The 893,115-nt window shown below is 37.4% G+C and overlaps 1 protein-coding gene and 5 long non-coding RNA genes across 13 annotated transcripts; 4 read left to right on the top strand and 2 right to left on the bottom strand.

Annotated features, from left to right (window-relative positions):
• The first annotated feature begins 13,797 nt into the window (after positions 1 to 13,797).
• On the top strand, positions 13,798 to 24,128 carry LOC112641061 (uncharacterized). Of its 2 annotated transcripts, none has more exons than XR_007411599.1 (5): positions 13,798 to 16,092; positions 16,967 to 17,005; positions 17,386 to 17,505; positions 17,611 to 17,692; positions 24,062 to 24,128. It is a non-coding gene; the product is annotated as an uncharacterized LOC112641061 (long non-coding RNA). The 2 variants fall into 2 exon arrangements; XR_003124456.3 differs by lacking the exon at positions 24,062 to 24,128 and adding an exon at positions 22,496 to 23,908.
• Positions 24,129 to 54,356: 30,228 nt separating this feature from the next.
• NEGR1 (neuronal growth regulator 1) lies at positions 54,357 to 868,129 on the bottom strand. 2 transcript variants are annotated; one of them, XM_025417983.3, is made up of 7 exons: positions 867,815 to 868,129; positions 528,295 to 528,527; positions 394,859 to 394,984; positions 327,539 to 327,670; positions 243,619 to 243,739; positions 227,126 to 227,277; positions 54,357 to 58,329 (listed from the first exon to the last, which is right to left on the bottom strand). In XM_025417983.3, exons 1-7 carry the CDS (start codon positions 867,988 to 867,990, stop codon positions 58,205 to 58,207), a joined length of 1,065 nt encoding a protein of 354 aa, XP_025273768.1. In that variant the 5' UTR covers positions 867,991 to 868,129; the 3' UTR covers positions 54,357 to 58,204. The 2 variants fall into 2 exon arrangements, with proteins under 2 accessions (XP_025273768.1, XP_048967757.1); XM_049111800.1 differs by lacking the exon at positions 54,357 to 58,329 and adding an exon at positions 164,282 to 164,416.
• LOC125752097 (uncharacterized) lies at positions 239,810 to 242,007 on the top strand. The gene is made up of 3 exons (XR_003124448.3): positions 239,810 to 240,099; positions 240,992 to 241,139; positions 241,723 to 242,007. It is a non-coding gene; the product is annotated as an uncharacterized LOC125752097 (long non-coding RNA).
• On the top strand, positions 243,642 to 270,004 carry LOC112641055 (uncharacterized). Its single transcript, XR_003124450.3, has 3 exons — positions 243,642 to 243,774; positions 269,195 to 269,273; positions 269,477 to 270,004. It is a non-coding gene; the product is annotated as an uncharacterized LOC112641055 (long non-coding RNA).
• On the top strand, positions 490,932 to 524,485 carry LOC112641057 (uncharacterized). Of its 6 annotated transcripts, XR_007411594.1 has the most exons (11): positions 490,932 to 491,064; positions 491,487 to 491,648; positions 493,950 to 494,002; positions 496,281 to 496,369; positions 498,279 to 498,367; positions 501,250 to 501,322; positions 501,573 to 501,600; positions 514,489 to 515,185; positions 516,734 to 516,842; positions 519,755 to 523,074; positions 524,152 to 524,485. It is a non-coding gene; the product is annotated as an uncharacterized LOC112641057 (long non-coding RNA). The 6 variants fall into 6 exon arrangements; XR_007411597.1 differs by having other exon boundaries at positions 514,489 to 515,085; positions 519,755 to 524,485; XR_007411593.1 differs by having other exon boundaries at positions 519,755 to 524,485.
• Positions 771,855 to 861,944, bottom strand: LOC112641058 (uncharacterized). Its single transcript, XR_004816680.2, has 3 exons — positions 860,230 to 861,944; positions 859,711 to 859,850; positions 771,855 to 772,066 (listed from the first exon to the last, which is right to left on the bottom strand). It is a non-coding gene; the product is annotated as an uncharacterized LOC112641058 (long non-coding RNA).
• Positions 868,130 to 893,115: the final 24,986 nt, after the last annotated feature.

Here is an 893,115-nt window from a genome sequence, read left to right as displayed (position 1 = left end):
CATTTTTTTCCCTGACAATTAGTAAGATATAGAAAGAGAAAACTTTTATGCAGAGAGAGTCCAACTAGGCTACTACCCACAGATCAATAACATCAAGTGTTTCCATAATATAAATATGCTTCCAGCCTGTCTCCAGGGATTTGAGCGAGATCAGCTTTGTATAAACAGGTTTTTTATTTGATGAGTAGACAATAGATGAAGAAAAAACAAATGTGCTGTGGTTCTTCATGGAGTGTCTCTGGGATTTGAAAATGATTTACAGATACAACCAATTAAACGACATGCTAGTTAAGCATCCCATAATCTGTACCCCTGGAAAATTCTGTATTGCAACTCAATTTAAAAGTCAGAGAAGTCTTCCCTGACCATCCATAGGCAATTGCGTACCCTATTTTTTATTCTCGTAATATTTTTTCTTCTGTAGAGTTTATGACAGTTTTAATTGAAAGGAAGTATGATTTTTGGGGGGTTTAATTTCTGATCACCTGTATAATTGGTAGTTCTATGAGGGCAGAGACAGAGAAACAAATCTATCTTTTTAACTAACGTAAGCCCAGGAACTAGCACAGCGGTTATTTAATAAATATAATGACTTGATGAATAAATGGTGAAAAAATAGCTACTGCTATTTCTTGAGAAAGAAACATTATCTGCCTTCAATTGCAAACAACACAAATTCTTGGATTAACATAGGCACCGAAAGAATATGTTGGGTAGATACTGGGCAGCTCGTAGAATCAAAAGAAATAGTAAGTAAGCAACAATAGGAGCAGGTTTAGGAGTCTGGGATGTGGAAACCAATGGACAATCTCCAAAGGTGGTGCTGCCAAAAGGAATTAAACATTTTTAGTTTTCATGCCATTTTGAAGAGGACTAAAATTCTAAGGAAAGAATAGGGGAAAAAAAGTTTCTTTCTTTGAGAAACTAAGTGAATCGAAGAAAAATTCAAGCTCTGTCTCTGTCCCCTCTCCCGCCCCTTGTGGGTGTGTATGTGTGACTCCCTCCTTCTCCTTCCTTTATTTGACATGTGCTCACAGGCTTGAGATTTTCCCTGCTTTTTATGCCTTCTTTTTGATTTAAGTTATTATCTGTTGAAATTTCCTTTCAGCCTGAAGGACTTCCTTTAGTTTTGCTTTGCTTTGCTCCAGCTTAGATCAGATTTGCCCGAAACAAATTCCGTCCATTGTGTTTATAAAGGAATGGTCATCGCTTTGGTTTCACTTTTAACATCAGTTTTGCTGGGTGTAGAATTCTTGATTAAATTTTTTTTTTTTCTCCAGTACTTTAAATTATACCACCCTCCCTTGTTGCTGAGGAAGACTGAACTTTTAATCACGTTGCGGCTTCTTTGTATATGAGTTTTCTTTTTTTTGCTCTTAAACTATTTTATTTGTCTTTGTCTCTCAGCAGCTGACTACACTACATTTAGCTGTGTACCTTTTTGTGTTTAGTAAACTTGGGATTTCAAGTTCTCCTAAGGTTAGTAAGCAATTATAGCAAGATCAAACGATACAAAGGTAATACGTGAAAGTCAATTACTGTCCAATATACCAGCAACGAAGAAATGGCATCTGGAATGAAAAATGCAATACCATTTACATTAGAACCACCAAAAATGAAACAGGTTTAAGTCTAACAAAATCGGTACAGAATCTATCCACAAAAAAACTATAAGACACAACACATGAAATCAAAGAACAACACAAATAAATGAAATGCTCAATGTTCATGGATAGGAAGACTCAGTATGATCAAGGTATCAGTGCTTTCTGAGTTCATCGGGAGATTCAACACAATTATGGCAGGTGATTTTGTGTATATTTATAAACTGATTTTTTTTTTACTTTTTATTTTTAAAAGATTTTATTCATGAGAGACACAGAGAGAGAGGCAGAGACACAGGCAGAGGGAGAAGCAGGCTCCCTGTGGGGGGCCCAGCGTGGGAACTCGATCCCAGAACCTCGGGGTCACGTTCTGAGCCAAGGGCAGACGCTCAACCGCTGAGCCCCCCTAGGAGTCCCTTTAAACTGATTTTAAACTTTGTATGGAGAGGCAGAAGGCCAGAAGAGCCAGTACAGTATTGAAGAGAAAGAATAAAATTAGGGAACTGACACTACTCAACTCTAAGTTTGAAAGAAAGACTGTTTCTCCCTGTTCATGACTCATGACTTCCGACACTGTAAATGTGGGTGTCCGATGCAGCAACCGACTCTCCAGTTTCTTACAGACACAAACTGGATGTCCCACGACTCTCCTCGGGGCCAGCACTGTCTGCCTGGAATAAGCCCTTATCCCACCGTTTAAGAGAGCCCCAGAACACTGCCCCATCCCGCAACTTCCGACGCCCATCACAAGTCCAGGTGTGATCACCCGGGATTCTGATTAGCTGGCGATAAACTGGAGGTTCCACTGACCTCTTCCTCAGGTTTGGTAATATGCCAGAATGGCTCATAGGACTCCGGAAGCAGTTACCTACTAATTTCGAGTTTATTACAAAAGGATACAACTCAGGAACAGTCAGTGAAAAAGATGGATGCACATGTGGGCAGGTGTGTGGGCAAGTCTGAGGGCAGGTATGTGCAGGTAAGAGAGCACGTATGGGCAGGAAAGAGGGCAAGTATGCAGGCAGATATGGGCAGGTATCCGGGCTGGTGTGCAGGCAGGTGTGCGGGCAGGTGTGTGGGCAGGTATGAGGGCAGGTGTGTGGGCAGGTGTGCGGGCAGGTATGGGGGCAGGAAGCTTCCATGCCCTCTGCTGGCATGCTATCCTTTTGGTGCCGCTACATGTCCATGAACCTGGAAGCTCTCTGGACTCTGTACCTCAGGGATTTTTATAGAGGCTTTATTCCCCAGGCGTGATGGATTACAAGCACACCTAGAGACAGTGAGGGTTTGGTTACAGACCTCCACAAGAAAGCGGATGCTGCGATGAAGTCAGTCACATGAATTTTTTGGTTTCCCAGTACCTATAAAAGTTATGTTTGCAGTATCCTGTGGTCTATCGAGTGTGCAACAGCATTATGTCTTCAAAATGTGCCTGATTTTAAAGTGCTTTCCTGCTAACACATGTTAACCATCATCTGAGCTTTCAGCAAGTCATAATCACTGATCACAAATCATCATAAGACATGTAACGACAATGGGGCGCCTGGGTGGCTCAGCTGTTAAGCGTCCGCCCGACTCTTAGGTTCAGCTCAGGTCATGATTTCAGGGTTGTGAGCTGGAGCCCTGTGTTGGGCACTATGTTCAGTGTGGAGTCTGTTTGGGATTCTTTCCCTTGCCCCCTGCCTACCCCCACCATCCCCTGTCTCCCGCTCCAGAGTGCACCTGTGTGTGCACAAGCTCTCTCGCTCATAAATAAATAAATAAATAAATAAATAAATAAATAAACAAACAAATAAATAAATAAAAGCAAGATTTTTTTTTTTAAAAAAAACAAATGTAATGATAATGAAAAAAAAATGGGATATTGTGAGAATTACCGAAATGTGACACAGAGACGTGAAGTGAGCAAATGCTGTTGGAAGGAGGATGCTGACAGCCTTGCGGGAAGCAGGGGGGCCACTAACCTGTGTGTGTAAAATGCAGTATCTGCCAAGTGCAGTAAAGAGAAGCCCAATAAAGCGAGGCGTCCCTGTCCGTCCTTGGCCCTTGATTTAGTCTCCAGCCTCCTCTCCGCAACCTCCTCCGGCTGGGAGATGGGGCTGGAAGTCCTACCCTCCTAATCACAGATGTCGTTCCCCTGGAAACCAGCTGCTTCTCCTTAGGGACTTCTCAAAAGTCATCTCTGTAACATAAAAGATGCCTGGGTGAAAGGGACTTCTTGGGAGAAACGAAAGACATTCCTTTCACCTTTTTGCTCTTCTTATTTAGGAAATTCCAGTGATTTTAGAAGCTGTTTATCCTCTGGGAGGGGGATAAAGACGAAGTATATATTTCTTATTTTAAATCACACTATCACACACACACACACAATTTCAAAAAAAAATCATGCAATCACACAGATTTACCATAAAACTATAGTAATCAAGAGAGCATGATATTTTTGAAAGAACAGATGAGGAATCAAGGGAACAGAATAGAGAGCCAAGAGATTGACCCACATAAATAGAGTCAATTGACTTTTGACAAAGGAGCAAGACAACACATTGGAGAAAAGATATTCTCTTCAACCAACGGTGTTGGAACAACTCAACGTCACATACAAGAAAACGAATTTAGACACCTTCCAAGAAAATTAACTCAACATTGGTCATGGAGCTGGATGTAAATATAAAACCATAAAGCTCCAAAAGATAATATAAAAGACCGTCTGGATAACCTGGGGCATGACGGTGATGAAGTTTTGGAACGTAGGTGAGGTCCGGAGCCGATGACCAAGAAAGAATCCTTGAGGCGTCTTTGGTGCAAAATGGGGGTTTTATGAAGGCCCAGGGGATGGGCCCCATGGGCAGGAGGGCGGCTGGGCTGCCCCGGGCCTGGGAGGGTGGCCCATTTTACACCCGGGAGTTGGGAGTTGGGGGACGTAAGCAAAAAGGAGATTTCAAAAGGATTTTCCTGTGCTAAGAGGACATGGGAGGTGCGGGAGGCCCTGCCATTGTCAGGAAAAGACTGCTTTTCCCTCTAGCAAGACGTTGTCCTAAAGACCACGGGAAGCGTCCTGAGGAAAGCTGCTCCCCCCCCCGGGGGGTCTCCTGGGGGCCTCAGCTGTGCTCTGGCCCCGCGGGCCCTGCGCCCCCATCACTGAGGACCTGCCAGCACAACACCAAAGGCAGGATCCATGAAAGAAATCCTTGGTGGTCTTCACTGTGCTTTGCAACAGACACCAGCAGGGGCTGAGAAGACAAGCCACAGGCTGGGAGAGAATATTCGTGAACACCTACATGCTGGAGAACTCTTCCAGAAGACACAAACCCCTCTCAACACTCAGCGATAAAATGAATAATCTGATAAAAAATGAGCAAAGGCCCAGAGCCGACACCTTACCAAGCGAGCGTCTGAAGAGCTACTCCGCACCCCGGGTCCCTGAACAACAATGAGGCGCCACTGCATACCTACCAGGGTGGCCCATGTCCGGTACAGTCACTGCAGCAGACGCGGCCGGGGCTGCGTGTTTATCCGGAGGCCTGGTACCCAACAGGGCCGCATCGGGCCTTACTCCTGAGTGCCGGAAGCCGTGACACCCTCTGCTTATGCTTTGAATTCTCTTTCCTGAGGAAGCCCAGGGTTGGGTCTTGCTTCCCAGGCCGTCCTCCTGATTCCAGGGCTGCCTCTGCCACTTGGAGACGCCGGTGGGGTCCAGGACCACCAGGCCGCGGCTCTTCTCCTTCTCCTCACATTTTACTACCAGTAAATGTTGCCTCGAGGACACCCGGTGGCGTTTCCAGCCTCTGCCTTGGGATGTGCTGGAGCCGGATCCTCAGCAGGTTAGAGACCGCTTCTAGGCAGGTGCAGTCACAGAGGCCTCGTGGCTGGGCCTTCCAGCACCACCGCAGGGACACCCTGGCCCATGGCCTCTCCGCAGACCCTGAGCCCTCCCTACAGCAGCCACCAGCTGTCGCCTCGAGGCCCGTCCACTTTGGGTCAAGGGTCTGCTCCAAGTCCCCCCCGCCCCAGCACGCTGCCCCACGACCTGGCTGCTTCCACGCAGCAGACAGTACACTGCTGCCCTCGATTGGCACCGACAGGTGCACAGAGGTGCGCTTGGGCAGCCGGCTGCGTCCTCCTGCTGAAAGGCACATAAAGAGCCCCCAAAGCAGCTGGATAAGTGCCAGGCACCGAAAAATACGTACAGCGGTCTAATTCTAAGTCTCTCCTGTCCCACTGCATTCATAGGAAGCAAGTCGGAGAAATGTGCAAAGTATAATGGGTGTGGGGGGGTTAAACACAGAAGCTCTAGAGAAATGAAGGATTATTCATCACTGCAATTCGTAACCGCACATGGCCTTTTTTTTTCTTAACTGGCGAATTACCTTTTACATGGATATGAAGTGATTGGTAGATTGAGTCCTATTTATACTTGCTGGACAGCCGAGAGGAAAGGAAGAGTATTTTATTAAAAATATTCTGTTGTTTACTAGAAGGCATAACGGGAGCTCAACACCGCTTTTGTAATGTTGAATTTGGGTGTGATGGATGAGGCCAAGGATGGGACAGGAGGGGGAGAGAGTCTCAGAAATTGCTCGAGATTTTTAGTAATAGAAATGATGTGCCACTAATCTAATTTAATTAAAATTAGAATCATAACAGACCCTTTTGAAGAGCTTGTGAAATGCTTTCCTTTTGCACGTCTCCTTACTGTTGAAATGCAGCCCATTAAAATGAGTAAGAACAATAGATAATTTCAACTAATCTCATCTGCAACTCCATCTGATCCAATGAGAAGATTTTAATTAGAGCTGGACTTCGTTCAAAAAGAGGAACGACTGTAACAAACCCTAATTAAGTTGATTGTTCCCCTAGTGCGTAGGTCACGCATCCATTTTCGTAAAACTGTATTTGGTTCTCTAATGCCTTTAATATTTGTGTTTGTATATTCATAGTGAATCATGAATTTTCTATTTTTCTTTGCAGGCACTGTTCACTCACCTCAGTGGTGGCCTGTCCAGTGGTATCTCATCCTTGGGAGCTTTTGGACACCTTTCCTTCCCTAATAATTCGTGGTTTCATTCAAACCCATAAAGGGGAAATCATTTGTTGCAAAGATCGTATTTTACAACGTCACACATCGATGTAAAACAAATAGTGCATTATGTTTCTGTTTTATCAAAAATAAAAAAAATTGTGAATGAAACTTGCTAGCCTGACTTCCTGGAGAATGTGCAGTCCACACACACAGACACAAGGTATCACAGGTGCTGCAGCGGGAGCTGTTCCACCGTCTAACGTACAAATACAGAGGTGAACACCTGATACACAGCCGTGCACCGCGCGCGTCTATGCCTCAGATGTCCTTCTAGTCTTATGTTCTTCCTGAAAGCCTCAGGCCAAAACACATTTTATTACAACTGTTTTTATCTGAAGAACTCTGAGGTTTATTCTTCATTCTTTTTTTTTTTTTTTTTTTTTTTAATTTAAGTCATCTCTGCACCCAACCAGAGGCTCAAACTCACAGCTCTGAGATCAACCAGAGAGTCCCATATCCTGCTGACCGGACTGGCAGGTGCCCCTATTTGAAGAAAGCTGTGTTTTGGGGCTCCTGAGTGGCACAGTTGGTTAAGGGTGGAACTCTTGGTTTGGGCCCAGGTGTGGCTTTAGGGTTGTGGTAGATCGAGCCAGGTGTCGCACTAGAGTTTCTCCCCCTTTTTCCCCCCTCTGCCCCTCCTCTTTGCTCTCTCTCTAACATAAATAACGTATTCTTAAAAAAAAAAACTGAATTTTTCATTATCTATATTAAATTTTGAATCAATGAAGTAATATTCATAAAATGTATCTGTAAAAAATACATAATGGGATCCCTGGGTGGCTCAGCAGGTTAGAGCCTGCCTGTGGCCCAGGACGTGATCCTGGAGTCCTGGGATCGAGTCCCACATCGGGCTCCCTTCATGGAGCCTGCTTCTCTCTCTCTCTCTCTCTCTCTCTCTGTCTCTCTCATGAATAAATAATTAAAAATAAAGTCTTTTAAAAAATACATAATATACCCATCAAATGGTTTTCAGAAAAAAATTTTTTGCCATCTGCTTGATAATCTCCTATAAATTCTCTCAAATCCTAATCTTTTTCTTCCAGCACTGTTCTGAATTTTACATATCTAATCCCCCTCCTTTCCTTTAGTTTTACCATATACTCGTATCCCTATCTGATGTTTACTATTGCGTGTCTTTTATAGCTTAGTCATACTTTGTATATTTGATTACAATTGACTTTTTTTCTGCTCAACCTTATACTTCAAAAATTTATCTATGTTTTCCCACGTAGCAATGATGTATTATTGTTTGCTTCTTATTTTCATTGCTGCATATTCTTCTAGCATGTAAACATTTATTTACTTACTTTACTTCAATGGATATTTTGTTTGTTTATGACTTTCTGCTACTATAATGTTGCCAGTATAGTCTTCAACAGTTGCCTGGGGCATATGTGTATTCAGTTTGTTTGTTTAGGATTAAAAAAAAAAAAAGTGAAATAGTTGTATCACACAGCCTAGGAAAATCGCTTTTATTATAAAATGATGCTAAATTATTTTCCAGAGTGGTTGTACTTTATAACTTTTGTAAATTTGTCTGCTATGAAATGCTAATTCACTGGAGATTTAATTTCTATGTCCCTAATTATTAATAAGGCTGAGTATGTTTTATGTTTATTGATAGTTCAGGTTTCTTCAGCTCTGTGCCTCAAGTCTTTTTTTTTTTTTTTTTGTGCTCATTTTTTTTTCCTTTTCTTCAATGATTTAAGAAGGATATATTTTGTGTACAATTTTTTGTCAGTTATATGTTTTTAATTAGTAGATCCTATTTATGGTTTTAATTTTCATTCCGCTTAAAGTAAATTTCTTAAATAGACGTTTTTATGTTAAGTTAGTTAAATTCATCAATTCCTTGTCTTTCAAATTGAGCTTCATGTCTTGTTTAAGAGGTTCATCTCTACCCAACGGTCAAAAGATTTTAGATATGGTTTTCTCCGAATTTTATTTTTACTTTTAATATTTAGGACTTTAATTATATGGAATTGATTTATGTTTATGGTACAGGGCAGGAAAGCAATCTGATTTTTTTTTTTCATTAATGCAGTTGTGCCCAGTACTGTTAAATGGATAGACCATTCTTTCCCTCTGATACGCAGGGACAACTCTGTCACACTCGAGTCTAACAATTATGACTTGATTTCTTGGTTCTTTATTTTGTCCTACTGGTAATATTCTCTTCCTGAACAGTACTACAATGTTTTAATTACTACAAATTCATAATAAGTCTTAACACATAGAAAGACAAGCATCCCTTTTATCTTTACTTTTGAAGAATCTGGACTATTCTTGGCTATTTGTCCTTCATATGCAAAAGAACTAATTAAATCCCCTAAAATAAGCATATTACAGTTCTGATTGGAATAGCATTGATTCCTTGGGTCAATTTGCAGAGAATTAGCATTTGTGTAATACTGAATCTCATTTATGAACAAGGCATATTTACCTTTAACGGTCTTATTTTGTATTTTTTGATATAGGCCTAACAGTCGTAAATGATTATGCAGCTAACAGACCATGAAAACACATGAAGCAGAAATTGATAGGACTGAATGAAGAAATAGGTAAATCCACAGCAATAGTTGGAGATATCCATACCCCTCTTTCAATAATTGATAGAGCAGGTTTACAGGAAATCGGTAAGGACAGAGAAGGTTTGAACAAAGCTATCAACTAACCTGATCTAATTTTTATCTTTAGTCTATTACATTCAACACGAGCAGACTATAGGCTCTTTTCAACTGTACAAAGAACATTTATTAAGTTACATCACATTCTGGACCACAAGACAAGTGTTAATACATTTTTGAAATATCCAAGCCATTCAAAGTACGTTTTCGGACTACAATCAAATCAAATTTAAAATAAATAATAGAAAGATTTCTGGAAAATTCCCAGGTATTTGAAATTGAACAACACACATCTAAATAAGCAGTCAACGAAGAAATAAAAACAGAAATTAGAAGTTATTTTTATCTGAATAACAATAAAAACCTGATGAGCTGTCACTAAGCAGTGCTTAAGGGCAAGTTTATAGCATCAAACCTAAAGTTGTAAAACTTCTAGAAGAAAAAAACATAGCAGAAAAAATTTTGTCTTTGACTTAGGCAAAGAATTCTTAGATATGACAACTAAAATGCGAATCACAATCTATAAAAGAATGAATTAATAAATTGAGCTTTATCCAAATTGAAATCTGAAAATTTGAAAGATTGCTAAGGATGAAGAGAAAAACCATAGACTGGGGAAAATATTCATAAATCATATATTTCATAAAGGACTGCAACTAGAATTTATGATAATCTCTCAAAACTCCTTAGTAAGGAAGAAAGCTCCCAAAACATGGGGGCAAAAGATGTGAACGGCCACTTCATCAAAGGACATGCAGGCGTACTTTGTTGTATTGTGCCCCACTATATTGCACTTTGCAGATATTTCCTTATCATAAATTGAAGGTTTGTGGCAACTCTGCATCAAGTCAGGCTATCGGCTCCACTTTTTGAATAACATTTGCTCACTTTATGTCTCGGGGTCGCAGTTTGGTAATTGTCACCATATTTCAAACCCTTTCCTTATTACTGTATTTGTTACTGTGATCTGCGGTCGGTAATTACAACAACTGCTGAAACGAAAGCAAGTTGTCAACCATAAGGTATTTTTATTTTATTTTGTTTTGTTTTATTGGGAGCAATACAATATTTTTAAATTAAGGTATGTACACTGGTTTTTTAGACATGGTGCTATTGCACACTTAATAGATGACGGTACAGTGTCAACAAAACTTGCATATTACGTGCTGGGAAACCAAAGAGTTTATAGATTTATTACTTTATTGTGATACTTTATTGTGGTGGTTTGGGACCGAACCTGCAATATCTCTGAGGTATGCCTGTATATAAATGAGAAATGCAAGGAAATACCACAATGAGATGTTACATAACTACGTATATTTTGGAGTATTAAAATTCAAAAAGACTGACCATGTCCATTCTTGTCAAAATTCTAGAGCTTCTGGGACATTCATCTTTTGCTGCTTGAACGATCAATTACTGAAAAGATATCTCCCATCTCAGTTGAGGACTTTTTCTTGTGTTTTTTTTATTTATATTTTTTAGGTTATGTTACTTGATGCATATACACTTAAATTTTGTTACCAAAAAAAAATTTTTTTGTTACCATATAATGCTCTCTTTTTTCTTTACTAATTTTTGTCTTAAGGTCCACTTTATCTATTATTAATTGCTGGGTCAGCTTTTTAAATTTGGCATTTCCCTGCATTTTATTTTATCCTTTTACTTTGAGCATGCGTGTATTCCTGTATTTGGAATGTACTTGTAGACAGCATAGAGCAGAATTTTAAAATATAGCTTGAAAATTCTTATCTTTTTATGGAAACATTTAGGCAATTTGCATTTTTCCCTAATTAATCATAATTTAATTTTTGACATATTATTGTATGCTTTTCATTATTTCTTTTCTAATTTTTTCTTCACCCTTTCCTTATGGCAAATGGATTTTTTTTCTCATATCAATTTCTTTTATACGCTAAATATTAAGTTATTTATTCCTATTCTCTACTGGTTAGTTAGAAATTTTTAACATACAGAATTAACTTATCAACATTGGACAATAAATATTTTCCTTCTATTTCGAATAGCACCGGGTCCATTGAACACTTTCCTTTTGAATAAATTTAGCTTATTTTAAAAATAATTTTTGATTTTTAAAGCTTCGATGATATCTGAAGTCACTTTGCAGAGATGGGATGGGGCACATGCTCCCGTCCACAATTTGTTTTAAATGTCAAAATTGGGGACCTGCACATAAATCAAGAAGGAGTGAAAAAGTTTTTTATTCATTTAATGAGGTTTTGTGGAGAGAGTAAGGTAAGGTTCCCAAGCTGGTCCCCAAATGTTTTGAGAGCACAGGGAAAGGAAACTGAGTTGGAGTTTTGAACTGGAGTGAGGGTTTTGTGTACCGGCCAGGGTTGGATACTTGACTGACGACTAAAATGTGCCACGTTTCATGTAACTGAATTTGATCTTTAAGATGTTATGGTGCTTGATGAGGCCCGTAGCCTGCAACTGGTAAGAATGTCGGAAGTTCTATTGAACTCCTTGTTGAAGAGCCCAGCGCTGTGTATTTTGAGAAGAGAATTAAGTGCCTTGGCCACTATCAATAATATCTGGAACTCCAAGGGGATAAGGAGTGAAGCCTTATCTTGGTGATGCTTAGAGTGTGGCTTTCTTCCGCCTGTGCAGAGAGAGATGTATGACCTTAATTTACATTTTGGGTATCAGGTGAAGCAAGAGATACCCGGATTTCTTTATTTCAAAGGGAAAAATCTTGAATAAAGAATTGTTGCTTCCATTAGACTGGGCCAGCCTCTGGAGTTGGTAAGGAGGTACCAGTGAGGAGGTGCACGGAAGGCCAAGGCACCCCGTGTTAAGACAGCTGACTAGGGACATGCGGGTGGCTCAGCTGGCGAAGCATCTGACTCTAGGTCAACTCAGGTCTTAGTTTCAGGTCTATGAGTTCAAGGCCTGCATTGGGCTCCATGCTGGGTCTGGAGCCTACTTAAAAAGAAAAAAAGAAAAAAAAAAAAAAACAAAAGAACAAAAGAAAAAGACGGCTGGCTAAAATTCAGCCAGTGTTGCTGATTCTTGGGTTCCATTCTCATTCTGGAACACGGAGCTGAAAGCTAAGGAGCAGTGACGCCCCGGAGAGCTCCACCCTGTGTGACGCGGGCTCTGCCCCCCTGCGTGAACTCCCTGGGGGGGCTCATTCCAGTGGTACCACGGGGCTTGGCAGGCAGCTAAGGGGCACCGGCGGGTGACTCCTCCATCACTGCGGAGGGAATGGCAGGGGACTGAGGCCAAGCCGAGCCGCCCCTCCCTCCTGGCCCCTGCAGGGGAGCTGGGCCAGGAGGCACGGGTTCGGCCCAGGAGACTCCAATGAGCACACTGAGCTCCCGGGAACCGCATCCATCATCGGGGGGCAGGGGGGGCACAGGCTCGGGGCCTGTAAAGCCCCTGTTTGCAGCAAAGCTCAGGTGCAGCGGGGAGGACGTGTTGCACCTGCAGCCGCTGGGCCACCCGCCTCGTGGGGAGTGACCCGAGCGCCCCGGGGCAGCCGCCCTCCGGGCCTACAGGGCTGGGCCTGCGGCGGTGCAGGTTGGGGTCGTCACCTGGCGCCGGGACCACGCGGCGGGAGCCCCAGAGGCAAGGGGCCCAGGCGGGGGTCGGAGAGCTGCCGGGCGGGGGCCCCCTTCCCGCCGAGGCCCCGCCAAGGCTGCCTGCGCCCCGGGGCCCCGACCGACCCCCCACGCGACCCCCGAGGCCGCCCTGCTGACCCCGCGGCTCTGCAGGTGCGACCCTGGGCCACGAGCCCGGCCCCACGGCGTCTCCCCCGGGCCTGGCAAGGTGCTGGTGGCCTGTCCCCCCCCCCCCCCCCCGGCTCTCGGCGCAGGCCCTGCAACCACAGGCCCGGTGTCGGGACGCTGGAGCAGCTCTGGCCGGGGCAGGGATGGAGCCGCGGAGGGGGGGGGGCTGGTGCACCCGGGGCGGAGGCCTGGCCCCTCCCGGCCCCCGCGGAGTGTCCGTTGGCGTCGGTCCGAGGAGGACGTCGTGGCCGGGGCAGGCCGGTGCTCCGGGGACAGCGGGATGCGAGGAGCCGGGGGACGGCGGGGGGCACCGGGATGCTCGACGCCGCAGGGGGGCGGGGGGCGGGGGGGGCCGGGGCGCGTCCCGGGGAGGCAGGCAGGTGCCCCGCAGGCTGTGCAGGTGCGCGGCAGCCGGTGGCGGAGGCTGGGGGCGCGGCGTGTTGGGGGGATGGAGTCCCGCCCCCCCCCCAGGAGTTGTTCCATCCGCTTGGACCCAAGGCCACCCTGGTGGGGGATGGCCACCCCGCCTCGCCTGGGTCTCAGATAACGGTTTCCGTCCTGGACACCCCATCTTTTCTTTTTAAAGGTTTTATTTTTTTACTTATTAATGAGAGACGCAGAGAGAGGCCGAGACCCAGGCAGAGGGCGACGCAGAGCCCGAGGCGGGACTCGATCCCGGGACCCCGGGGCCACGCCCTGGGCTGCAGTCGGGTGCGGAACCGCGGAGCCCCCGGGGACCCCCCGGGACCCCCCGTCTTGATTCCCGTTGGGCCGTAGGAGCGGTTTTATCTGGGGGGAGGACCCCAGGGAGTCATTCTGTGGGGCCGGGGGTGGGAGCCAAAGACTCGGTTGGATTCTAGTCCTTTGCTGGGTGGGTGGCAGCGGCCACACCTGCGGGGACACTTGAGAAGTCTGGGGTCGAGGACCGCAGGGGCCGGACGCACGGGGGTCCCTCGGGAGGGGGCACACCCGGTGCGGGTGGAGGGCCCCGGGGTCGAGCAGCAGCCCCTGCTCCTCCTGCTGTATGCACAGCTTTCCAGTGAACCTTGGGTTTTTAATTGGGTCAAATTTGGGACCTCTGTTTCCATTTATTGTTTGTTTCCTTCCCCTTATTCATTTTTTTTTTTTTTTTTAGGGGAGTGTTTTTGTGTTCTTTTTTTTTTGTCCATTTTCGTTGGTCACTAGACCTATTTTGACAGGGCAGGATGTCCTCTCTGCTCTGCTCATATTTAGACGTTTCTCTTTCCAGAGAGCTTCACATCAGCCCTTGTTAGGGCCAGGGCCCTCCCCAGCGTGACCTCTGTGGCGGCTCCATAGGGAAGGCGTGAGTGTGTCACAGGGATCAGGATCTTTGCTGGGGCACAGGCTTGGCGAGCATCAGCAACCATGTAGGGTCCCAGTGGGCCTCTTGCTCTTTATGGTGCCACCTTGCAATTTCCCCTTCACACGAGCCATCACCCGGTGGGCCCACACCTCCTACAAAGAGTCCTTCCCCTTAACTCCCCGTAGAGTAGGGCCGATGTCCAGTTGAGACACACGTCCAGTGGCCACAGGGAAGCATCGTTCCCCTGATCCTACTGTTGGTCGTGGCTCACACTGCAGTGAAGACACACACTTCAACCAGGGTCTCCCGGGTCCAGGCTGAGAGGTACTACCCAAGCCAGTTTAGGGAAGGCCTCTGGGCCGCAATCTTGTCCCTAAACACTAATTATCGAAAACTGCCAATTCAGCTGGGGTTCTAAACCTGACGTTCATGTCCCCTCAAAATTCATCTGTTGTCCTGGGGGGAGTGGAGACTTCTGTGAGGCGAGAGCTTGCGTGGTTGGAATTTCTTGCTGGTGCCAAGGGAGGGAGCACCTGGGCTCTCCTCTCCAGTTGGTCCAAGGTGGGACTTGAAAGGTGGCAGCAGGTGAAGGTCACACGCGGAGCGAGACTCGCCCTTACAGAGCCTTTCACCATCCACTCATCCCTCCTTTAGGATATTGTTTCCTGTGGCTTTTTTCTCTCCACGTCTCAGTCTGTCTCTACTTCTCTTGCCAAGAGCCTCTCCCGTGTGTTTATGTGATATTTTATCAGTTCTCCCCAAAACTGCTGCCACCTCATTTTCTCCTTCCTCTCGTTCTGAAACTCCGACGATCAGGTGTCAGACCCTTCATGCCTTGTCACCTCCTTCACATTTTTAATTGTCACCCTTGCCTTGCCCACGCTGCTCCGTAATCACTCAGTCCGTCATCTGTTTCTCGGTGATCTCTCCTTTCTTTCTTTTTTTTTTTTTCTCTCCTTTCCCTTTATTCCCTTTCAACAATTTTTATATTCCCCAAATGAATGAGACCATATAATGTTTGTCCTTTTCGAATTGACTTATTTCACTCAGCATAATACCCTCCAGGTCCCTCCACGTTGAAGCAAATGGTGGGTATTTTTCTAATGGCTGAGGAATATTCCGCTGTATACACAGACCACAGCTTCTCTATCCATCATCTGTCGATGGACACCGAGGCTCCTTCCACAGTTTGGCTATTGTGGACATTGCTGCTGTGAACATCGGGGTGCAGGTGTCCCGGCGTTTCACTGCATCTGCATCTTTGGGGTAAATCCCCAGCAGTGCAATTGCTGGGTCTAGGGCCGATCTATTTTTACTCTTTGAGGCGATCTCTCCTTTCCCATAAGCACAGTGACCAGTTTTTAAGAATTTTAACACTTACAGGTTCCAATTGTAGACATTTTAAGTATTACTTTTAATCCAATGGGGTGTAAAGTTTCATGCTCCCTCTTTGCATTGCAATTGTCTACCCCTACTCAGAGTTTGATGCTTCTAGGACCAGAACTCTTCCTGGGTCCTCTGCTCTGGGACTTCACCACCTGTGTCTTGCTCAGAGGACTCTGTGTCTCTCTCCCTTTTGGTTGTGAAGTTCTATGTTTTCCGTTCACCTGTGAAAATCCTTTGAGCTGTAGGAGGAAGGCGATTCCCATAGAGGATATCACGTTTGCTTCTCCGAGGGATCTGCGGTGCCAGCCTACGTCACGAAGTTAGTTTTGTTGCCCGATTAATTTCTTCACACGAGGTTTTCTTGGGTGACCCACGTAGCATGCATTTCCACTCCAAAGCTGCTCTGGGGAAAAGTTTTGGGGTTAGGAACTCTTGAGGAAGATATTTTTCTCTTTCTGTCTGGTGTGAAAATTTGAGACAAGCCACTTTGTTTGTGGTATTCTTGGTTTATTTTTAATTCACTCTTATAATGAGGTTGAGGACTCTTGGGCCTTGTATACTGAGCTCGCTGCCCCTTGTGGCCTTAAAAATCAAAGCTGAGGTTCACCTCATTCATCAAATGATCTCAAGGAAAGCCAAATAAAGTGCCCAGCAACTTACCTTGACTCCTTCTTTCATTTACTTTTTGGTCCCATTATACCTAAGGCTCTTTTAGGTTTACCAATGCATTTAAACAAATCTGTGGTTGATGCAAATGCTTGGTTGTTCTCAGTGGAATCATCAATCACTAGGCCCTAGTTTACTCTTTATTTTTATATGTATGATGATTGTTATTTGCAGTTCTCACAGCCAACAATGGGAAGCCTTTAGGAACGAATGGGGTTTTTCAAACGTCGGCTGTGCAAATTCAGATCTTCCTTTGGTTTAAGAACTGCTTCTTAGAAAAGACAAAACAGAATCCTAAGTGTCTGGAAACATGATTCTACATCAGGCACGGAGAGCAACTGGTTTTGTTACTTTTGAAAATCCACTTTACCGGTTGAGTTTAGACACCCTCTTCTCAACTTACTAAAAACTGACCATTGTTTTTTAAAAAGTGAAGTACGCTTCATCTGCACTATTTCTTAGTTATGGAATTGTTTTTGTTTGAGATATAAGTGGATAACAGACATTTTTTTTTTCTCTTATCACAGGGTGATAAGAAATTCGATCTCCTAGGACTTCACGACCACGTAAGAGGACATCTGGTGTGGGGGTGGTACTATATTGAGACAGGGCAAGGAACTTGCTCCCTTACCCCTATATTTAGGTCTTTTGTTCTTTCTTCACACAATCATGTTGGGCTTCGTCATATCACGGTTTTGGTCCATGAGACACTAACAAAAGTGATAGAAGCAGCAACTTGCCATGCACTTCTGTACTGGGGCTCGCCGTCTCAGAGTTGTTTCTCTGGGGCCTCAGGGGCCATCCTGTAAGGTTGGTCCTAGCTTTCCAGATGGAGGGAAGTCATGCGGAGGGGCCCGGGGGGTGCAGCCTCGCCAGGAACTAGCAGCAGGCCACCGGGCGGCGGTCAACTCCAAGGCCCAGGTATGTGACAGACCGTCCGGCTCAGCCTGTGTAGACAGATACAGCCTCAGAGTGACCCCAGCGGATACTGTATGGAGCAGAAAAAGAGCTCAGTCAACTTCAGAAACATGAAAAATAATATATGCATGGAATAGAAAAGAAACATGTAAGATGTTTAATTCTGTCCCGGGTACTGGGAAATTTCGCTTTCTCACATTGAAAAGTATTATACTAAAAACTAAAATAAACATGCTTTCCCTTCATTCTCTAGCATGATCTTCACTTCCAGAGAACTTGGAAATCTTTGTTAAAGCACAAATGTGAGAACTTTTTCGCATCCCTCTTTTACCAAGGTATCTTGTTTGTTTGGAATTATTTGGCAAAACTCAAATAATTCTTTCTGTTATTATTTTGATTTATTTTACATGAAACATTATGTAAATACTTGCTTTAGCTGCCAAGAGCTGTCACGAAGGATTTATATTCTATACTGACTAATAATGCCAGGCTGTGTTTCATGCCCCTTAATGAAATTTTGACCTTATTTTGCTCTTAAAAAAAAATCTATGTTCTGAAAAGCTGTAATTCTGTTCAATGGTTTCTCAAATGCTTGAGGAGTCGTACTGTGTAATATTGGCTATACTTCACAGTGTGCAACATTATATTGCATGTGTGTTTTACTATTGAGTAATTTTATTTTGTAGTCTTGCTAGTGCCGTCATATAATTAAATTGTAAACTCATGTGGTGTAAAGGTCAGACACTTCAAATGTACGAAAGCAAATGCTATGTGTATTTAGGGTTCTATTCTTTGCACACCGAGACCAGCAAAAGGAATGAAAAGATCATATATGTTACGATTGCAATTTCTAGTCTTTGGAACAAGGTTTTACAGCTTTGTGTTATTGTAAACAAAATCTCACCCACATTCTTTAAAAGTGTCCCTCCATTTTCTCGGAATACTCATGGAGCAAACACATTTTTGTTAGATATTTTTCAACCCTAGTCACGAATAGGACTATCACTATAGTTGGTGCCTGCTTTTTCCCCCTTGACTATTTCTTCTGTAAATACACCTTGATTTTTGCTTTGTGGTAGCTTTCACCGTAAAAATATATTATGCCTTTCTTCCTGATGACCAGGAATTTAGAAGATTGTACCTCAGTTATTCTTTGTATTTTAGGTTTTTTTTTTAAATGGACATAAGAACATCAAACTATTTTTAAAAGTGTTTCCTTAAAGTTCAAGGGAACATGTTAGAGTATTTGTTCCCTCTTAACCCTTATTTAGGGAGATTCCAGAGAAAGCAAAGCTCACTGAATGTTGGGCAGTCTTGTTACTAGATAGATCAACAAGATATTAATATAAATGGTTTTTAGTAAAAAAAAAAATTCCATTATTCTTTGAGAACATTCTGAATTAAATTTAAATGGGCAAGGTGCTATTATGATAAGATAATCATATCCTTCTTACCACATGCATGACCTTTCAATAATATAGAACATTTAGATGCTATTTGTCCATTTATTTAGAATGTGAGCATTATCTTAGAGCAGCCATGGATCTTAGAGCTTCATTTCTTCACCTGGTAAATGAGATCTGCCATAGGTCTTCCAAACTAATAAGTCAATGAAGAGGCTTCTTGACTTTAAATTCTATGCACACATCCACGTGTATAATCATCTAGAAAGATTGTCCAAAGCTTTCATCAGATTCTCAAAGATTTATAACTGTAAGAATGTCACATAAGCTTGATTGTCGATCTCTGGCTTTCCAACCTTCATGTTTTTAATGTCTATAGGATTTGTGGTGATGTCCTTCTTTGGTTTTGTTCCTAATGTGGTTCCTTGTGACTGTTCTTTCTCCTCATTATTTTTATCAAGGTTTAATAATTTTTTTAAAAAGGTTTTACTTATTTGAGAGAGAGAACATGAATGAGGAAGGGTCAAGAGAGATGGAGAAGCAGATTTCCCATCGAGCAGGGAGCCTGATGTGGGACTCAATGCTCCGACCCCGAGATCATGACCCAAGCTGAAGGCAGATGCCCAACTGACTGAGCCATCCAGACACCCCAAGATTTAATCAATTTTATTAGACTTTTCTACAAATCAAAATTTGACTTTATTGATTTTTCTCTTGTATATTACTTTTCTGTTCTAATTTGTTATATTTATTGTTTTCCTATTTTCTTTGTGTTAAATTTGCTCTTGTTTTTCAACTTTTCAAGCTCGTGACTCAGATCATTGATTTTCAGCTCTTTTAAAAATGCATTTTAAGGCTGCAGATTTTCCTTTAGGAAGAGTTTTAGCTGCATACTACAAGCTTTGATATTTCATATTTTTATTACTATCAATTATCATACTTTATGCTTCAGTATTTATGCTGTTCAAAAACTGGCATGAATACTCTATGTTATAGAAGTCAGGAAGGTTGCTTACCTTTAGGAAGGAGGGCATATAGCGATGGGGAGTGCTTTGTGAGATGCTCTTGAGGTTCTGGTAATGTTCTATTTCTTGAACTGACTTGTGATTCTATGGGTATATGTACTTTGTAACAATTTGTTTAGCTGTGTTTGTGATTTCCTTACTTTAAAAAAAAATCTCTATATTACTGGAGTAAAATTCTTTTAATGTTAAAAATGAAATAATTACTATAAATGAAAATTTGATGTTGTTAAGTTTAAATATGTTCTTAAAGTACTGGCTTTCATTGCAGAAGGAACTGCTGTGCAAATACAAATCTTAAAAGAGTTAAATTCAACACAAATAAAAACTTAGTTCTCTAATTTCAATAAACACCCAATTGAAAAGATCAAAATAAATACAAGTTATACTTTTCTTTAATGCTAATGCATGTAACTTTAGTCTTTTTCCCACTCAAAGGATATATACATTTTTCCATTTCGAATGGTTTTATTTGATTAAATTCCAGATTAAGAAACACTAGAAAGCCAGGTAATTAGGCTTAACCTATTTAAGTAAAGCAAAGTTCAAAGTTAAATATCCTGGAAATTGTCATAGTTATAACTATTCTGGCACATTCAGAATATTAGTAAAATAGAGGTTGTTAGTTCCAGAAACATATCAATACCATATAATCTTTGGTCCACTGCATTATCCCCCCTTTACCTACGTGAGGGCCTAGAAATACATGGCTGAACTTTATCTTTCTGGTTGTCATGTTTCATTGAAAATATGATTTAATGGACTATTTTATGCCCTAAGTCTAATATAAAAAGTTCTGTTGGTTTGTTCTATAAATAACAAAAGATCATTTTAACTTTAGCTTTGTTTTCTGACATATTATCTGTATTAATTATGATCTCCAGATTTTACTTACAGTCTTTACTCCTTCTCCCAACAAAGTCTTACTCATCTTCTTGCCTTTTCTGTGAAGTCTCACTTCTTTTTTTTTTTTTTTTTTTTTTGAAGTCTCACTTCTTCAGGTAACCCCAGCTCTCCATACAGGTTACATTAATCCCCCTGTGTGGACGCTTTCTTAGCAACCTTCACCAATCATGTGCTTCTTTCTCCTTTGTACTTATTTGTGCGGTGGGAAATCTCGTCCTAGACTTTAAACTTCCCAAGGACTGAGGGCACGGCTGTGTTGTGCACCAGCACATCTTGCAACGCCTAGTAGACTGTGTGGCCTATAGAGAATTTTCATAAGATATTTATGGAATGGGTAGGTTCAATGTGGATGTTCTAAGCATGTGAGACTGTATTAGATACTTTGTTTTCTGATTCTCGAAGACTGTCAAATGTTGGTTCTTCTGGCAAATCTGAGAGAATTTGGACTTTAGTTTTTTTCATTAATTATTATTATTATTTTTAAATCTTGAGAAGGTTTGATGCAGCTGCCATAAGTCAACCATTTTGGGAGACATGAGAATACACAGTGGTTCTTACCTAATTTCTCTAAGATATTCAGAGCTGGGAAATAAGCGACTTTGTACAGCCCTGATCCTTAGAGGGCTAGGAGTGGGAGAGCAAAAAGGAAAAGAAAACTGACAGCAGAGATTTTTTGCTCCTGTGCATGAAAACTCTCCTGGAGGAGAATCTCAGGCCCTTCCATGGAGTTCAGCACCTCCCTCCTGTGCATGACACACTTGAAGACTAGGTCATCATTTGGAGATTATTTGAAACCTTGTTCGACACACTCATTCCCTCTACACTTTGCTACCATTGTAACTTTAGACTGTTTCATATATAACAAGAAGGATGCAGACAGTTGTTAGTCATTATTCAAAAAATTCAAGTTTATGTTATTTTAACTGTATTAAGACATGAAATATGCTATTGAATAGCATATACACTAATTATTCATATCATTCTAAAAAATATGAAACTAGAATTATTCTTGTTTTCTTTTCTTTTGAATTATTCCTGTTTGTTTGTTTTTTTTTAATTATTCCTGTTTTGATATGTCTTCTTGGACATTAGAGGTCCCCCCAACCCCCGCCCGCCAATTAGAATTAGTAAAGGAAATGTGTGTGTGAGTTGTGAGGCAGATGGCTTAGAACTAAGGCTTTTTTTTTTTTCCCAGTGTAGCATTGTTTATGTCAAAATCCAAACTACAGCAGCTTTAATATTCAATGATTAAGAATATTCTACAAAATACTTTATCTAAATGGTTATTTAAAATATTTCATTTATAAGATTATTTGTAGATAATAGGTAATACAGGTAGGCATTTTAGAGTTAACCCATTAATAATTTGATATGAACAAGATCTTGACTTATATGAATAATGGATGGAAATTTCTGCAAAGCTGTTACAAAAGGGAATCATACAAATTATAACATGTTTGTTTTTAGAGCGGACATAATACTTAAATTTAAATACAGGTATCTAGTCATGATCTTTCAAAAAAAAAGTAAATACTCTAGACTGTTTCTTAGGAAATATCTGAATAATTACCAGTGTATGAACAAAACTCACAGATAATTAAATTTTAAAAATTTACCTGGAAGTGTTGGAAGCAGAAAATCATAATCTGCAAAGACTTGATTTATATGTTCTGACATTGTACATCTTTCTCATTAGATGCCTTTGATTTTGTTATTGATTTTTTTTCTTTTTATAGATAGTTGTTTTAAAATGTCTTGTATCTCAGCTGGGTGTACAAAGAACACAAGAATATCTTTTCCATCGTAGGTCATTGTTCTAACTACAAGTCAGAACAGGAAGGAAAAGATGAAGATATCAACTGAAGAAAGTACAGGGTTTGAAGAGTTAACCTGAAATCTTGTCTTATAAGACTTATATTTCCTATAAAGTTTAAATCAAGACCTATATGTAGATATAATTCTTTCAAAATTCTTTATACAACATTTTATAATTCAGGACATGATCAGAAGACAGTTGTATTCAGTTTCTGAAATATATTAAGTATTTCTGAGGGACTGACAAAATCTTTCCCATTATATATTTTTTAAAGATTTATTTATTTATTTGAGAGACACAGAGAGAGTGCGCACGTGGCTCCGTGGCATGGGGCATTGCCAGTGGGGGGAGAGACAGAGGGAGAGAGATAATCTCAAGTAGATTTATTTTTATGGAATTTTGGAACAGATGTTTTCATTCTGTACTTGGCTGAGTATGAAGAGCTTTGTTATATTATGAACACTGATTTTTTTCAGAAGGAAAAAATTACTTTAATAATTTGCCATGATAATGTAACAAAATTGGACATGCCCAATTTGATTTCAGAAAGGGTCTATTTAGAGAGGCATAAAAATGGTGAGTATGATAAAGTCCATCTTCTGTTAATAATCTTGATTCCAACAATCTAATATCAACAGAATGCTACCCTAGAACTGGAATATCTTCTCTATGATGGGTGGCTTCCTCATTTTCAAAATGCATGCCCTTAAGCTTAAAGACTTTCAACATCTTCTTTATTCTTCCTGAGAATCTGAAAGATAGTCAGAAGTTGCCTGGAGGTTATCTTTAAATAAATTTCTAAATGATACCAGAAAATATGTTACTTTATGTACTTGCCACTATTCGACTCTAAATTTTTATTTACTACCAAAGATTATGTCCAAAACTTCTTTAGAAGCAATAGTTTAAAATGAAAAAAAAGATGAAATATTTTTATAAGGCCTTCAGAAAGATAACTTTTAAATAGAATAACCATCCCTTCTGCATACTCATCATCCCCTTCAACAATTTTGCCAGTTTTGTTTGATTTCCTCCCCACTTTTGTTTTTAAACTGAAATATTTTAAAGAAAATCTTAGACATTATGTCATTTTACCTGTAAACAGTTCAAGCAATATGCTTCTTAAATTGATAAGGATTTTTAGGGACACCCGGATGGTGCAGTAGGTTGAATGTCTGGCTTAGGCTGTAATCTCAGGGTTGTGAGATCGAGCCTCTTATCGGGCTCCACACTCGATGTGGAGTCTACCTGAGATTCTCAAGAGAAGGGAGGACAGGAGAAATAGAGGAAGGGGTTCCAAATGTACAAACTTCCAGTTATAAAATAAATCGGACAGGGGATGCAATGTACAGCATAAAGCATATAGTTAATAAGGTTGTTACAACTGTGTCTTGATGGGTGGTAGCTGGATTCATCATGGTGATCACCTTGTGATGTATGTAAATGTTGAATCACTAAGTCATACACCTGAAACTAGTATAATGTTGTATGTCAACTACTCTTCAATAAACGAAATGTGTTGCCTCACTATTTCAGTTAACACCTTATTTTTTTTAGCATAATATTATATGGATGTGACACCTCAGAAGATACACGTTGGCACTTGCAGTGAGCATAGCATAAGGTAAAGGCTTGCGGAATCCCCATGTTACACACTTGAACCTAATACAGCATTGTGGGTCAACTGTACTTCAATTAAAAAAAAACATTGTTCCATTATTGGTAAGGTTACCTTTTCCCATTTGGTTAAGAGCGCGTTCACCAGATTTCTCCATCGTAATTTTTCCCACCTGTAATCATCGGTCATATGTGGAATGAAACTTGAAGAGTATGTGAACATCATGCTCCCCAACAAAGTTTCTTCACTCAGTTGTAGCTATCTTTATTATATTATCTTACATCCAATCTGTGCTCCAAATTTCCTATTTGCCCCATAAATAGCTGGAGTTGTTTTGCTCAAATCATGATCCAGACAAGGTTTAGATGTTCTGTTTCATTTTGGTGTGTCTTACATTCTCTTGTTCTCTAAGAGTCCCCCTTCCCACTGTCCACACTCCATCCCTCTTGTCACTCCCCTCACTGCTTTGTTAGAGAAATTGGGTCAGCTGCCTTGGAGAGCGATCATTTCCTTGTGTTGTATTCAACTTGGTCTTCGGTTTCCCATATGAAGTGGGAAACCATAAACAGCTTTGAGATCTAGACGCTTGACTAAATTCCATTTCAGATTGTTAAAGGCACTTACTTTAAAACTGGGGATGAGCACTTTCTGTATGTCTCTTAAGAGAATCTTACTTGGTTTTTGTCCTGCAGTGGTCTGACCACAACCAACAGGAGTCTATCGAATAACTATGAATTCACCACTTGTGTGGAAAATGCCATCACTTTCAGGCTTAATCCACTAAAAAATGGGACAAGTTTTCAAATCAACATTTCCTTGCCCGTAAGCATTTTACTGCAGCTGATGACCAAAAATAGAGAGGTGACTAACAGAAAATATGCCCCATGTATGCAAGTTTAAGGTTAAAAATGAGAAATTCTAAACAACGACTACCTTTATCCTGCAAAAGTCCCATTTCCCGTGTCTACATGGTGCATGAAAGGTGGAGAGGACTTTGAGAGCAAGGCAAGAGGAATTTTCTGGTTGAGCAGCTGTGTAACAACTAACACCGGACTACTGTCATTTACATAGGAATAATGCAGTGGGTTTTTTTTTTTTTAATACATAGAATCATTAATTTTCAGGACCCAGGGGACAATGCTATTGGCCCCTGAGCTTTTGCCTGAATATCTCCAATGTAAGCGTGCACACTCCTTTCTGGAAAAAACATCTCGATCGTCAGTGTATCTCAAAGGATGCGATATTTTTCTTATGTCCTCTTACAACCTGTCTTCCTAGAAACTCCACACTTAGGTCCTACTCACGCTTACTGTGAAAACTCTGAGTGAATGCATTTTTTCATCTACGCGACAATCTGCAAATAATTGAAAAGCACTCCGTGGCTCCTTTTTAGCACACGCGTAACCGGAGCCTCCCGGGAGAGCTGTCCTGTCACCGTCTCGAATGCCGACGGAGGCCAGGAGGTGGCGTGAATGTGTGAAGGTGGCCAGGCTACGACGAAGGACTCGTACTGTATCTAAAGAGGGTCGGCAGCAGCTCCCCGCTTTGGTAGACTGTCACCAAGGTGAAAAACGTGGGACTTAATGCCGCCAGATCTTTTAATTTCCAAGAAAAACTAGAAATGTGGTTTGTAGGAGAAATCTCTTGCCTTCGACACATCAGAAGAATGTGAAGCACACATTCTGGACTTCAGAGCACCGTGTGGCTCAGCACCAAGCAAACCAGATAAAATACATCTGTGTGGTCGGAGTCTCTTTGTCAACTGCCAGTTGCGATTTCTGTGTTAATCATTCTCAATGTGACAGATATTCCGACTCCTGGGCGGCTTCCTCCGGAGGCACAGACATTCAGCCATCGCCTTCCTAAAATGTGGCTCATGGAGCTGAAACCAGTCATGGCCTGGCGCCAAGCCCAAGACCGCCACTTCCATGAACTCAGTCTAGATTTTGTTCTCTTTCTGCCACTTCGTGTTACCAATACCTCACTTCGGTGTGGTCTACTAGAATATCCAGATCCTTCTCACATCGATCTGCCATTACGCCATCCAGGGCCCCTGCAAAGAGTTTTCTTCCCAACAACCCAACACTCTTTCTGTTTTTGAGATTTACCCATTTGGTATCTTTGAGCTTTTTCACGGTGGTTGCCTGTTTTTCCTCAAGTAAATATGCTTGCCTTTCAAGAAACGAGGGCTTTTAGTGAGTAAAATCTGTACTATTTTTCTACATGTAACTTAAGGAAGAAAGGTTGGGTGGATCGCAGCACTATGACAAAGGTACTCGTTACATAAACATATCGTTGGATAAACAATGCTATTCTCTTTTAGTGATTTAAGAGCATGGGATCAATGTTTCTGTACGACAGGAACATGCTGTTGAATTTTGTATTTAGCAGAATAAACTGAATCTCAGTCTGATTATCTGATAGAAGCTATTGCAATATCCATTAAAAAGTCATTCTGGTAATGGCAACAAATGTGCAAATGTTGCTTCTTTTTACAAACGATGAAATACTACTATAATGGTTGTTATCATCTCATTAGCTAAGATGCCAAGCAGTTTTTGTTTTGTGTTTTCAAAAAAAAAAAAAATCGTTTCTAATTTAAGATCACTCTTCCCTAGATGCCAGTGGAGATTTTGACAAAATGAGTGGGGTTTTTTTAAATTTATTTTTTATTTTTATTTATTTATGATAGAGAGAGAGAGAGAGAGAGAGGCAGAGACACAGGCAGAGGGAGAAGCAGGCTCCATGCACCGGGAGCCCCATGTGGGATTCGATCCCGGGTCTCCAGGATCGTGCCCTGGGCCAAAGGCAGGCTGAACCGCTGAACCACCCAGGGATCCCCGGTTTTATTTTTTTATATAGCTACGATTTATCACTTGTTTTAATGTCTTCAGTACAAATTAGATTTTTAAGATGGAATTAGTGAGAAATAACATGATACCTTATTTATTTATTTAACAGTCTATTTATTTAAGAATCTTGGCACCCAGCATGGGGCTCGAACTCATGACCCCGAGAGCAAAAGTTGCACGCTCTTCTAACTGAGCCAGCCGGGTGCCCCAACATCATACATTTAAGTATCAAAATATGATTGACATCAACAGCAATTTCTAAGGTTTTCAGTAGTGATCATTCTTTAGTAATAAGTATATTCAGAAGAAGAAGAAGAACAAGAAGAAGAACAAGAAGAAGAAGAAGAAGTTAAAGTCTTCCTTTTTTTTTTTTTTTTTTTTGAAGTAGGCTGCAGGCCCCACATGGACCCCAGTGTGGAGCTGGAACTCACAACCCTGAGATGAAGACCTGAGCTGAGATGGAGAGTTGGATTCTTAACTGCCTGAGCCACTCAGGCACTCCTAAGCGTCTTATATTCATTCTTATTTCATGTCGCAAAGTTCAAATTTATTTCTAATTTTGGTTATTACATACTCGTCATACATGCCATTGCAAAGTAAAATTGCAACATTATTTCACATTCTTTGTCTTGTAAACTCCATTGGTGTTCAATACCGGCATTTTAATGGATGAAAATCTGATTATCTGGAGTAACGAAACGTGTGATAATGAAACTAGGCAACTGAAATTCTACTTCAGTTCTGAAATCTAAATTTTAGTCCAATTTGTTGATATAATCTCCCACTTTTCTAGAAGACAACCAAAGGGAGAGCATCTTACCCCTGGAGAAGCTGAGTCATCAGCTCTAACAACGTTCCTTCAAGGAAGAAGAAGTCGCATGACTGCTATTTTATCGTTGTCCTTCTAAGTCTTCTACATTTTTAAGGAAAAGGGTACAACGATTCTGAAGATATTTTTATGTAAATCTAAATCTCATGTCAATGAGCAGTCCGGCTTATAACAGAAGACTGTGGGTCTTAAAATAACGTCCGTTCTGTTGTAACTGATGTGATACATAACCCTACGGCCTATAGGGCATCATGTTGTCGCGGGTAAGGGCTGTCAGGAAGCTGCTCACACGCGGGGACGTTGCTCGCTCGAGGCCAGGACGGGGCCTGTGCGCCCACACGAGGCATCTATTCCTACACAGCGCGCTCTCTTCCCACACAGCATTTATTGTTGGTGTTTTCACCCAAATATGTTAAAGCAGTTGGTTGATGATTACAAGTGAACACTGTTAAAAGGCATGATGAGGCCAGATGCCAACTTCAGAGAACCAAGAATATAGGACACGTGGAAAAATCTCGATGTTGAAAGGCTAATTTTAAGTCAAAGAATCAGTGGTTCCACTTACAAGGAGGAGCACAAGCAGGAGCCTGTCCACTGGGAGCAGGAGACTTGCCCACAGCAGCCGCCTAATGACTCTCGGGGGCGGGGGGCACAGAAGCCACAGGCCGCTGGTCACTGCACCCAGTGGGACTGTGTCATTGGGAAACGACTGCAAAAGGCAGAAGGTCACCCTGTGTTTTCAATCAGCTGCAGGGATGTAAACCCGAGGACGTCTCGAAGTTTCCCAGCAGGATGACCCAGGCGGTGGGAAGCCCTGAGACGTGGGCAGTGGCTGGATGCGCTTCCAGAACGAGCAGAGGCTCCACGGGCCCCAGCGGGTCCCTGAGCGGCCTGCGGGCCCGTCCACGCCGGGGCGGCCCGGGTCAGGGACCCCCAGGACCTTCAGCGTTGCTGCTGGGTCTCAGCTCGAGAGCGGTGGGCTGCGGGGTTGCAGCGGCTCATGAGGTCCTTGAGCCCACTCTACATACTTGCTGCGGGTCTTTACTTCATTTTTGTGACTTATTTTTGTTCCATTTCCCAAGTAGCGGTGTGCCACGATGGGAAAGAAAGACCACACAAAACAGGTTTCCTGGCCACACAGAAGCACTGCTGTGCATGCTAGGCCTGGGCCACAGGCCACCTGGACGTGTCAGGGGTGTCCCACACTGGCCCACAGGTGGTCTGGCCCCACAGATGCCCACACTGGGTAAAACATGCTAATCGGTAACTGTTGGATTTGGCCCCACTTCCCAATTTAATTGAGGTGGATCATTTCAGGGATGGAGGTGGAAAGAGCCAAATGGAACCTGGACCAAAAGCGACCTGGGTCCAGTCCCGTCCCTGTGACTCACTGCGGAGGCTGGGCTTTCTTACTCCTGGGATGTCACTGGTGTCTCTTGCAGGGTTGTCGTGAGGATCAAGGGACGTAAGTCACACCGTGTACCTGGCACATGGCAGGTGCTCAGCAAGGGGGGAAGACTGGCCTTTTACCTTCCTTTCTCCCCTGAACACGATGATGTATGGAGCTCAAGGTTTTCTAAAATGAATGGCTGAGACTGGCTCAAATTATCCTCATCAATCGTTTTCACAAATGCGTGTTGATCTCTTAATAGCATCTTTTGGCAGAGAGAGCCTCTCTCTTTTTTTAAATTTAAATTCAATTTGCCAACATATATGGGGGGGGGTCTTATGTTTTCTTACTTTTGCAAGACTTTTTAAGTGTAACTTAAGGATATAAATGCTAGACTTTTTCTCTACCTGCTGAGCCCTATAGGACAGCTGTGACAATGGACAGGGGGATAATATCATAAGCCATTATTATTATCTCTATCAATGAAATGATTTATAATGATCGTGGAGCAAGCTGCGTGCTAATAATGAAGTCATTCCGTATAATTTGTAAAAGCCACATATGGTGATATACCACTTCCCACTGTTTTACATCTATTTATAACTCAATTATCTTGTGCTATTGTTAAGGGAGTTGTGTTGAGATTGAGCAGTAACTGAGCTAAGCTGTGGCCAAAAAAAAAAAAAAAAAAATTCAGTAAAAAAGCTTTTCGTTTATTTTGTCTCTCTCGGCAACCCAGTGCCCAGATCTTTGATCTGAACAAGTAGTTTGTGTTTAGCTTCTAGATTAAATACAGTATTTGCTTTCATTTTCTATTGCGTGTAGAAAAATCTTTATATCTGGCGCCATTAGTAGCACGATTGCATTGTTAGATCCAGTCAAGGAACAAATTAGGCTCATTTGAGAAGAACATTTCTTGTCTGCTGCTAGGATACTGTTTCAGAAATTGTCATTATGGTGGGTAATGACCACAAAAGTGTTAATGCCCTTAGCGGTGTACCTCACTTACTTCTTCACTGACTCATTGGAAATCCAGGTAGCCATGTTGTCAATGTCTTTTTCTTGTTTTTATTTATTTATTTATTTATTTTGGTCCAAGCTCTATCAAAAATACCAGTTTTCCTTTCATCTCTTGTATGTGTGCAGGCATGTGTGTAGTGCGCAACTTGTTGCACACTTTTTAATGGTACTTTAATGATAGTTAGACAGTTGGAAAATTGATTTTGTTTTCTCTAATTTGCCTTTGTTTATAGTTATTGGATATCCTATCAAATTATTTGGCTTCGAAGTCAAACAATTAACAATACAGTGTTTGAATGATGTGGGATAAATATCTCTTCGAAGAATATTGTAGCAGACTGAAAATGAATCAAACTAATCATTGGTGTCCTACATTCAGAATGCTGTTAGGAAATTATTCCTCATGGTAATACATTGTGTTATTTTGGCTTGCATACAAGTTGACTTGAGGGAATGTAACCAACTTTATAATAAAAGGACAAATCATTGAAGATACTATTTTCTAGGCAGACAAGAAAGTTGTCTTAGTGGAACCTTATGCTATTAACAATACCAGCTAAATAATGACAAAATTACCATTCTCTAGATTAGAATACATCCGTAGATTCTGTACAGTAGGAATGTTTAATATATTAAGTAAATGTCTCCAACACCTTCAAAATTTCTATAGGATCCTCCAAGAAGCAAGGGTGTTTATTAGGGGACGATGTCAGTGATCTGTACTCATTATTAACATAATTAAACAAATTAGTTAGACTTTATAAGGCATTTAAATATATATATTTAATGTCATATATAAATTATATTTTAAATACAATAAATTATAAAAATTATAAAACTATATTTTAAATATCACAATTAAGTATTATATATAAATATATATTATATTTAAGTATTATATTATTGTTTAATACAGTAATTTAATATTTAGTTATTAAATATTATATATCATATATTTGTATATATATAATATTTAAATATATATTTTATTTATTTAAGCTATTTCCTGCCACAAACAAAGGGATAGTCATTTGATACAATGAAGGACACTCAAAGTCCCTCATATTTTTCTGGTCCGTGTGAGGTTAATGGACCAAACCAGACCTGTGGCCTGTGGTACCTTGGTGGTAGCTCAGGTTGGGTTTAGTCATCTTCAAAGCCAGTCGGAAGCCTATTCACACAAGGGTTCTAGAATAGAGTATTGCTCCCATCTCTCCAGGGAAAGGGCTTGGGCCTGATGCAGAGATAGGCGTAGGCAATGAACTTGGGTCTCTCATCCTCTTCTTAGTGAAACTTTGGGAAAGTGTTCAGCATGCTCAGTCCCACGGAGGGGGCCTGACCCTCCCACCTGTAAGCTGAGCTCCTCTCCCCATGGGTACCCATCAACATAGGCCTCCCCAGCGGTGGCTGGGACCAGGCAAGCAGCCCAGAAAACCAGGCCTGCTGTTGCCATTTCTGACCTGGACAGCCACAGTGCCGCTTAGGGCATTTTTCTTTAAATTAATAACCTTGGGCAGCCCTGGTGGCTCAGTGGTTTAGCGCCTCCTTCAGCCCAGGGCGTGATCCTGGAGACCGAGGATCGAGTCCCACATCCGGCTCCCTGCATGGAGCCTGCTTCTCCCTCTGCCTGTGTCTTTGCCCTCCCCCCCTTTCTCTCTCTCTCCTCTCTCTGTGTCTCTCATGAATAAATAAATAAAATTTAAAAAATAATAAATTAATAACCTTTATGTTTTAGAGCAGTTTTAGCTTCATGACAAAATTGAGCAAACTATACAGAGAGTTTCTATAAATCCCATCTCTTCCTGGCCCCCATAATCCTCCCCCCCCCCCCCGCCGGCCACAATCTCTTCCTTTATCAATATCCTGCACCACCAGGGTACATTAATTACGGTGGATGAACCTGCAACGACACATTATTGTTACCCTCTGTCCATAGTTTACATTGAAGTTCACTCTTGATATACATTCCATGGACTTAAAAAAATGGATACCATTAAACATTGACACATATCCTCCACTGTAGTGTCGTAGAGGATAGTTTCCCTGCCATAAAGATCCTCTGTATTTTGCCTTTTCATGCCTCTCTCCATCCTAGTCCTTGGCAACCGTGGATTCTTCTACTGTCTCTACAGTTTTGCCTCTTCTGGAATGATGTATAGTTGGAATTACACACTATGCAGCCTTTCCAGAAGCCAAAGATTGGCTTCTTTCACTTAGCAACATGCATTTAAGATCCTTTCATGTCTTTTCATGGCTTGATAGCTTATCCCTTTTTAGTGCTGAATAATATTCTAGTGTCTGAATGTGCCTCAGTTTATGCCTCCATTCACCTACTGAAGGACACCTTGGTTTCTTCCAGGTTTTGGAAACAATGAGTAAAGCTCAGTGTGGAGGTTTTTGTGTAGATAAAACTTCTTGAAAATACCAAGGAGCATAATTGCTGGTGCATATGTTAAAAGTCTGTTTGATTTTGTATGAAACTGCCGAATTGTCTTCCAATGTGAATGTACCATTTTGCATTCCCATTAGCGATGAATGAGAGTTCCCATTGCTTCACATTCTTACTAGCGTTCGATGCTGTCGTATTTTGGATTTTGGCTCTTTTAAACAGGCGTAGAGCGGTATCCCATTGTTTCAACATCTAAGGTATTTTTAAAGGTTAATAATCTCAAAAGTTAACACTCCTGTAATAGAATGAACACCTGTCAAAAGATTTCCATGTCTAGAGAAGAAAGCCTTTTATCACAGTAAAATTAAATTATTTTACAGGAAGTTGCTCTAAATATAGAATGGGTGGGAATGTTACTAGAAGAAAAGGAGACTAAAAATTGTAGGGACTTGTGATCAACCTAACTCCTTTTCAAATGCTTGGTCCTAGAAGAAAAAAAGATGCTTTTGGCTTTCATTTATCTGATTGTGACCATTGGTAACTGATCTAAATTGAAAATTAGTACTGGGATAAAAAAATAAGATAGCTTCTTGATCAGATAACATATAATTATTAACTGGATAGTCTTTTGGCTAGAAGCAAAACAAGGGAACTCGCATTCTGAACTTACTTTTTTTCATTTGAGAAAGAAGTTCATATTGGGTTAACAAAATACAATTATATTTTATAGCTATAAAATTATTTCAACAGGACCATTAATTGCCCTCATGATATAACAGGTAAAGTTTACTGCTAGCAACAGCTTATTTTGTAATTATCACATGGGAGCATTTTTCCTAAATTCTAATTTCAATAGATATTTGTTTAATTTATCAGAATTTCCCATTATTGCGTTTTTAGGTAATGCATTAAGTCATTACTCAAACACAATGGTGTCTGAGTTTTCATGTATTACAAACCGAGTGAGCAGACAGAAACAAAATTATATCTTATTCTAGTGAAAATGACAGCAACATTTTTTTCTCTAATAGCATCTTACAGGAGGCCCAAACTGATTTGCACTCTGCTCTCTATTTGTATTGTTAATTAATCCAAAGAAGCATTTATTAACTTGAATTTTCAAGTCCTTTTAACTTTAATTTTTTTAAAGATTTTATTTATTTACTTGACAGAGAGAGAGCGAGAGAGCAGGAGCACAAGCAGGGGGGTGGCAGGTGGAGAGAGAAGGAGAAGCAGGTTCCCCACTGAGCAGGGAGCCTGATGTGAGGCTCCATCCCATGACCCCGGGATTGTGACCAGAGCCGAAGGCAGACACTTAACCAACTGAGCCACCACCCAGGCGACTTGTTTAACGTTAATTTTTAAAGTCCTCTTTAAGATTGCATATTATTTATCAGACCAAAGGGAAAGCAGTTGCTGTAGGAACCTAAAATCTACCTAATAAGGATGGGTATTGACACATGCCCGACTATGAAAACTCATTGTTTCTCTTATTTTGTCTCTCTCCCCTCCTCTCTTTCTCTTTACATATAGAATCACAAGGATGAGAGCAATAGAAAGAGAATGAAAATTCGATGATGTATTAGTCTCCTATTATGGCTGTGTCAAATTACCACAAGCGTAATAATCACAGATTATTTTCTCATAGTTCTGGAGGCCAGATGTCCAAAATGGGCCTTACTGGGCTAACAAAAGCTACCTTCTTGATTTTTTAAATAACATTACAATGAGACTACAGAAAGGAATTAGCTATTTGGATGATATTTTAATACAATATCTTGCCTTAAAATTATACTTTTATCAAACTTTGTGATGAGACAAGATTAATGAGATCCAGCGGTTGGACATTTGTACTATGGTTTTAGTTTTGGAAGCGTTTCAGATTTGATCCCCTAATAAAGCTCAAAATACAAATCGTCCCATCCCGAGTTACTGATATTAGAGGGGAAACTCAGTGACCCTACCTAACCATATTCTTGCTGCAACCTGAAATCTCGTAAGTGAAAGTTGCTTGTTTGTATTCTCCAAAGATGTCGACCTGAAAAGTCACACATAATGAGAGCATTGCTGAAGTAGTAACCCTGTCATTTTTATGAAATTTCAGCCAATAGTTTCCTGATATCAGCAATAGATTCAAAAGATAGAGAAGAGCAAGTGACTCTCCCGAAATCCTATGACCTCAATAGATTGTGAAAGTAATGAATGCATTCCTCAAGAGAGATGGTGTGGTACAAGTGCAGATATTTGCAATTTGTCTGACAGCTCCCCATAATGGGAAGTTACATTGATTCAATACCTAAATGAAATTAATTGATGTCTGTTTGTCAAATACAGTAAATGTAATGAGTTTCATGTAAGTGACAATTTGCACACAGATTGACACAGACGGTTCATGCCCTCATATATTTTAGTGAATCGTATCAGTCACTGTAATGTCCTAGATTCTGAAGATTTGCAAACAGTTCATTTTATAAATAAGATGCAGGAAGTACAGTACAATGATGGTTGAAAGCACTGACTCTGAAATCTGGTCACTTTATTTTAAACCTAGTTCTAAAAAAATAAATAAATAAATAAAATGAAAAAAAAAAAAAAAACCTAGTTCTACCCATCACTCAACGGATAGGTTATTTCACCTATTTGTGCCCCAGATTCCCCATTTGCAAAATAGGCAAAATAATAGCTTTATGCCATTGGGTTACTGTGAAGAATATATAATAATTAAGTGTGAAATAGGTGGCAAATAGCCTGCACTGGATAAACATCCCAGAATATTAACTATTACTCTATAGGGGTTGAGCTTATTGTTGATATTTTAATCTCAATTATATGATACTCAAATTCATGCTCAAGAAAAAAAATCATAAATTTGTCTTACAGTTAAGGAAGTCCAAGAAAAAGAAGTAGATTCTATTATATCCTGATTTTAAGCCAACATCAAGTTCTAGTCTTCAAACTTTATAAAAGAAAGAAACAAACAAACATGGTTTTTGTTAATTGGAAATCATATGTAAAAAATACTCAAAGAAGTCAGCAAAAAGACAGGAGATGTTCTAAAAGTTTAATAAGCAAATATGTGTTACAGACTTTGAAAAGTTCATTTTATTAAAATTTTGATTTTCATGCTAAATTTAACTTTCATTTAAAAACACATTTGCTTATGTAAGTTGACTTTAAGTAGTGCCGTCAATATATTCCTTCTGGTGCCAGGTATAAATATTTTTAACATTTAAAACTGGACCAAAATAGGAAGTGAGATTCACTGAGACCAGCTTCTAGTGTGGATGGTTTTTCAAGTAATGGTTTTCCAAGTACATGTCCGCTGTCTGTCCGTCACATCAGGAAGTCGCTGAAAGGAGGCATCTGTCAGCAGGGATTAGACTCCAGTATCTGGGCACTTCGGCAGAACGTACTGGAAGATTCAAAGTAAAGGGAACGGTCCCTTTTTTTGTGAATTATTCTCAGCCAAGGAATGGGTTGCCCAGACGTGATCTTGGTGTCCTACTCATCCTTCCATGTCTTTCGATTAGGCTGTAAATCTTATTCCCTGGTCTATCATAGGGATTGATTTTCTTTTATTGACTTGTCAGTTTATGTTTTTATTTTATTTTTTCCAGATTTTATTTATTTATTAGAAAAAGAGAAGGAGAGAGAGCATGAGTAGGGGGAAGGGGCAAAGGGAGAGAGAAAAGCAGGCTCCCCACTGAACAATGAGCCTGAAGCGAGGCTTGATCCCAGGACCTCAGGATCATGCCTTGAGCTGGAGACAGATGCTTAAAGGACTGAGCCACCCAGGCGCCCCTTGGTTTATGTTCTTAAATGTCTTTTCTTCATAATATACTTCTATAAAGTCATTTATGATTTATTCGCTCACTGTTAAAGCATGGTTTCCTAGGGTACATTTACGGCCAAGAAAGAATGAGGTCATAGAACCAGCGGAATGCAGTTTGTACAGGGAAGTCTGGTTCTCAGCCCTCTTGGTCCAGGATGACCTTGAATCCTGCTGGGCTTCTTAGGATCTGCTCCATGATACAGGTTCCAACAGAACCTGGTGTTTAGATGAAGAAAAAAAAATAAAAAGACTGTGGGAGAGAAGTTATGATAGAAATTCTTTTCCCTTCTAATTAGAAAACCACTTTACGGAGTTGTGCTTGTCCAACCACCAGAGAGGAAGGGTATGTTATGGAGTCATCACAATGCCGCCTGGGGTTGTCAATGAGCTTTTACCACAGGTTACAAGACCCCATAGCATGTTTTTCCATAACCATGGCTATTATTTCCTGTCTTCATGGGGTACAAAGTGTTGCTTTTCTCTGCCACGATACGTCTGAACCTATAAGCTGGAAGAAGAAAATACGTTCTTTGAATTGTGCATCCTCTTGATGAAATTGTGACTGTCAACCTAAAATTTATGTTGTCATTATTGGTCAGTCTTATTGACAAATGAAACCTTCTTAAGGAAAATGTAATGGTGCCTTGGGTCTACCCAGCAAACGTGATTGCAGACTGCAGAGTCTGGAAGAAGTAGCTTGTACATTAGGTTGATGTTGTAAAATCAGAGTTGAATTAATTATGCAGTCTTGGGATGAAAATACTCTTGATGTGTGAGGCTTCCAGAAAGACTCGCTTTCTGTTATTTCTCTATTACGTGTCTAGACCTCCAGTTTTTGGCTCACTTAACTCATGAAAAGCAATTTCAGGCCTGTTTGTGACAACACGGATGGACCTAGCATGTATCATGCTAAGTGAGATAAATCAGAGAAAGGCAGGTACCATATGCTTTCACTTATATGTGGAATCTGAAAAAAAACAAAACGAAACAAAACCAAGAACAAAAAACCCCAAATGAGCAAACAAGCAAACGAGCAAAACAAAACTCTTAAATACAGAGAATAAATTGGTGGCTGCCCAAGGAGAGTGGATAGGGAGATGGATAAAAAAGGTAAAGAGGATTAAGACGTGCAAGCTTCCAGTTATAAAATAAGTCATGGAGATGAGAAATAGAGCATAGGCAGTATTGCCTATAATACCGGATGGTGTTGTATGGTGACAGATGGTGGCTAAGCTTATTAGGGTGAGCAATGAGTAATGTGTGGATTGTTGAGTCAATATGTGGTACACATGAAACTAATAAGACATCCTGTGTTGACTATATTTCAATAATAATAATAATAATAATAATACAATTTCAGGCTAAACTTGTTTTCCTGAGCTTACATGTCAAGCCTCACCTTATCTTTAGTAACATGAACAGGACTGCTCGACCCACGTCAGAACATGGCATTTCATGAATAATCTATGAAAATAAAAATAGGGGGCTGGTCTCCTTTCTCCTTGTTCTTCCCAACACTCCTTTGGCTGATCCCAGACAAACCTAATTATTATCTGTTGTATGCACTTTTCTCAAACGGTGGGTCCTTTCTTTAGCTGCTGAATAGTTTCCTTCATTTACTCAATTATGCTTTCGAATGTACATGGTGTCGGTCAGGTAACACATTCGATAATGCTAATGTATTGGCATTTATAAGGAAAATGCTTTTCATAATGTCCTTCTGCTATAAAGCTGGGCATGTCACATGCTCTATTGGTTCTTTGTCCCCATACATTTTCACCACAGCTAGAACGACCGTATAATTTATTGTCCGTACCAGAACACTTTTGAATTTGAAAGACGAAGTTATTGATAATTACGCCAGGTCAAAAGATGCAAACTGGGACTGCCCTGGGAAGACTCTGTCCCATGGAGCAAATCCAGGTCACTGCCTGTTTTTGTTTGTTTTTTTTCACCATCTGTTTTTGAATAGCCCAGAGACTAAGAGTGATTTTTTTTTTTTTTCATTTTTCAATGGTTGGAAAAAATCAAGGGAAGAATAATATTTCATGACATGTGAAGGTCATACAAAATAATCTGTTATAAATAAAGTTTTATCGGAACATGGTCCCGTCAAATCGTGTATGGCTGCTATCATGTTGTGGTGGCAAAAACACAACGTATTTCCTAGAACATTTACTGTTTTAATCTTTAGAGTAAAGGTATGCTGACCCTTGAGGCAGAGTAACCCTAGTTTCAATGGGACCATACCCGTCTTTCCAACAGCACAGGTTACACGACGGGTCTCCCTCTTGCATGCCCTGGGCCACACACAGTAGGCTGCCAGTGTGGTCGGGCACGTTCCTGGGACTCGGGTCACCTGGCCTATAATTTCCTGTCGACTAGAAAATCTTCCAGGTTACCTTTCTGGCTGTGTCAAGGTGTCGACTAGCCCTTCGGTCCTCTGACACTGTACTTCTCTACAGAGTATTGTCATGTTTCAAATTGCTAATTTGGTTTATGAATTAAAAATAGGTTTTTCTCCAAGAACCAGACGGCCTTCATTTTCTCTGACCAAAAAATTATCAGGCAACCTTGGAAACGATTTTGAGTTTTTTGCCCGAACGCTTTTAAAAGTGTGGGGGGGAGCGCAGTAATTTTAAAGTAACCTCATTCTGTCTCTTTGGTATTGAATTAAAAGAGTTACAGGAATTCTAGCTCATTGTCCAATGGGCCAGATAAATTTCCTCTTTAAAGTGAGTCATTATTTGCGGGCTAATTAACCAGTCCTGTGCTTGCATGAGAGTTGGCCCAGTTGGCTCATCTACAGCGCTGCGTCTACTACGTTTACCTGAACTGTGTGCTTATCGAGACTATTGACCACCTTTCAGATTAAGTTGGATCTGTCCGTAGGCACATGCAGGATATTTTTAGGAACTACACAAACTATAAAAATCATGTATATCTAGAAATTAAATTAATTGGAGCTTAAAATTACCAGTAGGACAACAACAGATATATTGCTCTTGTACGTTTTGTTTACTGACTGGATGTCTAAACGTTGACTCTTGTGAAGCGAGGCGCAGTTAGGAAATGGCAGCCGGTGTGAGCTGGAGGCCTGTTAGGAGGGAGGGCTGCATTAGTATTCTCCTGGCGCCAAAAATGTGCCATTCATATCTTCTCATTTATAACACTAATTACATATAATAATTCTAGGTTTTAGTTTTTAAAAGAACCCTTCATGTATAGGGTACTGTAGAACTATTCAGTTCATATGTCAACCCTAATTAAAACCTATCTCAGAATTCATTAAAATCTGGCTCAACTGTTTAACATCTCTTACAGCAGTGCACCTTTAGATGAAAAACACTGCACCCTCCACTTTTTCCCTTTTCAGTCTTTGTTGTGTAATTAATAGAAACCTTTAATTTGGAGGGATGGATTAAAAATGGAATAAATAGTATAGGCTTTGTGTAATTCGCTCAAGGTTTTCTATGCCATAATCAAGGTGAAGAAAAAATGCTTATTGCAAATGTCCTGGGCTGACAGAACTATAGATTTAGATCCATTAAGTCTGTGGTAACTGGTGAAAATAAAATGTATAATGAGGATAAAATTAAATGGATGATAGAATCCAAGCTTTAATCACTCGGAGGAAAAAAAAAATCCTAACTTCAGTTTCTAGGTCCACGCTAGTCAAAGAGAAATAAAACTCTTCACTTTTCCCTTTTCTTTTTTCTTTTCACATTTTAGCACAGAAAATTACTGTTAATCATCTCAATTGATGATTTAGGATTCTATTCAATTTGTAGCGTAGAGACGAAAAATTGTTGAAGAAGTAGTTCTAGTAGACATTATAAATATATATGATAAAGAATACTGAGTCACCTGCTATTCGGGGGAGAAAAGGAAATAGGATTGGCTGAGTAATTGAGAGAAAATCTATGCTTTTCATGGGGGCAGAAGAGTAAGAAGTTCTGTGTCTTCACATCAATACCAAAGTGGTTTTTCTTGCATTCTAAAAGAAACCTGAGAAAATGTCCACAGACAAGAGCGTAGCTCCTGTGGATATATCTTAGTTTAGGCAAATTACCTTAAACTGGTGGCTTACATAAAGAACACTTATTTCTCACAGTTCTGGAGCTCAGAAGTCTAACGCCGTCGAGGTGCTGACGGATTCAGAGCTGCTTCCTGCTTCATGGACGGCAGCCTTCTTGCTACGTGCTCACCTGTTCAGAGCCGAGAGAGCTCTGTGGGGTCTCCTTTAGGGTACTGGCCTCATTCCTGAGGGCTCCACTCTCATAACCTAATCATCTCCCAAAGGTCTCACTTTTTAACGCCACTGCATTGGATATGAGTATTTCCACACATGGATTCAGAGGGCGAGGGACACAATCTGTCAGTCTGTAACCGGGTGATTATAACTCCTGGTGGTTCACAAAGATGCTGTTAGCTTAGGTCACCTATTAGATATTAAAACTAATAATGAAGGGGTTAAAATAATAATTACAGGTTAAAATGAGGTAATTATCTAAGTTATTCCTTTTGAGATATATGGACACATCTTACTACTTGTTGATTTGTCCCAGGAAAACTCCATCAAGGAATTCTAGAGATAGACTTGTAATATTTTCATTCCTGCTCCTGGTTCTATCGTTAACCATCAGGAAAATTCTATTTGTATGTGAAGCCTCCCAGTAAGCTCACATTTTTATCCCTGTCCCGAATCATGCTTTTAACTAAACTACTACTAGGAGCTGCAATCTGTGGTGTGTAGATGGGAAAGCCTATCCTGAACTTGATATAAAGGGTATAAGGGACTCCAACACCCTGCAACATCTGTCTTCATCCTAAGAACGTCCTGGAATTTCTGCATGAAAAATTCTGTGTACTGATAATTCATACATAAACTAAAGAGATAATTTAACTCAATGATTTATAACTTTCACTGAAGAAAAACTCTGTTGTCATAGGAAACATGTTTCTTCTAATGCTTAAACATCTCATTAAGGATACGTTGTTGATCTCAGTGATGTTATAAATTATTAGTTAATTTTTTAAAAATTCATAAAAATGTATTTATATCCTCTTCTGTTTCCCTGAGTCTGGAACATTTACCAGAATTGGTGTGAGTCTATAACTGAAAATTCCCTCTCATGAGCTAAGAGTGAGGAAGATGCACGAGAAGCATGCTCAAAATGCAGGACTCTAAACCTATGCCCCCCAAAACCTAGGAAAGAGTGAATTTTTAATTCTTCAAACTTATACTATTTGTCATTTCTCACTTTTAGAAATCTTGCATTAATATAAGAGCATGAGTTCTCAGAAAATAGAATTCTCATAAATATTATATATTTCACAGAAGTTCTGAGACTTTCTTGTCATCATCACCATCTCTATCATGAAACTTTAAAACAAAACAAAATGAAAATCCACTCTCCAAATTATAACAATCCTTCGAACTTAATAGTCATGGCAGATATTAGCTAGCTGCTAATCAAACTCGTTTTCCTTTCTGCATTGAGTCCACAGCTAGACTTCACTTCTAAAATGACATGAATGAAAGAAAAGCGTTGCTTTTCTTGAAGTTGGGTGAGGTCACCTGACTGATATCTGGTTCACCTGTCTGTGGATTGTAAGTGGACCTGATATATCTTACTTTGTGGCCTGGCTCTAGAAATCAAAGACGATGAAGAAAGTCCAGAGATTTGGGAGTTGAAAGGGATGAAAGATGTAGATGGCTATCACTACTCTCCTAAAAATAAGAAATAAAATTGAAGTATCTTTGGAGGGTCCAATGATCCGTGACAAAGATCAGATTAAGGGTGTGACCTTCCTACTGAAGTGGGAATCACGATTCCAAAGCTTCTACAGCCCCAAAGGAAATCTGATCTCCCACACCAATTTCAGGTATGGTGATAGTGATCAAGAGAGAAGTTTTCATAAGATAGAGGAAAGGGCCAGGGAGAGAACTGGGTAAGGGAGATGTTCAAAGAAATTAAACTCAGAGTCTAATCAAGAAATGTCCCCCTTCTGAGGTGTAGGGGGCCCTTCAAAATATCTGCTCTGAAGGATTTCATAAATTCTTGCCACAGGTGCTTTTTGTTCCTGAATGGAAGATTCTATTGTGATTTTCTTATTTTTCACTACCTTTGTCATTGGGCATACATATAGATGGGAAGTAGGTAATGGAAATATGTTGTTTCATATTCACAAGGTTGCTAATTTAAAAGAACCACATTTGGACTTACTGGAGAGATTTTGCATCACCAGAAGATACTGGACTTCTTGCTGGATGCAATGACTAGGTAAAACTTTAGGGGGGTGGAAGAATGAGTTCTGTATGTGGGAGCAAAAGAAAAATAAACAATTACTGTCTAAAAGAGAAGACTGAAAACAGAAACTAGCTAAATTTAGCAAAAATCCATTTCCCCTTTGTCCTTGGCACACATTTTCCAGCCTCTCTTGACTTAGATTAAAGCCCAAAGTCTGAGTGCTGGCTGATGGAGTGTAAATACGATATATGCCACATCTAAGCCTAACCTATATAAACTTCTTGCATGTTCCTCTACTCTTTCTCTTCCTCTGCCTTGTCATTGCATACATAATGGCTAAGTTCGCTGTAGAAGCCATGTTTAAAGATGGCAGAGGCTTCATCAGCCTGGGCCCTGAATCCCTGCAAGGAGGACAATCCCCCTCCCCAAACTTGCTGCTATTTGGTTAGGACATAAATGAAAAATACATCTCAATTGAGATAAGCCACTGAGATTTTAGCATTTATCTGTTATATGAAAGTTAGGGTGGGTAAAAATATATATAGTAAAAATAGACAGCTTTTTAAAAGTCCCACTGAAAATAGTATTTTTAAAAAAGATTTATTTATTTATTTTATATAAAGAGAGAAAGGGAGAGACAGTGTGTACGAATAGGTGTAGGGACAGAGGGAGAGAATCTCCAGCAGATGCTGTGCCCAGCAGAATGACCTGAGCCAAAACCAAGATCATGACCCAAGCCAAAACCAAGAATAAGGCCCTCAACCAACTAAGCCACTTAGGTGCCCTTAAAAATAGTATTTTTTTTAAGATTAAGAAATCCAGAATAGCTTATTGCTGATTTCAGTTGAGATTGTGTTTGAAATTATGGAAGTTTGGATGATGTTCCCATCTCAACAACTAAACAACTCTTCTGTTTTCAATCACATTGCTGTTATTGGCATGGGAAGCCAAGAGAGTTAATTTTTTATATTCCAATGGAAACACTGTATAAATTTGGGGAAAGAAACGGAACAGTTGGTTGCAAAAATCACAATATTGCACACAAGGTCGACCATTTGTACATTAGCAAATTCTTCAGCAGAATGAATAATTCCCATCTGAAACATCAGGACAAATGTAAAATGAGTCTTTGACTAGAGTTAAAACCGGGTAAGTTTTGGGAAAACAGAAGAGAAATCGCAAGAATGCTGGCATTATTAAGATTCAGCTTCAGAACTGCCACCACCTTAACTTTTCAGCTGAGATTCTGGCCCTGGAAGAAATCAGTGGAGCCTCTGGGACAGGGATCCATGCCTTGGTGTATTGCTCCCCTTCTCCTCCCAGTCAAAAAGGCCTCTGATATGACAAGAAATATACATATTCACATCTCCTTTTTAATAACTTCCTCAGGACACAGGTGACTAAATATTCAGTATTGGTACTAATTTTAATAATCTTGATTCCTCCTGTTGTATATTACTTGTTATTATTTAACAAGTGTTTATTGAGCATCAGTGATGTGTCAGGCACTGCTTTTAAATATCAGAGAAACAGTAGTGATCAAAACTTACAAAAATCTCTGCCATCATGGAGCAGAGAGGAAAGACAGAAAACTAAAAAGGTAAGTGGGTATATTACATAGTGTTGGTTATGAGTGCTAAAAAGAAAAATAAAAAAGTAGAAGGACACAAATTATTGGGATGGAAATTACAATTTTAGAAAGAGTAAAATTTCGAGTGAAGAATCAAATTTCACTGAAAAGGTAAAAATTGAGGAAAGATCACACAGGAAGGTGTGATCTGGCCCATGCTGATCCACAGGGAAGTTCATTCCAAGCAGAAGGAAGAGTAGATGTGAACACCTGAAGTGGGAGCACGCCTGGCCTATGTGAGGAACCATAAGGAGGCAGGTGAGCCTGGCATCAATGGATACGAGGCAAGAGTTTTAGGGGTTATTGAGATTTCAATGACATAAAACTGTGATTCCGGTCACCTGGGGGGCTCAGTCAGTTAAGCGTTGGCCTTTGGCTCAAGTCATGATCCCAAGATCCTGGGATCGAGCCCCAGCATTGGGCCCTCTGCTCAGCAGGGAGCCTGCTTCTCCTTCTCCCTCTGTCAGTCACTGCCCCTGCTTGTGCTCTCTCTGTGTGTCAAATAAATAAATACAATCTTGAAAAAAATCCTTTGTGATTCATAGCAAAAGTTTTAGCCCACTCAGAGTGACATGGGGAAATCTGAGAGGCTTTTTAGCAGATCTAACAGAATGACTATGGCTCCAGGGTTGAAAATAGAATGAAGAAGCCTGGATTAGAATCAGGGTGACCAGTCCGAAGGTTACGACACAAATCCAGGCAGGACATGATGTGACTCAGACCAGGGCAGAGAGAGTGAGGAGGTCTTCATGGTCTAGTTGTATTTTGCAGTTAGACTTGACAGGATTGAATGATGGACTGGATGTGGAGTCTGAGAGAAAGAGAACAAGCAACGATGACGCCAAGCTTTTGACCCTGAACACCTGAAAGAATGGAATTACTATTTCCTGAGATGAAGATGAGAGCAGGAGGAGCGAATTCAGAGGGAAATAGGAAGAGACCAGAGTTAACATAATTAAGTTCGGGATGTTTTCTAGATATTCCAAGTGGAGCTACTGAGCATGTGCTTGGGTATTTAAGTGTTGAGTTCAGTGTAGACTTTAGGGCCAGTGGTGCACCTAGGGAGCCGTGCATAGATACTGCTCAGCGCTCAGAGATTGAATGATATCACTTATGGATCAAGCGTAGCAGGAAAAAAAGAAACAATTTGAGGACTGTACCCTCACATTTAGTATTTAGAAGAAAAGGAAGAATCTTCAAAAGAATCTGAAAAGGAGTAGCCAGAAAGAGGGGAGAAAAATGAAGCAAACACGGTCTCATGGAAGCCAAGTATTGAAAATGTTTCCCGTAGAAGCAAGTTATCCATTAATCAAGTCAAGTCAAAGGAGGACTGAGAAATTATGTTTAGATTTAGCAATGTGGAGGTCATCGATGGCACAATTTTACCTAAGTGTGGGGACAGAAAGAGGATTGGAGTGGATTTGACAGGGGAAAGGGATAGTTGGAGGCGGTATCAGCTTTGCATTTGATGGATACAAGTGATAAAGTTTTGGTCATAAATTACAGTAAATTTCAGTATGTTGATGTACATTGCTCCAAATGAGGACTCAGGCTCATACTTATTAAATATTTATTGCAATTTACAATTAGCATGAAACTGTCATATTGCAGGATTAGGCTTCAGTGTCACCTTTTCTGTGAAGTCTTTTCTGCCTCCCTCGTACAGCTAGTTGCTGTGCTCTTTTGCTCCTGAACACTTCATAAATGCATTTGCAATATTTGTGTTGTACTATTGTGTTGCAGCATTTGCAGACTTTGTGTTTAATCATTTATTTCTGTGTCTGTCTGTCCCATTACGTTGGGAGTCCCTCATCTTTACATACCGACACAGTGTTTTGGTAAAAGTATGCACTCAATAAATGTGTTGACTGAATATTATCTTAAGTCAATCTAAATGATGTAGGGCAATGGAAACAAGAGGCTTATTGGATGTTAAGGACAATAAACAAGTACAGGATCTCATTTACTTTTCTCAAGATCTGATGTCTGCTATTTTGGGGAAATTATGGCACCTATTTCTTGGAATGTAGACATACATCTATTATGAGATAAAGGCCCTACAGAACAATTCGTCATGAATGTGCCATTCAACTAATTATTCTGCTTTTATGTTTTTTGTTTTTTTTCTCAGATCCCCAAATTTTAAGTCTTTTTCTCATTATAACATTATTCAAATTATTAATTTAATACCTTTACAGATAATAGAATCTAGGTAAATTTTTTCCCCCCCCCTCTGGAATAGAAATCTGGAATTAAGTCCATAGACTTTTTGAAAATTTCCTTGTCATCAGAGATTATCAGTGCTCAAAGTAACAGTCCTATGATTTCAATTTAAAAGAGAGACAGCTGATCTGATTTGGAATACTGGGCTGTTCTGTAAAGCTGCTTTCCCAAGGATGATTAGTTTTGATATTAATTTTTAATTGGGCTGTTTTATAGCTTGCTCACACACATGATCCTGTTTGAAGCACAGAATTAGAGTGTAAGAAAAAAGCCTATTAAAACTAAAATATTAAATATGTGTATAAAATCTTTTATGCTTCTCTATACTTTAAACAAATAATTGTCATGGAAGCCAAACTACCTGTAATATACCCCTTACTTGAACCATGCACTGAAAAGAAAGAAATGTATAAGTTCACATCAGTATGCTGACTCTGTTGCAGATAACATCAGACAAATGAGTAAGACTTTTTGTCTCTTTTGATTGTTTTTAAAAAGGAAACTATAGGCAAAGAAATTCTTGCACATTTTTCTCCCTACTAGGAAATGTCCATCATGAAGGGAAAAAAAAGTAATGCCTCTTTTTCTCTTTTCATCTGTCTCTCTGTCATCCATCTACTACTCTTATCTAAAATCTGTCTTCCCAAATTGAATTTCCAGTCCTTACGAAATATTAACACGAGAATTTATATCAACTCCACTATACTTTTTCAAGACTACATCAAATAAAATATGAAATTCTGATGAATTGTTCATTGTATTCATTTTTTAAAGACATTCTATTTATTTGTTTTTAGATAGCACATGCAAGCATGTGCTCGAGAGAGGGAAGGAAAAGAGGAGGAGGGAGAGGGACAAGCCAACTCCTTGCTTTGCCTAGAGCCCTTCTCAGGGGCTCATCTCACTATTCTGAGATCATAACCTGAGCTGAACTCAAGAGTGGAACACTCAACTGAATGAGCCACCCAGGTGCCCCTCATTAGATTCATTTTAATGAGCAGCTAAAGAGTTTTGATGTAGAAGGTCCTATACCAAATATACAGGCATAATTGAAATGTTTTCTGAGATTATAGTTAAAATAGAGACTGTTTACTGAATTACCATGAAGGCAATTGTATAATGGCTTTCCAAATATGACTTTCTACAAACTCACCTGCTTACAGACAAACGGCATGGACAATTTTCCTATTTATGTTAAATAGTATCTGAATGCTCTACCTCTTTGGAAACATCTTCAGTGAAGGGATCTTATTGGAAGAAAGGGCCCTGTTTCTTGTTTCTAGAACTCAGCAGGGCAGATTTTCTTGTATCTGGCATCTTAGTTCTTAAGCATATAAACTGAGGTTTGGCCAGCTGCTCAGAACTTTGGATCTTGGGCAAGTGATGCAGATATGGGAGTAGTTAGATATTACCCAGTATAGCAGTAGTAGAGCTGAGATCCAGTAAAGGTGACAGATGTCCATAGAGGTGGTGTCCTTACCTGGGTGTGACCATAGAGGTATGTTTGGCTGTCTATTGGCTGCAATTTCAGTTATGTTTTCTGTCTTTAAAAAAAGAAGATATTCTGTATTGATTTGAGAGAAAGAGAGGATGTGAAAGAGAGAACATAAGCAGGGGAGAAGGGCAGAGGGACTCCTCGCTGATCAGAGAGCCAGGGTCGGGCTGGATCCCAGGACCCCAGGTCATGACCTGAGCCAAAGGCAGCTGCTTAACTGACCGAGCCACCCAGGCGCCCAACATTTCCAGTCTGGTGTCATTCTGTTTCCCATCATTCAGAGAGCTATCCACAATTGTTTCAATGTTCCTTTTCTCCTCAAGTTAGCCAGTGTGTTTCTGTTGTTTGCAAGCAAGACTGATAGAGTATGACATATGAATATACTGATATCACAGATTTATGAAAACTGAGACCCACTAAAATAAATGTTTATTTCAATGTTCCTTTTCTCCTCAAGTTAGCCAGTGTGTTTCTGTTTGCAAGCAAGACCGATAGAGTATGACATATGAATATACTGATATCACAGATTTATAAAGCTGAGACCCACTAAAATAAATGTTTATTTGCTTTTGAAAAACATTTTGCAATGTTTCTGGTAGCTTGAAATCCAAAGAGTTAAATTCTCAAGAATCTGGGGATTTGTGTGTGTGTGCAAACATCACAAAAAAGCTTATACCTGACAATCACAGATGGTCTGACTGTTTATTTTATTGTGCATATTTATAAAATGATGACCTATTCAAATTCCGATTTTATTTTCTTTCTAAGCAATTTCAGCAATTGTCTGGGAGAATTCTTTGTTAACTACCAGAGTTACATAGCAATGCAAGTTTTATCTCTTTCAGTATGTTATGTGATGAAATGCAATCTTGTCTATCTTTTTTTAGAAAGGGGGTATGATATACTACTACTTTCAGAATCTATTTTTAGAGGAATAAAAATTAAACCTTTAAAGAAACAAGAGAAGTGACAACTCTGGAAAACATAGAATAGCAACCTTTATTCACATCACTGTATTTACTAAATATAAATGGGGAAATTGAAGTCACATTGCAGAGATTTTTCTATCTATTTCATGGTAGATCCAGGTAGCAGGAAATACACACACACACACATACATGCACACACACACACACACACACGCACACGAAGGAAGTGTTTGGCAACATTTTCCTACAATTTTTCCTGGGGGAAACATATGTACATTGTTAATTACTCACTCTCTCTCACCAACTCTCCCCTTCCTCCCTACCTCCACCCCTCTTTTTTTCCTTCTCCCTCTTTTTCAGATTTAAGGCCAAGTTGGCTTTAGAGTAAGGGTTAGAGAAATAGATGCCTTTTTCTCTAGCGTGGTGACTGTCTTCTAGGCATCCAAATTAACTCTACCAGACAATCCTTTGAGATGGCTCTTGAAGGTTGCCTAATTACACTTTCCTGTGAATGAATGAATGGATGGATGAATGGATGGATGTCATGTGAACATTTCAAGTTATCTGACAAAGTTAAAGATCTTGTTGGTCTAAACTAAATTTGATTTATAAAATATCCAAAATCAACAGATGACAGATTCTTCTTGAAATGACATAATCCTGAGAATGTACCTCAACATAAAAATGAAGATCACTATATAAATTCTCGTGTTAGTTGATAAAAGATATATATTTGTGTAGGGGTCAAGGGTAGGCCACCCCAAGATGTGCCACTTTGGTATGCATATTTTATTAAACTGATCAAAGCCTAAAAGACTCAGGAAGAAACTTGACCTTCCCTCTAATTTAGATGGAAGACTTGCTCCAGGAAGAGAGAGCTCCCACCATAGATAACACGTGATAATATGAGCTAAGTGTGGCAGATGGGGAGGATCTTAGCAAGGCCTGTTTGATTAAAATCCTATGTCCCATTGCTTCTGAAAGGCCACCAAACATTTGTTTACCAAAACATTTATGTCTTTCCATTCTTCCTTCTCCTTCATCCAGGATGACATAAATACCTAATTTTGCCTGAGTGTCTTTAGGGTTTCGTGTCCATGTGGGTTTTCTGTATATAAAAAATTAGATTTTCACCTGTTCATCTGTCTCATGTCAATTTAATTCTTAGTTCAGTTAGAAGAACCTTGACAGACAGAGGAAATATTTCCTCTTCTACATTTGCCATATGTTAAGCCATAGAATCTTTCTAATATGTTGATAAAATTGAATTATGAGAGAATAAGAACTTCTGAACACACATACGAGTTTGCCTATCCATAAACTGGAAATATACATTTCTAGGAAAAAAATGCTTCTCAAAAAAAAAAAAAAAAACCAACAACCCAACAGTCTTTCTCTTTAACATTTAAAGTTATTAGACAGTGAGACTTCCCAAGGCATAAATTAGTTATCTATCAACAGGAGAGATGTATTTCCAGAAATAAATTTGACTCCATATTAAGAAAAAAAAATCTGCTTTGCTCTATGTCAGCATTTAGAGCAGGTGCCAACCTCTGATTAATTAAACGCAAGATGTTACTTATTTCAAAATCTTAGCAAATAAAACTTAAACAGAAACTGTTGCCTGCGCTGTTGTCATTTCTTCTTTTTGAGTAATCCAGGACTCCACGTGGCTGGCTTGCAGGCTTATTTTCCAGATCACTGATAGCAACGTGATTTTGCACTTGCGTATGTGAGTGTGTGTATTTTTTTGAAAGACATCAGCTGAAGCAGTTCAAATCTCTGGCAACAATTTCTTAAAGAGTGTGTCACATATGAGCTATTGACCACATTTTGCCAGGTCACTTGTCAAATGGGTGATGTCGCTTTTCAGGGCAACCCCCCTCCACATTCATGAAACGACTTAGAAAACGATGTGAGAGTTCTGTGAGCCCTACTAGGTATTTTATAGCAATCAAGAAACTCTTGTTCTTTATTATTATTAGCATATTATAGTCTCCAAAGACTATTTTATAAAGCCCTTTTCTAAAATATGGTCCCTCAATTTTCTTCGGAAATTCCATGTGCTTGGAGTACTTGCTTAAGCACAATTCAAAACTGCAGGAGGTAGAAGTCTACTGTAGTTTAGTGTAAAGTTAACTTTTTCGAATGTAAAAAAGGTCAAAATTAATGAAGAAACTAGCAAATTCAAAGTTCCACTGAGGAACATCCCAATGCTTTTAGCAATTCACTTGAATTGAAGGAGGAAAACCCCCTTTAACATTTTAAAGCTTTGAAAGCCTAATGAACCATGCTACCTCCTGTAGTTTCTACAGAACCAAAATTTGTGCAAGGACTAGGCTCATTAGCATTAAGTGGAAGCAGACCATTCAGCTCTTGCAATAGCTTCTTGCAACGTTTTCACCATTATCATTGTATTTGGTTGATAAAATACTCTTATCTCAACTGGTACTTTATTTTTCTTATTGTGGTTCATGTAAAATTCCTGTTATCCCACAAACTAAATGCTCTCCTTCCAAATGACAAATGTATTTTTTTTTCTTTACAAGTATCCAAAGTATATTCATTTTCACCAAGGTACACTGTTGAAGCAAGGTGGTCCTTGTTATGTTTAATTGTTTACTTCACCGTCTATATGTCCCAAACTGTTGTTAGGTAATGATTTGTGGAATAGGAGGAAAATGAACAATTAGAGTATAGAGAATGCAGACTATTAGATATATAGATAACTTGGTCAACACATTTAATTCAGCTGTTTTAAAGATTTTTACATCTCATTTTTTTTAGGAAAAAATTTGTTTTGCAGTAAAAAACCCATGCAAAAGTACACCTTTTCAGGTCACCTGATTCTGTTTCTAGGGGAGTCTATTATCATTCATTGCATTCGAACTATTTTACAAGTTGTAGATAAGTGAGGCGAAGGCCAAATATTTCTTGTCTGTAGACATGTAAATAACTTCTCTTAGTTAAAGATTCAGTTGGGTGAATTGAATTACTCTTCCTTACTCTGGAAAAAGTCAGTTTTGCCTCCATTAGCATATTAATTTCAATATTCTTGATCTATAAATGTGTCTGTTCCTTTTATCTGGTTGTAGCATCTTACTCAGACCTTCATTAATGATTAATATGTTCACTTACATGGTATGAAAGCATGCTCTTCATTTTTTCTGACTAGAGTGAAGTTCACAGGATTTGCATTACATTTATAATTTTGACAGTAATATACAAATGTATTCCTTAGGTTGTATAAATTTCTAAAATTAGAATCTCCTTTTTGTCCTACTGACCCAGCACAAAATATAAGTAGTATTTTGATATAAATTGGCCCAAACAACATCATTCAAGGTTAACATCTGTATTCTATTGTAAATTTAAAAAATAGATATTTTGGTCTCCATTTTCCTAAGAATTCCGGGAAATAATCTTAATGGATTATCCAAAACTTGGCAGGTCTTTTGCAAAATGCTGTATAGAAAAGATACATATGATTATGACAAGATCCTCCATTTGGTGTGATGGATCTAATATTAATTAAGCCTACTTGTCAAAGGCAATTGTATTCAATGTTCCACTCCCCCTAAATTTTAGATGAAATGTAAAATGTGATTTGCCTTTAAGTCACAAATGCTCTGGAACGGTTGGAAAATAAAAGGATGGCATTAAAGAAGAAAATGTAAAAACAAAGTTACTTATTTATAAATATAAATATACATATAGTTGTTTGTGAAGCTAGTAATATCATCACCTCCTTTTCCTCTTCCTAAGAAAATTAATAAAAATAGAAACAACTTGGGAGTACTTTGCATTGCCTCTTTGATTCAAATTTGCCACTTAGAGAGGTATGATCTTTAGTAAGTGACTTAAGGTTTCTGAATCTTGTTTTCATCATCAACGCATGACAATAATAACACTTTAAAGTATTGTGAAAGTCAAAGTAGAAATGTCTGCTAAAGTGCTTTGCCATTGTAAAATGCATGGTAGAGATAGTCGTGACCTTTCAGGAGTAATTCTAGCTGCCACCAGTAATTCTAGCTGTCTCTGAGGTGGAGCACATTTCTGAGATTGAAGGCATTGGGTGAGTTATGCTAACTTTAGTATGACTGTGGGCAGAGCTTTCAGGAAGAAGACTAAAAACTTTTTTCTTTTTTTCTCTCCAGGAAGACTGGCAAGTATTTATGTGATTCACTTGCCAATTTTTATTCCATCCACTAGAGATGTCAATTCTTAAATATTTTCAGTGAATTTAGAATTATTCGAAGTGCATGTGAACGTGAAAGCATATGCTTCTTGGGAAGTTCAGAAAGAGTGCATCAACTCTCTGGTGGTTGAATCAAATTCCATTATCTTGAATGAATTCTTAGAAGTTTTTCTTTGAAAATTCATAAATTTCTGCCTAACAGGCTAATGCAGGTGATTATTTTCCAAATACCTGGATGTCATTTTGGCATTTCTCTGTTTTGACCTTCATGCTCAGGGACAAAATAGCTGTTTCATATGCTACCTTTCAGGATCTGAGACTTGGTGCTTCTGTTTCCATGTGATTGGGTACAGGGTAGAAGTTACACAGGGAGAAGTGATGAGCCACTTGGAAAATCAGGTGTTTATTAATGTGTTTTCATTTTGGGGGAAGGAGGGTTTTAGTAGATATAGTTTTCCTGGAAGAGCAATGACACCCATACCTCAAAAGACCTTACTACACAAAGTGGATCTTTTCCATGGTTTGTTGTTTTGTTCATCTACCATACTGTTCCATTTCATTTGGTTGATCATCATAGATGGACAGACTTGGAGAAGATGGCTTAGATCATTCATTTGGGGTGTCTCTCACGTGGATATCGCAGCAGTCACAAACGCAGGGCCCTCAGCCAAATCGTGTTTTGTTTGAGGAGCAGGGTGTTTTTAAGGAAATCATCTCTGAATGCCTTGAGGTGGAATATGTCCTCCCTGTTTTATACCCAACTGTCTTATGAAATTATATCACATGCCTCACTCCTACAGGTATTTGTGTTTTTGGATGTTTGGCCTATAAAAACCAACAAGATTTGACCAACAGTCTCTGTGGCTAACTGCTGCATTTGGGCAGGTGAAAATTCTAAATCATTGAAAATAAAGTCTCTGCAGCAAGTTGCCTCTCTAGGCAACATGTAGTTCAACCTGTGAAACCTTTTGGGAATCAGCAACAAAAAGGAAGGCTGCATTGTGGAACCCTTTGAAATCGTAGCATCTATGATTTTCAGCCTATATTGGGTTGGGGCACCTGAGAGATGCGAGTGTGGTACAGTGAATGCAGCAGAAAATAAAGAAGTTCCCTTCTTAGCAGAAGTATGTTTAAATTATTTTCTTCCTTCTTCTCTTAAACTAATAGAATATTTAAAATGAGTCAAATACATATTTTACTTGATAAACTGACTTTATATTCACCTATTGGAAACAGTACAACATATTTTACATCAGATTATGAAATATGGATGTTTTACTAAAAGACAGGAAGGACTTTTTCCAGTCTTTTAAAGTAAATACATATTCAAAGGATCTTAAGGCATACCATTTATTCATATTCATATCTATTGAAATACTGTACATCCACATACTTCAATAAATAGTTAAAAACCTGACCTCTTTTTAAATCATTTCTGAATTTCAAAAAACAATTTTTATTGAAAAGATTAAATAGGTAACTTTTGGCTGTCACAAAGCTAAGCACAATGGATAAATTAACAATTATTCAGTAAATTTGATCAATATAGATGATTGGCTTTGATAAAATTCTCAGAGGTTTCTGAGTTCACACATTGGGGTATTTATATATGTGTGTGTGTGTGTGTGTGTGTATCTATGCATAGATACACATACATACTATATATACATATATATATATATATATATATATATATATATATATATATATATATATAGTCCTGAATTACCTGGGTAATTTTCTTAGTTCTCCAGTCTACTTTCTAGATATAGCTTGAATGTTATGATGAAGCATTAATTTTTCAGTTAAGTTTTAAACACCCCCAAAAGTGGTTTTAAGTTTGACATTCTCTCTCTCGAATCTTTTAGTGTTTCCCGAAAAACACAATACTATAATTTGGGCAGCACTTTTCATTATATAATTGCTGCATAATAGGAACTTAATGGTGTCACAGGACTTACGTTTCAAATGGGATCATTGTAAAACATAATTACACCACTTGCAGTTAAACCAAGAATGCAAATGAATTAAGTCAACTACCCTAATGTTCTTTTCTTCCCTCTCTCCCTTCCTTCTTCCCTTCCTTCCTTCTTCTCGTCCTTCCTGCCTCCATTTTGTCCCCTCTCTCTTTACCTCCACCCTTTCTGTCTTTTTCTTTTCTTTTCACTCTCTTTCCTCCACTGCTCCTTATTTTTCTTTCTTTGAAAAAAAAAAAAAAACTAGGGGCAACCAAAGGAGTCCCACAAATGGAACTTGTGGAAATATAACGCTGAAATGAATACCTAGAAAAAATTGTTTCAGATCAAAAGATAAATCAATTTCATAAAACTGCTGTTCTGAAATTGCAACAATCTTGTACAGTCAGGACTGATAAAATGGAGTAATCAGACATTTCATATGTCTATAAATGTAAAATCATCTACTTGAACATTATATGCATACATTCACACAAAAAAGCAAATACTGTAGCCTTATTTGAACAATATTGAACTCATAAATACTCATGGTTTCACTCTGTTCAGGGGCCTACGGACTAGGAATGCTGCTGTGATACAGAAAAACATAGTGAATACCTCCTCTATTTAAAATGTCACTCAAGAAAGTCTCTTCTAACATAAAGGCAAATACATATAGCTACTGAGCTATGACTGTACTTCTGTCACATTCTATGGGAAAAACACCAGACCACAAATTCGGAATCATGACAACACTTTGAACTAATTATTTGGTTCATCCATAGTTTATACCTCGATTTACCTCACATTTACCCTACAGACCTTACAAAGAGGAGGTATTTTTAACTCTAGGAAAGCGGTCACTGTATAATATGCATTCTTGATCTGTTTCTTTCTCCCAAACAATGGTACTGATGGTTAACACTTTCTGTGGTAGCACCACTATTTCTAGTAAGTAGATTATTATGGAGTGTGCCACTTTAAAGCTGCAATACAAAAAATATATATATATAGTTTACTCACCAATTCCACAAAAAAATATTTTAAAAAAGCAAATCAGTAATAATCAAAATTAAAATGCCATGTGTGTTGAAATCAAGTTTTTAATACATCCGGCGAAACAATGTCATGAATTATTATGGTGAGTAAATTTAATAGCATTATGCCATATTATTGCCATTTTGTGGAAACACTGTATATTTATGCCTCCTCATTTAGGATTCATTTTTTCTAATTAAAATAGATTTATGGTGTACTTCAGGGCTAAGCTTTACTTGAAAAAAACATCATGATTTTCAAGCCATTGCTTTTGGGGCAAACTATTAGATATCTTAAGTATGTACAACCTCCATGAAATATCTTGTGTCTCACTTTATTAGTAGGTTTTTTGTTGTAAATGTGACTTGCAAGAGGGAACTATGTGTGGAAATCTCTCTATGTAGTGAAACGGCTAATTTCATCAAACTTGGAAAATGGCTTTCAAGTCTATGGTCTTTCTTTAGTAAAGAGTAAAACCATCAAAATACTCTTGTAATATAATACTTCCATGTTCATTCAAAAGTGTAGTTTTCATTCTTTAGGATAGAAACAATGAAATATTCATGATAATTTAATGATACATCTTTAGATATTCTAATCACTGGTGTCTTGTCTTCACTTGATCACATCTTATATATGCCACGTAAGAAGAAATAAAGCACGGTTAATTTTGTTGCTTCTGTCTGGTTTTTTGCCTTTACTTGTTTGAATTGACATGGCTACAGAGATTTTATTGCAGAATTAGTTATTTCAGGGATTGATCTGCTGCATACCAGCATGGAATATCTGTTATAATATATTCTGGAACATTTTCTTTGATATAACACGCATTCCAAACTATCAACTGAGTGCTTGCTTCGGCAGCACATATACCAAACTATCAACTGAGTGATGTTTTCAGGTGGGGAATATGCGAAATGCCCCTGTCTACAGGAGCACTCCATCTATTTACCTGCCTCAGAGCCAGCTGAATTTGGAATGCTCATCAACTCATGTAATATTAGTTGATCGGACTTTGTGTTCTTTCTGACAAACCATCTTAAAAATTTTGGCGTGGAATAGTGAAGGGAAAGGATGCTGTATTGCTAGGTGATTTCTAGGATGGACTGTGCTGTCATCTTAAGGGGAACTGTTTCCCAAAGTGGATCCAACATTCAACTACAACTAAAGAAATCATATGGTAATAAATTTACCTGTACTATATTAACTAAATTGTTTTCATCACAAAACTGAGTTTATGTGGGGCAAAATCCTCACAGCCCATTGGGAAGGAGGGATGAGATTTTTATAGTCTAACAGCTCCTTCGTTCTCTAGAAATAGGATATAGCTCAACTTTATCTTGTGATTTATTTTTGCTTTCAAATTTTAGGATTTGGCAAAACATTTTTATTAGTTGGAAACGAAGAGAAAATTAGTATTTTATATGAAGGCACACCCATGCTGAACTTACAGGGAAGAGAAGCAGAGCTGCACAGCCAGTTATATTACAAGGCTCATTCCTGAAACCTGAATATCATGCGAGCAGAAAAATCTAGATATGTGTTAGTTATATTTTGAAGAAATGATCTGAAGGCAATATTATTTGCTTTTTTATCAAAAAAGAAAAAAATGCATCTTTGTAAATGTGGATTGACTCCTATTGAAACAGGGAAATGAATGCTTGTATTGCAGCCTTAAAGAATCACATATTCACTGCAATATTCGTTTTTGTAAACTACAGCCTGCAACCTAGCAGACCATGACTGAATGCTTTTGAAAAGTTGTAGATTACAAACATGAAATCACAATTAATATCCTCTAAAAGTAATTTCAGAGCTTTCACGTCTTAAAAAAAGGACAATGTGTACTGCTTCACAAGGTAATGTAGCTAATCAAAAAAAGAGTAGAATTAAAGTATTTACATAATGAGCAATTCTACAGAAGGCGATCATCCCCATGTAAGCACTGCTGATTATATCCCACGCTGCTTTTAACAAACTGTACCAGATTGGATCCAGCCATCAGCACTTTCAGAGAATCCTTAAAAGCCTTTTATGGGTCTTTAAATTTATTGTAGAATGGCATTCTTCAGGTAGCATATGCTGGTGAAAGAGGACAGTGTCAACACAAGGTACCAGCAGGAGAAAAGCACGTCAGCGCTCCCGGTAATTCCATACTGGGCTGTACTTGGAGCTGGAAAGAAACGGAAAAGATTAAATCAAAATCTAATTTGTGTCTTTCAGGATCTTAACAATCATCAAAAGGCAGCTGGGTGCACTGGAGTCAGACACACTTAGGTTCACATCTGGTTCTGCTCCGTGACAATGTGTGGCCTCTTCAGCTAACCGCTCTGAGCTTCAGTTTTCTCGAGGGCAAGACAGAAATAATACAACCCACCTGGCAGGGCTGCAGTGTGGACTGGGGGGGAAGCACACAGGCCACACTGCACTGGGCTGGACACATGCTAAGTAGTCCACACACAGCCGCTCTGCTCCTTATTCCTTCTACATGGGGCGTTACTATTTGGATCAGTGGATAATGCGTAGTTCATGGGTACATTTTTTAACATTTATCGTTATCGAGATGTGTAATCGACATCGTGTTACAAATAGATAACACGTGGTAGCACCACTATTGGTTCATCATTACAAATAACATCGTGTTAGTTTAAGGTGTTCAACAGTGTTGATTTGATGCTAATCCTAAATAGGATTACCGCCACGGCATGGGCTAACAGGTCTAGCACATCATATACTTATCATTTCCCTTTTGTGATGGAAATAATTAAAATCTAGTTTCAGAGTAACTTTGGAGGTTATAACGTAGGATTGTTGTCTACAACCACTGTGCGGTACGTTAGTTCTCCAGGAGTCATCTGCTCACCAGGTCTGAGTTTGTACATTCAAACACCATCTCCCTGATGCCTCCACCCCAGCCTCTGGTAACCACCATTCTGCTCTGTTTTTACAAGTTCAGCTTTTTTAGATTTCACATGTAAGTCATATCATACATATACACATATGAATATTTGTGGATCTTTTTTATTGGCCAAATACTGTGCTAAATGCTGGCAAAACAAGAGATTCTCTCTTCCAAAATCTTTTTTTTTTTTTTTTTTTTTGAGTGGGTCAGGGGGTGAGGTGAAGAAAGATATTCAAACAATTGTAATGGAGTGACACAGAAAATTGTGCATTTAACTCTGCCTGGGCAAGAGAGGGATGATTTAACAGAGTTTTACCAAAGGGGACAGCCATTTGGGTAGAGAAAACAATTTATTCAAAAGGACGAGGAAAGGAGAGAGCATGGCCTATATTCTAGTAGATTAGTCTTGCTGGACCATGAAGTTTGAGGCTTGGAGTCGAGGGAATTGAAACTGGAACTCTAGGCAGATAAAACATGACCTCAGCTGTAAGGAAAAATAATTTAATTTTTTATACTGAAGGAGCTTTTAAAGAATTTGGAGCTGTTGAATCGTATGATTACTTTTATACATTGGAAAGATCACAGTTTCATACATAGAGAAGCTTATGTCGTACTTGGCCAAGAGTCATGTTAAATTTTCACTGAGAGATTTCACCTAGAGATTCACCAAAGCTTGGAATATTTTGAGAGTCGACTGAATGGATTCCACTTCATTTCACAAGAGGACCGTTGCTTCTCTGAATGTGAATTATACTGTGTTTCAGAAGTTGGATATTGCAGGCATTCTCAGCTTTGCTTGAGACTGACTCTCCTTTGCCATAATAAAAATAATAGTGATAATAAAAAACCCCACCAACCTATCTTTAACTACCCTTTCTTAATGAAACTTGGATTTCAAGCAATGTTTCCTAATAGAAAATGAATCGTGTAATAAAAAAATATATATACTACTTCATCCTCAAATCCATAACTCAAACCCAGGAGCAGTTTTAGTCACACGGAGTTTAAATTACCAGCAGGTAGTTTTTTAATGGAACTTTCACCAATGACTATAGTTCCATATTACAAGAAGAATAAATTGTGTTGTTTATATCTCTAGAAATTAAAGGGAATGAAAGATGCATTAACCTCTGCAGTGGGAAGTTTCCTTGACAGTACACTTGTTGATTCCAGCTGAATGAAGCTCAAGGCCTGAGACTACTACTCTTTAGTAAACAGAGAGCAAAATCCACTATTTAACGCTTCTATTGGCATCACAAATGAGTTTTAAAAAATGAGACAGTGAAGAGGAGCAGCATATTGTGAAACACAAAGATTTTGAAGTTTTGATATATAAGAAGTCTAATTTAAAACCATGAAACTCCTTAAATTATTTTCTCTTGTTCAAGACCTAGAAAAGTGTTTTGTTTTTTAAAACATAAATAAATATTTAATTGCTCTGTTACCTTCTCAATGACAGCTATTTAAGAGTTATTTTGCTGTTGTTTTTTAAGAATCTTGAATGCAGTAAAACCAGTATAATGGTAAAGGACTAATAATAAGCAAAGCATATAAAATGATTTCATAAATAAGAAATAGATCTTAAAAGTCAAGCATACAAAGCAAAGATAAAATTTTTATTATCATGACAAATTAAATAGTACATTAAGTGGGTAAAGTATAAAGAATCCTGAAAACTCCTTATCCCTTTTTTATCTTTTTTTTAATCCCTCCTCTAAAGTGCATTTTTGGGGGCACTCTTTCCTGAATCCCCTCTCCTCTTCCAGCAAGCTGTGTAGATGACTCTATTGTGTCATTAGGCCACCATATATATTCCTTCTTATGACTATCATACTACATTGCAAATATTCATATACATATATATTTTTTCACCCGATTGTGAATTCTCCTAGGTCATGTTTTATTTGTCTCCGTGTTTCCATGCACAGAGAGTGGCAAAGTCTAGTGTATAGTAGATGCTCGAGAAATGTCTCTTTAATGAATGATTCCATTAACCAAACGAATGAGTTAGAGTTAAAAGTAGTATTTCTCTCCTACAAAAGAGAATCTCTTCTGAAGCAAACCACTTGCATATATAGGCCAGAGAACCTACAATACATCATCTTTCATTCATTTAGAAATATTTATTGAATTAGGTACCAGACATTGGGAACACACTAGCTAACAAGGTAGAGATGGTCCTTTTGTTACTTAATTCCATATACCCCACCTCTTCCCCCAGTGTGCCTTTATCTTCTACTCACCCTCCTAATGTCTTAGACATGACAAAGGTTTGTCAATAATTAAAATTAAATAATACTTTTTAATTAAGAGAGTATATCTTTTTTTCCCACTGTGCTCTTAAGTTGTTTATAAATGCAATACTCTATTAGTCCTAAAATAAAGTAGGAGCCTGTTGCTGCATCGTTAGCCTGCAATTATTATAGGAAATGGACTGTAGAATAGCTATTGATAATTAGTAAGCCAGAAAAACAAAGAGTAAAGTTAGTCAAGGGAACTTTTAGTCAGATATCTAATGCTAAGTCATGTATCGTGATTCACACTCCTTAAGTATATATTGAGCATGTTTCGTGTGCTGGGGATTAAATATCGGCTAAGATGAATAAAACTCAATCTTGGAGGAAGGTTTTATTAGAGTTGGAGGTATAAATAAAAAGGCATATATAGGACATTAGGATATATATATAATTATAAGAATAATGAACAAACATAGGAGGGCTCTCCAAGGAACATGGGAAGTAAGCAGTCCAGAGAGCAGATGCAAATACAAGTGTTTTTTACAATATGCGATGATACACACACGAGCACATAGATATCTCACTTTTCAAAATGGTGGCATAGTAGTCCTTTTATTTGGGGGGTTCCCTATTATTATATAACCTTAGTCTGATTGTGTAACCTTGACTGATATCTATTATGGATTTGTACTGTGTGTGATTCATTAACTGGGTGATTCATTAACCGGGCCAATGGTACTAACATTAGGAGTCTCAGTACTCCTTGGGCCAATTAGATTTATTTGGCATGTTAAATCTCAACCAGCTATTTGAGAAATTGTAGAATATGTTAATAAATTAAATAACTGTTCACTATTAGATATTAGCTTGAAGGCTCAGTTCAAATATCATCTACTTCAAAAAGAGAAAAGTTTCGATAACGTCTCATACGCCAATACCCATTTCCCACACTATTACCATAAACACATAAAGGGACAAAATACTTTGACTTCTTTTTTCAGAAGAATATTGTCTTTCCTCACTCATGTTTTACTGCCTTTCTTCCCTCCCTACTTTGAGACTTAGGACCTCCTAAGACCTGCACAGAGTCAGAATACCTCCCTTCGGCGCTTGAGCAAGAAGATAGATCATAAGGCTGATTATGAGAAAGAGCAGGCCTCAAACTCTGAGCATCACTCTCTTGCAGCAAACAATAGAGAATGTAGATGAACCCACGCCGCCCAGACACAGTCCTGAATTTCCTAGGAGACCTGTAGTGGTGCCTCTGGGGTGGTCAGATCTGTTGGGTATTCTCTGTGAATATCACACTGCTGCTCATCCTAAATAAAATTAGGAGGCCGACGGCCTATGATCAAAGGAGCTGTGGTGCTATGGTGAGAATTCTGGTTTTGTTCTGAGTGATATGGAATCCATAGGAGAGTTCTGAGGCCAGCTGACATTTTTAAGTGATCACTTGGCTAGTCTGTGGAAAATAGATCATACTACTGAAGGCACGAGTAGAAGCCTCTGCTAATCCCAGGCCATCGGGGCTCTCCACTGCCTACTGAGGAAAGCCAAAGCACCATAGCTCAGCATTCAGGGGACTCTGTTATCTGGTTCTAGTCAACTGATCCAGACTCATACAGGCCCTTAGCTCCAGTCGCCAGCCGTTTTCTGAGCACATAGAATATTGTCATTACTCTTTTTCATTTGCATCTGCCATGTTCAGAAGCTTAAACGACCTTCCTTCTGGTTCCCCTTCTCTACCTACCAAAGTCCTACTCATCCTTTGATATCTCAGATACCACTTAGTCCATGAGGCCCCCCAATCTAAGAATATTTAGTCCCCCATTTTTTTGTCCCCCATTTTTATCTGACTTCAGAAATAGTTCTTCTTGAACTTATATAGTAAGTTATGTATTTCTCTTCCACTGGACTGTAAGCATGTTGAAGTTACAGAACAGTCCTCCTTATAATGCATACATCTGTTTCTTATATCCAATGCGTTCAACAGATGTTTGTCAAATTAAATGTGGGAAGATATTCCTAAATATTCATTTGTCTAATCCAGGACAACTCTGATACAACACCCGTTGTCTCTATGCTTTCTTGTACTGAAGGCAAAGTATGTGAGAGGAAAACTATTCCATGTTTCTTTCCCACTCCCTGTTTAACTGTCTTGTTTTTTTTTTTTTTAAGATTTTATTTATTTATTTGATAGAGAAAGTGAGAGAAAGAGATAGAGAGAGCACAAGCAGGGGGAGCGGCAGGCAGAGCGAGAAGCAGAGAGCCGATGTGAGGCTGGATCCCAGGACCCTGGGATCATGACTGGAGCTGAAGCCAGACACTTAACTGACGGAGCCCACTAGCTGCTCCTTGTCTTTGGCCTTAAGGAGAAAAATGTGGGGGATCCCTGGGTGGCACAGCGGTTTAGCGCCTGCCTTTGGCCCAGGGCGCGATCCTGGAGACCCGGGATCGAATCCCACGTCGGGCTCCCGGTGCATGGAGCCTGCTTCTCCCTCTGCCTATGTCTCTGCCTCTCTCTCTCTCTCTCTCTCTGTGACTATCATAAATAGATAAAAATTAAAAAAAAAAAAAAGAAAAATGTGGAAAGGACAAGAGGTTTGCATTGAGAAGAAAGGGAGTAAGAAAAAAAGAAGAGAAAAAGGAAGAAACAAAAGGGGGAAGAATTTAAAAGAGGAGAGGGAGAGAGAGAGAGAAAGACACAGCCTTCAAGTCATGTGTGAGATGCCTTCATGTTTACCGTTTTATCCTTTGGTGTAGTTTGTAAGTCAGAATTTAAAACAAATAACAGGAAAAGTAGGTTGTCGTTCCACTCACTTTCTTGGTAAGGTTAAAGGAGTCCTAGTTTTTAAATATGTATAATCTATGGACCGCGGATCCGGATGGTGTTGGTTCCAAGTGTAGCTCCACCTCTTCCTACCTGGACACATTTCTTAGCTGTGCTTAGTTCAGTATCTTCATCTGCAAATGAAGAGTCTATCTCCGAAGTTACCACGAAGATTAAACGTGTCACTACCCTGAAAGCACCCAGCACAGCATCTGACCAGGATGAGCACTGCCTCAAGTATTATCCAAACACCTAGTCACGCGCTTGTCTAGCAAATTCAGTGTGTGCGATGTGCTAGGCATTCTCCGAGCCATTCTCCGAGCAAAACAGGAATCGTTCCTGCCCCTATAAAGTTTTCTCTTCAGCTTGAGATGTTTTCCATGGAACAAGAATATTTTACCTCATTGTTAACCCACACTTGATCAAATCAATGTTTCTCTTGTCTTACAAACTTGTCCTCCATGTTATCTATTTATTTTTCTTATTTTTTTCTCTTCTTTATCTTGGTTTCTTTTGAAGGACTTTTATTCAATGTCATTTACTGCTAGATTATTGTCCAGTCTCCCCCTGGTTTGCAGAGTCCTTGAGGCCAGAGAGTATGACCCCTTCCCACCCTCCCACCCTCACCCCCCCATTGGAGGCCTGGCCTTTAGAGAGTGGTTTCATGGCTGATCTAGTGCTGAGTTTGGTTTTTCTGGGGCTCTCAGGCAGGGAGCGGAAGTGCCTGGGCTAGGTGTGGAGTCCAGGCCTTTGGGATTTCTCCCAGTTGTCAACAGGAAGATCCAATCTGGGTTTTAACACACGTCTTACATCTTGTCTAATTATGATTATCACTCCCAATTACTTACAGCTGCTGCATATTATTTTCAGTCTTGGCAGTTTTCCCTTGTATTGCTCCAGTTTTTATTTTTAGGCAAAAGCAAATGTAACTGTGAAATATTTAGTTTTGGTATAATACCAATTACTTGCCTAGGCAATTTCCTTAAATTACTCAAGCTTTAACTAAACTAGCTTTGAGTCATATTTTTAAGATTCTTGCTAAAATCTTAGGTGGAGTTACTTTAGTTACATTAACTCTGCCTCCGTAAGAAAAAGCTGGCCTCAACTTATGTTTTACTGAGAAAGCTTGTACCTGGGAAGTGAATGATTTACACCTAAATTAGATTTCATATAAAAAGAAGGTGATTAATGTGGATTCAAAATAGATTGCACATTAGTTTACTGAGAAATTATGCATCATTCATTCTCTCCAAAAAGACAGCACAGCTCTGTTTTATTACAGACTGTGGGAGGTGACAGCTCAAAAGATATTTTAATGCTCTCGTTAGCAAAACCCACCCCTTAACACCACCATCAGCAGGTGGAGGGGATAGCTGGATTCAGATCACACCCAGATTTTCTGGATCATTTAATTCAGCCTAAATACTGGATGGAGTTTAGGGGAGGAAAAGGGTACTAGAATGGGATTTGTTTTACCACTTTGGGCCATGGTGTCTAGAAGAAGCACGCAAGTCTCAGCCCAGGTGACACCAGCTCACTCTTCCTTTCTCTGCTATTTCTTGTGCAATCAAGTGGCCCAGACCCTGATTGGATGTGCTGTGTTAAAGACTCCGTCTCCTCATGTACCATCTCCCACCTGTGGTCCAGAGGTAGGGTTGTGTGGCTACCCGTGCTCTTGCACTAAGTCCTCTAAGGCCTCCTTCCCCGGGCTCTAGGGTTGAGGATGCCTGGGTAGCTCGGTGATGCTGTGGTGGAGCTAACGATGCGTGGATTTCCAGATTCTCTTTTTCGTAGCACACCCTTATCGTGCCATCGACTGTTTCCTAGAATACAGAGAGGTAAGCATGGCCCACGTTCCCTGCCGCTCTCCGTGTGGTAGAGTCAGGCTTAATTTATGAGCCTCTTGCCTAGCGAGCTTCGCTTAGTTATTTAGGGAGAGAAAGTAGGAGTTGGTAAATGGCTTCGAATTCCTGCCTATCAGCCTTCTTTTTATCTTCTTTAGACGTAATCAGTCTGACAAGTGTGCACTTTTTTTCAAAACCAAGGCCTAAGGTTATAGCAAATCCATACGTAGATACTTAGGCTTACATTTTAGATTTTTTTTATTTTTTCATTTGATCCTGTCTTCGGGAAGTTCCAGCATCTTTTACAGACTAGAGCCTTCACAAGCATAAAAATGTAACAACACTGTTTTCGCAGAAAGCGCCTTTATCTTCTATTATGAACAATGAGGAGAATGGCTAGAGAAATCACACGATTCCTTCCTCTTTCTGACTCGTGGTATTTCCCTGCCGGCCTGTTGTGAGCAAGTCCGAAGCTGTTTCTCTGGCAGACCACCATCCTCGAATCCTTTTCTGCCTACTGAAGAGCCATTCTGCCAAAGTTCACAGTACACAGTCCTATTTACTCAGCATCAACTACATTAGGAATTTTAAACATATGTTTGTCTCTGTTATTACCCATATTCAGAAATCTGCCTATTTGCCGATAAATGCTTTTATCTGCAAATGCCAGATGAAACTATCCAAGACCATCACCTCTCATTTAAGCTAAGGAGAATAAGTAAGCAATCACCCGAATAGAAACAAATTCTGCAGCCTTTTTTTCTGTCCTTCATAGTCATTGAAAAAAAGTTTCAAAGCCCAGATTATTCATCAATATCTTCTAAATGTGTGGAATTTTTTTTTTTTTTTTGCTCACTCTATTTGGTTTACATGAATCTATAGTAGCTCCGTTTCAAAGTGCGTTGCCAACAGAGGTAATTTTGTGTAGCCCTCAATGCTTCTTTGAACTTGGGCAGAGATTATTTATTCTTGATTGGTTTGAAAACAGGTTTCTATATAAGCATCATTACATATTTTGGAGCATGCGTGTGTACGTGTGTGGGAGTGTGTATGAGCGTTTCAAAAGCCGGCTTTGTTGTGTGAAATGTATATATAAACATGATACAAACTGCCTCGACCACACAGATTTTAGTGTGGGCCTTTAAGCCACCACTGAGCTGAAGAAAAGAGGGTTTTACAGAAATAAAAATAGAAACCCAGCTGTGTTCTTAAGGTCACTAATAGTCACTGCCATCAGCTGTATCATCAATGTGACATTGCTCATGTGGTAGAAAGCAGGAGACATTGCAAACCAGTAAACGTTTCTGCAAGTCGAATGAGTTTTTAAGATTTTATATGGGTGGGAGTGAAATGATTTCAGTTTTTACATAAGTGTTTAAACTTGGGGCTTTAATGATCGAGTTATCTTATTTGTTAAATTTTATTTTTTACCTCTTTTGGGTTAGGCACATTATCCTAAAGCAGCTTCTTGTGCTATTCTACAACACTGCTCTTTCAGCATTAAGGGTCCAGAATTTCACAAGGTTTGATGATCCTTTTCGTTTTTTAGAATATTACCTTTACCTTCCAATGTTTTTCCCTCAGCTTTTCAAACGCAATAAAGGCCAGTGATTATCTGGCCCTGTAGTTCTGATTTACTTAAATTGTTCCACTTGTTATGCTCCAGATTGATTTTCAGTTATTCTCAATGATTCTCTAATCATTACCATTATATTTTGGCTATTTAAAAAACCTTATTAAATCCAAATGACTTTGTATAGAATTCAAGACCCGCTGTAAGCTTTCCTGAAGCTGCCTTGCCAGCCCGCCCCAGGCTGCTGTCTGACGTGGGCCACGCTAGTCGCCCCAGCCAGGAAGGGCTCTACGTTCTCAGGACACACCTGGGTCTTTGCTCCATTCGTGTACTTGCTCATGTTCTGGCTTCATCTGAGATGGGTTTCCGCATCTCTACATGCTGGAATGTACCCATCACTCAGTGCCCAGCTCAAATGCAACCTGCTCATAAAGTTAGAACCCGTCAGAACTCTAAGGGGTCTCGGGGGTCATCTGCAACCCTCTAATGGTATGGATGAGGAGACAAGGTGCAGATGAATGATGTGGTGACGTCACAGGTAAAAATAAGGCTCAAGCTGAGGTATGCTGGTTCTCCGTGCTTCCCTTTCCGGGTAGCCTCCCTGCATTAATACCTGACTCTAATTGGAATTAATCTGCCAATTTCTCTTTTTTATCCACTAGCCATTTGCTTTTACCTACACTTTGCCACTCTCACGTTCATCAACTTCAATAGAGTCTGAGTCTCTTGAAAATAAGGATTATATTTAATTTACTTCTGTGTTATTCAGAGCATTTGATCAAGTAGTTGGCACTATCGAAATATTTATTACAGAGGACTACAGATGAATTATTTTAATTTCTGCAGTTTAATGAGCTTTCACTATAAAAGAAAGGAGCACAATAGGGAAGGTCATATCACCAGTGGAGATTTCAGGATTTGGGAACATTAACTACCACTGGTTCTATGTTACTGAAACCAAGAATCTCGTATTCCTGGACGTCTCTGGAGACATCGTATGACAAACCTACAGAGTTGCACACGCTCCCAGAGAACTGCTGAAGAATCGCTCTTGTCGGGGACTCCCAGCTAGAGGTGCCGGTCAGAGATGGAGACGGTGTTGGTAACAATCAAGCAACCACGTGTCAGCTTAGCACCTCTATGCTCTGGTTTTGTCTTCCTGGTAGTGTTGTTATGAGTGAGTAGCAGATGAGCTGAGTAAAATGCTTAGCACAGTGCTCCGTTAAGTGTTCACCCAACAGTAGCTTTTAAGATGGATTAGTATTTATGCAAGAAGCACCAATGTAAGCCCTTTCCTTCGGCCCAAGAAGAAGTATCTTGCTGGAATAAGGCAATGTGTATGTCAAAATTCTATACATTTGAGACGATAACAACCACGGCAACAATGCTCTCCTTCGAGAGGACAGCTCCAAGAACGCAGATGAGAAAATTCACTCATCACACAAGTAATGCTTGAGCAGCTACAGATGCTTATTGCTCACTTACTATACTCGGTATACCGTTCTGGGCGCTGGACTCCAGTCTTAGCCTACAGTTCCTCCAAGTAGATCACGGTGCTCTGAACAAACCATACTCGTAACCCCCCTGGCCCACAATTCGTATTTCTTCAACTTGAAATCACCTTCTTCCACTTCCTCCCAAATTTCCAGGCTCCATTTGCCCTACTTTTAGTTTCTCTTAAGGACTTAGTTCAAGGGTCGCTTCTGTGATAACTTACTTGGCCCTTTTAACCATTATTTGCTCCCTCCTTTGAGGTTCAACTCCAATTCAAACTCCTCTCTCATGGCCTTGCTTGCTGACTTGCCTCCTTCCCTGAACTGTGGGTTTCTAAAGAACAGGGACCTTGATATTTCATCTTTCTTTACTTCTCTTTTTCCCTTCCCCAGTGGCTAGTACAATGACTGCACATAATAAGGGCTTAATAAATAACTGCCCTTTTTATCTCCACATGAGATAAATTTGCAAAATATATTTGTTTCACACACCTTTTGTGTCTTGCCTTCCGTCCCCTCCGTTGCCTTTTTACTTTAGCTGCTGCTATGACAACCAGCTGCATGCAGGGCAAACAATTCTGAGATATATTCCACATGGCTCCTCACAGGGTTCCCAGTGGGATGGTGCTTAGTGACCCATAGCAGGGACCAGCTCAATAACACATTCTTGGACTGGCTTTCTCTCTTTCTCTGTTTAACTTGTTCCAATCTCCTACCAGTGCTCCTTGAAATTTCCTTTCCAAAATAATCACCTATTAGTGAGAAGCTCATATTGCGAGGATCCACACAAAGACAACACTCTTATGTGAAGAAGAGAAGAACAGGTTATAAGTACTGTGTCTAGGGCAATTTCATGCCCTGCACCCCCCATGATAGTGCTTTGCACATAGTAGGTATACAATAAGTTAGTTTTGGATACATAAATTAAGCAAAAGTCAGTATTTATCCTATCTCTTCGCCTCTACTCTTCTTGGCTCTTGATAATTCAGTTGCATCACTTTTATGAGGTCTGCATTAATTACATTGTTAGCAGGCACCTCCCCTTAATAATGTAAAAGAGGTCTTAAAATCTTAATTAAATCTGATTTTTTTTCCTCATAGATTTTATCCCAGGAATATTACCCACTGCTCTACACTATTATCATTTTGGTTTTTGCTACACCAGCAACATCGCCTAATGAAAGTTCTGTCTCCTATTGTATTTCTTAAATATTTAAAAGCACTCATGGTTCTTATATTTTTATTATGATTTCTACTATAAAGTGCCCCTCTCCCCACAACCTTGAAATGCTCTTCAGCCCGCCTTACATTTTCTGCCTAAAGTGATCCAACTTGTAAGATGGGAATATGGGAAATACAACTTCTATGAAAGGAACGTGGGGACATGCATGCAAAAGTCAGATGTTGGGTGGTCCCACAAAGGATGAAAAGAAAAAAAGGCCAATATGTTTGCATAGTGATCCTAGCACTGAATGCATTACTCAGTCTGGATTCATACTGATTTTTAAAGATGTTAGTAATATTCTTCTCCCCAAATGGAAAGAATATACTGCTCATAATTTTTCTGGACACCTTTTATTTATTTATTTTTATTTATTTTTAAATTTTTTTTGGACACCTTTTAAAGGCATTTTTAAAAGATGGTTGGGAATGTTTTAAACTGTCACATCAGAGCACCTTACCTCTACCTCGTTTTATGGATATTATAAACTTAGCCACTTATTTTATTGTTCAAAAGAGTTTTGACTGTAATTGAAATATGACTTCTGGGATCACATTAGTAAGCTTTTCAGTCTATCAGTTGATAAATTTTCTTAAAGATTTATTTTTATTTATTTGAGAGAAAGAGAGAGGGGGAAAGGGATAGAGTGCCAACACCTGCATGAGGGAAGAGGCAGTGTAAGAGAATCTTCAAGCAGACTCCCCACTGAGCACAGAGACAGCCCTAGGGCTGGATCCTGTGACCCAGAAGATCAGAACCTGAGCTGAAACTAATAGTCTGATGCTTAACAGACAGCCACCCAGGTGCCCCGATCAGCTGATAAATTTATATTCACAGTTCTTTGATCACAAATCATGAGAAGCCTTGTTATTTTATTAGATCAAACCTTAGTTTGTTAGAGATGCCTCTACTTTAACATGCTTTTCTATTATCCTAGCCAAAATATGCACATTTAACTCTCAAGCTGGAAAATTATTCTTAGGTAAGTCAGAAAAAGAGTAATTTAGGAGTAACTGGTTTTTACAGTAATCACATTATTCACACAACAAATGCTTACTGAACACCTACTATGTGTTAGACATTGTTGTGCTTAGTGCTGAATTTACAAAGATGTATAAGATCTAAGCCTTGGCTTTCAGGAACTTAATGTCAAGTAGGAACAAAACTATCTAGAAGAAAAGGGTTGATTTTCACTAACTCATATATTATTAGAATTCCAGGATTAAAAGAAACTTTGAGAGACTCTATTCTTTTTTGTCAAAGTATAGTCAAATCCGGAATCTTGTTAGAGAAAGACATTTCAGGTTTATGCCATTTTAAAGCCAGAAGGGAAAAAAAAATAAAAAATAAAAAATAAATAAATAAAGCCAGAAGGGACTTACGTCTAGAGAGGGAATAGCTACACAGAGGATTAATTTAATTCTCTAGACTTCTGAGTTTGGTGTCCTATCCAGCACACTGCACTACCCACATTAATTTATTTAGTATCTTGTTTCAGATTTTTATAACTCCTACTGTTTATCGATACCGAATATAGCAAATACATTCTTAAAAATTTTTCGAAATATAAAATGATCAAGAAAATTTCATAGTCTAGCAAATTATGTCACAGTTACATACCACTTTAGTGATTTCAACCAACAAAGCACAAAATGAGGTTTTTATCTATATCTCCCTCTCAAGTAAATAAAATCTTTAATAAAAATATCAGTGATGTTTGAATAATTTTCATATTAGCTTATATTATGAACAGTTAATTTTAATTTATACCAAGGAGAGTGAGAATGCTGCCTGGCACGAAAACAATAGGTATCTATAACATTCTGCATATATATCTAAACTGTCTTGATTCATCGGTTTCTCAAAGGTACACATGAAATCTGGAAATTAGCCAAATTAGCATCTTTGCATAAAATGCAGTTTGTTCTTTCACGAGAAGGATCCATGTCCATTTGATATTTATACCTGAAGTCAGGACCTGAAAGCTTGAAAAAGGAATTAAAGAAACCACAGATTCTTAGAGAGCATAGCCTAGTTTAAAAACAAATGTGTCAAAAAAAAAAAAAACCCAAACACACAAAAAATACAAATATGTCAATTTGGTTTTATTGTAGTAACATTTCTTGACCTTCCTACTACACCAATACCTAAGTGGAATTGCTAGTGAAATCAGAGAGCCACATTTAAATGCCTGCATTCTAATATGCATTTTCCATTTCACACTAAATTTAATTATCGTCACAATTATAAAGGAAATTTAGCATCATTCTAACAGTCAAAAGAGAATTTCTAAAATTTCCTGTAAGCTTATGTGCAAGATTTAAGGAAAGCAACCATGAAGTCATTTCCTTTCTTGTGTATTCTTAGAAATGTATCTTATAAAAAAGTTTGGGCTATATAACTGTACTCGGGTGTACTTTTAATCTTAAAATTAGAAAAGGCAGATGATTATTTTCTCCCTTCACTGGAAAGAGAAAAGATATTAAACGTTAATATCTCACTGTTACACTTTTTTCCCCCTGAAGATAAAGGGATATAAAAAGGAAGCAATAAGCACTATGCATGTTCCTACTAATCTTACCAGAATCTCCTCCTATATTAAACTAGTTCTCCTCTATCCTATTTAAACTGTTCTTCTGATATTCTTCACATATGAACAAGATGATCCTTTGCTGGGTTTAAGCATTATGGCAGCGACCAGCTTATAAAGAGTAATAGAGCAGCTTTACCTTCATGTCTGTATTAGGAACAAGAAACTCACCAATAATACAAATAGAGTTTTTCATTAAGCAGCATTCCTGTTGATTACAGAGCAACAATAAATTTTTTTTGGATTTCCATTTAACAGTGAAAACAAATCCCAATTCTCCCATCTTTTTGATGCAGCTGGTTGCACAATGCATAATGTCTGATATACAATGGCAGTGTCTATTGTTACAGAACTGGCTTATTTGTGTATTGAAAGCTTCATTCAAATTTGTATGGTTCAGAATGTTCAATGAAATGCACAAATTGACTGGTTCAATATTCCTCAATTTGTCATAATGGTTTTTGTGCGAGTGTTTTTCTTCTTTAAGACAGTCATAATGCCGTTTTTATTTCATAAAAAAAACAGGGTGATGATTCCTGTGAGATCTCACAGTTCAGTGCTAAGAATAGGGTCTTGAGTCAAGTTCAAAGTCACGTATAGAACTATGAAAGCCACCTCGGACTAAATCTGGGTTTAGCAGCCACAGAAAAACCACGGGAAGCTTTACTTCATTGTTTGATGACAATGAAGTGAAAACGATGTGGACATCTTATGAAAAGGATGTTGTAAGTGAAAGGGAGTGGCTGAGACACAGCAAGGTGAGTGTTGGAAAAGATATTGAAACTTAAACAATATTGGGGGGAAAGACTGGTCTAGGGAGATCCCCTGATTAAAAATATCAGCAGAAACACAAAGGTACTCACTTTGGAGCCTTGCAAATACATCTCTTCATATTGGGCATTAGGAGTCCTTCTCTAGTCCTACGTATGTTTACTAAATTATATGAGTCTAGTAATCCCAATATCCTTAGAGTATGCATCCTAAAATGCATACTCAATTCATGTTCTTTCTTTCTTTTTTTGTTTTAGATTTTATTTATTCATTATGACACACACAGAGAGGTAGAGGAGACACAGGCAGAGGGAGAGGTAGGCTCCCTGCGGGGACCTAATGTGGGACTGGATCCCAGGACCCCGGGATCACACCCTGAGCCAAAGGCAGACACTCACTCAACCACTGAGTCACCTAGGCGTCCCAATTAATTCATTTTCAATTCATTCATTCATGCATTCATTTTTATGTCATTGAATTGCTTTGGGGTTTAAATTAAAGGAAAGAAACCTTGAGTCAGTAAATATGATTTGATTGCCAGATCACTGAATCATGAAAAGAATAGATTGAAAAAAGTTATTTTTAAATAAGGAAAAACTACAAAACCCTGGAAGAAAAATCAAATGTCACTATTTCTTAGGTGCCAATTAGAGGCATTTAATTGCATGTTGTTTGTTTGAAGATATTACCTTTTCATCACTTCACTAGTAGGTAAAGAACAGAGAGAGGTCCTTTTCCAGCTGGTTAGACAATGCTGGAAAAAAACTAGACTCTTGTACTTGACATAGATGACTTACTATTTTAATTCCTGAGAAGATGTATTTCCAGCGTTAAATATAGAGTAGAATAACAATCACATTATAATTATCAAACATATGGGCAAGGCATGTAAAGGACTGCCCAGAGTGTTTTTTAAAAATTTCTTTATTTAATTCTATAATTACATCATTATGACTCCCTCCCCCATTTTTTTTTTCAAAGTTAATTGCTTTTAGAAAGTTTTTAGTATAAAGAATTAGACCTTCAACAAAATACTTAAGTACCATGAGCTTTGGTTTTTCCATCTCTAGAACAGGGTTATTGTGAGTACTAGAGGAGAAGATGTTGGTGACCATGCTCTGTGATGCATAAATCAGTTTATACAAGCAATGTGGCTCCAGGGCTGATAATTGGGTCTTTAAGGGGAAAAAAAAAATCCCTCTTAGATTTGTTGTCATTTGTTAAACCAAGAATGGAATGTCTTCAAGTGATCCATCTACTCAATCATGGTTGTTAGATGAAGTATAAATGACCAAAGATTACTTACTTTGGTGAAATAAACTTCTATTCACCTAAAGTTTAGTTTTATCTATTAGTAATGGGCAAGGTGATATATCTGACTTCTAAAAGTGTCTCTTTTATCATTTATTCATTCATGCATTTGTGGATTCATTTATGAAACATTTCTGTAGTATCTACTCTGTGCAGAACTGCCTGGGTATCGCAGGTGCTCCTTCACCTCCCAAGATTCATGCCCCCTGGTTGATGGATCAAACAGGAACCTAGGTGCTGCCATAAAAGGATTTTACAGATGTAATTAAGGTCAATTGACCTCAAAATATAAGATGATCTGGGTGGGCCCGGCCTAGTCTCATGAGCCCCTCTGAAAGTAGGCAGTTAGTTTTCTTCACTGTTAGTATTCTTCACTGTCACCCTTCTGGGTCTTAATCTCTGACTTAGTAAGTAAGCTTGAGTTCAGAAGGGCCCATGTATGAGGAATGCAAGTGACCATTAGAAGCAGTGAGCAGCCCCTGTCCAACAGCCAGCAAGGCCATGAGGACCTCAGTCCAACAACCATAAGGAACTGACTCCTGACAACAGGCTGTGTGAACCTGAAAGTGGGTTCTTCTGTGGAGCTTGAAAGTCAAGACACCTTGACTTCAGCCTCGTGGGATCAAACACAGACAATCCACTTGAGCCACGCTTCAGACCTACGGAGCTGCGAGCTAGTAAGTGTTGCTCGAAACCACTACATTTGCAGCACTTGTTTCATAGCCAGAGAAATGAACGCAATCAATGATTTCCTTTCATACCCGACACATCACGTAAAGTGTCAAGAACAATGACAGAGTTAAAGAGACACAAGTTAGAAATGGGAGACCAAAGGATACTACGGCAAGGTGAAATGACTAAGCATCAAACGAGCAGCACACGTACATGCTTTTACTTCCCAGAGGATGTTTCACGGTATTTTGAGTCCTTCCTGGAGCAGGGGTGCATAGGGCCCGGGAAGGTTTGGCAGGGCAGACTTCCGCTTAGGATTTCAAACAAATCTGTTTTTGAACCCGTATGTCTGTCTTTACTTCAAGTTTTTGTGCAGATGACATTCTACCATCCTATGCTGTGTCTGTTCTCCGTGTTTTATACAAACCTTTCCTCACCTTTGCAAACAATAAAAACAAAGCCTCCAATCAGAGACTCCAGGGGGTCAGGACTATTGTTCCTTTCAGTTGAAAGGAAATAATCATGAGCTACTTATAAATCCAAGATTACTCCAATTCATGCTGAGCCCTGAATGAGATAATATGTACATATATGTAATCTCCATCCAGAGTATAGAGAAAAAGCTTGACCAGAAGCCCTGTGAGCACTTCCCTCCCCCCCCACCCCCCACCTTTTAAATGTAAAATGCCTAAATCTGAACACTTATCAATGAATAACTAATCCTAGTAAGCACATAGCCATGCTTATTTTCTAACTCCTTTGTGGTCAAATAATGAATACAGATGATACAGAAAATAGGCACCATGGCAAATTTAGACAAATAGAATTTAGAGACAGTGACAGAAAGCTTAGTCAAGCATAATGCTCACAAAACATAAAGCAAAAATCAGGAAGAAAAACATCAAACATTCCCCAGAGGCTCCTGATTGCATAAGAGGGTCTGACTTTAGAGTCCTTGGGTTTAGTGTAACCTCCTCTTTTTCTAGCAATTCACACTCCTCCAGCTGAAAGATGTTTGCACCATAGCACTCATTATTTACCGTAGCTACTGAAGCTGCAAGAATACCTAAATAAATAAACAAACGAATGGATAAGGAAGTGAATAAATGTGTGGAAGATAAAAGAGTAAAGCCCTGGGTTCATTCCCCGACTTTGCAATCTAATTGTGTTTCCAGTGGGGAAAAAGGCACACACGTGCTCTCCTAAAAACAAAACAAAACAAAACAAAACAAAAAAAACAAAAGAAAACCCCGCTTTTTTATATACAAAAGGTAAAGCCAACATGCTTTTTTACTTGTGCCATTTCTCCATTTAAGCTGCTATTTGCTACTTATCATGTATGAATAGAAGAATGGATGGAATGAACAAAGCATGGATTTTTGTTGTTCCTGCCATGTAAAGTTACAGCAAATAGATTGTAGGGAGGAAAGAATAAATGTAGAAATAACCTAAATCTTTTTATGTAGATGAAGCGAAAAAGCAGTCTCCTTTAGAATTGCTGCTTTAGATTATAATAGCAATTTATGTTAAAAGTCACTATGACAAATCAGCCCATAATTTATTTTAAGAAGTCAAACTAGCAAGATCAAGTGTTCTGTAGGTGGTATTTCATCTTATCATATTAAAACAGTCTTCCCAAATGTAAAAGATAATCTCAACTGCTGTGTTCTGTAAGCAAGCAGAAAATTATGTAAATCTGATTTCCTTACTATGCGTTTGCTATCTCTTTAAAGCTTACTAAATCATATCCAGATTTGTAAACACAAAAGCACTGGATCCAAGATACATTTGCTTTTCAAACACTCAGAATGAAAAAAGGTATTTTGCAGGATGTAATTGAAAAATTCCTATCTGTTTTCAAAAGCTAACAAATCAACAGTTGTGTGAGATAAAAAAAAAAAAATACAAGACATCACCTCTTAACTTATTATGGGCTTAATTGCTTCCTCATAATGGAGTGTGACAATGTGATTGCAATAAGAATAACACCTGCTTTGAAAATCACATATCAAAGAAATGCCAGCGAGGAGCAGGAAGTCCAGAAGGCAGCCAGCCACGTCGAAGTTCTTCATCTACTCCTCAGTTTGCACCAGTTCCTACCCCCTCTCCTGTAAGCCTGCTTAGGTTCATTGCCTGAATAATTGTTGACTTTGTTAGCTCACCTAAAACTGTCTGCCCAGCTTTGAGGCTGCAGAGGCACAGAGTTTGCACATGCAAGTAGTTGGGTATGTATCTGGGCCAAAACTCCGAGATTATCTTCCTCACAGACGCGGAAGCCCCCTGAACTGCAGTGTGCTCTGTCTGTGTAAGAAGACAAAGCCTGCGAGCCAGATGGCACTGGCATCTCGAGTCAGTGGCCAACAGAAAGGCCGGTCCGCTTTCTTTCTTTGTTCTAAGAAGAAAATCCTTTGATGTTAAGGTTAATTGGTTAAGTTCATTCATATTGTGGATCCGCATTGAGTGGCATTCCTGTAGCTTGATTTCTTTGTAACTGTATGTCTCATCTTATATATTCTTGCACCAATAACTTCCCATCTTGTGTTTGGAGCAAGGGAAGAAATCCTTTACTTTTTCTATGAGGACTTGGCCAGGGGCAGTAAATCGATAGGTTACAAGGTACCTAAATTGCAATGTTTTAGCCCTCCTCTTGGTATCCCATCATGATCTCATGGTTGTGAGATCCAGCCTCATTTCAGGCTCCACGGTCATGTGGAGTCTGCTTTGGATTCTCTCTCTTTCCTCTGCCCCTTCCGATCATGCTCTCTCTCTGAAATAAACACATCTTTAAAAAGAAAATAAATTGCTCTGCTTTAGCTAATAGAAGTGTACAGTCGTCCATGTGCTTCTAAAAAATGAGGATAATGAAAACAAACTCTATTTTCAGTTCCTAACATAGTTAAATGTCGAGCAAATGAGATATAGTCAACAACTTCAGTAAGCAATAAAATACAAAGTTTGGTGTTATATGAAGGAATTGTATTAACTGTAAAATAAGTCAGTACTCCATTTGAATTCTAACATTTTGGAACTTTAATAACCGGAGACAATGACATGAAGGGAGTGAAGAAAGATGGAGAATGCCGCACTTAAGATGTGGTAGGAGCTGCACGAAGACAATGGCCAAGAAAGACGACAGGACAAATAATGCAAGATGTGCTCAAGGGGAGCTATGCAGCCACGCGTAAGAGCACAGAGAGATCGACAACACACACACACACACACACACACACACACACACTCCTCATACATACCAACGGCTCGGAGAGTCATCTAGACACTCATTGAAAGGGCAAGAGGAGACTGAGAATTATCAAAATTATGGGCAGCGAGGAGGACAGCCCAGCATCCGTGTTTGTAGGCTAATGCTCCAAGGGACCAAATACCCTCTTGTAGCTTCACAGCTCTCAGTGCTGGCCCTTCTGTCGAGATGACATCAAGCAGATGTGCATGCTCAGCCTACGGGCTGCAAGTTTTCACACTTGCCCTCAAGGCAGTGTGTGTTAGGCCCCACCCGCAAGTGCACACATGTGGTAACGATGCTCAAACCAAAACTTCACAGAAACAAAACGACTTGTCTTTACTGAACAGCCTCCATCACTGCTGTGGTGTTAAGGTACTGAGTGTGAGCCCTGATAATTTCAGTTTCTGGGGATATAATGTCCGTGTGCTATCAGGAAACCACACAGCTCACGGAGAAGGAATAATTTGTATGTTTGGGGACCTCGGGACTTAGAACAAAATATTAAAAAGAATAACTGAATATTACCTAGACCTACTGTGTGTAAGTATTATTCTAAAAACTTCGTATATATACATTTATTTACTCCTCACAATAGCCTATATTTCCCCCCACACACACACACACTTTATATGTAGGTGAAAACTGATACAGGTAAGGGTTAGACATCTATTTTAATCTGGTCTCCATAGTTTTAAGATCTTTGCCCTTAACCACTTGACTATCGTACTCTTCGGAGATAAGCAAAAATTATAAAGGTTAAAACATTTTAGAAGATCCGCCACTGATAAAGAAACAAACAAAACTACATCAGGAGTTTCTCCAATAAAAAAAGGAAAAGTTACTTAAAAATCTTTATCACCTACAGGTGATAAAGCCTTTTTTAAGACTTCCCTTTCACAAACAAACCAATAGGAAGTAAGGAGAAACCTTGGCATGATCAGCACACAATTTTTGGTTTTATAATTAAGACATAAGATTTGGGTAATTTTAGAATTTTTTTCATAAACCACATTGACTAGACAGCTGATACTGGCAAGCACGGCCCTGTTATTTTCGACGAACTCAGATTCAGTGAAAAAAAATCTATTTCTAAAGAAGGAAAAAAAAATACCGCCCGTTATTTAAATGAATTATTTTACAAGTCAGTAATAAACATCGCTATGTACCACAGCAGTTTTTTAAAAATTATTTTTGAGGTAAAATTAAAGCAAGTAAAAAAAGGTCCAAAAGATTAAGAAAATTCTACATTGTGTTTCATTTTTAATTCAAATGCTCAGTGGATCGCACAATAAAATCCTTATTGGTGAAAGGCTGTCAAAGACAAAATTCTGTTTGTTAAGAGCCTGAGCCAACGCCCCGGAGCCGCTGGCCTCTGAGGCCTTCCGTCCGGGGAGCCTTCATCTCTGGGAGGCTCCTTCCATCCGTCAGGTCCCCGTATGGTGCGTACCTCTGCTCTCGCCCGGAGCTCTCCAGTCAGCCCCAGACCCGTCCCTACCTCCTTACTGTGCAGCCACACAAATGGGGGCAACTACAGCCTTGTGGTAGGGATGACACAGTGTGGTATGGTTGAGAGGGCTCCTCCATCTTAAAAACCACTGTTTTGTCATGCTTAGAACTTTCCCCAAATATCCTTCACATGGGAAACTTGGTGTTTGCTTTCAGTTTGAAGTGACTCTGTAAGAGAAATATTTAAGAGATGGATTCCGTTTGAAAGTAAAAATACACCTGTGGCTTACCCTTGCTTATTTATGAAGCATTCCCCGGGGGCTGGGGGGTAGGGAGAAGGATAGTTCACATTTCTTAAGCAAGCAGGTGTGTTGAGGCCTGCCCTATGTTTGAGGCTCTTTGCCAGCCCGGTCTCCTTTCTCAGAGTGCCCCCTGCCTGGTAGGACAGGGCGAGCAAATGCTGCACGAGCACCAAGGCCCCCTATTCGCGGGCTCCTCCTGCCATACCTGAAGGAGACAAAGGCCTTCCAACCTACTTGGGCAACTCAGCTCTAAACTCTCGGTTTTTTTGGCACCTCTGGCAAACTTTGGCCATTGTAGCTTCTGACTCCAGGTTTGAAGATACTTTTCCTCATTGCTTTAGGCTCTTTGGTCTCATGTGGACCTGAGCTCCTTTTGAATCTGGCTCCTTCTCCCTGGTTTTGCCCTACGATACCCTTCGTCTATGGCTCTGTGTTCTTTTGTCTTGGGGATCAACGAGGTGACTGGGAAACATAATGTACCTTTTTTTTTTCCTTGTCTATTTAAAATTAAATCTCATGTGTTAGATTTTTAAAAATGGAATTCAATTTCTTGTCGTTAAAGCACTCATACTATATTTTCACTCTAAAACTCTTAGATTATCCAGATGTGCCAAAGTACTTACAGCACAGTTGCTTATAAAACATCCAAATTTTAGCGTGCTAATACACAAAGTGTATAATTCACACATTTTACTGAATTTTCAGAAATGGTGTGTCATAGCTTTTTATAGTTTTGACTCCCCATATAAGAATAAAAATAGGAGCAATTATTTTTTTTTGTGATCAGACAATAAATACATATTCCCTGGCATTGTTTAGCAGTATTCAATACCTACAAATACTGATTTGAAAGCAAATGAAAATGCATATGAAAATATGATGCAGCCACAAATCATGAATTCAGCTTATTTAGTGTTAACTACACAAAAAATACAGTTTGGATTCAGTAAAAAATGGTTATAAGCTTCCAAATTTTCCAGTAAAACATGCACTTATGGAAAGGGAAGAGATGAAAGATGTCTATGCAAGACCCAGTGGCACAACACTGGTGCTCAAGCCTCTTATTTCTTCTAATATTTCACCTAGTGACTATAAAATGTCAGCTCTAAAACCGGGTTTATAGTTATCTTGTCTGAATAGAAAACTCCCTTATTTTTAGGGTCTTTCAAAGTATTTTTTATGTCAAAGTCAAATCAGACATTCTTTTTACCTGACTGAATCCATCCAGGATTCTACTCATGCTATGCAATGTCAGAAATAATGTTAGGACTAAAGGCTAATTCAAAGCCCTAAAAACAGAGTTAATCACTTTAATTGTACTTGGAAAAAATAAAAGTCTATAGAAATTCCACACTTCTATTTTGGAGGTATTTTATCCAAAGGAAAGGGTCAATATTTTTTTTCTTTCATTCATTCACCATTTGTCCAATTATTCATCCATCGCATTCATTCAACAGACATTCATGAAATACCTACTATTACCCAAGTGCTTCTTAGGAAGTAGGGAAACAGCAGTGGATAAATGAGTTTCCTGCTATCAGGGAACCTACACTGGGGCAGGAAAATGGAGAAAAAACAATCCACCAACTAATCGTCAGGGGGTGGTAAGTGTTAAGAAGATTAAATAGGATAAGGGAACAGAAAGCGAATGGAAGAGCAGGGTGCTCTCTTATGTATCGTTAAGAATTTGGAGACTTAGGGCACCTGAGTGGCTCAGTCAGTTAAGTGTCTGACTCTTGGTTTGGGCTCAGGTCATCATCTCAGGGTCCTGGGATCCTGCATCCAGCTCCACACTGGGCATGGAGACTGCTCAGGAGTCTCTCTCCCTCTCTCTCTCCCCACCCCACCTCACCCTCCACCTCCCACTTGTGTGCGTGCGCTCTCTCTTCCCTCTAAAAAAAGAATTTGGAGACTTTTTTCTAGATATTTGAAGAAAGTAACAACACGAGCCATACAAATAACTGAGGGAAAATTGTATTAGGTAGAGGGACCAGTTAGCACTACGGTCCCAAGGCGGGAGCACACCTGGTGTGTTGAAAAATGGCAATAAAATCAGAATGGCTGGAGTCCAGTGGGATAGTCCAGTGAGAGAGGGATTGTAAGAGATGAGGTTATAGAACTGGAGACAATATCATACACACCACCATGGGGATTCTGGATTTTATTTTTAGTGAGACAGGAAGCTACTGGATGATGGTTTTGAGCAGAGAAGTGACCAGTTTTAAACATATCGCTGGGGCCATTTGCGGTACAGAGATTAAGATGAGGGAGTGCAGGAGGCCGCAGAGACGAGTTAGGAGTCCATAGCAACAGTCCAAGTGGAACATATGTTTTAGCTGTTGCTTTTAAGGAATCTTCGAAGTGGAGACCAATCAATCACCACCTAGCAACTTCCCCGAGCAATAAGGAAGTATGACACCTGGAGCCCGGTGTGCGTGAGAGACAGAGAGACTGTCTTTCTCTACAAACTTAAATATCGTTACTAGTAATAAACATGGCAGTTCTCTATATTCTAAAGCAGCTCCCTAAGCAAATAGAAACCATGAGAAATATATTTTTACCAAAAAAAAAGTGTTATTTAATAAAATCTTTTTTTTTTTTTTTTTTTTTTTTTAAATTGAAGCCATATTGAGGTTGTTGAATCGGTCATGAGCCAACAAGTTAAAAAATAAGTCTTATTTCAATGGCTGGCCAAAGTGTATTTGTATATATTCTTGACTGTATGTTCATTCACAGAGCTTTAACACAAGCTGTAATTGTTGTACTACCAAACTATAGGTTCATGACATTGTAAATATATGGCTCAGAAAAACGAAGTAATTTTTTTAGAATATGAAATACATCTACCTTCATGCAATCAGCAAAAATAATTATAAAACCTTATGATTCCATTTATATGAAATGTCCAGAATAGGCAAATATATAGATACAGAAAGATTAGTGGTTGCTTAGGGCTGAGAGGGATGGGGCTGTGGGGGATGATAATTACAGGGTACAGGGCTTGTTTTATAGATGATAAAAATGTTCTAAAATTGATTGAGTTGATGGTTGCACAACACCATGAATACACTAAAAGCCATTAAATTTTACATTTTCAATGAGTAAACTGTATGGTATGTGAATTATATCTCAATAAAGCTGTTATCCAAAAAGTGATGATAAAACTGATGGATGAAGTCTTACCCATATACAGCAATGGTCACATAAATCCACGTTAATAAAAAAAAAAAGCTAATATACCAGTGAGTCAAGAAATTAAAGTGCTTCTGTGCTAAACATCTTTTGAGAAGGATTACAAACTTTCTATCCACTCTGGCCATTTATGAATAGTTATGGTCATCTGTGTGTCTTATGTTCGCTATCTGGGAAAATCTGGGAGAAGGGTGCTGAGATTGAGCGTGAACGCCTTAGAAAGAAAAAAGTATTCATTAAGTATCATTTATCATGAATTAGCTGCTCCTTGGAAATTAAATGCTTGAGTTTGTGTTTGTCTAAGATAGGTCTAGAAGATTTTTTTGAAGTATCCTTAATACCCATAGTAAATTTCAGGCAAGGGGCGTGCCCCAGGCCAGGCGGACGTATGGAAGTCCAAAGGAGATCTATGTGAACATGTACCTCTTAAAGCAACACCGCCTTTCGGAGGCTTCTTAGAATTATTATTGAGTAATATTTTTTATGAAAGAGACTTTCTCACAGGGGCTGCATGCCCTCATGGACACGGTTCTTCTATCTCTTTCTATTAGCAATAGCTGCTAATCCATGGTTCAAACCAGCTGCCTACCACATTACAATGCTCTTGGCGTTACAATAGCAATTCATTCAATCTATGTCTGTGTAAACTGTTTGGGTAGATTTGAGGTTGCATAAATATTATTTATGAGGTCTTAGTCAAAGATTGCTGAGGTTAGTGTGTACAAATGACAAAATAACAGGTGTTCTGATGTCTGAGGTTATGCTTAAATTTTGCACCAAGAATTAATGATCTTAGGCAGAGGTACTTAGAATTGCTTCTTGTGAAAAATATACCCTTATACCCAAATTCCTACAATATTTCTGTATTGTGAAGCATTTTTATCAGATTATAATGATACTTCAACTGTGATCTATCCTAGTATTTGTGTGTGTGTGCGTGTGTGTGTGTGTGTGGTGCTGAAAAATTATTCTGCATAATAATATACTTTCTAAACAAACATAATTACCTTCTCATCCCACTGAAAAGAGGAATGATGCACTACTTTCAGGACAATAAAGAAAAGGTTGTTGTTAATGTTTTGTTTTGTTTTTTTTTTTTTAGGTTAAAAAGTACGGAGGCACAATGGTATTTTGTAGTGGCCTGGGGCCACCAGACAAAAGATGGCCCTGAATTAGGGTTCTGTGATGAACTGGTCTCAATCCAAGCTCATAATTTTGGTTGTCACAGGAGCCTAGACATCTCATACAGACTATCACAAATGAAATGGGGCCAGGCACTCTTGAGAGAGCACCTGGCCCTATCTGATGCTGTCATGGCCAGAGCCTGGATATGCTGATCTGGAAGACTGGCAAGGGTCCCTGGCCAGTGGTGGAGCAGTGGCAACCCGGCCTGTTCCTGGTATGCTCACAGCAGTAGCAGGCTGTGAGGGCCAGGAACACATGTGGACAGGTGCTCACTTATGCGTCTGGCTAGAGTATTTTTCTTTTTGTCCTGCTCTGACCAGCAAATAGCTGTTCACTATCCTAAATCTAACATTCACACTAAAACCAAAGTTCTCTTGTAGAGTTTTCCAAGTGAACAGACCCCTAACTCCCATTTTCTCTAATCTTTACTCTCGATTCCATTTTCTATTTTTTTCTTCTCCAATTAATCATTTCTTTAAAATGCTATTCAGAGCAATAATCAATTCTGACTAGGTGTGTGTGTATTAGAAGCTCAACCCACAGGGTGTCTGGTGGTTCAGGCAGTTAAGTGTCTGACTCTTGGTTTCAGCTCAGGTCATGATGTCAGGGTTTTGAGATTGAGCCCCCCATTGGGCTCAGCACTCAGTGGGGAGTCTGCTTGAGATTCTTTCTCTCCCCCATCTCTCTGTCCTTCCTCCTGCTCTCTCTCTCTCTTTCTCTGTAAAATGAATACATCTTTTAAAAAAAGATCAACTCATTTTACAGAAACAAAAACTGAGAAAGGTAAGTGGGAAAAATTGAATGTTCGGGTTGGAGTGAAAATGTAAAGTGTGACTACAATTCATTGATTGGTTTCCTAGGGTTCAAATGGAATTTCACCATATTTATTACATTTTCTTTGGTAAATTTAAAAATATACCAAATACTCCCACCCAAGGCTGATGCCCTATGCTTACCTTACCATGCTTCATTACAGGTTCTAAACAAGAGTCTAGCTGAAAGAGTCCTATTTTTTTCCCTTTATGGACTTCCTTAGCACTTCTGTTCATTTCTTAAGGAAATTCATGCTTCCTGCATTGTTTTATTGTTATCTGACTAACCACATCTGTTCCCTGGTTTGTAAGCCTATTCAGAATAGGTGTCACGTGTCGTCCATCACTACTTCATATACTGCCTATCACTATGTTATGTTCTAATGGGGTGCTAAATATTTTTGAGTAAATAAGAATCTTTATCTAAAACATACTGCTCCTTATTCTAGAAGTAAAGCAATGTGTTTCGTAAATTGATTAACACAACAACTGATGACTTACTATGAGGTGAGAAATAATTACCAGTGAATTCTCATGGGCATTAGTCCAATTTACTTGTCCAGGTGTAATTCTGAATTCATTGCCAATAATCAGGGCCTGTGATAGAGCATCAAATAGTTGCTATATGATGAATATAATTTTATTTTGATTATGGATCTGTTTCCAAATATAATTTCTATTCATTTTCAGCACACACGCAGAAGCATAGCTGGCCTCTTGATATACAAAAGAAAAAGAATCTTACAATAATTTATATGTTGAGGTCACTTCTTATTACTTTTTAAAAATGCAGTTGTTATGACTCATGGATAAGGATTTTATTTAGGAAAGGACACTACTGAATCCTTTAGACCCTTGCCAGTTCAATGTGGTTTGAACACCAATGGCATCAACATCAGCTGGAGCTTATTAGAAATGTAGACTATCAAACCTTCCCCCAGAATACTGAATCAGAATGTGCATTTTAACAAGATCCCTGGGTGATTCAAATGCACATTAAAGTTTGAGAGGGCCTACCTTAGGCCTTTATTTCTGTCATTGGAATTAGAAATATCTTATTTATAGAATTGAAAGAATAAAGTCTTGTTGTGTCTGTTTTTGATTGATCCTACAACCTCAATCAGCTTGGCTGATGCAGGTGAGCAGCTTAGTAAGGTTTTGAATATTAATGCTTCTATATAATCAGAATCATGGAAATATATTGGTCACACATATTTTGACATGAGCTAGAGTGGTCAGTTAAAAGGTAGCATTTATAGGACGCTCACTGTGTGCAGACATCTAGGTGATGCTCTCTGGCTCATTACAAATGAATATATTTCTTGGAAGATGTGTTTTAAGATACCTGCAGCTGAACATAGGAGACGTATGTCCAAAATTATTATCGTACAAACGAGGCCAGAATATTCTTCTCCCAGGCAAAATGCATGACCATGTCTGGAAATGTGGTCAGCCACACGATCAATGTGCTGGGTGACCAATAATCACTGAGAAGTAAAAGGGGGATATCACCTAGTTTGAAATCAGTGTGGCTGGGTGTTGAAAAGAGTCAGGAAGTAGGAAGACACAAAATCATAAGTTTGCACATAACCTAGTGTGGTAGATCGTGCTATTTGACCCAAACCTTTAGCTATCCACCCCAGTGTCGGTACCCTTTGCCATGTACTTTTCAGAGCCCACCCGCTGTGGAGAGTATGCACTTTCCTGCCTCATGACTTTTGTTTAGCCATCAGTCTTGCTTCACTCAATGACATGAGATAGAAATGACACTGTGCCACTTCTGACCCTACACATCAAAAGAACTTGGTGACCCACGATGAGCAAGAGTGCATAAAGTGAGGCTGAAGCAATGAGCAGAGGTCAGAGCATTCAGAGTCCTGCAGACAACAGTAATAAAACTGGATTTTATTTTTAGTGACGATGGATTTTTAAGGAACTCCACTCTGCTCTGCAATCTAGCTGTCTGAATACGTGTTATTGCCTTTACTGTATTTTTAGCTCCTTGAAGATGGGACTGTATATTATCTGTCATGGAATACTTCCGTGTAAGCACAAGGGCATTTGGTAAGCATGTCAAGTGGTAACTGGGATGGGTACATGCAATTTGTAAGTCAATATGTTAAAAAAACGCTGATGATTTACATTCTATAAAAGATACCATATCAGGGATCCCCAGGTGGCTCAGCGGTTTGGCTTCTGCCTTCGGCCCAGGGCATGATCCTGGAGTCTGGGGATCAAGTCCCACATCAGGCTCCCTGTATGGAGCCTGCTTCTCCTCTGCCTCTCTCTCTGTGTATCATGAATAAATAAATAAAATCTTAAAAAAAAGATACCATATCATAAAAATATAGGTGTTCACTTACCATGTTAGGAAACACATTTCCATGATTAATCTAAAAAAAATTACCTCTACATAAATGCATCAGCAAAGAGTGGTTGGTTCTACATGCTACATGAACATTCAAATATGAAGCGTTTGAAAATACTTTTAATAGCTTAAAATTACTTTCTTAAAAACTGGATATTATATGCCTCTTTATCTTCAATGAGCAACGGAAAAAAATCTGCCATCATAAAACAGACATTTTAACTTTACATGGCCCAATCCTAGCAACTTTTTAAAATTGCAATGGCAATAGGCCAGGGTAATGGGAATTATTCATAGTTGGGCTTGGAACTGAAAGGTGGGAAAGTTCTGACACAACACTAGGAAGCCCTCTAATGGGCCCCATCTGGGTAGAAGGTGATGGCTGACTCTGACTTATTTTTAGAAAAAGTTCAATGTTGCCATGGACGATCGTCTTCCAAACATGAAAGAGTTTGAGTTTTCAGGGAAAATTCTATGTTGCTTTATCTCCTCTATCAGGACCCTACTGTGTTTGGGTTGATCCCCGACCTGTACACTCTACCATCCTGCCAGCGGTGGGAGGTGGGGGAAGAATATGGGGCAGAACTGAGGAGTCCGGCCCTGAGTTCTTCAAACCTCTGGTGAATCTGGGAACGGGGGTCCAGAAAGTTAGCAATTTTACCTACTTGGGTCTTTCTTCCTCTTCAGTTATGTGAGTCTTAGACTTACTTATTTATGAATCAAATGTTTCCTGGGTGTCTATTCACTCTTAAACTTAAAAAAAAAAAATTACCTCTTAGATCACTCTTAAAATTCCTTTTAAGCCTCTCCTTTACCAAAAAGCCTTCACTGAACACTCTAGATCTCAATGATCCATTTCTCCCCACAATGGTTTCCAGCTTTTATTTCCTGTATTACTTATTTGAGACTTTAAAAAGATATTTCCATAGAAGGCCTTTTATTTAAAATCTATATTAAAACCTTTCATTAGGTCTACTTTCATTAATTCTGTGTTATTCTCCCCAATTCAAGCGTTGCTGGGGGGCAGACCCAGTCTCTCATCTATCCTTGTGTCCCCACAACACGTGGTGCAGAACAGCCATCAATGCGTATTTATTGACCAGATGCATGAACGAGTAAGTGGCTTTGTGATCATCATTCATTAATTCTTTCAAATTATATAGGGCCTGTTCTTGTAAAATTCCTATTACAATTAGAAAAGGCTCCTCTCCTTGGTTTTTTATAAGTTGGATGAATTTCATCTAATGCTAATAGTTTTTTATAATTTGTGCAAAACATGTATTAGCTTACTTTTTCTAATGGATTTAAGTGGTATTCATTTGATGCTTACAATTTATAGAAGATGGTAATCTATAGTCAACTCTTGATTAATTGATGTACAGATTTTCTAGATTTTTCATTAGCACCTTCAATTGTGTTGAAGAATAAAAATGAGAAATTAATTTCTTGTCTTTTTTTTTCTTTTGTAAATAATTGTTGTAAAGTTGACGGAGAGATGAAAAGCCTGGTCATATTGATTTGTGTGATTCTTTAACATCACCTGTGGACATCATTTACGCATTTGATTCTTGAATTAATAATTATTGCTGAAAATTGTGTTCTGTATTTACAGATTTTCACCAGCAGGTGTGAAATAACATTTTTTTTTCTCTTGAATCATGACTACGTTTTAATTATAGGAAACCTGGCTTCCAAAATTAAAGTTTTAAACTTTTTACCTGTCTTGAAGATATGGAGATTGTTATCATCAGAGATGTGAAAGAGACAAGGACAAATACCCCGTCATTTCCTATTTCTCTTTTTGCAAACTCTTCTGCTGCTAATTTTATAGTTGCAACTACTCAACGCTGCCATTAGAACACAAGAGCATTTCTAGACAGAATGTAAGTCAATGGACATGGCTGTGTTCCAATAAAATTTTATTTCTAAACGTGGAAATTTTAAGTTTATATAATTTTCAAGTGTCATGGTATTTTTGATATTTAAAAATAACTGAAAAATAAAAATCCATTTTTAGCTCAAGGGCCTCCTACAACAGGAGGGGGCTCCCTGTTGATTCATTTACGTGCTGTGTGTGTGCTACAACCGCAGAGTTGAATTCTCCTAGCAGAGTTGAGTACTTGTAAGAAAGACAATAAGGCCCACAAAGCCAAAACGACATCTGATTTGGCCTTCAAAAAAAGTTTGCCAATCCCTCGTTTAGAAAGTAACGTAATTCCAACAAAAAGCAATATGTGTTCAAATAACATGCCGTACGAAGGACAACATGAGACAGAATTTCTCCCAAAGGGCAACAAACAGCCTAACCTAATATGCAGGAACATTTCAAATAATATGTTTTGAGCAATTACCCTGCGAGGGCACTATTCTAGGCACTGGCGATACTGCAGCCCGGGCTGATCAATGGGAATGATTCCTGCCCTCATGGAATTTACATTTTTGGATTAGAACCACACGATAAAGCATAAATATGGGTATACACGATGCGTAAATATAAGTGCAGTCAAAACGACTTCCACAAACACTTCCGGCTTCTGAATCAAATTGGAAAGGACAGAGGATACCAACCACCCTCTTGCAGGGTTATTCAAAGCTGGATGCTCCCGGCCTGCCCGTTTAAACTCTAGTTGGGGTTAATGACATGAGGAAAAGCTTAAACTTTGTCTTCTCAGAAACTGCAATAAATCAAGGAGAAAATATAAGCTCAAGGTGAAGACAGCCTCAATGTACTTTTTAAACCAGCTTAGGCTATCAAAACTGTCTTTAAGCAAAGATTATAGATAACGGGACAATATAATTAAAGAAATTTGGAATTCTCTATGGAGCTCTAGAGATAAAAATCTCTAAATATTGTTGCACTTGAAGTTAGCTGAGGATTTATAGCTTTAGAGGAGGAGGTTGATGGGCTATAAAAAACTGAATTAGAAATGATGACTGGACATAGCGGAAGTGATCTGACACACTGACTCCTGAATGTTCTGACTCCAGCAAAGTTCTCAAAGTAAGAAACTTCGATCTAAACCGCAGACACCTGGGAGGACTTGGATTTATGACAGTGGGGGAATAAAACCTGGGAAATGTATATGGCTTTAAATAAAAATAGAAAGCCCCAATACGCTTATTCTGATGTTTCAGCAAGCAGTTGGCTTCCTGATGGGAACCTGCCTGAGAGAAGTGCGATGGTCGGGTCCAAAGTCACAGTCACGGTTGTGTGACCTCCTGGGCATTCCCAAGGGCATTGAGGAGATGCTCTGGCCAAGGTGAAACCTCTGTCACTGAATTTCCTAGCTTTCTGCTCTAAGAATTGAGAAGGAAAAGAAAGGAAAAAAGGGGAAAGAGCCTATGTCGCATTTTTATTTTAAATTTGCCATGATATTTTTGCATTACTCATTAGAATATTCTTTCATAAGGGATTGTCAAAAGGGCATTAAAACAGACGCTCATATTGTTTGCGAAATAATCAAGACAAAGAATCTAAGACTTGAATCATATCACCGTAAAGTTAGAAGGATAGAGGAATGTCATGCGGTCTTTAGAGCATCTGCGACCACGTTAGAAGATATTTTCCCTCTTGCTAGAAGCCAAGTTGCCTCATTTGAGATGAACTCATTGGAAATCATTTCACGGAAAACCGTGAGGAAGAGGAAATAGGAGGCATTTCAAATCAGTTGTGTACCAAATAGATTTCTGTTTAGTTTATTCTGAGACCACTGTCTCAGAAAACAAAGCTGGGGTGGTTTTGTGTTGTTTCAGAAGGGGAGGAAAAAGCTAGATTTTCTTAAATGTCATCAAATGGTAAATTGTTTCATAAAATCAGGAGGCAAACCTTTACAACGTGCTTATTATTTTGAGAAGGTAAGATGGATTATTTTTGACAAGATTGACTTTTAAGAATTGTACGCAATATTTTTGGAAGGGGAAAAAAATTCCAAACTGGCATGTTTTCCATGGATTACGTCTCTGTGACCAATTTAAGTGACTATAATTTTACTTGGCACGTTTACATCTTAATTACAGACGACAGTATTAGGCTGTTGCATGTTCATAAGAGTCTGGTTACTCACCTCCCTTTTTTCTGTCTTTCTCTTTAAACTTTTAATTGCAACAGAGTAGAACGGGGCATAAATTGCAACCGTCCAGCTTGATGACTTTTCAGAGGAAATAAATCCACACGACTGGCATTCTGATCCAGAAGCACCCCCCGAAGCCACTGTGGCCCTTCCAGTAAATATCCCAATTCTTAAGAGTAAGCACTTTGTTGACTGCTAATTGCGGAAATTATTATTTTGACCTTCAATAAATGGAATCACACAGAATATACTTCGTGATGTTTGGCTTATTTGCGTTCAGTGTCATGTTTGTGCAAGTCCTTCATGGCCTGTTACGCCCTGCAGCTCACCCGGTTGCCCAATACTTCACGGTGTGGCTGTGCCACGGCTCGCGCGGCCGTGCTGCGGAGGACACTGCGGGTGTTTCTGGCTGTGGGCCCCCAGGAGCACGTCTGGGGCGCGTGTGACTCCAGGCACACCCCCCGTTCCTGTAGGCATCCTCCCTGCGAGTGGAACCGCGGGGTCCCGCGGTAGGAAAGTCCTCTGCTTACGCTGAGAATGTCTAACACTTGGCCCAGGGCTTATGTCTATTTACACCCCCACCCAAAGGTAGGGGTGATCCTAGCCAGACATTTCTGTCTCTTCCATTTTAGCCATTCTGATGGGTCTCCAGAACTTCCAGATTACAGTTTTAATTTTCACTCGTTTAACGACTAATGACATTCAATGTCTTTTCACACTTTTATTGATGATATGATGTACTCTCTTGTGAAGTATTTATTCATGTTTTTTTAAACTTGTGTCCTGTTATATGTTCCGCCCTAATCTTATATTTTTTATTTATCCATGAGAGACACATGGGGAGAAGCAGAGACACACGCAGAGGGAGAAGAAGGAGCCCGACGTGGGACTCGATCCCAAGACCCCAGGTTCACACCCTGGGCCGAAGGCGGACGCTCAAGCGCTGAGCCCCCCAGGCATCCCTGCCTAATCTTATTTTTATAGGAATGTTTTATGTATTCGAAATACAATTTGGATACACACCCAAGTTACAGACATCTTCTCCAAAACTGTGCTTTCCCTTTTTATGTTTTATGATGTCTTGTGTCATATTATTCAATGAAGACATTGTCACTTTTTAATATTATCTCCATTATTATTTTTCTTTGACTCACCCATCATAGTAAAACACATTGTGTGCCTGTGTCTTATGAGGCCCCAAATAGGAAGATCTATTTAATCAGCATCCTTGCATATCAGCCCATGTTCTAAAATTGCATTTAGGAATTTCGCCCCAAAGGCACAATGTACAAAATCAGGCTATATAACATGTGCTATACCTTTTGAATCATCAAACTAATCTGCTCCCGGTGTTTCAGTTTATAATTACTGAAATTCGTATATTTAAAATATATTAAAAAAAAATAAAAAATACAGCCTTTTGAAATTTTAAATAGGAACGAATGCACACAAGTCTTGAAGATCATGGAAAGTAGAAATAATGATATATTACTGGCTTTATGAGTCTGTGTGTGTCAAACCCGGTATTCCTATGCCACCGACTTCTTCCTTCACCATATGTGACTCCTTGGAGCTTGCTGTGTTTTGTTACTCTCCTAACTAGTGCCCCTGCAGTGTCTGTTCTACTTCTGCCCTTTCTTGCTACCAGAGACACCTTCACACTGACATCAATCACTTCCTGGGTCAAGATATTCCAATGCCTTTGGGTAAATTCAAGCCCTTGGAGCAGGAGATGAGGCCATGATAGAAGACGGTTGCTGCCCCCCCCAACCCCCACCGCCCATCACCTGGCTTTACCTGTAGCTCCTTGAACAACAGGGGAGTACAGCCCTGCTGACCTCTGACTCCTCCTTTAAACCTCTGTTCATAGTTTACTACCTTTGAAAAGCCTTCCTGACCTTCCTAAACACAGTTGATTCCACCATCTGGGCTGCCCAAATGTTCAAACATAACATACTTCTCTCCCCGTTAGTAATTTTTTTTTCTGAGACTGTGAAGCTTCAGCCAGAGACCAACATCCTACTCGTGTTTGAGAGCCCAATGCCTAGAACAGACCCCAAAAATGTCTTGTATGAATTCATTGAGTAAATTAATGAACTATACTTTTCTCTAAGTTCTTTTCTTCCCTTTCAAAAATACTTTAAAAATATCAATAAAATTTGATCATAAAAATTATGTCTCTTGTCATAAGGAATAATTAAAAAAAAAAGAATAAAGGCTTATGTTTGCTTTGGGGCTGAGGAGGAAACATCAATAAACTTGCATGTTTGACACGTTCACAGTCCTAAATGACAAGCCCACGGTCAAGAACAGAATGACCCAAGAGAAGGACAGTAAAAACTTTTTTCCTTTTGTCTGCCTGGCCAAGAAAAGCCCTGTTTACCGGTCATTGAAAGGTTATTTAGAAATTTCAGTAGTTGGTGTCTTTGGTCAGTGTTGAAAGAGAAGGATAGAAGGGAGGCTTAACAGAGCTTAGAAGAAAGAGAGGGTTTGCAGTACCTGCTGAGGGGGAAAAAAAAGCCATTATTCCTTGTGACCTGTCAGATAAGAGGAGTCCTTGGTAAGAACAGGCTGAGAGAGATTAGAGAAGGTGATGTAACATTCCAGAAGCAGAAAACTCTGAAAGCAGGTGGTAGGGCAAGGTCTCCCAGTAGATGCAGGGCAGGGTTACAACAAACACAGTCTGACGGAATCACAAAGACGGTAAAGGTGATCCCCAACTTAGATGCAATTGATACGATTGGCTCCAACTGGATGGTAGTAAACATTGTAAGTTACATCATGAAAAGCTTTCTGGAATCTTTGATTACGGTGACAACTGTACAATACGAGGGCATAGGATAAAAATCTCATTACTTTTCTTTTTTTTCCCCCCTTTCAAGAGGCTTATGATATGGTTTGATGCTATGTCTTTGTCAAATTTATTTGAGTTGTCAAAGAGTAACTAACGTAGGCTGTCACAGCGATAGTCTGAAAGCTTAATGCTCTCACAGCTCATCCGCGTGCTATTCACACGGAAGTGTCATGCCATAATCCACGTTATCCAAGAGATGTAGATGTTAGATGCTTCACACGCTCACTGGCTCCCCTCCGCTCTGCAAACCCTCCCCTGATCACAGCACAATTCATATTCTCTATTGCAATATCAAGGCTGGGAGAGGGAGGACAGTTAATGCAAAATTTCCACCATCCATATGGAGATTTTATTGTTAGAAATTCCTACCATCATGTCTGACACCATTCACATTGACTAAACCTATATTCGGTGGTATCTACATTTAAAGTTTTATCGATTTTGAACAATCACTTTTATGGGAAAAATAAAACTGCATTCAAGACTGTTATTTGGATTAATGGGATCAGCCTACTGATATTCAAATCCGAGCCTCAAAGTCACCTCTGAATTTTTTAACTTGGAAGACGGGCCTTGCTGGTAGCATTAATTTTAAGTTAGGTTCTGTGATGAACCCTCATGTGATGACAGACAAAGAGAACTATAATTCAGTTTTAGGAATTAAATTCAAGAGATAATTTTAAGTCCAGCTTCCTAAACTAGTGCTAGCATCATCTGAGTAGCAACTTCAAGTTTATAACCCAATTCCATGTACATTTATATCATTTAATTCTCACAACAAGTTTTTAGGCAAGCTTTAATATTTCCCCCATTTTATAGGCGGTAGAACTGAGGCTCAGAGAGGCTCACCAGTGTGCTCAGGACTCTATGGTCATTCAGTGAACTGAGGACTCAGGCTCTGTCTCAGAACTCTAAATCCCGAACCTCGTTACAGAACACCATTATCTCCATCTGGACTGTCTCTCATATTTCTTTCTTTATTTTTTTAAGATTTTTATTTAATTATTCATGAGAGACACAGAAAGAGAGAGAGAGACAGACAGACAGAGGGAGAAGCAGGCTCCATGCAGGGAGCCCGACGTGGGACTCGATCCCGGGCCTCCAGGATCACACCCTGGGCTGAAGGCAGGTGCTTAACCGCTGAGCCACCCAGGCTGCCCTGTCTCTCATATTTCTTAGTATTCCTATTGATTAACCCAAGTCTGGAATAGAATCTAAAAAAAAAAATCATTTTTACATTTGCTGTCTATTTTCAAAAATTTTAGGAACTTATTGAAATTTTAATACAGGATTTTTTTTTTAGCAGCAAGATACCTTTCGGTTAACAATTTAGTGAAAAGCAAAATCTGTGGCATAGCATGGTAGGATGCTACATATCAATTAAATTGTAAATACTGCATATAACGAAAAAATGAGGCATTTTTCGAGAATTATTAATATATCCTATACAAAGTGAATTTAGTGTCAATAGTGGTTATTTTTGGGTGTTTCAAATATGGGTGACTTTCTTTTATGTTTCTGCATTTCCTAGATAATCTTTAATGACTGTGATAGTCATGATGTCCCTGAAAAACACGTGTTTTTTTTTAAATCTTTTTCAAGATTTTGTTTATTTATTCATGAGAGACAGAGAGAGAGGCAGAGACACGGGCAGAGGGAGAAGCAGGCTCCCTGGGGGGACCTGAATGTGGGACTTGATCCCGACACTCCAGGATCACGCCCTGAGCCCAAGGCAGACGTGCAACCACCGAACCACCCAGGCTCCCTGAAAAACACATGTTTTAAGAGAAAGTGTGTGGCCACCTCATGGTCTTCAATGTTTTTAGATCTTTGATCTGCTCTAACTACTAGTGTAATCAGGGAAAAGTCCAATTGTTATCACCACTTCTCCAGACCAGAAATTACCATTCACTTCCTAACCAATTATACCAGCTGGGCCCTGAAAAGATGCCCCTCCTAACCCGAGAGTGTGAAGACAGCTTCCTCCGGTGGGTCAGATCTGCCCCTTCATGATGGGAGCTTTAACAGCAGAAGTTTTAAACCTGTTCTAGAACCAATCTAACCAAAGTCTGAGTTTCTTTTCTTTAGTCAATTATACAGCGAAAAAATGATCCCAGGAAAGAGCCAGTAGAATCCAAAGGCACCCAGTAAGAGCTACAGGTTTCACAGGAAGTGGTACCACTGCTCATTCTAGAACCTAGAATCTTGATCCTGAGGCTAATACGACGCCCATGTCCATGTCCTCGAAGAGACTGTGTGAAAACTATGTTACTGGTTTATGAAAGTGATTATTTAGAATTCCCTTGAAAAAGGATTTTTAAAATCTGACCATGTCCATTAAAAATACTCTACAACCTTATTCTATATTCTAGTACATAATCCTGAAAAAAAAGGTGTCACGAATGGGATTTTATTTTTGACAATGTAATCTTCACCAGACTGTGAATTCCTTTAGGGCAGGGTCCGTTTCTCACCATCCATTTACACCCATACCCTATTCCCCAACATCAGGAAGCACGCAAAATTATCAGCTGAATTGGACGAATGGATTCCACTCAAACATCATGAAGCAGTCTCCTAGGTTACACTGCAAACAGTTGTGATTTTACTATGAGGGGAATAGTGGTTTCTGACACCCGATAAAGTGTGCAACTTTATAAACCATCTCGTACACACACGCACACATATACTCATACTTAAAATTAGCATGAACCTCCTTTTCTTTTCTTTCCTTCTTTTAAGTATCTATTTGGATGGTTAATTCTCATACCGCACCATCCTCCTACTCTACCATCACATGTTCCTAGTGTAGAGATGGAAGGATTATTCTCAGCGATATCACTACACGTAACATGCCACAAAATGCATTATTATTATTATTATTAATCATTAATTATTCTAGAAGAAGCCTTCTTGTTAAAGCAGCAATCTACATTGCTACTCAAAGCAATTTCTGGCTTTTATAACTAACGTGCTGAAGTATCTCATTTAATGTTCCAGATCTAGCATTGGCTTCCAAAGGGACGAGATAACAGGATTGTTTGTAGACAGCGGTCAGAGTAGGAGAAAAAACTTTGTGAAGACACGATTTGTGGGGGGAAACCATGAAGCTGAGTAGCCATCAGACCCATGCCCCTGTCCCGAAGCCAAATAGGGTCCACACTGTCTCATCAGTCATGATTTTGACTGCCCCCACCCCCATGGCTTTTTCTTGGCCATCAGATCACGATAACACTCCCTACCACCTCTCACATTATAAAGTTCCAGAAAGATGAAAGTAGTCATTAATGAGGAAAACTTGGAGCCTTATTCACTTAAAAAAAAAAAAAACTAAGAAAAGTGCATAAAAACTAATTGCAAGGGAGATACAACGCACAATAGTGCCAGCTCCAACAGTGTCACTTGTACTAACAACCTTTATAAAAATACCTACAGCAGATTTATTTCAGTAGCATAAACACTGGGAGAGTCCTTTGACTTCCAAGAAGATGAAATAATACGTGGGTCATGAATACGTAAGTTTTATTTCTATAACGGAAAGTATTTCACCACTTCAAGATGTATTTATGAGGCAAATTACCGGAATAGTACGGAATTAAATTTGGTTTTATACGGCATCTTTCATACCCCAAGTATCTCAATAGCTTTCCGAAGGTACAGAAGCGTGGTGGCAGTTGGAAACTGAAGCAGCTCTCATGCACTTAGGGGCAGATGATACGGGCTGGGATTGAGGGTCGTGCTATGGATTCGGGGGACAGGCTATTTGCCCACTCATGCTTTACGAGCTCTGGGTCATCTTTGTGCTCCCCGCGCCCCGAGGCCCTCCCTACTCCTGCAGAGGCGTCTGCGGCTTGCGGGGACCAGGCCGCAACCCTGGGTAAGCCTTGGCTGTGGCATGTGCCATCCCCACGGCGGGCCCTGTGCCGGGGGACGCATCCACTTGGGTCGCCCTAAGGGCCCGCTGGCGCCCGCGGACACGCAGGCGGGTGTGCCGCCTCGGGCCAGGACAACAGACGCTAGGCCACGTGGGATGCCAGGAGTCCAAGAAAAAACGGGAAAACCGGAGGTGGATCGGTCTGTCACCTGGTGGGATCACAAGTCGCAGAAGCTGGAGGGAGACCTTGCAATGATCCGGGCAGCTCTCAGGGCGATGCGGGGAAAAGGAGTTCAAGGGAGCGCTGTTGGCCTTCGTGGTGTCCCGCGGCAGGAGCGCCTGTGGCTGCCGAGTACTGCTCCGTCCGAGGGGCACCCGGGACGCAGAGCCCGTGAGGATCGGGAGGGCCGGGGAGGACCCAGGAGGACCCGGGAGGATCGAGGAGGACCGGTGAGGATCGATGAGGACCTATGAGGATCAGTGAGGACGGGTGAGGGCTGGTGAGGGCCGCTGAGGGCAGGTGGGGGCAGGTGAGGGCCGGTGAGAACCAGTGAGGGCAGGTGAAGGCAGGTCAGGATTGGTGAGGGCAGGTGAGGGCAAGTGAGGGCAGGTGAGGATTGGTGAGGGCAGGTGAGGGCAGGTGAGGATTGGTGAGGGCAGGTGAGGGCCAGTGAGGGCAGGTGAGGACCGGTGAGGGCAGGTGAGGGCAGGTGAGGGCCGGTGAGGGCAGGTGAGGGCCGGTGAGGGCAGCTGAGGGCTGGTGAGGGCCGGTGAGGGCCGGTGAGGGCAGGTGAGGGCCGGTGAGGGCCAGTGAGGATTGGTGAGGGCAGGTGAGGGCTGGTGAGGGCTGGTGGGGGCAGGTGAGGGCCGGTGAGGGCCGGTGAGGGCAGGTGAGGGCAGGTGAGGGCAAGTGAGGGCAGGTGAGGGCAGGTGAGGATTGGTGAGGGCAGGTGAGGGCTGGCGAGGGCCGGTGAGGGCCGGTGAGGGCAGGTGAGGGCCAGTGAGGGCAGGTGAGGGCAGGTGAGGGCAGGTGAGGGCAGGTGAGTACCGGAGAGGGCAGGTGAGGGCAGGTGAGTACCGGTGAGGGCAGGTGAGGGCAGGTGAGGGCCGGTGAGGGCAGGTGAGGACCGATGAGGGCAGGTGAGGGCCGGTGAGGGCAGCTGAGGGCTGGTGAGGGCCAGTGAGGGCAGGTGAGGGCCGGTGAGGGCCAGTGAGGATTGGTGAGGGCAGGTGAGGACTGGTGAGGGCCGGTGAGGATTAGTGAGGGCAGGTGAGGGCCGGTGAGGACGGCGTGGAACCCGGGTGCCTGCGAGCGGGCAGGGACCGCACTGCTGGAGAAAGCCCCACTCAGCGGTCGGAGGTCAGAAATCTGAACTGTACACACAGGCAGTAACCTCTGACCTCGCCTTCTCTCCCGCCTTCACCGTGAGCTCGCTTTCCCGTGTTTGAACTTAAATCTCAGTCCACGGCCTTGGTTTCTCCCTTTCTCAAGAACGTCCACAGCCAATTTATTTTCCACCTCCTTCCGCAGCGACTCTCTGTCCGGAGCGCATAAACGACAAATCAGAGTTTTCACTGACTTTCAGCATTTTTTGTGCATTTTTGCATTTAAGGAATTCTAACTAGAACGAATTTCCAGCTCTCCTTTTCCTGAGAGATTATGCGGTTCTGTTGTCATTAATTCTGGATCCGACCCCTTTTCTACGTGATGAGACCCAGGTCCAGGTCTTGGCCCTGCCACCCACCAGGTAAGCTCGGACAAATCACTCCTTTCTCTTGCCTTGTTTACAGGATGAAGACACTTCTTCTTTTGCTGTTGTTTAAGATTATAACTATTTTATTGTAGCACAATTTTTACTAGTAAACTCAGGAGAAAATTATCTTAATTCCATCAATAAGGGGCTGATTAAAGATTTAAAAAATTACAGATATTCTATGGGAATACTATGTAAGTGTGAATATATTATACCAAATATGGAATAAGCTCCCAAATAGATTTTATTTGAAAAAAGAAGGTGAAAGATTATACAGGCATCACATACATTTTATACATGTACAAAATGAAGACACTTGTCACATTGGCTCAGCCTATGTCACTGAGTGAAGCCGGGGGTCAAATGTGATAAATGCAAAGAGGCTTTCTAAATGACTGGAGTGGCCACTGGATGTCTTCTCTTGCTCAGCATCCTTCCTGAGGACACCTCCCTTTCCCTTTCATAACTTGGAGTCTGAGTGAGGTTGGCTCTAGTCCCCTTCAGCCCTACCCTGAGGACAGTCATGCTATCATCAAAGCTTGGCCGATGGGATCCCACATCAATTGCTTTAAGGAAAGGCAGAGATGCAAGTGAGGCAATAAGACGGTCTGCCAGGGTCTTAAATATTGAATAATAGTTGGCAGCGCCTTACTGAACCCAACAATGGCATTCTGAAGAAGCCATCCATTGTCCTCTACGACGTCGATTCTAAGAATTGACTTCTACCCTTTTGCAAAGACAAGGTTTTCAATATTTCCTACAATTCCGGAGAAAGTCCGTATTCAACTCAAAGTTATCAGTGGTGCTGAGGCTGAGGAACCTTGCTCTGGAGGTTCGTATAGTGCTTGGTATTTAATATAATCATTCAGTCATTACAACTCTCTCAATAAGTATTAGTGGGATGACTAAATGGCTGAATAAATGAACGTAGGTGCTCAGATGGAAGGATGATATGATCGGAGAGCTTTTTCGAGGCACCTGGGTGGCTCAGTTGGTGAAACAACTGCCTTTAGCTCAGGTCATGTTCCCAGGGTCCTGGAATGGAGCCCCGCTGGTGCCCCCCCTCCCCTATCTCCCTCAAATAAATGAAATCTTAAAAATAGCCTTTTCAAGTTCATCCAGGTAGCTCTCAGCAAAGGTGGGACTTGAGTTAAGATCTTTTCACTATCCAGTTGGTGCTTTTGTCTGCAGTCTTTTACCTCTTCATGTCACCAAATTAAAGTTCTTAATTTATAATTTATCCCTGTTGAATCATAAATATATTTTTTAATCTCCTTTTCACCTTCTGTGACTCATAAACCCAAAGACGTGAAACTTCAGGTTACGGTATATGTACGATTTACCACTAGATGCAGTATTGGGTGTTGCTGCCAGTTGGTTTGGAATTTTAAAAATATGGAGAAAGATTCCTTAATTATAACAGGCATTTTTTCTTCAACCAAAGCATGTAACTCTGTAATTAGTGTTTAATAAATAGGAGTAAGAAAGGTAATCATGGAAAAGCAACACAACCAAAATTCAACACGAGTCAAACGAGACAACTTTTAAGATTTCTCAAAGGCTTGATGCTAGAGTTATGTATTTGCTCCCGTACAACAGAGAGACATGGTTTAAGCCACTCTAGGCAAAGAGGGACTCTAAAAAATCTGACCCACGAAAGAAAAGGGAACCACTGCTGGGTTTCAGGAAGGGTAGCAGGGTGGAGGATTCGACTGTTCACAGCCCAGGTGGAGAGCACCGCGTCGTGAGGCATGAGGCCTGTGTAGGCTGGGAGGGGCCCGGCCAGTTTGGAAGCTGTTAAACGTGCTTTCATCATTTTTTATTCCCCACAATGGCTGGTTCATGGCAAAGCTTCCTTCCATATTTGTGGGATCATTCCTAGGCTGCGAATACGCAAAACCATGGAAAGTTGAGAGGCAGAGGCAATTCTGAAAATCCTGTAGATATTTTTTAGAAGACACACGAAGAGGGACACAGCGCCTCAGTGGACCTGTCATGACCATTTTACCGTGTACTTTGGAATCCATAAGTCTCATTTCTTTCTTTTTCCCTAAATTTCTCCCTTTCTTATACCAACTTCTCCCCCCCACCCCATGTCCTTCCCCCCCCCCTCTGGCTGGTTCTTGAGATGCTTTATTTTTTGGCACGCCGGCAATTTGGAATGAAGTTCCAACTGGGTGAATGAAGTGCAAGAGATGACCAACTTTTCCCAGTTTGCCCAGAACTTTACTGGTGTTAGCACTACGGTCACCAGCCCGTGGAAACTCCTCAGATGTGGGCAAACCAGGATGGCTGGTCAAGGGATGTCCCTCCCTCGATGGGAGTCTGTCGGAAGCACCGGGACCTTCCTCTGAGTGTCTTCCCATCTGTTTCCTCAGCTACCAGGGCCCGGGACTCTTCCTTCCGAGGCCTTCCATTTACCCTCTTCCCTCCTTCCATTCTCCTGCTCTAGGTCCTCCGCCCTTCTCCCCACTGCCTGGATGCCAGGACTGTATTGTAATGTGCCACCGGGTCGCATAGCTCCTCTGCTGAAGGGCTTTCAGTCATACTTCGCTGCATCAGAGATAGAGCTAGAATCCAGAGGACAGGATCAGCCTCCTACTTCCATTTCCAGTATTTTCTCTCGGTTCTTTCTGACGTGAACTCTGGCACACAAACAGATCTACTTACGATCCAAATCCAAACAGATCTACTTACGATCCAAATCCACTTTTTATTTTTTTCGGTCATTTATCACACATTTATAGTCCCTGCATGGTTTAGGGATCGTGCTAGGTCCCAGGGAAAGAGGAAACGAGACAGACGGGTCCCTATCCTTACGTAAACTGCCGTCGATGAAGTTTTCCTCATTGCAGATTCAGCGGAGACACTAACATTTTACGCGTGCATGCTTGCACCCGACTTCACCTACCTTGTAAGAAAGGTAACTGAGGCTCAGAGAAACTACACCACGTATCACACAGATACGTGGTTCACCCCACGTGTGTTTGACCAGAAAGTTTCCGTCTTATTCCTTTATAGCGTACTGCTGCTCTGATGAGTTCATTCATTCATTCCTAGATCCTGTGAGACCCTTGGCTGGGCTGGATACAAATCCGATGGACCCACCAAGGTGCAGTTCACAGTCTGGTGAACTCGACTCCATCACACAAGGTGCGGGCTCCATCAGTTCTTCCCCTGCTGTCACTGCAGTCTCTAGACTCTATGCACTCTGATTATCTGCACCCCTCCTTTGTCCCTAGATTAAACATTGTCTTCCTTTCATCTGTTGTATGTTTGTGCCTTGCAGACTCAGAGATTTTAGGCTCTTTGATGACTGAGATTGAGTTGTGTATTTTACAACAGCTTCTGTAATGCCCACCATACTGGGACTTCACACAGACCAAGTTCGTATTAAATACTTGATCGCCCAATTGCATTGTTATGTTCTGCATACTTTCATCTGGATTGTCTCCTTGCTGCTCAATTTGGACATGGCTTTGGCCGTACCAGTAAGCTAAAAGTATTTTGAAAGTTGGCACGGTAACTTTATCAAATTTTATTTTATTTTATTTTATTTTATTTTATTTTATTTTATTTTTTATTTTATTTTATTATTTTATTTTATTTTATTTTATTTTATTATTATTTTTTTTTATTTTATTTATTGAGAGACACAGCGAGGAGAGAGAGAGGCAGAGACACAGGCAGAGGGAGAAGCAGGCTCCATGCAGGAAGCCCCAGGTCTCCAGGATCACAACCTGGGCCGAAGGTGGTGCTAAACCGCTGAGCCACCCGGGCTGCCCCAACTTTATCAACTTTTGTGAGCCCAGCTCCTATCATGGGATTTGGTGCACGTGACAAAACACATACTCCTTAAATGGATGAATCACTGACTTAGGGGCTCTGACTTCCTCAGGGTAAGGAGGGATGCGTTTGGTAGATCCTTTTCCAAATGCTAGCCAAATAACCCCTACTCCGCAGGGATACATTCCCAGAGCCCCAGCAGGATGCCTGAAGCCATAGACGTATTTTTTCTTTTACATACCTACGATAAAGTTTGACTTCTACATTAGGCACAGTACGAGATGAGGACAATAACCAATCATAAAATAGGACACTGATAGCAATGCACTGTAATAAAAATATGTGAACGTGGTCTCTCTCTCTCTCTCTCAAAATATGCTATTGCACTGTACTCACCCTTCTCCTTGTGATGATGGGAGTTGATAAAAACTCCTACATGATGAGATGAAGTGAGGTGGATGCTGTAGGCATTGTGACGTGGTGTTAGGCCACCCCTGACCGACAGTTTGTAAAAAGGAGGGTCATGTGCTTCGGGACTGTGGTTGATGGTGGGTAACTGAAACCGTGTGAAGCAAAACTGCGGGGAGAGAGGGTTACTGTACATCTTCACTGGGGACTTACTCTGGATTCTGAACGTGGCCATTTGTTTCCTAAATGAGTTTGACTTTGTCTTTAACGGCTCTCATGCCTTAGTATCCCCCAGTTTCTATCGGCCCCACATGTCTCTGACAGTTATCTCTCCTCTGCCGCCCTGATCATGTCATCTCATTCCTCAAAACCCTCCCCTGACACACAAAACAAGACCAAATTACAGAGTGTAAGTGTCAACTTCTTTATTGGTGCTGGCTAATTCTTTTTTTTTTTTTTTTTGGTCTCATTTATCTCTTTTCATTGCTTTAAACATCTTTTTTTTTTTTTTTTTTTTTTTTTTAAGTAAAAATTAAACTCCCCCCCCTTCCATCTTCTAGTCCATATTTTGAAACACACTTTTCCCAACTCGGGGATGACTTTTCTCCCCATCGTAGCCATTCTTAACTTTAAAAAAAGTTTAAAAGATCAGCTCTGAGATTTTCCCCTTCCATCATGTCTTCTCTGACTCTCCTCAAAGAAAAAAGAAAAAAAAAAAACAAAACAAAACACACAAACCACAAAGTCTCCCTATAGATAGTAAGCACATCTTCCAAAGGGTTCATTCACTTGGGATGAGAGTGATCTCATTTTACAGGTCTTATTAGGTAACTTTCCCACTCAATACTCTTCAAAGACTTTCTGCTGCCCATTACATTAGGCTGGCATTTAAAGCCTCAGATGATCTAGTCCTAATTTACTCTATACTGCACCCACCATACCACGTCCTGGCAAATTTTTCTTTGTCCCCAGCTAAGCTTTCTTCCCTCTGTTCTTTTGCTCTTAATACATCCTTCTGCCTAGAATGCTTCCCTTTGCCCCATGTCTGCATGTCCAAATCCTCCCAATAAGGGCCAACTCTTCCATGGGGCTTCCCCGAATGAGTTCTAGCCCAGATCCTTCCTGGAGCGCTCATGCTGGTTTCTTTGCATAACGTGTCACATTCTGCACTGTATATGAATTACCTACCAGGTGTCTTTCCTTATCTGCTCCCATGCCTGGAATATCCTTACTCTTCTCCACTTCGGTAATTTCTTCATTTTTTAGATATCAGCTCAATCCTCACCCTCAGACTCCTTCTAAAAGTAGCCTGACCAGGGCTACTATTTTTATTTGTATAATCATTGTCATCCACAATACGGTGTACTTGTTCATGGCACTTGTCACAGTCGTAATTTACTTTCAGTTGTATAATTACTTCATTACTGTCTGCCTCTCTTTTTATTTTTATTTTTTATTTTTTTTAAATTTTTATTTATTTATGATAGTCACACAGAGAGAGAGAGAGAGAGGCAGAGACACAGGCAGAGGGAGAAGCAGGCTCCATGCACCGGGAGCCCGACGTGGGACTCGATTCCGGGTCTCCAGGATCGCGCCCTGGGCCAAAGGCAGGCGCCAAACTGCTGCGCCACCCAGGGATCCCTGCCTCTCGTTTTAGAACTATTAGGGTTGTAAGAGCAAGTCACCAGCAAGTCTTTTGCTCCATCAGTGGACACGTTCCTAACTAGGCACAGTATTTGGATCGTAGCGGGTACTTAATTGATGTTAGTTGAATAAATGAATGAATGACACACATCCTCTATTTCAGGTTGGGGATGAAGTTTCCTAGAAGAGATCACATATTAAAATGATTTGTCAACTGATCGAGGCCAGCAGGATTTCTGAGCCGGACACTATTTGTTGAAGAGGCCAAGCACAGGTATTGGAGTTGCAAGGCTTTAGTTCTTCCAGATACTCTTTGTGGGTCTATGGGCAAAAGGGCCTGGGCTACGGTGAGGCAAGCAAGGCACCCAAGCCTAGGGTAGAAAATTTAAGTAGGGTTTTACTCACGGCTCAGAGAGTGTCTACTAGTCTAAATTTTGCATCCTAAGTACCTTGCTTTCTTCACCCCAGCCTCCAAGCCTTGAAGGCAATTTCCTTAACCTCTGTGAGCTCTGGTTCTCACAATTATAAAGTGAGGGTAAAAAAACTGCATCCACGGTTTAAGGTTGTTTTAGATGTTATATGAGACAGTATGATAAGATTCCTGGTGTATAGAACAACTCAACAGGTTAATTGGCTTTATTACCCATGGTCACTCGGCCTCGAGTAGAATCTTGAGGTCATAAACCCAGAGTAGGTTTGGATGGCATCACAAAGCAGGGATAACACTTTGAAGTTATCTGGAGAAAGAAATCAGAAAGCCCTCCAGACAGCTGGAAGAAATATATACACAGCAGGTATAAAGGAAGAGTAGAAAACTGCCAGACACAAGTTCATTTTCTTACTTCACAATTTGCCCAGGCCTGGAAACTTTCATACAATCAATAAAAACAAGTATTGGGGTTTTTGGTTTTTGCTTAATTCTAGTTGTATAATTTTTAAAAAACTTGTTCTACATCATCGCCAAATAAATTTTTTTGAGTCTGACTCGTATCTGAACATGAAGCAAACCTATCTTGTCTTTCTCATGGATGGTGAACTTTCCACTCAGGGCTTGTTTTCTTTATGAAAAAAAAAAAAAAACCACCCAAAAACCTGCTGCTTTGTTTCCAATGAATGGGTGTTCATCCAATATTACCTATTTAAAATATCATGTGAGAAACTCCTTAGTGTATAAAAAACATAATTGTCTATTGCTGTTCTCCAAAAAGGACAGCTGTTCCAAGTCTTTGGCTAAATTAACAAAAATATCATAAAAAATGTTTGCCAATCTATCATGTCACAAAGCTTTTTTTCCCCTCCCAAATCATACATTATCCTAATGCATACTTTTTAAAATAAGACAGATCACTTCTAAATGATTGTCTTTAAGATTTGCATAATTAGCTAAACTAAATTAACATCCTGAACTTGGTCATGATTGCCAAATTTGAAGGTCTTACTTCCATTTTTGTTGAAGAAGCTTGAATTAATTTATTCTCTTATAAAGCTTGAATGCATAATCAGTTTCTAATTTGAATAAGCAAACTGGCCCAGAAAATTTTGCAAATTACTCTAATAAGTTCTCTTGGTATTTCCCACAGAAGGCTGAACAAATGTTGATAGAGGGACACACTGTTTGCTTATGTCTAATCTTCCCATCTGAGTTATATAAATGTCACAAATGAATCTCGGACACATGTCCAATGTCAAATATCCATAAGATGGCCCTAGGAAGAGACAATCTACATATAGGACTGATTAGAGAAGACTAATTTTTAGCTTGCAAGAAACTGTTGGGATGCAGGGGATGAATAGAGCATAAAAGTCTGAGGGAAGCTTTTGAAAAAAAGGCACGTATTCAGAAACACTTTAAGTGAAGACGCTGTTGAGGAAAATAGAACCAATGCCATTTTCTTTCTGGAGGCCATGTGCTAGCCATGGTTATAAAGGCTTTGCGTGATTTTTCCTATTTCATCTTCATAGGGTCCCTTAGCCGCTGAGGAAATGGGATTCGAACCCTCGTCTGTCTGTCTTCATTTCTGGGTTCACGATTTTAACCGCTGAGTCAGTCATACATGGGTTTGGCTACATTAACCTATTAGCCTGCCTACTATCCTTTTACAACTAGGTGTTATAGACTAGTTAGCATTACTGGAGCAGCAGACAATTGCATACAGGTCCTTTACATAAAATCTACTTACGATAGAATCAAGGATGTACCCTACTTTACTGGGGGGGAAATACTCAACAGCATTATCCTGAAACCTGTAATTGTTCCTTAAGTGAGCATGGCCTAAGTTTGTTAGGGAGGCCTTTTATCCTTCTTTCAGGATGGGACAACTCTTTTAAGATCAAGTAAGAATTTAATAGCTGGTATTTGGGAAATTCAACAGACCTTTTTTAGAAGAAGAGCCCTTTCATGATGTGTGCCTGTTAGAGAGCAATGGGGATGCAAAGAGGAAAATCAAGCACTAATAGGTGCTCTCAAGGTAATTCCCTTTTGTAGTGCAAAGCAGGCCTTAGAAAGCGGGGCCTGAGCCCAGCAGGATGGCCCCCTACCTGTCTGGTGACCGTGAGCTGCAGGCCAATCATAGAAGAAGATATTTCAAATGATTTTACCGTGGGAGTGTAGCCGGAGGCTTTTGTATTAAAAACCAGAGATTACACTAGAAGTGAGGTGAGAGGAGACATCCAGCCACGATGAAAACAATAACCCCAATGACTCTTTTATAAGAGAATATGAGGAGGACTTTTGTTTTCATCTTTTGAGAGCAGCTTATTTAAAAACAGTCAATCAATCAACCAACTGATAAACAAGTTTTGGTAGCAAATTTCATTTAGCACTGTGATTTGCAGAAGGAATAATCCATTCACCATAACCAAATTGAGGAGACTTAGAAACGTGTGTGTGCGTGTGTGTGCGTGTGTATGTGGGTATGTGTGTTTGTCACCTCATCAGACACTGTAAGCGTAGAAGGAAATTGGAGGGGAAGCTACGGCAAGAAAATCCGATGAAGGTGGGTGTATGTGTGCTGTAAGGACTCGTGTGGTGCCTTTATTCTTCTATCGGGTCACTCGTTTATTCAACAAATATTCATTGCGTGCCTCTTACGTACTTGACACTCCTCTGGACACTAGAGTGTTTGCAGTGAACAAAAAAAGATAAAAATTCCCGTCCTCATACAAGTTACAGTGCAGGCTGGACGGGGGTGAGAGGGACAGATGAACATCCTACCTCCGTAAATTGCACACATTGTATGCAAACAGGTGACAAAAGTGATGGAACCGGAATCGTACAGTGACAAGGACACTGGGGAATGCTGGGAGAGACGCTTATTACTGTTTCAAACAGGGCAGGTGTTCTGGTCATTAAGGAGATTCAGTACAGTCTTGTTCATCTCCTTCCAGGTACACGATATGACTGCACAACCCGACCTTGCAGAACTTCGGTGGGGTCGTGAACAGAAACCACGTAGGGCCACAGCTGAACAGAGATCTTAAAGAAAAGCTGGTGATTCTCCGAGTGTCCTCTCCCCTCCTGGGGCAATCCCCGACTAGCTGATGGAGGTGACAGAGTCCTGTGGTTAAGGGCACAGGGAGCAGCTCCCTCTGCTGATGCTGATGATCAGGCAATGTGGTCAAGAAACAGACGTGCTGGCCGTTTGTTACGCACTATTACTGCTCATCCTGAGAAGAATAGAGGGTCAGAGTCAATTTTCAGTAGGCGCTAAAGCCCAGCTGCCATTGTGTTTTTCTCAGGCACTGGAAGACAATGTGGAACGGTGGCCTCCTTTACAGAGCAGGGTTCAGTGCACTACAGGCCAACTCTGAGCCCCTACCTGTTTTGGATGGTCTGTGACGTAAGAATAATTTTTTACATTTTTAAGTGATTACCAAAAAAAAAAAAAGAAAAAGAAAATCAAAGGATAAACCCTACTTTGTGACCCATGAAGATCACAGAGAATTCAAATTTTAGTGCCTATAAATAAAATTTTATTGGTACACAGCCACATGCATTCATAATGTATGGTTTACGGCTGCTTCCCTGCTACAACAACAGAGCTGAGAAGTCGTGTTGGAGTTGAATAGTTGGATTGAGATTGCAAAGCCCAAAATGCAAACAGGGCCCTTTACAGATAAGTGTTGCTGAACCCTGTTTTATAGGCGTCACCTGGCTCATATCCTTCCTCAGAAATGTACACTCTCTCTTCCTGGGCATGAGACCCCTAGTGTACAAATCTCTGTCAACAGATCTTCTGACGGAAGAATGTGGGGGATGCAGCGAACAAGTTCACTGGGAGAGTTTCTTACCTGCACTTCCTACTGTGGTGTATTGACGGTAAATTCGTAGCTCATTAAAAGCAATCCCACATTGGGACAGAACGAGGCAACTACGCATTTTATACAAGGCTCTGTGCTAGACTCTGGCCTTAACCCTCAAGGAATTTGTAGTCTAATTAGAGAGAAAGGCTCCAGAAGGATGCTAAAAATAGATGGCGCTTATGCTAGGCTAACGGTACAGCCAGGGATCCAGGGGAGAGCAGATCACTCAGAAGCGGAGCGTATCTTAAAAGTGGGGCATGTGTTCAGGAGAAAGAGCTAGACTCATCTCTTCTCTGGGCTGCTGCTTCTGCTCTTAAAGCCTAGTTGGGTTTCAAGACCTCTGCAAAGGCTCTGTGCAGTTGGTAAAAGTGGATTAGAGTCCAGTTCTTATCTTCCACCAAAAGCTTGCTTATTTAAACTCTTCACTAAAGAAACAAAACCAAACCAAACAGAATTGGTTGACCCAACATCGTATCATCAGGTCAAGGTTATAAAAGCATCACATGCTACTACTAGGCCACATACATCTCTGGTTTTATTTAAGTGTGCCTCACAGTGATTAAAGAATATGGCACACCTGTTAGACTGAGAGAGCGTGCAGTGATTTTTGGCATCACCAGCAACGTGGTAGGCTTAAAAGGGAAAGCTAATCAACTAATAAAAATAATTAAAGAGCACGAACCAAAGGAAAGGGTTAAGGAGAAGAACAGAGAAAGCAGTGAATAACATCTCAAATCGCAGCTTCACTCACAGTAGGGCCATCCCCATTTTTGAGTTAACTTTGCCAAATTAACTAAACCAGTATATATATATTTTAAATCTGTCAGAAATGAAAAATGAAAGATTGAGTTTTTCATTACGAAGCAGCATATCCTCCCAAGGATACAACTATGTTGCAGAATCAAGTCCACACAAAACCTCGACGTATATAAATTAAAGAGCTTTCTCCACAGCCGAGCACAGAAAATGAAGAGCACCTGTGAGCCAATGCGCCTGGGAAAGCACGTTTTCCGTAATTAAATAAAAACACGCTGCCTCCATCGTATGTATATTGTTGACTAGACAGACAAATTCACACCGTGAACTGCAGGATCCAGGTGTTGAGGGAAGTCTACCTGGTGGAGTGTCCTATCGCAACCGACTGCAACCTCGCGCTCACGGTGGAGACGCCAGCAGAGGCAGTTCTGGAGGAGAAAAGGAAGCTGGGCCATTCACTCCCTCTTAAGAAAACTCACACCAGTTATCTCCAAAAGACAATTAGGGGTTCAACAGGGAAAAGCGCTTCAGATCCTTCCTTCACTGGGGAAGGAGCATCTGGGAAATGTTTGTATTCCTTAGAACCTGCCCCATTTATTTCATTAAAGACTTCAAATCCCTGTGTTTCCTGCATCGTTACTGAAACCATAGTACACGTAATGGGGGGAAAGAGAAAGACTGAAAAATTAGAGCCTCAATGAGAACGAGAGCTATTACTGGATTTTACTCTGTAAAAAAAAATCCACCTGCCGCAGTGGATGCTGAACTACAGCGGTGACTGGGACAGCGCTACCCCCATGGAGCTTGTAGTTCTCCAGTGGCTACCAGCAGGCTCCCTAAGTTGCCTACTTCCTCATTCAGTAGCAGAAAGGCACACAACCTGCTGACAAGGGGCCCCTTGTCTTCTGGTCACTACTGAGGTGATTATAATCCGGGTATATCTGGGTATCTAATGACCCAGGGGACAAACAGTGTGCACCCATGCTGACGTGGAAACAATGAGTGATCATCTTTTTGAAGACAATAAAGATACTAGGGTCATTGGAAACTTGTATATTCGCGACCTTCTTGTTAACTTCAGCTTTGTAGATCCTTGCACTCATCTCCATGCGAGTTTCTTCAGGTCTAGCTTGCTTTGGGGGGGGGGGGGCGGGGGTGGTACTGGGGAGAGAAAGCTGCACCAGTAATAAATGAACTGAAGTCATATAATGAAAAGTGTGTACTTGATGGAAACACATTGACGGCCTCTGATCAGGTTAACAAGTAGCATAATTATAGCTGTAAATTAGGTAGATTAAACTCGCAGTGAATATAGAAAGGATTGGAGTAGAAAAGGGGAATGTTAGTTGGGAAATTTTTATCTGGGTCCATGTGATAAGTCATAGGTCCTTGAATAAGAGGGTACATATACACGATATTAAGAACAACGGATTATCATGACCAACTGTTACCAAATTAATAATAGAGACGATAATTTTACGTGTCGCCTAATGATTAATGGGAAAACCTTTGGAGACTGACATGTTCTATTCCTAACTTCTGCATTTCCTAGCTGTGTGACCACCTAACCCCTCCAAATTTCAGCCTTCTCACGTGGAAAATGATGATAATAATATGCAAGTAATAGGAGCATCGAACAGAATTATGATGATTTGTGTGAAACAGTCAATGTCGGCTGGTACACCTTATGTGGGCACAGTGGGTAGCCCTCAGTTCAAGAAAAATAGCAGCAGTAGTAGGACCAAAATGCTCTATACTTATGCATATTCAGTGTTCAGGACCGGAAGTATCTGTTTACTACTTTCAACTCATTTTTTCAACAGGAATCTACTGACTACTTCCTTTCTGGCCCTCATCGCTCTGGACCCCAAAGATACATTTACTTAACAAACACCCCTGAGAGCCCTCTGGGAGCTGCCTTCTTGGAGCCGAGGTTCCATGCAAGTAGAGAGGTTACAGAGTATAAACATAACGAATAGTCAAATTACAGACAGAAAGTGAGAGGCACTAAGCAAAAACAGAGCCTGGGAAGGGAGAGGAAGAGTCACGGAAGCACAGCCCGTGTGCAGACATGGCCAGAGCTGACCTCACTTAGTGAGACGGTGGGAAATGCAGAAAGATTTAGAGGAACGGGAAGGAGAAGCATGTGGTATCCGGGGAAGAAGGCGCCAGGCAGAAGGACTCTCCGGCCCTGAGGTGGAGCTCGCCTGGTGTGCAGCAAGGACAAGAGGCCAGGGTGCACGGAGTGGAGCGAGCCAGGGAGAAGGGGTGGGGGGTACGTTATGGAGATACAGCAGGGGTGGAGTCCACAGCGGTCCACACACCACACTTCACCAACGGTTGATCCAGCTTCAGGCTGGGGCAGGGGAGAGTCTAAATCCAGTTCTGCGGTGCAATGTAAAGATCCATACGCTCTTTTGCACAAGATTGGCCAACCTGCTGTCCAAATGGTGAGCTGCCCCTGAGCCACATCTCGAAAAAAAACCTGGAAAGCTTTTCCTTGTAACTTTAATGGCTTTTTGTTTTACATGCCATGGCCAGAAGATCTAGTCCCTATCCGTTGCCAGCTTTTTTGGTAGTAATGCTCAAACCATGCATTCATAAGATACACCTTGCAAAATTAATAAGTGAAAGGAAAATAAGAGAAAATTGGCATGTGCCTTCTCAGAGGTCACGCCGTGTGGCACAAAGCTTGAGGCTGGATTATTTCATTAGGTTAATCAGCAAGTTAAATTTAGAACTGGAATCATATGAATGAATTCTGAGGCTGTGCTGTGTTTAAGGTGTGAGAGAAGCACGCCTGAGGTCTGTTAGTTTGCTAGAACAGGTGTCATGGTGTAAATGTGGAAAACAAGGTAATAAATGAATGCCCAGAGAATTATGTAATCTGCATCGCTCTTGTTATCTGTCATTTATGCTTGTATTTCAGAGTCGAATTTCAATAATGCTCCAATAACGGTAGGCTAAAGGGCCCTTTCAGTTTTCACTGTCGCATTTTACAAAGAAGAGGTTTTAATATGAGAGGAAATTTTAACTAGTGAACTGATGATTTTAATTCGATCGAATTTTTCTCATTTGCACTTTTTGACGATTATTTATGACTACTATAGATAATTAGGGGTTATATGTTTTCTCAGAATGCTGCAAACAGCATTATAAACACTAGCTGAGCATTAATTTCAATAGAGGTATGAGGCACTTTATACTTTTGACCTTTTATAAAATATTCTCTTGTTTTAAAAAAAAACTGTTTGTCCAAGTTACAGCTATGTGTCCAAATGAGACCTGGTATTGTAAGCAAGCTCTTGACTTCATATAGCATATTTAAAGTATTTGGTGGTAGCCATTGATAATTGTCCTCATAATAAAAAATCATTGGCCTTGTGTATTTTAAATGGAGCAATATAGCATATTGCAGATAATAAATTGCTATTACCTTCTAGTGAAAATCCTGTGCTTTTCAGCAGGTTTAACTATCTTCTTAGCATATCTAAAGGTGAAAAACGTAAGTTTCTGTGCCACGGACAAGAAAACAAAATAGCTTCTACATACACAAATGTAATGTTAACAACTTAAAATAATGGCCCAGCAGCATCATCTGCCTTTTCTTTATGATCAAACTGAATCATCTGGGGGACAGAAATTATATATATATATTTTAGATGATTATTTTGATGTTTCGCCGACCATTTCTATCTTTTGCGTTAGCTTAGACGCCGGAGCTATAGGCTACGTCTAACAGTGACTACTGACGAATTCATAGATGAGTCTTCCACGTCTGATGACTCCATCAATGCTAAAAGTCCTACTACCGAAATTGAGCAAATACATTTCCTAAGACCTCATCAACCTTGGTGCAGAGCGGAAGAGCAAAGAGCTCAGCTGAATTGATGAAAAGTATCCGAAGTCGTGCACAACTAATGATGGGGCTTGTAAAGTACAGCATCTCTGGAGAAGGGAACTGACTTGCCTTATATGCATCATATTTTTATCTGCATTTCAATACTGCTTGAATATGTACTTCATTACAGGGCACAACGAAAATAGAAGGGCACCTGCTAAGTCAGAGCCATAAAACAGATCTACAGCCTGCTGGCATGTGAAATTTCTCTAATTTATATTTTTTATGAAACTACCCTCACATTATGTGGTTGGGAGCATAAATAATAAAGCATGTTACTTAAGCAATTTTACATTTACTGTATTAGTAAGTAAATGCAATGGCCACCCTTATTCTCAAACAATAAAAACTACCCAGCCTTTTCATGAAAGATGATTGCAATTTCCATTGGCCTGTATATGCAATAAAAAACCATAACTCATCAAAATTTTAGCTATTTTCTCTTAAGATAGAAGAGCGTTTTGCTTGAACATTGAACGTGATATTAAATATTCATGAAACTGAAAAGAGTTTAAGGACTAAGTAAAACTCAAATTCTTTTCAACGAGATTGAAATTCTTTGTGAACCAGGTAAAAACTGCCACTAACCTGAAGAGGTGTTCGAGAACACTGTAAAGAGATTGTACGATATGTCCAAAGTGCTAGAGTTATTTGGAATTGATTTTTCTAAAAGGCCTGTTCCTCCTCTGAAATTGATTCATGATAACAGCCTCCATTTGGGTCAAACAGTATTTAACCGCTTGTAAATTTTAATTAAATGATTTGTCACTTTGAGCACATAGTTTGTCATCTTGCAACTAAACGATGTGTCTTTATCAGAAAATGACTCAGGGGGAAGGCATTCATCTAATTTGTCACTTGGACACCCATTAAGATAATTTGGTTGTTGCATAGGGATAAAGTTGAAGATTTGTAAAATAGAGTACGCCACTTTTAGTAAGCAGGATCACATTGTAAACTATTAAAAAAACATAATTTGCTCTGTAATTAAATTCTAATAAGTACTTTACTTCTGGTCATTTTTCATTAGCAGATGTTGAACTTTCTGAGAAGAGAAAATCCTCTAGCCGAATTTCGTATCTGCAGGAAAATAGAGGGCTTCAAGCGAAAAGCAATAGGCTGGATTAAAATTATCTGGGGGAAAAAACTCTTCCAGCAGAAGCACTTACATCACTGCGGACCCAGCTGAGACCTTGTCTGCGGCCTGGTTAATATGATCAGAGATAGCCTGGGACAGAGGGAAGGGGACAACTGATGAGTTATTGAGGAAATAGCAGAGATCATCAAACTTTTCTCCTAAGAAAGGTGTGTCTGGAAAAAAGGAAGGTGTTAAATATATTCATTTCAGTGCCCAAAAGTTATTAAAAAGTTAGCATGTGTGTGTGTGTGTGTGTGTGTGTGTGTGTGTGAGTGCGAGTGCTCAAGTCAAGCAGTGTGCTCGGTCTCTTCCTACACTGATACAGCGGTGACATTGCCCAACAAGGAACACATCTGTTAACCAAAAGTACAAAAATATGTTAGGATGTACACTTACTTTGAACCTGGAAAGTAAGATCCTTCCAGTCCTATTACTCTCAGGTTGCCCTGAAGGGCTTCGCGATATCACAAACTTGTGTGCAATTAAGGGAATTGCGCCCTCAGTTGCAGATTAAGGGAGATCTTTTACTGACCAAGAATCAAACTCCCTGACTCCAACTAAGTCCCTGGCAGACAAGAACCACGCATGAGATGACGCCATTCCCCGTCGGGGTCTATACGCTCACAGAGCACCAAAATCATCTGGAAGCCTTTAGAAAATTCTGATGCCTAGCCTCTATTCCATATATGCAGGTTCAATTGTTCCAGAGTAGGGACCAAGCATCGGTATCTTTACATCCCGACGTGCAGCCAGGGTTTCGAAGCACTGGGCTGACACAGGCAGTATTTAAGTAACGTGCGATGAAGGGGAGAGGTCGGTTTCCGTTAGAATTATCCCACGGTCATTCAGACTTAAAATTGGGCGCTGTCCTGAGTTTCTACCTCTTCCTAACACCCTGCCCTTTAACCTTCCCTCCTCCCACCACTACCAACCTACGCAGCTGTTCATTCTTCGCTGATTTCCTTTTTCTTTCTCCTCCTTGTGTTGCATGTATTCAGGCACATTTACTAAGGGCCGTTGAAAAGCTTTCCCAGCTCATGCTGTTTTCTTCCTCTCACAGGTCTTTTTATTCCACTGATAAATGCTAGGAAAATCTTGGTAAAACAGTTCTCATCAAATTATGCCTCCACTCAATAACTTCCAATGGCGCTGAGACCTGAAACCATCTATCCCTACACAGTTTACTAGTTATGTTAATGTGGCATTACCATTCAGTGGTCTTTATTATCAAAGTAGATTCTTGATCAGTATATAAATGAAACGTATTGCTCATTACACAGACTTTCTGAGACACCCATCCACTCTTCCATAAAAGGCATCAACAATTTATTCCTAAGACTTTTTAACCCTCTCACCTCAAAATCTTCTCCCTGCTGTGTCTGCCAATCCTCAGGAAGCTGCTGTATCGTTACCCTTCCCCAATCCTGACCGAGTTCCACACCGAAAGGCTGACTCAAACCAAACGTCAAGTTCTCAGTAAAACCTAAACTTGTCTTCATCCTCTGAGACACTATGAAATGTCTTGAGGAAGTCTTCTTAGTCACCTACATGAACAACAAACTCAGCACGGTCTTACCAACATGTTGTGTTAGTGACGTCCGAGAAGCCAGTCTTCGACATTTCTTCCAACTGAACAGTGTCCCAGAAATCTTTCTCACCCTGACATTCCAGATCTTGCACAAGCTGACCTCCAGCCACCTTTCTTACCTTCCTTACCATTCTGTTTTAACTACCCTGTATTCCGGACCATCTGGGCAAACTTTACTCTTTGTGGACCTCATAATCTTTCTTACTACCTGCTGTTCCCTCATACTGAAATCCCCCTTCAGTGTGGTTTTCCCTAGAACTAACATTTATGAAGACTTAAAAATACTATTAAACAACTAAGATTAGATGGCCTCTAAGGTCCTTTTGACTCTTTTTACTTTAGATCTATCATGGAACCTGTAATATCAGTGATACATGGAGTGAGAGATGGAAGAAGTATTGGCTGAAAGAATGGGATGGTGTTGATCAATGTATATGCACCACAAAATAATCTGATGGGCTATTATTTTTCTTAATTTAGAGATATTTACAAACTTGGGATTTTACTTCTTTCTTCCATGGTTTAAGTTTGCCTCAACATAGCTTTCTTGAAATCTCAGTATATGAACTTTTTGATTCTTCATCCTCTGGGATCATGATTGTGCTGTGAAAAATGAAATTCAACTGGCCTAGTGAGGTGTGCTTCATAAAGACGTATTGATTCTTTCTTAGTCCTCCAAGATCTTTTAGGGACTTCAAAATTGGAAGCAACTTCATTTTTCTGCAGGCCCATTATCTTTTTAGGCAGTAGAGCCAAGTTGACTCATCCCTAGCTGACTGGTCTCTGTTTGTTTAGAAAGAATGGAACACTGGGGAAGCCTTTCCTTAGACTGTTTGGGAGTTGGTGATGAAAAAAAAAAAAAACAACTATTTTTGTTTCACTCTGATTCATGAAAGACAGTACATTTATATTCTCTAAGTGAGAATCCAGACCCAAGCATCATTCATACATCCATTTGGAAGAAGAAGGATGAGGAGGAGCAGGTAGGAAAATTATAAAACAAAAAGAGGTTCAAAATGAAACAAAAGATATAAATATGGAAAAAATACATTAGATGTTCTATAAGTGAAGACTTGACATAAAAGACTAAAGATGTGGTGAACTTTACTTTGGGACAGTGGAACAGAGAAAAAGTGAACCATAAAAGAAATTCATAGCCATAGTGATGAAGTGATTTCAAAATGTGTAGATGAGTATGTGTGTAGTTAAAGAAAACAGAAAATGGTTTGAAGGGTTCCAAAAAATGTCTGAAGTGAATTTCTGCAGAAGAAAGCAGGGAATCATGGAAGAAATATTTGATAAACAACAACAACAACAACAAAACAGATGAGACTTTTTCAGACTTAAATAGACATATGAGTACTGAGATTGAAAGTGCTCATTGCATAGCAGTCAAGATAAATGAAGTTTAGTACATACTCAGACAAATTGTGACGCTACACTGAACCGGCACAGGACAATAATAAGGAGAATATCTTAAAGGCAAATAGAAACAGAGGACAGATTTACCTACAAAGGAGCGACAATCTGGTTGACTGCAAATTTCTCAGGGGTAACTAGTGGATGTCAGGAGATAATGAATGACAGCTTCAAAGTATTGACGGAAGAGACAAAAAGCAAAAACAAAAGCCCTGAAATTGGAATTAGACATTTCATAAAACAATTGGAGGGGAGAAGGGTTAATACCAGGCCTGTGACACACTCATTCCCTATTGGGGTCCTGGTTTGGTGGGGGGAGAAGAGAAGTAGTGAATGACCTTCACGAACTTTCTTATAAACATGTCAATGGCTTTGAACAGACCTCTTTGCAGTCTGACAACGGTATTTCTTACAGATAGGGAGTCTTTGTGTAGAAAATGTTTTTTTTTTTTTTATAGGATATACGTGGTGTAACTAGATAGTTTATTGTAAATAAGCCTGGACTTCATGGATGTAAGGAGCACCGCTTGCTGGAGAACGGGGGGTGGTCATCTAGACTTTCCCCGTCTCTGTAATTATCAGAGTATAAAATGAAAGAGCTCCAAATCCCTGATGGCTTCTTCTCTGAATAATTTAGCATATATTGCCCAACAGGATTTTGTCTATCTGAAATGAAAACAGCTCCTAAAATAGGAAAAGAAACATTTTTGGAAGCTGCATATGGCGGTCTTGAGTTCCTGCAGGAAATGAATGTTTTGCCTCAGCCCACTGCTTGCCCATATCCTTGGACTCATTAATAAAGCTCGGTGCTGGGTAAGATCTATAATGTGCTGCAATGTTCTTTGACAATTCAACTCTTTGAGTTAATACAGCTGTCGTTCAAAAATCCTGAACAAGTTTTCAAGCTTACCTAGTGTAAGAGAGCTTGCCACCAACAGGCTCACACTGAATAATCTAAAAACGTTTTAACAAAAATAAAAGTTGACCCAGAGGGAAGGACGCTACTAAAGAAACAATGGTGAACAAAGAGAGTTGTGCATTTTGGTAAAGTTAATGAACTATTGATCAAAGAAAGAAAACATAACGAAAACAGTGGATATGTGTCTGTGTTTGCGTGTGACTAAACAGCAGAATAAAAATTCAAAACAGTACAAGAGTGTGTATGTGTGTGTGTGTGTGTGTGTGTGTGTGTGTGCAGATGAGAGGAGTTTGTTCGGTAAGTAAATCATACTAAGTTTCTTGTCTTTTTGGGAAGAGAGGTTACTGAATAAATGTAAACAAGCTAGAAAAATTTGTAGCTAACTCTGCATGTTAAAAATGTAAGAGAAACCAAGGAAAGAATAGAAATATGTACCATAAACATTTAACATTCAAATTAACAGAGGAAAAAGTGTGAAAAAAGAAACAGAGGGCAGGTAAAGAGGAAAAAAAAAGAACATGTAAATTTAGAAGCACAATACCCCCAAACATATAGTCTTTATGGACGAATATAAACATCTTTTTAAAAAAATTATTATTCTCAATTGAGTTAGGGAAATAAACCCTGGCCTGCAATTTAGAATACAAAGTGTTCTCACAAAGTTCAATTAACCATTTTTATCTTCCTTTCCTATCTGATAAAATTTTGATATTATCTGATTTATTCAATATAGATTCTAATAATGTAGTGTTGTAGATTTTATTCCCCTACAGTTTTTCTCTAGAGAGTATGATATCTTCAATTATTCTTTATTTCCTTTATGTTCACTTAAGTATTTAGCCTTTAATTTACAAGACTTCATTTAGAATCACCTCCTAGTAATATCCAATTGGTGTTTATAAAGCTCAATTTCTCCCTTGAGAGTTCTGTCTGGGGGTTGTAGTAAGACGGCTTTTCTATTTTTCCCAATACTGCTTAAAGTACATTTTTTAAAGCATATTTAAAACCCTTAATATGTGTCATATTTTACATAGCCTCTTGTGAATCTTTCCTTATGTCAAAATGATCTATCTAGAGAAAACAGGAGTTACTGGATTGGCTTATAATTAAATGACAGGAAAGAAAAAAAAAAACGAAAAGGAAGACTATTGGGGTCTTTAGAGGCAATTCCTGATTCACATCTTTCTCTTCTACCGTTCGACTGTCATTTTTGACAATACAAATCAAAATAAAATGAAATCAGAAAAGCAATATACGGCCACCCGTATTTTATCAGGTGTGTAGTGAGGAATTTAAGGTCACCCCAGGAGAGGCCTTTGCTTTGCTCCTGGCTTCTGGGAGGTGACCCCTCGGCCTCTAAGATGCCATGCTTGATAGGAAGGGTGTCTTGGGTGTCTTGGATGGATTGGGTGTCTTGGCCCAGCCTGAGAATTACAACGTGGTGGAGAAGCTTTGAGCCACATCCACAGTGTGACTTAGGGTGGGGGCTTTGGGTCACGTGGCATCAGCTCTACCTTCTGAAGGCCTGGCAGCAGACCCATTAGGTGGGCAGTCAACGGTGTATCCAGGATAGAGCCCCAGTAAAGGCCTGGGACACTACGGTTCAGGTGAGCTTCCCCGACAGGTTGTTACCCACCAATACTGGGGAAAAGAACTTGGTCTTGACTCCAAGGGGGAGAGGACAGTGGAAGCTCCATGTTTGGAATGCTTCCTGGACTTGGTTCCATGTTCCTCTCTTGGCTGAGTGTCCTATGTGTCCTTCAGCTATCATAGACAGCAACCAGAGCTACAGCCGAGGTCAGTGATTTCTGTGCAGTCCTCCTAGCGAATTAGGAAAACTGAGGGAGGTTTTGGGGGTGCACTTAGCCGGTACCGGGTAAAATAAAAGTGCTGAACGCATGCTCAGCCATGCAATTATAAGTTTATTTCCTTCGCCATGACTTGTCAATAATGAGCAAGCGTTGTTGAGGACTGGCGTGTTACGCACACGGAGAATTCTGATTCTGTGAATCAATTTTAATTCTAAGCAAGGCTATTGGTGACCGTTCCTTATATTAGTAAGCTGCTTAACCCGTGCAGTTTTAATGTGTTTTTTTTTTGTTTTTTTTTTTTTTAAAACGGGCAGCCTTGCTTAATGTCAACAATATGAAGTAACTGGCAGTTATTTCAAAGGCTGCTTTTGTGTGTGTTTTAGCAGCAAATTTTGTTGACACTCACTGGAAACCCATCTTTAGGGCAGAAAATTTGGCAGATGCTTTTGTTCAGCGGGTTTCTTGACAACTGTGTATGAAAAGCTATTTTTTGCCTTTCACAGGGACTGGTCAAAGGCTGAGGTTTGCTTTTGGTGACACTGCGTTAATTGTCTCCCTTGGGGCTGCCAGAGAGCTGAAGGCAAGTTAGCATTTCCTGACTCTTGCTTCCTCTTGAGTCCATGCTTCTTGCCTTCTAAATGCACTGTTTATGCCTGCAGCGTGGCTGGCTGCCACCTTGCCTGCTTTGCTGGGACTTCCTCTTTCACCTTTTTCTTATGCTTGTCTACTGAATTTATGGGAGCAAGTGTCTAGTTCCCGGAGCCCAGTGGCTGCAGTGGGTCCCAGCTGGGCAGGGTGGTACTTCCGAGGAGGAGCAGGGTTAGGAAAAGGTGAAGCTCTTGCTCAAAACTCCGTGACCCTTCCGCTGCAGGCATTTGGCTCCCTTAGTACATAATGGTGCTTCGTTATATTTATTCTCAGTATACATTTTCGGTTTCGAACTCGAGGTCTCATAGAGACTGAGGAGACATCCTAATAGTCAGGCGATGATATTTCAGTCTGGGATTTATTTATTTATTTATTTATGACACACAGGGTTGGAGATCAAAACCTATAGGGAGACATCAGGGCATGAGAAATGAAACACGAAAACAAAAACAAAAAAGCTCACAGTGATCTGATACTTTTCTTGTATCATTTTATCAGTGTTTTCAAATAAATCAAAGGCTGTCTCCATTGAATTGTGTGTTTTTGTTTTTGTTTTTTTTGTATAGGTTGCTCATAAGACGAACGTATGCCTGAATCCTTTGTTCCACTCTCTCTACTTTGTTATCTGAGGACTGATCCTCATACTACTGACTTCTTCCGCTATTCAAAGACCCGATCACGGTGACAAACTCACGACGTGTGTGTACGTGCACGTGTACATCATATAAAAATATTCTGACCATTCTAAAGGAGGTAAAGCCTGAATATTTTATTCCCTTGATTAAAATTGTTCACAATTCTCAGTAGCAAGGGAAGATTAGATTCCTTGGCATGGCTTTTATATGATGTGGCCTGTGGACTGCGCCCCCCCCCCCCCAGGCCAGTCTCAAGAAATAGAGTTCACAGCTCTAAAGATTTTTTGTGACTCTGCTCCACTCTTATAGAAAACATCTTTAGTAGGAAATAGGTTGAGCCTTTGAAAAGATTAATTAGTTAAATGTCTGTTAATTTTGCCTTCCCAGTATCTATCTCATTCTCTTCTGCCCACAGTAACTTGATATTAAACTACATTCTTCTCCTGGTCTCAGTTTGAAAAGGATTGACCCCAGGGTGCTTGGGTGGCTCAGTCGATTGGGCTTCCAACTCTTGATTTCAGCTCAGGACATGATCTCCAGGTTGTAGGACCAGGCCCCACGTCAGGCTCTGTCCTTAGCATGGAGTCTGCTTGTGTTTCTGCAGCTCGGTGCCTCCCTCTGCTTGCATTCTCTCTCTGAATAATAAATATATGAATAAAGAAAATCTAAAAAAAAAAAAAAAAAGGATTGAGTCCCCACTTGATTCTACACATCAGCTTATCCTATTCCTCTGGGTGTAGTAGATAGTTAATGAAGCGCTTTGGGCCATGCAATAAAAGCAGGTCCCGGAATATAGGTAGGAGCAACCAGAAGAAATCGCTTTTTGGCCCCCTGGATATTGTGTGAGAACGGAAGGTCCGTAACTTATGAATCATTTTGCTACTACAGAGAGAGAATTAGAGTTGTTGATTGTTAGTGGAGGCACCAGAAGATGGAACTGGTATCATGGGTGCTGGGTAGATAGACAAATGGGAAATATAACGGGTCAGTGACATTCTCTAGTAGCTAGATCAAACCTTACCTAAAGGCTACCTCTTATCTGTTTTTCCCTAGATTCACGGGGATATAATCGACATACAACATCACATATGTTTAAGGTCCACAACTTTGATACACGTGTATGTTGCAAAACTATTACCACCAAGGAACGATTTACCTAAAGTGAATCTTTTCAGTTACATGAACCAATCTATTATTTTTACTAAGCTATTCTGAGTCTTTGGCTGATGCTTTAAAACATTACAGTCCTACAAACCGTTGCTTACGCCATACAAAACGTATAATCTAAGTATAAAATTTTCTTTATTTTTTTATTTTTTATTTTTTTTAAAAATTTATTTATTTATTTATGATAGTCACACAGAGAGAGAGAGAGGCAGAGACACAGGCAGAGGGAGAAGCAGGCTCCATGCACCGGGAGCCTGACGTGGGATTCGATCCCCGGTCTCCAGGATCGCGCCCTGGGCCAAAGGCAGGCGCTAAACCGCTGCGCCACCCAGGGTTCCCCAAAATTTTCTTTATTAATAAAGTTTTTTTTCTTTTTTTAAAAGGCTTTATTTATTTATGCATGAGAGACACAGAGAGAGAGGCAGAGACACAGGCAGAGGGAGAAGCAGGCTCCATGCAGGGAGCCCGATGCGGGACTCGATCTAGGGTCTCCAGGATCACGCCCTGAGCTGAAGGCAGACGCCCAACTGCTGAGCCCCCCAGGCATCCCTAAAGTTTTTTCTTTTTTTTTTTTCATATGAACTAAGCAGAAATAATCATTTTACTTTACTAACACAAAACTAATATGTAGAACCTGAGATTTAGGAGTTTCCCAGTCTTCACTCTACTTATCCTTGGGCTGATTAGCGCTGGTCAGTTGAATGTGCTCTAGTGATTTGCACCGTGTTTCTTTAGTCGGCCTGGATCAGCTTCCTGCGGTCTTATCCCCGCCTGCTCTTCTCTTCACCTGCTGCATCCCTCTTACTCACTTATGCACTCCAGCACTGCCCTGACGTGGGACGGAGAAAACAATCAGAAAACCAGCATCCCATTTTAGCTGGTTGGATGCAGTCCAGATAAATTCACTATCCAGTAGAATCAATCAGTAGGGAAAAAAAAGTCATTATAAAAGTATGAGTCACTTGCTTGTTTTCTCTTCCAGACAGGCTAAATATTTAATAAGAATCCAGGTGTTATTTATTCATTTTTATTAGGTCCTTCTGACACCCAATCCTGCATTGTGATGGGCAATTAAGGTAAATATACGCGTAAGGGAGAAAACTTCGCTTCTGGGAAACTATTTTCACACCAATCCCAGTCCAATTGAGTTATAGCTTAAATATCTCTTGCTTAAAATATTTATTTATAGGTAGTGGATATACTTTAAACTATTTGTATTCTCTCATTCATGGGAAAATTAGAGACTCTGATTGGTAGGGCATCTTTTTTTTTTTTTCCCCTGCCGATATGTAATTAATATTGTCATTGATTTTGTTATCTACAATGGTGTTGGTGCTTATTAAAGTTTCCTAGTAGCTTTGTGATTGCTTGCATGTAAATAGGTTACAACAACACAATTGTTTAGTATGCTTTGAATATTTGCACTTCTTTTACATGGTTTATCTAAATTTTACTTGGTTATGAAATTCCTGAGGATGGCTCAGTTCACATTTCCAGGCTTTTTGGAGAGTGAAAACTGAATAATTGGGATGGCCTGAACACAAAGAATTTGCTAGATTACAGTTCAGTCAACCCATATAATTACAGTGGGCTTATTTCCCCAACTAATTCCTATTAATAACAACTACAACAGTAATAGTCAATACATACTGAGTGTTTGCTATGTGTCAGGCATTTTTCTAAGTTCTTTGCAGGAAACAGTTCATCAAACCAATCCTGTTATTTGCAGTATTTTCCCCCCATTTCACAGATGAAGAAACGGAGACGTTTCTCAGAAGTAACTGAGAGGCAAACAGAGAGGTTATCTGCTTAAGGTTTTGGAATAATAAGTAACTGCTGAGTAAAGCTGTTCTATCTGCTGTCTTTGAAGGAAAGAATTTTTGTTTATTTACTGCTGGATCCCAGGCTTGGAACGTTGATGGAGTAGAGGGTAGGCGGTACCGATGTGCTGAACGAAGGAAGGAAGGGAGGAGGGAAGGAAGGGAGGGAGGAAGAGAGGGAGGGAGGAAGGGGGTGAGGGAGGAAGAAGGAAGGAAAGAAGGGAGGGAGGGAGGGAGGGAGGAAAAAGGAAGGAAGGAAGGAAGGAAGGAAGGAAGGAAGGAAGGAAGGAAGGAAGGAAGGAAGGAAGGAAGGAGGGAAGGAAGGAGTAGCACCAATATTAAAAAAACAGGGGGTCTATCATCAGAATCCCTGCATTTATCCCCAACACTCGGCTGCCTCAGAGCCAACGGGCAGCAAGTGGAACTGTGCCCTATGGAAAAGCAAGAAGAGATATTTAAAATAATAACTTAGGGATCCCGGCCACATCTGGAATCGGGATTAGCACTCTATGTCCCTAATCTCTAATTCTCTCCAGGACTCTTGAAGGGAAGAATGCTTATTTCTTATTTAGAGTTAACAAAACGGGGGCTCAGAGAGGTCAAAGGACTGACCCAAAAGTCTGACGACTAACAGAGATTGCATAGCAGCAATGTCCACAGTAGCCACACTGTGGAAGGAGCCTCGGTGTCCATCGACAGATGATGGATAGAGAAGCTGTGGTCTATGGATGCCCTGGGATATTCCTCAGCCATTAGACACGACCAATACCCACCATTTGCTTCGACGTGGATGGAACTGGAGGGTATGATGCTGAGTGAAATGAGTCAATCGGAGAAGGACAAACATTATATGGTCTCATTCATTTGGGGAATATAAAAAATAGCCAAAGGGAATAAAGGGGAAAGGAGAAAAAAAATGTGTGGGAAATATCAGAAAGGGAGACAGAACATGAAGCCTCCTAACTCTGGGACACGAACTAGGGGTGGTGGAAGGGGAGGAGGGCGGGGGTGGGAGTGACTGGGTGACGGGCACTGAGGGGATGCACCTTCTTGCACTTGACGGGATGAGCACCGGGTGTTATTCTATATGTTGGCAAATTGAACACCAATAAAAAATAAATGTATTATTAAAAAGAAAAAGAGATTGGAGCCTACGTCTGGTTAGACTCCTTCTATGAGGCCCGAGTTCCCACATGTCAGACGGTAACAGCAGCTGACGCTTAGTAAAAGGCGGCATCCTTGTATGGTCCTACATGCCTCCGTCATGGAATAAATTTCCCTTGACACCCCCAGGGGCAGGCACCGCTAAGATTTCACCAGGGAAGGGAACGGCTGTGGCCCCACCCGAGGCCATACAGCTCAGAGCGAAGCCGGGCCTGCCCTCGCCATCCTGAGTCCTGCCCAGCTCAGTGCGGCGGGGGCTGGAGCGGTGCCCACCTGCTTGAAGGGATCAGAAAACAGTATGTCATAAATGCAATTTCTATCCACAATACTTCTGCAAATTCTAGGCCTTTCTTTTTACTACAAGCCTCCTTCTGCAAGCAATGACTGTTTTGGGGGGAGCTGTATCCCTTGCAGGAAGGCAGCCCTTCTCTTGATGGTGTCCACATCTAATCAATCTACACAGATGAGGCATGTTGCTTCCTTTCGTGTTTCCTTTTCCAAAGAGGCAAATGGAAAAAAAAAAAAATTGGGTCTACTGAATATTAAAATTAAAACAACAACAACAACAACAACAACTTTTGAGCTGATTGCATTCCTTGGAGCACAGTTTTATAGGAATGGTTTTCAGATATTTCTACCGATAAAGAGGACTGTGATTATTCGCTGTATGTTCTTTCAAGATGGAATCACTCCATAAATCTTGTTTTTAAAGATTTTGTTTATTTGACAGGGAGAGGGAGAGAGCACAAGCAGGGGGAGCAGCAGAGGGAGAGGGAGGCCCCACCCCAGGTCCCGGGGTCATGGCCTGAGTGGAGGGCAGACGCTGCACTGACGGATCCAGCCCGGTGACATGGAATCTTGGGCGCTGACTGTCATGATCCTCCCTTCTCGCCTTTTTTTTTCTTTTTTCCCCTTTTACAAAAAGGTTTTATTTAAGAGACCATTTTAATAAGTACGAATTTTAAATGTGGCCCGATGAAGAAATGTTCTTTAGTCACTTTGGAGGTAAAAGTTACATTCATGCCTCTGGTTTAACATTTATTAATTTTCCTTTTCCTCCCCCTGCCCCCCCCCCCCCCACCAGCCCAGGTTTGTTTTTCTCGTTCTCTCCATCTATTTTCTGGACATTAGCCTAATCCTGAAGACTAGAAGCCCAATTTCTGTAGCAAATTACGAACCACTGAGCTTTAGGACTAATGTACCCTCTTATTTCCACAACCAGGTCTTTTGATATTGATGAAACACCGAATCAGGAGCAACGGACTTGCTCAATTTTTAAAGTGCCATTGACTCTTCCTACTGATAGCTCTACGTGCTAAATAGTCAGGAGAAGGAAACAGAATCCACACCACTAAGAGCTGTTCATCCTCACTGTTGCCAAAGCACAGTAACATTAATAATAAATGACTAGTTTTGGAAACAGTAAGCAAAAAAGGTATTTTGGGCTGAGTCACTGAGAAACGTTTTGCATATACGGAATTTTTTCTTCAACATGGGAGGAAAAAAAAATGCCACAGATCATCTTTCTAAACAACACGGAATAAGCTGGTGGTGTGAGACAGTGACGAAGTATGTTTACCTAATTCGTAAAACCTCTTCCGATTAAAAATCCCTTATGCTTGTCAAGAGAGGAATCAGTACTTTAAACAAGCTCCAGGATCAAATAATAGGACTAAGAAATTTTTGTGTCCTGCCTTCCCATTTTTAATTCTCATTTATGTAGCTTTTCATGGGAACTTGTGCCATTACAGGACTTTGGGGCTGTTTATTACGAAATAAAAATGTTTTTCAATATCTTTCATGCTTAAGCCCCCACGTAACAAATCTCCAAACTGGACCCGGGACACAGAAGTCGCGTTTATCAGGATTATCTCAAGGCCTACTTCACATCCGTACCTCTCCGAGTCCTCGTGGACGTGACGTTTCTTAACTCATTGAGTCATGTAGGCATTAATTCAACAAATAATTAACAGCTAACTTTGTGCCATCTGCCCACCCCGGTTTCTTTTCCTTTATTATTTTTATTTTTTTTATTTTTATTTTTTCCTGCCCTGGTTTGTGGGGATAACGTTGTCAATCAAGCACTGTCCTGGTGAAATTTACATTCTAATTGAGGAGGGAAAAAAATAAAAAAAAAATACAAGACTTATTTATTTAATATCAATGAGATAAAGAAATAAATGGATCAGTAAAGGTTGATTGGGAATGTCAGGGTGGAGGGTAATCAGCAGAAAGATGGTCGGGGGTGGGGGCCCGGCGAGAGTGGACACCTGGGCAGAGCCCTGAAGAAGTCAAGGAGAGGCCAGGGGGCAGGGTCCGTGTGTCAAGACACGTTCTAGAACTAGCACCGAGGTCAGTCTGACGGAAGGAGGCCGGCCAAAGGAAAGAAAATTAAGAGATGATGTCAGGGTAAAGGAACAGGTGCCAGGTCATGCAGGGTTAGCAGGACGACGATAAGGTCTTGGGCTTTTCCTGCAAGAAAGGGAAGGCTCCAAGAGTTTTGAGGGGGAAACAATGAGATGATATGACTTATACTTTAAAAGTTGGGAATAGGGGCGCATGGTCGGCTCAGTCTGTTAAGCACCCGACCCCTGGATTCAGCTGAGGTCGTGCTCTTAGGGTCGTGGGATCGAGCCCCGCGTCAGGCTTGCACTCAGGGCAGGGTCTCCTTGTCCCTCCCCTTCTGCTCCCCCCCACCTTTGTTCTCTAAGTAGATAAATTAATTAAATATTTTTAAAAATCAAGCACATACATACGTACATAAGCACATAAATAGAAGTTGGGAATAGACTGCAGGTGAGGGAAGAGCAGCGTGGGGGAGCATTTAGGGAGTTTTGCGCCAACCCAAGCTGGAGGGGAAGGTATCATCAGCCTGTGTTCCAGCCTCCAAGACGAGTGGTCACAGTCAGTGTGTGCACACGCGTGTACAACCCGTACTCCGGGCACGGCCCGTAGGGTTTATCTCCAGCACAGCCCTGGCCCCTCGGCTGCCAGAGGTGATGGACGGGAAGGAAGCTCGGCCGGGCCCACGGGGCGAGGGCGAGGCCACAGCCGTCAGGGGGGCCTGGCAGCCGGCTGGGCACCTCGCCTCCGTCGGGGGCAACTCTCACTAGTGGACTGTGAGCAGGGGAGGGCTTCCTTTTGGGCTAAAACACATAATATAGGGAATTCCTGGGAGGCTCAGCAGTTTAGCGCTGCCTTTGGCCCAGGATATGACCCCAGGGTCCCGGGATCGAGTCCTGTATCGGGCTCCCTGCGTGAGGCCTGCTTCTCCCTCTGCCTGTGTCTCTGCCTCTCTCTCTGTGTCTCTCATGAATAAATAAATAAAATCTTAAAAAAAAATTTTAGAAAACCACATAAGATAAAGGAAAGTGCTTAGCATTTAACAGTGATTTTGACAATGGCGAAGCGTTATCTAGAAAGGTCTTGAAAATGGCACTTTCACGAAGAATTTCCATCACCTAGATTTCTCCTCCTTAGGACCAAAGGGCAAAAATGTCCAGGTCAGTTTCTATGCTCTGTGGAGAATGACTGGTCTGTTCTTGAAAATATAAAACCGAAACCCACACAGGGTTTTGAGGCATGCTGGCCAGCTGCTGCCCTGTTCTCCTGACACGACTGTGGCCTTGGAGCCAAGGCTGGGAGCTGGAGCTGGCCTTCCATCAGGATGTCAGCCTTCTATCCTATTCCAGCTTTTCAAATAGGCCTTATTTATGTACGCCAATTTTTGTGATTATTTAAGCATTCTTGAAGTGACTCCATTCGGGCACATGGATAAAATACCAGCTAGATGCTATCCTCTCTTCTCCTTCATCACATAATGTTATATTTTTCATTCCCAGGGTCAGCTAATTTTATTTATTGCTACTGCCTATAGCCCTTAAATATATAAGAATCTCCATACACATCTGTATAAAATAAAGCCTTGAAATTATTTCTTCAAAACAGCCATCATTTGCATTTAGCAGGCAGTGCAAATTTATCTTTCTGTATAATGCTGCTACATCTTAAAAAGGCAATATCATAAATGAGATTATCCCTTCAGAAAGCAATCCCAGACTAAAATAAATCAAGATATGGAAACCTTACAAATGGCCTTTAATATATTGGATATTACCAGAAAGTATGTGCAACTTAAATGTTTTAAGACAACGATTTATTGTTGAATTTCTAATGTAGGTTTTTCCCTTTAAAAATATATTACCAGCCTCTATCCAATAGTATTAATAATCTCCCACCCTTTTATAGCCGAGAAAGTCAGCATAGGATTATATAAATCAAATCTTCTAGTCCTGTTCCTTCATTACAGGGATGGAAACTGAGGTTCAGAAAGTGAATAACAGCTAGTGAACAACAAAGACAAGAAACTACTTCATCTGGGACCCCCGGGGGGCTCAGCGGTGAAGCCTCTGCCTTTGCCGAGGGCATGACCCTGGGGTCCCGGGATCGAGTCCCACGTCGGGCTCCCTGCATGGAGCCTGCTTCTCCCTCTGCTGTGTCTCTGCCTCTCTCTCTGGGTCTCTCATGAATAAATAAATTAACAATCTTAAAAAAAAAAAAAAAGAAAGAAACTAATTCATTTAACTCACTAAGAATTTTTCTCATGACATTACATCAATTTCATCTGACTTTTCCTCATATAAAACTCTATCTCCAGCTTCCCTATAATCAAACAGAGCACAATAAACCTGCACTATGTGGAGGTCACAGCCCAGCTTTGATATTTTTTGGCTAATGAAAATATTCTACAGAGTTTTTCCTAATAGCAGATAAAAAAATCGAGGCCATTCCAGGGAGATGAGGGACAGGATTCTGACCTTGGTAATTTCAGTCTTTGCTTTGTTCCTGGATAAACGTGGGAGCTGATGGGGAAAGGAGAAAAGGCAAAGCGGAAGGAATGGCAAAATCATGCCACTTCTTATCATCCTGGTCATATCAGTTACCATACGATTTTCGTGGCAAAAGAAAGGCAAAATTCAGCCAATTTCCTTAGGTTTGAGAGGAAGGATTGGGAGGTACCTTTCTTTCTTTCTCCTTTTTCTTTTCTTTTCTTTCTTTTTTTTTTTTAAGACTGATTTATTTTAGAGAGAGGGAGTGGGGATGGGGCATGGGGCACAGAGGCAGAGGACCGAGAAATATTCAAGCGGACTCTGCTGAGCGTGGAGCCCATTGTCAGGTTCGATCTCAGGACCCTGAGATCACGACCTGAGCTGAAACTGAGAGTCCGTTGCTTAACCGACTCTGCCACCCGGATGCCCCAGGACCTACCTTTCTAATAAGCCAGCTGACACTGCACCTATCTTCAGCATGTTCCCAAACAAAGCGACATTCAGACTCAACCACAGCCTATGAAGGCAACAAAACAGGCCTGGTCCTTTTAGCCCCTATTTTAAGTTCCTACTGTTGGAAATTTGGTTTGTAATGGAATATTTTTGAGGGTGTATGACTCCCACATAGACATTTCAGGGTCCCTCTTCCCCCCCGCCCCGAATGAAAATCAAATAAGAGCTAGAGATAAAAACACATAAGCTAATGTGTGTAATGTAGTTATTAGCACGGTTCCTGGCGATGGTTAATAGGTCAGTAAATGCCTCCAACGATAATATTGACAACACGTTATAACTGACAATGTCATTGTTCCTATTTTTATTATGTAAAATCATACAGTGTCCAACCTGCTTGTTACTTTGCCCCTACAACGCTCTGTACAACAGCCTTGAGACACTGGGCAGGTAAAGAGCTGCGTTTACTTAATTGGCCCAAACAGCAAGGTGATACGGAGCTGGAACGGTCTTGCCTCCTTGAACTCCACGTGGGGACAGAGACACTAAGAGGAAGACACAGAAAACACAGAATTTTCTTCACCTCTCAAGTTGTTTGAAAACGGAAAAAGAGGTGTATCTTTAAAACATCCCGTCTTTATACGACCACACCACCGTTTTAGGAAGGAATCCCCAGTTGTCATGGTGAGGGCCCAGCAGAGCAGATCAGGAATGTTCCTGATGAAACAGTTGTACATACTAATGCTCTGTCTAATGCTGCGATGACATCTGAAGATGCACAGTCCCCTCCATCCGCCGAGGGCCTACCTTCTTCCCTCTTTTCCTTGCTGCTGTCTCCCGGGCAGGTGATTTTAGGATAATACCTGTAACTACTCAAGAGCTCTCTCCTGATGTGTACTTTGTTCTCCGAACCCTTTAAAGCTGTAGCTTCTCTGATTATTTTGGTCCCAGAGTTTCAGGCCTTTTACACATTGTTATTCTAAATTCCACGAGTCACTTACTGGCTCATAACGCAGGTCTTCCAAACCCCTTTGAGTTTGCACATGCTGTTCTACACTATTTGCCCCCATTTTTCTGACATTAGCCAAAATGACTAATATGAAAGCTGCCCAGGATGGTTCAAAATGAAAATAATGAGCTCGCTGAGGAGTAAATAATACTGATTTATGAATGACAAAGTTTTGCTCACAAACTTTACTTCTGGTGTAAGTAGTTTGCTATGATGACTACATATCCTACTATGGAGCAAAACAAGACAAAACAAAGCAAAGCAAAAACCCCAAAACAAACAAAAAATTGTTAGAAATGATGTAAAAGTTTCCTTTGGTAAGCCAATATGCTTTTCCTCGAAATGCAGAGTCGTATTTGCTCATTAATTTTCATTGTAATTTAACAAATTTACAGCAACCACGTTCCTATTGGAAATACACATTTTCTAAAACATGTTAATGATGTGTTAAGTAGAACAAATTAGCTTACTTGGCATTTTTTTTCCCTCAACATCCTTCTGATGTGTTTTCTCATACTGAAGAGGCTGGGAAGCTAAAAATGACATTCTCTGACTCCTTTGGAGTTAGGTTTCCAGGCGCGATTTAAAATCTGAAAATCAGATGAATATGCTCAAAACTTAAAAATCAGAACTTCTAACAGTTGACCAGGGAAGCAGTGGTGTGTGGGCCCCCCTTTTGCTCATGTGAGATTTATAGATGTGGTGGTGTCTGTCTGGAGTTCACGGTGCCGGCTACCCCTTGCTGATCTCAAGAGTCTCATTAAGGCGGGAATTTTCCAGAGAGGCCATAGTTCTATAATGGACTCCCTGAATACTTCAGCTTCCTGGTTTGGGGAACAGTAGCCCTCTGGGTGGAAAGGTATGCAGTGTTGTTCGGGGAGCCTGTCCTGAAGGCCAGCCTACAGCCTGTTACTGTAGTTCTCTCAAACAATTTTGTCAGCCTATTTCCTCTAAACAGCAGCTTTCAGCCTATGAATCTAGGGTGCTTTTTTTGTGTGACGAACTCTCACTAATTCAAGTCTGAGGTCTTGAGATGAAGGTTCAAGGCACTGAATATTTTTGAAGCTTCTCCAAAGTCACCATTCTACTCCATAATTTTCTACCCACATGGTCATTTAGTAACTCACAGAAGCAGATTCGTCAGTCGACTTTTGTCTCCGTTAACCAAATCTCCACTTTTGCTACCAAGCACTATGATCTATTTTGTATCTTCTCTTATGAACAGATTTCCCTAGACTTACACACAAACCGTTCAGGAAATCCATCTCTGAGCCCTATCTTTGAATGTGTGTTGTCTGCAATCAGAAAGATTGTATCATTCACGATTCAACAATACAGAGGTTCTTCCCCCCCACCCCCAACACACAAAGATGTTGCGCCATAATAAAAATCTGGAAACAAGTGGATCTGAACTTGGAAGCTGGCTCCACCATTTTCCTTATTATTGGTGTGGCCTTGCAATCATTATTTAACTTCTTCGAGTCTGTTCCTTGAGATTCAAATATTTCCTACAGTTCTTGGGAAGATTAGTGAGAAGTGTATGTACATAAACGCTGCCCATGTTTTTCCTGTTGGAGCATGACTTCTTCTCCATCGCATGTAGCTTTGTATATGGAAGTGTTATAGAGCAACAAGCTCTATCATACAAACCCAAGTACGGATGTATTTCCTTTGTCTGTCTTAGGCCACATAGGCAATAGGAAGCTCTTTCCTGAGATTTAAAATGTTCCAGGTAGACTGAAGGATACTCATTAAAGAGACCAAGGTGGTGCTTGCTTTGACAGCGCATATAGTCAAGAGACCTACATAGGAACAGCGGAGTCCTGCCCAGACAGTTTCATGCTGTTTCCAGTCTTCCAATTCTTGGCTCTGGAGCATTCCGTCATTCCTGATCCATTCTCAGGCAAGGTTCCCCTGGCTCTTGTTGATATCCTTAGCTCCTAAGATATCTTTCTAATAAGTTATTTTCTATCTAGGTTCTTCATAGTTGGTTTCTGCTATTTCCTATAAAGAACACTGACTGATAGAGAATTACTTTTCTCCTCTGTGAAAGAGGAAACTAAGCTGTAGAAAGGTTGTGTTACTAACCCAAGGTCACAAAGCTAGTAAGTGGTAAAGCCATTATTTAGATCGGGCACTTCACACGGCAAAAACCCCAGTAAAAGCGGTGTTTCTGTTTAAACAGAGCTGACTCCTAAGCTCGGATTTGTCTAACTGGTCTTATTTCCCTGGAGTAAACCCAGGAAGCTTCCACTCAAGCCAATTTGAGTTACTTTAAAATAGGAAGGGGAGAAAACAAAAGCCCATACAGTTGTAAGGGAGGAGGATTTGCTACATTGCTTTCAGTTCATTACATGTTGGCACCAAAATGGGATAACTGAAATCATTGCACTTCCGAAGAGAAAAAAATAGGCCATCACCCCCAAATAAAGCAATAACCTTATGTTAATCCATGAATTAAATTGAATCCCATTATCGCCTATGTACTAATCTATATAACCTACTTAAAATTTAAATGTATGACTCTGAGTTTGAATAGATTCATGCTATGTATTGTTCTCACATTATAAAATAATCCTAGGACTGCCAATGTGATGTCTATTGCAAACCCTCACACATTTCATATCTTTAAATAAAGAAGTACGATTTTCTAAAATATTCTTTTGTAGGACTGTGTTCTTTTTGTTCATATCAAAATTTTTGTGAAATCTGAGCCAAAGGTAGCTATCTCTATCAGATATTTACTTCAACTTTGAAATACAAACTTAGAACTAATATGTATTTGTTACCGACATAACTGGATAGGAAAATGCATTGTCCTTACTCAAAGACAACAGGATACAAGGTACATGGCCGATGATACTCCTTGGAAAACATCATGGAAAACACACAGTGTGACCTAGACAAGCATTGTTTCTCCAGCTTTCCATGGGTTTGCTTTACCTTCTAACACAACATCTGTACATATATAATGTCACAGATTAAACAGGCATATTCTTATTGCCACCAGTCCAGGTAATATTGCTCCTCTCAACTGTGATTGGGTTAAGAAGGGACATGTGACTCAGTTTTGGCAAGGACTGAGTCCCATCTTAACATACTGCTAAAGGATTCTGGGAAATGTTTCCTCACTGATGAAAAGAGACCCAGAAGGAAAAAAGGCTCCTTCATTTCCTTTGGACGTGGATATGTCTGCATGGAAAGCCTAGAACAGCAGCAGTCAACTTGTGATTTCAAGAGGCGTTAGTGGAACACACAGCCCATAAATGGGGGGGGGGGTGGACTCCTTGAGTCATTGAATTAACGAACTCTGGAGCTGCTGTCTTATTACGTGAGAGAATAATGTTTCTTTATTTTGTAGGCAAATCTGACTTGGGGTGTTCGGTTACGTGAAGCCCAAGGCGCTATAACTGATGTATGTAGCAAGCATTTCAGAGAAGATCTGAGTACAATCGCTGGTCCATCGAGAGTGTTCCAGTAGTATTTATCAAATAAATGATGAATGTAAGGAGGTTAATGTTACCTTACAGACTTGAGGAAACATTAAGGAATCGAGATTTATTTGGGCTAAGGACGATGATAATGAGGGTGACTACAAGGAGATAATGGTTATGATGGAAGCGTCACGATGGGGGAGAAGGCACATTTTAGAACCTCTAGGGACCACATCAGAGCTTGGCCCTTTTCTTGAAGTGAAAACATGAACTCACAACCCAGTGTTTTTCCGCAGCCTTCATCCGAGTGTGAATGTCACTCAACTGTTGTGGCAAAGGCTGGCCCCTCCACACGTCTGGCCTCCAGGCACCACACTTGCAAACATTCTCCCCTTCCCATAGGGAAAATAGCATATTTCCAAGATGGAAAAATAGGACGGCCACCAAATATGTAAACTCTAAAACAAAGCAGAACACTGTGCTTATGGGTTGTTCCTTCTATCAGCTTCCAGGAGAGAAAAACTTGTCCTGTGAAGACATTTAATTGGACAAGAGGAAAATACAAACTAAAATGCAAGGAAGGATTTCAGATGAGGGAGGCTCAACACCGAAGAGCGAAGAGCGTATCACTCACGAGGAGAGAGCCGTGTCCTTGCGTAAGCAGCCCTTAGGCACAGGATAAATTCTCCTTCTAATGAGAAGTTCTAAACCATTTACAATAGTGTCAGTACCTCTTGAAAATGATCAATTAAGCCTTTATTGAAAAAAACATAAAGGCCCTTTCTCCATTCTCGTTATCAAGATCTCACAACCAAGCATTTGAGCTGGAAGCTCTCACGCTCAAGTTTCCACCACAGCGCAGGGCCTGGTCTTTCTCCAGCTCCCTGGCTCCTACTTCAGCTTTGCCCCCTCCCTTCTCCAAGCAGTCAGTAACCTCTTTCTATTTTTTCTCTATATTTATTTAAGAGTTTTTACCTTTATTGATTTCTCTCAGATTCTTTTTTTAAAATCTTTTACTTATTTATTTGAAAGAGAGAGAGTGAGCGAGTGAGAGCATAAGCTGGGGGAAGGGGCAATGGGAGAGAGAGAAGTGGACTCCCCGGCTAAGCACCGTCCCAGGGCCCTGAGATCAAGACCTGAGCCAAGGGAAGACGCTTAACTGACTGAGCCACCCACGTGCCCCGATTTCTCTCAGATTCTTGTCTCTAAGTAATTTATTACAAAAATATTGACTGGAAGTGTGCAAGATGCAAAACTGGTTTGGTAACATAAAAGGATGCATAAAATGTTGACCCCACTCTCAAGAATCTCAGAATCGAGTTTCGGAGACAGACACTGAGGCAGCTCCAGTACAAGACACACTGTGATAAATGCCGCGACACAAATCTTTAAGTAATGAAAATAGAAGTAACTGGCTCCCCACTGGAGTCTAAACGTAAACTGTCGCCCGCCTACTGCTTATCGAGCCTCTCCCTTCAATTCAGACTCACCATATTTAGGAAAGAATTCACCAGCTTTCCTCCAAAAATTGTTCTCCATTGTGATGACTATTTCTACTAGCAGTTTCACAGTTAGCCTAGTCACTCATGCTTGAAAGATGGGTATTCTTTGCATTTTCCTCAGATTCATGCTCCCCATCTAGCCATTCACCAAGTTCTGTTCATTTTTCTTTTGAAATGTCTCTTTTATCCTTCTGTTCTATGGTCATTACAACCTCCCTAGTCCAAAATTGGATCACTTTATACCTATGTTCTGGCCATTTCCTAGCAGATGTCTTTGGATCCAGTCCTTCCCTCGCCTAAATCATCCCGTGTACTTCAAAAAAACCCCACAGAATCCTAAAATCGGGAGAGGCATTGCCCTCCAATGCAAAAATCTGTACAAATTAATTTAGCATTGTAAGTGAATAGCCATCTATTACCCACATACTTACTGATGGAAACTCAATTCCCCAAAACATTTCTTATTAAATTTATAGATTATTTTGATTGATAGAAAAATGTTCTTTATATTGCTAAGTCTACACATTTCTTTGCTATGTTTCTCCCTTGAATTCCAGTTTTGCATATCTGAAATATAAGTTCCATCAACCTTTAAAGAAAGCTATTTTGTCTCTTTAAGCTCCAGCTTTTAAAAACTGGTTAAATATACAGCCCCCATAACTGAGTCTGATAAAAACTTTAGCCCTCACCATCTTGATTGTGCTCCTGTTAGCACTTTACAGTTGCTAGCACGACTGAAAATGTAGTGTCCAGAACTAAAAAGAGTACTTTGAAACTTCTCTACCCTGAATGATCATTATTAGACTCACCCCACAAATTCAGGAATCTTAAATATTCCCAGTTTTTATTGCTCCAAAGCACAGCTCCTGAGCTATACATGACAGTTATAGCCCAATTTATTTATCCTAAGTTTCTTAAAGTATCTTCTGCTTTAGCTGGACTGGGGTTCTTCCCATTCCCATTCCCATTCCCATTCCCATTCCCATTCATTCATTCATTTGTTCACACATCCAAGCCTTTCCTTATATTTATCCTTCTGTTTGAAATTACTTATCTCCATTCTACCTATCTTAATCTCTTGGCCCTAACATCAGTTCCAGACTATCTCCTAAGAAGCACGGCCTCCAGACTATAGGTAAGGAGTCTCAACTTTGCTGTTGGCACCTGGGAGGAGATCTTACAGCTCCAGACTCTGACAGGAGTCTCTGTTTGCCCGAGGGCCTTGACCATCACCAGGCATCTAATAATGTGATGTATGACAGGGGCTTGGAGGCCAGGCCATGTCCCTTCTGACCTCTGGGGGAACAGATGACAAAACATAGCCTGACCTTTGTGAGTGGCTGGAAATCAAAAGGAAGCCACATGGGCCTTATGTGATTAAGCCCTAATAAGAACTTGATTTTTTATAAAGTTTTATAAAACTTTATAAAGTTATCATACCACGAGTGTAATAGCTTGCCGTGCGTTCTTGAGTCCCATGAATTATCAAACCCAAGGATGACTGTGGGGGTGTCTGAATTCACAGCCAGCTGGTTTGAAAAGAAAGTGGTCCTGGGGACTCACGAATACACCTTATATCTGAAATGAGGGCAGACTTGCAGGTACTGCCTCCTCACGCCGTAGCTGGCTAAACTCATCGCACAGAGCCACTTCCTTCTTGAAGCATCCTCTAAGTGCAGTCTACCTCACCCATGCCCTCTTCTCCTAAATACCTATAGTATTTATATCGAGTATCGCAAAATCCGTCGCTGGCCTGTAGCACTGCAGGTAGGTTATTAAGCAGATATTATGATTATTACCAGCTGAGGTTGGAATTTTTGTGACCGAGAAAATGTAGTGATCTCGTAGCTTCTGGGGTCAGGGAGAAGTAAAGGAAGGGGAGGGAAAAGACTACGTATGTAATGTTGTGAAAAGGTGGAAGGAAGAGGAGATGGTAGTGATTCCGGGAAGAAGACATTCAGCCGCTTCCCAAGGAATCGCTGCATTAAAGAAAGTTCCGTGGTTCTGACAATGCACACTGAGCACACGTTAGGCACTGAAGAGGTGACACCAGCTTTCCAGGAGGGATCCTTGATGAAGCTACCTGATAACTGTTACAACATGGTGTGCGTTGGGTTTGGTTTGACAGAAAATTGTGCCAGAGGCTTCAGGCCTTGGAGTCCATCTCTGCTCTAGTTTCAGCTGAGGAGTACTGTCTCCATCCTCGCTGCCTAGGACTGGAGGTTCATCTCTTCCTGATAACCTTTGCCTATTCCTCTGTCATGTAAACGACGTTAATGGTCAACGCTAATGTAGGGCTCCTGCCCAGTGGAACAGAAAGGGATGATTCCCAGTAATGTAAGAGACTCCAAAATAGAAAGAATGGTCATGAGCAGCGCATACGTAGGGCTATATGGAAACGGCGTAAGAAGCCATGGGGAAATAGGGCACTTAAAGGGCTAGGAATGGGCTCACACTGGCGTCTGTAACTAGTCTGGGGGAAGATATCCAGGGAAACAGACAGGTCCTAAGATCAGAAATGGTGATGAACTGAGTCTTGGTTTGAGTAGAACAGCAGGTGGTGGAAGAGGGGATGGGAAGAGTGAAGGACACATCAATCAGAAGTTTGATATCCTTGCCTTATAGAAATATAATCCATGTTGCTTTCCTGGTTTTATTTTTTACTTCTTTAGGAATGAATTTGTGTTAGGGGGCCAGGATTCACATTTCTTGGGGCCGGGATTATGACAGACTACATTGTGTCTTTTTTTTTTTTTTATCCCAAGATAATGCTTTTCAGAAAGAAAAAAAAAAATAACTCAAATAGGCACCTTGGAGGATCCTGAAGGACCTTAAATTGGGACAATTCTATACAAACAGAATGTTTGATTATCTGCTTGTTCTGTTCAAATAACACTACAGATCCTGGCTGAGCTAGGGAGATGTGCAGTAGACAGGAATTCGCAATTTACCTGCTAGTGTGCTATGATAACCTATCAACGGGATACATGTGTAAATCCCTACTTTATAAGCAGTATCCACATTCCACTGGACACTTTCCTGGACAGCTACACCACCTGCAACTTTGCTAACATCCAATACTGGAAAATAGATCAATCAAAATAATGCACTAGATTTTGATGTGCTTAATCTGGTCTTTGTTTGAAACACGAGCATTTACGAATTAGATAAGTAAAGAGTTGTGCATCCTGTTCCCATAATTGCTATCTGATTCCAGTATGCTAGAAAGAATGGGGAGAAGAGCTTATTAATATTGAAATTTCCAATAAGAGATGCATGTTTAATTGAAGTGACATTAGCTAGTACTTTACGTACTGGGCTGATAAGTGCTGATCAATCAACAAATGATGCTGTTATTAAGTAAAGACAAACTACTATTCCTGATTGAAAGAGGCGCATTTATTAGCAAACAACATATATCTTTATGATTTTTCTGTGTTCGAATAATTTTGTGAAATAATACTGAGTGTGTATGCGTATTATAAATGTATTTGGAACTACCCGAAGTAACCCTGTGAATTGTTTGAAATATGTATCTCGCGTTTAAACAGAAACATTTATTCTTGTTCCATAGTTTAAAAAAATTTCCAATATGCTTTTCTCAAGACAATTTGAGGACCTTTTTGAAACTGAGGGTTTTCAATCTCTTTTATGAGATCAGATGAATAAATTACTTTCAAGGTAGCTGATTCCCCAGGGTAGATTTGGTTTGTTGCTTCTCTAAATTGTGGTGGTTTAAGATCTCAGATATACTTTTTTCAATATACATTCCCTACTTCTTTAAAAAGCTGTATAGAGATGATGAGGAAAAATATGTAATTATACAATATACAGATGTAAATACATGCAGCATAGGGAAAGATGAATATATATATTATATTCATATATACATGAATATATATGATATATATATATCACAAACACATATGTCATATGTTCCATAGTTATATATCAAACAAAACATGTTAGGTGAAATAGGGCCTAACACTGATGTTTCTTATGATTAGAACTTTTTTCGTTTGTTAATATCTATTTTACTCAGGATAAGATATTAAATCATGTAACTTCGGTGTTTCAGTCGGGATAGGATGCTAAACAAGATGAGAAGTCATCTCATACCTTTTTCCATTACAGAAACAAATGTATGCTGATTAAAATTTATGAGCTAATAGCCCCCATGGTCCCTAGCACAGTGCTCAACACTCAACATGAGTCCATTAATAATTATTGAAATGGATATTGTTTCTGTAAGTCGGGGCCTGGGCCTGTCTGATAAAATATACAAACAGAAAAACATGAACTGCTTTAACAACTGAGAGGTAGTGGTCATCGAGAACCCTCCCTTCTTTGGGGTGGTTAAGCAGTTCTCCGTCTATATGGAGATGAAGTTCATCGCATTCGAAATCATAACATTGTAAAATACGCCTTTATCTCTCTCGAACACGTCCTTCTGGGTTGGGAAGTATCCTGCAATAAGATAGTGTGATGGACTAGTTGACTTTCCAAGGTCTATTAATCTATGAAGTGAAAATTAATATCCTTTCATCAGATGAGGCTGGTATCCAATTATCAGTAGAGCAGATGTTGTGCTTTTCTGCTGGGTATAAAGAAAAGGGATGTGCATATCATGCTTCGAGAGGTGTACCAATGTAAGTAGGACAACTCTCACTGCCTTGCTGCTACTCTGAAGGTAAATTGCTTGAGTGCAGAGCAACCTCCTGCAGTCCCTCCAAATACCAAAAATGAAAAGCACAGCTATGAAATGTCCAGGCTTGGCTCTCTTCAATAGTAAATTATGGGAATGCAACTCATGCAGCTGCTATGGGTACCTGCTGCCTGCCAGATCCCCTTGCTTCTATTTCTTCTGCGCACCGGGTATAGCCAGTCATTTCCAAAAGCTAATTTGCAGTTGATTATGCAATCTGCCAAACCCAATCAATGTGCATACTCATGACCACTCATAAGATTATTTGCCTTAATCATAGGAGACCTCTAGGTCGTTACTCCACCATAGGGAATATATTCAGTGGAGATGGTTATGGGGTTGCCCACTACGCAGCTGCCTGCCAGGTCTCTTGGCTTTTATTATTTTCATCTCTCGGATGTGGCCAGTTCTATCCAAAGATGCTTCAAAGGCAAATCCATTCCCTATCAGTGAGAAACCCTCTGCTGACTACTGACTGCTGAGGCAGCAGGATAAATACAGAAACCTTGAGGATACTTCAGGATTAAGGTTTCTTTCTTTTTCTTCTTCTTGTCTTTTTAATAGTAATGTTAGTTGTTGGCAAGAGTTTAATGTCTTCCATGTAGGAAGATAGACTTCCATTGGGTATCAAAATAAAATTTAAAAAAAAGGTCTTCCAAATACCAGACCTGTTGTTGGGATTTTTTGGGATTGTGATAACTCTCCATGGCCATAAATTACTGTTTGAATTTTTAATATTAAAAAAACTTTTTTTAAAAAAGTGGACTAGATCAGTATAGTTCAACACATACCCAGGGACCGTGTCTTATAGAGCCTGAAGTACACAACCGCCTAATGCGGAGAAGGCAAAGATGCACCATGTATACTGCTCTTCTCCTTCCTCTCTCCATACATATGTATGTGATATACATGCTACTGTCTGCCAGACTGCCCTGTTTCTATTATTTTGCTCACTGGGTATAGCCCACTGGTGTGTGTGCATATAAATCAATCAGTCAATAAAATAAATAAATATAAATCTATATATACTTATTTATATGGTGTCTGTTATGTGCTGGGCATTATTATAAGCAGTCAAGATGCAACAGAAAAAAAAGAAGACAACCTTCCCACCCTCAAGGTGTTTATATTCTAGTGGGGATAGGAATATCAGTAACCTTATCACAAAATCATTTCTTCCTGAGCCCTGACACAGCCACGGCATCCTTTGCAACCTTTGCTTTAGAGAGTCACTATCTGTCTAGAAGAGTAGGCACACAGAATAAGAACTACTAGTAGTCCCTGACTTAGTATGGTCTATCAGTGATGGAGAAATAGCTTAGCTACAAAAAAAAAAAAAAAAAAAATCACACCACAGTATATCAAACACCTGAATCAAAATCTTTAAGCCATAATAAATGCCAGATCAACATTTATTATGGTCCATTAACTATTTAACCTACACTTCTCAACACTGAGTCTTACTGGATTGCCAAATAATGTGATTTTTCCCCAAGTTTTTATTTAAATTTCTGTTAGTTAACATATAGTGTAATACTAACATATAGTGTAATACTTTCAGGTGCAGAATTCATTGATGCATCTCTTACATACAAGAGCTGGTGCTCATCACATGTGCCCTCCTTAATCTCCATCACCTATTTCACCAAGTCCTCCTCCCTCCCTCCAGTAACCAGCTGTTTGTGCTCTATACCCAAGAGTCTGTTTGTTTCTTCATTTGTCTCTTGTTCCCCTCCATGTTCATTTGTTGTGCTTCTTAAACTCCACATGTGAGTGAAGTCATATGGTATTTGCCTTTCTCTGATTTATTTCGCTTAGCATAATACTCTCTGTTTAATGAATTAAACTTTAATTTTAGAAATACGTTTTAAAGGGTTTATTTGCTAACAGATTATTAACAAAGGGATTTTTATGAACCAAAAAAATGGAACATAATACCAAAAAATTAGTTGTACAATTTCTTCATGGTTCCTCTTCTGTGTATAGAAACGTATTCCAAGAACATGAAATGTGGTTAAGTTTTGTTTAACTCACCACTTCATAAGTTAATATGGCTAAAACTGAGTTAAATATCTTATCGCCAATGACATCTTGATTTAAGCAAGTTTTAGCTCCACCTATCAGGCTCATGTCAAACTGAGAATGAATAAAGCCATGTATGGCCAAATTCCTGTTTTATAGGATTAACCTAAATGAGGAAATGACAATAATCACTTTCTTCATTTTATCCTTGCCTGAACTCTTCACTAGAACCCTAGTTTTACTTTTCCTAACCAGGTTTTAAAGTGAAGACTCAGTTTTGACAAAGGTAACATCTTACTTTTGGAATGGGCCAACTTCCTCACATCTGTTACACAAAGATGTCTCATCTTCTTTGCCTGTGTAAATGTTTTTGAACTTCCAAAGATCAGATGAAGTGCCACCTTATCCTCAAAGTACTCCTTCATCTGCAATAAACTGTTCTCTAAGATCTGTCAGTATTTAATGTGTATAATTATAATAGTACATTTAAATATGCTGATTTAAAAACAGTATAGTGTAACTGCTCTGTGGTATTTTAAATGTTACAGATTTTGTCTCACTCCATAGTAGGATTGGCATTAGCGTGCAAATGATATCAAAGAGTGAATATCAGCTTTTCCATGTATTTATTATTGGCCCCATATTTATTATTATCTACTTACTCTATACACACATGCCCTAGTGTGCACACACATTCTCTTCTATTTGAAACCTAATAATAATAGACTGGGTCCAATAAAGATGTGATTTTTTTTTTAGTCACTTGGTATGTATATATAATTGATTTATATCTTTAAGACAATGGTGGCATGTTTTCTCTAAAATTATATCATTTGTGGGGCATGTGGGTGGCACAGTCACTCAAGGTTCCGATTCTTGGTTTCAGCTCAGGTCATGATCTCAGGGTCATGGGATTGAGAACCACATGGGGCTCCATGCTCAGCGCGGAGTCTACTTGAGATTCTTTCTCCCTCCCTGTCACTCTGCTTGTGCCCCCCTCATGCATGTGCTTTCTCTAAAATAAGTAAATAAATAAAATCTTTCAAAAAAATAAAATATCATTTGCAACACATTTGTGGTGATTCAGTGAATAAAATGAATTTTAACTTTATCACAAAGTAAATATTTTCAACATGATTTTTAATGTCATTTGAGGTATAAACGATCCCACAATCTGGAATATTGCTGAAAGTCTCAACCATCCATTTTCCACATTATGAAACAGATTTGACCTGAATTGAGAAACATTAATTCTAGGATTTATCACCTGACTCTGCTTCTAAGAGCTATACGACTCTAGAAAATTCTTTCAGCCTGACAAACCTTAGTTTATCTATCTATAAAATGAGGAGTAGGTGATTTCCATGGAACCTTTAAAACAATAACAACAAAACCTCCAATGATTCTGTGTTGATACAAAAAAGTCCACTCCCTGGTAACACGTCAAGGAAAGCTGAGATGCACAATGTGATAGTGAAAAGACAAGGTTTATAAAAATGTAAATAATAAGAAATGGGAATGAGAACAAGGAAAAAATGTAAGAACTACTCATATATCTGCCTTCAATAGAGTCTATTATAGTTCTTGTAAGTCACACCAAAATGCTTTGTTAAAATAAAACATTACTTATTTATAGAGTCAAAAGTTAAACATTGATCAGCACTGTCCTATGTCTATGGAGTTCTACACTTTCAGAAGACAAAATACACTGAAATAATCAACAATGAATCAAAAGTGACTCTATTTAACCTCCAGGTTCATCGTAAATTTGAATATGTAATTAGGGATGCCCTATGATTATCTGGCCAGAAGCCAGATCTTTTGGAAAAGAAAGATACACTCAAGACCTGAAGGTTGTAACGTTGAGTGTACACGTAATTCTCTTGGCTTGTGAAATGTATCCTGGGGCATAATTTATTTAATCAGTAAAACTCCTGTGGCCTGAAACAACGTTGAAATGCTCACCAAGTCTAGGGCTGACTTTCTGGAATTGGCTTGATGACTTTGCAGATCCAGGCTACAAAGAGCCTTTGGAGTGTGACTTGAGAAGAAGGAGCGGAATGGAGACAGAGCATTTTGACGGCTTTTCAGGCACCTTAGCCACAATCGACAGCATGTTCAGCATAATATGCTCCGCAACGCTAAGTGTTGGTTAATAACAAAGGAGGAGTGGTATTTCATGCTTAAGTAAGTTTCGGAAATCCTGCATTAAACAGTTTACCAGGTTTCTTTATTGCGGGGTTTTTCAGAATCTCTAGTGTGTTGACTGCATAGCTTGAGTCTTCAAGGCAATGACATGGTGTGCAGAGACATCAAATCTATTTGACCAACAGAACCGTTTTGTCTCAAAATATGCCACAAGACTAGTATTTGCAGTGAAGTATATAAATTCCCCTTTGCTCCAAAAGCCTTTGTTTCACTCTTACATATCACGTTACATTTAATTGTTCATCAGAGGCCTCAGCTAAACAAAATGGACAGAGTTTAGCTCCCAGGAGCCCAGAGACTTCCACAGAAGTTCCACAGAATAGAAGCATTATTTTTACTTATTGATTCCGTGTAGATCAATGCCAGGATGTTGTAAAATAAATCATCTGATAGGAATACGTTTCTGGTTGTGTTGAGGTAAGCTAAATCAAAGAGAGATATATTCCTTCATTAATATTCTTAGGGTCACAAATTATCAGCATCTTTGTTTGTGCTGAGATGATCGGTCAAAGATACACAGAACCAATATTAAATATAACAGATGTGAATAACCTTGTAGTACGAGCACATAATGAGCCTATTTTTCTTCCTTTATATCTAAACTTAAATTGGCCTAATTCTACATCAGGATTTTAGAAAAAGCGAAGCAAAACAAAACAAAAACAAAAACCTCAAATAATGCATCCAGTGTAGGGTTCATATTGTAATATCCGCAGTATGATAATACTCTGCAAACATAGGTTAGTTCCCTGAAAATATGTTAAAAGTAGGAATAACTGGGATTCTAGATGTAAATAAATGATAAAACATGATGCATGAGGAACTCCATAATAGCTTGCTTAAACTGAAGTACTGCTATTGTTTATTCTCAAACACAAACCATTATTTTCCTTTCAAAATAGAAATATTCCTTCTGTTTTGTAGAACCAAGTGTTTCATATTTTTAAAAGATTTTATGTATTTATTTGAGAGAGAGAGAGAAAAGAGAGCGCACAAGCAGGGAGAGAGGCAGAGGGAGAGGGAGAAGGAGACTCCCTGAGCAGAGAGCCCCATGGGGGGCTCAGTCCCAGGACTCCAGAGCCACCCAAGCCAAAGGCAGCCACCCAACTGACTGAGCCACCCAGGTGTCCCTAAAATATCCTATTTTTAAAATAACTGTCAATTACATTAAATGAAATCTTTTATGAGATGAATTTTTTTTCTGTTGGGAATATTAAATGTAAAAGCATTTCTAAACCACCCCCCATCCCGTACATAATATACAGTATATGAACAGAAACATTTTAACATAATGCTTTACTAAACAAAGGTAAAAATGAAAACATTTGTGATACCTGGACTGTATTTGAGGAAAAATAATCTGTACCCTGTAATGTTGCATTTTTCAAAGTTTTAAATGTTGTGGTATTTAGTTTGAGTTCAGTTTATATGAGGACTAAACACCAGTGACACAAAATTTGTGTGATATCAGTTTACAGAAAAGCTATGCATGGTATGACTAAATTAAGTAGTACTTGGAAGGAAACAAATACTAAGATGATTTTAAAAACTGTGTCAATAAAAATGCTATAAGACACACTGGAAACTAGGATTATCAAGAAGCTAATGGCTTTGCTATTTGTATATGATAGTTCTGCTATATAAAACATGGACAAGAAATACGATTTAGAGAATAAAACTAATAAATGTGACAGATTATGCAATTTCTCCTATAGAAGAATTATAGATATAATTATACATACAATTTACAAAGACTGAATTTAGATGAATATTGTAGAAATCAGTTTTATTACCTTATAAGTAGACTTCCCACAGTAATTCAAAAAGTTAAAGTCTGGGACATTTCTTTGTGTTAACTGGGCATATTTATACGTGCTAGTTCACTGAAATATTTTCCTACTTACTTCCTGTTGAACCCAGAAATAAATGTGCCCCCACCTTCACCCCCCCCCCCAAAGTAAGTTATGAGGAAAAGCACATGGAGTGTTTAGTATCTTGGCAAATCTGCCAACACTTAGGTCCTGGCTTTCACTCTTGTGAGAGCAGAAACTTATTTTTCCTATGTTTTTAGTTGATAAGATTAGGAGAGGAACTCTTGCTCAATATATTCAGAAGAAGCTCAAGAAGAGATGCCAGTTTCTATGCATAGAATAAAAACTCTGGTTGATCAGCATCTTTCTCCTGAAAGCAAGCCAAAATTAACACTCGGCCTACCTTGATTAGGTACAATGGAATTTATATATATTTTTCTAAGCTATCTCAAAGTCCTAATAGATATCTGTTTTTCCCTTAATAATGAACAGAAGAAACTGAGACTCGGGGAAGTTAAGCAACCTGGTTAAGAACACACAGCTGGAAAAACACAAAGTCAGATTCAAACTGAGGTCTTAGGCAGCTTGTTTTGATGTAGGTTTTCCAATCAAGATCTGTCCAAATTCCTTTAAAGGAGATGCTATGATCTAGTCAACCTGAGACTATGGGCATGGACCAAGGATTAAAAAAACAAAAAAAAAAACAAAAAAAAAAACCCACAACCTGTTCATCATTCTGCATAAGGAAATGTCTTTTTAAAAAATATATATTTGGTAAAAGTGGTTCTTAAGGATTATCACAGAAAATAAGAAGACAAAACTTTGAAATTCTCATAGAATTTATGGGCCTTTAAGAGGATGGGTGAGACTCTCAGCCAGAAAAGTGGCTCAATTTTTAAGATTACAGGATTTGGAGTCAGATAAATCCTGACTGCCATCGCTCACTCATTAGCTCTCCTGGCTTCAGTTTCTTCTGTAAATTGGGGTGAAAATATTCAGTCTTAGGATTATCATAAAAGTTAACTGAGAGAATGTATTTAGAATTATTGAACACAGTGTCCACTACAGAGTAATTGCTCAGTAAGTGTAATGACTATGATTTGTATTTTCATCCCAACGCTGTCCACTCAGACACACTCTGACCTCCTTCCTGGGGTATCATCGCTAGCTCATTAAGCCTGGAATCAGATTCGGTCCCAAGCACTCATGGCTCCTCACTAGGCAGATCCAGTTCGCCTCTGTCTGCCAGAGAAATCTCTCCTGGTCAGGGCTTAGAGGGACAATAAATGGTTTGTCTCGTGACTCCCTTGGCAGGATACCAATTCATACCCTACATTCTTTAATTAGATGTGTTAAGATCTGTCAACTGTTTATAAGGAAGTCAAAGACCTAGAACAATGTTTTGCTTATTTGTTTGTGTATTTAAGGCAACGTGTTAAGTCTTAGCTCTTTATTCTTGGAAGGTAGGTCTATTGCCAAGTTCTTAAAGTAGCACTTCATTTTGGCTCCTGTGTACTACCTACTATGAAAGATAACTGGTGTGAAAAACATCAAGTCACCTCCTCCGTTAACTCTTCTTCAGGGTCATAGGCACGTGTGGGGCAGGGAAAGGCAACAAGGGTGAACAGACGGAGAACGTGGGAAGGTGATATGAAATCTGCTCAAGAAGGTACAAGGTCACCTGTTTTCACTTGCCACCAAGAGCTTTTTGTCGCTCCATCCCACGACAGCAGGCTTTGAAGGGTTCATTGATCTACGGTTAGATGAGCACATTGGACATTTTTGCATTTGCATAAGACCCATCATTCCTGGAACTTGCCAGAGTGAAGGACAAGTTAGTAGTGATTTATCACTCTTGAGAATTTTAATTAGTGGCCTGATAATATAGGAATTGGCAGAGTTGTTTTCTCTCACTGAGCTTAGTTCCAGCTTAGTTCTCTGACCTGAGGCGGAGATTTATGTGTGAGCCGAATCTTTCTCATTCTAAATTCCTGGGTTCAACACAGATATTTCAGAATAAACTATATTCACAAAGTGCTATGTACCCATCTGACTGGGAAACAGTCAATTTAACTAAGCTCATAAGGAACACCAAAGCAATTTCACAGCCGATTTAGACCCGTAGACCTTTTATATCCTCTTTATAGGAAAGTCATAGAATTTAAGAGTTGGAAGCAAACTTTAAGATCATCTACCCCAACCACTCCATTTTATAGAACCTATATTCTCAGGGTAATGAGAGAGTTCATTGAGGACAGGGGCCACATCTTAATCATCAATATTCTTGAATGAGTTGAGACAAGTCTAAGCCCCTAAACTCATCATTGACTTGTTTTCTCAGGCATTTTTGGATAATTAACAGTGCCCTTCTGATCACTGTACTATGTTGTATAAGTAGATTATCCTATATCACTCAGTCCCCAACAAATGAAATATTAAATGCGAAAAGATAGTACTGCACAGTGTGCTTCAACAACCAGGCCACAGGATTGAATTTTTCAATTTTGGTGGTCAAGGATACAAAAATTTCAATATATTATCATGTCTATAGAAGCAATCTTTGCTCAAGGGGTTAGAGAAAATCACACTTTGGTGAATATTACTGAAGGAGGGGAAAAGACGTAAAATTCTAATATAAATCAGTACAAATCTTTTTTGGCTTACGACGGGTTCACACCCTGAATAATACAAGTTGAAAATACCTTTAAGTCAAAAATACATTTAATGCACTCAGTCTATTGAACATCATCGCTTAGCTCAGCCTATCTCAAATACGCTCAGAACACATCAGCCTACGGTTAGGCAAAATCATCTAACACAAAGCCTATTTTATAGTAAAGTGTTGAAAATCTTGGTAATTTATTGGATGCTGTACTGAAAGGGAAAAGCAGAACAGTTGTAAATTTATCGGTTGTTTACCTTTGTGATCACGTGGCTGAGTGGGAGCTGTGGCTCACTACTGATGCCCAGCATCCCAAAAAGAGTCCTGTACTGCATATTGCTAGCCCGGGGAAAGATCAAAATTCAAAATTCAGAGTACAGTTTCTATTGAATGCATGTTGTTTTCATATCATTCTGAAGTTGAAAAATCCTTAAGTCGAACCATTCTAAATCCAGGACCCTCTGTATGTGGCAAAGACACTTAAGTCTTCAGTAGAGAATATGGCACCGAGGTGCCACCTAGTGACTGCATTCTTCTGCCTATGAAAAGTACAGATTTGTTAGCACAGAGAATGGGATTTGTTTATACTTTGGGTCATCTGCAAATGCATTATAATACAAAGTGTCTACTCATAATTTGCTCTGCTCTGTCAAGTTCAGAAGATAAACTGAAGAATTCTCTAGAAGCCTTTAAATAGCACAAAGACAAAACAGTGTAAGATGTTCATCAAAGTGCTTTGCTTCTTCTGGGTGCACATACCACCAGTTCTAGATAAACCCAATAAGCAGAATTTCTAACATATGATGTGATAGAAAGAGTAGAATACATTCCTGCCTCCACTATTATATCCTAGGGCTATCCCTACGATTTATTTAGCGCAGTGTATTGCACATAATAGATACTCGGTAAAGGATGTTGAATGAGTGCATGCATTAATGAATGGATAACTACATGAATCCTTGAACTTAAGGAGTTTCAAGTGAGCTCATGTTACCTTGGAAAGTGGACAGGGCTGATTTGTCCTCACCACCTAGATGATCAATAGTAAGACAGCCAACTCATATCTGGGTACGATCTCATTTTGAAATTAAGAGAAATCCTGAAATCTCCTTGAAGTTGAAGAGAATGGTAGAGGAGGAAGTAAAGTCAGAAAAGGGTAAAAAAAAGCGCTATAAATGAAATATGAGGATTGGTGAGATGTACCACCACTTCTGTTTGGCAGCAGAAATCACTTCTGATAGGATAAACTTATTGATGATAAGGATCTAGTCAAGTTGCCATTATTAATTACAAAATGAGTATACAAGATGCCCTTGTCCCTCTCTCTCTCTCTCCTCTCTCTCTTCCTTTGTCTCTCTCCCTTCCCCCCACACAATACTTTTCTAAAATCAGGCCTCACAGTAAGGGCACGGGCTCGCATGTTGACATGTGTGGTTGCCTAACAACTGTAATGCCCTGCTGAATTGATTGGCTCTACTTTTATACAATAAAAAGCAGTAAGTAAATGTGGTGGGCAGTTCATGAATTGGAAAGATTTTCATTGTCTGGCTGCATAATTAGAGGCAGAGAGTCCATATGCGCATAAACCAATAAATGGATTTTTAAAAACTACTAACATCACCTCTTTTCAAAACCTCTAAGACACAAGATGTGACATTAATGGATTGCACTTTCTTTTTGTTTGTTTAGATGAACAAAAGAGTCTTGGTTCACTTCAAGAAGAAGACTAGTTGGCATCCCTATTAGAATAAAAGGGCCCAAGCGAGGGCCTCCCAATCTACGACAGCTCAGATTTGTGATCATTATGAAGAAGTCGGTCAGCAGATGAGCTTGGGTTGCTAGACTGTTGTGACAATGGCAAGAGAACAGAAATAAAACCCTTTAAAATGCAGGAAAATACAAAAAAATGTTTGCTGGTTTTGTGGGTCCTTGGGTAAGTCATTTGACCTGTCTGTGCTTCACATTCCTTACCTGTAAAGTGTTGAGACAAGTAATTCATAGATCACGAGACTATTTTGAGAAGGAGATGTCTGTTGAAAATACTGTAACTCACATTGAAATATGAGTTATATGATCGCCATTTTCAAACAAAGTACAAAATAGCCCTATTTGCATTTGTGAAGTCCTTATTTAGTCTACTTATGGTAAATAATGTGACAAAGATGAAAGTTGGCAAATAAACCTGACTGGATGATCAGCAGAGATCTAAGATTTGGATCTCTGGATTTAGTGATTTACATGGCAACAGAAAGACTCTTCTGACCAATAATATCCTCTTAACGTGCACGATCAACTGTGAAATTTCCATCATTAGAAATAAATTATTTAGGGTTAAGCAGGCAGGGCCTTTAAAAACACAACTACTCCTAGGAAGCTGTGTATTTGAGGTTATTTTTCATTAAGAGTGTCATACAAACCTGCATTGGTTTAACAACTGATTCCATTAATAAAAACAGGCTGAAATTCATTCATTTCCAACTATAAATATTCCTGGTACAGTGAGAATCTCTGGGTCGGGAGGAATGACTGAGGATACAGATGTTCTACAGGAGGCAAGAAGCATGAAAGTGAAAATTGTGTTCTCCAAAAGTTGTCAAGAAAAGCAAAAATCAGAGGGTTTACCTTCCCAGCAGTTTTACTCCTATTTTCCTAAATGAAAAAACCTACCTTTTTTCCTTTTAAAGTTAGGCCAACTTAAAATATATGCATTCCTACTTGGAATCAACAAATAAGCATTTGTTTGTTGGCATTTATGGGAGCATATGTCCAAGAACAAAGGAACTGTTTCCTACACGTATTATTGAAAGAATAATCACTTATTACACCAAAAGTCATTAACTCCAATTGTTTCAAGATTTACTAGCATTTCTGATTCTTTCCTGTATGGATTCCTTCTCTAATTGACCACTGGGCAGTTGGGATTTATCTCCTACATTAAGATCTTTTAGTCTTGTGTGTGTGTGTGTGTGTGTGTGTGTGTGTGTAGTATCAGCTTATTTGTTTTTATGAAATATTGTAATATTGTTGGTCATAATGTGGCTTCACAAACAGGACTAATTTAATGGGTATTTTCACGATGAAATGGGCGATTATACGATGAAATGGCTGATTATAAACATTTAATGTAAAATTCAATGTTCATGTAATCAGTATTCTAAAAAATTCATGACCTGAATATTGGAAAATCCAAGAAGGGTTAGTAGGTTTTGAGGTAAAATCTTAGATGTAGAGAAAATAAATCATTTCATCATCTGCAAAAGGGAATTAAGGTAGCAGATAGAATTATGGTTGCTAACCAAGTAACTATAAAATAGACAGATCATCCTAGATTACTTGAGTGGGTCCAATGTAATCCCAGGGCACTTAAACGTAGAAGAGCGAAGCAAGAGTCAGCGGCGCAATTGTAGAAAAACTTGAATGGCCATTGGTGGCTTTGAAGTTGGAATAAGAATACAGATAAAGGAACGTGGACAACCTCTAGAATCCGGAAAAGGCAAGAAAACAGACTTCCCTAGCGCCTCCAAAAAAAAGAATGTAGTCCTGCTGACACTTGATGTGAACCAGTGAGATTCATTTTAGATTTCTGACCTCCAGAGCCATCAGATAATAAATCTGTGTTGTTTTAAATCACTATGTGTGCGGCAATTTGTTGCTGCAGCAATAAGACCTAATATGCCTAGGAAATCATCCATCCATCCGTCTCTTCACGCATTCAATAAATGTTGCACGTCTCTGAAATGCAGGACATTGCCACATTCATCTAATCAGTGTTTAGCTAATAGAGGTAACTTTTATTTTCTTTCTTTCTACTGGTAAACCAGGAATGATGAGATGAGAAGTAAACTTCCCCTTTTGTAAGGATTTTGGGAGGAAATTTTACTTTCCATCACCTTTTGTTTTTTTTTTTTTTTGTTTTTTTTTCCATCACCTTTTGATTCTCTCTTTTTGAATAGATATATTATGGGAACTCCATCCCTATATGGATTTCAGCTCTATGGTGGACTTGGAAAAATGCATGTTTATTTCTTTTAAAATATAAAATATAAAGGTACGCACTTCAATTCTAATTTTCCAAGCTGCTGAGAAACTCCTCGTGTCAATTCACTCATTCATGTATGCATTCGCGCAGCAAGTTTGCATATTCCAGTCACTCTTCAAGACGCTGTAGATAGATTTTTTTAAAAAAAGATTCAAAATAAAAAGAAGTAACAAAAAACTTATCTCCCTCTATAAAAGACCTCACCGTCCAGAGCTGCGATAGACACAGGCCTCCAAAATACAATGCAAGGCATTGAGACCTTTGATGATTGTGAAAGAACTCCATGATTTCTTATATAATATAATGTACTGTATGTACCTGGCAAGTACTTATTAGAAGGTCACATTCATAAGTCCATTTGTTTTATGTATGTAAAGCAGAGACATGGTAATCATTAATAATCTTAATACTTCTGCTATATGTTAACCATTTGATTTAACATATTAAAGGGTTGTTATTAGTCTGTGTGGTGTTTGACTTTGAGGCCTTGATCTATATCTTTGGTAGAGCTATACTCTGAACCCAGAGTAAACCAAAAGACCAACAGCCTAAGATGATATTTTGAGACAAAGCTGAATATATGTCAAGGAAGAAAGGACCAAATAAGCAGTGAGAGTAGAGAGCACCCCACTTTCTTCATCTGTAAAAAAAAAAGGTCATCATATTAGAAAATTGCATCATAGATTTTCTGCTATATTTTATCTGGAAATTAATCAACTAATTATGGATAATTATAATTAATATCTGAATTCATTATATTCAGGCATATTAATTAGAATTTGAAATATATTCTGAGCTGTCTTAAACTCTTTACACTCTAACAATCAGAGAATAATGGAAGCCTGATTGTTTTGAATTAGGAGGAAAACCCCCACAGACCTTAAAATACATTTTGAAATAATACCACAAGTTCGATACTTCTTTTGCTAGAACTCATTACCAGCTTTGCAGAGAGATTTCTGTGCGTAGGTGGCCATTTTCTTAAGAGATGGCAACAAACCTGTAGGGATTGGGATTTCAGAGACTTCACTTGATGCCTCCTCACTTCCATTCTTACTTTTCTACTCTTAGAGAATTATGTCTGCAGAATACACAGTAATATTATTCCCCGGTTTACCATAAAACAAAACACTGAATCCTTTCCCAAACAACAGGATGAAGTCCAAACCATTTGGCAAAGACAAGTGGTTTCTTTTCCCTATCGTGGTTGGTGTCCCACCATCTGCAGAAGGAGATGAGAGTCATCCTTGTTTGACCTTCTCCTTGTCCTTCTAATCAGTGACAAGCCCTGATAAATCTTCCTTTTATGTAAGTATTGAAGGGCACCTGGGTGGCTCAGTGGTTGAGCATCTGCCTTTGGCTCAGGGTCCTGGGATCAAGTCCTACATCGGGCTCCCTGCAGGGAGCCTGCTTCTCCCTCTGCCTGTGTCTCTGCCTCTCTCTGTGTCTCTCATGAATAAATAAATAAAATCTTTAAAAAAATAATTTTTGAACAGATTCCCTTCTCTCCTTTGCTACTAACACTGTCCTACATCAGGCTCTCATCTCTTCCCAGATATTATATAAGAATATTTTCCAGTGTCAGTCTTCTGAAACCAATTAATTCTGTACCTTGAACCACAGAGTTGCATAGGAAGCCTAATGATCAGCCTATGCCTAGGGTTAAATAGACCAAACTTCCAACCTACACAACACCCTTCATGACCTTGCCCTGTTCATCCAGAGTCCCACTGAACCTCTGCTCAATTTACACTTTAGAGCTTATCTGGAATCTCTCTCAAACACACTGTGCTATTTTATGCCCCTACTTTTTTTTTGCCATGCTGAGCTCTCTGTCTTGAATGGCTTTCCCCCTTTATCTCTCTGTTTAAACTATTCAGAAATCACCTCTCTTTCAGAAAGCCTTTCCTGACATTCCTCAAGCGGGAATCAGAGTTCTCAGAGTGCATCACACATATCTGTATTACAGAAACTATTGCCTTATATTTATTTCTTCTGTTTCCATGACTTTCTCCTCCAGTGGAATGTGAGATTCTTAAAAGACAAGCGGTGGGCCAATCACTTGCATCTCCAGTAGATAATGCAGGTCTGACACATTTCGGTGCCCATTAAGCTGTTCTTGGGAACTCAGAGAAACTTCACCAGCTGTCTTACCTTTATAATTTCTGCCAGTTTCCTTGCTTTTCTGATGCTGCAGCCCTATGAACTACATGTTTGTTATCCATTCACACACCCATCCATCCATGGATTCATTCACTCATCCATCCACCCATTCCCTCATCCATCCATCCATCCATCCATCCATCCATCCATCCATCCATCATGGGTAGTTAGGTATCTTCCTTTGATCCAGGCATTGATATTTTTAAATTTTCTATTTAGCAAACAAGTAAACAAATTATCCAGTCTTTCCATGCTATCACGTAACTACTTGATTTTTGATTATTTTCTCTATTCCTAATTAAGTTTTACTGAAGCACACTACTGTCATTTATAAAATTCTCCTTATGCTCTAGCTCTGTGGACTATATATGAATTTCTAAGCCATTCACACACTCATTCATTCATTCATTTGTTGAGAAAAGGCAACCACTTGAAAAGTGGACATTTTTGTTTTTCAGTATAAAACTTGATAATGAAATTGAAAAAAAAACGGACTTAATGCCCTTTTTCAATTACCATAAAAATGCTAGCATAAAAAGTATTTTTAGGAACTGTTAATATCTATAAACTGATTCAAGAGAGCAAGTTTTGGTTTAATTGGTAGTAAATTTGTGTTTTTTATTTTATTACCTTCCTTTTACAGGGGTTTAAAAAATGCTGGAAGTTAGATATGACCTAATATAACCCAAAAGCTATGATATAGTTAGTTGTCAGGAAATCTCCTAATTCTTGTATTTAATTTTCAGTTCAAATGCTTTGTTTAGTGGTTTGGTATTTTCGCTGAAACGATCTGGCATGCATAGAGGACCCACTAAGGACCAGCACAGTGGTAGACAGTAAAAATACAGAAATCCAATCAGATTTTTCTCATTTTCTATACTTTGTACCCCTTTGACTTCTTAAGCATTTCCTTTGCTTGTGGTAGTACCCATATTCCTTGCCAACTAAGTTTAATCTATGATGCTGTCCATATATATGAAGATTTCCTCTAGGCGGAATTGTCTGCCTTTTCTCTATACAGAAATTATAGAATATATTATCTTGAATAATGGTTAGTTACACATATGCCTGTTTTCTTAATAGATTATAAACCCCTTTAAAATAATAAACTTATGCTGTCAGCGATTGGTGTCTGATACAGTTGTTACTCAATAAATGTTTGCTAAATGATGAACAATAGCCTCCAAATAGAAAATGGGGCTTCCTGGGGTAAGCTGAATGAAAGCATTTTCCTTTGTAAGAAAACTCAGGAAACCAGAGAAGTGAAATATTATTTGCAAAGTAGATGAATCAGGAATTATTCAATTTAAAGTGGGATTTTATATACTGTGGTGTCTTCTGGTGAACAGAAATTATTTCAGTTTATAAACATTATTTTTTTTTCCACAAGAGATTTCTGCTCTTTAAAGTGAGGCACATATATTTGATGACTAAGTATTGGGCATTTTAATTTGGTTTTGCCATATACTTGCTGAGTGACTTTGAGTGAACTATTCGTTTTGTCTTTTTATTTCACTGTAAAATGGAACCGGGTTTGTTGCACGGACTTAATATGTTCCTAAAACACCAATAAATACAAAGTGTTTAACAATAACCAGTTTTAAATGGTGGTTTCCCAGGTCCAACTCAAGGGTCTGCATTGACTTTGTTGTTTGTTTTCAGAAATGAAAAACATCATTTTTAAACCACATTTCCAGTTGTCTAGAGTTATAAAATGAAGCCATTTTTACTACAAATAACAATGGCATGCAGTTACAGTTAAAGTATTTACAAAATAATAATTTTTAACTGATGACTGGTAAAGATTATTTCTAGGGACAAAGTAATGACAAATATTAGGTGGGGGAATCTGTAATACTTCAACAAGCCCCCAATTTTAATCTTCTGCCTACAGACTAAACAATGTTGGCTAAATTAATGTTGACCTAATTATTGTGAGTCTACAGGGAGCCAAATAAATGGCTGGACTCTTCACTTTTTTGATGATCACTTTGTAGACAGTGATAACCTAGGAATATAAAACCAGAATTTAAGCATCATTGTAAATTTGATTCCAGACTAGGAACTTCAGCCTTCACTTGATGGGCTCAAGGTCACAGGAGAGATTAATTTGTGTATAGGGTATTCAGACACAGGCTGCACTAGCAAACCAATAGATTGCTATGGCAGATTCAATGGTTTATACTGAATAAGGTAGACAGACCTCAGCCTTACCTCTTTTCCATCCTTTAACTAATAAGAGTCAAATATTAATATTACGATGTACTTCAAAGGTGATCACAAAATGTAATTTAAAAAAAATGAATGTAAATGTTTAAGTTGCTTTAACAGGGTGGTGTTGTTATCGGCCTAATGGGAGTCATTTTTAAGCCAGATGACCATTGCCCAGGATAGCATGGGGTCTGTTGTGGTAATTACAATAATAGTAGTCTAAATTTTCGAATTCACTGCATATCTCATTCACCATGAAAAATGTCCCTTACCTTTCAAACTCTGAGACTCTGAGACTGATCAAAGAAGAGTTTGCTTTTGTTCTTGTTACTTACTATATTTCATGGCCTTTTCTTGAATAATGATGTTAATAATTCAATTTTCATTCCCTTCAATTGAAACAGAATCTGACTTGTCATGACTGTATAAAAAAATATAAGTTATAACTCCAGGACCTTCATTTCTCTAGAACTTCTGGACATAAATGATATAAATCTACTTTCTTCAATATATTCTCAATGTGTCCAACATTTTCATAACTATATCCACTTTATCTCTGCTTTAACTCTCTGACAGTAATATTACAAAATATGAAATCTGTCTTGAGTTATTTTACATTCTCTTTTTCCACTTCTGTGGAAGCCGTAAGTGAACTAGTTTGAAAATCTGAGACTTCTTACCCCCGAATACTGTTGTGAACATTTTCATTTACTATTTTTTTATTGAATAAAATGTTTTTAAAGCTTTGTTTTAAATAACTGGGACTTTTAATAGTTTGGCTTTATTCATAGGGTAAATTATTTTCTCATCTACCTTTAATGATCTTTGGCTTAGTTATATATTGCCAAATTCTTCTCTTTCGTATCTTGCACAGCAGACTGCACATACTTTTAAAAGCTTTTGTTTATCATTTATACCACTCTTTAAATCCTGCTATAACCACATGCTCTTCAAATCCCTAACCAAACCATTCTCTGGAGGCCTTTAACAAATTCACAATTAATGAAGGATGAGTTTCATTGAACACTGGTTTTGTGTTTCTACCCTTCAATTCTATTCAATTCAACCTACATTTATTAATCTTTCTACAATAATCCTTTTTTTTTTTAAAGAAAAAGCTTACATGATTTTCCCCCTAAGATTGCAGTGCTAAGGAATTCAATTTTAAACTATTTTTCATGTTTCACTGCTTTGAAACCTTGAATCCTGGCAATGAATTGACCAATTTGGGGCCAATGACCACTTGACCATTTGAATGACTGTTGCCTTAGGCAATCTAGAGAAAGTTGCTAAAGTATTAGGTCACACAGTACTTGAGGGACCACATAGTCCAATTGATATATAGCCCAATATATCTACATATATATGCTATATATGTGTATATTTTATACACTAATATGTTATATTTGTGTGTATTTTCCCTCACATTTTAACCTATCCTTTTATCATACTTTTTCTGTAGTAGGTACTCTTATAAGAACCTTACCAGACTTACTCAATTTTCACAATAATGCTACATGATAGGTACTATTATTATTCCACCTTCAACCCATTTACTAAATGATGACTCTGAGGCAGAGAGAGGTTAAGTTACTTGATTAAGTTTACACAGCTGACAGGTAGCAGAGCTAGGATTCTAGCCCAGGCAGTTGGCCACGTTCTTAACCCTTGTGCTCTGCATTGTTCAAAGACATGAATCTTTGTAGAGGCAAGAACAATGTATTTGTTTGCTTTATGACTTGGGATCTTTTTTGTAAGAATCTTTTCCATTGAAAGAACTTTTGATACAGATAGCCTCTTGAAAAAGAGTCTTTTTATGCTTATCGTCAATCAATAAAACTTTCTCCAAAAACATAAAGTCAGCAGTACTATTATTGAATGCCACCAGACACCACTTCTTAAAACATTTGGCATTCCACTCTTTATCTGAATACAAAGGGAAGGTAATCTGCCCTTTTAATTTATGAAAACTTCATCTAATAATTAGGGCATGGCCTGAGAAGAAAAGTAAATACTTATCTCATCTTTACTTCAATCCACTAGGTGACACAGTGATATGTAAATTATTTAATATCCTCTTTAAAATTGATGGAAAAAGAGATCAAAAAGTTTACTAACACGATTAATAATTCTAAGATCTCATATGAATGTGAGATTATATACCTCTGTGGAGGCCCTAGGTATTCATAGGAATCAGAGTTAGTGAGTCTTTTTATAAGTTAAGAGAAAAATCAGATTTAAATGATTAATAGCTCTAATTATATTGACATGTCACTCAAACTTGGGAGGCTATTAAACCTATCCATGAGAGGGAGAAGTTTTCCTAACCATATAACTTAAACCCTGTATGCATTAACTGTGAAATAATTTAAAATAGACTTCCAAATATGCTTTGGTTTGAGAGGTTATGGAAACGTATTCTATAATTTGACCAGAAAGTGTTATAATATGAGATTCTTTAAATACATAATCATAGACTTGCTCAAACTTGTTTCATTCAGGGGGTGGGGATAATTCATAATCATCTAAAGTAATTTTAAGCATTTTTGATTGATTACAATTTGAGATAGAATTTTTTTTTCATTTCTAAAACACTCAGTTTCTCAGATCAGCAAATCTTGTTTTAGACTAAAATTTAGAGCCATTTCTGGAATGAGAGGAGAAACAACTATTTAACCAACTTATACCTCTTTATGGGTAGGCAGCATCAACAAATCCTTTAACTCAGCAGTTACAAGAAATCCCTATGAACTTTTCAAAGCTAAATAACTTTAGCAGCTCCACTTTCTTCTTTAAATAGCCAGCAGCCAACATTCAAAATGAACTGCTAAATTCCTATATAACAAGATAAAGGTTGTTTCTAATATCAATAGCTTTTATCTCGATTTCATGTCACCCAGAAATGCTCACAGTTAAAAACAACACTTAAAAACACACTTATAGCAATGGGCTATCTTTTCAGACTGAGTATTTGTGGTTGAATTAGGAACAATCTGAAAATAAAACACAACTGAAATAAGTCCTTTGATTTGACAGTTTCAAGAGACCAAAATCTCCCACTATCATATTCCAAGAGTGCAAGTATAGGTTTTCCCTCAGTTATTCCCCTTAGAAGCACTAAACGCTGTCCTGTTTCATAATGATTTTATAACAATGAGATACCAAACCAAAGTATATAGTTTTTTAATAGGTACTCAGAAAATCTTGTGCACTCTCTGCAGCTCTGTTTGCAAAGATATTGTAGAAACTAATCACCTTGCAACTATTACACAACGTGACACAGATTTTAGTGCATAAGCCCTGGAGAATGAAGTAAAAGATACTGGCCTCAGATCGGGGTCAGATCACAAAATCTAAAGGGAGGACAAATCACAGATAGACAAGGACAAGTAACAGACATTAGAGCGGTGCCGCAAGCATGCGGCCCATATTCCAATCGGTTTATTTCTACGACAATGCAGAGGTCTTGTTTAATGGAGAAAGTACCCAAACATACTTTGTGAATGTATGTGGATACTGACCTGGACTTGTGACAGGACTAGAGGTAGTAGGCTCAATAATTTCTACAAAAAGGGAAAAGGAAAGAAAAGAAAAACATTTTGTGTATTAATCATACATAAAAGACAAACACTCATGAGACAATCAACAGTCATGCAACATATACACAGGAGGTCTTTCATTTGAAGGCTTCCCTGACCATGGAAACCACTGAACAGAGTCTAGTCTCTGGGGCTTCCACAACACCCCACCACCGTCTTCGAGCCAACATGTAGGAGTCCTTTCCCATTCTGGTCTGGAGCATCAACTTTCGCTGTGCAAAGGTTAAGGACCAGCCCCAGGGTTCTCAAGCAAGTTTTCAAGCGTTCCTTCCAGAAAAACACTAAAACCTGCACATAATATGACTTCTAAGAAAGCTGATGCCACTCCCTATATTCATTCAACCAGTTATTATTTCTTAGTATGTATTTAAAATAAAAATCATGGGTAAAATTCATATACCTAAAAATGCCTCTGAAGATACAGTTCCTATTTTACAAGTATATCTACAGAAGTTGGCCATTTAAAGGACCAATTATGTTCTGCCTTTATGTCTCTATGTAAAAAGTTAACACACACCACACATATACACAAACATGTACGCATTTTTAATTACCTGAAATATATTTGCATACCTACACGCACCGCTGGCTATAGTGTAAGCATAATTAAAGCATTAACTGTATCCTTGGTCTATCAATATAATTTTTCAGCAAGTATCTAATAAATAATAAACTCTATGGCATTTTAAATAATAATTTTATTTAAGATTTCCATTTTAACTTAACTTTTAATAGGATTATTTCAAGTATTAAATAGTGGTGATCATCAAAGTAATAGTAATATAAAGGGGTGCCTGTGTGGCTCAGTGGTTGAGCGTCTGACTTCAGCTCAGGTCATGATCCCGGGGTCCTGGGATCCAGTCCTGCATCGGGCTCCCTGCATGGGGCCTGCTTCTCCCTCTGCCTATTTCTCTGCCTTTCTCTGTGTTCTCTCATGAATAAATAAATAAACTCTTAAAAACACCCCAAAACAAAATAATAGTACTATAAAGATTAAACACCATCATTAGCAATCCTAAAGTATATGAATAATTTTTAATGAGGAAGAATGCAAATATTGGGAAAACATGGCATTTTGAGGAACTCTAATAACAGTGGTTGGAGAACTTTCTTCAGTACTAAATACACACAGGTAACCTGCTGCTTTTTAACTGAGTTAATAAGTATGTCCCATAATAGTAAAAATAAATAAAGTTCAGATTCTTATGATCAAACACAGTGAGTGTGGCTGTGAGAGGTAAAAGCAGAGACTTTCACACAAAATCATATCTCTGAGCAAGAATTCCCACCTTGCTCAGCTAAGTACCCAAAAACCTACAAAAGATGTTAGAGATCCAAATTTTTTTTTTTTTTTTTTTTTTTTAACTTGCTAACCTTATTGGGCCTCTTGTTGTCTTTCACTGATTCTTCCACAGGTAAAGCTATGGCAATTCTCAATTCCATTCAATAGTGAACTCACTAACCATCTAGCTCAGCTACTCGTTTGAATAATAAAACCGTAATTTAACAACAGTTATGAAATGGAACCTGCAAAACACATTTTGGGAGGGTCTATTATTTGGGTAATTAAAGTCTGTGTGTGTCCTGGTCTGCACGGCTGATTTCCTGGGTCCTTTCCTGAGTGTTCTGAGCTAATGGACCAGGCAAGATGTTTAGGGCAGTTGACAAGGATTATGGCTTAGGTTACAAAAGATCTGGGATGGGGGAATGTAAACTTTTGGAGAGAGACATTCTCAAGTAGTCAAATAATTACTCAGGTAACAACCCATGACTGAAAATTCCAAAGTCCCAGTCATTCTTCTGACAATGTGATTTGGTATTATTGAGAAGTGGAACCTTTCTACAGCTCTGCATTAGATTACTTAAAAATGCAGAAATATTCCTGTTTTCCTTCTCTAAGGAGATCTTATATATAAGATTGTATATCTTATATATACAAGATATACTTGTATTTCAGTTATATATATATATGAAATATAAATATATGTATTCACCATTAATATTTCAATCCCTTCTATGTGTTAAGCAATATTCTAGATAGTAGGATTATAGCAGTTAATGAAACCTGGTCTCAGGAAGCCTGCGGACTATATAATGTAGGGCTTTAAAATATTAGCACATTCAATCCTTATGTCGAAATGCCAATATTTATAGAAAATTAAAATTCGAAATAAAAAATCATAGAGAAACACTGTTCTAATTTAAAAACTACTCTTTTGTTAGGCTGGCATAAACCCCCAAACATTTTTATGCTCTTGTCCTATTAAAAAAATCTCCTTTAAAAATAATGAAAATTTATGTTAAACTTATTTTAATGCAATATGGCAAATCTCATTAATATACATCAGGAGTGTATAACCCACATAAAAGGATTTTATAATTCAAAAGCAAAATGAAAGCATAAAATGACTTTTGAGGTAGAAGCTTAATCAGAATGTGTGTCCACAGGAAAACTAAATTCAGGAGGACTGTGAACAGAGTTTTCTATGTTCAGTAATTTGGACAACAGAACTTTAATTTCTTCAACTGTTTAGCTTCTGTTGTTCTGAATTCTTATTGCTGATTTGAGACTTCGTTGAAAAAGATGGCGTGGCATACAACAACAACTTCATCTCAGTGGAAGGATGTAGAAACAAATAGCTATCCTATTGAACCAAGCTCTTCATTGTGCTCGCTTATGTAGAGCTAAATTACTTATGTAAAGCCACATTGTCTCCTAGAAAGGGTTTTTAAAAAGAATACAGGAGTTTAGTGCATGACAAATTATGTTGCATGTAGCATCTACTCCATAATTTAGTTTAGTTTCATAGTCAATACATAATTTAATTTTGTAGTCAATACAAGATATTTTTCCCACATAGGCCAAAATATAGGAAAACGCCCTAATGAGGTAATTTTATGTAAAACCTCTTCAGGACCAGAGAAGCTGACTGAGTTGGAGATTCCAAATTATAAAATAATAAGTGGTCACCCATAGGGCCAGATGGGCAGGAAGCAGAAGAGAAAGCAGAGGAAATGAGGTCAAGGTACCAAGAGTGAGGCAAGCTGGTGCTGAGGGTTGAGGAAAACGAGAGTCAGCTAGATTTCTTGAAGCGAGATAGTTTGGGAAGTTAAAAGGAGCCTGATAAAACTGGGATTAAATCTCAAACCTGCCATTATTCAGCTGCGTGATGGTGAGCATGCTAATGAATCTCTCCAACCCCCCAGTGTCCTCATTTATTGAATTTAGATAATAGCTCCTACTTTGTAGGGTTGTTGGTAGGATTAAAGATCCTTTATATAAACAACCAAGTGAGAGTGAGTAGCAGCAGTAGTTTCTGTTATTGCTTATAGAAGTGAATGGAAAAATTGGTATCTGAATCACTGGAGAGAAAATTAAGTAGACTGTTGGCATCGGGGGAGATTTAACTTTACTGAGGAGAAGCAAAGATGGAGAATATCAGGAGTAGCGGAAATATGTAAATAACAAAATTCCACCTAGTGTGTGGATGCTGATTTTTTTTTCTTATTCAAAAGGTTAATATATCATGCTTTTGGGTAATTATTTGGGAATTGTGCTGGATTTTAAAAGATAACTACAGGATCCAAAGTATTTTTTTAACAGTTCTGGTTTAAGTAAGGGTAGGAATGTATAGATTACGATTTTGGTGACAATGAACACACTTCAATTTCAAAACGGGGCCAAATTATAGGCATTAGTATTAACATACACAGAAGTATTTAAAAATATACTTCTCCTCCTGTTGTCAAACAAATTTGAATGACCCCATTTACTCAATATAGCCAAGTTCTTTTCCTATAAAATAATGATATTTTATTACTTTAAAATACAGTTTGGGTAAGAGTTGAAGCTGGCTGGAGCCAATAAAGCTCCTAGAGATTTTCTTATACTCTTCAGATACTGATTTAATCTTTCCGGAACAACTTTGTGAACAGTTGCTATAACAACAGTAATTATTATTATCATATTAATTACAATCGCTGACATTTATTGAACTCTTGCTATGTGCCAGACACAGTTACATGGATTGACTTATTTCCTTCTCCCCAAAACCCTGTGAGATGCATACTATTATTAATTCCCCTTTTACAGATGAGATATTGGAGTACAGAGAGGTCAACTATTTTGCTCATAAACACACAGCGAATAAGGAGTAGAGATGGGAAAGCCTTTGGGTGAGGATCTTAGCATTCCATTTCCTCACCTCCTGGAAGAAACAGCCTGCTCACTTGCAGTATTTCTAGAATTGCTTAAATAGGACATTCCTATGTGATGGCTCTTACAACTCTCTACCAGCACTAGCTTTCCCGACAATAGGGTCTTTCTGCTAGAGGCAGCTAATAAGTGAGTGGCTTGTGTCACCAAAAATGGAAGAGAGGCAAATTCAACCTTAATTAATGGAGGCTCCTATCATATGGGGCTTTGCATGGGAGAAAAATGGTTTATGACACATGGTTTTCCAATCTTGTCCCCATATTTCAGCCAACACCAACTAGAGTTGTTTGTTTCTGTATAGGCCTTGGTGCCACCGAGGGTCTGTCCTCCAAACAGCTCAGAGGACATTATCACAACCGGGTTACCCAATCAGAGGGGAATCTTGAACTTGTAAACTCCCCCTCTGGCAACACGGTAGTCTGACCCCAGATATCCCTTGACTTTAAGAACGCTGGACACGGATCTGACGTGGGCTGCTGCTCCACTGCACTAGTAATCAACTTGTGAGTGTGAGATTTTCCTCAGGAGGTGCGCAGTGGGCTCTCCTGATGAGCAACAGTCAAAGTCCTCAGTGAGACTCTCCTACGTGTCTCATTATGTGGAGAATCGGAGGGAGCGCTCCGGGGCTAAGGGCAGCATCTGTCATCGTGGGCAACTGTAGCCCTGCGGGGACCAGCCCCGCCAAAGAGGCGGTTTAATTGTACATAAAACAGAGGTGAAGGGAAGTTCACCAAGAAGGACATTTTCAACATTCTATGTGAAAAAAAAGGAGGTATTGGGTAAAACAAGATTTGACTTTGTTAGTAAATGTGATTTGGGCTAGGACAGGAGGAAATGCTATTAAAGCAAGGTACTGAGGGTGGAGAGGGTGCTCTGGGGAGGAGCCACGTGTAACAGCCCCTTCTAGGGGCCTCACTGGTGTCCCATCTGTCACCCTGCACCCACGGTAGGTGGTTAGGATTGTCTAGTACCAGCCCCCTGCACCTCTGTGTGTTTTGGAGTTCATATTTGGTTTCTGGATGATTCTATCTGTACGTTATGACACAGCCATAACGCGTGTGAGTGATCTTCTAGACCGTGGGGAGAGAGCATGACTGTGTGTTGAGACACGGCAGAAATTAATCCTTTTGGTTGCCATGGTTTCCTCTGAAAGCTCTGACTTCCAACATTGTGGAGTGGAAGCAATGTCATTTTCACAGGAGAATGAAGAAGACGTTGCCCAGGAACGACCAAGGTTAGGGCTGACGGAAGGCAGACTGTGAGTAGATTGGACATAGGAGGTCAAGAAAAAAAAAAAAAAAGGTGACCCTTTCCTGTTTACCCCTATGGGGGAGGCCCCGAGCCTGTTGGTCAGGCTGCTAGGCACCCGGACAGCGGAGACTTTGTGCAAGGAGGGCCATGCAGGCATCACACTCTTGCCTCCGGAGAAGAATGTTCATCATCTGTGAACAGGTGACATCAGTGACCGCGCGGTATCTCGGCAGTCAGAGGACAGGCCCCGCCCCCTCTGCCAACCCTAGGTGGTATGACCCTACCTCAAGTTCTGGATTCTCACTTTTCTAGCATATCATTAAGAAAGTTATAACGATTTGCACACACACGTCACTGGGCTGTTTTTGCTTCCATCACATGGTTGTGGTTAAGAAGGGGACTGAGCACAGTGGTCACTGATGGAGGTTCTGGGGGAAACCGACCCAGGACGAATCCTGGTTGCAGTACTTGGAAGCCACTCGCCACCCCCTCTGTTTGCACATTTAATACACTGGGGATAGTGATGTATCCACAAGTTCACACTGCAGTGAGGGCGGAGATAAATCACTTTGCACAAAAACTGCCTGGCAAATAAATACACGTGGCTCTATAAAAGCGAACTTACTTTTTAATTGAAATTATGATAAATGACCTTTAAAATCATCACAGCACTTTCAACACTTGGTGTTATTCTAAGAGACTACCCGGTAATTCAACTTTAGAACATGTTCCTCTTAAGAAAAACCATTTCTATTAATCCAACAGTGGCAACAACATTTCCAAATGTTTACAACAAGAAGCCCACAGGTTGACATTAGCTGCCCTCAATGACCAACACGCAGTAACTTTACACGTGCACAAAATTAGTCTGCGTTTATTTGGGAGGAGAAACTTTGGGCCTAGTGAAAGGAATATCCCACGTGGAGTCACTGCTTGCGGATACCTGAGCGTGGATATGTGAGATGTGATAGGATAACGCAGGGCTCACGGAGGCATAAGCATTAGAGGGTTGATTTAAGTATCTATGTTTGTGTACCTCCAGCATCCACTTGAAGACAAAGCCCTACCTGAAACTAAAAAAAAAAATAAAAATTAAAATAAAAAAAAAAAGCATGTCTGTTACATCCTGGTAAATGTCCCAAGGCGGTATAAATGTTGGGGGTGACTTATGAAGGGGGTGGGGTATGTCCTGATAAACCCAGCATAATTTGATAATAAGTAAAAATGCATTTAATGCCCCTAACCTACCAAGCATCATAGCTTAGCCCCGCCTGCCTACTAAAACACGCTAAGAACGCCCGGGTCAGCCTACGGTTGGGCAAGTCATCCAGCAAAAAGCCTATTTTATAATCAAGTATCGAGTATCTCACGTAATTTATTGGATAGTCTGCTGAAAGTGAAAACCAGAATGGCTGTGCAGGTGCAGAAGGGGTTTACGCTTATGGGCGTTCCCCTGGTGATCCCACGGCTGACTGCCACTGCCCAGCATCAGGAGGAAGCCTCCTAACCGGGGAAAAGATCAAAATTTAAAATTTGAAGTAAGGTTTCTAATGAAGGCGTATTGCTTGTGCACCATCGTAAAGGAAAAAGAAAATCTTTAAGTTGAACCACCACAAGTTAGAGACGGTCTGTACTTAACCTTATCAAAACTACGTCTTTGGATACAAAATATTCTCTCAGTCCACCCAAAGCCTGTTCGGAAGGAGGAAAATGTCTTCTGGGTTAACAAAGGGGCACTAACAACAAGTGGCACATTCGTATGCTTACCACGATATTAAAAAAATAACTTCCTAGACTTCTAGTCACAGTGGCTCCGCAATAGATCTCTACTGGATGAGATTTTGAGGGAAGAGTTTCGGAAGAATTTTGGTCCATGCTATGGATGACCACGGATTGAAATGTCTGTCCCAGACTTCTTTGACAGAAACTACCAACTTTCAGCAAAAATAATATTGACTCCAGAGGCCATTGAGGAAGGTTGGGTTTTAGCAACTCTTTTATATGGCACTGTGATGCCAGAGACTGTGTGGCTTTCATCATTATACAGATAATCTCCAGAAACGGTCTGATGAGCGTACAATGTTATTTCTGGATCATGTTTCCCAGAATCACAGAATAATAAGTGTCCCAGCCCTCAGCAGACATACTGGGCTTCCTCCCTAATACAAGTTAGAAGGAAAAATCCACATAAAGGGGATGTAATTAAGGATACAGCAAGAACCCAAAAGAGGACTATTAACCCCTGGCATATTTATATCAATATAAATTTATAAAATATACCATCAATATATTTATAAAAGTCCATTGTATTGACGTCATGCAATGAAATGCAGGGCCCAGGCGCCTGGTAATTAAGAGTTGAACTGTTTATTGTCTTAAACCTACAAAATCTTGATGACTTCTAAGACGGAATTGTAGCCTGGGAGCCCTGTCCAGCCCTTCTCCACGTATGACTGACTGTACGGAGGAATGGCTTTTCTTGATTGCCTCCAGATTCTTGTTGGCACAGGGATCTCCAAGGGTTTGGCAAATGACCAGATACTTTGAGATACCCACTTCACTGCATTAGCATATTACTCATCAGTGCGAATTGTTAAATCTAAAAGGGAGTTTGATGAATTCAAATTGACGCTATTACTGAGATTGAGCCACGCGAGGTATGTCTTTAATACCCTTGGAGTCATGCAGAAATGGATTCAAGTGTCCGCCATGCATTAGCTTCACGACCTTTTACAAGTTAACGATTATAGATAAGATGGGTTTTTCACGTGGAACAACCAACACGAGATGCCTGGTGTAGCGACTGGCCCAAAGTGGGGAGATAGCCATTTTTGTGTCCTTTGTCTCTGATCAAGATCTAACATTTCTGATGTCACGGAAGACATCTCTTCATCTCTAGCTATTCATAGGCCTTACTTAGGCAATATATTTGTAAACAAATGCAGAATAGAAGAAATAATCCCTGAAAACTAGCAATAAAAGGCAGCTTGAGGACAAATATTGGCTCCATTGAAGATGTGCTAAACGAGGCCACCTGTCGGCCAGTGTGACGTGGTTTACAGTGACAAACTTTCATAGAGGAGGATGCTATGGGAGCTCCATTACGGGCACTGAGGGAGGTCACGGTCGCTGCTTCCTTGAGTCAGGTGATAAGCACAAGTCTTACGTGGAACAGCAGGAACAGAATAGGCTGGCAGGAGACGTGCTACTACAGTCGCACCAATGCTCTGTTGGAAGCCGCGTAGCAAGGATGCAGCTCTCCGGGGGGACCAGTGCTAGCAGAAAACCAGGCTTGCCAGGGAGCAGGTGAGGCAACCTACCAAAGGCCAAGGGCAAAGCCTTGAGAGGTGACCACAGAGGCCTTCCTGGAGAAGCGTCACCCGATCACTGCCACACTGCCACATGGGATTCCTTAGGGGCTCATTTAATTTCTGTTTAATGCACCTTTCGAATGCAGTCTGTTTTCTGGACATTACGCAAGCTGTGTTGACCTGGTGGCGGAAAAGACAGTCCCTTCTCTGCAAACATACTGTAGGACGGGTTGGCAATAAATAAAAACAAAATCATTACATGGGTTACACTATAGTAAGGACGATCAGTGAGTGCAGGGTGCTTGCGGAGTGTGCGTCGGGGGAATCTGTCACGTAACTCGGACACCCGCAAGGGGAGAACGCCCTGAGCTCTGACATACTAAGCTCGAGTTTGCGCATTCGAACTACATGCTTGGCCGAAGCTGGCGACAGACAACCACACAGGGGGCGTCATACAGGTTCAGTGTCAGCCAACAACTAGTTTAGCTACAGCATAGTCTACACTGAGCAGGGCTCTTTGGAATATGAGACGCCAAGAGGGTATGACGTGATGTGCTCTCTCAGCAGCAAAGTAATGAGGTAAATGATGCTGGTTGGTAGCAGAGGACACAAGCCTGAAGCCATCGCAAAGGCTATCCTGATCCTACTGGTTCACCACGAGGTAAGGAGAATGAGGACCACACCGATACGTTAACGCTCGTACAGCCGGTAGGTCACAGAGATGGGATCAGAGACCCAGTCTTGCCACTCCCAATCCAGGGTCACTGAAGAAGAGAGAAACCTTTGCGATGCCCTCTCCGACAACAGGAGGCCCGAAGCGGCAAACCAAGGAGAGCCAAGTCTTCCCAGTAGCGTGCCAGGGCACGTGCTACCGTCATTCCATTCCAGTCAGGACATCTGGCCCTCACCACCTGCGGCAGGGAGAGCAAGTCACTGATGATCAAGGACTCCACAAGCAATTCCCCTGGGATTCCAAAGTCTGACCTTGTGAATTCTGGAGCACACCCGACTTCGGAAAAATCTCCTACTTTGTCTTATTATTATTTTTTTTTAATTTTTATTTTTTTATGATAGTCACACAGAGAGAGAGAGAGAGGCAAAGACACAGGCAGAGGGAGAAGCAGGCTCCATGCACCGGGAGCCCGATGTGGGATTCGATCCCGGGTCTCCAGGATCGCGCCCTGGGCCAAAGGCAGGCGCCAAACCGCTGCGCCACCCAGGGATCCCTCCTACTTTGTCTTAAATTGACTTTAAAAAGTGCAAATACATACACATACATATATCTGCATATAGCAGAGTGTAAGGTAAGTGTGTTTATCATATACACATATATACACACATATATGTGCATGAGTGTATCTAGGGACAGGTACATGTGTCTTATATGAACATACCTGATACGATAAACACTTTTTTCCCTTTCCAGGTAGACTATAACATCACAAAGGCAGGAGATTTACCTGTTTTGCCGATGTATTCTCAGTGCCTAGGACACTGCCAGGCATGCACTCGATACTCCATACCTGCTTACTAGATAAAAGAAAGAACATGCGTACGATTGCAAATGTGTGGGTACCTCTGCTCACGTGTGAGTGTTTTGGGGTGACCCCGACACCACGTACATGCTATGCACTTGCGACAACCCCGTAAGATCTGCTGGAACAGGAGGACTTGTGAGGAGTAGTGACTCACAGCCTCCAAGCAAACATCCAAGGTTATAGTCTAAATACGTTCTCAGGATGAGAGGAGTTCTATTACTGAGTCCAAATGGAAGTTTTAGCTTCGTGGGCATATAAATTTGTTTTAAGACTTCTTAAAACAATTTGGCAGGAGTGAAGCAGTTACTATTATGCAAACTGAAATAGTAAAGTCTGACCAAGATCCTTGCTGCCCCGACCATATGATGATTTTTCTGTATTTTATGCTCCTGCATTTAATCGCAAAATGTTTCATTATCACGAAGGAAGAAGAGACAGATAAGGCAGGCGGGTGTAAGGAGTTGGACAGAAATGGGTTCTAATCGCACGATCCTCCACGTGTACGTAAAGGAAACACATATGGTTTTGAGTCAGGTTTGGTTTTAGAGAACAAGCTGGTTTCCAGCTCCATGCCCCGAGATCTTCCTCGGCCCAGATCTTCTAGAAGATATTATTCGTACCCAGACCTTTGATAGACGCAGAGAAAATTAAAGTTTAAAAATGTGAGAGTCCCAGGTGCGGCTGGCTTTGGCCCCAGGTCCCATATTGCAGTGAGGCAGGTCGTTCTCTTGGTCCGAGATGGAAGTCTAGGGCGATGCGGGCAGAGCTCCGGTTGGGGAGGTCGCGTGGGTGGTCAGTGACCCGAGCCACAGGACAGTCTCGGCGTCGTGTGAAGTCAGGGCCGCGGCGTAGCCAGCGTGCCTCATTTGTTTGACTTGCTGGGTTCCCCACAGCTGAACGGGGAGGGGGGTGCCCACATTGGGGTCACGGTCGGCAAACAACCTTATCTGTGACTCTACCTATTTGGGTTTTTGGTGCTTTTTTTTTTTTTTTTTTTTTTTGGGAAATCCAGTAAGTCCTCAGCCTCCCTCTCATGCGTGGGCTTCCCTCTCTCGTCGCTCACTCACTGTCCCTACCGTCCGCTGAACCGGCGTGTTCTCAGGGGCTTATCTGCTTAGGGCTCATTTATCTAAGTTTCCGGGTGTCTCACGGGGGGAGCATTGACCGCACTAAGTACCTTCTCTCGGTTTCAATCCACCTGGTTGCAAAATGGAGAAAATAACGACTCGCCTCCTAAGGCCGTTGTGCGAGTTAAATAATTTCTGTAAGAATTTTAGATGGTGCCTGGGACCTACCGGACACTAAAAAACATTAGTAATCGTTAATTCCACTTAAATACGTTCTGGACACGTTACCCGGTGAGCACCCGAGTTGTCACCATCGTCTGTCTACGGAGAGCCTGGGGGGCAGGTGGCCGAGGCGGGGGCAGTCGGGCCGGCGGGCCTGAGCCAGTGGGTCTCCCCGATAATTCCGCTCACACTCATCTACTTCACGGCACGAGCGAGGTTGGGAGGAAGGAGGTAGACTAGGGACTCCATCCCGCCCGGCGTGGGAACCCGGCAGCCCTGGGCCGGGCCTGGGAACTTCCAATCCGGAAGGGGGCAGGAGCCTGGAGAAGGGCAAGAGCTGACGCCAGACGTCAGAGGGTCAGGATTCGAGTCCGCCGCCGTCAGGCCCGGCTCCATCCCTGCAGGTGCTCCCACACCTGACCCCTCGGGCCGCCCCAGGCCTAGGCCCTGCTGACCTGGGTCTGACCCAGGGGGGCCAGCCCATCGTGGGTGGGTGCCCTGCCCAAGTGGGGAACCCCGAATGAGCTCAAAAGCCCCAGATCGGGGTCGTCTGTCCCTCTTTGACCGGTTCCCAGAAGGAACCAAGAGCGATTCATATTTACCGGGTAGAAGCGCACGGGCCCTGCTTCTCGTTTCTGGGCGTTTTGCTTTGAGCTGTGCTGGTTTCCACGGCAACCGCCAAGCAGCTCTTCCAGAAAAGAAAATCTCTCCTGAACTATTCCAGCCTGGAGGTGATTAGAGGCCCTCAAGAGCCCATGCCCTCTGCTGACTCCGGCCTCCTACTGTCCCTTTTAAGCCCCTGTGTCCTGGATGCCTTGCTGCCTTCGGTATCTTTTCTCTTTCTCCTTTTTTTTTTTTTTTTTTTTTTTGGTCTCTGTCTCTCTTTTGCCATCTTCCTGCCTCTACTTTTCGCCTTTCCTTTTTAATTGGATGGGAGGTGTGGCGCTCTTGTAAACGGGATTCATTTCACGAAAAATGTCCCCGTGCCTGTGTCTCCCGTGAGCCTGAGAAGCCACACGGGGCAGGCGGCCTGGCAGGTGCCTCCACGGGCGGAGCCCACACCTGGGAGTAGTGCCTCGAGCTGTGTGTCCAGAAGTGGCCCACTGAGGCACGATGTTACGGTTGGTAAGCATGGACTCTCTCTCTACAGCTACTTTCTCATATAGATTTCTCTATTTGGGGTCCTGATTAGCGATGCAATTTCGACATCATTTGCTTTTCCCCTGCCTGTGAAGTTAGCCACCGGAACATAGGATAGCCGCGATGCAATCCACCTTGAAAAGATGGGGATTCTACGGATCACGTGGTCACCAACGTGAAGAGGACTTTGGATCTGATAAGCATCTCAGAGCAAACTACCAAAAAGAAAATAAATCTTTTTTTTTTTTTTTTGAGAAAAGAAATCTTTTAAAGATTAAAAAAAGAATTAACGTAACAGCTCTTGGGTCAGTAGTGTTCACGCAAAGTTAGTCGACGAGGGTTGGTTAGAGTCGGTATGAAGGTAAATTGAGCAAAATTTTCTTACTCGTGTAAATAAAGAATGCTTGCGGCAAAAACAATTCCCAGAAATTCTCATTCATTAAACAGAGGGGGAAATGAAAATTTCACAGTGAAGGATAAAATAAAATAAATAAAGATAAAATTACTGAGCGTATCTGTTCATTCATTCACCCCAAAGGCTGAGTGCCTGCTATGTGCCAAGTGTTACACCCTGTGCTGAGACTACAAACATACATGACGGCACCTGCTTTCTCGTGGGACAAAGTCGTTAAAATAGAATTGATAAAAAAAAAAGTAGAATTGATATCACCTATGCCGAAGACATTAATCGCTTCCAGATAACAAAGAAGGCAGATAAGTTTTTAAGATGGTGATTTTAGCAGCGTGGATGTTAACTGTCAGGCAGTGTTCTAAGTGCTTTAAGCATATTAACCCTTTTAAATCCTTCGAACAGTCCAGGGAAGTGGATATTATTATTACTATTATTATTATTATTATTATTATTATTATTATTATTTTCATTATTAAAAAGAAGAAAATGGAGAAATGGAGCCATCCGCCCAATGTGACACAGAAAGGAAGTGACATGGCCACACTTCAAATCCAGGGTGCCCGGACCCTAGAGCCCATGCGCTTAGCACTTCAGCCACAGTCCTGAGGATGAACTGGAGCGGCCTTCGGTATCACTGGGTCAAAAAGACGGACAGAGGGGACAGGACAGAGGGGACAAGCGTGTTACGCATTCAGACCCCCATTACCTGTTATCAGGCCGGTCTGTATAAGGAAGCGCTCTGTCGGTGGCTGCTTCTGTAAATCATTTCTAGCTACCAGTCAATCAGGCCACGGATTTAGATTGACCAGAATAAAGTTGGGGGGAAAAAAAAAAAACTAGAGGGAAGTTGGCAGGTTGGTCTGACACTCCAATCACTGCTAACGTTGCTTATATTTTTAAAACAAATATTCTATTATGACCAACAACTGTGTCTGCCAACTTCCCTCCTTCCAGAGTGTTTTGATGTTTTTGATGTTTTCATAGATCTAAAGTAAGAGGTGGAAAAATCGCTTTTGAATAGCTCTCCTATTCTTTTCATCTACGCGTCTTTGTTTAAATCTTCATCTCGCTGCCAATCCGAAGCAACAATCCCTTCCCTTGTTGTCTGATACTGTCCATCTAACTTGCTCATTTGTCAAGACACAGAGACGACGGACTGGGAAATATCTGTTTGGGGAAAAATTAATTGGAAATGAGAGGAGGTGTATTTTGCAATTTAGGAGTCACTGGCGTGGAAAGGGGAGAGGTTGTTTCTGCCACTCACGGTCTATTCTTGTGTCTCTCTTGTTTGGGAGGAGGTCTTCTAAAAACTGGAGTCACAGCTCTGCAGCTTTAGTATCTCTTGGAGAAGGACCCAAACAAGGATGGCCCATCACCAAAAAAAAAAAGAAAAAAAAAAAAAGAAAGGTTATATCAAGTGAAAGATACTTCGACCACACGAGATTCGTAGGTAGGATATTCATGTGCATCAGTGTGGTCCCAGACAGCAGCGAGGACCGCACACACCCCTCGGAAAATCGATGCCTGGAAGAAAATGGGGACCAGGGAGGAACTCTGTCCTGCCAGGTGTGCTGTAGCCTCGGCCTCTCGGCAGGTGCCCTCGGGGTGGCCTCCAGGAGGCTGACCTGTGGTGCACATCATCGCCCCAGAGCTGGGGCGATTCACCAACAACGTGGGGCAGCAGGGTTGGGGGTCACTTTGCTGCAGGTTAAAAGGCCGCTGCAGCTTTAGTCTCGAGCCCCTCACCCACTCTGATGAGGAGCCCACACGGCAAGTGGCCGAGACCCTCCCGCCAACAAGCACCCTGAGCCATCCTGGAGCAAATCCTCCACAGTCGTGGAGGTTCGGGTGACTCCGGCCTCCTCGGTCACCTTGTGAGAGACTCCAAGCTGGAAGCACCTGGCTACGGCACACCTGGGGGCCGAACCCACAGAAACTGAGAAGAGAGAAGTCTGGGTAATATTTCAGCTGATAAACTTAGGGCAATGTATCATGCAGCAAAACATAACCAGAACAGTCCTCCTGGGCCTGTGGTCCCGGGCCACGCTGGACGTTCCCGCGGCCCTGGGCCCAGCCGTGACACACCTGCCCGCTCGGGGAGGCGCGCTCCATGGGGCAGGGGCACAGGATGGGAAGGATGGACCCTGCGGAGCTTGGTCCCTCGAGGCCGAAGCTGTGCTCTGGAATCTCTCAACTTTCAGGAGACAGGAGACAAGATCCTTTCAGGCATCGGGTTCCAGTCTGGATTTGACTTTAGCTTCTTGTCACTGTTTCAAAGACATCTTACAGTCTTGGATATTCTTGACGTTTGAATCATGTGTCAAGATGTTGTTGATTCTAGTGATGGCAACGTTTCATCTCATATGCATAGCAGATTGTTAAAACATGCCGAGGCTGTGGTGCTCCTTTCCATTCTGCTGTTCCCAATTTTATTGTCACTTCAGAAATAAACTACAACATATAAAGGAGCACTGAGAAGGCGGCTTTAAGAGCCCTGGGGTAGAGCTAAAAGCAGCTCCCTTGATTTTATGTTTGAGCCATCTGGTGCTTACATCAGCTACCACTTGTTTTCAAATATATATTATTTGCGACTTTGTAGAGCTGAATAACATGAGCCCCTTTGGTACAGCAAATATTGTCAACGTACAGTGATTTAAATAAAAGAAGAAGCTAGTCATTTCATAGGAGCCTGCGTGCAGAGAGGTTGAGAGCTTCCCTGTACCGAGGGCAGAGGAGCGCCTGGACTAAGACACATGTCGAAAAACTTCATCCTCCTGGACACCACACGAAGCAGCCAAACCTTTTCAGAGACACCCTCGGGGTCTAGAGCCACGGGCAGCCTGCGCCGAGTACTTACTGGGTCCCCGGCCTCTGCCGAACAGCCCACCTGCCGTGCCCAGTCTGAGGCCTTCGAACGCGCCGGCTGACCCAGGACAAGTGAGACAAGGCTGCAGGAGGAAGCGGCCTGCGATCTCGAGGAGTCAGCGCAGCAAATACTTCACCGTCGCCTTGCCCGGGCGTCTCTATGTGCCTCCGAGCTCAGGGTCACCCGCTGGCTACTCCACCACCATTGGGAGAAGAGCAGCCGATCGGTCTGGGGGGCAAGGGACAGAGCGTCATTCGCCGTCTCCCCGTCTACGTGTTGGCTCCACACGTCCAGGCTGCTCAGAATCTCACGGGTTGAAATAAGCCACATGATCCTAAAGCCTTCCTGTATACCCACAAGGAAAGAAGAACCCGATCTAGGTCCGACGTCCCTAAAATCCTTTCTCGGGACCGAGCTGGCTGGCCTGCGGCAAACCGTGACCCAGGGAGGGGACATGGCTTTGCCCGGCCATGCACTGAGGCGGGGGGACGGCGCTGGGTGGATTATTTCAGTTACTTATTCCAAAAGCCCTAAGTGGATGAGGGCAAGGCCCGGGTCGGTTTTGCCCCCCACCGAAAGCTCAGGCTCTAGGACGGTGCCAGGCACGCAGCAAGCGTCCAGCGAATCGCGGTTGGAATCTATGGCCTGGATGCCTGGCCTGTGCCACAGGCTCTCTCGTGTCCTGTACGCCGGGATGCAGACAGCCCCCTCCCAAAGCAGGAGTCCTGTGGATGTCCCCAGTAAGCGACACCCCCTTCCTCACTCACCTAGTAAAATAGTAAATCAAACTATAATACATGTTATCTGCTCCTCCGTGAGCGTAGCAGGATTGTGGGACAATCATTTCTCCTCTCCAAGGCCAAATGGTGGAGCGCTCAGTTAGTCCGAATTTTTCTTTTGGCTTCCCCAACTTTTGCCTCCCGTGTGTGTTGTCTGGAGCTCCCGGGCTTCTCCACATGTGAACTTCTCCACCTATCGTTATTCTTCTCCTTCTCATGGCCAGGTGACCTTCCTAGTCCTTCACAGCTTTTTTTTTCACAGAGGTTTATGCATAAATGTCATAGCATTTAAACTGTCTGGGCCTTGCTACGCTAGGTCCTTAAGAACTCCTTCCTCTCCTAAGACCTGGAGCTGCTATTTCCTAGAACAATCATGGCTTTAAGACACCTTTCTAGGCTCGAGCTCACACTTGCTTCTATCAGGATCCTGGAGCTGACTTTTTGCTAATGACCCAATTGCTTTGTCTACTGCTGTGAACGTGACTTTTTTTTTTTTTTTTTTGAATCCAGCCCTTTATGCAGGAACATGGTGACCACAGACATGGGACATCTACACTACACTCACTGGTTGAGCTCACAAATTTTTACCCCTTTCTGTATGATACTCTGTATCCCTGGGTCAGCCTCTATTCTAGGTCTTTAGACTACCATAAGCCCCTCGCCATCCATTTTTTGCTCTTCCTCCAAATAGCTTGGTAGGAGAAATTGGACCGTACTTTTCTATGGTACAGGAAAATCTACTTGCAGTATTAAGCGCAACAATCAGCATGTGGGAAAGAATTTAGGGAATTTTATTCCCTTTCTAGGATCCTGAAATATACCACCGAGGAAAGCCATGAAATCTGCCTTACATATGTGCCTACTGTTTTAAGTGTATAATACATCTCTCTGAGTATAACATCGAATGCCTACATCATGGGCATTATGTTGTCGCAGAGCCCGGCATTATAAAAGGAATTTACTATACCATAGTATGGCACTCTACATTTTATGCCCTTAAGAAGAATTTTTATAGATATTGTTTATAAGTACTTAATTAAATGATATTGCATACTCCATCAGGATTGCCAATGGGATTTTTCCTACCTCCATGTAAAAGTGCAAGCATTACTCTTTTATAATTTGTAACATTATTCTTTCACAGTGATCTTATTACAAAATCTGAACATTGAACCTTTCTGAGAATAGATCAGATCCCAGTACAGACACTCGTGAATTAAAAAAAAAAAAATCATGACTTAATTTATTGAGGAAATTTCAAACACATTTTGCCTACTTTCCAATAAATACTGAAAAAGAGAAACTGAGAAATACATTGCCTGATGGGCCACCCCTATGGCTGAGTGTTTTAAAGGTATATCCAGACACCCATACACATGTGCACACACACACAAGCATAAGTACACAAGGAGCACATATTCAGGTATATTCAGTGTAATATACAGAAGAAAGATTAGAAAGCCAGAAACTTGAGGTGTCCTTTTCTGCACGTATTCATTTTAAGATCTTAGACAAATTACTTAACTTTGTTTAGTGAGCTATCGAATAAAAATTTAAATCAGGGCAAAGAACACATATGCTAATTTCCCTTCTCCAGCATGTGGTGGACATCGTTAATTTATCTGGAGATTCATTTCTGCTGCCCAGGGTGGCAGTCTCCAAACTTTTCAGTACTAGGCTCCAGGCAACACCTCCAATTGATTTGATTTCACACTTGATATAAAGTCCATTGGTCATCCCAGGCGGATGACCATGACTATTCCTTCTGTAAGATCCTTAAAAATATACATACCTTCTTTCATATTGAAAGAATTTGGAGCTTGAAGATAACTCATTCACATTCATGTGCATAAGAGCAAAACAAGTGCTAAAAGTATGTAAACTTGTATATCTTCAATCACAGATATTCCTTCTTCTTCTCTCAGACTACATTGCATATAAATTGGCAAAAAATGCATTTTATATTGCAGCACAGCCTCAGGAGAATTCAGCAATGGAAACTCCCCTGATTCCTTGACAACACAGAAAACTAGCATTATCAGGAAAAGATGTTTCTTTGCATTTGACCTAAATATGAGGACACACAGTAATATTTCTATTCTTATCTTTTTGTAACACAGATTTTATGTATGTTCGATATCCTTCTACATAAGAATTGAGTCAGCTTGTAAAAATTACATATACTTATAATGTAATTTCCTGCTTTGCTTTTCTTACTCCTATTATTAAAAATTCTACCGAGTATATATACTTTCTAGAAATAAGATTATATTTAGAACTACATTCCTTCCCATAGGGTATGTTTCTTAAGAGCATATGCCATAGTATCTTATATTTTACACTTACCCTCTTTTTTGAATGACCAGTCTCATCTCTAAATTTTCCTATATCTTTAAATAATGAGGTTATTTCAAGCATTTCAAAATGAGTAATTAACTGCCTAGCCTGAAATCCGCCTGTTATCAAAGTATTAATGCCTGAATTAATTTTCAACTTATAACTGTTTTCATTTACACCTACTTCCTCGGTAGTTATTTAAGGCAATTTCATCTTCCCTGTCTGTGGCTTATATGTTAATGTATTTCATTTTAATGAACACTCTTTAAGCTGTAGAAGTAGGCCAGACGCTATCAGAATGTGTCATCAGTGAAGAAATCTAACTCAAAGATAAAACTTTCGGATGAAAAGGTTGAAAAGAAATGGTACAATGGAAATAGTTTTAAGTCATAGTGGAGACATAAGCCATCTGAAATATATTGCTGAAAGGTTTGATCCTTTTGTAGGAATTGAACAGAGATGAACACATCTGTTGGTGCATAGTTTTTAAAAATTTTACCTAAGACTGTGGTTGCTCACACAAGCTAATCTGCCAAAAAAAGTTTGACAGCTGATGGTTTTCAAGATTACTTGTTATTTGACTGAACTCAAATTTGAGTATGTAGATATAGCCCAAGTGTCCTTATACTATTAGCATGCGCCTAATAATTGCATTTAATTTGGTACAAAATTGCTTTCCTTATTTAACACGTTTCCTTTTGTTACTATTGAATATCTTCATCACAGGACATTTTAAAAGTAAGATTTAATAGTAAATTAGGCTTGCGAAAAAGGACTTTTTATTGCAATAACCAAGTCAGCATCCTAAATGAGGATTCATTGCTTTAATTAATACTTTTGAGAATTAATAAAAATAATTTTGTTGTTTAGCTTTCATCTTTATGCCTTTCAGACATACTAGATGCTAGAGTAGGCAAATAAAAAATGTTTTATCATTATATAAATAACTTTACTTAACTTTTTAGCCCTAAAAAGGCTTCCTTTTGAGAATATTAATTTTCTTCTGTTATTGAAAAACTGGGCACTAATCAAGCATAAATGAGGCAGGTGTCAATCAAGTGTTAGTTGTAAATCATATTATTTTGCTAATTAGGCAGTATTAGGCTGCTAATTAGAGACAATATTTTTAAAGAATGGAATACTAATATAAAAGCAAACAATTGTATTATTCCCTTAGTACTTCAGTTAGCGGAGGCCATTTAATTATCCATGAGGCAGTGACCTGTTCAGCCTGGGGAGAGAATGTTCTTTAGTTTTCAAGATAGAGAATTTGTGTGTTAAGGAAGAATGAGTCACTTAATTGTTCAAAAGGTGAAGAGTTTGCAGCCAGAAAATCATCTGTTATTTGGAGTTTCTCACCCTCCTGCATCCTATTATTGTTCTCAAGTTCCAAGAAATACAACATGGGGTGTTAAATCTCTATTCTGGGATGGGACTCTTTCACAGACCCCATTATTCTCCTTTTCTTGGTAAAAGTATCTGGCCAATCTAAGAGGAAAAACTCACAGCCTAATTTATCATTTCTCTTAGTTACAACATATATTTTGAGCATTGGGCTCCTGGATTCACCAAGCAGGTTGCCAGAATCAAAGATGCCCTGCATGTAGAGCCATTTAAAGAGGACGCTTTGGAGCACCAATGTCCCAGGAAACCAAGAATCTTAAACTTAAGATCTTTTCAGTATCTCTGGTGAAAAACTCCAAGAAGTTACCCTGAAAGTTCTCAGCAGTTTTGCTTTACTATCCCTTCTGAAAGTATACTCTTTCAAAGGAATTGATTTTCCCTCTAATAGATGAGGAGGAGCCACTTGGAATTCAATTTGAGACAAAGAGTGACTAGCCTTTTGAGTAATGGATTGAGAGGCCCTCCTTGAATATTGCTGCTCTGCATTCCCGTCACTCTCGAATTACAGATGACACTTATTTTACATCATACCCCAATTTAAACAGTAGCCACTCTCAACTATCTCTAAGCAAATCTGTATTTCCTGCTTGCCGACTCTGATGGTCAGTGGCGGATGTCTGGAGGCTGTGATTGGTTAAATAGCAAATAGGACCAAGGTTGATCAGCAATGTCTGCCAGGGGAAGAAGATGCCCACATGCCATGCCACCCTTCCTGCTTCAGAGAGAGAGAATTTCCTTCCTGAATCTTGGTTCATGATATCACTTGCTACATAAGATCAGACATTTTTAGAATGTTTGCTTCTTTCAAAGGATCTATAGGTAAAGATGAACTATATTTGTTCTCTGTCCACAAGGAAGGAGAAAATTAACCCGTTCCTCTAAATAGTGACCAGGACCGAGAGTTTGACAAGAATACCTCTTAGTATGTACACAGCATAGGAAGAGTCAGCCTCAATGTTTGAGGTTTAATATGTTGCCAAATTCTATTCCCTTCAGAGGTGACCTAAGAAAGTCAACAAAGATACACCTTAAAGGAAAACAAATATTCTCCACTAAGACCGGATGCACTCTGTCTTTGATGGAAATCATTTCTGGTGCCCCTTTGTTGCTCCCGGGAATGCTAAGAATTGAGAATATCTTTAAATATCCTTTACCCTCACTGGACTATTAGTAATACATAGATCTGAGGATGATATCTTGGAGACATTCTTCCAGATTTGTTGGCTTTTTACTTGATAATGTTCTTATATCTCAGCCAATAAACTTAGTAAAAGGTATTTTCTATGAAGTCATGTAATCCAAGAAAATATAAATATAGTTCGTTTCCTACCTGATATGACTACATCATGAAAAATGTTACAGAGTTCTGAACTTGACATACATAGTTAGATAATATTATTTAATGTACTATAAAACGTACTTGCTAGACCTCTTCCCCTTAAATGAAAATAAAATAGTTTTTAGATGAACTTTGAAAGCCCAGATTCATCAAACTTTAATGCACAATAGCAGTCTCTATATTGCATTGAAACCTAGGGTTCCCCTGCTGGATTTCAGCTTTTGAAACACATTACATATTTCCATGTAATATTCTGAAAACGTTCCTGCCTTATGTGCCTGAGACAATCTTCTCATTGTCTACTCAAGAGAATGACCACACAGCAAGTGGGAAGTGTTTGCTGAAGAAAGAGGCCCACAACGCTCTATTAGTTAGTTGATAGGAGAGAATTTCGGGACTCTCTGAAGAATTAATATGATGTGGCCATTATGTCGAATTGAATGTTATGGTTTACTTAGCAATTCCAGAAGCATTTACTACGATAATGTATAAATCCTGGTGCACACATTATCTTGGATATACACAAAATTCTAAGAAAAAAAAATCATTAACGTGTATCAACTTATCATTCTATCCTCTTAATGACAATGTTTGAAAATGAAGTTTAGTCATTTCCTAATTATACACACAAGTGAATAGACGCACACAAACTCACACTAACAAAACCCCACTCGGGAAATGAAACATAAAGAGAGAGTTAAAAAAACAAACATGCAGGGAGGGATATATATCCTGTTTCGGAAGTGGACATAAATGTTCAATTAACCTATTTCTCATGTCCTTTTTTTACGACTACATATGGTGACAAATCTTCCTAATAAGAAGGAGTACAGAACAACAGATGTGTAAAACAGCAAAATAAAAACACCTCGGCAGCTGTATAATCTTTATTTTACATGAAATGAATAGGAATGTGAAAAGTACATTTTGCAAAGCATGAAAAGTCGTTCAATTAGGAAAGCTATGGGTTTGAATGGTTTTAGAAACATGCTATGGATTGAAGAATTCAGGAAAAACTGTCCCCACCCCACTGCAGACACTTAAATGCTGTGAAGTCTGATTGTAAGTTAAAGAATTAGTTCTTTAAGGTAGATAGAGTTCATCTCCTACATTTCCTTTTGAAAGACACAAATACCTTTGGGCAGGCACATGTGAAGAACAACCACTTTGAGGACTGTGTGAAAAACCGAGAGAAATCATAGACAGAATGGAAGGTAGCAGAGTCTTAACTACTGAGTTGGTATGTGAGGACTTGGAATTGCTGGTTCTTAAGTATGGGGGAAACCAGGGAAATTTGGCTCTATTCCAGATGAATGTTAGCGGAGGTGGCACAGGATGGGGGGATGTCAAGTTCAGACAGTTTTGGAAGTTATGCCAAATACGTGGAAGACATCCATCAAAATGAGGAAGAAAGAAAATATTGATCAGGTTTCTCTAGTCTTTCTAATTATTTAATTCCATTAAAAATTAACTTGTTCATGACTTCAATAAAGTCTTTATTTTGACATACATTTTCTTAACTTTTTAATCTGAAATAATTTTAGACTCAGAAGTTGCAATGACAGGGATGCCTGGGTGGCTCAGCGGTTGAGTGTCTGCTTTTGGCTCAGAGTGTGATCCCTCGGGGATCGAGTCCCACATCGGGCTCCCTGCATGAAGCTTGCTTCTCCCTCTGCCTGTATCTCTGCCTCTCTCATGAATAAATAAATAAAATCTTTAAAAAAAAAAAGAAGTTGCAATGACAGAGCAGAGAATCCATATATATAGCCCTCAGCCAGCTCCCACTAAGATAAAATCTTATGGAGCCACGAGACAATAATCAAGTATCAATTACCAATAGTCATTATAATTATTAATACTAAAAATTAACATTCATAAAGCACCATCAACTAAACTATAAACTTTTTTGAGATTTTTCCCAGTTTTTCCTTTAATATTCTTCTTCCATACCAAGATCCAGTTAAGGGTACCATGTTGCATTCAGTCTCCCTGTCTGTTTAGTCTTCTTCAGCCTGTAATATTCCTTCAGTGTCTTTCATTACCCTGACACTTTGAAGAGTACTGCTTGACACTCTGCAGAGTGTCCTTCAATTTATCTTTCTCTGATGTGTTTTCATGATTAGACTAAATATCTATTTTTGGGGAAAAATACCACAGAGTCGATGCCCCTTTCTCTTTTGATCATATCTCTTCCATACATTATATCAATATATCTTACTACTGGTGACATTAACTTTAATTGCTGAGTTGCAATAGTTTCTATCATGCATCTCCACTGTAAAGTTATTATTTTTGCTTTTGCATACTCCATTCATTAGCAGCGAGTCACTAAATCCAGTCCATATGAAGGCGAGAGGAATTAAACTCCACCTCTAGAGGGTAGAGTATCGAACAATTTGTGACTATATGTTCAGGTCACCGCTGTAATTAATACATATTTTGGGGCAGATACTTTGAGGTTATGAAATACCTGTTTCTATTTAAAATTGTTCCACTTATTTTAAAATACGTCAGATTTTACCTGCAGCAATAATTACTAAGGTGTTTTGATGGTGGCTTTCTGTTTCCTTCATTCCTACGTTTAATAATTGGAATTCTCTAAGGAAGGATTGTCTTCCTCCTTTGTATATGTATTAACTAATTTCTTTATATCAGTATGGACTTATGGGTATTTATTTTATGAATTATAGTCCAAGACTATCAATATTTATTTTGTAGCTCAAATTACTCCAGTTTTGGTTATCTGGAGCTCTTTTGCATATTTCCTGGGTCCTTCTGGCATGCCTCTCATCTCCTTCCTGCCCCAATTCCCTACATCTTGGCATCCAAATATGTTCTAGGCTTATCTTGTATTTTCCCTGCCCTCTCCTAGAATCCGCTATTTCTCCAAGGATATCTGCTCTCTTTTATTGGAGAATAGGATTAAAAATCAAGATCTGGGTCTCTGGAGTGCTTATTGCTACTGGGGTGTCTGTGTTTCTAGGCTTGTCAGGAGGCAGTCTTAGAGAACGTTTGCATGTATATTAACCCATACAAACACACACGTCTAATTTAATTTCTAAATCTCTCTGTATATACATTAAAATCAACTTGAGTTCATACTGATATTCTCAGCTCCAATCAAACACCACATGGTTAATTCTAGCATTTTACCTTTGCTTATTTGTAATTTCTCTCTTAGACTATGGGAAAGTTGATTCTCATCATATCTATCATATATCTACTTATTTGCTAACCCTAGTATACATGCAATATTAGTTTCAGAATCGCTAACCATAATCTTATGAGAGATGAATTGGCCAAAGGGAGTATAGCTCATTTTTATCTTTACAGTATCAAATCAAAAGACAATTTTTATAAAGTTCCTTAAATCAGCTCCTTTCTTCCTTACTCGTTTCAGTGTGGTTATGTGATTCATTTGCTACACAGTTAGATTCATTTGTCACAGTATGCATTCCATCTTGGGTTTTCCTGACACCCTGTTTGATTTTTAAAAATCTGTATACAATAAAGTTGTGTTTTAATGTGCGCAATTCTGTAGGTTTTCATAAAGGCATAGAGTTGTGTATCCACTACCATAGTATCACAGCATCCCGAAAGTTCCAAAAAAAATTTTGATACAAACAAATGAACAAAACAATAATAGCAATGAAAAAGCACTTTACACTTTTAATTGAATTCCTAAAATATGTATGTGAAGTACCTGCCAGGTTGAATTGTGACTGGCTCCAGACAGATCCCACTATTTTCAAAGAACCTAATACTCAGAAAAATACCATTAAGTGCACACACTTTTCCACACTAATCTCTCTCTCTCTCTTTAAGATTTATTTATTTATTTTAGAGAGAGAGAGCGTGTGGGAGAGAGCACATAAGTTGGGGAGAAGGGCAGGGAGAGAGGGAGAGAATGGCTCTACCTCAGGACCCCAAGATCTTGACTTAAGCCCAAACCAAGATTTGGACACTTAACTAACTGCGCCACCCAGAGCCCCACCACACTTTGCATTCTGGCAGAGTAAATCTTCAGGGATTCCAAATGCTATGCCTACTTCTCAATCTGAAAAAGACTCCCAAGATCTCAGCTCGGACCTGCTTTTCAACCTTCTATCCTACCTTTTCTCTCTTTGCCTTTATATTCTACACAGTAGTTTTTCAAAGTATTGTCTGAAGACCAGGCTGCACCACCTTCACTTCAACTTCAAGGTCCATGGTTATCACTTACACAGATATTGCCCTAGTCATGAGAGGCTGTGGTGGTTGTGGGGCTGGTGATGATGATTATGATGATGATGATGATGATGATGATGATGATGATAATGCCTATATTTAGAAGTTATCATTTATAAGGAACTTTTACATACATCTTTTTAAAAGACATATTTTTAGTGGGGAGGGGCAGAGAGAGAGAGACAGAGAATCCTGAAGCAGACTCCCCATCGAGCATTGAGCCTGACATGGGGCTTGATCCCAGGATCCTAAGACAACCACCTGAGCCAAAACTAAGAGTCAACCTCTTAACCAACTTTTGCCACCCAGGCGCCCCTTACATGCACTTTTATAAAGAACTTTCAGGGACACCTGGGTGGCTTAGCAGTTAAGCATCTGCCTTTGGCTCAGGGCATGATCCTGGAGTACCAGGATAGAGTCCCACATCAGGCTTCCTGCATGAAGCCTGCTTCTCCCTCTGCCTGTCTCTGCCTCTCTCTCTCTCTCTGTGTCTTTCATGAATGAATAAATAAAATCTTAAAAAAAAAAAGAACTTTCATATGTAACTTACAATGATCCTGAGAGATATTATCATATCTACTTAAAGATGAGGAAATTGAATCTCAGAGATAATCTCCAGGCTATAAAGCTGATAAATAGCAGACCTAGGGCTTGAACTCAGATTTTCTTTTTCATATTTCTTATCCTTTCCTTATCTATTTTGAAGCCCTTTAGTACTATCAAAGGGAAGATGTAATAAAATCAACATTCATTACGTATGATCTTAATGTGTGCCAGGCATTGCGTTAATATTCCATCTTATCCAATTTACTGCCATTCTTTCAATGCTGTAAATACTAGCAAATGAAGACACTAATATTCTAAGTACACGAAGAACAACTTTCCCAAAGTCATCTACTGGGTTTCAATCTCAAAATGCTTGAGCACAAATCCCATCTTCTTTCCACAAGATCACACTAGACTTTTCTTAGAGTGATTAGAATTACCCTCAGCCCTCAAACCCAATGTTTTATCTCATGAAGATAAACATTTTGGGTCTCATGAAGGAGTAGCTGAGATTCAAATAGCCACTAAATGAGAAAGGATTTGACACTATATACAAGGGTGAGCTTGATATCCATTCTCTTCTGTGAAGTAGGAAAGATTCTCCTGACTTTAGTTTCCCAGCTCTCTGAAGGCTGGATCTAAGTCAGGAACCATAAGAAAGCGTGTAGCTCTTGCTAACTAGCTTGAACTGGATTTGAAACACGGTCCACTTTGTACTAGCAATATGGAGTCCGACAAGCTACTTAATGGCTCCAAGACTCAATTTGATGTTCTGTAAAATTGGGAACTATGTCATAATGTTGCAGGAAGGATGAAATACTAGGCTGTACATAAAGTCCTTAGTACATCCTGGCTATAAATATGGGATCAAGTCTTAGGACAGGCAACTTTCAATCTCACTAACCCATTTCAACCACCCCAACTTTTTGTCAGCCAACAAAGTGTGCAAGTTTCAAAACTTTAGCACAAGCCTAACCAAAGCAAACCTCTAACAAAGATCAATGGTCCTATTACTTTTGATTCAGCATTTATTTTCCAAATGTTTCCATAATCACCGTGATCATACATCCTAGTTTCCTTGGGATGATCCTTATGTAATTTTTAACAAGGCCTTCTTTTACTCTCAGAAGTTTCTTAATTTGGATGATAAACTACATGATCACACTATTTAAAAGGGTATTTTTCTTCTGCATTCACTAGTTCCTCTTTTTCTCCTTAAAGATAAACAGAAGATACTGAATTAGATAAAATGATGTGCCCACTTGAATTTATAAATGCCAACCATAAGGCAGATTTGAACAGATAACCCTAAACATTTTATATGATGACAACAGAGCAGCTGTTTTTCTAAAGATTTATTTATTTATTAGAGAGAGAGAAAGAGAGGGGGGAGGGGCAGAGAGAGAGAATCCTCAAGCAGACTCCCCGCTGATTGCAGAGCCCCATGTGGGGCTTGATCCTTTGACCCATAAGATCATGACCTGAGCTGAAACCAAGAGTCAGAAGCTTAACTGACTGAGCCTCCCAGGCGCCTCTAGAGAAGCTACTAAAACAGTTATTTTAAGTAGAAATGTTTAAGATCCCAAATTTTCAATATCATTGTTTCTCCATGTAGTTTGGTGTTCAAATAGTTAAAAGCAACCACAAATCCTGGAAACACAGATACTTAAGAGTCCTGTGTGACCAATCATGTTGAATTCTAGAGTTTTCAGAGTTGAACAGATGGTTTAGGTGTCATTTTAGTATCTGTTCTGCCTCTATCAAAAAGAGAAAAAAAAAGTGACAAAGTATTCTTTTTAGATCTTTCTTTCATGAATATGCATAAATATAGCATTCATGAATCACTGAGATGTAGGAGACTGTTAAATTGCATTTTTGCTAGAGTTTAAAAAAACATGATTAACCATACTTTTGACTCTGAGTAATTACACTTCCTTACTTAGAGGTCATTTTCTGAATCGGTTCCACTGCTGGCTTGTGGGCTGGAGTGAAATGGAAGCATAAAGATATACTAATGATGAATTATTAAAGTTCTTTTTATTCCCTTGTGGCTACAAATCTTTCTAGTTGCAATGTAGGTGCCAAAGGTTTGATTCAGATTATCATGAATAAATCATATAGATTATTTAGCAAAATTTTAAAAAATAATGAGAGAGTAAAAAGAGCAAACTTTCTCATTAGAACTTATTCTGCATTGTTAACTTTTCTGTTGTTATTTTGACATCTCTTTGAAGGAATGAATTTTCCCTAGACTATAGAAAAATCTTATTTCCTTCTTTAAAATGCTGCGTATATATCTTCGGGTTTACCTTGGTATTTTTCCTGGTTCTAGGACAAGGATAGCAAATACGTTGCAGTGCTTACCATTACTCCCATCGCATATCTGCAAATATTAATCATCTGGATATCTTCCCCACATACCTCACAGTTATTTGCATTCCAGCATTCAAGTAGGCAGCACTAGAATCCAGATGAAATCTAAATACCCTTCCAGTATAGATTTACTCATCAAGCACAAGGCCTTTGAGTCCTCCCTCACCTTTAAGAACTGCTGTAGAAAATTACTCAGATATTTAGCCTACTTTTTACTCTCCAGTTGAGGGATTTCATTCCCCTCTCCTTTAAATCATTGAATAACAGCATCTTTTGCTAGGTTATACTGTGGCAGTAGTCTTAAAATCTCAGTGATTCCAACATTTATTTCTTGCCCACATAAATCGCTGATTGTAGGTCAACTGCAATACTACCCTTCTCCCATGTGTCTTCTTTGTTTTAAGGCAAGGTCCAAGGCCTATCACCTGACACGGGCCCTTCACATGGCTGAGGGAAAGTCTGAGAAAGGACTACTGACAGTTCTTGGGACTTCTGTCTAAATGCGGAATGCACCACTTCTGCTATTTCATTGGCCAGAGCAAGTCACATAGCCTCGCATGTTGACGGTAGGAAAGACTTGCATATCATTTAAAAATTGGTAGAGTCATATAATTGGTTTACAGGAGGGAGGTGAAAAACTATTTATGAAAAATAATACTATCTTCTACAGGCATGTACTTCTTTTGCTTGTTTCTTGGAGAGCTTTTGCTCTATGCAACATATTGGGGCAGGAATAATATCCTCTACTTAAGTGCAGCAAAAGAAGATTTCAGGTTTCCTGCTGACTCTGGAAGATACTTAATCTTCTGGAAAGACATATCTATGGCTTTTGCCTGGAAGCTGGTAGATAAATGGACAGTTCATGAACCCAAGATATGGTTGATTTTTTTCCTCAATGTTTTTTGCTGCTTTGCACCTGGACTCTATGAGCTAGATCAGAGAAAGCCCACAGAGCATTTTTGCAGAATAATGTCCTAAATGCCCATGTAATTTTAATTACAGACCAAGCTTAAATGGATAATTTAAAATATGCTCCAATCATACAGAGGGAGAGTAAATTATCTTCTATTATTTACTGAAAGAACTAGAAAGACAAGTAAATGGTTGCTAAGCCTTTTGCTATCACTTGGAGAAATAAGTATCAAAAATAGTAAAACCATGAGCTTGAAGGACCGTAGGAGTGAGATTTATTTATTTTTTGTTACATTTTCATAATAGAGGGAAGCTTGATATAAGCACAGGCATAGAATTTTACAGGGAACACTGCTTTTCTCGTGTAAAGAAGGGTGACAACTTTAATCAATAATTTTTAGCATTTGAAAACTGGCAATGGTAGCCGAAAGAAAGAAAGAATCAAAGTGCTGAGTGAAAGTGTGGGGGACTTGTCCCAGCAGGTTGACATAAGATGACTTGAAAATGATACACTGTCGGTGTCCTTTGTCCTGACTGTAGGTGATAGATGACTTTGATACGGAATGGGCATGCTGATCAGAAAAACAAAACAAAACAAGAAAACTAAAACCAACCTTCCAATCTATCATTTCAAAGTAAATATGTACTTATGTTTGTAGGGGAAAAATAAAGGGCAAAGGCACTCCACATTTATTTTAGAAATGCAGAATCTTAGGTCCATCTCAATAGCCTAGTGGATCAGAATCTGCATTTTAACAAGATTCCCAGGTGATTTTCATGGACTTTGATTTTTGAGAAATACTGCTTTAGGATGACCAGCTCCAGGCTGGGGAAGGTATATGTGTCATTTTACATAATTATCACCACATAGTCCTGTTTTTGCTTCTGAAATTTAAGAATTAGGGCACTTAGTATCAGGTATCATAAATTTGGCAAGAACTTCTACATGGTAACTGGTGAGTCTATTAGCTTTTATTTCCCTCACTCTGCCATGTTTCCTTATTTTAGTTTTTGTCTCTAAAAACCAGAGAGAAATAGAAACTCTTGTTTCTTTAGCACCTCAATTTTCTACAGTCGAAACTCAGTGCTCCCTTTACTGTCATTTTCTCATCTCCCTCTTCTCCCTTAGAGCTCACAAGTACAAAGATGTACTCCAGCTCCCCCCCCCAAAAAAAAAGGAAAAAGGAAAAAAATCTGATTATATTTTCTTCTGTAGTTCAAAGAAATAAGAAAACTTTTTTTAGGAATAACTATGTTTTATCAGTTCTAGATATCAATAGTTTTCATAAAATTCCAAGGCAACAAATACTATGTGGATACTACAGACTACTTGTAAATCTGTCTCAAGGATAAAACTGGAACTCACAGATCATATAATCATTGACTCAGAGCCAGAAGAAGATTTATTTTTTTATTTTATTTTATTTTATTTTATTTTATTTTATTTATTTTATTTTATTTTATTTATTTTATTTTATTTTATTTTATTTTATTTTATTTTATTTTATTTTATTATTTTCAGAAGAAGCTTTAGAGATAACTTTCTCCCAGGTCCTAAGACCTCAGGTGACTTTCCACACTCTCTTATTGCAGAGCTTTGACTAAAACTCAGGTCTTCTGATTCCTAGTTTGGGATTCACCTCCTTCTACTACATATCACATGACCTCTAAAGAGAAGCCAGGAGCACCTGCCAGTTAGAAATAATTGGGAAAGCACACAAGTCTTGCATAGCATTTTCACGTGAAGAGCCAGCACTGGTATCTCCTTACGTGGGCCAATGGCCCATTTATTGAGAGGTAACTAGATAGAATAAAATGGTAGTAAGGAGAACACCCCCCGATGGTTCCTGGGAGGAAGCCATGCTTCTACTGCATTGAGCCTTTCTATGAATTCTACCCAGAAACAGGGCTGGATCAGATTCCCACTGAGATCCTACTTGACTTAATCCTTGGCTTGAGGTTACTAAAGAATTATGGCATATTCAAAAGAAAAGAAAAGGAAAAAATAAACAGCTGGAGTTTGTGTGCTTGTGCATGCTTCTATGTATATATATACACAATAGTTTAAGCCTGACTAAGACTTTTATGATTCATGTCATTTCTTGTATACAGACTTCATCACGGTTCTTAGTGGTTTTCGGTAATAAGCTATTTGCTTAGCAGGGAAAATAAGTCTCTCCCTATGATTGCCAACATTGTACTGGTCTCTGTGCAGAGCATATTTCCTCATCAAGAACTCAGGCCCTCTAAATAGGATAGAGCAACAAGTATTGGCATGCAGACAGGAAGACGCAGAGAGTGCCAGCTGACTCTTGAGTTTCTTCACCAGGTACAGAGAGACAGAAAGTAAGACACAGCAACGGAAGCTTGGAGGAGAAAGGAACACGAAACAAACACGGTGGAGCAAGTGAGGTCAGAGATGCCCTATTGAGGGCACTGAGGGGACGGATTAGGCTGGAGAAGACGATGTCCTTAGGAACACTGTGGGTAGGAGCGTCCTCTTTCCCAGACTTCTGTAATCCTTTAAAATTTTCTAACTTTATATTTTCTGTACTTTATAGGTAAGGAAACTAAGGCACAGAGAAGGCAGCAAGTTGTAACAAAATTGCTAGACAGCTTTTTTTTTTTAAAGTACATTTTTTTTTAAAAGAACACAGCTTTTTTTTTAAATTTTTTATTTTTTTATGGTAGTCACACACAGAGAGAGAGAGAGAGGCAGAGACACAGGCAGAGGGAGAAGCAGGCTCCATGCACCGGGAGCCTGACGTGGGATTCGATCCCGGGTCTCCAGGATTGCGCCCTGGGCCAAAGGCAGGCGCCAAACCGCTGCGCCACCCAGGGATCCCTAAAAGTACATTTTTAACATTATTCTACATCTGGCAATTTGCTATGGTGGTCTTTGCACATCCTTTTATTTATTCCTAGAGAAAATACTGTCGGGTGGGTAGCACATCCTCCAGATTAAGTAACATGCTGCTAAGTAACAGAGTTGGATTTGAACCCAAGTCTTTCTAGTCTAACTATGTTCATGCTCTTAAACAGGCATCAGCAAACTTTGTCACCAAAGGGCCAGATAGTAAACCCTTTCGGCTACGTAGGCTGGAAGATCTTAGTGACTTCTTAACTCGGCTCGTAAGTAGCCATATACATAACACACACGCAAACGGGCAAGGCTATTGACAGTAAAACTTTATTGGCAATGAAACTTGAATTCATGTGATTTTCATATGTCATGAAACATCATTTTATTGACTTCTCCAACCATTTGTAAAGGTAGAAGCCATTCTTAGGTCACGGGTCATACAAACGTTGGTAGGGGCTGGATTTGGTTCACGGGCCATAGTTTACAGACCTCTGCTTTAACAATAACAAGGTAGGAGGAGCCAGCCATGAAAAAGTCCTGGGAAGTTAAACGTAAAATATACTCTATTAGGATACAACAATTTTACTTTTTCGAATCAAGAAACAAATCTTTGGCTTTAAATTTCTTCGTTGCATTTAGAAAATTCAAAAAATTGAAGGAAAGTATCTCTTTTATGGCACAAAGGTGCCCCCTCTTCTCCACTCTCTAAAGTCAAGTTTAATTGGCCAGTAAGGTCTCCTGTGAAAGCCAAGTGAATAAAGTTTTTGTGTAGAAGGGTAAACCCGGTTGGGTAGAGGCCACAATGGGGCTGGATTGGCCCATATGGAGGAGAAACAAGGGAGAATGTTACAGTTTAGGTCTCTGTCACCTGGGCCTTGATCCAGAGGGGGTTGCCAAAGAACTGCCATGGGGAATGGAGAGGAAGTAGGTTAGGAGCTGTCAGGGGAGCGGACCCTGGAGAGACACCAGTAAATGGCAATTTTGAAGGGACCAGGAGGCAAACTTGAGCTTTCTTCTCGACAGTGGAGAGGCCTGACTTCAGAATACCTTTCACCGAGGCATAAGCCAGCGGATCCCCAACCTGCCTGCAGGAGGGCTCTCCACATGGTCTTTCCCGAGGCTCATCACTGTGCACAACACAACTAAATGTTAGATGGAGCAAGAGACGTTTATGTCCTTTCTTGGCTCCTTTCCTCTCCATGTAGATACCACATCACCACACTGACAGGCCATCTGGTAAAACCATAAAAATGTCATGTCCCCAGTCTCCTCCATCGGAGGCTATGGGAGGTGGGATGGACGAACGTGACCCTTGAGACGTGGGAATATTTTATGGTGCCCCTTGTTAATATCCTAAGTCTGTGGTTTAGCACTTTCCTCTCTCTCTTTAATCACATTTCAAATTTTAAATGTAAGGCAATCAATCAATCACTTAAAATCTTAACTGTCACTAACACAGAAAGAGAGAATACAGTAATGTATTGAATCAAATCATGTATTGATCAAAGAATTAAGCTTTAGGAGTCCCATGAAGCTTTCTGATTCCTTGAGGACAATTTGAGACTAAAATGGAGACAAGGAGATGCCGCAATTTTAGAGAAATGCAGACCCACCAACATTATGCTCTTTGCTTTTTCATTGTGATTTTCCTGCTCTCATTCCCATTTCCATCTTATTCCAAAACTGTGTACTTGAGATAAATTTTATTAAGTATTGCAGAGTTTGGTGCAGTTTCCAAAGTGTATTTTCTATATAGAGTCGGCTATCAATGTAGCAGCTGAGTATTAGAAAAATGACTTGAGGGAAGATTGTTCTAAAAATAATATTCCCAGCAAAAGGCAGAAATGATATATGGGAATTGATAAGCATTTGCTATTACCTATACTTTAGTCTAATCGTCTGTGCCTTTTTGAACAGTTACTTACATTTTCTGGTAATGTTTGTTTATATGCAGCTACTTTTCTGCTTTCTTTACACTTAGAATAAAATTCAGGTAAATTGCACAATTGCTCTACCATTGCTTGATTTCCACGTAATGAAGACGTGTGAGGATTCACAGTTTTCTGTTACTCATTCTGGATTTCACTTTGTAACTGATTTCTGTCATTGTTCAGCTCACAATAAAGGATATCAGCGTATGCAATGTATAAGTTCGAAGATTCATAAAATGATAGCATTTCCATCCCACCCATCCAATCAACATGGTGCATCAAGAGAAGAGGTACTGTTGTTTATTGCCTGTTAGATTATGGATTTCCTTGGTTGTTTCAGGGAAGTCGTTTTATTCACCTGTGTTTATGAAGTTTGCAGGTTAAAGACCTCTCCTCTCCAAGCTTCCTTGACAAGGGATATGCATTCCATACCCAAGGGTCCTAAGACCTGAGAGTATGATGCGCTCTAGTGAAGAATCATTTCTGCTAAATGTTTAGTCCTTGCACCACTGATTCTATTCTTTTACCCCTGAGAGACTGTTTAGAGACCCCAGGGAGAAAACTTGGGAGAACAGAAACAGGGCTGGGCTTCCGGGAGTCCCCCAAGGCCCTCGGGTCATTTGGATATCCCAGATGAGCAAACTCAGAAAAAAAGTAATTTGTTCATGATTAGTCAGTCAATTATTTACTGAAATTACTATGTGATGAGTCTAGTGCTGGAAACTGGTTTTCCAAAGGTAAATAAATTAAAGAACATATAAGTGGAGATGTGAATAAGCACCCTAAAATAAAAGGGTAAGAATCTTTTTATATGTGTACTTATCTATGTGTGTGTGTGTGTGCATATAGATTTTCTGGAGGGTAAGGATCCTTTGTTATCTGTTGTTAACAGTAATGCATGAATTTTAAAATCTTAGATATGTCATTTCTCACAAGAAAGGAACTAAGAAGGAAAAATTAATAACCTAGTGGTAGAAGGAGGGGTTGAGAGGAAGGAAAGGAGGGGGAAAGAATGCAAACCAGCACAGCTTGAGCTTGGAAGAGAGATAGAAAAAAACCAAAACTGAACCAAAACAAAGAAAAACCCCACAAAACCTATATATGAGCACTTACCACGAGGCTTACTGCATTTTGGAGAGAAATAAACAGATTGATCTTTATTGCTGCTGTTGGAATAATTTGGTAATTCTCCTGAATCCTTAAGAAAATTTTCAGCAATGATCTAAATTATTGTGTTAAGGTTTTTAAAGTCACATTTACTTATTTCAAAATAAGATAACCCAATTTTATTGGGGTTACACATGGTTCTTGCCCTCACTAAGCACAGAGGTGAGGTCATAAATATCTGATGCTTGGATTTTATTTGGGTTACGTTAACAGAAAGCTGCAATGTGTCTCCTTGACCAAATGAGACGGAAAGCACCATTGTATGTGAGGTGAGGTCACTGAGAATTTCTCTTCCCAGGTGAGCTATAAGCTGGTGACCTGAGTCATGGTTCAGGTGACCCTCAGAACAGTTCAGACACTCAGGTGGCTCACCAACGGGGCAGGGGTCATTTTACCTTCCCCGATCTTGCTTAAACACTATTTCTTCTTTGGCGGCTGTGGTTGTAGTGTAACAAGTACTACTAAACTTTGTAAAACAAAGTAAAACTCCCACTATTTCTGTGACTTTGGGTTACTTACTTCATCTCTTGGTGCTTCAACCTCCTAAAAAATCTAAAATAAAAAAAAAGAAACCCTCCCCAAAACAAAAATGAACCAGACACCTTCCTACGCAAGATCATTTTGAAGACCAGATGAAGCATCTTAAATATTTAGTGTAATTTAGACAATGTTATCTATTGATTTTCATAATCCGTTGACACTCAGAGGAGTTTTCCAAGGGGAGCCCATGTTTTAAAGGGAGAGAATAGCTTGTAATTTTTAAAACAAGAAGCTATTTCTAATTTACTGTCATAGGCTTGGGTTTTTTATACATGGTAGTTTCTTTGACAAGTGGCACACAGTGACATTTGTACCCCAATACCACAGACACTCTCACGGACCTTTATATTTGTCCTCCCAGCCTAAGACTATAGATAGCTTCACTGGGGGTCTTGAATAGAAATTTTTTTTCCCCACTAGCTCTGGTACATTAACTTGAATAATATACTGGATCTGTATGGCTTTACAAGTAATAGAATTACCTACACTTATAAATTGGAAAGTGACATATTGCCACTACCCAGTAGTTAAATGTACCTTTCAGCTAAAAGATACAATATAAAAGTCTTTGTATTATAAATACTTTTCTTACTTGTAAATGCATACTTCCAGTGGTCAAGTTATTTTATGCTGCACAGTAAAATTTTTCCTTAATGGTACTTATAAACTTTGTTTATACTGGGCACTTATTATTATTATTATTATTACTTTTTAAAGGAAAATGTTCTGAAATATTACTGTATGGCTCTAGCCACCTCTTTCTGTTTAATACATGAAGGCGTGACGATTAAATTTCATAGAACAAATCATCATAGTCCCCAGAGGAAAACTAGCTAAAATGTTTATAAGCTTTAACGAAATGGAAAGACTAGAGAGTTAATAAAGCATTTAGTTTGTAGATGGTAGCTTGGTTCAGAGCTTTTGTAATTGTTCGATGCTGTTGTTTTTGTCGTGCTAGTATGGCTTTTGCTCTTTCGTTTGCTTTACGTTTATGGAAAAAGACGGTTTGGGTGATGTCTATCTGTGATTCTAACATTCTAAGACGTTCTAATATGTTAGCTAATTGCCAAATAAATTGATGATGGGTCAAGAAGTAAAGGGAGTTTCCATTTTGAGCCTTGAATGAAACACACAAATACATTAATGAGTGAAGAGCTCATATATATGTGAACATTCATATTAGAAATTGGGACACATTTTAGTCCAGAATAGCATTTTATTATTACTTCCTTCTTACTCATGAATATATTTTGGGACAGACTCATCTAAAGTTTTCTGAAAGTCAAGATAGAGGAGTCACCATGTGTTGAGTTGCCTCACAAAGTATATTTGGGAAAGATGCCATTACATTATTTAATCAATACGATATTATTCTCATAATTCCCCGAAGCACACATATATCTATTGTTAATCATAGTCTGAGTCAGCATCATGAATTTACCATTTTTAAAAATAAATAGTAGTTTTCTGTATGATTGACCAAATCGATTTTGCCAAGATCCAGGTCAGGCAAAATAATTGGCTGAAACATACAAAACTAATAGCAACAAAAACAATAAAAAGACTTTAAAAATCTGAAATGTATTTCCCACTCATTTTTTTTTATATTCCCCAAATGAATGAGACCATATAATGTTTGTCCTTCTCCGATTGACTTATTTCACTCAGCATAATACCCTCCAGGTCCATCGACGTCGAAGCAAATGAGATGATTATATATAAAGCTGATATCTTCAAAGTAGACTTTTTAGAGCACATATTTGTCAAAAGTCAAGGGTGTAAAGCTGGCACACACACAATATGCCTTGCCTACAACCCAGCTAAGTTTCACATAATATCCAATATGAGCCTGGATTGGGGCAGGGCAATTTTCTGTACTGTAAATTCATGCCATGTTTAGACCATATGTGGGAGCTTTAAGTTTTCAAAATAACTCTGGGCATCAGCCCTTGTCTCCTATATTAGAGTGCTGATGATATCTGGGCCCAAAATAGGCTTTATTTAGCTCTGTTGCAAGTTGTTCATTAGAGTTCAAAACTCTAACAAACCATCTAAGCATTTGTGACCTCCCTGATCTCCATTCCTTATTCTTAATCACAACTACTGAAAATGCCCATTAAGCTTGCAACATCCAGCAAGTCTAAACAAAGGCAGAAAGCAGGACGGTGAGATTCTGGGAAATTCTAATTGCTCCTAGGGAAAAGGACAAGTAAACAACTGAAATGCAAGGCTCTGTTTGGACCAAGACCATTTCATTACCATTGCTGTTTAAAAGGGTTTTTTTTGTTGTTGTTGCTGTTTGAGGTGAGCACAAGCTCATAATCCATACTCTTTTTTTCAGTATTCTGAACAGGAGAAAATATGCTCAATACCAGTATCCTGCACATTAACTCCTTTCTCACTATTGAGAAAAGCAAAGCATCTGTTGCTGCTAATTGACAGGCATTTTATACCACCGGTGCAAACTCTTGCTTAAACATTGATTTCCAGCACAGGGTCCAGACATGTGTGTGTGAGGTCTAGAGACTTTAAATATCAGACTTATATGTTCATTTAAATACATCTCTCTGTGTTTTTGCAAACGTCTAAGGGTATTAACCTCCTCGAGGTTGGAGTCATTGCTATGGAAACAACACTACTTAATAAATGTCTGACTGCACATATCATTGTGCTAGACGCTAATAGATGGATAGATATGGCACCTTGGCTTCTGGTTTGTTACATCCCCAAAGGGACCTCTAGAGGAGTAATCAATGAACACTTGAAAAAGGATGGCCATTTAGATTGGTTTGCTAATATCATCTTAAAAGCAATTTTCAGTTCCTGAGATGACTGGCAAAGAAAGTGCCCTTGGAGGAGCCTAAGGCTGAAGGAAACCTCCAGAGTCTGAGTTCTTGTAGCAGATAAGAGTTTTGTGGAGCATTCTCATTTGCTGGAGGCCCCCTACCCCCTTCCACATATGAAGGTGCACAGTGACACTGCTTCAGGTTTAGGAATATTGTGGGTTTGCTTAATACGGGTGTGGATTATTGTGTGTTAAGAACGTAAATAGTCTGTGATTGAAATCAGGAAGTTTGTTGAACTAGACGGATGTATAACAAATAAAATATGAGTTAGCCTCTGCATGCCACCTAAGAGGAATGCAAAGAGTGTTCTTTCTAGAAATGAACGACTGTTTATATCAAAGTGAGACCCAAGTGGATCATAGTTACGTGAACAGAAAGAACTGCTGCATGTTGGCAAAGAGCTCAGACACTGGGATATTCAGGCTCCCCATCTTCCTGATGGCCATTTGGAAGGTTAAAAGATTTCGTTGAGGCCTCTGTGGCTATCTGTTCATCAGGCAATGACATCCAACGCTGTGAGATGTATCGTGTGAACCAGCAAGCTTGCCAGACCGATCTGCTTCTCTCGGCCTGTGTTTCTGCCCACGCCTCACTATCTGTCCTGGGTGAAGGTTCTAAGAGTTACAGAAGAGGGCAAGGTATCCACCAAGGGACCTGAACTGACTTTTGACTTTTCCTTTCTTCCTGGCCAATCTCTGGGTAAAATGGCCAGCTACAATAAAAGACCAGAGGATGCAAGTTTATCGGAACTTGCTAGAGTATATTTATTCAATCCCACTCCATTTCATGAGTCAGGAGAATGAATTTCACAGGCATGGTGTGACTTGCTCAGAGTCACAGATCAAGGAAATGGCTGAACCAGGAAAATAAGTAACCTATCCCCCCCGCCGCCCGGAAAAAAAAAAAAAGAAGTAACCTGTCCTGAGTCCCAGGACAGGCTTCTGATGTAGACAAGAAGAGCTGGTCATGTTGGGGCACCAGTGGGGCCAATGAGAAAACAACTATAAATCCTAGCCTTCCTCACATCTGTGGTTATGCGGTACATCTCAGGCAAAGTAGTGCAAGTAGCAGTCAGTGGGTGAAGTTTCTGGGAAAGTTCCTCAAAAGATAGCCAAGTCCAGCCATCCTACGCCCCTCTCTTCTTCCCGCTTGGGATATGGTGGGGATGTTTGAATGCTCTCTGCCCTCCTTTGCAAGTGAGACAAGAACACGCAAAGGGAAATTAAAAGGACAGACCGGTCCCTGTTAACACTATGGGGCCAACATTGCGGACCAGTTTACCTACCTCCAGACTTTTAGTTACACGAGAAAAACAAAGCTCCCAATTTAAGACCTCGTTTAGCAAACATCTTTAAGTGCTATGGAGCTTAATCCCTAACAGATATACATAAGCATATAAATGTAGGCGTGCTCACCTAAGAACGTGCTGATTGAAGTCTCGGAGTCTAATGCATAATGCTAGGAATTCATATTATTTTGAATTAGAACTCTGAATACAATCGTATAAATGATGTCTATCTATTAGGCATGTGTATTTAATTACATCCTGGAGGCAGTGATTGTAGGGAGAATCAGGTGATATTCTCCCTCAGGAGAATGTGTGAGTTATTGGGCCTCAGTTTCCCCCCACCAAAATGCTGTTAGATATACGAACTTTTTAAGACTCTTAATACCTTTAGACCTAAGGTTCAACAACTAGATCTCTTCTCTTTCCCTTATTTCAATCAATCTGTGATTCCACTTTCAGTGTATGGTGGGTTAAACAAGTCTCTTTTGCCTTGGGAATTCTTATATACTCTTTCATCTGAAATTTCCTCGCTTCTCCTTTTTGCCTGGCTAACATCCACTCATTCTTCAAGTCTCATACTCAATATCAATTTCTTCAGAAAGTCCTGCCTGACCCTTGCGTGTTATATTTGTCTGATAACATGCTGATATCTACCACAGATTATAAATTTCTCGAGGATTGGGGTTACGTCTGCCTTATTGCCATTGTATTCCAGCAACAGATGTAGATCCTGGCACCAAGTCCAGAATCAGTAATGAAAAGATGAATGAATAAATGAATACATGAAGAAACGTTGTTTCTGTAGGGAAAAGATATTCTAGTTTTCAAATAATAGGCCAATAAAGCAATACTTCCCAATGGAACACAGTTTACTTGTGTGTGGAGGTAGTTTGGCTATAGCTCGTATATAAGACTGAAGCCTTTTCATAATAGTAGGTTTTAGATAAATTTGCTAAGTACATATAGGCTCTGACTGTATTATTCATAGAAACTAAGAGGGAGGGATCCCTGGGTGGCACAGCGGTTTAGCGCCTGCCTTTGGCCCAGGGCGCGATCCTGGAGACCCAGGATCGAATCCCATGTCGGGCTCCTGGTGCGTGGAGCCTGCTTCTCCCTCTGCCTATGTCTCTGCACCTCTCTCTCTCTCTGTGTGACTATCATAAATAAGTAAAAATTATTAAAAAAAAAATAAACTAAGAGGGATACTGCATAATATTTAATGTGGTTTGAACACTGGTAGGATAATTCATACATATGGTCTTCAATGGCAACTTTCCTAAAAATATTTCAAGGAGAAGGAAAAGCTCATTTAAAAATTTTTATTTGAGAGTATTTTTCTTATTTTTACAGGGTATCAAATAATCAGTTGAATAAATAAGCAATGAGATAATTGGCTGGACTTTGAATGAATTGCCTTTTGGATGGGCTATGCCCCCATCTCACTTGCAGAATTGAAAATGAGGGAAATTAGCTTGCCTTCTGAGAGTTAAATTATGAAAGCAACAGATCAGAACAGATATATGCAAAATTACCTTTTAAAGACAAAAGAAATTATACAGCAAACAGAACTTGACAGAAACCTGATTGAATACATTAACACATCTAAACAAAGAATATGCTACTCCTAAGAGGAAGGAGGTAGAGATCCAGGATTTGGTCAGCTGCAGGCACAGCAAAATCACAGGGGGAAATAGGATGGGAGGGGGTGGTTTAGAGATGGATGGGATGTCTGTACCACTCGGAGAAAAGGGAGCCAGAATCATTGAACTTTATGCATATTTTCCCCCACTGCTAGAATTGACATTTTTTGGTGAGATGAATGAAGGGCTGCTGGTTGTAGACTAATGCCATTTACTGTTTGATTTATTTTTCTCCCCTTGTCAGATTCCATGACCACGAAGCAATCTGCTGATTGTGATTTGGTGTCTAACGCAGGTCTGGCTACAGGGGAGAGAATGGCTGATCCTATGGATTTCAAGTATTTTCTGTCCTCAGTGATTTCTTAGGAAGAATTAATAAAACAACTTCTGATTATGATGTAGTTTTTTTCATGTTGTTTCATTCTAGGACCAGAACGAGGTGATGATGCCAATAGGAACATTATAGTCCAAGTCAATTTCTTATTGTACATTAATAAATCAGTATTTGGGGGTCAATTCAGAATGTATGTTGTGGTCTCATAGAGTTTAGAGTCAGTGTCAGTCTCACACAATTGCTAAGTCTAGGCAATGGACTAGAAATGCTGCACATTTGAGATAGATGTCCAGAATCTAGAATATGGTGACCTTCAAGCCATTCCCAGACCCAACCAGACTTCTCCTAATAGCCTTTCTATTTAATGTAGAGTGGTCCTTTGTCTCGCAGCATTAGTATCCCTGGTTACTTGAAGAAATTCAGAAGTTTAGCCTCTGGTCCCGAATCACTGAATCAGTCTGCCTTCTATCAAGGTTTCAGTATATTTGAGTATATAATTTAAGAAGTGCTGTTTTAGGGGATACACCCACAATTTGTATCTCTCTATCTAGGTTATTGGGAGCTACTCCTTCATGGGTATTGCACACTGCTACATTTTTTTGTTGGGAATGCCAACAATGTAAGTCTTCCGTAGATAATAAAGAGTACATGCTCTTTACTCAGGCCACTTCTTGTGGGATGAGGTAGTGTCTCCTGGGCAGGCTTGCTTACTGGCCCTTAGAAACTCTGGGTTCCCAAAGCTCAGTGTTCTTCCCCTTTAACAGAACCCATGGCATGTACAAGCACCCATCTGGGCCATTTATATGGACTCTGTGGGAATGTGGGGCTCAGGGAATGGATGCAAATGTACTGACTCCGGGGCTATCATTCTTGCTGAGTAATAAAATCTTGTTTCTCCAATCCAGGGGTCTTGTGTTTTCTGCTAAAGAAACTATGGCAAGCTAACATTAACTTATAAGTAGGATAATCTCAGATATTTCACAATCATTGTCACATATTTCTTCAGTCTTTTTTTTTTTTTTCTTGCACAGTTGCAAAAAGTAAGTGTTAGGAGAACTGAGTTCTTATCTAGGTTCTACCGTTAACTTGTTATGCCGAAGAATAGTTATTACCTCTCTTCTCTGGAATGATTTCTTCATGTATAAAGTAAAGGGAGCAGGGAAAGGGATGCAAGGTCCATGTCATAAGAATTCTTTGTTATTGTTATCCCAAGAATCAGACATTTCTTTGAATGTTGGTGATATCAGTAAATGTATGCTCTCATTTAGCCATAGGGACTTGATACTTTCTTAGAAAACCTTAATACGTTATTTTCTGTACCCACTCTCATTCTACCTTAAATGATGGGCCTGTGTTCTATGCATATGTGGTGCTTCAGTTGGTGAAGATAGTTCATTTTTCATTGAACTCAAAATATACAAATTTCTTTCATTATCTCTGGTTCAGTGTAATCTTGGTAATTTTCATGACCCTACCCACTTGGGGTATTCTAGTGTCTTTGGAAGAACAACTATTTGTTCAATATGTAATATAAAATTCTTCTGACATTGAGCCTACACATATGATTTTCAAAGAAGAAAGAAGAATAGGAGAATTCAAGGGGTTAATGTGTGCTGCCTGCATTTGCCACTCTGAGATCATGAATTCATTGTACTGCTGGCTGGTCTACAGAGATGAGAAGGAATACACCTTTGCTGAAGGAGGAGCTGCCTGCACCCTATAACCTAAAGCGATGGAGAGTCTGGTAACATATCCTACAGCACTGAAAAGCCAATTGCTTCTGTCCCCAGTTAAAGCACTCAAGAAGTAGCTACAAAGCATCAACCTCCACATCAAACAAAGTGGTCTTGGAAAGTCTGTGAGCCTTAGAGCAGAGACAAAACTATGACTATTGTCTTTCCAACCAAGCTCACCATTTTTGATCTCCTTAATAATGTAGCCATGTTCGACCGAGAGAGAACAAAGATGATAGTAAGTAAAACATCGAAGCTACCAGTATTCAAAATTCTTTCTACCAAAAACATTTCCCTAAGGCTGCTAACAAATTAGATTAACTAGACTGGAAGCCAATTAAGTTTCAGGGCACATGGTTTTGTCAAAGTAAACCACAAACCTGGTCTCCTATTGTAGTTGTTAACTTTAAAGAGAGTTCTGTGTCGTCAATCTGCCTCAGTACAAAGTGGGCCACACAGGTTGTTCGGTCCCCAACGCTTTCCTCAGATAGACTCATGGAGCCCAGCATCCAGAGTTCCCAAAGGAAAAAGACAATGGCCACAGAGGACAATGGACTTGGGAGTTCTTTCCAGAGCAGAGAATGAGTAGCTGCCTTGTGTTCTACATAAGGAACATATAATACAGGCAGAAAAAGGGAACTTGACTCTTCAAACGGGCAGGAGCTGACCATTGCTGTGATAATGGCTGTTGTGGGTTTCCCCTTTCCCCTTTTATAACGGAAGTGCTATTACAGTGTTTTAGTTTACCATAGTACATTCAGCCCGTATGTGGCAGAAAATGTTTGTTTGAATCCCAAGTTGAGCTGCGCACGATGTGTCACATTCAGGCTGACAGAAAGGACTGAGCATCACCGAGAGGTCTTGGATCTCAGACCCAACATCTGATAGAGCACTGTGATCATCTACCTTTGATAGGAACGGGTACGTTTTATATAGAGGAAGAAGGGCATGCCTGGCTATTTGAGTCACAGATAGACTGTAGTAAATACTACTTACTGGTTGTCCCTCAATAGCCATGTATCCTTTTCCTATAATAAGAAAAATACAGTTTTGGCAGAGAATTCAGCTGTCACTAACCAAGAATATTGTGCTAAGTGAAATACATCAGTTGGAAAGAAAAAAAAAATGGTATGATCTCACATGTGGAATTAAAAAAAAATCAAATACATAGAAACAAGGAGTAGAACTGTGGTTACCAGGGGCTAGGAGGTGGGGGAAACAGGGAGGAGATGTTGATCAAAGGATACAAAGGTGCAATTATGTAGGAAGAATGCTAGGGGCCTAATGTATGGCATGATGACTGCCCTTAATAATAATGTGTTAAATACTGGAAATGTGCTATGAGAGTAGAGAGTGGGTATCAGGTGCTCTCATTACACACACAAAAAGTGGTAACTACATGGTAATAAGATATGGTAATTACCCTGACCGCAGTAATTGTTTCACTAAATATATGTGTGAATATAGTGAAATGTATATAGTGATATATATATATATATATACATATATATCAAAATCATGTTGTGCACTTTAAGGATATACAGGTTTTAATTTAAAAACAATAAAGACACTGCCTTACATGAAAAAAAAAAAAACGTAAATAGTGTGTTCAGATTTGGGGAAGCATTGATGAAAGAAAGGAGTAAGATCCCCACCCCTCTATTCTTCTTCCCACAGCCTGAAGTACCAATATTACGCTTTGAACTAGGTGGGATACTTGGGACAGTAACGTAACTTGGGAACAGATGGTACAAAGTGGAACAAAATCACGCAAGGAGACTATGTTTTTAATATTATGATGCCATTCTTGCCCTGGACTATCTATATCTCAGGCTTCCATGTGATAGGGAAGTAAGTATTTTGTTTAAGTCAGTTTGGGGTTTCATTACTTGCAACTGTTCCCTAATCCTAACACAGATGCTTTAGAAAACTTATCTAGAAAGTTATTCACAGATTTTAAAATTTTGTGTTCATTCCTGACAAGTCTCACAGGATTTTAATATTAATGAATAAGCATTGATAAATTATTTTTGGAATACAGCCCTTCAGCACTTTGGTTCAACAGAATTTTAATGGTAAAGTAGAATATAGATAAAATAATTTGCTTTTGTTCCTAGACTTCTGTTTTGGACATTTTTCAAAGGTCATTTTAAATAACAAATGTTAGAATTTTATAGCTTTAAAGGCTCCCCGATGAAGAAGCCTACAGCATGGTGGCAACCACCAATAAGCTACCAACAATGTTGGGGGAACGACCAAGCTCCTATAAAATGACAAATATGAGTAATTACTTAAATGAGCATGCATCTGATGGTCTTTTAGGATGGAGAGGTTATAAACAGTACACATAATGATGGTCATGAAGAAATGAAATCAATATTAGGTGATTTTTAATTCAGCCTTATGCACGGATACATACGCGCGCGTGCACACACACATACACACACTCACATGCATAGCTAAAAGAATTGTTTCCAATCACTATAATAGATTCCAGATTTTTTCTATTTTCCACCGACGTGGTAATTGGCACCATTTCCAGTCTGAAACTGTCCTCTGTGTAAGCTTGTTACTTTGCTGCACATTCTTCCTTAAACAACAACAATAACAACAGGAACAGGACACAGTATTTTTCAAAACTGTTAAAAGTCAGGCCTATCTCACATTGAATTAAACAACTGTAAATCACAAAGGATAATAATGTTGTCTTTGTATTTGAAGATAATGCTTCTGAATCACCATCAGCAGAATCCTGGCTTGGAGTTATCTTTTTCCAGTACCTTGATACTCACTTTTTCTGAACTCCCGAAGCCATAATTACCTTATCTAGATAGAACACTGCATTACATCTTGCCTCTCCTCATTCTCTAATTGAACCTAGATACTAAGTCTGATCTCCTACCAGCTGTACCGAACAGAGGCTGCTAGACTTTTCTCCTCACACTTCCCTTTCCTCGCATCCTCACCCTCCAGCCATTAGTACAGCGTGGTGTACACAGGCATTTGTATTGACTTGCTGATTAACCGTGGGGCTGGATTTGTACTAAGCCATCTTAGCTCTCTCATCCAGTTCCTTTCATAACCAGTTGAAAGATGGGACTGGAGATATCAGTTATTCAAAACCAAAGCAAAACAAAACAAAACACATAGATAAATCTAGAGAGCTTAACTCTTCCTTGGTCTGGGACTGGAGAAAGTACATACTACGCTGGATATTCCATTGCATATAGTGGACTGTAACTAAATTGGTAGAACTATCTTGATGGGCTATTTTCCAGGACACAGAAATAATTTTTTAATGTTTGGCTATCAATCATTATTGTGACCTTACAAGTCAGGTGATTTTCTAATCAGGAGACAATGTGTTAAAAATCTATATAGGAAAGTTCTCCATGGGTTCATTCAGGGGCAAGAGTATTTGACTTTATTACAGTAGTCAGAGATGAAAGATTTTACTCCAAAGTATCTTTGGAGAGCTTCTTGCAACATCCTGTGTAATCTGAGACCAGACAATTATAGTCTGATTTACTGAACAGATTAACAGTGTCCTAGAAAAAAGTTAGGGAAGACCATATTAGAAAAATAGTTCAGTACTAATTATTTTACTATTGGATCAGCATAATGTGTCAAGAGATTGAAGCAACTGTTCTTCCTTTAAATGCAAGTTGGCACAAGTGTATATGATTTTTCTAGAAATATAGGAGGAAGCGATAAATAGGTTACATGTGTCTGAGGATGGCCACACATGGCAGAGGAATTAAAGTTCGGACCAAAAGTAGCCTTTATCTTAGTAACTCTTTCTTTAGTAGTCTTTATGTTAGGGACTGGGGTTGCTGCACATGCATGGTGAGACTTCTTAAGAACCAAAGTATCACAATATTTCAGTAATAAGTATTTATTACTGAAATTGTCACTCACATTTTAAAAGCGATCAATAGTATATGAGAAGGATGCACATCACATTTGTATAACACATTAAAAGACGGTAGCACATGCCTACACGGCTATTCACAAGCTAGTGCTGCCTTTCTTTCCTTCCTGTGTCTGCCCGCTTTTCCCTTCATTGTCCTCTGTGCTCCAGCCATACGAAATTTATTTTATCGCTTCACATCTGTCATTCTGTGTCTCACCTCCAGGAATCTACCACATTCTGTGGCAACTGCTTCTGTCTCCAGACATCCCGTCAAAAATAGCAGTCTTCAAAGGGTTAGGAATCAAGGTTTACCGGCTCACCTCTGTATTCCCAGCACAGCACGGGGCTAGGCACTTAAGATAGTCAGTAGGCTGAATAAGTGAACAGATACTGCAGTTTCAAAATTATTACATTACTGGCTAATTTCATGTCCCAAAGTACGCAGGCTACACACTATAATTTTCTTGCTTTAAACAGGTAGGAAGAGCAAGGAAACAAAACACTTTAAGATACTTTGGGGGGATAAAAGGAAATAGATTCCACCTACTTCAAAGCAACTCAAAATATGTATTCCTTGTCCCCTGACCCTGGTCCGGTTATATTCCAAAATCTGGAATCTGTTGTGATGTTAATGTGAAATACTGAAAATTTTTTATGACTCGGTGATATATTTTTCTCTTTGGCTTCATGGGATTAAAACATTACAGGATAAGCATCGCTGCAGCCTCACAACTTTGGTCTAAAATGTTGCTTGAGAACTAGTGTAACGCAGGGATGAGGCATAGGGACGGAGTCAATTTTAAGAGGGAAACGTTCTGTGTTGCAGCAAATGTGAACAAGAAATGCTGCATGCACGTGTGGGCATTCGGGGGTGCATGAGCTTATCACAGAGACAGAAAAAAGTCTCACCTCCATCAGGGGTCAGTATATTGATTTGGAGATATTGTATCAAGTCATCCCTACCTCACAGTAAAGTTAAGGAAATTAGAGATAAAATGAGGCGGCTTGGAGTTATATAAGAGGTGGAGGAAAGACAAACGGATGAATTCTTACCATGCACCAAGTGCATATAAACACGTATCTTGTTTAATATATAAGATGCTTTCACTTCCATGTGAATAAAGTATGATTAAGTCCATTTTTCATGAGTAAATTGAAGATAAAAAAGGTTATGTAGTTTGCCTAGAATCTTGCAGTTTGTAGATGGGGAAGGAAACTACTCGTCCTTAATACTCTCTCGGGTCAGTAGAGGCATATTGAAACTGGCGTGTATCAGGTCACGGGAGCCGGCTGTTAAACCTGAAGGAATGTGAGCAGTTTGCTAAATGTTGCCTTTGTTAAAATGAAGTTTTATAAGCTTGCAATTAAATAAATGATATTAAAAGCATGTCACAGCTCCTCAAAACTCATTATTTCAAAATTATTTTGTGACATTAATACTATGATCTATGATCTTTAGGTTTTTTCCATGACTCCATCCCTATGCCTCATCCCTACTTTACACTAGTCCTTAAGCAACATTTTAGACCAAAGTTGTGAGGCCACAGGGGATGCTTATCTTGTAATGTTTTAATCCCATGAAGCCAAAGAGAGAATGATTGGCAAACGCTCCAAATTTGGGGTTGATTTTTCATTATTGTTGTTGATTGTTGACACTTAAGAAAATGACTGTGAAAATGGTAATGGAAATTAAACATAAAAGTATATTGAATGTAGCCATTAAATCATGAGTAGAAAACATAATTAAGAGGATTTTCAAAAAAAAAACAACAACAACAAAAAAAAAAACAAAAAAAAAAAAAGAGGATTTTCTTTCAGGATCTAAAACCGTTATATGTTTTAGCAAAGAGGTTACCTTCATCTTACTCACCACCATAAATAAAAATAGCAACAGATACTCATAGCAGAATAACACTCATAGTTGGGATACACCTCCACTTGTCAAATCATGATTGAATTGCAGCCATAGCTGGCCACAGATGCATGATTTTGGCCAGAATCAGTGAAAGGATTCTATGAGAGGGAATTGGCTAGATGGGGTAAAATAACATTTTATTATTATTTGTAAATTTTGTGATACGCATTCTTTGTTGCAGTTACATTTCTACCCCTGCACCACTCACTGAATACATAATAGTGAAGCCATACGATTTTTATTAAGTAATACTGAATAGAAATATGGGGAAGTTTTTGCAAGGTATAAAATTCAATCTATGTTATAATTATAAATATGTAAAATAAGCACATAAAGATAGGAAGGTTTATGTGAAAATAAAAGGAGCTCTATGAGGATGACAGATGATATACAACTAATTTACAGCACAATGGGGTAAATATGAAAAATAAAAATGTATAACAAAAGCCTGCCATGTCCTAGAAAGAGCATTTTTAATTTTTTTGTGCTAATCTTATAAAATATTTTGGAAAGGAAGGGTGGGATGTGTTTCATAGAATACGATTCGATGGATACCTATGGAAGGTTCTTTTGCTTACATCACAAAAACCATGTCTTGCTTTTTTCTTTAACTGCCACATCTAGAACTATAAAATACAATGTGTACACGACCTTTCTCTTTATCTACTAGAATATTATACTTCCTTATTTTAACACCATTAATTTCATTTTCTCCAAATTTTAGTACATATATCTTAAGATTTGAACTCATCTTTTCAGTCAAGAGATTCTCTGGGAGAAGCAGTTTTCTTACATCAAAATGAACATAAAAAATAAACAAAAGATGGTCTGGGCAGCCAATTATGTGACTAAGACTATTTTAAAAAAGTAAGCCTGCTTTTTCCCAGGAATGTATGAGGAAATCTTCCTGCAAATTTCAAGCTCAACCAGGTTGCTTCCCAAATTGGCCATTTGCACTCCGGGGCTGGAGCTGAAAGTGCGCAGAATTGCTGAGTAATTCAATTGTGGGCCGAATCGATGCAAGTGCGAACGCTGCCCTGGTCAAAGGTTGGGCCTTAGGCTGCAACTTAAATCAATTTTGGGTAAGCTAAGTTTGATTACATTTTCGGTGATGAAGCTCTCAAAAGCAATTTTTGAGCTGCCCATTCTGGGGCTGTTTGTTGCCGTTCCGAAATTTATATTTCTGGTTAGAGAAGCATCTATTTATCTGTTTTGGTGATGATGAAGTCCTGGAGTTGAGGAAAAAAGGAGAGGAAGAAAAAAAAAAAAAGAGGGTATGATCCAGAAAGCAGGTGAATCTAGAACTAAAATATGTGAGTAATCATGTCTTTTGTCCTTCAGAAAATATAACAACAAGAATAAGAAGGAGGAAGAATCAGGGAATATGCTAACAAAGAAAAAAAGTAAATAACAGAAGATTCGAATGGAGGTGATGTGTGGCAGTCTAAGAATATTTTGGCATACGAGACCCATTCCTTCAGGTGCTGCTGGCAGGAGGGATGTTGGGGAAATACAGGTGGTTCTGAAGTATGAAGCGAAATGGGTGTAAGAAAGGATGTCAAATATGGACTCCAACAGCAATACGCCAGCTTGAGAGAAATAAACACTTCCGCTTTATCTTTTTCCAGCAGAGTCAAGACCACAGAGTTGTGCGTTCATAGCTTTTGCAAGTCTTCCTAAAAATGTGTTTGCTTAGTTAAATAGTTCAAGTATAGATATTGTCTACATTTGGGTAAGCATATTATTATAAGCTATAGGGCTCCCAAGAAATTGTTATTTTTTGAGTAAATATGAATTTTCCTTATAGGTATGACCACTCATCCTTAAAACATGACTATAATCCCGCCAGTTTTAGAAAAAGCACATGCTGCATGTTGTCTTATGAAGTACTTTAGAAAACTTAATTCTTTCTAAGGGGCCCGAGTGGTGACTCTAACGGTTCTTTGACAAGAATTATGATCTGCCTCACTAATTAGGCTGTTCCACATATGCACTAATTGGATTCACTTAAAAAATCAAAGAAAGGAAACTGAAGAGCATGCAACCTACCTAATACCACATTTTAGAGCTGGGTTACTCGAGTTATTTCTTTGCTTTAAAATCATCGAAAGAGAAATCTTGTAAAAAAAAGAAAAAGATAAAATTGGAAAAATCCAACTTACTAAGAATTTCTGGCCGTGCCAGAGGTGAAACAACATCTCCACGCAAGCAAGTCTTGCTTGATTTATCCAAATCTTACTTAAACATGTACCGTGCAGATATCTCATTTGTGTCTCCGGAGAGAAATCTCAATTGAATTATATTTATAAGTAGGGAAATCCAGTCCATGCTGAATAGACACAGTCAATGAGGATGTGCCATTTCTAGTCACTTCCCCAGCCACTTTACGGCTACGAAAGCAGAATTGACAGAGGTTCAGAGCAAGCGTGGCCCACTGAAATATTGCTTTTGCAATTAGTTCTTCCTCATTTTTTCCTTTATTTGGAACATCAAAACAGGGGAGAAAAAAAAATCCAATTCCACTTTACTGTTCCTTTATGGTGATGTGCTCTATTAATTGCACTTCGCGTGGCCTGAGGAGAAACGGGAAGGTTCATAAGACTGGCACTTGGGGATGATCCTCTCCTTCACTTCTCTCTCAGGACTCAGCATTTCCCAGGAGAAGACACCACAGCCCCAGAGTCGGGGTGGGACGCAGTGCCCGACGCCACAGCCGTGCTCACACTACTGGATCCTGCCCCGGATCCCGTCCCGGCTACAGGGAACACACTGCACGCTGGGCAAGTGTTCTGGAGAGCCCACCCGAGAAGTCCCCGCGAGGGGAATCTCTCCCGGGCCCCCCATGCCGTTGGGGGGAGGCCAGCTGAGGCCCTCAGGAAGCCAGAGGCTGCTAATACCTTCTCCAAGCTGGAAATGCTGGCACCTTTTCATTTTTACAAAATCTTCATAGCCACAACTCCCATATACACAGGGTCACATTTTGGCCTGATTTGTTATAAGGGTCAGAGTTTTGTGAAATAGCAAGCAGGAAGATCTATTCTCGTGCCTTTCCATAGGTTTATTGGCCGACAGAATTGAAACTGTGAACATAAAGGAAATTTCCCTGGAGAGTAAAATTCTTTGTAGAGATGACAAAATGATTAGGCCAGCAGTGCTATTGAGCTAAACTTTATGGAAACTCGCCACAGAGCAAAACACATTAAAATACTTTTTTTTTCTTCCCCTGTCAATAAAAAATAATTTCGGGTTCAATGACAAAAACGTACAGAAGGGAAAAATATTGGCAGCCTTTCTACTATGTTAAGGGGTAAGTGTAACTGTTTTTAATATCAGTCAATACGTAAATACTGCTTCTTTTAAACACACATAGATTTTTTTTTTCCTAGACTCTTGAAGCATTATGGCCAAAAGAGAATTTGGTTATTTATTTTATTCCCCTCATTTTAGAGATGAGGAAACTGAGGCCAGAAGGTTCAGTGCCTTACGTAAGGACTTCTCCAAGGAAAGGCAAGAACCTAAATAGCCTGCCTCTCAGCCTAGGACCCCTAGTAAAATTTTATGGCTGAGTTTGAAACTCTTTTTGATTTTTCAATATCTTTTTGGTACCTAATTCCCTCAAACCTGCTACATTTCGGGGCTGATCAATGGCACCAGCAAATAGCAACGCTCCATCCTCCCTTTGGCATTTACTGACCCCTCGTCAGCCATCGGGAGGCACGTGTAGCTTCAGGAGCTGGAGGATGCAGCTGTCAAATTGCCTCTTAACCCGAAGGAAACACATCAGTAGAGTAATTAATCTTGTACAACCCTCTCTATCAACCTGGCCACTTTTTTTTTTTTTTTACATCATTACAAGTGAATGCTTATGTGCATGGTTGATTTAATTAATAATTCTAATAAAAAAGACAGTATCCTAGCGATATACATAAGTACATGAATAAATGAATTGAAGAACCAGCGCCGTCCTGGAACCTCCACTGAGATGAAGCCACACTGTTCCTGGGGCTACAGGGATTGAGTTTCCACTGGTTTACCCTTCAGTATTTGCATCATCCGTACCGGAGAGGAAAGAAAAGGAAAAGTGACACTTAATGAGGCACCGTATTTGCTATTTTACATGTCCTGTATCATTTGATCTTCACAATGACCGGATAAAAATCAGGTGAGACAAGGAAGCTTAAAGACGGGGATTGCAGGAACCGACCAACATCCTGCACGGGCGACGACGATCCGCTTGCTTCCAGAGCTTTCGGTGGTTGGCCTGTGTGGTGGAAAGAGCACTGCACCAGGAGCAGGAGAAACGGAGCCGGCTGCAGCTTTCCATCTGCTGTGACAATACGCAACTTGGAGTTCCCGCACCCCCAGATGGAAAGAACTCCTAGACGGAAAGCTTTCAAACCTGGTTTTGTGCAGGCCCATGGCTGTGGGCCGGGCCCCGGGGTCACTGTGCAGCGTGGGAGGGAGGGAACAGACAGGCTTTTCCACGCTTCCCTCCCCATCAGGCAAATGAACTCCAACTTCATCGTTGTTTACAGAGTAAGGGCATGAGTACCAGGTCTTATTTGGGGGAAAGAAAGGAATCCACTGCTTCAAAAAGCTGGAAAAAAACCAGGTACTACCCAAGACTGCTCTTGCTCTAAGGGTCTGTCCTTTGACGTGGCTTCACTAGCGCATCTTTAACACTTGGGTTGGGTTGGCTCTTACTCGTGCTGATCCGGTGACCGGGAGGGGAGCATCATAGGTTCCAGCAGTTGTTCTGAGTGCTTCGACCTGTTGGGTATCACCTCTCACGGATGGCACTGGATGACTGTTTTGTGTCTAGCTTCTCGAGAACACACAAGGCTTCTAGGCATAAGGTCAGGGAGGAAAAAAAAAATCTTCTCGCTCCACTCCTACTGCATTTCAGCACATTTGTATACATCCATTATTTGTATGACGATTACGTCTGTGCGGATTCCAGTCCAGCAGAGTTGCCATTCAGTAGGTTGGTGCAGCTCTATCAAAATCTACCTGCAACTGCAAACCTGATTTTTTGTCAAATATTTATTACTAGAACATCCAGGAAAGGCTTTCCATTAACATCTTAAAGCTGTGAGGATAAAGCTAGTTGGCTCACATAGCACACTGTCTTCAATAATCACCACGTCTAAATTTATTACTGCCTCTTTCAACCAAAATGAAATTCCTATCTCTTTTAAGCTCCAGGAGGGGAGATCAATTTCAATCTAAAATATGAATCATTCAAATTTGTGGTATCACCTTTCACACGGAATCAGGGTTTATTATAATACACAAAAGTAACAGAGAGCCCATACAGTTGCTTACTGGCATGTGGGGACATTTGAAGCAAGCAGAGAGCTGAAATATTACTTGCAAGGGCACAGCTGGCTCCATATTCAACAAATCAGTCAAAAAATAACGTTTGCCTGCCTCAGTCAGATCTAAACAAGGAAAAACTGTGATGCCAGCCACATTCTTACTTTCTCCAACAGCCTCTTCCATTTTCCTTTTGGGTATCAGCTACTGACTTTTTTTTTAATTTATTTTTTTAATCTCAATGAGAAGGTGTCCATCAAATTAAACAGACTGGGAAGAAAGAGCCTCTAACATGAAAGGAGATTTTCCAGAAAGTTAAATAGCCCTGATTGTATAAAACATTTGAAATTGGAACTTCATTATTGTCTCCACAGGGTTGCTAAGGCAGGGAAAAGACAAAGTTATGGTGAAGCTTTCGAAGACTTTGTGTAATATTTCTGAGGCAAATGCTTTGTTGTTTGAATAAATGCATGTGCGTGCGCACACACACACACAGAAGGAGAGAAGTCCTTATGGCATCATGAGGACCTATATTCTAACAATAGGTTTGACACCCCACTTTTGGACACACATGACACAGGGATTTGGCGCCCACAGACTGTAGCAATATCATCGTTATCTATGCAGGCCTGTATGTCAGGACTCTGTTACTATTAAAGCTTGACTCGTCCCCAATGTTTTCATAGATTGGGTCTCAGGAGAAGCGTGTATTAAATCAAAGCTATGTGAATTTTAAGCACTTTGTTTATATGGCTAAGATTTTCTTCTTAACTAATCTTCTTTCTTTCCCTTTAGAGTGTGATTCTTTGGGTCCTATCATGAATATCCGGTTTCTTTTTTTTAAAGAAGGTGGGAAACAAAGCACATACAACATATTTTGCCTATAGAAATGAATTCAATCAGTTACTGAATTGCTGATCAAATAATGGTGTAAATTTGATGAACTGAACCCATAGATGGCAGGATGGGATCATTCTGTTCACATCATTTTAGGGAAAGACTTAAAGGAATCATCTCTTTCAGTTGCTCATGTTCAGGAAATAACAACCACAACTGAAAAATAGTATAAAATCCCAAATAGTTCTGAATCCCTCATTTTTTACTTAATAAGGAATTTTGCTATGAATAGTTGGCATGCTGTCATCTATTATTAATTTTGTTCAAGCACTTGTTCCCTGAGGCTGGTCTATACTGATCCACAGAATATATTTTTTTTCTTTCTCTCTCTCTTTCTCTTTCACACACACACACACACACACACACACACACACACATACACTAAGAGATGTTTTCTTTTTTTTTTTTTAAGAGATGTTTTCAAGGCAGGTTATATTTCAGAAATTTCTGGACAGATGGTCTAGAAGGTGAGGGATTCACTGTATTCTAGGTTTCCTACAGTTTTCCTACAAAATTCTGCTTTGCCCTCACTTGAGAAACTATATATTCTTTACCTAAAGTCATTCTACTGATGAGATGACTAACATTTCTGCTCAGAATGAGATGTCCTCTGACTATTACAGTCTAAAAGTCCACAGGCCACGGAAGGCAAAGGGGTTTAAGGTGACTTCATTTTTAATCAGTCCTTTGTTGCTTCTCTAGGACTGAAGAAAGATGTGAGGAAAGAGGCAAACAAACAGAATGAGAGAGGCTTGCAGAAGAGCAAGAAGCACAGGAGGGACGATCACCAATGACTGGGGTGCCGCGTCTCTGCCGCTCAGGGAGCGCTTGGTGTACGCACGGCCACTGGGCCTATTACTGAGCAAGGCCCAGTGCAGACCAGGCCCTGAGGCATCAAGGCAGATCTTCAGCCCACGTTCTTCCTTTCACACCCTCGCCTGTGGAAACAGGAGTGCACTGCCCATGTCTCTACTTCCTCACCTACTTCCTTCACCTTTCTATCCACAGCATCGTGACTTCTACCCCCAATTTGCTACAGAAGCTGCTTTGGCAAAGATCACCAATAATTGCCAATTGTCAGGGACAGTGATGGAGTTTAAGACGTCTCCGATCTGCTGTACCGTTGGACACTGCTGACCTTCCCTTTTCTTGAACAGGTCTCCTCCTCGGCTTCCATGGCACTGATCTGCGTCGGGCATCTCTGCCCACACGGAATCCACGAGCTTCTGAGGGATGTTTCACCTTCTGCTCATTCCTCAATGCTGAATTTTACTTGGATTTTGGTCCTTGCTCATCTCTTTGCCATACCTAACTGAAATTACCACCTTCATTCTAGTAACTTCTAATTCATATCTCCATTCTGGAGATTGCCTCCAACTGAGTATGTCTAAAATTAAAGTCATTTTTCTTCTTTCTACCTCTACCTTCTCCCCAGATCTGAAAATGCTAATCCTCCTCTCATGTTCTATCCTGGTTAATCTCACCCAACTAAATGGTGGGATTTGTCTAGATTCTCTCCACATTTAGTCATGAACTCCTCTCTCTACTCTTTCACCTCTGCTCCCCTTTTTGTGCAATTCTCTTCTTATAAGTCTAATATCTGGGTTTAGCCTTCACATTACTTAAGAACGTCTTTCAGAAAGTAAATTGATCAGATCCTTCCTTTATCAAAAATCCTTCAACAGCTCTCCAAAACCAGAAAGATAAAGTCCAAGCTCATGTGCAGCCTCCCCTGTCCTAATTCTACCAACTTGTCCAGTCATCTCTCAATACTCTCTTCTCCCATCTTTTACCCCAATCCTATAAAGGTACTACTATGTCTTCAAATGTATCTGATTGTTTCAGCCTGCCATGTCTTTAGAGTAGCTACTTCATTCCAGAGTATTATCACCCCCCCACCCCCACCCATTTCACACCCAGGCTCAATCCTATCACGTCCTTTGTTCAAGGGTCATCTCTATAGCTCACCATCAGTCGCTGAGACTGAGTTGATGATTCTCTCCTTTGTGTCACTGTGCACTGTGCTCTTGATTGTTCTTGAATGAACCCTGCAAACTTCGACCTTTGAAAATGACCCAATGGTGGTATTTTGAGTTGTATCTTGGTTATAATTCTCATACTGACATTGCCTATTCTAGTTGACAGTCCTTTCATGGCCCTCAAGACCAGATTAAGAGCCTCTTCTCTGCTCTAGTATGCCACCATTACTGTACTGCATTATAGTTGTCTGTTTCTAATTCCTTTCCTCTCATTCATCAGAGAACTCTCTGAGGATTGGTTTTCTAGATCTATTAATTCTTTTCAACATTGAGCACAGTGCTTTGTACATTGTAGGCAGTCAATATACATATCCAAATACCTCTATCATCTATCTATCTATCTATCTATCTATCTATCTATCTATCTATCATCTATCTATCTAATGAATGAAGGCTGCTATTCAATAAATTATTTGAGCCTGAAAGTTTTAGTTTGACTTTACTCTTTGAATCTTCTAGTTGTCTGAACTTCGATGCAGCAAACATCATATTTAATCTGGAATTAGCACCACAAAGTCTGGTTCCTTCACTGACCAAGAATGAGGTTAAGTTATGAGCAAGAGTTGGGGCATTATTTCAGATTTGCATGACTTCTCCCTGGCTTGCCAGTGACACTTTACCCTCTAAATCCTTAGTAAAGTGTTGGGCTCTGGGTTAACAAATAAGGTCAGCCATCTATATATTGCTTTTTGAAATGAGTGCTATTAGGGGATATAATATAATAACAATGGCTAACATTTGTTGTTTACTTTGTTCCAGGCTGAGTGATAAATGCTTTACATGCATTATCCCGTTTCATTTTTATCCTATCATATCCTCGTTTTATCAATGAGTTAACTGAGCCTTTGGCATTTGCTTACTCAAAGTCACACATAACTGATATGTAGTAAAACTGGAATTCAAACCAAGGTCTCCTTGACTCATTTTATGTGAAACACACGCACACCCCCCCCCCCCAAGAATGCTGCATTCTTTTTTGGATGATCTTAGTTATAGAAAAGCTCTAAATTATAGCTTCTTGTTTTCTGTCTTCTTGGTGATCTAGGTTGTCACAAACCAGGAGTAGACTGTATCAGTCTAAGTTTCATCCTAAATGGTTATGGATGGGGAACTGATTCCTAGTGGCTAAAGCTGTTAGAAAGCAGTCAATTTGGGTGTTTGCTATGTATAGACACTATACTAGGCAACTCACATTTCTGATAACCCTGTCTCTGAGTGTATGAACTATTTAGTGATACAAACCATAAAAACATGAAGATATTCTTATTTATGGCATGTTCCAAATATTAACACGTACACAAGTGGCAGACTTCCCACAGTCTATTTCTTTTCTCCTGGATAAGAATATGGGCAAGCTAGCTTTACACACTCCCTTAACTATAGGACGGGCTGATCTTCAGCAATAGATTTTTAACAGTTGGTCATAGGCCAATACTAGACCAGCTTAGGATTGGCTTCTAGTCTTGGATCAATTTAGAGGTTGAAGACCCTCCCATTCATAGACCATGTGAAGCTCTGATAAAAGTTCTTCTCACAGTGACACAGTGCACTTTCCAGCTAGCATCACATAAACTTTAAGAAAGCTACCTTTCCCCATAATATAGTTTATAGATTCACAATGCCTGTGTCGGGTAACTGTGCCATCCAAAGAGACTTAAAATTTGTCATAAATATGTATGTTTAAATGTCCCTGAGTCTCATTTTTGTATAAGCTTTTAGTCAAACATTCAGCCCATTCATCTTTCATATACTTAAATTAGATATCTGGCATATGTTGTTTACATCTAAACACTTATTTTAAAAAGTTTTATATGTTGAAGTATAGCACCCTGTATTATTAAAGAAAAGTTGATAAAAAAAACACAAGGAGGACAAATATGTTGTATGTGGAGGTTTAGCTTTGGCAGAGTATGTTGCAAGTGATGCGATTTATCTTTCACTCCACTGATGTTTTCATATTCAAAGCAAGAGACAGGGAAAGGTAAGAGTTAAAAACTTGGGCTCTGCAGCAATCTGTAGGGATGCAGGGTTTTGCTTCGTCATTTATTAACCATTAGATTTTGGCCAAGCTTTCAATCTCTCCTCATCTTAGTTTCCTCATCTATAAGAAGGCAATGATAAAATTTACCTCTTTGGATCACATGAGGATTAAGTGAACAAATTCATATAAAGAGATTAGAATGGGATCTGGTCTACAGTAAGCTCACAAGGAGTGTTACTTATAATCCTTCTGGTATTGCCTTGCATATCTAGAGATTACAAATACACATTTTATATCTAAACCCCAGTTCATTCATTCACTTATTCATTAGCCATTTAATCACTCATTCACTGTTTAACAAATTCATTTATTCCCTAAAGACTTCCCAATTACCTATTAAATACCAGACGCTATGCTTGGTGATATGGGAGATAATGCAATGAATCAGGTATTGATTCTATATTCTTAACAAACATAATTTGGTGGAGAGAGATGAAAAATATATAAAAATAATTATTGTAAAAACAGGAATGCTCAGTGCAATAAGAGCTTCAGATGAGGTTATATAAGGGTTCTGAATATATAGACATTTTCCCAGACTTCTATGGTTATGCTCATAATCGTAGACAAGATTTGCATAGTATGTCTTTGTTGACAAATTAATCAAATTGCACTAATATCTACATACAGGAAGCCAGTGGCAAAGGAAGATGATTAGACTACATTCTAAAGACACCATGTTTAGGAGCCCTTTCAGCAGTGCATTATCTCCAGATGACTGTGGTAAGGTTGCCAGAGTACCACAAATGCCTAAGTAAGTGTCATTTGTTCCTAATTTGTCACTTTTATTAATGTTTCAGTTTCAAATATCAGGATATGATTTAGAAATTCAAATAGCAAAAAGCTAATGTGTTATTAAGCCTTAAATTTTTCTTTACTTTGCCTTTTTAATTCATTTATTCTTTCAGGTTCTTGAATATTTAAATCATTTAAAATATTAATAGTACACCAAAGAAGTATCAATATTTACATTAAATTGAAATTCACACTGCTGTAATATTTTTAATGGCTTATATTATTCATAATTACACTAAATAAATCCTCCTCATGGAAGAAACTTAAGCAAGTTTATTACGCCATGGCTATAGCATGGCAAGTAGTATTTTTCAGAGTGGGGGCATTAAGAAATATTAAATAATGTTAAGCTGGAATAATATGTGATGTGTTTTTTTTAAAGTGTGCATAGGGCAAATCATTTTCAAATGATTATTTTCTACAAACAACCAATATGCTTTATCTAGAATCAGAAGTTCTTAAATTGTGGTAGTTCAAAGTTCATAAATCATGAAATTTCTTATAGTATATTTTTAAGTAGTAGGAGTATTATATATCCCATCTTCACATCGGCAAAGTAGACATGATCATGTCTGTGATGAATTACACAATATTCACAATTTTCAGAGACGGCTTATTATCACAGGATGATAACACAAATACATGTATGTCAGCTTACTATAAAAATATTAACTGTAAAAGATAAGGACGATTCACATAACTTTGTGGAACTGAAAAGACAGTCTATGCTGTGTAATCTTTGAACACTTTGAGAAACACTCCACTTCAAAATTAGGAATATTTTGTGGTTATGAAAATGTGTGGTTTATTCAGCTTCCAACAAGCACTGAAAGCAATCGTGGGAGAAAACATCAGCTCAGGTTTCTCTTCAACTAATCCTCAAGTTTGTTCCATTTCTAGTCCTTAGGAACCAAGATATATTAGAAATATAGTACTTACTTTAGCAAAACCTTAAATTGTATTTCAAATACAGTTTTAGGTAAAAACATTATCATATAGGATAAAATATTCTGTCCATGATCATTTACTTACTCTTTCATATTATATATGGCATGTGAAATTCTCACTATTTCCAGATGAATGTCTAAAGAAAACCAACCAAGAGCAAATTCAACTGAAATTAACCTATGCTTAAGGATAATGTCATGCATTTTTAAAAACAAAGCAAAAACAAACAAAAGCCCACCAAACCATCTTCAGTCAGAAGACATTTTTCAGAGGGTCCTATTGTTTAGGGATTTTTTTTTCCCTTTTCTCAGCTCTAAGACATTTTTCTCAACACATGTAGACTTCAGAAGGGATTAAAAATTCTCAAACACTCATACCACTTAGGGGCCAGGTTTCCTCTGTGTATGGGATGTGTCCCATCGGGCTGAGTTCTAAAAGGAACATAGGCCATTCTCACGTTTTATCTCTGCTGATGGACAGGAGCCGAGGGGCCCCTGGGAGCATTCTGGCAACACTGTGTTACTTACGGTTGAGAGGCAGGCTCGCATTGGTTGTGCCTAGCTTGTTGGCAGCCACACAAGTATAGTTGCCGAAGTGCTCCTGTGTCACATTGGTAACCGTGAGAATGGATCTTGTGCTAAAGTTTTGAATAATAATTCCTTGTTGGCCATTGAAGAGCCTAGAAGACAAAATAGGTAAATATGCATCGTGAATACCATTTTTAGTTTTATCTTAGTTGACGTTGCCATGGCAACCCAAAGACAGTTTTGGCCACACAAGTGTTAGCACATAATGTAATAATGGTGCAATTATATTTTCCTTACGTTAGTAGGTACCGGGGAGGAGAGGCTGTTTGACAGCTGTAGATTGTTACTACGGGATTATTTGTACTCTACGACAAACTGAATTTAGATTTCTGCATGTCCTAGTCATACATTGATTTGTATTTTAGAAAACTAAACACACCACAGCCATGGCGCCTCATCTGTTAAAGTTGAGAAAGAGCAAAGCAAATTAAATATAATGATTTTATTAAAAAACACAAGCTGATGGTTTCTAAAAAGCTGCCTAGAATACGTCTAGGCCATTTCAGTTGCTGTTATTGGAACACTCCGGTGAAAGTTAACCCCACAACTGTGACAGGATAGTTCTGAATCTAGGGCTGACACTGCTTTGCTGCTGCTAGGTACAACCCGGACAGGTGACTTGCTGGTAACCCTAGGAAGAAAAGCAGCTGTCTAGCATTGAGAGCATTTCAAGTTGAGTCTCACCTTGACCACATCTTAGGAATGTGACTGGGAGAGTCCTCTAACCTTTCTGGGCCTCCATATAAAATTCGATTTTCCCCAATTCCATTCTGACTACCCAACAATCTGTCTCCAGGCTTACCAGCAGAGGCCTCATTCTCAGATAGGCTGGCTGGCAGAGGGTCACCATCCTCAGGGCTTGCCATGCCCACCTCTGCTTTCTTTTTCCTGATCTGCATCCAGTGGTCATCAGCCCCTTGTATCTCTGCCAGCTGGAACCTTCCCTCCTCGCTCAGGTCTGATCTGTGTCCTATCTCTCCTACTCTAATGCTCCTTAAATGACTCTTCCTTCTCTCTCGCTCTCTCTCTGCATGTTTTTCTCAAAATTGTTGTGAGATTTATGAAACCAAACTGCTCTGTAGTAGTTTCTGTGCACACAGGTCTCTTTAACCCAAGGAAGTTCAATTGCTTTAAATTCCTCAAAAGGCAAGGTCATATGGACATACTTTATTTTATATTTGAGTCCTGCATAGTACTTAATGGTCCACAATAAATAGTTCATAGATCAACAGAGTTAGGATCACATCCCCACATCGCAGAGAATGGTAAGCCTCCTCAAGAAATTCTCTTTCTAAAGATGAATTCTGAAATAATGAGGATGCCAACCAGATGATAATGTCTCCCTAAAAAACCCCAAAGTCTACTATGAAAAGACGTGCTGATCACAATATGGGCTATGAAAGCTCACAGTCCAAATGGCATGGTGTTTTTTTCCTTCTTAATATGTTCAAGTTTTAGTACTAAATATTTCTTTAATCACAAAGATGCTAATAAATGGCATTCCCCTGAGAGTTTAGGTTGAACTCCTTTGCATTACATTATGTGACTTGCATCTGAATTCAGATAAAATATACTGTAGTTACATGCAGATTAAAATAAGCAGCCATGCTTGATTACCTTGGGAATTAGTTATATTTCAGGTAATAGCTGAATTTGACTTATCCAAAACTCAAACTTTAATCAGATTAATAAAACTTTGAGTTAAATAAACATTGAAAAACTTTAACTTGAGCAATAAACCTAATGATCTGCAACTCTGACACAAGAAAATAGGTCATAAAATATCAAGGATATAGTAATTTTTACTCCCCTGTCTCATATTGCAAATCTATCAACATTATTGCCAAAATACTATCATGATTATTGCATATTTTTCTGCATCACATTAGTAATTTTATTCTTGACAAATTAGTGAATACTATGTATAAACACCCCACAGCCTCATTGTGCAGGAAGCTTCAGCATTATGGCTTAAGTCTATCTATCCACAGCTACACTATGGACACGTTCTGCAGCTCCCTGGACTACTAAATCTCCATTGTGCCCCACCTACCAAAACTCAGATTCATTTTGCTGCTGAAGAGTTAAGAAGAAATCAGTCAGGGTCTTCATTTGGCTTGACTCTGGGGAGAAACTCTCAAGGGAGTATAGTCAGTAACTTGATGGTACTATTTGCTTCTGTTCCTCTGGGCTGTCTTTCTGAGTTGGCTTTCAGTTCTCTGCCCTTCAATGTGTCTGAAGGCAAAGTCCCAGATGTTGCTAAATCACGCAGCCTATCCATGCTCTGGATGTGTAGGCCCACTCTTGGGTGGCACATCAATGGCACAGCAGCAGCAGCAACTCCTGCTGCTCCACTCAGTCTGGCAAGTAATTATGGCCAATAAAAAAGAGAAGTACCTTCCCCTGGGGGGACTGTCTTTCCTCTAGAGGAAGTTACCTTTCTGAGATTACTGGAGTAGTCCAAAACTTACTTTCTTGTAGAATTGGGAGTTTTATAAATGCTGACTCCTCAAATACCCTGGAAGAACCCATCTTTACCCAGTAGCTGGCTGAGACAGCTTTTCCAAAACCGAGCTTGAGGGGAAATGCCTTCTGAGATGGTATATATATCTCTGGAGGTTTACTTCTATGATTTTCTTACGGAGTCCTGAGGGTACATGGGGTGAGGGGCTTTCTCAGCTATTCAAATCAATTCTGAAAATTGTCATTGCTACAAAGATGAATCCTATGCTTAGGTGATTAGGGACTTGGCTGGGCAGCACATGTCTTTGAAGATCTTTCAAGGCCCTTCAGAAGGCCAGAGCTGAAGAGAAGAATCAATCAGATATATAAACAGGCATTTACAATTGGGTTTATTTTAGTCACAATGGGGACTCTGTTGAGATGAATACTTCGATCCTTAGTTACTGACTATCGAAATTTAAACCACACTTATAAGTCCCATCATGTATGTCTGTAATACAATTTCAATCTTTGACTAAAAAAAAATAATAATAAAAGGGTTCCTTAATTGATGATTTTTTAATGAAACAATTTTATTCCCAAATGGTTGGATATACCTATATTTTCTACAAAGAAAATCATTTTTATTAATACATATAAATGAGAAATTTAATTGTTACTCTGTGTTAAAGAAATTCCTTGATAGCTTTCAAAAATGTACATATCAGCCTATTAACAGAATGATCCCTGGCCCCACTGAATTTTTTATATCCATCTCAGACTTGTTTGAAACCAGACTTCCTTACATCAGTGATATGAAATCTTGAAGTGACAATTCAAGCAATAGTTCACAATATACCTTGCAATAAAACCAGAGAACTAAATCTGGAATATTGCCTTATTTGGAGTTCTCTACTTTCCCTAAATAAATCTTTCAAGTTCTAAGAGAATCATTCTTGTATTGACTTAGATTAGAGAATAAGAGATGTTTTCTTATAGTCCCTTCCCCCCAAAAGAGAGAAAACAGTTCTGTTGAGTTAGTGGTTAAACATGGTATTCCTTCCCTCAGAAGTAGATCAGCAGCATTTGGTGCTTGCCTAGAAATCCCCAAGCATTTTTAGTTTTTGTGTTTTTACCTTTCAGTGGACCCCTCGGCTATGAGATCCTTCTATTATTGTGGACCTTGCTGTCTTCTACCCTCTGCCACCTATGGTAGTTTGTTGCATACCACTAGGATCAGAATGTTTGTGTCCTCCCAAATTCATATGTTGAAAACCTGAGCTCCAAAGATTATAGTGTTAGTGGGTGGGGCCTTTGGAAGGTGCTTAAAAATCATGAAGGTGAAACCAAGATGAATGGGATTAGTGCCTCCAGAGAGCTCCCATAGCCCCTTTGGTCATCTGATGATACAATAAGAGGTTAGTAACACAGAAGAGGACGTGCTTGCACCTAGATCTTGGACTTCCAGCCTCCAGAACTATGAGATAACTTTGTTGTTTAAAAACCACCCAATCCATGGAATTTGTTATAGCAGCCCAGAAGGATGGAGACACATACTGAGGACCATTGCCCTCATTCTTCTTCCTTCTGCCTTTCACTAATGCTTCATAAATCTGTGAACCACAGGCTATGTGCCCTGCCAGCAGATGCTGCAGGCAACTCATAAACAGCACAGCCTGACCAAATGACTAGTTTGGAATTAGAACAGTCCCTTATATTTTCAAGTGTCAGTCTGAAAGAAGTGGCACATAGAAAGCATGCTAATAACTGAGGATACTCATATATCTGGTTCATGAAATGTTCACGAACTTTACAATCAGAGCCTCTCTCAGGCAGTAAGTAGGATGGACAGGTGAGTCCACTGCAACGTCCAACAGCAAAATTGACAACAAAGCCATTGGCACTGATTGTTAAGATTGCAAAAATAAATGAACAGCTATACCAGGCCTCATTCATTTTATATATAAATCGAGCCTCATGACACAGTTTGGGACTCTTGTTTACTATCTGCCCTTCCAGGTCAGGAGTAACAATAAATATTCTGGAGAAACAAGCTTTCAAGTGCGCATAGTCCCTGAAATACTTCATTGCTCATAGAGGAAACATACATAAGTCTGTCAGATAACAACATTTAAAATATCAAAGTAACTTGAAATAGGAGTGGGAGAGGTGTTTGCAAATGGTAATAGATCTCTTATCGAGCTAGAATTACACAGAAATACGGTAATTATATATCATGTCATATAACTGGATAAGATTATCATTGTCTTATTAATTGATCTTTGGGTGGTTAGCATAGCAGAGATGGAAGACAGTAGGGGGCAGAAGGAGTTCTTGAATCATAAGAATTCTATGTATGAAGAGAAGGAATGTAAGTTCCAACAGTGGATTGCAGGCTTCCGAGTTCCAGGAGGTGGTTAGAGCTAAGAATATGACTTAAAAAAAGAGCTTCAGAAAAAAAAAAATCATGGTTGATGGTAAAAAAGTCACAGGTGATATGGTTTTAATGAAAATGAAGTTTTACTTGGTCATCAAATGATGATTAAATATCTCCCAGCCTGAAAGTACTGGATGTAAGAACCAGAGGGGGAAAAAGATAAATAGGACAGAGTTCTGTCTGAGGACTTGGCTACACTTAAAAATGTGATGATGACACTGAGATGGCAAGTAGGTCTTTGCACAACACATCTCAATGCCTCTCCCGGTGATAGATTTCTAGCTAACATATATTTTGGCTCTGAATCATGGCTGTATTTCTAGCCTTTTCAATGTAAGCAGCAATACTTTATGTATATGGAAAATGTTAGCTGTACTCAACATATTTATGACTGAAGTAACCTAACTTTAAAGAGTTTCAACATTGTGCAAAAAGTTTGGTGTGACGAGTGTGGGAAACTGACATTCAGAAAACAGTTAAGCATTTCCAAATGCGTATCAACTCATCTTCACAGCAAGCCCAAGAGGTAAGCATTACTAGTCCCATTTTACAGATGAGGGGAAAAAAGTTTAGGGAGATTAAGTTATCTTCTATCATCTGGTAAGTGGTAGAACCAACATTCAAATTCCAGAGCTTCTGACTCTTGGTCTTGTCCCAAAGTAGCAACTGGTATTCAAATCACTAAGTAGAAACTAGGATATTGTATTTGAGTTTGGAAAGACATGTCAGAAATCATGAGTGGTTCAAGGAAATTAAGTCAAGCCAGGGAATAGAACCGGGGGAGCGAAATAACCAAGTAATATGTGCCAGGAAAGGCAGGCCCAACCTGTGGGGTGAATCTAATGGGATAGAAAGTTAAAAAAAAATGTAGGGTCCAGTTCAGCTAGCTATCTGCAGATTCCCTGGGCCAGAGGCCTCTTAACTATCTATGTGGGGCTTAGCTATGCCCATCAGTCTCTTACAGCAACTGTCTTTTGCTCCCAGTGGAGTCACCTTTTCAGGCTACTCAGGCTTAAGATGAGAAGCATGAAGTGGTCTCTTGTCCTCTTTCCACCTCAAACTACCTGCCAGACAACACATACTCTCAGCATTGACTATTGTTTTTTTTTTTTTTCTTCCCCTGTGTTCATTAAATATTTCGGTTGTAGTAAATCTCTTTCCATAACTGTATATGTGGAATATAGTCAAGGATGGCAGAAAAAAAAAAAAAACACATAACCTAGATGAGTGGCAAGAACACAATAATTTTAAGTAAGTTCAAAACTGCCTCTAAAGTTTGAGTCCTGGTGATGCTATGGAGTTACTGTGTCCGTTCTGAGTTTCTCAAACCATCATCACGTCAAAAATTTCTCTTTACCACACCATTTCAGGTATAAGTCTTCATACATTTGCATGATTTTTGATTTCCATCCATATTCCCCATTAGAGTGCAACTCCATTAGGCAAGCTTCCTAGCTTTTGCTATTCATTGTGTTTTAAGCACGGAGCATAATGTTGGTACTTAATAGGTATGTGGTTAAGTAGTTATTGTATGCTTGACTGAATAAATTATGCTTTTACATTTTTGTACTGCTTAGTTTTTTCATCTGGGAAATGGAAAAAAATGAAGCCAATCTCAAAGTGTTGGTGTAAGAATGGTTTTTAAATGCACAAAATGCAATATCTATACATACACACACATACACACACACATATATCAAATGCAGTAGGCACTAGAAATGTGATGGGTGTTATTATTGTTCAATGATGGGGTCTGTTTCTTAGAACAGATACATTTCCTCTCAGATGGCAGCAAAATATTAAATATTGAAAATACAGGAAATTATTTTTAAAGGAAAGATCTATGAGAGTGACTGGAAAGATCAGAGCATCATGATTTCAAGACGTGCCAAACTCAGTCTCAATTACTTGTGCATTATCAACCTCATCTAGGTTTTTCACAGATGTTCCGGTAGATAAAAAAATAAATAAATAAGAGTAAAAAGGAGGAGGAGTAAGAACTGCTAGATAGCAGAAAGAAATGAAAATTGATGTGAACGTGCTGCTATAGCAACCTCCTGGTTTACTGTGTTGCTTGCTACTTAAGGCTTGAATACAATATGATATCACTTATTCCTAGGAACAGACTGAAGAATATCATGCATCAATGTCTCAGCCCCAAGGGGTATCTATCTTTAGTTGCACATTTGAATAAATTAATGTATTATAATATATTAGGACATTTTAATGATTTTAGACTTTATTAGGCTATTTAAAATGTATGTCTTGTTTACTTTATCAATTTTAATGAAATTAATAATTTTAGATTAGAGACCTTTGGGCTGCCTTACTCGTGACAGTTTGATTCACGCAGGGAAGAGACTGCCTTTAACTTTGTATCAAATAAACAAAGGCTATAGTGCAAGTGTCAATCCTCCTCTGGCTGCAGTTGAGTCTTGTATCCCTGACAACCTGGCCTGTGACTAGATACTTCCCCTCCGCTTGCACTGCTTTTCTAATATCAATGTGCTCATGATTTTAATGTCAAATTTCATCCCACAATATACCAACACAACCGTTTTGCAGGGATCACATCCACAAAAAAAGAGATCCTGGGGCCTCAGAACTGAGCAACGGGGAGCAGCTTCTTTTCTGCAGTCACAGAGTGGGTTGACAGTACCCTGCAATCTAAGGTAACAGACGAATATGGGACCAATATTGTCTTCTCGGTGTGAAAATGAATTAAAATAAGAATGGCTATCCTTCATCGTGATTAAGAGGCCACACCTCATTTTTGCAACAGAGTGTATTTCAAACACCATGTTAGTTGCTGGGAACACGGTGACAAAGAGGGAGGGATGCTCGCTCGTAGTAGATTATGGCTCAGGAGGAGAGAGACGGGTAACAAAGTTGAGTATAGTTTAAGGGGTGCTTTGATAGAGGCAAGCCTGTGGCAGTTCATCTGGAGAGACTCCTTTCTGTGTAGAAAGGGGTCAGGGTAGTTTTCTGAGAGAAGGTAATATCTGGATGGAGACTAAAGGAGCAGTGAAAGGCAGCCAGCCCAAGGAGGCCAGGATAGGTGTGAGTGTGTGAGTGTGAGTGTGTGTGTGTGTGTGTGTGTGTGTAGGTGTGGGGGGGGAGGGGCTTATGAGCTAAATGGTCAACATATGAAAAGGCCGTAAAGATAAAGATCATGTCACAGTTTGTGAACTAAAATATTTTAGGACACTTCTAACGCCATTGCGAGATGGTACATGGCAGGTGAGCCTGACAGGTCAATAGGGGCAAGGATATGAAGGCCTCCCATACCCAAACTGGGATGTTAGGACTTGATTCTAGGGACATTCAGGAATCCTTGAAGAGATTTAGGTATAAAGTGATAAGATCGGATGTTTATTTTGGAAATATTACTGTGAATTTTAAAGAACACAACCCAAATCTAGCTATTGGTGGACTATGTGTGTAGTATTAACGTCTCGATTTCAGGATGTTCTAAACCAGACTCAGTGCAACCTTTCCCAAATCTCTTTTCCTATGTTCCCAGACTCAGCGACTTTACCATTCACCTTATCACTGAGCTGGAAAACTTAAAATCATCTTCCCATGGTCCTTTCCTTGTGTACCTAACCAATCACTGAAGTATACAAATATTAACTTTTTCCTCTCTTGCTTTTTTTTTTTAAGGATTTATTTATTTATTTGAATGAGTGAGCGAGTGAGCAAGAGAACATACACAAGTAGGAGGGGTAGAGGGAGAGGAAGAGAAAATGTGAAGTAGACTCAGGCACTGAGCACAGAGTCCTACTACGTGCCGCTGGATCTCATGACCCTGAGAACAGGATTTTAGCTGAAACCAAGAGTTGGATGCTCAACCGAAAGCACCACCCAGGTACCCCTCCTCGCTTGCTTTTTAATTCACAACTAATACCCTAGTTAAACCATATTTTGTAAATTTCCCATCCCCAACTGCTCTGAGAAACATTTTGTGAAGACAGGGAATGGATATGTTTACTACCCTTGAAAAGTCCTTCAGTGGCTTCCCAGAGCCTGTTGAATCAAGTCTAAATGTATTATCATGACATGTAAAGGGCTCCAAGTCTTGTGTCTGTTGGCCCTTTGTATGAGGGAGAAAAACCATGAGAGACTCTTATCGATAGGAGATAAACTGAGAGTTGCTGGAGTGGAGGGGCGTGGGGGGTGGGGTAATGGGGCAACGGGCATTAAGGAAGGCACATGATGTGTTGAACACTGGGTTTTCTACCCAACTGAAAACTACTGAACACCACATCTGAAATTAATGATGTACTATATGTTGGCTAGTTGAATTTAAATTTTTAAAAAAATTTAAAAAAAGAACAAATAAAATGCTCTAAGTCTTGCCCTAAAATGCATTTCTAACCCTACCCCCTGTTACACCTGATTTCACATCCTCTACCTCAAGGCATAAAAAAATACCTCTCTCCACAGAATGCCTACATCACAATGACCATGTTCTTTCCTTGCTTATGATTATTCTTGACTCCTTGCAATGTTTGGAAATAGTGCTCATTGGTATCAATCATAAAAGCTACCTTTTCCCTGAAGTATGTGTTAATGCTCTGATTTGAGGTGAAGGACCCCTGCTGTGCACTATTCCGGACTTGTCTTAGGGCTCCTTTAAGATCTTCTTACTTGGTCCTTATTTCATTTTGGTGATTTCTATGACAAACTGTAAGCTCTAAGTCAGGGAATGCAAACTGAGGTAGCCCACTTTCAATTTTGCTTGGCTGGCCCAAAGTTTTATATACAATAATTTGCATGTCTGTCTTATATGGACATGTGCTTTCCATTTCCCGGAGTTGAAATGCTCTCACTTATTTCATATATTTAGCCTTTATCTCTTCCCCAGCCAATGATCATAAAGTCATTACAGGGGTAACAAAACTGTACTGACAAGATTTAGGCTGTAAAAAAAAAGAGTGACATAGCATCAGAATAAAATTATAGATACACAGTGAAATAATATTAGAAAAAGAAGTTTCTTCAATGCAGGAATTTACTTCATTTTCAGTCTTTTTACAATTATGTCACAGTTAAGTGCCCAATGCATATATTTTTTTAACAAATGCATAAAATCCCAGGTCATCAAAAAAGATTATTTTTAACATGGGATGGTAATGGGTTATTTCCTGTACCCTTCTAAATAAAAATATGTAACTGCTTAATCTTGTAAGAATGGCCTTGCAAAAGAGAAGAGAGGGAGAAAGAAGGGGATGAAAAAGAGAGAGAGAGAGAATTAATTTATTTCTAGTCTCTTCTGAATAATCAAAGTTGTATAAAATCTAGAAAAAGGATATCTTGACACAAGACTCAGGAAATTGGGTTGGTTTTGTTTTTGTTTTTAAAAATTACTTTGAAAAAAATAATAAAAAATAATAAAAATAAAAATTACTTTGTAGGGCAGCCCAGGTGGCTCAGCAGTTTAATTCTACCTTCAGCCTGGGGTGTGATCCTGGAGACCCGGGATCGAGTCCGTGTTGGGCTCCCTGCATGGAGCCTGCTTCTCCCTCTGCCTGTGTCTCTGCCTCTCTCTCTCTCTCTGTCTCTCTCTGTGCATCTCTCATGAATAAATAAATAAAATCTTTGAAAATCACTTTGTTGAGGTATGATTTATATATATATGTGTGTGTGTGTGTGTGTGTGTGTGTATGTATATGTGTGTGTATGTGTATACGTGGATGCACATATTTAATATATACAACTCAATGAGTTTGGGGTAAGTGTACACCTGTGAAACCATCACTGCCAAGTCCAAAAGCAGATCTATCACCCACTATGAAGGTTTCCTTAAACTTAGATTTTACTTCCCATTCAGCTTTCCCACTTACTTCTTTTAAACAAGTCATTTTACCTTTATGAGATAAAGATTTTTTTCCTTAGGTATAATCTGCTTAGAATTGTATGGGGTGCCTGAATGGCTCAGTCAGTTAAGCATCTGACTTGATTTCATCTCTGTCATAATCTCAGGGTCAAGAGATCAAGCCCCCTGTTGGGCTTTGCACTGAGCATGGAGTCTGCTTAAGATTCTGTTTCCTCTCCCTCTGCTCCTCCACCTGCCCTTGCTCATGAGCGCACTCTCTTTTCCCCACTCTGTCTCTAAAATAAAATTAAGTTTTAAAAAATGTAGTTATGGGATCCCTGGGTGGCGCAGCGGTTTGGCGCCTGCCTTTGGCCCAGGGCACGATCCTGGAGACCCGGGATCGAATCCCACGTCAGGCTCCCGGTGCATGGAGCCTGCTTCTCCCTCTGCCTGTGTCTCTGCGCCTGTCTCTCTCTCTCTGTGACTATCATAAATAAATAAAAATTAAAAAAAAAAAAAATTTAAAAAATGTAGTTAGAATTGTGTGAGGAATGGGTAGGAGAGTATATAGAGAGCTATATGTGTTATAAGATTGCAAAGTCAGCATGTACGGTACAATTTGCATGTCATTAAAATTGCCCTTGAAAATCCCTTAAAATTCCTTATTGTAAATAAACTAACATACTTTACAAGAGTCTCCAAAATGTAGGGTGAGTGCTCCAAGGTGGGTACCGAGTGATCTGTTGGAGTTGAAAAGAAAATGATAGAATGCCCATTTATATTATAATTGTATCTCATCTTTTAAATTTTATATGGTGTAGGTCATTTAATGTTGGCCAAATATTAGTTCAAAACTGCATATGCACAATTTACAAATAAGTATGCATATACTGGTAATTTTTCCTAAGTTTAAAGTTTTATTCATAGGGATATATATTTTGAAAATGTCGTGGACCACTGTTTACCACTGATCTACAAGATAGTAATGCCATCTTCACAAAAAAAAAAAAAATACAAAACTCAAGTTTTTGCAATGCCTATTTAAACATTAGTCCATTACAATTTAGTTTATACTTTTAGTCTTAATCCTAAATAAATACACTCTTCCTCTCAAGCCATAGATTAACTTAATTTCATGTCATCAAAGACATTACTTGCTTCATAGGACTTTGCCTATTCTGAAAGTGCCCTGCACTGGATTTAAGGAATCTATTTCTTTTTTATATATCTTCTCTATTACCAAGATAAAAGTTTATATTTTTTGCTTTCCATATCATTGAATTCTGAACCCTGATTTTCTTAATACTAAAATGTATATGAAGTAAAATTAAGTCTGTGAGCATTGTCCCTCCTAGGAATGCTAAAAGGGCCTGTAGTGTAAAAAAAAGTAACCATTTTATACCAAAGGATAATATTTTAATAATAAGTACATAACTTTAGTCATTCTCATGGTGCTTATCTAAACAGTTTAACAAACTAAATGTCAAATGGCTAATATTTCTTTTTTTTAAAGATTTTATTTATTTATTCATGAAAGACAGAGAGAGAGAGAGAGAGAGAGAGAGACTGAGAGAGAGATACAGGGAGAGGGAGAAGCAGGTTCCATGCAGGGAGCCTGACATGAGACTTGGTCCCCAGACCCCAGGATCACACCCTGGGCTGAAGGCAGACGCTAAACTGCTGAGTCACCCAGGGATCCCCAAATGGCTAATATTTCTAATGTAAATATATGTACTTTTTATTGTCATCCGTGTTATCCCTGAAGGAGACAGTATGGAAGCTATCTTTGAAGATAGCATCTGATGATTCTCAGCTCTCGATATTCGTGTCCCTATTTTGCCCCTGCACATTCAATAGAGTCACCCTGTGTAACCAATAAGATGTTACAGAAATTCTAGAACATAACTTCTGGGACTAGGTCATAAACAGTTTCTAACTTACTCTCTCTTGGATTACTAGTTCTGGGAAAAGTTAACAACCACGTCAAGATGACAAACAGCCTTAGGAAGAGGTCTAGTGGTGATTAACTGAGGCCTTCTGCCAATAACAAGAACTAACTTGCCAGGCATGTGAATGAGATGCCCTGGGAGCAGATCCCCCAGCCTTAGTCGAGCCTTCAGATGACCAGCACCAGTGACACTTGACTGGACCTGATGAGAGACACTGAGTCATCACTACCCAGCTAAGCTGCTCCCACCTTGACCCACGGAAACTGTGGTAGGAAATGCTTACTGGATTCAGCTGCTAAGTTTGGGGTTAATTTGTTACTTGGCCGTAGATAACTAAGGATGGCAGGGTATACAGGGGAAAGAATTTGGACTGAGAGGTTAATGATAAAATGTGTCTTGATGGCATCTTTGAATCTGAGTGCTCTTGGACAGGTTAAGTCTCTTGTGCCTCAGTTCTGTCATCAGTAAATTAAGGGCAATAAATTGTGTCTCACAGAAGTCTGAAGAGTAAGTGAGATAAAAGAATTTAAAGAACCTGGAAAGTGCTTTGTCCTCAGCAAGCATTTATTTCTTTCTTTTTTAAAAAAATGTGCTCTATTTTGCAAGGTTTTAAGGTTTTGAGATTATTCTCAGCACACAGACATGGGTTTTATAGGTCGTGGAAGAACTAGAGGCAGAGATGAGACTATGGATGTTCAGGTACTGCCTTTTTTTAATTATTTGTTTATATTTATTTGAATAAAGCTTTGGCTTTGAAGATCTTAATTTAAAAGAGATGAGTTTTTATAAACATTCTCTTAAGTAGAAGTGAAGAGGGTAACTTATTCCTGAATATTTTTGTAAGCTCAAAGTATAAAATATCTGGAGGAAATACAACTTCTCCAGATCTTGTAAAAACTCTGCTACACTTTGACAGGGTCTCTGACAGCTTCGTGTTTCTGTTAGTGACCTGGAGGTCAAGAAAACAGCTTGGGAACGTGCTGTATCTGTTTCTTCCCTGTGTGTCTATCTTGATTCCATTATTTCTGTGTCTTTGACTAAGTAAATTCAGAAAGTGTGAGTGTTTGTATGTGCAGTCTTTTATTTTGCTAATTCATAAATGACCTGCAATGCCCTTACCCTTGCCATTTAACACTGACATTTCAAATTATTTTTGATAGTCTCTGAAGTGCCATGACCTACACTAGGTGCAGGGACTCTGCATGAAGACTTGCGAGACTTCTTGAGTTCAAATCCCAGCTCTGCCACTACTCTATGAACCTGTGCAAATTAAAAACACTCTGTGCTTTGGTTTCCCCCAAGCAAAAGGTAAGAATAATTATAGTATCTATCTTAGAAGTTATAAGTGTGAAAATATAACAAAAAGGGTTAGTGTCTGTTAACAATTTAGAACACTGCCAGTCCAACAGCAGGTTTTTTACATCATTTTTCATTTTAATGAGATAAATATTTGAATGGCCTGGGCCCAGAAGGTAAACAACCACCACTCAGCAACCAGAACCCTTCCCTTTCCTACTCCTTGCACATTCTCAAATTTGCTTCACTGAGATTTTGAGAGGACTTTATATACTCTTGTGGTATTTGATAATTTGAGTATTTCCTCAAATAAAACCTTAACAAATGACAGATGTATACTTCACTCTGAAATGAAAGTGTGTTTGCCTTTGACCGGTGCATTTGATTTTCACAGCTCTCAGATTTTCTCTAGGTGTGTGAGTGTGTTGGGAAAGGGCATTGATTGGGGAGAATCAATCTACCTTTTTTAGCAGTGGTTCTGAACTCCTTTGAAAATGTAATAAAAGCTATAGTCCACCTCTCCAGTAGGAAAAAAAAAAAGTCACTAAAGTTATGACTATGGACACCAATGGGTCCTTTGCTGTTTTTGCTATAGGCCAAGAAAGTCGACTAAGGATTATTGCAGCCTTTTATGACAATGGTTGCTGAATTTAGGAAAGAACAAGAGAGAGAGAAATAGAAAAAAAAAATTCAGGACATCATTTCACAAAACACTGGAAACCAAAAGGACTTTAACAAAGGAGCTCTCACTTGTACTACTGGGGATAATTCTGCTAGCTTGTAAGAAAGATATGACATGGATTCAAAAGAGACTTTGAGAGATATGTAAAGTAGTTTGTCATTATTTAAACTGTGCTTTGTGGAGGAACCAGGAATTGGGGGGTGGGGGGAGCTTGCAAGGGAGGGCCCTGAGACCATGGAACTGAAACTCCATTCACCTCTCATCTACCGAGAGAGAAGTCATGCTTTCATTGATATTACTTACTGGGCTTCCACATAAGATTGTATTTGAAAAAAGGGTTTCATGACTTTCAGAGGATTGGGAACCACTCTTCTAGATGTTTGTCTATATAGATAATCCCAAACTTGAACTTCTGAATCTGGATTATCAGAATCTGAGAAAGGTTATATTGGCTGATATACAATATTGTATGATAGGACAAGGGTGACTGCAGACTAGTTTATCTAATTCCAAGTATGTAAAAAATGGGGCTTCTAATGAAGCCACAAAGAGGTAGATTTAGAATTAGTAAAAACATTAAATAGTCAAAAGAGTTAAAAATTGAGCGCCTCAAATTGTAGAAGAGGTTGCATAAAAATAGTTGCAAATAATTGTAGACAAAAGCAGAGTCAGTTACTCAGATCCAATGAGGTAGTCATGGGATATCCTTGGTTGTTAAGGCTGACGTTGAGAGGGGGAAGCTCTTCTACAAATCTTCTTTGGATTACAGTTTAAGCAAAAAAGTACCTGCTAAGTCCTATCCACTGTCATCCACTACGGCAACATCTCAGCTCTTACCTCATTTCACTAGTTTTCAGTTCAGACATTTAGCTGACAATAGTCACGAGTCACGATGTAAATAAGTAAACCCCATGCATGTACACGTCGAACAGTATGGAATCGCCAATATTGAGCTTTTTTGACTAAAAATGGCAGTTGCATATGGTCCAACCTAACATTTTCTTGAACACACTCTTCCCTAGTTTTGAGGCAAAAAATATATGTTCCAGATAACATCCTCCCCTCTGCATCACATCTTCCTGCTAACCCGCAGGGGTCCCCCTCTTCTTTGATGGCTTGATAAGAGCAGCTGAAGAGGTGTGAAGGAGCCCACTGCTTGAAAGTAAAGAGAAAGTAGTCAAGTCCTGTCTTCTCTTGTTCAACAGCTCTTGTCAAGGCTTGTCCTGGGGCTCCTCAAGGGGACAATCATAGAGAGCTAAAGTTACAGTGGCCCTAAAATCCCCTTGGTTAGTCCTTTAACCATGTATTTTATCTTCTCGACAGGCCCTTTAGTGATAAAATATCTAAAACACAGCGTTCTATACAATGCAATGTTAAAACGCCTCGCGGGAGAGTAAGGCAGGTGAAAGGGTTGAGACTTCTCAAGGAAGCGAGGCAAAGGCAGCAGCTCTGATTGCTTCTGGAGTGCTCTCAGGAAAGCTGTGCCCAAGTCCTTTAAAAGCTGGTTTACTTCCCAAGTAAACATGGTTGCCAGCAAGAGCAACCGTGTGCTGGGTCCGAAAGGAGGAGAAGAAGCAAAATGCATCAGTGGCCTCCCTGAGATCATAGAAAACCAAAGTGGACATTTCTTCTAGATGCTATTAGCTACTCCTCCCTCTCAGGTGAGCCCCTTTGGTTTGCCTGCCTTCGAGGAGGCTGCTGAGAATCATTCAAGCCAGTTAAAAAAAAAATGGTTTCAAGTAAGTATCTGAAACACAAACACATTAGCTCAAAGTGCTGGAAACACAGTAATAATCACAAAGTCCTTACTTCTTCTCTCCTTTGTACCATTCAAAGGCCGGAGGCGGCACACCTGCACCTTCGCATCTTATCAATCCACTGCGTCCCGGGGCCACGGTGCCAGATTTAATTTCCTGAATCGTAGGAGCGACTGAAAAAGAAACAAACAAAGCAAGAAACCAGTGGGTAAGTGAAACTAATCTGCAGCAAAAATATAACACACATATATTTTTATTCCTTCTATATTCAAAGCAATCTTGTGCCTGATAGGCCAATGCATCACATTTTCAGTGTTTTATGCTTCTAATACAAGACTAGTCATTTTCAGCTTCATTTTTCAAGTTGGACAATAGATGAATGTTCCCAAGGAGTGCACAGTAAATGCAATACATTTTGGCCTTGCTTCCTGTTGGAAAAATGGCATTGTTGAGGGGAACACTTCATCTGTACTCCAGTCAGACTACAGTCCCATAATAGCTCTCATTTATTGAGTGATCACTGGGAGCCAGTCACTGGGCTAGGTGCATTATGTTCAGGATTTCCTCAGGGTAATACTGTAAGCTAGATGGGATTATCCCAACATCATAAATGTGAAAACTGGAAGCTCAGAGAGGTTAAATAATTTATCTAACGTCACACAGCTACTTAGCTGAAGAATTTGGGCTTAGTAGGGGCATACTGACTTAGGCACATTGACTCAAAGCCTCAGCTCTTCCATTATTCTGTGTTTTCTTCTGCCTACTTCCTGCACTTTAGCACATTAGTGTTTTTTTGGGGGGTTGTTTCTTCTACCCGGAATGCTATTCTTTTCCATTTCTACAGATTTAGGCTCAATTAGGCGTCTCCATTCTCTTTCCTGTTGCTCCGGTTGAAAATAGCTTTCCAGTCTCGAAATAGTTTATCTAAATCTCTCATCCCATTGCTTTCCATCTTGTATGGTAATTATTTATGGGAATGCCAGGCTTGTTTGTTAGCTGCCTGAAGGCAGGGTGAGTATCTGGTTCATGTTCAGAAATCAAAACCCACAAAATGATGCTTAAAAAGCTTCTTTCTAATATAGCCACTCCTTTACTTATCAAATAGTTGTTGAGCCATCAACACACACCAGGCATTTCTCAAGGCACAAAGCAGTGCAATTCCCGGATGTGATGAAGTCTATGTTCTAGATGGAGGGAGGGAAGGGGAGACAGATTATAAGCAGTAAATAAAATAAGTAATTCAAATAAAACATTAGACAGTGATAATAGAGATGATAAATAAAAATTAGGGCAGGATAAGAGGAGTCTGAGCAAGGAATAGATTATAGTTCTATGTAAGGTAATCTGAGGAAGATTTATTGAGAAAGTGAGATTTACGTAAAGACTAGATGTAGATGAGTGAGTTTGCTCTGTGGATATCCAGAGAAAGAGCCTTTCAGGAAGAGAGAAGAGCTTGCAGTGAGGCCCTGAGGCTGAGGCAAGCCTGACTTGCTTGAAAAATAACAAAGATAACCATGTGGCTGAAGGAAAGGAAAAAGAAGGAGGATTATCGAGAGATGGAGTGTGATGATTAAATTTGCGTCAACTTGACTGTGTCACAGCGTCAGGGTATTTGCTCTTTCTGGGTGTGTCTGGTTCTGTAGGAAATAACATTCAGATCAGTGGACTCAGTGAAGTGTATGCATACCACAGAGTCCATTGAAGGCCTGACCAGAACAAGAGGCAGAGGAAGGGAGAAATGCCCCCCTTCCTTACCCGACTGTTGGAGGTAAAACACTGGTCTTCTGCTCTCAGACTGAGATTCACACCACTGGCTCCCCTGGTTCTCAAGCCTTCAGACTTGGACTGAGCTATACCACTGGCTTACCTGAGTTTTCACTTGCAGACAGTAATTCAGGGGCCTCCTCAACCTCATGTGAGCTATTCCTGATAACATAATCTCTTTGTGTGTGTGTAAGTAGGTAGATACGTGTAAATATGTATGTGTGTATCTATCTAGATATCTGTAGGTTTTATGCATATAAGTATATGTATACATCCACACCATATATAGACTTATTTCTATATGGACGTAGACACACACACACAGGTTACTGGTTCGGGTTCTCTGGAGAACCCTGACTAATACTTGGGGCCAAAGGATAGAGATCAGATAGGACCCTGAGGGCCATTTTAAGGACTTGGCTTTACTCTGAGCAAAATGGTGAATGACTATGGAAGAGAGATATAATCTAGCTTTTTTTTCAAAGGTATTTTGGGTGTTGTGTTGAGAAAACATGATAGTGAGGCCAGGAGGGAAGCTGAGCACTCACAGGAAGCTGTTGCAGGAAGCAAGGCGAGTGATGCTGGTAGCTCAGATTAGGGGGGTAGCACTGGGGGTAGGAAAAGTAACTGGCTTTGGAGTCTGTTGTGAAATTGAAGCCAATGGGATTTTCCTAACATAGTAAAAAATGAACAAACAAAAACCAGGAGTCCAGGGTGACTTCATTTGGCTTCACTGGAAGGTTAGACTACCCTTCGCCTGAGATGGGTAAGATAATTAGTTGATGAGTTTGGGAGAGAAACATTAGGAGCTGTATGCAGGTGTCATTGTCTTTTAATAGATTTTATTTTTTAGAGCAATGTCTGTTCACACAAAACTGAGTGGAAGGTACAGAGATAGCCCATATACCCCTTGCCCCAATCCATGCCTAGCCTCTCTGTATGGACGTTCCCTACCACAGCAGTACCTTTGTCTCAGCTGATGAACCTACATCGACACCTCACGATCATCTAAAATCCATAGTTTACATTAGGTCTCCTTCTTGGGGTTGTATATCCTATGGGTTTAGACAAAAACTTAATGACATATATCTGTCATTATGATATGGTACAAATTATTTTCACTGCCCTAAAAATCTTCTGTGTTCTCTGCCTATTAATCTCTACCACCCCGCCACCCTGGAAACCACTGATCTTTTTATTGTCTCCAAGGTTCTGCATTTTCAGACTGTTATATTGTTGTAATCACAGAGCATGTAACCTTTACAGACTGGCTTCTATCACTGAGTGTAATGCATTTACGGTTCCTCCAATGTCCTCTCATGGCTTGAAAGATCAATTCTTCCTAGCACTTGAATGATATTCCATCATTTGGAAGTACCACAGTTTATTTATCCATTCACTTACTTAAAAGTATCTTGTTTGCTTCCAAGCACTGGTAATTAGAAATGCAGCTTCCTAAACACCCACGCACAAGCTTTGCGTATGTAAGTTTTAAGTTCCTTTGGGTAAATACCAAGGAGTGCAATTGTTGGATCACATGACAAAGTTATGTTTAGTCTTATAAGAAACTACAAACTATTTTCCAAAGTGGCTCTATCATTTTGCATTTCTACCAGCGATGTATGAGTGCTCTTTTTGCTCCACAACCTCATCAGCACTTGGGGCCATCGGTGTTCCAGATTTTGGTCATTCTATTAATTGTGTAGTGGTATCTCATTATTTGATGTGGAACATTTTTTCATATACTTAATTGCCATCTGTGTATCTTTGGAGAAGTTTCTGTTAAAGTGTTTGGCCCATTTTTTAATTGGGTTGTTTATATTCTTATTTAATTGGGTTGAGGTTTAAGAGTTCTTTGTGAATTTTGGATAACCATCCTTTATCTGATGTGCCTTTTACAAGTACTTTCCCCCAGTCTGTACCTTATGTTTTCATATTCTTAACAGTGTGTTTCACAGAGCTGAAATTTCTAATTGTAATGAAGTTCATCTTATCAATTATTTCTTCTATGGATTATGTATGGCTTTTGGTGTTGCAGCTAAAAAGACATCACCCATTCCAAGGTCATCTAGATTTTCTCCTCTGGTATCTTCTAGGAGTTTATATGCATATCTATTTTCATAAATATTTTCTCTTCTATCCATCTTTTTAACGTACTACATATTTTAAATAACACTATAGGAAAGTGTTTAACACAACAGGAACCTTGAAAATGCAAATACTAATTCATTCAGATAAATGACCTGAGTTAAGTGTGCACCCTGGATATATTTAAGTTTCTTTAGAAAGCAATAAAAAAATACAGAGTTTAATGATTTTTCAATATGCAGTGAATGTGAAAACTGTAAACACCCTTACAACAGAACATTGCCTTTCCTTTTAAAAATACTCTAGGAAATTCATCATTTTCTTTTAAAGGTGATACTTCACTTTGAAATTATAACACCTCTATTTCTCTGTGGTATTTTTATTCTTAATAGTAAAAGTTCAGTTTATAGTTCTGGAAAGAAACTTGTAAAGAAATATTATTTTTATTAAAGTGCTTGCTAATAACTTGATGAAAAAATAATAAAAAAATGTTGCCAAACATATTTGAAGAAAATGCTATGAGATAATACACATGCCCATTTATATATTTATATATGTAGTATATATATGTAGATATGTTAATATATTATATATGTATGTATATATCTGTATGTGTATAGGCCTATGAATTTGTGTATATATATGTACATATATATACACAAATATATATATATACACACACACTCTGTCTCATATAAGCAATCATTTAATAAATTTAATTATCTTTATAAAGCAAAAATCCCATCTCCCCATAAAAGGCAATAAAATATACAAAAGACATCTATAAATAAAATCCCACTTATTTGTCAATTATTATGACACATTTTTGCTTGTGAGAGGCATAGGTAGGATTATATTTCCACTCTTGCTCTCATAGGCTTTAATCTCTTTCTCTCCCTGTCGCACTCAGAGGCCATAATCTTTTATAATATCCAACTATTATTGAAGATGAAATAACCATATGCAACAGGAGATCCATCACAAGCTTCTATTGATAACCTGGTTAGTTTAATTACTCTCTTGTTTGTCAAGGGGGCCATGACTCATTATAAACAAAACCATGAAATCCGGAACATTGCCTGAAAACCCATGCGTAATGAACCGAAATAAAATCTAATTTGTCATTAAAAGGCTTTTATGCAGTTCTTTGTGCATATGGCTCAACACTAGGTGCTTTACCACACAAGTTAAAGGGACATGATCCTGTTGTCTAGAGGTTCACAGGCTGCTATAATGGACACTGAAAATGGAAAGAGACCTAAAATGTCATATGGAAGCATACATGAAGAATGAGTCAAGAATTAACACTGTTTGTAAGAAAAAGTCCTAAGAACATTTTTTTGTGTTAGGGAATTAAAGGGCTATGGGTAATCAATATGGAGAGGGGAGTCTGATGTAGATTTCATTTTGAGGTTAAAATTATACACTTGAACTTGAAGGCTCTATTGATTTTTCTTGGAGACATGAATGAGCCCTTTCCATATTCTTCTACCTCTCTTAAAAATGACTATTCAAAAAAAAAAAAAAGCGGATTCATCCACCTATATTCTTCATTCCTTTATCAATTAAATATTTTTATTAGGGACTATGTTAATTTAAAAAATGGTATTCTTGCCTCATAGGGTTAACATTTTTGAGGTGTGTGTGTATGTGTGTGCATGCATGTACAAAAAGTAAATAAATAAGTAGTAAAAAAGCTGTATGAACTAAGATGAGAATTGAGCAGAATAAAAGAAAAAGGAATCCTGAGATATATTGTTTTATGTGGTGCGGTCACGGAGCTCCTTATTGATAAGGCAACATTTGAGCAGAAAATTAGAGAAATAGAGAAATAGAGAAAAGGAATCATGTGGTTGTCTGCAGTAACATATGAAAAGGAAACAGAAAAGAAATAGGCCTTGAGTTGAGAGAGCATGTTTGAGATGGAAACATTCTTAAAGGTTTAAGTAGCAGCAAACAGTCATCATGGCCTGAGCAGATAAGTGAGAGGAAGAATCCAGAAGAGAAAATTGGGCAGGCAGGTGGGGCTCAGATTCTGTAGAGTCTGGTAGCCCATGGTAAAGCCTTTGAATTTTGTTCCAAGGAGATGAGGTTTTAGAGATTTTGAGCAGAGAGACATGGCTTGATTAACTTTTTATAAATATTCTTTGGCTGCTGAGTAGATCATGGTCTGCAGAGAGGCAGGAAGGGAAACAGAACTGCAGAAGTGCTAGGAGGCTATTGTAGTAATTTTTAGGATGATGAGAAAGCCATTGGCCAATCCATAAAAAAGGAAGGAATTTAGAGAAAATTTAATTAAATAGATCATTGGTCACATTGGACCTGAGTCAACTCATTTCAGTTAACTGGCAGTGACAGGACATTTTTAGTGAAATTCCAAGTTTATACCATTCTGAACTCTATTACTTTGTATAAATAGAAGAATTCTATGGAGACAAAAATGTCTGATTATACCCAGCAGGTTTCTTTTCTAGAGCACATCTCAGAGACTGTGACGTACATGTATGTCTTATGAATATTTTTTAGTATGAAGCTTTTTCCAAACTTATGAGACCATGGAATTGCAAAAGTTTTTTTTTTAAATATTTTATTCATTTATTCATGAGAAACACAGAGAGAAAGACAGAGACACAGGCAGAGGGAGAAGCAGGCTCTCACAGGGAGCCCGATGCGGGACTCAATCCCTGGACCCGGGATCACACCCTTCGCTGAAGGCAGATGCTCGACTGCTGAGCCATCCCAAGTGTCCCTGTAGAAGATTCTATATTAAAGTCCTGTGGGGCTAATATGTTTTTGGATATGATCTGGGTATGTTGGACAGTGGGACTTGTAGATGTCTAAGGACTAGTCCACATCCTATGTTATGTGATTTATTACTATTCAGGTCAACAATCATCCCTGGTTAAACAGGTTTCTATGTGCTCATGAAGTATAATGCACTCATGAATTTTATGTGGGGAAAAGGCCACAGTTATTTGCATCATAAATATATAGTCATTTATTTGCCAGAAATATATACCTTACAACAACTATGATTAATTATCAAACTGGAGCTATAACAATGAATTATAAGTATGCTTAGCTAAGTTGTACAAAACACTCATTTTCCACCAAAAATACATTGTTTTAAGAAATCATATTGAACCCTTCCTAGAAGAGATAACCAAATGGTAAAATCTGAATGATTGCTCCCAGAACCTATTTCTTTTTACCATCATACCCCATTGCTCTATGAATTTCGGCCATGACCCAGTAGTGTAAGTTTCTTTTACAGGGAATGGGAGTGTAAAGGTAGGCATCTGCATGCGTTTGTGTTTCTGGAACTGTTTTTCTTTCCAGAAAGACCATTTTTGTTTTGCTTAGATGCAGCTTCTTTCAATTACACCAAAGTAGCAAAGAAACTGATTACTTGAGCATCTCAAATTCATAAGTACAATGGCATCCTTTGGAATAGATGGATTTGTGTGCACTGCTGAAATTTCAAAATACTGCCCTTATATCAAATTGTATATAGCTGTAAGCTGAAGCAATTGTATACTGAAATGAGTTAATTTTAGAGAAGTATTACTAGATGGATGTGGGGAACAGCAAAGAACGGATGTTGGGAAAAGCCAGCAGTGAAAGGGTCAAGAAGGGGTATTTAACACCTGTGTGATTAGATGCTCATAAAAGAGGAGTCTTCCCTTTTCATTTACTCAGTGGGATTATTTCCATTCATTGTTTAGCCAGTCATTTCAGGATGAAGATAATTAAAGGTTCTTCATCCAAAACTCCAGGCTCTGCAGGTGCAAGCAACAGAACCTCTGCACTTGGCACCCAATAAGCCTAATCAAGATTCAAGTTTTCTTAGTTACATGACAATAGCCACAAAGACCTTCTTCCTCTCTTGTCATTCTCAGTGGGAGCTTTGGTTTTGTACAAAGTCCTGTTATCAAAAAGATGAATGAATCCAAGAATTCTTTCAATAGCCTTAGTGAATTAAGGTAGTTCAAATGAAACCTTATAGTTCCAAAGGCAAACAAATTTGACACCATCCCTCTCCCTCAGAATGATGGACAATGACGAAGGTGCCATATTAAAGAATTACAGCAAAAAAGAAGAGTGAGGAATAGTAAAGAGAAGTAAATCGTGAGGAAGTCTGTCCTACAGAAGTATGTAGGAAAACACTGTGGTAAATAAGCATGTTGACCTTGTTTGAAATTCTAGAACTTGTGAGCTACACCAAAGAAGCCTTAGTCAAATAAACAGTCTTTGAAAAAAATTTAAGGCTTCCAGTACCTACCAGAGAACACATCATATAGGATGTGCTCAATACACAATTGTTACGGATGAGGATGATGATAGTTGAAAAATGTCTTCCTTGAAGACAGGTTGCACCTTAGGGTAGGAATAATGACAATCTCTCAAAGGCTGTCATAGATCTCACAGAAATGGATCACAAGGTCAATAAACCCTTTCCATGAAGCAAATATGTCCTCGCTTTATGGACTAATTGGATCTTAAAGAAAGCTAAAAACTCCATCTTATTGCTAAGAGAAAAAAATTAAAAAATAGTTTATGCAGTCAGATTTTTTAAAGAATCAAATCACTGAAATACAGTTGAAAAATAATCTTTGTGACCTAAAGGACTTTCACATTGAATAACACCTCTGCCCAGTTTTCACAGGGGATGGAAATAATACAGTTTGTAATGTACCTCCAGCTTCCCCAAGACCTTAAACATTTACACAGTCACAAAATAGTGCAGTGAAAAGGCTTTTCTTTGCAGTCAAACAAAAGTGGTTGTAACATTCACTATCTGAGTTACTTCACCCTTCTAAGTTCCAGTTTTTTCATCCGTAAAATAAATAGTGCCTACTTCAGGGACGGCTGTATAGACAACATAAAACACTTCATAGAGGCCCAGAAATAAACCCACAATTTTAGGGTCAATTAATCGTCAAGAAAGAAGGCAAGAATATGCACCGAGAGAAAGGTAGTGTCTTCAAAGTGTTGGGAAAACTGGACAGCTACAGGCAAAAGAATGAAACCGGACCACTTTCTCACACCATACACAAAAATAAACTCAAAGTGGATTAAGAATCTAAATTGGAGACCTGAAAGTATAAGAAATCCTAGAAGAGAGCACAGGCAGTAATTTCTCTGACATTGGTCATAATAACATCTTTCTAAATACGTCTCCCGAGGCAAGGGAAAACAAACCATTGAGATTTCATCAAAACAAAATGCTTCTGAACAGCAAAGGAAATGACCAAAAAAGCTAAAGACAACCTACTGAATGGGATAAGATATTTGCAAATGATATCTGATAAAGGGTCAGTATCCAAAATATATAAAGCACTCATACAACACCCCAAACCCAAATTATCCAGTTAAAAAATGAGCAGAAGACATGAACAGACATTTCTCCAAAGAAGACACAGAGGGCCGACAGACACATGAAGTGACGCTCAACATCACTCATCATCAGGGAAATACAAATCAAAACCATGACATATCATCTCATACCTGTCAGAATGGCTAAAATCAAAAGCTCAAGAGACAAGTGTTGATGAGGATCTGGAGAAAAAAGAACGCTCCTGCACTGCTGGTAGGAACGCAAACTAGTGAAGTCACTGTGGAAGACTGTGTGGAGCCCCCTCAAAACATTAAGAATAGAACTACCCTGATATTCAGGAATCCCATTACTGGATGTTTCCTTAAAGAATACCAAAAAAAAAAAAAAAAAAAAAAAAAAGAATACCAAAATATTAATTCAAAAGGATACATTTACCCCAATGTTTATTGCAGCATCATTTACAATAGCTAAATTATGGAAGTAGCCCAAATGGCCATATAGATGAGTGGATAAAGAAAATGTGGTGTGTGTGTGTGTGTGAATATATTTCTATACAGTCACATATATAAAAAATGGACTATATATATATATATATATATAAATGGAATATTATACAGCCAAAGAATAATGAAATCTTGCCATTTGCAACAACATGGATGGAGCTAGAAAATATAATATTAAGTCAATAAGCCCATCAAGGGAGACAAATACCATATGATTTCACTCATGTGTGGAATTTAAGAGACCAAACAAGTGAACAAAAGAAAAAAAAAAAAAAAGAGAGAGAGAGACAAACCAATAAAACAGACACTTAACTATAGAAAACAAAGAGATAGTTCCCAGAGGGGTGAGTAGGGGATGGGCAAAATAGGTGAAGGGGATTAAGAGCACACATATCTTGATAAGCACTGAGTAATACATGGAATTCTCAAATTGCTAAATTATACAACTGAAACTCATATAACACTGTATATTAACTACACTGGAATTAAAAACAAAAACAACAACAAAAAACTTCATGAAAAGTGTTTACCTTAGTGTTTGGCACTGAGTTAGCAGCCAATAAAAACATTAGCTACCATTAAACAGGTATTACTACCAGTGGATAGGAGATGAGAGCTATGCTCCCTTTAAGAACATGAGATCATGATAAGATATGGATCGAAAGGGAACTAATTTTTCAGAAATTCATTGTCTTGTAAGCAAGTGACTGATTAATGTAATTAAAAGCTATATCAGTATAACTTTTACTCTCCCAGAAATCCATCCATACCCTGCTTTTTAATTGCAGTTAACCAAAAAGGACATTTGTGGTAGATCTCATCTTAATTTCTCAACGATCAACAAGTAAGAGGCTTAGGTTCGATAATGTGCTAAAACATCAAATGAGTTCCTTCTAGAAAAATATGCAATTGTGGACATACATTATGTGTTAGGGCATATAAAAGATCAATGTATCGATTCAGTTAAGCTTATGATGAGATCATTTTGTCTTTCATATGAAAGACAATGAAAAGTGGAATTTCACATTAAATTCGCATGAATTTCACACGAAATTGACTTCAGTGGTTTCATTAAAGGCTCGATATCCATCCTAGTTGACTAAACTGTGATCTCTGACTCCCTTGCATTTGCACAGGTGCATAAAAAGCAAAGTATTTTGTAAACAAAATTCCAGAGCTAAGACATACAGCTACAGATGAAGTCTGATCTTAGGGGCATTGGTGAAGGCGCTTGCACTGGCCCCCTAGACAGGCAAAGAACAATCTGTGCATTGTTTAAAAGTACAAAATAAGGGATTCTTTTCCTAAAGTCATGGCTTAATGCTATTAGAGTATTTCACGCTTTCAAGGAGGTTAACTATATTTAAGGTTGCATTAGTCATTTATATGGTGGTGTGAATGCTCTGATATTGTGTTGATTGTGAGCACACATCTGCAAGAGGCCTTGAAGGATGGATGGTTGGGTGGCCTGTGACTCATGAAGAAGTAGATAAAAGAACAATAAGGCGAGAAAGGGTTGTCTAATGAGGAGTCTGTTGGTGCTTCGGCATAACTCATTCATAGCGTGCTTTGGGCAAGGGTCAGCAGCACTGAAATCACAGCCTGCAGTAGCTGTCCCCTTATAGTCAGCAATGCTCACTTCAGTGATGCATCCACTGTAAAATATGTCTGAGATTTATTGGGCCACCAGCTGTATCAATAGGAATTAAATGGTTCACTGTTTTCCTAGCTGTTCACCAAACTTTCTTTCTTTAGACTTTATTCATGATTTGATCTCTTCTCTGTTGTCAGTCATGCTGAAATTATAGCTGAATGTGATTGATTTGGATACAGTGGACCAGTTTGCGAGAATTTTGAAGCTGGGACTCTCCGAAGGCATCTCTATTCTCAGCACGTGTGATCTTGCAACACAAGTTGTCCATCAGCACAAACTTTCGGAGTCCCTAAATGTGCACATGCATTCTTTTCATGTTGAAGCTATTATGAACTTCCTGATATAAAGATCATGTCTTACTGAATCCTTCCAAAATAAAGATTAGAAGCATTCGGATGCTGTCTTTAGATTACTTATAAAACATGAAAATATTCCTGGGAATTTTTCTCATGGGGAAAACCTTCTTGTTCGATGAATCAGTCAAGATACGTTACTTAAGCTTCTATTGTGTTTATTGGTATGTCTTAAGTCATGGTACATTTTCAAAGATCAGAATCAATCTGTCAGAATAGAAATAAACTAGACATATATAAATTTATGGTTTTTGCAGCCAATCAATGTAAAAAATGACACCAAAGGCTGTACTTGGTAATCGGTGGGGAAAACACGGGTGGAGGGTTTCCTCAGGCTAATTCTCAACAGATCAAGTCTCCTTCTGATTTCAGGGCCAGCTTCCTCCAAAAACCTACTAGTGAACCTGAAGGCACCAGGGAGTCTTGGGCTGGTATGACTTCTGCCCTCTGCAGAATAATCACTGGATTCTATTTCTTAGTTGACTAAATGGTTTATTATTTCTTCTTGTTTCTGTAGCCTTCAATAATCTTAAAATAGCACATTAAAAAAGTTGATTAGAATTCAGTTATTAAAATTATTTAGTTCTGAAAAATGAATAATTCATATTGCTAATGTATTCCAAAGGATTACTTTCCAAACACACTGTCTTGGAGGAAGAGAAAAGAAAGGCTCTGAGTAGCTAGAAAAAAAAGGAAAAAAGGGAAATTAAGAGACAAACGTTGTATTAGAGAAATCTAGTTGTAAACTACCCATTTCTTCTTGCCTGATGCCCTCAAATGCATGAGGGTGAATGTTGGAAGTCTAGCAAGACTACGGGGAGTGTGTTAAGCGAATGACATTTTCAAAACTATATGCCTAGATTCCCTAGTAAGGAAATGAACACGAAAGTGAACCACTTCCACTTCTCCATCTATTTTGAAGTGGTAATCAGCTGTGTGCTCAGGCCCGCATCCTGGAGTTTGTACCGTTCTAGAATTTCGGTATGGTTCAACGAGTAAAGCAACGGGGGTCATGACTGTGAAGCAGATGTGCTTTACCCATCGACTTGCTCTGAACTGACGAACAAGGAGAAAAACGACAGAGCAGGAAGTGATCCTCGTTGTAGAATTGAGAGGTAATTTTTCTTCCCATCTGAAAAACACAGTCTCAGCCACTTCTACTTACGGAGAAAGGAGGCTAGATCAGAACAAACACGGTAAGGAGTACCTAAGAGCAGAAGAATAAGAAGACATAAAGTAGGAGAGACATTTACCTACAAATAATACATCTTAGAGAAATAAGAAGATATGGGAGGAGGATGGCAGGAAAAACTGTAATTTTCAGGAACAACAGTATGGATGTTTTTGAAACTGAGAATGTTTAACAAGGGGAAAAAAATGTCATCCTTCCTAAAATGATTAAATAAAACGTGGTATGAGAAAACTCTGCCTAACAGCAAAAGTAATTTGACAACTGAAGGGTGTGTCAGGAAAGGGAAAGTCTGACTGACAAATAAGAACTTCCATGTCAGCCAGAGTAGCACATAAATAAATTATTAGAGAAAATGTTTAGGCTCTTTCCTCTTCTCAGAAATATATATATGCCTAAAATGCAGCTGATACCCTCCTTATAATCTCAATCTTATTTACTGCCTCTTATGTCAAAATCGCTGGATTTCTCACTATTTATTGCTCTCATCCTGCAAAGCTTATCTGTGCATTTGATGAACAGTTGCTATTGCCGTTTCATCAATGTCATTACGAAACATTTCCAAGTCTCGAGAGACTGAAATCTTGTAAATTCTGCCTTTAAAATGCATCTTATCACTCCTCACCACCCCATAGCTGTCCTGCAGGTGCGAGCCAACACTCCCCCTGGCTGGAGACACCGGAGGCTTCTCCAGTGGCCCCCGCTTGTGCCCTTGCCCCCCGTGCTGGCCATTCTCCGTGGGGCAGCCGGCGTGTTTCTGCTACCACCCGCCAAGTCCTCATTCCCACTCCCACACACAACCGCGCCCCGGCGTCCACGTCCATCCAGAATACAAGTCAAGTTCAGGACAGTGGTCCCCAAAACCCTACACGATCTGATCCTCCCGCCTTCTCTCTGACCACATTTCTGTGCGCTCCCTGTCTTGCCTGGTCTTCTCGGGCCACGCTGAACCCCCTGATGGTCATGAACATTTACCAATGTCTCTGCTTTAGGTTCTTATTACTTGGTACTCCCGGTCTGAAATCCTCACCCTTCAGACAATCTCCATTTTGTGCTTGCATCCTCCTCGCCTCCAATTCCCCCACATTGAAGAGGGCCTCCCAGTCCCTCTGTATAAAGTAGCTCTACCATCCCCTCACCCTCCAACCCCTTCCTTCTTAACCACCCTCACTGGGCTCTGTACCGACAATGTCCCTCTGACGTAGTATATATGGACTTCTCCACTTGCTGAGCGTCTCTTTTTCCCCCCTGGAGGGTACAGTCCATGAGGAAACAGTCTTGTTTCGTTCAACGATGTATCCTAGACTAGTGGCTGGCACATGGTAGGTACTCGATACAAAAAAAAAAAAAGTTGTATTATCACTATGGGATGAGTAAAAACTACAACGACTGTTCAATTCTCTGTTACAAAAATATGGTCTATCTTGATGTAAGCCAAGGCAGGTGTCCTACTGTCATTTCTCTTTGCTGAGTAGAAAGTTTCTGTACCGTTATCATTTCTATGTTTAAAATCTCTAATTTGGGGCATACCTGGGTGGCTCAGTTGGTTGAGGGTCTGCCTTCGGCTCAGGTCACGATCCTGGGGTCTTGGGATCGAGCCCCACATCGGGCTCCCTACTCAGCAGGGAGCCTGCTTCTCTCTCTCTCCCCACTGCTCATGTTCTCTCTTACTCTCTCTCAAATAAATAAATAGGATCTTTTAAAAATACCTCTAATATTGTGTGCCTGTAAAATGAACAGTGCAATGTGTCCAAATATATCACCTTAGTGTTTTTGGTAAGTTTTACTATATAATAATACCTTGTGGTTTTTCATCCTTTCATACTGAATTAGGTTAATATATAACTATGTGTGTGTATATATATGTTTAATATTTAATAAATATGTTTTATATGCTTATATAGAAATGTGCTATATTTATATATTATATATGTAAATTTAATGTATTCCTTAGAGTACTTCAATATGATTTATAATAAATTGTCTGAAATTAAGTGGTTAATTTTAGTGCTTCATTTTTACATGTTATGCAGTATCGCATGCAACATTATACAACTCAGCACTTAAATACAATACAGCTGGGCAGCTGAGTTGTAGAAAAAAATTCAACTAAGCAGTGTTTCTATCACATCCCCCCAAATACTGTGATTCAGAAACCATCACAGATAAACTTTACACTTATGCCCTGTTCTACTCAGCCATTGCCACAGTAATACGGTGTAACAACCACTATGACTTAGTGACAAGCATCAACACCGATCTCTCCCTCATGTGTCTTACTCTCTTTTGTATCTGTAACGCCCATTAGTCAAAGCAGTCATATAGTCAAGGCTGTCATCAATGGGGCTGGGAAATACTCCACCTACGTTTAGGGGAGGATGGGAGATAATACTGCCAAGGAATCATCCAGACCATTACTTATAGGTAGGTAGAATTTTCCAAAGCCATTCAGGCTCCAAGTCTCTTTCATACCAAAGCTAAAGAGAGCTCCATGGGTCTGCCTGGAGAAAGGAAGTCTGTTACATCTTCTGCTAAGGAAAGAGAGTGGTCTGAAATGAATTGTGGATTCCAGGGTGATTTAACGTGAGGGATATCGGACTGAAGGTCTACAGCAGAGAGCAGAGCTGCTGTGGAAACCACAAGGATAGCCAAGTACTACACAAACCAAGTGCCGTGGCAAGGCAGCATGTCAGGAAGGCGTTATTAGATCTCCCGGAAAGGTGGATATGGAGGATCCACCAGAGAAGGACTCCTGACTTCTTCAGCTGCTGAAAATGAGGCACATTTGAGAATTGGGAGAGATTTTTCCATGGTCATATGTCATCCACTGACTCAATATTTTTTTAATACATTTATTTTTTATTGGTGTTCAATTTGTCAACATATATAATAACACCCAGTGCTCATCCCGTCAGGTGCCCACCTCAGTGACCGTCACCCAGTCACCCCCACCCCCCCGCCCACCTCCCCTTCCACCACCCCTAGTTCGTTTCCCAGAGTTAGGAGTCAAAGATACAGATGCAATGAAACGCCGGGACACCTGCACCCTGATTCAATATTTATTCTGAGTTTTTGTCTGTTCTGTTATTCATTAACACACTCATTGCGATTGGTCAAGGAATATATTAAAATGGTTCCTAGATGAGCTCAGGGCTCTAGTGAAATTAGGAACTGGCTAATAAAGTGTCATAAACTTTTGTGTTTCTCCAAGGCCTAGCCTAATAGGAGGAAAATGAGACACTTCAAAAATGTTCATTGAATAAATGAATGTGATGAATGAATGAACTCTATGGAATACTGTGATTCTATGATATTACTAAAATTTACACTCTAGGCTTTTTCAGTGTAATATAGTTAAATTTTAATGAGTTACATTCGGTGTTAATGGGCTTATTATGTTCACGTAGTACGTAAGTGATGCTTAAACGCATACATACTACATGGCCAAATATTGGTATCAATGGCATTTCCTAAAATGTACATTTCTTAAAGAATTTTTTTAATAAATTAATGTTTAGTGAGTAGGGATATGGAAATAGAAAAAATTCTGGGCATATTTCACCTAAAATTTAATCTGACACTAAAAATTTCTCTGAAGAAGTTGTACATTCTAGACATAAAGGGGTCTATTTTGATCAAATAAATGGATATACTTGCTAAGGAAATGAGTATTTATTTTGACCTCAAGTCTTTGTTATTAGTTGAATGTGAAACACATATATGAGTCCAGACAATTTATTCACTTGTATAAGTTGTAAGATCTGAGTACCATCCCTCCTTATCCATGGGTCATACATGTCACAACCTCCAGTGGATGCCTGAAATCTTGGACGGGATGGAACCCCAAGTAGGCTATGTTTTTCCCCATTTCTACATACCTGTGATAAAGTTTAAGAATAAAGACAGTAAAACATTAATGATAATAAATAATAATAGAGCTGTAATGACAATACTGTAATAAAGGTTACATGAATATGGTCTTTCTCAAAATAACTTATCATACCGTACCCACCATTATTCTTCCTATTAATGATAAATGCCTCTGTGATGAGATGAAGTGAGGTGAATAATGTCAGTAATGTGATCTAGTGTAAGGTACTAAGACCTTCTGATCACAGGTCAGAAGAAGGATCATGTACTTCCAGACTATGGGTGACCATGGGTTACTGAAACCCTCGAAAGTGAAACTGCAGATGAATGGGGACTATAATTTAGACTAGAAAGTTGATCTGTGTATACTGGGCATACTGGACACTGTTTATAAGAGACACGGGCAGATGGATTTCAGAACGATATTAGAAGTTGTAGTATATGCTGCTTCTTTGTCATCTTGGCTAAGTGCTCAGTTTAGCATTTCTGCCTGAATTTGAGTTCACTATTTTTTAAAATGGAAATTCACAGTGGGAGATGAGTATGATTGTAGTGTAAAAAGTGTAAAGACTGGTCAAGATAATGCTCCCCATTGAGTCTATTATCTCAAGCTCCTTCCAATGCATCCCACTATGTATCCCATAAAATAATGGCCCATCACAGTTATTATGTTTTTCCTGCTCAAGTAATCCTATGAGGTGGCTTAGTAATGGCATTAAATAAAACTATTTCAATGTGATTTTGTGGGGTGTGTGCGTGCATGTGTGGTTTGGGTGTTAGCTCCGTCCAAAATGGAAATAAGTCTGCGTTTGGTAACTGAACCAAATGTTTCCAGGGCATTTTAAATGCATAATTCATAAAAACCAAAAATGGTAAAACAATGCACAGACTCTACTAGCATTCATTTAGCTATAGAAAATATGCAAAAACACTAGGTAGAGCAGGTTTTGTCTTTTAACATTTTAATGAGCTTTGGGACTTTCATGCATATTAGTTATGTTGCCCTAATTACTCATTATAATTCTAATGAGCATTTTATATTTAATTACAATGCTTATAAAGATTTGGTATGGACAGTAAATTATTATAACTAGCATGTGCATAATGATTATGAACTGAATTTATTAACTTTTATACCAGCATTTAGTGTTGGTAACTTTCATTTTCACCTTGGTGATTAACCACATTGTCTGATTAAACAAATATTTGTGTGGAATTAATTGTAAATGACAAAGAACGGTGCCCATGTTTTTGCTTTTTTGCCAATTCTCATCAAATTTTATTTTTCTTAACTTATTTCATAGCTAGACAAGCTCATTTAAAAATGTTAAAGTATTATTATTTTTCTTAATTATTTAAAAGATTTTAGGCCTGTTAAGACATTTCAACAAGGGAGCCCAAGGTCAGATGATCAGATGCTTTCTGCTAGGGTACAAATAGCTAGGGAATGTTACCTTATGCATATCCTAAATGTAAAGATATGCATTTAAAAAATAATGATTCTCATATTTTGTAAACATTAAGAACAACTGTCTACCATCAACAAGAATTTTTTTTCCATTTGGCAAAATGTATTTCCACAAGTCTTAGACGTTAATTCTTTGCCAAATTGTTCATATTGAAAAAAAAATCAAAACACAGCAGCTCCAGATTTATTTTCCATCCTTAAAATTTAGTACAGGGCTCTGTTTCAAGTGGGCCATCAATACATGTTAATTGATAATTAGGATGGTAATAAGGTTTTCTTGTAAAAATTCATATTCACTTAGAGGGAAATAAAGATAACAAAAACTTGAATGTGAATGAAATTACCACTTTGTCAGATGAAGTCTATATTTTTGGATTCTAGATGGTCTTATTCCTAACCCAGGTAATATTTACTTTCAAAGAACAAAGGGGGATCGGAAAGACAAAGATCAGACAAGAATGAGTGAGGAGGTTTTTATCTGAAAAATTCCTTTATATAGTGCAGCAGTTAAGAGCTTTGTGTTAAGAATTCATTTAGGATCTTAGATTTTGACCAGTTACTAGTTGAGGGATGCTGGGTAAATATAACATTTTAAAGCTTTAATTCCTTCCTCTGTATACAGGGATGACACATGCCTACCTCAAAGACTTGTTGCAATCCAAGGAGGAAGTTGTATATAAAGAAAGACTACAAGGAAAGCTGGCATATAAAGAGCATTTGAAAATTTAAAAATGTGAAACACTCTCACACAAATGTTACTGCCACCCTGATTCAAAGTGATTTTTTTTTTTTTTTTTTTTTTTAGTTTTTGAAGATTTTATTTATTTATTCATGAGAGACACGGAGAGAGAGGCAAGACACAGGCAGAGGGAGAAGCAGGTTCCCTGCTGGGAGCCCAATGTGGGACTTGATCCCAGGACCCTGGGATCACGACCTGAGCCCAAGGCAGACGCTCAACCACTGAGCCACCCAGGGACCCCAAAAGTGATTATTTATTTCGCAGAGCAATGTCTGTAGCTAATATTTATCTTCTTGAAAGTCCTCCAGTATAATTTATCCACTGATAAATGTGGTTTGTGTGCATGTACATATATAATTATGTAGGCATATATGTATTAGATTTTCATTTATTTAATGAAAATTAAATTTACTTATACATTTACTTATACATATATAAGTATATATGTATACATGTGCATAGATTTTGAAAATAATAAAATAAAAAAATAGAAAATTATTTTTAAATTAAAAACCATTAATTTGCTATTAGTTGACCACTTATGATATAGATATAATGATCTCATATACTATCTTATTGTTTACCATGCACTGGAATCAATAGTTCACTCTTTGAATTACTTTTATGAAAACAATCATCTATAGACTTGTATGACACTTATTTACACATATTAATTGATTTTGTTGAATTTCTGTATTATTAATAAAAAGTCATTGTATTATTTTATGCAAGTTGTATGATTATATACAGAAAAATATACATACTATGTAGTAATATAGGGTGTCATTATTTCAAAAGTAATGCTACTATCTCCTTTAGTACATTATAGTCTCTAAGGTAGAATTTATTCCATAGTTATCTTTTTTTTTTCTGTAAATAGCAAATATTTATTGAGTATTTATTGCACATCGCTTACTATGTTATGGCCTTAGTAGCTAAACTATGCCTTACACATAATAAATCTTTGTAATCTGAGAGAATAGATGAGTGAATTATAGCTTGCCTACCGTATAGCCTATTGACTTATGGGAAAGCTCTTTCGAGATTATTTTTCGTTTAGTAGGCTGTGCCTGCGGGGGAAGGGAACATAATGAACTGACAGGTGAAACTTCCTATCAACCCAGTAAGTGTTTTCATGACAAGATTCTCTGACTATTTAATTTCATGAATTAATTAATAAGATATTTGGTTAAGAAATAAGCATAACTACAAACCTCTTTTAAAATATTTCTAACAAGATTTATTTATTTATTTTATTTTTTTTTTATTTTATTTATTTTTTTTATTTATTTATGATAGTCACAGAGAGAGAGAGAGAGGCAGAGACACAGGCAGAGGGAGAAGCAGGCTCCATGCACTGGGAGCCTGATGTGGGATTCGATCCCGGGTCTCCAGGATCACGCCCTGGGCCAAAGGCAGGCGCCAAACCGCTGCGCCACCCAGGGATCCCTCTAACAAGATTTAATTCTGAAATCTTAAATAACTGACATTGAGCTTGTGCCAAACTGTATAGTGTCTGTTCTCTTACTCATTAATGTACTCAGTGCTTCTTGATATCTGGGGTTCCCTGTCACTGGTGGATGCCATCGAAATGCTTTGTCATCTCTTCAATAAATATATATTAAAGTCCCTGGGCAGTCAATGATCTGATGGTTGTGCTTCAAACTTTTACTGAGTGATTTCAAAGGCCCATTACGTGTACTGCTGGCACTTTTTCTTTGGTGCTAGTTGAATCTTGAGTAATTATATTGCAGGTAAGGTGGACTGGAGGAGTTTGAGTCTAAAATTGTAGGAACTGGCTCGGTTCAGTTTAGCAGTCAAGGGCTGAACTATGGAAGTTTCAAGAAAAATGGAAAGTAGTCAAGGGTTGAACTATGGAAGTTTCCAGAGGAATGGGAAGTGCTAAGAGAAAGGATTAACTCAACTGGGAATTGGGAAGAAATATTCATTCTCATACAAAGGATTTCGATTTAGTATATTTGTTTTTTTCCTACCCACATGCTCACTCCTACACAAAGAAGAAAGAGTAGCTGAAATTTTCAAGTGTAGAAGAGGAATGATTATTACAGGTTGACGCTTCTCTCCCTTTACCCTTGGGTAGCTGTTTCTCAGCAGGACATAAATATTCTGCTCAGTAACTCCATGAAGGAGTTTTCCAAAAGCAGGCAGCCCATGTGGAGAGGTCTATGATTTTCCAGTTGTGTCTTTAAGTGGGAGATAAGTTCACTTTTTGTGAGTGTTACAATCCAGGGCATTGGGCTAGAATCCTTGAGGAACAGACATCCTAGATGGATTTAAGGAGCAATATAAGCATTCAGATAAAGAGGTTTTTGGAAGGGCCAAGTTATTTTGCACCTGGAATTACAGGTAACTCTGTGGGTAATTTTTAATAGTTATGTGATTGTCTTTGAACTGCTCTGACCAAAAAATGCAGACTTAGATCTTAGGTGTGGGTCATATGGGACATTCATAATCAGCTTGTGGGCCTTTGTCCTAGATACTTGTCCTAGGAGAAGGACTTTTATGATACGGGAAAGCAGAAATATCATATAGTGGAGCCATTTTTAACATGAGTAGCCCGAGTAAGCAGGCAGACCGTGATTGGATTTAAGCAAAGAACAGGTGGGCCCAGTGGGTGGCCTTAGCCAAGTGCTAGAGCAATATGCCAGGCCAACTATGGCAAACACAGGCAGCACTAGGGGGCCTTGGCAGGCACCAGCCAAGCTGGCTACGACGTGTAGCCTGCTGAGGCTTAACTTTGAACTCTACTGGCAAAGATGGCCAGGTCATGGGCCACCTGGGTGGCTCAGTGGTTGAGCAACTGCCTTTGGCTCAGGTCATGATCCTGGGGTCCTGGGATCGAGTCCCGCATCGGGTTCCCTCTGGGTTGTCTGCTTCTCCCTCTGCTTGTGTCTCTGCCTCTCTGTGTGTCTCTCATGAATCAATACATAAAATCTTTAAAAAACAAAAACAAACAAACAAACCCAAGTAGTCTGGTCACATTCATAAGGTGGCATCTTTCATACTTCTAATGTGATTTTCAGCCAAGTATGCAAGGTGAAAGGCCAGATCCTCTTGACTGCAGAGATCCTAAATTCCCAAATAGGTAGAAACTGCTAGTTCAGCTGCCACAAATTTTGTTTCTCTTTTACATTTTGAATTTATGTCAGAACTAAAAGAGGAAACTCTGAAGGGGCTAACCTCTGAAACACGAGGCTTGTCCATAGGTCCTTATGGGTTATTTCCCACTACTGTCTCGAGTCTGGACTTATTAATTAAATATTAATCATTAAAATAGGCTTAGGAAATGCCTTCGGATTGCTGAGATCCAAATCATTGCTTCATCCAGAGAAGAGTCTTAGATTTCATTGATACATAAGAATAAAAAGAAATCAGAAACCTTATTATGAAGAGAATATTCTATCTTCTTAGATGGAGGTAGAGAAAGAATTCAATAACAATACTGCCTTTTAAAAAGTCAGTTTTAAAAAGGCCTGGGCAGAAATAAGGGATTGATTGAGTTTGCTCGTGAAGTTAAGGAAAAAAAATGGAAGGATACAAAATACTTGTTTCAATCATAATGGAGGAGCAATGGGTGAATAGAAGAAGGGAAAAAAAAAAAAAAAAAAAAAGGAATCCAGGCTAATTAAATGGTAGGGCCAGTACAAATAAATCTTAAGGAGGAACATGGCGTACTGAAAGCCTAAAGACAGTGATTTAGGGGAGAAAAGGATACCTGGTTTCAACTGCTCTCAGTCAGGACTTCACAAAAGGGAGACGTGCATTAGTTATTCTAGCTCAAAAACAAAACAAGCACCTCTCCTGTTACCCCTTTAAAAAAATAAAACAAGTTATCATTTTGGCTGTGGAGTAAATCTAATATTGGAGGAGAGACAGAGAAGATGGGAGAGAAGAGTAGGGAACGGATTATAGTAATCAAGGTCAAGGTCAAGGTATAGAAGTAGACTACCTACCAGTGGTAGAGATGTAAGATGAGAAAGGATTTGAGAACACGATTTGAGAGGGTAAAACGGACAGGGTTAGTAATAGATTGGGTACGAGGAGAGAGAAAGATGGGGATGTTGAAAATTACTCCTGGATCTTTGGCCAGCACAATTGGATGGATGATCGTGACAGAAGAAAACAATGCAAATGGGTGATGATAGAAGGCGCATGGGAACCTAAGTTCAGTTTGGGAACACACCAAGTTTGAGACGCTTTTGAAATGTCACTAACGGATGAAGCATCACTAACAGATGAAGAGATGGGCAGAAAGGTCTAGGGCCCAGAGAAGGCTGGCGTGGGAGATGAATGTTGGAGTCAAAGGTGCAAATTAATGCCATGGAAAGGCCTAAGACTGCAGGATTGAGAGGCAACTTTTAAAAAAACTGGTGTCTCCTACTTCGTTACACTGCACTTTATGAATCTTTCATATTGAGTAAGTTCTATGACTCAAATAGTATATTGGTTGCTAACAAATATTTTACATTCTTGCCCCAGGAAAAATAACATTGTATAAAAGTGGAAAATGTGTTTTGTTTTTTTTTTATAAAGATTTTATTTTTTTTAATTTTTATTTGTTTATGATAGTCACAGAGAGAGAGAGAGAGGCAGAGACACAGGCAGAGGGAGAAGCAGGCTCCATGCAGGGAGCCCGACATGGGACTCGATCCCGGGTCTCCAGGATCGCGCCCTGGGCCAAAGGCAGGCGCCAAACCACTGCGCCACCCAGGGATCCCTTAAAAAAAGAAAAAGAAAAAGCCAACAAACACTTGGGGACAAATCAAGTCACAGATAAAAGTAATTAGTGGGGCATCTGGGTGGCTCGGTTGGTTAAGCATCTGACTTTGGCTCAGGTCATGACCCCAGGGTCGTGGGATGGAGCCCCACATCAGGCTCCCTGCTCAGCAGGGTGTCTGCTTGTCCCTCTGCCCTCCCCCTGCTTGTGTTCTCTTTCTCTCTCTCAAGTAAATAAATACAATTTAAAAAAAGAAGTAACTGGTATCTTAAAAGTGCTCTTCCTCTTTCTCATGTACATATAATGATCTGTATTACACAAATATAGATGAATTATTCATACCCTTTAAATATTTTCTGAATAGAAATTCGTGGAGTGGTAGCGTTGTGGTAGACCTGGAAACAACTAAATATTTTGTTTAATGTGTATTATAGTCAGTTCTGAGAATGGTTATTTTTGGTTTTGTCTAAAGAGAAACTAAATAATAGAAGAAATAAAAAATTCAAGAGACATAAAATCATTTCGATTTCTAATTGGTTTCAGGGAAATTAATTATCTGGAAGTTCTTTTATGTATATTTCATACCTTTCTAGTCTTTATTAAACCATTTTCTCTTTATATCTTTTATTTTTTATTATCAAAATGGTAGAAATTTTTTTGTTTGTTTGTTTGAAAGGCAAAGGTAAATTGACTTCCATGCGAGGAGTGAATCTATGGGAGATTGGAATTACTGTTAAGACTAGGCTTATCCTGGGATGATGGATTGACAGGAAATAGCACTAAATCATTGTCATCAAAAGCCAAGCTTCTCTATTTTGAGAGAAGATTCCCTAAGATTCTATCAGATTTCAATGTTTTCTGAGAGACATCATCAAAAAATACCTTCCAGACATTCACAATATATTTGTATCTGATTTTATAGAATGCCTACACTATTTTGAATTGGCCACCATATTGTTTGTCATTTTAAAAAAATTACAAAAATAATTATTTTTTAACTGAATGTTATGGAGATTTGGGCCACAAATGTAAAATACGTGTTCTACTCATCAGTAGGTTGGACAGTATTCATGTGCTTAGAGCTCTTTAGTGATCTTTTATCATATACCCAAGGTCCTGTTTCTATAACAGTAGCCCAATTCTTTGAGGTCAGGGACATGAATACAGGTCCTTACAAGCATTTATATGGGGAACAGGAGTAGGGGAACAGGAGTAGGTAATTTATCTCACGGAATGAGGAGTACCAATCGAGATTTGTTCTAGGTCTCCCTTTTTATGACAGAGGAGAAAAAAACAAAGGTTTTTCAACATTCCCCGAAGTCATGGGATGCTAGTAACAGACTGGATAAATCTCACACATCCCACTGATGTGACCTGCTTTGATATGGCCTCCCCCTCGTGAGCATATCTAAACTGACCAATACGCCGGCACAGTACTACATAGTGTCAAGCTCCAAGTTTTTTGGAAACAAATATTTGTTAAGTAATTTATATGTCACAGAACTTTAGGGTATTTACAGATTTAATAGAACAAATTCTGCTCATTTCAAAGAGTTAAGCCTTTCCCATACGACTGTTTGATTATATGTTCAACAATCCGTGATCATCCAAAAATAAAATATCCTAACATAAAATTAAAGGAGTGCTTGTTTTAAATGAGATGGACTTCAGGGTGAGGACTATCTCTAAGTATGTAATTTGGTTTTATGCATTCTGATTTCTATTGATAGCATGGTAGTAAGAAGAGAAGAAAAATCTAAATGTTCACTGTCCATAGAAATCGTATAAAAAAACTCTCAATAAAACTTCACATACTCTATGTAATGCTAATTGTGATGAAATTAAAACAAGGGAAGCACTCCCATTGGTGTCAATATAGTCAATCAACATTATATATATATATATTTTTTTTTTTTTTCTCTAGGAGAAAGAGAAGAAATAAAGAAGAGGACGAGGATGAAGGGAAGAGAAAAAAAAAAAAAGAGGAATCGCCGAATAATAAGGTTGGTAGAGACTTGCAGAAGTCACTGTCTCCAAGCCTCATAAATCCAATCTCTCCTCACTCATACAGACCCCAGACAAATACTAATAATGGTAATTAATCTAAATTAAGCATAAACTATGTGTCGGAGACAACAAAGTTCTTAAATGCTTTATCTTACTTAAGAACCACACTGTCTGATGCCTTTTTATTTTTATCTTACAGATGAAAAAGCTGCAGTTAGAGAGGTTAAGTAACCTTCCTAAGTTCACTTAGCTGACAAATTAGATTCAAATGCAGATCTGTGGGACTCAGACATTTTCATTACATAGATAAACATAGATCATTCTACAAGCAGTCTGGACATGGCTATCTCCGCTCAATTAATTTCATCATGAGAGAATATTCTTTTCATCTCAACGAAGATACCACTTCTTCTTTGAAGCCCAGCTAAATTCTTCCAGAAAGACATCCTCCCTCCGTCCCTCCCGCGTGTTCTCATCTTGTGGATCACTTGGGACCTTTGTGAGCACTTGGGGCCACATCATGCAGCTTTGGAATGGATTTAAATTCTTTATGAGTCTTTGAGCAATTTCCCTAACCTCCATAATCCTGTTTACTCATTGGTAAAATGGGAATAACACCTTCACTGTAGAGCTGCTGTGAAGATTAGATCATGAAAATAAAGCATTTAGCAAGCGTCTGGCTCAAGAAAGGAACTCAGAAACAAGAATTTCTGTTTGATGTTTGATTCTCTGAGTAGGATGTACGTTACACGGTGATAAGAACAGAGTCATTCTTCATCTTCTCACAATTTCCCAGACGAGCCAGCCCATAGGAGGACAGAAAATTAAAAATTAGTCAATTATATCCTACCCCAATGAAAGACAAGGTCCATGACCAGAACTAGCATAGACTGAGCACTTACTCCAAGCCGGGAATTATTCTAAGCCCTCTTCATATGCCAACTCATTTAACTTTCACAATTCCATAACCATTTATCATGATTTCTATTTTGCACCTGAGACAGAGAGAGCTAAGATGTCTGAGGTCACACCCTTAATGGCTACCATCTTATAGGTGCTAAACCTTTGCATTTTATAACCCTTCATGTTCTCAGAGAAAGCCATTATTAACATACTGTGGCATTCCCCAAGAGGTTTCCAGGCATAGCGGTTAGTATTTTCTGGAACCTTTACGAATCCCTTTGTTCCCCATATTCAGAATCTTTTCCTAGATAATACCACAGTGCCTAAATACTGAGGGGGAAAAGATGACTTCTAGTTTTTAACAGCGGTCCTCATCTTCATTGCACCTGTTACAGGTGGAAGGAGTAAAATACACTAGGAGTTAAAATGAGCTCTACTCCACATTCACATCTTCACAGGAGAGCTGGAGCCTCTCGTGTGCGGGGAGCATGGTGTCAAAGGGAATGCACGTTCATTTTCTTTGCCATATATGCCTGTGCTCAGAGTACTGTGTGAGTAAACAGAAAAAGAGACCATCTTTGCATGGAATGCTAATGCATATTTGAAGATGAATATATGTGCGCTTTGGCGGGGGGCGGGGGGGAGGACGGGGCATAGAGCAGCTCTCCATGCCCAATCACGGGCTTCACCAACTAGGTGAGTTTATGCTTTACGATTTTCATCAGCAGAAAGAAAGAGTTGCAATTACTGAGGATTTTCACAATTCTTCAACACGCAGCCACAAAGGACTGGCTCAACAAAGCCCCCTTTCATCACAAAGGTTCGTATTCCTATTTCTTTTCTTGCTGCTCTTGCTGAAAACATTTTGTCAATATTTTCTCAGCCTCTGCTGCAGGTCGTGTGTGGGTTGGTGTGTACGGTGGTCTGTGCTTCGGTAGAAGAATGTGCGTGAGTGTGTGTAGGAAGTTGAAAGGTGAGGCATAGTCCTTGGACGCTCTTATTTTAAATCCTTAAAAAAATAAATAAATATAAACTCTACTCAGAGCAATTACTGCACTGCTGGTGAAGGGGAAAATCAGAGTCACCAACCATTACTCACTTGTGTGTGGGCTCCAGGCATCCGTGACCTGCCAACTAATACGGGGTGGGCCCGATGAGCACGTGTCACTCACGCACCTGTGTACCAGAGGCAGCATGAATGCAAAGGCACATTTCATCGGTGGTGTCTTCATAATGTATCCGTAGAGGGATGGAGCAAGGGGACAGGAGAACGTGCAGCCAACTAAGCCTATCCCGGGAGAGAAATCAGGTCACTTGTCTTCAGCACACATCTATCCTCACTGCAGTCCTAAGGATGACGGCTCATCTTTTTGCAAACAGACATCCATGGGTCAAGGCGGAACAGCTCTGCTTTTTTTCTGGAATGGTCCATGGCAGCTTTCTTTACATATTACCTGCCCTCACAGGTCATAGTTTCGTTACCACAATTACGGGCCTACTATGTAGCATCTATTATTACGCTCTGAGAGCAAGTGACATTTGTAACATGAACAAACTGTGGTCTGGTCAACAGTTTACAGTATGGGTTACCTTGTGCAGGAAGAGATTGCAATGCGACTTGGGATTCTCTCTCGGATGATTTGTGGCCACGCTGCTATCACAATGAAAGCAGAAACCTTGGCTGTAGAGAAAGCTGTGTGGTATGCAAAATTTGACTCTGCAGAGACTTGTGGAGTCAGACCACTAATCTGCCTGGAACATTGAGCCCCCTTGAAACTAAAACGATGCTCTTGGCTTCAAAAGGTACATTGCAGAGGGGGAAAAAAATGTCTCAGGGTGTCAAACTGAATTATTCCCCTTCACCTTCTTCTCTAGTCTCCCCTAGTGATTCAAGCCAGGAAAACAACATGAGCGAAATACCCTGGCTCCTATTAATGATAGTAAGCTCCTTCTCTTAGCAAAACTGATGGAACATAATGAGCAGTTGGTAGATTTTAAGTCTTTGGAACTAAATATTCCCACCAATCCACATCGCTCCCAAGGAGACAATCACTTGAAAAATAAAGTTCTTCATTAATAATTCAGTATCAACTGAAGAGAAAAGGATGTCAAGAGCTGACTCTCTAAGAGCTCACGTATTCAATCTCAGATTGAAAAGTTAAGAAGCCATTTAGTATTTACCCAGAATTGGGAACTTCTGCAACACAGTGTCCAACTAGTCTGACCCGGAGTGACCAGATACCCGCTTTATTAATAGATTGAAAAGCATGGGTGATGACAGCCATTATTCTCACTTCTTTTTGTATTTCTGACACTGACGCATGCCAGACATGGTACAAACTCAACAGATACTTATATGGGATGCATCCCGGGCGACTCCTCCCCATTGGACAATTCACCAAAACTTCTGAGACAAAAAAAGCTCCTCCAAAGTCTTTGTGGAAAACCAGCTGCTAATTCTTCTGGTGTTGATTTTGCAGAACCCACACAACAAAGTATGTAAATCCACTAATTCAGATTGTGTTTCCGAGGACACTGCTCATTACGACTGTATAATAAATGAGAGTGCACAAGTCACCATTAGCACAGAACAGATTGTTTGGGTAGCAAAGACAGCAGCTGTCACAGCTTGACAGCTTTCTTGTTAGTGAATCAGCTTTACTGACAGCCTGTTTGATTGAAAACCACTGTTCACTGACAGTGTGTTAGAGTTGATATACATATGTATCTCATGAAAAATGAGACAGTTGCTGAATACCCATGAAAGGTGGAGAAGCTACAGCTTCATGAACTACATTAAAAAAGAATGAAGTTCTTACAAAGCAGGGCTATTAGCGTATAAACCACCGTTTGCTTATGGGAAAACACACACACACACACACACAAACCTTCACCTCCCCATCAAAGTGCATGTGAAAGCGTGACGGGTGACCCCATAGGTGGGTTTTCTGTGCATTGTTTTAAATTAGTCTTCCCGTTGTAGGACTTTTATTTGCAACCGGAGGAGGCCAATGGGAAGACAGAACTTTTGGGGAGAAGCACGTTCTCGTGGCTTCTTAACTCTCGGGGCTGTCACAGCATGAATGTGGGGGAGGGGGGTGGGGACTCCCTTCCCACATTTGAACTTGGGGTGGAAGTACCAGGAGCAGAGTGGGGATGACATTAGTAGGCAGAAGCAGTCGTGCATAATCAGGCAAGTGCGACAGATGCCACCGAGCACAGACCTGACGCCGTCCTTCGATGCTGAAAAGCTTCTGTTTCAGCAGCTCAGGGCCTCTGCCTGAGTGGAAATGTGGGGATAAGAATAGTTCAGATGTTCTGGGGTTACTTGAAAAGTGACAAGAATGACATTTCACTGGAACAGGAAGCGCCAGATTCACTCATTTGGACTTCTCTGCAAGGTTCACTAATTTATGTTCCCTAAGCTCTTCCTTGGAATGATCCATATGCTTGGGGCCTCAGGGAGTAGGGCGAGTTAATGCATTTACCTGATAGCTTTGTCCAAGCTCCCATTTGTCACCCTCACATCATTTGGCAGAGCTTCTAGCCTCTCTACAAGTGAGAGACAGGATCAGAACGACCAACCCCCTGCAGGCCGGGCGGGGAGCACCGGGCTGGCCGGGATCTGCCCAAACCACCGAGGAAAGACAAGTCATAACGTGGACCACTTCTTTTTTAAGAGAAAGAGGAGTAAAGCGTAATTGAGTGAATATGGAGAAGGAAAGAGAGAGGGGGAGAAAGGAAGGAAGGGAGGGAGGGAGGGGAAAAAAGGGAGAAAGAAAGAATAAGAAGGAAGGAGGTCATTCGTGTATAAATATTTTTAGAATACGAGTAAGATCACAAATCAGTTAGGGCAGCGTAGTTTTGTTTCGTTTAATTTGTTCATTCATTTATTCACTAGGACTAATAAAATACAGTGTTCTCGCTTCATTATTTAGTATGCAGTGGGAAATCTATAAATGTTTATTAGAGCTTACAGTAGGCAATTTATTAAATATCTGTCCCATAAAAGTCAAATGTGTTTCCCCCTCTTCCCTTCCAGGATTTCTTTTTCTGAGAGTCTGTAGCTGCAGGAGTCCCAGGCAGGTGCATAGTCGCTGTTCAACCTCAGATTAGGCTGATAAGTATCATTGGGACTTATTTTATATTTTATTTAATTATTTTTATTTAATTATTTAATTATTTATTTTATTTTATTTTATATTTTATTTTATGTATTTAATTTAATTTAATTTATTTAATTTATTTTATTTATTATTTTATTTTATTTTTATTTTATTTTATTATTTTCATTATTTTCTCCCACTGGGACTTTTGGGCAAGGCTAAATACACTCAGGAGTTAATAAGAAGGGTTAGAAATAAAGAAGGGAAGTGAACAAGGCCAGATAAAGAGTAAAACCATGAATTTGGTGCTGCCAGTCTCTTCAAATGGAGACAACTGCTGTTCTGTTTCAGGGGAACAGGACGCCTGATGAAGGCAGCCTCTTCTTCAGTGTCATATGAGACGATACAAAAGGACACCTACCCCCACATATCTGTCCTTGCCTTCTCCTTGAGTTGACCTGAAGTCTCCTCCATTCTTCCCATGATGAGCCCTGTCAACAAGTCTATCGAATACAATGGCCACAGGACATTAATGCAACCCTTTCAGCAGAAGAGCCTTTACGTGTCGGGGAACATGCCTTCTGAGTGACGATGGTGGTATTGGTGATACAGTGACTGTAGGATCGCCCCCCGCTGAATGGGCCACTGGAAACTGGTGGTTAGACCTGGGAATACACTGCAAGGTCACGTAGCAAGGGTTGCACTGGATGCCTATTTTATTTGCTTTTCAACTGTACTGGGCTCACCTTACCCTGAAGGAAATACATCAGCCTCTTGTATCGCCTCTTAAGTTTCCAAGACTCAACTCTTAGGAAGCAGGATCCATAGAGAAGAGAGTGAGTACGTTGGAGAGAAGAGGATATCCTCATCCTTAAAACTGCCGCTCCTCCAATCAGGATCCAAATACAAACGCTTATGCGTGTGCGTGGTTGCTACAATTTGTAAACTCCAAGCTTCTTCAAATTCTGGCTCAGACATATTGTAATTTCCCTAAATCCAATAAGACCCCAGAAACAACCCAGACTCATTCAGGGGTAAATAAAAGGCCTTTAGGACTGGTATTTGATAGGATTTGGCACTGGAAGCGGTGGATAGAAATCATTAATTAGCTTTTCTTGTGGATTTTGCAAAAAGTAGATCAAATTTAGATGAACAATAAACAACTGATGGCAGTTTTCATTACTTACAGGAAATATGTTACGTTGACTGCAGAAAACCCTCAAACCATCACAAGGAAGGGAACACAAAGTGATGGAGCATTCTTTCTTGCCCAGTTTAAAGCTTCTTCTATCCAGTGGAAAATGGCAGGGATCCGAGCAGCCCAAGGGAGCTCCTCTTTCCACTGGGAGCGCAAGTCAAAACGAAGACCGTGGCCCTTACCCTGGCCCGCCAGCCTGACCCGCGGGACTCTGCCTCCGATGAGCTTCCTCTGATGTCCCTCCTCTCAGGATACACTGGTCCCACCTGTAGGCCTCAGCAGTTTTTCCCTGAGGCTGGAACGCTCTTCCCCAAATAACCACCTGGCCAATTTCTTCACTTCCCTCAAGTCCTTGCTTCAAGGTCACCTTCTCAAAGAGGACTCCACCTAGAACTCTGTCAAAATTACAATCCCCGACCCCCACCCAATCTCTCGCTACCTTCTCTACTTCTTTTTCTTTTTCTTTTTTCCATTGCGCTATCGCAGCCTAATACATAATTTCGTTTTTCATGCCAATTATTACCTGTCTTCTTCTGCCAATGCGGAAGCGCCACGAAGCCAGCTCCTGTTTCATTTACTCATGTAGCTCAAGACTCCAAGGCAGCGTCTGCCACGTGACAAGCAGTCCGTACATAGTTGTTAAATTAATGTAATTGGTGTTGAGATCTTGGGAAGGAACTTAAAACGCATGCCTCCATTTTTAAGTGGAAATAGTGTCCTTCGTGGTGAGGATTAAGCAAGAGGGTATTAATGTGTTTGCCACCGAGCCTGACGAAGTAGAAGCAGGCTCCCTATGGGGAGCCCCATGGGAGACTCGATCCCAGGACCCCGGGTCATGACCTGAGCAGAAGGCAGATGCTCAGCCGCTGAGCCGCCCAGGCGTCCCAATCTTAGTTTTCCAGACAAGCAGCACCATGCTTAACCACATCCAGAAGAGGTAACATCCTCACTGTTGGCATTAAAAGACCTTCTCCATCTTCCTGTGTTACTTTCTGTAGCACAGTTGTCTTGACCCGGGGGCTTGTTCTGATAACTCTCCCAGACTAGTGTCTGCTCATATATTGTTAATGAAGGTCTCTGAAGTCTGCCAGAAAGAATTATTTTGTCCCCCTCACATGATTTCCATCTTTAGTCACTTTCCTGCTGGTTTTTCTTACCGGCTGTTCTCAGGCCATTTATACATTTATACAACTCTTCATCACATGCAATGCTGCTACCTTGACAAGCTATACTAACACATGCTCTAATCACCTCACCCCTCCAACCCAAATTAGAAACCAACCCATGTAATAAGTCACCTTTGGATCATGCCATTTCAGTTTTTTTTTTTTTTTCCAATTCTAGCAGGAATCTTAGATTATGTTCCAGTTCAGAGTTATTTTTAGAGCAACCAGGCATTTTTCTGACCTTTGAAAAAGGCAGGCACTTTTAGAGTGCTCTGCACACAGTATGCATTGAATGCGTATTTGTTGAATATTAGGTAAATAAAACCGTGATATATTTTGAGCACAACACTCAATATACTGAATATTCGGGACAGCAGCATACCCTCAAACAGCTAATCCTTGTATGCAGAAAAAACGCGAGCACTAAGTAATGGCACTATTTATCACACATTAAGTATTGTTTAGATAACACAGTTTTAGGAAGACAGCCTCTTCTTGATGTAGGTGGTTTTTCTCATTCCCACAGCAGCAAACAATAGCAGTCTCTCAATAATTATTTTTATAATGAAGTAACAGATGAGCGAAATAAATCATTACCTGAGGACTTTTCATGCTTTGTAAAATATTCAGTAGAACCATTTTTGAAGCCCACGGTACGGTTTAATTTCTTTCAGAGGAAATGACTACGCCTGAAGTTTCTGGACACTTGAAGGATCTACCGGAAGTAAGAGGCTAATATCTATCTCCACCCTGTCCGAGTTCTTTGACAAGTTAGGTAGAATAGGAAACATGGGTATTAAATTTCAATCAGGGTTAATCAGCAGACACGTATTGGGCTGGTGAGAGGTTGAGTGATGATTGGGAAGTTCCATATTTAATCACTGGTTGGCTGCCTTGCCTTGCATAGGTCATGAACTCCAGGCAGGTATTTTTGGATTGTAGCACCCTTAGGAAAGAAAAATTGCATCTCAGGATGTTATTCTGCTCCTCTACGGCTCCCACTACCTTACAGAAACGGAAATAGTATTGGCGCTTTGCCACCAGATGTGAAAATTAACCATCAGAATATTTTGGTCTTCGTAGAGGATGGATTCTTTGCCATTTCCATCTGTGTGTATTTACATACACATACATATATAATCCATTTATATATATATATCTATATATGAGTCCATTTATGTATATTTATATATGTGTATATATATATACACACATATATATACTACATATATATATATATATATATATATATAGTAGTTCATTCATATATATATGAATGCTGTAAATTAATCTTTTCAGCAGCATTTCATTTTCTTCCCTGTGGTCTCCTAAGGTAAAAACTGGTAGGTGGCCCCGAACTAGCTTAGTATTTCTTCTGGAAGAGGATCAGATACTAGAAATTTAACAGTAATATAATTGACCTTAACCCTCATTACTTAGGAAAATCTGCCAGCAGTATCAAGAAATTAACTGATTTTTTTTTTTTTTCCCTGAGAACTATAGAACGATGATGATTAAGAGAAAGATTGATTTTAGGTCAGACCTAACACATTGTTTCATCCTGGCTCCGTGAAGCTAGAATGTGTCCCAGAGAGCAAGGCAATCTGTTCACAGGATGATAGTATAATTAATGGGCACTACGCATTTGAAAAATGGCTTCTCTCTTTATGTTTAAAAATACATATATTATTTCAAAGTGAGGCTTAACTGAGTCTGTTTGTCCTTGACCAGAGGTAATATCTGAATCTCAGAGAAAAGCTGATCTGTTGTGCTGGTGCATTGCTGAGAAAAATCTTTGGGGACGTCCCGACAGAAATATCGAAAGGTTGTGAGTGAGGCCAAAACAGAACAACTTATCTACTCTTGAATTGATGCTTCTAACTGAATATACTGCCCTTCCATATATTAATATTTCTACTCATTATTATTAAAGCTACAGAATATGAGTGATTATGTGAAGAAACTAGTTAGCTATGGTCATGGTATTTCACTTTAAGGAAAATAATCTTAATATCTAGAATGTGTTGGTTCTAGCCACATTAAGTTAGCTTTACTTGAAAAGATATGCAGAGGGGGCACCTGGGTGGCTCAGGGGTTGAGCGTCTACCTTCAGCTCAGGCCTTGACCCCGGGGTCCTGGGATTGAGTTCTGCATCGGGCTCCCTTCTCAGCAGGGAGTCTGCTTCTCCTTCTCCCTCTGCCCTCCCCCCACCCCACTGCTAGTGCTTGCTCTCTCTCTCTCTAATAAAATCATAAATAAATAAATAAATAAATAAATAAATAAATAAATAAATAAATAAAAAGATGTGCAGAGGAATAAGCTTCTTTATCCAATAAAAGTAAAACGAATAGAATGCTCTATATTATACCAAACACTCTCAGGACTCTTAATTCACCCACATTCTTCCTATGCTCTGTGCAGTCCCAAGTCTAAGCCATAGAACAGTTTCTTTGCCCAACATTTTCTGTCTTTGGGAACCAACGGGGTTTGAAACTTGATCCCTTTTGTAGGGTTTCTAAGTGCTTGTATGCAGTGGTTCTTCTGTAACCCAGGTGTCCATTAGCCTAGACTTACAAACGACTTTCAAAAATTTGACCAGGGATGCCTGGGTGGCTCAGTGGCTGAGCACCTGCCTTTGGCTCAGAGTGTGATCCCGGATTCCTGGGTTTAAGTCCCACTTCGTGCTCCCTGCAGGGAGCCTGCTTCTCCCTCTCCCTGTGTCTCTGCTTCTCTCTCTGTATCTCTCATGAATAAATAAATAAAATCTTAAAAAAAAATTCAGCCAAAATGCCACTAAACCCACAGAATTTGCAATGGCCTCATCACTTCCCTGGTATGGAAAGAGAGCTATGCATCTTTCTCATAATCTTATTTATAACACAATTGGTGGAAGAAATAGTCACTAGTTCCCAGTAAACATCTGAGGTCACACAGTTAAGTACTTTGATTCTGTGCTAATAGATGAACTACCTATGATCTATTTTCCTTTTTCCTTCCTCCTTCCCCCGACAAGCTCCGATGACCATTCAACGACCCATGTGTGAGCTTCTGTTCATTTGTTAGTTTTCCTGTGGTAGAGATAGATTTATATTGAGTCTTCCACACTTTTTCCTTTATTCATCTTTACGACTAATATTACTACTTGCAGCCAGGGGTGAAAGAGAACCAAAGAACAGGAATTGAATGTATGACCTCAGCCTTATTAAAACCACACAAGTGATCTATGGCAGTCATGTCATACCTACAAACATCAAACAACCTGGCTTGTGACAGTATCTACACTTAGTACTCTGTGCATGTGGCCATGCCACTGATACATTTCCATGAAAACCAAATTGTTGTGTCATGGCTGTTTCAAATATTATCCATAAAAGCATATGCAGGAAGGAAAGAAGGAAAAAAATATATATATGAGGGAAAGCAATGGAGAACTCTTTCAATTCCAATGAAAAATAATATTCAATATATCCTACTGGTTTTTCTTGAGCCAGAAAAATATGTAGTCAACTGGCACTGTCTCCATTCACGGTTGTTTATAACTTCCTTAAAATAATGCTTTGGGGGCTAAAATACCTTATAAATCATCTTGGCCAAGAAACAATTTTGTTCAGAAAATTCAATTTAAAACAAAAACCAGAAGAGTTTCTGAATTACCTGACCACAGGGAAGAAGAAAAAGAATCCAGCTATCTAAAAATATATATGCAAGGAATCCAAGAGGAAAAAAAAAAAAAAAAAAAGATTAGTACGGCCTAGAAAATAAAGAACTTGAGTGTCAAGGAGCCAAAATCCAATAATTATGATAAAAGCAAACAATGTTCATGCTAAGAGGACCCTGCCTTCCCACTTTAACGATGAGGAAAGTGAGTTTCTGAGATTCAATGACTCGTTTAAGGAACACACGTGACATGGTGACTCAGTTTGAAGATGGTTTAGTCCTGGAAAATTGTCCAGACAGCATTAAACTTGGAATTAGGAGGCCTGAGTGCTGGGTCTTACTTTTTTAACAAGATGAGACCCCAGACGAAACACGTAACTGCTCAGTTTCTTCATGGGGAAACTATACCGTTGAGCTGGAACATCTCCAGAGGTCCTTTCCAACTCTGAAGAGCCATGACTCAATCACCGAAATTGTTTCTCTTGCCTTTGGTTTGTTTTCTGTGAGCCTGTAATGGTGCCCTGGCCACAACCCTTCCAGTCGATTACTCACAGGGCTGCATTCCCAAAACTCGAACTTGGGTTTCTCTGGCTTGTTCAGTATGGACCGCCATCGTGTTCAGTTTTCACCATTACCTTCTCTTGATGGCACCACACTCTTCTTTCACTTCAGTTTATTTTTTCCATTCAGTTCCACACTTCAAATGATTTTCCAAATGATGCTTTCTAGACTCAACCTAAATGCTTTCTCTGATCCTCTCGGCTGAAATTGATTATTCCTTTCCTTGTCCAGGGTTTTTTAAGTTTTATCATTCTCTGTAGTTATTTTTATATGTGTAGAAATATCTAAGAAGCACGTGGAAAGTGTCCAATTTCGCTTTTCATCCATGTAAATTAAAATTGGATGTTATATTTCTAAACAAATCTTAAATTATTAGGAAATGATAACATACACTGTTAGTTGCATGTGCAGAGAAACAGAACTTTCACTTTCTGAGTGTGTAACTGTAAACTGGTACAGCCTTTTCAGAAGGCTAATTCGACAACACATATCGGAAGGCTTAAAATGCATATCTTATAACCCAAGAATTCCAATGCAAAGAATTTAACCCAAGGACAAAAGCAAAGATGTACCGAAGAGCAACGTGCAGGGATTATCATCACAGTATTATTATATTACCAAATTGCAAACAACCTGTCAACAAAACTTAATTTTAAATTGTGGTATATCTATATAAGATACCATTTCGCCATTAAAAAGCATGTTCATGAAGAATGATTAATTATCTGGGGAACAGGATAAGATATATCAAAATGGGAAGGGCGCAAAACTGTATGCACAAAGTATAGGGAAATACAAAATTCAAAATGTGGAGAGTGATTGATTTTGGATGAGTTTTCTTATTCTCTTTATACTTTGATTTGTAAAACCCACGATGAACACGTATTACTCAATGAGAAGAAGCCAGGCTATAAATGTGGAGACATGTTATGTTTTTCCTGGAAGGGTTTCCTACTCTAGTCAGTTTGAGTACTGAGATGGATGCGACTCGGGAACTCCGAAGTCCGTGGCTTCACTCCTGTGTCCCCCGTGTGTGAAGAGAAGACAAGTCAGACAAATTATTTGATCTTCAGTCTCCACATTTCTAAAATGATGTGTTTGGGAAAAGACGATTTCTTTTACCATCTTAACAATTGTTTAATCTAGAAGCCCATTAAAATCCTTAAAATATGAGAAACAAGAGGGAAAATATAGGGACAGTTTTGTTCTTATGCACAAAACAGGGAACAAAAATGAATGCCTATGAAAGTATGCAACATGCCATGGGTGATAACAGAGAATATTTTAATACTAAGTCTGATGCTTCAGATTTTTAAGGACCTCCAAATTAAAATAAATTGAAGAGGTGTATGGCAGAAAAAGAAAACTTATTTCTCCCTTATTCATTTATTGGTAGAAAAGTTCTAAGTGATTAAGTCAGCCCATATGGAAATGCCGTGATGTTAAACAGAAATTTCAGTGACCCCTGCATAACAGGGGCTGTGATTGCCAGTTCCTTTCTGGTTTGAACTGGAAGTTTTAGCTGGCACTATTTATGGTGTAATGACTCCATACAGATGGGGAAATCAGATCAAGTGGAATCAGAACTTTGGTTTCTAATTAGATCCAGCTGTTCCATGGAAGCTGCATCTTTAACTGTAGGCCTTAAAACTAGTTTGCACAAGTTTCACATTTTAAAGAGCATTGTGAACCTGTGAAGAATACACGCAGAAATGACAAATTTTGAAATGTAAACTTGTGTCTGTCTTACCATAAATGAAGCCTGTATTTTTATTGCAGTTATTGAGAAAAGATCATGCAGGCTTTCTCCCTGCTGCTCGCTTACGAGAGTACTTTCTTTCTGTCTTTTGATATTTTTCTAGAAAGAAAACTTTCTACTGAAAAAGCTTTATTCTTTCAGTTGTATTTTTCTAAATTTTGGTTAAAATAAATATAATAAATATCATGATGTTCTTTAAAAGAGTTGTGATTTTTAGTGTTAAACAACAAATTTAAAAACTGCTCATATCAACCATATAGGGATCTTATTTTGCTTTCTAAGGACTTTGAGACATCAGTTTTTTTAATACCTCTAGGAGAATAGGATGATAATTTGGTAACAAATGGATTTGTGCTTTTCTCTGAGGGAAATATTAACAGTGCTTTAGTAATAAATTCTTATGTCAATCTTAAAAATAATTTTCCAAAAATAAAAACAAACAAAACCCCATAACTATGTAATAAATTTCTTTATCTGTTTTCTCTACTGATTTATGCTTTCCTCTAGAATAGTGCCTGGCACATGATAGGGATTCAAAAGGGATTTTTTGAATGCAGAAGGAAATGAAATGTAAGAATATAAATATTTATGATTAATGAATGAAATGTGAAATATAAAAACATTTACAGCATCAAGAATAATAATTGACCTACATAAAAGGGAAGAAGCTGCCACTTAGCTCTACTTGCTTTTAGAGGGTTTGTAAGGCACAGCCGGTAATAGCACTGCCTGGCTACGGGGGAGGAATGACAGGAGTTCTAGGATGAGCATATTACTTGTGTGACCTTAGGAAAGTCATTAAATCTTTTGAATCCAGATTGTTTTCCACAAATTATGTATAATAATGTCCAGCACATGGGGTTGCTTTGAGGGCTGAACAAGAAATGCGTAGATTCTATAAAGAGTATCATATTAAGTTATTGCTTACTGTACATGCCTATCAAATTCCTGCTTTTCTTCCTTGCTCTCATCCTTTGTTTTATCTTGAATATCTTTCAGCTCCTCTAATTGAAAAACACAATCCATTTGACCCAGAAAACTCAAATGAATCTTTTTCTGATGGGCTCAGTCAGATAAAACTTCTAGATCTCCATGACAGCATTTATCACATTCTATCCTGCACATTTTGAATCCACTTAGGAATGTACATGTCTCATACACAATCTGTCAGTTTTTTGGGGAAAAAAAAAAGTTGATTAGTCCTTTTAGTTTGTAATCTGAATAAAATGTTTTGAGGTTAATTTCACTCTTTTTTCTTATTTCTAACCCAGACGTCAGGAAACTAGGGTAAAATCCATAAATCTGATGATATTTACAAATAAAGTTTTATTGAAATATACCATATTCATCTGTATATGCAAGCATGTATAGTACATATATTTTTGTGGCTACTTACACATTACAATATCATTTTGAGTAGTTGCAATAGAGACCTACATAGGGCCTATGAAGCCTAAGATATTTACTATTTGGCCATTTGCAGAAAAAATTTGTCAGCTTCTATTCTAAATCATCATGGGTTCTATCTTACGGTCCTATCTTTGGTAAATTATCTCCTTCTCTCTAAACTCGGCATTTTAAATCATCTTGGCAGATGTAGAAATTCACTGACTCATTGACACCCACTCCCCCTGCCCCCCCAGCAAAGTAAATTCACTGATGCCAGGTCTTGGAGTTCAAGGCTCTGTCTCAGGTACTTCAAATACAAAGTATAATCAAAGTTAATGATAAGAATAATTTGCTTTCTTCAATTTTTCTATTTTCAGGCTCATAATTTATCATAATCTTAATAAAAGGCTGAAAGAATAAAGAGGGATTATGGTGACTGTAAATATAATCTGTGACTCTGTAACTGTTGATTCTCCTTTTAATCTACAGTCTTTGATTTAACTAAGACAGTCTTTGGAGTGTTTTTGAAGCCATATTATATACATATATACTTTGTAAATAGGAAGTAACTTAAAAATAGTTCAGAAGCCTAATATTCATGTGCAGCAACTTTTTTCTTGAAACTGAAAATTACACTGACAACTTAAAAAAAACAAAACAAAACAAAAAAAACTTTCCATTTCAGAAATCCCTCTCCTACTGGATGCAGTAAATAGAAATTCTTTTTTTCCCATCTTATTTTCCCTTTATTTTGCTGCCCATTTCTTTGTATTATAACGAAGCCCTTTTGGTTTTCATTTATTGTATTTTTTGTCACCTGACTAGACATCTTGTCTGATTGCTAATCATTATTGTACTAGTCTATCTGTATTTAGGAAACAAGTGATATCTATCAAAGTAGACATTTATCACTGGAAAGACTTGTATGTTGGTTGCTACTACTTCGGTGACCACCATAGCTGCAGCCGCCATTGCCACCAGCATAACCAGGAATTGTGCGAAAGCTGTACATGTTACGTTCTTATCAATGCCATTTCATGGGAAATAATACTTTAAGAGATGACAAAAGTGCATTCTAAGATCTTTATTAAACTACCCAAGCTCATACCTAAAACATGGCAAAGCCACTTTTAAGACCCCTGGCTATAAAGCTCCAAAGTCCCATTCTACTACATGACACCTCAGATAACTCCTTTTGTTAGTAGAAAACAATCATTATATAAATAGTCTGTCTATTATTTAGCACTTGAGAAAGGTGAGCTATCAAGACAGGAGAAGACATGAGGGGACATTATACACGCATTGCTAAGAAGTCAGTCTGAAAAGACTACCTATGGCATGATTTCAATGATAAGACATGATTGAAAAGGCAAAACTATGGAGATAGTAAAAAAAATCAGTAGTTGCCAAGGGTTTGGAGGACGGGATGAATGGATGGAGCATGGGGCATCTTTAGGGCAATGAGACTATTCTGTATTACACTGTAATGGTAGAAACATGACATTATGCATTTGCCCAAATCCATAACACATATAATATCAAGAGCAAACCCCATTGTAAACTATAGACTTTGCTAATACGAATGTATTGATATTGGTTCCTCAGTTGTCAACAATTATTTGTTACACTAATGTAAGATGTTGATAATAGAGGAAACTGGTGCTAGGAGAGGTGGAGGAGATACTTAGGGACTCTCAGTAATTTCTGCACAGGTTTGCTCTAAACCTAATGCTGGCCCTAAGAATAAAAGTCTAGGACTTCTGGTATCCTGTTCTGCATGTAAGGAGCTTGGAAGTCACCATTCAATCCTGAAAGTGAGTGAAAAAATGAGCAGACTGACAAATGACTCTTTTTGTATCCTAAAATGGGGGAGGACACAGGGAAAACAGCTTTGCTCAAGATTGGCGAGAAAGACAAGGAAGAATAAGCCATTCCAATTAACAGGAGCACAGACTCATGAGCAGAAACCACCCAGAGAAGCAGGAACACAGGTAGGAAAACCTAAACTATAATTAACAAATTGCTGGAGGTTCAGAGGTTACAACTGTGAGGGTTAAAAACCTCAGAGGGAGACATAGTCATTTGGGGGGGGGGCACCCACGATAGTGTGAGACTTACCTCCAGGAGCTCAATTGGATTCCCACAGGAAGTACTTGAGAAAAATCTCTCTGGGCTTCCAGTAGGGGGAAGGAAAAAGGAACCATCTTGAAATACGCCAGAGCACTCATTCTTATCAAGGCCTGCCCGTAGGGGAAACTAGTTAATCAGAGCTTAACTAGCTGGGGTATTATCAGGGCCTAATTTACCTGGAGGAAGGGAAATACCTAATTCTATCCCACTCTATCTATCCTGTCCCAGCAAAGGGTGGATTTAAAAATGTTGTAAAGTTCACAGTCCAGCAGTGTAGACTCACTAGAAACTGGGATCTAATCATAAAACTATGGAGCACTTCGGCTTTGCCCCCTACCTCACCACCATATTACTAAAGGCCTATTTATAGCAGTTCCTTTTATCCATCATGCAGAGCTAACAAAACCGTACCACAAAGTAACAACATAATTTAAAGACAAAGAGCAGGATATCTGGGTGGCTCAGCAGTTGAGCATTTGCCTAGGCTCAGGGCCTCAGGGCATGTGATCCAGGTCCCAGGATCAAGTCCTGCATCAGGCTCCCTGCAAGAAGCCTGCTTCTCCTTCTGCCTGTATCTCTCCCTCTGTCTCAATATAAATAAATAAAATATTTAAAAAATAAATAAAAATAAAATAAAGAGACAGAGCAAGCAACAGAACTAGACATTGCAAGGAGGGTGGAATTATTGATTGGGTTAAAAAAAAACTATGATTAATATGCTAAGACCTCTACGGGATAAAGTAGAAAGCATGGGCAATAAAAGCAGAGAAATGGAAATCCTAAATTTTTTTTTAAATTTTTATTTATTTATGATAGTCACAGAGAGAGAGAGGCAGAGACATAGGCAGAGGGAGAAGCAGGCTCCATGCACCGGGAGCCCAACGTGGGATTCGATCCCGGGTCTCCAGGATCGCGTCCTGGGCCAAAGGCAGGTACCAAACTGCTGCACCACCCAGGGATCCCGAGAAATGGAAATCCTAAGAAAGAACCACATAGTAGAGAAAAGAATCTTTGAGGTAGAAGATATTAACAGAATTCTGGAAAATAAAGAGAACAAAGACAGAAAAAAAAAAAAAAAACACAGCAGAATATCCAAAGATGGGGGACAACCACAAAAGGTGTAATATATGAACAATAGGAATATCAGAAGAAGAGAGAAAGGACAGAGGATGTTTTTGGAAACAATAATTGAAAATTCCCCAAATTAGTGTCAGACACCATGTCACAGATCTAGGAAGCTTGAAAAATAATAAACCTGATAATACAAAATAAAATAAAATATAAAAAAAACTACATTTGGTCATATCATTTTCAAATTACAGAAAATCAAATGTAAAAAAAAAAATCCTGCAAGAAGCTAGAGGGAAAAAAAAATCTTACTTACAGAAAAACAAAGATAAAGATTATGTCTGGGATCCCTGGGTGGCGCAGCGGTTTGGCGCCTGCCTTTGGCCCAGGGCGCGATCCTGGAGACCCGGGATTGAATCCCACATCAGGCTCCTGGTGCATGGAGCCTGCCTCTCCCTCTGCCTATGTCTCTGCCTCTCTCCCTTTCTCTCTCTGTGACTATCATAAATAAATAAAAAATAAAAAATAAAAAATAAAAAATAAATTAAAAAAAAAAAGATTATGTCTGACTTCTCCTAAGAAAAGCATTGCTAGTAAGGAGAGAACAGAGTAAAATACCTGAAGCATTAAAAAAAAAAAAAAAAAAAAAAGACAAAATAACTCCAAGAAGACCACAATACCTAGGATTCTATACTTTACAAAATTATCTTTCAAAACTGAAGAAGACATGAACAGATAAAGCACAGAGGATTTTCAGAACAGTGAAAATAGTTTGTATGATATTATAATGATGGATACATATTCTTATATTTTTGTGCAAATCAATAGAATGTACAACACCAAGAATGAACTCTGAGATATAGTTTGGGTGATCATGATGTGTTAATCTCAATTAATATAATGCGCCTTAATTAATGTAAGGTTCATCTTTGGTAACAAACATACTATTCTGGTGAGTGCTGATGAAAAAAAAAAGAAAAGCAAAAAAAAAAAAAAACAGAAAAGAAAAGAAACTGGGGGATGATATGCATGCATTGAGGCAGGGGTATATAAGAAATCTCTCTACCTTCCTCTTTATGTTATAAATCTAAAACTTCTCCAAAAAGCAGTCTTTTTTTTTTTTTTTAATAAGGTCTACTAAATAAAATAAACTACAAATACGGTTGTGACTTCACTCATAATTAACTCCATTCCTTTGTCCAGTATCTGTTTTTGAAAGTGCCTATTCTGTACCCTGAACATTTTCAGCGGGGTGTGGAAAGGCCGGACCAGCTAGGAGATAGGATGCGAGATTTACTGTAGGTTAATATCAAATAGGTCAAGTGATAGATAATTTCTGAACCCATTCTGACAGAGATGACGAGTGATACTTTTAACACAAGTGGATACATTCTGAGCATAAATAAAGTTTTGACATTATGGGGTGCTGGTTTTCAATGAATACATAAATTTGGGAGGGGATTTTCTAACACTTAAGTTCAACGATAGAATACTAAATATTTTCCCACTGTCAGAAAAAAAAAATCCCTTAGATAAATGGTGATGGAGAAATGAACACATTTTATATCATGAGGGTCAGTGCTCAAAGTTCTACTAAAACGGCCCGACACAGCTAGTCTACATACATTTGAATTTGCATATTTGCCAGTCGAATTTTCAGTTCTGTTTTGGCTGTATCCAACTGAAACTCCTCCTCTGGAGTCAAAACCACACACTTTTAATTCCATTCAGAGAAGAATGTATTATGTGTGCTTATATTCATTTATTCAAGAAGCATTTATTAAGTGTCTTCATTTTGGCAGAGTCCAGAACTAATTGCTGAAGTGGGAGGTTTAAAAGAAATTATCGTGATGTTCTGAACCATTAAGAAGCTTTCAAAAAGTTGAAGAAATATCTTAAGCAAGGGAAATTACAGCAGACACAGGGAAGGCCCTGCGTACTGACATATTTGAAGCACAGTGGTGATCAGACCAAATGTACTCAACAGGGAGGAATATGGAAATGGCACCATCTGTAGTCTGCAGCCTTATAATAAACTTTAAAATAATAGATTCCTAGAATGAAAATTGCATAAAAACATTTAAACAAATATATATGCATCTAAATTTAAGGAATCTGGGGACTCCCATTCTTCCTAAAGTGAATGATTCTTCAGTAATAGGAATCTCCTAGCAAATGTATACAAACAGAATATATGTTTTGCAGGGGTGAAAAGCTGAGTAGCTGTATCATAAAGTGGTCTTGCAGCCCTACGGTATTCGGGGTCTCTGGGGAAACACTAATTCTTGCTTTTCGGGGGGGCTGGGAAGGTCTCACAAAAACTCACTCGAATTCCTCTCCACTACTTGCCTTGGGGGTAGCTTTGCAGTTGTGACCCAGAGCTTGGCCTTCCAAAGACCCTCTTCCTCCCATCCACTCTTCCTCTGCCATCTCAGAGCTTGAAAACCAGGATAATAATGCCCGTAGGTATTGTCGGTTTGCCAGGCCCTGTGCCAGTTACAACGGTAAACAGGACAGAGAAATCCTTGTCCTTCTGCACGTGTAGAAGACACCGAAGAAATTATTGCACAAGTGACTGTTTAAGTTGTGAGAGGTACCACGAAGGAAAAGGAAAAGCCGCCAGCATGGTCCACTAGGAAGCATGATTTAATTCTTACCCCATGGTCTCCTGAATGTCTACTCTACCAAACTCCAGTTTAATAACATCTAGTGCCACTATTGTTACACCAATTACATTATCACCTTTTTGAAGTGCCTACTCTACCCAGAACCCTAAGCCTGGAGCACCATACATAACATCTCAGTTAAACTACATACGACCCCAGGGATTTCCCCTTATTTATTTATTTATTCGTTTGTTATTTATTTATTTATTTATTTATTTATTTATTTATTTATTTCCCCCAATTTAAAAGTGAAGGAAATAAAGGAAGCTTGCCCAACTTCAGAGTATTTAAGAACCGCACCAGAGTTCTCACTCTGGCCCCGCCCTCCCAATTAGGTGCATTGCTGGTTTCAAACATCTAGTGCATTAACATAAAAATGGAATTATTAGCCTTAAGCCCTCATGGTGTCCAGAAAAGGAAGAATTTCCCATTAGAAGGCAAAACAATGCTCCTGGCCCCTCCACCCCTTCTAGCATTGGAAAGCATCTCTTAAACTCCTCTGAGCCTGGGTTTATCTATAAAATGAGAGGTTGGACTAAAGCTTCGTCTATCACTGTTAATTATGAACGTTTTTTTTTTTATTATTCTTATTATTAATTAGCTTCTGTAGCCCTGACATAAGGGGAATTTTCCTCATAAAGGAGACAATTTGGTGGTTTAAATCTATTGATGATTTAAGGAAAACCTTCTGAGTCTTAATTATCTAGACATATCTGGTTAGGTTCTTGGGGAAGATTTTGACCTGGATTTTCCAAGCAATTGCAACATGTCTCTAATTCATTTATTAACACACGAAATGGGTGTCCCCAAATTGGCCCCAAGGTCATAATATTGCTAGGTAGATATCTAATAATACTGTTCACTTCAAAAATAATAGCTAGGATTTGTCACACAGAATATAGAAAGATGCAAGAGTATTGAGCAAGGAACCCCATGGGCCACTGTAGTTTGATAAAGGAGATCTGAAACAGCAGTCCACAAAGAATGTCTTGAAATAGCTTTACACTCAGACAGTGAATCACAATAGTATAAAGAACTAGTGAATTCTTTAAAAGGCAAACAAAACCTCATGTTTCTTCACAGGAACCATCTCCGGGAATGGGCTCTAACAATGGTTCAAAGGGATTCCATCTCGACCTTTACAAAAACAGTAATAAGTGTTGGAAAAAGTCTGGAGATCAAGAATAAAATGAAATTCTCTGCCAAACATCTGCTCTTTGGTGAATCAAATGCTCATATTATCTCTAAACATTGCACACGATAAACAACATTAATATGTACGTTGACTTACGTTACCATAAAACCAAATCTCAAGCCACATGGGATGCCTGCTTTTGCTAATACATTCAGAAAGAAACAGTCGGTTTTGTTCTCATGAGAAATGTCCAACATGAAGAAGCTAATTTAGAAGCAAGGAGATCTTTCAGGAAAGAGGATTCTAATAATGGCAAAGATAAGAACGAAAGGCAACACTAGGGTTCTGGCAGGAGAAGGGAGCAGATGCCAACAAGTACGAAAACAAGCTTACAAAAAGCAGGCTGGGGAGCCTGGGCCTGAACTTTACATATGCCAGCTTTGATGGTCTGACGTCCCTGGGGGTGTGCCTCCTTTGGTCACAGATAATGAGGAGGAAGTTTGTTACAACAAACTGTGTGGAATGCATCGCAAGTGCTTTCACAATAGAGAAAAGAAATGTCTTCAAACTTTGAGACTAGATTGAGAACTAAGGTGATAGCTGCGGGCGTAGGGCCTACAACCACCTACTCCCGTCCTCTGGTGTAGTAACCTTACCCGGAACAGGCTCAGGGACTCGTCCAAAGTCCCCGGGCTAGACATTCTTCCTTTCTCCACCAAATGTCTAATCTTTTCAGTCACAATTCAAATGTCATTTTCTTCCATGGTCTCTGCACAGCCCCATCCAAAGCCTAATTGCTTCTTAGTCTGTGCATACGCAAAACAGCATAAGCGCCCTCTGACTGTACTGGAAGGACTTTGTGTGTGCTTTACCTTTATATTAGAGAGTGAGCTCCTTGGGGGCAGGAATCGATTCAGATTCACAGGACTCAGCAGGGTGCTTGGTGCCCCAAGATTGACACATGTTAAGGTTTTTCTTGAGAGAAAAATGAATATATGGCTAAATACTTACATGAACGTTGTGATGCCTACTTGCTTTATGATTTATTCATTAATTTGGCAATAATTATCATTTTATGTGGGTAGGAACAAGCGAACAAGCTACATTTCTTTTTTCTTTTTTTTTTTTTCACCAAAGAATTCAGGAACCTGCATTTTCAATACTGTGACAAATGCCTCTTAAATGTGCCAGACTTCTCAACTGCTTAATATGGGCCATGTGTTAAAGAGCTGCTGAATGGCTTATTATGGCAAATGATGGCTATTGCACCTCTGTCTCATACATGTACTCACTTTTTCTTCTGGGTAGAACATTTTTAAGACAAGGACTCTAATTAGATGCAGGCCTATTTAATAATTAAATAATAATAATGAATGATTAGAAAACATAAAATTAACTAGGGTATCCACAAAGATGCACATTTAAGTGAGCAATTTTAAAAGGCCTTTGAAAGCTGAAAATCCTTAGAGAATGCTAGGCTTTTGGATATATTCTATTTTGATTAGTTTTATGCTTGGCAGTTAGTGTGAAAATATTATTGTAGGCTGCAAAATTATACTCAAACTAGCTGTTCGACAAAACCAAAATGTGAGGTAAGAAGTCTCATCTAATAAGGAGAGACATAAAGGTTTTGATGATTATTTTTGTATCACAACTATGTGGGCTAGGACCTCTTTGATTTGGTGTCACAGGTTTGGCCCGACCATAAGATGGGGAAGTAAAATCCTGGAAAGTTCGCTGCACCTGATATTGGAGGGTCTTTACTGTCCTTCAACTTTCTTACTTAGTGGCCACTGGACCCTACTTAAGTGCTTAGCCTCTCTGAGTTCAGTTTATAATCACCCAGAGAATATGTTTAAATTTCTCAGTGTTATTTGAACAGGGCAACCACAGTCAGTTGGGGAGTGTGAGTGCTACACTAAAGCACCCATACAAGAGAACAGGTGGCTTAGGGTCCATTCTGTTCTTCAACAACCACACTGCAAGTCCTGGCGTGGGGTCTGTCCTTGAGGAGAAGGAACACTGTTTGTATTGGAGTATCCTGCTTACCGCCCATTAGATCTTCAGGGCTGCACTTGCCCGGAACAGGAGCTTTCTTCTAGTTCAAAGTTACCACACAGGCAAGCTGAGGCCTTGCTTGTGAAAAACAAACCAAAATCCATAGCTATAAAATTCCACATATATAGAAAATATTAATTGTAAACATCTTTGACTTTTTGATGTGCTTTTTTTTTTTTTTTTTTATAGTGCATGCTATAGGAGATGGATTACCAAACTGTGGACCAACTAATTATGCTTTAAATTTATATCATATAATGTAAGTGATAAATATTCTATGGGTCATGCAAACATTTTTTTCCATTATGTAAATCTCTAAATGAATTCTAGTAGCAATGTTTATCCAAAGGTTGGATAAATGAAAATATAATAGATATTGCTACCATTTATGGGCCATCTACCAAATGTCCCATATATCACATAAATACTCTCTTTAATCCTCATGATAATTTTGCCATATAACTATTATTACGACCATTTCAGAAGAGAATGAAATTCAGAGAAAAGAAGTAAATGTTCAAAGGCAAGACAGCTGGTATGTGAAAAAATGAAAATCAGAACATAAATCTACCTGATGTTAAGCTCTACGTTTTTACTTTTCATCCTACCACCTTGACTTTAATATAAATAGGGTTAAAAATATTTCTCCCTCTTCTGCTCTTCGATGGCTTCTGGCTAATTGCTTAGAAGAAATTTATCATTGGAGATTAAGATTTTAGGCTCAGGGACCAAAGACCTGGGTTTAAAATATGCTCTGCCACTGAACAACTGTGTGACATTGTGAAAATTGTTTATGCTTTCTTTGTAGAACAAGGATGATGGCAATACCTTTGCCTTAAGAGTTGTTGGAAAGACTGTATGAGATAATATATGTAGAGTTGTTAGTGTGCCATGCCTGGCGCATAATAAATGGACAATAACCTTTTTTTTTAGGAAGCAATATAGTCTAATGCTTAAGTGTGGAGATTTTGGAGTCTGAAAGAATTTGTAGTTTGAATGTCAAGTTGGTCACTGAGTTGGTGCAAGACCCCAAATAAGTTATTCAACCACTTTAAGCTTCCATTTTCCTCATCAGCAAATGAGACTAATATCAGTCCCTTCTCAAAGTGATTGGGAAAGAATTAAATAATCAAACTTAATTAACACAGTGCCAGTATCATTCTAAGTTATCAATAAAGCATAGATGTTTCTGCTCTTACCATTCTGAAATCCAATAGTATCTAAGGGAAGCTAGAGGTGATTCTGTGTGAATCATGGGACGGAAAAGCAGCTTTTAGTATAGCTCACTCCTTTTATTGCAAAGTAGCGTATAATGAGAGATATTCAGCGACTACCATGTCCCAGATTTATGGACTGAATTGGTTATACTACTCACTAACAAGACACTTAAGTTTTTTGAGTCTGTTTTTTCACCTAAAACATTAGATTATTAATAATGGATATATCACATAGTTACTACATACATCAGAACTTTGCATGGTATGTGATTATAACCTCAGAAAATATTCACTAAAACTATATAGCTATTATATTAAAAAGTAGAAATGGAAAACACATTTAAAACATTTCTATAAAAATTATATTCATCTGAAATTCAAGATCCCATAGCTTACTCTTTAAAAAAATTAAAACTGGTTCTACTCTATTAATGTAATATCTGAACATGACAGAATTTTCATCTATATAGAAACACCTCAAAAAATATCCAAGTATCACTATCTAGTACTATCTACCTTCTCTCTGGAATTAATTACTTTTAGTGGCTCTGATTTTCAGTTTTTGTAGTGGCTACTCTTATAACTTAAAATAGTACATTATTTTTGCTGATCACACTTAAATTATACATATTGAATCCTGAACATGAAAGATGAATAGATTATAAATTAATCCTCATTTCTTCTCCTCACTTTCCTACATCTTAATTTTTGTCATGTTATCATTTTATATTGTCAATGTTTGTAACTTGCTTATTATTTTATTATCTGTAATTAAGTCTTCTTTGCCTATATGCTGAGTCTAGTAATTTCAACTCAACAAAATCAATCCTTGTAATTTTAGGAATAGATAAATATTCTTAATTACAAAAGGAAATTGTGTTTTGCTGTCATTAAACCCCTACTCCTAGAAGAAATTCCAAAACGTCAAAGCCAACTAGGATTCCATTTAATGACTTTCTGAATTTTCTTTGCTTCCAGTTTATTCAGTTTACTCACTTTTTAATTTATCTCCTACCATCTTCTTTGTGGTAGTCTTTCACAATTTTACTGGAGGACCTCATTGAAAAATTGAGCTAAACTCTGTGTCTTTGCCTACTTGAAAATCTCTATTTTGCCTTCACATACAAATGCTACTTCGGCTTGTATGGACTTCTAGGTTCCAAAGTATTACTTTCCTAGTTGTAAATGCAGGTTACTAAAGGACTAGGTTTATTCACCTGGGTAGCAATCATAGGTTTCCTCTGAAGGTTTGTAAGTTGTCTATTTCTCTATCAGACTGCTGTGTTGAAAAGGAACTATGTTTCTTGAGATAATTGTGGGGGTCTGTACCAGTGGGTACACTGAATATCTACCAATTGGCCACTTCCGTTTTAGGATGTATGTTACCCATGCTGAGACCCTTACTTGTCAAAATAAAATTCCATTTTAGCTCAGTGATGGAGAACTCTAGTGCATTTCCCACGTAAGTACAGTTGACCATTTTCCCGCTTATGTTCTCCATGTCCTCTGTCAACACCTAGCATTTTCAAAAACTACTCCTTATCTTTCTTAGATTCCCCATATCCACATCATAAGTTCACTGGTTGCAAAAAAATTCTCTTCTTGGAATAGAATAGTTGGGTTTCTTTCATCCATATGCTGAATGAAAGCCAGTGAGATGAAAGAATGGAGTCTCCCAGTTCCTGTTCTAGAAGTAATTTTTTTCATAATTACCTTGATGATTGCCAGAAGACTCACTTCCAAAACTGGCACATGATGATTGGAAAAGATGACTCCTTTTCTTGTATTTGCTGTTTGATTCTTTTCCATTGCATTCTCAGTCTGACTAATATTTCATCTTCTAAGATTTCCTCATAATTTACAGTTTGCCAGTGCCTTCCCTTTCTCACTAAGACCACTATGATTTTCTCAAGTTCTTTCTGATATGTCTATAATTTTTTTTTTGTAATTTCAGTGGGAATTTAGAAAAGAAGGGAGGTAGTTGTGTGTCAAGTCTGTTATTTTTACTAAAGTAAATAATATTAAATCAATTACACTGCTTTTGAACATAATTTAAAATGAGACCTTGTGAAAATTCAATGGTCTTTTTCTCACTATCAATCAAAACCTTGCCTTGTGTTATTTGGCCTCTTACAGAGAAAGAAAAAAAAGATCATATCTCCCCGACAAGTTTAGGGTATATTGTACAAAATATCTCTTTGTGTTTCTGACACTCTTTCCCCTTGATCTGTTTAAGTTGATCCTATTATTGTGGTAGAAGAGTAGCCTGCCATTTGGACTTACTTTATCTAGAAAAATGTAAGTTTCTGGGGTAGATAACCTTTAATAAGAAGGTATAAACATACATTTTCTATCAAATCTTTCTTTGGAATGACTATCCAAATGTGGAAATGACTTAAATCCAACAAGATCAGGCCAAAGTAAAATAACTGTCAAAAGGTTAGGTCAGCAAAAGAAAATTTAATAACAGCATATCAAATATTTACGAAAGCTATTTGCAAAAAGTTAAATCATTCATGAAAATATATGAAACACTTTAAAATAAGCTAACTTTCATGTGTCAAATGAGGGATACTTAGGAAGCAGAAAGTACAATAGTCTGTATTAATAAACTAACTTTCCTAAAACAATAGTTTCCTTTATACCCAATTTTCATCCATCTCGGCAGTCTGGGGACAAAAATACATATGACTTTATTTCAGTTCTTAAGTTCAATGTCCTTCCTACTGACCTCAAATTATAGGGGCTTCTGCAAACTAAACGAATGTATAGGTTAAACAGAGGGAAAATGAGCAGGACTTTGCTTTTTCCTGCGAGATTTCAAGTGAGGCTCTGCTATGTTCATTCTCTACCAAAGCACTGAATCTTCTTTTTTTTTTTTTTTTTTTTCAAAGCACTGAATCTTACCATGGGACTGATATGTGCAGAGCAAAGGATACAGCATGAGCCTTGCCTTTTAGGAATGAACATTCAACATTGCTAGAACACTCACAGCAATGTGCACCCACTCACAGTGGGTAGGCTGTCCCGTGTTAGACAATAATAATTTAAAAATATTTCCCCCCTAAAATGGAGCTCCACTGTTCTTCATTAAACTGTCATCCATTGATTCTAATTCTTTCCTTTGGAACTACATAGCTGTCTATCCCCCTTTTCATGGAGTAGGACTTCATATATTTGAAGACTGATTATACCGTCCCGATCTTTGTTTTTCTGGGCAAAATAGTTCCAATTATTGCAACTGTCTCTTATAGAATGTGTGTTCCAGACCTCTTAACACTCTAGTTATCCTCCTCTAAGGTATGCATTTATCTTGTTTTGTGTTGTATTTGAAACTCTGTGGGGTAACTTGGTGCCTACAAGATAAGAGCTCAGATTCTAATGTCAGGTTCATCTATTCCTTAAAATATTAAATAGGTTTATTTTACAGATTATGACTGGGTATTTGGGACAAACCAGAGATAGCCTCTGCCTTCAAGAGGTTAACAGTTCGTCAGCCATCAATCTAATTTCATCTTACTCTGTGTTTCCATTAAACACTAACACTGCTCCTCAATGCAAATGCACAAATAAAACTAAATGCTTGAGAGAACCTGATCATCTACACCTCTCAGTCGCTCAAGTACATTATTTACAATCTACTCCCAAGCAATGATCTTATCTTTTATGCCATTTTCCTGTTCTGAAAATAGTTAAAATACTTCCTTAGGGTTTTCATGACCACTCCTGACAATGCCCATTTGCATTAAAAGCATGGATCTCAAGCCATAAATAATTCTTTCATGGACGCCACATGCTAAGAAAGCCTTGAGGGGGTTTTATTTGTCTACCTTTGATTGCAAAGTGTGGGGAAAAACAAAAAGCCCCACCATGGAAATAGAACAGTCAGTTCTTTTAGAAGCCAAAGCTTAGGCACTCAATCAGCGTTGGAAATGAAACATCCTAACATCCACTCTGGATCTGTTACTGCAGACCTTTTATTTTGATTGGGGCACGGAATAAGCAGTGTTTATCTTTGGAAATGCCATTCAAGACTTTCGCAGACATAAGCACCGCATCCATGGTGAAATATTTCAAGCCCGGATCGCAATTATGTTGGGATTTACTACAAATCCTCTGTCTAGCAATATACCTACTCGGTAGTAAAAGCTCGCTCTCCTTTTGTTCTGTAAATTTATGCCAAAGTATAGTTCTTGTTATTACTTGAAAGGTTTAACATACCAGAGAAAGTTCTGCAGACAGGGCTGAGTAAGTTCTGCATTTCATCATCCTTTAAAGTATGATTTCGAACACTTTTTTTTTCTTAAGTTGCATTGTAAACCACATTCCCACCCAAGATTTATTTTTGCTGCTGAAGTCATTCTATTATTTCCCAACTCCAGGAGCCTATAGAAGAATGTCTCACGACCTCATATTTAACAAACTAATATCCAGTATTCCGAAGGCATCTGTCTGGGGGCATTAACAAATATTTGGCTGGGTATTAACGTTTCTAATATGATTATAGTGTACTTTTATATAGGAAAATATTATATTGTTTGGTCATAAATTGAAGTCCATAAGGCAAAAGAAACCAGAGTATGCAGGTACACAGAAGGCCGCACACTTCACCAATGTTAAGTGTCCCCTAACAGAAAAGGTGAGAGCTGGGTATTGAGTAAATAGAATTTGACCCAATGCAAAAATCTAATTTATTCCTTGCTAGGTTTAAGGCTAGAATCACAAAAGTTTAGTTTTCAACTGTGACTGTTGTAAGTCAGTTGAAAAATCAATTTAGAATGTTTTGAGTAATTCAAAGCAAACCACCACAGCGAGGGCAAAAAACTGGTTTGTTAGACGGTAATGCATGAAGCTCTTCTATGTAACTGTGCAATAAAATCAAAGTCTGTGAATACACACATCTGAAAATGTGAATAAGAATTCCCAGAAATACGGTGCCAGATAGAAAAATCAGCATTATGGTCTGGTGTCATGGTGGCCTGGATGTGTTCAGGATGTCTGGGTTCTCTAGCTCCACCTGTGTGCTTTGATATCTGGTGGAGAGAGCTGTCTACATGGGGAGAAGTATAGTGCGGAAGGATTACTGAGGAAGGCTTAAAGAGAATTTTCTTTTGCAGAGGACAAAAAGGAAGCCAGAATAAGGTGTATCAACAATGCATTGTTTAATGAGGGTTTTACTAAAACTCATCCTTTACCTTTGAATTTATTGTAGCAAATGATTAAGCCACAGCCTCCCAAACCAGAGTTTCCGGGTTCGAATTCCTTCATATACCCACTAGATTTGTGACTCTGGGCAAACTATTTAACCTTTCCTGCTGTCATTTTTCAGACCTTTAAAATAAGTGTCACAGTAGGTTGCAAAGGATTAATAATTGTTCAGTGCTTAGAACGATGCTTTCATAGGGTTTAGCCACTATGTAAATTTTAGGTGTTAGTATTATTATCATAGATACCAACTTTTGTGATAAATCCCAAGGGATTATATCTAATCCATCAGTTTACCCTTTTCCCCTTTTGCTGAAGTACAGAATTTCTTTTTACTATTTTCCCTCCTTTCATCAGTTTTTTTTTAATATACTAGGCACTAATTGTTAAAATCATTATTTTAGTTGGATTGAGAAAAATATTTCTTCTTGATAAGAAAATCTTTTTTAGGTGTCATCTGGACATGTTTGAACAGCTCTCAGAGTATCACACAGAGGTTCATTCAGCTGGTAAATTGCCCATTACCCTTGCTCCTTTCTCATGGGAGAAGAATGCATCCTTATTTGACCACAGGAAACTGAAACTCTTTTAACTCTCCTTTTATTAGAGGAAGACTTTGGTAATTAAAGCCTGTGCCATTCCCAGGGTGGCAGAGGAAGCTGCCATTGAGAGCTAGTGTGTCATTTTTCTGTGACTGCTGGGCTTGACAGAGAAGGAAAGAGCCCAGTGTTCCTTAACACAATGAAGAGAATACAGGATGATTAAAAGTTAGGGTTGAGGCTCATTCTTGGATAACAACTCTTTTCTCAACCGATAGAGGATTTGTCTTTGAGGGCTACACATCATTAAAGATGTCATTAGTCCCGAAAAGAGCAGTTTCACAGTTCTCACTAGTCGGAAAAGAGAACCAAACTGAGAGGACCTACCCCATAGTTCCTCTTATCTGCAGAGGATTTGCTCCGAGACCCCTAAGGAATGCCTGAAACTGCAGATCGTACTGAGCCCTATACGGACTATGGTTTTTTTTATAAAACATACCTATAATGAAGTATTGTAACAATAGACTGTGATAGACGATTATAACAAAAGACTGTAATGAAAGTCACGTGAATATGGTCTCTCAAAATAACTTATGGTCCTGTACTCTTCTTGGGATGACGGGAGACGATATGATGCCTGTGTGATGAGATGAACTACGTAAGTTGAATGGCACAGGTGTCGTGATGGCCTTTCAGGCTACCATTGACCTCCCGATGGTATGTCAGAAGGATCATCTGCTTCCAGGTTACCTTTGACCATGGGGGGAGTGATAAGGGGGCCTAGCATATCACTTTTGCTTGGGGCCTACATCCATCCTTTACCTAGAGCCTGAAAACATCAGTCATCTGGGTGACGCTTGGTCTTTCTTGGAAACTTAACAAAGGACTAAACATGAGAATACCTTGTATAGAAAAGTTGGTATTTTCTCAAGGAAGGAGCGAAGTCTTGCAGAGAGGCATCCCTGTGGTTATAGCTGAGGATATAAAGATGAAAAGCCAGGCCAGGAATGGAAGGAATGTTCCAGTCAGCAGCCCGTTTTGTGTGAGACAAATTTTAGGTCACATATGTGACAACATATATGTTTTTCTCACCTACTGTATTGTTACTTTGGGGTTTGCTTGTTCTATCAGCTATTTATTGAGAGAAGTTTGTTAAAGTTTCTCATATAATTTGTTGATCTGCCTATATCTCTTTTTAATTACATCAATCCTTTCTTTATATATTTTGATTCTGTTACTGAATACATGCCGATTTATAATTTTTATATGTTCTCAGCAGTAAATCTCTATCATTGTGATATGTTCCTCTTTATCTCTAATATAGCCTCTTATCTTATTATCTAATTTGTCTGATATCAGTAAAACTACACTGACTTTCTTTTGGTTCATGTTTCACAGTATATCTCTTTCCATCTTGTATCCAATGACGTAGCCTTATATTTAAAGTATGTCTGAACAACCTTAGTCTTTTAAGTCTTTTTTAAGTTTTTTTTATTTACTTAAGTAATCTACACCCAGTGTGGGCCTTGAATTCACGACCTAGCGATGAAGAGTCACAGACTTGTCCAACTGAGCCAGCCAGGCACAACTGAACAACCTTAGTCTTCTATCCAGAGTATATATTCCATTTACTTTTAATGTAATTAATAATATATTTGGGTATATATCTACCATCTTACTATTTGTTTTAACTTATTATTTTATGTTCCATTTTATCTTTCTTCTCTTAGAATAATTAAATATTTTATTATTTTATTTTTCCTCTATCACTTTTGTAGTTTACAATATTTTTCTATCTCCTCAGTGTGTTTCCTAGATTTTAAAACATGCACCCTTGAGTTAGCTGCAGTCTACTTTATTTTTTAAAATTTTAAAAAAGATTTTATTTATTTATTCATGAGAGACACAGAGAGAGAGGCAGAGACACAGGCAGAGGAAGAAGTAGGCTCCATGCAAGGAGTCCAATGTGGGACTTGGTCCCTGGTCTCTAGGATTGTGCCCTGGGCCGAAGGCGGTGCTAAACCACTGAGCCACCCAGGCTGCCCCTGCAGTCTACTTTAAATGATTACTTTTGCCATTTTACCTATAATTCTAAGACCTTAAAACACGATATCTTTATTATTCCCCTCCTATATTTTGTGTTGTGGCCATGATATATTTTAATTCCAAATATGATTTTAGTACTCTAAGACATTTTATGCAGTCAATATGCATTTAAATATACTGCATATTTATCCTTTTTGTTGCTCTCCATTCCTTCCTTCATTTTTGTATCACCCTTTGTAATCATTTTTCTTCTGCCTGAAGAACATTTTTTAGGTTTTCTTTTAGTGCTCATTTGCCAGTGATGAATTATCTCCACTTTGGTCTATATGAAAGTCTTCTTTTGCTTAATTTTTTAAGAATATCTTCTTGAGTATACATTTTAGTTTGGAGTTATTTTCTTTCAGCATCCAAAGTTATCCATCCATGACCTTTTACCTTTTATTATATTTTATTGAAAAGTTGGCTGTCTTAAAATTAGCTGTTGATGCTCTATGAAGATACTGCTTTTTTTATTGGCTGCTTTTATGATTTTTCTCATTGTCTTTCATTTTCAGAAGTTTGCCTATGATGTATTTAGCATAAAGTTCTTTGTATTATCCTTCTTGTGGTTCATACATTTATTGAATGATAACTTCATGTGTTTCATCAGTTTTGGAAAAATCTTAGCCATTATTTCTTCAAATTCTTCTTCTGGTCCAATTTCTCTCTGTTCTCTTAGAACTCCAATTATCCACATATAATTGGTATTGTGTCTACTGTGACTTGTATTTGTTTTTCTACTCTTTGTCTTGTTCATTAATTTGCTTATTTGTATTGTTTATTTATTTATTTGAGAGAGAGAAAGAGGAGGAAAGGGAGGAAGAGGGGCAGAGAGAACGGGGATATCAAGCAGACTCCATGCTGAGTATGGATCCTAGTATGGGGCTCTATCCCAGGATCCTGAGATCATGATTGGAGCCAAAGGCAGATGCCCAACCAAATGAGCCACCCAGGTGCCCCTGTCTTGTTTTTTTCTTTGGGTTGACTTTGAGTATTTGCTATTGGCCTATCCAATTCACTTACCCTTGCTTCTGCTATGTTTGGCATGCTATCAAACCTACTGATTTCTTAATTTTAGATATCTTATTTTTCAGTTTTAGAATTTCTACTTGATTACTTTTTCTACTGATTCTGATAAGCTGATGAGATTATCATTCATCTATTTCCTTGAAATTATTCATTATAAATAGCTTTTAGTATTGTCTTTAACTCCAGTTATATGTATGTGGGTCTGTACCTATTATCTATTTTTAATCTCTTGGGTTTTGCTGTTTCTGTCTTTGGTATGCTGTCTGTGTATATGTGTGTGCATATGTGTGTGGTATGGTATTTTTTAAACTGAATGCCCTACACAGTGCATTGAAAATTATGGAGGCTCTAGATTATGCTAAATTCTTGAAGAAAATACTTTTCTTCTAGAAAAAGAGTGGAGAACTGATTGTTTTAATCAAATGTAACTGATCTCAATTAGGTTTCCATTGAGAATTTTCAAAGCCTACATATATCTGGTTGGCCCCATTCAAGGCCATAGCCTTCTTTGAGTTCAAAATGAAAGCCTGGGTGTTTACCAGGGCCCTTACGCCTTGTAAGTCTGACATACCAGATCTTTTCTCCTCAGTAAAGAAAGACTGATAGAAACTCTACTGTGTTTTCTATTTTTTTTGTTTTGTTTTTGAGGCTTTCCATTTAGTTTTTTAAATTCCTGTTGTGTATATCTTAAGAACTGTCATATATTTTGAGGGAAATTGACTATTTTCCAGCTTCATAATTTACTTATTTTTTCTCACCTGGATCTTGAGCCCTTAAATCCTCATTTTGCCTCCTAATCTGATATTTACAAAAATAATTCCTCTTCCTCTCTCCCCCTCCTCCTCCTCCTCCTCCTTCTTTTCTTCTCCTTCTCCTTCTTCTTCTTCTCCACACTATCCCTCTGCTCAAGCAAAAACTAGGTTCTCAGACTCCTGCCCTGAACTTTAAATCAGCAGGTGCCTGAAATAAAGGAGCTGCAGAATGTTAACTCACAAATTTCCCCCCTCACAAATATTTGCCTCAGGAACACTTTGATGCAACTCTTTAAATAATTCTTTGGTAGTTTTCTATTTTTCTCTTGTGTTTCATCTGAGCACAAGTCAATCTCAAAGTATTCTATCCTAGTTGGAGAATTATAATAAACTGAAATTTTAATGTGCTAATATCAATCCTTATTGTTTATAATTTGTTACCTTAACTCTGCAGTAAAATACATTTATATATTCATCATATGTTTATTGGATAACTGAGGTCAATTGGTCAATATGATAGAGCAAGGTGAGGACAACTTCACATCATTTTTGGGTTGTTCCGAGCATAAAAGACTCTATCTTGTAATGTAGTTTATATGTTTGTTTCTGGTAATAGCAGAGAGGTCTATACACCTGGAGACACCGAGGAAGAATTATGAGGAAATACCATAAACTGCAACCTTCAAATTGCCCCATTGTTATGAAAGGTCATCTTTGGAAGGAAAAAAAAAATGGAGGATTGGCAAAACCTGGGTTACATTTACAATAGTGCTTTGAAAGAAGGAAAAAGTTTTTGATTTTTCTTCCACTATGCTTCAAAGGTTTTGTGGCTTAGTGATGAAAATAAGGAAAGTCATTGTCTTCTAAGTTTTATCTCTCGACTAAGACCATTAGCATCTAGTAAGAAAAAAAAATCTATTGGCCCCATATCATATTTTCTCTAGGTCCCAAGCTCCAATGAGCTATAATAAATGCAAATGCAGTGGCCATACAATGAAATGATTGCTGTTAGACAGGGAAAACAGCAACAATGAACTCTGAGTGAACTTGCATGAAATACGATATTTCTTCTCTATCAGCACCTTCTTCAATCCTTAGGTGCATTGCTTGGTATGAATCTCGCAGCCAGTGATCTCCACTGCCCTGCTAACCACTATCTCTTTTCAGTGTAACCCAAAGAGTGTATCACAGGACCTTTCTGATCATTCTTTTCTTATAAGAAATAGCTGTCTGATAAAAAAAGATCAAAAAGTAAGATGATTTTACTATTTTCCCCTTGTAAATCATGAAGGAAAAAAAAAGGGAGGAGAGACCTGAAAGAATTCTGAGGGAATGAGGACATTCCCAGCAAACATCTGTTAGAATGTAAATTATAAATGTCATGACTAGCAAGCACCAAGCACTTTAAGACTGCAGGTAGCACATTTTGCAGAGTTTCACTGGAGAGGGCGTAAATAGCAGTTCAAAGCTTGGGCTTGCCAGTCAGAGCAGTATCACGTTGCCCAGGAGTGTTTGACCATGTGTGGGTGACTTAAAACTCTTAGGACTTTGTTTCCTTCTTCTGTAAAATGGAGATAATGGCATTTACCCCCTTGGATTGTTGTAAAGATTAAATGAGCTAATGTACATAAAGCATTTAGCTACAGGCTGGTATGTTGTTAGCCGTCTATCATGGTGGTCATCACCCTGCCCTGCGTGCTTCCACGGCAGACCTCTGTTTCAATTTCCATCCTCCATGATTCATTGATGGTGATAGGAGCCATTTGTTCCCACAATCTGGTCCCTGGATTGGATAAAATCGTAACTCACTACCACCCAGGCAGCATTATCTTTATTGCATGCTTTTTAACGATTAACAATCAATTACAATATCATCCTTTAAATCCAATCCGAAGCACTGTCAAATGATTATGTACTATAATTAAATTAATGATATTGAACTTTAATTTTAGTTGCATGGCTGCTTTTATTTGATATCAGCGGTATTCTCATTGCATGAACATGGGGTTCTGGTGCAAAGTGTATTTATTTTACAGACACAAAAAAAAGCAAATCCTTAATATAATGTTTAAAAATAACCACAAATAGAAATATTTCCACATGAGCCCATTTGGAAACTCACATTTGCTATTCATTAATTTAGGACTTGACAATTTAACATAAATTAAAATAAAAGCCTGTTTCACGGAGCATGTGTCTCATTCTTCACTGTCTCAGCATGACCACACTGATTCTGGTGCTTAGTAATGTCCTTAAACATAATTTACAAATGAGAAAGTTAGTGGGGCTGGAGTAATGTATATCTAACTTGCAGTCTAGCTTCCTCTGACATTAAAATCTTGTTAATCTGAGACTCAAGTTGTGAAGGAAAAAAATCAAGATTATCAAGCATAAATCAGCATTTGCCTTATAAAATGTAATGGAAAAATGCTAATAAGATTTACTGGTAACAGGAAATTGGATTATAACTTATCTATTTTAAGTCCATTTGAAAATTGGCCTCAAAATTTGTGTCCTGATATGGACCGAGCCTCAGATCCTATTATTATTTTTTTTTCCACAGAGCACATGCGGATGCTTACTGATAGATTTGTAAAGTATAGTAATAAAAGGAAAAGAATGCACACGCCTCTAAAACAATTTATGTAAACAAGTGATGGAAAGTGTACACATTATTATATTTATACTATGAGGAAAGATAGAGAATTGGCTGTTTATGTCTAGTTGAAAGTAATCAAAAGGGGATAAAAGTAATTTAAACAGGATACTTTCCTTATGTGTATGTGGAACGCTGAGCAGCTATGATATATGATAAAATGAATATTCATATTAAAAGCTTTGCTTCCTCCTGTGTTGTATTGAAACCCAGCGACTATTTCATCAGTCAATTACATGGCATGGTAAGAATGTGATTTGTTCTATAACAAAATTGGTATAATGCAGGGACTAATGAAGTGTTTATTCAAGATTTACCTTCAGTGCTTACCTCTGAATGCATTCTGAGTGACTGACCATCGATTTCATCATGTTTTCTTACCAACTGCCTGTCAGGTCCACCCAGAGCAAGGGTCTCCTGTAATGCCCTTAACAAGAATTCAGTTCATATAACACTCATGTGTGGGAATTTCCTTCCCAGGTGAACAGGCTGCCAGGAATGTGCCATTTTTGTCTTATTGGTTGAACATTTTATTCAACAGTTAGCCGTCGGATCCAAGGCACAGTATTGAGGGCAGAGTGGACATCAGTGCAACAGTAGGAGGGCAGAAAAGAGAATCTTCAAGATGATGTGTTCAGACATGGTTAATTCAGGAAATTGTTGAGTACCTCTGAATCGCTGAGACATCATATTAAGAAGAATAGGGAATGGGGTTCTGGAAGAATTGTGAGCAATCAGGTACAGGTCAGATAAGGAAGAGGCTAGTTGGCCATGTCAGGGACCGCCACAGACCTAAAGGCATGCTAAGCCACGGAAGAATTTGAAGCAGGACAGTGAAAATATGAGATTTGTATTTTGTAAAAATTACTGCGGAAGCCACATGGAGGAGCCTAGAAATCCAATAGATCTGTCCGCTGCAATTTTTGCCCATTAGGTTGTTTCTGGCCTAATTAGTGCTCTATTTTTCTTTCCTTCCATCAACACCAAATTGCCTAAATTATAAAAGTGGTATACTTCCAATTTGTTTTCTTCTTTAGGACTGTCTTGAGTTTTGGCTTCTTGATCCTCCAGGGTCAATTTTTAAAATCAGCTTATCAAGTTTGACAGATATCTGTTGGAATCTCAATTGGAATTGTATTTAATGGGGACAATTAATTTGTTTACGACATTTACAATATGGAGTTTTCAGGTGAAAAATATGCCATACCTGTCTATTCATTTTATTTTTTATTTTTTATTTTTTTTTGTCTATTCATTTTAAAGTCTCTTAAATGTATTTCAATAAACTTGGTAATTTTTCTCCATGAAAGCTTTACACATTCTTCCCTAAGATATAATTATATATATATATATATATATATATATATATATTTGCAATTATAAATGGATTTTTAAAAATAATTCGTTTCTGATGTTAACAGATCATTCTTATCATATTGATAAAATCTCTTACTTGAATAATTTTCCCATAGGTTCTTTTGGCTTTATGATATAGGATATATTAACATCTACAAATAAAAGTAATTTGGTGAGTTGTTTTTCCTTTTAAGTTTGTACATCTTTCTTTCCTTTGTATTTTGCAATGGTAAGAACCTCTGCTGAAATGTTGAATATGGGTGCTGACAGTCAAGTCTTTTCCTGATCTGAAAGAGAAAGCATATCATTTTTCAGTATTAAGATGCTTGATGTAAAACCTTTCTACTTGCCTCTCGTCAGATTAACTAAGTCCCCTTCTCTTTATAGTTGACTGAGTTTAGGTGATAAATATGTTGAATTTTACTGATTTTTTTTCCTTAAACCTATTACCATGATCTTATGGTTTTTTAATATTTCTCAATAATTCTGAAAAAATTCTAAGCCATTTTTAAAATATTGCCTATTACCCACTTCCCTGTTTTCTGTAGTATGTCCTTATGAATTATATTTTATATCTTTTAGACATTTATACTGTACTCTTCATATCTTTTTCTTAAAATCTATCACTTGGTATCACTGAAATGTAAAATTTCTTTTTTATGTAATTTCTTCAGACCTGTATTCCAATTCACTAATTTTCTCTTTAGCTATATATAACCCATTTATCTGATTGTGGTGTTTTTAATTGTTGTTATTCTAATTTTCATATCTGGATTTTAATTCAAAATTGTTTACTCCTTACTCATATTCAAGCTTCACCACTGCTTATTTTGACTTCTATTTTTGAAATTCAGTATCTGAAACTTTTGCAAATTTATTTTCTTTTTTTTTTTTACTCTTCTAGTAGTCCTCATTTAAATTAATTTTAGGGCTCAGCATTTCTTTTTGCTTCATTCAATAAAATACAATTATGTATTTTGAAACACACTTTTCAAATTTTATCCAGCATTCTAGTTGTTTCAGTCTAGAGGGTTGCTCTTGGCTATCTAACCCACTTACTTTTAACAGAGAAAAATCTCCTTCAGGTTTTATTTTTTAACTTCTCATGCTGATAACTTGCTTAATTTGCTAGCATTCTTTCTTTTCTTTTTTTCTTTTTTTTCATAGCTGAAAGCTATTAAGCTTATAGAGTTGCTTCTGAGTATGGTTTTTCTTGAATCTGGCCTGTTTTGCTATATAATGTACTTGTTCTTGCTATTTTTTTATATAGGCACCCCGCAAAAAAAAGTTTAAGATTTTTTTCCTAGAAGTTTGGAATCTTGTCAGTGTGGTTTGAAGATTTAAACATTTGCTATTGAAATTGGATCAGAAAATATGACCTATACAATTTCGGCTTTTGGAGATTTATTGAGAATTTTTGTGGCCTGGTAGGTAAAGACTATTTATAAAAATTCTGTGGCTGCCCTGAAACATAGCTTGTTCTTTCAGGGTGCACAATCCAATATGTATATTAATTCAATATTGCTAATATTATCGTTAAAATTTTTTATTTTCTTATTCATTTCTACATGTCCTCGTAACTTTTAAATCAAAGTTTCTCTAGCATTTTTAAATTTCTAAATATTTCCTCTGTTTTTTCCCCCTAAGAAGATGATAGATATGTATATACATATGTAATATGTAGATGTATAGATGTAGATGTATAGATGTGTAAATCTATATCTATGTGTACATATTTTTATACATCTTTATTCTATGTTATTTGATTGTTCTTTACTGGCATGGATTGTTAGGAAACTTCCATTTCCCTGGCTTCATTGGTCCTTGAGATAGGTCTTTTGCTACAGTAATTCTCCTGGATGGCCTCATCATGCCCAGGGGAGGAAGAGTGAGCTAATGGAATGTTGAATTGAAAGGTGGACTTAGTCATGTTCTATTAGTTACCTTCTTTGTTTAAAGCCATCCTTTCCCAAAGGATTCATCGATTCTAGCCCATACTGTAAATAAAGGGGGTAGGTTTTCCATTTGTCAAGCTCCTGAATGTTTCTCTCAGTTCCAAATACATGAAGGAAACTTCTTAGACTATGTACTGCACTCTCTCAAAATCAGTATTTTAAAATTTTATTCCTTTTTTTGTTTCCCTTCAATCACTTTAATAAATCTTTATCCATTCTTTAATATTTTTGTTATTTTTCTTTAGATTTGCCTTATGTAAGGAATATATTATTGCTTATTGTATTAGTATATAATAAACATGAGTTTTTAAAAAAGTTTTATTAACTTATTTTAGAGAGAGAGTGAGAGCACATGAGTGGGAGGGAAGAGGCAGAGGGAGAGGGAGAGAGAGAATCTCAAGCAGACTCCCCGCTGAGTATGGAGTCCAACTTGGGGGTGGATCCCATGACCCTGGGATCATGACCTGAGCCAAAATCAAGAGTCTGGTGCTTAACTGACTGAGCCACCAGGTTCCCTAAACACGAATGTTTTTAAATATGAACCTAATATTATTTTCCTTTTGATAGGAGAGTTAATCACATTAATTATTATTATAACCGATGCTTTCATTTGCTCTTTTCTTTCTTGTCTGCGAGTTTAAATCTTTATGCTTCAGTGATGTCCCTTTCTATATTTCTATGTAGAAGAGATTTTCATTCACATTTCCAGCATGTATTTTTTATCGGGGTTTGCTTTTAGTCTTTAAAAAAACTTACTTATGTTTCTTAGATTAAATAGTTAAATGTCACTCTCTCTGACAAATGACAGATAACATTTAACATGCATTCTTGCCTCTCTATGGGTCCTCTTGCCTCCCTAACCATTCTGCTCTCCATTCTTCCATTCCCCTCAACATCCCTGTCCATTCCTGGTGTTTACAGAATACGACCACAGTTTTCATATCAGTTCTTTTGTATTTAAATCCTAGATTTATATTATATAGACTTTAATGCCAAACTTTTTTGAAGTAATTTATGAAATATCGTGTATGGCATTGTGTGGAATTATCACACCTGTACTTAGCTGGTTTCAAAGACAATTGTCAGGAATTTGATTCTATTGCTACTAATGTTAACCTATCAACTGCAAGCTACACAAATCTGTGGAGGGTATACTCACCTATGTAAATAATCACCCCTAAACAATACATTATTTTGTGTAGCTTATTTCTGAACTTTATATCAATAATCTCATGTTCTATATATTTTTCTATTTTTTTCTTTAGTACTATATTTTTGTGATTCATCCACACTGATTCATGTAGATATATTTATGTGCATTTTTAGTGTATGGTGAACAATTTAGTGTTGATGAGCATTTCCTTGTTTTTAGTTTTGTTGCTACTAGAAAGAATGCCTCTACACATTCTTGCACCTAGCCCCTGACTCACATGTATGCACATGCAGGGAGTACACCTCACACAGAACTGCCAGGTCGTAGAGCATGTACATCATCAACTTTAGTTAGTGATATAAAATTGCTTTCCTAGGTTATTGTTTCTTTTTTTAAAATTTTATTTATTTATTCATGAGACACAGAGAGAGAGAGAGAGAGAGGCAGAGACATAGGCAGAGGGAGAAGCAGGTTCCATGCAGGGAGCCTGACGTGGGACTCGATCCCAGGTCTCCAGGATCATGCCCTGGGCTGAAGGTGGCGCTAAACCGCTGAGCCACCAGGGCTGCCCAAGTTATTGTTTCAATCTATATTTTCCCCAATAATATGTGAGAGTTCTTCTTTACACATTCTCACAAAAGCATATTTTAAAATTTATATTGTTGCTGATCCATTCATGTGAAATGACATTAGGGTTTTTAATTTGTATTTGCATCATAACAAAAGTGACATTGAACATTTTATTATATGTTTATGATCCACTAGACTTTCCTCTTTTGTACAGTGCCTGTCATGCATCTTTTTAAATGATACAGGATTTCTTCATTTTTTAATAGATGTTCCTCATCTTTTCTATACATTTAATCTTTGTTGACTTTATGTATTTCAATACCTTTCTCAGTTTGTGGCTTTTCATTTGCTCTCTTTTGTTAAAAAATTGTTAATTTTAATGTGATATGAAATATGTCATTGTTTTTATGGTTTTCATTTTCCTGTTTAGGTTAATGAAAATTTCTCTACCACGGGTCAGATAGACAGTCTCCTACATTGTATTTTAGAGGTTTTTAATGATTTGCCTTTCATAATTACATCCTCAATTTATCTGGAATTGATTTTGCTTATGTTGTGAGGTAGAGTTTCATTTCCTTTTGTTTTTTATTCATGAAAACTAATTGCTCCCAAACCATCTCTTTAAAGGTTTATTTTTCTCCCTACTGATCTGCAGTATCTTCTCTTTCATATACCACAACTCCATATGCTGTGGGCTTTCCTTTAATTGTATATTTGTCCATTGCTGCACTGTTTCATGATATCATGCATATATAGCTATATACAGTATCAGGTATATATAATTTTATATATATAATATTTATGTAGTTGTATTGTGATATCTGATGGTGTATATTGCCCACCTCATTTCATGTTTTTCTTTAGAAAATTATTATATTATCACTGTAAGTTTTACAGCTAACTTATGAAGTTTCATGAAAAACTGAGCTGGATTTTTATTCAAATTCTAATGAATCTGTCTTTTCATGTTGAGGGTAATGACATTTTTAAAACATCTCTGAGTATGTCATGCCTCTCCATTTAAATAGGTCTTCTACCTGCCACACTGCCGAATTGCTATATGAGTTCTAGCAATCTTGGGGAAAAAAAATAAATAAATAAATAGGTCTTCTTAAATGCATTTAAATAATTTGTATGTATATTTTGTTAGGTTTATCCTAAATACTTTTATATTTTGTTGATATTCTAAATATCATTGTTTTTCCTAATTGGATTTGCTCTTTTTGCTGAGTTACAGCAATACAATTTAATTTGGTATATTGATTTTATATCTATGAATCATGATAAACTCTTATTTATTCTATTAATTTATCTATACACTCTTCTGGATTTGGTATATAGGTGATGACATCATCTTGGAATAATGCCATTTTTCATTCTTCTTGTCAAATAATTTTACTGCTAATTTTTTATTGGTTTGATTGTCCTAGCCTTGCCAGGAAAAGTAATGAAAGGGGTCATCCTTGTCTCAGCTGATTTTAAAGGAAATGTATTTACATTTCATCCACGTGTATGATACTTGCTGTAGCTTCTCATAGGTGCTCTTTGTCAGCTAAATACATTTCTGGTTTGCTAAGATATTTTGTAAGAAAAATGATCAATTTGGATAGCATCATATTGTTTCAGAATACTTTGGTTCTCTTTTTATTTAAGTATGTTAACATCTTGTTACTGTTCTACTTGGGATATTTCCAGTATTTGTGTACCTGATATTGTAGTTTGTTGTTTTTCTGTTAGATGCTTGCTTTCTCTTTTGTGCACTGGACTTTTGATTGAGATTTTGTGTTTCTTGAACACCACTTATAGAAAATTTTGAGGCCTGCATTCAAACTGTTTTCTACACAGAATATTGCTTGTTCTTCTCAGAAATAATTTTCTTTCCTACAACTTTCTTCCTTTGCCTCACTGCTCTGTGCCAAGAGGGGGATAGGACGAGCAGGATGAGCTTTTTGTCTGTTTGTGTCCTGCTTCATCCCTCAGGGGGTCACCCTTTCCTTGCCCCACCTTTATAACTTACTAATGTGAGTTCCCATACCAAATGGGACCTAGCTTTTGAGTCCAGACTTCTAGGATTGGCAAGGTGAAACCAGATTCCACACCTTCAGAGAGTAGCTGGTCAGGGCACCTTGTCCCACAGAATAGCATTTTTTGGCAGTCAGACTTCCAATTTGTGTTTCTTATATTGCTACAAGCTTAGCCATGCTGTCAACAACATATTTTTCCAGTCTATCTAGCTTCTAGCCATTTTAGGTGTTTAATACCAGGAGGGGTTTTTCTACACATCTGGCATGGTTGATGGTAGGAAATAACATGTCACCAGCTTTCTTTGCATGACAATTGGTCATCTTTATAATGCACCTTATTGTTTTTCCTCTTGTCTCTTCATCTCAGCCTCTTCTCTCTTTGTAATTTTGTGATACCATTTTTTGTGAAGGAAATGTCTTCTTGTTTCATATTAAATATGCTAAAACATTTTCTAACATTTTCTCTGTTTTGCTGTCGCCAATCATTTAAATAATATATTCTTCAAGTTTTATTTTTAAATGTGCTTTTTTCCCCCTTGTTCTAGCGTGTATCTGAGAATTTGCTTAGCTCCCAACCCTGACCCCAACTGCTGATCTCTTACTGTGCAAAGTTCCTCTCTGAAATGAACTGATGCTTCCCAACACACAGGTACATAGTTTGCAAATACTCTACTCACTATCTCCCTGATTTCTGACTGGATCTATTTCCCGGGCCAAAGTGCAGAGCATGTCTCTGGTCACAACCTTCCTCCTCCTTCCTGTGTCTAGCAGGATGAACCAAGTATAATTTGCAAGATCTACTTTAGTTCTTCCTCTACCTCTAGTCCCTGATACTATATACTTGGAGCCAGTGGAAAGCTGTCCCCAACATGGTCTAGTTCTAGTATTCCTCTCATTTTTACCCCCTACATATAAAGTTTTAAATTGTAAAAACATACACCTTGAACTGCAACAGACCAGTGGCTAAAGGAGGCTAGGATGAAAGCAAGGGACTAATACTCTAACTGCTTCCAAAAGTTGCAACCGAATACAGAGGGGGGATTGTCCAGTTTTGCCTTTGTAGATTCTGGAAGTTTCTGAGCCAAGAAGCAGACATGAGGGAGACAAAGTTCTCTGTTTTCTTTCAGGAAGGCAGGGCTGTTTCTTCCTTGAAACTAAGCTAGGTACATCATCGTGATTTTGTTTTTTTTTGTGTGTGTGTGTTTTCTTGCTTCTTTGCATGCTTTTTCCTGACTCTCTGAGCTTTTTATTGTGGATATTCCTTCGGAATATTGGCTTTGGGTCTATTTTAGGTTTTGGAGGTTTTGCAGCAATTGTTCTTTTTCTTTGTCTTCAAGTCGTGTTTTTTTTTAGGAAAGTTCATGTCAAAGGTTGATGGCCATGTGCTATTTTTGAATCTAACTGTATTTCTGAGCAAAATGATATGAAGCCTCAAAGGCATGATATTCATAGATTATTTTTCTCACCATGACTGACAAAATTTGCAAATATAAATTCAGTTGGCTATGCTTCACCTTGGAAGAAAGAGAGATCCATTATCTCCCTACTCTTCTCAGGGAGCTTTTAATCATTGCTTCCGGGCTAGATTTGTTTTAAAGAAAGATATGATTCAAAACTTCCTACTCTATACAGAGCTTATAGACTTGAATGTATTAGGAAAGGCTAAAGTACAGTAACAAATAGACCCAAACTTGCAGTGCGTCAACAAAACAAGTTCAATTCTCACTCATCTAATAGTCTGTAATGGTTCAGACTGGTGAAAGGCCAGGAGTGAAATGAGGTAAGAGAGTAGGGTGGCCTTAGCATACAATCAGTCAGGGGCTCAAGATCATGGTAGCTTTGTTCTCTTCAATGGAAACTTTCAAGGTCACCCTGAGGGTTACTCACCTTGTTGGCCAGAAAGTGGACCAAGCAAGGATGTATGCACGAGCAAGTTCATATAAGCCAAGCGTGTAAGTGGCCCAGGTCCTATGTGCTCATATTTCATTCCCTGGCACACAGCCACATGCCAAAAGGAACCCCGAAGTGGGCTACACACTGCAGTCCAAGCCGTGGATGAAGGAAGGCTATAAACACTGATTTTGATAAATAACTGGACATTTCTATCACATGGACAAACTAGAAATTTTTTTCAGGACACTGGACTCTTGAAGTTATGTAACTTGACTCCAAAAAAAAATCATAAATCATCAGATTCATCTATTTTCTGTTGGGCTGTGCAAACACCTCAGGAGAGGCTTTGGCAGAGGTCGCATCTGCACGTGAATTGCCCTGAGCTTCAGAGTCCTTTTGACATCCTCAAAGAACAATAGCAACAGAAGGGTTTGCACAACCAGCCTGCTGACAAGTGTAAAACAGCATCAACAAATGGAGCCTTTGTGAAGCTCAACCTAAGGGCTGATACAACCCCCTCACCCCCATCCTATCATGTAAATGTATGCTAGCTGGTTGCACTAAATGTGGAAACATTCTCAATATCTGCTCTAGGCCACAGAGGGCCTATTTGTGTAGACTAGGAAAAAAGTATGATTTATTACAGAAACAAATTAATATGCACTAAGCTAATATGTTTCATTATATTATATAAAAATTTAAAAAGTTTATCCAAATTTTTAACTCTACCTCGGAAACAACTGGGAACCGGGTCTAAGATATGAATTGCCATCAAACCACTTTTCACTTTTTGTTGGACTGGAATGAACTATGGATCTCATGGCTGTAAGAGCCGAGTAGTGAAACAGAGTGATTCGTGTTTAAATGAAGTTTTATCATCATTCATTTTATCTATGAAAACCACACCGTTTAAATTCCCCAGCATGGTGGTGGGCTTTCTTCTCCCCCTTTTTTCTTTTTGGTTTTGTTTTTATTTGCTTGTTGTTTTGCACTGCTGTTAACTTTACCGTGTAGCAGCAAGCAGACAGGCTACATGACACTGAGACTTCATTACATTCACTATTAAACAAAAGCTCTTATTTCAGACAATATGCGAACAAACTTCTTTCGAGTGCAGCATCATTCCTCAGGATTATTTATTGTGATTGTTTTATCTCTGCACCGAGAATCCTAATTTTCTCGGTTCTTCACTTTATTTCAGTGTCAGCTATCCTGACAGCTAACACCTGTGCATATTCTGGTTTTTCAAATCTTCCCCTCATTGCACACAGTGATCCTGTCTCCTTACCCTTCAGACTACACTATCTTTCTGAAAGTCTCTGGAGTTTGCACAATTTACGGAAAATAATTAAATTCCACTTTGATTTACATGGAGTCAGGAGGATATAATAAAAGAGCCTCAGACCTAGAATCAGGATTTCAGGAATCCATTCGGAGTATTTCTGTAAACTGTGTGATCTAATTTCCAAAGCTGTCTGACCCACACGCGTATACCCGTAGGACCAGGGAGTCAGGGTGATATGACAGTCATGATCAGCTACAGAAGTCCATGTGTCCATTCATTCATTCACTCACTCATTCATTCATCCATTCAAACAGACATTTATTACCAGGCACTGTGCTGAGTATTGGGAGTAATAATAATGTATCCTAAGTCTTTTCATATATTAACTGGGTTAATCCTTGTACTGCTCCTCTTAATGGCTGAAGATACTGACATCCACAAAGCTTAATAATTTGCTCAAGCTCACACAGCAGTAGTTAGTGGCAGGGCGAGGATTCAAAGTCAGGGTGACCAGCTCCAGGGCTTGTCCTCATAACCACCGCGCTGTACTACTTGAAGCACAAAGGTGAGTAAGAGGGGCCTCCCTCCTCAAATAGCTGGCAGGCCACAGAGAAAGGTAGATATGTAGACATATAGGGCAATGTGATAAATGCAGCCCACAAATCCTCACAGTATAGAAAGTGGTTTGTCTCGTGCTACCCACTTCATCGTTTTACGCAGAGCACTTAATCCTCAGAACAAAGCTTGAAGGTAGCTATAATTATCTCGTTTTTTTAATGTAAAGAAACTGCTCCAGAGAGGTTAACTAATTTTCCCAATACTCCAAAGTGACTTGAGCTGGGATTAGAAATCACGTTTAATTCCAAATCCTATTTTTGTTGGCCTCTATCACACTGCGTTGCTTACAGAGAATCCTTACTTTGAAATTCTCCGAAGTTTATTTCTCCATTGTTGTACTTATTCTCTCCACAAAATTAAAATTTAAAGTAAAAGAGAAAATGTTGGCCCAAATTTGACAAGAGTGCATGAGAGAACAAAATCATCATCCTTCGTAACTTCTCAAAGAATTCACAAAGCAAAATAATGAGATTATCTAGAATATTTGACCCGGAGGCCAGACAGTTGCTTTTAGCCTTTGCTCCCTGTCTGCTGGGAACTGAATCCATGCATTCCCTAAAATTTGGATACTTAGATTAGAGAAGCACATAGATTCTCATAACTAGGGGATGTCCTAGAGATATGATACCCTCATTCTACAAATAAGGGGATCAGTAGGTAGAAATTTAAATTCTCTGTCCAAAGTTATATGATTAGTTAAGTAACTGGGTTAAAAAAACAGAATTCAGATCCTCTACCTTTCTGTCTTCTACTCATCACCCTGTCATCTCCAAACATAAACACAATTTAAAAAAAAAGTTTTACAAAAAAAAAAAAGTTTTACACACTTGTTTTTAGGTAAATATAATATAGACTGAAAAACTGAGTATGGGGAGTGGTTATTTAGGAATCTGTATATTTAAAATGTTTCCAAGTGACTGCCTAAGACTCACTGCTGATTCCCTTTATATACATGAGAAACTCTTTCAAAAATTTGTTTATTACGATCATATACATAAGTAGAAATAAGGGGAAAGAGAGAGGAGGAAGCCAAAAGATAAAAATAAAGATAATGAGAAACAGTAGTAATGTGTGAATGATGGTGAGAAAGCAAGAGAGAATGAATATGAAAAAGAAGAATTGAGTGGGGACAGGTGGCAGGACTCGCTTCAGTGTACAAAGGAACTTTTCCCATGATTTGCTCGCCTTTGTTCCAAATTTGTCTCCCACGACTCTACTACATACTGCTTTTTTTTTTTTTAAGATTTATTTATTTAGAGACAGAGAGAGAGAGAGAGAGAGAGAGAGAGCACTTGTGTGTGGTGAGCATGTAGACAGGCAGAGGGAGAGAGAATCTCAAGCAGATTCCATGCTGACCACAGAGCCCAACGACCCTGAGATCATGACCTGAGCCGAAATCAAGAGTCAAAGCTTAACCAACTGAGCTACTGAGGTGCCTACCAACCCGTCTTTATTTATACTATTTCTGTAATATTAACCACTCTTCTTTTGGTCTTTTCACACACACCTACATCTGCACACAACATACGAATACGTTCAATAGCAGACTTAAAAACTCATGACAATTCCTGCAAGTTTAATCCTAATGACAGGGAAAATTGACCCCAAAACCCTAATTTACAATTGTTCCCATTCTATGAATGGCTCTCTGTGTTTGGTTAAAAATAATTGAATTACATATTATTTTGTTTGAGATGCATGCTCATGAGGAAGTACACTGATAATGTTGGATTTAAATAAATATAGGTCTATATACACTGTAGGTTTGTGCAAAGTTTGAACTTTCACGATCAGTTTGAAGAATATATTCTGAAAAGGCCACCCTGTAGTCCTCAGAGTTTTGCCTTAGGGGTCTTCCTAGGGCATGAATCTGGATGAGTGAGTCAGGGAAGTACACATAATTGTTCCTTTCCGGATCGCCACCACTTTCCATCAGTCTGGCATGGTATCATTTTCAACCTAAAGCATTTTCATCCTGTTAAGAAACTGCTTTCTTACTACTGGCTGATAGTCAATCTCTTATTATACCTATTGTTTTATGTATATACACATGAAACATTGCTTTTGCTTTATATATACACACACAGACACAAGTATATATTTTGAACTGATAAATGTCAACTTAGAAATAACAAAACAAAACAGACTCTCATCTAGCAGAAAGTTTCACTCATGTGTTTGCTCAATGCAAGGACATTGTTCCATTTTTCGCTTTCATGAAAAAGAGGAACAATAAAAATATGCACACTTGCTTACCGTAGATGCGTTTTGATTTTCCATGAACGAAAGGGTAAAAGATCACTCAGAGACCCTTAACACTAAAACTCTCAGCACTAAGATAAAAGTATGGGAGGACACATTTAAGTTAAATTGGGAAGCATACTCATTAAGTAAAAATAGCCTCATTAAGTAAAAATAGTCTTGGCACACTAGTCATTAATTGAAGTGTATGTCTAAGATTTAAAACAAAGGACCAATTATGTCTCCTTCAATAGAAGAAATTGTGTATTCCTTAACTGCATGTTTAATAACACAGTTTTACTTCAACTGAGGAATTATATAAACCATAAATTAAATCTGAACTTCTTATGCCATGGAAATCCCAAGGTGAAAAGAACAGGTTTAATTGTTAGGTTTCTATAGTCTATCGAGGAGAAATGTTTTATTTAAAAATATGTTTTCTGAAAAAATTTAAAAAATATATATATTTTCTGGGTGATTATCCATATGTTTCTGATATTCAATGTCCAATACATGTAGGGATTTTTCCTTTCAAATTTCTTAGCTCCTCAGACCTCCGTTAGCTAGAGTTGATATCATTTTAAGCCTTTATTTTGCCCTCTCCGTAACAAAATGGAAATCATTGAAGTGTACCCCATAGGTGTAGGAAATAAAAGTATTTCATTGCATCTCTTAGTATTTAGATGTATCTCTGAATAGTTCCATCATCTCATAGCTATTCTTTGATTGTGAAGCTGCATCTATAACTGCCTATGAAAATCCATGAACTCTTACTTAATGGTGCCCTGCCTTCTAGCCTCTTAGGTACCTGCCCCCCTTTATGGTCTCTTTTTTGGTCTCCTCCAGCTCACTGCAGCAACAGTCCAAGCAGTGCCTTGTCCCTGACTCCTACGGGGCTAAGCAAATGCTGCTGCTTTCATGTGAGACTCCCTTTTTCTTGATTTTCTTAAAAAAAAAAAATCTGCCAAACTCAATTTTATTCCGTCAGGGTCAAGGCCTCTTAGAAGCCTTCCATGATTCCCCAAGGCTGTATCTGGAGCTCTTCTGATATCCTTGTGTAGTACTTAGTGATGGTTTATCAAAGCACTTGCCACACTATTCTATGTATCTCTCTTGTCTTTCTCCTTTCCTTGGAGATCAGTATCATAGGCCCTAAAACCTCGATAGTGTCATGGTAAGTAATAAGTAAATAGGTAAATAAATACATATATAAATGCAGGTTTATTGCAGTGCTTCATTATTACTCTAGAAATGGCATATGAACTAGTACTTTATTGAACAGACAACAGTATGCATTTTTTATATCTGCCTTATTTCAGATAAATGTTAATCAGCTTGTAATAAAATATAAAGTATAGGCCAGTGGCCTAAATCATAAGCAAATGTGAAAGATGAGGCAAATGTAAAGTAAAGGTAGAAGCATAAAATGGACCAGAAATAAAAGCTAATGTGATAATTATGAATTCAAATAATACTCATTTTTCTTCTGGTCCTGCAATAGTATCTTACACATTCCAACTCTGAATTGGGATTTCTCTTTATTTGAGGTGATATGTTCTTGTCTGTCATCTACAATTTCTTATAATCCTAAATCTGAGATGTCTGTCCAACTTCCAAGGTTTTGGAGAAAACTTGTGAATAGACTAAAAAAAACTGGTCATTTCCCTAGAAAGCCTCCTCCTCTGTCTCCCCAGTGGCCCCTCATTTCAAGCTTTGATACAATTGTACTAAGTTACACTAATTGGTACATTCTTTCCCACATGTTTGGAGCTAGTTATATTGGAAGATAAAGTGCACATTTGCATAAATGAATATGTATAAGATGCAAAATAATGCACAAATATGTGCCTATGATTTATTGGATGAAAACTTAGTTCACAGTACACCCAAAAATATCTTTACTGTTTGACCATAGGAAGAATATTCAATTCTATTTTACTAGAAATTGTGTGTGCAAAGTAATTCCTGATACCAAATAAAATAATCAATATAAAATCTGACTGTCATCAGTGAAAATTGAAGTAATGTTGAGACCTCTTTTTACCTTAATCCAGTTGACCCTCTATTTTTTCTGGTTAATTAACCTTCTTTTGTTCATGTCTGTTTTGTTCTTGAAAAGAAGGGACGTTATTAAATGTTTTAATCTCCTTGAACCTCAGTTTTCTTAGGTATAAAAAAATGGAATTAGTGTTTCCTCTTTTTGGGTGAAAGCACTATATAAATGTCAAGTTATCACTGAAAAATTTGGTTAAAAATCTGTATTGAAAGTAAATTACTCAACATCTATTTACTTACTATCTTGGGAGAAAAAATGTAATCATGGAGCAAATATAGTATTTTTTTTTCTTATGTCTAGTAGAATGATTCACTAGGAGAACACTAATCTTTTTAGTAATTCATTCAATCAAAGACTACTTTTTTGGGTGTCTCCCATGGACCAGGTGCTAGTCTATATGATAAGAACACATCATTGTAAAAGGAAAGGAAAATCGCTTACTACATAGAGCTTGCATTCTAGAGTAAATATATACAAGGAGAGACAGAGAAAGAGAGAGAGAGAGAGAGATTTTTTTTTCAATTGCCTGCAGTGAGCCAGACACCATATATGTCCATCATTTCATGTAACCCTTACCCTTACCCAAACCGTGAAAATTACGTACTATTGCCCTAAGTTACAGAATTGAAAATTGAGACTCAGAGAGGTGATGTGGTTTCCCTGAAAATTCAGTAAATGAGACAACGGGTATTCAAGTAAGTAATCTCTGACCATAAGGCCCACTATTTCCCAAACAGTTACCATTAACTGAAAGAATATACATAAATAGGGTGTAGAACAAACAGCTTGTCACAAGAGCAGAGGAGAACTCTACCCCCTTCCTCTGACAGCATCATCTCAAAGGGCTAGGTCTTACAGGCTTTCCTGATTTCTAATATCTGGGATTCCGCTTCCCTATAGAGATCTACAGTCCTTTATTAGTCTGTGATACTTTCTAAATTTTCCAGATTCTAGCTTTGGCTTCCAATGAGTTAGCATTGCTGATTTTCTAGACTCTGGTGTCTTCTTTCTGAACCAGATCTTCACCGGTTTGCGTCTTTCCCACCTCAGTTGAATATATGAGCTTTCTGAAACTCATCCACTCTTCTATTTTTAATTAACAATTAAAATTATGAGACTAGACTCTTCTAGGCTGCTTCTAGGAATAGAATATGGATGCAATTAAAAACAGAATCTGTTCAAATTTAATCCACTAGCTCCCTCTGGCTTAGCTAATCAACCAGTTTAAATTTGTTCTTTCTTGTTTGGTGTGTGTATGTGCTTTTTAAATCTCTCAGGGTCCGGCTATGATAAAGGTCACAACTTCTTTTTTATTATTTTCGTTTGTTTTTCAATTTGACAAGAAATATGTACACATACTTACCGTATGTATGTATGTAGATGTGAATATGTTTACACACAGAAATTTTTATATATACATATGTATATAACTTTACATGTATATATAAAAGAGTAAGAGAAAATACACATAAAGGTAAGGAGAATAATCACCCACAAAATCTCCCTACTCAGAAACAAGCTTTTGCATAGAATCCTCCTATCCTATAGATTTCTTCCTATCTATAGTAAGCCTTTCTGTAAATAACTCAAAATATGCTGATTTACTCAAGCAACCACCTCATTCAATCTGTATCAAATAAGTTTATCCTAGTGATTTCACTATATCGCTGATTAATTAAATTGGATAGAAATCCACATCAAAGTACTATAGGTACAAAGTATGTGGCAAATATGTTATTTATTGTATGTGTGTGGTTTTTAGACACATGCATGTATGTGTGTGTGTGTGTGTGTGTGTATTAAATAGGGCAGACATTTTAGATAAATAGTAAAATATTAAACATTTCTAACTTGAAGAGAACCTAAATCCCTTTCTCAAATTAACTTACCGCATAACTGAATCTACCAGAGCTTATGAAAATTTATTACATTTCATCTTGAACCCCACCTGGGAAAAGGGACAAAGTTTCTCTTCAAATTATAACTCACAAAGCTACTGCAATTCTATATGCACATCATATTGATTAATAACAGTGAAAAGAAGCTCTGCCTTCGGCTTGGCATGATTCTATCTTCAGGGAATCTTCAGGTTATCAGGAGATGTGCAGTTCTGTGCTGGTAACATAGACCACTGTGCTCAATTTTGGGATTTGACAAACTAAAGTTTATTCAGTAGGCTTTGGCTAATTTCCTTTGGGAAATCAGCTCAGTGAAATCCATAGATAGTGCCCAATTTTTGACTTTTAAAGGGACAAATTCACAAAATTAACACTTTCCAAACCTCCTCATAACCAGGAACATATATAGGCATACACTTACACACCTACACGGCTTAGAAATCGCTGGTATATGTGTGACCTAACCATTCCAAACTAAGGCAAAATTTAGGTCTTGACCAGAAATCTGAACACAACTCATCTCTTACATAAAATATTGATTCCATAGGTATGAATCTAGTTAATCAATCAGTATTAAACCCAATTCTTTATAGCACATTTAGGGAAAAGTGAGCTATCAGAGGTATAATTTGGGAAGCAACAGAAGACAATACTGTTTAAAATCATTAAAAAGTTCTGGTGGGTTTATTTTTTTTTAAAAGATGTGAGCTATGTTAATGTTATGTGGGCACTGATATTTCCATTTATGACCATACTTTATCTAACTGAAAATTCTTTAAAAAGATAGCCTGGAGGTATAATTTATTTTTTTTAAAGATTATTTATTTATTTATTTATTTATTTATTTATTTATTTATTTTAGAGCAAGAGAATGAGAGAGAGAGAGAGAGAGAGAGCGTGGAGGGGCAGAGGAAGAGGAAGAAAGAATCCCAAGCCGGTTCCCTGCTGCACCTGGAGCCTGCCCTGAGATCATAACCAGCACTGAAGTCAAGAGTTCTAGGCTCAACTGACTAAGCCACCCAGGTGCCCCTGTAGTTATCATTTAAAAAGCACCTTCTTAACTTTTTTTTTTTTTAAACTTTTCATCTTTTCCTTCCTGTTTTCCTTCTTAAATGAAAGTCAATTAACAAAGTCTTCTTTCCTACCTATTCTTAGGTGTCTGGAACCCTACAAAAGCCACTGAAGCACCCTTTCCAGCTGATGGAATATCTCTAGGCTCTCCTTCAAACTTTTTTGCTCCTGTCCTGTATCAAAAGACAATTTCTCCGGGATCCCTGGGTGGCGCAGCAGTTTGGCGCCTGCCTTTGGCCCGGGGCGCGATCCTGGAGACCCGGGATCGAATCCCACGTCGGGCTCCCGGTGCATGGAGCCTGCTTCTCCCTCTGCCTGTGTCTCTGCCTCTCTGTCTCTCTCTGTGTGTGCCTATCATGAATAAATAAATAAAATCTTAAAAAAAAAAGACAATTTCTCCATAACTTTCTCCTATTTATGCATGTCTTGGAAGCTGAAATACTGAATGCTTGCTTTTGTTCTTGACTATCTTTTTGAGAATGTTTGCATAGGGAACAGTCTTGAAATACAGAAGTTCTATCTCTGGAGCAAAGAGCACGTTACAGTCCAGTATAATAATAAAGATAAATTCTCCCTCTGCAGCAAAGGGCAGGTTTGCTTGGTGCCATTGTTAAAAAAAAATAGGTTTCCTAAATTCAAGGAGCTTAGGACACAGACCCATGGTGTGTATAGGTGTCAGCTGGCCCTCATCATGTCACCCTGTAGTAAGTGGAGTTTGGGGAACTGATGCAAAAGATGACGATACTCTGGCTACTGCTATTACTATGAGTAATAAACTACCCTTTGTCTCTGCTTTCTGCCAGCATCCATGAAATTGTGGCAGATCTTTCACATTTCTTGCCATTTTCTTCCCCAGTTTCTGGTTTGTAAGTAGATTCTCTTCTCCACTCTTATCCTTTAGATGATGACTCATTGGGTTGGTCTATTTTTCTTTTAATTTAGTTCCTCTCCCCATGTCTGCCTCCTGAGTTGACTTTTTTTGTCTAAGGTTCCCACTTCTCCGGGAAAAAAGAGGATCTGATTAAATGATAAGTGACAATGAATTAAAGACAGAAGGTTAAAAAGGATGAAAGAGAAAGTGTGAATACAAGGGAAAGTGTAGGTTATACACGGAGTATGGGTCCAGGAGAATCCATACAACAGCTGGGTCTTCAAGTCTATCCCCTTTAGAGACATCCTTTTAAAGACGTATTGAGTCTGTGGGGTGGAGGGACTCCATTACTGGGTGAGGGGCCTTGCTGATCTGACAGTTTGACTCTCCTTTTCATTTCTTAGTGTTCCCTACTAAAAATATTACTTCTTTATATCTTTTTCCAACCTTTTTTTTTAAAATTATTTATTCATTCATGAGAGACACAGAGAGAGAGAGAGGCAGAGACACAGGCAGAGGGAGAAGCAGGCTCCATGCAGGGAGCCCAACGTGGGACTCGATCCCTGGACTCCAGGATCACGCCCTGGGCTGAAGGCAGCACTAAACTGCTGAGCCACCCGGGCTGCCCTTTTTCCAACCTTCTAACAATAAAACCAGTAGGCTCATATTCAGATAAATACAGTTCTGGATTAAAAAAATCAGGAATTTTTACTTGCTTATTATATCTTATTTCAGAGTGTTCCAGAGGAATGAGCGGTGGCCCTCTGCAACATGCATCCTGCGAATCAGTAGAAACTTACTATAAATGCAAATTTCCAGGTCATATACCCCATAGATTCTGATTTAGTAGAGTTGATTTTTCCATTTCTGTTGAGCTTTTTGGGTCAATTTGCTAACTTTGTCTACAGAATATGAGAAACTGGAAACTGCCCCTTGAGTCTCAAAGAGATAGTTCAACCCCAAATACATAGATAAGTCACTGACAAATGTTAGTTGATGGCAGTGATTTGCCCTGGCAGACATTCAACTGCCAGGTGTGTTTTGATAGTTAATTTTTGGCCCATGAAATTGAAAGATTCATATTAGTATGAAAAAAAAAACTACTTGGTTTAAACATTTTGGGATATATTTGGAATGATTCCTTCTTCTAATGATATGTATATTATTAGCAATGGCCATATACAGAAAGATATCTAAGTGAATGAAGAAATAGGAATCTTTAGTTTATAAACAGTTTTGGTAAAATACTGTTATCCTAAAAGTATCTTATTTGAATACATTAATATGAAAACTTATGAAAGACTAATAAGGAGGCATTTTTGAAAAGTACAGACTATTTCATTCATTGCTAGTGGGATCATCAGATATAAAATAAGATGTTAGTGAAAAATATCTTTCATCAGTGTTTGAGGTACATTGAGAGAGGGTGTAACGTTGGTAGTTCTGCAGGTATCTCTTATTATTCTAACTTCCTAATAATGATGCTCCTGGAAAAATTCTTTATTAATTTTCTCAATATTTTTCTGACTAAATAGAATTGAATAACCCAAGGAATAAAACTGTCACAGCAACAGCTTTTCTCTTTGAGTACAGACCAGCATACTTAATTTCCATCAGGTTTGACTGGGAGTTTCACACTTAAATTTAATCAGAATATACTCCACGTGAAACCCATGAGAACAAAGGAAATGCCATGTGCCTATAGTGCTCTAGAGATAAAGATACCACAGTTTAGAATGCCGCGGACTACAGTGATATTGGAAATGTTTCCATTTGCACATCAAACTGAATTATTCTGGGATTACTTGGGACAACTGATGTAACATAAAACAATGTGATCAAAATTCCAACATGTACACACTTTCACTGTCAATAGGGGGTCTTTGTCAATAAGAGCACCTCTCAAAACACAGCAACACAAATTCAGACAGTATATTTCAGATGTTCACCTTTCCTCTACAGTTATGTTGATAAAAGGTTCCAGGACTTACAGTTTACGACAACTTTTACTTTTTTCACGTCTGGGAATGACACATCATTTTCCGCACTGCATTCATATTCTCCGGCCTGGTCCCTTGTAATTCCATAGATGTCCAAATATTGTCCATTTTCAAATGGTTTTGCTACAAGAAAGAAAAGTATGTTTAATGGTAGCCGCCTGAGGCTTCATTCAAATAAAATAACAATCTCATGTCTTCCTATTAGGTACTGCTGACAAAACAATCTCAAATGAAACTGGGGAATTATTAAACCCTTTGTTCTCCTATGTTCAGAGGAAAAGTCAGAGAAAAAAGCAGAAACTGAACAAGGGATACTATAACAACCGTTTCCCCAGAACAGGATATACATGTGTTCTTTTTAATTGATTGTGGTCTCCTAACCTCGTCACACATCAAATAGAGCTCTGCACATTTCTGTAATTGAGTTCAACAACCTTCTCGCAGTATAGATGAAACTCACTAATATGGCTTGGTACATATTGACTTTTATACAGTGTAAGCTAGCAAGTTGACACTTAACCTAACTAAATGTTGCTTTTCTTTTGGGAAAATCTCATGCTCATTCTCAAGGTTTCAAGCCAGATGGCTTGATAAGAGGATAGAGCTACATGAAACCATTGCCGCATCTCAGCTCCCAAAGTCATTAATTTTTTAAGAGAGGCACACTGTATTTACTATATATAACTGATCCAGTAAGCTTCTGGAAAAAAATATCATTCTCAGACTAAAAGTTAAGTGGTTATAAAAATGAAATTGTCCTTAGTTTTTAATATTCCAGGGAAAATATTATTTTTTTGACCAAAAAAATAGCACTAGAGTAAAAACATAAAGACATAATCACAGATGAAAAAAAATAGTTGCAAATGAACAAAATTTTTAAATAAAGATTCTTTTCTGAATAGAATTTTTACTTATTTGGAAGCAGAGACTCCTCAGGCAGGAAGGATCCTGATCATCAGAGCTATGGAGAAAGAATGGGCCTATGTGACTTTCCAGGGGGAGTGGCTCTTCTCCCTCCTTAACCAAGTCTTGAAAAATCACATTTCAATGCATACCAAAGAGAACTGGAAAATGACACAATGATTCCATTAAATGGCATATTTTGAAAAGTCGACCTTATTTTTGTTTTCATCTTACTCTCTTGCCAAACCTACTGTAATGCTGTAGAAGTTAGAAAGCTTGTAAGAGGATTTCATTGTATATGAATAAAGCAAAATGAAATTTAGTTACAGTGCTCCAAATCTAAAATCTTTGTCAGCAACAAAAAAATATTTTTCCTGTGGGCTCTCTTGTCTGGGCCAATGCTAGTCACCACACTGTTTGTCCTCAGGTAGCTTTGACTTCATTAATTGATACCTGGAGTGTTTAGAATATAGATGACTATGCCATTTCTCCATTTGACTAGCTGCTCCTACATTGTGGACAAGGAGGTTATACTTCCAAGATGATAGGTGGCTGAGACACTATTTCAGGTACACAGAGGTGAGCTTACAAAAGCAGCAATTGTCCTTAAATTCAGATTCTTAAAATATGATTTTATAACTATTTCCTTTGCTCAACCTAATACCCTTATCTGACTCCTGATACTAATATAATATTGATTTTCTACTGTTTCCTTCTTTTTTATCTTATTTTCACCCTTATAATGAAGATTATCTAGGCTTACTAGTGTCTGTAAAAACTAGTGAAATATAGGGAGGACAAAATCCTTCTTCACATCCAAGAATTCTTTTTTTTTTTTTTTTTTAATTTTTATTTATTTATGATAGTCACAGAGAGAGAGAGAGAGAGAGGCAGAGACACAGGCAGAGGGAGAAGCAGGCTCCATGCACCGGGAGCCTGATGTGGGATTCGATCCCGGGTCTCCAGGATCGCGCCCTGGGCCAAAGGCAGGCGCTAAACCACTGCGCCACCCAGGGATCCCTCACATCCAAGAATTCTTAAAGTGGAACTTGAATTATAAAGTCAGGAGATATCAAATGAAAAATAAAGTATGGGTAAAATTGATATATAAGGATTAAATCACCTAGTTGAAAAAAATAGTTGAAAATGAAGTAAAAATGGAGTAAAAAATGTAGTTAAAAATGAAGAGTCATGTGTGAAAGGGTAAAAAAATGGGAAACTTGGTAAAAATAAATTTATTAGGGTCTAATTTATTTTCAGTATTACAATGTCACATGAACATTCCTATTTCGTATCTATTGAATGTCCCTGGGGGATGGATATGGAGGTGTGTGTGTATATATATATTATTGCTCTAAAGCAGCATTGAAAGATAGCTTTTAACTTTGAGTTTCTGATAGGGATCACAGGCTGAGATAGATCCTCATAGGCTGCTTTCTCTTTATATATTCCTCTTTCTGCTGCCTGGATTCTTTATCCTTCAGTTCTCCCTGATAACTTCTTCTCATCTCACAGGTATGATTAAGCAATATCTGCACAGAAGAACCTTTCTTTATTTCATGACTATTCAGTCTCGTAGCTCCATGTTACATACTTTGAAAAATAAAACCAAAAAGCCTGCACTAATGTTATGTGGCACAGACACATTCACTATTATTATTACTGACTTAAAAAATACTCGTCTTTCTGTTATACTATAGATATTGTGATATAGGGATGCCTGGGTGGCTCAGTCAGTTAAGCTTTAGACTCTTGGTTTCAGCTCAGGCCATGATCTCAGAGTTCTGAGATCAAGCCTGGTGCTAGATTTCATGCTCAGCAGGGAGTCTGCTTGAGAGTCTCCCCCTCTCCTCCTGCCCCTCTCCCAGCTTATGTGTCCATGCTCTCTTTCCTAAATAAATAAATACATCTTTAAAAAAATTCTGTGATAATAAAGGCTACATCTTATTCCATGTTTAATATGGGCTCTATGCACATTTGTTGACTCTATCATTAAAGAAAAATTACGTGATAGTCCAGAAAATATGACATTTCATTAGAGATTAGCTTTCTTCTTCAAACAATTATTACCCATGGCATCAATAAATAAAAATAATGTTTATTTTTATTGATTCCTTATTATGTGTAAGGTACCATGATAAATGCTTTTTTTCTTTTTTTTTTTTTAATTTGTTCCTTTATTTTAGAGAGAGTGTAAGTAGGAGGAGAGGCAGAAGAAGAGAGAGACTCTCAAGCAGACTCCCCACTGAGTGCGGAGCCTGATGCTGGACTCAATCTCACATCCCTGGGATCATGACCAGAGCCAAAATCAAGAGTTGAACACTTAAGTGACTGAGTCACCCAGGTGCCCCAATGAGTGCTTTTCATTGCGAATTCATCAGTTAACCTTAGGTAAATGCATCAGGTATTCCATTATATAGAATAAGACTCTATATGGTTAAAGCAGTTATTTTGTTAATGGACCCAGTGACAGATATGAAAGTCAGAATTCCAAAACTTACATGCCTGATTTATATGCCATTGAAATGCTGTATTAGTTTTCTCATTTGAATATGGTAATAATGAAAATGTTTATTCACTGTAAGAACTAAATTAGACCATATATATGTAATCCTTGCTTTTACAACTATAAATCACTATATGGATAATAACTGAATATCGGAATTCTTAGTTTTCCAAGATGCCATAACAAATGACCATAAATTTGCTCGTTTAAAATCATATAAATTTACCAGCTTATATTTCTGTAAGTCAGAAGTCCAGAACAGGTCCATGGTAACTGGAATAAAGTGTCCTCCAAAGATATTCATGTCCAAATATTTGGAATCTGTGACTTTCATGGAAAAAAGGACTTTGCAAATGTCTAAAGTACCTTGTGATAGACGATAATGGAGAGCTCAGTCTAATCATAAGTTTTTAAGTGTAGCGTGTGGAAGAGTGGGTCAGTAAGATGTGAGGAAGATGGAGAAAGTGGAACACAAGCCAAGGAAAGCTGTGTCCTCTGGAAAGTGGGAATGGCCCTCAGCTGACAGCAAAAAATTGATTCTCCTCCAGAGCTTAAAAAAAGAACACAGCCTGTCAATACTTTCCTTTTAATCCAGTGAGACCAGTATCAGATTTCTGAACTCTAAAGTATAAAGCAGAAGTGTTTTAAGCTACTAACTTTGTAGTGATTTGTTACAGAAACAATATAGAACTCAAACAGGGCCTCCTTGAACTAAAATCAAAGTGTCAGCAGCACAGGATTCCTTTCTGGAAGCTCATTTGCTCATTCAGGTCATTGGGAGAATTAAGTTTCTTGCTGCTATGATACTGAGAACCTCATTTCCTTGGTGGAAGGCCATGTCTAGCTTCTAGTGGTTCCCCTCATTCCTTGCCTCATAGCTCCTTCTTTCATCTTCCAAGCCAGTAAATGGTAGGTTAAGTCCTTTCCCACTTTGAATCTTCAGGGCTTCTTCTCCAGGTGTATCTCTCTGAAAGATCCTCTTCTACTTTTAAGAACTCATGTGATTCATTTGGGCCTAATGCAAGATAATCTTCTCATATTTAGTTCTTAATTTTAATCACATCTACAAAATCTCTTTATCATGTGAGGTAACATAGTCACAGCTTCCAGGGATTGGGATGTGGACATCTCTGGGGGCCATTATTCCGCCCACTAGATTTGTTCATTAAACTTGCAGTTACTTCACACATACACATTGTGATTTGCCTATAATTTTCAAAGACAGCAGGAAAAGAAAATGTGTGGTTGAACTGATAAAGTTGCTGAGTTCATTAATACCTCTGAAAAATATGAGTGAAGCTCAGAAAAATAAATTTAATTAAGACATTATTTTGGAAGCAAATGCTTTTCAGGAGAATGTACTACAAACCTAGCAGGTGATTTGAAGAAGTGTTGTTAGAGCACAGAAGTAAGAGCAATGAGAGGAAGGTGTATGGGCAAATAAAATTGTGGAAGCCACCTACTGAAATGATTGCAACAGAGGTTTCAGAAGCAAACAAAAGCAACCAGTAAATAAAAAGCTCAGCATTTTGATTGGTTTTGTTACCCATATATAATAGTCCACCAGACATTAATGAAGGAAAGTTCTTAAGTCAGCTCACAATCATTTCCTTCCTGCCTGCCTGGCTTCTTTCCTTCCATTCAAATGACATTAATTGAGCCAAGATCACTGACCAGGGAACAAAACTGTTTCCATTTCAAAGAGCCAATAGTTTACAATGGAAACAAAAGTATAAGCAGGCAATTTCAGTAAAGTGTTAAGTATATTTGAAGTAAATATAGATACTATTATGCTGTCATAATTGTGCTGGTATAACTTCAAGAAAAAAGAAAAAAGAAAAATTTGGTCAGGCCAGAGCATTCATGTCGTGGAAGACCTTGTATGCCTCTGAAGAACTATGTTTTCCCCTTAACTTAAAGAATAATTACAGTGCTAGAAGTAGAAGAGTCTAACATATTGAATATTTTAAATATTGAATATTTTAAAATATTATATTTTAAAGAGAACCCTGGAATTCTGCTCCCAGTTACATTTGGGAATAAAGATCAAACCTACCTCCTTGCCATAAGCCAAGAGAAACGGATAAACTATATAAAACAACTCGTTTCAGACATTGGACAACAGGCGGCACAAGACTGTGACCCCTGAAGCAAGCAAGGTGAGCCCTACAATTGATCTCTGTAACTTACTCTCCAGAGGCAATTTTCGCCTCCCTGAGCCCAATGATATTGTTGAGTTGAGCAAAGAAAGACTGGAATTCTGATATGTCACATACAGTCATGCAGAGTTTGAAACAGAAGAAACGCCGTGACAAAAAAATACCACAGATATCTATAGGTGCTTCCTTATCTGCAGATTAGGCTGTATACGCATAGGGAGAAATCCCAAAGTGTTAGGAAAAGAATAATTGGAGAATTTGTAAGGTGAACAATCCCTAGAGTTTGAACAAGCTGAGATGACATTTGATCTCTGACCAGAATGGGCAGGCCTCTGTAATTATTCAGTGGGGACTCCAGAGGGCTTATGTCTTAGTAAGGACAAAAAACAACAACAACAAAAAACAAAACAAAACAAAACAAAAACTGGGGTAAAGACCCTTCTACATCTGCTCTTTAAAGCTTACAAACAAGGTTCAATGGGCCAAAATTATCTATAAGTTATACAGGTTCATGTAAGAAAAAGTCCAACACTTTTTAAAGGAATGAAACACACCCTAGACAACCACAGGCTAATTACACAATGTTCAGTATCCAGTTAAAAAAAATGACTATATATTCAAATAGGCAGGAAACTGTGAACAATAACTAGGAGAAAAATCAGTCAATAGAAAGAGATCTAGAAATGATAGAAATGATAGGTCTGACAAAAAAAATTAAATTGCCTTCATTATAACTATGTTCAAGTATTTAAGGTAAAATGTGGATATAATGAGGAAAAGAATGGAAAATAGAAAAAAAAATCCAATGAAGGTTCTTGACATAGAAACACAAAATATCTCAGGTGAAATACTATTTGGCTGAAATTAACAGCAGAGTAGACACTGAAGAAAAAACTATTAAACTTGAAAGCAAGAGTATTTAGCATATATCCAAACTGAAGTAAAGAGCGAAAAAAATATTAATAATCAATTAAATAGAAATCTCAGTGTCATATGGAACAATATAAAAACTTCTTATATATGGATATTGGGGCCCTGTGAAGTGGGTAGAAAAAAATATTTGAAGAAACGAAGGCTGAATTTTTTCCAAATTTGATGTGTACAATAAAATGGCAAATCCAAAAAGTCAAAAATCTTCAAGCCGGATAAACATAAATAAAATTACTCAAAAGCACATAATAACCAAGTTTCTGAAAATCAGAGAAGGGAAGAAAATCCAAAAAGCAGCCAGAGACAAAATACACACTACGTGTGAAGAAAGAGAAATAAGTATTTTTCAGACTTTTTATCTGAAACTATATAATCCAGCTGACAACAGTACAACATCAGAATAAAAGTCTAAAATCAGTCCTGTAAGCTTCAACCTTAAGAAGCTAGAAAAATAACAAGACCTAAAGTGAATAGAGTTGTGAAAATAATAAAGAGTGAAAATCAGCAAAGTTAAAAATGGACAATCAATAGAGAGAATCAATGATACCAAAAGCCAGTCTTTCAAAAGATTACTGAAAGGGATAAAACTTAGCCATACTGATAAAGAATAAAAAGAAAGACCACACAAATTACCACTATCAGAGATAAAAAAGAGAACGTTACTATAGTCATAAGAGCAACTGAATGGCTACTAAGTAAATATTAAGAAGAAAAACTACCTACCATTTAACTCAAGGATTTCGATGAAATGGGCAAATTCCTTGAAATACATGAATTTTCAAACTGATTTAGAAGAAAAGGAAAATCTGAATAGTCAATATATATTCAACTAAAAGAAACTAATTTTATAATTTAAAGAATTATGAACAAGGAACTTCAGGATCATGTATATTAAGATTTTAAGAAAGAAATAATACCACACATACAAATTTTTTTCTGAAAATGAAGGAGGAGGAAATTTCCCCAATTTATTTTATGAGGCTATCATTATCCTTAATATCAAACTAAAGACAAAAGAAAAAAAACCCTCATAAACAGACACTATTTTGACAAATATTTGGAAAAATGAATCCAGTGATATTTAAAATAATACACCATGACCAAGTGTGGTTCATCCCAGGATTGAAAGGCTAGTTGTATAACTAAGAAAAAAAATGTAATTCACTGTTTTACAAACAACAACAAAAATATATGAGAGTCTCTGGATGCAGATAGCACATTGAAAAAATTCTATCTTCATTCGAGAAAATAAAAAAAGTTTCAGAAAACTCAGAATTGAATGCTACTTTCTCAATCTGACAAAAACTTTTATGAGAACCCTACATCTGACTTCATATTTAATGACGTAAGGGTAAAAAGTTTCCCATCTAAGATGAAGGTCAAGGCAAGACTGTCCACTCTGACCCATATCACACATCTTATACATAAAGTAACTTAGCAATCACTACTGACCTAAACGAGAATCATGAAACCTTAAACATTCTAGAAGAAAACGGAATCTTTAAGACCTTGAATTGGCCTAAGAGTTCTCAGATATGACAACAAGAACACAAGTCATATGAGAAGATATTGATAAACTGGAATGCATCAAAAGTAAATAATGTTTGCTGTGCAAAAAGCACCATTAATTAATGGCAAGCCAAATAATCAGTGAAAACTGTGTAAATAACAGAGGACTTGTATCCAAAATATATAGGAAGGTCTCAAAACTCAGTAAAAGCATAGAACTTAATAAAGAAATGGGCAAAAAAAATCTAAATACACTTTATTAAATAAAAATACTTAGTAAATAGGCATGTCAAAAGATAACATGAACATGATTAGTCATTAAGAATATGAGGGGAAAAAATCAAAGTGAGATTCTGGTGTGTATATATTAGAATGGCTAAAACAAACAACACTGATTAGTGCTAGCAGGAATCAGAGCATCTACAGCTCTCCAACATCGCTGGTGGGAGTGAAAGATGGTACGGTCCTTTTGGAAAATAGTTTACCAGTTGTTCATAAAATTAAACATGCATTTACCATGTGACCTAGTAATCTCACTCCTAGAAAAATGCACACCAAAGCCTGTATATGTTTATATTATTATCTTAAGATTTTGTTTATTTATTTGAGAGAGAGAGAGAGAGAGCATGCATGAGGGGGGAGACAGAGAATCTCAAGCTGACTCCGAGCCGAGCGCTGGGCCTGACGCAGGGCTTGATCTTACAACCCATGAGATCATGACTTGAGCCGAAACCAAGAGTCTGACACTTAACCAGTGGAACTACCCAGGCATCCCTGTCTATATTAGTTTTATTGGCAATTATTAAAAAGTGGAAATAACCCAAATGTCACTTTAGTGAATCAGTAAACTATGGTGAATTCATATAATGCAATACCATTTGCCAATACAATTGTTCATATATACATACCTCGGCTGGATCTCAAATACATTTTACTGAGTGAAAGACGCTACACTCAGAAAGCTACATGCATGGTCTCATGTACGAGACATTCCAGAATCAGCAGAACTGCAGAGGTCAAGAATAGATCAGTTTTTTTAGTTTTTGTTTTTTGTTTTTTTTTTTAGAACAGATCAGTTTTTGCCAGGGCCTGGGGGATGAGAGGCTGGTTGACCACAGAAGGGCAGCCTGAGGGGCTTTCTTGGAAAGATGGAACTGTTCTGTATCTTGGCTATGGGTATGAATACATGAGGACGCATTTACCAAAACCCATAAAATTTTATACTACAAGAAGTGATTATTTACTTTATGTAAATTTAAAGACAAAAGCATATTGACATACTACTAGACATCCACTGAAATGGACAAATTAAAAAGATTTGTGATACCAAATATGGGTAACTGTTGGAGCATGTCACGCAGCTCTCTCTTAAGAAGGCACATCAAAATCCCTCTTTTCCAGTGCTTAGAGTCCTACAGGGAAGGAGAGAAATTTAGGAGTATTCTAATTTGGTTCTTGGTTAATCACATTTTAGAAGTTCCACAGAGGTGATGTGAATTACACCTCATTTTGCTATCTGTTGCCTTAGGATTTCAGCTGAAGGTTCCATTTTAGCATCGTATTATATTAGCTTTGTGACCTAGGGCTTTCTGTGAATAATATACTCTCTACTCTAAGGTCTGGCCAGAGAATAGAACTTTGACTTCTTTGGTGTTTAATTATTATTACAAGTTCACATGCAGAAATAGTATTCATAAAAGATTACCTGAAGGAAATTCATTCATTTCTGTAGCTATTTAAAATTTTTCTTTTCAGAGTAAGACCAGTATATTAAAAAAAAAAAAAACTGTACATTATCACCACTTTATTTTGATTCCTATTGAATTTCCTTTACCAACCCTTGCTTTGGTGTTATCACACAAGTCTTCACTGAGGGACGATATAAGAAAGGCCATATGAAACTTCCTGTTACATTTTTATCAGAAAAGTTACTGAGGTCCTGCTGTTATAATCAATGTATTGACATTCTGAGGATCCATGGGAGAAATTCTTTGTGCATCTTAGTACCAGGAAAAGCTCTATTTCTGACATCCTAATTTGCTTTGATATGATGATCCATGATCTTATAAACTTTCTCTTTTTTTTTTCTAGGCTGCTAGGAAATTTAAAACCAAGATAAAGGAAAATATACTTTTGATGTCTCTATACTTAATGGTGTTTTGAGGATCATTAAGTAATATGTGGACAGATCAGGACATCATAAATAAGAATAGCCACAGCTATTTGGAAAATAGCTATATTACATATAATGGAGCAGAATTGTGTTAAAATCAAATAGATTAGATGATTTCCTATCAGATATTACCACAGAGCCTTTGGATCTTACTTTGTGTACAAGCTGAAATATTTGCTCAGCATACAGAAAACAAAGAAGCCTGGTGTCTTAATAGGAAGGTTAGAGTAATTGGGACACCACCTCAAGAGCATCAAACAGCATTTAAATGAATAATCATAGTGATGCTTCTAAGTGATTTAGCATCCTGAGGAAGTAGACAAATACCCACCTTTAGCACAGAATGTATTCATAGGGGTGGTCTTGTCAAACACAAAGAAAAAAGAAAAAAAGATATTTTATGACAATAATAGAGAAGGAAGTAATTAAGAATGCAGGCTTCAAAGTAGATGCGCTAGGTTTCACGTGCTCTGGGTCAACATTTTTAACTTTTCTCTGGGTCAGTTTTGTCATATAAACAAAGAAAACAATACCAACTTCACAAGGCTACGATGACCACTGAATATAAGAATATGTATAAAGCTGGGGCACCCGGTGGCTCAGTTGGTTAAGCATCAGACTCTTGATTTCGGCTCAGGTCATGATCTAAGGGTCGTAAGATCTATCCCCTCATGGGGCTTCACTCTGGGCGTGGAGCCTGCTTAAGATTCCCTCTCTCCCTCTCCCTCTTCACCTCCCCGCACCTCCCTCTTCCCCTAAATACATAAATAAGCAAACACAAAAATTGAAACTAAAAAAAGGAAAATGTATAAAGCCTGGTGCAAAATCCCAATAAAAGTAAAATGAATATAGTTTTCAAAGATTTTATTTCACTTATTTGAGAGAGAGAGGAGAGCCCAAGCAGGGGGAGTAGCTGAGGGAGAGGGAGAAGCAGGCTGAGTAGGAGCCCGATGCGGGTCTTGGATCCCAGGACTTCGGGATCATGACCCGAGCTGCAGGCAGACACTTTACCGACAGCCACCCCGGTATCCAAAATGAGTATTTTTATTGATAAAAATGGTTAATAAAAGTAGAGTTGAAATTATGATGTGTTATTCAGTGCCCATAGTGTTTGTATTTAAGAGGTAAGAATTCTGTGGTCAGATCTCACAACGTAAATTGATTTTGTTAACCAAAGCTTACAGAGCCAGGAAAGCAGTTTAATAAAGTAAAAGACACAGCACATATATACGCCTATCCCCGTATATAGGGCTCTTATTATCTTAGGGTATCTTAGGGTAGGGCTCTTACTCACTCAGCATAGCACTAGCAGATCCCTCCTAACTGCCATCGTGCACTTTGGATTATGTGACGATTTTTCTGGCTTCCCTGTATTTGGTGGTTTGAGATGCATTTTTCCCTGGAAAATGAGTGATTCCATTGGCGGTGGCAAGGTTAGTCGTTGTTTTGCCTTTCAAAATTTAAATTAAATGAAAGAAAGAAAGAAAGAAAGAAAGAAAGAAAGAAAGAAAGAAAGAAAGAAAAAGAAAGAAAAGAAAGAAAGAAAGGAAAGAAAGGAAAGAAAGGAAAAGAAAGGAAAAAGAAAGAAAGAAAGAAAGAAAGAAAGAAAGAAAGAAAGAAAGAAAGAAAGAAAGAAAGAAAGAAAGAAAGAAAAAGGAAGGAAGGAAGGAAGGAAGGAAGGAAGGAAGGAAGGAAGGAAGGAAGGAAAAAGAGAAAGTGGAGATAGCACATTGTAGTTTATACTGGGGGAGCACTGCGCCCCTGTCTCCTTCCAAGCCCTGCCTCTAACACGTAGAGGGGGGGACACTACCAAAAGGAAGGGCTTGCGAAGGGACGGGCTGTTCCCGTTCATATGGTTGTTTGCAACCATAGAACCAACGAGGTTCTGTTCTGACCGGGTGGAGGCCATAGGTCTCTGTCTCATTCGGGGCCCCAAGAACAGAGCCTGCACCCAGGAGGCCTCCACTTGTTCCATTTGAAAGCACTGTAACTTGCCTGAATGAACGCGCCACCGTACGCTACCGTCTACTAAAACTACCTTCCCCAAGTGCCAGGAGCTGCAGTCATGGGAGAGTCAACTGGGTATCATGAAATACTGGGCACACCTCCGCTGTGCCCGGAACGCACCGTATGGTTTTATATATATGCGCCTCCACATATTTGTCCCTCATTTTTGCATCTGCAAAACAGGAGTTGTTTTGTTCCTAGTATCACTCCTGCTGAGTAAACTCCAGTTATGGACACTCTGCTTCTCGGGCATGTGAGACGGCCCGGTGCCTACGTTGATCTGTAGAGCTAACCCAAACTATGTGCCGTAACTCTTCCATGTGTATATCTATATATTTTAAATTTTTCATCAAGACCAAAGACTCAATCTACCACTATTTTTTAAAACGGCACTTAGTATGAAGTTTTGTTCCAGAAAAAAAAAAAAAATCTTCAATAAATTATTTTTTCAGTAACATTGTTGAACACTATGGGCTGAACTGTGTGACCCCAAGAAGTCATATAGATGTCGACGTTTCAACCTGTGGTGCTTCCGAATGGGACCATATTTGCAGGTATGTGATCATATTTGCAGATGAGGCCTTTAAAGAAGGAATTTAAGTTAAAAATGGGAGACCTCAATCCAATAAGACTGGTGTCTTATAAAATGAACACATCTGGACCCAGGTAGGCACGGAGGGAAGATGCGGTGAAGGCACTGCGAGACCCCAGCCATCCAGCAGACCAGGAGAGGGGCTGCGAACGGACCCCTCCCTCAGAGCCCTCAGAAGGAAGCTTTGTCAATACCTTGATCTGGGACCAGTACCCCTGGAGCTGTGAGAACATACGTGTCTGTTGGTTAAGCCACGTAGTCTAAGGTAGTAGGTTATGGCAGCCCTAGCGAACTAACACAGATGGCATAGGAAGGCAGTAAAAGCAGATCTTGTCTGTTCAGGGATGTTAGCTATATTTAAAATGCTTGAAATTTGGGGATTCTTGGGTGGCTCAGTGGGTTGGCACCTGCCTTTGGCCCAGGGCGTGATCCTGGAGTCCCAGGATCGAGTCCCACATCAGGCTCCCAGCATGGAGTTTGCTTCTTCCTCTGCCTGTGTCTCTGCCTCTTTCTCTCTCTCTGATATACATAAATAAAATCATAAAAAAATGCTTGAAATTTGACACATTGCCTCTTATTATTGGTTGGCTTTTCATTCGATTTTTACAAATTCTAAGTATTTGTTTCTTTTACTTATCTTCAAACAGCATACAAAGTATCACAGGATATATGTAAGGGCCTGTCATTTATTTTTAAACACTTGTGGCATGTAAAATAAAAATGAAAGCTGTAATCCTTTTACTATTCTTTTCTTTCCCCTTTATATGCTTCTATCTATTCTTTTTTTAGATTTTTATTTTTTATTTATTCACGAGAGACACAGAGAGAGAGGCAGAGACACAGGCAGAGGGAGAAGATGGGACTCGATCCCAGGACCCCGGGATCACGACCTGAGCCGAAGGCAGAGGCTCCACCGCTGAGTCCCCCAGGCGTCCCTCTCTATTCTTATACCCCATTCTCCTCCCAGTAAACCAGGTATCCCTTTCTGCATATTTAAGAATCTGCCTATTTGTCCCAATCCCTTAATCTCTCTTAAAGGACTTCAAAAAAAAATCCATAAGATTTTCTGTTATGAGAAAAAAAAATACTGTTTACCTCATATTTGGGTTGGTGCTGGGAAAAGGGATAAAGTAAGAATTTGTGTTACAAGGTAACATGGGAAAAAGTTTGAGTTTGTCCAATTTTATTATGCTACTGTCTGGGGAAAGAGTTCTAAAGTCCTTCATGATTTGCCTCAAACATGTCAAAACTTTGCTTTCTGCAAAAGTATTGTTTGGGTCAGCCCTTGCTGAATGCAAACCAACATGATGACGCATAAGGTTTAATAAGAAGGGTCTGTTCTTGATTCCCTACACTCCCTACAGACATTAACTTAGAAAATTAGGGAACTCGAAAGTTCTGACTTATTAATATAGTGAAATGTTCATTACATTTCTTATTTATTTATTTATTTATTTATTTATTTATTTATTTATTTATTTATTTAATTTATGAATGAGAGAGGTGGGGGGGCAGAGACATAGGCAGAGGGAGAAGCAGGCTCCATGCCGGGAGCCCGAACTGGGACTCGATCCGGGAACTCCAGGATCGTGCCCTGGGCCAAAGGCAGGCGCTAAACTGCTGAGCCACCCAGGGATCCCCCCATTACATTTCTTAAGTTAAAGAATGAGAAGCAAATGGTTGAAAGAATGATAGAATGAAGCAAGAATGAATATACGAAGTAAGGAACTGCCTCGTCTTCCCAGAGGTGACCATCATGGCACCTCTCCCCCAACCCCAATATCGTCTACCCTCTTCTTGGTGGATCTGGAATTAATGTAGAAAAACAGAAGCAAAGCAATTATTATCACCATCTTCTGGAGACCTCAGGCTATCCGTGATGAGAAACCTTCTATCAACATTGCATTCCCTTATCTTTCCAACATTTCTGGAAAGCCTAGATAGATCCCGCTATTTTTGAAATGTCAAGACCGAAGTGAGAAAGGCAGAAACTTTAGAGTACTTATGATTAAAAAAAAATCTAGTTTTACAAAATAAAATATCATGAACCCATAAGGGAGCATGTGCTCAACGTGATGACTACATCTCATATAGCGTCCATTCACTAAGAGAAAACAGCTAAGCTGAAAAGTTCCTCGTGATAAAGGTATACAACGGAATACAATCATTCTCCTTTTGATGACATTACTCTATGACTATAAAAGAAAATAAGAAGAAAATGACAACGGTATTGAAGAAAAAGTAAATGCAGAGATGATGGTGATCCAAAAGCAATGAAATGGCTTTCTTAAAATAACAAGTAAACCCAAGTGTTTCTATTGTACAATGTTGGGCCAGTAAATGGAGGAATATATTGGTGGGTGATTGGAATATATTGGTTCAGTATAAGTGATGCAATCTTTTGATTCTATCCGTGCTACATCTCTGCAAAAGGAGGAAAGCAAAACTCTTCCGAAGCCATAAATGCCCGTGTCTCCGTAGCTAAGTCAGAGGGTAGCATATACACGAGCCGTGCAGATGCACGGGTGACGTGCCGTGCTGACGGGCATCGCAAGCTTTGCCAACTAGCAAACACATCCACTGCTGGTTTTCCTAATGCCTGAAATTCCCAACATTATCAGTTATTCTTTTAGTTGAAAACTTTTTTATTTTCCTTATAGAAACTCTTGCTTAAATTGCAAACAATTAAGAAGCAAAACATATAAACCTATAAGTACCCATTTCTTTAAGGGTCCTAACGTCAAGTCCTCCTTCTATCACCCTGTAAGTCTAAGTCTAAGCGAATTATCTGATCTCTTTTCAACAGCCATGATTTCTGTCTTTGATACATTCGTTATACCGAAGTAGCTACCAGACAGAGAAGGAGATACTGGGCAAAATAGGGTAGAAGGGACCTGGGTGGCTCAGCAGGGTAAGCATCTGCCTTCCTCTCGGGTTATGATCCCCAGGTGCCAGGATGGAGCCCCACATTGGGCTTCCTGCTGAACGGGGGGCCTGCTTCTCCCTCTTCCTCTACCACCTTTGCCCTGCTCATGCTCGCTCGCTCTCTCAAATAAATAAATACATAAATACATAAATTAATAAATAAAATCCTTAAAAGTATAAAGTGGAATCAGGTATGTTTGTTTGTTTTAGAGAAGCTGCGAGATAGATGCTTCCATGACTCTCACATGCCCAGTTTCGTCATAATCTGCCTAAATGTGAGCACCACTATTCGCAAGCCTTGCTTCCTGGGAACTCGTTCCCTGCAGGAAATCAACAGTTAAAACTATTACCTTTACTTTGGAAGAGTGAGGTCAATAGTCATTTCTTCAGAGAAAACAGCAGCTAGCACTGCAATAGCCTTCCAAATATAACAGGTGGAAGAAGCGAGTCAGATTGGATAAAAGTGTTAATTTATTTATAGCACAACAGAGGAGAAATCACAGATGCAACAAGTTTGCACATTTAAACACAAATCATTGACCCTGCCAGAGTTTAGGAAAGTAGAATTGTTGCATGGGCTATGAAAAGAACTTTACTAAAAAATCATGTGTGCTTGGCAACTTTCCTTCCCTGAAGATTTCTGGTACTCACGTCACTTTCCTTTTTTAAAACTGATAGAAAGTTGATTCCCCTGTCTTATAGTCTTGAAACATACTCTGGGGAAAACACGTCTTCAGCTGATGATGGAGGTCATTTGCAGAAAACATGTCATCAGCTCATGAGGGAGGTCATTTGCAGAAATACTCAAGTCATACAGAACGCTTTCAGAGGAAGCATTCAGTGACATTCAGTCATTCAGTAAATACTTATTGACAAAACATCCTGTGCCAGCCATCACTCTAAGCTGGGAATATAAAGATGAACAGCATACCCTAATATTCCTGTTCCCATTGGACTTTCAGGCTACTAAAGTATTAAAAAAAATGAAAGAAAAAAGTAAATACAGAAGAGAACATTAGATAATTTATATATGATGAGCATGGAAATAAAATAGAGCACGATTTCTGAAATTTGACACTGATTTTTGGCACCAGTTTCTCATATTTGGGCCCATATGATTCCTTGTGTGGAAGGGTGATATCCTGTACACTCCAAGATGGTTAGAGCCTCCCTGGCCTCTATCCCCGAGAGAACCTATCTCCAGTTTTTTTTCTCACGTGTTTCCTAACATCCCTTGGGGGGGGGCCATGCTATCGCCAGTTGAGAACCATGTAAGTAGAGTGACATGAGAGTGACACCTAGTCGCTGGATGCATGGGACTTGATGGTCCCAAAAGGCCATTTAAGCTGAGATTTTCATGTCATGGAGGCGCCATCCATGCAAAGACTTAGGAGAGAACAATCCAGGCAAAGAGAACGGTGAGTGTAACAGCTCCGAGGCAGAAATAAGGGGGGACAGGTTTGAGGGATAGAAAGAATGCCAAGAAGGGGAAGGGAAGTGTGAGATGACAGTGGAGGGGTGAAGTCAGTTCACATACGGTTCTCCTCCAGGTGAGGAGTTTTTACTTTCTTCTAAATATAATGAGGTGCCATTGGAGGGTTTTTATCAATGAAGTGATATCCGCTGGCTGATGTTTAAAAATAATCTCTCTGGCTTCTGTCTGGAAAATGAACTGAAGAGGCATATGTAGAAGATGGAAGACTACTTAGGAGGTAACAAAAGCAAAAAATCAGGTGATAATGGTTTCTATTACCTGCAAACATAATTTTTTAAAATACAAGACTATACATAGAAGCATGACTGGAATTTACTCATTTTCTGTGTTTGTTCCCATTCCCTTCTCGAGTATGGACCATCTCTTCTCTTAAATATCTTCAGACATGCAGTAAATTGTCCTATTTTCATAGGACACAATTTTCCATCCATTAATTTATTAATGCAACACTTATTTTATTAATTATTTACTGGATAACCCTAAGCTGCTTTAAGGATTTTAAGAAATAAAAGATGATCTCTGTTATTAGGAGCTAACTTTTCACCAGAATAATGTCTCAATGACAATACATCATGCTTATAATTTTTGTCTCCTATAGTCAGAGAGATCTTTTAAAATTTGTTTCTTTTATCTGTATGACAACGAAGAATAATGGGAATAAATGGCCTCTAAAGTCAGATAGATGTGGTGTTTTTTTGTTTTTTTTTTAACTAGCCTTGGTCAAATATTTTTAACATTGCTTGATTGATTTGATTCACTATAAAACACAGGATCTATGTATTTTGCATAGTATTATATCAATTATGAGAAAAAATAGGTCATTTAATGCAATTTTTAATTTTTAATATACAGATATGACTTCCATAATAAATTGCACACATTTAAATATAATTTTATAAGTTTTAACATGAATACACCCTCTGAACCATAACCACAATCAAGATAATGAACATATTCATTACCCTCAAAAATTGCCTCATGAACCTTTGTAATCCTTCCCTCCAGCTCCCCGAGCCCCTGTCCTCCCATATCCAGGTAACCACAACTTCTCCTATCATCATATATTAGTTTGTATTTTCTAGTATTTTATATAAATAAAACCATACTCTTGCTTGCACAGTTTCTGACAAAAAAATATCTGTCGTCCTGGTCTTTGGTCCTCCATTTATACTATATCTTTTTTCTCTGGCTGCTATAAAGATTTTTCTCTCTTTTGGCTGGCTTTTAGTAATTTGTTTATGACGTGCGTTGGTGTAGTTATTTATCTTCATCCTTCTTGGGTTTGGATTTCATTGACCTTTGGTCTCTGGGTGTGGTATCATAGAAAGATCTTTGTCCTCGGTTCCTAGAACAGAGCTCCTAAAACTTTGAAATTCCCTGAGTCATGCAGGTCATAGGAGCATCCTTTCTTCTAGTGAACTGACTTGCTGGGTCCCTAGACTTTTTTCAGGATGGGAACCAGTCATCAGAAAGTCCAAAAACTGATTAGAAGTTTGGAACTTTTGGGCAGCCCAGGTGGCTCAGTGGTTTAGTGCTGCCTTCAGCCCAGAGTGTGATCCTGGAGACCCGGGATCGAGTCCCACGTCGGGCTCCCTGCATGGAGCCTGCTTCTCCCTCTGCCTGTGTCTCTGCCTCTCTCTCTACCTGTGTCTCTCGTGAATAAATAAATAAAATATTAAAAAAAAGAAGTTTGGAACTTTTCACTCCATCCCTTAATCTCTATCCAGGGGGCAGGGGCCAGAAATTGAATTAATCACCAATGGTCAATGATTTAATCAATCACAGCTATATAATGAAAATTCCATGAAAACCCCTAAATGATGGGTTCAGAGAACTTCTAGGTTAGTGACTGCATCTATATGCTGCAAGGGTGGTGTACCCCAGCTCCATGGGGACAGAAGCACCTGTGCTCAGGGACCCTTCTGGATTGAGCCCAATGTACCTCTTTATCTGGCTGTTCACTTGTATCCCTATCACAAACCAGTAAACATAAGTATTATTCCTCTTCAAATTTTGCAAGTTGTTCTAGAAACTTAGTGAATCCAAGGAGGGGTGCATTAGAACCCCTGATTATAGCCAGGCATTCAGAAGGACTGGGGGTGGGGGGTTCAGACTTGTGAATGCTGCCCACAGTGGGGGGTGAAGGGGAGGCAGCTTTGTGAGACTGACCCTTACCTGTATGAGCTGACACCAGCTCCAGGTCAACGTGTCAGAGTTTCACGGACTTGTTGAGCGTCCGGTCAGCACCGGAGAAGTGGGGTTGGAAAGGCACCGCTTACTTGGTGTCGGGGGAGAAGAAAAGACTTCCAAGTTTATTTTTTATTTTTCATTTATTTATTTATTTTTGACTTCCAAGTTTAGAGTTTTGACCAAACTTGGGAAATTTTCCATACGGTTCTCAATCTCTTAAAAATTATCCCTCTCTCCTCTCCTTTGGGGAATCTAGTTACAGAAAGACGAGGCTGTTCGAAGCTGTGCCATAGCTTATCGGTCCTGGCTTCATTTTAAGAATTCTCTCTTCCCTGTTTCAGTTTGGATAGTTTCTATGGGTATATATTAAAGTTTATGCATACTTTCTTATACAATCTAATCTACTTTTATGCACCTAAGGTTCTTTTTTTCCCCCCTTCTCTCTATGATTCATTGTAGCTTTAGTCTATAGGAGTTCATTTAGGTTCTTTTAAGAATACGGATAGACAGACAGCTTTCCATGTCTTTACCTAGCTTCTTACAAATACGGAATACAGATGTAAAACTATTTTAATGCCTTATTTGGTAATTCTAACATTTGTGCCCGACCAGCTTTGATTAACTGATTTATCTCCGCATTTTGGGTTATAGTTTCCTGCTTATTTGCATGCCTGGCAATTTTTCAGTGAGGAGCATACATTATCAATTTTGCTTAATTGATTAGTGGGTATTTTTGCATTTCTATAAATATTCCCAAGCCTTCTTCTCGGATGCATTTAAGTTACTTGAAAATGTTTTTACTTTTTTCTAGTCTCACTTTTAAGAATTTTTTAGGTGGGTGGGACCAGCACAGTGCTCAGTCTAGAGCTAGTTATTCCCACTGTTTCAGACACTGTTACCTTTAATTCTTTTGGATGATTCTTTCTCCAGCATGTACTCAAGGTCTGCAGATCTCGAGTTCTCTCTTCTCTCTCGCCCTTCCTCCCTCTCTCCTTGTCTCTGCCTCTTTCTCTCTCTGCCTCCTTCCTCTCTTTCCCTGCTTCCTCCCCACCTCCTTCCTATCTTTTCAGGGTCCTACTTTCGGGTACTCTGTGCTGCTGAATCTCACCATCTTGCGCTCCCTGGACTCCCTGCTTCATCTTCTCAGCTCCGTGCATCAGCCACACTCTGCTTGGGTTTCACTTGCCTACATCACAGCCTAGTTACCATCTCAAAGCCGTAAGCTGGGGCAACTGTAGGGCTTTCCTTATTTTATTTTATTTTATTTTATTTTATTTTATTTTATTTTATTTTATTTTATTTATTTATTGATTGATTGATTGTCTCTGAGGAATAACCATTCTTCATTGTCCAATGTCCAGCATCTTCCAAACTGTTGTTTGGAACTGTTCCAAAATGTTTCATTTATTTTTTCTTTTTCTTTTTTTCTTTTTGGTGTGTCTTTGAGAGAGGAAATCTAGTCTCCATTACTTCTTACTGGAAGTAGAAGTCAAGATGTTTTCAAAAGATCTGACCCACAGAGGGATCTCAATAAGTAGTAGCTGAAATTTACTCTGCGTCAAACTTTTATTCTTAGTCTTCTACATACAAGGACCTATGCTAGTTTCTTTAGGTACGTGGCATTTTCTCTCCATGACCCTCACCCTACCACTTATTCCATCCATTTATATTTTATGGGAAGTTTTATGGGTATAGACCTCTCACCTTGATATGTCTTTGAGTAGAGCCTTAGGATTTAAATTTCATCCCTGCTGACGAAGACTGAGAAAATGAGTTACATACATTATCACCATTTAATTCTGTGGCCCTTTTAGTTTTCAACCTTAATCTTCAGTTGTGAGCATGGAATTGCATCAGAAGTGAAAGGAATATGCTGAACTTCAAGATTAATCATTTTCTATTTTAAGTAATGGCATCTCCAAATTAACACAGACTGTTCAAAACACAATGTTAGTTTTCTCAGAATCTCTAGAGAATTTGTTTCCGGAGTCCACTTTCAGCAAATCTCTGCAGGCAGGGCTTTGTTGCTATTGCTATTCTTGTGTTTGAGAATATTCTGAGGGCTAAACTTGCCATCCTTTTCTCTCTTTTTGTTTTCTTCAATATACTTCTTACTCAGTCTTGGGGACAGCACAGTTTCTAGTATTTATTTTGAAGTCAGAAGCGTGGGTAGGATAATATCCCAGGGCCACTGCTGCTCCTCAGTGATAGAAGGAATGATTACCCGCTCAGGATCCCTCTACTTCTACATAAGTAGCATTTGTTCTTGTTGTCTCTGGTTGGAAAAAAAAAAAAAAAAGAAAGAAAAAGAACAAATATGCTTTCTTCAGCAAGTGGACTGAAGAATGGATCAAAGATAGCTTCCTGGTACTGATTCTTGCAAAGAATGCTGGATGGCAAATTGCTGCTGTTGTGAGTTATTGGAATTAGTATTTAGAAAACTTTGAGAGTACTTACATGATCCTATTGAAGTACAGCTGTTACTGTCAAGTATTAGCTGGGATCTCTCTCTTTTTTTTTTTTTCCTTTGAAATCCAGACTCTGAGAGTTTCTTTTATACTTTTTGCAAGTAATCATAAAGTATGGATTTCTGTCCCCATTCAGTTTGGAATGAGTAGGAGAAAGAGAAATTATGGTTTTTCTGATTTTCTCTCATCTCACAAATACAACGGTATTTTGCTCTAAGGGTACCACAGACAACTGCACTAGTCATTATTTTTTTCCTTTCAAAAAGTGACAGAAATTCAGTTTAAACTACACAGAAAGGGAAATTTATTGTCTTAGGTAATTGAAGAGTCCAAAGTTAAGGGCAGAAGCAGGAACTCAGGCATTTGTCATCAGAATTCACAAGATCTACAGTTCTTGGTGATGTTTTCTCTTAGGTTGTTTTTACTCTCAGCCAGGTTTCTGTGTGATAGTAAAAAACAGCCCCCATACCTACAGGTTTATATTGTCCTCAATGCCCTTAATCTCTGAAGGATCCAGATTTTTTTTTTCCTAGTACCCAAACAATTTGGGTCACATGTCCATCTCTAGAGCAGTCAGTGTAGCAAAGGGAATTAGGGAATAGGACTGTTGAAGTTTTCCTTCCACACTCATCCTGGAGGAGACACAGTGAAGCCAGCATCCTATAACAACTAGTACAGTTCCTCTCAAGAAGTACTGACTTCTATTACCAGAGGAGAAAGAAAAAAATGCTGGGCATACTTATGGAACAAATATCTATTCTTAATGCCCCAGGCATGCTTCTGTGACATGTCTTACTCTGCGTCACCTAAGCCCTAGTATACAGCTGGCATCCTCTTAGGTCCAAGGAATAGGACACCTTGAGAGTTAGAACATCCACAAGATGCTAGGCTTTCTGCTGTCTTATTTATTTCTGTTCCTTAGTAATCATCCAGAGCTCCAACTAGGCACCATTTGTTATCAGAAGCTAGGCTTTAATTTCTGTAGCACTGTGGTACAGAAACTGTCATTTGTTTCTCTCTATTCCTATCCACTTCCTTTCAATTTCTTATCTAGACGTTCTTCTATTTCTTGTAACTTGTTTTGCTGTTAAAATTTTAAGGACTTTTTTTTTTTTTAAGATTTATTTATTTGAAAAAGAGAGAGAGAGAGAGAAGGTACGAGTTGGGGAAGAGCAGAGGGAAAGAATCTTCAAGCAGACTCTAGACTGAGCAGAAACCTGATGGAGGCCTTAATCTCAGGACCCTGAGATCACGTCCTGGTGGCTCAGTGCATTACACATCTGCCTTCAGCTCAGGTCACGATCCTGGGGTCCTGGGTTCAAGCCCTGCATTGGGCTCCCTGCTCAGTGGGGAGTCTGCTTCTCATGTGTTCTCCCTCCCTCTCTCTCACTCTCTCAAATAAGTAAAAGCTTAAAAAATATGAGGACACAAGAAGCAGAATTGATCTTGCTACTGAGAAAATTACTGTGAGGTTTATATTTATTAACTGCCCTTCAGAATTAGACTAAATTGTGGATACGAGTAAACTGGAGGCCACTGACCTAAGACAGGAAAGCAGTTCTATATTCTGATTTTCTATCTTTTCTTACACATTCTTTACAAATATTTTATTGATATTCTTGCAAAAGAAATCTTTCACCAGAATTAATAACTGCTTCTGTTAAACGCTTGATTTGAGAGTCGACTTGAGTGGTTGTGTCATTTTAGGCAATTTATTTAACCTCTCTGAACTTCATTCTACTCCTCTATAAAAATGAAAACAATAATGACTGCTTCTTAGACTTTTGAAGATTAAATGATGCAAAATATATCCTAGTAAACAGCACAAAGCTATGCCAAGTTCATGCTCATTAATTCAAGTTTCCTTCAGTTCTTCACCACTTCTTTCTTCTTTTTGCCTTCATATCTTTGCTCACATGTCTCATTTTCTGCGTGCCTATCCTGACAACCATATTTAAATTGCAGCATCTTCCTCCCCTGCTCCTGCATTCCCAACCCACTTTACTAAGCTTTACTTTATTCCCTTTTAATTTGATTATGACATGATTTAACACACTACATGATTACTTACGATTTATTGTCTATCTTCCTTACTGAAATGAAAACTCTATGAAGAAAGAAACTTTTGACTGTTTTATGCACTATTCTATCCCAAGTTTTAGCACATGGTAAACTCTTAATAAATACTTATTGAATTAATCAAGGTTGTATGTATGTATGTGTATATTTATTTATTTTTTATTTATGTATTTATTTATTTTTCAAGGTTGTACTTTACAAAATAAGTCCGAGAGACGTACATTAGCAACTTCACAGAACTCATTAAGAGATATGGTTGAAGAATTTTAATAAGAAAAGAATTAATTACTTTTTTTCTTTGATTGGGAGATCACACTAATGAGAGGGAATCCAAAGCTAACTTTGAAATAAAATTGGACAAAAATCAACCAAAGTGATTTCAAAATAGGGACATTTTTGCTAAATCTGGTAATTGGAATGGGGATCTGGAAAGTGAATTTGGTGACAAATACAAACTTTAATGCCAAGGGGTATGGGAAGCTTCCTAAAAAAAATGTGGCTTTTTGTTTTGTTTTTACAAAAAGAAGATACGGAAAACCCAGAGTCAGTAACTTATATGTGTAAGGTAAAGTTAGTAACTTATATGTGAAGAGTAACTTATATGTGTACAGATTTCTGTACATAAATATGATTTGTAATCCTAATATTTATTTGTAAATAAATATTATTTGGCCCAGTAAGGGGATAGACCACCTGAGCATCAGAGGGAGCTGCTGAAGTGCTTATTTTTCACTCCGATCGAGAAGTGATAACAGCAATAGTGAAGAACCAGGAAGTGATTTGGAAGAAGAGAGAGCATTCAGAGGTCTAGAAATAGGTCTACATGTTTAACCTGCAACTTGTGTTGAGATGACAGTAATGATGACCATGACAAAATAATGAACAAACAAAACAACCACAAGAAAAAACTCTTCCCCCAAGCCCCAGAATTATTTTCATGAAATTTACAAGTCTTTGTGCTCCACTAAGGTTTGTGAAAGACAGTTTTCAAGTCATATATGATGCACACTATTGTATGCTCTCCTTGCACACCTATCAATATTATCTGGGAAGATTATATGACTTTCCAAACTCTGAAAACGTACTTTTGAAAAGCATTTTAGATTCACTGCCACATTTTCCGAAACACTATCAAATAGATAATTACCATCCGTGATTAGTTATGAAAAGACAAAATGTAATTAAAAAATTCTTTCTAATATTCACAAGCATCTGTTTTAATTTAGCTTTTGTAGCCAAATTGTTCAGCATTTAACTCTAGGAGTTTTATCTATCACTACCAACTGATTTCATGGGTGCATGTAATACAGAAGCACGGATCTCTCTTTCTCTCTCTCTCTTTTTCTTTCTCTCTCTCAATGTCTCTGTGTCTGTGTGTCTCTCCGTGTGTGCTTTTTTATAAAGAAATGACAATGAAAAAGACTGAAAAATAAATAGCAGGTAAGAAGTGGTTTAATGTAGTCATCATTAGGCTTTTTATTATATATATATTTTTTTTTCTAGTAAGCTTTGAGGGTCAGAAAGCAAGAAAAGAAAGTAGTGGGATTTTGGTCTTTCATGGATTAGTGATTTCAGCAATTTTATGGAGATAATACCAAGAAGATCACTTTTGTGAATCAGAGATGATATGTCAGAAAAGTAAATTCTATATGATGAATTTTACGTGGTATGTATTCTACAGCTTTTCTCCTCCCTTTTTAAACCCACATCTGACATATTTTGTAGAATAAGATACATACAACTCAAGTCTGAGCACTGCCCTGCAAGGAACTCCCTCTATTCAGAATAGCAGTACTGTCAAATGGCCATCACTGCAGCATTACGAGATGGTGGGGCCCAACTCTCTTGATTAGTACTCAGTGTGAGGAGCACTCACTTTGGTCTTTCAAATCAAACATTCCAAAAAAGATGTGAGTTCATTTAAAAAAAAAAAAACAGAGAATTTAGTGATATATAGTTATATAACTATATAACTATATATCTATATACCTAAATCTATATATATATCTCACATATATAAATTAACAACAGTATTGCTAATTAGAAATCATTCTTTTGGTAAGAACAAAAATGCAAATGGGAAAGGATAACCTTGCCAGTAAGGACCGTAGAGACACGAGTTCCCTCTTTCTTTGTACAAATTTAATTTAAAAAGTACACTGCTTCTTTTTGGCTCCCAACCAGTGAGACAGGCAAAGTGGGACTTGCTTAAAATGCTGGTTTCTGTTATTCCTCTGTAGAAGAAGACATGAGATTGACATAATGTTTTCATATACAGCATCTTCTGAACTAGTGTTTAACTAGCACATAAACGTTACATAGAACTGGTATAAAATTGATGAAATTTAATTCTAAGGCTGTTTAAAGTTTTGAAGTAATACTTCTAGGAAAACTTGATGTCTGCCCCATTTATAAACAACCAAATGAAAGAAAAAGGGGGACAATCAATAAGCATGATCGTCACTCATTAGGCTTTTATCCACACTTTGTGAAGACATTAATTAATTTAAATTAAAGCTTCTAGTTTTTATTACGTTGGTGCTTATCAGCAATGAATAATAAAATATTTAGATTTCATAAGTATATATAAATTGAAGATAATTTTGATTTTATATCAAAGATCTAGGCTCAAAGTGTTCAATTTTATACTCCTCAATTACTACCTTTTATTAGTGACACATTAAACATACAGACTGTCTTTTTTCCCCCAATTTCCATGTTAGACACTCAAAATATAAAGCATGTAAAAAGTGTTTGCTTAATTAATATGCTTGTTTTTCTTCTATATTGCAGATGTTTTGTCTTTAGCCTAATACTTGGTAATTTTAGAGAGACGTGGGAGGAAAATTTAGCACGACATTCTTTCACCGAAAAGTAAGAAAAAAAAAAAAAATGGGTATCAATTGCATAAGATTGCATTTCATAGTTCTTTTTAAAGCCATTTGCATTGGCATTGGTAAGACGGTGTCTCCTGCTAGTTAGCTACAAAGCTCTATGAGGACACAGCGCCTTTAGATGAAATCAAGTTTACTTTTCTGACACTTCCTGAAGATTTGTGAATTTTGTATTATTAAAGTATGAATTTATACGACTAATACAGAAATACTCGAGAATGCTGAATTTTCTCTTTATCCCAATTCTACCAGAAAGCACAGGACAATCAGAGACTGCAGGATTACATAAGATGTGTTTTGGGGAATTTGTAGGAGACCACAAAACATCCACCATCAATAAAAATCCATTTTATAAGCAGTTCTCCTGACTGGATTATGGAGAAAATGTTTTTCTATTTGTCCCTAAGCTCGGGAAATACTGGATTAAATGGGAGATACATATTTCCCTATTCCTGGACTTCTTTTTTTTTTTCCTGGACTTCTTAGAGCCTTTAATATTCTGACGTGCATTGTGAATCTCCACGACAGGTATGCTCAGCTTTTCTCAAGTCAATATGGTCAAAGGACAGGTTTTGTTTATTTCTTCTTACACATCATCTACTGGAGTGATTATTCCAAAGAAAACACGTTGTAAAAGCTGCACGGTATGCTGATTAGCTCCAGCGATGAGACAGAGATTTAAAAGGCAAGGGTAACTACATTTCAATACTCAAGCATCTGATAGATCTGCTGCTCTTTGGAAGAACAAAAACATTATCTTTGTAGAAAATGATAAAAATCAGTGAGGGTCTGAGGGTGGCTGGCATTCAGATCGTGTTTGTGGGAACAGTTTGCAGATGTGCCTTTTAGCATCCGAGTGGTCACATTCCTCCAGTGAACTTGAATTATATATATATTAGCCACATGAAAAGAAACGCTTTCTTAGAAATTTTAGTCTACTTTGGAACTGCAGCTTACTCTGCTCCAAATATTCTCTCATTCACCACCATGCCTCCAGTTTGTTAAAATTGTAAATGTCACTTGCCCAGATTGAGTGGAAGTTAGTAAAGTAGATCTGATGCATTATTTATATTTCAACTTCACATCAGACTTTTGGCTGAAGAGCCCAAGGCTCTAAGAACTTCTCAGTAAAGTGAACCTAATAGAAGTTAGTCAGAGACTAGAGAAGTTAGGACAAGGGGAGTGAGGAATGAGAGATGTAGGAAAAGTCAGCATAAATACTGACAAATTAGTCAGAGCCCATTTATTAAAATGGCAGCATATCAAGTGACAGTAATGTACTAATTTGCCCAAAGTCAAACGGCACAGGATTAGATGCGGCCTCTAATTGTACGTATAGTATCTATCCCTCCCCCAAGGGCAGGACAGGTCAACGACGGTTTCCTACAAAGGAGAACCCCGAGGGGTCATACGCCCTCCACCTGCCCCTACAACCGTAGACGACTGATTATGCATTTCTCACCACTATGTTGAAGCTTCTAAAATTGAAAAGTATTCGGCGTCTCACTCCTGATATCCCGATAATCACACGACTTCTCATAGTTTTCTGCGATTCCTAGGTTTTCTCCTCTTGCTTACTGCAGTCTGGGAAGAGTGGGGCTGATGTAGCCCAAACAGAACCAAAGCCCGGAACGATGGGAGAGCATAGAGAGAATAAAGAAGTGTTGGACTTTCCTCTCTGGTTAAAAATTGTGTCATTTCACAAAAAGAGCAGGACTGCCAACTAGCAGCTGAAGAAATCAGAGACACAGACTGGTGTATCTATAGAGCTGGGGCTCTGATGAGGATAGCCTCACTTCATGTCATATCTCTATCCTTTCCCAGCTGGGTGACCTTGGACGAGTCACATAAGGTGGGCAAGTGACGCTAAACCACGCTTCAGTGTTCTTTCCTGTAAAATAGGGATAATCATAGGATCTATGTTAAGGAATTGTTGGAAGAATATATTGGCCCGTTTTACATAACATGCTTGGTTGGAATAGTGCCTAGCATATAGTAATGCCTTAATAAATAATTATTGCCATTATTCTTATTAGCAAGGTTAGGAAGGAGGGCTTTGGAATCGTACAGGCCTGGGTTTCTTTCTTCTCTATCAATCTCTCCTCTGCACTGGCTCCTCCCTTTTAGTTTGATTTCTCCAGTGTGAAAATAAGCGTTTCATGAATCATGCTTCCAACTTAATCTTTCATGCTTCCAGCCATCCCATCTTTCTCCTTCTCTTCCTGCCACAGTTCATTAATGCCTGGCCTCCCTCATTCCTCCCAAATGCGATCTGTCCTCAAACCTCTGTCATTTGACTCTAACTGCTAGGGTTCCACTGAAACAGCTTTCACTAAACTCACCCACGGCCTCCCACTCGTCAGTGCAGTGACCCATGCCTAGTCTTGACGTCTTTGCCCTGGGTAAACTTACATGCCTTCTCCTTGTTGGGGAATCCTGCTCCTCTTCAGCCGCTTCAGTAGTTCTTCCCTCCGCGTGCCACTTAATTAGAGTCATTCCCCTAAGCCTCCACACCACTGGCATCTTAAAGCTCAATAGCTCAATCCATATACTTTGGGAATCTCTTTTACTCTATAAGTTATATCTTGCTAACTTGCAAATTTCTTCACTAGATGTAACCTATTTCTTGATTTTCAGCCACTAGTTACATTGACAGTTTCACGTGGATGCCCCATCAGCACCTCGAGCTCAGCATGTGTATTCCCATTTCTTGATTCTCTGATTCATCCATTATAATGCTGCCAGATTTAGTATTCATCCTTCAAACCATTCTTCAAACAGAACCTCCTTTATAGAGTCTTCTAAGAGCTCTGAGTAAAATTTTACCAGTACTTCAATCTTTGAGTCTCTTTCTTATAGTCATTTTTATCTATATATCAGTTTTAACCCACCACTAACTGTAAGCTGTTGAGAGCCCAACATACCACTATAATTATCAAAGTATTCAGAAATGACAGGGTGAACAAAAAATATGATATCTAATGAATAGGTTGCCAAATTGGATGACTGAATGTAAAGCAAGACATTACCTCTTGAAATGGTAAATGAGATATAGTGATTACATGATTTGTACAAAACATACGACCATAGTACAATTGCAGATGTTGGAGCAGAAGATTCTAATGACTATGATGAGGACTGCTAAAATAAATATTTATATATACATTTTCATATATAATGTGTATACATATAATTAAATTTATAAATGTTAAAGTATATAATTGATTATACATATATGTAATTAAGTGTGTGCAATATATAAAATATATTTTGTGTGGTATTTCATATATGTCATCACCTGGGCTATTTTTGTGATGACTAGTACCAGAAGACAACAACCGAAGATAATTCATCCTAGAATAATATTATGTGCTCAAGGGCATTTGAGAAAAAAAAATAGTTTTAAATTGTTACATATGAATCAAAGAGCTAGGAAGGACTGAGAAAGTCATCTACTTTATACCTCTGCCTCAGGGTTTCAAGTTTTTACATTCTATTGAAATAATCGATTAATATTCAGAGAAAGAGAATGCCCATCGAGTTCCTGACAATGTGCCTCACAATGTCCCTAGATTTTTGTTGTTTCAATATTTTCAGTGTAAAAAGCTCAGAATTATCAGAGACATTCACCAAAGCCATATTAGCTAATTAGATGAAATACCTGTTTTTTTCTTAAAAGAAAATACTACCTTCTAACATTTGAAGTTATATTTAATAAATTTTTATTGGCTATTTTCTGTTGGCTTAATCATGTATTATATTATTAGATACTTTTCACTTTTTAGATATCTGTTGAAAATATTGTGATGAGGGGTGCCTGGGTGGCTTAGCGGATGTGCGTCTGCCTTCGGCTCAGGGTGTGACCCAGGGTTCTGGGATCGAGTCCCGCATCAGGCTCCCTGCATGGAGCCTGCTTCTCCCTCTGCCTGTGTCTCTGCCTCTCTCTGTCTCTCTCATAAGTAAATGAAAAAAAATAAAATCTTTAAATAAAAAGAAAATATTGTGATGAATTTTATGTCCAAAATAGCCTGAGTTTTGTCATTTAAAGACTCTGTTGAATCATATAAACACATATATGTATCTTCATAAAAACTATTTTCTTCTTTTGTAGGGATACATTCAGAGATTATAAAAATGTCAGCAGTACATTTGGTTTTAAATATCTATTTTGCAGTTCACCATTAAATTACCGTCAAAATGCACTTTCTCTTTCTGAGGTTAAGCAGCAGCATTGTAGAAAATCGTAATGCCTTGCAATAATCAGTAATTCCTAAATTACTTTGTAATTGGCGCAGAGTACAGTTTCTAGAAAAGGTACATTTCCTGTCTGAGCCTCTCAGAGTGGTTCAAATGGTAAAGTCATCTAATGGTTGCCTCTAGGACATTGGTTGAATGGAATCAAAAGTCCTTCCTAGACCAAAGTTTCTGCAGATTATTTGACAACCAGGAACCTCTGCTATAATCAGTCTTCAGGTTAATGCCTTCTAGTTTCTGGAATAATAGAACTAAGTATTTGCCGAAGAATCAAATGCATTTTTAGACATGCTGAAGGAGAAAAAATGTGGATAACTATCTGCCTCTTTCACAATTACGAAAAGCAAAATTCTGCAATTCTATTCCAACCAAACTAAAAATGTCAAGTGGTATTTAACAACACGAAGGCACATTTTGGATGGGCTCTGTGAGAGGAGACTGGAAGGAACACTTGAGAATGCAATGCAGTAAAGTTGGGTGCTTCCTAAAATTGTTCTCTAATATCTGGATGAGAAGAAATCAGAAACCATTCATGCATCTTTTAAGCAAAATAAATAAATAAATAATAAAAAAAAAGAAAGAAAGAAAAAAGAAAAATGTGAAAAAAAGTCTTTCAGCTATAATAAGCTCCAAGCAAAAGTAGAGATGTAACCTGAATTTTAAGATAAATATTTTTGATTTTTCAACTTATGAAAAAGGATATGAAACAGGCTCAACCATATTTTATCCCCAAATTCTGTTAAAGTGTGACCTTTTACTTCTAGTCTTTCAACAGTTCTAGAATTACAAATTCAGGTCTTGATTTTTCTACATATTTCACATTTAAACACCTCTGGGATGGAGGTAAGGTTTTTTTTTTCCTTGTACAAGAACATTAATGATGTCTGAAGGCCTAGGTCTTTCTTCTTTCTAGCTCTCAAAAATGGAGATTAAAGTATAGAAATGTTATTGTTACTGCAGCAACAATAATAAAAGAAGTAAGCAATGGAGTGGAGAGGAGAACCCTTTCAGTATGCAAATTGGTCTATTTATCATGACATTACTTTTCAGAATTCTTTGGTATAAACATGACAAAGAAATCCGAAAGTAAAACATATTTATTTATTTATTTATTTATTTATTTATTTATTTATTTATTTATTTTTTTATTCATTCATTCATTCATTCATTATTATTTGTTTTTAATAAGTAAAACATATTTATACCTTTTCACTTTTTATCCTTTCAGGAAAAAAAAAAGAAGTTTGAAAAAAATAAAGTTAGCAAACCCAGTAACGTTCTTACAGTGGTATTTACTATGAAGAAAAACTTTGAATTTAATAGCTTCCTCCACAAGTAATACCCCCTCCTCATTCCTGACCCATTTTGGGGATCTCTCTGTCCCTCTGGTTTATTTCCCACGTGGTTGTCAGAAGTTACAGTCCACTTAGGCAACCACGCCTCTGCCCAGAGACAACCCCTGCTACTTCTAGCAGGTGAAAGTCCCATCTGTCTACATAGCTATAGAGGCAGGAGGCCATCCTGGAGTAAAGACTTTATCAATGCTCTTCCTTTTCCGGATTATTTACTAATATCCCATCTATTTTCTTCTGAAGTAGACCTCTAAAACCTCCTGACTTCACCAGTGCTCCGTGCAAAGCCTTTTATGAACCTCAGGATGTCCTTTTAATTATTGAGAATTCACAGAATTGCATAGTATGAGTTCCCTGTTTTCCTTATTTAATTCAAATTATTACCTCTTTGTTTATTATTAGACTAAAGAGAGCCCAAGGACAATTAAACAAAAATACAAACAGATCCAAAGCAAAAAATCAAAAACCAAAGCCAAAAACCCTCTTAGGTCATTCTTACTCCTTTCTAAAAGCTGGATATTTCCCTCATAGTCCACTTTTATGCAATTGCGCCTTTGTTCCAATGAAATCTAAGAGTATCTCAAATAAAAGTTTACTTTTCTTTTGTGATCTTCACAAAAATCAGGCAATTGACTCATTCATTCAATAGAAATTTTACTGAGCACATATTAAGGTCTAGGTGATGGGAGTTCAGTAGTGAACCAAAGGGGAAAAAAAATCGCTGCCATTGTGGCATCAATAGATTTTTATCTTCCTGCTTCCATATCCCCATAGATTATATCTCTGTAAAGGATGATTCAACTTATGTTATTTCATTGCTCAAAAGTATTTAATGGCTTTCAATGTTTACCAATGAAAAATAAACTAAGATCCCTACCATTTGTCCATACTCATGCCATTCCCCAAAGAAGCCTTGCATATTATCGCTCATGACACTCCACTCCAGACATTGTCCCCTCTCTCACCATCTCTACAGTGGGGCGATTATTACCAAGTTCAAGTACTTCATGATATCAGAATTAGACTTGTCCCATCTAGATATGGTCTTTCTCATTTGTGACAACCTAGAATTTTATTTCTCTTAAGAAATTTACAACATTAATTTCTATAATACAGCTACTCATATCCTTGTCTTCCTAAAGCATTGTAAACTTTTGATGGCAGCTAATAAGTGTTGTTCTGTCTTTCAATCATTCTTCATCATCTGGGCCTCTAATAGAGCATGAAATGTCAATGGTTCTCAAAAAATTGTGAACGAATCATTCCATTATTGCTATGTAATATTTGTATTATTCTTTTGCTTTTCTACTCTATGCCATATATGGATCTTAGAGAGGAATGCACAAAAGCAATGGAATTAAATATCTAGCCCACTAAAAATTATGAAGCCTAATTTCCCTCATGAAAAAAAAACCCATATCCTAGGAAAAAAATATTGGGATTAAAGGGAATGAAAATGAGCTTATTCATGTCTCAAAGATGCTTCCTGGAGCAATAGTGGAGGGGCTCGCCTGCTGTACACAGGAAAATAAATAAATGCTTGAGTGACTGAGACTTAGATTTAGTGGCAATTTATAAGATATATCACTTCACATTAGCCACGGCAAGTCTCAGGGGACCACATCTTTGGTTCCTTCTGGAACCAGGAGGCAGGCACATTTTATTATTATCCTTGCATTACCTTCATATTAAAGTGATGGGGATATTTTAAATAATAATTCTATTGTCAAATTAGGCCATTGGACATTTCAGAGTTGACAAGTGAAAATCGATTTTCAGGAATTATTTGGTGAGGCTGCTGCTCGACTTCAGTATGACTCAGTGTCCTAAAAGAGACACCTGCAGAGGTTACCGCAATTGCCTGATTTCCCTTCAGAAAATGGGAACTAAATTACTCACAGAGAGAATCTGAACTAATGATTTCTTCCATTTACTGTGTCCCAGTTAGGCGCTCAACCACTTGATTTCATTTTATACTTCATTTCAGCACATTCATTACTGTTCTAAGGAGGAGGCACCCGGAATCTTGGGTTGGTCTGTTAATTCTCTATGTGAATCCCTTCTGGGCTGGAGGTTCCACAACTGTAGTTGCAGAACATGGTATAAAGCTGCACGAAAATGAGGGCTCAGGAAATATCTTGCCAATGACATGAGGCTCTGTGCAGCTATGAGCAGTGCAAACATCTTAGCAATGCCAGTAAGCACCACCTTTGTGTTCAGCCTCTTTTGCCGCTATGAGTCAGTCAGTTTTTAAGTCATCTGGTAGTCGCTTCCTCATTTCACTCTTGTTTTGTATTTCAAAAGTAAGTAATCTAGGCTTTAGTTCTTACAGGTTCATTTTCTTAGGAAAACTCATTCGTTTCTCCAAGTATCCATTCATCCTCCCTATACGTATATGCCAAGTACCTACCATAGTCACTGCTTCTTAAATTAGGAACTATGGAGGATCAAAATATGTAATGTAGAACTATCTTTCTCCAGGAAAGTAAGACATAGTTGAAGATACAGATGAAATGGTTTTTACAGAGGTTCAAACAGTACATGTAGCCCTGGCAATTGCAGCTACCTAGTTTTGTCGGTAAAATTTTGCCTTGGATGGATACTTTTAAAATACAGTGTCGTTGATTTCTTCAGCTTGAGAACAATTTCCTCTAAAATTTTTATAACCAGATCAGCCACCTCTTTGTTCGCAAAGAATCTTGATCTTAACTAATGCTTAATATGTTGAATATGAAAGTGCATTTCAGTATGGTATTATTAAAGATAATCTCCTCCATGTTCAAATGGAATGTTATTTATAGACTCTCTTTAAATGGCACTGCTCTCTCAGGTGCCCTACTCAGGGGCCCTAATAAGCTGCTACATAATCTTCAATGGGTCAGATCCTGCCCAGGGTCTCTGTGTGGGTGTGTCTGAAGATCCGCCTGCAGCTGAAGAGCGCTGTTGCCTTGCTGAGTGTCTTTCTGCCCTGAAGCTGAGTATCATGCTTGAGTTTCTCATTTAGCTAATTGACACTTAGGTCCTATGAATGAATTGTCCTCCCTTAGATAATAGAAGCAGCAGACTCTCCTCTTAGATCCTCTCTATTCAAGCATCATCTCTACCCTGAAAATTACATATAAAATAATTTTATCTTTTCTGTTGAAAATTGGAAATATGATCTGTCTAGCAATTATTTAGCCCTCCCCTCTGGTTAATTCTGCTATCCATTTTCACTGGAGTCTTAGAGGATTGTGGCATTCATTATCAGAAAGAGTGATGCTGATGTAGTTCTATATCTGGGGAGGCAAAGTTGTCAACTAAGACAATGCAGATGGCATTTGGACTTTATTATGACTATTTTAAGCCTCAGATTATAATATAAAGAACAAGATCATGTATTTTCTAATTATAAAGTCAGGTTCCAAGTCCTAACTATTCTTTAGCCTTAACTTCTCCTCTGTAAAGAAAGAATAATAATAGAATGCTTATGATAGTTCAATGAGGTAAGGCTATAAAGTGCTTGGCAAATGCAGTATATAGTAGGTGTCCCATAAATAGCAGCGATGATGATAACAGGGTATGTAGCTTTAAGTCAACACTCATATCATACATCCAAGTCCATGGCAGGCAGTTTTAATTAGTGCCACACCTCCTCATCTTTCATCTCCATTTTTATTTATTTTTTTAATTTTTTTTCATCTCCATTTTTAAAACTAGGGGTCAGAAAACACTTTCTATAGCTTTCATGGGACATGCTGTCTCTGTTGCAACCTGGAACTATGTTGTTGTAGCATGAAGGCAGCCATCAAGAATATGTAAATGAAAAAAAAAAAGAATATGTAAATGATGGATATGCCTATGTTCCAAAGACATTTTATTTAAAGAAAGAGTCAGCGGGTTGGATTTGGCAAGAGAGCTGTATATACTTTCCTGACTACTATGGACTGAATATTTGTGTAATCCATACACTCAAATGTTGAAGTCTAATCTCCATTGTAATAGTATTTGGAAGTGGGGCCTTTAGAAGGTGATTAAGTCATGAGGGTGGAGCTCTCATAAATGGAATTAGAGCCATAGTAAAAGAGACCCCTTCTAACACTAAACACATAATCCACTAAACAAATAATTGCTACGCTGGGCTTCATTAAAATTAAAAACAAAGACAAGTCAAGAGAATTGAAAGGTAACTGTGAACTGGAAGAAAATATTTGGAAAAGACATATCTGATAAAGGAGTCTTACCCAAAATACACAGACACTTTGAAAACGGACCAATATTTAAAAAAAAAAAAAGAACAATCCAATTAAAAAAGAAAAATGGGCCAAACACCTGAACAGAAAACTTACCAAAGAAGATATACTGATGTCAAATAAGAATAGGAAAAAAAAGGCCCCAAGTTTGGTACATCATCAAGGAAATTCAGATTCAGACAACAATAGGATACCACTACCACCTACTAGAATGGCCAAAATCTGGAGCACTGACAACACCAAATGTTAGCCAGGATGTGGAGCAACGTCATACATTGCTGGTAGAAATGCAAAATGGTACAACCGTTATTTTGTAAGACGGTTTGGCAGCTTCATACAAAACTAAAAATACTCTTACCATATGATCCAACAATTGTGCCCCTTGGTAATCACCCAAAGGAGTTGAAAACTTATGTCCGCACAAAAACCTGCACATGGATGTTTATAGCAACTTTATTCCTAATTGCCAAAACTTGGAAGCAACAAAGATGTTCTTCAGGGGGTGAATGGATAAATAAACTGTGGTACATCCAAACAAGGGACTAGTATTCAGTGCTAAAAAGAGATGAGCTATTCGAGCCATGAAAAGGCCTGGAGGAAACTTAAAAACATATTACTAAGTGAGAGCAGCTAGCCTGAAATGCCATCTACTATATGACTGTAACTAACAGAATGCTGGAAAAGCAAAACTAAGGAGATGATATAAAGATCAGTGATTTTGCCAGGAGTAGAGGGAGGGTGGAGGAACGAGTTAGTAGAGAGTAGGGAATTTTTAGGGCATGGTAAACACCCTATATGATATTATAATAATGGCTATATGTCATTATACACATATCTAAACCCCCAGAATATAAAAACCCAGAGTGAACTCTAAGGTAAACCATGGAGTTTGGTTGATATGTTGTCATATAAGTTCATCCCTGGTAACAAATGTACCATTCTGGTGAATGATACTGTTAACAGGGTTGGTTATGCACATGCTGGGTATGGGGCATATGGGAAATCTCTGTATCTTTCTCTTAATTTTGTTTGAAATGAATACTGCTCAAAAATAAGTGATTTGAATATATTTTAAAGAAGAGACCCAGGAGCGCTCTTTCTGCCCCGTAAAGCCACGTAGGGCATAGCAAAAAGGTAACCATTTGTGAACCACTGGTTCTCACCAGAATCAGAATCTGCTGGTGCCTTTATCTTGACCTTTCTGTCCTCCAAAACTGTGAGAAATAAGTGCCTGCTGTTCAAACAACCCCATCCATGGTATTTTTGTGATAGCAGCCCAAGTCGACTGCTAACCCTGTTCTAAATCATTGAGAGTTTTACACAAAAATTTTCCAATTCATGTATCTCCAACATAATGTTCCTGGATTTAGGAACTGGTAAAATGACAAATGCCTATCCATGAAAGAGTTTTAGTAAAGAAATGAGGGTATATAAGGGTTTCTTTCAAAAGACAAGTAAAGATTGAGTTAAAGAGATTTCCTTTATTCTAACTGTCCTTTCTTCTCTTTTGCATTAAAACATTTAACTGAAGACTCGATGGTGATAGATGATGTACGTTATTTTTTAATGACTTTATTTGATTGCATAAAAGCTGACTCTCTCCAAAAGCAACTGCATGGCCAACAGAGGTAGCGCAAAATCATTATTTTAATTTTTCAAAGAAAATACTTTATTATTAGAATGTAGAACTATATTTATAAGGTGACTAGCAAGGACTTTCAGTCCAACCCTTCACCTATGCTTGAATTGCCGCTCTAGCAAACCTCATAGATTCCCAATAAGCAAGAGGCCCTCTTTGAACACTTCTAATGTCACTACCACAATGTAAGCTCATTGTATTTTTACAGCTGTAACAGGAAATGTTCTTTTTTTTTTTTACATAAAGTAAAAACAAATCTTTCTTCCTATAACTTCCAGAATGTAGAGGTTCCTTGCTTACCCTCTAGAATCACACAAAAACAATTAAAAGTCTTATCCATATAATACCTTTTGATATTTGAAGACAGTTCTCATCCACAAAGTAGAACAAAATCCAAAACCTCATGTCCACTTACCAAGATAAATTCTTTCTGTTCCTTCAATTTTTCTTTCAACCTCCAATATCTATTTTTTATCCTCATTAGTGGCTGAAGATTTTGTGTTGATATTTCATGGATAACATGTAAGGAGTCATATGAGAAATATCACAGGTTCTGATTATCACGTTACCAGCATTTGCATGTCTATAATCGTTATATTGAAATTTTAAACATTTCATTAAGATGATACATTAAGATTGTTATAAAAAAGGAGGAATCTATCATGTCCTTAGATAGATGGCTTAATGTTGAAAACGTGCTCCCTATTTAATCATAAATCCATAAATTCCTGTGGGCTTTTGGCTGTTTTTGTCAAAGAACTATTCAAAACTTTTACATATATTTTACACAGAAGAATAAAAATCCAAAGGGAGCTAAGTGAAGTTGGTAAAACAACAACAACAAAAAAATGCAGAGTATAATTGTGTTACCACAGTTAAGGTTTGCTATAAAGCCATTTTAATAAAAAAGTGTGGCCGAAGTACAGGAAGAGATAATTATACTAATGGAAGAGAATCACTCACTTAGAAGAACGTAGCACCCCACCGATCAATAAGGAGAGAATAAATTGTTACATGACATTGGGGAATCTGCTTCACCATATGGAGAAAATTATTGTTGGATCCCTCACCTTATGCTATATACAAAGATCTTGCTGGATTAAATAACTAAATATGATATTAAAAATACGAAGCTAATAGAAAAAGATATAGCAGAGTGTATTTGTGATTTAAAAGTAAAAAATGAGAAATATAAGGATGGATTTAATGGTTTAGCCATGTCAAAATTAAGGACTTCTGTTCAGCAAAAGAAAATTTAAGCTAAATTAAGACACAATGACTGGCGGGGAGGATTATTTAAAATGCCTAAGACAAATAAGAGATTTCCAACAAAAGATAGTTTAGGCAAAATTAACAGAATAGAGAAATTATTAACGATGTCTAGGACAAAGAGATTAACATCAGTGATATACAAAGAATATCATTAAATCATCAATTAAAAACACTGAAATTAAAAACAGAGAAATAATCAACTGTTAAAAGAAATACTCCAAAGGGGAAATTTGAGTAGTTATTATATGTGAATAGATGCTCAAATTCACTGGTTATCAAATAAATTCAAATTAAAAAACAATGAGATATCACTTTATACCCATAAGATCAGCAAAAATCAGCAAAGTTGAATAACACTAAGTTTCAGCAAGGGGGAAGCTTAGTTGGGGCATGGAAACTTTTAAAACACTTTTATGAATTCAAAACCCCCAATAAGTCTACATGCATTATAAGAATCCATTCACGGGGCACCCAGGTGGCTCAGTGGTTGAGCATCTGCCTTTGGCGCAGGGCATGACCCCAGGGTCCTGGGATCGAGTCCCGCATCGTGCTCCCCGCATGGAGCCTGCTTCTCCCTCTGCCTGTGTCTCTGCCTCTCTCTCCGTGTGTCTCTCATGACTAAATAGATAAAATAAAAAAAAAATAAATAAAAATACATTCACGTTCATGAATCTATAGTAAACACATTAGATTGGGTGACATAAGCCAGGAGAGGACAAGTGGACTGAGAATAAAAGTTGAAAGATAAAAGTAAAAGGCAAGGGGCTGTGCGGACCCATGACCATGTGCTATGAACTGAAGAACAGCATTATCTTGCTGTTGTGCACGAGGGTTCTAAAAATTGAATAGTAATAATAAAACCAAATGGAATTGAAGCACATTTGAATTAAACTTTAAATAGTTCGAGCATATTTCATCAGGTTTTTAAAAAGAAAGCACGTGCCAACACTTCGTGGGAAAAAGGTCTAAACTACTTCCTAACCAGCAAGAAACAGGTTTAGCCTGAATGCTGGAAAGATATTTCATAGGACCAGTTGTATTTAATTAAAAACAAGAGTAGCTTCAGAAAGAAAACGACTTCCGACTTCTTTTGGTTTTCTAATTCGCCTAGTCATCTGTGAGCCAACAGCAGGCAGGCGAAAAGGAGAGATTGCTGAGAAGAATATTCTAGCAAGAGATGGTGTCATGCACTCAAACCCACATTATGGGGAGGATGTGGTCCTGGATCTCAGGGAGTGAACTGCTTCTCTGGGGCTAGAAAGATGAGAAAGGATTTGAGGCAAAAAAGGGGCAAAAAAAAAAAAAGGAACAAGAAGGCTTGCTTCCAGGGTTCAAGACTTCTAAGGGGAAAGGATGCCTGTGAGGGAAAGAAAACGGTACAGTGAAAATAATGTCACCTTAGCTCCCACAGGTTGGGCTTTGAACCAAGGGGAAAAGAAACTCAGCCGGCAAAGGCCTGCGGTGGGCCCTGGGTCGGCCTGTGACCGGGAGTCACGGAAATCGAGGCACACGAGTGAGGAGTAAAAGGGTACTTGGGGGAAGTAGGGGGATTTCTGATGGAGGAGAGCAAACCCCGACAGTCTGTTGACGTAAACTTGAAACACATAACTTGTCCAGATTATCTGATTATACCTGAAAGCTACTAAATACCCTAAAATTCAAAAGTTTTTAATGCTAGGACGCGCCCGCTATTTTCATCTGCATAACATCTTAAATTCTCAAGTGACTACCATTGAACCCAGTGTTTTGTCTTGTTTTTTTTTTTTTTTTTTTTTTTTTTTTTTTTTTTTTTTTTTTTTTTTTTTGTGTGTGTGTGTGTGTGTTTTCTGTTAACTTTTCCTGGAACTTGACTTTGAAATTTTCAGATACATCAGTTTTCCTCGACGGGTGTTGTTCTCTGTTCCATCACTTCTCTCGCAGTGCTGGTGCAGCATCACCTTATCTGGAAAAAAAATACCATGTCTACACTCCTATAGGGGTGTGTGTGTGTGTGTGTGTGTGTATTGTAATATACACTTAGAGGCTTCTAAATTTTCCAAAATGAAATTCATGGATGTTTTCTGCAGTCCCATTCCCTTTTTTTAATTGCATGGCAGATTCCCTCCGTAAAACGCCTTTCCCTCGGCCAGAGTATTAGCCATTAAAAATGGGATATCGGTCGTCTCAATTATGTAAAAAGCTTATCTGATTCTAAGGGTCACTGAAGTTTCCAACCCTCTTCCGAAAATAAAGGATGTAGCTAGCGTAAATGATTCCTTTGCATTACTGGCTTTCAAATGACAATTAAATGGAGTGTAGGAGGGCGGCTATCTTCCTTAAGACTATTTCCTCTAGTGAGTAGTAAAATACATCAGCTTTTTATCATATAAAGGAGCAATTGACTTAGTGACAAATAGACACACTTGAAGAGAGCTGTTCTGAAGTAAGGCATATAAATCTCATTAAGAAAGGAAAAAACAAGATGAGGTATTTCCTCTATTGATATTTACAAGAAGGGATGAGATACTTAGGCAGAGCCGGCAGCCAACCTTCTTCCATTAAATCCAGCTCACCATAGCACATAGAATCAATATTAAAACATATAAAAATAAATGTCGAAATCACTTAAAGTTGCTTCTGAGTGAAAACAGCAGCCGGGGAGAAATTTCTTTCATCATCTTTATGTAATGATAGAACCATTTAACAGAAGGGGTGGGACGGATTGACTTCTCCTTCCTACAGTTTTACCTTGAATGCTATGTTATCCATACCTCGACCTTCACCCTGGGTTTTTACATTCTAGGTTTATCAGTGAAATCTAGATTACAAAGTGTTAGGAAGGAAAAAAAAAAGAGAGAGAGAGAGAGAATTGGGAAAACTGAAACACTTCTTAGCATTCACAACCCTTCAAACCCGGTTTTATGGGACCCAGGAAGTCTGCTAGTATCTCGTGTTTGTTCAAGACTTCTGATTTTCAAATTTTTATTTTTTTAAGATTTTATTTATTTATTCATGAGAGACAGAGAGAGAGAGAGAGGCAGAGACACAGGCAGAGGGAGAAGCAGGCTCCATGCAGGGAACCCAATGTGGGACTCGATCCCAGGTCTCCAGGATCAGGCCCTGGGCCAAAGTTGGCGTTAAACCACTGAGCCACCCGGGCTGCCCCTAAATGTTTTTGTGCTGATTGTTTCATCTTGTCATTAAAATAAACAAGTTGGACAAACATAACTTTCCTCATTCTGAAAAAAATAAAGTCAAGTTAATGCTGGAAAAATTAAATTCCAAAAGAGTTAAACATCTTTTTAATGACATAAGTCTATTAATAGCAGAGCTTTGAGAGTAAATTACTCTTTGGACTCCCAGTACCGTGCTCTTTCCAATTTCCTTCCTCACCTTACAAAATGAATGACAGTGTATAATTAGCCTTTTAAGGAGAGTCCTTCTTTCTAATGTCAGTTTTATAAGTTTCTTGATAATTGTTTAAGGTGGTTTATAACATGGTTTTCCTATGTATAAATGTGAAGCTCTTTCCTAATGAAAAATACAAGCAGTCCTGCATTTACTCATTGAGGAGATATATATGTCTTTACTGTTCTTGTTTTAATTAAAAAAATGATCTTTTGTTATGTTTCAAACCAATGCCAGTCTCCAGATAAAGAGAGAAATATGATGGTCTAGCAAGACCTTATCAATGACTTATGATATCTGCAACCTGAAAAAAATAGATGAAAAGTTCAAAGTCTATGCTTTTGATTTTGTATGTTTATTTGAGTGGGTTTATTAGTTTTTATGTGACTAACACCAAAGAAATGCATGTTCTGCCTTTAAAGAATTATTATCACCTTCAGAAAAAAATACCCAGGGAGCATTTAGTTCTTACACGATGGCATAATTTAATACAAACAAAAAGAAATAAATACAACTTCATTTTGGTATGAAAAATGAACAGTGTCTCTGAAGCTCTAACACATGGAAGGATTGAGTTCTATAAAGAACTATAATATGCTTCTCATGATTCACACAAGAGGAGGGAAAAAAAAGAAACATTGAGACTGATCAAAGAAAATTATCTGAAGAAAACAGAATCAAAAGGTTGCACTGGGAGAATGGAAGCAAATTAGAAAGAGTTCATCATAAATATTATACCAAGAACATAATACTATTGGTTTTCTGGAAACTAATAAGAGTTTGTTGATTTGAAACAAGATGGATATTTTCACTATGTACTCCTGAAATATGCTCATATGACCCCAAAGTAACAAGACACTTGTTCAAAGCAACAGCATCTGGGATGGAGTCTGAGGCACTATGGAGGAAGACATAACGAAGGAACGGTTTGTCCTCTTATTATTACCATGGAGAGATGACATATTCACTGAATTACCATTTGTCTAATTTCATCATGAACAAACACCGAATGCAGTATTATTTCAAGGTAAATTTATACAGGCTAACTATAGAGCGATGGTTTCTTTTAACTTGGTATTTTCATTTGACTTATCTAAACCTGGTTTCTTTGTGAGTAAAATACACAGGATAGTAACAGCAGGTCTTTGCATTGTTACAAGAATATATAATACAGTCTACCTGAAGCACTTAGCATAGGGCCTGCCGTGATATAAATATTAACAGGAGGATAGCTATTTATACTCTCAGACTCTTATCTCCAACTGCCACCCGGGTCCTCAAGTTTGTGTTCGTATTTCCTGTCCTTGGACTAGGTCGCCCTCTTCATCCTACTGTGGCTGTTTTTATCCTTGGGAAGAAACTTTCTGCTTCAGCTTTAGCTCCATCTCATAGCATCGGACCAGATGGTTGCAACCTCACTTTAAAAGTTTCTGAAGAACAGCTCTTGTGCAAAATTTAGAAGAGACAATCGGTTGTGCTGATCATTTCTTCCTCCAGCATTTCAATGCCGTATCTCAGTTAGATCAGAACGCTGTGAAGTCACACACACTTGGACCACATCACTTCTCCCTTCTCAGATAGTCACTAATTTTTAATATTAACCAAAGATTAATGTGAAAACAGTCATGAGAGTCCTGTTGACTGTTTAGTGTCCTACATTTATAGATACTACAGACACATGCAGAAATTCTTCTCAAAGTTCATGAAAGATCAGTCTCTCCTGATGAAATGTTTGCTCCCATTTTCAGACAAGCTTTATAGATGAGCCATCATGCAGTTCTTTTTGCCCTGAGTGCCAAGTAGCTCAGACTTTATATTTTTACCGAACCGCTATTTCTTTCCCCAGGAAGCATGTCTGTAGCTTCATTTTTGTCTTTCAGATCTTGTTAAGAAGCTTTGCTTTGATTGTATCTCAAAGGTTTTGTCTTGTTTTGTTTTTTTCATAGTCAGAGTATGACTCTGTGTACATGTGTATTCCCGTATGCAAATTTCATACATCTGTATTTTAGGACAAGGTAACGAGACCGAAGGTTGTATACCCCACCTATGGAGCTCAGCTTATAACTAGATCCACTGAATTAAAGAATTTTGGAACAGAAAATATCTTAGGGATTCTCCTAAACCTTCATTTGAGGGGTGACAAAGCTGTGTTCTTAAGAAGTTAAGGCCCTTGCCTAAGATCCCATAGTAAGGTGGCAGAGCTTAAATTTATGACTTTTCCTCATTTCATTAGCCACGTTACCTTGGTCTAGAAATATATACTATTACATGAGAATGCCGTAAAACATCTGGTGTTAATCTTTCATTGTTTATTTTGTTTTTGTTTTCTTTAGCCTGTATTCTCCAACACAACCTCATATCCAATGGGATTGAAAAATTCAGGGGTTTCAGGTTTTACCTCCTCCTTAAAAAAAGATGGCCTCGTAGATGAGGTCAGTAATGAGCATCCCATGATGCATTATCTTCATCTGCTATTTCAAATTTGTTAACGGAGTTTACTTATTTCACCTCTAAAGTGCAGAGATGGTACTTATTATGGTTTAGATTGCAGTATAATTTGAACACATCAAGAAATGTATTTGACTCCTGGCACAGTGAATGATCAACATTTAACACAACAAATCCCTGTTAAGGGCATAAGAGGCTCTGCTGAGGATGTCTCTGAAGATCAATACTATTAAATCACACATTTTCCCATTGTTTGACTTCCCAAATCCCAGACAGAGGCCTTATTGATTTCACTTGACAACTTTTTTCCCCCCACTGTTTGTTTCTTGTGCTTTCTCTACCCATTGGATGTTGATCAAACAGCAACTTTTATCTTACTAGGTGGGAGATATTCAGCCTAGAGCTGCTTCTGTGGCTGTCACTCAACGAAGGCCCGCAGGCCTCCTGGGCAAATGTGCCAGCTATCAGCTCCTTCTTCCAAGAAAAAAATCCTGCCTTACTCAAAAGTGGCCACATAAATTGGCTCAGAACAGCATTCTTCCTGGAGAGAAGTCTAGAGACACATTTTCTCTGTCAATGGAACAATGCAGGCAAGGATATATCCCTTCCAAATTCTGTAATAAAAATTTCTTGGCATAGATATGGAGGAAATTGTGTGAAAATAACATCTATAACAACATGAGAATGTGAAATTTTAAACTCTGAGAATTTGAGAAAAATTCAGTGGTCATCTGGTTCACTGCTTGACTGAAACTTGGCAGAATGAAGAAAAGAAAGGAATATGCTTGGAGAATTAGTTGAAGGAAAAATGTAGAAATAGTCCTCTATTGAGATTACCTAATGTCCAATAAGTACTAACCATGAAATCAAATGCCATTGACCTTCTAAAGATACAGCAGTAGTCCATATTCAGCGTAATACTGCAAAGGAAATACTTGAGACAGGATATTTTTATAATCTACAGTAAGGGTCAGTAAACTTTGTCCTTAAAGGGCCACATGGTAGATGTTTTCAGATCTGCAGACCAAAAATTCTCTGTTGCAGCTGCTCAGCTCTGCTGTTGCCACGTGACAATAGCCACAGACAATTCAAGATAAATGGGGGAGGCTGTGTTCCAATAAAACTTTACTTACAGAAACAGGCAGCAGAAGGAATCTGTCCCACAGGTTGTAGTTTACTGATTCCCGATCGACAGGAAATATACAGTTTGGGTTTAATTGACTAGAAAGACAAACAAACTGATAAAGAGGGGACTCTAATAGGATGGCCAACTATCCATTTTTACCAAGGACTGCCTTTTATTCTGAATGTACGCTCTGTCTTCTTTTATTGCATTAACACATTTTTTTAAATGAAATGATAGTGAGATCAAATGGCAAAATTGTGTTTTATGTGCACACACACACACATATATACTAAACATTTTGTTTAGTATATATATGTGTATGAAATTTTATTTAATTTTGCCATTTGGCTTCACCATCATTTCATTTAAAATGTACGTATATCCAACAGACATATGAGAAGATGCTCATCACCACTTACCATCAGGGAAATGCAATTCAAAACTGCAATAAGATATCACCTCACACCTGTGAGAATGACTAACAACAACAACACAAAAAGCAACAGGTGTTGGTGAGGATGTGGAGAAAAAGGAACCCTTGTGCACTGTTGGTAGGATGCAAACTGTGCAGCCACTGTGGAAGAACAGCATGGAGGTTCCGCAAAAAGTTATACCCTACAATATAGTATGGCACAGCTAGGTATTTTCCCAAAGAATACAAATATTCCCAAAGAATACAAAAATGCTAATTCAAAGGAATACATGTACCGCAGATGTATAGCCTCACTATTTATAATAGCCAAGAGATGGAAGCAGCTCAAGTGTCCACTGGTTGATGACTGGATACAGATATTTTATACATACACATATATATGATGGCATATCATTCAGCCATCAAAAAGAATGAAATCTTGCCATTTGCAGCAACATGGATGGATCTAGAGAATCTTATGCTAAACTCAGTAAGTCAATCAGAGAAAGACAAATACCATATGATTTCACTCATATGTAGAATTTAAGAAACAAAACAGATGAGTAAAGGGGAAAAAAAGAGAAAAATAGAGAAATCAAGAAACAGATTCTTAATTATAGAGAACAAACTGATGGTTACCAGAGGGGAGGATGGTGGAAGGGATGGGTGATGGGGATTAAGGAGCAGACTTGGCTATTGTACAGAATTGTTGAATCTCTATATTGTACACTTGAAACTAATATAACACTGTATGTTAACTAAAATTAAAATAAAAACTTAATAAAAATATAATGGATATATACACACATTAAACAAAATTTTATAATGTTAATGAAAATATGATATATATTTTTATATGTACATTAAACAAAATTTTGTCATTTGGTCTCACGTTTGTTTTATAAAAATATATTAGTGCAAAGTAAGAATATAGGACATACATTTAGAATAAAAGCCAGTGCTACGTAAAAACAGATAGTTGATTATATCTCTCTCACTTACTGATTCTGTTTCTCTGGAGGACCTTAACACTGGTCTGTAATAAAAGACAATGGTATCAATCATTAGAGCACCTTCTCACTTTCATAAGTGCCAGAGTTCATACAGGCAGCAATCCTTTTTTTTTTTAATAAGTTTATTTTTTATTGGTGTTCAATTTACCAACGTACAGAATAACACCCAGTGCTCATCCCGTCAAGTGCCCCCCTCAGTGCCTGTCACCCATTCACCCCCACCCTCCGCCCTCCTCCCCTTCCACCACCCCTAGTTCGTTTCCCAGAGTTAGGAGTCTTTATGTTCTGTCTCCCTTTCTGATATTTCCCACACATTTCTTCTCCCTTCCATTCTGTTCCCTTTCACTATTATTTATATTCCCCAAATGAACGAGACCATATAATGTTTGTCCTTCTCCGATTGACTTACTTCACTCAGCATAATACCTGATAAGAAATTATGCAGTCTTTATTATTACCTCAGTGATAAGGAGTTTATTACCTAAGACATAGAGTATCAATTCTATTTTATGATACCTTTCTTTGTTGGAAATTGTTCTAGAATATCTTGGCCATTTTGAGACAAATATCATTCTATAGTAGTAAACACATGAACCAGAAATTCTATTATTGACACCTCTACATAGCCAGGCTTTATACCCTATAGCCTACTTTTAGTGATGGTTAATAGCTTGGGCTTTGGGGTCTACCAAAATTGAGTGTAAATTCTGATAAATAAATAAATAAATAAATAAATAAATAAATAAATAAATAAATAAATTCTGACCCTAATACATGCTAGTTTTAGTTCTTGGTAAATTTACTAAATGCTGAGTTCTAGGTTGTTTGATTGATTGATTTTTAATATTTTATTTACTTATTCAGGAAAGAGAGAGAGAGGTAGAGACACAGGCAGAGGGAGAAGCAGCCCCCACCTCCCTAGCAAGCCCAATTCGAGACTGGATCCAGGAACTCTGGGATCAACCCCAGAGCCAAAGACAGACGCTCAACCACTGAGCCACCCAGGCATCCTGAGTTTTAGCTTCTTTAGCTCGAATATGCAAATAACAAACACCTCCTACAAAATAGGGACTTTTCTGAAGTTTGGTTAAGAAAATAAATATAAATTACCTGGCAGATAATAAGTCCTCACAAAAAGATACTATTGACACCATTAGCTTCCAATCTTAATAGAAGAAGAGATCAAACCATTTCCCAAAGTCACCAAAAATATATTTTAAGTTTTACTCTCCGTTCAAAAATATTTTTAGGCCCTCATCATATTGCAAGCACAACGGTCAGGATAAAAAGCAGATTTGACCCTTGTGGATCTTACATCCTAGCAGAGATAAAACATGGCATTGTCTGTAGCCACATGAATCCTCAGAAGTGGGTCATGGTCAGTGGGTTTGCTAAACCTCAGGAGTCTTTTACCCATGTCTGAATACTTCCAGAAAGACGTATACACCTCTCTACTAGTCTGAATACTTCCAGAATGACGTATACACCTCCCTATTAGCAGCCGTAGGACTGCATGCTGCCCTTTCCAACATTAACAATAGGAAATCGGTCATATCGACGCTGTCTTCTGCCTATGAACTGTTAACAAGATTCCTCCTCTGATTTTCTAGCCATTATACACACACCCTTCTTTGTATTCTGAGGATGGCCCGCTACTAAATATATCCCTGTTCCTGTTCATTGATAGATTTCAGATTTGTGAGTGTTTTGGAGATATAAAGGAAGAGAATAATTCCAAAATAATGAAATTGGAAGGTGATGTATAAGAAAACTGATGCTGAACAACAATCCAAATTGCATATCTTAATCTAGACATGTTTGATGTGTAGTCTAGACATCATGATTAAAGATGATTATGTCAGGGCCTTAACAAGCTCAACATGTGTCCTTCTTTGCTTTAGTGGGGTTTGGAGAAATCATATTCTATTCAACCCCCTTACATCTGATTACCCCACCATCTGTAGGAAGAAATCCTAGAGAGGATAAATTTGCATACCGGAGCCAAGTAAAGGTTGAGTTCCAATTCCATTACCAAACTACCTAAATCAGAATTTTAATTCCACCTTAACCCTGTTAGATTACAGGCTTAGACAACACGGACTCAGTGTATCACAGAAGCAGCATTTGACAGATCCAACACAGATTTCGGAGTCTAACAAACTCATCGAACATATCATCTAAAGACTGTGTTTTTGGCTTATAGGCTCAAATTATATTCACTGAGTGTTTTCTTATTCAGAGTGAGTTAGTACACCTATTATTGGACAAATCAGATTCAACAGGTGTGTCGATAGAAGCATTTTTTTTCCCCCCTAACTATCTAGAAACGACATCAATTCACTTTCTTCCTTCTTCCTGATTTAACTCTGTGGATCCAACATATGCTCTGTAACATTTTAGAATGGTGATAGGAACAGTTGGCAATATGTGATGGCTGCGGAGCAAGAGAACACCTGGGAAGAGAAAGGCTGACTTTTTCGAAGACTGCACCTCCTGTTACAGACCACAAGGAAAGGTAAAGGATTGTGATTCCTTTGAGCAATAAACTGCCAGGTGACATTTCCAGGCTGGTGCCAGTCAGGGCAGCAGACACCTGGGGTGATGAATTGGGTATAAAGCACACACGATTTCAGGGCAAAGCAATGGAACAGAACTAAGAGACAGAGCATGTTATCAAAAAAGAGGAAAATAGAAGCTTTCCTGAAAGAGCTGGAACTGAGAAACGTTGTGTCCCTCTCAGTGACGAGAATGTGCCAACGAAGGAGCTGAGGGCAAGAAGCTTGCACCATACGCTCCTGAGAGTTTCTCGGCTCCTTGCACACTCTCTGTTGGTCACACCGGAGCCTCTACATCATGGGTTTAAGAATAAAACATAAAAGAGAAGGGGATGTTATTTTTTTTTTTAAATTGCCACTATTTCTGTTTTGTTCTACGATCCGCTGGAGTTTAAGTGTCGTGGGATTCCTATAGTAGGGCGCCACTGTGGTCTTTTAACCTGGACGTTTTTGTGAAATAAAGAAAAAGAAAATAAAAATCCTCATTCAGGTGGGGAAAGACAGTGAGATGAGCAGAATTAGCCATGTCCTGATGACTGCTGAAGCCAGATGAGGGTGGGCGGACGGGTCCTAGCAGCTCTCTGCAGACAGGCATTCCTCTCCTGGACCCTACCCGCAGCCCACCCCATCACACCACGTCTTCTCCCCATCACACCACGACATTTCCAGAGAGGGATGAGCGTCCTCCACCCCGGGGTCCCTATTAGGCCACCCGGTGTGGCTCCGGCTTCCAACGGGGTCACAGCACGGCTTTCATCAAGGTCAGGGCTGGTCTCCCCGTTGCCGAACCCAACGGACACTTGTCCCTATGTCTTGGTCCACCTCTGGCTACAGTTCAACTCCTTAAGCTGTCCTTCTAATTGTTAAGACCTCTCCTCTCTGTGCTGTGCATTTACTTCTAGTGTCATTTATTTTTAAATCCACGACGGACTCTGCCGTCCTCACCGGCCACACTAGCAACACTGGCTTTTCGTGCAGGCCTCTGCCCCCCAAGCCTTGGATGTGGTCCTGGACCTTCTCCGGCTGCTGCCTTCCGGACTGGACTCCCTCACCCTCCTGACCTCAGGTCTCACCTCTGCCCTGGCCCTCGCCCGTGAGATCGAGCCCCACCGAGCCAGGATTCACGGATCCCCGACGGCCACCATGCGGGTCGCCTTCACGTGGCCAAAAGGAGAACCTGGATCCTTCTCGAAAACCTGTTTCTCTTCCACTTGGCCTTGCTTCCCTTAACAGGATGCCCAGTTCTCCAAGTGGGTAAAACCAGAAAACCCACAGGCCTTCTCCACCTGCCAACCCTCAGCCTTTGGTTTTACCTGCACAACAGGGACTCGGCCACTTGTCTCCGGCCACTGCCAGCACCCTTGGTGAAGGTGGCATCGTGCCCCTCTGCGACGGTCGCCTTGGTCTCCTGGGTGCTCTCCTGCTTCTTCTCTGGGCTCCCTGCAACTCACATTCTGCCCAGGACCAGAAACATCCTTGGCCCGGTACAGGCAAGCAGAGGGCTCAGGGGGCTAAGCGACCGCCTTCGACTCAGGTCGTGACCCCGGGCCCTGGGATGGAGCCCCAGCCCAGCACCGGTCTGCTCCTCCCTCTCCCTCTGTGCCTCCCCCAGCTCATGGTCGCTCACTCTCTCTCTTTCAAATAAATACATACAACCTTTAAAAAAGTAAAGTAAAATAAAATCAGGTCACTCCCATGCTCCCAAGGCTTCCCTCTGCATATAGAAAAAAAAGCCCGACGACAACAACAAAGACCTATTTTCCTATTTTCACGTGGCCTCCAACCGCTGGTGACCTGGCCACCCCCAGCTAAGCTTCCACACCCTCACCCGAAGCTTTTCTCTTCCCCCTTCTCTGCTGGTTCCAGGCCCAACACACCAACCTGTCTCCCGCCTTCAGCCATTCGCACGGCGGCTTCACGCAGCAGTCTCCCTTCTGCCAACTTCAGGGCTTGGTTTAAAAGTCAACTTCTCAAAGATACCTTCTTGCATTCAGGGTCTCGATGACCTTACACAAAGTCTTTAGTCAATGGGCAACTATTTCCCCCTCCACCTCCTGTGTCTTCCAACGCCCCTGCAAACTCTTCCAAGGGAGTAGCTATATTTTTTCCCCGTACATCTGTGTACTCAGGGTTTTGCCAATCGTCTGGCCTGTAAGTGTTTAATAGATGGTTTTTAAGGAAATAAATGTAAAATAAATATTCATAATATAACCGTTATATAACGAGCTGGGGTTTTTTTTCCTAAGCAATCTATTTTTGTAAGCGACCGAACACTTTGAACGCTGAATGCATCTGTACCATGACAGAATTAAGAATCTCTCCGCTTTTTAACATACGAGAGCTATCCAAGAAAAATTTACCCTAGCAATAAGACTTATTGATCACTCCAGACAGCCCAACCTAGTCGGAATAGTCAAGCGCTGGCTAACAAGAGGTGGTTTTCTCATTTCTTGCCTGTTGATCACTTTTCAGTTAGCTGCTGTCTCTCTTATGTCTGAAAATTTTAAAAAGTTAATAAACTAAGACTTTATTAGAAAGGCAAACATTCCTTTGTACTTATCGCATTTTAATAAACCAAACTGTAAGTTGATTGCATGCTTTAGGTTTATATGTTAAATGAACACAAATGCTTATAACGACTTTCTCAAAAATCAATTAAACGCTTCACAAAAAGCCATCGGGCTTCTCCTGAGTCAAGCACAGGGTTGAGAAGCCATTTTATCTTTACAGATGTGTGTTCAAAATCCATAATTATTCCTTGTCATGTCACAAAAGGAAAAACGGAATATACTTCCATGAAATTCCTGGTTGTAATCAACTCCACTGAGGATCCCGCTTTGAGAGTTCTCTCCTTCTCTTCAGCTGGTTCTTTTGTCCTGTAATTGAATTGAATTTGCTCCTCGCCCCATTCCTTCCAGACAGCTTCTCATTTGAGGGCTCTGAAGATGTATTACACTAATATATCCTCAGAATGACAATGCTATGATGATGCATGGGTATAATACATCTTCAGAGCTTCAGCACTGTCCAGAAACAATACAGCTGGTACTGGATTAAATTCAAACCTAATGCAAAAGGAAACAGTTTTTTTTTAAATTGGCTAACAACGAAGGTGGAAAAAAAAAAAAAACCCTGAATAAAAAATGTTACTTTAATGAATTCCATAATCCTATATGTTTTATTCTTTTATTATTTTTTTAATCTTGTATATTTTAAAGATGAGTTTTTGAGACTTTACTATGGTCCATTAATAATTTGTAAATGTATGCAGGAATATACTTTGTAAATTTCTGAAGATTACAATGAAACATAGCCTTAGTTAGACAAAAATACACAATGATTTTTATTTTAGTTTTTTAGTTTTAATCTCTCAGGCAAAGTTTACACACAAAGTTTATATGCAATAAATGTTGCATTTTACCTCTTTTGTCAGTCTGGCAAAATTAGGCTCTCAACATTGATAAGACATCTTCATTATGTATTTTACTAGCAGACATTTCATGAATGCTGAACCTCTTCCCTTCGGACAAAATTACTTTCGTAATATTTTCACAGAGAGTGAAAGTACTGTCTTTTGATAGAATATGTTCCATAAAATTTTGGGGAACTTTAACAGCCTGAAATTGGGTTGCACAATAAACCAGAATTAGGGAATTTATAAATAATAATAATGATAAACAGCAAAATAGGGTACCGTAAGTCCTGGTCTCCTGGTCACAGAAGAGGACAACTTCTTAGGATTCTACAAATGCCTGAAAGACTTTTCTTCTATTCTTGATTTTTATAGATTTTTTCCTACAGCAAAGAATAAAAGTAAACAAATGCATTCCTACTCTAATACATAGTGTTTCTTGTCCTCTCTTCTCATGGCCCAGCCACCATTGGGTCATCTGGATAAGGAACTCAAACTTTTGTTTCTGGAAGTCATCGTGGTAGTTGCTCAGTAAAGCAATCCTTCTTCCATCTCCTATATGGAAACAACTAAATACAAAATAACATCTCACAAATTTAGAAATGCAATCATTACATTGCATTTACCTGATTTTTATCACATAAGAACATTGTATTTATTGGTATGTCTCATCGCCATCTTTTATCATCTGTCCTCAAGCAATTTTCATCTGAAAGTGAACTATAAAAGAAATTTAATAATAGTAGCTAAGAATTTGGTGCTCTTAATTTTGCTTGAATATTCTTTCAAACTCTTTAAACATCTGCTTTAAATCACATCCCTGTGGTATTCGTATTACTATTATCATCTCCACTTTGCAGATGAAGAAAATGATGCACAGAGAGCTTAAGAAATTTGCCCAGTTTAACACATGCAGAATAGTGTTTTTTTTGTAGCACTATGCTATCGTGTCTTGTTTAATAGGACCTTGATAATTATAAAAATGTTATTAGCTTTTTCTATAACTTCTTTGGGGAATGATCTATTCATAAAGGTTATAAGGAAAATAATGATTAGTCATATTAATTTTGAATCCATTAATTAAATATAAATTAATCATATAAAGAATTGATAGTATTCTAAAATATTCTATAGCAGATATTTATTGAATGCCTACTATGTAGATATATTTGTCTGAATCATGAGTCATAAAGAGACCACAAAAAGGGAGAATAAAATGTGTTTTTCAGTTTTATTGACCTATAATCCAAGATTACTAAAACCATTTTAATTTTCCACTAGTAATGATTATTCCTAATTATGGTTAAGTTAATCAAGAAAAATATAATTTTAGAAGAAGGTGGAGTATAATTAAAATTCAATAACAATATATTAATTTTGAGTGAAGAAAAATGGATATGGTGTTCTTTTACACTAAAAATCGTAACTCCTCTAATTTATTTCCAGCCAACCATATGCTCATGTCTATAACTATCAAGGACACTTTGGGTCTTGATTTTTTTAAAAATCATTATTAACATATTTTCTTCTTTTTTTAAGATTTCATTTATTTATTCATGAGAGACACAGAGAGAGGCAGAGGCACAGGCAGAGGGAGAAGCAGGCTCCATGCAGGGAGCCCGATGTGGGACTTGATCCTGGGACCCTGGGGCCACACCCTGAGCTGAAGGCAGACACTCAACCACTGAGCCACTGAGGAGCCAACATATTTTCTTTTTCTTACTTACATATATTTTTAATATATCAGAAATGGCACTTAAGTTCCAGTAGGGCCTGTTTGTATATACATACAGCCTTGATGGACATGATCTTATATTTATGGGCTATAAAACCAAGTTGTATCTTCACTGACTGCTGGGGCTCAAAGATTAGTACAACCTGGCTTCAAATGAACATCATGCTTTTTTCTTCATGAATGTGATACAGGAAGTTATAAAACTTTGCATGTAAAACAGTAGCATATGTTAACCTAACATATGTTAGAACAGTGCCTAGGCATACCAAATGCTCAATAAATAGTACCTAACATACATATTAGCTGGGTTCATTCTACACATTCACACAACCTACTGGTGGTCTTCCTGGATCCCTATAGGATCTAATACAGTATTACGAATGAAATTTTTACCCATGGTGTCTCACCTCAGCATGAATTAGCATGAAATTTATAACCAAGTTAAAAGCTGCATTTTCTAAGATTATAAACAATAATATAAACAAGCTCCTAACTTATTTAAATCTATACACTTATGTAACACCCTTTCCTAACATATGTAATGTGACATTGAAATCACTCTGAAAAAATACTCTAGAAAAATCTAATTCCTAAAATATAAACAGCCTCAAAGAATGTAGTCTTGCCCTTTGCAACAACATGCATGGATGTAGAGGGCAAAATGGTAAGTGAAATAAGCGAAAGATAAACACTGTATCATTTTGTTCCTATGTGGAATTTAAGAAACAAACAAAGAAAAATAGACAAACTAAAAACCTCTTAATTATAGAGAATACACTGATGGTTACCAGAAGGGAAAAGTAGGGTATGGGGATGGGTGAAATAGGTGAAGGGGATTAAAAGTACACTTACCATGATAAGCATTGAGTAATGTATAGAATTATTGAATCACTATACTGAATATCTGAAACTAACTTAAAAGTGCATGTTAATTATGCTTAAATTTCATCAAAATAAATTAAATTTTAAAAACTTATGTAAACATATATGTAAGCGATCATGCCTAAATTCAGTCCACCAAGGGGAGACATAGTACAGTGTGTATGTATATACATATATTTTTTTCCTAATGCCCATCTCCTTCAGAAAACCAAGTTTCATAGGAAAAAAAAATCTTTTATAAAATGCTTTGAAATGCTTAATGGTTCCTGTTTTCTGTTTTATAGGGTAAGCACTTTCCTCTGAGAATAGTGGATTATTTTTTATATTGATTCATCATATCATCAGACTCATTGCTTAGCCTTACATATATCTTAAAATAATGAAAATTTTCTTGCTTTCTAAATTCAAATAGCAGGCATTAACAGTTCTGAATACAAACAATTTCTCATAGCCCACCACAAACTAAATAGAAGTAGAGAGGACTCTGGGAACAGACAAATGAAAGTTAAAATTATAAAGAAAACTCTCAGAACAAAGAGGCACTTTTAACTGCATGTATAAATTATTGGTGTGCAATCTTATGGTAAAAGTTTAACTTGCCATCATTATGTAGATTCATTCATTATATAATTATCCATTCTGTTAAACCATTATGGAAATTCACAAAAGCTCCACATAGAGTGTAACTCTACAATGGAACTAGAACCATAGCTTGTAATCTGAAGATCTGGTATTGTTGGAATGTCATCAGCATAAATTGCTAGTTTTACTAAATTTTTCTTCCTAACATTAAAGAGTAAAGTGCAGTGTCAGGATTGCAAACCTACGAAAAGACTCCTAAAGAATTACAGTGTTTGGGCGACAGGCTGCCAGCTTGCAAGGATCACACACACAGCCTCTTCATCATATCACCCTCGGTGTTGGCCCAGCTCTCATGCATTTCAAAGAAGACTTTCTCTCACAAGAGGAAAATGACAACAGAATCAAGAGCACTAATAGAAAGTAATTCTTTCCAGTTTGTACCTGTACAGACCCAAATTATTTTCAGAATTATTTTTAATGATAGATTTGAATGGTATTACATGGTTTTTGGTTAGTAATTTCCATTTTTTACATTTTTCTATTTTTGCTGATCATTCATAATTAACATTTCTGTCTTAAGATTGTATTTAATTCTCTTTAAAGGTTATAGAAATTTTAATGGGCTAAACCCGTATGTCTTACAGCTAGGAAATCATATTTAAAACCTAAACCTCTTTTAAAATATCTAAGGCAAGAGTCAGAAGCTTTTACTTAAAGGAACAGACAGTAAATAGTTTAGGCCTTGTGGGTTATATGGTTTCTACTACAGCTACTCAACTCTCTACTGTAGCATGAGAAAGCAGTGATAGGCTATTTGAGCATGGCTACATTCCAACAACAATAATTAAAACATCATTTACAGAAATAAACAGTAAGCCAGTCGGCCCATAGGCCTTAGGTTGCTAATCCATGGCCTAATAAATGCTAACTTTATTTATTCTGAAATGGCTCTCATTTGACAATTTCAAGGTCCTTAAAATCTCTTAGTTTGGCAATATCTATTATATATTTTTTTAAGATTTTATTTATTTATTCATGAGAGACACAGAGAGAGGCAGAGACATAGACAGAGGGAGAAGCGGGCTTCATGCCGGGAGCCTGATGTGGGACTTGATCCCAGGACTCCAGGATCACGCCCTGGGCGGAAGGCAGGTGCTAAACCACTGAGCCACCCAGAGATCCCCATATCTATTATATTTTTAATGGACAGTTTATACTATATGTTATAGCTATATGTTAAATCTACAGAAATACTTAATGGAAAGCATGGAAAACACTGTTCTTTAGTTTTCAAAGGTTCTATACTTTAATTTGCAAGATTTCCAGATGTTGCCTTTAGGCCATTTTAAGGTTACTTGAATGTTAAGTAAGTGCATGTTTTGTTAAACTCAGTATTCTATCCCAAGCAGAAATATTCTCAAGAAAAAAGGCAAAATCAATACATTCTCAGAGACTACTCTAAAAGAATTTGTCTGCAGTGGACCTACCATAAGAGAATGGCTAAACGAAGTTTTCTAATAGACAAGAGAATGAGTAAAAGAATAGATAACTACAAACCACTTCCCTTCTTTTCTAATACATTTTTGACAGTTGAAATAAAAATTATGCCACGTATCTGAGGTAGTTCTTACATATGTAGAAAAAAACTTAAGATTATTGTACTCTAAAAAGCAGGAGAATAAAGGGAGGTAAGTTTTCCATACTTCACTAGAAAAAGTAAAATGTAGGTACCCATAGACTACAATAAGTTATACTTATACAATGTAATACTTTAAACCTATGTAAAGAAACACACTCAAAAACATTATAGATAAAACAAAGCAGAACTCAAAATATGCTCAATAACCCACAGAAAGTCAGGAAAAAGAAAACAGGGAGACAAAAACTAGAAGGAACAAATATGAACCAACAAAAATAAGATGCCAGTCATCAATAATCAAATTAAATGTAAATGGCCTAAATACACCAAGCAAAATACTGAGATTGTCAGAGTAGATTTTTTTTAAGAGTCTTACCTCTAAGCTTTCTACAAATGACTCACTTACAATATAATCCAACATGTAGATTTAAAGTAAAAGGATAGAAAGAAAAAAGAAACAGGATTGTTCATAGTAGCTTTATCTGTTATAGCAAAAAATTGGGAAAAAAACCCCAAAATATGCTATGGTATGTTTATGGTTAAACAACTTATGGTGCTTTCACATCACTAGGAATCGCTCAGCAATAAAAAGGAACAAAGTACTGATATATGCGAAAACTTGGATAAATCTCATGAGCATTATGTTGAGTAAAAAGGCCAATTTTAAAAGCTCACTCAAGTGATAATTCCATTTACATCCATTCTTTAAATCACAAAATTATAGAGAAGAGGAAGAGGTTAGAAACAGGTTGTCAGGGGTTAGGGATGGTGGATGGATAAGGAGTGGATGTGACTACAAAGGGGTAGCATAAGACAAATCTTGGTGCTGAGGGAACAGTTCTGTCTCTTGATCGTGGTGGTGGTGGCTCCACAAATCAACTCATGATAAAAATGATATAGAACCACACGCATGTATTGCACTAACGTCCATTTGCTTTGGTGTCACACTATAGGTACATATAATGTAACCAATTAGAGAAACCCGATACATGGAAGCTCTCTGTACTAATGTTGTAACCTCCCATAAGCTTATAACTTTTCAAAGCAAAAAGTAAAAGTAAAAAAAAAAAAAAGAATTCATATTTGTTTGGGGTAATTTATGTAAGTACTATGAGAGCCATGTTATTTTATACACTTCACATTTTATTTTTGAGGTTTAAATGGGACATGTTTGTGCAAGAACCTTCCACTTTGTGTGTAGATGGTAATGAATACATCTTAGTGGAACCCTGCTAGTTAAAATTATTTTGGTGCAAGCTGCTCTTTATATGTTAATGCGGTCAAGGTTCAGAACCCAATTCTAATGTATTGGGGAAGTTTCCCATATCAACAAACAATTATCCGAGACCAGCTGGGTGTCCTACAATTCAACTCAGTTCTGCCACTAGTTAAAAGCTCAGTCCCACAAGACTGCCCTCTCCTCCCTTACTTCAGAGGCAATCTAGATTGCTTCTGACCAAATGGCTGTAGATTAGAGCTTCTAACAGTCCCATCCTTGGGTTCAATTAATTTGCTAGAACAGCTCAGAGAACTCAGAGAAACATTTTACTTACTAGATTATCAATTGATTTTAAAAGGCTACAACTCAGGAGCAGCAGATGGAAGAGATGGATAGGGCAAAGTATGAGGAAATGATGCAGAGCTTCCACGCCCTCTCAGAGTGTGCCATCCTCCCTGAGTGTCTACTTGTTTACCAACCCAGATGCTCTCTGAACTTGGTCCTTTTGGGTCTTTATGGAGGCTTCATTACGTACACACAATTGACTGAATCAGTAGCCATTGGTGAATAATTCAACCTCCTATCCCTCTCCCTTCCCCCAAAGTCTAGGTGAGTGAGACTGAAAATTCCAACTCTCCATTCTCTCGGTTGGTTCTCATGGTAACCCCAGTCCCAACCTTAGGTAGGTCTCCAAAGTTGCTTCATTAACATAACAAAAGATAACTTTGCTGGTTTCATCATAGGAAATTCCAAGGGTTTTGGGAGCTGTGTGCAAGAATTGGGACAAAACCCAAATATATATTTGTTATGATAAATCACAATATCACAGACATGCAGCCTTACTGAAACTAGAAGAAAAGTAAAGGGCTGATTTATATTTAGGGGTATGTGAGTCTTTATATTAGGGGTAGGGATTGGGGGAATATAGAACAGAAATACTTGTGTCATTACACTGTTATTACTTTAAATTTTAATTTCAAGTTCTAAGAGGCTATGGGGGAAGCAAGGACAGATGGCAGCATCCATAAACTATTCAATATTTATGGAGTCCCTACTTTGTACCAGGCCCTAAGTTAAGCCAAGAGTTACAAAGATGAACAGTTTCTGGGAGAAGGAATTCTCTGCTCCCTGAGGCCACAGACAAATAAATGACTATGTTTAGACCAATGACTATAATTTAGAGAATTAGTTCCACACAAGTGGTGGCATACTGTACAATGTAACCATGGAAAAAGAAGCACCCAATTTTTCCTAGATTTCTCAGGAATAAAAAAAGTTGAAGGATTTTACAAAAAGTTCAAGGATAAGTAGGAGTTTGTCACTTGTCTAGAGGGGGAAAAATACTCCTAATAGAGGAAATAGCATGTGCAAAATTGGAGAAACCAAATTTCCATTATGACTAACTGGATGCATAGTTTTGTTTCCATGTCAAGATTCTTCACTTCTTATTTGCTCTTTAATTCTCCACAACTGGGTTTCTGGATCATTGTGTCACTGAATTGCCATAATGGTCAACAAACCACCTGACCTAAAAAGTAACTGTTTGGGTCTTATCTTACTTGACCTGACTGACATTGTTTATCACTCACCATTCCAGAAATGCTTTTCCTCTTTTGGTCTCTTGAAATTATGGCTTTTTGGTTTTATTCCTACATCTTTGACTACTTGTTTGCAATCTCCTTTAGCAAGCTCAATAGCTGTTGATTTAAACAAAAATGCCAAGGGATTGATGTCAATAAAGAATAACTTGAATTTGTGGACAGGATGGAGTCAATGGAGGGGAAGAGGTTAAGGATGCAGGAGAGAAGGGATTTTTAACAGAATATGGAACTGACAAATATGAAGGAATGAAGGGAATCTAGAACATAATAGGACAAAGAGACATAATTGAACAGTCTTTATTTTGAGTTAGGCCTTAACTCCTATGGAGTCATATATGAGTGATATATTCCGTCACACAGAATGAAGCATATGGAAACTAGACAAAAAAGAGTTTAAGACATACAAACCAGTGTTTATGATCATATTTTAGCTCCAGAGACAAAAGAAAATCTTTGTCAGCTAATAAACACCAGCAGGGTAGAGTGAGAACATGCCTGGAGATTCCAGATCTCAAAGTATAAAAATGACCTAGGAAGCAAAGACTAAGATGAGTAGTAATGAATAAGTGGAAACTTGATAGAGGCTTTCAAAATGCCTCCATAGTTGTTATCTGTCTGTAATCTATTATTTTCCTTTGCATTTTTATGGTAATTTTTTGTAATCTATTATTAGCTAGATTTATTAATACAATGATGTATGATTAAGAATTTTAGTTTGAATATAAAGATATTCAAAATCAAATGCCTTCTGTAAATTTGTCAATGTTCTCTAGGAGTTTAGCTTTATGATACCCTCATTTGAGAACAGCTGTGTGACTTGCATTCAAGAGCTCTAAGTAGGACCTTCAATGTTAGAAACAGGGTTGGAGATTCCATTTTATCAAAATCTGAAACACACTTTATTAGTAAATTAACAGCCAATATATATATTTTTTAAGATTTTATTTATTTATTCACAAGAGACACAAAGAGAGAAGCAGAGACACAGGCAGAGGAAGAAGCAGGCTCCATGTAGGGAGCCCAATGTGGGATTTGATTCCTGAACCAGGATCATGCCCTGAGCCAAAGGCAGATGCACAACCACTGAGCCACCCAGGCGTCCCAATTAATAGCTAATATTATGGTATAGTTACGGTAAGTCATGAACTCTGTTCAAAGCTTTATACTATTCCATTTAATATTCATAACAATTCTGTGAATTGGGGATAATTAGTATCACTGCCGTATATTTAAAGTTTAAAAGAGTTAACAATTTTGTCTCAGATCTTACAGTTTGTAAGACGAAGATCTGGGTCTCACACCCAATTCTGACTGATATAAAGTTCATGATTTTAATTACTGTACTATATTGGTACCATGTGATGCCTAAGAAATTCCAGGTAGAAATGAAGGGAATCATTTATCTTGTAGTTGAATTTTGAGAAAACCTTAAAAATTTCCTAAGTATTTAAGAAATGAGTCATTGATTAGTTAAAGCAGTAGTATTTCTTGTAAATAAAGATGTATGTACCTTTCTAATATCTCATGATAGATCAATTGCCTCCTTATATTTTGCTAGATATAAATATTTTTTACTACTAATTTTGTAATCATCTTCTGCAAGCACACCAGTTCCTAGGCCCTATTCCAGGATTATTGTTAGATAAAACCAAATATAATATGGTTAATCCTTTGCACTAAAGTCATTTAAATTCTACTGCTTAATAGACTATCATAAGAACTAGTCTAGGTGTCTGAGTTTCCGATAATTTTACTATAAAGTAGATGATTAGAGTTATATATTTGAAGCCAATCTATAATTATAATTATAATCTATAATTATCATATAACCCCACATATAGAGTATCCAGTCATCAAAGTAATGTAAAATGGCTGATTCCAGAGACAGGGCAGCTAAAACACAAGATGAAACTGGAATATTTTGGCATGCCAGAAAGTGCAAAAGTGCTAAAAAATAAATAAATAAATAATGGGATCACATTGCAAGGACATAAGAATCAGGATGAAGTGACTTCCACTCCCCAAATAAGGAACAATCTGAGCATCAAAATAACTAAAGACAGTAATGAATTATAAACATTTTTTAAATGTTGGGAATCCATGAGCTTCTGCCATAATAGAGAAAGATGGAAAGACAGAAAGATGGAAAGAAAGAAAGAAGAAAGAAAGAAAGAAAGAAAGAAAGAAAGAAAGAAAGAAAGAAAGAAAGAAAGAAAAGAAAGAAAGAGAAGAAAGGAAAGAAAAAGGAATAAAAGGAAAAAAGGAGGAAGAAATGGGGGGAAGTAAGGTTTTTATTTCTAGTAGAAGGCCAAGTGCTAACTGTTTAAGTAGGATTGCTCAAGCTAGAAAAATCATCACTCCATAATCATCAGAGTAAAGATTAGTTCACAAAAGAATCACTGAGAATGTAAAATCTGCGGGAAGGTTAACAAGTAACAGACATTTGTATTTTATGATTTTAAAATTTCTCCCTATTGCCTATTGGCAGCATGGGGAAGGAAAAAACAAAAAGGAACTATACTATGCAGAAATCAGACACCTTGATTAGGTAATCAAAATTAACAGCACAAATGAGGGACAGATGGATGGCCTGTGCCTCTGGGTATCATTCTCTGGGAAGCCTATAACTTCACTTATTTGATCCCAGATGGGCATAACTGGAACCTAATCATGAGGAAACAGGAGTCATACCTCAAATGAGAAACATACTATTGAAAAAGCAGGGGTGGGGGTGGCGCATGCTTTGCTGAAGATTATCCATGTTTGGAAAGGACAAAGAAGACCAAGGAATTAGACCCCAGAATAAAGAGGAGTAAAGTGATGTGACAGTCAAATGTGATACTTGGATTTTGTACTAGAGGGGAAGAAAACCCAAAACTATAAAGGACAGTATTCCATCAATTGACAAAATTGAAATACGGATAGCAATGGGACAAAAGTATGATACGTACACAAGCTGAAAACGGCACTGTGATTATATAAAAGCCTGTCCTTATTCTTCAGAAATACACACTGACATAACTAGGAAGAAGAGGGCACAGTATACACAGATTGTTCTCAAATGACTCGATGGAAAAATATATAAATTTCCACATACTCTCCAGAGAGAAAATGTTGAAGCAAATGGGAAACAATGATGGACGAAACCGAGTAAAGGGTATAGGGCATAGATTGTATTATTTCTCTAACAGTTTTTACACGAATTTGAAATTAATTCCTAAATATAGAATAGAAAATGCAGGGAGAAATAAATCATCCGTATACGTAAACCCTACGGAAGCTCATATATCCAGAAACTTCTCAAGAAAGACGTCTTTGCAGAATGTACACCGGGCAGTTTGAATGACCAAGTAGAACGACACCTCCGGTTAGTTCAGGCAATGTTGGTGATATGCTGGAACCCACAACCTAATTTTTGAGTGAATTAGGGAGAGGCTCTGTGGAGCTCTCATCCTGGGACCAGACATTTTTTTTTTTTTATTATTGATTTTTAAAACTGATATAGACCATGAATGAGTCAGTAAGAACTAACAAAAGTACTGGTTAAAAATAAATAAATAAATAAAAAATAAACACCTCGACGAATCACCCATGCACAAAAACTAGCCATTAACAGGGCGTGTATCTGGATCTGTTTTTAACATTCTCCACTGTTCATATGGTGACTGCTATTTTGAGACACATCTTCTTTTGTGATGTAACAGAAGACGAGGGTATACAAAATGTTGATATTTCTTAGGTAAAATACAGACAGATCAATGACATTTATAATTTGGCTCTCAAATATAAATATGTAAGTTGAAGAAATTTAATAGAATTATCAGACACATTACTTAAAGCAGAAACTCCACAGTGGTATGCATTTGAATACAGATCATTAAATTATAATTTGAAATTATTGGAAGCATTTATAAATATATCAGCCATGTCTAGCTATTCATTGGATAACGGTTAATATTTATGCTAATTTTACTCATTTACTCTGTATGGCAGGATCAGAAAAATAAATCCATGCACAGTTTAACTTATAAACCCAATCTGTCTTCTTTCAGCTTCATGATGTTATCCATTATCATTATTCTAATAACTTTACTAACCAACATTCACGCTATTTAATTAAACCAAAATGTATCCAAGCACTTAAAAAAGAAGAATATGCATAATAACAAGCACTGCAAAGCAGGAGAGTTCAATCCAAAATATTAATCTTAAATTATATGAAGATGGAGATTATGTGCTTCATTCTTACAAAAATTATATTGCCGTATCAGATTTAAATCCCTGGAAAGATGATTAAAAGTCAGCCATACATTTGCATATCACCTTATACTTTTTAAAGCACGCTTACGCTCATTCTCTTTTTCGAGTCTCACAATAGCTAGGGGTTTTTATCGCTCGATATTTGGAAAGTAGACAACTAGCTGAGGGTAACTGAGGCTACGAGATTTGCAGTAGGATTGGCTGAATTGATGTATGAGGACCTTGAGATCAAAGCGCATGTATCCTGACTGCTCCAATCGTCTCACTTAGACCCCCACGGAGAGTCCTGCCACTAATCCAGTGCTTATCTACCCGTTTTATGATCCCGTAGCTGCTCTAAGGAGTGGAGTCCTGGCAGGCAAGAGCACACTCATGCTTCAGAAATACTATAGAGGCCATAACGCACACTATGTCAGTGTACACTGCTGTTATATCGATTTTTTTCGCACATTAATAGTAATACTTAGCGCGTGATGTAGGTCTCATTAGACCTACTGCACATATGAGGAAACTGAAAGACACTTAAGGATAAGCGATGCTAAAGAAAGCCTTAGCAGAGAAAAAGGATGCGGCAATTGTACTCTCTCCACACCTACGTAAAGGTGCCTTTCTGATTTCTTTAAAAGCCATGTCATCACACTAGCCCTATTAGAGCTATTTCCACCAAAACTGCATAACACAAATAAAACCAAATTTCACTTACCGGAAACATCACGGGATCCTATTCATTAAAACTACCACTGTTACTTCCAGGGTACGACGCAAAGCTCTATCATTCAAGTACTGAAACTTGACACAAATTGGTGATTCGGTGACGAGTGACTGTGCAAAGCCTTGTTTTGATGATGATTATCCCCAACTTTGTGCATGGTAGCCAGAAACCCTTGGAAATGCTATATCCCTTCACTTCACCTAGCTACGTGATCTTGTACAAGTTACTGAAAGTCTTGGGTTTTTAGATCCCTCATCAGTTAAAATTTAATTCTAACTGCCAAATCCTTGATTCTGAACTGCATTTTGAAATTAGACCCAGCAACCTCGTAATTTGTATAATTTCATTCTCTCTTGATTACCTTAGCAGTTCATGCTGGCCTATTAACATGTGAATGACGACTGAATAAAAGCCTTACACATTTAAATGAAGATATTTCTCTTGTGATATTTCCATCTGAGCTCTTTGTCTATTGATTTGTGATTATCCAGTACACTAAAATGAAAATAACCTTGACTGAGAATCAAGAGACATAGATTCTATTCCTGGGCTCTGACAGAAACTGTTCATTTAACTTTGGTGAACTGCAGTGCCTTTAGGTATAAAGATTAAGTATAAAAATACGCACCCCGCTTATCTCGTGAAAAAGATGTAAAAAAATATAAGCTGGTTCTTAGGTTCTGAACACGTGAGGTTACGGGGGACTGTTGAACAGCAGCACAAATGACACTGATATATTTTTACTTTACCTGATGGAGAGATGTGCCGCCAAGAGATGGAAGGCTCTGGTTTCCCAGTGGCCAAACAAGTAAGGGTGACATTGGTTCCTTCGTTGATGGTCATATCACTTGAGATGTCATATATCTTCGGAGGAACTGAAATAGCAAAACACGCAGTGGTCAGAAAGACACATACAAAATTCTGTTGAAATATATATGATCAACTCCATGATAGACAGCAAGCTGGGGTGGTGAAATCCACTTGTGGTCCATGGTCAACACTCCAAAGATAGACTCTCTAGATCCTCAGGACTCTCCTAGAGTTTTATGTTCATTGGTTGGTTTTATTTTTCTCTAACTTTTAGATACTAAACACTTCAAGATAAATGGGATGTTTAATAACCGGAAAAACACGAATATTACTTAAGTTAAAATTTTATTGTGCGGACTTGTATTAAGTAAACTAGAATGTATCTACTCTTTGTTCTATGTACCTTCACTATAATGATGGTTTCCTCGGTGAGATGATGTAATAAAAAATGAAAATCTGAACGAAACTTAAAATAGCAGAACAGTTATGCCAACATGCTGTTTTAAGAGCTGAGTGAGGTAAAACACGTGTGAGATTAGGAGGTAAGATTCAGCGGTACAAAGGCATTTGCGACCTCAGTTTTCTATCTGCCACTTAGTAGGGCTGGACTTTCTAATCATTTATATCCGAAGGGACTCATTTCCTAAGGGCTTGAATGGTGTCTTCATTACGTTGTTTTGTCAGTGATGGCTGCAAACCACCGGTAAAAATAGATCTCTTCATCCTGGGATTTCTTAGAAACTCTATTATGCTAATTGTAAATCTCCACAAGTAAAGGGAAAGAGTTTATATTGTACTTGTTTCTGTTTTTTTCTTCTGACATACTAGAAGACGAAAGCTTTTATCCAAGAGCATTTGATAAAACTAGTGACCACGGAATGCACTTTGGGAATGCCGTATGGGAAAATCTCTGAATGCGCTTCCAATTAAAACGTTCACATCCTCTCAGATATCAAAAGGTCTCACGTCATCCTCAAATGGCATGGATGTGAATCCTGGGTTCTCTACTAGCTGTATTACTCAGGGCTAAGGTATGCATAGATCTCAGGCTCCGTGTCTTCATCTGAAAGATGGGAGACCCCGTATAGCCTCTATGAGGATTAAATAAGCCAGGATATTTTAAAGAATTTTGAAAAGTCCCTGGCATCAGTGTTAGCTTATTAGTATTAGATGCCCTAAAACACATATATGATTTTTGAATCTGATTTCAGTACTGCCCTTTTCTCACGCTTTCATCACTTCATCAGTTTGTTAGTGTATAAGACCAGCCTGTGCCATAAATTTTCGTTTCCTCCATACAAATTATAGTATGTGGACACTCAAGGTTGAAACTAATAAATCGCAATTAGAGATCAAGATCATTTTTAGAGAAAATATGCCTTTTACTGGAATTCTTTTCATTGTTCCATTCTTAGGCTTCCTGTATACAAGAGATATATTTTCACAGTTATTTTTAAAAATGTAATTAAAATTTGCTACAAGGATAAATTAAATGATCTATACTTTGAATATCATCTTTGATTTTTTTTTAATGAAACTAAAACCTTGCAACACCACCACCAAAAATCTCTAGAATGATTTGACTGTAAATGTAAAGTATTTGATCATATGTAACTGTTGTTAGGATTGAAGAAAAGCTTATTCCTAAGTAATATATACCATTGTGACTGTTTGACATTCCCTAATTGGCATTTAAAACATATTATCGTTAAATTCTTCAGTGAGCTCTTCCCAAGCAAAATAAAATAAAATAAAAACCATTCCAAAGAGAAGACTCTTTTCAGCTTAACTGAAACAGAACAGAAATAAAGACATTAAGATATCCTATGAGGAAAGTAGAGCAAAGTGTGCATGACTCATTGGTGAATAGGAAAGTTCATAACAATCAACTTACATGAAAAAACTATCATCTGGATATGTGGGCGTAGGTACAGGTTAGAAATCATGAACCATGAAATATATGTGTACATATGTTCATATGTACATACACACAATTACATACCAACGCCCATTATTTAAAAAAAAAGTTATACCGTAGTTTCTTCCTTCGTACAGAAGACAGCACACAGAGATCATTCTAGTTTATTTACATATTCCAAACATATAACTGATTCAATTTTCAACAGTGGTATGTATATTCAAGAAAAATGATGGAGGGCGGTAAGACCGTGAATTCTATCTTCTATATTATTTTGTCAATTCAATCCGATCTTAAAAATAGTTTAGTTTCATCTTTACACGTCTACCTGTATTTAAAGTGGCGAGCATGAGCGGTAAACTAATACAAAGCACAATATTTGGCTTCACAGAGAAACAACCAAGTCCCTTAGCAATAAACTTAGATTTGACATTTAACTTTGGGAAATTGTGTGGTGTGGGGGAAGAGTGTCAAAGTCCAGGTGTGACATGTCATCTCAGTGATGGCAACTGCCTCCCAGGGCCTCATCATTCAGGATATACTACAGGGAAGAAACATCTGGAAAGAGGATGCTAGTAAAGGAAAATCCCTCTGGCAAGGCTCTTCTCCCTAAAACACATCACCTGTTGGCAGCAGATGCTGCATGTAAAGAGAACCAGTGAAATCCTTCACGCGCATCACAGCTTGTGGAGGCAAAAACAGGTGTTGGCTTGCTGACTATTCAAAGCCATTTCATAGTCTGTTCAGGATTGCAAACTTTGAGTATTATGGAGGGAATAATTCTGGACTCATAGGAAATGCACAATTTTCAAGGCATAATCCTTGCCCTCAAGGAACTTAAAATTAAAAGAGGGAGCCAAACAGGTGAGTAAGTAAGAGAAGACAAATATTTTCCATGTTTCCCTTTCCATTTTCCATGAGTAACACATGTCTAATAGGTATGCCTTCTGGGTTCGAATCAGCAAACCTTGGTTTCATCTTGGTTTCTTCAATCATGCAGGAGAGTTTAGGCACCAAGCTATCCAGTGTGGTGCTGTTTATAATAGAGAGAAACCATGAATAACCTCAGTGTAGGATAACCGAAATAGAAGTATTATCAGCTCTGCATCCAGAATAAGGTATGGAATGGGGAAAGGACTCGGTATGATCTGAGGGAGCACTTGACTAGGAGAAAACAGAATAGAAAAAAAAAAAAAAAGATGTTTTTACTCTGGGTGACATGAGCGGGGAAGAACGGTAACGTCTCCGGCATCGGAAGACCATCTGGCTCTGGTAGCTGTTCCTACATTATAGCTTGTGCATAAATCATGAATGCACACGGGTCGGAGGACTCTACTGAGCTCTGGGAACAACAAAGCAACACGTCCTATGGTATTTCCAATCCCCTATGCACTTGCCTAGAAGACAGAACAATGAGGAGACCTACTATGGTAGGGTAGGTTCCTTTTCCATACACCTTATTTTAAACTTCCTCAAACTCTTCTCATTTAGAAATTTAGCTTAAAATGAATCTGTTTGAAAAGGAGCAAATGTGTTCAGCCAATTCCACAATTTTTTTAAATCACTAAGTAACCACAGATTTTAGTAATATTTTGAATTGCTGTGCACATATTTAAGTATTTATGACTTAGAGCAGAATAATAAAGGAATAAATTATTCATCTAAATGTAGACTTGTTCAATTCACAGGAAGTAATTACTGTGACATTATCATCACTGTCATCAGCAGCAGCATGACACCATATGTGAAAACAGTGAGGGCGGGGGCGCCTGGGTGGTGCAGTCGGTTAAGTGTCAGACTCTTGGTTTTGGCTCAGGTTGTGATCTCAGGGTTGTGAGATTGAGCCCCACGTCAGGCTCGTTGCTTAGCTCAGTCTGCTGAAGACTCTCTCCCTTTGCGCCCCCCACCCACCATGTGCACTCACTCTCAAATTAATAGATCTTTAAAAAAAAAAGAAGGGTGGAAGTTCTAGATTTTGTTACAAATCACAGACTATCTCTCTCCTAATGGGACCCTAATTGGGGACATACATGACTCTACAACGGCAGTCATAATAAATCACTCTATATTACCGGTCAGACAGATTGAAAGCCACTGGAAACTTTCTGAACAACAGAGGTTGGAAGAGGATTTAAAGGTTGTGTCGGGGTGGAATGTTTTTTAAACTCCCAGATGCATTTAAAAAATCACTCTTAAAAAAAAATAAAAAAATAAAAATAAAAAATCACTCTTAGACCCTCCCATTGATAATCTGCTTTGCCTTTAATTATTTGCGGGCCTCCAATTCAACTACCTACTACTCTGCCCTCAACTCCTATTCAGTGGATGCCACGGTGAGACGATGATGCACATTTGGATGTATCTCTGGATTTCAATTCACTAAAGGTTAGAATTTAAATTTCTTGTTGGCTTCACTTTCACTGAATATTGTGAAGTTTGACTTGCCCCGACTGCCTTCTCTCGGTTCAGTCATCTATCACAGTGTCCTCAGGCAGGGTAGGGGGTAGTATCAGTAGGGAAAATCGTACAATATATATCAAAACCAAATACTAATGATCTTTTCTTTTTTTTTTTAAGTTCTAGTTAATGGACGTTCAATATTGGTTTCAGGAATAGAGTTCAGTAGTTCAGCACTTACATAGAACACCCAGTGCTCGTCGTAACAAGTGCCCTCCTTAAGGCCCATCATCCATCTAGCCCATTTCCCCACCCTCTTCCCCCCATCAACCCTCGGTTTGATTCTCTAAAGTTAAGAGTCTCTATGACTTGTTTCCCTCTCTCTTCTCTCTCTCTTTTTTTCTTCCTCCTGTATGTTCATCTGCTCTTCTTAAATTCCACATATAAGTGAAATAAGTCAGAGAAATACTAATGATTTTATACAACCAAACATTTGGGATTATTTGCCACCATTTACCTCATGATGTGCAACTGAATCTATGAGTGGGTTCATCTGCTTTTTGTTCTGTTTTTTTCATGTGTACATATTTTTTTTAATCTACATAAATAGCATCGGGGTTTTTTTTTTTTTTTTTTTTTTTTTTTTTTTTGCTTGTTTGTTTAATGAGCAGCCTTCACAGATTTAACTTAAATTTCTTCTAAAGAACCCATCTTAGAAGTCTGGAACATAACCAATAAGAATCTGAGAAGTCAACATAAGGATGACTAATCTGTACATCACAGGAATCCGGCGAACACGGTGTTTTGTTATATTAAATGTCTGTGCAGATGATTTTCAGAAATAATAGATACGATAGAGTTCACACCTGTAGGAAGTTCCATCAGATGTGAGGCCGGGTCACCCATTACACTGAAAACCCTAGGAGGACCTAGCTGATGGTTATCTTGACCACAAGGGCAAGACACCAAATGTTTGGATCTAGAAAGTTGCACTGGCTCACTGCAATCAACCAAATGCCCCATCGAATTCTGAAGTTGAAGGAGTCCATGAAAGACCACAGCACACACGAATCCATGTGGAAGACTTCTTCAAGATCGCCAGGGCCAAAAGTGGGTGAAGTGCGTATTTAATCTGGTCCCAAACATTCGCAGGTTATTGAAAGTGGTATCGGTTTGGTATTTATCACAGCCATGACATTCAGGGCACAAACCCGCTTGTTTCCTTAGTCAGGGCATTAAAAATCACAGCAGTGTTTTATGGGCAAGTGCACTCTTCCCGTGTCTTAAGCTACTGCTAAAACCCCCTAAAGCTTTTGGCACATCTAGTTGAATTAGGCACACAGTCACTAGATCTGTTCTCCCAACGCGTTCACTAGGCCAAACGAGATTAAAAAAAAAAAAGAAAAAAAGAAAAGAAAAAGTTACTCCATCTCTTTGGTGTCCTGCTCCACCTACCTTTCTCCACAGGGACATCCTCTGCCCCTAAAGACTTACTACAAAGAAGGAACACTGAAATGGGAATTTCTGAGTGAAGGTTAAAGGGTTCAAATTTCATCTTAAAGCACGGGGTCATGGGTGGCTTTGATCATCTTAAAGCAAGATAGACGTTTCCAGGTATGTGACTTGCTGAAATGACCGCGTGCACCTGCCTCTCCCCGTAGCGCCCCACTGCTCCTTCTGTAGTTTCCCTGTTACCACATCTTTTAAATCTGTCAGTGTCGTTGATATTTACTTCTTTGTTTATCGCCCCTTCTCCTCATAGGACGTAAGTAAAGACCCTGGGTAGGAACCTGGTTTACTTTACTTTGGCCTTTTCCAACACCTAGGAAAGGGCCTGACCCGGGGAAGATATTCCACAAATACTTGTTTTATTCTTCTTTTATGGTTGAGCTAATATTTCCTTGACTTCGTAATGAGGATTTCCCCTAGGATTTCATACCACTGCAAGGATGATAAACTATAAGTTCTGAGAATACAGTGAACATGCAATTACAGTGTCAAGGGTCCTTTGCGACTTTTTTCAAGGATTCTCCAATTTGGGTGATTTCATATTCTTTTTAACTCATTTAAAGGCACAGTGTTTTCCTATTTTACTCCCTGCCATAGTTTTTTGTTGTTGTTGTTTTTTTGTTTTTGTTTTTTTGCCATGCAAACTCCAAGAAATAACAATAATCATATGCATTTATATTCAACAGAACAGGCCGTCACATCTTAGGCAGTGCTGTTTGCATTGGTGAGGAGTATTTATTTATTTATTTATTTATTTTTACTTAAAAAGGTATGTAAATTTGGGGTCAACAGGATTTGCCTCTAAGAGTCTGTACATATTATCTCTGCTTCTTTTTTCCCCTCTCCACAGACGTCGAGTCTAGGTTAGTTCGAATAAACTCTCTCTCTGAAGATTTTCCAAACTGCTTGAGTCAACAAGCTAGACACAACTATAAATCTTTGGAGAATTGGCTTTTTGTGCGCTCCCATATCTGGTAATGGCTGGCAGCATCAAAAGAACAGTCTTCGTCTCCCTAGGCTGGCACTTCCCTTTTCGGTCTTGGCCAGCCCCCAGGAAGGGAAAGCGGATCCACGTTACATAACAAACCTCCTGGAAAAGGTGCTGTTCTCAAACTGAGAGAAGAAATGGTTTCATGATTTTTTTTTTTTTCCTAAATTGGTTTGCTTGTGGGTGCCTGATGGTTTCCTGGCTTCCATCTAACGAGCAACATTGTTTTCTCCAGCTCATAGACTACAACCGACTTTTTATAGCTTATGACATTTCAGAGATTTCGATGGCTTCTCCTCTCATCCCATCACTCAGATAGTGATAGGAGGAAAAAATAACCCAAGTGTGACTTGTAAATGCAAACTTGCGAGATCTGTGCCTACCTACTGATGGAACATGCCAGTACTACTTTGGGGGGCAAAGAACATGTTTGAGGGGAAAAATGTATCTCTCAGAATTGGGTTCAAATTTTGAATCGTATTGCTTACTTAACTCAGTGTTTTTCCTTTTCTAGAAAATCGATGTCTAAGTTTTTCTCAATCGACCTTTAGGAAGTCAGCGATATAAAATGGCAAAACAGGTGGTGACCTCTCTTAAGCCATCCATCCATCCCTTCATTGAACAAATATTTCTGAGCACTGACTTGATTACAGTGACTAATCTTAAGAAGTCAATGTCCGCAGAGTGAAAGACCTAACGTTATTAATTACAATGTGGAATCATAAATCCTACAAAGTGGATCATGTAATATAAGGAGTTTTGGGAACGCAAAGGGGTAGTAAATCTACCTCTGCCTAGGGAGTCAGAATTAGGTGGGCTACTGATAGTAGATAAGGCTGTATGAAACAGATGGGATTTGAGTGGACTTTTGAGGGTTTAAAACAGTAGTTTCCTGTACTCAGCTAAGCATCAGCATAATCTGGTGCGTATTTTTAATCTTGGGACGGTGGGAGGGCTGATTCAGGAGATCCTAGACCAAAAAGTGTAGAGTGAGTTCCAAAATCTATAGACTTTGGAAACCCTATTTCACAGGACAACAGGAAGCCTTCTCTATAAATATTCCCTCCTATTTATCCAAAGTCTCCATTGTAATTCCAGAGGCCTTCCTTCATGTCTTCAGAGCTGTTATCTGCCTTCAAGGGCTTAATATGAAAATGTAACTACCCCTAGAAGAGATGATGCCTTAATAGCTTGCATTTATTTTCACACTTTCTGGGAGCAGCACGGGGGGTGTAGAGAGGACTCCACACTGAAGGTAGAAAGATGTTACGGGTACCTTTTTCCCCAGTTGTAATTTTCTCTTGGGAAAACCCAGCATTGGTTCTGCATGGCAGTGAGCAAGGCAATCAGAGGTGGAGGGAAGGAAATAAACCTCCGAGGGGAACAAACCTCACAAGATATGGAGTTATCAAAAAAAAACAAAAACAAAACAAAACAAAACAAAACAAAAAAACAACGTGGAAATAGCTTCCCTCTCTTCCCTTCTGTCCCTCTGACTTTGATTACCTAATCCATGGGCTATGCATCAGAAGGATGAGAGAAGGACACAAGGAATCTTTTAATTTTAAGACAGATCCCCTCACTGAAGAAAGGTGTATGTGCCAAATAGATTCTCCATGGCAAAAGAAATATACATTTCTTACACGTAGACGGGTTATATTAAGACAGTTTAGCATACGTGAGGATTAAGTGTGATAAAAGAATAAAGGGTACCGATTTGGAAAGGATCACTTGTTGGTAAGCTACCGTTTATTTAATGATCCTTAAATTTTTGGTTGATGGCAACTTTCTCCCCTGCTAGATATACATTTTGAAGGCAGAAAAAGCGCAACACGGTTATAACAAGGGTTTCAATATTTTGGACCGTGGAGATTTTTATTTTTGCTTCATTTTCAGCTAGAGGATCAATAGCTGGCCTCTCCTACACGAGTGTTTATACACCAGAGTTCAAATCCCTGCTGTACCTCAGGCTGGCTTCAGCTGTGCTTACTTGCATGGTTCAAAGATATAAAATGCTGCTTAAAATCAGGACCATAAGAGCAGTTCCCCCCTCAGGCGGCAGCAGCAGGAACGCTGGGGCCCCCCTACCCCGGGGCCTATGTCACAAGGATCCAGGACGCCTGCCTGCCTGCCTGGGTCACCCTGCCTCCCTCGTACAGAGGAAGAGCATCGCCACGGAGATTCCTTGGAGCACGCACGTGCAGGTGTCTATACCAAGGCACACAGAATTCTCAGGGAACCAATGCCATATCTTTAAACCTGGTCACATTTTATTAAGAATTCATCATGAGCTTTTTCCTGGAAACAATCTGGCAGTGTGCTTTAAGAACGTTAAAAAAAATTCCGGCCTAGTGAGCTAATGATACCTTCCAGGAATTTTCTTAAGGAAAGTGGGTAACTTCTTTCAGTACAGTCACTATTGCCATAAACCTGGGGGCCGGCTCGGCTGTTCTGTTTGAAAATGTGCCAGCAAAGTGCCCTCTGCAATGGCCGGGGTGGACTTTTCTCACCTCATCCTTGGCGCTGAATTATTCTGCACATAAAACAGAGGCAACAGCCCAGCTGTGCCATACTACAACCCAGCTGCCTTCTTAGCAAATATTTCCCGTAGCTAAAAGCTTGCTTTAGTGTTGCTGAAACACAAGAAAGCCCAATGTCTACCCTTGGAGTCATGGAGTTATGATGTAACACCTGGCTCCTGATCTCGTTGAGGTAAAGCCTGTTCTGGTTCAATGTGAGTTTTTCTTGTTAGGCTGAGGTTTCTATAAATGTTTTAGCAGATTTTTTGTATCTAAAGGCTGCTATGCTGTTTTTTGTACTTGCAGAGGAGATGTGTCATTTCAGCGTAATCAGAAAAATAAGGCCTTCTCTAGTACTCTGGTGTCTTTGTTCTTTGACTGTAATATTTTTTCCCCCTAATTATGAAGGTAGGAGGAAAACAACCCCCGCATCACCTATTAGGTTGAAACATCCAAAATTGTCCTTTGGTAGGTTACAAACAGATGGCTGCCGATGCTTTCATGTCATTCAGTGTAATATAATCTCACAGTTTTGAGAGAATCACTACAAATAGTTTCCTATATTTCATTTCGGCCTTTTTATGCACCATATTTTTACATAGATCCCAGAGATTTCCATGTGGTCTCACGAGCTCACCAAGGAATTGTGTTAAGCCTTGGCAAAAAACAGTGCCCGATTATCTAAGTCATACGTCCTCTGGAAATTGAGCTAGAAAGTGGTTGGAGAAGGATTAAAAAAAAAATTGGACATCATGGTTCTCTTCCCTTTCTTATCGGAAACATGTCTAACAAAAGGATACATACAGCAAAGGTCAATATTTATTGGACATTTACTATCTGTGACATACTGAGAATTTAATGACACTTTTATTGTTGTTGACAGGGGTGGGGTCTATCGTGGGCAGAGTTCTCTACGTTCAGTCCCCAGTTTCTTCTTCTCCCCACTCACCTGCTATTTTGTGAGTTGGCTCATACAGCAAGTTTATAACATGGCCCCCAATTCTTTACCACTTCTTCCATCATGAGTGAGGGCCTAGTAGTGCCTTCACTATAATTTGAGTAGGTTCCTGGCCACCTAAAATAATAGAGTTGGGGAAGGAGTAATGCTGTGTGACTTCCGAGACTGGATGTGTGACTTCCGAGACTGGATCATAAGGTACCACTTGTGTTTTGGCTTGTCATCTCAGAACACTCACTCTTGGAGGTCTGAGTTGCCATATAATTAGACTCACCTCCCTGGAGCCACCATGGTGGACAGGACACATAGAGACCCTATACATGGACCCCACATGGAGAAGTTTTGAGACAATAGAAACAAAAAGGGCACCCAGGAAACACGCTAACTCTTCTGGCTCTTAGCTCTTCCAGTCATACCAGTCAGACTCCAAATATTGTGCTCAACACAGTGTCGTGAGTAAAATATATAAATGTAGTTGTTTAAAATCACCCAGTTCAGGCATGGCTTGAAAAAAAAAAAAAAAAAAAAAGGAAGTTTGAAGACTTACACCATCTGACTTCAAGACTTACTCTTATAAAACTACAGCAAAGACAATGGGGCGTTGCATCAAGATAGACAGTGGGACAAAATGGAGACTCCAAAAATAGATGAGAAAACTTCCCTTGAGGATCAAACCCCTGATGACTTTGACTAAAAACTAAGATATCTAAAATATGAGTGAGTAATGTAGGTCAAGAGAAAATGTGCACCTTTACACTGCGAGAGATGGGGCCTAGTGGAAGCACCAGTCTGAAGAGGGCAATGATCACTGATAATTTCCATTTAGAAAATGGAAGTCCAGGCTTGCCAGATCTTTAGATATAAAATTTTCCTTTAAAAAAAAAATCATTACATTAAAATATCTGTAGATTTCTCCTGGCATTGACTCAAATTGGACCATCCTGGGAATTAGAAACATTTGACACTTATTGGAGACACTTGATCATCACGTGATGAAAACTGTCATGATGTAGAACTCTACATGGTCTATGAAAGTAAACAGTACCATGGAGTTACGTTTACAAAATCCTGACCATGCCCTGCAGGCCCTGTGCAGCCTGGATTCAGTCATGGAATTTTAATCTTGCCAGTTTTGCCTTACATCCTGGCAAACCCTGAGCCTCTCCGTTTGCCTTGGGAGGACCCAAGGAATCTATTTTGACATTACATTGCTTGGCTTCTCATAAAAGCCGTACATTATCACACAAATGTGCAGTTGCTCACCTGTCATGGAATAACCATGATTAGATCTGCAGGGGGACTATAGTCTTGCCTCAGGAAATATTCTGAGAATAGGTTTTATTTAGAAATTAAAAAAAAAATCATGATTCCTATTAATGTTCTACTCCCACCAAAATAATTTTCATCTACCTTTTAAAAAATCATGTTTCTTTAACTCGTCTTCTCTATGATAATGCTTTATTTATGTTTTTAGAATGTAACAACCAAGTGTTATGATGTGACTCTGTACCAGGAGATCTCAGCACAGTCCTATGGTTACATGTACAGATTCCTTCTAAAATTGGGTTAAAAGGTAATTTGCCATGTTGCTGGCTCCTGGATCATTAGTCACAGTGGCCTAAGTGCATTCTCTTATAATTCAATATCAAAGAAATTGCTTTTATGGCATTAACTGTATTATATTCAAAATTGTATAAATTATTGAAATCCTATGCCTACTGCCAAGATATAAGACAGTTCACATGGAAAAAGTTGCATTCTAAATTATTCATTGGAAAAAAAGTCAGTCCCTTGCCAGAAATTGTTTTATACTGGGGCTAGCTTCTGGGACTTACATTTAAATATGAATCACAAAAACTCTGGAAATTTCAGATACTCATAATTTTCTTGGCATTGAATAAAAGGTTTGTCTCTTTAATTCATTGATTTCCATCAAGTGTATTAAATATTACAAATTGTCTTGTATCTAGGTGTTGGTCTAAGCTAGTCTGAGCATTTGTAAGGAAAATATCCATAGGTAGTTCTTTGTAAGTCATGATAAAGTGATAGAAAGGATCCATATAAAAATACTGAAATTTGATGACTTTCTTTCATTTATTATTTTTGAATACAATATGAAATCTATATAACCAGTTAATCATATATCTTATATATACATATGCACATATTATAAATTATATACATGGGTATATGCATGAATATATACAGTTGTATGTATATTGTCAAATGGGGGCATGCATTATACTGGATATGTGTATTTATGTGTTTTATGTATCTTTTAACATCATCACATGCCTTTGTTAATGCCAGAATATGATAATAAAGGAGCAAGTGTAATTATAGGAAGGCTAACCTCAAAAGGTCTCTTTCTACAGATTTATATATTATTCATTTAGTTAGAAGATATTTATTTATCACTTGCTATGCACCAGGGACTATGCTAGGTGCTAGTGATTTAAAATTTAATAAAATAGAATTGCTGCTTTCTAGTAGCTTATATATTATGGGAAGAAACAAACAGAGGTAAATTAAAAATATAATTATATAAAGTTATAGGAGAGACAAGTGCATAAAATATTATGTAAATCCAAAAAGAAATCACCCAAGCCAGATGGAGATGGAAGGGTTGTGATGAAGATACAAAGATACAATTTTTAGGATAATAAGCTGTAACTATCTGGAGAAGTGCATGCCAAGTTGAATGACACATGTATGAAGGCACAGAGCCGGGAAATTATCATGGTCCATTTATAGAACATCATCATGGTTGCAATAGTTGATTGAACTACTTGGCTGGTCACAGCAAAAATTATACCCTTTATCTGCTTTCAAGACCTGAACAAATTTCTTTTATTGCTTACATATTTCTGGAAAAGTAATATGAATGCAGGAACTATTTTATATTGATCCTTGAGTACTGTATAGGATCACACTTGGACATCATAAGTGCTCAGAAAGTGCTGAATAAGAGTGTTTTCTTTAAAAAAAAAAAATTTATTTATGAGAGAGACAGAGAGAGAGGCAGAGACACAGGTAGAGGGAGAAGCAGGCTCCCTGTGGGGAGCCTGATGTGGGACTCCATCCTGGGACCCCGGGGTCATGACCTGAGTGGAAGGCAGATGCTCAACTGCTGAGTCACCCGGGTGTCCCAAGAATGTTTTCATCTGCTCTAAATGTTTCTTATTTGGAGAGCTAGTCTTTAACACATTCATTAAAAAGTTATTCTCCCTCATGTTAATTACAACACTCCGAAAAAAAAAATATTTTACTACTTCTTTTTGAATTAAAGAACATTGTGAGTAAACTCCTTGGGGTATTAAATAAAAAAAAAAAAATCATTGGTTTAATTTAGCTTCTCCAAGGTATGAGGTGTTCACATATTTTCATATCTCAGTCAAAAAGTATCACACATTTTTATTTTGCCTTCCTAGATAATGTCATATTATATTTTTAAGAGTTTAAAAATGCAGTTAAGACTGAAAAGTATATTCCCTTGTGCATGAGTGTTCTGAACTACCTCTCCTACCTACTGAACTTTTTTTTTTTTGAATACTCCAGTCTTATCAGTTGGCAAATCCTCTAAAAATAAGCCAAATCCCCTGTTCTTTCTGAGAATTGGAAAACTCAAATAACCTACTCAATAAACATTAGTTATTTCATTCTGTATTTTTGCCTATACCCATCATAACTTTTTTTTTCACAGATACTACTATATTGGGTGAGTAGAAAGTATATCTGAATTTTTGTTTTGAGCATTGAGAGAAATGAAGAGTAAAGGTTAACCACGTTAAAATAACCAAATTTACCCTTTGGGTAGGTTAACTAACTGTTCATAGAATGAATATATATATATTCAGGAGTCATTTGACAGTCATTAATGATACTTTAAGCAATAGAATGGAGTAGTGGAGAAGTGGGGACATGGAGCTCATGCAGCCAGGAAGACTCTTATCTGGTTAAGCCACTATAACCAATGTTGATGGGTAGATTCAGTCAGTATGATGGGGGGAATGTTAGAGGAGTACCACAGGGATCTGTGCTTGGCTCCTTCCACTCCTCAATTTTAAACCATTTGGATAAAACTCCTGGAAGCATATTTATTGATAAAATTATATCAAGGTTCATGTGTTCAATTATAGTCTCTACAGTTTAAGAGTGAAACACTGACGTGTTATTTCACAACTATAAGTCAGTTAGAAAAAGTAAAGTGCCCGGATTAATAAACATGTAAGGACACCATGTAAGGAGTTAAGAATGTATATCTAAAGATAAGAAATTGGGTTAAGAATGTGTAGATAAAGGTAAGAAATGGGGCAGCCCGGGTGGCTCAGCGGTTTAGTGCCGCCTTCGGCCCAGGGCCTGATCCTGGGGACCTGGGATCGAGTCCCTGCATGGAGCCTGCTTCGCCCTCTGCCTGTGTCTCTGTCTCTCTGCCTCTCTCTCTATCTGTGTGTCTCAAATGAATAAATAAATAAAATCTTAAAAAAAAAATGTAGGGAAAGACATTTTTTGTGGATTGATCTGTGAATTTATTCTGATTTGTTCCAGTAAACAGAGTAATGGTAGATTTCAGTTAATTATAATGAAGTATACAAAAAAAATGTGTCCTCACAATGATAGAGATTATTTTATAAAGATGCAAGTTCTCCATCATCAAGAGGGTCTCAGAGAATGTGGACGAACAATAGAATCAAAGAAAGGATTACCACATGGAGTGGGTGCGTGGGTCAAATATACTCTTGGGACTTTTCAACAGTCGTGTCCTTTGACTCTTCTCCGTACTGAATACATATGAGGAAGCCAATCCAGGTGAAACACCATGGACATGTTAAAGGGCCTGGATAAATGGTTATTTACTATGTTTCCTTTCAGTGCTTCAAGCATAAGAGGCCCGAGTAAGTTCTTGTTGGATTTTTGTCATGGAAAGAATATTTGATTAATATCTTTGTAGGGGAAAAAAGAAATTGTTCTCTGCTATCTGAAAACTCCAGTGGCCAATTTCATAGGTTCCTTTGCCAAAATAATATGAGTATTACATCACGTGTTTAAACCTAAGCACTTTTTTTGAGTTTGTGTGCATTACAGCAGTCACAGTGTATGCATCCAGATCAGTGTGTTAGTGTAAACAGATGGAAATATGTTTCTCAGTTGATGAGTAACATAAGAGCCCTTCTCATCCTGTTTCAACAAACACCTAAACCCACACACTTTCTGCCCTGGTTTCTCTTTTTTTCAACATTTATCTTTGAATTGCTTTTAATCTCCAGAGATGGGATGACCACCTGCCTTTCAAACATATTGCAAAAACAGCAGTGGCTATGGTTGGTTTCTTCCAGTCAGTTATTTTATGGAAGAAAACATGTACCAAATGACAGCAGAGTCGCCAGCTGATGAGCGATTTGTTATGTATATGACATCGTGGTTTATGGTAGGAAGTCGGTAGCGCTGTGCTAAGATTTTAATATCAAACTGTTTCTATCAGGCTGAGAGCTCTACCACTCAAATGGCACCTTAAATGACTGAGCTGTGCACTTGCTATACTACATGATGCTTTGTAGAAAGGGGAATTAAACAGAATTTATAGGACAAAAAAAGAACTTTTGTAGTAGGGAAATTTAATATATTCCTTCGTGGGTGCAGTTAAGTCTGCTAATTGATCACCAAGTCGATCTCCTCTTCTTGGCACATGACTAGACTGTGTTTCCCAGAATCCCTTGCTGTTATTCGTAGCTGATTTTAAACAATGTGATGCGTGATACTTCCAGATGTGGCCCACAGAAACTTCCCATTGATGCTCCTCCATGTTATTTCCCCATATATAGCTGTGCATGGGGCCTTGGGAACTGAAAATCATTTACTGAAGATGACAGAAATACAAGTCAGAGAACTGGTCTTTAGAGAAGGCAGCCTGCCCCTAAGGAACAACTGGTTTGGATGTTCTTTAGCAAGAAATAAAGAATATGCCCAGTTTCATAGAAGAGATCGACTAATATTTAAGGAACGAATCTCTATGTTTTATAACTTCAAGTAATTTTATAACAAAAGAAGATTAAAGAAACAAAATATAAGGAAGTAATTGCTATTATAGAACCTATTCCTGCAATTAAAAACATCACTAGTACCTTTTATTTTATTTTTTAAAGATTTGTTTATTCATGTGAGACAGAGAGAGAGCACATGCTTATAATGGGGAGGGGCAGAGGTGGAGGGAGAGGGAAAGAATTTCAAGCAGTCTCTCAGCTGAGTGCAGATTCCAAGGCAGGGCTCAGTCTCACGACCCTGAGATTATGATGACCTGAGCCAAAATCAAGAGTCAGACGCTCAACTGACTGAGCCACCCAGGAGCGCCAAACCATCACCAATTCATTTTATAAGACATATAATGTGATATTTAAAAACATGGACAAGAACTATACAAGTAATTTCACTTAAGAACATAGAAAAAATACGATTATAATATTGAACCAATTAAGTGAAATTCATATATATATACATATATATCTAAGTATGTATGTATCTATCTATATACATATATGTACACACATACGTGTGTGTGTGTGTGTATGTGTGTATATATATATATATATATATATATATATATATATATATATAAAATGCATTACTACGAGACTGGTGTTTTTTTTCAACAATATACTAACTTAATACAGAAACTGAATGAGAAGAGTCTGTGTGTATATATATATATATATATATATATATATGATGCCAATAGCTATAGAGAAAACATTATATAAGAAGAAACTATATTACATTTAGGTTGGAAAGAGTAAGATATAAAACATATCCCAATCATAAATCAATAAATGTGACTGTATTAAATTTAAATTTATTAAATTTAAAAGCGTGTACTTGGTTGTGTACACGTGAGACACCATAAACAAATTAAGTAAAACTCCAGACTTGTAGGAGTATTTATAATGAATGCAAGCAAATAAACAAAAAGATTAGTATCATGAATATATAAAGAACTTCAAGGAGACAATTATTTTAAAAAGTACAAAGAACAATATAATGGAAATGGATGAAGGAGGGGTGCCTGGGTGGCTCAGTCTTTAAGCAAACAACTTTTGATTTAAGATTAGGTCATGAGCTCAGGGTCATGAGATGAGGCCTTGGTCCTGCTCCACGGGCAGCGGGGAATCTGCTTCTCTCCTTCTTCTTCTGTCCTTCCCCTGCTTGTGTGTGTGTGCTCTCTGATGATCTCTAAAAAATAAATAAGCCTTTAAAAGAATGGATAGGGACGTCTGGGTGGCTCAGCGGTTGAGCGTCTGCCTTCAGCCCAGGGCGTGATCCTGGGGTCCCAGGATCAAGTCCTACCTCGAGCTCCCTGCATGGAGCCTGCTTCTCCCTCTGCCTGTGTCTCTGCCTCTCTCTCTCTCTCTCTCTACTCTTTCTCTCTGTGTGTGTCTCTCATGAATAAATAAATAAAATCTTTAAAATAAAATAAAATAAAAGAATGGATAAAGGATATAAATAGGACATTCATAAAAGAGGTAACTTTAATGGCCCCTTCTTTGACTAGTAGAACTTCATGAATAATCACAAAAGATTAAGTTAAAACAGCATAATTTCAAATTCATAATATTGGCAAAACTTTAAAAATTAAATGCAACCAAGGTGATAAGGATATCGAAAAATGAAATGTCATACAGTGATGAAAATAGTATAAGTCTGCAAACAACTTGAAAACAGCTAATAAAACTGAAGATGCACATATATCTCTACAATTCATTTCTAAGTATTTACATATCTTAGAGCCTTGTTGCTTTAAAGTGTGGTTTTCCAGCACCTGGAAGCTTGTTACAAATGCAGATTCTCAGGTGCACCCAGATCTACTAAATCAAAAGCTGCAATTGAATGAGATCTTTAGGAAACTTAGACACATATGAAAGTTTAAGAAGCACGGTCCTAGACAAAAATAGTAGTTCTCAAGACTGGATGCACATTAGGAGAACCTGGGATGTTCTTTTTTTTTGGGATGTTCTTAATATACTCCAATGCTCTACTCCAGACAAACTGAATTGTCATTTATATATAGTATTCAAAAGCTTTTCAGATGATTTCACTAGGTTTACACGGTTGAGAACCTCTGTGCTACAGAAAATCTCACATATACACAAGGAAATCTATCAAAGATAATGCAATTCAAAAAAAGCAAAAATCTGGATGAATCCTAAAAGGCCATAGGTTTATAAACTATTACATTAGACAATAGTACCTTGAACTTCAGACTGAATGCTTTAACTGGGTCTATATGTATTAATATTGACTACTCTAAAAAATAAAACGTTGAGTGCAAGAAGACACTTGGTGACCAAATAATAGGCAAATAGGTCAATGGAATAGAATAGAGGGCCGAGAAATAGACCCACATAAATATAGTCAAATGAACTTTGATAAAGAAGCAAAGACAACAGAATGGAGCAAAGACAGTCTTGTCTTTTCTTTTTTAAAGATTTTATTTATTTATTCATGAGAGACACAGAGAGAGGCAGAGATACAGGCAGAGGGAGAAGCAGCCTTCCTGCAGGGAGCCTGATGTGGGACTCGATCCCAGGACCCTGAGGTCACGACCTGAGCCAAAGGCAGACGCTCAACCACTGAGCCACCCAGGGACCCCACAAAGATTGTCTTTTCAATGAGCAACTGGACACCCACATGTTAAAAAAACAAATAAAAAGAATACAGACGCAGGCTTTGCATCTTTCATAAAAATCAACTCAAAACGGATCATAGACCTAAATGTAACATGAAAATTTAAAAAATCCTAGAACATGACATAGAAGGAAACCTAGAAGACTTTAGGTATAGTGAAGAGTTTTTAGACACAACACCAAAGGCACAATCCATGAAAGAAATAATTGATGAGCTGAACCTCATTAAAATGAAAAACCTCCGCAATGTAAAAGAAAAGTGTCACAAGAATAAGAACACAAACCACAGACTGGGGAAAATATTTGCAAAAGATACATCCGGTTAAAACTGTTGCCCAAATATACAAAGAATTCTGAAAATTCAACAATATGAAAACAAACAACCCTATTAAAAGATGAGCCCGCAGGCCTTAACAGACATTCTCGCAAAAGAAGATTTAGAGATGGCAAATAAGCATATGAAAAGCTGCTCCACATTATAAGTCATCGGGGAAATGTAAATTAAAACAATAATGAAATACCATTACACACCTATTAAACTGGAACACTGATAATACCAAAGGCTGGAGTGGATACGGGAAAATAGAGCCCTCCCCCATCGCTGGTGGGCATGCAAACCGGCGTAGCCACTGTGAGAGGCAGATGCTGTTGTTCTGGCTTATTTTACAGATCTGAGTATCCTCTTAGCATAGGACATGCTCTCCGGGGTCCACTCAAGGGATTTGGAAACTTACGTCCATACAAAAACCTGCACCCAAATATTTATGCTGACTTCATTATTGCCCGAACTTGGAAGCAGCAAAGGTACTCTTTAGTCATCGGTGAGCAGATAAACCAACCGTGGACCCGCAGAGGATGGGATATTCACTGCAAACAAGAACTGACCTACTGAGCCATAAAGAAACACGGAGGAAGCTCAAATGCCTATTTCTGAGTGGAAGGGCGGGTCTGAGAGGGCCACACGCACCACGATTCCACCTACATGACCCTCTGGCTGGGGCACAAATATGGAAACAGTGAAAAGGTAAGTAGTTTACCAGGCAGGGGTGAAAGGGGTGGGCAGAGGGATGAAGAGGAAGAGCATGAAGGACGTTCAGGGTGGTGTAAACACTATGAAACTACTACATGGCATCCTACTGATGGATGCACATCATTGCACAGAACAGACAATACTGAGGGTGGCCGGAACGTGAAGTCTGGGCTGAGTGTGAGTACAATGTGTCCGTGTGGGTTCATGGGTCAGAACAGCCGCACCACTGTGCTCAGGGGTGTCGATGATGGGGGAGGCAGGGGGTAATGACACGTGGCTGTCACTCCCCTTCACGTACCTAAACCTGCCCTAAAAGTAAAAAAAAAAAGAAAAAAATGCAAATACAAAATAAGGGGAGTCCTGGTGACCCAGTCAGTTAAGCATCTGACTCTTGGTTTCGGTTCAGGTCGGGAGCCCAGGTTGTGAGATGGAGCCCCCCGCCCCCCCACTGGTCTCCATCATCAGTGTGGAGTCAGCTTGAGAGTCTCTCTCCCTCTCCCTCGGCCCCTCCCGCTGCTGGGCTCACGTGTGCGTGCTTCCTCTCTCTCCAATAAAGAAATCAATTTTCAAAAAAATACAAAGCAACATAAGATAGAAGTATATAAATAGAAGATTACTCATCTTACAGAATTTCAAAATTAACAGATGTTCAAGGGAGAGAAAAAAAAAATACACCAGCGGAGAAAGAATTACGCAACCTGAAAGTGCGACACCATTAACAAAAATACTTAGAATATGTAAAATATTCTGCAAATTATGAGGGTGACCTATATGTAATAAAAATGCAAAGACATTTTTAGTCGGTGAGATACCCACTAACAGAGTAGAGAGGAAACACGGGAGGAATTAGGAAGAAATGGTTAGCTCGGCTTCACATATTATTTCCATTTTTTAAGTCAACAGAATCAATACTATTAAGTAATTGAGTTTGATTATTGGTATATTGATGCTCATGTTGTTTTAAGGTGTCTGTACTCTTCAGGATTCAAAAAACAATAAAATTTCCAACAAAATCTCAATTAAAAGGGCCCTCGTTTCACGAGGCTGCAGCCAATCTGTGAACGAGACACGATGCTTGGAGGAAGGGAATGCGACCTTGGTGCTCACTGGCATTATTAGTAAAAGTGTTTTGATAGAAATATGACAAAATCACAAATATTACCTTGTTGCTCGATGGACACAAAAATCACTATAAAACGGACCAAAAGCATCCATCATTTTCCAGACTTATAACCAGCCTTCTTTCCAGTGGTTCTTTCCCTAAATTTTAGGTTTTTCCATCTTGTGGGGAGGTTCAATCTAATCCTCCGCCCCATCGTTTTTCTTTACCTTATTCTTTCCATTTCCTATTTCCTCTCCTTCATCCTTACTTGCTTACTGCTTCGGGATGCAATCCGCACATTTCCTGCTTCCCATCTCCTTTTGTACATTTTTCCTGTTTCTCCCGAGATGCATTCGGAGGGTGACATGTAGCAGTTATGCCAGGAAATGATCCTCGGGTTTTGATAAAGTCTTTCTCTCTGTCAGGGAATTAATGTGTTCGACCTAATGGGACGGTGGGTGTTAGGATCCAGCTGGATCTTTTAAAATCAAAACAGATGCAACAAATGTGTGAAAAAAAAATACGACACCCCATGGAAAAGCATTAGTTAGGGGTTGGCTTCATGTCTAGGAAGTTCCAGGGCGCCTGTCAGGATACTAAAGGGATGTCCTTTCCCCCGATTACCTGGAAACTGGACGATCATGTTGCTGAGGAAGGGAGCAGCGCTGCCTGTGAAATAAAGGGCAGTGACAACCCGCACCCAGGCTGGCCCCTGGAGGTCATCGTGCAGGTGCATTCGGTCCCAGAGAAATGCTGCATCTCTGCGGACGCACATAGGTCCCTGAGAAGCCAACTTCTGGTCGTGAAAATGTCGCTTTTGCAGCAATAAGGGGTGGACTTCACTCTGTCGACTGCATGCTAATCGGATCTGGGGTGTCACTGCCAACCTGGGGGGCGACCCCTGCCTGGGTTCCCGGCACCTGGCTGTCTCCTCTCTGCTCCCCCAGGGATGCCCCCACCGCAGGAGGTGACAGAGAGCCCTGGCAGGTGGCATCAGGTGGCCTGTGGCAGGTGGCAGGGGAGCCTGGGGAGGGCTGGTCACCCGGCGGGGCCCGGGCAGGTGGCATCAGTGCTGGGGAGGGCTGGTCACACTCGGTGGGGGCCCGGGCGGGGGGCGGTGGAGACCGGGGAGGGCTGGTCACCCCAGCAGGGTGAGGGAGAGGGAGGGGGAGAGGGGGTGAGAGAGAGGGAGGGATAGAGACAGAGGGAGAGAGAGTTAGAGAGGGAGGGAGAGGGAGGGAGGGAGGGAGGGATAGAGACAGGGAGGGATAGAGAGAGACAGGGAGGGAGAGGGAGGGAGAGGGAGGGAATGGGTGACATAATGTGTACAGAACTAGACTGTTACCCGACCTAAACGACACACTTGATAAACGTTACCTTCATACAAGAATTAAATATTCTCCCACTGAACAGCTTCAGCAATCACGTTGTAGTTATTTTCCAGGGGAATTAAAAAAAAAATGATTCCGGACAACGTATACATTTCTCTTCATATGCCTGTTGTCTTTGTTTCCTTTTTACCAACACTTCCTGGGTTCGGACTCCTCTTCTACCATCAGGCCACCTGCCCCCCAAGCTTTGTCGTGCATGTTCTCTCTGTGCCCAGCATCTTTACAGGGCATCTTTAGAAAAACCCAACAGGCCTTATTCTGTTTAATGTGAATTGCAGCAGTATCTAGTTACAGAATGTGCTCAAGTATAAAAATATCTTTTTTTTCCCCATTAGGTGTCACTCCTTGTCACTTAAAAAAAAAAAAAAAAAAAAGAAAGAAAGAAAAGAAAAATCCTATGTGTCTTTAACATTAGCCCATCCAGGGCCAAGGTTAAAGGACACAAAGACCCAACATGCTCACCCTTCCAGCCCCAGCTGTTTTCTCTTCACACAAAGCAAACAGCACAGCTTCTCCTGAGGCTGTGACCGGCTTTTTGATATCGCCACTGACCCCACCCCTGTAGCAGGAAGGACCAGACCTGGAGAAGCAGAGAATGCCCACGGTTAGCCCAAAGACACACAGCAACAGAAAAAAATAATAATAACAATAATAATAATGCAGAAAGAGTTGGTCTTAAAGAGAAAATTAAGATGAGGACTCATCCTAAGTAGGAAATAAAAGGTGCAAAGAGTCAACAGAAAAAAATGAACTCCCCACTCAGGAGCAAGAAAAAAAGATTTTATATGCATATATATATATATAATATATATTAGATATATCTATAAAAAAGATTTTATATTTTATTTATATATACATATAAAGAAAGATGGCCAAGAAAGCTAAGCCGCCAGGTGGAAAATACAAAAACTGACACGCAATAAAACCACAGGCTATATAAATGACTAACACGGAGTACAGTTCCCTGGATGCCCGTCACGCTTCTAAAGACTCGTCTATACTAGGGAAGTCCATCTTCACAGTGTTTACGTGGGACGTTATTTCCATTTTGCTGATGGGGAGACTGAGGCAGTTTCATTAACTTGCTTGGATAGCTTGCCTCCTTTTTTTTTTTTTTTTTGATAGCTTGGCTCTTAACTGGGACTCCAGGATTCCGCTGAGCTGGCTGATTGTGACTTCAGCCCAATCTCCACGTCCGAGTCTACACAGGCAACAGCAGAGGAAGCAGCAGACGTGTGTCAAGCAAACTGAGAAGAGAAGCATATTGCACGAGAAAACCCAGCACTCGGAGCGCAAGGGCAAGGTGCTGGTCCTCTGGCCTTCCCATCCTCTCCATCCTGTGGTGGCTTTGCCCAGGATGCACTCCTGACGGGGACGGGGGCGTATGCGGTCCCTGCAAGCAGCCGCTCTCCTGTCGTAAGACACCTACCTCCCTCGCTATTACCCCCCTGTCTCACTGGCCTGATTTACCCAACTGTGTGCCTCTGGAGCACAGGGGGAAAGGCCTTGCATCGATCTGTGTTCTCAGTCATTGGCAAAATCCCTGATATTTTGCAGGTGCTCAAAACTCCTAGTCCACTCCTCTCCTCATTCCTTTTCTTTATCCCCCAAACACATTATTGACATCTTCATATTCCACTTTTTATATTTTAAGAGAGAGAGTGAGCATGTGCATACATGTGAGCGGTGGGGAGGGGTGGAGGGAGAGGCTTAAACAGACTCCATATTCAGTGTGGAACCTGCCAGGGCTCAATTTCACGAACCCAAGATCATGAGCTGACCTGAAGTCAAGAGTTGGATTCCTAAATGACCGAGCCATGTACGCTCCCCTCCACATTCCACTTTCAATCAAAATTATTTTCTTCCTTTCTACATACAATCCCCTGTGCCCTTATGCTTCAACTTCTTCTGTGTTAAAGAAGACATCCCTCTGTGCCTATGAAGAAACCACTGAGTCCCCCAATCCCCTCAACTACTCAAGGGATTCATCGCATTAATTCTCCGGCTTTCTCTTCTATCACCCAGAGTTCCACCTTTACTGGATCCTTCCCATTACATGTGTAATTTCTTCAATCTTAAAAAAACAAAAAGCAAAAACAAAACAAACAAAAACAAACAAACAAACAGAAATGGAAATATACCAAGAAAACCTCTTGAGACCTCTTCCCTCTCCAAATACTGCACCATTTTTACAGGACAGTTTCTCAGGATAGTTTCTAGTCTCCCAGTTCCAATGGTCTTAATACCCTTCTCATTGGCTTCACACTCATTAGATTTCAGGCACCACGACTCCTATGCATTATCTCCTCTCTCATTACCCTACAGTGACCCACATGCTGTTTCGTCCTGCGGTCATTTTCAGTCGCCCTTTTACTTAACCTCCTACCCAATACTTGACACAGTTGATCATTTTCTTCTCCTTGAAACCCTCTCTCACTTTGTCCCCAGGATATCACCCTCTCCTGGTTCTGTCCCTCACTGGCATCGTCCCCCAGTCAGCTCTGCTGCTGTCTCACCAACCTCCTGATGTTAGAGCATCTCTAGGATGGCTCCTTGGAACTCTTTTTTTTCTACATAACTACTACAGTGATTTCATCAGATTTCATCATGTTTTCAATTTATTTATTCATGAGAGACACACAGAGAGAGGCAGAGACACAGGCAGAGGGAGAAGCAGGCTCCATGCAGGGAGCCCAATGCGGGACTCGAAACCAGGACCCCGGGGTCACACCCTGAGCCGAAGGCAGATGCTCAACCATTGAGCCCCCCAGCCACCCCCAATTTCATCATTTTAAATACAAAGTCAAAAGCAGACAACTCTCTCCTGAATTATAGGTAGAGATCTCTCCCAAATCATTCCACGGACTTGCAGGCACACGTATACAAATTCCCGCTCAGCTCATGGTGGTGTCTAATACATCTCGCAACCCTAACGTTTGCAACAAGAACCCATTCTCACTACTCAAATGTTCTTTGCTGTCCGTCTTCCTTATTTTCAATTAACGATAACTGGTAATCCCAATTTGCTCACACCCAAATCCTTGAAATCACCCTTAGAGTCTTGCTTTCTCTCACTCTCCACATCCAATGGAAGCGACTCTTTTTGACTTTGTCTTTAGAGCCTCTTAACTGTTTTCCCCGCTGCCATGCTTGTCCTCTGCAATCAATTCTCAACATAGAAGCCACAGTAATCCCAATAAAATAAATCAGGTCGCATTGTTGCATTGTTATTCTGCTCAAAACATTCAACAGTTTTCTTTCTGCCTGTTGTGGACTAAATTGTGTTATTGGTCAAAATATGAATGCTAAAGGCAGTTCTGGTGAGAGCTCAGAAAGAAAAGAGAAGGGAGCCACACAAAAAACTCCTATCATCTCAGAGAAGATACATATCATCATGAACAGAATGCTAGTGGAAATATGAACATTAAGGGTGTTTCTGGTGAGATCTCAGATGGAAATAAGAAACATGTTATTAGAAACTGGAGGAAGGGTGGTTCTTATTATAAAGTGGCAAAGAACGTGGTTGAGTTGTGATCTATTCTTTTGTGGGAGAACTTACAAGCTATGAAATTGGATATTGAGCAGAAGAAGTTTCTAAGCAAAGTGTTGAAGCTGCAGCTGGGTTGTCTTTACCACTCATAGTTGAAAGAGAAAGGAGACAGACGAACTAAGGAACAAACTGTTAAGCAAAAAAGGAACCAGAACTTAAAGATTTGGAAAAATTCTCAGCCCGTTCATACTGTAAAAGATGAAAGCCTGTTTTCTGGAGAGAACACCAAAGATGTGGCTGGCTAATCACTCCATAAAGAGATAGATTACCCATGGGTTTAATCAGCTGTCCCTTTGGCAGAAGCCAGGATGGGACAGTAGAGCTATTCAGCTATGAATATGCTTTGTCCTTAAAAAAATAAAAATAAAAATAAAAAATAAAAAAATAAAAAATAAATGGAACCTGAAGACTCCAGAGATCACCATGGCTGCCACTGCCAGCAGAGGTCTGGAGCACACAGGCCTAGGAGGCGAGGCTGCTTCCTCCAGTGTAAGACGGGGAGGCAACTCCTGGGTTTGAGTGGGGTAGGCAGCCCTGAAAAATGCCATGGGCCTGGAGCCATCTCAGAGACCCTATATAGAACAGGACAGAAACCAATAAACATTTATTAAACTAACTGAACTATATTTAGATTTTCTTCTCTGATAGAGAATAACTTCCTTCATCTTTGTATCACTAGCACCTATGGGGTGAATATACAATACTAAATTTTATATTGAATTTTTTTATATCTTATTAAATACAAAATGGAATTAAAACAAAGCAATAAATCAAGCATCAGCCTTAAGTGAGAGACTAAATGCTTGATGCTATTAGGGAGAGGAACATGGAATCGAAAATCACAACCCGACCGTTTCTATCATTTCTGATATTTATGTGAATGTTTTTATGGACTATTTGTAAATGGTTAATAACAATACGAGAGTTATCATGCACTATGTTTGTTTACTCATGTGGTATAAACTTGATAATAAACAGCAATCACATGCCTTGGAGCCAATCTTCCCGACACTGTGCACGGTACAAGGTGAATTAATTAGTAAGAACAGATGCAATGCAGTTCCAAGAGATCTGCTGGCCATGGTCCAGAGGCTGGCTTCACAGTACAGAGTAAATAAAGTACATATTCATACGTAGACATCATCCAAGTTAGGTTCACATGTGGAATCACAGAGATGGCTTTACACTCTTTTTGAATATCACTTTCAATGATACCACACTAGCACAATTTTGGAGAATGTTGTGCATAGCTAGAGATTTCACTGCAAGCTCATTGCAGTTTGCAAACAATATTTACCATTTCTCATGTTTCTTTTTGTAAAATGCTTAACTATTTGCCTGCTGTGATGTATAACAGGGGGAGAAGTGGAATCTGTGTCCACCTGGTTGATTTAAATACGTTTTTGTTCATGTACTCAGTTATAGACATTGGAAAGGCAAGCAGAAATTAAGAGGTTAACGAAAAAACAATCACTATAAAAAATTTGCTTTTGCAAATCTCTCAGGCTCTCGTGATCAAAATAAAAATGACTGAAAATCATCGCAGATGATACAAGAATTTATTATTATTTTTGCATATGCAAAATAACTGCCACCCATCTACCTCCAAATATTATTATTATTTCTAAAGTTAAGGAAGTTGCAACTCGAGAGTCTCATTTTGGGGATGGATGAGAAATAATCAAAATAATCATGTGCCATGAAAAATCACATCATAACCAAGGCATTAATATGCCCATTTGGACAATATTAGTTCCCTGGCCTAATCCTTTCATCAGTTGTTTTTTTTTTTTTTTTCAGTCTGGCCAAGAAAATATAGTGAATATGATATTGAGAATCTTTAAAGAAAATACATAAGACATTCACAAATCTAACTCCTGAAGCTCAGCACCATTTGAATTAAAGGATCTTAAAGTTCTCTCTTTCATACTGAAGTTGGAATCCCTATGATTTGGGGCTTAAAATGGTCAGAGTAAAGCCCTAAGGTAATAAAGATTTTTAATACTGTAATATAAGAAGTATCAAATGAGTGTGTAGATCTATGCAATGTAAGGCATAATCGCAACTTAAAATCCTCTTGGAAATCCTACTGCCTCCTCCTACCAAAAAAAAAAAAAAATCTGGCAGGTATTTTTCTCACCTCAGCTATAGCTTCCACATGTCAAGGCCATAAACTGGCCCAGAAAATCATTATAAATAATAGTTCATATTTAAAACTAACTTATTATTTTTCCAGAATATGGAAAGCAATTGGTATACATTATCTCATTTAATCCTCACAGTGGCCCTATAAGTGATATATTTATTATTCCTAATTGACAGATTTTAAAAACTGAGTAAATAATCTGCCGCAGTTATGAGCCAAGTATATAGCACAGCTGAGCTTGGATGTCCTTCGGTACTAAAATCATCGTTCTTAATCACCATAATGCTCGTATGCCACACAAATTTAAGTGCCTCACTGTCATGTCCATCTCTGCTTTTGAAATATTATACGGGGCATTTTGAAGAATTACTCGGAAGCAGGTAACATTGATTTTTTTCATAATGTGACACCAAAATATGGCTAATAAAGACCTCGGCTTAAAATGCAAACTTTAACATTTATGGAGAGATTGAACCCTTTCCATATAGGTAAGAAAATATAAATCAATGAAACAAAGAAATAATAACAGCAAAACATCCTGAAAATGGACTTACTAGGAGTGGATAAATAGAAGTAACAATGGATAAAAATAGAAATAAGGACAATACTATGTGACATACTAGGTCACAAATCTAATGATTTAATGAATTCCTTGTGAAGAGGAACTGGACAAAAAATTTTCATTTTCAACTACAAAACGATGCTTTATGTGATTCTTATTATATGGTACAGATTTAGTTACAGTTTATGCTGCTTCTTTACATCTACAGAGTCTAAGGTAACACACCATTTGAAAAAAAAATTAAACTTTTTATTCAAATTCCAGGTAGTTAGCATACAGTGTAATATTACTTTCAGGTGTACAATTTAGTGATTCAACACCTCCATACATCACCTGGTGTTTATCAGGACAGGTGCCCTCCTCACTCCCCACCACCTATCTCACCCTCCCCACCCCACCTCCTCTCCAGTAACCATCAGTTTGTTCTCTATAGTTAGTGTTTCTTGGGTTGGAATGTTCTCTCTTTTTTTCCCTTTGCTCATTTGTTTCCTAAATTCCACATATGAGTGAAATCATATGGTGTTTGTCTTTCTCTGACCTATCTCGCGTAGCAGAATATTCTCTAGCTCCATCCATGTCTTTGCAAACTATTTCAAAATGTTGAAAATCAACATTGCAACCAAGGAGACCCAACTGCGTTCTGGCAATATAATTCCGAAATTCAGAGGGGGAGAAATCAAGTAAGTGGTTTCTCTTAATAAGGCTTATTCTGATTTCCCGCATAAATAACTTTCACGCTACAGAAGCTCGTCTGCAACTTAGAGGAAAATAATGGGTCCCATCCAAAAGCCCTGAGATTTTTGGGGAGGCTCTTTTTATCCCCCTCTTTTCATAAACAGAAAAAATATAAAGAGATGGTCATGTGCCGTGACTGCTTACGCTCTACTCGAAAATATTTTATCCTCAATTCTTTTATATTAGTCTTTAATTTTTTAAAAAAACTTCATTTATTTATATCAAACCAAACATCTCAGAGATAGATGACTATAAGAAAAGATCTTGGCTCCTAAAGCATAAAATTGCGGACGGCACGATACAGCTCTGTGCTGGGGAAAGTAAAGCAAGCCCCCCCCCCCCCCCAACACCACCATCAAACAGCAAAAAGTTAGAACTCGGATGAGGCCAAACCACACGAAATCACCTAAAATGAGGACCTGAATCCAGCGCAAGGAGGCGTCTATGTGCCAAAATCGTTCGGACTTTATGAAATTTGGTACTCACTTTGACTTCTTCATTAGCTGCTCCTGATTTCTCAGGTTCTGGGTCAGCTCCAGGCAGAGCCTGCAGGGCCCTGTGCCCAGGCTGCGCGCGAAGCGGACACCCCGCAGGGCCTACCAGGTGCAGCGGGCCAGGCCAGCTACGTGCCTCGTGGTCTTGACTTCCCACACTCACTGGGCCAGGTGAGGACCTCCCGATGGGCAGGTGAGGAAGCCGCTGGAGGAGGCGCCCGGGAGCCCGCAGGCCCCAGGGCTGGCCCGGCCTGCAGCTCGACCGCACGCAGGTGCAGCGGGCCTGCCAGCCTTAGTGCTGCGGCTGCACAGTCTTTGCACACACAAACCAACGTGCTTCCTCGCCTCGGGATCCAAGGTGGCCTCGTTCTTCTAAAAGCACTAAAGTGAAAATGAATAGGATCTTTTGCATAATTACTTCCTCCCACTTCTGTTACTTATTGTTATTTCGGCAAAGGAGAACAATGGGGAGAAATGAGAGATCTGGCAGAGTGGTAGTCACCCTAAAAGGAGGTGTGATTTCTTCCCCTACCAGTAAATGATCTACAGCTTTTAAATCAACGCACACGAAATTAGCTCGACGCAAATAAAAATGATGACGCCGATGCCCGTCTAGCTGTAGCTTGTTTTCTATATATGGCCATTCATCACGGGCTGGCAAAACCTAATAAGAGTGTGTATGTGGTTTTTGCCATTTACATGATTAGATCCTTAACAGCATTGTGATTGAAGAGCATCCCTTTAAAGATCTCCACCTATTGCTTATTAAACATACATCTCCATGTGTGCAAAAGCGGCAGCAGCAGGGGGAGTGACAAGATAAGTGATGGCTCCAGAGGAAAGAAAAATGGCCAGGCCTCCACTCATTGTTTCCAATTTACTGGTGTTGCAGAAGCGTCTGGGCCCTGGTCAAAAGTTGTGCTTTTTGGAGGTTCTGATTAACCTGTATCCTCACGCTTCTCCCAGCATCATTACACAGGCGGGTAAGTAAACAGGCATAATAGTTAAGTAAAACAGATATAAGAGACCTCAAAGTCTCATCTCTAGAAACTCAGTGCTGCAGAAATCGAGCTAGCTATATCTCATTTAGCTCCCTTGCCAAAGAGTGATCTACGTGCCCCCAACGTGGTGCAACAGCAGCGACCCTAAGTATTCATTCACTCATTCACAAACGATTTCTCGTGCATCGCCTATTTCACAGGCTCTGTCCTAGGCACCGGGGTCACGATGATAAATGAAGACTGCCCTCCGAGTCTTAGCAATGTAATGTATCTAGATGATCCAAAAATACTAATTAAACATCCCACATCTAAAAATTCTCCTCTTCAAAAAAAAAAAAATAAAAATTCTCCTCTTCATCAAAGGTATTCATAGCAATAGCAAATAAAAATAGAGATTTATTTACTATGCTCCCAGTTTACATGGTAATATCCTTATCATCGAGGACATGTAATTTTCTGCCGACAGAAAGCTGGTATGTCTAATTGGTACTGAGAAGTTGTGTGTGTGCGTAAGTGTGCATGCACGAGTATGTTTAACGCTTTAAAAGGACGCCAGCGGGGCTTGGGTGGCAGATACAGAAACGTGACATATGAGTTCTCAAAGGCTTTTGCTCTCTTGTGATCCTGAAATATTTGTAGTTTAGGAAAAATTATGTTGAGCAAGTCAAGAAAAAAAAAATAATACATAAGATGAAGAAGAAAAAAAAAGATGGAGAAGATTTTGCACTTAGTAGTTGCAAAATTAATATTTGTTGAATAACCGCATGCATGCATGTGTGCATAAATGCTGCGTACAGAGGGAAACTAAAACCATCTCAGGCAAATGGTGATTGTCTAGAAAAGGATCTTCTGAAGGGTTTTACTGTCAGCAAACTGAGATAGCTGATCCAAATAAAGTTGATTATGAGCCATGAGCTGTTTTATGTTAGAGGAAATAATACATTTCCATCTATTCAAGCTAGCAATCTGTACTATTTAGAGTTATTAAAATTCTGACTCAACTGGCGATAGAGGAGCAGCTTTTGGGTTGGGAAGAGGGTTCCTACACTGAGGGTGCGCTTTCCTTTGTGTTCTAGGACCGGACGACAGCTCTCCTGTTCATTTTAAACTTTCAAAAATCATGTCCAATGATATTATAGTGATATTTTTAAAATCCCAGCTTTCGTTCTACGCGAGACTGGAATGAACAGCATGAGATTTCCCTCCACAATCTCTAGCATGCCTTTGAGCCACTCACCTTAGAGTTAATTTCACAATTTTCCAGTCAGGTAATCTAATCATCACCATGGCTAGAACTGAGGCAGGATTAAAACCATATCAAACATACAGTATTGAAACACATTAAAAGCTTTTTAATGAGTTTACTGAAACAGGGATATTGTACCAGCCTTGTCAAATTTGTTAACTCTTATTTATTAAGACATGGAGTTCGCAAATTTGCTTTCCCCTAAAAGGGACACCCCTAGGCCTCAGTGTCAAGAAAATCTTCCACTGACATTCTGGTGGCTTTTAACAACAGATGCAACATCAAGAACTTGCGCTGTAGGCTTTGTGAACCACCTTGTAGGAACTTCAGCAATGAAAGGAAGGAGTCAGCACAAAAGGGTGAAGGGTGCATCAGATTCACCCTTGAATCTTTCAGAGATTTACCATCTCTGTGAAGGAACACAAGAGGCAAATTTCATTTTAGTGATTACTGACTATCTCCTCGACTTTGGGCCAGATGTTATTTATTTTTAGAGCAAACTTGAAAAGAATATTATTACTATTTATGAATGAAGAAATTAAAGCTCACAATGTCACATTTCCTCATCGCAGATGATAAAGCTAGCGACTTAACCCTCTGACCAGAGTATTTCTTTTGTATAAATGGCTCCTTGCGGCCATTCAAGTCTTCCTTGGGCAGCCCTTCCTTGACCACCTAATTCAGTAGTAACTGTACAGGGTCAGCTACAAGCCAGTGAGTATCTCATTACTTCATTTTATTTTCTTTATGTAGTACTTACCATTTGAAACTATCTCATTCATTCATTCACTCATTCATTCACTCGTGTATGGTCTTTCTCCCTTCCACTAGAATGTAAGCCCGTGAAAGAAAATGTTTTCAATTAGTTTATTGTTGTTCTTCAGCTTTTCCGAAAGTGTCAGGCACTTAATAGTTGCAAAATTAATATTTGTTGAATAAGTGTATGCATGCACGTGTGCATAAATGAATGAATGAATGAATGAATGAATGAATGAAAATAATAGAGTCAGCATTCAAATCCAGGTCTTTTTATTAAATACCCAATGTTCTTTTTATACCACATCACATTGTCTACAGATACTCTAAATCTGAGGATTCCAATCCGTGTCTCTGTTCCTTGCAGATCCGAAGGAAAAACTCTCTAATCCAATGTGTTACTGGTAAACTACACCATCAACATCCTCTTCCTTCTTTTTTTTCTATTCATCGCTTTTTCTTTCCAGTTAAGTCAGCCAGTGATCTTTGATAAATGGGACCATACTTACAGGTCATAAAAGACTCAACCTATTATTCTTTCATGGATTTTTGCACTATGAGTTTTCCACTATTAGTCAGGACCCTTCTCATGTCCTTCATTTGCTCTTTACTCAAGTTGGATTTCAAAATGTATCAATACGATCAATTCCTTTCAGACACCCTTAATTAACTCACTTCAATTCTTTTACTTTTTTTTCAATTGTTCTTTATTGTACTTATCTGGGAAACCCAGAAAACCCAGTAAAAGCAAAATATTTGCCTACCTATGCACTGTACGGTTTGAATTCAAATCCATGACCACAAAACTTAAATGAGATCATAGTTTTTTTTTTTTTTTTTTTTTTTTTTTTTTTTTTTTTTTTTTTTTTTTTTTTTTTTTTATGATAGTCACAGAGAGAGAGAGAGAGGCAGAGACATAGGCAGAGGGAGAAGCAGGCTCCATGCACCGGGAGCCTGATGTGGGATTCGATCCTGGGTCTCCAGGATCGCGCCCTGGGGCAAAGGCAGGCGCCAAACCGCTGCACCACCCAGGGATCCCTAGATCATAGTAATACGTGAAATCCAAATGACTTCTTTAGCTTGCTTGTTTTCCTATGTTTAACAATTCTATACCTTCTCTTTCCTCAAATATTGTGTACGATTTCTCTCCCTTCTTACCCCTGCCCCTCCATTTCATTACCTTGGTGGAATACTTGTTTATATACAGAAATAGGAAATCTCTCCTCTTCTCACCCCGAAATCTATTAATTAATCTGCATCTATATCCATACTGTCTTCTTCACTATTATTCCTGAGTCTATCAAAAGAATAAATCATCCCCTGATAAATTATTTCTGACTCTATCAAAGGTCAGCTCTTCAAATAGGGCCTATATTACATCCATTACAGCTTCGCAGAGATTGTCTTCTTCAAATTATTTCTTGTTTACCAGCAGTATTATTTCTTATTTTCTAGAGGGTTATCTTTTGTTATATCCTTTAAAAAATGACAAAAGTCACCTCAATCCCCTCCATCCATACCCCATCTTTTATTCGCCTTCATAGCAGACCAACTTACCAAGTTTTTCTATAACCGCATTCTCTCCTTAACCCACTCCAGTTGGATTTTTGCTTCCATCACTCTAGCAGAGACTCCATATCTGAAGGTTACCAATGGCCTCTGCATAAATGTGGAGTGTGCTACCCCCACTCCTCTTTAATAAAGGACTTGCTGTGCAGCTGTGAGGGAGTGCGGTGAACAGGCTACCTCTAGCCATCAGCTTCTTCCTAGTTGGCATTAGGGGCAGAGATGCGCCTCTTCTGAACAGCCAACATTCAATGGCTGAGCAAGGGAGGAATATAAAGTCCCAGCCATTGTGCTGACACGGAACAATTCTCATGGTCATTTTTGCTCTAGAACTTCCCCACCAGGATGGCCAAAGCTTTGTCAGGTACTCATTGCAGAGTGACATCTACCTTTGCCAGGCCCCGTTTCCTTCCTCCTTCCTTTCATAGGTGTGTTCCTAATAAATGTCTTCTACCCAAATTCAGTATCTGCTTCGAGAGAATCCACCCTATGACAGTCAGTACCAGGAGCAATTTGAGAAGGTGGGTTGTAAGATGGGGTTTGCTTTTGCAAAGTGGATCACATGTTATCTGGTAGGCAATGACAACCCATCATTGGTAAGAGGAAATACAGATGGAACCTGGGACAAAAAGTCCATCCAACTGAAATTTTCACCTTTGGTAATTTGGTAGAGCACAAGGATATACTGATGCACGGACATACACTAGCAGCTGATGTCACTGCTGCTGTTGAAATGTATGGAGAAAATAATAGATGGAAGCATAACAGGATAAGATGGCTATAGCCAAGTACCCCAGGTACTCACCAGCCATGCTTCCCAGTATAGTAACCACTTGCATGTGTGACTGTTGTGCAACTGAAATGTGGCTAGTCCAAACTGAGGTAACTACATGAGATTTTAAAGATTTATTATTAAAAAAATCACATTACCTTTTAATGCTGATTACATGTTGAAATGATACTTTGGATATACTGTATTAAATAAAATATATCAATTAAATTCATGTTGTTTTGTTTTGTTTAGTTTTACTTTTTAAAAATGTGACTGCTAGAGATATTTGAAAGTATAACGTAGCTCACATTATATTTCTAATGTAAAATACTGCTCTACAGAAAAACAAAACAAAATAAGACAGTTGAAATTGAGTAACAGGAAGCTGAAAACTAGATATAGCAGCCAGCGGGCCTCTGTGGTTTTATATAAAGCTGTTAGCATCTGCTCTAGTAAGAGGTTGGAGAAAGCTGAGGGCTCAGTTCTGAATTTTATAGTCACATTGTACAAACATGAAAGAAGTTTAAATACCAACAAAGGCCAGGGGCAGGATGGGGACATGTGGGTACATGCCCGTAAGAATTATGATTCCCCAGACTCTCTGAGTTTGGTAGACAGTGATATGCCCTATCTACCCTATTGAGAGCTTGCATGTGATGCCAGCCCTGCAGGAAGGTAGTGCAAAGTCCTCTCCCATCCAAAGCAATAAGTACCCACCTTAAGACCTGCCCTCCCACCCCTCCTGGCACTAGGCATCAAATGCAATAAAGTCACCGCATAACCCAGGTGGGATGAAACGGCCTATATCCTAAAGGAGCTGCCACACCTAGTTAGTACCAGCAAGTATTAACTGGGGTTGGGTAAGTGTGTAAAGGACTTGATTTTAAGAATGTTTATTCAAGGGGACTAGAAAATACAATTGGATAGGGAAGGATTTATTGCCTTGAGTATGTCTTCCCAAGGTACTGGGTTTAACTACCCAAGATCCACCCCAGAAAATCCCTCATAGGATGACTCCAAGAACAACGGAAACAGTGGTGGCACACACGGAGCAAAGCTGATATGTTAGAATTGCCATGGCAATCTCTGGAGGGAGGGTTTCGGAGACTTGAGGATATGCTGGAATGGATATTCAATGTATGGCTAGAAGACCCAGGAGCTGATTTTGCTCCTCATGAAAGAGGACATACTACTTACTAAGGCCTTGGGAAATGTACTAATGGGATGACACCAGCTTCAGTAAAAGTTCAGTGGTAACCCTCTGGATAGGGCTGGAAGGAGTAGGGGCTATTACAGATCCCACTGATATCAATATGGATGATACGGCCCCCAACCAACTGAAACTGAGTGTCAACTCAGTGTTTAGCTAACTCCCAGATCCAAGAGGGTTGGTTTTCCTTTTTCTTTTGTATTGAATGCAGCAGCAGACTGGCATTTAAGGGGGCATGACCCAAAGATGAATGTAAAGATGCTAATGAAATATAGCATCCTTAAGTCCAAAATCGGTAAGCTGCCAAGAATAGCAATACTACTCAACTTGCACTAGCAAAATAACTCAAGTTTAGATTTCCAGGATGATGAGGGTAGCCATATGAATAAAAATTCATGATCCTTACACAGTTTCCAGAGGGAGGACCCATTCGCTGTAGGTGTGGTAGGATGTTGAGGTGGAAGGACCTCACAATTGTATGGCAAGTGTACACGGTCATGATTCCTCAAGTCCTTCCTCAAAGGGATTATGACCATTTACTTGAGAAAGGAAAATACCCAGATATTTTGACAACTGTTGGATACAGGATCTGAATTGACATTGATATCCAGAAACCAGCATCATGACCTTCCTGTTAGAGTGAAGGCACAGGGGACATAATGATAAATGAATAAATGGAGTTGCGATCAATGTCTACCTATGGTATATCCACCAGTGGTCATTTCTCTTTTCCTTAAAAGCATAATCAAGAATGACACCCAGAAGTTGGTGGAAAAGTGCTATTGGATCTTTGGTCACTGAGTAATAGCTATACTACTGAGTAAGAGCAAGTGAAAGCCCCTAAGACTGATCCCGGCATACCCAGACAATAGGGAATAAGAAAACATTGTCGAATCCTAAGAGTGGGAAAAGGGGTTGGAGAGAAAAGGGCCATCGTATGGATCTAAAGGATGCAGGAGGATTTGTTCTCATAACATCATCATTTAAATCACTAGTCCGAAACCTAGAGGAACAAGATAAATCCTGGAAGATAACTACAAGCATAGCCCAGTATAGTCCCTTGGCAGCTGCCATGCCAGATGTGGTATATTTGCGAGAGCAGATTAATATGGCCTCAGGAACTTGGTAGGAAGCCATTTTTCTGGAACATGTATTCTTGTCTATCTCAGTCAGAAAAGACAATTAGAAACAGTTCACATTCACATGGATTGAACAACAATAGTAATTTACGCTTCTGCCCCAGGGCTATATTAGCTCTTCTGCCCTCTATCATAATCTAGTCTGAAGAGATCTGAACCATCTGGACAACCCATAGTACTTCCCATTAACCATCACATCGATGACATTATATTGATCATGCCAGATGAGCAAGAGGTAGCCGGCTTTCTAGAGGCCTTCACAGAACACGTGCATTCCAGTGAGAAAAAACCTAACGGGAGGAAAGGTCTTCCCATGTCCAAAGCCATTTGAAAGATCCTGAGTAAAGGATAAATTATTTCATCTTGCACTTTCTAACACAGAGAAGGAAACACAACATCTTAGCGGGTCTTTTCAGGTCCTAAACCAGTACAGATTCATTCCATACCTAGAAATATACAGGTTGGCACATAAAGTTGACACACATTTGAGTAAAGCCCCGTGCAGAAAAGAGCTTTGCAGCAGGTGGAGGGTAAGGTGAAGATGCCCTGCCCTATGGGTCATAAACCTGGTAGACCCTGTGGTCTTAGAGCCATCAGGGGTGGAAAAAAGATGGCACCCAGAAGTTGTGGTAAGGCCCAGGGGGAGAATCACAACCTGGGGCCCTATGATTCTGAAGGAATGCCATGGCATTTGCAGTGGAAAGACAATATGCTTTTCTGAGGAACACTTCTTGGCATGTTCCTGGGTCCTGGTTGAGACAGAGCACCTAATCATGAGCATGAGACACCGCATAGTGACTGTCAGAAGTTACGTGATCGTGAGCTTGGTCCTTTCAGATCTACCAAGTCCTTGGGATTGTGCTGTACCCCTCCTTGCAACCGTCATTCATTTGGTCTGGGACGATGAGCAGGATGGGAAGCACAAGATAGCTTGGAACCTCATGACTCCCAGCACTGTTGTAACAGTTCCTCCATCCTCAGCCCACATCTATTCCACATGGGGATGGGGTATGACCGACTGATAGTGGGGGAAAGAGTCCCAGTTCAGTTCGTGGAAGATTCTCTTTATGTACGAGTCAGAAATACATAGTGACTGCACTACAGACTTGGGACTCTCAGGATACCCTTAAAAGACAGGGCCAAGGAAGAGTCTCCTAAGGAGTGGGAGATTCGGGCTGGGAAACTGGCCTTCTACATCCTGTGGAAAGAGACAAGGCTCAAAAAGTGTTTAAGAGGTCGCCTACTCAAATGGCCTGCAAGTCAAAGTTTGGAATATCATAGGAAGGGAGCGGCGAGGGAGAAGCAAGTGGACGGCCCCGAGGGAATGGGCACGGAGCGGGAAGCTCTTTATATCATCACCTGTTAATAACCACTAGAGAAGATCGATAATGGGGGAGGCACCAAAAAACCACGTAGATAAAATGATCTGACCAAGTAGATAAAAACGACTCCTGTCTTTGGCTGCATAGACGCCGGCACAGTGAGTGTATAAACAAGTAGCCGTGACGGCAAATGCGAATATTACACATGGGTCCAACAGCATCAGCTCCTGCTTACCAAGGTCGATCTAGCTACCGCTGCTGCTAAGTGTGCAAGCTGCCTGTAACCACGGCCAGCGCTGAGCAGCGGATGTGGCATTTCCCGAGGAGACTAGTTGACCACCTCATTTCCCTCGCATCCAGAAAGGACAGATGTTTTGTTCTCATAGGCACAGGCATCTATTCCCCAGATAGGTTTTCTTTTCCCGCCACTCGGGCCTTAGTCAGCCCCACTAGTCAAAGGCTCCCAGTGCACTTGAGCCACAGGCCTGGAATCTCACGGACCAGAGTTCCCCTTCTACAGGAAAGGAGGCACAGGAATGTGCCCTTCACCAAGTGATCCCCTAACTGTATCACATCCTTCACCTAAACTGCTGACCTTACGATGCGTCACAACGGCCCGCTGTAGTAAATGCCAAGTTGCAGGTACTATTCTGAAGAGAGCGTACCATTCTCCAGGAGCCAGAATATGCACTGAATCAAGCCCTTTATACGGTGCTGTCTAGAATAAGTCACAGGTCCAGGAGTCAAGAGGATAGGAATAACTCGATCCTAATGTAACTTTACATAAACATGAAAGCTCCCCTTGACCACTGGAATGCACGCCTCGGGTTCAGGCTCAAATACCTCAAGTCTAAAGGGTAATGGAGGTGTTTCCCTCCACAGTCCAGATTTCTGCATCATTTCTTGCCCCAGCATTAAACTCCTCTTTATAGGACGATGGGCAATGAACAAATCCATTTTCTTCTGATGAAAACCAAATCCCCACTTAATAGGGTGCAATCTTGCCCTGATATCTACACTAGATAATCACAAATTATTCCTAAATCGACTCTATTTATTCCACCATCTTCACGGCAACCTTGTTTACCCTTTCCCCCATGCTGGGTGGAGGCAATTGTGATACGGGATGGAGGTTGGGAGGTAAATAACAGTACTGAGTGTTTAAGGAATGTTTACTCTTCTCTCTAAGATGAAAGGTCTTCCCATGTCCAAAACAATTTGAAGAAGACAACAGACCTCGCATTTCCAGGGTGATCCTTGTCACCAAACTTATAGGGAATGAACCTCAGGCCTTTTCTGTATTTTATCTTCCCTTCTCTGAACGCTTTTTATTTTCTACTTTCCAGTCTCAGACCTGAGCTTCCCTCAAAGGACAGGTTTCCTAAATTTCAAGACACTTAGAGCCTCACACTAGAGTTTGCAGTCAGTGCTTTGTTTCTCCTTCCATATTTCCAGAATTTTTATTTCCTTAGGAAAAGGCTGTACAGATAAAGTGTTGAGAAAACAGTAGCAATGATAGCAGATTTACCACCTGCCCATTTACTGCCTGCAGATTTATGGCCAACGCAGCCTATTTTGCCATCTGGGTCAAAGTCATATTTTCACTGGAAATATTTTGGTAAGTTATTGCTGGCATTTTTTACATGCAGGTGGTGATCACACAGGTTTTATGGCACTTTCATAACTGCACGTCTGACTGAAGTACACAGAAGCTGATCTTTTGTGAATGTCTACAGAAGCGATTCAATGAAATGCAATGCACTCTATTCATTACATTTACCAGCGTAGGGGGGACTCCTTTAACATAAAATGTAATCCTGAGAAAGGTGCCAAGTCATCTTCCCTGGTTGTTTCCAGAGGTATAGACTGTGGTACTCAGGAAAGAGCAATTGGTTCCTCTTGGACATCGAGGCTACTGTCTTCTGCACAAAGGCAGTTTCAGAGCTGGTGATGGGCATCAGTCCAGAAAAGCACCCAAACTAGTTAATTTTGATGCATTAGCCTTTGCAATTTTCTCATCTTAACACGTTTATTGTTGAAAAAAAATGTTGCTGTCTGTTTGGTGTATTTTTGGGGGGTTGTTATATAGATATGTTGTTAAGGAGAGATTTATGATTATATAAAAACTATTGGAAAAAAGCATGAAGCTGGAAGTAAAAAGAGCTGGATTCTGATGTTGGTTCTACAACTTGAGAGCCGTACAATCTTACCTACCCTCCCTGAGCCGCAGTTTTCTCTTCTGTAAATAGAGGAAAGGGAATGATACTAGAAAGTGCATATATATTTTTTAATCAAAGAAAGCAATAATTTACATGCACAGATATTGAGTGTTCAAAACAAGGAGTTTTTACTTCTGTGTAACCCATCCTCTGAAACAAGATACAGAATATTTCCATCCCACCAGGAAATTCTATCACACTCCTTTTCAATCTATCCCCAGGCCCCTCCACATACAAATAAGCACTTTCTGATTTCTATTACCGAACATTAGTTTTGCCTATTTTTGAGCTTCATATAAATAGAATTCCCTAGCTTCTTTTGCTCACTATGGCTATAAGCTTTGTCTATGCTGGATGCACCACTTGTTTGCTCTCTATTATTTCTGAGGAGCAGGCCAGTACACAAATATAAAACAATTCGTTTATTTTTCTGTTTATGGGTATTTGAGTTATTTTCAATTTTTGACTCTCATGAGTTCAGTTGCTGTGGACATCCATGTACAAGTCGTTTATACATACATTTTCATTCCTCCTGGGTCTGTGTCTAGGTGTGAACTTTCTGCCTTGCAGGATAGATGTGCTTAACTTTATGAGAAACTGCCAAGCTGTTCTCCAAAATGGTGGTATTATTTCCTTTTTGTGTGTTTGTTTGTTTTTTAAGATTTTATTTATTTATTCATGAGAGACACAGAGCGAGAGAGGCAGAGACACAGGCAGAGGGAGAAGCAGGCTCCATGCAGGGAGCCCGATGTGGGACTCGATCCCAGGACCCCAGGATCACGCCCTGGGCCGAAGGCAGGCGCCAAACCCCTGAGCCACCCAGGGATCCCTTTGTTGTTGTTTTTATGTTGTTTTTGTGTTAGCGTTTTTTTTTTTTTTTTTTTTTTTTTTTTTTTTTTTTAGGTGATACTATCTCATACTCTCACCGGAAGTTCTAGAGACTCCCCATCTTCACCAACCTTGGTTTTATGACATTTTTAATTTTATTCATTCTGCTAAGTATAAATATCATTTCATTGTTTTAACTTTTATTTCTTAGATGACTACTGAGGCTAAGCTCCCTTACATATGTAAACTGCATAGAACTTAGACTAACTAGTTTTCCCTTGGTATTATATTAGTCACCTATGTAGCTTTTAAAATTGACACATGTGGGATGCCTGGGTGGCTCAGTCAGTGGGTCTGACTCTTAATTTTGGCACAGGTCTTGAACTCAGGGTCTTGGGATCAAGCCCTGCATCAGGCTCAGCGCTTCGCACAGAGTCTGCTTGTCCCTCTCCCTCTGCTCCTCCACCCTGCTTGCATGTGCTCTTTTTCTCTCTCTAAAATAAATAAAAATTTTAAAACACACACACACACACACACACATACACACACACACACGCACATGCTTTAACCCTATTTACATACTTTCTAATTTGGAAAATCTGGCGTAAAGGCTACAAATATGATTCTGATTCACAAACGAATCACTGGATTATGCTCCAGGTATGTGACAGGTTTTGTTATACTACTGATCTTTGTTAGATCATAACAAGACAACACACAATAATAGCTGAGAGCATAGACTTTAAAATAAAGAAGACTAGATCTTGGATACTAGTTTACACTTACTATCTATGTAATTTGAGGCAAGTTATACGCTCTCTCTAAATCTCGGATTCTTCATAAAATAGTTATCCCATAGTTCTGTGGAGAGGATCAAATATGATGATGCATATAAAATGGTTACTATCCTGCCAACCTCATAGTAAACACTCAGTACACACAAGAAGAGTGGATAGAATGTGAAAACACTATGAATGAGCTAAACAAATCAGAGCACTTAATGCTACTATCTTGATATGTCCCCTTTACTACTACTGTTCAATTCAATAATAAACTTGAGATACTCTTCCAAACTGTTTTCTTACTTTATTTTGCCTTTTTCCCAAACCTATAAGCACTTTTGTAGATTGAAACATTGTCCAGGTCTCGACATTCTCCATTTTCACCAACCACGTAAGTGATAGGCTGTAGAAGGTGTGCTTCTGTCAAGGGGTTTACCTCCCGGTGCAAAGTCTCATGGATGACCTCTGGCCTCCTCCCGTAGTTCCCTGTTTTCCATCTGATATTCACATCTAAAACTGTTGGGTCCTAGTTTCTGGATTCACAGCTCTCTCTTCCCTTCCCTTCATGCATACAATACAAAATATACTACTAAGCACCTTCTCTCTTTCTGCCTGTCTCAGGTTGTTTTTCTCATCTACGTATCTGCATAGCTCTACTCCATTAGCACTCCCATAACGATATTTTTGATTATCAGCATAAAGTTTACCTTTCCTACCATAGTAACCATGATTCTACCTACTGATCATTCTATTCACTAAATCTACTCTCTTTTTAAATTAAAACATGGGTTTTCCATATTTGAGATCCTTTTAGTTTCCGGTATTTCGTTTGTTTTGCTTTGTTGTTGCTTATAAGTCAGCTAAAGCTCCCTACTTTTATGGGCCTTCCTTCCTGGACCTGAGTAATTTGTAATCAACATGACCTACACTTTCTAACAAGAAGGATAAGTAGATTTTCATTCTTTTAAGATTATAGGTAAGCCTCTGGAAATGAAGAAAAAAGATCCCCCTCCCTTTGCCTTTTTTTCTATGAAGAGTAATGTGTAAATCTTGGTTTCAACCTCCTAGGATTCCTCTGTTGTGCATCTGTATTGAAAGTATACAGATGAAAAAGGACGATTCTTTTAGAGTTGTTAAATTTTTCTGCTTATTGATGAGGACAGGGTTAGCTAGTTACCTACATAACTATATTTCTATCATACTAAAATAAAATGACTCTCTTTATGGAATACTTTTTAATGCATTAGTGGGACTGAGGGATAATGACAAAGGCAAAAGGAACATCCATTAAAACTAAATGGAGATTTGTCTATAAGTAACATTTATTAATAATGACAGTAAACATTCCTTTAGTGAAGAAAGGTGAGAACAACTAACTTTTATTAATAGGGCTTTTAGCGAGCTACTGCTTTTATGCTTAACTTTTGCTCAGAGCAGTTTCCACTCTTGGCTTTTCTCCTTTGACAGTAGTTTCCGAAAACATGAGACTAATGGTGACATCCCGCTTGGTGTGACTGCTCAGTAGATATCCAATAATTGTATAGAAAAGTTTTCTACAAGTCCTTATTTTTTGTTTCCTATTTTATTTATTCAGGAAATGGAACAGAGAAGAAAAGGAAAAGTTTTTTCCTTGAGAAATACATAAAGCTTTTTACTACTGAGAGATAGAAACAATCCCAACTTTAACTTTGATGGGTAAAGTTTGATAGGCTGCTGAAAATTCTCATAAGAATGACTGCTTTTCCATTTTTCAAGTAAATTGAAGAGTGTACATCTCTCCCCAAAACTTATTTTTTAATGTGACCCTGTTCAATCAGTCAAGAGGATGAAAGACTGTAGATAATCATTCTTCAATTTTGGATGCCATACATTTTCCCCTACAGTTTGTGCCTCAGTGTTTTCATGGTAAATGCCAACAGAAAGGGATGACTAGCACCAGTACTTGCTGAACCCTTTGGTCAGTCATACATACATATATATGTGTGTAGTGTATATATATTTACTGTACTCAATTTGTGAGTCAGAAAACACAGAAATTAAACAAATGTGATAACACAGAATTCTTTTCTAACACATTTGTTTCTGAAGTTAACCATCTGACGACCAAAACAAGCATCATAGAATTTGTACTTTGTTTTTCCCAAACTGTGCTGCTCCTTGGATCAGAACCATTATATAACTATGCTAAGAGATAAGCATGCACTTAAACCAAACCAAACTAACAAAACAAAAAAGTCAGTAAACCATCTTCAAGATTTTCTCTTTATCTTAACTAACTCAGACAAAAATACAAATTCCATGTCAACTCTAAACATGTAAAAATGAGGGGGAAGAAAGCGTGGAGCCAAATGTAAAGTCAGGTTAAAAGTTCGGGAAATAAACACTCCATTTCCAACAGTTTCTATAATAATTTAATTCCTTCTAACACATTTGAAATCTCAGAATCAGATAAATAGCAGCAATTGCTTTTAAAGCCAGAGGAGTGTTCAAATTATGGAATTATACCATTATAATACTGTGTAATAAGTACACTAATAAAGATATGGACTAAATATTTTGTGGCAATTGGGATGGAGTAGCTTATTGGTTGTTATTAGTCTGTATTATAATTATCTCTCTTACTCTCCAACTAGACTGTGAATTTCAGATCAAGATTGTGTGTGTGTGTGTGTGTATGTGTGTGAAATGTTATTTAATTCACTTCTCTGCTTTTTATTAGTGCTCAATAAATGATTAAAATATTTCTATAGCCCTGAATTCTGTCTTTTTACCCCTTCATATGGAAAGTAGAGTAGGACCAGAAAACAAAGAAAAGGGACATAATAAGGAAAAAAGAGCAGTTGTATTTTGGGTCCTCAAGGGCACAATTGAGAAACACACCGTGTTGTCATTACACATACTTTTGACCTTTTCTTTTTCTCTCACTACAAAAGATAGGTTTTCTCTCCTTTCTTTCTTCCCTTTATTTTTTTTTTCAGCTGTTCACCTATACAATCCACACAGCTCCCCACAACTCCACTCTGTCTTTTCACTCTTCTAATGAGTATGTTGGTCATGTCTGTGGGATACAAGTCCACATCGCTTCATATTTCCCAGTAACCTATGCCTATTGCCATCGGAGACCAAATTCTTGAGTTTCTAACTTTCTAGCAAAGTACACCTGCTGTCCTGCACTCCACAGGAGAAGCTGTTTGTTCTGATTCTGTGTCATTATTTATTGCCTGAGTGTGAGCTGTGCTCCTTCAAGGAAAAAAAGGCTTGGCTTATGTTTTCCTCCCAATCAATGCACAATGAATACTACTGACAGCCGAGCAATTAGATGAGTCTAGGGCCCGTGTATAGGTTTCAGGGCAGGTTCCATTCTCTGAAAGGGAGGAGGGAAATGATCACATTTGGAAATTGTACAACATACGTATGGGTTAGCCCTCTTCTCACAGTCTATTGCTATTACTTGAAGTCTGAATCCAAATTACGCTGGAAACAAGCTTTCGGTGTACTTGGTAATTTTTAAAAATGATTCCTGAGTTTGGAGGAGATGGGAGTTTGCCTGGATTTGGCTATTATGTAAAATCAAACTTAAATCAATTAGAATTAAATCCTTCCCCCCCCTCCCTTTTTTTTTTGGTCACGGTATAAGTTCCTTTCAGTTTCTTTTCTATGAAAAATTAAACAGAAATTATTTCTTTTGAGGTTGAACAGATACTGGATGCAGCATATCTCTGGCATCGCCAACCAGTAAGTAAGACTCTGCTACATTTCCAGCAATACTCCAAATCTCAATGCAATAAGCTCCTATCAACTTGATGAGGCAGACAGATAGTCTTTTTCAGAGATACCACACTCCAATTATTTCTGGCAGGGGATTCTGATCTATAACCAGAGCTGCTGCCTGCAGCTCCGCAATACCTCAGCTCTGGATTCTGAGGTTCCAAACACCTTTTGATCTCTTGACCTTTAACTTGTGATTTGACCCCTAACTGTGTGCTCGTTTCCACCAAAATAGTAACGACCAAAAATGTCAGGGACCAAATGTTTGTCTCCCCCAAAAGGCACCTGTTCAAATCACGGTCCCCAATGTGATGATTTTAGGAAGTGCGGCCATTTGGAGAATATTAGGTCATAAAAATAAAGCCCTCCTGGTGCCCTTATAAGAAGGGCATTGAGACTTGAGATTGGTGCCCGTATAAGAAGAAACAGTAGAGAGCTTCCTTCCTCTCTTTCTCTCTCTGCTCTCTGCCGTGTGAGGATACAAGAAAGACAGCCATCTACACCCCAGAAATAGAGCTCTCACCAGAATCCAACCAGGCTGACTCGCTGATCTGAGACTTCCAGCTTCCAGAATTTCGAGAAATAAATCTCTGTTGTTTATAAGCCACCTAGCCTACATCAGTTATAGTAGCCTGAACTAAGATACAAAACTTCCCTCTCTCTGGCCAGCAGGGAAAAACCTCTGTTCCCTTTGGCATATTTCTTCCAAGAAGAGGGACTTCACAGTCCAGTTTTGGGCACACAGTGAAATATCTAGTTCTATTCTTGATATTGCAGCACAATCTCTCCCAAGTTAGTAGGGTAGGGAGATGACACGGCCTCTCATTACCCAGAATAACCAGTCTCTCCAAGTACTTCCATGCGCAGCCAACCCAACATGACCAGATCTCTTTACGCAATAGTGATTTTCTTTCAGTAATCTCATGCATCCTCCCCTCTAATCTGATCTTCCTTAAAGATACCAGCCCATGAGAAAAGGTGTATATAAATCAATCCTAATTTTAAGTTAAACTAAAATTCTCTTCCACAGGACTGTGGGCCTCCTATAGATCAGGGAATATGTCTGAACATCTATTTCAGGGCCTGCAAATATTTCAAGACACACAAAGGACTTTTGAAGGTATGATGGGGTGTTATCTGATTTCTATTTGTGACTCGTGTATTTATTACTTTATTTATTCAAATAACATTTACTGAATATCTACTGGGTGTCAGGCATTGCTCTAAGATCAAGAGTAGAAAAATCATTTCTGTAAAGGAGCTGATAGTAAATGTTTTGGCTCTGGGGGCCATATAGTGCCTGTTGCAACAATTTCATTCTGCTGAATATAGCACTACAACAGTCACAGACAGCATGCAATCCAATGGGAGTGGCTGCGTTCAAGAAAACACAAAGGAAGGTAAGAAATGTTTATATGGGAAGGTATGAAATACCATTCCATTAGGATAGTTCGCTACTTTATTCTGTATTGAGATATCCCTCTCGGGTCACTAAGATTAGCTTAGCTGTTTTAGTTCAGTTGTTCACTCAGCAAATATTTGCTTAGTATTTACCGTGTGCAAAATACCACATGCTATCCCAAAACACAAGTGTATAAGCCAAATTGCCTTTAAGAAGATCACATCAGAGTTGCAGGGACAATTTGTGTACTGTTAGCATTGTCTGGATCTAGAAGTTCTGAAAACATTTTAACCTGTTAAATTACAGAGCATTTATATATTTATATACACACACACATATATATCCACATATATACATATATATAGTATTTGCTAGATACTATACTATATATAGTATTTGCTAATTAGAAACCATTTATATATTTATATACACACACATATATATACATATATATATATACATATATATATATAGTATTTGCTAGGTGTCTATACACACACACTTTTAATATATATATTTTTCCTTGTCAATATATATATATTTTCCTGTGAGTAAAATATATTTTATATATATGTATATATACACACACACAAACTAGGTGTATATACACACACTTTAATATGTATATTTTCCCTATAAATATATATATATTTTTTCCTGTGAGTAAAATATATATATATATGTATTTTTTTCCTAAACAGAAAATCAATATTCTTTTAAAATGGTTTATCTCAGCCAATTGTTGCTGCGATAGACACTGGAAAATGTGTTCTAGAAGCCTAAAAAATCAATTCACCAGGTTCTTACTTATCAGCACTGTGCTAGACACTGGCAAAGGATCCACAGGCTCAAAAGATGGGGTTTCTACCCCTAAAAAGCTTTTAGGAAAAAAAAACAGTTACAAATAAAACAGGTTGCTTGTGTCCATATAAGCTCCTTTATCCAGGGATCATGGATGTTATTTACTACATTCCTTATCTTTAGATACCTGGCATATTGCTAAACTTCTGTCCTGGCTTATTAGAGTTAAGCATTTCTAGAAGGAAGAGATTAAACACTTTGAGAAATTTTCACTGAGAACCTACTATAAGTCAAACACTTCTGGGCACACAGAGTTATAAGGTGGAACATGAAAGTTTGTTTTCTGTAATCAGAAGGCTCATTATTGAGTGTGAGACATAATCCTGTGAGTGCACAATTACATCACACTGTGATGGGTACTGCAACAGAGTATTGATTAGTATTATCTACAGAATCAGAGGATGTGAGGATGGGCTGAAGTGGTTAGAGATGCTGGGAGAACTGGAACATGTGTCAGTCTCTGAGGACATTGTAAGACAGAGGATGCTAAGGAAATTTGGGCTTACAAGAGAAACATAAGAGGAAAGATGAGCAAGGGATAAGCATGGTATTTATAAGTGTGATGTCCATGTGGTGCCCTGGGAGTCTGAGCCCTGGTTTGAAGAAAATAAGATGTGCCCATTAGAACATGTCTTTAAAATGGTAAGAGAGGGAAAAAAAATCCAGGTTATTGAACAGGAAGCAATAGAGGGAAAATATGGCTTTAGGAACACTGGACCGGTATAAATACCCAAGATGGATGAGAGATAGTAGAGACTAGAATGAGAAAATCACCTGAGCACCCTTGCAGTAATGACAAGTCTAGATTAGCGTGGTGGTAATGGGAAAGGAGGGGAGGGCAGGCACTGAAAGACAGTTCAAAGGAGGAAATGACAGGATGCAATGACAGCCTGAATACTAGGTTTGAATGAGAGGGAAGAGTAAAAGATAGTCTGGAAGAATGGTGATACCAGGGACAGAGTCAACATAGCACTAGGAACTGACAACCAGGCGATCAAAGTGACATGCCACTTGTGCCATGTATCTGAAAGCTCTTCATCAGAAACACAAAGCTGAAAGGAAAGTTGTCTCTGGATTTTTCTTGCGCAGGAGTATATGGGTAAATGATGAACTTTACAAAAAGAAGTCCTCTAAGGCACTAGCTGATGTGACCTCATGTGTCAAACCAAATTAAAGGCCCACAGAGTGAGGGTCAGCTCTGATGTCTATACAATTTGAAACTGCAAATAGACATCACATTCTCCTTGTGAAGTTTCATTCAGGTCACCTATAAACCATAATAAAACATCAAATAACAATACTTGGTAGGTTTTCAATAAAGATTTGCTGAACTGGACTGAGGATAAGGGGGTTAACAAGTCAGTGGGGATTAGGTCTAACTCTTTAACACTGCACACCACGCAAGCAATGTGGAGAAAAGAACGGCTTTAATAAATTACAAAGCCAACGCCCAGTTAGGCAAAATGGGATGGCTTCTTCTAAAACTCAAGTGTCAAGTGTGTTGCAATTACTCCATGGAGAATTTCAATCAAGGAAGCCCATCATCTCTGGAAATTTGATTCCTTCTGACCTTCTGCATGGTCGGCCTTGACAGAGTGGTCTGGATCATAAACAACATGTTTACAACATACAGGGTTATTAAATAAGTGAGTTATCTACGTATCTGTAAAGTCAAAGTGGAAAGAATCAGTTATTCCCTTGGGCTCTCGGGTCACACAGACACATGGAGATAAAAGTATCACGAAAACAGATCCACAGACGTGATACAGAGGGAATAGATTTTTATTACGTCCACCAATAAAAAGAAATTATGTATTTTCATCAACATAGCTTACCATCTTTGAGATCATCAGAAAATAGAATTTTTATTATTTAATTTGTATTTATTCGCAGTGATATAAATTTAAGTCAAATACAGTGGAACTGTTTGCGTGTGTGCGTGTGGTTTTTTGTTTTTTGTTTTTGTTTTTGTTTTGTTTTGTTTTTGATAACCTGAGGAAAGTATTCCATGCAGTTGTCAGTGAAAAAGTATTGGAACTTTTCTTTGTAATAGGAAAATAAAATAGGCCTTGTAAAATTCTGAGTCAGACCCTATTGTTTTCTAAAGGCAAATACCGTTAACTCCTCTCAATGGTTCCTTCTCAGGAGTTAGAAAGAGAAAATTATACACTGTGAGAGAAAAGAAAATTTATTTCTCCATGGTTGGTCAAGCCTAGAATTCTCTACAGAGAGAATCTTTCTGGAAGACACCAGTGTTTTTATGAGCTAGAGGCAATGGAGAAGAAAGCAAAGCTGCATACAAAACAAATGGCAAATGCCATTCCGAGTTGGTGGCTCTAGCATGTCGGTCCTTGATGTGATTCCCTATTCTGTCTCTGGCAATACATAAAGCTACGTCAATCTTTCAGTGTTTGACTTGTACTAGATCCAGTGTTATCAAGCAGTCGCACCAGATTTATCCTGTGTTCTCTGCAGAGTGCATTGAAGAAATCTGGTTCCAAGTCCCCTTCTTAATAAGCATAATTATTTTGACAAATTGCTTTAGAACTTTATATGCATTTCCCTTTAGATCCATAGCACTCTCGCTGCAGTATAAGTATAGCATTTAAACTAGGACATTTCCAGTTGCTCTGCATCTTTATGAGTAACTTGCCTTGTTCTCCTTAAATTAGGCAGCTTAGAGTTGTTTCTAAAATCATAGATTCTTTTTGAATTAATTGTGTAATAGTGCCAAGCACAGGGCCTAGCATATGGCAGGCACTTAATAAATGTTTACGGAATAAATAAATGAGTTTTGCTTCATCTTGGATTGTGGCCTATCTTTTATAATGTTAACCACATAAACGGGCTTTGTGTTGGCATGCGAAGCCACCTCCATGGATACTGGAATTTGCTTCACAAAACTTAATTCCTGATTTAGAGATCTGGAGTAGAAGTGAGTTGTGTATCTAGAGCTTCATTAACTGGTAATTACTTAACTTGTTCTCTTCTGAGCAAGACATGACCTAGGCATAAGGTCATGCAACTTGAGAGAAACGACTGGCCTCTCCCATTAACTAGGCTACCAAAAAGAGCTCTGTTATGTCTGCAATGTTAAAAAATATCAACGAAATAGTGTTTTGAACTGAGAAGACAACGTGCATGGAACACTTATATCTGCTGCTCAAATAAACATGCAGACTTCTCAGCTTATCCCTTTTTTGCTCTCAAGTGTGTGGAACAGCTGGGAAGCTCCATTGATTCGGGCCAGGCTTGGCTGGTTTCAGCAAGACCTTCTCCTGGTTTTTGCCTGGTAGTTGGCTAAATGCCATCCAGGGCAATGAGGGTAACCGAGCCGTGCGTTTCTATCAACCTTTTCTTGTGGTAGGCAGAGGTTCAAGACAGAGAACAAATGACTGCCCTTAGTCCTCCTGAAACCAAAACTCAAGAGCTGTCACGATGCTGCCTCTGCCATATTCAATTTGCCAAAACAAGTCACAAGGGCTGCCAAGATTCAAGGATTGGGACAGAGATTCTATCTTTTAATGGGAAGAACAGCAAAGTCACATTGCAAAGAGGCAAGGAGAAAGGGAACAGTGGAGACTTGTCGCCATTTTTGTAGTCTCCCACAACATAAAAGAAGAATGTTGCCATAGTATATGCATATATGTGTTTAATAAATAGCATTTGTTATTATTAACCAAGAGTCTATGCTTGGTAGCCTTTTTCTTTCACTCTCACCTCATTTCTTTTATGTGTGAAATTCCACAGCTCTAACAAAAGAGGGTGATTGATGAAGGAAACCACCTGGCTATCCACCCGGTGCCCCAGTCAGTCCCCCACAGGGCAACCAATACCTACAAGGGATGGCTTCTGTAATTTTCTTTACTCCTCTGGTTTCTGAATCTTCCAATTCACTGTTGAAGCCAAGAAAGGCATAATGGTTGAACAACAGTCTCTAGCAGGTGCTTTGTCTTGAATCACGACTGCCGATTTAGAGCTATGTGGCCTTGTGCATTTTTCCTCACTTTTCTGGTCTCTAAAATGGAGTTGAGTTCCTGAGAAATTTAGGTGAGATCCTATCTATGTATTTATCTATGTATTTATCTATTTACATCTGTGCCTGGTATACAGTGAGCCTATATATGTGTATATGTTTGGCGGGTTTTTTAAAATTAATTAATTAATTAATTAATTAATTAGAAAGACAGAAAGAGAGCATAAGCAAGGGGAGCTGCCGAGGGAGAAGGAGAAGCAGGCTCAAGCAGGGAGCCCGATGCAGGGCTTGATCCCAGAACCATGGGATCATAGCCTGAGCCAAAGGCAGACTCTTAACCGACTGAGTCATCCAGGCACCATCCTCCCTTGCTGTTTCCAAACAAAGAAGAAACAAAATCCAACCAACACCTGATTGCTTTTCTGCCATTATCGCCCTACACCACACTTCTGAAAAAAGGCATATGGCAACATTAGACCTGATGTTTGAATCCCCTGCAGAGGCACACAGCTGTATTTAGCAACATTTCTAGGAAAGAAAGGAAAGAAGAAAGGAAGGAAGGGAGAGAGGAATGAGGGAGAAAAAACAGAAACCAAAGTCATACCTCATTGTATTCAGCAAAGCTTGAATTCTGCTAAATTTATCTGTGTATTAGTATGTTCCATAAAGAGCTTGTCCCATGGTCAACCAGGCTCTTCCTATGGTTCTCCATCCTTCCCCAATACTACTGCTGACCGAGTACCAGGCCACTAGATGGTCAGCAATTCCACTGGGCCCCTGTGACACAGCCTGGCAACTGCTTGTGAGGAGTCTCTGATACAAATAGTGGAAATAACACCAACCATAATTTACAGAATACAGATACACGTAACTTTTACGTGTATCTGACACTACTCTAGGCACTTTACTTAGATCATCCTTATTCCTAACAGTAGTCTAGCAAAGTAGATACTATCCCAGTTTTATGTATAGGAGAGATTCAAAGCCAGCCAGTCAACAAGAGTAACACTTATTATTCACACACAAGTTTCTCTAATTCCAGACTATGCGCTGTTATTGTAAAAATACTTGAACACTGACATTGTATTTCTCTTCAGCTTCTTGAAATACATCGTTCTTTAATCTTTCCCAGAACATTCACTCATTTTTGTGGTCTTCTTGTTTAAACTCTCCACAGTCTATCTTTTACTAATGGATCCCTGATTGAACACAGCACTCTACTTACCCTATATTTAAAAAAAAAAAAAAGAGTAGATAATCTTATGTTTCCTACATGAAATGTACTTTTAATATTTCTGAATATATGACTGCAATCACCCCTGCCATTTGGACAGCTTTAATTAACATCCATTTAAAACAGTCAAGTAAGGTCCATGAAACAGATATTGAGTTATTGTTAATCACTCACAATTGGGCATTCATCTAATTAGAGAAATACTAAGCTATATATTCCAGTTTCCTCAGTTATTTTCTGGATAGATCAATAGAAAGAACATGCAAAATGCATTTGGATTCTCCTTGATGTTCTAAATATATTAATGTCACAAAAGACTATTAAATAAAACTGGCAGGATCTATTTTTCTGAAAGTTCTATAATCCCTAGACTATATCCTATTCGTTCACATTACTTGAAGTACATTTATGAAAAAAATATGATCTTATTTTTCCAGGTTCTATGGTCTCATTTGTTTTTTTTTAATTCAAGATAGTATATACTTAAAATACATATTTCGTAAAAGTTATCTGGTTAATCTGGTTAAAAAGTTAAACATATGTATATACTTTTATACTTTTAAGCGAAGTACTCACTTTACAATAAAATTAACTTGGATAATACAAATAATCCAGAGGTTAGACACCGAATGAAAAAATTCTAATATAACACACAGGTCAAATGGCATCAAAAATTATTTTTAATATTGAACCATAGAAGTAAAACACATGATTTTGTATACTTTGGGGCTAGGTAACTTTTTGGGAATTAGTTTTTAACATTACAAATGAACCTTTTATACAGAAGAAATGCATTCATTATCCTTGCCAAGTGAAAAAAAAACAACTTAGTTTTGATGAAGGTAAAATTATTGGTATGTTAAGATACTGAAAATCCCACTGGGAACTATTTAGGTCATAATAAAGGGTTGTATCACATTTACCGATGACCCAAACGGGACATATAGAGGCATATTAAGAGTCTTTGGCAGTGAGTGAGAAGTGTTTTGTTTCATTCAGAGTAGATTTGAACTCTACTCTGTTAAACATCTTCATAAATTATCTGCAGTTGGTTGTTAATGACATTAATTAAATTCTCAGATGGGAGAGCATATCAAGCAGCGAAACATCATATAATATAATACGAAAAGACTAAAAAAAAAGCCTGAAATTAATCAAATGAGATTTAATCTTCAATTGCAAGGCCAGTATTTGATTAAAAAATAGATCCAATAAAAGTTGAAATAAAATTAAAAATTGGTTTCAATAAAGAGGTATTTCCAATAGCTAATATAAAGTTGATTTGATATTCTGTAATGGGCTTTGGGAAAATGCAAACTATTTTAAAATAGAAATGAATATGAAATCCTCATAGTAATCACCACCTAAAAAATTCTAGTGGCTGATGACTGACTGCAACAGAAAAGTTGAAATGCTGTGGATGTTTTGTGCTTAACAAGACCTTTATGAATGTCTGACATCTACCCAATAGAAAGAACTAGGATCCTACAAAAAATCCTTGGGAAAAAAAATTGAAAAAGAAGTACAGCTGTATGCAATGACATCAGACTTGTTGACAATTTTCTACAAACTTTTCAAAGGAAGAAAACTTTTCTAAAGAAGTAAAAATATCAAAACCATGAAACACAAAATCAAGATCGACAGAAAAATAAGGCTTAGAAAATATGCTGTTTCTTCATTAGCAAAACTGAGTCTATCATTTGCAAATATTCCAGAGGATTTGCTTTTGCTTTTATTTATGTATTTATTTATTTTTGAGGATTACTTTTAAACAAGGCATTTAATCACTTCTTCATAAGAGAAACTTCACCCTTGTTTCTGCAAAGAGTTGAGTTTGTTTTGGGGGAAAATATGTCCACAAAAGGTTCTTGAAAACGCTTCTTTTGCAATAGTCTTAGAGCCTTCACATTGTTATTCTCTGAAGATGGTGAAGCCCAAGTTACATAATTACAGCTTTACAAAGTAAGTCCTCTATTTTGAGGTTCTTAGTGGCGATTTCTTCTTACTAGCACAGAACATAGCTGCAGGTGATGATGTAAAATAGATACCAAACAAGAATGTAATAAGGCTTTTCCATTTTTAGCAAATGTGATTATATGCATTATCTCCAAGCAGATTTCTCTTTTTCTGTAAATATAATTCCTGGAAGAGCTTGTTTTATGGAAGGATCGTAGAAGTGGGCTCAGTCTGAGTTTATCATACCTGATTTAAGTGAATTAGGAAACACTGTACATCAACATCTGTAGGATTATGCATATTGAGTAAAATATGGTTCAACTGCTGCAAGCAGGGTTAGAGGTTTGCCATCATAATTACTCTAAAATGTTCAGAATTACCGTGTCATGAGATGGTGCTAAAAACCAGTATTTTTTATATGTTCCAAAGCAATTCTTCATTTGATCTCCAGAATTTAAAAGAATAAATGAGAAGACTCCTAAGAAGTAGATTCACAGTCTAATGAGAGTCCATTCAAGAAACCGAGTCCCTTCTCAGGGACATTACACTGTTTCTGTGTTATTTCGGCATGAAAACCAAAGCTTTAACTATTCTCCTTCTTCACTGTCACATTGAGAAATAAACGATTCGGTATACCTATTTTCATTTTTTACTTTCAAAAGTAAAGCTCACTTAGAGTAAACAGGGCTCAGTCTACTAGATAAGGGTTACAATACATGCAGTAATCAAAACCTGAAGTATTCCAGGGGCTGAACGACCGCATGGGGACATTTGGAATACTGTAGGTAGGTTTGTGCTGCAACAAAACCTCTGTGGTGGTTAATTTTATGGGTCAAGTTGGCTGAGCCGTGGCAGACAGAGAGTTGGTCAAAATTGTTCTGGATGTTTCTGTGAGGATATTTCGGGATGAGATTAACATTTTCATCGGTGGACATTGAGTAAAGAGGTTTGTTCTCCATAACGTGGATGGGCCCCATCCAATCAGTTGAAGGCCCAAATAAAACAAAAGACTGACCTCCCTTCGCAAAAGGGACTTCTGCTGGCAGATGCCCTTTAGACTTGAACTACCTCATAAACTATTCCCTGGGTCTCCAGCCTGCTGGTCCACCCTTCAGAATTGGGATTTGTCTTCCTCTATAATTGCATGAGCAGATTCCTTACAAGACATCAATAGATGAATGATAGATAGATGGTAGATAGATGATAGATAGATATCCTACTAGTTCTTTTTTCTCTGTAGAACCTTGGCTAATGCGCCATGCATGGCCTCCAGGTACCCACTCAACAGAAGGAACAAGGAGTTACATGGGAAATCCTTGGTGAAGAGGAATATGTAAAATATAAATGTCCCCCCAGTTTCGATGTAAAAATGAAAACATCAAGTGTGAATTTAAATTAAACCCTTCATTTTCAGAAGAAACAGGGCTCCTTTTGGGAAAAAAAGTATGGACACTTTCTATCATTCCAGGATTCAAGAATCAGCTCTTTAAAGTGAATGACCAAAAATTAGGTTCAGTTTACTAGTTCACTGTACACCACGGTGTCAACTCCTAAATTTGAAAGACTGAGACAGAGAAGCACTTCTCTGTGCCCCACAACAAAAATCTCCTCATTTACTCTGTTTTACAGATTGTTTGTACCTGTCCTTTCCCCTAGAGACAGTGCACTACTCAGTGTAATAGGTTATGAGCACCCACTCTGGGGTCATGATGCTAGGAGTTTAGGCAATCAATCCTCAAACCCTCAGGTCCCTCGTTTGTAGAACTGGAATAACAACACCTCTTTCTCATATCCTCCAAAATGCAGCACTTTCCACAGAACACTGCAGGAGTCCATTGCTTGCTTTTAGTCTCCTTAAAGAGCACGAATAGGGTTTCATACACATTTCCACGGGTCACTTGGCTCAGCATTTTTCACTTGGTCTATCAAGAACTAAAAATAATAGCAAGCAATCACTGTGTGTTTATGACATGCCTGAATGCATTTTTTAAAAATTCTCACAAAACCCTTCAATGTAGCTACTGTTATCCCCATTTTTCGATGAGGAAACCGAGGTTTGAGCATAAGAGCTTTGGAGATCACACACAGCTAATTCAACGATAGTCAGCCTTTAACTCAGGTCAAAATCCAAAGGGCTCACTTTGCTTTGCAACTCACGGTCGCTGCCTATTAGATGCTTGGTAATAGGCATTTGTTACTTCCAAAAATCACATGGGAAGTTGCCATCGACCACAATCGTCTGTCCTTTTATTTCCTTTTTATGCTGCTTGATGGTTTGGCTCTGTCACACTTTGGGAGCTGGAAGTCTGGCTGTTATGGCTTGTTAGGCAGCAAAACAGGGTAGAAGGGAAGGTTATGGAAGGGTCTTCCCTGGTGAATCTTTTGAAGGGAAAATACACTATATTTTGAGTTTAATTATTTTTTAGATTCATCATGCTTGGACAAGATACAAACTCCTCATGGGCAGCATCTACCTTTAGATGCCTTTTCAGGAGGCTGAAGATACATTGTGTATGTTCTGAAGATTCTTGAAGATCCCCAGGTCTATGATCTTAACAAAATAAGAAACTATTAAAACATTTTTCTAAAATTTGTGAAAATGTTTCTCATTGCAGCTAATAAATACTATAGGAATAGACACACTGGAGAGATGTGTCCATGTCCACTAGTAAACATGTCTTTCAGCTCTTCATGGGACAAACTGTTGCATGCATTTTAGCTACAGTAGTATTGGAGATTTCATGTAAAAAGAAACCTGAAAATATTAGTCTTTTCTAAATGTTCTAAATATGAATTCTGGTGGAGGGTGATTTCCTCCATTGTTCAACACCTTTAAAATTCAAGAGTAAAACGTTGGATTTCTAGGATGCGCCTAACAATGTTATCATTAAATTACTGTTGTTATCCTGCATCTTAACTCAGCACATCCTGTTATGGAGTCTATGGACTAATTTTTTTGTAACCAAAAGACCTGTTATCCTCAAACACAGAATTCTGTTACCAAGTTAAATAGGAGATGACCCTCTTATCAGTTGCAAGATGGAAGATTACAGCACTTTCTCAAATCCATGATAATATTGTTTTTTTTTTTTTAACTGAACTTCTTTAGGCAGTATTTCTGCCTTTTTGATTTTGTAAAATTATTTCACATTTTTAAGGGAACGTAATCGTGGCATTGCCTCAAGTGTCACATCAGGTACATCCAAATGGCAAATGAATGTCATTATAGGACCCATTAGGGAACTCACTTTGATTAAAGAGGACATCCATGCCCAAGGACAGCTGCTGTCATCAGCTCCCAGGCTGAAGCAACATCCTGTTTGTCGTGTGGGCACGGGGAAGGGCTTACACTGTTGCTCAGAGACATGGGCTGTCTATTCTTTGGAGGGAGACAGGCTTAGGTACAGAAACTCAGCATTCAGTGAAAAAGCAAGGCGATAAAAACCAACAGAAGAACCTTGCAATTCGTTTCAAGAAATTTAAAATAAGCCCCTTTCTCATTAAGCCATGAGAGAACAGAAATTGGGGGGGGGTACTGAATACTGTGAGCTGAAATGGAAGCAAACAGGGTGATTCTAGGAGGAGCACAGTGACCAAGCCAAGCCTTGGTGACAAGGGTTGGCCAAGGCCGAGTTTTGGAGCTCCTAGCATTAAAGGGGCTTTCTCTCAGAACAAAATAAATTCTGAAACTAACATCACATCCTTTTATTAGTAGAGGCAGTCAGTAACCATCAGGACCAGAGAAACAACTGAAATAATTCTGAAGGGTGAAAGAGAAGTAAGTAGTCTTATTAGTGAGACCCACAGCTAGCTCGAAAGCCAAGACTTTTAAATACAAATTTTAGCTCCGCGTTTGAAAAATTTGGAATTGGCCTATTTTCACACCTCACTGTTTTTCTAATTGAAAAGACAAGCAAGGCACATGAGATGCATTATCTATTACGAACAGAATCGCTCCATTAATTCAATATTCTAGTGAAATCTTAACGTGTCTAATTGACAGGAAATGTAAAGTTTAAAATTTGTGGACGTGAAACCCAGCACCTACTGCACTGGGGATATCTAATAGCTCTCTCCGTACATTTGCTTCAGTTTCTCCAGAAAGCCAGGCTATCGTTCTTTTAATTGAACTGGGGAGGGAGGGAAGAGGAGATGTCAGACTGTTCCCATTGATGAGTGTCACATCCAATTGCCACCCTTACCAAAGGGAATGAAACTAGGTTAAGGGGACAGGTTCTGTATTTTTAAAAATTACCTGCCATGTATTTTTTTTCCCCAAATGTCAGGTGGCGGCCTCTATTAGAGGTACACCATTAATCAAACTAATGAGAACTATGGATGTAACCATCCCTTAACGAAGACGTAACGCCTCAACGGGGAAAGGAGCAGAAAGGAAGAATTTTATGAAGTAGGCCTCTCCTCATAAAAACCTGGGTCTGAGTCACCACAGTGTGCAAATCAGGGCCTCCTGATGCTTATAACACTTTAATGTTCCATAAAGGAGACAAGTGTATTAATGAATCAACATCCATTTTAGTTAAGGCAAAAATAAATAAATAAATAATAAATAAATAAATAAATAAATAAATAAATAAATAAAGGGTGGGGGGAAGAAGGAAAAAAGAAAAATAACACTTGCTCTGCAACAAGAAGACTTTTCAAAACTCTCTTTAATTATCTAAACCTTAATGGTGAGCATTCAAGTTTTGAAGAATTCATCTTATTTTCTACACAATTTAACTAAACTAGGATCGCTGACATGTTCTCTGGAGTGTTTTCTGGGACAGGAAAAGTGGGCAAAGAGTCGAGTTAGCCAATGGCCACTTTCTACCTTCCTGCCTGCCTCATTCATCTTTCAATGTCCATCCCACAACCCCCAGGAGCAATCTACATGTATCCCTCTCCAGCTGTCCACTCTTTCCTTCTACACCGCGTACTCTTAACATCTCGTTCAACATTTTCTTCTTGGCCTGTACCCTACTGTCAAAAATGAATACCTCCTCCTTCTTCTTCCCACATATTACCACTCTTCTTCACTAGTATCGACAGGCAAAACCCCCGATTCCCTCACTATGGACTACTTGACCCAAGTCTGCTTCGGATCCCAGATCAGGAACCCCAGGGTTAAGAACATTGACTACAGTGGGGGAGTGAAGACTCACGATGTCTCCTCTGATACGCTGAGATGGACCAACTCAATTACTACTGGGAATTTCGTTACCTGTAGTGCCCAGCCCTATTTAGGAACATTCTCTGCCGGACAAATCAGAATTCCTGCTAAGTGGGTCTGTATATAGATGCTATCATCTATATGCTATTTATTTATCTTATTTGTTTTGGAGCAGAATGATGGGGGATTATTTCTAAATGCTTATCCTTTTGATTTTAGAGTGATTTTTTTTTCGTGTTAATATGGCAAAGAGAGCAGTGAAGTGGGAAAAATTTGGCGTCATGTCATGCATTCAGATGTTCTAATTAAACTATAGGGCGTCTAGAGAATGTAGTCTAGTTTACCATCTCTGAGTACCACAGTTATCTGTAAAGATCCCAGCCCTGCTCTTAGGAAATTTCCTTAGTAAAGTACACTTAAAAAATAAACCAATCCTGGAGCACTCAGGGCTGAGATTTCCCTGAGAGCGGGGGATATAGCGTAAGTCATTTCTGAGTCAGAGTTTAGGAGAGGGGAGTCTCTGGGACTATATGACAGGCTATCTGTACTTACCCTGACCATCCCTGGTGACTTCAAGATGAGTGTCTGTTTCCTTTTAGACCCTTGGAAGTGCTGAGTTGGCCTGTTTGAGTACAGAGGGGAGCTCTCCTAACAGATAGTTTTGGCTATCTACATGACAGCAAAGGAACATTTTGGCAGGAAACTACACAACACAGCATGACACCCTGGTTTGAACAAAATGTTTTTATGCAATGTGTTACCAGGGGAATTGGGTTGCATGTTGACACTACTGCCCACACATAAGGCCTAGTTTATTTCCTTACTAAATGAGTTTTTTTTTTCCTCCTAATATTTTACACATACATCTTCCTTTCTACACAATTTAATAAATGGCATTGATGGCTTCCACAGAACCAAGATTTTTAAGCATTGCCAGCAGGAGGTATGCTGAGAAATACATAGGAGTTATCTTTTAAACGGCACTTTATTTTTAATTATTATTTTTACTACATTTAGACACAGCACTCTTCCTGCATCAAGAAATATATAAAACTGCTTAATTTGCAAGTTTCTGATTTCATTCAATACCATTTTATCGAGCTCCAGCTATGAGCAAGGGGCTCTGCATGATTTTAACATGTTTTGTGAAAGAGGTGAAGATGGGTATGCACCTTCTAACACGTGGTAGACGAGAGAAATACTGGTGAAGTAATATGGTAGCTCAGTGGAGAAAGAGCTTACTTCAGGTGATGAGGAACAAGGAAATTATTGTAGGAAAAGTGGCATTTCAGCTGGCTTTCAAAATAAGATTTCTTATTTATTCATTTTTCTATTAATTTAGTGTAGCATAAAGTTTAATAAGAAAGGAGACACTAGATTGAAACTCCGGATTTATATCCTGGCTCTTCCCATTAGCAGTTTCATGAATTTAGACCTGTCATGTAATTCACTTCCTTCACTTGTAAAATAAGGACAAAATTAGTTCCTGTTTCACAGGTTTCTTGGGAGGACACCTATCCTTACTATGAATGTATCTGGGAAACGGCAAAGTGTGAAGTGCATAGACTTTGGAATCAGACAATGTTTTAGTCGAATCAAAAGCTACCAATTACTAACCAGGTAGCTACTGTTAAACATTTTAACTTCTAGGTAACATAACTTTCTCATCTTTTAAATGGGCATGACAATCCCGATTGCACTAAGTGGTTTTAGGGAGTAAATACTAGGCATCATACCCATAAAGTCAGTATAATATCAATGGTAGGTAATAATAAGAGATGATATTGGAAAGAGACACCGGGGCTAACTCTGCAGAGCCTTACAATCCAGGCGACACAAACTCAAGTAATTCTAGAGACCAGAGTTGACGTGCCATCGGCCTGCCTTCCATAGCCAAGAGGGGAGTGTATGAGAACTACAGCCACAGATATAGAATATTTTGTTTGGTCTACACAGTGTCTTAAAAATTACAAAATTTTACATGTTTTTTTCTTCTAACATTTTACAAAAAAAAAAAATAACTCCATATTCCGATACAAAAACAATCAATTAGAACTAAGTTCTTATTTGGAACCCATGCATGCCAGAGCCTCCACCATTCTCTATTGCCTTGACTTTACCCATTTCACTCAATTTATTCCCTGCCTGGTCTTTTTAGGCACTTGATTTTGTGACCTTAAGGACGATAAGCCAATATTGATTTTACTTTAACAGAGGGTGGTTTGTATAGATGTTTTCAGGAGTATTATGTCTCTTCAATTTGCAGATTTGAGTAGGGGATGGATGAGATTGGGGGTAAGTAAAGAGAAGGTTTTCAATTGTATAGACAAGAAACAAATAGATGTTAAGATACAGAAATGGCCTGAAAAGAGTTTGGGTGAAAGTTATTCCCAAGGTATAATCAAGAAGACTTTGGTAACTAGTTGGGAAAAGAAGGAGGGAGAAAAACAAAAAAAGATTAGTCTTACTAAAGGGTGGTTAGTGCACTTAATCAAAATGTAATGAATCAGAGTATGATTAGAGAGGGCAGAAATTTCAACTTAGGGCATACTCCTGAATTTCCAATGTAAATTTAAACTTAAGAAAATTTAAGGAAATTTCCCATTGCCGTGACTCATGGTAAAAATCTATGCTGACCCTCAGAAATGTCTGCAGGTCCTAATCAGTGATAAATTGTGAGCCTTCAGGGCAAGGATGAAATGATTTCTCTTTGTGTAATCTCCAGGTTTGGCAAAGAGCATGATAAATATTTATTGAATTAAATTATAGAGAATATGTACAAGTTTTGTTAATTTTTTTAGGATTCTGGCATATTTTCCCAGATCTACTAATGTTTTCTGCAATTAAAAGATAATACTTGGCCATTTTAAAATCTACAGCCTAACAGAGTCTCAGACACACAGATTTACATACTTTTGTAAATTATTCCATATGCAGTAATGGCATATATGAATTTAATGTGACATTGATGAATGATAATTATGAGAATTCTGAGCTATGTTTAGAAGGCTATTAAAAGATACATGTTGGTGTGAAAATTTTCATAGAGACAACAGCGTCATTGATAGCGAGTGCAATTCCACCAAAGTGTGCCTCTGGCCTAAGAGTGAGCTACGTAGCACACTAGGGATTTCATTTATTCAAAGTTGTTGGAAAGAGGCTGGAATGAGGAGTTCCTAGCAGCGAAGATCGAGGGTTAACTGGACATATCTGGATTCTCTTTGGTTCATTCCTCTGTGCCTCTGAATTTACAGGCTGACTGTTCACAACAGCTAGATCCCGAAAAGAATCAAGAATGAGAGGAAGAAAGGAGACAGGGAAAGAAAGAAAGGAGCTTTCTGGTATCACAAACTAAAATTTCTGTGTAAAAAGTACCAAAAGTTGTCTGCTCTGTCACTGAGAGAAGAGTGCATCCGTGAGGTCGTACCCATTCTGGTTGTCAGCGTTGCTGTATGTCTGTTTTCCTATGAATGTGTCTGGTTCACAGCAAAATGGAGCAGCCATGAAATATGCGAAATGAATCACTAAACGTGAGAGGAGACTTGTGGTTTTCAGCCCACATTGCAAAGGGCAGAGCCATTTCCAGCTGATGCTGTTGATTCTGTGTTCTGGTCTGTTGAGGACCTAATTTTTTCTGTGAATGCTTTCTCTGAAAATTTAATCTATTTTATCTCTTTGTCTTTACATATTTTGTTCATTCTCCTTTGTCCTACACCTTGTCGACCTGGAAAACGCCTATTTACTCATTAAAACCCATCTCGAGCCCTTACAACCTCTTTGAAACTTTCATTAATTCCTTCCTTCAAAATTTATCTGGTACCTTTCATAGACCTCTATTTCTGTATTATGCACGCTGCCTAGAAATTACTTCCCCTGTGAGCTCTAGAAATATTTGCTCTGTAAGCTCTCGTAGTCCAGGCCCAAATTATATTAATCTCTATATCCCCAGAATCTAGGAGAGGGCCTGCATTACAGTAGGTTCTCAGTAAATGCATGTTGAATAAATGAGTGAATGAATAAAAGTATATTGACATTAATAAATGAATTAAAGTGTATGCTGTACCCCCAACATCGAAAACAGTGCCTGATACTTCAAAAATATTCAATAAAAATAGATTAATCTCAATACTGTAAATCAATTCGTCAGTCGGGAGGTAATGAGAATTATGAGAATTAAGATAAGGGTTGTAAAGGCTGCTGACCCTTGGAATCAAGACCTAAGAATTGTGAGACTGTATCAGCGCAACATCAGCCGTATTCTGTTTTTGAGTTTACCCTTTTCTTGACCCAGGAGTTTTGATGTTTGAGTTTAAGCTCTTCCACGCTTTGTACCAGTAAATACTCCCCAGTGAACACCAAGTTTAGGGATGCAGAGGTTCTCTAAATCACTTTCATTGCTCAAAGTCCCTTTCGAAAAATGTAACTCAGTTGCATATTTTCCCATATGCAGGCTGTCAGGTCAAACTGCAACTCGTTTCATTTTCTTTCAATAAACTCAAATCCCTGACCTGCCAAGTTCCTTGTAAGGAAATGTGGCAATTAGAAGGCAAAACAACTTTTATTCGATCGATATGTATTTGCTGACAAATAATGTTTGTATAATCTCTGGTTTTCCCTGATGGACCTTGAAGAAACTTCATTTTTTTTTTCCCGCTAGTGAGGTTATTTGGAAGACCCTTAATAATATATTTTTTTTCTTTCAAAATGGAATAAATGAATCTGGAGGCTCCCTCAGTCCTAGGAGAAAAGCAGTTGATTTATGAAGCATAAATAGTCAACCCAACTCTGGAGGAAGCTGCCATAGGCATTTAACCTCTAGAAGAAAAATAAAAAGTCCTTTATAAGATATGCACATTGGCATTTGGAAGATGCTGAAAATTAATTGAAAAGATGTTTAATTTTGAGACCTAGACTGTATAAAGAAGAATAAAGTAATTATTTTGATTATACTTAATTATCCTATGGCACCATAATCACAACTTCAAGTTATATATATATATATATGTATATATATATATATTTTTTTTAAGAGTCTTAAAATTAATAATGCCTTCTTAAATTTGCAACACATTCTTCTTTAAGGTACTCAAAACATTTTAGAAGACACAGGTAATATTTATACTATCATAAAAAAACACTGTTTCAATAGATAATTAAGGTGACAAGGTGAAATAAATTCTGTTAAAAATGGTTGAATTTACAGAAATATCTTCTAAGTACTTCATGTTGGGAATTTCACGCCTAAAGATATGGACCATATGGACTATGGACCATGATTCCGGTAAGCGGATTATCATTGCATTCTGGTCTGCAGCTATACACCACCTACACCCTCTATCTATACCAGATGCCTTTGTACAATTTTCTTGGCACGTCTTGGCATGTCCTGGCACGTCTTGGCATGCTGCATTTGCTCCACATACTATCCCATCCTTCTTAGTCCTATCCCTACAAGCCCTCTGGCTGAGAGTAAGGGTGAGGCATTAAAAAGGCAGATACTTACAAAGTATCTATTTTCAAAATACTTAAGTCAAATTAAGAGCAGGAAATAGTGCTTATTTTCATGGAGTTCTCCATCTAAGGTAAAGACTGCTACCTACTCAGTTAAGTGCCCTATCATGCTATACACACACACACACACACACACACACACACACACACATGTTCTTTAAGAGGCATCCATAATATAATGCAGGGTCACAAGGGCAAAGCTCTGCTTAAGGAGGTGATAGGAGGGAAAATTTCATGGAAGTTCTGTGAGGAGGGACATGATTCCCAATAGAACTGTTGTACCACTTACTTATTTAACCATTTGTTTCAATCATTTCATCTATTTATATTCATCCACTTAACAAATATGTGTCCTTAGGGTGTGCCAAGATAGAGTAGTTAGCAAAATTCTATTCCTTGTTCCAAGGAACTAACAGTCTAATAGAACTCATGTTGTGGAAGCACAAGGATGTGCAAGTACCATCACTCGGCTTGGGCAGGGCAATGTCAAGAAAGGCTTCCAAGGTTTCAAACATTTCAAATAAGGTTTCTTCAATATTGAGATAAAAAGACTTTCACACTTGTTACAAATATCATCCATCTATCCATCCACTTATTCTTTTGTCCATTTTAATATTTATTATCAATATGCTAATAGTTTTGTAAAAATACTCTATAAATCTCCGAGTCCTAGCTCAAATGTCAGCTCCTCTATGGGAAGTTCACAGTCTAACAGCAATGTTTAAGGTAATGTGAATTATTTTTATTAGTGTTGATGTCATTAGGATCTGCAGGCATATGGTTCACATTATCATGAGTTTTTTTTAAGGCAGGATATAGATTTAGTTATAAATATATAGTTATATATTTATAAATTATAAATCTATTATAGATTAAAGGTATGTAATTATAAATAAATATATATGATTTGTGCATGGTTTTTATGGTGTAATGGGTAATAGAAAGAGCAAGAGCTCTGGAATCACAAGAGCCAGATTTCCATTATCATTCCTGTATTGACCTTGGACAAGTATCTCAGACTTGGTTTCCTCATCGGGAAAATTAGAAGGAGCAAATGAGATACTATAGGAATGACTTGCAGAGAGAAAATTCTAGGACAAAAGGTGGTAGCTAATGATTCTCTCCAACTTCTAGGTGATGAAAGAAGTCCAATATCGTATTTGAATACAATGTTCATTGATTTCAAAGAAAACATGGATATTGAAAATGTCCTATGTTAGAACTCAAAAGAACAGGGTTGTCATCCTGCTTCCAAAATTCTTTGTCACTTATTTTAAGTAAGTTTTATCCCCTGGAAAAGATTCTGTTCCACAATCCTCCTTGGTTTTGTGAGAGAGTGTATTCAAAATGCTTTATAAGTTATAAAGATCTGTAGAATAATATGGTGCTATTACATACCTCTTGACCATGATAAATTAATTCTGTCCAGTTTGGTTTCAACAAAATACATTTTCCCTTTATCTCAAATATTCTATAAATTCTGTGCTGCCCTATAATATGTAAAGAATTAATTAATGGGATAATTTTTTTTTTTAGAACTGAATGCTAATTTATTTACTGCAGCTAACGCAGTAGTTGGAGGGGAATTTATATACTTCAATGGTTATATCAAAAAGAAAATTCTAAAAATTAATGAGCTAACCACTGATATAAGAAATTAGAAAAGAACAAATAAGTCCAATAAAGTAAAATGGCAGAAAAGAAAAAAAAAAAAAGAACAAAGAAGAGAATTAACAACGGCAAGTGTGTTTTTGTTTTTTGTTTCTTCCTTCCCTCTGTTGTTTTTGAGTTTTTAAATTCCAGTTAGTAACATATAGTATAATATTAGTTTAAGTGTACAACATAGTGATTCACCACTTCCATACAACATCTGGTGCTCATCACAAGTGCCTTCCTTAATCCCCATCACCTATTTCACCCATTCCCACCCCCTACCTCTTGTCTGGTAGCCATCAGAGTTTGTTCTCTATAGTAGAAATTTATTTCTTGGTTTGCCTCTCTCTCTCTTTTTCATTTTTTTTTCCTTCTGCTCATTTGTTTTGTTTCTTAAATTCCACATATGAATAGAAATCACGTTTGAGTGAAATCATAGGATATTTGTCTTTGACTGACTTATTTTGCTTAGTGTAATACTCTCTAGTTCCATCCATTGCATTGCAAATGGCAAGATTTCATTTTTTTATTGCTGAGTAACTATTCCATTGTGTATATACATATATATCACCTCTTTATCCACTCATCAGTTGATGGGCACTTGGACTGTTTCCATACTTTGCTATTATAGGTAATGCTGCTATAAACACTGGGGGGCATGTATCCCTTTGAATTAGTATTTATGTCTGTTGGTAAATACCTAGTAGTACAATTGCTAGATCATAGGGTAGTTCTATTTTTAAATTTTTGAGAAACCTCCCTACTGTCTTCAAGAGTAGCTGTACCGGTTCGCATTCCCGACAATGTAAGAAGGTTCCCCTTTCTCCAAGGAAACAATCAACAGAACTAAAAGACAACCCTAGGAAGGGGAAAAGATACTGCAAATGACATATTCGATAAAATGTCAGTATCGAAATATATAAAGAACTTATAAAACTCAATAACCAAACAACAAATAATCCAATTAAAATGGGCAGAAGACATGAATAGACATTTTTCATGTCTATTGGCCACCTGACACATGAAAAGATGCTTACCATCACTCATCATCAGGGAAATACAAAAGAAAACTACGGTGAGGCATCACCTCACACCAGCCAGAATGGCTAAAGTCAACAACACAAGAAACAATAGATGTTGGTGAGGATGTGGCGAAAGGAGAAAGACGGGATGATTTTTCTAAAAGGCATGCTGTAAAAAATCTTTCTTCTTTCCTTCCATGAAAAGCTGAAGAATCTTTCAGGACTTCCTTTCCCTCAGAATATTCTCTAGGGCACTGAATTTGGCAAACTTACTTTTTCCCTCCCATTCTGGAACACCAAGTGCTGTAATTTGGCCTTCATTTTCTTTTATGCCGATTTCCATTCTTCTAAATGTATTCTCTCTCCTTTTCTGCTGAAGTGATGACTATCAATGACCACTCATGCAGCAGCACGACACATTTTTGACTAGTGATCCTTTAGGTCAACAGCCTAGAGAACTACTATTGAGATGTCTTTCTCACAAGACTATCTAAAGCTCAAAGTGGAATACACTCTTCTTATTTTCCTTCTTCTCTTTTAATATTCGTTTCTAAAACTCAGGATTCTATTCCTCAGACTGTGGTTTCCAGCTATTTTTGCAGGTAAGTTTTAAAAGCCATGATAGCTTTTACATTAGATTAAACAGACTGCCTGCAGAGCAATGAATTTTTGTAGCCATCTCTGAACTCATCATGTAAAACCTGAACTTCATGGATTTTAATGGGAAATTATTACAGTGGAACCTTGCTAATTCATCTTAGTGATGGAGAGTCCTATTTTAAATTGCTGAATTTCTCAGTGATAATTGAAGAAAAGTAAAGGAAAGAGAATATAAAGGAATGTAGCTGATATTTCGTCCCCCCTTTCAGACTGCGTGCGTGTTCAAAATGGGACATTCTTATGGAAAATAAATGAACAAACAAAAACAAATGAACAAACAAAAACGCCCTTAAATCCTAATTAGTAAACATCGTATGACTAGCCCTACATTTGTATATAAACCAAAAACTATACAAAACAAATACATTTGCATGAAAATAAGAGATAATATTTTATTCTATTTCAAAATGACATCATTTTATTGCCCTAAACTAAATAAAAGTAGCATTTAATTGGAAATCAGGTCTCAATTATTATCACAAGTTTTTTACCAACTCCACTCCTTATTGCATTCACCAAAAGTTCTCCGTGCTCTCGCCTTATTCCCTGTCTATGCACTCTCAACTCAGTGGCACCAGGAAATCTTGTTAAAATCTAAGTTAAATAGTCACTTGGTCCAAATCCTCCAAAGGTTCACAACTGACTCTGAATATGATTGCCTCCAAGGCCCTATGTGACTACTTGACACTTTTGCCGCTTGACATGATCTCCAACCTCCGTCTCCCTGACTCCGTTCCAGCATCAGCCTCTTTGCTGTTTATAGAATATTCCAAGCTGTTTCCTAGCTCAGAGCTTGTGAACTTGTGGTTCTCTCTGCCCAGCATGATCTTTCCTTAAAAGCTCTACAACTTGCTCTTTCACTTCCTTAGAGCTTTACACAAACGTGACCTTCCCAGTGGCTTGTCCTCTGGTCACTCTATCTACAAAAACAAAAACCAAAAAAACAAAAACACCTTCTTCTCCTCCTTCCTGCATTTATTTCTATCCATATTACTTACTAGTATCTAATCCAGATGTCAGAGACATTTTCTGTAAAAGGACAGATGCAGGCCAGATAGTCTTTGTTGTAACCTCTCAACACTGACATCATAGTACAAAAGCAGCCACAGACAATAGGTAAATGGAGGAGCAGGACTGTGTCCCTTTCTTTTTTTAAGATTTATTTATTTATTTGGTAGGGGGGAGAAGACAGAGAACACAAGTGGGAGGGGCAGAGGGAGAGGGAGAGAGAGAATCCCCAGCAGACTCCCCACTGAGTGTGGAGCCCCATGCAGGGCTCGGTCCCCGAAATCAAGAGGCAGACACCCAACCAACTGAGCCACCCACGTGTCCTAGCATGCCCATGTTCTGATAAAACTTTATTTGCAAAAACATTATCACCACCTGGTGGTGCAGATTTGGTGCAACGGCCCTAATTTGCTGACAGTGAATATACTGTATTTTATGTATTTTACTTATTTTGTCCATCGTCTGTTTCTTGCCATAATTTAGATGCAAACTCCACGAAGGTAAGAGTTTGATTCACCGCTCTGTTACCAAAACCTACGACAGTATCTGGAACATAAGTGACATTCAATAAATCAATTGTTCAATGAACAATTTTGACTTATCCACCTAAATCTCAAGGTAATAGCTCACCTTCTTGAGAGAGGGCAGTAGAAGAGGAGGCCCTCTCTCTCCACACCAACGCTCCCCCTTCTCTGGGATACTAACAGAAGGACCATCTGCCACACCTGTGATGATTAATAAAGGAGGAGGAGCTGCCAACAGGCTGTTTCCAGATCCCTACTGCTCTGCAAATTCTTGCAATATGCCTGAGCATTCCCTTCCAAAATCTGCCAATCTGAGTCATCCAGGACCCTGTTATCCTGGGTGTGCCGCGAAGCTGGTAGCCCTGTGGTGTATGTTCTCATGGGTGGCTGGGATAGAGGGACAGAAAGTCTACTCAGTCCTGAGCTATCTCGGAAGGGGAAGCTTGAGAAGGGCAAGGTCCTGTTTCTTTCTTCCCTTCTAGCACGTACTTCTGAGAACATGAGTTCACACGTCTTTGAAGAAGTGGGGGGGGGGGCACGCACAATGCACCCACTCTCTTTATCACAAGATCCTTGCAATGTCTCCTCTAGCAGCCTATTCAATGCCTGCCCAGTAGGTCTTACATGCCACCTGGTATTGTCCAGGCACATTCAGTTCTGTTTTAGAACTTTCAAAGTTTCAGAACAACAACAATAAATTAAGTTTCAGAATATTAAGATTGAAATTTCCTGTGTGGCTGAGTAACCCTTCCACCTCAATGTCTAATTAAAGTAGCTTTTAAAAGGTCACAAGAGTAGAATTTAGATCATTACAAAATACCAAAATGAGAGACTTACTTAAAATTCCGTATGTACAAAACAAAGAACTTAATTTACTGGGATGGATAAATACCAAAAGCAAAACAATAGGAGACTTCGGTCGCACTCATGAAACTACAGAAGGACAACACTTAGAGTTGAAAAGTCTTTCGAGGTTTAAGTTTTATCTTTGACTTTTGTGTACAGATGGAGAAACTGAGCTCCGGAAAGGATAAATAACTTCCCAAGTTATAAAAGCATCTCTGTGCTTAGGAATGGGGAACATATGGGCACACAAAAAAATTGAAGATTATTTCTATAAAATAGCAAGTCTGTCTAATCAAATTAAAATAGTATAGTTGGGCATCCAATGAAACCCAAAGTGGAAAGAGGCCGTGGAGAGGACAGTTGCTAGTTTGCAAACTACCAAAAGGTAAGAACTTTATTCTTTGTTTTCATCTGAAATAGGGAAACAGATGATCACCTGTAAATCATAGGATGTTTTGTGGGTCCTGTATATTGAGAAGCCACAGAGCTTCATGTTTTGGAGGTCAGACTCTGGAGCCAGCAGCCTGGCTTAGAATAACAGCTTAAACATTTAATAGCTTCACAGTCTTGGGCAAGTTCCTTAATCTCTCTGTGACTCAGTGTCCCCACCTATAAAATGAGGATAATAACAGCACCTACTTCTCAGAATCACTGTAAGTATTAAGTGTGGAACACTTAGAAGAGTTCTGGGCATACAAAAAGCCTCTGCACTACTACTAATATCTGAGGAGGTGGGCTGCATCGCTCCTTGAGAGAGTCTGGAGTGCTTCTGCGCCACCCCAGGGACAGTTTTGGTCCCTGAAAGATGACCACTGAAGATGTTAGGAGACACTGAAGTGTTTATATATATTGCAAATGATTGAGACTGGAATCATATTTCTAGGCCCCACATCCAGTTGTCTGCAGACCCACGCTGTTCCTTCCATGCCAAGAACAGGAGAAATAGATTTGTCTGCATCTGCGGGCTTGTTTTCATTAGCACAATCCAGCAAGTAATGAGAAAGGAATAACTTTGCTAAGAAAGATGGCTAACCTTTATAAATAAACTGATTATTTGCAAGCATAAAATGAAATTAATTTCGGATTATTACAGGGGAGACATGAGTAAACTGCAGTTATTAAGGCATAATGCAGTCACATTAATTCAAGTTAGTGAGTAATTATCACTGTTTCCTTTTTTTTTTTTTCCCTTTAACCATTTCACAGGGTTGAACTGAATGAACAAGATTTTATTCCACAAGAAGAGAAACCATGTGTTTCGATAATGTATACCCTGCCAGGATATCATTTGAAAATCATACCACCTCTTTTAGGACCTTATGTAGGTTTTAACACACATAGCAGTAAAAATCCGAAGACAGGATTTAGTTATGGAAGGTAGAAGACAGAATGTATCTTAACTTTTAAGATATTTTTTTTTACACTTTTGTATGCTTTCCCCTGCATTATGTGTAGTTCATAATATTGGTTATTCTTTCATATGAATAACTATCAGCTTTTAAAAATAATATGCAAGTCCTCTACTAATCACTTAAAAAAAATCTCTTTAATCTTCACAATGCCCTTGCAAAATTTACTAAATACAAAAAAACTCAAACAGAAAGTGATTAAGAATACAGCTAGAAGAGGGCAGAAGAGAGAAGTCTTGATGTACTGACCTTATAACTCACGCCCCTAACTGTGCTACAAAGCTATGCTCCAGTTCCCATTCCATGCTCATTTCCACTACGCCAGTATTCACCATTAAAAAAAAAAAATTCGCATGAGGTCACTTCTCTCACTCTCTTCCTGGATGTTTCTTACTCAAAACTGTTCTGGCCTACGGATTAAAAAAAAAAAAAAAAAATTCAACGTGCTTCCTGAGTTAAATCCTGGCATTGCATGAGGTTCCTCTGCTCTGAACTTCCACTAAAGGGCGGTGGCTCTCCACTCTATTTTGTATACTCTGCCTTTTATTTTAGGTTATGTTGCACCAAAATCAATCTCTTCACATACTGTGTGCTTCTCGAAAGAGGACCATACCTTTATTTATCTTTAGCGACTCAGTTGCTAGCACAATGCTGAGCATATAATATACCTCCCAAAATGCATTTGAATAGGAAGATGATTCAATGAAGACAACACTAGTTATCACTATTTTTTTCCCAATTAGAGTTCCTTCACATGGTTATTAAGATCCCAAAGCAGATGGATGCTCCTCAATCAGAAATAGGAAGTGCAAATCTTCCAGAGTTCCCTCAGGGAGTATAACTTTGACTAGTCTGGCACCCACCCAAAGTGGTGATTATAGCTAATGAACAGGAAGACTGTCCATTATTAATAGGATATTAAAATACCATTTCTTAACATTTACTATGTGCTAATCACTTTATATATGTCATCTTATTCAATCCTCCTACAGCAGTTTAAGATGATTTTTTTTCTTGTTTCTATAGATGAGAAAACTGAAAGTCTGCAAAGTAAGTAAAATACCCTAAGTCACACAGGAGAGCTCAGATACTACCTCGCATCTCTCTGACACAAAGTTGGTTCCCTATGACACTAACTTATATTCTCTCCGGTGTCTCCCTCCATCATGGTGGGCTGCCTGCACTGATGCATTGACCACATTTCCAGGAAGCCATAGTAGCAAAAGGCCACCTGGTCCCACAGGTTTTAAGATATGACCTCTTGACATTGCTTATGCTTAGGGACTTGCAGGTGAAGCTGTGCAGCTTCTCTCCGTTGGAGGGCACAGGCATGCAGGGGTTTTTATTGTCACAGATGCTCCCTGAACGGGAAGTCTGTCCCATTCCCCACTTTGTCCCTAGGGCTGTAGTGCCATGGCCCGAATGCTCTAGCAGTGGCTAGAGTTTAAACTTAACAATCACATGCGCATAATTTACTGGCTTTCGCTAGAATTTGATTACACTTAAAAATTAGAAGGTCATCAGAGGAAAACAAGAAAATAAATATCTCTGTGAGGAAATTGTGACTAAAGTAATTTTTCCTGATACCTTGATAAATATTGTAGGGGAGGTGAAAAAGTAGCAGATGACATTTTTTATATCCTTAATTTATTGACACAAGTGCCCTCCAGCCTCCAAAGCACCTTCATCTGACAGAAATTAAACAAAATTTCAAAGAAAAGGGCAACACAAGACAGGAGCTATTTCCAGTGCTGAAATAGAACAGGAACCACACAATAAACAGAAAAATCCCTCCAACAAAGCACACAATAAATAAAACATCAAAAGCACAAACAGAAGAACTCAATTAAAGTAGGAAAGTTTCCAGTCTTTCCCTGAAGGACATAAATATTATTATTTATTATTTATACAGTGCTGTAGGTGCACATGGTTTTATATACTATTGAATATCATACGAGAAACAAAAACCGTATCCTGTAGGGCTGCTGATTTAGGAATACGTTGAGAACAGGAGGACCGTATACACTATTTCCTATGAAGAAAAGCAATACACTGAAAACAGTTCAATGGGTCATTTTTTCGAGAGGACAATTTCTAGTAGGTTTTTAATGAAGAGACGTTCGAGGTCAGTTCTGATTTGATGTTTGCATAACCCTAGCAAGGAATGACATGGTGGCTAAAACAAACAAACAAACAAAAAAAAGGAAAACAATAGGAAGAATAAAATGTTCAGAACTTCCCAGTGGTCACTTCTGGATTTTCCATCTTCCTTATTTCAGTTTTAGTTCCCTGGAAGAACAGACCTGAAGTATGTTTAGCTATGGCTGGAGGCTCCATACAGAGCATATCCAACAATTGTGTAAGCAACTAATCCCATGGATAAAAATCCCTCTGGGTTTTAAATATCTTGAATAGTTTGTTTTCCCTGTACTGAACAAAAAATTTACATCTTAAACATGTCTTATGAATCATACTATTATATCCTATTGTTCTTCTTTGGTGTTCAAAGCACTATTTTTAAAATGCCAACATTTAAAATAGTCCACAATTTTCCCAACAGTGGTAGAAACACCTTACCATATAAGCATACACAGAAAAGGCTGCAAACAGCTTTACTTAAATTCTTTTTTTTATAATAAATTTATTTTTTATTGGTGTTCAATTTGCCAACATACAGAATAACACCCAGTGCTCATCCCGTCAAGTGCCCCCCTCAGTGCCCGTCACCCAGTCACCCCCACCCCCCGCCCTCCTCCCCTTCCACCACCCCTAGTTCGTTTCCCAGAGTTAGGAGTCTTTATGTTCTGTCTCCCTTTCTGATATTTCCCACACATTTTCCCAACAGAGGTAGAAACACCTTACCATATAAGCATACACAGAAAAGGCTGCAAACAGCTTTACTTAAATTCTTTACTTAAAGGAATGGAAGATGTGGAGGAAAAGAAAAAAGTGGCAAGTGAAACGCCAATGGTATTCTCTCTTGGGTTGAAAAAAAGTATTTAAATAATTTAAAAATCTCTAATAGAATAATTTTTAAAAAACACAGGAAGAATAGTAAAGTATCTCCTAACTAGACCATTAAGTATTATTAGAAAAAAAGAATTTTGGCTTCAGAGGCAATGTTGGAATTGTTTTTGACATGATGTTCCACAACATATCATATTCATCCATTATAATGTCAGTAAGAATAGGCTAATCAAATAATAATGAAGAGCAGACACTTTCCCAACCATTTAATTCTTTTAATATTTCAATATTTAAAAAATGATAAAAGGCCATAGCTATTGTGAATAATGTAAGCTGTACTTTAAATAATGACACAAATATCTGACCCTACCAAGTTTTGCACATTTTAATTAAAATGGCTGAGATATTAAATTGTTTCATCAAAACTTCCCTCCAATATTTTGACCCTTTAAATATTCTGCACTGTTTAGCAACTCTCAACATCATTACTGGTAGTTTATAGATTCATCCCGAGAGCACAGGGTTACTTTTATGTTTAACTTGTGGCTGATTTTATGGTTAATAAATCATGTTTATGAGAGAAAAATCGAGTATATTTTAACAGTGATTATATATTTTATAAATAAACGTGGTATGCAGAGATAATATAATGGGGATGCTCTGTGGATGCAATGTCAGAAGATAAGGCTCTACACCTAGAATTATGAATTTGGTAAATCATTTAACCTTTCTGAACTGTAGTTTCATCACTGAAAAATGGGAATATATTTACTTCCTTTTTATTGTTACTATTAAACAAGACAGTGTAAATGGCAGTTATTTGTAAGGCATAAAGATCATACAAATGGTAAGTATCAGTGTACCTGTGCTTTGGAAAGGGGAAATACTGAAAAGATAGGTAACTTATCCGTATCCTAAAGGGGATTTAAATCTACTGGAATGGAGAGAATGAACCCAAGTTGTTTGACTATTATGACAGATAAAGAATAATGAAGGAATTGGGATTGTTTAAATTAGAGAAAGAAATACTTAAGAGGTAGTCAATAGTGATTTTAAGATATCTGAATGTTAGTGAAATAGAAAAAGGGGTAGCCTTCTCTTTTGGTGTTGAGAGGATTAATTTGTTAATTAAGGCTCTTGGGATCAGACATAGACACTATAACTGTCTCCACAGGAACGGGTTACCAGTGAATGAGAAACTGCCACACTAAAAACGGAAAAAAGTATTTTATTGACTATGGACATTTAAGTCCCCTCCCAACTTGAAAATGCATGATCTGTATTTCCCTGATGGTGAGTGATGTGACGGGGAGCATCTTTTCATGTATCAGTTGGCCATCTGCATGCCTTTTTTTTTTTAGAACTGTCTACTCATGCCTTCTGCCTACTGTTTCAACGTATTATCTGTTTTTTGGGTGCTGAGTTTTAGAAGTTCTTTATATATTTTGGATACTAACGCTTTATCTGATATGTCATTTGCAAATATCTTCTCTCATTCTGATCCTTTCAAACATGTACATCAAATAATACCAACACAGAAACACATTTGCTCATTTTTTTGTAGATTTTACACATCTGAGTGTCAATCAGTTATTTTATACACAAGGAAATAAAGGAAAACACACAGACTGATTTAAAGAAACATTATTTTGGGAGGCCCATCTCTCTATAAAAACTAAAATGAAAACAAAAAAAAATCTATTTGTTACTTAGTTTCAAAAATCCAAATGAAAGTCAACTTTAAATTGCAAAATTCTAAATCAACTAGCAATGATCTATTGGATAATGACAAGGAACATGATGGTTTGAACCAGACAGTACACATAATTAATGAAATATCATCACAGGTCAAATTAAAGTAAGGGATTCAATTGTCGTTGTTCTGTATAGACAATGAAATGAAATAATGATACTGGTTTTTATAAGATTTCTTGAAAAAAAGATGATTTCCATTTGAAACTCAGGGTCAAATACAAAGATACAACTATATCAACACTGAAAAAGGTGATTAAGGATGAAATAACCAGAATTAAGGAGCAGAGAGAGGATAACTTGAAATAATTAAAGTGCTTAGATTTCCTTTGAAAAGTAGTAATGGTAAACCTTCAATCTGAAATTTTCCTAGATTTGGAGAATCCAGATTTGTGTTTATGAGTTTGCCATTATCAATAAAAAATTACCAAGTGCAAAGTGCGTGCAAAGCACGATGGTCCTACAATGAGAAATTGTTAGAAGTGTCAAAATTAGTGACACTGAGGGAAGAATTAATGGATTTAGTGAATTAATCTGGTCTTCAAAAAATACAGCTACCATTTTTTGAGCATAACTGTTTGCCAGGCAGAGGAAGGTCCAGGATTTTGAGGGACTTTTTACATTTTCAGCACTACCTCCTCTCCAGTAAGAAAAAATAATTTGTAAAAAATTGAGAGAACAAAATTCAGACAAAAATAGATTACAAATTTTTAAAACCTGACACATATTAGAAACACCCAAAATTCAGAAAACATATACTATCTTTATTAGTTTGTCTGATTCACCTCTATAATGATTTTTCCTACAAGGTGTTTAGATATTTTTGCCTTTTATAGGACAATTACTTTGTTAAATTTTCTATAGAGAAAAAGATATTATTTCTAATTCTCCCTTAGCAACACTGTTCAGGCTTCTTCACTTTATTAGTTTAAGAAAATATATTTCAGCACACAAACTCATTAATAGTTTTGTGCTGAAAATAGAATTTTTATGAATTTGGAAAAAGCTCTATCAATTGTATCTCAGATATAATATGTTTGGTATCAAGCCTTTGTTCTTTTAATTGAGGACATCATTAAACAATTTGTGGTCAATGTTTCCCCCCCCCAATTATATTGTATTTAGTGATTTTTATATTAGCTGTGTTAATGTCATTGTTTCACGTCTAATCAGCCAGAAATTTAAATGTTTTCCAATGTATTTTTTAATTCACCCCTCATTACTCAGAAGAGACATTCCTGGATGATAGTCTCATGGGTAAAACTAAAAAATAACTATGCAACATAGAAGTAATTGCGAATCACAAAAAAATTATCCCACTATGCCTCAATCAAATGAATCCCCAACTCCAGTTTCTTTCAGGGAGCCTCTCCAATGTCTCCCGACATAAGAGAAAGTGTAGAAAGACACAGGGGACTTGATCAATTGAGGTAAAATCCCTTATTTTCATTAGTGTAGTTTTACATATTTAATTAAGCACATTGCTTTTGTCCCTCCCAGGGCTTTGGAAGATGCTTATACAAAAGAGGACACTTGGAAGTTAACTTTGATTAGCTTCATGGGCAATCAATTTTTGTTGCCAAACAATATTCTAGGCATTTTCCAGTATTATCTTAGCCATATCAAACTTCTCCTAGTTCACTGAAAATTGTATTTTATTTCTGAAACACACTTCTACTCTTTCCTCCCACTCTTGCTTCACTTTGCATTTCTACTTCCTTTGCTCCTTATCCTAATAACACCCTAGCATACACACATGCGCACTCTCTGTTACACACACATGCACACACAAGAAGGTAGGCCTCTTGTCTGGTTCACTTCTCCTTATCTTTTGTATTTTAGCATAGACATCAATATATCTTAGGAGAATTCCCTCATCTCCAAAATCTTAGCCAGGACCCCTCCTGAGTGCTGTCAGCACATTGCACTCTCCCTACACTACACCAAAACTCTTATTAGCTTATCTGAATCCTTCACTAGGTTTTACTTCCATATCCTGTTTATAGATTAATATTCAATATCAAGTAGAGTTCCTGGATTAAAATAGTTAAGTAAATATTTGCTGAATGACTGAATAGATGGGAGAAAAGAATTCTAGATGAAATATTTACGACAACTGATGTAAGTCCTCCAAACCCTGATCATATATATATATAGAGAGAGGGAAAGTGATAAATATAAATATAATGAGTCCATAAAGTAAATCTATAGTATTATAAGAAAAAGAAATGAATAATTGTGAAAAAGATAAGAAAAAAACTTAGAATATAGTTCTATGGTATAAAATAAGTCTTACTGGAAAATATAGCAGGCAAAAGTGATTACCAGAATTCTGAAAGACAGATAGTCCATAAGGGAAATTCAATTAGTCTCACATTTATTTAATATTATAGGTACTGCATACTAGATAACACAGGAAGTGCTATCTATACAAGGCTTGTTATACTCAAGTAACAGAGTAGCATGGAAAAGGTAAGCTAAACAGAGTGGAGGTTGGAAACTTGCCCAGCCAATATTTGTGTAGATAAAAATTGAAACATAATAAAAAGCATATGGAATATGTAGTCAGGTCAAAAGAATATAACAGCTCTGAAGAATAATTTTGATTTTTATCTTGCCTCCTTTTCACTTAATAATATAATAATTGCATTTTTCCAATAATCTCTGATATGTAATAATAGTCTTCATATATATTAATGGATTCACCAAAATATAAGGAAATTTTTGTGAAGTATTGTCATTAACTGATCATTCTAATGCATCAGCACTGTAAAACACAACACTCACTTTGAGCATTTTCAGACATAGGTATTATTATATTGACAAAAATCTGCTATAAAAGGTTATAATTTGTAAAGATTAATTTAAATATGAGTAATTAAAATAGTTCATGCATAATAATATTTGAGCACTATATAATTGATTTATTATTAAATATTAAATATTTAATAGGTTCTTCCCTGGACTTTGGTGAAAAAGCAGGTATTAGTTTTAAAAAATCACCAGTGGTCAAGAAAAACATCTTAAAATTCAAAAATTGGTTGAAGATGTAAAATACACACATACACATCTAACCTATATTAAATTCATACTTTATTAACATTATGATTACAATTTTGTGGAGGGGAGGGAACAATTAAGTATAGCTGCCTCATATTTTTAATTTCAGAATTTCATATTGTCCTGTCTTAAAGATTAGGTAATAACTTTACTGTTCATTCTTTTACACCGTGTGAAATTATGTTGGCCTAGAGCTAGGTTGAAAAATCACAGACTTATGAATGTGACTATTATCTGGCTCTGTAAGTGCCTTTTTATTCATTTAAATCTGTGTGCTCAAATTTGAGTTCATATCACACTCATGAGATGTTTTTTAATGAATGTGTTAACCTGAAGGGGTGAATGTTCAAAACACTACAGAGGCAACATGTACCCAAAATGCAATAAACAGGTTTTGTATGTGCCTTGCCTAAGCAGGATTTTGAAAATTCACCCTGAAGGCTAGAATATTTTGTTTGTAAGAATCTCAGCTTTCATATGAACACCTGGGGATAAGAGAGCTGTGAGAAGCAAGTCTAATAGAAGTTAAATTCTATTGCAGGATTGCATTAAGTAGAAGAGCTGTACAGAAGTTCTCTTCTTCTTAGAGTTTTTACTCTATTGTATGTTGAGAATACCAAGTATTTTACTATTTATCATCAATGTTTCAGGGACTTGGGAAGTGTAGAGTGTATCTTGTAAAGCATTACTTATGTAGGTTTATGACTGTAGATGGCATACTGTGCTGACACATGAAAGACACAGCCCTAGGAGTGGCTCAGAAGCGAGTGACCTAGTTATTTGGAAGGTCTTATCTCAATCTTGGATCTCTAAAATTGCAATAGTTCCTCAGACTCAAAATTGATGGAACAGTATATCTGGTAGACTTTTTTTGTGTGTGGGTTGCAATGTTTTGTGATCATTTTGCTTTTCAAGGCACCTCTAAGGTCAGCATTTCAAGTATCATGAGAAAAGTCAAAATAAGAGTGACTGACAGGACCACATACCTTTTCATGTGTCTTCATTGTTGTGGTAGCTTTATGTTCATTCCAAGTCCAGAATGCATATTAAGCAGTCTTGTAAATTGCACGCACCTTTCACACCTTGTACATTTGTTGTCAGTCATAAAACAATATGCTTTACATTGGCATGCCGATGCATGGCAGTTTTAATTAATTTGTACTAGACAAATAAGAACCTAGCAGACTTTGAAACCATAAAACCAGTAATGAAGGCTTTAATCTCATTACCTTATTTACTGTCAACAAAATAGCTTTTATTCAGACTCAAATTTTTCCCTTTGTTTTAGAAGAGATTTAATTTCCATACTACCTATCTGGGTTCTCTTTCGATTAGGTTTAACTCATGAATTGAGTTTTCTGTTAACTTTAGCTCAAATGATCTATTTCTATTTGAGAATAAGAAAGACATCAATTTGTCCTTTCTGAGAAGTGTGGAAAGCATTACCCACAGCAGCCCCTCTTAATATGGTTTGCATAGAAGCAAATGCTTTCAGAAACACCACATTAGGGTTTTTTAGGTTGTGCAATCTTTAACATTCGTATTCTGGCCCACTAAATAATATAGTAGACATAAAAATAAACGGTGGCAATCATCAGAGATGTCAAAGACTGATAAAAAAACATGTAGTGCATGTAATTGGTAAAGACTTTCTGAAATAATCATATAATTAAATACTGTCTAAAACTTGCTTTGAAGAGGTGTAACATACAGAGAGCTGACGATGTTTTCCTCTAGGTTCATGTAAGTGGTACACTGTGATTTTGTGGGATAGTTGTGATACATTCTGCTGAATTGACCACTTGTCTTCTTAGGCTCCGTGATTCTCCAAGACATGATTTTATGGATTATTCTAACAACTAAACTAGTATTGTTGTGTTATAAACATTGGCACTGTCTGCCAAATATTTTTATGGAAAACCAGTTACCAGGGTCCCAGGAAGTATAATGAGCAGAAGGATATGTCATTTCCTGTTTGGTGTGGGACTTTCCAAAGCATTTTCTTTTCCCTTTAACACTATAACATTCAAGATGGTTGCCTCTCTGTCTTCCTGGATCTCTTAGTGACTATCATGACCATCATGCCTCAATCTACCATGACAGACATAAAATATGTGCAAAATACAAAACAAGTTTTAGTTACTGAAAATTATAACATTTCAGTGTAATTTATTTAGCCCATTCTGATAGATATAGGCTGAATCTAGTTTAAATTTCAGTAGTACACTCCTGGCCACATGGCTCGGAAGAGGCAACAATTTATGGCAGATAAGATTTTTGATAAATAAACTAACATTACCATAAATATTTATTTTTATTTGTTCCGACGTGGATATTTTGCCTGTCTTTTTCTACTTCATTTCTTCTTTATTTTTCCTCCTAAAAATGTTTCAGGAGGTTAGTGGAAAATGGGTTGCCCTTAGGCTTCACCAATGTTTCACTCTCAAAGACAAAATAACCTACATTTTATGCCTGAAACATATTCTTTCTTCCCATATCTCTCAATTCTTATGCATTCCTAGCTGTAGAAGAGAAAGGGCAAACAGGATGCTTTGAGATTTTTGTTTGTTTGGTATTAATGCAGGAATTATTTACTTACTTCTACAGAATAATATTTATATTTGTAAAGTATTTTGAGTTTCAGATTTGAAACAAAATACACATTTTAATATAGAAAAAATATATATAAAATAAATAAAGCCCATGGCAAAACACTATTTCCAATGTTTTTCCCCCAGTGTGGAGTAGCTGAAATATCTATTAGCAAGAAAAAAATAACTACAAAAAATTTTAAGAGAAGAAATGTTATTGTAGCATGGGTTAGTAGAAAGGTTTCGAAAAAAAAATTAGGTTAAATCCCTGATGTACAACTCTCTCACTATTTGACACTGCACCAGTTAATTAATGTATATGGATTAGTATTGTCTTTTCTTTCAAATATAGAAAAAAACCCAACATCTGCCCTACTAATTCATAAGATAGCTACATACAATTAAGATAATGTATACAAAGACACTATATATCGCAAATAATCTACATAAGCAAATACATTTTATTGTTTTGTTAATAATTTTTCTAGTTTTCCCTCCCCCTGCACAATGGAAAAATTATAAGTAGAATATGATGGGTAATGCTACCAGTGAGTCAAGCTGTAGTGGGTGTTACTGTAATAGTTCATATTCATCATTGCTATGGTTGAAAATGTGCATTTAGTTGTGGTTGTTTAGTTCACATCAAAACAAAATCTCATCTGTATGACAGAAACTCTGTTGTGTTGGGCTTTGAACATAATCTAAGACACTCAAGACAGTAGCAAAATTAGGCAATTGGAAAAATCAGAGTAAGAAAGACATTTTTCATGCTTATTTGCTTCAAAGGATGCTCTGATTTTGTTAATTGCCTCAAAGAGGGCTTCGATTTGCTATTTTCTGCAAACAGTATTCTAATCTAGTTTATCCTCTGAGTTGCAGCTGTGTTCAAGTATCCTAATAGATTTGGTGCATGCTGAACTATTCTTCTGCAATTAATTCACTTGGTTCTTCACATGAAATGATTTACACCTATTTAGAACTAAATTGGAAGCCATTCCACTCTTGTTTATGAAGTCATTAAGACAGCTTTTAGATGACACTAATTTGCACTTAGTACCTTTCATCTAAGGATCTCAAAGCATCTATGAAAGTACATTATTTAATAGGTGAAAATAGAAGAATTGAACACTGTACTCTGGAATGATGTACAAGGTAGGAAATAAAATAAAAATTGATCCTTATGTTTGAGTATAAAATAGTTATAGTGCTTATTATCCTTATGCACCAATTTGTCATTTTTCTCTTCCTGTCTACCTAGGTTTGCAAGACTCCATCTTTAACTGCATCCCTGGTGGCCATTCTCATAGTCACAAGCTGGCATCGTCTGATTCTTCTATCTTATGGTGTGTCTTCTCCATCATTACTTTCTGCCTTTTAAGTATATCAACCTAATATTAAAATTAGCCTGCTCTGAAAAATATTGAAAGGATGTGGATTTGCTTTCACTGAAATGGGCTAAAGCTGCCAGGCCTGCTGCTTATGTGTGTTAGCCCCCTAGAGGTCCAAGCGTCTTCAATTAAAAGATGTTCAAGACTAGAAAACTCGGGTTTTCATTCAGTATCATAACATCACAAATAAATATTCTGCATATTGATTGCCCAGGAAACTATGGTTTCCGCAGCAATGTTTTTTCTTTTCTACATGAAATATGCTTTTATTAAATCACAAAGACAAATAAAGCATAAAGTGGTATACCTTAAAAATGACAATCTAGTAGATACTGTCTTATAATGAGTTTTAAGAAAAATAAATCTTAGGCACAATTTGTCATCTTCTTTGCTGCCATTTATTCGCTTTAATTATACTGAAAGCAAGTATCTGATTAATGAAAAAAAAAATCTTAAACTAAAACTCCTAACTTGGTTCCAGAATAATCCTGTTTCTCTCTATAAAAGCAGATTTCTAGTTATTCTGAGTCTTTGGAATTTAGCTAATTCATGCTGTCAATAATGACGGTGGCAGTTGATAATGTCAAATGATTTCAACAGTGCTGCTGAAGATCAGGAAAATGTCTTCATACTAAATAGAAAAGGAGCAGACCGGTGCCAGGGATTACATCTTGGTGAGCAGATGTGGACTGGATTTAAGCCCAAGCTTGCTCTCTTGGCCAGGCATCCCTGTGCAGGGAACCTTTTGAACAGTGGCATGCCGCAGTCCTGGTTTTAGATCCTAGAGACCTGGAAACATCTGCATTTCAGATCATACAGTTTAAATACTAACAGCACTAAGAACCAAGACTTTAAAAAATTATTTATTTGAGAGAGAGTGTGGGGGAAGGGGAGGGAGGGGAGAGAGAGAGAGAGAGAATCCTCAAGTAGACTCCGCACTGAGTGTGGAGCCTGACTCGGGGTTCAATCCCAGGACCCTGAAATCATGACCTGAGCCCAAATTGACAGTCAGTTGCTTTACTGATTGAGCCACCAAGGAGCCCCTGGAAGAAGCACCAATATTTTAGTAAAGGACCCACCTAAACACCTGGGCTAACAAGGACCATTCTTTAGAAAATAATAGAAAATAACTTTCTACAAATATTGTTCTTAGATTTCTTCCTATTCTAAGGCACAACTAAATATATGGAAAGACTCAGTTAAATGAGACCCATCCATGTTACTTTCATGAGCCTGTCCTGACCCAGAAATGTTACCCACCAGGTAAAAATAGTTCTAGTGTTAAAATATTTTTCTGATTTAGACAAGCCTCCACGTGGCTTCCACACTCTGCTTCTTCTCTGAAGTTAGTACTACTTATGATTCTCTGTTTTTTAGGCTAATGAAGATAACAAGAAGCTCTAGATTCTTTTGGGGAGCATCCTTAAGCATTGCTTAAACATGCTGACCCTAATTAATAACCAGCTACTGTATATAATACAGGAAGGTTTGTGTGTGTGTGTGTGTGTGTGTGTGTGTGTGTGTGTGTGAGTCCAATACAGTTCTATACTGTGATGATTCTATGATTTTAAGCTAACAATCTGAGAAACATAAATCAGTTCGCCATCCACTACACATTATTTTTGTAAGATAAAAACCCAGATAAAAACCTGGGTGGCTCAGTTGGTTAAGCATCTGCCTGCAGCTCTGGTCACCATCTCAGGGTCCTGGGATGCAGCCCTACATCGGGCTCCCTGCTCTTGGGGAGCCTGCTTCTCCCCTTCCCTCTACCCCCTGCTTGTACTCTCTATCTCAAATGAATAAAATATTTTTTTAAACAAGAAGAAAACAATAAAACATTATTTAGGGATTATTTGCCATTGCAGATAGTCCGTATCCAATGTGAACATTCTCTTGAGCTGCCCCAGCACGAAAGACTGACTCCTTAGTCCTTGATGGAGATGATCCTCCATCTTTTACATGGTAGTGTAAGGATTACAACAAAATATACTATGGCCTGTCATGGCCTGGACTTCATTTAAGCTTCACATAGGGATGTCAGGGTAATAACTTACTGTTTTTGGTCTTCCTAATTCAAATTTGAAATAACTTCAAAATCATCCTCTCCTGACCATAATTTCAAATATTAGGAAAAAAGTCTACTCTTACTATTTAAGTTTTGTTCGGTGAGTGGAGAATAGAGAAGTACCCTGAGTGAGTGATTTTAAATCAATAAATAATCCAAAATAAATTTTGGACAATTTTTGTAGCCAGTGTATTCTTTAACTCAAAAAATTAGAACATAGAGTTTAAAATTTGATTCCCTCATAAAGTTGTTTAGCAAAATTATCCATTTATGGATAAAGCACCTAGCAGTGGTTCTTCCACTTTGACATAAATAAGAATCACCTGAAGGGCTTGTTAAAACACAGATGGTTGGACCTCACCTGGAGTTTCTTGTTCATAGTCTGGAGTGGAGCCTCAGAATTTGTGTTTTTAACCAGCTCAGTTTGCTGGTGCAGGGACCACTCTGGAAACCTCTGCCCCACTGTTTGTAACTATAGAATCAAATTATGTGGGCAGCCCGGGTGGCTCAGCGGTTTAGCGCCGCCTTCAGCCCAGAGCCTTATCCTGGAGGCCCAGGATCGAGTCCCACGTCAGGCTCCCTACATCGAACCTGCTTCTCTCTCTCTCCATGTCTCATGAATAAATAAATAAGATCTTAAAAAAAAAAAAAAGAATCAAATTATGCCATTTTACTTTGAGAATATATTTTCCATCATGGAAATGTATAGTTTTAATCAAAGAAACTCACTGAAGTCACTATTATGAATGATTAAAAATTTCTGGAAGCGATTACAAAATGCATGGTATCTTAGAAGATATAGAATTAATTGCGGTATCACCACCAAGATCCAACTCAAGGGGTTAATAACTCTAAGAAGTCTTAAAATATTTGTTGCTTGACCATGTTAAGCATGTTGCTTGGTCATGTTAGTGTGAGGAAAATAAAAAGGAATATAGATCAAAATCATATCTACCAATGAATTCCTCAAATAACCGATTTATATATGGGTCAATGAAATATATATCTCTATTGCCACAGCAATGGATGAGATAGGGACCAGTACTGAAACCTTAAAAAACAGCAACAAGTAGGGGCGTCTGGGTGGCTGGGTCAGTTGAGCGCCCGACTCTTGATTTGAACTCAGGTCATGATCACAAGGTTGCGAGGTACAGCCTGGTTGTCAGGCTCTGCGCTCAGCGTGGGGGGGAATCTGCTTGAGATTCTTTCTCTCTCTCTCCCTCTGCCTCTTCTGTCGATCAAGTTCTCTCTCTCTTATTTATTCAAATAAATAAATCTTAAAAAAACCTAAACAAACAAAACACCCCCCAGCAACAAGTATAACATAGGCACGTCCTAACTATTAGCCATCATGTAAATTATGAAAATGTGTAAAGGATGATGAGTGGTGAGGTATCTTTTTTCTTGTTGCCCTGGAATTGAGGCTGAGGAATAAATTGAGGATAGAATATGCTCCTTCGACACCCATTTAGCAATATAAAAAGAATAGTAAAAGGAACAAAGAACTTCAGTACCTAAGACAAGAGAATAGTTTTTAAAGACTAAAGGTGCCTTCAAGAAGACAAGACCTAAACGCAAGCTGGCTCAAGCCCAACTATTAGTGAAGCCAATCAACCACAGGAGACATTTATGGGAATGTAAACTTTTCTGATGACCCTTTGCTGACATTGTAGGTGGGAAGATAATTAAATGCACCATGATAATTACACAACAAACCCCTTTGTTCAAGAATTTATAATTGATACATATTCTTTATTTGCTGAAGTTGACAGAATAAAATTATGTCTGAGTGTTTTATTTAAAAAAATCTCTAAACATGCAAAATGTTCCAGTTTATCACAAATTTAAAAAGATTTTTTTGTTCTCTATGAAAAATACCTTAAGATAACTTTCGTGCTCTTTACTAAAGCATTTCACAAAAATCTTAGAAATGCCAAGTTTTTAACATGGCATTCACAACATTTCTTGGGGCTATATAATTTTCCTCCCTATCTTTAGATGGAGTATTGAGTACAATTTCAGATTTTTTTAACTGAAAATCTTTTATTTAAAGACAAAGTGTAAAAGAACTAAAAATCTCTTTACTGAGGGCCCAATTTAGAAACTTTAAACAGACTAATGTAAACATCGGTAAAATATTATCTCCAACACTTGCTTCAGAAATTGAAGCATTTGTGTGAGTTATATAAGAATAAATATGTTTTCATAGCCACCAACCATGGTAACTTTAGTACAACTTGTCTTGAAACATTTCAAGATTATCAAGATAGCTAATAATATAAAAACAATTTACAGTAGTATTTTTAGAAGTGCATAATTTTAACTATAAACCTTAGGATTTTATAATGGAAAGATAAAAGCTTTATATTTCAAAACTCCCCCAGGTATCAAGGGTAGCAAACCATAAGGATATGTTTTCATAATAATAAAAAATTTAACTACTTTATATAGAGAATATTTTATGATCTTTCAACTTTTTATTGATATCCTTCCTAATAAACTATTCTTATTGTTCATATTTCAGAGAAGAATGGCTGTATTTTGAATGCTTTTTGTATCAAATCTTCCTAGGGTTAATAAAATTCTCATTTTAATCCATTTAAAATATATTTCTAGAGTAAAAAATGGTGGTTTACAATTACTTACCCAAATGAATCCTTTAGAATATATGCAAGCTAGTGTTGGCCGAACAAAGAGTCCTTGTTGATATTTCTTCATTAACTGTTCTGTGTTCAAATTTAAGACAACCTTTGGTTCCATATGAATATTCTTTTTGTAGACTTTTTTTTTTAACTCCTTTGAAATGAGCTCTAAGCATTTTGATACTGATAGTTTCAATGAAGCTTTTCAAAGTACTCTTTTACCCTCTAGTAAAATATTATTTTTCAACTCCCTACCAAGATAACCTACTGCCTTCAATTCCGACTGTATGCATAAATATTTTCCTTCTCCCTACCCACGAATGCATCACCTCAGAAAAGGTTGAGACCTTCGGACAAAGGCTCTATGCTTACAGCCGCTAGAATTTCCCTTAAGACCTCACATTTTGCCACAATAAAGAATTAATAGTGGAGGGGGATTGATATTTATTTAATTATTAACCTTGAATATTTAGATTAGATTTTCAGCCTGAAATTAAACTTCCTGGAATTCCATGGGAATGACAGGCAACATACCTAGTAGTTATAATAACAGTGGTAAATACTCAGAACAACAAAAGATGGGTGGTATTCTTATATATAAGAAATTTATTTTATGGACCCACCTGGTTTTGGTATCTCACACTTTTTACCTATAAAGGATTCTCAAGAGAATTCTGTTCAGTTTCAATCCTTCCTACAATGCAGCATGTTTCAAGCTTGAAGGAAATTGCTCTTCTAAAGATTATGTAGATAACAGGATCCCCAAATATGCAGATGTTTTATGAGAGGCTTTCATTTGGGACAATCGGGGTCTGATGCAGAAAGGTATCAGAAAAAAAAAGAAAGAAAGACATAAGAGGATGAGGAGAAAAGGAAACCATCTGCTTCGCAGCAAATTCAGCTTTTAATAAGAATACTATTGACAGTTTCTTCCTTGTAATATCTGTGACATCACCAAGCCTTCTGGCAGTTGCACATAAGTTCCCTAGACTTAAATCTTAGTCTAAAATAAACCGTAACTGTTAATAGTTTGGCAGGGTTCACCTCAATTAGGTGTTTGCACAGATTTCTACATTTACATTTTCCTAACTTGCTAATAGGCATGTGTATTTTAAAATAAACTAAGTATGAAGCTATAAATAAACCATTTAAAACAAAGATTCTGCAAGGTGCATATGTTTGCTCTATTTATTTTCATTTGATTATCAACTATTAAATTTGCAGGGATATGCTTTTATTATGAAAATCCATGTGGACAAGATTGGTGTAAATATTTCTTGAATATAATGAGTAGCACATAACTTTATTAAAATGTGGCGGACTACAAGTTAAGTTCCCAGCTGAATTATTTTAGTACTAATATGCTCTTTTTGAAAGACTTTCCCTTTCACCCAACTGCTTTTTGCTTGTGATTTTAAGGGTATGCACTTAATCTTGCTATTTCAGCTATATCTGTGTACTGTAGAAAGCAGCCAGTTCTTAGAATGGCTGATAAACTAGTTGACCTCTGTAATCTACATTTTAGAGAAATGCATTTCAGCTGCAGATGTTTCCAAAGGTAGAAAATCTGTGAAGAAAATTAATCTGTAACTGACAGATGTTTTCCTATTAACACAGCTTGGGAATATTCTGTCCCAAACATGTTGCTTTCCTCTGGAATTCAAGAGCACTGTTATCTCACTTTCCTAGACTTTTGGATCCTAAAGCACGGCACCAAGATGGACTGTCATCTAAATAAACAGATGCAAACGTTGCTTTGTAGTTAGAGGGTGCAATTTAAATCTGTTGACTTTCACATTTGCCCCTTTCCATTTAATTCAGTTAGTTGTATAACTGCTGATAAAATTCTCCAAGTCCTGTGGAAGGCCCCGTTAGTTGCTTATATCAAAACTCAGAGTCAGTATAAACCTTGGCAGAAGATTTCATTCTATTTGGGCATTTTATAGCATCTTAGGGAATTATTTTTCTCCTAAGGGCTTTATTATTAATGGAAACTGCCCACGTGCTTTGAGGGAAGAATGGACTTCCTCAATTAGAAGACCTTTCAAGAGAGTTAACAGGGAATTTATTTTTTCATTTAGAGAAGAGAATGTTTCCCATAAGAGCACTGAATCTTTCATGGCTGACTTTCTTGCAAACACAATGTGTAAAATTTTTAGTTCCTTAAAAATTAAAGAGACACTGAAATTTAATAAGGCTTAAAAGGGACCTATCTTTAGTAGCCCTGTTTTTTTCATCCCCCAGTCCTTGTGATAACAGGTTATCAGCTCCACAAACTAAAAAAAAAAAAAAAAAAAAAAAATCATCTTCAAGATATTAAAAACAAAACAAAACAAACAAAACAAAACAAAACAAAAAACACAAGTTGAGTTGAGCTCTTCCCGAGGACTTAGTTTCAGTGGTTCTCAATCTCTATCTGGAGGAGGTTACAGGAAGACTTTTTGCTAACAACAATTATTAACTATGTGATTATGGATAATTTTCTTTGTCTTCTGAGGTTTTATTGTTTCATTTGGGAGTTATCTTATCCACTTTGTGGGTTATAAATATTGGAGAAAATTTGTGAAAAATATCTACCATAATGGTAAGTACTTAAATGATACTTTGTAATCATTTGGTAAATGCCACAATATTTACCTTGGTTTAACTCAATTCAATATTTGTGAACTCAAAAGGTATAATTTCAGATTTGTTACTGCTTGGCTTTGGAACCTCAGTCTCTCTGAGCCTCATTTATTCTATGTAAAAAGCATTACTTCAGCAATACCAGCACTGTAGGATTTATTAATGTATTTGCCTCATTCACCTCATCAATACCTCTACTGTAGGATTTATTAATTTATTTACTTACTACAGAAGTATATGTCTTCAATTAAATTCCTTTGACAACATAAAATTCCATCTTGATTTTATGACATTATACATTATTCGTAATAATAAAATTATTTCCATAATTTCCTCTAGATTAAAATACTTGATGTACTATAAAATCATCACACACATTAAGTTTCTGTTATTTGATATCTGTCATGATGGCCAATTTTGGAATTTCTGCTTAACAAACAGAAAACTCAAAGGGATGATCTTTTTGTTCAACTAAAACTATAGCACAGATAATACAACACGAGAATCTCACTATTTAATAAACATCCCAGAGGAGATATAGTGTGTCTAGCATAGTGATGATTATAGGTTAAGATTGACTCAACTTGATAAACACACATAACACAAATTGTTTGCTATTATTGTTAGAAACAATACCAAATATGTAAGAAAATAAAAGTCTTGAAAAGTAAACAGAAGAGTTAACAACAGCTATTTAAAATCATTTTCTTTACTCTCTTGATATTATGACTCTTTTGCATCCTTAACTATAATGCTATGGTCTTTATGCTTTACTCACATTAATGAAAATCAAATGTCTCAATTTCTCTAAAAGTCTTCTTAAAGTGTACTGGAAGTAATTCTATTTATCCCTTCCTTATTCTATATTTTCTCCAACACTATCGTTAATTGACTATTCTTTCCTCCACTTTGGTTTTTGAGCAGCTTATATCTTGCTTTTCATCATGTTAGCTTTAAGAGTGATATTTTGCCTCATTTCTTGGTAATAGAGGGTATGAAAGTTGTTCAAAGAAATGCCAATTGTTCTGCAAGTCATCTATTTTTTGCTGTAACTGGACCACATTCACACATACAGACCCACGGTCTAAACTCATACTGTAGTTGAACACTGTATAGGTGAAACATTCAAATATTAGTGCCTTTGACTGATAGGTTTATAAAACACTTCTCTTCTACTTGATAATTTGATAAGTGGATTGACAAAACCAAATCCAAAAATGATTAAAATCACAGAACTTGAAAACTGAATTTCTTATACTGTATCTATGGTATGCAAAAACCTGTCATTGGCATGTGGGGAACTGAGAACTAGATGACACATTCACTCACCACTTTCATGAAACAAGTTCACCAAATAAAAGTTGCATTTAAAAAAAAAAAGTGATTGTTCAGAATAAGACTGGCATTCCTGTCAATAGGTAATAACTTGTAATGAATCAAAGCAGTTGCCTAGTTGTTAGTTTAAATTCACCTGGAAAATAGTTGGACTTGTCCTTGATCCTATTTCTTCTTGTAAATATATTTCTCTATATACTTGATCCTATTTCTTCTTGTAAACATATTTCTCTATATATTTGAGGAATGCAAAAGAATCTAAAACAACTTACTGAGGGCTCCACTTTCATATGCTAAGGCCAGTGTCAAATGCTTTCTTAATCTTGTTGATAAAAGTCACAACGGCTTTTGAATCCCTTGGCCTTGGCCAAAATGGAGTTAAACTGGGGAGGGGGTGAATTTGTCTTAGCACAGATACTGGTAATTTTAGTCTAACATCTCTGCACCTGGGTGATTCTAAGGATGTCACAGAATAATGAGCACAATAAACAATTAGCATCATCCAAGAAACAGCCCTCAAATAGTCTGTGGCATCTGTTTGTCCCCAGCTCTAGAGCTAATAAGAGCCAGGACTCTCCACGGTACCTTCCTTTTCAACTTCAAGTCTAATTACAATTTCTGCATTTCAAACTGGTGAGGTACTTATGGCTAGGGAAAAGACTCACAATATTTTATAGTAGAACAAATTAAGAAACCCTGCATAAGTGGGCCGAACGCCAGCTTGCAATTCTCCCAGAAGACCTGACTCACGTAGCAATGTTTCTTGCAAGATTTCTACTTGTTTAGATTTTTTTTTAAAGATTTTTTTATTATAAGGGAAAAAATTTCACATTAGCACTTTTTAAAACTTCTTCAGTAAAGCACAAAATTAGCAATGCAACTATACGTAAGAGGGTCTGGGTGAACAGAAAACACATGAAGTTTACACACTGAGGCTGGAATATGCAATAAAATCTCCAAACTTCCTAGAAAATGGTTCGCAAGACATTAATTAATCACACTGAACATGATTTTTTAATATGTATAGAAACACTAGAGAATAGGGAAGCACTTAATATTGTAGGGAGTCTTTCCTTGATTATACATATTAGCATTATTATGACTTATCCAAATGTCTAGGAAAATATGTTTCTCTCTGAACTTTCATCTGTTCAATATTTACCTGGACGTTTTTCTTAACCATACATGTGGGTCTTTACATTCAGCGTAAAAACTTACAAAATATGTTCTTCACCAACTATAAAATGAGTAGGATGTAAACATGCTTTCAATAAGCAGATTTTTTTTCTTTTTGGAAAGACTTAAAATGCTAACTAAATCTGATGAAGTTTCTGTATCAAAAGAGAGCTCTTTCATTTATGCACCTCTGAGAAAAGACCATAAACAATTAACAGTTCTTATGACAAACCTGAACTCTAATGTTTGCAGGCTTTCAAAGGAGTTGCTAATTATACACAAAGGAATAAAAGGTGTTGAAAACTTTAACAAAGGGCTTGGACTAGTCCAGGGGAGTTTCTTGAAGTCAAAACCTGATAAACATATTCTTTTGAGAATGACGATGATTAGTTATGTCCTAGTAAGGACAGTAAACAAAAATGTTAGTGTTTCCTGTAGCAGCGATGATCTGAGAACAATTAAGACCTAAAGTTAAAAAAAAAAAAAAAAAAGACCTAAAGTTTACATTGCATTCTTCTTCCCTAGTATTAACGTGGGGATTCCATGGCAACGGTTACTAGATATTATATTATCTGTCTCCGTGGCCACCACTTATACTACAAGGGCGTGTGCAGAGTACATGCTTAGTCAAGGGTTATGGGGGAAAAGATACTGAAGGAAGGCAGAGATGAAAGGGGAAATTGTGGGTGGGACAGATAAATGAGTCCATAGTTCTTTACATCTCATCCGGTAAGTTATTTATTTTATTCTATTTTGGGTACTAGACTTATCTTCACTTTTTAACATTAATCATCTTCTGCAATGGAATGATAGGTTGTGCGAGCCACACTACACTTGTTATATCATTTCAGCCACTCCTCAATTTGCCTTAAACAGGCAGCAATATCTTCAGTGAAGATAAACCAGATGTAACACTACTTGAGAGCTATTTATTATTATATTTTTATATCCATTATGTTTACTAGTTTTCTGAAGCAGGGAGATACTAACAAGTGAGGAATGAGCACAGCTTACTCTTGTCACTCGGCTTCTTTTATATTGACCAGCGCTAAGACAAGATTCCATTTAGGGCACAAACTATTAATGCATTTATATGAAAGCTTAACAATTTTTAAAAATTTTATCTATCTGTCTAAATCTATTCATTTTAGATTACTTATTTATCGAAGGAGGAAAGGGGCAGAGCGAGGGAGAGGAAAACCTAGGAAGACTGCACTGAGCAGGGAGCCAGACACTAGCTGATTCTTACCACGCTGAAATCATGACCAGAGGCAAAACCAAGAGTTGGCTGATGAACCCACTGCGCCACCCAGGTGCTCCCCTTAACAGTTTTTTTAAAATTCAAGCCTTTTATTTACTTTTCTCCCCCTTCTTAGGATTTTCTTTTTTTTTTTTTTTTTTATTTTACCACCATGGTTCTTGCTCCCCTGTATTGTGCTCTACATCTTTTCTTTGTTTCCTAAGGATAAGAAATATATATTCTCTTGGACGCTCGGGTGGAAGTAAACTTTCTCTGTGTGAATTCCTACAGTCTAACCATCTTTACATGCCATACCCGAATACTATTCACATGTCCTTTGCTGCTGTGATCTTGCTGCCATGGCTAGTAAGAGAGAAATTCAGGGAGCTCAAACTTCTAAGACTACACATTTACATGTCTTTAGAATGACAAACATATGTCTGAATAGCCGGACAGTCCCATAATTTATTCTTCATTTTGTTCCTCTCCCAGAGTGGTTAGCCAATGTGCTATATCATTTTAAATTCTGAGTTTTCTATGAATAGAAAAAAAAACTGACTTAGAATAGAAGTACAGACGGTCTTTTGGTATTCTCTTGAGTCCTACAATTAGACCCGCACAAAATATCCTAAATACTTCAAGCATAAAAGGAGGTAAATTCAAGCAGGAGTAGGCGTCCTTAGAAGCACCCTGCTAGAATTAATAACAATTGATAATAACAATATTTCTATTTATTTAGCAGTTACCATGCAACAAGTACTATACTAAATGCTTTAAATGCATGATATCACTTCATCTTAAAACACCACCGAGATATATGAGTTATCCTCAGTTTATGGTTTATAGGTAAGGAAAGTAAAACTAAAGATGTTAAGTAACTGGGATACTGTTTGGGATTCGATTGAGACTAGAGGATCTTGATTACTAATGTTAACTAATTTGCTAAAGACAAATATCCTTCCCTAATAAAATCTAAAGTCCTTCAATGAGTTTCATTAAGGGAAGGAAGGAAGGAAGGAAGGAAGGAAGGAAGGAAGGAAGGAAGGAAGGAAGGAAAAAAGAAAAGAAAAGAAAAGAAAAAATAAAAGGAGAAAGGATGAATGAACTCTAGGAAAGAGATCATATATATACTACTAAAATATATCAGGAACATTTATGGTCTCCAGGCATACTCATGGCATGGTTCCGGCGTTAGCTACCATTTTGCCCTCATAAGGACATTTTGGAACCTTGTGCAAGAGAGACTAAGAAAATAGGTATATTAGGTTTTAAGTTAGGTCCTAGTGTGTATCTTTCTTGTATGTCTCAAATGGTCTAAGATTTTGTTGTTTTCATCATCATTATTATATAACCTAAAGGGTACTTACTATTTACTAGGTACAGTGCTTCCTTTTTCATATATTATTTTATTCTCACAATAGTCCTTTAAAGCAGATGATTATTTTTCATTTTTATGGAGATATAATCTAAATTCGACAAAAGTCACCCTTTTATTTGCACATGTCAATGGTTTTTAGTATATTCACAAGATTATGCAACTATCCCCATATTTTCATCACCCCAAAAAGAAATATCCCATCCATTAGCATTCACTTTTCATTCCCCTTTCCCTCTGGCCCTTGGCAACCACCAATTTATTTTTCAACCTTAAGGATTTTTCTGTTCTAAGCATTTCATGTACACAGAATCATAAATTATGTGGCTGTCTGTTTCTGGCTTCTTTCACTTAATATAATATATGAACATTCAACCATATTGCAGCATATCAGCACATTATTCCTTCTTTTGGCCAAATACTATTCCATAATCACATATATCACATTTGCTTATATTTTTATCAGTTAATGGACATTTGAGTTGTTTCCAGTTTTGGGCTGTTGTCATTAATGCTGTTAGAACACCCAGGTACAAGTTTTTATGTGAACATATATTTTTGGTTCTACTGTATATATACATAGGAGTAGAAATGCTGTGTCATATGGTAAACTCTTCAAGTTTTTGAGGAATAGCCACCACACTGTTTATCACAACACCTATACCTTTTTACATTCCCAACAGTAATGTTTTGAGGGTTATAATTGCTCTACATCTTTGCCGATATTTGTTATAATTCATTTTAGTTATAGCCATCTCAGTGTGTGTGAATTGGTATCTTATGGTTTTGATTTGCATTTCCCTATTGAATTGTGTTAAACATATTTTTATGTGCTTATGGACCAGTTGTATATTTTCTTTAGAGAAACATATATTCAAAATGTTTTGAATATTTTCTAATCGGATTGTCATTTCCTTGTTTAGTTGTAAGAATTCTTTATATATTTTAGTACTAGTGCCTTACCTGAGACATGATTTGCAAATTTCTCCCACTCTGTAGTTGTTTCAGTTTCTTGATGAGATCCTTTGAAGCAAGGACATTTTAAATTTTCAGTAAGTACAATTTATCTTTTTTTTTTTCCCTTTTAATGCTTGTATTCTTGGTGCCATATTCAAGAAACCACTGCCTAACCTAAGGCCCTGAAGATTTACTCTTATGTTTTCTTGTTAAGAGTTTTATAGTTGCAGCTCTGACCGTCAAGTGTTTAATCCATTCTGAGTTCATTTTTTTTTTGGACATAACCTGAGGTAGGGGTTCAATGTAATTTTTTTGCATGTGGATATCCAGTAGTTCCGGCACCATTTGTTGAAAAGGCTATTGTTTCCCTGTTGAGCTGTCTTGCCATCCTTGTGAAAAATCAATTGGCCATAAATATGAAGGTTTATTTCTGGATTCTCAATTTAGATTATCTCCATTTTAGAAATGAGAAAATTGAGGCATGAAGAGATTAAAGTCAAAGGTAACAATCTAGTAAACTGAGATTCAAAGTTGGTTGGACTGACTGCAAATGTTGTGTCCTTAAGCACTTCTGAAGCCATGTTACACATACCATCTACACTGATCCATCCTGGACTGACTCCCTTTTGAATTTCTCAGCTGATAAAATAATTGCTGAGTATTTCTTTTTTGTTCAGATTTAAAGTACAGTATCACTGTGTATATTCTATAACTCAAAGTATTATGCCCCTGTTTTCCATTTCAAAAACATGTATAAATGAAAAAACATCAGATTTTCTCCCACACCCCAATATGGATAGCTCAATATAACATAAAATCAGATAAGCAGGACAAAAAGGTGATGTTCTACATTGGATTTAAAATAAAAAAAAGATAGCTCTCAGATCCCAGCTGTGCAGCTAGTTAGTTACTTGTTCCTTGATAAATCCTGCAACCGCTTTGTTGTAACCTTTTTCACCTGCAAAAGGAGAAATCTGAAATACTAGTATAAAATATCTAAAATCGTTTCTATATTTGTGACCCTAGTTTGAAAGACATTATTTAGGGCTGATAACAAATACAGCTTATAAGTTTATATTTGAAGGGGGGCCTGGTTGGCTGAGTCAGTAGAGCATGTGACTCTTGACCTCAGGCTTGTATGTCCAAACCCCATGTTGAATGTAAAAATTACGTAAAAATAAAATCTGTAAACAAAAAGCTTATATTTAATATTTATACACATGAAGAAAAAAGCATATTAGCCCTATTTTAAAATACAGAGTAGATTGATTTCCTACAATAAAAACTTACCAATGGCATAAAAATCAAAGAAATTCTACAGTAAAAGTATAAAAAGTATCTAAAACTTTAGGGTATTTGTATTTTTTTATCTCAAATTGGTCAATCTCTTTGGTATTAGATATTAAGTTCCTATTAAAAAATTGAGGAATACTAATCTAAAATTAATCAGTTTAACAGTATATTCACCTAATAATGATCAGAAGAATGAGACATAGCCTATTCATGTGTTCAGAGGAAGAAAAGCATTTTCAATTTTGAAATGTTAAGATAATAGTCTTGACTCATTCACAAAGTCAGAAGAGGATTTTGGCCTAGAGATAGTATTTTTTTTGAACGACCTGAGAAGTTTTACGTTTTCAACGTCACAATGGCCAGTGTGCCATGACTAATCATAAGACTCATTAACCAGGAATGACGGAGAGTCTATAAATAGTAAATAATTTTTCTTTCCAAGTCTGACTGACTAAAGGCACTCAATGACATTTTAAAATCAGGCTGGTTGGTTTTTATAGTATCAGTGACTAGGGAGGCTAATATGTTCTTTCTTAGCGGTAAGTCAGGGTCTTTTAATTTTTTCTCTTTTTTAAAATTTTTTATTTTATTTTTTAAAGATCTTATTCACCTACTTGAGAGGGAAAGAGAGGCAGAGACAGAGTCAGAACATGAGCGGGGAGGAGGAGGCAGAAGGAGAGGGAGAAGCAGACTTCCTGCTGAGCAGGGAGCCTGATATGAGGCTGGATCCCAGGACCCTGGGATCATGACCTGAGCTGAAGCCAGATGCTTAACCAACTGAGCATCCCATTTGTTTTCTTATTAATAAATTTTTATCCTTTCTAAGATTTATCCTATAAAATGTTTATAGACATCAAAACATTTTTTAATGAGAAAATTACTATACAATTTGTTTCCCTTAAAGTTTAAATAAACTTTCGAAGTTTAAAACATATCTTGAAATAATTGATATCCAAACGTTCTGCTTCAGTGAAAAAAAAAGCCATCTTTTACATATATGCCTAGGACTACCATGGAAAAATGTGTGCAAAGTTAAAATTCCATGGGGAAGAAGTCCATTTATTTTTTCATCTCTTTCAGAAAACTGGAAAATCAAACCATTGTCCCTCCTTGGATGCCTGCTAAACAGTTGCACCAAGTTATTTGTCACTGGCTTCTGAACTGCTTACGTAAATATATAAAAGTTTAGAACGTAGACCTTAAAAATGAGACCGGGGAAAGGGGGAAGTTCCACGTTGAGTCAGTACTGACCTCTGAATTTCAGAAATGGAGGATCATCCAAGGGTTAATAGGGAGACAGTGCAAGCAAGGCCATCTGTAGGAGCTGACCTGCTCAAAGGATCAACAAGTAGTCGACAGAGATTCTTTGATACCAGATGGTTGGGAAAAGAAGATAGGGATTTAAGCCTTGAAAGAGTCCTTGAGCAGGGATAGTTTTACAATGGAAAGGAACAAATACTGAGGAAGAAATTATTGAGAGCACACACATTAGGAGCCCCAACTCCTTGAAACAGTTAAAATGTTACACAACTGCATTTCAATTTTATAGTATCTGCATGTAGCCCCAATTACCCAAATTAAAACCAATATTTATAATTCCAATTAAATGTGATCTAAATTCATGTGTGAAAGCTTTTTTAATTAGGGTTAAAAGGTCTTTAATCCAAGGTCATATTATTCATAGTTAGGAACTACTTTATTTAGATAAGAAGCCATTTTCTTTCGTTTCAAAGCAGGTTGGTCTGAAATTTTCCATATTCGCCTCTTAGTATCCAGATCTCATCCAACAGGAACTATTGTTGGCTTTTATCAATTATCCAAAATGTCAGTACTATGAGTCGAGGATCCATTCTCATGGGTGCAAATTCTCCTCTGGCTCCACAGTTCTCCTTATGGCCTTCCTATAAGATAGCCATCGGGAACACCTGAGTCTTTTCACAGACCTACAGAGAAAACATAACTAATGAAGGAAAATGTCTGAGTTTTACACAACCAGTAGAACCCTTGCTGATGCACTGACTGCTTAAGTATTTTTTCATTCTCTATATCACACCAAACAATTATGTCATTGAGTGTGAAATCCTGCTCAAGGAAAGGCCTATGCAATTTCTTTGATCTGATATTTTATCACATGGTACATGGGAGGGGGTTAAGAACTCTTATAAAGGATGGTACAGTGGAGTTAGGCCAAATTTCATCACAGTACAGTGTCATAACTCGTGAACTAGAAGTTTAGAAGTAAAATAACCCCATGCTTTCCCCTATTAGTCTCTGGTTTAGTATTTACACATGCATTCTTTATCCTAGTCATGCAAATAAGCACATTACTTATTGTTATGAATTAAAATTATTTATTACATTCACTTTATTATATTGAATTGTCCAATTATTTTTGAGGCAATTTAACAATGTAAAAAATCCCTAAGCATATTTATTTAGTTTTTTGAAACAGAAATAGTTCATTTTCATTTAATAATATTCAAATCATCTTAATTGCCTTCACTGATACATGTAATGTTTTGAATCTTAATAATTAGAGTTATTTAACTTGCAGGGTAGCCAACTATGGACTGGAAAATGAGGGCAGGGCTCCAATTAATGTGGGAAAAGAATGTTTGCATGTTTTAATAACTTTTAAGAGGAAACATAAGATTTAAGCTGTAACCACAATTACAGAAGATAGAGATGGAAAGCACATTTATTTGCTCAACTCATCTCTCAGTATGTACAGAATTATTCCACGCAAAATGCAGATGTTTTGCTTAGTTAATATTAATTTAACCTGGGAAAGATACATTGAATGGAAAAGACTGAAACAGAGAAATAATGCAGGCTCTAATTGTGTGTAGGTATGAAATAGAGAATAGTGAAAGAAAATATATAATCACCATCACCATTATTATCTTCATAGCTTAAAAGTGTAAAAGAGTTTAAAAATATTTCCTATTTTTAATCTTCAAGTAATGTATAAGAAAATGATTTGAACATAAATCCATGAAACCTTAAAACAACCTTTTTCTACTCTAAAATCATCTGATGATGACATTAATCTTAGCGATGTGATCTGTATTTGTTGAGGTATCAATGAAGCAGCCATATGGACCTGTCCAAAACATTATATTAATGTGTGGTTGAAATCTGAAAATGACGTTTGAATTTGAGACATAGTAAGTAGAAACAAAATGATGCAAAAATAAAGAATGACCTTGATACTTATTTCCCTAAGAACCTATCATTACTACTACTACTACTATATCGTTACTACTACTAGTACTACTCCTACTGCTACTACTAGTGCTAATAATAAGTATCTTTTATTAACTACCTCTGACATATTGGTAATATTATTAGTACCTGATACATGTCTTATTTATTATGCTTTTCCCTTCAACTAGAATGTAAACTTCATGAAAACAACTTCCAAAGGTTATCTTAAATACTGCTAAATCCCTAGGTCCTACTGTACATGGTATGATCTAAGTGCTAAAAATACTATTATTGAATGAACAACCAAGTACATTGATTACTAACGTAGGAAACTGGCTTACAGAAGATGGAACAATCATCAAGATGGAACCCTGGGATAGGAGTTGCCTCCTAACCAATGCAGGGCCTTGTAACACTAGATGAGTGTCTTTTCAAAGAACTTTTTCTTAAATATGAGGCATAAATATCTTTTTTTTTAAGATCATGACCTTTTTTTTAATTCATGAGACACACACACACACACACACACACACGGGTGGGGGGGGGGCAGAAAGAGGCAGAGACACAAGCAGAGGGAGAAGCAGGCTCCAAGCAGGGAGCCTGATGTGGGACTCGATCCTGGGACTCCGGGATCATGCCCTGGGCTGAAGACGGCGCTAAACCGCTGAGCCACCTGGGCTGCCCAAGGTATAAATATCTTATATTTGATTTTTAACCATAAGATCACAAAAATGGGGAAATAATATAATTATCATAATGTTTATTTTTCTTCAAAATATCACAAATATTTGTATTGTTAATTGCAAGTTCAGGCAAATTAAGGAAGAAAAGGTCTTCCCATTCCTTTTTCTTAGAAACTGAAAGAGGCAGACATAGAAGTATATATAAGTTTAAGGGCCCATTAGTAAGGACAAGACTGGATATCACAGCACCAAGACCCACTGCTCCAGTGCTTATTTACTAGGTGATAAAATATAAGTGCAATATGTGATCAGTGTGCTTTTATTTATTTTTATTTATTTTTATTTTTTTTTTCAGTGTGCTTTTAAAAACTTAAATCCTGAAGAACCCAGAGATGCATTCATTAAGGCTTGTTTAACACAAGGGCATTTGTCAGTTTATGTATTTTTATTGCCCCCTCAGAAAAGTTAGAAATTAATAGCAGTTAAGAATCTTCCCATAAGGGTTACTACTGAAAAATATCTTAGTTTATTTTAATTCACAAGATACTCAGAATCATTTATTCTTACAAGGAGCTCAAACCTATTATAGGCACTGTATTTATAGCAGCTGTGCTCTATGTGATGATTTGCTTGGTCAGATACTGTTTATTTATTCAGCCCCAAAATTCAGTGCTATACAGTGGGACCTACCCACTTCTTCAAGTTTGACCTAAACCTCTTATAAGTTGTTATTTTATCTCAAATATAAATCTATCACTTCGGAACTTAATAAATTTTACCTTTTCATACTCTAACCCAATATCTGTAAGGTCATGACTGAAACTATGATCATTTTTAAAACATTCATCGCTAAGTGCTCTACTAGAGCACATATAATTTATCCTTTTTTTAAAAAAAGATTGATTGATTGATTGATTGATTTTACTTATTTGAGAGAGAGAGAGAGCACAAGTGTGGAGGAGAGGTGGAAGGAGAGAGAATCTCCCTGGTGAACATGGAGCCCGACCCCATGACCCTGACATCATGACCTAAGCCAAAATCAGAAGTTGGGACGCTTAACCAACTGAGTCACCCAGGCACCCCTATAAATTTTTTAATGAATACATTTAGGTAGCACAATAACTACAATATGAGCAACAAGATGTTATTGCTAATTCTAAAATACACTTTCTAATATATATCATTCATATTCACTTATAGATTATATTTTCATGTTTCCTTGTGATAATTGCTTATTAGCTATATTATGGGACCAGGATAAACTATTTGAGGCTAGAATCGACCAATGAATTATTAAAATGCTATGATTAATCCTCCTTTATCAATTTCCTATTTGTAGTTTTTAATCTATCTATGAAATTTAGTTACGTTAAGAATAGGGATATCCAAACGAACTAGGGGTGGTAGAAGGGGAGGAGGGCAGGGGGTGGGAGTGAATGGGTGACGGCACTGGGGGTTATTCTGTATGTTAGTAAATTGAACACCAATAAAAAATAAATTAAAAAAAAAAAAAAGAATAGGGATATCCTGGGGCACCTGGGTGGCTCAGTTGGTTAAGCACCTCCCCTCAGCTCAGGGATCAACCCTGTATTGGGCTCCCAGCTCAGCCGGGAGTTTGCTTCTCCCTCCGCCTGCACGAGTGCATGCTCTTTCTTTCTTTCTCTCTCCCTCTCAAATTAATAAATAATCTTAAGAAAAAAAAAGAATAGGGATATTTAGATCAAATAAAGGTGAAGAAACTTGTTCCAAAATATGTAAATCTCCAGAGATCACAGTCAAAAGATCATAAAACTAAGTTGTCTTCATATTACTATTACGCAAGCCCACATTTACTTCTCTGCACCAATACAAGCCTTGCTGACTTTTGATACCACTGTGATGGTATATAACCACTTTTTAATGTCCGTTCATATCTTTAGTATATTTGCTAAAATAATAAATCTTATTTGGCTTAAAATTCTTCTGCTCCCCAGCAAAATTAAAGCAGGAATTTTATTTTCAATGCTATTTCTTTGCACTTCATTTTATAAAATATTAACCAAACTTGACAAAAGATTTTTATATGATGATAGCATTTCAACTAAGATATTTAATATGTCAGGTATTGTTAGTTTTAAATCAGTCAACGAGCCCCATTATGACCTCAATCTTTCATCTAGAGATGTCCTGGAAGTCCCATGACTAAGGTGATGCATTTAATCATGTGACAAGACTGATCATCTATAAATTTTGGTATGTGTTCAAACACATTTCCGTTACACATTTTCTCTCTTTCTTTAAAGGATTTCACATATATATTTATATAAATAATAATTTTCCTATCGATTAATCAGTCAGATATGTGGTATGCATGCTGTTATTTATTGACTTTAATGTTAGTGTGCAGAAACAAATTTCTGGTCTTATAATTTATATCAGTCTTATTTATTCATTTAATAACAACTGATTTATTACTTTGCTTTTACTATTTACATGGTACAAGAGCTTCCAGTGATGACTTCATCACTCTGGTATGTATTATATTAAAGTGCTGTAGTCTATCTTTTTATCTAGCCCAAATGAAATCCAGTACAAAACAGTGCCTTAGGGACAAAAGCAGTTGTGATGTAAGGGGAGCAGCTACATCAATCAGCATCATACCAAGAGAAAAAGAGGGAGCTTGGGTATGTTTATTAATAACATTATTTTGGTGCACCTGGGTAGCTCAGTCAGTTGAGGGCTGACTTAATTTTGGCTCAGGTCATGATCTCAGGGTTGTGGATCCTAATCTCCCATCAGGCTCTGGGTTTGGCACAAAGTCTGCTTGAGATTTTCTGTCTCTCTCCCTTTGCTCCTCCTCCTGCTGTGTTCTCTCTCATAAATAAATAAATAAATAAATAAATAAATAAATAAATAAATAAATTCTTTAAAAAATAACATTATTTCAAGGAGATATTACTTAATGAAATTAATTTATATTATTAACAGATAAATTATATTATACATTATAAAATAGCATGGTTAACAACTCTTATGTGCCAATTCTACATGACTGGACATAATTGTTTGATGTCTGTGGCATGATCTCCAAATAATAATCAAGTTGACTTTCTTTTCATTCTACAATTGTCATGGTAGACACAAAGTCTCATAAAGTACTATAAATTTAATGTAGTAGCGATGTTCCTTAAACTTTTGAACACTGTAAGTCAGGATTTATCTCTGTGTTTCTTCCAACATAGGGCTTGGCAAGACTAGCAGTCTCTCTTTTTTTTTTTTTTTTTTTTTAGGATTTATTTATTTTATTCAGAGAGAGAGAGAGAGACTGAGAGGCAGAGACACAGGCAGAGGGAGAAGCAGGCTCCATGCAGGGAGCCCGACATGGGACTTGATCCCAGGTTCCCAGGATCACACCCCAGGCTGCAGGCAGTGCCAAACCACTGCGCCACTAGGGCTGCCCAAACTAGCAGTCTCTTCTTAAGAAGTAACGTCTGTCTGCATGAAGGCAGCTGGGAACAAATTTACACTAGAGTTTGCATAGGCCAATCCTTACACAATTTCCTGTTTCTGCAAGCAAACTCACTGAAGAATGGTCACATTTATTAGAATTTCTACTCATTTGGCATCCACGCACTCAATCGGTGTCCAGAAAGAACTCAAAATCAAGACAACACTGGCATCTGACAATTTTACTCCTGATACACACATCTGTGTAGAACAAGGCTGTGTGACCCCACAGTCAGCAGTGTGGATTCTACTACGTATCATACCAAACATGCGAGCCTACTCCATACAAAGCTTCCAATACAGGCTCAGTAATCCAGTCTATCCCTAGTACAACTTTTGAATGAATGCTACAGCAGCAACCTTCAGTATTTGCAAAAATAGAATGTTCCCAAAGGATTATGGAAGGTTTTTTTTTTTTTTCTTCTTCTTCTTCTTCTTTAATCCGGGCATTTTTGTGTAATCAACTTGTTTTTTTCTCACTATGTAACTCTGTCTTAAGAATACAGATATTTGATCCAATATTTTGGTTGAGATATTTGAAAAAATACTCAGTTTCAATTTTCAAATGAGTTTTTAATGCTTCTGTGTGCAACAACAAAAAAAGTTAACTTTTTCTCACTATAACTGAAACTATGTGTTTAGATAGCATTTATTTACTTTAAAATCATAATATTTTTGTTGAATTAAATTTTTGATGAATTAAAATGTAAAATTCCCATCTATTCCTGTATTTTTAGATAAACAGTTTTCTTTATATTTATATATTACTCATATTAATGAAGTTCACTGTTTAGTTGGAGTTTTCCTCTGACCTAGAAGCAAATTCTTAGAACAATGTAAATATAATCAATAAAAATCAAAATCATGAAGATTACTTATTAAGTTAAACAATTTGAGACCCATTGGCCATTAACTCGTCTTTCAGGTTCTTGATGGAACAAATAAAATAAAATTTACTTTCTGAGTTTAACTATAGTCTAGAATAGTCTCTCTGATTAAGGAAGAATTAGGGATCCCTGGGTGGCGCAGCGGTTTAGCGCCTGCCTTTGGCCCAGGACGCGATCCTGGAGAGCCGGGATCGAATCCCACGTCGGGCTCCCGGTGCATGGAGCCTGCTTCTCTCTCTGCCTGTGTCTCTGCCTCTCTCTCTCTCTCTCACTGTGACTATCATAAATAAATAAAAATTTAAAAAAAGGAAGAATTAGAAAGTAAAATAAAAAGAGAATATGTTTAAAGCAGGATCCAATAGTAATTGCTTTCCGAAGAAATGAATCCATATATAATAAGAGATTTAACACATTATTCTCACAGGCAGATTGGACAAGCACATTAAATACACTTATGATTTAATAAAATGACATTTTGAAGCCTCATTAGAAATATACGGTCTATTAACTCTTTCTCTGTATCAAAACCATCCAATCAACTAAACAACACAATACTAAACAACACAATACAGTATTAGGTGAATTGTGTATTTTGCATCCTGATAACCGGGATTTCAGGTGTTCCTAGAGGCAGCCCCTTATCTCTTAGCTATGCTTAACTCTTACCTACCTCCAAGAAGCAATTAGTAAAGACAGTCTTTAGTAAGTCAGCTGAGGATCAGAAAGATTCTCCCTTTTACTTTCACCTCTAGGATTTTCTTATTTTTATTATTCTTATTTTAATTACCAGCCAGCCCATGAGGTAACTCCAGTTGTTTCCAGGGAAAAACATGATAGGAAATAATTTCCTCTTGTCTCTGCCATACATATGGTGCATTATTTCATTCTCTACCAGTACTTTATTTGAAAAACTTTAAACCAAAAGTGATCAATATTTATAAGAGAATATACTATTTCTAATTCAATGCAGATGAAACACATAAAAAGAGAGCATTTTCATAAAGATTTAAAAGCAAATTCTAGGTCTGGTCTCTGTGTTCATTACTGTATCTCCAAAGTAGGTGTCTAGAAACTACATAGCACTTACTGACTCCAATTTAATGTGAACATAACTGGCCAATACATTGACTTAACCTTTGTTAAAAGCATGAAATAATGTATTTGAAGAGATAAAAAAATAGCAGAGACAGAATGTGAAAAAGACACCAGTTAGGTCCAGCTGAAATAGTCACTTGGTCTCTTCTCTATAACATGCCTCTAAATCTTCTCCAGCACAGCTTTCATCCTCATTTAATGCAAACATGTCCAAAATCTTAACCACAGTTACAAGTCTGAATTATGACAATTTTAATTCAAACACTGAACTATTCTAGCAAATGTGCTGGAACTCCAAAGAGAACAGAAAGAGAAAAAAACGAACATGAGTCCAACATGAAGTGTGACAGGAGCCCCGTCAGATGCTTCAGTACTATATAACGTCCTCAGAAGGTGGACAACTCACCTCAAAAGGTAGAAAGGACGCTCTAAGAGGTCCTCCAACTGGGAAAGAAACAGATTTTAAACTTAGGTCTACTTGACTCCTTTTGTCACTACCTTTATGACCTATCAAATCGCTCAACTCCAATGGGTCTTGGGACCCTTATGGTAATTTCAGTTTGATGCCTAAACATCTTCCACATATACACTATATTATCTTAACTCTGTGTAATCAGTTGTCATAGTTATTAATCCCTTACAGCAGCATCTAAACCATCATGTGTCTCTATTCCAAATTAATTCGTGTGTTAATATTTCTATTTCCTATTTTCTATTTCCTTCTTTTCTCAAATCTAAGAAAATGAGCTGACTTATCGTTCCTTATTTCTTAAATACACGTGCAGTTTTAAAACAGGGTAAAGTTTAACTGTTGACATAGGGCAAATCACTTGAAAGCACTCAGGTTTTTAAATATGGAATTTCCTATGGTACCAGTGGTTTTAAGGGCTCTTGCTGCTGAGATACTTGGAGAGTTCCCTTTGGATTGCTTATGAGGCATTCAAAACAATTAGTCTCTGCTACAATGCTCTGTGGGCACCATCCTAAAGATGAAAGGTGTAATGGTTAATTCACAGAGATGACGCTTTGGAGAAGGGATTGCTTCATGCTGCTACATAGCAGGACGTATCTGCAGGAGCCCATTTGAAATGGCTTGTGGCTTTTCTCTCATAAAGTGGCCCCCAAAATCAGGCAAAATAGGACTGAAAACCGAAGAGTGTTTCTCTACTGGGCATGATTCTGAAAGTTTACTTTTTTCTTTCTTCAAAGATACACCCTGGAATAAAACATAGCCTTTTAATGTTCCTTGTGTTTGTTGAACATGATTGCTTTGTTACTGTTTGGTTAATCTCACCAAACCACTTCTAAATTCAAAAGCAATTTTTTTTTTCTATCTTGCTCTTTTTGTTCTGAGCTAGGACAAGATGATAACAGTGGCTGGCAAGAGTGAGTTAATTTTATAACCCAAACTGACATCCCATTCAAGTACCCACAATTTAAAAGAGTAATGAATTGTCAGTTTTAAACTGGAAAGGGGATTTTATGTGATTTTAGAAGTCTTTTGAATATTTATTTTGTTCCACTTTACACAAATCTGTGTAAGATTTATCTTGTTAGTTCTAGATGTAAGTCTCTCTTGGCCAGATATGGAAAATAAATCAGACTTCACAAACATTATGAATACTGAATCAATATATTAATATTGAGGAGGTGTTTGAAAGATTTATTAACCACAAAAAGATAGCAAATTTTACATCAGATATGTTAAATATGTTTAATCAAAGTCATCAATTGTAGTTATGCATAGACTCTATATATAGTACAGAGATTTACTTAAATATGTTACAGATTCAAATGAGACTATCATATGATTGGATGCTTACAGACAGAAAAGGAAAAAGTTAGAATTGACAGATGGAGTAGGAAAGTGCATTTTGTTTTTCGTTTTAAGCTTTTTTCCCTCCTTATCACTGATTTTTAAAAATAGCTCCACAAAGTCAGACATTCTAAGTCAGCTAATTAATAGTCAGGGAAGAGTCTCATTCATTCAACAAATATTTAACGAATGTCTCTTGGAGGACAGACCACATGCTAGAAGCTGAAGATAAACCGTAAATAAGACATCATCTTAACCTCTGAGACACTTAGAATCCAGTGGATAAATAGGCAAACAAATAACTACGATCGAAGTTTGAACATTAAATATTGGAATATTTTGAAAGGGTTCTTAGTCCAAACTGATTTTAGAGGTGTGCCAGTAATGAAATGAAATACTTACATACCTATTAGGTGAGAAGAACCCTCAAAGACAGGCCTGATTATCCTCATTTCACAGCTGATTAAACTGACCCTCATTGATTATATAACTTAACATTTTTCATGAAAGGAAATGATGCTAATCACGGTAAAGTGGGAATTGAAATCTAGGTAATTTCACTTAAAAACTCCATTCTATTTCTGATTTACAGCTCTGCCTACATTCTCATCAATTAATAAGTAAAATTATATTCAAAGTAGCATTCAGTTTATTTGGCAAAATTCTAAGCTTCTAGAGTAGGTTACATGATCATATCTAAAGCTTTTCTTATAGCCTTGGCTTCTAGTCAGAGTATCCTGTGGAGCTTTAAAAAAATATTTCCAACTACTGACACCACCCTGGTAAGAGTAACATTATTCTGTTTGTTTTCTTTTATTGGAATTATTCTCTAGATGTAAATATATGAAACATTTTGCAAAGGAAAACTAAGACAATATGTTGTTAGTGACATTTCCTCAATGGATTTGATTAAAGTATACATTGGCTGGCAGTATATTAATTTTATCAGTATTTAGATGGGTATAGAAAGGAAAGCATTTGGTAAGAATCTTGTATTGCAATGTTTATTAAAATATGACTAAATGGATTACAGTGGAAAGAGCTTTGGTTAGGAGACAGATGACATCCATTTAAGACCTGGCTCTGCTATTTACTATCTCTTTGATCTGCAACAAGAAATTCAACTTTCCTTGCACTTCAATTTTTCATATTTATAAAATGGGAAAAATGTACCTATTCATCGGCCCTTCGGGAATTGTAAATAATGCAAATAAGTTGATGGATACAAAATCCTTTTAACTGTAGGTATAAATAAAGCCAAGGAAGGGACTCAGTCCCATGAGAACAGGGAGTGTTTGTGGGCCATCAATACCTAAATAAATTGAGGCCAAGAACTGTAAGATTATTTAGCCAAAATTATATGGGAATTTAATAGCAAATTTGGAATTTGGATCTTTGTCTCTTAAATATAGTCTCTTTCCACTTACAGTAGAGTTTCCCAAAATAAACAGGCATATTGGAGAGAAATGGAGAGTTTTAGTGTCAAGTAAGTTTGGTAAAAGTTGAGCGATAAGAAATGTAAAGCACCAATTCTGTAGTTGGTCTTTAATTTGAGCCCTAGATTTGCTATTTCTTATTTGTATTATTTTGTATAATTTGTCAAACCTACATGAGCTCCCCTCCCCCAATTTCCTTGTTCATAAAATAGGGATAATTATAATATTTATATTTTATCTCCTTTGAGGTTGATTACATATAATATAATAAGCACTTAGTACAGAGTGTGGCACACAGTAAATAATCCAACAGACACAACCCATGTATTAGTTGTTTATGGCTTCTCTGACAAATTACCAGAAACTTCCTGGCTTAAAACAACATGAAACTTACTGTCTTACGGTTCTGTAGGTTAGAAATTCAAAAACAGTCTTCCAGGGCTACAATTGAGACATAGGCAGGTCTGCTGCATTCCTTTCTGAATGTTCTAGGAGTGATGTTTCTCCTTATTTTTTTTTCCAAATTCTAAAGGTTGTCCACATTCAGTGGCCAATGGCTCCTTCCTCCATCTTCAAAGCTAGGTTAGTCTTCACATCACATCATTATGATCTATTTTCTATCCTTCTCTTCTACTTTCATGGACACCTGTGATTACAATGAGCCTACCCAATAATCTAGGATAATCTATTTTAAATTCAGTTAATAAGCAACCTTAATTCCATATTCAACTCTAATTACTCCTTACCATTAAGGTAACATATGTACATCCTCCAGGGATTAGGACATGAACGCCTCTGAAGGCCAATATTCTGACTACCACAGACACCATGATGAAAAATTGCTTTTAAAGAATCTTATACACATTTACTCTGTATATGCTTTAGAGGAGAGTATAGTAATTACAGTTTTTAAGTTTATTTGAAACCGTTTATTTGCAGACTACTGTTTGGAATTATTGCTCCAAAGAATATACTTTAGACAATGATGTATTTATCATACTTCTAGCATATTATCTCCAATGCATTTATTAGTAATGGACTACAATTTGACACATGAGTGTGTATGCAAGCATTTACCTGCACCTGTATATATATATGTATGCATACTGTTATATATGTGTGTATATGTGTAAATAAAATAAATAAAAATAAGTAAAATTTACTATTAGATTTCATATTTTAATTACTTCATAGTAATTTCCAATTTTACTCTTTAAAGTAATTTTCCCTTTTTTTCTGACATATATTTAGCACTAATTTTAATTGTTTGATACAAATGATTCAGTGCAATTCTGTAGAGGAAATCCTTATCAGTTTGAATGGGTTTAAAAGTTCACAATAGGCCCTAATTCAAATATATCTAGCCACGTATATTTACTAAAATACAGAAGCAACCCTTTTCTACATTACATTTTCCAGTTTTATTTAGAATAGGCAAAGAAACAAAAAAGGAAGCCTGCATGATGTCACTTGTAAACTCATGGTTTTTGTGTGATATTCCTCTTTTTCCTAATTTTGGATTTCTCAATCTTAGAGATTAGATTTTGAAGAATAAGACAATATGTTAGAACTGAAAGAAGACCCAATGCCAAATGGCATGCTTTCATCAACTGATTAGAATTTTTTTCTATTCATTTTACCCTGATTTCATTTCCAATTATTTTCTTTCTAGTTGTTCAGCACTTTCTAATCTCTTATAACAAAAGAAGAGATGGCACATACACACAAAAGAAAAAAAAATAGAGCTGCTATTCCTGAATTTCATTATTTTATAGTCATTAACACATGGTTACAATCTCTGACACAAAATATTTCTCTGAAGACAAAGGAAGAAAAAACACTGATAACTAAGTACAGCCTTTGGTTTAAGCAAGACAATCAATATATTTCTGGGCATATCTCTAATCCCTCAGTTGGTATAAGCTCTTACGTGAAGAATTGATCACAATAGGAACGTTCTCTCCCATTAACATAACAAATGCTAAACTTAAAACAAAAGCATTCTAATTTGAACAATATGAGAAGATTGTGAGATATTTCAGGCCCTTGAGACCAGAGTTTATGGTCAACCCAAGAGAGGACTCACAGACAGCAAGCCTGAGTGAGAATTAACCCTTTCTGAACAAACCCACACTACCATCTGTATCCTGTAAGAAGACACTGGCAGGACACTCATGGGAATGCAGGACCCTGGGGCCAGTCTCACCACTGACAGACTTCATCCTTGACTTCAACAATCAAAATGTCAGTGCTTGTTATGTTGATACATGTTCAACCCTATCATTTCTATTTTTTTCCCTCCACTCACATTTTCTTCCACTGTATTTCACAGAAAAGGTACATGAGGCACAAGACTATTGCTGCAAATGAACAAATTAACTAGAAATACCACTTGCCTCTGGATTTCCAAAGTATATCACCAAAGTTTCCATAGGGGACCTCTCAGTAGACATGGGAATGTAAAAATAAGATTCGTAAGGAAATCTCTTCCTTTAGCTGACACCAAAAGTTTTCCCATTAATATGGTCTGTAATTAGTCTGCCATTATGCAAGTTAAAGGCCACACAATGAAACATATATACTTTTTAAATAGCTTTATTTGTCAGCCTGGGAGGTAATGGGTCTAAAATTAAAAAAAAAAAAAAAAAGATTGGCAAGAATTTCATCAATTCTAATAAAGCGCTTGGGTGGCATTTTAAGACATTTAGTTTTGACAACAAAGCCTTTTTTTGTCATTATGAAGTTGAAAAATGTCTTGGCCTATGCAGTCTCCTATGTTAGTGGTCATCTCCCCTCCAAAAGAAAAAGAAAGAAAGAAGGAAAGAAGGAAAGAAAGAAAAGAAAGAAAGAAAGAAAGAAAGAAAGAAAGAAAGAAAAGAGAAGAAAGAAAGAAAAGAACTAGAAAAAATATAGGAAGTTAGAGAAATAGGTAGCTAGTATTTATAAAGATTCTCTTTGATACCTCTATTAAATAAGAAGTTAGAGCAACACAGAAGTTGAAGCGTTTAAATAAATCACTGATCTTTTCAACTGACTATAAACATACATTAAGATCTTTTAGAAGACCTGCACTTCAAATAGTAATAGCATCATTTATTGAGTACTGACTCTGTCCAGTACTTAACATATCTCATCTTCTAATTCTTAAGGTAATTGTGTAACCTAGATTTCATAATCCACAAAGACCCAAAGGGATTAAGTGTCTTAAACCTAAAATCACACAGTTACTAAGCATGAGAGCTAAGACATATGCTCAGGTAAGGCTCCAACACATTAGCCCTTTCCACGGCCTAAACCCTGTAATAGCATCATAATTCTGGAGAAGCTATTTTTTGTTTCTTGTTTTTGTTTTTTTTACAAAACATGGTCCTAGGACCAGAGGCACACCGATCCTGACAGCATGAATTCATTATGAAAATATTTATTAAGTACAAATGAAACATATTGCCTGTCCTCATGTGCTTTACATCTTAGCCAGAAACACAAGATACATTAACTAATAATAAACTATGAAAGAAGTGAAGAGAGTCAGGACAACTGAGAGAAAGGGTGATTAACTCTAATCGGAGGGAAAGGAGAAAGTCAAGAAGGAACAAGAACCCAGTGGTGTGAAACACCGGAGTTCTTCAAGGCGGCACCTGCTGAGTAAGGGTTGTTTCATTGGGGGAAGCAGGTAGTGAAGGGTTTGCTCGTCCTTCTGGCCATACTTCTTGCCAGAGAGAGCGCTTCCAACTCTAATCATTTACTTTGAGGCCTATTATGTACTTTTTGACATTCACATAAGTCTTTGTTAATTTTATAACTGAAAAAATCAAAGTAGAAGTGAAAAACATAATGAATCTTATTAGAAACCAAGAGCCTCATATTCTTTCTTGTAACCACCAGGATTGTAAGCAATTGTCCAATTTGGTGGCAATGTTCTGGATCATCCGGAGATCCTTAAAAAAACATACCCCTTCGTCATGAAACACTGAAAATATAAAGACGACATCAGCTCAAAATATCAGAACACAGAGACTTTTCGATCCCCAATACGGAGTATCATTTCCATCAGAGAGGCTACTCCAAATGATAAGGCTAGTGTCTTATCTAAGCCATATGAAAAGTTGTCGGGCTAGACTCAAACAAGGGGGTGCCCTGGAGCCGCACGTGATGGAAAACTTTTGATTATTTCATTGATGAGAGGAGCCCAGGAAACAAAGGTAGAGGCTGGGGTAAGCTCCATGGGTATGTGTGTGCCCTCTACGTCTCTGGCCAGGTGAACGTTTCCGCCTGTATGTGATACTCGGAGACAACTGAGGACATGCTTGGCACAGTACGTGGCTACTCTTAAGTATCCTTCTGAGGATGACAGGGAATGGCAAGTACTGCAGCGAGGGGGACAAGGACAGGACTCAAATTTATGCAGCATATTAAATCAGAGTGGTAACATAACATTTGGATAGTAACGTGACATTAAATAATAAATATAAAATAAATCTAAAAATAACCCCTCTTCTTTCAGAAGGTGAGGAACCAGAAGGCTGACCCCTACCCCTATCTTAAAGAAACAAAGTAAAGGACAATTGTGCTTCGGAAATCTCTAGCTCTTCCTATTTTGATTAAAACCATATTTTAAGCCTTAGTGTGGTCCAAGAAGTTCCTGTGAATTCAAAGTGTCCAGGGATTTCATGCATTCCCTCCCTTGATCTTGATAAGGCCACACCATTTTTTTTTTACTATATGCAAATGCAAAAAGTAAGTCATATTATACTTTGGCAGCAGCCAAAGTGGATAACAAACCACACTTCAGAAAGCACAGATTGAGTTAGGTTGCCTTTAAGGGAGATCTCGCTGCTGTGTACTGCGAAGTTAAAAGAGGAACATATCATACTGTCAAAGACAAGTGGGCTGTGTGAACTGCAAGCTCAAAAGCCTCCCAGTAATCCCAACCACATGCCAAGTCTCAGAAAGTGGGGCAGGGCCTCCTTTGGAGATGGGGGGGGGGGGAGAAAAAACGCTCCAAGGTACGCAAAGCTGAAGAGCCACATGGACCTGTTCTCTGCCTTCAAACAATTGTTCAAATGCTCTGCGAGGCATCTTCATTCAGCTAAATAAATACCTTGAGACCAATTCCTATTTGTCCAGATCAGACTTAAAGTAACTATTTCCAAGAGTCTTTAGGAGGTCAGGAGCTTCAAGGGTAAATTTACTTTGAAAAATACACTTAGCTTTCCTGTTAAAAATGGTCTTTTGAAAAAAAAAAAAAAAAAAGAATACGGTTTGTTGCACCTAAAAAAAAAATGAGTATGCCAAACCTAAAAAAAAAAAAAAAAAAAATGAGTTTTCTACTTTGTGTTGTTATTCTGACATTGCATTCTCAGTCTCTCAAACCCCAATTCACTAATATACTCAAAATCTGACTCACCTCCCTTCATGTTTTTGTACGCTCAGTACAGATTATATAATGGGCAAGGACTGAAGGTCCAGTTTATTGATTAAAACCCACGGCAATGAAACATCTATTAAGTGAGGGTAACGGACTCTCATGTGGCTTAATCCACATGGAGTTTTTCCAGATGAAATGATTTTGACAGAAATCAGCTACACCGCAAGATTTAAACAAGATAACCGTATAACTAGATATAGTATAAGATGAAAATGTCCACATTCACAAGTTAAACATCTCCCCCTTCATGTCGTCCCTTCCGCTCCCCCAGGATCCATGTTAGTTCTCAGAGCTTCTTCAAGTGCGGACTCTTGTGATACTTCCCCAACTGGATTTTCTTTCTCAAGTCCTTAAACCATATCTTTGTTTCACTCAAAAAAAAAAAAAAAAAAAAAAAAAAAAAAAAAAAAAAAAAGAAAAGAAAAGAAAATCTGTTATTCTGCTTTTACTTACCCCATTTAAGTGAGTCCATATTGGTTCCCAAAGATGCAAACTGAATCATTAACGCATCAAGGTATATTATGTCACAAACTATTTGAGAAGGGCAGTCTCATAGTAATGCTAGATCGTGCTAACGTGACTATAACACAAATTCATCCAACAACAGTGCCGTGTGTGGATAAGCTGGTGACAGATGTTACCAAGTTCTCCATGGCTGACCTTCTTTTCTGGCTTCTTAATGCAAATGTCTTACCCTATTTTAGTGTCAGGAACTTTAAGAACAGGATAAAAATGACAGTTATTCTTCCCCCGGGGCGGGGCGGAGGGGGGAATATGAAAAAGTACCAAACTTTAGATATATTCTCACACGTTTTATGGTTAAAGAATCCCTCATTTTAGAGTCATATCACCTTGTTTTAGTTGGTGTAACAGCTAAACAGTCTTCAGGGTGAAAATGTTCCTCAGTAAACAAATAAACAAAAACAAAATGTCACAGCACATCAGCCAAGGATGCCCGAGTCAGAGTTTGAGGAAATTTGTTATTTAAAAATCTCAAACTGGGGCGCCCGGGGGGCTCAGTGGTTGAGCGTCTGCCTTGGGCCCAGGGCGTGACCCTGGGGTCCCGGGATCGAGTCTCACATCAGGTCCCTGCATGGAGCCTGCTTCTCCCTCTGCCTGTGTCTCTGCCTCTCTCTCTCTCTGTGTCCCATGGAAAATAAATAAAATCTTAAAAAAAAAACAACAACAAACTTCACACCTACTTTGTCAATCTTGTGACCCATTCACTCATCATTTCTTTATGTACGTAGGACTGTGTTTCAACCATGGCCAACTGCCGAGATGGTGGGACTGGATGGATGACTCCAAAGTCGCCACAGGATGCCACTCATGACCGGCACTTCCCTTCCCGTGGCAGCTTCTCAATCTGGGGAAGCTCCGAGCCGTAGCTCCCCGGGGACCCCTGCTTAAACTCTCGGCAGCTGCTCCTCTCGGCAATGAATGGCTCCAGTCAGCAGTCGAGCCCAGCAATTACAGCCTCCTACAGCTGCTCCCCAAGAGTCCCATTGCTTCTCACATGCTCAAACAACCTCCAACAGCATCTTGATCCCCCAGCAGCTGCACATTCGAGCGTTTCTTTGTCAGCACCGCTTTAAAGGATGTCTCGTGGCAATGCTCTAATGGAGCCATTCCCCCAATCTTAAGAGCTGGTCCTGTTCCCAAACAGCCCATCCCCCAACCCTCATTCCACTTTATGGAACAAGCCAATGTGGTGTCAGACTTTTAACTGCTTCCTCAGCACTTGCTGGGTCTTGAAGTAGCTGCTCATTCAGTTCTGAGTGATTTGTCCTGCACACAGAGAGGAAGTCCCATGCACTTTCCTATGGCTGACCATCACTTCCCCCATGGTAATCAAACCTCAAGCCTCTCTACCTCCCAACTACCTCACTCCGAAAGTTAGATGCGACCTCCGTCAAAAGAGGGCCACTTCCTTCATAGGCACCCTGGGTAAATATGTGTCCCAGCCCTCATCTACCCTTGGTGCACTCATTTGCCTCATGACAGTATTGTCCCACTGATTTGTATACAGTTCCTTGAAGGGAAAAACGAATCCTTATTTGTGGATATTCGTTTTCATAACGCCTACAACAATGCTGAGCATAGGGCGGATGCTTACGGAATGTGCCTAGGTTGCCTTAGAAGTGGTGTCCAAAGTTAGGTGACTGGTTTACGAGAGAAGAAGTCCCAAAGTGCTTCACTGGTTTCCCCACAAGGCACAGGGGCAGCCGTAAAAATCGAGACCCAGGATATTGTTGCACAGCTCATAGCTCCCAGGGTAAATACACAACCACAGCTCTATAGCCCCTCTTTAGGTTATTTTTCTTAAAGTTACAATCTGTGTGAATAACGAAAGACTGCCATTTCCACTCATGCCATTGTGTATTTGTAGCTCTAATATTCATTAAAGATGCAACTGAAATGTTAATGATAATTGCACCCAAAAAGCTAATAAAGAGGAGCCCAAGGCTCACATAAATGCCAGCATTTAATAATTATGCATACTTTTATCTTTTCTCCTTAATTTATCTTACTTTCTGATAATTAGTTTAGTAAATCTGAGATCCCAATGTATGCGTAATTAATTTTAAAATTTGCTTTTAAATTTGTTTTCTTTTATACTTAGGAACGAGATATAAATTTTTTTTCCAGAATATAAAGAGGTAATCATCATTATATAAAATGGTTACCTATATAGACGATAGAGCTTAAAACATACCTCTTGAGAGTATTTACAAGTAGGAAACGCTTGACATTTTAGGAAAAAAAAAAAGTCAAGATCCAGCCAGGAGAAGAGAAACCAATTTAAGTATTTCAAATAAAAGGGGTTTAATACAGTGAGTTGTTATAAAGGGCTAACAAACCAAAGCATGTAAGAGCAGAGAGACTCAGATTTGCAGCAGGGAGAAGACACTCATAACTCCTACAAACACGTACGGTTATCAGAACCCAGAGTTCGGGAGCGCTCCCGGGGAGGAGAGCCACAGCATGGGCCGGCCTTGCATGAGCTGCGCCAACGGGAGGACGGGCTGGCCAGTGGGAGCTGGAGCCCAGGAGGAGAAGGGCTCTCAGAACGCACGGCCTGCAGCCAACAGACAGGGGGGTAGCCCGACTTCCTCCTTCCTGACCTCCTGCCAGGGTCCCTTACTGGGTGAGTCCCATCAGAACCAGAGAAGGGAACAGCCTGGGAACATGCCCACGGGGTCAGCCAATTCCACTATACAGGGCACAGCAGAAGAGGTACAAAGCATGACTCTGAAATCAATAGGGCAAAAGTGACTACCGCTGTACCTTTTCCTTAATTTTAGGTAGTAATTAGCTTTCCCAAAAAATGTAGAATCCTAATTATTGTAGCTCAAAATGTATACCTAACAAGGTATACCTAACATTGGTATACACCGATCATATCTTTTCACGTGAAATTTGTCCACTGGAAGGAAAAATCATCAATTTTATTAATATTTTACAACTAACTCTGTTATCTATATTCTTCAACAGACGTCACTGGGAATCAATAGTGAGACCAATCTCAATTACGTCCTAATTCAAAAAAGGAAAGAGGAAGGGATCTGCCTATACATGATTGGTTCATTGGAGTAGGAAGACGGTAAGATTTATTAAATATCTACTCTGAATCAGACAGAGGATTTGTTCACATGCCTAATTGTGTTTTTTTTAAAAAAAATTTCATAGCAAGCCGGAGCGTTAGGTATTATTTTTTACTTCTCAGAGAATGAGAATGAGTTGTAGAAAGATGGAGACACTTAAGTTCATCTACTTTATACATATCAGAGCAGGCTGCCGCCTGCGGTCCATCTAATACGTACGCCACACTAAACTACTTAGGAGAACGCTGGTATTAACTAGATTCAAAGGGAGAAATAGCCCAAATCATTATTGAATGAGAAAAAAAAAATCTGGAGGAATTTTTTCGGGTCACTAGCTAGCTTCTACTCCTAAGGAACTTCACTCAGCCGCTCTACTGTGTCTACAGCATTTATTTTAGGCCCAAGTACTTGCCAGCCCCTGTTCCATTCACTAAGGGTTAGGCAATAAGATGAACGAGATTTATAGTTTCATGGAGCTTATCACAATCTGCCACACATTGGGGAATTAAAGCACATCTCTCTCTATCTTTTCTCTTAGTTTAGTAGTATCTCATTCTGGGGTGATTTTTACCCCAGCAAGGTCCTGAGATATTGTGGGGTGTCACAATCAGGAAATGCTACTGGTGTCTCTGGTGTTGAGGCCAGTATTCTAAGTCCATTCAGGCTACTATCACGAAATATCATTAACAGAGTGGTTTATAAACAGCAGACATTTATTTCTCCTCGTTCTGGGGGTTGAGAAGTCCAAGATCGTGACGTCACCAGATTCAACGTCTGATGGGGACCCATTTCCTAGATGGCCAAATTTTCATTTTTACAGCCTCACATGGTGTGGAAGGGCGAGCGGTCACTGCAGGGGTCTCTTGTGTAAGGGCACTAATCACTTTCATGAGGTTTCCACCCTCGTGACCTAAGCTCCTCCTGAAGATTCCACCTCTAAATACCATCACGTTGGGCACTAGGTTTGGGGGCATACAATCTTTAGCAGCCAGGACTGCTCCTAAACATACTACAATACACAGTCATTCCCACCCCCTCCAACACACACACACACACACACACACACACACACACACACTATGGTCCAAAATGTCAATAGTGCAAAGGTTGAGAAATCCTGTTCGAGGTGTATAAGAAGTTGTCTTTATTTTTGAATGTGTGTGTGCACTGGTTTTCTATTTGCTGCCATAAATTACTACCAACTAAGAAGCTTAAAATGCATTTTCTTTTTGGGGGAAAATTTTATTTATTTGTTTGAGAGAGAAAATGAGAGAGAGATAAAGAGAAAAAGAAAGAAAGGGATTGCACGAGTTGGGGGAGAAGGGGAGTGATAGGGGAGAGAGAGAAGCAGACTCCCCACTGAGCAGAGGCTCCATCCCAGGACCCTGAGGTCATGACCTGAGCCAAAGGCAGATGCTTAACTGACTGAGCCATCCAGGCGCCCCTTAAAATAAATTTATCTTTAAACAAATTGGTCTTACAGTTCTATATGTTAGATGTTATAAGTCTCTCCCAGCAAAAATCAAAGTATTGCCAGGCCTGCATTCTCTTCTGGAGTCTTTACTGGAGAATCCATTCCCTTACCTTGTTCTGCTTCTAGAGGCTACCCATATTGCTCAAGTCATGATCTTCTATCTTTGACACCAGTAAAGGCACGTCCAGTCCTCCTTCTATCAATTGCCCTGACCTACTTCCCTAGTCATATATCCCTCTGATTCTCCTCTGCCTTCCTCTCCCACTATTAAGGGGCCTAGTGGCTTCATCTGGTCCACCTGGGTAATCCCAGATACCATCCCCATTTTCAGGTTAGGTGGTTTGCATACTTATTTCCTTTTTGCCATGTAATCTAACATATTCGCTGGTTCCAGAAATGAGGACATGGTCATCTCTAGGGACCCTTCTGTGTAGCATAAGGAAGAACACATGTGCAACTTTTAGCAAAGTTATTTGCACAGACTTGGTACTGAATTGAAGTGAGACCACCCAAGTATTTTTTTTTTAATTAAGCTGAATGAATCCTAGATGTCCCTTTAAAATGATTACCTTTAAATGAAAAGGTCATAAGCAAAGGGAAAACAATATACACGTCTTGCCTAATTCAAATAGCTCTGAAATCTGTCCCTCCTTAACTCTTCAATATGTCATTTAAAAATGTGTCCATCCACCAACTGGCTCAAATCAAAACCCTAAAATAATGAGTGAAATATCTGAGAGGAAATTCAAATTGTGTTATTCTTATTGCTTTTAAAAAGTTAACCTCTTACTTGGTCTGACAAGGAACCCTTGGCTATTATCTTAGTAGCTAACTCTGTCTCATATATATATATATATTTTTCTCAAAATAACACTGCTCTATATATAGATTCATAAATTATGAATCTATATATATTCATAAAATGCTGGTATCCCATTTATTATTTTTTCACTACAAAATGCAATCACTATTCTGCACTTGTAAAAACATGGGGATTAGCAGAGGATAAAGATGCTATGACCTGGAATGGAAATAAGCAACCTAAGTCATGAATGCCTAACTAATCCTTTTAATTTAAAATTTTTCCTGTTATGTCAGCATTCCTGATGTTATGCCCTAAAGATAGCATCAATACATTAAGTCACAGCTTAAGCGAAGTGACTGGCATGAAGCCAGGGAGAAAGAAGTATGTACGTGCATACAACCAATAAATGGCTATTGAGTCCCTAACATTTGTCAGGCACTTTCCTGGATATTTAGGAGTAAAAAAAAAAAAAAAAAAAAAAAAAAAAAAAGGATTAAGACTCAGCCCTCCCTACAAGGAGTTCACTGGGGTTCTTAATGGGAGTCCACACGCAGATTGATGGGGTTCACGTGCATCCTGCTCACATAAAGTAGTCAGTAAAATGTTAACGGTATATATATTTTTTCTCCCAGGTGTACAAGTTTCATCAGATTTTCAAGTGGGTTTGTGACCACAAAAAAATGTGTAAGGACCACTGGTCTGGATGCAAGACAAGTGTGGGTGAGGAAGTTCTGACAGCTTATGCTGAAGGGATGGGGAGGTAAGTGGTGTGGGGCAGAGAGACGCGAGGACATGGAGCCACTCTACGATTCTGCAAACTGAACTTTGCCACCAGGCTTCACTATGCCTATCTTCCTCTTGGCCCTACACATAATTAATTCTTATTGTTCTGCTGCAAATCATAAGATGTAAAACAATAGCATTCAGAGATCCAAATTTTCTACTCTGCTAAGTTTGACATATCTAAGGGTTCTAAAGGGGTATGCCATTTAGAATTTAGTTAATGGAAACAGCAAAATCCTAATTATCTTGGCAGTAATTTCTTAACTATCCACATAATTTGGGGGAAGTAAACAGTAAAATTATTTCGTAGATCAAATCGTATTGCAATGACTTCCAAGAAGACAAATTATTTCACCAGGCTCTCATTTTATTTGCAGGGTTTCTCAAAATAAGCAGACCAGCTAAAGCTTGGTAATCTTTTATTTATAGAGAGATTTTCATACTGATAGTGTACATTGCATTGGGATTTGACACATAGTTATTTTCTTTGTTTTTTAGGGGAAAAAATAAAGATACTCCAAGATAGGCAACAAATGCAGGTATTCTGAAATTTAACAACAAAACAACTCAGAATTACAACCGAGAAAATAAAAATGTCATCAGTCTGAGCTTTTAGATACTTAACCAAAATACGTGTTTCAAGAAGTAGAATAAATATCCATTAATTGTTGAAGGGACTTTTAAAGGGCAGCAGATCTTGCTTAGAGGGTTAGTTCCTTTAAAATATTATCACATTGTATTTTGAACAGTGTGGTAAAAAAAAAAAGAAAAAAGCAAGTACTGCTTTACTGAGTCTTAAAATGAGTGATAAATATTGTCCTACTTCTTATACATCCGTTCTTATATATCCTTTTAATTACTATTTGCCGATGTGATTCAAAACTTAAAAGCAAGGACAAAGCATGTCAGAGCAGAGTTTCTTTTCAACAGGACGGGCTACAAACTATTCAACCCTTTGATTTCATTGCCCCTATCCAGCCACACCTCAAAAAATGATCCAACTCATGAGCAAATCAGAAGTACCGAAGAAGAACCTTCCTTGTCACAACTCACTAGTAAGCAAAGATGCTTATTTAAATTCCAATATTATCCTTCTTGCTCCAATTATGAAGCTCAGCAGTTTTCATGAAAGTTCCTTCTATAGAAAAAGGGATGATTCAGATGGAAGCCAACAGTGTGCAATATCTATCAATATTACTTTTTTTTCTCTTTCTCATTTCTCTCTCATTCACAAATGACAGCCTATTGAAAGTTTATCAGAAATACCATCAACTTACTCATTCCTTCTATGTACAGGAAGCGGTACATTATGGATTTTTGCACCGTTTTGATGTATAAAACTGTTCTAATATAGGATCTTGTATTGACTGTACATAAAACTTCATGTACTAATTTGTGGCCAGGAAAAGGGGATTACTAACCTCACTGAGAAAATCTTTTTCAAAGAAAAATATTATTTCATTGGAATTTACCTTCTCTTTACCTTTATTTTACTTCAATTACAGAAAAATCACAGCCAATAACCTTTTCTAAAGACTATAAAAGAAAAAAAGAATATTTAGAAGAGAAGAAAGTGTCTATTCTGGAAGAAGTGCCATTATTCAAATGAGAATTTCACTAAAAAATAGCTCAATTAACCTTATTTTTCATGGACTCTAATAGTCAAACCAATAACCGAATCAATGTCGATACACTCATAGGTAGAAGTAAGGTAAAGATTTCCTAGAAGCTGGCCTGATACACACTGCCAACTGCCATGTAACCACAATGATTCCAGCTGGACTGGAATCTCTGAAAAAAAAAAAAACTGAAAATAACCACCAGAAACAATGCATTATTTAAAAAAAAAATTACTGTGTTAATGTGCACTGCCTAAAAAAGCCTATTCACATAAATCCAGATGAGCAGACCAGAGTTTGTGAAGGTATTCTTGAGGGAACAATTTTATTGAAGTCTACATCCCAAATGATACCCAAAGGACTTATTTTTTTCCAAAGTTTCACAAATTAGGCAAAATTGTTCTAACTGTTTAGATTCCACATCATTATCTATCTGAACATCAATAAATACTACCTCATGTATGTCAATATAAGTACTTCGCATTGCATGAAGAACCAGGGGAATACAATGACAGTCCAGTTAAATAATAAGGTATATGCTCCAAAATGCGTATAAGTTATTTTTCTATAAATTGCAAATCTGGACATTTTAAACCAATAGAAATAGAAAAAGGCATATTTTTAGGTATGGCTCCCTCATTACTACTAGACTAATAGACCCTTATTTACATCATTTATTCAACTTTTGACCCAGTGATCAGTTATCAGATATTCATTAGTCTGAGTGAGCTCTGTGTATTTTGGCTCCTCTTAGCTCTCACCATAATGAGAAGTGGGGCAAGCAAAGAATGATTTATGGTAGAACAAGTAGGAATTCCCTGTAGAGGGATCGAGAATGAGTATGTACACCCCATCCATGTAAGTTTTATATTAATAATTTGATATTAATTAATTTTAGAGAGTGAACTATGTTTTCTTATAGGTAGATAATATACATTTATTATCACATATAAGGTGAACTTAGAAATATGTCTGATATATAGTTAATACATTAATGATATGGATTGTGTACAAGACACTAATATTATTTTTGGGAAATATTCCTCTTAATTTCTCCCTTAAAAAACCAAAACCAAAAAATGACCTCATGGATTCAGAGATGATAACTGTGGTTGCCAACAGCAAGATAATGTGGGGAATGACAAAATGGGTGAGGGGGGGTTAAAGGTACAAATGTCCAGCTATAAAACAAAGTAAGTCATGGGGATAGAATGCCCATCATGAGGACTACAGTTAATAATATTGTGGTACATACTTTAAAGTTGTTAAGTGAATAGATCTTAAAAGTTCTCAACCATAAAAAAAAAATGTATAAAGTGTGGTGATGGGTGTTTACCAGACTTATTGTGGTGATCATTTCACAATATGTACAAATATTGACTCATTGTACATGGCATGCCTGAAAATAACATAATGTTCTATGTCAATTCTATGTAGTATTTTTTAAAGACTATCTTTTATAACTATTTTATCTTGTATGTATACAGGGAATGAAGTTACCTTCCCTAAAGCTAAAGGTTCTTCAGATGGGATAATGAAACATCATGATTGTAAGGATCATTTTTATTTCAGGTGGCTCATTATTTGTTTCTATGTTAAAACTATAAAGGGTATAGATTTTGGGTCTTTTCTTTGCATTTGACAGCACGTCCAAAGTTGGGTTCCTATGTATAATCTTAATCTCCCCAACAAGTATAAAAGGAGCTTAAACAAAACTGAGTGGCAGGCAGTCTGCCGGCCTTGTCCTGAGCTGTTACTGCATTCAAGCAATGACTATTTTGACATGTGTCGATTCTGTAAGGCTTTTCCCAGTGCTGACAATTTTTCTTTGGTTTCATTTTGTAGCTTATTGAAAAGATTTTAATGTTTACTGTTGCAGAACACCAACTTGAATTTTCTAATGCATGTGGTATTTTGACATGCTTTTTTGACCATCATAGCTTGTGGGTCTTTCAAGGAAGGCAGGTCTATGATCTGTGATGCTGTGTTATTGCCCATCAGTTCAACCTGGAGCAGAAGTGTGGTGTCTTTCTCTTCCGCCATGTACCTTGTCAAGGCCTTAATATTCATAAAACGAATGTTAACAATATACTAAAGTGTGCTGCACTTTAAAGAATACAGCTCTATAATTGTGGCCACATGGAATAATTGCTCTCCAGATACTCATTGGCAGGTCTAATCTTGAAATATCTGTACCTGAATTCCTTTTCAAAGACCCACTGAGAGAAATAATATTTGTTGAAGTTTGACTAAGAAAGGACAGGTCCTAACATTTACTTACAGATTTAGGTAATAATCAAAAAGCTATCTTCCTGTTATTGAACTGGCATCTTTGTGAATTTACTTTCAGGTTTTTAATTTTTTTCTTTACTCCCCTGCACTTTGGGTTATATTAAGAGGTGCTATAAAGAACAGGTCTCCCAATGAGTGCGGGGAGTACCGTACAGCTACTGTTGAGATGGCCCTTACAGCTCACAGTGCTTCTCTGGGCTGATTCACAGTAGAGATGCTGCTCCGTCTTGAGTGACAGGACCAGGATACTAAGAAATGTAAGTGTTAACTTTGTGGATCATGGAATAAATAATTAATCCTGTTTCTCTCCATGTACTGGCTGCTACAAATCTTAGAGCTAACTTGACTCCCCCCACTCTCCGAGCTCGAAAATTACTTAGAAATCACGACGTAACTTTTATGTTCTAACCTCACCACGGACTGCATCCCACTCTGCTTTGTTATCATTGCCTCCAATTTCTTCTATTTATCCTGGTGTACTAACTACTTCTTTATAAGCCTCTTTAAATCCTTTCCGATGTAAAAACAGAATGTTAATAATAAATGGTGTTTGAATGTGTTGTCTTTCTCTTTTACAAAGGCCTTCTCCAAACAATGACTAAGCCAGAGACAAGGGGCTAATAACACTGTCATAGTTTGGGATCTTTGGGAAGCAGACACTGACATGAGAAGGAGTCTACAATGCAGGGTATTTATTAGGGAATACCCCTATGTAAATCCTTGGAGAAGGAAGAGGAATGAGATAGGACGGAAGAGAGCAAAAAGTTCAGCAGTAGAGCTGGTCCACTGTTGTGAGTCGAAATGACTCATCAGAGTTATCCGACTTTGGGCTGAAAGGGAGGGGCCTCTCTCTCGTTTCCTCTCTCTCTTTTTAAGATTTCATTTATTTATTCATGAGAATCTCAATGTTGCCGTCTGTTGAAAACACTCCCAGCAGCTAGAAAACCAAACCCATCCCTGGAAAGGGAAGCGCGCCAAACCCTCGATCACTGATACTCTAGGTAAGCCAGACAGGCTGAGAAAATAGGAACGACCTGGGGAAGTTAACTTAAACACCTTAAGAAGTTATTTTGGTCACAGAGTCATGTGTGCCGGGCAAATCTTTGACTCTACAATTATTACCTCACTTTCTGCCCATGTACATCTTAGTGGATCATCTGTCCATAGTCTCACAAAGCTGTAGTCAAGGTATTCTCGGGGGCTATTAGGTCTTTGTGTGTTTAATACACAGTATCTCTGAGTGTCTACTTTGTGCTATAAACAACCTAGACCTCAGACATGGACTCAAAGTAGAAGCCATCTCTATCATATTCTCAAGTGTGCAGTATTTACGTTCCACGATCCCTGTTATTGCAGGATTGTTAATAGGCAGCCCTGGCTTCATAGCTAGCCCTCCAGCCCTGGATGCTCTCACACTCATGAACAAGAAATGTTACTCTTAGTAAATGCTGTACCACATTATTTAAAACACTGGAAATTTAGGTCACTTCATTTATCATGGTATATTATATATAGGTAATGAAAACGTTATTTTCTCATTGAGTCTATTTCTAAGCCCTTGAAATGAAACTCCAGTTCTACATATTCTTCACATTTCATCATTATATATATTGTTCTGCTAAATTGGTAAGTGCAAAAAATAAGAGAACATACTTGCAGCATATATACTGAAAGGTACTACTATGTCAAACTTAGTTTGCATTGTGTTCATTGCAAGTGTCACACAAGTATTATGGAATATTTTTCATTTTTTAACCTAGAAAACATTTTTTTTCCCCTTGCAAATCATCTGTGGCTTTTTGTTTGTTCATTTGTTTGTTTGTTTTTGTTTGGCTTGGTTGTTTTATTTTTTGTTTTTATTTGTTGTTTTTTTTGGTGGTTGTTGTTGTTATCATCATCTTTTTTGTTTTTCATTGGCATGCACCATTTGATCTTCTAACCCAAGTCTTGCTCTTTCAGATGAGAAAACTAGAGTTTAGAGAGGCTTGATAATTACCCATCCATGAGAGAAAATTCAGAATTGGAATCCAGGTTTTCCAACTTCTACTTCAGTATTTTTCCCCCATTATTCCAACCATTGGTATTAAAAGCTTTAAGAAATCAAAGCACCAACAAATTTCCAGTGCACAATGTCTGTGTTAGCAAGATATCCCTTCTATTATCCCCTTTCTCAAATGATTTCTTTAAATAGCTTCCTTGAGTATAGAGTTGCAACAATTAAAGACAAGCTTTGTTTTTACTACCCATGCATGTGTTTGACATCAGTGATTAATACAATCTTCTCTCAGTTGCTAAATTTCTTTATCCTGGTGAATAAAGACCTGACAAATTGTTAGGCAAAGAGCGTACACTTCAAAACTATTGAGATATACCTGAGTATCAGACAACCTAGGAAATATAAAGACCGAAGAGATGTGCACATCAGCTTATTTTCATTCATCAAGAGGAAATGTAGCTTAAGTGGAGTTGACTTTTTGTGACATTTGCTTAGTTCTTGAATTGACTGACAAGCCTATTAATGTATTCCCTGAACTTTATTAATGTAATTGGAAAACGGCCCACATGTCAATCAACTTCTAATAAGTAATTATGTTCATAAATACTGTAAAATTATTAGCTTTTAATTTGACCCAAACACATACTTTCAAAAGAGTAACATGAATTTTCTTTTTCTAGAAGAACAAAATATTATAGTGATAAAACATTCAGTAAGTATGTTCCTACGATGCACTTCCTAAAATGGAGTTCAAAAGTTCACCATCACCAAATGGCCAACAAAAAAGAATGCCATAGGAAGGCGTGTAAGGGTTTTAAAAATCTGGACAATGTCAAACAATTTATGTAGCATAAAGTTATAAAGACATGCTATGAAATTAATATGTGCCTGCCCATGGCTCATATATCCATATATCCCATAGTCTGGTTTAAAAATATAAGCCTACTATGGAACAAGACACAATGGGCAAAAGAAAAGAGGACATATTTAGTGTCCAGAAATACATCATTTAAATGTATCAGAAGCAAAGCATCTATATCTCTAGTGACTCAAATATAATTATATCCAAGTGTATTTTTCTCATCCAATAAAAATCTTTCATAGTCTTTGAGCTAGAGAGTCAAGTCAAAGGGCACAGACTAAACAAGAGAACAAAATTAGGCCTGGATAACAGAAGAAATGTGTTTTTGACTTGTAATCCCATGCCAGTTTCTGAAGCTGGACAAACTCTCCTGCCCTCTAGATTCCCTGGTAATCTCTGAATAAAGATAGACTTCTGTAAAAACTTTATTATATTCTCATAAGAACATCACTGCGGTGTGCAATGGTCTGTAATAAGAAAAACCACTGGGGAAATTCCTGGACTTATTGTTTACCTTATACTTACCTCCCTAAAGTTAATTATTTAATTAATATATTTAAACTTCATCAAAGAGTTAAAATATTTACCTTATAACTGAAGCTGTATTTGAATCCAGGTTTGCCTTTATATAAGGAAATAAAGCTCCAGATGTGAGTTAATAAAGTTCCAGATGTAAGCCATGTACCTAAATTAATTTTTGAAGGGTAAACTCAGAGATAAAACAACTAGCTTGCTCACTCAGCTTTCTTATTAGGAATAAAACATGCACTCCCCGGCACCACATTATCATATAATTTGTTATTAATTTTACTTAGAAATGCTACGATGTCGTTTTGAGATCCACAGCATAATATTTCTATGCAACCACCACATGATTAATCTGTAAAGCACAAGGAAATAATGTAAAAGGGCAAGAATATACATTTTCTATTCTACTAGCATTATAATTGCATTTTTCTTGAGAAGTATTTATATTGGGGATAAATATGCTCTTACATTTTAGTATTCAGGAAAAATAAAATAACTTGATGATTCTGTTCGTATTTGGAGATTGTAAGTTAGCTAGAATGATTTATGATCTACTGAAAGTAAATCAAAGTATAAAGCATTGTGTACCATATTTTTTGAATTACTCTGTATTTAAATAAAGTAATTCTAGAAGGCTGTTTCTTTCCATTGTGACTCGAATCAAAGTAAGCAGAATTTGGATTGAGACAGAGTGTTGGAAATCTGCAGGATTACTTTTAAAGAGCTACTATATATATTTCAAAAAGTTCAAATATTTTAACGAATCCATGATGGGTTATCAAACATTAATTTTAATGTATCAATCATGGGTTCTCAAAGATTTATTGAAGGGGTGACTCAAAGAAAGATACTAAGTGAAGCATACATACAAAGAAATCATAATGTGGTGTTAATGGATAATTTTTGATCTTGGCAAGTGGGGATTTGCATGTCTATAATAGCCGTTGCACTTAATGGAATCCAGGAACATAAATCCCTGAAGACAATGACAACGTACCTTTCAACACTGTCAGTTACTTCTGAGTCATTCTGATACCCAAATATTGAACATTGTTTAGTCCTTCACAGTATAGCAGTTTCAGAAATGCATACCTTGCACAGTTAGATGCACCTGCATTGTCCTCGGCGTATGTTGAGTCTGAACAGAACACGTGTAGGGGCCATCGTCTGTCACGTCCACATTCTGTATCTGGAGGCTGTAGTCCCTTTTATTCAATGTTGAAATTGAAACCCGAGGATCCACTGACCATTTATCACCTCCAGCAAAAATAATACTTGACCGGTTCAGCCAGGCACCCTTTGAAGCTCCATCTTCCAAATAACACCTACAAATTACCAGGGATAGAACACTATTAATCAAAATGAAAATGGAAGACAACATTATCTTTTTTTTTTTTTTGACAACATTATCTTTGTTCCGAGTACATTTCCATATGCTGAATTATAGCACTGCATCCGACGCAAACATCGGACAGAAATGCAGAAAATGCGAACATATGAACACACCGCTACATCTTCCATTCCCAACGCAACTGTGAAACAATACGTATATACAGTTTTGTGCTGTTTTAAATATGTGTGTGGGATGTGTGTGTGTGTGTGTATGTGCGTTTTAACTTGAAGCCAGTCAAAACCCTTTTTTGTTCTGTCTGGATGACAAGTAAATTTAAATAAAGTTAAATTCATTCAAATAACCATATTCAACACTAAAACGTTTTTCCTCTGGAATTAGAAGTAGGAAAGGTCAATGAGTTGGCTTGTTTTAACCACATCCAATTCTAATACAGTGGACCAGATACTAGATAGAAAGCAGAGAATAGAGAACCATACCATGTTTATTTTTTAAATTATGCCTTTAAAGAGTGGTAAGCCTGTGCACTGAAACTATAAATTGCATTTTACTGGAAATATTGCTGTTGTAATTAAGGAAGACAAGGCTTACAGGCTACCTTTAGGAGCAAATTCTTGCTGTCTTTTCAGTAAACTAACCAATAGTCTCTCGAGGAAGCATTCGTTTAACCCACAAACATCCATGGAGCGTCTACTATTTATGGATTTAAAAACGGTATTGCCTTTGCTCTCCAAAACTTGTAGTCCAGTAAGGAAGAGAGTCAAGCAAGCGAATCAACACTAGATAGAGAGATCGTTAAATCAGGCACAAAGCATGGAAGAGAGTTATTTGACTCAGAAGGAGCCACTGGGGGTATCGAGGAAGACTTTATGGAACAAGGAATGCCTTGGATAAAGAGGTAAGGAGTGGGAGCCGTGACATTTAGACAGAGGTGCCATCTGTGGGTAACACCAGGGGAAGGAGAGAGGGAGAAAGCCACAGGAAGCCGAGGAAGTACAAAGAAGCATGAGTGCGGCGTGGGAGGGGCGAGCGGTGAAACTGGAAAGGGAAACTGGAGCCAGATGATGACAGCAGGGGTGATGACACTTAGTAGATTTTAAGGCCAATTTTGAAGCCATTTATTCAGAGTTGTATATTTATTACAAGATTCAGAAATACAGCTTTGTATCTACTAGAAGTCAGACACCATGATTCAGAGGAGAAGAAGGCTGCGGTCCTATGACTTTGCTGAGGCCTGGAATTCTGTGTTTCATCTGGAAAATGTCCTGATACAAATTAAAGACTAGTTTTCTTAAATGAGTACAGAGCACATCTACGGAATGAAAACACACATACATCGAAATAGTTTGACAGGATTTCTACAGAACACCTCCGGGGATTGAACACAGGGTTTGAGATTACTACAAAACTGCAGGCTGAATGCAACAGGGTAGGCTGCTGCCAACTGTATAAAACTCATCAGTGGGGGAAAAATAAGGGACAAGGTACGCCGCAAAATCTAATTTGCAGTCAGCTTCACCATCTACAGAATCCACCCTAGTAAAGTCATAAAGGTCATTGTTAATTGAAAAGCTTTTCCTTATGTAATTAATGAAGAAAATAAAACCTACTTTCATGACATAATTAAACAATTATGGAATACTGTCATCCTTAATGCCGTGCGGAAAGAAGATAGAGGGGACATAGTTCCCATTTCACAAGATCACGTGTCCCCTGGTATAGTGTAGAACACGGAATCACCGCTACCAGGACTCTGATCATTACAAGGCTTGTAGGTGATATATGGGTCCATCAAGTGTTTGCTGTGTGACCTCTGCATTCACGGCCTTGGCACATCATCCTATCCGGTGCTCATTACAACCCTCCGGGGTATGGATTGCTGTGCCCGATTCATCGCTAGAAAAATAAATGGAATGTTTAGGTCAAATGACTTGCCCAAACCACCCTGTTAGTAGGTGACAAAGTGGAATTCAGAATCAAGCCTGGTATTTCTATATTATTCAATATCCTTTCTTCCATGATGTAGATCAAAGACTTTTAAGATAGGCTTCAGAAATGGGAAGATGATCAGAATGTTGCAGAAATTACTGCAAGTAATTTCTTATTTACTGAATATGACCAACTGTTTAACCTGTCCTATTCTAAAGGAAGCAGAAAATTAATTATTAATGGACGTTTTACCGTGAAAGTGTGACTTAGAACCCTCGGCCTGGCATTTTCCTTTCCCTTGAGACAGAAACAGCTTTATCTTTATTTGGGGAGGTATCATCAGGAAGACCACAGAGATTAACTAGCCCTTAGATACCTGAGCGTTCATAGACCAAATCTGGGTTATAAATCCTGGTCTTAGCATAAGCACTATTTCCTCCGTTCTGGGATCATCGTAGAATTTAACTTCTTCCCCATGAAAAAATGAAAAGGGAGCTTTCTATGTCTCCTTGCTTGGATAAGTATATCTCACAATTGCTATTGGTCCTGACCTAAAGCTTTCCAAGACATACGTTATGAAGATCCTTGAATGAGACTCAACTGAAAAACAAAAGCCAAAAACTTTTTTTTTTTTTTGGTATTACTTCTTTCGATTTCTGTAGCATTATTCTCAAATTATCATAGATGGAATTTTATGAATTAGGAATAGCAGAATCTAGGAATGGCTTTTTTTTATAAAACCATAAGATACTTTACATAGAGATGTATAGTTTTAAGGAGAACCATGAGATAATTCTATCAAATATATGAAATAGGTCAAACACACACATAAGCATTCCTAATTATAAGGACTATGTCTTCTTTCTACCTCCTCTTTGTTCTTCACATCCACCCTATTTTTTCCCTTTACAATAGAAAGAGGTATTGCTGGACATGCATATAATGTATTAAGAAGGAATTCTGGAAGGAAGATAATCAGGGCATGACCGAGTAAGGTAGGTGTGTGGGGAAGGATGAAAGAAGAATGGCAAGTGGGGATAACTTAGTTTTGTACTCTTCGGGCACCACAAAAATTTCTTTTTCTGGTTTTAAGAATTCTAATGTCTAAAGATATAAGCGTGTTGGAATCCTGGCCCATACAAAATTCCTAATTTAGGAAGGATGATAGAATACATTCATGAAGAGCCCCATCATGCAGAATATGAAGTAAAAATAAATAATTCCGTTGTTATTATAATTGGATTATTGCAATTGCCTGAGTGTCTGGTTTCTGCGCCTGACATCTGTAGAGCATCATTTATTCTCTCTACAATAAACAGAATAAACTTTGTAAAGTTTAAATCAGATCATCAACAACCCTTCTTATTTCATTTCCTATTTCCCTCATAGGAAAAATTCCAATCCTGACAGTGGTCAATGATCTCACGTAATCTTGTCCCTGATGCCTCTCTGACCTTAGCAGCTACCCCTCCTCCAGTTTTCTCTGTTCCAGATTGAGGTCCCCTAGCTGTGCTTCCACGTCCTGTGTGCTCTTGTCCCAGGAAGTTTGCATCTGCTGTCCTCCTGCCTGGAACTCTCTTCCCCCAGAGATCCGTATAACTTATTCCCTATCTTCCTTAGGTCTTTACTGAAGTTCCTACGTATTAAAGCAAAAATAACACCACCGTCACAGTCCCATGAGATGCATTATCTATTTAGTTGATGGGTTATTTTCTGTCTCTCCTGCTAGAAATAGCATTCAGGACCTCTATCTGGTCACTTCTGTGTATTCCAGGGGCCTATATGGAGAGTTGAAAATAAATATAAATATTTATTGAATGGAGGAATGAAGGCAAAAATTAAGATACTTTTAGAAGAAGGAACCCGATGATAAGGTCAATGAAAACTTCCAAAGTGCAACCTCCTCGGGAAAGCAAAGCCATGCCCACATTAACATACAATAACGTACAATTAAACGCAAATAAATGCGGTACAAACAGTAACTGCTGCAGGATACCCAGGATGAACTAAGCGATCTGAGACAGCAGGTGGGGAACCAAGCTCAGTGAAGAGAGCAACGTGGGAGTATGAGGCAGAGGTGAACTGGGCTCAGAACTACTGGAAATAAAAAAGAACTGCATTTAACCCTATATTTCAGGAACCCTTCTAACCCACTGAATATCCTCCTTATATGTGCTAGGCACTTTGTTAGGCACTTGCAATTACTATCCTACTTAATCTTCACATAACCCTATACAAGCCAGATACTATTATCCATTTTAATAATGGAGAAACAAAGGGACTGAGAGATTGTGTCTTGAACAAAGCCAGTTGGTCTACACTCAACCCTGGGCTAGACTATGTCAGACATTCCCAGGGTGAGGGATTGTCCCACTGGTGCTGGAGGGATTAATGCATGAGGGACCAGTTGGTGAGGTAGACAGATCACAGGCTGGACGGAACAACAATCCTCAGGTCACAGACTCAGATCCTTTTTCCCCTCTGGACTCCAAAATGAAACATTTTAACAGCTAGTGATCTTAGGATCCCTTTGAAGTAGAGACAACGGCATTATCTGAATAAAAAAAAATGTTTGATAATGAATATATCTTGAATTGAGTACAGCATGGCTTTTCTTGAAAAAAAAAAAGGTTTTTTTCACTTGAAAAACCTGCTAGACTACCTACACTTCATTGGGAGATGAGTGAAGCAGCTCCAAAAATACACTCTTCCCCATAAGCTGTGTTAACACCATGCCAACCAAATATCATGACAAATACTTACATTTTGAGTCAATCATCTGGATGTTTTGTAATCATAGCTCCAAACATCTGGTCGCCGGAAAATGTATAGAAAATAACCTGAATATTTAATTTTGTTTCATGGTTGTTAATTATATAAATCTGGGCTTAACAGTGGGTGTTTTTTAATAAGAATGCCATTGCTGTTTCTGAAATGACATTACTACACACTCTTAGGCAGGCCCTGATCTGGGGGGTAAAAAGTCCCATTTGGTGAGCTGCTAGTTGATCAAAATGATGGTGGAATAATTCTAACAGGCTCTGTGATGATACCTCCTGTGATGATTAAATCTGAAAGGTGGATATCAGAAAATTTGGCGGAAATTAGCATATTGGGGCTATTTATTATTTCTTAAAGCTCTATTAAGAAAAAAAAAAAAAGCCTATGGCTGCTGAGGATTGATTTCTTTTTCTTTCATATCTCTAATTCTCCATAACACATTCCAAAAACATAAGCCTTAGCACCATTACCAGTACCCAACACAGCAGGATTTATTCAGCTCTATGGAAAGAGACCAGCTTTTCATAAGACATGTTGATTAATGAAAGCTCCTATTAAAGGCACTAATTAATAAAAGAAGAAAAGTGCTATTACCCTTGGAATCAAAGCTAAACCATGTGAAAATGATATTCCTATGAAGGAGCTGGCCAGCTACCTTCACAGCTGTCTTTTCATTGTATCACAAAGTTCTAAATGTGACAGGAGAGCTTTCAAAAGCGTAAAGAAAAAAGAAAAAATAATTCACGATCCCATACAATCGCCATGCTAATTCCTCCTACAAAGAGTTTTGATATCCTGGCTTCCAGACCGAAACGAAGTAAAGGAAGTAAAGCAGAGATTAAACAGACCAGGACAAATTCTATTCCCTTTCCTACCTGCCTTTGCTTTTAAGGCACAGCCCTCTTAATGTCTTTGATGATAGTCATTCCCTAGGTAATATCATACATATGGATATCTACATTATATAATACATGATGTTTGCTAGATAATAATATTATATATAACATTAGGTTGATTTAATATTTCCAGATCTCCTTTACCACTACTATAGTAGAAACCGCCCCGGGGCAGAAAACAAATTCTATTATCTTTCTATTTTCCTGTGTGCAGGGAGTGTGAGATTTTTGTCAAGGGAAATCCGCCAAATCAGCAATTTGTCCGAGTTTCAGTAATTTGGTGAAGTACTCGCCCCTAGAGATGATGAGAATTATACTTTTAAATATTTTTTTAAATGTAAAAATAAAAATAAATAATACATATTTTTAAGAGATACGTAGGTGAAAATGCACTTCTGCAGGTAATGGTTCAGTAATGTTGCTTGTCGTCTATGATAACATGCTATCACGACGGCCAGATATTGTTGTAAGCCCAACGCATACATTTCTTCACAAAGAACTTTTAAAATAGCTCCTGTCGAGTACTGTTACAATGCCCATTTTACAAAGGAGAAAGTGAGGTATAGAGAGGGTGAGTAACTTGCAGATGACTTGCTTATCACAATCTGTAATGCATGGAAATATCTTTATTATGAAACAATTGCATTAAATATCTAGGCACTTATTAGCTAATTAACACTCCCCAAGTAATATTAATGGCACATGTACATTTATTTCTAGAATGGATATTATGTCATGTTGGGCATATTTTATAAACAAAATATCCAATAACATTGATTTCTTATTTTGCAAGAGAAATAAATCTCTTTCCTATATATTTCATTCCAGCACTGCTTTTCAATAATACAGCTATATTAAAACAAAATATCTTGAATAAGAGATTGAAAAGTTATCAGCTACTATCTACCTATACAACCAAATTCTCAAACTACTTATATATTTTTGATATTGTAAATTGGAGGGGAAAGACCTGTAAATAATACTTTTTGGGTGTATATGTGTTTAGAAGGGTCAATGCTAAGAACGCTTATGCTTAGAGTTCTTCAAGACACTATTTGTAAATCACTCAACATATAAATTCTCATTTATTACATAAGGTAAGTATAGAGTGAAAAAGAGCCTGGGTACATTATAACTAAAAGAAGTAGGAAAGTCGTTACTGAGGTCTAATCATCATCCTCTGATAATAGTAGTAAGTCCCACTTGCGGAATGATGACTCTGGGTTAAGAGGTAGAGAAAACGTTTTAATACATGGTCTCATTTAAAACTAACAAAGCCACGCTGCGAGTTAGGTAGGTCCTACTATCCCTGCATTACGAACCCTGAATGCCTGAGTGCAGGATTGATGAAGGAGGCAGAGAACGTAAACAGGAAGAGGTGCCACATATTTGAAAATTTAGTTGAGGACTAGCTTGGCTCCAATGGTTTTAACCATGAATCAAATAGAAAATTTCTTTGTCTTTGCCACTTTTTTAGCTTTCGAATTCAACTAAACCAGCTTGCTTTCTCCCACATGGACTTGAATGTGAGATATTTGGATCTGGAAGGACTTCAAATTTTCTGTTAACTGGCAGGTGCTCTGAACCGCTGTGGGGAGAATTTGTCTGCAGTGCTGTCTCCCCAGCAGCTGCTTCCTGGAGAAGTTGGACTTTCACCTCAGGAGCTATAAAGGGAATGAACACTACATTCAAAATGCATGCAGGAGATGTTTAAAATAGCAGCACCAGAGAGGGAGAATGCAGTCAGGCCCGGAGAAGTGGCTGAGAAAGCTCTGGGGCCTAGGCAGGCCTCTCTATTACAGCCTCTTTGGGATGGAGCCAGGGACAGACACCTCATTCTCAAAACAAGAGGAAAAATAAAATGGAATTCTGTACTAAAGACAATTACCAGCAACTCTACTCTCTTCTAACAACCAGCTTTCTGTTTAGGTCATTTAGAAAGTATTCTATGTGCACGTAAATACAGATGATAAAATAAGAAATATACCAAATGGGTACACAGAAAATCTGAACGTATCTCTTTGGTCAAACTAATTATCAGTCTACGCTGCTTCTTTACAGCATCCGTGAATGCACAAATTCAGAAAACAAAAAGAATTACAAAGATTATACTCCCCCGCGCTCTCTCTGCTTGTATTGGTCTTTAAACATGCTGCTGGTCACTGCTGGATTTTTCTTCTTGCACATTTTTTTTCTAATAAAAATATTCTGAGCACAAATTTTATTTTATGAATAAAGAATGGCTACATAGCACAATTAATTAAAGCCAGCCTTGCAATCATTAACTAAAGTAGCCATTAATCCATATTTATCTGTCCTCTCTTGAGAAAATTGACTAAACCATATTTCAGTATGAGCTATGCCTTAAAATATAAATTAGGAAATATGCCGCAGAGGAAAAAAAAAAGTAGTTTTTTTTTTCCATCGCTTCCTGCCAACAAATTTAAACTGATTATATTTCCTCAAAAAGATGTTAAAAAGTAGTCTTAAATTTAAGTTTTTTTGTTAGATCACATGGACAAATTATTTGTCGCTGAGAGGAAGCACAGTGGAGTGATTAATTACTATAGTTTATGTTGGAGTTCAAATGCAAGTGTTCATGTGTACTAGCTGTGGGACTGAACAACTTAATTTACCTCAATTTTCTAACCTGTAAAAGGGGGTTAGTAAAATTCATATGACAAGATTGTTATGACGATCGTATTAGTTTGTTTAAGGTGTTCAGGATGAAGACAGTTATGTGGTTAGTGTGTAATTAAGAGCAACTATTATTAAAATACCTTCCCGTGGTTAGCTCTGTTTATTTTTTAAATATTTTTTATTGGAGTTCAATCTGCCAACATATAGCATAACACCCAGTGGGCTCTGTTTAGAAACAAAACCAACTACTACCACCATCACCACCAACAAATGACCCTGCAATATGAAGCATAAGAGAAAAAAGAGGAAAAGAGGCATTTGGAGAGTCTGGCTTGATACTGCAAAACATTATCTACACTGTCATAGCAAAGTGCTGGATCGCATGAAATAATTTTACAGATAAAGAGTCAACCTTAAAGTACCTCTCCTATTTTATCATTCTTGAACTTCCAGAAAGGCTTTCTTTTTTCTTTCCCTTTCTATTTCTCTATCTTATAACTTATAAGCAGAATATACAGAAAAAGAGAGCTTTGGTATTTTATATATATATATATATATATATATATATATATATATATATATTCATTAAATAAATATATAATTATATTGAGATGGAACACTTATGTTTAGAAACTAGCTCCCTGGTTTACTAACTATGGTTTGGGGCAAGTAATTCAATCTCTATTAAAGCTTTACTTATTTGCAAAAAGGAAACAGTACCACCGGTACTAAGAACTCTAATTTTGGAATAAGACCAGATGAGACTGTGCCCGGGAGATAGATTTATAAAGTTATAAAGCAAAATATAACTGTAAATATTTTATATTACAGTATTTTATGAGTTAACTTTCCTCAAAATTCTAGACCACGGTTATACAAATCTCTGTTTGGAGATTACACCAGCACAGTGATGTTCCCAAATTCGGTGAGATGAAAAAAGGTTACTGTTTCCTTTTTACTCCTATGGTCCATGAAATGATTTTCTATCCTATATAAACTCTTTTAATTTTTAAACTGCCACCTAAAATTTTTAACATAATCTTATATATTTGCAAAAATTATAATTTCTGGTTATTATAAATATGGCTATTTTATAATAAACTTGTTATTTCTCACTTTTAAATGTGTCCAAGGAAATCTAAATAACATAGTGATTGGATATTCAAATCATCTATTTAAAAAAATGAACAAGTTCTACTTTAAAAGAAATGCTATATTGTTTCTTTTTATTCTCTAACTCGTATTTCCATTCTATTTCTGCCATGTAGTTTGATCCTAAGCCGATTTTAAAAAATTTTTTCAAGTATTTTATTGATACTTTATTTTCTCTTCAATAAAACCAAACATATAAAAAGTGGTTACAAGAAGCTCTGTATGACTGTAAGAATCTAAGTTCAAAACAATATTCTGGATGAATTTATTTTTATAATTACTAGGAGTGTATTTTTACAATTACTAGGAGTGAATTATATATGTCACATTTTGATACATATCTTTTTAAACGTTTTTTTACTTCACATAGTTAATAATGAATGTCTTAATGAGGCGGTTTTATTAAGATACATGAACAAACTTCCTTGCTTAAATGAGCATATGATTTGCTTACACGAGACAAGGTCTAGAATCAATTCTGAGAAATTCTGTTCTCTTAAATAAGGCTGGAAAAAGTCCCGTTATAGTGACACCACTCAAATCCCTAGATCCATTAGGGTGATGTAATTCTGCTTTAATTCCTAATGCTCTATCAGTGTGTAACTATTAGATCTTTCTGCAGACATGCTGGAAGCAAAGTGGGAATTGCCTAAACTGTGGAAGGATTTGCCAGACTCTAGAATTACTCACTGTCTCTACGTCAACAGCAATATTTTAGTCTCTTGGTTTTGTGACTGAAGGATTTGCACTTTGAGTGATGCTCCTTGATGTGTCTGCACATTCACAAGATTTGGGAAAGACAATGGTGAAAGCAGGAGCTACCAATCCAACCTACTCCAGGCAGGTGACTTTTAAGAAAGAATGCATACAATAATTTAAGAGAAAAAATATTTAAAACCTATCTGTTTCTGCACAAGACTTAGAAAAACCATCATAACCCCTAAGGATATTTTTACTACAGTTTAAAACTTTCTGGTACCTGGAACACTGTAACATATATATATATATAAAATTTTATATATAAAATTGCTTTTACTGTTAAGCTATTTAACTACTTTTTTAAAGCTATATATATATATATATAAAACTAATTTTACTACTTTTTAAAAGCTAATATATATAATATATTGTAACACAATATGATATATTAATATTGTATTTTATGTTTTTACTGTTAAGCTATTTAACTACTTCTTAAAAGATATATATACATATATTACTACTTTTTAAAAGCTAATTATTAATTTATTATAATATATTATATATATTACTGTTTTTACTGTTAAGCTATTTAACTACTTCTTTAAAACTATCAGCATATTTGCCTCTAATTTTTCTACCTTTTAACCTTCAGTTTCTATCTACAGAGGGTTAGGGGAATCAGAATTTGTGTGAGAATTATTATAATATTAGCTTACAGATCAACTACAGTGTCCCAAAAACATTCTTTATAAAGAACATTTACTTTTCAAGTATAGTTGCTTAAAAAAGTCTTTTCCCGCTGTGCTAATTCTATGTTTAAATTGCTAGAAATATGTTAAAGACATAACCTGGGTAGGACAGGCTGTATTATAATTGCCCATGCATATATCAGTAAACTAAAAATATCCTGTCTCTTAATACTAATAATAATGTCTTAGTTTTGCTAAATCCCATAAGCTTATTTTTTGTTGTTGTTGCTGTTGTTTGCTCAACGTTTTTTAAAATATATGTGTTGGTAATCTCTTGAGAAACCTCAAATATACTTACCTTTTCTCTATCATCATCAATTCTTTTGTTATTCTTAAATCTTTGCTGCTTTAAGAGAGACGTGTGTGCCTCAAGAAGTGTGTGTGTGTGTGTGTGTGTGTGTGTGTGTCGTGTGTACAAGTGCATGAGGGACAGAGAGTGAGAGAGCAAAAGAGAGAGAAGACATCTGGGGCTAAAATAAATAAGAAATGAAAGTGAATATTTATAATTACAAGAATAGTAAATTATGGCAAAATTTGAATATGTAACCAACATACAATTTATATTCATTTCATCTGAACTCTTTCCTACAGAAAGTACCAGAACTTCCCCAAATATCAATGCATTTCTTGCTTGAGAATCCATCCAGCAGTAGCATCTAATGGACAGCTGGCCCCGTCATATCTCAGTGCCTGGCTGGCTCAGAAAATCAAGTGCCTCCAAGGGATGTAAAATTCCACTGTGACTTAGGCGAAGCTGAAATTTCAGCCATGGGTTTCTGGCTGGACCTTTCCTTGCTGGAATGCTGCATATTTTCTTATCTCCATGAATAAATCATTTCTCAAGGTCAGAATTCTGTGATTTTGCCATTACGTCCTCAAGTCACTCTGAAAGTAAACCCGAAGAGCAGAGAAGTAAACCCCCCACCTAAAAACAGGTGTTCTCTAAAAACAGGTGAACTGGAATCTGGGGAAATGCTGATACGGTTTCTCCAAGGATGACTGTACCCTGAATTTAGAACAACGTGGGGGTTGAATCACAATACTTCCTGACACTTGCTAGCCTTAGAAATTTGCGCACTGTTCAATTTTTTAAGCCTTCACATTTAATTCTTTAAAATGGAAATAGTAACATATACTTGAAAGGGCTATTTTATGAGGATTAAACTGAAATGTCCCAGGGACTAGACCTACCACTGAACCTCAGATGTTATTTCTCTGGGAAGTTCATCCTGACATCCCTATCCCAAGCCTTCAGACAAGTTTAATGGAACTCTCTTAAAGCTTGCATTGCCCCCGGGACATTAACTGTGTGGCTTTACTAACCCACATTGTAAAACTGCTTGTTTAAACCATTTATTGACCCTGCTAAACTATTAAGGGCCCTGGTTGACTTATTCATGGTGAAGCCCAGAAATGAGTTTAGTGTCTGCCACATAGTTAGTGCTTTAAAAAACAACAACAAAAAGTTGTGTGTGTGTGTGTGTGTGTTGAATACTATGGGAACCTTACAGAAAATACTGCTTGACTGGTGCATAAAAGAGGAGACATCATAAACTGCCAGAAACAGGAGTGAGGTAAGACTAGGTCAGGGGAAAAGGCTTAAATACAAGAGGTAGTAGCATTGCGCATACTCCTTACTCCTGTTGTTCTTTAATTCCTTTGCTCCTGGTCATCCTAAATTGAAACCCATACAGAAATCTCCGGATTGCCTCTAGGGTTCAGAATGGACTATATCATCTAGAACAAATGGGCAAGCCCACTGTCTACAGGGTTTACTGCTTGTCCATTGTACTATAAAAATAATAGTGATACAGAAATCTAGCTTTCAGGCACTGAAAGCAGAAATGCTATTTGTCTCAGAAAAACATAATGGAAGCTCATCTTGTGATATTTTCTTTCCTAAATTTCTTTAACATGTGAGAAAAATTTCGGGGGTGGGGGTAGGTTGAGAACTGGTCACACTGAAAGTGTACTTAATAAAGAAATATTTTGTCTAAATATGGGAAAGCCTTACTCATTTGGTTTTCATGTGATCAGATAATATGACATTTTTAATAGTTGTTCTTATAAATGCAAAAATAGGTCTGTAAATTTTCATTTGATGATCTATAGATATGTTCTTGGTTAAATATTATTAATGTTCATGTCATTTAGTTCAGAGTTTCTAGTTTGAGGCAGCAAGTCTTCCATTTCTTAGCAAAAGATAACCATGTCATTTACTCTCCTTAAATTTATCTGTACTTTCCTGATGAATGTAATAGTAATTGCTTTTAGTATGACTTGTAGGTAACACAATATATATTTGGGGGAATATAATTATACATAATACATGTATGGCGATAATAAATTAGAGAAAGAAAATAAAGGACATTGAGTGCTTTTTAAAAATAGAAATATAAAAACAAATTTAAAAATAATAAAATTAGAAATGTAAAATTAAATGATCTTTAAAATGTTGAGGCTTACTACCCTTGGAATTCTTTGTATTTCAAACATTTTCATCCTCAAAGACTTTGTTTTACTCTTGAACTGGTTTCTTATGTAAGGAACTTCTTACCGTTTATTCTGTGATTCTCTACCTTAGCCATTAATCTCTCATGTGAAGCTGTCAAAATCTTTATGAAAATCGAAGTGTACTGTGTCCACTTTTCTTATCTTTCACACTGCCTTATTTCCAAGCGGCCCTGCAAGTTAGTTAAGCACAAACTGCCTTGTAAAAATCATGTTAGAAATACAGCCACACTTTCCTTAGCTTTTCCTCTGTTACCAATATTTCACAATTGTCTTTGCAATCAATACTGAGCACACGGGGCTATTGTTTCCTGGCTTGCTGGTCTCCTGAGCTCCTTCATCTACGACTATCGTCTGAATCAAAAGGACTTCATATATGTCGGACCACATACACACATGCATCTTTTTCTCTCTCTCTAATTGGCCTCTAATTATGAGCCTTTGAAAGAAGCTATTGCACATTTCTCTTTGCTTTCTATAAAGTATCAGTTTATCATATAAATATTTTCAGGATTTCAAATCAACACTGCGCAGTTCTTTTAAAGCCCTACTTTATTTTTCATGTATTAGTACAAAAGGAAAAACAATGAGTTATAAAATAAATATAGTACTTTATGAAGACCTAATAGATTTTAAAGTGACATTTTACTAAATCATAAGTAAATGAATGTATTAATTTTCCTTTGAAACACACATTGGTCCAATAATTAGACGAAGACATTTTCAGCAAAGTGTACTTTTGATTTTGCCAAACACCAAATTTCCTTACAAATAATGAGAAACATTTGTCTTTCATCTTCAGTAATGGTTGAAAGTCGCCACTAACAAATTCCCAGTGACCCTTGTGAAATGAGTTGCTCATCCCAATCAGCTATTAATGAGCAGGCAACTATAGCAGGCCAATCACCGATAGTACCTAAGTAAATTCCACTTTGTGCTTAAATACAGAAAACAAGGTGAGACTCAGATATATCTTATTGGGAAATAACCACACTTCATAATGAATTCAAAATTGCTATTTTTGGGGATCTCTGGGTGGCGCAGCGGTTTGGCGCCTGCCTTTGGCCCAGGGCGCGATCCTGGAGACCCGGGATCAAATCCCACATCGGGCTCCCGGTGCATGGAGCCTGCTTCTCCCTCTGCCTGTGTCTCTGCCTCTCTCTCTCTCTCTCTCTCATAAATAAATAAAATATTTAAAAAAATTGCTATTTTGAGGCAGAGCCTGAGCCAATTCCCATTTCAACTCCCTCAACAGATTTTCGTATTAGTTCTGTCTATACAGATATGCTAGAAAATTAAGACAAATAAAAAGAATATTTCCTTGCTTTCAGTAGGTTTACAAAAAAGAATGGAGGATATGCAAAATATTTACACCACGATAGCCATGGTATAAGTACCATAGTAGGTACAGTGGTTTATAGAACTTCAAGAAGGTACAGATTGCACCTCACTGGATTAAAATAATTATGGAAACTACTCAAAGATCGGGATGCAAGATGTATGTTTATAGACAAGAATCATTCAGAAAGTTAGAAAGGAAAAAGATAAGAGCCGTCAACGGAACTGTCCTCAAAAGAAAAGGAACAGAAGCACAGGTAAAGAGTACAAAATAGGGAAAGTATAGAGTTACATGCACTCTGACATGACTGAAGAGGAGTATAAGAGACAAGTGAGGATTGAGTTTCCAAAATTCTTCTGGAGGTGAATGACTAATGACTCCAAATACCAACCTAAAGATTTTGGAACAGTTTTTGTAGGCAATAAAGATGTGTTAGAGTAGATAAGTGATATTCTTGAAAAAGTCTGGAAAGAGATATTTTTTCTTAGCCTCACCTATGAACTGGATAATAATAATTAGTTTCTTTTTAGCATATTGCACTTGAGTCACAGGTAGCATCATCAAGGGAAGGTGGGCAACAAGTGATTATAAATGCAGTCATTAGGAAAAAGACATATTTAAGAATTATTCATAGTAGAATTACATATGGTCATGCTATAGGATATTACAAATAGAGTCTGAAGGACAGAAATTGGGAAATCCTGCGTATATTCAGGAAAGTGGGTAAAACAAACATATTTTAACATGAAAGCCAAGGAAAGTTTTAACAAAACATTCCTAAGTGTCTAACACTACAGAGGAGTCAAAGAGGGGAACCGAAAACATGCCATCAACTAGGTTATTTCTCAGTGACATTACAGAGAGTAGTTTCATTAGAGTGGGATGATGGAAGGAAGGAAGTTTTTCAAGAGGTTTATGAGAGAGAATGAGGATCGACAGGAACTGTAGGTTCATCAGTGCTCAAGCATACTCTTTTTATAAGAACTAGATTAATGTAAAAATAAAGCTTTCAGGAGCTTTCCCAATCTTCCTGTTATTTCAGTCTCATTGCATCTAATGTCTCTAAGTATTCTTCTCCTAGTTTACTACTTATATACAGCTGCCTTTAGTCAGAGATAAAACTGACCAATTAGGTCATGTACATCCAGGACCTATAGGCTTTGAAAACGTAAATCACAAATTCTCCCTATCTGGTCATCACCAAATTGGCAAGAATCGTTCAACTGCCAAGAATTTTGTTTTTTAAAAATTATATTTAAAAAAATAAAATAAATAAAAATAAAATTATATTCAAAGTCTGTCTTCAGGCAATATTTTTGTACTAAAGTTTCTTTATAGTCTAATCAATATTTTTGTCCAAAAATAATATAATCACTAGATTCTATATTTCCATCTCATTTAACTTATTTGTATGATTTTAAATGTATGACTGTGGGACAGCATCTGACACTCTTATTACTCACTTAGGACCGTAGAAAAATAAAAATGCTTCTTAGGTCATTTATTTCCTTCTCATAATTACATTTTCAATTACTGTGTGTGGAGGGGTATTTTTTTTTTTAAGATTTATTTATTTATTCATTTGAAAGAGAGAGAGCTGAGCTGGGGAAGGGAGGAGGGAGAGGGAGAGAATCCTAAGCAGACTCTTCACTGGGGCTCAGTTTTAGGACCCTGAAAATGAGACCTGAGCTAAAATGAAGAGCCGGATGCTTAACTGACTGAGCCACCCACATGTCCTGGGAGGAGTATGTGTAATCTTTAAACAGTATATCCCTGTTTCTTGTCATTCAAAAATGGCTACTTTATAGCCAGCTATATTTAGATAGCAGAGACAAACCAAGGAAGGGAGAAATGACTTTAGGGAAAAAGGCTTTCACATAAGTTGATTTACTGTATACATGGATCCAACTTCTTTATTTTTCTGAAAGACTGTGTACCTTAGGTCGTAAATTCAGGCTTTGAAAATCTGAATGACAATATTTTAAATTTAGTTGGATACAAACCTAAATAACATAGTAGACTCTTTAAAAAATCTTACTGGCCTAGGCAATTATCAGGATAATTCACACAGATAATACCTCAATATTAAATGAACATTAAAATCAAGGATGAGGGAAGTGTTGGAATAATCACAATTATTTTCAATAATCCATGCTTTTCTGTCTTCCAAAAAGGCAATTGGAGGAATCAAGATCTTAAAAATGAAAATCCTTGTGAGCACATTGCTGAAAATACAAAGTTCAATAATATAAACAATCCTAATAAAAAACCATTGCAGTCTTGTAGCTGTCAGCCACACATTGTAAATGATCAAATCATGTTTATGACCATTTCATCATTAAATATATACTAAACTCTAATCAAATATGCAAAAGCACTTTAAAATATACCTGTTGTTGCTATATTTTACAGGAAAATAAGATGAACCTCAAGGAAATTAATAGCCCAAAGCTACAAACTAGAAATGGTTACATCTGGGTTTTGAAATCAAGATCCAACTGAATCCAAACTCCTGGCCCTTTCTACCAGAGTCTCCAGACTATTATGAAACTAGTTTACTCATATACCACTGAACAAGCCTTTTTATCTTAGTATGTTACAAAGAATTATGTAAATAAGTCCAGGAAATAAATAATATTTTTAGTACGCCATGGTCAGCTCCTACATGGGCCTAGTGACATGTTTAGTAATGGAACAGGGAAGCAAACAATACTGCATAAAAAGCAATTCATACATGGTAGGGGATAAATTCTTGAATACTAATTCTTCTTTTTCCTACCCTACAGATGTAAGTGGCAGTGAACTCAGGGCTCTGGGATCCTCTGTTACAATAGATTGCAAACTCCCTGAAGACAGCTTTGACCACCAAAGGTCAAGCAGGCCTCCCTGTAGTACAAAGAATGCCTCTATTCACTTATACGGTCATGTCTTTTTTTTTTTTTAAGATTTACTTATTTATTCATAAGAGACACAGAGAGAGAGAGAGAGAGAGAGAGAGAGAGGCAGAGACACAGGCAGAGGGAGAAGCAGGCTCCATGCAGGGAGCCCGACGTGGGACTCGATCCCGGGACCTCGGGATCACGCCCTGAACCAAAGGCAGATGCTCAACAACTGAGCCACTGAGGTGCTCCTATATGCTTGTGTCTTACATAAAATTGCTCCCTTCTTCGTACTCCAGGGACCATGCATAAAGTTCAAGTCTTTATCCTCCCTAGTAAACCAGTGCAAGCCAGTCATCATTTGCTTTCAATCAGTCTTCTGCTGTAGCGTTAAATGAGGAAATTTTATTAATTTGTTTGTAATTTTGCATCCATGTTTTCCAAGAATTATTAGGGATTATTGCCAGTGGGAATTATTAGGTCAATGTTTGTAACTAAACCTCAGTGGTAGGTGAGCCGTGACGTGGGTCATGATACACATCTTTGACGTTATCCTCCTTTGTGCCTTTGTGCTTGAGGGCATGAAATTTAGCTTCACCAGAACCTGCAGCCTGTGGAAACTAAACCTAACTGAACCAGTTAACCATGCTGTTGCTGAGGAAAGAAGGGCTTGTAAACAAATCACATTTCTGTGTGGAGGGTTATGTTCACATGTTGTCTATGCAGAACATTTGCTCTGTTTTATAAATGAAGAGGTGCTGAAGACAGCATTAAAATGGATAAGTTCCATTTCTATTCATTTGTGTTTACCAGTAAACCAGGCATAGCTCAAGAATATAAAGAGGGGCAACTGGGTGCCCCTGGGTGGCTCAGTTAAGCGTCTGCCTTTTGCTCAGGTCATGATCCCAGGGTCCTGGGATTGAGTCCCGCATCAGGCACCATGCTCAGCAAGGAGTCTTCTCCTTCTCCTCTCCACTCGTGCTCTCTCTTGCTATCTCTGTCTCTCCCCCTCAAATAAATAAATAAATAAATAAATAAATAAATAAATACTTCTGAAAAAAGAATATAAGTAAATATTTTAAGAATTCAGAGCTACTATTGTGTAGTTAGGGTCACCAAACAGTAACAAAGTCATTTTTTCTAATTTATTTCAATACCAAACATATCTCCAATATCTAAACTTGATTACCAACTCCTTAAGTACAAATGCTGCCAATATATATTCACAGAGCCTAGCACGGTGTTGGACACCTACCAAGTGCTCAACAATTATTGGTTGAATAAATCATGAATTAAGTAAGTCATCTTTTAGAATTACTATTAATAACATAAATTACAAGTATACCCAGGTTCATTAAAGAGGATTAAAAAAACACATCTTCAACCCAAGAAATAATGATGAAGTAGTATCCTCTTACAAAACTAAATTCTCACCTTTCAATTTGCTCTCTGAAATATGTTTATTGCTTAAAATTGCAGATAGTATGGGGAAAGGAGAACTCTTTCCATACATGGTAAAAATAATGAGAAATAACCATACCCTTGATTAGTAAAAATTTATTACTAAAGTCAAAGTGAGAAATGAAAATCAATGTTTTTAACACTGATACTTTAAAAGCTATACAATGTTTGTGAATTTTTTTTTTTTTTGTCAATTCATTTCAGTCATATCAGCAGGAAGTATTTCTGTTTTACTTTCGGTGAATTTTAATGGTCATGTAAGTACACTTGGTCTAAATTCTAACAGCTGAGCATGTGGGATTCTTGGTAACATAATCTAGTATAAAGGGCTTGAAAATCGAATCTGAAGACCTGGACTCTAGTTTTTATTCTAATAATGACTAATCAACTGCTATCGATTTAGTCTTTGTAGATCGAAGTTGCCTCATTTATGAAGTAAAATCAATATTTTTCAAAGTGGGTTCCATGGAACTATTTCCTTTCCCTATGTACCTTTGCAATAAAGTCCTGTATACATATAAATGAATTAAAATAATCAGGTTTCCTTATTGCAAGAATTCTCCGAACATTTAGTTTATTAATTTTCATACACTCCAAGAGAGATAATACAGAGGTCTCCCCACACTGATTTGTCTCTAAACACCATGTCCAAGATTAATCTTGCAGAATTAATATTCCACAGAGAGCAAAAAAGGATGACAAACTGAAAATCATGCCTATATTCTAGTGACTGTTTCAGTGAACTTCACTTTAGTCACTCTGGCTCATTTACAGACTTGGTCTATAGAGCAGAAACCTAAATGCAAACAATAGTATGATTAAATTCAAGGGTAGCATGATATCATCATGTGTTTGATCTACTTGGATAATTTAAATCTCTAAAATCTAGTTTTAGAAGCACCGAAATTACATCAAATCAATCCTAAGTGGAGAATTAGTTTGCTTTATATAAAAATGAATCAAACCAGATAGATATGTAATTGGCATTTATATAGATAAATACAAATCAATATAGTGATTCACGAATAATAAATATCAAATTGTTAAAATGTGTAGCAAGAAAATGCTTAAGTTTCTGTAGCTGAGAAGAATAAAGTATTGCTTAATTAAGTTCTTTCTAAGATAATATTTTTGTATGTGACCAAAATATCTCTCAATAATCACTCTTTACTAACAATTGTATTAAAGTGTCACTTGGGTTTTGGAATCAATTCAGCATATCTATCCATCTCATTTGTATTGTAAAATTGTTTAACATAGACCAAATGTCCAGAAGAATAAAAACTTATTGCTGGCAAATCAATAAATGTAAAAAAAAAAATGTAATTCATTCTACCAAGTGCAAGGGGTACTCAGTGAACAAGACAAAAATCCTCACCATCAGAGAACTTATAGAATAACCTTACCACCTTACCACCACTCTATCTACTTTTATTTAATTAATTGTTCTCAAATTCTACATTGATTATGCAATTTTCTGCTTAATATCATCAAATAACTCTTACTTGCCCACAGAATTAAGTCCAAGGACATTATTTTGGAGTCAAAGATATTTTATAATATGACCTCTACTTTCCAGCCATTTCTCCCACAACCTTCATATATGACCACAGGGTAATAGGCACCTCGGTTCTTTTTCTTTTTCCCCACAAACAATTTTATTATAATGAGCTATTAATGATAAATTTGTCTGAAATGCCCCCATTGTATTTACCACATTGTAGAACCTCATCCATCCTTTAACATCCACTGTAAATTCCCTCTTTGAAGTTCTTTCTTTTCATCCCACATGAACAGAGTTTTCACTAAAGCAGTTAATGTAGGTCATGATGGAGCTTTTTAAATTTTTTGTATTTGTCCCCACCTCCTGAGTAGAACCATAGCATTTTCATCACAAAAATTTCCAATTTAATAACCCCTTTCCCAAGTAGGAGGGAACTGATTTAAAAATGCATATTTATTCATGTCAATTTTACCTTAACCAGACATTTGCATGGTTAAGCCTAATTTATAAGTGAAAACTGAAATTTTTGTCTCTCCACTAAAAAAATCTAGATTATAAACTATGAAATGAAGATCAAGAAAGGACTAAGAGGAGACTTTCTCATGGTCCAAGAAATCATACTACTCCTAAGACTCACTCTGAATATAATAGTGATTCATCATTTTCAAAAGTTTGAAGAGTAGAATACTTAATTAGTATATAGTAAGAGTACTTAACCTCTTGGTCTTCATGTTGTTCTCTATATGAAACCTTTCTTATCTCCTCCCACACAGATTAAATTAATCCTTTATTGATATTATCTCAGTATTTTTGTTTATACCATTAGAATCTCACTCATTATACCAACGCAAAAAGCTATTTAGAGGACAAGTAACTTACCTCCCCACTGTAAGTGATCTAATTCACTTTCACTGTTCTATTATCACTTTTATAATATGATGATTCCCAAATCTAAAACTAGCCAAGATCTCTCTCCTGAATTCCAGACCTTTGGGGCCAAGCATCCACATCTCAAACTGAATTGTTTAAAATTGAATAAATCATTCTTTCATCTTTTCCTATTTTCACTATTTTTGCCAACTGGTAGCACCGTCCACTTAGTTGGGTTAACACTTTCTTCCTCCCCCCCCATCCCTAGTACACAGCAAAATATATTATAAACTTCAATCTAAAGTATTTATTTTTTTTTAATTTGTAAAGCCTTTATTTATTTATTCATGAGAGATACAGAGAGAGAGAGAGAGAGAGAGAGAGAGAGAGGCAGAGACACAGGCAGAGGGAGAAGCAGGCCCCATGCAGGGAACCCGATGTGGGACTCGATCCTGGGACTCCAGGGTCACACTCTGGGCCGAGGGCAGGCGCTAAACCACTGAGCCATCCAGGGATCCCCAATCTATAAAGTTTTTAAATATCTCCCTTTCCAACACAGTTTTATGTGTCTTTGAAATCTATTTGGGGTATAAAAAACTTAAGCAACTATTTAATTTAGTCATCTTTTCCCTGACATATGTGTTTCCTAATAGTGTAATTGTGGATAGTTAATTTTTCATGTTGCCTCAGTGCTTCCAAATCTCATACCTATATCTTCATACTATTTTTTATTTTAATTATTTTCACAACAGAAGTCCATCAAGTCACCTCATTTATTATTTTTGACTGACACATTCCAAATTGAAAATGTTAACACATATGAAAATATTTTTTCTCAGTGTATTCTACAGAAATTTTGATAAATAATATAAGAAAACCCAAAACAAGTCATCATCAAAAGACGGAAGTTTAATCCAAATTATATTACACTATATATTTTCTCTACCAGTTGTGCTGAAAATTGTACGTCATAGAAATGACAACAATGTAAAATCACACAGACATTCCTTTGTCCCCAACTCTTAAATTAATAACCTCTGTGGGTAGGCACTCTGAAACGTATCAAAAGATGGCATTAGACTTCATGTATGGTACCCTTTTAGGTTAACAAAATGGACTTTCAAACATTTTTCAAGCATAGTCTATGCGTATTTTTTATGCTTATATAGATGTTCAAAAAATCTCACGTATCTCGTTCAATCAAATTAACTCAGTGACATTTACTGACCACCTCCTATGTAACACATTTGTGTTTGCCTTATGAACCCTCTTTTGGCCTTGGTTCTTGAATAAAATTATTCTTCTAATTGTCTATTATAAATAATATTACCAATTTCTTTGCGCCTTTTCTTTTTTTAAAAAAATTATGTTCAAAGTCACAAGAAGATATTTGTTAATGAAGTAGGTCCTTTAAAGAAAGGTTTATTGCCACACAAATCTGAATCTGATAAAAAGCAACTACATATAATTTTATAGAGATTTTATACTGAACAGAAAATTATCATAGCATAAAATGAAAATGTAAGTTTCCTTTATTTCCTATTAAAGCTGGATTTTTAATGGCCAGAGCAGATTCTCAAATTAATTATTTTACTATTATTAGGCTTTCATTTCTTGTATCCATCCTAAACTCTGTCCAGCATTCCCATGAACATTAGTGGCTCATTAGAAGGCTCCGAGTTAATCCGCAGGGCTAAACATTTGTTCCATCATTAAGGTCTGCTTTTCCCAGACTTAGAAATAAGCAGAAATCTAATTTTGGTTAATTTTATTGCCTAGGTCATAGTAGTAAATTCAACTCAGTCTGGAAACAGCTCTTATAAAATTACCTTTTATTAAAATGAACTATACGTTTTGTAGAAATGCAAAAATGTCCCTGTTGAGGCAAAATTCCTTAAATGCCAGAATACGAAATAAAATTATGCTTATTTTCCTCAGGCATCATTTAGTATACTATTAACTCCATGGCTTGTATAATTTGATGACTCCTAACTTTTCCATAAACAAATTACAATAATGCCCATATACCAGACTTATTGTCAAACACACACAGGGGAGGATTGTATCATACTCTCATAGCGCCTAAGCAATTCCCTGATCATGCTCTCTAAGAAGCATCACTCATGTATCGCTACAGACTGAATGTTTACATATCCCTAAAGTTCATATGTGGAAACCTAATTCCCAATGTTAGGGTATTAGATGAGGGCTTTGGGATAAAAGCCCTCAGAAAAGAATCCCCGGAGAGCTCACTCACCCCCTCTGCCATGTGAAAACATGGTCTATGGGCCAGGAAGCAGGCCCTCCACAAGCACCAAATCTACCAGTGCCTTGATCTTGGACTCCCCAGCCTCTAGCACTAGGGAGATTTTTTTTTTTTTTTTTTAATGAGCAACCCAGTCTAAGGCATTTTTGTTACAGCAGTCCAATGGACTAAGATATTTATTAAGTCCACAATTTGAACTAAACTTTAGTTATGGGTGAGCAGATGGCTATGCTCAAATCCAGTAAAAGTGTTCATTGTTTAGTACTTTCATCCCCAAAGTTCGTGTATGATTCTAAGTCAAGCATTTCCCCTTCCTACATCCTGAGGTGTAGGAATGCTGGAGTTAACCATAATACACGTTCTATTAAACATTATTTGTCTCTGGCTTAAAAGGGGAATTACAAACTGAAATTCTACATTTATAGATGACACTAATTTTGTTCCCTGTGTAAAATGCCAAGAGGATAAGGCTTAAATAAGAGGCATTCTTGTGAGAAGTGATTTTGGAGCTTGTAGATGTGAGATCCAGCCGCTGGCAGTGCCACTTACTATTTCTAGTCACTTAACCTCCCAGAACATCAGGTTTTCTCAGCCATAAAATCAAGATTACAAATTCACCAACCGTACAGGTGGTAGTGAGGATTAAATTAGGTGGTATATTGGGTATAAAACCATTAAGGCATGTGAAGCATGTTAGAGAGAGTCATGGGAATCAAGAGGCCAGAGTTCAAATTCCAGGTCTGTCATTTATTGATTCTATCTCTTGAGAATCTTACTTTATTTCTCAATCCTTTATACCGCTAAATCTCAATATTAATAATCTCAATATTAATAACAGACTTCAGAGCTGTTTTATGACTGATGGGATGATGTCTATACAAATAGTTGGTAAACTGTAAAGAAATTTGCAAAGATATTATCCTTATAAGTAAAATGTGGATAAGTACAAAGATATAGGGTCTAATAGACCTAGTTTGGAATCCCATTTTGTCACTCAGTTGTGAGCTAGGAAAATGACATAACTTCTCTGAGCTCGAACTTTTTTTTCACTCGTAAAACTAGAGTAATAAATCCGACATCAGTTTTCACTAGAATTAATGAAATAATCTTAAGTTGGGGAGCAATATCTAAATATGCTATTTTTATTAATATCCATGTTCTTATTATTCTTAAGGAATTCTTGGAGATGGGGGAAATGACAGACAAACTTGACAGTTGGCAAGTATAGAGTCGTGCTTTCAAAAAAAAAGTATAGTCATGCTTTCAAGAAAAAAAATCCAATACAATCTTAAAAAGTGATGAATGCCAAAATGTCAGATGAGACAGAAGGAAAGGATCTATTACTACAACCTATTTCCTGAAGACAACAGTCCAATGTGCTCTTGTCAACATTAAAGGTCAATACAATCGTGGGCATCATTTAAAAGGTTATTGGAAACAAATCAGAAAACATGATTTCTTTTTGGTTTTACACAGATATGTCAGGGGATGATGGTAAAAGGAAGTGTATAATTATTGTGACAAAATCCACAGCATTTGCTTTTACATTTAAATCATTTAAAAATGATTTCTTCTCTTATTAAACTACCATTTTAGTTGCTCTCAAGTAAAATGAACAAGGAATGAACATTTATAAAGGAAATTAAACCCTCTTGATCTAGCATGGTCAGTGGTCAGATTGTATAAGTGGGGAATTAGCCTGCAATCATTGGTATAATGATATCACTTTATAATGAAAATCTGCCCTAGTTGGTTCTATTCAATATACTTAAAAATCCTTTACAAATCAAGATGCACCTATTTCCTGGATAATGATATGTTAAAGCATATCTCATTATTGCATTTACAAATGCTAATTTAGTAGAATAAAAGATGTCTCCTATTGATTTCCCTCACAAAATACACTGGTAGAGAAATCTTGGACTTTTACTTTATTCCTTCTGAATTTCCCAAGTATTTTTCTTCAAGTATGCTTTTTCTTTTCCTGACTCTCACCTGCCCCTCCTCCCACCTCAAAAAACCCCTGAATCACCTAAGTGACAGTTGTTCTCAACCACAGATAGATATCAGAATCATTTCTGTTGCATTTTAAACACAAGAACAAAAATATAATATCCTTTTGTTTTCAAATACAATGAATGCCCATGATTTTAAACAAATCATACAGAAATAGTAATTTCTTATTCTCAAACCCCTAGCTAGTGTCCTACTCCAAGTTATTCTTGACTATTTCTTGTAGTCCTTCTAGAAATTATATAGGCAAGAATATTTTTTCATACTTATATCTATTTAAAATTTTCTGTTAACATAAATAAAACCATCCTATACATAATATACTATGAGTAGCTTGCTCAGCTTTATAAAATATCCATCTTTCTGTGTTGCATGTATGTAGATCCTTCTTCTTTTAAATGCTTGAAGGCTTATCCATGAATTAATTACAAAAGAAGACATACATGATTCATTAATCAGACTGAGAGGTGTACTAAAGGGAAAAGGGCCTATAGCTCAGTGGGTTCATCGCAATCATTCTAATTTTATAGAGACAATACAGAGCACTGTTCACCTTCATGTCTTTACGTGGAGATGGTTAGTTACCTCCGGTAGATGTTTTACTAATCCAAGGATGCAATGAATAGCCTTTGAATGCTAACAGTGTAGGTACAGTTAAAGCATACATTCATAAAGTGGAATTGTGAGGTCAAAGGCTACATGCATCCTTAATTTTACCAAACTGCCTTCTCAAATGTTGTATTACTTAATACTCCCACCATCCCTGTGTTGGTGGAAATATTTTATATATGTTGGTGGGAATATTTTATATATGCTTATCATTTATATATAACATATATTACAGGTATTAATATTGAAAAATATAAATATATAAAATAGAGAGGAAGACTGCATTGTAAACCAACATAACTAGAGCTTCTGTGACTGGGTCTGGGGATACAATCTTTTTTTTTCTGAAAAGATCCCAAAGATAATCCTATTTATCAAGCATATTTAGTAATCACTTCCTCTTTTTTGAACCATACCAGATTTGTTACAAAAATATTGTGGAAATTTGTCACCAGAATTTATAATGCAGTAAATATGAACTGAACCCACAAGACAATATAACGTAAATCTCTCTGGTGATTTATATAGCCATGTTGTTCAGGAATTATGGTTCCACATTACATCAGACTTCATCCTACATGCAGATTCATTAAACATCAAAATGACAAGGGGCAGCATTCCCTTAATCTCTCCTTAAAATACACCTTGAATTGGAAGTTCAAGTTGCGCAAAGATTACCCCTGAAAATTTTTAAATATGAATAATCATAGCGCCATTATCCATTCTACCTCCATATTTTTAGCAGATTATATTTTCTAAAGATGGCAAAAAGAGTTTGCAGCCCACACACTTTTCTGCATGAAGACCTTGCCATTTCTTGATCAAATGGTGGCGTCTAGGTTCCCTTATCTTAAATCTTTGCTAGCCTTAGTGATTAGCTTCTAACTGATAGAATGTGGTGAAAATGATGAGACAGGAAATCTGAGGCTGGATCAAAGAAAACCATATGGATTCTGCTTTGCTCTTTTGTAATGTTCACTTTCCAAATTATTTCTCTTAGGATTTGTTTTTTAATCCAGTTGCCAGGGGAAGGTCATGTATAGATGATCAGATCAACAGTCCTAGAGGAGCTCAGCCTTTGAATCCTACCAGTAGAGGTATCAGATATGAGAGGCCTCCAAATAACTCTAGCTTCCAGTCATTCAAGTCACCACAAGCCATTCAATTTTTCCTGGTCAAGGCCCCAGACATTTCTGAGCAGACATAAGCCAACCTCATTATGCCTTGCCTGAATTCGTAATCCACAGAATCCTTTGGCAAAATAAAATGGCTGTTATTTTTGCCACTATGTTCGGGGTGGTTTGTAACAAAGTAATTGATAGCTAGATCACTGAAAGACTGTTTTATATTTGTGAGAAGTAAGAAATAATATTTATCTATTGCATTTACAAATTATCCCAAGAAAAAAATAGTCTAAGTGTGTTGAGTAATAGGGAGTTTATGAAAGAGGGTTCAATTTGAGGAAATACTGGACACAGTGGACAATGTCAGTTATTTGCCCAGCAGCTCTAGACGGTGATCAATAATGGGTCTAAATCAAGCCTGGTCATTCTCTTCTCTTTGCTAAGTTATTGGTTTAGCAGTAGATGTGTATGTAAGTTCTGGCCAATAAAACCAGACTCAGACCCAATGGAGAAGTTCAGGTAAATACTTTCTGTCCATGATAAAATAATCAAGGGTCACACAGAGAGTTATTTTCCAATATTCTGGTTATCATTGTCTTATGCTTTTAAAATTTGCATACAAAGACTTGAGGCTTGATGCTGGAAGTAGTGGTGGCTATCTTGTGAACAAAATGCCAAAGGAACTTTAGAAACTCTGAAATGAAGCATAGATATGGCATCATTGAGCCACTGAACAAACCTAGAATCACATATTTCCTATCTTTTGCAAGATACTGCATGTCTATATGATTTAATCAGCTTCAGTGAGGTTTCCTGCTGCTTGCAGCTGAATGTATTATAAACGCTTCTCTTTAGACAAAGTTACTCTCCCCATACGGCCACTTAGTCAATTCTTCATAATCTATGATGTGAATATTACTGGATTCGTATAATGTAGTGGCCTGGCTGATGCGCATTCTAAATTTTCAATAGGGAATAAAGTAGTAAGGGTTTCCAAAACTAATTTAATGGTAGAAATTCCCTCAATATTTTTCTTTTGGAGAGATATTTTGATCTGAAAAAAATCTCCTTTGGGAAAGTGCTTTGGAGTCTCTCTCCTAACTTTTAAAGGGATGTCTGATTTCCCCAAAGCTTCTTGATTGATTATACATTGTAGACCTAGGATCTCTGCTTTGAATGGAAGTTTGGTCAGGGTGATAAGCTTTATTTATTCGTGGAGAACTGGTAAAGAAAACCAATGTTGTCCATATTCCCATCCTCTCTCGCAACTTGGGATTTCACATACTATTTCTTACATTTAATGTAAAGATTCATTTTTGATTAAGAATATATTAACCTTCCAAATAGAATCCAATATAATAAATTAGCATTTAGAAAGCTACATTTGGGAAATAAATATTGAACTCAGATCCAAATCACCTGGAAAATGTTTGCAAGGTTAATTTTTCTCACCCCCATAGACATTAGGTTCATTTGATCCTGATAATACAAAAAGAAAAGAAAGCAATATTCATTTAGCATGGTTAGAGAATAAGAGGTTATAACAGCGTCAATGTTTTTCTGGGCTCCTATAGTATGCCACGTGATAAAAATGTTCAATCTAGCAATACTTACATTACTGCATTTGTTGATTTGTTTATTACAAAATATTGATGCTAATAACTATGCCATCAAAAGTTCAATAATTCCCTCCAAGCATTCAAATAATACTGGATATTAGTAGATCCCAGAAATAACGTTACAGTCTCAATGTCAAAAATACATGTCCAGGCTTTCTTTTAGTTTAAAAATAATGATGCCTCATGATTGTTAGTAGTTCATCAAATGTAGATACTTTTATTCCCTTCAGCCAAACTGCCTCTTCAAATGAAGCTAGTTAACCTATCAAGCTTACCCACATTAAGGTTTTATATATTAAATAATTAACAATGCCCTTTGTCTAGAGCATCCATTTTCCTTCAATATGTGTATGCCTTAAAAAATGTCTTATGTATTAAAATTTCACATACTATGACAAAAGGGGAATAAATCCAAGTGTTCCTTCAATCGAACTGAATAGATGGCTATTTAATGCTGCCCATGTATATCTGAGCTATATTCTCATTTGCCTACACCTACTCTTTGCAAAATTCCTCAAAAGCTAGTTTTTAAATATGCCTTCTACTTGGTTTTCCAAGAGTTTTTGCAAATGATAAAGTTCTTTTTGTTAGTAACTTATTTAAAAGAATTAAACGGCTTTTTAAAGAGCTACGTGCATACAAGATCTCACAGACTGAGTTTTCAGTGAAACAAAAGCATCTGAAAATCAACCCTGCCTCAATCACTTCAGCAGGCAAGTCAAAAATTCCTGCAGGTGATGACAGCCAATGCAGATGGTAACTTCTCCCCTCTGATTTTCTGCTCTGTAGCAGAGAAACAGTTATTAAAGGAGTTAAAAAGCAACATACGGTTTGAGACCATAGAAAAATAGTCGATCATATCTAAGGAACAACAACAAAAAGCAGCTTTTAAAATTCTTCGTAATACTTAACATGCTCACAACTTGGAGGAAGGGTGCAAGTCAATTTTATTATAATTCTATATTCAGAAGGCTAAATTTGGGCTCCACCAGCTGGGTTGTTAATACAGGTCAAGGAATAATTAGCTGCATTTGTTTCAGTTTTAGAAAACCTAAATGAGCTCTGAGTATGTTCAAAGCTAAGGAAAAAAAACAAAGATTTCTTTACTGATGTAATAGGTTCTGACAAAAACATGAGAGCAGAGAGCAGAGGATTATTACACTAGGATGCACTTATGAAAAAATAATGAATGAAGAACTGATATTATACTTGCAAAATTCAAATAAATGCCACAACTCTGTAATAAATGGATTATGACGGTGAGAAGAGTCCATGCTGGGTGTTCCTTCTCAGAGTAAGCAGTCCAGGAAAGAAAATAGAGCAATTCAATCCAACCATCATCCAAAAGCACCAATAAGTTTTCTTCTATGGTACTCCCAGACAATGGTGCATATAAATTTTATATCACCACAGCCTTTGTAGGAAGGGAGAAATCATTAAGTCTGAATTTTAAAGGAATACAATCCTATCTTACTAGGGAGTCTTTTAATGACATGGATGAGTTGAATAACTGGAAATCATACATTATGACAATTTTTAAATCTAGAGTTTTATCTCAAAGCAAGTTCATCTGCCATAATAAATATACATCTAAAAATGAAGAGTATATCCACAGGATCAACAATTCTGGCTTGATGAATTCCAAAAGAGACAAAAAATACAATACACACATGAATACGTGCATACAGTCACAGTGTAGCACTAGCCCCTTATGTCTCCTTTCTTTCAACCTTTTACTTCGAATGTAAATAATCCACAGGTGGCTACACTTCTTCATAAAGCAAATGAAGCAAATATTGGCAGGTACATTATACTATTTTCTTAAAAATGTGTTTGGAAGAGAAGTGGTTGCAAAAGGTTATGCTCAATGATTGTGCGCAATCTCCTCCAAATTACACACTAATTTTTTTTTTGTTTGTTTGTTTTACTAAAAGATTCATGTGCTGAAGTAGGAAACCATTTTGTAGTAATGTATGCAATCGGCGGCGGTGAAGACTTGAAAAATAGCCAGACTACACATCTTTGTAACTATCAAGAACAGCACTAAGGAAGCCAAGCTAATTTCTCAAATTGTCATGTTTTAAACAAATATGCCTTAAAGGATACCACTTTCACTCTTCAGCCTGCTACCAATCACTTCAACTATCTGCTCTAACAACTCTGCAACTTTATCAACTTTCCCTGTAGAAACCAAATTTGTGTAAAAAAAAAAAAATCCATGTTGCACTTGGAGGAGGAAACAGGAACTGTTACTAGACCTTCCATTTCAATCCTTCACTGAAACAAAAATGTCTGAAGTGACTCACTCCTCAATCGATGGGTGACACAACACCCCAGTAATGGGTGTAATGCTGGGTTTAAGTGGTGAATAATAGATCCTGAAGTTGATATGAAAAATGAAGGATTTTTTTTAAAAAGGCCATTGGGATATCTGACTTCTGGTGGTCGGTGAATGAATTTAAACCCATCGTACATTTCTTTACATTTGTTCTCTAGGCATGTTGTATTTATTTAAATATTTAAGGAGCACCTTTTATGGGCCGGTTTTAGACACAGGACATACCAACGAACAGAACACATAGAAATCTTATGGAACTGACACTCGGTTCATCAATTGCAAATCTTCATGAGATGTGAAATAATCATTCTCCGGCTTAACAATGCAACTAGGAAGAAAGGTTTACCAAATTTGGCACAGGAAAAGTTTACAAAGTCAACTGCTAAATAAATACCGAATGTTCTAAAAGCACTTTTGGGGAAAAAAAGTAGTCTGCTCCTCTCTAAATCTGATGTATTTTCTAATTGGAAACATCTAGGTCGCATCACACACAAATTTGCATACTAGAGCTTCAGACACTCTACATGGTAGCAGTTATTATTATTTATTGGCAAGAAATAAATTGATCAGAGGCCCTGTTGTGAGTGGTAATGTTTTTCTCATGGAAAACTGCGTTCTGAGCTGCACCTACCATGTTGTTTCAGGGTGGTGCCCTGTGCCACAGGGCAAGGTGGCTGTGTGTGAGTCTAAAAGAGCATGGCGGCTGGGTGCCTGCAGCAAGCGTCTAATCCTGCAGGTGGCGTATACACATCATCATATTCTCACAGTTGAGCTTCTCCGGGCAAAATAATGCTATATAGCATTCCCCTGCCTTTGTCACCATGTGACTTTGAGAAGTACAGTAGGAAGCATGCGGTTGAGTTTAGGTTTGGTGCAACCCCAGGCTGCAGACACAGGGCTATGGGCAAGCAACTAACTCAACTGTCTGTTCGGTCATGACTCTCCTGTCATTGAAATCATTACTTGCCTCCACACCTTTGTCACGGTCTTTCAACACTTAACCACTGAAGTGGGGGCAAATGGAATAGCAATGTAAGTATTCCATCTGAAACCTTAGACGATGATTAGGAAGTTCTAGACTCATGAAGAAAGACAGAACATGAGAGACTCCTAACTCTGGAAAACAAACAAGGGGTGGTGGAAGGGGAGGTGGGCAGGGGGATGGGGTCACTGGGTGATGGGCACTGAGGGGGGCACTTGACGGGACGAGCAATGGGTGTTATACTATATGTTGACAAATCGAACTCCAATAAAAAATATACAAAAAAAAAAAAAGCAGGAGTAAATGACAATATAGACACATTACTTGAGAGTCAGCTGCGTGCTGGAAGTCCAGATGTGTTTCCTTCTTGAGGAACAGTGCACCAGGAAATTAGAATAGACCTTTCTGGAACAAGATGAAGACACTGAGTCATAAATTACTAGGCAGTTTTCTGATGCTGCTTCATCCCAGGCATAAAAACATTCTGCCTTTATGTTCTCATTCATCACTCTTGTGTATTCTTTCAACACGCTTTTGAGTGTCATTCTATTTAGACACTGAAAATGCAGTTGAGAATGTAGTTGTGGGCTTTGCCCTCAGAAACCTCCACACCCTTAAACAAGTAATCATTGGCAAGGCACAACGGCCAGTAGGGCAGGTACTGTCTGGCTTGCCACGGAGTCCCATGGGAGGTTCAGCACGCCTGCTACAGGTCACCGTGTGGGGAGGGGGGGACAGCCCAACCGAAGTGGCAAAGTGAGATGAACTCAGTAGACAAAGCAAAAGGGTGCAGGAAGTTTTATATGCAGAGGGAACAACGCTGGAGAAAGCTTGGAGGCCAGGATGAGTAAGTAGGTTTAGGAGAAGAGAAGCAGACATGGGCTGAGGAAGGTAGGGGCCAGATCCTGATAGAGCCTAAAACTTACTTCAAGGAATTAGGTTTTTCTTCTGAAGATAACAAGGAGGCATAAGCACATGTTTCAGCAGGGCAACGACACAAGTCTGTTTCAGAAAATTCATTCTGAAATTAAACGATGCTGCTCCGTGACACAGGACCTTGGGTATTCTTACATGTAAAAGAGATGGAACATTATGTAGATAATTGGAAGAGTTATTAATTGAAACGTTTTAGGTACAGAACCTGGAACAATCACATGTATTTAAGGGAACAGATTCTGGAGTATGGTTGTATTTTAATAAACCCTCCTGTTCTACATTGTACTGGAGTGAATCGTTCCCCCCCCCCATACACACACACAATTCAATTCCACTCAGAACTTCATAATGTGATCTTATTTGAAAAGGGAGTCTCCGCAGATATAAATAGTTAAGGATCTTAAGATGCAATCCTCCTGGACTTGGGTGGTGAGGGGCTGTATCTGATAACTGGCATCCTTATAAGGAAAGGAGAGAACACAGAAAAACATATAAGGGATGACATGTGAAGGAGGCCATAGAGACCTGGAAATGCTGCCACAAACCAAGCTGTGCTTGGGCCACCAGAAGCTGAGAGAGGCAGAGAAGGATTCTTGCCTGGAGCTCTCAGAGGTAGCTTGATCCTGTCAGCGCTTAGAATTTGGACTTCTAGCCTCCATGACTCTGATAGAATAATGCATTTCTGGATTTGTTTTCTAAGAAACTCAGCTTGTGGTACTTTGTTATGGCAGCCCTAGAAAATAAACACGATCATGCCCTTGTGGTGAGCTCCTGGATAAGCTACACAACTCCTCTGTGTCTCATTTCCTTCTTTGTAAAGTTGGGATAGTAATAATTAACTTATAAGTTGCTATGTGAATTATAGAGATTATATCTGTGCAATACTTAAAGCAGTGCTTTGCTTGATGCAGAGTAAATAATTAAAGCTAGCTCTCATAACTACTGCGAAAATGAAAATTATAGAGACATAGTACAATGAAAATGTTTAAAAGTTTCAAAATATTTAATTTGTAAAGCATTGTACCCAAACATATACTTTGTAATGTTTTTCAATTATCCATTGGCACACTCCATGATCTTTAATAATAAAATACTTAACTTTGTGGTAGAGTTACTAAATACAATATGTCAGGCTTTAATCAAAATATGATCATACACTTTAAGGAAAAAAAATCAAATTCTGTCCTTAAAGTTGCATATTTCATTTTTATTAGAATATTTTAAAATGAATTTATTAAAACTAAGTCGGCTTCCCTCACTAAGTGCAATTTTCCCATCTTTGTGTAGGAAGAGCATTGACCCAATAATCTTATTTTAAGAAGGTACTCACATTTCAATATAATTCTCTTGAGATTGTTTTAAGGAAAATAATAGAGTAAATGACAAAAAATGAACTATCCATTGCAGTACAATTTATCATGGAGTGTTGCATGCCATTATCTGAAAAACATGCAGTGTAGTAATCACTTGGAGTAGTGCTAGCACATAATTGTATGCTAGTCATAAATTATAGGTGAATGGCAGTTTCAGCTAATGAGTGCCAAATAGCAGTACAGGCACTGTAGTGATTAGAGAAGATGTGGTTATGAATGCATTTATTACTGGTGTATTATAAAGCTTTTCAAATTAGAAATGGCAGGTATATAAATAGACACCAAGCTGGAACACCTATATCTACAAAGTAAAATACCTAAAGATACAGATAATTCACCATCCCACCTCCCTTGTGTGTGTACGTGTGCATATGCGTGTAGAGAGAGAGAGAGAGAGTCAGAGAGACAGAGGTGAATGAGAAGCAGAAACTAAGACCAACATAACCTCTTCTGCTTATATGGTCTTTCTTCACAAATACTTCTGCCATTTTAAATGTACTTTATATCTATTTAGGAAGAACTTTGGCATACCTAACTTTAGCTATACTTTTTCCTCTCCTTTTATATCTGAAATTTTATTTATGTTGCTTTTTTGATGTGTGTAAAAGGACACTCTCCACTGGCTGGAAGTATTAATATTTATCTCTCTAGAGAAGATTTCAAAAATCTACAAAACAACTACAATTTTATGCTCCAACCCATAGATACTATATACTTAGTTAGTTCCTATTTATGCTTGGGTGCTATGAAATTTCTTTTCTTTTTTGATATGACAGAACCCAAGGTTAATTTATGAGGTGGAATTAAATATAGATGATTTAGGTAATATTTGTTACCCAGTTGATTCTTCGCTTTAAGATATATACTTTAGTTTGTTGCTGTTTTTTTTTTTTTTGAAAATGGAAACACAATAAACATAATTTTAAATTACAATCCTAAAACAATGGTGTTTCTCACAAAGTCTCAAGAGTTATTATAAGGTTCACTTGCAGAGGTGAGTGAACATATCAAAAAATACAGGAAAGGGTAAGTTTTTAAAACATAAATTATATCATTTTCTTTCAAACTATAATAAAATGAGGAAAGGCACAAAGCTAACATTTTAATTATTTTTATTACTCTGCTTTTGCCCTATAGCCCTTATGTAGTTTCTCATAAACTGCTTTTAGACTTCTCTGAGTAAGTTTGCTTATTATTTGGACACAAATAAATAGGTACATGCCAAAATAAAAAGGCTTTTGCTGAGGAAGCTTTTATTTCTTAAAATTAATTTTAAAACTTTTCAAGAAATCAACTATTGGCACAAAGAGTTATTATGTTTTAAAATTTGTTTCCAAAAGTACTTTTTTTATGAACCTTATTTTAATTAAAATAGCATGTAGATGCATTCTCTTGGTAAATTCAATATTTTCTTGCTAAAAATATATAAACATGTTATGGTATAACTTTGCATCTCCAGTTCTACCTGTAAGGACCTTCGAAGTTGCCACTTCATTATAACAAGTAATAAAAAGCTGAACAGACTAAAAAATCAACTATCCTTGCAGCTGTAAAGAAAGTGAAGACAAAGGGCAAACCACTGCCCCCTGTATATTGGAGGGACATACAGGTGAATACAAAGAGTCCTAGCTCACCAGAGCAGGAACTCAAGGATGGAAATTACTGGGGAAACCAGTACCAAGGTGGGAATACCTAAAAGGCAACTGACAAATTGGTGAAGGTTTGGCATGGACAGTCTGAGAGCAAAAAATTGGAGGCAGACCCAGTCACAAGAACACTTTCATTCTCTTGTGAGCTTTATCTCCAGCAGCTCAACCAGCTTTTTCTGGTAATAGTGAAGAAAGTTCTCTTGTGATTCTAACAGGGAGAGAGGAAAAGGTACCATTGTGAAATATACCAGAGCACTTTGCTGTTCTTAACAATGTCTTCCCTTAAAAGAATTTTTATTTAACCAGAGCCTAACCTCCCTGGGGTTTTATCAGAAACTGATCTCGAGAAAGGAAAATGCCAACCAACCAGCCATAGGCTTTGATGAAGGGGAAGATAAATACTCTATTCCAGCCCACTCTAGCCTTCCACATGGGGGAACATAAATACTCAATTTCACATCACTCTAAATATTCTACACCGCTTAATTAAGGGTGAGAAGGAGACCCTGAGAAATATTTGTGAAGTTCACAGTCCAGAGACATAGGGTCAATAAAAAACTGAGGCCTAATCATAGGACAATAGAAGACTCCTCCTCCCTTTCATACCTTACCACCACATTTCTAAAAGCCTATTTAGAGCAGTTACTTTTACTCATTACACCATCTTTGGCTACTAAGAAAATATATATGAGAAATACTAGAAGACAAGAAAAAAAATTAAAGAGACAGAACAAGCATCATACCCAAATATAGCAGGGATATTGGAATTACCAGAGGGGGGATTTAAAACAACACTGGTTAATATGCTCAGGGCTGTAATGGATAAAGTAAATAACACGCAAGATCAGATAGGCAACATAAGCAGAGAGAAAGAAACTCTAAGAAAGAGCTAAACAGAAATGCTAGAGATCAAGTACAAAACAAAACAACAACAAAAAATATAACAGAAATGAATGACTCTGATAGGCTCATTAGTAAATTGGACGTGGCTGAGGAGAAAATATCTGAATTTGAAGATATAGTAATGGAAATCTGTAAAAATTAAAAGTAAAGAGAACAAAACTGATGAAACACAACAGAATATCCCAAGCAACCATAAGACAACTACAAAAGGTATAACATGAATTATGGGTGTATTAAAAAAAGAAGAAAGAGAGAAAGTAAAGAGAAATATTTGGAATATAGAACTGAGATTTCTCCAAACCAACGTCAGACAACAAACCACAGACCCAGGGAGTTTAGAGAACAACAAACAAGATAATGCAAAAACAAAAAGAAAAATAATACAAAAAAAAAAAACATAACAAAATAAACCTATACTTTGGCATACCATTTTCAAAGTACAGAAAACCAAAGATAAAGTCCTGAAATAAGCCAGAAGAGGAAAACAAACAAACAAAATAATAAACAAATAAACAAAACACCTTACAAATAGAGGAACAAAAATAAGTACAGCTGACATTTTCTCAGAAACGATGCAAGTGAGAAGAGAGTGAAGTGAAATATTCAAGTACTGAGAGAAAAAATTACCAACCGAATTCTTTAGCCTGTGAAACCGACCTTCAAAAGTGAAGATATAGATTTCCTACAACAACAAGAAAATTGAGGTAATTTGTTGTCAAGCCTACCTTATAATAACGAAACTGAAAACTGCAAATCAATAGGGAAAATCGATAAAACCAAAAGCTGATTCCTTTAAAAGAGCAATAAAATTAATAAGCCTCTAGTCAGAGTAACTAAGAAAGAAAGAGAAAGTAAACAAATTACTAATATCAGATGAAAAAGGGTCCATTATTAAAGATCCCACAAACATTAAAAGATTAATAAAAGATAATATAGCAATTCTATGCCCAATTCATATGCCTAAATGTGTGGGAATATTTGAAAACTAGGTGAAATGGATTAATTGCTTGAAAAACATAAACTGCCAAAACTCACACAGAGAAATGGATCATCTGAGTAGGCCTATATCTATAAAATAAAATGAATCAATAGTTAAAATCTTCCAAAACAGAAAGCTTAAGGCCCAGATGGATTCACTAGTGAGTTCTACCAAACATTTAAGGAAGAAGTTGCGGTAATTCTGTGCAATCTCTTTCAGAAGATAGAAACACAGGGAATACTTTCCAACTCATTTTAGGAGGTCAGCATTACCCTAACACCAAAACTAGTCAGAGATATTACAAACAAACAAAAAGAAAAAAAATCTAAACAATAATGTCTTTCATGAACACATATGCAAATCCTCAACCAAATATTAGCTAATTGAGTACAACAATGATAAAAAAAATTAATACAGATGACCAAGTAGAATTTATGCCAGGTATTCAAGGCTAGTTCAACATTCAGAAATCAATTAATGTAATATATCACAGTAATGGCTAAAAAAGAAAAATCACAATGATCATATCAATAGATGCAGAAAAAAAACATTTGATGAAATCTACTACACATTCATGATAAAAAAAAACTCTTAGTAAAATAGGAAGCAAGGAGGAACTTCTTTAATTTGATAAAAACTAACTACAAAAAAACCATACAGCTAACATCATAGTTAATGGTGAGAAACTTAAAGATTTCTCACTAACATGAGGCACAAGGCAAATCTTCCGCCCTCATCACTGTTTCTTAACAGTGTACTGAAAGTCTTATACAATAAATTAATGCAATAAGACAATAAAAGGAAATAAAATACATACAGACTGGGAAAAGAAGAAACAAAGCTGTTTTTGTTCACAGATGAAAAGGCCGTCTAAGTATAAAATCCAAAAGAATTGATGTGAGAACTCCTGAGGTAAGTGATTATAGAAAGGTTGCAAGATATAAGGTTAATATACACAAATCAATCACTTTCTGATATACAAGCAATGAACAAGTGGGTTTTGAAATTAAAAAACAACATAAATATTAGCATCTCATTAATGAAATGCTTAGTTGTGAATCTAACAAAATATGCATAAGCTCTTTAAGAGGCAAACTCTAGCACTCTGATGAAAGTAATCAAATTAAGAGCCAAATCAATGGAGAGATGTTACAGGTTCAGTATTTCCAGGATCTCAGTTCTTTCTGATTGGATCTATAGATCCAATGCAATCTCAATCAAAATTTTAGCTAATTTTTGGCAAATTTATTCTAAAGTTTATATGCAGAGGCAAAAGGCCAAGAATGGCCAGCCTAAAAAAAAAAAAAAAAAAAGAGCACAGTTGGAAAAAAAAAAAGAGCACAGTTGGAAGACTGGCATTATCTGACTTCAAAATTTACTCTAAAGCTCCAGTAATCGGGACATTGTGGTATTTGGTCAAAGAATAAACAAATACATCATCAGAACAAAATGAAGAGCTCCAAAACAGACACATATTAGTTAACTTAATTATTATCGAAAGAACACGGGGAATGCAATGACACAAAGATAATCTCTCCCACAAATGATGCTGGAAGAACTGCACAACCCCATTAAAAAAAAAAAATCTAAACACAGACCTTACAGCCCTCCCAAAAATTAACTCAAAATAGGTCACCAACTTCAATATAAAGCACAAAATTGTAAAACTCCTAGATCACATGGAAAGAAAACCTAGAAGACTTCGCATACAGTGATGACTTTTTAGATAGAATACCAAAGTCACATCCCATGAAAGAAATAATTGATAAGAGCTGCTTTTCCTCAAAATTAAAAATTCTCCTCTACAATAGACAGTGCCAAAAGAATGAGAAGACAGCCCCCGGCGGAGAGAATACACTTGCAAAAGACACATCTATCTGATAAAGGACTGTTGCTCCAAATATACAAGGAACACTTAAAAACCGAGCAAGAAGAAAACAAGCAATCCAAACGGGTCAAAGACCTTACCAGACACCTCACCAAAGAAGACATACAAGTGGCCAATAAGCATATAGAAAGATCTTCCACGTCATATTAGCTCGGGGAAATGCAAATTAAAGCAACAATGAAATATCATTACAAACGTGTTGGAATATTCCAACCAGATTATCGATAACAGCAAATGCGCCACAGTAGTAACTTGGTTTACTGCTGGTGGGAATGTAAAATGTATGGGCTCTTTGGAAGAGAGTCGGGTGGTTTCTTACCATAAGATCCAGCAATCACACGCCTTGATATCTACCCAAAGAAGGTGAAAACGCATCCACACAGAAATTTACACATGGATGTATATAGCAGTTTTATTAATAACTCTTCATGTGATTTAACCAGGGGGTTCTTCTGTGTGTACTTGAGGAAAATGTGTATTCTATATTTTCTGAGATGGAATGTTTTATATATAGCTTTTGGAACTATGTATTCTGAAGTATGCTTCAAGTAAGAAATGTTCTTCCTGAAAAAAAATAACTTTAATTGAGGGGACTCATTTAAAATAAAGCATATCAGAAGGCAGGTGGGTAGGGGCAGGGGTGAAATAGGTGAAGAGGATTAAGAGCACATTTATCATGATGAGCACTGAGGAATGATGTATAGAATTGTGGAGTCACTGCATTGTACACCTGAAACTAATATAACACTATGTTAACTACATTGGAATTAAAATAAAAAATGTAATAAAAGTAATAATTAAACAAATTTTTAATTAAAAAAAAATGGAAAAGGAGGCCATGAGCCAAGGATGCAGGTAGGCTCTAGAAGCTGGGAAAGAGAGACGAATGGATTCTCCCCTAGGGCTTCCAGAAGTAATATAGCTCTGCAAATCCATTTTGGATTTCTGACCCTGCCGCCCCATAACTGTAAGATAATAAATTAATATTCCTTTTTAAAAAGACTGAGGCAATAAATAAATAATTAATTATTTAAAAAAATAAAACTAAAAAAGACTGAGGCCAAAAAATAAATAAATAACTGCCAAAACTTGGAAACAACCAATATGTCTTTAGGTAGGTGAATGGATGATTAAAGCTGTGGTATGGCCAGACTCTGGAATATTATTCAGTGCTAAAAAGAATGAACTATTAAGCCATGGAATAACATAAAAGAGCTTTAAATTCATATTACCAAGTGAAAGAAACCAAATTGAAAAAGCTATATACCGTAGGATTCCAACTATTTGACATCCTGGAAAAGGCAGAACTATGGAGAAAATTAAAAGATCCGTGGCTAGGTGGAGTTGGATTGGGGGGCGAAGGCATAAGCATAAGCACAGAGGATTTTATGCGGTGCAGATATTCTGTATGATATCACAGCAATGGAAACATGTCATTATACATTTGTCCAAACCCATAGTCCAAAGCCAAACACCAAGGGTAAACCCTAATGTAGATACCGTCTTTGGGAGATAATGATGTGCCAATTTAGGGTCATCCACTGTAGCAAACGTGTCATTCTGGATGGGGATGTTGATAACAGGAGGTGTTTAGCATGTCTTGGCACAGAAAAGGAAAATGGGAAACCTCAGTACCTTCCTCTCAGTTTTTCTATGAAGCTATACTGCTTAAAGAAGATAAAGACTTAACAAGTAAGAAATTATAATATTTAAGATAAAAAATGCTATAGGACTGTAAGTAATTTTTAATATTTTTGTTTTCATAAACCATATTAAAATAATTTTCTTCGGGATTTGAAGTATGTAGTACTTCTGTTATTGATCATATTTTTGTTTGTCTATATTAATGCATCTCATTTTTTTTTAATTTAGGTAGGATCCATGTCCAGTGAGGAGCCCAACATGGGACTTGAACTCAACGACCCTGAGATCAACACCTGCCTGAGTCGTGATCAAGAGTCAGATGCTTAACTGATTGAACCACCCAGGCACCCCAGTACATCTTATCTTTTATAAGTTCCTTGGGTATAGAGACTATGCCTCATCTCCTATCTTTGTTTTAATACAGTATCTTGAATAGCAGGTGTCCCATAAATATTTATAGAACAAATAATTTAATATATATTTAATACCTAAAAGAGCTCTGGCAACTCCAACATTTCAAGAGATAGAAATTTGTATTACTTCTGCAGTTCCCAATTGATTATGTTGATGTTATTAAAATTTTAAGTTTTTGATCAACAAAAACTGGTAATTTTCTAGTTACAAAAGTGTGAGAGAATACAAATGTATGTCATGCTAGGATCATGCACTCAAATTAGATGCTAAGCCATTTTGAAGGGGTCAATATAAAAAACAAATATTAATACTAACATGTTTTAAGTACTGTAATACTGCTGTAAGGGTATTTTTCAGACCATTTTTAGTGTCTAGACATGGTACTAGGAATTTTATATTATCTTATTTTAATTGTCACCATAATTCTGTGAGATAGAAACTGGAACGAGCCCACAGGACCTATTCTCCATCAGATGACTTTTAGGAAATAATACATACAAAAATTTAAGACCGAGAAGTTGTTTTAAACTATATGTGCCTACATAGCCCTTAGAACATCCCTTAGAACATCACGTACTCTACAGGTATTTGTATCAGATTTGAAGCCTTTTGCACTACTGTCATAGTGCCTGGAATACTGTATTTTATATCTTTTTCTACTGTTGGAAATCATGTACCTAATGCCACATACCTATTAAGTGATAGACACTATAATTCAAATCTAGGTCCATCTCATTCTGCAATTGATGTTTTCAGTATTTTTGCTCTAATGCTTCTAATGATTATACTGATTACATCTCTATTCAACTGCGTACAAAAAAGGAAGATTTTTAAACAAACCCAAACAAAATCTAGCACCCAAAATATGCATTCTTATTCTAATTTATAGAGCCTAGTAATGTTCCCTTATTTGGGAAAGAAAAAGTTAATTGCAGATATAATTATGTTACAGACTTTGAGAAGAAGAGATCATTCTAAACCATCCAGGGGGGCCCTAAACCCAATGATGAGTGTTGTTATAAGAGACATAAAGGGAAGATCTAACAGACGGAAGAGGAGAAAGCAAGTGATAAAGGAGGTAGAGATTGGAAGCCAACGAATAACTGGAGCTACCATGGTTTGGAAGAGGTCAAGGACATTATCTCCCTTAGAGGTTTCGGAGGAAGCACACTCCCTAACTGTACCCTGTCTTTGAACTTTTGGGCTCTAGTCTATGCAACAATACATTTCTATTGTTTTAAGCCACCACATTTGGAAACTAATACACATTTTAATTTTAATTCAGAAACCACTAGGAATTTAACATACCATGCCAAAAGACAGGACAAAAAAAATCTTATTTAAAACATTTATCTTCAAACAATATTTGAAAATTACTTGGGGGAAAAAGTGAATGATTGATTATTATCTTTTTTCCCCATTACTGAGCAAAATATATATCACAGGAGATGATAAACCAGATGTCAAGTTTGTGATAAATATGAGTGAGACAATTCTCACTTTTATTTGTAAGGGAAGGATATGCAGAGGACATAACACTAGGGGAACAGAAGTTAAGAACATGCCCTGAAGACTGCCTGGCTCCAGAGTGGAGGCTTTGTCTATGGTATCCTGTGTCTGCATCGTTAAAGGATGATTTCTTTCTCTCTTCTTTTCCTTTTCTCTCTTCCTTCCTCTCTCTCTCTCTTTTTCCTCTTTCTTTACTTTTTTTTCCTTCCCCCCTTCCTCCTTGCTCCCTCCCTCCCTTCTTCCATCTCTTTCTTCCTTCTTTTCTAGAGCACCTTGGGAGCCCACTCTCCTGTTCATCCGGTATTTTTATTTGATTCATTCATTGTCCAAAATTTTACCAGGGGAATTTAATTTTTTACAGAATGCAGTCAAGGATGTAGGTTACTTAGCAAAATCATCATCTCCACTCACCTGGAGCTCTTTATCTTCTCACTGCAGACACTCACACCACTGCCTCAGTAATCTAGTCTAAAGAACAGGTCCCATGAACATTAACCACCTTTCTCCAGGATATTCTAACTATTGATTCCGACATGTTGATTTTTCTCTATAAAATTATTCACTGTTTTGACATTAAAAGGGGTTTAGGATTTTCCTTTCCTAACAATATTTTAGTCAAATTAGATTAGGTCCTAATTAATAGCAGGTATTATTATCTGAGTAACTAAAAAGAATAAAATAATAGTCATGCCTCTACATTTTGGATTTTTGTAGTTTTTAAGCTATATTATTAAATCTGGAGTTTCTTTCTTTGAACTTTTTATAGATTATTAAATTAAACTATTCTACTATTCAAAATAAAAAGATTCCACAAATTTATACACATAAAATTATTATACACATAAAATTAAACATACTATTTATTAGCTTTGAATATAGCACTAATGAAATAATCATGAAAATTAATGAAAGTAATAATCATATGTCCTGACTCACTAGTAATATTTTAAAATTATTTAATTATTTAATTAGGTTCCTTTACTGCTGATGATATATTATTTTGCAAATGTTTACATATGAATTTATTTATTTAACATCAGAGATCGGTATCTTTTATTTATTCCATAAATACGACAGGATAATGCAGGCAATCTATTAAAAGGTATATAACAGAATCATGGTGCTTCACCATATTTTAATCAAGCTCCATTAAAATTGCCAAAAGCTTTAACTAGCTCAAAAGACTGAGAATGAATGTTCTCCCCTTGTGTCAACGATTCCTTCATTAATGCACTTCCCTATCAGTTTGGTGCTCATACATAGGCTTCATGCTAACAGGAGTCTAGTGGAAAAACCTAACATTAGGAGAAGACACAGCAACTCTTTAGTCATTATTCTCAATTCCAGAAAGGGTTATTTCCTAATGCATACATGTTAAATCACTTATTGAACAAGCCTTACCAATGTCAAAGAGGAATCCAGACATTTCTTAAGAATTATATAAAGAATGTTAAATGTATTCCTGTGGCAAGGCAGGATATAGTCAACATAATTTTAGAATTAGGAAAACAATGTAAGCTTATATTTTGGGAGGTGTGGAGGCGTGCATAGTGGCTATTTTCTTTCTCTCTTTTGCCTTCTTATATTTCTTTTCCTTTTATTCACAGCTCTCTGAAGTGTGTTAATATGCCAAAGCTGTGTCTTAGGACCTAAAAATATTGCAACTTAAACAGATGCAGAAAATTTGATAAGAAGGATGCAATAGTGTGGAATAGGAGCAGTATTATGGAATTAACCTAAATAGCTGCCACTTCTACAAACTATTCTTTTTTGTCCATTTCTCACACAAAAGTTGGAAATAAACAGTATTTGTGAAGCAAGGTCTGACACTACTTTCACGGGAGCTCCTAGATCTGTACAATGGAATCAACACAAGCATGATCTAATATTAGGTAAGAGTCCATAATTTTCCTCAAAACATATTCTCTGTAAAAGAAAACAATGCCTGACACTAAATTTCACCTCCTCTCAGTATAATGGGCTGAGTCCTACTTGTGGATCCCTATTAGCCATGTGACTAAGTGAAGTCCCTTCAGTTCTTCATGGCTTTTTCTTCTCCATAAAACAAAGGCTTTAACTGGAATAATCTCTAAAACCCCATCTAGTTCAAAACTTTTAAGTATTAGATTTATTTTACCATGCAGTCAAAGTCATCTCTTTTGGGAAGAGAGTATCAATGAATTTAATCACCCAATATTTACAAAAAAAGAAAATTACTTATTTTCAGATCCTCCCAAGTGCAGAGCCTTTGACTGTTTTGTGGTCATCATCAAGAAGATTGCTCAGCATACATGAAGTTTTCAACAGAAAAATCTTAACAAATTGAGTCTTTATTAGTGTTTCAGTATTACGCTCCATAATCATATTTACTCATTATGAAAATAGAACAGTTTACATTTATAAGATACAGGCATAAGCACAAAAACTAGAAAGAATTCATCTAAAACTCCCAAAAGGAAAGTTTATATTTTCATGGGTTTTGTTTTGTTTTTTCCTTACTTCAAAAACTTGCAACAACACATCATAACCTTGAAGCACAGTTACGAGAATCCATCCAAATGTAGATCAGTGATGCAATGCGGATCCCATCAGCTTATATAATATGTACATGAACCAAGAGATAAAAGAGTAATGAGGCAAGTGCCTTTGACGGTATTCTGAAATTTCAGTGCTATTGTTTTATTTTATGATTTACTGGAAGATTTCCTGTGGATATGCATACTTGGAATACACTGAATCCAGCCAGAGGATTTCCATTCCATTTATTTTTAACACCTGATAAGTGAATCTTATTGAGGGAGACTGGCTGGTGGCTATAAGAGCTGGTGCATTTTTTTGAGTGATCTCAACCGTAGACAATTATCTCTCACTATTTGGGATTTAGTATAGTTGTTTTGTTCTGCTTTGTTTTAAGTTACTTTGAGGACAAATGCTTTCTGAGTTTGTAAGTAAAACAAAACAAAACAAATCATTGTGAAAATTTCCTTTTAGAACTTGCATTTGTCTTTGGACCAAGGCACTTAGGGCAGAAATCTTTCTTTCCAAATACTTTAATCTCATTGCCTTTATTTTCTTTTTTTAAAGATTGATTTGTTTACTTGAGAGAGTGTGTGCATGAACATTGGCGGGGTGGGGGTGGGAGGAATAGAGAGAGGAAGAGAAACCCAAGCCCACTTGTGCTGAGCATAGGGCCTACACAGGGCTCAATCTCATGACCTTGAGATCACGACCCTGAGATCATGAACTGAGCTAAAACCAAGAGTACGACACCTAACCAACTGTGCCACCCATGTGCCCCAATCTCATTGCCTTTAAAAGCTACAGATATATTTTGAATAAAACATCAGCAAGGGAAAAAAAGACATTATTTTCAGTACATTTTTCAATTAATTTAATTGCAGAGCTCACATAAATAATTTAAAAATAGTGAAACAAGGGGCATCTGACTGGCTCAGTCAGTAGAGCATGCAACTCTTGATCTTATTCTGAGACTCAAATTCACAACATTGAGTATACAGATTATGTAAAATGCTTAATTTTTTTAAAATTATGAGACATTTAAGTCAGACAGCTTTGTGCCTTACTGTATTTCACCTATTTGGAGATTTTTTTTCAAACCAAATTAAATCTGGAAAATCTATATAACAATTATAGAATATTATGTATTTTGTAGTATAAAAAATAAAACTGGAAAGGGCTTATTTGTTCCTGGATTTCAAAGACTATGAAGTATTAAAGATGCTATTGTTGAGATCCATCCATTGCCTGAAGGGATACTAGGCCATTTCAAAATGGTGAAAGACTAAACCCCAAAACTGATTGTCTAGCTGACCACTTTAACAATTCCTTCCAAAAGACCTAAGTCTAAACTATCTTCATTTTTTAAAGCTATCACTGTGAAACATAATATATACATTGGAATATGCATATATGCTTATTATGTATTTATATAATGCAGGGTGTTTTATATATCATATATATTATATGTAACACATGGCACATATCAGATTGCACTTTTACTGTCTTGTCATTACTAAAAATTTTACAAGAATATTTTCCTCTCTAAAAATCATACTGGACAAAATACTAGAGAAAATAGTGACAAAGTTTTTTTAAAAAGGAAATAGTTCAAGAAATAGAACTAGGAAAAGCAAAAAAAAAGGGGGGGGGGGCAGATAGTATCCTTAAAAGATGTAATTCAATAGCTAATATCCAATATCACTAGCTACCAGGATTTATTTCTTCACAGTGTCTCCTCAGTGGCTGCTGTTGTTGCTTCAAGTAAGGTGGGGAAGGTTTGAGGAATGAGTTACCAACAGCACAGTCCAGGCAAGTGGTCTATATTCACTTTATTAGTAATGAGCATTTCTTAAATTGATAACCCTACATCTTCAACGGTGTGTTTCAGAGAAGATGAGTTCTCCTTAGAGCCATTCATGTGAACTCCAACATTTAATAAAGTAGGAGCCTTCTGTTTCATAATCAAGTGCATCTTCATAATGGTCCTAAGATATAGGTCATACTAAACCCTGACAATATCAGTGAGGGTGACAAAACTTGAGAGCCACCTAATTGGGAAACGAACAAGGGGTAGTAGAAAGGGAGGTGGGCAGGGGCTTGGGGTGACTGGATGATGGGCACTGAGGGGGGCACTTGGTGGGATGAGCACTGGGTGTTAAGCTATATGTTGGCAAATTGAACTCCAATAAAAAAAATAAAAAAAAAAAACTGACAACTAGGTGCTGCCAAACACGTAAAGGAGGTTCAGCAACAACCATAACTTAGTTTAAATATGGAAAATCTTTTGTCCTCTTTGAGTAAAGAAGAGTTAAATGTAAAAATCATGTAGACTGCTCTAGATATTTAAAGGATTTTTTATTTCTGCCATGATGTTAAAAGTTTTTTTTTTTTCCATTTGCTATATTTATGCCTGGGATCCCAATATTATGCCCACAATGTTTGCTACCCTGGACTTTGTCATTTCCCAAAAGGAGCACTGAAGAGAAAACCATATTAAGATCCTAAAAGTGCTACATAACAACAACCAAATCCAACTCAAGAAGCTGTTTCCACAACTTATAAAACAGAGATAATACTTACTCCATCTGTGAAACACTCCAGATGTTGTGAGAATCACATCAGATGTTCAATATAAAAGCATTTTGAAATTTTCAAATAGGGGTTGAAGTTCCAGATTAAATACATTTACCTCATCAATTACTCCCACAATCACATTCAAATGTCAATAAAGGATAACCCACAAGGACAATGAGAATCGATGAGATAGAAACTTTTTAGATGCCAGGAAGCTGGTGGATGACTGGTTATAGACTTAGTAAAGTTGAAAAGGCTAGAAATTAGTTTCCTTCTGAGATTATGACCAAAACCCAACAAACCAATCTGAGCCACAGAACCTTAGAAGAGTTCAAAAATCAGAAACACGATATTTAGAAAGTCTAAGTGGGGAGTGAAACTGAATAAATAGATAATCGCTTCCAAATTGGCATAAACCTAGATACTTCTCTGCCTTTTGAAGCCAGGAATATTAAACCAGAGACTCCAAAGTCGGGGACACTGTGCCCAACAATGGTTAAGACATCATAGTGAAAAGATGCATAGAAATGGGAAGTTAAAACAATGAAATGTACAGCTTTTTTCCCTGTGCATCTACCAGAAAATTGGCATACAGGCTCTCATCCCATCCCAGGAAGGTGATAGGCAGTTTCTTTTTTTCTTTTAAAAAAACACTGTGTCACACCCCAAGATATGATCAAGAGATTTTGGTATTTGGAGTCTCCAAAGAAATGACTGAATACATACACTTAATCCTTCCACTGGGAAGTCAACTAGTCCTACACACAGCTCTACCAGTTATCTAGTTCCTTAATATGAATAAACAGAAGGGATCATCAAGCATTTGAGACAAATAATGAAACTGACAAAGAAACACTAAGAAAATAAGAGTGATATAGAAAGCAGAACATTTAGGGGGAAAAGAAAACCCCACATCATTAATGGCTTTAGAGGAGTAAAAGAGGATACTGCATCCATGAAGCAACAAAAAGTTGCTGGCTAAAAACAATATAAGTGTGTAAGAAAAACAAAAATAAACAGACATCTGGAATGTTAAATTAGAAAGTTTTCAGACAATGAAAATGTAGGTCTTCAAAAACTATACAAGTGGAAATAAAAAAGACAGTTTTTAAAAAGCTCACTGTAAGTGAAAGAAAATGTAATCATGGTACACTACACAGTTCAGGAGTAAACAATCTTTACAGTCATGATATTGTGGTCAGTGATTATTCATTTAACTTCAAAATGGGATACAACCACAGTTTACCCTTGAACAGTGTGGGGATTGGGGTCACCAAATCCTCTTTCAGTTGAAAAGCCTCATATAATTTTTGACTCGCCTGAAACTTAACCAATAGCTTACTGTTGACCAAAAGCCCTACTAACATAAATAGTTGATCAGTACATATTCTGTATTCTTACAATAAGCTAAGCTAGGGAAACACAAATATTAAGACAATCAACAACAACAACAACAAAAAAATACATGTATAGTAATACATTGTATTTCTAAAAAAAAAAAAAAAAAAATCCACCTATAAGGGAACCCATGCAGTTCAAATCCATATTGTTCAAGGGTCATCGGTAAAAGAGAGAAATAGAGAAAAAAGTGGGAAAATACATATAGGCACAAGGGGGTAGGAGAGCTAAAATTCCACCTTCTCTATTTGTAACTCATAAGAAATGCCTCAGATTTAAAATCTTCAAATAATGAAATAGACATATTATTTTGAAAAAAGATGTTCTGGAAGAAGTAGCTGTAACAGTTGTAAGAAGTTGCTTCTGACACAGTAGTGGGAAACCCTGTATTATTTTTTGACTTTTAAAGTATGAATATATATTATTTTGATGGAAATAAAAATCAATTCAAAGCAAAACTAAGAAAAATTCAAATATAAGCCATTATTTTCATTGGCAACACAGTGGCAACTATGTTTTGTTTGTTTGTTTTTTTAAGATTTTATTTTTTTGACAGAGAGAGTACGTACACATGGGTAGAGGGGAGGGGCAGAGAGAGACAGAGAGAGCAGACTCCTCGCTGAGCAGGGAGCCCAATGTGGGGCCCAATCCCAGGACACTGAGATCATGACCTGAGCTGAAGGCCAACACTTACCCTACTGAGCCACCCAGGTGCCCCTCAACTGTGTTTTTTTATGCATAGCATTGTGGTTCCTTCACAAAGATTATTGTGCTAACATGTATTCTAGGCAATAGAGAAAAATACAATATCTAAGTAATATCCCATAGGATTCCATATCTACATTATCTCATTTAACTCTTCGACCAATGAGTCGAATATTATCCTATATGTCTTACAAGTGAGGACCATCTCTTCACCCCCACTGGCACACAGCATGTGGCAAAGCATCTATAAACAGGCATCTGCTTCCAAAATCCCTTTATCATAATTGACCCCCGCCTTCAATGGCTTCTTTTCATTCACAAAATGTTTAAGTCCAAGACCTCAGCATATCACATAATATCATCCAAGTTTCCACTCCAACATCACAAATATGCCATGTTATGGTCACATATTACCAACTCAAGGCTCCAACAGTCTAACTTGTTTGCACGTCACACCCATACACTTTGCTCTGCTAATACCAGTGTCTACTGGAGCATCATGCCTCAATACTCCTGTGTTCCCCCCGTTATCTTCGCTGCCAAAAATATTCTTCCCATCCTCCTTTATTTGGCTTCCTCTTTTTCATTCACTTCCCTTTTCATTCTTTCATTCACTTGCATTTTTCATTATATTCCAGTCTTTTTTTAATTAATTATTTTTTTTATTGGTGTTCGATTTGCCAACATATAGAATAACACCCAGTGCTCATCCCATCAAGTGCCCCCCTCAGTGATTATATTCCAGTCTATGTGTGATCCCTTCCTAGGAGTTTTTCCAAACTCTGAGATTGAATTATATGTCCCTCTTCTGTGCCTCTGTAGCAACAGGATCTTCATCTATCTCGTCACTTACACGCAGGTGGCTAATATTTTGTCTGTGAGAGACTTTGTCATACTTCTCATTAGACCTCAACAGCAATTGGGGAAAAAATGACGGTGTTCCTTACCGTAAAGAACTTAGCATCTAATAGTAGAGAGAAAAATCACATGGAAAACCACGGTTCTAGACAGAGATTGATAAACTACCATGAGAAATGGGTAACATTTATTGAGTGTCTGGAGAAAGAAGGTAACACAGAGGATTTGTTGTGAGAGGAGAGCATCACTGCACGGATTACACAATTTAAAAAGAGGACAGATTACCCAGTAAAGGATACGAGAAAGTTTTATGTATGCCAGAAGCAAGCACAAGTCTCCTTCCAAGGAAGATTAGTTCAGTTTTGTGAATATGTAGGGTGGGAGGTTTAGTTCCAGAGCATGGAAGTACAGGGCTTGGTACCTGAAGTATTTGACAGATGCACACTTGATGGAAATGGAGTAGGCAGCGGAAAGGTGGCTGTTGAAAGGTATTTATGGAAGTATCATGACAGAGCAGTGGAGAACAACAAAGAAAGGTTATGAAGACCTATTAGGTAATAGGCTCTGCAAGGTTTACTGGGAAGAATAACGTGAATGAGGAGGAAATGTCACTATGAATCCAAGATTTTGAATCTCAGTGTCTGAAGAATACAGCACTCTGACAACACTATGGATTACACCTGATGTCTCCAGGATTTCCAGTCAATAGAAAGTGAGATCGTCTCCTGAGATGTGAGAGGGTTCGAGAGATTAAAGGCTTCATGGATCACTGGGCAGGGGTGGGGAGAAGAAAAGAAAAGAAAAGAAAAAGAAAAAAAGAAACTTGCTCTGCAGTTTATATTCATGATGTGATCTGTTGAATTTTAAATCCACACCTGGATTAGAACCATTCAGCTCTCATTGGGAAGAACAAACCATATATTAACATTGCATATATTGCAGAGGTAGCAATATGCCTAACGACTTATGTCTTTTGCATCTGATGAATAATGTCCCATAAACAAGTAACTTGTGACATGTTTACTATCTGGTTCTTTCAACTTAAAGAAGAAAAAAATATCAAGATACTTAAGCAAAAAAAAAAAAAATACAATAGTGAATGAAACCCTGATTTTCAAAAATGCAATCTCTCTAACCTAATCTTTAAGTTTTACAAATTTAAACTATAGCCCAGGTATAAAAATGGGTTGGCTTTGAATCCTTAAACATCCAAGTTCAATATTAAGCCCATGGGAATGTACATGGCTCTTTTTCTTCTGAACACCTTTCAACATACCACACACACTCAAATCTCTCATTAATCCTCACTGACTCTTGCTCAAAGCGGTATAATCCCTTTCCTCAGTTATTTGGCACAGCACGGAAAACAGTATCTTAACTGTTCAGTACAGCCAGCCTAGATTTCCAGCTTCTTTAATTTTCATTCAACTCTCTCTTCCCACAAAAAATAACTTATTGATTTCAAAATGTTTGACTCCTATCTTCCAGCTGCTTTCTGAGTTGCATATAGTTAGCAATTGCATCTATTATTTCCTTGAAGTAAATCCACATCACTCATTTCATTAAAATGCATACAGCGGGGGTTCGATAAATGTTGACTGATTAACGTGGAGCAGACGACATAGTGTTTGGACACATTTAAAACTCCAAGTGGATTCAGGTACTCAAGTAGAGGGACAGACAAAGCAAAATTATTTAATTAAACTGATTTCAATTACAGAGTGCCTGACACAAAGATTAATTAAGGAGGATATCAACAAGTACAAATGAAGTATAATTCACAAAAATCTATTCCTAAGGGGAGAAATCCTTGAGGGGCTAAACATCTAAGATCAAGAAAATCACGAGCCTCCTTCTATCAGCACAGGCGGGAAGATAACTGCGTTCTATTTCATGTGTGTGCATTTCACTGGGAATATTTCTCCTCCAGAATTCTCTTTGGTGTTCATGTGACTGCGCCATTGTAGTTCTTGTACATAGAACAAAATCTCTGTACGTGGTAGCTAGATTCGAGAAGTTTAAGATAAAAACTGTTCCTTTTAAACTATGTTTAATACTTTAGTCATAGAGAAAATAGCATGAATCATAATCACTTGTTAATCGTTTAGATCATTTTGCATTTTAAATTGTTTTGCCTATTGCGGGCTATATCTGCAAAAGCTAAGAAAAAAAATACTGTTTCAAAGTTAAACTTCAAATTCTTAAAACTATTAATCATGACAGAACTTAATAAGTTAAGGAGAGCAATTTTACTTATACGCGTTGATGAAGATATAAATATTTCTACACAATGATATCTGAAAAATGAAATCATGGAAAACAGATTTCTTTTCCTAAGAGGAAAATCAGATTAATTAGGTTTTTTTTAATTTAATGGTAGAGACAATTAAAATAGGATTTTTTTTTAACTGACATCATTTAATCCTTTGGAGCATGTAATGGGGGAGGGTGCTGCCTACACTTGCAGAACAGAACATCGTTCACCACTTTCCAAAAATGTCTGCACCCTCCACAGGGTCTTGACTTGAGTCAGTTTTACCTTCAGCAAATAGAATCAAATTAAACACACTTCACTCCTCTCCAACTGCTCTTGCTACGGCTTCAGAAGTTCAGACAGCATTGCAGGCAACTATAGCCTCAGAAAGAAAAGACCTCTAAAGAACAAATGATCATGAGTCTCACAAGGGAGGTCAGACAAAGGGATGCGGGCATGTGCAAGTGAGGAGTATGTGTTCACAAATATGGATGGAGTCCCTTGATCCCAACGGTAGGAATGCCTGCAGAGGAGGCACGCTGGAGTAAACTCTGCTTTTATCGCAATTGGTTATTTCTTCTATCTGTAACTTTAAAATGTCCTCAACATATTTTTTTAACTGAAAATAATCAGCTCTTCCTTAAATAACTGTGACTTAACACATTTATGAAACTCTTCTATGAGTCACAGAATCACAATGTCAAAGGAGGGTCAATGCTTCCATTAATCCAACTATCATAAAATGCATCTCTTTGAAACATTTTGTGCCATTACAGTCTATGATGTGAATCTGGCCCTGAGTAAAAGCTTTGAGGAGCTGAAGTTTGCCGTTTCAGTTATCTCTCTGCTACCTTTGGGTCTCTTTCCCTTTCCCCTTCTTTCCTCTTTGCTGTCCTCCTACCCAACCACAAGCACATGATCCCAACTTGCTCTGAGTCTACAACTTGGTCATCACCGATTGTGTACAATTCCCTCAGGGTTCTACTGCTTAAGAGAAAAGTTATTCCGCTGAAATAACTTTTAACATCCATTTTTCCTACCTGTAAAACTAACATATACTCATCATGGAAAATCTGGAAATCACAGAGAAAAATAATAAAATTAAAATCTGCAAATGTTATGCAGACTCTGGAGTCAGATCATCTTTGCAGGAATTCTGGAGACCTCAGGCAAATAATTGAATTTCTCGTGGTCTCAGTTGGATCATCTCTAAGGTAGGCATAATAAGAAGTCTTACTTTAAAAAAAAAGTCTTACTTTATATTGCTGTGATGAAAAATAATTGAAAGAATGCATGTAAAGATCAAATTAAGAATTCCTGGCATACAGTAAGAGCTCAGTGAATGTCTTATTTTTCAGAGAAACTCCTAATATTCTAATAGCAACACAAATATTTTCATTCACAAGGCAAGGATTCTAGATCTGTCTTTACTGTTGTTCTCTAGCTATATAAAATTAAGAATACTTTTAATAATAACAATAATGACATAAAATAAAAGCTAACTCATATAGAGCCCTTACTACAAGCTTAGCACTTAAGCCTTTCACATATATTATACCTGAATTAATCCTTACAACCATACGTGACAAGTACTATTATTATCCCCATTTTATAGATGAAGAACAGGAGGCTCAGAGAAGTTAATCATCTGGGACCACCCTGCTTGCAAGTGGCAGCATAATGCCAGAACCAGGCAGTGTCTCTAGCAGACAGCCTGGGTTCCTAACCTCTGCCTCACACGGCACTGATCTCTGTGAGCTTCAGATTCCTCTGCTATATCATAAGAAGAATAATCTCTTCGTCACAGGCAAAATCATAACCATAAATAAAAAGAAGCATAAATCGTAATAATTTGCAAAGTATCACATATATTAAAGTGTTTGGAATACTGAAAAAAATATGAAGATGGGGTGAATTTTCCTTGAACCTTCTCCTCAGTGTACCTTTCAAGTCATGAAAACATTTCTCTGCAATTCTATATAATAAAAACATTCAAAGCACTGTGGTAAGCACTTTATGTGTAATAGCTCATTTAATCTTCATAGGGATGTCGTATATGAGCAAACTGGAGTGCAGAGGGAGGTTAAGTTACTTGCCCAAGGTTATATCACACATAAATCTCAGAACTGAGATTTGAATGTGGGCAGCCCAAAACTGGAGTCCACATAACTATCTGTTGTACTTTACACAGTTTCTGGAGGAAATGGGAAGAGTATATTCATGTCCTAGATTTTTCATGTAATAACTTTGAAAATATATAGATAAATATATTAGATTACTCACATATACAGTTTTACAGTTTCTAGAAATGGTAACCATGGAGTAATGCATAGAAAAGAAGCAAAATTACTTTATCTCTTTGAATCCATTAAGAATTCCATTTATTTTACATCAGTGGCTCCCCAGACTATCTAGAAAATTAGGGTATTTGACAGACTTGTTTATTCACTCTCTAATTGGTAGACAACTCACATTGCTTCACCATACTTGGAAGTGCATTATACTTGATGAAATAATTTTCTCCAACCATCAGGGTTTCTCATGTTTGAAATGAGGATAACTTTGCTCATGAGAAGGAAATTGGAAAAGAGAGCATTGAAATGTGTTAGCTAAGAAAATACATAAGCAAATACAGTAAAAGGGAAAGGAAGGCAAAACCTTCAGTACACGAAACTGAAAATGCTCGTATGTATTTATATTGATATTTCTTTGTCCTCCAATCTCATCTGGAAAGACACAGCTAATTAAACTTGGTTTCAGTGTGTGAGATTTCTATACGTAGTAATTAGTTTTATCATTTCATAAAATATATCTTACCTTCTCCTAAAAAAACGTTTAAACCTCTAAATCTAAAATATTTATCACTGGGTTAAAATTGGGCTCTAGGCCTTCTCTACAGCTGGTCATTAATCTACCAGATATGTTCCACACAATAGTACATTATGAAACTTTAAAGGAAACATTTGTCTTGGCTAAATGAATGTTTCCAAGTTTCCTTTTTCCACTTTTTCAGACTCTACAGCTCAGTAACTCTAAAATGTCCTGCCCTATCTGGCCAGGCCCTATGACCTAGCCTTCATCCTACACGGCTTCTCTGTGCCTTATTGCAATTTTCCTTCTTTCCACCTCCACCCTGTTCACATACTACCCCCAATCTCCATCCTTTCTGTACTTTCCTCCAAGAACATATACCATGAAGCGATTCCAAATTCCAGACACATGTAGAGAGGCTCCATGAGGTGACTCTCCCAAACATGGTCTGGAAAAAAAGACTGATGTTTCAAGATATTTTCTTAGAGTCTGGTCTCCCTGGGCCACCTATAACATGATAGACCCGTGCCTGGTATCTTGACCTGCCATAGGTGGCTTCATCGGCCTGTGTCAGACTTTCAGGGCCCATTCTCACCAGTATTTTTAAAGTGCTGCCTTCTAGTTATTCCCCTGGTAGAGATTACTCAGAGTTCTTCCGTCCTATGGCCTTGCCCCAGCACAAAGTTCTTGAGAGCAAAAAGTAAATGATAATTTTGCAGCAGGGAATTGCAGAAACTAGAGGTCATTACAACAATCTATAGAAGTCAAACACTCCAATGTCTACCTTGATATTTTAAAGTAGAAACGTTTAACTCAAAGATTCAATGCTTGAAAAGCAGACTTTTGAGTGTTTTGTGAGCAAGAGATTTCCATGAAGGGACATTTATTTCTTTGCTGTCTCTGGAATCAAGCTTCTTAGGAAGTAACTACCTAGTTTTTCAGTAGGATGGTCTCATCAGCCACGCTGGAATTCCTAAAGAGTTAATGTCCAATTCTTTCCCAGACCTACTTAATCCTGTATGTTCTATAACTCTCACTTACTGAATCCAGATAAAAGAAACAAGATGTAGGAATAGCAAGTGGTGAAAGAGCTACTCGAGGGTTTCAATCAAGTCCTGGTGTCAGCTTCATGTCTGGCACACAAAGAAGAGATAAAGGGACAGGCAGGAGAGAGAGTGGGAAGCAACAGCTACCAGGGAGAAATACAAACCACTCACCTAGTAGTGATCTATGGAAAGGGGAGGCAAAGGGGGAGAGAGTACAGAAATAAGACTAAATAATGTCGACCAAATAGTACACTGCTGAGCAATGAAAGAAAGGGGCAGAAACAGAATGCAAGGCATTGACCCTCTCGCTCACTATTGCCACAACATGAATGTACCTAGTTGTATTCAATGATCTAATTTATTTGACGATGCTGGGACACAGCACATTGGAGAAGATACCACAGAAACACTTCCCCACAGCATTTCAGCTACCATCGAGCAGCAGGAAAATAAATACCCCCATTTGTGGCACAAAAGAGAAAATTACATCTATTCAGGGCCTGGGGGAAAAAAAATCTCTGGAATATTATGATGAATTAAAGAAACTGGTGGATTTTTGTAAAATATGCCTTTTCAAAGTCATTTATTTTTTCTGAGTCTCTTCTTAGTTCCCTTTCTATACAATTAACTCACTGAAAGGATGTGGATGTGCATAAAATAATCAGTGTTGCCATATGGAATTTGAAAGACAACCCTTCATAGGGGATGTTTTGGGGTGGTTTTTAACATCATTTGGAAAAGTCTCTCCAGCTCTAAGTCTGTAATAAAGAAACATGGCAGTTCTTGTTCCCTAAGACCATTTCAGGGATTCAGATGAGCATGTGGATAAAGAGCCCCTGACTCTACTGACACTGTCCTGTCCATGCCCAGGGGAGTTCATGATGTCGCTGACACACCATGGCAGCCGTGCCATACATCAGCAATTCTTTTTCTTTTTCTTTTCTTTCTTTTCTTTTCTTTTCTTTTCTTTTCTTTTCTTTTCTTTTCTTTTCTTTTTTCTTTTTTCTTTTTTTTTCTTTTCTTTCTTTCTTTTCTTTCTTTTCTTTTCTTTTTTCTTTTATTTTCTTCTTCTTTTTTTTTTTTTTGTCGCTAAACTCCTTAGAGATGGGTCCTCCCTGCCAAACATATACACATATTAAAAAAAAAAAAAATAGAGAGAGGCCAGAGACATAGAATAAGGGAGGGATGGGGAAAAACTGTCATGGGGATGATATGAAGAATAAAAGAAAAAAATAAGGGGGCTACAGAATTACAAACTTTTCAGATGAGGCAAACATACAATGGAAGAAATATAGAAAGAAGCTAAACTGAAAAGGGGAGTTGAGTATCTGTATGAATTTAACAACAGTACACATACAAGGATAGTCTAGCATACGGAATCACGTCTGTGATAGTTTTATATGGTTTGAAAACAAGCAAAATGGCAATGATAATGTAGCTAAACACAGATGACTCGGAGCTGGAGCGCAAGGAAAAGCCACGTATCCGTGCCTCGCTGCAGGAGGACGAGTGATACTGGAAATCACACTGGTCATCTTTGCATTAAGCATTGCCCTCTTTGGAGGCCCTAACGAGGCCAGTTCAGAGTCTTATGACCCATTAGTCCAAGGAAGTAGTAGTTCAGGGTGAATCAATCTAGGAGACAGAAGAAGAAGACTGGGGCTGGGAAGGGGTAGCAAGTGGCTGCTGTAAGAGAAGAAAACAGTGTACGAGGGAGTGAAGGTCGCTACAGCACAGAACTGCCATCCTTGGCCCTCTGACTCTCCTGGTGAAGGGAATGAATACGTTGGATGAGGATTCCTAAAATCAAGGCATTGGGCTCTATCATGTTGGGTGGGAAATGGTTTTCTGTGTGCTGGAGATGATTTGGAGAGATGCACAAGATTTATGAAGGGAGAAGAATATATATTTTTAGTTTATTGTTTTATTCTTCTAGAAGGGATCTCTATACTCAATGTGGGGCTTGAACTCACGACCCTCAGGGTTGTGTAAACCAGCCAGGCCCCCAAGGAAAAGAATATTAATTATTACAACGTTGGTCGTTGGGTTTTCGTGTCTGTTTGTTTTCCCCCACTCAAACATCCGAATTACTTAGTTTCTCTGGGACCACCAGCTGGTAGGAGGGGCAAACTAAACGCCTGGGGTAGGTGCTGAGAGAAGGGAGAGTGGAATGAAAAGTGATGAAATGCTGAAGGCCTGTTTTGCCATCTAAACAAATTTGCCTGAGGCGGTTCTGCAGGAGTCTCCGCAGAGGTGGTATGAGTCCCCGAGTACATGTAAGCCTACACACATGTTTACCAGCTCTCCCTCCCACAGATGTTCAATGAGAACAAAATAAATTAGATCAACATTTTTAAAGTGCATCCTGTAGCTATTTGCCCAGGGAAAGAAGACAAGTGGCTATTTCCAAAGCTGATGTACCAGGTCAGAATACTCAATATATGATAAAAATTAATGAGCCAGTAAGTGATCCAGCTGCAGATCTGATCAATCCAGCAACTGCATTTTGTGTTGCCTAAGTAGGACAAATGAGTAATGGCATTTTATGGCATGAGCTTACATAACTGCAAATGTTATTAATGATTTTAATCCATCTTTAAAAATGACCCAAGTCCATTAAAAAAAAAAAAAAATCCCTGCCAGTCCGCTTGTTCTGTAAATTTTGGGAAGATAGAGCCTCACCACAAATTGCACCAGTAAGTACCTTGCTGAAATCACTACTAATTATTTCTATTAAATTGTATAGGTCACTATATTTCTCACAACCTCAACAACCAAAAGCCTCCATCTTTTTTTTTTCTTTTATAAAATATAAAGCAGAATAAAGAAGGCACGGAAGTCATTTTCTATCACAGCTTTCACATTTGCGAGTCTCTCAACCAAAACTCCTTGTCTAGATTTTCTCATTTATATACCATTGCCATTGTTTTCCAATCACTCATCCTATGTAAATCCTAATGTATTTCTAACTACCCTGGCTATTTTTTTCTGAACCTTTTTGATCCCTAATACAGGTCTTAAAATGAAATAATTGAACTGGGACCATGTATCGCAAAGATGCATCATATGATATGGAGTCATCATGCCATTTTACTATAAAACTTCTCCTTTTATTCATGCACAAAGCATTTTTATTATTATTAACTACTGAAGGGCAATAGAAAATTGTCCTTACCATGTGCAGTACTATTTTCCTCACAGAATCCAAATGGTTGCAATACAATAGTTACACTAGTTTTATCTACAAAGAGCAGGTCGGATTTGTAAAAGTTGTTGATCTTATACAGAGAAGTTGAATTCCACCTGTCACAGCCACCTGATTCCCCAGATACTCTCCAGAATGCTTCAGGTTTGTTGAAACATCTAAGGCTTCCGGTTTCTTCAACAGCATTGTTATTTAATATCAGTGAACAAAAGCTCTGCTCTTTTCTACTATATAAACCATTCTCATTTAGATTTTTGTAAGTGACCATTACAATTGAGGGTTATAGGGTTTGATACCTTCCCTGTGATCCCGTTGTCTCTTTGAGGTCAGTTTATGAAGCATCTTAACATCTGACGTTAATATCGGTTATGGTATACTGAGCAAATTGTAGGTCACGGCCATAAAATGCCTGCCAAGAAATGTATTTTTTTTATACTTGATTTATACAATTTTGAATAGCAGTATGGGTTCCCATCATTTATCACTGATAAAATGATGATAATTTAGTGAAATTATAGAACATCTGTGTTTAGAACAGTCCTGCCCTACCAAAGCCATAGATTATATTAGTAATTTTGAAAAATGCATAATATAAATTCTCTCTGGATACATCTCTAATATCTCCTCATTTTCATCAAAAGACTTAACTAGTCCCTGGGCCTCTGTTCTTGTCACTCTGCATCTCGTTTCTGAGAGCTCAACCCACAAACACATTAACAGAACTATTTCTTAAATAATGACTCTCTCAATCTCTATCCAGGCCCATATATATAATTAATGACTAGATAGTCACAGATACCTCCAATTCAATGTGTTCAAAATTGAACAAGGTTTTCCCTACACCAATCCTGCTTGTTTCCTTCTATTTCCTATCTTTGAAAGTTATATCCTGTAATCTAAGACAGAAACCTGACTGCTAGCCTAGATGTCTATATTTTATTTATTCCCTGCCCTATTTCTTATAGAACACAAATTCTGTAGCTGAGATGGTCATGAATTCTTGCCTAGACTACTGCAGTAACCTCCTAATTGACTCCCTCAACTCTGCTCTTCTCCCCCTGAGATTTACCTTCTGGTAATCTGTCCGACTTCGTTCATGAGCTGAAAATTTGCCCTCTTTAATACTCCTTAATATTATATAACAGATCTCCTACTTTTAGGATCATGTATATTATTAGCATCATTGGTCCCAACCTCAGCTCTTGCCACTACTCGCTTCGCTTTCAGCTCCTACTTCCTCCCGCCAAGAACAAATGCGCCCTTTGTTTAAGCCATAGAAAATACATTTATTTCCTAACTAGGTCACGTTTCATGCCTCTGTACCTTGGCTAATGCTGCTCCTGGAATGCTCTTCCCTCTTCTTCATCTGATAAACATTAATTGGTCTATGGGGCTTTGACAACGCAGCATCAACTCCTATGGGAAGACTTTCCTACTCTTTGTACTCTCACAACAACTTCTGTTTATTCCTGTCAAAGTGCATCTCTTTACATTCTCACTGATACTGTTTAATCTACTAGGTTATAAATTATTTGAGAACAAGACTCTAGAATATATACATGGGTGCACATAAACATATATTATTTACTACTGAAATTAAATTAGTGGTAATATTTCAGAAATACCTGAAAATGAATATTAATGTGGATGATTAGAACTTAAATACACATTACTGTAAGACTCTAAATCTTGCACCACCAAAAACTTCTTAAACATTTGAAATAATCACTAATGCATGGTTTCTTTAAGGTATCCTTAATTATATGTCTAGGATAGTACTGTCCAATTGAAATATAATGTGAGCCACCTATGTCACTCTTATTTTTTTAGTAGCCATTAAAAAAAAAACATAAAAAAGGAAAAGATGAAATTAATTTTAATAATGTATTTTATTTAAACATGTGAAAATATTATCATTCCAACACATAATCAATGTGAAGTCACTAATGAAATTTTATGCCAACTTTTTTTTACACTAAGTCTTCCAAATCTGGGGCGAATTTAAAGTTATGGCACATTGCATTTCAGAATAGTCACACCTTAAGTGTCTAACAATGGCCTGTGGCTAGTGGCTACCGGATTGGGAGGCCCACAGGAATTGTTAGGTTTAAATTCACTCCATGATGGATCAGCTCAACTGCAGCTTTGAAGGAAATCTTCAACTATGGCTAGAAAAACTTGTTTTTGTTTGTTTGTTTGAGGAATAGCTAAGACCAAAGTGAATTTGAAATTACTTTAAAAGAATTCACCAGGAAGGATATCTTCCATATAAAATAAGGATGACTCAGGACGTGGTAGATGGGGCTGCCCTTCACATTATCGTCATTTAAAGCCAAAAGAACAAAACATCCTGACTGCAGATTTGAAAGCACATTACAGAGGGCCAGTTTCCTCTACTAGAGATTGCTGGAGGCAGTTTTTAATATAGTAGATGGTTTATTCAATGAGGAAAATTGCTCAGCAGGTTACTTCACAGCCAGATCTGGTGTGGTTAACTCCGGCAGTTCGCCCTCCCCTCAGCTGAAGATTTATAATCCCCGGGCCCCAGTCACAAGCTGGAGTTCTAAATTATTAGAATATTATGGGTTCCCTTCACAACTTTCTTTTTTTTTTTTTTTTTAATTTTTTTTTAATTTATTTTTTATTGGTGTTCAATTTACTAACATACAGAATAACACCCAGAGCCCGTCACCCATTCACTCCCACCCCCCGCCCTCCTCCCCTTCTACCACCCCTAGTTCGTTTCCCAGAGTTAGCAGTCTTTACGTTCTGTCTCCCTTTCTGATATTTCCCACACATTTCTTCTCCCTTCCCTTATATTCCCTTTCACTATTATTTATATTCCCCAAATGAATGAGAACATATAATGTTTGTCCTTCTCCTACTGACTTACTTCACTCAGCATAATACCCTCCAGTTCCATCCACGTTGAAGCAAATGGTGGGTATTTGTCATTTCTAATAGCTGAGGAATATTCCATTGTATACATAAACCACATCTTCTTTATCCATTCATCTTTCGTTGGACACCGAGGCTCCTTCCACAGTTTGGCTATCGTGGCCATTGCTGCTAGAAACATCGGGGTGCAGGTGTCCCGGCGTTTCACTGCATCTGTATCTTTGGGGTAAATCCCCAGCAGTGCAATTGCTGGGTTGTAGGGCAGGTATATTTTTAACTGTTTGAGGAACCTCCACTACAGTTTTCCAGAGTGGCTGCACCAGTTCACATTCCCACCAACAGTGTAAGAGGGTTCCCTTTTCTCCGCATCCTCTCCAACATTTGTTGTTTCCTGCCTTGTTAATTTTCCCCATTCTCACTGGTGTGAGGTGGTATCTCATTGTAGTTTTGATTTGTATTTCCCTGATGGCAAGTGATGCAGAACATTTACAATTGCACCCAAAAGCATAAGATACCTAGGAATAAACCTAACCAAAGATGTAAAGGATCTATACCCTCAAAACTATAGAACACTTCTGAAAGAAATTGAGGAAGACACAAAGAGATGGAAAAATATTTCATGCTCATGGATTGGCAGAATTAATATTGTGAAAATGTCAATGTTACCCAGGGCAATATACACGTTTAATGCAATCCCTATCAAAATACCATGGACTTTCTTCAGAGAGTTAGAACAAATTATTTTAAGATTTGTGTGGAATCAGAAAAGACCCCGAATAGCCAGGGGAATTTTAAAAAAGAAAAGCATATCTGGGGGCATCACAATGCCAGATTTCAGGTTGTACTACAAAGCTGTGGTCATCAAGACAGTGTGGTACTGGCACAAAAACAGACACATAGATCAGTGGAACAGAATAGAGAATCCAGAAATGGACCCTGAACTTTATGGGCAACTAATATTCGATAAAGGAGGAAAGACTATCCATTGGAAGAAAGACAGTCTCTTCAATAAATGGTGCTGGGAAAATTGGACATCCACATGCAGAAGAATGAAACTAGACCACTCTCTTTCACCATACACCAAGATAAACTCAAAATGGATGAAAGATCTAAATGTGAGACAAGATTCCATCAAAATCCTAGAGAAGAACACAGGCAACACCCTTTTTGAACTCGGCCATAGTAACTTCTTGCAAGATACATCCACAAAGGCAAAAGAAACAAAAGCAAAAATGAACTATTGGGACTTCATCAAGATAAGAAGCTTTTGCACAGCAAAGGATACAGTCAACAAAACTCAAAGACAACCTACAGAATGGGAGAAGATATTTGCAAATGACATAACAACTTTCTTATAATGTCTAAGAGAACGTTGCAGGCAGTAACGCTTCTTAAGCAGATGAACATGACGTAATGGGGAGAGAAGGCAGTGGGGACTTGGGGGGCCACCTTCTGGCTGGAGCTGGCCACTGACCGCCCATGCACATAAGCCACTTTACCCTCTTTGTGTCTCACGCTGCACTGGACCAAACTTGGGAAGATAATGCTTCATCTATTTACCTGAGAGAGTGTACTTGTAGAACTCATGTAACCTGGGTCACTCAAGTTTCTGAAAAGTCTAATGTTATATAAAAATGGATTGCATTATTAAGGGAAGTGTGGATAATACCTCTGCTTATAAGAAAATGGAGGTTGGGGAGCATTTAAGAAATGATGATAATAATAGTGAGAACAGCCATATGTTAACTGCACTCTAGGTGCCGCAAAATGTGTTAAATGCATCATCTAAATTATTCTTCACGGCCTCACTATAACGCAGGCGTCACACAGATGCATAAACTGACGTAAGAGGGAATCCAGAATTTCTTCCATGTCGTGCAGTTAGCAAGTAGCAGATTCGGGATTTAAAGTCTCTACCTTCAATGTCATGATCTTTTTTTTTTTTTTTAAGATTTTATTTATTTATTCATGAGAGACACACAGAGAGAGGCAGAAACACAGGCAGAGGGAGAAGCAGGCTCCCTCCAGGGAGCCCGATGTGGGACTTGATCCTGGGACCCCGGGGTCACTCCCTGAGCCAAAGGCAGATGCTCCACCGCTGAGCCACCCAGGCATCCCTCCAATGCCATGATCTTAACCACAGTTATTATCTGAGAAGCTACCCATAGAGCCTTAGAGTATTTCCCAAATCCAACCATTTCTTAGAAGTCCTTCTTTTCTATCTGGGCACATCTGATCTGGCTCCTAGGATTATGCATTATAATTTCTCGATTCTTCCCATGACCTGCTATATAGAAAACTCTATAAGTAGTAGGAAGCCTGCCTTTACATTCCCAAGAGCCAAAAGAACATCCAGCATGATTCTGTTGCTAAAGAAATGTATGAACAAATGAATGAATGAGGCTGGCCATGTAGAGTACTGTTGATCACTTCCAAAAATGAGTCTTTAGCTTGTTAATATAGAAAGAGCAAATGTATGAGACAGTATCCATTTCTTTCTGAATCATGAGGTTAAGGCACCTGGGGGGCTTAGTGGTTGAGCACCTGCCTTGGGCTCAGGGCGTGGTCCTGGGGTCCAGGGATCGAATCCCACATCAGGCTCCCCACAGGGGGCCTGATCCTCCCTCTGCCTGTGTCTCGGCCTCTCTGTGTGTGTCTCTTATGAGTAAATAAATAAAATCTTAAAAAAAAAAAAAAACACAAACCATGAGGCTAAAGGCCGTAGACAGTATACGTGCTATATAAACCCATACCAGAAAACCAAATGCCTACATATCTTACCATTAAAACTCCAACATTCTCACGCTTGCTGAAAACCAAGAAGTTAAGCAGTCAAAGATTATTAGTATTATTATAAAAGTTTCCAGACCACTCTGTTTCCCAGAGGGCTACCTCCTAGAACACTTAAAGGGAAGAGGAAGAGAACTTATTCAGTAAAGTCCCCTATCATGTAAACATAGGCTGTGTGAGTATTTCAGAGCTCACTACCTAGAAAAACAATTCTGCTCTGTGATTTTCCTGTTAGGGCAATGTCAAAGCCCCTCAGAGATTGACGGTACCACTACTCATTTCTTTCACCCATACTTTGAATTCCAGGGTGGCATTATCAGCATCTCACACCTAAACCCACCCTCCCTGCCAGGCATCGGGAGTTATGGCAGAGGCATATAGGCACAGGGAATCTCTAAATCCCCCAAATTACAAGAAGAAACAGCTTTCCTGTATGAGGAATCCTCCAAAAATAGCCATCATTTTCTAAAACAAGACTAACTAAAGTCAAACGTAATTCATGAGCTCAATGTTTAAGCACCAAATCCCAGGCATGCCTTTACCTGCAGAGAAAACCTTCAAATGGTAGTAGCTGAGTCACAGCTGGATCTGAAGATTTAAGAATAGGCATCGATCCTTGGTTAAAAAGGGTAAGCACAGGGCACCCACGTGGCTCAGTCCATTTAGCGTCTGCCTTTGGCTCAGGTCATGATCTCAGGGTCCTGGGATAGAGCCCCACATCAGGCTCCCTGCTCACTGGGGGATCCGCTTCTCCCTCTGCCCCGCTCTTGCCCACCCCCTCCCCCCCCACACACACACACTCATGTTCTCTCTCTCACTCAAATAAGTGAAATCCTTAAAAAAAAAAAAAATAAGGGTAGGTATACATATCAGAATTAAACAGACTCCTTTATTAATTGAACTAAGGAAGTTCAGCTTTATTAGTGTGAGGACATGGATGGCCTAAGCCTTTTGTCCAGTGCCCCTAAGAACAGCCAATGAGAAAAAAAAAAGGAAAAAAAAAAAAAAAAAGAACAGCCAATGAAGGTTATATGGACACACAATCCTATGCCTTTTGAATACACCATGTACAACATGCCTAGGAAGCCACTGTCAGACAACATGGGAGAAAAAAATGAGGATATATGCGAATATAGCAGAGAAATACTAATAGGCTAAATAATCACAAAGCTGAAGAAAGTGGGAATTTTAATATTTTAAAACTTTTCCCATTATCATCTTCATTGTACTTAGGAACCAATTGGAATTAGTCTGTTTAGAGTCTACCACACAGACCTTGAATGCATCTTGATTTCTCTCCTGTCGTACTTTATCACGTAAGCCTCAAACATTTTCAAGGAAATGCTGAAAACCAGTGCTTTGTGTGCATAATCACAAGAAACCTAACCTTAAAAAAAAAAAAAAAAAAAAAAGGACAATCAACATTTTCCTTCTTTGGTCACTTCATCAGTCACTGGTTATAACTCAAACATGATATCCAAGAACAACTTTCCAGGTCAAATTAACTGAACTTTTGCTTTTAATGGCATTCATGAGATTTTAAAACCTCTCCTTTGCTTTCCCTATAGCTAGCTTTGTTAAAGATGTTACATGATTTGGTATTATTTTGGAAAACGAATTTCCTTCAGAACTGGGGATACTTCATATGGGGGAGTATATATGAGGATATATCCCCATATATGGGGATGTGTGTACACCTGTTAACTTTGCAACTGTAAGAAGAATTAGGGAAAAGCAATTTGATGGGAAATAATAACAATAATACATACACCACGTTAGAAACTTCATGGAGAAATAACTACTATCTATATAGTCCTTTGTAGGCATTTTGTGCCTTTGGGTGTTGACTAAAATTGCAGTAACGATGACACCGTTATAAAAAAACAGGTGCTGTAAAAGATCAAGCCAACTTGCTCACATCTTACAAAATACACTTTAGAACTCTTCATGTTGTTAAAAAGAAATAGGCCCAACATGGAGTTACTTATATTAACTCACCAAGACTTAATACCTAACCTAATTGTAGTTTTAGTCTCTCCCAGTAGAATTTTAAGCTAATCAGTCTGGAATTTCCCGATCAGCACCTACAGGATATAATCTGCTTAAGACTCTGCTCTGCTTCCTAAGGCAAAGTGATCTTGACTTCCTTCTTTTTTGCTAATAACTTCCTTGCCCCCACCCTCCTTCCTATAAATCCCTTCCATTTTGTACAACTCCTTGGAGCTCCTTTCTAATTTCCGGATGGGATGCTGTATAATTAATGAATCCCTGAATAAAGCCAAGTAGATCTTTACATTTACTCAGTTGAGTTTTGGATTTTTTTTTTCAACAATATAATAATTACCAATGTCCATTCACCTACCTGCAGCCAAATAGAGCTGTGAGAAGTCAAAAATTATTTTTATTGAAACAAGTTATTATCATGTTATTGAAAGGCTTCAGATCAAGTGTCCCCTAACTGTGCTACTCTGCAGTGTGGACTATTTTGAGTTGAAGGCAATCAAGACCCTGGGGTCTCAAGAGATATTTCTGTCCCTCCCTTATCTACCTAGAAGAACCTAAGTTGGGAGCATTTCCCAGAATGAGAGATATCACCAAGGATAAATTTTATCTATATGACTCTTCTGTGTGGTAGGGCAAACATCTAATTACCAAACATCTGCTCCTATTTGCTGTGAACTGCCCTCCTCCTCCTTGAAGCTCCAGGGCCCTATGTCATTCCTTAGCTCAGGATGGCATGTCTACCTCGCTTTACCTTTCTTCTTTGATTATTTCCTGTGAGTGAGGTTCCCCTCAGTAGGAAACTAAACTTGATTTTTTTCCTGGTAATCTTAGACCAGTTGGAAGAATCTTAGAAGGGTAGAGGAAAACTGTTCTCCCAACACACCAAAGAGCAAAGATCAATCTTTGTGCTATCAAATATTTAACCTTCCCTGATATTTTATATGATGCTTGTCACTGTTCTACTTCCTACTGGAAGTAATACCAGGTGTAATGAACTTTTTAAAAAGATTTTTCATTGATGTTTCTTCACATTAGCAGACTTATCTTTGACTGTAAAAACTAACAGTTTTGAAATGAATTCTTAGTTTTTCTTTTCCAAGAAGAAATTCCCAAAAGTCTTAACTGTGAATGGTAAGTCTAAAAGTCTTCAGGGATAAAGTTGAATTTTTAATCCACAACCTGTGTTTGCAGTGAGCCTAAATTATCTAAATTTCTTTGAGCTCATCTGTTAAATGGGGCTTATCTTAAACTGTCAAAGTTTTTTTTTTTTATTTTAAGATTAAACAAAATAATGCATATAATGTGTTCTTTATAACTTGTGGCATACATATAATTCAATAAATAATGTGCATTTTTATTCATTAATTTTATCTTATTCCCCATTTTCTAGGCAGGAGGCTGTTTCAATGAAAATAATTTTATCATATACCTGTATTATAGGCCAGTTCATAAAAATTAATTTTCAAAGAATACTCTGGAATCATTCCTTTGCAATTTCTTCTGGCTTTATCATTTTAAAAAAGCCCCCATTTATGTGTCATTACAGCACACAAGGAGTGAAATAAGCTAGAACCATCAGAGCAATTACGTGGTTTTCTGCAAAACTTTGAATTCTTATAATTAACAAAGGTCAGCTTTTAAAAGGAGAAAGATCCCTATGAAAATTCATGAGATCTTCAATGATTGAGTTCTCAGTTCCCCATTCTTAATGCCACTACCCCAGTATAGGCTCCTGTCATCTCTAACCTGAACTACTGAAATAACTTTCTAAACACTTCAATCCTACTGCTTCCTATTATTGCCACTCTTATCTTTTTAACACACAGTCCTAATTATGATCTTCTACTGCTTAGAAAATTCACATAGCTTCCTACAGTTCACAAAATAAAATCCAAAATCAATGGACTAGAATTCAATACCTTCCATAATTGAAGGCTAATCAACCATTCCAATATTATGCTATTATTTATCTCACACAGTATATTAAGGCCAAATAAAAGATATTTTATGCACGTTTAGGACTGATGTCTTTTCTTCTCCCTACAATGCCCTTCCTGCTCCCTACTTCTCTTCCTATACAGAGTCTTACTCATATCTCAAGATACTGCCTAAATGAAGATCACATCCCCCAAAATATCTTCATTTACTATACTCTCATAAACTTGAATAAATGTATAGAACATATAAATATATACAAATATATAATCTCAAGTATATATAGATTATATTTAAGTAAAGTTATATAAAACATACACAGTTGGAATTATAATAACTCAGGTACATAACTCTCTTCTGCTAAGTCATAAGCTCTGAGATGTGTATCTTAGCTCAGTGTCTAGCACATATTAAATGATCAATACAGTTTTCTTAAATGTATGACTATGTGATTGAATGAATTGGCTTATGTTTCATCATCTATGAAATACACAGATGCCAGGCTTACACTGGTTCTCAGTATTGCCTCACTGACAGATATCAATTTCTAAAATGTGCTTTCTGAGTACCAATTATTTTGACATCACAAAATTATAGGAGTGAAAAGGAACATAAGAATGTCCACTCCAGGACTCAATGAGGGGGAAAAATATCTTCTATTTTCAAAGGGTTCAATTTTGAATAGGATTTCACAACTTGCCCCTTTCACTCAACCCTTCTGTGTTTAATAATGTCCACTATTAATTCCCACAAACAGGATTGAGACTATATTTCAAGATAATTGAAGCATTACTGAGTTTTTTTTTTTTTTTTTTTTTTTCTCTCTCCATTTATTTTTCTTTTTTCCTGCCTGGAAAGATGACATAACACCAAAAGATTTTAAGAAAGTTAAATATATCAGAATAAGCATGGACTGTGACAGATGGATCCTGGTTTCAGAACCAAAGCTCCTCATCTATTTAAAAGTATCATTTTCATTCGGGTTTGTTGATTCTGTCTTCTGAAAATGTCTAAGAAATGCTGTGTCCCATTCCCAAGATTCTGGGGTATTTGCATTTTGTGCATATTTTTAAGATTTATTTATTTATTTTAAAGAGAGAGAGACAGACAGACAGAGAGCAAGAACGCCAGGGGAGGGGCAGAGGGAGAGGAAGTTAAACTGACTCTGTGCTAAGTGGTGCTGAGCCAACTCAGGGCTCATCTCACAATCCAGAAATCACGACCTGAAACAAAACCAAGAGTCGACACTTAACTGACTGTGCCAACCGGGGCTCCTCAAGGTATATTTGCATTTGGACCAATATACTTTTTTTTTTTTTTCTTTACTTTCAACTCTGAGCCCTGGTGTTCCATGTAGTCACTTTTAATCACTGAAAATAGGTACCTTTCACTTTGTTTACGGTCTGCTAATGACCCTTCTTATGCTTTGAAGTCATCAGCCTTAAAACCCAGCCCTAGCTATGTGTAGTATTTTCCTTTCTTTTATTTTCTTTTGAAATTGGGATAGTAATCGAATTCTAGTCTTCTGGTGGTTTTTTGTTTTGTTTTGTCTTTTTTTTTTTTTTTTTTTCTTTTTGACACTGCTTCTCTAAGTTTAACATATGCAGTTCTTTGACCACACGTGAAAATTCTTAAACTGCTTTGGAAGAAAATTAATTTGGTCCTGGACTTAAGCTCATTTCTTTTGTGCCTTTAGATCATGTTGTAATACAGTAAGGGACATGGCGGGGGGGGGGGGGGCAAGTTGCAAGTTTGGTAATGAAGTAACTTTTGTTCTTCATTACTTATTTTAATAAAATTTTATATAAGGATTTAAGAAATTTATTATAAAATCAGAAAAAGAGTGCCTGGGCGTCTCAGTTGGTCAAGCACCTACCTCCACCTACCTCCAGCTAAGTTGGTCAAGCACCTACCTCCAGCTCAGGTCAAGCACCTACCTCCACCTACCTCCAAGGTCTTGGGACTGAGCCCCACATCCGCCTCTCTGCTCAGCGGGGAGTCTGCTTCTCCCTCTCCCTCTGCCTTTCCCCCTGCTTGCTCTCTCTCTTTCAAATAAATAAAATCTTTTTAAAAAAGTGATTTTAAAATCAGAAAAAAAACACAATACAAATGTTAAAGTACAGCAATGTGATAGCTATTGCCTTTTTCCAATTGCATATTTTTCTTATGTCCTCCTATTGAATTCCTAAGAGTCCCCAGACTATAGAGAATGAGCAAAGCACAGCTCAACAGTGCTACCTGGGAAAATAAAATGATGACTCTAATGTCAACTAATTAACAGGAGCTGCTCAAACCCTGGTGTGTATTAGCAATGCGATAGAATCTGCAGCCTCAAGGAGCCCCTGATCCATTGTAGTGATAGATATGATCATTAGAGAACAGTAAAAGAAAGCACATAATTGGTAGAGTTTCATTTTATAGCCTATAGACTAAATGTACAATAAGAGTTTAAAGATTTGGGTGGAGGAGTGTTGGGATAATGAACCATATAACATGAGGAAATGATATAAAAAATTTAGTATTCATATTGCTAATCAATAATGTCATATGGATTGTCTACTCTTAAAAGTAAATCAATACTAACTTTCAAAAATGCAATTCAGCAATTCATTAATTATTCTTTACAAATTACACCAAAGAGTTGACCACTGATCTCTTATGGTATCCTTAAATCAATGCAAAGGACACGTCAAATGTAAAATGCTCCATGTTTCTAAGCTTACTAAAAATAATCGCTGCTAATGGGGTACAATTTAAATGCATAAGAATAAAAACATTTTAAGAGGTGACACCTGTTATTAACCTGTAAAGTGGCTTGAAAGTATCACTTAAAAATAGGCAATGTTCAGATGGACATTTTCAAGGTTAGCACATCACAACTGGGAAAATAGATTTAAAGAAAAGCTAGAAAGAAATTAAATTCTATCTTCAGATTTTTGCTTCCATAGAAATTTTTCTGATTTAGACGTAACCTAAAATACTTATTCAAATGCCTGCAATATCCACTTAACCTTCATGTCTTTGAACCTTACCTGAAATATTGGGGCTACAGGTTAGGCTTTACAATTCAACTGTTGTTTTGCTATGCCTGGTGCAATGTTGACTTTTTATAGGAAGCTTTGTAAACACCAACATTTTTGTACCTACACTCAAGCTGAAGCAGCACAGCAAATGCAGCCTGTCAGCAAACATTCGATACCACTCTAAAAGGATCTTGACAGAATTTAATTAGAAAGTTAAATAAGCAAAGAGGAAATATCGGTGGAAAAGGAAAACATGAGAAGGAGGAGAAGAGTGACATTGCAAAAATAAAGACATTAAAAAAAAAAACAGGTAATATTTGGATACTTTTAAGCTGGTAGAAAAATGGGGAACTTGAAAATGGCCATGAAGGAAGCCATGAAGTCATTGGAAGATAGGATTAAATTTTGTTTTAGACCATATTAACTGAACTTGGTTATACTGATAGGCTTTCCTTATCCCATTGAGCTTCTGCAAATAAGCATGGTACAAAATATGATATAAAACCTTCCATGAAAACATCAAGTTGAAGGAATATACACTGCATTCCCTTTTCCAGGACTAATTCAATACAAGCAAAACCTGAAAGAGCAGAATAAATAGAACTAAAATGTTATATTTATAAAGCACATAATTCATTTATTTTCATTATAGTGTTGTATAGTGAACCCAGGACCACAAATTTACAGTTCATTTACATGGGCCATGCTTTATGTAGGGAAAGATTAATGAACAGATCAATGATTTAGAGATAAATGGGTAAAAAAAATACACTTTCTTCCGTGTGTGTGTGTGTGTGTGTGTGTGAGATCAGCATGCCTCTTTCCTTGAGGAGTAAAGAAGTTCAGCAAAAATAGAGGTCTTAGTTCAGTTGCTATAATTAATACCATCGACGATAGGTGGCTTAAACAACAGAAATTTATTTCTCCCCATTCTGGAGGGTAAGAAGCGTGAGATAAGGGTGCCAGGATGGTCAGCTTCTGGAGAGAACGTTCTGGTTTACAGACAGCTCTCCTGCTGTGCTCCCACATGGCAGAGAGAAGGAGGAAGGAAGCTCTCTTTTCTGATAAGGGCACTAATCCCACCAGAAGGGCTTCTGTCCAAAAGTCCCATTTCCAAATGCTATCACATTCGGGAGCAGGGCTTCAACATACGGAGGTTTGGGGGACACGCAAACATTTAATCCATAGCAATACAAGTAAATGACCTTCGTACAACCAACAACTACCTTAAACCACAATTTTATTCTTCTCTTTTCTTTTCCCTTTGCTCGATTCATTGTATGCCTATCCATTCTGCGTGTGCCTGTGTATTTTATGTGTATGCACACAATGAAGAAGTCGATCACGAAGATACATGTCTATCTCCAAGCCATAAGTACAAATCTTAATTGATGAAATATTTTTCTTTTTCTTTATAAATTATACTTACTAAAAATATGGTAAAATATCAAATTATTAATATTCTTTTTTATTTTTTAAAGATTTTATTTATTTATTCATGAGACACACAGGCAGAGGGAGAAGCAGGCTCCATGCAGGGAGCCCGACGTGGGACTCAGTCCCGGGTCTCCAGGATCACGCCCTGGGCCGAAGGCGGCGCTAAACCACTGAGCCCCCCAGGCTGCCCTAATATTCTTTTTAAATTAAGCATTCCTATTTTATAATTAAATATATCAGATTTGTTATTTATTTAAAATGTACAAAATATTATTTTAAAGACTTGGAAAAGAATTGCTTTAAAGAGTTTCAGTTGAATTATAATAAACACATGGCTATAATAAATGTTTTTTTTTTAAGTTCATTTTTCATGTTTCTTTCAAGTACTAAGTTGATCTTCTATAACATGTTCCCAGTGACTTCAATGTTTCGAAATATTCGGCAGCAGACAATCATGCACAGGTTCAGGAAAAAACATTTAGTCCAAAGAGCCACTTAAGGAAATCAACAATATAACCACCTATATTTCGATTCATTTTATCCTTCAACTTTCATGCATTAGTAATACAAATAGCAATTATCAAATACACCTTTCAGTGGCCAACCTTTCCAATAAAATTTCACTCATTTTCAGAGTCCTTTTTTTTTTTAAAAACCAAAATGTAACAAAGGCTTAAATTCCTGTGAAAAGAAAAATTTAGGAGAGGGTACCCGCTTTGCCATCGCTACGTCTGTCATTTAATCGTGGCATTTATTTAATTTCAGACCTTCTTCCGTGTAACTCACATATATCTGAAGTAAAATATGCAAATAAATTCAGTCTCTGGAGAAGGGTAAATTCAACCGTGAAGCAGAGTAGATTTCCATTTTCCTAATGCACTTTGGCACTTCTGTGTGTCCACTTCCATTAGCCTGTGAGGGTATCTCCAGCTCTGTCAGCCCCAAGAACGTGTTAAAACGACACGGTCGATTCCGAGCTCTGGGAGTAAATAAGCCTCGTGTAAAGGCGGCCTCTGGACGACGGAGGTAGAACAGAAACATTCCATGCATCTGAAATGCCTGTGATCATAATTCTCCACCACGAAATGCAATATATGTCCTAGCACAATGATGGTATGTCCTTTCCTCTACACCTACCAGTGTCGCCGGACCAGCTGTCCCCCCATTCTTTCCCGGGCACCACACGGCCTGGAGCTGCTGGCGGGTAGGGATGGCAGGTGAAGCGCTGCATTCACCGACCTCTGACATGAAGCACCCAGTCATGGGCCAAGCACCTAACTGCACCATGTGATGCGGGGACACACAGCCGTCCACATCAGAAGAAAAGTGTTTCCAAAAGTCCCACTAAAAATAACAATAGTAGCAACCCCAAGGTGGAGGTGAGGCTCCCTTTCTAAAGTACTCTCGTGATCTACTGCAGGTGAAAACCATAAAAAATAAATAAATAAATAAATAAATAAATAAATAAATAAATAAATAGACAAATGAATGAATGAATGAATGAATGAATGAATGAATGAATGAGGTGGGCTTGCAAAGGCAAGGTTAGAGAGCCTTTAACAGTCCCTGTGGCCCAACGTCAGAGCCTGTGCAGCATCCTCACCTGCCTCCCGGAGCACAGTGGGGATAAGTCCATGAGCCTGTGAAAGATTAAGGTCAAAAACTCAACGAGGCCGACTTGTGTTTGTTTTCACGTGCTTTAATAAGGGTGCAGTTCTCCACCTAGTGCTTTACTGTTAGAGGCCTAATTCTTCTCCTTGCAAAGGTCAAAAATCTCTACGTAAAAATACTTAACTTCTTCCTTTCATGAGGGAGGAGAATAAACATGAACATGGGGTCAGTTTAAAAATAAAAAGGAGAGGGTGTCATGTAATCTCAGGTTTATTCCCAGAAGCAAACATGCTGATAGGAATTCACTTGCAATCATGAATGTCTTCGGACTCACCGACAAATGGCCGTTTCTTTCGTGACTTCTCATGTATTTCTCCCAGTTTGGAAATCTTTTGAAATTAGCATCCTGGGGTAAACTCAGGCATTAAGCCCTCTTTAAAGAGTTTTTTTTTTTTTTTTTTTTTTTTTTTCTCCTTCTAAGTTCAGAGGACACTTAAAAAAAAAAAAAAAAAAAAAAAGGAATAAGAAGAAAAATAAAGTTTCTCCTTTCTGACCTAACCTGACCAGTCACCTGGGTCAAGCTCACTGAGAGCTCAGTGGATTGGCAGAGGGGGATCCAGGGTGTTCCTGAAGAAAGTCATTCTCTATGCTTGCTATGATTTTTTTTTTTCTTTTTCTATCTCAGCTATGCGAGGGTCCCGATTGTGCTGTGGCCAACAGCTGAAAAAATTATTTTAAGAAATCGCATATTACAGCCAGTCAGTACAAAAAGAATAGAGAGGCAAAACTACAGCTTCCTACATAAAACCGAATTACTACTCTTAAACATACAGCATTTACTATCATTTTCTTCTGTTCAAAAACTACATGTTTTAAATTTGAAAACTTAAAGAAAATCTAATTTGATTCTACAAAACAAACTCTGAGGCTGATGGCCATTTTTTATCTTTTTTTGTTTTGTTTTATCATTTACTATATACTTTCAGCTATTTCTTCCTAAGTACATTAATGCTTTATCAAAGGCCTGACTCCTATTTTCTTCATTTCTCAAGAAAATATGTCAAGTGAACTGTCTTAAGCAGATAAGGAGACAGGGACTGGTTCTGGACTATGAAGAACTAGAGGGATATAATGAAATCCTAAATTTTAAAAAAGTAAGTCCTGTGGGTCTCAGTATTACTTGTTGCTTGAATAAATATTTGTTTTCCTCTGGAACTTTACTTAAAGAACACAAACATCACTTTTGTTCAGATGAGGAAACAATAATATATAATGTGTGTATATACAATTCATTGGCGTTTCTTGTTGGTGTCAATAATTATTTTCTTCATCTTTATAGAATGGCAAATTGAATTTAGTAGACATGATGTACTCAAGGCCACAAAATTAATAAATAGATTAATCAAATAAGGGTTAGAAATTTCCTTTCGGGAGCTCCAATCCACTCCTATGGAGTCCTCTCTCATCATTTTACAAAGAAAATGGGGGTTTATTTATATATTTTTTAATTTATTTTATTTTTTTACCCTAATCAAATGCCTGCACTTTTTCTGTTTGTGCTGTATCCCGTAGTATGCATCGCTACATTTTCCTCCTCTAAATTTATAGTTTCCTGTGCATAAATCTAGTATACACGGCAAGCTGTTTTACCGTACTAAGCTCAAGCTGCTCATCTGCAAATGAGACTAGAAATGGTACCCACCTCAATGGTACCTCAAGAAGTGGAACCCATCTGAGCTCTGATTTGAAGAATGAAGACACAGTCTGTGTAAAGCACTTGCTATAGGCCCTGACATACAGTAAGTGCACATGTATTTTAAATCTTATTATTCTGAATTTCCATAACCATCTCTGATAATAAATTCACTGAAAGTTGAGCTTTGGCCTCTATCACGCCCTTTGCACAACACTTCACACTGTCATGTTTGAGTCAGTGCTTAATAGACATTGCCCAGGATGGTAGGTGATGATAGAAACAAAAGATGAGTCAAAACATATATTTCTCCTTTTACCATCTTCATTAGAATTGCCTGTAGCATCTGTTAAATGCACACTCCTGGGTTATATCACAGATGTTTCAGAAATTACTTGAGTGAAAAGAGTGAAGTCAAACGTGTCTGTATTAAAATATGGTCCTAGCACATATCACCACTAAGAATCACTAAATCTATGTGAACTACTTATCATCTGGAAGGAAGGAAGCAAGGAAGGAAGGGAGGAAAAAAGGAGTAGTATTAATAATACCAACCTCACAGAATTGTAATATGGATTAAATGATATTTTTGTCATAATATTTTATGCAATGATATTGTTCTGTAGCAGATGACCAATGAACCCAACGCTTCTTTCCCGAATCCTCCTCTTTATCTTCCATACAGCAATAATCAGAGCTCAAATGGAAGGCAGTTCCTTTATCATCAGCTACAGAAAGTGGCCTGGAGATTCCCCAAAGCATTCTATATCCCTCTACATCTCAGGGACACTTCCTCTTCTAAGTTCTCCCAATCTTTGGGAAGGTTAACATATGGATCCTTATATAATATTCTAATTTGGATTCATTTAAATCCAAAATTAGCATAGTCTCTTCAACTTATGTTTTCCTTCCTTCTTTTTTAAATCATTCTACTCTTAAATGCAAGGTTTTTTGTTTGTTTATAAAAAGCACAGTCTCCAGATTAAAAAAAAAAAAATTCTTGGAACAAAGTAGTCCTCAAAGACCCTACTCCCATCTACAAACATACAAGTGGCGTCCTCATGCTCACGGCAGGAAATCTGTGACCATTTATGGTGGAGCATCAGGGATTACCCATTTAGGGCTTCCACACGTGTCTCCCCACATCTCTGCATAGTCCCCCTTTTTGTGTGCACCTGCCCGTTACTCACTGAACTGGTCAATAATAGGATCCACGTGTATGTAGTTCACACCTTGGGCCTCACTCTCTGGAACACTGGCAAATCATGGACATTTATGTTCTCAAAGAATGAAAGAAATCCAGGGTAGATATTGGTAACTTTGGGGTCAGACAGTGATTCTAGGTTACTTAAATCTGGAAAGTGAAAAAAAAAAAAATCCAAGCTGTGAAAAGCAGAGACTGGAATGCACAATAAAAATAATTCCAGCTGTCACAAACATACATGGAGGAGGTGACAGGAAAAAAAAAAAATACACGAGCAACAAAGAGACAGAAATAATTTGACTGAGAACTAAGTCCCCTCTGCCACTGTCCAGCCAGCTTGTCAGTTTAATTTGCAACTGGAGAAAAGGAAGGCTGAGGAGTCAAAACAGGTGTTTGTTGTTGTTGTTGTTGTTCGCTCTCTTTTTAATGGGGGGAAATCAAGTGAAAGCACGGCGCCGCCAGCTGTGAAGAGCTGCTGACACCTGTGGTTGCCACCTCCCATGCCTGTGAGATGGGTCAGACGCAGCTAAAGACAGCTGATGAAATGAGCTGAGGATGCAAGCCGGGGGGGAAAAGTCAAAAGGAAAGCAGTACTAGACGCCAACAGATGAAAAGGAGAGAACAAGCGGTGCCCACAAAATGTCCAATTTCAAAACGTCCATTTTTATCTTTGTTTTTCTAATTAGTACAAAGTCATACTCCTTCTTTTTTCCTCCTTCTGCTCACTGAAGAGAATGTGATGAAAATGTTGAAAAATGACAGCTTTCGCCTTCTGTGCAGTATACAACTCTAGATACCTGCCAGGCTCAACTGAAGCATCCCGATATTCTCCTCTGGCTATTTATATTCTATTTTTCCCCCTCATTTCCCCACTGGCCCACTCGAACCAGAACAGTGGAAAGAAAGGATTTATTCTCCGTAAGCAGAACTGTGTGGCATCCCCGACTTTGGCCACGACACTGAGGGGTCACGTGGGCCCAAGTGCAGAAGGTCCTGAGCACGTATCTGCCGATGAAAGCCTGGGAGGAGACTAGGTGGACGGGAGTGGGGGGGCTTCTTAAGTATTGGAACGAAATAAACATGACCTCAGTTAGATTTTTTTAAGATAATTTTAAACTTGGGGCACCTGGGTGGCTCCGTGGAGGAGCATCTGCCTTTGGCCCAGGGTGTGATCCCAGGGTCCTGGCATTGAGTCCTGCATAGGGATCCCTGCAGGGAGCCTGCTTCTCCCTCTGCCCATGTCTCTGCTTCTCTCATAAATAAATAAATAAAATCTTTTAAAAATAAAAATAAATAAAAGAGGCCCCCAAATAGCCTTTCAGTGCAATTGACAGTGGAAAATGGATCGGTGATGCCATAAAAAATGATTGATTCAGCCTGAAGAATGCAACAGGAGAAAAATTAAGTACATATTTAAAACTAATATTCCTTTCAAATTCTTGTATTTTTTGTTTTTAATTATCTAATATGGTACCCTCTGCATGATTTTGGTCATGTCAATGAAGATCAATTGAGGCACCATGGGGGTTGATGAACACTCTGAGACTCTACCCAGAAAGAGGGCTGAGAGAGAACATAAGAATTCAAAGGACATTACTGGGCTCAGCATGTCTGAGAAGTTCATTACCAGCAAGTGCCTGAATAAGACGCAGTTGGTATTAGAATAATTCAGAAAGTCAGTGGGTGAGCTGGTATCTTTGGGAAAGGCAAGTTTAGGGTTTGAAAGGATGATCTTTCAATGTTATATAACAGCATTCACATAGGAATTCTGACTTAGTAGATCAAACACACTCAGGGACTAGATGAAAAACTTGGAGGGTTCATGAATTCGTAGGGTTAATTCCGCTGCTGGAAACATCTCTTAATTCTTAGTGAAGTTGATCACATGCCAACAATGAGCAAGGTACCAATGAGATGCCAGACATCAATATACCACAATATCTGCCCTCAAAACACTCACGTTCTCAGGCAGTCACAGCTTCAGTAAAATACAGCAGGCCCGCTGCGAAGAATGGAAGTGATACTGTGAAATAGGAACAGAGGTGAAGGGCCTTAAACCCAGTCTTCGACTCAGGAGTTAGAGGATGCTTCTAGGACTAGAGGCGTCCAGGTGGGATCCTTAAGGGATGAACTGCAGTGTGCTGCCACTAAGAACAAAACACATGAGAGCTGAGGGGGGCAGGCAAATAATGGAAAGCGTGCAGGGACCTACAGAATTCGGAAAGGTGAGGGAGCCCCAAGTGAGGAGGTGCACAGTGGGAGTTGTGGTGGCGATGGGGAGTGGGCATGTGCGAGGCCACCGAGGGTCTTGTGCTGTGGCACAGAGTTTCCCTGAAAACCAAGGGAAGTCAGCTTTTGATTAAAGTGTATCCCTCTGATGCAATCCGAAAGCGTGTTTTCCAGACTGCATGCAGGCAGACCAATTAGACCAAATATAATGCAAGTTAAACCTTGTATTCGAAATTCCAAGGCTTAAACTTCAATCTCATATATAACTAGTGCCCTTTTCAACAGCCTCCTTTTATACTCCACTATGTAAATAATCCATGATTTTTTTGGGGGGAGGGCAAAATAAGAGTCAGCTTAATACTTCTTAATTTTTAAAATTATTTTCCTAGAAACACAGAAACTTGAAATCTAAACAGAATTGTGACAGTTAATGGTCTCAAGCACTATAATGTAATACTTTTGCTAACATAAGGTAACTATAGGTAGATTTCCTTTATTAATAACAATTAATAATAATAGAAGGTATGAATTGACTACTATGCTCTGGCGATTATGGACAGTTCTAGAATGGAAAGACTAATTTTGGTGCAGTTGGAAACTTCATTCTTAAAATTCTGGTTATCAGACTGTCATGTTCTTGAGAAAAGTTTTTTAAACATTCACTATTCTGACATTTGACATTTAGTATTTAAAATTTTTTGCAAAACTTCAAGCAGTTGAAAACCTAAGTAATATTAATTTTACATGGATTATGATTAATAGGTAGGTGTTTACCTAAGAATAATTTAAGAAAATGTGTGGGAAGAACACTAGTCCCAAGAGATGTTCTGTGGGGGGGGGGGGGGGGGGGAAGTGGCTCCATTGTTAATTAAATTTGGGAACTGTAGAAGTTTTAAAGATTCACAATGCACATTAGCATCTTAAAAGCTCTGAGGACCGCCAAAGGAGGGGAAAAAATGCTCATCTTTTTTGTATGCAGCATTTCCGAAATTTATGTAACCATATAGCTTTTTGAATTTTAAAGTGATATGTATCAACATTATTATCGCAGTACTATTATTATTTATTGGCTGTTTACTCTTTGCCAAGAATGGTGCAGTACAAATATTATCTTGGTTAATAATCTTATTAGGGATTATTTTATCTCTTCTGATATGAGGAACCCAAGGCCTGCAAGAGGAGCCGGCTTGAAATTCCACAAATCTTAAGTCGCATAACAAAGATTAAACCTGGGACTGGTGAGTCCCACAAGCTACATACTCAGGCACTATGCAATACCATGTTACTTACAAAGAATTTCTGTTTTTAAACTCACTTGAAAAATGCTTTCTGGGACACCTGATGTAACATTTCCCAGTCACATTATTGTTATTATTCCTACTAGCCTCACTTTAAATTCAGGTTTCTTAAGGCTTTCCTAAATTATATTAGTCATTCCTGTACACGGCGTAATATATAAAGGTTATTTAAATATTTATGAATCCTTTAAAGCAGTGAATTTTCATCAGATATATTAACAGTGCCATATTTATCTACCAAGATTTAGTTAAATAATGTGTCAAGTAATAATTTCCAGTTTATAAATGCAATACTACCATCTTATATTCCCATTAAACCAGTGTGGATACTGAGTTTTCAAAGGTAGCTCTTCATTTAACTGACACACCTATCAAGCCAGAAATACTTATTCCTTATTCATCCATTACAACAAAAGCAGCTTTCTTCCTAACAATTGTTCACAAATCCGTAGTGTGAGCAGTAATGTGACAACCAAGAGTTCTCTGGAATATACTAAATGAAAGTATTCTTTCACCAAGTAATACACAAAAACTTCAAGCATTTGCTTGTCATTAAAATTATATTACAGGGTATTTTCCAAGGATCTATTTTAAGAAACTCAAGTAAGTAAGTAAGACCACATTCCATATAATTTTACAGCTAACAACTTATTTGTTTCAATTATTGTTAACATCCAGGTAACGTATTTTGAGAGGCGCGCTAATAGAAGTTAAGCCAGAAAATAGTATATTTTTAAAAAAAGAAAAATCAATATTTTATGGAAAAAAAATCTACCTGAATTTGAAAGAGCTTATCACCGTTGTGATGCTTTTCTAAGCATAATTAAAATTAGTTTTTAATTAAAATTGGTTTTGCCTGATATTTTTGCTTTTAATTTTAAAGTACTTATTGTGACGTTTTATCGTTTCATTAAACAGGCACACTGATGAATTAAAATTTTGCAGTCACAGAAAATGAACATTTTATTTTTCTATTTGCTTGAGTATCTATCTACACTATTCCACTAAGGTTGTTATGGAGAAAAAATAGTTAACCTGTAAGTCATTTACAAGTTTCTCCTTTAGATTTTTAACATGGATAAAGTCACCATTTATATATATTTTTTAGGTAATTTGCTAGGAAGTCCAGTGTCCAGGACCAAAATAATCTCAAAGAATATCACAGTAAACACAGGCCTCTGAAGTTATTTAGTCCGTTCTAAACATGAATACAAATTCGGGCTGACATTTTGTTTGGTCCAAAGAGAAATGAGAAGAGCAAGAATAGTGCCATGACTTTTATATAAAGTTAAATTTTCCCAATTTAAGAAATTGTCTTTCATTCTGGGATCATGCCATCGTACATTTTTGTGTTTCAATGCCCTCATTTATTAAATAAATTTCTTGCATCACTGATCAGTTTGAATCTTAGTTCCAATCTTAACCCCAGAGTGACCAACAATAATCCAGACTGACCTAAATAAAAAGAACAGGGAATAATTAAGCTGAAAGTAACTGATGTAATATGCAAGCAAGGGAGGTGCAAGAAGAAAATAACATTTGTTTTTACCAAGAATTTCTAATGCAATCACTCAAAAGACCTGTGAGGTATAAATTGTGTTCCTATTTTACAGGGAAATGGGATTAGAGTTCATTCTTCTAAGGTGGTTGCAATTGTGAGTGACAGACCTATTTTGAAATTCTGGCCTGTATGCTTCTGGAGCCCAAACTCTGTCTCCTACACTCATCTGCCTCCCCAAATAAAAAAAAAAAAGCCAGGAAACAACCCAAGAAAGCATAGGCAATAAATTGATAAACTTTTGAAGTTCCTGGAATTGTCCCTGGGCCCCAAATACATCCAGGATAAAAGTAATAAGATCGAACCCAAAAGGCTTTCCTCTTAAATGCTGCTTTCGTGCACACAGAAAATCCTAATCAGGAAGCCTGGAAGAAGACGCACAGCAATTCCTAACAGTCCAGGTACCGAGGCCTCAAGTGCTTGGCTTCATACTAAGAGTCACCATTCTGCCCCCATCTCAGAAGCAGGGCGTGGGGTTTACCAAATGGTGCTTACAATGCAGCCACTACAATACTATACAACATTTTGATCTTTCTAGGAATTCTGGGGTTGTACCCAGTTAATCCAACCTCTGGTTGTTTCTGTTTTATACCTGAGCACAGTTATTTATTTGAATTTACTTAGGTTCTTTGGGAGGCTTGGAGTTTCCTACGCATTTGGATTTACTGGATTTTGTTCTAAATTTGTATGGCTGTAACTCTTACAGGCGTCTTAATTCATCCTTGATTTTAATTTAAATTTAATAAAATATACGTATCAAGTGAATGTGGTATCCCACCCAAGGTGAATACATACATATGTAGGATATACAGCATATATATAAAAATACAGTGTATGTACAATATACATGTACAAGGCAAAGGCAGTTACAGGAATAGATAGCATCAGTAGGTAAATAACTAGAATAAAAGCAGACTGTGTCCGTTGACAAAAAAGAAGCTGAATGCTATAGAACATCAAAAGAAGGAGAAATTTTGTGAGCTTACTCAGGGCAGGGCCTAAGTTTAATTCTATGTGCTTCCTTCCAATGTGCAATGGTTTATGTTCCCTTTGTCATAATATTTGCAATTGTTTCTATATAAAATGAGTATTTATAAAATGAGCTTGTTAAGAGCAGAGAACATGTATTATGACCTTATGCCTAAGCAAAACCCCTAGTAATTTTTAGCACCCAGGGATGTTTGTTGAATAAATGAATGAAAAAAATAAATGATCATTTTGTGCAAACTGGAACAAACTTACAAATGGTTTCCACTCTTTCACCATCCGTGATATCCCAGAGCTATGACCCCGGCTGCCTTTATTCTGCAGACTATGAGATTTCTTAAGACAGATGTAGTGGGTCTTGTAAATCTGTTACAATCCAATTATTTTCTTTTGCAGAAAATTGGTTTTCTTTTAATTAGTCATAGTTTAAGAAAGAAAGAATCTTCTGAAATGACTTTACAAAGTTGTTTTAAACAGTAGCATAAAAATAACAGTTCCAATTACATTGAATTAAAGAAGGATTATTTGAAATGTTTTTATGACTAGTCCCAAAGAGATTTAGTGGCATTTTTCAAGGTAGCACACTGAATAATGAAAAATTATTTACAAGAACTTAGTTTTGTTTTTGTTTTTGTTTAATTTCTAAAGCTACAATCATCTACACATTTACCACTAGGATGAGAATGTAAGTTCCACAAGGGCAGATATATTTATTTATCTCATTCTTGATTTCTGACAGCCTAGAATATTGTCTGGTTCATAGAACGAACCGAGTATTTCTTAAATGAGTGAACAAATTGATGAAAAATGAGAGGTATAGAGCTTACTGAATTATATAGAGCCGATGGTGCATATTTGTTTGTATATTCTAGGTGGGCAGTACTAATTATTTTTAAAATTATGAACAGATATTTATTGAAAGCTTACAATGTGTCAGGTATTGTTCTGAGAGCTAGGGGTAGAACAGTGAACAAAATAGAAAATGCCCTTGCCTTTATTGAGTTTATAGTCTGAGAGAAGAAAACTAAACCAAAACAAAACAAACATGCAGCAGTTCTCAACTCCAGCTGTAGAGTTTTTAGAAGTTACCAATACTTTGGGATACTTCTCCTCCCCACCCCACCAAATGAAATATATACACGTGTCTACGTGTGTGTGTGTGTGTGTGTGTGTGTGTATATGACTTCTTAACTAATTCTGATATGTGTGTATAACTTAGAATTTTTGATAACTTCTCGAACAATTCTGATATGGAGCTAAGGTAAAAAACCACCACAATAAACAAAAGGAGATAAAATATAATGTCAGTTGATGATAAGTGATATGAAGTAAAAGTAACACAAGCCAGCAGGGGAGGGGGGGCTTGCAGAGGCCGTGTGCAAGGCTGTGTGTATCTAGGAGGGAACATTTCAGGAACCAAGAGAAGGCCAGTCTTGCTGGCATGAAGCAAACCAGAGCACAGTACACTTTTTCAAGGGAATAGTCAAAGGTTGTTATAAGAATTTTGTGCTTTCATTTAGGTATGATGGGAAGACACTAGAAAATCTTAGTGAATAATAACATGATCTGACACAGATTTCAGAGACAACCATCATACTGTTCTATAGAGAATATGCTATAGAAGAGCAAGAGTAGAAGCAGCAAGACAAGTCAGGATATGCAAGAGAGGATTGTAGCCTTGGGATAGACAGTATCACTGGAAATCACGAAATATATGTATTTTGGGGTTGGAAATGAGCCTATGTCTTCATGGATTGGACATGATGTGAGGAAAAAGGGAAGTCAATGATGATTCTGGAGTTTTAAGCTCAAGCAATAAAGTGAACGGCAGTGCTGGGCTCATAACTCTTGATGTTTCATGCTTATGTATTTCCATCTAACTGAAAAGATAAAAAGGCAGGGTTTTAGTGCCTTAAAATAGGATAGTAAAAGAATCTATTTAGAATCCTTTTCCTCTTCCCCATGTATATATAGCCCCAATCATATGGACATAGCATACAAGCATATTTGCACAAGCACATGCACTACTATAAAACAGTCTCGAGTCTAAAGAGCCTTTTCTTACTCTAGACTAGAAAACAGTGACAGAAGAAAGAAAATAGAAGACAATATTGCATTATAATGCAGCTCTGTGATATCTTGGCTCCATCAGCATGAACCTGAAAATTCTCTGAGTAATGAAAGTTAGGTAGAACTAATAAAATGAAAGTACCATCAAAGACAGACAGAAAGCCTTGATCGGATCAATGAATAAATTTCAACAAAGTAGAAGCTTTGAGATACTGTAGGCATTTTTAGAATGGTTTTGTCTTCATTTTGAGGTTGCCACTTCCTTTTCCATAAAAGCTGAATAACGGTTGAACTTCCAACACTGTAGCTAATCTGCCATATACTATTGCTTTTCTTCATCTTATTCCATGCATCACTGTAAACTTGAAGCTATTCATTTTAATCTAAATCATTCTTTCTATCATTAGCAGTTTGTTTCATCATTTCCAATTCCTCTTTAAAGGCATTTCTCACTTAAACACTCTTTCTGATAAAAGATGGGTAAATCTCTTATACTGAGTAGCTTACATTGGATATCTCAAACCACTCTTGAAGTCAATAGATAAAACATGGGACCAGGAAAGGTGAGAGGTTGAAAGAATTCGTTTCCATTAATACTAGACTTCTCAAAAGCAACAGTTCTGGTAAGTAAACCAGGAAAAACAGTCCTCCCAGAAAAAAAAAGATATAGTAGGAATACTTACTAATTTGGGGCCTTATAAATAGGCCAAATCAAATAAAAAATGTTAAATTATATAAAAGAAAACACAGCCCAGCTTTATGCAATTTACAAGAAAAAAATCCCTAAAACATAAGCGCACTTAGTTCAAAGTCAAAGGACAGAAAAAATATGTCAGGTAAATTCTACACAAAAGAAATCTATTATAGTTATATTAATATCAAAGTAAATCATGAAATAAAATAGTAAATCAAACCAATGAAAAAAAAGCAGCAAACGTAATGAGTCACTACAAATCAATATAAAGTTCAGCAGAAAGACATAAAATAGTTAATTTTAGATAGACTTATAAGATGACTACAAAACATTTGAACAAAAAATTGATACTAGAATAAAATAACAAATATATCATTATAGTGGCAGGTGTTGACACAACTCTTTTCATAATTGTTAGATCAAGTAGACTTAAAGAAAAAAATAATAAAGTATACTGAAGATGTAAACAAGTTAATTAATGAGACTGACATAATGGTCATAAATGAACTTATTCCCAACAGTTAAAAGAACACATCTTTCTAAGAAACTTTGAAACACTTACAGATATTAAATACATACTAAAGCCTTCACAAATTTTATAATGACTACATTCTGAACAAAAATTAATGTATTAGAAAATCAAATATAACACAGAATAATGTTCCAAAGAATGAAATGTTAATTCAAGAAAATTAATAAAATTAACTAACATCAAGCAAAGTTAATAAAGAAAAAAAGAGGTCATAAAACCATGTTATAAATGAAAAAGGGAACATAATTACAGATGAGATAGAAATTGAAAAGACAATAAAATGGTATTTTGAAATACTTCATGCCAAAACATTTAAGAACCTACGCATACTAATAAAAGTCCTAGAAAAACTTGTTCAAAAAATAGGACTTTGATAATATTATTTTACCCCTTAAAGAAGTTAAATTATTAATAAAAACATCATGGCCTAAAGACCACCAGGGCTTCTTTTTATAGGAAATTCTTTTAGTTATTTGAGGGACTGCTAACCAAATGTTAAACTCTTTCAAAGAATAGAAATGAGGGAAGAATCCATGCTCATTTTTTGAGATAATTACAAACTAGTTACCAAAACAGACAAAGGAACTATGAGGATAGAAAATTATAAACAAAACTCACTAATAAATACAAAAGTAAATACACTAAAGCAAACTGAACCTTCATAAAAAGAATAATGTCATTTGACCACGTTGTGCTTTGTTTATTCAAAAATTTAATTACTTTTTAATGGATTAAAGAAAAAGTAAATAATCATTTCAATGGATGCCAATAAAATTCATACCTATTTATAAAAAAAGCTTAGCAAACTGAAAAAAGATATATACAAAAATGCTTGAATGTATAAAGTACATATATTGAAGATTATAATAAATTTGGACAATAATAAAAAACTAAATGCATTCCTTTTGGAACTTCACACAATATTTGTTACCATGACTTACTTCTGAAATCTAAAACATACTTTAGCCAATACAATATGACAAGAAAAAGCAATAAGGGTTATAGCTTATTGAAGACTTATCTAAATTGTTCTTATCCACAGATTCCACAGATAATATAATTATCCACATGGAGGCACCAAAAGAATATGCAAATTCACATTTAAATTCAACAATTGTTTAAGCAATTGTTTGGCAAGTTTGTTCTATCTAAAATCAACATAACAGAATCGCATTTTTATGTACTACCAGCAAACATCCAGAACCTATCTTTTTTAAGTTGTCTACATAACAATAAAAATAAAAGGTATCTAAGAATAAATCTGTTTTAAAATATTTTGAATAAAACAAAATGTTTTATTTATTTATTTGTTTGTTTGTTTGTTTGTTTATTTGCACTTTTAAAGGTACCAAAGACTCACAATATAAAACAGTGGAGAACAATGGAAATACTCAAAGCAGTAAAACTAAAATCTCTGCATATCCTACTTCTGCCTTTAAATGTTATTTTATTTTCATAAATCATTGAATATAAGTGCAATGAAATGCCCTAAAGTAATAAAAGCACCTGAAGAAGAGTAACATCTGTATATATCCAATCTCTTTCATTAAAGAGCATTTTGTTTCTTCAATTTCTCACATTTGAGTGACATCACTGTCACTTTTTTGCAGCAGAAGTTTTTGAAAAGAAAAAAAAAAGGTGACACAACTCTTAACTCCTTTTTATGTCTTTGCTCAGGCAAAGGTTATTGGGTTTTTTATTGTTATTGCTGTGGTGATGTTGGAACCTGAGCAAAGCCCCTGACACTTGTCTGTTTCAAATTAAGCCTAAACCCTTCATACAAATAAAATTACCTTATTTTAATTGCTTATGTATCTGTAACCACTTAACTAAGTGTTTACAGTTTTTCCCCCACACTCATTTGCTGGATGAGTCCTAAAAGCTGATTTATCAAGAGTATATTAAAAAGGCTTAGTGCTTTAAAATGCAGATGCAAATCCCCCTCATAGAGAGGCCAGTCAGCCTGTTTTGGTGTAAATGAGAGTTATGCTGCTAAATCCCCCATAATGAGATTAGAAAATATCTTGTAAATTAAAGCTAAGAATTTTTAAAGTTAATATAATGCTTCACTGCTAGATTACATTTCATGTTTAAAACATTTTAATGAAAAAAAACTTAACAAATAATACAAGAACAATAATTACTGAAATAACAAATTAAAGACTTGAGCTATGTAAAGGCTTTCATATTCACTGGGGATCAATAAACATTAAAATGAAAGAGAAAACTGTTTAATGAACTAACAAAATAACATTCTAGGAGTATTAGGGACTAGTAAATGTCATTATATTTTATTATATTCTCATATCAAATTATGCCACACTCTCCTGTCTTGATATAACGTATTGTTTAAACAAAAGAATAACCATAAGTATAGACAAAGACATGAACTCACCGGGTCGCTTGCAGCTAGCGGGCATATCACTTACCTTAATTATATTAAGAAAAGAACTTCAAAAAGCATTATATAACCTATCATATTTCCAGAGAAAATCACCATTCAGAACCCATCTCTAACTTAAAAGTTATTCTCTTTGATTCATGGAATTATCCTTGCTAAAATTTAGAATAAAATGTTTGACTTACACAGATAATTTCTCATATACAGCCATCGGGCTACATGACTTATTACTGAAAAACAGGCCAGAAATTATTTGAGACAAATTCTAGGTACCAAAGATTTTAGCCACCAAATTGTTTATTTTTCTCTCCATCTAAAATAAAAGTTGAAAACTGTACAGTAGCTACTCTGTTTTCATGTTTCTGTATTAGTTGAAGCAAGAGATCTAGCATCTTCTTTTGTTTACTCAATTGTAAAGAGAATTCTCCATGTTAAGCCTTCTGAAGAGGTATGAAATAAAATACACAAAAATCCTTGGTAAGTGGTGTCACAAAAGCATCACAACACTTTTGACCATAAACTACATGCCTTAGGAAAAAGTATGCATCCACTAGTCCATTCTATCCGACAATGCAAACAAAATGTTTTTCTGGGAAGCTCTTAATGAGTAAATTTCAAAATAATTTTCCTCATGTTGTTACACATTTTACATAAAGATGCAAAAAACTCTTCCAGAATGTTTCCACAGCCCTGCTATACTTAATCAAGGTTATCACTATATTCAGCTCTGTATTATTTACTGTCAAAGGAAAGATTCAATCATTATCATGAAATGTAAGAATGCTTCAAGCTCCCTAAAGCTGACAATCGCTAATCTTTAAAACCTCTCTTTACACAAAACTTGACAGCTATAAGCTTACCTCTTTAAAAAGACAATATACATTGATGTATTAGAATAGTAAATTCATATTTCTGAGCATAATATGCACATTAGCATAACATAATTGCTTCTGCCTTTAGGGTAGCCAATCAGATTGGGCAAATGCACCTATTCTTAGAGCTCTTGAAATGATTTGCCACTTGGGAATTATAGTGAAACAATCCAATTTCACTTTTCCACAAATGATTTATGCTCCAAAAATCAAGAAAGTCTATTAAACTTTTAAGGAGCACTTTTCATTCTAGACACCAAAACATAACTCATAAAACATATTGCTAAGTTTTTACGTCTCATATAATACAACCTTCGCATTGACCCCACACACATACACAAAGCCAGAAGCTGCTCAAATTCTATGTATTTACAACATTTTAAAATAAGGAGAAGACCTACAGAGATACTGAACCAAAATTATCTCATGATATTCTTACCATATTGGAAACTAGGTGATTCCACAGGGCCTATTAGCCACACCAACTTATTCACAAAAATGACAATTTTAAGTGGCTTAGTACTACTACTACTCGCGTGATTTTTAAAGCCCTTCCTTATTAACTAATTTAATCATTTATTGATTGACCCAGTAAATTCTAGAGAACATGTTCTAGGTTTCCAGGCATTGTGCTAATGCTTGGGAACCAAAAGTTAAGAAGATACCATCCAAACTCTTTTGAGTTCACAATCAGTCCAAAACCAGTCAGTGGCACCGAGATAGAAAAGGTGACTGAAGGAGAGATAAACATGCCCAGGGTTAAATGGAGAGAATAAAGCAAAGTTTTAATTTCTGTGATCTACCTGGGATCCTGTACTGAATTCTGATTTTTCAGTTAGCAGTATTTAAAAATATCCCCGAGGAGAGGCTGGGTAATGTTTGTCTTTCTTTGTACTTTGTGCCAAAAACTAAGTTGAAGTTCTGGAGAAAAGAGCCCCACTTTCCAGAAGTGACATAGTTAAAGCAGATGGTTCACTGGATCAAATAAAATATTATCCCTACACAACCTGTGAAGTGGTTCTCATTTCAACCTGATTTACTATTAAGAGCTGTACGACGGGGGAGAGATGGGAACACAGCATTCAGAATGGTTGATTTCAAGAGTTATTTTCCAATTCTAGTGAATGGATTATTCATGACAAACTAAAACCTTTGTCTCTACTTCCAATCTACTCCTTTTCCCAAAGTGTTGGAGTCTTCTACATCAAAAAGGAGTAAAAACAGTTTTTTTTTCAGCAAAACTGAATGTCGAAATTAAGATACGTTAACATTGAGATTTTATGAACTACTCCTCTCTTTGACACTTATGCACAATGAAATTCCTTAACCGACCAAACAAAGAAAAACCTATTTCTCTTCATTCCTTCTGTTTCCTCACTTCCCAATTCAATCCTCAAGCCATGGCTGTCTGCCTTCTTCTGATCCTCTTTCTCTACAGAAGCTGCCTCGAAATGGCCATCAGCTACATAACTACAAAAATCCCAAGTACAATGAACTCTTACTTGCATCCACTGCAGCTTATAACTTTGACCAATTCTTTTTGGAAGCATTCTTTTCTTTTGACTGCAATACTTTGATGAATTACTGACTTTATTTCTTCTCCATGTGTTAGCTGGCTCCTTTCTCTACTTGCCTCTCAACTGTTCTTGGCTCCACAGGGATCAACCTTATTCTGCTTCTCCTTTTATGTATCCTTCCTCAATTCAAGCACTTCTGGCCTGAATGTTTGGGTTCCCTCTCCTGCCAATTTGTTTTTTTATCATATTTTAGGAAAGGTTTCATATGATTGGTTTAAGGACGGGATCTTTCTCTCTTAAAAAAGGAGTTGACCTTTAGCAGCACCATATTATTGATTCACTAGTTCATGAGATTCCATGTAAAATATATGCAAATTTCTTCCTAAATAAACTGTAAATATGAGCTTCTCTGGTTGATAGGTTGAATGAATAAAGAGCAGAATTTAATGAAAAGACTATACTTTATAGAACATCTTAAATCTGTAAAGAACAGCATCATTTCCAGTACTAGCTGAGGACTTGTATTACTCTCTCAAATTTTGGTCTCATAGGAAAGAGTTTCTTTTTAAGCTGTATAAATAATCACTAGCCTGGCCTCAGCTGCCACCAATATGCTGAGAACTTGTGAACTTATACCCCCACTTCACATTTTTTGTTGAGGATCAAAGCCAACTATTTCTTAGATCCTTGCTATTATGTAAAGTGTGGTCCAGGGATAGACAGCGTGGCTATCTCTCAGGGGCTTGTCAGAATTCCAGAAGCTCAAGCCCTACCCCGGACTTACTGAACTAGAACCTGCAAGTGAAGAGAATGCCCTGGTGACCTGTATGTACATTAAGCTTTGTGAAGCGTCATACTAGATTTTTCCACCTGGATTTGACATCAACACTTTGCACTCATAATACTCTCCCTCCACCATAGTCAACATTTCCCTCTCTGCCCTGTCTCCCACTTAACTTTTTCTCCTGAAATTTCTATCCTTCTAATGGGCTCCACAAATCCGCTCAGCCATCCAATCAGTTATTTTGGAGGCTTCCTCACTCTCCACGTTCAATCACTGAATCCTACTTCACTGACAGCTTAAATGGTCCTCCAATGTGTTCTTTTCACCACATCATAGCAATAATCCAAGCCTTCATCACCTCTTAACTTGGCTTTCTCAGTGGCTTTCAGATTGACTCTATGTCATCCTTATTCTGTTTTTCACACTATATAGGAATGACTTTTGTCAAAAGCACAAATCTTATTTATACTCTCCTGATTGAAGGTCTTCACACAAAAATATCTATTTTCACATAAGCATAAACAGAATCCACATGAAAATACACTGCTGGTCAGAGATCTGATAAATGAATGAAAATAAATGTGTGCAACGATTTCTCTCTGCCTATAGGATAAACTCTCCATCTTCTAGTACCTACATACTTCTTTTAACACTTCAGCCACAGATTGCTATTTCCTTAACACATAGCCCTGGGTTCAAAGCATTAAGTCATTTCATCTCACCGTCTTTGTAAAACAGTGATACCTTTACCTAAAATGCCTTCTCCCACTCTTTGATTTACTTTTAAAAGATTTATTTCTTTTTTTGAAAGAGAGAGAGCACAGCATGAGGGGCAGAGGGAGAAGAAGAGAGAATCTCAAGCAGACTCCATGCTGTGCAGAGTCCAACATGAGGCTTGATTTCATGATCCTGAGATCACGACCTGAGCTGAAACCAAGGGCTGGATGCTTACCTGACTATACCACCCAGGTGACACTTCTCTCATTATTTCAAACCAGAAGTATGTCTACTCAACCTTTAAGAGCCTGCTCAAATATTTCTGACTTTGTCAATTATTCTGACCTTCTTCAGACAAACTTCATCACTTTCTGCTTTATATTCTCTACTGTATCCTACACATATCTCTATTGTATGGTTTGAAAATTGCATGAGTTTCAATGTTTATTTCCTTTATTAAACCATGAGATCTTTGAAAGAAAAAAAATCTTATATTCCTTAGTGCCTAATACTCAATAAAGTGTTTAATAAATGAATGAAATGAAAGATACAAAGAATTGAGCAATCATAAAAACAAAAATTTAAGAATATAAAATAGTATGAAAATCCGAATAATGTGCCAAGTCAAACTGACTGTTAAAGGAAGACATCGGGTCAATCAGTTATTTAGATTGATATGCAAAGATTAATTCTCAGAGTCCAAAACACATAATTTGAAAATACAGAACCTATAGAAAATAGACTGGTGTAAAGGAGAAAGGGAACAAAATGACAAAGACGTTTATTTTGAGATAGAAGAAAAGGTAGGGGGACAGAGGCAATTTCAGTATTGCTTTGTAGGCTGTCAAGACACAAGAAAAAGTGAGCTAAAGGCATGGCTAGTTAGCAACTGGAATGGCTGTGTGAGCTCGCAGCTCTGGATCATTAAGTCTATGGCACTTATAGGATGGATCATTAACAGTCTATCAAGTACCGTGTGCCTATAACGGAGTCACTTTGATGTGTTTATTGACAAGCAGTGCTGTCTCCTATAGAATGTAAACATATTACATTGAAAAATATGGGCTTTTAAATAGAAAACAATGCGCAAGTTAAAAAAAAAAGCAAGCTTTATACTCTATGCCTCAAAAGCCATACACAACAAAATGGAAAAAGAATTTGAATAATATGGAAATATTCTAAGGATGAAAGCGTATTTCAAGAGATCTTCAATAACATGCAGAAAATATGTTCATGCATGATTAATTAAAGGGATAATAAGATGTAACAGATAAATAAGTCAGAAAGTCCAAATATAGTTTACTGTTCAGTCTTTATGCCCTGTCTAATTTGGAAATTGAAGTAGGTTTATGGATAAAAAGTATGTGAATAAAATATAATCATATTCATACTGAAAAATGTAAACCTGCTATAAAAATTGTTACTGGCTTTTTTCTAAGTTCCAAAAATTCTTAAGTGTTAAGAAATGTTAAAAAGGAGCTGAAATGTAGAGAATTGTCTACAGCTTTGCAAACAGTAGTAAAAAAATATAAAGCCAGTCCTCATATAGCTGCGAAATATGTCAAATCTGCATCCTCTAGTGTTTACTTGAGACAAGTTGGAAACTAGGTTGTAAAATTGTCACATGTAAGGTCTCAACCAGGGATAGTACTTAGGTACCATCATCTGTTGGAGGTTCAAAAAATATAAACAGGGGTCTGTGAGGAGGCATATTTAGGATTGAAGACTATACACTAATTCCTGGCATATGTCTCATTAGAAGAAACAGGATTTTACCATTTTAAAATTATAATCACATATGATATGTGGTTATATTTATTCACGGAGTAGTAGAGTAATCCTATCAACTCTATGAATTCAGACACAGGAAGAAAACCAACTGACAGAGAGACTCTTCACACGGTACTCTTAATCGTGTTTTGTGAACTGTTGCTTAAAATTGAGTCGTAATATTTTCTATTACATATTGTGTTTTCTCTGTTATTTTCACAGAACAACTTGGAGATGGACTATGCTAAAAGGCTTTCCTATGAACTCCTGGGATAACCAGTCCTTTGAGATTCAGGAGAGAGAAAAATACAGCAGCCAGAGGCTGAGCTTGGAAATTAGACCCTTCCTGGGCCAGAAGCCCCAACAGCACAGGTGCTTACACCAGCTGTCAGAGTGACTAAAGACCCACCGTAAGAACCACCTCTGGACTTAAAGGAGTGGTTTTAAAATTGTATTTCACCAAATTTTCAAAGTCTTAGTGAAGCTAAGAGCCACTGACGAGAAGGAAGAGGCAGCAATGGGATAGATCTGAGGCCCAGGAAGCCAGGAGGCCAAGCAAGGCTCCTTATCGTCAGCCCTACTTTAGTTAGGGGTTATTCCAATTGTATTAGATGCTGACATTCAGCATAAGATTTTGCTTGAACAAGAAATGCATTGCCTGCCTTAAACATTATCATCCGAATTATCTCCTTAAAATCAACCCCCCCCCCAAATGACAAGTTAGGGAGAGGGAAACTATATTCACATTGTCACTAGCTTCACAGTTACTGAATAACAAAAGGGAAAGACTTAAATTTGAGGGTATAACAAAGTATTGCTGAATTTTAAAGCTAGGAAGAGGCTAAAAAATGTCTTATATGAAATCCTTCCATTTTCAGGTGAGAACCGTGAGGTCCAGAAAAGTCCTGGGACTCAGATCATGATACAGGAGTCAGGATCCAGAGGGGGAACCAGGAAAGGGTAGAAAGGATCTGGAGGGAGGAGGACGGCCTACTACAAGGTCATCCTTTGGAATGGAATGTCTCATAAAGCCACATGCTCTCCACCACTGAGCACATTCAACAAGAAGAAGAGGAGCTTCATTTTGGAGTATCTACCATGGGGTAAGCACAACACATACATACATTAAAAAATCATTCACCGTAGCCCAGTGAAAATAGCATCCACTATCTACTCCAATTGGACAAATAAGAAAAGTGATGTGGCTAGACAAAGTACCTTACCCAAACTCACACAGCTAAAAAGTGCCAGAGCTGGAAAATAAACTCAGGTTTGTCTTACTTCGAAACACTGCTCACCTACGTTAACAGGAAGCATCCTGCACGCAGAAGAGGACTCACTTCTCATAGATGTGTCTATAAGGGAGTCAAGAGTTTTTAAAAGAGTTGGGTTTGATAACTCCACACACCCCTAACGTCTAGGTTCTGTGGGTGGGGGCTAGTGTGGGGCGAGCGATTGTAAGAATTCTAAATAACTGATTGGGATCCCTGGGTGGCGCAGCGGTTTGGCGCCTGCCTTTGGCCCAGGGCGCGATCCTGGAGACCCGGGATCGAATCCCACATCGGGCTCCCGGTGCATGGAGCCTGCTTCTCCCTCTGCCTGTGTCTCTGCCTCTCTCTCTCTCTCTCTGTGACTATCATGAATAAATAAATAAAATCTTTAAAAAAAAAAAAAAAGAATTCTAAATAACTGAGATGCAAGAGGAGAAGACCAGAAGCTTGGGAGCGGAGGGAGCAGGGACCGAGGGGATCCAGGTGCACAGGAGCCGGAGTGGAGCGGGGGGCGGAGGGGAGCTCCTGCCACCTGTAAAATTACAGCGACCTGTCCTTGCTCGCGGTGCCTCTCATCGCAGGATGGCAGAGAGAAAGCTGGGGACTAAGGGCCTGAGGTAAGGTCTCGCCACAGCTTTCATGAATCAGTTCTAGATGGTAAGATGCACGTTCTAAAACAGGACGCCGGGACTCAAGCTCATAATCGACTCTCATCAGTCTCCTTGGGTTTATTCACACTCAGAAATGGAGAGGCCAATTGACACGTATGAAATGTTTTCACAAAGTGTTATTGCACACACAGTGATATGTGTGTATTTTCTTTTAAAAAGAGCATCTTGTATATTTAAATGTGTCTTCATTAAACAGATTTGAGCCAATAAGAGAATAGACCATGACGTCCGACCACATTGACTAGACTCTTGGCTTCTTCACTTCCTGGCTGTGCAGACTTGGGCAGTTTACTTAAACTCTCTCAGACTCAAGTTATTCATTATAAAAGTTTTAATAACTCAAAGTATTTAGAATAAGATCTGGCATATAACAGTTTCTATATAGGTGTCAGCTATTATTATTGTTATTATTATTATTAAAGAAACATATGCTTAAACATTTATCAGAATTCCCATAAATAAAAACATAGTACAAAGTTTCAATGGTTAAATTGTACTCGCAGAATCAAAATTTTATTGCAATGTACTAGATAAGTTCAAATATAACGGGAAGAGCATTTCTAAAGGCACAAAATTAAACTTCAGGCTTTGCCACTATTATAAATTAATATATTTACTTAACTTAAGCAACTATGAAATCCGTTAATATATGTATGGGATATGCCTGGCATGATAAAAGGGACTGCACTATTTCAGTAATCACATATTTTATTGAAGAGCCTTTGGGCTATTTTAATATTCAAATCAGTTGAATATTTAGCAGTAATAATGTAAGATTAATATTTGTACAGGCACTTGCTCCTTTAACAGGAGACATTATAGTCAAGCTATTACCCTGCAATAATGGAAAGATTTTTTTAAAGCACTCTTAAAAGGAAAGCTTTTACAGGTTAGAATTTTATTCTGATACCGTGTATTTCCATAAATGATGCCATTTCTTAAAGTATGAAACATTAATCATCAACTTTCACGCTAGTTCACTTTCAAGTAAATTCATACACCTTAAATTATAACCGCGTTAACAAAGGCAATCATCTTAGGATCGATTGTCTGCTTTTAATCATTTCGTTGATTTTAAGAAATGCGCCAAACTTTGGAGTCATCAACAATCTGAGACATCTCACCAGGGTTTACAGACCAAGCATTTTTGTCCCCCATTTTTAAACTCGGTTAATGTTTTGCCATGTGTATACTGCCAGATAACAGCACAGATCCACATAGATTTCCTTTTTAATGTATAAATTCTATTTCATAATAATAATATAACACTCCAGGCAGTACTTTTCTGGGGAATTATTCCATGTCCCTGAAGAGGACAAAGCCGTGCGGACCCACGCTTTAAAATATCCCCTAAGGTGTGCTACAGTCGTACAGAAACATTGGCCTGCCATGATTTATTGCTTAATTTTCGTATTTTTACGTTAAACAAGAAAAGTAACGAAATGCTCTCTTTCTGTTAAAGAATGCAAACCTCAATTACTGCATGTGTTTCAGGAAGGTGGAACAAACCTGAGCGGTATTATTTTCTTGTATCCTTTCTTATAATGAAATGAGCACAGCAGCTGGGTAGCAGAGACACCTTCGAACACACACGGAATGAAATGACAGTTTTGGTTTTTTTTTTTTTTTTTTGATTTTTATATAAAATTAGCTTCAGAACACTCTTATTTGGAAACACTTGGCCATTTACAATATATAATGGTCCTGGCCAAAAGCACACAGGTGTGTTACTTCCTTGTCGCATTGTTTTATTTCTTTGGCCCTTAGAAAGCACCAGAAGGGGTTCTATTGTGCATGCAGGTGCGAGCGCCGACTGTGGAGCATAAATTGTATCTCCCTGTAAGTGAGCAGGAAAGGGAAGGGAAGAGGGCTACTGAGCATTTACTTCCTAGCTTGCCATTAACGGACTCCGGGGTCCACGCAGGAGATCACAACCTCTACGTACCTCAGGTTCTTTCTTCTGGTCAATGTTTCCCACTTCCCCTCTCCTCCACAAAAACCTTCTTTGGTGACACTGCATTAAACAGAATGTCAAATAGAGCAGGTAAGAAATATTTCTTGTCCCTAAGGAACTGGAAGATTCGTGGGCTACTGCCCTCCTTGACTCAGGCCTACAGATCGGTTGGCAAAGGCATTTGCCTTTTCTGAACCTTACTGTGGAATGACAAGTTAAAAGGAAAAACATCTCGGAATAGTTGATGATGGATTACAAATGATAAAAAAAAAAAAATGATCTTCACAACATCACTAGGATGGAGACTTACATCTCCTCCATGATCTCACTGGATTTAGCCTAGTTTCCTCTTCTGTGCACATGGAGATGGGGTTCCGGAAGCTTGAAATTTTTTTCTTTTTTTTTTAATAAAGATTTTATTTATTTATTCATGAGAGACACAGAGAAAGAGAGAGAGAGGCAGAGACACAGGCATAGGGAGAAGCAGGGTCCATGCAGGGAGCCCGATGTGGGACTCGATCCAGGACCCTGGGGTCATGACCTGAGCTAAAAGCAGACGCTCAACCACTGAGCCACCCAGGTGCCCCCCTGAAAGTTTTTCTTAAAAAAGCTAATAAATCATGGAATTCAGGTCCAAGAGCCTATTTATTTATTTACTTACTTATTTTTTAGAATTTATGTCTAGGGTCATTCTTATGCGCAGTGACTTAGAAGCAAGCATGGATGGGTGGGAGCGGGGAAGCCACGGCACCAGGTTAGGGAAGGGCACTAGGACAGAAAACATGTGAAGGGTTAAAGGCTTCTCTAAAAACGAAAATCACTCACATGAATTGAGAAGGTCTCTGAGCCAGATTGGCACTTTATGATTTCATTAAGTCTCCACAAAAATTCTACGAGCTTAGGTCCTTTTACAACCCCCCTGTTTCACATATGAAGAAAGAGAACCAGGAAGTTAAAATAATTTATGAAAGGTCATGCGGCCCCTGAGTGGTCGAATCGGGACAGTCTCCCACCTCTCCTGTCCCCCAGGAGGGTTCTTCCCAAGCCCTCATTCACTTCCTTGCAAGTCTCACAAATCACAGACGGACACGTTTAGGAACCGCTGTCCTTGTAGGGACGTGCATCCTACTTGGAATTTTTTAAGGTGCATGACTCAAAAGTTGTTCTCTCAGATACTACAACTGCTCGGTTCTATCAAACACCATGTCAACAATTTACAGCTTCTGAAACAGCACTTTGATTCAGCATAAGCGCATCTGAGTGAGCCCCGATGTGACGTCGTGAGAGAGAATCGTTTAGAGCGATCTGTCTTCCTAGACTGATTACTTAGATATTCTATATAAATTATTTATTTATATAGAAATGAGTTTAATCTTGAAATGTAAAACCTCTACAGAAAAGTGCGAAGCATTCCCAATAAGCATTTAACATTTCTGAATGTCACAAATGTTTATATGGTTCTATGTCCTCCCAGGCTATGGTAGCAAAAAAAAAAAAAAAAAAAAAAAAAATGTGGGCATCTACAGAGTTACAATTAAAAGCTACATTAAATTACAAAGATGGAAAATTAAATATTTATACTTATTTAAAAATCGTGTTCTATTATGCTATCACATTAAGATGTTCAAAAGGAAAAGAATATATTTCTAAACTGTTTCCTCTCAGCTGTAAAGCTAGTTAAGAAGATGAATATTAAGCACACTGTAAATAGGCCAAATAACTCAAAAAAAAACCGATGTAGTTAATTTTTTTGTTTGCTTTTTAAGAAGGCAGGGTATGATGAAGCATATATTAAAGTGTGTGGCACCCAAGTAGAGAAAAACACAGTAAAATAAGATTTTTTCTAAATGCACACAATAAACTTTATATTTTTACTTACCAAGAATATCGCTTCTTTCTCAGATACATATCAGATCTATTTGATGGAACAAGGGTGATGGCAGTGCTGGGACTCTGTGCTCATCCCTAGGACTGCATCCTGCCACTTCAACATATATCTTTGTAGTAAATGAATTTGTATCTGGATATTTGCCTTACACATAAAGGCTTTTAAAAAAATGACCTCTTGGGATCCCTGGGTGGCGCAGCGGTTTGGCGCCTGCCTTTGGCCCAGGGCGCTATCCTGGAGACCCGGATCGAATCCCACGTCCGGCTCCCGGTGCATGGAGCCTGCTTCTCCGTCTGCCTGTGTCTCTGCCTCTCTCTCTGTGTGACTATCATAAAAAAAAAAAAAAATGACCTCTTATATTTTAAGCATAAAATCCAGGAAACAAACAAAAAGTGAGATTGATTTGAATACAACAGAATTTGAACCAGATATAAGGATGATATTTCATAGAAATAAATTCAGAATCTGGTTTAAGACCATATTAGAAAAGATAATTGTTGTGTTTTATTGAACACTTTTTATTTATTCATGAGAGACAGAGAGAGAGAGAGAGAGGCAGAGACACAGGCAGAGGGAGAAGCAGGCTCCATGCAGGGAGCCCGACGTGGGACTCGATCCCAAGACTCTGGGGTCACACCCTGAGCTCAAGGGCAGATGCTCAACCACTGAGCCACCCAGGCGTCCCGAGAGCCAGGATTTAAACCTAGACAATTACATGGCAGATCCAGGCTACTTTTTTACTCTGTTAAACCAGGTCCGTTGTAGCCGTTCTTTGGAAGACAGTCTGCTTGTCAAACTTAAACTACAATCCCCTTTGTTATCACTCGTTGCCCCTTTTTTACTTCCTTTGTTAACACCCAGAGAGGAAAGAACGGAATTAATTTTAGAATCAGGCCACAAACTATTTCATGGAGCTCTGTGTACAAAACTGATGCAACCTGCACCATTGCGAACATCTGAATGCATTTTCATCATGTGCAGCACAGATATCATTTCATTTTTACACGATACTGAGCAATATGTAACAATGCAACACAACTCTATCAATAAGTGTGCTTTCAGGATGTAATTTTTGCCAGGTCATTTATTTTTATTTGCTCCCTGAACCATCTTGTAATTAGCAAAGCACCATTTTCGGTGTTGATGATTACCACTCAAAGTTGCTGCCACCTGCTGGTGATATTCCCTTATTATAAGAGAGCTAACGTTTCTTTTGCTAAGCATATATTCTAGTGGTAGTAATTCTTTGCTATACCCTAAAGACTACGTCCCCACCTGTCAGGCCTTAGCAAAGGTGGTGCATACTGGTTAAGTAGCGGAGCACGGTTTAAGAGGTTTAAAGTCTGAATCTAATCAAAGCTGCTAACCACTCTTCTATAGTGCCTTCCTCTTTAGAAAATCTTTAAATAAGTCTTTTACATCCATACTACTGAATGTCCTGCAGTGGTATATAAGCATGAGCTAGTAGTTCTACAGATGCTGGTGAGGAAAGAAAAATCCATGACATAGAGTTAAGACCAAAAAAAAAAAAAAAAACAAAAAAAAAAACCCACCACAACAACAGGTGGTAAAACATTATTTACATAAATCATATGATCGTATTTTTAAATAATAAATTACAGATTTATATGTGTAACCTATGATTAGAGTTGGTCTAGTCCCATGGGAAGTTCATATGTCTTCCACAAAACCATGATGTTGGCCTTAAAAAAAAGGTAGTTTTCAAGGTCAAGGGAACTATTCAGTAAGTCAGAATACTTAGCTGAGACGATGTGTCCTGCCGCTGAGTAGACAAGCTCAGGCGTATCTTTTTGAGATGTCTCATATAATATTTCTATATGCTCAAAATTGTTTCTGTCTTCTCAATGGTTTCTGCTCAAAAAACTCTGGTAAAAGTTTTGATAAAATATATCATTTTAAAAAGCTTGTGATCTTTTAAATCACTCGTTAGTGAGCTCTGATGATAAGTGAAGTAAAGCATGCAAAGACTGTGCACCAAGAAACAACACCAGAAAAATACCGGAAAGGTGTTATTATGGATGTTCCATGAGTAACACATTTTAATGAAATAAAGAGATTCCAATATAACCCTGAATACAAGGCACTGAACACAAGGCGCATATATTCGTGAAGGATGCGTCATCCAAGTCACTGAAGATTCTACTGTTGAGTAGGAGAGAAGGAGAACATTCGCATGTAACAATCATATGAGTCCGGTTAAGATAATTTATGTAATATGAATATAAACAAAATAAATTGTGAGTTCACGACAGGGAAATTCTCCCAAAGGATGAAGGCAGGAGAGTCTGACCTAGACTTTGAAAAAGAATCAGCACCTTTCCAGGTAACAATGTCAGGGATGGCCATTCCAGGCAAGCAGAACAGAATGAGTCAGGATGTGGAGGCAGCACAGATTGTGAAAAGCTCCCCCCAAACAGCAAAGGATGCAAGAGAGTTCCAGCTCAGGATATGTGAGGGCAACAGTTGATGAGAACAGTGACGGTCGGACGTCGAGGGCATGTGAACATCGGGCCAGAGGACTGCTCCTCCCCTGTAGGTATGGAGAAGCCACGGAGGTTGCGGATCAAGAAAGTGCCATGGACATGTCTTCATTTCAAAGAGGACACCGTACAAGCAGGATAAGGAATGGCTGGGCGAGTGTGGTGTGGCCCTGTCGGGCGACGTCACGTGAAATCATGCCAGCAACGATGAGAACATAAGCACCAGAAAACATGCGATACTTCAGAGGTAGGCTCCCGTTAAAGCTCCAAAATGAAGAATTACCTTTCTCCAGGCTTCTAACCTTCCAATATTAACCTATTCAACAATAAGGACCATCTAAGTGTTGAAGAGAAAATCAAAAACGACAACAACAACAAAATACTTCGTGTTCCCAGAGATCGGCCCAACGTTGTGATCAAGAGGACCAAGAGGAGTCTGCATTTTCTCCTGAAGGATATAAAGCATAATATAGAAACTCTCAGCAACTTGATAAGAGGAATGAGTATGACGGCAAGGAATAAATACTCAAGGACCGTCTTCTCCTACTAAGTGCAACACCAATAGCATGTCAAGAATGTAGAGAAGAGATCTTCAGATTCACCGAAATAGGGAAATCTTTTATGACCAGAGGGGTCTAAAGACTTGTTCAGGTTTTTACTTCTGCTGACAATCATTGGTAATTCTGGAAATATATTTTAGAAGAGTTTCTGATGACATAAAATGCTGGCTGTGGGCATTTAAGTCCGAAGTGTATTTCCCATATATCCCGAGGAAAGGGAAACACGTAGTGTTCAGTATACACAGCCGTGAAACCTAATCGCTGGGCACATATGCAGCTGAAAAGTAAGGTATCAGGACACGTACAAAACCTTCGATCAATCCATTTCCTGAAAAAATGACGTCAACCATATATTTTACGCTTGACTATTAACTATCTACAGATCGTGCAATGCATGTTCTAATTGCCAAGTCCAAAATAGATTCGGAACTCCTTGCTGGTAAAGGCTTTGTCCAAGTCTTCCCCTGAATCCCACATAGTGGCTCACAAAGTGCTGGAGAATAATAACAAGCCAGATAAACACTTGTTACATTAGAGGGAAGAAAATTCTCAGATGAATCTGCACGAGACAAGAGCATCGCAGTGGCCCAGAATCACACAGAATGAACCATTCTACAGAATCATTCCCTCTGAGGACTGCATTCACAGTGCACAGAAGCCAGCACTTAAGCACCACTTAAATAAAAACACCTCCTTGAATGAATTGGCAACAATAGACCCTGAGTATAAAATGGAAATGGAATAGATGCTGATTATGATGAACTTGTCAGCCGGCTAACCCTCGGCAGTTAAATTGGCAAGTGCGGTAAGAGCGCTGACAAAAAAATCAGAGAACAAGTCCATCAACTCTGAACCTCACTGAAAGGAAAGAAATTGGGAGTGTGTGTGTGTGTACGTGTGTGTGTACGTGTGTGTATGCATATGCATGCAAGAAAGAAAGAAGATCTAATGACTATTACAAGGTTCTTGTAATGAAATATGTGACTAAGTACATGCAGATTATGATGAATGTCAAAGAAAACTCCAATTGAGGTTGTGAAAAACAGCCACTTTAAATTTGGTTAAATATTAAATCCAACTCAAATTACCTCTTGCAACTATTTCTAGGACATCGTTTTCATAATTTTCAACATTCCTCTCTCCACGACAGACCATGGCTAAGCAAGTCCCCATCCAAGCAGTCTATCCCCTGTCCGGCCACCGACCTCATCATTATCTGGTTTCTGTTTAGGTTCATCCATAGGCCAGTGTGTTTCCAGGAGCCTATGCCACTTTGGGGGGTTCTAGTTGGGGTTTGTTACAAAAGAGCCATTTGCCTGAGAGCATATAGACGAAGTAGCATTTAATTCATTTAACAGGGGATCCCTGGGTGGCGCAGCGGTTTGGCGCCTGCCTTTGGCCCAGGGCGCGATCCTGGAGACCCGGGATCGAATCCCACGTCGGGCTCCCGGTGCATGGAGCCTGCTTCTCCCTCTGCCTGTGTCTCTGCCTCTCTCTCTCTCTCTCTCTCTCTCTGTGTGTGACTATCATAAATAATAAATAAAAATTTTAAAAAATTCATCTAAAAGTTAGACTAATCGTGTAATAATTATAAATATACTGTATGTATATCGGATGAGTTTTAGCCACCAATTCTTTTTTGCACTTGTTTGCAATACACTGAATCCCAATCCTATTTTCCCAGGCCTTTGTCCCTTCATGTATTCTTCTAGAATGTTTTGCAGGGATTTAGATTTCCTTTATATATGTTTGATGCCTGGATAATATATATACGATAGTACTTTCCTGTCTTTTTTTTTTTTTTTAAGATTTTGTTTTGGGGAGAGAGAGTAGAGAGCACAAGCAGGGGGAGAAGCAGAAGAGGGAGAAGCTGATTCCCCACTGAGCAGGGAGCCTGATGCGGGACTGGATCCCAGGACCCCAAGATCGTGACCTGAGCCAAAGGCAGATGCTTAACTGACTGAGCCCCCCAGGTGCCCTGGTACTTTCCTGTCTTGCTTGCAAATACTCAAGATTTTATAGTTTTTGTTTGCATAACTTCTCACCCACATCTTCTCTTTCCTTCTCTGTGTTTTTTTTTTTTTAAGATTTTATTTATTTATTCATGAAAGACAGAGAGAGAGAGAGAGAGGCAGAGGGAGAAGCAGGCTCCATACAGGGAGCCTGACGTGGGACTCGATCCCAGGTCTCCAGGATCATGCCCTGGGCCGAAGGCAGGCGCTAAACTGCTGAGCCACCCAGGGATTCCCTTCTGTGTGTGTTTTTTTTGTTTTTTGTTTTTTTTTGGTTTTGTTTCTGTTTTTGTTTCCTGGTCTTCTGAAGTTACACATTCCATCAAATTCAGACAGTTTCCTCTTGAATTATTTGCACATTCAAAGACCGAAGACTAAAACATGGATAGACAGCAAGGCACCCCAATGTTCCAGAGTGAGGTGCTAAGTCACTTGCGTGTTATCGCTTCCAAGAGTATATAGTCAGATACTGGTTTTGTGACTCCAGATCTTGAAGGTATAACATGATTGATACTGAAAAGACTGGGAGAGGGAACTTTTTTTGGGGGGGGTGGGGGGAAGAAACGTTTGCAGGCCTGTGGGGGTATATCTCCATCTCATGTCCGATAGGTCTTCCACAGTCAGAATCCAGGGGTCTTTGAGCCGCAGACACAAAGGAAAGATACTGTGTCAACCCTATTTCCCAAACAGCAGGGGGAGGTAAGAAGGCTGTGTGAGGAATTTCCCTGGACTTATCAGAGCAAAGGGGTAAGCATTTCACCTGCAATATTTGTGCACCCTGATGGAGAAAACGCCACCCCGGGATGACTTAGAGGCATTTCATCTTAAGAAACTGCTTCTTGGGTCATGGTGAACCTGCAGAAATTATGAGAATGAGGAGGAAATCGGCAGCACGGAGGCACCAAATGCACATCTTGCATAAGAAATGCAGTCGGATATTCCTGGTGCAGAAATGTCTAGGAAAAACATTTGAGAGAGTCTTAGTTTTGAACATCTGCCAAGTAAAAAAGAACCCTGGATGGCAGATTACAATGACCCAGGTTAAAAAAAAAAAAAAAAAAAAAGATACCTTCTTTGCTGCTTCTCTCTTCCCAGCCCCTCCTCTCCCCCATCAACACTGAAGAGTTTAGAAATAACATAAACACCAGACAAGAACATAGAGAAATGGAAGTTACCTGCCAATCCCCACACCCTCCTTCCCACAACAGACTAGAAGTTCAAAATATGTCAAAGGTGGCTGCGTCAAATTTGGAATTTTTTCCATCACACTTGTCTAGAAGCAGCGGACACATCAGCTCTTAACACACACGTGACTTCCAACTAACGGTAAGTAACCGGGACTTTCATTACTCCAGACCATCCAGAAAATTCAAAGGATCAATGCCAGGTAATATCCAATTTACCTGTTCCCTGTAGCAGTTTCAAACAAACATGAGGGACAGGGACAGAAATAAAACTGTTTTGTGCTGCACTCCAGAGTGTCACTTTTTTAAAGCATAGCTAGTCATTTACATGTGAATCCCTTGGGGGCCACCTACTGGGCCACATACCCCTGAGAACAAGTACCAGCTGCCCAGGCCATATGTCACCAAACCTTTAGGCCATGAAGGCTCGTCCCCAGCTCCTCCCAGAATTCATTCCTGAGCTTTCCTCACAACGTTTTGCCCCCCCAACCCCTGTAATTAGTAATCTCTGGATTATCTCATACTTTCCTTTTTCTCTTTCAGCCTTTTCAATACTTTCATCAACAGCTTCCTTTATTAAATGCTCTCTGAAAAAAAAAAATAATAATAAAATAAATAAATAAATAAATAAATAAATGCTCTCTGTTTGAAATAACTAGCATTGCTTTTGGTTTCCTGACTGAGCCCTGCGAATATGCTAACTCTGGGTTACATATCATATATTAATATATTAATGTATATTCAAATATATTCATAATTTTTAAATGACTTCAGAATGAATATCAAAAATCAGTTTAACTCAAGTAAAGGAAACTGAAAGTCAAATTGAGCACATTCCTTAAAATAAACTGTAGAGTCAATATCAAAAAGTCAGCAATTGTATCAGCACTGCTAAGAACAATCCTAGTACATCTTTGTAATTACATGCGATTTGAGTTTTTCTTTCTTTTTACCTTCTTAACATAACTCTGACTTTGTTCAGCATAACATAACTGCTTTAAGACTGAAACCTACTTTTATCATAAGTAATAGAAAGGAAGTTCTTCCAAATTTCTCTTGTGGTTTCTATATATCACATATATATTGTAAAATATAATAATGGCCACTTGAAAGTACATCCTAGTAGCAGAAATAATGAGAAAATATTTAATATTACATCAAATAATCTTTTTAACACTAGAAACAAGGTTGATAAGCCAGTGTCTATCCTCATGCCTATTTGTAGGGCATCTAAATATGTCTCATTTCATAAGCTTCTCAATTACCAGCAACAGAACAAATTCAATACCCAAAGTGGAGGATCCTGAAGAGAAGAATGTTTGTTAGATTTGAAGGAAATGTATGTAATTTTGTGGAGACCTATCTACTAAGGTTTTGAAATAATATCTTAAAATGACATGGGTTGTCCTGGTAGATTTTGCCAGACTGTGAGAAAATATGATTTCATCCAATGTTGTAAATTCCTTTGGGAAATAAATGAAACCTGTTCGATCTGAAATAAGACACTTGAGAGGAAAGAAAAGTATCAGTAGAAAAGATAATGATCTAATAGGGAAAATAGAAAGATTCAGTGTTTGAAAAGAGAAAGATTAATGGAGAAAAAAAAAAAAACCTGTATTTTTTGGGAGGGAAACTATAAAAAGTCATTTAATGTATATTCCAAGATGGCCAACACAAGCTGGTTAGGTAATTAGCCTTTGAAGAGTTGGCCTTTTTTTTTTTTTATAGTCATATAAAAAATATTGTGCGCCTTGTTAAAAAAGGAAATTTAGGGCAGCCAGGATAGCTCAGCGATTTAGCCCCACCTTCAGCCTAGGGCCTGATCCTGGAGACCCGGGATCGAGTCCCATGTCAGGCTCCCTACACGGAGCCTGCTTCTCCCTCTGCCTGTGTCTCTGCCTCTCTCTATGTGTGTGTCTCTCATGAATAAATAAATAAAATCTTAAAAAATCTAGTCTAACAAAAAACATATCCACCAATGGGCTTGTATTTTTTTTCCACATTCAGGTTTGCAAGATAATAAAAAATCTATACATATTCATCTTTGAGCATAGCACTGTCTATTAGCTAACCAGTTTTAGCAATACACTGCACAGAGTTTCTGACCACCATTAGTTTCTGACGTTGAGTTAGCTTTAAGCTTATTGGTTATTCTGACAAGTAGAGCCAGCTTGGAACCCAGTCCCTGGAAAGCATTTGAAGGATTTACTACCTGTCTGTCCAACACCTTTTCAATGGTAAGCGATCTGGGCACATACTTATTAATCCAAAGATCTAAAGACATTTTTTTTTTTAAGTAAGCTCCACACCCAGCATGGAACCCAACAAGGAGCTTAACTTATGACCCTGAGATCAAGACCTGAGTTGAAATCAAGGATCATCAACAGTTGGATGCTTAACTGACTGAGCCACCCAGGCACTCCGCCAAAGACATCTTAATGCTTGGGGTCAAATGAGCAGAGGGGTCCCAGTGAAGACATGTTTTCAAAAATGCTATAAACAAGTCATCATTACACCCCTTCAGTGCTGTCACCCAGTCTTTGCTGCCTCTGGGAAACCTGTATTTCTAACTATCAAACAAGTCATTCAACCACATTGTTCATTCCTACATATATAACTATTAGCCTTAGTCCTACATAAATGCCCTATAACTGAACAAAAGGTAAAGTTTGAGAGAGAGTAAATATTGAAAATCTAGGAAAGTGAATTTGACACTTAAAGGATGAAATGATAAAAATTAAGTGTTTCAAAGATGCCTCAAGAAGAATAAAGCCAAGAGGACAAAGAACCGAAGTAAGTACATAAGTTTATAACTTTAAAATAATTTTCTTTTGGAAGAATATACAAAGAACAATAAGCTGCCTTCAGAAAGAGATGATTCTTGTATTCAATCACATTGGGTTTAGGTCACTGCAATCCTTCAAAATGATAAACCAATTATAGGTTCTAGGTTATAGTCAGATAAATGACCTGAAGCAACAGGCATCTATTTTAGAATAGATCAGAGCAGGTAAATGATTCAATTTAGTCAGCAATAAATGAAATCTTTAGTTGTTTAAAACTTTTAACCATTCAAGATGAAAACATTAAAAAGGAAAATAAGATATAAACCTTTTGAAACTATGAAAGAAAAATACTTCCGTACAAGCATTACAGAGTTCCACGTGTAGCATGCTTTATTGTACCAGGATAAAAACAGTTCAAATATGCCAGACACTAGAGAAAGGAAATATTAATTCAACATAAGGACATTTGCCAGAAAGAAACTCAATGTACAAAAGAAATGAATCCTAATAAAAATGGTCAGAAGGTCTACAATAAGTAACAAAGAAAAATATTGTGGGCAAAAATATCAGAATGCTATCTTACAGACTATCTGGGATGCAGTCTGTGACCTATAAACATCCATCCCCTATCATTTTCAAATAGGCAGAATGGTACACAGATTGTAAGAAAGATTAACCACCCTCCCACACTTACCATCAAAAAGCTCAGATTACTTTAAATTGAGCATTCTCATATTCCTGGCCTCTGCCCAAGTTCATTTTAAAGATTAGTTTTTGCAGTTCTCTCTCTCTCTTTTTCCATACCAGCAATCTGTTCTTAGCCTTTTAATATCTACTCAAGCATTTCAGCAAGCATTTCAAACACACAGAAGGATGAAATTTAATATTAATAAAATATCCAAAGTTAAACCCCCAGAACACAATTTCAGTATTTATCTCTGAGTATCTCTTGCAACCCAGTATGTAAGCACATAAAAATTGGAGCACATAAAAATCTGAAGAAAGGTCATTTTATTCTAATGAGTAATTATGCTAGGTAATTCTATTTTCTAAATCACATCCAATCCATGATTTTAAATAACATATATTGATCAATAATTAAAGAAATTTTCACATTTTAATATAAAAGTTAATGATAGCTTGATGGCATTCATCATTCAAATATCAGTAAATATGAATTTCATAAAATTACCAGTAAACTACTAGAACTCAAAAATTAAAAACAGCTTTTCCAGTCTTTTATAATAATATGCGATGCTAACGTAAACTTCTTTTTGAAAGGCTGAGTTTGATCAGTACTTATGTAAATTCGCAAGGAATATTTCCGTTTTAAGCAATCATTTAATTCTTACATATTAAAAACACAGAAAATACAGAAAATAAAATTTTCAACTGTAAAAATTTATATTTACTAGCCAGGGTTATTATTAATATCTTAATAAGTATCTGATTTATCCAATGACACTCAATAATTGTAATTTTTAATATACACCGGTGGTCATTAAGTCTTTATTTATACCCTCAGGTGGATGAAATGCTCTGTATAGAATTTTGCACCAAATATGTAAACACTCTTCACTTGCACAGAAAGAAAATCCAATCTGCACAGCCAGCCACTCAAGGCCATATAAGCCACATACGAAGGAGCCTAAATGGATCAACTACTCCTTACTCCTTTGACTCTTGCTTTTGCCGTCTGGCTGTTCTACTCACCTGCAATGCCCTTCCCCATCTCTCCTCTTACGCGTTACTAAGTGTTGATAAGATAGCCACCCTATGCATTCTTGAAAACTTTCAGACACAAAATTCTTTTTTTAAGTTTTTTTTTAGATCTCCTTCTAGAAGTACTATGAACAGCACCGAATTCCCATAGGACCTTTTATTTGTTCTGACACTTATTACAATACAGAATGTTAGAGGTGAAGGAACTTTAGAGGTAATTTCATCCATGACACTTTTTTTTTTTCTTTTTTGGCACATCAGAAAACTGAAGTCTGTATTAAACGAAAAGCTTAAGAGCATACCATTAAAGATAAAAAAGGACTGTATACTTTCTATTTGCTTGTCTCCTTTCCTACCTTGTTCTTTGAATAGACCTGCATGGAGTTCATCATTCCTTTAACTAGATAAGCTCCTTCAAGTTTCATATTTTCTTAATATATACTTACACAGCAACTTTTTTATAGAGGGCAAGCTTAAATAATTGATGAATGGGGTGGAATGGGAGGCGGGGTAGGCAGGAACAAGTCTAGATTCTACTCGGGAGTACACAATTCTCTAGGGACAGGATAAAGACTATTAATATTAAGATGCCCTTCTAGTCTTTTTCCCCAAACTGCAGTGGTTAATTCCATGACATTGTCAAAGTGAAAGCATATCCAGAAGGCTAGTTCTTTTCTGCTCTTACTATATTCTTCAGACAACCTGAAAAACCAAATTGAACAACTGAATAACCTTAAATGAACAAAGAAACACAAAACTATCTGGGAGTAGGATGCTCCCGGCACCATCCCTATATCCCCTGCTCAAAATCACATAGACTGATTTTCCACTCTTATGATGGAGCCTGCAAAGTTAATCAGAAGTAGGCAAGAGAATTAAACATCATGAAGGAAATATATAGGATGATGAATTAGAAAATGATTTGGGGGCGCATTTTAGATAGAGTGGTATTTAAGATTTACGCAAGGAAGATACGTTTAAACTGAGAAAGGGAGATGACAACCAGCCTCAGGAAGAATCTGAGAAGTTTATTGCACTGAGGAAATAGTGCAAAGATATACTTACATGACCACATGTGATAGCTTGGCCTATGGATCAGAAGTCAAATTTTTCCATGGTTTAAAATGAAACAACCATATACAGTATACAACAGAAAGTTGTTTTCACACATTTTTTATTTGGAAGAAGAGCACCACTACACAGAGCATTTAGCCTCAAATTCATTCCTCTGTGTTCCCACCAGCAGTATGCACAAGGCTAATATGTGCATCCGCAGCCAGGAAGTTGGCTAACTTCAGATACGTCTGTTTCCCCCGCTGAAAGGTGAACTTTTTGTGGGTAAGAACCACCTTTAAACCATCCTGTATTCCAATTCTTAGCATATTCCAGGGCATTCATAAAAATCGAACTGGTGCTGAATTAAATTTTATTGTATTTCATAAATTGGACTAAAGTTCAGAATGATTTACAACAGCAAGTTTGAATGACCAAGGCAATATATACATCAGCCCCTGGCTAATAGGGAGAAAAGTACTTATATTTTTTTGCTACTACAACTGGTAAAAAGACTTTCTGTTATAAATAGCTGAGTGTTTTTGCACTGTTGTGGGAAAAATGGCTGCTAATATAAGATAAAAATGAATTTCAATTACATTATAATATTTGATTCTGTTCAAGTCCACACTGCTTTTCTAGACAAAGTAGTATTTTTATATTCTAAAAGGGGGAAATTCCAAAAAAAATTTTAAGCCATCAATGTTTTAAAATGAATTAATATATAGTATATAAAGTAAATTGCAACAATGTTAAAATTATATTGGGAAAAATGAATAATTCTTTAATAAACTAAATGCATTATAAATGATTGACTTGATATACATAATGCATTCACTGGTATTGAAAGATATTTCTATAATAATATATAATGAGCACCATTTAAATTGTTTTTAAGGGATCCCTGGGTGGCGCAGCGGTTTGGCGCCTGCCTTTGGCCCAGGGCACGATCCTGGAGACCCGGGATCGAATCCCACATCGGGCTCCCGGTGCATGGAGCCTGCTTCTCCCTCTGCCTGTGTCTCTGCCTCTCTCTCTCTCTGTGACTATCATGAATAAATAATAAATAAAATCTTTAAAAAAAAATAAAATAAAAAAAATAAATTGTTTTTAAATCTTAAGTTGGGAACAACAATTGCCATAAAATGGTATGGTCCATGCAATATCAAACGAAGGAATGAATAATTGATTTCGGTGGGACATTTCTCTGAAAATATGTTGTTGGGTCTATTAGTTGACTCATTCCAATCCCTTAAAGAACTGGGTAACTGTCTCAAATCGTTTCTCCACCTCGAGTCTAATAGACATGGAACAAGGAATGACGGGTTGTTGTCGTTGCTGTTTCTTATCCACGGGTGACTATTTCAGAGGGTCCACTTGTGTGATGATGGCAATGGAGTATCACTGGATATAGCCGTCAGTCCCCCAAACAGCTCTCAATAACCTGCCCCCTGGTAGCGGTACCCTGGACAGTTCCCTCCGTCACCGAATGAAACTGCTTGTTACCAGAGAGGTCAATCGGGGAGAGGACTACATGGGACTTGTAGGCTGGGCCACAAGTCACTCTGGCATCTACCTGGTGCTCTCATGAATGGTTTCCTCTGAAGACAGCTTGTGTCATGAGGTTACTTCCAGAGCAGTAAGAAGAGGTTCACATGCAGAAGAACTGAAGTCTCCTCCCAAGAGCCAGCACCATTTGCCAGTCACCTGAGTGCGGCATCTTGGAATCAGCTCCTTAAATACAATCAAACCATCAGGTCTGACCTTGAATAATGACAACCTCTGGTAGCCTACATTGGTTGACCGTGAAGCAACAGCCTGTGTTCATTTGACACAAAACTATTTTTCCTGGTTAAAAGAATGCAATAGAAGGGATCTGCTTTTGTTGTTGTCGTTCTTGATGCATGGACCCTCAAGACTCATTCAAAAATTCTTCTCGGCCTCCAATAACCCAAACGTTCACCCCATTAAACCACCTACTATCTGCAAAGTCATTTGTAATCTTTGCCTTTATATATGATGTTCCCAAGGCATTTTAAGCCCAACCCTTCTCTGAATGTTAATGTCTGCTCCTTGATACTTCAAATTTCATAGGATACTTAATTAGCGGGTAATATAGAGCAAAATTAGTGAGAGGAAGTCTGAGGCCAACGATTTTGATGAAGCATCTTACATTTGTCCATCATGAAAGTATACAACACAATCAAAATTACTGTCATGAGAGTAATTAATTGAGATGAGAGGAATGCATCTGTACTTAATCTGTTTTCCCCCCAAGATAGATATATTTGGTTTTATTTATTTATTTTTATTTATTTATTTTTGGTTTTTTTAAATTTTTTTGGTTTTTTGTTTGTTTGTTTAATTAATTAATTAATTTTTTTTTTTTTTGGTTTTAAATGTTACATTTACAAGCAAATTCAGAAACACTTGTTCTGTACTGACCATGATGATGCTATGAACCCTGGAAAGAACCTGGCTCATTTGTGCTTTGAAGCAAAATTAAATACTGTCAGTGACTGTATCCAAAAAGCTGTTGACATTTCTATTATGATATCTTATTTTTATAGGATTGAAGAAGTTTGCCTATTTTCTAGAAACGCCCTCTTTGAAAATTATAAGGGCCACTGACATCTCAAAAGTGTGAAAAGTTTCTTTGCCAAGGAAAACTCAGCTTGGCAGAGGAGGCTTGGGAACTCGTAGCACAGACGGAGCACCTGTGAGGCTTGGCAACATCCGTGGCTTTGCTGCCTTGGTGAGGAAAGGAGCTCCACACAAGACCGTGACTCACTGATTCCTGAGTCGGAATACACTGACAATAAAAAACACTGCCAGAAATCCAGAGAGGATTTTTGTCTGCTGTCCTAAAAGTTTTCAACTTGATCAGAGCCAGGGTCTTGAATCACTGCCTTTTTAAGAAATATGTCAAGAAGACAAAAAGAGGATGCGAAGTTCATCCTCTCCTACATAGAAGTTTGCCAAGTTGCCAGAGCACATGTTCCAAACCCCTGATTGAACTTTGAGTAAAAAGTTCACGAGGAAGAAAGCTCATCTTCAGAATAATTTCACAGAGCTTCTTTGTGGCTTGACCGACCAGGCGGGTATTACTGGCCACAGAAATGAATAAGCTTTCTTCATGCAGGCCCTCGAGATGCTATTTTCCAGAGTGATGATAAATGTCAGGTTACCTTGTTCAGCCTCCTAATGAGGGAGAGAAGTTTAGAGGTAGCCAACTACGTGAATTTCCCATGTTATGAAAAAGCACTTCTTTAGGACTAAGTTAATAGTGACGAAACCTTGCTCCATCCTTCCAGGAACTATCTTTAGACTGCTGGAATCACCACAGAACTCTTGATTAATGGTTCTGCTGAAACGACTTTTAAATTGAGCACAGGCTAGAAAATTCTGACACTGACCTAAAAAAAAAAAAAAACAAAAACAAAACCAGAAAAGCATTCGTGGTCTGATCCCAACAACGTGTTCACATGAATTCAAATGAAGAATCCTGGGGAACTCTTAGTCTTACAGAAAATAGCTAAAACCTAACATACAGAGCTGACTTACAGAAGCCCAGATTCCTTTTGGTATCACTGGTAAGGTTTGAAACATTTCCAATCAAAAGGAAGACAACCTCAATTTATGTCAAAGATGATGTGTGCATAACCACGTTTAAAAAAAAATAACACATTGAAATTCTTATTCAAGCAGCTGCCTTATCAAGGAAATTAATTTTGAGCAGAGTTAAAGTTTAATTTATTTTTAATTTGCACAAGTTCTATTTCTCGCTCTTTTTTCCCTTATTTATAGAATTGGACCATTAACTTTTGCATAAAAATAGTGAGACATTTTGTGAAGAGTTTAATTTGGTATATGGATAAAATAGATGTGAACGCATTACATAAATTTTATGAACAGTTTTTGCATTTATGTTATATCTGCGTTTCTCCAGTGTAAGGCCCCTTTGGGCTTCAGCAGATTCTCCAAGGATGTGATGGCCGCACGGATTAGGAGCCGCGCTCCTCACCTCTTAGGCAGAGCTTTCTCTAAAGCGGGGCAAAGTCAGCATCGCCACCCTCCTTGTCCCACCACGCTCTTGCTCCTACTTTCTGCTCATCAGTTTTATGGCAGTTTTCTTTCTCATGTCACTAGATTGTGAAATATCACAATTATTCAGGACGGGAAGTATATATTCATGTTTGCACTCAGGACATATATTAGGAAGTCCTTGGAAATGACAGGAGCCTGCAAAATGTTTCATAAGTGAATAAATGCAAATAAACATGCCCTTTGTTTTGATTTCTCCCCCCAGGAGCCTGTGTTTGTAGGATAAATCATTTTTCGTGGGAAGATATTTTCATCTCCATTGTTAGTAAAGGTAAGTGATCTGGTAACCAAGTAAGACCAATCCTATAGGAACAAATGGTATGTGACCATTTGATTTTACCCAATACCAAGTAAACAGTCACCTTGAAATTGCAAAAAAAAAAAAGTCTACTTAACACACTGTTTAAATTAGACTTAGTTGGCCATATAGAAAAAAAAACATAGTAATTAAACTCTTGCCAATTAAATTAAAAAATCTATACAGCATGACGATTTTTAAAAATCATCCTTTTAATTTTTCATATCACGTAAGTTGCACTTGGTTCTAGATACAAGTCACTTGATCCATTCTCTAAAATGTATTGCCAGAAACCATGATAAGGTAATTAACATTAAATTCAAAGGCTACATATCTCCAGCCAAATTCTTTCTATAATTAGCTAAATTACTCATATAACTTAAGAAAGCATGAGAAATGCTGAATTATTTAGATACTGCCCTTATTTTCAATCCCTACTTGCCCTTTAGAGACTTACCTAATATATCTAATTATAAACTAGTTTCATGTTTTGTATTTACAATAGAATTTCAATATCAGGAGATTTCAACTATCTCTAAAATTAACAGGAACATTTTTTCTATCTTAATTTTATTCGAAGATTTTTATACCTTACGCATATGAGAATTTCAACTAAATGTTTGTTGAACTTAATTTAATACTCCAAATATTCAGAATGAAACCATCTTTCCTGACAGAAAGCATTGTTCAAGCAATTAGAACAATATAAAGCCATAAGGTAAGATGATAAGGTCTAAACCCGCTGAAGTTAATTAGCTCTGGGGAATAATTTTAAAATAATAGGTACATTAGCTAGAGAAAATTACAGCGAAGTATCTTCTGTATAAAAAATAGAACATGTGGCAAAAATAAAACCGTAAAGAAAATGTCTTTTGTATCCTAGTGCAAAGTAAATCATCAGAGCCTTTTCGTATTGAACCAGAAACCCTTTGGTCTACAGGAAGCCCCTAAGAGGGTCCCTGTCCGTGAAGAGCTGACTGACCATCTGATTCTCTGGTTATTTACATCTACAGTGATATCATAACACTTTCCATCTGTTTGTGCTCTCTCTCTCTCTCTCTCTCTCTCTCTCTCCCCACCTCTTTTTTTCTTTTCCCTTTCTTTTTCTTTCTTTCTGTTTTTTTTTTTTTTTTTTTTTTTTTTCTCTCTTAGAACCCTTTTAACCCTCAGTCTTAGACCACAAAGTCTGGAATATTTTATTATTCAATTTTGCCTGGTTCAATTCTACAAGCTAAGATGCATGATTTCAAACAACTAATTTCTGAAAATCAATTTTATTTTTAAAAATTGTCTCCAATACATCCAATTATACCTATAAACACCATGATTTTCTATTTACCACTAATTATCTATTTAATTTCTTTGATGACAGACTTATTTTGTAAAGTCAGTTTTCTGATCACCACAAGCAAAATAGTATTTCAGTAATTAATTTGCTATGGTATTTTATTTTCCACACATGTTGTCTATACAAATAAAATACCACTTTTTAGTATCTTGTCCTTTCTTTATCGGTACACAAAATAAAAATTTTCTCCTGAATATCTATATTTAAAAAAAAGAGAGTTCTCTCTCTACATTAGTAGGATGAAATTCTAATATAAATTTTGAGAAGTTATGATTTACAATTTTAGGAAAGACGAAAAATTACTAATTATCCCTAGAGATCAAAGAAACATTATCTCATCTGCAAATACATTTGATTTATGGAGGTTATAATAAATAATATTAACACATATGGCACTCCTCATCTTCAAAGACTTTTCCCAAATATTAAGTAATTACCAAGATGACACATTCAATAGGTGATATGTGGACCATGTGTTTTATTTTTTTTAAAACATGACAATGTGCTTATGCTAAACTCGGTACATATTTTTCATTGATGATACCAAATACTACAAATTTTTATCTCTACTGCTCATTGTGAATATCAGCTCAGGTTCACTAATATTATGAGAATATTTAACAAAGCTTAAAAGTTTACATTAAAGATTAAATTTACATTATCTTTGTCCTTAGTGAGACAGACCAAGGCTTTTGAACAAGGCATTTACAGTTAGTTTCAGTTAACACAGTGGAATGAAATTTTTTACCCCGTGCTAAGCAAATAATTACTTCTTTTACTGTTATCTCTACCTTCTCCACTGTGATTCTCAATGCTGATCGACTTGACCGATTCCAAAATTCTCTGCTGCTTAAATGTATTCTTCCCCTTGATTCTCTAGAGATAAAAATGTAGGTGTTTTTTTTTTTAACTTTACTACAAAAAATGGTAGTAAAATGAAATATGGCTAAATATGCTGGTACACAGATTATGCTTTGGTTTCAACATTTAGAAACTCCAAACACCGTTTGTTGACTATTTTATTTGAAAAGAGTGTGCTATTCTATTCTTAAATATATTAAATGTTTATAGCAAAAATATAACAATGCAGAAAAATGAATACCGATTCAGATGTGTTTGGGAAAAATAAAATACAGTTTGGTTGCAATCATTCTGTGAAATGATTTGAATGCATATTTTTTTGCTTCTCCATTTAGTTCCTATTTATTATTCTCGCCACACTAGTAAGTTGGTAAGCTCTTTGAGAGATCTGAGTATGTATTATGTGGGATTTGAATCCCTCTCAGTTCCAAAAGAGTAATTATGTATAATGAGTCAATAATACTTTTTGATGTTCTGATTTAGCTAATAATCTACTACTCTTAAGGAGTTAATCAGATTTGTCTTTTTTTCTCTTTGTGGATCTTTCTTGGTTCAGGGGCGAGTCTGAGTGAAAAGAGAGACTTTAATTTTGCACATGCCCAAAAGAGAATGAGAAATTTATTTACTATTCATTTATTGAAAAAAAAAAAATCTGGCAGTTCAAGGAGGGTTACTTTGCTAATGGCCACACAGAGGATCAAAAGATATTCTTGGCTGGGCTTGTGTAAGAAAAAGCTGAAAACAGCTTTTTCTTCAGAACCTTTCAGAGTTAGTATTGTCAGTGCCCTTCCAGAGTCTATGGTGAAAATTGAAATTAGAGTAATCTATCTAGTAAGTGAAGTTCTTGCCGGAATTACAGTGATTTACTTTAGAAGCTCATCGAAGTGATAAGAATATTATTGGATTCTAACTATGTTACTATTTTAAGAAACAAATGTCCCCTTCTGCCTATTAATAATATTATTTTCACTGATCTATGTCCTTTGATTATATTTAAAATGTAGAACAGTAGCCAGTAATTCATTTTTATTGAATTAGTTCCTTTTCATTACACATAGCAGTGTTTTAAGTAAGAACTAATAGGATGTAAAAGTTAACTTTTGTTTTGAAGTCTATTTGAACCAAACTCTCTGTATTTGCCCACTTATATGTCCAACTAGTCATCAATTTCTATGCACTTGGCCTCTGAGCTATTTCTGTGGTTCCACACAGGTAAACCACACATGGATCCTTCCACGTCCACTACCTACCATTCCTGCAGCTGGATTCACTGCCAAGGCCCCCTGCACGGAGGCAGAGCCGGTTCCCTGTGCTTTGCACTCCCACAGCCCTTGGTACATACACACTTCCCACCTTGGCAATGTCACTCTTCTTTAAAGCCACCACCCTCCCCACTCCAACCTCAACCGCACCGCTTCCACTGCCGAGAGTTCATAAAAGTGTCCTATTAGTTCTCCAAATGCCTGGTATATGATATTATTTATTGGATGGCGGGATGAGTTGATGGGTAAAAAAATATATTACAAAAGTTACTTTGCCACAGTCTAAACTTCAGGAAGAAGGAATCCCTCGTTAAATTCTTGGCTACATAATTCACATAGAGTATAACTGGGAGATAATGAATTCAAATTTGATTTTTTTTTTTTTAGGCATTCACTTAGTTTTCTACACGCTAGGTTGGTACCGAAATGGACTCTGTACCAGTCCAGGTGGCTGGATTCTCTAGAAATATTCAAATGCTCATATCTACCACAGTTTCACAGTTTTCTTAGGTCATGGTCTCAAGTAAGGAACAGTTTCACAACGCACTTAGCTTAGGATTTCGTAGAAGACTAAAGAAAGGTTTTCTATTCTTCACTCCCTGGACACGAGGTATGGGTAGAAGCCTGTGCCCCGAGGAACATGAGGTATTGTCATAAGTTCTGCACAACTCTTGAGTAGAGCCCTCCTTTACCTCAATTTGCTCTCCCATAGTAAAACATCACAAAAAGTAGACTGCGTGCCTTAAACACCAGACATTCATATTCTCACCAGCTCTGAAGACTGGAAGTGCAAGATCAAAGTGCCAGCGGGTCGAGTACCTAGTGAGGGCCCTCTCCTTGTCTCACAGATGGCTGCCTTCCTACTAGCCCTCACGTGGCAAAGAGAAAGTGTGATCTCGGGTTTCTCCTCCTCCTCGCAAAAGGGCACACTCCCCAGCATATGAGGGCCCCACTCTTATAACCTCATCCAACCTCAATTACTTCCTAGAAGTCCTATCTCCAAATATAGTCACACTGGGGATTTGGGATTCGGGGTTTGGGGCTGTAACATACGAATTCTGTAGGGCACAGTTCAGTCCACAGCACATGCACAGGCTCTGATTTCCCCTCACATTTCTTTCCCTGATATTCCGTGGCTTGATTGCACACATCGGAACACAACTCACCAAGCAGGACACCCACTGAAGTTTCACACCATACATCTGCCTTTGGAGCTCAGGATCTGGGCTTTCCCCTCACATGCAACTTGGCTGCGCCCAATACAGGATGGATCGTCGCGTATACTAAGACTCAGTCTTGTAATGTGACAAGAAATGAAGGGATCATCGCCGATGGAGCCCACAAATGTTTCCACTCGTAAGTGCCAAAAGCAGAGGAGCTTGCCAAAGAGTAGCAGGAGAAGAACCTTCTTTATAATCTCTGACATTAGGACTCAAAGCGTGTTCTTCTGAGTTTCTATGATATCTGCCCTTTAATCTGGTTAAGAGCAAGTTGAAGGACTTGGGGGTTGTTGATTCTACCAAAGGTTGCTCGGGATTCAAATGGTTTCTAAATAAACATGGCAGTAAATTTTCTAATTTAACAGGGAGTTGGGATGAAAATTTTAAATGCAGTTTTATCTATGTCTGGTTTGTTTCAGGTGTTCCTTCTAAGTAATAATGATTAGGATTCGTGTTACCATCAATATCATCTTGTTGAGTGAGGCATCTCCTACAGTTGTCCTTTTAGTTTTGTGTTATTATGTAGACAGATGTTTCCTTTATGCAAGGTAAGCTTTACACTTTAGTGCTATTGCCTATCTATTGCTCTGAAAAAAAATCAATATGTATTTTAAATTACACATATAATTGTTTTGTGTTTTGGTGCCTAATTCCTCTCCTTGAAATGCATGAAAAGAATTAAAATGTTCAAATTGTTTCCTTTAATTCCTTTCATGCACATTCGTGGGGGGAATTAACCTCCACACTCTAAAACGATTGTATGTGTAATATTAAAAATGGAACATCTCATTTCCTTTTTATTTCTATTGTGGGGATTGTAAACACCAGAGGTATCTAATGAAGACCCTATTTTTACAACATCACAAAATGAAAAAGGCACATTGGAAATACAACCAGAAGCCGATCTTTTCAGATTGGTCCCAAGACCTACTGCAACACAATTTTTTTTTGTTTTGTTTTGTTTTACTTCCATTTTTCTTACTTCCTTTCTTTTACTTCTAACTTCAGTAATCGAATAGGGCAAAGTGTCAACAAATAGCTGCACTGAGGCTAGCATCTAGTTATAACCTGAGCCTTCTTTACTAGGGTCCTTGATTTCCTAGTGTTAAGCCTATGCATCTGAAGTCACTCAAGGGCAGCCCCAGTGGCTTAGCGGTTGGGCGCAGTCTTCGGCCCAGAGCAAGATCCTGAAGACCCGAGGTCGAGTCCCACGTCAGGCTCCCTGCATGGAGCCTGCTTCTCCCTCTGCCTGTGTCTCTGCCTCTCTCTCTGTGTGTGTGTGTGTGTGTGTGTGTGTGTGTCTCATGAATAAATGGATAAAGTTCTTTAAAAAAAATAAAGTCACACAATTCTGTCTACAGTTCAAGTCCACAATAAATGGTCTAATCATCCCTAACAGTGCAGATCTTCCATCTTTTTTTTTTCTTCCAGATCCTTCTTTGCAGACTCACAGAACATTTGTTCTTTGGGAGCCATGGGGGTAAAAGCTTCTTTGCCTTGACATATCAAGTTGTTGCTTAGCAGATCCAGAAATTTTCTTTTCTTTTTAAATATTTTATTTATTTATTCATGAGTGACACTCAGAGAGAGGCAGAGACACAGGCAGAGGGAGAAGCAGGCTCCATGCAGGGAGCCCGATGTGGAACTCCATCCTGGGTCTCCAGGACCACGCCCTGAGCCAAAGGCAGACACTCAATCACTGAGCCACCCAGGGATCCCAGATCCAGAAATTTTCAAATGAAACCCTATTTATTCATTCCACCTTATAACTGTTCAAAATTTAAAATTATTTCTTTTCTTTAGCATTGCTGACTTTAGCTATCCAATATACGACCAACTATAAGCACACAGGTAACCTGGCCAGCATTTTTTTTTTTTTGAGGGGGGAGTAATATACAGATTTTAATAGACGATTTGAATGATGGTGTGTGTGTGTGTGTGTGCATGCACGTGTGCAACAAAGTGAAACAGTACTTTCCTCCCTTTCGTTTGGTTTTGCTCATATATTGGGCAAAATTCTCAACTTTACTGCAGATTGAACTATCCATGAATATTCATTCCACAAACATGTTATAATGATTATAAAATCAAATACTTTTTAGTAAACTTATAAATCATGCATGTTAAATCTTAACTCACATTTTTACTAAAAGCTAGTTTACAAACATAAAACAAACAGCAAAAATCACATTCGGAAAACAAAATGTTCCCTCTTGACTTGTAATCTTTGCTTCACACATAAGACCGGTGCCTTTCCGTAACAGTCCCTGAAACATTTAGATTTCAACATGATTTAGACTGAAACTCAGGCTTTAAAGAATCCATCTTGTAGTCCTCTGACAAAGTAATTGGCTGGAAAAATTATAATAAAATTTTCATAAAGTTCATATTCATGAAGTGGCAAAAATTGCTTTTAGGAAATTATGATATTAATAATTTACACTCATGTCAATAGCACTTCCAAAATAACTCAAACTCTCTACCTTGAAAATTATGGGCTTACTTTGATTTTTCTCCCACATACAGACAGTTAAATATGCTGAGACACATTGAGATCTAGATACAGATTATTCATTTAAGAAGATAGCTCCATGTTTAATTAGAGATTTATCATCTTAACTAGCCGTACTATTGCTCTGAATTAGTTTTCCAGGGTTTGCAGAATTAAAGATGGTAAAAATTGATGAACCTTAGCTGTATTTTCCCCCGAAGGGTACAAACTTTTATTACATTTCAGATGCAAAACACAATTAGCCTCTAACCTAACCATGTTAATCTCCTTGAGTTAAGCTTATGTGTTTCTGCTTGTCTAGAAACTTTTAATGAAAGATCTATGTCTTTACAGCCGGTTTTAATAACCTCTTTATTTGCATCTCTGCCCTTGTTTAGAGGAGGAGTTAATACAATAAGCTCTGGGATTACAGAACACTCTTTTCAAATTGAGGGTAAATAAAACTCGGTGACATTCAGTTGGAGCAGCACTCAGCAGGAAATGGACATCAACAATAAACAGCATTCAAGTTTCAAAAGTTTCCATGTAATTAGGTAAGATGGATACCTTAGTGCCATCCGTTATGTTATATTCTCCAAACTCCATTCTCTTGGCCATTAAGTAGGACCATTTTGACAAGACTGGGGTATGTGTGTGTGCGTGTGTGTTTAATGATTTACGTTATAGGTAAATACTTGTTTAAGGAGAGATTTTTTTTTTTTTTTTTGTCAGAAACAGAACTGTTCAAACTTTCCTTCATGGTTTCCATAGCACAGTCTCAAATGTTCACCTACTCCCAAACTGTATTTTCTGCAGCACAGAGGCTTTGGTGGGGTAAATATGCCGAGTCCCTAAATAAGAAATAAATGGTCATTTCTGAATTTCCTCACTCTGGGCTTAAGCCAACGACATAGCTACATCCTTACCCCTAATACAATGTTGGATGACTATTGTGGGCACTCTAGTTTTATATGGCAGAAAGGGCCTACGTCAATAAAATAAATAAATAAAGGAAAGAAAAGGAAAATCATGCATTTACAGATGGACGACAGAGGTGAACAAATGTCTTCTGTGGTCCAGGATTATCCAAAATATAGAAACACAATAACCTGATTAAGCTCTCACTGTACCAATGGTTGAGCCCAGTGTCATCTGTTTCATTACCAACAGTGTGCAATTATTTCCTCAAGATGAAATGGAGACATTGTGTCCCAAAATTACATTTTAAAATGCATCTATTGAAAACAAGTGGATTTATTTGGGTATCTAGTGGGAATTTTTCAAAAAATATCACATATAAAATCGTGAAACATAGACTCATAATGCTATTCTCTGACCATAGCATCATTTCTCTGTGGTCACTTAACAACGAGACCTTAATAGACAGAGGTTGTATCTAACCCATCTCCTGCACTTAGCATGGATTCTAACATATGAAGACAATCCATAAACACTTACGGAATGTGGATTGACTATGTGATTGAATCAGCAGACTTTTACCAACCCACCGACACTTAGCTAGAATAAGGAGGAAGGGAAAATAAATTCTAAAAGCTCAATTTTCATAAATGGTCTGCACAGAAATTTTCAACCTTATCCAAGTAACTTACATAGAATTGTTTATATTATTGATGTAAATTTTCTTGCCTCACGGAGATTCTTAATGTTCTTCAGTCAATACAATCCTATCCTATGAAGCAGGAGCTGAACCGCAAGCAAGGTCTACCTTCTTGAGTTCTTTCCACAGATTACTTCACGGTTCTTATAATGGACTCTGCCTGCAGTGTCGTCCTAGCCCAATCCCCAACTGCAGGCTGTTTCCCACATCTCTATTGGAGGTAATTTTCAGCAACACGATGTTATCTTCGCCTTTCCCTAATGACACTTTCCAAAGAGCTAGCATTTCATCGCCTCAGGAATAAAGTCCGAGCTACTCAGCACATCATTCAAGATCTCCTCCAAATGGGTCCCAACTTTATCTGCTGGAAGTGCAACTCTAAACAAAGTATAATTACTGTCTGCCTATTAGGATATTCCCAAGAATTAGAAATTTATCTCTCAGCCTTTATTTTGGGTCTTCCGTCTACAAAATGTTTTCCGATTTTCAATCCTCTATATTCAATTGGCAAGCCCAGTTCTAATATCACCCATTCTTTGAAGCCTTCTAGAACCCTCCAGGCATCATTAAATACTTCCTGTTCTGTCTTGCACCATAATGTTTGGTTTGTATTTCTAAGATAGCACCTACCACATCCGATATTAGCAATATTTATTAGGTGCTGTATCTTGCACTTCATGTATTTTATGCCTCTCCTTCTTTGGAAAGGAAAAAGACTCTCCTTGTTCACCTTAAACTCCTGGCTTCTACAATCGTGCGCAGATGCAGAAGGAGTTCAATAAATATAAATAGAGCATGAAATAAAGTGGTTACGAAGGACTTTGGGGAAACACGTATTTTGCCTAGTGACTCGAATGATGAACTCCCAGCAGACATGTGTAACCTCCTGTAGTCTCTTCCTCCCCGTGTCACAGAGCGGGGCTCACACCACACGTCTCAGTAGTCTCCCGCTAGCAAGTAGCTTTCCGACCGTAAGCAAACACAGGGTAACTGGTTCTCCATTACCTGGGACAGGAAAGGACCTGTCAACTGAGTGGACCACAGTGGTCTCTGCCGGTCAAACCCCAGGTAGGTGTGTTTCACCAAGACAGAACATTTTTATCAAGATAACCTCTTGCACTGAAGAGAAACCTGCCCATGGAGTCTCATTAATCAATTTAGCCACCTTCAGAGAGACTTTGCCTCCAACTCCATCCTCCTTTCTCTGTCCGAAGGACACACATTAGTATATAAGCTGAGTGTAACTAGGAATCAACAGTACTAAAAAGTGGGAGGAAAGGCAAAGAAGGATGTTATTTCTATATGTTGTACTTTCTTTTTTTCCTTTTTTTTATATGTTGTACTTTTAAAGGTGCATTTATTTTGGAAATGTAGACTAGATCAGGATACAGTATTTCTTTTGAAACAAAATAAGCTTTGTTCACTCCCAAATTACTCCTGAGTCTAGATCAGTAGACATCATTTATACGATAAATCTGTAAGTTTTGACACTAAATACTCTCCTTGGATTATCTATTATCCTAAGGAACTAAAAGGCACCGTTTTTTACATGCATAGTCTCTAATCTTCCAAAATGCTCTAGTAGAGAACATAAAGATTCTGGGACTCACAGTATTTAATCGACTTGTCCTAGGTCATTCCCGGTAAATGACAGAACCAGAACCTGAACCCAAAGCCACTTTTATTCCAGCACAGTATGAATCTAGGGCATGGTTTCTATTATAAGTATGCAGATTTAAATAAGTAGATTAAACATTTCAGCTGCTCATAAAACTACCTTATGTGCCCTAAAAGTAGTATCCTGGGGGCAACCCACCATGTGCATATGTGCACAACTGGAAGCATGGCTGTTAGCCTTCAGTGCAGCGACCACCTGCAAAGCTAATACTTCAGCACTGAGTACCTGGCTACGTGCTCCTCTTACGACACACAGACTCCAACAGGCAGCCTGCCACGTGTTAGATTTAACGTAGTCTTTTGACAGCCACCGCCGTATAAAATGATGCCGAGAGATGAGATGGTGTTACAGGCTCCATTTCAGCTTAAAGAACAATTCAAGTGATGCATTTCAGACATTTTCCTATATGGAAGCCAAAAAAAAAAAAAAAAAAAAAAAGAAATGCTAAAAGGTAAAAAGAAGATGACACCATGGACGATGATGAAGATGAAGAAGGAAATTCCTTCCTTCTTGCATTTGTTTTACTCAAAATTGTGCAGGCCAAGAGGAACGGGCTTTAAGTCGGATGCTCAGAAGTGATGGGCAATTGAATCTGTGTCATTCATTTTATAGAAAGAAGCAGCCTTTATCTCAAATCATATTGCCTTGCCAGTCTCTCAAAAAAAAAAAAAATTCACTTCACCTTTTTCTCTTCAGTTATTAAAAATAAGCCCTCCAAATACAGAAACCAGACACAGTTACCTAAAGAAAAGAAACCCTCTAATCCTCTCTCCAGGCATGTAGAGGAGCTGAGGCTCCTTTACCTTCACAGCTTTGTTAGAGCCCCAATAACTGAAGCAAGATAAACTCTGACTGAACAAGCAATATGTTGATAGTGTCTGTGCAAAAGCTCCCGCGGTTCGGCCAGCTGGGATCAAACTATAGCACACTGGCCCTGAGCACCACGGCTTCCATTATGCTGGCCTCATTCTTTCATCGGCAGTGTCCAAATACAGTCATTCTTGTCAATTTATGATGCATTTAGTTTAAATTTCTGCAGAGAATGGGCTTTTAATGGGATCTGTGTTTCCAAAGAATATGCTTTACAAAAAAAAAAAAAAAAAAGCAAAATGTAAAGCTGCGTCTCTTAATCATGTGGGATGAGAATCATCATCATTATTTTTATGGCCACTAACCCTAATATCTGACATTTAAATTGTTCTTTCAACATTGCAAAGAACTTTCATATCTTGCATCTTGCTTATTCCCACAGAAACCTTATGAGATAGAAGCCTGTTTTCTTGTTTCCTTTCGATCAATGAGGGAAGTAAGAAACAGAGTGCACATCACTTGGCCTAGGGTCATGACTCTTATTTGCAGCTTCTGAATTATAAATTACTGCCGAGCCCAGGTCCTATTTTATTATGTCATGATGATGATGATGATGATGATGACAAAGCTGCATATCTAACTGTAGATTCAATATCAAATGTCAACATCCTGAATAAAACAAATTCCAAGCATCCCAAGATAAACTCTGTTTTTTGGTGTGTGTGTGTGTGTGTGTGTGTGTGTGTATATATATATATTTATTTACGTATATATTATGTATATATGTATAGATACATATTCATCTGTGTATTTTCATACGCATATACAATGATAACAAGCATACAAGTAAGTATACAAGGCTATAAGCTACTTATCCAATTTTTTAACAGGATATCTTCATATATGCATTTTGCAACTTGCCTTGTTACCTTCGGAGGATAAATGACAAGATATGTAACTTCTGAGTTGAAGAAATGGGCACGGTCCTAAGGAATCTAATAAGGCTACTGACCTGCCATTACATCACCCAGTTCTTCCTTAAAATCTTGTATTCTCTTGCAGGGCTTTCCTCTACTGCACCTGTCATTTAAGGAACGACTCTAAATGGGATGACTTTGATCTATTTTATCGGAATACAGTAGCTACTTAGGCATTTCTTTCCCACAGATTTAGACATGAAACACCGGCACCGCTCAGTATCTACCCAAACTTCAAACAAACAAACAAACAACATCACTCCACAGAGACTGCTTTGGGAGCTGAGCACCTTCTCCATTTGCCTACTCAAAACTGCCCCTGGAAGTAGAAGGAAAGCAAATCACAGCAGTGGCAGTTGGGGAGATTAGGGCTATTTTTCAGTTTGGCTGAGTTAAAAAAATAATAAGTATGAAACAGACACTTAGTAAACAGTTACGTTAAAGGGTGTTCACTATTACACTCATAAAAGCAACAATTCTTATTTCGTGCCAAGCAATGCTCTAAATACTTAAGTCTACGTTGCTGCATGTGACGTTCACAACACCCCTATGAAGTGCTATTTTTAATACAAAAATATAAACCAAGGCAGCCTGACACCAGTCCATACACCCCACCAACTTGCAATTAAAAACATTTTTAGAATTTTAGAATTTCCCTTTACTTAAAAAAAGAGTATTCTTCTAAATATTCGAAGTATACAGAAAAATATACTCAATAATCGAAATTTCTAATACTTGTAAGGCATTCACTATTTGCCTGGAGTTTTGCTTTTAAAGCATTTAGATCAATTCCATACATAAATAGGTGTAAGAGGTGTAACGTTCCCCATGGTCTCTTAGCCAACAAGTGTCGAGCTGGGATATACATCCAGGCAGCCTGGCCCAGCTCAAAGGGCTTAGCTACTAAACTACACTACTTACTGATATTCATCACATTGTAAATATTTCCTACTAGAAAATAATTGTGCAAAACATGACCTAAATACAGATAATCAATCTAATACCCATAGAGGCTACAACTGAAACCAAATCTGAACTTTTAGGGTCACAAGAGAAAGAATATATAATGACCATTACACACTGAATTGTTTCTCTTCAAAATTCACAGGTTGAGGGGCACCTGGGGGTTCAGCTGGTTAAGTGTATAACTCTTGGTTTCAGTTCAGGTCATGATCCCAGGTCATGAGACTGAGCCCCGAGGTGGGCACCCCACTCGGTGGGGAGTCTGCTGGAGATTCCCTTTTTCCCTCGCCCCCTCACTTTGCTCTTTCTCGAAAAAAAAAATATATATATATAATAAATATATCTTTTAAAAAAATTTCACAGGTTGACGTCCTATCCCTCAATGTGACTGTATTTCCAAATTGGGCCTTTAAGAAGGTAACTGAGGTTAAATGAGGTTGTAAGGGTGGAGCTCTAATCCCATTGGACCACTGACCTTATAAGAAGAGAGAGACACCAGGGGCATGAGTGTGTAGAGGAAAGGCCATGTGAGGACACAGCGGGAAGGAAGCCACCTACAAGCCAAAGATAGGCCTCAGGAGAAGGCCTGAACCTGCTGGAACCTGAATCTTGGGTTTCCAGCCTCCAGAACTGTGAGAAACTAACTTCTGTCATTTAAGCCACGTAGTCTAGAGCATTTGGTTATGGCAGCCCTAGTAGACTAAGACATTGGCCAACTCACATATCAATTTGGCAACGAAATAACAGTTAAGGTACGAGAGAGGAGCTCTAAGAAATAATTTCAAAAACTAGTTAGGGTGCTAGTGAACCATTTCCAGAGCAGGAGAGGATACATTTTAGTTCCCCCCACCCCACCCCCCAAAAAAAAAACATTTTAAGTTTTTGCCATAAATTCTCAGTATGATCACACATGCATCCGTTTGTCTTACTCTGATTTCGGGAGCTATATTGCACCTGGTTAAAACAGGAAAGAACTACTTTTCTAGTTGTAGCAACATTTGGTGACAAAATAGCAAGTTCTGCAAACACGGGAGAGATGGATTTGATTTGTAAACCAAATTATATACCTTTTAATTTTAAGATCCCAACTCAACTCATGAATCTTTCATGCTTCGTAATACCCTGTACGTTAGAGATTTAAATTTTGTTGTGGTGTAACAGTGTCTGTATATGTTCAATTTCCATTACTCTTAATGAGTGTTCTGCTCAAACTGGTTTGTAAAAAGTTCACGGTGTGAAATGCATTTTGATTTTATGTAAAGATGAGATTCATCTTGTCATACCTCAAGCACCAAACAGAAGATAAAATGTGTACTTTAACGCCATAACCATTTCTTACTACAAAAAGAAATTGACTAGATGTCTACTCCAATTTTAGGAAGTACAACTTACTCAATTTATAAAACTTTGAAGTTAAGGTGCTATAATTTACAGACAATTTACTTGCGCTAAATCCTGCTTCAACTATAGTTTTACACTGAATGATTCTCCTAATCTATGCTCTAGCTCGTCAATTGTGTTGTCCACCACAATAAGAAATATAGTCAGCGGAGCATCATAATAATCAGCTTTGTGGATTTTAAATAGACATGATGTTCTGGGGAAAAAAAAAAACCAAAAAACAACTCCTTAAAATATATCATTTGAATTAAAGCGTTTAGCAGATTTTTTTTTCTACTTAAGACATGGGAAGAAATAGCTGTTGTCTATTTTCAAATTTAGCTGAACTGAGTACGATAGCTATTGTTATTGAAGACTATAACTGTCGTAAAGTATTTGATGAACACTTTCCAACCAGAAGGCATCAAAGTATTGTTCCTTCATATCTGATGCATTATGCTGTGAAATCCTTACTGGCAAGTATAGGAAAACCAGTACTACAAGAGGGGGTCATCCCTTTTTAGTAATATCACAAAGTGCAATTAGCAGTTGACTAATTATTGTTTTATACTTCACCTTATGTGGATGGACAAATGGATGCATAAGAGAATGGAAGAATGGATAGTTCGTGAATTTTAGCACGTACACCTTCTACCCTAGGGTTTTCAAAAGGTTGCATGAGGCAACACAACTTCTTAAAGTAAATAACCATATATAATATGAAGCTATTTTAAGAGACTAGCAGTATAAGTAGACTAAAGATATTTTATCTGCATTGATAACTATTAATAGTTATTGTTAATGATTATGCAATAATCTTATTAAATGGCTCATCTCCAAACACCAGCTTGGGATTATATTTAAGGAATTTGTTAAATATAAGCATATATTGTGTGTGAAATATTTAGTTATTTAAATTGAATGAAACAGATATTTCCCTTTAATATTGTATCTGCTTGACAGGAAGAAAAATCAAAGACATATTAATCCAGGAATATGTAGGTCAATTAATTATTGGAAAAATGATTTTTTTAGGGAAATCATAGTTTCTGATTAATATCCTGGTTAATAAAGAAACCTCCAGGTTTTAGTCAGTAACCACCTAAAATAATTTTCTTATATCCACTTAAATGTCTAAACTATTTATGTCTAAGAAGGAATCTTGATCAAGATGGTTTATATCATATTGTGTCTACATGTCCTAAGTCTTCAGTTACCTGCCCCAAGAGTATCCGTCTGTCTCTTTGTCTCCCTCCTGCCTCCCACATCCCGCCCGCCCCGTCTTTCTGTCTTCCTTTTTTTTTCTTTTATTTTTCTATTCCCTACTCCTTCCAAGAATTTCCTACTGAAATAACATTCTATAGGGCAAGGAGAATAGTATCCTATTAAAATAAATCCATTTTGTATCTATAATTGAGCCCTGTTGTGTTAACACTGCAACTGTTCTACAAAGGCCTTTTGAACACTCCACCAATCATACATGCAGAATACCTGCGGCACGTTAATGATCTAGTCTTTCCAGAATTGCATGATCTGTTTGTTACCCGGCAGTTTTGATAACGCCATTCTTTCTTTACAGGATTCCAAAACCCAGAAGATAATTTCAAATATTTACCTTTATATTTTAGTTCTTTTAAAATAGGTTGTATTAATTTTTCATATGGCCACATACGGTTCTTATTAATGAGGTAATGATTTATTTATGTCATAATCTATAACCCAGGAAAATTAACAGTGGACTTCACATTAGAGGGGTAACACTAAGATCAATTCCATGGAAAACAAAAATTTATTTAGGTTTAAAAATGTATATTGTAAAATTCCATGAACTTTAGAAAGCTGATCTTTAGATTACAGAAATTTTTTTTAAAGTGTACAAAGGAAAGTAGATTGGTTGCATTAATTAAATTGGCTTCAAACTTTCTAGAGATCTCTAATAGTTTTTTTTTTTAAACTCATAGTTTGATGTTGTTTCCCTTGCACTTGCAAAATTGAAATTTCTCTCCTAATGGCTATGTTTCTTGAACTTGTTCTCTATCTTCCCCAAAGAATCATAAGATTCTCATTTGAAGCTGTGTGGATATTAGATATCAGTGGTGACTTGGTCAAGCAAGTTTTTATATTTAGTAATGCAATTTCCTCTGTTTCAATTTTATTGCTTCATGTAGCAAAAGTTTTGGATATAATAAAAAACAGAGAGACCTGTAGGAAGTAATAAAAATGCATGGATTCTAAAATCATCTAAATATTTAAATAAAAATACTAAAATATGAGGTATTTTATATTAAGTTCTCTAGCAGTATAACATTAAAGCCTAGACTAATGCACAGATGTGAACCACTGGTATTCGTAATCCTGGACCCTACCAAAACATCAAGGACAATACATATCGTACAAACCCATCCAACTAAACTTTGATCCTTAACTTTGTTTTCTGCTATCTACTAAAACTGTTAAACAAAAATATGATAAATTTTATAGAATAGGAGTTAGCATATGGAAAAATCAAGATCTCTCAACAAGAGTTGTTCTTTTGGCCCACTTTTCAGCATCCCCATTAGAGTTTGTCTGTATGCACATGCTGCCCATGATGATCCTTATGAAGTCTCCTTCTTCATCAAGTCAAGAACTGAGTGCCACTCTTAACTCTCCTTTCTATCTCATCCCACTTTTGCACTGTGTCAGATTATTCTCTTATTTCATTTAAATATGCCCCCGAAGTACCCTTCAAGAAGTTCCTTTCCTACCCACAATTACTTCCCTTGTTGGAAACCTGAACCTTCTTTCGACAACCAGTGTTTTAAAAGGTCTCCTTGACATTATCATCCTCACTCTCTAGTTTTACTACCACCATCTTCCACCGAGCTATGAGCTTTCTGAAACAAATTTAAATATCATGCTCTCTTGCTTACAAAACTTGTGATGGCCCCTGCGGATTTTAGAATAAAGTCCAAACTCTTTATATTCTTGCCAATTCCTCCCAAGAACCGTTAGAGCAAACCCCTTCCTAAGAATATATTCTGCTTTTACTAACCTTGGTTACTCAGCATTGATAGAGTTCCTTCCTTCCATCCACAGCAAATTCCTATTTTTCCCCTAAGTCCGGTTCTAATACAATCCCCTTATTTATAATAAACCCCAACAAACCAGTCTGAGTTTATTATATTTTTTTAAAATCACACTGAATTGTGTTTTTGCATATCCCTCAAATATACCTTTACTATACTGCTTTGTAGGTAGAATAAATGAACTCCATCCCGTATGTCTGAATACTTTGAAGACCAGAACTGTCATAATCGTCACTGAATTTCCAATACCTAGAATAGTGGCTGAAACATAGAAGATTAGATAGGAAATGATTTATTGTGCTAAGATACAGCTGTTAAAATATTTATGCTAATAAAATAGTCTTTAAAAATGACAAAATATACTGGGACGCCTGGGAGGCTCAGCGGTTGAGTGTCTGCCTTTGCCTCAGGGTGTGATCCTGGGGTCCTGGGATGGAGTCCCATATCGGGCTCCCTGCTTCTCTGTCTGTCTATGTCTCTGCCTCTCTCTGTGTGTCTCTCATAAGTAAATAGATAAAATCTTTAAAAAAAGACAAAATATGCAATTTACAAGTAAGGTTTATTTGCACACAGACCTGCATCAATCATTTGGGAGAACAATTTCACAAATAAAATTCTAGAGATAAAACTACATTCCTTTGCGTATAATCTTTGCCTCAGAATAAAATGTGAGAACGAATAATGGATTTGATGTAGCCTATAAAAGCACTGAATTCAGGCCTTCTGGATAAAACAAAGACTGAGCATCTTAACATGATGTTTTTAACCTGAGTACTTTACCCATCACATTCTCAAATGCATCAATCTGGGCTCCTTTGTTGGCGCTTTCTGTCCACTAACTTATGGAAAGAGAATCACCTTTGTGCGGCTAATAGCACAACCTGCCGGGATAGCCTCATTCAAATATTACTAAATAACTGGCGGGTTCTACCTCTACATACAGACAATAATCACAAAATATGTCCACCTTGTGTTATATGCCCCTCGGTGAAGAAAAATCTTTACATACTTCATTTGTAAATTTTAGATCAGCTTGCTGTCCAAGCAGGGCTCCCCACGGAACAGACTCCTAAATGGAGATCTGAAAGCAGGATATTTAGTAGGGAACGCTCTTGGTACTAAACACATAGGAGTGGGAGGAAAGATTGACCATAGGGAAATTTTAAGCAGTGATACAATCTAAACAAAGACCTCAGCCAACCCCATGAAGAACTCTGATGACATCATAGTTATAGTTGATGGCTTCATAGTTATTCCCTTCATACTTATTTCCACTTGGGTCAAAGGCACCAGGACATTATAGGTCCTGTGATGATCAATCACAGGATGCAGACTACCACAGAACAATGCCTGCCTTTGAACAAGGCAGCTTTCTTTAATGGGCCTTATTTTATTTTATTTTATTTTATTTTATTTTATTTATTTTATTTTATTTTATTTTATTTTATTTTATTTTTATTTTTTTATTTTTATTTATTTATTTTTTTGATGGTCCATATTTTAACAGCATTCCAAGGAATGAGAGGAATAACTATTATTCCCTAAAATTACATGGGTTGTATATCAACCACAGTTACTAAATTTTGATTTGTTATATGCTGGGACTATGTTGCCCATTGTCTGTCTGTCTATCTATCTATCTATCTATCTATCTACCTTAAACTAGTCAAGTGAGATAAAGAGAAGTCTATAGCTTAAAAAGTTAGCAATATTATAATAACTTTGTAATTACTGCAAGTGATATATGATTTTTTAAGTGTATTTTATTACTTTTTACAAATACATTTTTATTTTATTCTTACTGTGTTTCCAGCTTCATTTTAGATAATACTGAACTAGGGATGGATCTTGAGATTAATGTTTGAGCTTCAGTTGCAGGGCTGGCTTATGGTGACAGCTTTTTTTTTAATTTTTTAAAAATATTTTATTTATTTATGATAGAGAGAGAGAGAGAGGCAGATACACGGGCAGAGGAAGAGACAGGCTCCATGCCTGGAGCCCAACATGGGACTCGATCCCAGGGCTCCAGGATCAGGCCCTGAGCTGAAGTCAGGCGCTAAACCGCTGAGCCACCCAGGGATCCCCCCCTTTTTTTTAAAGTAAACTATATCCCCAGCATGGGGTTCAACCTCATGACCCTGAGATCAAGAGTCCATGCTCTACCACATGAGCCAGCCACATGTCCCCAAGTCATATACAAACAATTTGAAATATAAACTTAAAATAACATTTAAGGGGGGATAGACAAAGTAGGCAGAAGAGCTTAAGAGGTACAAACTTTCAGTTATAAAATAAGTCATGGGGATATAATGTACAGCATAGGGGATATAGCCAATAATATTGTAATAGCTTTGTATGGTGACAGTAACTATACTTATCGGAGGATCATTTCATAATGTATAAAAATATTGAATCACTATGATATACACCTGAAATTAAAAGAATATTGTATATCAATTACAGAAAGAAGAAAGAAAGGAGGGAGGGAAGGAAGGAATTGTTTTGTTCACTTTTACTGCTGAATAATATTCCATACATGAACCACAGTTCATTTACTCACTCTCCCAATCTGGTTTGCTTCCAACTTTTGGTGATTCTGAATAAAGCTGCTACCAATGCACTTGTATAGCTGTTTGTGTGAATGTAAGTTTTCATTTCTCTAAGGTAAATATCCAGGAGTGGGACTGCTGGGTCATGGAGGTTTTAATTTGCACTTATCCCAGGGCTAATGATGTGGAACATCTCTGCATGTGCTTATTTGCCATCTGTATATCCTCTTGGATGGAGTGTCTATTTAACTCTTTTGCCCATTTAAAATTACGTTGTTTTCTTGCTGTTGAGTTTTTTAAAGAATTTTTTATGTATTCTTGATAAAGGTCTTTTGCCAAATATGTGATTTTTAAATATTCCCTCTCAGCCTATAACTTGTCTTTTCATTCTCTTAACAGATACTGTTAATAAATTAATAAAGTAAAAAAAAATAATAAAACATTTAAGAGACTGTCCAAGGTGGTGAAATAGGAAGATCTTGAACTCACCTCCTCCCATGAGTCAGCCAAATCTACAGGTTTTTGTGGAACAACCCTCCATTGAAAAAGATTTAAAAACTAGATGAACAGCTTCTTCACATCAGCAAAGGAGAAAAAGACCACACTGAGGTGGGTAGGAGAAGCAGAGGTGTGGTCTCACCAAAAACCTCACCACAGGTGCAGCAACCCACAATCAGAAGGGATCTCACAAGCTCCTCCCTGGAGAGCAAAGAGTTTGTACCACACATTAGGCATCCCAACTCCTAAGATCTACACCAGAGACATACCCTCAAAACATCTGATTTTGAAAACCACATCAGAGTTTGTGTCCACAATATCCAGAGAGCTGTAATGAACTGAGAAACACTCCTGAGAGGGCTACATGTAGACTCACTCGCTCCAGGGTCCAGTGCAGAACAGCAGTTTGAATAGTGCCCTGACTATATTGAAGGAGATTCATTTGATAATCTTAACGTGTCTGCTGGAGGGCAGAGTCCTACTGGGATTCTCTCCAGGGATATATTCAAAAAATGAAGCAAAACAAAACTAAACAAACAAAAAACTTCCATCCAAGAATACTCTGCCCCACAAAATTATTCAGAATTGAAGAAGGAATAAACAGTTTTTCAGACAAGCAAAAGCTAAAAGAATCCATCACCAATAAACTGGTCTTATAAGAAGTATAAAAGATACTTCTTTAAGCTGAAAATAAAGCATACCACTAACTGATAACAGGAAAACATATGAAAGAATAAATCTGATTGTAAATGTAAATTTATAGTAAAGGTATATATTAATCACATATAAATGTGTATGAAGGCTAAAAGACAAAAGGGGTAAAAATAACTCTAATAATTAGTTAAGGGATACACAAGGTGAAAAGATATAAAATGTGACATCAAAAAACATATGTGGTATGGGGGAGAGTAAAATTGTGGAGCTTTAAAATGCATTCAAACTTAAATTATTATCAACTTAAAATGGACTGTTATAAGATGTTATAACTAAGCCTCATGGTAACTACCAAGCAAAAATTATAGTCGATACACAAAAGACTTTGAAAAAGAAATTTAAGCATACTATTAAAGAAAGCCTCAAAGCAAAAAGGAAGAGAAAGGGAGGAGGAAGAGATAAAGACAGAGAAGAAAGGAACAGAGAAACAATAAAACAACCAGAAAACAACTAAATGGCAAGAAGAATATACCTATCAATAATTACTTTAAATGTAAATGGACCAAATTCTCCAATCAAAAGACACAGAGTGACTGGCTAAATGGATTAAAAATAAAAAGCCCTACTTATATGCTACCTATGAGAAACGCAGTTTAAAAAAAAAAAAAGAACTCACTTTAGATGTAAGGACATACACAGACTAAAATTGTGAAGGGGACAAAGGAAACATAATATTCCATATAAACAGAAGCAAAAAGAAAGCTGGGATAGCTACACTTATATCAGACAAAGATGTTTTTAAAGTAAAAACTACAGTAAGAGTTTACGAAGGCTATTATATAATGATAAAGGGATTAATCCAACAAGAGGATACATTTGTCAATATTTAAACTCTTAGCATAGGAGCATAATATATAAAGCATATAAATATATAAAACACATAAATTTATAAAGCAAAATTTAACAGATCTATAGAGATAGAAAGCAATACAATAATAGTAAAAAGTTTAACACTTCACATTAATGGATAGATCATTCAGACAGAAAATCAGTAAGAAATCACAGGCCTGAAACAATACTTTAGATCAGATTAATATAACAAATATGTAAAGAACATCTTAGATTTGATGAGGTACGGTATTAGCCCCTAAAGTGATAAAAGTTAAAATAGGTTAAATGGGTCTGACAACTTTATGAATTAATATGCCTATACACATAAAGTTTATTTGTGGGTCAGTTGATTGTAACTCAAGATATAGTTTTCCATATTAGAAGTCCTATAAAATAATTTTTAGATCTTCACATGCCCCAGATAAATTTATACAGCTTATCTATCCTATTATTAATATTATTCTTTACTATCATTTTTATGTGCACATGTATCACATATATAATGGGGAAAAATATCTCCATCTTCTGCTATTTCAGATTTTAAAAGGCATCCTTTATTACTCTTCCCACTGGGTCTTGATAGTAAAAAGGAACTTCTTCTATGCTTCTCCTACGCTACCCCTACCGCACTGAAAGAGCACCAGCTTTTGATAATAAGGAAAAGTCTAAATTTGACTTTCATTATTTGGGAATGATATAATGAACTCCTAGAATACCTATTTAAAACTGTGAATAAGCATTAGAATTTATTTTTATTTCATTCTATAGTTTCAAATAAGCCTTTTTTTTACAGCATGGCATTTACAAAGGTAGATTATCATTCTCATATTGTAAAACTCAAAACACAGTGATTTCTCCATTTTTGGCCTTACTATATGTTATTCTGAAGTTATGATTTTGTGACTTCCAATAAGGCTTTCTCCTCTTCCCCCTCCTTATTCCTTCTCCTCCTCCTTTTTCTTCTTAATGTTCCTAATTTAATTAAGTGAGAATTCTTTTCAGGGCCAGATACATATAGTGCATATTTTTCCTGACAATTCCAAATTCATCTTGAAGGACATAAGTAAGAAGAATCTTCAGTTAAAATACCGCAGGTTTAATTAATTTTATCCCCAACATATATAATATTAGAAGCATGGGAAAAAATGAGTTATTTTTTCTCTGTAAACTACTTTTAAACAATAGATATTTTGGGGAACATTACAGTATTTCAAGCTACCAAATAGATATAGAGAAGTTCAGTGAATATTTTATTTTTACAAATTACAAACCATATTATAATTAAAGTTAAAAAACTATCTGGGTAGCAAATAAGGGTACAGATTTGATGAATTCTTCAAGGAATGTTGTTTTCCATCCTGTTTCAAAGAAAGGTTCCCTATCGTTTTACAGAAAATAGACAAGTCAGTCTGATTGAGGTAAACTACTTTTACTCTAAATTCTGTTATAAAAAAAAAGCTTAAAACAATTGTCCTTTAAACATTACACAATGTTTGATTATTAAAATTATATACTAGAGTTAAAACAATTGATATGTAAAAGGCAACTTCTTTCTCTGTTTCAAAATAAGAAAAACTGAGCTTTCAGGCACATTTTTTTTTAAAGATCATTTCAGCAGTGTCAAGCTGTGAAGCATCTACAGCTCATCTGCATATACTAATTTTCATCCAAATTGTTATGGTGCTGACCATCTGGATGAATGAATGCTACAGATGACTAGCCAGGTCCTTTCAACAGAAGTTGAAGTTATGCCTGCTGCTATGGAAAAATATATTTTGGTTGATCCTTAGGAAGTCCATTTGTCAACATGCTGGAAAAATGGAAATGTGCCTGGATATGTACTACATAGAATTTCTCTGGTACATACTAAGTTATTTTTCCGAAAACTCTATGAACAAGACTGTCAGTTCCTGATTACTGGTAAACAGGCTAAGGAACTAAGATTAAAGTCAGAATACTTGATTTGAGTTAGAATGTAACACTTTTCCTAGTTTTGTGTGCATGTGTGTGTGTTTTGGGGTGATTGTTTGTTTATACTGTATGTGGCAAATCTAAAGTTCTCTGAACTCCGGGGTCTCCATCTCTTAATGGGAATAATAATATGTAGTCAAAAAATTGATAACAAAAACTGAATCAAACAACATAATAAAACAATAAATAAAAGTTCTAGCTGCTTGTTTATACAGACTAATAATGTTGATAAACTTTTGTAAAATTGACCAAGAAAATAGAAAAGATCACCCTGAAACCATAAAATGCAGGTTTAATTAATTTTATCCCTAACAGATATAATATTTGAAGCATAGAAACATAGAGGAGACAGAAGCAAGAAAACATAGAGGAGATACTCCTTGACAATGGTCTTGGCAATGACTTTTTGGATACACATCCAAAAACACAAGCATCAAAAGCAAAAATCAACGTTCTTTAACCACATCAAAGAAAAAGCTTCTTTACAACACAAGAAATGGTGAGCAGAATGACATGGCCACCTATGGAATGGGAGAAAATATTTATAAACCATATATCTAATTATGAGATATACAGTCATAGGAGTAACTCAATGACCCAATACTAAATAATAATAATAACAATCTGATTAAAAATAGACAAAGGACTCAAATAGACATTTTTCCAAAAAAGACATTCAGATGGCCAACAGATACATGAAAACATGTTGACATCATTAATGATCAGAGAAATTCAAATCAAAATCACAATGAGGTATCACCTCACTTGTTAGAATACAAGTTATCAAAAAAGGCCAGAAATAATACATGTTGCTGAAGATGTGGAAAAGAGGGAATGCTTGTGCCATGTTGATGGAACTGTAAATTGGCATGACTGTGATGGTAAACAGTATGGAGGTTCCTCCAGAAGCTAAAAATAGAACTAATATGATGCAGCAATCCAATTTCTTGTATCTCAAAAAGTTAACTTACTCTAAGAGACATGAGCACCTCCATGTTTACATCAGCATTATTTACAATAGCCAAGACTTGGGAACAATTTAATTGTCCACTAGATGAATGGATAAAATGTGGTATATATACAATGGGATATATTCAGACATAAAAAAGAGGGAAAATCTGCTATTTGCAACAACACAGATGGACCCTGAGGGCATTATTCTAAGCAGAATAAGCCAGATAGAGAAATACAATATTGTATGACCTCAGTTATATGTGGAACTTAAGCCAAACTCAGAAACTGTAGAAAGCTGGTTCCCAAGGAATATCAGTGGAGAAAATGAGATGTTGGTCAAAGGGCACAAATTTCCAGTTACAAGATGAACAAATTCTGAGAATGTATATCAGTGACTACACTAATAATAATTAGTGTAATAATTAGTGTACAGCTAATAATACTGTATTATATACTTGAAAGTTGCTACAGGAGTAAATCTTAAATCCCTCATTATAAAAACAAGTAATCACCAGGGTGCCTGGCTGGCTCAGTCAGTGGAGTGTATGACCCTTGGTCTCAGGGTTGTGAGTTCAAGCTTCACACTGAGTGTAGTGATTATATAAAAATAAAATCTTTCCAAAAAAAAAGTAATTATCTGAAGTGATGGATGTGTTAACTAACTGTATTGTTGTAAGCATTTTATAATATATGTGTATCAAATCATCATTTTGTATACCTTAAACTTGCACAATGTCATTTGTCAGTTATATTTCAATAAAGCTGGGGGGGTGGGGAGAGAAGATAGGGAAGGCCAAACAAGGAACCACTGAAAGACTGAAAATAAATAGCTATATTTAAATTTATAAGTAGCTAACTTAGGCAAATAAATCTAAACATTTAGATGAATTAAGTCAATATTCTAGAAGAAATATATTACCAAAACTGACTTGTGATAAAAAAGAAAACCTGACTAGTCCTGTAACTGTCCTATAATATAAATATGGGGGAGAAAGCCAAATGGACTTCTAAAAAACTTCAGAACTCTAATGGTAATCAGGAAAATACAAATTAAAAACTTACTACTCTACAGATATTATCTTGCAATTCCAAATAATAATAAGGACTTAAGTCAATAGAAACACACTAGTAAGAATGTAAGCTTATACAACCAATTTGGAGAAGAAATTTATTAATATTTAGTAATAATGAACATGTATGTATCTTCCAAAGCAAAAGTTCCACTTGCAGATATCTTCTCTAGAGGAAATCTTTGTATAGGAGCACAGGGGACATGAGATAGAATGTTTTGTTCCGGTACTGTTAAAAAAAATACAACCCTAACAGTCTTTTAGTAGGAGAGTAGACAATTAACCAGCTCTTTATTCATTCAACGTAACACTATACCGCAAAGTATATCTTCATATTAACGTGGGAAAAATCTCAAAAATAGCATGTTGACTAAAAAAGCAAGTTGAGGAAGTATGCATACCTCATTATGCCATTTCTCTATATTTGAGTATAAAACACACCCATATATTCTATTATTTATGACCCACATCAACTTCTAGATAGTCACTTTTGCACATATCTCACTCTATGGAATATAAGGCAAATAAGACAAATATTAACATTTGATGAATTGTGAGTTATGTGTCTGCCACATTGTGGCTATTCTTTTGTTCAAATGGGTAACATAATGTAAAAAGAAAAGAATTTGTGTAGGGAAAATATAATAGTTTTAAGACTCACTCATTCATGAGTACTTAAACTGACCAAAGATAAAATAATGACCCACTCCTAGTATCTAGTTGTAGTCTCCAAATTTAATTTGCTACTAAAATGAACCAAGGTCATTTGGAAAAAAAAAAAAAAAAGCTTATTCTTGAGTCTGGGTCAAAAAAATGTACAAGATGAAAAAGATGTACAAGATGAGCCTACCATATCACAAAGCGTGAAACTGCAAGGTAACTATGAAAGAGCACTGGCGCCATGTGAAAAGAAGGCAGGGCACTGACCCTGATGATGATGAAGATAGAATAAGATAGTGGCCAACAACTATTCATACACATTTTTATTATGCATATTTTGTTTATTAAAACTTTTCAAGAAGGATCTCTTATTCCTTTCCTCTCCATCCATATCCCTGGATAAAATGTTCCAAGGAGGTAAGGGACAAGCCTTTTAACTCAACTTAGACCATATCAGTAATTTTGAACTCCATTTACCTTATTTTTAATTTCACTTTTCAATTGGTTAAAAATCTATTTTGTCTCATACAGTCTATCGATATGTTTTTAGTCACCCAAGGCATAATGAATAAAATATCCTTCTCAAGAAAGGCAGATAACTCTTCACCCATAACTTCTCACATCAACAACAGTGAAGAAGCAGAAGTATTTTTCATTGGGAATGGCGGATGGACATCATGGCCCAGACGCTTTCCTAATGACTGCAACCGCCACTACGGTAGCTTCTTTCTTATACCAGGAAAGTCTAAGTTTGAGAAATGGTTTGCAAATTTTAAAAGCCTTACTGCATTTGGAAGTAGCAAAAAAAGAATACACAAAGAAAGCAATGTGTCACTAGATAATTTAGTTTCAAAATAGGCTCATTTGAGCATGCTTGGCTTAAACCCCCACCTGTCTTCCTAGTCAGAGACCATCTCTAAATTTTACTGAAGGTTAAAGAATAAACTGAATGCTCAGACTCAAAAGAATGAGTCAAAGACAGAGAAAACAGTTCCTAGTCATGTCCAAGTTCTGCTTTTGAGGACACAGTTTCCTTGTCTACGGATGAGTCTCTCACCTTCATGAGTAACAACTGGAGATAATCCATTCCAATGTACTCAAAAGAAATGACTGGACCAGTGGCTTCAGTAGGGTAAGTTTAACTAGCCTCACCACTGAGCCATTGTCGGTATCAAGATCTATCCTAGTCTGAGCAGACTTAAACCTTAGGGTCCATTTCAGTGACAATGTTGACTTTTACCCAAAGCCTCTGATCTTGGTAAACAGAGAATTTTAAGGAAATCCCCTCAACAATTTGTGTTTCAGGAAAAGGCTCAATGCAAAGAAACATCTTTCCCTACATGATTCAGATAAAACAAATGGCTGTTGCCCCTTATTTACCTATGGCATGGCCAGATACAGACTCTTCAAGTTCTTTTTTATTTTTTTTTTTTGCTTCCTATTATTACCTGAATTATTCTGTCCCCACTGCTCAATCAGAACAAAATGCTTGTCAGTTAAACTTTCCTACAGGTTGTTGTTGGGTTTGACCTACCCTCCACCAGAGCCACTATGGAACTCCAAGGAATTGGCTGACCTAAAATACCTTCTGATCTACTGTTGTATCACAGTATTCTTGCTCACTCCACTTTCCCACACCTGGTTCTCTCTAGTTTTGTTGATTTTTCCCTATTAAAGAAAAGCCCTTTATCTGCCTGACTTTTGAGATGCTTGCAAATTGCATGGTTGAAGCGTATTTCAAAACTCTCAATCTCCTTATTGCAAAGGTCTCCATCACCTCTCTTGCATCAATCTTTCTGAACAAAGTATTTTCTTACCTAAGTTTCAATTGCTTTTAGGTTTTGGTTTAGTTTTTTTTTTTTTTTTTAAATTTGACAAGAGTGGTAATACCCTGTGGAAGAAAATGCTGGTTCTCCCCACCCCAAGGGTTATTTCTCCCCATTTTTCTATTGTAAGCTTTTTAAAAATTTTTTAACTTTGAAAAATAATCCATATTTCCCAGAATCGCTCACATCTAATGAAGTCATATAACAAAGTCTAGCCAATACGAGGTAAGCAGAACCGGTATTCAAGTTCTGAAAACTGTGAATAAAACTATGTGCTTTTCTCATACTCTTTTCTGCTGTTAGCGGAACATGAATGTAACGTCTGCAAATAGAGCAGCCACATTGAACTATAAGGTATTAGCCATGTGTTGGGGATGGTAGAAAGAGTCACGGCTTTTGGGGGGAGTTTTATCACTTGCAGTCGGATCTAATGCAAGCTGAGCCACTTAAATTCTCCTTTCCTTCATATAAAAACTCTACTAAATTCTTTTTTTTTAAGATACTGAAGTCTGAGGCACCTGGGAGACCTGGGTTGAACATCTACCTTCAGCTCAGGTCATGATCCCGGGGTCCTGGGATTGAGTCCCGCATCGTCTCCCCCGCAGGGAGCCTGTTTCTCCCTCTGCCTATGTCTCTGCCTCTCTCTGTGTGTCTCTCATGAATAAATAAATAAAATCTAAAAAAATAACGTATTGAAATCTTTGTTTCACTTACTGAATGATTATTTTTAGAACTGCTTTTTTTCTTTTTAAATCAATGACAAAGAATTGAAAGTGATATTACTAGAAGTTAATAGTGAACATTCCCTAGAAGTTAGGATAAATCAACTATTGATTTAAGTCTTTTTTCTTTATTACCATGCAGTAAATAATTACAAATAATCAGAACACAATGGAAATAAGCAACAACTAATGGCCACCCTGATGAAAAAACGCTTATTCCCTATTTATTAGTCTGGAACTAACAATGACTTGGTTCAAAAGAAAAGAATTCTGACATCCCCGTCCATTAGACAGCCTACTTCACCCATGATCAACTATGGGTAGCATTTTATTACTCCCTAATTCAACCCAAAGACTTACCTATGTCACAGCAAAAATCATATACAACAGAGATGTCAAATGCAGCTCACTGGTGTACAAATGTCAAATCAGAAAAGGCAGCTATAGTATTACAACATTTCAGTGAGTTTACTTCACTATAAGGCCACAAAAAATGATTTAAACTAATCTGAACACCACTGTTATTTTTCAATCCTTTACCTTTGAGCTAAAAATGTCATTAAAAGTCATGCATGGTTCTTTAGAAATTCATGCACACGTGCACACACACACACACACACAATCTTGAAGACTACAGATTCTATGGATCTACTCTTGCCTCCACTGACATCAGTAGAAAGAACATGTACTTAAGTGTGAAAGTTCCCCACCTGTAGCCATAAATTAAAATAAAAGGGATATAAATATTTCTATGTATGAATTATTTTATTAGCACGCCCTCCCATAAACTTACATATTAATTTTAATTTTATTTCCCTTCAAGATAGAGAACTTCTGAATATAACAGTAATTCAAATTATAAATAAACTTATGGTCATATAAAATTGGAATAAGTTCATGAAACTAATTATTTAGATCACAAGCATTAGTGCAGTTAATAGATACATGTCAAAGGTTACCAAGTGCAAGGTAAATATATATATATATATATTCAAATTAAATGGGTGTCATAGGTAATATTCATATATCTGTGACTAAAATGACATAAATTCAAATTTGAATGTGACAGTGATTTCAGCATTCCTAATACTCATTAGTTTATTTAAGAATATACTTCCTAAGTGATTTTGAGTGACATATAGTTGCTTGATAATCATATTTTACTTTTTTTTTACTTTCATAAGCAACTCTACAACATCACATCAATTCCAATTTACAGTAAATCTCACCTAATTAATACACCAGTGGGAAGAAAAATATACCCAATTAAGTCATTGTCCCAGTTATTAAAACCCATAGGAAAATGTTATGCTAACTGGTAATTATTTTTTCCCCAAAATTTTTAAAATGAAAAGCAGGATCAGATATAAGGATAAATAAGTCCTACTTAACAATCTTAGTACACAAGCAAAGAGATAATTAACTAAAGAGAAATACATATTTTTTCTTAGGAAATTGATAACTAAATTAATGTCAATCATTACAATAAATATGTGTTTACATGTATTTCACATTCAATATTCAGTCAACACAAATATACGTAAAATATGCTAGTTGTGAATTATTTCAAAATTATCAGAATTTGGGGCAATCAATTTATCTTTGAATTCAAAGCCATTAAGGACCAAAATAAAGACCTAAATACATACACATCTACCGTCTTCCATCTATATCAAAGAGAATCCCAAACTCTGCTTTGGAGTAGTGAAATATATACCCATGCACTAAAATGTACTATTTAATAGTTTCAAAATGAAATTGTTTCATTTACTTTAATTATATATATATGTATGTATATATATAGCTAAATATAAATATATATAACTAAATAACTACATATATATATAGTTATCTAAAACCTTTTCTATTAAAAACTGGAGATCACTGAACAAAAAACCTAGGTTTTTGAATCCCATTTCTCCTTTTGGTTAACTTAATAAGATCCAAGATTGGTATTTATCTACTTGTTGGAAGAGCTGTCTTCTAACAATTACTATGCTTCTTTCACCAGATAGAAAACTGTTAGTTTTTTTGAGTTAATAACACTCCAACTACTTTATTTAGCAGCCTCCTATTAACAGATACTTTTTTTCTGACAATTTCTAAACTCCATGATATTCATATGTTGGTACTATTATTGTTTGTCTTTGCAGCTGAGATGTAACCTATCCACTTGACATGCCTCTAGGGCTTAACATCAAGTGTTTTTGAAATTTAAATAAAATACTTAATATGACACATTGGAAGTAACTTTGTATCTTTATCAACTTTCAGTATTTCAAATGTATTAACCATTTATGTGCAAATGTCCAGTTTCTTATTGAGATAAAGACTAAATCTAGAAATGTTTTCAAAACCTACTGCACTAATTAAATACTTGTATAGGTTTTTAGAGAACATACGAGATTCACTAATTTATGCATTCATAAAGTATATTCTCTAGATATCTAAACTTTAAAAAGTATAATGAATTCATAAACACTAAGCACTATGCTGAGATAATGAATTAAGTGCTATAAAAATGAAGGAGAGTGAAGCAGTTCACAGTTGAGATTCTAGAATCACTAACCTAGAGTTGCATTCTGGTTTGGCTATCTATCAGCTATGGGTGCAATTTCTTCATTTGTGAAATAAGAATATTATTCTTCTTCTTATTATTATTATTATTCTTATTTCCTCTGAGAGGAAGTATCTCTCAGAGTTGTTGAAGATTTCAATGAAATGAAAGAATGAAGAGTCCTCAGCACAGATGCTTGACCACAGAAAGCATTCAATGCATGCTATTTCTTTTTTCTTTTCTCTTTTTTTTAATGCATGCTATTTCTTATCAAATTTCCCTGTAGAGGGGTGCTTGGGTGGCTCAGTTGGCTAAGCGTCTGCCTTCGACTTGGGTCATGATCCCGGGGTCCTGGGATCAAGCCCCACATTGGGCTCCCTGCTCAGTGGGGAGTCTGCTTCTCCCTCTATCTCTGCCCCTCCCTTGGCTTGTGCTCCCTCTCTCTCTGGAATAAAAAAATAATAATAAATTCTTTTTTTTTAAGATTTTATTTATTTATTCATGAGAGACACAGAGAGTGAGGCAGAGACACAGGCAGAGGGAGAAGCAGGCCCTATGCAGGGAGCCCAATGCGGGACTTTATCCCAGGACTCCAGGATCACGCCCTGGGCCAAAGGCAGCACTAAACTGCTGAGTCACCCGGGCTGCCTCCAAAAAATAAAATCTTTAAAAACATTCCCTGTAGAAATCAAGGAAAGTTTCTTGCAAGTTTTCGTAGATGATCTGGGCTGAAGTACTTAGTAGTACTTAGCACTGTGCCTGAAATGAATGAATGAATAAATGAATGAACAAATGAATTTCTGACTGACAGCGGTAGTATTACAGAATAAGGGATGAGTTAAAGCAAAAAGGACAGAAACATGAAAATTTAGGTTCAAAGAAACAATTTGTAGTTTTGTGAGGCTATAGCATGATATCAATGAAATGATTCAACGTGGATAGGTTCTAGCTATTCAGAAAAACACAGGACGTGGGCTCGATTTAGAAGAGACGTGGAAGTCACTCCTCAAAGTCTTAAAGAAAGGGCAATGTAATCCTCAGTCTTGAATTCAAGACATTCTGGAGAAAACAGATACAACTAACAGAAAGCTGAGCCAACATGCCTTCCTTAATTAAGCCTTGCCCTACCTGAAGGCAAAAATAAGGCTGCCTGCCCCAAGAATGGAATAATAGGGGCTCAATGAAGTCTCCCTACCTCGACCCACCATTCAAAACCTCTCCCATCTCTCCCAAAATCCCAATCAAGAATTCTACAGTTATTATTCCATAAAATTATAAATGAGACACCTCAGAAATTACATACTCTCAAACTGCACAAATTGTCTTCATTGCCCTTAACCAAATTTTAAAGTTACACATCTGTATAACTGCCTGATCAATCTCTCTCTACTGTACTATGAGCATCATAAGAATAAATAAAATACACTGCCCTTTTTTAAACACTTGTTACAGTCTTTGTTTTAAAATCTAGTTTGTCTGGTATAAGTATGGCTACTCTGGCTTTCTTTTGAAGTCCACTAACATGACAGATGGTTCTCCATCCCCTCACTTTGAATCTGGAGGTGTCTTTAAGTCTAAAATGAGTCTCTTGTAGGCAGCATATATATGGGTCTTGCTTTTTTTTTTTTTTAATCCATTCTGATACCCAATGTGTTTTCTTTTTTTTATTGGAGCATTCAGTACATTAACATTCAGTGATTATTAACAGGTATGAATTTAGTGCTTTTGTATTACCAGTAAAACAGTAAAATCCTTGTTTCTGGAGATGTTCTCTGTTCCCTCCTAGTTTTTGTTGGTTTTGGTACTTCTTTCCCACTCAAAGAGTTCCCTTTAATACTTTTTGCAGGGCTGTTAGCGGTCATGAATTCCTTTAGTTTCCGTTTGTCTGGGAGACTCTATTCTGAATGACAGCCTTGCTGGATGGAGGATTCTTGGCTGCAGATTTTTCCCATTCAGCACCATGAATATATCCTGCCACAGTCTTCTGACTCCCCAGATTTCTGTGGATAGGTCTGCTGCTAACTTGATTTGTCTTCCTTTGTAGGTTAGGGAGTTCCTTTCCCTTGCTGCTTTCAGGATTCTTTCCTTATTTCTATATTTTACAAATTTTACTATGATATGTCTTGGCGTTGGTTAGCTTCTGTTGATTTCGATGGGAGTTCTCTGTGCCTCCCAGATTTGGATGTCTGTTTCTTTCCCCAGAAAGTTTTCAGCTATAGTTTCCTCAAATAAACCTTCTGCCCCCTTTTCCCTGTCTTCTTCAGGGACTCATATGACATGAATGTTCATATGCTTTATAGCATCACTGAGTTCCCTAAGTCTACATTTGTGATGTAATATTTTTTCCTCGCTTTTCTTTTTAGCTTCATTATTTTCCATAATTTTATCTTCTACATCACTTACTTGTTCCTCTACTTCTTCCATCTTTGTGGTCATTACATGCAGTCAGTTATGTATCAAAGTTACAGTATTTTTTTATTTCTTATTTTGGCCTGATTAGTTTTTAGGTCTTTTATATTAGAGTCAGGATCTCTCTGCTTTCTTCATATGCTTTTGTCAAGCCCAGCTAGTATCCTTATGATTGTTGCTTTAAATTTAAGTTCAGGGACACCTGGGTGGCTCAGCTGAGTGTCTGCCTTTGGCTCAGATTGTGATCCCAGGGTCCCGGGATCGAGTCCCATATTGGACTCCTCACGGGGAGACTGCTTCTCCCGTTGCCTGTGTCTCTGCCTCTCTCTCTGTGTCTCTCATGAATAAATACATAGTTAAAAAATTAAACTCAAGTTCAGACATATAACTTATATCTATTTTGATATGCTCCCTGGCCATGAGCTCTCCTTGTTGGAAACCTCTTACACTGTTGGTGGGAATGCAAACTAGTGCAGCCAGTCTGGAAACCAGCATGGAGGTCCCCTCAAAAAGTCAAAAACAGAACTACCCTATGATTCAGCAACTGCACTACTAGGTATTTACATAAAGGACACAAAAATACTGATTCGAACCACACATGCACCCCAATGTTTATAGCAGCATTATCATGGAGCTGGACACAGGGGTCAATTTCATGACCCTGAGATCATGAGCCAAAATCAAGAGTTGGATCCTTAAGCTACTGAGCCACCCAGGCACACATAGAAGCAGCTTTTTTTTTTATTGTAATCTACTGCCTTATCCTAGTTGCAGTACATGACCATGTGTTGATCACATTCTCTCTGACACCTTTTTTGTAATAAGCACTTTTTCAAGAGACCTTACTGCATGTCTCTAAAACCTTCATGTAAACGAATATATGAACATGTTTTGTCTATTTTACAAGAGACTCAGAGAAGATTTGAATTTGGAGATTTTAGCAAGGGGGATAGCAGTGTAAGTGGTAAAAATAGGATTAAACACTAGCTTGGTCCATTTCACAATTTTGTCTAAAACTATAAATAGGTTCTTCATCCTATGATCATGGAAATAAAATAATGTGTGCCCATTTACCAATGAAAATATAATGAGACCTCATGTGCCTTTTAGATTCTCCAGGAGAAGAGTTCTTTAACCAGCAAGGATTAGAATAGGAATGGAGAGAGGGGACTTAGGAAAGAGGAATGGAAAGACCTCTTTAATAGTCTTCTCCTTGGAAATTGACAGCTATTATCATGCATACTCTTCAGTAACTATTTGATGTTTCTTAAGAAACTGACAATAAAGAATGACATTAAAATGAAAAGGAATAATAATGTTATTGTAATTCAAATGTCATTTTTATGAATATATTAACTTAAATAAAAGAAGTTACTTATTATTCCTTGTGTCCACATAAGAATCCACATTCCATCTAAAGATATTCGTTATTTTCTTCAACCACAATTCCATCTTGGAGACAGAAAACATTGCATTATCTAAGGACACACAAAAGGAAGAAAAACTGTCAAAAAAAGAAACTATCAATCTGTTATGCTGTTGTTTCAACCACAGCACAGAAGCAGGTATTTTGTTTTCTCAGCAAAACTTCTCACTGGGTTATTCATAAAAATTTGAACATTGATACTGTGCATGGCAAAAGGCAAAATGTAATGCTTATAAAACAACAACAACAAAATAAAAAATGAATGGATCCTGGGGCAACTGAATGGCTCAGTGGGTTAAGCATCTGCCTTCAGCTCAGATCAAGATCTCCAAATCCTGGGATTAAAGCCCCGAGTTGGGGCTCCTTGTTCAGCAGGGGTCTGCTTCTCTCTCTTCTGTCTTTCCCCACCCTGCTCATGCTCTCTCTTTCTCAAACAAATAATAAAATATTTTAAAAAAATAAATGAATGGATCCTACCAAGAAGACTCTAATCTTATGCAGTGTCTCCTTGCTACAGGGCTATATGGCTACATGTGCTATATCCCTATAAGTGGTCATTCCTTCATTGTAACAATCATCTTAACTCAAAACACGAAGCATGCTCTGAATTTCTCTTTAACAAGTGAATTAAAATCAACTAAAATACTAATAGTCCATGATTTTTAAATTTTGGCTCAATATCTCTGGATTATAGACACAAATCAATGATGCGAGCTCTCCCAATGATATTTACTTACATTTAAAATATTTAGTATGTGTTTACAATCAAGGAAGAACACTTTAGAAAGTGAGAGAGTCTATGTCTATCTTTTAAAAATAAATTCAAAATTAGATATACAAAAGGAACTATTAGAATCAGATTGGATACAAAAATTATCTGATTTCATTTTAGTAATAGTGGGCATTTGTTAACGGTCTCTCAGCAAATGTTCCCTCCCTTCTCATTAGTATCAGGATTTTGCGAGGAGGGATTTTTTTTTTCTATGATTTGCTTTTTAAAATACTTTTAGAGCATTATTAGGTTCAGAGCAAAACTGAGTGGAATGTACAAAGTTTTCACACACCCTCTGTCCTCACAAATACACAACCTCCCTCATTCAACAGCTCCCACCAGAGTGATATATTCCCTACAACTGATACACCTACATTGACACATCATTATCAGCTAAAGTAAATAGTCTACATTGGGGTTCACTCTTGGTGTTGTGCCTTGTAAGGGTTTTGGCAACTAAATAACAGCACCTACCTACCATTTCAGTATCATATAGAACAATTTTACTGCCCTAAAAATCCTGTGTTCTGTGTATTTATCTCTCCTTTCCCCTGATCCCTGGCAAACTCTAATCTTTCTATCTCCACAGTTTTGCTGTTTCCAGAATGTAATATAATTGGAATCATACACTATGGAGACATTTCAGCAGTATTTTTACTTTCCTTTGAGAAATTCACCCACTCATTTTTGGCCTTGGGGTGTAAGAACGCTAACACCTGATGAGTTCATCCAAGGAGCCCATCACATGTCCTAGACTTCTTCACAAGCTATTCACACTTCTACATGCGACATGGCTCTCTCCTCAGGGCTTTATTTACATTTTATATTGTTGAGGCTTCCTCTGGAAATTCCATCCAAAATTGTAAACAGTTCCTCGTAACCTTTAATGCTCTTTCCTGCATTATTTCCAATAGTCATTATCAAATGCCAAAATACTGTTATACTTACATTTATTATTTTTTTTGTCTATATTCTTGTACTAGACAGTGAGTTCTTTGAGGGCTAGGATTTTGGTCTACTTTATTCATAACTATATTCCAGAGCCTATATTATTGCCTGGAACATAACTGCTTAATAACGATGTTGATTACAGGAAAAGAATATTTACCAAAAAATGTTTAATGTGGGCCTAATAATACTTTGTTGTTGTTTTTTTCCTAATAATACTTTGAAAGAATACTAGGATTTAACAACATTTTCTAAATTAATGACCAATTAATTTTGCATATTTAAAAAACCTCATTGGATTATTTGAACAGTAAAATTAAAAAACTGATCATGTTTAAGCTGAAATCTCTGTTAAAATGTACATATTAGGGCAGCCCAGGTGGCTTGGCAGTTTGGTGCCACCTTCCACCCAGGGCATGATCCCAGGGTCCTGGGATCGAGTCCTGTGTCAGGATCCCTACGGGGAGCCTGCTTCTCCCTCTGCCTGTGTCTCTGCCTCTCTCTCTAACTCTCTCTCTCTCTCTCTGTGTCTGTCATGAGTGAATGAATAAAATCTTTAAAAAATAAATAAATGAAAATAAATAAATACAATGTACATATTAATAAGAATCATAGAATGAAAATGCAGCTACATTTAGAATGAAGGGAAACATAAAAGTGGGCATTAAATTCAGTGAAAGCAAAAGTACTTTAGGTCACCTTTTGTGGAATGGTCAGATTCACAGACAAAATGAAACACCTGTTGGATTGAGCAGATTTTCAGGTTTTCATACACAGTTGGTTTTAGGCAGCTTCTAGATTGCCCCGAGGGGTAAAAAGAACAAAGAATTGTATTTAAATTATTTAGTATTAGCAACTCTGTTTTAGTAAAGATAAGGCATTTCATTAAGTGAAATAAGTGCAATGCACAATAATGAGTATCTGCACCAATACACAGACACAGGCTTACACATACATAGATATATAAATGATTGGCATTTGTTATAACAGTGACAGGGAAGGTTTGATTTTGCAGAAAAGGCCTGCATTATTTGCAGTTTCAGTCTTGAAAATCTTTTAAACAATTTGCCAATATTAACTTTGGTCTTGGCATGTGCTAGAAATATTTATTATAACCAATTAACAACTGCTTACTTTGTAGTTTCAGTTTTGAAAAAGTTTTAAACAATTTTATTTCCTTGAGTTGCCATTGTCAGACCAGGTATATACTGCACATTTCTTTGCTCTCTTAACCAATTTCCTCAGCAATTCTAGCTTTTGCTTTCTCTCCATATTCCTTACCATGCAATGCTACTGAACAATTTACACATAATCCAATCATAAACTAAAATATATTGCAAATATTAACATTTTCCTTCAAATTTTAAATTTGCCAACAAATTATGTTCTTACAAATAAGAATTCAGATCAGAGGCCTTCATCTCCAACGCTGAACACTTAGAAGAGCAGCAGCAATCATTTCTCCTAAGTCACCTACAAAAATGGTGTGCACTTCTCATCATCCATACAACATTTACAGTCATTTTGATAATGAAATAAAAATATTTGAATGACCAGTTGCAAGTTCTATCACTGAGTCATGAGTAATTCTTGCCAACACTAGCAATTAATGTGTTTTCTTCAGAGGCTGATATTATGATTTCTTCAAATGAGCACAAGACAGACTGTACCACACTAGCCTCCCCCCAGATTCATTAGGACAGAAATGGCGATTTTTTACAAAATTTGTTGTTTTGCCTTTTTTGTTTGTTTGTTTTCCAGAAATTACTATCAGGAATCCTTAAAGTACTTTAGAAAATTAAAAATGAAAGAGAGAGAGCAAAAGAAAAAGAGAGCCTGATCCTTTCCTAGACCATCCTTCTTGTCTAAAATACTGAGCACCAATTTTATTCATAGAATGAAAAGGAATTTTGTTTAGCACATGAACTCACCTAATCTGTTGAACTTACTCCTATCACTACTTGTGCTGCGCTTCTTTTTAACTGAGCAAGTACTACTGTGACATCAGATTGCTTGGTTTCCTCTATATTTAGGGCTGTTCAGGTTAATTTCATAAATTCTTGAATCTGGAATGTGTTGACAGGCCTGTTTAAAATTATGTGAGCCATTTATGATATTTATTATGAACACAGTTTTATTTACTATATTTTCACTTTTTCTAATCTTAATCATTTAATCAATAATCACACTGTAACTTTTGTTTCAATAGATACTTAATAATTTTCTTTTTTTTTTAGCAACTTAATAATTTTCAAACTAAATGCTTAATAATTTTCAAACTAAAGATAATTAAAACCAGTTTCCAACACCAACAAGTCGTTATTCAGTATAGCAAGTTATAGTATGATTAAAAACACATAATTAAAAAAAAACAAAAAAACAAAACAAAAAACACATACTTAGAGCCTAGGAAGTTTGAGTCATAACTATCTCATTATATTTTAGCACTGTGATGAGCTGTGTGGTTGTTGGTAAGACTCCTCAGACCTTATTCATCTTTAAAATGAACAGTCAAAGGGGCCGGGGTGGCACAGTCAGTTAAGTGTCCAACTCTTGGTTTTGGGTCCGGTCATGATGGTCATGGGACCGAGCCCCACATCAGCCTCCCCTCGGGAGGCGGGGAGTCTACTTGAAGATTCTCTGTACCACTCCCTCTGCACCTCCCACTCATTCTCTCTCAATCTCTCTCAAATAAATAAATAAATCTTTAAAAAATAATAATAAATAAAATGGTCAGAATAAATTTGAAGGGTCTCAACATTCTATGATCTACAAATACTTAAAATATTTTGTCTTAACTTCAGAATAACAAAAGTCATCCGCACAATGCAGGGGTTGTATTCAAAGCATTGAATACTAGAATGGCATTTACCTATCAGAAGTACATTTGCAGAAACGAGTACAACCCTATGAGAAGATTTTTGCTTAATATGGAAGAGATGCCTCTATGCCACAATAAACAAAATAACTGACAGAGGGGAAACGGTAAATATCTGTGTCGAGAATAGTATGGATTCCTCAAGTTCCTAAGAAGTTTTCACCAAGTGGGTTGTAAGTCTACACAGCTCAGAAGAATCACTTCACTAATTTCCAGACCCGGGGCTGTTTTGTATAGAATGAGATTAGGATAGCCTAGAGCCTTCCTTAATGGCTAATTAACCTAATTTGGAAAATACTGTTGGTAATCAATGTAGATGAAATCAGAGAGCAAGTGACTTGTTAGCGTCGTCCTTAGACCAGTAGTAAGGGCATCGCCTGTGAGTGTATTAGAAATGTAAATTTCCACTCTCCCAAAAATAAATAAATTAACCTTTAAAAAAGGGGGAGGTTCCCTGGGTGGCTCAGTCAGTTAAGTGTCCGGCTCATGGTGTCAGCTCAGGTCATGGTCTCAGGGTCCTGAGACAGAGCCTGGTGTTGGGGGTGGAGGGTCTGCGCTCAGGGGGTTGTCTGCTTGAGAGTCTCTCTCTCCCTCTGCCCTTCTCCCCTCACAAACAAATAAATTAAGCTTTAAAAAAATGCAAATTATTCGATCCCATCCCACACTTGCTAAAATCAGAAACTTTGGAGCATAGAGAGGGTGGTCAACATGATCTCTAGGGGATTCTAATACAGTCTAAATTTAAAGAACTACTGGCTTAGATTATCACAGCGGGCTGGCATTATGGATGATGAAGAAGGCAGCTGCTTAGTGTAGTTCAGATACATTTGGCCTGACTCATCACAAATGCTAAAGATTAGAAAATAAAGCTTAGGGAATTTGTAGTCAATCAGCAAACATGGAGTGAAACAAGTGAATCCAGAACTCCCTTAAACACTTCAAATGTGTAACCTTTATTCTTCCCATTAAGCATATTAAATAGCAAATAGTAAAATAATAATTCTTGATTCAACATCTGAAATCTTGGTTTTTAATTAACATACAGTTTTAAAGGTGCTGATCCCTAGGAGCTTTCAAATTCCTTTAAAAGGGGCACCTGGGAAAAAAAAAAGGGGGGCACCTGGGTAGCTCAGTGCTTGAACGTCTGCCTCAGCTCAGGTCGTGATCCTGGAGTCCCAGGATCGAGTCCCACATCGGGCTCCCTGCATGGAGCCTGCTTCTCATTCTCCCTGTGTCTCTGCCTCTCTGTGTGTGTGTCTCATGAATAAATAAAATCTTTAAAAAAAATTCATTAATTCCTTTAGAATACAGAAACATAGGATTACCAGTTAAGAATATAAAACAATATACAGCATAGTTCTAAAAGAAGCATTTTACTAAGAGGCAGTATTTACAAAGTCATGCTTGTCAAACTTTAATCATCTACGCTATCTTTTAAAATACAGATACTGAGGTTGCACCTGGGTGGCTCAGTCAAGCAACTGACTCTTAATTTTGGCTCTCGTTGTGATCTCAGGTTTGTGAGACTGAGCCCCCAGTTAAGCTCTGTGCTCAGCGCAGAGTCTACTTGGGTTTCTTTCTCCTCTCTCTGCCCCTCCCGCAACATGTAGTAAATAAGTAAATAAATAAATCTTTAAAAATAAATAAATAAAAAATACAAATACAAGTCTTGAATCCTTAGGTCTAGGATGAAGTCTAGAATCTGCAATCTGCATTTAAAACGTGCCCTGTTGGGGATCCCTGGGTGGCGCAGCGGTTTGGCGCCTGCCTTAGGCCCAGGGCGCGATCCTGGAGACCCGGGATCGAATCCCACGTCGGGCTCCCGGTGCATGGAACCTGCTTCTCCCTCTGCCTGTGTCTCTGCCTCTCTCTCTCTCTCTCTGTGTGACTATCATAAATAAATAAAAATAAAAATTAAAAAAAATAAAAAAAATAAAAATAAAAATAAAACGTGCCCTGTTGTTCCAAGGACCTTACGTGGTGTAGCAAGTGCATGGAGTTGAAGAGGACCAACTCTGCAGTCAGACCAGGGCCACCCGCTACCACTTATAATCATCTGAGTTTAAGCAATTTAGCAAATACTCCTGGGCCCCACCTGTAAAATGGGTCTAGGAATAGTGCCTATCTTTTAACGGCTGACAGATTAAATGAGTAAATATACACAAAATGCTTAAAACAGTGTCGTATACATAATAAGTACATGATAATTTTTAGCTTTTAATATTTAGATCAAAAATTTTTACCTATCACTACATGAATCAGTCATTTTTAAGCATGATTTCAAGGGATTAATCCATATAAAGTAACATATAAATACTGCATTTGAAGCCACAAATCCACAGAAAAAAGAGAACAATTTTTAAATTAACAGAATAAAAAAGTTTTCTTTCTTAAGAAATACCGTTTGACTCCTGGATCAAATTACATATTCTTAGTGCTTACACATCACCCCATCAATGATAATATCAATAACTTCTATCTGTGCCTTTTTTTCCCCCTGATGGTCTTTTTTTTTTTCTTTATCTCCATCTCATTAGTTATACCCAACATCCATGTGGGGCACTTTAAATAGTTTCTTGTCCTGAAGACAGAAAATAAAATTATGGACTATTAAATATATGTAACTAATTAGTCTACTGATTAATTTCATAGTTAGTTGAGATAAGAAATCGTGAATCATACCTAACGTAGGGGATTTGTGGTTGGACATTCTCCTAATTTCTTAAATAGAAAAATGATTACTACTATATTTTATGAGCCTTTTAATCAAATAAGTGGTCAAATTGGAAATTAAAGTTGGAAGTTAGGGATTTGCCAGATGACCAACAGCTTACCATTCATTAGATTTTAACCTCAATCAAAAAAGTTGGATAAAAAAATGTAAAATCATTCCTGACTGTCCAAAGAGCTAACTCAAATTTTCATATTAAAAAAGATAGTCATTTACATTTTTCTTTAAATATATGTAGGAACAGGAGTCCCTAAAGATTTCATTACTTCCCTCAAGATGATGCCACTTGGGAGTCCTTTAGGTATATAATCATTATATTAATGGAATAACCTAAGGCAAATAGTTCATCAAATAGTAATTATATATTTGGGTGTCTGGAGCCAGAGAGGGTCAAAAGAGAGAGAGAGAGAGAGAGGGAGAGAGAGAAAGCTAACATGTTCCAACTTCAGTACATAGGATTTCTTTCTTCTTTTCTTTCTGTCTCTTTCTTCCTTTTGGTCTTTCTTCTTGCCTTCTTTTCCTTAAAAATTAAGAGCTCCAACCATGGAAATAAAGGATAATGTAGTGAGGGTTTATTTTGTAATTAATATGCATGGGAATTTACACAGTTAATTTACATTCACATTTACAGGAATTACCTCTAACCTACATATTGACAGAAGAGGCTCTTTAATTTTATGAGTCCAAGGAACCTATCTAAGTGCCTAATTTTTTTCTCCATTGCCTTTAATTAAAATAACTCCAGGATCATCTACCTGATAATTTGGATAATTTTTTTAACAGGAAGCAAGTTTGCTCACTGAACACATTTGCTAAGCTTGCCTAACGACAACTTTAGATTCATGAAAATTAAAATGAGCACATTCTCAGCGGGCAGTAGGCCCACTCACAGGGAGTCAGAACAGCTGCCTGCTTGCCTTGTCCTTGGGTAAACCAGAGAGCGTGGGACTTTGGGTAAGTCATCGAACCCCCTAGTCCTAGTTTTCACACCTGAAAAATAAGGGATTGAACAAATCTCCAAGATGCTATCAAGCTGATATTCTATGAAACGGCACAGTATCCTTAATTGTTTATTTTTATTTTATTTTTTAGGAATTCTCCTGGAGATAATTTTAATAGCTCTCAGTGTCCATAAAGCTGTAATTCTCAACTATGGAGTTTTTTGGAAAAACATGTGTCCTTATCTGTCTCTGATATATTAAAATATTTAACATCTACCGGTCAACATCCTCCCCACAAATTGTAAAAGATGGTATCAACCAGGCTTTTCTATCCTTCAAGAAACCTAGAGAAGTTTCACTAGGAATAAGACAAAGCTATAGCCTGCCCCAGTAAAAGACTGTCAGACTTTACTGTTATTCTTTTAAAAAGATGTATTTATTTATCTGAGAGAGAGGGTGGGAGCACAGGGGTGGGGAGCACAGGGGTGGGGAGTGGGGCAGAGGGGGAGGAAGAGCGAGTCCTAAGCAGAGTCCGCTAAGCTCCACTCCCAACGTGGGGCTTGGTATCACCACCTGACTGGAAACCAAGAACTGGATGCTTAACTGGCGGGGCCACCAGACGACCCCAAGACTCTGAGCTAGATTTTTTCAAGGACAGAACAACTCCATGGGAGAGACAGGAATAAATAAATAAATAAACAAATAAATAAATAAATAAATAAATAAATAAATAAATAACAACAACAGACACTGCATTTTCATACTACAGTGACATGTAAGTCTCATGAAAGTACAAAGCAGGGAGGAACCAATTTTGCTTGGGCGGGAGGTCGGGAGGACTCCAGAATCCTTACAGAAGTTTCTTTTAGTTCTGTAGAATAATCAGACTGATTATATTAGTCAACTGGGGCTGCCACAACAAAATACCATCAACCGGGTGATCAAAATAGTAGTAGTTTATTTTCTCACAGTTCCAGAGGCTGGAAGTCTACGATCACTGGAGTAGCCAGGAAGGTATCATTCTAAGGTCTCTTCTGTTGACTTGTAGGGGCTGTCGTCTTGCTCTGCTGTCTCTTTTTATAAGAACACTAATCCTGTCCAGTCAGGGCCCCATCCTTTTAACCTCCCTTAACCTTCACTACCTCCTCATAGGCCCCCTATGCAAATACAGTCACACAGGGGATTAGGGTTTCAACAAATGAATTTGGGAAGACATACTCCATCCCAACACTGACGAAGAAGAAAATGAATTCTGTATCATTTATGTGAGTGACAGGGGGGTGAGGGCTCAATGTTCTGGGTGATGCAGACAGCACAACTAGGGTTCAGGTAGTGCGTCTGGAAGTATCAGGAAAAAGTCAGGAAAGGTAAGGACTAGCCTGAAATACCCTCCCTGGCACACTGGCATCCCGCATATAGGGAAGCAGGAAATAGCCCATGTGATGGTCCTCGGCAAAGACTATCAGCAAATTTCAGTCTAGCCCACATGCACCTCTACCAACCAGAGAAAAGGCTTTCTGACTTGATGTGTCCCACTTCTTGTTGACAACACACTAGGAGCTAGAGTTCTAGCTACATGAAAAATATAATTATATATTATATATTGAGGATTTGGGTTTTTTTTTTTCCGAAATATGCCTTAAAACCCGTGTTGCCATAAATTTTCATTGACCTAGCAAAGTTTTATGTAATACAGTTGACATAATGGACAAGTAAAATACAATTATCCTCCTTCTCATTTCCAATCCATAATGAATGCCTTGGAGATGAGCTCTTCCTCTTTGCTGCACTACAATGTACAGTGACCTCAAATTCTTATCATTACTGGTAAGTCTTTAATTTTACTGCAGATACTTTGAAAGCCGTGTCCGTACTACAAAAGTTCCTTACAAAGAGAGACTCAAATGTCAAAGCAAAAAGTAAAACATTGTAGGGGTATAAGGGTAACCATCTCACATTATCTATCTTAGTAAACTTTGGCTTTGGCTTCTGACTCTAAATTTCTCAAAGAAACTATCTGCAAGTCAGAGGTTGTTTACAGAGGCATAAAGGGAAGATTATTCTGTAGCCATCATGTATTTGTGGTGTCAGGGGCTTATGTGATATATTTACATATCAAAACCTCAGGAGCTTTGAGAACATTCTAATTCTGCATGATATTGTTAACAAACTTTTCTACCTAGAAAGATGTTTGTTAAATAGTGAGATTCATTTAAGCCCTTACTTATAAACCAGTATTTTACTAAAACCGCAGCTTGGTTCGATCGAGTTTATCAATCTTGTCACCAAATATTCTCAACTTAATGTTCTGATCTCTTAATGGGCTCCCTGTAATAGAAAAGGTTAGATAATTAGCATGCTGTTGTTCAACCAGCATAAATTCTAGCATTTCTCAGAAGATAAATATCTAGCTTCAAAATAGAAAGGAAATCACAGAACGATTAATTCATCTTTTTTGAAGAATTAAGCAATATAATAAGTTTACTTAGAATTTCATTGTATAAAAGTCAGTAACAAAAAGGCATTGCAACTACGGAGAATTTTTTTTTTTTCTTTTTACTTCTTTCCTCCCTTTTTCTTACTATTTAATAATGAATAGTGTGCCCTCTCACTTAAATAAAAGATCAGATGCGGCCTTATATAATCTAAAATAGTGTCAGTCTGGTACTCTTCTGGTGCTTAAACATAGAGGAGACTAGAACTGAAAAATAAGCTCACAAATCTGTAATTGCGAAGTACGGGAAGGGTTATGAAGGGAAGCATCAGAGTTATGTTAGAAGAGAAGAGGATGCTGGACAGAAAGAGTAACTTGTGCAAAGGCCCTGAGCTGAGTCAGAAGCGAGGTTCCTGCTCTTTCTATCTCAATGAAACATTTAATGAGTACAGATGCTTCACACAGGCTGTAAGTTTTCATAATGTGAATTGGCAGTAACTGGACTGATTAATTATGAAGCTCAATTTTCATTATGAAAGCATGTTGTGACCCTCATCTACAACAACGAAAAGCCCCAGACAATATTTATTAGGCTGGCATCACAATTACTCTGTCTGGATGGTGTGTTGTTTGTTTATCGGTGATATGAATTTTAAGAAAAGAGGGAATGGTATGATGCTGTTGCTCCGGTGAGAAAGAAAGAAAGGCCATTACCCTTGAGCAAAAGCCAAATCGAATCAAAGGCTGACTTTTCTCAATGATAATTAAGTTGTCTAGCTCTACATTTATAGCTAGAGAATATTTTATTTCTGAAATTCCTCCAGAAAAAAAAAAAACAATTTGCCATTGAAACTCTGAAATTCACTGGCTGTTTTCTAATCCTATTTTCCTCATTTAAAAAGAACTGCTTCTGAAACTAATTTTAATAACTCGTTCTATAAAAGAAAAACACAAATAAATGTCTTTAGTATTGGAACTCCGTCTTGGAGCTACTCTAACACAGATAACAGCACGCTAGCGTAAGAAACAAAAGGCCTCCCTCAACAAACTCACTGTTTCCTCCTACCTGCATCTTCACCTTTCTCCCGAAACATCTACCCCATGAGCATTTAATCGTGTAGTTGTAGTTGGGAGCCAGCCCTCACTCCAGACACTTAGCTGTCGGATTGTGTTAGCCTCTGTTCCTTGGCCTGCCCAGCCCTTCTCCTCCTTCTTTTTCTTCTTGTCCTTGCAAAAACGAGGGTTCTCCCTCAGTCTTCACGCACGTGTAACACACATATATTTACTAATTAAATTCAAGCTACTGGAATAAGAAATTAACCCCAGATCCGTTTCCATGAGATGTCTCAATAAGCATTCATGTTCACCGTCTTCAAGGAATGTTCTCGGTACTTTCACATTATTAAAAACCATAATGGGCTTCTTCTAGAAAGGATTTAGAATTATTATTTTTTTTTCTTCTGAGTATGCCTAAACATTGAAGAATTAAGAAACCAAACAAACCATACAGCCCAATTATTCCATACTAATGTCTCCACAGAAATTACTAAACTCATCAATCTAACTTTGAAAGGTACTAATGTTTAAAGGAAGCTAATGTTAGAAAATATATCAATATTAGCAGGGAATATGAACATTTATAATCCTATAGAGTGGAATAAAAGTGATGTAAAGTAAGTTGATGAAATAGACAAAATGTTGGATTTATACACCGTAAAAATATCATAATTCACAAAGGTAAATAGCTAGTGCAAAAGGTCATTTATGAGTATCAAGTACCTTCATCTGGTGAATTATTCTTTTAATATAGCAGATTCCAGCATTCTCCCAACCATCAGAATATACAAAAGAAATTATTCCACCTATGGCAATGCCTGAAACCTAGAAAGCACGATTTAAAAATAATGAAATTGAATTATCTGATATGAAGATGAAATGCAAGAACATCTCATTTTTCAAACTTGTCTTTATATTATCTACATAAATCTCCCTTAGAATTCACATTTTACAATACATACATAGATTAATGGTGACTTTGCATTAAAATCCTACATCAAATAATTCAATGATAATTCATATGTTTTTCCTGTACTCAAGCACAAACATTACTTTGGAAATCTAAAAGAAAAACTATTGTCCACCACAAGAATGGTCATATTTTTCTTACTTTATCAAGAACTTCCTGCTTGGTATTTTTTCAGGCAAAATTATATACTACTTGTTTGTGTTTTTTTTTTTTTTTTAAGATTTTATTCATTTATTTGAAAGAGAGAGTGTGAGCAGGGGCAGAGGCGAAAGAGGGAGAAGCAGACTCCCCATTGAGCAGGGAGCCCGATGTGAGACTCGATCCCAGGACCCCGGGATCATGACCTGAGCCAAAGGCGGACGCTTAATTGACTGAATCACCCGGTGCCCAAAATTATGCTACTGGTAAGAGTGTATAACTTTATTACAGTAGAAATCATTCAAAGACTTAGGAACACTTCTGCTAATTGAGCTGTATGGTAATTTCCCCCTGAATGCTTTATATTAAGGAATGAATCCCCTATCCCCTACTTACTCTTTGTAATAAAAATCCCTGTTTAGATCAAGTTCTGTTCTTTTGTGAGTGCCAGGTTCAACATACTGGTTGCATTTCTCAAAATCAAAGCACATCCTTCCCATTGACTTATACTATGGCGGGGATTTTTTCTAATAATTTTAAAATTAGCTACTGTATGTCATTAATTCAATTCTGTCTTAAACAATTATTTAATAGGTTGTAAAATTTTGGAATCCACAAATTCCAAAACTGCTGCCATTTTGATAGCAAGTCTTACCCCAAGCCAATCTCTGGTTATGAATGCCTCTTAGGGTTTATTTATAGTGAAAACAGAACTGCTGTCTTTTCTTTCCAACTTGGCCGTTGCAATGTCTATTTCCAACTCTCCCTTCCACCTCTTATCTCTGCTTCCCCTGCTCCCACATTTAATAACCAAAATAATGGATTAGAAATTTCTTTTTCTCTAAGCTGTGATCTAAAGTATGTGTTTCTTAAAGTATGACTAAGCATCTTGCTAAGACTTTCACAAGGCCTCAAACCCGGTTTGTAGTACTTTCTTCTCTCTGTGGATCACATTTCTTTACACTTCAAATACTAGTCTTATATGATCAATTTTCCAATTAAGCTTGAAAAAACACCAAATAATTAGAAATGATGTTTGATGTTTCAAGGTGAACCTGAACTTCATTTCATTTTAAATGTTCTTAAAAAAGCAAATGCTTCATTTATTCCAGTCTTTGGTTTATGGAGACCCCAGACCTTGAGTAAACAGAAACTGAGCAGATAAGATAATAAAGCAAAGGATTATTTCAAATTATTTCACTATGTAAAAAAAAAAAAAAAACTTTACTAGGGAATAATCAGTTGAATTAATTGGACAACTCAGTGAAATTTGGTTCGACTCATTTAAAAGCTGTCGGATTTTGCCTCTTTTGTTTTATTTTCACATTAGAAGGAGCCAAACAAACATAACCTAATACAACATTCCGTATTAAAATATAGTTTTTCATATAGATGAAAAACTCATGGTCACTAAATAACCTGTTAATTACATTTTCTAACATTTTTACAGTCAAATTCATTTAGGAAAATCATTTGTATGTAAAAGGGGTATCTTCAAAAAGTCCATAATTCAGTAGCCCCTCATTGTGGGGATACATTCCAAGACCCCCAGAAGATGCCTGAAACTGCAGATAGGACCAAGCCCCATACATTCTATGTTTTTGCAATGTATACAAATCTATGATAAAGTTTAGTTTATAAATTACCACAAGAGGAGACTAACAACAATTATAACAAATTACTCTAATGAAAGCCATATGAACATGGACTCTGTCTCTCAATGACCTCAGGGTACCATACTCATGCTTCTTGTAATGATGTGAGATGATAAAATGCCCCCGAGAGGAGATGCAGTGAGGTGAGTGCTGTAAGCATGACCTTCTGACACGACATCAGGAGGGTCACCTGCTTCCAGATCAAAGCGGAAAAGACCCACGAAAAGCAAAACAACTGATAAGGGGGAACTACAGTAGGAGGTAAACATTTTAAGACTTTTTATTTTAAAATTTTAGGCAAAATAAAATTCTATAATGTCTTGCCTGGAGCTGTTTAGTTTTAGTTTTTATTTTCTCTTCAAGTTTTACTGGCTTTAGATGTGGTATTGTTTTATTTTTCAGCTTTATTGAGGTATAGTTGACAAAATTTTAAGAAATTTAAAATATAGACTGTGGTTATTTGATATACTTACACATTGTAAAGGGATTCCACAACTGAGTTAATTAACACATTCATGACCTGAGAGGTCATATTTCATAATGGTTTAAAAGTGAAGACTCCTAAGGCTGGGCTCGAAATCCACCATTACCACCAACCCCACCTCTAGCTAACAGATACTGGAAGTTATTTAACCCACTTTGTCTCAGCAAGATGAAGACTGTAACAGTACCTCTTTTCGGGTTTGCCGTGAGTATTGAGTAAATATGAAAAACAGCTAAATATCCGACACCCACCCAAAGTATAATACAAGTGCTCACTATTAAACTATCCAGATTATTTAATAATATAGATTGTCAAAGGAAGAATGTGAAGCTTTCTCCGCCCTGTCTCATTATTTTCCTTTAGGGCACAGAACTCTGATGCCTCCAGGGCACCAATTTCCCTTTTCAAAGGGGTCTTAAATGGTTTAACAGAAAAAAAAAAAGAGGTTAGCTGGGCCTTGATTGAGTTCAAAAGTTTCAACCACCGAAGAGAAACTGTGTTCTGCTTCTACCCCCAAAGTTTTTCCATTTCATGATTTACAAAAGGCCAGGAAAGTGAGAAGAATCTTACATGCTTTGTGGTTCAGAGAATAACAGGAGTTCCAGACAATTTCACTAGGACTAGAGAATGCCTCGCCTGAAAGGAGTAACTGTACAAGCCACTTTACACTGAATATTGACCTCATGAGCTGACTCATTCTTAGCCCTGGCTTAAAAACCCTGATTACATTCCTTCTCTCAGTATTTGTCTGTGTTGTAAGGTCGAATGTGTCTTCCAGAGTTTAAAGGCTGATGCACAGCAATGGTCTTGTAAAATGGTAGATTAATCAATCTTTTAAAACAAAAATGTGGAATATTTATCTTAAAAAAATATCCGACTAGGACTATGACACATCAAGCAACTATGTAGACCTGGGTTGAACATGTCCTGGGACCACGATGGTCTATTGTCCATTTTAGGCTGAAGAATGACCAAAAAGAAAAAAAAAAAAAAAAAAAAGAGAGACCTGAAACAATGTAATCCACATGCTGTAGGAAACACCATTAGGAACAGTCATAGTCCCCTGCCCTACGTTCAACAAAACAGAGGACAGACAGCTCTACTTTTCTTTTCCTCTTCCAAATACTGGGGCCACTTTAAAAAATCATAGTTCTGGCTACACTTATTTCTAAGAGATAGAACTGATTGCTCATTAAGAATTACTTCCTGACTCTTCTGTGCCCATCAATCTAAAGTCATTAACCTCATAATTCTGGCCAATCCCAACCAATTATTTACTTTGCAAGACCTACCTGGAAGTCACCCAGTCCAGAAACAAAAATCTTAAATAATCCTTTCTGATTTTCCTTTTTGGATTATCTACTAAAAATCTATGGAAGCAATATTCCCCTTTACTAAACTAAATCTAATTATCTTAGCATTGCTTGATTAGCAAGATTTTCTAGTAGCTTTTGGGAAATCTACAATAATAACTAATAATAACAGATAAATTGCAAGTAACAGAGTTATATCAGAAGTTTTTTTTTCTTTTTTTTTCCTGACTGTGGTTTATTACAAGTCATAGAATAACTCTTCTCCTTCCTTCTTCTTTTTTGTTTCCTTTTCTGCCAACCTAACATGTAACCTTTTTATTTAGAGCTACACCATTTTCTCCAAGTTCTTTGTTTGTGTTAAAATTCAGCTTCTGTGGGTGAAGTGGCCCTTTCCAAGTACACAACAAAAAATAAAAAGTAAAACTAAGTGAAATGAAAATCTCCTAACTTTGATTAAACTTCCTGAAGGATTTCACTTTCAAATTAGCAGTAATGTAAGACTTGGAATTTATTTATTTTTTTTAATTCAATTAATTAACATATACTGTATTATTGGTTTCAGAGGTAGAGCTCAGTGCCCCATCAGTCTCATATGTCACCCAGTGCTCGTCCCATCACATGCCCTCCTTAATGCCCATCACCTGTTATTCCATCCCTCCACCCATTTCCGCTCCAACAACCCTGTTTCCTATGATTAACAGTCTCTTAAGGTTTCTCTCCCTCTCTGATTTCATCTTGTTTTATGTTTTCCCTCTCAAGATTTGGAATTTAATCTTAAGATTCTTTTCAAGTCTTTTAAGTTCTTATTCATCTCAGTAATGTTATCTGGATTTTAAAAATATATTATTTTTATTAGAATTTACTCTAAACTAGAAAATGCACAATTATTACAGGATGTCTTTAATTTTACTTTCAATTTTATGTTTTAAGGTTTCTCGGGGTAATTTTCAGGAGTTTAGGACTATTTTGAATAGTGAACTTCCACAGTATTTCCTGCTCCGTTATTTCTCACTCTTACATATTTTAAAATTCCTTGGTTATGCATAAGAGTAAAGATGATTTTATTTCACACAATGACTGTTTCCCGTAACCTAGTATACATTGATTATATAGTTGAGTGTATTTTTTTTTTAAGATTTTAGACACAGAGTGAGAGGCAGAGACACAGGCAGAGGGAGAAGCAGGCTCCATGCAGGGAGCCTGACACGGGACTCGATCCCAGGACCCCAGGATCACACCCTGAGCTGAAGGCAGGCGCTCAACCCCTGAGCCACCCAGGCGTCCCGAGTGCATTTTATTTCTTAAATATGAGTGAGACACTAAAAAAAACTATGTCCTGTTGACTACTAAGAAATTGCAATTTTGGAGATTTCGATTTTTTTTTCCTTCTTAAGTAGAAAATGGAAAAGAGGGAAATTGTTTCAAGAAAATAAATAACATATTTGTAAACAGATGGTAGCCTTAAGCCTGTTGATTTCCTAGCTGGATGACATAAAAAAAGTTATAAAATGAATAAAAGTCTTTACACCCAGGAATTTTCTCCTTAGTGATACATACGAAATGACTTACCCTTCACACTGAGTCTGTTAAGTAAATTTAGTAAAAACTTTTCTCCTCTCAGAGCTAATATTTTGTTTATTTTGCATAGTGCTTTGGCCCTTCATTTACATTATAACTTTGATTTTCTCACCAATTTAATTATTGCTGATATGGTTAGCATTCAAACTGTTTTATAGATGATAAACTAAAACTTGGATATTATAATTTTTTAAGGTTTATTTTTTAAGTGATCTCTACACTCAATAATGGGATTTGAACTTAGAACCCCAAGATTAAGAGTCTCACACTCTACCAACAGAGCTATCCAGGCACCCTTAGACATTATTTTTTATCTGATACATGCCATTTTATTTTTGCCTCTGTAAATAGTTCATAAAATATCTTTAGTCGATATAACTTTATACAACTTTAATGAATAAAAATTCAAACATCTTTCTATAGGTGTAATACCATCTAGAATTGGATCTTAACTGTCAAATGTCCTCATATATCACACTACTTGACCATTTAAATATAAATAAAGCAATAATAATGATCTTGGCATTGCCAACATGATATTTAAATACTATGATGCTAAAAATAAAATGATCTGATTTGATTCTAAGGGCTAAAATAACTCTTAAAATACAGTTAAATGTTCTGATTGATTCTCTATTTCTGAGGAATAAAGAGACAACAGTGGAATTGTAGTTATCACCAAGGGCCCAAGTGTGTAACTAGAAACCAAATCAATACTTAATTTTAAAACATCCACAAGGAAAGTTTTAGAAATATAAACTTTTTATACCAGTCCCTGAAGAGAAAACCACATACATGGGCAACCTGCTCTTACTTACAATTGATTTTATCCAATTTCAATACTTCCTCCTTTTTTATTACTACAATCACCCAAAACTATTAACTCATTATGTCTCTGCTCATGAAAAGGAGCCAGCACGAGATCTTGTTTAACCACATATTCATCAGTGTCTTACAGAGCTCAGAGTTCTGGTGCCTTTCTAGAATCTAATCACTTGAGTACATAGTTAAACTTGACTTACTGTAATCATATTAATATCAAGAGCAATTTAATGATATGTTCCAGCTGTGGAAGTAGTATGGTCTGGTTTTCATCACGTACACGCATAGACAGTTCTAAATTATATTTCTTATTTATAATTATTTGTTGTGTGTTTCATAGGATATGGAACTTCATCTACGGAGGACAAAATAAGCTAAGACCTACACACCAAGTTTTTGCAGTTGTATTCACACCGCATCCTTTTATGAGACTGCTAAGGCTGCCACAACAAAATACTACAGAATGGGTAACTCGAACAACAGAATTTACATTTCCCATAGTTCTTGGAACTATGCTGGAAGTCCATGATCAAAGAGCCAAAAAATTTGGTTTCTGCTGAAAGCTGTCTTGCTGGCTTGCAGATGACCACCTTCTCTCTCTGTGCCCTCAATGGTCTTTCCTCTGTATGTCGGTATCATCCCCCCAAAAAAACATTCTCATGACTTAATCCAATGCAAACTCCCTCCCAAGAGCTCTATCTCCAAATGCTATCACACTGGGAGGACAGGGCCTCAGTAGCGAATGGGGGTTAGAGCCAATTCATTCCATCACAATACGTAAGTACAACTTATGCACTTGACCCTACCTTTCTCTCTCCTCTCCTCTAAAACATCTTAAAGAACAAAACTCAGTAAAAGGCATCTGTGTAGTTGAGTTTCAACAAAAATAACAGTATACAAAATAAAAACACAAGATCCATTAAAAGAAAAACTTGTTGCACAATAAACAGAGACGCTAAAGGAGTCTCCAGCAGGAAAAGAGGTATCCAGCTGCAATAGTTCTCTCAAATCTTATGATAAAATATTTAACATGAAAAAAAGCGAAGAAATACTTTTAAAAAAGAGAAGAGTTCCTCTATTTATATGAGAGAGAGAGAGAGAGAGAGAGAGACAGCAAGAGCAGAGGAAGGGGAGAGAAGAAGGCTCCCCACTGAGCAGGGAGCCCAACTCTGGGCTCAATCCCAAATCCATGGGAACATGACCTGAGCTGAGGGCAGGCACCCAAGTGACTGAGCCACTCAGGTGCCCTACAAAGAAAAACCTTTAAAATAACTGCTAAATGGTAAACTTTGAATGTGATGACTATATCAAACTAAGCTTGGCACTTTAAAAATCCAAATTAGTAAATCTCAACTTGTATTTAAGGGTGAAGGTTTGAACAAAATAAAATAAACTCGGGCAGCCCCGGTGGCACAGCAGTTTAGCGCCGCCTTCAGCCCAGGGCATGATCCTGGAGACCGGGGATCGAGTCCCACGTTGGGCTCCCTGCATGGAGCCTGCTTCTCCCTCTGCCTGTGTCTCTGCCTCTCTCTCTCTGTGTGTGTCTCTATGAATAAATAAATAAATAACTAAAAAATAACATAAAATAAGCTCATGCAGTCTGATTTCACCAGAACTGAAGGCCAGGTGTAGAGAGAATTTTTCTTTTTCAAGAACTAATAAGAAAAGGAAAATATAGATTTTTTAAAAGGTTCAAAGAGAGAGATATACTTAAACCAAAATGATGAACCACACAACTGGAAGCTTTGTTTCAGATTTCTCTAGAACCAGCAAAATGCTCACTTCAAACAGCAAAGACCGGGGAATGCTGACTATGGCCACAGGAAGTAAAGGGGTTGAAGGCACTCCTCAATGTAGGCATTTATTAAAATAAATGCTCTATGTCAAGTTAGAAATAGCTAACATTTTTACAGCTGGTTTTCATTCTGCTTTGTATTAATTAAGCTTTAATAATATTAGATTGTTATTTTAAATATAGTTTAGGCCTTTGCATATGTTTCAATGACTCTCTGTCCATCTGACCATCATTCTCCATCCCTCATCTATTCCTGAGGCTCACATCTAAACTGCTGTGCTGACCTGCAGCTCTAATAAGCAACATTTGAGCCTGTCAACAGTCAGGAGAAATAGGTTACTCTAGAGAAAACTAAAGACACATTTAGGTTACTCAACAACTGTGAATGAAGTGTGCCTTACAAAGAACGCTATAATCAATTCGGGAAAGAACCATACTTGTAAAAAGTTTTATGAGCATTATGAAAAATATTCTGTGTAAGTAATATGTCGAGTTAGAAAACATAGCTGGTATTTCAATCTCCCCCCGCCCCCATCCAGACAATTCAATTATGCTCTAAAAAATTCAGAAGCTTTATGGTAAAAAGTCTCCATGGTCTTTATGAGTGTGACCTTCAAAATTAAAATGCTAAATTGAAAAAGTGCCAATTTGCATAAGTATTGCAGTCTTGCTATTTTACAAGAAACTCAGCTATAGGCAATATCCTATGCTCTAACTGTGACCTTGCACCTATAAAATGGGAGAAAATAGCATTTAAGTTCAATGAACTATTCACATTTGGAAGATAGTAAAAACCACCTAAGTCTGTAAACATGGTAGCTATATAACTCTCTGCTAATGAGGTTGTAACTGGAAAGCTTTTAAAGTAAGGTTTTTGTTAGATGAATCCTTACTAAAGCAAACTGGAGTGTCACATCTCATTATGTAACAAAGAAATAAGATGTTATGTGATAATACATATATAAACATATATATGTACATACATATACTTTTATGTATATATTTCGAGATTATGGCTGTATTTACATTTACCGATATAGTAATTTTACCTAATTATTGCTCATTTCATTGCTGAAGCAGTATTATAGGAAGTCAAATGAATCCACATCTCAATAAATGCTAGAAAAAATTATGAGGCGAATCACTTCAGCGGCAGATGTACTATATGAAATGATTTTTAAGAGAAAATTCCTCTTTTTGCTGAATGGCAATTGCTTTCGATCAAAACAAAGTGAATAGCTGGGGGGGGGGAGGTATATAACAAAAGCAATCACTATAACCCTTTCTTGTTCTTCTTGTGGAATGTCCACCATTGCTTGTAACTGTTTTTCTTTTATCTTTTGTCTTCCTATTACAAATGCTTTTTTAAAATTCTCAACATTATACTATCTTTTTCTGTATTTGCTACAAAGTAAAGTTCTATAAACCATTCCATTGACCATGGACGCTTGGCCATTAAAGTATTAAAACTCGATGAGCTTGCTTCTCACTTTGTATTATGTTCCACTAAGTCTACTTGAGTAAAGAGGGAATGAAGACAATTTTAAAGCACACAGACTTCATTTCTTCTTGGGTCCAATCCTTCTTTCCTAATATGGTACTCTGATAGAACATATTGAATGACTTCACTTAAAAAAAATAATAATTCACTAAAAAAAAATTCACTATGTAAGCAAAATACAGACTTTATGTTCTATTCCCCACCAAATTCTTTAGGTCTTATTAATAGGGAAAATCCTCCTCTGCCCATGGATGAAATAGCCAGCATGATTCCTGACTTTACTGCTCATTCATAGATAATAGACACTCATGGGTCACCCTCTCAACTTACTAAGAATGGCAAGTCTAATATATTACTCAAGAGTCTGGACTTGATTTACTGTTAAGTTACCCACTCCATTGACTCAGACCTGCTTCAAGCTGGAATTTCTGCAGTGGGACATGAGAGAGTAGTTAGTCATTCTATTTTTTTTTTTTTTTTTTTTTTGGTTTATATTCTTTCTTTTTCTTCCACTCTCCCTGTCACCCTTGAGAACCTTTGTCTGACTCAGCCCTGGCAGGAGGTGGGGTGTGGAGAGGAGTGATAATGAATAGGAAACTCTTAGGGGACTATTTTTAAGCTAGCTCATCCTCTCTACATCTAGCAGATGATTATAAGTCAATAGGGCATGGTGCTATAAGGATGAAATTGTAAGTTAAACAAAGAAGTTAAATCAAGAATCCTTTTTAAGAAATTAATACATTTGATTTTAAGCTACAACATATGTATGTTTTATTTTTTTTTTATTATTTTTTTTATTTTTATTTATTTATGATAGTCACAGAGAGAGAGAGAGAGAGAGAGGCAGAGACACAGGCAGAGGGAGAAGCAGGCTCCATGCACCGGGAGCCCGACGTGGGATTCGATCCCGGGTCTCCAGGATCGCGCCCTGGGCCAAAGGCAGGCACTAAACCGCTGCGCCACGCAGGGATCCCAACATATGTATGTTTTAATAAAGGACTAAGGACTTTAAGACTTGTTACTGTGTTCCAAGAGTTGGCACTTGGGTCCTCTCTCCCTCCCTTCATTCCTTCTTTCCTTTCTTCCTTTCTTTCAATGAAACACATCCATCCTCTTCTCTTTTTGGTTTATTTGGATTTGATTTCTTCCAGGGAGAACATGCAATTTTGAGTACAGGATAGTATACATTTCGGGTTTATTTTCATGGTAGACTAAATAATGGCTCCCTAAAGGAGGTTCAAATCCTAATTTCCAGAACCTGAGAATGTTGCCTTGTGTTGCAAAGGCAGTTTTATAGAGGTAGTTAAATTAAAGATCTTGAGATTGGGAGAGGATCTTGATTTATCTGATTTATCCGATTGGTACTTACAAGAGGGAGGCAGGAAGGTCAAAATTAATGAAAGAGATGTGATCATGGAAGCAGAAGTCCAAATGATGCCACTGCTGGCTTTGAAGCTGGAAGGTGACCAAAAGCCAAGGAATAGGGTAACTTTCAGAAGTTAAGAGAGGTGAGTAGTAGATTAAACTTTTGAGCCTCCTGAAGGAATATGGCCCTGTTGACAACTTAATTTTATCCCACTGAGACTGATTATGGACTTCTGACCTCCAGATATTGTTTAAAGCTACTATTCTCTTAGTAATATGGTACAGGAACAGGAGGAAATTAATACATTCTTCTCATCCAGCCTCATTTATAATTATCACACCCACAACTAATTCGATAGAATCTTTTAGGAACCTTGAATTTCTCCGCCTTACATCATTCCATTGAGTTTTATAAAAACAAAAACATTATTTTTTCTTTTTGTTCCTTGTATCTCATTGTTTAGCACACCACTAAATTTCCTAATTACTAAAACAAACTGTCATTTGTAAACAAATATAACTATTATTTGTAATTATAACAAGTAGAAAAAAGTTAAAAGTTCTGGGCTTATCAAAGAGTAGCTTATGGACCATGGCTTTTGTTGTGCCTTGACGTCACTCCGTCGAAGAGAGCGTTCCATTCATATAAGAAATAGTTTAAATAAAGGTTTCTTACAAGACTTTGTGTTGTAAATGCATAATAAGAAGCAACACTAAAGGTTGTCTCTCTCTTTTACTTTTTATCATAGCACTCAAGGATAGCAAATTTAATCTTTCCCATCTCCAGTCTATTCTTCATACTATGGCAAGAACTGGATTTGATTTTGTCATTCCTATCCTTAAATTCCTCAAGTGGTCTACCTTGCTTAAGGATGAAGCCCGGATTCCCTAGTATAGGCATACGTGGATTTTTAAAATGTGGCCCTTCCTTCAATCTTAGCCTTTCTCTAGTTCCCTCCCTCCACTCTTACCAGCACTATATGTTTAGGCTTACTGAATTTCTTGAGCTTCCTAGAATGTCTTGACTTATCTTACCCTTTTATCTTATACATTCCTATGGCTAAAATCTTAGCCATTAAAATTCACACTAGACATCATTTATTCAGAGAACATTTCTGATTACCCCCTCTAGAAATGTTAGCAAGCCTGGGCCTTATACGTATCTCTATCATGGTCTATTATTTTCACAATACTCCTGAATTTCCTCCCATGTTGAAGGAGACAGTGGATGCCTGATGTTGGAAATTATGTGTTTCATTTTGTTTTCACATTTTCCCTATCCAACTGTTTACCACTCAACATTTTCCAGGAGATATTAAATGAATATGACTATGTTTAGATGCACCTAACCTATTTGACAAATTTCATTAAAATGTGTTAACCTAAAAAAAATGTGTTAACCTGATAAATATACACATCTTAGGCAGGTTTACTAATGAGAATCAACAATATAGCTGCTTATATTTTACAATTAAACAGCTTTCCTATAGAAATATATTTGATTTTATAATCTCACATTTTGTTTCCAGTTAAGGGAAATGTATTTTTTAAACTGACAAAAATCGATTCCTCCTTGAATCAGCATTTAATTAATTTATCTGTGTACCCATAAAAATACATGTTCATCACAGATCTGTAGTTACACTGGACTTAATATAGGCTACTGGACAAATTTTTAAAATTAGGTGTAGTAGTTACTTTGTCCCAAAGATATTTACTCATCAAAATATGTTATGCACTCATGGGAGATAAATACAATAGTCAAGGCATCCCAAGCCTCACCAGATTTGATTATGAAGTCACCACTGATACTTGAGAGAACAGTTTCAAAAAAAGGCAGGAGTGTGACTATGACGAGTGAGTGATTACAAAACTTTGGCAGAAGACAGATTATTTTACCGAGGATGTTTGAAATAAAGGAAAAAATCAACAGAAAAATAAAAATAACTTTAAGGACTGGCAGGGTCCCATAGGTTGTAGAAAACTCGAAGATTATTTCTAAGCATGGAGAGAGAGATAATTACACAGGTGATAATAATAGAAAAAGATTAGGGTATGGATGAAGTTATGGAAAGGAAAACCAAGGAAGAAGAATGGAAGTGGACATTCCATAGCTAAGATAGGGGGAAATTTGTATTAAAGGTCTTTACTTTAAGAGAGTAGATTTCTTTCATAACTGAGAAGAAACAGTAGTGTTATTAAGTTTGCAGAGACTAGAAGATTTTTGGAAACGTTGAATGGAAAACAAAAGGGAAGATCCATAAAAGATGCCAGATGACAGTGAGAACCTATATACAATGACAAATAGAAATTTGTCCTTGAAAAAGTAGGATCTAAACTTAATTTTTTTTGAACAGGAAAAAGATACTTAGGTTACAATTTTTCTAAAGTGATTGCACTTGGATGAAGAAAATGTAAAGATAAGCATTAGCTGATAATGCTGAGTTTAAGCTGTAAGAAAGCAATAATGATGGTACAAAGAACATTTAAGAAAGGTAACCATAGCATAGAAGCAGAAAGACTCAATACTTAGAAACAACATCAGAAACTTACTAGATAAAAGGAATGGGAGTTGAACTCAATGGTAGATTTGAAAATTCATAGTTAACTTTCCCTGCTACTCTACGCTGTAGGCCGAAAAGCGAGATGCATTGGAGCACTCCAATTCAATTTGAGAAAGCAGTGACCCAGGCATATGCAATGTGAAAATTTCACTGTCCACTTCCCCAAAGTTCTTTGCTCACAGGCATGCCTCATTATGTAGGAAAAGTTCAGTAGATATTGCTAACTATGTTAGTTTAAGTTACTCATATTAAATTTCAGATATTAGTTCTCAATCCCAACTATGAAACGGGGAGGCTAGGAGAGGAAGAAAAAATGGACTTGAATAATAAGGTTTTGATTTCTAGGATGATTGGATTTAGCCTCTAAAATGACAGGTTATAAATTTCTTCCCATTGCCTCGAATGGAAAACTAAAATAAAAATATGACTAAGGAAGACAGCAATGCATTTAGAATAAGAAACTCATCAAACTTTTCGACAAAGAAGGATTGAATGACCGAGAGCAAAGGTAGTAGAGATTAATTTACAACTTTGAGGTTCTAAATATTGGATAAATCTTTAGACACAATTGTGGATGAAGTATCTATTGGGATTCAGTATTTCTGGTGTTCCCTCTCTATCAAAATCAAAAGTATCATTAGAGTATAGCTATAAATACAGGCTTAGATATATGAAATTTTCTTGTTTCCTGTCATGGTAAGAGATATTCAGCTGCTTTGTAACAACCCAAGAAAATTCAAATTATAAAAGGTTCAAGCTTGATTTATACAGCTTCTTCAAGAAACCATTTTTTCAGCTAAGAAAATTCTCTTCTTATTAAGTCTACATACAATGATTTGAATGGAATATCATTAAGGTGGGAAATAATCACACATCTTAAAAGTAGGTTACAATGAATCAACTGATTGCAGAACTGCTCTGCAATGATAACATGGGAAGAAAATTAACTTACATTAAGAATATTATAAATTTCATTATATGAAATTACCACACTAAAGATTTGTGAAACCATACTTATAAATAGAATGATCTATTCCAAAAAATTCATTAGTCTTACATATATTTCAGCACATCTAACAAAGAACAAGGCCTTGCTTTGGGGAAAAAAAACAAAACAAAACAAAACAAAACAAAACAGTACTTAACAATATGAAAAAAAATGGGCTTGGAAAAGTATGGTAGATGCATAAATGCAATTTTTTAAAGAAACTTTTTACATTAAATTTTAAAATATGTTAAACACTTTTACCTACTTAAACCAAAGTTTGATATGTTTCCTTTGGCTGGGTTTCTAGTCTCATTTAAAGAAAAGTTAAATTTAGCATTTTTTAGGCAAAAAGATGTCATATCCATTGTGCCTTGGACTTAAAAATGTTTACTTATTCATAACATCTCTAAAACTTTCTTCTCTAAAGCTATATTGCTCTATTTAAATACATAATTATATCAACAGAATCTTCGATCTCACACACACACACACACACACACACACACTCATATATATCGGTTCATCTAATAAGACTGTTTCATTCTATATACACAATTTTTCTTCAAGGCTAGCAAAGTATATTGGGCTGAGTTTTTATCCTATTTCATCTATTTTTGAAATCTGTGGTTCAGTCTGCTAAATATATCTAATATTTTAAGTCCAAAATATTTTTTTAGTGCAGCAGATATTTCTACAAAAGGGAGAACAATTTTCAGTAAAGACCAAAATTTCAAGGGTCAAAAAATGAAACCTATAGCCAAACAAGTGTCAGGAAATCTTAATGAGTAAGTAAAAAAGCTGAACATACTATTAAAAATATAATTTTTATTTTATTTTATTTTTTATTTTTTAAATATAATTTTTAAAACACCTTATATTTCCCTATATGCACTCTCACACCTGTAAGATCAGACATTTGTTGCAAAGAGATTCAGAAAGATTTTGTTTTTATGACTAATCATTGTTTCTATTCCTTATTTATCTATTTCAATATTATGAACTGTTAATATTTTCTCCTAAATTCATCTGAGGCATCTTCAGTCAGACCTTTTTTCTACTTGTAATTTTTCATATTTTGTCTCATAATTGATTATTTTCAGATATATACCATTACACTGGCAAATACGACTTAAGTGCAATATGCTTAACCATCCCCAAGACAGATATATAATACTGTATTTAAGACTAGAGCCTGAGGCTGTATCAAAACAATATGATTCATTTAAACATATAAAATTTTAGCGAAAGGAGTGTATCATATCATTGCAATGATATGACATGTTTCTTTTTTTTAAGATTTATTTATTTATTTATTCATAGAGACACAGAGAGAAGAGAGATAGAGGCAGAGACACAGGCAGAGGGAGAAGCAGGCTCCATGCAGGGAGCCCGACGTGGGACTCGATTCCGGGTCTCCAGGACCGTGACCTGGGCTGAAGGTGGCCCTAAACCACTGGGCCACCTGGGTTGCCCACAAGACCTGTTTCTAGGAAGAAACAGATGATAGTTTAGAGAAATGCTTTATGCAATTCAGGAATATATATGAAGAGTAATAAGTGAAAGAGAGCATAATTATAGGAGATTAGAACTAGAATCGATTTTTAAAAGAATAGATATTTCAACCTCCTTAAGAATTCTGAGGGCTGTCCAAAGCCCCGCAGAGGCAGATAATGGCAAAACTGAGACCATGAGCCAAGCCTCGTAATTCTTCGTGAACTGTCCTTTTCTGTGCTTCCTCCGGTTGTCTGCGTTGGGTATTCGTTTTAATCCAGTGCACGTCATAATTAAGCAACTATTTCTAGCCTTTTTTTAGATCCATTTTTTTCCTCCCACTTAAAACACAACTAAACTTAAAGTCTTCTTTCTCCTGGTTGCCATGAACCAATAGTTTCCCAGGTAAACAAACAACATTATCAGACAAGGTTATCATATCTGGAAAGCTGGTGTCATTCTATTACTTTAATCTCATTTTCACATAAGCACATTTTCACCTAAACAAAGTAAAAAAAAAAATAAATAAACAACCTAATTGGACAAATTCCTTAACATCGCAGCATCCAGCCTGGAATAACAAGCTTACAGAAAAGTAGTAAATATATTAAATATTTAAAATTGTGTAAAATATTAAAATACAATGCCAAGAAAAAATTCACAATCTATATTATTATTTCACTGTTTTATCTGAATCTTTCATTTTATTCCAAGGAAGATTGAGGTTAATGGTTCAGAGGAAAAGAAGGAAGGGTCATAAATAAAAATACTTCATCTAATTTTCAACATGTGTAAGTACAATGAATCTACAATTTATTCTTTTTCTTTTAATACCTACAGAAATAAGTACTGTTAATAAAAAATTTCCTTGAAAAGTGGCTACAGAAACATTTCCACCTTCAATTGTTTCTATAGAGTCTTTCTAAGACAAACATAGTCACTGCTTTTTTTTTTTTGCAGATTCCTTTTATCTTCCAAAACTATAAATATGTGTTATTACTTCTTCATCTCTCTATTTGCTTCAGAAATTTCATTGCTCTTAGTATTAAGACAGGAACTTGAGAATTGTCTTTAATTCCTTCCTAAGATTAGGACCCACTAGGAGAAAATCAAAACACTGACTTCAAACGTTAGCACCTAACTAACTTAAACATCATACTCAAAATTTGCATGGAGCAAACACATATTTATTTTCATGTTTTTGAAGCCAGAAAATGTGACAATTGGGACAATGGGGAAAATTTGGACCAGTCTGCCTGTCTGTAAAAGACTACTTATATTATTAGAAATTCTTAAACTATAATCAGAAAACCCTTCCTTTCCCTATCAAGCTTATAGACAACAGAATGAAAACATAGATATTACTGCTTAGGAATCCACAATATACAATGTCCGTTATTCATACTGGTAGGAATCAAGGGTTTAAAATGAATACTTCTAGAATTTGTCCATTCCCCAGTTGGGGAAACATGTGAGATAATTCACTCTAAAACACCAGGAGATTAATTTTCAGTTTGCTGTTAGGATAAAGAGGTATTTTACACATGCAATTTCCACCAGGACTTTTAAGATCCATGTGTATAAAAATTATATACAACACACAAGAATCTTGTTTCCTGATTTGAGAAAAATTCTACATGTCTGTTTTTATGACACTTGGGAATAATTCTTTTAATCACAGATGTGTTCCTTGTCACTAAGTGAAATATACTTCATAAACTGATAGGTCTAAAGTACAAACCAAAGAAAGTACAAAATATAAAAGGATGATGAAGAAGAAAAATCTTTCTCAGATTTGCTTAACTTTTTATTTATTATAGTAGCCATGGTAATTTAACTTTATGGGAGAAATTTATTTTCCAGCATTACTACTTTTTGATGCTGAGTTCTTTTTTAAAAAAATTTAGTGTATGCACAATTAAAAAAATATTGTAAACCAGTAGAACAGCTTTTTTCCCTCTGCAATCAAAAGCTATATAATCAAGGCTTAATTACTTCAAACAGGATTTCTATTAATTCAGAAACCTAAGGGTATTGTTTAACCTATGAATCAACATGCTTAGATCTAAGAAAATGTGAAGAACCCTTCCTACCTGGTTTTCACATCTTTGCACCTCATTTTTACTTTATATTGCACATATTAGATCTGTGGTTTTTCAATACATAAGTTATTTCCAATAATTTGTCAATTATGGATAGAAAGCTGCTTTCATAATCCAGATATAGTCAGCAAAAATATAGGTATTATCTTTGGGAATATGAGGAAAAAATAGAAACACAATATATAAATTATTCTATCCTGTTGCATACATTATTTGGTTTTGTGGATTTAGTTTTGACTTCTCGAGTAGGAGCCAATGGTAGTTACACAAATTTGGTAATTGTGTGGAGCAGCGTGCAGATTTCTTAGGCTCCACTGTATACTGAACATGAGTTACATGGCCTTGGGCTGGTTATTCAATTTTTCTAAGCTTTAGCTTTCCCTGTACAATGCGTGCCTATCTCACGGAGTTGTTGTGAGGATTAAGTAAGGTAACCCATGAAAAGCAGGTAGCACAGTGTCTGGCATGTAGCTGGAGCTAATAATATTAGCTATTATAATTATAATTATTAGATTTATTTTGGCTTTTCATACTGGGTTTTATAGAAACTATGTGGCTTCGTTTCTTTTCTCTTCCTTCTCAAAGCTTAGCAGAACATGAACTTAACATCATGAGAAAAAAGTGATTCATTAATATAATTATACCAACATGCATAAAGTACTCTTATTAAGTCAATTTGTCTCAAATTTTAATAAGTATTAGGCACAGTGTTAGAAATAGAATGATATGAAAAGACGAGTAGGATCTAACACGGGTGCACAAAGACATTAGAATTTAATGGTGACTGACAGACAAAGGGCATTCATGACAAACAAGTAATGATAAATATTTTAAAAATCTCACTTTCTTTTGTAATCCAAATTATGGAAGTTCTCACACTTTGAAGTTGAAGAAACCTTTTGTTCCACAAAACCCCCTTACTGATATGACCAAGAGAATTACCGATTTTGCAAAAGAGATCTGAGAGCCAGACAAAGAAAAAGTGCAGGGAATGGTAAGGATTATTGTCCAATTTCCTGAAATGTTTGTGGCAGGAATTTGCACATACATACATCCCTGTGTTTCCTACAAGAGGTAAGTAACAAGAAGGTAAATCAATTTTTCCGGACCATATACCATGGCTAGGTTGTTTTGATTATGGTGATGATCAAGTCTTCAGAGTAATCCGCAGTTCTGTGGTAATCTAGTTCACAGTTCTGTGGTAAACTAGTAATCTAGTTCTGTGAATTCTCAGAAAAAAATGGAATTCAGTGTTCTCAATATGAGGCCACAGAGTGACAAAAAAGCAGAATGAAAGTTTAAATTCATTTGTTTTATTCCATTCCTATGGTCTATCCATAACACAAGACAGCCTACATCATTTCTCCATTTTCATTCTCCAACCTGAGCATTGTTGAAATAGACCCAATTCTTTACAATTTTTCAATTTTTATCTATGGTTAGAATATTAATGCTCTGAGTCTTACTATTTTTCTCGTTATTTACCTTTTGGTTTTTTTCTAATATAATTATTGAAAATGCAAAGTGATAATCAGAGTCCTATCGTCAGTATAGTTCATATCTTCATTACCTTTTTCATAATCCACTTTTTTCAATAAAATAGTCACTGTTCTGAAATGAATATAACATATTCACTGTTTCCATCAGCTTAGTTTTTTCCTTCTAAAACTGAGTTTTCTAGTTTTCTAAACATCAGTCAGATCAGATTGACATATTATTTGTATGGCCTGGTTAATATTATATTAATAATGATTTCTTCCCCCCTGTATTGAAGCAAATGGCTAAGTTTATGCTCTTTGAGTCAAAGGAATATGAGTCTTGGTCACTAACATTAAGGGAGACAGTTTTTCCTGACCAAAAAATAGCTTCCTCCACATTTCCAGCTACAAGGTTAATAAATTCTAGGGATCTAATGTACAGCATGGTGACTGTAATTAACAGTACCATATAATATCCTTGAGAGTTATCAGGAGATCTCAAATGTTACAGTCACACACCCACAAAAAGTAATTCTGTGAAAGAATGGAGATGTTAGGTAACCTGATTGTGGTAATCATTTAGCAATATATCTGTGCATCAAATCATCACATTGTCTATTTTAATCTTTACCTGTGATGTGTCAATAATACCTCGATAGAGCCAGAAAAAAGCTATTGTTATCTATTTTTTAAGACACTAATGCATTAAGTAATTTAAAACCTGAACTAGGGTGGTGCAAAGAGAATGAAAAAAATAGTGTAGGTAAAAAAGAACATTACAATAACACATCTATATAGGAATATGGAAGAACAAAGGCTCGGTCGCCTCAATATACAATTTGGTCCTTCTTTTGAACAATATCTAATCCTGCCATTTAAACAAGCAAAGGGCAGCTGCAAAAAGAACAGCATGCAGAGAACACTGCTTCTATAAGGTCTAATATATTCTGGACAGAGATGATTAGTAACAATTTTGAGGCCTACCTAATTAATAATTCAGTAGGAATGGCCCACATACATGAAATGACATAACACAGATGAAGTGACATGTTGGGTGATGAAAAACAGAGAGAAAAAGTAATAATTTCCCTAGACTGGAGAGTGGTGGGGAGAGGAGACAGAGAGTAGTTTATAGGTAACGTAAGACAATGGATCTGCACCATCTTCTCAGGAGTAAGAACATGGCAGCATGCAACACCCCAACTGTGTGTGGTGTGGTGTGGTGTGTGTGTGTGTGTGTGTGTGTGTGTGTGTATTTACACGCACATATAAATATCTTATTCTCAATTTGCTGCTAATGTCACTACTGGGACCTCTGCCTTTCATCCCCCACCCCCCTGCTTCCTCTGTTCTCCACCTGAAAAAAGCCCTCCACCCACCTAGGGGTGGGGTGGTTTATCAGAAAAGAAGTAAAGGTTTTAGATCTCAGCTTTTAGGAATATCTGTAGTCAATATGGTTAATATGTCTGTGCTCCTGTTTTTGTTTTTTTTTTTTTTAAGACTTCTATGATGTCCTCAGTGAAAATCATCATCCTTTTCCCACCTTCCTCACTGACTACCATCCTTGGCGAGGCATAGTTCCTCATCCTTTCAGCTTCCGTCTTAAGTAGGTTCTTGGTGGGGAATTTGAGTTTCTCCAAAACTCCTATTCCCTTATTTTTCCTAGTGTTGCTTTCTTTTATTTTCCCTTTTCCTCAGGTTCCTTCTTTTAGCATCACCTCCATGGCTACCCACCAATATTTTCTTGAATACATATTTCTTTTTGGCAAGAAGCCATCTGAGGCAGTGATCAGAAGGAGTGTCTGACCTACTTCACTTAGAGTTTTGTATTTTAATGTATTTATTCATCAGCAACCTAGGACGTCAGTATTGCACACTCAGCCTTGCCACATGATGCATCTTGGAAGATGGGACCAAGAAGGCATAAAGTCAAGGTGCCAACCCAGCACAGAGAGGCACAGAGAGCCACTAGACCCAAGGGTTTCATGATGACCAGGATGATGCACCTACCACTACTAGCAAGCTGTGTGGACAAATGGCCTGAATCATGGTGCTACAAAAGACTCTGAAACTTAGGAGCAGCAGAAGGCCAAAAAACAAACAAACAAATGGGTCTATAGCCAACCCAAACGAATGCCATCTCAAAACCAGAAATTCAAATAAAGAAAAGAAGCAAAGCGTAATTACTGCACATTCGACTCGATGGGATAGAATTTACAGGCGCTATCCTTTGTGATGGGAGGTGGGAGTGGGACTGGGCTGTTACACGTGTGCACACGTGTGTGTCTGTATTGGTGTGCGAGTGTTTAGAAAAGGGAGCGCATGGGAAGCAACATCAGGGAAAAGGAAATTAGAAGGTAAGTGGAGAAGTAAGGTAAGAGCATGGGGGGAAATGTGGTAAAGGATGAGCCACGCTGAGGAACTGTACCTACATTAGGTAAGTATTTTGCATTAGTCTTTCTTAAGCAGATTCAGACTTTCTCTTAATCTTTCTTCCCTTAATCCTGGATTTCCTGTAGACGTTGTCCTCTCAAACGTAGGTGGCTTTCATTTTCCGCAAATGCCATCAGGCGGCCAGTTTCTCAGTCAGTACAACCTAGCACTAAGAGACTAAATTTAACTCCTGTGAATGACAGCACCACACAGGCTGCTCTACCAACCAGGGCACTGCCACCGTTATCTTATTGCTTATACTTTTACCATATCGCCCCCATTGAGCCATGGCCCCTATTTCTCCACCTCCAAACACTCAGATAATGTCATGTTACCATTTATGAATCATAAAACGATTTAAGTAGTAATTTTATATTTGAAGGTTCCGGAACTGAATGTGATGGCTAGTTTTATGTGCCAATTTGCCTGGACGCATATCCGGATATTTGGTTAAACATTATTCCAGAATTTTCTGTGAAGGTATTTTATTATTATTATTATTTAGAGGGGATTAACATTTGAGTCAGTTGACTTTGAGTAAAACATTACTCTGCATGATGTGGGTGGGCTTCATCCAATAACTGGAAGGCCTTAATAGAACAAAAACCAAGAAGTGTGCCACCAATCTGCTTTTGGACTCAAACGGCAACTCTTCCCTAGGCCTACCCTAGAGATGAGGGTCCTGCCAAGCCTTCACAATCATGTGAGCCAATTCCTTAAAATAAACCTCTTTCTTTCCCTTTCTCTCTAATTTTTAACAAGAAAAAAAAAATCATTTATTTACAACACGGTCGGGTCTTCATCAGTTCAATACAGCATAGGAGTAATAAAGAGAATAAAATAAATAAAGAGAATAAATAAAAATTTATTCCATAACAGAATTCCTTGCCCCCCAAGATAGTAAGCCCTTCTATCTTCTCCCTCAGAGGCCAGGCCCAGAACCAAACTGAAAGCGCAAACAGGCAAGCCCAGGATGAAGTCCACCCCAGACTTTGGCATGTTCCATCCTTCCCCAGTAGCCTACAAGCTCCCTACAGCTGTCTACCCTTTCACCCCAAAGATGTAGATCATATATGAAATCTACAGATATACAGACCTAGATATACATCTAGGTACCTCAATAGAGTCTGTTTGATTCACAACCCTGATTAAGACACTGAACATTAAAACCAGTACTTGACATGATTTCACAAACAAAAACAGATTCTTCCTTGGGAGGGAGATTTTCACTCCCTTGTCGTATTTCAAGTTGTGAGAAAGCTTTCTAGAAGACCCTAGTTTTTGTTTTGTTTTATTTTTTAGAGAGAGAAAACAAGAAAGGTTTCAAAATAAACTTTTATAGATATATTTTTTAAAGATTTATTTATTTATTTATTCATGATAGAGAGAGAGAGAGAGGCAGAGACACAGGCAGAGGGAGAAGCAGGCTCCATGCCAGGAGCCCAACATGGGACTCGATCCCAGGTCCCCAGGATCACGCCCTGGGCCAAAGGCAGGTGCTAAACTGCTGAGCCACCCAGGGATTCCCCCTCAAAACAAACTTTATTCTATTTCCCATCTTCCACAGGTGCAAAAGCACGTATTTCTTTTATTTCTTTTGAGCCAACTGGTCACGTTGGGCAGCAACATTTTTAGTCCACTGTACTTGCAATTTATTACAAGAGAGAAGTTGATGGACTTAGGAAAAGTTTCAGGTTTTGACCAAGTTAAGTCTTATAGTATCACTGTTGGTTTTCATGCCAAAATGAGATCAGCAGAATCTTGAGAAAGCTGGCTTTTCAAACATGGAAAGTGCCAGTGAAAGGCAATAGAAGTCTTTGAGAAGCTGTGAACAGTGTATTGCTTTGGGATATATATATATATATATATATATATATATATATATATATATATGATTTATTTATTTATTTATTTATATATATTAGATTTATTTATTTATTTATTCATGATAGACATAGAGAGATAGAGGCAGAGCCACAGGCAGAGGGAGAAGCAGGCTCCACGCCGGGAGCCCGACGCGGGACTCAATCCCGGGACTCCGGGATCGTGCCCTGGGCCAAAGGCAGGCGCTAAACCGCCGAGCCACCCAGGGGTCCCCTGGGCCTTTTACATTTTTATATGATTTTTCCATTGAGCATGTAAAATAATGTGTCTTGCTCTGGATTGAGATGAATATTTCCCTGAAAAGGAGGAGAGTCCCCACCCTAAGTCATAGATCAGAGGTGAGACGGAGGAAACATCCTGAGTAGACCCAGAAAAGAGTGGCTGATGTTAGGCTTCATAGAGATATCTAATACCAAGTTTATAGCTCACCCAGTTTATAGCTCTCTTCTACGTATGGAAAGTCTTATCCAACGTTTCAGACTGACCTCAACAGTGTGCGTCTGTAATCTTGTTAAGGCCAATGGACCATGAGCAGCAGTGACTCAGAAGGCAATACCTGTTCCAGAACATCTGGTACTGGCGAGCTTCTGGACGCAGCAGGCCTGAGCTGACTGCAGCCTCACAACGGGTCTTAAACGGGAGTAATACCTGGAACGTGCATGTGCAGAAGTCGGGAGGGTGGGGGCCCTGAGGCAGCTGGAGAGGGCCCCAGGCACTTCCTGAGGGTGCCCAGGATGGAAGCACTCCTGCCATATGCAGAAAGCACCCCAGATGACAATGGACAGACTAACCTAACATCAAGCCTGGGCAACCCACCAAACGGCAGGAACCTGCAGATGGGGAGGCCGCGCGTGGAAGGCACGGGTCTTAGCTCTTCCTCTTCCCCCAGGCCAGCCTCGCGGTGGGATGGGGACAGAGAGGGGCTCATCGCACACAGGCCGGCCCGTGGAATCAACAGAGCGATTCGGATTCCACCAATGATGGGACTTAAGAACCTCCGAGTTACACTTAACCTTGAGATGCTTCCATGGATACCCTGAATTTAAAATTAAGCAGACGTCAAACGGCCGATTTAAAACATAAGGAACGTCCTAGGTCAGCAAGCAAACAATCCTGGACAGAATTATACTACGGCCCTCTGTCTGCAAGTTGAGTAGAAAGATGACAGAAATTTCCATTTTCAAAACAGATACAGGAAATAAAAGCCCCACTCTGGGGAGTGCAGTGGAGGAGGTGTTGGGGTAAGACTTTTATTTCTTATATAATGGCATTCTGTCCTTTTTGATTTTTTAGCTTTTGCACATTAAAAGATACTTAGAAAAAAAAAAAGTAGAGCCATAGACTTTAAGTTAAAATGTATCTATCTCTCCATCAAATCCCTCTGAAAAGTAACTATGATCTGTAAAGCAGCAAATGCATTAGAGACAGCATTTTAAGAGAATTGCTTTGCAAAGCATAGATCCCTTTGAATTGTGAATAATAACATCCAATTTGCAACCTCAGATTTAGCAATTTGGATTTCATTAAAGTCATATTCAGCCTTAATGATTTAACTAGATAATCATTAGCACATTGTTGTACATATAGAAAGTGATCAATAAATATCTATTGAGTGAAAATAGAAGTGGTCTTAATTACAGTTATTTTAATTCCCACCTCATAAAAATAAAATATCCTAACATGACTTCCATCCTCTTGCCACACATGCGCGTACAGACACACACACACACACACACACACACACACACATTTATCTCTTACTGTCTATTAACAATGGAAAGCGTACTTTGATTAATTTGCCTTAAGTAGACAATTTATGCTGACTTTCAAATAACAGCTTAACACTTAAAAATGCATTTTAATTATATAAATAAAGATTAACATTTAAATCTTCGAATGACTAGTCGATGAAAATGTTTATTTCCAGTTACTTCTTTTGAAACAATCTACTAACAGTAAAATATCCTCTAACATCCACACCCATAGAAATGTCTAATAAAACTTTTTCGCTGATATTGGTAACAAGAATATTAACTGCAACGTGTTCATGAGGGGCACGTTAAGGGAGTTCCCTCTTAGCTTACTGCCATGTGCCCCTGGAAAGCATTTTTATCCGCGTTTACTGCAGGTGCCCTAAAAGCTCAGGCGAGAGCTTTGCTGTTTTCTGTGGGCTCTGACCCAACAGACCAGCGACACTATCGCAAACCGCGCTGAGCTGAATCTCTGTCTTCCCTCTGTCTTCTTAGCTTCGTCTCCACTTGGTGAGTTTTACTAATAAATATCAAAATATAGTGGAGCAAGGAAACCCTACTGTTTTCCCATGCTAGGACGCACACTCCCGCAACAGTCCGTGTTGGTTTTTAAGGATGTGTTGAATTAACTTGTTCCCTTTTTTTGTTCGACCTAGAGATGTTGGCAGGGCTTCTTTTTCTCTTCGATGATTTCTTAAAAAAAAAAAGAAAGAAAGAAAAAAAAAGGCTCGGTGGTTACTTGTGTTCCTCTATTGCTCACATTAGCAGCACTCGGAAAAGAGCGGTGAGTTACCTGTCGGAGGAAACAGCTCTAATTCCAACCAGGATCCAGCAGCTGACACTGACTTCTGAGCTTTACCCTGCCGGCACTCTAGGCACAAAGAAAAACACCTACAAAGAGATTTCTAACCACGTTCTCTCGAATGAAAAAAAAAAAAAAGCAAAAAACAAAAAACGGGGGCGAATCCCATGGTGCCTAGACAGAGAGCATCTCTGTAGCATCAAGGCGGTGGAACCGGGGACAGCCTGTCCGCTTACACGTGCCGTGTCCCTAATGGTGCTAATATTCCAGGGACTTTTTTTTTCTGTCCCCCGATCCCTCAAAGCCTGAAATATATTCCCAAGGGAAAAGAAATCTCTCTTTTTGGTGCGCGGACAGAATGTTTCCGGGGGTGGACACCTGCTAGTTTAACATTCTTTATATAGGCCAGACTGTAAGCAGAGGGATGTTCATTTGCTTCAAGGTATTTTTGATTCTCAAGCGCCACCTGCTCTAAAGCGGCAGCCAAATGTTATCTAAGAGAAGGGGCATCAAGTATGGCAAAGCCATCCTGTGGCTACGGAGAACCGTGTGAACCCTGCAGCTACTTACTCTAGAAAGTCACCTGCATCAGTGGGCTGGAGAGGGGGTGGAAGGAAGCCACGAGCGCTGCTGAGCAGTTCTCTTCAGGCAGCCGACCAGCTCATCTTCCCAAAGCTGGATGCGGCCTTTGAGAGCACGGACGTACCCTACAAACTGTAGGGCACCCGGATCGGGTTCCTCAGTCGTCCAACCTCCGCTGGCACCATGCTGCACGTACTGCCCAGGACACAGAATCGAAAACATTTCCCATACCCCCTTGCAGCTAAGACTCCAGCAGTGACCTGGGTGCTGCGGACCAGAGTTAGGAAGTGTACAGGGAGGTGGTGGGCCATGCGGGCTTCATTGTGATAGTGAGGATCAAGCAGGTATTTTGTGGCAGGTGACGACAGCTGTGGCAGGGGCAAGGGTGCTGTGTTCCTGGAGTCAGGACAGCTGTATTCTGCTTTCCTTTCTCTCTAATCGTGGTAAAGCAATAGTTCTAGCAATGTTGCTCTAGGAGGCTACTGGAGGCCCAGCCTAGAGCCTGATGCTCCAGCTCTTCTAGAAACATGACCCACTTTCCTAAATCAAATCCCTTTGTTTTGAAAACTACTACGGTGTCTCCTGTTACATTAGCTGAGCCCTGCAGAAAAACACGTATCTGTTAGTCAAAATATACATGACATATAAATTCATGTAAAAATTATATATCATGTAAGATTATATAATTATGAATTATATCTTTTATTCTATGAATTATCACATTATCTATCTGCCTATTAGATCATATCCAGACTATATTAAAAACTCATACAAGAAAAAAAATAAAAAAAAAACCTCATACAAGTCGGGGGCACCTGGGTGGCTCAGTGGTTGAGCATCTACCTTTGGCTCAGGTCGTGACCCCAGGGTCCTGGAATCAAGTCCTGCAGCGGGCTCCCCGCAGGGAGCGTGCTTCTCCCTCTGCCTGTATCTCTGCCTCTTGCTAAGTGTCTCTCATGAAAAAATAAATAAAATATTTTTTTAAAGCTCATACAAGTCAAATAAAAAATATTTAAAGAATAGTCAAACCGTGAACAAGTACCACATAGATCAAGACATCGAAATGTCCGATAAGTGTATGAAGAGATGATCAGTATCATTATTTACCAGGGAAATTACAAGTAAAACCACAAGATACTATTACACATCCACCAGAAAGTCTGAATTTTAAAAGACTGAAAACGCCAAGTGTTGAGCAGGACGTGAGGCAACTGAAACTCTCCTACAATTGCTGATGAGAACGTAGGCTTGGAAAGTATCAGACGGTATCCACTAGAGGTAAACATGAGCCTGCTCTGTGACTCTGCAGTCCTACTTCTGGTATGTGAATGGAATGAGTATACATGCCCAACCAAGGACACATACGACGATGTTGATAGCAGCTTTATCCAATATGGTCAGAAACTAGAAACAATTCAGATGCCCACTCTCAGGCAAATGGATTGCCAGCTACCGTGTATTCATTCCTCGAGTGGAATGCAGAACAATCATTTGAAAAGAAAAACTACCGATACACACAACAACGTGAAGGACTCCCACAGACACTACGTCGAGCAAACAAAGTCATCATAAACCCGTCTGATTCCATCATATCACATTCGAGAACAGGCAAAGGGAACTGATGTTCATGGAAGCCAGAGGCGTGATTACCCCCGCATGGGCGGGTCAAGTGGCAAGAGAGAACAACTGTGAGATGAGGGGAGTGTTTTATATCTCGACCTGGATGATAGTTACCTCAGATTCACATATATGTAAAAAGCCACTGAGCTGTATACACTTCAGATTTGTACACTTTCCTATCTCCTATCTATTTCACACATAATTTAAAAGATGCTAAACTTCGAAATAAAGAGGAAAAAATGTTGCGCAGGAATGTGGTAAAAGAAATACTTGAAAAGGAGAGTTAGACATGTTTTCTTTATATCTAAAAAGCATTTTGACTGCAATGCAAAAAGACAAAGGTCAATCTGCAAAATATATTTAATGAGAAGGAAGCGTGATTTGCTAATGCCATGGAGTCCTTTACGAAAAATGGCTGAGTTGAAGTGAAAAGATAGGAAAGCGGAATAATAACCATCTAACCTGTATATAAACTCAGCAATTAAGGATGAAATTAGCCACCCAATATAAATATCCTATTAATGTTTTATATATCTATGCATAATTTAATACTTCTTAAGATGCTTGTTTAACAAACCCTATTTTTTTAAAAGATGAAATTAAGGTCTCTTAGAAACACATTCCAATTTTCCTTACCCTTGCAATTTGCAGTGGACTATGTATCATTTTGAAGGTGTATGACTTAAAATATATTTACTGTTCATTTTAACATATAATACTGTCACATAAAACTTTGCTTTAAAAAATGATCAGGAGGTTACCTATCCTAATGAAACATAACTAACTACAGAAGGACAGAACAAATGTTTTGCACATGTATATATACCAAGGTTGTATTTAAACTTTAAATTCTGGGGTGTACACATTATAGTTAGTTATTTTCTTATATTTCTATTATGTACTTTAATATAAACAACTTTCATTATGAAGCAGAACAGAATATACCATCACAAAATATGCCTCTTTAGCATAAGGATTATTTTAAGCTGATTTTTTTATGAAGCAGCAGACATAGGAAAAGCTCGGAGTAGAAGTTATCCTTTTGTAAAAAAAAAAAAAAAAAGATATTTACATTTACAAGGGAAATTTCCATTTGTACGAGTGTCTCCCTCTCTGTACCAAGAAGAGAAGAATCACTCTAAATCTCCAGAAACTCTTATCAAGAAGGCAATGACTTAAATCTTCGGAACAACCGTGCCCTTTTTTACTGTGCTTTTTCCAGGAACCTCCCATAACTGCCCCCTCCACCTCCCAACATCTTTGTTTATATTTTGCTAGAGATGCTAATTAAGTGGTGACTTAGGTCATTTTGAGACATTACTCAGTTTTCTAGGGTCTCTCCCCAAATGTATGGGAGGTATACACGTAATTTAACTTCCCTTTTTCTCCCGTTAACTTATCTTTTTATTATAGGAATCTCAGCCAAGAACAGAGAGGAGTAGAGGGAAGATTATTATTCTTTCCTCACCATTATACGCTGCTAAAATTTACGATAAATCAACTTTGTCTCACTTATAACTGCATCTATTTAGGCTTATGCTGACATACCCCAAATTTTATTATTATATTTTGATACACCTCTTACACTGGCATTTGCACACACACTTGCTTACAGCCACATCCACATACATCTGAAAGGATTAAGGACAAGTCTCTCCAAAATGTGCCACTGTGGCACATGAGCTATTTTGAGCTAAAGGCTATCAAGACCTTTGGGTCTCAAAAAATTTTTTTGCTCCTCCCTTTAACTATCTAGTAGAATCTCCTTTGGAGGTATTGCCCAGAATGAGAGTTTTATACCAGGGACAAATTTTGTCTCAGTGACCCAATTGCATGGCAGGGCAAATATCTAATTACCAAACATCTGTTCTTCTTTTTCCCTGTGGAGTGCCTTCCTCCCCTTTGAGGCCCCATCCCATTCCCTGGCTCAGGATGGTCTATCTACCTACTTCACTTTTCTGTCTTTGAGTCTTTCCTACATGTGAGGTTCCCCTCAATATGAAACTAAATTTGATTTTCTCCTGGTGATCTGTAACACATCAATTTACTTCTTAGGCCGGCTAGAAGAACCTTAGAAGGGTAGGGTAAAATCGTTCCTCCCAGCACACATCAATTTTTGGCTCACCTAGGAAATATCTAAACTTCCCCTGACATTCTTGAAACTTGCTGAAAATTTAAAAAAATTGCATAGAGCTCTAAGCCCAAATTATTAAAAAGGCAATTATGTAAGTATAATAAGTATGCCACAGCACATTCAAGTTTCTACTTCAGCCAAGTACTAAATATAATAAATATATCATATGCAAGCATCTAGATTATCTTTATCTATGAGAAGATACTTTTAAAGCTCTTTTAAACTCAACTTTTTTAAGGATGTTAGTAAATGCCTCTCAAAAAACAGAAGTCTAGGTTAGGACTATGAAATAAACAAAAATGTAAAGGTAGATGAAAAACTCTGTGGCAGGCCATGTAGAGTAGACTCTCCACCCCCCTTTTCCGGGAAAAATGATAATTACCTAGATACTGTTCAAAATCCATTAAGATAAATAAATAGGAATAAGGAAGGTTTACCAATCCTCTATAATCATTAAACAAATTATTACTACTTTAGCTTCTTTTGGTGGGGCAATGCAGAGGAATTTTAAGGTTCATATGCAAATAATGTTCTTGTATTTTTATGTAAATATTGTTTACCTGGATACCAAACTGGATACCAATTGTTTTCCTAAAAGGAGGTTTACTCTGAAGTATGCATAATTACTGACTTTATGAAGAATGTGTAATTATCAATGATACCCCTACAAGAACATATTTCCTATGCGTGTTCAAAAAAAACCCACAAAAAACCTCCCTGTACTCAATAAACTCCTAACTGGATTTTGCTACAAATATCTCAGAACATGTTGTCTTCATCTATTTCCAGAAAACATTAAACCACGGCTCTCAACAAGCTGTTCTCATTTATACTACAATGCATTTGTAGTGTTGGCAAATGGGAAATCCCAGAGCGGATGAATAAACAGGAAGCTTCATCTAGTGTTAATAATCCCCTAGGACCCTATTTGTAAAGAAATGGCCTTTGCAAGAACATGCACAAATGTGCAGTTTCATACTTGGCAGAAAACCCGTGAATTTTATTCCCAATTCATTTAGTAACTTTATGCTTTTTCACATACAAAAACATATAAAAAACTTGTGACCTTGGGCATATTTATGAAGACAATATACGTGTGTGTGTGTGTGTGTGTGTGCACCTACGTATGCCTGTATATGGTTATATGTCATTTTTTAATGCAGAATAAATATATCTTAACAGCAGTTCTTATGCAATGAACTCTTTAATTACAGAAAAGATTAGCATGATATGAAATGGAGGGAAACTAAGCTGGACAGAGTGGTCCATTCCCACTGAGGCACCTTGTAAAGGATATCATAATTTAAAATACTGCAGGTAAATACCAGAACATATTTACAGTAACGAATGTCACTAACCCTTACCCAACTGGAGTGCAGCTCTTCTCTGCAATCCCGTAACAACTTTAACACAAAGCAGGGAGGTACAGGGCAAGTTAACCTGTGATTACACTGAAACATATTATTTTCAAAATATAAAATAAAAACAATTCCATATTCCATAATGGTAACTTGTGGGTTCTGGACATATTGTAAATACACCTAAATAATGCAAGACATACTTTGAGGACATATAACACCTCTTGGAACACTCTTTAAAAGATTTGTTATTTGTTGTACATGGTATGAAATCATGTCAGATATTTATTTAGGGAGCCCTAGTCAATCCCCACACAAAGTTCTTGAAACTGATAACCATTTCCTTCATCACTGGGATCACAGACCCCCCAATTCTTCTGTTGTAATTGCTTCTACCCTTGAGTATTAATTTCCATGCATCTTTTGCTGCAGTAAAAGAATGTTTTATTTTACAGGTTGATTTTGGCCATATAAGCAAGAGAAATATTCAAGAATAAAATGTTGCTACAATGTTTAAGTTTGCATTATGTAATCCTGAGATTACATTAGCATAATTCATGTAGGTGTATATAATAAGTAAAAAGGCAAAATTCCCCTAGAAGCATGGAAGCAGGCCCAGAAATACTTTTTGCTTAATATCACAGTATATAAAGTGCTTTAAAAATGCCCTAGGATCATAGCAACAATAAACTCTAACTATAGGTGGTCATTTATGAGTGAAAAAGGCAAATGTTTTGGCATGGGTGAAAAATTCAATACTAAACAATACATTAAGTGTCTAAAGTTTATGAAAAAAAGGTAAAATTTTTAAGTATAAAGAGCTTGTCACAGCTTTCAAGCAACAGGAAAAGTTCTAGAAAGGCACATGACATAGGCAAAGAAACCGTGATCCTTTTGTAAAATTCTCAGCCTAATCAATTATTCTTAAATATGAACAAATCATTATCTAAAAGGAGATAACATATTCTCTTATGTAATTATTTAAAGATGAATTTAAAAAAAATTTTATTATGATACTGGATTTGAGGTTGTGAGCATTTGAACACCTGTAACAGCAGAAGGGAAAGATTGATTTATTTGGTATTATCATCTGCAAATGTAAAATTACAGAAGTGAAAAGCGAACATTGGCCCAGAAGGATGATTCAGCCTCTGTTACTACTGGTGCTGCTTCAGCCACTTTAAGAAATAGATGTTCTTTTAAAGTTATGTATAAATCATCTTTTTTGAAACTAGACATTTATCATTTATGGAGTTTATATAATCTGAGATGTAATGTTTGAGGAACTGGAAAGGGAATGAAAACATATTTTCTCCCTTCAACCGCAGAAGCGGCTGGCTTGCAAATCTTTTGCCTTGAGATTTGTTGATGATTAACAGCAACAAAGTAAGGGGGAAAAAAGTATTTACAAGCCATCACCAAGGCAGTCTTTAGTTCTGCCATAATCTCTAGGACGCTTCCCACTCCTAAATGAACATGCATTAAGTAAAAAAAAAAATGTGCTTTCCGCTAACATCAGGTTCAATGTAAGTTCTCCAGGTTATTTCCTCTTGCTATTACGGTCACCCTTCCTTCCGTACTTGCCCTTGTAGAATTCCAGGGAAACCCATGGAATACAGTGAAAGGGAAGTGAAAAGAAGAGAAGTACAGAACTACTTAAGCCTTTAAGATTGGTTGATAAATTTAAATTGGTTTTTAAAAAAACAAACAAAGCAAAACAGAAAAACAACAATAAAACTTGAGCAATATGGAAGATAAATAAAATTAACTGGAAACCCAGCAATACTTAGCTACATGTAAGCAGAAAATAAAGACCAAATGGCTCACAGATTCGGGATTAATTTAACTGAAAGACCTCTGGTCACCTGTATGGATACACAAGATGACAGAAACCTAATTTACTGTCCCAACCATGTTATATTAATAACCACCTTTAAATACACTAGTGATAGAAGTGATAGGTGCTAACGCACTCTTGGCACTGAATACTTTTTATTCGTAGAATCAGATTGGATTTTACAGAAAATTACTAATAAGTGTATGAGATTTGATGTGAAATTAAACTTGAGCTAGTACTTTCACTAAAAAATACTGATACAAATAATCTGTCTTGAAAATATATCATACGGGGTAATATAAATGACTAAGGCATTATAATTTCCCTTTTGGATAACATATAAGTTACATTTTAGAATGAATACTAATTTTTCCTTAACCAAAATATTTATTAATAATGATAAAATGCTTAAGGTTTAAAGTCAGAAGTTCGTTTTTACATGTCACTGAACAGCAACCTTAGGAAACAGGTTAAAAGGAATCTTATCCGTTCAAAAATGATACTGTTAACTGAACTCCTGTGATCACATTTTCTTCAAGTTTCATATTATATCTAAGCAAAACAAAGAGAAATAATGTGCAAAGAAATGGAATAAACCTTAGTCCTTACAGTGAACAACCGAATGTCCCAAACAAAGGGCCACATGAGCACACAAGAAGTGGCTTATGCACTTCAGTTAACTTTAGTTTTTTAAGACTAAACCAATTTTCCTTTCAAAACTTATTCACAGTCTCTCAAATAGTAAAAAAGAGTAATAAAAACACAATTTTCATAGCACTATTATTACTATAGCACCAAGGGAAGTGGTGCTAGTAAGTGGCTAAGGTATAAAGAGCAATAAAAATAGTAGCCAGGGGGCACCTGGGTGGCTCAGTCGGTTAAGGCTCTATCTTCCGCTCAGGTCATGATCCCAGGGTCCTGGATTCGAGCCCCACATCGGGCTCCCTGCTCAGTGGGAAGTCTGCTTCTCCCCTCCCTCTACCTCTCCCCTCGCTCCTGCTCCTTTTTGCTCTCTCTTGCTCTCTCAAATAAATAAAAATCTTTTTAAAAATGTAGCCAAACAAAATATTTAAATTTAGTCCATAAATTATATGTTGAATTATATATACCTGCTACGATCTATAAATTGTTTGTAAATAAAATGATGAAACTCCAGTACTGAGATACAATGGCAATTTCATTATATTTTATGAAAATAGTAAGAAAAGAACATTACTATTATGAATAGCTGTAAAGCGTATAGTATAGCGAATAGACCAACTATAGCAGCGAATGCTTACTGTGTTCAAAGGATATGTGAAGTAATAATAATAGATTAGCAAGACATTTGTTACAATTGAAAGTTTTTATAGTTCTCACACAGAATCGAAAAACTTTCACTGTTGGCTCGCCGGGGTGACTCAGTTTTAAGCATCTGACTCTTGGTTTTAGTTCAGGTCGTGATCGCAGGGTCAGGGTCTTGAGATGGATCCCCACCCTGAGCCCTGTGCTCAACGGAGAGTCGGCTTCTCTCCCTCTCCCTCTGCCCCTGCCCCTGCTTGCTCTCTCTCTCTCTCTCTCTCTCTCTCAAATAAACAAATCTTTTTTAAAAACACTTTCACTGTTAGAAATAAGGCATTTAAAAGTATTGAAAAAAAATGAAAAAAAAAAAGTATTGAAAGTATCAACATTGTTTTTGCAGCACGACAGGGTAAAAAGCAACAAGGTTAAGCGATAGGTCAATGGTCAGTGACACTGGTGAGAACAGAGTTCACTGTCCAGATCCCCGATCCAGAGTTTTTATTACATTTTGGTGTTCCTCAAAGACACCTTTCCCAACCATGAAATAATTCTAGTTGATGACAGCAAGAACTCTGAATGCTTACGTAAAACCACTAGGACTACTAGAGATAGTCTACTGGGTAGTAGTAGACTTTCCCTCCTGAAAGCCATCAGAAAATGCAATTTTGTGTGTGTGTGTGTTAGAGAGAGAGAGAGAGAGAGAGAGAGGGATAACGAGGCAGAGGAAGAGGAAGAGGGTAGGGAGAGATGGATGGATGGATTAGGAAAGCACTTTGCAGTAGTAGAAATGAGAGTCTTTTATTACTACCTCCAACTTATTCCCAGATTTTTGCAAATTCCAGGAACATCTTTTTTTAAAAAAAATCAAACTACAATCTTAAAGAACTGGAGCTAGAAAATTCTGAAACAGCAATTACAATATTTTTGAAATGTCCCTTCTATGTTAGATGTAACTGAATCTTAATGAATACATATTATTTTTTTATGCCTGATTAAGTCTTCACTACCAAAATGAGCTGCCAGAAAGAGTCTTGCCTGTGTGTTTAGCTCAGTTACTTCCCTGGAAAACATAAATTTAACATTGCGGGCTGAGAGTCTTCTCCCTAGATGCAGCACCATAACACAAGCCAAAGACTAGAGCTCAAGTTCTCCTGTCACTAATGGCTTTTAGGGCATTGAGCTAGGGTTTTGGGGTACCCCCCATGCCTGTTATTTCTTCTGAAAAATAATAGTAGTGTCAAGAACTGCCAAAGGTCAGAGATCTTATCCTACTTGAAAGCTAATATGTCAGCTTACCACACTTCCATTAGAGCTGGTGGTAGGACAGCCCGGGTGGCTCAGTTGTTTAGCGCCGCCTTCGGCCAAGGGCCTGATCCTGGAGACCTGGGATCGAGTCCCTGCATGGAGCCTGCTTTTCCGTCTGCCTGTGTCTCTGTCCCCCCTGCCCCCATGTCTCTCATGAATAAAATAAAAAAAAAATTAATAAAAAAATAATAAAATAAAAAAAAATAAAACTGGTGGTAGACACTAGACTTTTGGAGGCAGAAACAAAGAATTTTATTACTCTTATATTCTTATCAGTTACCTTCCAAGAACCATGGGGGCAAAGCTGGATAGCCATATAGATCTAAAATGTGGGCATACGCCACAGTGGAAGATCCCTGAATTTAGGAAGACCCCAATCATTTAAGATGGTTTCAAGCAACTCTACCCAAATTTGCCTTAGAGGGAAATCTTACCTTGATTATACTGGATTCAAACAAATCTGCCTTTGTTTTGCAGGAATATATTATGTTTTTTCTCCAAGTATGTTTGCTTCAGAAACATCCTTGAGGGATTCCTGGGTGGCGCAGTGGTTTAGCGCCTGCCTTTGGCCCAGGGCGTGATCCTGGAGACCCGGGATCGAATCCCATGTCGGGCTCCTGGTGCATGGAGCCTGCTTCTCCCTCTCCCTCTCCCTCTGCCTATGTCTCTCTCTCTCTCTCTCTCTCTGTATGACTATCATAAATTAAAAAAAAAAAAAAAAGAAAAAAGAAACATCCTTGAAAAAGAGGTCAAGGCCAAGAGTGGCCACACGATATGTAGAAATGCCATAAAGAATTGGTCGCCAAGAGCTAACAACACCATCTTGTGACAACTGACAGCCAGAATGTAGGAATAATGGCACTTAAAACTGTAAAAATTGTAATTTGTTATATATAATATTAGTAAGTTAACAACACTATTTTTTAATACATAGCTTTTGTCTCCTTAATTGCAAAAATTAAAAGCTTCTGAAGGTGAGATAACAGTCTAATTTCTTAATTCTCAGCAAAGCCTGCCACCTTACTTGGGTGCATTTCATGTGCAAAATAAATAGGTCAACAAGTAGCAACTATCTTTAGTGCACCCAAGTCTTTAATGGAACAGCCTCTGAAAGACACACATAGTTGATCAGAGTCAGGGAATAATGGTTTAGAATGTTTCTATTGCTGGGGCGCCCGAGTGGCTCAGTGATTAAGTGTCTGCCTTTGGCCCAGGGTGTGACCCTGGGGTCCCGGGACCAAGTCCCACATTGGGCTCCCCGCACAGAGCCTGCTTCTCTCTCTGCCTGTGTCTCTGCCTCTCTCTCTTTCTCTGTGTGTGTGTGTCTCTCATGAAAAATAAATAAAATCTTAAAAAAAAAAATAGAATGTTTCTACTACTAAAAGTGAAAGGAAATATTTTATATACAACTATATATCAACAATCTATATCATCCTTTCTGAAATCTCAGAAAAAGTGGAACGAGATATTGTTATCTCTAATTGAAGGACAAAACAAAAACAAAAACAAATATTTAATAAACTCCAACTAGAAAGGTATTATAGAAAGCAAATAGTTATGAGAACATGTATTTCTATCAGTCAAGTGAATAGAAATAATTACCTTCAAAAAATAGTGGACTTACCCATGTATAGCATAATCTTAAAGAACTATTTAATTTGACTTTAAAATTATCTGGATAAAAAAAAATAAATAAAAGAAAAAAAAATAAAATTATCTGGATAAAAATTTTATCTTCCTTTGATGGCCATGCTACTTAAAGCATGATTTTTTTTTTATTTGCTATGGAATACAGGTTGTTAAAAGCTCAAAGAATCTAGCACTATAACAACATAAGAAGCTAAGACTGTATTACACAATACAATCACATGGGATCGTAACAAAACATTACATTAAGGGTCTGAATGATGCTAAATTTTTTAAGAGTAACACATATTCAAAGAGAACAGGTGTGGAACATTCAGGCAATTAAGACAGTACTAAAGTCTAGCAATAAATCATGAAACTTGTACATCTGAAAAAAATGAATTGCTGCCCCCTGGGTGGAGAGTATAACAAACAGAGATGCCTCAAAATAGATATAACTAACAATAGTAATTTGAAATTTTAAACAATAATAGATACTATTCATCAGTTATATGAAACAAGATTTTCAGAAACAGAAATATATATGGCAGCCATATAAAAGCGACCATTCAATATGCTATATATAAAATAGTTTGGAAAATTCTGTATATGTTTAAATAAAATCATTTTACAAAAGGTGAAATAAACATTTTCTACCAATTTGCTCTGATTTTAGTATGTTCAATAATTTTAAATGTTATTCCTAAATTTCTTGAATAAGGCTAAGAATTTCTGAAAGCAGTTTATATTGTTTGATCAGTATATGATTCAGTTGCTTAATCCAAATACATTTACCTTTCTATATGTAATCATGCTAATGACAAGGTACATCCTAGAGCAAAATAAAATAAAACTACATCTCATTAGTATTTAAGTTATAATATCCTTACTTGGTAATAGGTACAGAGCTTTTTTAGTAACTTTTTGTTTAGGAAAATCAGTGGAAGTGGGATCCCAAGTAGAGAGTGAGAAAGAAATGTACTGGAATTTAAGAGTAAAAAAAGGGTTTCCTAAGAGACCCAAGTGATAAAATGCTGCAGGGTAGGCAAACAGGAAGACGTCTGGAGGTCTAATTTATTTTTAGGGTTTGGAGTAGAATCGAATTGGAACGTCTAAGGCAATGAATGAAAAGGAATGGAAGTAAACAGTATCGACTACATTCTCAGTTCATGACATTTCTATTCCACTGAGAGTTGCTCAGAAGAAACAGCTTGGAGTCACCCTTCACACCTTTGCTCTCAAATTCCATACTCGATTTATTGGAAAATACTGCTTACCCTTACCTGCTTACCTTTCCCTTCAAAATAGATTCAAAATATAATTGCCTTTTCGCTAACATGACTTCCTAATATCCTTGACCAATTTCACCATTGCTTCTTGCCTGGATTACAGCAATAATCTGAAATTTGGTACCTTGTTCCACTGGTTTCACCCTTAGAACGCTTTCTTAATCCAGGCACCAGAATTATATCTATTCAAACGTAACCTGGGCATTGGCAGTCCTCTGCTCAAACTCTGCAATACTTTCCGTATCATTTTGAGTTAAAGCCACGTCCTTACAATGGTGGGCGGAGAGCCTGTGCTCCCCTTACCCCCATTACCTGGGAGACCTCATCTCCTGTTCCCCTCCAGCTGATTCCCGCCATTCGGGCCACCACAGTCATGGCTAAATACCTCTGGATCCCTGCCTCACACCCCCAACAGCTCCACAGGGCAGGGACATTTACCTGAGTCCATCTCTAACCCATAACATAATTCCTAATGATGACTGTTCTTAATAAATATTTGCTGGCTGGCTGGAAAATAGAATAAAGGAAGGAACGATAAGGAAATAGATGGGGAAATGGCTCAATAAAGAAACATCTGTCCATAGGGTCTTAATTTCTATAAAACAAATTTTCTATTAGTCTTATTTGTTAAGTCATATTTATATCATATAACTGGAAAACACTTTTACATTATAAATCCTGTCACCTGAGTCTCCTGATGAACTTGTTCACATAGTTTCCCATAGTCTTGATCAAGGTCCTTTAGGAAGGTCAACTTCATATACTTTAATACCTAGAAATCATCTACCACATATGCCTATTTTTTAATATATCTGATACTATGGGTTATATACTTATATATGATAATATGGATTATATACTTATTACATTATGTCTGGCACTCTGAGGTTATACAGATCAATAAAGAAAGAACCTACTTTCCTTGGGCTCTTACAAAATAATCAGGGAGCACGACATGCATACATACACGAGGGGAGACTATAAGATAATGGTATAAAGATTAAGACAAAGAAAACAAATTCCTACTGAGTGGGGTTAGGCTTTCTAAACAATGGTGGCCCAGACTATGATACTCGCATGAATATTCTATCCTCAAACAAAGTACTTATATGTTTTGGAGTAACTTGGAGACTAAAAGTAATTGAAGAAATAGCACAATTTAATTTTTATAAAGTTAGGAAGAGATATCTTGGGGATGTTTAGTGGTTCCCTTCCAGGTAAAATGGTTTAGATCAACAACTACAAACCACATCTAATAAATTGATTTTTTTTAAAAAATCACCTTATAATACTAATGCACGTAGGTGATAAATCTAGGAATATATCAGTTGCACTTTACATTGCTTATGCCTGTGATTAGTGAGCCCCTAGTATAACAGATTACCATTTAGAATTATTTTACTCCTAGTGTCCATGAATATGAATTGGACACAAATGGAATGTGAACTCAGGAGGTCTCCTCAATACTTTGGTCAAGTAATTATGGAATTAGAGAATCATATTTATTTACTCTCTTTAGAGGGGTGAATTTCATTTTATAGGTCATTTTGCCTATAGAAGACAGCATGAAGTGACCATGTTTAGAAGACAGCAAACCTAAGGTTAGAATAAAAGAGAGAAAAGGGTATCTTATAATAAAAGGAACCTGGGCCATGGGAAAAAAAAAAAAAAAAAAAACCTTACAGTAAAAAATGTTAAGAATCTTTATGCAATCTGTTACAACTAAGCTACAAACCATTCAAAAAGAACCATCGTTTGGAAAGGAAATTTAAAGGTGAAGATGTGGGGCACCTGGGTGGCTCAGTGGTTGAGCAGCTGCCTTCAGCTCAGAATGTGAACCCAGGGTCCCGGGATAGAGACCCACATCGGGCTCCCTGCATGGAGCCTGCATCTCCCCCTGCCTGGGTCTCTGCCTCTCTCTCTCTCTCTCTCTCTCTCTCTCTCTCTCTCTCTCGGTGTCTCTCATGAATAAATAAATGAAATCTTTTTAAAAATGCTTTAAAAATAGAGGTGAAGATGTTGTAGTAAGATTCTGAAGTGTTACTCCTTTATTTAACATGATACCACTACTCATGCACTTTACGATTAATATAGGGCAACTTGTAACTTCAATAAGAGAGCAAAAGAGGAATAATCTACTCTCAATTAATTTTGTAATAATCAGGAATATCTTCAAAAGGTAATTGTCACGTGTGTGTGTGTGTGTGTATACACACACACATATATATGGTTTCAAACAGCAACTGTCACCCTTCTATAAAAGTAATTTATAATGAATATAAAACTGAAAGATGATTTTAAAGTTGAAAACAGAATCTAAAGTGCATAGTGCGGGACACCTGGGTGGCTCAGCGATTGAGCGTCTTCCTTTGGTTCAAGGTGTGATCCCGGTCCCAGGATCGAGTCCTGTGTTGGCCTCACCGCAGGGAGCCTGCTTCTCCCTCTGCCTGTGTCTCTACCTCGCTCTCCTTCTGTATCTCTCATGAATAAATAAATAAAATCTTTAAAAAAATAAATAAAGTGCATAGTGCAAGGGCCAGAGAATTATAAAGATCTATTTAGTGAAGCAAAAAACCCTAGTGAAGAGTGAAGCAGGGTGACCAATTCCCCTTCCCACACACACACCTCAGTAAACAATCCTGAAGTATGCTTCAACGAATTTTTTTTGAGATGTTATATATTAGAAGAAAAGAGACCTACCTGGCTAATTTCTCTCCTAGATTTTGTCTCTCTTATTTTTTGTCTTGAAAAACTACAGACTTTTTTGGCCTTGACAATGCATAAGTACCGTTCTTTTAAAATTCAACAATTATTTTGTCAGGACTGTATTCATTTGAGAATAAAGACTTATAACCAGAGTTGCTAATCAATCCATACCTTTAAATTATCTGGCTTGGCACTCCTGTGGATATGTAAGAAAAAAAAAAAATCCACCATGAATTTGATTAGCTTAAATACAGACTCTGATGGCTTAAACTACTGCTTGGAAATAAACTCTTCATATGCATTGGTAAATAAAAAAAATTCTTTCATATATGAAAAATGTACTTTTTTGATGTTGAACTGTACATGTAATAGCATAATAATGCAATAGGAAATGTTTTTCATAAAAGATTCTTTTTTATAGAGGTAAACAAAAGGGAAGAAACAGTGTAGACTTTTTTGCACTGTGTAGTATTTTTTCTAATTTTATTGGGCTATAATTGACATATAACATTGTGTAAATTTACAGTGTACAATGTGTTGATATGATACACATATATTGCAAAATGATCAATGATTTTTTTTGAGATTAAACAGGCAGATTTTTATTATCAAATGTAACAATTCTACGAAAACTCAATGGTATTGTGGTTAGGTATTACTTCCTATCTTAAAGTCTTTCAGAGCTTTGGGCAGACAGCATCTTAAAGCATCCGGTATAAACAACTCTTTTTCTGATCTTAAGTGCCGGTTGTCACCAATCTTCACACAAAATGGTTTTCTTTCTTTCTTTCTTTTTTTTTTTTTCCTACTGCAGTTAAAGGGCCATTGCTGGTCAGGTGAAGAGGGAACGTTTGGCTCTCCATTCAAGATGTTAATCAAAGTAATGCAAAGTAAATTAAAATAGCAGCCACATAAATCTGCAGGAATTACCACCACAGAATTACCCAATACCTCTATCTCTATCAGATTACATAATTACCATGTCTTTTTTGTGATGAGGACATTTAACATTCACTTAGCAAATTTCAAGTTTTTAACTATAAAGCCTCATTAACTATATGTACCACATTGTCTATGAGATACCCAGAACTTACTTATAACTGGAAGTTTATAACCTGTGATGGACTTCTCCCCATTTCTCCCACCTCTCAGCTCCTGGTAACCCCCATTCTATTCTCTGTTTCTATGAATTCAAAGTTTTTAGATTCCACACATAAGTGAGATCATACAGTATTTGTCTCTCTCTGTCTGATTTATATCAATAATGTCCTCTGGGTCTATCCATGTTGTTGCACATGGAAGGACTTTCTTCTTTTTCAGGGATGTATAAAACTTCTCACATATAATTTTTAAAGATTTTGTTTGTTTATTTGACAGAGAGAAAGAGAGGGAATGTACAAGCAGGGAGCAGGGACAGAGGAAGAGGGAGAAGCAGACTCCCCACTGAATGGGAAGCCCTGGGGGCGCTGGATCCCAAGACCCTAAGATCTTGACCTGAGCCAATGGCAGACACTTAACCAAACTGAGCTACCCAAATGTCCCCCAAATTGCCATATATATCTATCTCTATAGCTCACATCTGCTCTACCCATTCATCTAAGGACACTAAGGCTATTCCGTATCTTGGCAATTGTGAATAGAGCTACAATGAACACGGGGATGTACACAACTCTTGAGATCTTGTTTTCATTTCCTGTAGATACATACTCAGAAGCTATGCAAATGGTCAACAGGTACATGAAAAGGTGCTTGACAACACTAACCATCAGGGAAATGCAAATTTAAAAAATAACAATGAGATATCACCTCATACCTGTTAGAGTGGCTATCATTAAAAAAGACAAGAGATAACAAGTGTTGGTGAGGACTTGGTGAAAAGAGAACTCTTACGTCCTGTTGGTAAGAATGTAAATTGGTGTAGGCGATATAGAGAGAACAGTATGAAGGTTCCTCAAAAACAAAACAAAAACAAAAGATCACATTAGTTTGTATCAAGCAGTAGAGTTTCTCTTCCACTCATATTTAGTTACTCAAAGTTGTACCACATTTATGTGTTGGTACTCAATTGTGTTCTGTTCCTTAAAAAAGTGGCACTGTGATTAAAATTTCACTTATATTTGTAACTAAACACAGTATTCAAATTAGTTAACTTTTTAAAAGGCAAAGAAACATGATATTAACGTTTTAGGCAAAAGCTGAGAATATTTTAAGAGACAATCATTAGCACATAAATAATAGAACAAAGAATGACTTCTGTTTTGACTTTGTAGTTAATATTCTAAAGGGGCATTAGCTTTAGTTATAGTATACTTAATCCATTTGAATAAAATACTTAGGAAAGTAAATTTCATATCAATGTTACAATCGCTTTTTTATTTTTAAAAATTACTAAGCAATGTTTACTTATTTCCACACAATGGAAAAAATGCTGTGATGTTTTGCCTTAATAAAAAAAAAACATGTATCTTGTAAAACTGATTTATTTGTTATAAGAAATTCATTCAAATGCCATCTTAAAAAAATTAAGAGGGGGGCATTTCAGTGGTGCATTTGTGAGGCTTCCAACTCTTGGTTTTTGCTCAGGTCATGATCTCAGAGTCATGAATTTGAGTCCTATTGGTTCCATGCTCAGCATGGAGTCTGCTTGAGCTTTTCTCTCCCTCTCCATCTGTCCCTCCTGCTTTTGCTCTCTCTCTCTCAAATAAATAAATCTTTTTTTTTCAAAATAAATCTTTTAAAGAATAAATTAAGATGGTATTATGGCACTACATGTGCTAAATGATTATTACCATGGAACTTATATAAAAAGAACTTATAAATTATCTTTAAGTGTTTTTTAATTCATCACCTATTATCCTTCACTAATTATACTGAAGTATTACTGAAAACTGTGGGGGGAAAAAAGAGGAGAAAATAAGACCCAAGTAATAAGAAAGAAAATGATACAGCTCACAGTAGAAATTGAAACAACAAAGAAACAAGCCAAAAGCAGTTATGTACAAAAAGAAAGAAACTAAAGAACTTCTAGTCACACTGATAAAAAAGAGAGAGAGAGAGATAAGCAATAATTTATCAGAAATGAACATGGTAACATCACTAGAGATTCAACATATTCAACATATAAGAAGATAGTATTAAGAAAAATTTTATGCCAACAAATTCAGCAAGGTTGATAAATTCTTTGAAAGATACACGGATGACCAGCCTTTACTCACAAAGAGATGTTCTAGATATCTATCTATCTATCTATCTATCTATCAACACTTATTGTGAAATATCATTCACGTAATAGTCTACAAAATGCAAACTCTTCTATAAACAGCAGATCAGTGTTTGGCTGCAGACTAGGTGGGTATAGCAGGGAAAGATTAACAGAGCATAAGGAAAATCTGGGGAGTGAAGCATATGTCTACTATTTTAATTGCAGTGATGGTTTCATTTGTACATATTCACACAAATATACAAAAGCATACATTTTCCAAATGAGCAGTTTATTGTACAAACATTGCAAATGTGGTCCTAGCAGAAATTATAAAACAGCAGTATTTATTTCCTTATATACTGTCTTTCTTACATACTGCAAGTAATCTCAATTATGGTATTTTTTGCTTAAAAATAATAGGTTTTCTCTTGCTTAAGCAGTACATGGTTGGAACTGTTACTTTTGCTTTCAGGAAAGTCACACATGATTTGTAGTTAAGGGAATGATTTCAATAGTAAGATGATACTAGTAATTTATTGGGATAACAAGATAATACTAGAAATGAGTTAGAATTGAACAAAGACTTGCAGTTTGGGGGGCAGAGCTCTAACTCTGAATCCAAAAAGGTATTTATATTTTTAGTAATAAACTTTTAGAGATAATCTTTAATAAGTCCCTTTTTAATATAAGGAACTTAATTTTATACCAGGTAATCTGAACAATATAAAAACTGTTTTTCATTAGATACTTATTGTGAACTAAATTAAAACTTTTATTTCATATGAACTAAAATATATTGTTAAATTTTATTAAAGAAATAATGCAATCAAATAATTCTATGTATACAATGTAATAGATACAAAATACTTAATTATTGGTCGTCATCAATTGGATATGGCATTATTAATAACTACTACAGTTAGTTAAGGCAGAAAATTTTTACCTATCCTTTCTTTCTGTGTAACTCTCTAATGAAAACTTATATTTGGATTTGAAAAGGAGTTACAATTATTAATTTTTTCCAATGAAATTATATGAAATGCCTAACATGTGCAAGATAATCTACTATATACTATGCATATAAAGATTAAAGATGTGACCCTACCATTGTGTACACCAATATTGCATGTAATGAAATGTTCACCATTACATATTGATGAAATTATGCATGAAATGCCTGGGAGCATGTTAAATTAGGAATGGTATGTTACAAAAGGGTAAGGGAAAATGACTCATATGTGCAACCCACACGTTGTATATGAGTTCATATATTATATTCAGGAAACCAAGAAGTAGTTCAGTATTAGATAAGCATAAGCCACAAATACCAAAGGTGCAACTGAAAACACATGGGCCAATCCTTGGGCAATGTGAAAAAGCATTGTGAAATAAGCAAATTTCTGTACATGTTATTTCCAAGGAATCATTAAATATGAATGTTATATTTTATCCAGATTTTCTAGTATTGGCATGATATGAATTTGTATCAGGGAATTAGGTTAAAGGATATTTTAAAAAATCATGCATTCTATAAAGAGCATCACCCATTCAGACTTACGGTATACATTATCTTGAACGTATTTGGAAATTGGTTACTAAAATTTGAATAAGTTATTCTCTTGTTAAAATATTATGCAATCAATGCAATCACCACTAAGTCATTGGGACCTTTTATTAAACTATAGTGAATCAATGATAATAATATTAGTCAAAGGATGACAACTTAAAGCAACAGATTTCTCAAGGATTTGATGAGTGGAACTCTCAGTTTAAATGATGGTTAACTATACCCTTCTAACACAATCTACAGCCCCTCAATAAATAGCTTCTTCATACACACATTCTTTTGGGCTGAGGCCCACAAAAGGAGAAGGGTTTTTCTTTAGTGCACTGTGCCCCTTAGTTTATGGCTGTCTAGTACTGTAGGGGGTTAGCAAAAGTAAATCTCCATAACTGTTAGTCAAACAATGACAGTTAATAGAAGTTTTACCCAGTGCTATCAAGATAATAATTAACAATTTATAGCAAAAAGGAAAAGCATAATAATAAAAAAGTCAGAAGCTAATAAAGAAAAGGAATGAAGTTACTGCATGAACACTGTACTCACGCAATCATCATAAATAAACCAATAGTGTAACTATCTCTTTAACACAGTAATTCTGGATCAGAGAACCAAACAGCAGAAAGTGAAGGGAACCCATAGTTCATCATTCATTCTACTTCACCAGACTCCAATTCCATGCCCTCCCAACCAAGGAGGTAATTGGTACTAAGACTGTATAATTTAATTTTTCCTTAGGGAGGTCCTACTCTGTCAGAGAATGATTTTTTTCTTTTCTTTTTCTTGTCTTTTCTCCCAGGCAAAAGGTAATTCTGAATGTTTAGCAGAGACACACGGAAAAAGAGATATATGGATATGAAAAATGTAAGACTGATCTTCAACATTAATAACATGATTCACATCTATTGAATATAATTTTAGGACAGAGTGAAGTTTGTGATACCAAAAAACTTGGTCTACCACCTGCTATGATGTTGATGTATCATCATAAAAGAAATATTTTCCACTAACAGAGACACTTCAGTTAGGCAGCTAAATAAGCCAATTGTTAATCAACCATAATTTGATAGATAAATTGGTAGATGATAGATAAGATAGAGAGAGAGAATACATATCACTTTATGGTTTAAAAATAGGTAGATATATTCTGATACAAACAAAATAATCAATTTGTTGAGTATCTATTATCTTCCACAGGACCTTACATAAACAATCTCATTTAACCCTAGTAGCATCAGGAACACAAATACCAAATCTGGATTACACTAGGTTTTTTTGGTTCCTGGTCCAATTATGTTTACATGAAACCATATTCCTTTACTTAAAATGCATAATACTTATAAAGGAGAGGATCCAAGATCTGTTAGAATATTTCTCACTAACACATTCAAATTAACTACAGTCTGATTAGTTTATATTTTCCCCAGATATATGGAGTTGTTTGCAATCACTGAAGGCATGTGTGCGCATGTGTGTGTGTGTGTGTGTGTGTCTGCATTTGTGGGGCAACTGTGTGTGCTGACTAAAAGCAGGAAAGTAGCTGAGGGAGGTCAGAGACAGGGTGGTGAACAGAGAATAAGAGAGTGACATGTGTTAACAATGGCCGGTAGGGTAAGACTCACTGAGGGCTGGGGATATGTCCATATTTTGTCCTATTATGTCCACACCTGGAACAGTGCCTGGAGAAGAGGTGCTCCGTAAAGATGTATTTGATGATTGATAAAGACTGAACACAAAGTTCACTACACCAGACAAATTTCATAAATGTTGCCTTTTCTGTACCATGTGGAATAAGCCTGTGCTTATGATATTTTGTTTTATTTTAATTTTGTCTAGGCTTTAGTAATATATGAGTAACTCATTCTCTGTATATACCTTAGCCCTTCTTCTCTCTTCAGGTAATCAAACTCAAGCACCCTTCTGGTTCTGAGTAATGCAGAGCACAGAAACTAGCAAACAAGAAGCACTTGGTGAATGAGATGGTGAAAAGTACATAAACAAATACAATCAAGAACATGAGTGATGAAACATTAAAATACTGCTCATTATTTGGAAACAAATGCTTCCTCATCATCTATTAGGCAACGGCAAAAGGACCACAAATTGACTAGGAAGTAAAATGACGGGAATCATTACTCACCTATGATCATGACCATTTATTTACAAAAGCCTTTTCAGAGAGTCCGTACTCGAATTTACTAAGATCACAGCCTCCAGGGCCACACTACATGGGTTCGTCACCCAGCCTCAAAGCTTACGTGTACTATGAGGCAATTTATTAACTTTTTATGTGCTTTCATTTCTCTTGTGAACAATGGTGATTATAATACTGTCTTTCTCTTAGGAGTGTAGTGAGGATTAAAATAATATTATGCAAGATTTATACTTAGCCAAAAAAATAATCATATTACATACAGAGTTAGGCAATTTATGTCCAAAAAGTTCAAAGTATAGAGTTCTACTTCTGGAACTATTAATCTTCAAGTGGCAAAAAATAAAATTTACATCTTGAAGTGAATTAACAGAAAAATATGAAGCTAATTATGTATTCACCATTGCTGTGAACCTTTACAATTTTTTTTTTTTATTTTTTGGAAACGATTTTAGTGACATGTAGATTATCACCTAACTCAAATTCTGCCACATTAAAATTCAGTAAAACATAAACACCAATACAGAGACTAATGTGGTATTTGATAATTTTGGAACGAAAGTGAAAATGCAAAAGAAACAACTATCACCAACTTCTGTTGTTACTTTTAGGTTTTCCAAATTGTTAAGGAGACAGATTTCTTTCATGTCACATCCAAGTGTCTATAAAAACCTCGTAATTTTAAAAATGTGTTTATTCATTAATTAATTCAGTAGATATATATAGAAAGCTTATCATGTGTCTGATACATAGAAGACATTCTGTCAGCATTTGTTAAATATGTTCTGTAAAACTTTTAATCAGCTCTGCCTGAGAATATATGATGTCATGTAGTCTACTGTTTATGATAAAGAGACAGGGGCTTAGTGATATGTAAAATCAGGTCACAACAGAATTAACTTTGAGTGTATCAATCCAGTGATGAACATTGAGATAGTTAGATGAGATACCTATATCTATATACAGTTTTATTTATACATTATATATTTTTTCATATGTATGTATGATTTTTTTAAAACCAAAGAATAAAGTTCTATAAAACTTGATGAAAAAATGTACAAATTTCACCAAAGAAAACTTTGCTAAAATGTGTGGGCAATGTGGTCTGATTAAAATATTGAAATAAGAGCTTCCTTCTCCCTGGTTAAAAAAAAAAAAAAAAAAAAAAAAATTTCACTCCTACCTCCCCAAAAGGAAGCCAATGATCAAATGGTCTCAAACACTTAAGGATAATTAACACTAATCCTCAGACTCTTCAAAAAAAATTGAAAAGGAGAAAATATTTCCCAACTCATCTTCTGAGGCCAGTATCACCCTCATATAAAAGTCATACAAAGGCACAAGAATAAAAAAACTAGAGGCCCAACTCCCTGATGAACATAGATGTAAAAGTCCTCCATAACATACTAACAAACCAAATTTCACAGAATGTTAAAAAGATCATACAGCATAATCCAGTGGAATTTATTCCTGGAAGGCAAGGATGGCTCAATATACACAAATGAATATGATAGGCCATATTAACAGAATGAAGAATAGAAATCACATGATCATCTCAATAGCATTTGACAGAAATAAAACAAAATACAACAGCCTTTCATGATAAAAACTTTCAGCAAACTATGTATAAAAGGAACGTACCTCAATACGAAAAAGGCCACACATGACAAGCTCACAGCTAACACCACACTCAACAGTAAAAAAACTGAGAGCTTTTCCTCTAAGATCAAGATCAAGAAAAAGATGCCCACTTTCTCCACTGCTATTCATCATAATAATGAAATTACAAGCCAGAGTAATTAGGCAAACAAACAAACAAATTAAAAATAAAAATAGGGACATCTGGAGAGTCCCACATCAGGCTGCCCATAGAGAGTCTCCTTCTTCCTCTGCCTATGTCTCTCTCTCTCTCTGTCTCTATCATGAATAAATAAAATCTTGTAAAAATAAAATAATATAAAAATAAATAAATAAAAATAAAAGACCTAAATTGGAAAGGAAGAAGTAAAATTATCTATGTAGATGAAATGACCATATATATAGAAAACCCTAAAGAGTCCACAAGCACAAAAAGTTAAAGCTAATAGATCAATTCAGTGAAGTTGAAGAATATACAATGAACATTCAAAAATCAGTTACATTTCTATACACAAACTAATATACAACAAACTATTTACAATGGGATGTCCCCAAAAAAAATTAATAATATAATCCCACTAACAGTAGCATCAGAAACAATAAAATACTCAGGAATAAACTTCAGGCATTAAGAGACTTGTACACTAAAAACTGTAAAATACTGATGAAAGAAATTAAAGCCAAGAATATATGAAAAGTCATCTATGTTCATGTACTAGAAGATTTAATATTATTAAAATGGCTAAACCACCCAAAGCAATCTATGGTTCAATGCTCTCCCCGTCAAATTCCCAGGGACATTTTTCACAGAAATAGCAAAAATAATCCTCAAATCCATACATAACCCCAAAAGATCCAAAACAGCCACAACATTTAACAAAGCAGAGTGAAGCTGGAGGTGTCACATTTTCTGATTTGAAAGTGTATTACAAAGCTAAAGTAATTACAACAGTATGGTACTGGCATAAAGTCAAATATATATGACCAATGAAACAGAAGGGAGACCAAAAATAAACCCATGCATATACAGTTAGCTGATCTTCACTAAAGGAGCCAAGGATACACAAAGGGTAAATGATAGTCTCCTCAACAAATGATGTTGGGAAAACTGGATTATCTACAAGCAAAACAATGAAATTGGACCTTTATCTTGCACCGTAGACAAAAGTCAACTTTAATCAAGATTAAAGACTTTTGTGTAAGATCTACAATTGTAAAACTCCTAGGAGAAAACAGGAAAAATTCTTTTTTTTTTTTTTTTTTTTTTGAAAAATTCTTAACTTTGGTCTTGGCAATGCTTTCTTGGATATGATACTAAAAACACAGGAAAACAACAGCAAAAATAAACAAGTGGGACTACATCAAACCAGGAAGCCCCTGGACTGCAAAGGAGACAATCAATGAAACGAAAAGGCAACCTGCAGGATAGGAGAAAGTATTTGAAAACTCTCTATTTGATAAGAGATTAACATCCAAAATATATAAGAAATTCCTACAATTCAATTACCAAAACAAACAAAAACTCCTATTACAAAATGGCAAAGGACTGAACAAATATGTCTTCAAAGAACACAGATAAATGGCCAAAAGTCTTAAAAAAATAAAATAAAAGTAACAAGGATTGGTAGATATATATTGTTGGTGGGAATGTTAAAATGGTGCAGCTGCTATGGAAAACAGCATGGATGTCCCTCCAAAAATCAAATAGAACTATGATGGGATGCAGCAATCCCACTACTAGGTCTACCTCCACCAAAAAAAGAAATCAAGATTTCAGGGATGTCTGCACTCTTATGTCATTACAGCATTATTCACAGTAGCCAAGATATGGAAACGACAGGCGTCCCTTGACGGATACACGGGTAAAGGAGTTGTGGTATATATACACAACGCCATAAGGGAACCCTGCCATATGTGACAACATGGCCAGACCCAGAGGACATTATACTAAGTCAAATAAGCCAGTCATAGAACAAATACTGTATGACTCCACTTACAGGAGATCCCTAAAACAATCAAAGCCAAAGAAGTATGAAGTCGAAGGGTGGTTGCCAGGGTCCAGGGGGAAGGGAAAATAGGGCCATGTTGTTCATTGGTTATAAAGTTCCGGCTATACAAAGGGAGTAAGTTCTAGAGATCTGCTGTACCACACAGGACCTGTAGTTACCAACACTGTATTGTACATTAAAACATTCGTTAGAAGATAAATTTTGTGTCAGTGTTCTTTACACGATTTAAAAAAAATAGTTTCTAAGTTTTGGCAGAAAAATTTCTGTGGAAGCTGAAGGACTCAATAGTTATTCCCTCCTGCTTTATTTCTGAACTACCAGAAAAAGCAAAGAAAAATGCAGGTGAATATAAATATATTTTTAATGCTGATAATGGAAAACCTGTTAAATGTGCCAGCCTAGTAATTATGCCTAGTGATTCTGAACCCCAGAAGATATCGTATTGATACAATCAGATTTCCCCTGAAAAGTCTGGGCCTTGCACTTCCATGTACACTTTCCACATTAACAATCAATCATGTCGCCTCTGAGGGAGAGTTAGTGAAAAGGTGAGGAAAAGATTTAGATACATCGACATACCTTCATGCTAGAGACAACAGCATGAGTGGAAAATAAGGAGTCAATGTGGCCAAACACTGCTAGACTGTACATTCCTTGAATATTCTTAATAAAATGAAAACAATTTTGGATTCTAAAATTTGTATAATTTGCAAAAATTATATTAGCTTACTAGTTTTCTTATTGATTTTTTAAAAAGATTTCATTTATTTATTCATGAGAGACACAGAAAGAGAGGCAGAGACACAGGCAGAGGGAGAAGCAGGCTCCTTGCGGGGAGCCCCACGTGGGACTTAATCCCGGGACCCCGGGATCACAACCTGAGCCCAAGGCAGATGCTCAACTGCTGAGCCACCCAGGGGTCCTTATTAACTTTTTATAGGATTTGCATCTCATGAGTAAATATTCATTTGTCTGGTTCACAAAAGAATATCTCTTAATGCAGCCATTCTTCTACCAATAGTAGATATATTCTAAATAATTATGAAAAGCAATAGAAAAATAATGTTCCAGGTACACATTTTACTCAATATTGACAATGTTTTAGTATCTCATTATATTATAAATTGAGGTCACTCTGGTTTAATTCCAAGGAAATGTACTGACAACAAAGGAAATGGTTTTAAATGTATATATTCATCAATTCAGTGCTTTTCAAATGGGGAAGGACTTGTCAGAATGACTTGGGACTTTCTCATTACCCTTTCCCCTTTGCATCAATTCCATTTTTGATGGAGAAGTGTTGTATTCTTCAGGTGTTCTGGAGTAAGGTTTTTTTAAAAAGGAAAATCACTTCCTAAATGAATAGGATTCTGAAAAACAAATGCATAACTAATTCTGAGTTGAATGTTCTACTAAACATGCGTCATCTTTCTGTCCATTTTAAATTATGCAAACCTTCCATGACTTGCGGGTACTCCAAATTACATCTTATTCATTCATGTTTCTTAAATATATGTTGTTGAGTAGCCAGGCATGTGCTAGACTATGGGCTTATGTATGGGCATAGTGGTGAGGGAAAGGACATAATCATTCAATATTATCTTATATTTTCCAATACTACTTATATTTGAAATATTCCCAACTAATATAAAGAGGAAATAATCACAAAACTGTGAGAAACCATGTTCAAAGTTATCTATAATGAACCATGTATATGTGCATAAACTGCTAATTGCTCTGGGATATAAGTTAGAAATTCAGAACATAGAACTTACAAGTGCATGGGGCACACATTTTTGTAATCAGATATCCACATATTTCACACATGAAAGAAGGAAACCAAAAATATTTTAGAGTTTTGGGACGCCTGGATGGCTCAGGGGTTGACCATCTGCCTTTGGCTCAGGGCATGACCCCGGGCTCCTGGGATCTAGTCCCATATTGGGCTCCCCGCAGGGAGCCTACTTCTCCCTCTGCCTGTGTCTCTGCCTCTCTCTCTCTGTGCCTCTCATGAATAAATAAAATCTTTTAAAAAATATTCTAGTCTTATTATAGTTGGTACTCCTTAATAGTATTCTATTTATAACCAAACTATATTTAAATAACCAAACTAGATTCAAATACTTTTTCCCAAACAGCTTCTCACCTTCTCATGAGAATATCCAAATTATACAGAAAAGGATATTGTTGAGCAGATCTCTACACTTTAGAAGAATCTGTGGATTTTTTTTTAAATCTCTTTATGTTTCTCTGCTCCTCCACGATTCCCAGAACCAATAGCATTTTTTTTTTCTGATTTATTTATAATTTCTCTTACCTTGGAAAATTTTTAGAGAAGACTTGATCTTGGTCCTTCATTCAAATCTAGAGATGCAGCTCAACCCCAGGGCTTGCATTGTCCTTCTATAATCTGCATGTATTATGCTACAAAAAAAGAACTCTTGATAAAAGCATGTCAGAGTCATGCAGTTGTCACTTGTAACAAAGAATTGTATAGGAGACATTGGAATTCACAACAGTGAAAGGAGGGTTTTATAAAAGAGTAAAAAGATGTCTACATGGTCCTCAAAGAAAGTGAAAGAAAAAAAAAAAAAACTTCCTGAGAAATAACCTATGCTAAGAACTTCTTTAAATAACCAGGATAAGATAATACTAAGAGGAAACACATGCTCAAATACGGCATTCCCAGAGCCAACTACTTAAAATGTATATGGTGCATGTTCTTCTGCCTTCTTTAAAGTATGCCCATGCAGTTGTATTTTCATTCCAGGTGCATTAATCACTGGGAGTTCACTTCAAGTGAATTGAGTTGTTGAACAGCATTTTTCTTAGCTGTGAACACTACACATGAGAGCAGAAAACAGAGTTTGCACGTTGGTATGAAGCAGAGAGTTTTCTTTGGGGCGCTGACGCAGCCACGTGCAAGCTTTAGGTTGGCAGGTGAATATGCATGTACCATACTTTTCTAAAATATACGTGGTGTTGGTTTTCTTGGATTTGCTTTTTGACCTGCTTTATGAAGTAGGGTATTTGGGTGTTCAGTTTTGATTGGCTAGGGTGATAAAAACTTAGTTTTTTGCTTCTCCATAGGTAAATGGGCATTTTTTTTTCTGTGTGATTCCATTTCAGTCTTTATTCTCCATCTTCATTATTCTTTTTCTTTTTCCTTAGTCAGAATTTTCATAAAACGACCCTGCAAAAATATCACTTTACTTCTTTTAAAGGATTTTTTCCTTCATGATTGTCACTCCAATTAGGGCTTCCTTTTACTAATTCCACCCACTTTACATGCCTAATTTTATTTTCTACTCAACTATGAAGAATTTAACTGCTATGACTTATATTATCATTCCAGAATTGAATTACTTTCATCTTTTTCTGAAAGCTGAAGAATATTATTGTTCAGAATATACATACATATATATGTTAGATGCTATGTGATTCCTGGCATTTCTTTTTTCTGTTGGTTTGTAGTGGTAGGGGGTAGGGTGAGATCTCTACACAAAATTATATTTTAATTCATGGCAGTGCAATTTTTTTTTTTACTGTGTCAATAACAATACTGTATCTGTAAAGCTGTTTTTTTTTTCCAAAGATTTTATTTATTTATTCATGAGAGACACAGAGAGAGAGGCAGAGACACAGGCAGAGGGAGAAGCAGACTCCATGCAGGGAGCCCTACGTGGGACTCGATCCCGGGTCTCCAAGATCCGGCGACGCTAAACCGCTGCACCACCAGGGCTCCCCCTATAAATCTGTTTTAATTTTTGTTTTAACACTGGTGGGTGGGTGGTATAAGTGCACATAACACATGTCATTTATGTGCTTTCATACAATTCAGAGACTACATTTGTAAGTAGAATCTATGGTGGAATTTTGAGAAAACCGTAATTTCCTACTGCACAATCATGCACAATTTCTAGTCCACAGGGATTTACACTCTCTCGATTGACCTATACTTCTAATTAATGCATTTTGGTTATGGCTGACTTAGTTAATCTCCTATGATTAGAAATAGCACAATGTGTGTGTGTGTGTGTGTGTGTGTGTTTACGTTTATATGTATATGGCATAAGCCACATTTAGATGACAAAAACTTCATTTTAAGAACATACATTCAGTACATTCAAATATACATTCAATCACATGTTCATTGATATGATATTTCCTAAATATCTGTGAAATTTTCTAAGGCAAATGCAGAAAGTTCTTAAAATCATCTGGCATTCTATGCCATAGGCTATTTATATACTACATTTAAATAAGTATTGAGAAATAAAATATTTTAACATCTAACCTTGTTCAGAAAAAGTGAGACACAAAACAATGAACCTTACCTACAAAGTTGGTATTTTAAATCTACCAACTACTAAAACCTTATATAATAACTGTAAGACCAGTTTTATAACTTGAGTATCAGACTCATGTTCAAAAATCTTGTCACACGTATCATTGTGTTTTTGTCTTCATATATTACTACTTGGAACTCTCTCATAATTTACGTAGTAGCAATTCATTTCTATGGACATTAAAGTCCCAAAGCTGAGTGTCTCAGAGAAGATTTTGCAAATTTCCTCTACCATTCCTTTATTATTCTTCAATATTAATTTGAATCACCACCAGTCCTGACACCTGTCATGAAGCACAAACCTTTCAAGCTAGAAAAGTACTATGAATTTGTAACTGACACACATTGACTTGAGAAGAAAAGCCATTCATTGCTTCATTTAAAAAGAATGTATAATAAAAGAGGAAATCTGACTGAGATTTCCTCTTAAGGATGTGATATTAAGGGACTGTGATCGGAATTTTTGCTTCTACAATGAATGAATCTATTACAATAATGAACTAAAATAAATTTGAGGAGAATCATAATTCCAATAATTATTTGACAATTTTCAAACTAAACTAAGTAAGTTTACTGGGAACCTTAGCAAATGCCCAAGACAATGTATCAAATTTTACTATGTCTATTTCAAATCTTAAATTTTTGAATAGAGAGATTTTTGGTAGTATTTGGTTAGCAGTCACTTTGTAAAGTGAATGGTTCTATAATATGGTTGATTAGAGTTCTATAATATGGTTTATTAGAGTTTGTGGAAAAGCCTAGAATTCTACAGCCACAACTGGTCAGAAAATTGCAAAAAGTTAAGATGTGCTAATAATTTTTAGTTCTTTAAAATATACACATTCACGTTACTGTCTGCACTATAAAACAAACTTGTAAACGTTGTATAAAGCCCAAAATGGTGATTTTAATTGTTCACATAATTTTTGCACAGCCACTCTACAAGTTGAACAACAAAAATATAATAGTAGAAAGCTTACATAATCACCACTGTCATGAGTCCCCTGTCCTTTTTTACTTGGTTTATTTCTTGGTCCAACAATAACTCCTCTGACTCTTAGCAAATGTTATTGGGATGGGGGGAGAACATAAAAAACGAAAAAGAAAACAACAATCAGCTAATTAAACAAACATCTCCCTCATTAAATACAAGTTCAGACAAATAATTTGTTAAAATAGAAGCACACAAGCAAAAAAAAAAACAAAAAAACAAAACAAAAAAACCAAAAACAAAAACAAACAAAAAACTCCAAAGAATAAGGATCAAAGATTTGTACAATGGTTCTCTCACCATTTATTCTTTAGTAAATAAACACTTGCTTCTGATGGTATATGCTTATTCATCTTATTTAATAAATACTTATTTAATATGTGCCACATGTAGGCATTATGTTAGTCAATAGAGACATACTGCTTAAAAGAGGGAGAAAAGAAAAAAAAAGAGATTACCTCTGAAGAAATTTAGAGCTGAAAGGATGCTGGACAGAAATATAGGAAATGAAAGTACAATAGTGTATAAAACTATATGTACATGTGCACACATACATATTCACATATGCATGATGCTTGATGATAAAATGTTAACATTTCACAGTTAATGTTAAGCACTTTTTAAAAAATAAGGTCATTTACTATTATTAGTACTATGCAAAGTGTACTTAAAGTCACAGTCTATATAATAAGAGAATGGAAGATGAATCAAATATAAAAGAAAAATAAATGACATAGCCACCATCTCAAAAAATATAAAAAATACTACTATGACCTCAGAGTTGATTTCTTTAATAAGACAAAAAATCAGGCAGATTATAAAAAATCTTAAGTTAGTACATATAGAAGTATCATTATGTGAGAAAAGAATAAATTCATCCAGAATATATAATAATCCCCAAAATGTATATAAGATAGCCCAACTTTTATGCACAAAAATTAACAGAACCAGAAGAAAATTTATATAGTGATTACCAAAGTAGGGGATGCCAGGGAATGTTTCTATTGATGTTGATAGATCATGCTGGCAAGCAAGCAAACAAAAATAGTACCGATATAGAATATTTAAAAAACATTATCAATAACAGATTTAATGGACATAGGTGAAATATATGGAAAATATTCATCCTTCTCAGGCTTATATAATGCAATACAAAATTGTCCACATATTAGGACTTAAGTATAGAAATGATGTTAAAAAATGGCCAAAAAAAAAATTCCGTGATAATCCAATTAACTTTTTCAAAAGAAATAACAAAATAATACTAAAATAATACATTTGGAGATTTTAAAAGATATAAACAATGTATAATCCAATAATAAATCATAATGAGTCTTATCAAGTTCTTAGACTTGAATAACAAATATAGTACATATCTAAGTTAAAGAGTGCAGTGGAAGCAGTACTTAATGGGACATCCATAGCTTTCAACAAATACATTAGAAAAGAAGAAAGGCAAAGATAAGTAAGTCAGTATCCAACCTAAGAAATAAGAAAACATAGGGGTATCTACCTAAGGCATTCAGAAATATGGGAAAAGTGAGGAGAGAAAAAAAAAATAATGAGATCGGCAACAAAGACATAAGGACAGGGCCAACATATAATCTAAAATAGTGTAAACAGCTTTCCAAATGTATAGAAAAAAGTTACACAGTCGCTGGGACAGATCTGGACCAAAAGAAGACTGGTGGGTGAACTTGGTTGTTTTTAATTTTTGGCAAGAGGTGAGCATGGATACACGCCAATGAGTATGGCAATAAAGTGAGACAGATTCAAGACATAGAAGTAAACATTTTAAGGGATGAGGAGAAGTCCCTGAGAATCCAGGAATTGTTTCAGCCAAATTCACTGACACTCAAACTATTACCCAAATAATTTTTCCTGGCCTCTAGTTCATGATTGGCCCATTGTTGTCAAAGCCAGTCTTTCCAGAGCCTCTTACGGAGTTTATTTCTGTCATCAAGGTAGTTCAGAAAGCTCTTGTTTCCTTTGGGTCAGAATGGGGCTGTTTACAGTTTTCAAACAGTAGCACAATAAAAAATAAAAAATATAAAATATAAAACACAAAAAAATACTAGGAAAGATCCCAGAGATGCCCAATTCAAAAATTTCACCAAATTTGAAATAACATTGAGCTGGTTCAAACATCAACAAAACGTTAGATACTCTGAGCTTCACGGAAAAATCTACCTCACTCAGAATATCAATGTGTATACAGAACTTTGTAATGACATCTCAGAGTCATATCCTCAGATCATACATAACTCTAGGTTAGTATTTTTCACACAGGACTCACAGGGCAAATCTGAGCCCTGCTGTTTTGGCAGTTCTTAGATGTCTACAGGTCACTGGGTACATTAATACATTAATAAATTATCCTTCAGAATGAATGTCAGCGTGCCATATTTCAACCAGATAGATGAAAGATGAGACTAACATTAGAGGAACGGCTATGAATAACTTTATTGTTTGAACATAATAATAAATATAAAACATAACATACACAATGGTAAATATTAGAGAATAACCCCACAAATTTATCCCAGAGGGGGAAAAATATATATATGGTAGAAAATGAGAATTCTCAAATGAACTTTTATGACTTAAGGTTAGATTGTTCTTCGATTATTTTAATTCCACTTTTTCTCCAATCCTTTAAAAGCATTTCATAATGTACTAGAAATTCATACATCTCAATTATGCCATGAGTACTTTCTAATTGTTCTGACCTTTTCGTTATTGCTAAAACCACTATGACTCTTATCCCAGTAGTGTTTCCAAAAGCATCTCTCTTTAGTAATAAGAATGCTCTCTGCAAATGTTAGCAGCTAAAGGACACTGAAAAATTATCGACTTCAGTGGAAGAAGCCCATCCCTCATATTTCTGAATCACCCTGCAAAGGAAGAAATGTCATGAGCAGCCCAAATCCCATGACCGACCTAGTGGCCTAGTCAATTTTCCTAAGAAAAAATCAGATCTCTCTTTTGAAATAATTAACATATTAGCAAGGATGGTAGCTCTTTAGAGCTGGTCCTTTATCCCAATCCACATTCCTCAACAATTATATATTAATTACACCGTGATTCATAAGAGATTTGGATATTTTCACTTAGTGCAATTATTAACTGAAAAGACAACATTTACATTCATTGCCCTTTGATATAAAACATTTTTTAATACATTTGTTAGGCCAGGAATAATCTATTCCAATATTTGCGGGGTCGGGTTAGGCTTTCGAGCTCTTTACAAGGCAGGACATGCTGAGTTAAGAGCATGGAACTTGGACAAATAATTTTAGGCTTCAGTTTTGTTAACCGCATGAAGGGGATAGTGACCAATACTGCAGACCCTACGTGAGATGATGAAGGTAAAACACTGGCGCCCGACGCGCAGAGAAGGTTCCGTAGTGGGTAGCTACTGACATGAAACCCCAAACATTAAAATGACAGGGAAGATGGAGAAGAAGTGAAGAAGCAGGTTTACATGAATTGCCACATGTGATTTATCCAGGAAATAAGGAGGAGGCCAATGCCAAAACTTGGAAGTGGATAAAGCATACTTTAGAGACTTCTGCATTTCACATTTAAGATCTTCTAGGGATGGGATCCCTGGGTGGCACAGCGGTTTGGCGCCTGCCTTTGGCCCAGGGCGTGATCCTGGAGACCCAGGATCGAATCCCACGTCGGGCTCCTGGTGCATGGAGCCTGCTTCTCCCTCTGCCTGTGTCTCTGCCTCTCTCTCTCTCTCTGTGTGACTATCATAAATAAGTAATAAAAAAAATTAAAAAAAATAAGATCTTCTAGGGATTGCTGGTCAGACTGAAACATTCTCAGCTCCCCACAGCCTCGATTTTAATGGGGGGACATAGGAGCTAACACATTTAAAAATACACTTCAGGGGATCCCCGGGTGGCTTAGCGGTTTAAGAGCCTGCCTTTGACCCAGGGTGTGATCCTGGAGTCCTGGGATCGAGTCCCATGTCGGGCTCCCTGCATGGAGCCTGCTCCTCCTTCCTCCTGTGTCTCTGCCCCCCTCCCCGTCTATCATAAACAAATAAATCTTTAAACAAAATAAAATAAAAAAATAAATAAAAATACACTTCAAATGCTTGCTCTGTGCAGAGCCTGTGGCTCTAGCTGCCACTGACCTGTGCACAGTCCCGGCCCCTACGCATCTTCTCACTTCCCGGGGTAGGCAGTGTCCTCATGCAAAGTCGTCTGAACATCCTTCTCACACCAAACCACGATAACCACGGCCAGCCGAGCCGACTAAGCAACTCAGAGCAAGCCAAGGACCCAACAACAAGCCTGCACAGAGGGCCCACTACACCCGAGCACAAGGGTGCTCCTGTCTACATGAGAATTTTACACGTAAGAAAATTATCTTGGAAAAGATCTGCTACTTTTTTTTTTTTTATCTGCTACTCTTATGAGAGGCTGACATGGATCTCTGGGGAGAAAGGTACTATTTACAAATATACGTACCAATAGAAGAGTGAAAGAGGTTAGATGTTATGTTTTCTGCCTCTACCTGTGAGATCACTGTTCTTCTGTTTCAGAGGTTTATGTTTCGTAAACACTATTTCAGATCCTGTTATAAATCTCCAATTAATATAAAAATCGCTCTAGAGCACTTACCCACGATCTGGAGGTTTGAGAGTCAGTGAGACCATCTAGTACCTTTTCTCAAGGTTTCAAGGGAGCTACTCAATGTAGGTCTTGAACAAAAAGACGTATCCTTGGAAGCAGTGGAGAAAATTACCATCTCGTTTCTTGTAAATAAATTGTTTTGCCTTTTAAGTGCAGTTTGCTATTGTGCAAACTGCTTCCCCTCTTCTGCAGTGAGAGACTGACTTTTCTTGATAGAACTGTACTGTGTCTATGGCAGATTCTATTCACACGCACTATTTAATAAGTGCACAAATCACATTTTTGTTGCTCTTTTTTCTTATTGCTTTATTGCCATGGTTTCTTTTCCTTTTTTCATTTTTTTTTTTAACCAGGGCACCATAGTGTTTCTGAGATCGTCGTGCTTTCATCTCATAAATTCTATACAATATGAGCCAGTTAGCAGCACTAATAGACTAGAACAAACGGGAGTCGATAAAGTGTCACACAAATGAATCAACGCAATGACAAATATTTCCTTTTCTTATTTTGAACATGAAAATTTTGTTTTGCATTGTTGTCTGCTTTCTAAAAACTTGATAACAAATAAATTATCTAGACCCTGTTTGATATAAAATATCCTACACTTTCAGGTTACTTGCTGAACTCCAAATAATGCGGAACACGTCTTTTTTTTTTTTTTAATGTTGTATAGGAGATGAATAGAAATACCTCAGGCTTTCAAAATATATTTTCATTCAGACATCAAAAATAAACATTGTCGGGACGCCTGGGTGGCTCAGCGGTTAAGCATCTGCCTTCGGCTCAGGGCGTGATCCTGGGGTCCCGGGATCGAGTCCCACGTCAGGCTCCCTGCATGGAGCCTGCCTCTATCTCTGTGTCTCTCATGAATAAATAAACAAAATCTTTTAAAAAATAAAAACTAAACGTTGTAACAAAGATATTCAATGCAAATATGAATCCAATCCCTAATTTCAGCATTTTGGTCACTTACGTCTGTGACAGTAAGGTCCAGATTCTGCATGTTGTGACTTTCAAGTATGCTCCACACACGCAGGTGGGTCTGTAAGTGTGACCACTGTGCCCTTTGCACGGACAGCTGGTGCAGGACTATAAAAGCACCGTTCTTAGCATGAAGAGAGTATCTGCTAACTCTGAGCAAGGCTGGGTTACACATGCGATCTGATGTGAGCCCGGCAGCTGGGTCACCACAAAGAAGACAACGACCAAAGGAACTTAGTGGGGCCCTAATCACAGCCACTACCTGCTACGAACCCAAGGCAGCATCACCTCATCATGTGCTATTAGTTGCAAGGATCGCCATTCATCACCACTGACACGCACGCTATTTGATTCCCTTTGAAGACTTTTCCGCTCCTCGTTCAAGCCGAGAACAGACGCCAACCTGACAAAGTTATCACCGCCACATACAGTGATCACTTCAGAACAAAGCCCCACACACGATGCCCCGCTTAAAAGGACAGAAAGTAGCTGTTGTCAAAGTAAACATCTGGCATTATTTGCTTGAGCAAATCTCCCACATTTTCACCATATGATCCACGGAAGTACTAGAAGGTAGAGCAAGGGCTCTTCAAAGCCAGAGTGTGGGCCAACAGAGGAAAAAGCATGTGGAGTGGAGATTAGCCATGGAAGGGTTAGGGATCCTGGAATGTTTCTCCAGGAGCACATCTGAAAAGCTCCACATTAGGGACAGGCAGGGGTCTTTGCCACCTGAGAGACTACATATGCTGTCATCTGTGAAAGAGGGGCACTTAGAGTTTTTGAAATGTTGGCTCAGGGTCAAAAGACATCCCGAGGAAATAGTCTATGAATGTAATATTCTGTATTACTGGCAAGATGTAGAAGGCTCTTGGATGATGTAGTGTAGGAATGGGATATACGGCAGAAAGTGTCCCCTTACCTCAAGTGCTGGTATGGCTCTTGCCCAGCTGCCCTATGAACAGGCTCAGGAAGTGGGGCCCCCTTGGCCACTGATGTAGTTGAAGGGGCTAGTGCTGGGGGATCATTTTATATTTATATTTTACGTGGCACTGTGTTCCAGCTCGCCCCACCTGCTAATGTACAGTACACTCAACGATTCCTGCACCTTCTGTTCCCCAGTCCCCCCTTTTGCCCCTGGGTGATGCATTCGCTTCCAAAATTTTGGAAGCAATTTTAAATGGGAGTGAACGGAAAAACAGCAGTTTATACAGAAATAAAATGAAGCCCTTTCTCTAGGTCGCCACATTCCAGATCGGAAGACCATTCATGCAATACACTGAGCTATCATGAAAACGGACACTAAAAACTTACGGTCCACAGTATACATTCGTTGATCAAGTGCCCCAAGGTCATTACTTCAGATGAGTTTTAAAATATGATGACCAGAATTGAAGTGAGATATTGCTGGGTGTTTTAAAATCATAAGTACTCTGTGGCATGAATTTAGTCTAAGAATCCAGTCAATAAAGATGAGACCTAAGAGGCTCTAATTCAACATGTTAAACTGAACCTGAAATGAAATCAAACACAGGTGTAAGGTTCTTATGGGGCTGGGTAATACATCTGCTGAGGCTGCAGGTGGTGAGCACTTTGCCTAGATAATGTGAAATTAGTATAATAGATCCTAACTGTCTACTACAGGTTTGGCGTGAGCGTTTTCTTCTGTGCCTGTAGGTGTCTATTGCCATCTCAGTTTTGATTACTTTGGTTTAAAAATCTACTCAAGTGATATTCACGGCTGTAAACTTTTATTTCTGGCAGAGGATCAGAGTCTTTAAGGTGAGGAAGAGCATTTCCCATAGTCTCCTTAGGCTTCTATAACCTCTATCCTTCATAAGAAACTCTCGTCTCTAAGAAAACGAAAGGCCAAACCATATAGGTCTTGGTTGATTAAACACAACACCTTGACTATCACTCAGAGATAAAAAGAGGCTCCGCAGAGCACAGGTGCAATATCGGGTTCACATTCGTAAAGTAAATGGGTCACTGAATTCTGCACAACACAGAACCTCCCCATGGTCTTCAAGGACAAGTCCAAGTGTAAAGTATTCCAGGACTTCAGCAGGAAGGGCAATGGCTGGCTAACTCCAAACATGAAACACTGCAAGCGGTGTCACATACCCACTCTCCACAAATCAAATACTTGGTCTCGGTGAATTTAAAGAACATGGAAGAAGGCCCAATTTTGCTTAGGCGATATTTATTTCGGTTTTCTCTGTGTCTGATGCCACATAATTAATTCGAATATGTTCTGATACCAGACGCTGTTGGCTATTTTCCAACAGCTTTAAAATATTGCGGGGAGGAAGGGTGTTGAATCACTGTATTGTACATCTGGAAGTAATATTACCCTGTGTGTTAACAAACTGGGATTTAAATAAAAACTTAAATATTTGGAGGGGACATGATCATCCATATCTAAGCGAGATACTGCAGGAGAGACACAGATGGGCAAATGGACAATTTTATGGATGGAATCGTATTTTAGGCTTTACATTCTATATTTTGGAATCAACGTAGCTTTTGAATAAAAAACAAACTTACAAACGACACATATTGTCAACCAACCTACAATTAAGGTGTATGGTAACTTCCAAAAGCATTTCCTGCCTCTTTGACACTAAGATAAAGTGGTTAAACTAAGTAGATTTTATACAATTTGTTCACTTAATATGCGTTTCGGAAAACTTGATATGTTTTTTATAACCATTCATTTCTGAATGAATAATCAAAGATTCCGTGATCAATGTCTCACTTTCTTCCAAAAGAGAAGATGGATTTTCAGAAGCTGGCTCAGCTCATTATGCAGTAGTACTGAGTGTGAAACTATCAAGGTTTCATTCCTTTTTCCAACTCAAACAGCTGCTACCATCTCGGAAGAAGCAGGTGTTGATGCGTGAACAATATTAGCACTAAAAAGAACAGACCGTTTGGTGATGACTTTTCTCACTGGAATATTATATCAAAATACTTTTAAATTCCCTAAAGTGCCCAGGTGGGAAGGCAAATTAAACTTTAAAAGGTCTAAAAATATTTCAATAGTTTTACTAGTTCTCCTTCTCCTTACAAATCCAATATGCAATTATAAGAATTATGACTTTAAAGGGGATATTACATTTCAGGGATTTTTTTTGTTGTTGTTTATATAACTCTATGTGAAAATATTTTTAAATCTAAAAAAGTATATTTCAATAAGAGAAACTCCAGAGAAGCTGCAGAAATAAATTAAATAGTCCAAGCATTAAAATCCAACTTTGGAACTTTAAATTGAACCCAAATTCCCAATTTGGGAATACATAAATTCTATCTTGGCACTATCATGTCACTGAAAATACTAACAAAGGAGGTTTTACGTGTGTGTGTGTTTTCCAGAAAGGTCATTAGAAAGCCTTTTATATAAATGGAGTTTTCTCAGAATGTTAAAAAAAAAAAATGCCATTGTGTAACAAAGCCTTCCTTTTGAGGCTAGAATTTACAACCATTTGAAGATAGGAGAATGCCATATAAAAATGTGCAAGCAGGCTCTGCCTTTGAAGGCCGAGACCTGGAGTTTTGTTGTTGTTGGCAGTCCCCGGGTTCTTAGGAGAAAACAAACAAAAACCGCAAGGTCAAACCATTATTTAAATAGCTCCATAGCAAGAATCTATCCATGTTTCATGGCAGATTGAATTCCGTGAAAGAAACAGAGAATTGCTGTTCGGAATGTTCAATTAGCGTGGATGCATCCATTCCATGTTTACTGACTTGTAAGCTGTTACTCTGAACACTTCTTTCAAGAACTCCAGAACCTGGATAGAGGGAACTACTGCCCATAGAGGGAATCCATAGCTCCAAGAGCTTCTTAACCATAATCTGGGACAGATTTTGAAAAGAGATGGACTTGGAGAGCACAAAGACCCCCCGCTTTGGAAAGAGGCCATTCCTGGGGCAGCGGAGAAGATACCCGGCGACGGGCCTCAGACTGAGGATGAACCTCTCCAACATCCCTTGGGAAGTTTGGATCTGGACTCTCAGATATGTGATGGCTCGGAGCATTTCAAGGGTTAGAAGTAAACTGGTCCTTATCCCCAAATTAGTGGGATCTAAACCAGAGGTTTTGCCCCTAAAAGGCATTTGGCAATGTCTAAAGAATTGTGATCCCTGTGCGATCCCTGAGCAGCGACGCTAGGGATGCTGCTCAATGCCCTACAATGCATAGGGCGAGCACATATTAAAAGAATATCTAGTGAAAAATATTAATACTACAGCTTTTTTGAAACCCAACCCCTAGATGCAGGATGGGCATTATGGCTCTGTTTTTTTACTTGCCCACCTGATCCATGACTATTCATTCAACTCGTATTAAAAGGTACAACTTAGCCTTAGTTGAGCTGTTGGAAATCACGGAAATGGTAGTAACCATAACCAGCTTTAGAGAATACAGATAATTTTTTAAAAGATTTTATTAATTTATTTGAGAAAGAGAGAGAGGAAAAAAAACACACAGAGGGAGTGGCAGAGGGAGCAGAGAAGCAGAGAGAGCTGTACTCAGCTAGATCCCAAGACTGGGGGATCATGACCTGAGCCCCAGGCAGATGCTTCACCAACTGAGCCACCCGGATGCCCCAATAATTGAGTTAAAGTAAACTAGATGCTGAGTACACAAGAAAATGATAGAGAAACAAAGGGAAGGCATTGCTCCCAGCGTCCCAAGTCTAGAGTGACAGTTACCAATGAAAACTGCTGTGTCCGGCAATGACATCTTGGGTGACACGGGCAGCAAACACAGCAATGTGGCCAAGAAAATGAGAACCCAGAATAGAAGAACATGAGAAATGTTTTCTTAGAAACACAGCAAAGAAGCTCTGGGATATGCCAGAAATTCCCAGGAGACAAGCTGGAGCAATTAGATCAATGGAGGCCTGAACACTAATAATTTGGGTGCTAACAGTCATCATGATCTCACCGCGTGACCTCATCTCGGCTGCAGAAACTAGAAGCATTTAAGTGATGCTTCATTCAATACTTACAATCCTACATCTATAAACGTAATAAGCAATGTCTGAGCCCTAAGAACACAGCAGTTTAAAACAGGTCCCTCCTCTTTGGAAGGGAACATTAAAAAGCAATTGCAATAATGTACCCCCCCCATGTATATCATATTGAATTAAAAGATAACCAATGAAAACTTCACATTTCTTGAGAGAGATGTAGTTTTCTGATAAAATAGGAATGCCACATTTTAGACGATTTTCCAGGAATGCGGTACGTTGCTGGTGTGTAGGAAATAGAGGTTTATATTATCTCTCATTTATTTTCCATTCATGAAATGAATCCACATAATAAAATTTTATAAGAGCCAGTTTTTCTTGGGAAAAGAATCAGAAAAATATTGTGAGATTCACCAGAAATGTGTAACGCACTTATTCATCATTATTCTGTAGCGTTGCTATCCTAAATATAAGCACGCTATTTAGTTTTCCAGATTATGTTTCTTTTACAATAAGCATATGAGGATGATTACACATATTGAGTAATCATTAAGTTGTCACTTAATCCTTGTAAGAAAGAGATACTATTTTTTTTCCTGCTTTATCAGGAAACACAGTATATATGACCTGCCTAAGGTTATTTTTGCTAAGTGATGGGCCCCAGACCCTAACCCAGCCTCTGCAGCCTATACAGCTGATCTGATATGAAGTTCAGCATTAGCAGTAAAGCTGTTAATAACTCTACACTTTAAAAGAATTCTTGTTGCTATTTTACGCTTATTTTTCTTTTACTGGCTTTTTTTCCTACTATGCCCTAAAACATAAGCACAGAAATATGATTATAAAGGATTAGCTACTGAAAATACTCAAGCTAGAAGTCGGAAGAACACATAAACCAAACTGGAATTGTTATTTTAGAACAATTTTGTTGCTAAGCTAGGCTTGGAGTGGAGGTACGCCTCTTTATCTGATTTATTAAATTATCTGAAGGCGCTACTTTTATAAAAGCTAAGTCGAAATTTCTAAACATGAATTTTGTCCTTCTCTTGAATGATGTCAAGGCAAATGATACATTATACTCCTTGGGTCAAATATGCGCATATATATGCTTTTACTGTTTTGTCCTTTTTTAAAAATTCTTAAACATAAGAAAGTAAAAATATAGTGTTACTTTTAAATTTTTGTTTATATTTATTTATGCATATATAAAATATGTATTTATTTATATTTTATTATTTGGATTACTGCATCCTGGGGTCCTATTTTCTAATAGGAAGTGAAAAATAAACAATTACAAACACAAAATAAAAACAGCACTGTAGACAGTGAACATTTTCTTGTAATACAGGTTTGTGCTTGACATTCAGAAATACCACAGGAGTAAAAACTCCCAGGATACCAGGAGTATAAAGTAATTCTACTCACATAAATCTTCAGACAAGTTTTGTTTTTTTTTTTTTTTTAATTTTAAGTAAAAATAAAATGATTTAAAATCCGACAGCACAAGGGTGGATGTGAGGGTAGGCTTTCACCAGGTTCAGCAAGTGTACAGGCCGCTGAAGGAAGTGTCCCCTGAGCCTGGCTTGGAGCCTATTATTTCCTTCAAACTAAAGCTTGCCTTGTGTTAACTGCTGCTCTGAGATCCTAAATGACCACTTAGAGGACCTAATGCATTTCTAAAAGAATGAAGCTCACATTCAGAATGTAACCAGTTGACTTGAAAACTTTTTTGGTGATGGAGGCAAGGAATATCCTTGAGTGGCCTAAGGCCAGGGATTGTTACCTGTTTATCACCCCTACTTATCTCCGCCTGCTGGCTTCACTCTGGAGATCAATCTGTCTCAAGTGCTGTGTCATAAGCATCTGACACCAGCTCTGATCTTCCCCCAATTCTCTACTTGGTACTCTGCGTCCCCATTTCAAATTACATGTAATCCCTTTTTTCAGCTTCCAAATAGCTATCATTTTACTCATACAAATACTTTAAGATCAAACTGAAAATCTCTTGAAATACATGCTATTTAAATATTTTCTCTGCCTTTAGAACTTACACTTTTTTTCTGTAAACTACCTAATGCTTACAATTTTGTACACCATCGGGGTCTCAAATGTTTATATTTATGGCTCACTGTTATTGTTTTACTATTTTTCCCTTGTTTTCTTACCTTTTTTTGTTGTTTTTGGGTTTTTTTTTTTTTTTTTTTTTTTGGCAGTCTAGAAAGAAATCAAGGTAGAGAAAACCAAATAAAGTACATCAAATTGGGAGTTTTCAACGTATACGTGGTTAGACTAATGCTTGTAACATGGGATATTCTGGTAGGAAACAGAAAAGTGTTTCAAATGTCATATGCTTATGCTAAGTATTGTTATAAATAACTTCCCAATCAAAAGTACCTAAGATGTTTCCTCTCTGTTCTTAAAAACATCCTTTAAAATCTGACTCTCGGTAATTTTATTTATTTATTTATGATAGTCACAGAGAGAGAGAGAGAGGGGGGCAGAGACACAGGCAGAGGGAGAAGCAGGCTCCATGCACCGGGAGCCCCACGTGGGATTCGATCCCGGGTCTCCAGGATCGCGCCCTGGGCCAAAGGCAGGCGCCAAACCGCTGCGCCACCCAGGGATCCCTCTTGGTAATTTTCTTAAGTTGACTACGATGACCGTTCCCTCATCCATAGGATTGCTGGTGCAGATGGTAGGAGCCTCAACATAGTTCACAATACTAGGTTTTTTTACTTTGGGTATTATATTAAAAATTATGATTTATCAGAACAATATCCACTGGATACGATCCATTACCCATTAACAACTAAGAATGCTCAAAAGAGACGTAGCAACACATCAACAACAGTTGTCTCCAACTGATTTATGGATCACTGCATTAGAAGTTTTAATTAGAAAGGTCACTTATGTTGAGGAAATACTCCTGCGGTGAAACGTATTTTGATATCCAGAAGATATATTGTTTGGGTAAGGAAACAGTGGGTCAAAACAACATATTAAATAAATATGTCAATATTAATAAAATATGAGTTCCAAAAAGACAAGTGAGGAAGCAGGGATGTACACGGATTGCCTTGAGCAGTTTTAGACACAGCGATTCTATTGTAGCTACGACTCTAGGAAGTTCCCCAGGTCATTAATGCAAGCGCACACCCAGGAAATGCTGGGGAGGGCAAAGCATTACCAGCCGCCTTTGGGTGCTATCTACCTGCACCTGCACCAGGACGGGAGCGTTTCTTACTCCTTTCTTTCATCACTGCACTTGCTTTCTTCACTCCGCTCCTCTCTAGTCAACTCTGCTGCTATTCCTTTCATTCTCCGCCTCTTCCTTACCAAGTCTGACTTCTTGAAAGCCTCAAGAAGATTTTGCAGAGAGGCATGATGTCCATGCTCGGTATCTAAACATTTATAAAACTGGCAAGAGTGCTGTGGTTTTTGAATAAAATATCGTTCTTGCTCTGAGAAGCGTCCTCTCCACTACTCTCAAGTTTCAGGTGCTGCTAGTTTGTGGGATAGGTAACAAGGAGGAAAGGGGGTCTGTGGATGATTTCGAGATGTCTAGCTCCCCTTCCAAGATCCTACCGTCTTTTCATCAGGTATGAGCGGAGACTTGATATTTTTGTTTGGTTAAATGTCTTATTAAGACCTGTTTTGATTTCTGGTGTCAGAAATTCCACTTAAACTGCCTTAGACAAAAAGAGCTTCTATAATTAGGAAGGGCAATGGTACAGGTAGGGCTGACAAAATTGGAGACCAGGCATTTTTTCCTCTCTTTTCTCTCCTATTTGCTATGTTCCTTGTTCTCTTAAAAAGAAATCTCAAGGGGCACCTGGGTGGCTCAGTGGTTGAGCATCTGCCTTTGGCTCAGGGCGTGATCCTGGAGTCCCGGGATCGAGTCCCGCATCGGGCTCCCCACAGGGAGCCTGCTTCTCCCTCTGCCTGTGTCTCTGCCTCTCTCTCTCTCTCTCTCTCTCTCTGTGTCTCTCATGAATAAATGAATAAAATCTTAAAAAAAAAAAGAAATCTCAAAATAGAGATTTCTCTTCAAATTTGGAGCCAGAGAAGCCTTGGACTAACATCTTGAGTTTTATCACTAAAAAGGAAAACTAGTTTTACTGCCAAGCATCAGGTTAAAAAGATGAAATCCCAGATAGCAACCGAATAATCTGGTTCAAAGGACTGTCTCCTGAATTAATTTTTATGGTCAGATATGGTCAAGGGCTATGATTGACCCACCCTGAGTCAGAATCTAATGCCTCACCAATCCCTGGGGGTACAGAGATGAGATTTTATAAAAACCATGGCCACTACCACTCAGACAATATTGATAGTTTGAGGTGGAAAGCAGTTCCTCAAAGCTAGACTCCTTCAAAAGTGAGAAAGGAACTCTGTGTGGCCAAACTATTGTTCCCTCATATTAGCTGTATCACAAACAGCACTTCCTCTAGTCTTTTCTTTGACTTGGTTTCCTTAGGTGTCACCCTTTAAGGTTAAAAAAGGTGATAAAAAATAAATCTCACAGAATACAGAAATAATTTTTTTTAAAAATTACTCTGCTATTTATAGTAGGGAGAAGTGAAAGAAAAAACAAAATATGCATGAAATATATTTTAAAAATTACTGAACTGTGAATAAGCAATTGAGAATTGAATAATTTCACACAGTATTACTGTATATTCTAAGTAGGCAATTTTTTAGTAAACCAAATAGAATAAATAATCGTTAAATCCACCATATATAGTGGTATGCAAGTTTGAGAATTTGTATAAAATGATTAAATAAATACATCTAGAGTGAAAGGGGAAAAGGTAAATGAGATTTTTTTTTCTAGTGCTTTCTGTCACTAGAAAATTATCCTCTAATTTGAGGATTTTGCATCTTTTCAACAAAAACTTTTTTGACAGAGACATAGTTTATGTTAATTGAGTTCTCTGAAAATGAAATCTAAACAAACCTTGGAAGAGTTTCACTTCCTTCTATGAAATTGTAAGGATCACACTGTCATTCTCACTTCTGAATCAACTGCTTTCCTTTCAAACTAAAGTATCACTCTATATTGATTGGTGTACATATATTTATTTCTAAATATTAATTGTCCCAAATCTACAAATTAGGCTCTTTACAAATTTTGCAGTAACTTCTTTGCCAGAAATAGAAAAACGAAGCCATTACTTAGAAGATGTTTACACTGGGTCCTGGATGCTGAAGTGAAAGAAAAGTCAACCTCTCCTTTCTTGCTGTCTTGTCTTTTCCTCTTCTCTATCTGAGCACACACACAAGTAAAAAATCAAAAGGGAGGAAAATAAGGTATTCTCTCTCTCTCTTTCTCTCTCTGGGCCTGCAGTGTATCTGTCAAAAAAAAAAGTTAATAATAATTTCGGTAGAATTAGTATTATTAGTATAGAATGAGATTATCTTTTCAGGCCAAGAGAGAAAGCACCTGCTGTACGAGGTAGTAGCCATGGAGGTGACTTCAGTCTACGGAAACTCTGAGGTGGGAAAAGTATCTACACATTTGGTGTAGGTTTGGAAACTTAACAAATGCACAGTAGCTGAAATAATTAGGGTAAAACTGAGAATAACTGGAGAAGCAAAAGGGAAAAAGGAGGACATGGCAAGAGTTTTTGGAATTTTTTTTAAAAGACTACGATTAGAAAAACAAATTAAATGTATCCCCCATAATTAAAAAAATCAGGATTATTAGTAGGAAGTTGCAAGGAGTCACAAATTCATATTCAATGAATATGCATATTCAATACTAAAATAATAAAGAAAATACATTAAGTATTGTTGAACAAAATTCTATAATGTCTAGATTAGGAAAGTGTTGAATATAAATCAGACCCCTAAAAATCACATTCATATTTTTTAATCACCGTTAGACTTTTTTTTTCCCTAAAATCAGCAAGATGCAACTTTCAGGACATCCTATTAAATACTGCCTTACTGGACTTTAAAAAGGGTTCAAATGTCCATAATGAACAACTTATTATTTTATATTAATTTAATAATGGGTATTCTGGTGAATAGAATTTTAATTCTGATTTTTAACCTAATTATCTATTCTAAGACATTTTGCTTCAGGCCAAGACTTAGCATGTAATCTTATAATTTAGAAATTAAATAAGTAAATCGTCTTTACTAATTTTTTTTATGGTCTTTAATATTGTTTTTGCTTCTGACCTTTTGCACAATTCAACAGGTGAATGAAGTCTAAGATGGCCAAGGTTATCTTCATGCAAATTTTTTTTTCTGCAAGGGTTTTTATGTGATCCATAGTTTAAACCAAACTCTCCATTAAGTGGATGTATATTAATGAGGCTTTCCTTCTGACCCATTGTTTTTAACACTGAATTATGTCTGACACGTCCTAATTAAGAATCTTTTCCAAAAAAAAAAAAAAAAAGAATCTTTTCCAAATTTAGTGGACTTTAACCAATGTCAGATAAAAGTTCACTGACAAATCAGAGGTAAGTAGAAAGACAACTGGAAGACTTCATATGCAAATTTTCAATAGAAGAGGAGTAAAAGGGATCCCTTGAGACCACCACAATGAAAAATAAGAAGTGTGGGACCATTAATACGGGTTTTGGAATTTATAGTTAATCAGAAAATTCAACTCTGCATGTCCTCATATTTTAAATAATATCAAATATTTAGACTTTTACAAAATTCCTTTATCAGTACCTCTTTAATAAATCTCTCTTGCAAAATGATCAATATATACCGGGAGAGGTTATAAGGTCTTCAGGGTTTAGAAATCTTTCTCTTGCCTTAGGTAGGTTTTGTGCTCCTTCACAGCACTCAGGGTCTCACACTTTCTAGGCACCCCCAATTTTTTTAAATTAAAAAATGGATGTTTCATCTCTATCTTTGTCACTTTTTAATTGACATGAATCTGTATTCCAGACCTGTCTCTAAACATCACCTTTTAAAGAACATTCTTGTCCATCTTCTTTGAAATTGCAAACTTACTCATTATTTTTATCTGATTTATCTCCTAGAACTTATTTCTACCTAACACTGTACAAATTTTACTCATTTATTTGTCTTTTGTCTGACACCACCAGTAGAATGTAAGCTCCATGAGAAGAATTAGGCTGCTGTGATCTCTACACTAATGGCAAGTATTCCAAATGAAACGTGCAATGAGCGGATAATGCAAATTTTGTCATTCTTGGAACTCAGAAACTTTTAGGGGGTTGCGAAGCCAGGAATATACTTAATCGTTTTTTTTTTTTAATATCTTATTTATTTATTCCTGAGAGACACAGAGAGAGGCAGAGAGAGAGGCAGAGACACAGGCAGAGGGAGAAGCGGGCGCCCTGCAGGGAGCCGGACGTGGGACTCGATCCCGGGACCCCAGGATCACGCCCTGGGCTGAAGGCAGGCACTCAACCGCTGAGCCACCCAGGAGCCCCTACTTAATCTTCTCAATGTCAGTCCTTGTAAGCCTCTGTTTCCTTTCGATGAGCACTTTAAAAAAAAAAAAAATTTGCATTAAAAGTACTCAGGTTTGCTCATTTCCATACTTACCGTTTGTCATGCTGTAGGTATGGGAAGCTAACATTTCCTCTGGTGTCCTTGCTTATGTATCCCCTGTTGTCTTGGGTTTCCATAGAGAGTTCTCACTGAACGAGATCTGAGATAGGAACCTCTTTCAGTTCTATTCATCTGCTATTACACGGGAGCTCTATTGATGTGGTGGTGGGGTAGGGTGAGAAGGGAAGCATGGTCTATTGCTGTGATTCCTTGGATCCCTCAGTGAGCCTGTGTCCCTAGGCTACGTCCTTAACAAGTGCTTCTTATTCTCCCTCTCCCCAGTCCCCACCCTCAGACGAGGCAGGAAGACTACAGAGGACTTCCCCAGGTGGGTTAGGCACTGGTAAAGCCCAAGGAGCGAGGCTCTCGTAAAATAGATCTGAGGGTATTTCAGCACGGCTACTTACCCCCCTCCCCCTGCCAAAAAAGCATGAGGGGCTTTTTCTCCGAGCTAATTTGACATGGAAAAATTACAAATGAAAAGAAAAAGCGCAGATTCAAGAAATAGAGTCAAACAGTGACTGCAACTATTATTTCATTCAGCTATATGAATTTTTGCGAAAACACATTAGGATGCTGTATTTCTCTAAATTGGGGTGTATATACTGAGCATCAAAAATCTACGGTGAGGGGATCCCTGGGTGGCGCAGCGGTCTGGTGCCTGCCTTTGGCCCAGGGCGCGATCCTGGAGACCCGGGATCGAATCCCACGCCGGTGCATGGAGCCTGCTTCTCCTCTGCCTGTGTCTCTGCCTCATTCTCTCTCTCTCTGTGACTATCACAAATAAATAAAAATTAAAAAAAATTTAAAAAAAAAAAAAAAAAAAAAAAAAAAAAAAAATCTACGGTGATATATAAGAAAACGCAAAGGATCCTTATGCCCTTTCGGGCATCTATTGGGGATTCTTTCAAAGAAACTTGGAATAAGGTCAAGTTCACAAGCTGTTGAGAAGTAGAGATGGTATTGGTAGGTAAAGGTCTGCCTAAGAAAACTTAGGCTGTGATTCTAGAGGCTTCTGAAGTTAATCCTTGCTGCCAATTCTTTATCTGCTGTTATTCTGATTTCTCTCCAAGCGGTTCTTATGTTTTGTTTTGCTTTGGCATAGAATATTGTTGTAATTTACTCTTGACAAATACTAGCGATACCCTACCTATAGACAGGATAGAAAGGTCATTTATGAAAACATCAACAGCCAAACTTTTAATTACAATCAATTTCAGCACTTTTAATAGAAAAAAAATCAATGTTTCCAAGAACTGTTACAGGAATAGTAATGTTTCTGTGGAAGTTTTATGGGAAAATTATGAATATTATGAGAAGTGCATATTGAAATATCAAACTATACCTTCAGCAACTGAACATTTTTTTTATCAGGTCACTAACACATTGATCTGCTTGTGAATCCAGTGTTCCCTATAGCTAAACTTTTGTAGTATCAAATGACTTCCAGAAAGATGACTGGACACCATATTTGACAGGCCATTAATTTTAAAGTTGTCTTAACAGAAAACTGAAGGGAAATACTAGTGGACCGAAACAAAGCTATTTTGATATTGTGAAATGATCGTCAGCAGTGTGGGACAAATAAAGTCACCAAGATTAGAGCATATTAATGATTAGGCCTTTGCTTTTTTATTAGCCCAATATGATTCTTTTTCAATAAAACAATTATAAATAGTTTTCCTTCTACATCCATATTATAGAGGTATATGAACTACCCATGGTAGTTCTTTTTCTTTCAAGCATTTCAATAGTTTTGTCATTATAACTAAATGCCATGACTGCACCTACTTCTATTTGCCAAAATATACTATTTTTCCAAGGAAACAAGACAGTACTAGTATAAGAACATGAAACTTTGAAAAACACTTTAAGGAACTTCATATCTAACTATAAACAACCATATATCCAAATATAAATATTGTATTAATCATAAATGAGGATATAATCCTTCTCCATGAAGCCCCAGTAACAGATAAAAATCTGCTCATGCACACAAAGCTTCAAAATTAGTTTCTCGGGATCCCTGGGTGGCGCAGCGGTTTGGCGCCTGCCTTTGGCCCAGGGCGCGATCCTGGAGACCCGGGATCGAATCCCACATCAGGCTACTGGTGCATGGAGCCTGCTTCTCCCTCTGCCTTTGTCTCTGGCGCTCTCAGTCTTTCATGAATAAATAAATAAATAAAATCTTAAAAAAAATAAAATAAAATCTTTAAAAAAAAAAAAAAACAAAAAAAAAATTAGTTTCTCATAAAAATAAAAAAAATAAAATAACAAAAATTTCAATAAAAAATGCTGTCCATCCTTGTCTTGCTGAACATAACGTATTAGTTTCCTGTTGCTGTTGTACCAATGCACCCCAAACCAAGTGGCTTAAGACAATACAAACTTATTACAATTAAGGACGTGGATCTCACTAGGGTAAAACTAAGGTGTCAGTAGGGCCACATTCCTTCTGGGGGCCCTAAGGGGCCCAGATATGCTTCCTTATATTTTCCAGTTTCTTTTTTTTTTAAGATTTTATTTATTTATTCATGAGAGACAGAGACATAGGCAGAGGGAGAAACAGGTTCTCCACAGGGAGCCCATTTGTGGGACTCGATCCCTGGACCCAGAATCACACCTTGAGCTCAACGAGCCACCCTGGTATCCCTATTTTCCAGTTTTCAGAGGGTGCTCACATTCCTTAACTCTTGGCCTCCTCTTCCATCGTCAAGGCCAGCAATCTGGAGTTGAGTCCTTCCATGTTGCCACCTTCCTGTTCCTCCTCCACCTTTAAGGACTCTTGTGATTACGGTGGGTCTGCCTGGATAACTCAGGATAATCTCTCTCCATCGCAAAAGTAACTTTTTGCAATCTTAATTCTATCTGACATTTTAAGTCCTTTTTGCCATGTAAATTAACATACTCACACGTTCTGGGGACTAATTCATTTCACTGTAATTTCATGTAGTATTAGCAACTTCCACAGAACTAAAATAAACACGTTCCTTAAAATGTGATTTTAAAAATTTAATTTAAAAAAATTCTACAGTAATTAATTGATCTTTTTTCCCCTTCTCTCTCATTTTTTAAGCTACTTAAATTGTAGATAATGTTTTCATCTCCATTTCATACCATGGCTACATATCTCATTATATCTTTTGTGATTGTTACTCTTTTCCTATTAAATAATAAAGATAGATGAAAATGATATAGAATTTAGCAATGCTAAAAAATTCTAACTTTTGGAGTGCTCAATAATTATCAAAACAGGTTTTCATTCTCTCATTCAATTTCACAACCATCTTCTTACACAGGCACAGTAGTTTTTGTTTTCGTTTTGATTTTTAAGAAAATTTTCAATTTTATCTAAGGTTTACATTTAATGGTATAAAGCTGTATAATTTATTGCCCTGCTTTCCTTACATTGAATTTATTATTCTACAACAGTTTTAAGCTTACAGAAAAATTGAGCTGCAGGTACAGAGATTTCCTATATATCTCCCCCACCCCATACACACAACCTCCCCCATTAAGAAAATCCTGCACTAAATGTGCTATATTTGTTAGAATCAATAACCTGTATTGATTATCACCATCATTATCACCCCAAATCTATATTTTGCATTATGATCCACTCTTGGTGTTGTACGCTCTATTAGTTTTGAAAAATGTACAATGATTTGTATCCAACTTTAAAGTATTCTACAAAGCAGTTTTTCTGTTCTGAAAAACGTCTGTGCCCTGACTATTCATCCCTCCATCCCACTTTACCTCTGGCAACCAGTGATCTTTTTACTTTCTCCATAGTTTTGCTATACTGGGGCATTTTAAACATCCTGTATTGCAGGTGAGTAAACTCCGACCTGGGAAGTTCACTGCCATTCCTCAAGCCAATGAAGTATCTAGATTTGGATTAGAATGAAGATCATTTGAGCCTACGAAGTTAAGTGCATTTGTTTTAAACCATGTCACTCTTTCCAAATAATACTATAAGTTTACATCCTAATGTTGTTGGGTTAAAAGGCCAAGAAGTAATTTCATGTAAAATTTAAAAAAATTTTTTTTTCCACAGCTTTAAATATGTTTTATTGCATTACCATGATGCAAGAGAGGCAGTGTGGGATTAAAACAAACAAACAAACACAACACAGATGTAGAAGGCAAGAGTTCACTCAGCTTTGGCAAACTGTTTAAACTTTCTGAGACTTTATCTGCAATGTGTGGCTCATGTTTTCAATCACTAAGAACCATGTGGTAGGTCCAGAGGGGTCCACCTGAAATCACTTCGTAAATTATGAAGTTCTTTTAAATATAATGGAACATGGTAATTACTACATGTGCTTGTCCAACCGTCAACGAAGGATAAAGACAGTCTGTGAGTTGATTCAAGCAATGATCAAGAATGGATCAGAAACTATTTTTTATCCAAAATTAACCTACAGAGAAGGGAAATCATATCTAGAAGATACTACTGGTCTCCTGATTCCAGTCAATACTCTGTCCATTTTGTCCTTTCCTCTATTTACAGTAGAGGGCTACTGGGCTTTCAGAATTGGTTTCCAAAAGGAACCTAAATGGCAAAATGTTCACTCCTCCTGTGTGTAAATGTCTAAAATTGCTACTAATGTGAGAGCACCATGATTGGTTCAAGTTTTCTAGGAAAGGTATGGAGATAAAATATGTTGGAGAATAAAACTAAGGTTTATTTCAAGTAAGTGTTCAAACTGGAGGATAAACTTAAGAAGTATAGAAATACAAATGCTGATATTCTCTATTAAAACAATTACTGATTATAACTTTTGGAAATATAGAACAAAGGCACTGAATATTGGGATTATCATTATTTTTCTGAAAAATGCTTTTTTATGCTTTTTAATTCTTTTCAGTTTTTTACGTTTTATTAACTGAAAGATTCCATACCCTTCACCCCTTAAGTCAGTCTTGAGTTGAGGCCTGGGTACTGTGAATACAACTCTTTTATGTCATTAGTTTGAATATATTTATGTCACCCTTATATACATAACAGGAGGAAGTAAGAGTTTATGAACAGTGCAAGACACCTTATGGGCTTTAAAAGTCCGTTAACAACCAGAAGAGGACTAAAATATATATATATATATTATATATATAAGATTTTAGTTATTTATTCATGGGAGACATAGAAAGAGAGAGGGAGAGACACAGGCAGAGGGAGAAGCAGGCTCCATGTGGGGAGCCCACTGTGGGACTTCATCCCTGATCCCAGGATCACACCCTCAGCCCAAGGCAGATGCTCAACCGCTGAGCCACCCAGGTGTCCTAAGGACTAAATATTTTTAGAAATATTACTTGCAAATATTTTTAGAAATATTATTTCTAAGAAAGTTAGGCTGGTTGCACTAGTACTGAAAGAAATATTACATATTCTTGGAAATTAGAAAATATACATTAGTGATATCCACAGGCCAATGATGTTTTTCCCTCCAATTTTGTACACAGTTTTAACAATGATAAGTAAAATTCTAAGTAAAATTTTGTCCCTTGTTTTATTTCACCTTCCAGAGTATCACAAATACTTCCCTTTGACTAATAATTTTTTATAACCACATCTACAATGTTCACAACGGTCACATCAATTTCACATTCATTTATTTAAAACCTCTATAGAGCAGCTACTATGCCCTGAGCACTGTGCCAAGCACTAGGGGTACATACTCCTAGGAACTTGCTATCAAGGGATGCCTGGGGGGCTCAGCGGTTGAGCTGCCTTTGGCTCAGGGTGTGATCCCCGGATCCAGGTTCAAGTCCCACATCAGGCTCCTTGTGGGAGCCTGCTTCTCCCTCTACCTGTGTCTCTGAATCTCTCTCTCTCTCTCTCTCATAAATAAATAAAATCTTAAAAAAAAAAATGAAGAACTTGCTATCAATGTACCCAAACTGTCTTGGGAAGAAGACAGTAGATAATTAAAATATAAGGTAGTAGATATGGCGATAGAGTTAGACACTCAGGATCCTGAGAATCCAAAAAAGGAAAAAAAAAAAAAAAGTTAAGTTCCAGAAGAATATCAAACTCATTGAGCTAAGTGCTAATGAATGAGAAGAAGTTAACCTGTCAACTTTAGGTACGGGTGAGTATTTCCAGACACAGGAGACATGGGTGAAGGCACTGGCTAAAGAAAAACAGCTTGGAATTCTACAAGAGAAAGGAGGAACACTTTAGAATGGTTAGGACATGAAATTGGAGGCAGTGGTGGCTCGGTCGGTTAAGTGTTTGACTCTTGGTTTCAGCTCAGGTCATGATCTCAGGGCCCTGGGGTTGAGCCCCCATACTCAGCACAGAGTCTGCTTGTCCCTCTTCCTCTGTTCCTTCCCTCATTCTCACTCTTTCTCTCGCTCTCTCCAATAAATTTAAAAAATGAAGAAGAATGCATTGGCAAGAATGAACTTGCAATTACAAGGAGGGAAAAATAATGGGGGGAGGGCCTACATGCTTTGACATATATATATCTACCCCAGTATATATATATACATATACATATACTGGGGTAGATCACTGAGAGCTGGGGAATGGAACGGCCAAACGGACAGATATTAGTGGCTACAAAGTAAAAGCTGGATTTCAGAAGGAAAAGAATCAAAGTTTGGGACCAATTAAAAGTGAATTTCAAGATGGATTCCATGAACATCCTACATGTAAAATGGAATAAGTGAAGAAATGGTTATACCATCGTCATAACAACAGTGATAAGTAACATTCATTGAGAATCTGTTATCTGTCAGACAGGGATGAAAGTGCTGTAGTTACATGATCTTGGTTAACCTAATGAGTTTTAGGTAGTACTGTGATCCTTCACAGATGATGAAAACGGGGCAGGGGGAAGACATGGAACTTTACTCAGGGTGCATAGTTAGCAACTGACAGAGTTAAGATTCAAACAAAGCCAGGCATACCGATGTAGTATGATAAGAGAAGAAACACGAAAAGTCAAAGATAATGCCTAGTTTCTGGCTAAATTTACTAGAATGCTAGGCCTCTGAGGGTGAGAAGCTCATTTTAGCGCTTTAGTGTATATACCACAGTTAAGCCACTTTCCTATTACTGATGCTTATTTTATTTATTCCCAATATTTTTGTAACTAATACTAAATCCAATATCATTGTGCATATAGAATTCCATGTTTTGGATTATTTTCTTCTTGTAGGAATTAATGCATGTGTACTCAGTCTTTATATGAACAGTGTATGAAAATAATAATTTCTTCCAAAGCTTACTCATATTGGTTAATTTTCCCCTTCCTGAAGCATTAACATTCCGACCATCGTAATAATAAAAACCAACCAGCCCCCCTGAAAAAATAAAATAAAATAAAAAACAAAAACAAAATTACTATTTAAACGTAATTAAGACATTCCTTTTGTTTTGTTTTGTTTTGTTTTTGTCTACGTCTTCTAAGAACGGTCACTCCATTCATAGGCTATTTTTGCGATCCCTGTGGAATATCCATAATGCACACAGTACGAGTAGGGCCAGCACGATCCCCCCACCGTGGGGAAGCGCAGGCAATGACACTGACATGGGGTATGGCCGGCTGCTTGTCATATCCCAGCTGTGGGCTCTGGAAAAGTCTGGCCTTTCTAGAACTTCAGGCCCTTAAAAAAATTAAGGACGGTATTAACCCAGTTCTCAAAACTCTTTAAAGGGATATTTTTTAATGATATTTCATGTAATTTAATGCAGTGGAACTGGCAGTCAGGATACTGCACAAATATTTTCTTTTTTCCTAATTTGTTTTTGTTCGTCTTTTAGAGGGAGGGGTTTAGACTCGAGAGAACAATTTGTCAGGTTTCATTGAAATAAAGACTACTCTTCTCTCTGTTCTTTTACCTTCAACGGTCAATTTTACTTTAAAATCACACATGTGAATTTGTGATCAACGGCCAATTGTATTTTGTGACTTTTATGGCCAGTCCCTAAAGACAGAGTTTTCCATTAGCTGGTCCACTTCTCTGAACCTCAGGCAGCCGCTGGCTTGCAGAATCCCAATTAGTCCTCCTCTCGGTGGCACCTTGTCACAGCACCTCCCTTGCCCTCTACCGATTCTAGTTGACAGCTTGCAAGAACAAGAGGCTAAATCAGGACACAAATGACTCACAGAGGCTGGAGGCCTCTTAAGCTCTTCTTGCTTAGATGGTGTCTCACAACACCGTAATCCTGCCTTTTCTCCTATATTAAGAGAATCCCTGGCTCCAACAATTATCTGCTTATCAGATGTGTTCATTACATTTTTCATTATCCTGCCAGGTACGTTCTATATTGCGACTGCGTTGGATTTCCTCAGCCACCTGATGAAATAGGCCAAAGCGTGTTGTCAAAACGAGTCAGACACAGAATTTTACAAAGGGCTCCAACACTGTATGTTGTATATTATTACCATAAAGATCTCAGGTGCATTAGCTCAAAAATTCAAAAAATAGAAAGCCTACACACGAACCATGCATGGTCCAAGTTAGGAGCACTGTCTATTTGAAATAACTGTCAACTGCCTCATGATTTAAAATATACCGAGAATGAAATTTTTAAAAAAAGTATAGACAAAGAGAATGTAAAGGGCACATCTTCCGTAAGTACTCATCTACTTCAAATATATTCTGGTAGGTGTGTGTATCCAATGAGACAAGACAGCATGCCAGTAAGTCAGGCTTAAATTACGGGCGGTATTAATTAAACAAAGTACCGTCTCATTTGTGCATCTATTTGTATCTAGGTCTGTGTGCACATAAAACATACACTTTGCATACCTAATAATTACGGAGAAGCAATGAACTCTTGCTGTTGTTCATACGCAGTTTTATTTCCAGCACCTATCTCAGAACTTGGCAATATTTATTGATTTAATTATGTGAAGAATGGCAGAAAGGCAAACTAATGGGGATTGCAGGATATTTACATGAATTTTTTTCTGGTTATTTTAGATGCAGCTTAAATAATCTTGACTTCTTACATTCTTACCGTATTTACATTAAATGATCTACTACCATCCATCGGTAGTGTAGGTGGAAGTTTCTGATGGGATGACTAATATAAGATCTAAAACATAATTAAAATTAAAAATTCATCGTTATCCCTGCGATACACTGTTTCAAGGTAGCTCTTCTCTCACAGAAGCTAATAATGAGCAAAACTGGATAGTGCTGACCTACGTGAGTGTCTGGCTTCCTGAAAGCGCGGTGTCGTGGAGGTGGGAAAGCAGGCCAAGCTCAAACGCTCCTCCCAAGACCAGCCTCAGAGACCTTCTCCTCCTCTAGGGACAAGCCACCCACCCTGTTCTCCTTGCTGACACCAACTGCGCTGCCTTCAGTGCACTTCTGAGCAGTCTCTTTTGATTTTCCTTTGTATCCTCTCTGGCCATCCATTTTTTTTTCTTTTAAATCAAATATCTGGAATTTATTGGAAATAGCATCCTTTCAGGTCAACAATATCCTCAAAAAAGTCAAACCTGGTACATTTTTTGTAGATACATGAGTGGCATTGGAGGCAATTACACATTTAAAAACAAACAAACAAACAAAAAAACAAAAAACAAAAAACTGATCTGTGCTTAGCTCCCTCTGCCCGTACCGTCCTGCTCTGGTGCCTGGATGGCACACTTGTGCTCCTTATAGGGTCATCCTTTCCATCTGTCGCCTTCTCCCCGGTGCAGGGGCTCCTCCAGGCTCAGTTCCTGACCCTCAGAGCTCCTTCCTACATACCAGCTCCCCGACAGGCTATGTCAGAGCTTTAACTCTTACCTCAGGATAAATGATGCCCACGTCTTCCACCCTTCTCTCTTTATGAACGCTAGCTCCTAATTTCTAATTCTCTGCTGGAAAACCGTGTCTTTATATTACCCCATTATTCTCTAAAACTTAAGATACACAAAACCAAAATCAGCATCTTTTCCCCTAGACCTTGTCCCTAATATTCCTGTTTCTGGCCACAGTTTCATTATGCTCAGGCTCAAAAACTTGTGGTTAAATTTAAATTCCCAGGGGCCTTCCCTAATAGGGGATTAGTTAGCAAGACTACTTACTCTTCACTCCCAATGTGTCCCATAACAGCTCTTCCATTTCTCATATCACCTAAATTTGGGCTTCATAATATTATACTTGCTCAAAATAATAACCATCAAGCTGGTTTCTCAGCATTAGGCACAGCCCATGACAATCAGCTCTTCCCAAGACACAACTTTAATCACTGATCTTGGCTTCCAAGTCAGATATCCTCTATCTCCTTTCTTGAACATTTCATTGGCTGCAGCCCTATGAATACAAGGATATCAGGCTGCTTGCGTCCCATTATCTTTCACCTCAATGCCATCTTCCTTCCTCTGATTATTCAAATTCCAGCCATGTTTCATGATCTGCTTCAAGTTCTCCATCTCACAACGTTGACTATTTTTCTACCCTACACTAGCCATTATTGAAAGTTCTATTTTTCCTCAAATCATATGGTACTTGCATGTTCTGTTTATGTTAAAATCATATTTTTTCTGTATCTTCCAACCAGATATAAACTTCCTAAAAGTTAGGGAAGGTCTTTATATTTTGTACCTTAATTTCTACATCTATGAAATGGGAATGAGAAAACTACTTGCCTCAGCATATATATCACATTGGATTGTTATTTTCGATAATTCGCCCTTCTCAAGGTCACACACTGTCCCCGGTAACTTCACAAAACACCCGCACTGTGCACACAGCTTCCCCCCCAGTGTCTTGCCTGCTTTGGGCTTGCACTGACCAACAGAACGAGGTTGACGATGTGCTGGTTCTGAGCTCAGACTTTAAAAAAACACCTTCAGTGTTTTTATTTACCCACTTGTACTTTTGACATAACCAAGAAAAGATTTTGCCCAGGCCAGCCCCGAACTGAGATGAAAGACAAACCAGAGGCATCCCCCAGAGAGCCCTACATCTGTTAATAAGCCAAACTGAAACCAGAACAATGGTTCAGGCAGAGCAACTGATGCCTTTGTCCCAAATTAAAGACTGTTCTGGAGATGGGTACCCTGAATATATACTTATTTTTGAATGCTGCTGAGATTTTATAGTTATTTCTTACACTGGGCATTTCTGTGGCAATAATGAACACAGAAGAGTAAGAAGTAAAATGCTTATCGAATGCTCAGAAGAGTGCCTCGTATGTGCTCATGTGCTCACACTCCCTTTCTCTCTCTCTCTCTCATTCTGTGTGTGCGTGTGTTTTATTAACCATTCACAGTTAATTAGAAAGAGGACAAATAGGGGCATTGCTCTGCGGCCTTGAAGAATAGTCCTCTTTGTAGCACCACATTTCCTTTAAAATGTAACGATATCATATAATATCATACAGAAGAAAATTCAGGCAAACGATATATAGTGACATGCAATAGTCACGCAACTAAGTACCAAACGCAAGACCAAAATCTGGGTCTCCTGCCCTCCTAATTTAGTGTCACTGGCATATGTTTTTAAAGGCAAGCGCCCCTCCCTCTGATACATCAGCTTAATGAGACTGAAGTGAAATACTCTTACCAAAGCTCTACATGGAGGTGGCAAGGGTGGGCTCCTCAAACCTTCTAAGGATCCTGCTTTAGGGAGTAGAGTCAACTGACAGCTCCAGGTGTGCCACCATTAAGCTGTCCATGGTATTTACGCCAAGCCCAAGCATGCCTGAGCTCCTCTGGTCAATGACCAAGCATGAGGCTAGGACATTTCTTACCCTTGGGGGTGTCTTCTGACTGTGGCTTGGGGACTTCATATTTGCAAGGTCAAGGTGGTCTCAGAACTGCGTTGCCTTCTGAGGCTCTTCTTTCTCGGGCCTTCTTCCTCCCATCTCGCCTTCCACAGCCATCAGACCTGTATCAGTGTCTGCAGACCCTCCCTGTCTACCTCTCCTTCAGCCCCTTTATCCTTCTAGGGGTTACTGCGGAGACCTGACACATCTAATCCTGGGTTGATGCCTGCTTCTCAGAGTACCTACACTGACCTGCTAAAAACAAATACTGAAATACCTGTTGATTACCAACTGCGTCTAATACCACTGCTGAGGCTATGTCAGTGAGTAGGAACTGCCTTCAGTTATGGAGCTCAAAATTGAGTATCAAAGAGAGCTACCTGTATGGCATTCAGTAAAATTTAATGAATTCTATAATCCAGAGGTCTACAAAATGCATAAGAACTTGAGGAAATGTTACTTCTTCTGCCAAAAGACAAGCTATAAAAGATTTCACAAATGAGCTGACATTTGAAACTGGCCTTCAAGTATGAATATTTTCTTAAGTGGAAAACAGCAATGGGGAAGAAGGTTGGAAGAGGGCATTCCAAGTAGAAGGATCCACGTGAATATAGATAAAGCTGCGAGAAAGTACACAACATGTTTAAAGGGATATTCAATAGCTTTAACTTTCTGTTATGCTATAATCATAAACCACAGATAAGATGCTTCCAAAGGCAAATTTTTATTGATTTGCTTTCTTTAAACTTTCTTCTTAGGTGTCTGAACAGACAAATGGTGCTTCCCTTCCCAAAGCTGAACATACACATACACACACACACACACACACACACACACACACACACAATAGGGTCTGTAGGCAGGACAGGTTTTGCACTGGGTTTGGAAGGAGTGCTGAGGGGCAGCCAGGGTCCCACATGCCATAAGCAAAAATGAGAGAAACTAAAGGAATACGTTCAGTCTAAAGATTCATCTCCATGCTCGTCTGGGCCAGGAGCTACGATGGCAATACCCCTGGCAGCACAGAGGGTGTTTAGACTGCAGGACACAGAAGATACTCACAAGAAAGCAGCAGAAAGACACTGAGCAAAGGAAATACCAAAGAAGAGAGGTAGAGAGAAAGATGGCAAAATCAGAGGCAATGGGCACCAGAACTGAGCAAAGAGCGCAGGGGAGAAAGAACTCGAGATGGCATAAGCTCTATGATCTGAAAGCGAGACTATGACAAATTACAGTTTGGGAAAGGAAATCACCAATGAGAGAAATAACCGTGGTTCCTCTCGAGTAACTGAAGAGGGAGATGGTGAGCCTCATGCAAGGCACTAAAAATGACAGAAGGGGAGGACAGGAGAAAAACCAGGTAACGAACCTCAATCGGTAGCACTGGCGCTCCTGCCCAAGCGTTGGTGTTCCCTTCATGTGATTTAGGCACAGCTAAATCCACATGCAGGCTACACAGAAGTCAGTCATCATATTTAGATCATAACATCACACAGTTTTACCAAGCAAATTCCGGCAAGTATCCTCAAATGTTTGGTTGATCTTTATGGACCATCTGGCCTGAGTACTAGTTACCGCGTTCTGAATCACTGCCAAGCAATTCCACTTGTCAATTTTAGGCAATTATTTAACTTCTCTACGTGGAAGTTGCTTCACCTGCACAGGTGGATAAAAACAATGCCCATCTCCAAGGGTTATTCTGAGAATTAAAATGAGATAACACATGAAAAAAGGGCTTAGCTCAGTTATAGCATACGGGAAGTTCTCAACAAAAGCTATTATTACGAGTTTAATTGTCTTCGGCAAGTTATCTAACCTCTCTGAACGCTGGAGATCTTATTTTTAAAGTGAGGATAACAACACTTAGTGTTGTAAGGATTAGCGAACATGAGCACAAAGCAATTGGCATGGTGCCCGGCACATGGCAGGCCTTTAACACAGACTTTATGTCCCTCGTTTTTCTTCTCTTTCACTCTTCCCATCTCTCTTTTAATTATTACTAATATTATTATTATTATTTTGTCACCGATTATATAAATCCTAATATCTACCCAACTATTAAAGGAAAAGACCATAATTTAAAGAGTGTTCCGAGTAAGAGCAATTACATTGTGCAGTTCTGCAGTTCTGCTTGCCTCTGCCTTAAAGAACTATGAGTACAGGGAAGACTGCATAATAGTTCAACAAAATATGATAGAACCCAAGAGCTGAACTCTCCAAAGCAATCAATCAAATATGAATATACCTCTTGTGACTGACTTCATAAACTTAGCAATTACTTGCACAGGGCCTGAGAAGAGAAACAATAAGAGCTGCCTTCTCCCGGGAGAGCTGTAGAATGGCGAAGCGATTAGGAGAAAAACTGAACGAATGGAAATGGAATTCATTGAGATGTTTCCATGCATTAAATAGGGCTCCCTACCATTAACACTGTATTTCCGACTTGAGGTCACCGAGACGGTGAGGGGAGGAGACCAGAGGACAAAAATTAAAATCCAACCTACTATTTTATTAGGTCAAAACCTGCGATGAAAAGCAGTATCTGCTGGGAATTATTCTTAAATTACTATTTGGATGTTTCTTAGTATAATTAGTTGTACAGTAAACGTAGAAGTGCCGAAGATCTGTATTTATGGGAAGTCTTCCTGCATCCAAAGCAACCAATCAGACAGGATGATTCATAAAACCTTGTGTCACTGATCAACTTAAGCTAACAAACACTATATCCAATCTGATGAGGGAAAAACAAATGCTCTATTTTGGCATTACAAGTTTTCACGCTTTAGACCCTGATTTAATGTGAAATACAGAAGATCATACGTAATGAGGCTCTAGGTTCCAAAATTTACTAAATGCTAGTTGCAACCTTCAGGAACGTAAGTGGTTATTACTTATCCTACAACTGGTCAAGCAACACTGGTCTTAGTAAGATTAGTAGATCTGTCTCCACCCGGTGAAAAAACATCCTTCCAGGAAAAACTACTCCTCTCCACATTGAACTCATAACCCGTCATCTAACACAGCTCCGTTCGTTTGGCTGCCTGTTGGTTTTGTCCCAAGCTAGCTAAAGCTTAACAGGCCATTGTGATAACTTCCTACGTGATGCTCTAAAACTTAAGTATAATCAAGCTCAGCAAGTGTTTCTCTATTCAAAGAACTGTATTTATTAAGTGTATCTCAAGAAAACAGGTAAGTCTTGAATATCCATTGTCTGCTTTCCACTCATTCTGTTCTCCCCCTATTCAATTTAAGTGGCTTTTATTGTATTGGAGCACGTGTATCTTTAAAAATAGTTCATCTTGCATACTGCATTAATTCCTTACTAAGGTAGGGTATATCCTATGCCAGTCAAGAAGGGGGCAGCAACAGGGGGAAAAAAAACAAAAAACAAAAGAATGGGCTAGGTTGACACTCGACCACTGCTAAAGTCTTACTTTAGCTACTTACTAGTCATAGAACCAGACAAGCCGAGGTAATGTTAACATTATAAGGGGCAGTAAGATGCTACGGAGACTATTTCATTTCATTTATATAACCTCAAGAAATACAAGAGCTAATCAGTATAAAATGCAGTCTTCATCTGAGGCTTCCCAATTCTTAGGGTATTACTCTTAGAATGGTGTCCTATTCTGACTTAAGAGTCTGCTTCCCCATCTTTAAAAGAGGAATGATATAACCTCACCGGGTCCTTCGCGGAGTCAATGAGATGAAACATAAAGCAGAACTCTGAAAATGATAAATGTTCTGCAAAAAGACTGGCGTGTCTTCTGACAGCACGCTCCTCGGTGCGCTTTGTGGGATCTTGACTCGCCACTAGAGGGAAGTGATACCCATCTTGTTTGGTTTTTGTCTTTCTTTTTTCCTTTCTTTTGAAAGTCAAGAGCTTGCCAACTTTCTTCTTCAATAGGAAAAGAAAAAAATTTGGGTCAATATTCTTTTCTCACGCCGCTTCAAAGGCAACCACCATTGCGGCCTAATAACTGGACTTGGGATGCTGTCCTTTTAGGTGGCCAATCTCAATGCACTGAAAATGTATTTTTCCCCTTTTACTGAAGAGATTCTGGTTCTCAGTGCTTTTCTCTTTAGCTGGATGAGGGCTTGCTTTATTTGGGTTTATCCTCATCCATAACCACCCATAGTTGAGATTTCCACCCCTCTATAGAGTTCAGCCTTTAATGGTAAAATTTTTCGACTTTTAAAAGTTTATCAACAAGCTCTATCATAAGTCTTTGTCACCTAGGAAATGCTTATTTAATTTTTATAAGGCTTCAAAAAAAAAAAAAAAAGAACACTTATTAAAATAATGGAAACCAAAGACCAGGCTTCTGGACCTTCCTGAATACAACACACAAGAGCTTACAATTGATAATACAAAGTGGTCTAGGTTTTGCTGTTTCCCTGGGTTCAGGCTGTAAGATTTTGAGATGCTTCTACTTTCTATTCTTCTTTGTTGAATGTCCAGGACCAAAATATATATATATATATATATATATATATATATATATATATATATACTGTGCAAACACTATTTTTTTTAAACATTCCATATAACACTCAATTGAAAGCAAGTATATTTTAAAGGGATAATAACGATAGCAAGTAACATTTACTGAGCCACAGGCAGGCCAAGGAGAGTGCTAACAGCTTTTCATGCACAATTTTATTCATAATCTTCACCAAGACCCTGTTAGGTTGGGTACTATTTTCAACTCATTTTGAAGAACAGGTAACTGAGACTTCAAGAGTTGGGGTGGCCATAGAATTCAGGCATGCCCGGCGATGATAAAAGATTTTAATTACTATGCTGCATTTCCTAATTTACATGTACGCTTCATGCAATGTTTCTTTGGACCACTCTGGTCTGGTAAATTTAATCGATGCATAAGGAAGAGCTTAAGACCATCAAGCATATTTAAATCATTCAAAGCCTTAGAATAGTTTTGGTTCCTCAAGTCAAAGGAATGTTAAATTGATGTTAAATGCTGATCTCTTTACTCTCATGACATGAATATGAAGGGACTCACACTAGCTGCCCTATGCCATTCTCTAACTATATCTGTGCTTGAAAATGGCATAATTAAGTTTCAAAGTCAAACTATTTTAGAAAGATGAACCTTTCAAAAGGTTCAGTTTTATCAGTAAATTATGAACTTATAGAGATCAAGAAAGTTGGGATTTTTCTCAATAACTATGCACATAAATTTCTCTTTCTAATGTGACCACCAATCCACATATCCTTTTAAATCTTCACATTCTTTATATTTAATACTTCAGCTGCATGGTACTTCCCTTATGGAATTGGCATTGTTTAATTCTTGGCAACAGCTCATTAATTGGAGTAAAATTAATCATATTCTTCCTTTTACTGCCTGTATTTCTAAAGATGAATTTCTTCAGTGACTTTTATTTAAAGTCAATGGAATTGATTTCTATTGAGTATCTGAGATAGTGTTTTTAGCCTTCTGCTTAAACAAGAAAAGAGCCCTACACAATTACTATTACTCATTCTAGAAAATGTTTGCAAATTTACATTATTTGCAAATGTTACACAAAGATCTCAGAGAACAACTGCTGGCATATTAATTTTAGCTATCACCCTTCTGTTTCACGGTGATATTAAATTTGGATTTATAAACAATTTTCTGGGCTCTACATTTCTACTATTCTAATAAGAATTAAGTGATTATGTTGATTTTATTTGAACAATAGTCAGGCCATGAAGTCAGAATTGGCACTTCAATTTTGAATGGCTTAGTGCCAGCTCCGAGGAGCAATTAAAAACAAAAACAAGAAAGGAATTAATTCCTAATACTACTCTTTCTTCAATATCTGTTCTTAGGTCCACAAATACATGTTCATTACACAGAGTCTTTTCCTCATGGCCTGACCTGAAAATATGATATTTTAGAAATGTAACACATTGGACAATTCACTTTTAATACTTTGCCAACAGCCAGCTCAATGCCCATTACCTCATTTTTTAGCTGCAGGAAAACAGTTTCTCTATTCAAATGATAAACTGTACTTTTTAATCACATTATAAAAATCGACTGCCGTATCTTCCTTCTCTTTAAGTACATAATTGTGTTTTTGACTACGTGCTCATTTTTGCAGTGTTCTCTCCCAAAAGCAGGACAATGTAGCACTTCTTCCCTTTCCTCTTCCCTACACTCCATTTACTAGAAAATACCACCGATGTGCTTGAAATTTCACACTATTTCTCACCTCTTTCCGTTTGTTCACACTAACCTCACGCTCTTTGCCTCAGCGTCTAGAAAATTCCACTTTGTTTTTTAAAGTACAACTTAGGAATCTTTTAGAGAATTCTTGATGCCCCCATCCTGTGGTCTCTACCTCCGTTCTGAGCTCCCAAAATAGTGTTGCCGTAAGCTTCCCTCACTGCATATGTTTTTCACTCTTGACAATGAGCTCTAATGCTTAGTGCATTGTATTAATCTTTTTATCCTGAGCAACTAGTCTTAAGGAGGCCCAAAGCAGGCCTTGGAGAAATGGTGTTTGTTCGATGATTGGATCATTGAAACCACACATTATAACCTGCATCAGAAGGCAGAAGTTACATTGCTTGAGAAATGTTAATTTACATATTTTTCTTCCTACAAAGCACGTAAGTATAATAATGAGAGACATAGAAGAACTGGCATTATATTGTTCATGATATAAGGCTGTATTCCTCAAATCATTTGCTAAAACATATATGGATTTTAAGGAGGAGGAAGAGAATTCAGAGGCAGGTCTGTCTGATTTAAAGACCTTATCTGTGCCTTTACTATCAATCAGATGGTGAAATGTGCAGGCTGTGCCTTGTCATTTCTTTTCTCTCTCTTCTCCCAATCCTCCTTTCTTTAATTCATAGCATTAAGAAGTCATTGCCTTAGAATTTTTGCCTCCATAAATTAAAAATGTTTAAATATGTTATTAATAAAGAAAAACATTGGCACGTTGGCCAATATGAATGAATTACACATGAATAGGAGATTTGAAATATAAATGTTAAGTAGAGTCCAAATAAATAGATACATGTTGCAACTATACGAAATGTCATGCATATTTTCTTGGGAATGTGTATTTAACCCCCCTAAACCTCAGCTCTGTATGTGTACCGGGGTCTCTGTGTATATGTGTATACAGAACATAGTTAATGTAATAACTCTATGCAGGTTTCTGTGAGATTCTAGGATGTAATTTACATGAAATGACTTGATAAATGCTAAATATATGAAAATGCTTGCTGATAATTACTAATGAATTACCTTTAACTACGCAACTTAAATAGAAACATGGCTTTAGATACCTGAATATTTATTCAGATATTTATTACTGCATTAAAACTGAAAAAATAGTTTTGTTAATCCATAATGCAGATAATCACAAATTTTCCTTCTTGCCAACAAAAAAATGGTTTTTCTAAACATTCATTTCAATTTAATTTTGTTTTCTATTAGGTTAATATAGCATAATCAACTGTTATGTCTGTTAAATTCACAGACAAGTTTGGTTAAACTTATGATAGAGACAAGAAAGTATATACTGTTAATGTAAACAGAGAGCTAGTAATGTTGCAGGATAAAAACAGCTAGTCACGTAATTGTTTTTTGGAAATAAATTATCTGCTACTCCCATGATGTAGAATATAACTACTTGATTTTTTTATTTTCATAAAAATCATTTAAAATTTTGATATATGACAGCATATGCTAGACAATAGTTAAAGCACTTCAACCTACTAAATTATTCTTGTTATTTAGTTTTTATGTTTTATAGATTCTGTTACCTATTTTTTTGTCATTTCCATGGTTTTTGATACTCTCAACTATGTGTTAGGGGCTCAATTAATTTTGTTTTTTTCCATGTTAGTGAATGTTTTATCTAAAGGTTTACATGATAATTCGTTACTAAGAACCCCTATCCCTATGCATACAGATCGCTTGATGTGATTCTCCTAAAACTCCCAACACACATGCTAGGTCCTATATGCATGATATTGGACTAGCTTTCTCCTAATAGAGATCGCACTGTCCCTTCAACTGATTCATAGAACACTACTCCTGTGTACACATATCAGAGAGTGGACTTAAAATTTTAGGTTCATTTTGGTTCTGTCCTTGTTTCTATGTGGTCAGAAGTTCCATGGATATAGTTCCTAATTTTTCATCATTATGAGGTTGGTCTCATACATACACACACACACACACACACACACACACACACACACGTACCCTCAGGAAAAACGTGCAGCATCAGATGCTATCTCGGTTTGCTTCCTGAGCACATACACGTCTACAGGGCTTCCCAAGACATCACGGTATGTTTCTTTATAATAAAAACCATCTGTATGGTACATGTATATATTACAATAAGTAACTCTCTAGTGGGAACTGTCTTTATACATTCTCCATTCCCTTTGTTTTTTATCTTATTTGTCCTTGCCACGTTCACACACAAATTATCATTTTTATGAATAAATTTTATCAAAATGCATATCAAAGACCACATTTAAACTGTGATTGAAAATGGGACAGCATGCAGCCTACGTAGAGCATTACAGGAAAGTGTAACTTTTTGATAGGCCATTCATATCAACTGTAGCTCTGCTGCTTTGGCCGTGGGGATAAGGAACCAGGCTGGGCTGGTCCAGGACTTAAAGGGACTTGTAGCCCAGCTGTCAGTGCCACCTTCCTCTTTCAAAAATCCCTATTCAGAAACCAATGCCTAGTCCCTAAAATAACTCAGGATAATCCTCCCTGAAGATCTTTCTGCTTATCATTGAGTATAGATATTGTCTTATCTCATTTGAAATTACAGCGTTTGCTTGTTTTATCTTAAGAAGCCGCATTTATAAAATAGTTTTGGAACATTACAAACATTTTATTTAAATGGGTGACTCAAGCATGTTGGTTTAAATTAAACCACATGCTCGGGATATTCATGGAGCTATGTAAGGACTATATTTTATGAAAATGCAGGGTGCTGAGCAGCAAAATTTAATCTGGAGGGCACTTGTCCTCAGTCATGCGAGACAAGATGTATTAGCCATGAATGGATTGCAGCAGTGCTACTTGAGTTTCTTTAATTTTCTAAACCAAGATTGTAAAAAGAATCAGTGGTATTGAATCCCACTGGCTATGGTGAAAAGGCACTGCTCAGAGATAAAGAACAATTTATCTTCTGCTGTAAAAGAGAGCAGTTTTGGCAGATAGTAAAATACATCACAGTATAATATACTCTAGGAAGAACATTACAAAATATGGACTTTTTTTCTTAAAATTTTAAGAGTACTGCTTCAGTATGCTTTTCTATATAAAAGGCAAGTGATAGTGTTAATTGCAAATTACAAATATTAAAAATGTAAATTACAGTCTAGGAGGGCATATGCACATGTCTTTATGAGACATATTCTTAGCAGTGATTCAGTAAAAAGAATAATATTTCACTTATGTAACTAAAAAACTAATTAGCTTTAAATATTCCACAAATTACCACTATTACATCAAATTGGGTACTGCCAAGTTAGAATGGTGGGTTTTTTGGATGGTACTTTTGATTTACCAGATTATAGTCTGTGGATTACGGGGTTTATCTTATCCAGATTTTCCATAAATGCCCAGAAACTCAAGCATTGGGTAGTAGGACAGTTTCCCCTCAGTTCAATATCCTGCTTTTTATAGTTTTTTTTTTTTTTTCTATGTATAAGGCTATAGGGGCCTGGTTACACCTGTCTTGCTTATTATTCCAATTCAGTACACCAACAATATTTAACACAGTTTTCTAAGGAAAGGAATATTCATTTCCAGTCTATGTCTTTTGGATATTGAAAGGAAGGAACTCTATGAGAAATATGGAAGCACTAACTTTGAGCTTTAAGGATACACTTAACTTCTCTGTGCTTCATATAAAAGGAGCAAGTATTTCAAGACAATAGAAACATTAATTTTTTCAGATAATTGAATATGTATTGCTTTTACTTTGTCTCTTTCACCAATTTAACACTGATATTAGGATGCTTCATAACTGAAAAACAAAGTGAGTTTTCCCTTGCCTATCTTTCAATAATTTCATAAGGAATAATCAAGAAAATGACAGCATATAAAAAGTTTGATATCAATACATAGATAATGCAACATAAAGTGTCAGTAAAACAGGTACACAATCCATATTATCTCTTTAAAGTTGATCTCTTTGAGGCTCACAACTGAAAATTTATGAACTATATTGTTCTGACACTTCATCTGGACGCTCATATTGCTGAGATTTTTGGCATCAAAGAATTGCACCTACAGGATCCTTAACAGGTAAAACTAGGGAAGCCTGAATAGCTCCATCGGTAGAATATGCAATTCTTAATCTAGGGGTCATGAGTTTGAGCCCCACATCGGGCAGAGAGCCTACTCGTAAGAAAAAAAAAGGGTAAACTATATTCTAAGGCCAGAAATGTTATTTAATTCTTCTTCTAACTCAGTATCAGGGATATTATTTTTTTCATGTAATAGATTATTTATTCTTAGATTATATGGTATTCTTTTCATTTTAGAAGATTTTATGTATATTTTGCTAAAATCATGTATTTTCAATCACATATAGAATCTTAGGATCAAATTATAGCCCTGAAAACATATCCACTATGTGCCATGTTCATTCTTTGGAACTCAGCTCTGTTCATCAACTCTAAGGGTTTACTGTACATAATATGAGGGCATACTTGGGGAATACAAAATCTAGTGATAATATCACAACTATTAATGATGTTGGTCTCAGGTATTATTTCATTACTTCAATGAACATCATACCTATAAAGAAAACAATACATAATGTAAATATTTTAATATCATGAAAATCTGAAGAGGGTAGAGCTGCCAAATACACTAAAAAAAAAAAAACAGGAAATTCAATCCACACTTGAAATTGCCGAAGGAAGTATTTGAACACAATAAATGGCATTAATGTGTCCAAATGTTCATCTCTCTTATAACTTCTCTGTACATATGAAGACAGCCGCCTATTTCTTTACTAGACAAAGATAAATGCTGACAGAGCCATGAAGCCTAGCCCTCTCCACATGTACACGTATCAGATCGTAAAGGGTAGGGAGCTAGTATTCTTGTACAAAGTAGTAAAAAACAAGATAAAAGAAGAGACAAGTTTTTATTCTTAGTGTTAACATGCTAGTCTAAATTAATACTTTATTGAGCATCTAAATTCAGGTCTCATAAGTAGGAACTTATCAGGGAATAATCCCTGTTAAAGTCAAAGTCCAGAGCAAACATGTTCAGGGAGCTTGCCAAGATTCCCTAGCTGGTTCTCTCAAAAATATGAAAATCAACTGCATGACTGAGAGCCAGAGTATAAGCAAGATTACACATTCGACCTTCCGGGGAAACAGTAAACAGGGATTGACTGTGAACTCCCCAACCTTATGGTAAAGACTGTTTACTTGGGCACATGGGAGGGTGCTGGAATCATGAAAGCATCTAATAAACATGATTAGGTTAGGATCTGGGGAAGCTCGGTTTGCCTTTCACATAGGGGTTTGTAAGTTTCTCTTGTTTCTCTCTTTCGTTATGAAGACTTTGGTTTCTGATCATATGCATATGTGAATGGCAAAAAGAACTTCTCGGGGTTCCCAATTGGATTTTCATGTTTTTTTCACGTTTCCAGTTCCTTCCCACGCACCGGAAGCCATCCAGATGAGTCCTCAGTGGGGAGAAGGCCTGCTACATCATGTGCTGTGTGGAGTGGTCAACATGCATCCAACATAGGTACTTACAGTACCTGTGCAGAGGTCGGATCCGGCACATTCTTTCTCACGCACGTATCTGATGGCATCATTCTGTCAACATATCACTGTACCATCATGACAATGAGGCGCAAGGAATTTTCAAGGACACAGAGCCCTGCATTCAGTATCCGAGCTTAACCACTGTAATAGGCTAACGGCCTAATTGAAGGAGGTTCTTATCATGACATCATTAAGCAGCCACCAACAAAGTGCTTTAGAAAACTGAGAATAACACTTTGAGAGTGAAAAGTCCCTGCTATTAGTGTTGTTGACAATATTTCCTAGTAACTTCAAATGTCACCACTTGTGGCTCTATCAACCCATTCCCAATTTCCACTACAACGTTTAGATAAATTAGTTTCCCAGGGGGTGACAGACCTGAAGTGCTTCCACATTTTTAGTGACCACACACATAAATTTTTTTAAAAAAAATCTATGTTGGAGCACCTGGGTGACTCAGTTGGTTAAGCATCCAACACTTGATTTTGGCTCAGGTCATGATCTCAAGGTTCTAAGATCAAGCCCTGAGTCAAGCTCCATGCTGGGTATGGAGCCTGCTTAAGATTCTCTCTCTTCCTCCCCTCTGCCCAACAACTCCCCTCCCCTTATGTATTCTAAGTTAATTAAAATTTTAAAGACCTATGCTAATCTTGGTTAAAATTATGCTTCTAATAACTATATAATAACTCAGATCATTTTTCTTGCTAGATAATGTAGTATGTTAGTTTGAAAACTAGCAATGTGGTAAAGAGAAACCCAAAGACTTAAATCTGAGAAATAAAAATGGTATTTTTATAGAAACATGGAATAACAAAATATTTGATTGCAAATTTCTGAAAAGGCCTACAAAATACAGTTAAAGAGGGTTTTGTTTTGTTTTTGTTTTTTGTTTTTTGGTGGGAGGAGAGAGGCCTAACACCTTCACAGCTTTATTACTCTGTATCATAATACCCACGGAACACACCCTAGGTGAAATTCCTACAAATACAAATAGAATTAGGAATAACTGTACCCTTTGTGACTGCACACATAAAATATTGCATACCCTATGCGGTCACTGAATTATAAGGCATTAAATACTAGGTCTTAAAGATCAACAACCAAGCTGCAATTTTTCTTGTTGTTGTGATGATGGAGAATTAGGTTTGAGGAAAACCGAGAGCAGTTACAGAGGCATAACCCAAAGTACTTCCAGCATTAGCTTTCAGTAAATTTGCTAGTGCATTCTCTCTCCCTCACGCTCGCCCACTCCCTGCCTTTGCTTTCCTTCAAATGATACAATCTAAAAACCTGATGCCAATGAAGGAAGCATTTTGGGGAGGGGTTAAGTGTACCAAAGGAAATTCTTAATAATGTTATATTTGAGTCTAACATTTATTTATTTTCACCTCACTACATGCTGAAATACTGACAAAAATATGCACTTAATGCGAAAATTACAGGGTAGATGCAATTTTGTACTTCCAAAAATGATCACTGAAGGAGAGAAAATGACATACATGTAATGATAATAAAAGAGTTTTGGCAAATTGAGATAATAAGACATAGTCCCACAAGAAGTCATTTTAATAATTGAGATTAAAATTAAAACTTTAATGACCTTTTCCTCATTTTCTTGTGTTCCATATAACAGTCGCAAGTAGACAAGACAGCTTAACATATAATTTGGGACAATCAGAAAACGTATCTAGCATCAAATTTCTATCACAGTTGAATACTACAAGATCTTACTTAGATTATGTAGCTAAAATTATGTGAAAATTTTAGGGATGTTCCCTGGGTCACAGGAGATTGAAGAAAGTACAAAGAGCTATATAATATGGGTCTTTTATGTTTCACCAACAGCCAACGTTTTATTGTTCCTTCTCTCAAAATGATATGATGTCAAGATAGAAGGAAATGAGTGCTCATATTAATTTAATCATTATAGTGATAAAAATACCAACCAAAGATTAGAAAATATTACTCTTTAGTATTTAAGAAACAATACCAAAAAATTGCATATAATACCTTAATTTATTCAGTCTTATTTTGCAAAGTGACATGGTTGAAAATAAAACCTTAATCAACAGAAGCAGTCCTTCCACTGTCTCAGTTTTAGACTTCAAGATAGTGTTTTTACATATTGAACTTTGCAATAATAACTGTTTTGATCAATCACTTAACTCAGCTATCTCTTTGGCAGAAGAAGTAGATTACTGTAGACTGAAGATTAAATACTTAAAATGAGCTTTTCAAAAGTAATTATTCATACACTGACTAACAACATGTAGTTATGCACCTGCCACTCCATTCATTAGCACAGGGTCAGTGCACAGTTCAACACCAGCAATGTGAACTTCTAAATGAACTTTCTCTACTTTCATGTATAAGAAAAACTGTCTACTACATAATATTCAAACAAGAAAAAAGCATTTGGATTCCCAACCTACAGATCTAAGAATAAAAGACCACAGCAAAGGAGTACATTAAAATACACTCTCAAAAGTGGAGCAAGATACTTCTACATCTGGTTTATTCCATGACGGGAAGACAAAATAAGATTTTTCCATAGCTACAGATTAATAAAGAGTCAGTTTAGATTATTCATAGAGAAATCAGATTTTAATGAAACCAGTTAAAAGTTGATTGAGTATTCAGGTTTGCCTTTTTGGTTTTAATGCAGCCACTGTATCACACAACTCCATGAGGACCACAATATTCAATTTGAGTGGTAAGTGATCCTGTTCATAAATGTGGTACCTTACGTACAAAGCACGAAATTCATAATTAATAAATATTTATTATATGAAATAGGCTTAAAGACCTGTAAGAAATAATGAATCCTTGGTGGTAAATTAATATTATATTCATCTCCAATGTTTTAAGCAAAATAAAAAATAAAGTCTTCTCTTTCAAAGTCTGATATGCCATTGCTCTCCTGGTAGCCAAAAGATGTCCTATGATTGGAGGGAGGATGAGGCAAAAGCTGCTGGCATTTCCCCAGCCAGTTCTCTTCTTAAGCAGGAAAAGTATCTCCACTTTTTGTTTCCATCCCCCAAGGAATTTTTTTTTTCAAAATTTTATTTAAATTCTAGTTAGCCAACATATAATGCAATATTGGTTCCAGGAGTAGAATTCAGTGGTTCATCATTTACATTTAATACCCAGGGCTCATCATAACAAAGTATGCCCATGCTTTAGCTGGCTGCTCCACAAGAGGACATTTCCCAGCCTCCTTCATAGCTAGGGACATGCATATGACTAAATTTTGGCCTTAGGATGGGAAGTGAAGGAAAAGGTTAAGACAGTTGGTCTAGGGACTTTGGAGAGTGCAGTGACTTCCTCCTTCTCCACCATAAGGTGTGATATTGGAACTGAAGGGACCTTCAGGCATTAGGTCACTGCAGATGGAGAAAATGCCAACCCGACCAACAAGGCAGAAGGAACCCGGTTCTGGGATGGTCAGGAACATCACATCAGCTCTGGACTGCTGACTTCTGGTGGGGAGTGGGGTGGGGAATGTGTGACAAAAATCAGTTTCTCTCTTGTTTCAAACTGCTCTTTAGTGTCTCCTATCACTGTGGCCAAATCTACTCCTGATATAAAAGTACTCAATTTGATTGTTCTTAAAGATACTGTATTTTCTGATTTATCATTTTCTTCTTTCATCCTTTTCTACTTTATGTTGTCTAAAGAATAACTAGAAGAGATTAAATAGCTCATGCCAGCTTAGGAAATAATTTGATAAATTTGGAGAAATTGTTGGCCAGTAAATGAAACAAAGGTGATGAATGACATCACTTCCTTCTACTCAGAAAGTACAAAATTAAAAATCACCCCAAATACTCAGAAGTTAAAGGCAGCTGAGGATTTTGACACCAGAGTGAGACTGAGTGGCTACTACACTGAGTTATAACGATCCTGAACCTAGCTTTTCAATATTAATTAATTAAGATAAAGCGAATTTTACACCTTCTGCCATTTCTGAGTTGTATTTAATCAGTAAAACACATGCTCCCTCTATGAACCAGCAGCAAAAAAAATTTACCCTACGTACAACTATAAATTGACTTAACAATACTTATATCTGATACATGAGTGGTTAATACCAGGCTCCATATCCTTTGACCTTTCTTTCATTTAGTTCAAAGGATCTGCTAATGTCTACTGTCTTCATTTACATTGTGTGGAAATGACAATTATGCTACAGATATGTCAGTAAGAAACAACACATCTTCAATTAATTGTACCTTCTTTTGTTCCATCTTATAAAGTATTTGGTTACAGCTTCGGACAAAATAAGTGCATCAATTCCTCTAAGAGTGAATGTTTGTCCCAATAATAGCAAATGTGTACCTTTTGCTTTTTTTCATGTCTTTTGAGAACATCATACTCTGACTTTCTCTTTAACGTCGCAGACTGGGGCAAGAGTCGAAGACATTTTGAATGTCAAGGAAACTCCACACTGAGACTCTTTACAATGCAAATACAACAAGTAAAGTGAGAAAAATATGAATAGCTTGGAAGAGGTTTGTACGTGCACAGACAAGACACCTATGTCATTACTACTGCCTGACTGACCACAAATATTAAGATTCCATGGATTTTATGACGCGTCATAATTTCAAAGATGTTAATATGTGGGAAGGGTGGGCAGTGTCTTGGAATCAATGAAATGTAGGGTATATGTATGTACTTACTAGTTATTTTCCGAAGGCCAATTCATCTTAATGGACATCCAATTTTAATAGAAAAGCTTAAGAAATGAAAATTAGAAGGGTTACAACCACCAAATCATCCAGCCTTATTAACATAACTCTGGCTTGATCTTACCAAAGACCCAAAGAGTGAAATGTCAGGATAAGAAGTAAAAATGCAACAAGAATAAAATTGTATCAAACAAAGTCACACAGTGATAATTTTGTGACAGCTGGAATTATGTAAATGATTACCTAATTGTTCTTAACTATAATCAAAATGTCCATCCATGGCCACCTGGGTGACCAGTCAGTTAAGCGCCCAGCTGTTGGTTTCGGCTCAGGTCATGACCTCAGGGTTATGGGACTGAGCCCCGAGTCAGGCACCGTGCTGGGCATGGAGCCTGCTTAAGAGTCTCTCTCTTCCTTTCCCTCTGCCCTTCCCCTCTGTGCTCATGCTCTCTCTCTCTAGAATAAATAAATATTTTTTAAAAAGGCCATCCAATAGGATCTTTGTGATAGTCTTTAGATCTTCTAAACTCCCCATTTAATGAGAAAAATAATTCATCATTTCCTCCTTCCTCACCATTTTCCTTTCTTTCCCCTCTCTAGCACACAATCTCCAAATAAGATCAAGATTGATTTTAAGAATAAAAGACTCTTTGAAGAAGTAAGCCATAAGCCAATAAATGCTAACCAGTGCAGCCATTCCAGTCAATAGTCATCATATCAGTAGAACCTCTGTGTTTTTCAGTTCTTTAAGCAGTGATGTGTGAAAAGCCAACAATGTTGAGATTTAAGGGGGAAAAACTGTTGATGCTTGCTATCTTTTACAGCACTGTGGATCACTCACAGTTCACAGCATGTGAAACAATGCAATCTGTTTTTCATATATCCAAACTAATTACATGCTGACTTCTTTCCAGTATTGTTCCAGTTTGGGATAACAAGGACAAAAAAAATTGTATAAAAATAACCTGCCAATGTCAATGAACTATATGATTTATACATACATACATACATACATGGACAGATTCTCATTTCCAATTTAAGGTCCTTATATAGAATAATTAAGACTCTTATGTTCAATTTCAAAATGAAAATATAATGTTATGTAATTAAAGATGCTAATAGCCTATAGCCCTCAAATCTGATTTGTGAGGAACACTAAAAAATAATTCCAGTTTCCCTTCTACAACTTTTTATAGCAAATTTAAATCAAGTCGTCAGATCTGTAGAGACATATAACAATGCTTGCAAATAAAGTTATATGCCCCTGCGGAGTACAATATAAAACAATAAGCAAATGTGAAACTGTATTAGTGATAGTCAAAACTAAGTGCTTGGGATATGAAACCTCTATTATACTGCAAATGTAGGATTTTCCTGTCACAGGATCGTAACTGGGAAGAAAACAGAAATACAATTTTCTTTAGCAAAATATAAAATATTGTATCAACAAATTGCATTGTTAATACATAATTTGAAATTAATTTTGAGTTAAAATAACCATGTGCAACTTGCAGGGACCAGGTTCTTTGATTTTCTTTTTTTTTTCAAGTTTTTATTTAAATTCCAATTAGTTAACATAGTGATATTACTCTCAGGTGTACAATACAGTGATTCAACACTCCATACGACACCCAGCGCTCATCACAACAGGTGCACCAAGAATCCCCATCACTTATGCTACCCATCCCCTCTGGCAACCATCAGTTTGTTTTCTATAGTTAAGAGTCTTGTCTCTTGGCTTGTCTCCCTCTCTCCTTTTTTTATCCTTTGTTCATTTCTTTGACTCTCTATTACTTCTCCATTCTTACCCAACCCACAGCCTGATATCAGGTCACAACCTACTTGAATTTCCAGATATGGGAAAACTAGAAAGGATTGACACCCATAGCAAGACTCTATGAGCCAGAAGGGAAAGGGACTGCTTCTCTGGGCTTCTTCTACTGAGAAACTACCTTGAAGATAACACTGGACCAAGAATGTAAAACTGCATGCTCCGGCCTAGTTTTTTTTTTTTTTTTTCTATTGAACAAGAACTAGAACTTGGATCTTGCTAGTCTTTCAACTTTTTTCACTACTTTTTTTTTTTAACAATCTAAGCTTCATATTCATAAGTGATACATAACAGGTAATTTTTATTAAATTAAAAAAGTGCTTCCATTCATTTTTTTGATTGCTTATCAAAGCAATGAAGATACTATCCTATTAAATGTCTAGTGTGTGTCAGACATGATGCCAGATGCTGGGGATATAGAGATGAATGAGATTTCTCCACTCTCAAGGGCCTATCGTTTGGTGGAAAAGACAAAGAGATATACAACTAACTCTAATATAGTGTGATGTGATAAATGTTATACTAGAAGTATGATTAAATACAGTGTGAGCACAGATGGCATGATTAATTCTATGAGAGAAGAAGGTCAGGAAATTTTGTGATGTGTATGGGAAATGCTATTTTTAAAAGCATCAAATACACATTATTACCAGATGATTATACTAGAGCCTTGGCACAAATCTCTTTCTGAGAAATGTAACATGCTACAAGAAGAAAACAAAAATAACTTCAACATTTATGAAAGTATCTGAACCAACAGCCACACTGAATATTCAAGAAATACCAGTGTCCTAAAGTTCATTGCATGCAAGTACCCAGTGATACTAATTTTGTAAGGGGTGTTAAACTGCCTCATAATTTGATGCTGCTATTTACATAACTGGCTATCTTTCTACATTTACAATTCTGACCTTATTTAATGGCCACATCTCATGATGAACTAACCTTGACATTTTACTTTGTTCTCACTCTACAAATTGATTTTTTTTTCAGCACATGAGGATGACTAATGAGTTAGAGACCAAAGAGGCTGAGTCTTCATAGTCAAGACAACCATCAAATGAGGGAAAAACAAGTCAAGTTACAGTTTGTTTCATCAAGCCTCATTTTCATTTTCATCCATACGGGCATAATACTACAGTTAGTGCTTTAAAGTGACTTATCTTTATTTTGTTGTCAGTGCAAAGAACTTAAAATTGCTTCTGAGTTTGTCTACTTTTTAGTTGCTTAAAGGCCTCAGGATAATATCACATTAGCCCTCTTTCCTGAATAAGTAATGTCCTTACCAACTTCAAAGTACTGAAGGAATTATGTATTGAATTGAGTGTAAAAACATGAACATAAGTTATAATGTAAAGTAAGTTTCACACAAGTTTAAAATGAAATGTACATTATACTTACACTGACACTGTATTTATTTTCATTATTCAAAAAATGGTAATTATATGGAAAAGCATGTATAATATACTAAAATGTTATAAACATTAAAAATATATAATATATAAATAAAATATTTCAACAATTAACAAAAAGTAACATACATGGATCCTTTTTTACACTAACCAGAAGTTGAAAAGCCAAGATGAAGAATTCAGAAAGTATATAACTATATATATTTCTGAATGAATGTGTCTTTAAAATTCATTAGAAAAAAAAATGTTTAAATGTTATATAAATAGCACTAGGAGTTCTACAGAATTTGTACTTGTATTCATTTTCTTACGTAAATTTCTTTAAGAAATGTTTTATATTAGTTTTAATTCAAACTTTCAAGTCATTAGTAAGCAATTAAATACTTTCCTAAAGAAGACCTCTTTTTGAATAATAGCAAATGTTAAATTGATCGTTTTTAATCATCTGTGGACATCTTATCTGAATGCAGTACAAGTATGATTAAAGCCCCAAACATTGTCTTTCACATATGATGCTTCATATGACTTTATCCATTTCTTTAAATACCTCCTATACTGTATCTATGAGCCAGAATGGGAAGATATGATATATAATATTTAAGAGAGGATAATTTGGGATTGAGCAAGGATACAATGATGGCTGATTTGGGCACCTGAATTTAAGAAGATGGCATACATTCTCTTGGAATTGAGCATTTGTATCCCAGAAAGATTATGGTTAAAGACAGAGATTTGTTGAAACTTTTATATAAAATCGAATTTTAAAAGGTTAAAATTTCCGAAAGTCCAAAAGAAGGCTAAGGATGGGATCTGGTGATATATATATAATTTTATAATAGGAATGGAACAAAACAACAACCACCAAAACAAAAAAACAAATAATGACAAACACTTGAAGATTGGAGTGGGATGAGAAATAGAAGAACCACAAAAATGTTAGTCACAAAGACTAACAAAGGACATATGGAGATATATTTTAAAAAGAGGGTTAGTTTTCAACAGTGTAGATGTTACAGGAATATATTAAGGTAGGAGGAATTAGTTATTCCAACAAGTGTCAGGTCCATGAGGAATTGAAGGCACATATTGTTAGAGGGTGTTTAGGACCAAAAGATAAAGAATCAAAGTAAAGAAAAAGAAAAAAGCAAAGGGAATGGATGAAAAATAATACATAAAAGACTCTAAAAGAATGAAAAAGATGATGTTAGTTTGAGAAGAGAGAAAGGCAAAACCAAACTAATCTAAAAGTCAATGTATGGACTTAAGAATGTTAATATAATAAAGCAGGTAAGGAAACTGAATGGCTTCAAGAAGCAAGTATTAGATTAAGAAAATAATATGGAATAAACTATGCATTTATAGGATATAATACCACAAAATAAAATAAAAGGGGCAGGATGGAGGTGGAACACACAGTAAAAAGGGAGGCGGCATTGTATGTGCTCTCACAGAGCTTTGATCTTTTGATTAAAATAAAAATTGATGTCATTTTTTTGGACAGAAGAAATGGAAAAAGGGAAGCTGGTGAATAAAGATTTAGAAGAGGTTTTTGTGGATAAAACAGTGAGAAACAGTAAACACACTTTTTTATAAGATTTTATTTTTTTATTCATGAGAGTCACAGAGAGAGAGGCAGAGGCACAGGTGGAGGGAGAAGCAGGCTCCCTGCGGGGAGCCCAATGTGACTTAATCCCAGGACCCCGGGGATCACGACCTGAGCCAAAAGCAGATGCTCCACCACTGAGCCACCCAGGCATCCCAGTAAACACATTTTCATAAAACCAAATCACTGATAAACAATGTCTATTAAGAATTCATCTGTACTAAGTTGATATAGGATTTTTTACAAATATTTTATTGGTATTTTATAAATATTATAAATATATGAAAGTCCAAGTTCAACAAAATACTAATCTTATGCTTCCTTTAGGAAAGTTGGTCATTGGGAAAATGCTGATATATAAATGATTTGATATGCCATCCTGCTCAGTGCCTGGTTATGGTCATTTCTTAAAAAAAAGTTTATTGAATGATTATCAACTTGAATTAAAAACAATCTCAGCCAGCCCCGGTGGCTCAGTGGTTTAGCGCCGCCTTCAGCCCAGGGCGTGATCCTGGAGACCCGGGATCGAGTCCCACATTGGGCTCCCTGCAGGGAGCCTGCTTCTCCCTCTGCCTGTGTCTCTGCCTCTCTCTGTATCTCTCTCATTAATAAATAAATAAAATCTTTAAAAAAATAGAGTGGAATATATATATATATATATATATATATATATACACACACACATACACACACATATATATAAATGATGGCAAATTATGAAACACTGATAAATTTCAAATATTACTGTATATAATTTTAAGTGTCATAGTACATATAAATCAAAGCAAGTATAGCTTTCCTTTTATGTCATCATATTTCTGTTACATTGTGATAAGATTTTGTTATTAACTCTCTGAATAGAAATGGGATTTTGTTTTACTTTACATTTATTCATTCAAACGATGAACTACAGTTACATATTTCCAGCTCTCCACAAAAAAACTGCAGATATTTGTTCTTCCCATATAATTTTCATGGATAAGGATTTGAATACCTAGGATAGAACTGCTAATAAAGCTTCTTTGGAAAGTTTAGAATTGGTATGTTTTAAATGATAGGCATATTAAAATAAAGTAGATTATAATTAGTTAAAGAGCACTGCCTCTGAAACATGGCTAACTTCAGAAATGAGAAAACACTTTTCATTATTACAGTTTATATCAGTCTCTTGAGGCAACCTCATTTCCAACAGAAATATATCATTTTCTTTTGACAATTATGTAATGATTTAAAGGGTTTCTTTAGTTAGAATATTTTAATTGTTTATATATTGTAACAAGATGCTAGCTATTTTATATTCAATGCCATTAGAAAGCAATTTGATATGTATGATAACAAGATACAAAATTAAGCAGTTAAATTCTGTGTTACTTTGGTAAAATATACTGCCAGAGTTTTAAAAACAACGGGTGCTTCATTGGTTTAAAATAACCATTAGCGAAACAAAACAACAAACAAAACAAAACAAAACAAAACAAAACAAAAAACAGTGTGACTGCTTGCTTGTATCTTCCCCCAAAACAGAAGTAATAGAATCATTTCTAAAATTTTTGAAAATTTTACTTTTGTATTTATCTTATGAAGTTATAAAATCAAATGAAAAGTAGATATACCTTTTTTAGAGTAATTGGGCACTATTATTTTCAGGAAAGTTTGTGGAGACACACTTCTTCAATATCAAGAGACATTTAGAATTATTTTTCTTATTTATCTTTTCCTTTTTCCTACATTTTTTAAAGGAAATATTGAAGGCACAGACTCTACAGTTAAAGGCAGATTTCTTAATCTCTGTCCCAAGTTTTCTTACCCCCAACAGGATAGATTTACTGCAAGGAATCAAGGTACTTTATCTATGTGTCAGACATACACTAGGTACTCAGTAAATGGTACCTATAATTATAATAATGTCAATTATTATTTCGGGACATTTCTTTGTACTAATCAAACCACAGAAATTTAATACTTACTGAATTGCATTTGAAATTTTATGTCCATTATTCACTTTTATGCATTAAAGATTAGGCAATTGAGGAATGCACCACTAGACTTTGAAAGATATTCCTGAACTTGCAGGAACAGGAAAGTTTACTTTTTATTCTTTAGGGTAGCAGTTCTCAAACTGTGGTCCACAGACACCTCAAAGTCCCTGAGTGCCATTTATTTCATAAGTAAAACTATTTTCATAATAATTATGAGATGTTGTTTGCCCTTTACCCTGTGTTACCCTCTGCAATGATGTTGCAAAAGCAATGGCAGGTAAAATACCTAAAACTAGCAACCATCAACTCAGTGACGGAGTGCATGCCACTAATTTTGAAAATAATAATAAAACCTTGAGAAGGAACATTTTTCAGATTCTATGTAATGAAGTGGAATGTTATGTATAAAGGGTTTCTGTTGCATTCCAAATTATAGCAGTTGCCTTGAAGAAAGCACTTGGATGACAGACGTAAGCTGAATTACTCACATTTTTCATGGAACATCATTTTTTACTTGAAGGAATAACTAATGAACAAAATCAAAGTTATACAAAGTAAAGTTTCTGGCAGACATGTGCCTGGAAATAAAGCACTGTTGTGACAGCTTTGGTTGAAAATTTGCAAACCAGCAAAAATTAACATTTCTAACATCTTGATTCCACCACCATGAGCGTGAGAGCTTTCCAGTTCTCATATTATTTTTTGGATGATATCAGTGGTGATATTAACACATGTGATTCCTAATATTATTTAATACAAGTGTAGGATATGTGCACATTTCAGCAAACCAATATTTTCTATCTGATGAAGATATATTCAAAGTGCAGGATATATTAATTTTTTTTAAGTATCAGGGCACACAGAGTTTATCGATAGGGTTTGAGATTCTATTTTGTAATTAATCATTTTGAAAACATCACTTGTCAAGTTTTGGTGTAGTATAAAAGAAGAATATCACAATTTCCCAAAAAGGCTATTACAAAACGTATCCTCTTTCAAATCTACATTGGCAAAACAAGATTTTCTTTCTATATGTAATTAAATATCATATTGTCCCAAATCGAATGCAGAATCAGAATAAGAATCTGTTTTCTATTAAGGCAGACATTAAAGAGACATATAAAAGAAGACAATACCATTCATCTCATTTTAAAATGTATTAATTTTATAAGGACATGTTATTTATATTAAATGTAATAGATTTGCTTTTTATATATATGAATTAATATTTCAAAATTTCTCAATTTTAATTTCTAATATGATAAATGTTTATAGATATAACCCACATAAGCAGAATCTCCTTGGTGTTCTAAGTACCTTTTATGACAGTAATTTTATTTTATTTTAGATTTAATAAAACTTAGTTTATAATTAAAACTACAAGCTAATTTCTAGAATAAACAATTTTCTGAAAAAAAAAACATATAACACAAATAATAACTTTAGGTTTGACTTTGCAACAGAGTCATAGAGCCTTTTTTTCTTCTGAAAATATTTTTAAACTTTATTCCATGTCGCTTTTTTTCTTTTTTTGCTCAAATGAAACTGAAAAAGCTTTATTTGCCTTTTTATTATGTTGTGCTTTGAAATAATTTTTTCTCAGTAATTCTTATATCCAGGGTGGCAGATGGCTCATAGGTTAGGTGCCTGAAATGGACAGGACCAAATTAAAACATTTGGCTGGAAATTATCTCAGGAAGCCAAGCTTGGTGGTGGGCAGCTGGACACCAAATATATCAAAAACTCAACAACAAAGGAAGCCAAGATTAATTTCTAAAGACACAAATGTTCAATTTTTGAAGAGAGTCTTATAATCCAGATCACTACTTAATATTCACCCTTAATTATCACTTCTGAGCATTTAATTGTTACAAACCTTTCTGTCTGATAAGTAGAAAAACATGGAGGTGACAATCAAAATAGACATTGTCCATGTGGAAATTATGTAGAAATTAATAAATATGGAAGTAGAAAAGATGAGATTAAGAATTTTGAAATCTGGGACACCTGGGTGGCTCAGCGGTTGAGCGTCTGCCTTTGGCTGTGGTCGTGACCTGGGGTCCTGGGATCGAGTCCCATATTGGGCTCCCTGCATGGAGCCTGCTTCTCCTCCCTCTTCCTGTGTCTCTGCCTCTCTCTATGTGTCTCTCATGAATAAATAAATAAAATTTAAAAAAAAATTAAAATTCTTCCATCCAAACAACAAAACGTAATGAATATAAGATGGAGAACCAGAACTGGCTATGAGTTAGATAAAAAGAAATATAAAATACCCCTACTTTCTGAAACTTACATTTTAATAGAGTAAAACTTATAAAGTTGCCATAAAAAGTACAAAAGAAGAGTTTTTAAAAGCAGGACCCTGCTACGTATCAAGTGTATTGAAGGGACCAAGTACCGAGATGGAACAACAGAGAAGACTGGGTTAAGACAAGACAACTGAGGTAGGCAATCCAGGAGGCCATGAACCAGTGGGAAGAAGGAAGGGTGCGAGGGCATTTGAGGTAAATAGGCATGGAAACAGGAATATTTCTGATGGAGAGGAATAAATCTTGCAACTTTCTGATCACACTGTTGAAGACGTCAATGGCATAAAAAATTCTAAAGCTATAAATTTCAGATAAGTGTTTAGGTTATACTCTGGTAATTTAATGGCAGAGCAGAGAGAGCGAAGGCTGAGTATATGGTGAAAACAGGGTATAATTTATGAGAATGCATGAAGACAAATCCACTATTTATGGAGCCAGATGTATTTTTGTCCTGTTGAATCTTTTAAAACGTTTGCAAAACTGACTCAGTTTTTCCATATGCTTAGATCATTTTGTTATTTTTGTTCTTTCCAACAACAACAACAACGACAAAAATACACATGGATCTGATATGGTGATAAATTATATAGATTATAAAAACCCTAATAAAAAGTTTATTAGTTATGATGAAGACTCATGCATGTAATTCACAAGAGAAATACTAACTATAATCACTTCTTTAGTTACTACCAACTATTAAGTCATCTTTCCACGAGAAAGCATCCAGGTATGCTTTATTACAGAGAGAAAAAGAATATTGAAAATGAAATATTCTGACACCAATAAATGTGGTCCGTCCAGAAGTTTACAAATTGCTCATATAATGGCATACTTTGTTTAGTGAAAATTTAAAAAAATGTGTTTTCCTATTATATCATGAATGTTTATTTTCAAAGAGACAATTGCTTCCTAATAAAACATGATTACAAAGTAACCTGGAGGTACCTCCAAGTTCTACAAACTTCCACAAATCTATCACCTAACTGTCCCACCGTCCCTGTCATCACGGGGAGGGAATCCCAATGATAACGACCACCTAAATTCTCAAATGCACATAAGCACAGAGATCAGGACAGGAGGTGGCCCTCTATTCAGTGAAGCCCTGTCTCGTCCGCACGAGATCCTCCTTCCTCACATTCCCACAGTACCCTGTCTTACCTCTAACACAGTAGTCATCATATATATGGATTGAATTTGCCCAAGTACATGTTTTCTGATAATATCATGTCCTTGAGAGTGGCATTCAGATTCTGAAGCAGAATTACAGCCTCTTCAAAGTATTAGAGATAAACAAACTAGTCCAAAAGTTGTGTTTCTGCACAAAATTTTGCGACTGGTTTGCTGAGAAAAATTAAAATACAGGAAAGAGACTTTTCAAAATTCTACCAGAAATGGACTCTTTTGATATTAAGTTATCAAACTATGAAATCTATGAGTGACGGGGTGGTTCTCTTCTATGCGATGCATTCCTGAAACATGCTGTGTAAGTGGCCATAGAAGGACCATAATCCCATTAGGTCCCTCCCAGTTTATAATATCATCTTTCCTTAAAAATGCAAAAAAAAAAAAAAGAAAACAAAACTGCCTGCATACAAATTATAATACTCAGTAGAAAACGACGCATATACGCTAAACATGGACCCCCGAAACAACATTACAATAATTCTGATTATCGACTCGCATCCTTCAAAAAAAATGTGATTAGTTTACCACGTAAGGCTTCAAAACAGTTTATTAAATGAAATACCTCTTTTCCCTTTTCTGATGTATTCAGTATACAAGTTAAAAGTATCAGAGAATAAATTAGCAACACAAATCCGCCACATCCCCATCTCTCCCCAGCTTGACAGCTTTGTTATGGTTTCAATTCTCCAAGGAGAGTCTCAGCACCAAGATATTGATTTGCACCACTGCACTTTTCTGACTAATTATTACCAGTGCAGACCCTCCAGTTAATCAGTTCATTCTCACAGCGAGAGTGGCCTTCAGTTTAAATTCATTATGCTGATAAATGACAACATTACAGCTGCATAACAATTGGTTTAATTAAAAATATTCTTGACAAAGATTCGAAGACTATCGTGGCTTTTAAGTATACCAGATTGACTCCTGAAGTTACTGTCCCCCAAGAACTCAGGCTCTCACCGATGTATGCATGCAACATGGCCTTAAGTTTTGAAAAGGGGGTTCCTTTTTAACAATATTTATCTTGAGAACTATGTCAATATGAATGACCCTAAGAAAAAACTGGTTAGGAAAGCTGTCAAATTCCTTGACCTTTTATTCTAATGTGTGGCCAGGTCATTGGAGATCTAAGGACAGAATAAGTGGCAATGCGGAGGACGCTATTTAAAGTGGGGTGTGGAAAAAAAATAGATAAATAAAGTGGGATGAGGATAATTTTCTCTGAAGAATGCCGTTAGTATCTGCAAGAAGAGCTTCACACATGGCGTGCAGAAATGCAAAAACATTGAATTTTGTGCTCTTCACATGTAATATTTCATGTAATTCTCGTAATTTCCCCATGAGGCAGGTCATACTATTCTCATTCACCATATGAATAAATCCAAGCTTACACAATTAGCTAACTTTACAGTCTGCCCACGGTTATATTGGTACTGTATTGTAATCTGAATTAAAATATGATTCTTTTTACCGAGCTTATGCTATTAACTGCTAAGCCATGCTACCTCTAATACTTGGAAGGAGAGAGAGACAGAGAGACAGAGATAGAAAGAGACAGAGAGACAACTCAGGAGTACATTTGAAATATACTCCATAATTTATCTTCATCCAGTCTGTTCTCTTTTTTTTTTTTTTTTTTTCATCCAGTCTGTTCTAAAGGCGATTTGTTTCCAGGTTTAAGACTATATCAAAGATTAACTAAGGAAACAGCATCATGCAAAGACATGAACGGTCTTATCGTTACTAATTTAACACCACGATTCATGTTAGAGGCTACAATTTTTCCAGTGGTTTTTAAAACTATGCATTGCAATTTATTTGGGATCTTCTCAATAGTCTTGAAAAAGGGAGTGAATGAAGACATCTGAACATCGAAGGAAGACTTGATTACAAAGCTGAATCTTTATTGGCCCTAGTTTCTCCATTAGACAGCAGAAATCCAACAGATGTGCACAAAATAAGTGAATGCCCATGCTCTTAAACAAATGTCAGTGATAATGAGCTGAGGCCTTTGACCAGAATTTGCATCATATAGTCAAGATAACTACTGCTTATAATTTAAATAAGGGCATTATTTATTTCTTTTTAAAAATCTTCTATTCCAGGGACACCAGGGTGGCTCAGTGGTTGAGTATCTGCCTTCAGCTCCAATCATGATCCTGGGGCGCTGGGATCGAGTCCCCCATCGGGCTCCCTACATGGAGCCTGTTTCTCCCTCTGCCTATGTCTCTGCCTCTCTCTGTCTCTCTCATGTATAAATAAATAAAATATTTAAATAAAATGAGCAAAAAGGCAAGAATCAATCATCTTCTTGGTAGTAATTCTATTGGGAAAATTTTTAAATATTTTAATATATTTTGCCTACTAAAAGAAACAAATAGGTAATATATTTTAGAAAATGTTCATAAAAATGATGTAAAATGAAAATAACTGGGCTAAAAAAAAAAGAAAATAACTGGGCTTTTATAAGGATAACCTTAAATTAACTTGAAAAACTTCAAATGTTACAATTACTGATTCAGTTTATTGTAATTGCCAGGTGCCATGTATATACTTCCTCATAAAATTCTCACAACAACCTTATAGAAGTGTCTATTATTATTTACAGATGAATGATCTGAGAACCAGAAAAGTCACTTACTAAATATCCCCTCATGACCAAATGACAGAACTCTATCTGGACCCAGGACTATCTGAGTCAAGTGACTATGATTTATTACGTGTATCACACTGTTCATTTCTCATCAGAGCAGGATTAAATGAGATAGATTCAAGGGGTATCCTTTTAAATAAAGTTAGTTTAGGATTGTTACATAAAATGTAAAGCAAACTATTTTATTTAAATATGATTTTTGGGGATCCCTGGGTGGCGCAGCGGTTTGGCGCCTGCCTTTGGCCCAGGGCGTGATCCTGGAGACCCGGGATCGAATCCCATGTCTGGCTCCCGGTGCATGGAGCCTGCTTCTCCCTCTGCCTATGTCTCTGCCTCTCTTTCTCTCTCTGTGTGTGTGACTATCATAAGTAAATAAAAATTAAAAAAAAAAAATCTTTAAATATGATTTTTGCACTAATAACATATTTGAAAAGTATCTTGTCAGTATTTACATTCCTTAAAGATAAAAACTGATTTTAATATATTTAAAATGACTTATGAAAAATTCATTTTATTAAAGAAATTTTTTACCAAAATTTTCCTACTATTCATACCCTGTGCTATGGCGTATTATTTCTTTGAACAGCAATAGTTAACAGAAGGCAAAGATATAAGGAAAATATATAATTAAGAAACTAATACTATTCCTAAATATCTGCCATTATAATTTTTCATTCTATGCATATATTCAATGTCATTAATAGACATCTAGCATTTTTTTTTTTTTTTACTAAGAGGTTATGGCTAAGTTTTAATAGTCTATCTTGGTTAGTGATTTTTCTTTCTTCCTCAGAACTCATCATTTCTCAAATAACCTCACATAGTTATTGTATGACAGACAAAAGAAAGTTGTGAGGAGGACAATAGTCTTCACAATAACTAATACAAAATTGGATCCAGATTACTCCCAGTTTTTATTAAAAATTATTGATGTTTGATGATTTTGAAAAGGAGTAGGTTCTTGAGGATTTATAGTTGCATTAAGATGTAAATATACATTTTGAAGAACTGACTTAGCAAGGAAAAGTATACTACAGAATAAAAGACCGAAGAAGGGAAGGTTCAGAAAAAAACTAATTTATGCATTAAATGTATTGTAATCCACATAAATATTGTTTGAGTGAAAAAATAACAAATCTTCAAAATATCTATTGGCTCAGTCAGGATCTAAGCTTTTATGGAAATGGGTATTTATGTACAAACTGTGAATTTTTTTATCAGGAACTTTGTTGTTAGAAACTTGCTACAAAACATATTACAAAATGTTATTTTGCCATTACAGACCTTTTAAAGATAAGAATATCAGGAATAAATGTCTATAAAAATGAAAGATCACTTAGAAACCTAAGTAAAAAAGTTGTATTTAGCAAATGACACACGTACTGTCTTTGTCCTCAAAGCCAATACTTCACAGTGGGCATTCACCTGCTTCTGAATCATCCATGTCAGAGGGCACAGACTTTATTGAATATCTAGAGAATAATTACTTCTCAAATGGCAAATGTTACAACCTTCAATTCCTAATTATCTAGAGAGATTTTACATTTGACTCCATACATACATTCAAACATTCAGAATTCTTAAGTTGCATTAGGAGACTGATTTGACCTTTAATCATAACCAACTATATCACTTACATATATAACTTACCCTATATAAAATAAATATATACATGTATGTTTACAATATATTCTTAATGTTACTTATTGTTCAATAAAAGGATGGTATTCTCATTCATAAGGTCCTCTGAAGTTCAGAAAATAAAGTGATTCAGAAACTAAAATATCTTTTTTCATGTATATTTACCTTTATATTTCCGAGCTCTATAGAAAGAAAACTAATTAAAGCAGCCTTTCTGTTACACTTCTATTCTAACTTTAAAAATGGTACTCAGAGCTATGGAGGCTCAATTATTGTTATATTAGAGTAGGCAAAATGGCCATCCGTTCTCATTTTTATAGAACAGCTACTGACTTGAGCTTTTTCAAAGGAAAATGGAACCTATATGCATGCAAAGAAAGCATTTAATGACAAAATACTTAGGTTAAATAACGTATTTAAGAATATTCATGACCTAAATGATAAGACAGTTTTGGAAAGAGTCTGGACTTCAGAATCTGAGCCGGGATGTGCACTATTGCACTTAATGGTTTTGAAACCTTGGACAAGCAAATTGATTTTCTTGGATCTTAGTTTCTTCATCTGTAAAATGAGAATGATAAACCCCACCTCATGGGAAGGTCGGGAGAATGAGAAGCCATGTTATAAAACACACACTTCATAATGAGCACCTAATAAAGTGGTAGGGAAAGTTGTTTAAAATTCTGTCACTCTGACTGCTACTCCCAGAGTCCTTAGCTAAGGGTGTGAAGTGCTGCCTTGGGATAATACCCAAAAGTTAAGACAGGTTGAGGTAAAAAAGGTGCAATCTCAAAGTAAGGTCATGAAGGAAAACACTGAAAGAGACTGCTTTGCATGAGACAAGAATCATTTCATTCCCAAGAGGTAAGGACTGAGAAAACCAGGATGATATTACAAAACTGGAAGGGAAATCTGTAGGGGAATTTCTATAGGGGAATCTGTAGGGGAATCTCTAATCTGTAGGGAAATCTATAGGGGAATCTGTAGGGGAATCTCTAATCTGTAGGGGAATCTCTAATCTGTAGGGGAATATTTAGGGTAATCTCTATAGGGGAATCTGTAGGGGAATCTGTAGAGCAACAGGAGCTGGGCATCGTGTTGGAATAAAGGAGCAAAAAAAAAAAATTCTGAGAATGTGAATGCTTATGTTACATTCAAAGTGTTCAGCTTTGCTAAACTAAATTTAGACCCTCCTTTACCATAACAAACCCTTTGTTATGAATAGGGATTTTTCTCTTGTGGAAGTCAAGTAAGAAGCTCTGGTTGATGTGGTAGGGATAAGTAATTGTAGATCTGTAAATAGCAGAAGGGAGCATTAAAAAAAAAAAAAAGAAGAAGAAGAGAAAAAGAAAAAAGAGCATTACTGTGAATGCACAAAGTTCTAGAGAAATACTTTGAATTTCATAGGCTGTGGACCTATAATTTTAGCCAGTGTTATCCAGAGCACAAGTGAAGAAAAATCTACACAATGGAGCCAAACTGCCTAAGTTAGAAGAATATTGGCTTCTCAGTATTGTGTGTTCTTGGGCAAGTTACTTAACCTCTCTGTGTCTCACTTTTCTCATGGTAATGGCAGCAATTACAGCAGTAGCCTACCTGATAAAATGTCTTATTCAATGTAATACGCTTAGAAGGATGTCTGCACATACAAAGAGCTTTAAATAAAGGCTACTATTATTATTAGCAAAGTCTCAGCTGACCTTCCATCAATATCTACTATTATGATGTAAATATACTAGTGTCCTAGAGATGTCTTAGGCACCAGGAAGGAAGTCTTGAGATACCTACAGACCAAAGAAGGATTGGAAATTTGTGAAGGGTAAAGCTTTTATGTCTTCATTCAGCTATATTTCTTTGAGGAAAAATCAGCCAGTCTAATCCTGTGGTGTTTTAATAAAGTTTTGCTCCTCACAATTTAGCTTCTTAAGGTAGAGGTCATAAGTAGGGTGATGAAAACTAGAGTAAGGGAATTATCACAAAAATTCCCTTTGCTGAGTATACTGCTGTCACCCTATTGTTAATGTCTTTACTACCAGAATAAAAAAAAAAAAAAAAAAAGAAAGAAAAAAGAAAAAAAAAATCTAAAGAAGGGTCTGTGTAGTGTTCAGCTTTAATCTACCTTCCTCTACATGTCTTCTTCTTCTAAAGTGCAATGCAGGCATTCAATAAAATTTAATTCCTAATTTAATAAACAAAGGTTCGGAGTTACATTTCCATATTAAATTAAATTGTTTATATTTTTAAAACCATTACATTCCAAAATTATCTTCCCAACTCCACTTGTAGAAAACTCTGTAGAGTCTTGACATAAGTAGTATCATCCAGTGTTACTATAATGGTTAGTTAAGCAAATTAATATTGGAATCTATAGAATTAGCTCTTTTTGATATTTTTTGCTTACAGTCAGATAATCAAGCACACACAAATATGCCTATATGTAAATCAATATTTTAATTGTAAATGATATTGTAGTTATCAAGAGTCAACTCCATCATTTAATTTTTAAAATGGGCCAGAATTATGTAACAATTTTCATATTTTTTCAACACAAATGATCAGTATTTCCACAAGGATAACATTTATCAATTGAGAGTTTTTAATCTTTATTGCAGAAGCAGTGTTGAAGTCTGGGAAAAGGAATTTAGAATCTGGAAGATATACTTAAACTATTTGTTAAATACTTCGGTTTTATATTTATGCTAATCAATCTATCTTCTCATTGTTTTTTAAGTACATTTTTAAAGAGAACTAATGATCACAGTTTCTAATGTATTCTAAAATGCCTGTAAATTAAAATTTCTTTAGAGAATTAGATTCACCCTCTGATTTCAATGATGTTTTCCCAAATAAGAAAATCTGTTCCAACATGTAATGAAAATTACATTTCTAAATTCCACATTCTTTTAAGACGTTCTGCTTTTACTAAAAAGCAGATTTTGTACAATGAACGGTACACTGTGTAATTTTTCCACTCAATCCCTTTAAGAAGTTAGTAAAATGAACAATCAATCCACATGATCTTTACACAGTTGCTCAGTACATTAGAATATATCACACAGATAATCACTAGTTCAGTGGGAGTTCTCTGATTGCAGAGGGTTTAACTATTTAAGCAACCACATTGGGAAGAATACTTAGCAGATTTCTCTGCTGGAAATATCACATGAATCATTTGCCAAACTAATTCTAACAAAGAATTGCAGTGTAACGTTCACCCCAAAAGTTAAAATGTGCTCTTTAAAAATGGACTTACTTATCTCCCTCACAAAAATTCTCTTTGGTGTAATGACTATGATAATCGATTTCAAAAATTATTTGCATCGAATACCTAACTTCAAAAAATGTATCGCTGATGGGTACAAACCACACCTATGAAGTTATTTTTATACCTTTACTGTTAGAAACTGGTTTGCCTATATCAGATAATCCCTAATACGTTTCATATATATTTCACAAGTCATATGTAAATCAAATTAAGGTGATCTTCATTACAAACAAAAATCCAGACTTATGCTCAGTTAATATAAATGAAGCAATCAGAGCCTTTTGCTAGCCCTTAATCTCAGGTAATTTCTACAATATGACTCTTGGCTAGTCACTTTCTATCTTTTCATCCATCTTATTATCAACGTATACTCTGAATTGGTCCTATTCGTCTACTATAAAGCTGAATATTTCTCAAATCTGTCAAAATTAATTTGAATTCTAATATTCTAGGGTCCAAGATTATCTCTTTTAGTATCCAAGATCCTATCAACTTTGTACAACTTCCTATAATCCAGAACTTAATATATAATATGCTCCTGTTTCAGCCTCCCAAACAGTGAATTACATGAAACAATACTGATCTTGTAACTACATTCTTCCACCTAAGATTCAATATAGCCTTTTAGTTCAACACTGAGTCACTCATAAATATACATTTTTAAGCTATTCTAATAGCAGGTGCAACTTTACCAATAATAATCATTACTATTTCTAAAATTTTTCATTGTCATCTCTAGAGATCATGGAAGAATTTCAAAAGTGTCCAGAAGGGCCCACATCATGATTCATGCTCTGCCCAGAATAACACTGCAAAATCAAAATAAACAAATGGTCGAAACTTATTGGCTAGAGGAACAACAAAGGAAAGTAGAGCCATAAAAGAAAGTGATAAATTGTCACGGTATTTATACTCATTTCATATTCATTCCTTCAGACTAACTCTTCCTTTAGAAGGAAGACTGTCCTTCTAAAATCTTTCATAGCTTCTTTTTGGATTTGCCTTTCCATCTTTCCTTTCTTTTTGTGAAACGATTTTTCCTTTCCTCTAATTAGTATCTGCTGAAATACTGCCTCCTCCATCACTTACTTTAACTAAGAGCACAAATTCTAAATCATGATTGCTTGGATATGATTCCTTGCTCTACCGTTCAAGACTGAGATCTGGGACAAGTATATGACCTCATTTTGTATCACATTCCTCATATTTAATATGGGAATAATAACACTATATAATAATATACATTATAATATATAATATTATAATATATTATAATATATATAATATATTATAATAGTACCTATCTCAGGATTGTTCTAAAGATTCATATATAAAAAGAACTTGTAATCACAGTATTATGTGTTTGCTATTATTAACATTTTTAATTTTATGTAGACTTTGCCCACCATGACAAAATTTATTACTTTATTATGCTTCTTCCCAAATGACTTTGTACATATATTCCAAATACCTAACGTAATAATTTTACTTATTAATTTGTGTGGTTCTCTACCTATACTGTGAACAGGTAAAGAGCAGGAGCCATGTTAAATTAATCACATCTGAACACAGATGGTCCCTATTTAATTAATTTTTTAGGAAGAATGGCAAATACAAGGAATGAAGGAATAAATAGGGTAGAGCTCTGTTAAAAAAAAAAAAATGGAAGATTTTGGACTTGCTCTATAGCATAGATTTGGAAAGATCCTCTAATAATTCACCAGTACACAGCCTCACTCATACAGATGCAGGATTCTACTAAATACTGGTCCAGGAGTTGCCTACATCTGGATCACATGGGGGATGGGCATTTTTAAAACTACAAACAGGACACACTCACCTCTGCTGAACCAGGATCTCTTAAGAGTAGCCTAAGAGTCTTATTTTAACAAGCCTTCAGGGTAATTCTAACGCACAGCCAAACACATAAACCACATTTGTGCTGCATTTTAATCCATTCAAGTAAGACTAGCTGGCTTCCTCAGAGAGAAAGCAAGACAAAAAAATCTCCTTAGGTAGCTGAATGAGTTGTATTACCAACCATTACCATAGCCATAACTGTGTGACAGCCTAGCCTTGAAAAACAATATCTATAAAACTGCTGTGATAGATTTTTAAGTAATACTTTTTCCCCTTAAAATAACAGAAAATAGTTTCAATTACATCATAGGGCCCTTTTTGTTTTTGTTGTGGTGGTTTTGCTTTGTTTTTACTTTTATCAAGGGATTTTTGTATCCCTGGAAAGATAAGGAAAGTATACTCCATTCTCTAAAGGTGGGCAGGGAAGAAGCAAGGAGATAACAGATGACTAAAACAACACAGGTCATTACCCATCTTTATATTCCCACGAATTTCATCATATTACCACACTAGTAAGGAGATATCTAACCTCCTCTGAGCCTCTTTTTCAGTCTTCTAAAGAAAACAAAAGAAGGACATGAGACATCTAGGAGGCAGGAAGATGAAGGTGAATTAAAAGGTGTACACAGGGGCACCAGAGTGGCTCAGTTGGTTAAGCATCTGCTTTCAGCTCAGGTCATGATCTTAGGGTCCTAGAATTGAGTCCTGCTTCGGGCTCCCTGCTCAGAGGGAAGTCGCTTCTCTCTCTACCTCTGCTCCTCCCCTTTGCTTGTGTACTCTTGTTCTCTCTCAAATAAATAAAATTTAAAAATAAAGGTGTACAGAGTAGTCTTGAAAAATAACCAGCTGGCTCTGCAGCTAGGTTTTTCACTTCTCAATCCAGATTTATAGGTAAAGATATCTATTATATATTTGCCTTCACCAAATTTTAACAAGCATTCATAATCTATGTACAGAAGAATGCAGATATAATGAAATATAAAGAAATGCAATATAGCTCTGTCCTCAAGAAACTGAAAATCAATAAAAAGATGTTGACATACATGTATATATACATTAAGGTACAATTCTTGTTAAAGGCAAAGTGTAAAAGCTAAGATAGTCTTGAGGAGGAAGGAGCAATTCATAACAGCTCCTCATACCTGGAAAACTTTTACACAGGAGCTCATGTTTCCTTCTGGCCTAGAAGAATAAATTGAATATGAAGGGCATGAAGAAAGGATGGAAGGAGAATGGTACCACTGTACATTTCAGTAGAAGACTATGAACTAAGGTGCAGAAATGGGAAAGGATAAGATGGACTAGGAGTCTATCAACATAAACTGTGGCTGGAACATCGAGTGTCTGCGAAGGTTGGTGTGTGAAGGATGAACTGGAGAGTAGCAAGGAGATACGAAATAAAATCGTATTTGTAAAGCATTTTGCACAATGTGACATGGAAAGCATATGTAAAATAGCTCAATGATTTTCAGGAAGGATCAAAATGTGAGATCTCGAGGAAGAAAGTATAGTACAGTGTTCTTAACAGCGAAGAGAACTACTTATTTAGACTAGAACAGATTAACAACAAATAATGGAGGAAGTGATTAAAGTGAGTTCTAAAGAGTCCAGTAACTAATTTCATTGATAGTAGGCAGCATATTAGGTTCTGCACATGAAGAAACATGATTATGTGTTGAGACATTTGAAACAATTAAGAACTAAGAATAAGCAGCAAAACATATTGATGAAGGCCAATCTTTTATTTATTTAGTTATAGATTTATTTATTTTAGAATGAGAGAGAGAAGGAGAGAGAATATGAGTGGAGAGAGAGGCAGAGGGAGAGAATCCTCTAGAGACTCCAGATGGAGCCTGATGCGGGGCTCAATCTCAAGACTCATGAGATCATGACCTGAGCCGAAACCAAGAGTCCTATGCCCAACCAGTTGAGCCGCTCCGGCACCCCAAGGCCAATCTTTTAAAGTGATGTCATGGAGATTAAAAACCCAAAAGGGAAGACTTCAAATAAAATACCATTTTGAACCGATGTCTAGTCTGTCAATGGAAATAATCAATAATTAGTTTTCCTTTGTATATTATATTGTACATGTAAATTGTTATTTTATCATTTCAATATTAATTATTAATTAAGGGCTATTTAATCTCTGAAAAGGTTCCCTTAATGCTGTAAAAAATTAAGGAGAGGAATGAAGGTATTACAAATTTATCTTTTGATTCTCCTCCCACTGGGATCTTTGTCTGAACAAGTCAGTTTCAGTTTGCCTAGGCCTCTTCTGATGTGGTTAGATTTATTTCTCTACTATTTCAGAGTATAACTTTAGGTTACACATACAAAAGAATCTACAGAGATTTCTATTATGAAGAAAGAGCCATTAAGATACAAGTGACACTGTGTATTATGCAGCTGAGAATACTTACCCTGGGTTAAAATATTTTGTTATAATTCGTTTCTTTTCGCTCAGGATAGTTAAAAAGTATTTTATATACTATGTTGATTTTTCTAATAAAACATACATTCCTGACCTTAATCAGAAAAATCCAAAGTTCTTTAAGAAAAGAAAATAGATGGACATAGGGGAAAGAAAAAAAAAGAAAAAGAGGGAGCTAGGCAACTATAAAATACTCTTACCTATAAAGAACAAATGAGGGTTGCTGGGGAGCAAGGGGGACTAAATGGGTGATGGGTATTAAGGAGGGCACTGGTTGCGATGAGCACTCGGTGTTATAAATTCTACTACTGAAATTAATATTACACTATATATTAACTAACTAGAATTTAAGTAAAAAATTGAAATGGAAAAAAACAAATAAAATCCAAAATTCTAAACTTTATTATTCACATTTTCTTATTTGATGTATCATCTTTCCTGAACTTTTCTAAGTGTTTGCACAAATTAAGAAGGTTAAAATTGGGAATAATCAGTAGCTATAGATTCATTAAGTCCTATGTCACACCAGAAATGAAAGTATGTTAGAATATAAAAGAGATACATGAATGTTTAAAGAAAGTGGTAACATATACCATTATTTTTCACAGATGAGCCCTGCATATGAAAAAGCATGGTAAAATCCTGAATTACAAATCATTTAAGCCAAGTGTGATGTTATAGTTTACTGTGGGTTTCACACCTTCTCTGAATAGTGAACTTTACATTACATGGGGAAGTTTGTTTATAGATAAGCCATGACCTAATGGGACTCTAAAACCACAGAATTAAATATTTTAAGTCGATACCAATAATAAATATCAATTAGACTAAATTAATGTGATTTGTATATGTTCTAGGATATTACAAAATGAGAGGCATCAGTTTTCAATTTAGAAATATCAAAAGTGTGAAAGTGAAATGTCTGTAATTTTATTTTAGACCCTTTCTTTCTAGTGTATTTTATTAGGAAGATGGGATGGTATAGAAAAATATGGAAGGCTTAAAATCAATCCTGTGTTCTCATTTTGGTTTTGATAAATAGTAGTCACATAGCCTCAGGCAAGTTACCTACAAATAATACATATATGCAATGATAGCTTCCTTATGTGGGGTTGTAAGCATTACATGAGATAATTTACTAAAGTTCCAGAACAGTTCCTACCACACAGTAGATGCTCAATAATTGTTTTCTTTTCATCCTTTTCTCTCTCCCACCATATTTCATTTCTTGTCTTACTACCTATAGTTAGTTTTTTTTTGTTTTTAAGATTTATTTTTGAGAGAGAGAATGCACATACATGAGTCACAGAGGGGCAGAGGGAGAGGGAGAGAATCTCAAGCTGATTCCGATGAGCCCAACCCAGGGCTAGATGTCACAACCCATGAAATCATGACCTGAGCCAAAACCAAGAGTCGGACATTCAACCCATTGAGCCACCCAAACGCCTCTAGTTTCTATTTATGATTTAAATGTCTGATAATCTGTACTTGGCCTATTCCCATCACTTGCTCTGACAAAGGTCAAATCCCTACCTTAGCTATGCAACCCATTTGGTAAGGATATAATGAAGAATCCCTTACATCTCCCTTTTCCCTCCTCTATCATTCAACAGATATCTCTTCAGCACTGTGGCAAATATTAACAGTGCTAAGATATGGTTCCTGTCCTTAAGAACCTCAGTCTCCAGCAGGAGAGAAACAAACAAATAATTAAGTATAATTGGATAAATGACCATTTAAACATGCCACATTTTAAAAACACCTTAATTTTACAGTATACTCTATAAAACATACTAAGTACCCATATCAAATTGGTTCAGTAAATATTTGCTTATTACCTGCTAGGTGTTAGTTAGGCTGACAGCATTAAGAAAAATAGTCTCCACAAGGACATGAAGTTTCAGGGACCATAATGAAAGTCGAGCAGGACTTGGGAATGCCAGTCCTTCTGAGACACTGGTATCACCTTCCAGCAACGTGACCATGATACAGACCCTTATATCCTATAGTCCTCATTCTCTAGATGATGCAATCTCATTGCATTTCATCTGGAATAATCATTAACAGCCGGTGTTCTCTCTTCAGTCTCTTCGTAAAAAGCCTCATGCTGGTATAGTCCAGCACGGTACTTGTCTTCTCAAAACTTACACAAAGAATACATTCCTGATCTTTGTTCCTTTCCCATGATAATGATCTTTTATCTCTAAGTATATCAAACGACCAATGAAAAGAGTCAACACTCTGCACTCAGGAAAATAAGGTCTAATATTCAACAACTAATCATTAAATAAATTTTCAGTCAAAATTCTTTCCTAAAATTTATTCTGAAAAAAATTAACTTGTAATTATTTTGTTTGTATTTGTTTTGCTTGAATATTTTAAAGATTTTATTGATTTATCTGAAACAGAGCAGAGGAGAGAGGGAGCACACACAAAGCTGGAGGGAAAGGGGGAAGCAGACTCCCCATTGAGCAGGGATCCTGATGCAGTCTCAATCCCAGAACCCTGAGATGATGATCTGAGCCAAAGGCAGACACTTAACCAACTAAGCCACCCAAGCATCCCAAAAGATCTTTAAGGATATATAACTTTTTAAGAATTTCAGCAGTGATTTGTTGACCATTTTCTTTTTATGCTACTTAACTTGTTGTTCACATAAATTTCTATTGTTTTGAGTAGCTAAATACTATTCTAAAATTAAAATCCGTAGACACAATCTGAATTGAAGCTATCTAATTTTCATTCAATAAAAATGACAAAGTTCCTCAAACAGAATATTAAAAATATATTAAAAATATTAAAGGAGGAAATATTAAAATTAGGAATAGAATTTTCCTAAAATCTGCCCTACAGCCTTCCCTCATTTTGTGCTAGAAGGAATCCAAAAAGGGATCTGAAATGACTTGTATTCAGCAAAACTGTTGTTATTGTCGTATTCAGTAAAGTTAAAAATCTAATGAGAAAAGTCTGACTCCTTCCTTCCATAATCCACATAAATCCTGCAACTAAAAAACTGAAATGGAAATGAGTCATGATAATTTTATGAAAATGCTTGCTTTTTTAATATAAGAAAATTTCTATAACATGGTATCTTGATTTGGAAATTAGATCATATCTGTTGTTATAAAATGGTCATGAATATAACTTGAGAAATGATATCTTATATGTCTTAACATTAGAAAAAAGCTGAGTCTGGGGATCCCTGGATGGCGCAGCGGTTTGGCGCCTGCCTTTGGCCCAGGACGCGATCCTGGAGACCCGGGATCGAGTCCCACGTTGGGCTTCCGGTGCATGGGGCCTGCTTCTCCCTCTGCCTGTGTCTCTGCCTCTCTCTCTCTCTCTCTCTCTCTATCATAAATAAATTAAAAAAAATTAAAAAAAAAAAGAAAAGAAAAAAGCTGAGTCTAAGAGATTATGTGAATTACTTAAATTCAAATACCAAAAATTCAGATAGGGCCACAACTCTGGTCTCCAGATACCTGATTTTCCCTTTCTACTGAAGTTAAATTTAGGCTAATTAAACATGAGTTAATTAATCCTATTATACACAAACACACAAACACATACAATTTGTTTGTTTGCTTTGAATTCCAAGAATGTAGACCAAGTGCTCATGTTCTACAAAATACATCCAACAGAGACCATACATACTTTTCTTCTTCGACACTAAGTCGTCAAGAGCTAGGGGGTGCCTAGACATGTTAAGATTCTGAAGATGTGCCTTGCTTACAATCAGTAGGCAATACTTCCATTCCATGAAGTGCAGTGATGTTCTATGTTCCAGATACTCTAAATCCTTGAACTATTTTTTTCTTGAGCTGTTACTTATCCAGAAACCATCCAAATTAAAAATCACTTATAATAAAATAAAGCAAAAATGACAGCACAGATCTAACGTGACTTCAAGTTTTACATTAGTTAATACTTGTTTAGTGTTACTGAATCAACAAGTAAGGAACTGATATGGGTATAACCCTAAACCTACAAGATAAATCTGTGTAATGCATTTTATTAAATACTCTGTGAAATGGGTTTTTCCTACAATTTATAGTTAAAAACATGCAATATCATGTTTACCTTTCTAAATTGTGTAGACCTTTACATAAAATCATGAAAAACAATAACAAAAGGAGTTAAATACAAGTTTAGTGGATCCTCATATTCCTCTATTTCTAGATCATTCAAAATAAAGCAAGTTCATAATAGAGAAAGTACAGCATAGAGGTGGTAAGAATTAAAATTTTGGAGTTAGATTTGAATTCTAACTCAGTCACTGGACTGTGAATGAGGACACAATACTTTGCCTCATTTTTTCTCAATTTCTCTATCAATGTGTTTAAAAATAATACCTACCCGAGAGACATTATGAGAGTTTAATATGATGATATAATACGGAAAGTCCTTAGAACAATGTTTAACCCAGACTAAGCATTTAACACGCATTAATTATTTTTTAAAGAAAAAATATTTTTATATTTGGTGAAATCGTATAGTTAGGGATTATTTATTTTTAGACACATGGTTACTTAGTAAATATCTCTTGACTCATTTTAGGTCCATCTGATAAGTAAGAGCTTTCATTCATTCATTCACCAGCTCTTTATTGAACCTCTGATCAGTTTACTAGTTTTGGCTACCATGAGCCATTAATTTGCTCATAATACTGTATATAAAATATAATCATCTACCCAGTACTTATATTTCAGATTGTCTTAATAGACTATAAATGTATTATTTAATTTAATAAAAAAAACTATGAAATACTTTATTTCCACTTGATGCAAAAAAATCTAGAGTAGATAGGCTGAGTGTATTGCCCAAAATTACTAAATTAGTAAACTATAAAGCTGAGATTCAAACTCTTGTCTCATTCCTGCAACTCTCCTACATAACTACAGCATTATAGTTACACAGGAAGGGAGCACTAACTCTGCCTGAAGGCAAATGAAATTTTTATGTAAATATTCCTATAGCATATTGTTATTAAATCCCCAGGGTATGATGCTATGCTTCTATAAAGTAAGATAACATATTTCTAAAAAGGCAAAAGTAGTTTCATATTAATAATGTATTTGAAAACCATTATGTAATATGGTTACTAAAAGTAATGTTAATTATACTCACATTAATCATGCCAGTAAAACAAAAATACGAACTAAGATATAAATTAAGTATAAATTAATAATGATTAAGTAAAATTTTCCCTTTTTCATTATTTATATATCTTAAAATAATTTTCAACAACATGTTCTCTAAGTATGACTGATTATATCTACAATTATAGAGAATGTTTTAGCTGTATTACTCAAGATAGGTTATAGAAATCAAATTATTTGTACAACATAAAGTTACAATTATAGCCTCAATTAAAATTCACTGAACATATCCTTACAAACACTAAACTTAAAAGGGTTACTTTAATTCTTTAGAAGTGTAAGTCTCTTATATAAGCATATGGGTAAGCTTTCATTTATTTAGGGAAAATAGTATCTACCTCATATGGTAGTTATGAGGATGAAAGAGTAAATAATCCAGAATTTCAGGAATGGTATATGTGTCTATCTTCACCATTGGATTTTGAACCAGAGTCTTGTCATAGTCATATTTCTGCGTTACTATCCAAGCTCTCTTCATACTAGATACATTTCTTAAGTAAATTTTAAAAAGTTGTTTTTCTTATAAATAATACAAAAAACACAAATTGACTATAATTAAATGATGTAGAAAAATGACATCTCTTTAGTGTATAAATTTACTGGATAACATATAATTATTATTGCTCATTATCTAATTATATGCATTAAGAATCTCAAATATTGCATTAATTATAGTGCTGTTTTATGCCACTTCAAATTATTTCTAAAAATAAGTACATTAATTTCTGTATGATGCAAGTCTGGATAAACACCATTGTGCTATTAGTATATACTTGATCAATGTTTTTAACTAAATTTGAATTGGAAATTAAATTCTCTTTGTTTTAGGTTAATAGGAGATTTATAGAGAAAGCTAGATTTATCCTTTCAGATTTATCTAAGTTTAGCATCCTAATCTGATTTTCCAGTACACCATATTTAGTCCCTGATCCTAAGTTAATTCTATGTCTCATTAATAATTTACTTTATTCTACATTCTTGTACCGTTTCATTTTGTTTTGTTTTGGTAATATGTGGTACAGAACTTTTCCTTCCATATATATGTGAATCCCTTATTTATTCATATTCAAAATATATATTCCAGGATGTGAGAGAAGATTACTGCATCTAGGCTGCTACAAATGCCTTAGTTTTATTGTTTATTAATTTTAAGATGAACAAACTTTTAGATTGTTCTCTTTCTGACAGAACCCAGCTTATTTTCACTACCCAAGAGATTGAGAAGTTTTAGATGTTAGATTTCATAAACGTGTTCTATCTACTTGACGTAGCATGACACGTGACTCAGAAGTTTTCTGCTCAAAAATATGAAACTAAATATATTTTTAATTTTGCTTAATACACACACATGTATGCATGAAAGCAAAACACTGTTTGTTTATGCGTCTTCTATCATAATGCCAAAGTTACCAGTTGGGAATTGTAAATGCAGTCAATTTGTATTATCCTCAGTAGTTGTATCCTATTAAGTTGCTGCAACCACTGAATCAGCAAATACTGAACAACTGCTCCTAAGGGAAATAAAACCTTAAGATTCCTGGGAGACTCTAGTCGCAATATTTTCATCACCTAATCAATACATAACCTTGTTTTTGTGTGTGTTTCTGTTTAAAGATCCTTTAACATTTTAAGACATTGACACTCACAGGCTTAACAAGAGTTAAGGCTTCATTAACTCATTGAACTCACAGCCAACAGCACTATAACTCAGGCCCGAATGAAACTTACCTAACACATGTATTTCTCCATAAGACACATCACAGCCTCTTGTACTAAGGAACACTCCACAATACTTCAGCATTGTGCTTGGGGGCCATTTTAACCAGTGAAATCATAAACAAAAAGCAAAAAAAAAAAAAAAAAAAAGGTGAAAAGTGTGGCCCTAAATAGACTGCAAAAAGGACAGTCTACAGTATGAGGGCTGAAACAAGATCATCACCTTGTTTGACCTCACGTGGGAATGTATGCATTTGGCCAATGCAGTGCTCTGTGCATGTCCACAAATGGTCATGAAGGGCCACAAGTATTGATTTTGGGGTTAGAAATACACTGTAGCAACTTCACAAATACACAATCCACAAATAATAAGGATCGGCTGTTGTATGTTGTCAAATTTCCATACTGAGTCCCCCAGCCCAATAGAGGTTTTTTGTTTTGTTTTGTTTTTTTAATTTCTTGAGAATTAATTAAACAGATTTAAATAATTTATTCAGTAAGCAAACTAAAATTTATTAAAGAAATGTATGGGATTAAAGGGCTTATAAAGCTATACCTATTAGAATAATCTGAGCCCCATCAGGTAAAGAGATTCTTCTACATCACAAGTTCTACTTAACTCCTGAGTTAATGGTACAGTCATGGCACCATTAATAATTCTTAAAAGACCAAAGAAAATTTAAAGTAATATGGCATCAATTTCTATTTTAATAATTCAAATTTCACAAATAGTCAGCTACCCATCAACTATTTAACCACAGCATTTCAAAATAATACATTAGAATGCTATTATTTATTAAAAAATGAAATGAAGGGACACCAGGGTGGCTCAGTGGTTGAGCACCTGTCTTCGGCCCAGGGCATGATCCTGGAGTACTGGGATCAAGTCCCACATCAGGCTTCCTGCATGGAGCTTGCTTCTCCCTCTCCCTGTATCTCTGCCTCTCTCTCTGTGTCTCTCATGAATAAATAAATAAAATCTTAAAAAAAAAAGAAAATGAAATGTACTTTGCTACTTTTCTAGAAGATTCAAATATTAATTTTAAATATAGGAGAAATAAATTTAGATGAGAAAAACATTTTAGGCATAAAAATTTTCTGCATATACAATGATGAAATATGGCACTCCCATTTCAATTTAACAAAATTGCTAAATAGGGGCACCTGCATGACTGGGTCAATTAACTGTCCAACTCTTGATTTCGGCTCAGGTTATGATCTCAGGGTTGTGATATGGAGCTCCGCTGTTGGCCCTGTGCTGGGCATGGAGCCTGCTTGGGATTCTCTCCCTCCCTCTCTGCCCCTTTCTTACCCACCCTCCCAAATAAATAAATAAACAAACAAATAAATAAATAGCTAGGTATTACATTAATCTAAAAGCATCTCTAAATTCTAGACTTCTAATATATATAATTGTTTTGTAACCTAACACTCTCAACCTAAGTGTTTAAAATTATTGACATAAAATTCTATGCTATAAAAAATTAAATCCTAAATGGGGGTAGATTAACACATTGTACAAATTAAATATAAGTTTTGAAACAAGAAATCAAAATACTATTTACTACCATACTTATCAGTATGTCTCAAAAGTGCATGCTCCCTTGATATATTTAAATTCCAACTTTACAATGAGATGAATTGCAATTATCACAGAAAGTGTTTTATCCCATTCAGTAAAAATCAAATTGACTTTATATGTCCATTTCCTGTTTGCAATAACCTAAACTAATACTTCTTCTAGTCTTATTGCTTTCTTTCCATCAATTGCTTTTCTAAAATGTAATTCTGACTAGATCATTCTGATGCTTGAAACAATTCACAGCCTACAAAATAAAACTCAAGTTATCACCAGTCTTAAAAATCTCTTTATGATCCTGTCCTTGCCCAGTTCTCAAGACTTATCTCTTCTGTGCTTCCTCCACACATTACAGCCTAACAAGAGGTTAGTAACTCTAATTCACCCCAATCTAGTGCTATTGTTTTGTATCTCTGTGCTTTGCATCCCTATCTTGGAATTCCTTTTTCTTTAGTTTGCCTAATGAACTCTTACTTGACCGTCAGCTCAAGCACTGCCTTCTCTATGAAACTTTGCCTCCCTGCCTTCAGAAATATGTGGGTCATTTTTCACTTTGGAAATTTTCACATCCATTTGTTGGTGACCTTATCATATAGGGGTAGGTTTCCGAAAGACTTGGAATGCCATTATACTAGTATTATTTACTTGTATTGTTTATTTGATAATCCAAATACTAGCACAGTATCAACAGATGATCAATGAATGTGTGCTGAGTGACAAGATGAAATTAAAAGTCTCTTTCCATATTCACTGTCAGTTTGGTTTAATACATAACACAACAGTAGTGTCAGTGTCCACTCAATAAAGATACATTAGTAATAACAGAAAACGGGTATTTTCATTATACACATTAACAAAACTCAGATTAAGAGTTAATATTAGGCATTTGATGAGTTCACCAAATATCACTAAAGTGATCTCAATTTTTATCTTTGTCTTAAATTTACAAATTGTCTACTTTCAAAAGACTGTATGCATTGTATAAGAGCAGAAACGAAATGCAATAAAATATAGGGCAGATAACAGCCAAAAAAATTTTCTAGGGGATCCCTGGGTGGCGCAGCGGTTTGGCGCCTGCCTTTAGCCCAGGGCGCGATCTGGAGACCCGGGATCGAATCCCATGTCGGGCTCCCGGTGCATGGAGCCTGCTTCTCCCTCTGCCTATGTCTCTGCCTCTCTCTCTCTCTCTCTCTGTGACTATCATAAAAAAAATAAAAATAAAAAAAATAAAAAAATTTTCTAGTACTTCTAAGTACCATATCTATATTGATTCTAAGTACTGTCTTTATATTGATTCATTTAATCCTCATGGCATGAAATGATTCAGGTGTTACTTTCTTCATCGTCACTGAAACAAAACAAAACAAAACAAAGACACAGAAGTTAAAAAAAAAAAAATAGCAAAACACTTGCCCCTGGTTGCTCATCCAGTGGGTGCAGAAGCCAGACACAAATTGACTAGTCCCACTTCAGAGCTCATGATCTTAATCACTACTCCATACCCCGTCTGCTCAGGTCAGAGAAAGATGCAGCAGATGTCACTAGACCCTTGCTATGAAATAACAGCTAGACTTTAGTAAACTACCGTCTCCACTGTCTTTGACTCTTTGCAAATACAAATAATTTTTTATTATTAAGATCTTACTCCAGACCAAGTACTTTGCATATTATTCTATAAAACAATTCTGTAAAGTAGCATTTTAGCACCTGGCCATGTATTAGTATCTTAATAATCACTGTTGACTAACTGGATAAGAGACAGCCTACTGAGAATCGTATAGTTTTAGTATTATTTTGAGAAAAGAGAGTTGGCAAATTTATGTAATTTGCTCATTGTCAAACAGTAAGAGACTGAGTGGGGACAGAAATTTGGGTGTTTCCAAGACATAGTGCCGTATTTGGTATAAAAGTTACACATTAAACTGAGTTTCAGTGAGTGTTGATATTTCTGTAGGCAATTAAGCTCAAAGGCTCCAAATGCTTTGAACTCTGATGTACTAATTTACTGTGAGGAATAAACTATGAAACATCTAGAGGAATGAAAAGAGAGCACACCTATTAAACTCTCTCTCTCTCTCTTCACTTCTTCAATAGGTATCTATGGCATGCTTTGTATCCAATGGCTAAGTGCCTGAGATATGAAGTCAAAGCGTTTGCTATTATTGAAAAGCTTATATCATTCCTGAATCTATACTTGAAAACAAAAGGAATAACTAAAAGTTCCTAATAAGTATCTCAGAAATTATCATCTTCCCAAGGAAAGCACATGAGAATGTTCATATAGCAATAAGAAATTATAGTGACTTTAAGCAACTTTTTTATGTTAAAGTATCCATGTATTATATGTAAAACACTTAATGGGCTTTCCTAGAAATATTCCTGAGAAATTCCTGTTAAAATTTCTCTAGACAAAAAAAAAAAAAAAAAAAAAAAATCCATTGAATAAACGAACAATCATTATTTAAACTCATAATGGAAGATTCATCAATTAGATAGTGTTGTTAATAGAAGAACTAGGATATTTAAACATATATCAAATGTATATTATATGATGCACATTATATGTTGCATATATCATATAAAATATTTATCTTAAATGTATCTTAAATACTGTATTGTATTTTATATATATAAAATATCTTACATATCTTATATATTTTATATATATAAATATATATTATATATATATAATTCCCTTCATCTACTGTAATGTTACTCCTGACTATTTTTTCAAGGCATAAATGCATAAACACAGGAAATAATCACAGAAATTAGTTATTTTTCTTCTTAAAAGAATTATGCTTTTTTGGCTTAAAAGATGAATATATTAGGGCAAAAAAGTTACAAATCAGTTTCTATTTAATATATATTTATTATATATAATTATATATAGATTGCATATGAATTTGTGTTAACATATTACTTTTATAGATTTTAGACATTTTGAATATGTAGTGCCATATTAACTGTATATAACATATAAATTATTATCATTTTAATAAGAAGCCATACCTTATTTTTCTATACTGATTAAATAAAATTTTTACTGAAACACTAAAAATCAAAACTTCTGATCAGAATATTGTTGGTATTTTGTCATATCCATAAGGTTAATATGCAAATCTATTAAGTTCTAAAAATATGTAAAATAAAAACTTTCTGAAGATGAAATACTAAATCATGATAAATATAAATAAGACAAAACTGATAAGACTCAGTTCATATTCAAATTTCAAGTGTTTTGAAATATATGCATACACCTGTTTTGTTGGAATCAAGAGCCACACAAGTTTACACACTCTATTTGTTGATAATACCTACTAACTTTATTTTAATCTATAAAAGTTATCTCCACGTGCCCCTTTTCATTCCATAGCAACATTTTTCTGGTTGTAACTCCTCACATGAGGGAAACAAAAGCAAATATAAACTGTTAGGACTACATCAAACTGAAAAGCTTTTGCATTAATGAAACAAAAAGGCATCCTACTGAAAGGGAGAGGGTATTTACAAATGATGTATCCAGTAAGGGGTTAATGTCCAAAATATGAAAGCAGTAAACACACAACTCAGCAGTAAAATAACAAAATTCAGCCACAACCCAGCAGTAAAATAAACAAAAAACCCCACACAACTCAGCAGTAAAATAAACCAAACAAACAAACAAACACAAACAAAAAATAATACAATTAAAAAATGGGCAGAGGACCTGAATAGGTGTTTTCCCAAAGAAGATATACAAACAACCACCAGACACGTGAAAAGAAGCTTGACATCATTTATCATCAGGGAATTGCAAATCAAAACCACAATGAGATACCACCTCACATCCGTCAGAATGGCTAGTTTCAAAAAGACAAGAATTAACAAGTGTTGATGAGGATATGGAAAAAAGACATCCCTTGTGCACTGCTAGTAGAAATTTAAATCGGTACAGCACTATGGAAGACAATATGAAGGTTCCTCAAAAAATTAAAAACAGACATACCATATAATACAATAATTCTACTCTGGGTTTTGAGAAAAGAAAAAGAAGAAGAAAAAAAAGAAAAAGAAAGAAAAAAGGAAAAAGGAAAGGAAAAGAAAAGAAAAAAAGTAGAAAACTAATTTGAAAAAATATGCACCCTTATGTTTATTGCAGCAGTACTTACAACAACCAAGATAAGATATAAAAGCAAACTAAATACTCATCAACAGATAAATGTATAAAGATGTAGCATATTTACAATAGAATATTACTCAGCCATAAAAAAGAATAAAATCTTACCATTCATGACAAAATAGATGAACCTACAAGGTACCATGCTGAGTGAAGTAAATCAGACAGAGGAAGACAAGTGTCTTATCATTGCACTCATATGTGAAATTTTAAAAACAAAATAAATGAACAAATAAACAAAACAGACTCATAAACCCAGAAAACAAACCCGAGGAGTAGGAAGATGGAGTAGGAAGGTGGAGTAGGTAGGGGAGTAGGAAGATGGATGAAATAGGTGAAGGAGATTAAGAGGAACAAACTTCCCACTATAAAATAAGCAAGGCATGAGACTGAAAAGTATACCATGGGGAATATGGTCAATAATACTGTAATGATGTGGAATGGTGGCTGACGGTAATTACACTTATGGAGATGAACATTGCATAATGTAAAGAATTGTTGATTCACTATGTTGTACACCTGACACTAATAACATTCTATGATATATATACACCAGATTAAAAAAAAAAAAAAGGTTTGCTTGCCCCTTTTCAAGCCATTTGGGAAATCTATATTAAAATATTAGAGATGAGGGGTGCCTGGATGGCTCAGTGGGTTAAGCATCTGCCTTTGGCTCAGGTCATGATCTCAGAGTCCTGGGATCCAGCTCCACCTCAGGGTCCCTCCTTAGCAGAGTCGGCTTCGCCCTCTCCCTGTGCCCACTCCCACTCATCCTTGCGCATGCTCTCTCAAATAAGTAAAATCTTAAAAAAAAAAAAAAATTAGAGACGACAAAAACTTGCATTCTACTACCTATATTTGTTAATTTTTTATGTCAATTTGACGAGGCTATGGTGCCCTGCTGTTTGATCAGACACCAGTCTGGATTTCCCTGTGAAGGTACTTTTCAGGTGTGATTAACATTCAAATAAGTATATTTTGAGGAAAGCAGATTATCCTCCATCTTTTGGGTGGGCCTCATCCAATCTGTTGAAGGCATCAGGTACAAAGATTGAGGTTTCTCAAGAAAAAAAGAATTCTCCTCAAGACTGTAACATGCAAACCCTACGTAAGTCTCCAGCCTGCCAGCCTGTACTACAAATTTTTGATCTGCCAGCCCTCACAGCCCCTTAATACTACTCCTTAAATCAACCTGTCTCTCTCAACAGATCCGTACACACACAGATATACGCACACACAGGATGTACACATAGATTCTATTTCTCTGGAGAACTCTGACGGATACACTACCTTTGAACTGTAACTAATTACTTCCCTAATTAGTAAGAAGAAAATTATTTTTAGTCATTACATATACATGCATATTATGACACTCAGACAAAAGGGAAATGGTAATTTGTTAGGGAAAAAAAAGTGTTTGGAAATGTAGCTGCTGTTTTGTTTAATTAGGGACAGTGAAATACAAACCCCTACCTTTAAATAATAAATAATCAAATAGAAAAAAAATAAGGAAAACAAGTCAACGAAGACTACTTTCTTATTTGCCATTGCGTCTAGAGACAATATACAGAGCATAGAGTATTTTGTAGTGATCTCAGAATCCTGCAGTACCTTCACCCATTAGAGGGCTTTAATAAAGAGAAAGATATATTGAACTGTGAAATTCTTTTCTTCTGCCCATTTTTGCCAGAACCTTTAGAGCGATTACAGATGCTCTTTTGGACACCGTTAATTAAAGTGTCAGCCACCAAAATATATTCAAGGCAATATGGAAACCGAGAAGACTGTGATTCTCTCTGCCAACGGCAGTCTGCAACGGGGCCGTATCTATGCAGCCTAAACAGCTCACTCCCACTGGGAAATCGCAACCTCCCTATCACGGAGATAGCATTATTTTTCAAGATGATCTGCTCTAATGTACTGCTCCCCAGCATGCTATCCATAATTCTCCAGATAAATTGAAGGGGCTGAAGGATTTATGAACTCCTGAATTCTTTTCTTGTAGGGAACCCCAGCCGAATTCACCAGAGGATTTCTTATGCTTATGTGAGATCCTCTGGCAAAACAGAAAATGTGTGGAAGGAGTAATGGGACATTAAAATTGACTCCTACTTACCACAAATGCTCTTGTGAATATGTATAAGAAAGAGAAGACCAGTACCACATTATACCTTGATAGGTTGTACTATACCTTAAAAAAAGCATATTATGTTGTGCTGACCACTATAACTTTTCTTTGTAAGTTATACACGGATTTTTTGAAGTAATGATTTTAAACAAAAGAAGTTTTATGCATTTTTTATCTCTTACCCTATGAGTTGTATTTGTCATAAATATTAGTTGGCAATCTATTAATAGATAAAAATAGATTAATAATTGATGGATAATAATCACAAAATCTTTACTTAACAATATATATTCAAAAAGACACAAAGGTGAAGGACAAACAAAATATACACTATTTTGAGTGATTTAATTATATCCTTACATAGAAACATTTTTCTTTTTTTTTTTTTTTAGAAACATTTTTTCTTTCAAGATTTCTTCAAAACTGTTTTCCTTTGTATTAAGAAATATAATCCAGGTGAATTTAGTTAGTTATTCCTCAAAAAGATTAATCAGAAATTAGAGTTTTATTTAGAAAAACTTTAGCACATTATATTGTATTTTGTAGATAACATAGTATTTTGATTACAAAAAAATAAGCACATCTTTCTCAGTAACCACATTTTATTTGTATTTTCCCAGAGCATCTATTTGTGAATTTTTACATAAAAATGTATACAATCTAACTTCTTAGGGATTTGTCTGAGGAAGCCAGTTAATTTACTCAAGAATTCTATTGCCACTGAGTCTAGTGTCAAGTTCCTCTCAGCACTCAAAAACCATTTTGAACATTAATGTACCAAATCCAAGCACCATGACTTGGGCTTAACAATCGCAAATCTGGTTCATTTCGGTAATACATTTGTTGATATCTCCTCTTCCCTAACTATGTTCCGTTCCTTTATAATTCCTATATGGAGGGGCGCCCAGGTGGCTGAGTCAGTTGTGTCTGCCTTCAGCTCAGGTCTGATCCCGGGATCCTGGGATGGAGCCCCACAGCATCTGGCTCCCGGCTCAGTGGGGAGCCTGCTTCTCCCTCTGCCCCTCCCCCTGCTCATGCTGTCTCTCTCTCTCTCTCTCTCTCTCTCTCTCTCTCTCAAATTAATGGGTAAAATCTTTTTTGTAAAACGTAATTCCTATATGGAATAGGCTCTACAGTTTATGCATTACTTTAGCTTTAAAAATTTGTAGAGAGGGTATGGAATGTGGGTCTGTGGGTACCCGTGAGAGGGAGACAGAGAGAATGGTGTTAATATATGGTTTCTTTTGACATTGCAAATTAGTCAGGATGAGTACTCATTTGAGGATTTACAGATATACCTTCCCCACATGATCTACACCATAGAGGTTTTTGGATCTAACAGTATATGATATAACCTCACACCATCTATTTCAGACCTTTGCTTCTAAAGGATCACATTTAAGGCAAAGTAAAAACTCTCTAAGTTTAGAATGCAATCTTTTTTTTTTTTTACTTTTTTCCCAAATTTTTATTTAAATTCTAGTTAACATATAGTGTAATAGGGGCTCCAGGAGTAGAATTTAGTGATTTATCACTTACATATAACACCCAGTGCTCAACACAAATGTCCTTAATACCCATCACCCATTTAACACATCCCCACCAACCTCCCCTCTTAGAACTCAATTAAATTGCTAAAAAGCAATAAATTGGTGATGGCTACGCAAGAGGGCTATATATTTGCAACTCTGCTATTACAATCATGCTTGTTATTTTAATTAAACGATATTTTTTTTACCCCAAACAATAGCTTGATAAGTATGAATACTGGGAATTTTCATATAGTTGGATGTATTGATTCTAATTGCCCCAAAGATGTGGAGGTTTTTCAAAATATCTGAGAATGTAGCTTCAGAATTTATCCTGAATTTGTTGGGTAGTGGTTTTTTTTTTAAGACATTGGGTTATAATTCTCCACTGCCTCATCCATCATCTCTTCCCTCTTGTCAACAAAGAATCTCTAATAGTTCCATTTTCATTCTCTCATTTGAAAATACTTGAAGAATTGAAAGTTCATGTCAGGATGCTTTGGGGACTCTCTAGGAAATCCTTCCATCTCATTAGGCTACATGCCCAGAAGTTTGGGCAAGGAAGTCAGTCATACAGTGAATTTGAGATCAAGTCACAGAATCAGAATACTTCTATGGAGTGACAATAAGTCTGAAGAAGGATTAAATAATAAATCAACACTCATCTTCACTTCAATACATTATGCTTTCTGCCATATCTTGGGGCAAATCCAAGCACAGATCTTTTTTACATTCAACTACAGAAAAAACTATGAAGACAGAAAAATAAGCTAAGAGTGTTATACAGGAAGTAGTAAGTGTTCACCCAGGAAGAAATAAACACCAGAACATTGTGTTACCAATAGAAATGAAAATGATGCATTTATAAAAGATTTCAAAAGTCATTTATAACTGAATAGATATAAGAAGTAAGACAGGAAAAGTAATCCAATAAATATCTTTAACTGAAATGAATAGCAATAGTATTTGGATAGCAGTGTACCAGCAACAGATGCAATATCGAGCATAATAAATATGTAACTGAATCCATGATACTGAAATGGAAACTAGGAAATGGGAACTTATCTCAGATACATACGTAATCAGCAAAGAAACACTAGCTGAAGCTGAAATGAAAGACTAACTCAACACGAAAACCTTGAATTGGAGACTTTTTAAAACTCCATCTTTTACATATGAACAACTGAAACCTTAAGTGGGTACAAATGATATCCCCAAGGCCAAGAAATGAATTTCCCAAGGCAGAGTTGGATGACATGCTCTCATAGAACCAAGACTAACCCTCCTAACGTAAATTTTGTACACTCTCGTGTCCATCTCAAATCTTATCTTTCTGTCTCTATGTCAAATGCACTCTGTCTTCTCTGGATGTAAGTCCCATATGTTGTCTTTACACTACATTTGATATGTTAGTACACCGAGAACTCCTTCATGGGTGTGTTTCTTACAGCTGCAATCAAATGTTCCCTAATGAACAACGCTTTTATGACTTTCCCTCAATACCTAGTAAAATTGTATGTATTTAGGAGGCACTCAAAGAATGCTTGCAGCCTGGATGAAATGAATGTAAGAGGAACACTGCTGCCTTTCAAGCCATCAAGTTAAAGTTCTAAAAGCTTTTGTGTTTTCAAAAATGATACCTTGGCTCCCACTTCATGTATACATCAAGAAAAAGCATTTTATTCAACATATGGTTAAACATGTTTCAAAGCCAGTAAAATGTTGAGACATTTTATATAAAGTGTCTTGTCTTCTTCTTTCCAATAAACTATATTTGTTATTTTTCAAAAGACTTCTATCTTTCATTTTCTTTCTAGGGAATTTTCCAGAAACTTAACAGCCATCCCTACTTCTACAGAGAGCCTCTTGGAAGACTTACATATCCAACTCTATAGATGTAGTTAAATGAATATATTCTATCTATATTTTAATATATTTTTGTGGTTTCGGGTTTTTTCTCATTATTCACAGGTTTTCTGTTTTCTCAAATGCTCAAGCTTTCATTCTGTCAGTCTGTCAACTTGATTTTATCACAATTAATATGCCTTGAAATGAAGCTGAAGCCTTATGAAAAATAAATCTGTGAAAAAGTCCATATTTGAGTAGAAAGTGCAGGTAAGTAAAATACTCTCCTTCTCTACTAATCTAACACAAACATCATTAATAATAAAATTCTGTTTGCTTTTGAAGTAAATGATTTCACTTACAAATGATTTGAATAATAGCACGAACGATAGACAATTCAGATCAAAATCATGAAAACCAATTATTTTATTTACAAAAACATGAAATGATAGTCAAATAACTGGTGCATAATAGGTACCAAATAGATATTAAATGAATAAATGAATGAATGAATGAAATTATATCCAGAATACAATAAAAAACACACCGTCTTAAAAATCACCCACCCTAAAAAAAAATAAAAAAAAAAAAAAAAAATCACCCACCCTCCCCTAAAAAAGAGAACATCACATTTACTTACTCTGAGCATTAACATACTCTGTCTCATGTAGGGAACTTAATTTTTCTTATTGAAGAATATTTACTATGATGTGTCAAAAATACATATTAATTCTAAAACATTAAACTTTCAGGGAAATAGAGTAAATATTTCTCATGTTTTTTTCCCAAGCTAAATGAGAGCTGAAAGTCATACAGAAGAGCAATCTAGAACTTTGGATGTAGAGTTTTATATGGTAATTGCACAATAACATGAACTGCAATAAATAGAGCTAAACTATTTGACCCACTCATTAATAAAAATAATAGAAATTGGAATCCAATCACTGGGAAACATATATTTTACAGAACAATGCACAATAAATGTTTTGTTCACACCTAAACTATCACCAAAACATTAAGCCTTTGTAGCTTGCAGTTCAGGTTAACAATTGAATTGTGCATGCACTGCACACACTGAATAGATTTTCACCTTTTCATCTGAAGAGTGTTCACCAGATGATAATTAGTGTCTGCTAAGTGCTCTTCAGACTAACATGATATCATCAAGAAATATCACAAAAGTGTTGACACAATGCTCATCCAGCTGGAGATTCCAAACAAGTCTGTTTTCACTGCCATTTACTGTAAATTTTAACTCTGCACCAGCTGGCCAGATCATTTCCCTTTACCCCACTCATAACAGAAAAGAAGAAGAATGTGCTTTTTTGTTTGTTTATCTACTTTATGTAGCTTAAACTGATGAGGAGATAGAAAATACATATTTGAAACTGAAACTAAATTATGAATTATAATTACTCTAACCATGTAACTTCATTACTTTATACATATCAAAGATAATTTGTTTCCTAACATCTATTTCATTACGTAGTTCACAGAAGAAAATTAATGAGCTAAAATTTATGTAAAAACTAGAATATATATTCCGTGCATAAGCAAATTTTTTAGTTTTATTTACTGTTTTTAATAAAATTTTATTTACCTGATCAGAAAAATAATAGAGCTTAACTCTGAAATTTGAATCTATATTAAAGGATAAACAAAAATGGAATGTGCATACAAAAATCCATGAATTGGATTAGTTAACCTAGTATGTTCTAGATAGAGTAGGTCAAACTCTGATTTAAACCCATATTATGTCTGTGGTTTACTTCCTTTATGTCTATTTTCTTTAGCCAAACATGTAAGAATAGATCATAGTAACATTTTACTTTACAAGGTTGAATAAGTATTGAATGAAAACATAAATGTATGTGTAGGTTGATACTATTCCTGGCAAACTGTAAGCACTTAATAAAGGGGAACTGTTATTATCATCACTTTTTATAAAAATATTTATATATATATACATACGATGCCATATTAATCTATGTATCCTATATTCTATGTCCTTCCTCCATATATTTCAAGACTTATTTATATTCACATACTTTCTTCTTTTTAAGTAGGAATGTCTCCATCACAAATAAATTGAAAGATAAAAAGGGGAAGGCAACCTAATATTCACCTCTACAAAATATCTACTGAAGTATTTCTTTGTTACTCACTGGGCATAGGGATGTGCATATGTTTTTGTGCCTATTTTATGTCCTCAGTCCAGAGATGTTAACTATAACAACTGCCACAGCAGTTGCCTAATCATTCTTTTTTTCAGAACCAAGCTGGTAAAGGCAAGGTATACTGGATTTGTGAAGAATCAAGAATGAAAACTGAAATGTCACTTATTTAGGAATTGTTTTCCCAGATAAATCATTGAACTCTTTTTTCAAAGTGACCATGTTTAAAATTCTCTAATTTAGAAAAAGTCTTTATCATTGTTCTATGGTAAAGATGAGGTTAAAAAGTGTGATCCTGAGGTAAGGATGACAATAGACAAACAGGTATCTCCTAATATTCCCAGCCATTCTCAAATCTCCATTCATACAGGTTTCCTTAAACTTGGGTCAATGGGCTATGACTTAGTGTTTCTTAACCAGAGGACATCTGACTATACATGGAGACCTTTTGGGTTGTCATAACTCAGGGGTTTGGGTGTTGCTGGTATCAAACGGATAGAGGCCAAGGATACTGCTACAAATCCTCAACGCACAGGACATCCCCCACAGCAGACTATTAACTAACTAGCCCACAGTGTCAATAGTGCCAAGACTATTGAGGATCTCTAAAATGAGCTTTCAGAGTTATATGATGGCCCTTTGTGTATTTGAACATCTGTTCACCCTCATTCCTAGGTCATGTTTTTGTTTTTGTTTTTTAAGATTTTATTTATTTATTCATGATAGAGAAAAAGAGACAGAGACACAGGCAGAGGGATAAGCAGGCACCCCATGGGAAGCCTGATACAGGACCTGATCCCAGGTCCCAGGGATCATGACCCAAGTGAAAGGCAGAGGCTCAACTACTGAGCCACCAAGCATCCCAAGTCATCTGGTATTATTAAAATTATCAAGAGAAAGTATGGCCCGAAAAAGTAAGATTAATTATACATAGATATGCTATAGGCATTTATGAAATAAAATTAACTATTAATATGAAGCCCATAAGGGTATTATTACTAAATTAGTATATGTAATATAAGTTTGTAATGAACATGATGCAAATATATAAAATGTAGATTCTTATTTTGCAACTTAGCCTTAAAAAATTTACAAAGGATAATCAGTGCCTATAAGTGCAAAAACAGCCTATAAGTGCAAAAAAATCTAATATAATAAATTCTAAAAGCACTAACATTTTTATGCATTAAAATTCACCTGTCACTTTTCAGTTTCATGAGAATAATAGATTGGCAGTCAGAATATCTCAAGTAGGTTATTTTCCTAAATAGTTATGTGACCTTGGTTATTTTCTCTCTTTTACAATTCTCCTCTCATTGAGCTTTCATGAGGATCACAAGAAGAGTAAGCTATGGAAGCTCCCTAAAAAGTGTTTATCAATACAAAATATGATAATCTTTTTATGCTGACTTGTAAGCTTTTTATCTTTATATATTTTTAATCAGTTTTTGTTAATTGCAGTCTGTATCATGTGATCTGAACTGTGGCAAGACCAAATAAATGGCTTTGCAACTCCTTGTAGCAACTGAAGACACAAATTATGGCTCATGAAGACATCATCTAAATTACAGTAGTGGATTTTAGTATTTATTTATTTATTTTTATTTTATTTTTTTTTAACTTTTATTTATTTATGATAGTCACACAGAGAGAGAGAGAGAGGCAGAGACACAGGCAGAGGGAGAAGCAGGCTCCATGCACCGGAAGCCCGATGTGGGATTCGATCCTGGATCCCCAGGATCGCGCCCTGGGCCAAAGGCAGGTGCTAAACCGCTGCGCCACCCAGGGATCCCGAATTTTAGTATTTAAAAGCTACATCTCAGGGCTCCTGGGTGGCTCAGTCAGTTAAGCATCTGCCTTCAGCTCAAGTCATGATCTCAGGATCCTGGGACTGAGCCCAGACAGAGCTCCCTGGTCAGTGGGGAGTCTGCTTCTCCCTCGGCCCCTGCCCTTGATCTCTCAAATAAATATTTTAAAAACAAATAATAATAAAAGTAAAGGCTACATCTCAAAACTAGAGGGAGAGTTTTTATCTGTAACAAGAGGAGAAATTTTTACTATATTCTGCAGCAACAAAACACAGTTTTCCAACACATCAAGCCTGGTACATAGGAAGAGAGTTTATACATAGAAAGAATACATCTCATTATATCCTCCTAAAGGGTAAGTATCTTGTCTATTTAATGGACCCTTACAGGAGCACGAACACGAGCAAGCTAATAAATGTTCATTGACAATAATGAGGTACAAATAAAACTATTCTTGTATGTAGTTTTGTCTTAGGCAAAATTGCAATGCAGGCAAAGTTTATCTCTTGTTATCATTCATCTCTTTTATTGTTCGTACTCCTCATTCTCAGTAGTAATTCTGATTTTTGCCGTACGATTTTTGTGTTTGTAGATTTCTTTTTTTCATTTAAAGTGATTTTCTGAAACATTTAGCTATACAATAAAGTTAAAACAATAATAATAATAGCAATAACTAACATCTATTAATCGCCTTCCGTATCCTGCAATGCACTAAGTGCTTTATGTAAATTTCCTCTTTTGATCCTCATAGCAACGCTATGAAGCACGGATTCATTCTCTTTATATAGATAACAAAACCATGGCTTTGAAAGGTTAAGTAAACTGCCTGAACACACAACAGCTAGGAAGCAAAAGAATCAACACTGCTCTGACTTTGAAGTCTGAGGACTTAAAGACTATACTTTCCCCAAAGGGTGATTATACATTATAGAGACGTCCATCATCCCTTGGTTTCATTGAAAACCATTTTGATTATCTACCGGTAAGTCTAATTGGTATGAAGAATATATCTGAACAAAACTTTCTTCTCACCCATCAAATCCTATGAACTACATTAATAGCATGTGATAATTTATAATACTGACTAAGCATGTACTGTGAGCCAGACACAGTTTTAACTAATTCACAGGTTTTATATAAATTAATATAAATAGATCCTCATAACAACTCTATAGAATATGCATTCTTATTATCCCAACTTTACTGATCAGGGCATAGGCACAGGGGGTGAGCGATTTGTCCAAAGCCACAATTAGTAGCAAAGTTGTGATTCAAAACAAAACAGTGTGATTCTAAAGATGAAAGTGCCTCTGTAACCCTGTCAAATACTCCTCAAACTACCTTGTCCCCATGAAAAACACCGTGGATGAAATACTCTGAAATAGTTGCTCAAACTGGAAAATATTTTAGATGGATTCCAATTGGAATTCAATACAACTTCACATTTGATTCCGTATTTCATCATACGGAGCCAACATTCTTAAAAGCCACCATTTACACGTAGATTGGGTAAATGCATTTCTTTCTAACAAGTTAAAATATTATTTTTAAAAGGTCTAGAAGCAAAATATAATTAAAATGATCCTTGTGGACTTCAAAATAATAAATTTTAAGAACAAGCTCTGGTAAAAAATGTTTGAGCATGCCAATACACTCTTTCTGAAAGATTTCAAATACAGCTATAAGATCATGACTTTTGCTTGTTTCATAGAGATTTGAAAAGGATCACAAAAAAGCAGGTTCTGAAAATATCATTTGAGTATGTTTACTCAAGGGGAAAAAATCATGCTTTACTGTAATGTCAAAAGTAAACAAGGAATACTATAAATTACCATTAGCCTAAATAGATGGCTGTGGAAATATACAACTTTTTCACTTCTTTTTTTACAAATTCCTATTTGTTGACATCTAAGTTCATGACCAAGTTGGAAACAAGTATTGTGATTTTAGCGCCTAGCATGGTATGTTAAAAATATTCTTGATTTGATCTCTTTAAAAAAAGAAAATTGAATAAGCAAGCCTTCTAATGTTCCCCAAACTATGCTACGCAGAACGATGATCTGAAAAGATACTTCAAAGAAAAAAAAATCCAAGATGAAATAGTTTTGGTAAAACTACCTATTTGGTAGAATGAATAGTTAACAGTGTCACATTAAATAGTGAGAAGCTTTCAGTTAAAAAAAAAGAAAATCTTGTTTCTAAGCCTTAGTTTTTACTATCAACAAAACCTTATTATGGAGCACCCACTGGGGTCAGGAACTATTTCAGCCCCAGAGATAAAACTTGGCAGAGAGCACCTTTCTCCTGCTACTCCCGCCCCCCCGGCCAACTCTTATATAAAAGTAGCAAGAGAAAGACAATTAACACAACATATGAAAGAGCGTATCAGAAAGGAGAGACAGGTATCTCACGTCCAAAGCCTGTCATGTTTGACTAGAGAGGTCCACCCCAGGCTGGGTGGCACGACAGGCTCCTGGAGAGATAGCCGTCTTTTTTTTTTTAAGCTGAGACCTAAAATGACAAGAGAGATGTTTAGAATACTACTTCCCTAACCTACCAGAAAGTTGGGAAAGTCAAGTGCAACACTAAGCGTGAAAATAACAGGGTCTATAAAAAACAAGGTGGTGAAGAATTGGGAGATGAGGCTATGACCTCCTCTAAATCCTGGTAGGACTGAAAGTTCTGAAGTGAAAGCTCAAGAATGGTTACTTTTTTTTTTTTTTTTTTTGCCTGAGCAGACATGTAGGTTGAACATTCAAGGAAAAGAATACTGTGTCCATTACTTTCCTCCTTATTAGAAATAATTGTTTTCTTCTACAATTGTTTTCCTATCACAATTGGTCTACCTGCCAGATTATAAAATGCCTGAGGATGGGGGAAAATTTTTTTTTTTTTTGGTCTTAATGAATCCCAGGAACCTAGAATAGTTTTGTCATATACTGAATGCTCAAGAAATATTAGTTGTATCAATAAATAAATCATGATTATCACTCCCCTCAAAGAACAAGATATATAGTTTTTTGTCCTTTACTAATATCTATTTTATTTATTTTTAATTAACTAATTAATGATAGACATAGAGAGAGAGAGGCAAAAACACAGGAGGAGGGAGAAGCAGGCTCCATGCCAGGAGCCCGACATGGGACTCGATCCCGGGACCCCAGGATCGCACCCTGGGCCAAAGGCAGGCACTAAACCGCTGAGCCACCCAGGGATCCCCATAATATCTATTTGAAAATATCACTTTAAGGATGCCTGGGTGGCTCAGTTGGTTAAGCCTCTGCCATCGGCTCAGGTCATGACCCCAGGATCTTGGGATCAAGTCCTGAATCAGTCTCCCTGCTCAGCGGGGAGTCTACTTCTCCCTCTCCCTTTGCCTGCCGCTGCTCCTGCTTATCATCCTTCTCTCTTTCTCTCAATCTCTCTCTGTAAAATAAATAAATAAACCTCTAAAATAAAATGAAAAATAGAAAATAATAAAATAAAATAAAATAAAATAAAATAAAATAAAATAAAATAAAAATAAAATAAATAAAATAAAAGTCATTTTAATTCCTCTCCAGGAATATGGAGTAAAGGTATGTGCTTCATGTGATAGCCAGGGCACATTCTTTAAAGACATAGCTTTCTGAAAAAAAAATAAAAATAAAAAAATAAAGACATAGCTTTCTAAAATTTTTCTTCATGGCAAAATCTTCAGAAATATCTTAAAAAAAAAGATCATACTTATCAGTCAGTCAAAAAGCAGTTCACTATATGCATACTCTAAATATTGTTTCCACTTAAAAATACCAGTCAAAAGACTGAGTAAACTTCTTTTGTTAACAAAAAAGCCTACTCACTAAACTACCATACTACCTCTCTTGTACCACATAATGCTCCAATTAGGATTATCAAACGTTCTATTTCTGGTTCTTCAAAGTGGAATGGGAATTTAAAGATACTTGTGATGCATTCTCAGAATCCATCTAAATTTTAATTATTTTCCAACAAATATTTTACAGTTACTCCACCTACTTCTAGTTAAACATAATTATTTTTAGCAATTGCCTTTATCAAGTATTTTCAAAGCATTCAACGTTGTTTTTGTAGAAACAAAACTCTTTTTCATCACACATATTTTAACCGATTCTGCTAATCTCAGAATTCAACTGACAGAGAGAAATGTTCAAGTACACACTAAAGAAAAGTTTATTGCATGCTGAGGGTACCAGTTGGAAATCTTTAGAAGAAATAAGAGTGTTGATCACATATAGGTCAACTAAAAGAATGTCTTTTGTATTAACATTGTATAGATTAACTTTCCCCCTTGACACCATTTAGGGAAATTCTGACCAAAACTGATCAAAGTCTCCTATTATCTTACTATTGGAAATTATCCATGCAAATTTGATGTTTTATTTCTCCAAAATGAATGTTTCTTGCTTTCTATATTTAAGTAGTTTTGTTTGTTAGTTAAAAGAGAGAGAAAATCTGTTGTGAAAGTGAAATATATGCCTAATAAAAACAACTTTAAATAACACATTTTTTAAAACTTGTGATGAATACATCTAGTGAAAACAAAATAGGCAAAAAGCGGACCCTGTAGAATTTAAAGTTCTTTACTTGAAAAATCTGTTCTCTCTCTCTTAAGCTACTGCTATGTAGGCACTTCTTTCTGCAAAGAATTTTCTTCTTCTGAGCTCTATATCCCAAATTAAGCGAGATGGTAACATAATTTCTCCATTCGGTAATTAGCTACAGAACTGGCATTAAGAGATATTCACCATCTCCTGGTAGTTTTCATCTCTTGGAGTACAGAGTGAGGGAAGAAGGTATCAAAGCAAAAAGAAAAAACATGGCAGTGACAAAAGAGAATGGCTATAAATTCACAGTGGGAAACATTTTCCACTCCAGTATTCTTTATTTTCTTTCCTTTGTGTGTTTTTATTTCTTCTTAGATGTTTCCATTATTTACTGCACACACATTTATTTTGAGGGATAGGGTCAAGTGTGATGGGAGATGGAGCACAAAGAGTGGAAGTTAGATCACTAGTTATGATAGGTATATTCAATATGGAGGCCAAAATCAAATGTTCTGGAGCCCCTTAAAAATCAGATAAAATCTGTAACAGTGAGCAATTCATGTCATCAGTAATATGAAGAAAAACGTATTAAAAATTCAGACTGAACTTTAGTTTGAAAAGACATCGTAACTATTCATAACCGAGAAGACTTTAACATTTAAACCTGTGTTTATTCCTTTGTGAAACTGGAATTTTAACACACTGGTCCTGCTTCCCCCATAAGGTTGTTGTGATATTTAAGTAAGATAACATATAAATGACACTGTATCTCAAAATGTAATTATTATTTTCAAGTATGAAATGACTATGTTTAAATTTTAATCCAAAATATATATTTGCAATCATATTTTGATTTCTACTTTACTGGGATTATTTATAGTCTATTATTAAATAGCCAGAGACTCTATATGGGCTTTTAAGCATAGAAAAATTAATACTAAATGATTAAATATAATTTTAGCAATTAAATCATTTTCACTTTCTGATATCCATCATCCTACAATATCTTTTATTGTTTATCATTCAAAGCAAAAAAATATGGACAATAGTTTTATAGCAATATTTAAAGTTCTCAAATTATTTAAATTTTTGAAAAAATAAGTTATAATATTTTAAAATACTTAAAATAGGTCAATTATAATTAATGACTGCAACTTTAGTCTGTGATATCCATATAATGTTTACAAATGCATAGACTTTTTTGGGAATGAAGTAATTGCCATTTAAAATGCCAATATTTTATTTCTTCTTAGAAAACTCTTATTGAACATAAAGAAAACTTTGAAAAAAATGTACCAAAGTCTAATTTTTCTATAAATGGAATATCATTAGCAAGAACTTATCTTATGTATTTGTCCCTTCTAAAAGTATTTATGTTAATGCAATAAATTTGTAATTCATTAAATAAACCACCATGCCAAGTAAATTTTAAATATTCAATTGTCATTTCTTCATAAAATAGTTTAATAACTATACATAAAAACATTTTTTCTCGATTAAAAGTTATATAACTACACCATTATATTACTACACCATTATAATTTATATAACTTTATATGTCAAATTTTTTCTCCATGCAAAATTAAATCTAAACTCTTGGACAATCTTTTTGTTTTAATTAATTTGATTGACCATAACTGTTTGCTTGTTTGACTACCAATCTATGTGTTTATACCAAAAGAAAATAATTTCAAATAGGCAGTAAGTTGACTCTTCCATTAAGGAGATGATTTCTGTTAGCCTTTAACTTTAGTTTTTTGGTACTAACGGTGATCAGCTTCAATATTTCCATTTAATCTCAAAATACATCCAACTTCTTCTTTTGAATTATTTCTAAGGAAAATAACTGAGATATGAATGCCACAATTTAATTTAAATATTATGCATTAATTTTCATCCTAAAATTCATCTCTAGGGACGCCTGGGCAGCTCAGCAGTTGACCGTCTGCCTTCAGCTCAGGTCTGATCCCCAGATGCAGGTTCAAGTCTCACACGGGGGTCCTGCGAAGAGCCTGCTTCTCCCTCTGCCTATGTCTCTGCCTCTCTTCTGTATCTCTTATGAATAAATAAATAAATATTTAATAATCAATTAATTAAAATACTTCTCTAGTTTACTAGAAATAACAAGTCAGAAGTTAAAGGAAATGTAAGACAAACTATTTACTGAACGTCCCACTGATGCCTGGTGATATATACTGCAGCATCAGAAACCAAAAGTTTTTACTTTTAAAACCAAACTAAGGATCTGTTTCTTAAATCTCTAAGGCATGTAATATTAAGTATGTCCACCACTGGGAACTTAAAAGATATGGAAAACCTCCAATGAGTGTCCTTCCTAATTTTATGAATTTTAAATTATTTTGTGCCAGGCTATAAAAATCATAGGCATTATCATCATTATCATGATATATTATTCTTCACAATTCTCCCACCCATACATGTATTTGATCCCATCAGCTTGGAACTTAATTCTTCCTCCTCTGTTGTGATGTCCTATTTAATAAGCTTCTACTCAAAAAAGAAAAAAAAAATGGAGGGAAAACACTACAGCACCCTTCAGTCTAGAACTCAAGTGACTTTACTTGATCAAATACAAAAAAAAAAAAAAAAAAGAAAAAAAATTCCCCCAAATCTTATTTTTAGGTACTGTTATATTTTTTTTAAAAGTAACACATTGCAAATTCTTGAGATTATCTTTTTGAAAATATCTCCCATCTATGTTATTCTATCATCATAATGTTATAGATCTTAACATTTTCTGAGAGCATGGCAGTGATAGTCACTGGACAAATAGGTCCCCCTACCTCACGAAATTTCTGCTAATTGATATGACACTAAGATGAACACAAAGAAATGGAGATACAGATACATATTCCCCTTAACACGTACTCCATATGGAAATTTGTGTAAAAATGTTAATTAATAACTAAATTTAAAAATTAAAAATACATGTGACCCAGTATGTGGTCTATTCTGGAGAAAGTACCATTTGCTTTGATGTGGATGGAACTGGAGGGTATCATGCTGAGTGAAGTAAGTCAATCGGAGAAGGACAAACATTGTATGTTCTCATTCATTTGGGGAATATAAATAATAGTGAAAGGGAATATAAGGGAAGGGAGAAGAAATGTGTGGGAAATATCAGAAAGGGAGACAGAACATAAAGACTCCTAACTCTGGGAAACGAACTAGGGGTGGTGGAAGGGGATGAGGGCGGGGGGTGGGGGTGAATGGGTGACGGGCACTGAGGGGGGCACTTGAGGATGAGCACTGGGTGTTATTCTGTATGTTAGTAAATCGAACACCAATAAAAAATAAATTTATTTAAAAAAAAGAAAAAAAAAGAAAAATACATGTGTATTTCATACATATATAACTCCTAAACCAAACATGCGATGACTCTACTGTGAGAAACTAATTTTTTTTAGATTCATTTACTCATTTCCACAAACATTTATCTACTCACCAAGCCTGTTCAAGGCCCAAGGGATACAAAGGCAATTAAGGTAACAATTCTGCCTTTATACGGCCTATAGTGGGATAGAGGTATTTCATAAAACATGTATATATGTAACTAAAATTCAAGGAAAGAACTACTTATTTTCACCAAACCCATTTTGTTAAATCCAACATTAATGCAAGATAACTAGGCTCACAGAGTCATGAAGGAAATAAATGTGCAAATACATACATATATGTATATCTTTGGATATGTAAATTTGGGGACATATACAAATATATCCATGTACATTTTTGCTTTCAATTTTTCAATTATGGACAACTAGTGAAGGTTCCATGAAAATAAAATAGCATTAAGGTAAGCGTAGAAAATGAACAGAACTTAGAAATTATTGAAAAGCCATTTTGGAAAATCAGCTGATAAAAAAAAGAAAGTCCCACAAGAGAAGAGGCAATAGCAGGAAGCCTCATCTGAAATAAAGAATAATTCATGAGGTAAGTCCCTAAGGCATGCGGGATCATATAGGAGCAAGCACATTACCAGAGAATCTTGATTTGTCTGTCAGCTAATCCCCAAAATTATTAATGAAAATCTACTGTTAATGCTATTTATAAAGGCCTTAATAGCTAGCATTTACTTATTTTTGTACTACACATGATGCCACAGAGTTTATAAACTTTAATTCTTACAACCTATAGGTTAGTGCTATCACTAACTCATTTTATACAGAGCTTAAGAAATTTCCTGATTAGGGATCCCTGGGTGGCGCAGTGGTTTAGCGCCTGCCTTTGGCCCAGGGCGCGATCCTGGAGACCCGGGATCGAATCCCACGTCGGGTTCCCGGTGCATGGAGCCTGCTTCTCCCTCTGCCTATGTCTCTGCCTCTTTCTCTCTGTGTGTGACTATCATAAATAAATAAAAATTTAAAAAAAAAAGAAATTTCCTGATTAAATTTTATTTAATGATTCAAAGAAATATGCCACTATTTTTTAAGGGCCTAACCTAGATACACGTCTAGAGAGGCTAGAAGTAGGAAAACGATGAGGATATTGAAAAGTTTAGGATGAATCTGAAAAAGCACAATTGTCCTGTACTGGAGAAAAAAGGGTGAATAGAGATTTTAATGTATATGAAGGAAATAAACAAGAATTAACCTTTTAGCGATTCTCCCTATATAAACACTAAACTATATCTTACTTGAAACTAGGTGATATAGAAAAGTCTAGATATGGCCTGCTAGAAACCAATTGATTGTGTATGTCACATATGAAGAGAATTTTTAGAATACTCCAGGAAAAGTCAGAAAATCAGCTCATCAATTGTTGAGATTAGAGAAGTGTCATCCATTCCATTAGGGGTAGGAGGCTCAGAATAATTCAGAAAATGAAGTGGCAAAAGTACAGAAGTGGTATTTAAATGAAGAATCATGTGCTGAAGAATTCCAAATTGTTAATCAGAGGACCAGGTGATAATTATGAAGTGTTCCTTACATATATTATCATTCCAACCAAGAAAAACCATAATGAATGTATACTGAGAAAAGGGTAGGATTTTAGGGAAAAAAAAAACAAAAAACAAAACACCAAATGACAAGGTTTTGATGTCAGAAGAAGAAACTGTGAAGAATATATAATCTTCATGGACATTCATAATATGTTAAAAGCTGACAATATATTTAGGGAGAAATCCATGTGCAAAAAGTATTCAAAAGAGAGCATGGTATGAAGGAGGCAAAACATCCCAGAGGAAAAAATGAGTCCAAGAAATAGAAACAAGATGATTGATAGTCATCCCATATTCAGGTCAAATCTACTTTTTAAAAGTATCAGAAAGGTGCCTTGAATTAAAAATAGGTAAGCCTCAGAAGTTATTGGGGATCAAACAGAAAACAGGAAGCACACCATTAAATACATAACAATTCCTTCACCTAGATAGTCCTGGCCCTAAGTTACAGCTGTATTAAAGGAAGCGTGAGGAAGGGAGAAAGAGAAGACACTGGCATTGGACACCAACTATGTGCAGAAAACTGCCTGGGGCACAGTCACTGGTGTTATTACTACGATTCAAAGTATGCATGGAGGGTAGCGATCAATATTTCCATTTTACAGATAAGAAAACAGGGTCTCAGAAACTATCAGTCTCGGAGCTAATAGTTGGTAAAGTGAAAAGTCAAACGTAAGTTCTTTACACTACACAGCACTGTTAAAAGGGTACAGGTTGAACCAGAATGTAAATTCAATGGGAGGGACCTTATATCTCATCGTGACTATATCCCAAACTCCTAGGAAGTGTCTAGTGTCTGATGGGGACTCAACAAACACATGCTGTCATATGGGTGAATGACCATCTCAAAGAACATGTTCCCTAGGAGAGGGAAAAGAAAAAAAAAAAACCTATATGATGAGTGGGAAAAAATAGAAAACAAATTCCCAAATGGAAGAAAAATGAAGAGTCAAAGTATACTTACTAAATATATCCTATGCAAATAGCAACATGCAAAGTTCTGTGAAGGATTTGCAATAATAAAGGCCAAATGACTGTTACATAAGACAGTAGCTGTTGTATTGCTTTGCAGACTCAAACATACAACGGTCTACTGCAATGTAAAGCTGATGGGAATAAACATTATAACGTGAAAAGTGTAGGAATTTGGAATTCAGAGAAGGAAGAGGTAGCATGGGGCTAGAGAGGTCGAAAATGTTCTCGAATTATATGAGACAAAAATAGGACTTTATTTTGGGAAAGCTTTAGGTATACAAAACATAAGTCAACACGAAAGCCTCCTCTTGGGTGCACATGTAGAATCTGTCGAAGGTGGATATGTAAACACACGACACAAGACGCTTCAGTTACACACCATCAGATAAAAACAAATTTTCATTCAACTAGACTATAAACTATATACACTCCTAGCAGCTAGCAGAAAAAGGCAACCTATCTAGTTCCAATAGGTTTCGTTTTATTCACTGACTACAATTAACTGCAAGACTCAATAACAAAATGAACATGTTTAATGAAATCAGAATACAAACATCTTTTACGTAAGTCCTCAATTTTTTTTTTTTTTTTTATCTTCCCATTCTATCTTGGGAAATAAGCACCAGCTCAACACCTTCGGCTGCCCAGCCCTTTTCAAGAGAGGGTATGAAATCAACTCTGTACAGCTGTTTGGAGTTATGCCAGAATTAGTATTCAAATGATTTAATGGGGAACTTGGAATACTATAGCAAGCAACTACTGCTTCTCCTTTTTGTCAAAATGCTCCAAGAAATATTATGACTTCTAAAATAAAAAAAAAATGAGCACGAGCCTTGGAGACACACATGCCTAGGATCAAGTCCTGGTTATGCCATTTACTATCTGCATTGAAGTTAAAAAATAAGTAAGAACATAACGTTCAGAGAGTTACTTATCTATGAATTTGTTTCTCCATTACAGAGTAGAAAAACTGTAGGCAGTTATGAGGATTCAATAAAGTCGGCAATGGATAATGCCTAACCTTAAATGATACTCAAAAGCTGTTCATTTTTTCCTCTTGTATTATCCGTAGCTTCTACTCATTAGGGATGAAATCATAATTGGATGAGACATTTTATTTCAGAATATTTATAGTTTTAAGAATTCCCTCTTTTCCAATCTAGTAAATGCTTGACTATGTAATATATGCTACGCATTAATCTCATTTAAAATAATCTCACATTTTTCCTCAAACATGTAACACTTCTTGATTTTTTTTTAATCATCGTTGGCTTATCAATAGGTAAAATGCAACTGGTGCTCAATAAATTTTTAGTAAATGAATAAGCGACGAATTTATCAATCATTTGATCTTTTTCTTAGGGAGAGACACAAGACAGTAGAAAAGCCATGGGGCTTGGGATAAAAGGACCTAGATTTGAATTCTGGCTCCCTTTTACCCGGGGCAGGTTACCTCATTTTTCTAAGCCTGAATTTACTTGGTGATAAAACTGGGAAAGCAATAGCTTACTGCATATTGTTGTGAAAGTACGTCATATATAGTAGGTACTCAGTGCCTGTCAGTTGAATCTGAATCATGATGATGATGGCTTCATCATGATTATGAAGCTAAATCATTCTGCTGTGTGTTTGGCAAATATGCAAAATTAAAGCAAGCATTCATATTTTCTGAGCTTCTCCTGAGTTTATTGTCTATGGATAAGATGGTGATATATATGGAAAATTCTCGCCCATACAGGCTGCTTCTGAACTCTCCTGCCTTTGGCATAACATGCAGATGCCCTGAAGAGTCACAAGAGCCTATCGAATCCTGAATAATTATTTGCTACCCCAACCAGAATACAGTTGGCTTTTTTTTTTTTAATTCTCGCTCTCTTATCGACTCTTCCAATGTTGTCACTAGTTATCACTTCTCTCCTGAACTGTCACAAATATTAATCATCACCCTCTAACTCTTCCACGGCCATCACATTGTACTTTCTCATCTCTCGTTTGTTCTTCTCTCTTTTCATTTCTTCGTCTAGTCTCAATGTTTCGTGTTATCACCCAATTTCGGTGATCTTTTACTTCTCTTAAGTGAGTCAAATCACCGTCATCAGTCCATTGAGCATAAAATGTGTGGTTTCTCTGCTACGGAGGGCCTTGGGTCTGCACCCTAGTAACTGCTAAGCCTCTTTTGGTATGTTTCTACTTTCAGATTTGTAGTCATTGCATGTGCTTATCAGGCTCAACAACACAGACGCACACAAGTATGTCCATTAAGCAGAATCTGTAAAATACAAACTGTCAGTAGTTTGTAAACTACTCCAGGCTCTCACTGCCTACGCATCCATTTCATGCAGCCAAGCAGCGAGCAGCAACCGTGAATGGAGTGACCCTTTGCTCGTGTGTGCACTTTCCCAGCAGTCCTTGTGAGCAGCATTCTCTCCTGCCTCCCCTTGTGTACCTTCCCCTTGTGAGAGCCTAAAATTAAACTCTGTTCTTTTTTGGTTAGAACTGACCAATAAGGTTGGACCCAAGGAAGCCTAGAACACTCCACCCGCTGGCCCTCATAGAGGCAAGTGCTCCAGGCCCAGGCCTGGCTGATCTCTCTGACTGGACCCACCATGGGGCCCCTGGCAGTGTGCCACATGCCTCCTCTAGGACCTGTGCGTAATAAGCTCCTCTAGTGCAGTTTCCTTTGTGTTTTTTTGTTCAACCACAGATTTCTATCTGATGTCCTGGGGCTCTATTTAACAAACGTCACAGCAAAAATATATGCTCAACAATTACTGTATAGTTGGTTCACAGATAATTGAAGCAATGACTTAAATGGGGAAATATATACCAATAATGGTAATAAACAGTGCCAACAAATTCCAGATTAAGATTAGGAGAAAAAGGCAACAGAAAATTATTAGCCAATACAAATGTAGTGCTCACTATGTCGTAGGTACTGTGGTGGCATTTTACATGGATTATCTCATATAATCCATGTGGTTCTGTTAGGGACATACTAATTGAGGGTAAGGCATTGGTTCAAGGTTACATAGCCAGTCAGTAATTAAAGAAGTAGGAACTCAAATTCTCATCACTCCCATTCTGGACACCCTGGAGCATGACGGGTTTCAGTGCAACTAAACAAATGCAAAAGAAGATAAACGCTGTACATAAGCAAAAATAGCTTTTTATAGCTATTATTTCACATTAATGATGTCTGAGAAAAAAAATCGATCAGTGACATATGCTCAATAAGACAGGGAAGCAATTATTCAAAGATTTATACATAATTTCCTATTGTGAACATATTCCAAAAAATTAGCCCCTGACCCCACTGAAGGCCAAGGTCCAGAGTTACTAATTATCTTTTAAAATAAACATAAATGGACTAGTAATTGGGAAGGAAGATATACACCTGAATGTAAAATATGATTTTAGAACTTTGGTTTGTATAACATACATCACTTCATCATGTAGGGAAGGGTATAGGATTATCCCTATTATTTAATGAATTAATGAAATGAAATGTATTCATTTTGAATGGGAATTATTTTATTACGATATATTATTTTTATCTCAAAGTATTATTTAATTATTCATTTTTATTGTTATATAGTACAAATCGTGGGCTTAATTTTATGTCATCCCAGTGACCTAAAGTTTTAGGTAACTTGATAAGAACTTGCTCATACAGCATAGCACAGTTTTCTGCCCCCCTTCCTCTCCCTTTTCCTCTCCTTGCCCCTTCCTCTTTCTTGCCTTCAGTTCCTTCAGTCAACATTCAGATTTTGAGTACTAAAAATGTGTCAAGCAATATGTTAGGCAGTAAGAGATGCCATCAATTCTGCTAATCACTTGTATCGATTGAAAACAGGTTAGTTATAAATCACATATATCTAAATATGTTCACCTATAAAAAATGTTATCTATAAGATTAGGAAAATGTTATGATTCCTTTGATTTATTCATTTAATATCCCAATACAATGTTATATAATGTTATTGCAGAGAGTACACAAACAATACCCTTGTCTTCTGATTACAGCAATTCTGTTCACAAGGTCTCTTAAATCCTTTGAATATCTCTAAATTTAATTTAGGCACACGAGAAGAAAGGGGTTTCTGAAGAGAAGAGAATACATTTTTCCCCATGACCCATTTAAATCACACAAAATCCTTCAGTATTTTAGAGCAATAGCTTGTAGCATGAACATGGGCACTGGACGTGTCCAAACAACTTAGTGAAATTCACTAAAGAACAATTTAGTTCTGGACCAAAAAGGGTTATAAACATCTTCCTTAAATTGAACAAATTACCAGCTATCTGTAAAGTATAATGCTTTGGCTACTGTTCAAAAGAGCAACACTTAATGCTGACAACACTGCCAAATTCCTCCTTTCCTATATTCCCCTTTTCCTAGAAAAAGTGATTAAAAGACCAATTCCCATGCCAGCTGGTTGCTTAAGAGCATCAAAGGTCCTCTGTCAGGACTCAGAACTTGATATGGCTTAGAAACCACTATGCTAATAGATAACCTCTTCAACGTTATAAATCAAAGCCATATGACCGCATTAAAATTCTATCAGCTAGTATCAATACCCTGTGGTTTATAAAGTACTGTTGACCTACCTCTGGGAGATGGTTAGAATGATACAAAAGTTCTGCTCCGGTTTGGGGCTTATAGCTACTTTTCAAATGAGTTATTTGTCCATAGCAAATAGCCAGTTCCCTCTACCTCTGTATCTTTATTGATTTGATTTAATTGAAACCTTAGGAGAAAGGAAGAGAAGGCTCATGAGTTGAGATAGAAACAAACAAACAAAAATGTTAGGAGATCACAATAGACATTTTACTGTTTTGAACTGTCCCTCGTATCTGATGATTATGATTGGAAATAGTAAAAAGCCTTAATATATTCATTCCTTAAAATCTTGGATCTTCTTAAAATTACAACTACAACTCAAAATCTTACCACCATATCATTGCATTTCAAACTTTCCCTGCTGAAACCCTCAGTAAGAAATACATCTAAAATCTTGACATAATATAGGCATGCGTGTGTACACATACACACCCATAAAAAAGTTTTATCAAATAGTACTTACCTTTATTACATCTAATGCCTTCTACTCTACTTAATATATTTACCTTAAGATATGCCTTTAGCAAATATCCAGGACATTTCCTCAAAACCCACTAGGAGGGGTGCCTGGGTGACTCAGTGGTTGAGCATCTGCCTTCGGCTCAGGGCGTGACCCCAGGATCCTAGGATCGAGTCCCACATCGGGCTCCCTGCATGGGGCCTGCTTCTCCCTCTGACTGCATCTCTGCCTCTCTCTGTGTCACTCATGGATAAATAAATAAAATCTTTTAAAAAATGCTAGTAGTTATATCCTACAATTAAAAGATACTGAGTGATTCCAACATATGTGTCTTAACCCACTAGAACTTCTGCAGGAATTACTTAAGGCAGAAACTTGGAATATATGGATTCAACAAAAAGTTCTTAGTCCCTGTAAATATGCAGACCCAACATAGTACTAGGTATATTATAATCATTAAAATGTGAAACAATTAATAAACTAAAGAACAAACACATTTACCCCTTCACTTATCCTTCCACGGAGTCATTAATTTAAAAAATAGTAGATGTTAGCCTGATACATGTAAGGTTCTGTGTTAAGGCCCTAGGAATCGATGGACGAGAGTCATAGTGCTTATACACCCAGCTGTTCTGTCCATTAAAATTAATACAGCAAAGAACAGAAAGTACATTTTAACAAAACATCAGAAAACTTTTTGCTATTAGCAAATTTCTTCAATATCTTGTAAATGACATTACAGTTTTAGATACAGGAGACTAATTAAAACCCAATTTGATAATGATTATGACCATCTAGGAAAATCCTAAATTTTACTCTCAATAGTACAGGAAGATCTTGTTTCCACTGGTGTATCTGAAACACATAAAATACCTGACAAAAATGCATGTGGCCCAATTTAAAATTCCCCTTATGAAAGGCAAAAGTCAGATAATATGACACTCCTAGGAAAGAAAGAGCAATAAATTTTATTTTCTCTTTTACGTAGAAAGTGTCAACGACAATCTACGATGGATCAGCAAAACTCTGCAAAGGATGGCATGGATCAGCAAGTCCAACTTCCCTCCCAACTCAGAAATCTTCTCCTGAACATCCATGAGAGAGGGTCATTTATTTCATTAATAATGGGTTTAAATTCACATCTTTCTTGCAAAAGCATAGGGAAATATACCAAAAGTAGGACTTTATGTTGAGTACTTGTTGCCAGACACCTACACAGCGCTCTTTGTAGTACTGTGAAGAAGTAAAAGGGAAGTTGCCACATGACCCAATGCTCAGTTAGGAAGAGGGGGAAAAAACTCATTAATGAAGTTTCCCTTAGCTCTTCTATGTAAGTTACACGACATCTGTAATGTTTTGTCATTTAAATATGATAGGAAAATGATCTGATTTCTGATCAAAAGATTCAAATGGCCTGAGAGACTAATTTCTACAGAGGTCAAATACTAGAATCATGGGCATTGTTATGACCATATACTTCACAAGAAACTGGAAATTTTTATTAGTTTCTCAGGTATTAAGCTACATAAAAGAAAGGCCTTTGATTCCTATTGATTTCAATAGGCAACTCTGTAGGAATTATCTCAGCATTTTGATCCCATAGCCACAAACAGAGTTTAGCCCTCCTTCCCTTTGGTCAGCCAAAAAAAAAAGATACAGAATAATTGAATCTTGCCAATATATATTCATCAACCTCTTTATTTTCCCACCCTTAGCAACCATATTTATCCAAATATTGTTAACCAATGTATATTTAATTGAATATTTATACATGTGGTTTATCATTCTCACCATAATCTGGGCGTGGGAAAATAAATCCATCTTTCTTCTTTGTAATATGCTCCAATGTTGTTATGGTTAAACTTCGATGCATGTCTCCTTCAAAAAGGATTATATCCAGCACTGGTAAGCAATACTTATGGTGCCACGGGCAAAGCAGTCATTTAATCAAATATAATTAAAATCACTGAAATTATTACCTTTCACTATGTATCAATCAGGGTTCCACGAGCAAAACTTAAAACATTCTGGATATTTAAAACAGGGAACGTGATGAAAGAAATTAATTGCAAGATATGTAGAAAAGCTAAAGGTAATGGTAAGACAACCCAGGCATCAGAAGAGCAGGAAGCCACTACTCCTCCTAAGAGAGAAAGACAAAGAGATGAGAGTGTAAACAGAAGCCCAAGAGGCAGTTATCTGGTAGAAGATGGAAGAAAGAGGTCCCACTGAGGGACGCAGACACTGCTGGACACTGTCCAAAGCAAGGAAGGAAGGGGAAAACACCATAGAGCCTGACTCATCAAGTCCTCCCTTCTCCCAAAACCACCACCCTCCATTGGTCAACGGCTCAACGTGAAGACAGACGGATGCCCATGGCTGCCTGGGGAGTGCAGGCTCGGGGATTAGCTCCACCATCTATCTCCACTAGCAAAGGGCAGCCGAACGACAAACGTTGGAGTGAGCAATCGGGTCAAGGGCTGTCACAAACAAGACGTGAACATTTCCCTATGCTCTTCAGAAGTCAGGTATTGCAGAACGAACGTATTCCTCATGGAGCTATTTAATTGCAAACCCAATCCATTTAAAATAAGTACTTTATCAACAAGAATGTGTTCAAAGATTTACACAATCACGTGGGTTTATCAGTTCTTCTATACAAAAAAAGACTGGGCAAAATTAATTTAGCTAGAAAACTCTAAAATACTACATTGTCCTAAAATATAACAAATGATCATGTATTAATACGCCAAGTAATAAGTCACACTAATTGAAGAGCTTTGCAAATCATTACAGGTAACAGAGTAGCGTTTTATTCTGTATTCCAGAACACATTTTTTTCCAAATGACTCAGTAAGATAATCTATTTCCCCTTCTTTTTTTAAAGAAGTGGGAAAAAAAACCTCAGAATTTGGAAAATATTTGTCCAAAACTACTGAATAAGCATACAAGTCTTTAAATAATGCCTGATGTACTAAATTGAAAATGTCTATATAGTTAAACAATGTATTTGAAATATGTAATGCATCAATGTGTAGGAATGACTCAACAGACAATCTGAGACAATCTGATGATATTCCAAAAGTACAGCACAATTGATTTCTTCTGCTATAGGTAATTCTGCATTTCCATAAAAAAATCCTTTACTTTCTTACATCCAATAACAGGCATTTCAAAACAAAATTAATGTAGTCTAATCAAAAGGCAAATGTGTTGGACAAATAGTTCTGAGAAGTGATAAATACTCATCATATCCACCTGTAAATCTACTTGTGACAGTTCTGTGGCTTCCAATGAAAATGTCTTCTGCAGAAATGGGCTCTATGTTCTCTGTTGTAAGCAAAAATCGTCCCTCTTATTACAACAGCATACTGGGATCTCATATATAACTTCCATTCAAACCTACTGTATTAAAATGACAGAGTTGTGTTCAACTTTGCTAAGGTAAAAGAAGATATCACATTTAAGAAAAGAATCTCTCTTCCTTTCTTTGATTAAAGTATGACAAGCAGAGAATAGGATATTTTGAATTCATATCAGGAAGGCGGCTTAAAATGTACAAAATTCATACAGAAGAGCTGAAGTAGAAACAGATTGAAAGAATTAGCTTAAAAATGACATGTGTTTAAGAAATGTTCAGTCACTAGAAGGATATAAATGAGGATGTTCCCTGTATTGTTTCCAAAGAATATTAAACATTTTGGACATGTTAACATAACTGTGTTTGTTCATCTGGTGAGAATTAAACAACTGACTCACGTGAAAGTGACTGCAAAACTACATTTCAAAAGTCTTCTGAAATTTATGTATTGATCCAGAGCATTATTATGGAGAATCCATTGATTCTCCAGGTCTAGGAACAGAGGCTCCTGAAATGTGACCAATGTGGTTCTAGCATCTTCAGTTCTTTGCTCTGTCACCCCACGAGACATTAACTCCTATCCTCCATGTACTACAAGATGCAATTTGAAGACCGGAGAAAAAGGTAATTTCTCCGTAGGCAGATTAACAAATTTTGTTAGGCACAAAATACTAACACGTATTAAACACAGCAACTGAGGTCAGTACTTGGTAAGTCTATGAAAATATTGTGTTTGTAGCAAATTACAACGTATTCTAAGACATACATGCATGTATTGAAATCCAAAGTTTAGTGATAGGGCTACCAAATGTCCTAAGTTGCACAGAGGCAGCATTAGATACTCTATCAAGAAGGTCCAAATAGCTCAAGTCAATCCTTCAGAGATTTATCAGGGAGGAACATTATTAGGAGTAAGGGAATTTCTGACACTTAATAAATTGCTTTACTGGCTTGAAAGGCAAAATTGAAATAATAGGAATGCTGCAATTACTAAGAGGAATTCCACTGTAAGTCCACGATTTAAACTAAACAGAGAAGATGATTTATAAAATGATAGATACAGTCAGCAGATCACAGAATGAGTTCCCTGTTGTACTATAATGCCACTTAAGGAAAGTTTTGTTTTTCTTGATTTTTTTTTCCTCTGAAACAGACATTCTGGCATTTTGGAGATAGAAATGTATCATTTGACCTTTAAACTTCTATTTCATTAATGTAACCACAAGCAACAGAGTCACTGACTGACATGTTTGCACTTTCAGGCCTTTAGCTCTTAAAGTTATTTGATAACTGTTATACTACTATTTGTTCTTTATTAGAGACACTTTGAGGAACGCATTACATTAAAAATAGAGCATAGTGGGTAAATCTTAATAAGTGATATCACGTAATTCAGTAAAGTGTTCTTTCGAGCACCAGGTTTTTGTACTTTGATGGGAGGGGTTGTATGTTTGAGGATAAATTTTGTTTTGTTTTGTTTCCTAATGAATTCGGGAATAACATCAAATATGACTCTAAAGTCTCTAATGTAAACACATAAAATATGAGTGACATTACTCTTGATGAAAAATACAGCACCTGATTTACACACTCAATTAGTCCTTAAGCTCTATCTGTATCGGTCTACGAACAGAGCAAATGCCAGATGCAGAAGCATCAAGAAAAATAACTGATAGGATTCCACAATTGTTAACGGAGAGTTTCTTATAAATGCATATGTTAAGATAGTTTAAAAACCTATGGACAGTATAAAAAGGTAAAGAGGTGGGATACTCCCTAGAGAATTTACAGAATTACTATAAACAAATGACTTTGGGTAAAAAGTAACGCAGATCAGACTTCTGTTTCATATGGCAAAAAATCATTCTGTTTACTAAAATTAAATGAATGAATGAATGAACACTGTAGTTGGTACAAACATCACTTAGAAGAGACAGAGATTTTATTCTATTTAAAAAGTTTAAGAGTCCAAAGTTCCCTAATTAAGATATCATAGAAGTCAGCATAGAGCCTGTCAATGGATGTGCTCCAGTGTACACAAGTAAACAAGGACTGCGCCCAGAGCAGCAACACCGGAAAGGTATTGCCCCCACCAGCTGGAGAAGCTTCACTGTTGTAAGCAATGAGAGAACTAATAAGCCTAGGTCTCTGAGAAGCAGGATGTGGCTCCGGATAGATTTTAATTAGCTATACAGCATGTATTAGATTCGTTAGAAGGCAAACGCCAAGACAGATCATCCAAAGGCAAGGAGTCCATCAGACCCTTTGGGCTGAAAGTGTTCATGCCCGTTACCAAGAAGCCACAGGCTGCCACACACACATAGACTGCAGCTCCCACGATACGTGTTTGCAGCCTCTAAGGGTAGGGCTGGCTTCACGCTTTCCACTGTGGTTCAAACTTCCAAAACAAACTTAATATAAAGAACATACGTGTGGGTTTTATTCATATCCTCATGTCACATAGAGTTCATAGCTTTTACCAGCAATGAAAAGGTGTGTTACTAAGTCATAACAAATCATGGGTTACTTTTGTATACATTCAGTGGCATTTTGTGTTTCCAGCAGCAAAGATAACATATTACAAAGGCATATGAGTTATTAGTGTGTATCAGAAATTATAATAGCATTCCACACGAATTTGGACTCCTAAGCATGTTTCAGAAGGTGTAAAACCTACACCACACCCAGATCCCAGATCATTAGACTTAAGATATGTTGCACAATTCAAACAGAAACATGTCCCACTCTCTGTCACCTAGGACATGCCATGTATACTGATTTTGTGCATCCACACTTACAAGGCAACTACCACCCAGTGGAGAGAAAGAAGATCTTTCAGGGAGATCTGGAGTGTACGTCAGTTGGGGGTGTCAGGGGGAGAAGGTAGGGCGACCGGCAATGAAGGAATGAGAGTGTTTAGCCTTGTTTAGATCTAAGCAGCGCTGATCATCAATTGGTATTTTCACAAGAGGAGAAAAAACAAAAATATGTTTCCAGAAGCTCACTCTGCGGTGTTGCTTAGGGGTAGGATCAGGCTGTGGATGCTCATTAATGACAAAACATTTCAGTGCTCAAGCTTAGGGGGAAAAGAAGGGAGGAAGAGAGAGTGAGAAAAGAAGTAAGACTGAATATGGAAGGAGAGGAGGAGGAAGGGACGGAGAGAAAGAGGGACCCCGTGTACACACGTGTGAGTGACAGTGTGTGGAACAGCGAAGGAGAACGTGGATATGAAAGTGGCTGTTGGAGCATGGAAGTGCCAGTGTGTGTGAGGGTGCGAAACAGTATGTGAGCGAGTGTGTTTAAGGGGGAGAGATTTGTGAGTGTGAGAGAAAGGGACTGGAAGGGCTCGGAGGGAACCTGCGGGTGTATGTGACAGGGATGGGAAGGGGTACGGGGAGGGGGGAGATGGGGAATGGGACTCAAAAGGGGGGAGACCCGACCACAGAATAGGGACATCCACAAGGGAAGAAAAAGAAGAAGAGTGAAGGAAAGGCGGTTACATGGCATCAGAAATGAGAGTGCTGAAGATAAGCAGGAAGAAAACAGAAAAGGGAAGACTGCAGAGAAAACAGGAAAAAAAAAGGATGAAAAGAGGCAAGAGAGGACAGGGAGAGTAAGAAGGAAGGGGGGGAACTGGGAGAAGAAAAGGGGGAAGGAATAAAAAAAAGGAGAGAGAGGGGGAGAGAGGGAGAGGAGAAAAGCATCAGCGGAAAGCAAGCAAGCTCAAGGGGCAGAAAATTGAGCCTAAGTGTCCAAGGGAAAGGGAAAAATAAACGGGAGCAGGGAGCCAGCAGTTTGGAAAAGTGGCTCAGGCGAGAGTTAAAAAAAAAAAAAAAAAAAAAAAAAAAAAAAAAAAGGAAAGCGGCCTGATAAACTTGTCAGACTCCCCGACGGCGAGGCGCGGACCCCGGGAGCCGGCATCGGAGCCGCACCTGCCCCTCCCGGGGCTCCCGCCTCACTCCTCCCCGGGCCACCTGGCGTCCCCGCAAAGTGCGTCCGCATCGCGCGCGCCCAGCCTGCACCTGCCCCGGCCCCGGCCGCTGCCCCTGCCCCTGCCCCTGCTCCTGCCCCAGCGGCCGGGGGGCCCGGCGCGACCAGCACCTGGATCGCTCCGCACGCCCGGCTCGTTTGGGATGCTGATGGAGCTCGGCATCCGTGTCCACCACTTAGTGCAAAAAAGAAAAAGAAAAGAAAAAAGAAAAAGGCAAGAAGGGCGGAAAGAGAGGCAGAGAGACACACACAAGTACGAGCAGCACGCCGGTCCTCCTACCTAAGCACCGCCGTGTCCCCTTTTCTGACCATCATGTTGTCCACGGCCGCCCAGGGGAAGTCCACGCTCTGTCCGGCCGGGAGGCAGGAGGGCAGCAGGCAGCACAGGCTGAGCAGCACCGCCGCCAGCCACTGGTTCGAGCAACAAGCGCCCTGCACCAACAGCATCATGTCCATCCCTGCTAGGGCTGCTCACTCTCCAGCAGCTCTCCGCTCGCGCTCCCCCACCCCCTGCTGCTGGCGAGTCTTCCCGGGAACCAGGCGGCGCGCCACAGGATTTTTCTCTTTTTTCCCCCCCTCTCTCTTTCCTTTTTTTTTTCTTTCTTTTTTTTTTTTTTTGTGCAGTTGTTTTTTTTTTTTTTTTGGAGGGGGGGGAGCGCGGTGGGGTGGGGGTGGTGGGTGGGTAGCTTGCTTCCCTTTCTTTTTCTTGCTTTCTTGCTTGCTTTCTTTATTTTTTTTTTCTTGTTCCTTTCCCCCTGTAGTTGTTGGCTGTTGTTTCTCCTCTTTTGGCCTCCCCTCCTCCTCCTCCTCCCCTCCTCCTCCTCCTCCTCCTCCTCCTCCTCCTCCTCCTCCTCGCGGGCCCTCCCTCCCTCCCACCCCCTGGCACCGCGCTACAGCTCCTCCCGGCCGCGTCCGGAGCGAGTCTGGGGCTCGGGCGGCTCGCACACCATCTAGCGAGGGAGGAGGCGCGGCGGCGGCGGCGGCGGAGGCAGGGCGGGCGGCGGCGGCTGCAGTGGCGGCGGCGGCACAGGCTCAGGCTCAGGCTCAGGCACAGGCACAGGCACAGGCTCAGGCACAGGCTCAGGCACAGGCACAGGCAGCGCGCGGCGCGGCGGCGCTCGGCGGCCCCCGGGCTCACGCGCGTTGCCAAGCGGCCGTTGCCTAGCAACCGCGCGCGGGGACTGGGGCTGCAGCGGGGCGCGCGGGGGGAGGGGGAGGGGGGGAGGAGGGATGAAGGGATAAAAAAAAAAAGAAGAAGAAAAAAGGAAAAGAGAAGAAAACAACAACAACAACACGCCCAACCCCCCAGGGGCGGGCGGCCCGTGATGCCCAGGGCGGGCCCGCGGGGCTCCCCGAGAGGTGTCGCTGGAAAAGTCCCCGCGCCCGCGCCGCGCGGGGGGGGAGGGGGAGGGGGAGCGGACGGGCGCCCCGCGCTCCCCGTCGGGGGCGCTTTACCTCCCGAGACACCGTAACTTTCAAGTCCTCCAACTTGCCGCCGGCGCCATCATGACGCCGGGGGCTGGCGGGGACTCGGCCGACCCGCTGCCGCTCTACCTCGTTTCGGAAACCAGGTAGGGACGGCGGCGCGGCGGAGGATGCTCGACGGCCGCGAGCGGGCGCGGGTGCGCGTGCGCGTGCGCGTGCGGGTGCGCGCGCGCGTGCGCGGGGCCCCGCGGCGGAGACGCGGGCGCGGGAGGCGCCCCGACCCGGGCGGCGCGCGTGCGCGTGTGAGCGCGCGGGCCTCGGGGGCGGAGGGAGGGCGTGCGTGCCTGCGCGTGGCGTGCGTGCGTGCATGCGCATGCGCGGGCACGGTGCGCGGGCGCGCGCGGCGCGCAGGCGCGCGGGGGGCGGAGGGACGCGGCCGGGCCGGGGCTGTAATCAGGCGCTCTAATTGTTTAGAGACGCGCTGCCCCGTTACGTAAGCGGCCCCTTAACCCCGTGCGAGCCCACGGGGCGTAGAGAGCCGCGCTCGGAGCGCGGGCAGGGCCGCGGCTTCGGTGGAACGACTCACACGGCTGCATTTGGGTTTCTTTTCCTTTTTTTTTTTTTTTTTTTTTTAAGAGCCCCCCAAAGCAGGTGGGACAGGTTTTCCAGCTCGGCGGCGAGGAGCGGCTCCCGCTGCAGCCTCCGGGCCGGGGGCCGCCCCCGACCCCTTCCCTGCACCCTCCTCCCCTCCACCCTGCTTCTTTCTTTTTTCTTTTTTTTTTCTTTTTTCTTTTTTTTTCTTTTTTTTTTCCTTTTTTCTTTCCTTTTTTCCTTTTTCCTTATTCATTTTTTCTTTTTTTCCTTTTTTTCTTTTTTCCCTTTTTTCCTTTTTTTTCTTTTCTTTTTTTTCCTTTTTTTTTTAATTGGAGTCCAATTTGCCAACATATAGCATAACACCCAGTGCTCATCCCATCAAGTGCCCCCCACCTCCCCCTCCCGCTCATCCACCCTGCTCCTCAAACTATCGTTTCCAGATTGCAGACCCTTCAGCTCTTCCGGGCCATTTGCGGATCAATGCGAGAACCGAGGCTGGAGTCGATGGCAGTTACGCCAATCAGTGTTGCTCAGGAGTTGGGGAAGCGCAGCGAGGAAGTGGAGGGAAACAAGTAATCAAAAAAAAAAAAAAAAAGGCTCGGGACCCCTGGGGGGCTCAGTGGCTGAGCGCCTGCCTTCGGCCCAGGCTGTGATCTTGGGGTCCCCGGGATCGAGTCCCAAGTGGGGCTCCCTGCATGGAGCCTGCTTCTCTCTCTGCCTCTATCTCTCATGAATAAATGAATAAAATGTTAAAAAAAAAATAGGCTCGCCCCCCACCCCGCCCCCTTCCACCCCCTGCAGCCCTGCACCCCCTCCACCCCCCTTAGGCAGTCTCTCGACACTTTTTTCTCCTTCCTCCCCCGGGGTTAATGGGTACAGCAGAGCCGCCCGTCCCCGACCCGTTCCCCCGAAGGGCCAGCGGGACCCCCGGCCCAGGGCGCGGAAGCAGGGTCTCCGCGGGGTCAGCATCCCGCGGCCTCCCGGACCGGGCTCGCGACCAGGCGGGGGGCGGGGGGGCTTCGCTCGGCGCTGTATCACCGGGCCCGAGGGTGTGTGGGGGGGTGGGCACGGGGACAGGCAGGTGCTCCCGCCACCTGGCCACCTGTGAGCGCCCGCACCGGCTGCGCCGAGGGTCCCTAACCGGCGTCTCCGGCCCGCGGGCCCGCCGCTCCCCCAGACGCTTGCAGCGCGGAGCTGCCGCTGCTGTGGGTCTTCACGCAGGAACCCCCCAAACCCGGCTCGGAATCGGAGAGCGCAGTAGTGTTCAGCCGCGTTCCGAGACATCAATAAAATGTTAGTCATTTGCAGATGAATGAAAACATTTTCTTTAGCGTCTGGCATGCCAGGGAAATAATTGTCAAATGACAGACTCTTGCTAATATTGATGCCAAATACCTAGATAACACTGTCATCTTGTTAACTGCGTTCTCTCTCTCTCTCTCTCTCTCTCTCTCTCTCTCTCTCTCGCCTGGTACACGGATGGATAAAGCTTAAAATTATCTAGGGCAAGCGGGAGATGAGAAGAACCAGCGTGTCACATGCACGGGCAAAAAAAAAAAAAAAAAAAAACAACTATGCAATATATTATTTCATATTTTCTCTAGAAATTATCTAGATCCCATTGAAGAGAAGCAGAAGGCACAGCTTCCGGCATTGTGACTCAGTTTAGTGCTATTTTATGCAGGGATGGGATGCCAGCGTTTTCTAGTACAAGCTATGAAAAGCATCCTTTTGTAACTGCTGTTTCCCAGAGATCTGACATCTTCCTGGGGGGTAGGGGTGGGGGGAGGCTGGGGGGTGGAGGGAGAATTTCTGCGACCAGGGATGGAGCTGTGCAGCAGTTTTAATATGTACAACAACCCTTCGGGCTTGTAAAAGGAAACTGGAACCACTTCTATTTAAAGGCAAAGAGTTGGTTTTCTTTATTCCTAGTTTTTATCTCAACTGCCATTCACTGATCACAAAGCACTTAAGTCTCCCAAAACCCATCCAAAGGAAGCAATAACTAAACCTAGTCTAGATGCATGGACTACTGGGAAGGTTATTTTCCCATACATCAGGCAGCCCCTATTACTAGGTGTACGTTTGGTGTCCTTCTGACGAGGGAGGAATGTGATTTTAAGAGCACCTAGGACTTTCTTTTCATTCTTTCTAAGGGCATATTTTGGAGACGATCTTACAAGGTTCCCAGTATTTGCTTTTGCAGTCCTACATTTCTTCCAAGCAGACACTTCCATTCTGGCACTCTTGGCTGCTTCTGAGGGAAAAAAACAAATAACAAAATGAAAGAAAGAAAACCTCCCAGCTCAGATAGCACCTGGTTCCTTAGAAGAATTTTTTTTAAAAATATCAAGAAAAGGTAACAGCATTGCTCGAACTTCTTCCACGGGCAGGTTTGGAGTGATTAGAGCAGGATGTAGGATAGTCACTTGGTCGGAGTCTGTAAGACCTGACTTTGGAAGGAATTGCTGCTTTCTTTTGAACCACGTACATTTATTTTATTTTCAAAGCTCGACTTCTGATATTCCGAGAAATGTGCAACTAGTTTGAGTTCCTTGGGAAGGAGAAGGTGGAGCCCTAATGTGTGTGTGTTAACAATGTCATTATCCAGAGTGGTTTATATCCCAGCTTTTCATACCCTGAGACCTCAGAGGTCTTGGAAGGGTGTCATGAGGAAGTTTCTTAAGCTTTCGTTGTTTAATAAGCTTTATTTTTACAGTGTGAGATTCATATTAGGAAAAAAAAATAGAACGTAAAGTCACATTTGTTTTCTGATGATGAGTGAGCAGACCCAGATCCATGTTTCATGATATTTCTGTCTAGGCATGAGAAATTTTAGGCAAGACAGGTCCCAGGACCTAATGGAAGCAGCTAATGAGAGCACTTTGTAATCCCTGAGAGTTGGTCAGGTAGCCCTTATAAACAGGACATATGAATAATAGCTCTCTAACTTGGGCCATAATTGATTCTCTATTTGAATTAAGCTGGTTTAAGTCTGGAACACCTTGCCAACTTAAATGACCTATCTCTATAGTAATGATTTGCAGGTCGCTGTGAGAACTCACAAAGCTCCAGAATCTGGTTGGGGGCAGGAAAATATCCCGGTATAGAAAAGTTTCTCAAGGTAGACACCCGTGACATTTCGGGACAGGTAATTTGCTGTGGGGATTGCCCTGTGCATTGGAAAATGTGTAGCAGCATCCCAGGCCTCTACTCATCAAATGTCAATGGCACTAGGAACTAACTTAAATCTTTGTGTTCTTTAAATAGCGACAGCCACAGAGTACGCACTCAGGGAATGGCTATTGAATGCAGGAAAGGAAAAAAAAAAAAACAAAAAAAAAAAAAACAAAGCCATTTCACTGTTGACTCTATGTAAAAATCATACGTTAATTTATTCACTTACACATTTTTATCACCTTATCTATTAAATGTAAATGTTAAGCAAAGAGATAAGAAGTGGGTTTGAGGAGGGCTGTAAGAATACCTACGCTACTTTCAAAGCTCTTGAAGCCATTCCCATAGAATGGTCCTGAAACTTTCACCTGAGTACTTCACAGTGAAGTCGTACAATAAAGGTGGGTGGAAATTATTTTTAAAGTGTTGACATTTTTATCATTTTCACTTGTAAGATAATGAGTACAGTTTAAACTATCATATATTTTGCATGGGTTCTGGAAAAAAAAAGTAATAAATACCTCTATCATTAGTTATTTAAGATTTATCCTTACCTACTTTCAAGAGAACTATAGGGACCTCGAGTGCATTTATTCAAATGTCAATTTTAACATTTCCTATTGGACTACCGGGGATATAAAATCTTACACTTTCAAACTATATTTTATTTTACTACGCTATTTCCTTTTATTTCCTAAAAAGTTCTGCCTCTGATTGCAGAATATATACAATAGATCTTGTATGTGCATTTTTATAAAGATTGTATTGGGGGGCAGTTTTAGTTTTACAACAAAATTGACAAAGGTACAGAGATTTCCCTCACACGCTCTGCCCCACACATGTAGCCTCTCCCATTACCAGCATCCTTCACCACAAAGACATGTATATTTTTTTTTTTTTACCCAAAGATGAACCTACATGGACAGATCAAAACCACCCAAAGTCCCTAGTTTATCTTAGGCTTCACTCTGGATGTTGTACATTCATTCTAAGGGTCTGGACACGTTTAACGACAGCTAGCCACCACGATAGTACCCTACGGAGTGTCGTCACTACTCTAAAGATCCTCGGTGCTCTCACCTATTCATCGCTCCCTTGGCCATTCCTCATCTTTTTATCGTCTCCATAGCTTTGCTTTTTCCAGAATGTCATACAGTTGCAACCATACAGTACATTGTCTTTCCAGACTGGCTTATTTCACAGTTAGTAATAAGACATTTAGATTTCTTTTATGTCTTTCTATAAATTGATAGCTCATTTATTTTCAATGCAGACTAATATCCCATGGCCTAAATGTGCAACAGTCTATCTAGCCATTCACCTGATTAAGGATATGTTGATTGCTTACAAGTTTTGGCAGTTATAAATAAAGCTACGATAAACAGCCATAGGCAGGTTTTTGTGTGGACGTAAATGTTCGCCTCCTTCAGGTAAATACCAAGAAGTAGAATTGTTGGATCATAGGTAAGAGTATGTTTACTTTTCGTCTTTGATGAGGTAGATATTAAAATCTTTGGCTCACTCTTTAATCAAGTTCTCTGTTTCCTTATTATTAAGTTTTAAGCGTTCTTTGCATATTTTGGATAACCGTCTTCTATCCGTATGTCCTTTGTAAATAGATATTTTCTCTCACTCTGGCTTTTTTTTCCCCAATTCTCTTGATACTGCCTTTCACCAAGCAGAAGTTTTTCATTTTAATGAAGTCCAGCTTATCAATTATTTCTCTCATGGATTGTGTTTTGTATCAAAAAAGGCATCGCCATACCCAAGGTCATCTCTATTTGCTTCTAGGTTGTCTTCTAGGAATTTTAGAGTTTTGTGAAGTCTATGATCCTTTTTGAGTTAATTGCTGTGAAGGGCATAAGGCCCGTTATATACTTTAAAATCTTAAATGGCTTAATTTTATTCTTTTATCACTTTTTTTCATAATTGATATTTTGTATATATACCAAAGGCGAGGGTCCTCAAGATTTAGAAGCCATCTTGACTGGAATTGGTAATTTTTTTAATTGGGATGAATTTTTACTACTAATGTAGTCTTCATAGCAAAGGTGTAAAATCATGGCTTTAAAACATGGCCCAAAGCAGAAAGAAAAGAGCTTTTGCCATTTCATTCCATGACTACTTCTAGCAACTGTTGGGATCTTTATTGTTCTTTAGTAAGCAGTGATACTACTCATAGTGTAGTGGGTCATTATTTTTCCTTAGATTAGAGAAAACCTGCCAGGTTTGAAGTGAAATAACTTTAAAGGACTAGATGAACTACCTTTGCAAATTCAGAAAAGCCACCCATGTACATGGTATCTTTTTTTTTTCCTAATGAACAACACATGTTTAACAGCACGTTTTCAGAAAAGTACCTAAAATATAAAGGTGTATTTTAGTGAAGTATTATTTAAAGTTAACCTCCATTTAATTCTACCCAGATTAAAAAAAAAAAAAAAACAAAAAAAAACAGAAAATTGCTGCCACCCCTAGAGGCCTCCTGGAAGCATCTTTTAATGCCAACCTCCATTTTCTCCCATAAAAGTGAACATTATAATTTTTTCATGGTTTTCATTTCCTCATTTTCGTTATATTTTCACTATTTCGTTTTGCATAAAAAACATAAAGACAATATAAGCGACCAATAAAACTATTTCATGATTATCATATCCTCTTTTTTGTTTGTTTGTTTACATTTTACCACTAAGTTTTGCATCTCTTCTAAACAATGGCTTGCTTTTCTAGGTACTTTTACAAAGTCATAGCAATCATACAACATGCACTTATACAGCGTATACTTTTTTGTGTCTGGATTCTTCTGCTGAACATCATTTTTAAAATTTCTCTATGCTATTGTACAGCTGTTGTCACTTCAGTTTTTTTGCATCTATGCAGCATTCCGTAGTATAAACATACAACTAATTTATATATGTATCCATTATAATCCATTATTCTGTTGACAGACGTTTATGTTTTCCATTTCTATCTCATACAATGATGGTATGAATGTTCTTGCTGAAAACATCCCCCAGATTGAGGAAAGCTGGGCTGCAAGTTTGTGGGAAACATACACACCACACACACACACACACACACACACACAGATTTATTTTAAGGAATTAGCTCATACAGTCATGAAACTGGCAAGTCCAAGATCTGCAGTTAGGGAGGCAGGCTCCAGACCCAGAGAAGATCTGATATTGCAGATAAAGATAGTTTAGAGGCAGAATGAACTCTTCCCCCAAAGACCTCAGTCAGTTTTGTCCTGAGGCCTTCAGCTGATTAAATGAAGCCCACCCACATACTGGAGGGTAATTTGCTTTAATCAAAGTCCATTGATTGATTTAAATGTGAATCTCATCTAAAGAATTCCTTCACAACAACATCACAATAGTATTTGACCAAATATCTGGGTACTGTAGTCAAGTTGACCCATAAAATTAACCACCCCAGTGGTTTAGTTCTAGTTCATGGCTATGCTGATGGGTAGGCCTTCCTCCTCTCTGTTTAAAGTAAGAGTTTATTAAGATACCAACCATTGACCGCCTCATATTCTTTTCCGACAAAATTTCAAGTCCATGTTATAAATTATCTTGTTGTTTAAATCAAATACATAACATTAAAAAGGCTTGTTTTTTTTTTTTTTTTCCTGAAATCAGATGAAGAATATAGGAGACAACTGTTATTTTGTTGTTGTTAATGGAGTTGCCTGTGTTTGTTTTAATCACAGCCCTTTATACCAAACCTTTATACCATGCCTTTTTGCCAAAACTATAATAGCAGAAAAATAAACTTTAATTGGGCAGATGAAAATGCTGGAGCATCCCTACCTTGAACTAACAGACCCACTCCTGTTAGAGCCAGTGGGATCCTATGAACTGAATAGAATGTCAAGCATTGTTCAGAAAGACTGTTTACAAATATAGGCCTCTCCCGCCCAGCAAGTTCACTAAGATCAGATTTATTTTTCAGGTGGCCTCGTTAACTTCACACAGTCTCTCAGTCACCTCGTGGATTTGACTCCCACTAAATGTGTTCTCCGTTGTTATTATTTTGTCATTGTGAGAGTGTTATACACGTGGAATCATACGGCATGTATCCTTTCGAAGCTGACTTTTATTTGCACCCACAATGCCTCTGAGATCCATCCAAGTTTCTTGTATCAGTAGTTTCTTCCTTTTATTGCAGAGTAGTCTGCACAATGGATGTGCCACCCTTTGTATAACCATTCACTTATCTTAGGATATTTTAGTTGTTGCCAGTTTGGGGCTATTACATTTAAAACTACTCTTAAAAATCATGTCTACATTTTTTTTTGCAGGCTTATTTTCATTTCTCTGGAATAAATAGCCAGAGGTATGATTGTGAGGTCCTGTTAATGTCCATTTAGTTTTTTAAGAGGAAACTTCCAGCCTAATCACAGAGTGGCTGTACCAGTTTATATTTCAACAGCAGTAAGGTGTATGACAGATCCAGTTTCTCCACACCCTCAAAGCATTTTCTTATTGTCACTAGTTTTTATTTTAGCTTGCCTAATCTGTAGTGATATCAAATACAAATATCTCATTTATTATGATTTTCATTTTGTATTTTATCTCATTGTAATTTTCATTTCATATCTCATTCTTTGTGGTTTTAATCTGCATTTTCCCAATAACTAATAATGTTGGATATCTTCTCATGTGCTTATTTTCCACCCTTGAATCATTTTCCGTGTAAATCTCATGTCATTTGCCCATTTAAAAAAATTATTTATTTATTTTTTTTAAATTGAAGTTCAATTTGCCAACATAAAGTATAACACCCACCTCCTCTCCTTATAATCCCTTTCACTATTTCACTATTCCAGCCATATGATGATATACACACAGTATATAGCTGAGTCATTTTTTTATTAATCCACTCTATTAATCTACATTCTTTAATTGATGCATTTACACTATTTATATTTAATTTACTAATTTATAAACCAGGATAAATTCTACTATTTTATCATTTTTGTTTTTGTGCCCTTTTGGTTTTTGTTTCTATTTTCTTTTCTCCCATCTTACGGAGTTGAAACTTTTTAGAATTGCATTTTGATTTACAATAGTATTTTTCAGTATATTTCTTTGTATATATAGGCTTTATAGTGGTTGTCTTAGGTATTACATTATATATACCAAATTTGTCAGAGTCTACTAGTTTCAAAATCTTACATTTACAAATTAAGTGTAGAAACCTTATATCCTTTAATATCTTTTTAGCTTCTCTGTTTGTATTATAATTAACTTAAGTATTCCCTCTACATACATTGAGAACATTAGATGGCATTATAAGTTTTGCTTCAACTATTAAAATAATTTAGAAAACTCAAGATGAAGAGGAAAATTGATTATGTTTACCCATATATTTGTTCTTTCTATTATTACTTTTTCTTTCCTGATGTCAATAAATTCCCCTAGTTTTTCTTCATCTGAAAATGTCTTGATTTTTCCTCTGCTCCTGAAGTATATTTCTGCTGAGTATAGAATTATGAGTTGACAGTTCTTTTCTTTTAGCACATAAAAAATGTGACTACTTCTTTCTGGACTTCACGGTCTCTAAAAAGATAACTTCTTTCATTTAAATTATTCTTCTTCTATAGGTAAAGTGTTATTTCTTGTGTGCCATTTTCAAAAATAATGTTTTAGTTTTCACAGGTTTCACTATGGCTTGTCTCCTGTGAATTTTCTAGGGTTCAACTTGTTTGGGGTTTGCTGAGCCTCTTGAATCTGTAGGCTATATCTCCTGCCAAATTTGAGACCTCATCAATCATTATTTCTTCAAATACTTTTTTCAGTCCCAATCTCTTTATCTTTTCTTTCCAAGGTTCTGATGGCATACGTATTAGATTTTCTGCTCTTGTCCTCCAAGTTCCTAAGGATCTGTTTTTGGTTTTGCTTTTGTTTTTCCACTCTATTTTCTCTTGCTTGTTCAGACTAGGTACTATCTATTTTATCTTTGACTTTGCTAATTCTTTACTCTGTCTTCTCCATTCTACTGTTGAGTCTATTCATTGAGTTTTTAATTATTCTATTTTTCTGTTCTAAAATGTCATTTTAGTTCTTCTTTGTATTTTTTATTTCTTTGCTCACACTCTTTCTTGTTTCTTTGTTGAATTTTTTTCCAGCATATTCTATCTTGTTAGTTGCAGCATTTTTATGATGCCACTTTAGAATTCTTTTCGACATCCGTGTCATCTTGGTGTTGACATCTGTTGATTTCTTTTTCTCATTCAAGTTGAAATATTTGTGGTTCATGCTATGATGAATGATTTTTAATTGAAAATTGATTAATTGGAAAAAAAGAAAATTGATTAATTGGGTATGATCTTATGAGACTGGAAATTATTTAAAGTATCTGTTTTAGTAGTCTCCCTCTAACACACTTCTGCTGGGGAAGGAGGGTATCACCTCTTTGTGCCAGATCATGATGGAAGTTTCTGCTCTACCTCAAGCAAGGGGGTGGAGATGTTCCATATTATTAGTGGGCTATTCTGGAAAATCAGGTTCCCACTAGGTCTCCACAGATACTACACTAGCTGGGAGGGGAGCTGAACCTTGATTACTGCTCACCACATGGCCTCCACTGACACCATAGTGGGAAGAATGGCCTTACAAGTGAAAATGAAACTTGACCCACCACTAGGCCTGACACCTCTGACACCATCATAGCAGGGATGGACAGCGGTGTGTCCTTGCTGACTGGTGGGGATGAAAATCCTGCTCACTCAACTCAATCACATTTATTTTATTTACTTATTTATTTGTTATGTATGTATTTATATATGTTTGTACGTATTTATCTATTTACTTAATGAAGTGTAGTTTGCACACAGTGTCACATTAGGTCTAGCTATACAACATGGTGATTCCGCAGCTCTATACATTACACTGTGCCCACAAGAATAGCTGCCATCCTCAACTCACCCTTTTTTAATATCACCCCTTCCCTCAAACCCCCAACCCCTTTATCTCTACCTACCTTTGCAGGAAAAGGAATTTGGGAAGATTTGCTGCAGCCCAGCAAAGCTAGTTATTCTCCTCATGGACCTTTGCTGGCGATGGTGGTGTGGGGATGTAGTTTTTTTCCAGTGGTATTTGGCAGGAGTAGAGCAATTATTGTCTGAAAGCTTTCTTCTTGTTAGTCTGCCCCTTTTCTGGCAGGCTTTTTTTTTTTTTTTTTTGGCAAGGTTTTGTTTCATTTTGCTTTTTGTTTTGTTTTGTGTTGTTTTTTCTCTATGCCTATTGCCATTTCCCAGTTGCCATCTTCTCAGACTGGCCTAATTTATGAAGGAAAAGGAAAACCCAGGGAATGCAGAGCCATGTTGTTCCTCAGGTCCTTAGGTTCCTAGCCGGTTGCTCTTATTTTCCCTTCTTTCAGAGTCATCTTATGTTTGTTTCTGACATATGCCAAGTTTTTAATGTATTTAGAGGAAAGAATGGGGTAAGGTACATCTAATCTATCTTTCCTGCACATAACTGCATTAGTTTTTTTCATCTATCTCAGAATGTTGCATGAACTGGACTTCTTCATTACTATTGTAAAATACAATGTTTACAAGGGAAACAAAAATTTAAGGAAGAAAAATTTACTGTTTAATGAACTTTCTTAATTACAGAACTTCTCTGACCCAGTAAATATTTCTGAACACCCGGACTGTGTTTACATGATGCCACTGAAATGGCTATGTATCTATCAGTCTTTATTTTTGCAATTGTCACTATTGTTGATTGTCTAAGTCAATCAGAAAAGCTTGATTACAATATAAATAAATATGAAGAAGGCTGTATACAGGGGAAAGACCTCATGGGTATAAATGAAGAAAAAGTCAAAATTTTTATGAGTGTAGCTAATTTTAATTAGTATTTTTAAGTTAAATTATAAATGGAGTGAAAACTGAAATAGAGGATAAGAGACCTCAATTCTTACCAAGTTTTAGTTACCTAATGGTGAAGGATCAGAGAGAAATCTTTTTCCCTGGACTCTATTCCAACTCTTGCCAGGCAGCAGGGCCAGAATAACATGTAACCTTTAAGATTTTTTTCAGAATAGTTAGATGTTTACTGATTGAACAGTGTAGATTAATGCTACCTGAGCACAGATCATCTCAGTCCTTCTTAGGCACTCAGGATTTACTCCTGTCTCTCAATTCCTCCTGATATGCTGATTGGATATAAGCTGTATACACAATTGATTTCTGGTTTTTTATTATTATTATTATTATTATTATTATTATTATTATTTAAGTGTCATAGTTTAAAAATACATCATTCAATATAAGTGACATATAAACTCATTTTTTTCTTGGAGTTTAAGGGAAACATTTATTTGGCCTATGAAATGCAGATTTGTACACAAAATAATGGACAAAGGGTCAAAGTTGGATTTACAGGATTAAAAGAATTAAAATGTCTCTAGACATAAAATTTTGGTAGGAGAGAAATGCTTTATTTTTATCTTGGTACATAGCCTTTCCTGGCATGCGCATGCAAATGCATGGTACAGAAACACACTTTATTAATAATGCAGGATATTTAAGGGACTAGTATTGGTTTAAAGGATATTTTAATGAAAATCATGAAAATAGTTTTATAATTGAGAAATGTCTGTAGTCTAAGGGATATCTTCCCAACCCCTACGATCTCTACATGAGGCATGTAAATGATCAGGTCTTAGAACAAATAAAATTATGCTCTATTTCCGTAATTATAATCTAGGGGCTACACTTACACTTATCTGTCAGTTTTAATTGGGTTTATAAGGTAAGACTTATTTGTGATAATTTACGGATGATCTAATTATCTATATTCCAAAAAGTAGATCCAGATGCTATTAGGAACTCTTAATAATATTTAGTCCTGATTCTCTGAGAAAGGAGAGAAGGATTGTGGCCAGACAATAGCAAAATATCTTGTAGTCTGATTAGCTCATTTTTCCAAATGCTTCTTCTGCTGGCCATATCACCATTCGGAATCCAATTTTGGCATTCCCAAATGACTCATTTATCTGGATTATTCATATATAATGACTGTGTTATTTTGTGGTGCAGGATCACATGGCTTTTGGAGACTGAAACCAACTTTATTTCATTATGACTGATTTCCTAATGTTCCACACAATTTTCACTGCAGCATGGAAGTGATGATGAATTAATATTTATTATAATTATTTCTCAGATAATTGCCGTTTATATTTATCTTGATTCCGCCTCACAAATGTATTTATTTCAAAAACATTTTTGTTCTAGATGGCTAGTGGTTTCTCCAAATTATCTTATGACCTGAGACACCATTGTCACTCTCAAGTTTAACAAGAAATACAGGTGCCAAGACAGGAAGATTTAAGAAAAGGTAGATATAATGTATGGAAAAACAATACAAAACCCACTACAAACATTCACTGAGAATTTATATGCCAAATATGGTAAGTTTTCTTTTAATTAAATATTTTTATAGATTATTATTTGGTACACTTGTATATTATCTATCTTTTACTTTGGTAAACAAACTGCATAAAAAACACAAGTAACTTATATTGGCTTATGAATGTTTTTTAATCATAGCTATAATATAAAGTATTAAGCTTAAAGCAATTTAATGAACATTTTTTTTGTTTCAACCTAATTCTGAAGCCTATTACTCTTTGCTCTGTATTTTAAGTATCATAAATTTGTCACTATTGAATTTTCATCAGAGATCCTTATCATATCTCAAAATCAATATCTCAAATCTAAATATTGTCAAAAAATTTTTTTTAGTGAGCCTATATCAAGCTTTAATTTTTTTAAAGGAATAACTACTAAATAAAGTTTTGTCTTTTGTTCACCATGTATCAGTAAAAAGTAATTAAAAATGCTTCATCTCTGTTCACCATAAAATGATGATTCTCTATTACCTAAATAACTATTTTCAACATTCCTTTTTGCTCACCCATAATTTAATCATTCATAGAAGTTTTGTTTTTGTTTTTGTAAATTATTGTGTCACAGATAGTCTACAGAATGGGGCTAACCATATATTGGATAAGGGGTTAATATTCAAAATATATAAAGAACTCAGTCAACTCAATAATAACAATAATAATAACAACCCCAATCTAATTAAAACATGGGCAGAAGGTATTTCTTCAAAGAGAACATCAAAATGGCCAACAAACTCATGAAAAAAAATGCTCAACATCACTAATTATCAGGGAAATACAAATCAAAACCACAATGAGACATCACCTCATGCCTGTTATAACATCTATCAACAAGCAACAAGAGGTGCTAAGAAGATGTAGTGTCAAAGGGATCCTTTATATATTTTTGTTGGGGATATAAGTTGGAACCACTACAGAAAATAATATGGAGGTTCCTAAAAAATTAAAAATAAATCTCCCATATTATCCAGCAATTCCACTTCTGGGTATATACAAAAAAGAAATAAAAACAGAATTTTGAAAAGATATATATTCACCCCTGTTTATCACAACATTATTCATAATAGCTAAGATATGGAAACAATACAAATTGCCCATCAATGGATGAATGGATAAAGACATGGAACATATACACAATGGAATATTAAGCATCCAAGGGAAAGGAAAATATTCTTCTTTTTGGGTCAGATTTTTCCAATTGTAAGATGGACATATTTTCCAGAGTAGGGGACCTAGGCACATAAAGAAGAGCTGGATATAAACAGTCACTTCCCATGAGAATGACTCGATGGACCAGTATCCCACTCCAGTTTCTCTTCAGTGTACCTTTGGTAGCTGTCCCTGTTTTGACCTACAGAGTCTAACAGATCTCTTAATGGGACGTTAATGCAATGGTGACTTCTGCTATGTGGAGCAAAATTCTATTTCAGAACACACATATGTACACCGTTAACTCATTCAGAAATCAAAGGAAACTTTATGTACCCAGAAACATCATTTTTAGAAAGGGAAATTATAAATATTCTCATCTATCATCATCATCATCATCATCATCATCATCATCATCATCTGTTTATCCATATCATGTGCTTTTCCCTGATCCTTTTTCTGAGCAAGCCATCCAAGAGACTGACCCAAAATGCCTTTATGACCCAGCTTTGGAAGTCATGCATCATAATTTTGTCGTATACAAATGGTTGTACAAATTTATCTGTGATTCAATGTGGGAATCGAATACCAGGAGGCAAGATCACTATGAGAGTCAACTTAGAGGCTAGCAACTAAATATGTTTATTTGAGTTCATAAAACTGAATGTTTAATATATTTTTAAAGATTTTATTTATTTATTCATGAGAGACACAGAGAGAGAAAGAGAGAGGCAGAGACACAGGCAGAGGGAGAAGCAGGCTCCATGCAGGGAGCCCAACGTGGGATTCGAATCGAATACCAGGAGGCAAGATCACTATGAGAGTCAACTTAGAGGCTAGCAACTAAATATGTTTATTTGAGTTCATAAAACTGAATGTTTAATATATTTTTTAAAGATTTTATTTATTTATTCATGAGAGACACAGAGAGAGAAAGAGAGAGGCAGAGACACAGGCAGAGGGAGAAGCAGGCTCCATGCAGGGAGCCCAACGTGGGATTCGATCGGGGTCTCCAGGATCATACCCTGGGCTGAAGGTGGCACTAAACCACTGAGCCACCAGGGCTGCCCTGTTTTTTAATATTTAAAAATATTTTAATTTATCCAGTTTTTCAAGTCATTAATATATTTCTAACTGTTCGGTTTAATTCCAGAATGATACTCCATTGCATAGCTATGCATAATTGTGTAGCTATAATTTATTTAACACATCTATTATTGAAACATTTAGGTCATTTTTTTTTTGCCATTTTAAAACAACCAATGAGCAAATTCAGTGCTAAATCTTTACATAAAATAAATTAATATGGATCCTTACAATGGATCCTTAAAACTTTCTTGGTCCAATAGCACAAGCCAGAATAATAGCTTTGAATATATTGGAAAACTGTTCTCCAAAAAAGTTATTTCAATTTAATTTTTTATTACCAAAGAATTATGAGTTGTCTATTTTTTTGATTTAATAATAAATTATCTTATTTGTACTTTAACATTTCTTTGATTACCAATTTTGCTGGAATTTATTCATAAATTCATTGGTGATTCATATTTTGGAGATTCCTTATATATACATGTGGATACATAGATATGCACATACATAGATTTATAAAAGTAATGTTTTTCTTTTTAAAAATGAATTCTTAGAGGGTATTACATTTTAAACTATAAATCTTGTTTTTAAATAGGCTTTATTGTTAGAAGAGTTTTAGATTTATAGAAAAATTGAGAAGATAATACAATTTCCCTTATATTAACAGCTTACATTAGAATGATCTATTCATGATAATTAATGAACAATTATTAACTAATGGATAATTATTGATGCATTATCATTAAAGTCCATACTTTGTTCAGATTTGCCTAGATTTTACCTAATATCCTTTTGTTGTTGTTGTTTCAGGATCCCATCTAGGATATCGCCATACCTTTAGTTGTCACATCTAAGGTTCTTCTTGGCTGTAAAAGTTTCAGATTTTCTTTGTTTTTGATAATTTGGTCAGTTTTTTTTTTTAAAGACTTTATTTATTTATTCATGAGAAACCCAGAGAGAGAGAGGCAGAGACACAGGCAGAGGGAGAAGCAGGCTCCCTGCAGGGAGCCCAACGTGGGACTCAATCCCGGGTCTCCAGGATCATGCCCTGAGCCAAAGGCGGAGGCTCCCCACTGAGCCACCCAGGTGTCCCAATCTGGTCAGTTTTAAGAAGTACCTATCAGGTATCTTGTAGAATGTTCCTCTATTGAAATTTGTCCAATGCCTTTTTTTATGAATAGACTAAGATTATACGTTTTTAAGAAAAAAGACTTCAGAGGCAAAGTACCTTTTCAGCTACACCTTCTCAAGGGCACATACTATCAAAATGATTTATCACTGTTGATGCTTAATCACCTGGCAAAGGTGTTTGTCAGGATTCACCCCTATAGTTTCAGTTTCCTTCCTCCCTTCCTCTCTTCCTCTCTTCCTCCCTTCCTCCCTTCCTCCCTTCCTCCCTTCCTCCCTCCCTTCCTTCCTATCTTTCTCTTTCTCTTTTTTCTCTCTCTTTACTTTGTATAACCCATATGTAAAAAATGAGAACTGTGCTCCCATGGAATATCTATATAAAATATTTATAATTCTGCATCGGAAATTTGATTTATCTCAAATATTACTTTATTGCTCAAATCGCTTGAGCCTTGGTCAAGGCTCATTGCTTGAGCTTGAGAGCTCTTTCAGCAGATCCTTTGACATACCCCCATCAATCTAGGTTTTTGTTTTCATATTTTCTGAGAAAGTCTTTACAGTTTGGCACTACTAGATGCTCTAGACCTCCAAGTACATCTTTTATATTTCTTGCATCAGTCCTGGAGGTAGGAATGCTCTATGAAGACTCTGTGTATGTGTGTCTGTCTGTGTGTGTAATTTGGGAATAATATGAGGAACCAATATATGGTCACCAGGTATGCTCACGTCTACCAAAGTGCCATTGCTTCTAACCCAAGTCAGCTGATGTAACAAAGACATACATGTAAAGTTTACACTAACCCATGTTTATCTTTCTATTTGTATAGATATTTCTATTATGTATTTGTATCTACATTAAGCCTAAGCATGAGTTCATCCTCATATTCCCAAGTCTATGTACATTAGCATATGAGTCATTCTAAACTTTCCCTCTTAGTTGTCTGGAAATTCCCACTCCAAATAGTGAGAAACTTCACTCCCACTTTCTGGATCTAGTTACTTAATTGTTCAATTTCTATAGACATGGATAGTAGTATCAGAAGTTACCCTGTTCCTTCAGGGGAAACTACCTTATTAACTAGAACACAGGGCTTATGTGTAGTTCCTTTGACTTCAGTCATATAATTCCACTCATTTTCAGAGTTACTGAGAGGTCAGTGCCTTTTCTTTCCACCCCCTTCAGTGACATTGCTTCATATATTTGAAATAGTCAATTATTTTGTCACCATCTATTTTCCATCCTAGAACCTCTCCATGTCTTAAAGGAGACGTTTTAAATTTTTTCATAAGTAACTTTCACTTTTTGTGCTATAAAGCTTTATAGATTTTGACCCATATATGATATTGTGTACCCATCTATTATAGTATCATTAAAAAAAAAAAAGTTTTACTGAACTGAAAAAAATCCCCTTTGTTTCACCTATTCTGTCAACTCCCAAACCCCTGACAACCACTAATCCATCTACTCTCTATAGTCTATTTCCTGAATATTATTTAATCAGGATCATACAGTAAGTAGCCTTTCAGACTGCTTCTTTCACATAGCAATGTGATCTGAAGGTTCATACATACCTTATGATGGCTTAAGAGCTAAATTCTTTTTATCACTGAATAATATGTCATCATATGGATGCAGCACAGTTTATCCATTCACTTGTTGAAGGACATCTTGGTGGCTTCTAAGTGATTGTGAATGAAGGTGTTATAAAATTTTATGTGCAGGTTTTTATGTGGACATAGTGCTTTCAGTCCTTTTGGATAAATACCCAGAAGCACAACTGCCAAACTGCCAAACATCCCCAAAGTTGGTGTACCGTTTTGCATTTCTGTAAGCAATGAATTAAGTTCCTGTGGCTCTACATTCTTGCCAGCATATGCTTTGTTAAGGTCTTTGGACTCCAGCCATTCTGATAGGTGTGAAGTGCCATCTCACTGTTGTTTAGGTTTCCTGTTCCCTAATTACAGATGATGTTGAGCATGTTTTCATATGCTTATTTGTCATCTATTTATCTTATTTTGGTGGAGTGTTTGTTCAGATCATTTTGTCCACACTCTATTGGGTTGCCTTTTTATTGTTGAATTTTAAGTAATTTTTGTTATTTAGATACAACTCTTTTATCATAGATGTGGTTTGTAAACAATTTCACCTGGTTTGTAGCATGTATTTTCATTCACCTTACAGCATATTTTGCAAAGCAGAAGATTACAGTTTAATAAAGTCTAACTTTAATTTTTTCTTACATTGGTCATACTTTTGGTGTCGTGTCTGAAAACCTATCACCAAACCTGTGGTCTCTTAAATTTTTTACATTATATTCTAGATTTATATAATTTTCCAGGTTATATTTGGTCTATGATACATTTTGAGTTCATTTTTTGTGACAAGTATAAAGTTTGTGTCTAGTTTCTATCTTTTATATGTACATAAATACATAAATATTCAGGTATTTATTGTATCCTTTCCAGCATATCAAGCATTGCAAAGACTGAAGGGACATGTTGGCTATATATGACTTTCTTCAATGATAAATTCATTTTAAAATCTTTGTTGCCAGTATTGTGGTCCATTAGCCACGTATGGTTATTGAACACTTAAAATGTGGCTAGAGCAACTGAGAAACTAAATTTTTACTTGTATATAATTTTAACTAAATTTGAATTTAAATAGCTAGTAACTACATATTGGACAGGAGAGAAAAGAGATTAACCAGGGATGCTGTGATCCTTTTCTTTTTAGAGAAAGAGAGACAGAGCAAGAGGAAAAGGGCAGAAGGAGAGGGAGAGAAAGAATCTTAAGCAGGCTTAACATGGGGCTCCATCTCATGGCCCTGAGATCACGACCTAAGGCAAAATCATAAGTCAGATGCTTAACCAGCTGAGCCACCCAGCAGCCCTGTTATAATCCTTTTGATTAAAACATTTCATTTTCTCAATAATCATTTACCCAGGCTTTCTCTAATTACCTACCTTCTATCAATTCTCTAATTTTTGAAGTATATTTTACATATAGCAAGTACACAAATATAATATATACAACTAAATAAATGTTTGGATACGACAAAAGCTATTTAACTGCCTCCCAGATCAAGATTTATAATACTTCCATCATTTTAGAACATTTCCTTGTGCCCTTTCCAGTTAGTATCCCCACTGAAGAGTAATAATTATTCTGACATCTATCATCATAAATTAGTTTGCTTGTTTTGAAGTAATATAAATAAAGCATTAATTTCTATTATTTTGTTTCTAATTTCTCTCTCTCACTGTGGTTAAGATGCACCTATACCATGTGTATTAGTAGTGTGTTTTCCATTGCTGTATAGAATTATATTTATGAATATTTTACACTTTTAAAAACTCATTCTAGGGATAAAGACATTTGGAAACCTTTCAATATTAGGCTATCATAAATAAATCTGTGATTATATTCTTCTACATGTTTCTACATGTTCTTCCATATGTGTGTGTGTGTGTGTGTGTGTGTGTGTGTATGAACTTTAATGTTAGAAGAGCTCTAGGAGGGTGTTCAAAAGTGTTTATACTAGTGTACATTACTATCAGCGATGTAAGAAAATATATTTTATTTATCTTATTTTTTTAAAGATTTAATTTTTTTATTAATGAGAGAGAGAGAGAGTGAGACAGGCAGAGGGAGAAGCAGGCTCCATGCCGGGAGCCCGATGTGGGACTCGATCCCGGGTCCCCAGGATCACACCCTGGGCCAAAGGTGGTGCTAAACTGCTGAGCCACCAGGGCTGCCCAGAAAATATATTTTAGATATTGATTAATTGAATCATAGAAAAGTAAATAACTCAACCAATGACATAGCTAATAAATGTGGAAATGTAGAATCATACACTACCTTCTTTGCCACCAAATTATTCCACAAAGAACAAAACAAATAAAAAAATAAAAAATACCAAATGGACAAAAGAGAGAGAGAGAGAGAGAGAGAGAGAGAGAGAGAGAGAGAAACAGAGAAACTGAGTTATCCTAATAACAATACAAAAAAATTGAAGCAATATTCCAGGGAAGATGGAGGATTCTAAGCTCACCTCGTCCTGTGGTTATAGCTAGATAATACCCCAATCAACATAAATAATCCAGAAAACGACCTGAAGACTGGCAGAACAGATTCTCCATGCCTAAATATAGAGAACAGACCACATCAAAGAGGGTAGGAAGGACAGAAAAAAAGGTCAGGACTTAATGGGACCCACAGAACTATTAGTGGGAGGGAGGGATATGGTGGGTGTGGAGAGAGGAGAAGAGCAGACCCAACACCAGGTATGTAGGGCACAAGGGACTCACACAGGGAAGACAAATCCGTATAACATTTGGCTGTGAAAGCCAGAGAGGCTTGGCTTCATAATTCTTATAAGCAGTGGGGCTTAACTCCTGGAAATTTAAAAATCAGTAGGCTTGACTCCGGGAGAGCCAAGAGGATGATAGGCAACTGAGTCCTGCCCTTAAAGAGACAACACAACAAACAACCCTGCAGAGATACATTATAGAAGCAGCAGTTTGAAAAATGCCTGTGGCTGATGGGAAGATTTACTTACCAATCTCAGAGCATGTGCTGGAGCGGGAGGGATCCTTGAGAGACATTGAGAACATAAAAGAGCTGATGGGCATGATTTCCCCCCCTCATCCCCAGACACTTGTGGGTACCAGTGCCATGCTAAAACTCTCTACCTTGTTTGATAAATCATACCCCACCTCTGCTGGCTTCTGCAATCCAATCCCTCTAACCTAGCCAGATTCAGCTGGAGTTTTCCCAGGTGGCTGCAGTACCCCTCCCACAGCAGAGCCTCACCGAGCTTGCTAACATCATGTACCCCACCCTTCCATTCTCCAGAACTCCCCTCCCAATATGCCCTTGGCTGGAGATCATAACAGTGGCAAAAGCCTGGCAGTGTACAAGTAGTCTTGACAGAAGCCAGAACCACTCCCAAGTGACTCCTACTCTGGTGAAAAGGAAAGAAACCCATATACCAGTCCAACTGGGGCCCCAGTGGTGGCCTAGAGACAGACCACCTTGGGTCTGAGTTCAGGCCCCATCTACCAATAAAAGCTTCTCAGAGGAAAACACAGGGAAAGCACCCTGCAGTTTGGTGCTACTATATCTCTGAGAAACCCCTGGTCTGATATAAGCCCAAGGTGGCCTTAGAGTACCTCACTAAGAATACAGGGCCCAAACCCTGCTACAACTGGCAGAGAGAACCATTGCAGATGATTGGACTGAAGGCAAAGTAGCTCAGCTACACCAGTAAGGCTCATGCAACACACATAGGAGACACCCATCAGGAGACAAGCATCAGGTTCTTGTGAACAGAGGGCACTGCACTGCAGGTTACTACAGGTCCTCTTCTTCATAAGGCCACTACTTTCAAGAACAGGAGACATAGCTGACTTTCCTAATACATAGAGATAGACACACAGAGAGAAAATGAGGACACAGAGGAATATGTCCCAAATGAAAGAACAGAACAAATTCACAGCAAGAGAGCTAAATGAAACAGATATAAATTCTAAATCATATGTCTGATAGATAATTTAAAGTAATGGTCACAAAGATATTCAGTGGACTTGAGAAATAAGTGGAAGACCTCAGTAAGACCCTCAACAAAGAGCTAGAAAACATAAAAAAGAATCAATAAGAGATGAATAACCCCATAACTTGAGTTTAAAGTACATGAATAAAATATTAAAAGAATGAAAACTTGCCATTTGCAACAAGGTGGGTGGAGGTAGAAAATTATGCTAAGCAAAATAAGTCAGAAAAAAAACAAATACCAAATGATTTCACTCATATACAGAATTAAAGAAGCAAAACACATAAACATTGGGGGAGGGCAGGAAGAGAGAGGCAAACCATAAAACCAACTTTTAGCTATAGACAACAAACTGAGGGTTGCTGGAGGGGAGATAGGTAGGAGAATGGGTTAAATAGATGATAAAGTATTAAGGAGGGCACTGGTTATGATGAACACTGGGTATTGTATGTAAGTGATGAATCAAATTCTGTACCTGAAAGTAATATTACATTGTATGTTAACTAACTAGAATTTAAATAAAAACTTGAAACAAGCAAATCCCCACAAAATAAAATAAAATACACTAAATGGAATAAACTAAAGGAAGCAGAAAATGGATCAGCAACCTGGAGGACAGAGTAATGGAGAGCCATCAAGCTGAAGAGGAAGAAAAAAATAATAAAAATGAAAATAGACTAAGGGAACCTGTGACAACATCCAGTGTAATAACATTTGCATTTTATGTGTCCCAGAAGAAGATAAAGAAAAGGGGGCAGAAAATTTATTTGAAGAAATAAATAGCTGGATCTGGGGAAGAAAATAAGTCCAAATCCAGGAGGCACACAGAGGCACCAACAAAATCAACCCAAGTAGGTCCATACCAAGACACATAGTAATTAAAATGGTAAAGTAGTGATAGAAAGGTTAAAAGCAGCAAGAGAAAAGGCTTATATACTAGGGAAACACCATTAGCTTATTATCCCCTTTTTTAGTAAAAATTCTGCAGGCCTGAGAAGAGTGGCATGATATATTCAAAGTGCTGACAGAAAAAAATCTTGCAACCAAGAATACTCTATCCAGCAAAACTATCACTCAGAATAGGAGGAGAGACAGAGAATTTCCCAAAGAAAAGTTAAAGGAATTCATGACCACTAAACCAGTTCACAAATGTTAAAAGGGAACCCCTTGAATGGAAAGGAGAGACCACAAGTACGAGTAAGAAAGGTAATAAGCACAAAAGCATGAAAAATATATTTTATAATATATTATAAAATGAATATATCTGTAAAATCAGTCAAGGGATTCACAAAATAAAAGGATGTAAAGTATGACACCATATACCTAAAACATAGGGGTGGAGGAGTAAAAATTTAGTGCTTTAGTCTATGTTCAAATTTAAGAAATCATCAACTTAATAAAGATTATAATATGTGTAAGATGTTATATAAACCTAATTGTAGCCAAAAATAAAAACAAATGGTAGATTAGCAAAACATTAAGAGAAAAGTATCAAAGTTTATCACTAAAGACAGCCAATGAACTCTGAGTGAAGAGACAAAGAAGGGAACACAAAAGAACTATAAAAAAGCATAAAATAAGAAACACCATGGTAATAACTATGTAACTGTCAGTAATTCTTTGAATGTAAATGGACTAAATGCCTCAAAAAGACAAAAGACATAGTTTGACAGAATGGATAAAAAAGCAAGTTGCATCTGAAATAAGAGACTTTTTTCAGACCTAAAGACACATGCAGATTGAAAGTGTCAGTGTGGCAAAGCATTTATCACGCAAATGGAAGTGAAAAGCTGGGGTAGCAATATTTAAACAAAAATGAAGAGTATAACAAGATAAAGGACACTATATAAATATAAATGAGCAATCCAACAAGAAGATATAATTGTAAATATTTATGCACACAATATGGGAGGACCCAAATACATAAAGCACTTAATAACAAATTAAAAGGAAGTAATTGATATGAACACAATAATTGTAGAGAATATTAATATTCCAGATACAGCAATGGGACACAAACAAGCAGTGCCTTGTA

This window comes from Canis lupus, chromosome 6 (assembly GCF_003254725.2).
Source record: "Canis lupus dingo isolate Sandy chromosome 6, ASM325472v2, whole genome shotgun sequence".
In the NCBI taxonomy this organism is placed as follows: Eukaryota; Metazoa; Chordata; class Mammalia; order Carnivora; family Canidae; genus Canis; species Canis lupus.
This window is presented reverse-complemented; position numbering and strand designations above follow the sequence as displayed.

Coding starts and splice junctions, on each gene's coding strand:
- NEGR1 (XM_025417983.3), bottom strand. CDS start 867,990: ATGGACATGATGCTGTTGGTGCAGGGCGCTTGTTGCTCGAACCAGTGG. Junction 394,985..528,294: donor GGTGCATCTAACTGTGCAAG/GTATGCATTTCT, acceptor TTGCTATTTCAG/TTCCTCCGAAGATATATGAC. Junction 227,278..243,618: donor TGGTACAAAGGAGAGAAGAA/GTAAGGACTTTG, acceptor TTTGTCTTCTAG/GCTCTTCAATGGCCAACAAG.